We start from the raw sequence: 1,147,701 nt of genomic DNA, 5'->3' as shown, positions 1-1,147,701 counted from the left end.
TAGAAAGTCACTCCCTTTTATGCTGAATATTCTGTTGCGCATTCTACAGAATGTCGAAAGCAGCCTTGTTGCACTCAGCATTTTGTCCTGTATCATACAGCAACAAAGATTCAGCTTCTAATATTTCACATCGTAGGACGAGTTGTTAACTGAAGTAAAAAGTGACTGGCAGATGCGGAGAGTATTTCACCCTGACTCGTACAATTGTGATATTGTAAATTGCAGGTTGAAATCCTATCGTAACAGAAAGGTGTTTTCTGCAATAGGTAAAGATATGAAGGTGTGTTCATCGTGACGGAGGCACGCCTATGTACTGTACAGCACAGGTTGATATTGTTACCATCTCAGTGAGTTACTCTAGATGTGGCATATAATGTGGTGTGAAATATCAATTATGTATATAGAGTGTTACCCCTGTGATAGTGATCATTTTCCCCTGCTGTGAACAATGTGTGAAGAGTGAATCATTGTTATTATGTATACAATAGAGGATAGGATGTTTTATCTAACAGTTACAGTCTACTTATAATAAACATACTGAAGGCTAATACTGTAACTGTAGTCCTGAACTGTATCAAATATATAGAAATATTATGTTATATTGGGTATCAGATACTCTATTATAAAATATATTATACACAGTGGCATATATATATTATGCACAGAGTATATACACAGTATATATGCAATATACTACATTTTACACAGTGGCTCCCTGTCAGCAGTGGACTGTTAACCTGCAGAGCTGTATTTCATCAGTCATTCCTTTATATTTAATCTTTCACCTTACATTGTACAGAATGTAGAATGTGGCAAAATAACAGTGAATATCCTGAGGTGGGCAAAATGTAACAAAGGACTCACCATTAAGGCAAACATTTTATTCTGAATTTTACAGAATGTAAGTCATGTCTCTGCATTATCCTAAAACGATCAGCCTTTATTGTGCTAAAGGTGGATCTCTTTACAAGTATGTCATCCTGTACTGTAGAGTGAGGAAAAAAGTCACCTTACATTAAACTTTTCTCGGGCTTCTAGCCGGGTACAGGTATCGATTATAACCGACGTTTTGATACCTGACCCAGCCGGAAGCCCAAGAAGAGTTTATTCATCATGTACACCGGGAAAGCACTTTTCCAGCTTGTATTGTATAACGTACACTCAGTGGTCACTTTATTAGGTACAGGAGCGGAGATGATCTTCTGCACACCACTCATTCAGTCAAGCTTCAAGTTCCTAGGAGTAACAATACCAATAGCCTGACCTCACCTAACCACATGGTCAAAAAAATTTACCAGTCCCTCTACTTCCCCAGCAAGCTAAAGAAGTTTGGCATGTCACTTTGACCCTCACCAATTTTGACCAATGCATTATAGACCAGTCCCATCAAGGTGATCACTGTTCCATGTGGAAACTACTCTGCTTGTAACCAAAAGAAAATGTATGGATCAGTGTTCTCTCTAATTTGCAACGACCAGTGTGCACAGAAATCTTGTGTTGTGCATTCGTTTACCCAGTGACAACAGCATGTGCACACTGAGTTTTATATATAGACGTATTCATTTTAACAGCTAGCAAAACACTGTATAAGAACTTTGATCTCCTCTGGGTTTGATCGTTCTCACTCTCACCAAACATACGTAGCTGGCCTGTAGCAGGTAATGAAGAATTTTCTTGCTTGAGTTTTTGCACACCGCCCATATGTGATTTGCTTCCTAAATAACACATTAAAAAGTCAAGTTTCTAAATATCGCTCCACTTCTTCCCACTTGCGAATTCTCCAGCAACTTCTGAATCACGACAATGCACATTTCCTGTGCGAGCCCTTGTTCCTTAGGTCTAATAAGGTGGTTGGAGTTTAGCATGGTGCTGCATTCATTGCAGAGAGGGAGTAAGGTATGGTTATTCATTTTGGAAAGTCTAGAGGGATAGAATCCCCAGTTATATATTTATTACTGCAGGACTTCTTTCTTTTTAGTCATCTACCTTCTCATCAATATTTATTTCTGTATTGTACATAAATATTTCTTGTAGCTACATTCCTGACCTCATGAGCTTTCGGTGTAGCAGTTTCTACTGTCTCATTAAGCCATTCCTCTTTAAGTGAACTAGCAGTTCTTTTGTGCTTCACACCCTTTGCTTCTTTGGAATTCAGCATGGTAAATTAATAATTCCTTAAACAAAAACAGTATAAATAAGCCATGTTGTCAACATCATCTGCATCAGAAAGGGAAATGTGGTTGTGTACAATCATGAAATATAATTAACATGCCAACGTGTTAGAGGGTGACAACCCTTTGTGCGTAGTTTAAATTCCTTTGTGTGCTGGTAGCAAACAATGTGTGTGCTTGCATGCCTGAGAGGGAACATTGGACTGTAGAGTTGTGGACACAGCTCAGTACATCACTAAAACCAGCCTCCCCTCCCGTCTGCTCTTCGTGCTGCCTTCCACAACCTACGGGCTCTACAACTCATGTTCTCTGTATCTATCAAATATTCAAAGGTCAAAATAAAATTTATTTTCAGAGTACACACACGTCACCACATACAACCCAGAGATTCTTTTTCCTGCAAATCTATAGAACAGTAACTGTAAACAGGATCAATGAAAGAGACAACAAACTGTGCAAATGCAAATATAAATAAATAGCAATAAATAATGAGAGCATGAAATAACAAGACAAAGAGATCTTAAAGTGAGATCATCTGTTGTGGGAACATCTCAATAGATGAGTGTAGTTATTCCCTTTTGTTCAAGAGCCTGATGTTTGAGGAGTGGTAACTGTTCTTGAACCTGGTGGTGCGAGTCCTGAGGCTCCTGTACCTTCTACCTGATGGCAACAGAGAGAAAAGTGCATGGCCTGGGTGGTGACAATCTTTGATGATGGACGCTGCTTTCCTATAACAGCATTTCATGTAGATGTGCTCAATGGTCAGGAGGACTTTACCCATGATGTATCTATCTCTATGTATCTTTCTGTCTAGGTGAAAGTAAGCATTCGACATGGACTAGGACCGAGATGTCTTGTTTCCATGCTGTAATTGTTATATGGTTATCAGTCTATTTATTTAGTTATTGTATTTTCACAGTTTATCTTATTTTGCACATTGGTTGTTTGTCAGTCTTTGTGTGTAGTTTTTGTCGATTCCATTGTATTTCTTTGTTCTTCTGTGAGTGCCTGCAAGGAAATGGATCTCAAAGTTAATAATGTACTTTGATAACAAAGTAAAGACAAACTTTGATAATAAACTTACCTTTAACTTTGAGACTGAAGAAAGATATACCTCTCTCTTATTGTGAATTTCTCAATCTACAAATTGCAGTTTGAAAAGTATATCTTTTTTTAAGAATTAACATTTGAAATTTATGGAAAGTAAGACCATTACAATGAGCATTGTATTGTACAGTGTGCAGAGTACAGTCATTGCCTCCTCGTGGTGAAATTTAATTTATCATTTACAGTAAACAGTTAGTGAAGCTTCTGCCCGACAGTCTATGTTCAGTGATCAATCCCCTGTAACTGTGAACATTTCTTTCTGCAAGTATGGAAGTTTTTTAAAGTGTTTCTCTATTCATTGTATATCATTTAGAAAGTGACACCCCCCCCCCCATAGAGAACTTCCTCCTACAACTCACCCTCCTTTGTCCACAGCACAGAGTATAATTTTGTTTTGTGCGGCTGTTACCATAACATTATTAGATGCCAACAACCCTGGTTCAATTCAGCAACAATCTGTACATTCTCTCTGTGATCATGTAGGTTTCCTCTGGGTGCCCTGCTGTCCTCTCACATCTCAAAGACATACAGATTAATCACAATTTACTCCTGGTGTCATTTTACACCTGATGATTACTTTAAAAGGACGTGTTCATCTGAGCAGATCAGGCAGAGATCATATCACTGCGTGAGTTGGTAATAGAAGGAAAATCAGGAGTTCTGAAGTTGGAATTTGGTGATCATGGAATTCGGGTGAAGAAAGAGGCAGTGCTTTAGTAACCAGGTAATATAACCCTCTCTTTCAGCAGGGGGAGCAGCAAAACACAGCAATTTGCCGGTCTTGCTGGAGGTGAGATACTTCACAACCTGAACATGTGCCAATACTTCAAACCCTCCACCAAAGGCAGCGGGTTTGTCAAAGTGCACAAAATATGAATGGAGTAGGACTTTTACATGATACAATGAGAAAGAGCTCCATTGTACTATATATTGAACGTTACTCAGTTTGAAAGATGTAGGGGAAGCAAAAAATTTATAATGTTCTAGTCTTGTAAGTAAAGGTGTCTTGTTTACTTTAACAAAAAGAGGTGGGAGCTTTGACCCTCAGGAGTTTACTCATAGGCACACGTCTGAGGTGGGTGTCACCAGCTCACAGTGTCAGATCATGAGGAGCTGACAGAGTCAAACACCCAAGTTCCAGCAGCTAGAGAGAGGGAGAGAGCGATGGGGACAGTCAGTAAAGGAGAGAAGTTGTACAAGGGCAAAAGAAATGAAAAACCAGAAGCAATAAATTCTAGATAGCCAGCAGGAAGGGACAGGAGAACCCTTTTGCCCAGGGACTGAAGAGAATGCCCCAACATGGGCAGTGTGTTTCACTGCTCATTCCTAGGTGCCCTGAAATGACCTCTGCTTGATTAGAATATATTTGGAGACTTTCTAATCCAGAGATCAGTTAACAGTCCACCAGGATGGTGTGCAACTGAAGTCATAGAGTACTATAGCATGAAGTCACGCTCTTCAGCCCACAGAGTGGATGTACTGTAAGTCCAGTAGCTCTTACCTCCACTCTGATGCAGGCTTTGAGAGACTGGTCATGAAGCATATCAACTCTTGACTGAGGATTGACTCCAATTTGCCCACCATCACTACAGGGTAAAAGCGGATGTCATTTCACTGACTCTTCACTCAACTCTGAAACATCTGGACAGTGAAAATGCATACATCAGGGTGCTTTTCCTTGACGACAGATCAGAATTAAACACTGTCATCCCCTGAATACTAATCAATAAGTTCCAAGACCTATGCCTCACTTCCTCCTTGTGCAAATTGATCTTTGATTTCCTCACTTTTAGACATCAATCTTAACAGATTGGCAACAACATCTCCTCCACAATCATAACCTGTACAGGTGCACCACAAGACTGTGTATTTAGCCCTCTGATCTCCTCACTTTATACTGATGACTGTGAGGCTAAGTACAGCGCCATGCCATATTTAAATTTGCTGATAACACCACTGTTGTTGGCAAAATCAAAGGTGGTGAATATTTGGCATTGGAGGGAGACTGCAATGATTTAAATTGACAGATAGGTTGAGAGAGGTTGAACAGTGCTACAACAACATCCTTTCACTCAACATCCACAAAGCCAAAGAGCTGATTATTGACTACAGAAGGAAGAAATCGGGGGGGGGGGGGGGGGTCCGTGAGCCAGTCCTCACTAGGGGATCAGAGATCAGAGGAGGAGAGGATCAGTAACTTTAAATTCTTTGGCATTATCACATCAGAGGATCTGTCCAGGGACCGCATGTAAATGCCATTTCAAAGAAGGCAAGACAGCACCTCAACTTTCTTAGAACTTTTTAGAAGTTTGTGCAGATTTGTCATCTAAAACTTTGACAAACTTCCATTGATGCACAGTCAAGAGTATCCTGACTGGATACATCAGGACCAGGTATGGAAACACCAATACCCAAGAACAGAAAAGCCTACAAAAACTGTTGGATATAACCCTGTCCACCTCCACCATTGACCACCTCTATAAGGAGCGTTGCCACAGGAAAGCAGCATCTATTAACAAGGACCCCACCATCCAGGCCATGCTCCCTCCTCACTGCTGCTGTCAGGAAGGAGCTACAAAAACCTTAAGTCCCACACCACTATATTCAAGAACAGTTATTACCATCAGGCTCCTGAACCAGTGTGAATAACGTCACTCACCTCAACACTGAACCGATCACTAAACACAGCCTATCTCTTTCAAGATCACCTCAACTCATATTATCAGTATTAATTTATTTATTTGTCTATCTATTTATTTATCTATTTATTGATTGATTAATTGATTGATTGTGTGTGCACAGTTTGTCTTCTTTTGCACATACATTGGTGGTCAGTCTTTCTATTTGTGTGTAGTTTTTCATTGATTATGTTGTATTTCTTTGTTCTACTGTTCATGCCAGCAAGCAAATGAATCTCAGGGTTGTATATTGTGATGCATACGTACTTTGATAATAAACTTACTTTGAACTTTAAACTTCAAAGAATGTGCAACCAAGCAAACTAGAACAGGAGGAAGGTAGTGTATTTACTCCCTGAACTGATTGGATTTCCATGGCTCAACAGCTTTGGCAACACTTCCATTTGTTTCAGGTTCCCTGACAAGGGCAACTGTATTAGACGGAGAGGGAGGAGTTTGCGAGGAATAGAAACACTCTCCAGCTGGATCAGTGGTCAGTTTCTCTGCTGCAGATTTTAAGTAATCTCTTTTTTCAGAAATGGCAAGAAGGAAAGGTTACAACCAGAGCTCGCAGAGTGTGTGCATTATAGTCGGAGTCGAGGATCAGCAGAAAGACTTGTAGCTCATGTTAAATCTAGAACTTCAGGATGATAAGACTTAAAGTCATAGAGTCAAAGAGAAGTACAATACAGAAACAGGCCCTTTGGCCCATCTAGTCCAAGCCAGAACAATTTGAATTGCCTACTCCCATTGACCTGCACCGGGACCATATCCCTTCATGCCCCTACCATTCATGTACCTATACAAACTTCTATTCAGTTTTGAAATTGAGCTTGCATGCACCACTTGTACTGGCAGCTCAGTCCACACTCTCAAGACCCTCTGAGTGAAGAAATTTCCCCTTATGTTCCCCTTAAACCTTTCACCTTTCACCCTTAACCCATGACCTCTGGTTGTAGTCCCACCCAACCTCAGTGGAAAAAGCCTGCTTCCATTTACTCTATCCATATCCTATTAGAAAAAGTTGATGTATTCCAGTTTATCCCAAGAGCTTATGGGTCTCAAAATTTAACTCCAGAACACAGTTTGTGTGGCTGTTTCAGTTGCCAGATGCTCATGCCCGTGACATATGCCACATCATCTACTATATTGGTGATGGATTGGCACATTTGCAAGGAACACTGGCACAAAAGAAGCAGCATACATCATCAGGGACACACACTATCCGGGCCATGCTCTGTTCTCACCACTTGGAGATGCAGGAGCTTTAGGTCCTAAACCACCAGCTTCAAAGCCGACTATTGCCCTACGACTCTCAGGGTCCCGAACTGACATGCATTACTTCACTGACCTCAACCTTGAAATGATCTTACAACTTAGAGGCTCACCTTTAAGGACCCTACAACTCATGTTCTCAGTACTATTTAGAATGTGTATATATTTTTATTTCACAATTACACAGTTTTATTTATGTATAGTTTTTCGTAAGTTCTATTATATTTAGGTTTTTTCCCCTGTAAGTCCCTTGGAGAAAATGAATCTTAAGGTAGTGTATGGTTCCATATATGTCCTTTGATGGTACATTGACTTTGCCTGGATCTGAAGGGTGTCAAGGTCTCTGTCAAGGTCAGTGGTCCTCCACTGACGATGCACATGACAATGAACTCAACTGGACTTCGTTATTCTTGAGCTCAATGTCAGATACCAGGCCATGCTTCATTCTGCAGGGATTCCACCCCAGGTTGTGCCACCATATCAGATCAGAAGGTGGCTGCAGGCAAGAAGAATTCAATGTCAAGCCCATGTGCACATTGGTAACGATGGAACACGGCACTCGTGTTCTGAAGGAATACTGGATTACGTTAGAGGGCCACAGAAGCCACTGCCATGTATCGAGAGGATCCCAGTGTCCGTGTTGACACCAAGATCCTGCACATGAGAGCATGGTACCAAAGGTATATGGAAGAGGAGGGGCAATGGAAGGTAAAGGTTAACCTAGACATGTTCTCGTGACCATGAGCAAGCTGGCCAGACACAGTTCTAATAAGCATAACCCCAATTCCCTTGACTCTTATCTGGATGCATAACAGATTGGCATGACAAGTGTTCTGCACTTGACCACAGGAAACTACAAAGAATTGTGGACACAGCTCAGCACATCACAGAAACCAGCCTCCCCTCCATGGACTCTGTCCAAACTGCTTGCTTCCTGAACAAAAAGCAGCCAGCATAACCACTCACCCCAGACATCCTCGCTTCTCTCCTCCTCCATCAGACAGAAGATACAAAACCCAAAGAGAGCTTCTGAACAGTTCACTAGTCCATAAGTTGGACTCTTGACCTCACAATCTACCTCATTATGATCTTGCACCTTACTGTCTACTTGCACGCCACTTTCTCTGGGAGTGTAACACTTTATTCTGCATTCTGTTATAGTTTTACTTCGTCCTGCCTCAGTGCGCCGTGTAATGCATTGATCTGTATGAACAGTGTGCAGAACAAGTTTAAGCTTTGCCTCTGTACATGTGTCAATAATAAACCAATTCCAGTTCTTATCTTCCCTCTCTTGCTGACCATCAGAGCGTCCACTCGGCAGCAAGTTGATGAAGTCTAACGCAGAATGAATGTTCCAGAACAAAGTGAGAAATTGGATAATGTCTAATTGCATAAAATGTGCTCAGTTTGTCTTCTACATGTTGGTTGTTCATCCGTCTTTGTGTGTTTTTCATTGATTCTATCGTATTTCTTTGTTTTCCTGTGAATGCCCACAAGAAAATGAATCTCAAGGTAGCCTTGATAACAAATTTACTTTGAACTTTAAACTTTGAACCTTCAACCTTTCCCTCTCGGGCTTTTGCTGTACCTGCAGTGCACTCTTCCCAGAGACTACAGGATGGATGACAAAGCCTGCCAATTTCCTTGACTGCCGTCATTGTTTGCACTCGCCATTGTGTTTAATATTATTGTCTATGCTGGTTACTCCACAAGCTTCATACGAGCAACAAATTTCATTGCACCAGGTGTATATGACAATAGAATAATCTGAACTGATCTAAAACTGGATGCCTTTGAACCTAGAAGACTCAATCTCAGGCTGTCCTTTGTCTCCAGAGTAACTGTAGTGGCACTGTCAATGCACTTTGACCTCCAGAGAGGGGTAAGCATGTCTGTGCTTTCACAGCCACAATTGTCTGCACCACACTAATCCAAGTCATCTGGGAGAGTTAACTGTTGAGCTGCTGTGACACCCTGTATGTGAGGTGTACTAATTCTTCTCAGGATCAAGAATGGCCTCCCCCCACTCCTGTTTTATGGGCTGTAGAGAGAGTCTGGGAACTTGGAGCTCGACAGGCAGGGCAGGAACCGGCTGATAGGGTGGACGGGTTTGTAGTGTGCACGGTAGTCTTCTGCTTACACAGGGCTTCTGTGTGATCCTGATGAATGATCTTTGGATTGTCAAGACCATCCTGTCATGGGACAGAGACTCCCAAACATCAACTGGCATGTTGCATTTACTCAACAAGGTTTTGAGCTGATTTCTGAAACTTTCCCTCTGTTCACTGGTTATCTCTTCCCAGGAAAAGCGTGGTAGCTTTGGCTGTTTGTTGCCAGGGATTGGAATGGCGAGGCTTGCCCTGCAGAGTGGAACGAGCGTAATTAGGAACCCAGCACCCAAGAAAGGAAACTGACATCAAGCCAGAGAGTGTGAAGGGCAGGATGGCAGTGAAAAAGACTGGAAAACTCTCGGTGCCCAGGGTGCTGAGTAAAAGAATGTTTGGAGGCCAAGCAACGTGTCATCAAAGGCTCGTTGTCTTAGTATACTGGAAGATACTCACCCTCTGCAAAGGTCCTGCCCTGCTACAAAACATGGCCTTCTGACAATGCAGGGTCACCTGTGTCACCTGGTAAATCTCAGCACCACCCCTCAGTGAAGACAGACGTCGACAGTGACATTCACCAACCCCATCAGCGTAGCTCTTGACCAATTGAAGAAAATGCTATTTTCAGATACAGAACTCAAAGTTTACTGGGCAGTGGTTATTCCTAAACACAAGAGACTCTGCAAACGCTGGAAATCCTGAGCAACGCACGATATGCTCGAGGATCTCAGCGGGCCAGACAGCATCAATGCAGGGGAATAAACAGTCGATTTTTGGGCTGAGACCTGATGAAGGGTCTCAGCCAGAAACCTTGAGTGTTTATTCCTGTCCAGTGGTGATTCCTATCTGATTCTGAGACTTGGACAATGGCACCTGACACAGCGAGCTCTGGGACGCACCCTCTTCTCATTACCACCATGGGGGGAAGGTACATGAGCCTGACCTGACGATACACACTCAATGACTTGGGAAAAGCTTCTTCCCCTCTGCTATCAGATTTCTGAATAGTCCATACAACATGAATGCTTCTCAGTGATTTATTACGTTAATTATCTTTGTAATTTACAGCAATTTCTATGTCTACGTCGTATTGCTGCTGCATAACAAATTTCACATCATATAAGTCACTGATAATAAATTCCCACTTAGTCCCTTCAGTAGCCTTGGGTCCTGCACCACCAGGATCAGGAACAGTTATTACTCTCCAACCACTGGGCTCCTCAAACAACATGCATAACTGAAATCGCCTCAACTCTGAACTGATGCCACAACCGAAAGACTCACTTTCAAGGATTCTACAACTCTTGTTCATGGTATTATTTACCTTTATGTATTTTATTTGCTCAGTTTGACTTATTTTGCACATTGATTATTAGTATATGTACAGTCTTCACAAATTCAATTGTATTTCTTCATTTTCCTACAAATGCCTGCAATAGTATCTGGTGACATATACTTTATGCAGTTTGATAATAAATTTACTTTGACTCTGATCTGATTCAGAAAGTGTGTTTTGAATGAGGGCCATTTGAAATGGCCAGGACATTTGGATAACCTCGTTTTTGAGAGGGGAGCTGTGGGCAAATTGAGCAGCACACTTCCAGCCCAGGAATAATGCCGCTGCCAGTGACCAATGTCCATTGTGGCAAGAGCAGATGCTGGACTGTGTTTGGTTTCAATTGGCTTAGTAGACTAGGAAGGAGTGCCACCACTGAACACCCAATTGTCTCCCTTGCTCACCCCTACTGCTGTGTCTACATCATTGAAAAACGCAACAACAAAACACAAACCTTCCATCCAATAGCAAATCACTCAAAAACATGCTGCTATTTATTACAACATTTTACCAGTGATGTCCTGCAGGGATCAGTGCTGGGACCTCTATTGCTTGTTTAAGCAACTTCAATATACCACTGAAGTTATACAGTATATTAACGACTTGGGATGAAAATGTAGTTATACTTTGTGGATGACACTAAATTTGGTAGATTTGTGAAGTAGTTTAACAGCAATTATTTATAGACAATAGACAATAGGTGCAGAAGTAGACCATTCGGCCCTTCGAGCCTGCACCGCCATTTTGAGATCATGGCTGATCATCTACTATCAATACCCGGTTCCTGCCTTGTCCCCATATCCCTTGATTCCCCTATCCATAAGATACCTATCTAGCTCCTTCTTGAAAGCATCCAGAGAATTGGCCTCCACTACCTTCCGAGGCAGTGCATTCCAGACCCCCACAACTCCCTGGGAGAAGAAGTTTTTCCTTAACTCTGTCCTAAATGACCTACCCCTTATTCTCAAACCATGCCCTCTGGTACTGGACTCTCCCAGCATCTGGAACATATTTCCTGCCTCTATCTTGTCCAATCCCTTAATAGTCTTATATGTTTCAATCAGATCCCCTCTCAATCTCCTTAATTCCAGCTTGTACAAGCCCAGTCTCTCTAACCTCTCTGCGTAAGACAGTCCAGACATCCCAGGAATTAACCTCGTGAATCTACGCTGCACTTTCTCTACAGCCAGGATGTCCTTCCTTAACCCTGGAGACCAAAACTGTACACAATACTCCAGGTGTGGTCTCACCAGGGCTCTGTACAAATGCAAGAGGATTTCCTTGCTCTTGTACTCAATTCCCTTTGTAATAAAGGCCAACATTCCATTAGCCTTCTTCACTGCCTGCTGCACTTGCTCATTCACCTTCAGTGACTGATGAACAAGGACTCCTAGATCTCTTTGTATTTCTCCCTTACCTAACTCTACACCGTTCAGATAATAATCTGCCTTCCTGTCCTTACTCCCAAAGTGGATAACCTCACACTTATTCACATTAAACGTCATATGCCAAGTATCTGCCCACTCACCCAGCCTATCCAAGTCACCCTGAATTCTCCTAACATCCTCATCACATGTCACACTGCCACCCAGCTTAGTATCATCAGCAAATTTGCTGATGTTATTCTCAGTGCCTTTATCTAAATTGTTGACGTAAATTGTAAACAGCTGTGGTCCCAATACCGAGCCCTGTGGCACCCCACTAGTCACCACCTGCCATTCCGAGAAACACCCATTCACCGCTACCCTTTGCTTTCTATCTGCCAACCAGTTTTCTATCCATGTCAATGTCTTCCCCCCGATGCCCTGAGCTTTGATTTTACCCACCGATCTCCTATGTGGGACCTTATCAAATGCCTTCTGAAAATCGAGGTACACTACATCCACTGGATCTCCCCCGTCTAACTTCCTGGTTACATCCTCGAAAAACTCCAACAGATTAGTCAAGCATGATTTACCCTTGGTAAATCCGTGCTGGCTCGGCCCAATCCTATCACTGCTATCTAGATATGCCACTATTTCATCCTTAATAATGGACTCTAGCATCTTCCCCACCACTGATGTCAGGCTGACAGGTCGATAGTTCTCTGTTTTCTCCCTCCCTCCTTTCTTAAAAAGTGGGATAACATTAGCCATTCTCCAATCCTCAGGAAGTGATTCTGAATCTAAGGAACATTGGAAAATGATTACCAATGCATCCACAATTTCCAGGGCCCCTAGGATGCAAACCATCTGGACCTGGGGATTTGTCACCCTTCAGTCCCATCAGTCTTCTCATCACCGTTTCCTTCCTAATGTCAATCTGTTTCATTTCCTCTGTTACCCTATGGCCCATCCATACATCTGGGAGATTGCTTGTGTCTTCCTTAGTGAAAACAGATCTAAAGTACTCATTAAATTCTTCTGCCATTTCTCTGTTTCCCATAACAATTTCACCCAATTCATTCTTCAAGGGCCCAACATTGTTTTTAACTATCTTCTTTCTCTTCACATACCTAAAAAAGCTTTTGCTATCTTCCTTTATATTCCTGGCTAGCTTGCGTTCGTACCTCATTTATGATCTGATTACGAAAATACATATAGATACATCTGATAAAATTAAGAATGAGTGGGAAAGAGAACTTCAAATATCTTTATCTACAGAGAAATGGAAGAAAATTCTTAAACTAGTTAATACTTCTTCAATGTGTGCCAGACACGCTTTGATACAATTTAAGGTGGTTCATAGGGCCCATATGTCCAAGGATAAGTTAGCTCGTTTTTACTGCCATATAAATCCTGTTTGTGATAGATGTAATTCTGAAGTAGCTTCCTTGACGCATATGTTCTGGTCTTGTCCTCTTCTAGGAAAACATTGGAAAGATATTATAACATATAACCATATAACAATCACAGCACGGAAACAGGCCATCTCGGCCCTCCTAGTCCGTGCCGAACTCTTAATCTCACCTAGTCCCACCTACCCGCACTCAGCCCATAACCCTCCACTCCTTTCCTGTCCATATACCTATCCAATTTTACCTTAAATGACACAACTGAACTGGCCTCGACTACTTCTACAGGAAGCTCATTCCACACAGCTATCACTCTCTGAGTAAAGAAATACCCCCTCGTGTTTTCCTTAAACTTTTGCCCCCTAACTCTCAAATCATGTCCTCTCGTTGGAATCTCTCCTACTCTCAATGGAAACAGCCTATTCACGTCAACTCTATCTATCCCTCTCAAAATTTTAAATACCTTGATCAAATCCCCCCTCAACCTTCTACGCTCCAATGAATAGAGACCTAACTTGTTCAACCTTTCTCTGTAACTTAAGTGCCAAAACCCAGGTAACATCCTAGTAAATCGTCTCTGCACTCTCTCTAATTTATTGATATCTTTCCTATAATTCGGTGACCAGAACTGTACACAATATTCCAAATTTGGCCTTACCAATGCCTTGTACAATTTTAACATTACATCCCAACTTCTGTACTCAATGCTCTGATTTATAAAGGCCAGCGTTCCAAAAGCCTTCTTCACCACCCTATCTACATGAGACTCCACCTTCAGGGAACTATGCACTGTTATTCCTAGATCTCTCTGTTCCACTGCATTCCTCAATGCCCTACCATTTACCCTGTATGTTCTATTTGGATTATTCCTGCCAAAATGTAGAACCTCACACTTCTCAGCATTAAACTCCATCTTCCAATGTTCAGCCCATTCTTCTAACCGGCTTAAATCTCCCTGCAAGCTTTGAAAATCCACCTCATTATCCACAACACCTCCTACCTTAGTATCATCGGCATACTTACTAATCCAATTTACCACCCCATCATCCAGATCATTTATGTATATTACAAACAACATTGGGCCCAAAACAGATCCCTGAGGCACCCCACTAGTCACCGGCCTCCATCCCGATAAACAATTATCCACCACTACTCTCTGGCATCTCCCATCTAGCCACTGTTGAATCCATTTTATTACTCCAGCATTAATACCTAATGACTGAACCTTCTTAACTAACCTTCCATGTGGAACTTTGTCAAAGGCCTTGCTGAAGTCCATATAGACTACATCCACTGCCTTACCCTCGTCAACATTCCTCGTAACTTCTTCAAAAACTTCAATAAGGTTTGTTAAACATGACCTTCCACGCACAAATCCATGCTGGCTACTCCTAATCAGATCCTGTCTATCCAGATAATTATAAATACTATCTCTAAGAATACTTTCCATTAATTTACCCACCACTGATGTCAAACTGACAGGTCTATAATTGCTAGGCTTACTTCTAGAACCCTTTTTAAACAATGGAACCACATGAGCAATACTCCAATCCTCTGGCACAATCCCCGTTTCTAATGACATCTGAAAGATCTCCGTCAGAGCTCCTGCTATCTCTACACAAACTTCCCTCAAGGTCCTGGGGAATATCCTGTCAGGACCCGGAGATTTATCCACTTTTAAATTTCTTAAAAGCGCCAGTACTTCCACCTCTTTAATTGTCATAGGTTCCATAACTTCCTTACTTGTTTCCCACACCTTACACAATTCAATATCCTTCTCCTTAGTGAATACCGAAGAGAAGAAATCGTTCAAAATCTCTCCCATCTCCCTCGGCTCCACACATAGCTGACCACCCTGATTCTCTAAGGGACCAATTTTATCCCTCACTAACCTCTTGCTTTTAATATTTTTGATATTATTTCAGTAGTTCTGCGTGTTGATTTACAACCTCATCCTATTACCGCAATTTTTGGACTACCAGTGATAGACTCGCATCATTTATCCTCATCAACTTGCATTTAATTGCATTTGTGACATTAATAACCAGAAGATCCATTTTACTTAAATGGAAAGATTCCAATCCCCCTACCACATTTCAATGGTTTTCCCAAATGATAGCATGTTTAAACTTGGAAAACATTAGGAGCAGTACTATGGACCCTCAGGTTAAACTTGAAGAAACTTGGAGGCCATTTATTCAATTTTTTCATATGATCTAAGTTGTCCCTTTCTGAATCTTTTTTTTTTAGTAATTTTTTGTTCATGTATAGAGGAGTGGAGTTAACAACAAATTATAATTTTAACCGATGAAACATGGCAGCCAATTCTTTGTTTTTTTTTAGTTTGGTTTTTCTTAGTTTAGGGTTTTTTTTTCTCTTTTATAAATATCTTTTTCATGATTAATTACTAAGAGATTAGGAGACTAAACTCTACTTGTTACTTGAAATGTGTGTTTTTACATGTTAACGTTATTAATGTAATCCCGATCTCTATGTACCATTATCAATATTGATATGTTTATTAATTTGAAATCTAATAAAAAGATTGAAAAAGAAAGATTTGTGAATAGTGGGGAAGGTGGTCAAAGGATACAGTAGGATTGAGACAGCTGCAGATCTGGGGTTTAGTCTTGGCAAAGGTGAAGTGTTGGAGAAGGTCGACTGCAAGGGGAAAATATATTGCAAGACCTTTAAGTACAAAGAGATGTTGAGGTACAAGTCTATAGCTCCCTGAAAGTGATAACACAAATGCTGTAGATAGTGTGGTAAAGAAGTCATGTGATGTGGGGCACTGAGTATTAAAGACAGCTGCGGCTGTATAAAACTTAGGTTAGGTGTATTTTATACAGTTGTGCTCAGTCCATTACAAGAAGGTGTGGAGGCTCTGAAAAGGTGTAGAAGATGTTCACCTGGATTAGAGAGTATTAGCTATAAGGAGAGGTTGGAAAAGGATGGATTATTTTCTCTGGAGCCTCAGAGCCTGAGGGGAGAACTGATAGAAGTTAAAGAAAATCTGATTGATAGAGTAGACAGACAGAATCTTTCTCTGAGTAGAATCAGAATCAGAAACTTGTTTGTTGTTTTTGTGGCAGCAGCACAGTGCAAAACACTTAAAACATACAAAAAGTTACAATAAAAAATAAAATAAATTGTAACGAGGAATGAGGTAGTCTTTATGGGTTCATCGACCGTTCAGAGATCTGATGACAGAGGGAAAGAAGCTGTTCCTAAAATGTTGAGTGTGTGTCTCCGGGTTTCTGTAGCTCCTCCCTGATGGTAGTTTGAGAAGAGGACGTGTCCTGGATGGTGAGGGTCCTTGACGATCGATGCTGCCTTCGTGAGCTACAGCCTTTGGAAGATGCCGTCAGTGGTGGAGGGGGAGCTGGCTGAGCCCTCGGCCCTCTGCAGTCCATTTTGATCAAATACTCGAGGACAGAGCTTTAAGGTGAGAGGGGGCGAAGTTTAACGGATATATGTGGGGTAGTTTTGTACAAAAAGAGTAGTGGGTGCTTAGAACTTGCTGCCACAGGTAATGGCTGAAGCAAACTTGATAGTGACATTTAAGAGGCATTGAGTCAGGCACATGACTACAGGGAGTGGATACGGATAATGTACGTGATATCATTTATATCGACATTATGTCCAGCACAGACTGTGACGGCCAAAGGGACTGTTCCATCCCTATACTCTTTTATGTTCTATTGTTAATAATTAGCAGGATGAAACGTGGCAATGCCGACAATCAAACAGCAATAAAGTTCAAATTCAAAATAAATTTATTATCAAAGTACATATATAACATTATATATTACCTTGAGACTCATTTTCTTGCAGGCATTTAAATTAAAATAAAGAAATATATTAGATTTTATAGGAAAACTCTAAATAACAGATTGACTAACAACCAATGTGCAAAAAGAAGACAAATCATGCAAACAATAAAACAGTAAATAAATAATACAGAGTGCTGAGCCTTTGAAAGCTAGTCTATAAATTGTGGAGTCACTTCAATGTCGATGTGAGATCTTTTATAAGGTCTTTTATAGGCTCCACGCTGAAGGTTAATAACTGTTCACGATCCTGGTGGTGCGGGACCTAACTCTCCTGTACCTCGAAGCAAGAAGAGAGCTTAGCCTCGGTGATGGATACTGGTTTCTTATTCTTAAGGAATTTTTTAAGAAGCTCTTACCTGCTCATTGTTGTGTTGTCTTCTCGGGTTGTACCTGTCTCTTGAAACAATCTTTCATCAGGTTTGGTTGTGTGTATTATGAAAGAATATGGAATCAAGGTCAAATTGAACCTACAGATAAAAAATTACTCTTTTGTTTGTAAATACCCATTTGATAATATTAAATTCAGGAGTCTAATGTACACAACAGATAATCATTTATCCATTCAAATAACAAAGCTGGTTTCCTCTCTCCCTCTCTGTACTTTTATTCTTTCTTATCAATTATTTGAGCTTTTGATGTTATTCATTACGGTACTCTGGAGGTATGGTTACCATGTCAAGTGATTTTTGTGTATTTTCAGACTTATGGAAAAACTTACTGAAGTTTTTCTGAAAAGATGGAACTCGTTCATTATCCAGAAATGGGTTATGATAGGTATTGTCAAGATTTGTTCTGCTACTGGTTGGCGATACGTAAGCCAATGTGGACTTACGGCAAGGAAGGGGGCCATCGGCTCCCCTGGTCTCTGATCAATGGGCACCTCTCTATATTAATCCTGTCTTCAGGAACTTGGCCCCATCTATGCCTGAGCAATTCATGCTCTCACCTAGACATTTTTAAAGTGCTGTCAGTAGTTCTGCTCGCACTATTCTCTCAGGCCATACATTCAACGTTCAGAGCAATTTATTACCAAAATACATTCAGGCCACCGTATACAACCCTGAGATTCATTTTGTTGTGGACTTACTCAATAAATACATAATAGAATACTAACCATAACAGAATCAATGAAAGATCACAACAACTAGATGTTCAACCAGTGTGCAAATACAAAAAGAAAGAAATAATAAATAAATACACACACACACACGTGCACACACAAACACACACACATGCACGCACACACACGCACACACACACACACACACACGCACACACACGCACACAAATGCGCACACACACACACGCACAGGCTGGGCAGCGTTCAATACTTTCTGTAGGATTTTCCTTTCAAGGGCATTAGTGTTTCCATACCAGGCTGTGAAGGATCCACTCAGTGTGCTCCCCACTACACATCTATAGAAGTTTGTCAAAGTTTTAGTTGTTATGCCGAATCTTCGCAAACTCCTAAGGAAGTAAAGGTGCTGCCATGCTTTCTTCGTAATTGCCCTTACATGCTGGGCCCAGGACAGATCCTCCAAAATGATAACATCTAGGAGTTTAAAGTTTCTGACCCTCTCCACCTCCGATCTTCTGAGGAGGCCTGGTTCATGGATCTCTGGTTTCCTCCTCCTGAAGTCAGTAATCAGCTCCACGTTCTTGCTGTCATGAGTGAGAGGTTGTGGTGGCAGCTCTCAGCCAGATTTTCAATCTCCCTCCTGTATGCTGCTTCATTCCAGACATTTGCCACTCTCTGGGTGACACCGCTCCCCTGTTTTGAGTTGATAGTGTTTTAATTTTACTACTGGTAGTAGGATAAGGAGTACCAGTCAATTTGGTCTTTCAGTAATGTGCCCGATGAAAGGCTATTAACTTAATTTGAAAAACATGGCATTGGTAATACTGGTGTGGTATGGATTAAACAGTAATCAACAGGAAATAGGGAGTAGGAATAAGCAGGATATTAACCAGTTGGAAAGCTGCAAATAATGGGACATTGAATGGGAACTTTCCCCTTCTTCCCCCTTTCTTTCCAGCCCTGACGAAGCGTGTCTGTCTGAAACATCGACTGTTTATACCTGACTCCCACACCACGACATCAGGATGTCTCAAAGTGCTGAAGACTTGAGCAGAACTGGGATCACTCACTGGAGTTTGGTGATCACATTACCGGAGAACAAAATCTTGGCTTTGCTTAAACTCTCAGCCACTGCAGTGAAGGGAGAGAGTTAGTCCTGATGATGGTTCTTGGTCCAAAACATCAACTGTTTATTCCCTTCCAGACCTGCTGGGTCCCACCAGCATTTTGTATTTGTTGCTCTGGATTTCTAGCATCTGCAGAATCTCCTGTGTTTACGTAGCTAATGGGATCTCCACATCAAGGATTTGCATCAATAGACTGAGTATAACATATGATGACACAAGGCAGATGATTCTGTGGCTTTTCTAGATGATATGGAGTCTTTAGGGGGATATGGACATGTGAAGTGAATGGGTCCAGGCATGGACTATGGATTATAATAAACCACATGTGAGGGATTTAGCTGCACAAAATAGAAAAGTGGAGGAGATTTTAAATGGTCAAAGACTGAAAAGTGTGAATGCTTTGAGAAATCTGGTTTACCCTGGTCCATGAATCACTGAATGTTGATATTCAGAGATGACAAGCAATTAGGAGTAAACAAAATGTTGGCCTTTATTGTAAGTGGGTTTGAGTACAAGAGCACAGATATCTTACATGGAAGGCTTAGAGCCTTGGTGAGACTGCATCTGGAACATTGAGATCAGTTCTCCCTATTAAATGGTACCCTAGTATGACAGATGGACTCTAGATCTAACAATTAAAATTACCTTTATTTGTACGTCGAAACAGATAGTGAAATGTGATGTTTGTGTCAAATCGAATGGGCAAGGGTGTGCTGGGGACAGCCCTCAGGTGTAATCACACTTCCGGCTCCAACTCAGTGTGCCCACACTCACTAACCCTAACTGTACCTCTCTGGGATGTGGGAGGGAACTGGAATACACAGATGAAACAAATATGGTCATAGGGAAAACCTACAGTACAGTACAGACCCTTCGGCCCACAACGCTGTGCCCAACATGTCCTTACTTTAGAAATTGCCTAGGGTTATCCACAGCCCTTTATTTTTCTAAGCTCCATGTACCTATCCAGGAGTCTCTTAAAGACCTTATTGTATCTGCCTCCACCACCGTTGCCGGCAGCCCATTCCACACACTCACCACTCTCTGAGTAAAAAACTTACCCCTGACATCTCCTCTGTACCTGCTCCCCAGCACCTTAAACCTGTGTCCTCTTGTGGCAACCATTTCAGCCCTGGGAAAAAGCCTCTGACTATCCACACAATCAATGCCTCTCATCATCTTATACACCTCTATCAGGTCACCTCTCATCCTCCGTCACTCCAAGGAGAAAAGGCCGAGGTGCTTACAACTGCTCCAGGTTTTTACATTTGGTCCCACGGTCAACATATAAACTCCTTACAGTCAGCAGCAGGAATTGAACCATGTAACCCCAACCTTACAGCTGACGCAAGTTCAATCAGTTTTGCTTTGGTCTTTACTAGACTATCCCAGGACTGCATTTGTTAAGTGTGGGGAAGGGAGCACCTGGGGGGGAGTGCTCTCCGTATAACTTGCCATGACAGAGCTTGCCTCGATATTTTCTCCCTTGTTTGGTTGCTTGTAAGGACCAGTTCAATTTAATTCAAAGTCAAAAAGTCATGGTAAATTTATATTTGAAGTATGCATGTGATTCCATATTCTTCCTTAAGATTAATTTTCTTGCAGACATTTATAGGAAAATAAAGAAATTGATGTAGAATTGATGAAGCCATCCATAATAAAGATTGATAACCGGTGTGCAAAAGAAGACAAAATATACAAATTATATATACACACGTTTGTGTGTGTGATATAATGTATATATTATACACAATAATAATATATATCATATATAATATTAAGAGCATGAGTTGAGGAGCCCTTGAAAGTGATTTTGTTGGTTGTGGAATCAGTTCTGCATTGAGGTGAGCGAAGTTATCCACACTGGTTCAGAAGCCTGACAGTTGTGGGGCGAAACTGGTGGTGTGAGATCTAAGCCTCACAGTGAAAAAGCTGCAGTGTGGCCCCACCACACTCACACACCCTCTGCTCTCCAACACTGACAAATTCCTTTCTGGGACTAAATCCGTTATAATCAGCATTCTAGCTTTGGGAGATCATTGTGTGCACATGCAATTCCCCCGCCCCACCCCCAGCCCAGATGCCACCCCTGGGATGAGTTCGCTCTCTCCTTGCCAAATGCTTGACAGCTGCCCCCACCCCACCCACCCATTGATTCGTGCAATGTGCCATTGATAAGTATTGATGACTTAGGTGGCTGTAAATGGGTTTGTGTTTGTCAGAGGCCGAGAGGAGGGAGTCTCAGGCTCCCTTTGAATTCCAGCTCCTGGCTGTGAGCTCGCTCCTAATTGCATGCATGGCATTCTTTGAGAGTGGGTGGCAGGGCTTTTACTGGCCTTATTTTCACAGACACCACTTATAGAAAAGAAACCCTTTCATGTGCTGAGGGAAGAGAGGAACGAACTAAAGCACAAACTCTGCTTGAAATCAGCACAATTGAACACTAACAGAGACATATGCAGAAGTGGTTAAAGGCCTGGAGGTAGATTCCCTCCACGTTTAGTACTTTTTTTGTATCCTATTCACCCTCAAATACAAAACTGACGGTGTCATTCGGAAACAAGGGCACTGCTCTAACTCTAAACATGTCGCCTTCACGTGACGCCACTGCGTGCAGTGACGTTGTCTGCATGTTCAGCCACTTCCCAGTTTGTTACTTCTCATTCTTGCTTTCATTTCTCTCGGTGCTTTGCCCCGAACAAGCTCAATAACCTGCAGCTCTCCAGGATCTCAGTCTTCCTCGTGTTCAGCCCTCGGGAAACTCCTAAATTTAAAACGCTCCAACAGCAGTAACCGTCCCTCAGTAACCAAAGCTTTAACCTCCATTATTGCTTTCCTCAACCTTTTGTCCTCTCTAACTCTCCCTTTATAAATACAAGAGAGTCTGCAGATGGTGCAAATTCAGAGCAGCACACAAATTGCTGGAGGGACTCAGATGGTCAGGCAGCATCTGTGAAGGAGAAAATTTCATCCCAAAGCACTGACTGTTTATTCCTCTCCAATGTTTCTACATTAAAAGTGATTTACAGGTACAAACTATTGTTCCCATGTTTTGTTTGCCTTTGTCAGTTCCCAGTCTATGGATCGAATTAAAAATGAACTTTATTCACGCTATATTTACATACAGTGGATTCCTGTTAATGGGGATACATTGTTACCAGTACATTTTGGCCCCATTCAACGGCTGCCCCAAATAGCTGAAGTTTCATGGAAATAGTTTAAAAAAGATAAACTACATTTAACTGAGTAACAAATTATGTACTTAAATGAAATACAGGACAAATTAGAACACTATTAATATTACTGCAGCACTATAAAACTGTGTCCTGACGGAGGGTCTCGGCCTGAAACGTTGAGTGCTCGTTTCCACGGATGCTGCCTGACCTGCTGAGTTCCTCCAGCATGTTGTACGTGTTGTTATAAAACTGTGTAATAGTTCCTAATATTTTTTGATGGAGGAGTTTGTACAGTGTACGCTGCCATATTCTTTTGACTGACTGTAAATGAACAAAACGGACTACATTCATTGCCTTCCTGTATGAAGTAGTGTCAGAGTTATTTGCATTTTTATTTGTCTTCGGTCATCCAAAATGAACAACACAAGCATACACAACTGACGCTATTTAAAAACTGTTCACTCTACACACGGTGCACTGTCTAATGGTCACACAAGTGTACGTGACTGATGCTAGTTAGAAACTGCGGCACCCTCCAAATCTTTATTTTCATCATAACATTCAAGATGATTGTCAATACCTTAAAAATCTTCATATTCCACAACCTGCTGAAGTAGTGAAATCATCTCATTTTCACTCCTGGCCATTGCTGGCATCTCCAAGCCCGAAGGCTTGAAATTGCAGTGAGCAAAACAGTTCAGAATTGTATTAATTATTTCTGACCAACTATCAGTGACAAAAATCAGTACTTTTCGAACACAAGCATACGCAACTGAGCTATTTAAAAACTATTTAAAGTGTCTATAGTCTATAGTTCACCCTTGGGCAAGGAGTAGCACCTGCTTAGACCCCCGATCAAGGAGCAGGTGGTCGTATGAGCAGCTGGTGCATATCACAAGTCCTGGTTATATGACCACTGATGCCAGGCAGTCAGTCACTGAAGGGCATTGATAATGGCTGGGGTCACCCGTCTTGTAAAGACACTGCCCAGAAGAAAGCAATGGCAAGCCACTCCAGCAGACAAAATTGCCAAGAACAATCATGGTCAAGACCATGTTTGGCCACGTCATACAACACAACACTTGACGATGCTGATGACAGTGCAGTACAGGGATGGGGAGGGGGTGTTCTAATGGTTAATCAGGTTAACTGCCCGAGGGAGAAACTTTTAAAAAGTTATGAAGTATTTCGTTTAATAGCCCAACTGGCTTTAAATGAAGGTACCAACTATTGACCACGGGTCACAAGTTTTGCACTGGATCACAACCATCCTTTGTTCTTCTAGAGACATGTTTGAATTTCCGTCAATGAATTTGTAGTTAATTAGCTGCTGGATCTGCTGGTCATCCCCATCAAACCAGTCCTGCTGCTTTCTGAATCTCCTCACCAGTGCCAATGATGCTGCACCCTAATGAGCTGTGTATTCAGGGGTTGGCAGGTCACCCATAAGGAAGACTCTAAGAAGGGTTTTCCTTGCAAGACTCTTGAGACCCTCAGCATTAATGGTCATGAGACAACGTCACTGTTTAGGGCTCAGACTGATGGACATTACAGGTCATTTCAGGCGGTATTTGTCTAGCAGTCACTGTACCTGTTATGGGGCAAGTGATGTGAAGATTAACGGTGGTATTATCGAGTAGGTGCTGGTGGTTGTGACAATCTGGAGACTGCCTTTGTGTGGCTTTGAACTTGATGAGTGGCACAGAATAGAGGGGCCAAAGGAACCGATTTTGTACTGCAGTGCTCTGTCACTCCACATTCTGGCCTTTCCACCCCTGCATTCATATCCATTCTGATTCCCACATTGGAGTCACTACCAATCCCTTGCCAAAGTTCCAAATCCTGGAGGCAAAGTAACTCCGGCACAAATCCATGGTCTCATCTTCTGACCTGGACAGAGAAAGGCAGAAAAAGCCGAGAGCACTCAGCACACTGGGCTGCACTGTGAAGAGTTAACGTTTCAGGCTGAAAGAGTGGGGAAATAAGTTAGGGAAATAAGGGACAAATCTTGTACAATAAATAATTCAAGATCTCCAGGTTATCTCGACATGATCCTTGCACCTTATTTGACTATCCGCTCTGCACTTTCTCTGTAAGGTTATATTCTGCATTTGGTTCTCTTTCTGCTACCTCAATGTATTAATGGTGGAATAATCCATCTGGACGGCACACCAGCAAAGCTTTTCAATGTATCTCAGTACTCATGACAATGAGAAACCAATACCAGTAGCAACTCAGAGACTTGAAGAAGGGTCTCAGCCCGAGAAGTCGACTGTTTATTCTCCTCCGCAGATGCTGCCTGACTTGCTGAGTTCCTTCAGCCTTTTGTGTGTGTTCCACAGAGTTTCCAGGATCTGAAGAATCTCTTGTGTTACCGATAACTTGCTTTGCTTTCCTTCCCAGTTCAAGAGAAGGAACTTCAATCTAAAACACGAACTTTTCTTCTCTCTCTACAGACGCTGCCTGACCTGCTGAGTATTCTCAGCATTTTCTGTTTTATTTCAGCTCTGCAGCGTCTGTAGTTTTTTCTGATTTTCACTGTGGACTTGCCAGAGATTCTTATTCCTATCTATCGCATTGTTTGTGTGATGGATTTTGCTAGCAAGGTCAACACATTTGCTTTCCTTCAGTATTGTTCGGAGGGTAGTGGTGAGTTACTGAAGACCTTCCGACAAAGATGTCCCCACAATTGAGGAGGGAGTTCCAGGACATAGACCCTTTGATGCCAAAGGGCTGGTGATATATTTCCAAGTGGTGGATACAGCCCGGTACATCACAGGCAAAGCCCTTCCCACCACTGAACACATCTACGAGCGCTGCCACAAGAAAGCAGCGTGCATCATCGAGGACGCCCATGCTGTCCTCTCACTGCCATCACCGGGAAGGAGATACAGAAGCCTTAGGTCCTATACTACTAGGTTCAGGAACAGATATTACCCGACAAGCATCTGGCTCCTGAACCAGCGTGGAAAACTTCACTCACCTCACCACTGAACTGATTCAGCATGAGCTGCTGCACCTACTAGGGAATTGTAGATGGAATTGAACAGAGTGCAATTCCTCAGCAAACACGCCCTCACTTCTCATCGAGGGACAGAGGGAAGGGCGCCAGTGAAGCAGCTGCAGTAGTTTGTCTTGATGACTTCCTGCAGTGACGTTCTGGTGCTGGGATGATAGACCTCCAACACCCATGACCACGTCAGGTACGCTGCCAACCATCCGTGTGTCAGGGCTCCGTGATACTGCTGTCCTGGCCGATTACCGGGACCCTGAAACCTCCTGTTCTCTCCTCAATCACACTGAGAGCGGCCTGGCCCCTTTCTCCCCACTCGGCCTTGAAGTGTGTTCAGAGAAATGCTATTTTTACATGGAATTGTGTAACAGTTACACATTTTGACCAATTGGTAACTTTATTTGTAAGATCAGTCACCATTCACAACACAGGTGTTAAAAGTCAATAGAATGACAACCAACTTACTGTGTGGTTTGCATCCTTCTGATACAACCTTACTTTGGCTCTGTTAGCCAAGTAGCTCCAGTTCCCTGCTGTGCAAAGGGAAGCTATGCTCTTCAAAGACCTTTCATCCCTGGGTTTCTTAACCCTCACCGTGCCACAGCTTCCACACTGCCTCAGTGATGACTACACTCACTCTCACCACAGCCCTGAAATACAGCTCTTTGGTCCACATTCGGACCAAGGCTGTGATGAGGTCTGGAGCTGAGTGGACGTGCTGGAGCCTACACTGGGAATTGATGCCACTTGATAGTCCTGTCAATGTGCCGATGGCCCATCACTTTGCTGAGTTAACAGATTGGATTTGGTATGTCTTTTTTACACAAGAGGTTCAGCTAGTGGACCTGAGGTCTCCATTATCACAGTTGGCTGGGTTTCTCCAATAGCACCTCCCCCACAGCAGCTGCCACTTTTTGGTATCACCTCAGGTGAAGGATTCGGCTGAAAAAATAGCTTCTGTGTCGTGGAAATAGGCGTTTCAACCACAACATTTATAAGGCACATCTCAGAATGTAAGAGCTTGTTCCCTGCTGTGAAATAGCGGGCAGATGTCTCGTAGTTATCAGCACCAAAACTAATTTATCTTAAAATCCCAGATCATTTGCTGAATCCAAATTCTGGAGTTAGCACATAGGATTTCAACTCATGACTCTAGATTGTTAGTTCAGGTCTGTGAAAAAAGTGTTTAGGAAATTAACCGTTCTACCACAACCATTCCTAGCTGCCATAATAAAAGTATTTTTCAAGATAGAAGGCTAGTCCCCTTGTGACAACTACAGAGGGAAAGTCATTACAAAGATTCCCACCAATACATTCTCCAAGTGGTGGAAGAGCTTCTCTCAGAGGAACAATGTAGATCTGACCAATGGACATGGTCTTCACTGAGCAGCAACTCGTAAGATGTAGGAATAATGTCTGTAGTTGATCTTTATCAATGTCGCAAGTGTGTCCTACTCTGTCATCCACAAGCGAGTATGGAGTTCACTTCGTAAATCATCCCGAACCATCAGGAAGACGATGGAACCAGCAAACAAGACGACCACGGGTGATATCCTCCAGATGGTTCATCAAACGTCTTTCACTTCTTTTGCATCTTCTTTTTCTTTCAGATGTGATTCTGCTGCTGTTGGGGCCTGTGATCTACATTCTAGTTGTGTGTTATCAATCCGGCTCTTTGCTATCTCCTACGGTGTTCTGTGAGGCTTCGATCAGAATACACAGCCTGGAGACCACGATTGATTCCATTTCTCACCAGTGAAAGCAGTGAGGAAGTCATCGAGGCGAGTGCGGGTGTTCAGCACCTCTCGCTCGCTGCTGCCGGAGGGAGGTGTCCGTGTGTGACGGACTCTCTCTTCCCTGATGCTGCTGGGAGGTGGTGCTGGAGTTCTGGACCTTGGATAAGGTGTAATTGACGTGCATTCTGTAGTTCACATTGGGATATGTTTCACGTTGCCGCTTTTGCTGTTGCTACCTTGAATCGGGGCGGCGCGCAGATAACAAATATTGAGCTGAACTCACTCTGGGCTGCACTCTTTCAATTTTCAGTCTTATGTTCTCTTATTGTTGCAGTTTGCACGATTCGGTTTTTTTTGCACTGGGGTGTGGTTGATGTTTTTTCTTTGAAAGGGTTCCATGGTTTTCTTTGTTTCGTGGCTGTCTGTGGGAAGACAAAGTTCAGGGCTGTATACTGCATGCATACTTTGAGAATAAATGTACTTTGAAAATTTGGACCTTTGAATCTTTGAAGTCGGGGTGCCTTCAGAAACCTGTTGAGCAATAACGTGATCAGTGACTCTATCAAGGCCACCTTTGACTTCTCTCTGTGCAGGTCAGACTCCAGTGAGATAATATCATTACTCCAGCCACTTCTCAGCATTCCTCTCTGTACTTGACTTCCCGTGGGCTGCCTGCAACAGTTGAGTTCATCTACAGGATAAAGTTTTCAATATTTGCCCCTCCCACTCATGAGGCAAGATCATCTCAACCCCAGTCATTGACTAAGATTATGCTGGGGACCCTATATGCAAATTATTGCTGATTCCTTCACTGAAATTTACAGGAGGATGGAAATGATACCAAATATTTAGAACAGAAACATCTTGCATCAGCCTGTATCCACTTCACTACATCACTTCCCAACGTTCAAGATCCATGGAGAAACTCTATGAATGAAACAGGAGACAGATGCAAAAAGAGATACAATATGGAGAGAACAGGTTCTAAAGAGACACAGGCGAGGAAAGAAACAGAGATCACAAAGAAGAGGCCAGGGAGGCAGAGAGAGAGAGAGAGAGAGAGAGAGAGAGAGAGAGAGAGTGTGTGTGTGTGTGTGTGTGTGTGTGGCCACTAACTGTATATTCCTGATCTTCTGCTGCTATAGTCCATCCACTTCAAGGTTTGACAGGTTGTGTGTTAGAGGTGCTCTCCTGCACACCACTGTTATAACATGTGGCTGTTTGAGCTACTAACACTCTCCTGTCAGTTTGAACCAGTCTGGCCATTCTCCTCCGAGCTCTCTCATTAACAAGATGCTTTAACCCACAGATCTGCCACTCTCTGGATGTTTTCTGTTTCTTGCACTATTCTTTGTGAACTCTGGAGCAGGGGTTCCCAACCTTTTTTATGCCCTGGACCCCTACCGTTAACCGAGGGATCCATGGAACCCAGTTTGAGAACCCCAGTTTAGACTGTTGTGCGTGAAAATTTCCTTTCAAAAGTTTCTTTTTTTTCTCCTTTTACAGTATTTTTATTCAGAAGAAAAAACAAGATTTACAGAGTGCAACACATAGATACATCTCAACGTTAAAAAAGTGTGTACATTCATATATTGTAATAAAATTGATCAAAATGTTATAGCACATCACATAAAGGTATACCACTCCGTAATCAAAAATTTAAAGATAGGTCATACATCATAAAAGAAATTATAATAGACGCACACATAATAGACTGTTGTGCGTGAAAATTCCCTTTCAGCAGTTTCTGAGATACTCAAACCACCCTGTCTGGCACCAACAATCATTCCATGATCAAAATCACCTAGATCACATTTCTTTCCCTTTCTGATGTTTAGTCTGAATAATAACTGAACCTCATGACCATGTCTGCGTGCTTTTATACATTGAGTTGCTGCCACATGATTGGCTGATTAGATATGTGCATTAATGAGCAGGTGTACAGGTGTACCTATTAAACTGGCCACTGAGTCTATATCTAACTGCAGTTATACATAATGAGAATGCACCTGGAACATTGTGTCTAGATCTGGCCTAAGGGACGTGGTCGAGGGAATATAACAAGTGCTTACCAAATTGATTCATGGGACGGAGAACCATCTAACGAGGAGCAATTAAGCAGACAGATCTTCTTGTCTCCAGAGTTTACAAATAATCTCACAAGGCTTGACAGGGTAGATGTATGGATGACATTTCCTGCAGATGAAACATGTTTTACACTTGCTTCTATTTCTTATTACAGCTTCTAAACTATGGAGATTCTTAACCTCTAACCATAGAGATTATTACCCTATAACCACAAACATTATTAACCCAGCCACAGGTTATTTCCCACTAACCACAGAGATTATTGCTCTGTAATTGCCTTAACCATGGGGATTCTTGCTCTGTGACCGGAGAGAAAATTCCCTTCTAACAATGGACTTTATTGGCTGTAAACCATGCACCGAGTATTCCGCTAACTCTTATGATTGATACTGCAAAGCCATTGAGATTATGACCCTATAATTGTTAAAATTAATAGCCTCTAATCTAAGATTAAATTAGCTTTATTTATTTGGCACATAAACATCGGAATATCAAAACGTACAGCGCACTGTGTCATTTTGTGTCAGATCGGATCAGCAAGGATTACACTGGGCAGCCCGTGTGTCTGGCCACATTTCTGGCACCAATATAGCATGCCCAGAATTCACTAACCCTAACCGTGCATCTTTGGAATGTGGGAGGAAACCAGAGCACCCAGAGGAAACCCGCACAATCACAATCTCCTTGCGGGCAGTGACAGGAATTAAACCCGTGGGAGGTGATGCACTCTCTATGCGCCGCGCTGCCCCCTTCTAGTCATCCACCACTCGAAATAGATGTGATAGATATGGTTTACATGGACTTCACCGAGTCCCACACAGTGGGCTTACCCAGCTGATTCACGGCATCCAAGATGTGTGGGGAAGCTGGATTCAAAACTAGCTTGGTGATAGGAGGCAGCGGGTGCTGTTTTTTTCTCTCTGGCTGGAGACATGCAATCATGGGATCAGTGGTGAGCATTGTTACTTACTTTACAAAGAGACTAGGACAAGAATGTGGGTGAACCAATTAGTAAGTTTGCTGATTACTCAAAAATCACTGGAGTGGTAGGTAGCGAAGCGGCTTGTGAAAGGATACAGAGGACAGGGATCAGTTGGAAAGTGGGCAGGTGGAATGAAATCCAGAGAGGTGTGAGCACTATACTTTGGGATGTCAAATACTAACAGGGCATAATGTGTATTTCAGGGACCTCAGGAGTGTTGGTGTATAGAGAAACCCTTGAAAATAGCAACGCCCGTGGATAGGATAGTGACAAAAACCAATTGCGTGCTTGCCTTCGTGGGCCAAGGCATTGAGCATAAGAGTTGGGGGGGGGGGTGTCATGATGCAATTTTATAAAACTTTGGTCAGGCTGGCTGCATTTGGAGGATTGCATACATTCCTGAGTACCACACCACAGGAAGGACGAGGCAGCGTTAGAAAGTCTAGAAGAGATTCACCAGGATGTTGCCTGGAATGGAGGGCATTATCTATAAAGAGAGATTAGATGGGCTGAGTGTATTCTGACTGGAACAACTGAGGCTGAGGGATGACCTTGAGAGGTTTGTAAATAGCTGAATATACACGATCTAAAACTGACAAACAATGTGAAAAGTGGTGGTCCCAATACTGACCCCTGGGGAACACCACTAATCACTGGCAGCCAAACAGAAAAGGCCCCTTTTATTCCCACTCGCTGCCCCCTGCCTGTCAGCCATTCCTCTACCCATGCCAGTATATTTCCTGTAATATCACAGGATTTCATCTTGTTAAGCAACCTCATGTGAGGCACTTTATCAAATGCCTTCTGAAAATCAAAGTAAATGACATCCACTGCCTCTCCTTTGTCCACCCTGCTTGTTACTTCCTCGAAGAACTCTAACAGATTTGTCAGGCAAGATTTCCCTTTACAGAAACCATGCTGACTTTGACTTATTTTATCATTAGTCTCCAAGTACCGTGAAACATTGTCCTTAATAATAGACTCCAACATTTTCCCAATCACTGAGGTTAGGCTAACTGGCCTATAATTTCCTTTCTTTTGTCTTCCTCCCTTCTTAAAGACTGGAGTGACATTTGCAATTTTCCAGTCCTCTGGGACATGCCAGGATTAAATGATTCTTGAAAGATCATAACCAACACATCTATTATTTCTTCAGCCACCTTTCTGAGGACTCTGGGACATACTCCATCTGGTTCAGGTGACTTATCCACCTTAAAGACCTTTCAGTTTGCCTGGCACTCTTTCTTTTGTAGTAGCAATGGCACTCGCTCCTGCTCCCTGACACTCACGGACCTCTGGCATCCAGCTATTTCACAGTAAAGTCTGAAGCAAAGTACTTAGTAAGTTCATCTGCCATTTCTTTGTCCCCACTATTACTTCACCAGCATCATTTCCAGTGGTCCAATATATCTGTCACCTCCCTTTTACTCTTTACATAACTGAAAAAACTTTTGGTATCCTGATCTATACTATCGGCTAGTCTGCCCTCATATTTCATCTTTTTCCTTCTTATAGTTTTTTTCGTTGCCTTTTGACAGATTTTAAAAGCTTCCCAAACATCCAACTTCTGATTCACTTTTGCTACCTTACATGCCTTTTCCTTGGTTTTTATGCAGTCCTTAACTTCCCTTGTCAGCCACGGTTACCTACGCCTGCCATTTGAGAACAACAACTTCTGTGGGACGTATCTATCCTGAATCTTGTGAACTATTCACAGAAACTTCAGCCACTTCTGGTCTGCCATCATCTCCACCAGTATCCTCCTCCAATCAAGGCAAGCTCCTCCCTCATGCCTCTGTAAATCCTTTATTCCGTTGTGATACCAAAACATGTAACTGCAGCTCCTTCCTCTCAAATTGCTGTCGTATTATGATCACTGCCTCCTAAGGGTTCCTTTACGTTAAGCTGACCGATAAGATCTGGGTTATTACACAACACCCAATCTACGATAGCCCTTCCCCTGTAGTCTCAAAATGAAGCTGCTCTAAAAAGCCATCTCCTAGGCATTCAACAAATTCCCTCTCTCGCGATCCGACACCAACCTGATTTTCCCATCCCCTTGCATATGATATATGGTGACACAATATACATACTTTGAACTTTGATAAAAAGACAGCTGTGTACTGTCTTGTATTCTATTTTTATTTATTTCATTTAGAGATACAGCAGGGCACAGTGACAGGACCTTCCAGTCCACACGTTGCCCCATTGCATCCACGTGACCAATTAACCTACTAATCTTTGGAAAGTGGGAGGAAACCCACATGGTCACACGGTGAACGTGCAAACTCCTTACAGACAGCAGCGGAACTGAACCCAGGTTACCGGCACTTTTAATAGCTTTATGCCAACCACTTCACTACGGAGCCACCTCCATGCAACTGTGTCACCACAGCCACAAATATTCATGAGGTCTCACCGAGGTTCTTTTGTTTATACTTAATAAATAAAATTGATTTTTGAAATAATATAAAAATGAGGTTAGATGCCTTTATAGCTGGAAACCTCCCACCCTCAGTGGCTGAGAGTTAAGCAAAGCCAAGATTTTGTTCTCCGGTAATGTGATCACTAAACTCCAGCGAGTGATCGCAGTTCTGCACAACTCTTCAGCACTTTGGGACATCCTGACATAATGATGTGGTACCAGGTGTGGGGGTTTTGCATTGAGAGTAAGGAGAGAAAATCCAAGCACACACAACTCGCCTGTTTGAACTTTAGCCCGTGCCAATGTGCCCGAATGTGACCTTTGCCCTTTGCAGAGACTGACTGGCTCGGCAGTTTGGCCATCGCTTCTCGTTCTCCAAGTTGTGATGATGAGATTGCTGAGCGTCTGTTACGGAGCCTTGTCCACTCGCTATGATTCTCACTCTACACTGGCTCGTTTGGTAGTTAGGTGGAGCAATAGGAAATTATAGAAATGGTCCTGAGCAACATACACAAAATGCTGGGTGATTTCAATGGGTCGGGAAGCATTTGTGGAGGGAACTGGGCAGTGAATGTTTTGGCTGACACCTTCGTCAGGACTGGTATTGACATTGTATTGTATTATTATTGTCACAAGTACCAAGATACTGTGAAAAGCTTGTCTTGTACTGTTTATACAGTTCAAATCAGGACACAGCACAGGGAGCTAGAATAAGGTAAAACAATTACAATTCAGACTAAGGTGCAGTGCAGATAAATGATAAAGTGCAAGATCATAGTGAGGTGAATTGTGAGGCCAAGAGTGCTTCTTATCTTACGAGGGGTCCATTCAAGAGTCTGATAAGAGTGGGATAGAAGCTGTCCTTGAGCCTGGCGGTACATGTTCTTTCAGGCTTTTGTATCTTCTGTCTGATGAGAGAGGGGAGAAGAGGGAATGTCCAGGGTGGGGCTGGCTGCTTTACTGAGGCCGAGTCGTCTGGTTCCTGTCATGTACTGAGCTGAGTTCTCCACACTCTCTGCAGTTCCTTCCAGTCTCGCGCAGGGTAGCTGCTGTACCAAACCATTATACACCCAGGCTCTCTTCGGTGCGTCAATAAGAATTGGCGAGGAACAGGGCAGAAGCAAGAATAAAAGGTTAGGAGGAAGTGGAGAAGCACAGCTGGCAGGTGATAGCTGAGAGCAACGCACACAAAATGCTGGAGGAACTCAGCAGGTCAGGCAGCATCTATGGAGAAGAATAAACAGTCAACGTTTCAGGCCGAGACCCTTCATCAGGACTGAATGCCTTTTCATTCATACTTTCTTAGGCAATGCGTTAAAGGTTCAAAGGTTCATTTATTATCAAAGTAAACAACTCTGCAATTCTTCTTCTCCGGGTAGCCATGAAACCAAGAGAAGGAGGATAGTTAGAAAATGATAGGTGACGTCAGGTGGGTGGAAAGCTAAAGGGCTGGAGAGGAAGGAATCTGATAGGAGAGTGGACCTAGGATAAAAGGAAGGAAGAAGGGATCTATAAGAGGTCATAGACAGGTGAGGAGAGGTAAGAGGCCAGTGTGGAGAAAGAAGAAGGGTGGTGGAGGGAATCGTTTTTTCCCAGAAGGAGAGATCAATATTCTTGCCATCAGGTTGGAGGCTACCCAGATGGAAGGTGATACTGAGTCTAGGTTGGAGGGGAGAAGGTAGGTGGGTGAAGAAGTGGGGGTGGGGGTCAATGTAAATGATATGAGAAGCTGGGAGGTGATAGATAGATAGAAGAGGCAAAGGACTAAAGCAGAAGGAATTTGAGAGGAGAGGATGGTAGATCCTGGAATAAAGGGAAGGAGGACTGGGAGTGATGGGCAGGGGATGGGAAGAGAGGGGGTATGGGGATTTCAGGAATGTGGGAAAGCAAAGGGAAGTAGTTACCGGAAGTTAGAGAAATCGATGTTGATGTGTCAGGTTGAGGGCCATCAAGGTGTTGTTACTCCAGCCTACATCTGGCCTCATCATGGCAGTAGAGAGACCGTGCACAGTCATGTCAGTGTGGGAATGGGAAGCAGAATTAACATGAATTGCCCCTGGGAGGTCCTAGCTGCCTCCTCTCTCAATTCCGGTGGGAGAGAGTGACACAGATCGACCACGCACCTTCGGCAGGCAAACAGCTGGTAGATCAGTTTGCATAGCTCACACACGCCAAAGGCCAGTTAGCATCCCGAGGAGCACCTGACCTTCAGGAGCTGCTGCCGACCTGGGACGAGGAGGAGAGAAAGGGAGAGGATGTGAGGGAAGAAAAACAAAGAACAATTAACATTGCCCAAATTTGTCAGGGGTGGCACTGTTCTTGATGGAGACACAAAAACCTTTGCTTGGCTTTTCCATATAATCACGAACCTCATTTCCGTGATTTACTCCAAAGGGCCCTGTGTATTAGAAATTCAGTCAGTTACTCTGTGGCTCTTTGGCTGCGTGTGACCATATTATTTAAACAGACACCAACTAATCGGCTGCTTGTCTTAGTGGAATTTATTTGTTGTCGTACCGAGATACAGTGAAAAAATGTGTGTTTGCTTGCCATCCAGATAGATCATTCTATACCTCAATACTTTGATCTGGTGAGATGTACGTAAGTCGGACTCTCGGCTAATGTAAAATGCAGCACAGAGCTGAGACCTCCCCTCTTGACTTTGAGGAAGGGAATGACCCCTGCCCCTTTCCGATGGCTAAGCTGACCTGCAGCATTCAAAGAAAGGAATGCAATCCCAAGGCAATTCCCTGTCACAGGCCATCAACAGGCTTCTTTGCAAGGAAGTGATGAAGAGATTGAGTCGTTTATATAAACAGGCAGTGAGTGCTTTCAGACTGGGGGGCATCCATTAGATTGATCCAGCCTGCTTATTTCATGTCCTTTTACAATAATAAGTGTGAGATGAACTGTTCTCCTGGTGAGAACTGTGAGTGGGTGGTGATTGGGAGGGGGAATTTATTCAACGGGCATAAAGCTAACTACAGAAATTATTTAAGGCTGGCTCCACCTGCTTTTTTCTAGTGTTGTGATGAAGGGTTTTGCTGCGAAACATTGTCTGTTTATTCTTCTCCATAGATGCTACTTGACCTGCTGAGTTCCTCCAGTATTTTGTGTGTGTTGCTCAAGATATCCAACATCTGCAGATTTTCTTCTGTTTTCCTTCTTCGCAATGATGTTAGCAATGGTTTATATATATTGTGTGTGTGTATGTATATGTGCGTGTGTATATATATGCACACACACACACACACACACACACACACACACACACACACACACACGCACACACGCACACACACACACACACACACACACACACACACACACACACACACACACACACACACACACACACACACACACACACACACACTTACTTCCAGTTAATTGCATTCAAGCTCGGAATGGTTAGGAGTGAAAATGAATGATTTCACTACTTCACAAATTAGGAACTACAAAGAATTTGAAGGTATCAACAATCATCTTGAATGTTACAATGAAAATAAACAGCAGTTTCTAACCAGCATCTGTCAAGTGCACTAGTATGGCCATTAGGCACTACACTGTCATAACAGTGGACCATTTTTAAATAGTGTTAGTTGTGTATTCTTCTGTTATGGGCTAAAGGACACTGATTAAAAAGCAATGATTTTGACACTACTTCATGCTGGAAGGCAATAAAGCCAGTCCATTATCTGCATGAGCTGTCTGCACTGACTTTGTTCACTTACAATCTAAAGAACTCGGCAGGGTACTCAAGATGAATTCCTCTGTTGATAACTACGAGGAACTAATGCACTGTTTTATAGTACTGTAGTAATATTGGTAGTGTTATATATTTTATCTTACAGTAATCTATAATATATTTTATGAATCCAATGTACTGATACCATATAACAACAAATTTCACAACATTTTAAAATTTTATTTTATTTCGGGATACAGCATGGTTTCAGGCCCTTACGGCCCAACAAGGACACACCACCAATTACACCAATTAATGTACCAACTCGAAAGTCTTTGAAACGTGAGAGATTACCTGGAGGAGAGCATTATGATCATAGGTAAAAACTCCTTTCAGACAGTGGGAGGAATTGAACCCGTCAATGGTGTTTGAACGGTGCAGTGCTAAGCATCACACGACCGTACCGGCCCTAAGTGTCAATGGTAATAAACCTGGTTCTGATTCGAGGGAATGAAAAGGAAACTAAAATGCGTAATGTAGTGTTACAGTTAAGGAGGAAGTGCAGAGCAGGTAGACAATAAGCAACAAGAGGTAGAGGGGATTTCAAGGCAAATGAGAGGTTTGTTGAAGAGTCTGCTAACCCTTGGTGGGAGCAATCCTTGAGCCTGGTGGCACCTGCTCGACAGGAGAGAGAAGAGAGAATGTCTGGGGTAGGAGAATGCCTTTGGTTAGGTTGTCTGCTTTCCCAGTGGGAAGTATAGACAGGGTCAGTGCAGGGGAGGCTGGTTTAACTGATGAATGGGTCATTTCACAACCCTCCACAATTTCTGGCAGACTTCACTGTAAGCACGTGCAGTGCAGAGCAGCCATCCCAGAGAGCACTGTTTAGTGAGGGACCAGCCTCGTTACAAACCAGAGCCAATGCCCTGGATTCTGTAACACACACCGTCACCGTGTGAGGTTTCACGACCCCCCCCCCCCCCGAGTTTATCAGGGGTCAGCACAGTGGCTCAGCTTCTGCCTCACACCTCGGGCCACCGTGGTAAGTTCCTGACCGATCCTCCCTACCACGCATTGGCATTCTCCCCAAGCGGTCAGCTTTCCTCTCACATCCCAAAGATGTGCAGCATGGGAGGTTAACTGGCTTGGAGCATGCTAGTGAGAGGTACATTCTGAGGATGGGAGGATCGTGGAGAGAATAAAGTGGGGTTAGTACAGGACACACATGTGTTGGGATCGTTATGGAGTTATGACATCATGGATAGATAATTATGAATTAACTAAAATAAGAACCAGTCTTACAAGAAATAAAACCTGTACACAATTTACTGGCACAGCCTGATTTTGTCCCTTTGAAATTTACGTAAGAGAAGACAATAGATGAACATTCCTGTGATTAGCACTTTGTTAACGGTGTACCCCGGGCACAGTGCAGGACAGTCTCACAACTTCCTGCTTCGTTGTATATTCATGGAGCAATCCCTCACACCGTGACAAAAGGGGTAAATTTTGGGTGTCTGGCTTCACCAGTATTGAATATTCAAAGCAATTCTGCTGGTTGAGATGTCCTACCATTGTAAATATATAATTCTGTGAATTTCCCTGTCTAGATTCAAAATGCTAAATAGGTGACTACAGCAATTCAGAATCAGCTTCCGGTCTAATGTCACTGGCATATGTTGCAAAGTTTGTCGTTGGCGTTAGTAGTACATTGCAATACGTAATAATCGAACACTATAATTTCTCAGCCATTCAGAAATCTGATGGTGGAAGGGAAGAAGCTGGTCCCGTGCTGCTAAATAAATAGACCAGCTGATCTATCTCACTCCTGTACGCCTCCTCGTCACAATCTGAAATTCTGCCAAAAATTGTTGCGTCATCTGCAAATTAATAGATGGCGTCTGAGTGATGGCCACACAGTCGTGTGTGTATAAAGAGTAGAGCAGTGAGCTAAGCACGCATCCTTGAGAAGCAATTGAAACTGTTGTTAATCGTTTATTGTTATCTTTCTGTTGAACACGTATAAAACATTGAGTCGGGAGAGTGGGAGTATCTTGGATTCCTTTGGACTTTCTCTCCAGAGGATTCACTGTGTTAATAACGCCTTTTATATTTCCCAGTTACTGCTTCCATGTGACTCAGTTACAATAGGGTGCTGATGGTCAGAAGGTACTCTGGGCCAAAGGGCACACACAAAATGCTGGTGGAACGCAGCAGACCAGGCAGTATCTATAAGGAGAAGCACTGTTGACGTTTCGGGCCGAGACCCTTCGTCAGGACTAACTGAAAGGAAAGGAAAGATAGTAAGAGATTTGAAAGTAGTGGGGGGAGGAGGAAATGCGAAATGATAGAAGAAGACCGGAAGGGGTGGGATGAAGCTAAGAGCTGGAATGGCTACCATGGATTCCAGACCTAACCAATTCCCCTCTACCACCACTCTCCTCCGTCTAGTGGAATTAGTTCTTACTCTCAATAATTTCTCCTTTGGCTCCTCCCACTTCCTCTATGCCTGCCTTTTTGTTGGCTTTGTGGAACAGTCCATGTTCCAAATCTATACCAGTATCCATCCCCCTCTTTTCCTTCGCTACATCGGCGACTGCATTGGCGCTGCCTCCTGCACGCATGCTGAGCTTGTTGACTTCATTAACTTTGCCTCCAACTTTCACCCTGCCCTCAAATTTACCTGGTCCATTTCTGACACCTCCCTCCCCTTTCTTGATCTTTCTGTCTCCATCTCTGGAGAGGGCTTATCTACTGATATCTACTATAAGCCTACAGACTCTTACAGCTACCTGGACTATTCCTCTTCCCACCCTGTCTCTTGCAAAAATGCTATCCCCTTCTCACAATTCCTCCGTCTGGGCCACGTCTGCTCTCAGGATGAGGCTTTTCATTCCTAGACGAAGGAAATGTCTTCCTTTTTTAAACAAAGGGGCTTCCCTTCCTCCACCATCAACTCTGCTCTCAAACGCATCTCTCCCATTTCCCGCACATCTGCCCTCACCCCATCCGCCCGCCACCCCACTCAGGATAGGGTTCCCCTTGTCCTCACCTACCACCCCACCAGCCTCTGGGTCCAACATATAATTCTCCGTAACTTCTGCCACCTCCAAAGGGATCCCACTACCAAGCACATCTTTCCCTTCCCCCCTCTTTCTGCTTTCCGTAGGGATCGCTCCCTACGCGACTCCCTTGTCCACTCGTCCCCCCCCATCCCTTCCCACTGATTTCCCTCCTAGCACTTATCCTTGTAAGCGGAACAAGTGCTACACCTGCCCTTACACTTCCTCCCTCACCACAATTCAGGGCCCCAGACAGTCCTTCCAGGTGAGGCGACACTTCACCTGTGAGTCGGCTGGTGTGGTATACTGCGTCCGGTGCTCCCGGTGTGGCCTTTTATATATTGGTGAGACCCGACACAGACTGGGAGACCGTTTCGCTGAACACCTACGCTCGGTCCGCCAGAGAAAGCAGGATCTCCCAGTGGCCACACATTTTAATTCCACATCCCATTCCCATTCTGATATGTCTATCCATGGCCTCCTCTACTGTCAAAATGAATCCAAACTCAGGTTGGAGGAACAACACCTTAGCCTCCCAACAATTGTTGCGTCATCTGCAAATTAATAGATGGCGTCTGAGTGATGGCCACACAGTCGTGTGTGTATAAAGAGTAGAGCAGTGGGCTAAGCACGCATCTTTGAGAAGCAATTGAAACTGTTGTTAATCGTTTATTGTTATCTTTCTGTTGAACACGTATAAAACATTGAGTCGAGAGAGTGGGAGTATCTTGGATTCCTTTGGACTTTCTCTCCAGAGGATTCACTGTGTTAATAACGCCTTTTATATTTCCCAGTTACTGCTTCCATGTGACTCAGTTACAATAGGGTGCTGAATGTCAGAAGGTACTCTGGGCCAAAGGGCACACACAAAATGCTAGTGGAGTGCAGCAGACCAGGCTGTATCTATAAGGAGAAGCACTGTCGACGTTTCGGGCCGAGACCCTTCGTCAGGACTAACTGAAAGGAAAGGAAAGATAGTAAGGTAGCCCCCCTACCAGGATATACCAGGAACAGCCGGGAATGAAAAGGAAATGACTTTACTACTTTAACAAGTTAGGAGGAACTACGAAGAATTAGAAGGTACCAACAATCATCTTGAATGTTACAATGAGAATGAAGATATGGAGGATGTAATCATTGAAAGCATTATAAGAGGCAGTCATTATCAGCACTAGGTGTCGTGCAGGTCTTGTTTGTTTACTGGCAATCTAAAGAACATGGCAGTGTATCCTGAGAGTATCTCAGAATATCCTGAGGCTACCTCAGGTAGCCTCCAACCTGATGGCATGAACATTGACTTATCTAACTTCCGTTAATGCCCCTCTTCCCCTTCTTACCCCATCCCTGACATATTTAGTTGTTTGCCTGTTCTCCATCTCCCTCTGGTGCTTCCCCCCCCCTTTCTTTCTCCCGAGGCCTCCCGTCCCACAATCCTTTCCCTTCTCCAGCTCTCTATCACTTTCGCCAATCACCTCTCCAGCTCTTAGCTTCATCCCACCCCCTCCGGTCTTCTCCTATCATTTCGCATTTCCCCCTCCCCCCACTACTTTCAAATCTCTTACTATCTTTCCTTTCGGTTAGTCCTGACGAAGGGTCTCAGCCCGAAACGTCGACAATGCTTCTCCTTATGGATGCTGCCTGGCCTGCTGTGTTCCACCAGCATTTTGTGTGTGTTGTTTGAATTTACAGCATCTGCAGATTTCCTCGTGTTTGCTGGGCCAAAGGGGCTCTTTCTACATTGTATGACTCAAATGACTCTTGTTCCTGGTCTTTGACTTCAACACCACCCCCCAAATCATGGTAGGTGCTGGGAGGGAGGTGTGGATCCAGTTGTGGGCCACAGTACACAGGAAAAGGGAAACACTAAACCACAGAGAGCCCTGGTTGCTGCCCCGTGACTACTTGCCATGAAGAGGTCGCACAGGCTGGGCATCAGAGGCAGACGCAATCCTCCCCCCTTCTGAAACCTGCACCACAGTGGGAATCCGGCTAACTATCGTGCATATACATAGCAGCTCAGAATCAAACCATGGGAGATCCAGGCAAGTGTCCTGATGAAGGGTAAGCAACCTGCAGCAATGATTCCTGATTCTGATTCCTGGGATGGCAGGACTTTCATATGAAGAAAGACTGGATCGACTAGGCTTATACTGACTGGAATTTAGAAGATTGAGGGGGGATCTTATTGAAATGTATAAAATTCTAAAGGGATTGGACAGGCTAGATGCAGGAAGATTGTTCCCGATGTTGGGGAAGTCCAGAACGAGGGGTCACAGTTTAAGGATAAAGGGGAAGCCTTTTAGGACCGAGATGAGGAAAAACTTCTTCACACAGAGAGTGGTGAATCTGTGGAATTCTCTGCCACAGGAAACAGTTGAGGCCAGTTCACTGGCTATATTTAAGAGGAAGTTAGATATGGCCCTTGTGGCTAAAGGGATCAGGGGGTATGGAGAGAAAGCAGGTACAGGGTTCTGAGTTGGAGATCAGCCATGATCATACTGAATGGCGGTGCAGGCTCAAAGGGCCGAATGGCCTACTCCTGCACCTATTTTCTATCTTTCTATGATCTCAGTTTCTATGTCCACGGATGCTGACTGACCTTCTGAGTACCATTTCCTGTTTTATTTCATATTTTCAGCAATGGCAGTGCTTTGCTTCTCTCGTTTGTATCTCACAGTTCCATTTCTCCCATTCTTTGTTCATTTTCTACTTCTATCTCCTCCAGACTATTCAACCTTCAGCGCCATCACCCATTCATTTTCTTGGTTAAGTTTATTGTTATTTGCATTTTGTGTGTGTTGCCTGGATTTCCAGCATCTGCAGAGTTTTTTCTTGCTTGTGATATTTATTTCTTTACTGAGATACAGTGTGGAACAGGTTTACCCGGCCCTGTGAGCCTCGCTATCCAGCAATCCCCCGATTTAACAGTAGCCTAGTCACGGGGCAACCTACAATGACCAATTACCTCACCCCTGATGGTACTAATGAGAAGAGGGCATCTCCTGGGTGGTCGAGGTTCTTAATGATGATGCTGCAGTTTTTGAGGCATCGGCTTTTGAAAGTGTTCTCGATTGTGGGGGTGCTAGTGCCCGTGGTGGAGCTGGCTCAGTCTACAACCTTCTGCATCTCTAATGCAGGGAGAGGGCTGAGAAAGAAGTTCAATCAACGATCCTGATGAACAGTGGAGTGGACTAGATCTATCAGACGGACCACTCCCATTTCTAGTTCTTCCTTTTTCATGAACTGACTAGTGATCATCGGCACACCGTAAAAACACATGGAGATTTGACAGGGTGATCTGACAAGCAAGACATGAAGGAAGCAGAGGAAATATGTGCAAAATGTTCCCGTGAAGGACTGTTTGTAAATGCAAGTTGTTCAGATACATATGTGATCTCAAATGATCTGCCAACGCACCAGTGTCTTCACAGTTCCCTTTCTGTCTGGGAACCCTGGGTGGGCTTAATTGATCTGTCAGTTTGATCTGAAATATTTACCATCAAATGAATTGGAAATCCTCCATAGTTCACACTAAAGTGATTGTGAATTCAGGAAGTTGAGGTAAAATCAGCAAAGTGATCGTTCTGTCCCATTATTTGAGTGGTCTCGGTCAGCTCTATGCACCTCAGCATGAATCCCAGTCTTGCCGTTCCACCTCCGTTCAGTCTACGGCGCCACATGCAGTAAGTAACTCCACTGCCTCTGGGACCGTCAGTCACCGCTCAACCTCAGCTTCAAAAGCATTTAGTGGCCTCTCCCTAGTGGGTAATTACCCTATGTGGCAGAAAACGAGCCATGAAAGAGACCTACATAGAACATTACAACAACACAGTAGGGGTCCTTCGGCCCACTATGTTGTGCTAGCTCCATGATCAATTTAACCCTTCCCTCCATAGCACTCGACTTTCTTTCATCCATGTGTCAGTCTAAGAGTTTCTTATCTATCCCTAATGTATCTGCCTCCACCACTACCCCGTTCCAGGAACTGAACTCTCTGTGTAAAAAATCCCTCTCTGACGTCTCCCCTAAACTTCCCTCCACTCACCTCAGAAGGACGGCTTCTGTCATTAGCCATTGCTCCCCTGCCCCAGGGAAAAGATGTCCACTCTATCTTTGCTTCTTACAATCTTATATGCCGCTAGCAAGTTGCCTCGTCCTTCTTCGCTCCAAAGAGAAAATCCCCAGCTTGCTCAACCTTTTCTCAAAAGACACGTTCTTTAATCTAGGCAGCATCCTGGTAAACACAAGAGATTTTGCTGATGCTGGAAATCCAGAGCAATGCACATAAATTGCTGGAGGAACAGTGATTTCTCTAACTTCTGGTAAATTCTCCCCTTCCCTCTTCTCTCTTTTTCCATTCCCCTTTCCTCTTATCTTTTCTCTTCTCCTCACCTGCCCATCACCTCCTTCCCTTTCTCCCATGGTCCTCCCTCCATTCCTAACAAATTCCTTTTTCTTCAACCCTTTACCTCTTCCACCTATCACCTCTCAGCTTCTTTCTTCATCCCTCCTCTCCCATCCATCCACCATCCCCCTCACCAATCACCTTCCAGCTTGTACTCCTTCCCCTCCCCCATCTTCTTATTCTGCTCTCTGCCCTTTTCCTTTCAGTCCTGATGAAGGTTCTGGGCCCATAATGGCTTTTTATTCCCCTCCACAGAGGCTACCTGACCTGCTGAGTTCCTCCAGCATCCTGGTAAATCTCTTTTGCATCCTCTCTGTTATGTTTCTATCAAGCATTTGTTCACCTACAGAGAACACTTCGCAGCCAACAAAATGGTTCTGAAGTAGCACTGCTCTTGAAAAACATTCAGCAGCCAATTCGTGTGTAGCAATGGGTAATATTGTAATCGTGTTGATTGGGAGATAAGCATTGACCAGGACACTAATGTCTTCACCTCAGACCTGCAGATATTCCCAAGTCCACTGAATGTCCCCCTGCCCTAAGCGACAGTATCAGGCCCAGAACTATCAGCATGTGACTGCAGCTAAAACTGAGGTAGCTGAACAAGGATCATGGATTGAGTTTATTTGTCATATACTGTACATGTATGGGTGGCAAGGTGGAGGTACATCTTTACCAGAGGAGATGTAAAGTACTCCTTCCCTCCACTAGCCTGCAGGTCACCCTTGGGCAGGGTCACGTGAAGCCACGGGTGCAGGTGGTGGACGGTTGTATGAGCAACTCATGCGCATCACAAGTCCTGGTAATTCAACTGCTGACGCCAGGCAGACAATCTCCGAAAACTATTGATAATGGATGGGTTCACCCGTCTTGTAAAGACACTGCCCAGAAGAAGGCCATGGCAAACCACTTTTGTAGAAAAATTTGGCAAGAACATTCTTGGTCATGGGACTATGATGACCTGCATTATATGACACGGCTCAGAGTGAAGATGGTGATGACTGTACACGTTGGAAACTTGCTGTCATGTGTTGGAGCTACATGCACCAAAAATGACCACACTTACCAATTATACAGAATAAAGAATTATGTATATGAAAATAAAGTTAGAAATACAGAAATGGAGTAAAATGTGCATAAATACCCACATGTATTTCATGTACCAAAAGAAATACTTGAGAAAGGGTCCACATGGGTTTGATATAAAGAGCTCTTGTGCCTTCAGAAGATTTAGAGGTGGGGCAGTTGTGGGCCACTGAGCCCGTGGAGCCTGCATCATCATGTAGGAAGACTGGCTGATCTAACTGTAAATATGGAACACCAATGCCTTGTACAGAAAAGCCTACAAAAAGTTTAATACAGTCCAGTCCTTCACTGGTAAAGCCCTCCACACCCCTACGCACACCTACATGGAGTGCTGTCACAGGAAAGCAGCATCCATCATCAGGGACCTCCACCATCCAGGCCATGCTCTCTTCTCACTGCTGTGATCAGGAAGAAGGTACAGGAGCCTCAAGACACACACCACCTGGTTCCAGAACAGCTATTACCCCTCAAACATCAGGCTCTTGAACCAGATGGGATAACTTCACTCATCCCATCACTGAACTGTTCCCACAACCAAAGGACTCACTTTCAAGGTCTCTTCATCGCATGTTCCTACTTATTTATTTATTATTATTATTTATTATTTTGTTTGTTTTTCTTTGTATTTACTATGAATGTCCACAAGAAAATTATTCACCGAGTTGTATATGATGACGGATATGTACTTCGATAATAAGTTTACTCTGAACTCTTGAGCTTTGAAGCTCAACCTCACATTCCTAACTTTGCTTATCAAGAGAAAACACAGGAGACTGCAGATGCTGGGATCTGGAGCAAGGCAGAGGAACTCACCAGGTCGAGCAGTATCTGTGAGAGGAAAGAAACTGCCGACATTCCAGGTGCCCGAGACCTGGACTGAGAGTGGAGAGGCAAGCTGGCCGACACAGAGAGGAGGAGGGGAAGGGTAGGAAAGAATTGCAGAGAAAGTGGAGGATGTGGAGAATGTAGAGGAGAGCTAATGTGACTGGTGAAACCCAATACAGACTCATCAAACATTGCACGGAACATCTACGTCCAATCCGCCATGAGCTTCGAGTTACAGACCATTTCGGCTCTCCATCCAAGCCCACTGGCCTATTCATCCTTGTCCTCCACTGCCAGAGCAAACTGGAGATTCTGCTGATGCAGAAAAACACACAAAAAATGCTGGAGGAACCCAGCAGGTCAGGCAGAATCTATGGAGGGGAATAAAAATTCGACATTTTCGTCCAAGACCCTTGATCAGGCCAAACCATATATTCTGCCTGGATAGTGTACAACTTTAAGGCATCAATATTGAGGTTTCCAATTTTAGGTAAAGCACCCACCTTTCCCTTTTTACCCCTCTCTCTAACCGCACCCCCCACTTTCCTTTTGAGAACGTTGTAGGAACAGCACCATCCGATTTCTGAACGGCCTATGAACCTGGGAACACTTCGTTCTCTTCTTGCACTATTTATTTATTTTTAAAATATATTTCTTGGTATAACTTCTCATGATTTTTTAATTATTTGAATTAATGTACTGCTGCAAAACAACTGATTTCATGGTGTATGTCAATGATAATAAAGCTGATTTTGGTTTCCCCACCCCTCTCCTTCTGATCCTCCTGTACTCCCATTTTTGTCCTTATTCCCACCCTCTCCCCAGCTCACCTTCCCCATGTTGTCCCTTTCCCCCTCCTGCTTCACTCACAGCTTTCCAACTCCATCCCCCCCCCCCCACCCCACAAATCCATCTGGTTTACCTCTCCATTCTCGTCCAATAGTTCCTGCTTTTACTTTCTTTACTTATCCCCATCCAGCTCTGGTAGCATTTTATGCTCCTGTTTATCTTCGTCCAGTAGCTGAGTCCCATTTTCACACTCTCCACCCACCCCCCACCCCCCACCTTGCTCCATCGGTTGTTTTTTTCCCTTTTTTCTCTCTCTTTGTCTGCTTCCATCTATCATTCATCTGCCACAGTCTTCCAATTCCACCCCTATTCACCTCCCCTACCTGTCACAACCTGCCTGTCACCTTGCAGTCCTCCTCAGTCCACTAATGGCCTCAGGATCCTTTCCTGACACTCCCCTTCTCTTCTCAGTGCCAGCCATCTCGCCGGTCTGCTCTCAGCAGTGACGCGGAGTTTCAGTCCAAAACGTTGACAACCTCCTTCCACCCACAAATGCTGCTTGACCAGCAGACTGTTTCCTTAATCGAGAATCTGCATTACCTCTGCCTTCAAAGTGTTCAAAAGTCCGCGTCCATTCATTGTCCTTTGCAAATGGAATTAGAACTGGTGCTATTATTATTTTTGATGTAGATTCTTTCTTTTAAATTGGTTTTATTACCAAGGTATATGTGGCAATAATAAAATCAAGTGAAAAGCTTGCCTTGTATACAGCACATTGTCATGAACCAGTCTAATGGGCAACGTTGGAGCTCACTGATAAGGCCGTTCGTCCACCATCAACCTCCTCCAATTATCACTGACCTTCAGACCCTCGCTCCAAATCCACTCCATCCGGCGGTCTACCAACTCTCTCCATTCGTGTCTTCTCTCCTCATCTCTCTCCTGCTCCTTGATGCTTGAGTGTGTCAAGTTGGAAGAAGTGGGGTCCACAGCAGAAAGTTCAAAGCAAGATCGTTGTGGGCAGCTTCCTTCAAAGTTAGCAGCAAACTCCACCCTTCACATTAAATTCATAGCCTGAAATAGGCTATTCATAAGACAATAAGACATAAGAACATAATTAGGTCATTTAGCCCATCAAGTCAGCTCTGCTATTCCCTCATGGCTAATTTATTACCCCTCTCAACCCCATTCAGCCCAATAGCTCCATGTAGTACTTCATACATGCATCTTCCCACATCGCACAGCTAATCCTATCAGCCTATCGTTCACCCTTTTTTCCGAATGGACCCGCAGATCTTGTGTGTGGCCCCTTGGCCCTGATAGACAATGTCAGGGCCTGAAATCACCTTTCTTTTGCTAAATGCCTCCATATTCCTGATTTCAGCAATGCTTCATTTTTGCAAATTGTAAAGTTGCTCTGACAAACTATCTGCTGGAGGATTTCAAGATGCCACTGATGATTTATGGTGACGTTTTGCAGACAGCTCACTGGCTGGTTGTGTGTCTTTGTTCTACAGATTAGATCAAAATTCTATTGTATTTCTTTATTTTCCTGTACATACTTGCAAGAAAATTAATCTCAAGGTAGTATATGGTGACATATAGGTACTTTGAAAATAGAGTTACTTTGAACTTTGAACTCAGAGGGTCGAGTAGCATCTGTGGTAGAAAAGGAACTATTGAATTTTGGGTCAGGACATTTGCGTCACACTCTTAAGTAAAGAGCTTTCTTCTGATATTCTTAGCAATAGCTATCTTACATTTCTGGACCCTCTTCCACACCTAGCTGTCTCTCTCCTCGATGCTGATGGAGGATGTTTTTGAAATTCCGAGGGATGTGATTATTGGGGTGGACTGCGGTTTATACGGCCTCCTTCAGTTTTCTCTGTTTACCTTCTTGTTGCCATTTTCTGGGCAGGCAATCCGTTAGATTTTGTACGAGGGTGGGGTTTGGGGTTTGATGTTTTATGTGAGGGAAGGATGGGGGGGGTTTTGGGGTTTGATGTTCTAGCTGCTGTTTTCCGGGGGGGGTGATCTTTTGTTTCTTTTTCTTTTTCATGCGCAGGAGGTGGGGGGTGTTGATGTCTTTGCTTTCAGTGGACTCCATAGGTTTTCTGTACTTCGTGGCTATCTGGAGAAGACAAATCTCAGAGATGTACTCTGCATACATACTCTGATAATAAAATGAACCTTTGAACAATGAAATTTAAAATTTCATTAAAATCTATTGTAGTTCATCCCTCATCCTGCTCCCCCTTCCTAACAGCCATTGTCTGTCACCCCTGACCACTGCCATGTACGTGTACATTATACCTGCCCCAGCATTTCCCCCACCCCCATAACCTCTGTACAGAGACAAGAGCAGTTCTCAGAACTCCAGTCTTGTTCCACAGACGTTCAGAGAGAGTTCCCCACCACCTCTGGTTCTGAAGCTGCTCACTCATTAACTTCACCTAGCAACTTCTCATCCAACCCTACCCCCACCCCTGCTCCCCTTGCCCTCAATCCTGTCATGGTACAATAGTCGTCTGGGTAGCAACTGCTGCTTCCAACTTCACTTAATTTCACACAGCTCCTGTTTCACTGTTTCCAAAGGCCTCGTTCGAACCTCTCAGTATGTTAATAACCAATAAAAAATCACTTTTCCATGCCTTGATAGAGATAATTTTTCATCCAAAGGTGCAATACGTTAATCTTTAATTTCCAAAGAACCCAGATCCATCCTGAAGTCCATCCATCTTTCAATTATCTCTCCCTATATCCCGACTCTCGGGGAAAGGGGGTTTCGGTAAAAAAGAGAGAGAAACGCAGCTGAGTGTGTTTAGTAAATTCTGATTCTCATTCCTCCCAGGAATCCTAAAGATTCCGAGGCATTCTCACTTAGCCCACTCACATAATAGGAAGGAATTTGAATAAGAAGCACCATTGTTTGGTGTTCCCTAGTAACCAGAGGTCATGTCAGAGGAAGTTTCTCATTCATCAACAACTCCTTTGCCCTTTGACACCATTTGATCAGGTACTGTGAAGGCTTAAAACTCTATGCTACTGGGAAGAAAGGGACTAGAACAAAGGGATCTACCATCAGCCTCTCCCAGATGAATAGGGGCTATTTCTCTGAGCTTGTGAATTGGAGTCAATTACACTCACAAGCCCAATTTCCTCATTAATTGTTTTCTTCCTGCACCCTTTGTCCCCTCAAAGAGAGCCCCATTCCTAAAGGTACATGTGCCACAGGTGAGAAACTAGACGAGAGCAGTTAAACCTCACTTAGATCAATAGTAAAACCTGCCAGCCACAATGAACATTCTCTTCACTACAGATGTCTTCCAGCAAAATCTTTGGAATGAAAACATCTTTTTTTTTCTTTTAGAATTCATTCAGGACTGAGCTTGTGCGCGACAGGGAACTGCTGGTCAATCTAATTGTCAGATCTGGTACCGATATGTGATACATTGGAAAGTGTTCTGTAAGAATGGATCTTGGGTGTGTGTGTGTGTGTCTGTTGCTCTGGTGGTCTGTCCAGTGTGTGCATTAAGTGAACGTATGTTTGTGCAAAATAATTTGATGTATGTATCTGCGGTAATATACCGTACGTAAATTACAGTGAGGAGTTGGTTCTGTGACTGTCAGTATGGTAAACATCTACAGCTCATATACATCAAAGCACTTGCATTTGTGCTTTGTGCATTGTGCTTATCTGTGTGTGTGTGTGTGAGAGAGAGAGAGAGAGAGAGAGAGAGAGACAGAGAGAGAGAGAGAGAGAGAGAGAGAGAGAGAGAGAGGGGGGGCAGTGGAAGAGAGCATTCCTGATGAATGGAGCCGTTTCCTTTATTGTGTTTTATATGTGTGTATGTATGTGTTATAATGATTGTGAGAACATGTAAGGTATACATTTATGTGCATTTGTGCATGGTGTCATATCTGTGTGTGTGTGTGTGTGAGAGAGAGAGAGAGAGATGGGCGGTGGTGGGGGGTTGTTGGTGGTATTCAGGGGAGGAGAACATTCCTGAGGAATGGAGCAGTTTCCCTTTCTGCATCCAGTGACAGCTCCATCCCTCCCAGGTCAGCCAGTGCCTTAATGTATTCTAACAAACAATCGCTGGGTGTTTAAAGTGCTGGCTTCATTCTGTATGTGCTGCAGGAAGAAATTGGTAGAAAAATAAAAAATACAATCCAGGGACTCTCGTTATAAGGAAGAGCTTCTTATTGCTTTTATAGTCATGTTCACTCTACAATCTTCTCAAGCTCCTTTGTCTAATCTCCCAGCGTTTACTCTTTAGCTGAGATAAGGGGCACCACCCATGTGCATCTGTAAAGTCATGGAAGGTCGAGTTCAAATCTGCTTTGTGTCAAACTATGTGCAGTGTGTCAGAGAAACATATGTGTATGTGTGTGTATGTCTTTGTGTCTGTGTGAGAGTGTGTGTGTATATGTGTGTGTGTGTGTCTTTGTGTCTGTGTGAGAGTGTGTGTGTATATGTGTGTGTGTGTGTCTTTGTGTCTGTGTGAGAGTGTGTGTGTATATGTGTGTGTGTCTTTGGGTCTGTGTGAGTGTGTGTGTGAATGTGTGTGTGTGAGAGTGTGTGTGTGAATGTGTGTGTGTGTGTCTTTGTGTCTGTGAGTGTGTGTGTGAACATGTGTGTGTGTCTTTGTGTCTGTGTGAGTGTGTGTGAATGTGTGTGTGTGTCTTTGTGAGACTGTGTGTATGTGTGTGTGCGCGTGCGTGAATGTGTGTGTGTCTTTGTGTCTGTGTGAATGTGTGTGTGTGTGTGTGTGTCTTTGTGTCTGTGTGAGAGTGTGTGTGAATCAGTGTGTGTGTCTGTGTTTGTGTGAGAGTGTGTGTGAATGTGTGTGTGTGTTATGTGTGACTATGTGTATGTCTATGTCTTTTTGTCTGTATTTGTGTGTGTCTGAGTGTGTGTATCTCTAAGTGTGTGTTTGTGTAAGTGTGTGTCTCTGTGTGTGTGTCTTTGAGTGTGTTCATGTATGTATGCATCTGAGTGTGTCTGTGTGTATGTGTGTATCTCTGGGTGTGTGTCTGTGTGCATGTGTGTATCTCTGGGTGGGTGTGTGTCTCTATGTGCAAGTGTGTGTGTGTGTGTGTGTGTGTGTGTGTGTGTGTGTGTGTATCTCTGGGTGTGTGTGTGTCTCTATGTGTGTGTCTGTGTGCATGTGTGTATCTCTGGATGTGTGTGTGTCTCTATGTGTGTGTCTGTGTGCATGTGTGTATCTCTGGGTGTGTGTGTGTGACTGCATCTCTCTGAGTGTGTCGCTATGTGTGTGTCTGACTTTCCTTTGACCATTGACTCCATATTTGTACTTTTCCACAGACAGTGTTCCTCGAGTGAGTCTGGAGCCTGGGATCATTATTAAATATAACATCAGACTTTTTCCTCTGAGGCATCAGATTGCCCATTATGTAAAAACCAAGCACAATAATTTGCAAGCTCACCACCTCTGCATAATCATTCACGTTCTTCACGTATGTTGTGTTGCACAGTACATTTCAATTCCACAGTTCCTCCATCCCCCAGTTCCTCCTTCCCTTCTAAAGACTATGACTTCAGCTGCCAGTTCTACTTTGCCCAAGATGGTGTGGCCCATCAGCATTGCAGGAGGTCCCAATCATTGTTTCTGTCTCTGTGACAGACGTCAGTTGCACATTGTCAATTACAGGATCTTGCCATCAAGGGTCTGAAACTGAGATCATACCCAGCTGCTGCAGTTCCAATCACAGCCTCTCACTGTCAGGTTGTATTCGGAGGGATGGTTGGAGTGTAGAGAAATAACGATGTTGCCTGAGTTGATGGAGCGGGTCACAGAATCAAGTAGATGATCACTGAGAAACTACAGAAATGGGCAGGGATCAGACCACTGTTTGACCAATGACAATGGAGAAGAGACCATGTCATGGCTGATGATTGGCCAGGGACCAAGTATGAGGTAATGATTGGCTATGAGCCATGGAAAGGGTGATGCTTAAGAGGACTCGGATCTGGCTGGAGAAAGGACACAGACAAGGGCTGGTGTCACCCCCAAGGTCAGCGGGTCCCAGAGTCAGAGTTCTGTGTGGGCAGGAGGAACAAGGTCTGATGACCCCCCGGATTCGCAGAAAACGGTGAGACTGGAACTCAAGGCCTAATGTTTGGTGTTCGGTGGGTCCTACGATCAATGCTGAGGATCAAAGGGCAAGGGTTGAATTGCAAGACCTTTGACCAGATTCCCATTTCTGAAAATCTCTGTGAGTCCACCGGGGAAGTTGAAGGTCCAAGTCTGAATCTGAGTCCACTGGATACTGGGGGCTGAGGAAGATGGAGGCCAGCGAGTGTGGGTGGGAGGGAGAGAGGAACGAGGCTTGCTCTGCTGTTGTGCTCCATTATCACCGGAATGTGTGGCAACTCCTTTGGGCTGCTGCTAGTTCACCCTTGGGTGTGTTGGCTGTTAATGCAGGCAACATTTCACTGTATGTTTCACGTATGTTGTATGTTTCATACACGTGATAAGGGAATTTGGAACGTGATCTTGAAGGATCTGCAAAAATGGAAAAAAAGAGCATTATGTAATAATATTTCCAGATCACACTCTGATCTCACTGAAAATTCTATTGCTTCGCCTCCGAGACAGCTTCAACACTAACTTCTGCCCAACAAAACTTCCACCTTTGCCCTGTCCACAGTGAGCACTGTTAAACCATTCGGAGGGGAATAAACAGTTGAAGTTTCAGGCTGAGACCCTCCATCTGGACTAGAATAAAAAGATGTGGGGAGTGGGAGGAGTGCAAACTGACAGGTTTTCCTTAAGTCCTTTACCTCTTCCACCTATCACTTCCCATTTTCTCACGTTACCGCTCCCTCCGCCACACACCCAACTTCTCCTTCGCCGGCTCTCACCTCTCACCTGTCAGCTTGTATTCCTTCCAGCTTCTTATTCTGACTGCTGCCCTACCCTTTCCAGTCCAAATGAAGCGTCTCGGACCAAAATGTCGGCTGTTTATTCCCCTCCATAGATGCCGCCTGATCTGGTGAATTCCTCCAGCATTTTGTGTGTCTTGCACTAAATTTCCAGCATCTGCAGAATCATTTGAGTCTTTCTCTTGCATTTCTCACCTAGTTGGTCAACTTGATCTCAGCAGCAAAACTATTAAGTGCTATTACCTGCTCACAAATAACCTCTTCTATCAGTTTGGCCTTACCAAGTTCAGACCTCTGTACAGCCTTGGTCCAAGCATGAGGAGAGGAGCTTAGCTCCAGAGATGAGGTGAGATGACAAGGCAGCAGGGAGCAAGTGTGGCCCAAGACACCCCAGTAAATTAATGGGCAACAGGAGGAAGCCTTTTCATGGGAAGATTAGAAGATTAGATTAGCTTTATACATCAAAACAATATGTGTCGTTTGCATCAAATCAAATCGGTAAAGATTGTGCTGTGCCACCCACAGGTCTCGCCACGCTTCTGAAGCCAACACAGCATGCCCACGACTCACTAACCCCAACCATACGCCTCTGGGATGTGGGAGGAAACCCACAAGGTCACGGGGCAAATGTACATTTGTTACAGACAGCGCTGGGATTTGAACCATGATCTTGCATCGAGCAGCTGTAAAGCTACACTATCGTGCTGTTCAGGGACGAAGTCGTTTCTAAGAGGAGAAGGTGACTGTGTGGACTAGAAGATGACAATCTCATCTACAGAATGTTGCAAGGAGAAAGCACCAAAACATGGGCCAGAGCTTGTCATTTCAACTTCCTCAGTCATAGAAGAGTGACACATTGGCAGAGTTGCCCCACATTTCACTCCCAGCCTCTGGTGCTGTCTGTGTGGAGTTTGCACGCTCTTTCTGTCACTGCACGTGCTTCCTCTGGTTGCTCAGTTTTCTCCCCCATCCTAAAGACATACCAGCTGGTAGGTTATCTGTAAATTACCCCTGTTGTGTAGGTAAGTGGTAGAATTTATGAGAAACTGGTCACAGAGAAAAAAATTCTTAGTGCAATGGTATTGTTCTGTGAGCATGCTTAGCCTCGATGGGCCGAATGGTCTGCTATGTTGTGAGAAATTGCTGAAGCAGGGTCAGATGAAGGAGAGTCACCCGTCATTGTATTCAGTTGCATTCATAGCTCCTCAGACAATGAAACAATGTGGTTTGGATGAAAGAGTAGAGAGCCACCGGGCTGATCCCCTTGGCCCTAGTCAAAAATAATCTCCAGTGAGAGGGAACCTAAACACTGCACTTTTGTCTTAACAGCCCCCTTGACTTTTCATGGGATAACCTATGATAAGTACCTCAACTATCAAAGTTCAAAGTAAATTTACTGAGAACATGAGTTGCAGAGTCCTTGACAATGAGTCCATAGCTTGTGGAGTCAGTTCAGTGTTGAGGTGAGTGAGGTTGTCTACGTTGGTTCAGGACCCTGATGATAGCTGTTCCTGAACCTGGTGGTGTGGGACCTGAGGCTCATAAACCTCCTGTTGTTGGTAGTAATGAGAAGAGAGCATGTCTTCGACGATGGAGGTCCTTGACGATGGAATATTTTGGGGCAGGGGCAGGAGCAGGAATGGAGTTACCAGGAAGCCATACAAATACCATGAAGATTTCAGAAGTGAAGAACAAACAGGTTGGAGTTATTATGGAATCAGAATGTACAGAAAATTATAATGTGCGTGCAGAATGTTAATGAGCACACAGCAGTGGCGTGCTTCTGTTCTGCAGTCCCTCAGCAGCCAGCAACAACTTCCATTTACTGGACACATCACCCTTAATCTAACAAAAACGTACCAGGGCTCTTTGCAGGAAACAAGAGTCTGATGCTGAGGCATGCCAGGATATGGTTTTAAACTTGCTTAATGAAGGACGTTTTAAGGGAGACACAGGAGACTGCAGATGCTGGAATCTGGAGTAACAAACAACAGTTCAAGCAGCATCTGGAGAGGAATGGAATTGTCGGTGTTTCGGTTGGAGACCCTGCACGGGACTGAGAGTGAAGGGAGTAGACGACCAGCATAAGGAGTAGAAGGCGAATGGTGAGACAGGAAACTGAGGTGACAAAGGTGGAGCAGCATTGTGAGGTTTAAGAGGAAGAAAGAGTTGAGAACAGGAGAGGATTAGGCAGGGAATTCCAGAGTTATGATTTTTCTCAGCCAGCAGTGGATTTAGTTCAGGAGTAAGGGATGTGTTGTGAAATCTGTTAACTTAGCAGCAGCAGTACAATACAATACACAATAATATAGAAAGAAAGAAAAACCAGGAACATAGACAAAGTATTGTTGACAATCCCTACCACACATCCCACAATCTCTTTGACCCACTACTGTCAGGAAGGAGGTAGAGAAGCATCAGGACTCGGACTGCCAGACTGGGTAGCAGCTTCTTCTCTCAGGCTCTGAGACTAATGAAGACCCTGCCACCACCGAGGTCTTGTCACTGGGAGAGCGAGCTGTTTACTGTACCATTCACTGTTCACCTGTGCACACTGCATGCATTTTGAATTTTATTTTATTAACTTATTTATGGTAATATTTTGCTTTATGTGCTGTCTGTGATATATGTTTTGTAGGTGACCATGGTCCATTTGATTGTATATATCTACTGAATACATACACGGTTAGATGAAAATAAGCTTGAAATTTGAACCTGAGTAATGTTCACCCCAGTGTGCCAATCTCTGCCAGCTTCCTGTATGAGGAATGATTCACAGTGTGATGTTCACCGAGGACGGCTGTGCTGTTCCCGTGTAGAACAGATGTTAACGAATGGGAATAATGAAACTCCACTCTCTAACTCTCCCTCATCCTTGTCCATAAATCCCACCCTGTCGTCTAACTCCCCACACTGTTCCCAAAACCATCACTATAAACCTAGAAAACAACTAAATCTGAGCCACTCATTCCTTCCTAGTTTTCTCCTTGACGTCCACTCACTTTGATTTTACCAGAGCTCCTGAATGTCATGCATAGTCAAATACTTTGAAAGATTAGTACCTGTCACCTGTGCATCAAAATATACAGTGAAATGCATCGTTAGTGTCAAATCAAATCAGTGAGGATTGTGCTGGGCAGCCACACTCCCAGCACCAACACTGCCCATCCACAACTCATTAACACCAGTTGTACGTCTGTGGAATGTGAGGAAACCAGTGCACGCGGTCAGGGGGAAACAAACAAGCTCGTTTGGAACAGCGGCGGGAATTGAACCATCAATCACTGATCACTGGCGCTGTAATAGTATTACAGTAATCGCTATGCTACAGGCCCTTCATCCCACCAGGTTGTACTGACCATCAAGCACCCATTTTTCACCAATCCTAACACATTTTATTCTCCCTACATTCCTATAACAGGCCCAAGTTTTCACTCATCAACATACCAGGGACCATCAGTGGCCAGTTAACCTCCCAATGCCCACATTCCTGGAAGATGAGAGGAGATCCACTTTGGCTCCAGCGCAAACTCCACAGCATGAGAACCTGAGGTCAGGATTGAACTCAGGTGAGGGACTGCGGCTCTTCTACCAGGACATTGTGTCCGCCTGCTCCGTCTCGTCACCCACCGGGAAATTCCAACAGCACTCGCCAAACACATGGACACCAGCTGCTTGCCCCACTCTCGTGGCCTGAAGTACATATCCACCCATTCATTTTGCATCCCGCTCGTAATGTGGGCTGCTTAATTGAAAGACATTGAACTTTAGAAGTTTCATTCAAGAAGGCAGCACACCCCTCACAGACAAACAGAGATGGACGATACATGCTGGTCTTGCCCAATGATGCTCTCATCCTGAAAATAATAAAAGAAAATATGGATTCTAATAATTTCCCATCAATGAATGTTGGGATAACTTATTTAAACAAAATCACCGCTTTCCTTCTCTCACCTTTACTACATAGTTCAATGCCCCCAAATAAAAGTATTTCAGAAAGTCTTGTTTCATTCATAACCCTTTGCTTTAAAATCCTACCATTATTTTCTTTAATACTGTTCTTCAGCTTAAAGTAATTCTGGTGATAGTCTGTGCCTAATTCTGATTGTTACCGTGGGATGTCCTTTGCACTGTGCTCCAGAGCTAAATATACTACCACAAAGTATTAACTCAGCACAATGCCATTTCAAATACACTATCATCCTTATTCATTTTTAAGAGACACATTTTCCTCCTAAATTCTCTTTTTCTTCAAATAATTGTTAAGATTTTCTGTGTTGAAGATGGCCTTTCGTGGGGTTGAAGGACAGAGTCTGTGTGTGTGGGTGGGCTGTTGTTGTGTTCTGTGTTGTTCTGCTGAGCACTGTGGGCATGCTACGTTGGTACCAGAATGTGTGGTGACACTTGCGCTGCCTCAACCACATTATTCCGTTGTGCTGGTTAACGCGAACGGCAAATTTCACTCTGTGTTCCCAAGTACGTGTAGTAAACAGATGTGAATCTGAATCTCAATTGATTTTCAGGTTTCTGCTCACCTACCACTTCATACCTCTTAATATCTCTTTTCTTATCTTTGACCTCTTCCACACTGCTTTCTGTTTTTAAGTTTTAAGCCTTTTTTTCCTAGTGTTTTGTTCTTAGCGCTACAATTTTGTATGGCACTGCAACTTTTTGTCAGGTAGCACTCTCATCCTTTAGTGATTTAAATAAGTTCAGCAACATACTTTTTCTAAACATCTCCCACAGATCTCCCCTCAGTTCACTCTTCAGACGTGTGCCCACAAACGAACAACCAAACAAATCAGGCAGGAGCGACACTCCCAAGTGCAGACAGATGTGTCAGTGCGGGAATGGAGAATGGAATTAAAATGGCTGCCCACCAGAATATCCTGCTGGCTCGCCAGAGAGAGTGATTGTACTTATCTGCCCTGTCCATGGCCAGGCTGAGGCTAAATGAACTTAGCGTGAATACCTCCAGCCTCGCAGCATGAAGGGTCTTTATCCTCTCCTCCTGATCCAGCCGGCCCCCTTTCCTCTTGACCACCCTCTCCATGAGCACACACCTCACACACTACTCTGACGTGTTCCCTCCCCACATCCTCCCTCAACTGCACGTTCTGCCTTCCTCTCCCGGCAGCTCCCATCACCTTTAGCCCCTTGACATTTCCCCGTACCATCCAGCATCTGGCACCCAGTCACCTCCTCCGTCTGATATCACCCACTCACCAGCTCCTCCATCTGCCTATCACTCACTTACCACCTCCTCCATCGGCCTATCACCTACTCATCACCTCCTCCATCGGCCTATCACCCACTCACAACCTCCTCCATCTGATATCACCCACTCACCAGCTCCTCAATTTGCCTATCACCCACTCACAACCGTCTGATATCACCCACTCACCAGCTCCTCCATCTGCCTATCACCCACTTACCACCTCCTCCATCTGCCTATCACCCACTCACCACCTCCTCCATCTGATATCACCCACTCACCAGCTCCTCAATCTATCACTCACTTACCACCTCCTCCATCGGCCTATCACCTACTTATCACCTCCTCTATCTGCTTATCACCCACTCACAACCTCCTCCGTCTGCCTATCACCCACTCACCATCTCCTCAATTTGCCTATCACCCACTCACAACCTCCTCCGTCTGCCTATCACCCACTCACCACCTCCTCCGTCTGCCTATCACCCACTCACAACCTCCTCCGTCTGCCTATCACCCACTCACCACCTCCTCTGTCTGCCTATCACCCACTCACAACCTCCTCCGTCTGCCTATCACCCACTCACCATCTCCTCAATCTATCACCCACTTACCACCTCCTCCATCTGCCTATCACCTACTCACAACCTCCTCCGTATGCCTATCACCCACTCATCATCTCCTCAATCTGCCTATCACCCACTCACAACCTCCTCCGTCTGCCTATCACCCACTCACAACCTCCTCCATCTGCCTATCACCCACTCACCACCTCCTCCGTCTGCCTATCACCCACTCACAACCTCCTCCGTCGGCCTATCAGCTACTCATCACCTCCTCCATCTGCCTATCACCTACTCATCACCTCCTCCATCTGATATCACCCACTCACCATCTCCTCAATCTATCACCCACTTACCACCTCCTCCATCTGCCTATCACCTACTCATCACCTCCTCCGTCTGCCTATCACCCACTCACAACCTCCTCCATCTGCCTATCACCCACTCACCACCTCCTCCATCTGCCTATCACCCACTCACAACCTCCTCCGTCTGATATCACCCACTCACCATCTCCTCAATCTATCACCCACTTACCACCTCCTCCATCTGCCTATCACCCACTCACAACCTCCTCCGTCTGATATCACCCACTCACCATCTCCTCAATCTATCACCCACTCACCATCTCCTCCATTTGCCTATCACACACTCACCATCTCCTCCATCTGCCTATCACACACTCACCATCTCCTCCATCTGCCTATCACACACCCCTTCTTCCCCTGAATCTACCCATCACCTGCCAGCTCTTGATCCACCACATCCACATCCACCCCAGTGTCTGCCCACCAGCCCCTCAGGGGCCTCAGTACCAGGGGGACCCTACTTTTCCATTACTCAGGGAGTGCATGTGCCTTTAAATCCAATTCCCTCGTCACCCTTGATTTCCCTCTCTGCCTCATTTGTCCACCCCACTGGGCTGGCATGAAGAGCAAACATGAGGAAATCTGCAGATGCTGGAAATTCAAACAACAACTCACACAAAATGCTGGTAGAACACAGCAGGTCAGGCAGTATCTATAGGGAGAAGCGCTGCCGACGTTTCGGGCCGAGACCCTTCGTCAGGACTAACTGAAAGGAGGCCATGGATAGACATATCAGAATGGGAATGGCCCCCTCTACTGTCAAGATGAAGCCACGCTCAGGTTGGAGGAACAACACCTTATATTCCATCTCACCTTTTCGGCTCTACAGATGCTGCCTGGCCTGCTGCGTTCCACCAGCATTTTGTGTGTGTTGCTGGCAAGAAGAGGTCCCTTTTACATCACCAATCCTGCTGATGTCACTGCTGTGAGACCAGCTGCCAGATTGGTGGGCAAAAGCTGGCAATTAGTGATTCCTAATGGGAGTATTTACCTACTGTTCCCATAGGATTCATGTCAGTCCTCAGAGAGCAGTGTCATCCAAACTATCATCCCTTCACTTATTACACTGTGGTGGTGCGATCTCGAGTTGAGCATGATGTTATTCCCAAATGGAGAACGCCTGTGCATTGACGCCTGTTTAATGTGGGAAGGGCGATGCACAGGCAGCCAGCATACAGTCCTGGACAGGTCAGGGGTCAGGCATGGAATGCAAGATGACCAAAGACTTTCACCACGGCAGCCTTCCTTTACCTTCACCTGCCATTGTGATGTGTCATCGTCTTCTGCCACCTCCACTTGGATCACCCTTTGTCTGGAGCTTTCCCATTGAACTTACCACTATGGGTGCCCTTACCAGGAGCTAAGCTCCACACAGCATCGCTCTCTCAGGGTCTCCAGAACACACATGCCTCTCCACCACAATAATATTACGATCTTCAGGAAGTATTACTCCTTTTAAGGACCCACTGACTACCCTTTGATTCCCTTCTCACTTACCTTCACAAGGAGTAACTTATGGAGGCCATTGACCCAACCAGTAGGTCTTTGGGGTGTGGCATGAACCCAAAGCACCCAGGGAGAACTTGCATCACCAGACAAGTGTGCAGACTACACGCAAACAACACTCGGGGTCTGGAATAAACACTGGTGATTGGAACTGAGAGTCAGCAGCACCACCTGCTGTGCCAGCATGCTGCGCACCTTGTAGCTTCAGAGAGACACAGAGCTCAGAAACGTCCTTTCCGTCTCGTCCATGCTGAACCATTACTCTTCCCTGTCCCATCAAGCTGCTCGCTGACCACAGCTCTCCATACTCCGCTCACCCACGTACTTATCCAAACTTCGCTTCGATGTTGAAACCCCATCCACATCCTCCACTCTGCTGGTAGCTAGTTCCTCGCTCACACACAAGAGGATGCAGAACAAATATGTCAAATAAACACTGGAGAATTACACACAACTTCTGTGTGAAGAAGATCTCCCTCCAATTCCCCTTAAAAGACCCTGCAGCGGATAGTGAGGTCAGCTGAGAAGATCATCGGGGTCTCTCTTCCCGCCATTATGGACATTTACACTACACGTTGCATCCGCAAAGGGAACAGCATTATGAAGGACCCCACACACCCCTCATATAATCTCTTCTCCCTCCTGCCATCTGGGAAAAGGCTCCGAAGCATTCAGGCTGTCACGACCAGACTATGTAACAGTTTCTTCCCCCAAGCTATCAGACTCCTCAATACCCGAAGCCTGGACTGACACTTTGCCCTATTGTCCTGTTTATTATTTATTGTAATGCCTGCACTGTTTTGTGCACTTTATGCGGTCCTGTGTAGGTCTGTAGTCTAGTGTAGCTTTCTCTGTGTTGTTTTTTACGTAGTTCAGTCTAGTTTTTGTACAGTGTCATGTAACACCATGGTCCTGAAAAAAGTTTCATTTTTACTATGTACTGTACCAGCAGTTATGGTCGAAGTGACAATAAAAGTTGACTTGACTTGACTTGACTTAAATATTTCACCTTTCACCCTTTGACCTCTAGTTGTAGTCTCACCCAACTTGTATGGAAAAAAAACTTGCTTGCATTTACTCTGTCTATACCCCTCTTCATGTTGTATATGTAAATGGTGCAAAACAGAGGCAGTGTTTATGGGTTCATTCAGAAATCTGTCAGTGGAGGGCAAGAAGCTGTTCCTAAATTGTTGAGTGTGGGTCTCCAGACTCCTGTACCTCCTCCCCAATGGTAGTAACTAACAAGGAGAGGGCATGTCCCAGGTGGCGAGGGTGCTCAATGATGAATGCCACATTCTTGAGGCACGGCCTCTCCAGGACGCCCTTGATGACTGGAAGGCTTATGCCCATGATGGGGCTGTCTGAGTCTCCAACCCTCTGTAGCCTCTTTAGGAAGCGTCCCCATGGTGTCAATGTGTCAACCACAAGCAGATACAAGGAGTTTAGTACAACCTCCTGACTTTACAATTTATAATGACCTTTGAAACAAAACTTAGAGATTGTTTGCTTTTTTGATGGTTAGGTAAACCTTCCACACAATGACTGGCATGTTTGTAATCCAAGGTAGTACTGTGGGAATTTATGACACAAGAGACCATTTAATCCATTGTATGCATCCATCCTCCACTACTAGACCTGCAGATCGTGCCTCTTCAATACACATCCTGGCTATGAGCTGGGAAGGCACAGGAGCAAAGCGTACAGCGCAGTCACTTTACCGTGCCAGCAATGACTGATCAGAATCGATTTCCACCACGTCTGTGAGGAGTTTGTACCTTCTCCCCATGACTGCATGGGTTTCCTCTGGGTGCTCCAGTTTTCTCCCATGTCCCGAAGATGTACGATTAGAGTCAGTAAGTTGTGGTACCATAATACGTTGGTGCCGGATGTGAGGTGACACTGACAGGCTACTTCCTGCACAGTCCTCACTGATATTGATGCAAAAATTTGCATTTCCCTGTATGTTTCAATGTTTCGATGCGTGTGTGACAAATAAAGCTAATCTTTATCTTTATCTTTATTTCAACCCTCCAATCAATGGTTCCCCATCTTGACCCCTCCCCATTAGAGGAGGTGTTAGTATTTCATCAGAGACCCTCATCATTTTGAAAATTTATAAGTCCCCTCTTCACCTTTTCTGTTCCAAAGAACACCACCAAACTTTCCTCGTGGTTACAAATTCCCAGTCCTGGGAACTCCCTTGTAAATTTCATCTAACCTTTCCATTGTAATCACGCCTTCCTTGTAGACTGTTCTTAAGCTATGGTGTGTAGGTAAAATGAGAATGGTAATGACTGTGATACAGATCCCTAGAGAAAACCGCTTCCCAACTATTGCTTTTGTGAATTCCCACCCTTCCTCACCATCCCCGCTCTCTCTCCTGCTCTCACTTCAGCTCCTTGCTTCTTGACACCACATTCTTTGTTCATTGCCCTACGCTGGATAAATTATATCTGCTGCATTACTATTGTTTCATCTTGTGATTACCTTTTCAAAAAATAATCAAAAGAGTTGATCAAGCAAGATTTTCTTTCTTGAATTCCTTGCCAGCTGTTTATTTTTATACTTTTACCACATTTACATTGGCCACAGCTCGCTAATTTCAATCCTGAAGCCAGTTGTTTTATACAAGCTGATACAGAACATCCTTTTCCAGGACCCTGAATGTAGACAACGAGCCTTTCATGTGGCACTTTTTCAAATGCTTTCTTATAGTCCGTATCAAAATTCAAAATATATGATCAAAGTACATATAAGTCACCATATACTCCCATAGGGTTTGCTTTGTTTTATGTATTCTATGGTCCTGATTACTATACAAGCATTTATATGATAGTGACATTTAAGTCTGAAAATTTACATGCAGGGGAATAACAAAATGTGCACAGATTCTGAGGTAGCTTTTCCAGTCCAAAAAAGCACCAATTTCCATTTTCCTCAAAAACACTTTACGGACTAAATCATTTTATAGATTATATCCACTGCATTCCCTTCTTCAAACTTCTTTGCAACTTCAACAAAAAAAATTAGTTAAGTTGGTCAATCCCTGTTGATTCTCCTTAATCATCTCAATTGGCAGGCTTGGTGTGTGGTGGAAAGTGTGCAGACTGGCTGAATTATGGCCTGGTATAGGCACATAAATGCTTTTGAATGGAAAATCCTACAAAAGGTAGTGCATTCAGGCCAGTATATCACTGGTATAACCCTCCCAACTATTGAGCACTTCTACATGAAATGTTGCCGTAGAAAAGCAGCAAAGATCTTCACCACCCAGGCCATGCTCTTTTCTCGCTGCTGCCATCAGGTAGAAGGTACTCCCGAAGCCTTCCCCACGAGTGGGTATTGCTGCAAGGCAGCAGAAGTTTGAAATCAGAGTTCTCCTTCACCAAGATAAGCTGCCAACCACAGCTGACAAGCCCCATCTGCCCAGAGAAACGGGTTTTAAGGCATCAGTACCTGCCTTTGCCCTTTCTCCTGTCAGTAGAAACGTTTCACCCGGGTTTAGTAACTGAACCTCATGTGAAGGCCAAGAGCTGGAAGTGGTTGCCAGAGGCTATTTGAGATGCACACCATAGGTAGTGGGAGCTCATCCACACTACCACCCCACAGCTATGACAACCTTAAGGAATCCCTTTTCTTTTTTTCTAATATTATCCTGATCAATTTTGCAGAAACTAAAATCTCCCAATATCAGCACTCTGTTGTTCCTGCACAACACTGGAGGTGCTCTTCTACCTCCTTCTCACTGCAGAATAACCCAGAAGAGCTACAGGGGCCAATGTACAGGACAGAACTGGGACCTACATGCCGATCTCCTTTGCTCAGTGATCACATTCTGGCTGCATAAATCAAAGCCAATGCATTTTCTTTTTGCTTCTCTTGCCAAGTCTCCTCAGCTGGAAAGAGGCACAGTGCTGTAGCAGTTAGCGTAGCTCTTTACAGTGCCAGGATCCAATCCCCATCGCTGTCTGTAAGGAATTAGCACATTCTCCCCATGATCGCAGGGGTTTCTCCTACATTCCAAAGATGTACGGCTTGGGTTGGTAAGTTCTGTCATGATACTTGTGAGCAGCCAGCACTATCCTGTGGATCTGATTTGATGCAAACAATGCATTTCACTTTATGTTTTGACGTACATGTGACAAATAGAGGTAATGTTTATCTTTATAGATCATAGCATTATAGAAAAGTACAGAACAAATACAGGACCTTCAGCCCATCTAGTCTGTGCCAGACCATTTAAGCTGCCTAGTCCCATCGACCTGATCCTGGACCTTGGCCCGCCATGCCCTGCCCATTCGCAAACCTATCCAAACTCCTCTTAAATGTTGAAATCAAGCTTGCATGCACCACTTGTACTGGCAGCTCATTCCACACTCTCATGATCCTCTGAATGAAGAAGTTTCCCCACATGGTCCCTTTAAACTTTTCACCTTTCACTCTTAACCCTTGACCCCTAGTTGTAGTCCCACCCAACCTCAACTTATCTTGAACTTCCCAAGTCTCTACCACCACCACCTCTCTTTTTTCTCTTCTCTGAACCTTGTATTGATGTATAGCCAATCCTTAGTGCTGTTAGATCACATTTCCATTATTACCAATGCAATTTCCCATCTAATTCCCCAAACTTTCTGGACTAAATGCCAACATTCTAAACTTGTAATCTCATAGTTCTCGTCTGCTCCTGTCTAATACAGTACTGCTTCCTTCTGAAATACTGTACAACACTCTCACTCCTTTATCCATCTTATTCCTCTTTGCAGTTTCTACACACTGGTTCCCATCTCCTTACTGATTTCACCTAAACCCTCACCCAGTCACGCAAACCTCACAGCAAGGACACTGCTCCCCATTGAGGTGCCCAAGAACTAAAGCTAAATCCCCAAATATCACCCTACTCCTGAGTGATTGTAATCTTGAGGTTTGACAGGGTGTCAAGTTAATTAGTGTTATTGTCCTGTGCCCAAGTATGGAGAGGTCCAGGTATAATGAAATGCTGTCTGGTAGCAGTATCACAGGCACACAGGTGCAGGCAACGCACAGAATATAAATTATATATAAGTTATAGAAGACAGTGAAGAGAGAAAATAGACTGTTAAAAACAAGACGTTAGTGTAAAAAAAGGCTTGATCAGAGATTTAACATGTTAGTGCACGAGGTGCTCCAGTGTTCCATTGATGAGTTTGGATAAGGGTTGTACTGGTCAGTTCTAGAACTTGATGGCTGTAAGAAACTCAGAATCAGAATCAGGTTTATTATCACTGGCATGTGTCGTGAAACTTATTAACTGAGCAGCAGCAGTTCAATGCAATACATAATATAAAAGAAAAATAATACTAAATAAGTAAATCAATTACAGTATACATATATTGAATAGATTAAAAATCATGCAAAAACAGAAATACTGTATCTTTTAAAAAGTGAGGTAGTGTCCAAGGGTTCAATGTCCATTTACGAATTGGATGGCAGAGAGAAGAAGCTGTTCCTGAATCGCTGAGTGTGTGCCTTCAGGCTTCTGTATCTCCTACCTGATGGTAACAGTGAGAAAAGGGCATGCCCTGGATGCTGGAGGTCCTCAATAATGGACATGCCCTGGACGCTGCCTTTCTGAGACACCACTCCCTAAAGATGTCCTGGCTACTTTGTAGGCTACTACCCAAGATGGAGCTGACTAAATTTTTTCAGTCCTGTGCAGTAGCCCCTCCATACCAGACAGTGATGCAGCCTGTCAGAGTGCTCGCCACGGCACATCTACAGAAGTTTTTGAGTGTATTTGTTGACATACCAAATCTCTTCAAACTCCTAATGAAGTATAGCAGCTGTCTTGCTTTCTTTATAACTGCATCGATATGTTGGCACCAGGTTAGATCCTCAGAGATCTTGACATCCAGGAACTTGAAACTGCTCACTCTCTCCACTTCTGTCCCCTCTATGGGGATTGGTATGTGTTCCTTCACCTTACCCTTCCTGAAGTCCACAATCAGCTCTTTCATCTTACTGATGTTGAGTACCAGGTTGTTGCTGTGGCACCATTCCACTAGTTGGCATATCTCACTCCTGTACACCCTCTCGTCACCACCTGAGATTATATACACAATGGTTGTATTGTCAGCAAATTTGTAGATGGTATTTGAGCTGTGCCTATCCACACAGTCATGTGAATACAGAGAGTAGATCAGTGGGCTAAGCACACACCCCTGAGGTGCACCAGTGTTGATCGTCAGCGAAGAGGATATGTTATCACCAATCCGCACAGATTGTGGTCTTCCAGTTAGGAGGTCACGGAGCTAGTTGCAGAGGGAGGTACAGAGCCCAGGTTCTGCAACTTATCAATCAGGATTGTGGGAATGATGATATTAAATGCTGAGCTATAGTCGATGAACAGCATCCTGACGTAGGTGTTTGTGTTGTCCAGGTGGTCTAAAGCCGTGTGAAGAACCATTGAGATTGCGTCTGCCATTGACCTAGTGTGGCGATAAGCAAATTGCAATGGGTCCAGGTCCTTGCTGAGGCAGGAGTTCAATCTAGTCGTGACCAACCTCTCAAAGCATTTCATCGCTATCGATGTGAGTGCTACCAGGCGATTGTCATTAAGGCAGATCACATTATTCTTCTTAGGCACTGATATAATTATTACCTTTTTGAAGCAAGTGGGAATTTCCGCCCATAGCAGTGAGAAGTTGAAAATGTCCTTGAATACTCTTGCTAGTTGGTTGACACAGGTTTTCAGAGCCTTACCAGGTACTCCTTTGGGACCTTCCGCCTTGCGAGGGTTCACTTTCTTTAAAAACAGCCTAACATCAGCCTCTGAGACAGAGATCACAGGGTCATCAGGTGCAGCAGGGATCTTCACAGCTGTAGTTGTGTTCTCCCTTTCAAAGCGAGCATAAAAGGCATTGAGTTCATCTGGTAGTGAAACATCGCTGCCATTCATGCTATTGGGTTTTGCTTTGTAGGAAGTAATGTCTTGCAAACCCTGCCAGAGTTGCTGTGCATCTGTTGTCGCCTCCAACCTCGTTTGAAATTGTCTCTTCACCCTTGAAATAGCCCTCCGCAAGTCATACCTGGTTTTCTGGTACAGGCCTGAGTTGCCAGACTTGAATGCCACAGATCTAGCCTTCTGCAGATGACATACCTTCTGGTTCGTCCACGGCTTTTGGTTTGGGAATGTACAGTAAGTCTTTGTAGGCCCACACTCATCCACACAGGTTTTAATGGAGTCGGTAACAACTGCATACTCATCCAGGTTCAAAGATGAATCCCTGAATACAGTCCAGTCCACCGATTCAAAGCAGTCCAGTAGGCACTCCTGTGCTTCCCTTGTCCAAACCTTCCTGGTCCTCACTGCTGGTGCTGCAGTCTTCAGTCTCTGGCTATACTCAGGGAGTAGAAGTACAGCCGGGTGATCAGACTTCCCGAAGTGAGGGCGTGGAATAGCACGGTAGGCATTCTTGATGGTGGTGAAACAATGGTCCAGTGTGTTGTTTCCTCTGGTATTGCAAGTGATCTGTTGATGGTAGTTGCTTAGTGATTTTTTCAGACTGGCCTGGTTAAAATCTCCCAAAACAATGGTGAAGGCTTTAGGATGTGCTGTTTTGTGCATGTTGATCCCATTGCTCAGATCATCGAATGCCTGATTGACATTGGCCTGAGCTGGAATGTAAACTGCTACCAAAATGACCCCAGAGAACTCCCGTGGTGGGTAAAAAGGACGGCACTGAACTGCTAGATATTCCAGGTCTGGGTGGTCCTGCACTTGCTGATATGAATCTTAAGGCTCTACTGCCTCCCTAACTTCCTATTTCTACACTTGATAGCATGTAGTAGGGACAGTAATACAGAGAATATGAACTTTTAACTTCTTCCTCAGCATCAAACATTTGTCCTTCAATATTGTTGGTTCAGATATGTACCACAACATCTGGTTTACCCTTACATAAAATTCTCCTTGTCAAATCACTTAACATGACCCCAGGGTAAAGGACGAAGAGGCCATGCAATCTCCTAACAGGTCTGCTTTTCTACACTTGGCAGTTCCTTACCCACCCATTGTTGCCATGTTCCACACGGAAATCCTGCAAGTGTCACCACCACGTCTGTGATCAGAAGCACAAATGTCCTGATGAAGGGTCTCAGCCTGAAAAGTCACTGTATACTCTTTTCCACAGATGCTGCCTGCCCTGCTGAGTTTCCCCAGCATTTTCTCTGTGCTATTCCTATGATCAGTATTGGTTTGAAATGGTACATATTCTCAGGAAATTCTAACACTTTACCTGGAAATTTGTCGGAGTTGTCGACTGTATATGATACTCTCAGTGCAGCCACCTCTACATCAGTGAGAGCCGACATAGACCGGAGGAATGCTTCAACAAGCACCTTCACTCCCTCCACCACAACAGGTGGGATTACCCAGTGTCTGCCCATTGTAATTCCACTTCCCATTCCCATTCCAGCACATTGGTCCATGGCCTCATCTACTGCCATGATGAGGCCACTCTCAGATTGGAGGAGCAACACCTCATATTTCATCTGGGTAGTGTCCAATCTGACAGCATGAACACCGATTTCTCCAGTTTATGGTAACTTCTCCCCTCACAGTCTTCTCTCTTTTTCCCTTACCCCTTCCCTTCTCCTCACCTGTTCATCACTTTCTCTGGTGCCTCTCCTTCTCTTTCTCCCATGGTTTACTCTCCTATCCTGTCAGATTCCTCCTTCTTCAGACCTTTATCTTTTCCACCAGTCTCCACCCAGTTTCTCACTTCATCCCCCTTCCCCACCCATTGACCTTTCCCCTCACCTGATCTCACCTATTACCTGCCAGCTTGTACTGCTTCCCCTCTCCTCCCCTTCGAATTCTGGCTTCTTCCCCCATCTTTTCCAGTCCTGATGAAGGCCTGAGATATCAACTGTTTATTCCCCTCTGTAGATGCTGCCTGACTTGCTGAGATCCTCCAGCATTTTGTGTGTGTTGCTGAGGATTTCCAGTGTCAGCAGAATCTCTTGTGTTAATGTAATTTATGTTTGCCTCGTTTGTAATCATGCTGCTGCTGCAAAAGGCTAATTTTCATGACATTTAAGTCTGGGTATGTATGTCTATGACATTAAACCTGAACTTGAACATGCCCAAGCTGTGTAGAACCTCCTTTCCCTGCCTCGAGTGTCATTTTGAACTCAGCTCATTCATTAAAATGTTAATGCAGGGTCTTCCTAGTCCTCACGTTTTTAGCCTACAGCTCTGCAGTATCACGGACTATTTTATGCAGAGGTAAATGCATTCACAGGTTACCTTTTAGCTGCAGAACTATTTAACCTGTAGAGCCTAACACCAAATGCCATCCACAAAAAACATTAATTGCTAATGACAGATAGATAACTTAATCACAGTGACCCACACACTCTGTTTGCCCATTGCTTTGTCACTCCTGATGGACCTCTCTGCCTGCCTCTGCTGCTGTACATCTCTCCTTGGGATGACTTGTTGAGGCCATATATTTAACTTTGCTGACAACACCACTGTGGTTGGCTGAATCAAAGGTGGTGACAAATGAGCGTATAGGAGGGAGACTGAAAATCTAGCTGAGTGGTACCACAACAACAACAATCTCTCACTCAATGTCAGCAAGACCAAGGAGCCGACATGTGGCTGTTGTGTTTTACTATTTATTGTTGTGTTTGTTATGTTATGATTGCACTTGCCCCTGGGAAACGCTCTCTCATTCTGCCCTGCAGAGCTGATGTATGGTTGGAATGACAATAAAGTTTTTGAATCTGATTATTGACCTAATGAGGAGAAAACCGGAGGTCTACAAGCCAGTCTTCATTGGAAGTCAGAGGTGGAGAGGGTCAGCAATTTTAAATTCCTTGATATCATCATTTTGGAGGATTTGTCATGGCCCCAGCACGTAATTTGCCGTTATGTATAAAGCATTGCAGCACTTCAACTTCCTTAGAAGTTTGTGAAGTTTCGGCATGTCAACTAAAACTTCGACAAACTTCTATAGATGTGTGGTGGAGAGTATATTGACTGGTTACATCTTGGCCTGGTGTGGAAACACCAATATTCTTGAATGGAAAACCCTACAAAAAGTTGTGGATAAGGCCTGGCCCATCACAGGTAAAGCCCTCCTCTTCTTCGAGGATCCCCGCCATCCAGGCTATGTTCTCCTCTCACTGCAGGAAGAAGGTACAGGAGCCTCAGGACCCATAAACCCAGGTTCAGGAACAGTTATTACTCCTCAGCCATCAGGCTCTCGAACCAGAGGGGATAACTTCACTTCACTCACCCCAACACTGTACAGTTCCCATAGGATATGGATTCACTTCCAAGGGCTCTTCATCTCATGTTCTTGATGTAGATTGCTTATTTATTTATAATTATTATTTCGTTTGGTTTTCCTCTGTGTTTTCTGTGAATGCCCACAAAAAAATCCCAGAGATTCCCGTGGAGGATACTATTTTGTTTCTTTTTGTATTTGCACAGTTTTTTTGATCTTGCATATTGGTTGTTTTTCCATCCTGAATACAATTTTCATTAATTCTATGGCGTTTCTTTGTATTTACTGTGAATGCCCGCTAGAAAATAAATCTGAGTTGTAGATGATGGTATATATGTACCTCATGTTGTCAGGTTGGAGGCCACCCAGGTTGAATATGAGGTGTTACTCCTCATCTATCAAGGTAGTAGATTTAATCCTTTAGCATATAAGAGGTCCATTCAATTGTGGAGCCATGGAACAGTGGGAAAGAAACTGTCCTTGATCCTGGTAGTACATGATCTTTGTATACTCTGTTCAACAGAAGTGAGAGAGATAATGTCTAGAGTGGGAGGTGTCTTTGATTAAATTGGCTGTTTTCCCAAGGTAGTGAGAGATATATGCAGTGAAGGCTAGTTTGTGTGATGGACTGGGCTGTGTCCACATCTCCCTGCAGTTTCCTGCCATCTTGGGCGGGCCAGTGCCATACTAGTCTGCGGCAGATCCAGATAAGATGTTTTCTATGATGCATTTATAAAATTTGGCAGGGCAATGAGGAACATGGCTTCTGAGGGAGGAGAAGCACTGGTGTGAATTTAGGAGCAGGTGGCAAAGCTTCAACTGCACAGGGTACGGATGAGGTCACACCTGGAGTATTGAGAGCATTTCTGCTCTCCCTACTTGAGAACAGATAGACTGGTTTTGGGAGGCAGTCCACAGGAAGTTCACCAGGTTGATTATGGAGATGAGGGGTTAACCAAAAGGAGAGCTTGAATTACCTAGACAATACTCACTGGAAGTCAATAAAATGAGAGGGGATCTTATAGAATCATAAAATTATCAAAGGGATTGTTAAGATAGAGACAGACAATTCTTTTCCACTAGTAAGTGACACTAGAACTCGGGGACGTAGCCTCAAGATTCAGAGGAATAGATTTAGGACAGAGATGAAGAAAGCCAAGTATGGACAGGTCTCTGTGGGAGTGGGAAAGGACAGTCAATATGGTCTGCAGCCAGTAACCCCGGGATGAACAATGCAGATAACGTTACTTCATTAGTTAATGTTAACACGTCATCAGTTATCATCCATTTCCAAACTAAAGTAGATTGTTCATGGGCTTTAACACAAATTTTATCCACTTTGTGTGTAGCTCAACTTCCCTCAACCTCATAAGAAATGTTCCCACGACCTATAATCACACTTTCAAGGACTCTTCATTTTACCGTCTCAATATTTTTTGCTTATTTATTATTGTTGTTGTTGTTGTTGTATTATTTTCTTTTTCTCTCTCTCAGCTCAATCTGGTAAAACCAGAGGTATGGGCATAGCCAAGAAAACTCACTTCTCAATTGCTAGGAACTTTCAGACTATTCAAGTGGTGTTTAAAATTGTTGCTTTCTGGAGATTTATGTACATAGATATTGCTGTGTAGCCCTAATTGTTTAATGGTATTGTGTAGTACCTTTGGGATGATACCAGTCATAGATATTACTATCGGAACAATGCATACCCTGTTCATATTCCATAGTCCTTCAATTTCCTCTTTTAGTTCAGCATATTTCTGGTGTTTTTCTGTGTTTGGAATGGTTATATCTATTAAGTTATTCTTGCTTGTTTGTCCTGAATAATTATAGCTGGGTGGTTAGTATGGATTGTCCTATCTGTAATAACAGATAATTTGTAGGACTCTGATTCTAAAACTGGATCAGGCTTTTACTTATAGTGAGGTGTATCTGTGTAAGTAATCAGATTGAGTTAAACTGCTGCAGGATCCTGTAATCTGTTGGATTGTTCCTGATTTTCTGCACTTATCATCTTGAATTTGTTGGTCTTTTATCATGTATTTTTAATATTTTTTGTGCTAATTTTGGTTGTTAATAGTTATGATGATTATAGTATACCAATACTTCATCAGAAGTTGAAGAATTACACAAGTATTGGGTGAAGTTTATATATAAAGAAATTATATTAACTATGAGTGTGGGACAGAATCACATACCTTTTGGTAGTCAATATAACAACCAAAAAGATTTCTGCTTTTCTGCTGGGCTTGGTTTAGAATTACAGTAATTTTAAATTTGAAACCTTTTTATAATGGTTCAATATCCAATGTTTATGGTATGTTGATAGGAATGAGAAATGTTCCTATAGACAAAATTTAAAATCTTTGGGAACAAGATTTACAGATTTCAATTTCTGAGGAAATTTGGAATGAAATTTTTAAATTGGTTAACACTTCGTTATGTGCCCGTCATTCCCTTTTACAACTTGAAGTGGTTCTTTGGGCTCACATGTCTAAAGATAAGCTATCTCGTTTTTATTCGGATATATCTCCTTTCTGTGATAGATGTAATAATGGAGAAGCTTCATTAATTCACATGTTTTGGACATGTCCGAGCCTTGAAAGATACTGGAAGGAAGTATTCCAAATATTCTTGGTACTTTTCAAGGTAAATTTTAAGCCTAACCCTTTGACTGCACTATTTGGTATTGTTGGAGGAAAAGACTTTATTTTGGAGACACCTGATTTGCATATTTTGGCTTTTACTTCTTTTATAGCTAGGAGGGCGCTCTTGCTTAAATGGAAGGATGCTGTTCCACCTACTCATGCTCAGTGGTTACGGGATGTTATGTCATGCTTAAATTTAAAGAAGATCCGATGTTCAGTTTTTGAATCCAGCCAAGACTTTTATACATTGTGGGGACCATTTTTGAGTTATTTTCAAAACCTTTGATTTGTTGTAAAAGTACAGATGGTGGCTAATAATATATTTTATTATATGATAAGGGTATTTTTTCTCTCTTTTCTTGCTTTTCATAAGAGCTCTGATTTTGGTAGTGGGTTTAGATTTTTTTTCTGTGTAACAAAATTATTATACGTTTGTAATTCAATATTACGATTTAATTTAACTTTTATGAATACAGGGTTTTGTGATTGTAACTGTATTTTTAATACAATGTATTTGGTACTATTTTATTTTTTTCTTTTGACTTATATATCTTCTTGTACTCTGTATTCCTTTATGCAGAAACTAATAAAAATATTGAAAGAGAATTACAGAATCTATTATCAGTTATTTTTTACATCCTTTCTTACCCGTACAACATCCTTTCTGCTCCTCTGTAGGTATAATGTGGTTTTCTAAGTGAGTGAAGACTAGTTCTCTGTAGAACAACTGACGCGGCATTCTGGACTCATCCATGAAGATCACATGGATATGCATTAATAGGTAAGGATGAAGGCAAGTACATTTTTATACCAATAATTATGAATACTATCTCTACCAGTACTTTTCCAACTGTGCATATTTTTATAACCTCTTTTAGCACATCCATTGTAACCTCGGGTTTTTGCATTTCTTCCATTGTATGAATGTGTTCTTATTCCTCCCTAATCCAGTTTTCTTCTTGATTGTGTGTCACCCACCCTGTTCAACCAGATATTAGACCCAAAGTTCACTATCTCGTGTTTGTTGGTAATTATCTACAAGGGTTGGTGACAGTTTGGCATGTCAATTTTAGTTTTGTAGTCCTGTATAAATATTTGTCATTGTTTCTGAACTGATAATTCTGTTTTCTTAGTCTAGCGCATTTAGTCTAGTTTTGTGTGCACCAAGCGTTTGTTTTAGTGTAGCTATAAATTATATAATGCTTTTGTTAAGTTGATCGTATCTTGTATGGATGTTATATTTCCTTAATATTTCCTTAGCCTTTCTCTTTAAATTTCTTGCTCGGGTTATTCATTTTATACTCCATTAGGCAGGCTATTTCTGCTCTTAAGATTTCAATTTTATTTTTAATCTCTTCCGCCATTTTTTTGTTCTTGTTTCATTGCTCAGTTTTCCATTTCTATGAATGAGTGCCTCTATTTTTGAGCCATTGCACTACACTGCTGTTAATGCTGCACAATATGTTATTTGTGTAGTTCTTCCAATGTTTCAAGTTTTCCTAAATATTGTGGTAGTATAATATTGTTGAGAGTATTAACAATTTTTGCGATTTTTAATGATGTGTTGTTTTGGTGCGTACGGTCTTTTTGTTGAGTCAATGCACATATATTCTGTTAGTGTGGTGTTAAATATTAGGTTAATTTTGTCTGTGAGCTGAGCTTTGTTGTCAGCATTCTGCAAAGGCTCTACCTCTGTGTTGATGTTGTTACCATCCGGTTGTGCAGCAGTTGAAATAATTGTATTTTCATCAGTGCTTGGGTGGGTTGCAAATTCATTATATTCTTGCATAGCATTGTTGTGGTTGCTTCCTTCTAGTCCCTGTGCAGTTTCATGTTTTACCTGGTGTAACATGTCTATAGGGATTAAATTATATTTTACTATCCCTCTAAATTGATCTGCTATCCGTTGTGCATTTACTTGCATGAAGGGCTATTGTGCTATAAACATTATTATTATTTCTTTTCTTTATTTTTCATTTTGTATTTGCACAGTTTGTTGTCTTTTACACATTGATTGTTTGTCCAATTTGTTGTATGAGGTCTTTCATCGGTTCTATTGGCTCTTCCATTTACTGTGAATGCCCACAAGAAAATTAATCTCAGGGTAATACAGTATATGGTGACGTATTTTTGTAATAAATTTGTTTTGAATATTCAATTTTTTACACAGAGAGTGGTGAATGTGTGCAACTTCCTGCCAGGGGTGGAGGTAGAGGCAGCTACATTAGGGTCATTTTGAAACTCTTAGATAGACACATGGATTAATGAAAAAAGTAGGAGGGAAGGGCGAGATTGATTTTAGAGTAGATTAAAAGATCAGCATGGGTTTGTGCGAAAGTGGTTGGGGGATAGAGATGAAAGGTGGACATTAGCGTTAGGATTAGGGTTAGGAGATGGAAGTGAGGGCCTAGCAGGGAGAGAGCTCAGGTTTGGGGAATGTGGGCCAGGGTTTGTGGGGAAGTGGAGGTTAGGGTTAGGGACAGGGGCAGGGTTGGGGATTGAGGTGAGAGCCTGGAGGGGGATCTGCCAAGGACAGGGAGGGGGGACCTGATGGAGGAGGTTTTCATCTGACCTGCTTGGAAAGCAGTTATTAGAGAGGGACCTGGCGGAGAGAGAGCTCAGGTTTGTGGGAGTTTGTCTGCAAGGGTTTGTGGGGAAGTGGAGGAGTTGGTGTGCCTTGGGAGAGGATCTGTAGTGGAGGATGTGCAGGTTATGTCAAAGAAGACATAACTTCCTTACTTTGTGATCTGTTTTGAACAGGAATGTTCTGTGTTCTTTGATCTCTGTTCATGGATGCTGCCTGCTGCAGCTCTGCGATGTACAGGTGGACTCTGCCATATAGAGAGAGCTCTACCGAGGACATCCCTGTTCAAATGCCATAGTGACTCCGGAAAGCAGACAAGTGTGCGGGAGCAGCTCATACATGGAGTGGAACGCAGAGAGCTCCTGTCATGTGGAAATAGCTCCTGAGGAGAATCCACTGCTTACAGCAGCCAATAGACTTACAGACCCGAATGTCTTGGGCGATATTAGAGGAAACTGGATCACCGGAGACAGCCACACAGTCGCAGTGAGCACGTGCAGACGCCACTCTGGCATCACCGGGGGTCAGGATCGAACCCCGGTCTCTGGTGTTGTGAGGCCCCTGTGTCGGGGGCACAAACCCCCAGTAGACAGAAAAGGACACGCCGGATCCGGTCTGCAGCTCAGAGCAATCAGTACATTGAAAAATCTGTTGCTTTTTTTGGGGGGGGGGTCCCATTCTCCGCAGCCCCTGGGTAAGTGCATTGTTGTTGGATGTGGCCTGTGGCTGTACTTTGAGACTCTAACAGCAACAAGGCTGGGTTGTGGCCTCCGATAATTCCTGATGCTTTGAGTTAGGCTGCTGGTCCTGTCTTAATCTCCTCATTCATTAGCACATTCCTGGCATTCCTCAGGTCCCCTTATCAGATTCTACAACAAAACCTCTGTCCAGGGCCCTGCTGTCCAACCCTGGTCTGCTGGTTACCTGATCACCACACATTCCATTCACATCTATATATTGTTTTAATGACAGGAGGTCACTTTCCTGCCCCCCCCCCACCCCCGGCTAAAGTTAATGGAGGTCAGAGCATCCAGCTGAGGAGCAGAAGCCAGGTTTGGCAGCACCTGGAAGTGGTAAAGTTTTGAAACCAGCTTCATAAAATCATTGGAAGACACAGAAGGGAAACAGGCCTTTCAGCCCATTGAGTCCTATCGACCTCTACCCTCCCATTTACTCTGATCCCATTTCTCATTCTCGCCACATTCCTGTCAGGCAACTTACAGCGGCCAATCAACCAATCGAACCCCGTGTCTTTGGCACGTAGGAGGAGACTGGAGCCTCCACACAGTCACAGGTAGAACGTGTGAACTCCACACAGGCAGCACCTAACGTCAAGTTGAATTGTCATGTACGGTGAGGTACAGGCACAATGTAATACTTGCCTAGCAGCAGCATCACGGGCATTTAGGCACAGACGACATCCTAAATATAAATTATATATAATCATACATAAATTATACGAGACGTTAAAGCGAGAGAGAAAGTAAGATGTGCAAAACAAGACATTGATTGAAAAAAGACACCTCTTCAGCGGAGGATCACAAAGATGATTCCGGGAATGAAAGGGTTATTATACGAAGAACGTTTGATGGCTCTGGGTCTGTACTCGCTGGAATTTAGAAAGATGATGGGGGGGATCTCATTGAAACCTTTCGAATGTTGAAAGGCCTAGACAGAGTAGATGTGGAAAGGATGTTTCCCATGGTGGGGGAGTCTAGGACAAGAGGGCACAGCCTCAGGATAGAGGGGTGTCCATTTAAAACAAATTTGTGGAATAGTAGTGAATTTGTGGAATTTATTACCGCAGGCAGCTGTGGAGGCCGGGTCGTTGGGTGTATTTAAGGCAGATTTTCATAGCTTCTTGATTGGACACGGCATCAAAGGTTACAAGGAGAAGGCCGGGGAGTGGGGCTGAGGAGGGAAAAAGGATTAGCCATGATTAAATGGAGGAGCAGACTTGATGGGCCATTCTGCTCCTATGTCTATGGTCAATCGGAGACAAGAGATATAAATAGCACAGGAGGTTTGGTCGGGTTAGGGTTGTTCAAGAAGCTGATGGTATGAAGTACAGTAACTGTTCCTGACACTGGTGGTTGGAACATCGGGCTTCAATCCCTCCTGCCTGATGATGGTAGCAGTGTGATGGTGGAGTTTCTTCATGATAGATGCTGTCAGTGAGAGGGAATATCTCTAGATTTTCATGTTTTTCTTCAAATCCCAAATTCTACAGCAAATGGACCAGGCTGTGACTACTACTCTCTGCAGCCTCTGCAGTTCCTGTGCATTGAAGCTGCTATAACAGGCCATGATGCAACCTGTCAAGATACTTTCCAAGTTCATCTGTTCAGTGACATGTCCAATCTGCTTCAGCTTCTAGCAATGAAGCTGGGATGAGCTGAGTTACAGCACTGTCTTTAATCATGGTTGTCTCTTCTGTGACAGTACAAAGTAGCACTGGGGCAATAACTGGAGGGCTGGGAATCAGCAGGGAATAGAAGCTTTTTTTAATAACAAAATAAACATTATTCATAATTAAAATATTGTTTACAAGAATAAGCCATGCAAGGCCTTGCATTCTTACATTAATAGTCAATGCTTTAAGTAATGTTCTATTACATTCCTTAAAACCAATAGTATGGCCTCCATACACTGCTACATTGAGGGGCTTCCTCACCCAACACAGACCCTCAATCTCCAGTAGCAGAATAACCCTACACTGTGGTCTTTCCTCTCCGAGCCCTTGCAGAGTCTGCGCCGAGCTTCAGTGCGTCCCTCAGCATGCACTCCGACAGCCTGGAACATGCCAGTTAGCAGCCGCCCTCCATGGGCAGCTCGGTAAGAACCGATTTCTTTTTCCTAATAAGTTAGGATTTGTCACTGTAATAGCAGCACGATCCAGAAGTTGGGTTTAGCTCCGGTTTAACTGCCCAAGTTGTTTTTTATTTTTGCTGACACCCCCTCACCATCCCCTTACACAGTGCCTGCCACACCCTTCTCCCGACACCAAAGGTCACGTTGATTATGTTATGGCAGCCAGCTAGGGCACAGCAAGCTCCCATGAACAGCTACATAATACTGTATTGACTTACAAAACTGTTGGTCAGGACCGTAATCCTTCTTTGTTTCTTCAAACCAGAGAGGTCTCAGTTTAACGTCACACTGACTAGCACATTCCAGGTTGTAGGGACGCACTGAAGCTTGGTACAGCCACTACGAGAGCTCGGTGGAGAAGACCACAGTACAGGGTGTTTCTCAACTGGACAGGGAGGGGTGGGTCAGTTCAGGAAACCGCTCACTTATTGTAACTGTGTACTACCCCAGTGGGGCAGATGAGTAGCAACAGTCTTGTTGATTTGAAGAAATGTGACAGAACATTCCTGAGCCTGCGTACAATGCTCCTTCAGTCAACATCTTCCGCATAGATCATGAAACCACCTTTCACTTCCTTTACACGTTTTATGTTTGTTTTTCTTTTTGAATGTGAATCTGGAACTGCTGGAGCCTGTGATTCGCAGTTTGGAGATTGATTGGGTGTTTCAGCGCTCTGCACTCTCTGCGAGGATTCTGGGAGCTAGAGGTGTCGTGCAGAATCCTCATGGGGGGCTGGCTGCGGGATAGGACGCCAGCCAACGTTTGACCCCACTTCACTGATTAGAGCTTCCATTGTTGGCCAATTAAATTAATGAGGGAGATTGAAACATCAAGGCGAGTGCGGAAGGCGAGCACCAGCCATCTGCTTTTTGATCATTGAGGATCGCTCTGCTATGCTACCAGAGAGGAGAGAGCCTATCACTGTGCCCAGAGGATGTTGCCCAGGTTTCCTGCATTGTGGATGTGGACTTGGACTGTGGACTTTTATCGGTCTTATTGTCTTTCGTATTCTGTGTTTTTCACCCAAATCTTTTTCATGTTTATTTTGTGTGGTGGGGGTTGGATTTGGGGGGGGGTCAATGTGCCTGTTTCATTTTTGTTTGTTCTTTGTGTGGGAGGGATCTGGAGGTCGATGTTCCTGTTATGTTTTTGTTTGTTTTTTAGTGGGGGGAGATGAGGGGTTGATGTTCCTGTTATGTTTTTGTTTGTTTTTCAGTGGGGGGGAGATGAGGGGTTGATGTTCCTGTTATGTTTTTGTTTGTTTTTTAGTGGGGGGAGATGAGGGGTTGATGTTCATGCTGCCTTTCCTTTCTTTCTTGGTTTCATGGCTACCCGGAGAAGAAGAATTTCAGAGTTGTTTACTTTGATAATAAGTGAACCTTTGAACCTTTAATGCATTGCCTAGGAATGTTTGAATAAAAAGGCATTCAGTCTTGATGAAGGGTCTCGGTCCGAAACGTCGACTGTTTATTCTTCTCCAAAGATGCTGTCTGACCTGCTGAGTTCCTCCAGCATTTTGTGTGTGTTACTCTGGATTTCCAGCATCTGTTGAATCTCGTGTGTTAATGGAAAGGCATTGCATGGTTTATTATTGTAATTTTCTTTTATTATCAATTGTTACGTACCCCGTAACTGGGTCACTTACCAGCAAAGATAGAGAGGTCCGTTGAAGTCTGATGGTCCTATTTTTAAAAGTCTTTATTTATAAAGGGGCACAAAAATAAGATTAATACAAACATTCAGATAATATATGTCGTCAATACTCAATCTAAAAGCGCGGGTATAATCATAATCATCAATAAGAAATAACTCTATCGTTTGTCTAGGGGATACTGTATTGTCCGTTGAACCAATAAAAGTCAATTGTCATTAAAGATGCAGCTTTCTTGGGTTGTAGAGAGAGACAGTCTTAAACTTGCCCGTGTCTTTTATGAGGCCGATCCGTTGAGTCGGGGGAGTTGGTTCCCCGTTGTTAGTTCAAAAATCGTTTTCCGTGGTACCAGCTACCGGCTCCCAGGCAAGGGAACCGAACGCACGTGGCTTTCTTCAAATGGCTTCCCGCTATTACGGGATCGTTAGCGTTTCTTCTGGTGCGTCTGAGGGGCCGTCTCTACAGCCCCTCTTTTATCTTGACTCGCAGGGTAGTAGATGTCAATCAGGTTGGGGGTGATGCAATCTCTCTCTCAGCCAGCCCACTTTGCCCGAGGGCTTGCACGTAGCATAGTCCCCAATCCACAAATGTGTCTCCAAGAGACAATGGCCAATGTCGCGTTATTTCACATCGCTGGGGAACGAGGCATCCTGCACGTCTCTCTCCCATTTCCTGGGTCCTCTGACCCAACCCACTAGTGCCCTTGTGATTCTCACAAAGGAGGGGGCTGCGGGCATAACACCTCTCCTCTTAAAAGCATTTTTTACCAGCAGTTAAAAACAAAGTAGTACAGAGCCTTACAGGATTGTGGAAGCTAACACAATACCGAAGGTTTTTCCTTTTCTACAGAGTAATACAGTGATACATTCAATTCAGCATCCAAACAGTTAACGTTTGGATATTTTAACATCTTGTACCTTACTAAAGTCTTATAGCATCAGACTTCAACTTAATAACCAGCTATTTTTTTTCAGCAAACAAAACTAACGAGTTGTGATCTTAAGCTTACGTGTGTATTACCAAAGGTCATGCAAATACCAATCGTTATGTGGCTTTCAACTTAACAGGCAGGCTTCCAAGGGGTTTGTCTTTATTATTCACATGCTTTGTCGAGATCCCGTACAACCGGCTGGGCTATTTAAAAATGGCGCCCTTCATTAACTGTCGCCTCTTTTCCGGTGAGTTCCTACGTGAGGAACTCAGGTAGTTTGGCGAGGTAAACTCCCACCCGCCTCTTTCATAGGGGTTATTTTATCAACACCGTGTCCCAAACTTAGACCATTTCCACCCAATTCTTTAATTTTATACAGGTGGCTAGCCCTCTCGTCAGGACCCTTCAGGCTATTGGTTTTTAATTCGAACTCTTTGTTCAAGCAGCATTTCAAATTCTGCCTCTTCACACCACATTCTGGAATAACAATAGGGTGGGGGGCCCCCGGCATCTCCCGGCTTAATCTGTAAGCGATCTGCAGGGTTTAAAATTTCTTCATTCGATTTGGGAACTGCAGCTTTCCCGTTTCCTTCCATAATAATATTTATCTCCCCATTTTCGAGCTCCGCAATGAGTTTCACCGCACCTTTGAGCCCAAACACCGGGGAACTCTCACTTCCCCCTGTTACCAAGGTTAACCCTTTCTTCACTGAACCCAGTCTATCTGACCCAAAAGGACGGCCGTCTCGTTCAGCTGAATCAGATACCTCAGACTTTTTCTGAGCTCCGTTACTAGGTTCAGCACCACGTGCATCCCCATCTTGGACACTCTCAAACGGGACATTGACCTCTTCAAGGCTTTCAATACCCGTACCCTTTTCAAATTCTAAATTCCCCTGATCCTCCCAGTTACTCTCTGGGCAACTCCCTTCCGGAGTAAACTCAACCCCACGGGCTGAAACAACCTCATCTGCCAACCCAGCAGACTTCTTCAAGGCAAGGGCACCCTTTTCATCTAGGACTGCCCTCATTTCATTATCGGGAACACCTTTAGAATTTTCAACTTCGTCAAACAGGTCTGCCACACCAGACAGACCATCCATGTCCAACTCTGGACCTCTTAACCACTCTAACGGTTCCTCATCTTTCTTTTCTGCCTCTAGAACCTTGCTTCTTGCTAAGAGCAGATCTACCTCCTCTCCCTTACCCTCTGTCACTTTACTACTCTTCGTTTTACCACCTAAACCCTCATGGCACAGGGTCGGTAAAAACGTCTCGGCCAAATCGAAACTGGCCAGATTTAAACTGCTCTCGTTCTCAGCTGCCGCTCTCGACAGGCTGCGAGTGACCGCGCATGCGGGATAGCTCTTGGAAGCTAGGGGTGGAGCCTCAACACTCACAGGCTGTTTTATCAGCGTCATGGCTGCCCAAACCTTACCCCCGGCTAAATCGCTACCAAGAAGGACGTTCACGTCTGTTCTCGGGAATTCTGATGGCACCCCTATTTCAACTGGTCCAGACACCAGCTCACAATCCATAATGACCTTATGTAAGGCCACCATTTCTATCCTTTTATTTATTCCCTTCACCGCTACCATACCCATTTTTCGACCAAATTCTAGTACCTTACTGCTGATCAACGACAGCTCAGCCCCCGTGTCTCTCCAGATTCGTACGGGAATTGGTGGGTCCCCCTTCCTCAAAGACACGGTCCCGTGTGACAGACAAATCTCAGACCCTTCTCGTACTCTGTCTACCCGGGGCTCTCTTGTCGATTTACTGATTACCACGGCACATCCGATAGGGACTGCTGCTTTCCCTTTTCCCGTCTCCCCCCTCGGATCAAAGCACCGAGACGCAACATGCCCGCTCTTCCCACAATTAAAACAGGTCAAGCCCGGAAATCTCTGGCTGTCTGGCCTTTCCCCCTCAACCTTACCACTAGCTCCTGGCGGGACCTCTGCCTCAGCCGGCGGACTTTCTCGATCGTCCCCACGGTCTCTCGGGGAAATTTTATTCGAGGAAAACTTTGCCTTGTGGGTTAGGGCATATTCATCTGCGAATCTAGCAAATTCTGAGATGGACTTATTCGACTTCTCATTCAAATACATCCAGATCTCCTCTGGAACACAACCTTTAAATTCCTCAATCAAAATTAACTCCCTGAGACACCCATAATCCTCGTCCACTATTTCTGCGGTGCACCAACGGTCCAAGAGCACCCCCTTCTCATGGGCAAACTCGGTATACGTCTGATTCCACCCTTTCCGTAAATTTCTGAACTTTTGTCTATATGCTTCAGGTACTAGCTCGTATCCCCGGAGAATGGCCGCCTTTACTTTGTCATAACTCTCCTCCTCTTCCCCCTGCATGGACAACGCGGCATATGCCCGCTGTGCCTTCCCTTTTAACACTCTTTGTAACAATGCCACCCATTGTGCTCTGGGCCACTTCTGATTCACTGCCACCTTTTCAAAAAGCAAGAAATAACTATCAACATCCATCTCCTCGAACGGGGGTACTAACCTCATCGCCCGACTAACATCAAACCGCTCCTCTTGGGCTGACCCCTGACCTTGTTGCTCTTGCTTTAACTTCTCCATCTCCAAGTCATGTTTCCTCTGTCTCTCTGCCTCCCTCTCCTTCTCGGCCCTTTCCTTCTCCTTCTCCTTCTCGGCCCTTTCCTTCTCCTTCTCCTTCTCCTTCCAGCTCTTTTAACTGAAGTTCATGCTCTCTTTGCTTCTTAGCTCTTTCCTGCTCCCTTTTCACCTCTAATGCCTTTAGCTGGATCTCATGATCCCATCTCACCTCTAACTCCTTTAGCTGGAGCGCATGCTCCCTTTCTTTCTCGGCTCTTTCGCTCTCCCTCTCTTTCTCTTTCTCGGCTCTTTCTCTCTCTCTCTCGGCTGCTTCCAGCTGCTTTAACCTAATTTCATGTTCCCACCTTAATTTCTCCAACTCTAACTGAGCCGTCCCACTAGCTGGTACCTTTTCAGGGATAGTTTCCAATACCTCAGCTGCAAACACGTTCTTCTCAATATAATACTGAGTTATGGCCCTTCGCACCTCCCGCTTTTTCATTGACGACCTCACCTCTGCGAGGTTTAACCCCTTCGCCAAATTTACCAAGTCTGATTTGGTGGCCGCCTCTAGCGCCCCCAGAGTCGGGTTTCCTTTAAATTCATCCACGTCCATCTTTGCTGGTTTCCCATCTGGCTACCCGCGTACCAGATCCAAGTTTGGACTTACAATCCCGATTCACTGGCCCTCCAATTTGGTATCAAATCCCGGACGAGCCCCCAAGTTGTTACGTACCCCGTAACTGGGTCACTTACCAGCAAAGATAGAGAGGTCTGTTGAAGTCTGATGGTACTATTTTTAAAAGTCTTTATTTATAAAGGGGCACAAAAATAAGATTAATACAAACATTCAGATAATATATGTCGTCAATACTCAATCTAAAAGCGCGGGTATAACCATAATCATCAATAAGAAATAACTCTATCGTTTGTCTAGGGGATACTGTATTGTCTGTTGAACCAATAAAAGTCAATTGTCATTAAAGATGCAGCTTTCTTGGGTTGTAGAGAGAGACAGTCTTAAACTTGCCCGTGTCTTTTATGAGGCCGATCCATTGAGACGGGGGTGTTGGTTCCCCGTTGTTAGTTCAAAAATCGTTTTCTGTGGTACTAGCCACCGGTTCCCCCAGGCAAGGGAACCGAACGCACGTGGCTTTCTTCAAATGGCTTCCCGCTATTACGGGATTGCTAGCGTTTCTTCTGGTGCGTCTGAGGGGCCGTCTCTACAGCCCCTCTTTTATCTTGACTCGCAGGGTAGTAGATGTCAATCAGGTTGGGGGTGATGCAATCTCTCTCTCAGCCAGCCCACTTTGCCCGAGGGCTTGCACGTAGCATAGTCTCCAATCCACAAATGTGTCTCCAAGAGACAATGGCCAATGTTGCGTTATTTCGCATCGCTGGGGAACGAGGCATCCTGCACGTGTCTCTCCCATTTCCTGGGTCCTCTGACCCAACCCACTAGTGCCCTTGCGATTCTCACGAAGGAGGGGGCTGCGGGCATAACACAATAAAGTTTATTTTGATACAGTACATTTTAAAAAAAATTACACTGGAAGCATTTCCTCACTGTGGGGTGAGAGTGGTGAGTTTTTGCCCTGGTCTCTGGAATGAACGTTGAAAGCTTATTAAGAATCTATCCATATCCACCTTAAAAATCTTCGCTCTGCTTCCACTGTTCTTTGAGGAAGAATTGCAAAGACTCCCAACATCTTAAGAAAAAAAATAAGCTCTTCTGTGTCTCAAATGGGCAAGTCCTTATTTTCAAACAGTGACTCCTGCTCGAAAACTCTTTCACCCTCACCTGTTTGTACTGTTATCTCCCCTCCATCTTCTTCAGTCCAGGTAAGGACCTCTGCCCTTTTTTTCTCTGTTAGTACCTTGTTAGTGTGCTGAGAATGGGTCCAGAGGTAGTGTTACATTCTGTGAGAGAGATATGGGAACTTTGGGAGAACTCCGGTCTCCATGATAACTACATCTCTACAAAGTACATCTGGCTGTAGCTCCTTAAAGTCCGTGTTATGGAACTGAAGCTGCATCTGGATGACCTTTAGCTCATACGAAGGTGATAGATAGGAGCTACAGGGAGATAGTCACCCCTAATTTGCGGAGGCAGGAGAGGGAAAGGGAATAGGCAGTCAGTGCAGAGAACCCCTGTGGCCGTACTCCTCAATGATAAGCATAACACTTTAGATGCTATTGGAGGTCGTGGGGGGGTGGGGGGGCAGGCAGGGGAAGCTGCAGCAACCGACTCTCTTGTACTGGGTCCGGCTCTGCGGCTCAGAAGGCAAGTGGAGAGAAGAGGTGTGCAGTAGTGAAAGGGGATTCCATAATTTGAGGAGCAGAAAGCAGATTCTGAGAACGTGAAAGATACAGACAGATGATATGTTGCCAGGTTCAGGGATGCCTCTGATCAGTTCCATGCCAATCTAAAGGGGAAGGGTGAGCAGCGGAAGTCGTGGTACATATTGGTACCAGTGATGTAGGTAGGGAGAGGAAGGAGGTCCTGAAGAGAGAATTTAGGGAGTTAGGCAGAAGGCTGGAAAGCAGGACTTCCAGGATGGTAAACTCTGGATTGTGCCATGTGCTAACGAGGGAAAGAAAGGGTGGTTTGGCAGGTGAATGCACGGCTGAGGAACTGGTGCAGCAGGCAACAAGGCTTCAGATTTCTGGATCGTCGGTCGGCGTACCCTCTGGAGAAGGCATAAATGTTACTGAAAGGATGGGTTACACCTGAACCCGAAGAAGACGAATATACTAGAGGACAGGTTTACTAGAGCTGTTGGGGAGGGTTTACACTAAACTTGCAGGGGGATGTGAACTGGAGTGGATAGGGCCGAGGATGGGGCATTTGGTATACAACTAGATACAGTGTGCGGTGAGACTGTGAGGACAGATGATAGAGCGATATTGCAGTCTGTGGGTGCCTACATCAAAAAGGATGATGAATACAGAATGGAAGGTGTTATATTTGAATGTATACAGTAAACAGGATAAGGTAGATGATCTTGTAGAGCATTTAGAGTTGTGGCTGAAAGAATATCATAGTTGGGAGCTTAACATCAAAAGATGCACATTGTATTGAAAGGACAAGCAGGTAGACAGAGGGGGCGAGGTGGCTCTGTTGGTAAAAAATGAAATCGAATCCTTAGAAAGAGGTGACATAGGATTGGAAGATGTAGAATTCTGGTGGGTAGAGTTAAGAAACTGCAATGTAAAAAGAACCTGACAGGAATTATATACAGCTCTCCGAACAGTAGCCTGGATGTGGACTACAAATTGCAGCATGAGACAGAAAAGTCATGAAGTAAGTGCAATGTCAGGTTAGTGAAGGACTGCAAGAGAGGGAATTTTTAGAATGCTTACAAGATGGCTTTTTAGAGCATCTTGTGGTTGAGCCCACCAGGGGATTGGTCATTCTGGATTAGGTGTTACATTATGACCCAAAATTTGATTAGGAGGGTTAAGGTAAAGGAACTCTTGGGAAGCAGAGATAGAATTCACCCTGCAGTCTGAAAACGAGAAGCTAAAATTGGTTGTATCGGTATTACAGAGGAATAAAGGGAATTACAGAGGGATGAGTGAGAAACTGGTAAAAGTTGATTGGAAGGGAATACTAGCAGGGATGATGGCAGAACACCATGGCTGGAGTTTCTGGGGCAAATTCAAAAGGCACAAGAAGATACATCCCAAGGATGAGGTATTCTAAAGGGAGGATGACGCAACCATGGCTGGCAAGGGAAGTCAAAGACAGCATAAAAGCAAAAGAGAAGACATACAGTATTGCAAAAATTAGTGGGAATGTAGAGGATTTGGAAGCTTGAAAAACCAACAAAAGGCAACCAGAGGAGTCATAAGGAGAGAAAAGATGAAATATGAAGGTAAGCTAGCCAAAAATATCAAAGAGGAGACCATAAGTTTTATCAGATATACAAAAAGTAAAAAGAGATCAGACAGCTGGAAATTAACACTGGAGAGGTAGTAATGGGGGACTAGGAAACAGCAAGACAAACTGTAAAAGTATTTTGCATGAGTCTTCATTGTGGAAAACACTAGCAGTATGCCAGAAGTTCAAGAATACCACAGGGCGGAAGTGAGTATCATTGCTGTTACTAAGGAGAAGATTGTTGGGAAACTGAAAAGTCTGAAGGTAGAGTAAGTAAGTCACCTGGACCAGATGGACTACATCCCAGGCTTCTAAAAGAGGCATTAGTGATGATCTTTTAAGGATTCTGGAATGGTTCCAGACGACTGGAAAATCTTTAAGAAGCAAGGGAGGCAGAAAAAAGGAAATTTTGATCAGTTGGCCTGACTTCAGTGGTTGGAAAGATGTTGGAGTCTATTATTAAGGATGAAGTTTTGGAATATTTGGAGGGACATAATAAAATAGGCCAATGTAGTTTTCTATAGGGGAAATCTTGCTTGACAAATCTGTTGGAATTCTTTGAGGAAAGCATGTTGGTGTTGGGCCGAATGGGCTGTTTCTACGCTGTGTGATTTGAGGTAAAGACTCATGGAGTTACGTAGCATAGAAACAGGCCCTTTGACCCAACTCATCCACGTCAATCATGTCAACCAGCTTGCTTCCCTGAGCTAATCCCTTTTTTCTTGCAGTTGGCCCATATCCCTTTAATAAACCTTTCCTATCCACAATTCGGTACAAATGTCTTTCAAACATTGGATTGTGCCCACTTCCTCTGGCAGTTCGTACCATATACCAACCACCCTGCGTGTGAAAAAGTTGCCCTCAATTTTCCTTTAAATATTTCCTCTGTCACCTTAAACTTCTACCCTCCAGTTTTAGATTCCCCTATCCCAGGAAAAAGACTGACCCTTCACCATTTCCATGGCCCTCACATCTCATCTTCCTATCATACAGGGAAAAAACAAGCCTCTTCTTATAACTCAAGTCCTCCAGTCCCAGTAACACCCTTGTGAATCTTTATGGCACCGTTTCGAGCCCAGTGACCTCCTCCCTAAGGTTGGGCGATGATCTGCACACGGCATTCCTAGTGTGGTATCACTAACATCCTGCACAGTTGTAAAATGGCATGCCAACTCTTATAGTGAAAGTTAGTCAAAGTAAATTTATTATCAAAGTACGTACATTATATCACCATATACTACCTTGAGATTCATTTTATTGCCGGCATATACAGTACAGGAAAATCAAGAAACGCAATAGAATCTATGAAAAAATCTATATGTAAGCAAAGACTGACGAACAGCCAATGTGCAAAAGTCAAATTGTGAAATTTTTAAAAAAAGAATACTGAGAACATAACTAGTAGAGTGTGTGAAACTTCATAGCTTGTGGAATTGGTTCAGAGTTGAGGTGAATGATGTTATTCACACCTGTTCAGGAGCCAATGATTGGAGGGTATTAACTTCCAGAATGTGTGGTGTGGGACCTCCCGACTAAGGGTAGTAGTGAGAAGAGAGCATGGCCTGGATGGTGCGGGGTCCCTCATGAGTGATGGCAGCACTCCCTGTAAATGTGCCTCACCTCATTTGGGAAAATGGAAAATGAGGAGGTGATAGATAGGACCTACAGGGAGCTAGTCACCCCTGAGTTGCAGAAAGCAGGTACCTGGGTGACTGTCAGGAGAGGGAAAGGAAGTGGGCAGGCAGTGCAGAATGCCCCTGTGGCTGCTCCCTTCAATACCATTCAGTGGGAAGAGCTAGCGGGTGGGTGGGCACAGTGATCGGGTCTCTGGCACTGTGGCTCAGAAGGGAACGGAGAAGAGAACTGCAGTAGTGATGAGGGATTCAATAGTTAGAGGAGTAACACAAGATTCTGTGGATGTGAAAGAGATACCCGGATGACATGTTGCCTCCCAAGGGCCAGGATCAGGGATATCTCGGATCGGATCCACAGCATTCAACATGTCAATAATGACGTAGGTAGGAAAGGGGAGTAGGTCCTGAAGAGAGAACTTAGGGAGCTGAAAAGCAGGACCTCAGTGTGGTGATCTCTGGATTGCTGCCTGAGCCACGTGCCAGTCAAGGTAGGAACAGGCTGAGTCAGAGGTGAGGAAGGCAAATGCAATGTTAGTATTCATTTCAAGAGGAGTAGAATATAGAGTCATAGAAAGTATAGCACAGAAACAGGCCACTCAGCCCAGCTAGTCTGTTCCGAACCATTTCAACTGCCTACTCCTACTGACCTGCACCAGGACCACAGCTCACCATATCCCATAAGCAAGGATGTGATGCTGAGGCTTTATAAGGCACCGGTGAGTATTGTGAGCAGTTTTCGACTCCTTATCTAAGAAAGGATGTGCTGACGTTGGAGAGGGTTCAGAGAAGCTTTACAAGAATGATTCTGGGAATGAAAGGATTATCGTATGAGGAGTGTTTGATGGCTCTGGGCCTGTACTCACTGAAACTTAGACTGATGGGGGGGGGGGGGATCCTATTGAATATTGAAAGGCTTCAGATTAGAGGGATGGCCATTTCGAATGGAGATGAGGAGGAATTTCTTTAGCCAGGGAGTGGTGAATCTGTGAATTTCATTTCCACGGGCAGCTGTGGAGGCCAGGTCATTGGGTGTAGTTAAGGTGGAGATTGATAGGTTCTTGATTAGTCAGGGCATGAAAGTTTACTGGGAGAAGGCAGGAGAATGGGGCTGAAATGGAAAATGGATCAGCCATGATGAAGTGGTAGAGCAGCCTCAAATGGCCAAATGGCCTAATTCTGCTCCTGTATCTTATGGTCTTATGACATTGCCTGTACTGGGCTGGGCTGTAACCACCTTTCTGTAGGCGTTTCCATTCCTGACCAACAAAGCAAGTGTGCCGAACATTTCCTTTGCCACCTTGTCCACCTGTGTCAACTCTATCACTGAACAATGAACTTGTATCTTCAGGTCTTTCTGTTGTACAACACTCTCCAGATCTTGCTCTCTCTCTCTCACACACACACACTCAATCACACATATACACCACACCACACACACATACTCACACACACAAACACACACAATCACACATATACACCACACCACACACACATACTCACACACACACACACACACACACACACACACACACAAACACACACACACACACACACACACAAACACACACACACAAACACACACACACACACACACACAAACACACACACAAACACACACACACACACACACTCACAAACTCACACACACACAAACACTCACAATCACACATATACACCACACCACACACACATACTCACACACACACACACACACAAACACACACACACACACACACTCACAAACTCACACACACACAAACACTCACACACAATCACACACACATTCACACAATCACACACTCACTCACACACAAACACACACACACACTCAATCACACATATACACCACACAGACACACACATACACACACACACAAACACACACACACACACACACTCACAAACTCACACACACACAAACACTCACACACAATCACACACACATTCACACAATCACACACTCACTCACACACAAACACACACACACACTCAATCACACATATACACCACACAGACACACACATACACACACACACAAACACACACACACACACACACTCACAAACTCACACACACACAAACACACACACACAATCACACACACACTCACACAATCACACACTCACTCACACACAAACACACACACACACTCAATCACACATATACACCACACAGACACACACATACACACACACGAGGCACTTGCATGAACTACACACATACATACCAACATTCAGTGCACATACATTCACATACACACAGAAGCATGTGCACCTGTAAACATATTTGCAGACACACACCATCACGGTATACACACTAACACACAAAGTATACTCACGTACACCTGGATCCAACAAAGACAAACTTTTAATCATATCAGAGGAACGCGATAAAGACAGGTCCAAGCAGACAGTGAGCACTGCAGAGACGGAGAAACTGTGAGATTGTGTGTCCCTGGCTTCTCTGTAACGTGGCCTTTACTACCCTATATCTAAAACATGTAGGGCACAAGCCTCCATCAATAAGACTACCAGTTAACTTCACACTGGGACTGTGGGGGGTTTCAAGAATCTGCAAGCCCAGTTCACCTGGGGCATCACGCTTTGGAATGGGAAACTGACCGCTCACCCTCCAGGGCCGAGGTGAGTGTGGGGATTCATCGCCGCTGACGGCTGCAAGGGCCGGTGAGTGGGCATATTTAAAGAGGAGGTTGATAGGTTCTTGATCAGTAAGTGAAGGCAGGAGAATGAGGTTGAAAGGGATAATAATTCAGCCGTAATGGAATGTCAGAGCAGACCTGATGGGCTTAATGGCTTAATTCTGGTCCTATGTCCTGTGATGTAAAGCTCAGAACCGTCAATGTCTTGCTTTAAAACTGATGGTTTGGCTATAATAAAGGAAACACAGCAGCCAGCAGACAGACATAAAAGGATCTCAGACCACCATGTGGGGGTGGGGATGGGTTTCACTGTGTTAGTCAGACGACCACCATGGGCCTGTGTCTTTTGGTTGTCTGCTGACTAATTTCCACTCACCCAGCTGAGCGACAACCTGGGGCTGTCTCAATATCTCAAAGCTCAGCTCGGCTGACGTTGTGGCCTCCAGCTCTGGGATTGGAATCAGAGAGGCACAGAAAGGCCATACAATATTGGAGCAGAAGTAGGCCATTAGGCCCATCGAGTCTGTTCTGCCATTTAATCATGGCTGATTTTGTTTCAACCCCATTCTACTGCCCTCTCTCCATAACCCTTCACTCCGTTATCAACCAATAACCTCTGTCTTAAGTACACCCAGTGACTCCCTGTGTGGCAACAAATTCCATAAACTCACCACTCTCTGGCTGAAGAAGTTCTTCCTCCTGTCAGTTTTAAAAGGACATCCCTTTATTCTGAGGCTGTGTCCCCGGATCCTAGATTCTCCTCACTACATCAACTCTCTCAAGGCATCTCAGTATCTGGTAGGCTTCAATAAGATCGGGGAAAACCTCTTAACTTCTGAACTCACTTGAGACCAGGCCCAGAGACACAAGCACTCTCAGAATGGTATAACATGGGAATGGGGAGTAGCCATCGAGTCCCTGCTGACCAGCTACAACTCCCCCTGCACTGACCTCATTCACTCGACGCTGCCCTCAGCTTCCCCCATTTCTACTACTTATCTCCACAAACTTCTCCCGAGGTCAGGATCAAACCTGAGCTGTGGGATGTGTGGGGCAGCAGCCCTACCTTTGTGCCTCCGAGCAAACCGGAATATCCAAGGGACACAAAGCGGAAGGCAGGAATGCACAACACCCTTATAAGCTGAGTGATCTTTTTTATGGGAGTCCCATCAACTCTGGAGACTTCCCACAACTTTCAGAGTCAGGAGTCGGGGGCCAGCCCTGGGGCCCTCTGTTGACTAGATGAAGTTGGACCGGAATCTTCTACAGTCAATCCATCATGGTTATAGAGCACAGAACCTGATATATTACACCACACTACAGGCCCTTCGGCCATGATGTGCCAACCTTTCACCTACTCTAAGATCAATCCAACCCTTCCCTCCTACATAGCCCTCCATTTTTCTATCTTCCACCTGCCTATTTAAGAGTATCTGCCTCTACTAGTAGCCCTGGCAGGGTGTTCCATGCACCCACTGCTTGTTGTGTAAAAACCCACCTCTGACAAACCCCCGTATACTTACTTACTGCCCATTACCCTGCTGGTGCTGAGGGCAGCAATGAAGGTCCTCCACCTCTGTCTGTATAGAAGGATTCTACACTGCTGTTTCGTTTCAATAGGTACGTGTTGTAACATCAGAGAAATGGAAACAATATCCACCCTGTTTTTTTGCCCAGTCAGGATTGTTGGCCCTGAGCTGAACCCCTGAACCTGGAGACACGGTTCACCACTCTTAGTCTGGCCTCTACCCTCTGACCTGTTTGGCATGGGTGACCCTACCAAGTGCCAGAGCACAAGGCCCTGACTCCAGCCAATATATCTCTCTGGGTCGTTGAGGCACGTAAGCCTCCAAACCCCACGACAAGGTAGTGGTCCTTTTGGAGGAACCCCCTCTCCGTACTTTCCTCCAATCACCTTAAAATTATGCTCTCTTGTGTTAGCCATTTCCACCCTGGGAAAAAGTCTCTGAGCGTCCACTCTATCTATGCTCTTATCTCCTTGTACACCTCTATCAAGGCACCCGGTCTTAGCCGACATTCTCAATGAGAGCCCCTAAGGCAGGTGTACGTGCCTTCAAAGCTTTTGCATCTTCTGAGGGGCAAAAAGAGAAGGTCCCTGATTGTACTGGCCATTTTCCAGAAGCACGGGGAATTGTAAACAGAGTCCATGGAGGGGAGGCTGGTTTCCGTGATGCACTGCGTTCACAACTCTCTGCAGTTTCTTATGGTTTTGGGCAGACCAGATGCCAGATCCAGCTGTGATGTGTCCAGATAGAATGCTTTCCATGGTGTATCAATAAAAGTTGCTGAGCGATACCAGGTAGTAACTACAATCAATATAGGTGGTAGGAGAGGAGAGCAGAATGCAAAATACGGTGTTAAAGTTACAAAGGTGCAGTGCGGGTAGATAAGTAAAAGGCAAGGGTCACAACGGGGTAGACTGGGAGATCAAGAGTTCAGCTTTACATGTACAGGACAGAGGTCATTTAGGAGTCAGAGGATTCAATGCTCATTGTACGTTCCTGTACAAATCATCGATGTCACTCGTGTTTCCTCCTTACACAATACACCTGTGGAGGGTTAGAGAGGCTTTTACACAGAACCCAGCCCCTGAGTGTCCAGTGACATCAGCACCTTAGACTGTGGCAAATCATACACACAAGAGCTTCTGCAGATGGTAGAAATCTGCAGCAACAACTGGCTGTTAACGTAAATGACACATTTCAGTGCATGTTTCGATGGATCCTGAGCTTGAATCTTGAATCTTGAAAACGCTGAGCAGCACACACAACATGCTGCAGGAACTCGGCAGGCCGGGCAGCGTCCGTAGATGGGAACAGTCATCGTTTTGAGCTGAGATCCTTCGTCAGGACTGGCCTGTTCAGTTCCTCCTGCATTTTGTGTGTGTTACCTTGGACTGTGCTTCTTTTAACCCCTTGCAGTGCCTGCACTGAGCTTCAGCGCGTACTCCTTCACCCCTACCACAGTAAGTCCCATTACCACAAGGCTTCTCCTGTGCTGTGTGAAGGAGGAATGGCTGTGGTTACCACCCACTGGAAAAATATTCCTCAGGTTTGAAAGTGGGTTTGTGTGTGGGCTGCTGGTGTTACCTGTCCCCTGACCGAGAGGAGGGAGGAAACTAACAAATACGCTGTTGGATTGGTGAGTCACAGAATCAGCTGCATTTGTACAGCACCTTCAATACAGCAGAACATCTCAAGGTGCTTCAGTCTTATTGCAATCAGATATCTGCAGGTGAGCAAATCTTGGGTTCCTGAAGGAGAAATAAGCAGAGAGATGAAGAGAAGGTTAGAGGAGGGGATTGCCAGGCTTTGGATAGAGATAGCTGAAGGTCAGATCAGGAATAGTACAGTATTGAGGAAATGTTCGAGGTCCAAGAGGCCAAGTCTAGAGAGACACAGAGATCCCTCCACCCACCCTCCTCCACCACACTCAGATAAAAGGCTGAAATCACATATCACTGGGGTCAAGGACAACTTTGGATTCTGCTGTTATAAAACATTTCCCTAGTGCAATAAGATGGACTGTTGACCTCACAGTCTGACCATGCACCCTACAATCTCCCTCCACTACACTTCCTCTGGAGCTGTTACACTCTATTCCATACACTGATATATTTTACCTTGTTCTGCGTTAATCCACTGTTAGTAATGAATGGTATGCAAGACAAACTTTTCATTCTACCTCAGTACACGTGACAATAATAAACCAATTCCAAAATGGCATGGGGAAGTACCATGTTGAAATGGAGGACTGGGAACTCTGCCCGAGCTGATTCCCTGCCCTTCCTCCAGGGTTAAGTCCGTGCCCGGATGTCCCTGGAGAAGGAGTGAGCACACGCCACCCACGGGTACAATAAGAGATTTCAGGGAACAGACGGACACTTAGAAGCTTGAGAAGAGTCCCTGAGAGCCATGCTGTGTTCTCCCTACTACAACCAGGCAGGAAGTACAGGAGTATTAGGTTCCATACCACCAGGTTAAGGAATAGTTATTACCATTCAACCAGCAGGCTCCTGAACCAGTTTGGATAACTTTATTCACCTCAATGCTGAACTGATTCAACAACCTACAGACTCACTTTCAAGGACTCTACAACTTATGTTCTCAGTATCATTTATTTATAATTTTTAAAAAAAATATTTGGATCTTAAGACTTTTAAGACATAGGAGCAGAATTAGACCATTCAGCTCATTGGGTCTGCTCTGCCATTTGATGACAGATTATCTATTTCCCTCTCAACCCCATTCTCCTGCCTTCAGCCTGTAACATTTTACACCCTGATTTATCAAGAATCTATCAACCTCCACCTTAAATACACACAATGACCTGGCCTCCACAGCTGCCTGTGGCAATGAATTCCAGGGACTGACCACCCTCTGGCTAAAGAATTTCCTCCTAATCTCCAATCTAAATGGATGTCCCTCTGTTCTGAGGTTGTACCCTCTGGTTCTAGTCTCCTCCTACAGGAAACATCCTCTCCACATCCAATATTCAATGAAATCCTCACTCATTCTTCTAAATTACAGTGAGTAAAGGCCCAGAGCCATCATACGCTCCTCATATGATAAGCCTTTCATTCCCAAAAAAACTCTTGTGAACCTCCTTTGAACTCTCTCCAATGTCACCACATCCTCTCTGAGATAAGGGGCTCAAAACTGCTCACAGTACTCCAAGTGAGGCCTCACCACATCCTTGATTTTTATATTCTAGTCCTCTTGAAAGAAATGCTAACATTGCATTTGCCTTCCTCACCACTGACTCAACCTGCAAGTTAACCTTAGAGAATCCTGCACGAGGATCCCAAGTCCCATTGCACCTCGGATTTTTGAGCTCCCCCCCCATTTAGAAAATGTTCTTTTCTTTTAATCCTTCTACCGAAGTGCATGACCATACACTTCCTGACACCGTATTCCATCTACCACTTCATTGCACATTCTCCTAGTCTGTCTACGTTCTTCAGCAGCCTCCCCCCTTCATCAACACTACCTGCCCCTCCATTTATGTTCATATCAACTGCAAACCTGGCCACAAATCCATCAACTCCATCATCCAAATCATTGACATACAACATAAAAAGAAGTGGTTCCAACACCAACCCCTGTAGAACATACTAGTCACCAGCAGCCAATCAGAAAAGGCTCCCTTTATTCCCGCTCTTTGCCTCTTGCCGATCGCCCAATCCTCTATCCATGCCAGCATCTTTCCTGTAATACCATGGGCTCTTATCTTGCTAAGCAGCCTCATGTGTGGCACCTCGTCAAAGGCCTTCTGAAAATCCGAGGACACAACATCAACTGATTCTCCTTTGTCTATCCTGCTTGTTATTTCTTCAAAGAATTCCAACAGATTTGTCAGGGAAGTTTCTCCCTTAAGGAAACCCTGCTGACTACGGCCAGTTTTATCATGTGCCTCTGAGTACCCTGAAAACCCATCCTTAACAATCAACTCCAACACCTCCCCAACCACTGAGGTCAGACTAACTGGCCTATAATTTTCTTTCTTCTGCCTCCCTACCTTCTTGAAGAGAGAAGTGACACTTGCAATTTTCCAGTCTTCTGGAACAATACCAGAATCTAGTCATTCTTGAAAGATCATTACTAATGCCTCCATAGTCTCTTCAGCCACCTCTTTCAGAACCCTGGGGAATAGTCCATCTGGTCCAGGTGACCTATCCACCTCCAGATCTTTCAGCTTTCAAAGCACCTTCTCCTTAGTAGTAGCATTGGCACTCTCCTCTGCCCTCAGACACTCTCTAATTCCGGCACACTGCTAGTGTTTTCCACAGTGAAGATGATGCAAAATACTTATTCAGTTCATCCACCATTTCTTTGTCCCCCATTACTACCTCTCCAGCGTCATTTTCCCATGCTCCAATATCTACTCTTTTACTCTTTCGTTCATTTGTTATGTGCCCTGACGTATGACTGTGATTGTTCTTGGCAACTTTTTCTACAGAAGTGGTTTGCCATTGCCTTCTTCTGGGCAGTGTATTTTACAAGACAGGTGACCCCCCCCCCCCCAACTAGTATCAATACTCTTCAGAGATTTTCTACCTGCTGTTAGTGGTCACAAAACCAGGACTTGTGATATGCACCAGCTGTTCATACGACTATCCACCACCTGCTCCCAGAGCTTCGCATGACCCAGATCAAGGAATTAAGCAGGTGCTACACCTTGCCCAAGGGTGATTTGCAGTGTAGCGGAGGGAAGGAGCACCTCACACCTCCTTCAGTAGAGATGTATCTTCATCTCTGTGTTACCTCTTTTACTCTTTACATATCTGAAAAAAAGTTTTGCATCCTCTTTTATATTATTGGTTAGCTTACTCTCAAATTTCATTTTTTCCCTCCTTATGGCTTTTTAATTGCCTCCTGTTGGATTTTAAAAGCTTCCCAATCCTCTAACTTCGCACTAATTGTTGTTCTATTATATGTCCTCTCGTTGGCGTTTTTGTTGGCTTTGACTCCCTTGTCAGCCACGGTTATGTCATTCTGCCTTTAGAATACTTCTTCTTTGGGATGTATCTATCCTGCACCTTCCAAATTGTTCCTGAAAACTCCACCCATTGCTACTCTGCCATCATTCCTGCTAGTGCCCCCTTCCAATCACCTTTGGTCAGCTCCTCTCTCATGCCTCTATAATTCCCTTACTCCACTGTAATACTGATACATTTGCCTTTAGCTTCTCCCTCTCAAATAGAAGGGTGACTTCTATCATATTATAATCACTGTCCCCTAAGGGCTCCTTTACCTTAAGCTCCTTAACCAAATCTGGTTCATTGCACAATACCTCAATCCAGAATAGTTGATTCCCTAGAGGTCTTAATCCCAAACTGCCCCAAAAGCCAGCTCGTAGGTATTCTACAAATTTCCTCCCTTGGGAAACAGCAACAACTTGATTTACCCAAACTACCTGCATATTGAAATCCCCCATGACTATCGTAACATTGCTCTTTTGACATGCCTTTTCTATCTCCCACTATCATTTGCAGCCCACATTTGGCTACCGTTAGATGCCTGTATATAACTCCCATCAGGGTCTTCTTACCCTTGCAGTAGCATAATTCTGCCCAGAAGGATTCTACGTCTTCTATGTCACCTCTTCCTAAGGATTTGATTTCATTCTTTACCAACAAAGCTACCTCACCCCCTTTGCCTACCTGCCTATCCTTTCAATACAATGCACGACCTTGGATTTTAAGGTCCTAACTATGATATTCTTTCAGCCATGACTTAATGATGCCCACAACGTCATACCTGCCAATCGGAAACCCTGCCCCCTGCACCAATTCCTCAGCCACATATTCATCTGTCAAATCATCCTCTCTGACTCGTGGCACAGGCAGCAATCCAGAAATTACTACCCTGGAGGGCCCACTTTTCAACTTTCTACCTGGCTCCCTGAGAACTCTCTTCAGGACCTGCTCCCTTTTCCTGCCTCTGTCATTGGTGCCAATACGTACCGAGATTTCTGGCTGCTCACCCTCTCCCTCTAGAACGCTGTGGACCTGATCTGAGACATCCCTGACCTGGCACCCAGCAGGCAACACACCATCTGGGTGTCCCTATTGTGTCCACAGAATTTGCTTTCTGCTTCTCTGATTATGGAATCCCCTTTCACGACTGCAGTCCCCGTCTCCCTCCTTCCATTACCATGATTTGTCTCTTTTTATACATTGGTTATTTGTCAGTCTTTGTTATTTATAGTTTTTCATAAATGTTATTGTACTTTTTAAATTTCCTGCAAATACCTGCAAGAAAATGAATCTCTAGGTTCTTTATAGTGATATATATGTACTTTGATAATAAATTTACTTTGAACTTTGAGTGCATGGTAGTTAGTAATAATCAGATTTTAATTTGAAATTGTAAAGAGATATGATGGCTTGATTATTGTATGGTGTTTATTGTTAGGGAATGAACTTTTGTAGTAGGGAATGGGCGACTGTTGAATTGGAAACCAGCTTGGGGTGGTGATCGTTGGGGTGAAGTTAATCATCTAATGAAAATCTCTACTCAGGCTTCCAATCGGGTGCAGGTATCAATGATAACCAAATCCCTGACGTAGAGATGGAGTTTGTCATCAAAACATCAGTTATAATCAAATTGAATTAACTTTATTACTTACATCCTTCACATACATGAGGAGTAAAAAATTTCCCGTTACATCTCCATCTAAATGTGCAATGTGTAATTTATAATGAATAGTATGTACAACAGGATGGTCAATATAACAGAAATACAGTTGTGTCGGCATGGATTAAGCTGTCTGATGGCCTGGTGGAAGAAGCTGTCCCGGAGCCTGTTGGTCCTGGCTTTTATGCTGCGGTACCATTTCCCAAATGGTAGCAGCTGGTGCAGTTTGAGTTGGGGTGACTCAGGTCCCCAATGATCCTTCGGGCCCTTTTTACAAACCTGTCTTTAAATGTCCTGAATAGTGGGAAGTTTACATCTACATATACATACGTGCTGGGCTGTCCGCAGATTCCTGTGATTGAGGGAAGTACAGTTCCCGTACTAGGCAGTGATGCAGCCAGTCAGAATGCTCTCAATTGTGCCCCTGTAGAAAGTTCTTAGGATTTGGGGGCTCATCCAAACTTATTCAACCGTCTGAGGTGAAAGAGGTGTTGTTGGGCCTTTTTCACCAGCCAGCCAGTATGTACAGACTACGTGAGATCCTCAGTGAGGTGTATGCCGAGGAATTTAAAGCTGTTCACTCTCAACCACAGATCCATCAATACGTACCCAGCTGGAAGCCCAAGAAGAGTTTATTTGTCGTATATGCCAGGGATCCTTTTTTGAATCATCTAACATTGCCCTTCTACAGACAAACAGATGCAGTAACCCCTGCTCACACCCGATCACATGAAGGTGGAAGGGTTACAGTCAGAGGAAGGGACAAGGCATAGATGTTGTCACAGGGACTTGGGTGAAGAATTGTACTAGAAATGGCTTGTGAAGCTCTTGGACCAAAACCGACTGAGGTTTAAAGGATGATTGCCTGTTCTGTTTGGAGAGGGACCTGAGGCCTATATTACTGCCTAGTGGTAGTGGAGAGGTAAGGGGTAAGTGATGCTATCAGAACGGTTTGTGCGAAGAGTGCTGTGGGATTTTACAGATGCTTTCTACTGAGGAACCAGATGAGACTTAATAAACATCTAACAACTATCTAAATTCTTCGGGGTGGGTGAGGGGAGATGTCTCAGGACACACACCAAGCGCCCGCAACCGTCCAAACACACTGGGAGCCCAGAGCCAGACCTTTCTCTTGGTCACTGCAGCTCCAGACAACCTGGGAGAACACCACTGCCCTCTGGTGGGAAATGGAAGACTTCTCGTCCACCGGGTGGGTCACTGAGGAATGTGTCTTCGGCTCAATTGTTTGCCCTCCTTCCCCCCTTCGGAATTCCTGCAAATCCCAGCCCAGTGACTTCAGTGAAACTGAATCTAACCCACCCACCCCCCACTCCACCCTCCTCATTCCTCACAAAACTCTTACCGACTTTTTGAAACATTATTAGCAGAGTGGCCCAGAATTGACCAGGAATGTTTGGATGTAGGGAGATTTATTGCCAGTCAGAAGGGATGTAAATGAAATGGATATTAAAGAAGCTGTTTCTCCCCGACTTCCCATGAACACTGAGACCTGCCAGAACCTGAAGGAGTTGGAGGGGAGGCAGGACAACAGAGTGAGGGCAGGGAGCTCTAAAGTGAGCCCTTGGCCAATGGAGCCAGTGAGTCCGCTCTTCAGGCTGTCACCCCTCCAGTCCCCTACACGCCCCTCATAACCACCCTACCTCCCCCGCCAACTTTCCACCGGCCCACCATTCAGATTCAGATTTATTTATCACCCGTACAATGAAACAGATGGTGAAATGTGCTGTTTGTATTAACAGCCCAACACCATTATGGCCAGCTCCATCATGAGCACGAGCCTCCCCACCATCGAGGACATTTTCAAAAGGCGATGCCTCAAAGAGATGGCCTCCATCGTTAAAGAGCTTCACCACCCAGGACATGCCCTCTTTCCATTAGGAGATGCAGGAGCCTGAAGACCCACGTTCAGCATTTCAGGGACAGCTGCGTTCCCTCCACCATCAGATCTCTGATCGGGCATTGAACCCGTGAACACTACCTCACTACTTTCGCTAACTTTCTGCACTACTTATTTAATTATATATACGGTGTCCATTTGTCTATCTATCTATTTATTTATGGTAATTTTCAGCATTGCAATATATCGTGGCTGCAAAATAAATTTCACAACATTATGCTGGTGTTCATAAACCTGAACTGAATCACTACCTGAGGATATGCTGGGGACAGCCCACAAGTGTGACCACACATTCCATCAGCGTGTTCTTACTACCTTCTCTGGACCACAGGAGTCTGGAGAGCCTTAGAACAGTACATCTCACCCAGCAGGCCATTCAGCCCACGATGCCAGTAACTAACCCCATCTGCATGTACGTGGTCTGTATCCCTCCATGCCCTGCCTGATCATGTCTCCATCTAGTGATGCCTGCACATTGTTGGCATGTCTACTTCTACCTCGACCCCTGGCAGTGCATTCCAGGTACCTACCACCCTCTGAAACATTTGCCTTGTAATTCTCCTTTAAACTCTCCCCTTCTCACCTTAAGCCAATACCCTGTGATATTTCACATTTCCACCCTGAGAATGTAACAGAGTGTACTACCTATGCCCCTCAGAATTCTAAATAATGTACTTCCATCAGGTTTCCTTTCGTCTCGGATGCACCACAGAAAACAATCCAAGTTTCAATAGGTACATTTAATATCAGAGAAATGTGTACAATATACACCCTGAAATTCTTTTTCTTCACAAACATCCACGAAAATAGAGGATTGCCCCAAAGAATGAATGACAGTTAAATGTTACAACCACAGAACAAACCCCCTGCCCCCCCCCCCAGATTGTTCAATCTCTCCTCATAATTGACATCCTCCAATCCAAAGAAATCCTAACAAACATCCTCGGCACCCTCTCCTGAGCCTTCATATGTTTCCTGTTTTGCAGCGACCGGAAGCCCTCTGTTGGTCAGGGTCAACCATGGATGTTGCTCAAGTGCCATCTATAAATTTGCTGATGATACAACCATTGTTAGCAGAATATCAGACGGGTATCTGACATACAGAAGTTTTGAGGAGTGAGATATACCAGCTAGTGAGTGATGCCGCAGCAACAACCTTGCACTCAACATCAGAAAGACCAAAGAGCTGGTTGTCAACTTCAGAAAGGGGAAGATGAGGGAGCACAAACCAATCCTCATAGAGGGTGAGCAGTTTCAAGTTCCTGGGTGTGAATATCTGTAAGGTCCCAACCTGTTCACAACATACCAATGCAGCTATAAAGAAGGTAAGACAGTGGCTCGATTTCTTAGGGAGTTTGAAGAGATTTGGTTTGTCACCTAAGACACTCGAAAACTTCTGCAGATGTACCATGGAGAGCATTCTGACAGGCTGCATCACTGTCTGTTATTGGGGTGGGGGCAGGTCTACTGCACAGAATTGAAGGAAGTTACAGAAAGTTGTAAAATTAGTCAGCTCCATCTTGAGTACTAGCCTCCATAGTATCCAAGACATTTTCAAGGAGCAGTGCTTCTGAAAGGCAGCGTCCATCATTAAGGACCTCCAGTCACCCAGGACATGCCCTCTTCTCATTGTCACTGTCAGGAAGGAGATACAGAAGCCTGAAGGCACACACTCAATGATTCAGGAACAACTTCTTCCCGTCTGCCACCTGACCCCTAAATGGATAGTGAACCCATGAACACTACCTCACTTTTATTATTTCTGTTTTTGTACTAGTTTTAATTTAACAAATTAATACACATATATACACTTCCTGTAATTGATTTACTTATTATTTTTCCCTATATTTATCAGTCCACTGCTTTTCACTCTGCTGAGCCTACTGGGCCTGAACACCTCCCTCTGCAACTGGATCCTAGACTTCCTGACTGGGAGACCTCAGTCAGTCCGGATCGGGAGCAGCATCTCCAACACCATCACACTGAGCACGGGGGCCCCCCAGGGCTGTGTGCTCAGTCCACGGCTGTTCACTCTGCTGACCCACGACTGTGCTGCAATACACAGCTCGAACCATATCATCAAGTTCACCGATGCCACAACCGTGGTGGGTCTCATCAGCAAGACCGACTAGTCAGCTTATAGAGAGGAGGTGCAGCGGCTAATGGACTGGTGCAGAGCCAACAACCTGTCTCTGAATGTGAACAAAACAAAAGAGATGGTTGTTGACTTCAGGAGGGCACGAAATGACCACTTCCCGCTGAACATTGACGGCTCCTCAGTAGAGATCATCAAGAGCACCAAATTTCTTGGTGTTTACCTGGTGGAGAATCTCACCTGGTCCCTCAACACCAGCTCTATAGCAAAGAAAGCCCAGCAGCGTCTCTACTTTCTGCGAAAGCTGAGGAAAGTCCATCTCCCACACCCCATCCTCATCAAATTCTACAGGGGTTGTATTGAGAGCATCCTGAGCAGCTGCATCTCTGCCTGGTTCGGAAATTGCACCATCTCAGATCGCAAGACCCTGCAGCGGATAGTGAGGTCAGCTGAGAAGATCATCGAGGTCTTTCTTCCCGTCATTACGGAGATTTACACCACACGCTGCATCTGCAAGGCAAACAGCATTATGAAGGACCCCACGCACCCCTCATACTAACTCTTCTCCCTCCTGCCATCTGGGAAAAAGGCACTGGAGCATTCAGGCTCTCAATACCAGACTATGTAACAGTTTCTTCCCCCAAGCCATCAGACTCCTCAATACCCAGATCCTGGACTGACACCTTACTGCCCTATTGTCCTGTTTATTATTTATTGTAATGCCTGCACTGTTTTGTGCACCTTATGCAGTCCTGTGCAGGTCTGTAGTCTATAGTAGTTGGGTTTTTTTTCCTCTGTGTTGTTTTTTACGTAGTTCAGTCTAGTTTTTGTACTGTGTCATGTAACAGCATGGTCCTGAAAAACGTTATCTCATTTTTACTATGCACTGTACCAGCAGTTATGGTCGAAATGACAATAAAAAGTGACTTGACTTATGTACTACATTGTAGTGTTGCTGCTAAGTTAACAAATTTCACGACGTATGCCGGTGATAATAAACCTGAGTCTGATTGTGTCCTAGCTGTCACATGAAAACCAATACACAAGCCAGGGCAGTACGATATGGAGAGCAAGCTGTGCCCATGCAGCAAGTTCATCCTCTCTATGTAGCTGAGGTTTGGGATCAGAGATTTCCTTCACCTAGATGAGCTGCCGGCCACAGCTGACGTGCTCCATCTGCATAAAGCGATTGGTTGTAAAGTGCCAGAAACCCGCCTCGGCCCCTCCGCCTGTTGGTAGGAGTGGTTCCACCAGGCTCAGTAGCTCAGCCGCACATGAAGGCCAGGAGCTGGACTTGGTTGTCAGAGGCTATTTGGAATGCACGTCATTGAGAGCTTTATTAGGTAGTGGGAGCTATTCCCACTACACCCCATCCCACCCCTGCAAATGGGATTAATCCCAAACCCACCTATCCCCCCCCTCCCCGCTTGACTATGGGACTATGGCAGCCTTAAGGAACGGCAGTGACTAGAACTACACACAGATGTGGACTGACTAACGTTTAATCTTGCTGCAAGATGACTTCCTGACATTCGTGCTCAATGAGTCAACCACTGAAGCCAAGCATACCACATGCCTTCTTCACCACTGTACCCTTCTGTTCTCCCAGTATCAGGGTGTACTGGACCTTCACCTCAAGATCCTGCTATACGTTAATGCTCCTCAGCATCCTGCCATTTACCGTACACTTTCCTCTTGCACTTCACCTCTCAAAGTGCAACATGCTACACTTTTCTGGATTAATCACATCTGCCTCAATTTCCAACTGATATATATCCTGACACCCACAGCTCTGTCAACTTTTGTGTCATCAGCAAACTTCCTAATCAGGCCACCTGTTATATATATTTATTGACTACAGTCCAGTAAGTTGTTATCATGTTATGTTGGTGTCACTCACAGACCACCTATGTTATATATATTTATTGACTACAGTCCAGTAAGTTGTTATCATGTTATGTTGGTGTCACTCACAGACCACCTATGTTATATACGTATATTTATTGACTACAGTCCAGTAAGTTATGATATGTTGGTGTCACTCACAGACCACCTATGTTATATATATTTATTGACTACAGTCCAGTAAGTTATGATATGTTGGTGTCACTCACAGACCACCTATATTATATATATTTATTGACTACAGTCCAGTAAGTTATGATATGTTGGTGTCACTCACAGACCACCTATATTATATATATTTATTGACTACAGTCCAGTAAGTTGTTATCATGTTATGTTGGTGTCACTCACAGACCACCTATGTTATATATATTTATTGACTACAGTCCAGTAAGTTGTTATTATGTTATGTTGGTGTCACTCGCAGGCTACCCCCAGCAAATATTTGGACAGCATTGGTTGTTGATGTATATAACACATTTCCCTGTATGTTTTGATGTTTCGTTGTACATTTAGCAATTGAAGCTAATCTTTACCATTATTCCATGCAAACTCATCATCAAACTCCAGACCCTCAGAGTTAATGCCTCCCTCTACAACTGGATCCCTGACTTACTGACCAACAGACTGCAACACCTCTGCCATGATTATTCTAAACACTTGTGCACCACAAGGCTACATCCTCAGCCCCCTTCACTACCAGTAAACTCACAATTGAGTGGCGAGTTTCTCTCCAACTCCAGCAGGAGGTGATACCACTTGTAGTGGGCCACATCTCAAATCATGACGAGTTGGAGTACAGGAAAGGGAAAGAGACTTTAGTGACGTGGTGTCATAAAAACACCCTTTCACTCAATGTCAACAAAAGACTTGGTCATTTGCTTCAGAAAGAGGGATGGTGCACGTGATCCTGAAAACTGTATCTCAAAGGTGTTGAGGTTGAGAGTTTCATGTTCCTAGGTATTAAGATCATCAATAGCCTGTCCTGTCCAATTATGGTGATTTCACAGACAAGAAAACTCACTAACTTCTCTACTAACCCAGGAAGCTGAAGAAATATTGCATGTCACTGTCCAGTCTTACCCATTTTTATCAAACATTATTCCTGGATGTATAACAGCTCGGCATGGCACTGCTCTGCACGTGAGCACAAGAAACTGCAGTGTTATGGACAGTTCAGCACCGCATAGGAACCAACCTCACTTCCAAGTACACTCTCTATACCTGTCACTGCCTCGGTACCGCAGCCCGTGTAATCAAAGACCCCACCCAGCCTCGACATACTCTTTCTCCCCTCTCCCATCAGACAGAAGCCAGGTTCAAAGATAGCTTCTATCCCACAGTTATCAAACTCTTCAATGGAGCTTGTGTGAGGACTCTTGGCCTTACCTCATTATGATCTTGGACGTTACTGTTTCTCTGCACTGCACCTTTCCGCAGCTTTTACATTTTATTCTGCATTGTTAACTTTATTCTAGTTCAGCGCACTGGGTACTGATTTGATCAGTATAAACAATATCTTGGTATATGTGACAATAGTAAACCAATACCAATACCAAATAGTTTCAGTTTATATTGTGCGCAGTACCTTGTTACAGTGCCGTTAGGCAACACTTCACTCATTGGCATGTTCACTCAGATCTGTGCTATCTTGTACATAATACAGATTATATTACCCTTTTGAAATTTGAATTTGGAATTGGTTTATTATTGTCATGTGCTGAGATACAGTGAAAATCTTCATCTTGCATGCTATTCATACAGGTTAATTCATTGCACGGTGCTTTGAAGTAGAACAAGGTGTTGGACAGGATTGTAGAGTTGTTATTTTTCTTGTAGTTGAACATTCCTATGCTTCTTATATTTTCATATAATCCTCCGGATACATGTCATTGTTCAGTGAATTTCTCAGTAATTATGGTCCAGTTGCTTCCGTATTTTTCTAGAAATGTCGTTTTCAGAAGCAGGTGTCACGTCACTTGAATCTGGCTATCTTGCAGGTTAATTGTTATCACTGGAATTTTTCTTATTTCTAATCTGAGGGTGAGACAACAGCGACTGCTTTTCCCTTTTTCTTTTTTGTGCTCTCTCAGCTCCTCTTTCTTGTTCGACTCCCACTCTTGTGACACAAGGTAAAACAATTGTAGACAATGCCTTTTATGCCTCATTCTTGACTTCCAGCTCCAGAGGACAGGCACCAGAAAGAGGTGATGGGCAGGCCATGAGGGTGGGGAGGGGAAGAGTATGGGTGAAAGGACCCCCAGAATGAGGGAGAACAAAGGGGACAGGGAATCAGAGGGGCGTGCTCTATATATAGAGATAGATAGATATAGAAATCTATATGTGTATGCAGATAGGTACGTACAGATGGATATATAGATATAAATATACAGTGGATATATAGATATATGGTGGATATATAGATATACGGTGGATATATAGATATAGGGTGGATATTTAGAAATAGATATACGGTGGATTCCAGTTAACATCAAGACAAATACATTTTGGCCCAATTAAGCAGCTGCCAGAATTAGCCAAAGTTTCATGGAACTAGTTAAAAAGACAAACTGAGTAACAAATTATGTATTTAAATGAAGCACAGAACAAATTATAAAACTACCAGTAGTACTACAGTAGTATAAAACTGTATTAGTTCCTAATAGTTATCAACGGAGGAATTCATCCAGTACACCCAATAAGCAAAATCAGCACAATCCATGGTGCAGATAATGGACTGGCTTCACACAATGATATTGTCGATTGCGTCCTCTAAACCTTCATTTTCGTTGTAACATTGTAAATTGACATACACACAGACAGTGTGGCCATCTTCGGCAACTCCCTGTGGGCTGGAGAGAATTGTTCCTCTTTTGAATTGCTTTTGCTGTACTCTGTAGCTTGTAATTTCCCTCCAAACAATGGACTAATAAATCACCTCGATGATCCTCAGATCTCACGATCGACTGGAGAACCCGGACCAGTCAGGCACGTTGCCGTGGCCTGAAGTGTGGCAGAAGAGGGCAATCCACGCAGAGAGGTAAAACCCCCTCTACCCAGCATCTTGTTGGCAAATGGAAAGATGCTGGAGAATAAAACTAAGGATCTGAGGGCAAGACTCTGTATCAGAGGCAGATGAGAGTCAACTCAATTGTATGTTTTATCAAAACTTGCTTATATGTGGACACAGCAGTCAGACCAGAAGGATTTACGATTTACAGAATGGACTGAACTGCAGATTCAGGGAAGTGGAGTGTGTTTTATGCTTAATTCTCATTGGTGCTTCGACATGGTGGTTTGGTGGAGCATGTGTTTCCCCAACTTGGAACATTTAATAGTGAAGTGCCGTGCATTCTATTTACCTTGGGAGTTCTCACGTGTAATCCTGACTACAGTGTGTATTCCACCAGTGGCCGACTATAATCAACCACGCCATGATGCCATCTCTAAACAAGAAACATCCCATCCGATGCATCCAAATTATAGTCAGAAACTTCAACTAAGCTTGATTGTAAAAACCCTGCCTAATTATCAGCTGGTCCCAACATACTGGACCACTGCTATATTAAGATAAGGAATGCCTACCGTTCCTTACCCAGACAGATTTTGGTAAATCGGATCACTTGGCTGTCCTTCTCCTACCTGCATATCGACAAGAGCTGAAAAGGCAAGGTTCCAGAGGTTAGGACAACTGAGAAGTGCTCACGGGAGGCAGAGGAACAATTATGGCATTGATCTGAGTCAGTAGACTGGGCCGTGTTGAAGCGCTCATCTGGATAACTGAATGAATGCACCATGGTTATAGCAGACTTTGTTAAAGCAGCTGTAGATGAGTGTGCCCCCACAAGCCCTGGATGAACCATCTGCTGAGGGCCAGATCAGAGACACTCAAGTCTGGAGACCAAGAAAGCCACAAGAGGAGCAGGCATGATCTCCAGAAAGCCATCTCACGGGTGAAGTGGAAATTCAAGACCAAACTTGGATCAATGAAGGATACTCGTCAGCTGTGCAGGGCTTGAATGCTATCACCTCCTACAAAGTTAAATCGGGTGACACGGCCGATAGCAGGGCTTCACTTCCAGATGAGCTCAATGGCTTCTAAGCTCACTCTGACCATTAGAACATGGAGAAACCATCACGAACCCCCACGTCCCCGATGATCCAGTGATCTCAGTCTCTGAGACTGACGTGCGGGCTTTCCTCAGGATGGTGAATCCACGGAAAACATCTGGACTGGATGGGATAACCTGGCCACAAACTGAGGACCTGTGATAACCAGCTGGCTGGTGTGTTCTCTGAAATCTTCAGCCTCTCACTTCAGCAGTGTGTGCTACCCACCTGCTTCGAGCAGGCTTCAATTATGCAAGAGCTTGGTGACCTGCCTCAGTGACTATCTCCCAGTTGCACTGACAACCACCAAATCAAAGCAAAAGACTGAAAATTTGGCTGAGTGGTGTCATATCAACAACCTCTCACTCAATGTCAGCAAGACCAAGGAACTAGAGAGGGAAACGAGAGGTCCATGAGCTAATCATCATCAGAGGATCCGAGGTGGAGAGGGTTAGCAATTTTAAATTCCTAGGAGCTACTATTTCAGAGGACCTGTCCTGGACCCAGCACATAAGAGCAATGGCGAAGAAAGTGCAGTGGCGCCTCTACTTCCTTAGGAGTTTGCAGCGATTCCGCATGACATCAAAAACTTCGACAAACTTCTATAGATGTATAGTGGAGAGAGTATTGACTGGCTGCATCATGGCCTGGTATGGAAACACGAATGCCTTTGAACAAAAGGTAGGGGATTTGGCGCAGTACATCAGAGGTAAAGCCCTCCCAACCATTGAGCACATTGACATAAAATGCTGTTGTAGGAAAGCAGCGTCCAACATCAGAGATCCCCACCATCCAGGTCATGTTCTTTTTTCATTGCTGCTATCAGGTAGAAGGCACAAGAGCCTCAGGTCCCAAACCACCATGTTCAAGAACAGTTACTACCCTTCAACCATTGGATTCTTTAATAGAAATGGATAATTACGCTCACTTGCCCATCATTGAAATGTTCCTACAGTTAATGATCTCTCTTTAAGGACTCCTTAGCTAACTATTTCATGTTCTCATTATTTGAACTTTGAACATTCAAGATGATTGTGATACCTTCAAATTCTTTGTAGTTCCCAACTTGTAGTGAAATCATATCCTTTTCACTCCTGGTCATTTCTGGTATCTCCAAGCCTGAATGCTTGAAACCACAGTGAGCAAAATGGTTCCGAATTGCCTTACTGCTTACTTCTCGACAGCTATCAAAGGTTCAAAGTTAAAGTTATTATCAAAGCATGTATCCATATACAACTCTGAAATTCATCTTCTCCAGATAGACACGAAGCAAAGAAAGAACGTGAAAGTCATTCAGAGAGAAACATCAAAAGCCCACCCCGGCCCGCACAAAAAAGAATGACATCCCAATCATCAACCCCCAAAATCCATCCCCTCACACAAAACGGAACAAGAACATTGATCCCCAAAACAACCCCTCTCCCACAAAAAAAACACTAACACAACACAGAAGAACATCAATCTTCAATCCTCCTTCCCTCACACAACAAAACGGAAAAGGAACGGGCAATAAAAGCACAGAATATAAAAACCATAAGTCAGAAAAAGTCCGTGGTCCATAAACGCAGTAGTCCAATCCGTAAACACAGAACCACAATACCATCCTCTGATATCACCGACATTCATCGGAAGTGAGGGACACCACACGAGGCAGAGGGGCCTACCTGCCTGCCACAGTGAGCCACACAGTGATTAGCCTCTCATAGATTCCTTCTCCGGCAGTGACCAAAAGGAAGGCAGTTGGTGCTGAACTCTTGCTCACCATCTACGTTCATCTTGATGTCTCAATCTTCCTTAGTGTTTTAATTGGTAATTAATGGATGCTTTAATCAGTGAAATGAGGTTGAACATTGGCTCACATCCTGTCTCGAAGTTTCTTTGCCTCAAGGCTGTACGAGTCCATGTTCACTTTTCAAGTCAACTCAAGTTGCTTTTATTGTCATTTCAACCATAACTGCTGGTATAGTTCACAGTAAGGACGAAACATCGTTCCTCCAGGACCATGGTGCTACATGAAACATAGGAAACATCCCAGAGACAGCAAAGCGCTGATTACTCAAACCATTTCCAGTCTGTAAATAACAGGCTCTAATACTCTTAGAAACACAATTAAGGTGAACAACAGACATTAAGAAAGTAAAATTGACACTTTTGTGGCAAAACTATCAGTGACAAAAATCACCACATTTTAAACACAATCACGTGTAACTGATGCTATTTAAAAACTGTTTTCTTTAAGCATGGCTTAACATCTGATGGCTGCACAAGTGGGGGTGAGACTGACGCTAGTTAGAAAATATTCGGCAACAGTTTCTTGCACCACCTTTTCCTTCTCTTTCCTCTTTGTTCATGCTACTCTCCATTTCCAATTCCTTTGTTCTGTTAACACTTTAATAAAATGGTCATGAAGCAATGTTTTATGCCCTGTTTGACTTCTGAAAGGACCTTATAGCAAAAACATCAGAATACAAAATAACTTGGCGTAGTCAGCAGGATGTCAACAAAGATTTAACAACTCAGAAGAATCCCAGCTGATGTGGGAATTTTTTGTGCAAACTTAAAAGAAGGTAAGAACTTCCCCTAATTCTAAATCATCTAAGGAACACTGCTTAGTCCTGCTTCAATACACCATCTGGTGAAAGTATAAGAGTGAAGAAACTACTATGCATTGCTGTTCTAGAAAAAAAAACAGATCTGTAAAAATCAGTTATAATCTAGTGAAATTTCACTTGTAATCTAATAAAAAGTATGTACAAATTAAGTTTTGCATGAGATTGAATTATGCTTGTGGAACACTAAATTTGTACATACTTTTACCCAAGTAAAACATTTCAGTTTGATAACATTAATGAAAAATTCTGGATGAAAAGTATCAGAATGGGCAACTAATACAAGAAGTTATGGATGTCAATAAATTGTTGTCAGTAGTTGCCCAGTTAAAATGTAAAAAGCACTCTAAAATGGTTTAAATGGAAAGCCATGGAAATGCATTCTCAAATAAAAATTGTGAAAGGAAAGATGTAAAGAAGTAAAATAAGTTAAAAGGGTCAAAGAATTAAAAGTACCAAGAACATATGCAGTGGATGTGACAACTGAAATCATGGAAACCAAGTTGGACAATCATAGAGGATGTTTGAGAGATGCAAGCTCAGTACTCTAACCAGGAAAATTAATCCTGGACGGAGAATGGTTGGAGGTTACGCAGTGATGCAGCATGGAGCTATGGCACTAGTTATAGACTAGTAGCTCCACTATGTTGCTTCCTTATCTGGCACAGCCGATACACTCCCCAGGACACATTGGAGTTCAAAAAATAATCAACATATCTTCCCAATAGTGGTGGAATCCAAAGTTCAGGGCACAAGTTCAACAAATGTTTGAATGTTCTGATAGAACCTCAGATCAAAAACATTAGAACATCCAACATTCCCTGGATCATTCTCGTGAACCTCCTCTGGACCTTCTCCAATGCCAGCACATCCTTTCCTAGATATGGGACCAAAGCACAGGAGCGTATGGCATAGAGCAGAGTGCACCTTCTGCAAAGTGAAACAAATTGGTCCTCTTCCAATTCTGGTGCATCCTCAGCACAATGCAGATAGGCACAGAGCGAATTATCTACATAACCTTTCCTTTCATTTGTCTTTCAACATGCTGCTTAGAACGATCTCGTGAATCAAGCTTTCAGTCTAATATCTCCTAACATGGCTTGGTGTTCATTTTTCTTTGGGAATGCTGGACATTTTCAAGATCCAAGATTTAAAAATCAAGTTTATTTATGAAATGTACATGGAAATATACAATGAAATGACTCACTGGCATTAAGAACCAACACACCTAAGGGTCTGCTGAGGGCAGCAGGCAAGTGTTACCACACATTCTGGCACCATCATAGCTTGCCCTCTGAGATGAGCAAGGTCTAAGAATGCTATTAAAGAAAAGGATCAAAGTCAAGGTAAATTTATTATTGAAGTACGTATCTGTCACCATATAGTCCCTTGACATTCATTTTCTTGCAGGCATTCAGATGAAAATAAAGAAATACAAAATATTTTATGAGAAATTATATATAAACAAGTTTGAAAAAAATCAAAGTGCAAAAGAAGATGAATTGTGCAAATAAAAAATAAGTAACACTGAGAACATGAGTTGTAGAGTCCTTGAAAGGGAGCCTGTATGTTGTGGAATCAGTCAGAGTTGTGGTGAATGAAATTACCCCACTGGTTCAGGACTCTGATGGTTGAGGGGTAATAACTGTTCCTAAACCTGGTAGTGTGGGGCCTAAGGCTCCTGTGCCTCCTGCCCGATGCTAGAAGTGAGAAGAGAGCGTGGCCTGGGAGGTGGCAGTCCTCGCTTTCCGGTTACAGCAGTGCATGTAGATGTGCCCAATGCTGAGGATGGCTTTTCCTGTGATGAACTGGGCTGTATCCACAACATTTCCATCTCTGGGCATTGCCGTTCCCATGTCCAGTTAGGAGACGCTCCACTGTGCATCTATGGAAGTTTATCAAAGTTTTAGATGACATGCCAGATCTATGCAAACACATTCTCCAGTTTCCTGATCCATCATCCAAGATCATCTTCTGAGGAAATGTTAGACAGACTAAACTTATACTTGCTGGAGTTTCAAAGAATGAAAATGGACCCTGAAAGACTCTGGAATGTACTGACAAGATGGATGAGGATGATTCTTCTTGTGGGAGAACCCAGAACTATGGATCATTGTGTTATCACCAGTGAAAGATGGAAACATGGTGGAAGCAGTTCTGAAAAAACTTACCGGACTAAAACCCGGAAGGGGTTATAAGCAAAGGTCAGAATAAGACCACCAAATATTGGAGAATTAGGCCATTTGGCCCATCAAGTCTGCTCCACCATTTCATCATGGCTGATCCTCTCAACCCCAATCTCCTGCCTTCTCCCTGTACTCCTTTATGCCCTGACTAATCAAGAATCAATCAACCTCTGCCTTAAATATACCCAATGCCTTGGCCTCCATAGCCACCTGTGCAACAAATTCTACAGATTCACCACTCCCTGGTAAAGAAATTCCTCCTCATCTCCATTCTAAAAGGACTCCCCTCTATTCTGAGGCTGTGTCTCTAGTCTTAGACTCCTCCAACAAAGGAAACAACCTCTCCAAATCCACTCAATCAAGGCCTTTTAACATTCGATAGGTTTCAATGAGGTCACCCCCATTCCTCTGAATTCCAGTGAGTACAGGCCTAGAGCCATCAGACACTCTTCATTTAACAAGCCTTTCAATCCTGGAATCATTTTCGTAAACCTACTCTGAAACCTCTCCCGTTTCAGCACATCCTTTCTTAGATAGATAAGGGTACTCCAAGTGAGGCCTCACCAGTCCTCAACATTACATCCTTGCATTTATATTCTAGTTCTTTCAAAATGAATGCTAACATCATACTTGCATTCCTCACTTCCTCACCACCAACTCATCTTGCAAATTAACCTTTAGGGAATCCTCTATGAGGACACCCAAGTCTCTTTGAACCTTAGCTTTTTGGATTTTTTTCTACATTTAGAATTAGTCTATGCTTTTATCGTCTGCCAATGTGCATAACCATGTATTTCCCAACACTGTACTCCATCTGCCACTTCTTTGCCCATTCTCCTAATTGGTCTAAGTCCTTCTGCAGTCGACCTACTTCCTCAAAACTACTTGCCCCTCCACTTGTCTTCATATCGTCTGCAAACTTAGACACAAAGCCATGAAGTAGTCATCCAAATCATTGACATATAACATAAAAAGAATCAGTCCCAACACAGACCCCTATGGAACACCACTAGTCACCAGTAGTCAAGCAGAAAAAGGTCCCATTACTCCTATTCGGTCCCCTGCCAATCAGCCAATGTTCTATCAATGTGTGTATCTTTCTGTGATGTCATGGGCTCTTGTTATCACTGACGTCTGTCATGAAATGATAATTGATTATTGCTGCGTATGAAAAGCCTGCCCCACATACTGTTCATAGAGATCAATACATTACACAGTGCTTTGAATTTTGGTAAACCAACAACAAGGTGTAGAATAAAGTGTAATAGCTACAGAGGAAGTGAAGTACAGCTAAGATATACAGAGCAAGATCATAATAAGGTGGATTGTGAAGTCAAGTGTCCATCTTTCAGTACTAGGAAACCATTCAGAAGTCGTATAACAGTGGGACAGAAGCTGTCCTTGAGACATCTGTAGTCCTGTCCTTTGCTCTGCGGAGGCAGTGCAGGGCAAAACATGAAAATGTACAGTGCCCGTAAAAAGTATCCACCACCCCACTCCCTTGGAAGTTTTCATGTTTTATTGTTTTACAACATTGAATTACAGTGGATTTAATTTGGCTTTTTTGACACTGATCAACAGAAAAGTGAAAATAAATCTCTACAAAATGATCTAAATTAATTACAAATATAAAACACAAAATAATTGATTGCATAAGTATTCACCCCTTTAATATGACACACCAAATCATCTCTGGTGCAGCCAATTTGTTTTAGAAGCCACATAATTGATTAAATGGAGATCACCATGTGCAGTCAAGGTATATCAATTGAATGTAGTAAAAAATACACGTACATTGTCTTTTGCCTCTCTTTTGGCCAGATGTGCAGTCCTTCTTAGTTCGAGAGATGTTGTCTCACCCACTCATGTTCAGAGACATTAAGTCCTGCTTAGACCTTGAAAAGATTCATTATTCACTTCTTAATTCGGACATAAAGTTCCAAAAGGTGTGGGGACCTTTTCTTGAATATTTTCATAATTCCCATTTAGATTAAGGGTTCATCCGTCCTTTTTTTATTTCGCATTTAAGTCCCTTCCAGCTTTTTGCAGTTAAGATTTACGGTTTGTTTTTGATGTGTAAACATATTATAGCTCAGGTAAGAGACAATATACCTTCTTTTTATAAATGCAGCTCTGTGGTGATGAAAGTTCTGATTAACTTTTCTATATATCGTAAGGTTGGCTTGGAGTTGGGTAGTGGGAGGGTGGGGTGGTAACTAACTTTATACGATTCTACTACGGGTGCTTTTCCTTAACTGTTACGAACTGTACATTTGATACACTTGTTTTGCACTGTTTAAACCTCTTTTTTTTACTTTCGTTGTTGCATTGTAGAAACTTATAAAAAAATTAATTTAAAAAAAAAAACACCTGTATCTGGAAGGTCCAACTGCTGGTGAGTCAGTATCCTGTCAAAAACTACACCATGAAGACAAAAAAAAACACTCCAGGCAACTCCACAAAAAGGTTATCGAAAAGCACAAGTCAGGAGAAGGATACAAGAAAATTTCCAAGTCACTGAATATCCCTTGGAATACAGTTAAGTCAATCATCAAGAAATGGAAAGAATATGGCACAACTGTAAATCTGCCAAGAGCAGGCTGTCCCCAAAACCTGAGTGACCATGCAAGAAAGGGGCTAGTGAGGGAGGTCACCAAGAGACCTAGATAACTCTGGAAGAGTTACAAGCTTTAGTGGCTGAGATGGGAGAGATAGCACATACAACAACTGTTGCCTGGGTGCTTCACCAGTCACAGTTTTATGGGAGAGTGGCAAAGAGAAAGCCACTGTTGGAAAAAAACCTCACACGAAATCTCGGCTAGAGTTTGCCAGAAAGCACATGGGAGACTCTGAAGTCAGCTGGAAGAAGGTTCTATGACCTGATGAAACCAGAATTTTATGGCCATATGACTAAATGCTATGTTCAGCGTGAGTCAAACACCACACATCATCAAAAGCACACCACCCCTACCGTGAAGCATGGTAACGGTTGCGTCATACTGCAGCAGGCCCTGGAAGGCTTGTGAAATAGAGGGTAAAATGAATGCAGCAAAATACAGGGAAATCCTGAAGGAAAACCTGAAGTAATCAGGTTTTCTGAAGAGAACTGCAACTTGGGAGAAGATTTGTTCTGCAACAGGACAATGACCCCCAGCATAAAACCAAAGCTACACAGGAATGGCTTAAAAACAACAAAGTTAATGTCCTGGAGTGGCCAAGTCAGAGTCCAGACCTCAATCCACTTGAGAATTTATGGCTGGACTCAAAATCCCCATGCAATCTGACAGAGCTTGAGCAGTTTTGTAAAGAAGAATGGGGAAATATTTCAGTGCCCAGATGTGCAAAGCTGATAGAGACCTATCCACACAGACTCAAGTCTGTAATTGCTGCCAAAGGTGCACCTACTAAATACTGACTTTAAGGGGGTGAGTAATTATGCAATAAATTGTATTGAGATTAATAATTGTAAAAAATTTAGACCAATTTGTAGAAATTTGTTTTCACTTTGACAGAAAAGAGTCTTTTTCTGCTGATCAGTGTCAAAAAAGCCAAATTAAATTTACTGCGATTCACTGTTGTAAAACTTCCGGGGGGGGGGGGGGGGAATACTTTTTATAGACACCGTAAGTTGCTTAAGTAAATAAATGGTGCAAACAAACGATAATGAGGTAGTGTTATTGTAGTATGGGTCACCACACTGAATGGCAAGGCACCTGAACTGTTATGGGTTTAGAGATGTCCCTTTTACAACGACCTATGGTCTCACCAATCTACAACCTGACCAATGTCTACTCCTCACAAGAGGGATGTCCAGGCTGCTATGCTTTCAACTTTAGAATCATCAGGTACATAGATCATGTGATTTTAAGGAAGCCGTTCAGAGTCTCTGACCTCAGAGAACTATCCCGCTGAGCTTCAAGTAGATTCCTGTCTCATTGGATCCACCTGTGCCTTGAGCATTGATGAGACTTGTCCCTCAGACAGACTCATATTATACAGAGTGAGTCAAACTGGAGAAAATCCAGCATAGGATCATAATTATCCCTCACCACAATTCATCAGCCACACCAAAAATTACCAGAGGCACTTTTCAGGAAAATACCTGGCACCAAGCCTCAAAACGAGAGGATGAACAGCCATTTAACATATTGGAACCAATGACATCCATAGATGGGAAGAGGGATGAGGCCCTGAGGAGGGAGTGTAGAGAGCTAGTAAAAAGCTACAAAGCAGGGCCTCAAGGATGGTAATCTCTGGATTACTATCTCTGGTACCAGTGAGTGTAAAGTTGATTTGGCAGATGAGTGCATGGCTGATGCTAGTACAAGGTGCAGGATTTCAGATTTCTGAACCGTTGGGATCTCTTCTGGGGAAGGTATGTCCTTTATAGGAATGATGGGTTACACCTGATCTCGAGGGGGACCAATATCCTTGTAGGTAGGTTTGCTAGAGCTGTTTTGGGCATATCCCAGGAAATAACATCTGGCACCCAGTCACATAGCAAGATCAGTATGGGCAGATGACCAAGTGATCTATCACTGAGATGGTCCTAAAGGTGGTGATGGTTAATGAATTTCAGGAGTTTGGGGCCGGGCTTGGTGAAGGTCGCGCTGTCAATGCTGAGGTGAAGGAAAGTTGAGCAAAAGGGCTGATATTGGGAGGAATGAATGGATCTGTTGATGGAATTGGAAATGGTAAATTGGTTTATTATTGTCACTTGTACCAAGGCAGATCCATGCAGATCACTTCAAAGCACAAGTAGATTGAGTTACTGCAAGGGAGGAGCGATAACAGGATGCAGAACATAGTATTACAGTTACGGTTAAAGGAAAGTGCAGCTAGATAATAGACATGCTGAGCTAGATTGTGAGGTCAAGTTCTCTTTTTCAATGTACAGGTCATTCAAGAGCACGGTAGAAGCTGTCCTTGAGGTTGGCAGTATGTGTTTTCAGCTTTTTCTGCTCGATAGGAGAGGGAGGAGAGAATACCTGAAATGCGAGGGCCTTGGTTTCGCTGGCTGCTTTCCTGAGCCAGTGAGAACTGTAGACAGGGACTGCAAAGGGGAGGCTGGCTGGTTCTTGTGATGTATTGTAACCGTAACGAGAAGCAGCGAGCTGAGGTATGGGGAGTGAATTAACACAAATGGCTTGTGTGGCACAACCCATGTCTGGAAATGAAAGAAGGCACCACAGGACTCCTATCCAGAAAAGGGGTAGCCCAGGTTCAGCTGGAATAATTGCTGGAGGAAAGGTTTCGGTCTCTGGCTTCTGGCAGCTGCTATGCCCTGCGAGTAACGGGCTCCTGGATCAGCTTAGTGATGACTGGCTTTGTGGCTTTAGTTTGCAATGTTATTTGCTTACTTTTATTGTTTGCATAATTTATTTTTTCCCTGCACATTAGGTGTCGGATGGTCTTTTTTTAAACTGGGTTCTATTGGGTTTCTTGTTTTGTGGCTGCCTGTGAGGAGATGAAACTCGAGGTTGTATATAGTATACATAATCTGATAATAAATGTATTTTGAACTTTTTTTAAGATTAAAGTTTTTGTTATACACAACACCCTATCAAAGGGACATCACAAAACTGAAGAAAATGCAGAGCATCAGGTTTCCCTTTGATTTCACAACCCACAAGCAAAATCTTATTAACAATCCTCTTTGTTCTGCAGACTCGATGATAGTGGCAGGAAACGTGTCTTTACAACCACCAGGATCTCCCAGCTTCACTCTAACCACCACAACAACCAGGATCTCCCAGCTTCACTCTAACCACCACAACCACCAGGATCTCCCAGCTTCACTTTAACCACCACAACAACCAGGATCTCACAGTGGCCACCCGTTTCAACTTCCCATGCTCATTTTAACATGTCTTCCTCTACTGCCATGATGAGGCCAAATACAGACCAGAGGAGCATCACCTCACGTTCTTCTGGGTAGCCTCCAACCTGATGTCACTAAGGTCGATCTCTCTGACTTCCATGAATCACTCCCACCCGTTCTCGCTTTTTCCATTTTACCCTAAGCCCTTCTCTTCACCTTCTCCGCCCTCATGGTGTTCCCGTCACCCCCATCTGGATCTGCTCCTCTTCCCCTTCATCCATTCTCCTCTCCTGTCGGATTCCTTTCCACCTATCACCTCCCAGTTTCTTACATCCTCCGCCTATCTCCCCCACCCACTCACCTTCCTTCTTACTTGGTCTCACCTATCACCTGTCAGCTTGTACTCCACCCTCCCCCTCACCTTCTTAATCTGGCTTCTGCCTCCTTCCTTTCCAGTCCTGATTAAGTGTCTCGGCCTGAAACGTCAACTGTTTATTCCCCTCCATAGATGCTGCCTGATCTGCTGTGTTGCTCCAGAATTTTGTGTGTGTTGCTCAATACAATCCCATTGACAATTGTGCTTCTTCATTTTAATTTTGTTATGTATTCTTAAAATGACTGTAAAATAGTAATTGCAATGTGATGTGTAATGATGGTTTAAGTATAACCATTTAAATTCAGTTAAGAAAAATACATTAATCATTAAACAAAAACATTCCAAGCATTTTCCAAACTCACCAAGTGCTTAGTTCTCAGCTCACAGGTCACCAGGGTCCTCAGCAGGTGTCGTCTAGCTTGCTGCCTGTTTAAAAGTCAGGAGGCTGCCTAGTGCACGGGACAGAATCATTAAAGGGGAGCACAGGGGCCAAGATGGATCCCTGACCTGGAGCTCATGTGAAATCCCTGGAACATCGGTCATATCTGGAGAGTTCCCAGCCTAGATAGGGCCATGACTTGAAACTGCTTCCATTTCAAAGCTGAACAGAGCGAACCGAGTGTGTGGATTGCTTCTAGGAACTGGGATATTGTGGCCATCACAGAAAAGTGGCTGAGAGGAGACTGGCAGCTCAGTGTCCCGGATGCTTCAGGTACAACAGAGGGACAGGTAAGAGTGGAGGAGAGTTGCCGTTTAGATATGGAGGACATTATTGCTGAGCTTAGAGAGGATATGCTTGAAGGATCATCTAACAAGACAATTTGGGTAGAAGTTAGAAATAAGAAGGGAATGGTCACTTTTATAGGGTTGTATTATAGACCCCCCCTCCACAAGCAAAAGCTAAGGAGCAGATGTGTTGAGGAAGTGCACGTACTTGAGAGAATAGTAGGGTAGTGCTTGAGGGAGATTTCAATTTTCCTGGGCCACCCAGAATGCAAAGGGTCTGGATGGGGCACAGTCTGTACCGGGCATCAAAGACAGTTTCCTTATGCAATATGTGGAGAATGACGTGGGCCAAATTACCCAAGTAGCAATTGGGGAGCACTTTGGGTCTGGTGACCACAGTCCTATTAGATTTTAAATAGTTATGGGAAAAGATAGAACAGGTCCACAGTTTGAAGTCCTGAACTGGAGCAGGGGCAACTTTGAGGGCATCAGGCAGAACCTAGCTGGCATCGACTGAGTGACTCTATTTAAAGGCAAGTGGGAGGCTTTTAAAAGGGTCACATCACTGTTAGGAAGAAGGGTAGACATACCAAGTTCAGGGAAACCTGGCTGTTCAGAGACACCATGACTTTGTCAAGGAAAAAGAAAACAAGCATCACATTAGACAGCTGGGTACAAATGAATCCCTTGACAAATATAAAGAGTTTAAGGCCAGGCTTAAAAGGGAAATCAGGAGGGCAAAAGGAGAGTTGGAGATGAATTTAGCAGGCTGGGTAAAAGAAATTCTCATGAGGTTCTTCAGTCATATTAACATTAGACGGGTGACTTGAGAGAGACCAGCTCCCCTTAAAGACCATCATGGCTGCCTATGTATGGAGCTGCAGGAGATGGCTGATATATTTAATGCCTATTTATCTTTGATGCCAAAGAAATGAGGACAATAAATAGTAACGTCTTGGATCTTATGCAGATTACAAAGAAAGAAGTATTTACAGCCCTGAAGCACATTAAGGTACGGGAATCCCCACAGCCTGACCAGATACACTCCTGCACATTATGGGAGGCCATGGATTAAATTGTGGAGGTCCTTGTAGAGATAATTTCTCCATCATTAGCACTGTTGAAGTTCCAGAAGACAGGAGGGTGGCTGACACTGTGCCATTGTTCTAAAAGGGTAGCAAGGGCAGACCGAGGAACGAAAGGCCTTTGAACCCAAGTTCGGTTATAGAGAGTTTACTGGAGGTAATGCTGAGGGGCACGATCTGCCATCGCCTGGATAGTAATGGCCTCATTGAGAGTTTATGTGACATCATGGTTTTGTGTGTGGGAGGTCACAATGATGAGTCTTTTTGAGGTTTTTCGGGGACAGGTGAATGTAGGACAGGTGAATGTTTAATATGGATTTCAGTAAGGCCTTGCGTGGAAGGCTGATCTGAAAGGTCAGTGAGGTGGATTCAGAATTGCCTTGATAGTAGGAAGCAGAGGGTGATGGTTGAAGGTCAGTTCTCCAACAGGAGGCCTGTAATGAGGAGGGTGCCCCAGGGGTCAGTGTTGGGACTTTGGTCATACCTGGGGGATGCAGAAAGTAAGAGGCATTAGAGGAAACACATTAAAAAATTTATGGTCAGGGGGGAACAATAGGATTAGGTCTTGGATTGCTGGATGGAAAAGAAGTCTATGTTCATTTATTTCATCTTCTACCAGCTTGGGGCTACATTGCACAGCCGTAATACAGATGATTGAAAGTGTACCTCATCAGCCAGAGACCTGGACCAGTTAAGGGCAGTTTTGGAGACCAGGCACCTTCACTGACCACCATGCTGATTTGGAGATTAACGTGGTGTAGACGCAGGGGAAGTGAAGATGTCAGCACAACATTGTGGGCCAAAGGCCTGTGGATTTTATAAATCATGGAGATGAAATAAGAGCAGAGATATAGTCACAGGAACACGGCAAAAAAAGGTAGTCATTCATAACACTTTAGTATTTAATATTACAAAAACGTGATGACAAAATTTATCAATAACAGTTAAAGCATCAGGCCCTGAGTTAAATCAATTTCCCTACCTTCTTTGCCAGTGAGCTATTCAACATAATGCTCATGGCTCAACAGTTCATCTTTTTATTTATACATTTGCTAATATTAACCAAAAGCGGGTTATTGAAGAAAAATCACTAAAGGAGAATCAATATGTAAATATGGATGCTGTGTGGAAGTGAGGAAGTGGTTATAAACTTGGTTGTTCTGTCTGCAGACCAGAGCAAGGACACAGTAGGCAGAGCTGCTGCCCCTGGGCTCCAGCAACCCAGGTTCAATCCCCACCTCTGCTGCTGTTTGTGTGCAATTTGCAAATTCTCCCTGGGAACAGGTGAAGGGTAGAGTTGTGGGAGAGTTAATGGAAGTAGGTTATAGGGAAATTTCATGGGAGTGCAGAGAGCCGGAATGGACCTACTGGGCCAATTAGCTCCCTTAATGCTGTGTGGAAATACGGCCTCGAATTCCACCCTGCACCCTGGGCTGCAGACAGCAGAGGCAGTGGGAGATTTAGAGATGGCACAGAGCTAAAAACCAAGGGGCAAATGCTGGATCGGTAACCAGGTACTCCTGTACATCATGCCGATTGGCAAGGAGACCTCCTGCCTCGGCTCGGTGCAAAGGACGAAGGGAACCGCATCCCGGTAAATTCCCAGAGAGCAGCGGGAATAATCAAGCGTGGCAAGATTGGTCTGAGTGGCCATTGGACAGACCGTGGGCTGGTGAATCACAGATCACTCCAGATACATTAACTGGCTCAGTAATGGCCAAAGGAAAGGAAGTGGGCAACGGAAGAGAAGTGTACCCAGTGTCTGGCATTTTACTGGCAAGTATCTGCCTCTTCATCCATTTGCCCTTCGGTTAGGCTGTGACAGCCCAGGAATGACGGTTTTAGGCTTTAAAAATCCCTTATCAATTAATTCCTTATTGTTTGTTTCTTGCCGCCGATGCTCCCTGACCTGCTGAATACCTCCAGCGTTCTGCATGTGCCCCTTAATGATTAGCCTGCTTTTCAGGGCTCTGAATTAACTCATTAATGATCAACCGATTGGAAGACGGGAGCTGCGGATGGCTGAGCTGGCTAGAAGCTGCTGAGCTGCAGGAGGATGTGTTCGCCTTGATGGGGGTGATAATCCTGGATTCCTGCGGGAAGAACACAACGTGAGAAAAGTACATTCCCCCCATGACCATGTGGATTTCCCCCATGTGCCACGGTTTCCTCCCACATTTCAGAGATGGGTGAGGGTTAGTAGGCTCTGAACGTCCTACGTTGGCTTGCGGACTGCCCCCCCCCCCAGAATATCTCAGACTATATTGGTCATTGGTCAAACAATGCATGAAACTGTATGTTTCGATGTGACAAATAAAGCTAATCTTAATCGTGAAGCAGTTCTGCATTTGGAAGTTACTTGCCTGCAACAAGCACCAGTTATTTGCACTGTGCAGTACACTGTTTGGAGTAATGCAGTACACGTTGTCTTCGGTGCGTGTCCAGCACTAGATGTTCCTTGCTGGCTTTCCGCTTCACCACTACAAATACTGAGCGTTAAATCCATCCTCTGAGCACTTAATGCAAGTTCATGCAGTTCAGAAGGAAAAAAATCACCTGGTCAAAGGAGTAACCTTTCCAACACACCTCCCAGGGCACCATTTTGGAAAAGGCAGGGCCATCTTCTGCAACCAGTATCACAGAGAACAGGAATCTCACGTTGCTGTTCGGCTTGGTGTATACTGGTTGCTGCATTTTATGTTAGAATGCCGTCTTCACCCATTCGCTTCCTGAACTGAGTAGCACGACCCTAATCACCACAGTGTAATTACACTGTGATCATTTTGCACAGACATGGGCTGCTTTTTAAAAATCCTGATTGTGTTCTTGTAAAAACGGTGTTTTCCTTGTGAATGCTGCTCCTCTATTGCCACGTGCCAGTGATGTTGCTGCAAGTACGATTTTTTATACTTGGACATAGGACAGTAAACTCGACTTTGACTATAAGTCGGTCGGGACAGCCTGTGGATGTGATGTATAGTGCAAGTGGAGGCTCAGTGCCTACTCCGTGCTGTATCAGTCTTTAGTCATAATGCAGAAGCAATGATTTCTTTTCGGGACAGCTCATTTGGGGAAGGTCAGTGCTCCGGAGTTTCATGCGAGTTGTGGGGCACCCCGGCTCTCTGCACTCAGAACGGGCAGGGACCAGCCGAGGGCCCGCTGCTCAACAGCGACCCCTGCAGGAAGGCGCGCGTACTGCTGGCGATCAGGCTGAACTGCGACCAGTAAAAGCACTGGGGTGAGTTTGCAAATTGCCACCGATTTTCAACCCAGCTGCCGACTGGGAACGCAAGACCAAGGAACCATTATTAAATTCTAAGGGAGCTTAGGATAAACCATAAGACACAGGAGCAGAATTAGGCCACTTGGCCCATTGAGGCTGCTCCACATTTCAATCATGGCTGATTTATTATCCCTCTCAAACTCATTCTCCTGCTTCCTCTCCATAACCTTTGACACCCTTACTCATCAAGAACCTTTCAAATTCAGCTTAAAATATAATCAACACATTCCACAGATTCCCCATACTCTTGCTAAATAAAATTCCTCCTCATCTCTGTTCTAAAGGACATGCTTGTAATCTGGGGCTGTGCCCTCTGGTCCTGGACTCTCTCTATAGAAGGGTGCCCGCTTTGAATGGGAGAATATAACTACAGCTGAGATCCCTGCTGCACCTGGTGACCCTGTCATCTCTGTCTCGGAGGCCGATGTTAGGCTGTCTTTCAGAAAGGTGAATCCACACAAGGCAGAAGGTCCTGATGGAGTACCTGGTAAGGCTCTGAAAACCTGTGCCAACCAACTAGCGGGAGTATTCAGGGACATTTTCAACCTCTCACTGCCATAGTCAGAAGTTCCCACCTGTTTTAAAAAGGTAACAGTGTAGTGTAATGTGCCCTAATGACTATCGTCCAGTAACACAGTGATGAAATGCTCTAAGAGGTTGGTAATGGCTTGACTGAACTCCTGCCTCAGCAAGGACCTGGACCCATTGCAATTTGCCTATCGCCACAATAGGTCAATGGCAGACGCAATCTCAATGGCTCTCCACGTGGCTTTAGACCACCTAGACAACACAAACACCTACGGCAGGATGCTGTTCATCAACTATAGCTCAGCATTTCATACCATCATTCTCACAATCCTGATTGAGAAGTTGCAGAACCTGGGCCTCTGTATCTCCCTCTGCAATTAGATCCTCAACTTTCAATTGTGTAAAACACAATTAGTGCGGGTTGGTGATAATATCTCCTCCTCACTGACGATCAACACTGGAGCACCTCAGGGATGTGTGCTTAGCCCACTGCTCTATATACCCATGATGGTATGGATAGGCATAGCTGGTGATACAACTGTTGTTGGTGGAATCTGAGATGGAGATGAAAGGGTGTACAGGAGAGAGATATAACAACTAGATGAGTGTTGTTCCAGTAATAACCTTCCACTCAACGTCAGTAAGACAAAAGAGCTGATTGTGGACTTCAGGAAGGGTAAGATGAAGGAACACATACCAATCCTCATAGAGGGATCAGAAGTGGAGAGAGTGAGCAACTTCAAGTCCCTGGGTGTCAAAATCGCTGAGGATCTATCCTGGTCCCAACATATCAATGCAGCAAGAACGTGGCTCGATTTCATTAGAAGGTTGAAGAGATTTGGTTTGTCACCTAAGACAATTGAAAGCTTCTACAGATGAACCATGGAGAGCATTCTGACAGGCTGCATCACTGTCTGGTATGGGTGGGGGGGGGGGGGCACCGAAAGAAGCTACAGGAAGTTGTAAAATTAGTCATCCCCATCTTGGGTGCTAGCCACCGTAGTATCCAAGACAGCTTCAAAGAGCGGTGCCTCAGAAAGCTGACTTCTGTTATGTAATGAGTTTTTGCTACAACAAGTGTATGGGACATTGGAAAAAATGTTGAATTTCCCCATGGGGATGAATAAAGTATCTATCTATCTATCTATCTATCTAAGGACCCCCTTAACCCAGGTCATGCTTTTTTCTCATTGTTACCGTCAGGAAGGATGTACAGAAGCCTGAAGGCACACACTCAGCGATTCAGGAACAGCTTCTTCCCCTCTGCCATCCGATTCCTAAATGGATATTGAATCCTTCGACACTACCTCACTTTTTCAAAATACATCATTTCTGCTTTGCTCTATTTTAAATCTAACTATTTAATATACATATATACTCAGTGTAATGGATTTAATTATACATTGCATTGTACCGCTGCTGCTGCTGCTAAGTTAACAAATTTCACGGCACATGCCAGTGATAATAAACCTGATTCTGATTCTACAGGAAACATCCACTCTATCTGGGCCGTTCAGTATCTGCTAAGTTTCAATGAGACCCCTCCTCATTAATCTACAATTGGAAAACAGGTTACCAGGGTAGTGACAACCTTCATGAGGTTCAACTCTTTTCCAATGTTTATAACTCTGCATACACATGGCTCCATAGTTGCATTTGCATAATATTGGCAGACGCCTTTACATGTGTAATGTCAGGGCATAGGTCACATCTGCACAGAGACACACGTACACGTCTGTGCATGCTGGTTACAGGAGGTTGAAGAGAGTGTAACAGAGTTGGGGTACTTCAAGGCTGGAAGCTGCTGAGGCAGGATTTCAGGAGGAAACGAGGTCTGTGACCACATCAGAGTCACGTACCGGGAGGAGGTATCTGAGGGCTGCCGTTTGCTCTCTGCAAAATGCAGGTCACTTTGCCAGACCCCAACAGCACCTCCTTGTTGGAAGGTCTGACTACAATATTAGGCCGAGTTCTGAATGAGTGGAGGGGCTGCAAGTTCGGACGGGGGCAGGTCAGAGCCAGGACAGCAAAACAAGGAAAACTACTAATTACTTTGCTGATCATGATTTTTCTGGCAAACGATCATTGCAGGTAAAGGTCTGTAACTTCGCTTTGGACTCGAAGGCAATTTGACGTGGCAGAACTGAGGCGAGGAGGGCCCGATGTTCAATCGATTTAACACCGTGCTGAAGGCTGAATTGGGGCGGCAAGGTCCAGGCACCAGAGCATATCGATTTGACTGAACTCGATGTTCGGTTGGGGACTTAAATGCCAAATCGGAAAGGTCGGTTACAGGCCGAATCAAGGGGGCGAGGTCCAGGCACCAGCGCGTATCAAGGCAATTGTACCTGATATATGGTTGTCGATTTAGGCGCGGGGCCAGATTGAAAAGGTCAGAGTATCGGGGCCCGAGGCAAGGGCTGGGCCGGTTCAGACCGCTGCTCCACAATGCTCTCAGCTCTGCGCTGAACTACTGGGCTCTTTTGGCGAAGGGTCTCGGCCCGAAATGTCAACAGCGCTTCTCCCTATAGATGCTGCCTGGCCTGCTGCGTTCCACCAGCATTTTGTGTGTGTTGTTTGAATTTCCAGCATCTGCAGATTTCCTCGTGTTTACTGGGCTCTTTTGCTGACCTCAGCTCAGAACTCTATTTGCCTGCGTTTTCTTCTCTGCGTATCGGGTGTTTGTCAGTCTTTTTTTCACATGGGTTCTCTTTTTATGGGCATGACGTGTCTTTTTCCTCTCTGCACAATAGGTGTTCTACAGTCCTTTTTTTTGAGTTTCTTTGTTTCATGGCTGCCTGTTAGGAGACGGATCTCAAGGTTGTACAGTGTATACACACTTTGATAACAAATGTACTTTGAACTTTGAAAATCAATGCAATTAGCAATATAGAGGGTAAAGAGGACAGAGGTGCCCTAATTTGGATTTATATATCTGTACTATGTAGGAATCAGTATGTACCTGGAACCCGCTTCACACAGTGTCTGTTTTCCACCTACACCTCTCTTGGTCTCTGCTGCTCCCATGGAAGAGCGAGTTCGCTGGGGCTTGAAAGTGTAAAGTTTATAAATCAGGTTTCTATCTCCTTTAGCAAGGGAATTTGTAGTGCTTAAAATTGCTCTGCTGGGGAACCACTCCCTCTGGCGGTGAAGGTGGGAAGTGCAGGATCTACTCCTGCAATTGTCCAGGTCAAATAGTTTACACACAAGAGGCAAAGGAAAAGAGGAACTCTGCCTCAGAGAGACACAAGTGCTAGGCAGGAATCTGCAGGAACTCTGTCCCTCAGAGAGATACAGGTGCTGGGCAGGAATCTGCAACTGCAAAGGAACAGATTTTTAAAAATTCAGTCAGGTTATCTGGGATATGACATGTAAATGAAAGTTCTCATATTTTGTTGGAACACAAAAGGGCCATTCAGTCCACTGAGACACGCCAGCACTCAACAATCCCATTTCCCCTTTATTTCATCCTAACCTATCCTCTCTCCCCACTCACCTACACACAAGTGACAATTTACTACTGTGGGCAATCAACCCACCCAGCTGCAGATGTCTTTAGGATGTTGGGGGGGAACTGGAGCCCACCCCCACCCAGGCAGAACATGCACATTCCACACCGACAGCGTCAGAGATCAGAATCAAACCAGGGTTATAGAGTACTACAACACAGAAACAGGCCCTTCGGCCCATCCAGTCCATACTGACCTGACCACCAGACAAAGGAGAAGTAGGCCATTCAGCCCATCGAGTCTGCTCCGCCACTCCACCATAAGCTAAACTATTCTCCCATCTAGTTCCAATTTCTGGCTTTTTCCCCATATCCCTTGATACCCTGACTAATTAGATACTTATCAATCCCTTCCTTAAACACCATCAATGATTGGGCCTTGATTGATTGATCTTCGATATTGATCTTCAGTCTAGTCCAGCCCACCTGAACCCAGATTATTTCTCACCAAACTCTACCAATCCTTGCCCCTTTCCGAACTTCCCTTAAATGTTACAATTAAACCCGCGCTCACTACTTCCACCAGCAGCTAATTCCACATTTACAACACCGAGTGAAGAACCCCACCTAATTCTCCTGAAATATTTCATCTTTTACCTTCAACCATGACCTCTAGTTCTACTCTTAGTCTTCACATATACATTTTCATAAATTCTATTGTACTTCTTTATTTTCTTGTAAATGCCTGAAAAATTAATCTCAAGGAGATGCTGGCGCTCGGCAGGGAGAAGGAGAAGCCGGTGGTCAGCCTGGAGAAGGAGAAGCTGGCGCTCGGCAGGGAGAAGGAGAAGCCGGTGGTCAGCCTGGAGAAGGAGAAGCCGGTGGTCAGCCTGGAGAAGGAGAAGCTGGCGCTTGGCAGGGAGAAGGAGAAGCCGGTGGTCAGCCTGGAGAAGGAGAAGCCGGTGGTCAGCCTGGAGAAGGAGATGCTGGCGCTCGGCAGGGAGAAGGAGAAGCCGGTGGTCAGCCTGGAGAAGGAGAAGCTGACGCTTGGCAGGGAGAAGGAGAAGCCGGTGGTCAGCCTGGAGAAGGAGAAGCCGGTGGTCAGCCTGGAGAAGGAGATGCTGGCGCTCGGCAGGGAGAAGGAGAAGCCGGTGGTCAGCCTGGAGAAGGAGAAGCCGGTGGTCAGCCTGGAGAAGGAGATGCTGGCGCTCGGCAGGGAGAAGGAGATGCTGGCGCTCGGCAGGGAGAAGGAGAAGCCGGTGGTCAGCCTGGAGAAGGAGAAGCTGGCGCTCGGCAGGGAGAAGGAGAAGCCGGTGGTCAGCCTGGAGAAGGAGAAGCCGGTGGTCAGCCTGGAGAAGGAGATGCTGGCGCTTGGCAGGGAGAAGGAGAAGCCGGTGGTCAGCCTGGAGAAGGAGAAGCCGGTGGTCAGCCTGGAGAAGGAGATGCTGGCGCTCGGCAGGGAGAAGGAGAAGCCGGTGGTCAGCCTGGAGAAGGAGAAGCCGGTGGTCAGCCTGGAGAAGGAGATGCTGGCGCTCGGCAGGGAGAAGGAGAAGCCGGTGGTCAGCCTGGAGAAGGAGAAGCCGGTGGTCAGCCTGGAGAAGGAGATGCTGGCGCTCGGCAGGGAGAAGGAGAAGCCGGTGGTCAGTCTGGAGAAGGAGAAGCTGGCGCTCGGCAGGGAGAAGGAGAAGCCGGTGGTCAGCCTGGAGAAGGAGAAGCCGGTGGTCAGCCTGGAGAAGGAGATGCTGGCGCTTGGCAGGGAGAAGGAGAAGCCGGTGGTCAGCCTGGAGAAGGAGAAGCCGGTGGTCAGCCTGGAGAAGGAGATGCTGGCGCTCGGCAGGGAGAAGGAGAAGCCGGTGGTCAGCCTGGAGAAGGAGATGCTGGCGCTCGGCAGGGAGAAGGAGAAGCCGGTGGTCAGCCTGGAGAAGGAGAAGCCGGTGGTCAGCCTGGAGAAGGAGATGCTGGCGCTCGGCAGGGAGAAGGAGAAGCCGGTGGTCAGCCTGGAGAAGGAGATGCTGACGCTTGGCAGGGAGAAGGAGAAGCCGGTGGTCAGCCTGGAGAAGGAGAAGCCGGTGGTCAGCCTGGAGAAGGAGATGCTGGCGCTCGGCAGGGAGAAGGAGAAGCCGGTGGTCAGCCTGGAGAAGGAGAAGCTGGCGCTCGGCAAGGAGAAGGAGAAGCCGGTGGTCAGCCTGGAGAAGGAGATGCTGGCGCTCGGCAGGGAGAAGGAGAAGCCGGTGGTCAGCCTGGAGAAGGAGAAGCCGGTGGTCAGCCTGGAGAAGGAGATGCTGACGCTTGGCAGGGAGAAGGAGAAGCCGGTGGTCAGCCTGGAGAAGGAGAAGCTGGCGCTCGGCAGGGAGAAGGAGAAGCCGGTGGTCAGCCTGGAGAAGGAGAAGCTGGTGCTCGGCAGGGAGAAGGAGAAGCCGGTGGTCAGCCTGGAGAAGGAGAAGCCGGTGGTCAGCCTGGAGAAGGAGATGCTGGCGCTCGGCAGGGAGAAGGAGAAGCCGGTGGTCAGCCTGGAGAAGGAGAAGCTGACGCTTGGCAGGGAGAAGGAGAAGCCGGTGGTCAGCCTGGAGAAGGAGAAGCCGGTGGTCAGCCTGGAGAAGGAGATGCTGGCGCTCGGCAGGGAGAAGGAGAAGCCGATGGTCAGCCTGGAGAAGGAGAAGCTGGCGCTCGGCAGGGAGAAGGAGAAGCCGGTGGTCAGCCTGGAGAAGGAGAAGCCGGTGGTCAGCCTGGAGAAGGAGATGCTGACGCTCGGCAGGGAGAAGGAGAAGCCGGTGGTCAGCCTGGAGAAGGAGATGCTGACGCTCGGCAGGGAGAAGGAGAAGCCGGTGGTCAGCCTGGAGAAGGAGAAGCCGGTGGTCAGCCTGGAGAAGGAGATGCTGGCGCTCGGCAGGGAGAAGGAGAAGCCGGTGGTCAGCCTGGAGAAGGAGAAGCCGGTGGTCAGCCTGGAGAAGGAGAAGCTGGCGCTCAGCAGGGAGAAGGAGAAGCCGGTGGTCAGCCTGGAGAAGGAGAAGCCGGTGGTCAGCCTGGAGAAGGAGATGCTGGCGCTCGGCAGGGAGAAGGAGAAGCCGGTGGTCAGCCTGGAGAAGGAGAAGCCGACGCTTGGCAGGGAGAAGGAGAAGCCGGTGGTCAGCCTGGAGAAGGAGAAGCTGACGCTCGGCAGGGAGAAGGAGAAGCCGGTGGTCAGCCTGGAGAAGGAGAAGCCGACGCTTGGCAGGGAGAAGGAGAAGCCGGTGGTCAGCCTGGAGAAGGAGAAGCCGGTGGTCAGCCTGGAGAAGGAGATGCTGACGCTCGGCAGGGAGAAGGAGAAGCCGGTGGTCAGCCTGGAGAAGGAGAAGCTGGTGGTCAGCCTGGAGAATAAGCTGATGCTTGGGTTGAAGGCGGAGCCGACGGACAGCTGGAAGAAGGTTGGGAGGAGTGACCTGGGTGCGGACCCTGTTGCTGCCAGCTACTTGAAGGCATCGGAGCTGGTGCATGAAGGCAGCGTGCAGTGTAACCGTGAGTGACCGTCTTGGACGTTTCTCTTCCAATCACAAGATCCTGTTGGACATTGGTAATGTGAGATGCTGCAGCCTGTTTCCCCTGTTTGATGGAGAGAGACAAATGACGAGGCAGCAGCGTGGCTTTGGCTGTAGCAAGGACTAGGCCTCAAGCTGCGGGCTTGCCTGCTGCACCAGTCCAGGTGAGAAGACACTGGAGGCGGTGTAGCGTGGAGTCTGTGCTTGGCTGGGAGCTGGTCTCTCCTGTCAGTGCTGCCCTCCAGTGTTCGATCAATAGAATGACAGGCTGGATTGCCATCAATCTGCATGTCTCTCAGGGACTTGGACAAAATTTCTGCTTTCTTGCATAACGATGTGTGTTTTATTTTCTCTCTTGCTATTTTGAACATATATTATGCCCCAGAGAAACACTGTCTTGTTTGACTGTACACCCTATCCTCATTACATGCGTCTTCAGACTGCGGATTCAATACGTGAGGAGCACCCGTCTTCCCACCAATACAAGTCAGGTGCGCACGCCTCACAGTCTCACTGTTGGGATGAGAAGCACCCACCTTCCCACCAATACAAGTCACGTGCGCACGCCTCACAGTCTCACTGTTGGGATGAGAAGCACCCGTCTTCCCACCAATACAAGTCAGGTGCGCACGCCTCACAGTCTCACTGTTGGGATGAGAAGCACCCGTCTTCCCACCAATACAAGTCAGGTGCGCACGCCTCACAGTCTCACTGTTGGGATGAGAAGCACCCGTCTTCCCACCAATACAAGTCAGGTGCGCACGTCTCACAGTCTCACTGTTGGGATGAGAAGCACCCACCTTCCCACCAATACAAGTCAGGTGCGCACGCCTCACAGTCTCACTGTTGGGATGAGAAGCACCCACCTTCCCACCAATACAAGTCAGGTGCGCACGCCTCACAGTCTCACTGTTGGGATGAGAAGCACCCGTCTTCCCACCAATACAAGTCAGGTGCGCACGCCTCACAGTCTCACTGTTGAGATGAGAAGCACCCACCTTCCCACCAATACAAGTCAGGTGCGCACGCCTCACAGTCTCACTGTTGGGATGAGAAGCACCCACCTTCCCACCAATACAAGTCAGGTGCGCACGCCTCACAGTCTCACTGTTGGGATGAGAAGCACCCGTCTTCCCACCAATACAAGTCAGGTGTGCGTGCCTCACAATCTCACTCCCGCCAATCTCACATTGGTTTTGGCAACTCTTATTGGTTTTACCTACGGTGCAGTGATTTTGTGCTTGAAATATTTAACAATGCCTCCTAAGCGTCCGATGTCACGTCCTGGGCCATCAGCCGAGCGGCAGAGAACAGCTTTAACACTTGAAAAAAAGTTGGAAACTATAAACAGCGCAGCATCAGGTGAAGGTAACACAGCTCTGGGACGCTACTACCGGGAACAGAATCTTGCCTTTAAAGTTCTTTTGTTGCTTGACAATGCGCCAACCCATCCTAAACATTTGGACAGCATTCACCGTAATATAACAGAGCGTTCTCTACCGCCGAACACAACATCGCCGATTCAGCCACTCGACCAAGGTGTGATCCATATTCAAGGCGCATTTCTTTTTTATGGCGAACTATCTCTCAGATGCTGCACGCAACAGACAATTTTGAAAATCCCGGGAGTTTACCAACGGTGAGGGAATGGAGGGAGTTTACCAACGGTGAGGGAATGGAGGGAGTTGGAACACTTGGTACAAATGGCGATGGACATGGACCCAAGTTTAGAACGGAGTCAGCATTTCTGTCGTTCCCTGCCGTCAACCCTTCTTCCCTACTAGGAAATTTATGCTGGAAAAACAAAATCCTGCCAAGCAAACAACTCTCACCACTTTCTTCAAACCGGTGTCAACTCCTGCTGCCGGGAGTTCTGTGAGTCTTCCTTCACCCCTTGCCGTGCTCGATATGATCCCGACGCCACAACACCCACTCCTCTCCCGGAGCGAACACACCTGCCACTGTTGGTGAGTACTGCACATCCTAGTATGTTAACTTTCTATGACTTACTACATTGAATATTACCTTAAATTGATGAAATATAATACAAATGTGCCTTGTGGTACTGCTTTTGTGTCGTATTAGTATGAAAATGTGAATAAATTACAGATAAAGCATATCTGGAACCTCTGGAACGCATCCCTATTTTCTCCATTTAAATAATTATTCACATTATGCGATTTCACATTATGCATTGACTGCGAGGAATGTATCCCCGCATATAACGAGGATAGGGTGTATCGTGTATGACTTTAATAATTAAACTTGATTTGATTTGTTCTGTTCGGTTCCCCAGCCTAACTAACCACATAGCTCAGTGCCTTCACCACCCAATGACCTCTCACCTTGAATCAGTGGTTTGTGTGTTTCCGAAAGCAAAGTCCAGTAGGTCCTTGTGCTCTCCTGTCCTGCTATGTGGTTCACTGAGGTCAGGAAAGGTCCCCACAGGGTTGGCACGGTCTCAAAACTGGAGCAAAGAGGAGGGAAACAGAACAGATTGAGATTTACTTATTAGATGCACATCAAAATACATTGAAATGCGTCATTTGGGTTAACAACTTAACGTAAGGCTGTGCTGGGAGCAGTCCACAGGCGTCACCAAACATTCTGGCAACAACACAGCACGTCCACCGACACAAACAACAAACAACAGCAACAAAACAAATCCCTCAACACACACACACATGCACACACACACGCACACATACATACGCGCGCGCACACACACACACACGCACGCACGCACGCACGCGCACGCACGCACGCACACACACGCGTGCGCACACACACACTTCTTCCCCATTTGCAGAGGACATCCCAAAGACATGTGTGCTGGTAGGTGAACCCGTCCTCAGTGTGTAGGTGATTGGTGGAATCTGGAGGAAGTTATGGGAACATGGGGACAACTCACTGAGCGTGGGGAGAATGATATAAATGGGTGTTATGCTGGTCAGTGTGGGTTCAGTGTGCCAATGGGCCTTGTTCCATGCTGGGAGACTCCGTAACTTTACCCTTAAACCAGGACTTATGTAATTGTTTATATATTTCTTATTATAATTTAAAGTATATTTTATTTATTGCACTGTGCTGCTGCCACAAGTTCTGAGAACTCAGGGAAGCATTCAGACTTCAGGGGAGAAGGTGCCACCCGTAACCTGCAGGGGAGAAGGTGCCACCCGTAACCTGCAGGGGAGAAAGTGTTACATGAGCCCTGCAGGGGAGAAGGTGCCACCCGTAACCTGCAGGGGAGAAGGTGGCACCCGTAACCTGCAGGGGAGAAGGTGGCACATGAGCCCTGCAGGGGAGAAGGTGCCACCCGTAACCTGCAGGGGAGAAGGTGCCACCCGTAACCTGCAGGGGAGAAGGTGGCACCCATAACCTGCAGGGGAGAAGGTGCCACCCGTAACCTGCAGGGGAGAAGGTGGCACCCGTAACCTGCAGGGGAGAAGGTGCCACCCGTAACCTGCAGGGGAGAAGGTGGCACCCGTAACCTGCAGGGGAGAAGGTGCCACCCGTAACCTGCAGGGGAGAAGGTGGCACCCGTAACCTGCAGGGGAGAATGTGGCACCCGTAACCTGCAGGGGAGAAGGTGCCACCCGTAACCTGCAGGGGAGAAGGTGCCACCCGTAACCTGCAGGGGAGAAGGTGCCACCCGTAACCTGCAGGGGAGAAGGTGGCACCCGTAACCTGCAGGGGAGAAGGTGCCACCCGTAACCTGCAGGGGAGAAGGTGGCACCCGTAACCTGCAGGGGAGAAGGTGCCACCCGTAACCTGCAGGGGAGAAGGTGCCACCCGTAACCTGCAGGGGAGAATGTGGCACCCGTAACCTGCAGGGGAGAAGGTGCCACCCGTAACCTGCAGGGGAGAAGGTGCCACCCGTAACCTGCAGGGGAGAAGGTGCCACCCGTAACCTGCAGGGGAGAAGGTGGCACCCGTAACCTGCAGGGGAGAAGGTGCCACCCGTAACCTGCAGGGGAGAAGGTGCCACATGAGCCCTGCAGGGGAGAAGGTGCCACATGAGCCCTGCAGGGGAGAAGGTGCCACCCGTAACCTGCAGGGGAGAAGGTGCCACCCGTAACCTGCAGGGGAGAAGGTGCCACCCGTAACCTGCAGGGGAGAAGGTGCCACCCGTAACCTGTAGGGGAGAAGGTGGCACCCGTAACCTGTAGGGGAGAAGGTGGCACCCGTAACCTGCAGGGGAGAAGGTGGCACCCGTAACCTGCAGGGGAGAAGGTGCCACCCGTAACCTGTAGGGGAGAAGGTGGCACCCGTAACCTGCAGGGGAGAAGGTGCCACATGAGCCCTGCAGGGGAGAAGGTGGCACCCGTAACCTGCAGGGGAGAAGGTGCCACCCGTAACCTGCAGGGGAGAAAGTGCCACCCGTAACCTGTAGGGGAGAAGGTGCCACCCGTAACCTGCAGGGGAGAAGGTGGCACCCGTAACCTGCAGGGGAGAAGGTGGCACCCGTAACCTGCAGGGGAGAAGGGCCACCCGTAACCTGTAGGGGAGAAGGTGCCACCCATAACCTGTAGGGGAGAAGGTGCCGCCCGTAACCTGCAGGGGAGAAGGTGCCACCCGTAACCTGCAGGGGAGAAGGTGCCACATGAGCCCTGCAGGGGAGAAGGTGGCACCCGTAACCTGCAGGGGAGAAGGTGCCACCCGTAACCTGCAGGGGAGAAGGTGGCACCCGTAACCTGCAGGGGAGAAGGTGCCACATGAGCCCTGCAGGGGAGAAGGTGGCACCCGTAACCTGCAGGGGAGAAGGAGCCACCCGTAACCTGCAGGGGAGAAGGTGGCACCCGTAACCTGCAGGGGAGAAGGTGCCACATGAGCCCTGCAGGGGAGAAGGTGGCACCCGTAACCTGCAGGGGAGAAGGTGCCACCCGTAACCTGTAGGGGAGAAGGTGCCACCCGTAACCTGCAGGGGAGAAGGTGCCACCCGTAACCTGCAGGGGAGAAGGTGCCACATGAGCCCTGCAGGGGAGAAGGTGGCACCCGTAACCTGCAGGGGAGAAGGTGCCACCCGTAACCTGTAGGGGAGAAGGTGGCACCCGTAACCTGCAGGGGAGAAGGTGGCACCCGTAACCTGCAGGGGAGAAGGTGGCACCCGTAACCTGCAGGGGAGAAGGTGCCACATGAGCCCTGCAGGGGAGAAGGTGGCACCCGTAACCTGCAGGGGAGAAGGTGCCACCCGTAACCTGCAGGGGAGAAGGTGCCACCCGTAACCTGCAGGGGAGAAGGTGGCACCCGTAACCTGCAGGGGAGAAGGTGGCACCCGTAACCTGCAGGGGAGAAGGTGCCACATGAGCCCTGCAGGGGAGAAGGTGGCACCCGTAACCTGCAGGGGAGAAGGTGCCACCCGTAACCTGTAGGGGAGAAGGTGCCACCCGTAACCTGCAGGGGAGAAGGTGCCACATGAGCCCTGCAGGGGAGAAGGTGCCACCCGTAACCTGCAGGGGAGAAGGTGCCACATGAGCCCTGCAGGGGAGAAGGTGCCACCCGTAACCTGCAGGGGAGAAGGTGCCACCCGTAACCTGCAGGGGAGAAGGTGGCACCCGTAACCTGCAGGGGAGAAGGTGCCACCCGTAACCTGCAGGGGAGAAGGTGCCACATGAGCCCTGCAGGGGAGAAGGTGCCACCCGTAACCTGCAGGGGAGAAGGTGGCACCCGTAACCTGTAGGGGAGAAGGTGGCACCCGTAACCTGTAGGGGAGAAGGTGGCACCCGTAACCTGCAGGGGAGAAAGTGCCACCCGTAACCTGCAGGGGAGAAGGTGGCACCCGTAACCTGCAGGGGAGAAGGTGCCACCCGTAACCTGTAGGGGAGAAGGTGCCACCCGTAACCTGCAGGGGAGAAGGTGCCACCCGTAACCTGTAGGGGAGAAGGTGCCACCCGTAACCTGTTGGGGAGAAGGTGGCACCCGTAACCTGTAGGGGAGAAGGTGCCACCCGTAACCTGTAGGGGAGAAGGTGCCACCCGTAACCTGCAGGGGAGAAGGTGGCACCCGTAACCTGCAGGGGAGAAGGTGCCACATGAGCCCTGCAGGGAAGAAGGTGCCACCCGTAACCTGCAGGGGAGAAGGTGGCATCCGTAACCTGCAGGGGAGAAGGTGGCACCCGTAACCTGCAGGGGAGAAGGTGGCACCCATGCCCTGCAGTCACACACAGGAAACCACAGCCTTACTTGAAATTGGTGTCATTTCGTTTAGCTTCACGCAGGACTTCAAGGAGGGACATCCCGCTGTGCAGCGGCACCGTGGCCCTGTAAACCGTCTCCAGGCTCTTATCCTTCACACTGAGATAGACAACTCCTGGCGGTGGGCTCGGTTCAGGTTCATCGGCAGTGCCGAGCGCTTCCGGATCATTGCTCCTCAGGTCCCCTGTCAACAGAAGAATAAAGTTTCTTGGTTTCCCGTCTAGAAGTGGAACATGCTTTGTACAGAACCTTTGGGCAGCTTTGAAGAAGGCCGATCCCTACAGAGGGAGCATTGTGCTTATCGGTTTTTTGGAAGCGTAGCATGGAATAAACATTTTGTAAATGATTTGGATGAGGAAGTGAAAGGATGTGTTAGTAAATTTGCTGATGGAGTTGTGGATAGGGTGGAGGCCTGTTGTAACCTTCAGTACAATATTGTCAATATTGCGGAGAAGTCGCAGATAGAGTTCAAGCTGGAAAAGTGTTCGCTGATACACTTCGGAAAGCCAGTTCTGAACGCAGGATACAGGGATTCTTGGCAGCGTGCAGGAACAGAGGGATCTTGGGGTCCACGTCCATAGATCCCTCAAAGCTGCCATGCAAGTTGACCGGATTGTTAAGAAACATATGGAGTGTTGGCCTTCATTAGCAGGGGGTTGAGTTCAGAGCCTGGTTAGACCACACTTGGAGTATTGTAGTCAGTTCTGAACATCTTGTTATGGGAAGGATATGGAAGCTTTAGAGAGGGTGCAGAGGAGATTTACCTGGATGCTGCTTAGACTTAGACTAGAGGACGAGAGGAGATTTGATAGAGGTGTACAAGATGATAAAAGGCATAGGTAGAGTGAGCAGCTACAGACTTTGTCCCAGGGCGGAACTGCTAACACAAGGCAGCGTAATTTTAAGGTGATTGGAGGGAAGTATATGGGGGGCGTCAGAGGTATTAATTTTGTTACACAGAGTGCTGAGAGCCTGGAACACTATGCCAACGGGGGGTGGTAGAGGCAGATACATCATGGGTATTTAAGAAAATCTTAGACAGACACACGGATGATAGAAAAATGGAGGGCTATGAGGGATGAGTGAGATGAGTCTCAGAGTAGCCAGCACAACATCGTGGCTTGAAGGGCCTGTAATGTTCTATGTTAATGAACCAGAGTGTTCTCAGGGTGGTGGACAGCAACGAATGGGGCATTGCAAAGGTGGGTCTAGGGGCCCAGCTCTTCACTACCCGTAGTGTTAGACTGGGCGGGCCCAGCTCTTCACTACCCGTAGTGTTAGACTGGGCGGGCCCAGCTCTTCACTACCCGTAGTGTTAGACTGGGCTGTAGAATTACTACTTTTCATCTAGCTTAATTTTCCAAAGCTTGCTTGTATTCTAATATAATTATTTATCATATACTTCTGGTAAAGATGGCATTGACAAGACATGGCAACACTTCACAGGCAGCAAACAAAAGCACTGACTGTTCTATTAAACACACTTTTTCTGGACTATGATCACCACAATCCACCACCTGGAATTTCCCTTTGCGAGTTGTGCCTTTGAACCGTTTCTATGGACTGACATTTTTACGGCATCCTGAAGGATTCAGTGAACCGGGCTCTCAAGAACACCGATACAGCCGCTGTGGTCATTGTTGAAGCAGATCAAAGCAGCAGGGCCCAAGCCCAAGAGCGAAAATCGAAGCAATATTTGGCCGATTTAAACACCAGGCCAGATTAAAAAGAGGAGGCCAAGTTATTGTGTATATTTAAGGCAGAAGTTGATAGGTTCTTGATTGGTAAGGGAGTCGAGGGTTGCGGGGAAATTGTGAGAGAACAGGGATGGAAAAGAATCTGCCAATATTAAATTGCAGAAGGGTCTCGATAATTATGCTCCTATGTATTATGGTCTTATGGAATAGAACGTGGAAAGATATGAGGTCTTCAATTTTGGTGCACAGCATTGTGAGGAGTTGAGAGATGGAGAGAAGTTCTTTGTTCATTGATCAAAGAGACCCAGGTACGTTTGAACACAAGTAACTCAAGGCCAACGTTAAGTGATAATGAGGGCAAATTAGAGGGACATGATAGCATTTACCATGAGAGATTCAAGAGCAAAGATGTCTTTATTGCAGTTATACTGGCCCTAGTAAAATCTGGAGTAGGGCCCACAATTTTGGACTCCTTAGCTAAAAAAGGCACGCAGAGAGCTGTGAACATTCACTGAAGGTTTACTGTGTGGAGGAAAGCAGAGCAGGGCCTCATTCTATAGAGCTTAGGGGTCTGAGGGAGATATCGTTGGGACATAGAAATTTCCTAAAAGGTTCAAAAGCCAGAAGGAGGGAGGATGTGTTTCCTTACTGAGAAATCCAGGGATGGGGACAGTTAGAAGTGAAACATGCAGTAATTTCTTCACTCAGAGGGTGGCGAGTGTTTGGAATTCTCTACAGAACTGTGGAAGTTCAGCCATTTTCATCCAAAACAGGGATTTCTGGACAGTAAGGGAGTCAAGGGAATATGGGACAGTGCAGGGAAACAGCACCAAGAGGAAGTTTAGTCACTATTGCACTAAATGGCAGATTGGTGACTCCTGCTCTTATCTCCTACATTATTAACATGTTGCACACACTTGGAGATATCTAGTGGATCTGCTGACTGCCACTATTAGCTGGGCAACCAATCACTCACATCCATCTTCACTACTGTAGCAACGGGGAGCCCTTACCAGTCTCGTTGTGGCAGTCCATTTGGCCAATATCTAGGTAGGTTTTCTGGTACAGAACAGGTAGCAGCTGAGACAGGGCCATTGGATTCTGAAAGGCTCCTTGTTTGGCTTGTTGCAGTAGATAACTTCTTCCTTTTAACCATTGTTCCTTGTCCCCAGTGGCTACGAGAGCCTGGTAACGACAGATCGTCAGAGCTCAGTGATACATTGCAATTACTTTTATATCCTGCATTGTGGTGCTGCTGTGCTCTGTGATAATGAACTTTAAAGTTCAAGACATGGGTGGCATGGTAACATAACAGTCAGTGGAACACTATTACAGCGCCTGCAACCCGCGTTCAATTCTGCTGCTGTCTGTGAGGAGTTTGCACGCTCTCCCTGTGACTGGGTGGGTTTCCTCCTGCTGCCTCAGTTTCCTCCCACAGTCCAAAGACACACAGTTAGAGGGTTAATTGATCACGTGGACGTACGTGGGCGTCGCGGACTCATTGGGCCTGTTACTGAGCTTATTTCTAAATAAATAATAAACCTAATTCTGATTCTGACACCATCAAATCCCGGCAAACATCATCAGTTTAACCGTAGACAACGGACTATAACCCACACGCTTTGAACTTGTTCACTCTCACAGGATGAAAGGTGAGAGGATGAGCCCAGGTCGTGGGACACATCGGTCTAGGGAGGGAACTGTCAATCAACCTCTCTGCAGACATACCAAGTGACACATCCACCGCCAACTCTATTGATCTTGCATTGAGCCAGCATCAGACTTGATGAACCGAATGGCCTCCTTCCAGTTTGTAACCTCTTTGGAAATGCCCAGTGTGACTATTATCATTTCCAAGGGCACTGAGGCCAAGAATGAGGAAGCATTGGCAAAACACCTCGACCCTGGTGGTGGTGCCCACTAGATTCAGCATGTCCCTGCTGTTTCATAGAGTCCATCGTCCCACTGCTGCACTCTTCCCATATGAGGTCCTGACACAGGGGTTCAATCTTCCCCTTCCCTCAACCAGAGAGTTCCTCCAGCAGATTGTATATTGCTACAGAAAGGAAATTCAAAAGCCAGAGAATGTCTGGGCCGTATGTGAGTTTGTAAGGTCTTGGGGTCGAGGTTTCAGTGACAAGTGGTTAAAGCAGGCAGCATTATGAATGAGATGGTGGTGACAGTAAGATGAGCTGTGGCCTGGGTTGTCCTGGGAAAAGGTGGAGGCAATGGCTAGAGTGGAGAGGCTGTGCCAGGAATAAGCTGACAGCTTTGACCTTCTCTGTGCTTATGCAGCCCCAGCAAGCCAACGTGAGGGGAACATGCCGACACCACAGGGATGATGGAAGGGCTGAGAGAGCTGGAGGGGAGGTAGAGCTGGGCAGACTTCACAGATGATGCCAAAGCTTACACGAGGAAATCTGCAGATGCTGGAAATTCAAGCAACACACACAAAATGCTGGTGGAACACAGCAGGCCAGGCAGTGTCTATAGGAAGGAGCACTGGAAGAAGTCAGGATGAAGGGTCTCGGCCCGAAACGTCGACAGTGCTTCTTCCTATAGATGCTGCCTGGCCTGCTGTGTTCCACCAGCATTCTGTGTGTGTTGCCCAAAGAGAAGCTTGTTGAGTTTGAGAAGGAACACAAGGTTATAAAAGACCTCTGAGTAGATCTTCAGGCTCTTCAGCCTGCCCTGTGTTTCAGAAACATCACAGCATGTCAGAGGTAGGCTTTTTTTTATATTGAGAGAGTGGTGAGTGCTTGGAACACACTGGCAGAGGTGGTGCTGGAGGCAGATGCATTAGGGACATCTAAAAGATGCTTATGGATGAAGGAGAAGGTTATGGACTACGTAGGAGGGAAGGGTTGGATTGATTTTAAAAGGCTGGCAGAGCATCCTGGGCCGAAGGACCAGCACAGCCGTGCTGTGCTGTCTTATTCTCTGTTCTATGCCTTCAACACCATTTTCCTGCCCTTCATCCCTTAAATCCCAAAATCTATTGATTGCAGTTTTAAATGCTGTTGATGACTAAACTCCCACAGCTCTCTGCATTGGAGAATGCCAACAATTCACCACTCTCCAAGCAAGAAAATCTCCTCTTAAATTTTAGACCCCCAGCTCTAAACTGCTCAACCAGGGGAAGCAGCTCCCCACATCTACCCCACCAAGCCCTCTATAGATTGTATTTGTTCACTTCACTAAGGGCACCCCTCCTTCCTCTGAGGGACCAAGAGTGAATCGTTGGGTGGAATCACTGAAAAGGAAGCCTTCATTTGAGAGCCTGCATTTGGGTGAGTTCAGCGTGAGGACAATCCCAGGAGAGATATTAGAGATAGTCAAGCAGAAGGGAGGACAATCCCAGGAGAGATATCAGAGATAGTCAAGCAGAAGGGAGGACAATCCCAGGAGAGGTATCAGAGATAGTCAAGCAAAAGGGAGGACAATCCCAGGAGAGGTATCAGAGATAGTCAAGCAGAAGGGAGGACAATCCCAGGAGAGATATTAGAGATAGTCAAGCAGAAGGGAGGACAATCCCAGGAGAGGTATCAGAGATAGTCAAGCAGAAGGGAGGACAATCCCAGGAGAGATATTAGAGATAGTCAAGCAGAAGGGAGGACAATCCCAGGAGAGATATTAGAGATAGTCAAGCAGAAGGGAGGACAATCCCAGGAGAGGTATTAGAGATAGTCAAGCAGAAGGGAGGACAATCCCAGGAGAGATATTAGAGATAGTCAAGCAGAAGGGAGGACAATCCCAGGAGAGGTATTAGAGATAGTCAAGCAGAAGGGAGGACAATCCCAGGAGAGATATCAGAGATAGTCAAGCAGAAGGGAGGACAATCCCAGGAGAGATATTAGAGATAGTCAAGCAGAAGGGAGGACAATCCCAGGAGAGATATTAGAGATAGTCAAGCAGAAGGGGGGACAATCCCAGGAGAGGTATTAGAGATAGTCAAGCAGAAGGGAGGACAATCCCAGGAGAGATATTAGAGATAGTCAAGCAGAAGGGAGGACAATCCCAGGAGAGATATTAGAGATAGTCAAGCAGAAGGGAGGACAATCCCAGGAGAGATATCAGAGATAGTCAAGCAGAAGGGAGGACAATCCCAGGAGAGATATTAGAGATAGTCAAGCAGAAGGGAGGACAATCCCAGGAGAGGTATTAGAGATAGTCAAGCAGAAGGGAGGACAATCCCAGGAGAGGTATTAGAGATAGTCAAGCAGAAGGGAGGACAATCCCAGGAGAGATATCAAAGATAGTCAAGCAGAAGGGAGGACAATCCCAGGAGAGATATTAGAGATAGTCAAGCAGAAGGGAGGACAATCCCAGGAGAGGTATCAGAGATAGTCAAGCAGAAGGGAGGACAATCCCAGGAGAGGTATTAGAGATAGTCAAGCAGAAGGGAGGACAATCCCAGGAGAGGTATTAGAGATAGTCAAGCAGAAGGGAGGACAATCCCAGGAGAGATATCAGAGATAGTCAAGCAGAAGGGAGGACAATCCCAGGAGAGATATTAGAGATAGTCAAGCAGAAGGGAGGACAATCCCAGGAGAGGTATCAGAGATAGTCAAGCAGAAGGGAGGACAATCCCAGGAGAGGTATTAGAGATAGTCAAGCAGAAGGGAGGACAATCCCAGGAGAGGTATTAGAGATAGTCAAGCAGAAGGGAGGACAATCCCAGGAGAGATATTAGAGATAGTCAAGCAGAAGGGAGCTTGTCACAGGAGAAGGTCGGAGAGCACGGAGCATTATAGCACGGTACAGATTCTTCTTGGGCCAACTTTTTAACCGACTCTAAGATTAATCTAATCCTTCCTTCCTACAAAACTCTCCATTTTTATATCATCAATCACACACCTAAATTCAACTAATGTACCTGCCTTTACCACCAACCCAGCAAGATGTTCCATGCACCCACCACTCTCAGTCAAAGACTTGCCTCTGACATTCCCCCCCCCCCACCATACTTTCCTCCAAACACCTGAAAATTATGCCTCCTTGTATTAACCATTTCCACCCCTCTGGCTGTCCACCAACCCATACCTCGTATCATCTTGTACACCTCTATCAAGTCACCTCTCATCCTCCTTCACTCCAAAGAGAAAAGCCCTAGCTAACTCAACATATCCTCATAAGACATGCTCTCTGATCCAGGCAGCATCATGGTAAATGTCCTCTGCATCCTCTCTAAAGCTTCCTCCTTTCCTATAATGAGGTGACCAGAACCCTTGTGTGGTCTAACTACGGTTTTACGGAACTGCAACATTATCTTGTGGCTCATGAACTCAATCCCCCATTAACGAAGGCCAATACAACATACTTAACAACCCTATCAACTTGCATGGCAACTTGGAGGGATCTATGGACGTGCACCCCAAGATCCTCCACACTGCCAATAACCTTATATTTTGCCTTCACAGAGACAGGAAGAGGCCACAGATTCCCCACCAACACCTTTTTGTCACCAGTTGTGTGAACCCTATTTATTGTACGCCACTTACATCTAAAACTAGGAAGACACTGCACCCAATAGATTCACCTGGAGGAAATCTGTTCAACAGGTACTCCGCTACGTGTGAATGGCCTCTGCTGCGCTACGTGGGAACAAGTGGCAGCTATGGAAGGAGAGAATGAACACCAAGAGACTCAACCACTAACCACAGCCACCACTTACTCTTGCCCACACTGCACCAGAATATCTGGATCCCGGATCGGCCAACAGACAATGCCTTAGGATAACGTCATACTCAGCTCCAGTGATCACACTTCTACTGCTTTGTACGTCACAAACACAAAGCCAAAGAGCTTTTAAGTACCTGCAGAGCGAGTGGTGTGCTGTAGGTGTTCCCAATCGCCCCAGTGCTTTCTTGCTTTCTCCGTATCATTTCCATTAGCTCGTTCACTTCATTCTGTGCCTTCTGCCTTCTGTGCTGACTGTACATCCAGCGATTACTATTGGGCGCTTTCGACTCCAGTACACACTTCAGTGCCAACACCACCAAGGCTGATGTGTCTGCCAGTGAAAGAGACACTCGTGTTAACCATTAGCAAAGACTGCTGGGACGTCATCAGGGATTTCATGAAATGATCTCAGATTGCACTCTTCATAACATTAGAGTCAGAGTCAAAACACTACAGCACGATTAGATCTCACCAACATCTTATACAATTTCAACATAACATCCCAACTCCTGTGCTTTAATTTATGAAGTTTACCACATTATTGTCCAGATCGTTGATATAGATAACGAACAACAATGGACCCAACATCGACCCCTGCAGCACTCCACTAGTCACAGGCCTCAAGTCAGAGGGCAACCATTAACTACCATTCTCTGGCTTCTCCCATGAAGGCAATACCTAATCCAATTTACTAACTAATCTTGAATGCAAAGCAACTGAACCTTATTGATCAATGGGAGATTGTCAAAAGGCCTTGCTAAACACATGGCCTTATGAGCCTGGTCTAACATTCAGTAGCATCACAATTAATCTTGACCTCAGTGCCCCTTTCCTGTGCTCTTCCATACCCCCCATGACCTCAATACCCCTTTCCTGTGCTCTCCCTTACCCCCATGGCATTACCACTTTCCTGTGCTCTCCCATACCCCCCCCCCCATGACCCCATTACCCTTTTCCACTGCTCTCCCACACCCTCAACTCCATTGTGGTTTCAGTGCCTGTCGGTCTCCACCTTGAATCTATCCCATGTCCCACCTCCATAGCTCTATGGGGCAGGGAACTGCAAAGAGTCTGAACGGAGAAATTCCTCCACATCTCTCTCTTAAACTGTACCCCCTAGTTCCAGTTCTCCCCAGTAAGTGAAATACCCCCAATAACCGGTTATCAGTCCCCCACAAAATCTTGTGTTTCAATATCAAATCACGTCTCAAATACTCAACCTCTCTTGATATGACAAACCTTTCATCCCTGGAATCAATCAATCCATTTTAATTCTATTTCCCATTCCCATTCCGACATGTCCGTGGCTTTCTCTGCTGCGCGATGAGGCCAGACTCAGGCTGGAAGAGTGACGCCTCATATTCCACCCGGGCAGCCTCCAATCTGGCCACATGATCACAGCTCGTCTTTGATGTACCACATTTCTGAAGCACTTGATACCGGAACATTCCAGAATTACTAATACGAGGTGGCATAATTTTAAGGTGACTGGAGGAAATAATCGGGAGGGTATCAGAGGAAATGTATGTTGGTGATACTGTAGGATGGTATCGTGGTTCTGTGACATGGATTGGACTACTCCGTTTATGGACTGTGGACGTTTTCAGACCAGTTTTTATATTCTGTGTTTTTTTAATCCTTTTCCATTTTGTTGTGCAAGGGGAGGGTGATGTTCTGTTAGTATTTTGTGCAGAGGAAGGGTTGTTTATTGGGGGGCCGATGTCCCTGTTCCATTTTGTATGGGGTGGGAGGAGGGTTTGGGGAGTGTTAATGATCAGGATGACACTCTTTTTTGTACGAGGGCATGGGTTTGATGTTTCTCTCCGAATGACTTTCACATTCTTTCTTTGCTTCCTGGAGAGGAGGAATCTCAGAGCTGTACATGGACACATGCTTTGATAATGAATTTGTTTGTTTGTTTATTTAATGTTTACATAGAATGTGGTTGGTGTGTGTGACACCCTGCCGGGGGGGGGGGGGGGGGTGTTGTAAAGACAGATACAAAAGGACATTTACAAAACTCTTAGATAGGCACATGGATGATGGAAGTACAGAGGGTTATGTGGGAGGGAAGGGTTAGATTGATCTTTGAGTAGGTTAAGAGGTCAGCACAATATTATCGTGTTCTGTGTAACTACTATGCAAACACATCGGAGTATGAAATTCTCCTCCATCTGGCAAAATTGCTCCGAACCCTCAACAATTTCTGCTTTGGCTCCTCCCACTTTCTCCAGATTCAAGGGGTAGCCTTGGGCACCCACATGGACCCCAGCTGTGCCTGCTTTTTTGTGGGCTACGTAGAACAGTCCACGTTTCAAGCCTTTCCAGGTAATGCTCCCCAACTCTTCCTCCACTACGTTGGAATCTGTGCTGGTGCTGATGCTGGTCCATGCACCCATACTGAGCTCCTCAATGTCATTAACTTTGCCTCCAACTTCCACCCTACTCTTAAACTCACTTGTTCCATCTCTGACATCTCACTTCCTTTCTCGATCCCTCTGCCTCCATCTCTGGAGACAAACTAGCAACATCTTTTAAAAGCCTACCAATTTCCACGGCTATATACACCTCATCTACCGTCTGGGTAGCCTCCAGCCTGGTGGTATGTTCCATACATGGCCTCCTTTACTGCCGTGATGAGGCCAAACTCAGGTTGGAGGAGCAACACCTCATCTACCGTATGGGTAGCCTCCAGCCTGGTGGTATGAACATTGAATTCTCCAATTTCCAGTTATTCTCTCCCCCTCCCCCTTCCCCTATCCCAGGTCCTTCTCTGCCTCTCTCCCCTTTCAACTTCCTGCTTCTTTATCTCTACAGTTCTTTCACGCTTATCCCCTCCCCCTCCCCCCCTTTATCTTTCCTCTGATTGGTTTTCCACCTGGCGCCTCTAGGCCCTACCCCCTTCCCTATCTCTATTACTGGGCTTCGGACCTCTCTTCCCCCCCATTCCTGATGAAGGGTCTCGGCCCAAAACGTTGGCTACTCTTTTCTCATGGATGCTGCCTGACCTGCTGAGTTCTTCCAGCGTTGTGTACGTATTCTTTGATCCACAGCATCTGCAGTTGTATTTTTGTGTTTAGACTATACCTCTTTCTGCTGTCTCCTGTAAAAATGCCATTCCCCTTTCTCAGTTCCTTCATCCCCACCGCACCTGTTGTCAGGATGCCCCCTTCCTTTCCATGTCCTCCTTCTTCAGAGATCAGGGTTTTCCTTCCTCCATTATTGATGCTGCTCTCACCCACATCTCCTTCACTTCCCAAACATCCAGCTCACCCCATCCTCCCATCACCTTTAACAGTAGCAGAGCTCCTCTTGTCCTTGCCTACCACCCCACGAGCCTCCACATCCAACAGATCATTCCCCTTAACTTCCGCCATCTCCAAACAGAACCAGAACCAGAATCAGGTTTACTATCACCAGCACGTCAAGTGAAATTTGCTAACCTAGCAGCCGCAGTTCAATGCAATACATCATCTAGAAGAAAAAAATAATAAACAAGTAAATCAATTACAGTATACGTATACTAAATAGATTAAAAACTGTTCAAGAAAAACAGAAATACTGTATATTAAAAAAGTGAGGTAGTGTCCAAGGGTTCAATGTCCATTTAAGAATCAGATGGCAGAGGGGAAGAAGCTGTTCCTGAATCGCTGAGTGTGTGCCTTCAGGCTTCTGTATCTCCTACCTGATGGTAACAGGGAGAAAAGGACATGCCCTGGGTGCTGGAGGTCCTTAATAATGGATACTGCCTTTCTGAGATTTTACTATGTCTTCGCCTTGCCCCCACTCTCCATTTTCCACAGGGATCGCTCCCCCATGATTTCCTTGTCCATTCATCCATCCCATAATCTCTCTCTGGGCACTTGGCCTGCAAACAGCCAAAGTGCTACCCACCTGCCCATCACCTCCACCCTCACCTCCACTCAGGGCCCCAAACAGTCCTTCCAGGTGAGGCAACATTCACCTGAGAATCTGCTGGGGCCGTCTATTGTGTCCGGTGCTCCCAATGTGGCATCCTCTACATTGGTGAGAGCCATCATAAATTGGGGGGGTGGGGGTGCATCATCGAACGTCCACACCAGCACCACAAGTGGAACTTCCCAGTGGTTAAACATTTTAATTCCCATTCCCATTCTGACATGTCGGTCCAAAGCCTCTTCTTTTGCCTCGGTGTGGATATTTTGTCTGGGTAGCTTCCAACCTGATGATACAAATGTTGATTTCTCTTTCCAGTAAAAAAATGTTTCCCTCCTGCTCCCCTCTTCTTCCATTCTGCACTCTGGCCTTTTACCTCTCGACACCTGCCCATCACCTCCCTCTGGTGCCCCTCTTCCTTCCCTTTCTCCCATGGTCCACTCTCCTCTCCTATCAGGTTCCTTGCTCTCCTGCCCTTTACCTTTCCCACTCGTCTGGCTTCACCTATCACCTTCTCATCATCCTCCTTCCCTACCCCCAGCTTTTTATTCTGGTATCTTCCCCTTTCCTTTCCAGTCCAAAGTGTTGACTCTTTGAATGTTGCCCGATCTGCTGAATTCCTCTGGCAATCTGTGTGTGTTTCAGAGAATGAAAGTGCTCACCGACTGAGTGATGGAGGTGGCGGTGATGTGGCACCAACCCGGAGAGGACCATATGATGTATCCGTATGTTGTTCACACAGAGGGCCAACACTCCCAAACTGTATTGGTAGTGGCTGCTCAGAGGCACGTCGTGATCTGCAATTCCCAGATAAAACGGGTTAGTGACGCGGCAGCAGTGACTCACCCCAAACCCACAACCTGGACCTTTCAAAGTTTCCTTTTAGATTAACGCTTCAATTAACCATAGACAAGCAGTCAGCGTCAACTGGGGCTGCCCTTACTGTATTTTCCAAACTGCAAAGCACAATTTATAGTTTAGAGTGCATTATACTTGCACATTTGTACAGAGAACCCACTCGATGCACAACACCCACACACCACAAGACACAGGAGCAGAGTTAGGCCACTCAGCCCATCCAGTCTACACTGGCATCCCTCCATAATACTCAAGCAATCCTACAACCCACACAAGCTGCATCATACCGCAAGAACTACACCATGGCTGGGCAGTGATGGTACTGATGAACCCGTGTTTGCTACGACTGTCAAGAGGCTGCGGTGACTCCTCGCCCCTCCACCCTCCATCTCCAAAGCCTCAATATCCTCCATCAGAAAGGATGTGGAGGGCTTGAAGAGGCTGCAGAGGAGGTTTATCAGGATTCTGCCTCGATCAGGGAGTGTAAGCTATAAAGAGGTTGCACAAGCTTGTGGAGTGTCACAGACTGAGGCCTCATAGAATTTTACAAAATTACGAGAGGCATAGATAAGGTAGATGACCAAAGTCTTTTTCCCAGGGTAGAAATGCTGAATACTAGAGGGAATAGCTTTAAGGTGAGCAGGAGGGGATGTACAGGACAAATTTTGTTTTACACAGAGAGTGGCAGGCTCCTGTAACACATTGCTAGTGGTGGTAGTGGCAGCAGATATGACAGTGGTATTCAAGAGGCTTTTAGATGGGCAGACGAATGTGTTGGGTATGGGCTAAGTAGACCATGTCTAGCAGAAGGGATTAGTTTAAATTGGCATTATGCTTGGCACAGGCATTTGTTACGTGTAGGCCTAGCAAGAACAACGACGAGGTAGCAGGATTAAAGTTTCTACTGTGTCACATTGGCCATGGTACACAATAGCCAACTTACACTGCGAGAGTGACAAACTGGGCCCGCCAAGATGAAAAGGAATATGCGCACTCAAAAGCCCTTCGAAAAGGAGAAGGCCTTCCGTGAGTGGGAAGCCCAGTGAATTCGCCACGTGATCAATCGGCTGCACGTGCAAACGCCATATTCTCGCAATCGATCCAATACAGTTCAACATCGTTGGCCCGAGGTCCTGACTCTGTACAGTGCTGTAAACGCCATCAGGTACCTGTAGGGCTACTTGTGCAACGGTGGGGTTTGCAATCCAGAAATCCTCATGCTTACAGTTCATTAACCCTTCAACATCCGGACATTCTCAGCTACTTCTTCGTGGAGAGAGAAGTCTCTTCACGGGTACCAGTATGTCAGGCTTCAGGCCCCCCACACGTTGTAGACCCTCGGTGATTCCTGTGCCCCTGGTTACCTGAGAGAAGAGCCAAGTCCGGTTCACGGAGTGGTTTGACACTGATCTTCGTGCGGCCCCTGTCCTGCTGATACTGATCATTTAGGCCACGTTAACGGAAATAATAGAGCAGATCAGGTGGCGGTTAGATCTGCACCCACGGGCGATGCAGATGGCTCTGCTGACCCGTGCTCAGGCAATGTGCCAGTTCCTGGATGGGGCATCGCCATGACATCTTGTACTTGTCTCTCTGGTGAAACGAACTGTAGATTAGGATAAGTCTGTGCCGAGGTTGTAGACAGTCTGCCAAAGCTGACACACCAGCACTGTACCTAGGGATTCAGTATTGTTGAACGTTGCCACCCTAGGTGTACGTTAGGTTCCAATGGCAACATTTGAACAGAGGCAGAAATGTGCACCCAGTATCTATTCTGTAACTTGTCATAAAACTAATGATGTTGCCACCAACCTGATAGCATGCACATCGATCTCTCTAACTTCTAGTTAATTCTCTTTCCATTTTCAATTCCCCATTATGGCTCCCCTCTTACGCCTTCTCTTCTACTCAACAGCCTATCCCCTCTCTCTGGAGTCTTCCCTCCTTCCACGGTCCACTCTCCTCTCCTATCAGATGCATCCTTCTTCAGCTCTTTACTCTTCCATCTAGCACCTCCCCGCTTCTTATTTATCCCCACTACCCACCTATATGGGAGGCAGGGTTTGAGGGTTGGCACAACATTGTGGGCCAAAGGGCCTGTACTGTACTATTCTTTGTTCTAAGTTCTACCTACGTTCCTCCACCTATCACTTGCCAGTTTGTGCTCCTTCCCCTCCCTCCAAACTTCCTGTTCTGGTTTCTTCCCCTTCCTTTTCTAGTCCTGATAAAGGGTCTCAGCCCAAAACACTGGCTGTTTGTTTGTTTGTTTATTTATTGGGATACGGCTCAGATTAGGACTTCTGGCCCTTTGAGCCACACTGCTCAGCAATCCCTGATTTAATCCTGGAACAATTTACAATGACCAATTAACCTACCAACCGGTACAACTTTGGACTGTGGGAGAAACCAGAGCACACGGTCACAGGGAGAACATACAAACTCCTTACAGGCAGGGGTGGGAATTGAACCCGGCTCCTCTGTAAAGCATCATGCTAATCACTATGCTACTGTGCTGCCCCATTTATTCCTCTCTATAGATGCTGCCTGACCTGCTGAGTCCCTCTAGCATTTTGTGTGTGTTACCATTTTCAGATGTCAAATCTTGTTGACAGTTGTATTTTTTTCGTGACAACCATACCTAGTTCCCAGGTGTTTTGGTGTCTATAAAACATAGTAAGGCATCTTAGGATAGCACAACAGTGTAGTGATCAGCGCAATGCTATTAAAAGCTCAGGGTCAGAGGTTATAGTTCAATTCCAGAGCCGTGTGCAAGGAGTTTGTACCTTCTTCCCGTGAAAGTGTGAGTTTCCTTCAGGTGCACCAACTTCCTTCCATAATCTAAAGATGCAGCACTTACTAGGTTAATTGGTAATTGTAAATTGTCATGTGACTGGGTTCCTGTTAAACAGGTGGGTTGCTGTGTGCAGCTCGTTTGGCTGGGAGAGTCTGTTCAGTGCTGTATCTCTAAATAAAATGGGAAAAAAAGCAAAAAGCAAATGCAAGTCCTTCTCGTTTTGTCTTTCTTTGTCTGTGTGATAGAACAAGGCGCCTAATCATCAATGGTCCATTTCGCAGTCAGAGACAGAGAGAATCAGCACATTTATGGAATTATGTCAATTATTTCAATTATGTTTTCAATTATGGAAAACTCTGAACATCCTCTACATAGCACCATCCAGAGACAGAGAAGCAGTTTCAGTGACAGGTTACTATCGATGCAATGCTCCTCAGACAGGATGAAGAGGTCAATACTCCCCAATGCCATTAGGCTTTACAATTCAACCGCCAGGACTTAAGAACTTTTTAAAAGCTATTATTAATGCTTTTTGAGATAGTGATTTAGATGCATATCATATTTTTTACTGAGTTAAGTATTGTATGTAATTAGTTTTGCTACAACAAGTGTATGGGACATTGGAAAAAAGTTGAATTTCCCCATGGGGATGAATAAAGTATCTATCTATCTATCTATCATTGAGGATGGTCTGTACTGCATCCTCCTCACCACCAGATGGCAGAGGAGGCAGTAACTCCAACAATCTGCATCCAGCTATCTGAAGTTCCCAATGATTGGACATGACGTTTGTTGGGTCCCTTGAAATGTTCCCTGTCTGTTTCTCAACCTCTGGGCTCACTGGAAACTCTATGGTGCTGGATAGGGTAGGAAATCTATTAGTACAGCACCCAAGTACTGAGTGTGGCTAATTAACAGTCTCTTACAGAATTATGAGTAACACACACGTGCCCGAAGATATGCATACACATGCACATACGCATAGAGACGTGCACACACACCGATCAAGTATACTGCTAGGGAGCCAGAGGTAACTCAGACCCATTCCCCTCTCTGTAAGCATGTTAGGTTACATACAGAGTCACTATACAAGCTGTTAGTCTGATTTAATTCAATTAACAGGAATTTTATACCTCTACGTTGAGATTTGAAGTCATGATTTCAGAGAGTTAGTTCAACCTGAGAATTAGATTACAAACCAAGCAACATGAGGACTGTGTGAATATACCCCGAGAGAGAAGAGAGCACGTACGTTTGGTGTAGTTTCCTTCAGCATCAAGTTTGTTCTTCAGGTAGAGCAGTGCTGACTGTCGTGCTTGCATATTCTGGCAGGACGCACGCAACGCCAACAGGTACAGAGCTACGAGGCCAGTGGAGAGCTTAGAATCCAGCCGTGATCTGGGGGAGCCAAGGGAGAGAACCATGAAAGTCGGGCAGACTTAGATTCTGATTTATTTATTTATTGAGGTACAGAGTGGAATAGGCCCTTCTGTCTCTTCGAGCCACAGTGCCCAGCAGCCCCTGGTTTAACCCCAGACTAATCATGGGACAACTTACAATGACCAAGTAACCTAGTAACTGGGACGTCTTTGGACTGTGAGAGGAAACCAGAGCTTTTGCAGAAAACCCAGGCGGTCACAGGGAGGAGAGATTCCTTACAGATGACGTGGGAATTGAACTCTGAACTCTGACAGCCCAAACTGGAAAAGTATCGTGCTAACAACTGCCCCACTGTGCTTTTCCCTTTGGAGTGGAGGAGAAGGAGTGATAGAGGTGCACAGAGGCATTGATAAAGTGGACAGTTAGCACCTTTATCTCAGGGCAGAAACAGCCAATAAGACGCAGCATAATTTTAAGGTGATTGGAGGGAAGTACAGGGGATGTCAGAGGTACGTTTTGTTTTTTACCCAGAGAGTGGTGGGTGCATGGAAAGTGTTGCCAGCTGTGTGCAGAGGCAGATACATCAGGCACTTTTACCTCATTATGTTCTTGCACCTTACTGTCTACCTGCACTGGACTTTCTCTTAACACTTATTCTGCACCTGTTATTGTTTCATCTTGTACACCTCAACACACTGAGTAATAACACATCCACAAGGATGGTATGCAAGACAAGCGTTTCACTCCATCTTGGAAAATGTGAGAATAATAAAACAATTCCAGCTCCAAACTAATTCCAATTCTAAGTTAAATATTAAGGTCCAACACTGTCAGAGAATAGGGGAGAACAGGGAGGGAGGGGGAGAGGGTGGGAGACAGAGAGAGAGTTAGGATGGGAGTGAGAAGGGTGGGGGTGGGCATGGAGAGAAAGAGAGAGAGAGAGGGCTAGAGAAGTTGTTTCCACAAGTGAAATTAGTGGCACAACAGTAACAATATAAAAAATAAAATCTGAAATAAAAACATGAAGTATTTGAAACACTTGAAAGATCCAACAGGTAGAGGCAGCAGCAGGTCAGTCAACCCCCATGAGAAATGAGAGAGGAAGTGAGGGTAGGTGAGGGGGAGGCTCTCTCTAAACCTTTGGTTAGAGGGGTAGGCTGAGGAGTCCCAGGCCAGCAGTCCTAGAGGTGAAGTCATGGTTGATAACAATGAATCAGAAATATTCACAGCAGAAGCACACATTTTGCAGAAGCTTGTTTCGTTGGAGGGGTTCAGAAATAATGAGGGCAAGAGACCATGGAGAGGTTTGGAGAAGAATAAGCATTTTCAAAATGAAGATATTACAGGAGCCAAGGTAGATCAATTAATAAGCAAATTAACATTTGATGTAAGGCACAAAAGGGAGTTTTAAATGAGCTCCACGGTACAGAGAACAACATTTTGACTAGGAGAACTCTTGACTTGTTGGGTCTGGAAGTTGTAAAGGCATTGGGTAAGGATGGCAGTATCATTTTCCCATATCGGCACGAAACTGGCTTTAATGCATAATAAATTCAACATTATCCCAGGGCTATCTTGCTTAAATCCTTCAGACTGTCACCAGCCCTGCTTCCTTCACATATGAGGCATAATTTACAAGTACCAGGTGGAAGGGTTGATGCCTGGTGCTCTGGGGAGAAAGCTGGCCGGTGTACAGAGCAAGCAGGGCAATTACCTGAAAAGCTTCCTGTGGAGGTCAGACTTCAGCCGGTGAAGGTATTTCCGTTCAAAGCCGAGGCTATGGTGCTCCGACAATCGCAAGGCAATGTGGATACTGGGATTGGCCGGCAACGTACCCGTAAATCTAAGGAGACGGGAGTTCAAGGCCACGATGGTCTTCTCATGACTGGCTTCCAGTTCTGACATAGACAGAGCAAGTTGTTGACAATGTTGTTTGTTTATTTCTTTATTTAGTGACATGGCATGGTAACAGGCCCACACACCCAATTACACCCATGTGACCAATTAACCTACCAACTCGTACATCTTTGGAACATGGGAGGAAACCAGAGAACTGGAGGAAATCAACTCAGTCACAGGGAGAACATATAAACTCCTTTCAGACAGCAACAGGAATTGAACCTGGGACAGTGATGCTGCAGAAGTGTTACAGTAACTGCTACGCTACCATGCTCCCTGAAGTGTTCTAACACTGCCCCCCCAACACAGAGCACTCATTGACAAGACAAGATAACCCTCCGCCCCACACACGTCAGAAGGAATTCACCCCGGAGTGTGAGCTTTGGGATAAAGTTGGTGCAGGAGAGGGGGAAAAGTCTCCTGTAGAACAAATTCCCCCACAGTTTCCTCTGGATGTCAGTCTAAGATTTCAGCCACAGCCACGTGTATGTTTGCTACATGCTGGACATTGAGATCCAACAGCCTGCCGGTGACCACTCAGACATATCAGAGTGGGGGATGTGTTCCTTGAAGCTACCACAGAGCTGGGGGCACAAAAGAGCATTATTTTGTGTAGGAGCAAACATTCAGCCCCTCAAATCTAATTTGTTGTTCAAAAAGATCATGGTTGACATCGACTTTAATTCCATTTACCTTTTCACTAGAGTCATAGGGTTGCAGAGAGTTAAGCGAGGACAGCCCACCAGTTCCACCTTGACCATCCAGCATCAGTTTACATTAATCCCACTCTAACTTGGGAGCCCACTCTGTATCTTGTCATCTCTAACTGCCTACCCAGACATCAACCACCAACTTTCTTCTCTCCTATTCAAACCTCATGCCAGTCCTGATGAAGTGTCTTGGCCTGAAACTTTCACTGCTCATTCACAGATACCGCCCGACCTTCTGAGTTCCTCCAGTATTTTGTGTACGTTGCTCTGGATTTCCTGCATTGATAAATTTCATGTTTATGTGTTGCACCAACTGCTTCTGTCTCATTTTGACACAGAACAGCCTCATCCTATCCCTTCTATACACTGGAAGCTCTCTGCAGATTTCCAAATGTCCAACAGAGAATGCAGAAAAGTACATCGCCTGCTTTGCTCCTGATCAAAGGCACAGGAGACTTACAAATGCAACAAAGCAGAAACACAAAATCAAATCTGCTACAAATTCCAATATCAATACACGCACACGCATACACACACACGCGCGCACACACACATACACACACACACGCACATACACACACGCGCACACACACATACACACGCACACACACACGTACACACGCACGCGCGCACACACACATACACACACACGCATACACACACGCGCATTAAGCACGGGGTGGGGTGGGGGGGGGGGAGAAAACAATAATACTTACTGACTGTGAGGAAAAGAATCCCCGTGCAGGATATCAACAGCAACAGTCTGGGCTGCATGATGTATTTTACAGAAATGCAGTGTTCTGGGAAAAACAGGAAGGGAAATATTTGATAAAATGGAAAAGATATTGAAACAATCATAGAAAAAAATCTGGTCCTAAACAAATTAGTAGCAGTGTTTCTCATTTCCCAGAAAACATAAGTACATAACATCAATGTACAGATTTGAAACTGGACCCTCGACTCTATAGTTCAGTTCTGCCCTTAGATAACCTCACCACTATCACCGGGTGAAGTCCACATCCTGATGAACTCTTTTGACATTTCACCCCTTGCTTTTCAAGAAGATCAGATACAGCAGGAGATGGTCAGTCAGTCCCTTGAGCTGACTCCATCAGTAAGACCATGGCTGATCCAGTCATAATTTCAACATCACTTTCCTGCTCTCTCTCCCATTACTCCTCAACTCTTTTGTATGTTAAATGTGAATTTGCCATAAATATATTTGTAAGGGGGTTTCTTTTTTGTTACTGCGTATGTTAATCAAAATGGCTTCTTTGTTTTGTTAAAAGTAGGAATGCTTCTTTGTTATGATAAGTGCTTTCTCTCGCAGTTTGTTTGGGTTTAGCGTTGCTGATAACGAGAATTGTATTCCTTTGTGAACCAATTGGAATTAATGTTATTCTCTCTTCTGAGTCTGTAAGCTATTGTTGGTGGGCTTTTGGGAAGTCGGCGCGAGGGGGTGAGAGAGAGAGGGCGCGATGCTGTAAACTGGGCAATGGAACGGACCCCAAGCGGGAGGGGTCCAAGGCCAGAAGGTTCGGCGAGGAGAGGAGACGAAGACAGACATGCAGGTTGATCACTTCGGGTGGTCCTGAGCTGTGATTCGAGGAGGCCTGAGGGGATCGAATGGTGGCCAGAAGACATTGTTAACTGAGCTCCAACGGTTGTGCATGAAGTGGTTTGGACTTTGATACGTTTTGGCACCTTTTCTTCCCCGCAGCCTGCATAATTTAAAGAGGGCGATCACACAGAATTCCACAGAATGCAATCCCGGACAGAGCTCCCCCAATGTAACCCCCTGGCTCACCTCAGGCTGGCTCAGCTCACTTCTGTCTAGGGGCTGCAGCCTTCAGCCCTGCCAAACTGGATAATCAGTTTGTGTGGATGCTGTGTGATGTCCCCCACCTCGCCAAATAACAGGCAGTACACTCCATGCGATTAAATGATTACACTTTATAGAGATTACTAGAACTACATGATTAATAATGATACAGTATATATGAAGGAAATGAAAATAAAGAAAAGGCGCGAAACTTATCAAAGTCCAAACCACGTCATGCACAACCGTTGGGAGATCAATTATTGATGTCTTCTGGCCACCACTCGATCCCCTCAGACCTCCTCGACTCGCAGCTCAGGACCACCTGAAGTGATCAACCTGCATGTCTGTCTTCGTCTCCTCTCCTCGCCGAACCTCCTGGCCTCGGACCCCTTCCACTTTCCGTCGCCCAATTTACAGCATTGCGTCCTCTCTCTCACACCCCCTCGCGCCGACTCCCCAAAAGCCCGCCAACAATGGCTTACAGACTCAGAAGAGAACATAGAACATAGAATAGTACAGCACATTACTGGCCCTTCGGCCCACGATGTTGTGCCAACCCTCAAACCCTGCCTCCCATATAACCCCCCAAGAGAGAATAACATTAATCCCAATTGGTTAACAAATGAATACAATTCCCGTTATCAGTAAATTCTAAACCCAAACAAAGCTGTGAGAGAAAGCACTTATCATAACAAAGAAGCATTCCTACTTTTAACAAAAGAAGCCATTTTGATTCACATACACAGTAACAAAAAAGAAACCCCCTTACATATTCAATAATGTCACCTCACATTTATTCTTTTAACCAGATCCTTAACCTATCTTTCTTTGCAATCTCCTGTTGTCCTTTCCACAAACTACTTCTCCTACCCTTCAGCCTATTTATCAATTGGAGCTTTGGTACCTTCATGCAAGGCATCTGTAATGAATAATGTTAAGGCACCCATGGGATGCCTTGCCTTGTGTTCTGCCAACCAAAAATCCATTTATGCCTATTCCAGTTCATCACCTACGTCGATCTGCAATCTCCAACACAATAATGTTCCACAGCTGGAAGAAGTCTTTGAACAACTACCACCAACATACCACCTGTGGAACCAGAGGAGCCAACACACTTGACCACTGTTATACCATCATCAAGAACGGTTACTGTGACATCCCACGCCCGCACTTTGGAAAGTCCAATCGCCTGGTTGTATTTCTACATCTGGCATAGAGGCAGAGACTAAAGACCACAGCATCAGAGGTAAGGACAAAGAAGGTATGGTCAACCGAGGCAGAGAAGCACTTACAGCATTGCTTTGAATCAGTGGACTGGACAATATTCAGGGATTCATCTTTGAATCTGAATGAAAACGCTACAGTTGTCGGATTTCATCAGAACCCGTGTGCATGAAGGTACCCAAACCAAAAGCCATGGATGAAGCAGGAGATTTGTGGCCTGCTGAGGGCCACACCTGCGGCAGTCAAGACCAGTGATCCAGAATTCTACAAGAAGCCCAGATGCAATCCTGGGAAGGCTATTTGAAGAGCAATAAATCAATTCCAGTTGAAGGTAGAGTCAGAATTGGATGTGTGTCAGTTCTAACAGAGTCTGCAGGCTATTACTTCCTACAAAGCAAAACTTAACATTATGAATAGCCATGATGTTTCACTCACAGGTGAGCTAAACACCTCTTATGCACACTTTGAAAGGGAGAATAAAACTACACTTGTGTGAATCCCCGCAGAATCTGATGACCCCACGACCTCTGTCTCAGAGGCCGAAGTCAGAACATTTTTCAAAGGGTGAATCTTCGAAAGGCATTAGCCTCTGATGATGTACCTGTTACAGGGCACTGAAAACCTGTGCCAACCCGCTGGTGGGAGGGCAGCTGCTGCAGATGAAGGTTCCCACCTGCTTCAGAAGGACAATTGTACCAGTGCTCAAGAAGAGCAGGGTGAGCCACCTCAATGACCATCGCCCAGTGTTGGCAGAATCAGCTCCTAACCAAGCAAAGAACTGGATCTGTTGCAATTTGCTCATCGCCACGACAGATCCCACTGGGTCTCCAGTTGGCCTTGAGTCAAGTGAACTACAGCAATACCTACGTCAGCTGCTGTTTATCGATTACAGCTCAGCATTTGACACCATCATCTCCTCAGTACGAATCAACAAGCCCCAAAACCTGGGCCTCTGTACCTCCTCACCGGGAGACCACAGTCTGTGTGGATTGGAAGAAGGATCTCCTCCTCACTGACAATCAACCTCAGCCCACTGCCCTACTCTCTACACCCACAACTGTTGGATAGGCACAGCTCAAATGGCATCTACAAATGTGCCGATGACACAACTGTTGTTGACAGAATTCCAGATGGAGTGTACAGGAGTGAGGTAGAACAGCTGATTGAGAGCCTCGCACTTGTTAGAAAGACCAAGGAATCGATTATGAACTTCAGGAAAGAGAAGTCAAAGGAACACATACCCATCTTCATAGAGGGTGAGCAGTTTCAAGTTCCTGCGGGTAAACATCGCTGAAGATCTATCCTGGGCCCAGCAGATTGTAACACTTCATTCTGTTCTCTTACTGTTTTACCTTGAATTACCTCAGTACAAAGCAAGTTTTTTCACTGTACCTCTGTACCTGTACAATATAAACCAATGTAAATTTACCAGCATACAGGTGGACCTTCTCTGCATTCTCTCCGGGCAATCATGCCCGCTACAGCGTGGCAACCAGAAATGCACACAATACTCTCAGTGCACCTTAACCAGACATAATGTCCCACCTACAGAGTCTGGCATGCCAACACTCTACCTGAGTTGCCAATTTCAGTGCACAATAGACAAACTCCCAAGTCTCTTTGCTCAGCAATAGTCCTTAGCACCTTGCAATTCACTGTGTATGTCCTATCCAGATCTGCCTTCCAAAATGCTCACTTCCTACTTGTCTGGATTGAGTTCCAGCTGCCTAGTACAGTACATACAGTACTCCACATACAGTACATACAGTACTCCACATACAGTACCCTACATACAGTACTCCACATACAGTACTCCACATACAGTACTCCACACAGTACACAGTTCATACAGTACTCTACATACAGTTCACATAGTTCATACAGTACTCTACATACAGTTCATACAGTACTCCACATACAGTACATACAGTACTCCACATACAGTACTCTACATACAGTACTCCACATACAGTAAATACAGTACCGTACATACAGTACTCTACATACAGTACCCTACATACAGTACTCTACATACAATACTCCACATACAGTACACAGTACATACAGTACCCTACATACAGTACTCCACATACAGTACATACAGTACTCTACATACAGTTCATACAGTACTCCACATACAGTACATACAGTACTCCACATACAGTACACTACATACAGTTCATACAGTACTCCACATACAGTACACAGTACATACAGTACTCCACATACAGTACATACAGTACTCTACATACAGTACCCTACATACAGTACTCCACATACAGTTCATACAATACTCCACATACAGTACATACAGTACTCCACATACAGTACCCTACATACAGTACTCTACATACAATACATACAGTACTCTACATACAGTACTCCACACACAGTACATACAGTACTCCACATACAATACATACAGTACTCTACATACAGTACTCCACATACAGTACATACAGTACTCCACATACAGTACATACAGTACACAGTACATACAGTACTCCACATACAGTACATACAGTACACAGTACATACAGTACTCTACATACAGTACTCCATATACAATACATACAGTACTCTACATACAGTACTCCACATACAGTACATACAGTACTCCACATACAATACATACAGTACTCTACATACAGTACATACAGTACACAGTACATACAGTACTCTACATACAGTACTCCACATACAATACATACAGTACTCTACATACAGTACACAGTACATACAGTACTCTACATACAGTACTCCACATACAATACATACAGTACTCTACATACAGTACATACAGTACACAGTACATACAGTACTCTACATACAGTACTCCACATACAATACATACAGTACTCTACATACAGTACATACAGTACACAGTACATACAGTACTCTACATACAGTACTCCACATACAATACATACAGTACTCTACATACAGTACTCCACACACAGTACATACAGTACTCCACATACAGTACATACAGTACTCTATTTGACCTTTCTCACTTTCTGCCCCACCACCAGTTCTGGTGTCAGAGGCCAAATTCACCAGATCTATGAGGAATGGGACCTCAGGATTAAACTGATTTTTGCTGCAAGGAAATCTTTTAAAAAAGCTTTATTTTGTTTAATTTCGGACTGGATAAGTACATCTGCTTACTGAAACACAAACCCACCCTGCCTTCCTATGAAGCTCAGAGACCAATTTAGATACACCAAGACCCCACGATGACTAACAGGTTACCTGATAATTATAGCAGGGATAACACAGATCCTCTTGTGCAAGATCTTGCACACTAAGGGTTAGTTTGTTGTCCCATCGAAGAGGGGCGGGCAGGCGGGGATCACGGACGGAGCGACCCCCGGCACATACCCCGTCCCGATCCCTCTCCGCCCTCCCAGTCGGCGGATTAGAGGAGGAGAGCAAAACCTTGTATCCGGACTCCGCAGCTTTTATAGCAATCTCTAGATGCATATTACACCTACATCATGTCCCTTTTGTTCCTATCAATCGGCTTAATCATGTTCTAATCTACTTCTCTTAGCTACCTCTCATTAACACACCATTGTCTTCTACATTCTTAAGATTTCTTTCTACTAAATTGAGTACATGCATAACAAATAACTGACTTCATAGTTAAAATTTATACTTTTACACTTCAATAGAAGCGATAAGTCAGAGCTAACCCACCCACCGGGACCCAGACCGTACTCAGCACTCCTCCGGACGGGCAGCTGAGTTGGGATCCACGGGACTGGACTGTACTCACCCTGTCCCGCTCCGTGAACCTGCGCAAGATCCGGCAGCAAACTATTTCGCAGCGAAAGTTAGTACAGCGCGTTGTTATCGCCCCGGCTGAGACTGCCCGGTGTAGCGGGGCTGTTCGGTTGGGGCAGCCGCCGGGTTGGTCAGCAGGACAGTCCGCTACCCCGTTCCCTCTGTCGTCCGGTAAGAGGCGACTGCCGTCACTCAGCGGGTCATGTGAGCGCTCAGCTGACCGACTGTCAGCAGGAATGGAAACAGGGAGGGGAGGATCGAGGATGGAGCAGGAAGGAAGGGAGGGAGCGGAGGACGGGGCCGTCGGAGAGGCGGGGCAACTAGCGGTGCGGGGGAAGAGAGGGAACCAGTAGGGTAACTGGTTGTGGAGGGGTAGGTAAGGAGTGGGAAGAAAGGGGATCAAGAAAGGAGAGAAGGTGAAGGATGGGGGGTAGAGGGGGAGGGAATGCGGCAATGAAGAGGGGGAAAAGGATCGGTCAGCGGGACTGGGAAGAACGGGGATGTCCCTAAAGGTTAACTTGTAGGGCTAGTCTATAGAGAGAAAGGCAAAAGGTGGGATTTGTTTCAAGAGGATTAAAAGCAATGGTATTAAGCTAAGCAAAAACACCAGATGCAGATGCTAGAAATCTTGAGCAACAGGCGCAAACTGTTGGAGGAACTCAGCAAGTCAGGCAGAATCTCTGGAGGGGAAGAAACCCTTCAATATTTCGAGCTGAGACCCTTCATCGGGACTGATGAAAGGTCTCAGCCCGAAAAAGCAACTGTTTACTCCCTTCCAAAGAAGCTGCCTGACGTGCTGAGTTCCTCCAGCATTTTAGAGGCTTTATAAGACATTGTTCAGACCACATTTCAAAGTTCAAAGTAAACGTATTATCAAAGAACATATATGTCACTATATACAACCTCGAGATTAATTTCCTTGCTGGCATACTCAGTAAATCCATAATAGAATAATGATAACCACAATAGCATTGATGAAAGACCACACCAGCTCGGGTGTTCTACCAGTGTGCAAAAGACAACAAACTGTGCAAATAAAAATTAAATGTAATAAATATATAAAGAACGTGAGCTCCTGTACCTCCTTCCTGCAGGCAGCCACCAGAAGAGAGCTTGAGGAGGGTGGGTGGGGTCCCTGATGATGGATGGTGACAACACTCCATGTAGATGCGCTGGATGGAGGGGTGGGCTTTACCTGCGATGGACTAGGCTGTATTCACGAGGAAATCTGCAGATGCTGGAAATTCAAACAACAACACACACAAAATGCTGGTGGAACACAGCAGGCCAGGCAGCATCTATAGTGAGAAGCGCTGTCGACGTTTCGGGCCGAGACCCTTCGTATTTTGTAGGATTTTGCATTCAAGGGCACTGGTATTTCCATACCAGGCTGTGACACAGCCAGTCAATATAGTCTCCACTACACATCTGTAGAAATTTGTTGAAGTTTTAGATGTCATGCTGAATCTTGGCAAACTCCTAGGGAAGTAGACATGCTACCATGCTTTCTTCGTGATTGCACTTCCGTGCTGGGCCCAGGACAGGTCCTCCAAAATGATAACACCGAGGAATTTAAAGTCGCTGAACCTCTCTGCCTCTGATCCTCCGATGCAAACTGGCTCATGGATCCCTGGTTTCCCTCTCCTGAAGTCAGTAATCGGTCTTGCTGACATTGAGTGAGAGGTTGTTGTTGTGACACCACTAAGCCAGATTTCCAATCTCCTCCTTTCTGCTGAGTCACCACCACCTTTGACTCGGCCGATGGCAGGGGTGGTATCAGCATACTTGAATATGGCATCGGAGCTGTACTTAGCCTTACAGTCGTAAGTGTAAAGCGAGCAGGGCAGGGACTAAGCACACAGCCTAGTGGTGCACCTGTGCTGAAGGAGATTGTGGAGGAGATGTTGTCAGTCTGAACTGACTGGGGTCTGCAATTGATGGAATCCAGGATCCAATTGCACAAGGAGGAACTGTGGGCAAGGTCTTGAAGCATTGATTAGTTTTGAGGGGAGGATGGTATTAAATACCAAGCTGTAGTCATTAAGAGCATCTTCATGCATCTTTCCTATCCAGATGTTCCAGTGTTGAGTGAAGAGCCAATGAGATTCCATCTGCAGTAGACCTGTTACTCCAGTAGGCAAATTGGAGTGAATCCAATCACTTCTCAGGCAGAAGTTGCTATGTTTCATCACCAGCCTCTGAAAACATTTCTTCACTGTGAATGCAAATGCTATTGGATGATAGTCATCGAGGCACCACGTTCTTCTTCAGCACCAGTGTAAGTGAAGTCTGCCTGCAGGCAGTGGGTACCTCAGACTGCCCAAGCGGAAGGTTAAAGATGTCAGTGGACAGTCCAGCATAGGACTTTGGTACTTGACCAGGTACCCTGTCTGGGCTGGATGCTTTTTGTGGGATTATCCTCCTGAAGGCTGCTCGCAGGTCGGACTTGAAACAAAAATCACAGAGACTGCAGGAATTCATGATGGTTCTGACGGTCAGAAGGAGCAAAGGAGGCACTGAGCCTTTGAGACATTTGGAGAATTGTGAGCAGTATTGAGCTCCATACCTAAGAAAGACTGCACTGGCATTGTAGATGTTTCAGAGAAGATTAACGAGAATGATCCTGAGATTAAAGAGTTAATTTATGAGGAGCTTTCGATGGCTCTGGGTCTGGAGCTCAGAAGAACGAGGGTGGCTCTCACTGAGACGTACAAAATATTGGAAGACCTGATGGAGTTGACGTGGAGAGGATGTTTCCTATAGTGGGGAAGTTAGCACCAGAGTGTACAGCCTCAGAATAGGAGGACATCCCTTTAGAACAGAGATGAGGAAAAATTTCCTCAGCCAGACAGTGGTAAATCTGTGGAATTCATTGCACACCCACAGCTGTGGAGGCCAAGTCATTGGGTGGTCCATAGGTTCTTGATTAGTAAGGGTGTCAAAGAGTTAGGGAAAGACAGTAGAATGGAGTCGAGAAGGAAAATTAATCAGCCGCGATCAAATGATGAAACAGACTCGATAGGCTGAATGGCCTAATTCTGCTCCTGTTTCTTATTATGGAATGTTGTGTGTTTGGAGAAGAGAAGGGGAGAAGGAGGGGAATGTTACTGGATAGAGGATGGAGGGGAGGGATTTAGGGTCTGGGGATAAGTGTCCCACGTTTTAATCTTCCACACTGATCTTTTATACGGGATTTTACCAAAAGCCTTTTGAATATCCATGTACACCACACCCACTAGTTACAGCTTTATTCACCTCTGTCTTGGAAATGATGCTGTAGTCCAGGTGTATAACTGACCATTGGTCCTGAGTCTGCAAGCCATCATTATAAAAAGATTAAAATGTTTTTCAGTATAAGATACATTGATAAAATTCAACCTGTGAGACGTCCAATATGAAATAGTTTGCTACTGATATTTAATTACAAAGCTCAAAACACAGCTGAGATTAAATAAACCATTAACAAAGGAAGATTAATTTCATTGGGAGATTTTAAGTTTATCATAGAATTGGATGCCTCGTAGATTTAGAAATGTAATGGTTTTCTTGAGCACATTTAAGATAGTTTACTGCAATCTGTCCTTGAATCCACAAGGAGACTATTTGTATTTGTAATTTGTAACGAATAAATTGAACTCTTAATGATAATCATATGATCAAATTAAGTACAATATATAGTGTTGAGAGTTGAGAGAAAGGTATGATTCTCCATCTAAGGTGCATAAGATTTCTCCCCAAGGAATGAGGAAAACACTGTCCACAATAACCTTATTACACTCTGAGGTGTAAAACAGTGAAGGATCGGGGAAAGCATTTCATGACTTTATAATTTAAAGAGCAAACACGAGGAAATCGATTTCCTCATGAGTTTATAAGTTGTTATGAACCGCAGTTTCAATTCCTGGGACAGGACGTGATGTACTGGGAATCTGTGACTTTGTTTCTTGTAGTGTCACGCGATGACCTTCCCCAACAGTATAAAAGCAGCCGCGCAGATTGCACCAGAGACCAGACATTCCCCCCCCCCCCACCTCTCTCCCGGAAGGTCCGGGAGTCTCCCACAAATTGATAGCGGCTCCCTGACGCCCGCAAATCATATACAATATCCCGGAAATCGATTTTTCTGAGAGCGAGAGGGAGCATCCCGATTGGTCTCTCTTCATGCTAAGTAGACCTATCAGTCTTCTCTGTGGGCGGGCTTTACAGTCGATTTCAAAAATAATAGATAGATAGATAGATACTTTATTCATCCCCATGGGGAAATTCAACTTTTTTCCAATGTCCCATACACTTGTTGTAGCAAAACTAATTACATACAATACTTAACTCAGTAAAGAATATGATATGCATCTAAATCACTATCTCAAAAAGCATTAATAATAGCTTTTAAAAAGTTCTTAAGTCCTGGCAGTAGAATTGTAAAGCCTAATGGCATTGGGGAGTATTGACCTCTTCATCCTGTCTGAGGAGCATTGCATCGATAGTAACCTGTCGCTGAAACTGCTTCTCTGTCTCTGGATGGTGCTATGTAGAGGATGTTCAGAGTTATCCATAATTGACCGTAGCCTACTCAGCGCCCTTCGCTCAGCTACCGATGTTAAACTCTCCAGTACTTTGCCCACGACAGAGCCCGCCTTCCTTACCAGCTTATTAAGACGTGAGGCGTCCCTCTTCTTAATGCCTCCTCCCCAACACGCCACCACAAAGAAGAGGGCGCTCTCCACAACTGACCTATAGAACATCTTCAGCATCTCACTACAGACATTGAATGACGCCAACCTTCTTAGGAAGTACAGTCGACTCTGTGCCTTCCTGCACAAGGCATCTGTGTTGGCAGTCCAGTCTAGCTTCTCGTCTAACTGTACTCCCAGATACTTGTAGGTCTTAACCTGCCCACACATTCTCCATTAATGATCACTGGCTCCATATGAGGCCTAGATCTCCTAAAGTCCACCACCATCTCCTTGGTCTTGGTGATATTGAGACGCAGGTAGTTTGAGTTGCACCATATCACAAAGTCCTGTATCAGTTTCCTATACTCCTCCTCCTGTCCATTCCTGACACACCCCACTATGGCCGTGTCATCAGCGAACTTCTGCACATGGCAGGACTCCGAGTTATATTGGAAGTCTGATGTGTACAGGGTGAACAGGACCGGAGAGAGTACGGTTCCCTGCGGCGCCCCTGTGCTGCTGACCACCGTGTCAGACCTACAGTCTCCCAACCGCACATACTGAGGCCTATCTGTCAAGTAGTCCACTATCCAATCCACCATGTGAGAGTCTACTCCCATCTCCGTTAGTTTGTGCCTTAAGATCTTGGGCTGGATGGTGTTAAAGGCACTAGAGAAGTCAAGGAATGTAATCCTCACAGCACAACTGACCCCCTCTAGGTGAGAGAGTGATTTGTGCAGCAAATACGTGATAGCATCCTCCACTCCCACCTTCTCCTTATACGCAAACTGAAGAGGATCCTGGGCGTGCCTGGTTTGTGGCCTCAGATTCTGTATTATCAGCTGCTCCATGGTCTTCATCACGTGCGACAGTGTTCCTCGCTGCACTGTTTGCAACAGTGACTTTTCCATTGCCCGTGGTGGGTTAAAATGTAAAAGACATGTTGAGGTGAGTTTAACAGGTGTCATTCCTTCATCAGCATAGCTAATGTTATTTAAACTAGCTGGCTAGCTGCTAAGAAGCTACTCTATTGATGTCCTACATGATGAGGCCAAACTCCCTGTAGACTTGCTTAAAGTTGTAATGGCATAAAAACGTGATAAAATAATATAAGTACATATTTTAATGTCACATTTTCTGCATATACCCAACTTGGTTTTCAGATTAGACAAAATCTCTAAACAAAGTATTACATACACCCTTGGAGCTCCCTGAAATGATCTTTTGCAGGGTGGGATGTCACTTTGGTGGCGAGTCGGTGTGTTTGGACAACAGAGTCGTTACTGAGGGTGAAGAGTGCGAGCTTCGATCGAACCCAGAAGGGAGAGGGTAATCGATAACGCTTTTCATAATCCAAACGGGGATTTTTGGCACCCACTTTGGTAAACCCCTGCAAAGTCTGGGGTGTGTGGTAAAGGGACTTCTCCTGTCAGTTACCTGGTGAAATTCTCACTTTGTGTGGACTCTTCGAGAAAGAGCGCATGGGGAACTCGCTTCCGCCGTGAAGATACGGTGGCCGCTTTGTGAGACCAGCGTTCGAGATCGTCACTTCGAAACTAAAAGTCTCTCCCGTCACTGCCCCCGTGAATCCCTGAAACTTTCTGAACTGACATTCTGAGACTGTGCTCCAGTCAGACTCTGTTAAGAATTGTTTCTAAGTTTGATCGTTTGGGTGCTATAGACGCATAGCGCTGTTAATTTCGTTTTAAGTTAATCGCTTCTTTAATTTTCTATGTTTCTGCTCGAGTGTTAATAAATTCTGTTGTTTTGCAATAATATCTTGACTCCATTCCACATCTATTATGGCTGGTTCTACGTCACAGTTGCATGCAAGTAAAATCAAAATCAACTCATTCTTATACAATTTTCTCAAGGAAAAAGCTTATAAGTATGGTGAAATTCCATAAATTGATAATTGTAAATGAAATTAAATTTAAAAAGTAGACAAGTTAAGAATGATTTTAGACATAGGAGCAGAATCGGGCCATTGAGGTCATGGAGTCTACTCCACCATTCCTTCATTCCTGATTTATTATCCCATTCTGCCTTATTCCCATAACTTTTGATGCCCTTACTATTCAAGAAACTATCAATTGCCTCCTTAAATGCAGCCAATGACTTAGCCTCCATAGCCATCCATCTGTGGCAATGAATTCCACAGATTCACCAACCTCTGGCTGAAGAAATTCCTCCTCATCTCTGTTCTGAAGAAATGTCCTTCTATTCTGAGTCTGTGCCCTCTGGTCATAGACTCACCCCCTAAGAAAACTAATATTGAATCAGAGAATGTATCTTTATATGATTAGTAAGTGCAAAATAATAGTAATTAAGAGAATAATAACATTAATGAGATATTACAAACAAACTGACATTTTTCAGTTGTGTTACTCTGATTAAATTCATAGGCAGGCTCTTAATTAATTTCTAATTGATGGTGTAAAACTGAAACACATAATTAATGGAAATTATACCATGGCTTAGTAAGCATCATAATGCATCCAGTCCATTTCTGTGCCTACAATTAATCCTTGGTTGCTTTGGGTAAATTGGCTTAAGTCACTAATTTCATAATGCTGACATGAGAGCCAGGAGTTAACAAGTGCAGAGCGTTAAACATGCGGAGGCAGATTCTGATTAAACTATGCATTAATTGGAAGTTGCAGTCAGATAAATGACTGACTATAATAATTCAATATTAATACATTCCTGTAGTACAAAATCCTCTCTCCTGAGCCTATCTGCAGTATTAATCAGTATGGTTTTGATGTACCAAGAGAGACCTTAATAATGGCAAGAAATTACAGCTGGAAAATACCTCCACATATTATGTTCAGCTCATGAACAAGAACACAAGAAAATGGGATAGGCCCTTCAAACCTGCCTCACATTTCAACATGGCTGGTCTGCAAAGGCAAATGAGAAAATCTGCAGACGCTGGAAATTCAAGCAACACACACACGATACTGGGGGGTGGGGGGGTGGTGAGTGTGTGTGTGTGTGTGTGTTGATCTGCAAAGGCTTCTGTTCTACATTAGTTCCCCAATAGACCTCCAGAACAGAAGCCTGAGCAATGAAAGGGTTAACATGTGAGGAGTGTTTGATGCCTCTGGGCCTCTACTCACTGAAGTTTAGAGGAATGGGGGGGGGGGGAATCTCATTGAACCCTGTTAAATAACTGTAGGATGTCTCCAATAATGGGGGAGTCTAGGACCAGAGAGCACAGCCTCAGAATAGAAGGCCGTCCCCTTTAGAATAAAGACTCCATGGTAGAGTAACAGTTAGTAGGATGCTATTACAGCCCCGGGCGTCAGAGTTCAGAGTTCAATTCCGATGTCACCCATAAGGAGTCTGCATGTCCTCCCTGTTCTAAGTTAAAAGTGAATTTATTATCAAAGTACATATATGTTACCATATACAACCTTGAAATTCATTTACTCATGGGCATTCACAATAATACAGCAAACACTATAGAATCAATGAAAGACTGTCTCCAACAGGATGGACAACAAACAATGAGCACGGGGCAACAAACTGTGCTAATACAAATGAGAAAAATATAACTAAATAAATAAATAAGCAATAAATGTTGAGAAAATGAGTTTAGAGTTATTAATGTGGTTGTTGGAAAACTCAGTGAACCCATGAACGCGTGCATTTCCCCCGGCTGCACCAGGTGTTCCTCCCACTGTCCAAAGGTTAATTGGTCAATGTAAGTTGTCCCGTGGTTAGGCTGGGGTTAAATTGGTTGGTGGCTGGTGGCAGGGCTCAAAATAGGCCCAGAAGGGCCTATTCCACACTGTATCTCTAAATAAATAAATACACAAACAGACAGATAAATAACTGAATAAACAAACACATAGATAAATAAATAAATGGAAATAAACAGGCATGACGAAGAATTCCTTTGCCAGATGGTGGTGAATCTGGAATTCGTGGCCACAGAAGGCTATGGAGGCCACATCATTGGGTCTGGTTAAATTGGATGTTGATAAGTTTTAGATTAGTAAGGGCATCGAAGGTTATGGGAAGAAGGCAGAAGAATGACTTTAAGAGGGATAATAATCCAGGGAGGGGGTGGGGTTGTTACCTTACTGCTGCTTACATGGGGGGGGAGCTGGGGGGGGGCTTTGGGTTCTAACATTTAACTGTCATTCATTCTTTGGAGCACTCCTTTGTTTTCGCGGATGTTTGTGAAGAAAAAGAATCTCAGTGTATATTGTATACATTTCTCTGACATTAAGTGTACCTATTGAACACGAACACACACACACACACACACACACAACTGCATTTGCATTCAGATTTGTAATCAGATGTGATTGCATGTTTGTGGGACAGGAGATGATAAGGGTGAATTAGTGTTGCAAAGGCTTTGGCAGGGCTCTCATAGAATGTTATATAACTTCAGTGTTATTCACAGAGTTGGAACAGTAGATAAGATAGGGTTTCAGGCTATCTTTGGATAAAGAGCAATAGTGTCATGAGTCTAGACTTTGGCTGACACTAGAAATATTGCACAATGGTGCCAGAACAATATGATAGCTCTTTCCTAAATCCTGCCCAAAGCAATAAACCTCCTGTAGGAGGGCTGCTCACACATAAATGTTTTTCTATGCTACAGATATGGCTGTAGATCAACAACTGTGGACATTAATATGAAAAAAATCATCCTGACCTAGACAATGCACTTGACAAAGACCAAGTCTGAATTCATACCCGACCTGATAAAAAGCCAGTCCAGTTAGTTGAGTTCTATCAAGCTCAACCAGGGAGCCAGGATCTGCTTTTCATTCAGCTAAACCTGCTAAATATCCTCTATTAATTTCTTTAGGAGAGGAATCCCAAACATTCACAACCCTCTGAGAAGAAATTCCTCATTATTTTGATTTCAAGAGGTGACACCCTATTCTCAAGCCTAATCACTAGATTGAGATATTCCCTCTAGGAGAAGCATTCTTTCACCACCCATTTCATCAGCCTCAAAAGATCACCTCTCACTCTCCTGAACTCATGGAAAACGTCTGCTCTAGACAGTGTACATGGCTGAGTACTGAAGACCTGTTCTAATCAATTGGCCGGAATGGACATCTCGCTTCGGCAATCTTCAAGCAGGTTTCATTCATACCGATGCCCAAGAAGAACGTGGTAACCTGCCTCAATGACTACTATCGTCCAGTAGCACTTACATCCACTGTGATGAAGTGCTTTGAGAGGTTGGTCATAAAGCATATTAACTTCTGATTGAGGAGTGACTTGGATCTGCTCCAATTTGCCTTTCATAACAACAGGTCAACAGCAGATGCCATTTCATCGGCTCTTCACTCAGTCCTGAACCATCTGGACAGCGAAGATGCATACCTTAGGATGCTCTTCATTGACTACACCTCAGCATTCAATACCATCATCCCCTCCAAACTAATCAGTATGCTCCAAGACCTAGACAAATACCTCCTTGTGCAACTGGATCCTTGATTTCTTTACTTGCAGACCCCAGTCAATATGGATTGCTACAACATCTCCTCCACAATCACCATCTGTACAGATACACCACCAGGCTGTGTGTTTAGCCCACTGTTCTATTCACTTTATACTTATGACTGTGAGGCTAAGTATAGTTCCAATGCCTTACTTAAGTTTACTGATGACATCAGTTTTGTCCAAATCCAAGGTAGTGATGAGTTGAAAATCTGATTGAGTGATCCCACAACAACAATCTCTCACTCAACGTCAGCAAAACCAAAGAGTTAATCATTGACTACAGTAGTGACACTTGCGGGATACCCAGCACAATCCTTACTGATATGATTTAACACAGAATGTCTTATTCACTGTACGGTTCATAGTGACCTATAAAGCTAATCTTCAAATCTTCCTAAGAGTGTTATACTTGCACTAGAAACAGTCCCCTACTAGATCCTTGCACAGTTCCATATCATAGCTTTATTTTTGCAGAGTTTTATTAGAAACTCATTCTCATAAAATAACGAACCCAGATATCCCCTTGTCTCACATTACCCAATTTGCACAATCCCACCCCAGACTGACACTTTTCTGCAATCCATTACAGACCTCTGCTCTTCCCCGGTGTCACTTTGGGGATATCACTGATGCAAGACAGAAGTAACCACATTTATTTTATGGACAATACAAACCATAGATCGAAAGCCAAGTTTTAGGGAAGATATAATCGATGCAGGGGTAAGGTGATGGGTCTGGTGAGAGGGTAAGAAGCTGCCTAATTGATTATGCAACAGGAAAATGTGTAATTTTCAAAAGCAGGACAAAGAGAGTAAAAATGCAGAAAGCTGCAGCAAAGGAGAAATTAGGAGTCCTTGTGCATGAGACGCAGAAAGTTAGCTCAAGGGGGTGGGGGTGGGGGTGTGTATAGAATGTTGGCCCTTATTTCAAGACAGATGGAGTATGATAGGAGGGAAGTCTTTCTATAATCATACAAAGACCAAGTCTAGAGTACTGTAAGTATTTTTGGCCCTCCTCTTTCAGAAAGATAATATTGCATTGGGAGTGGTTCACAGAAGGTTCACTGGGATGATTCCTGATTAAAGATTAAACAGAGTAGGACTCTGCCCATTGGTGCTCAGAACATTGAAAAACAATCTTATTGAAACATACTGAATTTTTAGTGGCCTTGATACAGCAATTGCTGAGGAAATACACACAAGAACTCTATCATATACATAAGGTTATGGTCTCAAAATAAGAGGGAAACCATTTAAGACTGAGATGAGGAAAATTGTTTTTCTCTCAGAGAGAACTTTTTGCCACAGACAGCTATGGAGACAGAGTCCTTGTGTATATTTAAAGTTGAGATTAGATAGATTTCTAATCAGAAGGGGAATGAATGATAATGGGGAAAGGGCATGAAAATGGACTGGCAGAATGTTGAAACAGTCATGATCCTAATGAATGATGGGGCTGGTTCAAGCTGTTCCCTGCTGTTCCCATTTCTGGAGGTCTCATCCTCACTTAGATTCAAAATGCTTCACGTCAAAAGAGCAACACTGGTTAGTAACATCTCTCTGATTGCTGAGATTTTACAATTCTTCCCTCTCCAACATGGACAATTCATGAGCTGTACCTAATGGAAATAGCACCCTGTCATTCAGTTTAAGTTATGAATCTGGGGTGGATTTCATGCCCTGAGTTCAAAGAGTTAGGTTATTTGAAGGAAGGAATCAGTTTTACAAAAGAACCAACATAATGAAAAGATCACCTGATATACAATGAAGGGAGCATGCCCTCATTACCTTACATGTCTGAAGGGTGAATCTCTTCACTGGACATCTGAATAGATAGGCTGCCTTTGCTGGAACAGAAAATAAGACAGTTTTACCAGTATCTTTCATCGTTTCCTCAACAGCTGCTCTGCACAAGAAACTACAGAGAGTTGTAGACATAGCTGAACTCATCATCAAAACCAGCTTGCCCTCCATGGAGTCTGACTATACTTCTCGCTGTCTTAATAAAGCAGCCAGAATAATGGAACCACCCACCCCGGACATTATCTCTTCTCCCATCGGGCAGAAGATACAAAAGCCTGAAAGCATGTACCACCAGGCTCAAGAACAGCTTCTGTGCTGCTATTATCAGACTTTTGAATGGACTCTTCTACGATAAGATGGACTCTTGACCTCACAGGCAACCTCATTATGATCCTACACTCTTTTGCCTACCCACAATGCACTTTGTAGCTCTTATATTTTATTCCACATTGTTATTGTTTTTCCTTGTTCTTCCTCTATGTTCGGTGTAATGATCTGAATTGTATGAACAGTATGCAAGACAAGATTTGCACTGTATCTTTGCACGTGACAGTAATAAACCGATACTTCTCAGAATAAGAATCAAGTTTATTATCACTGACTTATGTAATGAAATCTGTTATTTTGCAACAGCAATATATAAAATTACTCTAAGTTAATTAAGAAATATCAAAAAATAAATTAGAGTACAAAAAACAAGCTAACTGAGGTAGTGTTCATGATTTGATGGTTCGTTTAGAAATCAATTAGATTTAGTAATCTTATTTTAGTAACCTTACAATTAGATTTAGTACCACTGACATGAAATTTGTTATTTTGTGGCAGCAGTACATTGCAATACATTGTAATAAAAACTATAAATTGCAATAAGCATATAAAAAATAAATTAAATAAGTAGTGCATCCATTCAGAAATCTGATGGTGGAGGGAAAGAAGCTGTTCCTGAAATGTTGAGTGTGTGTCTTCAACCTCCTGTACTTCCTCCTTGACGGTAGAAGAGAGCACGTCCCGGGTGATGGTGGTCCTTAATGATGATGCCACCTTTTTGAGGCATGGCCTTTTGAAGGTGTCCTAGATGCTAGTGCCCGTGATGAATCTGGCTCTGTTTACAACTTCCATAGCTTTCTCCGATCCTGTGCAGTGCCCCTCCATACCAGACAGTGATGCAACCAGTTAGTATGCACTCCACGCTACATCTGTAGAAATTTGCAAGTGTCTTTGGTAACATACCAATTCTCCTCAATCTGCTAATGAAGTATAGCCACCATCTTTGTTATTACATCGATATGTTGGGCCCAAGATAGATCCTCGGAGATATTGTCACCCAGGAACTTGAAACTGCTCACCTTTTCCACTTCTGATAAAATCTGATGGCACAGTGGAAGAAACTGTTTCTAAGTCATTGAGTGTGTGTCTTCCTCCCTGATGGTAACAATGAGAAGAGGGCATATCCAGGGCCTCTGTTGGAGCAGCCATTTTGTGAGTGGACAGTGTTAAAGTGGCTTTGGCTCAACAGGCTTGAGCAAGAACAGGCACAGGCTAGAACTTAAGTTAGAGATGTTAGATGTATAATAGGTGTAGGCAGGATGGTAGTTCACGCATCCTCCTGTGAGATGTGGGATGTCTGGGTACCTAACTGTCTTTCCGATGACTCCATCTGCAGGATGTGCACCCAGCTTTAGCTCCTGTATGACAAGGTTACAGGACTGGAGCTGGGTGCACTCAGGACTATCCAGAAGGCTGAAAACTCGACAGATAAGTCTTTTACTGAGGTGGTCACATCCCAGTGCAGGCTTCAGACAGCAGATGGGTGACCACCAGGAGAAGTGAGGGGAGTAAGCAAAGAGTTCTCCTGTGGTCATTCCCCTTTGAATAGTGCAGGGGGTGCGGTGGATGACTTATCAGGACACAACAGCAGCAGCCAAGCCAACGAGACTCTGGCCACAAAAGAAAAGCCAGGATGGTGTGTTGCCTTCCATGTGCTAGGGTCCAGGATGTCTCAGAGTGGCTGCAGAAGATTCTCAAGTGGGAGGGTGAGCAGCACGTTGGCACCAATGACATCGGCAGAAAGGGAGATGAGGTCCTGCGCAGTGAGCTGACAGTAGGGAGTTTGGGAGAAGGCTGAAGAACAGGAGCTCCTGGGTAGTTACCTCTAGATTATTCACAGTACAACATGCAAGACATGGCAGGATTAGGATGATGGTACAGATGAATGAATTGCTGAGGAACTGGTGCAGGGAGCAGGGTTTCAGATTTCTGGATCTTTGGGATCTCTTCTGGGGAAGGTACGACTTGTACAAAAAAAGCACGGGTTACAGCTGAATGTAAGGCAAACCAATGTCCCTGCAGGCAGGTTTGGTAGAGGATTTAAGCTGTCAGCAGGGGGTGGGACCTAGAGTGATGGGGTGCTTGGTTTACAAGTCAATGCACTGTGTAGTGAGACTGTGAGGATGGATAAGCAGATGATAGGGCAAAATCGCAGACAGCGGGATGAGATGAAGAGTAACGGGGGTTGAAATCAAAAAGGATGATGAATACAGGGGCAAAGGTGTTATACCTAAATGCTTGCAGTATACAGAATAAGGTAGATGATCTTGTAGCACAGATAGAGATTGGCAAGAATGATGTTGTGGGTATCACTGAGATACGTCTGAAAGAAAATAATAGTTGCGAGCTTAACATCAAAGGATACATCTTGCATTGAAAAGACAGGTGGGTAGGCAGAGGGGGTTGGGTGGCTCTGTTGGTAAAAAATGAAATCAAATGCTTAGAAAGAGGTGACATAGATTGGAAGATGTGGAATCCTTGAGGGAGTAACAGGCAGGATCAACAAAGGAGAGTCAGTGGATGTTGTTTACTTGGATTTTCAGAAGTCCTCTGACAAGGTGCCACACACGAGGCTGCTTACCATAGTATCACAGGAAAGTCCAGGGATAGAAGATTGGCTGACTAGAAGGAGGCAAAGAATGGGAATAAAGGGGGCCTATTCTGGTCAGCTGCTGGTGACAAGTAGTGTTCTGCAGAGGTCAGTATTGGGGCTGTTTCTTTTCACGTTGTATGTCAACAATTTACATGATGATATTAATGGCTTTGTGGCCAGGTTTGTAGATGACACAAAGCTAGGTGAAGGGCAGGTAGGCTTGAGAAAGCAGGGAGTCTGCAGAATGACAGATTTGGAGAATGGGCAAAGAAGCGGCAGATGGCATAGAGTGTATGGTCATGTCCTTCAGAAAAAGGAATAAAGGCATGGGCTACTTTCTAAACAGGGAGAATTTAAAAAAAAATCAGAAGTGCAAAGGGACTTGGGAATCTGTGGGCAGGATTCCCTAAAGGTTAACTTGTGGGTCGAGTTGGTGGTAAGAAAGGCAAATACAATGCTTCATTTCAGAGGTCTAGAATATGAGAGCAAGAATGTGATGCTGAGGCTTTGTAAGGCATTGGTCAGAACACACTTGGACTATTGTGAGCAGTTTTGGGCCCATTGTCTAAGAAAAAATGTGTTGGCACTGGCGAGAGTCCAGAGGATGTTCACAATAATTATTTCAGGATTGAAAGGGTTGATGTATGAGGAGCATTTGATGGCTCTGGGCCTGTGTTCACTATAAATCAGAGGAATAGGGGTGCAGGGGAATCTCACTGAAGCCTATTGAATATTGAAAGGCCTAGATAGAGTGGATGTGGAGAGAATGTTTCCTATAGTGGGTGAGCCTAGGGCCAGAGGGCACAAGCTCCGAATAGAGGGATGACCAATTAGAACAGAGATAAGAAGGAATTTCTTCAGCCAGAGGATGGTGAGGCTGTGAAATTCATTGTCATAGATAACTGTGGGGGCCAAATCACTGGGGAATTTTAAAGCAGAGGTTGACAGGTTCTTGGAAAGTGAGTCCATAGGTTATGGAATCAGTTCAGTGTTGATGTGAGTGAAGTTATCCATGCCAGTACCGGATCCTGAAGCTTGAAGGATAATTGCTGTTCCTGGACCTGGTGGTGTGTGACCTAAGGCTCCTGTACCTCCTTCCCAATGACAGCAGTGAGGAGAGAGCATGGATGCCGCTTTCTTGTGGCAGCACTCCTTGTAGACATGCTCAGAGGTAGGGAGGCCTTTTCCTGTGAAGGTCTGAGTTTTATACAAATACACTTCTATATATTTTAATGTCATATGGTAAATAAATCTGAACCTGAGTCTGAATCAATGGGATTATGTTTTAAAGAGTTGAACCCCATAGGTCTATGAGGTAATTTATTTTCAGCTACTACAAGGTCATTGCCCCTTTGGGTTGTTGTGGTTGCATTTCTACAGGGACAACATCGAGGGGAATGTTGCTGTCACTGGAGGAGCAGGGCCTGGCAGAAGCAGGCCTGTACCTTTAGTGTGATGGGGCATGATACGTATTCATGAAATTAATCTGCTGCTCTGTGTGGACAACTGTTGAAGACCATAATTGTCCTATGCCAGAGATGTGGATTAAGAAATTCATCCCTAGCCTAACATATACACAAAGAAAAGAGATTCTGCAGTTGCTGGAAATCCAGAGCAATGCCAAAATACTGGAGGAATTCAGCAGATCAGAGATGAATAAACAGTTGATGCTCTGAGCTGAGACATTTCATCAGGACTAGAAAGGAAGGGGGAAGATGAATATTGACTCTCTAACTTCTGATAATTCATTCTTCTCCCACTTCTTCCTTTTTCTTTTCCCCATTCTGGCTCCCCTCTTACCCCTTCATTCCCCTCTTCTGCCATTACCTCCCTCTGGTGTCCCTCCTCCTTCCCTTTCTGTCATGGTCCACTGTCCTATCCTATCAGATTCCTCCTTCTTCTGCCCTTAATTTTTTCCACCTTTTACCTCTCAGTTTCTCACTTCACTCCTCTCCCCTCCCCACTCAACTTCCCCCTCACCTGGTTTCACCTATCACCTGCCAGCTTGTACTTCTTCCCCTCCACCCACCTTTTTATTCTCCCTTTTTATTTTCCAATCCTTTCCAGTCCTGATGGAGGGTCTCAGCCCAAAACTTTGACTCTTTATTCCCCTCCATAGATGCTGACTGATCTGCTGAGTTCCTCATTGTTTTAAAGCATAGTAGAATGAGAGAGGTTTTTCATTTCATCCACCAATACAGGATGAGGTTCGGTTCATTTGTTGGTGCATGCAATTAATTTATAGGTCTGTCCACAGTGAGTTATATAAGGGCAGTTACTTTACCTTCATGAATTAAGTTGCACCATGATACAGCAATCAACTCCATGAACTGGATTATCTTGTTATTTCATGCTCGTTATTTATTGCTACTTATTTATATTTGCATTTGCACAGTTTTTTGTCCATTGATCCTGTTTACAGTTACTGTTCTATAGATTTGCTAAGTATGCCCGCAGAAGAAGAATCTCAAGGTTGTATGTGGTGACATGCATGTACTCTGATAATAAACTTTACTTTGAAGAGAGCAGTAAGAGTGAGGTAGTGTTCTTGGGTTCAGTGTCCTCTCGGAAACCTGGTAGTGGAGGAAGAGAAGCCTTTGCTAAAATATAGAGTGTATGTCTTCAGGCTCCTGTACCTCTTCTGCAATGGTAGTAATGAGAGGAGGGCATGTCCTGGCTGGTGGGGGTCCTAATGATGGATCAGATTCAGAATCAGGTTTAAATCACCAGCATATGTCGTGGCATTTGTTAATTTTACAGCAGTGGTACACTGTAGTAGTGAGGTAGTGATCAATGTTCAATGTCCATTTAGAAATCCAATGGCAGAGGGGAATGATGCTGCTTTCAGTAAGGTCTCCTCTGTGTTTTAATAAAATCAATAAATCAGATAAGGAACACAATGACATCAAGTGATAGTGAGATGATATAATTGCAACACTTGCTTACCAAATAGAGAACAAACTCCCAATCATTTTATAGAGCTGCTTTATAAGCTTTTGACTAACCTTATCTCATGACAAGCTAATGCAACTGTTTCAATCAACTGCTGTATCTGGAACAAGGACAATCAAGAGATTACCATCTTGAGTCATACTATGAACCTTCCAATGAAATTCATTTACTTAATTAAATCTTTGAGGTGAATGGCCCTCTCCAGTGAAACAGTTCAATAATTTACAGCGGCACATGATCGAATGCTCCAAAGCAGCTTACTGTATTTCCATTCATAAGCCTGTTGAGTTTAGAATTTAACGAGTGAAATATTTAAAAATTATTTTTCAAAATATGTGGCAAAGCAAATAGTCATTTCAAAGTTTACAAATAACACCATACAGCAGAGATAATTAATTTAGTTCAAGAAAGATAATTTAAAATAAGCAAAGTCCTTTAATGAGTTATAAAATTTTAGAATCAAAAGAGAAAGCAACTGAGGGATTTATAGCAGATAAATTCTTTAAAATATTAAGCTAACATGTAGGTGATTCGATTGTTCATTATGTGCCGTATCATATGATGTAGGCGATCATGGACTTTGACCATGATTGTTCTTGGCAAATTTTCTACAGAAGTGGTTTGCCATTGCCTTCTTTTAGGTAGTGTATTTACAAGATGGCTGACTCTTCAGAGATTGTCTGCCTGCCATCAGTGGTCGCATAACCAGGACTTGTGAAATGTACCGGCTGCCCATATGACCATCCACCACCTGCTCCATGGCTCCAGGTGACCTGATCGGTGGGGAGGGGGGGAAACGGGGACAAAGCAGGTGCTACATCTTGCCCAAAGGTGACCTGCAAGTCAGCAGAGGGACGTCACACCTTCCACCTCCTTTGGTAAAGACGTATCTCCACCCCACCAGAATTGATTGCTTAAAAGGAAGTTAAAGAAAATAAGGACAGTTAACGGAAATGATCCTATTGGTATGTTGCAGGTTTGGGTTTGTTTTTAGAATATCTATTAAGATGGTTGCTAGGCATAATATAACCATATAACAATTACAGCACGGAAACAGACCATCTCGGCCCTTCTAGTCCATGCCGAACGCTTACTCTCACCTAGTCCCGCTGACCTGCACTCAGCCCATAACCCTCCATTCCTTTCCTGTCCATATACCTATCCAATTTTACTTTAAATGACAATACTGAACCTGCCTCTACCACTTCCACTGGAAGCTCGTTCCACACAGCTACCATTCTCTGAGTAAAGAAATACCCCCTTGTGTTACCCTTAAACTTTTGCCCCCTAACTCTCAACTCATGTCCTCTTGTTTGAATCTCCCCTACTCTCAATGGATAAAGCCTATCCATGTCAACTCTATCTATCCCCCTCATAATTTTAAATACCTCTATCAAGTCCCCCCTCAACCTTCTACGCTCCAAAGAATAAAGACCTAACTTGTTCAATCTTTCCCTGTAACTTAGGTGCTGAAACCCAGGTAACATTCTAGTAAATCTTCTCTGTACTCTCTCTATTTTGTTGACATCTTTCCTATAATTCGGTGACCAGAACTGTACCCAATACTCCAAATTCAGCCTTATTAATGCCTTGTACAATTTTAACATTACATCCCAACTCCTATACTCAATGCTCTGATTTATAAAGGCATACATACCAAAAGCTTTCTTCACCACCCTATCCACATGAGATTCCACCTTCAGGGAACTATGCACCATTATTCCTAGATCACTCTGTTCTATTGCATTCTTCAATGCCCTACCATTTACCATGTATGTCCTATTTGGATTATTCCTACCAAAATGTAGCACCTCACACTTATCAGCATTAAACTCCATCTGCCATTGTTCAGCCCACTCTTCTAACTGGCTTAAATCTCTCTGCAAACTTTGAAAACCTACTTCATTATCCACAACGCCACCTCCCTTAGTATCATCTGCATAATTACTAATCCAATTTACCACCCCATCATCCAGATCATTAATGTATATGACAAACAACATTGGACCCAATACAGATCCCTGAGGCACACCACTAGTCACCGGCCTCCAACCTGACAAACAGTTATCCACCACTACCCTCTGGCATCTCCCATCCAGCCACTGTTGAATCCATTTTACTACTTCAATATTAATACCTAACAATTGAACCTTCCTAACTAACCTTCTGTGCGGAACCTTGTCAAAGGTCTTATTGAAGTCCATATAGACAACATCCACTGCTTTATCCTCGTCAACTTTCCTCGTAACCTCTTCAAAAAATTCAATAAGATTTGCCAAACCTGACCTTTCACACACAAATCCATGTTGACTGTTCCTAATCGGACCCTGTCTATCCAGATAATTAATCCAGATAATAATATAACTTGTACTATGGTATTAGTTAACTAACATAGTTACCTATTAATTCAGCAGGCCAGGCAGCATCTATGGAAAAGAGTAAAGAGTTGATGTTTCAGGCCAAGACTCTTCATCAGGACTGGAAAGGAAGAGGAGAATTCAGAACTAGAAGGTGGGAGGAAAATGTACAAAGTGGCAGGTGTTAGGTGAAACTGGGAGAGGAGAAGAGGGGAGGTAAAGAGCTGGGAAATTGTTTCATGAAAGAGATAAAGGACTGGAGAAGGGGGAATCTGATTGGAAAGAACAGAAGGCCCTGGAAGAAAAGGAAGGTGGAGGAGCACCAGAGGGAGGTGATGGGCGGACAAGAAGCAAAGGTATGAGAGGGAAACCAGAATGAGGATGGTGAAGGATGGAGGGGGGTGTGGGCAATTACAGGAAGTTCAAGAAATCAATGTTCATGCCATCAGGTTGGAGGCTACCCAGACGGAATATAAGGTGTTGGTCCTCCACCCTGAGAGTGGTCTCATCATGGCAGTAGAGGAGACCAACCAGAGGCACTCTGCTAAGAATAAACTACATGCACAATACTTGAACTCCTTGTGTGTACAGGTCTGTAAGTTCTGCAATGCGCTTTGTTAGAAGAGAAGAATCCACCTGGCATACAGGAATATTTTTAGATGAGGAGTTCAAGTTGCAATAGATTTCAGGATTGGGGTAAGGAGTTGTCAGCTGGGAATTATTAGGATTAGGAATGGATTATTTTAGAAATGGATTTGAATGGTCTTACTGCAAAACAGAACCTTAGCTTAAGTTCGAATTCCAGTATGACTAAGTCAGAGTTAAGGTTAGTAGTGTACGTTTTTTAGCACATGAAAATTCTTTTTGGGTTACAGTTTAAGCTCACGTTCTACATTTCCACTGGTTTGAGTCAAGTTGGTGTATTGTGAGACTAGGATAAAAGGTTAGGTAGGCTCTGTTTTGGACAGCAACTTCTCTGCAACTAAAACATAACATTGATGGGATGAAGGATCTCAACCCAACATGTGGACAGTTTATTCCACTCCACAGATGCTGCCTGAATTGCTGGGCTCCACCAGCAGTTGTGTGTGTTGTTCAAGATTTCCAGCATCTGCAGAATCTCTTGTGTCTACAGTAGCTTTGAATAAATAGTTTAGCTGCCTCTCTCAAATAATGCGCGCATGCTGTTTCAACATTGTTTAATGTCATTTCCAGTACACTAGTGCAAAGGAGAAAACATGGTTACTTTAGATCTGATGCAGCATTAAAAAAACAGAATAAAGAACACAATAATGAAAAAGACACAATAAACATAAATATATAAGATAGCTTATATACATAGATTGACTGTATGTACATAAAGTGATGCCAGGCACTGGAGTGTCTCCAAATAAGATGACATTGACAGGAAATGATAAAGTAGTGGTGGTTGGGGGTGTGGAGGGGTGGGTTAGTGGGTGGAGGTGTTGATCAGCCTTACTACTTGGGGAAAGTAACTGTTTTTGAGTCTGGTGGTCCTGGTGTGGATGCTATGTAGCCTCCTTCCTGATGGGAGCAGGACAAACAGTCCATGAGCAGTGTGGGTGGGATCCTTCATGACGTTACTGGCCCTTTAAGTATATACATCCTTGATGGCAGGTAGGCTAGTGCTGATCTGTGGACAGTTTTGACCACCCGTTGTAGAGCCTTCCCGTCTGCTGCAGAGCAGTTGCCGTACCGAGCAGTGATGCAGCGTGTCAGGATGCTCTCCACTGCACACCTGTAGAAGGATGTGAGTACAGATGTGCCTAGTAAGGCTAGTAGGTAACTTGGATGAATGTAATTTTCCACTTGCTTCACATTCACCTGATGTGTTGGTTTAATTCACCACTGGCTACATTTCAGGAGATTCAGTGAACAGTGCCAGATGATCAAACCAATACATTCAACAAGTTAGCTGACAACAGCAGAACAGAGGAGTAAATGATCAAACTGCTTGATAGAATGGTTACCTGCAGGATGAATACCTGTGTTCAGTTCTGGTCACCAAGAAACTAGACATTTTCAAATGATGGGTACATTGCACATAGTATCAGTGAGACTGATCTCCATTGCACTGCTCTGAGTTATGAAAAATGACTAGATTGACACTGTTTTTGTTTAAAAAGTCTTTGTGTGAACACTGTTGTAACATGAACAGGACAAACACTGAAGCTAATGGATATAGAAGTCTTTTATTCAACAAAAGCAAGCAGCAGGCATCATATTGAGACACTCCTGTGGGAAGGGGCCTCCTGACCCAATACTACATGATATTTTTATATGCTAAAGACCAAATGTAGGACAGTGCTCGAGTTACTATGTATCTACAATGCTTCCATTGAACTACATGTAATTCCCACACTCCTTCTTCACACACACACTCCAGATATCCAAAATGAAAGTTAATTAGCTACTTTTGATTTTGTAACAACCTTTGTTGATCTATCTAAAACTGAGTCTAGACAGAAGTTAAAATGTCCACCTATTAATATTTTGTCATGTGCGTCAGCCAAGTTCAAAAAGACCTCTTGTATAAATTTTACATCATTTTCATTTGGTGCATAAATATTCATAAGAGTCCATAGTTCTGAAAAAATTTGATAGTGTATAATTACATATCTCCCCGCCGAATCAATTAATACATTTTGTATTTTAATTGGTAAAGTTTTATTAACCAAAATTGCAACTCCTCTCACCTTTGAGTTGAATGAAGCTGCAATAACATTTCCAACCCAATCTCTTTTTAATTTCTGATGTTCTATCTCTGTTAAGTGTGTTTCTTGTAAAAAAGCTATATCTATTTTCATTTTCTTAATGTATGTTAAAATCCTTTTTCTTTTCACCAGTCCATTAAGCCCATTAACATTAAAACTTTAAAAATTCAGTAAATTAGTCATTGTTTTTAATAGGGTTACTCCAATCTATAATAATACCTAATCTTACAACTTTCGTGGTACCTTGGGGAATCTTTTTAAAATTCTTCATGTTGCTATGTGTCTCCCCACCGATCATCCAGGCAAAGAAAGAAAGATAGAAGAAAAATAGATTATAAAGAAAAAAACAAAATACCCCCCTACTAATGTTGTGGATATTAAAAACACAACATTACCCCCCTCTGTTGTACGGGTCATGGCAATCGCCATGATTACACATGTGAATTCCATAGCAATCGATCCAAAGTTCCCCCAGCTCCCCGTAACATAAAAAAGTATATATATGATAAGAAGAAAAAAATATATCACTACTCTCAATTAACATTTCCCAAATTTTTACCTTTCTCCCCTTGTATAATATAATTAAGAATATATTTAAATATTCTTCTGTCCTTAAATGTCCATCAATTCCATTCACTGTCCCTGTCTTCATCTTTAATCCATTTCACTTTTAAATCTTTGGGTGTAGTTAGTCAACATTTGGGAGTTTTTGTGCAAACTCTTCCGCGTCTCGATAATCAGTAAAAAATCTTCTTTTTCCTTCATCCAAAAAAATTATCAGTGTTGCCAGGTGATGCATTATAAATTTATAACTCTTTTAATAATATAACCATTAATATAACCCTTTTCCCATAAAACCTTTTTTGCTGGGTTAAATTCCTTCTTTCTCTTCAAAAGGATATAACTTATATCAGGATAGAAAAGAACTGTTTTCCCTTCTATCATCAATGGCCCGTTTCTCTTTCTGGCACATTGGGCAGCTGCCTTCAGGATCTTTTCTTTATCTTGATATCTTAAGCATTTTATCAAGATTTATCGTGGATTTTGATCAACTTGAGGTCTTGATCTTAAGGCTCTGTGAGCCCTTTCTATTTCAATTAACTGAGTTCCTTCTTCCATTTCCAAGTTTTCCGGGATCCATTTTTGAAAAAAGTTTATTGGATCCTCTCCTTCTATACCTTCTTTAAGTCCAACAATCTTAATATTATTTTGTCTGCTAAAATTTTCCAGCATGTCCACTTTTTCCAACAACTGTTTTCTTTCTGATGTCCAGGCAGAAATATTATCTTCCATTTTATTCATTCTTTCAGCGAAGTCTCCCATTGTTTCTTCCAAGTCTGTAATTCTCTTATCCATTTTGTCCTGTCTTTTTATCATTTTGTTGAACATAATCTTCATATTTTAAATATTTTTTAATTGCTTTTAATGTGTTTAATTTTTCTAATTTATGCATTATTTGCATCAAAGTTTTTCCGATATCTCCAGAAACTTTATCATTGATGAAAGATTTAAATTTGATTGATATATGGAGAAGAATTAATCCAAAAGAAAGGGATTATTCATTTTATTCAAATAGACACAAAACTTATTCAAGGATAGATTTTTTATCTATTATCAACGAATATTCAAGACAGTGAAAAATATGGAATATAAAGCAAGAATATTGTCAGATCATTCTCCCTTGATAATGACAATGATAATGATAGATAAAGAGGAATCGATTTACAGATGGAGATTTAATTCAATATTATTAAAATGTCAAGATTTTTGTGATTTTATGAAAAAGCAGATTCAGTTTTTTTTAGATACAAATTCACATTCAGTTGATGATAAATTTATATTGTGGGAAGCAATGAAGGCATATTTGAGAGGCCAGATAATGTTACACTTCTAAAATTAAGAATTATGATAGAAATAGATCAATTGGAAAAAGAGATTACAAAATTAGAAAAAGAATCTCAAAGATATATGACAGAAGAAAAACAAAGACAAGAAGTTACAATATAATACACTTCAGACATATTGAACAGAAAAAGCAATTATGAGAACTAAACAGAGATATTACGAACTAGGTGAAAGATCACATAAGGTTCTTGCTTGGCAGTTAAAAACAGACCAGACTTCCAAAACGATAAATGCAATTAGAACAAGTGTAAACAAAATTACTTATAAACCTTTAGAAATTAATGAAACTTTAAAGAATTTTTATTCTGAACTGTATCAATCAGAATCACAAAATGATCATGTCAAGATAGAAAGGTTTTTATCACAAATAACTCTTCCAAAATTGAATTCGGAAGAACAGAAGGGATTAGATATGCCTTTTACATTAAAAGAGGTCGAAGAAGCTCTAGGGTCACTTCAGAGTAATAAATCCCCAGGAGAAGATGGTTTTCCGCCCGAATTTTACAAAAAGTTTAAAGATTTACTAATTCCTCCTTTTATGGAGTTAATACATCAAGCGGAAAGAATGCATAAACTTCCAGAATCTTTTTCGACAGCTATTTTAATAGTATTGCCAAAAAAAGATAGAGATCTTCTAAAGCCAACATCAAATAGACCGATTTCTTTGTTAAGCACTGACTATAAAATAATAGCAAAAATTTTATCTAGTAGATTATCTAAATACCTACCAAAATTAATACATATGGATCAAACAGGATTTATCAAAAATAGACAATCGGCAGATAATGTAACCCAGTTACTTAGCATAATTCATTTGGCACAAAAGAGGGAGGAAATGAGTGTGGCAGTTGCTTTAGATGCAGAAAAAGCATTTGATAGATTGGAATGGGATTTTTTATTTAAGGTATTGGAAAAATATGGATTAGAAGTATCCTTTATAAAATGGATTAAAACCTTAAATGGTCAAATTTCAACACCATTTCAGTTAACAAGGTCAACTAGGCAAGGTTGTCAATTATCACCTGCTTTATTTGTGTTGGCGATAGAACCATTAGCTGAATTAATTAGAATGGACCCAGATATTAAGGGTTTCAGAGTTAACCAGGAGGAATACAAGATTAACTTATTTGCTGACGATGTTCTGCTTTATTTAACAAACCCATTGTATTTGCTGCGTAAATTATCTTCTAGATTGGAAGAATATGGGAAAATAACAGGCTACAAAATAAATTGGGATAAAAGAGAAATTTTACCTCTTACTAAAGGAGATTATAGTCAATGTTGATTAATAACTCAATTTAGATGGCCGATAAATGGTATAAAATATTTAGGTATAAGAGTTGATAATGATATAAAGAACCTATATAAATTAAATTATTTACCATTATTGAAAAAAATTCAAGAAGATCTTGATAAATGGATGATATTACCAATAACATTAGTAGGCAGAGTAAATGCTGTAAAAATGAATATATTCCCTAGATTACAATACTTACTCCAAACACTACCAATACAACTACCCCAGAAGTTTTTTCAAGAGTTAAATAAATATGTGAGGAAGTTCCTTTGGAAAGGTAAGATGTCAAGAATATCATTGGAAAAATTGACATGGAAATTTGATCTAGGAAGGTTACAACTTCCAAATTTTAAGAATTATTACAAAGCAAATCAACTCAGATTTATTGCATCCTTTTTTGATAAAGATAAGCCAGCATGGATTAAAATAGAACTAGATAAAATAGGAGAAAATACACCAGAAGATTTTATATATAAATGGGAATCTAAATGGATACAGGAAAATAAAGAATCTCCTATATTAAAACATTTGATTGATCTATGGAATAAAATAAATGTTGATGATGAGATAAAGAAATCTTTATTAGCAAAGAGATCTTTAGTTCAAAATAAACATTCCTTTTACAATGGATAATCAACTTTTATACAACTGGTTTCAAAAAGGGATTAGATATATAGGAGATTGTTTTGAAGGAGGTATATTAATGTCATTTGATCAATTAAAGAATAAATACAAAATATCAAACAACACTCTTTTTTGTTATTTCCAATTAAGGGCTTATTTAAGAGATAAATTGGGTCAAACAATGTTATTGCCAAAACCTAATGAAATAGAAACTTTAATTCAGAAAGGAAAAATTAAAAAATTTATTTCTTGTATGTATAGTTCATAAGTCAAGACAAAAATGGGAAACTGACTTGAATATTAAAATTGAAGAAACAAGTTGGTCAAGACTATGTCTTGACAGTATGACAAATACAACAAATGTCCGGTTAAGATTAGTGCAATATAATTTTTTACATCAATTATATATTACACCACAAAAAATAAATAAATTAAACCCAAATTTATCTGATCAATGTTTCCGATATAATCAAGAAATTGGTACTTTTTTACATTCTACTTGGTCTTGTTCTAAAATTCAACCTTTTTGGACAAATTTAAGAATTTTACTGGAACAAATTATTGGAATACAACTTCCACATAACCCAATATTATTTTTATTAGGTGATATTGAAGGGATAAAACCGAAACCCAAATTGAATAAATATCAGAAAGAATTCATAAAAATTGCATTGGCAGTAGCCAGAAAGGCTATTGCAGTTACTTGGAAATCGGATTCATACTTAAGTATAGATCATTGGAAGAATGAAATTTTCAGCTGTATTCCACTTGAAAAAATTACTTATAATTTAAGAGATAAATATGAAACATTTCTGAAAATTTGGCGCCCTTATTTACAAAAGACAGGATTAAATATATATGTGCTCCGAAGATAAAATTATTGGTTATTTGGGGAAAGAAATAAATATATATACTAAAGCTATTATGAACTCCGTGGAGCATGTGGGGATCTTCCGATATCCAGGCATTCTTTCTTTCTTCTTCTCTTTCTTTTTCTTTCTTTCTATAGGGATCTGATGGGGGGAGGGGTTAAGGGGAGGGGGGAAGGGTTGATAATTTTTTTTCTTTCTTTCTGTAATCATTTGAAAACTCAATAAAAAATTTTTTTTAAAAAGAAAGTTAATTAGCATTGTCTGGTTTGCAATCAACTTCAGTGCACAGCCCCAGAAAAATTATTATTCAAGGCTATTATTCAAATTACAATCCTCATTCATGCCTATGGATTGGTTGCTGGTAAAATTAACATTTGCTATATATCCTAACTCCAGAATATGCCCTAACAGGCCCTCCTGGTCATAAACAAATTTGTTCCAGGAAAGTCCAAACTTTAGGAAGGATCTAATCAAACTGAGCAGTAAACCATTCATATGCCTGATGCCTCCTTCCCTGCTGGTCAACTGCAGTTTTATCTCATTCTTTATCTTCACCCCTTCATTCTCTGATAGCTAGAACTCTAGCCGGGGACGCCAGCAAAGTACATCTATCAGGCTCACATGCCCTCTCATCGACGTACAGGAGAGTTTGCAAGGACCTCAACCCAGCGGCATCCCAGTCCGGACTGTCTATTCGATCACTGGCCCAACCTTTCAGGCTAGAGTGACTGCTTTCAGACGCTGTGTATTTTCTTTTCTTGCCACGCCATCAAAGTTGTGAAGACTGATGTCTCTGCTGCAACTCAGATCCCTTCCCATCTATTTTCCCCAATGTTTTTTCTATTCTGAGCTATACAACTAATCATCTATCTTCAGCAACCAGACTTCATTTCAGAGCACAGTTACTGTTATACTTTAATATGCTATCCACGGCTTCCTGCCACTCTCTCGGTGTGCTGTGCCTTTGTGTTTGCTGTGGGTCTGCTTCCATCAGCTGTGGTCAGAGCTGATGCAGCCGGCTGGTGTTCATCACGTCAGTTCTCTGCAATGACACTGTTATCATGTACACTTGATCTCTTGTGAGGGAGACAAGAAGGTGGGTCCAGTGTTTCCACTGCCTGCCTCGCTGGGACTGTACGCCAACACGGGCGTCGTTCATCTGGAGTACCACCTGTGGTTCTATCCACCTGGCAGTGAAATCTGTCTTTTCAACCAGCTCCCTCACCTTGACTCAATCATCCTGGCTGTGGGAGGTCTACCTTCTCTCCCTCTGATCCGCAATATGTCAGTGCTGCTTTGCTTGATCACTCTGTGTTACCCTGGTTACAGTGGCCTTCACATAGTTTCTTCCTGAACACTTGGAATTTCGGTTACTTCATGTTCTTCCGCTGCTCTCCCTGTACTGACATCTGCCCACTTGTTCACTTCCTGCTCCTTACTCTCCCCTTTCTGCTGAGCCTTTACTGTAATCACTGCTGCCTCTTCAGGCAGCTGCACTACTTCAAACAGCCCCTGACTGTGCTTGGCTCCTACTCTTGGGATCTCCTGACATGATTCCCACACACTGCCCTGTCTCTCTTCCCTGCCTTGGGCTGCTGTCCCTCAATGGGCCATGTTAGCTGCTTTGTGGGTCACACATGTTTGCTGTCCCTGTCTTGTCCATGTTATTTCTCCTTTTCCTGAGTCTATGATCGCACCTGCCTTACTCAGTGTGTCTTTCCCCAGGATAGAACCTTCATTGTTTGGGCCCACCCAAAAATCCACAGGAAGCTGCACTCTCTCAATATCAAGTACCTGGGGCTGACTTCCCTCCACCTCATTGTTTTATCTCCTGCACTGGTAATGTTAATCTCCTCCCCAGTTGTGGCGAAGGGTAGAACAGTTATAATTACTGACAACCCTGTGTCACAATGTTGGCCCACTAATAAACCTCTTGAGGCTACTGACAGGTGTTGTCTGACCTCACCACCTCTATAAACGGGTCAGCTGTCATATCAGAAAGAGAGGGCACTGCTGTGGATTCTGTCTATTTTGGTGAGTGATTTCCTCTGTTCTCAGGACACTGCGATGACCATGACCTGAGATGCCACAGCTGTACCAAATATCTCCTTCACCCTCCCATGTCTATTCAACCAGTTCCTTGCTACATGCCGCAGTTGCTGCACAAAAAAGCAAGTTCTCTGTAACATCACAGCAGCTACATTCACTGCTGCCACTTTATGACTTCTCTTCCCCTCTTCTCTGATCTATCTCATTGGCTCATGATACTATCACAGAGTAGGCCACTATTCCCAGAACTAAAACTTCCTGGTGGGCTCTGCACAGGTTTTCCTTCAGTATCTCAGGAAGACTGGTTCATCCTCCCTGGATTATCTGACCCTAAATACTCCTCATATGCTTGATATTTACATTCTGCATAATCCAAGGCAGGCACATCAGCTCTCTGAACCACTGGAATTATTGCTCCACTCAGTCGCTGCCTCACTTCCCCTTTAAAATCTTTCTTCATTGCTGGCATTCCCAGTAGTTGCCCATGTACCATCCTGTGCCACATATTCCTCGGGCACTTCACTTTTACCAAACTTGTATATCTTTAGGGTGCATTTGGTGAATTTCAGTCATTTCCTCGAATTTGCACCAGAATTCTGCATTCCCGCCGGTGACCTTCAATGAGAAAAACCCTGATAAAATGCTTTTCTTCTCCCCAGGAGTGAAGGGCTTATGGATGGTCACGATCAAGGTCAAGGGCTGGCTCAGGTCATCAGGGTTCTCAACCTGACACTGCCTAAACTCAATTGGTGCCATTCCATCAGCTATATCTGAGTATAACCTCTCCCTCACTAATTCCCAAACTATACAAAATATGAATAATAGATGAAAATTAAACAGTGCATACTGAAAGCCACAGAGGACATACTCTGCACCTGCCACTTAGGTGCGTCTGAACTCATAATGCCTGTTGTATTCTTTTGCATATAAAAACCATTGCACCAAGGTTACAGACTTATTTTAAGACAGACAAACACGTTTGCAAATGAGTTTCCTTGAACAAATATACACACAACCCACTGCTGACCCTGTCTCACCAAATTAACACAAATATATCTACTCCTGCAGAAACACATGCAAGCACCCAGACCACACTACTTTAATATCTACCAGTCCAGCTGTCCATCATATTCGTGATACATATTACCAACCTGAACAGAACCAAGTGTCAGTGCTAATTTTGAAAATACTCTCCTGCTTAGACAGCTGAGATCGCAGGCCACATGATGGGTCACAAACATATCCTGGATGAGCCCCCAAATGTTGTAATGTGAACAAAGTCACCAGAGAGACACTGAAGCTAGAGGATATAGAAGTGTTTTGCTCAACAAAAAATGAGCAGCAGGCATCATATTGAGCCATTCTTGCTGGAAGAGGCTTCCTGACCCAATATTTCATGACATTTTATATGCTAAAGATCAAAGTTAACAGCAAGATAATTCTATAGTTACCATCTATCTACAATGCTTCCTTTGAATTACATATAATTTTCACACCTCCTTCACATCCACACTTCAGACACTCAAAATGAATGTTCATCAGCATTGTCTGGTTTGCAATCCACTCCAGTCCACTGCCCCAGGAAAACTATTGTTCAGGGTTGCATTTTAAATTCAACCTACAATTTACATTCATGTCTGAAGATTGGTTGCTGGGGCCATACCCCAGTTGGTTTGGAGACTAAAAAGAACTGAGACAGAACAGAAACATTGAACCGTGAGAGTAGAATTTGAGGCACTGGTTAAAAATTAGAGAAAGTTAATTTTAGGATTGACATTAGGAAATTCTACTCATAAAATAGTTAACAAAGGAACAATCTTTCAGATGGAATAATGGGATAAAATACTGTAATAATTTAAAAATTGCATTCTGCAATGGAAACATTAGGATCTCTGCAAAAGGGTGAATTAAGTTGGATTTTAACAGTCTTTCTCATCTTAATTAACTGGCAAGTGAGTAAGTGGATTAGGTGCAAGTATTTAAAAGATAGGATGTACTGGCAGGCAATCAGTTTCTTATTTAGCTTACTAAACGAGTTTAAGTACCTTTGATCTCTTCACGATCTAATTGGACATATGTCTTGAAGGAAGAGCTTCAATTTTGTTGATCTTATGGTTCACTCTGCATAAATCAGCCAGGATATTGCAGCTGAGCCAGTGGGAGACTGGTGGTGGAGTGGAAGTAGGTGCTCTCATAAGCTTGATTACTTTGAGGAAATAAGTCAGTTTATTTGTAGTGTTAGCAATGGGATAGCAATTTACTAATTTAATTTTTACACTTTCTATTGCAACAGATCTGACCTTTCGGAATAGGAGGAATTGCATTGTAACTACGTTGTGTCAAGATTGTCAATCCTGGAATTTGATCTCGCCAACCTATTATCCTTAGCAACGGAGGATGAAAAAACGTCAGGTGGGTAATCGATACAACTCCAGTCTAGAAATGCAAAAGTTTCCATCCACTCCAGTACAGATGAAGGAAGGGTTGGTGGTCTAATTTTCCTTTTCAAATTTCCATGGAACTCAAATGTGATAATTGGAGATTGGTTTGTATTTTTGTGAGTATTAATCACCAGCCAAGGCACTATAGCTACAGCTATTGTTGAGTGTTTACATAGAACACAGGCCACAGAACATTACAGCACAGTGTAGGTCCTTCAGCTCATAAATTTGTGCCTATTTTTAACCTACTCTAAGATCAATCTAACCCTTCCCTCCTACAAAGCCCTCCATTTTTCTCTCATCCATATGCTTATCTACGAGTTTTTTAAAATGCCCCTAATGCATCTACTTCTATCACCACCACACATTCTGTTCTCTGTGGTTAAAAAAAACTACCTCTGACAACTTTCCCCTATATTTTGCTCCATTCACCTCAAAATTATGACCCTTGTATTAGCCATTTCCACCTTTGGAAAAAGTCTCTGGCTATCCATTTGTTCTATGTCTCTTATTATCACGTACATCTCTGTCAAGTCACCTCTCATCCTCCTTTGCACTGAACAGAAAACCTCAAGCTCTCTCAACCTGTCCTCATAAGAACATGCTCTCCAATCCAGGTAGCATCCTGGTAAATCTCCACTGCACCCTCTCTAAACCTTCCACATCCTTCCTAGAATGAGGCAATCACTTGAACCAATAATTCTGATCGTAAGGTAGCTGTTTGTGCATACGGTGTCATATATATGGTATCAATGCTTTCATATGGAATATCAGTGGAGGTGGATGCTACGTATGGTAAGAGTCATGCATTTTGCTCTCCATGAAGGAAAAGAAGGTGTCCCTCACATGCAGGTCATGGCAAGTTAGGTAAGATACAACTTTTAATTAAATTAAAACAGAAAATGCTGGAGGAACTCAGCAGATGAAACGGCATCTGTGGAGAAAGAAACAGTGTTAATGGTTCAAGTCAAAGACTCCACTGGAACTGGGAAAGAGCAAAAAATAATTTACATTTAAGTTGCAAAGAAGATTAGTGTGGGATGGACACTGAAATTGCCCAGTATGTCTATGGAAAGAGAAAGCTATATTAACCATTCATTACATGTGGGTAGTCTTACAGCAGAAATTAACAGTGTTGATGCAAAAAGAAAAAGTGAGTTACATAAAATTATTTGGTTTGATGTTGGAAAGGTTGCAACATGCCTAGATGGAAGATGAGTTTCTGTACCTCAAGCTTTCGTTAAAACACCACAGAAGGCCACAGGTAAATGGGTCAGAGAATTACAGCGATAAGCAGCTAGAAGCTCAGGAGCATCCCAGTGGCTTAGTGGAGATGCTCCTGAAAGCATTTAGTTCAGCTGCAGCTCTGACCTGCATTTCACATGTCCCTTTGTTTACTTCCTCTCTCTCCAAATGTCTTTACAATCTGTTAACCAGATATCACTGTAAATATTGAAATCACATGGGCAACTGCAACCCTATCTAAGAGATATTCCTTTTGTCTTATCTGAGGTATTCCACTTTTGACCTATTCCCCTCTATCTTTTTACAACTTAACATTTACATTGATGGATCAGTTTAATTTGACATCATGTTCGGCACAGTTTTCCATGTTGTAGCATGCTGTGCTCAATGTCTTATGATATCTCACCGTAAATTAAAATTAAAAAGGTGCACTCGCTGGGAGTCTGAAATAAGAATAAAAACTGCTGGAAACACTCAGCAGGTCAGGCAGCACGAATGGAAGTTAATGTGAACTCACTGATGCTACCAGACCTGCTGCATTATTCCAGCATTTTCTGTTTTACTTCAATTTGTTATCATCCACAGTTATTTGATTTCCAGCTTTTAATGTTTGTGTTTTTGTACAATACATTTAAAATTTGTTTAAAGCATCATGGAGGGACCATTTTTTTCTTTTGGAAGCCAGTCAGGTATGTGTTGACATGAATTCTCATGTTTGGTTTTCCCAACCATTTTGGTCGGTTGGGGAAACCATTAAAGATCCCTTTGACAGAATTTAAGTTAAAATATTTGTGATGTAATCTGTACATGATAATCATTTTTCCCACCGCAATACACTTTAACAATACATAAACCAGGACATTAATGTCATAATGTACAGTGCAGATGGAACATTCAATTTTATGATAAAGATTCAAAATATTATTTTTTTCTTTCACTTTCATTCCCTGAGAAAATTTTCTGAAACAAAACATTACTTTCTTTACATTAAAACTTCCAGATTGAGATAAGGAAGAAGTGGACAATCCTCCACATTCATAACTAACCTCAACCTAGAGGCCAGTTCCAGATGGTTCTCCCATCTGTGAGGTCAATTTTAAATCAAATTTGAAAATATCAGGTTAAGAACATTAGAAATAGGAATGGAAATAAGACATCCAGCTGCTTGAGCCCACTTGACTATCCTTTAAAATCCTGAACATTGCTTCACTTTCTTGCCTGGTCCCAACACCACATGTAAACTCTAATGCCAAAATCTATTGATCTTAATCTTGAGTAAACTCGCTAACTGAGCGTTCACTGTGCACACACAGTGGAGAATTCCAACTACTGCAATGATTTATGACCTGCTAAGCCAAGTAATTCCTGTCTCAAATATTAAATGGCTGATCTATTATTTCAAGACTTGCCAGTTACAGGGATTTTCTTACTCATTCTCTGCCCATTGGGCAACCTGCAAACAATCACAAGTGGCAAAAGGGCGTGATCAGGAATGAATGAATTGTGTATGTTAGAATCCTTAGTGAACACAAGATGGTAAATAAGTAATCTATTATGGACAGATCTGCAGAGTCTCCATGTTAATATTTAATTGACACCTTGAGAGCTTTTGAAGAAAATAATCCTAGATGTTGCCTTTTACAAGCTCTGAATATCGCAGAGTTCTGTAGTTGAACAATACTGAAATCAATTTGTACAAGTCACCCAAAAGGAAATACTATAATAACCAGAGTTATTTTAGTGATAACTATTGGTCTAGATCATGGCAGAGAACTCTGCAATTCTTCATTGTAGTGCCATTAAATCTTAAATTTATGCACTTGAGAGAACGAACAGGGTCAAAATTCTACAGCACATTACAGGCCCTTCAGCCCACAATGTTGTGCCGACTATGTATCCTACATGGAAGAGGTAAGAAAGGGAATATCATGGAGGAGGTCGGAACCAGAGGGAGGTGACAGGCAGGTCTTGAGAGAGGGGGAATTGTAGAGAAGGGGTGAGAGGGTAGCCCCCCACCTTCTTATTCTGGTTCCTGCTCCCTTCCTTTCCAGTCCTGATGCAAGTTCTTGACCCAAAACACCTATTATTTATTCCTCTCCATATATGTTGCTTGACTTGCTGAGTTCCTCCAGTATATTGTGCATATTGCCCTCATCTCTTTATCTGTAAGGTCACTAATTGCCTACTACCTAGTCTTTGCAACAAGAATAATGACCAAACTTCACTAGCTCCTGAGGAACAGGGAGTTCAACCAATTCCTGCAAACTCTTTGGACGAACATTTCCATAACTCACTTTAAGCTCTCAATCATAAGAATAGTAATGCTATTTGGTTACCACCTCAAAGTTCAACAACTGATGCAGCTCCCCAAACCCATTTACCTCGTGTGCAATCCTTCGGCAGAATGTCTGTTGAAAACACTGTGATTTCGTTGCTTTGGAATGTGTTACTCTCCTCACAATAAACAATTTATAACACAGCAAACAAAGTCAAAGCCAATCTACTCAAAAAGTCAAAGTTGAGTTCACCATTATATACACAAGTACACGTGCAATTTAAAACTTACTTGCAGCAGCATAACCGGATAAACAGCATTCACATGGAAAACCCTCAATGTGGACTGGTGTGTGCCCCCCCCACCCCCACTTCCCCTTACTGAAATGCACAGTCAATTCCTTGGTCTTGCCGACATTGAGTACAAGGTTGTTGTTGCAACACCACTCAACCAGTCAATCTCTCTCACTCCTGTATGCCTTCTGGTTGCCATGTGAGATTCTGCCAATGCCAGCACAATCAGTAGGGAATATGCACTAGCTGCATCCTATGTCTAATGAAATGGACACTGAGTGCATGTTCCTGGTCTTCTGCTGTTCTAGCCCATCCTCTTCAAGGTTCAACATATTGTGTGTTCAGAAATACTCTTCTTCACACCACTGTTGCAATTCATGGTTATTTGAATTACTGTCACCTTCCTGTCAGCTTGAACCAGTCTAGCCATTCTCTGACCTCCCTCATTAACAAGGCATTTTTGACACAGAATTGGAGGTTTTTAGGTTTGTTTTGCACCATTCTCTGTAAACTCTAGACTGTTGTGTGTGTAAATTGCAGGAGATCAGCAGTTTCTGAGATGCTTAAACCACCCATCTGGCACCAACAATCATTCCACGGTCAAAGTCAGTAGATCACATTTCTTCCCCATTCTGATGTTTGATCCAAACAACAAAGGTTCAAAGGTTCATTTTATCATCAAAGTATGTCTCAGAATACAACTCTGAGATCTCTATAAAATACAGAAAACCATCGAAGTAGTTGAAAGACATCAATTCCCCTCTTGCATGAAAAGAAACAAAAACTCGCAAATCTCAACCTCCCCCAACTCCTCCCTCACACAAAAACTAAGGGATCACCAAACCCCCCAAATGTTTCTACAGATGGCTGTGGAGGCCAAGTCATTGGGTATATTTAAAGCAGAAGTTGATAGGTTCTTGATTAGTCAGGGCATCAAAGGTTATGGGTAGAAGGCAGGAGAATGGGATTGAGAGGGATAATAAATCAGCCATGATGGAATGGCAGAGCAGATTCAATGGGCCAAATTTCCTAATTCTGCTCCTATGTTTTATGGTCTTATAATTATGCTGTCCATAATTGCATATCTCCAGAACAGTTATAAAAATCAAACTCTCCTCTGAGAATGATCAGAAATATTCAGGTGTCAGTGTTATTCATGTTGTCATTGAAAGATTGCTTTTAAACAGTGCATCGGGAGGCACAGTAGTGTAGTGGTTACAATAACTGTATCATAGCACCAGCAACTCAGGTACAATTCTGCTGCTGTCTGTAAGAAGTTTGTACATTCTCCCTGGGTTTCTTCCAGGTGCACAGGCTTCCTCCCACATTCTAAAACTGTACAGATTAGGGTTAGTAAGTTGTAGGCATGTTACGTTGGTGCCAGAACCCCCCACCAACTGTGTTGGTCATCGACACAGATGATACCTTTCACTGTATGTTTTAATGCACATGTGACAAATAAAGCTGATCTAATCAGCCTCAAAGGGCATTAGATTCCAGTCTCTTGCCTGCTGTGCAATTACTTCCCTATGTATCTAGCTCAGGAATAACCACCAAATTGGAATATTGAAAAAAAGTTCAATGCCTTAAGATCTGACCTCTTAAGTTATTTAACCATATAACATATAACCATATAACAATTACAGCACGGAAACAGGCCATCTCGGCCCTTCTAGTCCGTGCCGAACACTTACTCTCACCTAGTCCCACCTACCTGCACTCAGCCATAACCCTCCATTCCTTTCCTGTCCAAATACCTATCTAATTTTTTTTTAAATGACAAAATCTAATCTGCCTCTACCACTTCTACTGGAAGCTCATTCCACACAGCTACCACTCTCTGAGTAAAGAAGATCCCCTTCATGTTACTCCTAAACTTTTGCCCCTTAACTCTCAACTCATGTCCTCTTGTTTGAATCTCCCCTACTAATTCCAGTATGTGTTGTAATTATAGCCTAACAATTTCAACAACCACCAGAAGGAAGCAAACTGATTTCCCCCCAAAGTTCAAAGTAAATTTATTATCAAAATACAAATATGTCACCATACACTACCCTGAGACTCATTTTCTTATGAGTGTTCACAGGAAATCCAAGAAACACAATTAAATCAATGGAAGACCACAACTAGCAAGAACGATGATCAACCTGTGTGCAAAAGTCAACAAACTGTGCAAATACAAAAAGAAAGTAAATGAGTAAGTAAAAATAGTAAAGAAGCAAAAAATATCGAGAGCATGAGATAAAGAATCATGGAAACTGAGTCCGTAGCTTGTGGAAAAGTTCAGTGATGGTGTGAGTGAAGTTGAGAGAAGTTATCCCCTCTGGTTCAAGAGCCTGATGTTTGAGGGGTAATAACTGTTCCTGAACCTGGTGATATGAGTCCTGAGGCTCTGGTACCTCCCTCCTGATGGCAGCAGTGAAAAGAGGCATGGCCTGGGTTGAGGGTCCCTGGTGATAGAAGTTGCTTTTCCTGTGACAGTGTTCCATGTAGATGTGCTCAATGGTGAGGAGGGCTTGACCCGTGATGGATGGAGCTGGATCCACTATTTTTTTGTCGGCTTTTCCATTCAAGGGCTTTGGTGCATTCATACCAGGCCATGATGCAGCCAGTCGATATACTCTCCACCATACATCTATAGAAGATTGTCAAAGTTTTAGATGACATGCCAAATCTTCACAAACTTCTAAGAAAGTGGAAGTGCTGCTGTGCTTTTTTCATAATGACACGAACATGCTCGGCCCAGGACAGGTCCTCTGTCAAGATAACACCAAGGAAATTGAAGTTGTTCCTTCTGTATCTCTGATCCCCCGATGAGGACTAGCTCATGGACCTCCGATTTCCTCGTCCTGAAGTCAACAATCAGCTCCGTGGTCTTGCTGACATTGAGTGAGAGATTGTTGCTGTGGCACCACTCATCCAGATTTTCAATCTCCCTCCTATATGCTGATTTGTCACCACTTTTGATTTGGCCAACATTACTGATGCCATCTGCAAATTTAAATATAGCATTGGAACTGTGCTTAGCATCACAGTCATAAATATAAAACAAGCAGAGCAGGGGGCTAAACACACAGCCTGTGGTGCACCTGTGCTGAAGGAGATTGTGGAGGAGGAGAGCCAATCCAGACTGACTGAAGTCTGCAAGTAAGGAAATTGAGGATCCACTTGCACAAGGAGGTACTGCTGACTGACACTGACACCAATCATTGTGAAGAGCTTTGAATGGCGGACAATGGCACACATCAAAAACTCTACTCCTGACACATTGGACACTCATGAATATGCTTACTAACAGAACCGCTCTACAACAGATGCCATAGCATCTGTCATCCACCTGGCCCTGACATGTCTAGAAAACAAGGGCACTTATGTCAGAATGCTGGTTCTGGATTCCAACACTCTTGTCCCACAGACCTTGGTGAACAAATTCCTGCTCCTTAGTCTAATTACACCATTATGTAACTAGGTGTTGGACTTCCTAATGAACAGACTTTCGATGTGCACAACTACTCCTCCCTCCCCATCATTCTCAACATGGGATGCCCCCCCAGCTCTGTATGCTGTCCATTGTTGTACACTCTGCTCACACATGACTGCACAACCAAACACCCAAGCAATCACAGCATTGATGCCAATGAGATGACATCACCAACGACAATCAGATGGCCTACAGAGAAGGAGTAGAAGAGCTTGAAGTCGGCTGCCAGGCAAATAGCCTCTTCCTTAACATCAACAAGCAGAAGGAGATGGTTATTAACTTCAGGAGAACTCATACCCCTTTACATCGGCAGCACAGCGGTGAAAACTGCAAGCAGTTTCAACAGGGTGCATCTATGGAAAAATACACCTATGGTAAGCACTGAAATTGCACCCCTGTCCAAACATCTGACACCCATCTTTTAGATAACTATACTATAATATCAGCTCAAAAATAAAAGTCAAACTCGTTAATCTTTTAATTAACAAACTATGGCACTACATGAAAACTATAACTGCACCTTCCTTGCTTTTACTGATCCAAATTGGTCTATGACGTGATCAAAGTCAGTTTTTTCAGTTTCTTCTCTTTCCACACTCAGCAGAGCAAGATCACAGAGTCTGCCTTGACCCATGGAGGCTCTCAAATACGAAAGTATTAGTTTTAACTTGCTGAATGATCTCTCATAGCTGGTGATAGAAACTGTTAACATTATCTGGATAGCAATGAGAAGATTGAGGAAGACGTTCTCATCTCCATACTGAACAATAAATTCAAGAAGCTCTTCAGGTCTTGATATTTTCATGTTGACCCGTCTTGATAGCAACTTTCTGCAATCCAAAATTTCTTCATATAGCTGCTGTCCATCAACATCAGAGCTGTACAATCCGCCTAAATTTTTGCACTTCTTCTTTAAGTTGTTACTGTCGGCGCTGTAACACAATCCCTCGACATCGAGAAGGAACCCAAACTTGGTGTCAGTGTCGGGCAAATGAGTGAACCTTTGGTCCATTTCTCTCTGAAGACGGTCGAGTGTTCCCTTCATGACTCTTTCTGTTTCCTCCTTAGCTGTTAACCCAGCGTCTCTTGAGTTCTCATCAGCCATTTGTTTCTTTTGTCTCTGACGTCTTTCAAATTCAATATTCCATTCTTGACAGAGACTGACTCCTTCTTCGAGTGACTCACTGACCAACACCTGTCTTTCATCATAAAAATGATCTCAAAGGGCTTTCAAATCCAGGCAGCATCGTGGAAGTTCATGCTAGGATCCTGCAGCCTCTATTGAATACAGTCAATGCAAATGAGTACTTCGTTCCAAAATCCTAGCAAGTTCAGAAAATCGTAACTCAACATGCGGTTGTACAGCTGTCTTGCGTCACTTCTTGTTTCACTGGTCTCGTTTTCATTGTCTATCATGTCCTGGAGAACTTGAAGTATCTCCTCAAGGTACTTGTTGATGGGCTTCACTGCTTCTGTGCTTGCACGCCACCTGGTTTCAGACTCCAACTTAACAACCACAGGCACAGCGTTTTTGAGTTTTTCCCAGCGCTGTGTTGAACGGGAGAAAAACACGTAGAGAGCTTCGATGGATCCAAAAAATGTGATCATCATTGTATCCTGCTTGGCTGCATGTCCACCCACCAAGCTGAGTGAGTGATTGTCGCAATTCACAAACACTGCCAGGTTGTTTTTCTCACTTATTCTTTGATGAACACCACTTCTGTGCCCAGCCAATACAGCAGCATTGTCATAGCACCATGACCAACAATCTTGTAGCTCCATTTCGTCCTTCTTTAGCTATTTCAAGATGTCTTCAACCAAGCTCTCAGCATCCTTCTGGCTTGTCTGGATAAAACCAAGGAAGGACTCTCTAACACGGACTGTTTTCCTCTCAAAATCAACTTCCACATACCTCACTACTTCTGACATCTGCTCACGGTGTGCCTGATCAAGAGTCGAGTCGAACATGAGACCATAGTACTTGGCTTTACGAATGTTTCTCAATAAACTCTGGTGAACAGTGGATGAATTTGTTCTGGACACCCGGTGAAAGATAAGACGTGGATCCAGGATGAATTTCCAAATGAGTGAGGTGTTCTTTTATGACAGGGTCAGAGATGGCCAGTAGTTTCAGTAAGCCAAGGAAATTTCCCACATTGGAGTCATTGTCTAGCTGAAGTGACTCCCTGTGTCCTCGCAAAGCCAGGTGCTGAGTCGCAAGGAATTTTATGCAGAATTCTCGTTAAGATATCACGCCACTTCTGCTTTTCCTTCTCAATCTGTGACTGAAATATAGTGTCAGTAACTCCTCTGTTTCCAGCTAAATTTCTTTCCATTTCTTTCCACTGTGTGAAGCATTCCTGATGTTCCTTGGCATTTTCATGAACGCTAATACTTTCAGGTGCTTTCCACTGGTTGAATCCACTTTCCTGCTCCAATGAGGATTGATGGTCTGACCGAGAATAGAGAAGACAACAGTTACAAAATGCAAACTTTTTAGAAAGGGAATAGACCAGCCATGAGTGAGTCACTTCCTCACCACGACCATTTCCCAATTTCCTCTTGAACCAAGTTTTGTTCATTGAGCGGTTATTTGTTGGTAGGAAAGGCCCCTCACTGTTCTGGAAATACTTAGAAACCAGCTTTATTATTTCTGTTTTCAACGCGTCAGGCAGAATTGCTTTTCCAGTATCTTTGGCGAACTTCAGAAGTCCAATGTTATGCTGTTCAATCACTTCTGGTATGACAGTTTGAGGCTCTTTGACACCATCCAGTTCACTAGGTTCAGTGTCGTCAGGTTCAATCTCGTCAATAAGCTCAACATCACCACCACCACCATCGTCTTCCCCTCCTGTCATGTCCACGTTCTCTGTGGCAGCCTCACTCTTAATCTCGTCATACTTGGATTTATCTGACTTGACTTCCTCCTCGGCTTGTGATGCATTTGTACTTGATCCATCTTCGGATTCTAACAAACTTGTAGCAGGTGCAGGTGACTCCATGGAACATGTCGAACTACTTGTTCCGGGCTTTTCAAAGAGGGACATGAAGAACTTGCTCGACTTCTTGGTTTCCTCCGTCTCCAACTTTTGTTTCTTCCATCCTTCAGGTCCACTTTCCTTCTTCTTCATGAAGAAACGTTTCATGGTCTTCTTACACAACGCTCTGAAATAAGGCCATCCCAGTGCCTCTCACCCATGATAATCAAGGACAGATCATACACAGAACCATAGAACCATAGAACATTACAACACAGAAACAGGCCTTTTGGCTCTTCTTGGCTGTGCCGAAACATTTCTCTGCCTAGTCCCACTGACCTGCACCAGGCCCATATCCCTCCATACACCTCTCATCCATGTACCTGTCCAAGTTTTTCTTAAATGTTAAAAGTGAGCCCACATTTACCATTTCACCTGGCAGCTCATTCCACACTCCCACCACTCTCTGTGTGAAGAAGCCCCCCCCCCCCCAATGTTCCCTTTAAACTTTTCCCCCTTCATCCTTAACCCATGTCCTCTGGTTTTTTTCTCCCCTAGCCTCAGTGGAAAAAGCCTGCTTACATTCACTCTATCTATACCCATCATAATTTTATACACCTCTATCAAATCTCCCCTCATTCTTCTACGCTCCAGGGAATAAAGTCCTAACCTATTCAACCTTTCTCTGTAACTCAGTTTCTCAAGTCCTGCCAACATCCTCGTAAACCTTCTCTGCACTCTTTCAACCTTATTAATATCCTTCCTGTAATTCGGTGACCAAAACTGCACACAATACTCCAAATTCGGCCTCACCAATGCCTTATACAACCTCACCATAAGATTCCAAGAAAATCTGAAGAAAATTCTTTTTTCACTATCGAGGATAGCTTGTCTGACTTTTCTATTGAACTGCTCAGTGGCGCCCCCCTTCAAGTGGCCCCTACAGCACGTGCTATACCTGCCATACCTTAGATATGCCACCAAGTTTCAATCTCCTGGGAATGTACACCACACACAACCTCTCACGGTCCCAGAACATATCCTACACAGTCAAGAAAGTTCACCAATGCTTTTACTTTCTGAGGAGGGTTAAGAGAGCTAGACTTTGCACATCCATACTCATGCTATTCTACAGATGCAGAGTAAAGAGCATCCTAACAGTTTGCATTACTGCTTGGTACATCTGGTGGACGGGAAGGCTCTACAATGGGTAGTCAAAATGGCCCAACGTGTTCCTGGCACCAGCCCACTTGCCATCAAGGACACATATACAGAAAGGTGCCCGAACAGGGCCAGTAACATCATGACAGGTCCCACCCTGTTTGTGAACTTCCATCGGTGAGGAGACTACACAGCATCCGTGCCAAGACCACCAGACTCAAAAACATCAGTCAGGTTGATCAACAACTCCACCACTACTTTATTATTTCCTGTCAATCAGCTTATGTGCAACCTAGTGTCACTTTATGGATATACAATCAATCTATGTACATAAGCTACCTTATGTATTTATATTTATTCTATGTTTTTATTATTGTGTTCCATATCTTTGTGGGGGCGTTTTTTATGCTGCATCAGATCCGGTGTAACAATTACTTCAGTCTCCTTACACTTGTGTATAGGAAACAACATGAAAAGATTTTGAATCTTGAGGCATAGATCTTGAAACTTATTGATTAGATTTGAGAAGATGATAGTATTGAATGCCAAGCTGTAGTCAATGAAAAGCATCCTGATGTATGGATCTTCTTTGTCCAGATATTCCAGTGTTCAGTTAAGTGCCAATGAAATGACATCTGCTGTTGACTTCTTGTGACAGTAGATAAATTAGACCAGATCCAAGTCTTAACATTGTTGTAACATTGGGGTATATAACATGTCAGCACTCTTTCGTAATGTCTGAGGGCATCACTGTGATTTCATGTCCACTGACAGAGACAATACATTGCAAAAATAATTCTTGTGTGTGGCAATAAGCATTTCTGGAATATCTTTCAGCAGCTTGTGGAACAATGGGCTTTTGTAGAATGAAAGAATGCTGCAGGTTCTTTAAGATACTTCTCAATGACATAAATAATCTGTTATAATTGGCAATGCCAATGAGTTGGCTGGAAAGTATTGTTGTGCACAATTAAGAGAACCTGTGTTTTATAATACAATCCCTGGCAGTACCACGGACCAGTGAAGTTCTGCAGGGTTATGTCTTGGGACCCCTGCACTTTGTGATTTTTATAATTTCTTGGATAAGGTTGTGAAAGGGTGGGTTAGGAAGTTTGCTGATGACATAAAGGCTGATGGAGTTGAAGATAGTGTGGAGGGTTGTTGTAGGATATAACAAATGCAGAGCTGGGCTAAGAAGTGGCAAATGGAGTTCAACCTGGAAAAGTGTGAAGTGATTCACTTTGGATGGTTGAATGTGAAAGCAGAATACAGAGTTAATAGCAGTGTGGAGGAACAGAGGAACTTTGTCCATTTCCATAGATCCCTCAAAGGTTCCCCACAAGTTAATAGGATTATTAAGAAGGATTATGGTGTGTTGGTCTTCATTAGTTGGGTGATTGAGTTCAAGAGCTGTGAGGCAATGTTGCAGCTCTATAAAACTCTGGTTAGACCACACTTGGAAATATGCAGAATAAAGTGTAGAAGCTACAGAGAAAGTGCAGTGGAGGTGGACAATAAAATTTATGATTATAACAAGATAGATTGTGAGTTCAAGAGTCTTATTGTACTAGAGAACCATTCAATAATCTTATTAGAGTGGGGCAGAGGCTATCCTGAAGCTGAGTGGTATGTTCTTTCAGGCTTTCATGTCCTCCACCCAGTAGGAGAGGGGAGAAGAGTCAACACCTGGGGTGGATGGCATGTTTAATTATGTTGGCTGCTTTACTGAGGCAGCTAGAAGTATAGACATGGAGGGACAGCTGATTTCCATGACATGTATGGCAACAACTCTCTGCAGTTTCTTGCAGACATGGGTAAAGTGATTGAAATACCAAGCCATCATGCACTCAGACAGGATGCTCCCTATGGTGCATTGATAAAAATTAGTAAGGGGCAACAGCGACATACCAAATTTGTTTCAGTGTTCTGAGGATGTACAGGCATTGATGAGATTTCTTTGCCTTGTCATCTAGGTGGTTGGACCACAACAGGTTTTTAGTGTTGTTCACATGTAGGAATTTGAAGCTTTCAGCCTCAACATCGTTGATGTAAACAGGAAAATAGTACCACTCCCTTTCCTGAAGCAGATGGGAACCTCAGACTGAAGCAGGGAGAGGGTAAAGATCTATGCAAATACCTCTTCCAGCTGCTCTGCATGGATCTAAGGACATGGCCAGGAACATCATCCAAGCCAGATACTTTCCATGGGTCCTTTCTCTGGAAGTCTGATCTTATCGGGAAGGGATGTGCTATCGTCAGTGATGCTGCTTATCTTGGTTTTGTAGCTCATTATAGCACGTAAGTCCTGCCACACAGATGGCTGGTAAGAAACATGAGATATATTAGTAAGTAGATTTGGTTCTTCATTCTTATCCCTACTTGTCCATGGTGACCAAGATACCTATCTAATCTGGACTCATCTGCAAATTTTTCATGTGAACTTTGCGAATCCTGTCCAGGCAGATTTTGAGTGACATCTGTAAACTAGTATTTTTACCAGGAGGAAAACACAACACACTGGTTTAATGTGTTGATGCAATTGAACAGTGGAGAAATGTCCAGAAGTTTCCAAATTAATGATAGTACTCCTCATCTTTCTTTCTCCAGTACTGCCGAACAGTCTCAGCCTGAAATGTCAACTGTACTTTTTTCCATAGATGCAGCCGGGCCTGCTGAGTTCCTCCAGCATGGTGTGTTTATAAAATATGTTTGATTAGTTTTGCAATGACTTTAACTGTGTTGAGAACATTATTGCTTTGTGATTTAGACATGTTTAAAAATACAACTATGGAATCACCGAATTTGTTAAAAGAAGCTGTTTAACGTATGTTATCATCGTAGTGTTTTGGGTTCACATCTTTCCTCTGAAATAAATGGTGACTTGAACCTTGGTTCCTGAGAAACGTTTATTTCATTTTGCTGTATACAAGTGAATGGTTGAATGACAATTTGAACTTGAAAGGGTCCGGATCAGGGAACAAAAGACCAATTGCATTGACAACACGGATGACAACAACAATCGAGGCAGCCTGCCTCCACCGCCTCTCCGCCCCCAACAAAGGTGGCGATGGCCACCTCTGCCCCTCCCGTCGTCGCAAAAACGCGCATGCTCAGTGCAGCCCGGCAACCAATCGCGGCATGCGCTTCGGGAAATTCTGCGGACGACCGCACAGGCGTGCGAGTTGAGGCGGAAGGTGGCGATAATGGAGAGTAACGGGTGAACGGGACCCTGGCTTGGAGGCGGAATAAATAAAAAAAATAAACCTCAGCGTTGCTTCCCGTAAGCGCCGACGGTTTCTATGTCTGTGGCGTTGGGAGGGGGGAGGGGAGGTGTTTGTGTTGACTGTTGGTTGTGACCTGCGCGAGCGAGGTCGAGTGACAGCTGCTCGCCCCCGGGGGGAGGGGAGGGGAGGGGACGCGCGCTCCCCCGGGGGGGGGGGCGGGCCTCGCGGGGACGCGCGCTCCCGGGGGGGGCGGGTATGCGACCCCCCCCCCCCCGCCTGCGTGAACGGCCTCCCGTTGCTGTGTGTCATCAATGAACAGCCAGCGTGCATGTGTTGTGTTTATGACATTGGCACTGACGATGTTTACAAAGTCTGCCCTGCAGCCTGGCCCTCATTTACCCGTGCACGCTGCTCGGCTGCACGCTTTTGTCTCATTCCTCTTCCCCAGCCCGTCAGCACTCCCGTTCTTGTCCACCCGTGACGGACTTAAATGTTTACAATCCGGTTCAGCTCCGAAGGCTCAGACTGGCTGGAAGGGCAGAACTGTTGTGGCGTTTCCTGTAACTTGGATGGTTTGTTGCACGATTTAGGTTAGTGACAATTGATAATCTGTGGGAGAAAATAATATAGAATAAGGCGACTGAAGGAGAGAGAATAGGACCGTTTCCCTTGAGAGTGGGCATAGATTAATAGTTTACATCAATCTAAAGAAATTTCCAGAAGAGCGTGGTGCGGACTACGAAGTCAGGGCAGTGGGCGTGCTATCAGAAGTATCCAGTTCCATTTGAGAATTGTAGTTGCTTTTTTGTAGTATTTTAAGCTCTTGCTTAAAAGCTGTTTGGAGAACATTGATATCTGTGTTACATGTAATAATTAAAACGTAACACTCCCTTCCAGCGAATGTGTGCAGAATCTGCCTTTAACTTTTAAAGTGATATCCAATTGGAACCTCGAGAGAAACATTTGATTAAGATTCCACGCTAAAAGCAAACTTAAGCCATGCGTGCATCAGTGATAAAGAAGAGAAAATGCTGGAAATGCTCAGGCAGCATTTATGGAGGGAAATTAGTTATTGACGTAAATCATTTCAATAGACAATAGGAGCAGAAGTAAGACCATTCGGCCCTTCGAGCCTGCACCGCCATTTTGAGATCATGGCTGATCAATTCCTATCAATACCCGGTTCAACAGAACTGAAGGTAGCAATGAAACAAGTTGCAAGAAAAGGGGGGACAACAAAGGGCAAAAAGTTTGTTTTTAGGATAGAGACCAGTAATTGAGTAAATTAAATTATGTCTTACAGTCTTACCATGATGGGTAAATTAAGTACTAAATATTTGTGGTAGCAAACTTTTATGTAGAGCTGTAAACAAATGAAATCTATAATTTCAGAAGTAAGGGTGGAAATAAACTGAAAGTACGGACTCAAGGCTGTAGTATACCCAGTTTGAAGATATGTGCTTTCCCTTGAGCTTTAAGCTCCATTGGAAAAATCGATGTAGGAGGCCAAAGACAAATTGGAGTGTGTTGGAGAATTAAAATCACAGGGAAATTGTCCACCTTTATGGACTGAACAAATGCTTTTCTTAAAGTAACTCAATTGTAATTTGGTTTCTCTAATGTAGAGAGACCATATTGTGAGCATAGAATGCAGAATACTACATTTAAAATACAAATAAATGGTTGCTTATTGTTGGGAATACTGTATTCAATAATTCAAGCAGTATCTGTGGAAAGAGATACAGTTAGAATGTTTCACATTGAAGATGTTTTTTTCAGAAATGGGAAAGAAAGTATGTTAGTGTTAAGTTGCAGGTAAGGTAGGGAAGAGATAGGATAATAGGAATCTTTGATGGAATGGTCAGGATCAGCTACTGATAATCTGTAGATGTCACCTAGTTAATGGAGGCAAAGAGGAAGAGATCTGGAGGAGTAGAGTATGTGAACAGACAGTGGAATGTAGGAGTTGTAAAATCCACAATGTGTGTGACATGTCATATCATCCTTCACAAGTTCCACCATCAGTTGCATTCCTCTTCCCTTTCAGTATTTGATAGAGACTATTTCATTTGTAAATTCTTGGTCTGCTTCTCTATCTCCACCAACCATTGTACTTTGCAAAGCATCTGGAGGAGATGTAGTAACTGCTCTTTCACCTCTTGAAATTGTGATTTACTTGCACTTCCTGTCAGTTCACTTCATTAGGTGTTCCAAATAAAGGGTGATCTTGAGCTTTGTGTTTCCCAATTTAATTCAGCATCTCTGAAATGAAGAATGCAAATAATATGATGTGGGCTGTCCAAACATGAAGCGGGAATATTGTTGAGAAAAAGATATCTGAAGCTTTGTTGGATAAATAGCATAATTTAAAAAGATGCAGACGAGTTGGAGAAACGAATGAATTCTTACAGAGTGCAGGATGGGAAGGGGTTTCTACAAGATAGCTATGTGGTTGCTAATGATTTGAAATGCTCACGGTAAAGTTGAGAAGGGAAAGTGCCAGATCTGGATTTTGAAAATGACACCAGGGTGAAAGGGGGTAGCAAATATGAAGAAATATTCAAGTTCTGTATGAGAGTAGGGAGCAGCACCTCTTAAATCTTAATCTCAAATTTTAATCACCATCTCATCTTTACACCTCCCCAGAGACATGTCCTTTTGTCTTCACGAAGTTGAAGTTCATGAAATTGAGCCAGAGAGGAAATTGGTGAGGCGCCAAAGAAATAGAGATATTGTCATGATGTGAGCATGGTGTTATAATGGAGTCTGTATTGTAGCTTCAGCACTCTGCTTATTAGTGATTTAGATGATAGAGTAGAAACATGCATTTGCCAGTGTGATTCCTGTAATAAGTGTATGCAGAAGTACTAAACTAAAAAGATAGTAAGAAGCAACACACACAAAATGCTGGTGGAACACAGCAGGCCAGGCAGCATCTATAGGGAGAAGTGCTGTTGACGTTTTGGGCCAAGATAGTAAGAAATAAAGTGAATGGGCAAAACTATGGAAAATGCACTTCAATAGAAGCAAGCATGAGATTATTCACAAATTTAAAAAGTACTTGAGATTCCATGTACATGTAGGAGGTCAGTAAAGTATACTGGCAAGACTTAGGAAAAGAAGCTTGGTGCAATATTTAGCAAGGAAGAGTGTTGTGGACAGAAGACAAAAGTGACTGCAAATTCTGGGATGTAGAATAAATAAATAAATAAATGTTCATTCAGCAAAAAGTGTAAATTGACATTTTGGTGCAAGACATCAGCGCTGAGAGGGATGAGGAAATATTACTAGTAAATAGCATTACAGGGATGGGATGGAGGTGATAGGGGAACTAGATGGGGAGCGAATGATGATAGATGGAACTAGTGGGGAGAGTGTGATCAAGGTATTCTGTTCAGTTCTGATTGTTGTAAGTGCTTGCTATTCATTTTAAACTGTTTGTAGAAACCAAAAACTTGTCCATAGCAGAAACAAGACAAACCCCTATAGTTTTCTGTTGACAGCTTTCTGTGCTCATTTAAAGAGGCAGTCAGGGTGAAATTGCACTCTTGACTCTCTGGCACAAATTACCTTTATAAAATTTTGTAAAATTATGATTAGACCCTTTATCAGTTCTTGAGGAATGGTCTTGGCCCAAATATCATCTCTTTATTCCTCTCCATAAATGCTGCCTGACTGGTTGAGTTCCTCCAGCATTTTGACTATGTTGCTCTGTGTTAATAGCACCTACAGAATCTCTTGTGTTTACAATTAGACCCCTCAACTGGGTAGATGGGTTGCCTTATAATGAACATATGCAGCTGGCTCTCACACTTAGAGCTGCTCTTTAAGTGCCAGTCAAGGTAATAAATGTTAAAGAGCAATTAATAAAACCTAAGCGGTTTATGCAGTGTTAATTGGTCCAAAATGATAAATTATCAAATATTCAAGTATGGATTGTGTGTCAAGAGCAGGGTGTCACGAAGCATAAATTGGCTGCTATCTCTGTGACTTGGAAGTCTGAGCTGAACGTGAATTGTTTCACCAATGTTCTTCCATTTTATTGCCTGCTTGCACTGCACTTTCTCTCTATCTGTTACACTTTATCCTGCATTCTGTGATTTGATCTTTATGAACAGTATGCAAGACAAGCTTTTCACTGCACCTTGGTACACGTAATAATAAACCTATTCCAATAATGAGGTTTACACAATATTTGTATGGAATAGATGCACAAGATTGCACAACTTGCCTGCCTAATAAAATGGAAAAATGAAGTGTTGTTTAACAGTTAACTCCTCATAATAGCAGCTTGCACTATGGTAACAAATACTGTGGATCTAAGATATCAGGTCACAAGTTAAATTGCTGTGAATAAAGAATGTGGGAATCTGATCAAGTTCCAATGATGTGCAAATAAATGGTTGGGATAGTGCTGTAGCTTACATATACTTACAGTAGCTTACTTGAAAGAATTAATTGAGAACATGTTAAAATTTGTTCAGGAGTAACGCAATGTTATCTTGTGTGAAGATGGTAAAGCCAACTAACTAAGAATCAGGCCATATGGTAATATGTAGTGCAAGGTTGAATTCTTTAGTTTAATCTTGTTACCCTTTTCAGCATTTATTCAACAGGAGTTGTTATGGTATTAATTTTTGGCTTAATTCATTTGATATCCCAACTGTTGAACTTGTGGGTTGCTCAGAGTTGTTCTGTAGTACATCACAATACACTTACTTGTCACTCAAACTACACTATCCTCTAAACCATCCAGGACAAAGCAGCTCAGTGGATTATCATCTCTTGGATCCCCTAAACAGTTATTTCTTTCACAACCAACCAACATGGTTAGAATGCATACCATTAACTTATGTACATAAACTACTCTAATGGCGCCTTCCATACCCACAGCCTTTGCTGCTAAGAAAGACAAGCACAACAGCAAGGAATTCTCTTTCATTGCTGTCTAATTCCTGAAATTTCAAGGGCAGATAGGATGAGGAATTAACAACACCCGTTTCCAAAAATATGATTACATTATAAATAGCTGAGTATACATTAATTTGTTTAATGTATAATGATAAATATGCTACACCCAAGTTTGCTGATGCAGAATCTGGTGGAAAATTAAGCTGAGGAGAACATGAATCTGCAGAAGACCAACAAGAGCTGATGAGAAGATGACAGTTGCCTTTATTTTGGTAGGAAGAATAGAAAAACAGTAATCTTTAAATATGAAAACGTTGGTTTTCAGAGAGATTTTGTTGATCTTTTACAAGAAATGTGCAGCTACAGCAAGTAGTCAGGAAGGCAAATAGTTGATCTTTATAAAAATTACAAATTTACAGTGCTTTGATAAATTACACTATTAATTGTGTAGCTTCTGTCTTGATCACACACCAAGTGAATGATATTTCAAAGCAAGAGGCCAGGCCAACAATGGAACTGAAGCAAATGATTAGATTCGTAATTAAATAGAATTTTTGATTCATTAAGGTCTTTTTTTGCTTACTTGGAAGTAGAATAATAAAGGCTTATTTAATTAATTCCTGGGTGGGGTGGTTGTCTGAAGAGTGGAGAAGTGGGATGAGTTTCTAGTCTGGAGTTTAGAAATGGATGATCCTTTTGAGACACAAAGCTAAATGCTTGACAGAGTGTATGCTGAGAGGGTATTTAAGATGGCTAACAATTCTAGTATGAGAATGCATAATCTATGGATAGATGCTGAATTGAAAATAGGAGAAATTATTGATTTTTGTAAATTGTATATTCTTGGATTGCTTATCAGTCTCTTTATATGCTTGGTTGTCAATTGAATCCAAGGCTGATTAATTTTGGAGTCCCAAGAGAATCAGAGATTCATGACAATTTGCAGAATGTTAAATTTAAGAATTAGTACAGAATTTAAATGACAAACAATCTCTGGTGGTTAAATAAGTTGCTTCTCCCTTTATTGTGTTCAAATTTAACCTTGAGTGTAGATGATAAGATTTACCTAAACTAAGTCTGAGCAGCGTTCTTATTGCAATATTGGGTCAAATCCTATTGATTGTAAGTGGTTTAGAGTGGGCAGTAATGCATGCTAGGTGAAGGTACATCTAATGCACTGTGAAGTGTGTGATGCCATTGGTGTGTATCTTGTACTTGTGTATTGGGTCCCTGGCAGTGAAATACTTGGAATGTGTTCATGAAAGTAGAATTCTACCTGGTATAGTGGGAATGAGTGTGTCAAAAAAGCAAAATGCTTGAGTAAACAGTGTAGTCATCAAAGCTGGAGTAGAATAAAAAGGAATCTAATGGTATAGATTTTATAAGCTGTTCTGTAAAGTATCACACTCATTATTTGGGCTCCAGTATATTCATGTTGCAGTGCTATCAAGAAAACAATGAAAATGAACTGGTGATTCTGTAATGGCTTAATTAAATCAGCAACTTATTTTCTTCATGTGCATTATCTAGCTATTCTGGCTGAGTCTTGCCTACAAAAAGCATAATTCTTTATTTATTCTGACATTGTAATTTTGCTTTTTACAGGAACTGGTATTTATTTAAATATCTGAACTTCAGAGTGGATTGCTTGCTATGGTGATGGCACACAGTCTCTGTTACAGCTCATTGGCACCTTCTGGCAGACAGCTGTGTCAGTCACCTGAACTGGAAGTATATGGGAGAAATGCATCGCAAATGGCAGCACACATCCAGAATGCAAAGCAGCAGTCAAATTGTTTCATATCAGAGTATTGTGATCCCAATTTACAACTGAATGGAAGTGGATTTAGGCAAGCGGAAGTTATAAATGAAAATATGGATGTTACTGTGGAGTCTCCGTTATGTAATCCTTTGAATGGAATGAGAGCTACTGCAAATGAACTTAAGCACATGCCTATGTGAGTATGAGGAACCTCCATCTGTTTTTGGATGGAAAATGGTTCTGCTTGGTGCTATGAAAGTAAAAATAAAATTTGTATATCTTCTGTGTTGCAGTTTTTTAAAAATTGCCTTCTAGTTGTCTGTTAGATCCAGTGAGAAGATTACACAAAGGGCAATTTAAAAAATTGTTAGGTTGCATTAATACTCCTGCACATTGATTCTGTATCTAACGCTATTGGATTCTAATATCTCACTTGCATTGACTTGCTCAGGGCTGTTATAATGGTAGACCTCAATGAAGAATTTTTTCCTGTTAACTCAGTATGTAGTGAGGGAATGCAAAAGGCATAAAAAGAAACAGTAAAATTTTAATTTGGATGAATATATTTTTCCTAGAGACCCAAATGAACACACCAGGATTTTCAAACAAGAATGTATCCAATTTTAGCATTTGACTGTTTTGAACTTCAGTATTGACTCATTGCTTCCTTAATGCTGTTTTTGCTGTGTTTCTTTTTCGAAAAAAATACATACTGTTATAGTTAATAAGTACTCTATATCCCTGAAGATAGGAAGAATTCTTTACAGATAGAAAATCAGAGAACACCTGTCATGTAGCCTGAGTCTTCCATAGGCAGAGAGGTTATAACTTCTTCCTTATATGAGTAAATGTTTCTTGGTTATTTGGGATTCATTCCACTGGGAGCTTTCCCTTGCACTTGAGATACATGAGATGCAAGTTCTGTGCTTGATTGATACAGTTGTTATACTTAGTTGAAAGGGCTGTGAAGATTCATGTTATAATCATGAGCATTTCTTCAGATGATATGTTTTGTGATTACTTCAATTTCTGTCAGCTTATGGAGGGCTTGGATACTTTCTGATCCCATTGCTTTGGTATTTACAGTAGGTGAATTTTTGTACTTTATTGTGATAGAGATTAGTGTTAACACTATATATTTTCCATGTATTCTCACCATCCATTAATAGTCAATCACACAGTCAAATGTAGCTTGCGTTGAGGAGAAGGAACTGACTCTTTAGTAGAAGATATTTGTGTGCCTGTTGGGTTTATGTGGTAGTCTGGCAGATCAACCCTTCCTGCGGTGATTGCAAGAGTGAGTTCTAAATTAATCTCTAGCACAACAGCTCCAGTATTTTAATTAAGTTATATAGAAACAGAAAATACTCAACAGGTTAGGGTCAGGCTGTGGGAAGAGAAGCAGAGTTAATGTTTTGGGTTGAAGATCATTCCTCAGTAACAGTGTTTATGTTAATTATGTTTCTTTTTTCAATGTCTGGGGATTATTTGCAATGTTGCAACGGCCTATATTTATTCTCTTTCTATCCCAGCTCAATGCTATTCAAAGTATTAATATGCTGAAGGACAATTTCACTGATGGTCAGTTGTCCTCTAGTGCATCTTTCAAGTGTGACTCTTCTACCCATGAATCTTTATTAAAAGTAATTGGCATTTTTCAACTGTAGGAGCAAATTCCTAAATTAGATTTCAGCTGAGCATGGCACACCTGTGCTGCTAGTTTGAATTCACTGCAGTACAAAATTGCTTGCTGATTATAGCACAGTGTTAATATGACTACATTTTGTAAGGTATTTTTCACCTGATGCCAGAAAATATACTCCAAACCACGGAGTACTAAAATGATTGCCAATTCATATTGTACTTCAGAGATCTTCAGAACAGAGGAGTGGTGATACAGGATCTAGGAAAATGAAAACACAGAAGAAGGGCATCTGCCCGCAACATTAACTGTTTACTCTTCTCCATAGACGCTGCCTGACCTGCTGAGTTCCTCCAGCATTCTGTGTGTGTTGCAGATTTTCTCATATATGGGAAAGAGGGTAGAATGGAGGATCTTTCTGGATAGCAGAGTTGGTTGAGGTGGCTTATACCAATAAAGGTAGACTGGAGAGTGAAATACATGTAAGACTTCAGAATTGTAAGTGCTTTAATTCTTTAGCCCCTCTGCTACTTTGACTTGCTCAGAATGGTTCATTCAGTTGCTATGGAAATCTTGACTTGTTAGCATTAAACTGAGACAAAAGTGTCCTAGAATAAGAGAGAAATTTTCCATTTTATTTCAGGATGTGGACTTATTCATTAGCAGAGCTAGTATTTGTTGTTCATTCCTAATTGCCTCTGAACTGTAGTAATTTCAGTGGGCATATTAAGAGTCATCTCCATTGTTGTGAATCCAGAATCCTGTATAGGCCAAACTGGGGCAAGGATAGTAACTGTCCTCACATGAAATGTAGATTCATAATGAATGAGGTACTAGACTACAACTGACCTCCTGAGAAATTGTTCTTCAGCCAATTTCCGGTGAACCAGATGAGTTATCATGACAATCTGCAAGTTTTATGAGCATCATTACCAAGTCTAATCTCTTTCAATTTGATACTTACTGAATTTTTTCAGATCCTTTTGAGACCAGACCTTTTGAGTTACTAGTTTGGTATGTGTTAGCATGTGTTAACCACTGTGTTAGCATGGTATCCTCTTTTCCTTCAGTGCTAACAGAAGCCAGTAAGTAAACACTTTGTAATATGTAGACTCTGAACATTACTGTGTCACTGGGTTTAATGACTCCTCATGACACTCTTTATGATGCTGTATTCGCCCCAGTATCTGTTACTTAGAGATACCATTTTTACCTACAGTGCTCCTTGGGTTGTAAAAGCACACACAGCACACACTCTATAGTGACCATTGTCCATTAATTAAAAATGGTGTGTATCTAACGTGAAATCTGCAGCATTGCGTATATGCTGTCAAAGAAAAGTGACATGCCTGTACGTATTCCAAAACGAAGTGTTTTGGAGGTTCTTCAGGACTTGGATTACAAATGGTACTTTGGAGTCTAAAGGAATTCTACAAAATCACCCTACAGTTTTATAGAAAACTCACTTTCTTAAGCAGGTAGAATGACTTTGGTGTAATTTTTAGTCAAAGTGCCAAATCAATAAATAATGTAAAATTTTCCTAACATTGATTTCTCCTTTTTAAACAGGAGAAATGAATTTTTTTCCAGGAGGAAGCATAAGCGGGAGCACGAGGAAGATGAGTAAGTGAAATTGTAGGGCCCTATTGTTTTGCTATGATACTGGAATTTTGGAAAAATAGTTGAAATGGGATGTTTGGTGTTCATGCTCACCATTGAATGTGTTCTATTATGGCTTTATAAATAGTTGGAATATTGAACTTCTGCTATAGTGATGACTGTCTTCATCCAAGATCTCAAACATTATGATCAACAGCTGAACTTTGCTCAATAGAAACAAATTGGATGATTTAAATGTACAGAGAAAAAATGACAATTGTAATACATTTGAATTTGTGGGGATATGGTGCAGCAAAGGAATTTTATTTCTTTTATTCTGCAAATTGCTCTAATTTTCTGAACTAGTAATATCAACTAAGGCTACATCCACACTAGACTGGATAATTTTGAAAACGCCGCTTTCATGTAAAAATGATAGGCGTCCACACTATGCGTTTTTAAAAATATCTCTGTCCACATTGAAATGGATATTTCGGCCAATCTCCTCCTCCTGCCCATGCACAGGACACATCTACCGAAAACAAACAACATGTTTGGTGTTGAATCTCACCGTGAAAGACAGTGCGTGCCTTGTTCAGTAACAGACTAGAAAAACTTAAACGACGGGCAGCTGTTGGCTCTCGCGCAGGAGGACTTAAAAGTAAAAAAACAAATACTGGAGCGTATGGAGGCAACCGACAGGGAGTTCACGGACACTATGACCCGGCTGACAACCAACATTGAAAATCTGACTAACTCTGTTGCTATAATAAAGCACTTTGTTGAATATATAAAACATCAGTGTTATCTTGTATTTCCATACAATGTTACATCTGGCTGTTACATATCTGTTGTCAGAGAAGTACTTGCATAAATAGGTAAACCACCTTCATACAAACAAGGACGGAAAACAGGGCAAAGTGAGTATACTTATTTATTCAGTAAGTTATGGGTCAAAGTATTTGGTGAGTACATTTCTAACTCTTCTGGCTTCAGTCTCATTGCCATCTGTTCTGAAATTGTTAGGTTGCGTTCAAGAAAACACTGAAATGGCGCACTGTCGTCTGACAGCATTTTCAGATTTCTCCGGTTACCTCGTCCACACTGATCTGCCCAAGTGGCGTTTTCAGAATTACACACCTGGACAGCATTTCTGAAAAGCTCCGGCTTCCAAGGACGAAAACGCCGCTTTAGTGTGGTCAGAGGGTAAAAACGAAGAGAAGAAGCTTCGGTTACGGATTTATCCGGTGTAGTGTGGACGTAGCCTAAGGCAAATGCATTGTTCCAGTGTTTGAGTAGTTTCTGGCTGAGTGCCTTTTGTTTACTTACCGTAATTGATCTGTTGTTGTTAATGCTGGTGTTGAATTGAATTGACTTTATTTCTTACATCCTTCACATACATGAGTAAAAATCTTTGTTACGTTTCCCATCTAAATGTGCTGTGTGGAATCATAGTACTTTTATAATAATTTATAATAAATAGAATGGTCAGTGTAATATAGAGTACACTCAAATCAGTGTAAGTTCATCAGTCTGATGGCCTGGTGGAAGAGCCTGCTGGTTCTGGCTTTTATGCTGCGGTACTGCTTCTCAGATGTAGCAGCTGGAATAGATTGTGGTTGGGATGACTTGGGTCCCCAATGATCCTACAGACCCTTTTTACACACCTGTCCTTGTAAATGTCCTGAATCATGGGAAGTTCACATCTACAGATGCACTGGGCTGTCCGCACTACTCTCTGTAGAGTCCTGCAATTAAGGGAGGTACAGTTCCCATCCCAGGCAGTGATGCAGCCAGTCAGGATGCTCTCAGTCATGCCCAGTATAAAGTTCTTGGGATTTGGGGGCTTATACCAAACTTGCTCAACCATCTGAGGTGAAAGAGGCACTGTTATGACAGACCACGTGAAGTCCTCGGTAATTTGGATGCTGAGGAACTTGAAGCTGTTTACCCTCTCAACCCCAGATCCATTGATGTCAATAGGGGTTAGCCCTTCTCCATTCCTCCTGTAATCCACAACCAGCTCCTTTGTTTTGTGAGATTGAGAGGGAGGTTGTTTTCTTGACAACACTGTGTCAAAGAGATGACTTCTTCCCTGAGGGCCACCTCATTATTGTTTGAGATAAACCCAATCAGTGTAGTGCTGTTGGCAAATTTAATTAGCAGATTGGAGCTGTGGGTGACGATACAGTAATGGGTATACAGGGAGTAAAGGAGGGGACTCAGTCGCAGCCCTGAGGGGCTCCTATATTGTGAGTCAGAGATGTTGCTTATGAGGATAACTTTAAAACCTATATTTCACCTTATTACCAACAGAAGGACTTTGGGGAGAGCTTGTGTCATTTTGCTAATTTCCTCATTCAAATGATGGCAAACCCAGTGTCCAGTTGTGTGGGTTGCATGGATGCATTCACATTTTGTGCATTGACCTATTAATACTCTGAAGACATTTTGGGCTTTCTGGAGTTGAAATTTGAAGTTTGGGTCTTGAATTTAGTTTGAAATGACTGCAGTTTTACATTTGATTTGCTGACATTCTTCATGATCTGGGTAAGATTCTAGGATGGAAATAGTATTTTTGCAGAAGGGATTTTGGGGCCAGTTGACATTGTACAGAACTGAAGATTTAAATGATGCATATACAGTCGGCCCTCCTTATCCACGGGTTCCGCTGGCGTGGATTCAACCAACCGTGGATCGGGAAAACCCAGAAGTTCTCTCTCCAGCACTCATTGTTTGAGCATGTACAGACTATTTTTTCTTGTCATTATTCCCTAAACAATACAGTATAACAACTGTCTACTTAGCATTTACAATGTTTTAGGTATTATAAGTAATCTAGAGATGATTTAAAGGTACAGGCAGTCCCCGAGTTATGAACGAGTTCCGTTCCTGAGTCCGTCTTTAAGTCGGATTTGAAGTCGGAACAGGTATATCCGGTATTATTTAGCATCAGTCAAACATTTGTCTTAGTATATAGTATATATTTTATCTCTTAGTATCTTTCCCTTCAGTTAGTCCTGACGAAGGGTCTCGGCCCGAAACGTCGACAGTGCTTCTCCTATAGATGCTGCCTGGCCTGCTGTGTTCCACCAGCATTTTGTGTGTGTTGTAGTATATATTTTATAGAAACATTGTGGATTCAGAGATGCACCGGGTCCTAAAGTCCACCGCACTGAGACAGGTTAAATAAGGGACTTGAGCATCCATGTTTTTTGGTATCCGCAGGGGGTGATCCCGGAACCAATCCCCCGCATATAAGGAGGGCCAACTGTATAGGTTGTTATTGGTAAGGAGAGGTTTAAATTGCTATGTATTTGCATGTTGAGACAAATGGCATTAGTTTTGATGTCACTGTTGTGATGTGCAACATATATGCTTGCATCTAGCAATTTAGTATACTTGCTGCTAAATCAGATGGGCATGGTTCTGTATCACAGTGCATGTGTTAGGATTGCTGCAGTATGCAAAGTTTGGGTGAAATGAGTAAGTTAACTGACTTGGTTAAATTATTCTTGGGAGAGAAGTGCTGAAGTAAAAATTTACATGGAGAATAAAGTTTTTTTCTGTGGGAAAAGAGTGAAGAATACACTTTCTCACATTGACAGATTATAATTAATAGGGATGCCGCAGAAATCAATGTGTGGTCCTAAGATATTTATAACCTGCATCACTGATAGTGGAATTGCATCTAAGTTTGCTGCTGATTCAAAGCTAGAAGGGAAGTAAGTTGTGATGAATGAGGGGGACAGATATGTGCCAGGAAATTTGAATGCAAAATGTTTATTCCCTCCCTCCCCCCTCCAGCATTTTGTGATTCAAATAATTGCTTTCTATATGAATCAGATTTAATATCGCCAACATGAGTCCTGAGTTTAGGGCAGCAGTACAATAAAATACATGATAAATAAATAGAGGAAAAAACTGAGTTCTATTAAGTATATGTATGTCTATTAAATAGGTAAGCTTTAAATAGTGCAAAATAACAGAAATAAAAAATAGTAAGATAATGTTTATGGGTTCAATGTCCATTTAGAATTTGGATGCAGAGGGGAAGAAGCTGTTCCTGATCACTGAGTGTGTGTCTTAAAGCTTCTGTACTTCCTTCCTGACAGTAATAGTGAGAAGAGGGCATGTCCTGGGTGGTGGGGATCCTTAATTATGGACACAGCTTTCCTAAGGCACCGCTCCTGGCAGATGTTTTGGATACTATGAAGGCTGGTACCCATGATGGAGTTGACTAATATTACAAGTTTCTGCAACTTATTTTGATCTTGTGCAGTAGCCCCTCGCCCATACCAGACAGTGATACAGCCAGTCAGAATGCTCTCCACAGGTACATTTGTAGATGTTTTTGAGTGTTTTAATTCCAAAACCAAATCTCTTCAATGAATATAGCCACTGTCTTCTTTATAGCTGCATAGATGTGTTGCATCCAGGTTTGGTCCTTGGAGATAGATACCCAGGAACTTGAAATTGCTCACTCTCTCCACTTCTGATCCCTCTGAGGATTGGTGTGTGTTCCCTCATCTTACCCTTCCTGAAATCCACAATCAGCTCTTTGGTCATGGATGTAGAGAGACTAGAGCAGTAGGCTAAGCACACACCCCTGTGGAGTGCCAGTGTTAATTGTCAGCGAGGTGGAGATGTTATTTCCGATCTGCACAGATTGTGGTCTTCCGGTTAGGAAGTCAAGAATCCAGTTGTAGAGGTGGGTATAGAGGCTTTAAGTCCTGTAGCTTTTTGATCAGGACTGTAGGAATGATGGTGTTAAACACTGAGCTGTCTGTAATCAATAAACAGCATCCTGACATGGGTATATGCATTGTTCAGGTGATCCAAGGTTGAATGGAGAGCCATTGAGATGGTGTCTACTGTTGATCTAGATGAAACCACAAACACAGCCAATCCCAGGATGTTTGGAATCACTTTGGGAAAGATATGACTGGCTATTTCAGTTTTGGCAATATGCTGCATGATTTGAGGCCTTCTACCCAGTTTTATCTCTTTTCTTTTTTCCCAAAACTGCTCAATTCACCTGAACAGTATCACTGACACAAAGGTGGTCTTCTACTAATACTCTTTTCACCTGCACGCCTTCAGTCCATAGAGTTAAATCCGGAATTGTTTTTCTCCGGCTTTTGGCTGAGATTGATTCTGAAGCTATTTTACAAACTCTACACTGGTGTTATTTTGAAGAACATTGGGGCAATTGAAGTATCTTATTACTGTCCTTGCAGTTTTGCTTTTGTCAGAAATGTATTGACATATTTGTTCTTCTAATCTCCCTCAGATGGGAGGAGTAACATATTCCTTTTCAGCCTTCAATGCTTTTAATTTAATCCTAATATTCATCTCTTCTCATAGTTATATTCTTTTACTGATATTGACAAATGTCTCTCGTCTCCTTTGCTATTTTTTTTAATGGTAACCCTGTTAATCTGAAGTATTGGATTAGCATTCATTTTCTCTAAGCTACATTTCAATAACTGCCAAAACATAAATTTCCATCTGCTTCACTAATGGAGAGCCATAGTCAGCTCTGATGTCATACTCCCTTTTCACTGTGGGTCATTAAGAGATTGAATGGGAAGTCTAACTTTCTTGTTTGTCTTTCCTTCCATCCTAAGGGTAGGAATAATCTCTTCATGCCATCTTGGGAATGATTGATAAATCAGCCCAATTTTGAATCCTGTTTGATTGTATAGTGTACCACATTAGCCGTTTTGGAAATAATGGAGATTTTCTAAATGGTTGTTTAACTGCTCTGTCCATTGATTTTCAGTCTATCTCCAATGAGTACTTGCTGCTATCTGAAGCAGTTGAACCTTTTTGCTTCCCATTTCACCCCACACCCTAATTTTCTTCCCTTGTCATTATGTTCATCATAATCTGTTCCAGATTTTGTAAAGGGATGATTTATTCAGAAGTAGCACCATGGCATTCCCCTTCAACACCTTTACAGCCCTAGACAATGGAGATCAATTGCAATGATCCTGCTGCTCCCTCAGTGATTATTTAACAATGCTATATGTAGACATGTCACCTTATTGGAGAACTAAACTACATGAAGGGTTAACTTTGGCCAAACTGTGTAACATGCACCTTTTGGCTAACGGTCTTGTACATAATTTCTTAAGATTTTTTTAGTTTCTATTTAAATGAATGGCATTGCTTCTTTAAATAATATATCCCATTGATATTTTGTCTCAGAGCTCCTGCTCAAAAGAAACGTTTAACGGAAAAGATGCTGGATTGCCTGGTAATTTCGGGAAACAGTTCATATCCCTCTGGGCCTTACTTTCCATATCCCCAAGGAAATGGGGTACCTGATGTTGCCTCCACTTCTTGGCAAGATGAATCTACCTCTCAGGAATTTGTTGCAAACAAAGAGGGCTGCATGGAGGTGAAAACTGATTCAAACCAAATTGGACTGGAAAAGCTGAAGGAAATTGAAAATCGGTAGGTGAAATCTGTTCATGCAATATCTGTATTCTGCTGGATGTTTCACATGGATGTTAATGGCCAGAACCTTCCAAATCTCTTACTATCTTTCCTTTCAGTTAGTCCTGACGAAGGGTCTCGGCCCGAAACGTCGATAGTGCTTCTCCCTATAGATGCTGCCTGGCCTGCTGTGTTCCACCAGCATTTTGTGTTTGTTGCTTGAATTTCCAGCATCTGCAGATTTCCTCGTGTTTACCTTCCACATAAACTCATTCTGTCCTTGGTGTGCTTTATCATAAAGTAGTATTGCTGCCTGTGAGAAGTTTAGAAATTACATTTGGTAATCTGGAGCTATCATATACTTGCTGCCATCTGTACAGTATCAATTCTATGAAGACAATGGCTTGAATTCCATGAAAGTTTCCAATAGCATTTCTGAAATCTTTTTCAGGTAAAGATCTGATTGAAGAACAGTTGGGTGCACAAAATTGTTTTGGTGATGGTGAAGGAGTGTGATAAGGGAATTGACCAAAATTAAAGCTAATTCTTACTACTACATTTGAACACCTGATGATAGTGTGTGCAGTTATACACAAATAGTGTATTGCCTAAATTCTACCTTTGCTACGAGAGGTGAGAACGCATTAGACCCTGGTCTATACCAACATCCCTGGTGCATACAAAGCTGCTTCCTATACCCACCTCATACTTTGACCACTTTTGTTAGAGCTGTGGGGGAGGATTTAAACTAATTTGGTAAGGGGATGAGAAATGGAGTGATAGGGCTGAGGATGGGGCAGTTGGTATGCAGCAAGAAGCAATGTGTAGTGAGACTGAAGGTGGACAGGGAGATGATGGGGGCAAAATTGAAGTAGGTGACATGAATTAAAGTGTAACAGGGGCCTAAGTCAAAACAGGTGATGAACACAAGACTGAAGGTATTACATTTGAATGTATACAATATACGAAATAAGGTATATGATCTTGTAGCTCCATTCAAGATTGGCAGGAATGATGTGGACATCTTTGAGTCACAGCTGTGAAAAAAGATTGTAGGGGAGCTTAACATCCAAGGATACACATTGTACTGAAAGAACAGCTGGGAAGGCAGAGGAGGTGAGATGGCTTCGTAAGTTTAAAAAAAAAACGAAATTCTTAGAAAGCGGTAACATAGGATCAGAAAATGTAGAATCCTTGTGGGTAAAGTTAAGAAATTGCAAGGTAAAAAGATCCTGATGGGAGTTATATACAGGCCTCCAAACATAGCTAGGATGTGGATGCTACCAATTACACTGGGAGATAGAAAAGACATATAAAAAGGATAATTTTGTGATAATTATGGGAGATTTCAATATGTAGGTAGATTGGCAAAATCAGGTTGATTCTAGATCCCAAGAGAGGGAATTTATCGAATGCCTATGAGATAGCTTTTTTAGAACTACTTCTGATTGAGCCCACTAAAGGAAAAGCAATTCTGGATTGGGTGTTATGTAATGACCCAGATTTGATTAGAGAGTTTAAGGTAAAGGAACCTTAAGTGATTATAATATGTTAGAATTCGCCCTACATTTTGAGAAGGAGAAGTTAAAATTGGATGTATCATTATTACAGTAGAGTAAAGGGAATTACAGAGGCATGAGAGAGGAGCTAGCCAAAGTTAATTGGAAGGGGACACCAGCAGGGATGATGACAGAACAGCAATGGCTGGTGTTTCTGGGGGAATTTTGGAAGGCACAGGCCAAATACATCCCAAAGATGAACAAGTAATGTAATGGGAGGATGAGGCAACTGCTGAAATGAAAGAGAGCATGAAAGCAGAAGAGAAGAATATTGCAAAAATTAGTGGGAAGGTTGTGGATTGGGAAGCTTTTAAAAAAGCAATAGAAGGCAACTAAAAAGTCATAAGGAGATAAAAGATGAAACATGAAGGTAAGCTAGCCAACAATACAAATGAGGCCACAAAATTTTTTTCAGATACAGTATATAAAGAGCAAAAGAGGATATGGGACCACTGGAAATTGATGCTGAAGAGATTGTAATGGGGAGACAAAAAGTAGTGGACGAAGTGTATAAATATTTTGTGTCAGAAATTTGAGTGTGTCAAGAGGAAGAAATGAGTGTTGTTAATGTTACTAAGGAAAAGGTGCTTGGGAAATTGAAAAGTCTGAAGGTAGTAAGTCACCTGGACCAGATGGACTACACCCAGGCTTCTAAAAGTGGTAGCTGAAGAGACTGTGGAGGCATTAGATTCAGGAATGGTTCTGGAGGACTGGAAAATTGCAAATGTCACTCCCATCTTTAAGAAGGGAGGGAGGCAGAGGAAAGGAAAATAGAGGCCAATTAGCCTGACTTCAGTGGTTCAAAAGATGTTGGAATCTATTTTTAAGAATGAAGTTTGGGGGTACTTGGAGCATGATAAGATCGCCAAAATCAGTATAGTTTTCTCAAGGGGAGATCTTTCTGACAAATCTGTTTGAATTCTTTGAGGATATAACAAGCAGGATAGATAAAGACGAGCCGGAGGGTATTATTTATTTGGATTTTCAGGAAGCCTTTGACAAGGTGCTGTAAATGAGGCTGGTAGGGTCTCAAAGAGATTGTTAGACAGATAAGAGTCTGTGGTATTTCAGGAAAGGTACTAGTATAGAGAGAAGATTGGCTGTCTGGCAGCAGGCATAGACTGAGAATAAAGCAGGCCTTTTCTGGTTGGCTGCTGGTGACTAATGGTATGTCGTAGAGGTCAGTGCTGGGACCACTTCTTTTCATGTTATATGTCAGTGATTTAGATGGAGGAATTGATGGTTTTGTGGCCAGGGTTGCAGATGATATAAAGATAAGTTGGGGGGGCAGGTAGTGTTAAGGGAGCAGGGTGTCTGCAGAAGAATTTAGACAGATTGGGGGAATGGGCAATAGGAATGTAGTGTAGGAGATGGTCATGTACTTTGGTGGAACAAATAAAGACATGGGCTATTTTCTAAATGTGGAGAAAATTCAAAAATCAGAGGTGCAAAGGAATTTGGGAGTCCTCGTGCAGGATTCCTTAAAAAGTTAGCTTGCAGTTTGAATCGATGCAATGGAAGGCAAATGAGATGTTAGTGTTAATTTTGAGTGGACTAGAATAAAAAGCAAGGAGGCTTTAATAAGGCTTTGGTCAGATTGAACTTAGGAGTATTGTGAGCAGCTTGGGCCCCTTATCTTTAAAAAGAGATGTGCTGGCATTGCTGAATATCCAGAAGAAGTTCACGAGAATTATCACAGTTGTGAAAAGGTTAATGTATGAGGAGCATTTGATGGTTCTGGGCCTGTGCTTGCTAGAGTTTAGAAAAATGACGGGGTGGGGGGAATCTCATTAAAGCCTATAGAATATTGAAAGGCCTAGATAAAATGGATTTAGAGAAGATGTTTCTTATAGTGAAGGAGTCTAGGACCAGAGAAAACAGCCTCAGAATTGAGGGACATTCATTTAAAACAGGGATGAGATAAAAAGTATTTCTAGGCACAGGGCGGTGAATATGGAATTCATTGCCATAGCTTTGCAGGCAAAGTCATTGGGTACATTTGAGGCAGAAGCTGATAGATTCTTGATTAATCGGGGCATCAAAGGGGAATGGGATTGGGAGGGATAATAAATTAGACTTGATGGAATTGCAGAGCAGACTCGATGGGCAGAATGGCCTAATTCTGCTCCACTGTCTTATGGTTTTAACTTGATGCTAATTCCTGCATTCCTGATTAAATGAGCCAAGTCAGTTGAAAGAGAGATAAAGATCTGGCCAGAAGGAGCAAACTCAGCATTGCAGGACTGTTGAAAATACTGATCGGAACATGTTCAGGAAGTTGGCAAGTTACAGCCATCGCATTAACATCAATCAATATGGGAGATCTGAGACTAGCTATTACACAGAAGTGCTTTGGGGACGTCACTGTTATTTAATACATCTTCTATCAGAAGCCATGACTGACAGGTGAGGCCTGGTTATGGTTGAGAGATCGGTGAATAAGATGGCTCTCAGGTCAGCTGTGCTTTCCCGCTCCCTCAGGTAGGCAAAACAGGATTATTCACAGAGAATGTACTGTACAGCCATTTCTGTGACACCAGAGACGCAAGATGCATGTGGCAGGGCATTCAGACCATAACAGATGTCAAGTCCATCTTAGCGATAGTGACACTTCTCACCCTGATAGATTGAATGACTTGAGTTTCTGCACAGTACAATGTGCTGGTGAGGAAGGCCCCCCTTTCCCTTCGAGAGTCAGTCTGGCTGCAGCTAATGTGAGAAAGACTCTAGCAGGGTCAGCCCACCTAAAGGTGCGGTGCTTGATAACATACCTGTTTGAGTGATGAGGAATTGTGCAGCGCAGTTAAGAGATGTCTTCAACAACTCTTTGAGATAGTCCACTGTCCCTTCTTCCTGATACATTAGACCCTTTCCATTTGACCCCTCCTTAAATTAATCTACTGATGAAGCCATAGCCTCTGCACTCCACTCTGTCCTGTCCCACCTGGAAAATGGTGCTTCATACTCCAGGCTGCTGTTTATTAACTTCAGCTTGGTATTTATTATATCATCCCTTAGAAGGATAAACTGTCCTCGTTGAGTCTCAACACCGCTCTCTGCAACTGGATCTTGGTCTTCCTAACAGAAAGGCCACAGTCAGTCCAATTGGCAGTAACATCTGCAGCTCCAGCATGCTGAGCACCAGTAGCCCCGAGGGCTGCATGCTCAGCCCACTGTCGTTCATGCTGCTGACACTTGACTGCACTGCTAGATTCAGTTTAAACCGAGTCATCAAGTTTGATGATGATACAACAGTGGTTGGTCCCATCAACAATGACGAGGAGACAGTATGGAGAGAGGAGATACATCAGCTAGTAGAATAGTGTGAGCACAACTAGAGTCTCAACATTAACAAAAATCAAGGAGATGATTGTCAGCTTTAGGAAGATGCGGCTGACCATTCCTCACGACACATAAATGGCTCCTCCATCAAGAGGGTTAGGAACACCAGTTTTCTGGGAGTGAACATAACGAACAATCTCACCTAGTCCTTCAGCACCTCTGTGTATTTGGTCAATAAAGCACAGCAGTATCTCCACTTACTGAGGAGACTGAAGTGAGTGAAGCCCCCCAGCCCCACCATTCTACGAGTTTTTATAGGAGCATCATCGAGAGTGTCTTGACCAGCTGCGTCACTGTCTGGTATATGAATTGCACAGCATCAGACTTCATGTCCATACAAAGGATTGCGAGGACTGTTGAGAGGATAATCAGGGTCTCTCTTCTATCATCAGAGATATTTATTAAAAGCACTGCACGGACATGGACAGCCCTTGGCATTGTCATTGATCCCTCCCATCTGCCTAACAATCTCTTTGACACCCTACCATCAGGCAGGAGGTACCGTAGCATCAAGACAAGAACTGTTAGAATGGAAGACAGCTTCTTAACCCAGGTCATAGGACTACTAAACTCCCTGCAATCATCCAGGTCTCAGCACATATGAAGCATGAGTGATGTTATACTGTTAACTTTTTAACTTTTGTCATAAATGAACCTTATTATTAATTTATTTGTGATAATATTTGTGTTGTGCACCTTGGTCCAGAGAAAGGTTTGATCATTTGGCAGTACACATGTGTAGGGTTGAATGACAATAAACTGAATTTGAACTTGAGCTGTTAATGGCTTTACCTGCTACTGATACTGTATTGATTTTGATGTAACTTTTTGAAACATCTATCAGGAAATGTCAAAAGAAGAAAATAATCCTGGAGACCCTGAAGCCAACAATTGCTTTCAAGTTACAGAAATTGACATTAGAGACTATGATATTCCCTCTGAAAATTCCAATTTAATAAACATGTTTAAGACTTGGCAGGGCTTGAAAAAGGGAATTGGTGAGAGGAAAAATATATGTATGGATTAAACATTTAGGATTTAGTTGCTAGGGTGTCCTTGAATTCCATTTTAGGAACTGCAGAATTCCATTTCCTAGAAGTGATGGGTTTAATTGTTGCTTAGCAGACAGATATAAACCAACTTCTTGTTAACTCCTTATATTTAAATTTCACAGGCTAGTTACAAGAGATGATCCAGAAACTGACGCAGTTGAGATTTCAGATATGCCAGTGCTGGTCTTGTCTGATTCTCTCCGAGAAGAACTGAAACATGGTCTGGAAGAAGTTTTGCCTCGTACAATAATGGAATCCCTGTAAGTATAACATCAGAAAGAAGTGTCATGTGTTGCTAATAGTCTAATGATGGGGGATTATCACAGGTGTATGATTTTATATTAGCAAAAATAGTTATTTCTGATTCTGAAAAAGCAAGTTATAATACGAGGGGTGATTGATAAGTTCGTGGCCTAAGGTAGAAGGAGTCAATTTTAGAAAACCTAGCACATTTATTTTTCCTACATTTACACACTTAGTCCAACGGTCGTGGAGCATACGGATCCCTTCTTTGTAGAAGTCGGTGTCTTGGACCTCCAGGAGAGGTCCACAGCATGGGGTGATTGATAAGTTTGTGGCCTACAGTAGAAGGAGATGAGTTATTAACTTCAAACTTTCTGCATTTTCACTCAAAGAGTTGAAGTGTATGTTTATATAATGAGAGTTGTATAACATCTCCTTCTACCTTAGGCCACGAACTTATCAATCACCCCTGCTGTGGACCATTTCTACAAAGAAGGGATCTATATGCTCCACAACTGCTGGACTAAGTGTGTGCATGTAGGAGGGGACTATGTTGAAAAATAAATGTGCTAGGTTTTCTAAAATTGACTCCTTCTACCATAGGCCACGAAATTAACAGTCACCCCTCATAAATTCAAGAATGAGTGCTATCTCACAAACTTGTTTTGGGCCTCTACAGCATAACTGCAGAAAGCTAAAGGTAGAAAGATGAGTAGGATGGGAGAAATAATGTGGCAGTTAAAGGACCAAAAAAAAATTGGATTTTCTGTAATGTATTCCATCTTTATTTCCCTGTTTGTATAATCCATGCCCCTGTGACCTCCATACAGCTTGATTTCCCAGCCATATTTCCGAAAGTAAGAAATCTTGGCTCAGGAAAGTTGAATGAGTTTGGGCGGAGATGAGAAAATAAATAAATGAATTATTGAAGGGTTTGGAACATAGGCCTCCTAATCATGGCTGTACTATTGAGTGATAATAATCATGAAGAAAGGGAACTTGTAGCAAGGGTAATGAAATAATTGTTGACAAATTTAATCTTCATGGACATTGGGCAAATTAAACTGACATGTTATCAGCAGATATGAATAGAATACACTGAGTCTCTTCATCTGCAAGTCGTAATGCAAATTGCAAATAGTCAAGGCCCCAGTACTAATCTTTTGTTATAGCTTGCAAACTAGAAAATTCTCATTCATTGTTTTCTATCAGTTCAGTCCTCTTTTAACTAACCATGTAGATTCTTGTTACTGTGCTTTGGCCTGCTCTGTAAATTGTCCCTGAACCCTCTAATAATTTTTTTCCTTTCTTACTATCTTAGGAATCGTCCATGCATGGAACTTGTTCTTTGGAGACCCCCATGTGAACCTCTTTCAGATAAACTTGCAGCATTAACAGAGCAAAGGAAGTCCAAGCATAGGGAGCTACAGTGTGATCCTGATTTATACAAGAGCACAAAACTGGATTCATCCTTAAATTGTGGTGATATGAATCAAACCAACACACTTGAAGAGGACATGGAGCTTTAGAGACAGCTTGCAGCACAGATCTGTGGGGTAAAAGCATTGTAACTTGCAGAGATTCTCCATCAGCAGGGAATGGAATATTTTGTTAAAGTTTAAAAAGTTTTAAGTGACATTAAGGTTTTGATGGCCCAACTGTTCTTGCATAAACCAAACACTGAAACTAGTCCTGGCTGCAGTCTATATAGTGTCTGTACTGCACATGGATATTCTTTATATATTTTTTAAGTGTGTTCCTATTGCACCCAGTTTATCTTTGATCTCAGATCTGGGATAATCAGCCATAGGCTGTCCAGTGTCAAATAATTACTTGTGGTTAGTTTTGAGAAAGTAAGTGCTGTAATTTATAATGCTCTTGAAATGCTATTTGTTATGTAATACATGAAGAGATAGGGAACTAGTAGAAGCATTCCAAGGAGTATACAAGAGAATTTTATGCTATATGGATGTTCATTGAAGCATTGTTTCACTCTTGGCTGGAAAAGTTTTTAATATGAACTTTTGTTATTGAGCTTAAGATAAAAAATAGCTTTTCTTGCACTATAACAAATGAAGAGAAAACTAAATACTAGCTGGGGAATTGAATAAAAAAAAGAAACTAAACCTTTTACTTAAGGATCTCTTCTTGTTATAGCCATTGATCTTTCGGTATGTACTTGTTTTGGGGAGGAAAAAAAATAAAATACCTGATACTTAAGATAGCAGTGCTGTGGGAGTGTTGAGCCTGAGCTCACTCTAATATAGTGCAAGCAGACAATGAGGAATTGCTCATGGTGGATCCTATTTATCTCTCTATTTTTAAAGGTTCTGATCTTAGTAGAAATTTGCGGTCCTTTCTGAGGTGTCATACATGTATTTTGCATTTTTTGTAAAGCTTTTAGGTGTTCTTGGAATGGTCTCGGTAAAAATTTTGCTTTTGAAATTTTTCATTTGATCATGCCACCCTTGCCCATCCTGCATTTCTTCTCACTCTTACACCCTTTCTTCTTCCTCTTCTTCTCCTTATCTTTTGCCAGTAATACAGGAAGAAGAATAAACCTGTTTCAAATAATACCTCTCTGTAACATTGGGGTAAATTTTCTAATCATTTGCTAGCAGATTCTCCTCAAATTATTGTCAGTTGTGCATTTCTTACTGGAAGATTGGCCACTAGCTGAGAACCTATCATCTGACTGGTATTCGATCAATCCAACAAGGGCTTCAGCTACACCACTGAGTTCTCTACAGGTTTGCAGAAGCTTCCAGTCTTTGTGCATCACTTCTTAAAACCAATTCTTAGAATGAATTTGTAATGTTTGTTACCTAAAGTCGAGTTGAGCTTTGGTTATAGTTTTGGATTCAGCAATGATATCCTAGTTTTTGCATTTTTGTTACATTTTAAGCATCTCCGTGTTTGCCTTCAGAGACTTCTCCCACACCCAAATATTGCTTATGGAAAAAGTGAAAACCAGTTTCACAACAAATTATCGATCAACTCGTAGCATTCAAACTGTCAGTATGGAGCTGACTTTGGCTGCATGAAGTAGGTCAGAGATGCTGAGCTGTTTCACTGGGTATTAGATACCTGTGATCCTTGGGTAGGCTTCTGTCAAAGCCATTCAAGAGTAGAATTAGTGCTTGCAATTCCAATCAGCCTGAGATCAACCTGCCCTTGGTAGAATCATCATGCTTATTGTGATGTAACCGGTCAGCTCAGGCAGGTGGATGGATGTTGAAAGATATTTTGGCCATTTTGTTTTGCTCTTTCAATCGAATATGAAGCCTGACATTGTACTTGTCTTGGAGATTTTTTAAAAATGACAGTTTGAATGACCCAGGATTTGGTTCCCTACATAGTATTGATTCAGATTAATTTATCAAATGTACATTGAAACTTGCAGTAAAATGCATTATTTGTGTTAACAGTTAATACCAATACATCATCAGGATGTGGTAGGACACCTGCAAGTGTCATCATTCATCCTGGTGCCAACATAGCATGCCCACAATGTATGGCAGAACTATACAACAACAACAATAGTACAAATAAAACAGAACAACAATAAAACAAGCCTCCAACTTTCAGTCCTGGCTTGGACATATAGACATTGGGCCTCCAACTTCCGGACACACTGTTCCAGGGGCTTCGACCATTGGTTCTTGACTTCCAGATTCACTGTCTTCAGTTTTCAACCTTTGACCTCTAAGCCATGAATTCCAGACTTGCAAAGACCTCCAATCCCTTGGGGGCGGTGGGGGAGTAGTCTCACCCTCGTCCACAGAGCCTGCCAACCCTACATCCACCTACAGGTATACTGGCCTTCTTCCATGGAATGCTGTGATCTGGACATCAGCTCCTGCCCCGACTCTCCATATATTTCCCCTGATCCCTCATTCCCCTCATCAATGGACCCAAAGCCATCTTTACAAATTAACAAAAACAACTAAATCTGAGCCATGACCTCAACAGACATCACAACTTGGCACCATCTATTGACCAGAGTAATTTGATTCACTCATGCTGAGATAATCATGACAATAGTTCAAATCTTGATGGGAAGATGTTGCATTTCCCTTAGCAGTATGTAGTGAAACCTATAATCTGGTATGCTTGGGATTTAGGGGACATCGGCAGATTTTTAAAACTTAAATGTTCTATTATTAATACCAATGTTAATTCACATTTATAATGCAGTGTTATATCAAATAAAAAATCTTTACAGGTAAGAGGAAACGGAGTTCAGGAACCAGGGCCTCACTGAATGGAGAGGAGGGTAACTTATGTCCCAGATGCTGGGTCATTGGGAATTATGAAGCTCTAAACAAGCTGCAACTTGAGCAGCATCTGTTGGGAGTGGGAAGAAATTGTCTGTGTTTTGGGTTGAAATCCTGTATCAGGACTAAGTGGAGAGGCGAGATGGCCAGTATAAAGAGGAGAAAGGGAGTGGTGAGGCAGGAGCCCGAAGTATTTGGTGGAATGAGGAACGGTGAATGATAGGCAGGATGAGCTAGGGAGGGATGGAGTTGAGAGATGGAGGCAGGTTGGATAATGGATTGCCTGGGTGGATGCTGTGAGAAAGGGAATGGATATCAGTGAAAGTGAAACCAAACCTGCAAGATATTAATGGAGAGTTTCCTTTGAAATGCTGGGAGTAGAGGGCATGCTATCTGGTGGTGGCATTTAATTCAAGGTGCCAAAAATCATAGCAGATCAGTTGAATGTGGAGGCTGCTGGATGAGGAGGAGAGAAAACATCCTTTTTACAAAGTGTTTCATGCACAATTGTAGGAAATGGAACAAATATGGCTGAGAGTCTGTCAGCTGTGGTGGAGGGTGCAAAGCATCACTGGCCCAGCCTACTCGCCATCAAGGATATAAATACAGGAGGTGCTGGAAAAGAGTCAGTAGCATCATGAAGGATCCCACCTTGCTCATGGACTGTTTACCCTACTTCCATCAGGGAGAAGGCCACGTTGCATCCACACCAGAACTACCAGACTTAAAACTTCCCCAATCAGTAAGGCTGATTGACAGCTTCTCTTAATAACTCCAATCACTACTTTATTTCTTGTCACCTTACATACAGCCTACTGTCACTTTATGGACGTACAATCAATCTATGTATATAAGCTATCTTCTGTATTTATTGTGTTCTTTGTATTTTGTGTTTTGGATCTGGAGCACCAATAATTTAGGTCTCTTTTACACTTGTGTACAGGAAATGACATTAAACAATCTTGAATGGACAAGGAGAAAAGTAAACTACTTACAACCACTGGTCTGCAATGGTTCATTGTCATTCGAATAGGTGCATTAGAGCTGAAATTGAGGCCTTGAGAAGCAGGGTGGAAGGAGATGTATTTAATAGCTGTGGGAGCCTCTGGACTTGTGGCTATTAGTTGCTAATGTTATTCTTGTGATGGGGGCAGAGAAGCCAAGAAGAGAAAGGATCACAAATGAATTTGGCACCAAAATGATGAAATTTTCATGTTCTCCTACCCTACTTTCTGTAAAGAATCAATTCCATTAAGATGTGCATCTTTTTCCAACTATGTAGTAAATTTGTTTAATATTGACTCTGCAATGCCTCTTTAAGTAATCAAAGATTCAAAGCACATTTATTATCAAAGAATATATAAATTATACACTTTGAAATTTGTCTGCTTGTAGGCAGTCACAAAGCAAGAAACTCGAATAATTCAACTTAAAAAAAACACAAAAGAAAACAAAAACCACTGCACAGAGAAAGAGAGGGGGAAACACATCATGCAAAACAAGCCAACAGCATTCCAAACCAGACTGAGTCCCAGGTCTGCTCCCGGAGCAGCCTGAGTAGGCTCATGCCAAGTCTCGGTCCCCAGTTTTTTTTACACCAGCAGGACAGAGCAGCCGGATCAGTTCAGTCTCTTAGCAGCAAAGAAAGGAATGAACATTCACGAGAGAGTGAATGAATTTAGCCCAACCCTCCCCTCCATATCCAACACTTGAGCTTCCAGTCTACCTGCGCCGACATTTAAATTGTCCTAACAACAAATAGTGCCACATTTTGTGACCTGAATCTAGGTGCTCCAAAACTCCTGGGCTGCCCTACCTGAAGCTGGTCTTGATCTTATCAAGTTGGTTCGGGGTTCGGTGCAATCCAACCTAGCACCCAGATTAGGTGGATGGACATTGAAACTCTTCACATTGACTCCTTTCAAAAATGCTCACTCCATCTCCAGAAGCGATACTACCAACACTAAGAACCAGCGGCCTGAACATGTCGCACCTTGCAATGCCCAGCACGGCCCAACCCCCAGACTAGCCTTACCTCCACCTGCTTCCTTGCCGTCTGCAGCAATAGTTCACCACAATTTCTTTCACGAAAGATGTTAAATGTAGTGTTTTTAGTTGATTAAAATTTACTAGTAAGCTGTCACACATCTTTGGTAGTGCCGTCTTAAACTGGAACCAAGTACAGACCAAGGGCTTTATCCCCTATGTTGATTAGCGTATTTAATGTTTTCTTTCAAATTTGTCTGTCTCATCTATTAATGGCATTTCTCATCTGACTAGTTTACTAGCAAATTCTTCAGTAATTAGTGTTACTGCCTGAAATTTTATTCTGTCTACAGTTGGCTAATTTCCCTCCCAGACTTTCTCTCTTCATAATGTTTTGCTACTAGATGTGACTGAATAATTGTTCACTCTAATCTACCATATTCGTTCTCATGTATTCCCTTGGTTCATAAGATTACCCTGGTTAAAATAGTAACTGCTTACAGATTATGATAGATGCAGGATTCCACATTCTATCCTTTGAGGAAGGAAAAAGTTTCTATAAAGTATGCCCCATATCAATGATGTTGATGTGCATCTATTTGTGGCTTGATTAATTACTTTTAGTTTCTAGAAATGAGATTCCAGTTATCTTTTTAAACTGCTGTACTGGTCCTTGAAAGTGACCCTGTCAAACCCATGATCAAATTGAAATTAATTAACAGAAAAATGTCAGAAACGGGTCCATCAAGTAGGATAAAGAAAGTTGCATGAGGTTTGAAATTGCTGACTTTGGATTTGATACATTTGTTAACTTTAGCCCACAAATAATCATAATAAATTATTTCACTGTGGTCACTACAGAATTCTATGGGCAAATGTGTTAAAGAGATCTCTGTGAAGTTTCTACGTGGCTACTAATGTTCAAGGCTGAGTTGTGTAAGCTTTTATTGGGTTGCAGCAGAAGTACATGAATAGATAACCTGTACGAGTCATTCATCCTGTCAACGTGGCCCTCTTCAAAAAGTTTTTAAAATACATTGTCAAACTGTATCAAAGATGCCATTTCAGTTGACTTTAAATTTGCTCTAATGAAGTTACTGGATTGTGTCAAGTGAAATCAGAACTTGAAAATATGAGTCTATATTTGTTTAAAAAAAGATATTAGCTGTCCAGAATTTGCATCAGTGGTGACTCTTATTTACAGTGGATATGCTAGTGTAAACTGTGTTGATCAGGCTGTGCCAAGTAATAGAGTGCACTGTGTTCCACTTACTTCATTCTACACTGCATTTTCTGGTATTGAATCTATAATATACTCAATATACTTTAATCTTCCCATTTGGTGCTTATTTTGTGTGATTAGCCTCACTGAAATACATTAGAATTTGTACTCTTGAGGGACAAGACTGCAAAACTTTTGGGCACCTTAGCTTTTTTACTATAAATTTTGTTTTGTTTTCTGCATTAGTGTGTCAGTAGAAAAAAAATCAAATTTTAGATTTCAATAAGAGCATACGACATAGAAGAGAATTAGGCCATTTGGTCAATCGAGCCTGCTTTGCCATTTCATCATGGCTAATCCACTTTTTTTCCCAATTTGCTCAAGTCCTTCTGCGGTCTCCCTGTTTCCCCAACATTAACTGCCCTTCCACCGATTTTCGTGTTGTCTGCAAACTTGGCCACAAAGCCATCAATTCTGTCAATCATATTACTGATGTACAACGTAAAGAGAAGCAGTTCATGTGGAACACAACTAGTCACCAGCAGCCAATCAGAAAATTCTCCCTTTACTCCGACTCTGCCTCCTGCCTATTAGCCAATGCTCTGTCCATGCTTGTAAATTTTCTGTAATACCATGGCTTCTTGTTAAGCAGCCTCATGTGTGGCACCTTGTCAAAGGCCTTCTGAAAATCCAAGTTCACAACATCCACCGATTCTCCTTTGTCTATTCTGCTTGTTATTTCTTCAAAGAATTCAAACAGATTTGTCAGGCAAGACTTTCCTTTAAAGAAACCATGTTGAGTTTGGTCTATTTTATCAGGTGCTTCCAAGTACCCTGAAACCTTATCCTTAACAATTGACTCCAACATCCCCCTAACCAGGCTAACTGGCCTATAATTTCCTTTCTTCTGCTGCCCTTCCTTCTTGAAGAGTGGAATGACATTTGCAATTTTTCTAGAAATTCCAGAATCTTCGAAATCATTCCAGAATCTATTGATTCTTTAAAGATCATTAATAATGCCTCCATGATCTCTTCAGTTACCTCTTTCAGAACCCTGAGGTGTAGTCCATCTGGTACAGCTGACTTATCTACCTTAAGGCTTTTCAGCTTTGCAAGCACCATCTCCTTGGTAATAGCAACTGTATTCATTTCTCCCCCTGAACTTCTGGCATACTGCTAGTGTCTTCCTCAGTGAAGACTGACGCAAGATGCTTATTCAGTTTGTCCACCATTTCCTTGTCCCCTATTACTAACTCTTCAGCATAATTTTCCAGCCGTCTGATATCCACTCTCGTCTCTCTATTACTCTTTATATATCTGACAAAAAAACACAGTTGGTATCCTCTTTGATATTGTTGGCTTGCTTACCTTTATATTTCATCTTTTACCCCTTTATGGCTGTTTTTTGGTTGTGTTCTGTAGGTGTCTAAAAGTTTCTCAATTCTCTAGCTTCCTACTAAATTTTGCTCTATTATATGCTCTCTTTGACTTTTACGTTGGGTTTGACTTCCAAACGTTCCAAACATTAATTTTCTAAAATAGTTAGAGATTTTTTTGTATTTTATTAAAGAAAGTAACATATTAAGTAGCAGACCACTTTTCAAATAAAAAAAACTCAATTACTTCGTATTTATATGTAGCCCAGTGCATGATGAAACAAATATAACAAACGTGCTAATGATCAATGACATAGTGACTAGTGCTCTGCTTCTTTTAATGCTGTTACAATGCTTTAGATCAGTGGTTCCCAACGTGGGGCGTACGCCCCACAGGGGGGTAATTTGATTTTTAAGGGGAGCAATTCGAGAATGAGTTATTAACAGTGAATTTTTTCTAGTAAGTCTGTGTGAGTATGAGTGTGTGTGCGAGTTAATACATATGTGTATATACATGTGTAATTGCGTATGTACTGTATATATAGTGTATCACTATCATTACAACCATCAAATGGCTTTCATAATTAAATTAATGAATTGACTGATGTAGGAAGGAACAAATGAACAAGTTCAAACGCGTAAGAAACTCGTACGAGGTCGCGCCAATGCTGCTTTTTGCAGTAGCTTTCGGTTCTTGGTGGTGTGAAGGTGTGTACATTGCGTCATCTCTTTTAAACGGTGTATCTGTCTTTGTATGCTGTAGAAATGAATCGGCATTGTTTTATTTATTTATTATTATTATTTTAATATCACTTAATGTTCTTTTTTTTACAATTTCTTAGTAATTTCTTCCTCAGAACTTTAACAGTCCTTTCGTTCTTTTATTTTTCTCTTTCATGAATGCCATGTTCTTTGGAAGCTTGTTTAAACCAAGTTAATGGTCTTTTAGGCTTCCTCCAGGTGAATAGGAATTCACTTTTTGAATAATAAGAATTACCGGTATATATCACCACAGGGGGCATCAGGATTTTAGAGGTGATTAGGTGGGGCATGGCCAAAAAAAGGTTGGGAACCACTGCTTTAGATGATGGATTAGATGGCTTTGTTACCAAGTTTGTAGATGATACAAAGATTGGTGGAGGGGCAGGTAGTGTTGAGAAACAGGTAGGCTGCAGAAGGACTTAGATTAGGAGAATGAGCAAGAGAATAGCAAATGAAATATAATGTTGAAAAGTACATGGTCATGCACCTTGGTAGTAGAAATAAATGTGCAAACTATTTTCTAAATGAGGAAAAAATCCAAAAATCTGAGATGCAAGGGGACTTGGGAGTCCTTGTGCAGAACACCCAAGTTAACTTCCAGGTTGAGTCAGTGGCAAGGAAGTCAAATGCAATGTTAGCATTCATTTCAAGAGGTCCAGAATACAAGAGCAGGGATGTGATGCTGAGGCTTTATAAGGCACTGGTGATGCCTCATCTTGAGTATTGTGAACAGTGTTGGGCTTCTCATCTAAGAAAAGATGTGCTGGATTTAGAGAGGGTTCACAAGAATGGTTCCGAGAATGAAGGGGTTATCATACGTGGAACATTTGTGGGTCTGGCCCTGTACTTGCTGGAATTTAGAAGGATGAGGGGGAATTTCATTGAAACCTTTTGAATGTTGAAAGGCTTAGACAGAGTAGATGTGGAAAGGATGTTTCCCACGGTGGGGGAGTCTAGGTCGAGGGCACAGCCTCAGAATAGTGGGGCGTCCATTTAAAACAGATGCGGAGAAATTTCTTTAGCCAGAGGGTGGTGATTTTGTGTAATTTGTTACCACGGGCAGCTGTGGAGGCTAGGTCATTGGGTGTATTTAAGGCAGAGAGTGACATGTTCTTGATTGGACATGGTATTGAAGGTTACAGGGAGAAGGCCAGAGGTGGGGCTGAGGAGGTGAGAAAATGGTCACCCATAATTGAATGGCAGATTAGACTCGATGGACCAAATGGCCTATTTGTGCTTCTATGTCTTATAACAAGTCGAATGAGCTGAACTGATTAACTGAAACAGAAACATGTGTAGAAGGAATCATACTGGGCGAAGGACAACCAAACTAAAAGTGAGGGTGTTGCAGATGTAACAGTTTACCCTTCAAATCATCAATTCTTATACCATGGTAGAGTGAGCATCACAAGAAGATACAAGGAAGTCATCCTGCATCAGCAAGGTCTCTTCCAAGCAGAAATTTCGCGGCAGGTGAGTGTTTCAATATGTGTTGTCCAAGCATTTTTGAAGAAGTACAAAGAAACAGGCAAGGTTGAGGACCAGAAAGGCAGTGGTCAGCTATAAAAACTTGAGTACAGCAGATGGGAGACGCATCAAACTGAATTGGAAATTGGAAGAAATCAGCACTGCTATCAACTCTGAACTCACAGAAACCACAGGAACCCAGGTACACTGCTCTACAGTCCAGACAAGTCTTGTCAGAAGTGGCCTTCATAGAAGAATTGCTGGCAAAAAAAAATTCCTCAGAAGTAGAAACAAAGCCAAGAGACTCAACTACGCACAAAAACACAGGGAATGGGGTACTGAACAATGGCAACAAGTGCTCTGGACTGAGGAGTCAAGATTTGAAATTTTTAGCTCAAACAAGAGGTAGTTTGTCTGTAGAAAAGCTGGAGTGTGTTACATGGATGGGTGTCTGCCAACAGTGAAGCACAGAGGAAGTTCTCTGCAGGTTTGGAGTTGCATTTCTGCAAAAGGAGTTGGTGATCTGGTCAGAAATAATGGGATCCTCAATGCTGAGAAATACAAGCAGATTCTTATTCATCACACAGTACCATCAGGGAGGCATCTGATCAGTCCCAACTTCATTCTGCAGCAGATCCCAAATACACATCCAAGGCCATCAAAAGCTATCTTCAGTGAAAAGAAGAACAAGGAGTTTTGCAACAGAGTAGCCTCCAAAGTGTCCTGATCTCAACATCATGAAACTGTCTGGGATTACTTGGGGGGGAAATAATTGAGACCGCCAATGTCTGCAGAAGAACTGTGGTAAGTTCTCCAAGATATTTGGAACAACTTAACAGACGATTTATTTTTGCAAAGCTGCACGACAATGTACCAGGTGAATTGATGCAGCTTTAAAGGCAAAGAGTGGTCATATAAAATATTCATTTGATTTAGTATTTTACTGTTTATTGTTCTTTACAGTAATCTTTTGATACTTAGAAACTTTTCATTTAATTTTTTTGAAAGCTTCTTTGCTTTACAGATTTTTTTTACACACGCCCAAGACTTTCATACGGTACTGTACACTTTTTAATTGGTCTAGCCTCTGAGGTTGCGACATTATGAATGCACAAGATGCTATCTTTAAATATAACATTGGAATTCTTGCACCAACCTTAAAAATATGAATGTTCTTAGAGTTTAATCTATCCCTGTAATTGCTGCTTGATATAAACACTTTTTAATGCCAAATTTTTGAACATACTCATTTTTAATATTTATGTACATTAGAAAAATCTACAGAAATTACCATTTTGCCTATTGTTTAGAATAATGTACATGTATGTGCATACAGTGCAATCTCAAGTATATTAAATTCTTATTAATCAAAGGACTCTTGAGAGTGATCACCTGAAACTAACTGTGTTAATAGCCTTTGCTTTATCAGAAGTTGCAGTCAAATGCAACAACTTGAATTTCTACAGTCTATTCTTGCTTCAATCCCCTGGTAAGCATGTAACAAATTAGATCTGTCAGTGGAGTTTTACAGCTTTAGTTAATCCAGTGCAAGGCTCTTAGCTGTGTCATTTTGTAAAGAATTAAGGAGCTCAACATTAAATAAGAGCTTTAAAAATATATTCAAATAATTTATGCTGTATGGTACTCAATCTGGCTTTCCTCATAGAATTGTTGTTTTGCTTCTGGCCTTCTCCATGTTAGCCAGATGGACTCCAGTCTGAGCTCAATATGTTAGAATAATGAGTGGCTCGGATTGCATGTAATCTCACTCTGGAAAATGAAAGAAGCTGAGTGAAATGATTTTCTCTGGAAGCAGTCTTCTGTTCTGATTAGTTCTTAAGCAGATCCTGGAGAGAAGGAAGAAAAGATGCTACTGAACTTGCCACGTCTTTCCTTTGGAATTCATGAACCATAGAACACTACAGCACAGTACAGGCCCTTCAGCCCTCCATGTTGTGCTGACCCATATAACCCTTAAAAAAAGTACTAAACCCACACTACCCCGTAACCCTCCATTTTTCTTTCATCCATGTGCCTATCCAAGAGGCTCTTAAATACCCCTAATGGTTTAGCCTCCACCACCATCCCTGGCAAGTCATTCCAGGCACTCACAACCCTCTGTGTTTTTTAAAAAAAACAAACAAACCTACCCCAATGTCTCCTCTAAACTTCCCTCCCTTAATTTTGTACATATGCCCTCTGGTGTTTGCTATTGGTGCCCTGGGAAACAGGTACTGACTATCCACCCTATCTATGCCTCTCATAATCTTGTAGACCTCTATCAAGTCCCCTCTCATTCTTCTACGCTCCAAAGAGAAAAGTCCCAGCTCTGCTAGCCTTGCTTCATATGGCTTTTTCTCCAATCCAGGCAACATCCTGGTAAATCTCCTCTGCACCCTCTCCATAGCTTCCTCATCCTTCCTATAATGAGATGACCAGAATTGAACACAATACTCCCAAGTGCGGTCTCATCAGAAATTTGTAGAGTTGCAACATGACCTCTCTACTCTTGAACTCGATCCCCCTGTTAATGAAGCCTAACATCCCATAGGCCTTCTTAACTACCCTATCAACCTGTGCAGCGACCTTGAGGGATGTATGGATTTGAACCCCAAGGTCTGTTTGTTCATCCACACTCTTAAGTAACTGACCATTAATCCTGTATTCAGTCTTCTGGTTTGTCCTTCCAAAATGCATCACCTCACACTTGTCCAGATTGAACTCCATCTGCCATTTTTCTGCCAACTCTGCAGCCTGTCTATATCCTCTTGTAACCTTCGACCCCCTATAGCTCCATCCACAACTCCTCCAATCTTCGTGCCATCCGCAAACTTATACATTCAGGTCATTTATAAAAATCACAAATAGCAGGGGTCCCGGGACAGATCCCTGCAGCACTCCACTAGTTACTGACCTCCAGGCAGAATACTTTCCTTCCACAACTATCCTCTGCTTTCTTCCTTTAAGCTAATTTTTTATCCAAACAGCCAAGGTTCCACTTATCCCATGCCTCATGACTTTCTGGATGAGTCTCTCATGCTAAAGTCCATGTAGAACACATCCACTGCCCTACCCTCATCAATTTCTTTTGTTACCTCTTCAAAAAACTCAATCAGGCTCGTGAGGCACGATCTTCCCTTCATAAAGCCATGTTGACTATCCATGAGTAGACTGGACTTCTCCAAATGCTCACTGATCCTATCCTTAAGAATCCTTTCCAGTAGTTTGCATACCACTGACTTAAGACTCACCGGTCTATAGTTCCCAGGTTTCTCCCTATTACCTTTTTTAAACAAGGGAACTACATTTGCCATTCTCCAGTCCTCCAGCACTTCCCCTGCAGCCAAAGAGGATTCAAAGATCATGGCTAATTCTCCTGCGATCTCTTCTCTCAATTCCCACAACAACCTGGGGTGTATTTTATCCAACCCTGGGGATTTATCAATCTTAATGTTTTTAAGAAGATCCAGCACTACTTCTTCACTAATCTCCACATTGTCCAGTACACAGGCCCGCTCTACTTCGACCTTATCCTGATCAAGATCCTTTTCACTTGTGAATACTGATGCAAAGTATTCATTTAGGACCTCCCCAATCTCCTCCGCCTCCAGGCACATGTTGCCCTCTTTATCCTCTAAACGTCCCACCTTCATTCTCGTCATCCTCCTATTCTTCACATACGCATAGAATGCTTTGGGGTTCTCCTTAATCCTACATGCTAAGGCCTTCTCATGCCCCCTTCGAGTTCGCCTAAGTCCTTTCTTTAGCTCCTTCCTGGCTACCCTATATTTCTCATAAGCCCCTCCTACTTCCTGCTTCTTATATCTAACATATGCTTCCTTTTTCCTCTTGACGAGTTGCCTCACATGTTTCGTCAGCCATGGTTCCCTTTTCCTACCATTTTTTCCTTGCCTTAGTGAGACAAACCTATCCTGAACCCAGCTCAAGTGGTCCCTAAACTCCCACATTACTTCTGTGCTTTCCCCTTTGAACATCTGTTTCCAATTTACTCTCACTAGTTCCTGCCTCATCCCTTCAAAGTTAGCCCTTCCCCAGTTATGCACTTTACCATTTCGTCTGATTTTATCCCTTTCCATGGCTCTGCTGAAGCTAAGGGAGTTGTGGTTTATAACTTTTTTTGAGGAAAGTGAAGTCATCAGCCCTCAGTTACTTTGGGTGGGTGGGCAATGTTTACAAACTTTAAAAAGTTCTTCTAATTGTATTTGCATGGACAACATAACTGAACATATGTAAAGCACATTTACACACCCACCCTGCCCTTCTCAATACAATACAGTACTGATCCTTTGTTGGCCTTTCACCATGTTCCATCAGTGCTTGGAATGAAACATCAGCCACTGGTGTGCCTGAGAGGGTAAGTGAACAAGCTGACAAATCTTTCTTGGTACTAAACTATTCCAGGGTGTGGCCCACTATAGTTCATCAAGGATATACAAATGTTGTTTCTGGTTTGCTTTCCCCTGATTCATGATGGTCTTTTTGATGTCACTTGGTTCTGGAAAGGAGAGTGATTCAAATGCTTTTGATAATAAAACTAATGGACATACTATGAAATGACTGCCAGTTTTTATCATTGTCAGGAAGTCAAGTGAACAGTTGGAAATTGTGAATTCATCTTTCCTTCACCCCTTAAAAGCAAGATTTTCATGAATATTGCTATCTGGGACATTAGTTAAGATGATGAAAAAGGAACTTGTAGTTTGGGGAACAGATGTGAATCCAAGTCATTTGTTGCCCGAGAGCAAAACATAAGAGAGAAAGGCAATTTTTCAAAACCAGATTAAGCAGGGCTAATAAGGTATTAACTGTAACATTGATGCAATTACCATGTGTTAAAGGGTAAGAAATAATATGGAGGAATGTATGGTTGGAAAGTGTACTGGAAGGAAGTCCTGGGGTATCAGAACTAGACTGGAGTCCCATCTCTACTGAGGTAAAATGTTCTCATGGAGAGCTTGGAGGGCGGGGTTGTGGGCTTAAGGTCTGACTCAGTGGGGTAGGAGAATATGCTCTAGGGTGTAGGAATGAAAGAGAGAATACGTAACTATACTCATTTGCTTCTACCGTGCCCCAACTACCCATAATATATGCACAACTCAAAATACATTATAAACAGACAGAAAATAGGTGCATGGCTTCTACAAAAACCTTACATTGTTTAAATTTTATTTATCTTTTCCAATTGTTTTCATTCACTCTTTTCTCAGTTATTTCAGTTTAGTCTAGTTGAGAGTTGGACCCAGGGATTGAGCCACGGGGTGATTTTTTTGTTGACCACTTAAATATGTTACTTTCTTTATTACACTATTAGAACTCTTTAAATGCTCTAATTATGTTCAGTTGCGCTAAATAATAACATAGAAAACCTACAGCACAATATAGGCCCTTCAGTCCACAAAGCTGTGCCAAACATGTCCTTGCCTTAGAAACTACCTAGGCTTACCCATAGCCATCTATTTTTCTAAGGTCCATGTACTTATCCAGGAGTCTCTTAGAAGACCCCATCGTTTTCGCCTCTACTGCCGGCAGCCCATTCCACGCACTCACCACTCTCTGCTTAAAAAACTTACCCCTGGCATTTCCTCCGTACCTACTTCCAAGCACCTTAAAACTATGCTCTCTCGTGCTAGCCATTTCAGCCCTACGGAAAAAGCCTCAGACTATCCACTCAATCAATGCCTCTCATCATCTTGTACACCTCTATCAGGTCACCTCTCATCCTCCATCACTCCAAGGAGAAAAGGCCCAGTTCACTCAACCTATTCTCATAAGGCATGCTTCCTAATCCAGTCAACATCCTTGTAAATCTCCTCTGCACCCTTTCTATGGTTTCCACATCCTTCCAGTAGTGAGGCGACCAGAATTGAGCACAGTATTCCAAGTCCTATATAGCTGCAACATTACCTCTCGGCACTTAAACTCAATCCCACGATTGATGAATGCCAATCCACTGTATGTCGCCTTAACCACAGAGTCAACCTGCGCAGCAGCTTTGAGTGTCCTATGGACTTGGACCCCAAGTTCTCTCTGATCCTCCACAATGTCAAGAGTCTTACCATTAATACTATATTCTGCCATCATATTTGACCTACCAAAATGAACCACCTCACACTTATCTGGGTTGAACTCCATCTGCCACTTCTCAGCCCAGTTTTGCATCCTATCAATGTCCTGTAACCTCTGACAGCCCTCCATACCCCGAACCTTTGCGTCATCAGCAAATTTACTAACCCATCCCTCCACTTCCTCATCCAGGTCATTTATAAAAATCACAAAGAGTAGGGGTCCCAGAACAGATCCCTGAGGCAGACCACTGGTCACCGACCTCTATGCAGAATTTGACCCGTCTACAACCACTCTTTGCTTTCTGTGGGCATCCCGTTCTGTATCCACAAAGTAATGTCCCCTTGGATCTCATGCCTCCTTACTTTCTCAACAAACCTTGCATGAGGTACCTTATCAAATGCCTTGCTGAAATCCATATACACTACATCTACGGCTCTACCTTCATCAACGTCTTTAGTCACATCCTCAAAAAATTCAATCGAGCTTGTAAGGCACAACCTGCCCTTGACAAAGCCATGCTGACTATTCCTAATCATATTATGCCTCTTCAAATGTTCATAAATCCTGCCTCTATGGAATATTAATTTCTCTAGTTTTAGTTTTGTTTTTTTATTGCTACACGTTTGTTCGGCTGTGCTGGTTTTGTAATAAAGGATCAAATGTACCTTTTTCAACTTTGGAACTTTGTTATTGTGGAAAGCATGTCATAGAGTGCCAACCCTTTGGTTTGTTTTCAAGTAGCTGCTACATTTTGTCCAAAAAGAAAAGTTATACCAAACGAACGCCGGTCCATGGCAAATGATTGCTTGAACCTGTTAGCAAAATTGGAATCATAACTCCAACAACTTGCAGCAGGTAAATTACCTTTTGTTGATAATGTTATGGTTTGAATACAGTTTTGAATGGTCAATGCCGCCTGTCCATTGGGGACCATTGTGCGAACGTGTTTGCCGAAGGGTTCATTGCTTTGTTTTATTAAAGTGCTGAAATACTCCAGTTGCCGATGCTTGAATTGAAGATTGTTTGGTCTGGTTTAAAAACTGTGGATGTACAGACAGTTTGACTGTTTATTGAATGGAATATCACTGGTACTTCAGGCAAACAAAGAGTTAATTAAGGGCAACAAGATTGCACATTTAAGGCATTTTCCTTATCTTAAGGACTTGACTAATCTCTGTGAAGTTGTTGCTAAGCAACATCACATGCTGTTGTCACTACTTGCCAAGGTTGAGCAAGACATACAGAAACAGTATTTTTTTATACTGTGTAATAATATAGATATGAAACAATGGTTGACCCAAACATGTACCATTGAAGGTCATGTTGCTACAAGTGAAAATGTTTCTCAAATTTCAAGGCTTTTTTTTTGGACTACACATGTAGCAGAGGACCCACAGGATGACGTCAAACTAAGCACCAGTGTGTCAAATGTCAGCACTCTAAACTGCACTAATTGCATGACAAGAGTTATTGAAGGACAAAGATGCTCTGGTAGAGGAAAAGCTATGGAAAAGGAAGGAGCAGCTTAAGTTGCAGGAAAAAAATTCCACAGTCAACGTGGCCAAAGTTAATGTGCTGAGGGCTTCAAATGAGGCGAGTGCTAAAGTGCTCCAGCTGGACAGTCCTATGGTGTGAGTTCCTATATTGATGAGGCACGAAGGAAAACCAACACAGTCAATGTCAATGTTGATTCATTTGTTTGTGTCTGAAACATAATCAAGACCCCCAAGAGGTGGCTCAGCTTAAAGGGTTCATGGGTACATTCACTTAGAGCATGGAAGCATCCTTGCCTCACATGATAGATGTCAGAATAGTGTTATTAATATTATGAAGAAGCAAAATGAAATAACAACCTTATTGGCACAACAATGCATTTCATCTTTGCCTAAAAGAGAGATTCAGGTCTTCGATGATGATCCATTGCAGTATCATGCATTCGTGAGGGCTTTTGAGAATAGTGATGAAGGAAAGACTGGCAGTTATGGTGACTGCCTCTATTTCCTTGAACAGTACACCTAAAGAACTTAACAGAAGTTGCCAACATATTGACCCTAAGAGAGGATATCTAAAGACAAAGGCTTTATTACAGGAACATCTTGGTAATGAACATAAAAATTGTGTATTTCTACAGGCTCTTCCTTGGGTGCCTTTCAAATCTGAAGATGCAAAAGCTCTTCAAAATTACAGTCTTTTTCTTAGAGGCTGTTGCAATGCCATGGAAGAAGTGTAGTAGATGCATGATTGTCCATTGTTATAAAGAAATTGCCTTGAAATCTTAGGGATAAATGAAGAACAGTGGCCTGAACTGCAAAAAGGGTATAACCATAAGATTAATTTCGCTGACATTATTGATTTTATTGAAAGGCAAGTAAAGATTGCTATACAAAGTACACTGCAGATGCTGTGGTCAAATCAACACGTACAAACAAGCTGGATGAACTCAGCAGGTTGGGCAGCATCCGTTGAAACAAGCTCGTTTCAACGGATGCTGCCCAACCTGCTGAGTTCATCCAGCTTGTTTGTAAGATTGCTACACACCCAGTGTTTGCGTATATACAGGATGCCACTTTACCTGCAATAAGCAAGGGTGTAAACAAAACTAAGTCACAACTTCATTCTGAGGCTAAAGGAATCAGCATTGCCCCAGTACCATGTAAATCTAAAACTGAACCTGGAACTAATGGAAGGGTTTGTTTGTTTGTTCTGCGAGGGTGAGCATACATTGGAATTGTACCCTTAACTGGAAAAAAGGACTCATAGTGAGAAGATTGCCTTCCTAAAATGAAAATGGTGTCTGCTTTAGCTGTTTATGTACAGGACACATCAACAAGGATTCCAGGAAGCATCTTTTATGCAAGGTCTGCAGTGACAAGCATCCTAGCATACCTCATATTCACAAAGAGGGTGCAGAATCAAAACAAGTCGTGAAAGAATTAGACACAGCAGTGAGTGGTGCCCTGGCGTCTTAATAGCCTTAGAAAGGCTGGTGATATTGATTGTAAACTTCCCATAATCAGAACCAGGTTTAATATCACTGGCATGTGTTGTGAAATTTGTTGATATGTGGCAGGAGTACATTACAATTCATAGTTTTTGTTATTATGTATTGCAGTAACTGTGTGTGTGTGTGTATATATATAAAAATAAAAAATAAGTAGTGGGGGAAAAAAGAGTTAGTGTTGATGGTATCAATGAGAAGAGGGAATGCCATGGGTGATGAGGATTCTTAATGATGGAGGCTGTTTTTTTTTTAAAGGCCATTGCTCCTTGAAAATGTCCTGGATGCTGGAGAGGCTAGTATCTATGATGGAGCTGACTGAGTTCACAGCTTCCTGCAGCTTATTTCAATCCTGCGCAGTGCAACCCCACCCCCCGCCCCCCAATATCAGATGATAATGCAGCCAGTTAGAATGCTGTCCATGATACATCTGTAGTAATTTGCCAGTGTCTTTGGTGACATAGCAAATCTCCTCAAACTCCTAATGAACTATAGCCGCTGTCATGCCTTCTTTGTAACTGCATCAATATGTTGGGCCCAGGAACTTGAAATTGCTCATTCTTTCAACTTCTGATCCCTCTATGAGGACTGGTTCCCTCATCTTACCCCTTCTGAAGTCCACAATCCATTCTTTGGTCTTGCTTATGTTGAGTGCAAGATTCTTGCTATGACACCACTTAACTAGCTGATTTATCTCGCTCCTATACATCCTTTGTCACATATTGAATTCTTCCCACAATAGTTGTGGCAAAAAATTTGTAGATGGCATTTGAGCTATGCATGGCCATACAGTCATGGGTGTAGAGAGAGTAGAGCAGTGGGCTAAGCACATATTGTTGAGGGGTGCCAGTGTTATCACCGAAGCAGAGATGTTACCTTTGATCCGCACAGATTGTCATCTTCCATTAAGGAGATCGAGGACCCAGTTGCAGAAAGAGGTACAAAGGCCCAGGCTTTGGAGTTTTATGATCAGACCTGTAGGAATGATTGTGTTAAATATTGAGCTGTAGTCAATAAACAGCAGTCTGACATAAGGATTAGTATTGTCCGAGTGATCCAAGGACATATGAAGAGGCAATGAGATTGCATCCGCTGCAGATCTATTGTGGTGATAGACATATTGCAGTGGGTCCCAGTCCTTGCTGAGGTAGAAGTTGACTATAGTCATAACCAATCTCTTTTTTATCACAGAGGTGAGTGCTACTGGATGATAATCATTAAGGCAGCTCACCCTGCTCTTGGGCATTAGTATGATTGTTGCCCTTTTGAAGCAGGTGGGAACTTTTGACTGTAGCAATGAGAGACTGAACACGCCCACCAGTTGGTTGGTACAGGTTTTCAGAGCCCTACCAGATACCCCATCAGGACCTGTCACTGTGCGAGGGTTCACCCTCTTGAAGGACAATTTCATGTCAGCCTCTGAGACAGAGATCACAGGGTCACTGGATGCCACAGGGATCCTCATAGCTGTAGTTTTATTCTCCCTTTCAAAGTGTGCATTCCAGTAAAAATGAAGTCTAAGAAGGGGAACCGCACAAGAGAAAGGACACACATTCTTGTGCACCATGGGTCATGAGAAAGTTTTGAATAGCTACATTGTTTCAGGATTTGAAGTGGCTGACGTGATGATATGCAGAAGAATATGCCTGTCCACAAATGGAACATTCCATGACAGAGGGATCTCCAGGGATAGTCTCACCTGAGATGGATTCGGAAATTGAGCTGTTGACAGTGACAAATGTTGCAAGTGATTTGCAGTGTTGATGATGGATCCTATGCAATTAAAACAATGTTGGGTTGCATTGTGAATGGACCACTGGAAGGAGACCATGGTGATGGAGGAGACTGTACACAGCCAGAGCTACTGGTTAACAGGATCTCAGTTTTGAACTTGGATGAGCTTTGGCAGCAGCAGTTTATTAAGGCAGACTTCAGTGAATGCAGTCAGGATGAACAACCTGATTTGTCAAGAGAAGATCACGTTCATGGAACTGGTTGCAAATTCTGCAAAACTAGTCAATGCTGCTACCAGATTGGTTTACCTTTGAGAAAGGAGATTAATATGCCATATAATAGGAAGATTGCTGAACAGTGTGTTTTAAATCTAAGAGGTTTAAGAAGGCTTTTCTCACTGACTACACAGTTTTCATGAAGGAAGTCAGCTCCAAAAATTATGCCAAAAGAGTGCTAGCACAAGATTTGGAACACAATGATGGGAAAGTCTAATATATTCCACATTATGCTGTTTACCACCCCAGAAAAGGGAAACTTAGTGTTGTGTTTGACAGGGAAGCAACTTTTCAGGGAATATCACTTAATGCTCAGCCTTTACAGGAACCGGATCTTACTAGCTCACTAACTGGAGTCATAACCAGATTCAGTAAAGAACCAGTGGTGATCACAGCAGATATTGTATCAATGTTTCATCAGGTTGAAGTATCAGCGGAAGATTCAGTTCTGCTGAGGTTTCTGTGGTGGCCTGATGGTAACCCCAGCCAAGGTAAGGTGAACTTTAGAATGGTGCTACATCTCTTTGGAGCAACTTCATCTTTATTGAGCCTTGCAAACTTTGTTCTGAGGAAATGTGCAGAAGACAATGAAGAGCAGTTTAGTCACGAGACGGTGCATAGGGTTTTGCATTGCTTCTACATTGATGACTGCCTTGTGTCAGTATCCTCTGAGGAAGAAGTGGTGTTGTCTCTATTATGATCTTGTATCTACTTGTGTTAAAGGCAACTTTTGATTCACAAAGTGGATAGGAAGGGCTTGGCTGGTATGATGGCCTATTGTTGCACAACATATGCTCTTATGCACACAATGCTTTTATCATGGGAAAATCTAGGGTAGCCCTGTTGAAGTCAGTTTGCATCTCTCATATGGAGCTCATTGCTGCTACAATGGAGGAAGGAGTTCAACATGCAGCTTGAGGACTCAGTTATTTGGACTGATAGTACTTCTGTGCTGAAGTAGATCAAGAATGAAACTTCCAGCTTCTGAACCTTCATTCCACACAGAGTTTCAGAAATTCTTAAGGTCTCAAAAGCATCTCAATGGAAGTAAGTAAACACTTCAAGCAACCCAGAAGATTTGTCCTCTAGAGGGTTGAAGTTGAAAGCATTCCTGAAGAATGGGTGTCAGGGCCTCAGTATCTTCTTCAGCCTGAAAGGGAATGGCCTGTGAATCCCAATTTGTTTTGGAGAACTTCTGCTAGATGATCCAGAAGTCAAGAGGTGTGTGCAATTAAAGATATGTTGATTGAAGAGAAGATGAACGTGGCAACATGCATAATCCATCACTTTTTGTCTTGGGATCTGTTTGAGGAAGATATTGGCCTGGATTTCTAAATTTAAGAACTTTCTCTGGTTTCTTAGAAGATAAAGCAATTGAACATCTCTTTTTTGCAGTTTGACTTGGATGAAGAACAAGAAGAGTATTTTTGGGGGACAGAGAGAGAGATTGAGAAAGCCAAAGATCAAATCAGCCAAAATTCTCTTTCAGTGGAGGAACGCAGAAAGGCTGAAATAGACATCATTTGGGTTTTGCCTGAGAAAGAGATTTCCAGATGAATTCTCATAGAACATAGAAGTTTGCAAAGGGTAAAAAGTCTGGAAAGGAATCACCATATTTCCAGAGTCAGATAAGTACTTGAAGATGATGTCTTGAGAGTTGGTGGATGACTTAGTAGGGCAGCCATGGCTGAAAAGTTTAAACATCCTGTAATATTGGCATGTTTAGACCCAAGATCTGACTTCTACAGGTAGGTAGAGGTTTGAGAAGCTTCGTGACTTTGACTTGTAAAGAGTGTTGGTAACGATCACTCTTACTGAGCGAAGTCCTGGAAACTTCTGGCCTAGATGACTTAATTGTAAGAGAAAAAAAAGGAAGAGCACGTTTGCATAAATGTCGAGATATTTATCCTTGAAGAATTCATGTCTCCTATTTCAGTAGTATGTGGTTGCAACTATTATAGTATAATGCTTGTCTATATTCTAATTGTGTTGTACATTTATGGGTAATTTGACACATAGTTGGGATGTGGTAGAAGCAAATGAGTGTAGTTATGTATTCTCGCTTTGTCACCGTTAGTTCAGTTTAGTCTAATTGAGTTAGAGCCTGAGAGGAAGCCACGGGATAACTTTTTTGTTGATCTTTTAAATACATTAATTTCTCTGTATGCTATTAGAACGCTTAAATACACTAGTTACACTAATTGGAATGTTAATTTCAGCTTATCACTAGTTTTAGTTTTGTTAGTTTCTTAACACTACAAGATTGTTCCTCTTTGCTGGCTTTGTAATAAAGGACTGAATGTATCTTTTTTGCCCTTGGAACTTCATTACTGTGGAAAGCAGTGTCAACCTCTGTACTCCGTCTCTGAGCGATTTTAGTTTGTTTTCAAGTAACCACTGTATTTTTGGATAGTGAAGATAAGTGTACAGAGCATGTGTGTGATAGCATGCAATTCATTAAACAAAACTGGAGCATAGTTCATCATAGGATTACAATGTTGTGGCCATAATGAAAACCTATTTTAAAAGGGAAAATTGGGTACTAAATATTCATTGATTCAAGGTTTTTGGGAAAGATAGGGAAATGGGATGGGGAAGGGCTGGCAGCACTAAGTAAACATTGCAGTCAAGACAGAATTTATTTAGTCAAGGCTGAGAATTGCATAGTATGGTTAAATTGACTGGTCCTAGGTTGCTGAGAGAATTAAAATGCTCATAATCTTCCAGCTCGCTGCCCATTGTTGGGCGTGTGTATGGACTTTGCAAATAATTATATATAAAAAAAGGAGTACAAGGATAAACTACAGGCCCTTTTAACTAATACATCTTGGAAGTGGGTGGCAACATTTAGAAACAATTGTCAGAGACAGAATTAGTAGACATCCACACAATACAGAGTCAAGCAATGTGGAAATGGGCCCTGCAGACCACCAGATCAGCACCCATTTACACTGATCCCTTTTTTAATTTAATTCTCCCCCTAGAAGTGTGGATTGATTGGGGGAACCAACAGGAGTTTGTCTATGTTACAGGAAAAAAAAAGTATTAGTATTTATTTTTCAGAGTGGAGGCAAAGGAGCAGTGTTACCTAGAGATTAATGTAAGGATCACTTATTTACTTAATGTGTATTAACAATTTTTACTTGGTATACAAACAGTTTACATATTTGCAGGGAGCCCATCTGATTGAAACATAGACAACCTTGAAGACTATAGACGTCAAGAGACTGCAGAGAGACTAATGGAATGGACAGATAAAATATGAAAAATGATGTAGTTCATTTGAAAGAATAGGAGAAACAGTATAAACTTGGATGGCACAATTCTAAAAGTGATACCGGATGATTTAGATATGTATGCATTGAAAGTAGTGGCAAGTTTTTTTTAAAAAAAAGTACTTAAAAGGAGCCTATATGTTAATGGGATTTATAAATGGAGGTATGTGTACAAGATAAAGATGTTGTAATGACCTTTCGTAAAGCAACAATTTGGTCACAGTTTGAATATTGTATCCAATTGTGGGCATTATACTGGATGCACTAGAGTAATTCCAGTGGTGAAAATGGACAGCTGTGATTCTCCTAGGAGCAGGGCAGGCTGTATGGGATTAAAGCTATCCAAATTCACTAAGTGTCCAAATAATAGTTGGAGGGAGGAACATGCACAAAATGCTGGAGGAATTTAGCAGGCCAGGCAGCATCTATGGAAAAGTGAACAGTTGACATTTAGGGCTGAGACCATTCATTGGGACTGGAAGAAAGATGAGAAGACTTAGGTGAAACTGGGGGAGGGGGTGAAGTAAAGAGCTGGGAAGTTACATAGAAACATAGGAAACATACAGCACCATACAAGCCCTTCAGCCCACAAAGCTGTGCCAAACTTGTCCCTACCTGAGAACTACCTAGGCTTTACCCATAGCTCTCTATTTTTCTAAGCTCCATGTAGCCATCCAGGAATCTCTTGAAAGACCCTATCGTTTCCGCCTCCACCACCATTGCTGGCAGCCCATTCCACGCACTCACCACTCTCTGCGTAAAAAAAACTTACCCAACATCTCCACTGTACCTACTTCCAAGCACCTTAAAACTATGCCCTCTTGTGCTAGCCAATTCAGCTCTGGGGAAAAGCCTCTGATTATTCACATGATCAATGCCTCTCATTATGTTGTACACCTCTATCAAGTCACCTCTCATCCTCTGTCACTCCAAGGAGAAAAGGCCGAGTTCACTCAACCTATTCTATTGGGAAGGTGATTGACGAAAGAGAAGGCTGGAGGAGGGGGAATCTGAGAGGAGAGGGTAGAGATCATGGAAGAAAAGAAGGAGGAAGAGCAACAGAGAGAGGTGATGGTTAGGTCAGGAGAAAAGGAGCGGGGTAAACAGGAATGGGGAATGGTGAAGGAGAAGGGGGAGGCATTACTGGAAGTTCGAGAAATGGATGTTCATGCTATCAGGTTGGAGGCTACCCAGAAAGTATATAAGGTGTTACTTCTCCAACCTGAGTGTGGCTTCATCGCAGCAGTAAAGGAGGCCATGGACTGACATGTTGGAATGGGAAGTGGTATTGAAATGGAGGTCTACTGGGAGATCCCACTTTTGTTGGCAGACGGAGGGTAGGTGCTCAGCAAAAGGAGACTGTTCTCACTGGCAGAAGAGGCAAGAACAAAAGACCTAATTGGTGATTGACAAAAATAGCCAGAAAATACATGTATAAAAACATTGTGTAGCAAGTAGTTAGGATCTGAAATGTAGTGGAGAGACAATCAATTGAGGTATCAAAGAGAATAAATGGATAAGTACTTAAGAAAACATCTTCGAGCCATAGGACATGCTGGTTGAGGGGTGGGAGGGGAGGACTCGTTGAATACTTTTGCATAGAGTGGTCAGGACAAGATGGGCCAAATGACCTCTTGGTATGACAGGTTGAAACTCTTTGGTCCTGCATTTTGTCCAGCGTGCTTTGAATCTGTAATACAGATCTGTGTTAATTAACTAATTCTAACTAAGGTGTGTACTGATCTGTAACCTTTAACCTTTCATGGACATTTCTGACATGCAGAAACTATAGATAATGGACAGTTCTCAGAACACTGGTATAACCTAGGTTGTGTCTACACTTAATGGTTCTCCTGTTCAAAGGAAAATAATTAGGGGGTAATTGCTGAGGTCTGGCATCAGTCATGTCCTAACAATTCTGGAGAAGAGAATATAGTTTCAACATATTTGAAAGAAGTAGAGAGTTTTAAGTATTGTCATTCTGTACACTGATCTTGCATACAGTTACAGTCCACAAAGTTTTCTATCCCCAGACCAGCATTCTATTAGTTGCCGTCAATTTAATGAACATGCTTTACTACCAAGGACCAAACTCACCATCTTTTTGTATGAGCTTCCTGATTCAGTGTGCAGTGTTCATATCTTTCAGGCCACTTCCATGGTAGATGCGGTTTTCTTCCCGGAGTTGCTTCACACGACTTTGCAAATGTCGTAGCAGCTTCAATGTTCCAAAGTTCTGCTGTCTCAAAGAGACAATTGCAGAGGAAGTCAATGATGGAGTGGGTGTGGATCGCAAAAACAAGTTTTCACTGTGTCCCTATTAAGGAATAAAAAGTACACAAGGATTACTGTACTGCAGAATTCTGGTTGCTCTGCAATATAATGATCTATCAAAGTTCAAAGTAAATTTACTACAAAGTATGTATATGTGACCATGTACTACTCTGAGATTCAGTTTCTTGTGGGCATTTATAGTAGATGCAAAGAAACAATAAATCAGTGAAAAGCTACTACACACAAAGACGAAAAAAACCCAATGTGCAAAAGACAAACTGCACAAATGCAAATAAAAACAATTGAACTGTTTATACTATCAATCCATTTCTCTACCACAGTCAATGCTTGCATTTTTTCACTGCTTCACCTACAACTTCTAAGGAATTCTTAGAAGTCTAGTTGTCTATGGAATGTAAACTTTGTTTACTAAAAAACATTGAGATAAAGGTGAAGGTGCAGCTTTTTTTGGAAAATTTCCCAGCCATGGTGGGAAAACTGAGTGCCAAAGCTACACAACATCAGATCTTAAACACGAAGAGTCTGCAGATTCTTGAAACCCAAAGCAATACACAAAATGCTGGAGGAACTCAGCAAGTCAAGCAGAATCTAAGGAAATGAATGAACAGATGATGTTTCAGGACTGGAAAGGATGGGGGAAGATACCCAATTTTAAAAGGTGGGGCAAAAGGAAGGAGGACATCTAGAAGGTAAAGCCAGGTGGGTAAGAATGATCGAGGAATGGAGAGGAAGGAATCTGATAGAAGAGGAGAGTGGTCCATGGGAGAAAGGGAAGGAGGTGATAATAGGCAGGTGAGAAGAGTTAAGAGGCCAGAGTGGGAAATAGGCAAAGCGAGGGGGAACGAATTTGTTTTTTTTACCAGAAGGAGCAATCCCTGTGGAAAGCGAGGGGGAGGTAAAGATATATTTGGTTGTAGAATCCTTTTGGAGATGGTGGAAGTTTCAGAGGGTGACGTGTTGGAACGTCAGTTCTATTGCTAGATCAGTAACTCTATTCATATCAACAGAAGGAAATGGATGAGTTTCAGATCATTTACAGCTTTTTGTACTTAATTGTTTTTAAAGTATTTTTTAATATTTAAAAATTACACTAACAATTTCAATTTTTATTAGTTTAAATGTAAATTGAAGAGAGATTCAATTTTGATTGAAAATCTTTGATTTTGAGAGTTAGTTCAGCCAGTGGATATAGTTTGACCAGATGCTTTTGCTGATTATGGACCAGCTTCAGGGATCTGGCTGGTGAGTTAGGATTTGTCCTTGTGAAATAACCAAGCCGAGACATTTACCACCCCCACCCCTCCAAAAGTGATGTTGCAAGTAAATATGGCTATAGAAACAGCTCTCAACTCACACAGACCCAGGCAAACAGGACACATCAGACAGTGTGGCTTCAACCCAAGGTCATGTGTTACATCTATAGGGTTAGATTAAATCAAAATTTACCAAAGATAGTTGTTGGATTTCATTTTCCAGTTTTTCTGTCTTCTTTTCATGTTCACCTTTCTTCAAGAAACCGCTAAAGTAAAGGAAACTGGTTTGATAATTATGACCCACAAAACAGATTACTCTCTTATGCTTTGATAGTTAAGTCCAACTCATGGCCAAAGTTCAAGTGACTGTTCTTAATTAATTGGATTTTATTCAATTTCTGCACAAAAATCTTCTCCTGTGGCTAAGCTCACTAAATCTGCCAAAGGACAAGAGCCATCAAATATTGTACAAGAAGCATGTCTTTTTGCATACTGAACCATTTTGCCACTTGTAATACAACTGTCTTGTCAGCCTGCTAAATGACTAAGGAGCCTGTCACAAGCTCACTGGACTTACCATGGTATATCTTTGCATGTTCCAAAGATTCTCACTAACTTTTTTTTGAACAATTAAGTATTTCCTCAATATTAAACAAATCCTGTCCAAAATTCCATTAAGTGGTTATTAACTTTAAAAGCCTGAAAATCTAAACTGCATATGCTGGAGATCTGAAATTAAAAGATGCTGGAAACACCCAGCAGGTCAAGCAGAATCTATGCAAAGAGAATCAGCCTTAACATTTCAGATCAAAGATCCTTCATCTGCCGGGGGAAACAATAGGAACTGATCTGATAGAGTGAGTCCAGGTTTGCTGAGTGGATATCCCCATATTGACCATGTCCTCATTTCCTTTGCAACTTTTGACTAATTTGATTTCTCTTTCCTAGTCAACTCTACTTCTCTTTCCACACTGCCGAGTGTTTCCAGCATTTTTGGTTTTTGAAACTGACCTTTGAGGTCTGCTCGCACATCCAGTCTTATCAGACCATTTGTCACTCAACTCTTCGTTTTTTAAAAATTCCTATTGTTATTTTTAAATGTTGCTAAAACTTTGACATTTCATTATCTTACTAATTTCTTCCAGCCCAAAAGCCTTTTATCTGCATTTTTCTATTTCTTGCCTCTTGAATATTCCTCATTTAAGTTGCAATTTGTAGCCATGGTCTTCAACTGCCTAAGCCTGAAATACTCTCCCTAAGTTTTGCCTTCTTCCTTCCTCTTAAGGTGCTTGTTAAAATTCTTTGTCTTTGATTATCCATCCTAATAGCTTTTCCCTTGGTGTCAAATGTTATTTGATAATGTTGCTATTTTTTTTGTAATTTATTTTTTATTGAAGTTCATCATCAAACAAACATTTCCATAAGATGTATTTCAGACATTGTACCTATATATCATATAATCATATATATCACAAATCTCCACAAAGTATATATCTGAGGTATACACTCATAGAAAAGAGTGGAAAGAAAAAAACAAGCAAAAGGAAAGAACTATGTACAAGTAGGGAGTGATCTATAATGTTACTATTTAAATGTCCTAAAATGTTTTATTATTTTAAAAGGCAATGGAAAGAAACGATAATCCACTCAAAACATACTATCCTTCCTTTAATACCAGCTGGTAGTTGTACTAATTGGAATAGTTAAACACTGAGAACAGTTCTGTAGTCTATTGTATTTTCAATGTACCAAATCTCCAAGTAGTTGGAGAAAGTAGAACAGGGGTATTGAGAGATCGGGACACACGTTGGCACTGAGAAAAGCCAGTGGAAGGTTGTTCAGCTGTTTTCTGAGATCTAGAGAAGCACCCGAATAGGGAAAATAAAACCCTCATGTTTTCAGCTCAGCAAAAGCAGCCAGAGAAAATGGACAGAGTTCCAAGATTCAGTCAGGGAAATTAGTGTTAGAATTATTTCAGTGCAAACAATGCTGTTTATCGCAATGTAACAGTCACTATTCCAATTGGTTCCTATGCTGGGAATTTTGATTTGGAATCTTTTCACTTTTTGCCTTGTAGCATTTGGCTAAATTTTGCTAAAGCTTTGACATTGTAGCATTTGATAAAGTCCCACATAGGAGATTAGTGGGCAAAATTAGGGCACATGGCATTGGGGGAAGAGTACTGACATGGATTGAAAATTGGTTGGCTGACAGGAAACAGAGTAGTGATTAACGGGTCCCTTTCAGAATGGCAGGCTGTGACCAGTGGGGTACCGCAAGGTTCGGTGCTGGGACCACAGCTGTTTACAATATACATTAATGATTTAGATGAAGGGATTAAAAGTAACATTAGCAAATTTGCTGATGACACAAAGCTGGGTGGCAGTGTGAAATGTCAGGAGGATGTTATGAGAATGCAGGGTGACTTGGACAGGTTGGGTGAGTGGGCAAATGTATGGCAGATGCAGTTTAATGTGGATAAATGTGAGGTTATCCACTTTGGTGGCAAGAACAGGAAGGCAGATTACTATCTAAATGGAGTCAAGTTAGGAAAAGGGGAAGTACAACGAGATCTAGGTGTTCTTGTACATCAGTCAATGAAAGCAAGCATGCAGGTACAGCAGGCAGTGAAGAAAGCTAATGGCATGCCAGCTTTTATAACCAGAGGAATTGAGTATAGGAGTAAAGAGATTCTTCTGCAGCTGTACAGGGCCCTGCTGAGACCCCACCTGGAGTATTGTGTGCAGTTTTGGTCTCCAAATTTGAGGAAGGACATTCTTGCTATTGAGGGAGTGCAGCGTAGGTTCACAAGGTTAATTCCCGGAATGGCGGGACTGTCATATGTTGAAAGATTGGAGTGACTGGGCTTGTATACACTGGAATTTAGAAGGATGAGAAGGGGATCTGATTGAAACATATAAGATTATTAAGGGATGGGACACACTGGAGGCAGGAGGCATGTTCCAGCTGATGGGTGAGTCCAGAACTAGAGGCCACAGTTTAAGAATAAGGGGTAGGCCATTTAGAACAGAGATGCGGAAAAACTTTTTCACCCAGAGAGTGGTGGATATGTGGAATGCTCTGCCCCAGAAGGCAGTGGAGGCCAAGTCTCTGGATGCATTCAAGAGAGTTAGAGAGTGCTGTTATAGATAGTGGGGTCAAGGGATATGGGGAGAGGGCAGGAACGGGGTGCTGATTGTGTATGATCAGCCATGATCATAGTGAATGGCGGTGCTGGCTAGAAGGGCCGAATGGCCTACTCCCACACCTACTGTCTATTGGCTCTGACCTGATAGGTTTCAAAAGGGCACAGTTCCCTTAAAGATTCTAGCATTTGTTAAAATCACTGGAAAGACTTTTGTTAAATCACTGGCAACTGGTGATTAACAAGGGAAGCGATTATTATTGGACAAACCACTAAGAATTTATTAATTATTGAGTACAATGGGTTATGGTGGGGCCGGTGTTGCTGGTGGTAGAAGCAAGAATGGTGGTGAGTATGACTGTATTAAAATCTACAGATGGCACTGTGGATTTGTATCTAGTTAAAGATTATTTCTGATGGATTTGTCGCAAGATTGTCCATTCATCGTTCAATCCCACATTTGCTTTCCAAATAGAATGAAGTGTTGTTAATGGAAAACACTGACAATTTAATTAATGGGAACTGGCTTGTTAACACTGCAACTTCAAAAAACAATACACACAGAGAGGTTTCGTCCGTTGGAAATGGGCTTAGGCATCCTTTGTCCCATAGGTTGTAGTATGTATAAGACTTTATTTCATAAAGTTTCTTTCCCATGAACAAAATTCCAAAAGGCTTTAAAATCCCAGTGAAAGATGCCAATAAAATGGTGAAGCCAGTGGAAAATGATATCTTCTGTTATGAGCAAAAAGCAGCATAAAGTCATAGACTATAAGCAGTTTTTAAAATTCTATTTTAGGTAAATGATGTTTTATCTTTCAGTGGATTTGTGGTGGTTTGCAGAAATAAAGCTGATTGCCATTAATAATCACTTAACAGCAATGAATACTAAAAACAATGAAATCAAGAAGAGGAGTTTGCTAGTGGAAGAAAATCAGATCAACTGCAGGCAGTATTTCACTAAAAAAATCTTTTATCTAATTGATGAGTCATTGTATACAGTATTTAGAAATTGCAACCTCATTCACTCCCGGAGGTCATTGCCGCAGGCAGCCAGAAGCACCACTTTTTCATTAACTTGAGAGAAGTTGGATAGACTATTTGATTAAACAGACATCTGAATTTGACTATATAAATCAAAACTTCCCTGGAAGGGAAATTTGAATGAGGTATAAAGAATTATGAGGGGTGTTGATAGGGTAAAAGTAGGCTTTTTCCCACTGAAGATGGGTGAGACTAGAACTGGAGGCCATAAGCTAGAGGTGAAAGGTGAAAAATTTAAGAGGAATCTGACAGGAACAAACTCAATCATAGGTGTATGGAACAGACTGCCTCCAGAAGTGGTAGATGTGAATTCAATTTGAACATTTAAGAGAAATTTGGAAAAATACATGGATGGAAGGGTTGTATGGAGGACCTATGGTCCAGGTGCAGATCAATGGGACAGGGAATATATCAGTTCAGCATGGACTAGATGGGCCAAAAGGACTGTTACTCAGGTCGTGAGTGGTGTTTCCCTTTAAGAAAGGGGAAGCGAGGAAGGCTTGCAGGGCTACAAGTATAATTGAAGCGCGGAGCACTGAAACCACCATTCCTGCACGCAAATGTACAGTCTCTGTAAAATCAAATTGAAGACCTCGGACCAAGATTGGTGTACCAGAGGTCCACCGAGGACAGTTGTGTACTTCATTTCACAGACCTCGGACCAAGATTGCTGTACCAGAGGTCCACCGAGGACAGTTGTGTACTTCATTTCACAGACCTCGGACCAAGATTGGTGTACCAGAGGTCCACCGAGGACAGTTGTGTACTTCATTTCACAGACCTCGGACCAAGATTGGTGTACCAGAGGTCCACCGAGGACAGTTGTGTACTTCATTTCACAGACCTCGGACCAAGATTGCTGTACCAGAGGTCCACCGAGGACAGTTGTGTACTTCATTTCACAAACCTCGGACCAAGATTGGTGTACCAGAGGTCCACCGAGGACAGTTGTGTACTTCATTTCACAGACCTCGGACCAAGATTGGTGTACCAGAGGTCCACCGAGGACAGTTGTGTACTTCATTTCACAGACCTCGGACCAAGATTGGTGTACCAGAGGTCCACCGAGGACAGTTGTGTACTTCATTTCACAGACCTCGGACCAAGATTGGTGTACCAGAGGTCCACCGAGGACAGTTCACAGAAAGATGGCCCATCCCTGCTGTAATGTACGGATCGATTTCTCATGAATATATTGATTGATAGAATTTGGGTTAAGTTTATAGAAACATAGAAAATAGGTGCAGGAGTAGGCCATTTGGCCCTTCGAGCCTGCACCGCCATTCAGTATGATCATGGCTGATCATCCAACTCAGAACCCTGTACCTGCTTTCTCTCCATACCCCCTGATCCCTTTAGCCACAAGGGCCATATCTAACTTCCTCTTAAATATAGCTAATGAACCGGCCTCAACTGTTTCCTGTGGCAGAGAATTCCACAGATTCACCACTCACTGTGTGAAGAAGTTTTTCCTCATCTCGGTCCTAAAAGGCTTCTCCTTTATCCTTAATCTGTGACCCCTCGTTCTGGACTTCCCCAACATCGGAAACAATCTTCCTGCATCTAGCCTGTCCAATCCCTTTAGAATTTTATACGTTTCTAAATCCCCCCTCAATCTTCTAAATTCCAGTGAGTATAAGCCTAGTCGATCCAGTCTTTCTTCATATGAAAGCCCTGCCATCCCAGGAATCAATCTGGTGAACCTTCTCTGTACTCCCTCTATGGCAAGAATGTCTTTCCTCAAATTAGGGGACCAAAACTGCACACAATATTCTAGGTGCGGTCTCACCAAGGCCTTGTACAACTGCAGTAGAACCTCCCTGCTCCTGTACTCAAATCCTTTTACTATGAATGCCAATTATGTGAATGTGACGGGGGGGGGGGGGGGGGAGTTAAAAATAAAGTTGAGTATGATTAGTATAAACAGATGCTTGATAGGTAGACAAATTGCTGAAGGAATACAGGAAAATGTGGCCGCTCAGTGCGAAACACTGATTATTCAGCTCTCTCTACAGATGCTGCTTGACCTAAGGACCTCCAGCACCCTTTCATGCCCTTTTCTCACTGTTACCATCAGGTAGAAGGTACAGAAGCCTGAAGGCACACACTCAGTGATTCAGGAACAGTTTCTTTCCCTCTGCCATCTGATTCCTAAATGGACATTGAACCCATGAACACTACCTCACTTTTTAAAATATATATTATCTCTGTTTTCGCACAATTTTTAATCAATTCAATATACATAGATTGTAATTGTTTTACTGTAATTGGTTTATTATTATTATTTATTTTCTCTTCTATATTATGTATTGCATTGAACTGCTGCTAAGTTAACAAATAAATGCTGGTGATAATAAACCCGATTCTGATTCTGACCCACTGAGTTCCTAGGCGACTTGTTTGTCACTCCAAATTCCAGCATTTATATTCTCTTGCATGGACCTGTTTCCATGCTGCATGACTCATAATTCATACGGCAATCAAGCAAACTCAACACTCTCAAAAGGGAAATCATTGACAAATTTGCTAGAGCCCTTTTAAGATGTAAATACATGTGGTGGATTAAAGGGAACTAGTAGAGTATTTGGATTTCCAGAGATATTTAATCAGGTGTCACATAAAGCAGGGGTTCTTAACTTTTATTTTTGCAGGTCTGTAACCTTTATAGAAGACCAGCAAAGCCTGTGGATCCTTTCTGAGAATACTGTATTTAAATATACAAAATAAAAACATAAGATTACAAAAGAAACCAATTATATTGAAATCGTTATCAAAATATAAAAAATACAAATTTCTGATCTAGTAATATGAGCTTCTTTAATAAGCATTAAATAACTACCATAATTTCAAAGTAGTGATGAGTGTGCTGTGAACGATATTCTGAGCTATTTGTAAAAACTGTAATGTGATTTCCATTGGTGACAAGGTCACAGGTACTGCTAATACTATTGTGGCTTGTTATCTACATGCATAATGGAAGGAAATGCTAAATTTCCAGTTAGAGTTTAGTCAAAATTAAGATGTAAATTTTTTCCCCATCCAAATTCACAGATCCCTGGAATCTATCCACAGATCCCCTGTTAAGAACCCCTGACATAAAGGGTTACTGCACAAAATAAGAATCCAGTCAGTAGCTTGGCAAATTGTGAGGGCAGCCCCAAGATCTTGCAAAGGACATATTCAGTGAGTGGCCAAGAAGTTGACAGGTGGAATCTAAAGTGAGAAAATGTGCCATTGTCCATTTTGGAAGGAAGGTTGTAAAAGCAAATTATTTGCATGGAGTAAGATGACAAATAGTGCAACACAAAGAGATCCAAGTACACAAAATGAAAAGAAATTAGGTTCAGTAAGCAAGTAAAAAAGCCAAAGACATGCTGATTTTTATTGCAAGAGGTAAAAATGTGGTTTCAGAGAACTTGGAGGCACATGAAAAAGTAGGACAAAGTCAGCATGGTTCCCTTCAAAGAAAATCTTGCCTGACAAACCTGTTAGAATTCTTTGATGAAATAACAAACAGGATGGACAACGGAGTATCAGTAGATGTTGTATAGTTGGATTTTCAAAACGTTGGATTTTCATGTGCAGTAAGGTGCTGCACATGAGGCTGCTTAACAAATTAAGAGCCCATGGTATTAGAGGAAAGATACAAGCGTGGGTAGAGCATTGGCTGATTGGCAGGAGGCAAAGAGTGGGAATAAAGGGAGCTTTTGCTGGTTGGCTGCTGGTGACTAGTGGTGTTCCACAAGTGTCTGTATTGGTATTGCTTCTTGTTATGTTATACAGTATGTCAATGATTTGGATGACAGAATTGATGGCTTTGTGGCCAAGTTTGCAGACGATATGAAGATAGGTAGAAGATTGGCATAGTGTTGAGGAAACAGGGAGGCTACAGATGGACTTAGATTAGGAGAATGGGCAAAAAAGTGGCAGATGGAATACAGCATCAGGAAATGTATGGTCATGCACTTCAGTAGAAGTAAAAGCACAGACTATTTTTTAAATGCGAAAAAAGTTCAAAAATTCAAGGTTAAAAGGAACTTGGAAGTCCTCATGCAGGATTCCCTAATGGTTAATTTGAAGGTTGAGTTGGCAGTGTGAAAGGCAAATGCAATGTTAGCATTCATTTTGAGAGCACTAGAATATAAAAGTAAGGATGTAATGTAAAGGCTTTATAAGGCACTGGTAATTGTGAGCAGTTTTGGAACCCTTATCTAAGTAAAGAAGTTCATGAGACTGCTTCCAGAAATGAAAGGGTTACCATACGAGAACCGATTAATGGTTCTGGGCTTGTACCTACTGAAATTCAGAAAAATGAGGGGGATCTCATTAAAACTTATCAAATGTTGAAATGCCTCAATAGAGTGAATTTGGAGAGGATGTTTCCTATGGGGGGGGGGGTGGAGTCTAGGTCCAGAGGCTACAGCCTCAGAATAGAGGACGTCCATTTAGAACAGAGATGAGGGGGAGAGTGGTAAATCTGTGGAATTTGTTGCCACAGACAGCCATGGAGGCCAAGTCATTGGATATATTTAAGGTAGAGATTGATAGATTCTTGATCAGTCAGGGCATGAAGGGTTACAGGGAGAAGGCAGGAGAGTGGGGTGAAGAGGGAATGGATCAGCCATTTTGAAATGGCAGAGAAATTCGATGGGCCAAATGGCCTAATTCTGTTCCTATAATTTTTGGTCTTAAGGTATGGAATATAAAAGTAGGGAGTTTTGATGCAACTTTCCATAATGGTGAGACTGCACCTGGAGGGAGGGAGGGAGGGAGGTAGTGGTGTGTGTGTGTGTGTGTGTGTGTGTGTGTGTGTGTGTGTGTGTGGTGTTGGCACATGGCCAAGTGGTTAAGGCATTCATCTAGTGATCTGAAGGTTGCTAGTTTGAGCCTTGGCTGAGGCTTTGTGTGTGTCCTTGAGCAAGGCCCTTAACCACACACTGCTCTGCGACGACACCGGTGCCAAGCTGTATGGGTCCTAATGCCCTTCCCTTGGACAACATTGGTGCTGTAGAGAGGGGAGACTTGCAGCTTGGGCAACTGACAGTCTTCCATACAACCTTGCCCAGGCTTGCACCCTGGAAACTTTCCAAGGCGCAAATCCATGGTCTATCGAGACTAACGGAGGCCTACACACATATATATAGAATGAGAGGTGATCTTATTTGAATAACTTGTTCTGAAATGGACTGACAGGGTGAATGTTCAGAGGATATAATGGCAGAACTGGACAGCATGTTTTCAGAAAAAAGGTTTACCAGTTAAGGCAAATTTCTCAGAGTTGTGACTGTGTAGTTCTCTGTCCTCAAGTGTTATGGAGATGGAACCATGTGTATGTTCAAGGTTCAAACTGCTAGACATTTAAATGAGAAAGCAATGAAGGGTGATGGAGAGAGAATGGGAAAGTAATGTTGGATCAGTCATCTTATTGAATGGCAGAGCAGGCTTTAGAAGCAGATTCCTGCTACCTGCTCCCATTTATTTTATTTCTATTGCGTACATTTAAGGTCATGTCACATACTTGTCATAGTCTTCATTCAATTCTTCCCTGAAATTGTGGGTGAGCTTGCAGACAGTCTCATCCTTCCACTTGGCCCTGTTCCTTTGGACTGTTTGTAACTTGGTGCCCTTCTCCAAAAGCTGCTGCTGCAGTGTGTGATCCTCTTCACTCCCAGACTTCTTCATTGGTGAATTCTTCAACCTGCTGTCTTCAGTGTGATTCTATACAATGGACAACATAGAACTATTGATACTATCCTAGTCATAGATGCCTCAGTTTGGCAGCATGTTCAGCACCAGCTTATGAGCTCATATCTATCTCCCGGGGATACTGTATGTGATGTTTCCCAGTTCTGAGTTGAAGTAGCTCCCCTTCAGTGGTAGGAGACTTGACTGACAGAGGTAAAAGACAGAAAATGGTTATTACAACCATGTATGATACTTAATTCCCTGCAAGGTTTTGGTAGAGGCCAGTCAAGAGGAAGCAGCATTTGTTCAGCCTAATCCCACATTCAACCCCCGGTTCCTGTAAATTATGACTCTTCAAGTACACATCTAAATACAGTTTAAATGTGGAGAGGGTTTCTGTCTTCATCACCCTTTCAGCCATTGAGCTGTAGATGTCCAAAACTACTGAGCTGATTATAAGATACTTCGAACTAGTTCTAGTATACCCTTCCTTCTAAAAGAAATTTTCTGGTATGGTTTTTTAATCACCTTATTGGCTGTTGCATTTAAGGCCCTGTGGACAAGCACGCTAAAGTCCTGTTCTTCCTTACCATTCAGTAGCCCCCTTATTACTGTACATTCTCTTAACAGCTTTCCATGTCAATTCTTTCACATTCACATACATTCAATTCACTTTTTGACCCAAATGCTACGTCCAACTCTGAAAGTCTGACATTAGCCTTTTTTTTGCTTCATCTTACCCTGAGCACTTTGTTATTCAGGTTGTCTACCCTTAGTTACTCAACCATTTTATTCATAAGATCCTAATACTCCACTATACTTTCAAATACCCGTAAGTGCCCCAATTCATTTAGTCAAGATAATGCATCACATTTAGCTACACATAACCAAAACCCTTTAGTCTATTTCCTATCTTCTGTTTTATTTGCCTTTCAAACATTAATTTTCTTCTTTCCATTTCCAGTTCTGCTTTTCTTCCTTTTAGCATTTTTACATAGCTTTCTACCTACTGGCAAACTCATCCCGCCCTAACAGCAAGAGTAGACCTTTCTCTAAGACTCTGTCGAAGTGCATCTACCCAGACTGTACAGAGGGAGCTACTGAGGTGAATTAGAATTGCTTTGATGATAGGAAGCAGAGGGTGATGGGTTGAAGGTCAGTTCTCCATCTGGAGGCCTCTGACTAGTAGGGTGCCCTGAGGTCAGTGTTAGTACCTCTGTTATTCATTGTTTAAGTAAAAAAATGAGATGTGAATGTATATGGCACAATCAGCAAGTTTGCTGGTGATACTAAATTAGAAGATCTTGTTGATATTGAAGCAAGTTGCAATGAATTGCAAAGTGATCTTGACCAGGTAGGGAGATAGAATGAGGTACAGAAAATGAATATCAACTCAGTTAAGTGTAAGGGGATGCATTTAGAGCAGTCAGACGAGGTTAGGCCTTGTACAGTGAATGGCAGGGCACCGTTGAGTGTGGTGGCACAGAGGGACATGGGAATGTAAGTGTGCAATTTGTTGAAAGTAGCCATGCGTTGAGACAGAGTGGTGGAGAAGGTTTAGCATGCTGGTCTTCATCAGTCAAGGCATTGTGTTTTTGAACAGGGACATTATGTTGTGGTATTGTGTACCACCGTGTCCCTGGAATGTAAACTTTACCCTCCAGCTACAGATTAATCTGTACTCTCCCTTTTCTGCAGTCACAGTGTGTGGCACAGAAGTAATCCAGAGATTACTACCTCAGAGTTCCTTCTTTCCCAACTTCCACAAATATCCCTGTAGGAAGATATCACATTTTAGGAGCAAGAGTAACCATTCAACCATTCCATTTCTGCTTTACCATTCAGTCCAGTTATGTCTGATCCTGTATCTCTATAGCAAAGGATAGTAGGGTGAAGAAACCATAGTTGACAAGATGTGCAAAGGTCTAGACAAGAGGAAGATAACATACTTGAGGCTTCGGAAGCAAGGATCAGGCAGGGCTCTAGAAAGTTACAAGGTAGTCTGGTAGGAGCTTAAGAAGGGACTTTGGAGAGCTAGAAGGGAACAAGAGAAGACCTTGGCAAGTAGAATTAAGGAAAACCCTAAGGCATTCAACACGTACATGAAGAGCAGGAGGATAACGAGAGTTGAGGTAGGACCAATCAGGGATTGGAGAGGAAACGTGTCTGGAGTTGGAGGAGGTAGGGGAAGTCCTTGATGAATAATAGGAATGGAAGGCTATGTGGAGGGAAGGGTTATATGGATCTTAGAGTAGGTTAAAAGGTCAGCACAACATCATGAGCCAAAGGGCCAGTAATGTGCTGTATGTGTTAGTACCAGTACCATGTAACCGTGAATCAGTGGGACATGGGTTCAAGCTAGTTCCACACACTTGTGCACAAGATCACTGTAGGCACTTCCAGTGCTGCACTCCATGAAAGTGTCATCTCTCAGTTGAGAAGTGAAACTCCTCAGGTGTATGTGAAAGCAAAGAATAGGACATTTCTGCCAGTATTCTGATCAATATTTTCACATCAGCCAGTGCCGATGAAAGCAAGTATATTTGTTATTACCTGATTGTCCTCTGGACCTTGGCTACCAAATTTTCTACACTATAAAACTGATAACTTTGCAAAAGAACTTGGGGACATTGCAAGATCATGAAGGGTATTATATAATTGTGAGGTCTTTGTTTTCTTTTACAGCACTTTCAAGAACTCGGGCCAATCACAGAAGAAGTTGTGTTAAAGTTATATTCTACTCTGTTTTGAAATACCTCATCATTCATGAAATTGAAGAATAACTCAGAGCTGAAAAATGGATGGAGTTACCTGGATCAACCTGTCCTCCAAGGCAGCCAGAGCCTTTCCTTTATCCAATGAAAACTGTTCTCCTTGTTGCTGTTTGAGGTCTTGTTCCTAAAGACCAAAAAGAATAAAATTGGTCTGCAATACTTTGATGAGTTGATGATTAACACAATGACTTTACTGAACTACTAAAGGTATTAATTAAGTACTCCATCACCCAGGGTCCATATCCTCATTGGACCTCCTTTGCAACACAGTTTCAGTACTTTTGATGCATGAGAATCTTAATTTGCCTCTTCAAGCAGAAGTATAAATTTGCTTGGCACACACAGCTGTCAACTAATTAGAACAATTACATTGTTTTAATTGGCCTGTTAAAGAGCAATATTGCTGTTTTGAATGGCTTGATAGAAATCCTTGCATCATTGTCTTCAAATCCATCCATGAGTTTGTCACTCCCTAAAGCTTTAACTTCTGCCCTATTGTCAGCTGATCGCTGCATGTCCTGGATTTCCTATGTTCCATTATGTGTCCAAATAGTCAATTACTTTGGGTGTAGTCACACTAAGTTTGCATACTGAGAGTTTTTTTTTAATGAGATGAGAAACTGCAAGGGAAAGAAGGGAGGAGCAAAGTCTAGTTAGGGTCTTTATATCCCTTGGTCTCCACATCCACATATGGGAGAGTGAGGCTGATGGGGTGAGGAAACCAGAAAACCAAAAAGGGAGGAACGTACAAAGGCTCCTTACAGAACGGCATCAGAATGGAACTCCTCTTCTTTCCCTTAAGCTCTTTCTCTCCGTCTCTATTTCCCTGTAACCTTTGGGTCTGCTTCCACCCTTACTTCCTCCTAACCTCTATTTCTCTCTCCCTGCATCCATAGCGGTTTGGTTGGCTGAGGAGTATGGTTTGCAATTCTCCTCTGTCACGCACCTCATCTCTCCTCAATGGTTTCATTAGCTGGGTTGGCATCTCCAAATAGTGGGAGGTGGAATGTGTAAAAGTTCTTAAGCCAGGGGCAGTGTAGAACAACAATGCACCAACATCTGCTAACTGTAGTCTAGCAAATTTTGCGAAAGACAGTATTAATGTGCCCCATTAATAGATAACTAAAAGTAATCTGGGTTAATTTGCAGTAATATTAATCATAGATGTTAATACTGGTTAATGAAATTGTATTGAAGATGACCCTATATCCGGGACAATAATAATCTTTCAACCTCAACAAAAAGCAATTAGCTGATCATTGCTGTGCAGTATCATAGCATAATTGCAAACCTCTTTCTGCAAAGTGATTCTTTCTCCAAATCCTTTACATTGGAACAATGGTTATAAAAATTCCATGGGGTAGGGAGAAATTCATGTGTGGAACTAATAGTTACTGGAAACCCAATATTACACTCTGTTCCAGTTTCTCTTAGGTCAGTAGTATTTTTGTCAAGATTTAGGAAGTTTACTGCTTTTCTCCCTGTTGATGTGTTTAACAACAGATAATTTTCATCCCTAACTTTTTCAGCACATACTCCGGCTTGTGTACAAACAGCTCATTCAGTTGTGTATTAATTGTACATTAAATTGGAACAGAAGAGGTGTGTTATAATGAACAACCAATGCAATTGAATACAGTTGCTTAAACTGGTCTCATGCAAATCAGCCATTTCCATTTCCACAAATGGAAGGGTGTAAAAAATACGGACTCATTATCATCCATTTTGCATTGTGCACAGGTAAAATTTACTACAGCATTTCTTCCACTCCCAGCCTAGTCCTGGCACTCATTTATGTTTGTGTATTTTAGATCGTATGGGCAGAGAAATGTGCTCACTGCAACAGATTCCCTTTTCTTTAGTGACATAGTGCAGAGTAGGTCCTTCCGGCCCTTTGAGCCATGCCACCACAGCAACCCCCAATTAACCCTATATAACCTCATCACAGGATAATTTTGCAATGACCAATTAACCTACCCAATTCATCTTTCAACATATGTGAGGGAACTGGAGAAAACCCGTGCGCCTAACGGTGACTCCTTTGCTTGCATCTTCGGAAACGGCTCTATTTCCATCTTTAATATTTCTATGTTTCCCTTTCAGGGTTCTTTTAAAGACCCTGACCTGGAGTTACATGCTGACTATGGTTCTTTGTGGAAATGGGACCCGCTCTTGGTGTTTCACGACTGGCCGTTATTCGGCACGCCAAGGGCTCGGCCTAAGAGTTCAGCTCGCCTTCGGAAGGCCGAGATCTTGTGGCTCTGGAGATGGGTGGATCGAAGGTCGGTGTCCAGGAAGATCGGTGTGTAGTGGGAGATGGCAGATCTAAAGCTGTGTGCCCAGAGACCCGAGATCTTTGGGCACAGAGCTCGGAAAAAGTGACGCAACGGACTTTTAACATCATAAACCAGTGAGCTGTTTATGTCTCTCCTCTTATTGTGCAATGGAGACATCTCTTTCTCCCCTATTAGGGAGAGAGAGAGCCTGTGGTATGTCGAATACTGGGTGAATAATGAAGTCTTTGGGGTACTGCAAGTCTGTGTCTTTGCTGTTGCTTTGCTCACGCTTGAGTGCTCGGTGGTGGGTGCCGACGCTTTTATTTGCCAGTGGGGGAAAGGGGGATTGTTGCTTGCTGTCACTTATGCATAGAAGGGAGGGGAGCTGGGAGAGACTGTAGGGTTCTAACATTTAACCGTCATTCATTCTTTGGGGGCGCTCCTGTTTTCATGGACAGTTGCAAAGAAAAAGCATTTCAGGCTGTATATTGTATACATTTCTCTGACATTAAATGTACCTTTGAAACCTTTGATTCCACAGGAGGTAATTACAGAGACTCCCTATAGAATGGTACCAGAATTGAACTCTGAACTCCATAATGCCCTGAGCAGTAATAGTGTCGAGCCAACTGCTACACTACTGTGGCGTTTTTAAAATAACCTTTAAAAAAATGAATCACCAACTCTCAAATTACTTGGTCAATTAAGTTCATTTGAATGACACAAATGGTGTGATTAAACCTCCGAACAGAATTCAGTCCAAAATTCCACGCCTGAAGCAACCAACCTATTTTCCACTACATACATTTAATTTGGGCATCCAGTACTTTGCCCCTCTGGGAATAACAACCTACCTGCTGCTGGGTCTCCAGTTCCTGACGCAGGTCCTTCACAAGTCTATGTATATCCTCACCCACTCTGTGCAGTGTGTGAAGAGCTTCCTGCAGTGTCATCTGCGATGGGCTTCTGAAAAGCAACAAGAATTAATGCTTTGCAGGGATGATTTTCTTCCAAGCAACCCCTGGTGACGTGTGGGTGGGAGGAGAAACCAAGAAACTTCTTTTATCAACCAGTTTTATTTGCCAAGGTTTTGAAAGCAGGTCTGGGAACACGAAAATGACAAAAGACAAATGCCACCGAGGACTGGAAGGTGAACAGTGAGATAGAGATATTTTTAACCCTGATCTGGGCTTCTCTTCCATCTTTACGCTGCTTCATCAGTATTCATTGTAACCATAGCATTGGCTACTTTGGCTGCTGATCCAGTAGAGAACCAACCATTAGAAAACAGGCGAAAGAAAAGAACATATACCCTCTGCCTCATTGGGTTATCTTGGTCTTCTAAACGCTCTACACCTAGGACAAGAGCCAACCGTCATCAGAACCCAGCATACTGCAGCAGAATGGACTAGGGATTGATAGGAAAAGAAGATAGCTTTCCCTTCTATGCTGTTTCTGGGACTGGAGCATTCCAATAATGTGGTGAGAAAAGTCTTACAGTTATAGTTCCATATAATAAAAACTATCAGACAGGCCAGTATAAACTGATAGCCCTGCACAGCGCCCTGTAAATGTCACTTTGAGTCAAACTAGAGTCAGGAACAGTTTTTACCTTCAACCGTCAGGCTTTTGAACCAAAGGGGATAACTTCATTTGCCCTTTAGTTGAAATGTTCCCACTACCTATGGATTCACTTTCAAGGACTCTTAATCTCATGTTCTCAATATTTATTGCTTATTCATCTATTATTATTATTTATTTTTGTATTGCATAATCTTATCTTTTACACACTTTTGAACACCCAAGTTGGTACATTCTTTCATTGATTTTATTATGGTTCTTATTCTATTATGGATGTATTAAGTATGTCCACAAGAAAATTAATTTCAGGGTTCTCTGGTGACATAAATGTACTTTAATAATAAATTTAATTTGAACTTTTGGACCTTGACCGTCACCACTATTCACATGATACCTTGCAAACTAGAGCAAAGGTCTGAGTTAAACTTCGATGTTCAGATGCACATCTTAGCATTCAACCACCCTCCACATACCCAGCCTCAAATAACTGCAAACTTTGAAGTCAAATTAAACATGGAATGATGGCAGAAACTTTCAAAAATATCTCAGTTTATTATGCAAAACTTCTGAAAGAGTTCTCTCCTGAGGAGGCTCTGAGATTGGATCCCTGTATTTTCTGTTGATTCAGTGATCTTCAGAGCTTCTCTTGGAATTCTGCAGATTTGTTCAATCTCAAGCCTCCTGTACTTTGAAATTTATTTTGCTTTTATATTAATAGCATTTGTTTTTTTCAGCTCAACAGGGAGATGGTGTAGATCATATCACATGCAGCCAATGGTTCTTTTTTAGACACCTCCCCCCAACATACCATGTCTCTCTCCTCTTCAGTCTTTTATTGCCACTCAGTAAGTGTGGTACATTAAAGACAGTGAGGTACATCTTAGCACCAACAAGCAATAGCAGGTAGGCAGCCCATTTATATTTCACATAGATTTTATATTCATTGAAGCTAATTGGGAAGGATGAAAAAACACATTTCTGATTGGCTACTGCCTTCTTAAGTTCATCATTTAAAAAACATGATTTACCTAAGCAGCACTTTTCACAGGAGACAACTACATATCTGCAATCACAAGGGCTTTAACTGCTGGCCTGCAGCAGAAGCCCTCCTGTGTTAATGGTTGGCCTGGTCACACCTACAAACTACAACTCACTGTTTTTAGTTGAAAGATATCCTTCAGAGTTGGTTTTTATCCTAGTTCAATCCTTGGGTGCTCTAAACAGTACTGCAATGAGTGCTGAGACCCACATGGATCTCCTGAAGAAATTCTGTGAAATTGGGTAAGATACTGGCATTTTGTACAGCAGCTCAGGCATGTTGGGAGCTGTATGCACAGCTCACTACTGAAAACTTATTGTCATGCTGCCCATTGGGATGGAACTCAGCCTTTACAGAACTTTAAATTTGTATGTGAAAGCCACGGTCTAGCTGGAGAAAAGGCTGGGATAGTGGGGAAAGGAAAATGAACGGGAGAGTGAAAGGGTTTGTGTGTGGGCATCTTCACTACAGCCCACTGTATTGATCAGATCAGGTGTTCATCCACAGATCCAAGCTGATCAGAATGGCAAACATCACAGCAGAAATGGGGTGATCATAGAGATGCTTCTGCATACAGACTGAGCGACGGAGAATGGGTGTGGCAGAAGCTACAAGTGGCACATTATGTCATATCAGAGACCCTTCAGTTCACACCTTTGCCTTTTATTGTGACCAATCAACAAACCTTGTACCTTTATGTGGCTTTTTAGTTCAGTATTCACAGAACTAGACAGAGGCCATGGCACTTCTCTCAGTAGTCACATCCGGTAGAGAGAGAGGAGGAGTGGTTACCTCAAAGAGTTAAATTCAATATTAGGTTTTTGAGGACCTGAAAGATGGGATACTCAAGGTTATGTTGGGCATTTATGGAGCAGAGGTAGAGGCAAAAGCAGAGAGCTCAGAGGGGCTATGGGACAGAGGAGTAAACAGGCACCTGGAAGCTCAAGCTATTTGGTCAGACCGAACTGAGGTGTTCTGCAAAAGGTCTGTGTTTGTATTTCCCAATGTAGAAGAGGCTACATCATGAATGTCAAACACTGTATACTAACTGGAAGTAGAAGTGAATTGTGGCTTCACCTGGAAGCACTATTCGTGGATGATAGCTAGAGAAGAGGTACAAGAGAGCAAGTGTGGCATCTCCTATGGTGTGGGGAGAAGTGCAGTGGTTGGGGAGACTGAAGAGTGGACCAGGGAGCTATGAAGAAAACAGCCTCTTGGAGTGTTGAAAATGGAGTGGAAGGGAAGGTGTCACTGGTGGAAGTGGTGGAGAATGATCCACTGATTGTGGGTATGGTGGGATGGAAGATGAAGACAAGGCGAGCCACATGCATACTCTGGTCAGGATGAAACTGGGTACAAACAGATGTGTGGAAATTTTACATGACAAGGTTGAGAAACCTGTCTGCTGTGGTAGATGGAAAGCTATGTTTAAGGATGAAGGAGTACAGCTTTAAGGCATTGGCGTGGAAAGCTTTGATATCAGAGCAAACATAACGGAGACTAGAACTGGAGAATGGAATGACATCTTTACAGGAAGCAGGGTGGAAGATGTAGTGGAGATGGCTGTGGGAGTCGGATTTATATTGGGCATTGGTCATAAACCAATCCCTTGAGATGGAGGTAAAGACGTAAAGAAAGGGAAGAGCTAAATATGGACAATGGAAAAGTAAGTGGGTGGAAATGAGGAGCAAATTTTCAAATTCTGCCATTGATGTAACAATAGCAGAGAGAGAATCAAGGGAGTGATTCTAAACGATACTGATACAAGTAACGGTCCATCTATGCAAAGAAGCCACAGCAAAGCTGAGGCCAGTGGGAGTTTCCAAAGCTTTATCTATACCTTGCAGGAAGTGAGTGGGGTTGATGGAGATGGTCAGAGAGCAACAGTGTTAGGGAAGTGGGTGACTCTCTGAACAGAAGGCCCTTACATTATCCTCGTGGAATGAAATTAAGAATATCTTTCGCTAAGACGAGCTGGTTGGCACCAAGAAACTGAAAACTGCCCACGTCGTGGAGGGTGCAAGATGGGAGAGGGAAGGGGAGAAAGAAGAGTCATGTTCTGTGGGACAAGAACAGGCTGAAACTGAGGGTCCATCGGAACAAGTCCTGCTGTAGGTCTTTTCTCACTCTACCATAGAGGTGACTATACCAATGTTCCATGTCCACCTTTTTTATCTCCAACTGTCACTCTGTGAAATCATTGTTAGCTGGACAATTTGCTCCCTATCAGAGAGATTCCTCCTGTTCTCTGTCATTCTTCTCTACAACTTAACACATTTGCTTTCTGACCTTTCCCAATTAACGTGAAGGGTCCTTGACCCAAAATATCAAGCCTTTATCTGCCCACAGATGGAGGCTGAACTGGTGAGTGCCTGCAGAATTTTCTGCTTTTCTTTCAGATTTCCAGCATCTGTAAATTCTTACTCCGACTATCAAAATTTGCCTCATGTGTCCTGCACCATCATTAACCCTGAGGATCAGACACTTAGGGAGGGGTGCAGGAGTTTTCAGAGAACGTTCAAATGACCTACCTCAGTTTAGTGGATGGTAGACTCTCTCCCAGTGCAAGTTCCCTTGTGTTTCGTATCACTGCATGGAGGCACTCACACTCCTTACTGATCTCGGTCACAAAGGATCTCTCCGTTTGTTCCCTCTGCTCCCAGGTTTCCCTCTCTCTCTCCGTAGCCTCCCTGATCAGGGACTGCAGGGTAGCCAGCTCACCCTCCATCTGTGCTATCTTCTGTTGCAACCTCTTGACCTCGCGCTCTTTTTCCTGGACACGGGGGTGGGGGGGGGTTATATTCAGGTTGGCAACATGAAAATCACATCCATTTCACACAATTGGAGAATGTGCCACAATAACCTCCCCCACCCCCCTATCCCATCCTCCAGGAGTCGGGTTGCTCTGACTGGCTGAAACCCCCTCTGATACTTAGGACCAAACCCCTTTCACAGAGACTCAAATGGGACTTAAGTCAGCCAAGGCTCACACAAGGTCAAATAAACTCACTCCATCCACCCCTTCCCCATTCTCACATACACCCTCCCTACTCACACACTCCTCCTTCCCCATTTATACCACCCCACCCTATCCTATCATACCCTACCCTACCCATTCTCACACAGTTCTGCCTTTTCTACTCCCACATCCCTCACAGATCCATTCCTTCCATGGCCATCACACTACCCAGGGCTCCACCACACTACTGTCTGGACTCCTGCCAACATTACTGGTTCTACTACCTCCACCACCAGAGGGGATTTTCTCTCCATTTCTCAAATAAATGGATCCAGCCGCCCACCTCCCAGCGCTTCAGGCACCAGAGTGGCAGAACCACATGTTTCCTGCTATAGAAACTCCCTTCCCTGTACTGGAGAATCTGGGACTCAACCAGCAGATGTAAAGCCCATAGTTCCCTTGGCGTACCAGCCCCATCTTCTCCCTGAGCCGCTGCAGCTCCTCATTCTTCTCTGCAGCCAGCTGACTCCGCACATCTCCCACAGCTCGTTCCTTCTCCTGTTGCAGGGAATGATTCTGGAATTTCAGCTCCTGGATTCTCTGTCAACGCAAAAAGAACAGAGAGTGACTGCAGGATGACCTCATGGACTATTAGTGTTTATGTTAGTCGTAGAACGTCAGGGAGATGCTGAGGAGATGCAGACCTAACTCCTATAGGTTCCTCTTCCTGGGAAATTACTTGGGCCATGATCTTGTCACAGTTAACACCCCAATCTATCAAGGAGCCGAGGCCTTGTGGCAACACTGCCCTTCTTTGCACTTGAACCTGCTCTGCCATTCATCGTGGCTGATCTACCTCAGCCCCATTTCCCAGCATTATCTCTACATCCTTTTGATACCCAGAGATCTATTGGTCTCTGTTTCAAATTAACACACTGACTGAGTCACCATGGACCTCCACAATAGACAATCCCAAAAGTTCACCATCCATTGAGTGAAGAAGTTTATCATTACCTCATCCTAAACTGCCTACCAATTATTCTGGCACTGTAACACTTGGCACTAGACCTCTCAAGCAGGAGAAACATTCCTCCCCATTCAGTTCACCTTGCATTTCATCTGTCAAGCCCTTTGAGAACTTCGCAAGTTTCAATGAGATTTCCACTCATTCTTTTATGAGAAGACAAATCTGCTCTTCCTTCAGTAGATGACAAAAATGGTGGACAAAACTCCAGGTGCAGTCCCACCAAGTCCTTGTACAAATGTAATATAACTTCCTTACTCTCATCATAAATTCTCTCATAATAAAAGCTAATAAGCCATCTACTTTCCAAATTGAGTGCTGCCCCTCCTTAGCGGCCTTCAGTGACCTCTGTTAAAGCATACCATGTCACTTTGAACATGACCTCTATTTACTCTCTCACCACTTAATAAACCACTACCTTTCTGTTCCATATTCCATATTTCACCCACTCAGTCAGCTTGTTCATATCCTCTTGAAGCCTCTTTACATCCTTATTCCAAATTACAATACCCAGTTTCAGATCATCAGCGGAGTGGTCCCTCAGCCAAATCATTAATATGCACGGAGGCAGCATGATAATGGAGTGATCAGTGTCACACTTTACAGCGCCAGCAACTGGAAGATCAGGATTTGATTCCTGACACTGTCTGTGAGGAATTTGTACATTTCCCTGTGACCGCATGGGTTTCCTCCCACATTCCAAAGATGTATGGGTTAGTTAGAGTTAGTAATTGTGGGCAGGCTATATTGGTGCTGGAGGCATGATGACACTTGCGGTCTGCACCCCACCCAAGATCAAACATCCCTGAACTATGTTGGTCATCGATGCAAACAACACATTTCACTGTATGGTTCGATAATTCAATGTACACATGACCATTAAAGCTAATTTTGAATAGCTGGGGCCCGAGCATTGATTCTTCTAGAGTCCCACTAGTCACAGCCCAGTTAGAAACTACTGTTAATTCACACTGTTTTCTGTGAAGCATTCAATTTTCAATCCCTGTCAGTATGATCTCTAATTTTCTGTGACTTAACCTTGTTAACCAACTTCCTGTGCAGAATCTAATCAAAAGACCTCCAGAAATCATAATACACTGCATCCACTAATTGCCCTTATCTATTCTACCAGTCACATCTGCAAATGGTTCCAGCAGATTATCTGTGCAAGAGTTAGGAGATCTGAACCAACTGTCTCCTCCAGAGAAGGTCTCCTCTAGTGAGGCACCATCATCGGAGAGGGCCTCCTTGAAGAGGAGAAGATTGCAGTTGAAGATTAATTTGAAGTTACCTGCAGCATCTATTTCTCAGAGAAGAACAAAACAAACATTACACCAACCACATTTTGATGCTCTACTTCTAAGACCCACACAAACTGACTAGGTATAAGGTTTGCATTGTTCAACTGATTAGCAGTATGGCTACCTATTCATCTTTGTATTTTTATGTGCTAACCTTCTTCAACTCAATAATTTTATCTTGTAATGCCAGTGAATTCCTTTGTTCCTTCTCCAATTCCTCCTTTGCCTGAGTAATGACTCCTTCATTCTTCTCTCTCAGGGATAACTGCTGTTGTTGGAGCTGTTCCTCCCGATCCACTTCCCACGTCTTGTATTCCTGGGCCAGGGCATTCTGGACCTGAGGGGAGACAGACAGACACAAAGACACACACACACACCACGTGAGTATCTCCCACAAATGACTATCACTGACAGGCTTGAAAATAGTTGTTCTTAAATTTAAAATGAAGGTATGATGTGAAGATTTTGTCTATAGAAGGTACGAAGGTATGATGGTACCTATCAAGGGAAATTTGGCCTCAGAACCTCAGTAGAGAAGAGGAAGACAGCCAGTCAATAGAGGTTAGATTGGATTAAAGATCTGATATCATTCATGTTACTAGCAGCTAACATGCAGAACAGTAAAGAATCATCATCCAAGTGTGAAATGGCCACATGGATGAGGTATGAAGGAACATTATATTTCTGAAGTATTGCTGCACTAGCACTTTAGGAGAGGACGTACAGTCCCAATGAGCAATTACAGGCTGGGGGGGACATTAAGAGAGATTTACAAATGGGCATATTGAGTTCAGAGAGGAGCCCCAGGAGAAGGAGGAACTCCAGTAAAAACAAGTTGTGGAGTAGTCAATTCATTTTCCCCACAGTATTCCCCCTCCCCCCACACTTCACCCCAGGTGGTAGAAGCAAAGATCTACCTAACAGACAATATAGGAAAATAGTCTGAAATATTGTCACCAACTGGAGCTTGTTATCAGTTTCTTGCAGCAGACAACCGTGCTCATATCTCAGGGGGTTGTATTCCTGCCACAAAGATATTGCTCACCATTGTCTTTGCCTCCTGCTTCAGTTCCTCACTCAGTTTCTTCATTGCCTCTTCTAGAGGACAAACCAATTCTCTCAAGGTCAGGCTTTCTTCATGCTGGGCCTGAGAAAGACAAGAGTAAACATAACTGCAGCACCACCACAATGTTCCCATCTCACCGTCTACTTCCACTCACTTCAAATCTATCAACAATGGGCAAGGTGTAACCTTATTTTGTATACCAGGTCTTCATTCAGTCTTTCCCCAGGATAAAAATGGGCCATCTGTGAACTGATAACTTGCAGATATGTCTAGAATTGTGTATGAATGTATTGTAGGGAGTGTTTCATTTTGAAATCAATCTGCACTACAAATGAAGTAAACATTTTATACAAAACACAATGTCAAGGCATATCACAATGCCAAGTGAAGACCATTAACAACTTTTTAATGGGCATGTTTTTACTCATTGTAATGGCATTTCCAGTAAAGCTACAATCACTTTTATACCATCTGAGAGGCACTGAACCTTCTTGAGCCACTGTAATACAGTGATTTAAAGTTCAACTCAAGCACTTGGCTTGCTGTGTTACTCCACTGGGCATTTAAGAATTAACCTCACTGATGTGGACCAGAGTCACAGACAGGCCAGATGGAAAAGCACAGCAACTCTTTTACCCTCACTCCTGAAACTGGTGGGTTCTTAACTAATCTGTTATAAGAACAATTCCTTTAGTGACTAGGGATGGTCAATAAAGGCATTCACCACAATGTTGTAGGTCACAGAGAGGTTCCAAAGTGGAAAAAATGTAATAAATCCACGCAAAATGCTGAAGAAACTCTGCAGGTCAGGGAGCATCTATAGAAATAAATAAACAATTGATGTAACACGTACAAAAGCTGGATGAACTCAGCAGGTCGGACAGCATCCGTGGAAACGAACAGTCAACGTTTCGGGCCGAGACCCTTCGTCAGGACTGAAGAAGGAGGGGGCAGGGGCCCTATAAAGAAGGTGGGGGGAGGAGGGAAGGTGCCAGGTGAAAAACCAGAGGAAAGATCAAGGGGTGGGGGAGGGAAAGCAGGGAGGGGATAGACAGGAGAGGTGAAGGAGGAATGTAAGGGGAAAGCACTATGGGGAGTAGAAGAAGGCAGGATCATGAGAGGTGATAGGCAGCTAGAAGAGGAGGCAGAGTGAAAGTGGGATGGGGGAAGGGAGAAGGAAGGAATTACCAGAAGTTGGAGAATTCGATGTTTATACCAAGGGGCTGGAGACCACCCAGACGATATGTTTTGGGGGTCAAGACCTTTCATCAGGACTGGAAAACAAGGGGAAGATGCTAGAATAACTAGGCAGGTGGAAGGGAAGAGGACAAGCAAGAAGGTGATAGGTGAAGCCAGGTTGGGGACATCCTCCTCCCCCTTTGCCCCCCACTCCTTACGGGATGAACAAATATGAAGAAGGTGGGGCTAAACTGTAACCAGAGTCTCATTACCTGCCTCTGCTGCCCTTCTTCTGCATTTGACACCTGCCTCCACACATGCTCCTTCCTCAGAGTCTCCATGGTGGACAGCTGGGCCTCCTTCTGTGCCTGCAGCATCACCACAGCCTCCATCAACCTCAGCCTCTCCAGCTCCTTCTCTGACAGGATCTTCCCCAGAGAGCTGACCTTCAGCTCGCGTTCTGCCAGCGGTGCCAGGAGCTTGTGGAAACGATCCAAGTGCCAGGAGCTTGGGTTGGCCTTCTGTCGAGTTTGGAGAGAAAGTGTGACCTCATGGCGAGGGAGATGAACAAGTGTTGATGTGCTCGCTGGAGTTTAGAAGAATGAGGGGGGATCTCATTGAAACCTATTGAGAGTGGACATGCAGCAGATGTTTCCCATAGTGACAGAAGTCCAGGACCAGAGGGCACAGCCTCAGAATAGAAGGACTTCCTTTATAACAGTGATGAGGAGGAATTTCTTTAGCCAGAGGGCAATGACTCTGTGGAATTAATTGCCACAGGTGGTTGTGGAAGCCACATCTTTGGGCATATCTGAGGCAGAGGTTGACAGGTTCTTGATTAGTAAGGGTATCAAAAGGTTATGGGAAGAAGGCAGAAAAGTGAGGTTGAGAGGGAAGATAAATCAGCCATGATGTATTTGCAGGGCAGACTCGATGAGCTGAATGGCTTAATTCTGCTCCTATGCCTTATGGTGTGAGGTCCCAGCCCTGAGCTGCAGCAGCCAAGAGCTATGACTTGCTCGAGAGCTGGTGGGCAGGCCCAAGGAAATGGACCATGGTTAAGCTAATGGGTCAAGGGGAAAATAAACAACTTCAGACGCTGAAAATTGGAAAGAAAAACCAAAGATGATCAAAATACTCAGTGCAACACACACTAAATGCTGGAGGAGCTCAGCAGGTCAGGCATTTGCCGTGGGATGTCTTGTTCTAGCAAGTGGCAAAACATCAGTAGTAGGAGTGTGGTTGGAGCCATTTCAAGAGGAGATATCGGCGATCAGGAATGTGAGTAGGTGTGTGCCAGGAGTCACAATGCTCATTTCTTACAGCTTGTTCAGATATTCCAGCTGAAACAGACAGGGGTGTAGGAGTGGAAGGATCAAGGGGGATGTGAGGGGTAAGTTTTTTACTCAGAGAGTGGTGGATGCCTGGAATACACTACCTGGTGTGGTGGTAGAGGCAAATACATTGGAGGCTTTTAAGAGGTTTGGATAGGCAATGGATGTGAGGAAGATGGAGGGATATGGGCATGTGTAGGGAGGAGGGGTTAGTGTCTGGGTGTTTTTGATTTGCTTTTTAGCTGGTTTGGCACCGCACATACCCGGTGAGATAGCGGCCATTAATTCAGCTGTGACTTTCTCCACATCACCAGACTCACCACAGATTCCAGGCTCCTCTCCAGCTCCCTGACCCGTGCTTCCAGCTGGCCGTTCCTATCCTGGAGTTTTGTGAGCTCGGCTGCCCCTGGCTCCTGACTCACCTCCGACCCTTCTGGCTACCATGGGGATAAAGAGAGGGAGAGGGATGAGAAGCCTGCAGAGTGGCGAGGAAGCCCCGAGAGAGGCAGAGCCAGTTAGGACAAAGGGGTAACAGCACGCTGAGAGAAAGTCTTGGCCAGGCCACAGTGAGAAGATTTGGGAGCCAAAGTGTAGAGAGGTTACCTGGATGACCTAACACCAGGGCTTTAGATATGAGGAGTTTGCTTATTCAGACAGAGAAGTTTGAAAAAATGTGGTAGAGGGACTCCAGATTTGGGGCAGCATGGTAGTGTAGTGAGTAGTGTAACACTATTACAGAATGAGCTACCCAAATTCAATTCCCATCACCGTCTGTAAGGAATTTGTACGTCCTCCCCATGATCGTATAGGCTTCCTCTGGGTGCCCCAGTTTCCTCCCACGTCCCAAAGTCATACGAGTTAGTAGGTGAATTTGTCACATGGCTTAAACAGAGGGGCACAAGCTCATGGGCTGGAAGGTGCTGTATCTCTAAATAAGTCATTACTTGGAGGAGATGAAGGAAGAACAACCACCTCCTTTGGCTTTATTGTTAGGAAGAGGAGACAAGAAGTCCGTGTTTACACAACTGCTAAGCGGTTTAGGAGCCAAACTATAGCAAGGGTATAGTTGAGTTTGGCAGAGACTGTGGAGGTGATACCAGGGTTTGCTTATTCAAATAGAGAAGTCCAAGAGATTTGATGGAGGCACTCCAGATCATCTGTGTTTTTGATGGAGAACATGAAGGCAGGGACATAAATAACACCAATAAGACCAGCAGTAAATGAATGAGGAGGAGAAAAGTACCGCAGAATAGTGCCTAGAGAATAGAATGCCCCACGGAAGCAGTGCTAGGAGTAAAACCGGGATATTGTTCACAAAGGACGTGGACAGATACTTGATGGAAGACCATTTCAGAATAGATTGATGAATGCTAAGGTGGACAGCTCTTTCACCGATATTCCCAATGTGTTGGTAAATTCAGTGAGGACAGCTTGTGTCTGTGCCAGTGAAACAACAGAGCAGTTAACGTCAATCCCATTTGACCCACCGTGAGGGGGTCAGAATTCGTGAAGCTCCGATAATCATCCGGAATGTTCTTTAATACCTGGTGTTGCACCCCCTCGGTGACCTTGTGCTGCCTCCAAGTGCTGCAGAGGTCACTCCTACCCCTGGGGTCTTGCTGCCCGCTATCTCCATCACCCTCTGGTAGCACCAACTCCGTCCTGAGGAAGATGGAGAGAAAGATGGGGTGAAGAGGGGACAGTGGGGGTGATTGGGGGGGGGGGTCAGGAGAGAGAGTTTATTACTGTGTTCCTGCTGTAAATACAGTTCCCTGCCATCACAACAAACAACTGCAGAAGCATCAGCTCCCTCCTCCACCCTAATGTAAATGCTGTGGTCCCCAGGAGCACACCACCATGCATTCTCTGTGAATTCAAAACCCTTCGCAGTGAGCTGAACCCAGCATTGAGGGAGTGCGACACTGTCAGAGATGCCAGTGTTTGGACTGATGTTGAACTAATACATTGCCTGCCCTCTCAGGTGGACCATGAAGATTGCAGTGCACGTCTCTAAAGTGGAGACTGCTCTCGGTGCCCTGTACATGGTGACGAAGGGTCATGAGCAAGCAGCAAAGAAACAGACACTCTGGCTCAGCTCATCAATGCCAACCAAGGTGCCCACAAAGCACGTCCCATTTACCCACATTTGGCCAGTATCCCTCTTGCTATCCATGTACCTCTCCAATGCGTCTTTAAAATGTTGTTATTTTAAACATTTGCTATCACAGCCACTAACTCCCTCCAGTAGCTCATTCCATATATACACACCACCTCATCAGTGAGGAATTTGCCCCTCAGGCTCCTGATAAATCTCTCCCTTCCCACCTTAAACTTAGCCCCTAATTCTTGATTCCCCAACCCTGGGAGAGACAGTGTGCAATCACCCTACCTATAGCCCTCGTGACCTACACACTCACTCCCCCAGCTGTGATGTGACCTGAATACACCCCTGTGAATACACTTCACTGACTAAACAGTTGTGGGGCTTCCAGCCACTTTGAAAAGTGCTATCAGAATTGGATTCAGGTTGATTAACATTGACAAATGTTGTAAAATCTGTTTTTTGCTGCAGTAGTACAGTGTAATACATAAAATTCACTGTAAGTTACAATATATAACAAATTAAATAAGCTGGGCAAAAAGAGAATGAAAATAGTGAGGTACTGTTGATGGGTTCACGGACAGTTCAGAAATTTGATGGCAGAGGGGAAGGGGCTGTTCCTAAAATGTCAAGTGAGTGCCTTCATGTTCCTGATGGTAGCAGTGAGAAGAGGGCATGCTCTTGGTGGTGGGGTCCCTAATGATGGATGCTATCTAAATAAACCCTTCTTTCTTTTTAAGCTGGCCGCATTGTCTCACCTCAGAGACAACACTGCACTCCCTCAGTGCTGCTCTCAATGTGCTCTGCTCTCTGGCCTGGGACTTGGACCCAGAGCCCCTGAATGTGGGAGAGAGAGGAGAGGGAGGATCCTCTGACAAAGTGGCACTGAGGGTCCACAGCAGGTTTGCTGGAGAGCTTTGTCTGGGGTGTACAGCAGAGTGCTACTGCCCTGGGTGGCACCGTGGAATAGCCGGTGACCTCTCCCTCCCACGTGCCCGGTCAGCTTCAGAGAAAGGGGCAGCAGATCCCTGGGAATGCAGGGAAGGACTGGCACGCTCTGGCCAAGGGGAACAAGCTCAGCTGCCTCTTGCCCAGGATCTGTGTCAACCTGTCCATGGGGCCCAGGTAAAGACTCGATGTGAAGTTTGCAAGGGGTTGGGAGGAGGGGGGGGGGGGTGGAGATGGACGGCCGGGGTTTTAGGCTGAGGTGGTAACAGAATGCACGACTGTTGATCATCTGCTGGTTAAGGCAGCTTCTGCTAACCTTTGGGCAAAGACGCAATATTCTGCCTTTACAATGAAAACTGTCACCCCTACCTTGCTGGGGCTAAACCCTCTGAACTCCTACGGAGGAAAGGTTTCCAGCCATTGCCCCCTCCCCAACCCCCGAGCTCTTCTGACAACTGGTTGTTCGAGGTTTGGACTCCGCAAACACCCCAATACAAAATGCAGTCAAACTTAGGCCCCTTTATTCTTTTGCTTCTCTAAGTTTCCCTCAATTTCCACTTCAAATCATTTGCAAACTCAGCACAATTGGACAAAGTTTTGGCCCAACACAGGTACTCTGTCACCTGGCCTGATCAGACCCACTCTGCGTCTCCTTCCCTGGGACCTCTGAGGACCTTGTCTCATGTCGACCTCTCTCCGCTATCTTCCTCGGGGACTGATGGTCTCCCATTGCCTGCTGGAAGAAAAGAGAAAGGAGGAGCTTCTGTTAGGTCATGAGGGCCAAGGTCTCTCTGCACCACCCCAGCAAGGGCCCACAGTTTCATCCTGTCTGGCTCCAATCAGCACACCCACTGGGCGTGCTGGCTGTTGGTTAAACCACCCCTGGTGTAGGAGGTGATAGGTGAATGGGGTTGGGAGGTAGATGGGTATGTGAGAGGGTGATAAATAGGATTAGTGTAAGTGGGTACTTAATGGTTAGTACAGAGTTGATGGACCAAATGGCCTGCTTCCGTGCTGTATGACTCCATCAGAGGCACCCCTGTTAACAATGCTTGTGTGTAGGAAGCACTAAACGCTGGCTGACAGTGTCGGCTAACTACCTTTGTGTATGTACAGTACGGATCTTTCACACAAATCGGGGATTGGTTTGCTCAGTATCTGGCAGAGGGCAAGTTGGGGAGTGGTCCGTGGGGGTGGGAGTGGGGGTATGCACTATAACATGGCAATTAGTCCTGACACAGTTACACGGTGGGAGATGCGACAAGCCGTTAGTTGGTCTAATAAAACGTAAATTTGTTGTTTTGCAGCTGTAGTACAGTGCAATACTTAAAATACACTATAAATTACAATTAGAAATATATAAAAATTAACTATGTAGTTCAAAATGAGAGGAAAAATAGTAAAAAAAATCTTCAAGGAAAAACAAATTCACTGGAAATTGGCAAACAGGACTGGAGAGCAAGTGATATGATGATATTTGCAAGGCCATGTTCAGAGGTGCCTCTCCCAGTGGCTAGAGGGCTCGGCATTTCTACAGACACCGGGCAGATAAAGACTCAGTGGAAAGTGGACAGAATCCCTTGTGAATAAGTGGGCTATTCCACTGATATGACACCAAAATTATGACCCACTCTCTCACGAGTTCAGCACTCTGTGTTCCACCCAAGAACCACGGGTCACAGTATAATTATAGACACAGGAGCCTGCTGGATCTGAAATCTGGAGCAAGGACTAAGAAGCTGGAGGAAGTCAGCAGGTCTTGGCTGGGTGGGGAGAGGTGGAGGTAACAGGGGTTGCTGAGGCTGGAATCTGACGGGAAAGGGAGTAACGGGCAGTCGGAGAAAGGAGGGTGATGGGGGGGGGGTGCTGGATGATCGTAGTGGGGTTATAGTAAACAACTGGATACCCTGCCACTACTGTTCCCACCTGGCCACATCACCTCCTTTATTTAATTTCATGCTCCCCCTTCCTTTCCTATCAGATTCCATCATCTACAACCCTTTCCTGCTTCCACCTGCCACCTCCCAGCCTTCGTCACTATTTCTTCCCCCCTTCTCTTTTTCTATTCCCCTTTCTTGCTTCCTTCTTATCCCTACTCTTCGCCTCACCTGTCATTCACTTCCCTCCAATGCCCCTCCTCCTGTCCTTTCTCACTTGGTCGACTGTCTTTTCCTATCAGATTCCTTCTTCTTCAGCCTTTTGCCTTTTCAACCTATCATCTCCTAGCTTTTCACTTTATTCCCCCCTCCTTACTACTCTCTTGCTAAAATGTTCCTCCTCACCTCTGTTCTAAAGAGATGCCCCTCAATTTTGAGGCTGTACCCTCTAGTTCTGGATTCCCCCCTCCATAGGAAACATCCTCTCCACATTCACCCTATTTAGTCCTTTCAACATTCAGTAGGTTTCAATGAAATCCCCTGCATTCTTCTAATTTTCAGTGAGTACAGGCCCAAAGCTGCCAAATGCTCCTCATATGTTAACCCCTTCATTCTTGGAATTATCCTCATGAGCCCCCTCTCCAATGACAACACATCCTTTCAGAAATATGGGGCCCAAAACTGTTGACAATACTCCAAGTGCAGCCTGACTGGTGTCTATTTATAAAGGCTCAGCATTATCTCCTTGCTTTTATATTCGATTCCCCTTGAAGTAAATATCAACATTGCATTTGTCTTCTTTACCTGTAAATTAACCTTCTGGGAGTCTTGCACAATGACTCCCAAATCTTGTGGCATCAACACTTGTATCACTTCCTGGGATTTTGAGAACTTGGACTCTAAGTCTCAAGTCTGGGTGCGAGACCCACCTTCGCACATCGTGGAATACTGGAAATACTAAGCAGCTTGGGCCACAACCGTTGAGTCCCGGTGATGGGCCTTCAACCGGTGATCCTACCTCTGTTTCACCTCCCTGTGTTGGCACTGGATTTCCAGCATTTGCAGTTTCATTTTTGTTTCTGCTTTACGGTCTCACCTTTGGGGTGCTCCATCTGCTGCCATCTTTTCAAACTATTAGATACATTCTGAACTGAGGGTGACTGAGTGAGGAAACACAGCCAGTTACTGGCCAAATGGGTGTCTTCTACACACAACGCCCCCCAGTAGCAGGCAGGACACCAGAAAAGGAGAGGAAACCCCCACTCCCCTATCACCTTCTCCAGTCACAGAGCCTCAGATCCAGTTTGCCCAGACACCTGGAGCTGATGTTGGTTCATGATTAATTTTTCCTCATCCATGAAGAGACCCTAAGTTTAGGACAGAAGTTACAATCCCTGATCCAGAGTGAGAATGGGCTGTTCTTTCCCAACCTGGTTAGATATGTGCAGTCCCACAGCAGAGACGAAGTGTATAAAGGGACAGAATCAGCTGTAAGGCCTCCATGGTTGAATGTCTCCTGTTGCTATCTTTCCTTTTCAAACAAAATTATTTCCCAATATTTTCTGTCAGTGCCCATTGCAGATTTCTTTTCATTGGAATTTATAAATAACTTGCTGTTCCCCGATGCTGCCTTTCCCACATACCAGTGGCAATTTGAAACTACCTTCCAGAAAGTCAAAGTTGACCCTATTTAGGAATCATCCTCTCGACTTCATAGACCTGTGAGACGTATCTGGATTCAGACCATTCAGATGTAGTTTACTGTGGTGTCACAGTGCCTGGTATTGTGTCTTTTACCCTACACTCAGTACATGTCCTATGTGACAGACAACATTCCCTCTAAGGTGTGCACACACACCTTTTCCTACTAGCGCACAAAGGAATTTACACTATGCACAAACAGTTGTCATTGGCATGTTAAGTATACTTCACGATCGTACACAGTCACATTTCCTTTTCCATTTTCTGATGCGAATGGTGTTGACAGCATGGAGTTCGCAGGTTTTAGAACTAGCTTATTTATTCTGTATTTATTGAAATGATTGATTCCCTATGTCGAATTCTAAAGAAGCAAAAGGCGTGAAGCGCAAATGAACGGCTGGGTCACTTAAAGTGGAATGGCTTAATGAAACAGTAGAAACTGCTACACAGAAAGCTCATGAGTATTATTTTATTTCTTTTAAACAACGAACAACAAACTGTACTTGGTAGTTTGTTATTCTAAGGATAGCTTCAAGTTTTCTTCCACTTAAAAGTTCAGTGCGCACATCATGTTGTCACTGGGCAAAGAATTGCACAGCACAAGACTTCTACGCACACCGGTTATTACAAATTAGAGGGAACTTGGTGACAGAGTGTCTGAGGAAGGAGTATACTGCACCCTCTTTGTGCTGGACATCTGAGGACTTCTGTTCCACTTCCAGGAACGGTTTGGACCTTCATTCAAGCTGGAATCCCACTTGGACTTCCTCTGCTCACTGTTCCATTCTGCAAACGGCCTCCCGAAATTTGCACCCACTGTCACTTTCTGGGAGTTTCCATACCTGGAATCACCGGAGCAAAGTCACAATCAGAGTCCAGTTTACTCTTCAATGCACAAGTATGTGTATGCCTTAGCAGCAGCATCACAGGCGCATACTGTAGCACCACATAAACAGCAATCAAAAGAATCAAAACTAACAACAAATAAATGCACTCACACCATCCCAGGAGCCTGTCTCCTTCACTTCGGCAAGCTCAAAGAACCAGGATAAACTTGCAGACAGGTTCATTGGCTGAGGCAAGGTACAGGACACTCTTGAGAAAGGAAGTGAACGGCCAGAGGTCATGGTCCATACGGGTAACGACAGAGGCAGGAGCAGGGACGAGGTTGTGCAAAGGGATTTTAGGAAGCTAGGTAGTGTTAAAAACCAGACTTCAAGGGTTCTAATCTCAAGATTTAAGTGGAGCTCCAAAATAAGAAAGGTGCAATTACACTGATGGAATTATACTACTGGCCCTCCAATAGCCATCGAGAGGTGGAGGAACAGACATGTAGACAGATTATGGAAAGGAGCAGGGTTATCAGAGTGAGGGATTTGATTGGAATATCCTTAATACAAGAAGCTTATTTGGGGCAGGATGTCTTCAGTAAATTCAAGAGGAATTGTTGAGATGTATATTGAAAGTCCAACTGGAGGAACAAACAAACTGGACCTGTTTTTGGGAAATGAGCCATGCCGGATGACAGGCTTAATAGTGGGTGAACATATTGAAAATAGTGATCACAAGTTAGTTAGGGGTAAGGATAAAAATCAGATCTTGCAGTAAGGTACTAAATTGGGGGAGGGCAAATTACTATGGATTAAGGCTGTAGCTAAGGGGCATTGATCAGGAGCAACTGTTGTCAGACAAGTCCATCTGACATGTGGGAGTTGTTTAAAGACCAGCTGATGGGAGTTCAGGATCGGTATGTTCTTGTAAGGGACGGGAACTTTGAATGACCTGAGAAGCCCTAAATTTAGTCTGGAAGGAAAAAAGAAGCACGTGTAAAGTTTAGGAAGCTAAAATCAGACTGGACCTTTGTGGAAAATAAAGACTGCAGGAAAGTGCTGAAGCAGGTGATTACGAAAGCCGAAAATGGACCATTAAATGTCCTTGGTGAACAGGATGAAGGAGAACCCAAGGCATTTTATACTTAAATTAAGGAAAAAAAGGTAACTAAGAAACAGGAGGTCCACTTAAGGATAAAAGGAAGGAATTTGTGCTTGGAGTCAGAGCAAGTAGCTGAGGGACAAAATGAGTACTTTACGTCAGAGGATAATGAAGGCAGTGTGGGGCACACTAACGTGCTGGGAAATTGTCAGATTAAGGGGAAGAGTGCTGGATCTTCTGAAAAACATTAAGTCCCAAGGGCCTGATGCATATATAGATATATAAAAAAGCAAATGAGGAGATTGCTGGGGCTTTGACAAAGATCCTTGTGTCCTCACTAGCTACATGAGAGGTCCCAGAGCCCTCTGTTCAAGAAAGGAAATGGGGATAATCCAGGCAATTATGGGCCAGTGAGCCTCACATCAATGGTAGAGAAGCTATTGGAGAGGACAGTCAGGATCAGGATTTATGCACATTTGGAAAATAAAGGCCTGATTAGGGATAGCCATCATGGCTTTGTGCAAGGTAGGTCATGCCTTACTGACATGATCGTGGTTTCTGAGGAACTGACAAAGGAGCTTGATGAGGACAAGGCAGAGGACATTTGCTACATGGATTTTAGTAAGATCCCTCGTGGTAGGTTGATTCAGAAGATCAAGATGCATGGGATCCAGGGTGATCATGTTTGGATCCAGAATTGACTTGCCCACAGAAGACAGAGATTAGGGGTGTACAGCTGTTGTTCTGGCCTGAGATACATGTCCAGTGGCATTCTGCAGTTGGTGCTAGGACCTCAGTTGTTTGTGATTCATATCAATGAATTGGATGAAAATATAGATGGATGTTCAAGTTTGTTAATGACACCAACTGTGGAGTTGGGACAATGTTAAGGACAATCAAAGAATATAGTGGGATATAAATCAGTTGCAGACATAGGCAGAGAAGTAGCAGATGGAGTTTAATCCAGGCACGTGGGAGGTTTTGCACTTTGAGAAGTCAAATGATTGGAGAAAATATACCGGTAATGGTGGATTGCTTAATTGCATTGAAATACAGAGGGATCTTTGGGTCCAGGTCCATTGTTCGGTGAAAGTGGCTATGCAAATAGAAACAGTGATAAAGAAAGCATATGGCAAGCTTGCCTTAATTGTTGAGTATAACATTAAGGAAGTCATGTTGCAGCTAAAGTAAAATTTAGTTAGACACACTTGGAGTATTACATGCAGTTCTGGTTGCTTCATTATAGGAAGGATGTGGGGTGTTTGGAGAGGACGCAGGAGAGGGTCACCTGCCGGCATTAGAAGGTAAGAGCTGTAAGAAAAGGTTGGACAACCTCAGGTTGTTCTCTCTAGAGTGTTGGAAGCTAAGGGGAGACCTAACCTAAGTTTTCAGAATTGTGAGGGACATAGATATGGCAGACAATCAGAATCTTTTCCCAGAGCAGAAGTATCAAACACCAGAGGACATGATTTTACGACTGGGGGGGGGGGGGGGGGGGGGGGAGTGAAATGAAAGGCAAGTTTCTTTTATTCAGAGAGTGATAGGTTCCTGAAATAGATTACCAGGGATAGTTGTGACAGTTTGTGGAGTTTAAGAGGCTTTTTTATCATGGAGGGAATAGCAGAGGGATGATACACGAGGAGGACAGGTAACGTAGGTTGCCATCAAGATCAGCCCAACATTCTGGGCCAAGTGGTCTGTCTGTCCAGTGCTCTACTGTTTAATGCTCCATATTCTCTAAGGCTTCGAACTGTTTTATGGGATAAATTTTATTGGAGCTGCTGCCTCGATGATAACCTCAAGGCTGCACTTCAGGATGAAAGGGAACATATGAGATTTCCACTTGGCTCCACATATTGGTTCTGCAACAACATCCTGCTGGGGAGAGTGTGGATGTCACGTTAATGGGCTGCACTGTAGTCTCACTTGTTGGGGGAGTTAGTTTAGAACCATTCAGTGCCTAGCCCTGCATGCCAAACACATTCAGTGGCGCTTTTTAGGTAAACCTATATTCCTGATTAATGCAAATATCAAATCAGTCACTCATATACCAGCAAGTCAATGCATAAAAGCATACAAACATGGTCATAAGGTTCACTTGTTACGCAGCTGGGGAAGAAATGTGACTTTAACCATGGAATGATTGTTGGTGCCAGATTGGGTGGTTTGAGTATCTCAGAAACTGCTGTACTCCTAGAATTTTCACACACATCAGTCTGTAGAGAATGGTATGAAAATCATAAACTATCCAATGAGTGGCAGTTTTGTGGGTGAAAACACTGTGTTAATGAGAGCTGTCAGGGATTTGGTTTAAGCTGACAGGAAAACGACAGTAACTGTAAAACCACACATAACAACAGTGATGTGCAGTAGAGCATCTCTGAATGCACAACACATCAAACCTTGAGGTGGATGGGCTACAGCAGCAGAAGACAACAAACATACGCTCAGTGGCCACTTTATCAAGTACAGGAGGTATCGAATAAAGTGGCTATTTAGTTTAGAGAGTAAGAGCAGGGACTCAATCCACCCAATTTCAGCCCACACCAATCATCAAACACCTTTTTATACAAATCCCATTTTATTCTACATTCATAAACACACAGCCTCCCTATGCTGACTAAGATGCTTCTCCAAGTTAATCTTAATTCTTCCAACATTCCCATTAACTCCCTCCAGATACCACTACTCATGTACACAAAGGGGCAATTTAACAGTGGCTAATTCACGTGACAACCTGCACACCTTGGGATGTGAGAGGAAATGGGGAATGTGCAGCCTCCTCAGATACAACACCGGAGAGCAGGATCAATCCCAGTTCTCTCCTGTTTTGAGCAGCGACACACTCAAAGGATGTAAACTTCTCTGGAGTGAGATAAAACTGTGCTGCATTTCTCTAACCTGTTGGTCTCCTTCGTGGGGCTACAGCACGTCCTCGCACTGTAGGACCCGCTCACGTCAACGATGGCCTGGAGTCCCCCACCTGTAAAATGAGACATTAATGGTGACGTTCTCTCAGCCACTGCAGTAATCCCAACAGTCCTGAGCTGCTCCACCTTACATAAATGGGAATAGAAACACCGAAACATGGAAAATAGGACAGTTCCACCAGATGGACAAGGATGGTGGGGAAGGGGAACTGGTAAGGTCTGTTGTCCAGAAAGAAGCAGAGAGCATTAAAGCCTTCCTGATGAGGATAGAAGTATGCAGAGAAAAGATGTTCAGAGTGAAAATAAGGCAATCTGGATTGATAACTTGAAGTGATTGATGAAGCTGTAATTATACTGAAACGTCGACTGTTTATCTCCCTCCACAGATGCTTCCTGACTTGCTGAGTTCCTCCAGCATTTTGTGTGTGCTTTAGTTCATCTTTGCCCAAAGGCTGTGTGGTTTCTCCTTTCTTACTATTCTGAAAGGCTATTCCCTCACCACCACTGAACTTACTGCCTGCAACAGGCCAGCTGTTTTCTTCTCAGCTTTAGCAAAGAAAGCAGCTACAACCCTTCGGCCCCTGCAGACAAAGTGCATTTAAAATTTGCAGAGATCATGTTAGGTGAAGGGAGACTCGAGTTTCTGGACATTGCACATCACGCTGTCTCCATGAGAGGGAGGGAGGGAGTGAGGAACAGGAAATGCAGGAAGCTGCTTTTTCCCAGCCGCTTCCCTGTTCTCTTCCTGAACCAGCAAGGGTTCTCTCTGAGGGTCACTTTGAAAGCTCAGGTAGCAATACTGTCATTTGTCAGGTAAATACTGAGCAATGAATGAAATGTTAGATACAATTAATGCAGTTTTATTGACAAAGGCACAAGACCGATTTTTTTGAAGTCTGAACTTACCTGAAGAAGGTTTATCTTGGAGGGAGCAGAGACCCTCGCTGTAAGCCCCCTGGGTGATGCTCCGTGAATGTGCCAGTTTTGCTTTGGCCACGTTGCTGGAGCCGATCAGATCGTTGCGTGGTGGATCCAGGGACCTCATCCTGTCCCTGGAGACACGCACTGGGTGGATAGAGACAGGGCAGCAGTCTGCAGAGCCTTCACTGACACCACCGCCTCTCCAGACAGGGCAAATTGGAGGAGGGGCAGAATCCAGTGACTGAACAGGCCGGTTCCTGCAAGGGTAGGAGGGCTGCAACTTGGAATTCGAGCCTCCAAGACTACTGTTCGTTCTCTTCCACTGACCCAAAATGGTGGGTTTACCTGCAGTGCCCTCACCTGGTGCAGGGCTGGCATTCTCTGTACGGCAAAAAGCTGGCATGGGTAAGATGTGGTACGGTGGGCGGGACCTGTTCACCGCCTCTTTATCCAGTTGAACTTCCCCTCGGTAACGTGGAGGGACTTTGGGAGCTGTGTTCCCTTGCTGCAACGGGACAGGTTCACTGATACACCCAGTGGAAAAGGCCTGAAGTGCTGGGCAGTTATCTCCACCTCGCTTCTCTTGGTTGTGTGACTGTCTCCTCGGAGCCTCGGTAAGTTGTATTCCGATACCGTCACGATCAGTGATGAGACCTCCACAGTTCATCACGCCTGGGGGGTAATCTGCCACCAAAACACTGCCTCTCTGGGGACTGGAGTTCATAGGTGCCTCTGTGGTGGAGTTTGGAAGCTCAATTTCATACCCAGCAGGAGGGTTTTGTTGCAGTGAAGTTTGCTCCAACATATTGTCCTTGCTGAGCTTCGAAATCCTGTCACCTAAAGACTCAATGCTTCTGGATCTATGGGTCCGGCCCTGGGGCACAGCCTGTTCCCAATCACACCCAGCCCGTGACCGGGTCCCAATCAGAACTTGCTTCAACTCCTCCTCAAACTGTTGGACAATCTCTTGATCCTGGGCCGCGGAGTTAATGATAGCCTCATCATCAATGTGCCCAACAAGCTCACCCTTCCCTATGGTTTTGGATGCCCAAATTCTTCTTGAGGTTTCCTGAAGAGCTGCTCCACTACCTTGCCCACACTCCCGGTCACACCAAGCCCTCTCCTTCCTGGACTCTTTGCAAGGAAGTTCCCTGGCTTCACTTCCCAGTGGCTCTGGATGACAGATGGTGGACTTGTGAGATGGTTCTCCCAGGGAGGCCTGGCTGCAGAATGAGAAGGTGCTGTCCGACCCAGAGTCAAAGCTCAGCTCAGGGTTCACCATCCCTTCGCGGAAGCGGGAGGCGAAGTCCTCCGTGCACACACTGTTGGAGTTGCTGTAGTGGGCTGCCTCCCGAATCTGCTGGGGTCCCAGCAGGCTCTGAACTCTCCACTCATACTGCCTCTTCCTGGACTCACAATCCGCCCCTCGCTTTCCAGGCCCAGCCAAAGAAACTTCAGGATTGCTTCGGGGATCCATGTTCTGACTGCACGTTACCTTCGCATCTTGAGGGCGAACTAAACTCCGAACTTCCACCTGCCCAGGGCATCCTGCAGCTGAGAGACAACAGCAGAGTTTGAGTGAGAGCCCCAGTTGCCCCTGATGTCCCTATGTAGTAGACACTCTACAAAACCCCAACCCAAGGAATATAGCTCCACTGAGAATGTTGTGACTGCAGTGGAGCCCAAAGCAACATGCTGAGCGCCTGGATTTGCACACTTTGCACCGGACGATACACCAGGAGGGGCTGCTCTTTGACTGATTCTCCTTGGCCTCAGAACCAAAGACAGCAGGGGAGTCGCTGCTTCATCTTCAGCCCCATCCTCCTCAAAACCAGCCAGATGTCCGTGCCTGACTCAGTGACCTTTGAACCTGAACCATCTGGGGAAACAGGCAGGACATTCCACTTCCCCACTAGTATTATCACTGAATGACGCTCAGTGCTGAAGACTAAGGAAATTTGGCAGGTCCCTGTTGCTCCTCAAGACTTTTATAGATACGTACTCCACAATAAGCATCGTATCTGGATGCATAACAGCTTGCTATAGCAACTGCCCTGCTGCTCTGTCCAAGACTACAGGAAACTGCAGAGACCGGTGGACACAGCTTAGCATATCGTAGAAATCAACCTCCTCTCAATGGACTCTATATACACTTCTCACAACCTCAGTAGAGTCGCAGACATGATCAAAAACCCCCATACACCACAGACATTGTGCAGAAGATGTAAAAGCATGAAGGCGTGTACTACCAGGCTTAAGGACAGCTTCTATCTCACTGAATAAGACTACTGAATGGTCCCCTAGTACAAAAAGACTGATGTGTCCTAACAATCTACCCCGTTATAGCCTCAAACTTTCTCTGTAACTGCAACACCTCATTCTCCCACAGCACAGAAATTGTTCCTCATCCCATCTGGTCCATGCCGACAAAAATACCCCATCCAAACTAGTATCATTTGCCAGTCTTTGGCCCATAACCTTCTAAACTTTTCCAATCCATTTACCTGTCCCACTGTCTTAAAAAAATTGTTATTGTACCCGTTTCAACCATTTCCTCTAGCAGCTGATTCCACACAGATACCAACCTTTGTGTAAAAATGTTGCCCCTTAAGTTTCTCAAAAATCTTTCTCTCTCTCTTTAAACCTGGGTCTTTTAGTTTTTAATATTGCAACTCTGAAACAATAAAGACTGAGTGTACTCACCCTGTCTATGCCCCTCATGATTACCCTTCAGTCTCATATGCTTTAAGGAATAAAGGCTTAGCCAATCTGTAACTCAGTCCCTCAAGTCTTTGTGAATCTCTTCTACACTATTTCCAGTTCTAATGCAGCCTCACCATGTCCAGTACAACCACTCCATGACATTCCAGCTTTTGTACTCAAAGCACTGACTTATGAAGGCCAGTGCGCCAAAAACTTTCTTCTTCACTCTGTCTACCTGTGACTACACTTATAGGGAACTATGCACTTTTACCCCAAGGACCCTCTGTTCTACAACACCCCTCCGAGCATTGCTGTCCACTGTGAAAGTCCTACCTCAATTTGAATTTCCAAAATGCAATACACCACACTTATCCAAATTAAACTCCATTTGCCATTCCTCAGCCCACTTATTCAGCTGAACGAGAGACTCCTGTAATTTTTGATTCTTCATACTTCCTAATTTGGTGTAATCTGCAAGCTTACTAACCATGGCTAGTAATTCTTAACCAAATCATCAGTATAGACGATGAACAACAATGGGCCCAGCACCGACCCTTGAGGCACACCACTAGTCACGGGCCTCCAGTCTGAGAAACAATCTTCTACCAACACTCTCTGCTTTCCACCATCAAGCCAATTGTGTATCCAATTACCCATCTCTCCTTGGATCCCATGCAATGTAAACTTCCAAATCAGCCGACCATGTGAAACCTGATCAAAGTCTTCAGGGAAGTTCATATAAACCACAGCCTACCCTCATCAACCTTCTTGGTCATCTTATCAAGAAAACTCAACTAAGTTCATAAGAAATAATCTTCCATGTACAAAGCCATGCTGACTACTCTAATCAGGGTTGCGTGCATATCTTTTCCCTCAAAATCCTCTCGAGTAACGTACCTACCAGAGATATTAGACTTATTGGCCTGTGGTTTCCAGTATTTCTTTGCTGCCCTTCTTAAAAAAAGGGAAAACTTTTGCTGCCCTCTAGTCTACGGCACCTTATCAGTGGCAAATGATACAAATATTTCAGCTGGGGTTCCCACAATTTCTTCTCTAGCCTCTCCTAGTTTCTTGGATAAACCTGGTCACCCCCTGGATATTTGTCTACCTGCATACCTTTTAAGATATCCAGCATGTTCTCTGATTTAAAGATAACCATTCCCAAGATTTCGCTATTTACTTTTCCGAGTTCTGAAAACTGCATGGTAAAAACAGAGGAGAAATATTCATTAAAGACTTTGCCCATCTCCTGCGGAGCTGCACAGAAGTGTCCCATTTGATCTTTGGAGGGGCCCCAATTCTCTCTCTAGTTACCCTTTTACTGTAAGTAAAAATCTCTTTGGATTGTCCCAAATCTACTCTGCCAAAGTTATCTCATGTCCCCTTTTTACCGTCCTGATTTCCTTTCCGAGTACACTCCTGCATCCCTTATACTTCTCCAGGGATTCACTAGGACCCAGCTGTTTATGCCTGTAATGACTAAAAACTTAAGCCACACCAACCACATGTCTACAAGAGCAGGTCACTGGCTGGATCTCCTGCTACAAGTGACACACCTGCTGACTCCCAAAGCCTTCCTACCAAAGAGTCATAACTAACCACGATGTCTAACTGAGACAGTCCCATCTACTTGCATTCAGTCCCTTTGAATCTTTTCTATCCATGCACATCTACAAATGCCCTTTAAACATTGTAATTGCACCCACCTCTACAGTTTCCTCTGGTAGCTCATTCCATAATCAACGGATTCCAGGTAATTGGGCTATTGTTTAATTGGGGCAGCTGCTTACTCAGGAAAACTCTTAAAGAACAAAAACGAATCAAGAAAACAGCCAGGGTTCCCTTCGTTTAATTGGGATGCTGTGCCACCTAATTGGGGCAGAAGACTGTTGCTGAGGTTTCTAACTAGTATCAGTCACGTTCACATGTGTGGCCGTTAATCTCCATACTGTGTTCAGAGCAAATAGTTTTTAAACAGCATCGGTTGAGTGTGTTTGTGATTTTTGTCACTGATAGTTGACGAGAAATAAGCGGTAAGACAATTCAGAACCACTTTGCTCACTGCGGTGTGAAGCATTGAGGTTTGGTGATTTGGATGCCTTCAAATTCTTCATCGTTCCTAATTGTTGAAGTAGTGAAATCATCTCATTTTCACTCCCAGCTGTTTCTGGCATCTCCAAACCTCAATGCTTCACACCACAGTGAGCAAAGCCGTTCTGAATTGTCTTACCGCTTATTTCTCATCAACTATCAGTGACAAAAATCACAAACACACTCAACTGATGCTGTTTAAAAACTATTTGCTCTGAACACAGTATGGAGATTAACGGCCACACATGAGATTTGGAACAGTCTTCTGCCCCAATTTGGTGGCACAGCATCCCAATTAAACGAAGGGAACCCTGGCTGTTTTCTTGATTCGTTTTTGTTCTTTAAGAGTTTGGGCAGCCTATTTTGCTAATTGGGCAGCCAAAATGTACTTGCTCAATTTTGGTCCCAATTAACCAAAATTCACTGTACCCGCCACCCTGTGGAAGAAATTGTCCCTCAGATTCCTTTCAAATCTTGCCCCTCTCACCTTCAACCTATGTGCTCCAGTTTTAGACTTGCCTACCTGGGAAACGACTGTGACATTTCACCCAATCTATTGCACATCCCTAAAGATTTTATAGAACTCTGTAAAGACACCATTCAGCATCATATACTCCAGGGAGAAAAGTCCAAACCTATCCAGTCTCTCTTCATAGCTCAAGTCTCCAGTCCCATTAACATTCTTGTCATCAATCTTTTCTGCACCCTTCTCAGCTTAATGGCAATTTTCCTGTAGCTGGACGACCAGAACTAACCACAATAACGTAAGCGTGTTCTCACCAATTAATTGACAAATTGCAACATGATATCCCAGCTCCTGCACTCAATTCCCTAATGAAGGCAAGCACCTGTATCACCACGTTCAAGGGACAATGTAACTGTACCCTCAGGCCTCAGCTCTACATCACTCTCCAGGGTCCTGTCAATCATTGTGCAAGTCCTGCCATGGTTTAATTTACTAAAATGCAACACTGTGCTGCCATCCAAATTAAATTCCATCTGCCATTCCTTGGCCCACTTCCTCATCGCCTTGTAATGTTAGACAACCTCCTCACCCAGCTACCCTCCATTTGCTTGGATAAGTGTAGTCATGGTAACATTTACAGAGCTTGATATCGACTATAGCAGAGAAGCCCGTTTACCAGGCACCCTCCTATCACATTGAACGCTTATTCCCTCCACCACCAATGTACATCAGCTGCAGTCTGCACCACAGCATGCACTGACCCAGCAAACCCAGGCAGCACCTCCTGACCCCATGGATTGTAGTAGGCAAATGAGAAACCCACTTCCTCCATATTCCCCTTCAGCCATACACCATCCAGACTTGGTATGATATTGGCCACCCTTCCTCATCGCTGGGTCTAAATCCTGGAACTCCCTTCCTAACAGCGCAGTGGGAGCTTCATCAACAAGAGGTGCTGAAGAAGGCGACTCACCACCACCTTCTCCAGAACAATGGGGGATTGGTAATAAAAACTGGCCTAAAAAACAAAAAATTTACAAGAAAATCAGAACTGTATTTCACAGTGATTCTGGGTGTTTAGTCAATGGTAACAGCCTCACCTGTCCTTCTAGAGAGTTCTGTTGTGTTCTGGAAGGTGAGCCCCTCAGTCAGGCTGCCAGCAGTTGACTGTCCATGACTTACTGAGTTAGAATCCTATGAAAGTTTAACAGTTGTCATTACATAGCAAGAGACACAGGCATTGAAGATGCTGGAATTGGGAGCAACAGACACAAGACTGGAGGAACAGTGAGTCAGGCAGGGTTTGTGGAGGGAAATGGACAATCAGTGGCCACACATTTTAATTCCACATCCCATTCCCATTCTGATGTCTATCCATGGCCTCCTCTACTGTCAAGATGAAGCCACACTCAGGTTGGAGGAACAACACTGGCCCTTGTGGCTAAAGGGATCAGGGGGTATGGAGAGAAAGCAGGTACAGGGTTCTGAGTTGGATGATCAGCCATGATCATACTGAATGGCGGTGCAGGCTCAAAGGGCCGAATGGCCTACTCCTGCACCTATTTTCTATGTTTCTACGTAACACTTTATATATTAGCTGGGTAGCCTCCAACCTGATGGCATGAACATTGACTTCTCTAACTTCCGTTAATGCCCCTCCTCCCCTTCTTACCCCATCCCTGACATATTTAGTTGTTTGTTTTTTTCTCTCTCTCTCTGCCCATCAATCTGCCTGTTCTCCATCTCCCTCTGGTGCTCCCCCCTCCCCCTTTCTTTCTCCCGAGGCCTCCCATCCCATGATCCTTTCCCTTCTCCAGCTCTGTATCACTTTCGCCAATCACCTTTCCAGCTCTTAGCTTCATCCCACCCCTCCGGTCTTCTCTGGTCATTTTGCATTTCCCCCTCCCCCCACTACTTTCAAATCTCTTAGTATCTCTCCTTTCAGTTAGTCCTGATGAAGGGTCTCGGCCCGAAACGTCGACAGTGCTTCTCCCTATAGATGCTGCCTGGCCTGCTGTGTTCCACCAGCATTTTGTGTGTGTTGGTTGAATTAATATTTCAGGTCGAGACCGTTCATCGGAGAGGAAGAGGCTTGATAGCCATATAAAAAGGTCGAGGGAAGCGGTGGAGCAAGAGCGTGTAAGGATTGATGTATCCAGGGGAGGGAGGTGGTGACAGGCGATGGAGGGGTGAGTGAGAATGGCGTCAGAAGCTGGGAAGTGACGAAGGACTGAAGTTGATGGGAATCTGACAGGAGAGGAAGGCAGAGCATGGAATCGAGGGAGGGAGATGGGAGGGGAACTGGCAGGTGAAGTATGTGGGTAATGGGCAGTTGGAGAAGGAGGGGAGGGGAAGCAAGAAGGGGTGATGGGGGCTGTGGATCAGGAGGAGAGAGAAAATGGGACAGAGGGGAGCAGATACTGGAAGCTGGATAAATCAGTGTTCTTGCCACTAGGCTGTAGGCCACTCAGGAGGAATATGAGGTGCTGACTCTTTAGTTCAAGGGTTCCCAAACTAGGGTCTACTGACCCCCTGCTTCATGGTATTGGTCCATGGCATAAAAACAGTTGGGAACCTCTGCTCTACTTCATACATAACAGCTGGGCGCAGGACAGCTAATAGCTTAACACAGTTCAATGGTGGATCAGAAGTCTGGAAGCAAAGGTCCGAAGGCCTGACCCTGACTCTGCGAATCTCGGTAAGTCGCTGGGGAAGTCAAATCCCTATGTCTGCAGGCCCGAGTCCGAGCCTGAGCCTGCTGGAGGCTCGAGGCTGGGGGCAGGGGGCGGGGGCTTATCCTACGTATGTGTGTGGATAGGAGGGTTTTGTTTTTCCCTGTTGCTTGTTGGGTTCTGTGTTGTTCTGCTGAGCATTGTGGGCATGCTATGTTGGTGTTGGAATGTGTGGTGACATTTGCGGGATGCCCCCAGTGTATTCTTAGGTTGTGTTGGTTGTTAACGCAAACAACTCATTTCACTGTACATCAGTGTACACGTGATAAATAAACTTGAATCTCGAATGACGTGGGAGTATTGCAGCCCTCTGGGAGCTGACCTGTACCTCCAGGACAGGCCCAGATGGTGGAATGTCCAAGCTTGGTCACATACTGTGGTTGAATGTCACAACCAAGCACACCACAAGTCCCCCCACAGCCCCTCTGACTGCATCCATCCCCAAATGTCCAACCAACAAGATTCATGGAATGAAGGCACTCGCTGTAAAATCAAAGCGCACAAGGTTGAAAGGATAAGGTTATGTAATGCACTGCTTAATATTTTTAATGCTTTAGGATATTTCATTTAGTAGATTTCTGTAGAAGCAGTGTGACAGCGTTTGGGTTTCGGTTAAAGATAAGGGGCTATGATGTTCAACTTGGGAATGTTGTGTCAGCCAGTCAGGATGGTGGAATTGGGAGAAGGTTCTAGGGAAAGCTGGGCGGAGATAGAATTGTGACGGACTCTGGTGGGGTCCGTGGTCTTTTTGGGGGAAGATGCAGAGAAAAGAAGATTGGGAGAGATGGCTGTAGGATTTGATCAGACGTGAAGATGTGATTGCAATTAGTGCTTCATGAGCTGGAGTCCAAGATGGAAGTTCTACCAGTGACTGGTGATGAGAATTTGGTGCTGTGAGAAACAGTCAGCTTTTGGAAGATACAAGCTCCAACGCTGTGCACATTTAGACTGGTTTAATTGTAATGGGCCTTTTTATTTATTTTTCTTTTCCTCTTAATAACTGTATGATAAAGCTGAAATTAACAAATACCCTTTCTGTATAATTGTATGCAGTGTACCATCTGTTATTTCTTGCCGATGGATAATTGCGTATGGGTAGTACTTACACAGCATTCACTCAAATTGGGATGCAGTTATCAAAACCTCCCAACTTTCCTGTTTGGTTGGTCCCAAGTTATACAGACCCTAGTTGTTTATTGTTTAAGAAAAGTGGCTTTGTCACGGCCGAGTCCAGTGGCTGTTGGCAGAGCTGGCTAGTGAGCCGAGTTTCTATACGAGGCCAGTGAAGGGGCTTCAGTTAGCATGGATATTTGTGATTTCATTGGCTATCCCCTAGAGCTCAGAGAAATAATGACCCCCAGGGTTCAGAGACAGCCTGGGATAACACTTCTCCAAACCCATGACCTCTAGACCAGGGCTATTCTAGGTTGGTACTGAGTGACAAGGCTCAGGGTCATTGTGAGCTTAGTCCAGAATGTTCCGTGCTGTTTACTTCAATCGTTTTGTCAACAAGGCCAGCATTTATTGCCCATCCCTAACTAGCCATGAGGAGGTGGCAGAAGCCGACCCTATGAGCATCTGGCGAAGACGCTTACACAGAGCTACTAGGGAGGGAACTCCACGGTTTAGATCCAGCAACAATAAGGAGAAGGGCTGTAAGTTGCACGTCATCCGACCGTGGACATATATCATAAGCTCAAAAATAAAATTAAATTAAAATGCATGACCGTTTGGGACTGAGGCTGGGATATCTCATGTCTGAGCCTTGTCAGAGAATCATACAACATGGAAACAATGCCTTCTGCCCACTACGACTATACCAGCCATCAGCTTGTTGTCTATGCTCATCCCAGTCACTCTGGCCTAAGAATTAGATCGTCCAGATCTAAATCCAGGACACTGGAAACCAAGGCAAGGGCAGGCCCATTGCTGATGGGCAGAAGGTACTCAGGTGCCTCACACTTTTCAGAGATGACCAGCAACAAGGTTTATCTGCCTTCAAAAAGGTCATGACGTTTACCTGGAACATTGGGTTCAAAGGGGAGCTGGTGATCCGATTTGACTGAGGGGAGGAAGACCTTTTGATAAGGAAAACCAGTGAGTGCTAGGGTTTCTAGGAAGTTACCAGAGCAACTAACGAGATACTTCCTGTTAACAGTGCACGAGCTGGGGAGCCTCATGCTCCAGCAGACCCAATAACATTTAGTGTTGGTCACTCATCTCTCTCACACAAAAACATAAGGTCTAGGTTAAAAATGCATCGGCCTGAATGGAATGAGATGGTTAAACTCTCTAATGGGGGTCACCTCTGTCTGGACTAAACACATTTGCAATCACATGCTAGGACAATCCTGGTTCCAAGTCAAGCTGGTTTTAGATAAGATGGTGATAACTTGGTTTCTGCTTTACCTGCATCTGACTGAGCTGAACGTCAATGGAGTCCAGGAGATAGTCACAGTGGTCCTTCAGGGGATGTGATGTGGTCTCATTTCCAACCTGACTCTCTGTGCAGGGATGCAGACAGCAAGTTAAACTGGTTAGACTTAACCGTTTAGTTTGAACAAGCGGAATCTTTGCACTATCTGGTAACATCTCCCCCAACTTGAAAAAGGACAGGAATACTTCCCAGTGATTTCTTTTTTAACTCTCCTTTGAAATCTTGTCAGATTAAATTCTGATCTTGGTTTTAGTGGTTCCACAGATCAGAATCCTGATATTCCCCAGGAAGGACTGGAATGAGCTGAATGGAGGACATCCAACCTCCTCTATAGATAGCACAAAATTGCTGAAATGTTTAGCATTCAGAGGAAGGCCATTTGGCCAGCTGAGCCATGCTAGTTCTCTATGAGCAATGCAGTCACTCCCAATCCCCATCTCTCTGAACCAGTAGCCCTGTTATTCATAGAGTTCCCTTTTGGAAGAAACAATGAGTGTTTTCCGGATTGAGTTCATTTGCTGTAAGGAAGGTTTTCTTCATTTCTTCTTCAATTCTTTGCCCATTGCTTCAAGCCTGTGCCCTCTGGTTCCTGACCCTGACACCACTGGAAACAGTTCGACTGTCTTAACTTCGTCCCATTTGTGACTTTGAAAATCTCCTTCAGATCAACCGTCTCTATTTTACCACCCCCTCCCACCTATGCACCAGTCTTAGAACATAGAAAACCTGCAGCACAATACAGGCCCTTCAGCCCACAAAGCTGTGCTGAACATGTCCCTACCTTAGAAATTACGAGGCTTACCTATAGCCCTCCATTTTACTAAGCTCCATCTACCTATCTAAAAGCCTCTTAAAAGACCCTATCATATCCGCCTCCACCACCATTGCCAGCAGCCCATTCTACTCACTCACCACTCTCTGAGTAAAAAACTTACCCCTGACATCTCTTCTGTACCTACTCCCCAGCACCTTAAACCTGTGTCCTCTTGTGGCAACCATTTCAGCCCTGGGAAAAAGGCTCTGACTATCCACACGATCAATGCCTCTCATCATCTTGTACACCTCTATCAGGTCACCTCTCATCCTCCAACATCCCAAGGAGAAAAGGTCAAGTTCACTCAATCTATTCTCATAAGGCATGGTCCCTAATCCAGGCAACATCCTTGTAAATCTTCTCTGCACCCTTTCTATGGTTTCCACATCTTTCCTGTAGTGAGGTGACCAGAACTGAGCACAGTACTCCAAGTGGGGTCTGACCATGGTCCTATATAGCTGCAACATTACCTCTCGGCTCCTAAATTCAATTCCATGATGGATGAAGGCCAATACACCGTATGCCTTCTTGACAACAGAGTCAACCTGCGCAGCTGCTTTGAGCGTCCTATGGACTTGGACCCCAAGATCCCTCTGATCCTCCACACTGCCAGGAGTCTTACCATTAATACTATATTCTGCCATCATATTTGACCTACCAAAATGAACCACCTCACACATCTGGGTTGAACTCCATCTGCCACTTCTCAGCCCAGTTTTGCATCCTATCAATGTCCTACTGTAACCTCCGACAGCCCTTCACACTATCCACAGCACCTCCAACCTTTGTATCATCAAACTTCCTAACCCATCCCTCTACTTCCTCATCCAGGTCATTTATAAAAATCACAAAGAGTAAGGGTCCCAGAACAGATCCCTGAGGCACTCCATTGGTGACCAGAACTAGGACCAGGACCAGAAATAGTCACCAGGACTATTCCAACAAATCCCGTCTTCACATCCTACTTGTGGTGATGTGACCAACATTAGGTACAACGCACAAACTATGGCTGAATCAGTGTTGTATGGAGGTTCAACATAACCCAGTAGTTTCATTCTCTACATCTCTAACAGGGGTGTCTTTAAATCCAGTCTCTCAACCTGCCCATTCAGCCACTGGCAGACTCTGTTCCTCCACCCCTTTTCAAAAAGTACCATTTACACATTGCTCTTCTTTGCTCCTCCAATCAAAATGTATCATTTGAATTTCACCATGTTGTCACAACATACATCTCACTCTTGATCACACTTCCAAGTTTTATGATGTCTACAAGTCAGTTATGATGTTCTCTATGCGTGAGCCTATGTAATTAACGGTTGTACCAAGAAGAGTAGAACTCCTGGTACAAAGTCCTAGGTCACACCAGGGTGGTGCTTATTGGGCCCATAACAATGTTTATCACAACACATTGCACATCAGCTCTTTTATTTCACAGGCTTTGATCATGTTGACAAATTTCTTTATTAAATGGCTTTCGATATATCAACATTTTCCCTCAGCAATGCCTCAATGGTTATAATCACAATTTGTCTTTAACAAGTCCCTGACTATTATTTCTAGTAGCTTCCCTAAACTAAACTGTAGTTGCTGGGTTAATTTTTACATTTTTTGAACAAGATGATAATATTTTCAATCCTCTGGTCACTTGACACTTTCCCAGTTTCTAAAGGAATTGGAAACTTTAATTTAATTCATCCCCTCTGCATCCCATCTGGACCTGGGGATTTATCCATCTTAGACATGTAGCTTTTCTACTGTCTCCTCTTTATCAACTTCTGGCCTAAGCTACTTCCTGTTCTTTATTTTGGCAGCATTTCCTTCTTTTTGCTAAAAACAGATGGAGTTTACAACATCGTCTCCCTGAAGCACTAAAGCATCAGGTTGTACACTGTAGACTACGTTGTGAACTAGTCATTCCATTGATTCAAATATTCAGCCAATGGGGATTCAATATGTTTATGCATGGATGAATATTACACTGATATTTAAAAGGATCTTTTGCCACACAATGCTCAGAAACAATAATTAGACAGATATTACACAATTTAAAAAGTAGATCAGTGCTCACCACAGATTTACAAACTGATAAATCACACAGAAATAATTTCTTCTCCAACTCTGCCTTTAGAAGAAGCGTTGTCATTTCTGAATTGGTCTGAATGTCTAAGTAGTGGGTGTACTGGACAAGAAGAGCTTTACAGTGATACATTGTCGAACCACTTCAGCTCTTGGCGATGTTCTTCAGTGTGTGTGATGTCCAAGTGCACAAGTCGTAATCTGTTTCATAGAGTCAGAGTAGGGATTAGGGAGTGATGTGGGAGTTTGGTGAAAATGGTTAATGGAAGAACTCACATGTATTGTGAAGAAATACTTTGAGAGGCTGGTCGTAGCAAGATTTAGCTTCAGCCCAAGCAGGGACTTGACCTGTTACACTTTGCCTACTGCCGCAACAAGTCTACAGCAGACGCAATCTCACTGGATTTTGTACCTACGTCAGGGTGCTGGTTATCGATTACAGCTCAGTGTTCAACACCATGGACCCCCAGTACTAATCAACAAGCTTCAAAACCTGGGCTCGTGTACCTCCTCCAGCAACTGGATTCTTGACTTGCTCATTGGGAGCCCACATAAATACGAATTGGTGAGAGCATCTCCTCTTCCCTGACAATCAACATAAGTGCACCTCAAGAGTGTGTTTAGCCTACTGCTCTACCCTCTGCACTAATGAATGTGTGGCTCAACACAGCTCAAACATCATCTACATCATTGTTGTGGCAACGAGGAGACTGAAATAGATAGGCTAGTTGAATAATGTCACAATACAACCTTGCACTTAGTATCAGCAAGAACCTGATTATGGACTTCAGAAAGAGTTGGGGAAACACACACATGCACACAGACAGTACTTACTAAGGGGTCAGCGGAGGAAAGGATGAGCGGATTCAAGTTCATGGCCATTAGCATCTCAGAGGATCTATACCGGGCACAACAAGATGATGCAATCATGAAGAAAGCATCTCAGCAGCTATGTTTAATTAGGAGTTTGAGATGATTTGATATGTCACCAAAAAACTCCAGTATATTTCTACAGATGTACCATGGAGAGTATTCTGCCTGGTTGCATCTCCATCTGGTATGGAGGCTCCAATGATGGGATCTTCAGAGATTGTAGACACAGTCAGCTACATCGGGGCACAGGATGTTGCCCCAAGAAGGCAACATACATCTTCAAGGACCCTCACGATCCAATACATGCCCCCTTCTCATTACTATTGCAGGGCAGAGGTACAGGAGCCTGAAGACCCACACTCAATATTTTAGAAACAGCTTCTTCCCCCCCAGCATCAGACTTCTGAATGGTCCATGAACCCATAAACATAACCTCACTATTCCTCTTTTGTGCTCTCTCTCTTTCTCTCTCTCACAGTAAGTTTATTGCAACTCACAGTAATTTTTTTATGCCTTGCACTGTAGTGCTGCCATAAAATGATAAATTTTATTATGAGCCTCATTCTGATTTAATGAGTGAGCCCTTTTTATTGAGTGGCCCCAGGTCAAGATTCACCCACATGAAGAAACATCCTCTCCTCATCCTCCTTAGAAGTCTCCTTGGGATCTTCTATGTATAAAAGAAACATTTCCATGTACTCAACATAGAAGCATTGCTGAGAGCTTCCAATACAAAGAGATAAAGTAGCCTTCTTCTCTTCTTGGATCCTACCATCATCAAAAGTGATGGTATCACCTGCAGCACAATGTTTACCCACTGCTTCAGTCCAATGAATACAAAGTTTTGCAAACCAACTACCAATGTGGTCATGACCCATGCACCTTCCATGTGTGAACGGCACCAGTACAGCATTTAAAAAAGTGCTAGAAGAGCACCAGAATCACGTGGCCATGAAGGGCTCCGAAGCAAGTGCTAGAAGCTGGCATTCATGCTGAAAGGCCCAAATAGAGTGGATGTGGAGAGGATATTCCCTATAGCAGAGAGTACAGAACCAGAGGGCACAGCCTCAGAATATAAGGATGTTCCTTTAAAATAGAGACCAGGAAGAACTTCTTTAGCTAGAGGGTGGTGCGACAGTGGAATTCATTATCACAGATGGCTATGAAAGCCAAGTCACTGGGTATAGTTAAGTGAAGGGTGTCAAAGGGGAAGGAGTTGAGAGGGATAATAGATTGATCATGATGAAATGACAGAACAGAATCGATGGGCCAAATGGGCTAACTCTGTTTCTATGTCTTACCGTTTTATGGTCTTAAATCTTTATTTTCCTGTAAAAGTCTGCAAGAAATTAATCTCCACGTAGTTTATGGTGACATATACATATTTGAATAATAAATTTACTTTGACCAGCAACAAATATCAGAGTTTATTAACAAGCCCCAGTACTGAACACTAAAATGAGAACATGTTATTCCAATAAGGTCCTACTGACTGCTCGTGTTGCTGTTAATATGCCAAAGTAGGATAATGACAAGACTCAATCATCCAAAAGGTCCAATATACTGCATCTACTTCCATAGTACAGGTAGAAACTCTCAGTCCAGCACTCTTGGGATCTAACAGGTGCAGGACCACAGAAATTGGTCCCAATCACCTTCCTCTAAGCAAGAGAACTGTTCTTTTTAAGTACAAACACTCTCCAGATTATACAAAGATTCAGAGAACCGACCATAACCTGAATTTCTCTAAAGTCAGAACACTGTCCATAAGATCGCAGAAGTTACACTGGTAAGTTAGTTTGCCACAGGTTAGTACAGATCTTAGTTAGAATTAGTATGAACATATACTACAGATTTAAAATATACCAGATGGTGGGATGTCAGACTTGAGATTTTCAACTTGTAGTACTGAGGGGTGATCTGACAGATCTATAAAACCATAAGATGAATGAGCACAGTCTTTATTCCAGAGTAGGGAGCTCCAAAGGGAACCTGAGGGACATGGTTTTTCATACAATGTGGTGTGCAAACAGAAAACATTTTCAGGAGAAGTGTTGGACATTGGTACAGTTACAGTGTTTCAAAAACATTCAGCATGTACCTGGAATGGGAAAATTTACAAGGGATATGAGCGAAATGCAGGAAAAAGAGATCAGCTCAGGTAGACAAATTGTTGAGTTGGGCTACAGTGCCCATTTCTCTGTTCTATAACTTCATGACTTCATAAAAACCAAGGCTACCTCTTCCATCCCGTCCAGAACCATAAACACAGGGGATACCCCTTCACTTGAAGCTGTTGGTAGTGGGTGGTTTGGAGTATACAATGTGGGGAAGGGAACACATTCAAATTGTGAAAATGCTGCCTTTCTATGGAACTGGTGAACTCACGGCACAGACTCCTTTGGGAGACAAATTAAAATTTACTTCAAATTTTTGAGGCACGGTGCACAAGCAAATTCAGACTCTGTGTAGAAGGATGATTTTGGACTAATGCTTGCTGAAGCCCTCCCCTGCCTTGTGTCAATGTTAGTTAGAGACTGATGGCGACTCTGCTGCAGCTGGTCAGCACTCTTCTCCTATGGAATTAACACTGGGACAACTGAAGCTGAATTGGAAAGCCAAGTTTTTGACCAAATAAACTGTGTGTACTTGTTAATCTCACAACAGGTACAACCAAGCATGAACACTCATATCCCTTGTAACACTCATAAAAGGGGTTCCAAACCTTTTTTATGCCACCATGGACCAATACCATTAAGCAAAGGATCTGTGGATCCCAGATTGGGAATCCCTGGTCTAAATCTTTCTATTCCAGGTACCTGTCTAAATGTCTTTGAAATGTAATTGTACCCAGCTACACTACTTACCCCAATAACGCATTCTATACACACACACCATGTGGAAAAGTTACCCCTTTCAGTCCTTGCCTTTCACCTTAAAAAACCCACATCTTCCTTTTTTAGATCCCCCTACACTGGAATAAACGCTGTGGCCGTTCACCTTATTGATGACAATAATATCATAAGGCACAGGCCATTAGGCTCCACCATTTGATCATAGCTGACCATTCTCAGAAAATTCCTCTGTACTCTCTCCAATGCCTTTCTTAGATATGTTCTCTAAAACTGCTCACCACATTTTAAATGTGACCAATGCCTTATAATGCCTACATGTACAAACAAGCTGGATGAACTCAGCAGGTCGGGCAGCATCCGTTGAAATGAGCAGTCAACGTTTCGGGCTGAGACGCTTCATCAGGACTTATAAAGCCTGCCTCTCGTGATTTTATAGACCTCCATAAGGTCACCCATCAATGGTTGCAACTCAGATATTGTAGACACAGGATTACATCTAAATGAGACTGCAGGTCAAAGTTTAAGGTAAATGTATTATCTAAGTACATATATGTCACCATATGCTATCCTGAGATTCATTTTCTTGCGGGCATTCATAGTAGAGACACAACAGAATTAATGAAAAACTACACATGAAGACTGACAATCAACCAATATGCAAAAGACAAACAGTGTAAATACAGGGGAAATAAATAGATAGATAAATAAATAATACTGAGAACATGAGTTGCCGAGTCCTTGAAAATGAGTCCATAGATTGTGGAATTAGTTCAGTGTTGAGGTGAGTGAAGTTATCCACACTGGTTCAGGAGCCTGATAGCTGAAGGGGAGTAACAGTTCCTGAACGGAGTGATGTGGTAACTAGTGCACCTGTACCTCCTTCCCATAGTGTCCACAGACAGGTAAGAGCTAATGTTTCTGATCGACCATCTCTCTAGAAAACCAGGTACAACACTGAACATAAAAAATGAATAAAGAATAGGCCATTTGGCCTCACGTGCCTGCTCCCCCATAACCGATCATTTACCGCAGCCTCGGGTCCCTGCACTAGCCCCATATGCCATGATGGACTAGGCCGTTTCCACTGCTTCCTGTAGGATTTTCTATTCAAGGCGTTGGTGCTTCCATATCAAGCTGTGATGCAGTCAGTCAATACACTCTCCATAAACTCTATAAGTTTGTCGAAATTTTAGATGGCATGCTAAATCTCCACAAACTCCTAAGTAAGTAGAGGTGCTGCACTTACGTTCTGGGCCCAGTACAGGTCCTCTGAAATAATAACACCAAGGAATTTAAAGTTACTGACCCTCTCCACCTCTGATCCTCCAATGAGGATTGACTCGTGGACCTCTGGTTTCCTCCTTCTGAATTTAACAATAAGCTCCTTGGTCTTGCTGACATTGAGTGAGAGGCTGTTGTTGTTGTACTGCTCAGCCAGATTTTCAGTCTCCCTCCTATATGCTGATTCATCACCTTTGATTCAGCCAACAACAGTGGGTCGTCAGCAAACTTTGTTAGAGATGTAAGCTTGAATTAAGACGTTAGAGGACTTAATGCGTAAGTTTGCAAATATGTAAATTTAGATTCAATTTGAATCAAACTTTGATAAACTCTGAAACATTTTATTTGAATCAGGAGAGTCTGCTGGGGAAGTCTGACTCCACGTGTCTGCTGGGGGATGAAGACCAGAGACAGACTGTCTAGGAGTTAGAGAACTGTATGTTGTTTTGTTGTGTTCTGTGTTTTACTGCTGAGCATTGTGGGCACGCTATGCTGCTGCCCCAGCACATCCTTGGACGTGTCGGCTGTTAAGTGAGAATAAGTAAACCTGAATCTGCAGTCAATCCATGGTGATGTAGTACTCCACTACTGCCACTGGAGGGGCTCAGCGAGCCATTTTTACAAGCAAAAGGCACAAGAATGGGATAGGAAGCAGAGTTCATTGTCACGTGAACAGGTACAGTGGGGTACAGGTACAATGAAAAACTTACTAACAGACACACAGGTTTAGTCTGATGGATTTCCTTCTTACACTGCGGCCCAGTACCAGCAAGAGCTGCCGCTCGACCACACGTTACAGGCAGTGTAACTCTCCAAAATATAAAGCAAATCAACAGAGCCTGCAAGTATGAGGTTGATAAATAAAGAGGGCGGTTGAAATACTCAGCAAAAAGGCAGCCCTCATGGAGGGAGAGGGAGAGAGAGAGAGAGAGAGAAAGAAGTGGGCTTTATTCAAGGAATGCCAGTTAAACTCCAGTATCCAGCATAGCCGGGACTTCAACTTGAATAGACTGGCAGATTTTTTGGACTACCGGATGTTATTCTGACACGCATTTAATTCGTCTTTGTAAATACACAATTACACAGTTGATTATTTTTTTCCCCCAATGAACCTGGGGGGTTAATAGGGAAACAGGAGATAGATAACTTGGTAGGAACTGGGACCCCAGTAAATGGAAAGGAGGTGCAGCTGAACATCCCGAGGGCCGGATTAGCAGAACGCAGTGCCCAGTTCCAGCGTTAAGCGGACAGTGGCTCAAGTGCCAAGTGGATGGTGCCACTGTACCGTTTACTGACCTCCCTGAATCTACCCGTCAGAGCCATTGGCTCTCTAGAAGGTGAGGGGCAGTGATGGTTTTCCCGAGAACGAACAAGTGGCCAGTACACCTTCAACAGGAAGGAGCCCTAGTAGCCTCTCACCGACTAGTTGTTGCGGGAGATCACGGTCTTCCTCCTCAGCGAGTCCCCATGGACGGCGGCGCGTAATGTTGGTGTCGGTGTTGTAACCGTTGTTGTCTAAATTCCAGCACCCACACCACTGGTCAGCAACACCCTCCAAAGACTCTCCACAATGTTCCGTCCAATCAGCTAGCCCCTTCACCCACGTGACCAACCATCCGCTACAAGTAGACAATGTCATAGAGCATCACTGCTAGGAAACAGGCCGTTCGGTCCATCTAGTTGGTGTTGAACTATTATTCTGCCCGGTCCTGGTCCTGCCTGTTCTACACCCTTTCCATCCAAGTATTTATCTTAAATGTTGAAATCCGCCGCCGGCAGCTCGTTCCACGCTCTCCAACCTCTGAGCAAAGACGTCCCCCTCAGGTTCTTCTAACAATTTCAACTTCCACCATTTGTGGGAATTGCAGTAAAATAACAGTTAAAATGTGTGCTAACCAAACAGCACAGACACTTTGGATGATGTTGGATCAAAGATTTTGGTTCAATATTTGTCTACAACTAACAATTTCTGTGTAAAAATAAAATTTATTTGTTCAAATTTCAGAGCAGAGTGGCTGCAGGAGCCAGGCTGTTCTTGTGCAATAGTAAATTGACCAAAGAATTCAACGGGAAATAGAAAAGGCATGTCTAAAGGGCAATAGTCATGGGAGATTTTAACATGTAAGTTGGCTAGGAAAATCAGGTTGGTAATGGATCTCCAGAGAGTGAGTTTGTTGAATGCCTACAAAACGGCTTTTTAGAGCAGTTTGTCATTGAGGCTGCTAAAAGATCAGATATACTGGATTGTGTGTTATGTAATGAACCAGAATTGATTAGGGAGCTTAAAGTAAAAGAACCCTTAGGAGGCAGTGATCACAATATAACTGAGTTCAAATTGTAATTTGATAGGGAGAAAGTAAAGTCTGATGTAACTGTATTTCAGTGGAGTAAGGGAAATTACAGTGGTATGAGAGAGGAGCTGGGCAAAGTAAATTAGGAGATGCTGGCAGGGAAGACAGCAGAGTAGTAATGGCATGAGTTTCAGAGAAAACTGCAGGATAGATGTATTCCAAAAACAAAGAAATTCTCAAATGGCAAAATAATACAACTGTACCAGACAAGGGAAGTCAAAGCTAATGTAAAAGCAAAAGAATAACAAAGCAAAAATTAGTGGGAAGATAGAGGATTAGGAAGCTTTTAAAAACCTACAGAAAGCAACTAGAAGAATCATTAGAAGGGAAAAGATGAAATATGAAAGCAAGCTAGTAAATAATATCAAAGTGTTTAGTAAAAGATAATAAAAGAGAAGTGAGAGTGGATATAGGACTCCTAGAAAATGAGGCCAGAGAAATAATAACAGGGGATAAGGAGATGGTAGATGAACTAAATGGGTACTTTGCACCAGTCTTAACTGTGGAAGATATTAGCAAAGTACCAGATGTTAAAGGGTGTGAGGGAAGAGAAGTGAGTGTAATTACTATCACAAGGGAGAAGGTGCTTAAAAAGCTGACAGACCTAAGGGTACATAATTCACCCAGACTAGATGAACTGCACCCTAGGGTTCTGAAAGAGGTAGCAGTAGAAATGGTAGAGGCATTAGTAATAATCTTTCAAAAATCATTGGACTCGAGCATGGTGCCAGAAGACTGGAAAATTGCAAATGTCACTCCACTCTTTAAGAAAGGAGGAAGGCAGCTGAAAGGAAATTTTAGACCAGTTAGCCTGACCTCAGTGGTTGGGAAGATGTTACAGTCAATTGTTAAGGATGAGGTGATGGAGTACTTGGTGACACAGGACAATATAGAACAAAGTCCACATGGTTTCCTTAAGGGAAAATCCTGCCTGACAAACATGTTGGAATTTTTTGAGGAGATTACAAGTACAATAAAGGGGATGCAGTGGATGTTGTATATTTGGACTTTCAGAAGGCCTTTGACAAGGTGCCACACATGAGGCTGCTTACCAAGTTGAGTGCCCATGGTATTACAGGATAATAACTGGCATGGTTAGAGCAATGGCTGATTGATAGGGGGCAGCAAGTGGAAATAAAAGGATGCTTTTCTGTTTGGCTGCCAGTGACTAATGGTGTTCTGCAGGGGTCGGTGTTGGGAACACTTATTTTTATGCTGTGTATCAGTGATTTAGGGATTGATAGATGGCTTTGTTGCCAAGTTTGTAGATGATATGAAGATTGGTGGAGGGGCAGTTAGTGTTTAGGAAACAGGTAGGATGCGGAAGCATTAAGACAGATTAGGAGAATGGGCAAGAATGTGGCAAATGAAATATAATGTTGGAAAATGCATGGTCTTTGGTAGTAGAAATAAATATACAGACTATTTTCTAAATGGGGAAAAATCCAAAAATCTGAGGTGCAAGGGGATTTGGGAGTCCTTGTGCAGAACACCCCAAAGGTTTACTTGCATGTTGAGTCAGTGGTGAGGAAGGCAAATGCAATGTTATCATTAATTTCAAAAGGTCTTGAATACAAAAGCAGTGATGTGATGCTGAGGCTTTATAAGACACTGGTGAGACCTCACCTTGAGTACTGTGAACAGTTTTGGGCCCCTCATCTAGGAAAAGATGTGCTGGCATTGGAGGGTTCAGTGGAGGTTCACAAGGATGATTCTGGGAATGAAAGGGTTATCATATGTGGAATGTTTGATAGCTCTGGGTCTGTACTCAATGGAATTTAGAAGGATGAGGGGGAATCTTATCGAAATCTTTCGAATGTTGAAAGGCCTAGACAGAGTAGATGTGGAAAGGATGTTTCCCATGGTGGGGGAGTCTAGGACAAGAGGGCACAGCCTCAGGATAGAGGGGTGTCCATTTAAAACTGAGATGAGGAGAAATTTCTTTAGCCAGAGGGTGGTGAATTTGTGGAATTTGTTGCCACAGGCAGTTGTGAAAGCCAGATCGTTGGGTGTATTTAAGGGAGAGAGTGATAGGTTCTTGATTGGACATGGCATCAAAGGTTACAGGGAAGAGGCCAGGGAGTGAGGCTGAGGGGAAAAAAAGAAACAGCCATGATTAAATGGCACAGCAGACTCGATGGGCCAAATGGCCTAATTCTGCTCTGATGTCTTATGGTCTAAATAAAGTGTGATTAAGGAACGAGTGCAAGTTTGTTTATTGATTGACTGATTGAAATATTGTGTGGAAAAGTCCCTCGTCAAGAGTCCAGTTAAAATGTGACATCACCTTAACCCAGTGATTCCCAACGGGGGTTACGTGTCCTAAAGGAGTGTTAGGAGAAATAAGTCATCAGGGGGTATTCAATATACTTGGGAGGGGGAGGGTAAGCAACACCCTGACTTGAGGCATGAGACCTGACTGACCGTGTCAACCCATTACCGTCGTCAACATCCGACTGGCAATCTCAATTTGTGCTAATTTTTTATTTTAATTTAGCCCCTTTAATGACGGATAAATATGTACAGTGCGACCTCTGCAAGTCTGAAGGTCATGAAGCCTTGAATTTTAATCTTGCTAAGAAACAGGAACTACAGTAAGTGTATCAGTACAATGTTACATACCAGGAGTATGGTTGTATTCTGTTCACATCAGATCAGTGACGCCCCAGGTGTCTTATTTGTAATACTGTACTAACAAAGCCATGAAACCATGAAGAACATTTCTGTAAAAGACACCCTGAAAAGGCCACTTATGGTATTACTCAGTTCCAGAAGATGAAAGAAGCATTTGAGAAGCATTGCACACGTGAGTCATTTGCCAAGAAAGCTAAAAATGACCTTGATAGTGGTCTCATTGCTTCTTATAACATTTCCTAAATGATAGCAAAGTGTGGAAATCTCATACAATTGGCGAAAGATTAATAATGCCTGCTGTATCAGAAGTACTCAGCACTGTTCTCAAAATGGATACCAGTATTTTAAAATCAATTCCTCTGAGTAATAACTCTGTAGCTGGTCATATTCACGAAATGAGTGAAGACATTGAGTATCAACTATGCACAGAGCTACAAGAAACAGAATTTGGAATGCAAATGGATGAATCAACTGTGCGAGACAACGAGGCATTGCTAATGGCATGTGTACGGTTTATCAAAAATGGAAAAGTTTATGAAGAGATTTTTTTGGTAAAAAAATTAAAAACAAATATCAATGGAGAATCAATCTACAAGCTCAAATGTATATTGAGCATAGAAGTATTCCGATTAGAAACATGACTTCTTGAGCAACAAATAGAGCACCATATCTGACAGGTCGCCATGCTGGTTCAGTGGCGTTTATGAAAAAAGAAATTCCAAGTCTGTTTGCAATCCATTGTGTAATTCATCATCAACATCTCATAGCCAAAAACCTTAGCCAGTGACTTTTTCAAGCATGACTCTTGTAATATCTGCCATCAACAAAATTAAATCTCAACCATTAAATAGCAGAATATTTTGCCAGTGATGCCAGATAGGGATGAAGAGTTTGAACACTTGCTTCTTCACACTGAAGTGTGTTGGCTGTCAAAAGACTGCCACCTAAAACATTCCTTTGATCTTTGACACTGTAGTTGAACTTTTGCTCAAAGTTGCCAAGAGCGCAGGAAACAAGATTGAACTTCTACATGGAGATGTGGCTTACCTAGTCAATCTGTACGACAAAATTAACATTCTAAATATGAAACTGCAGGGCCAGAATCTCAATTTAATCCAGGGAAAAAGTGCACTGTCCACTTTTATCAGAAAACTGGAAATATATAAGCAAAACACTGGGAGAAGAATGTTCTCACAGTTTCCCTGGAGGGAATGTATGGCACTCTCTTTCACAGATGGTGATTTGCAAGAGTACCGCTTACACCCACAGCCACTGAAGAAGGATTTTCAGAATTGATTCAAGGATTTGAATGGTCTGGAAATTCTGCACTGGGTAATTAACTGATTTCTTTGCAAGGTGGAAGAACAGGAAGAGAGCTTGCAAGAAGAAATTATTGAAATTCAGAATGATGACTAAGCAAAAATTATTTTTAAAATAGTCGGCTTTTGTGGCATGTGGCTGCACCATCATATGAAAAGTTTTTGGAAAAGAGACAAACTGCTCTTCATTGCATTTCCATCCTGCTACCTTGTTGAAAGAGGCTTGAGTGCAGTGAACCACATACTCACAAAAGCAGAAGCCGCTAGGACATTGTTACCCGTGGGGACTCAAGGCTTTTGATGTCACAACTTGAACCAGATATTTCTCTTGCCAAAAACCATCAAGGTCAAGGATCACATTGATATCCAAGCTGCTGTACAGCCCACAGGCGCTGTGTAGGCTAGGTTTAAAGACAAATAAAAATTTAAAGCAGAATCATGTGTCTCATGTTAGCATATGGTAAACATGTTTTACACTATGGGAAGTATATTGTGCCTAAGAGGGGTGTTGGCAAGTATGAAGGTGCTTTGGGGGGCATGGGGCTAAAAAAGGTTGGGAAATCTGTCTTAACCTATGAGTTCTAGTTCTAAAACCTCAGTGGAAAAAGCCTGCTTGCATTTACTCTATCTATAACTCTCATGATTTTGCATAGCTCTAGCAAGTATCTTCTCATTCTCCTATGCTCAAGTCTAGGGAACGAAGTCCTAACCTATTCAGCCTTTCTTTATAACTCAGGTCCTCAAGTCCCGGCAACGATATTGTAAATTTTCACTGCACTCTTCCAATTTTATTGATATATTTTCTGCAGGTAAGTGACTAAAACTGCACGTAATATTACATAATTCGTCAACCCTCTTGGTTACGTATTCAAACAAAAGTTCAATCAAATTTGGAAGACACAATGTCTCTCACACAAATCCATTTGGACTATTCCGAGCCAGCCTTCTGGTAGATCCTGCCCGACTCTCAGAATCCCCTACAGTAACTTTTCCACCACGGACGTCACGCTTATCGACCAGGAGGTTCCCTGGCTAGTCCATGCCGCCTTCCTTGAAACAAGGCGCAGCGTTACCTCCCAATTCTCCCGCCGTGTGGGCGGAGAAGCTCACTTACAGCACCGAGTATCAGTGACCCTCCACTTCCAACACCCCTCCCCCAATGCTGGCAGTGTGCTCAGAAACAGCACCCTAGGGTGGTCCTGAGACAGGAGTGAGAGCTGTGAAGGTATGTAAAACGAGGCCGTGGATTTCTGCGTGAGCCAAGCGGACGGCGGCCCGGCCCTCGACTGCAAAAAGAAAGCTGGATCACGCTCATCAGATTGACCCTGCGGACTACTGGCACCTGGGTGGGTTTCACTCCCGAGTAAAGAGCCGGCTAACAGCATAAACTGACCAAAGGACGAAAAGAATATTTCACTCACAGGAGCGGAGACACCCACAAACGGGAAGAAAGTTGCATCTCTGTCGTTTCTTTGACTGCCACGTGAATGAGAGGGTCCTCACGCCACTGAAACTACTCAAACTAATTGTGCCACATAACACCATATGCAGATTTCCAAAGAGCACAATTTGCGTGAATTCGTTAAAAATTATGACGACTGCAGTTACATGGCAGGAATCTGTTACAATTTGGCTGGGACTAGACAGGTTGTCCTCAGCACCTGTTCAATGTAAAGCAAACTGAAATCTAACGAACCGGTAAGTAACTTCCTGGCTTCTAGCTAGAATGGCCGTTGCCCTGGTAACCTGTACCATAAAACTCTGCAAAATCTGACCTCATTCTTGGGTCAACGACAAACAATTTCTCTGCTCTCCGTTTAGTTTCTAAAGCGACGACTTCAAAAGAAAGTTGCACGCAGGACGCGATACAAAAGAACGCAGGCGTGAAAACTGAGACCCTTCTGGTTATCCCGGGCCACTGGGAGACGAGCTGATGAATTGTCCACAGGTTCCAGTAGAAACAGCCTCGAACATTAGTCACGAAGTGACTTTGAAATTAATTTCTCCTAGAAAAAATAATTTTACATATGGAAACGAAATAATTTGTGGCATACAGTATATTGTACAGGAAATTAATATTTACAACCATGTTCTACTTCAAAGTACATTTATTAACTAAGTACATACGCTGTCTGTCACCATATACTTGTAATTCATTTTTGCAGGCATTTACAGGAAAATAAAGATTTATAGCTTAAAACGAGAAAATCTGCAGATGCTGGAAATCGGAGCAACACACACACAGACTGCTGGAGGAACTCAGCAGGCCAGGCAGCATCTAGGAAAAGAGTAAACAGTCAATGTTTAACCTATGAGTACTGTACCTACATTCCTCTGATGAGAACAAATGGCAGCTACAAAAGGAGAGAGTGAACAACCAAAAGACCCAGTCCACTAACTACAACCACACCCACACTGACCCTCACCCACACTGACCCTTACCCACACTGACCCTTACCCACACTGACCCTCACCCACACTGACCCTCACCCACACTGACCCTTACCCACACTGACCCTCACCCACACTGACCCTTACCCACTCTGAGCCTTACCCACACTGACCCTCACCCACACTGACCCTCACCCACTCTGACCCTCACCCACACTGACCCTTACCCACACTGACCCTCACCCACTCTGACCCTCACCCACACTGACCCTTACCCACTCTGACCCTCACCCACTCTGACTCTCACCCACTCTGACCCTCACCCACACTACACAGATTATGAGTATCCTGGATCGACCTCTACAGTCACCAGAGAACCCGCTAATAAACAAGCCCTTAGAGAACAGGGGTGTAATGCTGCGACATTATGAGGCATTAGTCGGACCACATGGAATATTATGAGAAGTTCTGGGCCCCTTACCTAAGAAAGGATGTGCTGGCATTGGAGAGGATCCAGAGGAGGTTCACGAGAATGATCCCAGAAAATACAGGATTAAGACTTGAGGAGTGTTTGATGTCTTTGGACCTGTACTTACTCGAGTTGAGAAGAATGAGAGGTATTTTTTTGAACTTGACTGAATATTGAAAGGCCCAGATAGAGTGGATGTGGAGAGGATGTTTTCTACATGGGGAGTCGAGGACCAGAGGGTGCAGCCCCAGAATGTGGTTGAAAGGGATGATAAGTAAGCCAGGCTGGAATGGCAAAGCAGAGTGAAAGGCCGAATTCTGCTCCAATGTCTAATGGAGAACATCGTACTCAACTCAAGTGATCACACCATCGCACCTACATCCCTCCACTTGTGATCCTACAGTCTTGTATTCTCCTTCGTGTGTTCAAATCCTGCCCTGGCCTCACCTTCCTCCAGACCACTGACCGTCCAAGATCTCTAGACCACCAAACCACATCCTCGTCCCCACCCCACGTCAGAGCACTGACCGTCCAAGATCTCTAGACCACCAAACTACATCCCCGTCCCCATCCCACGTCAGAGCACTGACCGTCCAAGAGCTCCCATTGACTGGACATCTCAGAACTCTTGAGAACCACCTTGAGATTTCAGGCCACAAGCTCTCCTATATCAGCGGACCAGCGACCCTCCGGGAACTCAGCGCCACACCGTCTTGGCCTCTTGTCCACCCCCATCTCCTTTGCCCCACCACCAGCAGCCAAGCCTGCTCTATCCAGTGCACAAGCCCTGGAATTCCTTCACACATCCCCAACATCTGTTCACCACTCCTGCTTGAAGCGTTTTATTACATTAAGTACTTTACAGAACTGTGGATCACCAAAGATATTAGTGGCATCAATAAATACTACATTTTTACTTCCTGCAAATTTACAGAAATTGACAAGCCTGAGAACAAAACCTGGAATTACAGATGATAAAAATAAAACAAAGATGTATTTAATTCTTGAAGTAAGAACTTAGTATCACAGATTAATGTCAATTGTTAAACGGTGAGAGCATTTGCGGAGATTGTGGAAAGATTTATCAGCCATCGTTCCTGACACTAACCGCATTTGATGATATTGCGGATTTATCCTGAACAAGCTGAGAAACCGAGTCATCATTTCAAAGTGTGGAGGTGGAAGTGCAGAGGGCAAATGCCTTCACCCTGGTCACTAAGACATGATTTAACTCACCATAAATCACCGCTGGGTTTTGTTACAGACCAATCCTACTCCAGCACAGCTGAGGTCAGGCAAAGAGCTCACGTCTGAAGCAAATGGGGAGAGGTCCTTGATGTCCCGGGGGTGAAGGTTATGCATGAATCTCCGAGACACTACAGGCTAAAGGAGACAAGAGTGCTTATCCAAGAATTCTAGATTTTTATTTTTGCCTTTTTCAGTGGACACCGCAATCTGTGCACGTTCGTTTCTCACTCTGTGAGCTTCATTAAAACAAGGAAATTACATGATAATAAACTAATCTAAAAATATTGTATGTTCTAGTTTTCCTTTTAAAAGTATGCTGTGTGAGAGTAGTGATGCACTTTGTTATTCAAACGCGTGAGATGTGGATGTTGTTCCCTATTGATTGATTCAATACACGGCCTGGGGCTGTGTTCCCAGATAGGAAACAATCACTCAGTCCCTTCACCCATGCTCCCAACAACCTCTGACCCCTCAGCTCGTCCCCAGACCCTGTCCGCAATGACCACACACCTCCCCCTCTGTCTGAACCCGCCCCTCACCCTCTGACCCTGTATCCTACTCTATCAGCCCTTGCCCCTCACTCCTGACCCTGTTTCCTATTCTGTCTGACCCTACCCCTCATCGTATCCCACAGGCTGCCAGTACATGTGAAAGCGGCCGACAGGCAGGGAGCGACCCGTTTTTACTTCAAACCGTGACATCTGCGGACATGAACAAAGTCGGGAAGACCCAACGCCTCCCAAATTATACCCCCATCCCCCAACTGTTTTCACCCAACCATCAGCCGAATCGGTCCTGAAATTGCGGGGTCACCGGGCTGCGGAACCAGATTCCCAACAACCCGAATTCAGCATTTAAACCGGCAGGACGCTGCAGTGACTCGACTGCACGGATTGTGCCCGAGTCAATACCACAACCGACTAGCTCGCTGCTTTAACCTAGTTAACAAGTTTCACGGTGTTAAGACTAGAACAATAATGATTAATGTGTTTTAACATTCTAGAATTAAATTACGACAAATTGAATGGACCCCCGGCTTACAGAATGTAAAAATACATTCTATTTTCTATTAATACATTATTTATTGCATTGCTTGTAGACATGTTATTAAACACTAACCGGTTGGAATTGTGTCCATTTACAATTTTACGAAGTTTTGCAAATTAACCGCAAGCGGTATCTCCGGGAACCCGCTCTCCGTGTGGCTGCACCGGGAGATTGACAGCATCCAGTCAACTGTCGCCTAGTAACCAGCACACGCCGGAAGTCACTGCCTGCTTGATTGACAAGTGCGGTCATGGTTACTAAGTGACAGTACACGTCGGAAGAAGCGAGGCGGGAATTTTAGCGCCGATTGTAGCGGAGGGAGGGAAGGTGAAAGTGAGAGGAAATGAGGGTGAGTGGTAGAGAGGATGGGAAGGTAGGGGAGAGAGAGAGGAAGGGAGGGGGCGAAGGAGGTGAGAGAGGGAAGGAAAACAAAGAAATGTACAGGGGAGAAGAGAGTGAGGGGAGAGAAATGAGAAAGAGGGACTGTGAGAGAAAGATAGAAGGTGGGCGAGAAATGGAGGGAGGAATTGAAGGAGAGGGAGGGAAGGTGAGACGACAGGGAGTAGGGCAGCAAGAGTGAGACTACAGCAAAACGGAAGGAAGAAAAATGGAGAACAGGAGAAAGGGAGAGTGAGGATGTGACAGGGAGGGAGGGTAATAAAAAGGAGCAATGGGGGTAATGAGAGAGAAAGAATGATAGAGCTGGGGGGGTGTGCGGGCACGAGAATCAGAAGAGGAAAAGAAGTAAAAGAGAGAATGGTGGTGACTGCAGTGGAGCAGCTGCATAAAGACAACAGTCAACACAAGTCATTCTTGGTTGAAAGATTCAGCATCTCTGCCCTTTCAGATTTCCCCAAATCATTCATCAGTGTGCTGATCATTCACCATTCATCTTCCCTCTGATCACACTGGTCCAGATCCTATCACCGGCTTGATCCATGAATACAGGACTCACTGTTAGGGAACCACCAGGGTCACAGTACTGAAGTAATGTTAAAATTGGAGGGCAGACCAAACCATCCAGCGCTGAAGTCTTATCATGTCATGTTGGATCAGTAGAAGACACAGGCTCAGGAATATCTAGAGTACTGTATGCTGTTCTGGTAACCAAAGTGGGTCAACTAGGGGAGTTGCATTTCCAAATCCCAGGTTCAATTCTGACATCAGATGCTGTCTCTGTGGAGTAAATGCTCCAGTGTCCTCCCATATCCCAAAGAATATGCAGTCCTTATGCAAATAAATCATTAATGTTTGTGCATTGAAGCATTGCAATATTGCTAAATTCAATTACCTTTACGAACCAAACTACACAACTGTGACATCGCAAACACAAACATAAGAATGATCTTTATTTCTGAATTTATTTTATTTCTACATTTTTTTGGCATTTTTTTGTCTTTAATCTCACAAGATGTTGTTTTCAGATGTCCTGTCAGCTTGGATTTTGATTGGTGCTGGTTAGATCAGTGACCAAACTGTGGTGAGATATTCAAATGAGCAGGTGAGTGCATCCAGAAGGCCCGGTCTTGATGCAAATAAATCATTAATGTTTGTAAATATACTCCTTTAAGCAATTCAAATTTGCATACAAACTAAGGAGCCTTGGTTGCTTTCATAATTAAGCAGGTTATACAAGTACATGGGAAGAGCATGATTAACACATCTGCACCATTGAAAGTTCACACAATTCTATTGCATGGTTCCAGCAAGCTAGGTTTGCTGCACACTTTCTACCACTGAATATTACAAAATAGAATTAGAGGAAGTTATAACCATTGAGATTTGCTAATAATGAGAATAAAGTCACGTAAATATAAATTGCAATCTCTTTCTTCAATACACTTATAACGTTACTGTTGTAGTGTGGAGCACTGCCACTGGCTCCGATGGTAATTTGCGGAGGGTGACCAACCCACGTGTTCCATTTACGAACACAGATAATTTTGAACTATCGACCTAAGCATTTGAGTATCTAGTTTCCCTCACTCAAGTTTTACTGAGATGGAAATAACTTCCCAGTCTTAACCTGCCTAAACAAACAAGGAAGTTGTAAATACCATCTAATTAATTCAGAGGGTGTGGTTCTCTTCTGATCTTACAGAGTGCTTTCCAATTAATTGTGAGTTGAAAAGATAGCAATCAGTTAGATTGTGATCTGGGAGGGGCAGAAGTGGGGTGGGGGAGTTTGAGGTTCATGTCAAATAGTCACCCAGATCCAATATTGAGATCATGCTTTAGCACCTTTAGACAGCAGGCTGTTATCTAGTTTATTTTTTACTATCCAGTTCACTTAACATTTCTTACATTGTTGAATGGAATAATGTTTGTTTAAATCCTCAATTCAACATGCAAATTAAACCATTCCTATCAAGAGAGAGTTCAAAAACATCATCCAGCATGGGTTATAGTTGCCTATTAAGAAGGTATAAATTCAAGGGAGCTTTGAAGGAAGATGAGGAAAAGAGATTACTTTACTCAAATATGGCCCCCAATGCTTAATATTAGTCAAGAAACCTATCATCTTGACATAGGAACAAAGAATGTTGGAAATACTCAATAGGTCAGGTAGGATTGGTGGAAAGAAATTTTGATGTGGATCTTCAGTCTGAAATGTTAACCTTATTTCTCTTTCCACAGATATTGATCAAGTGTTTCCAGAATCTTCTGTTCTTATTTCACATTTTCAGAATCTGCAGTTCTTCGATTCTCAGACATCTTGACACCCTGTCAAATTCAGCATTTTTCTGATTTAAAGTAACTGGACAATTCTGGCAATGACCTTTTCCATCCAGATCTATCAAAGGTATCTCTACGACTGGCATTTAACTGTGAATATAAGTCCACAATCTCAGTTTCAAAATGAGGCATCTGCAATATACATACTGGTGATTCTAGATTATTTATCAGGATTTCGTGTCAATATGATATAATGGAGAGGCTAGAGCCCAAGGAATCATGTTTAAGTGTTATTGTTCAAATGAAATAGCTCACTTGATTTGAAATTCATTATCCATCCTTCCAGAAGCTGTGTTTCACATCTTTCCACTTCAGAACATTTGTTGCCTTTAACTTTTCAACTAAGCCATTACCACGGATAAGGCCAACAATCTTGGGTGGGATCAATTGTATCAGGCTGAGTAAATATGTGACATTTCTTGTGAGAGGGGCTTTCCTCATATTGTCATAAAACCACCTTAGATTAACCAGGGGTTACAGAGTGCTGTGGAGCTAAGAAACACCTTGTTTTGCCAAAGACTGTGTCCCATGTCAGTGTTGAATGGACTCTAAGCGAAGTCGGAAAGCTTGCCGAGCCAGCCCATATAGCCACCAGCCTGAAGCAACCTCAGCAAGAACAAAGAATTCTTGTATCATTCATGGTCGGAGCACATGCACCCACACCCTGTTAATGAAATATTAAAATATGTTGTGTTTTTGTGGGTAAGGAATCTGCAACAGCCAGACCATGCTCTCTCCTCACTGCTGCCATCAGGAAGAAGGTACAGGAATGTCAGGACTCTCACTAGCAGGTTCAGGAACAGTTACTACCTCTCAACAATCAGGCTCCTGAATGGAAAGACATAACTTCATCACTGAACTGTTCTCACATCATATGGATTCATTTTCAAGGACTCTTCATCTCATGTTTTTGAAATTTATTGCTTATTTATTTATTATTTTTTCTCTTTTATAGGTATTTGCACAGATTGTTGTCTTTTGTACCTTGGTTGTTTGTCTGCCCTGTTTGGTGCAGTCTTTCATTAATTCTATTATGGCTCTTGGATTTATTGAGTATGCCCACAAGAAAACAAATCTCAGGGTTGTATGTGGTGACATGTATATACTTTGATAATAAATTTACTTTGAATTTTGTAAACTGTGAAGTTCAGGACATGTTACCCGGCACCACCTCCCCGATGAGCATGGGGATGAGGGAGAGTCAGGGAAACCTGAGAGATGGGACGATAGTTCAACATATCCATCAAGCAATTTCCATTTCTTTCTAGACATTCATAACATTATCAAACCAGCAACCTCAGCTTTCTCTTTATCTCCCATTTTTTCTTGAATGAATACAGTCAAGTGTGTTTTTACATTATTGAAATGAAAATCTTAATATATAACAAATTACAAATATTTTACTAGTCTGTTTTAAGTATAATCTGCAGATTTATACAATCTCAATTTTATGTTCTAAACAGTTTAAACAATGTAAATATTTACATGGTCTATTTGCGTAATTTTTCACAAGGTATTCACAACTGTTGGCGGCAGACTATGGTGTCTGACACTCGACAAACTGAGGAAAGTAATGAGCTATGTTTGTCCCATGGCATTGGGACCATATAACAAGTGAAGGGTACAATGTAAAATGTATGGCCAATTATTGAATAGGAAACTATCCCAGTAATAGGATAATCCAAATTGACTTATTACAAACCAAGGAACCATGAAGGAAACACGAGTGAATCTGCAGATGCTGGAAATAAATAAAAACACAAAATGCTGGCAGAACTCAGCAGGCCAGACAGCATCTATGGGAGGAGGTAGTGACGACGTTTCGGGCCGAAACCCTTCATCAGGAGGGTTTGATTCTTGGAGGTTACTTTGTTTGAGGGTGGGGCTGCTTAATTACAAATCACAAATTTCAAAAGGCGGCAGAGAACTGCCTCTGAAGCTCTGTGATGGCAGGAGTCAGGAGGGGGACTACTGTTTTTGTCCTTTCCTGCCTCATCTATCTCTTTTTTTTACTTATTGTTACTTCTTCACTTCCCATTTAGCAGGTGAAAGTTCTGTGTAAACACAACTGTATAAACACTCACAAAATGCTGGAGGAACTCAGCAGGTCAGGCAGCATTCATGAAAATGAATAAACAGCCGATGTTTTGGGCCGACACCTTTCATTAGAACTTACTGTGCCTTTAAAATGACATGTCAGGATGAGGCATTTGCAATTCCCCATCCACGTGTGAATCAAAGTGTACGTCAGGAAGTCATTGTATACATAATCCAGAGGCCACAGCTCAGGGTAATTGCTGCAGTCTTATTGATCATTCTTGCTTTTGGGGAACTGGGAACTCCCAGTTATATAGTGCTGAATGACTACAGACATTGATAAGTCATTAATGCAAGCTTTCAATGGCCTATTATATTTCCTCTGCTTGCTTCATTATATTGAGTTGGGCGATTTGCTGTGTTTGTTAGCCTCGGACTGATCTTATGCTGGTGGTAACCAGCATTAGGAGATGAATGCATACAGATCTCTCCTCCTCTGACAAAGGTAATTATGATCTCCAGTACTCTATCTTCAGCTAACTCTACACTGTCCAATTTGATGCCTAACATTATCGTTTCAATGAAGCAACAGCAGCTACCTGAATCTGAGAGGACAGGTCAAGAGTCATAGCCACTGAATAGGAAGAGTTTCAGAAAAGATGGTTTATGGATCAGATCGTGATTAAAGGAGTTGAAATAAGATGAGAATGGGCCAAGTGTGGTAGGACGGGTAACGTAGTGGTTGGGGCAATGCTTTACAGTACCAGTCACCCGGGTTCAATTCCTGCTGCTGCCTGTAAGGAGTTTGTAAATTCTCCCCGTGACCACACACATTTCTTCCGGGTGCTCTGGTTTCCTTCCACAGTCCAAAGACGTACCGGTTGGTAGGTTAATTGGTCATTGTAAATTGTCCCATGATTAGGCTGGGGTTAAATCGGGGGTTGCTGCGTGGCGCAGACTGAAGGGCCAGAAGGCCTATTTGTGCTGTATCTCTAAAAATAAAATACATTGTGCAAAAACTGGAAGTTCAAATCGTGTCCACAATCTATCAGTAGTAAAGTGCCTTTAGTGAGTGAAAAACTCATGACTCAAGGTGCTTTGATAATAAATGGAAACCAGTCACAAATGGGGGAGCTGTAGTGAGAACAATGGGTGCTTATGAGTTAGACAAGAATTAGAGGAAAGAAGCAGGGAGGGAAGTTCTAGATATACCAGAAATGGTGGACCAGGTCGAGGCAATAAATGGAAGGCAAGACAATTAAGATAAGGAATAAAGATGAGGGTAGCCATGAAGACAGCACATCCCATCATTTTTTTTCCCTCTGCAGCCCAAATAACTTTTCCATCATCAATAGCAGATATTTATTCTGTTTGTGGATTTGAAGGAGAAGGGTAGTACACATAGTTAGAGGTACAGAACTGGAATGATTTAATTATTCTTCATGTAAGACTAACTCTGAAATTAGGCCAGTCTTAAATGTTGGCGGTAGATACCGTGGACTTATCAGTCTCTGTTACTACCTGTTGCTCCATTGAAAGGTTCTGAATTGTTGCTTGGAAATAAACATCTTAAGCAGCTTCCTTTCTGAGTTGATAACGTGGTTTTCTCAGTCACACTGAAGATCCCCTTCTCACAATATCAGTGTTGCACTTTTTCAGGTCACCAGCACTGCACAGAGGGAGGTGAATCTGTGGAACTCACTGCCACAGACAGTAGTGGAGGCCAAGTCATTGAGAATATTTAAAACAGAGGTTGATAGATTCTTGATTAGTAAGTGCATCAAAACATACTGGGAAAAGGCAGGAGAATGGGGTTCAGAAGGATAAATAAACCAGCCATGTTTGAATGGTGGAATAGACGATGGGCCAAATGATCTAATTCTTCTGGTCTAAACTGGCTTCCCACAGGAAGCTGTTTCAGTCTGCATCACTGCCCATTTGTGGCAAATTCACAGAGCTTTGCTCAGGAAATACTCTGAAGGTTAAAAAATGGTTGTCAACAAGATGAAGGGCAGAAAACCTGTGTGTGTGTGTGTATTGGAAAAAAACCGACTACTGAATGTGTAACACCAACTGTAAATTCCAGTCGTTGTGCTTTATCTGTTAGGACTTGGAATGGTGGTGGTGGTGGTGACGGCGAGTGGATTAGGATCAAATCACAACACAAACAACCGTTCAGGGGACTGGGAGTGCAAGGTAACCCTTAGTCAGTGATCCAGCAGCCCATGTTGCAGAGTGGTGAAAAACAGACCTAATCCACTGAATTGTGAGGTAGAGAGCAATGTTGATGATACATTATATGTCAGAGCAAATGATTTGGTATGCCAAACCTTGCAGAATCTCTAGACTTTAAGCTTGCGACATGACTTGCTACCTGACTACTGCAATTTTGCAATTAAGTGTGACAATTTTATGGTTTAAGTTGATCTAAAGCACAACAAATCAGTTGATCTACTTAGTAGCCAAGTAGGATCATGCTCTAGAACAGCAGTCTGCGCTTCACCTTCCACACACTATCATTCTCAGCTTGTGTTCTCATGTTAAGTTCAGTGATTCCCCACAGTAAGCCCTTTCTCCCTCCCTGCTGTCCCTTTTGTCTCTGTATGCAATGATGCAAAGAGCACAAGGACCCACCACCGAGTTGCACACAAGACCAATCTAGCTCCCAGCACAGAGTGATTCCAGTCTAACACAGATCTATACATCGTCCTTCAACAGTAAAATCTGATTTCACCTGATAATTTGTCTGACAAAATTCTGACCTTCTGTCCAGGACTGCAGATCACATCAACAGTTGGGTTCTCAGAGGACTATGGATGTTGGATTACCTGGCTGTTTGAATATTGGTGGTGATCACCGAACCCCCAAGCAACCCACCGCTTTCACTCTATGGACATCTGTGGTTAAAAATAATTCCATGGATCTTCTATGGGATGCATTTTTCAGGGGAGAGGGGAGGGAGCTGTGTTGTGTCTTGTGAGTGGGGCTGTGGTGTTTATTTGCATTGATGTTGTCTGTACCAGAGAGCTGCCCTGTACGTTTCCATTGCTCTGTTCTGCAGTGGAGGTTGATGATGCTCCTTTCCTCTACTGCTGGTGAGTGGAGAGACTCTGAGGCCCTTCGGCCTGGAGTTGAACGTGCTCAGTAGATGTCTGGGCACAACTTCCAGTCTTGTGTGTCCTTGCACTCCCAGTAGCCACCTTTGTACACGTACATCTCTTCTCCAGTGAAGGGGTCCTCTTTCTTCTCGAACCACACCGGTTTGTAGGCTTCAGAGTCCCTGCCTGTGTTTGGAAGAACAGTTTCATTTACAGACATGAGAGACTTCCAGATGCAAACACAACATAAATGGCTGGAGGAGCTCAAAGTCTGTGGAGGGAAATGGACAGTTGATGTTTCAGGTTGAGACCCTTTTTTAGGTCTGAAAGAGTAGAGGGGAGACAGCCAGTATAAAAAGGTGAGGAGGGGTAGGGCAAGAGCTGGCAAGAAATACCTTAGGTGGATCCAGGTGATGGGGTTGACTGGCAGATGGTGTCAGGTGGGCAGGGGGAAGCAACAGAGACTGGGAAGTGAAAGGTGGAAACAACAAAGGAACAGATTACCTGACCTTAGTTTGCAACCAGGAGCTTCTTCCCCTCTTTATCCCTTTCTGCAGGAACCAGTCTCTCAATGACTCCTCTGGTTTGTTCATCTCTCCCCCCCATCCTCCAATCTGCCTTCCCCCGCACTTCTCCCTGCAACGGAAGGAGGTGGACATGTCCCTGTACTTCTCCCTCACCAGCATCCAGGGCCCTGAAGAGCCCTTCCAGATGAGGCAAAGATCAACTCTCAGCTCCACCAATCTCTTCTTTTGCATTCAATGCTCCCAGTATGGCCTCCTCTACATAGATGAGACCAAGTACAAAGTAGGCGACCATTTTGCAAGGCCCCCGTCTGGTCATTTGAACCTATTGGCCAGAAGTCATTTTAATTCCTCTCTCCATTTCCACTCCAAGCTGTCTGCCCTCAACTTCTGCCTCTGCCAGGGTGAAGCTAAACAGAGGAACAGCACCTCTCGTACTGCCTAAGTGGTCTACAACCCAATGGCATTAATGATGAATTGAATGCTCCATTTCAGGTAGCCTGCTCCCCCTCTGTGCCTTCCTCTCTTCTGTTCTAACCAAGTCTATTATAGCCTCCACCTTATTACCCTCTCCCCTCCAACCTCCTATCACCCCATTTCTTTCTTCTAGATAGATAGATAGATAGATAGATAGATAGATAGATAGATACTTTATTCATCCCCATGGGGAAATTCAACTTTTTTCCAATGTCCCATACACTTGCTGTAGCAAAACTAATTACATACAATACTTAACTCAGTAAAAAAATATGATATGCATCTAAATCACCGTCTCAAAAAGCATTAATAGCTTTTAAAAAGTTCTTAAGTCCTGGAGGTAGAATTGTAAAGCCTAATGGCATTGGGGAGTATTGACCTCTTCATCCTGTCTGAGGAGCATTGCATTGATAGTAACCTGTCACTGAAACTGCTTCTCTGTCTCTGGATGGTGCTATGTAGAGGATGTTCAGAGTTATCCATAATTGACCGTAGCCTACTCAGCGCCCTTCGCTCAGCTACCGATGTTAAACTCTCCAGTCCTTTGCCCACGACAGAGCCCGCCTTCCTTACCAGCTTATTAAGACGTGAGGCGTCCCTCTTCTTAATGCCCCAGATTCTCCACCACTTACTTTTTTTGGATCCATTCTTCACCTTCCATTCCCATGGGTTTAAACCTTTAGCAGCCCTTTGTTGCCTCTGCATATAATCTACCAGCCTCTATCATTACTTCTACTCTCCTGCCCACCTCCCACTGCCAATCACCCCCCTTTCTTTCACTTCTTCACACTGGCCATCTCCCCTATATCTTTGAGTTCAGATTGAGGGTCTTAACACAAAACATGGAATGTCCCTTTCACAGATGTTGCCTAACCCACTGAGTTTCTCCAGAGTTTAATTTATAGAGTCATGCAGAGATACATCATGAAATGGGCCCTTATCCACAATATCTATGCTAATGCTGCCTCTCTTTTTCATCCACATCTACCTATATATTCCTCAGACAGCTCCTATCTTTACACATAAACTTGAAACTTTGGGGTAATGGTCCTATTCCTATCAATAGGAGCCTCAGTTATCAGTAATCTCTTGCAATGAATTTGAGGGGCTTCTCAGTAGATAATGTTACCGCAGCTTTCACTTGTGTGCTATTGATGAAAGAGTAGCTGAGATATCTGCAGTGTAATGAATGGCTAGGGAGAGTCTATAAGCAGCCATTTACATTCTTCTGCATTATCTTTCTAACTTTCCCCTCATTCCCATCAGCTTCAGCTTGATTTGCCACTTACTTATACCTTAGGAACAATTTACACTGGCCAATTAACTTACCAACCCATAAATCTTTGGGATACAACTGGGGAACCTGGAGGAAACCGACAGGAAGCACATGCAAACTCCACCCTGAGGCCAGGATTGAACCCAGGTCTTTGGTGCAGTATGCCAGTGGCTCTAATAGCTGTGGCACCATGCCGTCCATAAACACTGCCTTTCAAAATATCCTGATATTCAGAAGCAGTTCACAAGTAAGGGGTGATTGGCAGTAGTGATCAGGTGGGGTGGGGACAGAAAACGGTGCAGACTACTGACATGAAATCCCACAAAAAACAATGACCAGGTCTTCTAAGTGTTACCGGTTCAGACAGGAGGGGTAAAGCCACCTCCTCCTTTTCTTTGAAAGGCTGGTGTGACAGAGGGCAAAGTGAGCTACAGTATGCCATTTGAGCTGATGGCATCTCTCGGCCCTACCTCAATACTGAAGCAGATGCCACCCATCTTCTGCACTGAACCCTAGTAAACTCATGAACTCACAACTTTCTGATTCAGATTATCGTGCAGCTAACTGACTCAAGGCATCCATGCCCTCTTTCCATTATTACCAACAGGGAGGAGACACAGCTCCCTGGAGACTCACCTTCTGCCATCATATTTCTGAATGGCCCACGAACACTCACTACCTTCTTACTCCTTTCTTTCGTTCTTTTGTAATTCGTAGTAATTTGTTGTCTTTGCACTGAATTGTTGCTTTCAAACAATGACATTTCACATTGTACAAGTCTGTGACAATAAATCTGACTCTAAAGACTCTGTTGTAAAATTTCTTCCGGAACGTTAGGAATGTTAGTTTCTAATACTGTAAGAGAGTGTGATGTATTTCTCTCTCTCCCCTAACGCCCAGATTTGAGGTTACAGGATTAGTGATTGATTCTTGCAGGCAGTTTTCCCAGAGTGTTGCTGGGAGATGGTTAGAGGGTAAAACAGAGAGGTTGAATTGGATTAAGGTCAAGTGTGAAAGGTCTGAGTGTTGCCTTATTCTGTCATCCAGCTCCAGCTCCACTGCTGCCTGAGCCTCAACCAATGTCCTTGGTTCTCACCTTCCTCCAAGGCTTTGGCTGCCTCGGCCTCTCTCAAGCGTCGGGCGGCTCTCTGCTTCTCTTCTAATCGCTGCTTCTCCACATTTGCCTCCTCCCAGTCGCCGTTTTCCATCAAGCGCTGATCTGGACGCAGGCGACTGTCAGTTGGCGCCGTCCCACTCTCCATCTCATTCAGGGTGAGTGCCAGCTCAGAGAAGTAGTACATGTTTTCTGCATTGTCCCTGGAACAGAAGGCCATATTGTGGCCGTGTTTCTTAATACAGAACACATATACAATGGTCTCAGAAAGATGCACAACACAGATTCAACAGAATGTACCAGGGAATAAAAGGCTACACTGTGAGGATAGGTTCCAAAATTTGGAGGTGGCTGAATGAATCAAGATATGTAGAGAGCTGATAGAGTAGAAAACCCATTTTCTTTGAGCAAAGGACCATGAACACAAGGGCATGATATTAAAACTGAAGTCAGCCTATTCAAAACCAAAGTCAGGAAGCAATTTCTCTACACAAAAATGCAGTGGAGGTTTGGAACATAGTCCCCTAGTAGAGGTAGAAGAAGATCTGAGGGCACATGACTAAATGAAGGAACAGAACAGTCATGATCTAGTGGAATCCCCACCCATATTCTAACCAATTCTACGGGAGCACCATCCAGTGTCCTGACCAGCTGTAACAACTTCTAGTAAGGTAATTACAAGGCATATGACTGCAAGACCCTTTCAATGGATTGCAGAGACTGCTGAGAGAATCATCAGGGTCTCTCCCCCCTCAACCAGGATATATACCAGAAAAGCTGTATTCGTAGAGCTCTCAGCATTGTCATGAACCATCCCATCCATTCTACAATCTCTTTGTCCTCCTACTGTCAGGTAGAAGGTGCCACAATATAAGAACAGAGACCGTTAGGCTGGGTAACAGCTTTTTATCCCCAGACTGTGAGACTCACTTGCTACCATCCAGTATACACTATTTATGATCGTTTCAGTAGCAGTATACTGTTGCATACTTAACTATATGTGCACTTTACATCAACTTTTACACCTACAGAATCTTTCGAAAGTATCTGTTAAAATTATTGTGTTCATATGTGCTTATTTTGCACCTCAGTGCCAGAGCAATGTTGCTTTGTTCAGCCGTATGCATGTGTACAGTTGAATGAATGACAGTAAACTTGAACTCGAATGGCAGATCAAGTTCAAGAGACTGAACGGTCTGTAGTTCTGACCCATCGAGATCAAAGGCTGGAGTGTTGGTGACACTACTGTGCCTGAAGGTGTCTGGCATGACATTTCAAATGGCAATGACTTGTGGCGTGCATAAAGCACAGCGACAACAACTTCATTTACTTAGCATCCATAAAGCAGATACTGGCACAGAGTACTGTCTAGGAGCATGAGAATTACAAAGGAATGAACAGCAAACCACCAGCAAAAGACAGAAGGGGTGATTACAAGCTTAACTGAAGAGACCTTCCCTGGAGCACACAAAGGTGACTGAAGGTTAGATGTCAGGAAGGATTCCAATGTGTGTGGCTGAGCAGCCGAGCACTTCACCACCCAAACCCGGGCTGCAGGAGTGCAGGTTAAACTGAACTGATTGTCCGAGCACTTCACCACCCAAACCCGGGCTGCAGGAGTGCAGGTTAAACTGAACTGATTGTCCGAGCACTTCACCACCCAAACCCGGGCTGCAGGAGTGCAGGTTAAACTGAACTGATTGTCCGAGCACTTCACCACCCAAACCCGGGCTGCAGGAGTGCAGGTTAAACTGAACTGATTGTCCGAGCACTTCACCACCCAAACCCGGGCTGCAGGAGTGCAGGTTAAACTGAACTGATTGTTCGAGCACTTCACCACCCAAACCCGGGCTGCAGGAGTGCAGGTTAAACTGAACTGATTGTCCGAGCACTTCACCACCCAAACCCGGGCTGCAGGAGTGCAGGTTAAACTGAACTGATTGTCTGAGCACTTCACCACCCAAACCCGGGCTGCAGGAGTGCAGGTTAAACTGAACTGATTGTCCGAGCACTTCACCACCCAAACCCGGGCTGCAGGAGTGCAGGTTAAACTGAACTGATTGTCCGAGCACTTCACCACCCAAACCCGGGCTGCAGGAGTGCAGGTTAAACTGAACTGATTGTCCGAGCACTTCACCACCCAAACCCGGGCTGCAGGAGTGCAGGTTAAACTGAACTGATTGTCCGAGCACTTCACCACCCAAACCCGGGCTGCAGGAGTGCAGGTTAAACTGAACTGATTGTCCGAGCACTTCACCACCCAAACCCGGGCTGCAGGAGTGCAGGTTAAACTGAACTGATTGTCTGAGCACTTCACCACCCAAACCCGGGCTGCAGGAGTGCAGGCTAAACTGAACTGATTGTCCGAGCACTTCACCACCCAAACCCGGGCTGCAGGAGTGCAGGTTAAACTGAACTGATTGTCCGAGCACTTCACCACCCAAACCCGGGCTGCAGGAGTGCAGGTTAAACTGAACTGATTGTCCGAGCACTTCACCACCCAAACCCGGGCTGCAGGAGTGCAGGTTAAACTGAACTGATTGTCCGAGCACTTCACCACCCAAACCCGGGCTGCAGGAGTGCAGGTTAAACTGAACTGATTGTCCGAGCACTTCACCACCCAAACCCGGGCTGCAGGAGTGCAGGTTAAACTGAACTGATTGTCCGAGCACTTCACCACCCAAACCCGGGCTGCAGGAGTGCAGGTTAAACTGAACTGATTGTCCGAGCACTTCACCACCCAAACCCGGGCTGCAGGAGTGCAGGTTAAACTGAACTGATTGTCCGAGCACTTCACCACCCAAACCCGGGCTGCAGGAGTGCAGGTTAAACTGAACTGATTGTCCGAGCACTTCACCACCCAAACCCGGGCTGCAGGAGTGCAGGTTAAACTGAACTGATTGTCTGAGCACTTCACCACCCAAACCCGGGCTGCAGGAGTGCAGGTTAAACTGAACTGATTGTCCGAGCACTTCACCACCCAAACCCGGGCTGCAGGAGTGCAGGTTAAACTGAACTGATTGTCCGAGCACTTCACCACCCAAACCCGGGCTGCAGGAGTGCAGGTTAAACTGAACTGATTGTCCGAGCACTTCACCACCCAAACCCGGGCTGCAGGAGTGCAGGTTAAACTGAACTGATTGTCCGAGCACTTCACCACCCAAACCCGGGCTGCAGGAGTGCAGGTTAAACTGAACTGATTGTACGAGCACTTCACCACCCAAACCCGGGCTGCAGGAGTGCAGGTTAAACTGAACTGATTGTCCGAGCACTTCACCACCCAAACCCGGGCTGCAGGAGTGCAGGTTAAACTGAACTGATTGTTCGAGCACTTCACCACCCAAACCCGGGCTGCAGGAGTGCAGGTTAAACTGAACTGATTGTCCGAGCACTTCACCACCCAAACCCGGGCTGCAGGAGTGCAGGTTAAACTGAACTGATTGTCCGAGCACTTCACCACCCAAACCCGGGCTGCAGGAGTGCAGGTTAAACTGAACTGATTGTCCGAGCACTTCACCACCCAAACCCGGGCTGCAGGAGTGCAGGTTAAACTGAACTGATTGTCCGAGCACTTCACCACCCAAACCCGGGCTGCAGGAGTGCAGGTTAAACTGAACTGATTGTCCGAGCACTTCACCACCCAAACCCGGGCTGCAGGAGTGCAGGTTAAACTGAACTGATTGTCCGAGCACTTCACCACCCAAACCCGGGCTGCAGGAGTGCAGGTTAAACTGAACTGATTGTCCGAGCACTTCACCACCCAAACACGGGCTGCAGGAGTGCAGGTTAAACTGAACTGATTGTCTGAGCACTTCACCACCCAAACCCGGGCTGCAGGAGTGCAGGCTAAACTGAACTGATTGTCCGAGCACTTCACCACCCAAACCCGGGCTGCAGGAGTGCAGGTTAAACTGAACTGATTGTCCGAGCACTTCACCACCCAAACCCGGGCTGCAGGAGTGCAGGTTAAACTGAACTGATTGTCCGAGCACTTCACCACCCAAACCCGGGCTGCAGGAGTGCAGGTTAAACTGAACTGATTGTCCGAGCACTTCACCACCCAAACCCGGGCTGCAGGAGTGCAGGTTAAACTGAACTGATTGTCCGAGCACTTCACCACCCAAACCCGGGCTGCAGGAGTGCAGGTTAAACTGAACTGATTGTCCGAGCACTTCACCACCCAAACCCGGGCTGCAGGAGTGCAGGTTAAACTGAACTGATTGTCCGAGCACTTCACCACCCAAACCCGGGCTGCAGGAGTGCAGGTTAAACTGAACTGATTGTCCGAGCACTTCACCACCCAAACCCGGGCTGCAGGAGTGCAGGTTAAACTGAACTGATTGTCCGAGCACTTCACCACCCAAACCCGGGCTGCAGGAGTGCAGGTTAAACTGAACTGATTGTCTGAGCACTTCACCACCCAAACCCGGGCTGCAGGAGTGCAGGTTAAACTGAACTGATTGTCCGAGCACTTCACCACCCAAACCCGGGCTGCAGGAGTGCAGGTTAAACTGAACTGATTGTCCGAGCACTTCACCACCCAAACCCGGGCTGCAGGAGTGCAGGTTAAACTGAACTGATTGTCTGAGCACTTCACCACCCAAACCCGGGCTGCAGGAGTGCAGGTTAAACTGAACTGATTGTCTGAGCACTTCACCACCCAAACCCGGGCTGCAGGAGTGCAGGTTAAACTGAACTGATTGTCTGAGCACTTCACCACCCAAACCCGGGCTGCAGGAGTGCAGGTTAAACTGAACTGATTGTCCGAGCACTTCACCCCCCAAACCCGGGCTGCAGGAGTGCAGGTTAAACTGAACTGATTGTCCGAGCACTTCACCACCCAAACCCGGGCTGCAGGAGTGCAGGTTAAACTGAACTGATTGTCCGAGCACTTCACCACCCAAACCCGGGCTGCAGGAGTGCAGGTTAAACTGAACTGATTGTCCGAGCACTTCACCACCCAAACCCGGGCTGCAGGAGTGCAGGTTAAACTGAACTGATTGTCTGAGCACTTCACCACCCAAACCCGGGCTGCAGGAGTGCAGGTTAAACTGAACTGATTGTCCGAGCACTTCACCACCCAAACCCGGGCTGCAGGAGTGCAGGTTAAACTGAACTGATTGTCCGAGCACTTCACCACCCAAACCCGGGCTGCAGGAGTGCAGGTTAAACTGAACTGATTGTCCGAGCACTTCACCACCCAAACCCGGGCTGCAGGAGTGCAGGTTAAACTGAACTGATTGTCCGAGCACTTCACCACCCAAACCCGGGCTGCAGGAGTGCAGGTTAAACTGAACTGATTGTCCGAGCACTTCACCACCCAAACCCGGGCTGCAGGAGTGCAGGTTAAACTGAACTGATTGTCTGAGCACTTCACCACCCAAACCCGGGCTGCAGGAGTGCAGGTTAAACTGAACTGATTGTCCGAGCACTTCACCACCCAAACCCGGGCTGCAGGAGTGCAGGTTAAACTGAACTGATTGTCTGAGCACTTCACCACCCAAACCCGGGCTGCAGGAGTGCAGGCTAAACTGAACTGATTGTCCGAGCACTTCACCACCCAAACCCGGGCTGCAGGAGTGCAGGTTAAACTGAACTGATTGTCCGAGCACTTCACCACCCAAACCCGGGCTGCAGGAGTGCAGGTTAAACTGAACTGATTGTCCGAGCACTTCACCACCCAAACCCGGGCTGCAGGAGTGCAGGTTAAACTGAACTGATTGTCCGAGCACTTCACCACCCAAACCCGGGCTGCAGGAGTGCAGGTTAAACTGAACTGATTGTCTGAGCACTTCACCACCCAAACCCGGGCTGCAGGAGTGCAGGTTAAACTGAACTGATTGTCCGAGCACTTCACCACCCAAACCCGGGCTGCAGGAGTGCAGGTTAAACTGAACTGATTGTCCGAGCACTTCACCACCCAAACCCGGGCTGCAGGAGTGCAGGTTAAACTGAACTGATTGTCTGAGCACTTCACCACCCAAACCCGGGCTGTAGGAGTGCAGGTTAAACTGAACTGATTGTTCGAGCACTTCACCACCCAAACCCGGGCTGCAGGAGTGCAGGTTAAACTGAACTGATTGTCTGAGCACTTCACCACCCAAACCCGGGCTGCAGGAGTGCAGGTTAAACTGAACTGATTGTCTGAGCACTTCACCACCCAAACCCGGGCTGCAGGAGTGCAGGTTAAACTGAACTGATTGTCCGAGCACTTCACCACCCAAACCCGGGCTGCAGGAGTGCAGGTTAAACTGAACTGATTGTCTGAGCACTTCACCACCCAAACCCGGGCTGCAGGAGTGCAGGTTAAACTGAACTGATTGTCTGAGCACTTCACCACCCAAACCCGGGCTGCAGGAGTGCAGGTTAAACTGAACTGATTGTCCGAGCACTTCACCACCCAAACCCGGGCTGCAGGAGTGCAGGTTAAACTGAACTGATTGTCTGAGCACTTCACCACCCAAACCCGGGCTCCAGGAGTGCAGGTTAAACTGAACTGATTGTCCGAGCACTTCACCACCCAAACCCGGGCTGCAGGAGTGCAGGTTAAACTGAACTGATTGTCCGAGCACTTCACCACCCAAACCCGGGCTGCAGGAGTGCAGGTTAAACTGAACTGATTGTCCGAGCACTTCACCACCCAAACCCGGGCTGCAGGAGTGCAGGTTAAACTGAACTGATTGTCTGAGCACTTCACCACCCAAACCCGGGCTGCAGGAGTGCAGGTTAAACTGAACTGATTGTCCGAGCACTTCACCACCCAAACCCGGGCTGCAGGAGTGCAGGTTAAACTGAACTGATTGTCCGAGCACTTCACCACCCAAACCCGGGCTGCAGGAGTGCAGGTTAAACTGAACTGATTGTCCGAGCACTTCACCACCCAAACCCGGGCTGCAGGAGTGCAGGTTAAACTGAACTGATTGTCCGAGCACTTCACCACCCAAACCCGGGCTGCAGGAGTGCAGGTTAAACTGAACTGATTGTCCGAGCACTTCACCACCCAAACCCGGGCTGCAGGAGTGCAGGTTAAACTGAACTGATTGTCCGAGCACTTCACCACCCAAACCCGGGCTGCAGGAGTGCAGGTTAAACTGAACTGATTGTCCGAGCACTTCACCACCCAAACCCGGGCTGCAGGAGTGCAGGTTAAACTGAACTGATTGTCCGAGCACTTCACCACCCAAACCCGGGCTGCAGGAGTGCAGGTTAAACTGAACTGATTGTCCGAGCACTTCACCACCCAAACCCGGGCTGCAGGAGTGCAGGTTAAACTGAACTGATTGTCCGAGCACTTCACCACCCAAACCCGGGCTGCAGGAGTGCAGGTTAAACTGAACTGATTGTCCGAGCACTTCACCACCCAAACCCGGGCTGCAGGAGTGCAGGTTAAACTGAACTGATTGTCTGAGCACTTCACCACCCAAACCCGGGCTGCAGGAGTGCAGGTTAAACTGAACTGATTGTCTGAGCACTTCACCACCCAAACCCGGGCTGCAGGAGTGCAGGTTAAACTGAACTGATTGTCCGAGCACTTCACCACCCAAACCCGGGCTGCAGGAGTGCAGGTTAAACTGAACTGATTGTCCGAGCACTTCACCACCCAAACCCGGGCTGCAGGAGTGCAGGTTAAACTGAACTGATTGTCCGAGCACTTCACCACCCAAACCCGGGCTGCAGGAGTGCAGGTTAAACTGAACTGATGGACTGAGCACTTCACCACCCAAACCCGGGCTGCAGGAGTGCAGGTTAAACTGAACTGATGGACTGAGCACTTCACCACCCAAACCCGGGCTGCAGGAGTGCAGGTTAAACTGAACTGATTGTCTGAGCACTTCACCACCCAAACCCGGGCTGCAGGAGTGCAGGTTAAACTGAACTGATTGTCTGAGCAATTGTAGGAGGGGATGCAAGTCTGGAGAAGGTTGTAAAAGTCACTCAGGGTAATGAACACATATTCAAAGCCTTTGGTAGACCAGGGGTGCTGAACTTAATGAGAGCCAGCTGAATTTTGAATCAGCGCTACAGAAGGGCAATGTTGGTGAAATCGAGAAATGGCTCCGAGTTTCCTTGGTTTGGAGGTTTGATGGGACTGTAACAGGCAATGACAACATGGCAAGGTGGCACGGTAGCTTAGTGTTTGTGAGATGTGGGCATGCTAAGCTGGTGCCAGAAGCATAGCGACACTTGAGGGCTACCAGCACAATCTACACTGATTTGACTTGATGCAAATGATGCATTTCACTGTGACAAATAAAGCTGATCTTAAATTTTAATTACAAGTGGGTCCACTGTTGACAAGATTGTGGACTTTGGAGATCTGGGTGACCTCTGAGGTGAATGGATTCTCTAGGTCAGCTAGTGAATTGTCACCATCCACGAAACAAGTCTATCGTAACTACGGAGTATAACATCGTTAACGCAACTATGGAGTTTAACACAGTTACTGCCGCTATGCAGTTTAACACCATTACCGCAGCTATGGAGTTTAACACAGTTACCGCTACTATGCTGGAGGAACTTAGCAGATCAGGAGCATCAATAGAAAGGAATAAATAGTTGACGTTTCAGGCTGAGACCCTTTTCATAGCTGCTGCATGACCTGTTCAGTTCCTCCAGCATGTTATGTGTGTTACTGTGGATTTCCAGCACCTGCTGAATTCTTCTATTTATAACCGGCCAAGAGGCTGTACCGCATTTAATCATCAGTTGGACTAAGTTCAAAGGTTACTCCTCCTAGTTAGACTGTTGGGTGTTTTTAAAGAAACAGTTAAAAAGAGAAATCTCTCCTCTTTGGATACGTATGGGTGTTGGCCATTGTAAATTAACCCTAGTATGTGGATGTGGTAGAATATGGGACGGGGGGGGGGGGGTTGGGGAGAATGAAATAGGATTTTTTATTGCTGCAAGCCTGATAGGTGGTGCAGGCTTGGTTGGTCTGGGGCCCATTTCTTTGCTGTGTCACTCTATTAACACAATATGTCACAGCATAGAAAGAGGCCATTCACCCAACTGAAGGTGTGTTAACTCTTTGAAAGGACATCAAATCACAAATTATTCTGCATTGGAATTTGCTGCATTCAGAATATGATGATAGCTGAGATGATGCTTACCAGATTTACACTGTGTGTTAGTTTGTTAAGTCAATACTCACGGAAGTGCATACTTCCTCCATAGCACCTTGGGTGGAAGGGTCTGGTAAACAGTTTTCTGTTTGCCCTCATAACTGGTCCCATCTTGACTGCTTTGTACAACTTTTGCAAATTCCATCTTCTCATCCCATGTCCCTGACAGGATATAATTCGCTTTGCCTTCTCGGTCAGTCATCACACCCGTCACCTGTTTTATCGCAAGAAAAAGTATTCTCATTATATAGCAGCACTTCTCCCAGCTCAGTAAGAAGACCCTCATTAAATCCATCTCAATTAGTGGTTTCTCCATTTCATTGGGTTTCATCCTATTTTGGTGTTGCATGAATAATGGGATTCTAGCTCATAAGACAAGCTGCCTCTGTAGGAAACCCGTAGAAATCTGCTCTGTTATCCAGTTTTAACTGCACTGTCATGCTTGACATTCAAAATCTTTCTCCTGTACCACCTGAGAAGGCTCCTTGATGTTAAACTGTTCTGTACCATGATCGTAAATACAAAAAAACTTCAGTGGTCATGGGTGCTGGATCAGGACTTTGAGCCATCAAAAACGCAACATAAATTCTTCCCAAGCCAAGAATAATGCTGTGGCAGGCAAATAGTTGAACAGAATAGTATTTATTAATCCATTTATTTACTTATTTACTGAGACAGTATAAAAAATGCCCTTCAAGCCACACTGCCCAGCAACCCCTGAATTAACCATAACCAAATCACAGGACAAGTTACAATGACCAATTAATCTACCAACTGGTGAGAGGAAACTGAAGCACCTGGAGGAAACCCATGCAGATATGGGGAGAATGTATAAACTCCTTACAGGACAGAAGTGGGAATTGAACCCATGTTACTGGTACTGCAAACCACTGTAAACCACTACACTACCATGCCAGCCCAGTAGGGCAGTTAGCTACTTGAGGGATAAAGGAATAGAAGAATACAGGACTATGGTTAAATGAGATAGAAAGGTAGACTCCTGTGAGTCTAGATGCTGGCATATATCAGTTACACTTTGTACCTTCTTTCAGTGCTTTAACATTTACACGGTTTCCATGCAGAACCTGAAATGCTCTGGAATTTGTCCAGGTGTTGAGATTGATTCTGATGGGAAACTGAGGGATGGAGAAATGGCACAAATTCTGTTCCTTGGAGATTACTCCCAGCTTTACCTGCTCTTCTGTGCCAGAATGAATTTTTTGAAGATGTGACTAAACACATTGATGAAGGAAGAGCAGTAGATGTAGTGTATATGGATTTCAGCAAGGCATTTGATAAGGTACCCCATGCAAGGCTTTTTGAGAAAGTAAGGAGGCATGGGATCCAAGGGGACATTGCTTTGTGGATTCAGAACCAGCTTGCCCACGGAAAGCAAAGAATGGTGGTAAATGGGTCATATTCTGCATGAAGGTCGGTGACCAGTGGTGTGCCTCAGGGATCTGTTCTGGGACCCTTACTCTTCATGATTTTTATAAATGACCAGGATGGGTTAGTAAGTTTTCTGATGACACAAAGGTTGGGAGTGTTGTAGATAGTGTGGAGGGCTGTCAGAGGTTACAGCGGGACATTGATAGGATGCAAAACTTGGCTGAGAAGTGGCAGATGGAATTCAACCCAGATAAGTGTGAAGTGGTTCATTTTGGTAGGTCAAATATGATGGCAGAATATAGTATTAATGGTAAGACTCTTGGCAGTGTGGAGGATCAAGAGGGATCTTGGGGTCTAAGTTCATAGGACACTCAAAGCAGCTGCGCAGGTTAACTCTGTGGTTAAGAAGGCATACGTTGTATTAGCCTTCATCAATCATGGAATTGAATTTAGGAGCTGAGAGGTAATGTTGCAGCTATATGGGACGCTGGTCAGACCCCACTTGGAGTACTGTGCTCAGTTCTGGTTGCCTCACTACAGGAAGGATGTGGAAACCATAGAAAGGGTGCAGAGGAGATTTACAAGGATGTTGCCTGGATCAGGGAGCATCCCTTATGAAAACAGGTTGAGTGAACTTGGCCTTTTCTTCTTGAAGCGATGGAGGATGAGAGGTGATCTGATAGAGGTGTATAAGATGATGAGAAGTGACCTGATAGAGGTGTATAAGATGATGAGAGACATTGATTGTGTGGATAGTCAGAGGCTTTTCCCCAGGGCTGAAATGGCTGCCACAAGAGGGCACAGATTTAAGGTGCTTGGGAGCTACGTTCCCTCTAAGCTGTGCGCATGTGCGCATACACACACGTTTTTCATGTGCGCACAAAAGGTTAGTTACCTAAAATAATGTAGTAATTAATAATTATACTTATTGAAAATAATCTTGTAGCTAAATGTTTCTGTTAACTAGTTAGTCGATTTTTCAAACACCACAATGCACGTCACTAATTTATGTCACATCACTTTTCCTGTTCCAGTTTGTACAACTGTATCACGGCGGCAGCCATCTTTGGCGGACAGTGTTCATATCGTAAAGTTTACAAAGATCTGTTTCAAATCCTGTAGATAGCTTATTAAGTTTTTATTGAAAAAATATTGTTTCTCTATGTCGAATTCAAAAGAAGCGAAGGGCGTGAAGCGCAAAAGAACTGCAAATTTGTTTAAAGTTGAATGGCTTAGCAAAATAGTAGAAACTGCTACACTGAAAACATCACAGTAGATACAAGTTCTCTGTTGACTTTTATAAATAGTCTTTGTGTTCATTTAGAAGAAAGGTTTCCTGAAGTTGAGGGACAAGAATGGTCAGCTTTTGATTTCTCCACAATTGCAGATTGTGACTTGACATTTGGCAATGAACGTTAATGCCTTATGTCTAAAATATCATGATTTTCTAGCTGAAAATACTGTAATAGTTAGACTTTATTTTTACTTTACTTCATTGTCACCAAACAATTGATACTAGAGTGTACAATCATCACAGCAATATTTGATTCTGCGCTCCCTGAAGTACAAATCGAAGTAAATATAATAAAAATTTAAATTATAAATCATAATTAGAAAATAGAAAAGGGAAAGTAAGGTAGTGCAAGTCAGGTCCAGATATTTGGAAGGTACGGCCCAGATCCAGGTCAGGGTCCGTTTAGCAGTCTTATCACAGTTGGAAAGAAGCTGTTCCCAAATCTGGCTGTATGAATCTTCAAGCTCCTGAACCTTCTTCCAGAGGGAAGAGGGACAAAAAGTGTGTTGGCTGGGTGGGTCGTATCAGTTTAATGATTTCAAATTTTCCGTGCAAGAAAAAAATAAATCCAAACTGATTTCAAACTTTGCTCAAATGGTGGCATTTGTACTTCAAAATAAACAGTTTTGTGACCTTGCACAGTTGATGGACATTGAGGGAACCTTTCTTGCATCTAGTGCAGATTGTGAGCGAGGTTTTAGCCTAATGAACCAACTCAAAAACAAGCTGAGAAACCATTTAGGTGAATGTCATTTGGATATGTTAATGAGAATCAAAAGCTATCAATTGGATGCAAGTTCTATTAGTCTAGATAGAGTTTACAGAGAATGGGTAAATGCCAAAGACAGGAAAGAGAAAAAATAACTGAGTGACTTAAATATGTATGTTATTTTGTTGTTATTCTGTGCAGTTTTATGTCAAATATTTTGTAAACCTACATAAACTGTGCCATGAGTACATTCAGTGCGCGCATACTTTTGTCACAGGAAAAAATTTGCACAACATAAGATTTTTGTGCACACTACTAAAAATTAGAGGGAACATTGGTTGGGAGTAGGTACAGAGGAAATATCAGGGATAAGTTTTTTACTCAGAGAGTGGTGAGTGCGTGGAATGGGCTGCTGGCGATGGTGGTGGAGGCGGATACGATAGGGTCTTTTAAGAGACTTTTGGATAGGTACATGGAGCTTAATAAAATAGAGGACTATAGGTAAACCTAGTAATTTCTAAAGTAGGGATATGTTCAGCACAACTTTGTGGGCCAAAGGGCCTGTATTGTGCTGTAGGTTTTCTATGTTTCTATAAATTTTAACCTTACAATATGCTTGGGCATGAGCCAATAGATAATCAGAAATGACCAACATGAAGTACAAGTGTCCAGCTCCTGCTCAGTAGAATTTTTTCTGTATTTGAGAACTTCAGGTAAGCTGCTGGTTGGTTGCCTCTGATGCTCCTCAGGCTGACTGCTGGGAATTATACAGGTGTTGCACTTGTAGAGAAAGCTTCCAACGGTTGATAAAACCCAGGGGAACCATGGACAAGGGTTTTCATGTACATAATCCTTTAGTGAGCAATTAGTGGCAATGAAGAGTTGTACCGGCAATAGATAGATTGCCTAATTGAGTGGTGTCATAATAATAGCCTTGGGCTCAATGTCAGCATGGCCAAGGCATTGACTGTGGACTTCAAGAAGGATAAGTTGGGAGAACACTCAAGTCCTCACTGAGGGGCCAGCAGTGGAAATGCTGAGCAGTTTCAAGTTCCTGGACTTCAATATCTTAGAGGATCCATCCTGTGCCCAACACATTGATGAAATCACGAAAAAGATATGCTAGTTAGGTATCTGAGGAGATCTGGCTTTATCAAACTTTGACTGATTTACTGTGGATAGCATTGTGACTGGATGCATCACCACCTAGCATGGAGGCTCCAATGTACAGGAAGCAAAGAGGCTGCAAAGGGTGGTAGGTCAAATGTCTAGCCTCCTGAGGAAGCAGAGGTGCTAGGGAGCTTTCTTCAAAGTAAATTTATTATCAAGGTACATGAATTCATTTTCTTTCAGGGATTTACAGGAAAATAAATACAACAGAATTTATGAAAGCTGGACAGGAAGAAAGACTGATAAAAAACAAATGTACAAAAGAAGATAAGTTGTGCAAATAAATATAACAAAATAAATGTATAATATTGAGAACATGAGTTATAGAGCGACAAATCTGAAGATGACACTCACCTTCCTGGCACAGTCTCGTGAAAAGTAACTATAGGGACTGAACTTGAGTTGACATTTGTCCTTTGTCTTGAAGTTCACAATGTCGATGTCTCCTGACTGAAGCACAGACACAAAATTATACTCTGAATCTTAAGGTTAACTGGTATCCTGCAGTTGAATGGGAACTGGACCTGATTTAATGGGTTGATGCAATAAATTACTGAATTAATTAAATTCAGTAATGTAATTAAAAAAATATCATCACTAAACTAAACCAGGGAGAGCCACAGCTCTTTCTCTCATTCACTTGCACAATAATGGGATAAATCCTAGTCTGTGCTGTCGCTAGGCAAATGCCAGGTGACACTATGCCACAGGTTTATTTAATAGATCACAGGATTTTGCTGACATTTTTTGACTATCCCTGTTATTCCTGAGGTCCGGTGCCAGTTAAGAGTAAGCCATAGTGAGAATGGCTGGATTTCTGAAATAAAAACAGGGAAAGCTGACAGAGTTCAGCAAGTCAGGCTGTAGCACCAAAACGTTCTTTGACAACTGATAATAGGTCCTCAACTGGAAACGTTAACTGTGTCTCTTCCCACAGTTCAGTAACATTACCATGACACTACCATGCCATGCTGGACAATGATCATCTCCTTGTGATGTTCAATGGCATAACATCACCAATTCACCACCGTGTAGGAGCGGCACTGACCAGAAACTTAATGAAACCAACCCTACAAATACCATAAGTAAGAGAGCATGCCACAGGCTTGGTATCCTGCACAGATGAAAGCAAAGAGTTAAATTTGATTCTTCCTTGGTATTTGCAAAAATAAAATACAAATTTGAAAGACAAAATGGTGTCAGCTTGGAATGTGGTAATGGCTTGTTCTCCCCCTTACAGAACAATATTTTGTTGCTATTTTGAATGTACACTGTTAAGATTAGAAACTGGTGAAGAATGTTTTTCTCCTTACATACCTGCTGCTCCATTTCTAGGTTATGTGTACCAAGACAGAAGGTCACTAGAGATAAAAAGGGGCCCTGAAGGGTAGGAAAAGGAGAAATCTTATCCTAGGCTGGGTCACCACTAGTGCTAGTGCTGAGAGTTGGAGAGAGGGGGAGAGGGAGTAAACAGTCAATGTTTTGGGCCGAGACCCTTCATCAGGACTGGAAAAGAAGGGGGAAGGGAAGCTTTTGGGTGATAGGTAAGACCAGGTAAGGGGAAAGGTGGGTGGGTGGGGAGCAAGGATGAAATGAGAAGCTGGGAAGTGACAGGTGGAAGAGGTGAAGGGCTGAAGAAGGTGGTATCTAATAAGAGAGGAGAGTGGACCATAGAAGAAGGGGAAGGAGGAGGGGTACCAGAGGGATGTGATGAGTAGGTGAGAGGGGAACCAAAATGGGGAACAGAAAAAAACAGAAGGGAGTGGAGGTAGAAATTACTGGAACTTAGAGAAATTGATACTTATGCCATCAGATCAGAGGCTACCCAGATGGAACAACCTGAGAGTGGCGTCATTGTGGCAGAAGAGGACCAGCATGTCAGAATGAGAATGGAAAGTCTAACTGAAATGGTTCAACACTGAGAATTCCACTTTTTTTGGTGGACAGAGTGAAGGTGCTCGACAAAGCAGTCCCCCAATCTATGTCAGGTCTCACTGATACAGAGAAGGCCACACCAGGAGCACTGGATACAGTAGATGACACCAATATACTCACAAGTGAAGTGTTGCCTCACCTGAAGGGCTGTTTGGGGCCCTGAATGGCGGTGGAGGAAGGAGGTATAGGGACAAGTGCATCACTTGTCCCGCTTGAGGGAAAAGTGTCAGGAGGAAGATCAGTGGGGAGAAACGAGTGGACAAGGGAGTCACATGGACTAAATCCAACACATCCAATCCAACAGAATAGTGGAAGTACCAACAAAACAGGGACAACATCATAGCAATTTCAGGAGAGCAAACTGCAACATTTGAATCAGGGTTTCCCAACCTGGGGTCTATGGCCCCCTTGGTTAATGGTAAGGTTCCATGGCATAGAAAAAGTTGGGAACCCCTGCTTTAAATGAATTAAAAGAGTTGCTGGTTTTAAAGTGTCTGGTGGGTGATAGCTGTCCAGAAGTTTCAAAAACAAAAGCCAGATTAGGATCTTATTATTAATTTAAAAATATAATTTCACTTTATGTCTATTTATATTGGGACATAGATTACTGAAATTATTGTGCACTTTCACAGTGAAAAATATTGGAACATAAACCTGTCTTCAACACCCAGTTGTAACTTCTGCCACATATTTGCAGAGGGCAATATTAGCATTGCAAACAGAAGTCAGATTTAATAAACTCAGTGCGTAGGCTAATCATCCTTTAAAGAGGGCTATATAATGGAGTTTAGATAAACTCTATGGATTTAACATTTCAGGCTGGTGGGTTGTCAAATGTGGCCCAAAGTAACGATGGTTGGACACCACCACTAGACACCTAACTGCTCCTTAGAGATGGAATGAAGCAGAAAGACAACCAGGGCTAGTAAGGAAAACATATCTGTTAAGTTCTCAGTGTACTACATAGTTTTAATTCATCATGTATTTCCTGATACCTGAACTTAATGCTGCGGTACAGTATTTTAGTTGCGGGACCGGAAGGAGTGAGGGATGGCTGTGAACCACAGCTAAACCCTTTTGTGTCCTAACCCAACATCCAAACAATGCACTTTCCACCAAATCCCTGAGGGCATCAGGATCAACGGTGATAATTTGATTAGTAACGGCATCAAAGGTTAAAGGCAGATTTTATTAAAGCTGACTTCTGTTTGCAATGCTAATATTGCCCTCTGCAAATATGTGGCAGAAGTTACAACTGGGTGTTGAAGACAGGATTATGTTCCGATATTTTTCACTGGGAAAGTGCACAATAATTTTAGTAATCTATGTCCCAATATAAATAGACATAGATAAAGTGAAATGAGGTTGAACGAGCAAGTAAATCAGCCATGATCGAAAGGTGGAGCGGACTCAACAAGCCAAATGGCCTAACTGTTCCTGTGTCTTATGGTATTGTACTAACACCTGCCACAGATTCAGGAGAGTTCAGCTGATGCAGCTCAGTTCTAGAACTGCCAAAAGTCTCTAACATCCTACATCTCTGCACGTCACTCACTGGTTGTCATGTTACAAGCAGAGCAGGTCAGAAGTGATGTGCTGGGACAGTGGACTCCCTCCCTTCACTTTGGATGTATTATGGGCTGAGGCAATGAAGCAAGAAATAGGAAGAAACCACTCACAGTCCTTGGGCTTCCTTGCCTGCTGACCAGGTCACGTCTGGCTCATTTCTCACTGAGTGCCACACACCTCAACACTCTGAATGAAAAATAACTCCATCTCAGCCTTGAATGTTTCAATTGCTCTGGGTAAAGGAATTTCACACTTCCAACTTTTGTCTGGAAAAGTGTTTCCCAAATTCTCTCCTGAATGGCCTAGTTCACATCCCTTAATAGTTAGTGAGCCGATGTGTTGAGAAAGTGCACATAGTTGTGAGAACAGTAGAGTAGCTTTGGTGGGAAGTTTCAATTTTCCCAGGATTTACTGGATCACTCAGAGAGTAAAGGGCCTGGATGGAATGGAATTTGTACCGTGTGTCCAAGACTGTTTCCACATGCAATATATAGAGGAACCTACTCAGAAAGGATCAATACTGGACCTCCTCTTAGGGAATGAGTTATGGAAAATACATAATAGGTTCATACATTAAAGTCCTGAAATAGGGCAGGACCAACTCTGATGGTATGAGGCAGGATCTAGCTGGGGTCAACTGGGTTACTCTACCTAAAGGCAAAGTAACAGTTGGCAAGTGGGAAACTTTTAAAAGGGTCAAAGAAGTTCAAGGAGAGCATGTTCCTGTGCAGGTGAAGGGTAGACCTACCAAGTTCAAGGTACCCTGTCTGATGGAAGATATTGAGGCTCTGGTAAGGCAACTGGGTACAAATGAATCCCCTCACATTTGATCATTCAGAACTGTCATACAGTTTGAAAGAGATATGCGAAGCTTGTTACTGACCTGGTCAATCCATAGCTTGCCTACAATGATATTGTGTACAGTGGAGGTGACCTTCCTCCACATGTAGTGGTTGCCTCCAGAGTGGAATTGTAAGTGAATAGCACCTGTGGGACAAAAAAAAAGTAGCTGAGATCAAAGAACAAGGGTATTGACGTCTTTTAATCCAAGGTTAATCCATCCACTCTGCACTACTTACACTGGCTACACCAGACTGGCAGGCTGACAACTTAAACAATATCTACAGAGACACAAGAGAGGCACGAAAGGGAAACTAGGTATATATTTAACAAAAACAAAAAAAAGCAATGTGAAAAGGGCTAGGTTCGATGGATAGGGCTTCAGTAAAAGCAGCAAAGGGAAAATAGATTGTGGCTATCTGCACTGCTGAAGGAAACAGGATCAATTTTACAGTGATGAGCTGGAGAGAAAGAAACGGCTGAATTATTCAGCATACTGCTCAGCAACCAGAAGGGAAAAGTCCTGTTGCCAATATAAAACTTCATCAGAATCAGCACACTCACCATTTCAAATGCACCACAAGTCAGGATAATGTCTAGTGGGAAAAGGCCTTTTGAGACCTATCAGGGACTTCTCCATATCAAATCTTGCAGTAATGGATCCAGAAATTAGAACATAGAACAATTACAGTACAGTACAGGCCCTTTGGCCCACAATATTGTGCTGACTTTATAATGTACTTTAAGATCAATCTAAACTTTCCCTCCTGCATGGCCCTTCGTTTTAAAAAATCATCCATGTACCTATCTAGGAGTTTCTTAGACATTCCTACCATCTTTCCCAACAGGTTTGGGAGAAAGAAGACAAGTGCTGATCAAGTCCTGACGAAGGGTCTCAGCCCGAAACGTCGACAGCGCTTCTCCCTATAGATGCTGCCTGGCCTGCTGTGTTCCACTAGCATTTTGTGTGTGTTGTTGTTTGAATTTCCAGCATCTGCAGATTTCCTTGTGTTTGCTGATCAAATATTTTGGATTGCTCATTCCAGTGAGTGTAACTCAAGTTTTAATCATTGCCAGCAGCTTTTAAAAACTGACATTTAAATGGAGAGACAAGAGACTACACATGCTAGAACAGGGAGTAGAAAACCATCCACTGGAGGAGCTCAGTGGATTGAGCAACATCTGCGGAGGCAAATGTACAGTCAATGCTTCAGGTCAAGCTGCCTGAATTCCACCATCAGTCAGTTTTTAGTTCTAAATTCCAACTTCTGTAGTCTGTTCTGTCCTGAAGAGTTTCAACCTTAAAAGTTCACTGTCCATTTCCTCCACAGTTGCTGCCTGACCTGCTGTTCCTCCCACAGTTTGTTTTTTGAAGGCATTTTTAAAGGTTTAATGAATTTATCTTATCTTTCTCACAATCAATTTTTCTTTCTTTCTCAATTTTACTCCGTGCACCTTATTTAATGTCATATTCATCACAAGAGAATTACAGGTTCAGACTTGTGGACTTTAGCAAGGTGCTGTATGGCAGTCTGGTCTGGAAGGTAAGGTCCCATAGATCTCAGCAGAGTTAGTTAGGTGCATATAGAATTGGCCCAGACGTAAAAAGCAGAGGGTGGTGGTTTGAAAATTCAGTCTTGGAATGGAGGACAGTGATGAATTAGTGCTGGGACCCTTGGTATTACATAGAACAGTACTGTACAGCAACAGGCCCTTCAGTTCACAACGTTGTGCCGATCTTGTAATGTTGTAATCAAATGGCCAACTAAACCAATCTCTTCTGCCAACACAGAGTTCATATCTCTCTGTTTTCCTCACATTCATGTGTCTATCTAAATGTCTCCTAAAAGTCCCTAATGTACCTGCCTCTACCAGCACCCCGGTCAGTGCATTCCAGGCACTCACCACTCTCTGTGTAAAAAAACTTGCCTCTAACAACTTCTTTAAAATTACCCCTCCTCACCTAAAATGCATATTCTCTGGCTTTAGACATTTCAACCCTGGAAAAAAAGATACTATCTGTCTTCTCTATCTATACCTCTCATAATCTTATAAACCTCTGTCCCATTAGCCTCCACCAGTCCAGAGAAAACAAACGAAGTTTGCCCAACCTCTCGTTATAGCATATGCTCTCTAATCCAGGCAACATCCTGGTAAATCTTTTCTGCACGTTCTCCAAAGCCTTGCCACCCTTCCTGTACTGGGGTGACCAGAACTGTGTGCAATACTCCAGATGCAGCCTAACTTTCTAAAGCTGCACCATAACTTCCTGACTATTGAACTCAGCCTCAACTAATAAAGGCAAGCATGCCATATGCCTTCCTAACCAGCCTGTCAACCTGTGTAGCCACTTTTAAGGAGCTATGAACTTAGATCCCAAAATACTTCTATTCATCAACATTGTTAAGGGTCTTATTTATATGAATGATTTGGGTGCAAATACACAGGGCTTCATCAGTAAGTTTGTGGATGACACAAAATCGGGACGTGTTACTGATAGTGACAAGGGTTATCACAGATTACTGTGGGTCTTGATCAGTTAGGGAAGTGCGCCGAGGAGTGGCAGATGGTAAGTGTGAATTTCTTGAAAGTCAAACTTATACTGTAAATAGTAGAGACCAGGAAGTTTAATGGAACACAAGGACATACGAGTACAAGAGCATGGTTCATTGAAAGAGGCATCACAGGCACAAAGTGCAGTGAAAAAGGCCTTTCACACACTGCTATTCAACAGCACAATATGTACAGGGGTTAGGACACTACGTTGAGATGTATAGGTCACTGGTGAGGATGCATTTTGAGTAATGTGTACAGTTTTGGTCACCCTGTTAAACTGGAAAGAGTATAGAAAAGGACGTTATCAGACTAGAGGGCCAAAGTTCTAGCAGGAGATTGACCAGGGTAGGTCTTTAGTCCCTGGAATTTAAGAGGAAGTGTTCAAAATTATGAAAGGTATAGATAAAGTAGATGGGAACACTCTTCTCCAGGGAAGGGCATACCAAAACTAGGGGGCAGAGATTTGGGGTGAGAGAGAAGAGACTTAAAAGGAACCAGAGGGGCAACTTTTCACACAGAGAGCTGTGGGAATATGGAACTGGCTGCCAGAGGCAGTGGTTAAGGCAGGTACAACAGTATCATTACAGAAGTACTTGGATAGGTACATGGAGGAAGGAGCAGAGCTTAGGGGGATACGGGCTGAACACAGGAAATTGGGGCTAGGTGAGTGGGTGCCATGGTCAGCATGGACTCATTGGGCCAGTATTCATGTTATCTGTGTATCTATGATTCTATCACCCGATAATATTCCAAAACGTCACTGCAGCTTGATTCATTAGGGAGGCACAGGGTACCATTGGTGACCAGTCACAAAGTTAGAGATGTCTGCTGAAAATATTACTGTTTTGTCAGTGATCAGTGGATAGAACTTTCAGTGCAACAGCCCATAGAAAGACCACGAACAAGTAGAACTATCACTGGCCTATTTTAAACAATGCTTTGACAAGTAGAAAGGGTGAGTCAGTAATAAAGTAAAACGAGAAACCAGGTAAACTGATAGTGGGAGGACATGTCAAATAAGATGAGAAATGTTGAAAACAAACAGTTAATCTGCCAACATCAGTGAAAAGCAAACACACAAAGTGCTGGAGGAACTCAGCAAGTCAGGCAGCATCAATGCAAAGGAGTAAATAATCGACATTTCGGGACAAGACCCTTCATCAGGACGGGAACAGAAGGAGTAAGAAGTAAGAAGCTAAGAAGGTAAAAGTAGCAATGGGCTGAAAAAGAACGAATCTGCTAGAATTCTACCATTCCCAGCATCTTACTTCATTCCCCTCTCTTACCCATCCACCTTCCCCTCACCTAGCTTCACCTGACACCTGCCAGCTTGTGCTCCTCCCCCACCCCCACCACCAAAGACTCTGGAAATTTCTATGGCTACATGCTGGAAAGCACTCAGACTGGTTGCATCACCGCCTGGTACGAAGGCTCCAATACACAGCATGGCAAGAGGCTGCTGAGGATTGTAAACTCAGCTAGTTCCATTACAAGCACAATCCTCCCACCATGGTGCCTCAAGAAGCCAGCCTCCACCATCAAACCCCCACCACCTGGAACAGGTTGTCTCCTTCCTGCTACCATCAGGGAAGATGTACAGGGAACCGAAGATCCACATTGAATGTTTTAGGAACAGCTTCTGACCCTCTGGCATCAGATTTTTGAATGGCCCTTGAAACCATGCTTGCTATTCTTTTTTTATTGCACTAATTATTTATTTATAGCATTTATAGATGTTTATGGGTTTGCAAAATAAGTCTGCTGCAAAATGACGAATTTCACATGATACGTCAGTGATAATAAACCTGATTCTGATCTGTGCAGAACATGGAGTGAGGAGATCCAAATGATCACACCTTAGGAAAATTCAAGGTGATACACATCCTCAGTTGCACTGGGAATAGCAATTCCTCATCCAAGTCCTGTCTGGAAGTGAGAGAACTGCTCTCTCTCCTCCTGGCAGACAGAACCCCAGCTAAGGCCAACCCAATGGAGATTTCTCATTTTACAGAGAGTGGCGAACTCCTGGTGTGAGGGAGAGGGCTCCATGGGACGTGTTATCATGAGGAATGCTGTCGGGGACCTCATGACCCAGCAATAAGCAAGGATACAAATCTCTTACCTAGTGGCATGATGGAGAGGTACTTCCCACGAAACTTGCTGGCAATGGTAATTTCCTGCCACAAGGTCCAGCCATTCTTAGAATAGACGTGGTGTGCTGCAGCGGGTGGATGGTGACTCACCTACATACGGGAGACCGAGAGAAAATAAATCAGGGCAAGCCCCAGGAAATGCACAGAATTATTAAATGGGATGTCGGCAGCGTCACTGTTACAGAGTGCTTCTTCTAATCAAGACAGTTTGAAAAACTACAGTAGCCATTTTAACCTAATATGCTGGGTTACAGGCTGATGGGATTGGTATTTGCATATATCCAATCTGATAGCTCTGTAGAGCAAACTATTGCTTCTCACACTGATACACACATAAAAAACAGTACAGGCAGACTTAACTTCCTCTGGTAGGATTGGATGCAAAGATGTATTACAGCTCCGATGTTCTGCTTTGCTGAAATAAATCAAGTAGATAGAGTGGACAGCCAAAGACATCTACCCAGGGGGAAATAGCTAATACAAGAGGGCATTGTTTTGAGGTGATTGGAGGAAAGAATAGGGGGATGTCAGAGGTTTGTTTTTACACAGAGAGTGGTGAGTGTGTGGAATACCCTCCCTGGGGTGATAGTAGAGGCAGATACACTAGGGACAGTTAAGAAGCTCTTAGGTAGGCGCATGGATGAGGGAATAATGGAGGGCTATGTAGGAGGGAGGATGAAATTGATCTTATGTGTGGATTAAAAGGTCAGCACAACATCATGGGCCAATGGGCCTGTACTGTGCCGTAATGATCTCTATTCTAAGTGGAACATAAGAAATGGTGCAAGGCCCAATCCCATCAAATTCCTATCTCAAGAATTTGATTAAAATGACCACCTTAGATTGCAAACTAATATTGTGGGGAATGGAATGCACAATTTTATACCAAGCCTCGAGATCACGCACTCTTGGGCAAGGTATAAAATTAGCTTAAAGTACCGTAAAAGTCCCTTCCCCTATGACTAAGGTTAGAATTTAGCCTGTTTCTTTGTTTTTTAATTATTCTCTGCTCTATGTTGGCACCTCATGCTTCATAGTTGGGTTAAGGTCACTACACGTGGAGATTTAGGGTTCTACTGATTACATCGAGATCACTCACAGTGCTTTAACAAGATTTTCACCAAGAACATTAAACAAACAGAAAATGACTCAGGACAGCAAAGAACTGTAAAAAGACCAGTTATCAAAAGAGATGGAAGGGCTGAGAACTTAATGGTCAGGGGATGGAGAAAAGCCATATAGTGGGATTGAGGATGGAGGCAAGAATTCACCAAGGGATTTCACCAAAGGTGGAAGGAGAGAAGATTCTGGGGATGGGAAGTGGAGGGAGAGGGAAATGAGGGACAGAAAATGAAGGAAGAAGAGCAGGGGATTGGAAATGAAGGGAGAGAAAGAGCTGTGAACAGGTAGTGAAAGGGAAATACATAGTGGAAATACAAGGATGGACATCCTGCGCCTGGATATTAACAGGTACAGACTGTAGAGGATAAAGGGAATCTCGATGAAATGGAGAGGGTGTTTGTTTCTCAGAATGGACAATTCTGGAACCAGTTCTTCCACTGGAGAGTTTGCGAGATATTCTGACAATGACCCAGACCTCAAACACTGGAAAATTCCATAAATCAAATTTTTGGTATTTATGTATTTATGCACATTTTATCCCATATCATACTTTATCCTCTAACTTTATTTTGATATAATTCTTCATTCTTTATAATTGTTTAATGTTTTTTTTTCTTAATGCATGTCATACCCTGAACAACACACCAAAGCAAATTCCTAATACATATAAATGTATACGGCAAGTAAAGTTGATCCTTGATCCTTAGCTGTAACAAGATAGAATAACCTAAAAGGAAAGTGACACTATTAGTAGATTTTCCATCTTTGTGTACATACTACAAATGTACATTAATTATAACTAACACTAGCAGCAATTATCAACACCTTAAATATACACTTATTTATAAATCTAGATTGTAATCATCACTGTAATAGCACATTAGGGAAAATGCAATATCTGTTCTAAATATTCATGTGTTTAGCTAATGATGGTAGTATCCACCATTAAGGGCCCCGTCACCCAGGGCATGCCCTTTTCTCATTGCTACCATCAAGGAGAAAGTACCGGAGCCTGAACACCCACACACAATGTTTTAGGAACAGCTTCTTCCCCTCTGCCATCAGATTTCTAAATGGACAATGAACCCGTGTATAATTCCTCAATATATTTTTCTTTTATTTTTGCTCTTTTTCCACTACTTATTTAATATAATTTTTTACCATATATTTCTTAATGTAATTTATCATTGTTTAATTATTATGTATTGCAATGTACTGCTGCTGCAAAACACAAAATTTCACGACGTATACTAGCGATATTAAACCTGATTCTGATTTCTATTGTGTTTAACAGTTGCATGCTGGGTCACTTTAATGACTGGAGCACAACCTTGTTATTTTGTCGATCCATCACATCTGCTGATATGTGGCAGATAGTGATTGGAGATCTAATCCTGATTGCTCATCCTACCTGATGAAGTCACCATCCACTCATTGAGGCTGGGGAGGACGAGTCCAAGATGGTATAAGAGCAAAAGAGAGGGCTTACAATACAGCAAACATTAGGGGGAAGCTAAGGGATTGGAAAGCTTTTAATAATCAACAGAAAGCAACTAAATAAGGAGAGAAAAGATGAAATACGAAGGTCAGCTAGCTAATAATATAAGAGGATACCATTTTTTTCAGAAGTATAAAGAGTAAAAGAGAAGCAAGAGTGGACATCAGCCCACTGGAAAATGATGCTGGAGAGGTAGTATTGGGGGCAAACAAATGGCAAATGAACTGTATAAGTATTTTGCATTGGACTTCACTATGGAAAACACCAGCAGAGAGAGTTGGCGGCAGTGCAGTAGTTTGGGAAGCTGAAAGGTCTGAAAGCAGGTCAGTCACTTGAACCTGATAGACTGCACTTCTAACTCCTCTAACTTTGACAAGTCATGGAAAAGCTAGGAGAGTTACTGGTTAGTGATGGGATACTTTCCAAGATCAAAAGTTGAACTTAGAACATTTTAGTTTGACTTCCTCTTCTCTTCAATGAATGTCTGTAGCTTACTCCAGCAAGGAATCCCTGAAAACTCACACAGCTGGTTGGCACAAAAAACTTCACTGCCCTCCAGTAATGGAGATCAGGGGAAACTTGAAGACACGTAGGGGTGGTCCCAGCTAAGACAGGGTGCAAAATGCTAGTTAAACAAAGAGTGCAAACTTTTACAGTGCCGCATGCTTCCAGTGCCAATGTAGCATGCCCACAACTCTCTAACCCTAACCATACATCTTTGGAATGTGGGAAGAAACTGGAGTCACAGGGAGAACATACAAATTCCTTACAGACAGTTGAGGGAATTGAACCCAGATCTTACAGCTGGTACCTGTAATAGCTTTTATTCCATAAAGCTATGGCACCATCCCTTACCATGCTGATGGACTTTGATGGATATTAGAATTGCTCAGGGAACAGTCCTTAGAATCAAGGCCACTGTCTGTCACAGAGGTCCCTCACCTGCTCACTCAGTGAACGGAAGCCACTCTCCTCTAGCCGGTCCAGCTCAAAGGTCTCCCCCAGCAGAGGATTAAATGGCTTTGCTGTGCGATGGACGGTCGTTGAGTAAGAAGACACGGAGAATGCAGCCACATAGCACATCTGCTCAGCTGGGTTTTCACACCGAGCTGCCTTGTCCAATAAATCGTGATATTCTAAGTCTTCAGTTAGTCTTTGAAGCATCGATAAAGGCTCATTGAAATTAACCTAGAAAAGGAAAGAACACGGGCTGAAAAGGTCATGCTTTTAATTAAACTTCAAGAATGCAATTGCACAAGGCATTAATTTTTCACACTCATTACTTAAATGGAGAATTGAGTCTTTAATAGTAAATTAATTAACATCAGTTAAAATAGCAAAAATTGAACTTGAAACAAATATTTTAAGATAATTCTGCAAGGACATAGTTACGACACACCATCCACTTCAAGAAAATAGTTCTAAATGTCTCCCTATCACCAGGTTACTAATTTCATCATAACATTTCCTCTAACTAGTTGATGATCTCTTCCCACAACAGGAGTAAAAATCTACCGATTTTTTAACATCTTAGTATTTAATTTTAATTAGCCTGATGAGTGTAAAGTCATAACATGTCTTGACCGCCTCCTGGCCAGCTTACACATGACTAAACAGTGAATCTGCCAGCGTGCAGAGACACGGCAAGAATTTGATCTCCACCATTTGTACGCTTTGTTTGGGCGAACAATTATCAACTCGGTTTCAAACCAAAATCTTCAGCAAGTCAATGATATTTCAGACACTGACCCCACTCCCCCCCCTGCAACCAAAGATGATATTAGGATATTTTATGCCATTTGCCTTTGTCAGTTAAATAAAATTCAGCAGGTGACAATCCCCTCGCTGTAACAGTGTGCATGACTTGGTGCAGTTTGAGTCCTGGCGTACCTTAAGATCTGTGTTGATCAGTTTAGACAGCAGGGAAATGGCAGACATTTGGGTCATAGCTATTCAAAGATTTACTCCAGTTTAAGAGATTATTTTTGACTGCATTGCAAGCTCTGATAAGGATGGAAAGTGCATCAGTACATTGGGGGTTAATCCTATGCAGATTATTCCAACTGAGTGTAACTGGCTGGAATGTACTCGATGAATACCTGCCTCCCTGCACCCCAGTACCCCCCCACCCCTCTGCTAGTCTTCAGGCTGCACCGATCCTTTGTGCCACATGGCTGCCAATCACCAACGGGTCCCACTTCCACAGCTGTCCAGTGAATGAGGCAGGCTGCAGGTGGGGGTCAGGCCTGGGGACGGCCCCTCCCGAGGTTTCAGCCCCAGCCCTCTCCTCTCACAGGGCTGCCCTGCTCCTTTCCTGTCTTGTTGTCAGACACAGGAGACTGCAGATGCTGGAATCTGGAACAATACCCATTAAAGACTCAGTGTTTACAGCAGTACCTATGGGAGGAAACTCCGCATCAGCATGAAAATTTCTTTCCTGTCACTGATGTCACTTCACCCGCTAAGTTATTCCAGCAGATTATTTGTTAATTAAAAGAGAAATGGAATTGATTTTAACAGAGACTATAAAATTTAAAAAAGTAATCATTTATTTGAAAACACATTACTTTTAAGTAATTGAAAAAGTACTGTATGTGGGAACAAAACAAAGAGGAATGAACTTTCCCTTTAATCAAATGAGTGGGACTGTGGGCAAACTGCATCCAGCCCTCAGTTTTGGATATTAAGGGATTTACTGATCATTAGCTCCAGTGTGATCCAGTTCATTGCAGTTCTACATAGGTACACCTCAAAAAAGCGTGCTTAACCCACTGCTCTATTCTCTTTACACTTAAGGCTGTGTCACTGGGTACAGCTCAGATGGCATCTATAAATTCACTGGTTACATTACTGTTGTTGGCAGAATCTCTGATGGTGATGAGGAGGAATACAGGAGTGAGACAGACTGGCTGGTTGAATGGTATCACAACAACAACCTTACACTCAACGTCAGCAAGTGGGCTTCAGGAAGGTGATGTCAGGAGAACACACACCAGTCCTCATCGAGGCGCCAGAGTTGGAAGTATAAGCAGCTGCTAGTTCCTGGGTATCAGCAATTCAGAGGATCCATCTTGAGCCTAACACATTGATGTAATCATGACGAAGGCATGCCAGCAGCTCTATTTCATTTGGTGTTGGAGGAGATTTTTATGTTGCCAAAGACTTGTAAATTTGTGTGGTGGAGGACATTCTGACTGGTTGTCTCTCAGCCTAGTATGGAGGCTCCAATGTGCAGGGTTGAAGGAAGCTGCTGAGGGCTTTAGGCTCAGCCAAAACCATCATGGGGACAATGCTCCCCACCATCAAGGACATCTTGAAGAAGCAGAGCTTCAAGAAGGCAACATCAATCATTAAAAGACCCTCACCATCCAGGACTTGGCTTCATATTTCTACCACCAGGGAGGAGGTACTGGAGCCTCAACCTCTTCTCCTCTGTGATCATATTTGTGAACGGTCCATGAACACTACCTCACTATTCCTTTTCTGTACTTCTTATTTTGTGATTTATAGGAATCTTTATGTCTTGCAGTGTACCGCTGCTGCAGCAAAACAACAAATTTCAAGATGTATGTCAGTGATAATAAACCTGATTCTATTTCTGATAAACCTGATTTGAAGTGACAACTTTAGTAATTAAATAATACAAATGTTGCAAAATAATTATACTTCAACCCTTGACCATACTCCGTTAGTGAACTTGTGGCAGCTAAGGCCGATTTATTATTGAGTTATAGAGATATGAAACAGAAACAGAAACAGGCCCTTCGACCCATAAAGTCAATTTAGATCACCAACCACCAATTTACACTTACCTCCATTCTCAATTCCCCCACCACCTGACTACACACCAGGGTTAATTTACAAAGGCCAAATAATCTACCAAATGGCATGTCTTTGGAACACGGGATGAAATCAGAGCTTCTGGAGAAAACCTACACAATCAAAGGGAGGATGTAAAACTCCACACAAACTCCAGCACCAGATGTCAGGATTGAACCTAGGTCTCTGGAACTGTGGGGTGGTGGCTCAGAATCAAATTTATTATCACTGACATATGTCATGAAACTTGAAAAAAGTCAGTAACATGGTGCAAGCCATAAAAATTATGATAAATTGCTATTTAAAAGAAAATAAATAGTGCAAAAGAAGAATAGTGAAGCAGTGTTCATGGACTGTTCAAAAATCTGATGGTGGGGCAGAAGAAACTGTTCCTAAAAACTTGTGTGTCTGTCTTCTGTACCCTTGGCCCGATGGTAGTGAAGAGAACATGTTCCAGATGGTGAGGGTCCTGAAGGATTGGTTCTTGAGGCTCTACTTACTTATTGCAGAATGTGAGAATTTGCATTAACAAAGCACTTCTCACAACCTAGGAGTTCTCAAAGAGCTTTACAGCCAATGAAATACTTCTGATGTGTGGTCACCCCAGTCTGTGCATTCAAACAGCAATGTACCTGTCCCAGTGATGTCAGTCCAGGAATAACATTGGTCAGAGCATCAGGTAAAATCTCCTGCCCTTCTAAAATGTTGCTGTGGGGTTATTCCATCTATCTGGATGGTAGATGGTGAGGGCTTGGATTATCATGTCTATTGAAAGGTAGTAGCACCAACAGTGTTGTGCAGCCTCAGTACTGCATGGAAGTGATGAACCAGATTATGTGCTTCAGTTCTCTCTGGCATGATAGCTAAATTTGTATGTGTAAATCTTGTTGCTTATGTTAAGATGACCCAAATTGTACCACATACTCTGTGTTACTTTTTATTTACCCCACAATGTTTGCCTGTTCATGCTTTAGTCTTTATGGATACAGTAGGTGGCGCTGTTTCACATCTTGAGGCAGATCACAGTGCATGTTTCAGCAAGTTGCAAAGGACTTCAATGGAAAAAACACCAACAGTACACAGAAACTGCTGTTTAAACCCATAGGATAGCCACTGTCAATTTTGCGTTTCACATCGCCATTTTCAGAGCTTCTGTAGCAACTTCTGGCTCTTGTGTGGCACAAATGTTCTTGATTACTTTCAGAATCCAAATTACGTTTAATATCACTTTCATATGTGATGAAATTTGTTGTTTTGTGGCAGCAGCACAGTGTAAGACATAAAAAACAATACATCATTAACAAACAATAGATATATAAAAATAAGTCATGCAAAAAATAGTGAGATAGTGTTCATGGGTTGGTTCATTGTCCATTCAGAAAAGTGATAGTGGAGAGAAAGAAGCTGTTCCTAAAACATTGTGTGTATGTCTTCAGGCTCCTGTACCTCCTCCCTGATGATAGCAATGAGAAGAGGGTATGTTCAGGGTGATGGGGGTTCTAAATGATGAATGCTTCCTTTTTGAGGCACTGCCTTTTGAAATTTTCCTCAGTGCTGGGGGGGCTGGTGTGCATGATGGAGCTGACTGAGCTTGCAACCTACTGCTACTTTTTCTGAGCCAGTACAGTGGCCCCTCCACACCAGATGGTGATGCTTCCAGTTAAAATGTTCTCCACAGAACATCTATATAAATTTGCTAGTCTTTGTTGACATATGAATTCTCCTCAAACTCCTAATGAAATATAACTGCTGACATGCCTTCTTTGTAATTGCATCAATGTTAGATCCAGGATGGATCTTCAGAGATGCTGACACCCAGGAACCTGAGACTGCTCACCCTTTGCACTGCTGATCCCTCAATAAGGACTGGTATGTGCTACCCTGACTCCCCCTTCCTGAAGCTTACAATCAATTCCTTGGTCTTACTAACACCGAGTGCAAGGCTATTGTTGCAACACCACTCAACCAGCGGGTTTATCTCACTCATGTACAGATCTTTGCCATCAGCTAAAATTCTGCCAACAACATTTCTGTTTTCAGCAAATTTATGGATGGCATCTGAGTTATGCCTAGCCACACATCTATTTATCATCCAAAGTTTAGGTGCATTTATGAATGGACTACTTTGTGTTCTGATGCACAACATATCATCTTCATTCTGACCTTAGATGGAGGGAAGCAAGTTTCAGAATCAAAATCTAGGTTTATTATCACTGATATATGTCATGAAATTTGTTGCTTTGCTGTACCAGTACAGTGCAAGACATTAAAAAATACCATGTTACAACAAATATACATAAAACAATAGTGCATAAAAGGAATATAGTAATAAGGTAGTGTTCATGAGGTAGACATCTTAAAAATTTCTTCTCCCAGGCTATTACTTTGATCAACCATTCTAGTTAGCTCACCTAACTCCCCCAGTCACTAAACTGCACTGTAAACATTTTAAACCACTTTTTATAATACTATTTATATTGTGTGTGTGTGTATGTATATATATATATATATTTCTGTATCTATCTACATTTTATTCCTTATCCATGCTTTAAACCTCTAACTTCATTTTTTCTATAATTCTGTTTGAATGTTGTTGCTTTTGATGCATGTCGTGCCAACACATCACAGCAAGTTCCTAATACACGTGTAACCCCCTCACCAGGCATGTATGCAAATTTTGCTCATTAGCTATCTCTGAGAACAGCCACGAGACTCGGCGATGAGATGGCCACCTTTTATAACTGATGGACGCCTAGGATCGATATGATCTGGGGTTCACCCGAACAGGAACGTCGTGATGTTCTAATTAAAGAAACCTCAATTTGAGCAAATGCTGTGTAAATACTGCCCAAAGACAGATATCGGTTGGAAAGAAATAACAGATCGTACACAGCATAAAATTATAAAGCAAGTATATTTACTAATTTCAGCTTTATCAAACAGTTATTAAGAAACAGAAAAGGGCCAATTACAGTTAAACCAGACCACTGAGCTCAAACTGGAGTGTTCGGGGATGTATCTCTAACTCATGCGTGGACCCACAGTCTACATGAAAACACCCACCACCTTTCCCCTCGAAAACTCTTCTCTCTCTCTCTAACTCATGTGTTGGACCAATGGTCTACATGAAAACACCCACCACATTTTCAAACTCCTCTCAAAAATCATCTCGAGCAAACTAGCGCTCTCTCTCTCTCTCCCTCCCTCCCTCTCCCTCTCTCTCTCCCTCTCACTCACTCACTCACACACAGGAGTATTGCCCTTCCTCCTTGCAGCCCTTAATCTGCATAAAGCCCTTCTTGCTTTGGGGATTCTCTTTCCAACGACATTCTGCAGCATGTTCCCTCCTGTCCTGTCCACAGTTCCCAGACTACTGTCCATCATAAAACTCTCTCTGCCCCACTCTCTACAACTTTCTCCAGATCCCACCACATTGAACAGCAGGGCTTCTTATCTTTAGCCGAAACCAAAACATTCTACCAGCAGGACACACTGCTTTGCAGAAACTGCTAAAATGAAATATGTACAGCAGAGCAGTAGAAATCTTAACCAGGGCATTAACATGTAAATATATATGTGAATAAATTTGACTCTTGATTCTTGATGGTTTTCATTCTGCACAAGGAACTATCTCCTAGGGCTGAGATGCTTGACCGCCCACAACTGCAACTATCTTTCTTTACATTTAATTTGCTAGGGATGAGTCTTCTCCGATTCCTGTAAAAATGGCCTTGATGTTATGCCATCACCTCATTTTGCCTCTGGAAATCACCTCTCTCTGATTAAGGTTAATGAGGGCTGAACAAAACCCAACCTGTAAGCAGGTTATTACTGAAGAAATGGCTGTCACTTTGTTACCAGTAGACCGATGAAAGAGTAATTAGTTGCAATGAATTTGTTCTGCTTTTTTTCTGTAAAGGAAATACCAAGGCAATCTTACACATTGTCAGACAGTTACCAGTGTCAAAATCATACTACAACAACTAATTCTGAGGTACAGGTGTTCAACCATACAAGTGGACTGCTGTCTGGTCCCACAGCCTTTGTAACTGGTGTCCTCATCCATTTCGTGGTAACACTTGGAAGATCTCAATTGGCTGGACTAGCTGGCTGGTGGAGGTGGGTCCTCAGGAGACTGAGACAAATAGACCACTCAATCCTTCTGACTGAAGATGGTTATGAATAAGTCAGCCTGCTCTTTGCCACTTACAAGCTGTGCTCAGTCATCACCAGAGATGGGGGTGTCCTTGGAGGTTCCCTCTTTTATTTGTTGTGTGTCCTTATGACAGGATGTGTAGGACAGTAGAGTTTAAATCTGACCCATTGGCTGTGAGATCACTTTGTCTACTCACATCTTCTAGCTTCATATATAAATTAAATAAGCAGGGCAAACATAGTGAGGAAGTGTTCATGGGTTCATTTGCCATTTAGAAACCAGTTGGTGGAAGGTAGAAGCTGTTCATAAAATGCTGAGTGTGTATCTTCAGGCTCCCGCACTTCCTCCTTGATAGTAGTAATGGGCAGAGTATTTAATGATGGATGCCACCTTTTTGAGGCATTGTTTTTTGAAGATGTTATCATAAAAGCATAAATAAACAGATGTCAACAGCAAGTAATGTTATAGGGCTGAAGTTTATTTTGTTGAAGTTTTAACTTGCATCTTTAATTAACAAAGTCGTTAAAGATGAGGATCAACTGCGTAGGGATTTAAACCGTGGTACAGACTTAGACTCTAGCCTGACCTCTAAGCCCCCACATCCACGTTCCTAAAACCATAAACTAGTCCCTAACTATCTTCTCTGTTCCCAAAACCATCCTCATGAACCTAAAAAAAAATTAAGAAGTAAACAATGAAACAATTAAAAAACAACTAAATCTGAGCTGCGATTTAACAGAGGTCACAGCTCAGCACCGTGCATAGGCCAAAGCACTCAATTGGCCATGATCTGGTCCTAGATTTCCAAAGCAAATCTCAGATTCTTGAGAATCAGTAACGTGATAAAAGATAATGCTACACTGGTACAGCAGGGGCAGTCGACTAAGGATAAACACAAGCCTGTTGGAATTTGCCTCTGTATATTTAGCAATCACCAAATGCAAAACATCATTGCTCCGGAAAATTTCAAATATACATTGAACAATCACACCAGATCTGGATTTTACATGCCCCTACTATAGTTAATCTGCAATTATAAGACTGACCCAGCACAGCAAAAAACACACATTCAATTAATGCAAAAAGGTTATTACATTATAAATGAGCATGGGTTAACCTGGCATGCCAAGTTTCAGAGATCTAATTTTATACCTATTTTATTGCTCATTTGTCATTTGCCATCCTCAAGGCAGACTGAATTCTGCATAGGTTACCACAAACCCATTAGTCTCATTTGTACTCTCGGCAGAAAGAGAAGCAAGCTCAAAATATTATTCAAGGAATAGCAATCAGCAAGGAATGTTCAAGATAACACAGTGGGAGTGATCACCCCAGTAAAATAAAATAATCCATCAGGCTGTGAGGGAATGAGAATGAAGCTCAGCAAGATAAACTGGAGATAAAAACCTTTGAAGAAGTAAAAACAAGCAATGGGCAAGGGGAGGTGGATCAATAAGATGGATTCTACTAAGGACAAATTTGTTAAGAAAAAGAGGGGAAAGATTTAAGAGGAACTTGAGGAGCATCTTTTTACACAAGGCTGATATCTGCGTGGAATCAAGTGCCGAAGGACATGGTTGACGCAGGTGCAATCACAACTTTTGAAAGGCAGTTATATAGACTGGAAAGTTCGGTTAGACTGGGGCTAGCTTGGATGGGTTATCTTGTTCAGCATGGACAGTTGGGCTGAAGAGCTTGTTTCCATGCTGTTTAACTCTACGACTAAAACCATTAGATAATGGTAATAATGAACCTAAACCAAATGCATAAATAATAAAGTAGAGAATCCCTTAATATCTAAAATATATTGATCTTTATCAAATGCAGCAATATTTTCTATAAGCACATTCACAAGTCTTTAACAAGGTTAGGGCATGAAAAACTTGAAGATAAACTTGAAATAAGACATCTTTTATTTTACTTTTCCTTGGAGAGGTTACAGTAAAGCAGACGGAATGTTCATAGTTAGTAAACGACCCAGACTTAAGATTAAAAATACAATTCCAGATGAATTTCAAGCATGAACATTCAAAAGAAATGATAAGGAATATTTAATATCAGAGTGTAGAGATAGAAATTCAATAGGAAAAACAAACAGGGGATGCACCCTCCCAAAACAGGGGAGACGAACTAATCCATTGAGTTGTTAATCAACTAACTTCATGAAGAGATGGAAGATACTAGAAACTATGTTGTGCTGATCCTGATGTCAGTTTCCTCCTATGGATCACCCACATCCCTCCATTCCCTTCATATTCTCTGTGCCAAGCCTCAAACTCCACCAGACTGCCTGATTCCACTACTACCCTAGTAACCTTTTCCTTGCATCTACCACTCTGTGTAAAAAACTTTCCCCTCTCATTGCCTTTAGACTTCACAACTCCAAACTTTAAAGAATGTCCTCTGGTGTTTGAAATTTCTACCCTGGGAAAAAGATTCTGACAATACACCCTATCTACGCTTCCCATAATTTAAACAAAAACTCCACCACTTCTCCCCTTAGTCTCTGATGCTCAAGGAGAACAAACCAAGTTTGTCCAATCTTCCTTTATAGCTCATACATTCTAATCCAGGTAGCATCTTGGTAAACCTCTCCTGCACTCTCTTCACAGTCTCCAATCTTTCCTATAATGGATGACCAGAACTACACACAATATTTCAAGAGTGGCTTGATTTAAGCAGCTGCAACATGACTTTGTTACTCTAATACTCAATACACATACCAATGAAGGCAAGCTTGCCATATGCCTTCTTTACCATCTTATCTACTTGCATAGCCACTTTCAATGAACGATGGACCTGCAATCCAAGATCCTTCTGTACCTCAATGCTGTTAAGGGGTCTATCATTAACTATATATTTTCTCCTTTCACTTTCCCTCCTGAAGTGCAATACCTCACATTTTCCCAGACTAAATTCCATCTGCGACTTCTCTGCCCATATCTGCAACTGACTGATATCCCATTGTATTTTTTTACAGTCCTTTATACTGTCCACATCTTCACTAATCTTGGTGTCATCCGCAAACTTGCTTAACCATCGATCTACATTTCAACCAAACCATTGATATACATCACAAAAAAAATCCCAGCATCGATCCTTGTAGAACACCACTAGTTATGGACCTCCAGCCAGAGTAACAGCCTTCTACCTTTACTCTCTCTTCATTCTGGATCCCATGCACCTTTATCTTCTGAATTAACCTACCATGATTGACCTTATCAAAAGTCCATGTAGGTAACGTCCTCAGCTTTACTCTCATCAAACTTCTTTGCCATTGGATCAAGTTTATATGGCATGACCTGCCCCGCATTCTGTACAGAAACTCCTAACTGCACCGCTTTCTACCGAGTCCCCTATCACTAATGATTACTCTCACTATATGCACTGATTATACATTTTTATTATTTAGACATTTTTATGTCTTTGTACTGTACTGATGTCACAAAAATAACAACCTTCACATATGTTAATAAATCTGATTTTTACTCCTTACCTTAAATCTGCACCTTTTGGTTATAGACAGCTTGGTTATGGGGAAAAGTCTACCTATGCCCCCCCCCCCCCAAACATTATCAGTTCATAGGAGGTCAGGTTTAATCAGATGAGATGGAGCAATGGTTTATTCCTTCTGTTTTCTTTCTCATGATTCAGTGGTAAATATGGACTCACAGTAGGCTGTTACAAAGTGTTCTATAAGAGACTCATAACAAGGTTAGGGCATGTAGTGTGAGGATCGGTTAGCTGAACAGATGAGTTGTAACTACAAAACAGAAGGTAGGCATGGCAGTTAGCTTTCTCCTGCTGGCAAAATGGTATCCTAGAGGAATATGTCCTGGTACTCCTGCAGTGGACAATATTCAAAATGGATCTGGACTCACAGGTTAGAGGAAAACATTATGACTGGTGGTCAAAGCTTTGTGAAGGACTGTGTCAACTATAGAAAAGGATCAGTCAGTGACTTGACAGATAAATCAACAAACAAATTCAGCTTGGTTGAGTGTGAGTTGAATTATTTTGGAAGGAGGGATTTGGAATACATTTATTCCTTGGAAGTAGTCAAGTCAAGTCACTTCTATTGTCATTTCGACCATAACTGCTGGTACAGTACATAGTAAAAATGAGACGTTTTTCAGGACCATAGTGTTACATTACACAGTACAAAAACTAGACTGAAATAGGGAACTAAATGGGATCAGACAATAAAGGGAGATGAGAATACAGTTAAAGAGAACCTATCAAATTGACAGAGCACACAGGTTCTTTTCTGGAAGAATCATGGAATTAAAAGAAATTCAATCGCATATGGCATTTTGATATTCAGTGTATGACTGAGATATACAATCAAACAAGTTTACAATTCCTAGTACATCAGGTAAATTTCAATCATCTGCTTTGGTGATTGTGATGCACTCTCGCATGCTGTGCTGTCAATCATTACATCAGCCATGATTGATGTTTCTGGAAATGCATAGCTAATTAATAACATGATCCTGAATCTCCAAGGAAGGACTTAATGAAAAGGTTCAATATTCAAAATAAAGTTCAAAGTAAATTTATTATCGAAGTACGTATCTGTCACCATACACAACCCTGAGATTTATTTTCTTTCAGCCATTTACAGGGAAATAAATGAGTACAATTGAACTTATGAAAAGCTACATAACAAAGACTGACAAACATCCAATGTGCAAAAGGAGACAAATTGTGCAAACAATATTAAATAATAAACACTGGGAATGTGAGTTTCAGACTCCTTGAAAGTGAGTCTATAGGTTGTGCAACCAGTTCAGAATTAAGACGTGTGAAATTATCCTTACTGCTTCAGGAGCCTGATGGTTGAAGGACAGACAGACAGACAGACATACTTTATTGATCCCGAGGGAAACTGGGTTTCGTTACAGTCGCACCAACCAAGAATAGTGTAGAAATATAGCAATATAAAACCATAAATAATTAAATAATAATAAGTTAATCATGCCAAGTGGAAATAAGTCCAGGACCAGCCTATTGGCTCAGGGTGTCTGACACGCTGAGGGAGGAGTTGTAAAGTTTGATGGCCACAGGCAGGAATGACTTCCTATGATGCTCAGTGTTGCATCTCAGTGGAATGAGCCTCTGGCTGAACGTACTCCTGTGCCTAACCAGTACATTATGGAGTGGATGGGAGACATTGTCCAAGATGGCATCGCTGAATCTGTCGCTGAATCTGGTAGTGTGGAACCTAAGGTTCCTGTACCTCCTGCCCAGTGGTAATAGTGAGGAAAGAGCATGGTCTGGATGGTGGGGGTCCACAATAATGGATGCTGCTTTCTTCTGGCAGCGTTCCTTGTAAATGTGCTCAATGGTGGGAAGGGTTTTCCCGTGTTCCACCACTTTCTGTAGACTGTTCCATTCCTGGGCACTGCTGCCACTATACCAGGCCACGATGCTCTCTACTGTGCATCTATATAAACTTGCCAAAAGAAGAAAACCCATTGACGTTCTTTAAAAATGACATTTCCTCTGAGAATCAATGTTGGGTTGTCTACTGATAGACCAGCTTCTTCCTCTTATTGGAGTGGGAAAGAACATCAGAATCAGAATCAGGGTTATTATCTCTGACATATGTCGTGAAGTTTGTTGTTTTTTAAAATTTATTTTTATTTATTGAGACCCTTTCACCCTTAGAGCCACACCACCCAGCAACCCCCAATTCAGACCCACCTTCTATGTTAGTGCAATTTCAAGTAGGTCTGCATTTTTAAAGGCAAACCTCACAGTTAAAGCTTTCTCTTCCAGTTGGCAGTATCTTCATTGTTCAATAATTATTCCAGCTCTTCGCACATACTATAAATAGCTGCTCAACTTTGCGTCAGTTTCCAATATTTTTTTACCAGCGCCTCCACTGGAAGTGCTGCAACACACACATTCCCATAAATAAATATGATCACTGTCACTGCACATTTTGTGCTATTAATGGAAGGCCATCATTAAGTACTCAATATATGCAACACCTGCAGATTAATGGTTTTGCAGATTTGACAGGGAGAGGTTGAGAAAGTGAAGGAGAAAGAGGGGCAGAGAGAAGGGTGAAGAGAGTGAGACAGACATCGGGAGAGGGACTGGGAGAGACAAATAGAGAGAGAAGGAAGATATAGACAAGGAGGGAAAAAGTGAGAAAAGGGGTCAGAGACCACCAGAAACAGATAATGAGAGAAACCGGTGGGGGGGGGGGGGGGGGAAGCGAGAAGAGGGAAAACGAGGAGATAAAAAGAGATAGAGAGGAGAGAAGGGAGAGTTAAAGATGAGGGGGAAAAAAAGGCAATGATAGAGAGAGAGAAGGAGAAAGAGAAAAGGAGAGAGAGAACATGAGACAAGAGACAGAAAGAAAGGGGAGATATAGAGCTTGAATGACAGAGAGAAAAAGAGACAGACAGGCAGACAGATCAGACAGCAGGAGAAAGAGGGTGAGCCAAAACTGTGGCATACTCCCAATCCTACAGCATATGGAGAGGTTGACTTCTTCCAGCTGACTTTTCAGGAGCTAGGGAGGTTGTTACAACTCAGGAATCTGTGGATTATTCCAGAAAGAGTCAAAATAGAAAACTGAGATGGATTAACGCTCTCATGGGAGGTAATGTGCCAGAGGACATTTAATTCAGGGAAGTATGAAGTGATGCATTCTGACAGCAGGAATGAAAAGAGACAATGCAAGCTAAATGATATACAGAAGAGAGGGCATAAACACAAGATCTTCTGCAGATGCAGGTAATCCAGAGCAACACACACACACAAAATGCTAGAGGAACTCAGCAGATCAGGCAGCATCTATAGAGGGGAATAAATAGTCAACGTTTTGGTCCAAGATGTTCTATCAGGACTGGAAAGGAAGGGGGAAGGAGCCAGAATAAGGTGGTTGGGGGAGGGGAAGTACAAACTGGTAAATGATGCCAGATGTGGGGGAAGGGGGAATGAAGTGAGAAGCTGGGAGGTAAAAGATGGAAAAGCTAAAGGACTGAAGAAGGAATCCAATAGGAGAAGACCCCCTCCTCTTCCCACCTACCTTCTCCCTCGGCTGGCTTCACTTATCACCTTCCAGTATGTACTCATTCCCCTTCCCCCACCCTTCTTATTCTGGCTCTTCCCCGCTTCCTGTCCAATCCTGATGAAGGGTCTTGGCCTGAAAAGTCAACTGTTTATTCCTTTCCATAGATGCTGCCTGACCTGCTGAGTTCCTCCTGCATTTGTGTTTGTAACAGAGGGCATATTTGCTTCCACCTTTTCTCCTGGGTGCTCCTAAATACCCATTGTTCTGTGTAAAAAAAGCTTGCCTTTTAAATCACTTTCAAATTTTCTCCGGCACTTAAATCCAGGCCCTCATTTGACATCTGGGAAAAATACTATCCACTCTATCTACGCCTTTCATAATTTTGTAAGTTTTGTAACCTATTGTAAGATAATTATTGAGGCCAGAATGATCATCAGGGTTAGAAATAAATTGTCCTTCGTCTTGCGCCTTTCCCTTGCAGATGCATCTGGCCACGATAATATCGGGCAGTTTGAGGAAAGGTTTAAGAAAGGCACATGGGATCCTGGACTTTACAAACAGGGCTATGGTGTACAAGAAATGACAACTCTTCATAAAACACAGATGTGGCCACAGCTGGAGTATTGTGCTCAGCATCTAGTTTACTTTTATTTTAAAACATAGAACACAATGGCATAGTACAGGTCTTTTGGTCCAAGATGGTGTGTCAAACATTTAACCTAATCTAAGATTAATCTCACTCTTCCCTCCTCTATAGCTCCATTTTTTATCATCCATGTGCCTATCTAAGAGGTTCTTAAATGTCCCTAATGTATCTGCCTCTACCACCACCCGTGGCAGGACGTTCCATACACCTACCAATCTATGTAAAAAACATGCCCCCTATACTTTCCTCCAATCACATTAAAATTATGCACCTTCATATTAAACATTAGCCATTTCCACCCTGGGAAAAAGACTTTGGCTATCCACTCAATCTATGCTTCTTACCATCTTGTACACCTCTAACAAGGAGCCTCTCATCCCCCTTTGCTCCAGAAAATCCCTAGCTCGTTCAACCTATCTTCACAAGACATGCTCGCTAATCCAAGTAGCATCCTGGTAAATCTCCTCTGCACCCTCTCAAAAGCTTCCACATCCTTCCTACAATGAAGCAACTGGAACTGAACACCATATTCCAAGTGAGGTTTACCTAGAGTTTTATAGAGCTGCAACATTACCTTGCAGCAGTTGCATCCTTTCCTTTTGGAAAGATGTGCAGGTGTGAGAGAAGATGCAGGAGTTCACCATGATGATTCCAGGGATGAGGGACTTTAGACTAGAGAAGCTAGGATTGTTCTTCTTGCTTCCACACGGTAGGATTATTCAGAAAGTCTGCAGGCATGGGATCCAGGGAAGTTTGGCCAGGTAGATTCAGAATTGGCTTGCCTGCAGAAAGTAGAGGGTTGTGGTGGAGGGAGTACATTCGGATTGGAGAGTTGTGACTAGTGGTGTCCCACAAGGAACAGTTCTGGGACCTCTACTTTTCATGATTTTTACTAACAACCTGAATGTGGGGGTAAAAGGGTGGTTTGGCAAGTTTGCAGACGACATAAAGATTGGTGGTGTTGTGGATAGTGTAGAGGATTGTCGAAGATTGCAGAGAGACATTAATAGGATGCAGAAGTGGGCTGAGAAGTGGCAGATGGAGTTCAACCCAGAGAAGTGTGAGGTGGTACACTTTGGAAGGACAAACTCCAAGGCAGAGTACAAAGTAAATGGCAGGATACTTGGTAGTGTGGAGGAGCAGAGGGATCTGGGGGTACATGTCCACAGATCCCTGAAAGTTGCCTCACAGGTAGATAGGGTAGTTAAGAAAGCTTATGGGGGGGGGGGGTTAGCTTTCATAAGTCGAGGGGTAGAGTTTAAGAGTTGCGAGGTAATGAAGCAGCTCTATAAAATTCTGGTTAGGCCACACTTGGAGTACTGTGTCCAGTTCTGGTTGCCTCAGTATAGGAAGGGTGTGGAAGCATTGGAAAGGGTACAGAGGAGATTTACCAGGATGCTGCCTGGTTTAGAGAGTATGGATTGAGAGAGCTAGGGCTTTACTCTTTGGAGAGAAGGAGGATGAGAGGAGACATGATAGAGGTGTACAAGATATTAAGAGGAATAGACAGAGTGGACAGCCAGTGCCTCTTCCCCAGGGCACCACTGCTCAGTACAAGAGGACATGGCTTTAAGGTAAGGGGTGGGAAGCTCAAGGAGGATATTAGAAGAAGGTTTTTTACTCAGAGAGTGGATGGTGTGTGGAATGCACTGCCTGAGTCAGTGGTGGAGGCAGATACACTAGTGAAATTTAAGAGACTATTAGACAGGTATATGGAGGTGGGGGGTTATATGGGAGGCAGGGCTTAAGGGTCAGCACAACATTGTGAGCTGAAGGGCCTGTACTGTGCTGTACTATTCTATGTTCTATGTTCTATGTAAGAGGACATTGCTAGGGATCTAACAGAGGTATTTAAAATCATGAAAGATAGTTAAAGTCATTGGGGGAAAAAGTGTTCCTCATGACAAAGGGGTCATAAAGTAGGACATGGAGTGGGCCACAACATGGCCTTTGTGGAACCGAATTCCCATGTTCACAATGAGAATAGTCTCCACCATGTTGTGTGGCAGAGTCAATGAGATAAAATCAGAAGAAAACATTGTGACATTCTGTTGGGTATTTTTGGCAGATTTATTATATTCCACCTCAATCTCAAACTCTCTACTATTCATACCCAATCAGGAGAGCAACTGTGGTTCATTTAAGAGTGAAGATAGATAAGTGAGGAAAAGCACTGGGTGTGCAGACCTGGGGAGGATTGTAATCCAACACAAGATAACCTGCTTGTTAAACAGCTAAGGTAACATGATGTGGTCAAAGCCAGCAACCAACAGCTCAGTCCAAAGGCAGGCGGCCTCATACACCTGATTGCAATAACCCTTTAAGCAATTAATGTGAGGAGATGGCTCCATTATTATCCCCATTCCCAATGACAGTAGAACAGAAGTGGTAAAGAGAGTCACAGAATTTTTACAGCACGGGAGGTAATTCATCTCATCAAGCTTATACCGGTTTTATGTACAAGCAATCCAGGTAGTTCCATTCATAAACACAAGAGATTCTGCAGATGCTGGAAATCTTGAGCAACATGCATAAAATGCTGGAGTAACTCAGCAAGCAAGGCAGCATCTTTTGGAGGGGAAGAAACAGCTGACATTTTGGGCCAGCACACTTCATCAGGACTGATGACATGTCTTGGCCTGAAACATCAATTGCTTATTCCCCTCATGAGGTGCTGCCTGACCTGCTGAGTTACTCCTACATTTTGTGCGAGCTACTCGGTTAATCCCATTCCCAGACGTCTCTCCATTGCCCTCCCAAATGAATCCCTTAAGAGCTGATTTCTGAATTCTTCACTAGAATCTTCCTCCATCACTACCCCTTGTTGGATAATCCAGTCCCTAACCACTCAGTACAAAGGAAAAGCTCCTCATGGGTATTTGCCAATCACCTTCATCCTATGTTGTACTTCTCAACTCTGTAGACAATTGGAACAGCTTCTATCTAACTACTATGTTCAAACTTTTATTGGTTTTAAATATCTCTATCAGATCTCCTGGCAATCTGTTCTGGTCCTAGGAGAATCACAGATTCTTTAGTCAATATTAATAACTAAAGTTCCTCATTCCTGGAATCATTATGGTCAATCTCTTCTGTACTTTCACAGCCTTCCAAAAGTATGAATACAAAATGAAAATCAAAATAGCTGCAGTTGCTGGAACCATTGATGGACTGAGTCGATTCATACATATCCAAGTGACTGCCAATTCTATCCCTGATTATTATTTTTAGAACTTACCCTGTTGCAAAGGTTAAACTGGCTTCAAATATTTCAATCAAAGGCCTGAGGGCCTGTACCTGCTGGAGATTAGAAGAATGGGGGGGGGGGGGGTGAGGGGATTTTATTGAAACATATCAAGTATTGAAAGGCCTGGATAGAGTCAATATGGAGAGGACATTTCCATTAGTGGGGGTGTTTGGGACCTTGAGGGTATAGCCTCAGAATACAAAGATATCTCTTCAGAACAGAGATGAGGAAGAATTTCTTTAGCCAGAGGGCAGAGAGTCATAATCAACATGGGGTCAATTTAGAAAAGAAAGGCATCAGGAAAGTGGCAAACAGTTTTTATTAAGGTAAATGAGTTTTTTTTTGCAGTTTTCTCTCCTATGGCAGAAGAATCATACAAAGGTGGATTTATACAGGTGAAGGATGCAGCTGCCTTCTTTGCGTCAGCACCCATTCTTCATACACAGGATGAAATAATATTGCAAATATAGTGTGTGGAGATCTGGACACAAATATGGGGAGCTTATGTGTTAGTTGTACAGGCCAACAGTGAGACAACAGCTGGAGAACAGTGCACAATATTAGTCTCATAGATAAAGAAAAATGCAAATGCACTTAAAATAGTTCTGAGAAGATTTACTAGTCTAGTACTTGGCTTGGGCAATTGAATAAAGGATAAATAAGCTAGGGTTGGGTTCACTGAGGTTTCGCAGTGTGAGACAACTTGACTGAAACACAAAATCCCAAGAGGAGTTAAAAAGGGTGAATGTTTCTACTTGTAAGAGAACCTAGAACTAGGGATCTTATGTTAAAAGTAAAGACTCATCTACTTCAGTAAGGAGGCAAAACTGTTTCTCTCAGCAGTTGTGAGTTTTTCGAACTATCTTCCTGATGGCCCTTAGACAGAGGTAGGACAGATTCTTCATAAACATGGTGCATGGGTGGTGAAAGGTTACATGTGATGTGGGTAGAGTTAGCTCAGCTACGTTCTTATTGAATGACCAAACAAGTTCAGAAGGCTGGGTGGCCAACTTTAAATTCCTTGGTGTTATCATATCTGTCCTGGGACCAGCACATAATGCCATCACAAAGAAGGCATGACACTGCCTCTACTTTCTTAGAAGTTTGCATAGATTTGGCATGTCATCTAAAACTTTGACAAACTTCTACGGATGCACATGGGAGAGCATCTTGACTGGTTATATCACAGCCTCATATGGAAGCACCAATGCCTAGGAATGGAAAAGTCTACAGAAAAAGGGGGATGCAGCCCAGTCCATCACAGGCAAAGCTCTCCATAACCATTGAGCACATCTACAAGGAGTGAAGCCACAAGAAAGCAGCATCCACCAACAAAGACTCACACCATCCAGGCTATGCTCTCTTCTTGCTGCTGTCATCAAAAAGGTGGTACAGGATTAGGTCCCAAACCCCCTGTTTTCGGAATAGTTATTACTATACACCCATCGGGCTCCTGAACCAGTGTGGATAACTTCGCACACTTCAACTCTGAACTGATTCTACAATCGACAGACTCTCTTTCCAGGACTCTACAACTCATGTTCTCAGTATCATTCATTTTTTAATTTCTTTATTGGCTGTTTCTCAGTTTTTGTTTATGTATAGATTTTCATAAATTCTGTTGTATCTATGAAGGATGTTTGGCAGTTATGGTAGGGCTTGAATACAATCACCTCGTATAAAGTTAAATCAAACAACATGGGCAACAACAGGGCTTCACTTCCAGATGAGCACAATGTCTTCTATGCTTGCTTTGACTGTCAAAGCATGGAGACATCACAAACTCCCACATCCCCCAACGTTTCTGTGACTTCAGCCTCTGAAGCCAACATGCAAGCAGCCTGAACTCACAAAAAGCACCCGGCCCAGATGGGGTACTTGGCCAAGTGCTAAAGACCTATGCTGATCGACAGGCTGGAGTGTTCACTGAGATCTTTAAGCTCTCACTTCGACAGTCTGAGGTAGCCACCTGCTTCAAGCAGGCTTCAATTATACTGGTGCCACAGAAGAGTGTAGTGACCTGCCCCAATGACTATCTCCCTTTAGCACAGTGATGAAGTGTATTGAGAGGTTGGTGATGAAACATCAACTCCTGCCTGAGAAGCGACTTAGATCCACTTCAGTTGGTCTATCAGAGCAACAGGTTCACAGCAGATGCCATTTCATTGGCTCTTCTCTCAATCCTGGAAGATCTCATTAGCCAAGATAAGATGGAATGCTCTTCATTGACGACAGTTCAGCATTTAATGTCATCATCCCCTCAAAACTAATCAATAAGCTCCAAGATCCTGGATTTCATCAATTGCAGACCCCAGTCAGTTCAGATTGGCAACAACTCCTCCTCCACAATCTCCATTAGCACAGGTGCACTACAAGGCTGTGTGCTTAGTCCTTGCCCTGCTCACTTTACACTTATGATTATGTGGCTAAGCACAGCTCCAATACCATATTCAAGTTTTGCTGATGGCACCACTATCATCGGTCAAATCAAAGGTGGTGATGAATCAGCATATGGGAGGGAATTGAAAATCTGGCTGAGTGGTGCCATAGCAACAATTTCTTACTTAATGTCAGCAAGACCAAGATGATGATTATAAATTTCAGGAGAAGGAAATCAGAGGTCTATGAGCCAGTCCTCATCGGAGGATCAGAGGTGTGAGGGTCAGTAACTTTAAATTCCTCAGTGTTATTATTCTGAAGGACCTGTCTTGGGCCCAGCATGGAAGTGCAATTACTAAGAAAACATGGCAACATCTGTGCTTCCTTAGGACAATAGACAATAGACAGTAGGTGCAAGAGTAGGCCATTCGGCCCTTCTAGCCAGCACTGCCAGTCACTGTGATCATGGCTGATCATACACAATCAGTATCCTGTTCCTGCCCTCTCCCCATATCCCTTGACCTCGCTATCTATAAGAGCTCTATCTAACTCTCTCTTGAATGCATCCAGAGACTTGGCCTCCACTGCCTTCTGGGGCAGAACATTCCACATATCCACCACTCTCTGGGTGTAAAAGTTTTTTCGCATCTCTGTTCTATATGGCCTACCCCTTATTCTTAAACTGTGGCCTCTAGTTCTGGACTCACCCATCAGCGGGAACATGCTTCCTGCCTCCAGCGTGTCCAATCCCTTAATAATCTTTTTTTGCAGAGAATTTGCAGATTCAATATAACATCTAAAACTTTGACAATCTTCTATAGATGTGTGGTGGAGAGCATATTGACTGGCTGCATCACAGCCTGGTACAAAAATCTTACAAAAAGTAGTGGATATGATCCAGTCCATCATGGGTAATGGCCTCTCAACCATTGAGCACATCTACATGAAACACTGTCACAGGAAAGCAGCATTCATCACCAGGGACTCCCACCACACAGGACATGCTCTCTTCTAGCTGCTGCCATCAGGAAGAAGGTACAGGAGCCTTAGGACTCACACTATCAGGTTCCAGAACAGTTACTACACCTCAACCATCAAGCTCTTGAACCAAAGGGGTAGCTTCACTCAACTTCACTTGCCCTATCATCGAAATGTTCCCACAACCAACACACTCAATTTCAAGGACTCTTCATCATAGGTTCTTGATATTTATTGCTTATTATTGACTCTGATATGGTGGTTATTCTATAGATATATACTGAGTATGTCCACAAGAAAATGAATCTCATGGTTGTATATGCTGACACATATGTACTTTGATAATAAATTTACTTGGTTCTGATACCATACATCTGTTTCAATGACTGAGTCTAACTTGTTCTCAATTTCCGTCCACACACCAAAGTAGTGACAAAATACACTTACTGAGGCTACTTCATTTACTAAACTCTGGGAACTTGTACCAGCTCAATGGTGCTCTGCCCCACCACCAATTCACAGGCAATCACACAGACAGCAGATTTGAAGTTACATACAGTTAAGAGGCCATAGTAACAGGTTACTTACAGGCATTGGGATTTTGGACAGCTCCTTCCCAATGCAGTTTTTCATGATGCTCCAAAGGTTAAGGCTATAATTAGGCTTTTCTGGGATTTGGGTTCGCCTCTTTCTGCTTGGCTTTACTGGTCTACTTGCTGACGCACTGAAAGAAGCCTGGGGCCCACAGTCAAATGCCTGCAGGAAGGACAACAAGGTGAGCAGAAGTTCAACATCAACAACCAAGAATCATTGCTATTTCCATAAAAAAAAGATGAATAAAGGACAATTTTTCTATGAAATGGTATTTAACCAGTAGCAACTTTGTGAATGCAAATCTTATCCTAGATAAATGATGTGGAGAGCACAAAACTATCCTTTGATTAAAAGGCACCAAAGAGTGTTTGTGAGTGTGCTCAGCATCAGACAAAATTAATAATTATATTTCAAATTATTACATAACGTGAGCTGACATCAAATGGAATAGTTTGAAAACTAATGGGCTAATCAGTAATAGAGCTGAGCAATCACAATTTGAAAACAAAACAACCAGGCAAAGGTAGTTCAGAACACAGTTACTCATCAATGAGTTTAGTAGTTTTTAATCAGTACTGCGTTGACAACAGTATCATAAGAGCAGTCACAGCATGAACAAGGCATAACAGAGCACGCACTCCCTGAGACAGTTATAATCAGCATATTAATTTAGTTATGTCACACTGTTCGATGTTGTACACTGGGGAGATAGAACAGTGAGCTGTCTGTTGGCAGTTTGTGGAACTTGATAAGCTCTTGATTAGAGAGGGCATCAAAGGTTATGGGGAGATGGCAGCAGAATGGGATCAAGAGGGAAAATAAATCAGCTATGATGGAACGGCAGAGCAGACTCAATGGGCTGAATGGCTTAATTCTGTTCCTAAGACTCACGGTCTTAAGTTACTGCCTGTGGTCCTGTCAGTCTTATAGACGGGGATTTTGTCACTGATTAACCTATTATGATGAGGCTGATATTGCTAAGAGCTGCTCATTCATTCTTTTCAGGGACTTACTGATCAACGGCCTCCTATATCCTGGTAGCAACTCCAAGTTCCTACCTCCGTTTCAGATTTAAGAGGAGCAACAAATGCAGCTGCACCAGATCATCTTGGAATAACACACACTCTTCAAAAACTGAATCCATTAGCATGTAAACACACAGAAAGTAGCATTAGTACATAGGAGGATATAACATTGGATTGGATGGTCCCAGTTCTGTACCTAAGTGGCAGCTCGCTGCATACATGTGCTCAGTTTCCTGCTCCCTGCAGTATAAAGACATGGAATACACTGGAGGTCTGATGCAGCCGTGACGGACCTCTTTTCCTCACTCCAACATTCACCATTGTCCAACGGTGTTGAGTTGTGTGCTGAGCTAAAGGGCAATCATATTCCATAGCTGGTCCCTCTGTTTCAGTGATCTGATGTGTCCCCATTTTATTTAGAAGACAGGTATAACAAGAAAGTAGTCTTCTTTGCTTAAACATTTTAATTAATATTAATGTTTAAGTTGTGTTTGCTGTGCTTTTCATTTTTATTTTATTAACTTGCATGCTTAAAAAGTATTCAATTCAAGTCGAATTGTAGAACTTACAAGTTCTCAGACAAAGAACCAATCCTTGTCCATGTGCAGAAAGACCTGGTGGTAATTTGGGCTGGGACTGTGTTAGATATAGGGGTTATGACCAAAGAAAAAATGGCTGGAGTTGCTTAGAATTTTAGTGCAGGGGTGTTGACAGGTGCATCAAATATCAAACTTACAAAAAATAGTGAAAAGTGCCAATATGTACAAAATGATGTCTACAAGTAAATGCAACAATAGCTCCATACTTATTCTTGTTCAGTGTGAACTCGCAGCCCCTATCTCTCCCTTACTGAGTGCAAAGAGCTCCTTTTTGTAGACAGTAGGATATACCATCTTTAATTACCAACCAAGTTAACTTAATGAATTAGAAAATCATGCACTCCACAATGTAGTTACAATCATATTATAATATAAACAGAAGTATCTACCTCAAATACAGTACACAAACAACATATACACATCCCCATTATGAAAGAAATTGAATATTCCGCTGTGTATGGAGGGAAAGGCAACATAAAGCCAACCCGAGCGCATCAGCTCGGTTTAGAATTAAACTAAACTTTGGTGACTGACTCTGGCTGTATGTAGCAATGTGGGATGAAAACAGTGGGTCAACTATGAGAATGTATCAGGAAAGTCACTGAAATGCGTTTGCTCACCACAATGACAAGGCAACGTTTGAGTGAATGTGTGCGCGTAAATAGTGTGTTTACCAACTGCTTTCCGTCACACACTGATAACTGGTACGTACGTGAAATTAGATCCACATGCATTTTATCCCCAAGTGCTCCAATTTCCTTTAACATCCTCAGAGACATGCGGGTCAGTGGGACTATGTGTGTGAATGGGAGGGGAAAATATGGTTTGTTTAGCTGTTGCTGCTTTGTTGCTTGATGTGTTCTGCTTTTTGCATTGTGTTATTTTCCCGAGCACAGTGGACATGCTGTGCTGGCGCCATAATATGTGGCTACACTTGCAGGCTGCCCCGAGCATATCCTTGGGTGCGTTGGTTGTTAATGCAAATAATACATTTCACTGTATGTTTCGATATACTGTATGCGTGATAAATAAATCCGAATCTGAATCTAATTGGACACAGTAAACTGCGCCTATTGTGTGGCTGGGTGGTAGAATGTGGAGGAGATGATGGGAACATGGAGAGAATGAAATGGGGGAAGTGAGGATGGGTGTTTGAAGGTCAGCACAGACTTGATGGGCCGAAGGACCAGCTCAGACTGTTACCAGGGACACTCAGAAACTGTACATCAGGCCCATCTCAGCCTGTGACAGTGGAAGGAGATTAGGGTGGGACTTTAGTTCTGCCCACTTGCCATTTGCAGAGAGCAACTCCCTCACGGACTGGCTGCAGCGGCAACACCAAGAAGTCTTTAGAAGCATAAATGTGACCACATGGCCAAAGTGAAGGAAGGAAGCAATAAGTTGGAGGCAGCAAGACCTGACCTATTACTTTGAAAGTGCTTTTAACATACCAAATGATAAACTCAAATGACCAGAGTCCCTTCAAGTTTCGGCAGCTTTCTATAGCAATAGATCTTTCAATCACTGCAAAATGACGTTACTAAATGTACCATCCATTGATATAGCTGTGGGTTTCAGCTGTAGCAGAAAGAAACAGGAATACTTGAGTTGCTCACACGAGTCGCCTTCTTGATGGCACCCTGGAAGTTGTCGCTCTGGTTTAAGTTTGTTTAAAGAAGCCTGGCTTTCAACTCCCAACACCAACCACGGCAAACGTAAAGACTGTGGTAAATAAAATCAAAGATCTCAGAGCTAGGTTGCTGTACCAGACGGACATTAGGGCCAGTTGTGTTCTTTGTTTCATGGAGTCTTGGCAATCCTCCGCCATCCTGGGCGCAGCAATACAGCTCGATCGCTTCACAATTCACCGCCAAGGTACGACTGCTGAGTCTTTCAAAGGCAGAGGAGGTGGCATATGCTTTACTATCAACTCCTTGTGGTGTACAAACATTGCAGTGCTGTCCCAGTGCTGTGCACCAACCTGGAACATCTCACAATCAAGTGTTGTTCATTTTACCCTCTGTGGGAGCTTTCAGCCATCATCTTGGTAATGGTGTACGTCCCACCTCAGTCCAGTGTCAAACACACAGCAGATGAACTAAACAATATAACCAACAGGCATGAAACAGCACATCCTGATGCCTTCCCATCACTTTGGGGGATTGTAACCAGAAAGGCCAGCTTGAAAAAGTCTCTAAATAACTATTACCAATAAATCACTTGTAGTATCAGAGGAACCAACACACTGGGCTACTGTTACACTATCATCAACAGCTCTTAGCGTGCCATTCCACACCCACCCTTTGCAAGGTCTACTCCCTGAGTATAGGCAGAGAGTGAAGACTGCAGCAACAGTAGTGAGGACCAAGAAGGTATGGGCAAGGGAGGCGCAGGAGAGCTTACAGGATTGCTTTGAGTGGGTGGACTGGACTGTATTCAGGGATTCATCTTTGAGTCTGAATGAGTATTTCACAGCTGTCACTGACTTCATTAAAACCTGTGTAGATGACTGTGTGCCTATGAGAACATACCGTACATTCCCAAACCAAAAGCCGTGAATGAACCAGGAGGTTCGTAGTCTGCTGACCACTAGATCTGTGGTATTTAAGTCTGGAGACCCAGAACCATACAAGAAAACCAGGTACGACATCAAGGGTTATCTCAAGAGCAAAGAGAGAATTTCAAATGAGGTTGGAGGCGGAATTGGAAGCACAGCAGGGTTTGCAGGTCCTTACTTCCTATAAAGCGAAACCTAACGTCACGAATAACAGTGATGCTTCACTCCCAGTCGAGCTCAACGCCTTCTATGCACACTTTGAAAGGGAGAATAAAACAGCTATAAGGATTTCTGCAGCATCCAGTGACCCTGTGATCTCTGTCTTGGAGGCTGACATCAGGCTGTTTTTCAAGAGGGTGAACTCTTGCAAAGTGTCAGGCCTCAATGGAGTACCTGGTGGGCTTTGAAAACCTGTGCCAACCAACTGAGGGGTGAGCTCAAAGATATTTTCAATCTCTCATTGCTACAGTCGGAAGTTCCTACCTGCATCAAAAGGGCCGAAATCATACCAGTGCCCAAGAAGAGCACGGTGAGCTGCCTTAATGACGATCATCCAGTATCACTCACACCTACTTTGATGAAGTGTTTGAGAGGTGGGTCATTGCTAGAATTAACTCCTGTCTCAGCAAGGACATGGACCCACTGCACAATAGGTCTAAGGTGGATGCAATCTCAATGGCCCTTCACGCGGCCTTGGATCACCTGGACAATACAAACACCTACATCAGGCTGCTGTTTATTGACTACGGCTCAGTGTTTAACACAATCATTCCTACAGCTCTGATCAAGAAGCTCCAAAACCTGGGTCTCTGTACCCTGCTCTGCAACTGCATCATTGACTTCCTAACTGGAAGTCCGCAATCCGTGTCGAACAGAAATAACATCACCTCACAGACAGTCAACACTGGTACACCTCAGGGACGTGTGCTTAGCCCACTGCTCTACTCTATCTACACCCACAACTGCGTGGCTAGGCATATCTATAAATTTGCTGTTGACAGACCTGTTGTTGGTAGAATTTCAGATGGTGACAAGAGAACGTACAGGAGTGAGATATATCAGCTAGTTGAGTGGTGTTGCAGCAACAACCTTGCACTCGACGTCAATAAGCCTAAAGAACTGATTGTGGACTTCAGAAGGGGGAAGATGAGAGAACACACACCAGTCCTCAGAGGGATCCGAAGTGGAAAGAGTGAGTAATCTCAAGTTCCTGGGTGTCAACATCTCTGAGGATCTATCCTGGGCCCAACATATCGAAGCAGCTACAAGGAGGGCACAACAGTGGCTGCATTTCATTAGGAGTTTGAGGAAATCTGGTAAATCACCAAAAACACTGGCAAATTTCTACAGATGTAACATGGAGAGCATTCTAACTGGCTGGTAGGTGCTGCACAGGATCAAAGTAAGCTGCAGAAAGTCGTGAGCTCCATCATGGGTACTACCCTCCCTAGTATCCAGGACCTCTTCAAGGAGCGATGCCTCAAAAAGGCAGCATCCATCATAAGGGATCCCTATCGCTGGGTCATGCCCTGTTCTCATTGCGACCATCAGGAAGGAGGTACAGGAGTCTGAAGGCACATGCTCAACTATTCAGGAACAGCTTCTTCCCCCCTGTCATTCACTTTCTGAATGGACATTGAACCCATTTATATATATATATACACACACACATTATAATTCACAGAGTTCTCTTCCCTATTATTACGCATTGCATTGTACTGCTGCTGCAAAGACAATGAATTCCTGATTATATAAATGGGGGAACTGGACTCAGCAGCTCTGCAGCAGAGCCACTATCACCTTGAATTTTATTAATACAAAAACAAAACTGCCACGCCATTTTGAAAGTTTCTTCTCCCAGGCAGTTAATCTGATCATTCATTCTAGTTAGATCCCCACCACCTCTCTCTGTCTATTACCTCAGTCGCTGTACAACACAGTGAACACTTTAAACTACTTTTTCTAATACTGTTTCCATTGTAAATACATGCTGGTATTTGTGTAATCATCCACATTTTATTTACTTCTAATTTTATTTTTACATAATTCTTTATTCTTCATAATTGCTGAATGTTGTTGTTTTTTGTTGCATGTTGCATTGACACCCTGCAACAAATTCCTAATCCATGTAAATGTATATACCAAATGAAGTTGATGCTTTAATTTTGCTCTTATCTAGGAGATGAGCACATGAGGTGTGATGCAAACTGGGATTACCTAACCACTGAGCTGTTTAACCTGGGGATTTTGGAATTGTTCTGTTTCTTCACCAGCAGATCAAGTGTGTGGTGAATTGCATTTGTCAAGCTGGAGATCAGCAGAGTTAAGTAGGTGGTTTCAACCATTTTAATCCACTTGCTAAATGGAGGAAACTGTACAGAGAAGGAATGAACAAAGGAAAAAGTGCTTGCCTGGACACTTTAAATACTGTCAGTAACTGCTTGTGCACTCCAATCATGGCCATGCTATTATGTGGCTGTCAAATGAGGAAGCACAGGAGGTTACAGCATTGAGCAATGATCGGACGATGTGTTGAAAACTGGCAACATTTTTTGTGCTGTGGAAAACCACATTCACCTAGGATGGCCTCATCTACCTGAAACTCAAAATCGCCAAGACGGACACTTAGACTTCCGTCTCGGTGCCTTGCTGTTCTCTAATCAGATTCACCACATATCTCATCTAATGGGGAGAAAGCAGAATGTTTCCAAAATCAACTGGTTAAGGAGCTTTGTGACTAGTCTTTAACCACCATGCTTTACACAGCACTGAGCACCAGAGTATTCTGACTACAGACGAGCCTCAAGTCGTCTGATGCTTCACAACCAAGTGTGGATCACCTCCTCTTATTGGTCTACTGTGTCAGAGAGCAAAGTCAGGTAGGAAATGAAATGAACCCAACCGCTGAAGTCCTTCTGTAACTCACCTGGTCCTCTGGGCTCCACGTTTCAGTCTGATCGCTGCTGGTAGCACTGACATTACTTCCTGTTCGCCTGCACACAAGCACAAGTTGAGAGATCTCAATCCTGACATGCCAGCATGTCAATGCAGCGTCTAATTAAACAAAAATGACCTGGGAAGCAAGCAATGGAGTACCAGCAGAGTGATGTTGGCACACCATTTCTAGTTGTTCAGAGGGCTTTGAGGTAACTGTAAATGAGGGACAGTGTAGGAGGAATTGGCTGGCTGCCTTCCCTGCAAGATAAGATACTGATGAAGGATCTCGGCCTGAATCATTGACTGCTTATTCCTCTCCATAGATGATGCCTGACCTGCTGAGTCCTTCCAGCATTTTGTGTGTGTGTTCTGGATTTCCAGCAACTGCAGAATCTCTTGTCTTAATGATCCACTGAGTCTGGCAGCAGCTCTGTGGGATTTGAGCCTCAAGTTCCAGCTGACATTCATGAGATATTAAGGGAATACTCTGCTGTCTTTTGGATGAGATGTTAAACTGAGACCATGCCTGTGGTCTGAGGTAGATGGAAAGGTTCCCACATAATTAGACAAAGAACCATGTATAAAAGCAATGTAAAGTTAATTCATAGCCATCTCTTTCCACAGATGCTGCTTAATATGCTGTGCATTTCTACTTGTCCATGAAAATAGATTATAGAAATATTATCTATCTCTGGAGACAGTTTATCTTCTGATATCTTTTATAAACCCACTCATTCTCACAGCTACCTGGACTATGCCTCTTCCCATCCTGTCACTTGTAAAAATGACATCCCCTTCTTTCAGTTCCTCCATTTCTGCCACCTCTGTTCTCAGGATGAGACTTTTCATTCCAGAACTAATGAGATGTCCTCCTCCTTCAAAGAAAGGGGCTTTTTTTCCTCCATCATCAACACTGCCCTCACCCATATCTCTTCCATTTCATGCACGTCTGCCTTCACCCCATCTTCCTGCCACCCCACCAGAGATAAAGTTCCTCTTGTCCTCGCCTATCATCCAACTAGCCTCCGCACATTATTCTCCATAACTTTCGCCATCTCCAATGGGATCCCACCACCAAACACATCTTTCCTTCAAGTGACTTCCTTCTCCATTTGTATCTCCCTCTTGATACTTATCCTTGCAAGCAGAACAAGTGCCACACCTGCCCCTATACCTCTTCCCTCACCACCATTCAGGGCCCCAAAAAATCTTTCCAGCTGAGTCTGTTGGAGCCATTTACTGTATCTGGTGCTCCAGTATATTGGTGAGACCTGACATAGATTGGGAGACCGCTTCACCGAGCACCTATGCTTCATCTGCCAGAAAAAGCAGGGTCTCCTGGTGGCTACCCATTTCAATTCTTCTTCACATTCCCATTCCAACGTGTCAGTCCATGGCCTCCTCTATTGCCACAATGAGGTCGCACTCAGGCTGGAGCAGAAACACCTTATATTCTATCTGGGTAGCCTCCAATTTCAATTTCTTGAACTTACAGTAATTATCTCCTTACCTGCCTATCACCTCCCTCTGATGCTTTTGCCCCTTCCCTTTCTTCCATAGTCTTCTACCCTCTCCTATCAAATTCCCCCTTTTCCAGCCCTTTATTTCTTTCACCTATCAGCTTCCCAGCTCCTTACTTCACCCCTACCCTTCTCACAGTTTCACCTCTCACCTACCATCTTGTATTCCTCCCTCCCCCCACTTTCTTACTCTGACCTCGTCTTTTTTTCCAGTCCTGATGAAAGGTCCAAGCCCAAAACATCGAATGTTCACTCTTTTCCATAGATGCTGCCTGGCTTGCTGAGTTCCTCCAGCATTTTGTGTGTGTTGCTTGGATTTCCAGCATCTGCGGATTTTCCAGTGCTTGAAATAATTGGTCAATATCTCACAGCTTAGACAATGTTTGCAAATGATTGCAATGAATGCCCAAATATATCACACAAATTTCTTTATCACTTTATAAAGGTTATAGAAACTATATTTTCAAAGGACGACAAATCATAGCAAAATATAAAGATCATTGCTGGTATGAATATAAACCAGACTACTTACAAAGCAACTCATACTAAATGTTGCAGATCTTTTAGGCAACATCTATGGAAAAGAGTGAACATTCAATGTTTTGGGCTGGGACCCCTCATCAGGACTGGAAAAAAAGACGAGAAGTAACACTATGGTGTAAAACAAACAATTGACATTTAGGCCAAAACTCTTCATAAGGATTCTAATGTGTTTCATCGTGAACTTAGATTTCTGCTATTACATCTCCTCCATTGTAAGGTCAATGACTTTGAGCTCTACATTCTCACATGCCTCCATCTCTCAGTCCAGAGGCAAAAAAACCATCCATGCCTTTGTTATTGCTCTGTCCTTGTGTGACCTAGGGTCAGATTTGTTCTGTAATGCTCAATGAAGCACCTTGGAAAGTTTTACTTTATTAAAAGGCTATGTATAAATAAACAGCACTGTTTAGGACCTAGAAGGGTTTCTTCTGCTTGTTTCAAGTGGTATCACTTACTGAGGTAGTCAAAAGGGGCTTAAACCTATTTGATTAGGGATGTGAACAAGGAAGTTGGGAAGGGTTAAGTTTGGCTCACAATGTAATGTACAATCTGGGGTAATGGGGGTAGGTGTGCAAGTTCCATCCCTTTATCCAACAAAGCCATCACATTAAAGGCATGCACAGCACTTTCCAAAGGTTCCCCTCTTGCCCCAGCAATCAAAAAGACAGCATTTCCAGCAGCGCAGCATTTTTCCATCAAGACTGGGATGTCAAATCTCAGCAGTTGGATTGAATCTGTAGCCACAGGTAAGAATTCCATCACTGAGGCAAGGTTCATTTCTGGGATAAACTATCATATCAACTAATTCACAGTGACAGAGACAGGTCTCAAACAAACAGCAAGAGATTCTGCAGATGCTGGAAATCTTTGGCTTTACCATGCCTTTGCCATAGACCATCCATTTGAAGCAATTAATTGTAGGATTAACACATACACATTTTTTAATTTAATTTAGAGATACAGCATGGTAATGAGCCTGTGCCACCTAATTACTCCCACGTGACCAATTAACCTACTAACCCATATGTCTTTGTAATATTGGATGAAATTGGAGCACCCATTGATCATGGGGAGAATGTACAGTGGGAATTGAACCTTAGTCGCACTGCTGTAAGATTGTTGTGCTAACTGCTACACTACTGTGCCACTCCTAATGTTGGCAGCAGGTCAGGCAGTATCTAGGGAGGGGAATGTTTCAGGCCAAGAACTTCATGAGGACTGGAAAGGAAGGGGGTAGAATAAAAAGCGGTGGAGAGGAAGTAGGAAGCTGGGAGGTGATAGGTGGAAACGCCCTGAAGAAGAATTAATCTTATAGTAGAGGACAGTGGACCATGAAAGAAAGGGAAGGAGGGGCATTAGAGAGAAGTGATGAGCAGGTGAGGAGAAGGGAAGGGGTAAGAGGGGAATGGGGAATGGAAGACAAGTGGGAGAGGGGAGAAATTACCGAAAGTTAGAAAAATCAATGTTCATGCCACCAGATTAGAGGCTACCCAGATGGAATATAAGGTATTGCTCCTCCAGCCTGACATTGACCTCATCATAACAGCAGAGGCCTAGACTGATATGTCTGAACGGGAATGGGAAGTTGAATTGAAAGGACTGACCTCTGGGAAATCCCATCTGCTGTGGCAGATGGAACGAAGGTACTTGATGAAGCAGTCGCCTAATCTATGTCGTGTCTTGCTGATGGCTGCAGCCGGTGCACTGGATACAGTTGATGACCCTGAAAGACTTGCAGATGAAGTGTCACCTCACCTGGAAGGACTGCTTGGGGCACTGAATGGTGGTGAGGGAGGAGGTGAAGGGGCAGATGTAGCACTTGTCCAGCTTGCAGGGACAAGTGAGGAGGGACATGTGGACAAGGAGTCATGGAGAGACAGCCCTGTGGAAAGTGGAGAGTAGCAGAAGAGGGAAAGATGTGTTTAGTGGTAGGATCCCATTGAAGATGGCAAAAGTTGCAAAGAATGATGTGCTGGATGTGGAGGCTCAAGCAGTTGTAGGTAAGGACAAGGAGAACTCGATCCCTGTTATGGCAACGGAAATATGGGGTAAAGGCAGAAGTCCAGGAAATGGAGAAGATGCGGGTGAGGGCAGCATGATGTCAGAAAAAGGGAAACTTTGTTCTTTAAGTAAGCAAATCTCTATCCTGTAGAGATAGTGGATGGATTATGATCTCGTTCCAAAGGGAAAAGGCTCCTGTAGGGTCAAGGAGAATTGGGATACTGAATTTTCCTACTTAAGCTGATTGTATGTATCCTTGAACTGTTTTACTGAGCTCTGCAGACACAGAGGTCAATGTCCTTAGAACAGGGTTACAAAAAAAAAACATTTCTTGCAGAGGAGGCACTTTCACTTTATCAGTCTGGATTGCAATGAACCCTCTGCACAAGTAGCGTCACAACACAGCGGTAGTCTGATCACTGACCTGTGTTCTGTAGGATCGGTTGTTACTGTGATGAATTCTGGTGCACTCTCCATGGCGTCAAAGTATTCGGTCTCCTCATCTTCGTCACTTGTCTCCCCTTTCACGGGTCGCGTTCTCGCTGCATTTAAGCACTTACGTTAAAATGTATTCCTTGTTATGTAGGATGCAAGCACTACAGTTAAAATGACAGTTGTAGTTGTTAGGAATTGTTCCTTTTTGTGCCTTGTGGCACATCAGGCGGCATTGTTTCTGCAGCATTGGACTGCTTTATTTTAGGAGGCTGAGTTGCTCAGCCCAGCACCGATGGAAATCATGTAATGAGCCAGCTGGACTCGAACTTGGGACCTTTGCCTGGAAGTCCAGCCCTTTATCTCTTTCACCTGTCAGTTTCCCAGCTCTTTACTTCACCCCTCCCCTCTCATGGTTTCACCTATCACTTACCACCTTGTACGTATTCCCCTTCCCCCCCACTTTCTTACTCTGACTTCTCATCTTTTTTTTCCAGTCCCGATGAAGGGTCTGGCAGATGTTAGGAATGAAACAGTTAAAACACCCTACAGTCTTCTTCATCCATCTTTGCACAGTCATGAACAGGCCAGGTTTGAATTAAAATAAAGGAGTCTCCATACAACCCAGCCACTGAGTATATTTTGCTTCCCTTGTAACATTCTAATACAAGGAAGTGAAATCCCCCTTGGATTCTCCTGGTCTCCAGCAGAAGCTCTTAAGAACTGGGTTTTGTGACTCAGCTAATTCTCCTAGGCTTCACTGTCAATCCTTTCATTTATGTGCATGCTATTTATTTATTTACAGGCACATCAGGGGAACAGGCCCTTCCATACCAACAAGACTGTGCCACCCAGTTACATACAAGTGACCAATTAATTCCTAACACATGCTGGAACATGGGAGGAAACACAGGTGGTCATGGGGAGAACATACAAATTCCTTAAAGACACAGCAGGAATTAAACTCAGGTCGCTGGTGCTGTAACAGCCTTATGCGAACCACTACACTACCACACCACAGTGAAGTGTCAAAAGATTCCCAGAGTTTCTCCCCACTGCGATCCAATAAGAAGAGAAAAAACAGCAAGGGCCTCACAGATTCCCTTTACACCAGACAGTAAACCACAACCTTGAGCGTTGCTGCTTGGTGACTTCAACATCCCTGCATCTTAACTTTCACAGACTTCCTAAGTGGAAATGACAGCTTAATGCCAAACTGCGAGCAGTAATAGTTTTCCCCTGAGCTTGCACACCTGTCAGAGTGGCATCATATCGAGACCATCGGCATTGCACATTTATTCACAAGCGAGGATGCGACATATGTCCTATTACTTCCCAAGGTTAAAGAACAGAACAAATATGAAGGGTAACGTATTAGGTTGAAATTTGAGGTGTGTGGCAGAACAAAGGGATCTGGGAATACAGATCCATAATTCCTTGGAAGTCACATTAGAGGTTACAAAGAGAGCATCTGGTACATTTGCCTTTATAAATCAGGTTACTGATTGCAGGAGTTGGGACGTTTCGTTGAAATTGTACAAGGCGGTGAGTTTGAATTCAGAGCATAAGGATTTAGAGTATTGTGTGCAGTTCAGGTCAGTTAACTACAGGAGAGACGTCAACAAGCTTGAAAGAATGCAGAGAAAATATACAAGGATGTTGCTGGGACATGGGGACCCGAGTTAAAGGAAGAGGTTGAATAGGTTAAGACTTAAGAGTGCAGGAGAATGAGGGGAAATCTTATAGAGGTATACAAATTATGAGGGGTATACATAGGGTCAAAGTATGCAGGATTTTCCCCCTCAGGTTGGATGATACTAGAACTAGAGGTGATAACTTTAGGGTAAAAGATGAAATATCTAAACAGAACAGTGGAAGTAGTAGATGGGTTCAATTGTGACATTTAAGAGAGGTTTGGATAGGTACATGGATGAAAGAGGTATGGAAGTATGGTCCAGGTGCAAATAGATAGGACTAAGCAGAAAAGCAGGCCAGGGCAGACTAGATGGAAGAATGGCCCTGTTTACATGCTGTATTGCTCTATGACTTGAGATTTAGTCAGAGAATACAGGAGAAGCAAAGTACTGGTCATTGAACACATGGCACTTGCTTAAACAGAAACAAAACCTGTTGGGGAAACAAAACCTGTTGGGCAGTAACCATGAAACAAGAAACAGGGTGAAGATCTTTTGTCTCAAACACTGATTGTTTCCTTCCACAGATGTTGCCTAACCTGTTGAGAGTTTCCAGCACTGTATTTATTTATTTAGAGGTACAGTGCTGTAACAAGCCTACGCTGCTGAATTGCACCCATGTGACTGTCTATTGAAATCAAGGAGGAAACCGAAGCACCCCGAAGAAACACACAAGGACACACAGAGAACACGCAATCTCCTTACAGTGTTGTAATAATTTCAAATTATCTTTTTAAAAATTTTCCTAGCATTGTTACAGGGCCAATTTGTGGCTCATGGACTAGAATGCTGTACGGGTGTAGCACACACAGCAGATCATTTTTAATTTCACTGGTCATCATCACACTCTTTTTGGCAACAATAGTATGTACAAATTGTTGAGTGCATTTCACATTGTTAATGCGCCATTTGCATTTACAACTAACACTTTCAAATGACTGCCTCACATCTGCCAAATACAATTTGCCACAGCAAACCCACACCTCACAGTCTCTGAAACAAACCTACCCTCCAGGCCACTTTCACCTGTAAGAGCTGGAAAGGTGACAGGAAAATGACCCTCCATTGCAGCTGTGACTGGGAGACAGAGTCAGGTGTTAGTTAGGAGGTGGCTGGAAGAGAAATGGTCAAAGCTGAAACATACTGCACATTAGCCAGAACATTTAGCATCCTGACAACATCCTCCTCATTCATCCCCTGCTACTTATACTTACTCCACACCTGCCTCTGATATCCAGTTATGCTTTCAACACCCTCTCTCACACAGATCGCCAACCTCTTTTTTCGTTTAACCTCTCCTGTCCCTACCCTATCACAGTCCTCCACGATGCAGAACATGCCCTCTTTTCATTACAGTCATTGGGGAGGAGGTAGAGGAACCTGAAGACTCCCACTCAATGATTCAGAAACAGATTCGGATTTATTTATTACATATACATCAAAACATACAGTGAAATACATCATTTGCATAAACAACCAACACAGCCTAGGGGTATGCTGGGGGCAGCCCGAAATGTGGCCACATATTCTGGCGCCAACACAGCAGTAGTAGTGCAATCACTCCAGCTGAGCATGATATTCTCCTAATAGGTTATCTATTGTTGGGTCTGCAGGCATGTTTGTCAGAACAACACAGAACACAGCTTTCTTCCCCTTCATCATCCAAAAAATTTCTTAATGCTCCATGAACACTAGCTCATTATTCTTTCTTTTTGCATTACATATATACTTTTGTAATTTACATCTTTTCACGCTACTGCTGTAGCAAAACAACGAATTCCATGTCATCTAAGCTAGTGATAATAATTCTGATTCTGATTCTATCATTAAGGACATGCCCCCATCACCCAGGACATGCCCTCTTCTCATTGCTACTATTAGGAAAGAGATACAGAAGGCTAAAGACATACGCTCAACATTATTGGAACAACTTCTTCCCCTCTGCCATCAGATTTCTGAACAGACAACGAATCCATGTACACTTCCTCTCTATTTCATTGTTCTCTTTTTGCACTACATACTTAATTATACAAATATATATATATTTCTCATTGTAACTTATAGTTTTTTATGTATTGCACTGTATTACTGCCGCAAAACAAATTTCATGATATATGCCAGTGATAGTAAACCTAATTCTGATTCTCATTTTTCCCTTCCTCTTGCCTCATCTCACCTTCCTCTGCATTTTAGAATTGATTTTACACTTAATTGATGAAAGGTCATCAACTTGAAATATAATCTTGGCTGTTCTCTCTACAGATACTTCCTTGTCTGCTGGTCCTAGCTACCTGCTTCTATTGAGAAATATACCTGATATAATCATTATATATACCTGAACTATAATCACTATGTATTAGCTATTTACTATACTATGTAATCACTTCTAGGTACCGAATATTAATATGTATTATTTTACTAGGCACATTTTGTTATGTGTTATTTTAACTAGATACTTTGTACTCTCTTAGCTGCATACTGTGGCACTTACAGAACACCTGTTTAGTTAGCAGCACTATTAGCTGAAATGTACCCCATGTATTACACTCAGCCTTTGTTTAGTACGAGATAACGGTGGCGGACAGGATGCTGCGAGCAGGGATGTACTGTGAGGGAGGTTGTCTGGAAAACATAATCTTGGCCACGAATAAGGCCCCTATGCGAACGGGTGAAAAACAATGGTGGCGCACCGTGGGCTAGGCAAGAGCGATTAATTAATTCATATATAGATGATATGCAATTAAAAATTGATTGGGTATGCTAATAAAACCGAAATGTAACTGAGATAAGAAATTACTATAAAGAATGCTGTACACCGGAGCTCGGTGGGCTTTCGGTGACAAGTTCATCGATTGCCTCAGCCTTTGTTTGCAAATAAAGGTTTAATTTTCTTGAAGAATTGTCTGTGTCTCCAAGTCATTTCAAGTAACCACGACACTTCACCATGTACCAACACTATACCTGTACTCCTCGATTGCATTTAAGTCCAGAACTCATTGGGTCTGTGCATTGAATGAACACAGCAAGCACACACCTTAATCTCAGAGGCTAAACAAGTGATGATCTGTATCCGCCTGGAATAGGTTTTTGTTTTCCTCATGGTTTGCCTAATCACTGTAGTCACATGGTCCTGTTTTGTTTAGTGCTCACATAGTTGTACTGAGTCGAAGCAGGTGCAGGACACCTGTAGGAAACCCTGTGTTAAGAAATTATTCTGGAGTTCGGGAATTATATCGACAGAGAAACATCAAATAAAATGAGAACTGGTCTTCAGAAATATAAGTTGTTGACAATTCAACTTTCACTGACACCTTAAGGTCAGTGAAATCAATGGCAGGTGTGGGACATTGTAAATACACACGGAAAGACAGAAGATGAATGTTTTATATTAACTGACACTCACTGAAGCCTTCACGATGCGATCAGGGAACGACTAAGTGGCCATCTCGTGTATCAACACCTTGTTAAAGACATTTCTCTGCCACTTAATGCAGAGTTTGGGATGTTGGTTTTGCCACTATTCTGGTTATTTGCATATTTGCATACTCCCAGTTTTTTTGAGCCAACCTCCAACATAGTAAAAAAAAAGAGGTATAATTTGGGTGCGTGGAGTTTATGCTCAGAAGCTCTGAAACAAGCCACCAAAATTTAAATATTCCAAGAGGTTCTGCATTTAGGACATACTCCCATTTGAAATATGTAATTCTGCAAAAGTTAGCTAACTACCCTCAAAATGTTAAAGTTAATATGGCCATGAGCACTACAAATTACAATAATAAATAGATAGTACAGGAAGAAGGAATAATAAGGTCTATAGTACGCTCAGAAATCTGATGGCAGAAGAGGAGAAGAAACTGTTCTTAAAGCTTTGGCTGTGAACCTTCAGGCTCCTATATCTCCTCCCCGATTATAGTATTGAGAAGAGGGCGTGACCCAGACTGTGATGGTCCGTAGTGAAGTTGAAACAAGTAGGGATGAAGATGGAAGAAATCATGAATCGATGCACCCAACTAGCGCAGAGCAGCCATTAACAAAGGATTGTCTGAGGTTGCCAAGTCTAACTGTGAAGTAAGAAGATGAATAAAGTGGGGTCAGTGTTCTGCTTTCTTGTTTGCAAGCATGAGAATAGCCCAGCTGAAGTAAACGATCAGATCCTGTCATTGAAACGTGGAAGTCAGACCTGCCAACTGGTGCAGTGAGATGATCTGATTATGACTTTATTTTGGACAGCATCCATCTATGCTTAATAGAGATTGCACTGTAGCATTGGGCAGGATGTTGTGATTGCTGAACTGAGTCACGCAGAGACGGTAGCTGAGGGACATAAAAGGTCTTTATTCAATACAACAGAGCTCCCAGAGAACTTATTTCTTCTTTCCCCATACTTAACAGTACTGGAATGTTTTCTACTTTTTAAACACAAAGAGTAATGATTTTGTCTTTGCACTGTACTGCTGCCACCAAACAACGATTTCACACAATAAGACCATAAGATATAGGAGAAGAATTAGGCCATTTGGCTACTCTGCCATTTCATTATGGCTGATCTAATTTTCCTCTTGGTCCCAGTCTCCTGCCTTCTCCCCATATCCATTCATGCCCTGACCAATCAACAATCTATCAACCTCTGCCTTAAATATACATGAAGACTTGGCCTCCATAGCTGCCTGGGGCAAAGAATTCCACAGATTCATCACTCTCTGGGTAAAAAAAATTCCTCCTCATCTCCATTCTACAAAGACACCCATCTATTGTTCTCTCATCTTAGACTCACCCACCATGAGAAAGAATCCTCTTCACGTCCACTCTGAACCAATAGTCTCACTGAACTATTTGATAGGTTTCAATGAGATCACCCCTCATTCTTCTGAATTCCAGTGAATACAGGCTCAGAGCCCTTAAATGCTCTTCATCTGAAGAGCTGTTCAATCCTGGAATCATTTTCACGAACCTCCTTTGAACCCTCTCCAGTTTCAGTACATCATTTCTAATATAAGAGGCCCAAAACTGCTCACAATACTCCAAGTGAGGCCTCACCAATGCTTTATAAATTCTCAACATATCATCCTTGCTCTTATATTTGAGTCCTCTTGAAATGAATGCTAACATCATGAATCAAAGGGCCTGTTCTGTGCTGTTATGTTCTACGTTCATACATGTTGGTCTCAAGAACAAAATATTTACAAAAAATGCAGTAAAGGGATTTAGCTTAAAGACAAAATATATTCCTAGTAAAACTAGTTAATTTGGCATGCTTGAACTTTGATGACTGACAGATTTTCTGGGTTATGGAATGTTATTCCATTAAAAGTCCAAAACACTTCTAATTCTTTTGTTTTAGATGTCACAAAGAGGAAGAATATATTTTCCAATGTACCCACTAAATTTCAAATGACTATGGGGAACAGGGCAAGGAAAATTCCTAAGGAGAGTGGGAAACAGAAGCAGGTGAGTGTCAAGGAAGTGTGGAACTTAGGTCCAGGGTTATTAAAGCAAGCACAGGAATCAGGGCCCTGGTGTGCTGGAAGGAGGGTGGAACGGAGGGAACTGGACCCCTGTGTATTGAAAGGAGTGTGGGAGCTGAAGAGCCACTGAACCATCAGAATTCCAGATAACTGGATAGTGAATTATCAAGATGCACTGACATAAACATGACAAGAATGGAACATGACTGATGTCCTCCTATAGAGAAGAGAGGTCAAACTTCCACCAAGATAACAACTTTGACTATTATTCACCTGATAACGTAAATAACAACACATGCAAGTTTCCATTACAAAATCACAATAATGGCAAGGATGGTAGTCTTAGAAGTTATGGTTAATATACTATATTTTTATCATGTCTTAATCAATATTCAAACAGAATTTTATCTGGGAATCATGCTTTTCTTTCTGTGCACAAGGAGGAACAAGCAACTTCACCATATCACTATTGTAAGATTTTGCGTGTGCTAAATACAGCATAAAATCAAGTATGATGATGCAACACTGAAAAATGGAGGAAGGCCAAGCAGGGGGAAATCTGCAGATGCTGGAAATTCAAGCAACACACACAAAATGCTGGTGGAACACAGCAGGCCAGGCAGCATCTATAGGGAGAAGCACTGTCGACGTTTCAGGCCGAGACCCTTCGTCAGGACTTCCTCCTTGCCAAGGCACAGCGACAATTTGCTGATACCTCTTCTTATTTACCCCTCAATCATGACCCCACTAAGGAGCACCAGGCCACTCTCTCCTGGCGAAGGGTCTCGGCTTGAAACGTCGACAGTGCTACTTCCTATAGATACTGCCTGGCCTGCTGCGTTCCACCAGCATTTTGTATGTGTTGCTTTAAAGGCCAAGCAGTCCTTCATAACTCTCCCACCTCATTTGCAACATTGTGACTTGATCTACCTAGCCCGTCACCACTCACAGACAACCAAGACTGAGCCACCTAATGTGAATGTCAACTATTAATCTACATACCTTTTATACGGTGCGATCTTTGTCCCAGCCAAGAATCAGTCCAGCTTCCTTTGGAAGGCGTGCAAAAGAAAGACAGACTTACGTTTATATAGCATTTTCCACAACCTCAGAGTTTCTCAAAACCCTTTACCAAAACCAATTACGGTAGGTACTTTTGACATGCAGTTACCAGAAAGGCCACAAATGCTCTTACAGATTTCCGGTGTTAATAACAAGAACTGCTGGATTAAGTGAGGGTGATTATGGGATAAATAATGACTTAGATATTGGGGAAAAACTTCACTGCTAATCACCAGAGAACAGCAATGAGAGTGCAGTGTTTCCTCAGCACTGAGCTGAAACAGCCAGGAGGGAGAAGGGCAAGGGGAGGGGAGAGAGGGGGAGGGGAGGGAGAAGGAGGAAAAGAGGGACAGAGAGAGCAGGAGAGAGGGGAGGGGAGGAAGAGACATGGAGAGGGAGGAGAGACAGGAAGAGAGATAGAGGGAGAGAGAGAGGGAGAGGGAGAGGGGAGGGGTGAGGCAGGGTGACTGGGATGGGGAGCCGGAGGAAGAAAGAGGAAAGGAACAAATGGGGGGGGGCAGAGAGGGAAGAGAATAGCATGGGGAGAGGTGACAGAGGCACTGGCTGACTCCAGTACCTGGCATCTACTCTGGATCAGAGAAACATAACACAAGCAGTTTCCTGCGGATGGACAGGACAAACTGTTAAAAAGAACATATCTCTGCAGGAAGCTATTAGAAGTTGGCTTTGGATTACTACAGCCTATTCTTCCCACTAATATACAATTTATATCTACATATTTAACATACAAAGAAATTAGGAGACAGTCAAAATCGCACTACTGCACAACAATGAGGCAATGTAGGGACACCATTTTGTTTTTCTGCATTCTACAATAAAGTCGCAACTTGCATCTCTAACTTTGAGATCATAGTATTCTTTTGATATTAAATCTGTTTTGATAAAGCTACAAAAATAAGAGATGATAAAAATGTAAACGGCAATATTTGTTGAATTTCCTTTTTAATCCCCAGTCCTCAGACTAACCAGCTGTGGTAAAGACAACTAACGACAACATGAGGAAGGCCCAAGGAACAACTTTGCTCACATTTTCAAGCTGGTCGTTCCCCTAAGTTAGGTGAAAGGGAAGACCCTGACTAGAGCTCTAAAACTAAAAACACCTGCATGAGGGCCTGTACTCTCTGGAGTTGAGAAGAATTGGGAGGGGGTTCTCACTGAAGCCTACTGAATATTGAAAGGCCAAAACAGAATGAACATGGAGAGGAGCTTTCCAATAGTGAGAGAGTCTAGGACCACAGGGCAGCCCCAGAATAGAAGGATGTCACTTTAGAATAGAGATGAGGAGTAATTTCTTTTGCCCCAGCATGGTGAATCTGTGAAATTCATTGCCACAGGCAACTGTGCAGGCCAATTCATTGGGAATATTTAACGTGGAGGTTGCTAGGTTCTTGATTAGTAAGGATTTAAAGATTACAGGGAAAAGGCAAGAGAAAGGGGTTGAGAGGGAAAATAAGCTAGCCATGATTGAATAATGGAGTAGACATGATGGGCCAAATAAACTAATTCTGCTCTTGTGTTTTATGGTCTTTTATGCTGGTTGGGAACACAATATCACTGCTGAACTGGGTTGTTGCTGTTTCCAGTCACAGCAGATATCACAGCTTGAAAGGATGCATTCTGTAATATTATTTCAACAAGGGTAGGTGTATGAGTCCTAAAACAGGAATCCCTGACCCTCAGATACTCACGACCGTATCACACCAAGGTTAGCAAATGTCAATTTGCTTCAGTTTCTCTCTTATCCAGTCAGGCAATGTTGAAAGGCAGGCCTGATCAGATGAGTGATACCAATTTACCAGAGCTGTCTGCTCCTCAATGTCACAAACTACCTGTGACACTCCAGTCCTACAAGGAATCACAAAGACAGGTCTGACAGCTGGGCTCAAATTTACATTATGAATAAGTGTGAGAATGTTTTTAACTCTGTAAGGTAGCACCTGCCCTGACACTCCACTGAAGGACACAATTCTCTTTCCTGATTTGGACTCAAAGTAGCTGAATGACAAATCATAAAATCAAGATATTCTGCAGATGCTTGAAATCCAGGGTAACACGCACAAAATGCTGGAGGAACTGCATTTATGTGTGTAACATTGGATGACGAATGTTGTACAAGAGGACTTAAAACATACAGGAGGCCAGTCAGCCCATTATCTCTAACACAAAGTACACTACGGATGCTGGGGTCAAAGCAACATGTACACCACGCTGGAGGAACTCAGCAGGTCTTGCCATCTCCTGTAGATAACATGCCTATTAAATTTCTCTTTGATTCTTTTTGCCAACTACTCATCCAAGAGACAATTTATAACAGTTAATTGACTGAACAGCACAGCGTTGGGATGTGGGAGGGAACTGGACTGAACTCATTGCAGTCTCAGAGAGAAGGTGCAGACTCTACGCAGACAGCACCCAGGGTCACTGGAGCCATGTGGATAGTCTTATGATCACCATCTTCACAAAGACAATATACAGATTTTACTTACTTCAGCAGACTTTATTATGCAAAATAGTCAAGGTTTATGATACATGTCACACACTTTACACCAGTGTCTGCAAAATACATTCAGTGAGAAATGCTGTTCCAGAGAGGCAACTCCTCCATTTCCCTGCTTTTTGGCTGGCCTACTGGAAGACAAACCTTAGTCACTGTCCAGAGTAACACTCACAGAATGCTGGAGTAACTCAGCAGGTCAGGCATCTATGGAGAGGAATAAATAATTGATGTTTCTGGCCAAGACCCTTCATCAGCCACTGCCATGAGTCCTGACATGAAGAGTTTGTACGAGGACAGACATGGAGAGATAGAACACAGAACATGGAACATGACAGCACAGTACATGTCCCTCAGCTCACAGTGTTATGCAGACCTTTTAACCTAGACTGAAAATTAGAATCAGGTTTAATATCACCAGTATATGTTATGAAATTTGTTAACTTTATGCCAGCAGTACAATGCAATGCATGATAAATATAGAGAACAAAAATGAATTACAGTAATTATATATATGTCTATTAAACAGTTAAGTTAAAATAAGTAGTGCAAAAAAAAAGTAGTGAGGTAGTGTTCAGGTTCAATGTCCATTTAGAAATTGAATGACAGAGGGGAAGAAGCTGTTCCTGAATCGCCGAGTCTGCGCCTTCAGGCTTCTGTACCTCCTTGGTACAACGAGAAGAGGGCATGTCCTAGGTGGTGGGAATATTTAATGATGGACACCACCTTCCTAAGAAGATTAATCTGATCTTTCTTTCCTACGTAGTCCTCCCCCAATTTTTTTTTATTGCCCATGCAACTATCTAAGAGTTTCTTAAGTGTAGAAAGGTTGATAACCCTGGTATGATCCAACTTCCTGGTGAGCTATTGGGTGAAGTCACAAGTCCCCGGCTTGAGTTGAGTTTCTGATGATTATGCAGCATGGAAATTTCCCTCGATCATTGATTGTTAGAACAGACTGAGACAGAAATTCACTAATAATCCCATGCCAGCCTTCCGCAGTTGCTGGCCCCAGTTGCCCTTGTATTAAAATTGATGTGCTTTGTTCTCTACAAAGGAGCAAAACAAGCAAAGAAGAAGCAAATGCGAACTATGTTCTGTTTCCATGTTCTATAAAAATGGAGGGCTCTGTAGGAGGGAAGGGTTAGATTGATCTTAAAGTAGGTTAAAAGGACAGCCCAACATTGTGGGCTGAAGAACATTGCACTATAGTACAGGCTCTATGTTTCATATTCTATGAACTAGCTGAAGAACGAAGCAAATTTCCAATGAGGTTTGGCCCTGGGTAGCTGATTGACGCTGTTGGGATTCTGCTACCCAGTATATCTACTGCCTACAGACCAGTAAGACATCAAAAAGACACCAGAGATTGGCATATACCACCATACCTACCACTGGAAACATCATCACATAACCACCACAACCTCCCCCCCCCCCCCCCCACCCCCCCCTTGGGTCACACAAGACTATCATTGTTACATCACTTTCCCTCAACACAGTTAGCAGATTTTTCACCTACAAACCCGTGTTTCCTTCTTACACCCCACTCCATCACTAAGTGCTGCCATTAAACCCAATGGCCAAAAGTTCAGCCAGATAGATTGGTTTTAAAGAGGACCTCAGAGTGAGGGAGAGACAGAGAGAAGTAAGCCAAGACCATTGGTAGCTGGACCGTGTCTGTTGACGGGACGGGGAGTGGTTTCTGGGGATGAGGTTTCTTGGAGCAATAGAGCAGGCTGTCAGATATTAACAAGGGCAGAGCAACAAGGGGATTGAAAACAAGCACAGTAATTTTTAAAATAAATATCAGTCTGGGTCAGTGAACTCAAGTTCAAAGGGTGATTAAGACAATAAATACTGCTCTATGAGCAGATGTAAAACAAACACCAAAAATAAACACAATGGATTGGAAATTAACAGGCAGCTGAATAAGTTTACTGTTACATCTTGTGGAGCAGTGCATTCTGTGCAGAGTGCTGCTGACAATCTCGGTAGTGACAGTGAAACATGCTGTGACATAATCACAACGACCAACATGGTACCGAGCAAACAGCAACTCATCCATAAAAATGATTTCCTAATGGTTTAAAAATCAATTTCTAATCATGCTCACTGCAGCTCATTACTCAAGGGGGAATATATGAATGTCAGGTTTAATGGATGCCAAGTTACAACGTTTATATATTCAGAATCAGATTTATTATCACTGAGACATAGAGTCATAGAAAAGCACAGGACAAAAACAGGCCTCTTGGCCCACTTAGTCTGTGCTAAGCCACTTAAACTGCCTATTCCCATCGACCTTTATCGGGACTATAACTCTCCATACCTCTGCCATCCATGTCCCTATCCAAACTGATACATTGTGAAATTTGTTTTGTGGTAGCATTACAGTGCAATACACAAAGTATAGTTTTAATTGCAATAATATATACTGTATAAATAAAGTGGATTCCCATTACTTGGGGCAGCTGATTATTTGGGACAACTCAAAAAACAAATTGAGAAACTAGCTGGGATTTCCTTCCTTCATTTGGGGCACTATGCTGCGTAGTTAGGGCAGGAGACTGTTGCCGATCTCTAACTAGCATCCGTTGGGTGCACTTGCGCAGCTGTTAGACACTACACTGTGCTTTGAGTGAACAGTGTTTAAATAGCATTGATTTTTGTCACTGATAGTTGGTGAGAAATAAGAAGTTAGACTATTCGGAACTGTCTTGTTCACTGTGGTTTCAAGCATTCGGGCTTGGAGATGCCAGAAACAGCCTGAAGTGAAAATAAAAGATTTCACTACTTCAGCACGTTAGGAACTACGAAGAATTTGAAGGTATTGACAACCATCTTGAATGTGACAATGAAAATGTTTCTAAAAGGATGCAACAGTTTCTAACTAGCTACAGTCACATGCATTTGTGTAGCTGTTAGACACTACACCATACTTAGAGTGAACAGTTTTTAAACAGTGTCAGTTGTTGTTGTTTGTGTTATGTTATTCTTGTCAGCTGACTGACGCCAGATTAGACAGAAGTGATTTTTGACACTACTTCATGCAAGAAAGCAATGCAGGCAGCCCATTATCTGCATGAGGTGTCTGCTTTTGTTCATTTACAGTCAATCAAAAGAACACGACAGCGTACACTTTACGAATTCCTCTGTTGATAACTATTAGGAACTGATATACAGTTTTATAGTACTGCAGTAATATTGGTAGTTTTAATTTGCTCTGTATTTCATTTAAATACATAATTTACTCTCAAATGGTAGTTTGTTTTTTTTAAACTACTTCCATGAAACTTCTGGTAATTGATGCAGTTGCTTAATTGGGCCAAAATGTACGATCCCGATGTGTCCCAATTATCTGGAATCTACTGTATATAAAATAAGCATTGAAAAAGGAAAGCAGAAATAGTGAGGTAGTGTTCATGGACCATTCAGGAATCTGATGGCAGTGAGGAAAAAGCTGTTCTTAAAACATTGAGTGTAGGTGCTGCTGTACCCCTTCCCCAATGGTAGTAATAAGAAGAGGATATGCCCTGGGTTGGTGGCTGTCCTTAATGATGGATGCCACCTTTTTGAGACATCGCCTTTTGAAAATAGCTTGGAAGCTGGGCAGGCTAGTGCCCATGATGTGCAGGATGTGGACACAGCTGGCTAGTGAGGACACAACCTTTGATGCCCTTACAGCTGCTGTACTCTCTCTCCTGTTGTCTCTCTCACTACCTGTGACAGGCCCAGTCTGCTCTTCAGGATTTTGCCAACTTGTCAGTTCACTGAACCACTCCGACAAGCGGAAGATTTTATACTCAGCTGGGAGAAGGAGAAGCCGGTGGTCAGCTGGGAGAAGGAGAAGCCATTGCTCGGCTGGGAGAAGGAGAAGCCATTGCTCGGCTGGGAGAAGGAGAAGCCATTGCTTGGCTGGGAGAAGGAGAGGCTAACAGATGAGCCGGAGTTGGTGAGCTGGAGAAAGAGAAGCCAGCGGACTGCTGGTGACAGTGAAGTAGATGGACAGCTAGAAGAAGTTTGGGAGGAGCAGACCTGGGCCCAGTCCACGTTGCTGCCAGCCACCTGAAGACATTGGAGTTGATGTGAGAAAGCGGCGTGCAGTGTAACCATGAGTGACTGTCTTGGATGTTTCTCTTTTGATCAGAAATCCTTGTTAGAGATTGATGATGTGAGATGTCACAGACCTGTTTCCTTATTTGTTGGAGAGACAGGCGATGAGGCAGCAGCGTGGCCTCAAGAGGGCTTGCCTATTACATCTATTAATTGCTGTTACATCTGCTTGCACCACTCCCTGTGGGCGCAACCTATTCCAAGCATCCAGCACTCTCTGTGTAAAAGAAAACTTGCCCTACACACCTCCTTTAAACATGCCCTCTCTTGGAGAAAAGTCAAGTGTTGTTTGATGACAGTAAAACAGACCTTCCAATTATAACACATTCCTAAATATTGGAGGGAAAGACTTGGGGACATCAGCAGGGCTTGGGCGCATCCTTGTTGTGAATATTTAGGTTGTCCTTTGGTGGACTGTCCAGTTTTCTACTGTTGTCTTGAGACTGTGGACTCCAACCACAACCTTCTGCTGGAGCCATGGGTCAGCCCGAGGGCCGGGAAGCTTGTGGAAGTTGGATTTACCTAGCGGAGATACTATAACAAGTACACTAAGCAGGAAGCCACTACCCACAGGAGTGGAGTGGAAGATCCCATTTCCAATTTAAGCACATGCCAATACTTGGGACTAGATCTTTGGGAGGGAAACCAAATAGGTCTCAGTAAATATTAAACCTATAGATCCATCTTACTCCATTTCATTACAAGCCAAGACAGAGAAAAACACCATATCATCATAGGTCCTGAGTCAAGTATTGACCCTTCCTTTTGATCTGGCCTGGTATCCAAACTGAATATTCTGCTTCTCTTTTCTCAGATGCTGCCCAGCTTGTTGAATTTTTGTTATCTTAGAAGAAAAGGAAGATTTTCTTCCCTAAAAGATGCCAATGAACACAAGAGTTTTCAGCAAATTGTCAGATGCTTAGAGTCTATCAGAGGCTCAAGCTTTTTACTCCAGATTACGTACTGAAAGTGAGATGATGAGAAGCAAGAGGCCCCTGAGCCTGCACTACCATTCAGGAAAAGCGTGGCTGCTCCAAGCTTCTTCTCAACACCCTTTTGCTGCTCTCTCCCCAATGCTCTATACTCAGGTATTTAATTACCTGGCAATTTCCAACTTGAATCTATTCAATGGTTCCACCTCCACAACTCTCTGTGGTAGGGGAGGACAAAGAATCTCAGCCTCCTGAGAGAGGAAATTCCAAAATACAGCAAGCTGTTACTTTGAAAATATGTTCCTTGGTTGTAGACGACCTCATTTAGGCACAACAACTTCTCAACAACCTCAATTACAACTCCTCTCAGATCATTCCACAACCATTCGTTCTTCTAATCTACAATGAGAACAGGCCCAAGCTGTTCTCCATTAATTAACACTTTCATCCTGTAACAATTTAGTGAACCTTATTGGTGATGCCTCTAGTCTAAAGCAAGTATATCCTTCCTTAAATCTGACCAGAACTGTAAAAAGTTCTCCAGATGAGGTCTCACCATCACTGCAATAATGGACTCCCCATATTTTCCCAATGACAGATGCTGGGCAAGCCGACCTTTAGTTTCCTGCTTCCTCCTTTCTTGGATTGATTCCACTGTGATGCCAGCACGCTCGTACACGGTAGCCTCTCTGGGTCCAAACAAAGGTGCAGTTTGTTAGGGTTAATGTTAGGGTTAATTCGAGACTGCCATTACAGGTCAGGAGTGGCTCACGTAATGAGAGGGTGGGGGGAGCGAAACTGGGGACCCCGCTACACCGAAACTAACAGTGTCACGCGATTCAGTAAACAAAAGAAACAGGTAACTCGTGAGCATATGGCTGCGGGCCAATAAGATGGACACAAGTGCCCGATATTACCTAATATGTAGCGGGGGCTTGTGCTGGGGGGAAAAGGGATATAAATAAGAGCAGATTGTAAGGGGAGGTCGGAACGCGCCTTCTCCAGCGATTCCGTCGATTCGCTGTACCAGTTACGAATTCTGCAATAAACCTAAGTTTTGTAATATTCCGGTGTTGGTTGTCTCTCTTCCTAAACGAACACAGGGCATAACTTGAGCCCAACATTTGGTGACCCCGACGTGGGGAGGGAGAGACAATACAGGCTGGCGGGTCCGACAGCAGACAACTTGCGGCCGCAAGCTCGACTAAGGTCAGGAAGTGCCTGTTATATCGAAGACTTCCACTAGATAGTTAAATCACTGAGTTAGATCTTGTCTGCTGACGGACCCTCACCAACCCCAAATTACCCTGGGAGAGATCATTCCCGGTGCAGAATCGTGACTGGTAAGTACTAACTCTTATCTGTTTTTAGGAAGATCCTCCGCCCGTGGAAAAGTCTTCTGAGTGAGGGTACCCGCCGCCCACGATGGGCATAAAAGTCTCAGGAGTGAGGAGGAGAAGAGAAAAGTGTCGCGGTACACCGTAGTACACAGGGATACTGACGGCGCCTACCTTAGACTGGTTGTTAAGAGGAGAAATCTCCCACGCGAAGGTCAGGTTTTGAAAGGCGACCGTCCCATATTTGATCCTCTCTGTGTACTAGGGAGCCATGGAGCACTTCAATTTCGAGTTACCGAAACTCAGACATTTGTGTGTTGAGTAACAGAGTATATGAGAGTTTTTAGAAATATGGTAAAATTGATAACTGTGCGAGTTCAATAATCTAACAGTGAGCAGCCGCAGGGGTCGGACACCATCAAGGTAGGAGTGGAAGTGTTCCTCCGAGGCCCGGGGAAGCTCACCTGGAACGGAAAACGGTGGCATGGTCCATACCCTGTCACCGAGGTCTCCAACAGGGCATTAAAAGGTAAGAAGGGAGGGGGACAATAACTGGCATCATTTTCTACTGGCTAAATAAGACCTCTGGCAAGTGGGGAGCGTTTCTGGGACAGTCGGCTCTAGGACTGTCTATTTCAATTGCTATCTTTATTACGTGTGGTTGTTGTTGCGGGACTATAGATCGAGCCTTGACCGGAAAGGATGGAACTCCACCGGCGTACCAGGCACCCTTGTTCCCAATGGAAGGGGAGGACACGGCCCTCCCGGAAAGCGGACGCGCTATGGGAGGACACGGACTGAAATGGACCATGGCAAGGGGGGGATTGTGAATTTGTTCTTGAATAAGTTTTCTGAAATGTTGCATGCTTCTTGTAAAAATTGCGGATGTTTAGGGAACCCCTACCCATATTTTGTGACCCTAGGTCGGACAAATCAGGATAAGCAAATAGGGAGGACACGCCAAAGAGTGCCGGGGGACGCTCACCTCCCTGCCTGATCCCGGCAGCCGCGGAAAAGCTTGTAAGGGGTGTGGCCTCTGGGAGGCCAAGGGAGGGAGTGTTAGGGTTAATGTTAGGGTTAATTCGAGACTGCCATTACAGGTCAGGAGTGGCTCACGTAATGAGAGGGTGGGGGGAGCGAAACTGGGGACCCCGCTACACCGAAACTAACAGTGTCACGCGATTCAGTAAACAAAAGAAACAGGTAACTCGTGAGCATATGGCTGCGGGCCAATAAGATGGACACAAGTGCCCGATATTACCTAATATGTAGCGGGGGGTTGTGCTGGGGGGAAAAGGGATATAAATAAGAGCAGATTGTAAGGGGAGGTCGGAACGCGCCTTCTCCAGCGATTCCGTCGATTCGCTGTACCAGTTACGAATTCTGCAATAAACCTAAGTTTTGTAATATTCCGGTGTTGGTTGTCTCTCTTCCTAAACGAACACAGGGCAGAATTTCAAGCCCAACAAGTTGTTCATCTTTTATACCTTTTTTATGGTCGCAAGACACTGCTGGATACTAAGGACATCCAGTACCCCACTAGTGAGTTGCTGGATAGTGGTAGAGCTGGACTTGTTGAGCATCATGTTGGAGCCACCCAGGGAAGAAGGAGTCAGACCAGTGAGCAACCCAACAACTGTGAACTTTACTGGCTTGGATGTTTTTCTTGAGATTACAAGACCCTGTTGGACATTGGTAATGTAGAATACTCATTGGTATATTGGTGAGACTGACAGCGAGAGAGTTGTATTTCCTCCGTTGTTGGTTGGATAAGGCTTTCATGGCTCGGGGTTGTCTGCTGTGGCCTTCAGCAAAGGGGACACTGGAGCTGGTTATGTACTGCTGGATTCCTGTTGGGCTGGGGGTAGTCCCTCCCACTGGTGCTGCCCTCCAGAGTTTGCTCCCGCAGGACAAGCTAGAATACCTTCATCCGCAGTGGAACTTATGCAAAATGAGGAACTGCTGTGCTAGTTCTTGCAGAAACATGGGTTCAGGATAACATCACGCTCCATCAATCTACAGGCAATGACACTCAGGGACTTGGGGTTATATTATTATACTTACATATTTTTTGTAACTTGACCCCAGAGGAATGTTGTTTCATTTGGCTGTATTCCTGTGCATGACTGAATGACAAATAAGCCTGAATTTGATTTTGAACGGTATCCATAGTGGTATACCTGTTGTTGAGGGGGGCTGGTGACAATGGTACTTTGCACTTAACCCCTTTCCCCTTCCTGACTGTCGCCCATTCTCCTGTGTCCTGCACATTGCGTGTAACTACCTCTCTATTCATACCATCTATCACCCCTCAGCCTCCAGAATGATCTGGAGTTCATCCATTTCCAGCTCCAACTCCTTAATCAGGAGTCTTAGAATCTGCAGTTGGATTTGCTTCTTGCAGGTGAAGTTGTTAGGGACACTGGAGGTCTCCCTGCCTTCCCACATCCTGTAAAAAGAGCATTCAACTATGCTGCTTGGCATCCTCACTGTTCTAACTGCAATTACAAAGAAGGAAACAAATGTACAATGTCCTGTGTATGTTACTAAAAAGGGCTTCTTTGGTTTGTTACGAGTAGGAATGCTTCTTTGTCTGTTAAAAGTTTCTCTTGCCATTGTTTCGCTTTAGAATGGCTGATATGGTAATTGTATTCATTTGTTAATCAATGGGGAATGTTATTGTGTTTTGTGAGGCTGGGAACTTGGGGGAGGGGTTGCGCGGGCTTGGGGTGTGAGGAGAGTCCAGAGGGAGAGGCTGAGGAAGGAGGACGTGCGCTCGGACGACCACCGGGGAGTCCGAAGTGGGAGTTTCGGGAGGACGACCACCGAGGAGTCGAATGGTTCGCTGGATGAGCTCCACCGATGTGCACTAAACTGACTGAACTTTGATAAGTTGGCGCCTTTTGTTTTTTTCTTGTATATATAGATATTGTATTGCCTAATACTCTTTTAATTTTAGTAACCTCTTTAAAGTGTATTTCATAACGGTATTTGTTGTGGGTTTGATACTGTTGGCGGGCGCGAGGCATAAACGCAATTCTCACAGCACCTGCGTGTACGGGAGGTGGGTTGGTATGTGGCTGGATCTCTTTTTCCCCTAGACATATACCAGCCTGTTGGGTAAGTGTTACATTTGTGGGGTGCTGGTCTGGGATTGGATTGTCAGGGGGCTGTGGAATCGCGCAGGTAGTGAGCGGAAATGGAGAGAGAGAAAATTGTTCGCTGGTGCCGATTTGAAGGTGTACCGGTACAGTGGGGGTTAAGTTTGGTGATGGGTATGGGGCAGGTAGAATTGGTAGCTAGACGGTGTGGTAAAGAGATGGAGTCTAGCTGGGTGTTGGTTAGTACGAGTGCTGACGTCAGGACGTTGGAACTGCCGGCGACGGTCAGTGTACCGGGGGAGGAGGGGCTGTGGGGACTCCACACTCTCTCCGAGGATGAGGCTGAGGAGACATCGGAGGAGGAGCTAGAGCTAGAGGAAAACCCCAGAGAGGTGGCAGGCACTAGCAAAGGGAGGAGGGAGGAGGGAGTCGTGTCTAGGCTCCACTCCCCAGGTAGGGGGGAAGCCTCGGAGCTGGCAGCCGCACTTAACTCCCTGGTGGGAGTGGCCGAGAGGCCACGGCTGAAGCTGGGGGTGTTCTCCGGAGCCAATCCGACTCCGGACGGGGAGGTGGACTATGAGACCTGGATCGAGCATACGTCCTTGATGTTAGAGGAGTGGCCAGGCTCCGAGGAGGAGAAGCGGCAGCGATTGGTGGGAAGTTTGAGGGGTTTAGCAGCCAAAACAGTTCGGGAGTGGAAAGCTGAAAAGTCTGGGGCCTCAGTGGAGGAATGTATAGAAGTTTTGGAGGGAGCATTTGGGTTGTCAGGGGAACCCTGGCTGCTTTTAGCAGAGTTCCAATGCCTGGAATAATGGAGAGGGGAAAAGCTCTCCGAGTACATATTTAGGATGGAGGGGATGCTCTCGGGGCTGCGGCGCCGGGGGGTAGTGAAGGCGCCTGACGTGGCTAGCGTGAGGATGAGTCAGTTATTCAGTGGCTCTCTGGAGGAGGACAAGGTGGCGTGGACTATTAGGCAGGCTTATAGGAAAGGTCCCCCTCCATCGTTCGGGCAACTGATTAGAGAGGTGCGGGAGGAAGAGAGAGCGTTGGGGCGGAAAAGGGGCGTGGGCCTACGGGAGCGATTCTCAGCGATACAGGAAGTGGTGGCTGGGTGGAGGATTGACAACCCACCAAGGGGTAGAGAATCCCCTCTGGAGGGGAGGGACAGGGGAGGTACCCACTCTCAGGGGCGACCAGTGCCGTGGGTTGGGAGTGGGAGTCGTCCTGGGAGAGGAGGGGCGGCAGGCAGCGTGTGCTTTAACTGTGGGAAAGAGGGGCATTTCAGGCGGGACTGTGGGCGGCCGAGGGTGTGCTATAGCTGTGGAGAGGAGGGACACTTTAGGTGGGATTGTGAGAGACAAGGAGTTCCGCGAAGGACAAGCCCCCCTGCGACTAAGAAGGGAGAGGGTCTCGGGGCCGTTCTGTACCAGGAGCATGGCAAAGCATTGAGGCCGGTAGCCTTTGTCAGCCGAAGCTTGTCGCCATCGGAGAGAAACTATCCCACTCACAAGTTGGAGTTCCTGGCGCTGAAGTGGGCGGTGGTGGACAAGTTGGGCGATTACCTGTATGGAGCCAAGGTTGAGGTGCGAACGGATAACAATCTGCTCACTTATATTTTGACTTCGGCAAAGGTGGATGCCACAGGACATCGGTGGCTGGCGGCCTTGTCGGTATATGATTTCAGCCTGAGGTACCGGCCCGGAAGCAAGAATATCGATGCGGATGCTTTGTCTCGTCGGGAGCCGGGGGAACAGGAGAGGGACGAGGAGTGGAAGAGTGTCCCTGCCCCTGGAGTGAAGGCGATGTGCCAGTTTGCTATCACCATGAAGGCCGAGGGAAGAGGGAGGCTGGAATGAGCCGTGGACCATTTGGGGGGTTTTGACGACGCCATACCCCTAGCTTACTGTGACCTGACCGCACTGCGGACTAAACAGTTGCCAGAACTGAGTCCGGGGGAAGTGGCAGCTGCTCAGCAAAATGACCCGGGCATTGGCACAGTGTGGAGAGCGGTCGAGAGGGGGGATGGGGCGTTGGCTGAGAAGGCGAAACACCCATTCGTGCCCCTGTTGTTGAAGGAGTGGTCTCGGTTGAAGTTAAAGAACAAAATCTTGTACCGGGTAACAGCGCCTCCGGACCAACCCCACTGTTGGCAACTGGTCCTGCCGGAGGAGTATCGGCAGGCTGTACTCCAGGCCCTACATGATGATTCTGGACATTTGGGGGTGGAAAAGACCTATGGATTACTCAAAGACCGGTTCTACTGGCCCCGGATGAGGGGGGAAGTGGAAGAATACTGTAGGGGCTGCAGTCATTGCATCCGGAGGAAGACCCTGCCCGCGTTGGCGGCTCCATTGTCGCACTTGCAGAGTGCGGGACCTCTGGACCTGGTATGTATGGATTTTCTGTCGATTGAGCCTGATACCAGCAACACCGCGAATGTCTTAGTCATCACCGACCATTACACTCGCTATGCTCAGGCATTTCCCACTAAGGATCAGAAGGCGACAACAGTGGCGAAGGTGTTATGGGAGAAGTATTTTGTTCATTACCAGGCGAATCCATAGCGATCAGGGGCGGGACTTTGAGAGCCGCCTTATCCATGAATTACTGACTATGCTTGGGGTTGAGAAATCCAGGACTACCCCGTATCACCCACAGGGAGATCCGCAGCCAGAGAGGTTCAACCGGACCCTGTTGGATATGCTCGGGACGCTGGAGATTGGGCAGAAAAGCAGGTGGAGTCATCATATTGGACAATTGGTTCACTGTTACAATTGTACTCGCAATGATGCTACAGGATATTCGCCCTATTATCTGATGTTCGGGCGGGAAGCGAGGTTGCCCATTGACTTGTGTTTTGGGGGTGAAGTGGGTGAATTACCCGGGAAGTCCCATCTAAAGTATGTGTCCAACATGAAGAATGAGTTACAGCGGGCGTACGAGTTGGCCGAGGCGGCGGCTACCAAACAAAATCAGAGGAATAAGATGCGGTATGATTGAAAGGTGAAGTTTGTTCAATTATTGCCGGGCGACCGGGTCCTTTTACGGAATTTGGGACTCCCTGGTAAGCACAAGTTGGCAGACCGATGGGCGGCCAGCCTCTATGTAATAGAGAGCCAGATGCCGAACCTGCCAGTTTACCGGGTGAAACCTGAGGATGGGAAAGGGCCTATCAAGGTACTCCATCAGAATCACCTGCTGCCGCTGGGTCAAGCGGTGCAGGTGGATACGGAGCCAGAGTGGGAGGTTACGCCCAGTACAAGGACTCTGCGAGGGCGCAGAGAAAGGGAAGAGCCCGCTGCTGAAGAGCGGGGACGGGTCCCTCGCCCGGAAATGGCTACCGATTCAGAAGAGGACGACTCAGATGAGTGGTCCCTGTTCCCATTCGCTGGTGCTCCAGTACCAGGAGAGGAGGCTCCTGGTCCTTCCCATACTGAATTGGGTGAGAGGAGGGAAGGTTTTGAGGGTCAGATGGAGAGGCAGCCAACAGTGGTGGGAGAGAGGGTGGAGCCCGAGCGTGAGCCGGAGAGATCTCAGGTGAGGGAGGACCCCCGTGAGGAAGGGGGTGAGGGTCTGTCAGGAAGACCTGGGGTGTCCGAGACAGTGGGTTCGCAGGTGGAGAGGGAGCCCAGGGGGGCAGAAGGGGTATGGAGATCTCAGAGGATTAGGCGCCCCCAAGAGCAGTTGACATATGTGGTACCAGGAGAACCGAGTGTGATTTCTACTGCTCTGGGTAGTTATGTCACTGCTTTCTGCACCTGGGTTGGGTTTTGGGTGTTGTAAGAAGCTTTGGGGAACTCTAGTAATGCCATGAGGGCATGACATTTGCTGGTGGGGAGAAAATGTACAATGTCCTGTGTATGTTACTAAAAAGGGCTTCTTTGGTTTGTTACGAGTAGGAATGCTTCTTTGTCTGTTAAAAGTTTCTCTTGCCGTTGTTTCACTTTAGAATGGCTGATATGGTAATTGTATTCATTTGTTAATCAATGGGGAATGTTATTGTGTTTTGTGAGGCTGGGAACTTGGGGGAGGGGTTGCGCGGGCTTGGGGTGTAAGGGAGTCGGGAGGAAGACGCCGAGGAAGGAGGACGTGCGCTCGGACGACCACCGGGAAGTCCGAAGTGGGAGTTTCGGGAGGACGACCACCGAGGAGTCGAATGGTTCGCTGGATGAGCTCCACTGATGTGCACTAAACTGACTGAACTTTGATAAGTTGGCGCCATTGTTTTTTTCTTGTATACATATATATATATTGTATTGCCTAATACTCTTTTAATTTTAGTAACCTCTTTAAAGTGTATTTCATAATGGTATTTGTTGTGGGTTTGATACTGTTGGCGGGCGCAAGGCATAAACGCGATTCTCACAGCACCTGCGTGTACGGGAGGTGGGTTGGTGTGTGGCTGGATCTCTTTTTCCCCTAGACATATACCAGCCTGTTGGGTAAGTGTTACACAAACATTAACTGGAAAAAAATCTACCAACAGCTTTCTCGCCTTCTCTCACTCAAGTGTCTCCGCACTGAAGCCTGGAAGAGCTGAAGTCCCAAATAACCACTCTAAGACTGTCCACTCCAACAGTGGCTGTTCTGCTTGCCTTGGCCTTATTTTGATTTGTTTTTGCCAATAACTTCCAATCGCTGATTGGTCACTTTTCAAAACATCAAACTGCTAAAAATTGATGCCTTTATGTACTCATTCGGCAAAGCTGAGTGAACTACTTCTTCTCATGCTTCCGATCACTGATTGGCCGTTGCTCAAAATATTAAACTGCTGTGAATCGATGCCTTATGTACTCAATCGGCAAACCTGAGTGAGCTACGTCTTCTCACACTTCTAACTGTTTGGCTGCTGCTCAGAATTTCTTTCCTGCTTACAGTCAACACAGGCATACCTCAAGGATGCATGCTTAGCCCCCTGTTCTACTCTCTTTACACCTAGGGAGGAGGTAAAGACATCCACATATCATTTTAGGAACAGCTTCTTCCCCACCACCATCAGAGTTCAGCAGGACCTGCTGAAGAGCCTTGGCCTGAAACATCGACTGTACTCTTTTCCATAGATGTTGCCTGGTCTGCTGAGTTCCTCCAGCATTTTGTGTGTTGCTTGGATTTCCAGGGTCTGCAGATTTTCTCTTGTTTGAGATTTCTGAAAGGCCTCATGCACTATTGTTGCTCTGTAGTCAGTACCTTTCACATATCAGGATGAAAGCCCACAGATCCACAGGACTTGTCAGCCTTTATTGCAGTACATTTTTTCTCCAGTGATACAGATTGTTTTAAGTTCCTCCCTCTCTATAGCCTTGATTATCTATTGGAATGATGTGGTATTTTCTACTACAAGGACCAAACCAAAAAATCATTCAGTATTTCAGCCGATTATTTTCCCCATTATTAATGCAGTAGTCTCATTCTCCAAGCAACCAGCATTTACTTTAGCTGAACTGACTTAAACTCAATTTAGATTTGCCAGCTGCTGCAGTGAGATTAGAACTCGTCTAATGCTAACATTCCCAGAATGCTTGAAATAATAAAAAAAATGGGCACAACCTTCAAAGGCATAATATACAGAGAATATTCTTGATAGCCACCTTTGCTCTTCAGGTGCCCCAGTGTCCCAAAGGTGTTTCTTCTGTGTTTTGACAATGACGATCTGAATTTTCCCTTTGATGCAATGTGTGGATTGGTGCTGCTGGGGAGTGAGAGTGTCATTTCACGCTATCTCCCTTTGCCTTGTGTGGAAGAGGGACAGGATACCTGTGGTTTCACAAATGGCTGTCATGTTCTAGTGTTTCACATGTGGCCCGGGACTGGTTTTATGTCTGCACCATTTATTATTGTATTGAACCAAACCTCTGTCATGCACGTCCATTTAAAATGAGGTTCCTTCTGAATTCATTAAAAGTGTATGTACCCCCAAGACCATGCTATATCCTGGAGTGACCTACCGCTGTATTCATTTAAACCGTGGGGTCACCCGTCCAGTTAAACTGAGTCCACTTAAACCATGAATAGATCACACACAAAATGCTGGAGGAATCAGCACGTCAGGCAGCATCTATGGAGAGGAATAAACAGTTGTTGTGTCAGTCCAAGACACTTCAGTAGGTCTGGCGTGTGACTTCCTCCAGCATTTGATGTGTGTTGCTCTAGAGATACTGGAACACTTGGCAGGTCAAGCAGCATCGAAGGAGAGACTGCGAGGCAAGGAAACAGATTTTCACAAGTTGGTGGTTGATAGTCAACATGGGCCAAAGGGCTAGCTTCTGTGCTGTACGTCTAGGAGAGTTAACATTTCGGGTAATCAGTACCTAAAAAAGACCGTTAACCTAAAACATAAGTTCTACTTCTTTCTCCATAGCAACACACACAAAATGCTGGAGGAACTCAGCATGTCAGGCAGCATCAATGGAAATGAATAAACAGATCAGGGTATGATCTGCTAAATAATTCCAACATTTTTCTTATTTTGGAATACCAGCATCCATATTCTTTGCTTCTCTTAGTGTTTAGTGCCCTACAAAATATGTGAGGAAGGATTCAATATCAATGACAGCCAATAAATGTACTGAATGAAATAAATTTTTGAAGATAGCAGCAAATGATGCATTGTAGCTGTCATCTGCAGGAGTTGATGGAAACCGTTGTCACCCATGGGACCCGCATCTGCAGTAAGTTTGAAGATCTTTGGTATCTGAGATTCCCATACTACAATGCATCAGCAACGGAAAAGTTACCCAGATACTTTGTTCCAAAAGGCTGTCATACCCCCTAGTGCAACATACACAAAATCCTGGAGAAACTCAGCAGGTCAGGCAACATCTGTGGAAGGAAATGAACAGTTGATATCTTGGGCTTAACCGGAAAGCAAGTAGGCAGAAGCCAGAATAAGAAGGTAGGGGGAACGGGGATGAATACAATCATTCATTTCTATCTGAAACTAGGATGTCAGAGCCAAATAAAGCAAACCACAGAGGCATGAGATGTGGCATTAGTAGATTTGGAAACTCCATTAATGGTATGGCAGTAAAAAGCAATAGCTTAATATATAGAGCAAGCACGAGGAAATCCGTAGATGCTGGAAATTCAAACAACACACACAAAATGCTGGTGGAACACAGCAGACCAGGCAGCATCTATAGGGAGAAGCACTGTCGACATTTCGGGCCAAGACCCTTCGTCAGGACTAACTGAAAGGAGAGATACTAAGAGATTTGAAAGTAGTGGGGGGAGGGGGAAATGTGAAACGATAGGAGAAGACCAGAGGGGGTGGGATGAAGCTAAGAGCTGGAAAGGTGATTGGCGAAAGTGATACAGTAGCCTCCAACCTGATGGCATGAACATTGACTTCTCTAGCTTCCGTTAATGCCCCTCCTCCCCTTCTTACCTTATCCCTGACATATTTGTTGCTTATTTTTTTCTCTCTCTCTCTGCCCATCACCTTGCCTGTTCTCCATCTCCCTCTGGTGCTCCCCCCCTCCCCCTTTATTTCTCCCGAGGCCTCCCGTCCCATAATCCTTTCCCTTCTCCAGCTCTGTATCACTTTCGCCAATCACCTTTCCAGCTCTTAGCTTCATCCCACCCCCTCCGATCTTCTCCTATCATTTCGCATTTCCCCCTCCCCCCACTACTTTCAAATCTCTTAGTATCTCTCCTTTCAGTTAGTCCTGACGAAGGGTCTCAGCCCGAAACGTTGACAGTGCTTCTTCCTATAGATGCTGCCTGGCCTGCTGTGTTCCACCAGCATTTTGTGTGTGTAGCTTAATATATAGATTGTAATTAAAATATATGTCACTAAGGTGAAAGCCCTCCAACAAGTAGCTGTGTTATCTAGAGAAATCAAAGATATTTTAGATCAAAGGAAAAGCTTATGATATTGCCAAATAAAAAAGAATGAGCCTGAGAATTGGGAACATTTCCAAGTTCAGCAAATGACATCCAAAGCAGTGATAAGGAAAGAATATTAGAATATAAGAGAGAAATTGAATGAATTTGAGTAAATGAGAAACATAAAAACAGATTGTAAGAGCTCCCACAGATATACAAACTTAACATAGGTCTCTGGAGGCTGTAACAGGAGAAATTATATAAGTATTTAAGTATTTTGTTCTGTCTTCACAGAAACACAGCAAGCCTCCTAGAAACAGTGAAGGACTACAGATTCAAAGTGAATGAGGAGCTCTAAGAAATTGGCATTTGCAAAAAATTAGTATTGGAGAAAATAATGTGACTAAAATCAGATTAAGTCTTCTGGATCTGCTGATCTACATTCTAGAGTTTTGAGGGAGTTGTGTGTGTGTGGGGTGGGGGTGGGGAAGGCAGAGATAGTAGATGCACTGGTTGTTGTCTTTTAAAATGCCAATAATATATATTTTAGAATGATTTCCACTGACTAAATGGCAATAAATGTAACCTCATTACATAAAGATAGGTGGAAAAACCAGAACATGGAACTGTAATGTAAGCCAGTTAGTTCATATCAAGAGGGAAAATGGTGGAATCTATTATTAAAGGAATGAGTACTTGGTAAATCATAATAGGATTGGCCAGAGCCAGCATTGAGTTATGAAAGGGAAATTATGCTTGACAAATTCATTGTAGTCTTTTTGGATGTGGTTGGCAATTGATGTGGTGCATTTGGACTTTTAGAAAGCCTGTAATAATCACGAGAAACCATTAATCAACATTAGAGCACATAATATTGAAGATACATTGGCTAATGGTAAAAAAAAACCAGGGGATAATCAAGGGTTGTTTGGATTGAGGAGTGGTGGCCAATGGGATTGATGCTGTGGACCCAGCTGTTCACAAGCAATGTTAATGATTATGGATGAGGGGATCAAACATATATACTATATTTAAATTTACTGATAATCAAGGACAGTTGGAAACATGTGATATGAGGAAAATGCAGAGGATTCAAGGCACAGATCAGGCATTTGGAATACAACCTGGCAAAACTGAAGGCCATCCAATCCAATAAGCAATATAATGATGGTGTAGATTTAAATGGTTGGAGATTAATGGTAGGGTGTTAGCAGGAAACTGGTGTCATTTTACACAAATCATGAATAACCAAGATATCAGTGAAGACTCAGTCATTGTATATACTCAAAAAAAATTGTTACATTTTTAGGCATGAAGAGAGTCAAGAGACATGGAGCTAATAGCTCAGGAAAGTGACGCTGAGGTAAATGACATGCTGCAATTGGATTGAATGGCATAGTGGGCACAAGAGGGTTAAATGGCATATTCCATCATCTATTCCTATGTTCTCAAATAAACTCTTTGAATTACAGCTAACAGATCACACACTTTAATAAGTAGCAACATATCAGATCTTAAGCATACACTGGTATTTCTACAAAATAGTGGATTTGTTGGAGGATATTTTCAATTTAAATTCAATTTTCAATATAAATTCAATTTAATTCAAGTCACTAACAACAATGCTATTCCTGTGTGATTAATGGGAATCTGAGTGTGGTAATAACATGTACAGGGATATGTTGATTGAATATGCGTGTGAATGGAATTACTTTCAGATTCCTGTGGTACCTGCAGTGCAAATTGAGGTGGGTAAACAAATTACCATGGACCCGCCCTAGGATTCAAACCAGCTTGAATTCTCCTTTGAATACAAGATCTGGCTGCACAGAACCGATGCCAAAAAAAGCTTAATGATGGATTGCAGGATTTGCAGACTGTTTTACAGCTTTTTATTCACAATACACATAGCACAGAGATCTCAGGATAGCTTCAGTCTCAGTCTAATATGAGCAGACATGTGCATCCAACGCAACCATGCACATTAAACCACTGTATGAACATCCTATCTAAGTAATTACAGTAGCCAAAGTCCAGTTAAATAGGAAATAGATAGATTCAGTAGCTGAAACTAGTTGTCGTATTGATTTCACATTTATGGGGTACAATGGTGAAGCAGTTGTTAAATTAGGAAATTCAGAGACATGTCTGAACAGTCCAGAAACTAGAGTTCAAATTCCACCATGACATGAAAGTAAAATCAAGCTCAGTTAATAATTGGGATTTGGGAAAAAAAAGTAGTCCTTGTGGTAATAGCCATGAGATTATCAGAATTTAATTTACAAACCCATCTGCTTTGTTAAATTCTTTCCAGAGAGTAATTCTGCCACCCTTAACCAGTCGATGACTCTTGACTCTCAATGTCTCTGACCATTAAATATCCCAGCAAACAGCTTGTTCAGTGGCAATGAGGGATAGGCAATTTTATAGTTACTGTCTTAAAATAGGATTTTTATGAGATTTTGTGAGTAAAGTAAAAAGGAAATGAGAACGGTGATATGGCAATGCATGGGAAATGGGATAATGCTGCACAGTGTACTACCCTGGTTAAGGTTTCCACTGCTATGCTGAGAAGTGGTTTACATGAGCAGTTTTCTGTAAAAGCAGTGGGCCATGGTGGAAAGTGTGTTTTAGCTTCAGCTAAGATAAGGATCCATGTGGGCCCTTTTATTTTCTATCAACCTCTGCTAGAACCTCCCTAATATAATAGTAACATATAGTAAAAGCAAGAATGATCTGATCTGATAAATACACAGCTTATATAGAGATATTTTTCTGCAATCATTGCAGCACTGTCTAGCGTAGCAAAAATCTCGCTACGTAGCGGAAGCAGTCTCTCCAGTAACCTTTAAGCTATGAAGTTGCCAAATCATACCAAATAACATAAAAATAGACAGCATTGACTCAGCTCGAGGTTCCTTTACTTGGACATCACAATGTTCCTGTTTGGTTGAACCCCAAATCATACTGACCCTGTACGCATATTGTTCATGAAAGGTGGCCTCCTCAGAGCTGAGTCAAGTGGCAGTAGGCAGAGTTAGCAAACAAGCCAAGTACGTGAGAGGGTTACAACAGCAATATTCATTACTTATTGACTCTATAATACTTGATCACACCCATTGTACAAAATCCATGCAGTTTGACTCCCTGTATAAATCATAACAGCGCAGCTCCCCCTATATAATATAACTACAGTGTGACCTCCTCTGTACAATATCATTGCAATATGGCTCTCTGTGTACAACAACATCACAGTACGACTTCTTATTTACAGGAGCTCTGCTGAGTAATATCACCCCAGTGTAACTCCCTCTGCATAAATTACTGCAGTGTGACACCTTCTGTACACATCATGGCAGTGTCACATAAAAGTTGTCATTTGTAGAATTAAGAATTCAAAAGGATTGCCTATTTCACAAGTACAAGAAATTCTGTAGATACTGGAAATCCAGAGCAACACACACAAAGCGCTGGAGGAACTCAATAAGTCAAGCAGCACCTGGGAAGAGGAATAAACAACTGACTTTCTGAGCCAAGCCCCTTCATCCTGTTTGTGTGTTATTCCACAGCTGTGCTCAGTCTGATAGTGACTGCTTTCTGCTGTTTTCCACATAAATAAATTAAGTTGTATAATGCCTTTAGCATAAGCCCTATGTTTTAGTCACACAATTACAGTCTGTAGAACAGGTTATTAACAAATGATCAAATGCAACAATTTTTCAGAAGAGTCATAAGGGAAAGTGAGTTGGCCTGCTGGAAGAATTCCAGATCCTAGTCCATACGTCCATAAGACACAGGAGCAGAGTGAGGCCATTTAACCCATCAAGTCTGCTCTGCCATTCCATCATGGCTGATATATTATTCCTCTTACCTCCATTCCCCTGCCTTCTTTCTGTAAATTCTGACACCCTTACTAATCAAGAACTTATCAATCTCCACTAACTTGGCCTCCACAGGCATCTGTAGCAATGAACTGGGACCATGCGGACAAGTCACCAGCTCTGTGACAAACTAGAATTAGTTTTAGAGGGCTGTGCAGCTGGAAGAGATCATGGGATGAAACAGATATGATAGCAATAGAGAGGCTATAGGCTGGGAAACTAGGCTGAGGGTAAAATAGAGTGATATGTAAGTGAAATGGCTGGTTTAACCTGAAATTAGTGGTGGAAGAGTAGAAAAAATATCAGAGGCAAGGATACTGTCAATGAAAGGTGATAAACAATGACGTTAATCTTTGCAAATGACTGAATAAAATTGTGAAAGTGGAAGTGGAGGGGAGAAGAGGGGGAAGACATTGGGGAGGGAGAGGGGAGAGATGAGGGAAGGATAATGAGAGAGAAAGAAGGAGAAACATAAGGAGATGGGAGTTGGCAATGGCACACTTGTGGAAAAATTTTGAACAGTGCCAGCAAGCAGTCCTAAGAAAATAGGGAAGGAAAGACACTTGGGAAACTGAAGGTTATGGGTAGATGGATGGAAAAGAAGCTGCTGTTTGATGTGCTCAGTGAGGGTCATTTTGACATTGTGGGAGGAACTGGTGCCATTTTAACATGGAGTCGAATGAAAACATCGGCAGAGATTTGATTAACAACACAATGCACTCCTGTAAAATTTTCTCACATCCCCTGCAATTCTCAATGGATTTCTTCTTGCTTTACATTTCAGTAAACTCTGTGAAATATCAAGGATTATGACAGAAATATCAAACTGTTTTATGTGGCACTACTTAAATCCTGACCCTTTGGAAAATGGAATGAAATGTCTTTCTATTTGACCTAGACAACATTTTAAAAGCCAACTAATAGATCAATTAAACAAAATGAAAAACTTGGCATAGTTCCTTTCAAACTCAATACCACATGATGCTAACCATTTACCATTAAATCGGCAGCTAATTATAACGTGTTAAGTGTATAGCCTATTACCGGCAACTGATTAAGCACTTATCCTGTACTTACCAATTTGCTCTGGTGCTTTCAGCATATTGAGATATAAAAGCTGTTCTAATCACATTTTAAAACTTTATTTGATGAGACTTCAGTGATGAGATTCTGGTTGCAGCTGTTTAAAATTAGAGGCACTTGTTAGGTGAAGACTTCCTATATTTTTACATCTGATACCCAGACTCACAGAACAAGTCCATTTAACCGTTTGTACTGATACAGCTCTTGGAATGAACACTCCCTTCCCCTAGTCCTTTCTCATAGTCCTAGAATGCCTTCCTTTTAAGTCTTTATTCAAAGTTCGAAGTAAATTATTATCAATTATATGTATGTCATCATATACAACCCTCAGATTCATTTTCTTGCGGGCACACTCAGTAAATGCAAAAAACAATGAATGATGGCGTCCAACAGAGGAGACAAAGTTCAAAATTCAAAGTACATTTATTATCAAATTATGTATACTATATACAACCTTGAGATATGTCTCATTACAGGGCGGCACAAAACAACTAAACCCAATAGAACCATTAAAAAAAAGACCATCAATCACCCAATGTGCAGAAAAAAAACAAACATGCAAACAAATCCAAACAAACAAGTTTACAAGAGTAAGTCCACAGCCAAGAAGCCAGTCATCACTGCAGCTGATCCAGCCCATTAGCTGCAGGCCACAGCCTCAGTTCTGGACAGAGGCGAGTAAACCATGCGGAGCAACAAGATGAACTGGCTTGTCCTTCACCTCTGTGCCAACACCCTGACCTGTTCAGTCTGGCCAGGTACTTAAATCGTCCAAACCTCCTTGTTTTCGGACACGGTCCCAGTTGCTTCATTGCTCTCTCTGTCCCGGGCCCCACTGCTTCACTACACTCTAGGGCCCGGGCCTTGCTGCCTTGATTCCGCCCACACCTGAAGTTTTCGATTCAGCCTGGCACATAAATCGATCAATCCTCAAGTCATTCCTTACTCTCAGACCCAGGTCCTGCTGCTTCGAAACGATCTCCGGCCTGGGCCCTGCTGCCTTGATTCGACCCATACCCAACTTTTCCAATTTACCCATTGCTTAAATTGATCACACCTCGGGTCTTTGCTTGCTCTCAGGCCCCACCACCTTGTCTCTGCCTTGCCTCGGTTCTGCTGCATTAAATCACCTCCAAGTGCACTCCAGCAATGGTCAAACATTAGCTAATTCCCTGCTCTCGGGCCCGGGCTCTGCCGCCTCCATTCTACCGGTATGCGCCATGCGGCAACTGTCCTGCATCTTTGAGAGTTCAGTTCACAACAGGTTATACAGGTGGTTCAAAAGATCAACTCTGAAAGGGAAGTTACAGGCTACAAACAACCAAACTGCAAAAAACAAATTGTGCAAATACAAAAGAGAAAAATAAATACACAAATTAGATAAACAAATAAACAAATAAATAAGCAATAAATACGGAGGACTTGAGATGAAGAGTCCTTGAAAGTGAGTCCATAGATTGTGGGACAGTGATGGGGCAGGTGAAGCTGCATGAAGTTATCCCCACTGGTTCAAGAGCCTGATAGTAATAACTGTTCCTGAACCTGGTGGTGTGAGTCCTGAGGTTCTTGTACCTTCTTCCTGATGGCAGCAGCAAGAAGACAGCATGGCGTGGGTGGTGTGGATTCCTGATGATTGATACTACTTTCTGCAACAGTGCTCTGTATAGATAGGTTCACTGGTGGGGAGGGCTTTACCTGTGACGGACTGGGCCATATCTATGGAATCTGTTGTATCAACAGATTCCAGACCATGCTGAAAAAGAATTATCATAAAGCCTCTGGCTGTTTTGCTAGTTATCTGAAAATCTCTGATAACTGACACACTCCAAATGGAAACAATATTTAGTTTCTTTTATTGACTGATTTCCTGACTTTAGACACCTATACTAAAACTCCATTGAAGTTTTCTATTCTGAGACAAACAATCCAGGCTCTGAGGCGCTGCTCCAAGAACAATCAATTGTTCCAGTCTCAGAATGTCACTGGGACCAACCACCTTCATCTGTTCCATCAATGACCTTCCTTCCATCACAAGGTCAGAAGGGATATTTGCTAATGACTGCACAACATTAAATTCAATTGTGATTCCTTAGCAAATGAAGCATGCCGTAAGAGTAGGTAACATTCAGCTAGGGGCTGAAAGTGGCCCTGAGCACCAAGCAATGACCATCTGCAACATGTGAGAGGCATTGATTAGATGGCGTTAACATTGAGTCCTACACCAATATCCTTCAGTGTACCCTAACCCTAACATCGCCCCCCCCCCCACTTACCTGAATGAGTACAACAAACCAAGAGGTTAAAAAAACTCCCTTACAACAGTTCAAGGTGGTCTATTCATTATGTTGTTCTCAAGGTAAACTACGAATGAGTAACACACGTCAGTCTTGCCAGCAAAACCCAGATCCCAAAAACTGAATAAAGAAAAGAAACTCCAAGGGATCGTAGCTTCAGTAAAACTCTGCTCAAGAAGCAACATTGGTGAAGACTTTAATGGCAGGAAACTAAAAAAAATTACCCGTGTTCAAATTAACATCAATGCTAACTATTGTGGTAAACAAGATGAAAAATGATTTATGAACATGTTTATAAATGTAACTGCTCATTTGTAATAATGTCTTAGAGGTAATCACTACAAAACTGAGACCCAATTACTGAGGACAATTATAAAAGTCAGAAGATGAGGTTTGCCAATGGTATATTTTTGGGAAGCTTTCTGTGTTTCGTCACTAACCTCTCACGAGCTTTACTAAAGCCAGTGTGGTCACATTGAGAACCCTCTATTGTAAAACCTTACTCCTGTACAGATGGTTCTGAAAAGTAAGCGTACAATGCTCTTTAGTATCCTCCAGGCATTTCAGTATAGGTACGAACACAAGAATCAGGATGAGGGTTCAGCCACTGAGCCCATTGAGCCTGCTGCGTATGTCATGAAATCATGGTTGATCTGCTTACAGCCTCAAGCCTGCATTTGTGCTGTAACTTCTCACCCACCTGCTTTGCAAAAATCTACTGTGAGTGCCACAGTAGTGTAGTGGTTAGCGCATCACTTTACAGCATTCAGTGATCAGGGTTCGATTCCCACCACTGCCTGTAAGGAGTTTGTATGTTCTCCTGATGACCATGTAGGTTTCCTCCAGGTGCTCTGGTTTCCTCCCACATTCCAAAGTTGCACAGTAAGGATTAGTGAGTTGTGGGCATGCTATGTAGATGCCAGAAGCGTGGTGACACCAGCACAATCCTTGCTGATTTGACTTTCGCAAGCAACACATTTCACTGATCTCCCGATGTACATGTGACAAATAAAGCTAATCTTTATCTTTACTTTATCTACCTCTGCCTCATAATACTGAAAGATGCTGCTTCCCCTACCCTGCTTTCAGGAAGAGAGTTCCAAGGACTTGCGACTCTGTAAGAAAAATAATTCACCTCTTTTGTCTTAAATTAGCAACCACTCATTCTTAAATTGGTAATCCCTCATTCTAGACTCTCCCACAAGAGGAAACATCTAATCCACATACAACATATCAGGTCTCCTCAGAATCTTACATGTTTCCATTAAATCACCTCTCACTCTTCGAAACTCAAGCGGCTACAAGCCCAGCCTGGTAACCTTTCGTCATAAGGTAATCTGCCCATTCCAGGAATCTGTTCAGTTAAGCTGAAGTGATTGTTTACCGCCCTCATTAACTCAGGCTAACAATACTGCACACAGTCCAGATGCGGTCTCACTGATGTCCTACATAACTGAATCATAACCCTATTAATATTGAATTCCCTCAGCATAAGATAACATTCTGTTAGCTTTCCGGATTTCATGAATAAGGAGGAGACGATTGACAGTGACAGCCATGCTATGATTTGATCATCATTTCTCCTGCATTAACATTTGAAATTTGATTGCTTTAGGGCATCTTAGTGCTAGGAAGTTTCCCTTCCTAGCACTAAGATAATTCAATGCCACTCTCACAGGGACAGAAGAAAGGAATTCAGCTGCTGGAAATCTGGAGCCACATACAAAATATTCGAAGAACTCCGTGCGTGAGGCAGTATCCAGGGAGGGAAATTGTCAGTTGATGTTTTGGGACAAGACCCATCATCAGAACTGGAAAAAAGAGGGGAAATAGCAGTATAAAAGTGGGTGGTGCATGAGCTAGCAGGTGAATGGCGTTTCCTGCAGGGGCGGTGGGATCGGCAAGTGGGAGAGGGGAGAGTGGGAATTATGTCAGAAGCTGGGTGGTGATAGGAAAAGACAGTGGACCATGGAATAAAGGGAAGGACATAAGGAGGGGAACTGAAGGGAGAAATGAGTGAGTGATAGCAGAGGGACAGAGAAGCAGCGATGGGGCCTGTGTAATAAGGGAATGCAAAAGGGGGACAGATGGGAGTGGTTACTAGAAGCTAGAGAAATTGACCTTCATGTCATCAGGTTGGAGACTATCAAGATGCTGTTCCTCTAGTCTCAACATTTAGTCTCAACTTGGTAGTAGAGGAGGACGTGGATATGGAAGTGAAATGGAAATGGCTGGTCGTGAGGGAATCCTGGCCGTTACAGTGGTTGGAGAGAAGGTGCTTGATAAGGACACCCCCAACTGCATCAGGTCTCATTGATGTAGAGGAGATCCGGCTGAGAGCAAAGGATGTAATAAATGACATTCACTGCATCCAGTGGATTTACATACCTCGCCTGGAAGGATTGTTTTGGGGTGCTGAATGGTGGTGAGGCAAGAGTGCAGGGACAAATGTTACACTTAAGAGTTACAGGGATGAGTGCCTGGAAGGGTATCACTGGGAAGGGACAAATGGTTAAGGGAGTTTTGGAGAAAGTAATCCCTGTGGAAAACGGAGGTGGGATGGAGAGGAAGATCATTGGAGATGGCAAAAGCCTTGGAGAATGACTTGTTGGATTCGGATGCTTGATGGATGGTAGGTGACAATGAAGGGGATTCTATCGCTGTACGTCTGGGACAGATGGGATGAGGTTCTGCATTGACAGCAGTGAGGAAAACACTGTTTTCTGAAGAAAGCAGACAGGAAACCAGGAGTGGAAAGCGAGATGATGAGAACAGATGTGACAGAGATGGAAGAATTGCGAGAAGGGAATAGCATTCTTGACAGTGACAGGGTAAGAAGTGTTCTATCACCCGTCTGTGGTTCCCCTCCTTACCTTCTTCCTTTTATTCCACAGTTCACAGTCCTATCACCCATCAGATTCTATCTTCTGTAGCTCCATGTTGCTTCCATCTATCACCTCCATGCTTGTCATCTCATTCCCTCTTCCACTCCTCCATCTGCCTATTTTCACCTCCTCACATGGGTCCGTCCACCCATTCCCTCCACCCTTTTATACCAACTCTTTTCCTCCTTCCTTTCCAGTCCTGATGAAGGGTCTCGACCCAAAATATTGACTGTCGATCTTCCTCCATAGATACTGCTGAGTTCCTCTTGCACTCTGTGTATTGTTGAACTCCCAAGGCTTACCTTTGCTGGCGTTGGAGACCTCTGTGGAGCTGGTTGGCAGTGTCGGCGCTCCACGGCAGGCTCGCTCCAGACTGTTGTGCTGCTTGGCTAGCTGCTCGATCGTCTCTTCAAGTCGGGCACGCTGCTCACGCTCGTACTGCAAGGCTCGCTGCCATTTCCGACTGTGTGTCTCTGCTAGCTCCAGAAAGTCGCGGCATGCCTGAGGACGGGAAGGAGCAACGCTTATCAGGAATCAGGAACAAAGCAACAAAGAGGATAAACTCAGATTCAGATCTCGATTTATTTCTCAAGGTTCAAGATTGTTTAATGCCATTTCCAGTACACAAGTGTAAAGGAGAACAAAATAATTGTTACTCTGGACCTGATGCAGATTAGAGTTAGAATCTGGGGGGAGGGGCTGGGGAAGTTGGTGGGAGTGTGAGGAGAACTAAAAAAATGTTAGTGTAAATGGGTGTTTAATGTCGTCACTGATTAGGTGTGCTGAGGGCCCATTTCTGTGCTGCATGACTCCTAGAGCTGGGGGTACGGAGACGTAAGTGAAATAGGTAGGGGTGAGGCTTGGAGGGGTTTACTAACAAAGGTGACAACATTAAAATTTCACATTTTAAAACTTGGTGCAAATAAAGTTCTTACATGGCTATAATTTTAGTAAGGTTGAAAGATGACAGACTGCCCTGAATATGCTGGATCATCCCTGAAGGAGATTAGAGGAGATATCTGTAACCATCACACCTCTGCTATGAAATTCCTGTGTATTCTGTGTAATCATATCGGAACAAACTCTTCGGCAATGGTGATGTTCTTTCAGACATTCTCTGGAAGGCTGGGGGTAACAAATAAGATGGGCCCAGGTACATTAACATTAGCTGACAGTTCTTCACACAAAGGGCTTGAAAACTAATAGTAACTGACAGCAGCAAAACACATGAATAATGAATAGAGGAAAATGAAAATGAAATGACAAAAAAACTCTTAGGTTTCCCAAGAAATTAATTCTAACTGTCTCGAACATACTGCCAGAGGAATGAAAGTACAGACAATTTGTTTTTGCTTAATGTGCTCTTAGGGATGAGGTCTGTAATTTATGCTCCCATCATGGGCATGTTACTACGTTTACACACTAACAAGTTTTGTGCTGACTGTACAAATATACCAATAACAGCAGAAGAACCAGATTATCTGAGATTTTCAAACCTGATCCAATCCGTTAGTTGAACAAATGACTGTTTTAAATTCATTCTTGGAATGTGGATGTCACAGGAAAGATCAGTATCTATTGCCCATCCTTAATTAGACCATAAAACATATGAGCAGAATTAGGCTATTTGACCCATTGAGTCTGTTCTGCCAATTGCCCTTCTGAGGGGTTATGGTGAACCACTACACTCCATGTGGTGATTGTACCTCTAGTATTCTGTAAATTTAGAGTCACTCGACACAGATTTAGTGTAGATGAAGAAGAGATCATTTTCTGTTTAATTCAGAGATGGTGTACGACTTGGAAGGGAAGTGGGATGAGTCTCCAGTTTCCTACAACCTAAGCAACTGAGGTCATATAACACACACAAAATGCTGGTGGAACGCAGCAGGCCAGGCAGCATCTATAGGAAGAAGTACAGTCGATGTTTCGGGCCGACCCTTCGTCAGCACTGAGGTCATATGTTTGGGAGGTTCTGGAAGTGAGACCTTGGTTTATTACTTCAGTGCATCTTACAGAAGATGTGAGGGTATGATGAGGGAGGAGGGGATACTGATTAATTGGGTTCTTTGGTCCTGGATTGTATCCAGCTTCCTGAATGTTTTGGAGCTGCACTTCATCCGCACCTGCCTTGCTCCTTGCAGATGATAAAAAGGCTTCAGACAGTCAAGCAGTGAGTTAATCACTCCAGAATTACCTGTCATTCAGATGCTCTTGTAGCCACAGTTCTTGCTCAGAATTCAATAAAATGTAGGATACAGAAACAGGTCATTCAGCCTAACTAGTTTGTATTTCACTCTACTCTCTTCTCATTTTTCTCCATTTAACTCTATCTTCAGAACATTCTATTTACTTCTTTCTCATGTGCTTGCCTACCTGTCCATTAAATGCTTCTGTACACTCGTCTTATCCGGCCCATGTGGTGGAAGTTCCACATTCGTCCCCACTGGATTTCATGGTAACTATCTCATATTGTCAGCCTCTGGTTATATTATTCTTTTCAAATGCACTCTCTTTGCATCCACTCTATCAAAACTTCTCATTTTATACACCTCCATTAGGTTCCCTTCAGCCTTCTTTCTCAAAAGATAGCTGGTCACCCTTTTCTGACGCATCTACCTCACGTATCTTGTAAACTTTCTCCACATCCTTTCCCATGCTTCTTAAATCTTTTACAAGACAGGAGACCCAGTGTTACAGCTGCTCAAATCAAGGAATTTCACCCTTACAAGAATTCACAAATCACCAGCCAAAAATTTGACATATGGAATAAAATTTGATCTTCAGGAATTTATGTGAATAGTAAATAAATAAATAAACACACAATGTGTTTCCTTTCCAAATTGCATTTCTTGACACCTATGCAGATGATGTGGATTCACATTACAGAAAAGCAGGACATGGACAATCTTTTGGGTGAGCAATTATCCCCTAATGACCAGAACTCCTTGCAGTCTCTAGGTGTGATCTAGGTGTGCAGGTTTAGCATAAATTCCCTACTTTATAGTCTTACTAAAACTATGCCTTGTGCTTAGTTTATAATATAGATATACAACCTTGCTATCCTGTGATACATTTTGTGATGTATTCACTTGTAATCCAAAATTTCCTTCGACCAAAATCTGCTACCTCCCCTTTATCTGTTGAAATTTCATGAATGTCTTATACAGAAAGTCAGAAGGCAGAGGGTCGTGGTGGAGGAAGTACATTCAGATTGGAGGGTTGTGACTAGTGGTGTCCCACAAGGATCTGTTCTGGGACCTCTACTTTTTGTGATTTTTATTAACGACCTGGATGTGGGGGTAAAAGGGTGGGTTGGCAAGTTTGCAGATGACACAAAGGTTGGTGGTGTTGTAGATAGTGTAAAGGATTGTTGAAGATTGCAGAGAGACATTGATAGGATGCAGAAGTGAGCTGAGAAGTGGCAGATGGAGTTCAACCCGGAGAAGTGTAAGGTGGTACACTTTGGAAAGACAAACTTCAAGGCAGAGTACAAAGTAAATGGCAGGATACTTGGTAGTGTGGAGGAGCAGAGGGATCTGGGGGTACATGTCCACAGATCCCTGAAGGTTGCCTCTCAGGTAGATAGGGTAGTTAAGAAAGCTTATGGGGTGTTAGCTTTCATAAGTCGAGGGGTAGAGTTTAAGAAATGCGATGTAATGATGCAGCTCTATAAAACTCTGGTTAGGCCACACTTGGAGTACTGTGTCCAGTTCTGGTCGCCTCAGTATAGGAAGGATGTGGAAGCATTGGAAAGGGTACAGAGGAGATTTACCAGGATGCTGCCTGGTTTAGAGAGTATGGATTATGATCAGAGATTAAGGGAGCTAGGGCTTTACTCTTTGGAGAGAAGGAGGATGAGAGGAGACATGATAGAGGTGTACAAGATATTAAGAGGAATAGACAGAGTGGACAGCCAGTGCCGCTTCCCCAGGGCACCACTGCTCAGTACAAGAGGACATGGCTTTAAGGTAAGGGGAGGGAAGTTCAAGGGGGATATTAGAGGAAGGTTTTTCACTCAGAGAGTGGTTGGTGCGTGGAATGCACTGCCTGAGTCAGCAGTGGAGGCAGATACACTAGTGAAGTTTAAGAGATTACTAGACAGGTATATGGAGGAATTTAAGGTGGGGTGTTATATGGGAGGCAGGGTTTGAGGGTCGGCACAACATTGTGGGCCGAAGGGCCTATAATGTGTTGTACTATTCTACGTTCTACGTCCTTTGATGTGTTGCTATCCTCCTACTCAACCCTAACTCTGGCCCTTCCCAGGGAAACTTAATATCACCTACAAATTTATAATTTGTGTTTTTAATTCCACAATTTAAATCCTTTAGCTTCCTCGCTACATGTCATTTATCTCAGTGACAGGCTATGAAACTCACTCACTCTACAAGGTAATGACTATGAAGAGCAAATTAATAATGACTATGCAAGATCATCTGGTCACGTTTAGTCATAAACCCCAGTTTTATGTCATGCACCATCAAGATTGTAAAAAAAAATATAAAAAGGTAGATGGCCTTTTCCTAAACCTTACTTTTATTATCCTTAATTATTTGGATGGAGGTACGGAGTTATTGACGCTGCTGTGTATATTTGACATAATGCAATGGCCCATGTTGGTTAGGTTTTTTTTTGGAGGGTTTTTTTTCTTATTTGCTCCTTTTTTCATAATCACTATGAGTTTGGGAGGTTATTATATATGGATTATCATCTATTTGTATTTATACTTTAACCTATTAATTATGTATTCTCAAACTCTCTGTATCTATGTTTCTCTTAAGTTTGTTTAAAATTAATAAAAAGATATATAAAGAAAAAGGTAGATGGCCATACAATACTAACTCACCATTCAACCAAGAATTGTAATCATTACACTATAGAAAGAGAAACTATCTCTTCCCATTCTGCTTGCGCTAGTCTAGCCTACACAATAATTTCATGTCCTTAAATAATACTATAAGACATAGGAGCAGAATTAGCCATTCAGCCCATCGAGTCTGCTGCAAAATTTGCCACCTTCATTAATACTTCTTTTTTATATGTGCTTTCAAGCATATATAACATACAATTTCCTTTCAAATAATGCCACAGTTTCTGCATTAGTAACCTGCTCATTCCACTTACAAATAATTTCTGAGACAATAACTTCCCCTTCCCATTTTCCATATGTTTTAATCTGAGCTCCCTTATTATTAAATCATGAATAAATGGAAATAATCTTTCTTGTTCTAGATTCTTAAATAATTCACAATGATAGAGACCACAAATGTTTATGTTTTAGCAAAAATAAACTACTTTCAAGAGCTTTTTCACACGCATAATCTTTCATTTCTGAACTTTTTCTGATGAGAGTTGGACAGACTACTACATTATTCATTTGTGTGTAGGAGACAGAGAGCTGTTTTTATAGAGGTGGTATAAAATCATGAGGGGCACAGATGAGGGAATACATTCAATCTTTATCTCAGAACTGGGGAATCAAAATTCCAAGGCACAGGTTTAAGATGAGAGGGGAAAGACTTAATAGGAACTTGAGGGACAACCTGCTTGGACAAAGGCTGGTAAAAGCTGCCAGGGGAAATAGTTGAGACTGGTACAATAAAAAGCTTTAAAAGACAGATACATGGATTAGAAAGATTTTGAGGGATGTGGGCCAAATGCTAGCAAAGGGGATTAGCTTGGAAGGGCTGCGTTGGTTGACATGGGCCATTTGGACTGAAGGGCCTGCTGTATAACTCTAAGGCCATGACTACGACCATGAGTCTTCACGAAATCTGTCCATGACTCTCAAACCTACTTGCAATGAGATTCCCAGAACTATGAGCACTCCTTCAATCAAATCAATGCCTCACATAAATTCAACAGAATATTTTCAGATCTATAAACATTAAATTCATTTACCTTTCTCAAGGTGTTTCTTACTTTTGAACAGCTATCTTCTCAGTAACTTTGCACAGAATTTTATCACTTAATAAACTTACTGCCAGTGTTCCCGCTTGGTTAATACTTCACAGCTCTCTGCATTGAATGGCCTTCTTCCTATCCATTAGGTTAACTGACATTGTTTTAATCTTCTGTACTCTGCTTCAAAACAATGCAATGCTTTCAGGAACATACAGATAACGGTCCTTGACACTGCGAGGTTGTTGGGATGTACTGGGGCTAAGTAGAATCTTAACACGGGCTTTCACAGGGACTGTAGTAGTAGTAGTAACAGTGCAATCACTCAAGTCGAGTATGAAGTTCTCCTGAGGAGTTATTCCCTCGATAGAGAATGCCTGTGCATGATTTTGCTTAACGTGGCGAGGCTAATGCATAGGCAGCCACTCCAAGGTCCTAGAAAGATCAGGGTTAGGGTCCAGTTACAAAATGACTGGAGACCTTCCTCCGCTTTCAGCCTTTGTAATGCGTCATCAGCTTCCACCAACTCCACCACTGAGGTCTTGGTTGATACATTCTTTGTCTGCAAATTCCCCTTGACCTCATACCTGTGGGCGACCTAACCTGGATACCTGCAGGACACAAATGGCCAGTTTCCAACTACTCATTTCAATCATTCATTCGCCAAATTAATCAACAATAAATGACAATCAAAATGGTTCATTTGAGGTTGAGTCTGTTAGCTTTGTAGAATATGTTTACATTTCTTCCAGTTCACTTGGGTTGCTGAGAATGCAAGGAAGTGGGTGCTCCCTGTGCTAGAGTTTCACTGGAGTTGGAAAGCTGATTAGTGAATGTCAGTCATACTTCTGAGTAAGCACAGTGGGAGGTTGAATCATTTACGTCCATGTGTACCTGTTCATGGAAGATGGTGATTTCTGCTGATGCAATGGAAACGGCATGTGAGATGAATTAACCAACCACTAGTAACTGTGACAGCTCACCTGAGCTGCTTTGGAAATTCCACCCAGTAAGACAATGGAGGGTTTTTCCTGAATTTAGCACTGCACCCACAATTTGCCGCTGAGCCTTTCTCATTTCTCTTTCAGAGGAGAGCGTCCTCAGATGTTCCTGGTTGAAAGCCAAGGGTCTGACAACAGTGTTTGGAAAATCATCTTGCCCAAACACTACCCATATAACCATTACAGCACAGAAACAGGCCATCTCGGCCCTTCTAGTCCGTGCCAAATGCTTACTCTCACCTAGTCCCACCTAGCTGCACTCAGCCCATAACCCTCCATTCCTTTCCTGTCCATATACCTATCCAATTTTTTTAAAATGAGAATATTGAACCTGCCTCTACCACTTCTACTGGAAGCTCGTTCCACACAGCTACCACTCTCTGAGTAAAGAAGTTCCCCCTCATGTTACCCCTAAACTTTTTCCCCTTAACTCTCAACTCATGTCCTCTTTTTTGAATCTCCCCTACTCTCAATGGAAAAAGCCTATCCACTTCAACTCGATCTATCCCCCTCATTATTTTAAATACCTCTATCAAGTCCCCCCTCAACCTTCTATGCTCCAAAGAATAAAAATCTAACTTGTTCAACCTTTCTCTGTAACTTAGATGCTGAAACCCAGGTGACGTTCTAATAAATCTCCACTGTACTCTCTCTATTTTGTTGACATCTTTCCTACAATTCGGTGACCAGAACTGTACACAATACTCCAAATTTGGCCTCACTAACGCCTTGTACAATTTTAACATTACATCCCAACTCCTATACTCAATGCTCTGATTTATAAAGGCCAACATACCAAAAGCTTTCTTCACCACCCTATCCACATGAGATTCCATCTTCAGGGAACGATGCACCATTATTCCTAGAGCAGTCTGTTCTCCATCCTCACAGTTAATTGAATCTGCCTCACTACTTGAAGCAGCAAACTGCAGCTCTGGTTCTTGCTAATAACACAGATATGTACTCATATATACTTACTACAATGCACTTTTTACTGGCCTTCCAAAGCAATCTACTGACAAACTTCAAATGATTCAGAATGCCACTGCTAGAATTTTAACCAAAACCAGGATGAGGGAACATGTTTCTCCTGTGCTAGCTACTCTGCATTAGCTTCATGTATCTTTTCAAATTAATTTGAAAGTTTTCTTACTTGTTTTTAAAGCTCTTAATGGTCTGGGCCTAGAGTACATCACAGACCCATTTTTGTTTTATAATCCTGTGTGAGCTCTCATGTCCTGTATCTAACTGGGGGGGTCAGCTGGTAATGGGTCACAATGAAGTCGCAGGACCATCTTCACTGAATTGTATACCACATCGATGCAGCTATTCACAAATTTATACTCCTTTCTAGCTGCTCTGAGTTTTTATGACAATTTGTTTACAGAGGTCCCTTAATGCTAGCAGTTAAACCAAAAAAATCAGAATTCATATTTCTGGTGATGTCACCATGACTCTCACAGTTAAAGGACACAAGGTGTTTTACATGGTGTCTTACTTTCTTCAAGTAATATCAATACTGGAGGTTAAGCAAACAGGCACAAACCTATATTGGGTTGCTAGCATATTCTTGGTATCAAGGGATTCTTGCCAGTCTCTCACTTTGATTACATCATCATTAATTCATCGGTTCCTAAGTCAAACCCAAGGCAATCAAAACAGACCCTACTGGGTAACTATAACACAGTTCAGCAAATATCTCAGGTACTCATTCGTAAAAGCCAAGATGATGATAGCCGTGACCAGAAAATCCACAGAGTATTAACAAATTGCCACTGGTCAACTATAACTGGAATCTCAGTGCCACTGCAACCTTTCTCCTTGTCCAATTTCTGACAAAGATCACTGCTGGAACTCATGTAATGCTCTTGTGTGTAACAACCACCCAGGCATCCCAAAAGATATATTCAGGCAAAAACTGGGACCGAACCAAACAGAAACACGCAAAGATCAAACGATTGGTCAAAGGAAGAAGCACATAAATGAGAAAGAGATGACAGGGAAAAGAGTAACACACAAACTGCTGGAGGAAGTCAGCAGGCCAGGCAATCCCTATGGAGAGTGATAAGCAGTCGATGTTTCCAGCCAAGACCATTCATCAATCACTGGAAAGGAAAGAGGAAGAAGCCAGAATAAGATGGTGGGGGAAGGGGAAGGAACAGGGAAGAGAGATTTGAGGAAATTTCAGAATCTTGGGGTGTATGCTGCAGAAGGCACAGTTATTGACGATGAGTTAGGGAATTTGCAAGAAGCCAGTGTTAGAATTGACAAAAAGGCATATTTCTATTTTCCTTCCTTTATTGCTGTGGCAAAGAAAGTTTGCACATTAAGGAAAGGTAGAAGGCATTACAAATGCTTGAATAAAAATAGAAAATTGATCTTCCATTGATCTTTCATAAACCTGTAATGCTAACCTGTTTTTCTTTCTATTGACTTTGCCAGAGTGGTAGGAGCATTTCCTACTTTCATTTCACCAGATTTTTAAAATTTTCTGATACAAATATCTAGCTCTTTCTGGGGACTCTTGACTGAGAAACACTGATCCTGCATCATTATCAATTAGACCAAAAGACATAGGAGCAGAACTATGCCATTTGTCTCATCGAGTCTTCTTCGCATTTCATCATGGCTGATTTATTTTCCCTCTCAACCCCATTCTCCTGCTAACTCCCCAGAATCTTTGACACTCTTATTAATCACTTTAAATATACACACCCATCTGTGGCAATGAATTCCACAAATTCACCATACTCTGGCTAAAGATATTCCTCCTCATCTTTGTTCTAAAGGGGCATACTTGAATTCTGAGGCTGTATCCTCTGGTCCAAGACTCCCCCACTATAGAAAACATCCTCTCAATGTCCACTCTATCTAGGCCTTTCAATATTTGATGTTAGACTGCTGCTTTACATGTCCTCTACATGTCCTACTTTCAGCAATACTGGACTTTGATCCATTTGTTGACCCCATTACCTGTTATGTTTTGTAACTTCTAAACATTAAACTATTTCAAGAGAAACACGGAAGTCTGAAGAATGCAAGTATACCTTCATCTTTACGTTAAGCGAGGTGCCATTTATTACATGGTAGCATGATGATTTATGCAATCAACATATTTTTACATATAATCCATAATTATTTAAACAAACAAGGATGCTTACTCAACCAATATCTATAGAAAATTACTTAGATATTATTGAAATACCAAATACACAACACTCCTCCCTGCTTAGCTATAAACTCCAACACAATGTAGAATGCAATCTAACATTTGCATATTATATAATACAACTACTATATTCAAACATCCACATCCAAATTTTAAAATAGTAGGCTTAAAGATTTAATCACTATGGAGGATTTCTTACTCCTTTCCTGACAAGTGAGATCTCTTTGCTTGGCTGGTGAGACTAGTGGCTGTGAAAGCAACCTCAGGTTCTGGGGCATCCTCTGTGATGGCTTGAGACTGCAGGAAGTGGTTCTGATAACTTTCTTCACCTTTTCTCTCTTTTGATCTGCTTCAATCCATTTCTTTTTTTCTTATGTTCATTCTCTTTTTAATAATTTCTCTTTCTCATTCACAGTCTTTCTCCCCATCTCTTCCTTCTTCTCATTAGTGCACCTTGATCTTGGGAACCACTTAGTTTTCTGGAATATTCTCTTAACAATGTTTCTATTGCTTTCTTTACAATATGATCTCTTGGTTTCCGCATTCACAACATCATCTGACAGATTCTCTGTTTTCATATCTCCATTGACTTCTTTCTTTTTGGCCTTCCATTCATCCAGCTGGTTTTGGTCATTGCATCCACTTTTACACTTTGCTCCCCATAGATGCTGCCTGACCTGCTGAGTTCTTTCAGCATTCTGTGTGTGTTACTCTGGATTTCCAGCGTCCGCAGAATCTCTCTCGTGTTTATGACTTATGGTGAAAGATGCTTTCTTGTCCTTGCAGGCACCTAACACTTTCTGCACATTCATTATGATCAACAAACCTATGTTAGTTGTTATCAGAAACTGCAGGGTTAATCTCCACAAGGGAAAAGGTACATGACTGAAGAAAGCTCAGCAATCAGTTATCTCACTGCTTCTAACTACTAAAATGTGGACCTTTTCACAGTACAATGCTGGCTGCTGAAGTAGCTTGCCTAAGTAACAGTCTGCACCCCTCAGTCCTTTGCCAGGCAATATGATACACCCATTCTCCTCGGTACAAAGCAGCTCCACAGGGAAGGCACTCATGAGTTGGCTGGATCAAGCAATCAACAAACAGTTTTACAAACCAAAAATGTTAGCAATTATTCAGCAGAGTAGGGAGAATCTGTAGAGAGAGAAACAGTTGGAATATGTCCTTACCTCAAAATAGATGAGTATTTGGAGTGTTTCCTCCTTATATTTCAGATTTATAAGGAATATAAATTTGCCCACAGATAGTTTTATTTACACTCAGGGGCCATTTTATTAGGTATACCTATGTACCTGCTCGTTAATGCAAATATCTAATCAGCCAATCACATGGTAGTAACTCAGTTCATAAAGCATGCAGACATGGTCTTGAGGTTCAGTTGCTGTTCAGACCAAATATCAGAATGGGGAAGAAATGTGATCTAAGTGGTTTTGACTGTGGAATGATTGTTGGTGCCAGGCAACTGAGAGAGTTTCTCAGAAACTGCTGATCTCCTGGGATTTTCACATACAATAGTCTCTAGAGTTCACAGAGAATGGTGTGAAAAACAAAATACATCCAGTGAGTGGCAGTTCTGTGGGAGACAATGTTTTGTTAATGAGAGAGGACAGAGGAGAATGGCCAGACTGGTTCAAGCTGACAGGAAGATGATAATAACAACGCATTACACATTGGTGTGCAGAAGAGCATCTCTGAACACACAACACATTGACATTTGAAGTGAATGTGTACAGCAGCAGAAGACAAGGAACATACTCTTAGTGGCCGCTTTATTAAGTACTGTACCTAAAAAAGTGGCAAATAAAGTGACCGTAAACTACCCTGAGATTCATTTTCTTGTAGGCATTCACAGTACAACAAAAATAAATAGAGCCAATGAATAACGACACTAAAAGACTGACAATCAACGTGCAAAAGAAGAAAAAATGTGTAAATACAAAACAAATAACAACAATAAATATATAATACTGAGTACATGCATAGTAGAGTCCTTGACAGTGAGTCCAGAGGTTGTGGAATCAAATCAGTTCAGTGTTGAGGTGAGTGAAGTTATCCAGTCTTGTTCAGGAGCCTGATGCTTGAACGGTAACAACTGTCTCTGAACCTAGTGGTGTGGGACCTTCCCACGGGCTGACAGAATGTATACTTGAACAAGTAGAATGTTCAACTGCATCAGATTCTCAGCACTGTGTGAACAGTGTCTCAAACTCACCCCAATATCACAAAACACAGGAGGAAATGTACAAGAAGATATCAAGAATGACAATCTCCATACATTAATCACGTCACTCTGTCCCCACACCCTGAACAGCCGTGGAGAGCAGGCAATTCCACATCCACATCTTGCTCGGCTGCTGGGCTCCAGCCTTCATTAAGGCTCGTTAGTTAATTGGTGTCTCTCGCTTTCCCATCACATTGAGAAGGTGTAAAGCATCACATTTGCTGGACGCTATGACAGCTGGCATAAACTGGACAAAGTGTGAATATCCCCAGCAAAACCTGAACTAGGCTACAAAGGAGGGATGTAATTCTCTGATTGTTATAGGTGCTGGGGGAAAGGAACGTGCCAAACAAGCACGAGAGGAAGGAAAAATTAAAGCAATACATTGTCACAGATTTTCCACTGAGATCCCCATGGAGTCCAATATGCTGTTTTCTGAACAAACACTCAGGTTATTATCATTGTCCAAACTGGCTAGACCCCAGAGAGTTGACCATCTTCACCGAGGCATAAACAACATCATCAGCTCCCCCTCGTATCGCCTAGCAGTTTACCCGAGTCCAAATAACAGATGGTACCTTAGTGAGAGTTCAGGGTCGCGAAGCTCAGCACTAGACCCAGCATATTTGAACACACTCTCCCTGTCACACTGTCCATAGTGATCACCAAAACACAGCTCATGGAAGAACAAACACCCACCTCACACTCGGGAGGAGAGGAAAATACCTTGCTCACCTTCTTTCTGTCGTTCTGCTCTCAGCTTCTTCAAAGTGGAAAAGGCTGGCTCAAGATTCAGCAGCAGGATAGAAACATGTGACCACAGAGTCTAATTAAACAGAAGTGTTGCTGTGTGACTGAGAGGAGGGTGACACTAATAGCCATCTGTCGGGTAGTTACAGCACTCTGTCTGTATCTGACTGTCAGTATTTGGGGAAAGAGAGAGAGAGAGAGAGCACTGAAGAGGCAGACAAAGAAAGAACGAGAAGGAAGAAAGGAGAAGGGAAAGGAAGGGAGGAAGGTATAAAGTGAAAGAGTAGGGGAGATGAAGGGGAAGATGGGAAGGGCTTGAAAAAGAGGAGGGCAAAGAAAGGAGGGAGGAGAAAGCAGAGAGTGTAAAGAGTGAATTGGAAATATCTAACCTGGCATTCTGTAAGAGGTGACCTTGCATTACAGCCTGTTTCCAATAAAATTCTAAAAATCAGTTCGCTGATCCCTCTGTCTCCCCGACTTACTTATATATTTTTCAGTTCCTCACATTTTTACACATCAAGCAACAACAACATCTGAAACCAACTCTGATCTGAATTAGTTGAATCCCAAGGTGACATTCTCAGTACCCTATTAACTAAGGTAGGCTGCATTACAAGTGCTGCACTGTTACACCTCTACAGCTATGTAAGAGATGTGCAATATTAAATGTTGCAATACCAGCTAACAAAGCAACCACTTGTATTTATATTGCAATTTTTAACATAAATCTCTTTGCAAAAGAATTACCAAACAGAATTTGATATTAATCCCGATAAGGCAGTATTCGGGACAATAATAAGGAAATATTTGTGGCGATGTCCAAATGCATGGTGAGATACATAGATTTTAAGGGGTATTTTAAAGCAAGAAAGGTGGGGAGGTTTAAGGAACAAATACCACAACCTGAGTGTTGCATAAAATGAATTCCTGAATCTTGGAGAATAAACTCAAAGGAGAAATGTGGGCACTGAATTTTTCAACACAAGTGTAGTTATTATGTGTTTCTAACTTTACCCAATTCTGATGAAAGGTCATTGATTAGAAATATTATCTTAGTTTCTTTCTCCACATCTGCTGACTGATCTGCTGAGTATTTCCAGTATTTTGCTTTTATTATATCCTGTGCATGTTTTTGCACCCTGACTAAAACCAACCTTTTGAAATGGAAGAATGCAGAATGTGCAACCTGCCTCCTCCAAATCCCATCATGAGAAACTTGTGAAGCCTATATTTCCAAAACACTTGCTTAACCCAACAGTGCAGGTGTATATAGAGATGATTTTGTTACCTGTGGTAACCTCCATGTTGGGAGTGGTTCCTTTAGGAGACATCACTATTCTATTATCGGTTCCCTCTAGTGGATGGATGACCAAACAAAGTGTAATGGTTTGTGGAGAACTAAAAGGTGTTGAAATGTGAGTGCTGTATTTGTTTGGCAATTGCCCATCCCTTGGATGGTGCAATTCTGATGGCTGGTGATGGCATTACAAGAGTGAGGTCTCTTAGCATCAAACATGCCCTTCCGACCAACCTCATCAATGGCAACTTATGCTTATCTATGCCAATCCCATTTGCGTGCACTAGACCCACATCCCTCTACGATTTGACGTTTTGGTCTGATACCTTTCTCTCCAGGCTCATGTCTCCTACCTGTCCAAATGCTTTTTCAATGTTGTAATTATCTCTGCCTCTACCATCTTCTCTAGTACAGTAGTTCATTCCACAAATTCACCACCTTCTGTGTGGAAAAAAAAACTTGCTCCTCAGATTGTATTTAACTTGAAAGACTTACACTATTCATAATTTTATAAACCTGTATGAGTCATATCTCAGCCTCCTGTATCTATTTGCATCTTAACAAAGAGTATAATCTCTTGGGAAATGCATTTCCATAATACCACAAGACATAAGAGCAGAATTAGGCCATTTAGCCCAATCGTCTGCTCCACCATTTAATCATGGCTAATTTATTATATCTCTAAACCCTATTCTCCTACCATCATCCCGCAACCTTTGATGCCCCTACTAATCAAAAACTTACCAATCTCTGCTTTAAATATGCCCAGTGACTTGGCTTCCACAGCTGTCTGTGATATATTGATTTAATCTTTCATGCTGGCATCAGCTGTATCAAGATGTCTGCAAACCAGGTGACTAGATATTTGAAGAGTTGGTTAAACTATTGAAGTGAACAAATATCCCAGAAACTGGGACATATTTAACCAACACTTGGAGGAAGCTATAGTATTTATGACTTTCCACAGATCTGAGATGGGGAGTTCAGCAGAGTGAGCATGGGGTAAGCTTGGGGAAGGTGTTACAAGATTGTGCTATTTGTGGAATCTATGATGTGCATACTGAAAAGAGGCTGCTGAGAGAGAAAACTAAATTTAAAGCAGCTATTCAGTTATTTCTCCAGCAGAAGAAATGGAGCTGAAGTAGATGCAAGGATTTACAAGATCATCCAGCCGAAGCACAGTGCGTGATCAACCTGGGGCCTCCGTCCACACAGCCCATAAGAAAAAAGTTCAAAATAAAGTTATTATCAAAATATATATATGTCACCATGTACTATCTTGAGATTCTTTTCTTGCAGTCACTCACAGTAGAACAACACAATAGAATCACTGAAAAACTACACAAAGACTGACAAACAATACAAACTGTGCAAATACAATGATAGGTAGATACATGCAAACACACACAGAACATGTGTTGTAAAGTCCTTGAAAGTGAGTCCACAGGTTGTGGCATCAGTTCAGAGTTGAAGTGAATGAAGTTATCCCTGCTGGTTTAAGAACCTGATGATTATAGGGTAACATCTATCCTCAGCCTGGTGGTGTGGGACCTAAGGCTCCTGTAACTCCTTTCCAGGCCTTAGACTTAGCTTTCTCAATCCCTTTTGAGAAAAGAGCTGACTTGATGATTGTGGCTGCAATATCTAGCCAAGGTGCATAGACTCAACCTGTTATCTATAATCATAGTGTTAGGGACAGTTCACCTCAGTGCAGACCAAGAACAAGGACATGGTAAGTTCAAGCAACCCAGCAGTGTGAAGACTCTTGGGAAGAAATGGATCCATCAGGCAAACGTTGCATGGATTCAGCAAAGGCAGGTCCTGTTTGGCAAACTTACTGGAGTTCTTTGAGGATATAACAAGCACAGTGGATAAAGGGGAACAGATGGCCATTATTTATTTGGATTTCCAGAAGGTGTTCGATAAGGTGCCATGTAAAAGACTTATCCATAAGCTAAGGATGCATGGAATTGGGGGTAATGTATTAGCATGGATAGAGGATTGATTAACTAATAGAAAGCAGAGAGTTGGGATACATGGGTGTTACTCTGGTTGGCAATCAGTGGTGAGTGGTGTGCCACAGGGGTCGGTGCTGGGCCCACAAATGTTCACAATATACAGTAACGATCTGGAAGAGGGAACCGAATGTAGTGTATCTAAGTTTGCTGATGATACTAAATTTAGTGGAAAAGCAAATTGTGCAGAGGATACAGAGAGTCTGCAGAGAGAGAGAGATAGGTTATATGAGTAAGCAAACATCTGGCAGATGGTAAATGTGAGGTCACCCACTTTGGAAGGTAAAATGGAAGATCAGATTATTATTTAAATGGTAAAAGATTGCAGCATGCTGCTGTGCAGTAGCACTTGGAGTGCTGGTGAATCGCAAAAGGTTGGTTTGCAGGTGGAGCAGGCTATCAAGAAGGCAAATGGAATGTTGATCTTCATTGCTAGAGGGACTGAATTTAAGAGCAGGGAGTTTGTGCTGCAACTGTACAGGGTACTGGTGAGACCACACCTGGAGTACTCCGTACAGTTCCGGTCTCCTTACTTGAGGAAGGATATATTGGTTTTGGAGGCGGTGCAGAGGAGGTTCACCACGTTGATTCCAGAGATGAGGGGGTTAGACTGTGAGAAGAGATTGAGTCGCCCAGGACTGTAGTCACTGGAATTCAGAAAGATAAAGGAAGTCTTATAGAAACATATAAAATTATGAAAGGGATAGATAAGATAGAGGCAGGAAAGTTGTTTCTACTGGTAGGTGAGACTAGAACTAGGGGACATAGCCTCAAGATTCGGGACAGTAAATTTAGGATGAAGATGAGGAGGAACTGCTTTTCCCAGAAAGTGGTAGATCTGTGGAATTCTCTGCCCAATGAAGCAGTGGAGGCTACTGCGGTAAATATATTTAAGACAAGGTTGGATAGATTTTGGGATGGTAGGGGAATTAAAGGTTGTGAAGAAAAGACAGGTAGGTGGAAGTGAGTCCATGGTTAGATCTGCCATGATCTGATTGAATGGCAAAGCTTGCTCGACGGGCCAGATGGTCTACTCCTGCTCCGATTTCTTATGTTCTTATAAAAGGAAAGGTCATTATACACATGTCCAATGGGAAGAGGATATGGAATGTTTACACTAAATGTGACTTCTATTCATCCTTCTCAGACATCAGCACAAACTGGAGGAAGGACAGCATCAATGGAAAATGGCATAAGTGCCACAATGACAGTGAGTTCAAGGGGTTGTTCAATGTCCATCACTGGAGAAGGAATCAAGCCAACAGGGATGTGTGACACTATTATGAGAAGTAGTGAAAGTGAAGCAAAGGTTCTTCTGTATATTCCAGGACATAGATCAAATACTGACTAGAACACACAATCCAAAGTACAGCTAAGATGATAAAGGAATTGTCTGCAGTAGTTGTATTTGACAAGTTACAAAGCTGCTTTGTAATAAACATGAAAGCTATCAAACCATAAAAGCCAGGATTCACCTGGAGGAGACAGACTGCGCCTCTGTTTGTCACAACTTGAACTGTGCATTACAACAGGAAGCAGAAGGCTGGGCAGAGCCACAGAGACTGAATGGATGGTATCACTGCACTGGTTTTCTGAACTGAGCTGCTCGAGTCATTCCTGCTGTGAAGACAGTTGGCACCATTTGGGTCTGTGAAGATTTCAAATAGATAGATACCTCTTACCTCTGATGAATGGCTTGTTTGCTCAGCTAGGAAGAAATCATAGCCCGGGACATACCAGCAGATAGACAAAAGTTTCAATAAGAACCTTGTGATGAATAGTTGTCTAGGATTGTTCCAACAGAACAGATTTCTATTAGGGATGGCATTTTCTAGAGGACAACGGATTGATCCAATGTGTCACAAACTATCTTGGAAAGACAGAGCAGGGATACAAGGAGAATCTAAGCAATTGCAAGAAGTAAGGGAGGTCAAGGGAAGATGAGAACACCTTTGCTACCTGAGTGGTCTCTTTCCTTTATAAGATAGTTGTTGGAAGACCCCACCCACCCAGTTGCTGGCAAGGTTAAAGGAAAGCTGGCTAAGTACCAAGAAGGAATTGAAGTTCAAGCAAAAAAATGCTGGAAATATTCAGCAGGTTAGATGCAATCTGTGGGAAGAGAAACAGGTCCCTGAATGAGCAATGACCTGAAATGTTAACTCTGCTCCTCTCCCTGAAGATATTGCCTGACCTGCTGTGTGTTTCCAGCATTTGGTTTAATTTCAGATTTCCAATATCTGCTGGTGGTGGGCAGGTCTGTAATACATACCTAGCAAAGAGACAGCACACTGACCCCCTGGTGTGAAGTAGCACTTTGGGAAACTATGGGTAAATAACAGTAACTACAGAGGGCTACACATTAGACAGAGTAAGTTATAGACAATAGACAATAGGTGCAGAAGTAGACCATTCAGCCCTTCGAGCCTGCACCGCCATTCTGAGATCATGGCTGATCATCTACTATCAATACCCGGTTCCTGCCTTGTCCCCATATCCCTTGATTCCCCTATCCATAAGATACCTATCTAGCTCCTTCTTGAAAGCATCCAGAGAATTGGCCTCCACTGCCTTCTGAGGCAGTGCATTCCACACCCCCACAACTCTCTGGGAGAAGAAGTTTTTCCTTAACTCTGTCCTAAATGACCTACCCCTTATTCTTAAACCATGCCCTCTGGTACTGGACTCTCCCAGCATCTGGAACATATTTCCTGCCTCGATCTTGTCCAATCCCTTAATAATCTTATATGTTGCAATCCGATCCCCTCTCAATCTCCTTAATTCCAGCGTGTACAAGCCCAGTCTCTGCGTAAGACAGTCTGGACATCCCAGGAATTAACCTTGTGAATCTACGCTGTCCTTCCTCTACAGCCAGGATGTCCTTCCTTAACCCTGGAGACCAAAACTATACACAATACTCCAGGTGTGGTCTCACCAGGGCCCTGTACAAATGCAAAAGGATTTCCTTGCTCTTGTACTCAATTCCCTTTGTAATAAAGGCCAACATTCCATTAGCCTTCTTCACTGCCTGCTGCACTTGCTCATTCACCTTCAGTGACTGATGAACAAGGACTCCTAGATCTCTTTGTATTTCTCCCTTACCTAACTCTACACCGTTCAGATAATAATCTGCCTTCCTGTTCTTACTCCCAAAGTGGATAACCTCACACTTATTCACATTAAACATCATCTGCCAAGTATCTGCCCACTCACCCAGCCTATCCAAGTCACCTTGAATTCTCCTAACATCCTCATCACATGTCACACTGCCACCCAGCTTAGTATCATCAGCAAACTTGCTGATATTATTCTCAATGCCTTCATCTAAATCGTTGATGTAAATCGTAAACAGCTGTGGTCCCAATACCGAGCCCTGTGGCACCCCACTAGTCACCACCTGCCATTCCGAGAAACACCCATCCACCGCTACCCTTTGCTTTCTATCTGCCAACCAGTTTTCTATCCATGTCAATATCTTCCCCCCAATGCCATGAGCTCTGATTTTACCCACCAATCTCCTATGTGGGACCTTATCAAATGCCTTCTGAAAATCGAGGTGCACTACATCCACTGGATCTCCCTTGTCTAACTTCCTGGTTACATCCTCGAAAAACTCCAATACATTAGTCAAGCATGATTTGCCCTTGGTAAATCCATGCTGGCTCGGCCCAATCCTATCACTGCTATCTAGATATGCCACTATTTCATCTTTAATAATGGACTCTAGCATCTTCCCCACTACTGATGTTAGGCTGACAGGACGATAGTTCTCTGTTTTCTCCCTCCCTCCTTTCTTAAAAAGTGGGATAACATTAGCCATTCTCCAATCCTCAGGAACTGATCCTGAATCTAAGGAACATTGGAAAATGAATACCAATGCATCCGCAATTTCCAGGGCCACCTCCTTTAGTACCCTAGGATGCAGACCATCTGGACCTGGGGAATTGTTAGCCTTCAGTCCCATCAGTCTACTCATCACCGTTTCCTTCCTAATGTCAATCTGTTTCATTTCCTCTGTTACCCTATGTCCTTGGCCCATCCATACATCTGGGAGATTGCTTGTGTCTTCCCTAGTGAAGACAGATCTAAAGTACTTATTAAATTCTTCTGCCATTTCTCTTTTTCCCATAACAATTTCACCCAATTCATTCTTCAAGGGCCCAACATTGTTCTTAACTATCTTCTTTCTCTTCACATACCTAAAAAAGCTTTTGCTATCCTCCTTTATATTCCTGGCTAGCTTGCGTTCGTACCTCATTTTTTCTCCCCGTATTGCCTTTTTAGTTAAGTTCTGTTGTTCCTTAAAAATTTCCCAATCATCTGTCTTCTCACTCACCTTAGCTCTGTCATACTTTTTTTTAATGCTATGCAATCTCTGACTTCCTTTGTCAACCACTGTGGCCCCTTTCCCCCCTTTGAATCCTTCCTTCTCCGGGGGATGAACTGATTTTGCACCTTGTGCATTATTCCCAAGAATACCTGCCATTGCTGTTCCACTGTCTTTTTTGCTAGGATATCCATCCATTTAACTTTGGCCAGCTCCTCCCTCATGGCTCCATAGTCTCCTTTGTTCAACTACAACACTGACACCTCCGATCTGCCCTTATCCTTTTCAAATTGCAGATAAAAACTTATCATATTATGGTCACTACCTCCTAATGGCTCCTTTACTTCAAGATCGCTTATCAAATCCTGTTCATTACACAACACTAAATCCAGAATAGCCTTGTCATAGTTCATAGAGCAAGTTTTGTAGATCTCTATACTGAGCAATCAGGTTAGCATTTTCCTTTTGGATGACAATGCTGTTGATTGACTAATTACTCCTTAACTACTAGGGACATTTCCTGCCGTCTTTTAGAACCACTGCATAAGCTGCTGAACAATAAGACTATATGGAAGTTGGGAGAGAACTAGGATGCCGTGGTCTAAGAGTCAGAGTGGTTGGTGCTGAGGTCACAGTTGATCCTGATCCAGTGAGGAAATTGCGGTTATCCCTCATGGCTTGCAGAATCACTATAGTGTTATTCACTGATTACAGAATAGAGATAAGCCACCCATTGCTTTGAAAAGGAATGACAAAGCATGACCAGACATAAAACTGTAGCACAGTTGTACAAAAATAGTTCAGTTAATGTGGAAAGAGTGACGAAGTGTTGTGTGGCTGGCATTTTGTGATTCTTGTGAACCACTGGTCTCTGCAAGGTATTTTTGGGCACACAGAACATAACCTTTTCTCATTTTTAGCATTAGGATGGAGGTACAGGAGCTTGAAATATATATTTCTTATTGTAATTCATAGAACATTTAATGTACTGCACTGTTCTGCTGCCACAAAACAAGAAATGTCATGACATACTATACATCAGTGACAACTAAGTTCTTCAATACAATCAGAATGCAAATGTGCTGTTCAATGCCCAATGGTGCAGCTCTGTGTGAGAGACTGACTCCAGCAGAACTTGCAGTATTGCTCAGACACATGGATAGTGCCACAGTCACAACCAAATGGGTTATAACCATTACAAGATATACCAGTACTCTCTTGCAGGCGTACAAACTCACTCAACATGGATGGGGAAGGGGGAATGGGGATGTGAAAAGGACATGTCATCAGCACATTAAATAAAAAGTAATGAGCAAAGCACCCAGAGTGGTGTGGTTCTTTGGTATTGGATCCTGATGCATTTGCAATCCAAAGGTTCTTCGGAAGTCAAGAATGAGGCATAAACTTGTTGCTTATGGCCATTTTACTAAGTGTTACTATGGCAAAGAAAAAAGAGAAACATCAAGAAAAACAAAGAAACTAGCAGATTAAAAAGCAGTATGGTCTTCCACTCCAGACTAGAGATTACAAAAACACTGTTGATAACAATTAGTCAATAAGATAGCCAGATTCAAGTAATGTGACACACACCACTGAAACCAAAAAAAAATGCACAATAATGTAGAGGCAACTGTTCCATAATTACTGAATTTACCAAACACTTAAGTGTATATATGTGATTATATAAGAATACAAGCAAACACAGGAAAGATAAAGTACAAGGAAAACAACAATTCTATAGCCCAATCCAACACTGGGGATTCAGAATTGTTCAATTACTAAGAAGAGCAATCCTTCTGAGGCAAGTTAACTGGAACTGAATATGCCAGAAGAAATATAGAGTGTACACAGCCCATGCTACTCAACATCAAAGGCATGGGAACAAAGGGAGACTGGTCAGTGAAAGGTGGACTGAAACAGATAAGTTGTGCCAAAGTTGTATGTTTTTGACTGCACACCATCCAACAGCTGAGTTACTGATTTACAGGCAAATCTAAACTCATTTCAAATGAGTGTTTCCCAAAGAAGTAAAGCACGAAGAACAGCATAATGCCAGGCCTCATTATCATCATTTTAACACAGTTGACAATCTTGTTGGAAGCTGGCTATGGAATGTACTCACCATAGGTTGCACTGGACTGCTTTCAGCTGTGGTTTATCAGACTTTAGTACAGCCAGGAGCAAATGGCGTGTGATGGAAGCACTGACCAGTGAAATGGCCACAGCACACAAGCATGCAGAGGATGCACTGAGCAGAGTGTCAGCTGAAATGATGGCTTTCGGATGGCAGCGTTGCCTTGGACTACCAGCTCACAGAGAAAGAGACACCTGTGCTGCAACTACATCCCCAATGAGTCTGAGACATTACTCACCCGGCTGATTATATCTAGCAGTCAGCAAATAAGACCAGAAAAGTAGGGGGCTAGCTCCATACTACTACACCCCAGTGTTGGTGGTCTTTTGGGGCATTAGGAGGCTGGTGAATGACTGTATTATGCTCCGTGGTGACAGGTGGGCTGATTATTATTGTGTTATGTTTCGTGTGTAGTATAGTGGGGTGAGGCAGGGTGTTATACTAGCCTGTGGGCTGAGTGTCACGGTATTGTGGCTTTCGAAGGGTGGGATGTTGAACTGTTTCGTAACTTACCTACTCACTGAAAACCACTCCCTCTTGGGAGGCAGGGATTGGCCCGTGTAAGGAGCACTGCAGCCCCTTCCACTAGCTCCCCTTTATCTGACACCATCACAATGCCAGTAGAGTTTAAAGCAAGTGCACGGTAACCATGCAGTCTCTTTTCTTGTCAGGTTGCTGTGGACCAGGTAGACAAGGATGTTGTGGGAACAACAGATAGTGGGGGTGTGCTGAAGTGCAGAGAGCCTGGATGCACACTGGAGTTATGTATTTTCCACTGTGTGTATGTCCAGTGTCTGGTTTGTCCTGCCACCTCAGGTGCTCAGTTTAGATAAGTATCTGTAGCCGAGTTTAGACTCAAAGGTTTACTAAATAGTTTGTGTCTGTTTTATCTTATTAATAAATTGCTAACCTACTTACTGTCAGTGAGTGTTTTCTGTCCCCACTCACCAAACCCACAAATCTGATTTCCCACAACGTGCCCATAAGCCATTAATGTCAAGAGTTAAGAATGAGCCAGTCTGACGCTGTGGAGAGGAAGCAAACTTTCCAGTCGGTTCTGTGAGTCACTCATCTGGTTCTTTTTAAAACCCATCTCAGCAGTCAATTCTATCAATGTAACCAGCAATCTCTTCCATCATTCCAACACACCTGATGAAACAGTTTCTGGTTTTCTCTTCTGGTTCTCCTCCTTCAAGTACTTTCTGGACTTGCTAGCTATTCTTGCCTGAATAAGAAGGTGGGGGGGGGGGGGGGAGGGTTCAAGACCCACTCCACAAGCTTGAGTACCTTAGCTTTGCTGCTAGTTCAGTTTATACAATCCCACAGGACTGCTGTACCTCTGGCCCTGCACCCTTTCTATGTCTAATTCCTGAAACTGCCAAGACAAGAGTACTCTGCTAAAAGCTCCACCAGAAAGATTGCCACTTCCAATGGTAATCATGATGGGCAAGAAATGCTGGTTCTACCGTTGTTGATTATGTTCTGTAAATGACACCCTTTCCCAGGTCCTCAAGTGGGAGAACCATATCTCTTTCTTTAACATAAACACTCGGCAGAGGGTGTACTGTATTTTTGCAGCAGTTGGTAAAATTCCATCCTCTCCAGAACATACTTGGGCAATTCTATACTGCCATCATAAACAGCATCCTCACGTTAGCTATTACTGTCTGGTTTGGTTCAGCATCCTCTCACAATATGGAAAACTACAGCAAACTGCCAAGACAGCGGAAAAGGTTCTTGGCTACAATCTACCATCACTGCAGGACTTATATGTGTCCAGGACAAAGATGCAGGTAGGAAAAGTCATTGCAGACACGACCCACCCTGCAACCTGCCTTTTCCAAAAGCTCCCTTCTGGAAAGTGCTGTAGGGCTATTAAAAAAAAACTTAATGCTATTTTAAAAGTTTCTTCCCCCATGCAGTTAATCTGATCAATCATTCCAGTTAGCTCCCCCAACCCCCTCTATCTATTAACCCCCATCACTGCACTGTAACGTATACAACACTTCATATAATCCTGTTTACGTTGTAAATACATGCATGTATTTATGCACATTTTATTCCATATCCATACCTCAATCTCTAACTTTATTTCCTATACAATTCTTTATTCTTATAATGGTTGAACATTGTTGTATTTTGTTACATGTTGCACCAAAATACCACAACAAATTGCTAATACATGTAAATGTACATGGCAAATGAAGTTGAACACTGATTCTTGATCCTAAAGTAGGTTCTGTGTACCTTCAGATTTGCAGCCAGATAGTCCATGGCACTATTCTGTGGCATTATTTGTGGGTAGTGCATTGGAGCAACTTGTAGAGCTGTAGCATCACATCTTCAGTGACCTCGGTTCAATCCTCACCTCTGATGCTGCATGTGCCTACTGGTGCTGTCTCTTCCACTGCCGTCCACCTTCAACCAATCACTATTACACTTCTGCTTGTGGATCTTAGTGTAAGTAAAACTGGCTTTCTGCATGCATAGTACGTAGACCTCAGAACAAAACTTCATTAGCTATAGTGAATACCCTTCATTAGTGAAGGATACCCTACAAATATGTTTTTCCACACCTCTGTCTCCATTCAAGATGGCGCCATTAGGTGGGAATCATAAAATATTTCTCTTTAGGACTACTACAGCTGAAATCCATAGTCTCAGGCATGGGTACTTCAGTAAACAGCATTGTTTAAGACGTTTAAAAACAATCTATCGATACACAAAATTGATGAACCTGAAATGGCAGACTCGGGTTGCGACTCCAGTTCCCCTTTAAGAAAATAGAAGGGGAGATACCGCGCTGGCTTACAAGTTCGACTGAAATGCAGAAGAGGCTTTAGAATTCCACCCCTGACTATCCTGCTGGAGAATGTACAAGTCTCTGGAAAATAAAAATGAAGACCTCAGAGCATGATTGCTCTACCAGAGGGACAGCAAAGACTGCTGTGTACTTTGCTTCATGGAAACTTGGCTCACGCCTGCCATTTTAGACACAGCTGTCCTGTGGATGGAGTGGCTTATTCTGCCTGTTGAAAGTTGCTTTGTTGTGATTGGTTAGTTTAGAATCTGCAGCTACTTTCCCATTGGTTAGCAACCTGGTATCCAGTTTCAAATATCCTGGGTGTAAAATAGCACGTGAAGAGGCTTACTCTCTCTTCCTTTATTTAAGACAAGGGTATACGTAACCATTGGGAAGGTATGTGCTGTGCGCACTTTTAATTAAGTATTTTGTCGAATATTCTGCTTTGTAGCTTCCATAACTTGGGGAACAGGAATGCTTGGTCAAAGTTTTACTGTTTGTAAATAAATGATTAATATACTTATTTGCAGTAAGTGTTTTCTGTCTCAATCACCAGACCCGCAAACCTGATTCAATGTTACATTTTGGCACTGTGGCATTCAGGGTCTGCTTTTTGAGCAGAAATGTATTTCTTAAAAGGTTATTTAAAAGCGAGGACTCCCTGTATGAGAGATGCAGAATCCCATGGTGAATAGTTAACAGTGTAGGGTTTGGGAGTCTTGCCAGCCTACTGACGGGTTATGGAATGCCAGTAGCTGGTCAGACCAGTTAGACCTCACGGGGTTGATGTGGGACACCATCTTGTTTCCAAACTTAAATTGTTGGGTTTTCCCAGGAGGAAGGAGGGGCGGCAGGATGCTTTCTGACTGTTTGCAGCGATCGTGTGGCGTCTGTATAAAATGGTAGAGAATCTTAAGAATAAACTTGGAAATGTCCTATCCAAAGTTCTGGCTCATAGGATTGAAAATATTTTACCATCTATTATTTTTGATGATCAGACAGGAATTATTAAAAATCGATATTCCTATTTTAATATTTGTCATTTATTAAATATTATTTATTCTCCTTCTAAAAAGATATCAGAATGTGTGATATCCTAAGATGCTGAGAAAGCCTTCTATCGGGTTGAATGGAGTTACTTATTTAAAACCTTAGAAAAATTTAATTTTGAGCCCCATTTTATTTAATGGATTAAATTACTTTATTTATCTCCCTCTGCTTGGGTTCTTACTAACTCCCAGAATTCTAAACCATTTAAACTTCAATGTGGAACTAGACAAGGTCGTCCCTTTGAGCCCTTTGCTTTCTGATCTGGCTTTAGAACCCTTAGCTATTGCTTTCTGAGAATCTAATGATATCACTGGTATTTTAAGGAGAGGTATTACTCACAAAGTTTCACTTTATGCTGATGACCTTTTGCTTTATATTTCTAATGTTGAGACTTCATTACTTTCTGTACTTTCCTTACTCTCCTGTTTTAGTCAGTTTTCAGGATATAAACAAAATTTTCATAAGAGTGAACTCTTTCCTTTGAATAATTTGGTATCAATTAATACTAACCTTCCTTTTAAAATTGTAAGAAATCAATTTACTTATTTGGGTGTAACAATTACTAAGAATTGTAAATACTTATTTAAAGAAATTTTTTTTACCCTGTTGAATTATGTAAAAAGGGCACTATCAAAATGGTCGTCCCTCTCATTATTGTTGATTGGCCAAATTAATTCTATTAAGATGAATATTTTGCCTAAATTGTTATACCTTTTTTAGGCCTTACCCATTTTTATTCCTAAATCGTTTTTTGATTCTCTTGATTCTCATATCTTCATATACGTGGAAAAAATAAACACTCTCAACTAAATAAAGTTCATCTTCAAAAAGCTAAAAAGAACAGAGGTTTAGTTTTACCAAATTTTAGGTTTTATTACTGGGCAGTCAATATATTAACTGAGAGGACTGTCCGGTTTGGATTTCTTTAGAAGCTAACTTTGTTAATAAATTTTCTATCATCTTTCTTCTCGGATCCTCAATTCCTTTATTTTTAAGTAAACTAACTAATAGTTTTGTAGTTAAACATACTTTGAGAATTTGGGTACAATTTAGAAAATATTTTGGTTTACTGATATTTTCTCTTTCAAGTCCAATTTTTTCTAGCTATTTTTTTAAACCTTCTATGACTGATGTAATTTTTAAAGATTGGGATAGACTGGATATTAAATGCTTCCAGGATTTATTTGTTGGAGGGAGTCTTTTTTCATTTGAGCAGTTGTCAGCTAAATATAGCTTACTAAAAACCCACTTTTTTCGATATTTACAAATTAGAGACTTTCTGTGCTCTCAATCACATAATTTCCTAAAAGTCCTATTAAGAATTTATTAGATGTAATTTTTAATTTGAAACCTTTTCATAATGGATCAATATCTAATATTTATGGAATGTTGTTGGGAATGAGAAACGTTCTTTAAGACAAAATTAAAAATCTCTGGGAACAGGATTTACAGACTTCAATTTCTGAGGAAAATTGGAATAAAATTTTTTAATTGGTTAATATCTCATCGTTGTGTACCTGTCACTCCCTCCTACAATATAAAGTGGTCCATAGGGCCCACATGACTAAAGATAAGCTGTCTCATTTTTATTTGGATATATCTCCCTGTTGTGACAGATGTAACAATGGAGAGGCTTCATTAATTCATATGTTCTGGACATGTCCGAGTCTTGAAAAATACTGGAAGGAAGTATTTCAAACTTTTTCTGTACTTTTTAAAGTAAATTTTAAACCAAACCCTTTGACTGCCTTATTTGGTATTGTTGGAGGAAAAGATATTATCTTGGAGACACCTGATTTGCACATTTTGCTTTTACTTCTCTTACAGCTGGGAGGGCATTGTTGCTTAGGTGGAAGGATGTTGCTCCGCCTACTCATGCTCAATGTCTAAACGATGTTATGTCATGCTTAAATTTAGAGAAGATTCGTTGTTCAATTTCTGAATCAAGACAAGACTTTCTAACATTGTGGGGACCTTTTTTGAATTATTTTCAAAATCTTTGATTTGTTATCAAGTACAGATGGTGGCTAATAATATGTTTTACTATATGATAAGGACTTTTTTTCTTTTATCTTTCTTTACCAAGTGGCTTTTCTTGGTAGTGGGTTTAGAATTTTTTTGTATAATACAATTATTACTTTTCAATATTATGATTCAATTTAATTGACATGAATATGGGGTAATGAGACTATAAGTGTGATTCAAATATATTGTAATTTATATATGATATATATCCTCCTGTACTCTGTATTCTTTTTTGTAAGAAATCAATAAAAATATTGAAAAAGAAAAAAGGAAATGTCAGTCAGTGCTGTATTATTCTGAGACAATCACCACTGATGGCCCAGACTTGAGCTACAAAGTTAGAGAATAAGAATATGGAGATAGCTTGACAGCTAATGAAGCTGCAGCACTTATAGATGCTACGTGCCAAGCAGGTTGGCAGCCTGACCCTGTTAAGGTTTGAGCCAAGATGAGGCGGGGTGATGATCCTACTCTGCGGTTGGGGGGTGGGGTGGGGGTATCTGGCTGGATGATGAAAATGAAGGAGAGAGAGTAGCGTGGACCCTTTGGTTTAATCTTGAAATAATCACCCTTTCCCCTGCAAATCTGAAACAGTACAGGCCAGGCCGGTGATCACATGCCCATTGGGGCATCAATTCGCGGCTTCTTCCTCTTAGGGGCAGGCGAGGCGAAGGAGGATCAGGAATGTGTGGAGAATGGTTAAATGGGTCTCTTTGAGATAATAGAGGTCAGAGAATTCTCTGCTAAGGAATTTGTGTGTTGAGGGGATAGGTACAGACAAAAGGCTGGGTCGTCTTTGGCCACATGGTTATTGAGGATATGGATTGGGGGGGGGGGGGTACCGGAGTGATCATATCCAACAGAGAGATGGGTGCCTTAGGGAGCCTATCATCCCAATACGTGATCAATAACACCCTAAAGATGCTGCTTGCTCCCCCGAGCATAGAGCATCACTATGGGATCAGGTAACAGCTGCTGTCAAATTCAAGCATTATTCTCTTACTAAATGGAATTTAAAACCCCTAGCAGAATGGAGCACAGTAGGAGGGATATTGGAAGTTCTACATGAGTGGTCTCTTATCACAGAATCATACTGCAATAGTGGTAGCTCACCAGAGGATGTGGAATTTACTTCTGGAATGATAGGACATGTGTTTATGATGGTGGCTTCTCCAATAAAAGGGGCTTTAATAGCACCAGCTGTTGGTCGTCCTATAATTACAGTGATTCTGTGATTACAAGGCTTAGAGTTATGTAGGTGAGGGTGCGCTTAGCCAGGTAGAAGTTAGATAAGCAGACAGGGAATGGGGGATCCCACATATTCCGTAAAGTCATGTTTTTAGTGTTGCTCAAAGCTGGGGGCCTGGAAGAGCAGGTAAATGGGGTTCCCACCCCACCTTCTATGCAATGTGGAGGTTAGTACTGTCAGTCGAAGCAAGAAAGGGAAAATGTTGAGGGGAAGGGCCATTCTTCCTCTCCCGATAAGGGCTCTTTTTGTCCTCTATCAGATGCCTTGCATTCCATTCAGGGTTCCCTACAAAGGACCTTGACTACTGCTCGGTGGCAGAGAGGATCAGTAGCTGGTGTTAGGGTTAATGTTAGGGTTAATTCGAGACTGCCATTACAGGTCAGGAGTGGCTCACGTAATGCGAGGGAGGGGGGAAGCGAAACTGGGGACTCCGCTACACCGAAACTACTAGTGTCACGCGATTCAGTAAACAAAAGAAACAGGTAACTCGTGAGTGTATGGCGTCGGGCCAATAAGATGGACACAAGTGCCCGATATTACCTAATATGTAGCGGGGGTTGTGCTGGGGGGAAAAGGGATATAAATAAGAGCAGATTGTAAGGGGAGGTCGGAACACGCCTTCTCCAGCGATTTCCTTGACTCGCTGTACCAGTTACGATTCCAGCCAATAAAGCCACGTGTTGCTATATTCCGGTGTTAGTTGTCTCTCTTCCTAAAAGAATACAGGGCAGAATTTCAAGCCCAACATTTGGTGACCCCGACGTGGGGAGGGAGAGACAACACAGGCTGGCGGGTCCGACAGCAGACAACTTGCGGCCGCAAGCTCGACTAAGGTCAGGAAGTGCCTGTTATATCAAAGACTTCCACTAGATAGTTAAATCACTGAGTTAGATCTTGTCTGCTGACGGATCCTCACCAACCCCAAATTACCCTGGGAGAGATCATTCCCGGTGCAGAATCGTGACTGGTAAGTACTAACTCTTATCTGTTTTTAGGAAGATCCTCCGCCCGTGGAAAAGTCTTCTGAGTGAGGGTACCCGCCGCCCACGATGGGCATAAAAGTCTCAGGAGTGAGGAGGAGAAGAGAAAGTGTTCCGCGGTACACCTTAGTGCACGGGGATATTGACGGCGCCTACCTTAGACTGGTTGTTAAGAGGAGAAATCTCCCACGCGAAGGTCAGGTTTTGAAAGGCGACCGTCCCATATTTGATCCTCTCTGTGTACTAGGGAGCCATGGAGCACTTCAATTTCGAGTTACCGAAACTCAGACATTTGTGTGTTGAGTAACAGAGTATATGAGAGTTTTTAGAAATATGGTAAAATTGATAACTGTGCGAGTTCAAGAAACTAACAGTGAGCAGCCGCAGGGGTCGGACACCATCAAGGTAGGAGTGGAAGTGTTCCTCCGAGGCCCGGGGAAGCTCACCTGGAACGGAAAACGGTGGCATGGTCCATACCCTGTCACCGAGGTCTCCAACAGGGCATTAAAAGGTAAGAAGGGAGGGGGACAATAACTGGCATCATTTTCTACTGGCTAAATAAGACCTCTGGCAAGTGGGGAGCGTTTCTGGGACAGTCGGCTCTAGGACTGTCTATTTCAATTGCTATCTTTATTACGTGTGGTTGTTGTTGCGGGACTATAGATCGAGCCTTGACCGGAAAGGATGGAACTCCACCGGCGTACCAGGCACCCTTGTTCCCAGTGGAAGGGGAGGACACGGCCCTCCCGGAAAGCGGACGCGCTATGGGAGGACACGGACTGAAATGGACCATGGCAAGGGGGGGATTGTGAATTTGTTCTTGAATAAGTTTTCTGAAATGTTGCATGCTTCTTGTAAAAATTGCGGATGTTTAGGGAACCCCTACCCATATTTTGTGACCCTAGGTCGGACAAATCAGGATAAGCAAATAGGGAGGACACGCCAAAGAGTGCCGGGGGACGCTCACCTCCCTGCCTGATCCCGGCAGCCGCGGAAAAGCTTGTAAGGGATGTGGCCTCTGGGAGGCCAAGGGAGGGAGTGTTAGGGTTAATGTTAGGGTTAATTCGAGACTGCCATTACAGGTCAGGAGTGGCTCACGTAATGCGAGGGAGGGGGGAAGCGAAACTGGGGACTCCGCTACACCGAAACTACTAGTGTCACGCGATTCAGTAAACAAAAGAAACAGGTAACTCGTGAGTGTATGGCGTCGGGCCAATAAGATGGACACAAGTGCCCGATATTACCTAATATGTAGCGGGGGTTGTGCTGGGGGGAAAAGGGATATAAATAAGAGCAGATTGTAAGGGGAGGTCGGAACACGCCTTCTCCAGCGACTCCGAGGATTCGCTGTGCCAGTTACGAATTCTGCAATAAACCCAAGTTTTGTAATATTCCGGTGTTGGTTGTCTCTCTTCCTAAACGAACACAGGGCAGAATTTCAAGCCCAACACTGGCTAGAACGTTCCTCTCTTTTTGCACTAGAATCATGGGGTCATGGAGAAGTACAGCACAGGAACAGACCCTTCACCCCATCTAGTCCATGCTGAAACAATTTAAACAGCCTATTCCCTTCACACAGACCATAGCCTTCCATACCCCTACCATCCATGTATCTATCCAAACTTCTCTTAATGTTGAATAAGCTCACATGAACCACTTGAGCTGGCAGCTCATTACACACTCTCACGATCCTCTGTTGCCCTTAAACTTTTCACCTTTCACCCTTAGCCCATGACCTCAAGTTGTAATCCCACCCAACCGCATTGGAAAAAGCTTGCTTGCATTAACCGTATCTATACCCCTCATAATTTTGTATACCTCTAACAGATATCCTCTCAATTTTCTATGTTCTAAGGAATAAAGTTCTAACCTATTTAATTTTTCCTTATATCTCAGGTCCTCCAGATCCAGCAACATCTTTGTAAATTTTTCTGTACTCTTTCAGCTTTGTTTACATCTTTCCTGCAGGGAGGTGACCAAAACTACACACAATACTCCAAATTAGGCCTCACCGACTTCACCATAACATCCCATCTCTTGCACTCAATACATTGACTTATGAATGCCAATATACCAAAAGCTTTCTTTATGACCTTATCTACCTGTGACACCATGTTCTCCAAATTATGGACCTGTATTCCCAGATCCCTTTGTTCAACCACACTCCTCAGTGCCCTACCCTGGTTGGTCCTATTGAAGTGCAAAACCTCGCACTTGTCTGCATTAAATTCCACCTGTCATTTTTCAGCCTGTTTTTCCAGCCGATGCATATCCCTCTGCAAGACATGATACCTTCCTCACTGTTCATTACACCCACAATCTTGGTGTCATCCACAAATTTGCTGATCCACAAGATTGCCAGTCAGAGACCACCATTCTCTGGCTTCTCCCACAAAGCCAAAGTCTAATCCAATTTACTATCTCATCTTGAATGCCAAGTGAATGAACCTTTTTGACCATGTGGGACCTTGTCAAATGCTTTGCTAAAGTCCATGTAGACAACAAGCACTGCCTGGTCTTCATCCATTTTCCTGGTATATTCCTCAAAAAACACTGTAAGATTGGTTAGAAATGACCTACCATACGCAAAGCCATGCTGACTATCTTTAATCAGTCCATGTCTATCCAAATACTTATATATCTAGTCGCTTAGAATACATTCTGATAACTTTCCCACAAATGATGTCAGACTCACCAGCCTTTAACTTCCTGGTTTATGTTTAGAGCCTTTTATCCTTTGGTACCGCACCTGTTGCTAAAGATGATTTAAATATCTCTGCTAGGATGTCAAAGATTTCTGCATGTTTCCCACAGGGTCTGAGGGAAGACCTGGACAGGCCCTGGGCATTTCTCTTCCTTGATTTGCATCAGAATAGTAAACACCTCTTCCTCTGTCATCTGTACAGGGTCCGTGAAGATGATGTTGCTTTGCCGCACTTCTACAGACTCTGCATCTGTCTCCTGAGTACATACAGATGCAAAAAAATTATTTAAGATAACCCCCAACTGTTTTGGCTCCACGCATGGATTACCATTCTGATCTTACAGAGGACCAATTTTTGTCCTTTGCAATCCTTTTGCTCCTAATATATCTGTAGAATCCCTTAGCATTCTCCTTCAAGTTGTCTGCTGGAGCATCTTCATGCCTTCCTTTAGCCTTCCCCATTCCTTTCTTAAGTGTTATTTCTTATACTCCATAAGATCCTCTATTATGTCAACAAAATAGAGAGTACAGAGGAGATTTACTAGAAAGTTACCTGGGTTTCAGGACCTAAGTTACAGGGAAAGATTGAACAAGTTAGGTCTTTATTCTTTGGAGCGTAGAAGGTTGAGGGGGGGACTTGATAGAGGTATTTAAAATTATGAGGGGGATAGATAGAGTTGACGTGGATAGGCTTTTTCCATTGAGAGTAGGGGAGATTCAAACAAGAGGACATGAATTGAGAGTTAAGGGGCAAAAGTTTAGGGGTAACACGAGGGGGAGCTTCTTTACTCAGAGAGTGGTAGCTGTGTGGAACGAGCTTCCAGTAGAAGTAGTAGAGGCAGGTTTGATTTTGTAATTAAAAAAAAATTGGATAGGTATATGGACAGGAAAGGAATGGAGGGTTATGGGCTGAGTGCAGGTAGGAGGGACTAGGTGAGAGTAAGCATTCGGCCCAGACTAGAAGGGCTGAGATGGCCTGTTTCCATGCTGTAATTGTTATATGGTTATATTTGCTCCTACCTGCCTATATCTACAATGGACCTCTTAACCAGAGCCTCAGTATCTCTTAAAAACCAAGGTTCCCCACACTTATTAGCTTTACCTTTTACTCTGACAGGCATAGACAAGTTTTGTACTGTCAAAATTTCACTTTTGAAGGCCCCCCACTTACTAAGTACACCTTTGCCAGAAATCAGCCTCTCCCAATCCACACTTGCCAGATCATTTTGATACCATCAAAATTGGCCTTTCTCCAATTTAGAATCTCAACCTGCAGATCAGACCTATCTTTTTCCATATTTAATTTGAAATTAATGGCATTGCGGTTACTAGATGCAAAGTGTTCCCCACACAAACTTCTGTCACCTGGCCAAGTCATGCCCTTTTCTCATTGTTACCATCAGGGAGGAGGTACAGAAACCTGAAGGCACACACTCAGCGATTCAGGAACAGCTTCTTCCCCTCTGCCATCCGATTCCTAAATGGATGTTGAATCTTTAGACACTAACTCACTTTTTAAAAAATACACAATATTTCTGTTTTTGCATGTTTTTTAAAATCTATTCAATATGCTTAATTGATTTACTTGTTTATCCTGTAACCAAGTCTCACTAATGGTTACAATATCATAATTCCATGTGTTGATCCATGCCCTGAGCTTATCCGCTTTTCCTACAATATTTCTTGCACTGAAATATATGCAGCTCAAGACACAAGTCGCATCATACTCAACCTCTTGATTCCTGACTTTGTTTGAGGTCTTACCAATATCTGTCTCCACAACTGCTCCATGAAATGTTCTAGCACTCTTCCCATCCCCCTGCAACTCTAGTTTAAACCCCACCATGCAGTATTATCAAACCTTCCCACTACTTCTTTAGTTTATTTTAATGTATACTTTTATTGCATTTTATAGATTGTATAACTATGTATTGCAATGTACTGCTGTCGCAAAACAACAAATTTTATGACATACCGTACTGTGCAAAAGTCTAAGGCACATACAGGTAGCTAGGATCCCTAAGACTTTTCGCACAATGTTGTAGTAATTTTATGTATTGCACTATACTGCTGCTGCTGCAAAAAACAATTTCATGACTTCTGTGAGTAATGATAAACTTGATTTTGATATGAAACATCTATCTACTGAGAGCAGGAAGGGGGCAGGGAGACAGAAATCATGGTTGGGAAAAGAAGAAGGAAAAGGGGAGGGAGTGGAAAGCACTAGACAGATATTCAGTAATGATCAATAAACCAATCGATAGGAATCAAATGACCTTACCTGGTGTCTGCACCCGCAGCACCCCCTGCCTCTGGCACTCCTCTGCCACCTGTCCCACACCCTTGCCATTCCCCACAACTTCTGTTCTTGCCAGATTTCCAGAGATACAGTGGTGTGCATTAAGTCTTAGGCAGCCTAGCTATATACATGTACAGAAGGCTTTTGCACAGTACTGTATGCCAATGGTATTAAACCTGATTCTGATTCTGGTGCAAAGTTATGATGAGGCAGCCTGGGGGAAACACTAGTGTGTAGACTGTTAATCCAGGCACAATGTTACAACATCACCTGTCATTCTCACAGCTCAGCCTGAGCTCACTGGTAAATACATGCAGCAGTAATTTAGAGACAGGCTCTCTTAAAAGATGGAAACCAAAGAACATGGTAGTATCTTAGAGTTATACAGCTCAGAAACCAAGCTCTTTGCCCAACTTGCCTGTGCAGACCAAGGTGCCTTCCTGTACTATTCCCTTTTGCCTGCATTTGCCCAAATACTTCTGAACCCGTCCTATCCACAAACTTGTCCAAAGGCCTTTTAAACATTGTATTTATGGCGCCTCTACCACTTCCTCAAGCAGCTCATTTCATACACCCACACTAGCTTCTGTGTGAAAAAAATCCCCTCAGGGCTCTTTAAGCCATTCCCCTCTCATCCCTCTAGGGTTTAGACTCCCCTAACCCGGGAATCCTCTAAGCAACACCCCTCATGGTTCTATAAGATCACCTTGCAACCTCCTTTGTCCCAGCCTAGCCAGTCTCTTCATCACACTCAAGCCCTGCAGCCCTGGCAACACCTCTCTGATTCTTTCCTGCAACCTTTCCAGAAGAAAGGCATCTCCCCTGTAACTGGACAAGCAGAACTACACACAATATTCCGGGGTGTTCCACTGAGATGCACTAGGCACCTGGAGACGATGGTGACATTTGGAAAAACCGAATACGTCTTTCAGCAAAAACATGCCAGAAAAACACAGTAACTCAATCAGCACCGAGGAAGTTTATTAAGTTTGTTCCACCGAAGGGAGCACAGGGTAGCATAGCAGTCAGTGTAAAGCTGTGCTTCAATTCCTGCCACTGTCTGTAAGGAGTTTGTAGTTCCCCCGTGGTTATGTGGGTTCCCTCCAGCTGCGCCAATACCCTCACACACGCTCTATCCCGTTACTGTGATATATCTCTAAGTAAGTAGAAAAATAACGAAAGAAGTACACATCATGCTGTATAGAAATAAGAGACTACAAACATGAATATCTTTCCAGTCTTCATTGAGCTTTGAAGTCCCTCTCCAGCCAGTTCCCTTGCCAGTTAACTGAGAGATAATAGATTTAAAAACAGAACTTTGGCATCATTCTGCTCCAGGGTTAATGACCATTTGTCACCTGAATTACTAGATATAGCAGCTGTTCAATGGCTATCCCAGCCCCTATTAAGACTCACAAAATTAGCCCTGCTTGACATATCAGGTATACTATCACCTTCTCAGATTTATGTCCCAATAAGGGAAAATAATCAGTGAATTTAATGATTTTTCCAAAGTGTAAACTGCCATCTAGCACACTAGAGGGTCACTAAGGGCTGATAAAAATACATTCATATCAACCGCTGAGCTCTGAGAGTAACACTACCAGATGGTGCTACTCTCCAGTGACAGAAGGGGAAATGATTATTCCAGGCTGCAGCACGGCACCAAAGGTCATCCACCATGTGGATAGTCTGCCACTACCACTCATCATCACTGGAGCAGTCCTGGAACTTCTGCCTAAGCACACTGTGAAGCACCTTCACGTACTCCACACTCCATACTCCAACTTCATCCCATATCAGCCTCCATCTTCTGCAGCCCTTTGTTGCCTCCATGTGTCACCGCCCAGCCTCTATCACTATTTCCACTCACCCCTCTTCCATCTGCCTCTCACTCCTCCTCACCCAGGTCTATCCATCACTTGCCAGCTCATGAACCACCCTCATCCCTTATTTTCCCTCCATCTTTCAGTCCTGATGAAGGGTCTTGAACTAAAGTTGTTAATTTCCCTCCACAGATGCTGCCTGACCCAGTACTCTGCTTTGCACTCCAGATTCCAGCATGTGCAGTGTCTTATGTCTAAATAAATATATATTTTGCACACAATACCTGCATTTTTAATTAGAGATAGTGCAGTAACAGGTCCTTTTAGCCTATGAGCCTGTGCTGCCCAATTAGACCCATATGACCAGTTAATCTACTAACCCATACGTCTTTAGAATGTGGGAACAAATGAGAGCACACGGAGAAATCCCCCATGGTCATGGGAAGAACATACAAACTCTTTACAGACAGCTGCTGATGCTAAGAGTATTTGGCTAATCACAACATTACCATACTGCCCATACTTTTTTTTTACAAAAATGCCTTCCAGGAAACGAATTAAGAAGCTCTGTTTGTCAGGAAAAGTGAACCACACACTCACCGCTTTCCCCATCTCACCCGTTACTCAACTGGAATACCCATACGCGGCTCTGCCCTAATCCCATATTTCCTTGCAACCTTGCACGCAAGCTCTCAGAACAATTCTGTATCCACACTTGTTTCCCTGTGATCTATTATCACTTGCCTATCAAGGCCCCTTGATTTTCCATTGGCCCACCACCACTAGGGGTACTTTCCAGTAGCTAATTATCTCATTAAACAGCCTTGTGGAGTAGTTAAAAGATCAGCACAATACCGTGGGCCATACAGTGCTATGTTCGGGATGTGAGAAGAAAGCAGAGTTCATGGGGGGAAACCATTGGGGTCATTGGGATTGCATCCAAACTCCATACAGACAGTAGCAGTATTGAAGGTAGGTCGTTGGAGATGTCAGTAAGCAGCACTAGCTGCTGCACCATTTTGCCACCCACCCTTCCTCTTAACATTGCAGACAAGATCATGAGCAACAGAAGAAAATTAGATTCTAAAAACCCACGCATGTCGCTTAGATGCACAAAACTCAAAACAGAGCATACTGCTCACGTTCCTCTTCACACTTTCTATAGTCTACCTGTAATGTACTTTCTCTGTAGCTGCAACACTATATTCTGATTTCTGTTTTTCTTCTAACTCTCTCAAAGTATATTATAGCTTCAGCTACCTAGACGGCACCAAAACATGCATCATTGTATCAGTACATGTGACAATTATAAACCAATACTGAGAAACAAAGAGCAGCCCAACAGGATCTTGGGCTTTTAAAGTGTAGATCCATAGATTCCAAATCAGCAGATGAGCAGGACTACCTGCCTTCCTCAGTAACACTTAATAAAATTTCCATTTCCTTGAGATAAGGAGGACATATCATTGTTCTGCCTCTAAATCAAACACTTCACAATAATGATAGTTAACACAGTTACATAACATCCCAGTTTGAGAGTGAAGATCTCATAAGGCACCATATTATGCATCTTTAGCCAGTACCATGCTCAGATTTCACGTTCAGTTCTGGCAATCTCCTGAATCAAGTTGATTCTATCAAGAGAGAGGGACTGTATGAACAATTCAAAACACACAAAATCTGGAGGAGCTCAGCAGGTCAGACACTCTTCATCTGGAAAGGAAGGGGAAAGAATCGTTGCTCACTGCAACATTTCTTTGAGGTATGCCTACCCAAAAGAAGCTTAAATCTTTTCTTCGATGGGAGTTCAGTCCTTCTCTCACTGTTTCCCCTCTGTGATCTCTGCTGCTCTCCAACTCTTCACAGCTTCTACTCCTTCCCCTCCCCTCACCACTTTATTCTGGTCTGAAACATTGACTGTTTATTCCTCTCCATAGACACTGCCTAACCTGCTGAGTTCCTCCAGCATTCTTTGTGCGTTGCTCTGGATTTCCAGCATCTGCAGAATCTCTTAGTTTCTGTATTACCAATTGTCACGTTTTCGTTCACATTTTCAGGAATCCCTGATCCAGAACTGTTCAACTGCAGAAAGAGACCCCAAACATACAATGATACATAGTTACCAAAAAATGTCATATCTTACCTTAAAATTATATTCCATGTGCTTTAAAATGCAATCAAATGTTCTACAATTTAACATTCCTTTCATCCCTTTAAGGTCCTAACAGGAGGAATGTTAGCAGGACATCATTCCTTCAACTTAGCTGTCAGTCAACTTGTATAAACTGAAGCATAAATTGTGCCAAAATTCAGTAACAACTGATATCCATGAATGTTCCAATTTTGTTTCAGTGTTCAAACCATGTACAAGGTTGCTGGTTCATAGAAGGAAATTGCAATGTAAGGAGTTATCATCACCAGCAAATCTGAAATCCAGGGGCATCCATGAATATGAAGACAACAGATACTTGAACCATAAACACAAGAAAGTCTGCAGATGCTGGAGAAACTCAGGAGGTCAGGAAATACCTATGGAAATGAATGGGCTGAGACTGTTCCTCAAGTATTTGAACCATAAGAGATTCAAGAGGTATGGGGAGAGAGCAGGAAAGTGGTGTTGAATCCAAAATGGATCAGTCACGATATTACTGAATGGTTAAGCCTTCTCAAAGGGCCAACTGCTTCGATTTCTTATGTCCTCATCTTTAAGTTTCCATCCCACCACTGGACCCCAGTCCCCAAGAATGTCACATTGAGTAAGCTCAATGAAATGCAGCTTGTGTGCCACTCATTCACATGCCAATACACTTAGCTCTTCGAGAATCGTCACTTTGTCATAGTGGCGAAGCTTGAGTTCATGAGATCCCAAGGATGATGCCACCCGGAGTTCAGCTCCTTGTTGGCTCATCCATGGCAGTAAGGTCAAGGGAGAGGTTCTAGACAAACAGTGATCCAACCAAGACCTCAACGGTGGAGCTGGCAGAGGATGGTGACACATCACAACGGCAGAGAGGGTGGAGGAAAGCTGCTGCAGTGAAGGGTCCCTGGTCATCTGGATACCGACTTTGATCCATCAAGCACCATGTGGTGCCTGCCTGTGCGTCCACCTCCCCATATTCAACGAAGACACACACAGGCATTCTCCTTTAAGAGAATCCACCCTAACATCCCAGGTTATGTCGTGTGGAAAATGTGGATCCCAGTTCAGCCTCTACAACTACTTGAGGACCCAACAAAACACAACCCTTAGGAGAACATCATACTCAGCTTGAGCAATCACACAACTGCTACTACAACTTCAACCTCTCTATCAGAGATCTTCCAAGTCAGATCATCTCCCTGGCCCAAATAAAAGGCCATCAGTTCCCAAATGCAAATTGTTGCTTCCTCTAAACTAATCCTGCATGAATTGTCTGTGAATCCCTAAAAAGTGAAGATTTTCACGACTAGATACCTGGCTCCAATGTGTGTGGATCTCAGGTGAATGACTGTGGAGCAAGTTGCGGGTTGATCTCAGTAAAGCACATCTGTAACACAGATCTGTATAGTTATTGTTATAGAGTCACACAGCATGAAGATAAGGCTAATCAGCCCACCATGTCTACGGCAAGCAGTAGGCACCAATCCATATTAGCAAAATCTTCAAGGACTTAGCCTTCTATACTTAGGTGATCCGAGTGCTTACCAAGACACTTGTTAAATGCTGTGACTGTCAACACTTACTGACACATACATACTTGGGGAATGCAATCAAGTGGTGGGATGAAAGCTTAATTATATAGGAACAGTTGCTCTAGGTCAGGGGTGTCAAACTCATTTTAGGTCACGGGCCGGATTGAGCAAAATGCAGCTTCATGCAGGCCGGATCAGTCGGACGCGTGCGAACGCAGCTTTCGTTGCCTCCGTTTTTTCAGACTGCTCTCATGTGTCTCAGTCTCTGCTATAACTACAAAGTGTTTCACTTTACAAATTCCGTTTCTTATGAAGAAGACTGCCGAGTAAGACTGCCGAATAAACACTAAAAACCCTGAAAACCTGGTACCTGAATAAACTCAGCATTAGCCATATCATACGCCATAGGTGCTTCGATTACTGGGGCCAGCTTTAATAGTAATTAGATATTATCTCACGGGCCAAAGATAATTCCACCGCGGGCCGGATTTGGCCCGCGGGCCTTGAGTTTGACATATATGCTCTAGGTAATGCCAGGTAGGTAAGGTGATAGTTCATACTCCAGACCTCATGTCCCTCACTCCCTTCATTCTGCTGCTCCTTCCTTATCATAATATCAGAGCAGATGTACCTAAAAACAAAATTCTGGAGAAGTAGTAAACCATCAGCAGAGGGATCTCTGGATTCAACAGTGGCAGGATGGGAGATGCCAGAGAGTAGTGGTGGATAACTGTTTGTCAGGTTGGAGGCCGGTGACTAGTGGTGTGCCTCAGGGATCTGTACTGGGTCCAATGTTGTTTGTCATATACATTAATGATCTGGATGATGGGGTGGTAAATTGGATTAGTAAGTATGCAGATGATACTAAGATAGGTGGCGTTGTGGAAAATGAAGTAGGTTTTCAGAGCTTGCAGAGAGATTTAGGCCAGTTAGAAGAGTGGGCTGAACGATGGCAGATGGAGTTTAATGCTGATAAGTGTGAGGTGCTACATTTTGGTAGGACTAATCAAAATAGGACATACATGGTAAATGGTAGGGCACTGAGGAATGCAGTAGAACAGACTGCTCTAGGAATAATGGTGCATAGTTCCCTGAAGGTGGAATCTCATGTGGATTCAGAACAAGAAGGCAGCGGGACAGTACCTAAGGATTTCCAGCGGGAAGATATTTTGAGTTCTCGGGTGAAGAGAGAGGCCAGACTGCACAGGCGCGTGACATCAGCCAGTTGAGCGCGAACAGTTTAAAAAGAAGGCAGCCATATCCAGTGGGCAGCATTGGGAGTGGGCAGCGGAGTGAGAGGCAGCAGAGTGAAAGGGCTTTGGCTCCACGGGCTTCGGCGGTAACTGGATGAGGTGAGGCAGTTGTTGAATGCAAAAGGAGGTAGTATGTGTGTGAGGCCAGTTTTCTGTGGTCGGTGTCAGATGTGGGAGGTCCTGGAGTCTCCCACCATCCCGGACGGCCACATCTGCACCCGGTGCATTGAGGTTCAACTCCTAAGGGACCGTGTTAGGGAACTGGAGCTGCAGCTCAATGACCTTCGTCTGGTCAGGGAGAGTGAGGAGGTGATAGACAGGAGTTACAGGCAGGTGGTCACTCCAGGGCCATGGGGAACAGAGAAATGGGTCACAGTCAGGAGAGGGAAGGGGAAGAGTCAGGTACTAGAGAGTACCTCTGTGGCTGTAACCCTTGACAATAAGTACTCCTGTTTGAGTACTGTTGGGAGGGACAGCCTACCTGGGGGAAGCAACAGTGGCTGTGCCTCCAGCACAGAGTCCGGCCCTGTGGCTCAGAAGGGTAGGGAAAGGAAGAGGAAGGCAGTAGTGATAGGGGACTCTATAGTTAAGGGGTCAGACAGGCAATTCTGTGGATGCAGGAAAGAAACTCGGATGGTAGTTTGCCTCCCAGGTGCCAGGGTCCAGGATGTTTCTGATTGCATCCAAGATATCCTGCAGTGGGAGGGAGAACAGCCAGAAGTTGTGATACATATTGGTACCAATGACATAGGTAGGAAAAGGGAAGAGGTCCTGAAAGAAGACTACAGGGAGTTAGGAAGGAAGTTGAAAAGCAGGACCTCAAAGGTAGTAATCTCGGGATTACTGCCTGTGCCACGCGACAGTGAGAATAGGAATAGAATGAGGTGGAGGATAAATGCGTGGCTGAGGGATTGGAGCAGGGGGCAGAGATTCAGATTTCTGGATCATTGTGACCTCTTTTGGGGCGGGTGTGACCTGCACAAAGAGGACAGGTTGCACTTGAATCCCAGGGGGACCAATATCCTGGCGGGCAGGTTTGATAGAGCTGTTGGGGAGGGTTTAAACTAGTTTGGCAGGGGGGTGGGAATCAGAATGTGAGTGCAGGGATTAAGGTAGAAGGACAAGGGCATGATGCTGAGAGTTCTGAGTTGATGAGGAAGGACAGGCAGGGGACAGAACCTAATTGTAGCCAGTTAAAGGGGTTGAAATGTGTCTATTTCAATGCTAGGAGTATTAGGAACAGGGAAGATGAACTTAGAGCATGGAACTACGATGTTGTGGCCGTTACTGAAACTTGGTTGGAGGAAGGGCAGGATTGGATGATGCAGGTCCCCGGGTTCAGGTGTTTTAAAAGGAACAGGATGGGAGGTAGAAAAGTGGAGGGGGGGCGGGGGGGGGAGTGGCATTGCTGGTCAGGGATAGTATCACGGCTATAGAAAGGGAGGACGCTGCAGAAGGAGTGTCCACGGAGTCAGTCTGGGTGGAAGTCACCTCCTGAGTGCAAGGGGGATAGATGGGGTTGAATTTGTCAGGTGTGTTCAAGAAGGATTCCTGACACAGTATGTGGACCGGCCGACCAGAGGCGAGGCTAAACTGGATCTAGTTCTGGGTAATGAACCTGGTCAGGTGACAGACCTCTTGGTGGGGGAGCATTTTGGTGAGAGTAACCACAACTCCCTTAGCTTCAGCATAGCTACGGAAAGGGATAAAATCAGACAAAATGGGAAAGTGCTTAAATGGGGAAGGGCTAACTATGAAGAGATGAGGCAGGATCTAGCGAGAGTAAATTGGAAACAGATGTTCAAAGGGGAAAGCACAGAAATAATGTGGGAGAAGTTTAGGGACCACTTGTGCTGGGTTCAGGATAGGTTTGTCCCACTGAGGCAAGGAAAAAATGATAGGAAAAGGGAACCGTGGCTGACAAAACATGTGAGGCAACTCGTCAAGAGGAAAAAGGAAGCATATGTTAGATATAAGAAGCAGGAAGTAGGAGGCACTTATGAGAAATATAGGGTAGCCAGGAAGGAGCTAAAGAAAGAACTTAGGAGAGCTCGAAGGGGGCATGAGAAGGCCTTGGCATGTAGGATTAAGGAGAACCCCAAGGTGTTCTATGTGTATGTGAAGAATAGGAGGATGACAAGAATGAAGGTGGGACTGCTAAAGGATAAAGAGGGCAACATGTGCCTGGAGGCGGAGGAGATTGGGGAGGTCCAAAATGAATACTTTGCTTCAGTATTCACAAGTGAAAAGGATCTTGATCAGGATAAGGTCGAAGTAGAGCGGGCCTGTGTACTGGACAATGTGGAGATTAAGGAAGAAGAAGTGCTGGATCTTCTTAAAAACATTAAGATTGATAAATCCCCAGGGCCAGATATGATACGCCCCAGGTTGTTGTGGGAATTGAGAGAAGAGATCGCAGGAGCATTAGCCATGATCTTTGAATCCTCTTTGGCTGCAGGGGAAGTGCCGGAGGACTGGAGAATGGCAAATGTAGTTTGCTTGTTTAAAAAAGGTAATAGGGAGAAACCTGGGAACTGCAGACCGGTGAGTCTTACGTCGGTGGTATGCAAACTACTGGAAAGGACTCTTAAGGATAGGATCTACAAGCATTTGGAGAAGTACTGTCTACTCATGGATAGTCAACATGGCTTTGTGAAGGGAAGATCGTGCCCACGAGCCTGATTGAGTTTTTTGAAGAGGTAACAAAAGAAATTGATGAGGGTAGGGCAGTGGATGTGGTCTACATGGACTTTAGCAAAGCATTTGACAAGGTCGTTCATGAGAGACTCATCCGGAAAGTCATGAGGCATGGGATCAGTGGAACCTTGGCTGTTTGGATAAAAAATTGGCTTAAAGGAAGAAAGCAGAGGGTAGTTGTGGAAGGAAAGTATTCTGCCTGGAGGTCGGTGACTAGTGGAGTGCCGCAAGGATCTGTCCTGGGACCCCTACTATTTGTGATTTTTTAATAAATGACCTGGATGTAGAGGTGGAAGGATGGGTGAGTAAGTTTGCGGATGACACGAAGACTGGAGGAGTTGTGGACGGAGCTGTAGGTGGTCGATGGTTACAAGAGGATATAGACAGGCTGCAGAGTTGAGCAGAAAAATGGCAAATGAAGTTCAATTCGGACAAGTGTGAGGTGATGCACTTTGGAAGGACAAACCAGAAGACTAAGTACAAGATTAATGGTCAGTTACTTAAGAGTGTGGATGAACAAAGGGACCTTGGGGTTCAAATCCTTACATCCCTCAAGGTTGCTGCACAGGTTTATAGGATAGTTAAGAAGGTCTATGGGATGCTAGGCTTTATTAATGGGGGATTGAGTTCAAGAGTAGAGAGGTCATGTTGCAACTCTACAAATCTCTGGTGAGACCGCACTTGGAGTATTGTGTTCAATTCTGGTCACCTCATTTTAGGAAGGATGTGGAAGCTATGGAGAGGGTGCAGAGGAGATTTACCAGGATGTTGCCTGGTTTGGAGAACAAGTCATATGAAGCAAGGTTAGCAGAGCTGGGACTTTTCTCTTTGGAGCATAGAAGAATGAGAGGGGACTTGATAGAGGTCTACAAGATTATGAGAGGCATAGGTAGGGTGGATAGTCAGTACCTGTTTCCCAGGGCACCAATAGCAAACACCAGAGGGCATATGTACAAAATTAAGGGAGGGAAGTTTAGGGAAGACATCAGGGGTAAGTTTTTTACACAGAGGGTTGTGAGTGCCTGGAATCATTTGCCAGGGATAGTGGTGGAGGCTAAAACATTAGGGGTATTTAAGAGCCTCTTGGACAGGCACATGGATGAAAGAAAAATGGAGGGTTATTGGGTAGTGAGGGTTTAGTACTTTTTTTAAGGATTATATGGGTCGGCAGAACTTGGAGGGCTGAAGGGCCTGTACTGTGCTGTAGTGTTCTATGGTTCTATGGTTCTATGGATAGGGCGGTGAAGAAAGCTTTTGGTATGCTGGCCTTTATAAATCAGAGCACTGAGTGTAGGAGTTGGGATGTAATGTTAAAATTGTACAAGGCATTAATGAGGCCAAATTTGGAGTATTCTGTACAGTTCTGGTCACCGAATTATAGGAAAGATGTCAACAAAATAGAGAGAGTACAGTGGAGATTTACTAGAACGTTACCTGGGTTTCAGCATCTAAGTTACAGAGAAAGGTTGAACAAGTTAGGTCTTTATTCTTTGGAGTGTAGAAAGTTGAGGGGGGACTTGATAGAGGTATTTAAAATTATGAGGGGGATAGAGTTGATGTGGATAGGCTTTTTCCATTGAGAGTAGGAGAGATTCAAACAAGACGACATGAGTTGAGAGTTAAGGGGAAAAAGTTTAGGGGTAACACGAGAGGGAACTTCTTTACTCAGAGTGGTAGCTGTGTGGAACGAGCTTCCATTAGAAGTGGTAGAGGCAGGTTCGATATTCTCATTAAAAAAAATTGGATAGGTATATGGACAGGAATGGAATGGAGGGTTATGGGCTGAGTGCAGGTCAGTGGGACTAGGTGAGAGTAAGCGTTCGGCACGGACTAGAAGGGCCGAGATGGCCTGTTTCCGTGCTGTAATTATTATATACGGATCATAAAGGCTGATTTGTGCTGGTTGTTGTGTGCTTGACTGCACTTTGAAGCAAGTACTGAAGAAAGTTAAGTCGGTTAAGTTGGTAGAATAGAAGGCAAATGTTAACATTCATATCAAGGGAACTAGAATATAAAAGCAAAAATGTAAAGTTGAGGTTTTATAAAGCTCTGGTGAAGCCTCACCTGGAGTACTGTGAGCAGTTTTGGGCCCCTTATCTAAGAAAGGATGTGTTGACATTGGAGAGGGTCCAGAGGAGGTTCATGAGAATGATCCCAGGAATGAAAGTGTTAAATCTATGAGGAACACTTGATGGCTCTGGGCCTGTATTCACTGGAGTTTAGAAGAATGAGGAAGGATCTCATTGAAACCTATCAAATATTGAAAGGCCAAGATAGAGTGGTTTTGGAGAGGATGTTTCCTATCATGGAAGAGTCTAGAACCAAAAAGCACAAAGATGAGGGGGAGTTTCTTTAGCCAGAGGGTGGTGAATCCATGGAATTCATTGCCAATGACAGCTGTGAGGCCAAGTCATTGGATGCATTTAAAATGGAGATTGATTTATTCTTCATTAGTAAGGATGTCCAAGGTTACAGTGAGCATGGAGTCTACAGGTTAAATAAATAAGCCAAAGTCAAATGACGAAGCCGACTCGATGGGCTGTATGGCCTAATTCTCCCTGACAGGGAGGTCAGGGTGAAAGCTCTGTGCTTCCTCATGAGGTAGGATATGTCTCAAAGTGCTGTATAACAGAGAGGGGCACAATAACATGCAATTGCTGGGAAACAAAAGGGCCAAATCTGATGGCTTTTGATGAGTCTCTTTGAAGTAGGCATGTGTGCTAAAGCCACTTGCCAATTCCCACAGTATGGAATTCTAATGGAACTAACTCAATCCTGTTCTCAACTGTCATAGTAACCATTTTTCCATCCTGAGCTGAGTCACACTAAATCCATAGCACCGTTGCAATAAGGGGCAGGGGCATGCTTCAGAAAGTGGTCCAGAGAGTGCAAAGTCTGACTGCCTCAGGAGGTTTGAGTATATTAACTAACTAAGGAGGTAACTTAAAGAGAAGAAGGGCCTATCTTTATGGTATGGTTTACAAAAATCCTGCAATGGGAACAATAGAAAACAAGAACACAATACAAGAAGAGTAGGAGTAGGCCACTCAGCCCATCAAGCCTGACCCACCATCTTAAATGATCATGACTGATTGATACTAGCATCAACTCTTCCTCAATCCCCACAATTCTCAATCTTCCAAACATTTATTTAACTACATTTCATAGTATGGCCTCTGCCACACTCTGGGGCAGAGAATTATAGAGATTTACTACCCTCTGAGAGAAGAAATGTCCACACACCTCAGATTTAGAGACAAGCCCCTTATTGTATGTCTATGTTCCTTGTTCTTGACTCTCCCACTTGTGAAAACATCTTAATATCTTCTTTATTTAGCAATGCAGCGTGGCAACAGGCCCTTATTTATGGCCCAATATGCCCTCTCTGTCCAATTACGCCCATGTGGCCAATTAACCTATTAACCCGTACCGTATGTATTTGGAATGTGGGAGGAAACCAGGGCACCCGGAGGAAACCTGTGCAGTCACAGGGAGAACGTACAAACTCCTTACAGACAGTGGTGGGAATTAAACCTGGGTTCTTGGCACTGTAATAGCGTTACACTAACTGCTGTTCTACCATGCCACCTTCAAATATCAACCCTGTGACACTGCTTAGGATATTAAATAAGTTCACTCCTCATTCTTCTGAACTCTAAGGAAAAGAGATCCAACCCTTTTCACCTCTTTTGATAGGACAACCCTCCTGAATGGGAATTAGCTGGTGAATCCCCTTTGGACTCTCTTCACCTACAGTAGTTCAGTGAATTTCACTTGACTCCAGCAAGCAGAGCCTTCAATCATAGCTGAGTGGATACATGAGGTGCAGTTTGGTCTAGTTAAATGAGTTGAAATACTCGTAATTAAAGTTTAAAATATCTAAACAAAAGCTCTCCTTGAAAGTATGCTATCAATTCTCAGTCTGAGATATTTAAAGGCTCCTTTACAGCGTCTCGTATAATATTAAACCAGATACAAAAGCGGGAAAGAGCAAAAGCCCTGGCTTCTGAACAGAAATAGGCTCAGTTAATCCAGGTGGCATACTGATGCAGAAAACATACATTATGGCATCTGCAGTCTCTTGTGGCTCCTTAACATATTAACGTTCCACAGCCAAATGCTCCTTAGGTGAAACTCTCTAGAGGTGACAAAGTACCACGGTACCATCTTCAGAATCAGAATCAGGTTTATTATCACCAGCATGTGACATAAAATTTGTTAATTTAGCAGCAGCAGTTCAATGCAATACATAAAATAAAAGAAAAATAAAGTAAAATAATAATAATAAATAAATAAATCTTTTTATTCAGTATACTTTATACAGTATATGTATATTGAATAGATTAAAAATCATGCAAAAAAACAGAAATACCATAAGTTTTAAATAAGTGAGGTAGTGTCCAAGGATTCAATGTCCATTTAGGAATCGGATGGCAGAGGGGAAGAAACTGTTCCTGAATCGCTGAGTGTGTGCTTTCAGCCTTCTGTACTTCCCACCTGATGATAACAGTGAGAAAAGGATTTGCCCTGGGTGCTGGAGGTCCTTAATAACGAACGCTGCCTTTTTGAGACACCCTACTACATTTGTCCTAAGTGTTATAATGGTAAAGCATTACATCCAGAGAGATTTGCTTAATGATGAAGGCGCAGGATCTTGGGTGGTGATTGGAAATGGCTCCCTCTACTGAGGGCCGCATCATGTTAGGGCATTCAAAGACTGACAGGTATTGTGCTCTACCATGACACTCGTAGGACCGGGGTGTAGGGAGGGTTTTTTTTTGCAATGAGGCAGGACAATTAAAAGTACTTGGCAATGGTCCCAATCTAGTATAGCCTTGCTAGAGAACTTGGTAAAAAAAAATGCATAAGTTGGAAATCTGAAGCAAAGGCAGAATATGGCATAAAAACTCAGAAGGACTGGGTAGAGAGGAACAAGGTCAAGGTGTAAACACAAGAGATTCTGCAGATGCCAGAAAACCAGAGCAACACACATAAACAAAACTAGAGGAACTCAGTAGGTCCGGCAGCATTTCAGGCCAAGATCCTTCATCAGGAACAAGACAGCCAGTCCCTACGAAGGGTCTTGGCCCAAACATAGACCACTTATTGCTCTCCATAGATGCTGCCTGAACTGTTCAGTTCCTTCAGCATTTTGTGTGTTGCACAGAGTCATGGTTTTGGGACTGTAATGGTTTGTCAGATCTCATCTGTTCTAGTAATACCTTTCGTTAGTGATCCATGAAACAACATGGTCTGAATTACCCTACGCAGGCACAAAAGAAGAGCTGTACAGGAGAATGTTACCCTCCTCTATGCCCCAATGCAGAAATCGCATTAGATGCATAGCTGTGTCGCTATGGAAGGAGCTCATCCAAATTTCTGGAGTGGTGCAAAATAACCCAGAAGGCCAAATTTCACGCCAGAAACAAATCATATTCTATTCTATCTGCCTGAAGGAATGTGTTAAATAGTTGACTTTGTATGCCATTAATTGTTAAATACCTGACGCAGATTTATGTTTCAGCTTTCCTCAGATGACACTGAACCTTGCCCACACAAACCATAGCAAATTAAAAATAGAATTTTATTCACTCCACTGAGCTGTGGTCACCCAGAAAGGACGATGAAACATAATACCCGCTTAAAGCCTGGCCCACAAGTACAAAGGAGGCATCAAGGTGACACACCCCATCCAAGCACCTGGCTTAACCAACCTCTTGTACATAAAATTATAATTATTGCCATTTCATTCATTAAGAGTGAGAGTGACTGGCAGTCAGCCCTGTTTTAATGACTTTACTTCTGCAATGAACCCGCCCCCCCCCCCCCGCCCCCACCATTTGGTTTTTGTCTATGCCCCTGACCAGTGCCCTGTCCTTGACCCTTGGAGGTTGTGGGGGGGGGGGGGGGCTGGAGATTGAGATGAGTTATTGTCACATGCAGTGATGTCCCAAATACATTCCTGAATGAACATGCTAATAATATCACCATACACTGTAACCGAAACAATCCCTCATTCTCTCCACCTTTATTGCTTTAAACCCACAACAGTATGCTCAAAAATATTTTCGAGTCCAATTACAAACTCAAACTCAATGTTAATTTTGACAATATTATATTAACAGAGTGCATGTTTTTGAAAAGCAGAGCCTGGTGTAATTTTGCTCCATAAGCACGGTTTGTAGTTTTATGAACAAGAGATAATCTGCAGATGGTGGAAATCTGCGCAACACACACAAAATGCAAGGGGAACTCAGCAGGCCAGGCAGCATCTATGGAATAAAGCAGAGCTGACATTTCGGGCCGAAACCATTCCGAAGGAGTGGAGAGAAAAAGCATTTTGTGTGTGTATTGTTTTACGATATGATTCTGTTGGGATAAATCCAATTGAAACTTGCTTCAAGTGATCTAAAAGAATAGCTTTACTTGTCATATCTACATCGAAACATACAGTGCATTAACAACCAACACAACCGATGGTGTGCAGGCGGGGACATGCTTCCAATGCCTACACAGCATGCCAACACCTCACTAACCCTAATCCATACATTTTTGGATTGCGGGAGGAAGCTGGACCATTCAGAGGAAAGCCCCGGGGTGGTGAGTGGAACTCCTTACAGACAGCGATGAGAATTGAACTCATATCTTACAGTTAGAGCTGTAAAGTGATTGCTGACCACTACACTAGGAACCTGAGGGGCACCTGAACTAATTCGTTCAATTGACTGATGAGCATTGAGCCAAGTGTGCAACCATTACTTCCAAAAGTTAGTTGCCAAGAAACATAAGTTACACCTTAAAGGGAGTGTGGGAATTATGTAAATACATGGGCCATTTTGCTTCATAGGAATAGTGAGCCCTACCAAGTTAAGTACGACAGGTCTAAACATTTAAAGGTGTGGGTTCTTCTCTCACAATTCCCGAAGTCCAGGGGACATGCATAAGAATAATCTGGAGAATGAAAAAGTTAACACAGGAGGAGCATTTGATGCCTCTGGGCCTGTACTCACTGGAGTTGAGAAGAATGAGGGAGAGATCACTTTGAAAGCTATCACATACTGAAAGACCTGAATAATGTGATGTGGAAAGGATGCTTCTGATAATGAGGGAGTCCAGGATCAGAGGGTGATGCACCATTAATAACTCTAGGAGACTGGAAGTGAACGATAGGCTTTTATTAACAGCAAAAAGGGAGCACGACATGTCGAAGACTGAGGGAGGAGCAATGCCCCAATCGCCTTTATACCGGGGTCTGTGGGAGGAGCCACAGGAGCAGTCAGCAGAGGGGCGTGTCCAGACAGATATACATAGTTTACCACAGAGGGCATGCCTTTAGATCAGAGATGAGGAGGAATTTCTTGAGCCAGAGGGTGGTGAATCTGTGGAATTACTACAGATGGCTGTGGAGGTCTAGTCACTGAGTATATTTAAAACAGACCTTGATAGGTTCTAGATTAGTAAGAGCATGAAAGAGTGCAGGATGAAGGCAGGAGAATAGGGTTGAGCGGGACTATAAATCAGTTATGATCAAATGGCAGAGCAGAAGTTGGGATTTCACCAGAGTTTCTGTCAGATGATTGGGGGTGTGCTGGTGTAAAGCAGTGGCAGGGGAGGCAGGGATCGGATCAGCAGAGGTCCGGGACTCTGCTGGGAATAAAAGGCGCCCAGTCCTCGGGGTTGCGTTGCCGATGGCCGTTGGCGGGGCCGTCTTAATACGTTCGGCAGAGGATGGTGCTCAGATAAGCTGTGCCAGAGGGGATGGTCGTCGGCTCGGAGGTTCGACAGACTCGGAGTCCTTTCGGTGTGTGCTGTATCTGCGAGGCTGGTTTCGACAGAGCTTTCATTGTGTGCTGCGTCTGCGAGGCTGAGTCGGGCGGCGCCTTGGAAGTCCGTAGTGGGGGTATTCCCTTCTGCCGCCGGTGTGGGATGGCGAGTCTGTCGGGACCCTGGGGACTTGTGGAAACTGTGGTGATTTATTTTGAACTTACAGTCCTTTAACATCTTGAACTATTTTGGACTATTTTTACTGTGCACGTAGTCTGTTTTTTTTAATCAATTATGCTATTGTTTGCACTGTTGTAATTATGTGGTTTTGTGCAGGTCTTGTAGCTTTAGTTTTTGGTCTTGTTTTTGTCTGGTGGATTTGGAGCTCCTTTCCGGGGAATGCACTAGACAGTAGCGCGATATTAATACGCAACAGCCTCTCCAGACTCTGGATTGGGGATTGCCAAACGTTACGTGGATTTTCTGCTGTAGTCTGTTTTGTGATATCATTCTGGGGGAACGTTGTCTCATTTTTTAACTGCATTGCATTTGTGGTTTCTAAATGACAATAAACTGAATCTGAATCAGATGGTTGGGGTTGAGGGATAAGGGCTTGCTGGTGTAAAGCACTGGCAGGGGAGGCTGGGACCAGATCAGCAGATAGGTGGGCTTGGGGTTATGTGGGTGGAGGAACTGAGCAGAGAGTCCAGAGGCCAGGAGATGGATTGGGAGGGGTGATGGAGAGGGCAGAGTGGGATGTGCACAGGCTGGGAAGTTGGTGATAGGGTTGGTTTCTGGGGCTTGCTGGGCCATTTAATGAAAGTGGCTAGCATCAGGCCTCCTAACAGATTAAAACTTAGTACCTCAGGAGCACATCATGACAAAGTTCTTCAGTAACGCTTCAAAAGGGGTGTTTTACAGGATTTGAGATTATCCCCTACAGACCCAGCAAGGATGACTGTGACAAAAGGATTTACCAAGAGATGTGAAACAATCTATGAATTATCTATGTTTCCTTCATAGAATAAATTAGAAAACAATTTTCAGTCAATTAATGCATAACCAAATGTGTAGACAGTGAATGTTGTCTAGAGAGGTCTGCAACTTGTCGAAATTAATTCTGGTGTGGAGGAGACTTGTTCATTTGTATATTAGACCAGTGGCAGGCACACATACAATGCAGGCTGTAATAACAACTGAGTGGGTCATCGACAGATATCTTCTGTTTTTTTTCAGGCAGGCTCCCACTACAATTTGTCAGTCCCAGCTTAAGTCCATCCAGAAAACAAACTCCACAGCTGCTAATGTGAATGTCTTTATAAAATAGTCACCACATGACTTGTGAACACCAGGACCACACTGGCACTGATATTTGGTGTGTTTCTAACTCTTACTTTGCAGAAAATTGAAGGAATTACAGATTATTTCCACAGAGGCATCAGGCCCCAGAGAAACAATTCCCTACCAAGATGTAAACCTCCAGTTGTGGAAGTCAGTGAAGTAAAATAACTTGACAGCTGAGTAAGCATATCACATCTGTCCCCAGTAATCTGTTACTGACAGCATTGCCACTCTCAGTGATTTAAAAGGGCAGCTATCCTACAAAATAAAGCACGTTCTGACCTATTAATAAAAACATAATTCACAGATTTCAGTTCATTTAACTGCTTTCTAATTGATGTGTTTATCATTGGCATAGCGAAAAGGGTGAATACAGGACTGAAGGTGTATTTGAATGCATGCAGTATATGGAATAAGGTAGAAGAACTTTCAGTAAGGACCCCCATTACCCAGAACATGCCCTCTTCTCATTGTTGCCATCAGGAAGGAGGTACAAAAGTTTGAATGCACACACTCAGTGATTCAGGAACAGCTTCTTCTCCTCTGCCATCAGATTCCCAAATGAACATTGAACCCATGACCACCACCTCACTTTTTTAAAATAATATTTCTGTTTTTGCGCTATTTTTAATTTAACTATTATACATATATACTAACTGTAATTGAACTACTTAATTTTTTTCTTTCTATATTTTCATATATTGAATTGTACTGCTGCCACTAAGCTAATTTCAAATTTCACAACATATGTCGGTTATTTAAATCTGATTCTGACTCTAATCATCCCTCAAAACTAATTAATAACTTCTAAAACCCTGGCTGCAATACCTTCATTTGCAGTTGAATCCTTGATATCCTCACAGTCAGTTCAGATTGGCAACAACATCTCTTCCACGATCTCCATCAGCACAAGTGCACCACAAGGCTGTGTGTTTAGCCCCCTGCTCCAGTACCATATTCAAGTTTGCTGACAACACCACTGTCAAAGGTCAAATCAAAGGTGGTGATGAATCAGCATGAAGGAGCGAGATTTAAATCTGGCTGAGTAGTACCATAACAACAACCTCAACGTCAGCAAGACCAAGAAGCTGATTATTACCATAACAACAACCTCATCATCAGCAAGACCAAGAAGCTGATTAGTACCATAACAACAACCTCATCATCAGCAAGACCAAGAAGCTGATTATTGACCTCAGGAGAAAGAAACCAGAGGTCCATGAGTCAGTCTGCATTGGAGGATCAGAGGTGGACAGGGTCAGCAACTTTAAATTCCTCGGTGTTACTACTTCTGAGGACCTGTCCTGGCTTCAGCACTTAAGTGCAATTATGAAGAAAGCATGGCAGTGCCTCTACTTCCTTAGGTATTTGCAAAGATTCGGCATGACAACTAAAACTTTGACAAACTTCTATAGATGTGTAGTGGAGATTATATTGACTGGCTGCATCACAGCCTGCCATGGAAAAACCAATGCCCTTGAATGGAAAATCATACAAAAAGTAGTGGATACAGCCAAGTCCATCATGGGTAAAGCCCTCTCCAGCATTGAGCGCATCTTCACAAAACGCTGTCCAGGAAAGTGCCATCCATCATCAAAGACTCCCTCCACCCAGAACATGCTCTCTTCTCACTGCTGCCATCAGGAAGAAGGTACAGGAGGCTCAGGACTAACACCACCAGGTTCAGACACAGTTATTACTTCTCAACCATCAGGCTCTTGGACCAGAGGATAAAACTTCATTCAATGTTACTTTTCCCATCACTGAACTGTTCTCACAACTTATAGATTCACTTTCAAGGACTCTTCATCTTATATTCTCAATATTTATTGCTTATTTATTATTACTATTATTTACTTTTTCTCTGCTTAAGCTGGTAAAACCTGAGGTACAGACATAGCCAAGCATGCTCATTTGTCAACTGCGAAGAAGTTCCAGACTATTCTAGTGGTGTTTCGTATTGTGGCTTTCTGAAGACTTACATAGATAAAACTGTGTAGCCCTAATTGTTTAATGCTATTGGTAGTGCCTTTGGGATGAAAGCAAATGTAGTTAAAACTATCAGGGCAATATATGCCTTGTTCATGTTCCAAAGTCTTTTAATTTCCTTTTTAAATTCAGCATATCTCTGGTGTTTTTCACTTACTGATTTCTGTACGTTACGTGTGTTTGGAATGGCTATAGCTACTAAGTAAGTTGTTCTGTATTATTATATCCTGATGGTTATTAAGCATTGTCCTATCTGTAATAACTGATTGTTCATAATATAATTTGTCCTATTCTGACTCTAAAACTGGATCAGACTTGTATTTATAGTAGGAGTATTTTAAAGCAAGATTTTGGTGAATGATGTTTGCCACTTGATTGTGCCTGTGTAAGTAATCAGATAAAGTTAAACTGCTACAGCATCCTGTAATGTGTTGGATTGTTTTGTTTTTTCTCAGTGTTTTCTACATTTATTATTTTGAATTTGCTGGTCTTTCATTATGTCTTTTGCCACCTGGTTAACCACCTGGTCCTGTATTACCACAAAAACTGGCAGAGGGCATCTGAAAATTTACAGATATCGATGGGAAGCGACTAGACAAATGGAAAAAGGGTGGAGTCAAGAGGGAAAGAAATGAATTCTTAAATGAAAGGTCATTGGTTCCCTCTCCATGGATGCTGCCTAACACAGTATTTCCAGAATACCTTGTTTTATTTATGACCATTGATTAAAGCTTGCAGACACTTCTAATTTTGATTAGTCACCCACAGACAGATATTGTTGAACCTTGAGTGTTAGTAGTCTACACTTAGCCTAAATGATTACAGTTATTAAGTATAGAATTGCAGATAAATTCTTCACTTTTGCTGACTTAATGACTTTTCTGGATGCAATCTAAAAATTTGCTTTGAGATTTTTCGGAGTCCTTTTGTCAGAAATGTTCACTTGGTTTTATATACCTGGCAACATAGAGTACTGTCTCTCCACTGTGATGTGGAGCCAAATTTGTAATTTGTGAATTACCAGCATCTGTCTTAATTATCATTCCAGAGAAATCCACATCAAGGAGCACAGGAGGTGTCTCCATTTGGGTTACTCGGAGAAACTGGCAGAAGCAGAGCTCTGCATTCGCAATGGCCATAGGATTAACTTTGACGGCTCAAAGCTTCTGTGCTGCACCAGTGGCTTTTGGGACTGCCTGGCAAAGGAAGCCATTGAAATAAAACTAGAGGGAAAGATTTTTGACAAAGACAAAGGTCTCACTCTAAGTAAGAACTGGAATTCAATTATAAACAAGGTGGGAGAACAGAAACCTGATTGGATGAAGACTAACCAATCAGGAGGGACAGACTATGGGTTATAAATATTACTGGACTAGACACACCCAGGCATCATCCCTGAAAAAGATGGCGGAGTTTATCATTGAAACATCGGTTATAATCAATACCTGTACCTGACTTGAAGCCCGAGAATAGTTTTTTTGGCATGTACACCGTGGAAAGCATTAGATCCTTTTTTCAACTTCACTTAGTTTTACTTCCACCATTATTGAAATGTTCCCACAACCTATGGACTCACTTTTAAGGACTCTTTTTCTCATGTTCTTGATTTTTATTGCTTGTTTTCCCTTTATTTTTGTATTTGCATAGTCTGTTGTCTTTTGCACTCTGGTTGTCTGCCCTTTTGGTGTGGTCTTTCATTGATTCTACTATGGTAAATAGATTTATTAAGTATGCCTGCAAGAAAATGAATCTCAAGAGATGTGTATGGTGACATATATATGCTTTGATTATAAATTTACTTTGAACTTTGAAATATGGAATTTGAATAAATTGAAGGTTACTAGTTGGTCAATATCAGTATCCACTAGTTCTTTCTGTATAATAACAGCATTTCTTTGTTCAAACTTCAGAAGAGTGTGGTGACAGGGGCACAAGTAAATAAATCGTGATTGATGAACAAGAGTGAATTTTCAGAGTCTAGTTAATTGGCAAAAACACCATCACATGCCCACTCCACAAACTTAGTGAGCACAATTATAGACAAAAATCAAAAGTTTATAAATAAAGTGGGACTGGATAGGATACAGCCAAAGCAGGAAAATTAAATGTCTCTGGTGTGGGCCACAGCAAGAAATGATTTTATAACCTCTGACCTCACTATTAATGAAAGTGAGCAGGATAAGGAAAGTTATTTCATAAGTGAGAAAACAGAAAAATAATTTTCTTCGGCTCCTGCTAAATTTAATAGAAGGGTTTGATTAACAAAACTTTCTTGCATTTGCTGGTGGTTAACAGGGAGAGAAGCTGTTTGCTGATCAGAAAGACTATTTCTACTACAGCTCAGTGCAGGAACAATGAGAAGAAAGTGGGAATCTATGGCCAAGTACCATGGATTTGGGAGCTCAGAGGCTTTGATTAATGGGAGTCCAGTGCCTTGGGACGAGGTAAGGTAAAGTATGGTCACATGAAGCACGGTTAAGGTAGCAATGTGTGCAGGGTCATTGGAATTTACATGGACAAATCACAAAATGGGGCATGTTCATCTCAGGTGAGGGGGCAGGATAGAGGAATTATGGGGGGATATGAGATGGGTGAGAATGGTTGAGTAAAAGGGAGATGCTCAGGAAACTTCACTAGCATTTCAAACCAATGTTTTATCTGTGGTGCCTGGTCTTATTGTAGTATTTAACTAATCAATATCTCCTGGGAATGGCTGGACTTTCCAAACGCTATTAAAACTGCCAATGGCCTGACTGGAGTCAAACTCAAATCATTACACCCCACCCTACCTTTCAGTGGTTCTTGAACTTCAATCCCTCCTATTACGCACATCTACCTTCATCACTCGATTTACCTAGTCAACACCGACTGTTACAGTATTAGGTTTGCTGACTGTGAAGTTCTAAACTCAAACGAAGATCTTAAGCCCCATCATATAAAGATATCTATGGGTAACCTCACTAAAAGGAGGTTATACTGCAACTACATACTCTTCAAAAACTAGTTCACTACCCTCTTTATCCTCCATGGTGAGTTTAGCTACCAATGCCCACTACTTGAGCCGTGGGTCCCTCCTCCACCAAAGAGGGAATACTTCCAGCTATCAAAGTAGATAACACACAGTTAAAACTTTCAAAGCACATTTAAAACTCAGTGAAGATTTCAATCTTATGAAAGATTTATAAATTACAAATGGTCTCTAAAACTCAAAACGTTTCCAAAACACAGGTACAATTCCTATAAGCTAAAAACACATATCAATGAGGTGCAGACGAATGAATTGTCTGATGCAGAAATCAAAGGCAGAGGATAGATTTATATCACCCCATCTTTCTCTCAATCTTCTTGATGTTCCCCAACCATTCATAACAAGCCTGACTACTCTCTTACATTTATACTGTTGTTTTGCCACTTGGGTGGCCTTACACATGTGAAACTTTTTCACATACTTTTTCTCACAGATGGTCTAAGAGCCTTTGGGGACAGAGATTCACAGGTTCCCACAATTAATGCTGTGAGAGGAGACTCTATGAGTACATAAATCTTCCACCTATTGATAGATCAGCTATTTGATGTGCTAAGTGATAGTATCAATCTGGTCTGCAAGTTTCCTTGAAATAAATAACTTAGCTGGTTTGATTCAAGCCAGTTACCATAACCCCATTTTCTTAAACTGCATCTCTTGAGCAATCAGCCACTTGTCCTGTGGGCCATTAGTCTGTGCTCAATAGACAGTGCTGGTAGTATGCAAAGCTGTTCCCTTAACATCAGACTGATTATTGCTTGCAGCTTACATTAAAGAACTGAAGACTGGCTCCCACTTATGACAAGAAACTGAATAAAGAATATTGGTCACAAGTTTAACTTACCCAAAAACAACTCTTCTTTCTCTAGAAGTGTCAGCTACTATGATGAAAAGCTGAGCTTGGAAAAAAGGCCACATGGCCCTGGGCAGTGAATATTCATCACATGACCAAACCATCCACCCTGCTCGCTCAAGGTGACCCCAAAAAAAAAAACAAATTTTGCCAACAAACAGGACAAGTAGAAAATATCTGTACTCTGCTTATGAAAGGACTCAAGATTAGGAAGTATAGGAGCCTTAGATCTCACAGCACCAGGTTCGGGAACAGTTATTACCCCGCAACCATCAGGGTCCTGAACTGGAATGGATAATTTCACTCACCTCAACTCTGAACTGATCCCACAACCTACAAATTAACTTTCAAGGACTCAACAACTCATGTTCTCAGTATTATTTACTTATTTGCACAATTTGTCTTGCTTTACATATTGGTTGTTTGTCAACCTTTGTTTATGTATAGTTTTCATAAATTCTCTTGTATTTCATAATCTTCCTGTAAATGCCTGCAAGAAAACGAATTTCAGGGTAGCACATGATGTTATATACAGACTTTGATAGTAAATTTACTTTGAGGTTGAATTAAAAAAAGAGTAAATAACATTTCATGCCACTGTTTTTAAAATTAAACATGATACATTTTACTGTTTGGGAACTAAAGTCATAACTGAATAATTTTGGGACCATCAAATTACAGCATCTTAATGCCTTCAGTGTTCCTTTCTTAGCTCTGCAACCCCCAGACTTCATTTCCTTTGTGTCTAATCAGATTCTCTGTCTCTCTATCTCATATAAGATCACCTTTATTTTCTCCTTCCCACAGGGACACAGAAATAGAGTCCTTCGGCGACAGCAGAAGTGATTATTTTGTTACTGTGCTGAAGCCTTGTCCCCCATAATCAGCTGCTTCTTTTCTCAGCAATCATTTCCTTGCCATTCTAACTCTGCAGCTTCCAGCAAGCTTCTGAAGCGCTGTTCAAACACATCAGAATCATCAAGGATCACAGAATGCCACATGAGAGAAAAGCTAGCTTGTATATAAATTGCATTAGTGCACACCCGAATCCTCTGCAATAAGAGGTTATTGTGGTGTGTTCCAGAGCTGGAGTTTATTTGCACAAAGGCTTTGACTTTCAATGTCACAGGATGATAAGCCATAGCAACTGCAAATCTCATGGGAGGGCAACCATTTTTAGACAATCAAAGTCATGGTATCACTGCTGAGATGGAGCTTCTTCAATGCAATGCTTACTGTGGTCCAAAACATCTGCTGATTCAAATGCTGCTACTGTGCTTATTAAGCTTGATTTCCATCCAATCAACAACTTCATTTTCCATTACTGATTCTGTTCTTTATAAACTGAACAATCTAATGCAGACCAATGATTATTACTGAATAAAGAGAGTGGTGAACCTGGAGTTTCTAAATCTGGTTACCCTTAGCAAAGCCATATTTTGACAAACATCGATTCATGTCCAAGACACCCAGCATTCATTCAATCCAAATCTTTGCAATGTAGCACAAACAAAATTCTGAAGGAACTCAGCAGGTCTGACAGCATCTATGGAGAGGAATAAAAAACCAATGTTTTGGGCCAAGACCCTTGGAAAGACATACAGACAGACAGACATACTTTAGATAGATAGATAGATAGATAGATAGATACTTTATTCATCCCCATGGGGAAATTCAATTTTTTTCCAATGTCCCATACACTTGTTGTAGCAAAACTAATTACATACAATACTTAACTCAGTAAAAAAAATATGATATGCATCTAAATCACTATCTCAAAAAGCATTAATAATAGCTTTTAAAAAGTTCTTAAGTCCTGGCGGTAGAATTGTAAAGCCTAATGGCATTGGGGAGTATTGACCTCTTCATCCTGTCTGAGGAGCATTGCGTCGATAGTAACCTGTCGCTGAAACTGCTTCTCTGTCTCTGGATGGTGCTATGTAGAGGATGTTCAGAGTTTTCCATAATTGACCGTAGCCTTCTCAGCGCCCTTCGCTCAGCTACCGATGTTAAACTCTCCAGTACTTTGCCCACGATAGAGCCCGCCTTCCTTACCAGCTTATTAAGACGTGAGGCGTCCCTCTTCTTAATGCTTCCTCCCCAACACGCCACCACAAAGAAGAGGGCGCTCTCCACAACTGACCTATAGAACATCTTCAGCATCTCACTACAGACATTGAATGACGCCAACCTTCTAAGGAAGTACAGTCGACTCTGTGCCTTCCTGCACAAGGCATCTGTGTTGGCAGTCCAGTCTAGCTTCTCGTCTAACTGTACTCCCAGATACTTGTAGGTCTTAACCTGCTCCACACATTCTCCATTAATGATCACTGGCTCCATATGAGGCCTAGATCTCCTAAAGTCCACCACCATCTCCTTGGTCTTGGTGATATTGAGACGCAGGTAGTTTGAGTTGCACCATATCACAAAGTCCTGTATCAGTTTCCTATACTCCTCCTCCTGTCCATTCCTGACACACCCCACTATGGCCGTGTCATCAGCGAACTTCTGCACATGGCAGGACTCCGAGTTATATTTGAAGTCTGATGTGTACAGGGTGAACAGGACCAGAGAGAGTACGGTTCCCTGCGGCGCTCCTGTGCTGCTGACCACCGTGTCAGACCTACAGTCTCCCAACCGCACATACTGAGGTCTATCTGTCAAGTAGCCCACTTTATTGATCCCAAGGGAAATTGGGTTTAATTACAGCCGCACCAACCAAGAATAGTGAAGAAATATAGCAATATAAAACCATAAATAATTAAATAATAATAAGTTAATCATGCTGTGGAAATAGGACCAGCCTATTGGCTCAGGGTGTCTGACACTCCGAGGGAGGAGTTGTAAAGTTTGATGGCCACAGGCAGGAATGACTTCCTATGACGCTCAGTGTTACATCTCGGTGGAATGAGTCTCTGGCTGAATGCACTCCTGTGTCTAACCAGTACATTATGGAGTGGATGGGAGTCATTGTCCAAGATGGCATGCAACTTGGACAGCATCCTCTTTCCAGACACCACCGTCAGAGAGTCCAGTTCCACCCCCGCAACATCACTGGCCTTACGAATGAGTTTGTTGATTCTGTTGGTGTCTGCTACCCTCAGCCTACTGCCCCAGCACACAACAGCAAACATGATAGCACTGGCCACCACAGCCTCGTAGAAAGGGGGAAGAAGCCAGAATAAGAAAATGGGGGAGGTGAAGAAGTACAAACTGGAAGGTGATAGGTACAGCCAGGTGAGGGGAAGGTGAGTAAGTGGGTGAGTAAAATTTATCAAAGTACATACTGTATACGTCACCATATACAACCCTGAGATTCTTTATTTTTGTAGATATTACAGTAGTTGCGAGCAACACAATAGAATCAATGAAAGACCACACCCAACAGGACGCACAAACGCCCAGTGTGCAAAAGACAACAATCTGTGCAAATATAAAGAAAGAAAAATTATATTAACACAACAATTACCAGAAATAGATAATAAAAGATCAACAAATTCAAGATAATAAATGCAGAAAAGTCAAGAGAAACCGGAAATAACACAATATATTACACGATCCTGAACCAGTTTAACTCAATCTGATTACTTACACAGACACTATCAAGTGGCAAACATCATTCACCAAAATCTTGCTTTAAAATACAAACTCATAAAAGACACAATAGCTTACTATAATACAAACCTGATCCAGTTTTAGAACCCTGCAACTTATATTACGACCCATCCATTATTACCATCCAGATATAATAATACAGGATGAACAGGCAAGAACTTCTTACTTAGTAGATATAGCAATTCCAAGCACACATAACATACAGAAATCATAGTGAAAAATACCAGAAATATGTTGAATTAACAGAGGAAATTAAAAGACTATGGAACATGAACAGGTATACATTGTCCCAATAGTAATATCTAAAACTGGTATCATCCCAAAGTCACTGCACAATGGCATTAAACAATTAGACCTTCACATCAATATTTATGCAAACCTTTTAAAGCCACAACATTAAACACCACTAAAATAGTCCAAAAGTTCTGAGCAATTGGGAAGTGAGAGCGCTTGCGTTATGTCCATACCTCAGGTTTTACCAGCTTGAGTTGAGAAAAAAATAAAAATACAATAATAGGTTGATAGATGGATAAATAATTGATAAATATCAAGATCATGAGATGATGAGTCCTAGAAACTGAGTTCATAGTTTGAGGACTGTTCAGTAATGGGGCAAGTGAAGTTGAGTGAAGTTATCCCCTCTGAGTCAAGAGCCTGATGGTTGAGGGATAATAACTGAACATGGTGGTGTAGGTCCTGAGGCTCCTGTATTTCCTTCCTGATGGCAGCAGTAAGAGGAGAGCATGGCCTGAATAGTGGGGGTCCTTGATGATGGATGCTGTTTTCCTGCAAGATCACTCCATATAGATGTGCTCAATGGTGGTGAGGGTTTTACCTGTGATGGGCAGTGTGTGTATCCACTACTTTTTGCAGGCTTTTCCATGACATAACAGCAAAATCAGACCACACAGCCCATCGAGACTGCTCCACCATTTCATCATGGCTGATCCATTTCCCTCTCAACCCTATTCTCTTTCCTTTTCCCCATAACCTTTCACCACCTGACTAATCAAAAACCTATCCCTTCGCAACTTGGATTTTTGAATCTTCTCCCCATATAGAAAATGGTGTATGTTTTTACTCCTTCTACCAGTCTATGACCTTACACTTCCCAACACTGTATTCCATTTGTCACTTCTTTGCTCATTCTCCTAACCTGTCCAAGTCATTCTGCAGACTCCCTGTTTCCTCAATGCTACCCGCGCCTCCACCTATCTTCATATCATCTGCAAACTTGGCCACAAAGTCATCAATTCAATCATCCAAAATCATTGACATACAACATAAAAAGAAATGGCCCCAACTCCAATCATTGTGGAACACCACTAGTCACAGGCAGCCAATCAGAAAAGGCTCCCTTTATTCCCACTCTTTGCCTCCTGCTAGTCAGCTAATGCTCTATCCAAGCTAGTATCTTTCCTGTAATACCATGGGCTCTTATCTTGTTCAGCAGCCTCATTTGTGGCACCTGTCAGAGGCCTTCTCAAAATCCAAGTACTCAACTTCTACTGATTGTCCTTTATCTATCCTGTATGTTATTTCCTCAAAAAAATTCCATTCAAGGGCATTGATATTTCTATATCAGGACGTGATGCAACCAGTCAATATAGTCTTCACCTCACATCTACTGAATTTATCAAAGTTTTAGATGACATACCGAATCTTCACAAACTTCTAGGAAAGTATAGACACTGCTGTGCTTTTTTCACAATGACACTTACATAAATGATGGACCCAGGACAGATCCTTTGAAATGAAAACACTGAAGAATCTTAAGTTGTTGACCTTCCCTACCTCCAATTCCCTGAGAACTGGCTCATGGTCCTTCAGCTTCCTCTTCCTGAAGTCAATAATCTTTGGTTCCTCGGTCTTGCTGGTGTGAGTAACAGGTCGTTGTCATAGCACAACTCAGCCTGTTTCTCCATCTCCTTCCATAATGCTGATTCATCACCATCTTTTATTTGACCAATGATTGAGGTGTTTGTCAGCAAACTTAAGTGTGGCACTGAAGCATATGGCAATGTGATCTGCTTTTACCTTCCAGATAGTTTGAATGTACTTTCTAAAATGTATTACTACTTTCTTTAATCCACATACTGTTTTCTAAAGAGATTCTCATGCACTGTTGATTTGAAGCTCATTAGTCAACTCAACTAATTGATTCCAAGTCTTCCTCAGGTTCCTGATCCAGGTTCACAAGTTTCAAATAAGGGAGAATCTAGAACCAGACGGCGCAGCCTCAGAATAAAAGGATGTTTCTTTAGAACAGAGATGAGGAAGAACTTCTTTAGTGAGAGGGTGGTGACTCTGTGGAATTCAATGCCACAGACAGCTGTGGAAGCCAAGTATTTGGGTATATTTAAAGTAGAGGTTGAATATAGACAATAGACAATAGAGTTCTTGAATATTAAGGGTGTCGAAGGTTATGGGGAGAATGCAGGAGAATGGGGTTGAGAGGGAATCGTGGAGCAGACTCAATGGGCTGAATGGTCTAATTCTGCCTGTATGTCTTATGGTTTCCAAGACAAACCTACCCAATCCATAACCGTAAACCAGCCACCTAATCGGCCATTCACCTTTACCTGTCAGTAGTCACAAACGTTGGAGTTACAGAGTCACAGAACAACTCAGCACAGATACAGGCCTTGCAGTCCAATGATGCATGCTGACCACAGTGCCATCCAGCTAGTTTCAATTTCCTGTGTTTGACCCCTATCCCCCTAAATCCCACCCCTCTGTGTACCTATCCAAGTGCTCCTTTCCTTCCATATACTCATCACCCTCTGCATGAAAAGTTGCTCCTCAGATCCTTTTTTAGTTATCGACATCATGAGAAGCAGCTTCTGCCTGATATATAAAATCTAGTTTGTCAGTCCATTACGACAAGTTTCCACAGTGTATTCTGGATGGGGAACAGGTTACGTAATGACTCTGTCAGTTTGTTGGGTTTGTGATTACTTTTCCATCTCAGTGAATGAAGTACAATTCTCTGCTGTGAACCTGTACAGAAAAGGTTGAGTAATGTGGAACATCGGTACACCTGGACAGTGAATTAATCATCCAGGTTTTCAGCATTCCCACTCAACGTTCATGGATGACACAAAATTAGGAGATGTTGTTGATAAGTTATCATAAATTACCAGGGAATCTTGATCACTTAGGGAAGTGGGCCAATGAGAAGCAAATGGATTTCAATACAAATAAATCTGAGATGCTGCATTTTGGAAAGTTAAACCAAGATAGGATTTATACTGTGAATGGTAAACATTAGTTAATATCAGTTTGGTGCCTGGTTTTGTGCTGGAATTGGGAGTGATGAAGGGATGTAACCTTCTCAAACTTCCAGTAGATGATTAGCTCAAGTTTTAGGAGCACAATGAATAGCTGAAAATGGCCATTTAGGCTATTTTTCCTCGGACCTCCAGTCAAATGTCTGGCAGGAGAACCTGTGTGCAATTGCTAGGCCTTGTTGGAATGTGGAGCATTGCCCTGTCCTATCTGAGTCTTTGTACTCCACATATTCCAGCAGAATACATGTGGAAGCATTAGTTGTCCTTTCTTTACTGGCATCTCATTTCATGGTCTGGAAGCGTTCCTTCCATATTTTGCCAGCTCTTTAATGTAGAGATGGCTCAATGCAAAACAAAGGAGCTCCTGCTGGCCCCCTGATCAAGTATCAACTTTATCTGATTTACATGTATTTGTTTTAATTCACTTACTGTACATATATCATGAATTTGTTCTGGTGTGTTAGCACAACATGCAACAAAAATAACAATATTCAATAAAGAATAAACAATTATAAAAAATAAGTTGTTGGTAAAGTATGGATATGGAATACCATGTGTAAAAATACATCAATACCAGCTTATATTTACAATGTAAACAGTTTTATAAAAAGTGCTTTGAAGTGGTTATAATGCAGTGCAGTGACTGAGGTAATAGACCGACACGCTGGGAAGGGGTTAACTAGGGTTAAATCGGTGGGCTGCTGGCAGCACAGCTCAAAGGGCCAGAAGGGCCTATTTCATACTGTACAGTATCTCTATATAAAAAAAATAAGAATGGTTGATCAGATTAACTGCCTGGAGAAGAAATGGTGTGAAGTTTTTGTTTTAAGAGTGCTATGATGGCGTGAAGATGATGTAACTTTGAAGAAACTTTTAAAATGGAGTAAAGTTTTTGTTCTAAGAGCCCTGTGCCTTACCTGTACTCTTCAATTTCTGTGTTTCAGTAATGTTGGTACATGGTAACATGCAAGTGCGCTACTGAAGGAGCGCTGTGCCGTCAGTGTGGCTACTTTTTTAACTGAGTTATTAAATCAACATTATCTTATCATCACAATGTTTCTAGTGGGACTTCACTGTGTACAAAATTGGCTGCAATATTTCCCAGATTGCAAACCACCATACTTTAGTGGAGACAGTTTAGCTACATGCTGCTTTGGGGTTATGCTGTCTAAATGCAATTAATTTCCTTCTGTCTACCTCGATTGCAGCCACTGGCAAACGCAGAGATTCAATTCCAGCTGTTGGCAGCTGTAATGTCGCAGTTATTGGTGCATATTTCAGCTCTGGATGAATTAATGCAGAAAGCAACAATGCTGAAGAGTGGTGCAGGAAGTCAATGCTTTAATTCCTCATTACTGACAATGAGTTGGCTCAAGATCTAAAGCAAACAGCTCAAAAATCCAGAAGCATCTATTTACAGGCAAAGTGCACTCCAGTAGTAAAGGCACTCAAAATTATTATGAAGTTCATTTTAATTTATTATATAAAATGTTGGTCAGTAATGAGGCTCATTAATAGCGTCAACAGTCAGATCTGCCACAGTTCAGTCATGCTCTGGAATGTACCGGGAATCGAAACCTACGTCCTTAATTTTATGATGTGCCCAGAAGGAACATCAAGGAACCAGTCTTGGCGATGAAATGAAGAATAAACATACAAAATAAAAATTCTCTTGGTGTGAACATCCTGAATCAACCCATCCTGTGTTCAGACATCTCTCACACCTACCTCAGTGATGTGAGAGTATGCACAGACAGGGTTATTTCAAGACTGGCAATTTGTTGGAGTGATTAACAGCCTCACACAACTGTGCAGAGAGTAAAAACCCATCTACAAAACAGTCCCACTTCACACAAAACAACATAATTGGATATCTTTCCACTGCATGCCATCATTTAAACCTCTCTTAATCATTCATGCCAATTAACTACGTACCTGGAGGATGATCAATCAAATCTAAGGCACATATCACAGAGAGAAGTACAGTTATGAGCTCTTCAGCTTAGATCATTATTCAGGGTGTAACCATGCAAAGAGATTGCCATGTTTTAGATGGGCCAGTTGCCCAGGGAAACAGAAGAACGGAAGCACAAAGTGAACACTTGTGCATCAATGTCAGGGATCCACAGAATTCATGACATGATTACTTTCCTGCTTCTCTTATAACATTTCTCACCCCCTCAATGAGTTCTCTCCCCTCACCCAGATTTTCCAGATCCCCATTTGCCCAGCCTACCTTCAAAACTCCACTTCCCCTTCACCAAGCGCATCATTTCATCCTTGTCTCACACCTGAATATATTACCCTCTTTTCTCTGGTTCTCTGTTCGTTCACTGAACAGATTCAGGTACAGATCTGTGTAACATTCCTGTGTACTACATAGAGAGATCCAGCTATAGTCTCTTTATTTCTTCATTTTTTACTTTAGGGATACAGCACAGTAACAAGCCCTTCTGGCCCAATGAGTCCACACGTCCCAATTACACCCAACTGACTAATTAACCTACCAACCGGTACATCTTTGGACTGTGGGAGGAAGCCGAAGCGCCTGGAGGAAACCCATGCAGTCACGGGGAGAACATACAAACTCCATACAGACAGTGGTGGGAATTGAACTCAGGTCAATGGCACTGTAATTGAGTTACACTAACTGCTATGTAACCCCATTTCTACAGGCTGTTCTTGCACAAATTAGCAATTTTTGGTGACTAAAGTAAAACAGTGCATAACCTTCAGCCAGATAAAACAATGCTTCCACTTACATTGATCATAGCATTAGACGTGATGCGAAAGAGGGTGGCTCGCTCACTGACTGCTTTAATCTTCTCCCCGCTCTCAGCTGGGAGCTTCAATGTCTCGAGCTCGCTCAGGGATCTCTGAAGGGCTGCTCCATGCTTTGCGATGAGATCGTTGCACTGGCTCAGATCATCAAGCTTACTGGCTAGCGTCCTCAGGGTGGTGTGCAGCTCACTCTTATCAGACTGCGAGGTTGGCTCCTCATCACCAGAGTCATCTACAGAAGGAGCAAATTTCCATAGTTACACCTTTGGTCACTGAGGATACTTCCAAAACAGGAACAACAGAGGCAGAGGGCGTAAGGAAAGTACAGTAAGCCATCTGATGGTCTGATTTTGGCGTACTTTTCTCTTTCATTCTCCTATGGATTTCTTCAAAAAGACAACTTGCCAAGAGCACAGCTGACCCACAACAAATATCACAGGGGGAAGCAGTGAGAGTGGGTCTCACTGACCATGGGTGTAGGTGAGAGGGCTCTGAACCAAAGGGGTCAAAATGGAGTTGAGGTATCCAGACATGAATTTGGTGGGGCAGGAGACAATGGCCTAGCCAGTCAGGTTTATGAATCTTAGGTAAGAGGTAGAAAGGCGACCCACAACAAAACCCAAATGTCTACTGAATGTCCAAAGCAACAGTGACACAATAAATAGCTGTTTGTTGTATTCCCAATTACTTTTTCTATTAAAAGGTGTTTGGCAAATTACAGAGGCCACTTGTCCCATCTTGCCCAAGTCAGATCTTTGAAAAAATTATCCAATCAGTCTACTACAATTCTCTTCCAAAAGAAATGCTGGAAATATCAATAACTCTGTTTCCACCAACTTTTCAGGCAAGACATTCCAGGTCAAAATGATTGCATTAAAAAATCTCACTTGATCTCCCACTCCATTTTGTTGTCACTTTAACTCTGTTTGCTCTTACCTTTTATATTTTCACAGTTTTTCATTATGGAAGATGAGGATAATTGGTCCATTGAGCCTATACCAACTCTCATAAGTCCCATTCCTCATATCCTTTTCTCTCTCTCCTATGCCATCAATGCTTCTTCTATCTTCACCATTTTGAGTATGTGTATGAAGCCATCTGATAACATCTATGTTCTTTAAATAACAATGCCAACTTCAGGTCTCCCTGTATTATAGAACCACTTGTGTCGTTCCAGTGTACCTCCTCTCTCTCAGTTCCATGCACCTCCCAACTCTGTGTTGCTTTTGAAGAACTAGAGGACCCCCTGTGGTTTCCTGACCACTCAATCTAACAGAATAATTAGACTGAGCCATAGTCTGCTTGTACTGAAGAAAACCTGATTTGCCCGACCTCTTCCACCGGAGGATAGCTGATCCCAACTTCAATGATCTGTGGATTTCATTGTGCGTCATGCTGAGGAGCAGGAAAATGGGCAGAAGGCCTGAGTCCAGTAGTGAAAAAGGAAGTGGGCTTCACTTTTAATGGTTGGGCTAATTAAACTAATCCATCTTTGAGAGAACTGGTTGTGGAGAATTTCAGTAGCTCCACAAGGCACATTTACACTAATGTTACAAGTACTTGTCCTTGTCTATAAACTGCTGTATTACATACATGTTATCAGTTCAACAGTGCCTCACTCTCTCTCGAATTTAGCATCAGCTACTCTTCAATGACAGAGCATGGCAAGACTGAGCCAATGGTGCAAAGAGCATATAAAGTAAATAGAGTGTATAAGGTCTCCCTCCCCTCTGTTTATGATATTTACTGGGAGCGTTGCAGACAAAGGGTTGAAGTATTGTTGAGGATCACTACCACCGTTCCCACAATCTCTTTGACCCACTACTGTCAGGAAGGAGGTAGAGAAGGATTAGGACTAGGCCTGCCAGACTGGAAACAGCTTCTTCCCTCAGACTGTGAGTCTAATGAATATTCTCCCACCACTGAGGTATTGTCAGTAGGACAGAGAGATATTTACAGTTTAGTGTTTACCTGTACTGTGCACTAAATGCATTTGTACTGCATTTTATTTTCTTATTTTGGGTATTTTTTTCAGTGTGCTATGTGTTTTGTCGGTTCAACATGGTCCAGAGGAACATTGTTTTGGTGGTTGTATATATGTAGTCAGATGACAATAAACTTGGACTTGAACTAGATGGGAAGGAGGGAGGGAGAGAGAGAGGGGGGGATAGGGAAAGATGGGGGAGAAAAGGAGAGAGGGAGAGGGATAGAGAGAGAGGGAGGGAGAACGAGGGGAGAGAGAGGAAAGAGAAGGAAGGGAAGAAGAGAAGAGGGAGGGAGGGATCAGGTCAGCAGAAAATGTCACCTGCAGCAGTTTACCATCACTGCAGAACTTGTATGTATTCAGGACAAAGAAAAGGGCAGGGAAAACTATTGCAGACATTACCCGCCTTGCAAATGACCTTTTCCCAAACTCCCTTCTTGAAAGCATTATGGGGCTATTAAAACAAAAACTTCATACCATCTTAAAGATTTCTTCTTGCAGTCAGTTAACCTGATCAACTATTCTAGTTAGCTCCCCACCCCCCCCCCCCCCCCACCTATTACCTCAGTCACTGCTCTGCACTGTAAACATTTTACCATTTTTTAAAATGCTGTTTACATTGTAAATACATGCTGGCATTTTTGTATTAACACACATTTTATTCCATGTACCTACTTTAACCTCCAACTTTAGCTTTATATAATTCTTTATAATTGTTGAATGTTGTTTCTTGTTGCATGTCATGCCCTGACCAACATACAACAGCAAATTTCTAATACATGTAAATATACAGTATATGGCGAATAAAGCTGATCCTTGTACAGGGCTATCCAATTGCCCACTCTTCCTTTGGCACCTTGTCCTGTTGGTAACTCTCAGAACAGGAGCCCACAACTGAATGAATGGAGAGGGTCAGCCTCTGTTCTAATTCTTCCTGACACTGTAGATTAAGGAGAGGCAAACAGCATGCATTTAATGGTTGTAAAAGAAATGAGCCATCACTCCACATCTGTGCATTTTCAATGACTAGAAATAATCATCTAGGCAAACTAAGACATGAATTTGATATACAGTGCACCTGACTACTTAAATGCAGTGTCTCTGACTTCACTCAAATATTCACAAAATTTGCTGATACTGCCATTTTCAAAATTATTGCATGTAGTTAGACGTGACCTAGATGGCTTTCAGCTACTTTAGCTACTTTACTTCCCTCCAATAAGGTCAGAGTGCAAGTATTCACTGATGAATGGACAGTATCCACAACCTCACAGAATATGAGGCAGCTCCTGTTGCACTCAATAAGACCTGGACATTAGGATGAAGCCAACAAGCCACAAGAAGCCAACAAAAGACTCTGCAACAATGGAATCCAACCGTGCCCCCGACATTCAAAGGTTGATCACAAGGCCAGAAGCAAAAGCCTGCAGCCTGGATGAAGCTTGCAGACTGGAAAGTGGAGACCCAGACTCCTGTCCTGGAGTAGAAAGTGTGTGTCATTTAACACATTAGCCATTTCTTTGCATCCTGATATTAATTCCTAAGCCTCGTACTTAGATGAACTACACTTACCTCCGATTTATATTGCTATAACAAACTCTTACTGTGCGTCTTCATACTATATTCAAGTTTTCTCTCAAATTTAATGTTCTTCCCTCTTATGAGATTTTTAATCTCTCACTGCTAGGTCTTTTTTTTCTCAAGGAATCCCTGTTTCTAATTAATATTAACTCCTGCTGAGTGCTGGGGAAGCTGCTGTTAGAATACACTCAGTGGCCACTTTATGAGGGGTGATTAATAAGTTTGTGGCCTAAGGTAGAAGGAGTCAATTTTAGAAAACCTAGCACATTTATTTTTCAAAATAGTCCCCTCCATAATCACTTAATCACTTCGAGTGATTATGCATTAAGTTTGAAGTTAATAACTCATCCCCTTCTACCTTGGGCCACAAACCTATCAATCACCCCTGATATGTTATTAACTTCAAACTTTCTGCATAATCACTCAAAGAGCTGAACTGCACGTGCATGTAATGAGAGCTGTATAACTCATCTCCTTCTACCTTAGGCCACGAACTTATCAATCACCCATGCTGTGGACACTTTCTGGAGGTCCAAGATCTGGACTAAGTCTGTAAATGTAGGAGGGGACTATGTTGAAAAATAAATGTGCTAGGTTTTCTAAAATTGACTCTTCCTACCTTAGGCCACGAACTTATCAATCACCCTTGTATTAGGTATACCTGTACACCTGATCATTAATGCATCTATCTAATCAGCCAATCATGTGGGAGCAACTCAATGCATAAAAGCATGCAGACATGGTCAAAAGCTTCAGTTATTGTTCAAACCAACATCGGAATGGGGAAAAAATGTGATCTAAGTGACTTTGACCGTGGAATGATTGTAAGTGCCAGACAGCATTGTTTGAGTATCTCATAAACTGCTGATCTCCTGGGATTTTCTAGCATAATAGTCCCTAGAGTTTACAAAGAATTGTGTGAAATACAAAGAGCTTCTAGTGAGTGGCAGTTCTGTGAGTGAAAACATCTTGTTAATGAGAAATTTCTGAGGAGAATGGCCAGACTGGTTCAAGCTTACAGGAAGGTAACAGTAACTCAAATAACCACACATTACAGCAGTGGTGTGCAGAAGAGCATCTCTGAGCACTCAACCCATCAGCCTATGAAGTGGATGGTTCACAGCAACAGGAGACCAAGAAGAAAAACTCTCTCAGTATCTCCGTGTATCTGCCACTGTTTATCTGTCTGCTTGTTTGCTCATTTTCATGGTGTATTCCAGACAACTCCATTTCACACTATTATAACTGCCCTAATTAAGGTTGAAGATGGTGGCTGTGATGCTGTGTAGCATCTGAAACAGTTCCCCAGGTCAGGATGAACCTGGGCCCCTGGAGCTGTGAAGCAGCGGCTCTGTTAGCTGCACCACCGTAGCAGCCATGCCTCTGTTTTTCCATTTTGCACCAATGCTCCTCATCAAAACTGCATTCCTGGACTACTCATGTCATTACATAGCAAAGTACAGCACAGAAGCAGGCACTTTGGCCCACAATGTCTGTGCCAACCACAGTGTCAGTTTAAACCACACACCTGTCTGCACGTGTTTCATTTATTCATTTCCTCACCAGTGCAACGATTGCTATTGTATCTACTTACACCACTTTCCCTGGCAGTTTGTTCCAGGTACCTATTGCTCTCAACATACAAAAAACTTGCCTCAAAATCTCCTTAAAGTTTCCCCCTCTCACTTTAACGCTAGTAGATTTCATTCACACCCTGGAAATAAAGATTCTCACTATCTTTGCCTCACATAATTTTATATGCTTCTCCGCTTCTGATGCACCAGAGAAAATCTCCTTATAGCAATAGCCTCTAATCCAGGCAATATCCTGGTGACCACTTCTGCATTCTCTCCAACGCCTCCACATCTTTCCAGTAATGCTCCATTAGTCAGTCAGAAGCACGTGTGTCTGTAAAATTGCATCATGTACCTTAAACACAAGAGATTCTGCACATGGTGGAAATCCAGAGTAACACATGTACAAAATTTTGGAGGAACTCAACAGACCAGACAGCATCTATGGGGAGGAATAAATACCCAACATTTCGGGCCAAGACCCTTCATTAAGCCTGAAGTACAGGATTCTGACCAAGTTCAGAAACAGTTATTACCCCTCAACCATCAGACTCCAAAACAAAAATGGATAACTTCACTCATCTCAACTCTGAAATGACTCCACATCCAATGGACCAGCTTTCAAAGACCCTCCAACTCATGTTTTCTGGCTATTTATTTATTTAGTTTATTATTGCTCTTTTTACTTGCACAGTTTGTCTTTGTTTGCAATCGATTGTTCATCAGTCTTTGTGTGCAGCTATACATATATCTCAGTTGAGCCTGATGATGATAACACCCCATGTTCTCTGATTTCTGGTTTGGCTGCAATAAACAAATTGATAAGCAATAATTTCCTAAAATTAAATGAAGATAAAAACTGAAATAGTGTTGGTTGGTCCCAAAGTCAAGAGAGATAAACTTCTTGATAAATTTGTGAACTTGGATCCCATTGTAAAATCAGAAGTAACAAACCTGAGGTGTTATCCTGGATTCAGATTTGAATTTTAAGTTCCACATAAAGAGACCAGAGCAGCATTTCTGCACTAAGATATACTGCAGAGGTACATCTGTTTCTGTCATGTAACATTGCTGAAAAACTAATTCACACCTTTGTATCAAATAGACTAGATTACTGCAATGCACTTTTCACTGGCCTTCCAAAGCAATTTATTGACAATCTTCAATTCACTCAAAACACCACTGTTATACCTTTAACTAAAACTAGCATGCAGGAGCATATCACTCCCATCCTAATTACTCTGCACTGGCTTGCTGTATCTTTTAGAATTGATTTTTGCACTCTTTTACTTGTTCTTAAAGTTGTCAATGATCTGGGTCTGGAGTACATCACAGAATCAGTTTTGTTTTATAATCCTGCTCAAGCTCTCAGGTCTTCTGCTGGTCTCTTGAATTTAAATAATCTTCCTTAAAAGATAATTGGCAGATCAGCTTTTTTGCATTACACTCCTAAACTGTGGAATTCAATACCTTAAATTATAAGGGATGCAGACTCAGATGACATTTATTAACAGTAGCTCAAAACCTATTTATTTAACCTTTCTTTTAACTAACATCATTTTATCTTTTACTTCCATGTTTGCACTTTATCTCAATGTAAATCACTTTGAACTACATCATCTGGATGAAAAGTTCTCCATAAATAAGTTATTAGTATTAGTTTTTCATTGACTGTATTGTATTTCTTTGTTCTCTTTCTTCATTTTGAATGGATAGAGTCTGCACAAATCCACTAACTTTACAAAATACAATGGGAGATAGGGCTAATTTATGTAGCCTTGGAGACTCTAGCTGATCATCAGAGAAAGATTCATTCCTCACTAGTGGGTATTCAGCTTGATTCAGCCTCATTCATCTGCTGTACGAGGGCAAATAACCCCTGAAACATTTCAAGAATAGTCTCCAAAACATTGCTGTGCCAACACAGAAGAAAAATTATTCATACTGCTATTTTTGAACATCTTTTTATCTTTGAAAATGATGGAGATAGGAATGAAAGGCTAGATGAAGTGCTAAGAGATGGAAGATCTGAAAACCATCAAAGATACATCCAGTTAGTGTTGTCCTTCTTATCTTGGTCTTGCTTCAATCAAGACAGCACTGAGCTGCGGACTCCATCGAGGATGTGGCTGAGATTTAATTGATTTTTAGGTTTATGGAAATACTTTTGGGGACAGAGAGGGGAAATAGGGGTCAGGTTGGGTTTAGATATAATGACGTGAGGGCCTCCACTCCACACTTACAGGCCAGCGATGTGGATAGGTGATGAAGGACATCTGTGGATGTTGGCATGCCCCAGGTAGGTGAGTCCCAGGAACAGATGTCCACACAAGCAGGAAGCAAGTGGGCTGATGAGTTAATCCTGGTGTCTGGGGGGTCAGCACTGAAAATTGAAACTCGAAGACTGATCATAAGTCATGAAATTGAAGCCCATTGGCCAAAGTCTGGAGATTAGAGATTGGAGGCCTGTATTTGGAGAACTGTATGTGTGGTTAGGTGGGTGGGAAATGAGGAAAGGGGCATGTTTTTCTGTTGTTATTCTGTTTTCTTGTGTTCTGTGTTGCTCTGCTGAGCATTGTGGGCATGGTATGTTGGTGCCAGAAAGTGTGGTGACACTTGCAGGCTGCCCCTGACACATCCTTGGGTGTGTTAGTTGCTGATGCTAATACATTTCACTGCATGTTTCAATGTTAATGTGATAAATAAATCTGAATTCGCTCCCTCTACAATGGGATCCTCGACTTCCTAATCAGAAGACCACAATCTGTGGGGATATGTGTTAATATCGTCTCCTTGCTGACAATCAACACTGGTGCACCTCAGAGGTGTGTGCTTAGCCCACTGCTCTACTCTCTCTATACCCATGACTGTGTGGCTAGGCATAGCTCAAATACCATCTATAAATTTGGTGATGATACAACCATTGTTGGTAGAATCTCAGATGGCGACGAGAGGGCATACAGGAGTGAGACATACCTACTAGTGGAGTGATGTCGCAGCAACAACCTTTCCTCAACGTCAGTAAGACAAAAGAGCTGATTGTGGACTTCAGGAAGGGTGAGATGAAGGAACACATACCAAACCTCATAGAGGGATCAGAAGTGGAGAGAGTGAGCAGTTTCAAGTTCCTGGGTGTCAAGATCTTTGAGGACCTGACCTGGTCCCAACATATTGAAGCAGTTATAAAGAAGGCAAGACAGCTGCTATACTTCATTAAGAGTTTGAAGAGATTTGGTATGTCAACAAAAACACTCAAAAACTTCTATAGTTGTACCGTGGAGGGCACTCTAACAGGCTGCATCACTGTCTGGTATGGTTGGGGTGGGGACTACTGCACAGAACTGAAAGAAGCTGCAGAGGGTCGTACATTTAGTCAGCTCCATCTTGGGTACTAGCCTACAAAGTACCCAGGACATCTTCAAGGAGTGGTGTCTCAGAAAGACAGCGTTCATTATTAAGGACCTCCAGCACCCAGGGCATGCCCCTTTCTCACTGTTACCATATCAGGTAGGAGGTACAGAAGCCTGAAGGCACACACTCAGCGATTCAGGAACAGCTTCTTCTCCTTTGCCATCTGATTCCTAAATGGACATTGAACCCATAAACACAAGCTCACTTTTTAAATATATATTATTTCTGTTTTTGGATGATTTTTAATCTACTCAATATACATATACTGTAATTGATTTACTTATTTATTTTTTACTAATTTTCTTCTATATCATGTATTGCATTGAACTGCTGCTGCTAAGTTAACAAATTTCACTATGCATGCCGGTGATAATAAACCCAATTCTGAATCTGATTCCGGTTCTAAAGGAACAATGCAAACTTCTCTTGGGCTCTGCAGCTCGGCAACAGCACACCCAACAACAGACTGTTGTTCCGAGGATAGCTATCAAGAGACATTGACTGCTCCACACAGGAAAGAGTAACTGGTTTTATCAGAGTAAGCAAGGGGGTATATTCATTAATTTCCACGTGTGCTATTTCTATCTATCGGCACAGCTTCATCCGTCATGCTAATCACCAGAAGCAAGATGAAAATACAAGCTACAATCAAACCCTTCTGCTATCAGAGTCAGGTATTCTATAATCTAATTCATAAAGCTGGAAATTATTTTTGTCAAACAAATTTCAATATTTTATGAAGGCAAACGGCATACTGCACAATTGATGAGCTGTGTTGAGGACAATGAACAAAGCTTGAATCTTAATGGGGCAAAAGAAAAGCATTTAATTGAATCCAGATTAAAAATTTCAGCAGCGATTGACATAGTCTTGATGGGCGCAAGTTCGTACCTTAAATGTATTTTGGGATATCACACAGACTTGTTATCACTATTATGTGCACAGGAACAATTAGTGGATCAGCAAGCACTCCTGGGTTATACATACTAGCTCCTGCTGTCAATATTCTGTACAGTCTGCACACAACCCCTACCCCACCCCCCCAACAGAAACAAACACACACACACACGCCCCAATTATTAACGGCTATGCATTCGTCCATATTTGGAGGACAGACCACTGCCACATTTGATGAAAATGAGCATTCTCAGATCAGGTAAGTCGCCACTTACTACCCTGGGTTCATTTTCTTGCAGGCATTTACAGGAAAATGAAGAAATGCAATAGAATTTATGACAAAAGCTACACTCAACAAAGACAGGCAAATATCCAGTGTGCAAAAGAGGACAAATTATACAAATAGTAATTTTTTAAAATTAAAAATATACCTAAATATAATAAATAAAAAAGACTATAATACTGCCAGATAATGACTCCCAGCAATTAAAATTCCAGCATTATTCTTTAAGTTTAATATAACTATTGATTTTTAAGCCAGAACAATAAACATATCAAAAATTTGCTAAGGTATGCACAATGTTTTCTGACGGATGTGCGTCCAGCTCATTTTTTTTGAATAAGACGATGGAGAAATAATTTGGTCTGCAGAGGTTCAATGCCAGTTCTTCTAGAGTTTAATTTATTCCATTAAAGCTGGATCAGCTTCATTTCAGATTCATGATTCTCAGGAAACAAGCAGTCCAAGATGCACCAACGCACACAGCCTCAGCTCCTGTGCTTTCCATTCAGTCATCCACTGGCTCCAGCCTGGGGATTAAGGGGCAGCCCATCAACATGATTTAAGGATTAATTAGGAAGGAAAATACAGAGCACAATATAAATACAGATGGAAATATAAAGACAGTAAGAGTGTACATTATAACACAACTGATGGACTCAAAGCCTCTACAATTAATATTTTCAGTGTTCATTGTAATGTATGGATCGATTTATTTTAAAGCAATGACTCCCCTTAGCACTGCTATGGACTGATAACCTACCTATGTGCATTGATCTGTTGTCTACGCATGCATATTGATCTGCTCCCTCTCTCACTGCAATCAGTTAAAGCCATCTCCCGCATTCATGCTTTTAATTGATATGTAGTTGCACAGACACGACAATTATGTTTGTTGTATTTTTTATTTTTTCTCAGCTCAAGCTAGCAATGTTATTTTTATTACTATTTGTATTTGCACAGATCGGTCTTCTTTTCCACATAGGTTACTTGTCAGTCTGTGTGTAGTTTTTCATTCATTCTATGGTATTTCTACATATGTTCTATTATGAATGCCTGAAAGAAAATGAATCTCAGAATAGAATATGGTAACATATGTGTACTCTGATAATAAATTTACTTTGAACTTTGATTTTAAAAAAGGTAGGCAACAAAGTGAATATCGCTCTTGCCAAAAATGAGGCAAAGAGATGGCAGGTGAATTAAACAGATATATTGCATCAGTCTTCACTATATAGATGATACATGAAACATTCCAGAAATACAGGTTCTCCCCAGGTTACGGTCCTCTAGCTTCCTGCTAATTTTTGCATACAATATTACAAAAATTAGTGGGATGCTAGAGAAGCTTTTAAAAACCAACTGAAGACAACTATAAAAGCAGTACGGGGAGAAAAAATTAAGTATGGAGGTAAACTGACTAATAGTATAGAAGGAGACACCAAAAGTTTTAAATAAAGGGTAAAAGAGAGGAGAGAGTGGATATTGAACCACTGGAAAATGATGTTGGAGAGGTAGTAATGGGGAACAAAGAAATAACAGATCAACTGAACAAGTACTTTGCATCAGTCTATACTCTGGCAACATGTCAGAAATTTGAGAGAGTCAGGGGACAGGGAGTAAGAATACTCTAAAGAGAAGATGCTTGGGTAGCTATAAGGTCTGAAGGTGGATCTCACCTGGACTGGATGGGCTACAGTCCAATATTCTAAAGGGGTTAGCTGAAGAGACTGTGGAGGCGTTATTAGTGATTTTTCAAGAATCACTAGTCAGGAATGGTTCCAGAGGGGTGGTTAATCACAAATGTTACTCCATTCTTTAATAAGGGAGAGAGGCATAAGTAGGAAATTATAGGCCAGTTAGCCTAACTTCAATGGTTGGTAAGATTTTAGAGTCCATAATTAAGAAAGGTTTGGGGGTACTTGGAAGTACATGATGCAATAGGCTGAAATCAGTATAGTTTCTTTAAGGGGAAACCTTTCCTGAAAAAACTGTTGGAATTCTTTGAGGAAATAATAAGCAAGGAGGCAAAGGATGTTGCTTATTAAGATTTTCAGAGGGCCTTTGACAAGATACCACATGAGGCTGCTAAACAAGATAGGAGCCCATGGTATTGCAGGAAAGATACTAGTGTGGACAGAACATTGGATGGCTATCAAGAGGCAAAGAGTAGAAATAAAGGGAGATTTTTCTGATTGGCTTCCGATGACTAGTGATGTTCCGCAGGGATTGGTGATGAATCCACTACATTTCTGGATGGCAGAATTGATGGCTTTGTGGCCAAGTTTGTGAATGATAAAGGATAGATGGAAGGGAGGTAATATTGAGAAAGCAGGAGTTGAGGACAAGGGCTGCTTATGACAACGGGCAAAAAAGTGGTAGAAGGAATACAGTGTAGGGAAGTGTATGGTCATGCACTTTAGTAGAATAAATAAAGTCACAAACTATAAACACGAGAGACTGCAGATGCAGGAATTCAACAGTAGTACACACAATTGCTGGAGGGATTCTGCATGTCAGACAGCAGCTGTAGAGATGAATAACCAGTCAGTATTTGAGCCAAGATTCTTCATCAGGACTGGTAAGGAAGGGGAAAGGATAAAAAGGTGGGAGGGAAGTTAAAGTACAAGCTGGCAGGTGAAAGGTGAAGCCAGGTGAGTGGTGAGGGTGGATGAAGTGAGAAGCTGGGAGGCGATAGGTGGAAGAGCCAAAGGGCTGAAGAAGAAATCTAATATGAGAAGAGATTGGACCATGGGAGACGGGGAAGGAGAAGGGGCATCAGAGGGAGGTGATATGCAGGTGAAGAGAAGGGTAATAAGGGAGCCCAAATGGAGAATGGAAAGATGGGAAAAATGAAAATCCTTGATGATGGATGTTACTTTCCCATGACAGCAACGTTTCAAGTAGATGTGCTCAATGGTTGGGAGGGTTTTACCTGTGATGTACTGGCTCGAATCCACTACCTTTTGTAGGATTTTCCGCTCAAAGGCATTGGTGTTCCCGTACCAGCCCGTAATGCAACCAGTCAGCACACTTTCCACCACACATCTCCAGAAGTTTGCCATGGTTTCTGATGACATGCCGAATCTCCACAGACTCCTCAGGATGTAGAGGCACTGTCATGCTTTCTTCGCTATTATATTTATATGTTGGGTCCAGGACAGGTCCTCTGAGATAGTGACACCCAGGAATTTAAAGAATGGACCTTCTGTACTTGTTTTCCCTATTGTGTTAGGGTTGTGATTTTATATCAAGATTGGTTTAAAATAGCAACACACAGGTTGCTTGAAGGAATACAAGCAGCAGTGATCATGACTGTGAATTTCATGCAGCTTCCAACAGACAGGCTGTGTTGTTGAAAACATGTCTGTGTCACACGAAAAGCAGCAAGAGATATGGGGCTGTCACAGCAGAGAGAGAAGGGAGAAAACACCTACTTTACTGACTTTGAAATACTGGTCAAGGAAAGGTAGAGCAGCTGTTATCCACCAGTGGGGGAGAAGGGACAGAAGCCACTTACAACTTCCCCAGTTGCTGGAGGCTACAACAGGGAAAGAAAGCAGGAGCTTGTGTAAGTGCCAAACTGTATGTATAACTCACTGAGCACAGAGTAAGCTGAGGAAACCACAGACTTCATAAACTACATTGACTTGAGAGCCCCAGCACTTCAAACTCCTCAAAGTCACTTCTCCAGCTGTGGAACCCAGGAACACAGCCTCCACAACCTCATATGCCACACTCAACACACAGACCGACACATCACACCCAACACATACACTGCACCCAGAAGATGCACCATAACACACACACACACACACACACACACACACACACACACACACACACACACACACACACACACACACACACACACACACACACACACACACACACACACACACACACACACACACACACACACCCCCCCCCCCCCCCCCTACACATCTCACCTCATATGCAGTGCCATATATTCCCTTGCACATACAACCCACACATTTAGGAATACCATTAGCTCACTACAGCATATTATTTTATCTGTTGTCTTTTAGATTAAAATCACAAGTAACCCAAGAGCAGGTGACTGGGTGATGGGATATGGAGGGACACTTGGACAGCATCTGAAAAGAATTGGAGAACAGACTCCCGAGTGGAAAACCAAGCCAAGACCAGTATGAAGCAAGTTGTCACTCTTCTGGATAACCACCCTCTGTGCCTGCTTCACTGATCCAATCTAATCTCTAAAACATATACACGTGTTTTCATCCATCCTCTCCCTGACCACCCTCGATGACTCACATAAGCAAAAAAAGTTTTTTTGGGGGGGGGGCTGTTCTACTATAGTTAACCATTGCAGGCTATCCTAAGAGATCCTTTACTTTCCCTCCCAAACCACCCAGCCCAAGTTCCAGGACCAAAGGTTGGGTGAGAAGAATGAAGCTGTGATGATGGAAAAAGAGCATACTGTTGCATTTCAAGCATCACTTCTGGTGAAGTCTCAGGCAATAGACAGCAAAAATCACTCTAATATAAAAGTAAAAATGTAATGACATTAATACTAATCAAAAATAGCAGACAAAAATTGTATTTCAAAATATGGAATGGCTTGGACAAATACTCAGCTGCAGTGAGAAGACTCTTTTATTTAAAAGGAAATCGCAGAACAAATGTGGAAGGACTCTGATGCTGCCTCACATCATGAGTTAGTTTGGTCCTTCACACCTACTATATAGCAACTCATTATAAAAATTCACACGCCATAAAGGTTAAAGGCATTGTTTGTAATTGCCATGCACTGCCAGAAACATTTCTATGTCATGTAAATTAAACAGCATTACACCAAGTACAAAGAGAGCTTGTGGATCATTTTATTCATATGAATAAAAGAATATAGTAAATCCTACAGTAACACGAGAAAACCTGCAGATGCTGGAAATCAAAATAATGCTGACAAAATACTTGAGGAATTCAGCAGACCAGGCAAGCATCTATAAAAAAAAGTACAGTCAATGTTTTAGGCTGAGACCCTTCATCAGGATCCGATAGTAGATTCCTAAAACAATACTCCAGCTGATTAAAAAGAAAATACATGAAAGCTAAACAGGAGATTCTGCAGATGCTGGACATCTTGAAAAACACACATGAAGTGCTGGAGGAACTCAGGTCAGACAGCATCTATGTAGAAGAATAAACAGTTAAGGTTTTGGGCTAAGACCCTTCATCAGGACTGGAAAGGAAAGAGTAAAAGCCAGAATAAGAAGATGGAGGGAGGAGGGTGAGGGGAAGGAGCACAAGTTGGTAGGTGATAGATGAAACCAGGTGAGGGGGAAAGTGGATGGCTGGGAAAGGGGGGAGTGATGTGAAAAGCTGGGAAGTAATAGGTGGAAGAGTTAAAGGGCCAAAGAAGGAGGAATCTTATAGGAGAGGAGAGTGGTCCATGGAAGAAGGGGAAGGAGGAGGGACACCAAAGAAAGGTGATGGGCAGGTGAGAAGAGAAGGGGTGAGAGGGGTACCAAAACATGGAATGGAAAAATCCAGCGGGGGGTTGGGGAGGGGTAGAAATAACCATAAGTTAGAAAATAGATAAAAGCTGGATATTTGCATCTCTTTCCTGTTGGCCTCAATAATTACTGTCCTTTATACGAAAACCCATCTGGTTTGTGATCACAGACCTGTCTATAATGGGAATAAACCCTAGTCTGGGGCAGGAACAGCAGACCATTGTGTCTGTAACAGCTTCTTACAGCAGAACACACAAGACTTATACCGAGGTTCAGCTGGTTCTTGTTGCCCAGACCCAGGCTGATCCTCAGTGGACAAGTTTAATGGGCCCCAGGTCTCAGACCTGGTAATAGGCAAACTCTGGAGTTCAGGTAGACACCAGGGGGTGTTTAGTTCTTACCTTGAGTCTTCAGCCACAGTCTCCACACTTCTCCTCCCATAACCACACAGCACAGGTCTTCAAGGTAAAATGGGTGCGATGTCACCTACCTCTCCTTTTGAGGAGTTATGGCTGTCCTGAGAATACCTAGCACCATCTTCACATCTCAGTCGGTTTTAAAGGGAACCTAGCATTCCTGGACAGGCCATAAAATTTTCATTTCAGATCTGAAAGTCCTGGATACAGGACTGTAGGCAGCTGTAGTGGGGGACCACTTCAGCTCAAAATGTCATGCCTTGTATTACTCCACACGTCAGGCTATTACTAATACACTTTATATCAGTTACAGATACAAAATGATGCTATTTGGCTATCTTCAGAGTTGGCCACTCATTGTTTTTAATGATACGATTGGAAAATTATTATGAGTTTACAGACTGAATTGCAGTACCGTGGATGTCTGATTGGTGCGTGCTTCTTGCTGAGAGTGGTTTGGAAACTAAATCAATTGTTGCTCATTACATTGCAACCTGACATTAACTGAAGCAATTATCTCAATCTCATAAATTGTTGTAATGAACAAACTCTGATGGTCATTTTAGTTAGAAAATCATCTTTCACAGAAGTGGTTCATGTTGCCAGGTATAAAGACCATAAGGCATACGAGCAGAATTTAGGCCATTCAGCCCATTGAGTCTGTTTCATATCTTAGTAAAGTAAGGTATTTTCACAGTTACTGTTGCAGGTGGCAGCAGATGTCATGGATGCAAGGCACTTCCATAATGACGTTTTTTGCAATCTATCATTTATGATAACAAGCTAATAGAGCTAAAGATTGTTAACTCTTTAGGTTACCCCTGGGTCTTTGGCTCTATCTTGGCCGTTCCCAGGGTCTCACAAAACTCCTCCAACGAGATTAGCTACTATAAACAAGCCCACACCATCAACTCAATTTACTTCACTCTCTACAGACAGTGCCTGATCTGTTGAAGATTCCCATCATTTTTATTGTTTTCATCTTTATATAAATACTGAGGACAAAAAGGCAATTTAACAATACACCAATGTCTGTTCACTGAAGAACAGCTTCAGACTGTACACTATACAGGACAGATGCTGAGAACGAAAACTAGTGAGCACTCAAGTGAATAAAACTGAATAACAAACAAGAGAAAAATTGAAGATGCTGAAAATCCGAAAAACACACAAACTGAATAATAAATTGTTCACTGATAAAATCTTTCTGCACCCTCCCAGGTATCTGTGTTCTTCCCCATCCTCTCCCAGCATAAACGCTTGACAGCTTGTCTCAAGCACAGTGGGTAGAGCAGTTTCTTGGTCCATGGGCAATGAAGCAAAGTAGAGATCATTCTGAGATAATAAACTAGCAACCCCATCCTGTAAAAACCCACTGCTACAGAAACACCAACAGAAAGTACAAAGACCTCAGCCTTGGGTGAGGAAAAATACACCAAAAAAATTGGTTATACCTGTGGACAAATTGAAAAACTGGCGCAGGATTGAGGATTCTGATAAGCTACTGTCAGTGGTCTTTGGTGCAGTAAGGATGTTAGGCTTAAGTAAGTTACGGACAAACCATATGTACAGCTGAGAACTCATAATATTATTAAATTCAAAAGTCCAATAATCATATGTACATACATACATTTGTTCCTATAAGAGCAGAATTAGTTTCCTCTTTCTTTCCCCTTTCAGTAATTGTTTTTTGTTATCAGCTTTATGTGTTGTTGATGCCTTTCATTACAATACTGTTGAGGTGTGCTTGCCATATCAAAGGGTGTTTGTGGTATTTTCCAACTTAGGGACAAAATCAACCAAAAGACCTTAAGACTATAAGACAGAGGAGCAGAATTAGACCATTCGGCCCATCGAGTCTGCTCCACCATTCGATATTAGCTCGACCCTATTCTTGTGCCTTCTCCTCATAATCGTAAGCACCCTTACCAATCAAGAAAAATGTTATCTCTTCACTTTCTGAAGCCCAACAAAGCAATGTTCAAAACAGTATTGCAAGTAACCAGATTATATGCAGAAAATCATTGCTGGTTTTGACATTTATGGTGGTTTACGGGAAATGTTATGGTAAAAGGTAAGATTATGGTGGATCGGTATGTTATTATAGTAATAGAGCACTACAGCACAGAAACAGGCCCTTCAGCCCATCTAGTCCATGTCAAACTGTTAATCTGCCTAGTCCCATCGACTCGCATCTAGACCATAGCCCTCCATAGACCTCCTATCCACATACATATCCAAATTACTTTTTAATGTTGTAATCTAACCCACATCCACCATTTCTGCTGGCAGCCTGTCCCATACTCGCACCATCCTCCGAGTGAAGTTCCCCTAAGCATCCCCTTAAATATTTCACCTCTTGCCCTTAACTAATGATCTCTCTTTCTAGTTTCATGCACCTCAGTGGAAAAAAGCCTCCTTGCATTCACCCTTTCTATTCCCCTCATAATTTTGTATTCTACCAAATCCCTCCTCATCCTCCTATAATCCAAAGGAATAAAGCCCCAACCTATACAGTCTTTCCCTATAACTAAGATCCTCAAGTCCTGGGTACATCCTTGTAAATGTCTTTCAATCTTATTGATTTTTTTTTGTAGGCAAGTGACCAGAACACTCCAAACAAAACACTCCAAATTTGGTCTCGTCAATGTCTTATACACCTTCAACATAACATGTGTTCAAGTACTTTGATTTATGAAGGCCAAAGTGTCAAAAGCTCTCTTTATGACCCTATACACCTCTGTTGCCACTTTCAAGGAATTATGGATCTAAATTCCCTCTGTTCTACATACTCCTCAGTGCCCTACTCCTCAGCATATAAGACCTACGCTGGTTTGTCCTCCCAAAGTTTATCATTCCAGCAGACCAATCAGTGGTGGGAACAGTGCAGAGAGGAGTAAATAGAAGTACAGAAGGGACAAGTGGAGGGAGTGGCCCAGTGGTGAGAGTGGGAATGTCAGGCTTTGGCTCGGAAGAGACGTTGGCTCTGGGTAAGTTGTCCATGTAAGTTTCTGTTAAGTTTCCCTTTGTCAGGGGTACTTAGTGAAGTTTAAATGGCTGTTGTGTGTTCTTCATGCCGGATGTTGGAGTCCTGGGAGACTCAGAGTCTCCCTGGGAATTGCATCTGCGTGAAGTGCATCCAGCTGCAGCTTCTTGAAGACTGTGTTAGGGATTGGGAACAGCAGCTGGATGACTTCCAGCTTGTACGGGAGAGTGAATGAGGTCATCGATCAGAGTTACAGGGAAACAGTCACCCCTAAGTTGCAGGAGTGGATAGCTCCTAACTGTCAGGAGAAGGAATGGGACAGTGAACAGACAGTTAGTGGAGAGCATCCCTGTCGCCATTCCCCTCAATAATAAGTTTGCCGTTTTGGATACTGCTGTGGAGGAGAACCTCCTAGGGGAATGCCACGGAGACCAGGTTAATGGCACTGAGCATGGGTCCATGGTGCGACTTCATACCCAACAATGTGTAAAAGTGGCTGAGAAGCTGGTGCAGGGGGCAGGGCTTCAGGTTCTTGGACCATTGGGATCTCTTCTATGGAAGGTGTGACCTGTACAAAAGTGATAGCTTGCACCTGAACCTGAAAGAGACCAATATTCTCACGGGTGTTTGTTAGAGCTGTTAGGGAGGGTTTAATCTAATTTGGCAGGGGGATGGGAACCAGAGTGAAGGACTCAGGATAGGACAGATGGTACAAAAGAAAAAATAGCATGCAGGTAGACCGTCAGGAAGGGCAGGTAGATGATAGGACAAAATTGCAGCCAGAAGAGTGAGTATCAGTGCATTAGAGATGCAGAATCAAAAAGGATAGTACTCGAAGTATTACATCTTAATGTACAGAGTATAAGAAATAAGGAGGATGATCTTGTTGCACTTTTACAGATTGTTGGGTAGGAGGTTGTGGCATCACTGAATCATGACTGAAGGATGGTTGTAGTTGGGAGCTGAATGTTCAAGGTTGCACATTGTATCAGAGGGATAGGAAGGTAGACAGAGGGGGAGGCATGGCTCTACTGGTAAAGAATGGTATCAAATCAGTAGAAAGATGTGACATAGAATGGGAAGATGTTGAATCCTTGTGGGTTGAGTTGAGAAACTACAAGGGTAAAAGGACCCTGATGGCAGATATAATCAGGCCTCCAAACAGTAGCTGAGATGTTCACTACAGATTACAATGGGAAATATAAGAGCAATTTTATGATAGTTATGGGAGATTCTAATATACAGATCGATTGGAAAAATCTGGTTAGTAATGAATCTCAAGAGAGTGAATACATTGAATACCTATGAGATAACCTTTTAGAGCAGTTTGTCATTGATCCTACTGGGGGATCAGCTATACTGGATTCAGTGTAATGTAATGAACCAGAGTTGATTAGGGAGCTTAAGGTAAAAGAACCTTTAGGAGGCAGTGATCGCAATATAATTGAGTTCAATATGATATTTGATAGAGAGAAAGTAATGTATGAATTAGCAGTATTGCAGTGGAGTAAATAAAATTACAATGGTATGAGAGAGGCATTGGCCAAAGTAAACTGGAAGGAGATGCTGGCAGGGATGACAACAGAGCAGCAATGGCATGCATTTCTGGGAAAAATGAGAAAGGTGCAGAATGGATATATTCCAAAAACAAAGAAATACTCAAATGGCAAAAGAGTACAACTATGGCAGACAAAAGAAGTCAAAGCTAATGTAAAGACAAAAGAGAGGGAGGGTATACAACAAAGCAAAAATTAATGGGAAGATAAAAGGATTGGGATGCTTTTAAAAACCCAAAGAAAGCGACTAAGAGAATCATTAGGGGGGAGAGATGAAATATGAAAGCAAGCTAGCAAATAATATAAAGGTGAATAGAAAAAGCTTTTTCAAGTACATTAAAAAAAAGAGATGAGAGTGGATATAGGACCACTAGAAAATGAGGCTGAAGAGATAATAGCAGGGGAACAAGGAGATGGCAGATGAACTAAATGAGTATTTTGCATCAGTCTTCACTGTGCAAGACACTAGCAGTGTGCCAGATGTTGGAGGATGTGAGAGAAGAGAAGTGAGTACAGTTACTATTACAAGGGAGAAGGCGCTCAAAAAGCTGAAAGACCTAAAGGTACATAGGTCACATGGACCAGATGAACTGCAGCCTAGGGTTCTGAAACAGGTAGCAGTAGAGATTCTGGAGGCATTAGTAATGATCTTTCATGAATCATTGGACTCTAGCATGGTTCCGGAGGACTGGAGAATTGCAAATGTCACTCTTTAAGAAAGGAGGGAGGCAGCAGAAAGTAAATTATAGATCAGTTTGCCTGACCTCCATGTTGGGAAGATGTTGGAGTGAATTGTTAAGCATGAAATTATGGAGTACTTGGTGACACAGGAGAAGATAGGAGAAAGTCACCATGGTTTCCTTAAGGGAAAATCTTGCCAGATGAACTTGTTGGAATTCTTTGAGGAGATTACAATAAGGGGGTTGCAATGGATGTTGTATATTTGGATTTTTAGAAGGCCTTTGACAAGATGCCACACATGAGGCTGCTTACCAAGTTAAGAGCCCATGGTATTACAAAAAACTTACTAGCATGATTAGAGCATTGGCTGGTTGGTAGGAAGCAGCAAGTGGGAATAAAAGGATCCTTTTATGGTTGGCTGGCAGTGACTAGTGGTGTTCCGCAGGGGTCAGTGTTTGGACCGCTTCTTTTCATGCTGTATATCAATGATTTAGATGATGGAATAGATGGCTTTGTTCTGAAGCTTGTAGATGATACACAAGTTGGGGGAGGGGCAGGTAGTGTTGAGGAAACAGGTAGGCTGCAGGAGGATTTAGATTAGGAGAATGAGCAAGAAAGTGGCAAATGAAATACAATGTTGGAAAATGCATGGCCATGCACCTTGGTAGAAGAAACAAATGAACCTGCTATTTTCCAAACAGGGAGAAAATCCAAAAATCTGAGATGCAAAGGGACTTGGGAGTCCTCATGTAAACCACCCTAAAGGTTAACTTGCAGGTAGAGTTGGTGGTGAGAAAGGCAAATGTAATCTGAGCACTCATTTCAAGCGGTTTCAAATATAGGAGCAGAAATGTGATGCTGAGGCTTTATAAGGCACTGGTGAGGCCTCACCTTGAGTATTGTGAACAGTTTTGGGCTCCTCGTCTAGGAAAAGATGTGCTTGCATTGGAGGGTTCCTTTGAGGTTCACGAGGATGATTCTGGGAATGAAAGGGTTATCATATGTGGACAGTTTGATTGCTCTGGGTCTGTACTTGCTGGAATTTAGAAAGATGTAGGGCAATCTAATTGAAACCTTTGGAGTGTTGAAAGGCTTACACAGAGTAGATATGGAAAGGATGTTTCCCATGGAGGGGGAGTCTAGGACAAGAGGGCATAGTCTTGGATAGAGGGGTGTCCATTTAAAACAGAGATGCAGAGAAATTTCTTCAGCTAGAGGGTGATGAATTTGTGGAATTTGTTTTCACAGATATCTGTGGATGGCAGGTTGTTGGGTGTATGTAAGGTGGAGATTGATAGGTTCTTGATTGGCCACGGGATCAAAGGATACAGAGAGAAGACCAGGGAGTGGGGCTGAGGAGGGGAAAAGAAAGGATCAGCCATGATTGAATGACAGAGCTGACTTGATGGGCCAAATGGCCTAATTCTGCTCCTGTGTCTTATGGTCAAACCATTTTTCAGCCCTTTTTCATGGCAGATCCCACTTTAAGTTTTGATAGACTGCTCCACTATGCCCCATATCTTGGTGTCATCGGCAAACTTGCTGATCCGGTTTACCATATTGTCATCCAGATTGTTCATATAGATGACAAACAAGAATGGGCAATGGGAAAAGTTTGCAGGGCTATGGTCGGGGTGCAGGTCTATGAGACTATGCAGATTAATGGTTCAGCAAGGACTAGATGGGCCCAAGGGCCTGTTTCTGTGCTATAGTGTTCTGTGACTGACTCTATGACTCGATGGCAGGAGAGATGGAAGTGCAAGAGGAGACAAGAGCTGAGGAGACAAAGATGTTGGGAAAGAAGGAAGAAGTATAAGAAAAAATCAGGGAGGAGGAGAAGGTGCAGAGGAATAAAAGGGAATGGGACAGGAAAAGGAAGGCTTGGGAAAGGGAATATTTAGGAAAGAGAAGTGTCAGAAAAGGTATTTAAGAAAGGGGGCAGAAAGGGTTGTAAGATGTACATTATTTTTGTCATGTCCTCAGAATAAAGAGACTGCTCTCCCTTCTCCACATCTCACTGCACTGAAAAGGGTATCTGATGTCAGTCTTGCCTGTGAACATTGGAGCGAGTCTGATTGACAGAAAGCAAGAGGCTGAGTACCATAAGCAGCCTAGTTAGATGTAGCTGTCACAGTCAAGACCTAATTATTGCCCTTCTCTCAAATGTAGGGAGCAGCTTCGGCACGCTCCCACAGGAGCAGTTGGTCCACTGGAAGCGGACGGAGAAAACTTCACCAATTATTGTAGCTTTTCCAGCCAAATTAAACTTGTCCTTCCAACCTGTAAGCGTACCTATTTCATGCATACTCACAGAGTGGCCAACCTCCTGCAGTGTGTAATTAACACTGGAAGGGACTGCAGTCACTCACTGAGCAACACCGGCCGGACTAAGGACCTCCGTCTCCTTAGTAGAGCGGGATATTGTCACCTCTGAGTTGTTTTCCTGGTGGCACCTCATTGAATTGAATTGACTTTATTTCTTACATCCTTCACATATGTGAAGAGAAAAAATCTTTATGTTATGTCTCCATCTAAATGTGCAATATGCAATCATAGTAATTTATAATAATTTATAATAAATAGAACAGTCAATGTAACACAGAGTACACTCAAATCAGCATGAGTTCATCAGTCTGATGGCCTGGTGGGAAAAGCTATCCTGGAGCCTGTTGGCCCTGGCTTTTATGCTGCAGTACCGTTTCCCAGATGGTAGCAGCTGGAATAGATTGTGGTTGGGGTGACTCAGGTCCCCAATGATCCTATGGGCTCTTTTCTCACACCCGTCTTTGTAAATGTCCTGAATCATGGGAAATTCACAACTACAGATGTGCTGAGCTGTCCGCACCACTCTCTGCAACCAACAACTGATGGAGGAACTCATGAGGTCAATTGGAATCAGAATGAAATTTATTATCACTGACTCCTGTACTCTTCCCCTACACCCATCTGGCTTCTTTCCCTTCCTTTCCAGCCCCAGTCTCAGCCCCACACATTGACTGTTTATTCCTCTCCATAGATGTTTGCTTACCTGCTGAGTTCCTCCAGCACTTAGTATATACGCTGAAGATTTCCAACATCAGCAGAATCTTTTGTGTTTATTGTATTCCAGACTTGTTTGCAGGAATATTGGTTTAGGATACAGCTTGCCAGGTTCCAGAGAGTTAAAGGGTTGCCAAGGAGATGCACAACTTGTAGAGGCAGTTTATTTATAGAGCAGCAAAGCAGCTTAATCCATATGGATCACTACAAGTAGGTCACAACATCACTGCTGTTTGATGGTGAGTGAGTGAGAAACACTGCCTGACCATTCAAGAGGAGTCAGTGACTGAAGCTGGTCTCAATTCCAATGACCGACTGTAATTAACTGTGCTAAAGGTTAATCAGATCTTTCAACTCCCCACTCATTTGAAGCAAGACTTATTGCTGTATAAATTATGACTAAAGACACATCACACATCTGTGAGTTTATATTTTTGTCTCATACACAAACCTCCTAATAACCAGGATTACTTTCTGTAAGGGGTCAACTATTCAGGACACAAGAAATTTCCTCAACCCAAAAGGCGAGAGCAGTCACTGTCCATTTTCTGTACAGTGTTCAATAGGTTACTAGATATTGAGGGAGTAAAAGGTTATGTGGTTGAATGGTGTGGTGATAGATTGCCCATGATCTTATTATACTTGTCAAGCTCAGGATGGAAATCCTCACTGTGGATGGCATGCAAAACTCTGTTTTTCACTGTATCATAGTACACGTGAGAATAATAAACCAATTACCAACTACCTCTTGGGCCAGAGGCCACCGATTCAGGTTTCATTCTAGAGATAGATGTTCAAATGTAGATTGACACATTGCACATCTCCGAGGAAGAGCTCCAGAGGAAGGGATGCCACCTTTCTGATTATAAATGATCCAAAGCACTCTCTATCCTAGAGATCCCACAAAATTATTGGAAAATGAGCACAGGAGTCCCTAGTGTTCTGGTAGCTAGTATTTGTCCTTCCACCAGATTCAAATTTAGACTTATTTAACACAAGTACAAGGAAACATACAGTGAAATGCATCATTTGCATTAACAATTAACTCCTAACAATGTGCTGGGGGCAGCCCACAAGTGGCACCAACATAGCATGCCAACAATGTTCATCAGAATAACAAAGAACACACAAAGCAACAAAACAGCAACAGCACAACAAGTTCCTTTCCTCCCTCCTACCCAACCACACAGGGACATTCCTCCAACTCGAGGATAGTCCTCCAGGCCTCCAGTCTTCTGTCTCCAGACTTCGAGTTCTGGACTTCTGATCAATTTTCGGGCTTCATTCTTCAATCTTAATCCCCAGACTACCAACGATAAGACCTCGAACTCCAGGCACACTGACTTAGCCATCAACATCACTGACTTCAAGTGAGCAGCAGAGGCCCAAACTGCAGATGTCCTTCATCACCCATTCACATTGCTGTTTTCAAATGTGGAGTGGAGGCCTGACCTTTAACTTCTCCACATCCATGTCCATGTCCATAAACGCTAATTTAACCTCTAATTCACCCTCACAGTCCCTAAACCCTAACCTATCTCTCCCCAAAACATCACTACAATCTTAAAAGGTCACTAAATCTGAGCCATGATTTCAAAACAGACCACAGCTCGGAGCCAACTTGACCAGAAGTGGGGAAGCATCATCACTCAGCTCAGTGCTATCTGTTGAAGCTGGTTGGGCACAGACAGGCACAATAGTAACTCGACAATAAATGTACTCCATTTGCCATTTAACTCATGATGCCTGGAAGCTGCAAAAGAAGTGATAATACAAAAGCAAAGCCTTAAGATCTTTCTTCCAGATCAAGTTACTTCCAGATCTTGTCACAAGCATCACTTTTTACGTAAGTGTCAATGGGATAAAATCAAAAATTCTCTTTTTTATTAGAACACAGAACAGTACAGCACAGGAACAGTCCCTACGGCCCAAAATGCTGTGCCAAACTAACTACACTTGTAATTAAATGTGTAATTAAACAAATCCCATCTTCCCGCACAATGCCCATATCCCTCAGTTCTCTGCATATTCAGAAACAGAATCAGATTGATTATCACTGACATGTTATGAAATTTGTTGTTCTGTGGCAGCAGTTTGGAGGAACACTAAAAAAACTATGAATTACAATGAGAAATATATAAAACAATAAATAGTGCAAAAAGGGCAAAATAGTGAAGTAGTGTTCATGGACCATTCAGAAATTTGATGGTGGAGGGCAAGAAGCTCCTAAAATATTGAGTATGTACTGTACCTTCAGACCCCTGTACCCTCTTCCCTGATGGTAATAATGACCAGTGGGTATATTCCAAATGGTGACAGTCTTAAATAATGGATGCTACCTTTTTGAAGCACCCCATTTTGAAGATATCCTCGGTGGTGGGGAGAATTGTGCCCAAGATGGAGCAGGCTGAGTTTACAATCCTCTGCAGCTTTTGTCGATCCTATGCATTGGAACCTCCTTACAGGGCAGTGATGCAACCAACCAGAGTGCTCTCCACCATACATCTGCTGAAATGTGCTAGTCTTTGATGAAATACTAAATCCCCTTAAAACTTCTAATGAAGCATTGCCCCTGGCATGGCTTCTTCATGATTGCATCAATAGGTTGGGTCCTGGATAGATCCTCTGAGAGGTTCCCATCCAGAAACTCCGCATTGCTGACCTCTTAATGTTTCTCCCAAATTCCCCTTCTTGGAGTTCAAATTCATTTACTTGGTCTTAGTAACATTGAGCACAAGGTTGGTGTGACACCACTCAATGAGTCAATCTATCTCACTTCTGGATACCCACTCTATACTATCTGAAATTATGTCAACAATCATGATATCGGCGAATTTATAAATGTCATTTGAGCTGTGTTTAGCACACAGTCATGGCTGTAGAGAGAGTAGAGCAGTGGGCTAAGCGCACATCCTTGATGTGCACCTGTATTGATTGTCAGCGAGGTGGGGATGTTATTTATGATCCGCACTGACTGTGGTCTCTTAATGAGGAAGTCAAGGATTCAGCTGCACAATGGCGCAGGTTTTGGAGCTTGTTGATTAGTACTGAGGGGATGATAGTGTTGAACGGTGAGCCATAGGTATTGCTGTCGTCCAGGTGGTCCAACGTTGAGTAGAGAGCCAGTGAGATTGCATCCACTGTGGACCTGTAGTGGTGGTAGGCAAATTACAGCATTCCAGGTCCTTGCTTAGTTAAGAGTTAATTCCAGTAATAACAACTACTTAAAGCACTTCATGACAGTAGGTGTGAGTACCACCAGGCAATAGTTATTGAGCCAGCTCACCATGCTCTTTGTGGGCACTTGAAACAGGTGGGAACATCCAACTGCAGCAGTAAGAGGCTGAAGATGATCTTGAACACTCCGGCCAATCAGTTGGCACAGATTTTCCGCACCCTGCTGGGTGCACCATTCAGGCTGACACCTTGCAAGGGTTCACCCTTTTGAAAGATGTTCTGACATTGACCTCTGAGATAGATACCATAGGGTTGGCAAAAGGCTGCAGGGATTTGTACCAGTGTTGCTTTATTCTCCCTTCCAAAGCATGCATAAAAGGCATTGAGCTTACCAGAGAGTAAAGCATCAGTCATTTATGATGCTCTGTTTCACCTTACAGTAAGTAATGGCATGCAAGCCCTGCCACATCGTATGCGCATCCAGTTGTACCTCTAAGTTCAGGTGCCTATATAAGAACCTCTTAAATACCTCCATCATATTTGCCACCACTATCACCCCAGCGTATTCCAGGCAACCACCACATTCTGTGTATACATAAACTCGTCCTACATGTCTCCTTTGAACTTGTTCCCTCTCACCTTAAATGCATACCTTTGTGTATTGGACGCATCACCCCTAGAAATAAGACACTGGCTGCTTTCTCTGTCCATGTGTCTATAATTTCTAAACTATCAAGTCTGCTCAAATTTCCACTTTCTGCACATTTCCATCCACTCTCTCCAGAGTCTCCCTCTTATTTACACACTAGGAGCAGTTTACAGTGGACAATTAACCTACCAACCTGCACATTTTGAGACTTGGGAGGAAGTTGGAGTACCTGGAGGAAATGCACATAGTCATAAAGATACAGCAACCAGGTAAGGACTGAACTGGCTCTATTTGCTCTACCACCCTAATCTAAAGAAATAGAATTGAACAGAATATCCAGCACGTAGCTCAGATTTTAAACAGCCTTAAAATCTGAAATTTTGTGTGCAAGTTAGATTTAGCACCAGGATGTGCAATATACCCTTAGCTTTTCTAAAGCGCGCACAGAGGTTGTCCACAGCCCAAAGGTGGCTTGATATTCCCTACTGAAAATTAATGAGATTTTCTTCAGATCTATTTCTGAGATACTGAATTCTCAGGTGGACCAGAACTATCTATTTCTGGCTTAACTGAACAACAAAAAGAAATTGAAAATTTGTTGCAGAAGTTTTCACAAGAGGCCATCTATGATTTAAACAAGTTAAATAAATATATGCAAGAAAAAGAATGAAGTTTAGTGAGATACCAAAGAAATGTTTTTGATACTATTACAAAGGCAGTTTACAATGCTTCTGGTGAAGTAGGAAAAAACTTTGCTTGCTTATCTACTTTTGGCTAAAGATTAAAAATAAAACGTAAATGTGGAGGTGGCATCATCAGGCACTCCTTCAACACTTTTGACAGGAGGAAAACTACAAATTTGACTTTTAAACTCTCTTTAATTTTGACAAATGTGCAGGCTTCAACATGTAACATTGGTTGGGGAACTGCAAATGAACTGATTCTAAAAGATTGCAAACTTATTACCCAGGATGAATTTATAGTAACTCAAAAAGCAGCCACTGAAACATTCGATCAAATGCTGCAAGGTCCTACACTCAATAATAAATTAGTGCAACTTTAGTGCTTGTTAAGAGGTTTTGGTCAAATGCTACCAGTATCTTCACATGGTATTAAAACAGATGAATTGAACACCCATATTAAAGCATTAGGAAAATGTTAAAATGATTACACTTGAAAACCAATAAGTGAGCTTACTCGACAGGCCATCCATTCTCTGAGACAGCTTGCTTTAAGTTTACTCAGATCAGGAAAAGAGAAAATTAAAGACAAAGATTCAACAGGAATCATTGAGATGAAAACCTTGGGCCAACAATTGCCACATCACTTCATGATCTGATGCAAGCTGCTTTTCCAAATATCACTCAACGCTTCACTCGCCCATCACTGAACTGTTCCCACAACCTACAGCATGGACTCACTTTCAAGACCCTTCATCTCATGTTTTTGATATTTATTGCTTATGTATTTATTATTATTATTTCTTTTTTTTCTCTTTTGTACTTGCACAGTTGTTGTCTTTAGCACATTGGTTATTTGTCTGTCCTGTTGGGTGTGGTCTTTTTATTGATTCTATCATGTTTCTAGGATTTATTGTGTATGTCCACAAGAAAATAGTGTTGGGAAGTCGTGGTCATGCACTTTGGTAGCAGAAATAAAAAGGTATACTATTTTCTAAATGGAGAGAACATTTAAAAAATCAGAGGTGCAAAGGGACTTGGGAGACCTTGTGCAGGATTCCCTAAAGGTTAATTTCCAGGTTGAGTCTATGCTGAAGAAGGGAAATGTGACGTTAGCATTCATTTCAAGAGGACCAAAACATAAACACAAGGATGTAATATTGAGGCTTTATAAAGTGCTAATGAGACCTCAGTTGGAGTATTGTGAGCAGTTTTGGGCCCCTTATCTTAGAAAGGATGTGCTGACACTAGAGTGTGTACAAAGGAGGTTCATGAAAATTATTCCAGGATATGATAGCTTGTCACATTATCCGTGTGAACTTGGAAATCTTGTACATCTGATCTTTATGGTAACTTTTAAAAAATTCTTTCTTACTGCTCTTCTAATATTTGTCTATCTGTGCACTTGTAATGCTACTGTGACACTGTAATCTACTTTGGGATCAATAAAGTATCTATCTATCTAATAGGGAAACTGCTTTCATCCTTCTAATATTACTTAACCCATTTGATTTACCTTTTCAATTTCAGCAATTTCACTTCAACTCAGTTTTGCTATGAACATTAAGATGCTGGTCTTGAAACTCAGTGATTTTCCCATGGTGGTTGCTTTAGAGCTGGAGATAAAAAATAATCTGTGCATCAAAAGAAAGCAATATAGTGTATTCTGGAATACTTCAATATTGAAAGGGTTGTGCATGAAATGCTAAGTGATGGAGTTAATCGGTTAGGCTAAAATACTGCTTGGTGTGGATAAGAGGGACAAATGGCCTGTTTCTATTGAGTGTGATTCTATGATTCACATTGTACATAGGTACATTTTAAGTATATAAAAATGTATAAAAGTATAAAATTTATATTAAAATATGTATTTTTGTGTTTTTGGCTATAATTGTTTTTATTGGCAACTTTTACGACATAATTTTAAGCTTCTAACTATATGTATTTATTTATCATATGTACATTGAAACATACAGTGAAATGCTTCAATTGTGTTAACAACTAACACAGTCTACAGATGTGCTGGGGGCAGCCCACACACTCCAATGTCAACACAGCATGCTCACAATGTTCAGCAGAACAAAAAGCTACAAAACAAGCCCCCTTCCTCCCTCCCATCCACCCACCCACCCAGTCTTCCAACCCCAGGATAGGCTGCCCCCAGGCCTCCAACCTTCATTGCATTCGTGGACTTTAATTCTGATTTTGTACCATTTACAAGAGGTGTTATAAAATCCAAATGGATGGAAATAAATGCAGGTATTTTAATTGCCAGAATACCACATGCACAACACCAGGTAATATTCTGTGTTTATGGACATCCTAGTTATTAAATGCTCTACTCTGACAGACTCAGTAACTAAATTTTCCCAGCAGACCACATCCTCTCCTCTCTCCCAAATATGAGGCCTTTCTGTGACTTGCTAGTATCCAAAACCACAACATCCCTTAAATTTATCTTGTGATTCATTTTGAAAGCTGGTGTTTATCCACACCATCAGTAACTAACTGATTCATGGGACATAAATGGGATTGTAACGTTGACCATTAACTAGCAGTCAAAACAGAGTAATTAGAAACCTGAACCTTCTGATATCATCTACAGTCTCTGACATATTTAGTTATATTTAGTCACTCTTAATCTTTTATCAATCACACAATTTATGCATAAGGAAAAGAACTGATTGCCCACATGCAGGATGAAAGATCTGGCTAATTTAGCAGTGATTCAGCTTAAAACTACACCTCCCACACAGATTACCCAAATAGAACTAAATGTGTAAAGAACAGGTTGTGAAGTTTCCTCTAACTATCCAGAGATCTTATCTCTGACTGAAAAATCCCACCGTTAAGCAATATTTCAATGACAGAGCAAAAATCACTGATGACAATGGAGAAGAGAATTCAGCACCAAAAATGGGAACCTGCTGAGAGATTTTAACTCTGAACTCTGAGAATGCAGCAGTGACCAATGTGAATAAAGAGAGAAACCAGAGCTAATCGACTAATGACGACAAAGAGAGAATCCAGCTCTGACCAATGAGAACGGAGAGAGAATGCAACACTGGCCAGTGAGAATGGAGAGAGAGAGCTCAGCATTGACCACAAAGAATGCAGAGTGATTGCAGCACCGGCCATTGAGAACAGAGAGAGAGCGAGTCCAGCACTGACCAATTAGAATAGAGAGCAAATCCAGCCAAAACCAAACAGAATGGAGAGAATCTGGCACTGACCATCAGATGGGTCAGGAGTCCGGCACTGACCACAAAAATAGATGGAGCATTTTAGTTCCACCCATTACAGGAATTGACACCAATTCTAGTGCACAAAGTACATGGGTGGGGTGTGACTGTGGATGGACTGACCATTGGCATTTGCCTGCATTGTGTTTGGTGGGTGAATCAGTAGCAGAAATTGCTGTGACTGGCTTGGGAACGCCAGCAGTTTTGTGGCGGGGGCTGAGGAAGCAGTTGAGAAGATGGGGGAGGGGTAAATAAATTGAGTTTAGTTGAGGGGTAGGTGTGGTTGAAGTACTGTTAATGGACAGCAGCCTGGCCCAAGAAACAAAGAGCATTAATGGAACTGAATATTAGCCATGATCAAATCGCAGAATGGACTTGATGGACCGAATGGCCTAATTCTGCTCCAGTGTCTTAAAGGTTATGGTCAGACCATCGTGATGAACATTTTATGTCAAGACTAAAGGTTTCAGGTGAGAGGAGAAATTTAATAGGAATCTGACAAGTAACTTCTTCACCTGAGAGAGTTGCATATTTGGAATGAGCTGTCAGTAGTGATGGTTGAGGCTGGTACAACAACAACATTTAAAAGGTACTTGGACAGGTCCATAGATTTGAAAGGTTTTGAGGGATATAGGCCAAACACAGACAAATGGGACTAATTTAGATGTGCACTGTGGACTGTTTCCACGCTATATGACCCCATAAAACTATATGGGGCTTGTTTTACTGCTGTTTTGTTGGTTGTTGTGATCCATGTTGTTCTGCTGAGGATGGTGGGCATATTACCTAGGTGCCAGAATATATGGTGACACATGTGGTCGACCCCCAGCACATCGTTAGGTGTATTGGTTTTTAATGTAAACAGCACATTTCACTGTATGCTTCAATGTACATATGCTAAACAAATTGGAATCTAAAATTTATTCTCACTGGATCTTCCAACCAACTTTTTAAAATTGGATCAATTGACATTACAGTGAGAAATGATGCCCAGGGGGTTAAAGCTCTCCTAGATGAGAACTGCATAAGCTTGATTTTCCCACTAAAAACAGCAGGTCTGTCTTACAGAGCAGAAGCACTTGGTCACCATTGTCAATACAACAGTTAGTTTTGACAGACCTCCAACAGGATAGTGATACAGAAGTAACATACAGCTGAAAATGGTGAAGTGGACATGAAAGGATGGTTTAAATTTAACTTTTGACAGTAGAGGACAAAGAAGGTAGTTGCAAATAAAGGTAACACAGCTTGTTAAAGATGATTCAAAGCAACATTTTTGAGGGATTTACAATTTACAATCTGAACTATTCAAAAGGGCCACACGGGACCTGTATAATCTGTTTTAACTGTACACAACGAGATAATAATGTTTATAGGTCATTGTTCTGACTTCTAGAGGTACAGTTCATTTTGTATGAACATCACTTCCTGTATGTAAGCTGTTTTTTTGCATCATTTCCCGTGTGCATTAATTTGGATTTCAAATTGAAGCATCCATGTCCATTGTCTCTTTATTTGCCCTTGAAACAGCAGTTTCTTTCACAAGTAAGATCTCATTAAAAGCCCTGAAGGTAGCTTCTGTCTCCAGTAACTTTTGAGAAGGTGTTTAACTCACTGCATAGCTTTGCATCTAAGCACTACGAGAGCAGTAGAATCATGCTCAAAGGCACAAGTGCCAAAGTGCTCGCTGCTCCCTCACAGCTTCACCTGCTGAATTGTTGAAGACTCCACACCATTCCAGTCACTGCCCCCTCATTATTCCAGACACTACACTCTCACCGCTCACTCACTACACCTCTAGTTCTCTTTTCCACCTTTCTATATCTATACCCACTAGTAAACTAATATTATAGCTTAGGCACATCAATGTTATACTCCAATATTATACAGTAAAAGACCTGTACCAATAGTATTATGCCCATGTTAAATAGTAACTAACTGATGCCTATCTGTACTGGATCCTGGATATATAGTAATTGATCTGTGTCCAGACATAAACAACAATGCCCATCAGTACTGTATCTCAGTGCTATACAGTGACAATCTCTAATGTTACACGAGAACAGACCTATCCCCACCCCAGTAGTAAACGTGTGTTATACAGTAACAGACCCATGTTCATAAGTATTATGTTTTTCAGTGGCAACAGTAATAAACACTGTTACACACAGACCTATCCCCACCCATACTGTAGCACTGTCATATACTGATTGACCTGTACACACCAATGTTGTACCCTAGTGTTAGACAGTGACGGACATGTACCCAGCATCTCTGTACCCCAGTGTTATACAATGACAGACCTGTACACCACCATGGTTCAATACCATCCGCCCTGTTCTGCTGGGTGAGAAGCTGATAGTGATGTAGGTGGATGCTTCCCTGGTGTCATGGATTATTGATTACCTGACTGGCAGACCACAGTACGTGCACTTGCAACACTGTGTGTCAGACAGAGTGGTCAGCAGCACTGGGGCTCCACAGGGGACTGTCCTGTCTCCCTTTCTCTTCACCATCTACACCTTGGACTTCAACTACTGCACAGAGTCTTGCCATCTTCAGAAGTTTTCTGATGGCTCTGCCATTGTTGGATGCATCAGCAAGGGAGATGAGGCTGAGTACAGGGCTACGGTGGGAAACTTTGTCACATGGTGCGAGCAGAATCATCTGCAGCTTAGTGTGAAAAAGACTAAGGAGCTGATGGTGGACCTGAGGAGGGCTAAGGCACCGGTGACCCCTGTTTCCATCCAAGGGGTCAGTGTGGACATGGTGGAGGATTACAAATACCTGGGGATACGAATTGACAATAAACTGGACTGGTCAAAGAACACTGTGGCTGTCTACAAGAAGGGTCAGAGCCGTCTCTATTTCTTGAGGAGACTGAGGTCTTTTAACATCTGCCAGACGATGCTGAGGATGTTCTATGAGTCTGGGGTGGCCAGTGCTATCATGTTTGCTGTTGTGTGCTGTCTGAGGGTAGCAGACACCAACAGAATCAACAAACTCATTCGTAAGGCCAGTGATATTGTGGGGGTGGAACTGGACTCTCTGACGGTGGTGTCTGAAAAGAGGATGCTGTCCAAGTTGCATGCCATCTTGGACAATGTCTCCCATCCACTCCATAATGTACTGGTTAGGCACAGGAGTACATTCAGCCAGAGACTCATTCCACCGAGATGCAACACTGAGTGTCACAGGAAGTCATTCCTGCCTGTGGCCATCAAACTTTACAACTCCTCCCTCGGAGTGTCAGACACCCTGAGCCAATAGGCGGGTCCTGGACTAGATTCCACTTGGCATTATTTGCTTATTAATATTTAATTATTTATGGTGTTATATTGCTATATTTCTACACTATTTTGGTTGGTGCGACTGTAACGAAACCCAATTTCCCTCAGGATCAATAAAGTACGGTATGTCCGTCTGTCTACCCATCAATGTTCTACAGTGACAGACCTGCATCCATCTATACTTCACTGTTATAGTGACAAAGCTCTATGCACCATAGTTGTGCCCCAGTGTTATACAGTAATCCATCTGTACTCTACCTGTTATAATGACAAACAGGTCCCCAGCAGAGCTATGTCTCAGTGCTATACAGTGATGACCTGTGCCATGAGTACCATTCCTGTTTTACAGTAACAGAGCTCTGCCCACCCCGGATCTAGAGATGAACATCTACTTGGATCTGGACTCGGCCCAGAAGGCTGAATGAGTCCCAATTTAGTCACTGGTCTCTGACTCCTAGTCCCAAGCCCAGCTTGCCTTTGGTCCAGGGCAGGTCCTGGGGCTTGGTGTCAGAGGGATCCCCGTGCCACTGAGAACATTGGGCATGAGCCAGGTGCATCTATCCAGTGGGCCAAACACTATGCAGCTCAGAGACAGACAAAGCAAGGTGAAACAGAAAGTGAACTTTAACACAGAAACACAAAGAAATACCAGGAGTAGGCCTCTAGACCCCTCAAGCCTGTTCCATCTTTCAATGTGTTCATGTCTGATCAACACCAAGCCTCAACTCTTCCTCTGTGACAGTTCCCCAGAACCCTCAAATCCTCAGTCTTTCAAAAAATTATCTATCTTTATCAAGTCCAAACTTCACATCAGCCTGATTTGGTCATTTGTCAATGTTCCTTCATAATCAGCTCTATGTGGGGACAATTTCAATATATGAATTGTAGCCATTCATATACATGGCTCACCACTCCTCTCCAAAACTAATGTGGAAAAGGTAAAAACACCAGTCTTGTTTGCAATGCCTACGTTCCACAAAGCTGGTGACAAAGGGTCAAGGATCCTGCAGGGAAAGGTCTGGTCAGTAAGTGCCTCATAGACAATCTAACAACTCCCTGGCAACAGTCTGCCTGGTCAGCCCTAGTCTATTTTAGTAGGCATCTGTTATGATACTTATTTTCCATGGCAGAAAACCCCAGAACTGGTTTGATGTGAATGACCAGAAATTTCAGGAAATAAGTAACTGAAAATAGTAGACATCCTTGGTCTGGAAAAATACATCAAGATGTACAGGCAAATGAAGGTGTGGGTCTAACAAAATGAAGTATTTATATAATGTTTTAGATGTTCAACAGAGATTTTCTCAAAGCCAGCACCATGCTGAGTGACTGCCACCCTCCCTACAGACTTCAGGATCTACTACCGTAAATGCACTGGAGAAGTATCACCAATGTGAAGTTCTCCCAAAACTATTGGCAGGATAAGTGAACCAATATCAGGGTCAAGGGGCCAACACTCAGTGAACCGAGGCTCCGATTATGGTCAGCAATCTCTTTTGGGTACATCCCCCAACACCAGACTCACTATTCTGATCTCTGTTACAGCAGGAAGCTTCCCAGAGGATTATAAAAAATCTACATATTTTCTCAAAGCTTCCTCCAGAATGTCAAACTTCCCCGCTGACTCTCGAAACTCCATGAACTGTGACCCATCAACACAGATGAGCAGCATGCAGGACAAGCATAGCAGTAAAGATAATTGCCTGCAATCTATCATCAATGCAGGATTGTATGTGTCCAGGACAAAGAAGCCGGAAGGAAAAATCATTGCGGACTCTACCCAGACAGCAAATTGTCTTTTCCAAAAATTCCTTTGACACATATCAAGATATAAAGCCTCTGGCAAAATACCCATGTACAACAGAGCACCATTGAAGTAGTCTCAGGTTATCATCACAACCTACCTGTACTTTGCAATTTTTCTTCATCCCCCTGAGAGATCACGTAGTTAGCTGCAACAGTTTCCTACACCAATCCAGTAGCGAATTAGTCTGAGAGTAAATCAAAATGTGTCCTCCACCATCAGAATTAAGTCTATTACCTGTAACTTACAAATTTATGGGTTTTATTGAGCTTTTTCTGTCCAAGTTATCCAAGGCTGATTTGAAGTCTTTATTTTGCAGTCCCACTGATAAGGTTATTTTGTAGACTAAAAACACCCTCTTGTAAAGTGAAAAAGAGGAATTGGTCAAATTGCATGAGAAATGAAATAGTGTGGCAGGTACTTTGTTATCCTGGCAGGATTACAACTGCTGCAAATTAGTTGTTAGTGACAGCATGATTATATAATTCAAAACAGAGCTAAAGCAGATGAAGAAACTCTCAAGACTCTTTATCATGTTCACCTAAATATTAATCTTGGTGTAGAAAAAGGGAACAGTCAGCCACTGAGATTATTTTCCCTATCTTCCTCAACTCACTTAGAGTCTTGGGTGAAATGTGATAGAGAAAAATCTTGAAGGATTTTCCACCCTCTCTAGAAACTGAACAAATGTCATGGTGGCACAGCAATGTAGCCACTAGCAAGGTGCTTTACAGCACTAGCGATCACTGACCAGGACTCAATTCCCACTGCTGTCTGTAAGGAGTTTGTATGTTCTTCCCAGGTGGGTTTCCTTCAGTTTATCCATTTTTCTCCTGCATTCCAAAGACATACGGTTAATAAGTTGTGAACATGCTATGCTGGTGCTGAAACACTAGCGACACTTGTATACTACTCTTGGCACAATCCTTGCTGATGTAATTTGATGCAAAACAATGCATGTTACTGAATGTTGCGAAGTACATTTGACAAATAAAGCTAATCTTTTTTTCAACCTCAATATCAATCTTACATTATTTTTATATTTATTATTTCTGTATGTCCAGATAAACACTGAAAATAAAATGCAATTAGGAAATTTTAAAAAACAGATACTTATGACTTACATCCAATATTTTCTCCAATTTTTTTTTACAGCTACACAGACCAGCCTCTGATATGAGTAGGAAATTTTTACTTGGCCTGAAAACTGCATGGCACTTTAAATGTTTTTTTGTAATATACATACTATGAATATTTAGAATGAAAATTGAAAAATCACATACTTCTGATTTTATTTAATAATTGAAGGGTATGTATAATGAAATACAGTACAACAAAAAAGCTTTCACATTTTGTTAACTTTTTCTCGTCTATCTTTATTACAATTCCATTGTCTATAAACACTATCCAGATTAATTTTGCATCCAGATGAAAGATACATCTTCATCCTTGTTACATCATTGAAATGTTCCACTTCTGGTCTGTTTCTGGATTTACATTTGACTGAATTCATAAGACTGAATCCACGTTCACAGTCAGCACTAGAAGCTTCAAATGTTCCAATGATGTCAACAAGAACCGACAGTTCTTAAAATTCTTCGTTTCTAAGCACATAGTTCAACATATCAGTGAATGTCTTAATTGATCCAGCCTTAACTTTGTCAGAAGTGACAAATTTGAAATCTCAGTATTGCTGCAATATATCTGAGGCAACATTTTCATTGGAGTTCGCAAAAGCAGCTGAGTATTTTTTTGTCAGTCATACAACATTCTCTTTTCCAAATTCAAAATTGGTTGTGTTTGCAACAGCAAGAGTCAAGAGCTGGCCATTCTCTTAACTCATCATCAGGAAATCTGTTATCCCAGTGAATACACACACATTGAATTATTAAATAATAGGCACAGTATCAACGTCAGAACATAGAGATGCAAGCAGATCTTTCACTTTGTCACTCCAATAAATTATGTTGTAGCTATTAGTGAAACATGGTTGCAGGAGGGGTGTGATTGGCAACTAAATATTACTGGATTTCATTGCTTCAGGTGCGATAGAATCGGAGGGACAGGAGGGGGAGGTGTTGCGTTGCTTGTCAGAGAAAATATTACAGCGGTGCTCTGGCAGGATAGATTAGAGGGCTCATCTAGGGAGACTATTTGGGTGGAATTGAGGAATGGGAAAGGTGTAGTAACACTTATAGGGGTGTATTATAGACCACCTAATGTGGAGCAAGAATTGGAGGAGCAAATTTGCAAGGAGATAGCAGATGTTTGTTGTGATTGTGGGAGATTTTAATTTCCCACACATAGACTGGGAAGCCCATACTGTAAAAGAGATGGATGGTTTGGAGTTTGTAAAATGTGTGCAGGATAGTTTTTTGCAGCAATACACAGAGGTACCAACTAGAGAAGGGGCAGAGTTGGATCTTCTGTTTGGGATTGAAATAGGTCAGGTGACGGAGGTATGTGTTGGGGAGCACTTCGGGTCCAGTGATCACAATGCCATTAGTTTCAATATAATTATGGAAAATGATAGGACTGGACCCAGGGTTGAGATTTTTGATTGGAGAAAGGCTAACTTTGAGGAGATGCAAAAGGATTTAGAAGGAGTGGATTGGGACAATTTGTTTTATGGGAAGGATGTAATAGAGAAATGGAGGTCATTTAAAGGTGAGATTTTAAGGGTACAGAATCTTTATGTTCCTGTTAGGTTGAAAAGAAAGGTTAAGAGTTTGAGAGAGCCATGGTTTTCAAGGGATATTGGAAATTTGGTTAGGAAAAAGAGATATCTACAATAAATATAGGCAGTATGGAGTAAACGAGGTGCTCGAGGAATATAAAGAATATAAGAAGAATCATAAGAAAGAAATTAGAAAAGCTAAAAGAAGATACGAGCAAACACGAGGAAATCTGCAGATGCTGGAAATTCAAACAACAACACACACAAAATGCTGGTGGAACACAGCAGGCCAGGCAGCATCTATAAGGAGAAGCACTGCCGACGTTTCAGGCCGAGATCCTTCGTCAGGACCTGTGTCAGGTCCTGACGAAAAAAGATACAAGGTTGCTTTGGCAAGTAAGGTGAAAATAAATCCAAAGGGTGTCTACAGTTATATTAACAGATGGCCTGTTTCCATGCTGTAATTGTTATATGGTTAATAAACTGTATCACTGAGGTCCTGTGACCATAAGTTGTTTATTTTAGCTTTTGCTATCTGCAGTGCTTCAATTGTATTCAAACAGCCTTTTTGAATGAATTTACAAAGAAATGCCAGATGTTCCAAAACATCATTAAGGACAGTTAATGCTACTTGATATTATGGATTGGTCAAAATCTTCAGACAGTTGTTGCTGATTGAATCATTCCATTCATTAACTTGCTCTTTGCAATAGTCAGCAATTTATCAGTAGCATTTAGCATAATTTCAAAATTATATTAGTATTATATAAAAGAAAATTCCAGCTGTGTGGCAACAAAGGCTATGTGCATGGGAGCATCTCAGTTAATGCACGGCCATGCACTCGTACAGCTTAGTTTGTACGTTCTCTCTGTGACCGCATGGGTTTCCTCCCAGTGCTCCAGTTTCCTCCCACAGACCAAAATTGTATCGGTGGGTATGTTAATTGGTCATTGTAAATTGTCCTGTGATTATGCTGGGATTAAGTTGGGGGATTGCTGGGTGGCACAGCTCAAAGGGCTGCATCTCAATAAATAAATGTTCATTAGAAACAGACAGAATGATCCTCTTTGGCAATACGAAGGACATAATTAATGGATGTAAGCAGTGGGTATTACTCCTGCTTAGATTCCTGTGTGTTTGGAGCTCCTAGAACTTGCTGTATTGGGTTTGTAAATGGGAAACTCCAGTCACAATGTGATGGGGGCAGGAGAAGTGAATGTTTTCAATAAACGGAAATGGTGTGCTCAGTGACTGAGCTACTTTGTGCCAAGATTCTCGAGTTCTGTTGGCACTGCACTCATGCAGACAAGGAAAGAATATTCCAACCCACCCTGAACATGCGCATGACTGGAAAATATTTGCAAATTGAGATATGAGTCACTCACTGGAAGGTACACCTATCTTATGGGCCAGCTACTTGTGGGCTGTTCAGTTCAATTCTAGTCAATAGTAACCATCAATCCCATGATATTGACAATGGAGGACTTGACTGTAATGTTGCTGAATGTCAATAAGTGGTTAGAGTCTCTATTGTGGGAGATGGAACTCAAATTGTTATTTGTCACCTATCAGCTCCTCTCTGAATATTATCCAGGCTTTGTTGCTTGGAAGTACTGGCTACTTCAGTAACTGAGGAACTACAAATGGAATTAAGCACTGTGTAATTGTCATCCAACATTCCTGCTTCTCACTGTATAATACAACAAGGATACTGATAGAACAGCTGATTGGCAGGTTGAGAAAAACATGAGGACATTCTCCTTTATTAGTCAAGACATAGAATATCAGAATGGGGAGGTTAGCCTCAAGGCTCATTGGGCTTCAGTTTGAGTACCTTGCACAGTTGAGAATATCACATTACAGAAAGGATAGAATTAAATGGAGTGGAGGCATTTGCAAGGATTTTGCCAGGCCTGGAAATTCTTAATCATGGAAAATGATTGTATAAGCTAGAATTGTTTCTATTGGATGCTGAGAAGAGGCATAATTGTATAAAATTATGAGGAGTATTTCTATTATCAGTGGGGTCAACAACCAGAGGGCATACATTTAAAGTAATTGGAGGAAGGATGTGATAGAAGATGAGGAAAAATTGTTTCACGCAGAAAGGGGTATTGGTTTGGAATTCACAGGCTTAAAAGTGGATAAAAGCAGAAACATTCACTGTGTTTAAACACCACCACCTTCATGTAGTGCTATGGTTGGGCTATAGTTTGAGTACTTTGCACAGTTCAGGTCATCACATTACTGAAAGAATTAAATGCATTGGCGGTTACTTACAAGGATAGTGCCAGGCCTGGAAAATTTTAATCACAGGAAGTGATTGTATTAAGAAAGGGCTGTTTCCATAGGATGCTGAGATGAGGCGTAGTTGTATAAAACTCTGGGGTTCCAGATAGGATAAATATGAAGAACCCACCTCCATTATCATTAGGGTCAACAACCACAGGGTATACATGTAAAGTAACTGGAGTAATGATGAGAGAGAAGATGAGGAAAAACTGTTTCACCCAGAACTGGGTATGCATTTGGAACTTCTACAAACACTAAAATGACTGGATATGTCATTAAGAGCTAAACTGACATTAAATATTTGATTTATTTTTCACATGTAGATTGAAAACATCAAAACATACAATGAAATGTGGGATTTTTGCGCAAACGATCAACACTGTCTGAGAACTGTGTTGGGGCAGCCTACAAATCTCATCACGTTTCTGACGCCAACATAGCATGCCCACAACTCACTAACCCAAAATGTATATCTTTGCAACATGGGAAGAAATCCATATGGTCATGGAAAGAATCTACAAAACTGGTGATTACAAGGTCAAGGAGGTTTATCCATGGTGTTGAGCTTGCTCACCATCTGACTCAGATCCTGTCTGGTAGCTCTGTCCTTCAGAACGCAGCCAGTTTGTTTAGTGGCAAAGGCACCAGTTCAACTCTTGCTGGTAAACAATGGAGTCTCACAATTCTGTACCCTTAATGGTCCCTCAAATATTGTTTAATACAGAGATGTACTGATTCATTAGTTATGAGGACAATCATTTGTCATCAACAGATAGTATTCTTGCCTTATTTAGGTCCAATGCCACAAGAGGGCATCATTGTTCAGGATATCCAGGAGCACTTGGTCCTGTATGTGCCCAGCTACCTGAGGGCTCTCTAGCTGACCAGTGGAACAGGATGATGTACACTCTCTCAGGTGTACTTGTAGGTTGCTGATTGTTTTGTGCATTATTGGTGCTCTGTCACATACATAAAACCATAAGACATAGAAACAGAATTAGGGAAGTTGGCCATTTGAGTCTGTTCCGCCATTCAATCATGGCTGATTTATTATCCCTCTCAACCTCATTCTCTTGCCTTCTCCCTGTAATCTTTGACGTTCCTCCTAATCAAGAATCTATCAACTGTTTTAAATATACCCAATGACTTGGCCTCCAGAGCTATCTGTGGCAATAAATTCCACAGATTCACAACTTTCTGGCTAAAGAAATTCCTCCTCATCTGTGTTCTAATGGGACTACCTTTTATTCTGAGGCTGCACCCTCTTGTCTTAAAATTCTTTTCACTATTGGAAACATCCTCTCCACGTCCACACAATCTAGGCCTTTCAATATTCAATAGGTTTCAATGAGATCCTCACTTATTTTTCTGAACACCAGCAAGTACAGGTCCTGAGCCATCCGTGAGTCCTTTACCCACTGCCTCTTCTTTAAGAATGTAGTACAGCCCTGGAGGTGGTGATTCAGGCTGAAAAGTCCATGTCCATACTCCAGTTCTTATCTTCACACCATACTCCATTATGCTCTCCTTTTCCATTCTACCTCGTGCCCCAATCTAAATGTTATTCCTCTCTGGACAGGATTCCCAGCATTTCTTTGTGCTGCTGCTCTAAGGCCTGGGTCTCTGGCACAAATCCAAATGAATGTGGAAATCCCATCCATCTTGTGGGTGTACTCCAGCAAATTCTCAACTGGGGTCTGATGCCAAGCTCATGGAAAGCACTAACGTCCTGTGACTTTTCAATAGCTCTGCTATGAAGGTTACTCACTCAGCCTGCTCCAGGTTATACCTGGTGTGTTACAAGTTACTTCATAAACATCGATAAAAATAAACAGCTGGAAGGGAGAGAGAAGTTTCATATTTTAAAAAAAATTATCTAATCATTTTAGGTGACCTGCTAGGTAAATGAATTGACAAAACTGGTGTTCGAAGCCTAGCATTCAATGACTGGTGAATCTTGGTGCTGATAATGGGGATCAAAGTTCGAAGGATGATTGAAAGTCCAGAAGTTGAGGCCCAATGGGCAGAGCCCCAAATCTGTGAATCTTTGAGGAAGTTGAAGGCCCAAAGTCTGCTAGTCTGAGTCCACTGGTGTCTGTAAGCCAAAGACAGCCTGACCTGTAGTTGGATAACTTTGTGCACAGGTGGGTGTGTGGGAGGGAGGAACGAGTTTGTTTTGGCTTTCGTTGTTTTGTCGCTTGTTGTGTTCTGTTTCCTTGTGTTCTCTGTTGTTCTGCTGAGCACTGTTGGAATGCTATGTTGGCACTGAAATGTGTGGGGACACTTGCAGGCTGCCCCCAGCACATTCTTCGGTGTGCTGGTTGTTTATGCAAAGACACATTTCACTCTATGTTTCAATGTACAAGTGACTGTTCCACAACCCTCAGAGGCAGCAAGTTCCAGACCATAGCACTGAAAAGCACTAGGTGCTGGTGCTGTCATATACTTCAGCTGTATTTATGTAATAAATTAAGATTTTAAGATAGACATTTGTGAATACCACCATTCAGATGTGAAACAGTTTTGACAACCTATACAGCCTGGGGACTCCTGGCTTTGCCATCAGTCAATAAACTTCTGTTGCTGTGGCCTGCCCATGTCCCACCACTTCACTCGACTTATAGCCAGCTGGCCTTGCCACCAGGTTGGAGTTGGCTTTGTGAACAACTGGCAGCTTGAAGATCTGTAAAAGCTAAGTGCCGATCTTGGTGATCTTGGTGTTATAGGAATCTCTTCTAGAATGTTCCATACTTTGAGTTTACATTTATAGTTCTAGTTCTACTTTCACCCTGATCCTCAAACTTTGTCCAATCACATTCCTTTTACATGCATCAGAATGCTTCATAACATTTCGGGTGCTATCCAAATGGGATTTGTTGGTTCTACTGTTGAAGGAATTAATCTAAAATATCAGCTCAGACAATACTCCAGTCTATGTCTTCTACACCTTCTAGCTCTGTGAATGGTAATTTCTGAGAACACTTGCATGGAAACTGCTACTGTACAGAATTCATGCAAATTCCCTTGGAAAGTGAGACTAAACCAAAGGGACAATGAAAATGATTACTTTGAGTCTCCCTCTTTCTTAGAAGGATAAAAGGACCTCTGGTAGATTCTCTTGATGAGTTGTGATTTGTACTCTTGTATTCGTATTTGCACCAATAAATGCACCAAAACAGAGCATTGAGTATAGGAGTTGGGAAGTAATGTTAAAATTGTACAAGGCATTGGTAAGGCTGAATGTGGAGTATTGTGTACAGTTCTGGTCACCGAATTATAGGAAAGATATCAACAAAATAGAAAGAGTACAGAGAAGATCTACTAGAATGTTACCTGGGTTTCAGCACCTAAGTTACAGGGAAAGGCTGAACAAGTTAGGTCTTTATTCTTTGGAGCGTAGAAGGTTGAGGGGGGACTTGATAGAGGTATTTAAAATAATGAGGGGGATAGATCGAGTTGATGTGGATAGGCTTTTTCCATTGAGAGTAGGGGAGATTCAAACAAGGGGACATGATTTGAGAGTTAGGAGGCAAAAGTTTAAGGGTAACATGAGGGGGAATTTCTTTACTCAGAGAGTGGTAGCTGTGTGGAACGAGCTTCCAGTAGAAGTGGTAGAGGCAGGTTCAGTATTGTCATTTAAAGTAAAATTGGATTGGTATATGGACAGGAAAGGAATGGAGGGTTATGGGCTGAGTGCAGTCCAGTGGGACTAGGTGAGCGTAAGCATCGGCACGGACTAGAAGGGCCGAGATGGCCTGTTTCCATGCTGTAATTATTATATGGCTATATGGTTGAGTGCTACACATTTTGGTTTCAAATACTCTTAAGTCCACTGTGGATTGGGATCAGTATTCCTGCAGATGACAGGAGAAAAAGACTAAGTCTGGAAATAAAACTGAAATTGAAATGCCAAACAAGCTGAAACACACTCCTGATCCTGGGTCTAACTGCAAACCTCCCCAACTTTCTGACTTCCAGCGTTCCCAATCCCAGACTTAAGTCTGGCCACACACAGACCAGTGATATTTTGCAAGACATCAATGCAATCCATCCTACAATAAACAGGATTCACTGAGCAGCACAGGACAGGTTCTCTCTGAACCTACTATATTTATCAGTACTCCCAGTAACACACAGCCCACTCATGAACATGCAGATCCGTTGAGCACAAGTCAGCAGAAAACAAAAAAAATGTTGGTTTAAAAAAGCAATTTAAAAACAAAACACTGCAGATGCTGGAATCCAAAATGAAAACAGAAAATGTTGGGAATACTTCTGATTAAGGGTCATTAATCTGAAATGCTAACTTTTTTTCCTCAGATGCTGTACCCTAGTGCTTTTGTTAGGGTTTTAAATAAGGCACTTTCACAAGAATGACCAGATAAACTGACAAATAGAATCCTGTAATACTGAACTTGTTGAAGGCTGATACTTGCAGAGGGACATGCGTGGATTACACCTCAAATGGAGAAATTCCCACATATAACATTTAATCACTTTCATACTCAGTACTTATTGAAGGAAACTCCTGACTGCACACTAACTGTAAAAGTTAGACCAAGACTTCCCAGGGTCACAAGAGAATTAATTCAAGCAGTAAAATTACCTTTGCAAAACCTGGTTTTATACCGCAAGGTAGTTTCTCTCCCATTCTCCCCGTCAATTATCATTTCACCTCCTCCTCCCATTCTGCTCCATCCAGCATTAACACCAAATAACTGAACAGACAGCCCAAGTGAGCCAACCGAGACTCACTAAATGAAGAGTTTGAATGATGGTACAGACAGACAGTTGAAGTGTGGTGCTTTGCAGTAAGTCATTACAGGACATCACTACAATGGGAGACACTGTGTGACTACAGTGAAAATAGCACAGGTCGAGTGTGCCCACTGTGCAAACAAACTCAACATGCAAAGTCAAAGTGCAAATGCCACAGAGTGGAGTGTGTTATAGTGTAAATGGACATAAGATGTAGTATGATTACCACTGTACAGATGTAACAGGGTGCAGAGTGTCACCAAGTTGTAAACAGATATGGGGTAGGTACAGAAATTCATGAGTCATAAGCTCCATCATGGGCACTAGCCTCCCCAGCATCAAGGACACCCTCAAAAGGCGATGCTTCAAAAAGATAACATCCATGATTAAGGACTCCCATTAACCAGTGATAGCCTCTTCTCATTACTACCACCAGGGAGGAGGTACAGGAGCCTGAAGGCATACATAACATTTTAGGAATGTTTCTTCCTCTCTGCCATCAGATTTCTGAACAGGTAACCAACTAACCCATCAACACTAATTATGATAATCCCTTTCTTATGATAATTTATAGTATTTTTCTGTATTACACTGTACTGCTGCTACAAAACAACAAATTTCACAACATGTCAGTGATATGAAACCTGATTATGATTCTAAGTATTATACTATAATGCACTGCAAACTGTAAATGCACACAGGGTGTAATGTGTCATTGCTGTAGAGAGGATGAATCATCATAGTATAAATAGCACATGGGCATTGCGTATGAACAGTATAATCAGAGTGTGTCGCTCGAGACCCATCACATGTTCTCAGCTTTGTAATATCTTATTCAGTAACCCCTCTTCTAGTAACTTTTGACTGCCTTTAGTGATCCTGCTAAATATTAGAAGAATAGGTTATGTTTATCAAAGTTTGACATGAAAATGTAGTGAAATATGGACAATTGGCAATACAATGCAGATGTACAAAATACCACAATATGGAACAGTACTTGGGTATGTTACAAATACCAGTTTGAGACTGGTATCTGTCTTCCAGTGCAAGTCAGCAGTAGTGATACAAGAGAAACTGCAGATGCTGGAAATCTGGACCAATAATCCTGACAAAGGGTCTCAGACCGAAACGTTGACCATTAATTTCCCTCCATAGATGCCGTCTGCCCTGCTGAGTTCCTCCAGCAATCTTTGTGAGTAGTTATACTGGTGGCTCCCCACTGGCACATGAAAAAAAGACTTCATGGATATGAATTTGCAAACACATATTAACATAAAATGTCAGCAATAAATGAATAAATATTTTCCTACATCTTTCCATTTGTATGGGCATTGCAAGTACAGTAAACATGGGCAAGTAATTTATACTATTTGTCTCTAATGCCTCTGGATATTACATTTCCTTTGAACCCTGAGACACCAAAAATAATTTTAACATCAGAGCTAACCTACTTACTTCAAAATGATGAAGGCATCTTTCAGTCTGTCCACTTTATTATCTAGGGTAACTAACTGTAGCATTGCAAGCACTGTACAAGTCAAACAGGGCTCAGTGTTTCAGTGCAGATTATACCCATACAGAGAGGCTGTATTAAAACTTAATTGTGTAGAGGTTACAGAGCACAAGTACACAAGGCAAAATTTACAAGCAAAGATACAAAGTTTAATTAACATAACAAATTAAATTTACAATGAAGTGTTGGTCAACCAAGGATCCAGCCTTCCCGAGCAGCTCAGGAAACAGCTGCTTGTTTCTGTGGCTAAGGCAGCAGCTAAATGTGCCCACTAATGGGGTGTTCATCTCGGAGGGTGAAACCCAAGTGTCAGCTGAAGCTTAACTAGAGGCATTCTTGATCCTTTAAGTCAGAAATATATGGATTCAATTTGACAACAAAAATCTCAGCTGCTATCGCAAAAGATTGCTACATGGTTGGCAATCTGTCTTTCAAATGAGATTTTAAACTCAGCCTACATCAACTATCTACGTGATCCCATGGTAGCAGTTGAAGCAGAGCACGGGATTTATCCACAGTTCCCTCTTTGATATTTACCCTTCATTTGACAGAGCTACAAAACTTACCATGTTATATGTTTAGGTGGTTGCTGTGCACGACAAAACTGATAACTTCATTAGTACTTCTGACCTTTGGATACAGCACTCAGAAACATCCTAAAAGATACTTAGTTACAAGTCTTTTTCTATAGAGACATGATTGCCCCAGATCCAAAGGTGACAGCTCTGCTCCACAAATGAGAGAGATGGCTACAGGACCTGAAATTTAAGGAGACCCCATGAACACCAACAGCAGGAGAGCAAAGGGTTGAGCTGGAATGCTGGATAATTTGAATATACCTGTGACCCTGAGCTGGATTATTTGTCCTTATTAAGCTATTAACTAGGTACCTCTATGAACAGTTCATTCACACAGCAATTCCAGCCTTACCCTACCAGAAATATTCTTTTTATCTACCATCCCATTATATCTTCTTTGTTGTTCTGACAAGGAATTGTCAGAAACGTTATCTCTTTCTCTCCTTCCACATATGCTCCCTGACCAGCTGAGAGTATTTGGCATTTTCTGGTTTGATTTTAGGCAGGTAGCTTTACTAGGTAGCAAAGATGTCAACTGCTTATCCCAAGTCCATACCTGCCCTAATCTTCAGGTGTGAAAATTCTAAGAGGAAGATACTTGCAAGGAGACAGTCACATTTGAAAGGTGACTAAAAGGAAAGAAAAACTCAATCACTATTTCCAAGCATTTGCGGCATGAGGCATACTGTAAATGTAAACGTCGATTTGAAAATTAGCCAAAATACTTGATGAAAATTATTAAGAGCACTCACACTGAATAACAGACAAAAACTTTTTCTTTGCAGTCACATTAACTGTTGGGAAGAGAGTCAGACCTTGAAAGAACTCCCTCTGTGGCAAAAATAACGGCTGCTATGCAGATGGGAGAAAATGGAGGTGTTGGAAGAGGCAATGGAGTTTTCCCATGCATCCAGGAAACCCCATGCCTTGGTCTGGACTGAAGGCTACCGCCTGTATGTGACTACCCTCCCTACGCAGCTTCCCCGAATTCATTGTGAGTCACAGGCTCATCATTGGACCAGAGATGGCAGCATTTTGCACTGAGGTGCAGAATACAGTAACATTGCTGAGGATAAATGTGAAGCTTGGAAACATAGTCTGAAGAGACTGTGGGCAGAATATAAATGCATCAGTTGTTGCTGCTATGGTTTGATTTTCCTTTTCCTATGAGTGAGAAACTTTGGTTCAAGTTTGCATATTGAGGAGTCAGCAACAGGGAAGTAGATACTACAAATTGGGTGACATCACTGATCCACATATTACGAAGGCAAACATTGGACACACTGAGACAAACCCACCTCAGTACCTGGGGAAATTTACTAACCTGGGAACAACTGAAAGTTTGAACCAAAATGCCCCAAACTGTATTTATCCATAAATGATACATTGAAAATGCACAGATTGGTTTAATTTCCAAGCAAATGTATCTGGCAGATCCTGTATTGAATACCTGCAATTACCAAGAAAGTTAACGCTGTGATGTACCCACGTGAGGTATCAATACAAGTCCAACCTATGAAAAAGGAAATAAGACATTATATCATAGAGTCATAGAATTCTACAGCACAGATACAGGCCCTTCAGCCTATCTAATCCATGCTGAACTATTGATCTGCTTAGTCCCGTTGACCTGCATCCAGTCCATCACCTAACCATCTATATCTATCCAAATTTCTCTTAGATGTTCAAATCGGACCTGATTCCACCACTTGTGCTGGCAGCTTGTTCTACACTCTCACCACCCTCTGAGTAAAGGAGATCCCCCTCATGTTCCCCTTAAATATTTCACCTTTCACCCTTAACCCATGACCTCTAGCTCTAGTCTCACCCAACCTCAGAGGAAAAAGTCTCATTGCATTTACCTTTTCTATAGCCCTCATAATTTTGTATACCTCTATCAAATCTCCCCTCAATCTTCTATGTTCTAGGAAATAAAGTCCTAACCTATTCAATCTTTACAGGTCCTCAGGTCCTCAAGTGCTGGCAGCATCCTTGTAAACTTTCTCTGCAATCTTTTAATCTTATTTACCTCTTTCCTGTTGCTGGGTGACCAAAACTCCAAACTAGGCCTCACTAATGTCTTGTACAATTTCAACATAGCATCCCAGCTCCTGTACTTAATACATTGATTTCTGAAAGCTAATGTGCCAAAAACTTTCTTTACAATCCTATCTACCTGTGACATCACTTACAAAGAATTATGTAGAACAGGTCCCTCTGTTCTACACCCTCCTTTGTGCCCTACCACTCATTGTGTAAGAACTACCGGTTTTTCCAGAGTGCAACATCACACACTTGACTACATTAAATTCCATCTGCCATTTTTCAGCTGATCCAGATCCCCTGCAAGCTTTGATAGTCATCTTCACTATGCACAATACTCCCACTCATGGTGCCACCTGCAAATATGCTGATCCAGTTGATTATATTATCATCCATGACATTGATGTAGATGACAAACAGCAATGGAACCAGTACCAATCCCTGTGGCACACCACTTGTCACAGGCCTCTAGTCAGACAGACAACCATATCTACTAACACTCTCTGGCTTCTCCCACAATGTCTAATCCAATTTACTACCTCATCTTGAATGTCAAGCCACTGAACCTTGTTGACCAACATCCCTTGTGGAACCTTGTCAAAGGCCTTGCTCAAGTCCTTGTAGACAACATCCACTGCCTTGATTTTATCAAGTTTCCTGGTAATATCCTCCAAAAACTCTATGAAACTGGTTAAACACGACCTATGACACACAAAGCCATATTGACTATCCATAATCAGTCCCAAATACTTATAACTGGTCCCTTAGAAGACCTTCCAATAACTTTCCCACTACTGTTGTCAGGCTCACTGGCCTATAATTTCCTGGCTAATTCTTAGAGCCTTTCTTAAATAACGGAACAACATTAACTATCTTCTAATCCTCAGGCTCCTCACCCATGGCTAAGGATATTTAAAAAATCTCTGCCAGGGCCCCTGCAATTTCTGCCTCCCACAGGGTCCAAGGCAGGCCCCTAGCATTTTTCCACCCTAATTTGCCTCAATACAGCAAACACCTCATCCTCTGTAATCTGTATAGGGTCTATGATCTCGATGACGCTTTGCCCCACTTTTATATACTCTGTGTCCATCTCCTGAGTAAATACAGATGCAAAAAATCCATTTAAGATCTCCCCTATCTCTTTTGGCTCCAAACATACAGTAGAATATCACTCGGATCTTCCAGAGGAGCATTTGTCCCTTGTTATCCTTTTGCACTTAACATATCTGTAGAAGTCCTTAGGATTCTCTTTCACTTTGTCTGTTAAAACAACCTGATGCCTTTGTTTCACCCTCTTGATTTCCTTCTTAAGTGCTCTCTTGTACTTCTTATACTCAAGTACCTCATTTGTTCCTACTTGCCTATACCTGCTATGCACCTCCTTCTTTCTCTTAACCATGGCCTCAATATCTTTCAAAACCCGGAGTTCCCTAAACCTGCTATCCTTGCCTTTTATTCTGACAGGAACATACAAACTCTGTACTCTCATAATTTCACTTCTGAAGGCCTCCCTCTTACCAAGTTCATCTTTGCCAGAAAACAACCTGTCCCCATCCACACTTGCCAGATCCTTTCTGATACCATCTAAATTACTCTTTAGCCTAATTAGTACCTCAACTCGAGGACCAGACCTATCCTTCTCCATAATTACCCTGAAACTAACGGCATTCAATAAGATCATTCAATAGATCACACAGTTGATTTTTTTTTGTTAACCTTGTCACATTTGTTTTACTGCTGTGTTAGTTCATGAATGAAAAAATACCAATTAATGACAACAGACAAAATCCCTGTCCTACCAGCTAACATCTTTACTGAAGGAATGTCACTCACTCATTGCAATGAATAATGATAGATCGATACGGACTGTTAAAATAAATGGGACATACACGCATGATAATGACCCTGATATTTATAGTTGATAGCATGCACTCATATCGTGTTCCCTCTGAGTGAGTCTAAGAACTATTATATTACTTAATTTTATTCTGATCACTACAATTACAATTCTGTGCAGCCTGCTGACTGTACAAATTTTAAGATGAGTACAACCATGGCTGCTATTCACAAGCCAGGTTTTCTGGTAAAGAGAAGCACTGCAAGGCCACTAACCCCTCTTGAATTTACTCAGGCAGCCGGAGTTGCAGAACGAGCGAGCGGATCCAGTCTCCCAGCAGCCTCTGCCCTTCATCCCCCTCAACAGTGTCGGTCAAAGAAGCGGAGTTCTATGGCAGCACCGAATCGAGCGGCCTTCTCATTCAGCAGGATACATGGCTCACGGTCCTTGCAGCTCCATTCACTGGGTATTCACCCACGTTTTTTGTTTCACTCATTGCACCACTACCGGCCCGCAGGTTGCCATACCACAATGCACCGCTGCTTACTCTACAGCATGGGCCAGCACTTAACCCCTTGTGATCCAAACTGAACACACCATGACAGCACCAGACAATTCTCTTCAACATTATTGGATAAAATCGGAAACACTTTCGTTTTCTCTTAAGGAGATCAACAGATCTTTTGAAATGAGTTTTAAACCACACAACAATCCGATTAAGGTAGTTCTACATGGTAAATGAATATGAGCAAGTGAGTTATATGTAATTAGGGACTCATGCAGCTTACATCAGAATCAGGTTTAATATCACTGGCATATGTCATGAAATTTGTTGTTATGAGGCAGCAATACATTGAAATAAATAATAATGAAAACTGTAAGTATATATAGTAAAAAAGTTAAATTAAATAAGTAGAGCAAAAAGAGAAAGAGTATTGAGGTAGTATTCATGGGTTAAATATCCCTCAGAATCACTTGCAGGTCAGGTCGTTGATTTCTACAGATGTACAGTGGAGAGCATTCTAATTGTTTGAATCACTGTCTGGTATGAAGGAACAATTGTACAACATTGGAAAAAGCTTAAGAGAGTTGTAAACTCAGCCAGCTCCATCATGGGTACTAGCATCACCAACATTGAGGCCGTCTTTAAAAGGCGATGCCTCAAAAAAGCAGCATCCCTCATTAAAGACCCCCACCACTAGGACATACCCTCTTCTCATTGCTACAAACATAGAGAAGGTACAGGAGCCTGAAGGCACACAATCAACATGTTAGGAACAACCTGTTCCCCTTTGCTATCAGATTTCGGAATGATCCATGAACTCACGAATACTACATCTCTATTTTTGCTCTAAATTTACACTAATTTAATTTTTTCCATATATCTCTTACTGTAATTTATAGTATATTTTATATATTCCACTGTGCTACTGCCGCAAAACAACAAATTTCATGACATATGTCAGTGATTATAAACCTGATCCTGGTTTTGAGAGACTGGATATACATTACAGATTCAAATATAAAATATAGGACAATACACAGTGTATAGAGAGGATCAGAACTGACTTATATAATTGCTTATTATTATGTACATCCTTTCTGTACAAGTTATGCATACTGTCCGAAGAGCCAAGCATGATCTAAAGACAAAGCTGATGGGATGTCAGTTGGAAATAAATGGACTGAGTGGAAGTTTAAATCTGCAAACAAGAGCTTGTGTTGAATCACTGAAGAGGAGCTAGGAATGTGATTATGCTTGCTTCTGCAAAGACTGCGACATGATGTCAGAAACTGATCAAGGCTTGTGTAGATAAGCAGTTTGGGGAAACAAGAGACCATGCACTAGGTTGCAGGGCAGGAATGCTGACCTTCCCTGTCTGATCAATTTACCTTCAATACAAGAGCTGTATCAGCTGCAGTCAACTTTCTCATCCTGAAGCTACTATACCAATGGCAATGTTTTTTTCATACAGTCACAGAGTTATACAACAAGATATCTGTACAATCTTGTCCAATTTGTCTGCATTTGGTTCCTACCCCTCTAAACCTTTTCTATCCATGCACTTGTATAAATGTCTTTTAAACATTATAATTTTATCTGCCTCTACCATTTCTTCTAGCATCACATTCCATATACCTACATCCTCTGAGTGAAAAGGTTTCATCTTCAGGTTTCTTTTAAATATTTCTCCCCTCTCCTTAAATATATGTCCTTGAGTTTCAGACTTCCCTAATCTGGGGATATTTCTCTTTACCTACACCCTTCATGATCTTATACACTGCTGTGAGGTTACCCTCACCCTTCGATGCTTTGGGGGAAAATGTCCTAACCTATTTAAAAGGAAGAAAGTGAGGGAAAGAAGAACAGAGGCAACACCCAGTGACCACTTTATTAGGTACCTCCTGACTCTAATAAAATGGCCACTGAGTGTATATAAGGTAATCTTAAGTATATACAGCCACACTCAACAGTTAATTGCACATTGTGTTTCATAGAAATACTTTTATATTTATGCTTATTGTGCTTTTATGCTTACTGTGTGTGTTTTTTTATACTGCATTGAATCCTAAGTAACAATCATTCGCTCTTCTTTACACTCGTGTACTCAAAAATGACAATCTTGAATTTTGAAGAAAACCACGGAGTCATTTGTTAAGCACATTCAAGATACTAAGAAAATCAGATTTTATTCGAGGACAAAGAGATCTGACCAACAGCCAACCCAGACATCAGATGTTTGGAAAGGAGGGAACGTCAATCAGGTCCACTGCCCAAGGATAAAAAGGTAGCAGTGGGTTGCAGCAGCAAAAAAGAGCTTTAACCAGTGATCGATTGGTATTTGGGACTGATTAGTAAGAGCAAATTAAAAGAAGGCAGGGACAAGCGCAGCAGCCATCGTCAGAGTGGACATAGTCAGAGTGGTGATCTTGAGGCTTTAGCTCTTTGAGGTTTCATTGAAGAGAGGCTTCACTCAGAGAAAGCAAAGGAAAGAAAAGCTCAAGATTTTTCCTTCTCTTCTTTATATCTGCTCAGCTCGGACAATAGAGATGTCAGCCAGGATAATGAAATGCTCCTCTTGTGGGATGTGGGAAGGTAGGGAGATGTCCAGTGTCCCTGACAACTACAACTGTGAGGCACATCCAGCTGCAGCTTCTAACAAACCGCATTAAGGAGTTGGAGCTGGAGCTAGAACTCCGGATCATTCGGGAGGCTGAAGGGGGGATAGATAGGACATATAGAGAAGTAGTTACACCAAGGTGCAGGACACAGGAAACAGAGTAACAGTCAGGAAGGGAAAAGAGGTTAAGGAGCTAGTGAAAAGTACACCTGTGGCCACTCCCCTCGACAACAGGTATTTCACTTTGGATTCTGTCAGGGGTGGGGGGGAGCATGGGATGACCTAACAGAGGAAAGTGCCTCTGACACTCAGAAGGGAAGGGGGGAGAAGAGGCATGCTGTGGTGATAGGAGATTCATTAGTTAGGGGAATGGACAGAGGTTCTGTGGGTGAAAGCAAGATTCCTAGATGGTATCTTGCCTCCCAGGTGCTAGAGTCTGGGATATCTCAGATTAAGTCCTCAGCTTTCGAAAAAAGGAGGGTGAACAGCCAGAAGCCATGGTCCATGTAGGTAGCAATGACGGGCAGGACGAGTGACGAGATTCTACGTAGGGAGTTCAGGGTGTTAGGTACTAAGTTAAGGGGCAGTACCCCCAGGTTTGTGATCTCAGGATTGTTACCTGTGTTTGTACTAGTGAGGCCAGAACTAGGAAGATTATACATTTTAATACATGGCTAAGGAGCTGGTGCAGGAGGGAGGGCATAAGAGTTTTGGATCATTTGGCTCTCTTCCAGCGAAGGTGGGACCTGTACAAAAAGGACGGTTTGCACCTGAACTGGAAGGGTGCTTACTGTATATCCTAGCTGGAAGGTTTGTTCATGCTGCACTATGGAGTTTAAACTCAAGTTGCAGGGGGCTGGGAACCAGAGTGCCAGAACAGTTAGCGGAGAGGTTGGGCTCATATGGATAGCACTAGAGGTCAGGATTGAACTGAGCTGTGAGGCAGTAACACTACTTGTTGCATCCCTGTGCTGCCCAGTCACCTGCCCTGCTCCTCCTTGACTGTATTACAAATGGTAAAAACTACACAGTAGCCCCAAAATCACCAACAATGTTATGATATAACTGTCTGTTTCATATCCCTGCTTATGTGAAATCCAGACAAGCAAAACCACCACACCTAAATACTACATGCTGTAAGGGGAAAATACATTTGCTATCTGCTGGGTGAATTTACATCACATTCTGATTGTTTTGCATGCTTACGTCTGGAGAGATTTATAAAATTTATGCAAACCTTTGTAAATCCTTGCTTTGGTCTAAGCTGGAACGTTGGGTCTAATTTTGGGCATCATATCAGAGGATGTCTTTGCTGTGATTCATACGAGTTTCAGTAGAACAGTGTTAGGGTTTAAGGATTTGCTGAAGAGACAAGAGAAGCCGGGGAAATTTAGTAAAAGCATTCATAATTGTGAGGTATTTTGTTAGAGTGCACATGGCAAAATTCTATTATTCCAACAAAGCAATAAATTTCACAATGTATGCCAGTGATAATAAATTTGATTCAGATTCTGATATTAAAAGGCTGGTGTAACTTTCAAATGGAGTTGGATTCAATTAATCATTATCCTGATATGTGACATAGCATTGGAATGTCAGGCAGCAAGTCACTCGCCCAGCCTCTGCCCGCTCTTTGTAATGTTGGTGTGACCAGTATAATTGAGTTTTGGATCACATACAGTACCTATGATTTGGGAACTGAACTCGATTCTTTGCTTATATTATTGTTGTATTGTTCCATTTCTTTATGACATATATTCTGCTGCCCAGATCCATGTGAGAGACTTCTATGATGATGATTCAGCTCATAACCTATGGTAATGCATATAATGCTTGAGTAATAAAACTGGCTGAAAATGTAGACATCCCTTTCTGTATTACAGAAACATTCCTTACAGTTAATATTTTTTCAGCACATGAATTCAGTAAGATATTACTGATCAGCATTTTCATAACATTTTCTAGTGAAATTCACCACCTGGATTGAAAGAAGACACAGAAAATTCCTTGCCTGAAAAGGAAATCCCATCGTCTTTGTCATTTCATCAACATCTTATTCCTCCTTTGTCTGCATGCTCTATGATTTTTCCTAGGGCATTAAAGAAGAGATTTTCAACCTATCTATCGTGTACTCTCGCAAATTTCTACAGCTGTACCATGGAGAGCATTATGCAGGGGCCACTGCACAAAATCAGAAAAAGCTGCAGAAAGCTGCAAACTTAGCCATCTCCATCATGGGCACTAGCCTCCTCAGCATCGAGAACACATGGAAAAGGCGATAACCATCACTAAGGATTTTCATCACTAGGACATGCCCTCTTCTCATTGCTACCATCTAGGAGAAGGTACAGGAACCTAAGGACACACCCCACACACTCAACATATCAGGAGCACCTTCTTCCTCTCCGCCATCAGATTTCTGAATGGACAATGAACCAATGTACACTACCTCAATTTTCATTTTTGCTCTCTTTGTGCACTATTTATTTATTTTTAAAAATATATTTCAGAATAAGTTTTAATATCACCAGTATATGTTGTGAAATTCATTGTTTCTTATTGTAATTTATAGTTTTTAATCATTATTATGTATTACAATGTACTGCTGTCACAAAACAACAAATTTCACAATGTTTGCCAGTGATATTAAACATGATTCTGAACTTTACTGTCACAGAAGAGCCCATTCAGCTTAACAGGTTGATGCTAGCTGCCGAAAGTAGAATCACATCAGTTCCATTGCCCTGTACCACTGCAATTCAGTCCTCTCACATGCAAATCAATTTCCATAAGATCATAAAACATAGAGGCAGAATTAGGCTATTTGGCCCATCAAGTCTACTCCATCATTTGATTATGGCTAATTCATTTTCTCTCTCCATCCCATTCTCCTACTTCTTCTGATTAATCTTTGACACCTTTACTAATCAAAAGTCTATCAACCTCCACAGCCATTGGTGGCAATGAATTCCACAGATTCACCACACTCCGGCTCAAGAAAGTCCTCCTCATCCAAAGGGTTATCCTTGTATTCTGAGGCTGTGCCCTCTGTTAGTTCCTCTGCCACATAGCCATACATAAATTACAATGTTAACCCAGAAGCATGTCTGCGAGCTGTGAAAAGAAACCAGAGCACCGGGTGGGGGGAGCCCACACAGTCACCAAGAGAACGTGGTCTACATGGGCAGCACCTGAACCCAAGTGTCGGGAGCTGTAAGGAAGAACAAATGCTGCCAGAAACAGAAAAGTTTACAGAAAGTAGTGGCTACCGCCTAGTCCATTACAGGCCAAGCCCTCCGCACTATTGAGCACATCTACAAGGAGTGCTGCTACAAGAAAGCAGCATCCATCATCAAGGACACCCACCACCCAGACCATGCTCTCTTCGCATTACTACCATCGGGCAGGACGTATAGGAGCCTTAGGTTCCACAACACCAGGTTCAGGAACAATTATTATCCTACAACCATCAGGCTCCTGAATGAACCAGTGCGGATAACTTTTCTCACCTCAACTCCGAACTCAATCCACACCCTACAGACTCACTTTCAACGACTCTACAACTCATGTTCTCAGTATTATTTTTTCATATTTGAACAATTTGTCTTCTTTTGCACATTAGTTGTTTGTCAGTCTTTGTTTATGTACATAGCAATTTCAAACATTATGTTGTATTTCTTTATTTTCTTGTAAATTTCTGAAAATGAATCTCAAGGTGACAAATATATATTTTGACAATAAATTTACTGAGTATGAATTTGACCTGCTCAGTGCCTCCAGCATTTTCTGTTTGCACTTCAAACTGCATAGCTGTCTGACTTCAGTATTTTTTTTATAATCTGTAGTCCATTGCACAGGCTTCTTTCTGTTGGATATTTCTGTGTTGGTGATTCAGCTCACATCCAATGATGCACAACATTAACACAAACCACCTTACAATCCACTACTGTTCCTCCCAGGGGATCAAGGCAGAGGGTGCATGCACTGTAAAGAGTCTGTTCTTTGATGCCCTGAAGGAACCCCGAAGACTGGAATTGATAGTTAACAATGAAATTTGTAAGTATGGGGATGTTTAACCCTGTTCTGGATTCAGCCCATGGTATCAATATAACACCAGACAATTTGATTATTTCACTTATGCAGGAAGGGAAACATTAAAAAATGTGCAAAAATAGCAGTTTATTTTCCAAAACATTAATCAAAGAAGTTGAAGCAGAATTCCTGGTGAGTAGTCCTTTTCAATCAGTCAGGCAGAGCTTCTCACTGATAATCTCAGGAGGACAATTTGCACAACGCGTACTTGCTCCCTAATTACATTACAAGATTTCTTCAGCAGCTTCTTAACATATAAAAGAGGACAGGCAAAGTCTGCGCATCGTCCAGCATATTCTTATATTTAGAAAGATAGGACAGAAAACTGGGATATTGTATATGAAAGTCAAATACAGTGCACACACTGGTAACCTAAAATAAAAACAAATGCTCAGCAGATAAGGCTGTATCTGTGGGGAGAAAACCGGTTAGCATGTTATGGACATGCACTTAACAACTGATGATGGGAAAGTTCAGAAACTATGGATAGAGTGCATGATCATCTAAAAATTTTCATCTAGTCAGAGTGAACCAGCGTGGATTGATTAGGCATTTTCATTCCCTTCCAATGGACTTTGATGATGGGATAAGAAGTCACTTGAAGTTTGCCAGCAATTCATAGGGATGGGTAAATTCATTAAATTATAATGCAATAAAGCTGAATTTTAATGTAGCTAAATGTGAGGCTAACTACTGTATCGGGGGGTGGGGGGTGGGGGAGGGAAGCAGACTAAACCTGAGATTGTGAAAAACAAGGAAAATTACTCTGACTCTCTGAACATTGGTTATTAAAATGACATGGACAGCATTAGGTCATAGTCAGTCTAATGGAATGCTGCCCTTTGAAACCACATCTTTTTTTGCTGATTAACAGAATCAAAAAACATCAGACTTACAATTGACATATGACTTTCAATCATTTTGGAAGAAAGTCTATTAGCCCTTCCAAACTTTACTTCTGAAAGGCTTATCACTGATCCTTAAACAATCCGTCTCATCCTGGACTCTCCCAAACACTGGAAATGGTTTCTCCATCCACTTCATAAATTCGGAAAGGCTTACAACTAACTGTTCCTTAGACAATCCCTCATATCTTAGCCTCTCCCAATTATTAGAAATAGTTTCTCTATCCACATCATAACTTCGGAAAGGCTCACACTGTTCCTTAGACAATCCTTCATATGCTTGACTCTCCCAAACACTCCATCGACCTTATAACTTTGGAAAGGCTTACAACTGTCCCTTATACAATCCTTTATATCCTAGACTCTCCTAGTCACTAGAAATAGTTTCTCCATCCACACCATCAGTTCCACTTAATAAGTTGAGGAATCACCTTTACCCTCCTAAATTCCAGGAATATAGCTTGAATGTTTACAATCTCTGAATTATTTAAACCTTGGAGCAGAACTGTTGTGGGAAATTAATGTGTTCTGGGAAATTTCTTCTCAAAACTGTGCCTGAAATGACTCAAAGTATTCTGAATGAGGTCCATCCATGACTTTGTACGCAAGAAGAGTAACTTCTACACTTTATAACAATATAACCATCACAGCACGGAAACAGGCCATCTCGGCCCTCCTAGTTCATGCCGAACTCTTAATCTCACCAAGTCCCACCTACCCGGACTCAGCCCATAACCCTCCACTCCCTTCCTGTCCATATACCTATCCAATTTTACCTTAAATGACACAACTGAACTGGCCTCTACTACTTCTACAGGAAGCTCATTCCACACAGCTATCACTCTCTGAGTAAAGAAATACCTCCTCGTGTTTCCCTTAAACTTTTGCCCCCTAACTCTCAAATCATGTCCTCTCGTTTGAATTTATATTCTAGTAATCTTATAAAAGTGCTTAGTGCTTGGGAGAATTAGGCCTCAAGTAAATGTTGTGTAGTGTTAGTTGTAGTAGGAAATAATGAAGCACAGAAAACAATTGCAATGAGAATGAAAAGTTTACATCATAAAAGGAAACCACTTAACATCAGTCAGATGGTATAATACAGTGGCTTGAATGTAGTAAAGCATCCTAAACCACCACAGAGTACAATCAGATGAAAAGTAATATCCATACAAAAAGCTAGAATGAGAATGTAATACTATAGGTATGATCCCAGGACAGGATTTAAGATGTGTTAACAAGATTAAGGTAAGTGTGTGCACTGGTGCTCGGTTGGTGTCATTAGTAACCAAATATACAATATCATCAAGGGTCCAAATCCTAACCCTTCTGATCAACACTGAGATCGATCCTCCCACCCCCATCAGTTCCAATATTCATCACTTGATTTAGCAACTCCATTCTATGTCAGTGGCAAGTTCACTTCCATCGTGCACCTCAATCCTGCAGTCCCATGGCAAACCACAGTTCATATATTTTTCTGGGCCATGACTCTGTTGGTAAGTCCAACAGTACGACTCTCCTAAGCAACAAGCACAAAGCTATTCCAGCAAAATATTAATTAAAGGTGCCAGCAGTGATGATTTAGCACCGATCCTTCGCTATCACCAAGCTATTATTAATGCTTTTTGAGATAGTGATTTAGATGCATATCATATTTTTTTACTGAGTTAAGTATTGTATGTAATTAGTTTTGCTACAACAAGTGTATGGGACATTGGAAAAAAGTTGAATTTCCCCATGGGGATGAATAAAGTATCTATCTATCTATCTATCTATCTATCTATCTAACACAGAGTTAAAGCCATTTAAACAGCATATAACATTGAACAGGACATGCATAATTCCTGTAATCGGAATGGTATCATACCTCCCACAATCCCCACTCCCACCCAGTCACTCCTTCCGCACTCAGCTCCCCAAATCAGTCTTCCCAGTATCAATGATCCCCATCACACTTCCCACAATCCCCACTCCACCCAGTTACTCCTTCCACACTCAGCTCCCCAAATCACTCTTCCCACTATCAATGATCCCCATCACACCTCCCACAATTCCCACTCCACTCAGTTACTCCTTCCACACTCAGCTCCCCAAATCACTCTTCCCACTATCAATGATCCCCATCACACCTCCCACAATCCCCACTCCACCCAGTCACTCCTTCCACACTCAGCTCCCCAAATCACTCTTCCCACTATCAATGATCCCCATCACACCTCCCAATATCAGTGACACCCATCAAAACCTTCCACCATAGTGATCCCCATCATACCTTCCACTATCAATGACCCACCTGCCAAACCATCTTCACATTCAGTTGACACCCCCCATCATCCCTCTCACTATCTGCTTCCAAAATCACTTCTTCTACTATCACAATCAGAGATCACCCTCATCTTTTATAAAGGGTGCAACTATCATACATACTACAATAATAGAACCGTAACTGCCACAATCAATACTCATCATAACTTCTACAATCACTGCTGTCCACAGCTTTCTGCAATCAAATTCCCAACATACCACTGAAGATATTCTCAAATCCTGACTGAGAAAGTGTAGCTCATGGGAATTCATGAACTATGAATACTCAAAATCGAGATGGCAGGACCTCAGGTCCATTCCTTAGCAGCACACAGAGTCCCGCTGTAGACAACAGAGGGAGCATAGCACACTCCATACAACCAACCTCATATCTGTCACCTCCTGCCCCAGCTATGGCAGTCATCATTTTGGTCTCATTAGCCTCCTCAGAATCCGTATGTATGGAAGCAAGTCATCTTCAAACCCCAGGGAATCCCTGGGAGGAGAAAGAACTAAACTTTCCTGCCTATGATAAGCAGTGTTATCTTTCTTAATTAAGTGCACAATTGGAGCCAATGAGTGAAACTTTCAGAAAAATTCTACGTTTGCTGAGTTAAGAAAAAATATGGCTTCTATTATTACACTGGGAGTATATTACATACCAATGAATAGTGGGAAAGAAAGCAATAAGAGATTTATAGGCAATTTATAACAATTTACAGTAGTAGCAGACTGGTGTTAATGAGGAGACATCAATTACCCAAGGGTGCCTCAGGATTGCACTGGCTTGAATTCAAAGCTGAGAGGTGGAAAATGCATTTAGGGTTGCTTTCCTAATTGGAGTGTAACTTATCCAGGAAGAAGGACAAGTTCGATGTTAAATGACAAATTGCTAGTGACCAGAAGAAAATAAGACTTTGGAAGCAGTAAACAAACTATGATTAGACTCACAATGGAAAATAGATTTGAGAAGAATTAATCACCAAAAAGGTGTTGGCTGACACAAACTCTAGATCAAATAGTAGCAGGAGCAGTTTAAAAATGGAATTGATAACATAATAGTTAAATATAGTCCATCTCAACAAAAAGTGGTAGAAAACCTGACCTTCATGATAAACAAAAGGAAACAAGAAAAAAGAAACATATTAATTGTCAGCCTTTTATCATCAGAAGTACCTTTACAGCCAATCAAAAGATCGAAGTGTTAATCCAGCGCATCAGCAAGATAGACACTCCACGGATGTATTAAGGGGTTCTGCAGGGTTACAAGTGAAATGTTATACCACAAATCCATCTGTTCTTCGGGTGGACATGAAAGATCCTATTTTCTCTTTTGCACTGATTCTACTGCAACCATTTGGGATTGGACACAGTATCAAAGCAGAGTAACACTGCAAATGTTACTCCACTATTTAAGAACGGTGGGAGGCAGCAGAAAGGAAACTACAGACCTGTTAGCCTGACATCAGTGGTTGGGAAGTTGTTGGAATCGATTGTTAGCGATGAGATTATGGAATACCTGGAGGCACCTGACAAGATGGGCCAAAGTCAGCATGGTTTCCTGAAAGGAAAATCCTGCCTGACTAACCTACTGCAATTCTTTGAGGAAATTACAAGCAGGTCAGACAAAGGAGACACAGTGGATGTGGTGTACTTGGATTTTCAGAAGGTCTTTGACAAGGTGACGCACATGAGGCTGCTTAGCAAGCTAAGTGCCCATGGAATTTCAGGGAACATACTAGGATGGGTGGAGCATTGGCTGATCGGCAGAACACAGAGAGTGGAAATAAAGGGATCCTATTCTGGCTGGCTGCCGATTATCAGTGGAGTTCCACAGCGGTTGGTGTTGGGACCGCTACTTTTATGCTGCATGTCAATGATTTGGACTATGGGATTAAAAGATTTGTGGCTAAATTTGTCAATGATGCAAAGATAGGTGGAGGACTGGGTAGTGTTGAGGAAACAGAAAGCCTGCAGAGAGAGTTTAGGGGAATGGGCAAAGAAGTGGCAAATGAAATACAATGTTGGAAAGTGTATAGACATGCACTTTGGTGGAAGAAGTAAGCAGGCAGACTATTATTTAGATAAGGAGAGAATTCAAAATGCAGAGATGCAAAGGGACTTGGGAGCCCTTGTGTAGGAGACCCTAAAGGTTAACCTCCAGGTTGAGTCAGTAGTGAAGAAGGCAAATGCAATTTTGGCATTCATTTCTAGAGGTACAGAATATAAGAGTGATGTTGAGGTTCTATAAGGCACTTGTGAGAGAGACCACACTTGGAGATTGTGTGCAGTTTTGGGTTCCTTATTTAAGAAAGGATATACTGACATTGGACAGGGTTCAGAGAAGATTCACAAGAATGATTCCAGGAATGAAAGGGTTACCATATGAGGAACGTTTGGCAGCTCTTGGGCTGTGTTCCCTGGAGTTCAGGAGAATGATGGGGGATCTCATAGAAATATTCCAAATGTTAAGAGGCCTGAACAGATTAAATATGGCAAAGTTATTTCCCATGGTAGGGGATTCCAGGACAAGAGGGCATGACTTCAAGATTGAAGGGTGTCCTTTTGAACTGAGATGCAGAGAAATTACTTTAGTCAGAGGGTGGTAAATCTGTGGAATTCGTTGCCACGGGCAGCTGTGGAGGCCAAGTCATTGGGTGTATTTAAGGCAGAGATAGATAGGTTCTTGATTAGTCAGGGCATCAAAGGGTATGGGGAGAAGGCTGGGGAGTGGGGATGACTGAAAGAATTGGATCAGCCCATGATTGAATGGCAGAGCAGACTTGGTGGGTTGAATGGCCTACTTCTGCTCCTATATCTTAATGGCCTTATATGGTCTTATAAAGGAGAATAAGGAGTGACAAAGTAAAATGGTCCATCTGTGATTTTTTTTTGTAACTGCAAGACTCAATATAGCATGAAATAATGAACATTTAGAAATTTTAATCAGTCAGTGGCTACAGAAAGATTATATGTGAAAGGATGTGAGAACAGGTCTATTTGCTCATTTGAAGGCTAAATACCCAAGACAAATTAGTTCGGCCAGATGGTTTGACTCTGTGTTGTAAGGTCTAGCGTTGCCATTCGTGGTGAAGCCATTTTTGGTGCTGAGATCAAATTAAAAGATAGAGCTGGATGTCAGACATTTTAATTGAGTGCACATTGAGGAGGATAGGCTTCTAGCTTTGACATAGCCAATTCTCACACTCTGGACTCTCCCAAACACTGGAACATAACACTTATTTTCCTGTAGCCTATTCTCTATCGCATGGCCATCATCTCTCATGCTCCTTTTATCACCTACCTACATTAGGAGCAATTTTCTGTAGGCAAGTAACCTACTAAACCACGTGTCTTTGGGATGCAGGAGGAAACCAGAGACTGGGGGAAAGCACACGATTGCAAACTCGCTGCACAGAGCATTGCAGATCAGGATTGAACCAGAGTCACTGCTAGCAAGAGGTTTTGGTGAAGGATTGCTGTGTGCATAAAAGGAATACAATAGATACTGCATGTTGATTCACAGAAAGCACTTGCTAAGGTGCAACGTTACATGTATGTAAAAAAAATTAAAGCAAATGACAAAGAGGGGGTGAAATTCAGCTGGTCCAGAAGCACAAAATAGACAGCAGTGCACTGGCAATCCCACTTACAGTACCGTGTAAAAACTTTAGACGCATATACAGTATAGCTAGGGTGCCTAAAACCTTTGCATAGCACTGTGGTAATTTGCTGCCACAAAAAAAACTAATTTCATGACATGTGTGAGTGATGATAACTTGATTCTGATATGGATCGCTTTGGTGGACTGAGAGTGAGAAGGTGTTAGGAAGAGGGGAATCATGGTTGGGAAAAGGGGAAGGGAGAGAGATTTGCTGTAATGATTAATAAACCAATCGTTTGGAATCAAATGACCTTGCATGGTGTCTCAGGGATGGGTATGTCTACACTAACACCAAACCCCACCCCAGCACTCTTTCTCTGCCACCTGTCCCGCATCCCTCCCGTAGTACTCCACCCTCACCATTCCCAACATCCTTTTCACCCCATCAGATTTACAGACTTGCTCTCTGCTCCACGTTGACAAATACAGTACTGTGCAAAAGTCTTTGGCACCATAGCTATATATAAGCACCTAAGACTTTTGCACATTACTCTACTTTTGCTTGGCACTGGTTCAATGAGAATCAATGCCCTCTGTCTAAATAAAGTTAACTATTGTCACAGAACTACTGTCTTCTACTGAGCACCGTGGATCTTTTATAATGAGCCTCTCCCCAAGACTGTGTTGCTTATTACCTTACTGCAGTGAGGAAACCAAAGCTGAAACTAAGAACTCTGAACTTAAGTAACAAATTAGTTTGTTGTCAATGCACTCTGGAGTAAACTACACGAGGGGCAAGGCAACTTTCCATAGGTACATAAATCAAACTAATTGTACAGAAGTGCCCATCTCATTTATCATTTTGCCAGTCTTCAAATAATCCTTACCGCTGCAGTTCTACATAATTAGTGCAGGACATTCATGAGGCTTTCACTGCCAGACCAAAACAGATCTCCCCACCATGCCAAAGAATTTATTGTGAACTCTGCATTTCTGTTAAACCCTTATCCTGCACTCCTCTAGTTCCATTTCAACCAACCCTAATTTATTTTATTTTATTTTTTAAAGATACAGCTTGGTAACAGGCCCTATTATGACACCCAATTACCCCCAACAAACTAATTAACCTACTAACCCATATGTATTTTGGAATGGGGGAAAAAACAGAACACCCAGAGGAAATCCACACCGTCACAGGCAGAATTATAATCTCTTTACAGACAGCAGCAGGAAATGAACCCAAGTTGCTAGTGCTGTAATAGTGTTAAGTTAACCACTATGCTACTGTGCAACAGCCTCAAGACTCTTAAATCTCTCAATGCATGCAAGTTTATCATAGTCTTTGCCTAGTCTCTTACATTCAATCTTGCACTAACGGATTTCTGTTCTGCAGAATTGAAAGCAATCACCTTCTATCTGCCTTGTCCTATGTTGTCTTACTAACCTTGTCCTACATTGTCTTACTACCTGCACTACTGCACTCGGTAATAAAAGTCTCCAAGCTTTCCTTTTAATAATATCTTCTAGCAGCATATATCATTGTAAAGAATCTGAGTCATACACTTTCTACAACCTCAACAATCCTAGAGTCTAGCACAGCACACAACACTTTAATTGTACTTGATTTCAATAGAGCACTGATTAATGCCTGACAGCAATTCCACCTACACTTTTCCAAATATGGCTCATCACCAAAGACACTATTACCACTTCAGCATCAAGCTGCATGAAGTTGCATCTTGGTGTTTAGAATTACAGTATCCCTTCTAATTTCCTCTTTCCTTCTCCAATCAGCTGTACCTACCTGCTCCTTTATTCAGATGATAGGTATTAAGAGAAGAGGTTGAGCGAACTAGGGCTTTCCTCTCTGGAGTGAAGGAGGATGAGAGGTGACTTGTTAGAGTAGTACAAGATGATAAGAGGCATAGATCAAGACCAGATCCTATATGTCTCCTGCTTTTGTTGTAAGTCTACTTGTGATTCTTTGTGGGAAAATACCGTACATTTAACATTCATTTCATGTGAGGTTGGTGTTGAAGTATATCAGCTCCTGTCTGAATGGTGACTTGGATCTGCTCCAATTCGCCTACCAAAGCAACAGGTCTACAGCAGATGGTATCTTGTTGGCTCTTCACTCAGCCCAGGAACATCTGGATAGCAAAGATGCATACATCAGAATGCTCTTTACAGTTTGGCATTTAACACCATCATCCTCTCAAAACTAATCAGTAAACTCCAAAGCCTGGGCCTCAATACTCCCTTGTGCAATTGGATCCTGGATTTCCTCACTTGTACACCCCAGTCAGTTCAGATTGGCAAAAGCATCTCCTCCACAATCTCCATCAGCACGGGAGCACCACAGGAATGTGTACTTAGCCCCCCGCTCCACTTGTTTTACACCTATGACTGTGTGGCTACATATAGCTCCAACACCAGATACAAGTTTGCTCATGACACTACTGTTGTGGGCTGTATCAAAGAAGGGTGATTGAAAATTTGGCTGAGTGGTGTAATAACAACACCCACTCACTCAATGTCAATGAGACCAATGAACTGATGGTAGACTTCAGGAGAGGGAAACCAGAGGTCCGGGAGCCAGTAATCATCAGGGGATCAGAGGTGGAGAGGGTCAGTAGCTTTAAATTTCAGGATGTCACTATCTCAGAGGACCTGCCCTGGACACATTATATAAATATTATTATGAAGAAAGCTTGACAGCATCTCTACTTCCTCAGGAGTCTGCAGAGGTTCAGCATGTCATTAAAAACCTTGGAAAACTTCTACAGATGTGTGCTGGAAAGTGTGCTGACTGGCTGCATTAGAGCCTGGTATGGGAATACCAATGCCTTTGAGTGAAAATCCTACAAAAAGGTAGTGGATTTGGCCCGGTAGATCACAGGTAAAACCCACACAACCATTGAGCACATCTACATGAAATATTGTTATAGAAAAGCAACATCAATCAGCAAAGATCCTCAGCACCCAGGCCATGCTCTCTTCTTGCTACTGCCATCAGGTAAAAGGTACGGGTGCCTCATGACTCGCACTGCCAGGTTCAAGAACTGTTACTACCCCTCAAGCATCAGGTTCAAATAAAAGGGGATAACTACACTAATTTAAAGATTCTTTTATATTGTTATTTCAAGCTCATTTTTATTGTTTTTATTTATATCTACATTTTCACAGTTGGTTTACAGTTCCTAATATTGATACTTTACAGTTAGTGTTCTATAGATTTGCTAAGTATGCCTGCAGGAAAAAAATCTCAAGGTTGCATGAGGTGACATGTGTACTCTGATAATAAATTTTACTTTGAATTTTGAACTTTAATTTCCTCATGAGTACAACCCTATTAACGCATTAACAGGAACTACAAGTTACCTGCTCTTTGGTTTCAAGCAAACTTAACTAAAATGTTATTAAGATTTCACATTGGTATCTTTTGACTTTTATACTTAATTTCTCATTAAAACTCAACCCTATATTACCCTTTTCAATATGAAGTCTTTAATACCCAGTAAATCCCCCACCACCATTACACTGCCTACTTTCATTCAGAACATACCGGTAATTGCTTTTCCTATGTTTGCTACTGTCAGTTCATACTTAACAATATTGAATTAAAAGTAACACACACAAAATGTATGACATGGTAGCATAGTGGTTAGCACAACGCTTTACAGTATCAGTGACCAGGTTCAATTCCCGCTGTTGCCTGTAAGGAGTTTGTACATTCTTCCCGTGACCACTTGAGTTTTCTCCCACAATCCAAAGACGTACTTGTTGGTCACTTTAAATTGTCACATGATTAGGCAATGATATATCAGGGGATTGCTGGGTAGCATGGATTAAAGGATTGAAAAGGCCTATTGCTCGCTGTATCTCAATAAAAATGCTGGAGGAAATTCAGCAGGTCAGGCAGCATCTATATAAAGGAATAAACATTTGGTTTTTCAGACCAAGACCCTTCATCAGGACTGAAATGGAAGGGGGAGGAAGCTAGAATAAGGAAGTGGGAAGGGTAAAGAGTACAAGTCGGAAGGTGACTGGTGAAGTCAGGTGGGTGGGGAAGGGAGATGAATCATTCTAGTTTTTGTCTTTTCCCTTAAAGTATTAACATTCTTTACAGTTCCCATCGTTTTCTAAATAATTAACTACCCCTCTTACTATAGTACCATCCACAAATTTTGATACTACTCCATGACAATACTGTATAACTGAAATACAGTGAACAGCAGTGATCTGAAACTGGATACAGAGGAATAACACTGAGTACTTCCAGCCACCATTACACATCATCATGAATTTCTACAATCAATTTGCTCACTTTAAAACAATTCACAATTCAGTTTCACAAAAGATTCTGCAGATGCTGGAAATCTTGAGCAACACACTCAAAATGCTGGTGGAACTCAGGCACGCAGCATCGAGAGGGGGGCATAAAGAGTTTTTGACCAAGACCCTTCACCAATTCTGGAAAGGAAGAGAACAGAAGCCAGAATAAGGGGGAGGCGGAGGAGTACAAGGGGCAGGTGACAGGTGAAACCAGATGAGGGAGAAGGTGGAGGAGGGGGTGGTAGTGAAGTAAAGAGCTGGGAGGTGATAGGTGAAAGAGGTAAAGGGCTGAACAGGAAGGACAGGAAAGAATTTAATAGGAGAGCAACACCCACAACATGCAGGTGGAACTCAAAAGGTTAGGCAGTATCTATGGAGAGGAATAAAGAATTGCCATTTTGGGCTGAAATCCTACATTAGTACTCGGCCCAGGACATCGAAAGTTTATTCCGCTGTATGACCTGCTGAGTTCCTCCAGCATTTTGTCAGTGTTGCGCTGGATTTCCAGCAACTACAGAATCTCTTGTATTTAATAGGAAAGGAGAGGATCTAATTAGACAGAATCTAATAGAAGTGCTAAAACCTAAGAACTAAACACGCTCTAATTAAACAAATATGATAAAGCTTCTTGCTCGGTTCTAGCCTTGCTACTGTGCTTATCATGTATAGAAAACAACTCTCTTTACAACTAAGAGTAACAAATATAAATTAAATATATGTAATGTATTGCTTTGTGAAGTCTTCAAATAATTAACAGCTCATTCATTTAAAAATCTGTTGCAAAACCAGGTATGCCTCTGTACAACACTGGTGTCTACCCAACAATGGCAAATATTGTCCAGTTTTGTGTTAACAATAAGCAGGATAAATCCAACAATACATGAAATCAGAAGAAAGCCTGAGAATGGAAATTCGGAAATTAAAACAAAATGCTGGAAAATCTCAGCAGGTCAGGCGTATCTATGGAAAGAAAAACAAATGACATTTCATTCCTGATGAAGGGTCTCGGCCCGAAACTTCAACAGTGCTTCTTCCTATAGATGCTGCCTGGCCTGCTGCGTTCCACCAGCATTTTGTGTGTGTTGCTGACATTTCAAATCTCCAGTTGTTTCACTTTCCACACATGCTGCCTCTCCTGCTGAGTATTCCCAGCATTTCCCATTTTAATGAAGGACAAATCCAAGATGTCTAATATTGCCCAATCAGTTTTCCACTGCTTTAAACTAATTTGCTAGAGGGATGGGAACAGGAATGGTAGGGCTGAAGATGGGGCAGCTGGTATATGCAGTGTGTAGTGAGACTGATGAAGGACAGGCAGATATGATAGTGCAAAATTACAGTCAGTGAGATGAAGTGAAGTGCAACTGGGGGTAAAATCGAAAATGGTGCTGAATACAGAACTGAAGATGTTATATTTGAATGCACACAGTATACAAAATAATGTAATACAGTTAGAGATTGGCAAGCATTAGGTGAGCTTCAGTGAGTCATGGCTGAAAGAAGATAGCAGTTGGGAGGTTAACATCCAAGGATACACAATGCATCAAAAGAATAGGAAGGTAGGCAGAGATGTTGTGGTGGCTCTGTTGGTAAAAAAATTGAAATTGAATCCTTAGAAAGAAGTGACATAGGGTTGAAAGGTGGAGAGTCCTTGTGGATAGAGTTCAGAAACTGCAACGATAAAAAGACCCTCATGAGAGTTATATACAGGCCTCCAAACAATAGCCAGGATGTGGGGTACAAATTACAACACGAGATAGAAATGTAAAAAAGGCAATGTTACAATAGTCCTGGGAGATTTCAATATGCTGGTAGATTGGGAAAATCAGGTTGCTGCTGAATCACAAGAGAGGTAATTTGTAGAATACCTATGAGATGACTTCTTAGAGCAGCCTGTGATTAAGCCCACTACGGATAAGGCTATTCTGGATTGAGTGTTGTTTAATGAACTAGATTTGATGAGGGAGCTTAAGATAAAGGAACCCTTAGGAGGCAGTAATCATAATATGATAGAATTTACTCTGTAGTTTGAGAGGGAGAAGGTAAGTTAAATCTATCAGTATTACAGAGGAGTGAAGAAAATTAAAACAGTATGAGAGAGAAGCTGGCCAAAGTTGATTGGAAGGGGACACTAGCAGGGATGACAGCAGAACAGAATTGCTGAAGTTTCTAGGGGCAATTCGGAAGGTACAGGATAGCTACATCTCGAAGATGAAGAAATATTCTAGAGGGAGGATGAGACAACCATGGCTGACAAGAGAAGTCAACAACAGCATAAAAGCAAAAGGGGGGACTTATAATACAGCAAAATTAGCAGGAAGCTAATGGGAAGCTTTTAAAAACTAATAGAAGGCAACTAAAAAAGCCATAAGGAGAGAACAGATTAAATACGAAGTTAAGTTAGCCGATAATATAAAAGAGCACACCAAAAGTATTTTTTTCCAGATATATGAAGAGTAAAAGAGAGGCAAGAGTGGATACTGGACCACTGGAAAATGACGGTGGAGAGGTATTAATGGGAGACAAAGAAAAGTCAGATGAACTTAAGTATTTTGCAACAGTCTTCACTATGGAAGACACTAGCAGTGTGCCAGAAATTCAAGAATGCCAGGGGGCAAAAGTGAGTGTAGTTACTATTACTAGGCAGAAGGTGCTTGGGAAGCTGGAAGATCTGAAGGAATATAAGTTACCTGGATCAGTTGGACTAGCATGGATAGAAGATTGGTTGATAGCAGGAGGCAATGAGTGGGAATAAAAGTGGCCTTTTCTGGTTGGTTGCCAGTAACTAATGGTGTTCTACAGGGTTCAGTACTGGGACCGCTTCTTTTCAATTGATATGTCAACAATTTGGATGATGAAATTGATGGCTTTGTGGCCAAGTTTGCAGATGATAAAAAGGCAGGTGGAGTGGGGGGAGGGGCAGAGAGTCTGTAGAAGGACTTACATAGAATAGGAGAGTGGCAAAGAGGAGGCAGATGGAATATAGTGCAGGGAAGTGCATGGTAATGCACTTTGATAGAACAAATAAAGACATAGACTGTTTTCTAAATGGGGAGAAAATTCAAATATGAGAATTGCAAAGGGACTTGAGGGTCCTTGTGCAGAATTCCCTAAAGGCTAACTTGCAGGCTGAGACAGCGGTAAGGAAGGCAAATTCAATGTTAGCAATTATTTCAAGGGGATGAGAATCTAAGACCAAGGATATGATGCTGAAGCTTTATAATGCATTGGTTAGACCACACTTGGAATACTGTGAGCAGTTTAGCTTCTTATCTAAGAAAGAATGTGCTAGAGTTAGAGAGGGTCTAAAGGAGGATCACAAGAATGATTCTGGGAAAGCAGACTCGATGGGCTGAATAGCCCAATTCTGCTCCTATGTCTTAGGTCTTACGGTCGTCTGTCAGTCATCTGTAATCGATTGAAGTTATCATCACGAGTTCTCTTAGTTGCCATTTACTCATCAATAACCTTCTTACTATTGCATAGCTTGAATCTGAACTCCAGACCTTATCACAGCTTTGGTTCAAACCAAAGCAGCAAAAAGCTCAATTCCAAAGCTGAGCTGCAAGTGACTGCCTTTGGTGCCAAGTCAGCTGTTGACCAAGGTGGCTTCTGATAAAACCCTTCAGCTGGCTTTACAGTTGAATGTCAACCAGGAATGTCATCCACTCCTTTTTCCTCCAGAGATGCTGTATGATCCAATAGATTCCTCAAGCAGTTCTTTTTTGCCAAGCTTAATTAATACCCTAAGTACTCAGTCTTTTCTCCACCAGCATATAGTGTACCATCTAGAAATGCTCTACAGTTTCTTGCCCAAGCTATTCTAATTGTATCTCTCAAACCCAACCATCAGAATGGAATACCACCATCTGTAGGTTCATCTCTGTTTCATGCATCATTCTACTTTGGAAATCTGTCACTGCTCAATCTACAGTAAATCCTGGAACTCATTCCCTAGCAACATTGGGTGAGCACCTTCATCAGAACTATTGTGGTAAAAGAATGCAGTTGACCATCATCTTCAAGTGCAGTTATGAATGGGCTGCCAATAATGTTTAGACCCCAGAAAATAAATACGTAGAGTCATACTGTACAGAAACAAAGCCTTCAGCCCAACTGGTCCATGCCAACCAAGATTTCCCAACCACACTCATCCTATTTGCCATAACCTTTTGGCCCATAACCTTCAAACTTTCCTTATCCATGATGGACCATTAGCAGTGACAAAATCCCTATAACCTGTAATCTTGCAGCTCAGACCATCTACCATGCTATCACAACTACCAGAATCAGTTTTATTATCACTGACATATGTTGTGAAATTTGTTGTTTTGTTAATAATAAAAAAACCTGGAGCAGTTAGAACATGTTCATAATTGACAATTCAATTTAAAGGAGTCAGAACTGATATTGTTATACATATTTTGTTTCTCCTTGCCCTCTTCTCTGACTCCATCTACCAGACTTTGTCATAGTTCAAGTGAATCAAAACACTGGAGACAAACAAGAGGCAACCAATTAGAATCCATGTTTGGATACTTTTCAAAAATTGATATTTTCCAAGTGCGAAGACAACCCTTTAATGATATGCTTGTTCCATGAATGGTATACAATATGGCAGCTGCCACTTCCTCATCCAAGGATGGTGTTGACTGGCTATTCAATCAATTTAGTTGTACCAAAATCCTTCATTGTGAACATAGAAATTCATTCAAAAGCAATATTATTAAGCATGATTGTAACTATTTCTAGAGATTCTATAATTATTTCTATACATATTAATTCCAAATTTTTCATATTCATGAAGCAGCAACATCAAAAAATGATTCATGGATAAATCATAAGTAACAACAATAAGAAAGAACAATCTTGGATTATTAAGAATGCTCTATTAACAATGCTTGCTAATAAAATGATGATGCTAATATCTTGGATGCAGCGTGATCTCTTATTATGAAAATGAGATGATATTTCAGTAACCCACAAAGCCCAGATTAGCAGCTACAATTGGTCTTGTAGCCAAGTGGTCAAAAGACTTATAAGGAGAGGAGAGGCAAATGTCAAGACATCTCTACTGACAAATGTAAATTGCCTAGAATCATTTGTATGGTATCCAAGTTATCACCACCTGAGATTTTCAAGAAACATAGAAGTCTGCTCAATAAACAATATTCTAGGATTTGTTACAACATGAGCAGAAATGGGAGCAGTAGTAGGCCATCCATTCTTTCAAGCCTGTTCCACCATTCAATATTACAACTGATCTGTCAGCTCAGTCCCACTTTCATGTATTCCTCCCTGCCTTCACCCATCCCTTGGTTCACTTAATAGCCAAAAATCTATCAAGCTGTATTGAATGACTTTGCGTGCCACAGTCCTGAGGAATCACCGGATTGCTTGGAGGGAAAGACTTTAAAAGAACCAAACAGGTGCAGTTGGCACATTTTGCTTGCCACAGTCCTGAGCAGATATCAGATTGCTTGGAGGGAAAGAGTTTAAAAGAAGTGAGCGGGGAAAGAGGATAGGTAGCCAGTGCAGAAAATGCCTGTGGCCATTCCTCTCAACAGTTTTGGATACTGTTGGGGGAAGGGAACACCTAGCAGAAGCAAGTCACAGCAGGTAGGTCTCTGGCTCTGTGGCTCAGAAGGAACGGGAGGGGGAGAAGAGATGAGCTACAGTGATAGGATATTCATTGGTTAGGGGAACAGAAAGGAGGTTCTGTGGACAAGAACAAGATTCCTGGATGGTCTGTTGCCACACAGGTGCCAGGGTCAGGGACTTCTCAGATCAAATCTACAGTATTCTAAAGTGGGTGAGTAAGTAGCCAGAGGTCATGGTCCATGTCGATACCAACAACATGGTAGAAGGAAAAAAATAAAAGGGAGGTGAGAGTTAATATTGGACCACTGGAAGATGATGCTGGTGAGGTTGTAATGGAGGACAAAGAAATGGCAAATGAACTTAATAAGTACTTTGCTTCAGACTTTACTGTGGAAGACACTAGCTGTATGCCAGATGCCCATGAGCCTCAGGGAGCAGGAGTGCATGCCATTGCTATTACAAAGAAAAAGTACTGGGCAAACTCAAAAGTCTCAACGTGGATAAGTCACTTGGACCAGATGGACTACATCCAGAGTCCTGAAAGAGGTTGCTGAAGAGATAACAGATGCTTTGGTTATGATCTTTCAGAAATCATTTGATTCTAGCATGGTCCCAGAGGACTGGAAAATTGCCAATGTCACTCCATTCTTTATGGAGGGAGGAAGATAAAAAAGAGGAAATTATCGGCCAGTTAGCCTAATCTCAGTGGTTGAGAAAGTGTTGGAGTCCATTATTAAGGACAAGGTTTCAGGGTACTTGAAAACTAATGATAAAGTGAGCCAAGGTCAGCATGGTTTCTATGAAGGAAAATTTTGCCTGACAAATCTGTTAGAATTCTTCAAGGAAGTAACAAGCATGGTGGACAAAGGAGAGGCAGTGGATGTCATTTACTTCGATTTTCAGAAAACATTTGATAAGGTGCCTCACATGAGGCTGCTTAACAAGATAAAATCCTATAGTGTTACAAGAAATATACCGGCAGGGATAGAGGAATGGCTGATAGGCAGGAGGCAGTGAGACGGAATAAAGGGGGCCTTTTCTGGTTGGCTGTCAGTGACTAGTGGTGTTTCTCAAGGCTCAGTATTGGGACTGCTACTTTTTATATTGTCAGTGACTTAAGACAGTGGAATTGATGACTTTGTGGCAAAGTTTGCAGATGATATGAAGTTAGGTGGAGGGATAGGTAGTGCTGAGGAAGCAATGCAATTGCAGCAGGATAAATTGAAGAATAGGCAAAAAAGTGGTAATGGGAATACAGTGTTGGAAAATGTATGATAATGCATTTAGGTAAAAGGAACAATACTGCAAACTATTATCTAAATGGGCAGAAAATTCAAACATCAGAGGTGAAAAGGGATTTACGGGTCCTCGTGCAAGACTCTCAGAAGGTTAATTCACAGTTTGAGTCTGTGGTAAAGAAGGCAAATGCAATGTTGGCATTTATTTTAAGGGGAATATAATATAAAAACAAGGAGATAATGCTAAAGCTTTATAAGACACTAGTCAGGCTGCACTTGGAGTATTGTCAACAGTTTTGGACCCTTATCTTAAAAAGGATGTGTTGTCATTGGAGAGAGTCCAGAGGAGGCTCACGAGGAAGATTCCAGGAATGAAGGGGTTAACATGTGTGGAGTATTTAGCAGCTTTGGGCCTGTAGTACTCACTGGAAATTAGAAGAGTGCATGGGGATCTCATTGAAACCTACCAAATGTTGAAAGAGCTAGATAAGGTAGATGTGGAAAGGATGTTTCTTCTGGTGGGGATATCCAGAACTAGAGGGAACAGCCTCAAAATTGAGGGTTAAACTTTTAGAACAGAAGTAAGGAGGAATTATTTTAGCCAAAGAGTGGTGAATCTGTGGAATGCTCTGCCACAGACTGCAGTGGAGGCCAAATCTGTGGGTATATTTAAAGTGGAAGTTGATAGATTCCTGATTGGTCGGGGCATCAAGGGATATGGTGAGAGGGCAGGTGTATGGGGCTGAATGGGATATGGGATCAGCCATGATGAAATGGCAGAATGGACTTGATGGGCTGAATGGCCTAATTCTGCTCCAGTGTCGTATGGTCTAACGTGTGATGAGGTCCTGTAAGATGAGTTCAGGGAGTTAGGTGCTAAGTTAAAAAACAGGACCTCCAGGATTGTGATATCAGTATTGCTACCCAGGCCACATGATAGTGAGGCCAAAACTATGAAGACAATGCAGTTTAATACATGGCAAGGAGATGGTGCAAGAGAGAGGGCTTCAGATTTTTGAATCTTTGGGTTCTCTGCCAGGGAAGCTGGGACCTGTACAGAAGCGACTATTTGCACCTGAACTGGAGGGGTTAATACCTGAGTGGGGTGGTTTTCTAGTGCTGCATGGGGTGTGGGGGGGGGGACACGAGTTGCTGGGGGGATGGGAACCAGAGCTCCTGAAAAGATAGTGGTAGTTGTGGCGAAAGATGGTGATAAGTCTACAAACAACATCAGGAATCAATAGGTTGAACATGGTGGGACGAATTTTCGGAGCTGTGTATTTTCTTCAATGCAAGCAGTATTGAAAAAAAGTTGGATGAGCTTAGTGCATAGATCAGCATGTTGAAGTATAACATTGTAGCTATTAGTGAGATTTGGCTACAGGAGGGGCAAGACTGGCAGCTCAGTGTTCTGGGGGTTCTGTTGTTTAGAAGTAACAAAGCAGGAGGGATTAAAGGGGGAGGGGTGGCATTACTAGTCAGGGAAAATGTTAATTCAGTGCTCAGTCAGGACACAGCAGACAGCTCGTTCAGCGAGGTTTTATGGGTAGAATTGAGGAATAAGAAAGGTATGACTATGTTAATGGGATTAAATAGTAGACCACCCAACAACCCATGGGATTTAGAGGAGCAAATTTGTATAGAGATTGCAGACTGTTGAAAAAAACATAATGTCATAGTAGGCGATTTTAAATTTCTACGTATTTACTGAGACTCCCAAACTGTAAAAGGGCTGGATGAAAAAAAGTTAGTCAAATGTGTTCAGGAAAGTTTCCTTATCAGTACATAGAAGTTCCAAGTAGACAGTGTGTAATACTAGATCTCCTATTTGGAACGAGTCATGCCAGGTGACAAAAGTTTGTGCAGGGGAACACTTTGCACCTAATGATCATAATGCCCTCAGTTTCAAGGTAATTATGGAAAAGGATAGGTCTGGTCTTCAGGTTGAGATTCTAAATTGTAAAGGACTGATTTTGATCATATCAGAAAAGATCTGGCAAGTGTGGATTTTAGAATCTGACAAAGGTGTACTTGGTAAGTGGGAGGCCTTCAAAAGTGACTTTTTGAGAGTGCAGTGTGTGTATATTCTTATAAGAATAAAAGCCAAGGATATCAGATTTATGGAACCTTGCTTTTTGAGAGACATCGAGGCCCTGGTTAAGAAAAAGGAGGAGGTATATAGCAGGTATAGGCAGACTGCAACAAATGAGGTATTTGAGGAGTATAAGAAAGCAAGAGAACATTTAAGAAGGAAATCAGGAGGGCTAAAAGAAGGTATAAGTTTGCTCTAGCAGAATCCTAAGGTCTTCTACAGCAAAAGGATAGCAAAGGATAAAATTGATCCTCTGGAAGATCAAAGTTGTAACCTATGTGTGGACCCAAAAGGCATGGAGGAGATCTTAAATGGAATTTCTGCATCTCTGTTTACTCTGGAGACAGACACAAAGTCCACTGAAGTAAAGCAATGCAGCTGCAATGTTACGGACCATATAAAGATTACAGAGGAGGAGATGCTTGCTGTCTTAAGGCAAATTAGGATGGATAAATCTCCAGGGCCTGACAAGTTGTTCCTCAGACTCTGTGGGAGGCAAGTGCAGAAATTGAATGGGTCACAGCAAAGATATTTGAAACATCCTTAGCCAAGGGTGAAGTGCCGGAGGATTGGGGGATAGCTAATGTTGTTCCATTGTTTAGCAAAGTGCATAAGAAAAAGCTAGGAACTTATCAGCCGCTGAGCCTGACATCAGCAGTGGCAATGTTATTGGAAGGTATTCTAAGGGACTGGATATATTCGTATTTAGATAGACATGGACTGATTAAGGATAATCAGCATGGCTTCGTGTGTGGTAGGTCATGTCTAACTAATCTTATAGTTTTTCAATAAGTTACCAGGAAAGTGGATGAAGGTGAGGATGTCATCTACCTGGGACTTTAGCCAGGCATTTGACAAGGTCCCACATGGGAGGTTAGTTAAGAAGGTTCAGTTGCTTGGCATTCAAGATGAAGTTGTAAATTGGATTTGACACTGGTGGTTGTTCATGGTTGCCTCTCTAACTGAAGGACTGTGGCTAGTGGTGTGCCACAGAGCTTGGTGTTGGTCCGTTATTGTTTGTCATCTATATCAACAACCTGGATGATAATGTGGTAAATTTGCTGATGACATCAAGATTGGCATAGTAGTGGACAGCGAGAAAGACTACCAAAGCTTGCAGTGGGATCTGGAGCGACTGGAAAAATGGGCTGAGAAATGACAGATGGAACTTAATGCAGACAAGGATGAGGTGTTGAACTTTGGGAGGACCAGCCAGAGTAGCTCTTACATGGTAAGCAGTAGGGCACTGAGGAGTGTGGTAGAATAGGGGGATATGGGAATACAGATCCATAATTGCTTGAAAGTGGTATCACAGGTAGATAGTGTCATAATAGTAATTTTTTGGCACATTGACCTTCATAAATCAAAGTACTGAGTATAGGAGTTGGGATGTTATGTTGAAATTGTATAGTATAAGAAATCAGTGAGGCCTAATTTGGAGTATTGCGTGCAGTTTTGGTCACCTATCTGCAAGAAGGATGTCAATAAAATTGAAAGAGGGCAGAAAAAAATTACAGGGATGTTGCTGGACTTAATGACCTGAGACCCCAGGGAAAGGCTGAATAGGTTAGAACTTTATTCTCTAGAATGTAGAAGATTGAGGGGAGATTTAATAGCTATATACAAAATTATGACAGGTATAGATGGGGTAAATGCAAGAAATCTTTTTCCACAGAGGTTGGTTAAGACTGGAACTAGAGGTCATGCGTTAAGAGTGAAATATTTAAGGGGAACTTCTTCACTCAGAGGTTGGTGACAGTGTGGAACAAGCTGCAAATGCAAGTGGTGAATACAGGTAAATTTCAACATTTAAGAGTAATTTGGATAGGTACATATATAGGAGGGTATGTAAAGTTATGGTCTAGGTGCAGGTCTATGGGACCAGGCAGATTAATGGTTTGGCACAGACTAGGTGGGCTGAAGGGCCTGTTCCTGTGTTGTAGTATTCTTGACTCTTTGACTTTAATAAATTCTATGGTCCTCCATAGGTTCATAACTCTGAGTGAAGAAATCCCTTGCATCTCAGTCCCAAGGAAGGTAATCCCTGGACGTCAACTACTAAACCAGGGAAATCTTGTCAGTTTCAAAATTATCTATTTTTATTCTTCTAAACTCTAAAGAATACAGACCTAATATATAGAATCTGTCTTCATATGGCAAACTCTGCATACCAGGAATTAGACTAGTAAATTTTCTTTGCACTTCCCAAGTGGCAGGTGTATCTTTTTTTTGTAGGTAAGGAGACCAAACTGCACTCATAAGCCAGGTGCAGTTTCACCAGGCCCTATGTAATTGTAGAAACAGATCTTCATGTACAAAAATTGTCTCAATAATAAAAGCAAACAGAAGTAATTAATCATGCTATTTGCCTTCCTAGTCACTTGCTGCACTTCCACTTCAGCTTTCAGGGTCTCATTCAAGAACATTTAAGCTTTACTATCACCCACTATTGCCTATTGATGATGGTTAGAGGGAATTTATTGTAAATAATGTTACCCTTAACTCAATTCGTGCAGCAGGTTATAGACTTGAATTCCACTTCAGAAACAGCCGACAGCTATCCCAATGCGAGACTGAAGGGATGCTATCAAAGGAATAAAACATTACATTGAGGATGTAGAAGATTCCAAAACATTTCCTCAGGAAGAAACTGCGGTTTGCCCCATGGTACTCTGGTTAATACTTATCTTGCAACTAGAATTACAAGTTACATTTTGCTTCTGGAAGATTAATGTATAATGACAGCTTTGCCTTTCCCATGTTACATCTGAGATTACACTTGAATTGGTGGTAAAACACTGGTTGTGAAAACTTGTAACAAGCTGTTCTGCATATGAGCAGGGCCAGTCTGAAAGCAATGTGAATGGCAAAATAGTTTACAACACATATAAAGTGCTGGAGGAACTCAAAAGGTCAGGTAGTATCTATGGATTGGAATTAACAGATGACATTTCAACCTGAGACTCTTCATCAGTACTGGAAAGGAAGGAGAAAGAAGCCAAAATAAGAGGGTAGGGGAAGGGTAAGGAATACAAGTTGGCAGGTGATAAGTGAAGCCAGGTGAGAGGGAAAGAGGGTTGGGGGGGGGGGGGGGCGGGGATAAGTGAGAAGCTAGGAAGTGATAGGTAGAAAAAGAGCTGAAAAAGAAAGAATCTGATAGGAGATGATAGTGAACCATGGAGAGAGGAAAGAAGAAGATGCACCAAAGGGAGGTAATAGACACATGAGAAGAGAAGGGATAAGGGGGAGCCAGAGTGCAGAACACAAAAAGAGAGAAGGGGAAGGGGGTTGAAATTACTGGATGTTAGAGAAATCGATATTCATGTCACCAGATTAGAGGCTACCCAGATGGAATATGAGATGTTGCTCCTCAAAGTCCAAATGGCCTCATCATGGTAGTAGAGGAGGCCAAGGGCCAACATGTCGGAATGGGAATGGGAAGTAGAATTTAAGTGGGTGGCCACTGAGAGGGCACACCTTTTGTGGCAGGCATAGCTAAAGTACTCCAAGTTCAATCTCACAGCTAGACTTGCACCACTACAGGGGTTGGCACAGTGGAGATGAAAAGCAAGTGCTGGAGGAGGAGTGATTCCTGAGAAATGAGGTGCCACATTAGTGTAGCGGCTAGCGTGATGCTATCACAGCTTGGGCATTATAGTTTGGAGGTCAATTTCAGTGTCCTCTCTATGTAAGTTTGTACATTCCTTTCTGTTGGCACGTGGGTTTCATCCGTAAGTTCCAGTTTCCTCCCAGTCGAAAGATAGTGGTTAGTAGATCAATCGATCTTTGTAAATTGTCCTATAAGCAGGCTAGGATTAAATTGGTGCATTGTTGGATGACATGGCTTGAAGGGCGGAAGGGTGTGCTGTGTGCCATAATGCTAAATAGAAAATAAACTGTGACAATATGTTAAATCAGAGAGAAAATGATATGTTAACAATGATATATCATCTGGGATATCAATGTATCAATACTGAACTGTTAGGTTAGACTTATATTACATTTTTTTATATAAATTTGTACAGCTGCCAGCAAGCTCTTTGCTAAACACAAAGTACACTGCAAATGCTGTGGTCAAATCAACACGAACAAACAAGCTGTAGGAACTCAGCAGGTCAGGCAGCATCCGTTGAAATGAGCAGTCAACGTTTCCCAAGACCCTTCGTCAGGACTGGAGAAGAACATTCTCCAACTTCAGCTAATTCCCTCCCTCTCCCTTCCCCCATCCCACTTTCACTCTGCCTCCTCTTCCAGCTGCCTATCACCTCTCTCATGATTCTGCCTTCTTCTACTACCCATAGTGCTTTCCCCTTACATTCCTCCTTCACCTCTCCTGCCTATCCCCTCCCTGCTTCCCCTCCCCCACCCCTTGATCTTTCCTCTGATTGGATTTTCACCTAGCACCTTCCCCCCTCCCCCCACCTTCTTTATAGGGCCTCTGCCCACTCCTTCTTCAGTCCTGACAAAGGGTCTTGGCCCGAAATGTTGACTGCTCGTTTCTTTTTTTTTTGTAATTTATTTTTTTATTGAAGTTCATCATCAAACAAACATTTCCATAAGATGTATTTCAGACATTGTACATATATATCATGTAATCATGTATGTCACAAACCTCCACATAGTATTTATCTGAGGTATACACTTATAGAAAAGAGTGGAAAGAAAAAACAAGCAAAAGGAAAGAAATATGTACAAGTAGGGAGTGATTTTTTTTTTACAATAGATTCATTGATTTGTGAGAATAAAATCAGGCCTATGAGGCATTATGTAGTTAAACCATTTTTCCCAGTATGAATCAAGTTGTTCTAGCTTATGATTAACAGATGCTGTTATCTTCTCCATTTTGTAAATGTCCATTGTAATTTCCATCCATGCATTTAAAGTTGGGCTCTCCTGTGATAACCATTTCCTAGTAAGCGTTCTTTTTACCAGCCACCAACAGTATATTCATTAAATATTTATCTCTTTTCAACCATTCTTGAGGTATATACCCAAAATATATGGTCTTACTCTCTAAGGGTATTTCACATTTAAAGATGTCTTGTAGGGCATTGTGTATCCCCCTCCAATAGTTTTTGATAACAGGGCAGTCCCAAAAAGTATGATAATGATTTGCATTTTGATTTCCACAATTTCTCCAGCAAACAGGGAGGTTACTATCATAATGGGATTTCTGAGAGGGTGTAATAAAATATCTTATTAAGTTTTTCCATCTGAACTCCTCCCATTTCTGTGAACTGGTACACTTCCATTGATACCTCCATATTATTGCTGCCAGGATAATCAAGGACAAGACCCACCCAGCCAACATACTTTTTGTCCCACTTCCCTCTGGGAGAAGGTTCAGGAGCATGAAGATTCATACGGTCAGATTTGGGAACAGCTTCTTTCCAACTGTGATAAGACTGCTGAACAGATCCTAACCCGGATCTGGGCTGTACCTTCCAAATATCTGCACCTGACTTGCACTTCCTCACTCCCTTTTCTATTTTCTAATTATGATTTATAATTTAAATATTTATTATATTTAGTTCGATTTGTACTTCAGGGAGTGTGAAGCGCAGAAACAAATATCACTGTGATGATTGTACGCTCCAGTATCAATTGTTTGGTGACAATAAAGTAAAGTATAAGCATTCTTCCTCAGATATAATTATCCCTCCTTCCTTCTCCCATTTTGTTTTAATGTATGAAGTCGAATGTGTTTTAAGATTTGACAAACCCTTATACATGCTTGAAATGATTCTACTATCATTATCTGAATTATATGCTTTTCTAAATAGCTCTATCAAGCATGTAATTGCCTTGGTTACATTTTTAAGCCTCCTATTAACATATTGTCGCATCTGTAAATACCGATAAAAATCTTGTTCTTCTAATAATTGTTTCTCTTTAAGCATTTCAAAACTGAAGTGTTCCTTCTTTCATTATGTTGCAAAGAACTGTTATTCCTTTAGCTGTCCAGTCCTTAAATCTAGCATTGACTGCTCGTTTCAACGGATGCTGCCCGACCTGCTAAGCTCTTTGCTATATAGATAGGTGTAGAATACAACTTTTATATTGTAATATAGAAAATAACTATGTGTAGATCAATAATATAAATCTTTACCTGCTTTAAAACATTGTGTTCATTCGAAAGAAAACAAACCTGAAAATGCAAACATGATCGCCTTCAGCTGTCTATTACTGTTTTAGAATACCTCACTGGTTTAATTAATTATGATTATTAATTATGGAAATGCATTTTTGTTTGTCACAGGCAAAAGGGGACTCATTGATATTTATTGATGAAAATTGCATCATGTCTCACCTATTGATGCTTCAGCAGGATGGTTTTTCATCAATGACAATTGAATATATTTAAACAGCTATTTATTGTTAAATTGATGGATGCTAGGACCATAGCTGATCAGTTGGCATAACACAAACATATTCTCACTCTGTAGTCTCCAAGGTGTTGGGCAATTCCAAATGTAGACAATTCTAGACTTTCCCTATTTGTGGCTAACTGAATACTTATTCAATTGCTGCACTTTAATTTGGGAGAAAATATAAGCAGCAGTAGCATTATACTCTACTTTGCAACTTGTACCATAAATTCACCTTATTATTTGTTATGTTATTCGTGATAGCATTACTTTATGTGTTGTGTATGAGTTATATGTACTGTGTTGGGCAGCTTGGTCCAGAGGAACATTGTTTTGTCTGGCGGTACATGTATATGGTTGAATGACAATAAACTTGAACTTGAACTTATTAAGACAGTATTCCGTTTTATTCAGTGAAAATAACATTTATTTTAAAAAGGCTGGTCAACCAATCCACCTCCTATGGGAATTCTACTTTATAATCTGAATCCTATTTCAGACTGTTCCCTGAAGAACTGCAGGATATGTGGAAATTGTCCAGATTTGGAAGATGTATAGCTCCAAAGTAATAGAAGTCATTTAGGACTAAACTAATGGTACATTTATTTATGCAGAGCACTGTAAATCTCTGCAAGTCTCTCTGCAGTGGATGATAGTTATTGGGAACATTCAAGGTTGTGGTCGACTTTGGATATTAAAGGGGTCAGATAATATTAAGCGGGTCACTTCATCTTCTAACTAGGTATACTGTAACCACTGGAACCTTACTATCGAACATAGAACATTACAGCACAGTAAAGGTCTTTCGGTCCATAATGTTGTGCCGACCTTTTAACCTATCCTAAGATCAATCTGAAACTTCCCTCCTACATAGACCTCCATTTTTCTATCATCCATATGACTATCTAAGACAGGAGTTCCCAATCTGGGGTTCATAGACCCTTCAGTTAATGATATGGGTCTATGGCCCAAAAAGGGTTGGGAACCTCTGATCTAAGAGTTTCTTAAATGCTCTAATGTATCTGCCTCTACCACCACCCACAGGTATGCAAGAGTTCCTCGTACCTGCCAAAACACTTGTAAGTATAAAAAAAAGTTTAAAAAAAAATTACACCTGACATTCCCCCTATGATTTCCTCCAATCACCTTAAAATTATGCCCCCTCATATTAGCCTTTTCAGCCCTGGGGAAAAAAGTCTCTGGCTTTCCACTTGATCTATGCCTTTTATCATCTCGTACACTTCTATCAAGTCACCTCTCATCTTCCTCAGCTCCAAAGAAAAAAAGCACTAACTCACTCAACCTATCCTCACAAGACATGCTCTCCAAACCTATGATTGAGTTCAACAATCTCTGATAACTATAGATTGTCTTCCTGTACCCCAACCTTCTGTTCAATGTTTACAGATGTAGATGTATCTTTCTATTTCAACTTATTATGTTTCAGTTGATCTCAGTACTATCTTGTTCTAACTGATAATTTTCAAAGTAATCAATACATCAATAACTTCTGTCTGTTTTTTGGCACTGATATTCTTTAAGACCTCCCTCTTTACAGGTTAAAGCATGCATCTCCTCACTTTTTCAGTTGATTAAGGATCCTTGACCTGAAACATTGGTTCTGATCTTCCTCCTGCAGATACTGTTGAACCCACTTAGCACTTCCAACATTCTCTAATTTTGTTTCAAAAGATCACAAGGCTAATTCTTGTTTCAATTTCTGATGTTTAAATATTTACACTTCCATTGATCATTGGACAACATATAAAAATACCAGTTTTTAGAAATTTAAATTGTCTCTGCATCTTTGTTGGACTGCAAATTCAAACTCCAAGTGAAAGCCTTCAGGAAACCAAGGTTCAGGGAATTAGAGAGATAAAACAAAACAATTACAAAGCAATGCAGTTATTTTTACTGACTCATACAATGGAAAAAAATCCTTACCCAGAATTCTACTTCAATCATTCAACAAAAGTTCTCCAAGTTCAGTAAATGAACCTTGATCTGAGACATTGGCCTTTTCTCCTCCCCATGGAAGTCATCTGACATGGCAATAATTCAATTTTGTTGGAAATAATTGGGAGAGTTCTATTATTTCCAACAAAGTTGAAATAACCAAGCATCCTAAACTTATTCCTAATGCAGTAACTATCAAAACTGTTTTTACTTCCCATCCTTCAATTACTTTAAGTCCCTTGGCCATATCACTGATGTGAAATTGTTTCACATCTGCTATGAGTCGAACAAGTTGCAACGATTCCCTCCTCGATCTCTTCCATATGATCTTTTCCATCTCCCTCCACTTTAACGCAACTGCTCCTGCAAACTCCTTCCTTAAATATGGCCTCCTCTCATCTACGTACTCAATGCTGGAAATCAGACCCAATTAATCTTCCATTCCACCAATCTGTATTTTTGCAAAAGCATATAATTGTAAATTCTTGACTTCCCTTGGATTTGAATGCCTTTCACAAACAGGATATTTAGAAGAGCTAATTTGGCACTTCCTGAACAGCAGCTCCAAAGTTACCTCTTACTCTTTTCTATATATTCTGATTGGGAAGAAACTACTGGCATGAGCTTTGACTCTTTATCTAAGATTCCAAATTTTGATGAGTTCAAAAAGAACCTAACTGAACATTATTTTGAAGGACATTTTGGGAAATGTAATCAAGGATCAGTTTAAGGATTACCTTTATTCACTGTATACATTGACACATATTAGGAATTTGCTGTGGTATGTTGGCGTAACATGCAACAAAAAAAAACAACATTCAACGATAAGAATAAATAATTCTATAAAAAAATAAATGATGTTTAAGTACAGATAGGGAATAAAATGTACATAAATGGCAGCACTTACACAGTATCATTTACTTTCAACTCTGTATCCAAACTGATATGTTCCATTTGTGTTTGACTGAGAAAATCGCTCTTGCTCTATATGACCTAGGAGTGCCATGTAGTAGGAACTTTCCACTATCACTTTGCTTCAAACACAAAACACCAACTCTTACAAACATTCAGCATTGTACGGTGCTTGTGCATTTTAAACAGGTTTTCTCCAGCTCTATTAGATCAACAATTAACACTTCAATTTTAAATTAGTTCTAGACCAAACTAGGCCATCTTTCTTCACTGCAGGATTATGTTGAAGCTCTTGTCCTTCAGATGGGTTCTCCAACATCAGCTTTTGAGAATGCTTAACTAGGGAAGAATGGGCAGAAGACCCACGGGAAGATTTGCCCAGCACCCATTCATGGCCAATTACAAAATGCCACTCAGGTTTACATAAATAGTAGACATAGCTACCATTCAAATGTGGTCAATTAAACTCCAAAAAAAGATACTTTTATTTCAAACATTTCCCTTCAGCAATTCCTAGAGCTCTTTAAATCTCAAGTCTTCTTTAAATTAGATCAATTCACAGACAGATATAGCACGGGAACAGTCCCTTCAGCCCATCGAGACTGTGCAGACGATCAACTATCCATTCACACCAATCCTGCATTAATCTCTTTTTAATCTTCCCTACATTTTAATTAACACATAACGGATTCTACCATTCAACTAGGGACATTTTGTAGTGGGCAATTAACCTACCAACTCACACATCTGGACATGGTAGGAATCCGGAGCAGGCAAAGGAACCCCATCTCGAGGAAAACGAGCAGACTCCACAAGACAGGACTGGGGGGGGGGGGCTGGTTCAGATTACCCCATTGTGGGGCAGCCACTCTACTAACTGCGCCACACCACTTCTGTCTCTGGAAAAGTCCATAACTCTCTCACACAGCCGGGGATTAGATTCGAGTATGATCTTTCTGACTGATGACCAGCATTAATTCTGCCGTTTTGGTACACTTGGTCTTGACTTTTTAATTTCTGCACTAGACCAGGATTTTCCTCACCTCAATAATAAACACCCAACAAATAATCCGCTGGAGGAACACTTGCACCTTATTAGTAATATTGCAGCGGAAGTCGTTAATACAATCAAAGTTCAATTTGCGAACGGTATAATTTTCCACATCCTCATCTGAACCTCTGTTCCTGATGCACCTCAGCTTTGCCAAGTTAGCAACTCTGAAAGGCTCCTATTTTAAACTGTCGCTTACAACGAAACATCACAGCAGGATACTAAGAGTAATCGGTCGCTCCCGAAAGCCGCTTGAGTTCCTTCACAAGTATAAAAGCCAGGACAACGCTGCTCAGAAGGCGGAACTCTGCACGGTACACTCCCGCTGAAAACAAATCTCAAGTTGAGTCCCTCTTTCAAACTACATCTTTTATTTTCGCCCACGGATTTTTGACCTTATCCTCCTGACCTTGCCAGCCGCTGAAGAGGCACGCCACAGCGTGATGAAGCTGCAGGCGGAGATGACGGAGGAATTTGAAGCACATCTCCGCACACTGAGGTCCACGTGGCGACGTGCAAAGGAAGGGGACCCGTCTCAGGGGTACTGGCTGTGCTGCTTTACTGTACGCGGGGAGCCTGACATTCCCAACGATGAGCCATTAGCTTGGGCAGAGAGGAAGACAGCGAGCTGCTGCAGCCAAACACGGAGAGAACGCGTGGGCTTAGCGGTATCTGCTTTCCCACCCCTTGTCATCCTCCGTCCCAGGTTTGAGGGACAGCTGGAAAATAACCCCCGTTTTCTGGCTCTCCTCCTCCCAGAACCCGGGGTCAGGTGGAGACTGCCGTGCCAAGTCACAGGGGCAAGTGATTCTGCGTTCTTTTCTCCGAGACTGCCAGACCACGCTTAAACCAGGACACCAGAAACGGGTTAATATTTACTTCAAGGCCTACTTTGGGACAGTTCTACCTAAGGAATCCAACAAACCAGGGGCTTCTCTAACAGAAAATATCTGACAGAACGGGCAGCGTTAAGGTAGAGATACAGGAGAGTCCAGATGCCGGAATTTGGAGCAACAAACAAGAAACCTGCATGAACTCAGTGGGTCAGTCAGCATGTGCGGGGAAAGATGGAGTTTTCGGGTGAGCCCCTGCATTGGTCTTGGTGTTAAGATCGATGTTACCAGAATTCTCTACATCTAGCTCGTCTAATCAGTTTTTCCTACAGCCCAACCCAAAGCTCGGCTGCAAATGTGCAGGTCATCATTCCGCGCCCTCCCCTCCCCTCCCCTCCCCTCCCCTCCCCTCCCGGTAAATTGCACTTGAGCACCCCGGGAAAAAAGATGCAACGCATTACAGACCCTTCGAAGTCTGGGCAGAGGGATGGATTCCCTGCCAGCAAGTGCATTGTTTCTACACAAACGGTGATGGTGACTTCACAAAACCCGTGCCCGTGAGCCCGACTCCCATAACGAGAGAAACAGGAGAGATGGGGGGGGGGGGGGGAGAGGAGAAGAGGATGGGTCCGACCACGTGTATAGGATAAAAGGGGGAACGATTTTAAACATTTATTAAATAGTGGGGTACTCTCGGTCCATCGTGCCCGTGCACACCACCGGGTACTCAGTCCTGTCCGTGACGGCGCCTTAAAAGCACTTCCAAGTCCGGTTTTAATGGGGTGAGTCATGGAGTTACACTCCTATCCTCATTCTGGGTGAAATATATATCCTCATCTCCCCATCTAACTCCCCCCCCCCACACACACACACATTAAATCTTTAGTTTTCTGTTTCTTGGCCCTCCTGCATGTTTTGTAGACCCTTCATATTAATACAATGGTTAAATCTCTCTCCAGTCTCCTCGCTCCCAAAGAACAAGACCCCAGAAGGTCCTGAGCTCCAGTCCTGACAACATCCTCGTAAATCTCTGTCCCCTCACAAGAGCAATCGCATCTGGTTCTGTGCTGACCAGTATACAGTCAGCAGCGCAGCCACCCGTCAATTTTTTAAAGGTTAACTATAGAGCTACTCTCAATGCTCCGGCAGCATTTTGGTGGGGGAGGGGGGGGGGTTTGATTAAAAATGGGGTTTGCTATTGTCGATGTAATAAACAAACACAAATCTAATGGGCTTCCGCTGTGCCGCGAGAGATCAAATCGGTCAACTCAAAGGCCAAACACATCACGCCTCGCTATGAAAAGAACCAAACATTCCGGTTTCTCCCGCTTACATTTTCCAAGATACGAGGATCAACGTACGAGGTTCTACTTTATAAAGCAACATGACCACAAATGATAGAAAATTGTCGAGACCAAACATTCTCTTCTCACTCTCGTGTCAGGTAATCGTCGCGCTGGAATCTCGGCAGCTATTGCGAGATATTCAGATATACGAGAGGGGAAGGATAAAAGATTCTCATAGGAGATCCTAGCTCAGATGACAGGGTTGCAGGACGGCCAGAGAGACAATACAAACAGACAGATTTAAGATTCGAAGTGAGAAAAATAAAAGTCCCGACTGAACTGGCAGCACAACAAGTATAAATGGGCGAGAAAAAAAAAGCCAAATGCAAATATGAAGAAGATCACTACCGCATCTACCAGATCACTCCCCAATTCTCGCTTCGATTCGGATGAATCCGGCCCCACTCACCTTCCGTACACAGAATCAGTCCCAGCTTGTGGAGAGCAGCGAACGGTTTCAGAGACAGACGAAGCCTCTCTCTCCATCCCCACTAAACAGAATCCCACTAGCTCAGGGGCTGCGTAAGTCATCTTTCATCCAATAAAACACCACCGCCAAAAATAACATTGCACACTAACTCTGACAATTGCTAACAGCTTGCAAACAACGCGACCAAATGCTTATGTCTCCAATTGTCTACAGAGAAAAACCTGCATTTACATAACGTGTAACAAATATTTTCCAGGAGATTTTCTATCATTTAGGCAATACCGATGGCGGTTTTCTATTGGATTTTATACTTGATAGTGAGCGGGCTAAGTTAAAGAGACATGTTTATCCCAGGTGTGGCCCCAAGTACAAAGTAAATTTATTATTAAAGTACGAAGATATTACCCTGAGATCAGGCGCTCGCAGCACAATTATGAAATGCAACAGAACCAATGAAAAACCGCACACAAGCTTACCAATGTCCAAAAGAAGACAAACTGAAAATACGAAATATATAATAAATAATACCGAGAACATGAATTGAAGATTTCTTTAACGTGAGTCATAGGTTGTGGAACCAGTAGAGAGCTGCGGTGAGTGAAATTATACACGCTGATTCAGGAGCCTGATGGTGATGGTTGAAGGGTAATAACTGTTCCTGAACCTGGTCATTTTGGACTTGCATTATACAGAAAATATTTGAGGTGGCGGACTCTCCGCAATATCTCCACATGAAGCACCAGGCGAAGAGAGTACCCGCAAGAAGCCAACAGCTGCCTGGATGCCCTAGTGCCAGTATCGTGAAATCTGCTCGCCTGCCCAGCGCTCGATACGTAAGCCAAGGCGAAGTTACCTACACTTATCTCCGTACAATCAAATACAACACAAACTGGTTTACTGCTTCAAAACGAGTTGAGACTCGGATTAATTCGGGGGTTAACCAGCCACATAACTCATGGCTGAATTTTGTCAAGCACATTTTGAATTCACAGACTAAAACTTCCAGCACTGCTCAGAAGTGCGGAGAAGATTGCAAGTCGGGAAAAATTGAGCAGTCCAGAAAGGGACTATCCTCTTCCCACCTCCGCTTTCGGTTAGAAATAAAAAATACTCAACCGTGGAAGTAAGTTTATTTTTCATGTCAGGAACAAGAGAAAATCTGTAGATGCTGGAAATCCATGCAATACACACAAAATGCTGGAGGACCTCAGCAGGCCAGGCAGCATCTATGGAAAATAGTTCAGTCGACGTTTCTCGGGCTGAACCGTCGCCTATACTCTTTTCCATAGATGCTATCTGGCCTGCCGAGTTCCTTCAGCATTTTGTGGGTGTTATTTTTGAAGTCAATTATTTTAATCGGGGATTTTATTGCGTGTTTGCAGCATCTGCAATGTTATTTCCTGCCTTCAAATTACCTCAGCTCAGCAAACCTACCTGTGTGTTCCCACTCCACCCTTCCCTGGTCCAGCAATTACCTACTGGTCGACACCTCACCATTTCCTCTTTGCGTTATATACTGGTTTTCTTCCCTCACCCTCCACTCTCAGTCCCCATGCTCCATGGGAAGATTGAAAAATAGAGAGAAAGATTAGCTTTATTTGTCACATGCTCATCAAAACTTTGAAACATACAGTGAAATATATCATTTACGACCAATACGGGTTCAGGATGCCTGTGTCAGGCTTTCAGCACTAACATAGGGTACACACAACTCACTAACTCTAACCTACATCTTTGGGATGTAGGAGGAAACTCACACGGTGGAATGAAATATGTACACACAAGCTCTATACAGAGAACGGCGAGAACTGAACCCCGATCGCGGGCGCCGTAAAGGGATACACTACCGAGATGTCCTTAAATGTTGACAGTTCGTTTCCTCCCTAAAAACTCGATCCCCGTGTTCCTCCAGAAATGTATTTCTTGCACCATATTCCAGTTTATGCAGTCTCTTGCCTCTTCATTCTCTTGCCCCAGTTCCCCAAATCCTCCTTTTTCAAAGCCCTCAGTTGGTCGGGGTCGACCATGGACATTGCATCCTAGCTGTCTGGGTCAGGCCAGGACAGTACAATGTGGAGAGCAAGCTGTTGCCCATATAGCAGACCAAGAAATGGCAGAAACCGTTCGGAACTGCGTTGCAGGAGTTGGCAGTCGGCTTTGAACTCAACACCTTAGAGACATTCAACCACTGTTGACCAGCCCCATATGCTCAAAGTGACTAGTATTAAGTCAGTAACCCACCTTTGCTCTGTCTCCTGTCAGTAGAAAGGGTTTAGCAGGGTTTCCCAGTTAGCCTGACCTTAGTGGATGGGAAGATGTTAGAGTCAATTGTTAAGGATGAGATGATGGAGTACTTGGTAACACAGGACAAGATAGTACAAAGTCAGCATGGCTTCCTTCAGGGAAAATCCTGCATGTCCAAGCTGTTGGAATTCTTAGAGATTACAAGTAGGATAGATAAAGGGGATGTGGTGGATGTTGTATATTTGGACTTTCAGAAGGCCTTTGACAAGGTGCTACACATGAGGTTGCTTACCAAGTTAAGAGCCCAGGGTATTACAGGAAAGTTACTAACATGGTCAGAGTATTGGCTGATTGGTAGGTGGCAGTGAGTGGGAATAAAAACATCCTTTTCTGGTTGGCTGCCAGTGTCTAGTGGTGTTCTGCAGAGGTTGGTGTTGGGACCACTTCTTTTTATGTTGTACATCAATGATTTAGATGATGGAATAGATGGCTTTGTTGCCAGGTTTGCAGATGATATGAAGATTGGTGGAGGCCAGGTAGTGTTGAGAAAACAGGTAGGGTGCAGAAGGACTTAGACAGATTAGGAGAATGGGCAATGAAGTGGCAAATGAAATACAGTGTTGAAAAATGCATGGTTATGCACTTTGACAGTCAAAATAAATGTACAGACTATTTTCTAAACGGAGAGAAAATCCAAAATTCTGAGATGCAAAGGGACTTGGGAGTCTTTGTGCAGATCACTCTAAGGGTTAACTTGTAGGTCTAGTTGGTGGCAAGGAAGGCAAATGCCATGTTAGCATTCATTTCAAGAGGTCTAGAATACAAAAGCAAGGATGTATTGCTGAGGCACTGGTGAAGCCTCACCCTGAGTATTGTGAACAGTTTTGGGCCCCTCATCTTAGAAAAGATGTGCCGGCATTGGAGAGGGGAACCAGAGGAGGTTCACAAGGATGATTCCAGGAATGAAAGGGTTATCATACAAGGAATGTTTGATGGCTCTGGGATTCAGAAGGATCGGAGGGGTGGGGGGGGGGTGGAATCTCAGTGGAACCTTTTGAATGTTGAAAGGCCTAGACAGAGTAGATGTGGAAAGGATGCTTCCCATGGTGGGAGAGTCTAGGACAAGAGGGCACAGCCTCAGGAAATTTCTTCCTTTCAAATCAGAGATGCGGAGAAACTTCTTTAGCCAAAGGGTGGTGAATTAGTGGAATTTGTTGCCACATACAGCTGTGGAGGCCAGGTTGTTGGTGTATTTAAGGCAGAAATCGATATGTTCTTGATTGGACATGGCATCAAAGGTTAAGGGGTGAAGGCCATGAAGTGGGGTTCAGGAGGAGAAATAAAAAGGATCAGCCATGATTAAATGGCGGAGCAGACTTGATGGGCCAGATGGCCTAATTCTGCTCCTATGTCTTATGATCTTATGGTCTTTAGTAACTAAGCCAATATTAAGGCCAGGAGCTGGACTTAGTTGTCAAAGGTTATTTAAGACATATGCCATTGGGAGCACTTAATAGGTAGTGAGAGCTTATCCCCCTCCCAATCCCTCTATAACAATCTTAGGAATCCCAAACCCCTAACCTGCCTATAACCCAAAAAATTATCCCAGAATGAATATGAAAAACCATCCAGAGCTACCCGGAGTTCAGAGCCCTCTGGAACAGTAATTTCTCTGAAATAGCAGTTTCTTATTGTTGATACTATATCTCTGTATTTTCCTGTAACAGGAAAAAATGTTCTGACAATTCCATCCTGTGAAATTCCTCAGAATCTTACAGGTTTCAATTACACCAGCTCTGATTCTTCTAAACAACAGAAACAATCGGCTTAATTTTTCCTTATAGAGAAAGCCTTCATCCTGGGGGCCAATCTGGTGAATGCAGTTTTACTTAAGTATGATCAAAACTTTTTGTATGGTTTCAGATGTAATCTCATTAACATGTGTCCAGTTTCCCTGAATTTTGATTTTTCACCCAGTCATGTAACATGTTTACCCTTCTGTGTTCTTGCATTTATGTACTCACTTTAACATTCCTCTTAAGACATTGTAAAATGTCTACATCATCACCAAGTATAGGAACAGTTATTACCCTTCAATCATTAGGCTCCTGAACCAGTGTGGATAACTTCATTCAACAATAAACTGATTGCACAAACTATGGACTCATTTTGAAGGACTCTATAACTCATGTTCTAAGCATTATCTATCTATCTATCTATCTATTTATTTATTTACTTGCTGCTCTTTTTTGGTGTATTTTCACATTGCTGTTTGTCAGTTCTTCTGTGTAGTTTTCATTGTACTTCTTTGTTCTACTGTGAACGCCTACAAGAGATGGCAAGGTAGCACAGTGGTTAGCATAATGCTTTACAGTACAGGCGACCCGAGTTCATTTCCCACCTATGTAAGGAATTTGTACATACTCCCTGTGGCCACGTGGGTTTCTGATAGGTGTTCCAGTTTCCTCCCACATTCCTACCAGTTGGTAGGTTAATTGGTCATTGTAAATTGTCCCATGATTAGGCAAGGGTTAAATTGGGGACTGCTGGGCAGCGTGGCTCGAAGAACCGGAACAAATAAGTAAAAGATGGATCTGATATGGTGGCATACTGTACGTGTGCTTCGATAATACATTGGAACTTTGCTTTACAGCCTACGCAGTATTATTCTTTGCACTTAGGAGATGCGGCAGCCAATTTGTGTGGAACTAATTTCCACAATTGCAATTTGATAGTAATCAATCAATGTTTTAGTAATATTGAGTCAGGATAAAAAAACAGGACACCACAAATTCTCCTCCTCTCCTTTGAAACTGTGGCATAGTATGGTGGGGAAGCCTCCAAACAATGAAAAGGGTGATCACCCCATGGGCCACACATTTGTTCTTCCTGTAAAAAATAAGTGTACACCACCGAATGTATCAACCATGAATGAAGATTTTTTTTGCAGTTTCTCCCCCTTTGTGTATATTTTTATTTTGAATGAAGTCTGTTTTTGACATAAATTTTCTTTGTAATTGTGCCATAGGATCTCTTCCAACTGAGGTGTACCAACAGTTCAATGCCTCATCCTAAAGATGCAATATCCCTTCCCACAGTGCCGTTCTCCGCTAGGTAACACATTGAAGTGACATGAATGTGAAATATTCTGAAAATGATGCTGCTAAACTGCCAGATTTTCTATAAACTAGAATTTAATTTCTATTGTATATTTTCCAGTTTTGTTGTGTATTTTTTATGCAAACACAATAAAATTAATCTGAAGGTAGTATATGCTAATGTATACATATTCTGATAATAAATTTATTTTGAACTTTGAATTGAAATTAACTTGAGCTGTTTTTAAGTGCTGATATTGCTGGCTAAGTAATTTGTTCAATTATCTGATGATAAACAATATACAATTTTTTCCTCATTTTTGTACAGTGCTTTTGTTTAACCAAGGACAGAAATTTGCAACAAACATGGTGTTGGAGAAACTCAGCAAGTCAGGCAGCATCTGTGGAGGGAAATGGAGAGCCAATATTTCTGGTCAAGATACTTCAGCTGGATACTTTAAATTAGGAAATTTAGATTGGTAAATTGGTTTGTATTGTCGCATATACAGAGAAAAATTTCATTTTGCGAAGAGATTATTTCATCACATCAGTGCATTGACTGCGCTGTACAAGGTAAACAATAACAGCTAGCAGAATAAAGTGTCAACAGTTACAGAGAGAGTGCGGTGTAGACAGACCACAGTGAGGTAGATTGTGAGGTCAAGAATCCACCTTACTGAAGTAGGGCACCATTCAATAGTTTGATAATGTCAGGATAGAAGTTGTCCTTAAGCCTGGCGTATGTTCTGTATCTTCTGTCAGATGGGAAAGGACGAGAAGGATGGGTGGGGTCCTTGATTTTGCTGGCTGCTTTAATTAGCCAACAAAAAGTATAGACAGAGCAACAAACAGAAAATATCTACAGAGGGGAATAAGCAGTAGATTTTCAGGCTGAGACCCTTCAAGAGGACTGTGAAGGAAGGAGAAAGAAGCCAGAAAAAGAGTTTACAGTGGAAGGTGTGAATAACAAAATAAAACATACAGTGAGCAGCAGTTCTGTGGGCAAAAATGTCTTGTTAATGAGAGAGGTCATAAGAGAATGGCTAGACTGGTTCAAGCTGATAGGATGGTGACAGTAACTCAAATTACCATGTGTCACAGCAGTAGTGTGCAGAAAAGTATGTCTGAGCACACAACATGTCAAACAATGAAGTGGATGGGCTACAGCAGCAGAAGAGTACAAACTGTTAAGTCATAGCATTTATGAGGCAGGTTCAAAGAGTTTCTAATCAGTGATATACCTTAGCATATTGATAGTGAAGTTTTCACGAATGCTAATGCCTTGAATATGAAGGGAAGGTTGAAGTATACATGTGTCCCTGAGCTTGAACACCATTGAACCTGGTGTTCAATGCACGTGCAACTTGGTGGATGACACTTACAACTTAAGATAGTGGAGCTTTGGGTCTATCCATGACTGAGTAAACTACTTTCACCATAGTAGAAAGCTTTCTTTCCTGTAAGACATCCATTCTTCAGACACAGCCTTAAACAAAAGCAAGCATAACAGGATTGAAATCATGCAAATAGTTTGCTGTGAGTGCATGTTCACAATCCTCACAATATTGACTATGCAGCTGGACAGCAAAAGTGGAAATCTGCCAGAACCTTCTCTGGCATTTCCTTTTGGAAAGTGATCAATTAACATGCCCAGAAAAAAAAGGTTATTTCTGACATGTGTTGGATTGAGGTGTAGAATGGTTACTTTTACTGTACTTTAACTCTCCTATGCTTACTTATATTATCACCCATCTGCATGTACCGTAATTGTTCAGTGAATTTTCCAGTAACTGTGGTGCAGTTAGTTCTGTACTTCAGTATAAGTTTCTTAGTTTTCAGTAGCAGGTGTCAGTCCACTTGAATCTTGCTGTTTTCTAGATTATTTGTTATCACTGGAATTTTGGTTATCTCTAGTCCGAGCATGAGATGACTACAACTGTTTGGTCCCTTTTTCTTTTATTTGTTCATATAATATTTAACAAAATTGCTTAGCAATAAGTTTTATGCCTATTTCTTGACTTCCAAAGAACATCTGGATTGCAAGAATCATCAGGATCCAACATATGCTTAAGTGTGATGTGAGCTTCAAGTCTAAGGGCATGCAACAATGACAAACACAGACTGAATGTCAAACTCAATTGCTTCTTGAACCTGTCATAGAAGAGCTCCAGGCAATGGTCATTATAACTGACATTAACAGAAACATTCTTAACCTCTGGTCTTTGTCTAACCTATGATGATCACATTGGAATCATAGTGCTTTTTCCAAGTGTGCACAGAAATACATAGCGACAAAGGGGAAGAGCAATCCTTAATTCTCAAATATGACTCTGCATTTCTTCTCTGGTACAGGTCGTTCTGTCACTGCAGTATTTTACAAAATATGGCTTGAGAACAGAGATAGTAGGTGGCTCCATCCTTTATTGAGGCTTTCATTAAGCTTGTGGTTGTCAAAATATTACAGCTGTCATGAAAAATAGAGTAGGCTTGACCGAAAAGCAGAACATATACTTAACATATCAAGGCAACAAGATAACTAAAGTCTAGGAGCAACTGGTTAAGAATGAGTGCTTGGGTGAACAAAGGACTGTGATGAGAGCTGTGTTTAAATAGGCTGTAGGTGATGAGTTGGAAATGAGGAGCAGATGCCTCCTGTTAGATGGGTGGAGACTGGGAGGTGTCTGCCTGTGCTGGCCTAACAGGAACCCTTTCTTAAGGCTGGCACCCAACAGCCCTGTATGATCGAGATGGGTCTGGTGGAACTCCTTGATGAGCAATGGATCCAAGATGAAACTGGACAATACCCAAGACTACCCCTTCAGGCCGCACCCTTCCAAATCTACCAGGTACTGTACATCCCATCCACGATGATGTGAATGCATCAACCGGCGAACCGCATACATGGGACCAACTGCTACCATCCTTGGTTGCGGAGGTGCAGGCTCAGGTGGGTTGAGTGATCCGTGGATAACGGGCTTGAGGCAGGACATGTGCAAGGTAGGTTTTATTCTGACAAATGGTGGCTGCTGAAGACAGTAAGTGACTGTGATGGGTAATCTTAAAGGGACCGATGACAACTGTAGCGAGAGCTTGCAGGGACAGATCCCGGGTACTCAGGCCAGAGTAGTCTGGCTGAGTGCCGACAGTGGTTGATCACATACATTTGTGATCAATAGGGCCACTAGAACTGGATTCACAGAAAATCCAGAGTACGTTGTGTGCTTGAATGACCGAAGAGAGGTGAGGATTGAGCCCACTGGAGTGTCTCAAACTGCACATACATGCAGTTGTCAGGTGTGTCAGCCAGAACAGGTTCATGCTGTAGAGCCAGGCAGATTTGGATCACAAGATCCATTACAATCGAGGCAAAGATCTCTGAGGGTGGAATGATGGGTTGAGAATTGATCACTGTTTCAGCTGGTTCGAACTGTTGTGACACAGCACCCACTTTAGTGTTCTTGGAGCTGGGTCATTAGGAGTTGGTAAATTTGAACTGTTCGAAGAGAGCCCAATAAGCCTGGCATGGGTTGAGTTGGCAGGTCTGTTGTATGAATGAGGACCTAGTGGTCAGTCCAAATTAGGAAGGGTGCAGTGTTTCCCATCAGCCAATGTCTCCATTCCTCCAAGACCTATTTAGTGGCAAGTAGCTCCCTGTCTCTTACTCTCTAAAGACGCTGGTTAGCATTAAACTTGTGCGAGAAGGTGGCACAAGGGTATGTTTTCCCATCTGGTCCTCAATGGAAGAGGAAGGCCCTGGTGCGCACATCAGACGCAACCACTTCTACCACAAAAGTTCCAGAGAAGTTCAGTTGGCTGAAAATGGGACTGATGGTGAAGTGTCTCTTGAATTCCTCAAAAGCACGGTCCACAACAGCAGACCAGGTTATCCGTGAGGAGTGGCAATTTGCCTATAGTTTCTGATGAAACAGCAGTAGAAGATGGAGAAGCCCAAGAAGCATTGTAGCAGTTTAAGGGAGTGCAGTCAGGGCCATTCAACGATGCCTTGCACTCTCTCTGGGTCCATGGTTATGCCTTGGGGTGAAAGGATGTAATGCAGGAAAGAGATGACTGGGGTGTGGAACAAGCATTTTTCTAACTTGCAATGCAGCTGGTTTTTGGGGAAATGCTGAAGGACTGAACAGACATGCTCCAGGGGGTCCTTTGGGAAGATGAGGATGTCATCGAGGTAGACGAACGCATACATGTATGGCATGTCTCACAAGATCTCGTTGAAAACTTGCAAATGGCTGGATTAGCCATAAGGTTTGGCTAACATTAAAAATGTTGAGAAGCTAAACAGAAGCAAAAGTACACGGTGATATACCTATCTCGAGAAATACTTATTATAATGTGGATTTTATATTACTTAGTTGTTATTCTTTATTCGCTCACTTACTCCTTTTTCCCCACCAAAATGAGAATATGTATGTGTATATATGTGTGTGTGTGTGTGTGTGTGTGTGTGTGTGTGTGTGTGTGTGTATGTGTGTATATATATATATATATATATATATATATATATATATATGTATGTATATATAGGAGTACACAGGGAAATCTTTTCTGTGTAATGGATTTGTTCACTGACTTTTATGAATACTGCAATGGGGGCCCTCAATTCACAAATAGGAGGGGTTATCCCCCAAAGCTAGACATTTCCTCTAGCTCAATGCAGGGTCATTTACTAGAGACCTCAGCCTTGGAATCACACGTTCGTTGCCATTTTTGTTATTATTTGAGTTTCTTGGTTCTTATTTGTTCAGGGAGTAGATCGATTAAGTTTTATTCTAATTTCAATGATACATTGATAGATAAATACAGATGGCTAAGGACAAGGTAAAATTCATTTCTTTATATGTAAATGGCTATTAAATCCAATCAAACATAAGAGAATTTTATCCAAAATGAAAAAAGAACATGCCCATGTAGTATATTTATAGGAAACTCATTTAAGTGATAATGAGCATAAAAAACTAAAGAGAATGGGCTTCACTAATCTGTTTTTCTCCTCATATAAATCAAGACATAGGAGAGGAGTTGCTATTCTTATCTCAAGTAAGCTAAATTTTGAAAAAAATATTCAAAATGGGAGATAAAGAAGGCAGATATATTCTGGTAAGGGGGAATATAGACGGCAATTCAGTTACTCTATTCAATATATAAGCACCCCCGGGAAGTGATATTGGTTTCTTTCAGAAAATTACTGATATTGTGGTAACGGAAACAGAAGGTCTCCTGATATGTGGGGGAGACTTAAATTTACAATTACAACCAAACTTAGACTCTTCCAATAGAAAAACCAATGAAACAAAATCTTTACATAAGAAAGTTAATACACTTTTTGAGGATGTTGGTTTAATTGATATATGGAGGGACCTTTTCCCTGACAGAAGGGATTACACTCATTATTCTGCTCCCCATTCTGTATATACAAGAATAGACTATTTCATAACATTTGGAAAAGACAAAGACAAAATAAACACCTGTGGAATTGGGACAATAGATGTAAGTGACCATGCACCTATATATTTATCTGTTGATTTTGATCTACAACCAAAGAATACTATTTAGAAACTAAATTCAAGTCTACTCAATGATCCGTATTTTAAGGAACAAATTAAAAAAGAAATTGGTCTCTACTTAGAATTTAATGATAATGGAGAGGTTTCACCTCCCATTTTATGGGATACGCTGAAGGCGGTCTTAAGAGGGAAAATTATAGCGATATCTTCATATAAGGAAAAAAAAGGAATAAAACATTAGAGGAATTACAAAATAGGCTGAAGGAACAAGAGAAAAAACACAAATTGAATTTGGCACAGGATACATTAGGGGAAATAAAAAAATTAGGAATGAAATAAATAATTTGGCTACGCAAGAAATCAGGAAAGACTTAATATTTCTGAAACAGAGACATTATGAAAGTGGATCGAAATCTATGAAAATACTGGCGTGGAAACTGAAAAAAAAGATAGCAGAAAATACAATTCATAGAATTAGGGACCCAAGAATGAAAATGATAAAAAAATAAGCTAAGTGAAATTCAAGAAGCTTTTGAAGTGTTTTACAAAACGCTATATTCCAAAGTTCCAGGGGGAAGCATGACCCAAATTGACACCTTCTTGAATTCTCTAGAGTTACCCACTTTAAGCGAAGAACAAAATAGAACGATGACTGCTGACATAACTGAAGTTGAATTAAAAGCTGCAATTAGTAGGCTTAAATTAAGCAAGTCACCAGGATCAGATGGGTATACGGCAGAGTGGTACAAAGAATTTAAAAATGAGTTAATTCCTATTTTACTCCCCACACTGAACTGGGCTCTAAAAAAGGCACAAATGCCACCCAGTTGGAAGGAAGCGATAATCTCAGCTATACTGAAAGAAGGCAAGGATAAAATGGAATGCAGGTCATTTAGACCAATATCCGTTCTTAATGTAGATTATAGGTTATTTACCTCCATCATGGCCAAACGATTAGTGGAGTTTCCACCCATACTGATACGTAATGATCAGACAGGTTTTATACGACAACGCCAGACTTATGACAATATACGAAGATCACTTCACATTATGGATCATATACAAAAAAAATAAAATCGAAGCAATAGTGATAAGTGTGGACGCTGAAAAAGCATTTGATTCGGTTAATTGGAATTTTCTTTACAGAGTTTTACATAGATTTGGTTTCCAAGACACAATTATTAAAACTATACAGACACTATATGACAATCCTACTGCTAGGATTAAAATCAATGGATATTTATCAAATAGTCTTACCCTAGAAAGGGGCACGAGACAGGGTTGTGCATGGTCACCACTACTCTTCGCGTTATAGCTGGAACCATTAGCTCAATACATCAGACAAAATGAAGATATCAGGGGAATTACTATTAAAGGGACAGAGCATAAATTGGCTTGTTATGCGGATGACATTTTGATCTATCTAGGGCAACCAACATACTCTTTACTTAAATTGATGCAATCCTTTGAACAATATGGTCAATTATCAGGATAAAAAATCAACATAGATAAAACCCAATTACTTTCACATTACTATAGCCCACCAAGAGAAATTGAAAGTCAATACCCCTGGGCATGACACACAGAGTCTTTCAAATATTTGGGCATCATTATGCCAAAAGATTTGGCAAAATTATCAGAATGTAATTATCAGCCTCTGTATAAAAAAATTAAGGAAGATGTGGCAAGATGGAGCCTGATTCCTTTTTTCAGTCTCAGTTCAAGGATTGAGTCTATTAAAATGAATATACTGCCCAGACTGTTATATCTCTTTCAGACTCTACCAATAGAGATTAATCAAAATCAATTCAATGAATGGAACAAGATGCTATCAAGGTATATTTGGCAGGGTAAAAGGCCTAGAGTTCATCTCAAAACTTTGCAATTAGCAAAGGAAAAGGGGGGAATGAGGCTTGCCTTCTCTTAGAGATTATTATTTTGCAGCACATTTGAGAGCTGTGATATGTTGGTGCAACCCATCATTGACGCTCAATGGAAAAACATTGAGGAGCGGGTACTTCCCATCTCCATACAAGCAATTTTGGCTGATAACAACCTGCAAAGGTACATAAATACTATTGATAACCCATGGGTGAAATTGACTCTTAAAATATGGAAAGCTACTATAAAAGAATATAATCTAGAGGGAGATATTGCAATTCTTAAATGGTGTGCATATGACTCGGATTTTACACCAAATAAATTGGATGCTAGATTTAAGGACTGGACAGCTAAAGGAATAACAGTTCTTTGCAACATAATGAAAGAAGGGACACTGTTCAGTTTTGAAATGCTTAAAGAGAAACACTTATTAGAAAAACAAGATTTTTATCGGTATTTATAGATGCGACAATATGTTAATAAGATGCTTAAAAATGTAACCAAGGCAAATACATGCTTGATAGAGCTCCTTAGAAAAGCATACAATTCAGATAACGGTAGTAGAATCATTTCAAGCATGTATAAGGGGTTGTCAAATCTTAAAACACATTCGACTTCATACATTAAAACAAAATGGGAGAAGGAAGGAGGGATAATTATATCTGAGGAAGAATGGACAACAATATGGAGATATCAATGGAAGTGTACCAGTTCACAGAAATGGAGGGAGTTTGTATGGAAAAACTTGATAAGATATTTTATTACGCCCTCTCAGAAATCCCATTATGATAGTAACCTCCCTGTTTGCTGGAGAAATTGTGGAAATCAAAATGCAAATCATTATCATATTTTTTGGGACTGCCCTGTTATCAAAAACTATTGGAGGGGGATACACAATGCCCTACAAGACATCTTTAAATGTGAAATACCCTTGGAGGGTAAAACCATATATTTTGGATATATACCTCAAGAATGGTTGAAAAGAGATAAATATTTAATGAATATACTGTTGGTGGCTGGTAAAAAGACTCTTACTAGGAGATGGTTATCACAGGAGAGTCCAATTTTAAATACATGGATGGAAATTACAATGGACATTTACAAACTGGAGAAGATAACAGCATCTGTTAATCATAAGCTGGAACAATTTGATTCATACTGGGAAAAATGGTTTAACTACATAATGCCTCATAGGCCTGATTTTATTCTCACAAATCAATGAATCTGTTGTAAAATAAAAGATCACTCCCTACTTGTACATAGTTCTTTCCTTTTGCTTGTTTTTTCTTTCCACTCTTTTCTATAAGTGTATACCCCAGATAAATACTTTGTGGAGATTTTGTGATATATATGATTATATGATATATATGTACAATGTCTGAAATACATCTTATGGAAATGTTTGTTTGATGAACTTCAATAAAAAAATAAATTACAAAAAAAAAAGGAAATGGCTGGATTGTTGGAAAGTCTGAAAGGCATCATCAACTATTCACAGTGGTCAGTGGGTACCCCCTGGCAGATGTGGATCAGGTTGTATGTCCTCCATAGAGCAAATTTAGTAAAGATCTGGGCCCTGTAGAGTGTTTCAAATGTGCTATTCTTCAAGTGGAGAGGGTAGAAGTTCTTAATGGTGATTATGTTGAGCTCATGGCAGTCCAAGACTCCCATCCTTCTTTTTGACAAAGAAGAATCTTACACTGGCTGAATGAAACCATGCTGTAGTGCTTCAGCAATGTAGTCATTCATGGCTTGGGTCTCAGGAGGGAGAGGGAGAACAGATGACCTTGGGGGGGGGGCGGGGAGAGGGGTGGTAACTGGGAGGAGGTCGATCGTGCAGTCATGTGGTCTGTGAGGCGGCAGGGTGCTGGTTTCCCTTTTACTGAAAGCAATGGCTAAGTCATGGTATTCCTGTGGGAGTTTGGTGAGGTTGAGGGTTTCCCGAGTTAGGTGGGTTCATAACTCAGTCGAGAACTGGATGTCTAGGCGAAGTGAGGGTCACTGGTGGAGAGCCAGGAGTAACTCAAGATGACAGGAGTGTTGGGTTAGTCAATCCGGAGGAACTGGAATGAGTCGCAGTGATCTCTGATTCTCATGTACACAGTCTGTGTGTGTGCTCTGACCATCCCAAAAGGACGTCCGTCAATGGCCGTGATGCAGAAGGTGTGAGAGATAGGCTCAGCAGGGAGTCTAATTTGCACACGCAAGAATCCAGTCCAGAAAGTTGCCTGCTGCATCGGAATCCACCAGAGCCTCCTGTGTGAAGGAGCACAGAGAGAGTGATTCAGGCTACGGAGCTTACATGAGAGGCTGGGGGGAAGACCCCTTGGCTCTACCTGCTGGTGTCGTTTTCCTCAATATAGTGGGCATTTTATGATTGGCAGCTCTGCAGTAAACACACAAGTGGTTTCTCCACCGACAATCATGCTCTTGGGGGATTAAGGGACCTCTCCCTACTGGCATGGGTTCTGGAGTTGTTCATGATTGGGGTCGTGCAGCTTGAAACGGTTCTGGGAACAGAATCATGGTTCTGGTTGAAGGTCTGGAGGGTCGTTCCTTTTGATGTTTGTCACTTTAGAGGACCAGAGTGATGAGACTTTCAAGGTCAGTGAGCCTCTCCTAGGTAGACAGCTCAACTTTCAAGCACTCCACGAGGCCATGATGGTTATGGACCAACTGGGCTTCTGCAATGCCAGCCACACTCTGTTGGGAGGGTCCTGAATTCCACAGTGTTATCCAGCACTGAGCGTGAGCCTTGATGCAGGCGAAGTATCCAATCTGCTGCCTCCCATCCACTTCCTGAATGGTCAAAAAGCTGGTGCATCTCAGCAGTAAAACCTTCATAGTGGTTGCCAATGTGGGGTTATTATGCAAGTTAGCAATAACCCAGATCAGAGTGGCAGTGTTCATGGGTTCAATTTCCCAGATGGCAGAGAGGAAGAAGCTGTTTCTGAATCATTGAATGTGTCCCTTCAGACTTCTGTATCTCCTTCTTGATGGTAACAATGAGAACAAGTCATGACCTGGGTGAGTCCTTAATGATGGATGCTGCTTTTTTGTGGCATCGCTCCTTGAAGATGTCCTGGATACTACAAAGGCTGGTGCTCATGATCAAACTGACCAAGTTTACAACTCTCTGCAGCTCATTTCCATCCTGTGCAGTATCCCCCACCCCCATACCAGACAGTGATGCTCCCAGTTAGAATGCTCTCTACAGTACATCTGTAGAAATTTGTAAGTGTTTTTGGTGTCATACCAAATCTCCTCAAACTCCTAATGAAATATAGCCGCTGTCATGCCTTCTTTTTAGCTGCATCTATATGTTGGGTCCAGGATAGATCCTCAGGGATTTTGACACCCAGAAACTTGAAATTGTTCACACTTTCCACTTCTGATCCCCCTATGAGGACTGGTGTGTGTTTCCTTATTTTACCCTTTCTGAAGTCCACAATCAGTTCTTTGGTCTTACTGACACTGAGTGCAAGATTGTTGCCACGACGGCACTCAGCCAGCTGATATATCTCACTCTTGTACACGCTCTCATCACCATCTGAAATTATGCCACCCAATAGTGTATCATCAGCAAATTTATAGATGGCATCTATTTTACTAATACACTACAAAATAACAAGCCACGGGGGCCACAAAACAAGAGACATCAGACATTTCACATGACAAGGCAACGAGGTAACTGAACGCTAAGAGCAATTGGTTGAGGCTGGCTGGTTCAATGGGCAAACAAAGGACTGTGATGTGAGCTGGGTTTTAAAAGGTGATGATCTGGAAACAAATGGCAGGTGATTCCTGCTAGCTGGGTGTGGACTGAGAGATCTCTGCCTGTGCAGGTCTGACAGAAGCAGCTAAATAAATTGCTTTCTAACCAGTCAAGCAGCTGTGTGATAGAAGGCAATAAATGAACAACAAAACAAATCTCCTTTGGGCCTCAGAAATAAGAAAGTAGCTTCCAATTTTGTGCCACAAACATTTAAGCTCTGATCATCAGAGGGTCATGGGCATTCTGAATAATTAATGAAGTCATCATTTTATAACTATAAAATCAAAACCTTTAATAAGTTAGTGGAGAATAGGATAGCAAAACTAGTAGTGAGAAATGCTACAGTCCACCTTACAACAAACCCATACTCAGTCATCTGCCCAAGGATGGTTAAGATACAGAACAAGTTCATTGTCTGAAAAAAAAACACAAACGCAGAAACATTAATAGTCATTCAAAAGCCTGTGGTATCTTCAACACCGAATTAGAACAACTGCAAATCATTGAAAAAGGTAAGTGAAATCCAAAACCATGCAACAATGAAAAATATAGCCTGCACCTTCACTTCAGCACAACGGAACTTTCCTCTTTCCAAATGGACCTTTTCCTCCAGATGTTTTCATGACTTAACAGATGACATCAAGATGATGGAACTGTTAACATAATGGCTCTTTATGGACAGGTCAGAGTGTTACGTACCCCTGGGTATCTTGTGCCTGTCACATGACCATGATGTAATTGAGGCTATGCTGGGCATTATGTAATGGTCTTGTGATGGTGGAGTGACGTAATTTTCCCGCCAGTGAGAGGTCATGTGATAGTTTTCTCCAACAGGGTATAAAAGGAGAACCCCTCCCTTTGACGCGGGGCAGTTCGTGGTTGAATTCACCAGTGACTCAGTTTTGCTGTGTATTTGATGTTATGACGCAGTTTTGTTTTAAACTGGAGTTTTACTTTCTGCCTTAAGTCTCAAAGGTTATTGCCGGCTGTTTTGCTACAGTACTGTCAGTTCAGTCCAGTGGAGGGTGAAGATTTCTCAAAGTTCGGGAAGCTGAAGGATCGAGGAAAGTTGATGTCGACGGTTGATGCACCATCAATAACTCTCTGAGACGTGAGGCGAGATATCGGCTTTTATTGACTGGAAGAAAGAACAAGCAGCAATTGACCACCATGCTACATCCTGGAGACTGAGAGGCAGGGCTCAGGCCCCAATCGCCTTTATACCAGGGTCTGTGGGAGGAGCCACAGGAGCAGTCAGCGGGGGGGCGTGTCCAGACAGGTATATGTAGTTCACCACAACGGTGAAACAGGTTCGACCTTGTTTGATCCTCATTCAGAAGGAATTAGTCATCTGCACCCACGTTAGTCCCTGCTGTAAGAGCAGAAAGGACTGGGGCAGTGAGTTTCGCCGAGGAAAAGGTCAGTGCCTTTTAGCCATTTTATTTCCTTCTTCGTAAATCCTTTGATCAAGGCATACTTCGGCTGGGATCAGCACTAACGCCACGAAAGAGAATTTATTACCTCAAGGAAAGTCTCTCCTAAGCGACTGTGTAAAACATTTGGACTTTCGCATTACTACTTTTAAGAACTGTTTTTGCATTATTATTTTAAGAACTGTTTGGGTTGCCGTATAGCAGTCGACTTTCGGTTAAGTTAGTCGTTCATTTACTTTTGGGTTTTTTTAAGCAGTATTTAATAAATGTTTTATTTGTTATAAAAAAAATGCCTGTCCCAATTCTATATTCATTGTTGCTGTGCCATAACAAAAGCAAAATAACAATTACAATGAAATTTAAATACACACTTAAGAGGCTGGAGTCTCAGTTTAAGCTGTTAGTCCCTTGTGAATATGGCTTTTCATTCAGATTCATTGGTTCAGGGAGATAGCCCCACTGGCTCCACTCTATCCTGGGTCAAGTGCATCATCTAAAGAAGCTTTGAATAAATTTAAAATGTCCCCAGATCTTTAAGTCTTCCACAATCTCTAATGAGTAAATAGAGTTATAATACTGGTCAGTGAGATGCTGGAACAGATTCCAAAGTCAGCTTGGCCTTCTCCAGTTCTGACATTGTCTCACATTCACATATTTTTATATCCACAGATGGAAAGTTGTCTCACATCCAAATTGAAAAGGTTCTATACCACAGATTTCAAGTCAAAGTAAATTTATTATCAACTTATGTAGATGTTACCATATACTACCTTGAGATTCAGTGTCTTGAGGTAGTTGCAGAAAAATAAAGAAATTCAATAGAATTTATAAAGAACTACATGTAAACAAAGGCTGACAAACAATGTGCAGAAGAAGACAAATTCTGCAAAAAAAAAAAAAAAAATTCTGAGACCATGAGTTGTAGCGTCCTTGAAAGAGAGTTCATAGGTTGTGGAAAACTTCAGATATAATCCACAACAGCTCAGGAGCCTGATGATCCGAGAGTAATAACTGTTCCAGAACCTGCTGTTCCTAAGGCTCCTGTACCTCCTGCCCAATGGTAGTAGTGAGAAGAAAGGAAGGCTTAGATAGAGGGGGTCATTGATGATGGATGCTGCTTTCACTTGTGAAAGCAGATGGTGGCATTGGTTCAGAGTCTCATTTGAAGGACATCATCTTCATCAGTACAACACTGCCATGTTACTGCATTAAATGTAGAACTTATGAAAAACTATACATAAATAAAGATTGACAAACAACTAATGTGCAAAAGAATACAAATGATGCAAAACAAAAATATGGAGAACATGAGATGTAGAGTCCTTGAAAGTGAGTCTGCAGGTTATCAGTTCAGATTCTGGTGAGTGAAGTTATCAGAGGCAGTATGTGGATTTATTTTACTGAATTGTTATGAACAGGAATGAGCTGCCTGTGAGAGTGACATTCAATAATAACTTTCAAAGGCAAATGGATAAAATGATAGATAGATAGATACTTTATTCATCCCCATGGGGAAATTCAACTTTTTTTCCAATGTCCCATACACTTATTGTAGCAAAACTAATTACATACAATACTTAACTCAGTAAAAAAATATGATATGCATCTAAATCACTATCTCAAAAAGCATTAATAATAGCTTTTAAAGAGTTCTTAAGTCCTGGTGGTAGAATTGTAAAGCCTAATGGCATTGGGGAGTATTGACCTCTTCATCCTGTCTGAGGAGCATTGCATCGATAGTAACCTGTTGCTGAAACTGCTTCTCTGTCTCTGGATGGTGCTATGTAGAGGATGTTCAGAGTTATCCATAATTGACCGTAGCCTACTCAGCGCCCTTCGCTCAGCTACCGATGTTAAACTCTCCAGTACTTTGCCCACGACAGAGCCCGCCTTCCTTACCAGCTTATTAAGACGTGAGGCGTCCCTCTTCTTAATGCTTCCTCCCCAACACGCCACCACAAAGAAGAGGGCGCTCTCCACAACTGACCTATAGAACATCTTCAGCATCTCACTATATACCTGAACAAGTCTGTAGGCAATGAGGAAAGGATGGGCAAATAAGAATTGGGAGCTTCTGACCCCATGCAAGATAGAATAAGAAGGAATGACTGGGTAATCGAGAGTGGGTGATACCAGACAATGGTAAGACTGCTAATTATCTGGAAGAAGAGAGTTTAGGGAATGTAGTGATGGAGCTCAGCAGCCATCATGCTTGCCCAGCAGTTTTCATGCACCTTTGAGGTTAGAACAGCATAATACTGACTAACAGGCAACGGAGCATGAGACTGTCCAAGAATAATATGTGTGTAGTTGAAAGCTTGTAATCATATTAATTTCTATTATTAGGAGCTTGACAGTTTTGTTCACAGCCAGGATAAAAATTCTTAAAGAATGTGTATAGAAAAAGAGAATCTGAAATCAGTGGAGAAATAATCATAACTATTGCATCATAACTATTACGAAGAAGCCCTGTTAAGTGACTGAAGCAAGCTGGCTAATTTGAAGATCATCAAGTCATATGAAACTTCTTATAGGCGCATACAAATCAGGCATTGCAATATGGAACTAATGGGTTGCTATTGCAAAGAAACAACTCCAATACTAGTTCCTCACACAGGAAAGAGCTTTGACCTTATGAATAAGGCTAGGCCATGATCTTAGCACATAGTATAACTAAGATTTTGGATTTTGCAGTAGTTATGCTGGTGGAACTGTCTTTATGATCTCAATGTGAAAGCCTACTGAATTCCATGCTTGTGGAGATTAATACAGCAATTTCAAAGCTGCTGTCTATGATTCAGTCGTTCATGTTTTGAAGTTCACAAACTTATTCAATAAATTCAAATGAAATCATTTGAAGTAACTTGAATTTGAGTCAACAACAGACCTTCTGAATGCCAGGGATTCTCACAGAACACATGCCTGACAGACTCTAAGTAGCCACTATTTTTAAAATGGATTTTTTTTTTGATAACTGACCTTAGTGGCCAGAAAACCAATACCTTATAGTAAAAGCATAGCTTCAATATTGTCCTTCACCTAAAGGATAATGAAAAATATGTGAATCCATCCTCCGTACAACATGGTCGACTTCCAACTGCCCTCTGAAATAACCTAGCTAAACATCCATTTATATAAAACCATGATATCAGATTCAGATTCATCACAAGTAAACAAAACATACAGTGAAATGTTGTGTTTGCATTAACAGCCAGCACAACCAAAGATGTGCTAGGGGCAACCCACAAGTATCGCCACAGATTCCACACATGAAATAGCATTCATCCAGACTGGGTCTATAGCAGGTGAGGAGATAACCAACACTAGGGTTAAACATACTTGTTTATTCATTTAACAGTATTGGCAGAAATTACCTTTGATGTGGTTTGTAATATACTGTCGAGGCCACCTAATTAGGTACCCCTGTACACCTGCTCATTAATGCAAATATCTAATCAGCCAATCACATGGCAGCAACTCAATGCATAAAAGCATGCAGACATGATCAAGAGGTTGAGTTGTTATTCAGACCAAACATCAGAATGGGAAAGAAATTTGATTTAAGTGACTTTGACTGTGGAGTGATTGCTCATACCGTATAGGGTGATTTGAGTATCTCAGACACTGCTGATCTCCTGGGTTTTCTCACACAGCAGTCTCTAGACTTCAAAGAGAATGGTGTGGAAACAAACTACAAACAATGGGCAGCATTTCTGTGGGCAAAAACACCTTGTTAATGAGAGAGGTCAGAGGAGAATGGCCAGACTGGTTCAAGATGACAGGAAGGTGACAGTAACGCAAATAACGACATGTTTCAACAAAGACAAGAAGAGAAAATCTGCAGATGCTGTAAATCCAAGCAACACACAAAAAATGCTGAAGAAACTCCACAGGCCAGGCAGCATGTATGGAAAAGAGTATAGTCGATGTTTCGGGCCGAGACCCTTCAGCCGTTACAACAGCAGTGCGCAGAAGAGCTTCACTGAATACACAACACTTTGAAACTTGAAGTGGATGGGCTACAACAGTAGAAAACCACAAACATATATTCAGTGGTCACTTTATTAAATACAGGTGGTATCTAATAAAATGGCCACTGAGTGTAAGTACAGTTCTCCCACGTCAGAGATGTCAGGCCCAATGAGAATACATGCATTTACAAGAACAATACAAAAGGCATTCATTGCCCAAAGGGCTTGGTGGCAGCACTGACTCAGTGTAAATTTAATTAACGTCACAACTGCAGTGAACATACATGGGACATGCTGGGTATCACAACAGCTCCTACGCCTGGGAACAGGAGCTAAAGGTTAATACGTTGGGTTGTAGAGAGTGTTTTGTTGGTACTTGGAGCTGATTTCTTCACCTCAACAAGCATAAACTATTTTGGCTGAAGATACAACTGGAATTGAAAATGACAGGGTGGAAAATGCGATGATCAATGAAGAAGATAAAGGCAAAGGTTGTAATGCCAGCCAATTAACAGTTGCAAAAATCTGCAGACACAAGATTATTTTCAGAATTAGGGCTTGCTTAATATCCTGCACAATTTCAGCTACTATTTCATTCTAATGCCACTAATCTATTCTTGTCCAACCACATTGATGTCACAACCACGAAAGTTCACCAATGCTGTCACTTCCTCAGGAGTCGGAGTCAGAGTCATAAAACACTATAGCACAGAAACCGGCCTTTTGGCCTCCCTAGTCTGTGCCAAACCATTAATCTTCCCAGTTCCATCAACCCTCCAATCCTTTTTCATCCATGTACCTATCAAAATTTCTCATAACTGTTGAAGTCAACCCCACATCCACCACTTGCGCTGGCAGCTTGTTCCACAGACTCACTACACTCTAAATGAAGAAGTTCCCCTTAAACATTTCATCTTTCACCCTTAACCCATGACATTAGTTGTAGGAAAATGCCTCCTGCCCTATACATACCCTTCATATTTTGTATGCCTCGATCATATCGACCCTCAATTTTTTTATGCTTTACGGAATGAAGACCATAAGATATAGGAGCAGAATTAGGACAGGTGGCCCATCAAGTCTATTCTGCCATTTCATCATGGCTGATCCATTTTCCCTCTAAGCCCCAATCTCCTGCCTTCCCCCCCCCCATATCCCTTTATGCCATGACCAATCAAGAATCTATCAACCACTGCCTTAAATATAAAAGGCTTCCACAGCTGCCTGTGGTAATGAATTCCACAGATTCACCACTCTCTGGCTAAGGATTTCCTCATCTCCATTCTAAAAGGACACCACTCCATTCTGAGTCTATGTCCTCTGGTCTTAGACACTCCCACCAAAGGAAACATCCTCTCTACATCCACTTTCTCAAGGCCTTTCACTATTCAATAGTTTTCAATGAGTTACCCCTCATTCCCCTGAATTCCAGTGAAAACAGGCCCAAAACCATCAAACACTCTTCATATGAAAAGCTGTTTAATCCTGGAATCATTTTCATGAACCTCCTTTGAACCCTTTCCAGTTTTAGCACACCCTTTCTTCCAAGATAATAGGTCCACAACTGCTCACAGTACCCCATGTGAAGCCACACCACTGTTTTATACATTCTCAACATTACATCATTGCTTTTATATTCTAGTCTTCTTGAAATAAATGCTAACATCACATTTACCTTCTTCACAACAGATTCCATCTGCAAAATAACCTTTAGGGAATCCTGCACAAGGACCTCCAAGTCCCTTTGCACCTCTTATTGTATTTTCTCTCCATTTAGAAAATAGTCAACCATTTCATTTCTTCCCTAGATTCAACCATAAAGTCCTATCCAATTCAACCTTTCCTTTTAACTCAGGTCTTCAAGTCCTGGCAACAGCCTTGTAAATTTTATCTGTACTCTTTTAATCTTATTTATATCTTTCCTGTAGGTAGGTGACAAAAACTGCACAAAATACTCCAAATTAGACCTGACTAATGTTTTGTACATTTTCAACATAGCATCCCAACTCCTGTACTCAATACATTGATTTATGAAGGCCAATGTGCCAAAAGATTTCTTTATGACCCTATCTACCTGTGACACCACTTTCAAAGAATTATGGATTTGTATTTCCAGATCTATCCGTTCTATCACACTCCTCACTTTTGAAGGCCTCCCACTTAGCAAGTACACCTTTGCCAGAAAACTACCCGTCCTAATCCACACTGGCCATATCCTTTCTGATACCATCAAAATTGGACTTTTTCCAGTTTAGATTCACAACCAGATGACCAGACCGATCCTTCTCCATAATTGCCTTAAAACCAATGCCATTATTATAACTAGATGCAAAGTGTTCTCCTACACAAACTTCTGTCACCTGCCCTGACTCATTCCCTAATAAGAGATCTAGTATTGCATTCTCTTTTGTTGGAACATCTATGTACTGATTAAAGAAATTTTCCAGAAAACATTTGACAAATTCTTTCCCATCCAGTCCTTTTATAGTATGGGAGTGCCAGTCAATATGTGGAAAGTTAAAATCACCTACTTTCACAACTTTTTGTTTGTTGCAACAGTTTACGATCTCTCCACAAATTAGTTCCTCTAAATCCCGCGGACTGATGGGTGGTCTATAATATAATTCCATTAACTTGATTATACCTTTCTTATTCTCCAGTTCTACCCATAAAGCCTCACTAGAAGAGCTCTTCAGTGTGTCCTGACTGAGCACTATTGTGACATTTGCCCTGACTAGTAATGCTACCCTTCCCCCTTTAATCCCTCCCACTCTGTTGCATCTAAACAACAGAACCCCAGATCATTGAGCTGCCAATCCAGCCCCTCCTGCAACCAATCTCACTAATGGCTACAATGTCATAATTCAACATGCTGATCCATGCCCAAAGTTCATCTGCCTTCCTACAACAGTCCTTGCATTGAAATATACACAGCTCAGAACATTAGTCCCACCATGCTCAGTCTCTTGATTCCTGACTTGGTATGTAAGCTTAACAACATCTTTCTCGGCAACCACTCCACTAACTGTTCTGGCACTCTGGTTCCCGTCCACCTGCGACTCTAGTTTAAACCCCACTGTGCAGCACTAACAACCCTTCCCTAACATATTAGTCCTCATTCATTTCAGGTACAAACTATCCTTTCTGTACAAGTCCCACCTTCCCTGGAAGAGAGCTCAATGATCTGAAAATCTGAAGCCCTCCCTCTTGCAGTAACTCTTTAGCCACGTATTAAACAGTATGATCTTCATATTCTGGCTTCACTAGCAATTCTGAGATCATAACCCTTGAGGTCCTTTCCTTTAACTTAGCAGCAAACTTCCTGAATTCATTTTGCAGGACCTCATCATCCATCCTACCCATGTCATTGGTACTGATGTGGGCCATGACCTCTGGCTGCTCACCCTCCCACTTAAGAACGCTGTGGACTCGATCTGAGTTGCCCCTAACCCTGGCACCTAGGAGTCAACAAACTATCTGGGAATCTTGTTTTTGTCCAATGAATCTCCTATCTGTTCCCTTAACCAACAAATCCCCGTCACCACAGCTCAACTCTTCTCCCCACTTCTCTCCTGAGCCACAGAGCTAGGCTCAGAGAGTCTTCTATCTGGTAGGTCATCCTTCCCAACAGTATCCAAAATGGTATTCTTATTATTGAGGTGAACTGCCACGGGGTACTCTGTACTGGCTGCCAATTCCCTTTCCATTTCCTGACAATCACCCAGAAACCTGCCTCCTGCAACTTAGGGGTGACTACTTTCCTGTAGTTCCTATCTATCACCTCCTCATTCTCCTTTATGAGTCAAAAGTTATAGAGCTGCAGCTCCAGTTCCTTAATACATTCTCTAAGGAGCTATAGCTCGATGCACTTCATGCATATGTAGTTATCAGGGAGACTGGAGGTCTCCCGAAATCCCACATCTCACACAAGGAACATATCACTAACTTTGGACCTATTCTCAGTGCACTAGCTAGGCATTAACAGGGGAAAAAAACTTACTGAAACTTACCTAGAACTTGCGTCTGTGCTTGTCCAAGTCTGTTCTTGTCCAGGCCTGTTGAGCCAAAGCTGGACCACTCTGACACTGCAACTAAAGAAATTTGACATGTTCCCATTGACCCTTGTTAAGTTTCATTGATACACCATAGAAAGCATTCTATCTGGATGCATAACTACTTGGTATATGGCAACAGCTCTAAATTTTATTGTTATTTACCCGCATGGGGACACACTAATAGAGTTGTGAGGCATCGACTGAAAGATTGGATTCTAAAGATTCCAAGGGAGTAAATGTTGCTTAGGCATTCTGTTCCCAGGAGGAGAACCTTGCAGAGTTGAAGATGCTGGATTTTGTTTTATTAAGTCCAGAGCTGATACCCATGCCAATTCCAGGTGGTCCATAAAATCTATGAGCAGAATTAGGCCATTCAGCCCATTGAATCTGCTCCATTTGAATTATGGTAAGGAAAGAGGTGGTGACATATTCCTCATAGTCAATTTTCATTGGTGCACGGATGATGGGGTTATGTCAACTACTTCCCCTGACCTCAAACAATTAGATGTAGACCATTCTATCTCGTTGGCTCTTCACACAACCCGGGAACATCTGGACAGCAAAGATGCATACATTAGGATGTTCTTTATCAATTACAATTCAGCATCGAACACCATCATCCTCTCAAAACTAATCAGTAAACTCCAAGGCCTGGGCCTCAGTACCTCTTTGTGAAATTGGATCCTGATTTCCTTCACTTGTAGACCCCAGTCAGTTCAGATTGGCAAAAACATTTCCTCCACAATCTCCATCAGCACAGGAGCAGGGATGCGTACTTAGCCCCCTGCTCTACTTGCTTTACACCTATGACTGTGTGGCTAAGGACAGCTCCAACACCTTATACAAGTTTGCTGATGACACCACTGTTATAGGCGAGATTAAAGAGGGTGATGAATCTGCATACAGGAGGGAGACTAAAAATTTGACTGCAAAAAAACCCCTCTCAATCAATGTCAATAAGACCAAAGAACTGATTGTAGACTTCAGGAGAGGGAAACCAGAGGTCCATGAGACAGTAATCACTGGATGATCAGAAGTGGAAAGGGTCAGTAGGTCAGTAACTTTAAATTCTAGGGTGTCACTATCACAGAGGACGCATCTCATAGGACCTGTTCTGGACACATCGTATATATATTATTACGAAGAAAGCATGACAGCACCTCTACTTCCTCAGGGGTCTGTGGAGGTTCAGCAATCGAAAACCTTGGTAACTACTATAGACGTATGCTGGAAAGTGTGCTGATGGCTGCATGGGTAGCCATTCCTGGTATGGGAACACCAATGCCATGGGTAAAACCCTTTCAAACACTGAACACTTTCGTGTCAAAGTGAAAACAGATCTCTATAAAGTGATCTAAATGAATTACAAATATAAAACACAAAATAATTGTTTGCATAAGCATTCACCCCATTTAATATGACACAACAAAGTATCACTGGTGCAGCCAATTGATTTTAGAAGTCACATATTTAATTAAATGGAGATCACCTGTGTGCAACCAAAATGTTTCAATTGCTTGTAGTAAAAAATGCACCTGTATCTGGGAGGGTCAGCTGCTGATGAGTCAGTATCCTGGCAAAAACTAAACCACGAAGACAAAAGAACACTCCAAGCAACTCCGCGAAAAGGTTATTGAAAAGCACTAGTCAGGAGATGGATATAAGAAAATTTTTGAGTCACTAAATACCCCTTGGAGTACAATTCAGTCAATCATTATGACATGGAAAGAATATGGCACAGCCGTAAATCTGCCGCGAACAGGCCGTCCTCAAAATCTGATTGACCGTGCAAGAAGGGGACTAGTGAGGGAGGCCACCAAGGGACCTATGACAACTGTGGAAGAGTTACAAGTTTCAGTGGCTGAGATAGGAGAGACTGCTCATACCAACAACTGTTGCCTGGTGCCTTATCAGTCCCATCTTTATGGGAGAGTGGCAAAGAGGAAGGCACTGTTGGGAAAAGAATTCACATGAAATCTCAGCTAGAGTTTGCCAGAAAGCATATGGAAGACTCTCAAGTTAGCTGGAAGAAGGTTCTACAGTCCGATGAAACCAAACTTGAGATTTTTGGCCATCAGCCTAGACGCTAGGTTTGGCGTAAGCCAAACACCACACGTCATCAAAAACACACTGTTCCTCCCGTGAAGCATGGTGGTAGTTACATCATGCTGTAGGGATGCTTCACTGCAGCAGGCCCTGGAAGGATTGTGAAGGTAGAGGGCAAAATGAATGCAGCAAGATACATGGAAATCCTGGAGGAAAACCTGATGCAGTCTGCAAGAGAATTGCAATTTGGGAGATTTATTTTCCAGTAAGATCCCAAGCATAAAGTCAAACCTACACTGGAATGGTTCAAGAACAACAAAGTTAATGTCCTGGAGTGGCCAAGTCAGAGTCCAGACTTCAATTCAATTGAGAATTTGTGGCTGGACTTTAAAAGGGCTGTTCACTCACAAACCCCATGCAATCTGAGAGAGCTTGAGCAGTTTTGTAAAGAAGAATGGGAAAAAAATTGCAGTGTCCAGATGTGCAAAGCTGATAGAGACGTTGCCACACAGACTCAAGGCTGTAATTGCTGCCAAAATTGCATCTACTAAATGCTGACTTGAATGGGGTAAGTAGTTATGCAATCAACTATTTTGTGTTTAATAACTGTAATACATTTAGATAAATTTTAGGAACAGGAACAGTTATTACCCTTCAACCATCAGCTTCCTGAACCAGCATGGATAACATCCATATGAATTAATTCCATGACCTATGGACTCATTTTCAAAGACACTGTAACTCACGTTCTAAGTATTATTTATTTATTATAATCTTTTGTATATTTGCACATTTATCTTCATTTACACATTGTCCTGGGTTTCAGCACCTAAGTTACAGAGAAAGGTTGAACAAGTTAAATCTTTGCTCTTTGGAGCGTAGAAGGTTGAAGGGGGACTTGATAGAGGTATTTAAAATTATGAGAGGGATAGATAGAGTTGACGTGGATAGGCTTTTTCCATTGAGAGTAGGGGAGATTCAAACAAGAGGACATGAGTTGAGAGTTAAGGAGCAAATGTTTAGGGGTAACATGAGGGGGAACTTCCTTACTTTTTATGCTCCATGATTAATGTTTCACTAAAATATTTAAAACACTGGCGGGAAAATTCTTGATTTGCTGTTTGTGAAAAATCTTCATTTGTTTGAGGGCTCAGCCAAGGATTCCTTGAACCAATTTCTGACTGTAACTGATACAAAAACAGAAAAAATATATGCCATGCAAATTAAGACTCAGTTTATACTGCACAGCAACTGGTCCTTTAGTCCACCTTGTCCATGTCGACTATTACTTGCACATCTACACAAATTTCAGTTGCCCATTAGAAATTCTATGCTTTGACTAGTTAAATGTCTTTTAAATGTAGTGATTGCATTTGATTCCACCAGTGCCTCTGACAGTAGGCTCCACATAATTACCTCTGTGTAAAATAACTTGCTCCTCAGATCCCAATTAAAACTTCTTCTCTCACCTTAAACCTGTCCTCTGCCTTTTGTTACTGATACCCTCTACCATGGTCTTCAAGGCTGGCAATGAGCATCATTACCTCTCATATCATGAAGAAGAAGAAAGCCCTTAACTCCAAGTGGAGTCATCGGGACACCATCATGACGGCGGTTATTTAGCAGGCTTTCTTATGAGGCTGAGTTGCTACCTTGTAGCTCAACCCAGCATGGATGGAAAGCATGCAAGGGAGCTGGCAGGATTCGAACTTGGGAGCCTTCGCTCCGAAGTCCGGCGCAGATGCCATTACGCCACCAGCAGGCTCATATCATAATAAAGGCATATTATATTTCAAGTAACACACACAAAATGCTGGTGGAACACAGCAGGCCAGACAGCATCCATAAGGAGAAGCACAGTCGACGTTTCGGGCTGAGACCCTACGTCAGGACTAACTGAAAGGAAAGATAGTAAGAGATTTGAAAGTAGGAGGGGGAGGGGGAAATGTGAAATGATAAGAGAAGACTGGAGGGGTTAGGGTGGAGCTGAGAGCCGGAAAGATGATTGGCAAAAGGGATACAGAGCTGGAGAAGGGAAAGGATCATGGGACGGGAGGCCTAGGGAGAAAGAAAGGGGGAGGGAAGTACCAGAGGGAGATGGAGAACAGGCAGAGTGATGGACAGAAAGAGAGAAAAAAAAATTTTAAAAGGGGGAAAAAAACTAAATATATCAGGGATGGGGTAAGAAGGGGAGGAGGGGCATTAACGGAAGTTAGAGAAGTCAATGTTCATGCCATCAGGTTGGAGGCTACCCAGCCGGTATATAAGGTGTTGTTCCTCCAACCTGAGTGTGGCTTCATCTTGACAGTAGAGGAGGCCATGGATAGGTATATCACAATGTGAATGGGACGTGGAATTAAAATGTGTGGCCACTGGGAGATCCTGCTTTCTCTAGTGGACAGAGCGTAGGTGTTCAGCAAAACGATCTCCCAGTCTGCGTTGGGTCTCACCAATATTTCAAGTGTCAGTTTTGGTTCAACCACCTTGAAAAAGCCAATTAGCTAATCAAGGCCCCAGAGCCCATTACTTTCAAAAAACTAACACAAGCACAACAAACCAAATAAATTATAAAACTCACTGATAATCATTCCACTCATCACAGGGGAAAAAACAGCACAAATGATAAATGCAAGAGATCCTGAAGATGCTGAAACCCAGAGCAACACACAAAATGCTGGAGGAACTCAGCAGGTCAGGCAGCATCTATGGAAGATGCTTCAAATAGCTCACTTTTGTTTCTATATTTAAGAATATCACCTGCAAACCGATTTAGTTGATTTTTGGACCCTTTCATTTTGGACACGACTGATGTCAGCTTTAAGCATGGATGAGATTCTCTGGTGTTTTGAAAGAATGGGGATAGTGCAGCATACTGATTGATTACTGTAAACAGCTCATCAAATTCTTGTCATGTCACACTTCTCTGCCATTCTTCTCAATTCTCCAACATCTCCAGCAAGATCAAACTCACTGCAGAGGGCTTCAAGGTCACAATCAATACTCACAGCTTTGCAATATTAGTCTCAACTCAAACAGATCCTGATTCTTCTAATTTACCCTGGCTATTGATTTTATGGTGACTTTGTATAGCTGGTTTCTGCAATACAAATCAGCTGGTGACAAACCAGATTCAGCATGTTTACTTGCCTATTTCTCAAGAAAGATATATTTTTACAGTGATCTAACACACTACCTGCAACACAAACAAAATGCTGGAGGAACTCAGGTCTGCTTACTATTTCTTGATAAGTTTATCACAAGACTGAAATTGTTAATACAAATACAGCTGTGACATCATACAGTAAAATTTCACATGATTTATATGATAACAAGCATAAGTCACAAGGGTCGACTAATGATATACCTTCATGCTCCAAAATTCTGTACCAAAGAATGATCAGCTATTGGTTTCATCCTACAACTTCCTCCATATATTGGGTTTTTCAGATCTTGGGTTGGCAGCCAGGAAAGCATAATTATTGTGGTGAGGAAAAACATGCTACTTTCTAAATAACATTTGTCTTAAGAGTAACCATAGAACACAAGTTTAGAGTATGTATTATTCTGGAGAATGTAAGAGGCTTCTTTCCAAACATTTCCACCCTGACTATAAGCAAAACCATCTTTTTTTTTCTAAACCAGGAAACTAGTTACTGTTCCCAATTATCTCAGCTGCCATCTACCACTATGGTGAGGATTCTTTCTTTGGATACAGGTCTTCAAGTGACTTTACCCAAGCTGTGACTCTCATTGTGAAAGCCCAGGTAATAATTTGAAATACCATTTGACTGTTGGGGCATTTCACCAACAGTCAGATGTATTGATTCAATCTGAACTCAGCATTCTTTTCAAAATATACTTCATTGGTAAAAGATGTAGATAATATAAATTATACAGTATGGAACATTGATTGCTTTCATTCACTGTACCAAGCACTTTCATACTGTACATTCACTTACAGTATTTACATTATAATCATGGCATCGTCTTTCATTCACAGGCATTGAATGAGCAATACGTTTGAAAGGTAAGTACATCCAACAGTGTCTCTCTATGTCTAGTAATGGAAGCACTCCATACCTTTGTCTTTTCCCCTAAAAGTCCTTTGCATCAACTGCACCAAGTCAGGGCATTGAGTATAGGAGTTAGGACATTATGTTGTATAGTTCATTGATGAGGCCACATTTGGAGGACTGTACACTCAGACCTCACTTAGTAGGGCTGCAGGCTTAACACTGCACCTCCAAAATATCAGGTATCTGGATTTCTAACTTACTGGCAAACTGAGGAAGCTCAGGACAAAAATATTCCAGGGGTTTTTGTCAAGGACCGAAACTCAAAGTTCAAATCAGAAGTCCTGGAGTTTAAACCCACTGGCTGAAACCCTGAGTCTGCGAATCACTCTGACTCTGCTGGGGTAGTTGAAGGCCCAATGTTTGTGAGTTCAAGTCCAAATCCAAGTCCACTGGAGGCTGGAGACTGAAGAAGGCAGCCTACCATGGGTGTGTGGGAGGGAGAAATGGGGCTCATTTTTCTGTTGTTGGTTTATTACTTGTCGTGTGTTATGGTGCTCTGCTGAACATTGTGGGAATGCTATGTTGGTGGATAAATGAGCAACAACACATCCTTAGGTGTGTTGGTTGTTAATGCACCTAACACATTTCACTGTATGTTTTGATGTACATGTCATAAATAAACTTGTATCTTGAATCTTACTCTATTCTCACAAGTAAGAAAAACATTATGTTCAATGCTTCCACATTCTCCAATCAAGCATGAATTCATTTTATCATTCCCAACAGCACAAATGAAGGTGATGACAATTAGTAGAATTTAATGTTGCAGTGATTTGAGCTGCAATGGAACTTAGAGCTGGTGATGAAGAAAGAAACTAATTAGAGAGTGGCAATTCATGGCCGAGCAGTGTTGATTAGAATATATGCACAGTCAGGAGACCAGAGTGCTCCCAATCTCAAAAAGGACAACATTCACACTGCTGGTTGGATTTTGGTATATTCAGTTCATACATTAGCTCTGCATTTTTCCCATCACACATTCCCCCAAGTTTACTCAAAGTTTATGAAAAACTTGTGCAAATATATGATTTTAAGCAAAATATACAAGTAGAGATGTAAAACAGTCATTTCATCTCGGAAATGCAAATTTGGGTGTATAAATGCAAATCACCTTTCTAGATGGCACTAAACTCATGTTGATATGAAGCATGTAGCATAGTCAAGTTACAAGATTTTAACCAAAACTTGAGTTCCAGTTTGTGAAGTATGAGAGGGTACCCTGCCATCAAGAACTGAAACAAGCTGGACAAGGAGACTTCTTACTTCATCTCTTCTCCCTCACCTTGCTTCACCTGTTACCCACCAGCTTGTACTTCTTACCTTCCTTTCAACTTTTATTTTGGCTTCTTCCTCCTTTCTTTGCAGTCATGATAAAGAGTCTTGGCCCAAAGCGTTGATTCCTTATTCCCCTTCACAGATGCTGTCAGACCTGCAGAGTTCCTCCAGCATTTTTGAATGTGTTTCTCTGCCTTTCCAGCATTTGTGTAATTTCTTGTGTTTATGAAGCAGACTGTGTGAGTGTGAGTGTGTGTGTGAGAGAGAGAGAGAGAGAGAGAGAGAGAGAGAGAGAGAGAGAGAGAGAGAGAGAGAGAGAGAGAGTGAGCGCTAAGAAACAGCACCAGCAGAGACTGATGCTGACAAAGAGCAGTGATTCCAGCAGTCTAGTTCAAAGTAGATGTATTATCAAAGAACATGTATGTTACCATATACATCCCTGGATTCATTTTCTTCTGTGCATTCACAGTAAATGCAAAATAACACAATAGAATCAGTAAAAAACTACACACAAAGATGGACAAACAACCAATGTGCAAAAGATAAATTATGCAAATACAAAAAGGAAAACAAAATAATAATAATAGATAAACAATAAGTAATATCAAGAACATGAGTTGTACAATCTTTGAAAGGAAGTCCATTGGTTGCAGGATCAGTTCAATTTTGGGGAGAGTTAAGATATCCACTCTGGTTCAGGAGCCAAATAGTTGAGAGGTAATAACCTGGTGATGTGGGGCTTAACGGTTAATGTAAAAGACCAGCCATAATCATATGGAGTAGCAGGACAAGCATGAGGGGTTCAGTGGCCTGCTCCTTCTGTTTTGATGTTCCTGGGATTGTCCTATTCCCTTGTGTCCTTTGCATCTTCATTTAAGACATAATGGTACTGTATAAATATAGAATTGAGATATAGCAAGCACTTGGTCCACCACAACAGACAAGGAAGCTCGTTTAACTCAAAAAACATTTTTATTGTGATAAACACAAAAACAGAGCATGTGCTATGACCCAGGGAGAGAACTGCTTAGTCTCATACAGACCAGGGAGGTGCTTATCACACATCCCGGTTACAGTCAGGGTGAAGCGCAAACACATACACGAATAAAAAAAGGGTTTATATTTCAATTTGTTGCTCTTTCATCAGAATCCTTATGGAAATCTGATAAAGTGACACAATTCTTTCAGGGAAAAAAGAAATTCAGTGGTGTGAAGAGGTAACAAAAACTGGGCTTGCTTTCTTTAGTCAAGAGAAAGTTAAAAGGAGATCTAATAATAATATTCAAGATTCTGTGAAAATAATAGGTAGGAAGAAACACTTTATACTATAGGTTGTCCCACTAGAGACATTGATTTAAAGCAATTAACATTTTAAAAAACATGTTATAAGGCATTGAGTTGCTAGGATTGAGTAGTGGGGGGAAATTCCATTGTAGTTTTCAAACTTGGAAAGGAAATGTTTGTGGAATTGTGGGTAAAGTGTGGGAGAAATGGAATTAATCGGATAGCACAAAGAAATGACAGCCAGTTGTCCCTGTGTGGTATAGGTTCAATAATTAGCAAAGTGGACAAGGAAGTTCATTAGGAAGGCGTGGTACTGTAGTGGTTAGCACAATGCTTTACAGTACCAGTGACACAGGTTCAATTCCCATCGCACGGTAGTGTAGTGGTTAGCACAATGCTTTACAGTACCAGTGACACAGGTTCAATTCCCATCGCACGGTAGTGTAGTGGTTAGCACAACGCTTTACAGTACCAGGGACACGGGTTCAATTCCCATCGTGCGGTAGTGTAATGGTTAGCACAATGCTTTACAGTACCAGGGACACGGGTTCAATTCCCATCGCACGGTAGTGTAGTGGTTAGCACAACGCTTTACAGTACCAGGGACACGGGTTCAATTCCCATCGCGCGGTAGTGTAATGGTTAGCACAACGCTTTACAGTACCAGGGACACGGGTTCAATTCCCACTGCTGGAAGAGTTTGTACATTCTCCCCATGACTGCGTGCATTTCCTCCAGTTTATTCCCACAGTCCAAAGACATACCAGCTGGTAGATTAATTAGTCATTATGATTAGACGATGGTTGAATTGAGGATTGCTGGGTAGTGCAGCTCAAAGGGCCTGAAGAGCCTGCACGGAGCATCTCAATCAATCAATCAATAAATAAATAAATAGCTAAAATTAATGAGCAGCAGTTAGAGGGTTTATGGATTGAAGGGGTATAATGACCACAAAATGAATAACTGTATATCCCAAGCTAAAATGTAACAATAAATGAACATTCCACCATAATCCCACAAAAGCATTTTAACACAAGAACACAATAGTGCTGGTCATTAGGAATGCCGTGGCGGACCTTCAACAATTCTGTTTTTTTGTTCAGACTAGAGAATATGCCAGGCAGGATGTTGGAATGCTCCTCTTGCAGGATGTGGGAAGTCAGGGAGACCTCCAGTGTCTCTGACAACGACACCTGCAAGAAGTGCATCCAGCTGCAGCTCCTAACAGACCACGTTAGGGAACTGGAACTAGAGCTGGAGCTGGATGTCCTCCGGATCATTTGGGAGACTGAGCAGTTTATAGATAGTAGCTTCTGGGAGGTAGTTACACCTAAGGAACAGGGCACAGGTAATTGGGTTACCGTCATGCGAGGGAAGGGGAAAGGGCAGGTAGTGCAGGGTTCCCCTGTGGCCATTCCCCTCCAAAACAGGTATACCGATTTGGATACTGTTGGAGGGGATGGCTTACCTGGGACAAGCTGCGGCAGCCGGATCTCTGGCATTGAGTCTGGTTCTGCAGTGCAGAAGGGAGGGAGGAAGAAGAGGAGAGCGGTAGTGATAGGGGTCTCCATAGTCAGGGGTACAGACAGGAGATTCTGTGGTCGTGACAGAGACTCCTGGATGGTTTGTTGCCTCCTGGGTGCCAGGATCAGGGATGTCTCTGATCGCGTGCACAGCATTCTGAGGTGGGAGGGTGATCAGCCAGATGTTGTGGTACACATCGGTACCAATGACATAGGTAGAAAGAGTCAGGAGGTCCTGAAGAGTGAGTACAGAGAGCTTGGTAGGAAGTTGAAAAACAGGACCTCGAGGGTAGTAATCTCCAGATTGCTGCCTGTGACACTTGCCAGTGAGGGTAAGAGTAGAATGCTCTGGCAGATGAACACGTGACTGAGAAACTGGTGTTGGGGGCAGGGTTTCAGATTTCTAGATCATTGGGACCTCTTCTGGGGCAGGTGGGACCTGTTCAAGAGAGACGGGTTACACCTGAACTACAAGGGGACCAATATACTTGCAGGGAGGTTTGCTAGTGTTATTGGGGAGGGTTTAAACTAGATTTGCAGGAGGATGGGAACCAGAGTGCCAAAGTAGATAGTGGAATGGGGGTAAAAATAAATGATGTTAGTTGTTCATGCAAAGTCACAAATAGTAAGGTTGTGTGTGGTGGTAATAAACTTCTGAGGTGTGTATATTTCAATGCGAGGAGTATTGTGGGAAAAGCAGACAAGCTGAGGGACTGGATTGACATTGGAATTAAGACATCATAGCCATTACTGAAACTTGGCTACAGGAGGGGCAAGACTGGCAGCTCAATGTTCCAGGGTTCCGATGTTTCAGGTGTGATAGAGGCAGAGGGATGAAGGGTAGGGAGGTGGTGGCTTTGCTAGTCTGGGAAAATATTACAGCAGTGCTTCGGCAGGACAGATTAGACAGCTTGTCTACTGAGGCCATATGGGTGGAGCTGAGAAACAGGAAAGGTATGACCACATTAATAGGGTTGTATTATAGACCACCCAATAGTCAGCGAGAATTGGAGGAACAAATCTGCAGAGAGATAACAGACAACTGCAGGAAACAGAAAGTTGTGATTGTAGGGGATTTTAATTTTCCACACTTTGATTGTGACACCCATACTGTTAAAGGTCTAGATGGGTTAGAGTTTGTGAAATGTGTTCAGGAAAGTTTTCTAAATCAATATATAGATGTACCAACTAGGGAGGATGCAATATTACATTTGTAGATCTCCTATTAGAAAATGAGTTAGGGCAGGTGACGGAAGTGTGTGTAGGGGAACACTTTGGTTCCAGTGATCATAACACCATTAGTTTCAACTTGATCATGGATAAAGATAGATATGGTCCTCGGGTTGAGGTTCTAAACTGGAAAAAAGGCCAAATTTGAAGAAATGAGAAAGGATCTAAAAAGCGTAGATTGGGACAGGTTGTTCTCTGGCAAGGATGTGATTGGTAAGTGGGAGGCCTTCAAAGGAGAAATTTTGAGAGTGCAGAGTTTGTATGTTCCTGTCAGGGTTAAAGGCAAAATGAATAAGAATAAGGAACCTTGGTTCTCGAGGGTTATTGGAACTCTGATAAAGAAGAAGAGAGAGATATATAACATGTATAGGCAACAGGGAGGAAATAAGATGCTTGAGGAGTATAAAGAGAGTAAGAAAATACTTAAGAAAGAAATCAGGAGGGCCAAAAGAAGACATGAAGTTGCTTTGGCAGTCAGGGTGAAGGATAATCCTAAGAGCTTCTACAGGTATGTTAAGAGCAAAATGATAGTAAGGGATAAAATTGGTCTTCTTGAAGATCAGAGTGGTCGGCTATGTATGGAACCAAAAGAAATGGGAGAGATATTAAATGGATTTTTTTGCTTCTGTATTTACTAAGGAAACTGGAATGGAGTCTATGGAAACAAGGCAAACAAATAGGCAGGTCATGGAACTGATACAGATTAAAGAGGAGGAGGTGCTTGCTGTCTTGAGGCAAATCAGAGTAGATAAATCCACAGGACCTGACAGGGTATTCCCTCGGACCTTGAAGGAGATTAGTGTTGAAATTGCAGGGGCCCTGGCAGGATTATTTAAAATGTCGATATCCACGGGTCAGGAGGATTGGAGGATAGCTCAAGTAGTTCCGTTGTTTAAAAAAGGCTCAAAAAGTAAGCCAGGAAATTATAGGCCGGTAAGTTTGACATCGGTAGTAGGTAAATTATTGGAAGGAATACTAAAAGATAGGATCTACAAGTATTTGGATAGACAGGGACTTATTAGAAAAAGTCAGCATGGCTTTGTGCGTGGTAGGTCAGGTTTGACCAATCTATTAGAGTTTTTTGAGGAAATTACCACGAAAGTGCATGAAGGGAAGGCAGTGGATGTTGTATACATGGACTTCAGTAAGGCCTTTGACAAGGTCCCGCATGGGAGGTTAGTTAGGAAGATTCAGTCCCTAGGTATACATGGAGAGGTTGTAAATTGGATTAGACATTGGCTCAATGGAAGAAGCCAGAGAGTAGTAGTGGAGGATTGCTACTCTGAGTGGAGGCCTGTGACTAGTGGTGTGCCACAGGGATCAGTGCTGGGCCCATTGTTATTTGTCATCTATATCAATGATCTGGATGATAATGTGGCAAATTGGATCAGCAAATTTGCTGATGATACAAAGATAGGAGGTGTAGTGGACAGTGAGGAAGGTTTTCAAAGCTTGCAGAGGGATTTGGACCAGTTGGAGGAATGGGCTGAAAAATGGCAAATGGAGTTTAATGCAGACAAGTGTGAGGTATTGCACTTCGGAATGTCAAACCAAGGTAGAACATACAAGGTAAATGGTAGGACACTGAGGAGTGCAGTAGAACAGAGGGATCTGGGAGTACAGATACATAATTCCTAAAAGTGGCATCACAAGTAGATAGGGTCGTAAAGAGAGCTTTAGGTACATTGGCCTTTATAAATTGAAGTATTGAGTATAAGAGTTGGAATGTAATGGTGAGGTTGTATAATACATTGGTGAGACCGAATTTGGAGTATTGTGTACAGTTTTGGTCACCTAATTACAAGAAGGATATTAATAAGGTTGAAAGAGTGCAGAGAAGGTTTACAAGGATGTTGCTGGGACTTGAGAAACTGAGTTACAGAGAAAGGTTGAATGGGTTAGGACTTTATTCCCCGGAGCGTAGGAGAATGAGGGGTGATTTGATAGAGGTGTATAAAATTATGATGGGTATTGTTACGTACCCGTGACACGTGACAGTGGTACCCTTGTCACGTGACTGGGGTTGAAGTTATACTGGACATGAGGTAATGGTGGAGTGATGTCATTTTCCCGCCAGTAGAGGTCATGTGACAGGTTTTTTCTACAGGGTATAAAAGGGAGACCCACCCTGACAGGTGGGGCAGTTCGTGGCTGGATTTGCCAAGATGACTTCATATTACTGTGTGATTTAATGTGATGACGCAGTTTAGTTAAAAATGAAGTTTTATATAATGCCTAGAGTTTAAAAGGTCAGAGCCAACGGTTTCTTTGCTAATGGAGAGTGAAGTTTGGAAGACAAATCGAGAAAAATCGATTTTCGATGGATTGACTTCGACCTTGTGTGATCCTCATTCGGAAGGATTTCGTTTACTATTCTCACGATAGTCTCCGCTGGAAAAAGCGGGAGATTGAGAATATTGTGGAAGGAAGGTCAGTCACTTTAAGTTGTTATATTTAATAAAATTCGACGTGGGAGTTCGACGCTGGGAATCGAAGGACATCGACGTGGAAGACAGTTTGCATCGCTTTAAAAAGTCTCTCCTTTTAAAAGTACCGTGAGCTTTTGAACTGTCGGCATATCGTTTTAAAGTCTGTTTTCTTTCGGCATACCGTTTTAACGAACTGAGTTCTTTTCAATACCGCTTTAAAGACTGTTTGGGACTGCAACGCTATTAAGGACTGTCTGAGCAGCTGAGCTCGGATCATTGTTTGGGTTTGTTTACATTTGAAGGGGGTTTGTTATCAGTGTTTAATAAACGTGTTATTTGTTATAAAACCCTTCGTCTAACTCATCTATAATTATTGTTGCCTGAATACGTAACAGTATAGATAGAGTGAATGCAAGCAGGCTTCTTCCACTGAGCAAACACGAGGAAATCTGCAGATGCTGGAAATTCAAACAACAACACACACAAAATGCTGGTAGAACACAGCAGGCTAGGCAGTATCTATAGGGAGAAGCGCCGTCGACATTTCGGGCGAAGGGTCTCGGCCCGAAACGTCGACAGCGCTTCTCCTTATAGATGCTGCCTAGTCTACTGTGTTCTACCAGCATTTTGTGTGTGTTGTTCTTCCACTGAGGCTAGGGGAGAAAAAAAACTGAAGTCATGGGTTAAGGGTGAAGGGGGAAAAGTTTAAAGGGAACACTGGGGGGAGGCTTCTTCACGCAGAGAGTGGTGGGAGTGTGGAATGAGCTGCCAGATGAAGTGGTGAATGTGGGCTCACTTTTGACATTTAAGAAAAACTTGGACAGGTATATGGATGAGAGGGGTTTGGAGGGATATGGCCCAGGTGCAGGTCAGTGGGACTAGGCAGAAAAATGGTTCAGCACAGCCAAGAAGGGCCAAAAGGCCTGTTTCTGTGCTGTAATGTTCTATGGTTCTATGGAAGAGGGGAGTTAGACGTACAGGGTAGTAGGTGATAAGTGAAACCAGGAGCTGGGGATGGAGTGAAGTAAAGAGCCAGAAAGTTGATTGGTGAAAGGGCTGGAGAAGGAGGAATCTGATAAGAAAGGGTAGAAGGCCATGGAAGAAAGGGAAAGGTGAGGAACACCAGAGGGAGGTAATGGGCAGGTAAGGAGATATGGTGAGAGAGGGAAATGGGAATGGGGAATGGTGAAGGAGAGGGGGATGCAATTACTGGGAAGTTCAAGAAACCAATGTTCATGCTATCAGATTGGAGGCTACCCATACAGAATATAAGATGTTGCTTCTCCAACCTGAGGGTGGCCTCATCATGGCAGTAGAGGAGCCACAGACTGACATGTCGGAATGGGAATGGGAAGTAGAATAGGAGTGGCCACTAGGAGCCCCACTTTTTCTGGTGCATTGAGTGTAAGTGCTCGGTGAAGCGGTCTCTCTATCTACATCAGGTCTCATTGATATACAGGAGGTCACACAGGGAGCACTGGATACAGTAGATGACCCCAACAGGCTCAAAGGTGAAGTGGCTCCTCACCTGGAAGGACTATTTGGGGCCCTGAAGGACAGTGAGGGAAGAGGTGTAGGGGCAGTTGTGGCACTTGTTCCGCTTGTGAGGATAATTACCCAGAGGGAGATCAGTGGGAAGTGACATTGGACAAGGGAGTCCATAAGGGAGCAATCCCTGTGGAAAGTGGTGGTAAGGAAAGATATGCTTGGTGGTGGGATCCAGCTTGCACTCCTTCCTCCTCCCCCCACCTTAATCTGGCTTCTTCCCCCTTCCTTTACAGTCCTGAATGAAAGGTGTCAGCCCGAAACATCAACTGCTTATTCCCTTCCATGGACTGGGATTTGCATTGCCAGACAAAACTGGGAAAAAGAGCAGCAGGACCTGATCATATGAAACTGAGCATCCTTAACATGTTTTGTACTGGTGAGCAGGAGGGAAACATCCTTCCACATGTTTACCAGAAAAACTGTTATGAAGCTTTTTAATGTATCTGGTTGGTCAAGTAATAATCAAACATGTCAGTTGCAAACGATGATGATGATCCAAGGATTAAGATAATGACATAAGTCAAAGTCAAAGGAAATTTATTATCTAAATAGGTGTTCTAGTTGCTTAGTTTCATACATTCAGGTTCTGCTGCTTAGAATTTATGAAAACTATATATAAACAATGACCAATAAACAACAAATGTGCAAATGACAAATAGTGAAAATAAATATATTAAAATATATATGGTTAAACACAATGTGTTGTGAGCAGATTTTTCAATCCCAGTAGAGCATTCAGTGACACATCCAACAAAGGTTTCTCCCACAGGGTTGCAATTACCTATTGACTGAAACAAGTGATTTTGTCCCAAATGCAACTGCTGCTAAAGCCAGCCATGAAGATACTCTGTAGATTACTAGTAAAATATTTAATTACATTTAATTACTTTATTTAAGTTTGCTGATGATATCACTGTTGTTGGCCGAATCGAAGGTGGTGACAAATCAGCACATAGGAGGGAGATTGAAAATCTGGTTGAATGGTGACACAACTACTTCTCACTCAGTGTCAGCAAAACCAAAGACTGTACACAAGGTAGAAACAGGAGCTCAATGAGCCAATCCTCGTTAGGAGGTTGGAGATGGAGAGGGTCAGTAACTTTTAAATTCCTTGGTATTATCATATCTGAGAATCTCTACTGGGACCAGCATTTGAGTGCCATCACAAGGAAGGAACACAGCACCTCTACTTTCTGAGAAGTCTGCACAGATTTGGCATGCCATCTAAACGTTGACAAATTTTTATAGGTGCACAGTGGAGAGCATTTTGATTGGTTGCATCACAGCTTGTTATGGAAACACCAATGCCAGGAACGGAAATCCTACAAAAAGTGGTGGATACAGCCCAGTCCATCAGAGCATAAGCTCTGCCCACCATAGAGAATATCTAAGAGGAGCATTACCCACAGAAAAACAATATCCGTCATCAAACACACCCACCATGCAGGCCATCCTCTGCCATCAGGAAGGAGGTACAGGAACCTTACGTTCCACATTACCAGGTTCAGGAACAGTTATTACCCTTGAACCACCAGTCTTCTGAACCAGCTCAGATAATTTCACTCAGCCCAGCTCTGATCTGATTCCACAACCTATGGACTAACTTTCAAGGACTCTACAACTTGTGTTCTCAGTATTATTTATTTATTCATTATTTTTATTTGTACAGTTTGTCTTCTTTTGTACATTGGCTGTTTGCCAGTCTTTGTGTGTAGCTTTTCATTGATTCTATTATATTTCTTTGTTCTACTGTGAATGCCAACAAGACAATGAATGTCAAGGTAGTATATGGTCACATATACATACTTTGATATTAAATTTACTTTGAAATTTAAAATAATCACCTAGACACAAGGGTTGTCTTGTGAGACTACTGTTCTTTTCCAACACACACAAAATGCTGGAGGAACTCAGCAGGCCAGGCAGCATCTTGGAAAAGAGTACAGTTGACGTTTTGGGCCAAAGCATGGATTGTACTCTTTTCACAGATGTTGCCTGGCCTGCTGAGTTCCTCCAGCATTTTGTGTGTGTTGCTTGGATTTCCAGAATCTGCAGATTTTCTCTAGTTTGTGACATGAAAAATAATTTTTTTCCACAGTTGAGTATTTTTATTTCTAACTGAAAGTGGAGAAGATGGGAGGAGAATAGTTCCTTCCTGAACCGCTCATTTTTTCCCCGACTTCCAATCTTCTCTGCACTTCTGAGCAGTGCTGGAAGTTTTGGGCTGTGAATGCAGGACATGTTTGACAAAATTCAGTCATGTGTTGCCGGATTTCCAGCATCTGAAGGTTTTCTCTTGTTTGTTACTGTTCTTTTCCCACTGTTTTGATGTTGATAAAGCAACAGGATATCCAAGATTCAAGTACTGTGACTTGTTTACCCAACCAATATTTGAGATAAAATTGTTAAGTCAGGATGATAAGCCAGTTGCCAACTTTTGTACGAAAGGAAAACCATCCTTTACAGTGTGTAATAAAACAAAATTCTGAAATCTTAGCAGCCTGCAGTGGATAGTGAGGTCAGCTGAGAAGATCATTGGGGTCTCTCTTCCCGCTATCACGGACATTTACACTACACGCTGCATCCGCAAAGGAAACAGCATTATGAAGGACCATATGTACCCCTCATACAATCTCTTCTCCCTCCTGCTATCTGGGAAAAGGCTCCGAAGCATTCGGGCTCTCTCGACCAGACTATAACGGTTTCTTCCCCCAAGCTATCAGACTCCTCAATACCCAGAGCCTGGACTGACACCTTGCCCTATTGTCCTGTTTATTATTTATTGTAGCACCTGCACTGGTTTTGTGCACTTTACACAGTCCTGTGTAAGACTGTAGTCTACTGTACCTTTCTCCGTGTTGTTTTTTTACGTAGTTCAGTCTAGTTTTTGTATTGTGTCATGTAACACCATGGTCCTGAAAAACGTTGTCTTGTTTTTACTATGTACTGCACCAGCAGTTATGGCCAAAATGACAATAAAAGTGACTTGACTTGACTTGATCAGGCAGCATTTGTGGAATATATTTAATGTTATAGGCTGAAGACCCACCATATTTCCTCTCTCCCCACCATTTGTAGCTCTGGAATAAATATCTTACAGCTGAAAAAGGGATTTGCTGCCAATTTCATTATGTATCCTTTGTGTTTCCCCATTAAATTGAGACTGAATGATCACTCTGCAAACACTTTGTTTTGTTTACAAGGCTGATTTTAATCTCATTTTGGGATCACTAGCTGTGTACACCTCATTCTACATTCTATCCTCTCTGCCACTCACACTGTCCCAATGAAACCCAGAGGGTAGGAGGGGCTTTAGGGTTCTAACGTTTTTCTGTCATTCATTCTTGTGGGTTTTTCTTCTGTTTCATGGATGCCTGTACAGAGTAAGAATTTCAAGTTGTATACTGTATACATTCTCTGATATTACCTGGAACCATTGAACCATTAACAGGCTTAGGAACCATATTTCATTGTTCAGATTGGCACTACATTGCCTTTCGAATGACTACTTTTCTTCTGTATATCTGCTCCAGGTCCATCATTTGTTTCTTGTCCTATTATCATCTAGTTAATCATTTAATCTTTGCCTTCTACCCTATCACTGACATTTTCTCCAGTTCTTACCCTTTTCTGTGCTCTTACGTAGAAACAAAGAAAACCTACAGCAATATACAGGCCCTTCAGCCCATGAAGTTGTGCTGAACATGTCCCTACCTTAGAATTACTAGGCTTACCTATAGCCCTCTATTTTTCTAAGCTCTATGTACCTATCCAAAAGTCTCTTAAAAGACCTTATCATATCCACCTCCACCACCATTGCCGGCAGTCCATTCCACGCACTCACCACTCTCTGAGTAAAAAACTTACCCCTGACATCTCCTCTGTACCTACTCCCCAGCAAATTAGTCCACGTTCTTGTTTAAAACCACTAATATTGTTGAGCTTTGATAAAAAAGACCTGACTTGTTAATTTGATACCACTTTTGCGATGCTGCCTGACCTCATGAGCATTTTCCCTCTAACCATTCTTTGGCTGAAGCAGTTTTCCTGAACTCAAAACAATTCAGGTGATAAATTTGGATAAGACTGGGTACTTCAGATTCAAGTAGTACACTAAAATTTGGAAGAAAAAAAACCCTAACCATTTTAAAAGTAATGTGCAGAATTTGCTCTTTTGCATTCATTCACAGTGCAAAATCTGTTACTCAGAATTAAGCACAGAATCAATAGCAGGCAAAAAGGCAGATGCTGTTTTAGATCTATTTTTAGTGAGAATGGACACGTGAATGCTTTGCACTGCTGACAGCAAACTAGTCAACCATGTGAAGCAAAATACAGCTGTGACACTGCCTTGGACGCTGTCAAAAACATGAATGTGACAGTTGGCAATCTTCCCACAGAGACTGGAGCAGTAGCGGCAATGTGGATACAAAATTGACTAAGAAACTGAAATGAGGATGTAGTGGTATAAATTTAATTTTGAAACTGGAGGAAAGAGTGCAGACTCCAAGGGTTAGGATGGGAACCACTTATCTTTTTTTATTATATACAGTGGATTCTGGTTAATTGGGCCATCAGCTAACAGGGACAGCTACTTAAATGGGCGAACTCCTAAATAACATAAACTAATGGTGGAAATAGATAGAATTCCCTTCAGTTATTTGGGATACTATGCACCTTAATAGCCGAATAGTTTCTAATTAGTGTCAGTCACATGGACTTGCATGGCCATTAGACATGACACCAGGCTTAGAGTGAAGAGTTTTTAAATAATGTCAGTTGCATATTTTTATGTTCAAAAAGCAGTGATTTTTGTCACTGAGAGGTGGTGAGAAATAAGCACCAATACAATTCAGAACTATTTTGCTCACTGCAGTTTTCAAACATTCAGGCGTGGAGATGCCAGAAATGGCTGGGAGTGAGAATGAAACAAGTTAGAAACTATGAAGAATTTGAAGGTATCAACAATCATCTTGAATGTTATAATGAAAATGAAGATTTGGAGGATGCAATTGCCAAAAGGGTTGTATGAAGACAGTCCATTATCTACACTAGATGCCTGCACTGACCTTGTTCATTTACAGTCAATCAAAAGAACACAGCAGCATACACTAGATTAATTCCTTCGTCAATAACTATTAGGAACTAATACAGTTTTATAGTACTGCAGTAGTATTGATAGTGTTTTAATCTGTTCTGTTTTTCATTGAAATACATAATTTGTTACTCAGTTAAATGGTAGCTTGTCTTTATTATATCTTTTTAACTATTTCTATGAAACGTCAGCTAATTGGGGTAGCCACTTGACTGGGCCAAAATGTGTTGATCCTGATGTGTCCCAATTAACTGTGATCCACTATATTTATTAATGTTCAAAATATCAATGTACAAGGTACAATTTCAAAATACAAGAGTGATTGACACTTGGAAATTTAGTACCAAGTGAAAACAATTGTTCCAGACTTCAGGAACATATAGATAAATTACTGATGTAGACAAATTAGTGAAGTGTGAATCTATGCATTTTGTAACAGATTGAACCATATGGTACAATATGGAGGAGGAACAAAGAAGTGGATTTGACTAACACAAATTATTGAAGGTAGCAGATCAAATTGAGAGAGTACAGGATGACCAGATTCATAAACAGAAAGACTGTTCAAAAGCAAGAAAGTAATGTTGAACCATTACAAATTACTTTTCAGTTTTGCTTCCAGTTCAGGGTGGCGGAGGTTTAGGAAAGGCCTTGATAAAGATGAAGATAACATCTACTAGAATATTACAAGAGATTCAGCATTCCAGTTATTTGGAGAGTTGCTGTTTTACAGCAGAGAAGCATTGACAAGTTTGTTCATAATCATAAGTTTTCTTTTGGCAAAGGAAACAAGACTAAAGGACAAAGTTTAAGGTAACCAAAGAAAGAACCACAGCACAACTAGAATCATTACAGTCTGGATCACACATCCCAATAAGGGTGCTGGAAGAAGAGAAATAACATCTTGGGCTGAATGAATATCTGAAAGGCAAAATCAAAAAGATATGGAGAAAGTAAGCAGCCATGATAATGACTCCAGACACACAGTTTGCAAATACTAAGTAAAGGAATGCCAAAATATAGAAAAATAAGTTATTTTCCAAAAGATAATTTACCGTTTATTTATTTACAAGAATCATCACCAGCAATGCCAATGTTAATTGCCCACACTGCCCGAGTAGCAGTGTTGAGTCACTTTCTTGAACTAGAACCTACCATGTAAAGATAATCATAAGAAGTTTTCTTTTGGCAAAGGAAACAAAAATAAAGGATTAGGTTATTGGGTCAGGAATACCTAGATTTAGAAGCAGTAAAGATGAATGAAGAGTAATATAGTTCCAAGTCAGGATGATATGTAACATGAAGGTGGTAGTTATCCCATGAACCTGTTCTCCTTGTCATTCCAGATGACAGAAACCACACGTTTGGAACCCTCCTTGGTGAGTTGTTGCATTAGATTTTAAGGCTGATAACACTGCGGGCATGGAGTACTATAAAGTAAATGCTTGCTCTACCAGGGTGGTGAGCCAATCCTCTGGCTTGTATCCGCTTTATTCATGAATGGGCTCAGTTAAGCTTCTGGTCAATGGTAACCTCTAGATGTGGACTCAGCAATGGTAAAACCCTTTAATGTCAAAGATAGCCCTTTATACTCTTATTGATAATGGCCATTGCTTGCAATTTTTGTGGTATGAATGCTGCTTGCCACTTATCAGTTCATAATTAAATATTGTTCCATACAGGCTAGGATTGGTTCACTGTTTTTTGAGAGTCAGCAAAAGCAATTAAACATTATGTAATGACCAGCAACCATCCCCACATCTGTCTTTATACTGATGAAAAACTCCTAATTAAATGCTACTTTGTACACTGCCAGTAGGGCTCCTTATTCCCTGGGCTAAAATGATGGACATCCAGTCTTTTCTCTATGAATGCCACATGACCCAACCAGTGGACTCCATCACTTTTTTGAGCAAGAGATGAATCATTTCTTCCCCCCCCGCCGAGGGTCACAAAATCTTTGGAACCTCCTTTCTCAAAGAAAAGTTGAAGCTAAGTCTTCCAATATTTTTAAAACTGCTTGATATTTCTTGATAAACAAGGAGTGAAGGATTACCAAGGATAGGAGGGAAAGTGGAGTTGATGTTACAATCAGATAAAACGTGTATTTTATCAAATGGCGGAACAGGTTGGATTACCTACTGCTTACCAGTGCTCTTATTCACATGTTCAAATACATGCATGTTTGTAACAGTGAAAAACATAGGAGTGATTTCCAGCTTAAGAACTTCAGAAGTCAGTGAAAAGCAGTACTTTATGAGATGAGATTAGTGAGGAATGTGATTAGGAACAAACAGTCAAATGGGTGGTGTGTGAAAGAGGGTTCAACTTTCATGCAATGCTGGTACCGGAACTGAATCAGCAAGTAAGCTGCAGCAAGGGTCCTTGCAGGAGCTGTAAAGAAGACTATTAGCTAACAACATATTGTATTGGTAAGAACTAATTAAGTATATTACAGAATTTTAACAATAAAAGGATCTGGAAAAGAGAGCAAGGACAAAGTTCTTGCAAGAATCACAGCAAGCAGGCAGAGGAGTAAGTCACCAGTTTTTTGGGAAAAAGTTCAGATTTTTTTCCAAACTACTTGGGATAAAAGAGGCACGACTGCGCAGGCGCGTGACCTCAGAGCGCAGAAGATTTAAAAAGGGAAGCAAGCTTCAACAGTTCTTCTGAATCACAGCAAGCAGGCAGACGTGTAAGTCGCCGGTTTTTCGGGAAAAAGTTCAGATTTTTTTCCAAACTACTTGGGATAAAAGAGGCACGACTGCGCAGGCGTGTGACCTCAGAGCGCGGAAGATTTAAAAAGAACACCGCCATATCCACCAGTGTCGGAGCAGGCAGCGGAGTGGACGGGTACAGAGTGATAGGGCTTTGGCTCAATGGGCTTAGGCAGAAACGGGAAGAGGCTTCCTACGACCATCGAGTCTTACAGTTAAGTGGTAGGATACAGGTTTATTTATTTAGAGCTAACAGTAGCATTAGAGGTATGCATTTAGGATTAGTGTTGTGCCTGGAGTGCCAGATGTGGGGATCTTGGGAGACTCCCAGCCTCCCCCAGGAATGCATCTGCTCCAGATGCAATGAGATGAAGCTCCTTAGGGATCGTGTGAGGGATCTGGAGCAACAACTTGATGACCTTCAGCTTATTAGAGAAAGTGAGGAGGTGATCGATAGTAGCTATAGAGAAATAGTTGACAGGACATCCGTGACAGTCCCCCTCAGGAATCGATATATAGTTTTAGATACTGTTGGAGAGGTTGACCAGACAGAGGAAGACCACAACGAACGGGACTTTGGCACTCTGCCCGGTGCCGTGATCAAGCGAGCAAGGAGAAATGCCATAGTTATAGGGGATTCCATCGTGAGGGGAACAGACAAGAGATTCTGCGAGCCGGACAAGGATACCCGAATGGTATGTTGCCTCCCTGGTGCCAGGGTACGAGATATCTCGGATCGGGTCCAGAGTATTCTCAGGAGAGAGGGTGAACAACCAGAAGTCTTGGTACATGTCGGTACCAATGACATAGACAGAAAAAGAGAGGAGGTCATGAAGGAAGATTACTGGGAGCTAGGAAGAAAATTGAAAAGCAGGACCTCCAGAGTAATAATCTCAGGATTACTGCCTCAGCCAAATGCGAATGATGGTAAGAATAGCAGAATTAAGCAGATGACTGCATGGCTAAGTAACTGGTGCAGGGGGCAGGGCTTCAAATTCTTAGATCACTGGGATCTATTTTGGGGAAGGCATGACTTATACAGAAACGATGGGTTACACCTGAACTCAAAGGGTACTAATATCCTGGCAGGATTGTCTAATATAGCTGTTATGGAGGGTTTAAACTAATGTGGCAGGGGGATGGGAACAAGTGCAGAGAGACAGAGGGGTGTAAAATGAGGGTAGAAGCAAAAAGTAGTAAGGTGAAAAGTAAAAGTGGCAGGCAGGCAAATCCAGGGCAAAAATCAAAAAGGGCCACTTCTCAACATAATTGTATAAGGGCTAAGAGTGTTGTAAAAACAAGCCTGAAGGCTTTGTGTGTCAATGCAAGGAGCATTTGTAACAAGGTGGATGAATTGAATGTGCAGACAGTTATTAATGAATATGATATAGTTGGGATCACAGAGACATGGCTCCAGGGTGACCAAAGATGGGAGCTCAACATCCAGGGATATTCAATATTCAGGAGGGATAGACAGGAAAGAAAAGGAGGTGGGGTAGCGTTGCTGGTTAGAGAGGAGATTAACGCAATAGAAAGGAAGGACATTAGCCTGGAGGATGTGGAATCAATATGGGTAGAGCTGCATAACACTAAGAGGCAGAAAACGCTGGTGGGAGTTGTGTACAGGCCACCTAACAGTAGTAGTGAGGTTGGGGATGGCATTAAACAGGACATCAGAAATGCATGCAATAAAGGAACAGCAGTTATAATGGGTGACTTCAATCTACATATAGATTGGGTGAACCAAATTGGTAAGGGTGCTGAGGAAGAGGATTTCTTGGAATGTATGTGGGATGGTTTTCTGAACCAATATGTCGAGGAACCAACTAGACAGCAGGCCATTCTAGATTGGGTATTGAGCAATGAGGAAGGGTTAGTTAGCAATCTTGTCGTGTGAGGCCCCTTGGGTAAGAGTGACTATAATATGGTGGAATTCTTCATTAAGATGGAGAGTGACATAGTTAATTCAGAAACAAAGGTTCTGAACTTAAAGAGTAACTTTGAAGGTATGAAACATGAATTAGCTAAGATAGACTGGCAAATAATACTTAAAGGGTTGATGGTGGATATGCAATGGCAAGCATTTAAAGATCGCATGGATGAACTACAACAATTGTTCATCCTAGTTTGGCAAAAGAATAAACCAGGGAAGGTAGTGCACCCATGGCTGACAAGGGAAATTAGGGATAGCATCAAGTCCAAAGAAGAAACAAAGAAGAACAAATTAGCCAGAAAAAGCTGCACACCTGAGGACTGGGTGAAATTCAGAGTCCAGCAGAGGAGGACAAAGTGCTTAATCAGGAAAGGGAAAAAAGATTATGAGAGCAAGCTGGCAGGGAACATAAAAGCTGACTGTAAAAGCTTTTATAGATATGTGAAAAGAAAAAGACTGGTTAAGACAAATGTAGGTTCCTTACAGTCAGAAACAGGTGAATTGATCATGGGGAACAAGGACATGGCAGACCAATTGAATAACTACTTTGGTTCTGTCTTCACTAAGGAGGACATAAATAATCTTCCGGAAATAGTAGGGGACCGAGGGTCTAGTGAGATGGAGGAACTAAGGGAAATACATGTTAGTAGGGAGGTGGTGTTCGGTAAATTGAAGGGATTAAAGGCAGATAAATCCCCAGGGCCAGATGGTCTGCATCCCAGAGTGCTTAAGGAAGTAGCCCAAGTAATAGTGGATGCATTAGTGATAATTTTTCAAAGCTCCTTAGATTCTGGATTAGTTACTGAGGATTGGAGGGCGGCTAATGTAACCCCACTTTTTAAAAAAAGGAGAGAGAGGGAAACCAGGGAATTATAGACCGGTTAGCCTGCCATCGGTGGTGGGGAAAATGCTAGAGTCAGTTATCAAGGATGTGATAACAGCACATTTGGAAAGCGGTGAAATCATCAGACAAAGTCAGCATGGATTTGTGAAAGGAAAATCATGTCTGATGAATCTTATAGAATTTTTTGAGGATGTAACTAGTAGAGTGGATAGGTGAGAACCAGTGGATGTGGTATATTTGGATTTTCAAAAGGCTTTTGACAAGGTCCCACACAGGAGATTAGTGTGCAAACTTAAAGCACACGGTATTGGGGGTATGGTATTGATGTGGATAGAGAATTGGTTGGCAGACAGGAAGCAAAAAGTGGGAATAAACGGGACCTTTTCAGAATGGCAGGCAGTGGCTAGTGGGGTACCGCAAGGCTCAGTGCTGGGACCCCAGTTGTTTACAATATGTATTAATGATTTAGATGAGGGAATTAAATGCAGCATCTCCAAGTTTGCGGATGACACGAAGCTGGGCGGCAGTGTTAGCTGTTAGGAGGATGATAAGAGGATGCAGGGTGACTTGGATAGGTTAGGTGAGTGGGCAAATTCATGGCAGATGCAATTTAATGTGGATAAATGTGAGGTTATCCACTTTGGTGGCAAGAACAGGAAAACGGATTATTATCTGAATGGTGGCCGATTAAGAAAAGGGGAGGTGCAACGAGACCTGGGTGTCATTGTACACCAGTCATTGAAAGTGGGCATGCACAATGTCTGAAATACATCTTATGGAAATGTTTGTTTGATGATGAACTTCAATAAAAAAATAAATCACCAAAAAAAAAAGAAAGTGTGCATGCAGGTACAGCAGGCGGTGAAAAAGGCAAATGGTATGTTGGCATTCATAGCAAGAGGATTCAAGTACAGGAGCAGGGAGGTTCTACTGCAGTTGTACAAGGCCTTGGTGAGACCACACCTGGAGTATTGTGTGCAGTTTTGATCCCCTAATCTGAGGAAAGACATTCTTGCCATAGAGGGAGTACAAAGAAGGTTCACCAGATTGATTCCTGGATTGGCAGGACTTTCATATGAAGAAAGACTGGATCGACTGGGCTTATACTCGTTGGAATTTAGAAGATTGAGGGGGGATCTTATTGAAACACATAAAATTCTAAAGGAATTGGACAGGCTAGATGCAGGAAGATTGTTCCCGATGTTGGGGAAGTCCAGAATGAGGGGTCACGGTTTAAGGATGAAGGGGAAGCCTTTTAGGACCGAGATGAGGAGAAACTTCTTCACACAGTGAGTGGTGAATCTGTGGAATTCTCTGCCACAGGAAACAGTTGAGGCCAGTGATGCACCAATAATAACTCTGAGACATGGGTTAAGGTAGGCTTCTATTGGCTGGAAGAAAGCACAAGCAGCAAGTGACCATCACACAACATCCTGGAGACTGAGGAAGGGTCTGTGTCTCCAATCGCCTTTATACCGGGGTCTGTGGGAGGAGCCACAGGAACAGTCAGCGGGGGTGGGGGGGGCGTGTCCAAACAGGTATATGTAGTTCACCACAGCCAGTTCATTGGCTATATTTAAGAGGAAGTTAGATATGGCCCTTGTGGCTATAGGGATCAGGGGGTATGGAGAGAAAGCAGGTACAGGGTTCTGAGTTGGATGATCAGCCATGATCATACTGAATGGCGGTGCAGGCTCAAAGGGCCGAATGGCCTATTCCTGTACCTATTTTCTATGTTTCTATGTTTCTAAAGTAAACGGTGGAAAAATGAAATTATGAATGGCCAAAGATCAGAAAGAATCAAAGTTAAAGAACTATCAACAGAGATAAAATTATTTAAACTGCTGGTGGAACAACAGGCAGCATACTAAAAACTAATGAACTGGGGGCAATTTGCAGAGCCAATTCTGATGCAGAAAGAATGACTAAAACATGACTACACGGGAGAACAAGATTGGCAGCAAATGCAGTGAGACAAATACACAATCCATATGCACCGAGTAAGGACAAGTGATCCACAATGCAATAAAATAAGAGAATACATTGAATGACTCCAAATATTGGAATGATATGGAGGAAGAAACATGCACACAAATCTATGTAGCTATGATTAAAAAACAGGCTCAAAATAATCATGGGTGAATTCCACACATCAATAACTTCACAGAGAAAACAGAATCAAGTATTACAGTGCTTATAATTCTTTCACCTTACTTTGGTCTAAAGCTAATGAAGCACATGTCACTGGTGACAGACAAAAGAGAGCCTGAACAAAATTACCTAATTTCGTTCTCACAGCACCTTTCTGGGCAACTGAGGGAAATGCACCATCTGTCATTTTACCTCTTCCATTGCCATCACCCAGGGACACAAACACACTTGCCAGGTGAAGATATGATTTACTTGCACAGCGCTAGAGACTCAGAACATGGTATCCTCTATACAACGGTAACAAATTTGGCTACTGTTTTGCAGAACACTCTGATTCCTGGTCCCTGTCCTATCACAGACCTTCTTTTCAATGCTCTTTTTATTCTTTGCAACTAAAACCTTGTTTAATTTCTGAATTCTCCTAGTTCAGGTGAAAGATTGTCAGCCTGTAACATGGATTACATTTTTCTTTCCACAGATGTCATTCCTGTATTTTGGACTACCAATGTCACTTTGGAAAATAAAAAAAACTGTCAAGCTAGTATACCTAAGTAAATATACAGCACTAAATCCAAATGATACATTCATGAGCAATGAAGAAAGGAAAGAGAGACCACTGACTTAAGCTCATGTACCGTATATGCAACAGTCGTATTAGAGGAATTATTGGAAGAGGAATGGTGCACAGCTAATATTATAGTTTTATATTTCTATTTATTTGCTTACTTACTTATTGAGATACAGAATGGAATGGGCCCTTCTGGCCCTTCAAACCACACCACCCAGCAATCTCCTGAATTAATCTGAGTTTAGGACAATTTACAATGACCAAATAACCTACCAGCCAGTATGTGTTTGGACTGTGGGAAGAATCCTGAGCTGCTGAAGGAAACGTATGCAGTCACAGGGAGAACATACAAATTCCTTACAAGCAGTGATGGATTTGCTACCGTGTCATCCCATATGAAAAGGTAGAACAAAATCTGGAAACCACATACTAACATCTGCAATATAGAACATGCAGCAATCTACTATCCCTCACAGGAGAGCACAGTGATGCAGCTGTTTCTTAGTGCCAGAAGCTCAGATTTAATCCTCACTTCTAGTATTGTCTATATGGTGCTCCAGTTTACCCCACATATCTCAAGGATATACAGGTTATCGGTTAACTGGCCACTGTAAATTTTCCTCGTGATGGAATTTCATGGTTGATTGGAATGTGGAGAGAATAAAATGAATTTAATGTAGAATTAATGTAAATGGATGGTTGATGGTTGACACAGACATGATGGATCAAAGAGTCTGTTTCTATCCTAAATGTCTCTAAAAGGCAGAAAATATAACAAAAGCCAGCATTAACTCCAAAAGGCTGATTTATGTTTAACTGATGTGACTATATTCTTGGAAAGGTGTCAGAAAGTAGACAAAGGTAATATATCACCTACACAATATACTTTCCTGACACCTTTCCAAGACTCTATCACCCATCCAGGCTTTCAAAACGCTATTCGTAATAGAAACACAAAACTGGCTCACAACGTGCAGAGTTGTGGGGCATGTAACTGAACAGATGGCAAATTAGCTTAAAAAGCCAAAAGAATGTTCTTCAGATTGGAAGATAGCTGAAGACAGTACTAACTATTGACGTTTCGGGCCAAAGCCCTTCAGCAGGAATGAAGAAAAAAAGTTGAGGAGTAGATTTAAAAGGTGGGGGGAGAGGAGAGAGAAACACAAGGTGAATGGTGAAACCTGAAGGGAGAGGGATGAAATAAAGAGCTGGGAAGTAAATTGGTGAAAGAGACAGAAGGTCATGGAAGAAAGAAAAGGGGGAAGAGCACCAGAGGGAAGAGGTGGGTGGGCAACGAGATAAGGCGAGAGAGGGAAAAGGGGATGGGAAGTGGTGAATGAAAGAGGGGCTCGGGTCACACTCCCAATCACAGTACAGAACAGTGATGCAAACACATGTAGACTGTAAGCAAACATGCTGAGAATAAAGCTGGGCTTCACTACAAGTTTATGGCAAGACAAGCAACAATATTCGGAGATGAAATATACTGAGTACAGTCAATATATTAAAGGGACTAAACTGGAAAATATTGTTATTAATTTATTTTTATTTAAAGAGACAGTGTGGAGTAGACCCTTCTGGACTTCTGCGCCAAACCACCCCAGCAACCCGATTCAACCCTAGCCTAATCACGGAACAAAAATGACCAATTAACATACCAAACGGTACGCCTTTGGACTGTGGGAGAAAACCCATGCATTCCACAAGGAGGATGTACAATCTCCTTACAGGTGGTGCCAGAATTGAACTCTGAACTCCAATGCCCTGAGCTGTAATAGTGTTGTGCTAATCGCTATGCTACCGTGGCACCCCAAGGTAAGCTTTCAAGGATCTTGTACCCACACTCAATTCTCTCAGCAAAGTTCTCAATCTGCTCTATGATCTTTGCTATTTTCAAATCACACTTTTTTAATCCAGCTGTGGAGATCCAGACACTAGAGAATAGATGATGCATCTCGATAATGATAGTTCCCTGGATTCAGGAGGACTCTTTCTGTCCCCAAGCAGTACCTCAAATCTTTTTGCCTGCACTGCAAACAAAATGCTAGTTATGATTGAACCAGAGGTCAAATTTTTGGTAATCAGTTTCAGGAGAATGATGTATTTCCACTGTGTGAAATGAAAGTTTCCAATTTCATCACATAATTGAAATTATACTTACATTTTCTAGATCTCCAGAAGAGAATCTCCTCATACTACATTACCAAATTCCATCATCATGTTAAATACTTTATGGGTAACACAAAGTTTCCAATATAACACTTTAAAACCCCAATATCATTCTAGCGAATCTGTGCTGCTTCTTCTAAATATGCCACTACTGCATTTTATACACATAATGACAGCTGTACTTCAGATGGGACCTCAAGACTTAGTAAAATGTCACTTTAAGATTGTAAACACTATTAGCATTTTCTAAGTTCAAAGTAAATTTATTAATCAAAGTATATATATATATATATATATATATATATATATATATATCGGTTGTGTAATCAGTTCAGTGTTGAGGTGGGTCAAGTTATTCATGCTGGTTCAGGAACCTGAATAGTTGAAGAGTAATCACTGTTTCTGAAACTGCTGGTGTGGGACCCAAGGCTCCTGTATCTCCTTCTCATTAGTAGAAGTGAGAAGAGAACATGGCCTGGATGATGGGGGTCCTTGATGATGAATGCTGTTTTCTTGTGGCAGTGCTCCTTGTAGATGTGCTCCATGGTGGGGAGGGCTTCGCCTGTGTTGGACTGGGCTGTATCCACTACTTTTTGAAGGCTTTTCCATTCATGGGCTTTGGTGTTTCCATACCAAAACCTTATGTAACCAATCGAGATATTCTCCACTCTGCATCTGTAGAAGTTTTTCAAAATTTTATATGACGTGCCACCTACGCAAAAACTTTAAAGAAAGTAGAAGGTGCTGCCGTGCCTTCTTTGTAATGGCATTTACAACTGGTCCTAGGACAGATCCTCTGAAATGCAAACGCCAAGGAACGCCAAGTTACTGACACTCTCCCACTCGGATCCCAATGGCCTCCAGTTTCCTCCTCCAGAAGTCAATAATCAGCTCTTTGATTTTATTTATGCAATGCCCTGGTTAACATTTTTACTGCTAATGCTGTAGGGTATTTCATTTAGTAGCTTTCTGTAAAACAGTGTGTCACTGCTAGTGTTTGGGTTTCGGTTAAAGATAAGGGGCTATAATGATGATTTTAGGAATGTTGTGTCAACCATTCAGGATGGTGGAGTTGGGAGAAGGTTCAAGAGAAAGCTGGGTGAAGAGAGATTTCTGATGGACACTGATGGAGTTTGTGGTCTTTTTGGGGGGAGATGGAGAGAGGAAAAGATTGGAAGAGACAGCATAGGGTTCAATCCAACGTAAAAACAAGATTGCAACAGGTGCTTAGCGAGTTGAAGGAGTCCAAGATGGGAAGTTCTACCAGTGAATGGTGATGAGAATTTGGTGCTGTGAGAAACAGTCAGCTTTTGGAAGATACAAGCTCCAACGCTGTGTACGTTTAGACTGGTTTAATTGTAATGGGCCCTTTTAATTTTTTTCTTTTCCTCTTAATAACTGGTTGATAAAGCTGAAATTAGCAAATACCCTTTCTTTATACTTGTATGTGGTGTACAATCTGTTATTTCTTGCTGACAGATAAATGTATATGGGGAGTACTTACACAGCATTCGCTCAAATCGGGGTTCTGTAATCAAAACCTCCCGACTTTCCTGTTTGGTTGGTCCCAAATCATACCAACCCTAGTTGTTTATTGTTAAGAAAAGTGGCTTTCTCACCACTGAGTCCAGTGGCTGTTGGCAGAGCTGAGTTTCTATACAAGCCCGGTGAGGGGGTTTCACTGATTCAATCTTATTTACATCTTTTCCGTAGGTAGGTGACCAAAACTGCACACAATACACCAAATTAGGCCTCAACAACATCTTATACAATTTCAACATAACATATCAACTCTTGTACTCGATACAATTGAAAATCTGAAGTAGGCCAAGCAGCATCTAGGAAAAGACGACATCCGACGTTTCGGGCCGAAGGGTTTCTTATTCAAGTCAGACAAACACATTGCTGTGTCATGAGCTATATCTAACAGAGTGTAATACAGAAACCATGTGGAGCTGCAACTTGCAGTACCTCTTCAATCTGTTCACTCGGGTCAACTAGATGGCTCTTTAAGCGATCTGTCTATTATCTACTGGACAACAGCTGGTATAATTCCAACTCCTAAAGTTGTATTGGTCAACCAGAAGTCCATTTATAGTACATTTAGTTCAAATGAAACTCTCTAACCCGAGCAACACACACAAAATGCTGAAATAACTTAGCAAGTCAGGCAGCATGTATGGAGAGAAATAAGCAGTGAACTTTTCAGACTGGAACCCTTCATCAGAACAGGAAAAGGGGGAAAAAGGAAGAATAAGTAGAGGAGGGGTAGGAGTGCAAGCTGGCAGGTGCTAGTTAAAACCAGGTGAGGGGAAAGGTGGTTGCGTGAGGGAAGTGGGGAGATTGAAGTGAGAAGCTGGGAAGTGGTAGGTGGATAAGGTTAAGGGCTGAAGAAGAAGGAATCTGACAGGAGATGACAGTGGACCATGGAAGAAAGGGAACAAGGGCTCAGAGGGATGTAATGGACAGATAAGGGGAAAAGAAAGGGTAAGAATGGAGAAAAGTTCAAAAGATTAAGGGAAGGGTGAAGAAGTTACCAGAAGTTGGAGAAATTAATGTTCATACTGTCAGGTTGCTGTCCAGATGGAATATGAGATGTTGCTGCTTCAGAAGACAAGGCCATTGTCTGACATTTTAGAATGCGAATGGGAAGTAGAATTAAAACGGACAGCCACTCAGAAAACCTGCCTTTTGTGACAAACCCAAGGACTCTGCCCTTGCACTGAATTTTGTTGTCTGATTACAAGGGCACTTCATCAGGTAAGTTGGGAAGAGGGAGTGGTTAGATTCAAGGCTACCTTCCTTATCTAGAGCACTAAATAGCACAATATCTTCACAAGGAAGAGTGAATGGCATTATCCTATTTAATGGTCTTGGTTACTATCACACAAAAGGCGTGTTGAATGAAATTGCTACCTTTGCTTTCAGGCTTCCAGACTACGTAGAGACACTTGGCTAATAACTGGGATTCAAAGTTTCAGCAAAAGCCTGACATTGACATAGGTAAGTCTTCATTTTCTACTTCTCCTTAGGCAGCAAGAGCCAGGATGACTTTCATTTAGATTTGGTTGATTCTGGGACAACTGATGTGGTCGGTACGATATGGAGTCTATGCTACAGATTACAAATGGGGCAGGCAATTGACAAATAGTTTTGAGTTTAACAGCTTACTCTCACCTTTTGTGTACTACCATGGAAACAAAAGGAGTGCAATAATTCAAAAACAAATCACAATGCTCAAGGACTCTTGATTCTCAATAATACGCCACATATTCTCTTTTTCTTGGAGCAGTCACAGGGCCATGGATTCCCAGGAGTCATAGGGAATGTTACATCAACTGGATCCATGTCGCAATTTTGTTACAAAAGATCCAATGTTACATGAAAATACTTCATCAAAGACACTTAAATTAAAACTTTGTTCTGCAAGATGTAAAATGGGAAAATTAATCCAAGAATCTTTAGATCACTGCACATTCCCATTTGGTTCAAATGTAGACCATCAGTAAGCTTGCTAATAAAATCCTTTATGGCAGATGTTAACTATTTGTTTCAAATTTATCTGATTATGATTGTCTTGTGCTTGTGGCAGATCATATCATCACAATAATTTGCATTACAAATGTGTGCCAGTCAAATCACATCACATTCAATTACGTTCATTTCATCCAACAAATTTGCATGACCCACCACGGTTAGCACATACAAGGTACACATATGAAATACTGGCATCAATTGTCCGTCTTTTCCAGCATCCTTCTGTGTTGTAATTTTTTTAATTTTCCAATAGGTTAAACACATCAGTGCTTTCTGTTGCAAACACGAGGAAATCTGCAGATGCTGGAAATTCAAACAACAACACACACAAAATGCTGGTGGAACACAGCAGGCCAGGCAGCATCTATAGTGAGAAGCGTTGTCAACGTTTTGGGCCGAGACCCTTCATCCTGAAATGTTGACAGCGCTTCTCACTATAGATGCTGCTTGGCCTGCTGTGTTCCACCAGCATTTTGTGTGCTTTCTGTTAATGGAATAACCAGCTGTTACCTATAACTTGGTCTCTCAACACAACACTGCTACAAGGATTCTCACAATTTCATTTTACCCTCAAGCATATCTTGACTGACCATTCTTTTGCCAGAAGCCGGCTGCACAGCAAAATATACACAGCTAGTTTTCAGTAGCTCCTTAATTCAATTCATCAGCCTGTTGAATGTATAAGATATGGTGTTGACATAAAAAGTTTGGAAGCATTCTGGTACTTTTTTTTTACATAAAAGCATTAATATTTTAAAAAATGAAGCACTATTACTGCCTTCACCAGTTTTCAGATCTTGCTTTTGAAGAAGGGTGCCAGCCCAAAACATTGACTGTTTGTTCATTTCAAGCTGCCTGACTTGCTGAGTTCCTCCAGCATTTTGAGTGTGTTGCTCTGTATTGCCAGCATCTGCAGAATTTCACATGTTGATGATAATCTCAGCTCATTTTGATCCATTTGATTAATCTCTCAAAAAATTGCAAGATTAAATTTTGATTCCTGAAAGCTTATGCGCTCTTTTAATGACTATAAAACAACATAAAAATACGTGGAGTCTCCATTTGAATATATGAATAAATAATGAAGAAATCCTTAAATGCCCTCATGCAGATGAATGTGCCTGATTCATCAACAGTTCAAGCAGTATCTTGTGCAAGGTTCTGATGAAACATTTTTGCCTAAATCAAGCAACTGCAATTTTTTATCTTGGTTTTACGGTTTTTCCTCATCATAAACATTTATATACTAATATATTATTAAAGTAGGTAGTTTTTTTTAGCCTATTTCCTTCATTCAGCAGTCAAATCTTTCATTATTAAAAGATAAAGATGGTTTATTATCTATACCGTATAAGATATTATTTGATGACCATGGAGGTTCCTTATTGTCCTGTTTAAAACGAGGTGAACCAGAACAATTGATATTCATCTCATTATATTTCTGTGATCTTGCTGGCCACATATTGGCTGATAATTTCACTTATATTACATTATAATGCAATCAGTGAATTATTTGCATTAGGATGGCCAGACATGAAAAGTTATATTACAAATGAACACTCACCCTTCACAAACCCAGGATTCAAGCAGACTGCTTACTTCAAACATATTCAAGCCTTGACATCATCTATGAACTTGTATACAGAATTTCACTGCTTTGGTGCTTCAATTGTTATCCACAATGGCACCATACTATGGAGTGGATGCAGTAACGTGCAGATTTGCAATGACAAGATAATGAATTTATAGAAACATAGAAAGCCCTTCACAGAACAATACAGAACATAGAAACAATTACAGGCCCTTTGGTCCACAAAGCTGTGCTGAACATGTCCTTACCTTAGAACTACCTAGGCTTACCCATAGCCCTCTATTTTTCTAAACTCCATGTATCCATCCAGGAGGAAAATGTCAAGATAATTATGGGAGATTTTAATATGAAAGTGGATTGGGAAAGTCAGGAAGATACTGGATTTCAGGAGAGAGAGTTTGTAGAATGCCTACGGGATTGCTTTCTGGAGCAGCTTGTCCATAAGCCCACCAGGGGATCAGCTGTTTTGGATTGGGTGCTGTGTAATGAACCTGAGGAGATTAGGGAGCTAGAGGTAATGGAACCCCTTGGAAGTACTGGTCATAATATGATCGAGTTCAGTTTCAAATTTGAAAAGGAGAAGCTGGTATCAGGTGTATCAATATTTCAGTGGAGCAAAGGAAATTACAGTGGTATGAGAGAGGAACTGGCCCAAGTTGATTGGAAAAGTAAGCTCAATGGAGGGACAGTAGAGCAGAATTGGATGAAATTCCTACAAGAAATAAGGAGAGTGCAGGAAAAAAGAAAATCATAAAAGGAAAAATGACACAAATGTGGCTGATGAGAGAGGTTAAGGCTAAAATAAAAGCAAAAGAGGAAGTGTACAAGGAAGCAAAACTTAGTGGGAAAACTGAGGACTGGACGAATTTAAAAAATTTACAGAAGGAAACTAAGAAAGTAATTAGGAAAGAAAAGATGAATTATGAAAGGGAATTGGCAATTAACATAAAAAGGACACTAAGAATTTTAAAAAATATATTAAGAGTAAAAGTGACACGGGTAGATATAGGACCTATTGAAAAGGATGCTGGAGAAATTATAATGGGTAACAAAGAGATGGCAGAGGAACTAAATGAGTATTTTGCATCATTTTGCACAGTGGAAGACATTAACAACATACCTGATAGCCAGAGGTCTCAGAGAATAGAATTAGGTACAGTCAAGATTACTAGAGAGAAAGTGCTTGAGAAGCTAAATGGACTAAGGATAGATAAGTCTCCTGGACCAGATGAGGTGCACCCACGGGTTCTGAAGGAGGTGGCTTTGGAGATTGTGGAGGCATTGGAAATAATCTTCCAGGAATCAGTAGACTCTGGCACGGTTCCAGAGGACTGGAAGGTCGCAAATGTAGTTCCATTGTTTAAGAAAGGGGGGAGGCAGCAAAAAAAAAATTACAGACCTATTAGTCTGACATCGGTAGTTGGAAAGTTATTGGAGTTGATCCTCAAGGATGAGATTATGAATTACCTTGAGGTGCATGACAAAATAGGCCCAAGCCAGCATGGTTTCATGAAGGGAAGATCCTGCCTCACCAAGCTATTGGAATTTTTTGAGGTAATCTCAAATAAGATTGACAAGGGAGAGGCTGTGGATGTTGTGTATTTGGATTTTCAAAAAGCCTTTGATAAGCTGCCGCATAAGAGGCTGCTTAATAAGATGAGGGCCCATGGAATTACAGGAAGAATATTGGAATGGGTGGAGCATTGGCTGATAGGCAGAAAGCAAAGAGTGGGAATACAGGGATCCTATTCTGGTTGGTTGCTGGTTGCTAGTGGTGTTCCGCAGGGGTCGGTGTTGGGGCCTCTTCTTTTTACACTGTATATCGATGATTTAGATTATGGATTAAATGGTTTTGTGGCTAAATTTGCAGATAACACCAAGATAGGTGGAGGAGCAGGAAGTGTTGAGGAAACGGAAAGGTTGCAGAGAGACTTGGTTAGTTTAGGAGAGTGGGCAAAGAAATGGCAGATGAGATACAATGTTGAGAAATGTACGGTTGTACATTTTGGAAGAAGAAACAATCGGGCAGATTATTATTTAGATGGGGAGTGTTACGAATGTGCCGCAACTCTGAGGGGCCGAAGGGTACAAAGTCGTCCCCTCCTTTTCGAGAATCGCAAGATCGCTATTACCGTAGATGCTGGATTATAAGCCGCTACTTTTTTCCCACGCTTTGAACAGCTTTGAACACTGCGGCCTTTACTACGGTGCGGCTAATGCATGGTTTTTTTTCATGCCGCCAAAAACATTTTGCCTCGTAACAGTAGACCAATAAAATTGATGAGTAGTTCACAGAGGTCCAATGAAATTGTACGATAAATCAAGCGCACTTTCACAATTAAATTATTGTAAATCAGTCATTTGTACTCACCCTCATCAACATGGAAAACACTCGAAGAAAAGCATTGTGCTGCCTTTATGGCAGTTATTTAGTTTATAATATTTTCGCTTAGTAATTCATTTGTTAGTATTTTCTAGTTAAAGTTAGAAGTGTTTTAAGTATATTTGTTTTCTGTACTACATCCCGGGATGCTATGACGTCACATCCGGTTTCGCCACGTCTTGTGGGAAAATACCGGTTTGCGATAAACGGAAAGATGGGGGCGAGCGCATTAGACCCGAGCGAAAACGCTGCTTTTAAGTTAAAGGCGATCAATAACTTTTCCTGGTAGGCTGCAGTATATATATTTTTTTACCAGTCATTAGGAGATATTGGAATGTTGTTCATGCACTGTTCAGTAAAAAAGTATACGCAACGTAATTTGTGTGTTACCGATACGTATGTATATTTAAAAGTAGCCGTGTTACAGGCACGGTTCGAAAAAAAGCATTTGCAATATGTATTTGTTTATGTTACCATACGGATTTAATTAAAAGTTAAAAAATCCTCACGTGTAATATCTTTCTGTGTAAATATCTCATATTACAACATGGGACACCTGCGGCTTAAAATCCGGTGCGGCTTGTACAAGTACAAAATTGATTTTCTTTCTAAAATTAGAGCCTGCGGCTTTTAATCAGGTGCGCTCTGTAGTACGGAATCTACGGTAATTCGGGTCTGGGACCCAGGAAATGAGAGAGAGACACGCAGAATCCACAAGGGTTGGAATGTGTCCTGGCCTCAGCGAAACAAAAACCCCTGATAACGGCTATTGTCTCTTGGAGACAGAATTGTGTATTGAGTACTGCACTATTCATTGAAGCCCCTCAGGGAATGACCAGAGTGGGCTGGTTGAGGGATTGCATCATCCCAACCTGATTGACATCTGAGACCCCATGAGTAAGGATAAAAGAGGGTCTGGGGAACAACCCCTTTAGACGCACCAGGAGAAACGCTAGAAATCCCATGACAGCGTTTAATAGCGACAGCCGGTGGGGGGCTCGTGTGCGTCCTTCCCTTGCCTGGGATTGGCGGGCTCGCCACAGAAGAACAGCTTAGCTAAAGGAGAGGCCACAAGTGAATGGCCACACCAATGAGACTCTGACGGATCGAAATCATAAAAGGAAAGCCGGCAAGTTTCTCAAAATCTCTCTCTCTCTCTCTCCAACCATTGCCACACAGCGGTCCCCAAAGGCTGCAGCCTGCATGAACTGAGTGACTTTTATATTTCCATCGGACAATACATTATCCCCTAGACAACGATAGAGCTTATTTCTTATTGATTATTATTATACCCGCACTTTTAGATTTAGTATTGATGACGTATATTATCTGTATGTTTGCATTGATATTATTTTTGTGTATTTTTACTAATAAATATTCTTAAAAATCGTATCATCAGGCTTCAACGGACCTCTCTATCTTTGCTGGTAAGTGACCCAGTTACGGGGTTCATAACAAAGTGGGGGTCTCATCTCGAGATTTGATACCAAATTGGAGGGCCAGTGAATCGGGCTTTTAAATCCAAACGTGGGTCTGGTTGCACGGGTAACCAGACGGGAAACCAGCAAAGATGGACGTTGACGAATTGATAGAAAACCCAACTCTGGAGGCGCTAGAGGCTGCCACAAAGTCGGACTAGATAAATATTGTGAAAGGACTAAATCTCGCAGAGGTGAGGTTGTCAATGAAAAAGCAGGAGGTGCGGAGGGCCATAACTCAGTATTATATTGTGAAGAATGTGTTTTCTGCTGAGGTATTGGAAAATATCCCTGAAAAGGTACCAGCTAGTGGGACGGCTCAGTTAGAGTTGGAGAAATTAAGGTTGGAACATGAAATTAAGTTAAAACAGCTAGAAGCAGCTGAAAAAGAGAAGGAGAGAGCCGAGAAGGAGAGGGAGTATGAGGAGAAAGAGAAACAGAGGCAACATGACTTGGACATGGAGAAGTTAAGGCAAGAGCGAAGAGCTCAAGGGCCAGACCGAGAGGAGCGGTTTAATGTTAGTCGGGAGTTTAGGTTAGTACCTCCGTTTGAGGAGACGGATGTTGGTAGTTATTTCTTGCATTTTGAAAAGGTGGCAGTGAGTCAGAAGTGGCCCAAAGAGCAGTGGGTGGTGTTGTTACAAAGCGTGTTAAAAGGGAAGGCACAACGGGCATATGCGGCGTTGTCCATGGAGGAGGAGTCTGAGAATTATGAGAAAGTAAAGGAGGCCATTCTTCGGACCTATGAATTGGTACCTGAAGCATATAGACAAAAGTTCAGAAATTTAAAGAAAGGGTGGAATCAGACGTATGCAGAGTTTGCCTATGAGAAGGGTGTGCTCTTGGATCGTTGGTGTGCAGCAGAATTGGTGGAAGAAGATTTTTGGCGTCTCAGGGAGTTAATTCTGATTGAGGAATTTAAAGGTTGAGTTTCGGATAATATCCGGATGTATTTGAATGAGAAGCCGAATAAGTCCATCTCCGAATTTGCTAGGTTCGCAGATGAATATGCCCTAACCCACAAGACAAAGTTTTCCTCGAATAAAAGTTACCAGAGAGACCGTGGGAACAGTAGAGAAAGCCCGCCGGCTGAGGCAGAGATCCCGCCGGGAGCTTGGGGTAAAATTAAAGAGGAGGAAAGGCAAGATGGCAGGAGAAGTCCTGGCTTGACCTGTTTTAATTGTGGAAAGGTGGGTCATATTGCATCTAAGTGCCTTGCTCAGAGGAAGGAGGTAGGAAAAGGGAGAGCAGCAGTCCCTACAGGATGTATTGTGGTGATCAGTAAATCGACGAGAAAGCCCCAGGTAGACAGAATACGAGAGGGATCTGAGAAATGTATTTCAGGAGGAACCGTGTCTGTGAAAGAGGGAGACACACCAGTTCCAGTGCGGATCTGAAGAGACACGGGAGCTGAACTGTCATTGATTCGCAGTAAGATACTAGATTTTGGTCCTCAGACTGGAGAGGTAGCTTTGAGAGGCATAGGAAAAGAGACAGAAGTGGTGCCCTTGCATAGGATCATTATAAATTGTGAGCTGGTATCTGGACCAGTTGAAATAGGGGTGCGATCAGAATTCCCGAGAACTGACGTAGACATCCTTCTGGGTAACAATTTAGCTGGTGGTGACGTTTGGTCGGCCATGGAGCTGACGAGCCAGCCTGTAAGTGTTGAGGACCCGCTCCTAGATTCCAAGATCTATCCCGCATGCACGACCACTTGCAGCATGTCGAGAAAGGCAGCTGAGAACGAGACCAGTTTAAATCCGGCCAGTATCGATTTGGCTGAGATATTTATACCAACCCTGTACCAAGAGGAGTTAGAGGGTGGTAAAACGGAGAATAGGAAAGTGAAAGAGAGTAAGGGAAAGGAGGTAGACCTGCCCTTAGCCAGGAGGAAATTTATAGAGGCACAGAGTAAAGATGAGAAACAGATAAGGCTGTTTGAAGGTCTGGGGTTGGACATGGATGATCTGTCTGGTTTGGCAGAACTGTTTGAAGAAGTTGAAAATTCTAAAGGTGTTCCCGATAATGAAATGAGGGCAGTCCTAGATGAAAAGGATGCCATTACCTTGAAGAAGTCTGCTAGGTTGGCAGATGAGGTTGTTTCAGCCCGCGGGGTTGAGTTTACTCCGGAAGGGAGTTGCACAGAGAGTAACTGGGAGGATCAGGGGAATTTAGAATTTGAAAAGGGTACGAGTATTGAAAGCCTGGAAGAGGCAGATGTCCCGTTTGAGTGTGTTCAAGATGTGGATGCACGTGGTACTGAACCTAGTAATGGAGCTCAGAAAAAGTCTGAGGTATTTGATTCAGTTGAAAAGGAATGCAGTCCTTGTGGGTCAGATGGACTTGGTTCAGTGAAGAAAGGGTTAACCTTGGTACTAGTGGGAAGTGAGAATTCCCAGTTGTTTGTGTTCGAAGGTGTGTTAAAAGTTAGTGAGGAGATAAAAGGTGGTGATGTGAATCTTATTATTGAAGGGAAAGGGAAAAGTGTAGTTCCTAAATTGAATGAAGAAAATTTAAAGTCTGGATTGGTGTCAGAAGCAGTAACCAGGCTACAGAGACAATGGCTTGGTCACGCAGTGCCTGCGAATCAATTACAGGTTGTGTTGGAATGTAAAGGTGCCCCACACGCTATTGTTATTCAAGGGAGTGCTGTGAAGAGGCAGAATTTGAAATGCTGTTTGGACAAAGAGGGGTCGCTTGCAGATTTTAAACTGAAAACTAATAGCATGAAGGGTCCTGAAGATAAAATTAACGACTTGCTTAAAATTAAAGAATTGTGTGGAAATTCGGAAAATGATCTAAGTTTGGAACACATTGTTGATAAAATAACTCCTATGAAAGGAGCATGCAAATGCCTATTCCACACTGGTGTACAAGTTAACCACGTGGGAGTTAACTGGAAAAGGGGCGAGGGTTGACGGGATGCCATTTTAAATAACAGGATCCGGTTTTAAGAGATTTTGACAAAGCATGTGAATAATAAAGACAACCCCCATGGAAGATTGACTGTTAAGTTTGAAAGTAAAATAAAGATTAGTAGTTGCATGAACTTTTGTAGTATACACGTAAGCTAAGATCACAACTCTTTAGTTTTTGTTTGCTGAAAAAAAGGAATAAAAATAGGTGGTTATTAAATTGGAGTCTGATGCTACAAGAATTTATTAAGCTACAAGATGTTAAGATATTAAAGGAAGTGACAATGTAATCGCTAACTGTTTAGATGCTGAGTTGAATGTATAACTGTATTACTCTGTAGTGAAAAAAAACTCTTTTGTATTGTGTTAGATTCTGAAATCCTGTAAGACTCTGTATTAATTCATTTTTACCGGTGGTAAAAATCTTAGAAGGAAGGGGGTGTTATGAATGTGCCGCAATTCTGAGGGGCCGAAGGGTACAAAGTCGTCCTCTCCTTTTTGAGAATCGCAAGATTGCTATTAATTCGGGTCTGGGACCCAGGAAATGAGAGAGAGACACGCAGAATCCACAAGGGTTGGAATGTGTCCTGGCCTCAGCGAAACAAAAACCCCTGATAACGGCTATTGTCTCTTGGAGACGGAATTGTGTATTGAGTACTGTACTATTCATTGAAGCCCCTCAGGGGATGACCAGAGTGGGCTGGTTGAGGGATTGCATCATCCCAATCTGATTGACATCTGAGACCCCGTGAATAAGGATAAAAGAGGGTCTGGGGAACAACCCCTTTAGACGCACCAGGAGAAACGCTAGAAATCCCGTGACAGCATTTAATAGCGACAGCCGGTGGGGGGCTCGCCACGGAAGAACGGCTTAGCTAAAGGAGAGGCCACAAGTGAATGGCCACACCAACGAGACTCTGACGGATCGAAATCATAAAAGGAAAGCCGGCAAGTTTCTCAAAATCTCTCTCTCTCTCTCTCCAACCATTGCCACACAGCGGTCCCCAAAGGCTGCAGCCTGCATGAACTGAGTGACTTTTATATTTCCATCGGACAATACATTATCCCCTAGACAACGATAGAGCTTATTTCTTATTGATTATTATTATACCCGCACTTTTAGATTTAGTATTGATGACGTATATTATCTGTATGTTTGCATTGATATTATTTTTGTGTATTTTTACTAATAAATATTCTTAAAAATCATATCATCAGGCTTCAACGGACCTCTCTATCTTTGCTGGTAAGTGACCCAGTTACGGGGTTCGTAACAGGAGAAAATCCAAAAATCGGAAATGCAAAGGGACTTGGGGGTCCTAATGCAGGATACCCTAAGGGTTAACCACCAGGTTGGATTGGCAGTAAGGAAAGCGAATGCTATGTTGGCATTCATTTCAAGAGGAATAGTGTATAAGAGTAAGGAGGTGTTGATGCGGCTCTATGGGGCACTGGTGAGACCCCATTTGGAATACTGTGTGCAGTTTTGGGCCCCCTATCTTAGAAAGGATGTGCTGATGTTGGAAAGAGTTCAGAGAAGATTCACTAGGATGATTCCTGGAATGCAGGGACTAACATATGAGAAGCATTTGTCGGCTCTTGGATTGTATTCATTAGAGTATAGAAGAATGAGAGGGGATCTCTTAGAAGCATTTCGAATGTTGAAAGGGTTGGACAGAGTAGATGTGGAAAGGCTGTTTCCCTTGGTGGGTGAGTCCAGGACAAGAGCCACAGTCTTAGAATTAGAAGGTACCCATTTAAAACAGAGATGAGGAGAATTTTTTTTAGCCAGAGGGTCATGGATTTATGTAATTCGTTGCCACATACAGCTGTGTAGGCCCAATCATTGAGGGTGTTTAAGGAGGAGATTGATTGGTATCTAATTAGTCAGGGTATCAAGGGATATGGGGGAAAAGCCAGAAATTGGAACTAGATGGGAGTATAGTTTAGCTCATGGTGGAGTGGCGGAGCAGACTCGATGGGCCGAATGGCCTACTTCTGCTCCTTTGTCTTGTGATCTTGTGAGTCTCTTAAAAGACCCTATTGTTTCTGCCTCCACCACCGCTGCCGGCAGCCTATTCCACGCACTTACCACTCTGCGTAAAAAACTTATCCCTGACATCTCCTCTGTACGTGCTTCCAAGCAGGTTCCAAACTATGCCCTCTTGTTCTAGCCACTTCAGCCCTGGGAAAAAGCCTCTGAGTATCCACACGATCAACGCCTCTCATTATCTTGTACACCTCTATCAGGTCACCTCTCATCCTCTGTCGCTCCAAGGAGAAAAGGCTGACTTCACTCAATCTATTCTCAGAAGGCATGCTCCCCAATCCAGGCAACATCCTTGTAAATCTCCTCCACATTCTTTCTATAGTTTCCACGTCCTTCCTGTGGTGAGGTGACCAGAATTGAGTACAGTACTCCAAGTGGGGTCTGACCAGGGTCCTATTAGCTGAGCAAACACGAGGAAATCTGCAGATGCTGGAAATTTGAACAACACACACAAAATGCTGGTGGAACACAGCAGGCCAGGCAGCATCTATAGGGAGAAGCGCTGTCGACGTTTCGGGCCAAGACCCTTTGTCAGGACTAACCGAAAGGAAATATAGTAAGAGATTTGAAAGTAGTGGGGGGAGGGGAAAATGCAAAATGATAGGAGAAGACCGGAGGGGGTGGGATGAAGCTAAGAGCTGGAAAGGTGATTGGTGGAAGTGATACAGAGCTGAAGAAGGGAAAGGATCATGGGAGGGGAGGCCTTGGGAGAAAGACCGGAGGAGGGGGGAGCACCAGAGGGAGATGGAGAACAGGCAAACAACTAAATATGTCAGGGATGGGGTAAGAAGGGGAGGAGGGGCATTAACAGAAGTTAGAGAAGTCAATGTTCATGCCATCAGGTTGGAGGCTACCCAGCCGGTATATAAGGTGTTGTTCCTCCAACCTGAGTTTGGATTCATTTTGACAATAGAGGAGGCCATGGATAGACATATCAGAATGGGAATGGGACGTGGAATTAAAATGTGTGGCCACTGGGAGATCCTGCTTTTTCTGGCGGACCGAGCGTAGGTGTTCAGCAAAACGGTCTCCCAGTCTGCGTCGGGTCTCACCAATACATGAAAGGCCACACTGGGAGCACCGGACGCATTTTACCACACCAGCCGACTCACAGGTGAAGTGTCGCCTCACCTGGAAGGACTGTCTGGGGCCCTGAGTGGTGGTGAGGGAGGAAGTGTAAGGGCAGGTGTAGTACTTGTTCCGTTTACAAGGATAAATGCCAGGAGGGAGATCGGTGGGAAGGGATGGGGGGGGGACTAGTGGACAAGGGAGTCGCATAGGGAACGATCCCTGCGAAAAGCAGAAAGAGCGAGGGGGGGAAGGGAAAAATGTGTTTGGTAGTGGGATCCCGTTGGAGGTGGCGGAAGTTACGGAGAATTATACGTTGGACCTGGAGGCTGGTGGGGTGGTAGGTAAGGACAAGGGGAACCCTATCCCGAGTGGGGTGGCGGGTGGATGGGGTGAGGGCAGATGTGCAGGAAATGGGAGAGATGGCATCCTCTATTGTCCAAATGAATCCAAACTCAGGTTGGAGGAACAACACCTTATATACCGGCTGGGTAGCCTCCAACCTGATGGCATGAACATTGACTTCTCTAACTTCCGTTAATGCCCCTCCTCCCCTTCTTACCCCATCCCTGACATATTTAGTTGTTTGCCTGTTCTCCATCTCCCTCTGGTGCTCCCCCACTCCCTTCTTTCTCCCGAGGCCTCCCGTCCCATGATCCTTTCCCTTCTCCAGCTCTGTATCACTTTCGCCAATCACCTTTCCAGCTCTTAGCTTCATCCCACCCCCTCTGGTCTTCTCCTATCATTTTTCTGAGTAAGATGAAAAACAAAAACAGAAGGTTATTAAATTGGAGTTTGATGTTACAAGAGTACAATGTTGTGATAACTCATATTAAAGGTAAAGATAATGAGGTTGCTGATTGTCTATCTCGATGTTGAATGTACAATGTAATTTTTTTTATGGAGTGGTTTTTTTTACAATTGTAACACTCCTACTGTATTGTGAGTTGTAAGATGTTATATGATGATATTGCATATTGTGTATGTTATAAAATTTATACATTTGTTTTTCTTGTAAGTAATTTTTAAAATTTGTGTTCTTGACAGACCAAAAATGTTTTTTTTGGAGGGAGGTGTTACGTATCCGTGACATGACAGTGGTGTACTTGTCACGTGACAGGTGTAGAAGCTATACTGGACTTGAGGTAATGGTCTTGTGATGGTGAAGTGATGTCATTTTCCCGCCAGTAGAGGTCATGTGACAGGTTTTTTTTTACAGGGTATAAAAGGCGGACCCCTCCCTGTGAGGAGGGGCAGTTCGTGGCTGGATTTGCCATGTTGACTTCATGCCGCTGCGTGATTTCATGTTATGACGCAGTTTAGTTGAAAGATGAAGTTTTATCTAATGCCTAAAGTTTAAAAGGTCATTGCCAGCAGTTTCTTTACAATACTGCTAGTTGAGAATCAGTGGAGAGTGAAGATCGGAGTTCGGGAGATCGAGGAGAATCGATTTCGACGGTGAAACAGGTTCGACCTTGTTTGATCCTTATTCGGAAGGAATTCGTTGACTGTTCTCGTGTTAATCCCTGCGAAATAGCAGAAAGGATTGGGAATAGTTCTGTAAAGGAAAGGTCAGTGCCTTTAAGCCATTTCGTTTCGTTGCATAAATTCTTCGTGGGAAAAAGTTCGATCTTGGGAACCGAAGCAACACGACGTGAAAGAGAATTTAAATCATCTTAAAAAGTCTCTCCCTTAAATGGACTGTGAGCATTCTGAACTTTTGGCAATACTACTTTGAAGAACTGTTTTTGCAACATCGCTTTAAGAACTGTTTAAGCTTCATTATTTTAAGAACTGTTTTAATCACCTTTTTTTACCTACTACGTATGATTCAGCATTCCATGTTTGGTATAGGAAGGGCATTAGACATTTTGAAGATCTTTTCATTGATAATCGCTTCGCTTCTTTTCAGCAGCTCTCTGTTAAGTTCAACCTGCCTAACGCTCACTTTTTCAGATATCTCCAAATCCGACATTTTATTGCTCCTTTAATTCCTAACTTTCCTGAAATGCCTGCGAAAAATGCTATGGACCTATTTCTTTCCATTAGTCCACTAGGTAAAGGTTTAATATCAATTATCCGAGATAAACTAGCAGCCTTACGACGGGCCCCTGTGGATAAAATTAAATTGGCCTGGGAGCAGGATTTAAATATCTCCTTATCCGAGGAGAGCTGGGACTCAGTTCTCAAATCGGTTAACTCAACCTCTCTTTGTGCTCGCCATTGCCTTTTACAGTTTAAGATTGTTCATAGAGCCCATATGTCTAAATCTAAACTATCTCGATTCTACCCTGGCATTAGTCCGCTCTGTGATAAATGCAAGAGGGGCGTGGCCTCTCTCATCCATATGTACTGGCTCTGTCCTAGCTTGGAGAAATTCTGGAAAGATGTCTTCACTACATTATCGGGTATTCTGAATTAGCACCTAGAACCAAACCCCTTAATTGCTCTGTTCAGTTTTTGGGGCGAGACAGATTTATGTCTGAGTCCGACCAAATGCCGAATACTATCCTTTGCCTCTCTCCTGGCTAGATGCTTGATCCTCCTTAGATGGAGAGATGTTTCCCCGCCCACTCATGCACAATGGCTTAACGACATTATGGCCTGCTTGGACCTCGAAAAAATTCATTATTCAGTTCTTAATTCGGATCTAAAGTTCCATAAGGTCTGGGGACCTTTTATCGAGTACTTTCATAACCTTCCTCTTGACTAGGGTTTTTTTTTTCTTTTTTTTTCTTCTTTTCGGTCCCTTGCTTTCAGCTCCCTTTTTTTTCTGGTAGTAGGCATTATTATCCTCTGTTGCTAAGTGTATTCACAGTCTGGGAGTTTGACTGTCCTGACCTATACTCTTTATACTGTGTTGTGGTCGGTCTGGAGTTGTTGTTGTTTTTTATCTTGTGTTGTGGGGCTTGGGGAGGACACTAAGCTTACTTGTCTTTAATTTAGGTGCTTTTTTGTTAAACTCTCTTCCTTTGTAGCATATTGTTATTGTATGCTTAATTTTGCACTGTATTAATGCTCCTCATTGGGATTTGGGGTTTTTAATTTGTAAAATGTTTTGAAAAACTAATTTAAAAAAATGTTAAAAAAAAAGAACTGCTTAAGCTGCCGCACAGCAGCTGATTTCCGGTTACGTTAGTGTTTTGTTTACTTTTGGGGGGTTTGTTTTCAGTGTTTAATAAACGTGTTATTTGTTATAAAAACCCCTGCCTAACTCATATATTTGTTGTTGCCTGAATCCGTAACAATGCTGCCTGGCCTGCTGTGTTCCACCGCATTTTGTGTGTCCTATATAGCTGCAACATTACCTCTCGGCTCTTAAACTCAATCCCATGATTGACGTAGGCCAATGCTCGTTTGCCTTCTTAACCACAGAGTCAACCTGCATAGCAGCTTTGAGTGTCCTATGGACTTGGACCCCTGTTACATACTTCTAAAAAATTCTGTATATTTTATGTATATTGACACACACATAATTAATGACAAATAATTGAATGGATTCAAAAACATTTAAGAAAACATAACTCTAAAGTTCAGAATAAATTTAAATACTCAGGTGACAATAAACCACAGCTCAATAAACTAACAAAATAAACATGCTTAGAAAAGCTGTCTGCAATCTCATAGGTTCTACCAGCAAAGGATAAGCATGCATAGCGATAAAGAGGATGAAACTCCTTGAGGTGAACACCCTAGTGACTATCACAGCTCAGCTTGTGAGTATTGTGAACAAAGTATTTTTATTGGTGATTTCTTCACTCTTTCCTTTTAACATTATAGATCAATATGCTTATACTCAATCTTAGCCACTTAGTGACTTTAGATCTCCTTTCCACATCCAATGCTTTATCCAATTTACACATTGCCATGTGATCACCTGCTGTGACAAATTCTTGACCAATCCAGTTTCATAAAGTCACTAAATAAGTATTATCATAAAATCACCTGTGCTACCAGAGGAAATAAAGCAGTGGACCAGTGTTACGCTAAGTTCAAGACTGCCTACCATGCTATCTCACACCCACATTTTAGTAAGTTTGATCACCTGGCTGTACTTCTACTCCATGAGTATAGGCAGAGACTGAAGATTGCAGCAATAGTAGTGAGGACCAAGAAGGTATGGACCAGGGAGGCACAGGAGCGTTTACATGAATTGCTTTGAATTGGTGGGCTGGACTGTGTTCCGGGAGTCATCTTCAAGCCTGGATGAGTATGCCACAGTTGTCACCGACTTCATTAAGATCTGTGTAGATGAGTGTGTGCCTACGAAAACTTACTACACATTCCCAAATCAAAAGCCATGAATGCACCAGGAAGTTTGTGGTCTGCTGAGGGTGAGATCTGTGGCATTTAAGTCTGGTAATCCAGGTCTGCATAAGAAAACCAGGCAGGACTTATGCAGGGCTATTTCAACAGCCAAGAAACAAGACCAGGAGAGTTTAGAGGTGACATCATGTGCACGTCAACTCTGGCAGGGATTGCAGGATCTTACTTCCTACAAAGCAAAACCAAACATTATGAATGGCAGCAATCAATCGTTCACTATCAGACAAAACCTTTTATGCCTGCTTTGAAAGGGAGAATAAAACCACATCAATGAGGAGCCCTGCAGCATTCGATGATCCTGTGATTTCTGTCTTGGAAGCCGACATCAGGCTATCATTCAAGAGGGCGAATCCTCACAAGGCAGCAGGGCCTAATGGAGTACCTTGTAAGACTCTGAAAACCTGTGCCAACCAACTGGCAGGGGTTTCAAAGACATTTTCAATCTCTCACTGATACAGTTGGAAGTTCCCACCTGATTCAAAAGAGCAACAATTACACCAGTGCCCAAGAAGAACATCCAAAAACAGGTCTTTATCACTATGTAATGCTTTTTAGGATGTTTCTGTAACACTTACCCGAAAGGCTGGTATATGTCTAGAGGAAAAGGAGATCCAGCCACACACCAACCCACCTCCCATACACCCAGGTGCTGTGAGAATCGAGTTTATGCCTCGCGCCGCCCACCGTATCAACTTCACACCAAATACCGTTATGAAATACACTTTATAGAATTTACTAACATTAACTAAAGTATTAGGCAATACAATATATATATACAAGGAAAGAAAAAAACAAAAGGCGCCAACTTATCAAAGTTCAGTCAGTGTAGTGCACATCGTAGGAGCTCAATCAACGAATCATCCGACAGCCACGTCGTCGCACCTGGGGCCACCCGGTGGTCTTACGAGCCGTCCAGCGCACGTCCACCTTCCTCGTCCGTCTTCCTCCTGACTCCCTTCACACTCCAAGCCTGCGCAACCCCTCCCCCAAGTTCCCAGCCTCTCAAAACACAATAACATTCCCCATTGATTAACAAATGAATACAATTACCATATCAGCCATTCTAAAGGAAACAACGGCGAGAGAAACACTTATCAGACAAAGAAGCATTCCTACTCGTAACAAACCAAAGAAGCCATTTTTAGTAACATACACAGGACATTGTACATTCTCTCCCCACCAGCAAATGTCATGCCCTCATGGCATTACTAGAGTTCCCCAAAGCTTCTTGCAACACACAAAACCCAACCCAGGTGCAGAAAGCAGTGACATAACTACCCAGAGCAGTAGAAATCACACTCGGTTCTCCTGGTACCACATATGTCAACCGCCCGGGGGTCGCCTAATCCTCTGAGATCTCCATACCCCTTCTGCCCCACTAGGCTCCCTCTTCACCTGCGAACCCACGGTCTCGGACACCCCAGGTCTACCTGACAGACCCTCACCCCTTCCTCACGGGGGTCCTCCCTCACCTGAGATCTCTCCGGCTCACGCTCGGGCTCCACCCTCTCTCCCACCAATGTTGACTGCCTCTCCATCTGACCCTCAAGAACTTCCCTCCTCTCACCCAATTCAGTATGGGAAGGGCCAGGAGCCTCCACTCCTGGTACTGGAGCACCAGCGAATGGGAACAGGGGCCACTCATCTGAGTCGTCCTCTTCTGAATCGGTAGCCATTTCCGGGCGAGGGACCCGTCCCCGCTCTTCAGCGGCGGGCTCTTCCCTTTCTCCGCGCCCTCGCAGAGTCCCTGTACTAGGCATAACCTCCCACTCTGGCTCCGTATCCACCTGCACCGCTTGACCCAGCGGCAGCAGGTGATTCCGATGGAGTACCTTGATAGGCCCTTTCCCATCCTCAGGTTTCACCTGGTGAACTGGCAGGTTCGGCATCTGGCTCTCTATTACATAGGGGCTGGCCGCCCATCTATCTGCCAACTTGTGCTTACCAGGGAGTCCCAAATTCCGTAAAAAGACCCGGTCGCTCAGCAATAATTGAACAAACTTCACCTTTCGATCATACCGCATCTTATTCCGCTGATTTTGTTTGGTAGCCACCGCCTCGGCCAACTCGTACACCCGCTGTAACTCCCTCTTCATGTCGGACACATACTTTAGATGGGACTTCCCGGGTAATTCACCCACTTCACCCCCAAAACACAAGTCAATGGGCAACCTCGCTTCCCGCCCGAACATCAGATAATAGGGCGAATATCCTGTAGCATCATTGCGAGTACAATTGTAACAGTGAACCAATTGTCCAATATGACGACTCCACCTGCTCTTCTGCCCAATCTCCAGCGTCCCGAGCATATCCAACAGGGTCCGGTTGAACCTCTCTGGCTGCGGATCTCCCTGTGGGTGATAAGGGGTAGTCCTGGATTTCTCAACCCCAAGCATAGTCAGTAATTCATGAATAAGGCGGCTCTCAAAGTCCCGCCCCTGATCGCTATGGATTCGCCTGGGAAGGCCGTAATGAACAAAATACTTCTCCCATAACAACTTCGCCACTGTCGTCGCCTTCTGATCCTTAGTGGGAAATGCCTGAGCATAGCGAGTGTAATGATCGGTGATGACTAAGACATTCGCGGTGTTGCTGGTGTCAGGCTCAATCGACAGAAAATCCATACATACTAGGTCCAGAGGTCCCGCACTCTGCAAGTGCGACAGTGGAGCCGCCAACGCGGGCAGGGTCTTCCTCCGGATGCAACGACTGCAGCCCCTACAGTATTCTTCGACTTCCCTCCTCATCCGGGGCCAGTAGAACCGGTTTTTGAGTAATCCATAGGTCTTTTCCACCCCCAAGTGTCCAGAATCATCATGTAGGGCCTGGAGTACAGCCTGCCGATACTCCTCCGGCAGGACCAGTTGCCAACAGTGGGGTTGGTCCGGAGGCGCTGTTACCCGGTACAAGATTTGGTTCTTTAACTTCAACCGAGACCATTCCTTCAACAACAGGGGCACGAATGGGTGTTTCGCCTTCTCAGCCAACGCCCCATCCCCCTTCTCGACCGCTCTCCACACTGTGCCAATGCCCGGGTCATTTTGCTGAGCAGCTGCCACTTCCCCCGGACTCAGTTCCGGCAATTGTTTAGTCCGCAGTGCGGTCAGGTCACAGTAAGCTAGGGGTATGGCGTCGTCAAAAACCCCCAAATGGTCCACGGCTCGTTCCAGCCTCCCTCTTCCCTCGGCCTTCACGGTGATAGCAAACTGACACATCGCCTTCACTCCAGGGGCAGGGACACTCTCCCACTCCTCATCCCTCTCCTGTTCCCCCGGCTCCCGACGAGACAAAGTATCCGCATCGACATTCTTGCTTCCGGGGCGGTACCTCAGGCTGAAATCATATACCGACAAGGCCGCCAGCCACCGATGTCCTGTGGCATCCAGCTTCGCCGGTCAAAATATAAGTGAGAGGATTGTTATCCGTTCTCACCTCAAACTTGGCTCCATATAGGTAATCGCCCAGTTTGTCCACCACCGCCCACTTCAGCGCCAGGAACTCCAACTTGTGAGTGGGATAGTTTCTCTCCGATGGCGACAAGCTTCGGCTGACAAAGGCTACCGGCCTCAATGCTTTGCCATGCTCCTGGTACAGAACAGCCCCGAGACCCTCTCGGCTGGCATCCATGTGCAACACATATGGCTTCTGGGGATCGGCAAAAGCCAACACCGGGGCCTGGGTCAGTGCCCTTTTCAAAGATCAGAACGCCTCTTCACATTGATCATCCCATCTCGAGCCAAAAGGTTCCACCGGGTTCCAGTATCCTCCAGCGTCCTGCCTCTGGTCCCCCGTCCTTTTCTTTCCCACCGGGGGGATAGCCACACAACAGCTGAGTCAACGGGTGACACACTTTGGCGTATCCTTTCACAAATCGCCGGTAATACCCACAGAACCCCAAAAATGAGCGCAGAGCGCCCACTTTCTGGGGTCTCAGCCAGGTGGTCATGGCCTTTATCTTGGTTGGATCAGTAGCCACTCCCTCTCGCGAAATGATATGGCCAACGTAGCTAACCGACGACTTGCAGAACTGGCATTTGTCCAGGGAAAGCTTCAACCCTTCTTCATTAAGCCGGCCCAACACTTTCAACAGCCTCTCCTCATGTTCCTCCAAAGTCGATCCAAACACTATCAAATCATCCAGGTACACCAGCACCTCTAACAGATTCATATCCCCCACAGTTCTCTCCATGAGCCTCTGGAAGGTGGCTGGGGCTCCCGATATGCCTTGGGGCATTCGTTCGAACTGAAAGAACCCCAGCGGGCAGATAAAAGCGGTCTTCTCTTTATCGCCCGCACTCATCGGGATCTGGTAATACCCACTTCTTAAATCCAGCACACTGAACCACTTCGCACCGCTCAGGCAGGCCAACGCATCCTCGACTCTTGGGACAGTCTATTGATCAGGGACAGTTCGCCGATTCAGAGTCCTGTAGTCTACACACATGCGCACTCTCCCATTCTTCTTCCATGCCACCACTATTGGGGACGCATAAGGACTTTGGGACTCAGCTATGATTCCGGCCTCCTTCAACTTGCACAAGTGCTGCCACACGTCCTCAACATCTGCCGGAGCCAGCCGCCGGGATCTCTCTCGGAACGGGGTGTCCTCCGTCACCGGATGGTGTGGCGAGTGCTTTTGGAGCAGCCAACATCAAACTCACCCCGAGAAAAAACAGCTTCCATCTTCAGCACCTTCTCCACTAGCCTGTGTTTCCACTCCGGCGACACAGGGGAATCCCCAAAGTTAAAGACTTCAGCGGTCAGCTCCCTTCGATGCTCCGATCCCTCCCCGTTAGGGGTCCTCACTGGTGCGCTAGACATTACCGTCACCGGGAACAGATGTGCCAGCGGCATTCCCCTCTTAAAGGTGATTTCTCTTGCCGTGGTGTTCCTGACACTTATAGCTATACGCCTCGCATGTACCACCCCTGGTCTCTGCACTTCGGGCCTCACCGGCGCCCCCGCCGGAAATCGTGTCTCCCCTTCAAGATCGTCCGGGGCGTCTACTAACAGGGCTTTGCCCGTCGGCACTCCTGGGAATCTGGGGGTCCCCATCACTAGTGCTACCTCCCCAGGTCGGATCACCTTGGGCCTCACCTGCGTACACCACACCGTCCCTCGTTTACACTCCGGGTCCAGTCCTAGGGAGGCAACCCCTTCTTCGAACACTGCTCGAAACACTGGATGCATCGGGAGGGTCTCCAGAAAGTCTTCCCCTGCTTTCTCCTTACAAGCTCCCAGGAGCCGTCGCACAACGGGGGAATTAGTCCCCACCAGGAGGGCAGCACCACCGGTTCAGGACACACCAACACCAACGTCTCAATAGCTTCGGACACTCCCACATCGCCCTCCGAGAACTCCAATCTCACCGATAGGTCCCCATCGTACGGGTAGTCACCCTCGCTCACACCCCAAATCTGCAGGGCGTCAAATGGGGTTACGGGCAAATGCTTTAGATATTGGTTGTAGAAAAACCGGTACAATAAGGTCACCTGCGATCCCGTATCAAGAATGGCTTTTGCATAAACTCCCTCTATCCGTAGACCCACACTGGCACGGGGTCCTACCAGCCCATCTGGAATAGAGGCGTGGGCACCCAGTGGTCCCCTGGCTGATCTCTGGGAACGTGTTCCTCCAGAGGCTCCAGTCCGTTCCCTCACTGACCCTCTCCTAAGTTTCCCGACACCTCCCCCTTCTGAGTCGCAGGGGGGCTTGTCCTCCGCGGAACTCCTTGTCTCTCACAATCCCACCTAAAGTGTCCCTCCTCTCCACAGCTATAGCACACCCTCGGCCGCCCACAGTCCCGCCTGAAATGCCCCTCTTTCCCACAGTTAAAGCACACGCTGCCTGCCGCCCCTCCTCTCCCAGGATGACTCCCGCTCCCAACCCACTGCATTGGTCGCCCCTGAGAGTGGGTACCTCCCCTGTCCCTCCCCTCCAGAGGGGGTTCTCTACTCCCCGGTGGGTTGTCATTCCTCCACCCAGCCACCACTTCCTGTATCGCTGAGTATCGCTCCCATAGGCCTGCGCCCCTTTTCCGCCCCAACGCTCTCTCTTCCTCCCCCACCTCTCTAATCAGTTGCCCGAACGATGGAGGGGGGCCTTTCCTATAAGCCTGCCGGATAGTCCACGCCACCTTGTCTTCCAGAGAGCCACTGAATAACTGACTCATCCTCACGCTAGCCACGTCTGGCGCCTTCACTACCCCCCGGCGCCACAACCCCGAGAGCATCCCCTCCATCCTAAATATGTACTCGGAGAGCTTTTCCCCTCTCCATTGTTCCAGGCGTTGAAACTCTGCTAAAAGCAGCCATGGTTCCCCTGACAACCCAAACGCTCCCTCCAAAACTTCTATACATTCCTCCACTGAGGCCCCAGACTTTTCAGCTTTCAACTCCCGGACTGTTTTGGCTGCTAAACCCCTCAAACTTCCCACCAATCGCTGCCTCTTCTCCTCCTCCGAGCCTGGCCACTCCTCTAACATCAAGGACGTATGCTCGATCCAGGTCTCATAGTCCACCTCCCCGTCCGGAGTAGGCTTGGCTCCGGAGAACACCCCCAGCTTCAGCCGTGGCCTCTCGGCCACTCCCACCAGGGAGTTAAGTGCGGCTGCCAGCTCCGAGGCTGCCCCCCTACCTGGGGGGCGGGGCCTAGTCACGACTCCCTCCTCCCTCCTCCCTTTGCTAGTGCCGGCCACCTCTCTGGGGATTTCCTCTAGCTCTAGCTCCTCCTCCGATGTCTCCTCCGCCTCATCCTCGGAGAAGGGGTGGAGCCCCCACAGCCGCTGCTCCCCAGTACACTGACCATCGCCGGCAGTTCCAACGTCCTGACGTCAGCACTCGTACTAACCAACACCCAGCTACACTCCACCTCTTTACCACACCGTCTAGCTACCAATTCTACCTGCCCCATACCGTTCACCAAACTTAACCCCCGCACTAACGCGTCTCCCGAAACTCAAAAATCCACTCCGCTCACTACACATGCGTACTGTACCGGTACACATTCAAATTCGCACCAGCTAACAATCTTATCTCTGTCCATCTCCGCTCTGCTGCCTGCGCGATTCCACAGCCCCCTGACAATCCAATCCGGGACGAGCACCCCCACAAATGTAACACTTACCCAAAAGGCTGGTATACGTCTAGGGGAAAAGGAGATCCAGCCACACACCAACCAACCTCCCTTACACGCAGGTGCTGTGAGAATCGAGTTTATGCCTCGCGCCGCCCACCATATCAACTTCACACCAAATACCGTTATGAAATACACTTTAGAGAGTTTACTAACATTAACTAAAGAAGTATTAGGCAATACAATATATATATACAAGGAAAGAAAAAAACAAAAGGCGCCAACTTATCAAAGTTCAGTCAGTGTAGTGCACATCGTAGGAGCTCAATCAACAAATCATCCGACAGCCACGTCGTCACCCCTGGGACCACCCGGTGGTCTTACGAGCAGTCCAGCGCACGTCCACCTTCCTCGTCCGTCTTCCTCCCGACTCTCTTCACACTCCAAGCCCGCGCAACCTCTCCCCCAAGTTCCCAGCCTCACAAAACACAATAACATTCCCATTGATTAACAAATGAATACAATTACCATATCAGCCATTCTAAAGCGAAACAACGGCGAGAGAAACATTTAACAGACAAAGAAGCATTCCTACTTGTAACAAACCAAAGAAGCCATTTTGAGTAACATACACAGGACATTGTACATTTCTATTCTTAAAAAATCGTCAACATCCGATCTTCAAACTTCTGGTAAAGCATTAAACTGCACAGAGGGAAATCCGTCTATGAGATTCCCATTTACAATCTTAAATAGCTCAAAGGTTTATGCCTATTTTATTTGATTCTAATAACCTACCATTTGATAGATTTCTCAGCTAGTGTTAATGCCTCTTGATTTTTTTGTGTATTCTTTGTAATTATGTTTTCATACAATCGGATTCTAGATGGATAGTGACTTTATCCTCAAATCTGCATGGTGAATGCTAATCTGTGCAGAAATGGTAGCCTTTGCTCTTCAAAGATTGCCATACCATGGATAAAAATTGGAGCATTTTTTTCTAGGTACATTCGGAATTAAAGGCTTACAACTAAAAGCAGAAATATTTTTGAATATTGAAATATAAGCTATGCAACAATACAGCAGCCCCACCTAAAGACTTTTAGAAACCATAACAAGTCAAATTAATTTGTGGGTACTATTTGAATAATTGTATCAAGCCAATTTAAAAAAATCATTCTGTTAAAATATTACGCCCAATTTAAATAAACACAAAGTGAATTCTAAAGCACTTGATTTGTTTTCCACTAAGATATTTCTTCCTAAATTTTCATAATATTCATGTGATTTTTGGTCATAAAACAAAACTGACTACTGAAAATGTCAAATAGCAATCATTACAGAAATTTAAGCAGATTGAAAGCGGCTCATGCTCACAATCATCTCAATTGGAAAGTTATTGATATAGTTGTGCAACAAAAGTTGGTCAGCAGGGGAGGAAAAGGAAAAGAATCATTTCATTCCCACTACTTTCAGACTCATATGGTATATTCCCACCAACATAAGGAACACCAAGATCCTACAAAGGATTGTGAGGACTACTGAAGAGGATTATCAAGACCTCTCTTCCACCCATTTGACATATTTATCATGTGAGCTGCATACGCAGGGCAATTAGCATTGTCAAGGATCCCTGTCATCTGTCTCACAATCTCTTTGATACCCTTACCATCAGGCAGCAGGCACTGTAGCATGAAGACAAGGACTGTTAAGATGGTAAACAGCCTCTTCCCCAAAGCTATGGGACTACTGAACTCACCTCCACTATCCAGGTCTCATTACTTTTGAATTACCAGTAGTGTTAAGTGTTTTTTTTTTACTTTTTTATATCAATCTTCTGGAATAGATTTTGTTATTTGTCAATTTATATGTGGTAATATTGCCTTATGTGTTGTGTGTGAGTTATTTTTACTGTGTGGTGTATACTGGTCCGGAAGAACATTGTTTCATTTGGCAGTATACACATATATAGCTAAATGACAATAAATGTGAACTTAAACTTGATCTATTCTTAAGGGACAAAAGGTTACACAGTTAGATCAGGTCAATACACTTCATAATCCCTACCCAGGGCAGCTTTAAATAACATGATAAATCAGACATGACATCCAAAAACTGGTCTTTATCACTATGTAATGCATTTGATAGGATGTTTCCATTCTTAAAAAATCTTCAACATCTGACCTTCAAACTTCTGGTAAAACATTAAACTGCACAGAAATGGGAAAGCAAAGGAAATCTAGTTTTGACAGGCCATAAGGGCTCAAGCCAAGGGCTTGCTTTGCTCATCGTTCAAGCTTAGCATTCCAAAGCATTAGGAGAGACAGAATCACACCACACTGCCCATCTAGTTGCTCTCCCATTGAAAGGATCACAATTAATCCTTTATTTCAAGAAATACATCAAAAATGGAAAAGATGAGTTTCAAAAGTTGCATTTCAAGTAATGAGTTTACATACAGTGGTATGCAAAAGTCTGGGCACCCCGGTCAAAATTTCTGTTACTGTGAATAGCTAAGTGAGTAGAAGATGAACTGATCTCCAATAGTCATAAAGTTAAAGATGAAACATTCTTTTCAACATTTTAAGCAAAATTAGTTATTATATTTGTAAGCATATAACAATTACAGCACGGAAACAGGCCATCTTGGCCTTTCTAGTCCGGGCCGAATGCTTACTCTCACCTAGAGAGTCACTTTTTAAAGTGACAATATCAAACCTGCCTCTACCACTTCTACTGGAAGTTCGTTCCACACAGCTACCACTCTCTGAGTAAAGAAGTTCCCCTCGTGTTACCCCTAAACTTTTGCCCCTTAACTCTCAACTCATGTCCTCTTGTTTGAATCTCCCCTACTCTCAATGGAAAAAGCCTATCCACATCAACTCTATCTATCCCACTCATTATTTTAAAACCTCTATCAAGTCCCCCCTCAACCTTCTACACTCCAAAGAATAAAGACCTAACTTGTGCAACCTTTCTCTGTAACTTAGGTGCTGAAACCCAGGTAACATTCAAGTAAATCTTCTCTGTACTCTCTCTATTTTGTTGACATCTTTCCTATAATTTGGTGACCAGAACTGTACACAATACTCCAAATTTGGCCTCACCGATGCCTTGTACAATTTTAACATTACATCCCAACTCCTATACTCAATGCTCTGATTTATAAAGGCCAGCATACCAAAAGATTTCTTCACCACCCTATCCACATGAGATTCCACCTTCAGGGAACTATGCACCATTATTCCTAGATCACTCTGTTCTACTGCATTCCTCAATGCCCTACCATTTACCATGTATGTCCTATTTTGATTAGTCCTACCAAAATGTAGCACCTCACACTTATCAGCATTAAACTCCATCTGTCATCTTTCAGCCCACTCTTCTAACTGGCCTAAATCTCTTTGCAAGCTTTGAAAACCTAGTTCATTACCCACAATGCCACCTACCTTAGATGGTAAATCTGCATACTTACTAATCCAATTTACCATCTCATCATCCAGATCATTAATGTATCTGACAAACAACATTGGACCCAGTACAGATCCCTGAGACACACCACTAGTCACCGGCCTCCAACCTGACAAACAGTTATCCACCATTACTCTCTGGCATCTCCCATCTAGCCACTGTTGAACCCATTTTACTACTTCAATGTTAATACCTAACGATTGAACCTTCCTAACTAACCTTCCGTGCAGAACCTTGTCAAAGGTCTTACTGAAGTCCATACAGACAACATTCACTGCTTTACCCTTGTCAACTTTCCTAGGAACCACTTCAAAAAAATTCAATAAGATTTGTCAAACATGACCTTCCACGCACAAATCCATGTTGACTGATCCTGATCAGACCCTGTCTATCCAGATAATTATATATACCATCTCTAAGAATACTGTCCATTAATTTACCCACCACTGATGTCAAACCCACAGGCCGATAATTGCTAGGTTTACTCTTAGAACCCTTTTTAAACAATGGAACCACATGAGCAATACGCCAATCCTCCGGCACCATCCCCGTTTCGAATGACATTTGAAACATTTCTGTCAGAGCCCCTGCTATTTCTACACTAACCTCCCTCAAGGTGAGGACCCGGAGACTTATCCACTTTTATATTCTTTAAAAGCACCAGTACTTCCTCTTCTTTAATCATCATAGTTTCAATAACTACCCTACTTGTTTCCCTTACCTTACATAATTCAATATTCTTCTCCTTAGAGAATACTGAAGAAAAGAAATTGTTCAAAATCTCACCCATCTCTTTTGGCTCCACACATAGCTGTCCACTCTGATTCTCTAAGGGACCAATTTTATCCCTCACTATCCTTTTGCTATTAATATAACTGTAGAAACTCTTTGGATTTATTTTCACCTTACTTTCCAAAGCAACCTCATATCTTCTTTTAGCTTTTCTAATTTCTTTCTTAAGATTCTTCTTACATTCCTCGAGCACCTCATTTACTCCATGCTGCCTATATTTATGGTAGATATCTCTCTTTTTCCGAACCAAGTTTCCAATATCCCTTGAAAACCATGTCTCTCTCTCAAACTTTTAACCTTTCCTTTCAACCTAACAGGAACATAAAGATTCTGTACCCTCAAAATTTCACCTTTAAATGACTTCCATTTCTCTATTACATCCTTCCCATAAAACAAATTGTCCCAATCCACTTCTTCTAAATCCTTTCGCATCTCCTCAAAATTAGCCTTTCTCCAATCAAAAATCTCAACCCTGGGTCCAGACCTATCCTTCTCCATAATTATATTGAAAGTAATGGCATTATGATCATTGGATCCAAAGTGCTCCCCAACACATACCTCTGTCACCTGACCTATTTCATTCCCTAACAGAAGATCCAACACTGCCCCTTCTCTAGTTGGTACCTCTATGTACTGCTGCAAAAAAGTATTCTGCACACATTTTACGAGCTCCAAACCATCCAGCCCTTTTACAGAATGGGCTTCCCAGTCTATATGTGGAAAATTAAAATCTCCCACAATCACAACCTTGTGCTTACTACAAATATCTGCTATCTTACAAATTTGCTCCTCCAATTCTCGCTCCCCATTAGGTGGTCTATAATACACCCTATAAGTGTTACTACACCTTTCCCATTCCTCAATTCCACCCAAATAGTCTCCCTAGACGAGCCCTCTAATCTATCCTGCCAAAGCACCACTGTAATATTTTCTCTGACAAGCAATGCAACACCTCCCCCTCTTGCCCCTCCGATTCTATCACACCTGAAGCAATGAAATCCAGGAATATTTAGTTGCCAATCACACCCCTCCTGCAACCATGTTTCACTAATCGCTATAACATCATATTCCCCATAGCTACAACATCATGGTTTGCACAATTTTAGAGTGAAAAAAGGAAAGGAGCACCATGCAAAAGTTTGGGCACCCCAAGAGATTTGAGCTCTCAGATAACTTTTGCCAAGGTCTCAGACCTTAATTAGCTTGTTAGGGCTATGGCTTGTTCACAGTCATCATTAGGAAAGGCCAGGTGAAGCAAATTTCAAAGCTTTATAAATACTCTGACTCTTCAAACCTTGTCCCAACAATCAGCAGCCATGGGCTCCTCTAAGCAGCTGCCTAGCACTCTGAAAGTTAAAATAAATGATGCCCAAAAAGCAGGAGAAGGCTATAAGAAGATAGCAAAGCATTCTCAGGTAGCCATTTCCTCAGTTCGTAATATAATTAAGAAATGGCAGTTAACAGGAATGGTGGAGGTCTGGAAGACCAAGAAAACTTTCCCACAGAACTGCTCATAGGATTGCTAGTAAGGCAAATCAAAACCCCCGTTTGATTGCAAAAGATCTTCAGGAAGATTTAGCAGACTCTTGAGTGGTGGTGCACTGTTCTACTGTGCAGCGACACCTGCACAAATATGATCTTCATGGAAGAGTGATCAGAAGAAAACCTTTCCTGCGTCCTCACCACAAAATTCAGCGTCAGAAGTTTGCAAAGGAACATCTAAACAAGCCTGATGCATTTTGGAAACAAGTCCTGTGGACTGATGAAGTTAATATAGAACTTTTTGGCCACAATGAGCAAAGGTATGTTTCGAGAAAAAAAGGGTGCAAACACCTCTCCAACTGGTAAGCATGAGGGTGGATCGATCATGCCTTGGGCTTGTGTTGCAGCCAGTGGCACGGGGAACATTTCATTGGTAGAGGGAAGAATGAATTCAATTAAATACCAGCAAATTCTGGAAGCAAACATCACACCGTCTGTAAAAAAGCTGAAGATGAAAAGAGGATGGCTTCTACAACAGGATAATGATCCTAAACACACCTCAAAATCCACAATGGACTACTTCAAGATGCGCAAGCTGAAGGTTTTGCCATGGCCCTCACAGTACCCCGACCTAAAAAGCTTTTAAAATCTGTGGATAGACCTCAAAAGAGCAGTGCATGCAAGACGGCCCAAGAATCTCACAGAACTAGAAGCCTTTTGCAAGGAAGAATGGGTGAAAACCCCCAAACAAGAATTGGAAGACTCTTAGCTGACTACAGAAAGCCAAAGGGGGTATTACTAAGTACTGACCATGCAGGGTGCCCGAACTTTTCTATGCCACTGTATTTCACATAAACTATGGAATGCAGACTTTACTATTCAAAATTTAAAATGACAGTGTGGAACAGAATGCAAAACTAGAGAACTTGGTGTAGGAGATGTATTGGATTCTATGCATGGTTGATCTTGCAAATTTTGTCCTGTGCTTATATTTTGTTTGAGACATATAAGGAACTAAATAAGTGTAATGAAGACAGATTATTTTTTTAAAATTATTAAAAGAAACCGAATAAAGTGACGGAAGATAGTTCAGACCACGGTGATTCAGAAATTTAAAATTTTGTACATGTTGATCAGCATAGTGCACAATTATAAAGAGTCCATCCATCCACAGTGAGAAATTGGATCTAAGTAAGGAAAGGGTATACTGCATCCAATCTAAAATGCTGTACAAACATGCAAAGCACTCAATGCATGACAAATAAACTCTTCTCAGGCTTCAAGCCAGCTACAGATATTGATTATAACTGACATTTCGGTGACAAATTCTGCCATCTACTTCAGGGATGATGCCTTCCCCAAAGTATACCTTTGCCAGAAAACAGCCTGTCCACATTTTCCAGATCATTTCTGATACCATCAAAATTGGGTTTTCTCCAAGTTAGAACCTCAACCCACAAACCAGACCCATCTCTTTACATATTTACTTTGAAACTAAATGGAATTGTTATCACTAGATACAAAATGTCCCCCTACACAAAACATGTGTCATCTGCCCTGTCTCATTGACTAATAGCAGATGAAGTATCTCATACTCTCTTGTTGGGACCTCTACATACTGATTAAGGAAATTTTCCTGAACACATTTGACAAACTCTATCTCATCTAGACCTTTACAGTGGTGGTGCATGTGAGATCGATTTCAACCTTCAAGAGAAGTTCAAATAGGTACATGGATGGCAGGGGGTATGGAGGGGTATGGTCCTGGTGGAGGTCATTGGGACTAGGGAGCTTACATGGTTCAACATGGAGTGGATGGACTGAATGGCCTGTTTCTGTGCAGTTCTTTTCTATGATTCCATGAAAAACTATGAAAATGTGAAACTAACAGAAAATGCTGTAAACACACAAGTAAGTCAGCATCTGTGGGAACAGGCAGAATAATTCTTCTGAATAAAGGACCTGGACCTGAGACATCAACTGTGGTTCTCCTTTTCTTGAGACTGCTGGACTGCTTATTGTTTCCAGTGCTTTCTGTTTTTGTTAATTTTACATTTGAAACCTACTCCTTTTTCTAGCCAAACTTCTGTTACGTCCACTATTTTGCAATCTCACCTCATTGATTACAGCTGAATTACAGTTAAGATGGTGTTAAACGGCGACTCCTTTGCTTCCATCTTCAGAAACAGTTCTATTTCCATCTTTAATATCTTTATTTTTCTCTTTCAGGATTCTTTTGAAGACCCTAACCTGGAGTTACACACTGACTTTGGTTCCTTGCAGGGATGCTAACTTTCTGCACCCAACACCTTGCTAAATTAATAAAATGAAGAACTTACCCCTACAACAACCTCCCTAGAAGGACACTGGAGCCTAAATTACTGAAGTGCAATCCAACCATTTTACCCCAGATTGGTTCCAATACCCTATGAATCAAAAGCAATTCTCTCTGTGCCATTTCCTTAGTCCCAGATTTAGCTATGTTATCCTCTTATTTCTAAACTCATCGGCATGTGCAATAGGGAGTAATCCAGAAACGACTACTTCTGAAAATTGTACCATTTGGACCATGACTTTTGGCTGTTCCCCTTCCTCCTTTTGAATCTTCTCCCATGGTTCTGACACCAAGAAGGCAAGTCTACAGCCACAGAAACACCAGAATGCTCACCTAATGCCCATTATCTTTTGCTCCCATGACCTTTCTCCTTCCTGAGCTGTCCAGTCATTCACTACAGCTAACAAGTCTGGTAATTGCGGATTCTCGTGGCCATCTCACAGCTTGGTTTCCATTCTGGCTTTGTATATTCAGTAAACTTGGACATCTTACAAGCAAGATGACCAGTTATCTATTACATTTTATGCCATTACTTCACCAAGTCCTTCACCATCAACACACTGGGGATTACAACAGACCAGAAACTCAACTGAATAACCACTGAAATACTTTAACAGAGCACATCAGAATTGTGTATCCTGCCATAAATGATTCACCTCCTGATACCTTGAAGTTTTTGCACCAACCATATGGCACAAGTTAGGAATGCAAGGGTTTCCTAACAAATAATATCTGGTCTATAAAACAGTACAGTACAGGCCCTTCAGCCCACATTGTTATGCTGACCTTTTAACCTACTCTCCTTCTCTCCTACATACGTAGCCCCCATTTCTCTATCATTTCATATGCCTTTCTAAGAGTTTCTTACATGTCCCTACTGCACCTGTCTGTACCACCACTCCTGACAAGGTATTCCATGTACTGACCACTTTCTGTGTAAAATAATTATCTCTGACATCCCCCTTATACTTTCCTCCAATCACCTTAAAATTATTTTTATTCATTTTTATGTTTTTTATTTATTTAGATATACAGTGCTGAATAAGCCTTTCTGGTCCTTCGAACCACACTGCCCAGCAACCCCTGATTTAACCCTAGCCTAATCACTGAATAATTTACAATGACCAATTAACATATTAACCTGTCCATCTTTGGACTGTGGGATGAAACCAAAGCACTGGGAGAAAACCCACGCATTCCTCAGGATGGAGATACAGACTCCTTACAGATGACATCGGAATTGAACTCCGAACTCTGACGGCCTGAGCTATAATAGCATTGCACTAACTGCTGTGTACCATGGCACCGACATGGGCACTGTCCTCCTGGTATTAGCCATTTCTGCCCTGTGAAACAGTCTCTGGGTATCCACTATCACGTCTCCTCTCATACACCTTTTGCTCCATAATTTTGTCTCTCACTTCTTTCTTACATGGCAGTATCACGTTTGCTACATCTAGTCTGCCTAGACTACTTCAGAGTTCAGGAATTTTGATTTAGAATCACTAAAGCATTTATGTTCAATCTTTCAAAAGGATTTAAAACTTCTCCCTGGATCTGAAAGGCTCCATTTAGAATTCTGATTGTAGACTATCATTTAGGGTGAAGTGAGAGATATTTTCTTATGGAAATATTTACTCTCCATTCATTACAAATTGTGTGTTCATCCATTTATCAATCCATATCATTGCTTTACTAGAAATTTGGTTTAAACACAAATATAACATACCCTATGACTTCTGACTGTACATTATTTGTGACTGTACACCATTCTAACAAACACATACAGCAGTTCGTCCTGCTTTAATACTGCTTTAAAACTACCTTCTTGACAGTGTTCTGGAAACCCATCACTCACAAGGTAAACAGAAGCCCAGCACTTCAAGGTAAAATAAGAATGGATAATAAATTAGGTCTTACCATATTTCAGGAAAATTAGAAAGTCACAAACGATTCCTATGTTTTTTAAATTAATTCAAAACTTCAAAAAAACAATTTTCACATGCTCCCACTCTAAATTTCAAACTTCAGAACAACTATCACTTACCAATCTGAGGTGAACAGACCAATTCACAGCAATTTCTTATAAAGAAAGACACAGACAGATATAGCAGACATCTTGGTCTATAAAACTACTCTCACTCTAAAGAGATTCCTCCTTTCACTAGAGTTGAGAGCATCTCACTCCTCACCATGCCATCATTACCCATGCCAGTTACAAAACAAGAGTTGTAACTGAAATCCAGTACATGTATTGTGTGAAGGAATTTAGTGAAGAAGAACGCAAACATCACAGGTTTTCACCAATGTGAAATCTCAGTTAATACCATGTTCACACTGAATGTGTCAAAAAGCTCTGTACAAAGTGAACCCAAGACAACATTATCATACAGGTTAGGATATATATTAGGCATCCTGCACAGATGATACCTGACTGATTGCTCATCATCCGAACAGCTTTGGACTTGGCCAATTCAAGTGCTGTCACCCAGCATTGTCTCTCCACCTCAGAGCTCGACTTCAGATAGTACGTGCGTCCACTATCTGAGAGCACAATGATGCATGCATCCTCTGCGTCGATGTGGGCAGTTGCTAGGTTAATGGTGCCTCTGCATGTGTGTGCCATCTCAGCCTGTGTCCTGGAAAAATGACAAAATAATAAGAGGCTTGGTGAATGATCATAGCATTAATATTCAAGAGCATTACATAGGAACACAGTGATTTTAATAACCTCCATTCAATATGTTTAACTAAAAATATAACCAGCAGACTACCTTCCACAAGTTTGTTTCCCTTGCAAGAGATCTATTACTATTTTGTTTCTTCACTGCTCCCTGCAGCCAAATTATTCAACCACATAACAGAATAATATTAGTGTCAGGTGCAGAACAATCCATCCCTCATCCAATGTAGAATTCTCCAAGATGAAACACTGAACAAGAACCATTATTTATCTAGGAGTGCTAAAGAAAGTTATATCACCCCTACATCACGTTCTCAGTACAGACAGGCTGTTGAATCTTTTAGTTTACTTGTAATCTTTACTGAATACGACATTGATATCTAAAATTGACAAAAGGTTTAGCAAAGAAATTATTGTATTCATTTCATGATTAATTTTATTCGCATTCTTTAGTGTGGTTTGCTTCTTCCATCCACTGGCCTATCTCTTCCCACTCAGCACCTTTTCTATAAACAGTCTGATCACATCTTCCACAGGCAATGCATACAGTATTAAAATAATTACAGATCTTTATTATTCATAACAAACTGCACTATTAGTACAGCATAGGTCCAATCAAAATAAATTCATTATTAGATGTCGTACAGAATTGCTCCCAAGTCTCCTCGCACCCAACAAAGAATACAGCACGATCTTGGCATGTGTTCAAGATAACATACTGCATTATTGATGTAGTTTTCTTGGCCGAGATATGAAATAGAAATGTGGACAACAATTTTCCCCTGAACCAAACCGGATTATTTGTCATTTAGGACTATAATACGGTGCGAGACGTCATGAAGCAATACACCAGAAAAAAATTGCCTTTAGCCATCAGCCCAGTAGTTACAAACAACCTCTTCACTCCCCATGGAATTAAAAACTATGATCAAACTCATAACTTGCATTGAATTTAACACAAGTTACTAAAACCTCTAAGTCATATTATATTTCTGTGTTGCACAATGTCCCTGTGATGCTGCTACAAGTAAGCTTTCCATTACACCTGTGCATACATGTACTTATGTATATGAGAATAAACTTGAATTTAACTTGGCAAAATCCCACTGCATGACTTCAAAGTGTCTGGCTGTTATGCTTATTCAAGTTGAGTGAATTCAACTTTGTCAGATGTGGCACTCTATAATAAAAATTTTAATTTAAATAATACAAGTTGGACAATTGACGTCAAGAAGTGCATAAAAAGATTTTAAAGGCAGAACTTCACGGTAGTTTCTCTGAGGAGTGATCAATCAGCAGGAGGCAGTGCGTAAAAAGAACTACCTTTCAGTCAGGTCTGCGTTCAAGATTTAATAAGCAGAGCTGCACTGCAGTTTTCTCTGAGTTGGACAATCGACGTCATGCAGTGCATCAAAAGAGCTAGCTTTCAATCAGGAAGGCGATTGAGATTTTAAAGGCAGAGCTTCACGGCAGTATCTCTGAGTTGAGGAGTGACCAATCAGCAAGAGGAATTTTTTAGAAAGGGCCGATAAAAATATCATAGGTGCATGCAGAGCGGCCATTCCTTTTAGAGTGAATTTGGCTCATCAGGTTTAGGCAAGATAAGGCTTGGGTGAGGTAAAGTATTTGGTAAACTTTTCTCTTTCTGTTCTTATTTGTCCACTCCTTGTCTGTTAGGGCATAGTAGATCAGTGAGAATGGCTCCAGGGGCACTGTTTTGAACTGTATGTGGGATGTGGGAAGTCTGGGAGACCTCGAGTCTCCTGGATAAACCCATCTGCATCAGGAGCACTGAGTTGCAGCTCCAGAGAGAATGCATAAAGGAAATGGAGGTGCAGCTCAATTACCTTCAACTTATACAGATGAATGAGAAGGTAATAGACAGGAACTAGAGGAAGGTAGTCACCCATAGATTGCAGTAGGCAAGTAAATAGGTGACTATCAGGAGACAAAGGGGAAATGCACAGCCAGTGCAGAATACACCTGTGGTCATTCCCCTCAATAAAAAATATACAACTTTAAATAATATTGAGGAGGACGACCTGTTGAGGGAGAGGACCTATTTGGAGGAGCTACAGCTACAAGGTCTCTGGTATTGAGCCTGGTGCTGTGGCTCTGAAGAGCAGAGAGGTGAAGAGGACTGCAGTGTTGATAGGAGATTCCCTGGTCAGAGGGCAAAGACAAGGTTCTGTGGGCTCAATTGATACACTTGGATGGTATGTTGCCCCATGATGTACCGTGGAGAGCATTCTGACTGGCTGCATCACCGTCTGTTATGTGGATGTGAATAGCAATGCAAGTATTCATATCCATTTCTAACTGTCATTGAGCAGGTGGAAGATCCACAGTGCTGTTATCCTTGTCATTTAACATACTCCCACAGTGTTGTTAGATAGACAGACAGACAGACATACTTTATTGAGCCTGGGGGAAATTGGATTTCGTTACAGCCGCACCAACCAAGAATAGTGAAGAAATATAGCAATATAAAACCATAAATAATTAAATAAAAAGAAGTTAATCATGCCAAGTGGAAATAAGTCCAGGACCAGCCTATTGGCTCAAGGTGTCTGATACTCTGAGGGAGGAGTTGTAAAGTTTGATGGCCACAGGTAGGAATGACTTCCTATGACGCTCAGTGTTACATCTCGGTGGAATGAGTCTCCGGCTGAATGTTCTCCTGCACCTAACCAGTACATTATGGAGTGGTTGTCATGTCATTGACCAAGATGGCATGCAACTTGGACAGCATCCTCTTTTCAGACACCACCGTTAGAAAGTCCAGTTCCACCCCCACAACATCACTGGCCTTACGAATGAGTTTGTTGATTCTGTTGGTGTCTGCTACCCTCAGCCTGCTGCGCCAGCACACAACAGCAAACATGATAGCACTGGCCACCACAGACTCGTAGAACATCCTCAGCATCGTCTGGCAGATGTTAAAGGACCTCAGTCTCCTCAGGAAATAGAGATGGCTCTGATCCTTCTTGTAGACAGCCTCAGTGTTCTTTGACCAGTCCAGTTTATTGTCCATTCGTATCCCCAGGTATTTGTAATCCCCCACCATGTCCACACTGACCCCTTGGATGGAAACAGGGGTCACCGGTGCCTTAGCCCTCCTCAGGTCCACCACCAGCTCCTTAGTCTTTTTCACATTAAGCTGCAGATGATTCTGTTCGCACCATGTGACAAAGTTTCCCACTGTAGCCCTGTACTCAGCCTCATCTCCCTTGCTGATGCATCTAACTATGGTAGAGTCATCAGAAAACTTCTAAAGATGGCAAGACTCTGTGTTGTAGTTGAAGTCCGAGGTGTAGATGGTGAAGAGAAAGGGAGACAGGACAGTCCCCTGTGGAGCCCCAATGCTGCTGACCACTCTGTCTGACACACAGTGTTGTAAGATTTCCAGAAGCTTGACCCAACACCCTTGTTGCTATCCTATTCATTGCACTGCCACTTCTCTTCCAGGGGAGCCCACCATGTAGGAACTCTGCACCGTTCTGCAAGGGGATTGATTTCTTTTTCTTCCCTTATTCACTTCCATAGCTTTCTGCATCCTTTCTAGTTTTACCAAAACACTTCCAAATCCTTGACTTTTTTCCTTATCAATGTCTTTGGCTCCTGTTTATTCCACATGGATTACAATTAAATTCCACCCTTTATTTTTTTTTTAACCATCCATGATTATTAATAACTTTGACATATTCAGCCATTTTATATTCAAAGTATTCTCCTCAAGGCTCTCACTACATCCCAATATCCAGATGCACATTTCCAGCATTGTTTTCTTTGTTTCTCAGGCATGAGTTGATATGTTTTATCACCAACCTCTCAAAACACTTCATCACTGTGGATGCAAGTGCTACTGAGTGCTAAGGAAGGTCACCATGTTTTTCTTGGGCACCAGTATAATTGAAGCCCACTTGAAGCAGGTGGGTATCACACACCACCGAAGCAAAAGGTTAAAGTTATCAGTGAACATTCCAGCCAGTTGGTCTTTAGTCCTGGGCCAAGTACCCTGTCTAGGCTGTATGTTTTTCAGGGGTTCACCCTCTTGAAGGCTGCTTGCACATTGGCCCCAGAGGCTGAAATGATAGGATCAATGGGGCATGTGGGAGTTTGTGATGGTTCCTCCATGTTTTGAGGGTCTAAGTAGGATTCAGTCAGAAAACATCCTTCCAGCATTACCCTCTGCCCCCTGTCACCAAGTTAATTTAGGATCCAATTTGCCTTGGATCTGATGTGCCTTCACTTTTTGGACTACCCACCACGTAACCCTAAACTACATATGATCAACATCTTCTGTCCTGCCTTCAAAGTCCTTTGTTACCGCCTCAAAAATCCTGACCCTTAAATTTTTCTGCAATAATTTCTTTCCTCCTGATACAAGGCTCACCAGAATAAGGGAACAACAATAGCTATCCTCGTCTTTTAACAATTTGTCTGTAGCTAACAAAATGCAAAAATCAGTCAGGGTTGTTGAAATGGGGCCCATATCGATGTTTTTATTGCATTTTTCCTTGTATTTTTAGCTTCCTTTACACTTGCTTATATGTTTGTCTGTAGACTTCTAGTAACTTGTCACATATTTGGTTCTAGAGTTCTATAGTTGTCTGCAAAGTTGAAGTGTGATCTAGTCAGTAACTTCGAAAACTGGTTTCTAAAACTGGCCCAAACCATTCTGCAGTACAAAAGCAAACCATGTACTCATGTTCTTTTGGTGCAGCTAGTTCACAGCCAGTCACAATTATAACCAGGTACAGCCACTTACACTTACAGTTCCTTTGTTACCTCTCTGTCGTGCCTACTGGTGAAGACTGACCCTGTCTGACCCGTGCTATGATGGACATCTAATAAAACAGCTGTAACCATAAGATTTACGTCTCATTCTTGACTTCTGGATTACATCACCTTCTGGACTATATAATCTCCAGACTATACAATCCAACAGGGTCTAAGCTATCTCCTGCCTTGTTTCCCATTCCATTCTGGGATAGAATTCACCTATCCCTAGGGATTTATCCCCCCCTATGCATTCCAAGACACTGATACCACCATCTTCTGACGTGCCTCAGATAATCACTCCCTAAAGCCACTGATTTTTATAGACATGAGAAAGATTGTGGATGCTAGAAATCTTGAGCAACATACAAAATGCTGGAGGACATCAGCAAGTCAGGTTGCTCCTAAGGAGGGAAACGGTCAAAATTTTGAGAAGGGGGCAGAATTTCCTTCCATAGGTGCTGCCTGACCTGCTGAGTTACTCAAACATTTTTTTGTGTTGCTCAATATTTTCCATGACTTTAATGCAGAATAGTTTTCACAAAGGACTTCGTCCACATCCCCTAGCTCCACACATAGATCTATTCTTTGCCTAGCTATCATCTTACTCCCAACGTACATTTAAAATGAATTTGGATGCTCTTCATTCAAACCTGTGAACTATCCCTCATGGCCGTTTTTGCCCTCCTAGTTTCTTTCTTAAGTATTCTTCTTCACCTTCTATATTCCCCAAGGGACTCACTTGCCCGTCATATGCTTCCTCTTTCTTTCCTTCAAAAATCTTTGTTATCCAGGGTTCCAAAATCTTGTCATCTTTGCACCGGAACATACTGCACATGAATTCTTGCTAACTCTCTTTTACAAGATTCATGCTTGTCAAATACTGCTTTATCCACATATTTGCTCCCAATCTACTTTCCCCAGGTTTTCTCTTCAGCCTTCACTTAATTGAGGACTTAAACCCAAGGACCAATCTTAATCTGTTCCATAACTACTTCCAGATGACACCTCCACAACCTGCCAGGTTTCATTACCTAAGATAATGTTAAATGCAGCCCCTTCTCTGTTAGGGCTTTCTGTCTCAAAAATACACCTTAGAACCAGCAAATCCCATCGCATCTAAACCCATTGCACTAAAGTCACCTGATTCAATATTGGGAAAGTTAAAATCTCCCACTATTATAACAATATTATGTTTACACCTTTCTCCAATTTGTTACACATTTGTTTTTCTAATATTCACTAACTACTGCGGGGAAGGGGAAATGGTGTAACCTCTGCAAAATTATCATGTCTCTCTTATTCTAAGTTCTAATCATATGACCTTGTTGGGCAGCCCTCCCAGGATATCATCTCTATATACAGCTGCAATACTTTCCCTCATCAGAAGTGTGACTCCTTCTCTTTTGTGCCCCCCTGTCACATTTGACATCAGAAGTGCGACTCCTTCTCTTTTATGTCCCCCTCTGTCACACTTGAAACTTTTGAACTCTGGAATAGCTACCAGTCCTGCCCTTCAATCAAATATTCTTCCATGATTGCAATAATATTGTTTTGCATTATTAACATCTTTCCAGTATCAACAGAATAGGTGATGTATCATTTCACCCTTACTAATGAGCTTCTCTTTCCAGAAGAAGAGGGTGATTGAATAATGCAGTGAATAATGAATAATAGTGGTTTAGGATGCAAGTTCCTAATCACAGTTCCCCTGCCATGTGGAACCTGATCTTTTTAGGTCAGTCTCAAACACTAGATAGACACAATTCAGAATTATATAAGTTCACAACTTCCAATGATGTCAAGTGGCACACCGCTGCAGCAATTATTTATCCAATTTCCCCTTAAAAGCTGTTATGGTCTTTGGTTCAAATAATACCTAGAGCAAACTTTCATCCAAATACACAATTTCTTCACATTTCTATCACCACTCTCAGCTAAAGGTTAAAATTGAGAATCATTAAGCACTAACTTCCTTGTAAAATAAAATTGTTTCCAAATCCTTCAGACCTTTAAAAACATGTATTAATTCATCTGGCATTCACTGTTCCAGATGAAATGATTTCTCAAGCTTCCATCTATATCCTCATCCTTGGCCTCAGTCTGAATCTATGCCAGACACCAAGTGCTATATAAATGGTAAACACCAAAAATACACACGGCTTTCAAAATTTGGCCAAATCATATTTTGTAATATTTTATCATGTCTGTGCTTTGAAACCATAACCTCTTCTAAAAGAAACAAAATACTGTTTTGACAGCTTTATAAACCTGAATGGAAACCACAAGGACCATGATCCTTGACCTTCATCTTTCCAACAAATATGTACTTGCAATCAGTGACTTTGTTCCAAAAATATACAACTCACACTCTTTCATATAATGCACATCCTAGCAGTGTGCAGATTTCACAAAATCCCTGAAACCTTCATGTTGAGATAGATTTTGCGTTGGAGGTGCAATGAGGGAATGTGATGACCAACTAAAATTAAAAAGTAATAATTTTAAAAAGCTATCTTTGTGGGAAAATATGGAATTCACAATCTAACCAGAATAAAATGACTCAACTATTTTAGTCTAAAAAAGACTCAAGAAACCTTCCAAAATAATTTTTTTCTAAATTGTGGAAGCTTATTTTTTAAGTTTGTTCTTCCATAAACCTGCTGCTTTTCTTCACAGGATATTTTAAGCCACACATCATTTGCAAGTGGTCATGTAGCTGACAAGCTCCTGTAAATGTCCTTCATAATTAGCCAAGATATGCACCGCAGGAAACTCAAGCAACTCTCTCTTCTTGTAGTTGGGAGGAGCTCAAAAGGACTAAAGAGCATAGCCATAAACCTCGTCCACTGCGGTGACATCAATTACCTCCCTTGAATAGTCTGTCATCAAGTGACCGACCTCCCTAGGTAAGGAACTCTGTAGGAAATCAAAAGTGATAATTGTCATGTTGCATCACTAAAGCTGCCACACATCAATTTGTTGGTTCATTACTCAGTGAATACAAGGTGCATTGGGCTGATTGACTTCAGTATCTGCTGGAAATATAAATGTGCCAGGTAGCAAAGATAGTTCATTTGACTACATCTTGTAAAACAAAATTAATAAAGTTGAAAATGTGATGGCAATAATACAATTAAAAATACAGCCAAAAAGATAAATTGGATCATCTACATTAAGTAAGCATTGAATCGGTTTCAAAATAGCCATACGCATTCAGATTTTGAAAATGCACATTTTACCACTTAGTCAGCTTCTATTCTTGAATGTATTGATACCATTAATAGGAACAATGGCTGAATAAAATTAGAGAGGTTTTTGGTCAATCTGACTTCCATGAAGCAAGATCAGTCAGTGGAGATTTCTAACTCCGGACTGTTTTCTAACTAGAATACATTAAAACTAGTTTGGATAAAAAGCAGTGGCCTTCAAAATTTTGCAGACTATATTTTAAGACAAGAAGTGTGTCAAAAGAACAAGGAGACATTTGGAATGAGAAATCATTTCCTCTATTGCAGACATTTTGGAACAAGGGAAATCTTAAAAGACTTAATATAAGATCATTTATGAGTGACTTAGTGGAAACCTGAAATACATTCTTTTCAAAAGACTGAGCGTAAGACCATAAGACAAAGGAGCAGAATTAGGCCATTTGGCCCATTGAGTTTGTTCCACCATTCAATCATGGCTGATCCTTTTTCCCCTCCTCAGCCCAACTCCCCAGCCTTCTCCCTGAAACCTTTGATGTTATGATGAATCAATAATCTATCAATCTCTGTCTTAAATACACCCAACAATCTGGTCTCCACAGCTGCCTGTGGTAACAAATTACTAATTACTAATTAGTAATCCAGAAGTTACTACCCTGGAGGTCCTGCTTCTCAGCTTTCTACCTAGCTCTCTAAAGTCTCTCTTCAGGACCTCTTTCCCTTTCCTTCCTATGTCATTGGTACCAATATGTACCAAGGCATTTGGCTGCTCTCCCTCCCCCTCCAAAATTTTGTGGAAGTGATCGGAGACGTCCCTGATCCTGCATATGGGAGGCAAAATACCATCAGATGTCCTGTTCACTTCCACAGAATCTCCTGTCTGTTCCTAGGACTATTGAGTCCCCTATCACTACCGCTGTCCTCTTCTCCCTCTGCACCACAGACCCATGCTCAGTTCCAGTAACCTGGTCTTCATCACATTCCCCTGCAAGGTCATCCCCCGCAACAGTATCCAAAACGGTATACTTATTATTGAGGGGAATGGCCACGGGAGTGCTCTGCGCTGATTGCCTATTCACCGTCCCATTCAAGATTCAAAAACTTTATTGTCATTCCAACCAAACATCAGCTCTGCAGGGCAGAATGAGAGAGCATTTCCCAGGGGCAAGTGCAATCATAACATAACAAACACAACAATGAATAGTAAACACAACAATAAATAGTAAAACACAACAGCCACATGTCGGTTAAAATCAAGTTATAAGTGTCCAGTGCAAGTTAAAGGTGTCCAAAGCAGAGTCAGGTAGAGCAGCTATTTAGCAGTCTGACTGCCTGTGGGAGGAAGCTGTTTAGTAGCCTTGTGGTTTTAGTTTTGATGCTCCTGTAACGTCTGCCTGATGGCAGAAGAACAAACAGTTCATGGAGAGGGTGTGAGGGGTCTTTAATGATGTACCGTTTCTTCTGGAGGCATCGACTCTGAAAGAGGTCTTGGACAGAAGGTAGGGAGACCCCAATAACTTTCTCTCCTCCCCTAACCACCCTCTGCAAGGCTTTTTTGTCAGCAGCACTGCAGCTGGAGTACCAGGTTGTGATACAAAAGGTCAGCACACTCTCAACCACGCCTCTGTAGAATGTAGTTAAGATGTTAGTGGGGAGTGATGCTTGTTTAAGTTTCCTCAGAAAGTGCAATCTCTGCTGGGCCCATTTCACAATCCCAGTGGTGTTCCTGGACCAGGTGAGATTGTCTGAGATCTGCACCCCAAGGAACTTGATGTTTTCCACTCTCTCCACTGTGGAACTGCTGATGCTGAGGGGTGTATGCTCAGGCTGAGACCGTCTGAAATCGATGATCATCTTCTTGGTTTTAATGACATTAAGCATCAAGTTGTTGTCACTGCACCAGCTCTCTAGGTGTTTGACCTCCTCCCTATACATTGTTTCATCATTTTTGCTGATGGTACCACTGTGGTATCATCAGCTAATTTAATGATCAGGTTCCCCTTGAATCTGGCTGCACAGTCATGTGTTAACAGTGTAAACAGCAGTGGGCTGTGCACACAGCCTTGTGGGGATCCAGTGCTCAGTGTGATGGAGTCAGAGATATTCCTGCCAACACAGACTGACTGTTCCTTCTCCTGACAGTTACCCAGCTACCTGCCTCATGCAAATTAGGGATGACTACTTCGCTATAACTCCCATACAAGCTGAAGATCATTCAGCTGCTGCTCCAGAACTCTAGCACGGTCTTCAAGGAGCTGCAACTGGATGCACTTCACCCAGATGTAGTTCCCCAACATCCACATGAAAAACATACAGTAGTCATTTAAACTACACTACGTATCCCAAACACAGTAAGAAAAAAAAAGGAACCTGAACAGAAACTTACCCAGACAACCTACCTAGAGCCAATGCATCTTCTGAGCTGAAGCATCCTTTGAGCCAAAGCCTAACACTCCCACTCTTATCACTGGCCGCTTCACTTGTCCCTTCTGTACTTTAATTTACTCTCTGCACTGCTCCCGCTGCTGACTGGGCCACCAGAATGACACTAAATGCCCGCAAAACTCTCCTTATAAACAACCACCGCTGACCTGTGAGAAACCACAGCTGGCTGAGCCGCCTGTAGAGAGATATTTAATAATTCTCTTCAGCTCTGCCACTGAAATCAAGACCTAGAGAACGCATTTCAAAAAAACTATTTCTTGCTCGTAGTGAGCTGGTCCTTTAATCAGCCACGATATGATTAAATGGTGGAACACCTCACGGAACTGTTTCTATGAATTCACAATGGGTAGCATGAACTGGAAATAGAGAGTACAACCAATGTTCTGAAATGCAACATAGAAAACATCAGAAAAAAGTGACAAATCAAATTATTGTTCATATCAAAAGGTTAACACCATCTAAAATGAACTTAGTATTCATCAATTTAAATTATGCTAAATTTAGAGTGACATATTTAAAGTAACACATAAGTAACACCCTACAGAAGAAATACAAAGGAAAAATCAATTTTCACTCTGATTCTGCTCCCTTCTTATCATACAAGAACAATCATCAACATCGTCAAAAGAACAATTAAATGTCAAACACTATTATTAATGATTTCAAAGTAAGATACCACTGGCTAAATTTTCTGAACACAAATAACACTGCACTAGAGGACCAGTTCACGGTTTTTTGAAATGCATTCTCTAGGTCTTGATTTCAGTGGCAGAGCCGAAGAGAGTTATTAAATACCTCTCTACAGGCACAACTGGAAAAATTGACATGACAGATCATCACCTACTCACCTTTTCACAGTCAGCTCACAGTTGCACAGCTCAAGGGCTGACCTTTTTTGCCATTTCAGGATAAAGCTCTAAGTAAATTTATTATCAAAGTACATGCATGTCACCATATACAACCCTGAGATTAATTTTCTTGCAGGCATACTCAATAAATCTATAGAATAATAACCATAACAGAATCAATGAAAGACCACCCAACAAGGGCATACAACCAGAGTGTAGAGACAACAAACTGTGCAAACACAAAAGAAGAAATAATAAATAAATAAATGTTGAGAACATGAGAGGCAGAGTCCTTGAAAATGAGTCCATTATTTGTGGGAACATTTCAATGATGGGGTAGGTGAAGTTATCCCTTTTGATTCAAGAGCCTGATGATTGAGGGGTAATAATTTCCCCTGAACCTGGTGGTATGAGTCCTGAGGCTCTTGTATCTTCTTCCTGATGGCAGCAGTAGGAACTGAGCATGTCCTGAATGGTGGGAGTCACTGCTTTCCTGCAACAACACTTTGTGTAGATGGGCAGACTGGTGGAGAGGGCTTTACCCGTGATGGACAGGGGACATCCACTACTTGTTGTAGGCTTCTCCGTTCAAGGACATTGGTGTTTCCATATAAGGCTGTGATGTGGTCAGTCAGTATACTCTCCACTACACGTGTAGAAGCCTGTCAAAATTTTAAATGTCATGCTGAAGGTCTGCAAACGCATATTTGCACTTAAGTGCTGGGCCCAAGACAGGTTCTCAGAAACAATGACCTGGAGGAATTTAAAGTTGCTAACCCCCTCCACATCTGAACCTCCAATGACCAAGGAGCTGATTATAGACTTCAGGAGAAGGAAACCAGAGGTGCATGAACCAGTCCCCATCAGAGGATCAGAGTGGAGAAGGTGAGCAACTTTAAATTCCTATGCGATATAGGAATTATATATATATATATAGGAATTAATATAAGCACAACGAAAACACAAGGGATGAAATTGGGAAGTAAAGTGGTGATCGGTGAGAGATAAATATAGACAGCATGTCAAAATCCCAAGAAACCACCAAATTGTTAAAGGTCTGTTTTACATTCTCCGATCTCCTCCTGGAAGTTGTTTTCCTATTAGGCCACGGTCATCCTTTGTGGATATTTCACTAAAATGGATACTACCAAAGAATTTTAATTTACTAAAGTGGATTACTTGTGAGTTGCACAGAAATTGATTGTGGTATCACCACAATGAGATCATCAAACACAAATCATGGAATGAACTTGGATGTTCAGATCCATAAAGTTAAATGTAATAGATCATAAAACATTAAAGCACAATTTTGCACCAACCTTTTAACATACTCCAAGATCAATTTAGCCCTTCTCTCCTACACAGCTATCCATTTTTCTATCATCTATGTGCCTACCTAAGAATCTTTTAAATGTCTCTAATGTATATGTCTCTACCACCACCCCTAACATGGTGTTCCACTCTTTGTAAAAAAACATATTTCTGATAACTCCCATTTAAAATTATGCCCATTTGTATCAACAATATCCACCCTGGTTAAAAAAAAGTTCTTGGCTGTCCACTTCGTCAACACCTCTATCAAGTCATCTTTCATCCTTCTTCACTCCAAAGAAAAAAAACCCTAGCACACTCAACCTACTTTCATAAGACACGTTATTCAATCTAGACATTATCCTGATAAATCTGTTCTGCACCTTCTCTAAAGCTTCCACATCCTTCTTATAATAAGGTGACCAGAACTGAGGTGAAACATTACCTTGTATCTCTAAAGATGTACAAACAAGCTGGATGAACTCAGCAGGTCGGGCAGCATCTGTTGAAATGAGCAGTCAATGTTTCGGGCTGAGACCCTTCATCAGGACTGAAGGAGGAGGGGGCAGGAGCCCTATAAAGAAGGTGGGGGGAGGGTGGAAGCTGCCAGGTGAAAAACCAATCAGAGGAAAGATCAAGGGGTGGGGGAGGGGAAGCAGGGAGGGGATAGGCCGGAGAGGTGAAGAAGGAATGAAAGGAGAAAGCACTATGGGTAGTAGAAAAAGGCAGAATCATGAGAGAGGTGCTCGCCGATGTAGAGGAGGCTGCACCGGGAGCACTGGATGATACACCGGGACAGGTGTAGCGCTTACGCTTGCAGGGATAAGTACCAGGTGGGAAGTGGAAGTGTAAGTGCTACACCTGTCCCTACACCTCCTCTCTTACCACCATTCAGGGCCCCAAACAGTCCTTCCAGGTGAGGCAACACTTCACTTGTGAGTCTGTTGGGGTAAGCTATTGCATCCGGTGCTCCCAGTGTGGCCTCCTCTACATCAGCGAGACCCGACGCAGATTGGGGGACTGCTTCGTCGAGCACCTCCACTCGGTCTGCCACAACAGACAGGATCTCCCGGTTGCCACCCACTTCAACTCTGCTTCACATTCCCATTCGGATATGTCCATACATGGCCTCCTCTACTGCCATGATGAGGCCAAACTCAGGTTGGAGGAGCAACACCTCATATACCATCTGGGTAGCCTCCAGCCCCTTGGTATGAACATCGGATTCTCCAAATTCCAGTAATTCCCTCCCTCTCCCTTCCACCATCCCACTTTCACTCTGCCTCTTCCTCTAGCTGCCTATCACCTCCCTCATGATTCTGCCGTCTTCTACTACCCATAGTGCTTTCCCCTTTCATTCCTTCTCAATCCCCTGATTAATGAAGGCCAACATACTATAAGCCTTCTTAACCACTCTAATAACTTGAGGGATCTATGGACATGAAATCAGTTGTATGCTCAGCTGTTATAAATATTTATGTACACACTTGAGGAATAATCATTAACTTATTTAAAAATTATCAAGATTTAATTCCAATTATCTTATAACAAGGTACAGAATATACTATATATTTTATTTCTGGTACAATCATGAACAGACAGTATTCTGCTGAGTTAAGCATCCATTGAGAATATTATTTCACTGTAAATGCTCAGATTTGTTGGCTGTATTTGCAACTCTTTCTATATCTCCTTCATCCAAGGAGACCATTCTACCCATTAAACTGAGCAGTTCACACAGTTATCCCATTCTCCCCACCTCCCAAACTAAGGGCAATTTACTGTGGTTGATTAACCTACGACCCTGCATATCATTTGGATCGGAGTAGATGCAGGAGGAGAATTCAAACTCCATGCAGATAGCATTGGACCCAGTTCTCTGGAGCGTTGAGGCAGCAGCTCCACTCGGTTCACCACAATGCTTTCCATCATCAACTGGCTCCTTATCACATAGGATAAAAGGAACATTCAGGATGGCATTGAGAACTTTGAAGCCTCACAGCAGAGGTAAGCAGAGGCCTACATAAGTGATAGAGAGTGAATTCAAAGGTTCAACGGTTGATTCATTATCATTTATATACAACTCTGAGATTCGTCTTCTCCAGGTAGCCATGAAACAAAGAAAGAACATGAAAGTCATTCAGAGAGAAACATCAACAACTCCCACCTCCCACAAAAAGAAAAGCATATTGCCTCCTAAACAGCCTTGTCTACTTCACCTGCCATCTCCTGCTGGTGGAATCTGAGGCTCCCACATTAGACTCATGAGCCACTCAGAACCCACAACACTGGAAAGGACCAAGTCAAACTCAATACAAATGTCTCTCATCTAGCAGCATACACTTGGATAACAAGTAAACTAACATTAATAACATTGGTAATGTTGCTTAACCCATATAATACTGAACAAGACCCCTCCTTAACTGCTTAGTGGAGAAATAATATACCATCTTGAATGATGCCATTCCTCAGTGGCCGGTCTAAATGACAACATTAATATGATACTGAAATATCCAAGTTAAAGTACTAAAATAATTCTTAATAAGAGAGCCTAAGAGAAAATTAACTTGAAGCTGTGAAATAGTGCAAGAAGCAGATTATTGTAAAAACCTGTCCCTCACCAAACTACAATAACAAAATATTTCCATGACTGCCAGCTGCACAAAGCATTACACCTTTACAAAATCAATGAAAATTAAATTTTTCATAGTGGTGATCATTAACCTGATGGCTCAGAGGGAAAAAAAACATTTAACTTATTTCAGAGCAAGATTTCAATATTAATCTACAGTTAATATGGAGCATCTTTGTGGTTCAATTTGAAGCTTTCAAGAGGAAGCCTAAACTCAACAATTGACAAAGGAGTGATCAATACAGGCTACATCAAACTGCACTTCTTCAGGCTCACAGGAAATAACCAAGTCCTCTGGCTAGACTTGGATTGATGAATTATTTCCGATAAACGTTAATTTCTACAATCTCTTCTACCCACCAATGATATTGGATAATGTGACCTCATAACAGTTTCAGTCTTAATATCTATTGCTATAATATTAGTGCATATTAATTTTGTGTAGACAAGTAAAATAAGCTTCTTACCCATATTGGTGCCAGTTTGAATCATTGATCCTTGCATATGGCCAAATCTTACAGGAAATGAAATATTCTGTTCTTAAGGTCAAAACTCCCCTAAGGCCTTTTAAGTGTTCACTGCTCAAGGGAGAGCAAGATTCATCCTAATACTGAAACAGGTTTTCCTTCTACCAAGCAGCCTTTCACATGACACATTTAATGCCACAGTAATCAATCGCTGTCAATGTGAGACGCTATTATTAAAGATGCTAAAGCAGGGCATGTAAGGTAAAATAATCAAGGTAATCAGGAAAAGCCAACATGGTTTTGTGATCACATTTCATTAACTTACTGGAGTCTTTTCTTTAAATAAAAGGAGAATCAGTGTATGTAATCTGATTAGTAGAAGGTAACAGCTCATGGAGTAGGAAGTAACGTACTGGTGCAGACAGAGGAATAGCTAACCAATAGGAAACAATGTGGATATAGATGGGTCTTCTTGTTTGCAAAAAAATTATTATTTGGCAAGAGCTGAGATGCAGATGGTATCCAAATACATGTTTCAAGAGATCATTTAGGTAGATGCACCAAATAACTTAGGTGGCTAACAGAATGTAAACATTTATTGCTGGGTGGTGGAAAAGAATTGGTTTATTATTGTCACTTATACCAAGACACAGTGAAAAGCTTATCCTGCATACTGTTCATACAAATCATTACATAGTGCTTTATGATAGAACAATTGTTGCTGTTGTTCAGTTGAGTCCAACTCTTTGTGACCTCACGGACATAAGGTCCATAGGGTTTTCAAGGCAAGATACAGAAGTAGACTTCCATGCAGGGACTGCCAGGTTGGGACCCAGCTGGGTTTGAACTCAGGGCTATTTGCCTTGAAGTCCAGCGCTGATGCCACTGCACCACCAGCCAGTTGTTGAACACCAGCAGCCTTCATTCAAGGAACAATCTGGAGATATCCACCTTTTCACAACAATATTAAATCCCTTATTCAAAATTGAACATTCTGTTGGCATTCAATATAGTGCCCTGACCCATCAAAACAGTACAATTTCATTCCTGTTCACTCTCCCTGTTTGTCAAGGACTGTTAAAATCATTCTTATGGGAATAAACTTTTTTAAATTAGATTAGGCCAACCATAGGTGGCAGATCCCAGTAGCTGTTGATTTATGCTCAATCGGCTTGTGCAACAATAGAAGAATTTATTGCTTGTTATGCCTACTACAGTAGTGAATGGTGCCGTCTCAATACACACAAAGCATCACAGTCTCCAATGAACAAAGAATGTTCTGTTTGTGACTGAGCTCTATAATGTACGAGTGGTGTAGACAACACCATTCTTACAAGCATACTAAGTTCAACAGGACTGAGTACCCATGCATTATAACTTAAAAATTCCATGGATTGAAATGCCTTTCATCCAAAAATGAAAACATTATTAAAATTAACAAAGCAATAAAATTTCTTGACCTTTAACTGCACAGAGGCAGCACCCTAAATGAGAAAGCTGGAAGAAGAAGGTATTTATTAAGCACACACAGAAAACAGAGAATCAGCATTTCTGGTTAAACTAAAATCGAGTGCAGTAATGTTTTAAAAATAATAATCACAAGAGTTTCTATTAGTTAAACTGTTACAAGAATTTTCTAATATTACACAAAATGTTCTGTTGCACGAGTTTGCTTGAAGTATTTGGGTTAAAGGTTCATTCACTTGTCACAATAGTATTTGTGGAACAATTTTAAAAAAGCAAATCAAAGGAGTCTGTGACTAGATACCAGACGTGAATATAGGTAAAAAATTTAAAAAATGTGTGCAGAAACTCAAGCATGTTACAGAATATCTAAGGAGGGTACAGATGAGCCACAGAAAATCAAAATATTTCATTCATTTACTGGCCATTTCCAGCAGGTCCTGTAGTTGTTGGTGCTTCCACAAGACAGTTATAGCAGGGCTTGAATACTATCACCTCTTATAAAGTTAAATCAAAAAATCAAACAACGTAGGCGACAACAGGGCTTTGCTTGCAGATGTGCTCGACGCCTTCTATGCTCGGTTTGACCATCAAAACATGGAGGAGCTTCCACAAACTCCCACGACCCCTGATGATCCTGGGATTTCAGTCTTTGAGGCTGATGTGCAAGCAGCCTTCAGGAGGGTGAACCCACGAAAAGCAGCCCTGACAGGATACCTGGCCAAGTACTAAAAACCTGTGATGATCAACTGGCTGGAGTGCACTCTGACATCTTTAACCTCTCACTTCAGTAGTCTGAGGTGCCCACCTGCTTCAAGCAGGCTTTAGATATACTGGTGCTTGAGAAGAACATGGTAACCTGCCTCAATGACTATTGTCCAGTAGCACTTACTTCCGCAGTAATGACACAAAATGCTGGCAGAACTCAGCAGGCCATACAGCATCTATGGGAGGAGGTAGTGACGATGTTTCGGACCGAAACCCTTCATCAGGAGTGAAGTAACATGGGATGGTCGAGGGGGGATAAGTGGGGGGAGGGATGAAGTAGAGAGCTGGGAAGTGATAGGCTGAAGGGAAATGGACTGGGGGGAAAGTGGAGAATTATGGGAAATAAAAGAGAAAGAAAGGTAGGGCTGGGGGGGGGGGGGGGGGTGGGGAGAGATTATAGTGAGGGAGGAAAAAGAGAGAGAAAGAAAACCAGACTAAAATTATAGATAGGGATGGGGTAAGGGGGAGCAGGGATATCAACGGAGTTTTAAGGGTGAGGACTAATTCTGCAAGGCAGAGAAGAGTGGTGTTTTAAGGGTGAGGACTAATTCCGCAAGGCAGAGAAGAGTGGTGTTTAAGGGTGAGGATTGTATCTGTCACTATAATTTCCTCTAACAACTTGCTCCACATAACAGCACCTTCTGCATGAAAAACCTCCCCAACAGATCTTCTTTAAACTTCTCCTCTCTCACCTTAAATCTGTGCCTCTAGATTTAGACACCCCAACCATGGGAAAAAGAATCTGACTTTTCACTTGATCTATGCCCCTCATAATTGTTTAATTGTTTAATAATAAAAATGTAGTATAGTATATTAAGTAGTACAGCCTTCTACATTTCAAGACATGGCTCCCTAGTATGATAAAATTGAGTCTTGACCTCAAAATCCACCTTGCTGCGGCCTTGTATCTTATCGTCTATGTGGAATGAACTTTCTCTGTAACTGTAACATGATATTCTGCATTGTTATTGTTTTACCTTGTACTATCTCAATGCACTGTGTAATGAATTGATCTGTATGAACAGTACACAAGACAACTTTTTAAACTGCACTTTGGTACATGTGACAGTAATAAATCAATTTACCAATGTTTTGCATAGCTGCAATATGGCATCATTGCTTTTATACCAATGTTTATATTTATTTGGGTATTTATTTAATAACCACATGTGAACAAAAATTTAATATACCAACAATTACAATCTCAGCCTGATTATATAAACTATAGACTTCAGGACAAATATGCATGATTGCTTACACATTTCTTTCTATTTACACAAAATGATACAAACATTGATCTGAAAATCTGAGGCATTTTAAACTACTTTCCTTCACTACTAATAGTGGCCATTTATTGCTGTGGTAATTTCCAAATAAATCATGCAAACCTGGAAGGCCATATGTGAACTCTAACCTCCACTGAATTAATGGAAGTCATTTGTGGTGTTTGATTAGCATTAATGCCTGAAGCTAGGGAAAAGATCAAGCACTGTTGTCGGTCTTGTTAGCTATCTGGTGACAAAGCTAATGCTGTTAGAAATGATGCTGTGTCAAGGACTTTTGTTGCAAAATGCATGTGTGGTTCAAGGGCAGAGATTAGGCCCAACAATAACTCATAGTTTGGGCTCATACCTTAACTAGACGAGCACAGGGTGGATTGCAAGGCTACAGGGACATCTGTCAGAAACTACCTCTGTCCTTACAAAGCAAAAGGGGAAACAGGAAAGTAAAAAGATGTCTTTTAAAGAGCCAAACAGATTTCTAAACTTGTGCTCAAGACATAGCAGCACTGCCAAGGCAATTTCTTCTAAGCTGTCCAAAACTACTGAGAGCATATGCTGGCTGGAGTAAGGTCACATCAAGGGGTAGTAGACTCCCTTCCTCCATAGACTTTAGTAAGTCCTCGTGGCAGCTTTGCTGTCTACCATAAACACATGGCTATCACACACACTGTAATATCCGCCAGAAATTAGCTGATACACTCCAGCATTAATCCCAGGAAAGTTACATCCTCTTGTCTTAATGACTCCTATTCTTTTTGATCAATGTCAGCTATCAGCACAGGCCCAAATAATCAGCACTGCCAGATGGATCTATGCTAACAGAAAGTTTACTTCCTCAAATCTCAGTACAAACTCTATACAAACCTCAAAAATACCAAAGGGTAATTTCACCAATTTAAATATCTGCATTCTTCTCAAGAGGGAACAGTTGCTTTGATTAGAAATACACTATCATAAGTTTTAACTAACAGGTCTAAAACTGTTCAGAACCGTTAACACATAAAAACTCCAAACTGATCCATCTGTAGCTAATTAAAGACTTCAAGAAAAGGTATACTCTACTAGCCTGCAGAGAACAATGTGACCAAAGTATTGTGAAAGTGTTAGAAATACAGCAAAAAATGTATAAAATACTGAATAGATAGGCTGGAGAATTTACAATTGGGAATAAGGAAATGGCAGAGAATTAAACAATTATTTTGTTTTCACAGAAGATTAAAAAAATATTCCAGTTGTACAGTTGAAAATCCTGTTCCAGAACCTAGAACGCAGTGCAAATGAGAAAGTTAAATGAATTAGTATTAGTGAACAAAAACTGCAAAAGGAATTTGTGAGAATGAGAACTGATAAATCCTAAAGACATGGTAATGTATGTGGCAGAGTTCTGAAAGAGGTGACTATGAAGAGAGTGAATACTTATCTTCTAAAATTCTATACAGATACTTCTACAGTTGCTGAACGTGTAGTAAATGTAATTCTGTTATTCGGGAATTCATTCTAAAACAAAGGAGATGTTCTCCTTTTTCAAAGAAAGGGACTTCCCTTCCTCCACTATCAACGTTGCCCTCAACTGCCTCTCTTCCATGTCTGCTCTTACCCCATCCTTCCACCACCCTACTAGTGATAGGGTTCTTCTTGTCCTCACCTACCACCCCACCAGCCTGCGTCCAGCACATAATTCTCCACAACTTCCGCCACGTCCAACTGGATCCTACTACCAAGCACATCTTTCCCTCTCCCCCACACTTTCTACTTTCCGCAACGATCGTTCCCTATGCGACTCCCTTGCCATTTCATCTCTCCCCACTGACTTCACTAATGGCACTTATGCTTGCAAGTGGAATAAGTACTACATCTGCCCCTACACCTTCTCCCTCACTACCATTCAGAGCCCCAAACAGTCCTTCCAGGTGAGGCGACATTTCACCTGTGAGTCTGTTGAGGTCATCTATTGTATCAAGTGCTCCCAATGTGACCTCTTGTATATCCGTAAGACCCAGTGCAGATTGGCAGACTGCTTCACCAAGCACCATGCGCCGGAAAAAACAGGATCTCCCCGTGCCCACCCATTTTAATTCCCATTCTGACATGTCCATCCATGGCCTCCTCTACTGTCACGATGAGGCCACACTCAGGTTGGAGGAGCAAAACAATATATTCTGTAGGGGTAGCCGCCAACCTGATGACATGAACAACAATTTCTCGAACTTCTGGTAATGCCTATCCCCCCCACTCTTTCTCTATTCCCCATTCCCTTTTCCCTCTTTTACCTTATCTCCTTGCCTACCTATCACCTTCCTCTGGTGCTCCTCCCCCTTTTTCTTTCTTTCATGGCCTTCTGTCCTCTCCTTTCAAACTCCCCCTTCTCCAGCCCTGTATCTCTTTTACCGATCAACTTCTCAGGTCTTTACTTCATACCCCCCCTCCCAGTTTCACCTATCACCTATGTTTCTCTCTCACCTCCCCCACCTTTTAAATATAGTCATCTTTTTTCCTCCAGTCCTGCCAAAGGGCTGGCCTGAAATGTTGAATGTACTTTTTTTCCATAGATGCTGCCTGGCCTGCTGAGTTCCTCCAGCATTTTGAGAGTGTTGCATATAAATATTCTGTAATGCCTTCAAAGAGGCCAAAAGAATACCGAAAGTTAATTGGTGATTAAGGAGCAAAGGGAAATGAACTAAAAGAATAGATACCACCGGAGAAAAGGTACAATGCAAATATTTCAAGATTGAAGTCAAACAAATTGCCTGGACCTGCTTAACTGTACTTGAGAATTCTAAGAGAGGTGGCTACATAGGCAGCAGGTACTTCATCTTGATTGTGTCTTCCAAAACCTCCCTAAAATCTGAAAAGTCCCAAAAATAATGAGGGAGCAGCAATAGTACTATTCAAAAAAGGTGGAAAAGGAAAAGAAAGTGAAATACTAGGTGGTCTAGTATCAGTTATAGAAAAATGTTGCAATTCATTATGAGGAATGAAACAGTCCTTAGAAAAGCATAAAAGTATTAGACAGAATCAACATGGCTTTGAGAAACAAATAATGCCTAAATAAAATTAATAGAGCTCTGTGAGCTTGCTAACAAAACAGCAACATAATCTATTTGGTTTCCAAAATATACTTTGATAATATATGATATTAAAGTTCAAAGTTCAACATAAATTTATTATAAAAGTACATATACATCACCATATTCAACCCTTTCAGGCATTCACGGTAAATACAAAGAAACACAACAGAATCAATGAAAGACGGCACTCATCAAGATGGACAACAAATAATATGCAAACGACAACAAACTGCGCAAATACAAAAAATAAATAAATTAGCAATAAGTATTGAGAACATTCATTGAAGGTCCTTAAAGGGAGTATATAGGTTGTGGGAACAGTTCAATGATAACGGAAGTGAAGTCGATTGAAGTTATCCCCTTTGGTTCAATAGCCTGATTCCTGAGGAGTAATAACTGCTCCTGAATCTGATGGTGTGGGTCCTGAGGCTCCTGCCTTCTTCTTGATGGCAGCTGTGAGAACAGGGCATGGTCTGGATGTTGGAGTCTTTGAAGATGGATGCAACTTTCCAGCGACAGTGCTTTACCAGTGATGGATGATACTGTATTCACAACTTTTTAATAGGATTTTCCCTTCAAGGGCATTGATGTTTCCATACCAGGCCCTAATGCAACCAATCAATATACCACCACATATTTATAGAAGTTTGTCAAAGTTTTAGAAGACATGCCAAATCTTTGCAGACTTCTAAGAAAGTAACTAGAGGCGCTGCCAGAATCAGAATCAGGTTTATAATCATTGGCATGTGACGTGAAATTTGTTAACTTAGCAGCAGCAGTTCAATGCAATACATAATATAGAAGTGAGAAAAAAATAATAAATAGAATAAAAATAATAATAAACAAGTAAATCAATTACAGTATACGTATATTGAATAATTTAAAAGATGTGCAAAAAACAGAAATACTGTATTTTTTTTAAAATGAGGTAGTGTCCAAGGATTCAACGTCCATTTAGAAATCGGATGGCAGAGGGGAAGAAGCTGTTCCTGAATTGCTGACTGTGTGCCTTCAGGCTTCTGTACCTCCTACCTGATGGTAACAGTGAGAAAAGGGCATGCCCTGGATGCTGGAAGTCCCTAAGAATGGACGCTGCCCATTTGGGACACCACTCCCCGAGATGTCCTGGGTACTTTGTAGCCTAGCACCCAAGATGGAACTGACTAGATTTACAACCCTCTGCAGCTTCTTTCGGTCCTGTGCAGCAGCCCCCACCCCCCCCCCAAACCCTACAATGATGCAGCCTGTCAGGATGCCCTCCACGATACAACTATAGAAGTTTTTGAGTGTATTTGTGGACTTGCCAAATCACTTCAAACTCCTAATAAAGTCTAGCTGCTGTCTTTCCTTCTTTATAACTACATCAATATGTTGGGACCAGGTTAGATCCTCAGAGATCTTGACACCCAGGAATTTGAAACTGCTCACACTCTCCACTTCTGATCTCTCTACAAGGGTTGGTATGTGTTCCTTCACCTTACCCTTCCTGAAGTCCACAATCAGCTCTTTCATCTTATTGACGTTGAATGCAAGGTTGTTACTGCGGCACCACTCCATTAGTTGCATACTCACTCCTGTGTGCCCTCTCGTCACCACCTGAGATTCTACCAACAATGATTGTATCATCAGCAAATTTATAGATGATATTTGAGCTATGGCCTAGCCACACAGTCATATGTATATAGAGAGCAGAGCAGTGGGTTTTAAGCACACACCCCTGAGGTGCGCCAGTGTTGATCGTCAGCAAGGAGGATATGTTATCACCAATCCGCACAGATTGTGGTTTTCCAGTAAGGAAGTTGAGGATCCAGTTGCAGAGGGAGATACAGAGGCCCAGGTTCTGCAACTTCTCAATCAGGATTGTGGGAATGATGATATTAAATGCTGAGCTATAGTTAATGAACAGCATCCTGACGTAGGTGTTTGTGTTGTCCAGCTGGTCTAAAGCTGTGTGGAGAGCCATTGAGATTGCATCTGCTGTTCACCTATTGTGGCGATAAGCAAATTGCAATGGGTCCAGGTCCTTGCTGAGGCAGGAGTTAAGTCCAGTGATGACCAACCTCTCAAAGCATTCAATCACTGTCGACGTGCGTGCAACTGGGCAATAGTCATTAAGGCAACCCATGTTATTCTTCTTAGGCAGTGGTATAATTGTTGCCTTTTTGAAGCAAGTGGGAACTTCTGCCTGTAGCAGTGAGAGATTGAAAATGTCCTTGAATACTCCTGCTAGTTGGTTGGCACAGGTTTTCAGAGCCTTACCAGGTACTCCATCAGGACCTTCTGCCTTGTGAGGGTTCACTCCCTTTAAAAACAGCCTAACATCGGCCTCTGAGACGGAGATCACAGGGTCATTAGGTGCAGCAGGGATCTTCACAGCTATAGTTGTATTCTCCCTTTCAAAGCGGGAATACAAGGCATTGAGTTCATCTGGTAGTGAAACATCGCTGCCATTCATGCTATTGGGTTTTGCTTTGTAGGAAATAATGACTTGCAGACCCTGCCAGAGTTGCTGTGCATCTGATGTCGCCTCCAACCTCATTCGAAATTGCCTCTTCACCCTTGAAATAGCCCTCCGCAAGTCATACTTGGTTTTCTGGTACAGGCCCGGGTCAGCAGACCTGAATGCCACAGATTTAGCCTTCAGCAGGCCTCCTGGTTCATCCACGGCTTTTGGTTTGGGAATGTACAGTAAGTCTTCGTAGGCACACATTCATCCACACAGGTTTTAATGAAGTTGGTAACAACTGCAACATACTCATCCATGCTCTCTTTGTAATGGCACTTACATGTTGGACTCAGGACAGATCCTCTGAAACGATAACATTGAGAAATTTAAGGTTGTTAAACCTCTCCACCTCTGATTCCCCCAATGAGGACTAGCTCAAGGACCTTAGATGGTTACAGTCTGAATTAATAACTTAAGCAAAGTTGCTGATTGTAATACAAACAAGGTTTATGATGATAAAAAATAGGTGGGAAAGTATACTGGGAATAGCCTTCAATAGCATTTAAATGGGTTTAATGTTTTAGACACATATGTATGTGAGGCAAGAGCATAATGAAGGAAAATGCAAGGATATCCACCTCAGCAGTTGAATACAAAATTATTATAACCATTGTGAATCTAATGGTGGCTTCTCAAAGAGATCTGAATACCCTCCTGCAAGAAATATTGATGAGGAATTGTGATATATTTGGACTTTACTACAAAGGGAAGCAGTACCAGAATAAGAAAGCTTTAATGAGATTATAGCTGCAGTTCTGCTTAGTTTTGTTTTTCTTATTTTAAGGAAGGGTTCACATGCGTTAGAAGCAATGTAGAACAAGTTCACTAAATTGACTCCTGAAATGAGGGCATTCCCTTGAGGAAAGACTGAGAAGAATGAGTCGATACATTCTGAAGGTCAGAAGAATGAGAGTCAACAATGAAATAAAACAGAATACTGGAAACGCTCGGCAGATTTTCATTATTTTTTTAGTAGTCTTAATAAAACTCAAGATAAATGCTTTAAAAATTGTGTGGAGGAATAAGGGAGTAAGAAAAAGAATGTATTGCTTCATGATAAGGGATAAGTCTCTCAAAACTAAAATTAACAGGAAAGTCTTTCAATAAACATCTGTGAATCTGATATTTCCTACACAGAGAACTGTAGTTGCTTGTTCTTTAAGTATATTCAAAGCTGAAATAGACAGGCTTTTGAACTTTAATAGGAAATTAACTACATCTCCTATTAAGAAACAGGAGGAACTCAGCAGGTCAAGCAGCATCTTTGAGGGGGGAAAGAAATTGCCAACACTTTGAAGCAAAACACTAACAGTTCCTGACCTCCTGCAGATGCTGCTTGACCCATAGTCCCTCCAGCACAGTTTCTTCCTCCAGGTTCCACATCTGCAGTCACTTGTGCCTCTATTAAGAAAAAGATCTGACTAGGTATAAAGCTGGATTCCCATGCAACAATCTTATTCTTCAATGAGGTTGGTGAAGAGACTGATACTGAATTGAATGCAAAAATCAACAGTATTTGTGTCTCCCACTTATCAATTTAGTTTACAATTATTATATCATTATTACACATTCTGGATTCTGGTACTATTCCTGGGCACAATATACTCCAATGTACTGTGCTTCCTGTGACGAACTGTCCTGCTTATGACCTGCTCCAACAAGATGTATGTAGTCCTGAATCACTGTACTACCCACTGCACGCTCCAACTTGTTGGGAACTCACCCAGAAGTAATAGTGCAATTGGCATTATATTCAGTCTGAGTGGAATGATCCCCCCACATAAACCAAAACCAAAAGAATGAACATACTATCATGTTTCTCAGAAATGTGGCAATGCATTGTGTGTATAACGAATTGCTCTCAAATACATTGCAGGAACTGGGAAAGTGTTTTGCGTATAGAAACATACACATTAACAAAGTGAACAATGAACAGCTAATCCATTCTTTGATGGTTTATGATCGAGGGAAGATCATGGACCAGAACACTCCAAAAGCTTCCTGATCTTTCTAAACTGTTATGGAATTGTTAATACAATGACACCATCAGCAAAGCACCAGTCTCTCTGTACTTGATGAACACAGACGTGAATTAACACCTTGAATCCCAGGCTGTGACCTGAACCTATAACCTTGTGACTTGTTAGCAAAAATATTACCAGTCTATCATGCTGACAATAAAATTACTTTAATCCACAGTTACCATTGTTAGAAACACATCTGTATGATTTTCCTTCAAACACCTTCTTTCTACATAAACACCACATCAAAAGGGCAAATAACTTACTACTTCAAAGTTCAAAATTCAAAGTAAAATTTATCAGAGTACATACAGTACATGACACCACATACAACCCTGAGATTCTTTTCAAAAAGAAGGGAAAAACTGCAGATGCTGAAATCCAAACAACATACACAAAATGCTGAAGGAACTCAGCAGGCCTGACCTGCAGAGTTCTTCCAGCATTTTCTGTGTGCAGCAAATCTATAGAACAGTAATTGTAAACAGGATCAACGAACAAAAAACTGCGCAAATACAAATATAAATAATTAGCAATAAATAACAAGATAAAGAGTGCTTTAAGTAGGACCATCAGTTGTAGGAACACCAGAAATAGAATTAGTATAGTTATCCCCTTTTGTTCAAGAGCCTGATAGTTGAGGGGTAGAAACTGTTCTTGAACCTGGTAGCACGAGTCCTGAGGCACTTGCTGCTTCTACCTGATGACAGCAGCGAGAAAAGAGTATGGCCTAAGTAGTGAGGATCTTTGATAATGTGCGCTGCTTTTCTACAGGAGATGGAAAGCATGAGCCAGCTCTCATTGGAGGATCAGAGGTGGAGAGGGTTATTCATGTAGATGTGCTCAATAGTTGGGAGGGCTTTACCCATGATGTACTTTTGTAGTATTTTCCACTCAAAGGCATTTGTGTTTCTATACCAGGCCATACTGCACACATCTATAGAAGTTTGCCAAGGCTGTAGGTGGCATGCTAAATCTCCTCAGAATCCTGAAGAATTAGAGGTGCTGTTGTGCTTTCTTTGCAATTATATTTATATGATGGGTCCAGGACAGGTCCTCTGAGATAGTGATACCCAGGAATTTAAAGTTACTGACTGTCTCCACCTCTGAACCTCCGATGAGTACTGGCTCATGGTTTCCATCTCCTTAAGTATACAATCAATTTCTTGTTCTTATTGAGAGGTTGTTGTTATTACACTACTCAGCCAAAGTTCCAATCTCCCTCCTGTATGCTGATTCGTTGGATCTGTGCCAACATGGCAGCTGAACCTTCATTATATTTTATTCTACAAAAAGCTGGAAGTGGAAGTAGTGGTTGCACAGGTCAAGCAACTCTGCAGTATCAGAAATGTCAGATATTAAACCAATGTCCAGGTTTCTGCTCAGACAGGCATTAAGAAGAAACCCCTTCTAAACTACTTCAAGAGTAAGAGAACTATCACCACTGGTTTGGCCTGTCTCTTTACATGGTTAGAAAACAAATTATTCTTCACAAGGGTAGAGAGGAACTTTAAGGGATATTCTCAGAACTAGAATATATCAGCTCTGAAAAAAGATTGAAAAGGCCGAGTTTGTTTTCTCTGGGACAGTGGAAGTTGACAGATTTAATTAAGGTATAAGATTATTTAATTATGTCTCGAAGACAAAAAGTTGAAGAGTTCAACAAAGAAAGTAAACTAAATTTTATTAAATATTGTCTTGAGCAACTGAAATCAAAACAAATGAAGAAAAGCTAATTTTTAGCTACCACAAAGGCTGACTGGCAGTAGCTAACATTTACAATAATTGCAGCATCTGCTTCCAGGATAAGGCTTTCCTTTCCAGGGTATCAAAGGTTTCCTTCTTCTTCAAAAACAGACGTTTCCTTTTTCCACCATTGACACTGCCCTCACCCACATCTTATTTACCAACCATCTACATTCACCCCATCTTCCCTCCATCTTAACAGATCCCTCGATGCTACTGGAGGATGGCACCGAAGTTCTCAATCTGCAGTTTGTGGATTGGACTAATGAATACTGAGCTGAGCTGAATAGGGATTCATTCAATTTTGTGTTTTATCTGTTTTCGTTCGTTCTTTCTGGTTACAATTTTTTTGCGCATAGAGCAGTTGATTTTCTTGTTGCCGTTCGCAAGATTTGGGATGGGGGTGATATTCTTATTGTTGTAAATTTGTATTTTTATACGCAGGGGGGTTGATACTCACCTTTGAATAGGTACCATCTGTGGAGAAGATGAATCTCAGGGCCATATCCTGCATAAATATTTTGATAATAAACATATATTGAAAAGGGATAAAAATATCTTGCAGGATCCGCTCATCTTGCTCATGAACTGTTTGTCCCACTCCCATCAGGGAGGAGGCTACATCACATCCACGCCAATACCACCAGACTCAAAAAAGGTTACTTTCCCCAAGCAGTAAGGCTGATCAAGACATCCACCCACTCACCCACCCCTCCACACCCTGAACCATCTCTATTTTATCATTTCCTGTCAATCACTTTATCTATAGACACTTCTGTTCCTCACATCATTTTATGGACATACAATAAATCTATCACATAAGCTATCTTATGTGTTTATATTAATTGTGCTTTTAAAAAAAATCATAATTGTGTTCTTTATCACATTTTTTGTGCTGCATTGAATCCAGAGTAACAATTATTTATCTCTTTTGCACTTGTGTACTGGAAATGACATTAAACAATCTTTTTTTTTAACATTAAACAATCTTGAGTGGTATTTTAAAAAGCCAACTTGTACCATTGCCATAGTGTGGAATTGAGTCAAGTCAGACACCGTATAATTTCAATCAACCGTTTCTTCTTTATTGCGACTTCAGCCGGCGAGAGATCCAAGATCTACAGTGGGCAAGAATCCCCTCTTGCCGACCCGGCCTCTCTCCTAGGATCGCTACCATACATACAGATACCATCCCTTTTATACAGGTAATTTGCAGAATTTATAATAGTTACAACAGCCTTTGAGTTACTTCCTCTTAAGCAATCAGCACAGCAGAGGGTCCATATTTGTCCATCCTCGCATGCAGATCTAGGTGCAAAGCTTGCTCCGACTGTTTTGACCACAGGTTAATTATAAAGCTAGTTAGTTATAAAGCAGGAACAATCTTAAACAAAAAGGGAACAATACAGTCTGCCATACTTCGCATACGTGACTAACTAAAAATTGCCATTTCAGCAGAACAGCTAACAACGTTTTAGCCTTAAACGGGGACAAAAATGCACCAAAAATCCTTAGCCATAAAAGGGAGTAAGACAGTAAAAAAAGACAATACCTTCATTACATTATCAACAGTACTTCTCTTAGAATGTATTTCTGCACTCATTACTCCTCATTGAACCTGATTGACAGATATTGTGATTGTTGATTGGTTGTCTATTATATCCAATGATGACAGTTGGATCTGTGTAGCTTTTTTAATTACGTTGAAACTGCACGAAGACACCTGTGCAGAAGAGATTTTAAAGTGGAAAAGTTGCTGATCTGGGGCAGTTGCATTCTCTTGACTTTGGAATCCAGGTCCAATGGTATGAAAAGTCATCACAACTGGAGTCTTCCTTGGTTGCAGTGGATCACCATGACCTCTTTGGTATCTTGTCACACCCTTCACTCTGCACAAAGCGTTGCAAAACCACTTTCCAGGGCATTGGATCTTACTGTTGATCTCATCCATACAATTTACAAGGCTTGTGGTCCTATAAATTCTTGCTGCTGTCAATGGTCCACAGTATGCAATGGATGCTCAGTTTTGAGCTTCCAAGTGCATTCAGAGTTTAAAAGCAAATATGTGCAGCAGATAGAAGTCTAAAATAGACTGCATATCTTTTGTCAATTTACTTTATTTTTCCATTTTAAATCCCAAAACTACTATGTTGGGATTTGAACATTGGTTTCTGGATTTTTAAGTCCCCATCCCTACACTATTAGTCCAATAATTTAAATACTGAACCAGTATATTTTTGGAGATTGCAGCTTGACCGATCCTATATGAATAATGAAACATAATTCATTACCTGTGAGAAGTTGATCTTGGCAAGGATTCAATTGGATTCATTTCTATGATCTGACCTTCCAGTCTACTGACCATGCACAGAAACTCTTCTTTTTCTCCTTATTGTCACAAATGTATCAATATTCCACTAGTGCTACCTTAAAAATGTTTGCCCTGAGGATAAAACTGAAAATCGACAACCCACTCTATCATCACAATGGCATATCAGTTGCACAATTAGAGGATTAGACAATGAGGTTTAGATAATACCCATACAACTCAGAAATATTTAGTCAATAAACTCAAACCCAAAAGGATCTTTCAAAAATATAAACTCATGTTTCACATGCTTGCTGATACCGAAGAGTTAAACCTTCCCAACAATTCTCTCAACCCTCCCCACTTAATAAACCGCCACCATTTAACCCAGATCAGCGTACAATGAGTCTTCCTTTGTTTCAATCATGCTGAATAGGCAATATTAAAGAGAGGGCAAAAGAAACCAAGAAATATATAATTCTATTTTTATTTGGCTGTTTTCATAATTTTCTCCATAAAATCTGCCTTGCATTGACAAATTTAAAAGGAGCTGAACAAGTAATGGATGGCATATGAATCCGTAGAGAGCCATATTATGAACGCTGCCCTGGCAGTACATATATCACATTAATTATGCAGAGTGTAACTGCTCACGGATATGAGGGTCCATAATTGGCCACATTATCAAACTATAATATTTGTCTCCAGCATGTTAAATAATATGAGATACCCATTTGTTGCATTTTAACTACCTTCATCACCTGAAGAGCAGAACACTATCAAAATCCAGATAGAGTATCAGACATATCAAAGATCGTTGTCTCTAATGACAAGAATAATATCCCAAACAAAACTTGAGATTAATACATCAATATCAATCTAACCACTTAGGGAAGAGAAAACAATGCAATAAAAGAGTTAATAATTCAGGTCAATAATACCACATCAATCCCAAATATAATTACGTTTGACTTTCCACAAATACTACCAATCCTGATTACTTTCAGCATTTTCTAATTTTCAAGCACACAAGTTTGCTCTGCTATTGAATAATAAAACTTACATATGCCAAAGGCAATGAGAAACACATTGATTTTTTCTTACAATGTCTGTTATAGTTCTTTCCTAATAATATAACCATGTTTCTCTTTACAAAATGCAATACAAATAACTTGCTAAATCCTATGCTACGTCTTCATGTCTCTGAAGTTCAGTTTTAGCCACGATACCAATCTCAATTCAAAACTTAATTCCAGCAGACGGTTTGTCAAGCCCTCTCACATTTCCGATGCTGTTCCTACAAAAGTGGCTTCGTTTTATCTTTTCTCATCTTCTGAATTTTTGGAATGGCAACTGCTTCTGAAAGCAGAGTTCAATAATTGCTTTAATAGTCACAAGATGGTAGATGATAATGTTACAATCACTTTTATCAATAAAAATTACCTTTTACTTTTAACGTTTTCAATGTTTTGGGAATGGCTTCTTCCCCTCAACCCTCAGATTTCTGAATGGACAATGAGCCCATGAACACTACCTCTCTATTTTTTTTGCTCTCTATTTGCACTGTTTTTTTAATATACAAATATCTTATTTTAATTTATAGAGCATTTTACTTATCGCATTGTAATACTTCTGAACAACAATTTTCACATCAGTGATAATAGATCTAATTGTGATTCTTTTCAAAAAAATCAGCCTAAAAACTATGTTTACAACATAAACATCTAAGCCACATATACCACAACAACAGTTTGTTAAAGTCAGTCTGTCCTCAACATTACTGAAATCAATAGCAAAGAATAAATCAGTGGATTCAAATTTTTAAAACTTCCCAGCATATAAAATCTGCCAACTTCTTTCCCAGGATGGTTGCCCAGATGTGGAACATGGAAGCGCATCTTTTAAAGCACTGGCAGCAGTTTAGGGGTTTTAATCCTGCTCACCATGGTGTCAAGCATCTGCTAACCTTCCATATCAGCTTATCTATCTTCATGTGGCTCTCTTTAGATATTGACCTCTCTATGCAGTCCAACATCTCAGCAGAATCTTCCCATCCATGTATTGACAGACGGCCCAGGCATTGTATGCTGGCCATTCAGGAAACTTGGTTCTAGGCTGTGACATTTGGATTCTGGAAATAGTGAGCGGCAAGCAAAGGACTGTCAGTAATCTCCTGTAATCTCTTCCTGAAATATCCATCCTTGAAAATGGGCTTCTAACTGCAAAATGTCATCCTGCATATTGCTTTCTGGAATTAGTCCACATTGTTGTGAACCAAGAAAAGCAATAGGTGGTATGAAAAAATTAAGCAGATACACAGGCCAGATACATTCAAGTTTCTCATCTTTCTTCTTTTGAGAAAATTTAAATGTGTAATATATTCCCATTTACTCACTTAGATTTCACAGAGAGGATCACTTAAAGAAATATGCAATATCCCACAAAGCAGAACAAAGTTAATTGTATTTATTGTTTGTTATGACTTATCTGAGAAGCCACAGCCTGACAAGGTCAGAAGTGTAAGAAGGTCATAAATAAAAGCATGCTGTCTGCTGTCACTTCTGCTCAAGAGGCCAGGACAGCCCTAGTCTCCAAGAATTAATACGAATACTTTTGGTGCCCCAGCAGCAACTCCACATCAGAAACTAGGGCCTAAACTGGAAGGATACAAGAATTTGAAGAATGTATCAAGATAAAATGAACTGATGTACAAGGTGTATTTCAGCAACACTAGCAGAACAAAAGGAACTGACATGAATCCAGATATTTAGTTGTTTGCAAAGAAGAGGTACAACTTTAAAACAAATGCAAAAATGGCATTTTGCAGCTCCACATACACAATCTTAACATTCGGGTTCATGTGTGCCACCTTTGATCAGAAAGCCTTAAATTGCCAGGGGCATTGCCAATCCGCCAGCAGGGGGTGTTGCCGATCAGAAAACTGCCGGGTGGTTTTTGGAAGAGCCAGCTCATTTAACAGCTTGACCTTTGTTCCATATAAAACATAAAAGTCAGTTATAACAATATCATGATAACTTTAATTATTATTCATTATTTATTATTCAAATGACATTACAATGCTTCACACAGGTCCACCCTTCCATCCTTTAGAGATCATGTATCCACAAATGGGTCCATGGAAAAACTTTGAGCCAGTCTATCCTATAATTGGATAACAATACTGGAAAACAATTTTTTTTCAAAAATGTTGCTTCCTCAGAATTCTTTTGAAAATGATGCTTCTGCAGCTTTCTTTTTGGTTATGATAGACCACTTGAAGCTGAACACAAATGTACTGTAAGTTCAGACTACTTGCATCATGTAGGAATTTGGAAAAACAAAAAAAATTAACTTTTATTGACTATAATGCATTTAATTGCATAACAGTGCTGAACTTTGCAACAGTTCAACTAAGCTAAAAATGTTTTGATGATTTTCATTTGTGCTCAATATCTGAGGCTCCTCACTTAAGTGTCCAACAATAAATAGCACTGATGGGGTCCAGTTGTCCTGATACTGTTTCTCCATGATGGCAATTTCCTGGTGAAACTTTTCACCATGCCCATCACTGACAGCACCAAGATTTGCAGGGAAGATGTCTAAATGAGAATGGAGAAAATTAATCTTTAGTGACATGTTGCACTTCATGGTTTTGTATGCTCGAAAGAATGTTGTCAACTAGCTGCACATAATTAGGTGCTCTGAAAATTTTCAATAACATCTTTGAATGCTTCTACGCGATTTTCTCTGGTCGCAGTAGAAGTTCTTCAAATTGTCTGAAATTGATGACCGGTTTAATTTGTGGACCACAAAAATGCCTTCCTTAACCTTAGCATCAGTTATTGTAGGAAAAAATCTGTCTCAAATATCAAAATCCTTTATGGAAACTTCTGTAACTGGATTCCATCCTTGCTGTCTTCAACCCAATAATTCTGCTTTTGCCTTTGACAAACAGAAGTCTCTGACCAGATCATTTAACTCAGATTGAATTATCAAATGAGGCTTACTCAACATAAGGTTCAAAATCTGTATCAGTATCATTGTTGTTTTCCATTCCTGGCTCGTGAATCTTCACTGCCTCCTCTGGACTCCATGTCATGTTTTTCTAAAGCCTGTCCTGCCCTGCAGCATCCACCCTGCATAAGCATGCCTAGACAAGATAGAAAACTTTTCAGCTTACATTGTGGGTAACATTTTAATTGACCTGAAATATAAATTGAAATAAGAAATATTGGCGATTTGTTAAAAAGTGGTATGTGATGGAGAAATTTCATGGTGATTTTCATGATCAGCAGCCCAAAATCCATAAGATACACTCAAAAGTATTCAGGAAGCAAAATCTTTGTTGTCTCGTGCAATCAGAGACTTTCCTTAACTTTCTCCTCTATGTTTCCCTTAAGTACACCACACAAAGTATAGGTATAAACCAACAAATTTTCACTTACCCCCCTCTAACTGCTATTCTTTAATCATTTTCCCTGACTCAACCAAGCCATGAAATTAATCTTCACACTGGTTAATTCCAAGGAACGATACAAAAGGTTGCTCCATTGGATGAAAGGGCTCAGTTCTAATTCCCAAAGCATTCCGTTTCAAACACACATAACTTGCGTTTTCAATTACTGATCATATCTGCAATCTAGGTGGCTGATTTGCTATCAGTCCAATTAACTTTAGTTTTCTTTCAAACCAAGGAATTTAAGCATTCAAGACACCTCCTCAAATTATAAGTAAATTAACCCAGCTGAGAACTTCAGTACCTTAAGTTGACATAAAGCAATGACGGGACATTTATTCAGGATTGTGAAGGACATGATTCAAAAATAGATCAGAGAGGTCAATTACGTTCAAAAGATTTTTTTTCATGCCTATGTATCATTGTCAACTGGTCAGCAACTCAATTCAGTGCTGGCAAAGCAGCTTCAAACAGAGCTTTTGTTCATTTACAATTCCTGCTATTCTACCTAACAGCATCAGCTGACATCCTGGCTCAGAACCAGCAAATCTGGATACTGGATAGAGGCTACATAAACCAGCGACTAAAACTGCTAGTTTTAGTTTGGCTCTTAGTTGAAACTCAAACAATTAAAGTAACCACATGCTTTACTGCAGGTGGGGAAAAGGACGAGAAATAGAAAGTGCTTGTAATATTAAGCTTAACAAACCTTCAATTCAGATTGTTCACTCAGGTCAAAGTCTTATGAAGTGTCTCATCTTTAGTCAGTGATGGCGTGGGGGTGGCGGGATGGGAGGTTGGTGGCAGTGTACATGAGAGAGCAGTGAAATGGTAAATCAGCTGATAAAACATTGGTACAGTGAGGATGACCTTAGCAGCATGTTGCTTAGTTCAGTTTACTATTTACATTTAATATCTCCCTCTCTAAATGGTTTAATTGAACCACTCTACCCATGATCAACAAATGTAAGATTCACAGAAATAGTTGAAAATAAGATTCTTTTCTCGTCAACAAGACAGCATACTTAATGTTTTAGACTAAAGAAATACTATTTATTCCAAGCTCTTGTACTACTTTTTATTAACTCTATAAACACATCTTCTCTCATTTATCTTAAACAAAAAAAATGCATGCCAGAAAGCATCCTCAAATAATGTCTGACCTGCTGAGTTCCTCCAGCATTTTTTGTGAGTTGTTCCAATAATTTCATTGCTGTTAGTACTGAATGAATCAACATTATATTGAACGTCTTGGAATCTTGAAGTACAATCAAAGTCCTTATTGTCTTATAAAAAGAGTAATCAAAGGTTTTATTTATTTCCCAGTGTATGCCAGGATCTGTCACAGGTGGTGTGGATCACATACACTTATCATGCAGTAACAAGAGCCACGACAGTCCAAGCTGCTTACACCAGTTGGACTAGTAATAAAATTTCACATCGACAGCTATATCTGGCCTATGTAAAGGCCAACATGGGATTGTTTGTAAATACAGGTAGTCCCTGAGTTACGAATGTCCGACTTACGAACAACTCGTACTTACGAACCGAGGAAGGAGAACGCCGTCCGCCATTTTAAGTTGGATCACGACACAGTCTGCCATTTTAAGTCGGATCGCTACATCGTCCGCCATTTTAAGTCATTGCTGTTGACACTGTGTTGAGTGTGTAACTTTGTATTTGGCTTAAATTTTTCTTAGCAAGATTCACCCTGACTGCCACCCCCCCCCCCCTTTTCCAGTTGGCTGGTGGCACAGTGAGATCAGTGCCGGGCTCGGGAACAGAAGTTCCCAAGTTCTATCCAGTGACAGACTGCTCCTGAGCGCGCACTCCATCCACACCGGGTTGATGTCAAGCTCACAGTTTGACCTCATAAAAAAAACACTGCCACCTCCAGTTTAAATTCCCACGTGAAATATTGTGAAGGATCAAATACCCAAACCCAAACCCAGCACAACCCCCACTTGTCCCATTTAACCTGTCTCAGTGTGATGGACTTTAGGACCCGGGGAATTCAGTACGGTGGTCCTTAGGACACGGCGGAGCTTGAGACCCGCCACCCGTAGTGTTTCTGGTCCATTGACGGGAAACGATCACAAATGAAAATAAAGTGGAAATAATAAAGCGTTTGGAAAGAGGTGAAACGTCATCGGTCATTGGAAAAGCGTTAGGCTACAGTCGGTCAACAATCGGAACAATTTTAAAGGGTAAAGGATAAAGTGAGAATAATGGATCATGTGAAAGGCCCTGCCCCGATGAAAGCTACAATTACTAAGCAACGCAGTGGTTTAATTATTGGAATACATATGTTTCTTAAGTGTTTTAGATACATAGAAAGGTAAAATATATACTATATATTAAGACAAACGTTTGACTGACACTAAATAATACTGGATGTATTTGTTCCAACTTACGTACAAATCCGACTTAAAGACGGACTCAGGAACGGAACTCGTTCGTAACCCGGGGACTGCCTGTACACATTGATGCCTGCCTATTTACATACTGCCAGCATCTATGTGTTTTTAAGTAATGAGCTGCTGGAAATCTTAAATAAAACAGAAAATGCTGGAAATTCTCAACTTTGTAAGAAGCACCTGTGAAGGAAACCATGATCATATTGAATGCTGGGTGTGTCTGAGTCATCCACACATGCTCCTATTTTCTTAGAAAACAGTTCATCATGGAATTTCACCATTAAATTTGATCCAAACTTTGCTATCTGGCCTTGTTATCTGTGACCTCCTGTACTAAAACCAATGCATGTTCAAAGAACAGGATCTCACCCTCCAACCTGTCACATAACAGCCTTATGATAATCAGTAATCCTAGCCACTGTTCCTACATGTTCAACTTTTATAACAGGATGAGCTACCTCAACATTTTGCAATTTTTGCAATGGCACTCACATCTACTGTGATGAAGTGCTTTGAAAGGTTGGTGGAATCAACTACTGCCTAAGCAAGGACCTGGAGCCGCTGCAATTTGCCTATTGCCACAACAGGATTTATCCTGGGTCTAACACATTGATGCAATTACAAAGAAAGCACAGTAGATGCTATCTCACTGACTCTCCACTTGGCCTTGGATCATCTGGACAATAATAATATCCTCCAGTCCAAAATATCGACTACTTACTTGTTTCCATACATGCTGCCTGACCTGCTGAATTCCTCCAGCATTTTGTGTGTGTGTTGCAAAAATAATACCTACACCAGGCTGCTTTTTATTGATTACAGCTCAGCATTCAATGCAATCATACCCTCAGTTCTAATCAATAAGCTCCAAAACCTGTGCCTACTTGACAGATAGACCTCAGTATGTGCGGTTGGGAGACTGTAGGTCTGACACGGTGGTCAGCAGCACAGGAGCGCTGCAGGGGACCGTGCTCTCTCCGGTCCTGTTCACCCTGTACACATCAGACTTCCAATATAACTCGGAGTCCTGCCACGTGCAGAACTTCGCTGACGACACGGCCATAGTGGGGTGTGTCAGGAATGGACAGGAGGAGGAGTATAGGAAACTGATACAGGACTTTGTGATATGGTGCAACTCAAACTACCTGCGTCTCGATATCACCAAGACCAAGGAGATGGTGGTGGACTTTAGGAGATCTAGGCCTCATATGGAGCCAGTGATCATTAATGGAGAATGTGTGGAGCAGGTTAAGACCTACAAGTATCTGGGAGTACAGTTAGATGAGAAGCTAGACTGGACTGCCAACACAGATGCCTTGTGCAGGAAGGCACAGAGTCGACTGTACTTCCTTAGAAGGTTGGCGTCATTCAATGTCTGTAGTGAGATGCTGAAGATGTTCTATAGGTCAGTTGTGGAGAGCGCCCTCTTCTTTGTGGTGGCGTGTTGGGGAGGCAGCATTAAGAAGAGGGACGCCTCACGTCTTAATAAGCTGGTAAGGAAGGCGGGCTCTGTCGTGGGCAAAGTACTGGAGAGTATAACATCGGTAGCAGAGCGAAGGGCGCTGAGTAGGCCACGGTCAATTATGGAAAACCCTGAACATCCTCTACATAGCACCATCCAGAGACAGAGAAGCAGTTTCAGTGACAGGTTGCTATCGATGCAATGCTCCTCAGACAGGATGAAGAGGTCAATACTCCCCAATGCCATTAGGCTTTACAATTCAACCGCCAGGAGTAAGATATGTTAAAGTGCCGGGGTTGATTGTATTTAATGTATTTAAGTAAACTACTTAAGAACTTTTTAAAAGCTATTATTAATGCTTTTTGAGAGAGTGATTTAGAGGCATATCATATTTTTACTGAGTTAAGTATTGTATGAAATTAGTTTTGCTACAACAAGTGTATGGGACATTGGAAAAAATGTTGAATTTCCCCATGGGGATGAATAAAGTATCTATCTATCTATCTCTATCTCCCTCTGCAACTGGATCCTTGACTTCCTCACCACAACCCGTGCAGGTCAGAAGTAGCATCTCCTCCTTACAGACAACAACACTGGTGCACCTCAAGGATGTGTGCTAAGACCACTACTCTATTCTCTCTGTACTCACAACTGTGTGGTTAGGCACAGCTCAAACACCATCTATAAATTTCCTGACAACACAACTATTATTGGCAGAATTTCAGACGGCATACAGGAACAAGCTGGTTGAGTAGTGTCGCAATAACAACAGTGCACTCAATCCCAGTATGACCAAGGAAATGATTGTGAACTTCAAGGGAACACACACCAGTCCTCAATGAGGGATAAGCAGTGGAAAGGTAAGCAGTTTCAAGTCCCTGGATGTCAACATCTCTGCAGATCTATCCTGGGCCTAACATGTTGATGCAATTACAAAGAAGGCACCACAATAGCCATATTTCATTAGGAGTTTGGGGAGATTTGGTATGTCACCAAAGACACTCACAAATTTCTACACCATATACCACGAAGAGCATTCTAACTTGTTGCCTCACCGTCCGGTATGGACAGGCCAATGTACAGAATTGAAAAAAGTTGCAGAAAGTTGTAAACTCAACCAGCTCCATCATGGGCACCAGCCTCCCCAGCAACGAGAACAACTTCAAAAGGCAACGTCTCAAAAAGACGGCATCCAACATTATGAACTCTTGTCACCCAGGACGTATCCTCTTCTCATCGCTACCATCAATGACAAGACACAGAAACCTGAAGACACACACTCAATGTATCAGGAACAGCTTCTTCCCCTCCACCTTTAGATTTTGGAATGGACAATTAATCCATGAATACTACCTATCTTTTATCCTCTCTGTAATGGGCTGGGTTAATCAGTCCCAACAATTCAAGTGTGGAAATAAGCAGACAGGCACAACAAAGTAACTTAAGTGTAATTTCTTATCATAAAAAAGCACAAACCACACAGAATACTACATAGCAAGTCAAAAAGACTCTGGGCTTCATATTCTTAGTCACCACTTGATTGTTCCTGTTGTTGGTGGAACTCTGATTTCTGGCTCTCTCATGAAACCACCCCTTAATCACAAGCACCGATCATGATTTCCAGCCCCAGTTGAAATCCAAAGAATTAATGAAAAATTCTTACATTTATACAAGATCCACAAGTGTAGACACCCACAAGACAAACCCTTTGATCTTACATTAACTCAGCATGCTTACACCAAACAACACATCATGTGTCCACTAACACAGCATTCAGCATACCCTCATAAATCAATTAAGACATCTTAATGGTCACCCCTCATTATCTTGTAGCACACAACATTCCTTGGACTTGCAATACATTTATGTTTTCAAACAAGCAATACACCTGAAGAAAGAATCCAGCTATCAACAGACATTCACATTTTAATGGTTACTCATGGTTATCTCAGTGTTTAATGGACTTCACTTGCTGCAAGTTTCAGAAAGAGTTAAGTGGTCTTTTGACCTAACAGACATTCACTCATTGTTTTTTTTAAACAAACTCCAATATGCCACTATCTTTTTGCACTACTTATTTAATTAAATATTTTTAATATATACTTATTGTAATTTCATTTTTATTATTATGTATTGCAATGTACTGCTGCTACAAAACAACAAATTTCACATTGCCAGTGATTGTTTTACTGATAATTTCCAGCATTTTCCATTCTATTTTCAGTATTCACGAGGTCTGATTGAATGACTGTAACTTGCAGAGTAGCAATGTCCAGAAGAGAAATTGGTGCAGCAGACAGCTCCTGCTTTATTAAATTTAAAGTTATTCCTTCCAAGCCTTTCATTGCATCATTCCAAGGATTGCTGCCAAGTCATACTTTAATGTCTGCTTGGCCTTGAAAAGACAGTTAATGATATTCTTCTGCAGACCAATGGTAAAATTCCACACTTGTACCCAGAAGTCCACTCTAAAGTCATTCTTCGAACACGATGTTGTGTGGTTCTTTTACGAGTTATGACCCTACATCTGCATGCTTATGTTTATTTTATTAACCCTTCTGATTTTTCCCATGGCATTAAAAAACATGACAAAATTAACTTTCAGTCATCTCCAAAGCTTAAAAGGTCAGATTTCTCTAGTATTTTTGTACAAGTTTCATTAGTTCAATTCTATGATCTTTTCCAAAACATCTTCTCCTGCAATTCAAGACTTGAAAACAACACAGTACATACCAAGGTATGACTAGGGCAGTACTTCTAAATACATTCCCTCCAAATTATATGCACCTTTCTTGATTTCAAGACATGGTACTGGATTCAATTTTTTGACTATTCTTCTGCGTGGAATGGATATATTTGTCATTCACTAGAATAAAATTGCAAATTTATTTTAATGTAGCTAACACTCCCAATGCACATTGCTTTTCTTTCCATTTTAAAGCTAAAGATCTTAAGGATTAGATTTATTTGCCATATGTATAGCAAAACATACAGTGAAAAGCATCATTTGCATCAACAACTAACATATTCCGAATATGTGCTGGGGCAGCTTGCAAGTATTGCCTGTTTCCTGTACCAACATAGCATGCCAGCAACTAACTAACCCATATGTCTTTGGAATATGGAAGGAAATCAAAGAACACAAAGGAAACCCACAGGTCACAGAAGGGACATACACACTCCTAAGACAGGAATGGAATTGAACCCAAATCTTGAAGCTGTAGTGTTACACTAACGGCTACGCTATCATGCTGCCCAGTGCTGCTTTAAATGTAACCCCGTTTATAATTTGCCCCATGTCCCATCATTGACTGCTATGCTTTCACATGCCAAGGGCTTAAACTCCAGAATTCTCTACATCTTAGCCCAAGCCCTTAACAATTTGCTCCCTACGTACCTTGGTGCCATCAGTCACCAAGGTGAACCTACGTGTACCAAAAATGGACTGACAGGAGCCTGCAACAGGCAGCCGAGGGTGGAGGTGGAAACAGATACCACAGTGGCGTTTAAGAGGCTTTTAGATAGAGACGTGAACATGCAGGATATAGCGAGAAATGGATCACGTAGAGGCAGAAGAGATTTAATTTGGCATCATTTTCAACACAGACATCGTGGTCCAAAGTTGCTGAAGTGTTCTATCTTCTATGTAAATTAAACCCGCATCTCAGGTGTCAGTTCATAGCCTGGTGGATAACGGCTTTTCCAGTGGCCAGCCAGTTATCTGCTAAATGTGATCAGGGTTTACCACCCTCTCGGGCTGATTTACTATATTAAAAGTTGCCAAATAAACAACCTGCTGATGAACTGCTTTTCAAATCATTACAGTGAAATAAGAACTACATGTCCCGAGCCTAAGCTCCGAGGTGCACCACTTTGTTGTCTCATTTCAGGCGGGTGTCCCTTTAATCATGAAAAAAACGCCTCAGGTTGTACCCAAACCCTCTCGCCTATTTGCGAAGTTACAAAGTAAAGCGGATGGACATGCCCGGTTACCTGTAATAGGAGAGGAGCCCGTTGCTGAGCACGAACCAGCGGCGCTGGTAACCTTTCAGATAGTTGGTCCATTTGTGGAGCCAGCCTCTGCGAGTGTCAGCGGTGGCGGCCGGGGGCAGTGCGGGCCCCGCCAAGCCACCCGCCTCCTGGGGCACCTCGTTCATGCCGCGGCCGAACGGATGTCCGTGCACGGCGCTGAGACAAGGACAGCAGCCGGCTTCCCCATGAAAGAGGCGGGTCTCGGGCAGGAGGGGAGGCGGGCCCCAGAGAGGCGGGGGCGGAGGCCTGGCCTGGCCGGCCCGGCCCAGCCCATGGCTGGGGGAAAGGTCCGGCAGCTGCAGTGGGAAGCTCCCCATTAACGGCTGCCACTCTCCATTTCAGCACCGAAACAAAACACACATCGTGTGAACGGGAGAAAAAAAGTACTACCGATTGTCAGCAACAACATCCGAACAAAAGTAATCCTCAGTTTAAAAATAAATATCTATATATCTTTTAGGACATCAGTGGCGCGAGTCTTTAAACGTGATTTGTGTGTGTAAAGTGACACACAAAGTGCTAGAGGACAAACAGCATCTGTAGCAGGAAAAAGGACAGTCGACGATTCATACTGCGACCCTTCATCAAGAAAGGGGCAGGCGCCAGAATAATAAAGTAGTGTGGGGAGGAGGATTAAGAGATCAAACTAGCAGATCATTGATGTCCGCATGCAAGAGGAAAGGTAGGACTCACCTATGACCTGCCAGCTTCTGTTCCTACCCCTACCTTTCTGCTCCCTTCCCTGCCAGTCTTGATGAAGGGTCTTGGCCAGAAACATTGAAATAATTTCCCTCCACAGATGTTGCTGAGTTCGTCCAGCACTTTGTGTGCGTGTTGCTCCAGTTTTCCAACATCTACAGCATCCTGGTAGTTATTACAGAGATCTATTCTTCAAAGAAAGGACATATTTACCTAGTTATTCGCGTGCCATCTAACTTCAAGGAAATCTGTGAACGTGGAATAGGTTTCTTTAAAGCCATAAGCACCCAGCAGGTTGTAAAGAGAAATTGAAACCAACAGTATCACGGTTTAGGCCTAATTGTTTAATGCTATTGTGTAGCGACTTCGGGATGAACATGATGATGTATATCCTGTTCATTTTACATAGTCTTTCAATTTCCTCTTTTAATTCAGCATATTTATGGTGTTTTGCACTTATTGATTTCTGTATGTTATGTGTATTTGGAACGACTATATCTATTAAGTTGTCATTGCTTGTTTATCCTTTAATATTATATCTGGATGGTAATTATGGATTGTCCTATCTGTAATAATGGATCAGTCATAATATAATTTGTTGAACCCTACCTCGAAAACTGGATTAGGCTTGAATTTATAATAAGGTATTATTATATTATACTATTATCAATTGTTCTTTACATCCTTTTCATAGCCCTGTGGCATATTTCCTGCTCTTCTGTGAGTATATTGTGGTTTTCGAAGTGAGTGGTGATTAGTTGTGAGATGCATGATGTTACAATTTTATATATAGTTTGTAAACAAGTAATAGGACAATATTTTGATGGGTCATTTGTGATTTCTCTTTAGGTAAGAGATATCTTTTACCTTGTCAAAAATTTTCCAGGATTTTAAGAAAATTGTTGATATGCATTAATAGATACGGATGAAGCCATGGAATTTTTTTTTTACCAATAATGATGAATATTATCACTATTGGTATTTTCCAATTGTGTTTTTTTGTGTAATGGCTTTCAGCATATCCATTGTAACTTCAGGTGTTTGCATTTCTTTAATTGTGTGAGTGTGTTGTTATCCCTCCCTAATCCAGTTTGCTTCTTGATTGTGCATCACCCTGTTTGAATACATATTAGACCAAACGTTCATTGTCTCGTGTTTGTTAGTAATTCTCTACGAGGGTTGGTGACATTTTGGTGTGTCAAATTTAGTTTCAATGCGCTGAATAAACCTTTTTTCAGAACTGATCATTCTTTTTTCTTCATCTGGCACATTTCACGTATCCATTTAGTCTGGCTTTGCATGCTCCAAGCTTTTTGTTTTACTTTATTTATAAAATCTGTAATGTTTTTGTTAGGTTGATCATATTTTGTATGGACCTTGTATTTCTTTAGTATTTTGTGAGCTTTTCTCCTAACTTTCTTGTTCAGGTTATCCATTTTAAAATCCATTAGGTGGGCTATTACTGTTCTTAAGGTTTCAGTTTTGTTTCTTAATCTCTTCTGCCTTTTCAGTGTTCTCATTTCATTGGGTTTCTATTAATGAGTGCCACTATTATGGAGCCGTTGTACTGCACTGTATGTTATTGTGTGTAGTTCTTCAAATGTTTCAAGTTTTCCTAAATATTGTAGTCATATATTTTTGTTCAGAGTATTAACAATTTTTGCAAATTTTGATAATCTATTTTGTTTTGGTATGTAGGATCATTTTGTTGGGTATTCTATGTATTCTGTTAGTGTGATGTTAAATATTAGAATAATTCTGTCTGTAAGATCAGCTTTGACATTCTGTGGAGACTGTACCTTTGTGTTGTTGCTATTACCTTCAGTTGTTGAAGTAATTCTGTTTTCATCTGCACTTCGACGGGGGGTGGTATCTGCATTATTTTCTTGCGTAGTATTGTTGTGGTCGGAAGGTTGGTTTCTTTCTAGCTCTTGTGCAGTTTCATGTTTTATGTGGTTTGACATGCCTACAGGGATTAAATTATTTATTTACAATCACTCTAAATTGATCTGTTATTCATTGTGCATTTACTTACATGGAAGGATCTTGTGCTCTAAGCTGTTGATAAAGTTTGTCTCTTTATGCTGCCATGTCAGTCTCAACTTCCGTTACTCAATAATGTACACGTACTATGAATGAATTGAATTGAATTGACTTTATTACTTACATCCTTCATATACATGAGGAGTAAAAATCTTTACGTTACATCTCTGTCTAAATGTGCAATTTATAGTAATTTGTAATAAATAGTATGAAAACAGGACAGTCAATATAACATAGAAATACAATTGTATCCGCATGAATTAATCAGTCTGATGGCCTGGTGAAAGAAGCTCTCCCGGAGACAGTTGGTCCTGGCATTTATGCTACAGTAGCGTTTCCCAGATGGTAGCAGTTGGAACAGTTTGTAGATGGGGTGACTCGGGTCCCCAATGATCCTTTGGGCACTTTTTAAACACCTGTCTTAGTAAATGTCCTAACTAGTGGGAAGCGGAATGGCTGACATAGACAGGAGGCAGCAAATGGGAATAAAAGGGGCCTTTTCTGGTTGGTTGCTGGTGACTAGTGGTGTTCCTCAGGAGTCAGTTTCGGGACTTCTGCTTTTCACATTGTTTATCAATGATTTAGATAATGGAATTGATGGCTTTGTGGCAAAGTTTGCAGATGATATGAAGATAATTGGAGGGGCAGGTAGTGCTGAAGAAGCAATGCGATTGCAGCAGGACTTGGACACATTGGAAGAATGGGCAAAATGTGGCAGATGGAATACAGTGTTGGGAAATGTATGATAATGCATTTTGGTAAAAGGAACAATAGTGCGCACTATTATCTAAATGGGGAGAAGGTTCAAACATCAGAGGTGCAGAGGGACTTTAGAGTCCTCATGCAAGACTCTCAGAAGGTTAGTTCACAGTTTGAGTCTGATAAAGAAGGCAAATGCAATGTTAGCATTTATTTCAAGGGGGATAGAGTATAAATGCAATGAGATAATACTGAGCCTTTATAAGGCACTAGCCAGGCTGCATTTGCAGTATTGTCAACAGTTTTGTGTCCCATATCTCAGAAAGGATGTGCTGTCACTGGAAAGAGTCCAGAGGAGGTTTACGAGGATGATTCCGGGAATGAAGGGGTTAACATATGAGGAGCATTTGGCAGCTTTGGAACTGTACTCACTGGAATTTAGAAGAATGCGGGGATATCTCATTGAAACCTACCAAATGTTGAAAGGACAAGATAAAGTGGACGTTTCCTATGGTGGGGGTATCCAGAACTTGAGGGCACAGCCTCAAAATTGAGGGGCAACCCTTTAGAAGGAGGAATTTTTTTTAGCCAGAGAGTAGTAAACCTGTGGACTGCTCTGCCACAGACTGTGGTGGAGGCTAAGTCCATGCATATATTTAAGGTGATAGTTGATCATTTCCTGATCAGTCAGGGCATCAAAGAATATGGCGAGAAGGCAGGTGTATGAGGTTGAGTGGGATCCAGAATCAGCCATGATGGAATGGTGGAGCAGACTTGATGGGCTGAATGGCCTAATTCTGCTCCTCTGTCTTACAGTCCATATTCAGATCTGTAGATTGGTGGCTGAAGTTAAGTTGCTGAATTTATTTGCTACATGTGCTAATCCCAAAAAACACCCTAACAGTAGGCACATACAAAGAGCAATCTGGCATCGAAAAATAAATGGACTGCACAGAGAAGAGAAAAAGATTAAAAAGACAAATTGTAGTTTCAAAAACAGCACTAATCTGCATGTTGTTGATGAAAAATCTGAAATTGATGAGAGTGATACAGCACTGGCTGGCATTAAGATTTACAATATGAAAACTAAAATATTCAAGCAATATGGCTTGTGCCAGAAGTGAACAGCAAATTAATTAAAATGGAATTGGATACTGGTTTAGCTATGCCAGACATTTCACAAAAAGAGCTTAAATGACATTTCAAAGAAATTGAAGCCTGTAGATATCTCCAACTAAGAACTTATTCTGGAGAAAAGATAATTCCTGTGGGAATGACATTCATAATGTGTGAAATACAACAACCAAGTCAAACGAACATTGGGCTTGTTTGTGGTAATAGTAGGAGGGCCATAGTAGGGGTGTGATTGGCTGAGACAATTGCATCTTAATTGGAGATCCATCCACTATTTACATGCCAGATCCCTGTAATAGAGTCAACTGGAAGCAAAATAAGAAAGGTACTGGATGATGCCACAACTGTCTCAGTGCTATACATCATGAGCTGCTGCCCTACAGAAGGCAAACAGATGTTGGTGCCAGTCTCTGTGCCTCTGGTTGGAAAGTATATTGGACCAAGGATGGACCATGCTGCTAGAAGGAAGCATGAAAATATCGAAAGCAGTGGTCAGACTGCAACAGTTTTTGTAGGAAACATATCTGAGAAAGTTTCTGATACATCAATCAAGCAGTTACTTGTGAATTGTGGCTTTGTTTTAAGCTGGAAATGAGTTCAAGGAGCTTCAGGAAAGCTGCAAGCATTCAGCTTTTGTGAGTTTAAAGACCCATAATCTACTCTGCATGCATTAAGGTTACTGCACAAACTTTGACTGGGAGATAAAAAGCTGCCCGTTAAAGTAGATGCAAAAACTAAAGCCCAGCTGGATAAACGGAACACCATAAAGAAAGGAGTCAGTGGAGATATGAAAACAGAGGATTCATCAGAGTATGTTGTGGATGAGGAAACCAGGAGAGAGATCAGATCGTAAAGGGAATAATAGAAGGATTAATAGGAAAATATTCCAGTAATCTAAATGGACCTTCCCAAGATCAAGATACTCAAACTAAAAGAAGAAAAAGGAAGAAGAAGAAAAGTGTCCAGATCTGTAAGAACCAATTCCTGCAGTCTCAGAGTCAACTCCCACAACCACCACAGAGGAGGCCCCAGAACTTAAGATTGTTTTCACAGCCACACGTTTCACCTGCCAAGCAGATTGACCTCCCTTGTCAGGAAAGACATTATCCCACAAGAGTGAGGAAGCCTCCACAGTGATTAAATCCTTGGGCCTGAATGGGACAATTTAAAACTTACTGTGCTGTGGATGTCTGTATGGTAGTTGTATATATAGTTGAGATGCATTCTATATTGAGTTGTTTATAGCTAAGCAGGGAGGAGTATTGTGTATTTAATATTTAAGTATTATTTGTGTAAATTTGTAAATATATTATGTGAGTAAGCATTCTTTACTTGTTTAAATAATTCCTTATGGGTTATATGTAAAAATACATTACCTGCATACGTCATGATGCTACCATATGACACATACGTGCCTCACTAGGCTCACATTTCAGACTCCTGTCTTTTTCTTGCAATTAGTTCTTATGTTTTGAAGTTAAAAGCATAACTAAGACTAATAAATTGTTCATTTGTATGACAAGATGGGTAAGAAGTTCCTGGGTGTCAACATCTCAGACGATCTATACTTGGCTCAACATATTGTTGCAATCACAAAGAAGGCACACCAGCAGCTATATTTTGTTAGGAATTTTAGGAGATTTGATATGCAACCAAAGACTCTAGCAACTTTCTACAGATGGGGAGCATTCTGACTAGTTACAACACCACATGGTCTAGACTCTCCAATGCATTGGATCAGAGGGTTGTAGGCTAGCCTCCCCACCACTGAGAATATCTTCACAAGACGGACAACACACTGGAGGAACTCAGCAGATCAGGCAGCATCCATGGAAACGAGCAGTCAACGTTTCGGGCAGAGACCCTTCATCAAGACTGAAGAAGGAGGGGGCAGGGGCCTTATAAAGAAGGTGGGGGGAGGGTGGAAGGTGCCAGGTGAAAAACCAATCAGTGGTAAGATCAAGGGGTGGGGGGGGAAGCAGGGAGGGTATAGGCAGGAAAGGTGAAGAAGGAATGTAAGGTGAAAGCACTATGGGTAGTAGAAGTAGGCAGAATCATGAGAGGTGATAGACAGCTAGAAGAGGAGGCAGAGTGAAAGTGGGATGGGGGAAGGGAGCGGGAGGGAATTACTAGAAGTTGGAGAATTTGATGTTAATACTAAGGGGCTGGAGACTACCCAGACAGTATATGAGGTTATGCTCCTCCAACCTGAGTTTGGCCTCATCATGGCAGTAGAGGAGGCCATGTATGGACACATCCGAATGGGAATGTGAAGCAGGGTTCAAGTGGGTGGCAACCGGGAAATCCTCTCTGTTGTTGCAGACGGAGTGGAGGTGCTCGACGAAGCGGTCCCCCAATCTGCGTTTGCTCTGAGTTTCAGATGTGGGAATCTTCCAGCTTCCCAGATGGCCACATCTGTGCCACGTGCACTGAGGTGCAGCTTCTGAGAGACTGTGTTAGGGATCTGGAGTTGTGGCTTGAGGTCCTACAGCTTATTAGGGAAAGTGAGAAGGAGATAGACAGGAGCTACAGGGAGTTAGTCTAACTCCTGCAGCCTCGGGGTGACAAATGGGTGACTGTCAGGGAAGGAATGAGAAGAGCTCAGATAGTAGAGAGCACATCTCTGGCCATCTCCCTCAGTAATTGTTATCTCATTTTGGATGCTGTTGGGGGGGCGGGGGTGTGACCTAACAGAGGATGAGCATCAGGTCTCTGGCAGTGAGCCTGGTTCCATGGTGCAGAAGGGAGAGAAGAAGATGAGGAATGCAGTAGTCATAAGGGATTCATTGGTGAGGGGAACAGACAGGATGTCCTGTCAGCCTGATAGAAATACCTGCATAGCGTGTTGCCTCCCAGGTGCCAGGGTTCGGGATGTCTCAGATCAGCTGCAGAGTATTCTGAAGGGAGAGAGTGAACAGCCAGAAGTCTTGATACACGTTGGTACCAACGACATAGGTAGAAAAAGGGAGGAGGTGCTGAAGAGAGAATTCAGGGAGTTGGGTAGGAAGTTGAAAAGCAGGAATCCAGGGTAGTAATCTCAGGAATGCTGCTAATGAGTGCAAGAATAGCATGATCAGACATATATATTAATGTGTGGCTGAGAGACTGGTGTAGGGGGCAGGGCTTCAGGTTCCTGGATCACTGGGGCCTCCTGTACAAAAAGGATGGGTTGCAGCTGAACCCAAAGGGGTCCAATATCCTAGCAGGCAGGTTTAATAGAGCTGTTAGGGAGGGTTTAAACTAATTTGGCAGGGGGAAGGGAACTGGAATGATAGGGCTGAGGAAGGGGAAAACAGAAATAAATCAAAGATAGCATGCAATGGAGATGATGAAAAGGACAGGCAGGAGATGAGGCATAATCACAGCCAGTGGTTACGGAGTTACAGGGCAATAGAGGCGTGGTGCAGTTAAAACAGAAAGCAAAAAATATTGGCCTGAAAGTGTTATATTTGAATGCACGCAGCATGGGAAATAAAATGGACGACCTTGAAATTCAGCTACAGATTGGCAAGTATGATGTTGTGGCCATCTCTGAAACTTGGCTAAAGGATGGTTCCCATTGGGAGCTGAATGTCCGAAGATATATGATGTATCGGAAAGATAGGTTAGTAGACAGAGGGGGTGATGTGGTCTTGTGTATAAGAAATAATAGTAAATCATTAGAAAGGGATGACATAGGATTGGAAGGTGTAGAGTTTCTATGGGTTGAATTAAAAAATGGCAAGGGTAAAAGGACACTAATGTCAGTTGTATACAGGCTTCCAAACAGCAGCTGGAATGTGGATTACAAATTACAGCAAAAGATAGAAAAGGCATGTCAGAAGGGCAATGTCATGATAATCGTTGGGGATTTTAACATGAAAGTGGATTGGGAAAACCAGGCCAGCACTAGACCTCAAGAGAGAGAATTTGTAGAATGTCTAAGGGATGGCTTTTTAGAACAGCTTGTTGTTAAGCCCACTAGGGGATCAGATTGGGTGTTGTGCAATGATCCAGAGGTGATAAGAGAGCTTAAGGTTAAGGAACCCTTAGGGAACAGTGATCACAATATGATTGAGTTCACTTTGAAATTTGAGAAGGAGAAACTAAATTCCATTGTTTCAGCATTTTAGTGGAATAAAGGAAATTACAATGGCATGAGAGGGGAACTGGCCAAGTTTGACTGGAAAGAGACACCAGCAGGAAGGACAGCAGAGCAGGAATGGTTGAGTTTCTGCGAAAAATGAAGGAAGTGCAAGACAGATATATTCAAAACAAGAAGAAATTTTCAAATGGAAGAAGGACAGCACTATGGCTGACAAGTGAAGTCAGAGCCAAAGTAAAAGCAAGAGAGAGGCCATACAAGGAAGCCAAAGCCAGTGGGAAGATAGAGGATTCAGAAGCTTATAAAAACTTGCAGAAGGGGACTAAGAAGGTAATTAAGAAGGAAAAGAAGAATTGTGAAAGGAAGCTGGCAACTAATATCAAAGAAGATACAAAAAGCTTTTTTAAGTATATAACAGGTAAAAGAGAGTTGAGGATAGATATAGGACCAATAGAAAATGATGCTGGAGATATTGTAATGAAAGACGCAGAGTTGGCAGAGGAACTGAATGCGTATTTTGCATCAGTCTTCACAGTGGAAGACGTCTGCAGAATACTGGACATTCAGGAGTGTCAGGGAAGTGAAGTATGTGCAGTAAAAATTATGACTGAGAAGGTGCTCAGGAAGCTTAATGGTCTGAGGGTGGATAAATCTGGACCTGATGGAATGCACCCTTTGGTTCTGAAGGAAGTAACTGGAGAGATTGCAGAGGCATTAACAATGATCTTTCAAGAATCAATAGATTCTGGCATTCTACCTGATGACTGGAAAATTGCAAATGTTACTCTGCTATTTAAAAAGGGTGGGAGGCAGCAGAAAGGAAACTATAGACCTGTTAGCCTGACATCAGTAATTGGGGAAATTGTTGGAATTGATTATTAGGGGTGAGATTACAGAGTACTTGGAGATACATGACAAGATAGGCCAAAGCCAGCATGGTTTCCTGAAAGGAAAATCCTGCCCGACTAACCTACTGCAATTTTTTGAGGAAATTGCAAGCAGGGTAGATAAAGGAAATGCAGTAGATATGGTGTACTTGGATTTTCAGAAGGCCTTTGGCAAGGTGCCGCACATGAGGCTGCTTAGCAAGATAAGATCCCATGGAATTACAGGGGAGTTACTAGCATGAGTGGAGCATTGGCTGATCAGCAGAAAACAGAGTGGGAATAAAGGGATCCTATTCTGGCTGGCTGCCGGTTACCAGTGGAGTTCCACAGGGGTCGGTGTTGGGACCGTTACTTTTTACAATGTATGTCAATGATTTGGACTATGGGATTAATGGATTTGTGACTAAATTTGCCGATGATACAAAGATCGGTGAAGGAGCAGGTACTGTTGAGGAAACAGAAAGCCTGCAGAGAGAGTTTAGGGAAATGGGCAAAGAAGTGGGAAATGAAATACAATATTGGAAAGTGTATGGTCATGCACTTTAGTGGAAGAAATAAATGGGCAGACAATTATTTAGATGGGGAGAGAATTCAAAATGCAGAGATGCAAAGGGACTTGCGAGTTCTTGTGCAGCATACCCTAAAGGTTAACCTCCAGGTTGAGTCGGTGGTGAAGAAGGCAAATGCAATTTTGGCATTCATTTCTAGAGGTATAGAATAAAAGAGCAGGGATGTGATGTTGCGGCTCTGTAAGGCATTCGTGAGACCAAACGGAGTATTGTGTGCACTTTTAGGCTCCTTATTTCAGAAAGGATATACTGACAGTGGAGAGGGTTCAGAGAAGATTCACGAGAATGGTTCCAGGAATGAAAGGGTTATCATATGAAGAACATCTGGCAGCTCTTGGGCTGTATTCCCTGGAGTTCAGCAGAATGAGGGGGGATCTCATAGAAACATACTGAATATTAAAAGGCCTGAACATATAAGATATGGCAAAGTTATTTCCCATGGTAGGGGAGTCCATGACAAGAGGGCACAACTTCAGGATTGAAGAACGTCCATTTAGAACAGAGATGCAGAGAAATTACTTTAGTCAAGAGAGTGGGTAAATCTGTGGAATTTGTTGCCACGAGTGCTGTGGAGGCCAAGTTATTGGGTACATTTAAGGCAGAGATAGATAGGCTCTTGATTAGCCAGGGCATCAAAGGGTGTTGGGAGAAGGCAGGGGAGTGGGGATGACTGGAAGAATTGGATCATAAGACCATAAGATATAGGAGCAGAAGTAGGCCATTCAGCCCATTGAGTCTGCTCCACCATTCCATCATGGCTGATCCAATCTTCCAGTGATCCCCACTCCCTTGCTTTCACCCCACACCCTTTGATGCCCTGGCTAATCAAGAACCTATCTATCTCTGCCTCAAATACACCCAATGACTTGGCCTCCACAACCGCTCGTGGCAACAAATTTCACAGATTTACCACCCTCTGACTAAAGTAATTTCTCCACATCTCAGTTCTAAAAGGACACTCTTCAATCCTGAAGTTGTGCCCTCTTATCCTCGAATCCCCTACCATGGGAAATAACTTTGCCCCATATCTAATCTGTTGAGGCATTTTAACATTCGGAATGTTTCTGAGATCTCCCTCTCATTCTCCTGAACTCCAGGGAATACAGCCCAAGGGCTGTCAGACGTTCCTCACATGGTAACCCTTTCATTCCTGGAATCATTCTCATCAACCTTCTCTGAACCCTTTCCAACATCAGTATATCCTTTCTAAAATAAGGAGCCCAAAACTGCACACAATACTCCGTGTGGTCTCTCGAGTGCCTTATCAAGCCTCAACATCACATCCCTGCTCTTATATTCTATAACTCTAGAAATGAATGCCAACATTGCATTCTCCTTCTTCACAACTGACTCAACCTGGAGCTTAACCTTTAGAGTATCCTGCACAAGGACTCCCAAGTCCCTTTGCATCTCCGCATTTTGAATTCTCTCCCCATCTAAATTATAGTCTGCCTGTTTATTGTATGCCCATGATTGTATGGCGCAACAAACTCAATGGGCTGAATGGTCTACTTCTGCTCCTATATCTTATTGTCTTATGTGACAATCAGAAACCAATTTACCTTTAGATTGGAGGTGCTGTCCAGAGCTTACTGCCCTTACTGGAGAAATGGTAACCTCTGGGTCACTAAACAAGAGAGAACAGTTACTGAACACCACAGTCAACAAGGTTTCTGAAGGCTAGGAGCAACTGGTTGAGGCTGGCTGGTTAACTGAGTGAGGAAGGGCTGTGGATGAGAGCTGGGTTTATATAAGCTGCAGGTGACTTGTTGGAAATGAGTGGCAGGTGACTCCTGTTAGCTAAGTGGAGATTGGGAGGTGCCTGCCTATGCAGGCCTGACATGTATTGAAATTGTAATTGTTTTACTAATGTCATATGTACCATGGTACAGTGAGAAATTTGTCTTATTTACTATTCATACAGATCAGTTCATCAAGGTAAAACATCGGAATGCAGGATAAATTGTAATAGCTACAGAGAAAGTGCAGTGCAGTGAGACAATAAGGTTCAAGGTCATAATGAACTAGACTGTGAGATCAAATGCCTATTTTATCATACTAGGGAAACATTCTTAGTCTTACAACAGAAGGATAGAAGTTGTTGTTGAACCCAGCAGTATATGCATTTTGCTTTTTGTATCATTTGTCCATTGGGAGGGGAAGAAGGGAGAATGAGCAGGGTGATGCTGGCTGCTTTACTCAGGCAGCAAGATAGAGTCCATGGAGGAGACTAGTTTCTGTTATATGCTGAGCTACATCCACAGCTCTCTGTAATTTCTTGTGGTCATGGGCAGAACATTTGCCATACCAAACTGTGAAACATCCAGAAAGGATGCTTTCTATGGTGCATCAATAAAAATTAATGAGGAGATGCCAAATTTCTTTAGCCTCCTAAGGAAGTAGAGGTCCTAGTGAGCTTTCTTGGCATTGGGGTTTATATGGTTGGGTTATAACAGGCAATTAGTTGGCTGATAGCTTTCTTTTTCATTATCAACCACATATATCATCTGCCAACTTATTAATCATAGGCCCCCTATGCATGTTCAACTTAATTGATACTTAAAACATGATGCTGGAGACCTCATACAGTATCCCTTGAATCAAGATAATGTAGCTGTTAGCATATTGCTATTATAGCACCAGTGACTCAGGTTTAATTCTACCACTATCTGTAAGGAGTTTGTACATTCTCCCTGTGACTTTGTGAGTTTCCTCCCACATTCTAGAGATGTATAGGTTAGTAGGTTAATTAGTCATATGGGTGTAATTAGGCAGCATGGGCTCATTTAGATAGATAGATAGATAGATAGATAGATAGATACTTTATTCATCCCCATGGGGAAATTCAACTTTTTTCCAATGTCCCATACACTTGTTGTAGCAAAACTAATTACATACAATACTTAACTCAGTAAAAAATATGATATGCATCTAAATCACTATCTCAAAAAGCATTAATAATAGCTTTTAAAAAGTTCTTAAGTCCTGGCGGTAGAATTGTAAAGCCTAATGGCATTGGGGAGTATTGACCTCTTCATCCTGTCTGAGGAGCATTGCATCGATAGTAACCTGTCGCTGAAACTGCTTCTCTGTCTCTGGATGGTGCTATGTAGAGGATGTTCAGAGTTATCCATAATTGACCGTAGCCTACTCAGCGCCCTTCGCTCAGCTACCGATGTTAAACTCTCCAGTACTTTGCCCACGACAGAGCCCGCCTTCCTTACCAGCTTATTAAGACGTGAGGCGTCCCTCTTCTTAATGCTTCCTCCCCAACACGCCACCACAAAGAAGAGGGCGCTCTCCACAACTGACCTATAGAACATCTTCAGCATCTCACTACAGACATTGAATGACGCCAACCTTCTTAGGAAGTACAGTCGACTCTGTGCCTTCCTGCGCAAGGCATCTGTGTTGGCAGTCCAGTCTAGCTTCTCGTCTAACTGTACTCCCAGATACTTGTAGGTCTTAACCTGCTCCACACATTCTCCATTAATGATCACTGGCTCCATATGAGGCCTAGATCTCCTAAAGTCCACCACCATCTCCTTGGTCTTGGTGATATTGAGACGCAGGTAGTTTGAGTTGCACCATATCACAAAGTCCTGTATCAGTTTCCTATACTCCTCCTCCTGTCCATTCCTGACACACCCCACTATGGCCATTTTCCATTTGACTGGAAAGGCCTGTTACTGTGCTGTATCTCCAAATGAAATAAAGGTAAGAATTACTGCATACAGCCCTCAATGACTATTATCCTTTGCTATTGCCCACTGAGTCAATTTTAATGCAATTTACTTCTTTTCTTGATAAAACAGATTTTACTTGATGTTACCTGCATCATACGTGAATTAAGTGTCATCAATAATTGTTGCACACAATAAAAACATAAGAATATAGGCACAAAATGTCACCTGGCCCCTCAAGCCTGCTCTACTGTTTAATATGGATCAATCCCAGGCCTCAACTCCTTCTCTGTGCCTGATCCCCAAAGTCTGCCAGTCTTTGAAAAATTTACCTACGTCCACTTTAAATTCTTATGATCCAGCCTCCACAACTCTCTGGACTAGGGAATTCCAGTGATTCACCACCTCCTGCAAGAAGAAATTTTAACTGACTGGCACCTTATTTTAAATTCACATTCCTTTGTTCACGATTTTCCCACTAATGAAAACATCTCAACTTCTAACTCATTATGCCCTCTTAAGACTTAACACATTTCAACAGAATTGTCCCTTATTAACTCTTCTAAATATCAAAGAACACAGAGCCAATTTGTTCAGCCTTTAATTAGGACAGTCTTCTCATCCCACCCAAACTGAGGATTGGAGCTTGGTCGCGGTAGCTCTGAAGCAGCATCTCCACTAGCTGTGTCACTGTACCACCTCACTGTAACAAGCTATCATTAGTCCTCTAAGTGAACCTTCAGGCTCCCGAACCTGCAGAGGTGTCTTCATTCACCTTAACACTGAGTTGATCCTATAGACTCAGTTTCAAAGACTCTGCAACTTATGTTTTTAGTATTGTTTTTACTTACTTATTACTATTGTTTTATATTTGCACATTTTGTCTTCTTTTGCATATTAGTTGTCAGTCTTTGTGTGTGGTTATTTGTTGTATTTCTTTGTGCTACTGTGAATGTCTGCAAGAAAATGAATTTCAGGGTACCAAATGGATACATATATGTATCTTGATAATAAATTTGCTTTGAACCTTGAAAAGCTATTCCCTGGTGAGAATTTTGCTTCCAGTTCAACGTGGTGAGTTTTAAGCCCTTTGTGAAGGATGGTCATCCAAGTGATGGTGGAAAATTTTTAAATTATTTTAAAGCTCTTCTGTATTCTAATAAATTTAAAGCAAGTAGTAAGCAGTTGGATTTATAGTATGTAATCACTTGTCTAAAATGGCTACTAGCAGGTCCAAATAGAGCTGATCAGGCATCATTGTCAAAAACTGAATTTTCATGTATCAATTACAGCACGTTGCCCTAATGATCTGTGATAGTATGGGGTTATCCAGTTCTGAGATCAGGTTAAAATTCAGACTAGTCAAATTCTGACTGAGCTTATAGCTTTTCTTTTTTTTGTAATTTATTTGTTATTGAAGTTCATCATCAAACAAATATTTCCATAAGATGTATTTCAGATATTGTACATATATATCATATATACCACAGATCTCCACATAATATTTATCTGAGGTATACACTTATAGAAAGAGGAAAGAAAGAACAAGTGAAAGGAGAAAACTATGTACAAGTAGGGAGTGATTTTTTTTTTACAACATATTCATTGATTTGTGGGAATAAAATCAGGCCTATGAGGTGTTATGTAGTTAAACCATTTTTCCCAGTATGAATCGAATTGTTCCAACTTATGATTAACAGATACTGTTATCTTCTCCATTTTGTAAATGTCCATTGTAATGTCCATCCATGCATTTAAAGCTGGGCTCTCCTGGGATAACTATTTCCTAGTAAGAGTCTTTTTACCAGCCACCAACAGTATATTCATTAAATATTTATCTCTTTTCAACCATTCTTGAGGTATATACCCAAAATATCTGGTCTTATTTTCTAAGGATATTTCACATTTGAAGATGTCTTGTAGGGCATTGTGTATCCTACTCCAATAGTCTTTGATAACGGGGCATTCCCTGAAAATATGATAATGGTTTGCATTTTGATTTCCACAATTTCTCCAGCAAACAGGGAGGTTACTAACATAATGGGATTTCTGAGAGGGTGTAATAAAATATCTTATCAAGTTTTTCCATCCAAACTCCCTCCATTTCTGTGAACTGGTACACTTCCATTGATACCTCCATATTGTTGTCCATTCTTCCTCAGATATAATTATCCCTCCTTTTAATGTATGAAGTCGAATGTGTCTTAAGATTTGACAAACCCTTATACACGCTTGAAATGATTCTACTACTGTTATCTGAATTTTATGCTTTTCTAAATAGCTCTATTAAACATGTACTTGCCTTGGTTACATTTTTAACCATCCTATTAACATATTGTCCCATCTGTAAATACTGATAAAAGTCTTGTTTTTCTAATAAGTGATTCTCTTTAAGCATTTCAAAACTGAAGTGTTCCTTCTTTCATTATATCACAAAGAACTATTATTCCTTTAACTGTCCAGTCCTTAAATCTAGCATCCAGTTTATTTGGCATAAAATCCAAGTCATAGGCACACCATGTAAGAATTGCAATATCTCCCTCTAGTTTATATTCTTTTATAGTAGTTTTCCATATTTTAAGAGTCCATTTCACCCATGGGTTATCAATAGTATTTATGTACCTTTTGTAGGTTGTCATCAGCCAAAATTGCCTGTATGAGGATGGGAAGTATCCCCTTCTCAATGTTTTTCCATTGAGCGTCATATGATGGATTGCACCAACACATCACAGCTCTCAACTATGCTACAAAATAATAATCTCTAAGAGAAGATAGGCCCCATCCCCCTTTTTCCTTGGCTAATTGCGAAGTTTTGAGACGAACTCTGGGCCTTTTACCTTGCCAAGTATATCTTGATAACATCTTGTTCCATTCATAGAACAATACAGCACAGTACAGGCCCTTCAGCCCACAATGTTGTGCCAACCCTTAAACCCTGCCTCCCATATAACCCCCAACCTTAAATTCCTCCATATTCCTGTCCAGTAGTCTCTTAAATTTCACTAGTGTATCTCCCTCCACCACTGACTCAGGCAGTGCATTCCACGCACCAACCACTCTGAGTGAAAAACCTTCCTCTAATATCCCCCTTGAACTTTCCACCCCTTACCTTAAAGCCATGTCCTCTTGTATTGAGCAGTGATGCCCTGGGGAAGAGGCGCTGGCTGTCCACTCTATCTGTTCCTCTTAATATCTTGTAGATCTCTATCATGTCTCCTCTCATCCTCCTCCTCTCCAGAGAGTAAAGCCCTAGCTCCCTTAATCTCTGATCATAATCCAAACTCTCTAAACCAGGCAGCATCCTGGTAAATCTCCTCTGTACCCTTTCCAGTGTTTCCACATCCTTCCTATAGTGAGGCGACCAGAACTGGACACAGTACTCCAAATGTGGCCTAACCAGAGTTTTATAGAGCTGCATCATTACATCACATCTCTTAAACTCTATCCCTTGACTTATGAAAGCTAACACCCCATAAGCTTTCTTAACTACCCTATCTACCTGTGAGGCAACTTTCAGGGATCTGTGGACATGTACCCCCAGATCCCTCTGCTTCTCCACACTCCCAAGTATCAATTCATTGAATTGATTTTGATTAATCTCTATTGGTAGGGTTTGAAAGAGATATAATAGTCTGGGCAGTATATTCATTTTAATGGATTCAATCCTCGAACTGAAACTAAAAAACAGAATTATGTTCCATCTTGTTATATCTTCCTTAATTTTTTTATATATAGGCTGATAATTGCATTCTGATAATTTTGCCAAAGCTTTTGGCATAATGATGCCCAAATATTTGAAAGACTCTGGTTGCCATGCCCAGGGATATCCACTTCCAATTTCCCTTGGTGGGTTATAGTTATATGAAAGTAATTGGGTTTTATCTATGTTGATCTTATATCCTGATAAATGACCATATTGTTCAAAGGATTGCATCAATTTAGGTAGAGTATGTTGGTTGCCCTAGATAGATCAAAATGTCACCCAAGTAACAAGACAATTTATGCTCTGTCCCTTTAATAGTAATTCCCATAATATCTTCATTTTGTCTGATGTATTGAGCTAATGGTTCCAGATATAATGCGAAGAGTAGCAGTGACCATGCACAACCCTGTCTTGTGCCCCTTTCTAGGGTAAGACTATTTGATAAATATCCATTGATTTTAATCCTAGCAGTAGGGTTGTCATATAGTGCCTGTATAGTTTTAATAAATGTGTCATGGAAACCAAATCTATGTAAAACACTGTAAAGAAAATTCCAATTAACCGAATCAAATGCCTTTTCAGAGCTTATAGCTTTTCGAAACATCAGAAAAACTCCATGTTGACCAACATATTATAAAAGTCAGGAGCCTAGAGGTTAGTGCATTGCTATTGCAGCTCAGGGCATTGAAGTTTGGAAATCATTTCTAATGCCATCTGTAAGAAGTTTGCACCTCCTTCTTGTGAACATGTGAGTTTCCTCCAGGTACTCTGGCTTCCTCCCACAGTCTAAAGACATACCAGTTAATAGATTAATTTGCTCAGTGTAAATTGTCCTCTGATTAGGCTAGGGTTAAATGGGAGAGCATGGCTCATTGGGGCTACATTGTGCCATATCTCTAAATAAAACAAATACTCTTCCAAATAATTATGAATAATTATTTATCAATAGGCCAAAGGTCTGATGATATTTGTTGCTGCTCTCCATCTGTAGGGTCCTAATCTTATAAATAGAATCCAACTGAGAAAAATACATTGTCTTTTGTTCATTATAGGTAAGAAGATATGCAGCTCTGAAAGCAAGCTATCCAGACTGAAAACTGACAGCCTTGTTAACATGTTTGTTTAAGATTTTGCTATGCGAAATAAAAACAACATAAAAATAAATAGATTTTTTGATGATTGTTGGCCCTCCCATTGCTGTCTCTCCCACCCACCAACATCAGATCCTTGCAGAACCTGCCTGAATCGCTTGGAGGCGCTGCGACTTCCTTTTGTGGAGGGCGCGCCCCTGGGACCGTTTGCACAGGCTTCGTGTTTCCTGCCGGACCGAGGGGCGGCCGTGGATGCGAAGGCGGGTGGTTGCTAGGGAAGAGCAGGTAAATAACCGGGAGTGCTCCGGGGATTTGGGCGGTGGAGAAAGTGGAGCTTCGGGGGCTGGTGGGTGGAGAGGGAAGATGTGGAGGAGTGGGCACTAACGTAATCCGGGCTCCCCGCGCTGTGCGGGCCGATCGTTCATCAGACAGGTTACCTTATCAATTGCTCTGTTGTCCGTACCGATACGTTCAATGTATTGAATTATAAATACCATCATCTTTTTTAATAACAAGTGAAAGTCTTGAAGTCAATTATTTTGAAGGAACATTTATTCAATTCAGCCTGAAAATGTATTGATCCAATTACTTTTAAGCTTGAGTTTTCCCTTGGATAATATAGCAGTATGTACAGTATCTCCTTGTCCGTCAAGGAATGAACATAACAATTTGTGGTATTTTTTATATTAGTTGGTACCAATAGAACATAAAGTGTGGAACATAGAACACAGAAACAGGTCTTCTGTCGTCAATGTCTGTGGCGACCATGATTCTTTTTTAAAAGCACATCTATCTGCGCATGGTCCGCTTATCTTCATTCTTTCCCTGTTGAAGTGTCTTTCCAAGTGCCTCGTAAACGTTGCTAATTTATCCGTTTCCACAACTTCCCCAACAGTGCCTTCCAGGTACCTACCACTCTGTAAAATATGAAAATGTATAGCTTTATGGTGGGAGGGGTAAAGTTGAAAGGAGATTTACAATGCAATTACCGGTACATTTTAAAGAAAGATTAGCTACTGGAGGAACCCAGTGTGTCAGGCAGCATCAGTGGGTAATCAAGGAACAAAGGAGAATTAGTATTTCAGGACCAGACAGCATATGAAGATCCTGCATGAGTCAAAAGACTGGAATGAAAAAACACACAGCTGGAGAAACTAAGTGGGTCAGGCAACATCTGTGGAGGCAAAGGAATAGTTGACGCTTTGGGTTGAGACCTTGTATCAGGACTCCAGTAGGGTGTCGACCTATAATGATGACTGTGCTTTTGCATCCACAGAGACTGTCCAGCCCATTGGTTCCTCCAGCAGCTTGTTATTTTTACTTTTTAAAAAAAAACTTGCCTTCTGAATCTCTTTCAAACTTCCCCTTCTCACCTTAAAGCTATATCCTCTAGTGTTTAACATTCCTTTTTCATGTCTTACCTCAGCCTCTAGTGCTCCGAGTAATCAACCCACATTTGTCCAGCTTCTCCTTGTAGCTAATATGCTCACAATACTCCAGGTGTAATCTGAATAAAGTTTTATATGGCTGCAGCATGACTTCCTCACTATGATACTCAACAACCCTACCAATGGAAGCAAGCATTTCATATGCCTTCATAATCACCTTATCCACTTGCTTAGCCAGTGAACTATGGATGTGGACCCTAAGTTCCCTCTGTACTTTAATGTTGTGTTACGTACCCCGTAACTGGGTCACTTACCAGCAAAGATAGAGAGGTCCGTTGAAGTCTGATGGTACTATTTTTTAACAGTATTTATTGATAAAAAGACACAAAATAATAGATAGATAGATAGATACTTTATTCATCCCCATGGGGAAATTCAACTTTTTTCCAATGTCCCATACACTTGTTGTAGCAAAAACTAATTACATACAATACTTAACTCAGTAAAAAATATGATATACATCTAAATCACTATCTCAAAAAGCATTAATAATAGCTTTTAAAAAGTTCTTAAGTCCTGGCGGTAGAATTGTAAAGCCTAATGGCATTGGGGAGTATTGACCTCTTCATCCTGTCCGAGGAGCATTGCATCGATAGTAACCTGTCGCTGAAACTGCTTCTCTGTCTCTGGATGGTGCTATGTAGAGGATGTTCAGAGTTATCCATAATTGACCGTAGCCTACTCAGCGCCCTTCGCTCAGCTACCGATGTTAAACTCTCCAGTACTTTGCCCACGACAGAGCCCGCCTTCCTTACCAGCTTATTAAGACGTGAGGCGTCCCTCTTCTTAATGCTTCCTCCCCAACACGCCACCACAAAGAAGAGGGCTCTCTCCACAACTGACCTATAGAACATCTTCAGCATCTCACTACAGACATTGAATGACGCCAACCTTCTTAGGAAGTACAGTCGACTATAATTCGAATATTAATGCAAACATACAGATAATATACTTCGTCAATACTAACTCTAAAAGCGCGGGTATAATAATAATCAATAAGAAATAGCTCTATCGTTGTCTAGGGGATAATGTATTGTCTGATGGAAATATAAAAGTCACTGTCATTCAAGATGCAGCTCTTTGGGTTTACGAGAGACGGTTTTAAATTTGCCCAGGTCTTTTATGATGCCAGTCCTTTGAGTCGGGGGAGTTGATTTCCCCGTTGCTAGCTAAAAGCCGTTTTCCGTGGTTCCAGCCACCAGTCCCAAGCAACGGAACTGAACGCACGTTGCCTCCTTCAAATGGCTTCCCGCTATTACGGGATCGCTAGCGTTTCTTCTGGTGCGTCTGAGGGGCTGTTCCTACAGCCCCTCTTTTATCCTGACTTGCAGGGTTGTAGATATCAATCAGGTTGGGGTGATGCAATCTCTTTCTCACCCAGCCCACTTTTGCCTGAGGCCATTCACGTAGCATAGCATCTCAATCCACAAATGTGTCTCCAAGAGACAATGGCCATGTCCCGTGGCTTTGAATTGCTGGGGAACGAGGCATTCTGCACGTCTCTCTCTCATTTCCTGGGTCCCCTGACCCAACCCAATAATGATCTTGCGATTCTCACAAAGGAGGGGGCTGCATGCATAACAGTTGTAAAGGGGTCTACCAATAACTGTGTACTTTCTACTTTTATTTAACCTCCCAAAGTGCAACACGTTGCATTTTCCTGGATTAATGTCTCTGTCCATATCTGTATTTATATCCTGTAGTGTTCTTTGATATCTTTTATACTGTCCACAACTCCACCAATCTTGATGTCATCCACAAACGTGCTAATCCACCTATCTGTATTTCATCCAAATCATTGATATATATCACAAACAAAAAAGGTCCCAGCACCAATCCTTGCAGAACACCACTGATCGCAGACCTCCAGCCAGAAAAACACAGCTTTTCACCCCTAAGGTCTGTCTTCTATGGGCAAGCCAATTTAAAATTTGTAACTCATCCTGAATCCATACGTCTTTATCTCCTGAATCATGTTGCTGGATGTCTTGCTTGTTTGGGCTTTTATGCATGGCTCTTTAGTCTCTGCCTATATGCAGGAAGGAGGAGGACAGCCAGATGGTTAGATTTCCTGAAATGTGGTTGAGGGGTGGAACAGTAGGCATTCTCGATGGTAGTGTGGCAGAGGTTGAGTGTGTTGGGTCCTCTGGTGCTGCAGGTGATATACTAGTAGCAATAGGGCAGAGATTTCTTCAAATTAACCTGACTGAAATCCCCAGCAAGGATATGAAAGGCGTCCAGGTAAGCCAATTCTTATTTGTTAATCATGGCACTCAATACATTGAGTGTTAGTTGTCAGTAAGCAGCAGTTAGGATCATGGCAGAAAACTCTCTTGGTAAGTAAAACAATCAGCACCTAATTATCAGATGTTCGAGACTGGGAGAACAAGAGTGATGCAAAATCACTACGTCCGTCCGAGCACCAATATGCTTTAATCATGAAGTAGATGCCACTGCCTTAGCCCTTTCCTGATGCTGTTGTCCAGTCCATCCAGTGGATTGAGAACCAATGTAAAGGCATACTCGCTAGTCTTTTTATTGTCTCTATCGTGCTGTTGTGGTTTATCAAAAGTTTCATGTGTCTTTTGATTAGTAAAAGACTTTACTCACCCTGTTAACTCTTTCAATCACTCACGCATTCGATCAAACTAACCACGCGGTCTTATCTCTAAATCAGTAGCAGCCATTTTCTGGATTTTTACGCATTCCTTCTTCATAAGCTTAACAGTGGTATTTTTCATCTGGATTTTTTCACTGATTTTATCTAACTGAGATGTTTTATTCAGGTAAGAGATCCTAGTAAGTTTCATGACTTTGACTATTGTTTTGATTCAATCTTATTTCATATGTACTTTTATCACTCCAAGATCTCAAAATATTAATGGATTGCTCCAGCAACCAAATACGTCGCAAACACATATGTTGATCCAGTAATCAAATAGATCACGACCATAGAGTTTACATCTGAATAGATTGTGCAACCACTATCTTCACCAGATACCAAAATAGATTGCAACCAATATTTCCACAGCAGTTTCTCTTTTAAATAGCTACGAAGTAGCCCTCAATCCTGATTTCCATCCAATATTCAAAGCCAGAAATTTTTTCTCAGATAGCAAAGGAACAGAGAAAGTTCTTACCTGTTTGTTGCACACTAAAAATTGCCTGCTTTGTCTTCGAGTGCAACCAATTTTCAGCTTCAGAATATCTCTGCCAACTAAGCCAAAAATGTTGTTTCTGGGATTTAAATCCAAGGTTTTTTCAGAAGTCAAGTATGAGGCAGAAAACTTGTTGTTTCACAATTGTTTTATTAAGAGTTGATAGAACAAAGAGAGCAGGAACAGAACAGTGACAGGGGGTCTTACTACCTGAAGAGAGGATCTAAAGAAAAGGAAGATGGTACCTAGCACAAAATAGCTACTTTTATACCACAGGGCTAAGAAAAATTCCATAGATAAGAGAGAACCAATTAGAAAATACTTATTCAATATGGAAGTAAAAAGTTAACCAATGAGAAAATACCAGCCAATTAATATAGTACTAAGTTTCCAGAATTATACTTTGTAAAGCCACTTTACACTTCTCATATTAAACTGTTATGTACATAAAGGCTATTTAAAATCTAAGCAGATAATTAATTGTTAATTACAAAGAAAATGACAATTAAAATTGAACAGTTGGATCCAACATTTGTATTAACATATCAGAAGATATGCCCTGAGACCAGCTAAATTGTGTCATCACAAAGAAGGCATGGCAGTGCCTCTACTTGTTTTGAGATTTGCATAGATTTGGCATGTCAGCAAAAACATTGACAACTTCTATAGATGCACAGTGGAAACTATCCTGATTGGTTGCTTCATGGCCTGGTGTAGAACTACCAATGCCCAAGAATGGAAAAGGCTACAGAAAGTAATGGATACAGCCAATCTATTAGAGGGGAAACCTTCTCGCCTTTGAGTATATTTACATTGATCACCACCATTGAGCTCATCTACACAAAGCGTTGTTGCACGAAAGCAGCATCTATTATCAGGGACCCCCGCCACACAGGACATGCTCTCTACTCACTGTTGTCACCAGGAAGGTCAGGAGCCTTGGCACTCACATTACCAGGTTCAGGAACAATTGTTACCTCTCAAATATCAGGTTCTTGAACCAAAGAAGATAACTTCAATCAATTTCACTTACTTCATCATTTCAAAGTTCCCACATCTTACAGACTCACTTTCCAGGATTCTTCATCTTATGTTCTCGATATTTATTGTTTGATTATTTATTACTATTACTTTCTTTTTGTACTTGCACAGTTTGTTGTCTTTTGCACACAGGTTGAATGCCCAAGTTGTTGTGGTCTTTCATTGATTCTGTTACGGTTGTTGTTCTATGGTTTTATTGAATATGCCTGTGAAAAATGAATGTCATTGTTGTATATGGTAACATATATGTACTTCTAACTTTGAGCACTGTCACAAGAAAACATCATCTATCATCAAAGACCACCCCCTGCCCATCCAGGCTATGCTCTCTTCTTGCTATTATCATTGGACAGGAGATAGAGCAGTTTTAGGTCCCACACCACCAGGCTCCGCAACCTGCATAGATAATTTGATTCAGCACCACTCTGATTTGATTCTACAACATACAGGCTTACTCTCAATGACTCTTTACAACTCAGATTCTCAGTCTTATCTTTATTTTCAGTTTGTCTTTTGTACATCAGTTGTTTGTCAGTCTATTTCTGTTTATGTGTAGATTTTTTGTAAAATTCTATTTTTTTCCCCTGTAAATACCTGTTTGGAAATGAATGTCAAAGTAGTATATGATAGCATATACATACTTTGTACTTTGAACTTTATGTATGTATGGCTGGGAATGTTGGATTTTACTTGACACAATAGAGAACAATTTGTTATTTATTGGATTTCAGTGTGAAGGTTTGCTCCAGTGATAATATGGCCGTACCACAGCAGGCTGGAATATCTGGCCTAGATGCACAGCAGACTCTCTTGGCCACCGTCAGTGGAAATGTACAAAAATATGCAGTCAAGAAGAAGAAAGTCCTCAACGCAGAAGAGCTGGAGCTGTATGAGCTTACCCAGGCAGCTGGTGTTGCTATGGACCAAGAAGTGTTTAAGTAAGTTCAGAAATAGTTATGAAAAGTTGAGATTGGCTGGTGTAGTTCCTTATTTAGCAGTGAATATGCCACTGTATATTTCCAAACATTTTTTTCAATTGTGATTAAAATATTGCATAAAGCTTTTCATAATTATAGCAATTTATTTCATCAGTCTTTGTAAAGGTGTAATTGAAGGAAATCATTTCCAAATATAATGATGTTGAAAAAAAGAACAACACACACAAAATGCTGGAGGAACTCAGTAGGCCAGGCAGCATCTACGGAAAAAAGTACACTAGACGTCTTCAGCAGGATTGGAGATAAAAAGCTAAGGAGTAGACTTGAAAGGCAGGGGGAGGGGAGAGAGAAACGCCAGGTGAAGGTGAAACTTGGAGAGGGAGGGATGGAGCAAGGAGCTGGGAAGTTGATTGGTGAAACAGACAGAAGGCCATGGAAGAAAGAAAAGTCGGGGACAAGGGAATGGGAGATAGGTAAGGGGGGGGAGGGGAGACATTACTGGAAGTTTGAGAAATTGATGTTCATGCCATCAGGTTGGAGGCTACCCAAACAGAATATAAGGTGTTCCTCTAACCTAAGTGTGGCCTTATCCTGACAGTGGAGGAGGCCATGGATGAACATAACAGAATGGGAATGGGAAGTGGAATTAAAATGAGTGGCCACTGGGAGATTCTGCTTGTTCTGGCAGACAGAACGTAGATGCTTGGTGAAGCAGTCTCCCAATCTACGTTGGGTCTCACCAATGTACAAGAGGCCCCGCCAGGGGTACTGAACAAAGTATATGACCCCGAGTCACAGGTGAAGTGTTGCCTCACCTGGAAGGACTGCTTGGGGCTCTGAATGGTAGTGAGGGGGGAAGTGTAGGGTCATGTGTAGCACTTGTTCGGCTTGCAAGTATAAGTGCCAAGAGGGAGATCAGTGGGGAGGGACGAATGGACAAGGGAGTTATATAGGGAGCGATCCCTGCAGAAAGCGGAAAGTGGGGGGGGGGGGTGGGAGAAAGGTGTATTAGGTGGAGGGATCCAGTTGAGGGGTCAGAAGTTTTGGAGAATTATGTGCTGGGCACGGAAGCTACTGGGGCGGTAGGTGAGGACAAGAGGAACTAGGGTTCCTCCTGGTAGTGTGGCGGGAGGATTGGTTAAGAGCAGACGTGTGAAATGGAAGAGATGCGGTTGAGGGCAGTGTTGATGATAGAGTAAGGGAAGCCCCTTTCTTTGAAAAAGGAGGACATCTCCTTCGTTCTAGAATGAAAAGCCTCATCCTGAGAGCAGATGCAGTGGAGATGGAGGAATTAAGCGAAAAGGATTGCGTTTTTACAACTAGCAGCGTGGGACGAAGTATAGTCCAGGTAGCTGTGAGAGTCTGTCGTTTATAATAGACATTTTGTGGATAAGCTGTTTCCGGAGATAAAGACAGTGAGATCAAGAGAGGGAAGGGAAATGCTGGAAATGGACAGGTGAATTTGAGGGCAGGTGGCAAGGTGGATGAAATCGACGAGTTCATGAGTTCTGAAAAAGATTTTGTTTAGGCATGAAACTTCAAAGTAAGATGTCTACTACTTCTGTTTGATAGTCTGTAGCTGAGCTTAATGGCTTATTTGTCTCCAATCAGAAGTTTGTGGTTCAATTGCCCCTTTTGGAGATCTGAGTGAGAAACTTAGGTCGAGGCTTCAATAAGCAGTGCTAAATAGTGTTGTGACTTAGTCACCCAGAGAGACACTGAAGCTGGTGATATAAAGGTCTTTATTCATCATGACAAGCAGGCATTTTCCTCTAGACTGTCTTGGTAGAGTTGCTCAAACTCAACGTACAGTCAATTTTTTTTACCCCTAAGATCAAAGGTAACAGCAGATGATTCAATGCAATTTCAATAGTTATAATGACATTGTTTACTTCAATATTTTGGGTTTGACAGTACTTTCTTTGAGTTACATATCTACAGTTAGACACACCTCTGAAAACAACTTTACTGGGATGAAGTAATTTATACAGATGGTCTAAATGCTTCTGGGAACATAGTTCCAGACAACCAAAATAAACGTCTTGAGTACTGATGCTTTGAGTACACCAGTATCCTAACAATTGTTAAAATAGCTATGCACTGACCTCATTTGATGTGCTAAGTCACAATATTAGTCTGGTCTGCAAACTTTCTTGAACATAATTACCATGGTGCAAATAACAGCCAGTGTTGTGTGGTTTGATGAGGGCCAATTAGCATACTCCATTGTCTTAGAATATATAATATGCTGGAGGAACTCACCAGGTCATGTGGCATCTATTAAACAAATAATTGACGTTTCAGGCTGAGATCTTGATGAAGGGTGTTGTCCTGAAACATCAGTTATTTATTCCACTCCATAGATGCTGCTTGACCTCTGAGCTCCTCCATCATTTTGTTTGTGTTACTCTGTACTATCAGCATCTGCAGAATCTCTTGTGCTTACCCATTGTCATACATTTGGCTGATGCAGACCAGAACATCTCATTATCATTTCACATTGCAAATAATATCTCGAGCAGCCATCCCTTGCTGTGGGCCAGCAACTATGCACTGTGGTCAGTGCTGTTTGTTTGTAATGCTGTCCTTTTACCTACAAGCTGTTTACTGCTTGTGATTTACATTTAGAACTGAAGACTGGTTCTTGCTTGAATTAATATCTGCTATATCCATTCAGCCCCACACACTGTACAGTTAGGTTTGGGCAGATGTGTATCTTAAATTTTTTTTTCTGCATTGGTTCAATGAATGGCTAATATTCCCGTTTAACTTAATCCTATTCATCTCTTATCTGGTACTTTCAATGTACTTAAATAATTTTCCTGGAGTCTTGGCCAATATTTGTTACTTAATCAACATTACTAATGCATTTTGGATGTCCGTGTATCTTATTTCCATTTATGGAAAAAAATGTCACATTTTCTTAATTCATTGAACACTTTATCATTACAGTGATAGGAGCATCCATTAATTCTTCCAATGCATCCCACCCACCCCATTTCTTTTTGAATGCTATGTATTTTTTCTTCCGATAGAGGTTAACATGTCTTCTCTCACAGATGTCAACTCACTCAGGTATTTCTATGTGATCATTTATCATTTGCTTTCAGTAAGTACTGTCCTCAAGCTAAATTACTGAGAAATCAATGAGCAGAATTCCTGTTTGCCTGCTATAGAATTCATTGTCTCTCAGGAACAAAAGCTGTAAATCTGAGCTTATTTTGAATCATGTCATTCTGCAAATAGCTCTTCAGTGTTGAGTCTATGCTGTTTAAATTGCATTATGTTGCTGTTTCCTCGTGTTTGTAGTCATTCTAGTTTTTTCTTTGAAGTTGCAGTAATCTCCATCATTCATGTGGAGTTTGTTTCAGAATTATACTTTTTCAAAAGAAAACATTGATTTTAATTTACATGGCTTTATAATATGCCTTTCTACAAATGACTCCCACAGCTTTCCACAAGCCATTTTTATTTTTAAATCTTTGAAGTATTTGCCATTAACTTTTATATTAATAGAGTGGACTTCATAATTGCTGTTACTTAGGTATGTTGTTCCGTATATTTTAACAACTCTTCCAGCATTTCATACCAAATAATTATGTATATCTTTGTGATATTCCTTCAGATGAAACATTACACAAGTAGAGAATCAGTGTATCTGTGCATATTTATTGATTGTTGAAATGGTCTGGTTCATCTAATGTCTGTTTTGTATTTTGGCCATCAGAATAATTGTGGATCTGTTGAAGATGAATGTCGCTCCATTGGCAGTTTTCCAGATGCTGAAAGCTATGTGTGCAGGACACAAAATTGCAGAGGTATCCTCAACTGAAACACCATCCACAACAACACAGAGCAGTTTGGCAGACTCCAGAGGTAAGTAATGAACAATTGACTGGTGGAAATATAACCCAAAATAATTACTATTGGACAAACAATATATACTTTGCAGGTATATCTCAAATTCAATTATTCACATATAGATTACATACTCCACAGTGATGTTGTTGAAATTTTGTAAAGATTTACAGAATCTGAAAGACCAACAGATTGAGACAAATATTATTGATGAAATGTGGAATTTATAACATGGTAAAACGCATTTAATCCAAATGTTATCTGAAGAATGGGTCCAATTAATTTAAAAATCAGTTTTAATTAGCTCAGTTCTTTCCACCAGTCTGAATTTATTTAGATCTGTCTCAAAAGAGGAGTTACATTTGCACCACTAGTGCTTTCAGGTTTATTCTAAATCTGAAAAGTACAGCATATGTCTGTGATCACTGGCATAGTCAGTTCACTATGTAAGGTGTGCAGTTTGTGGAGAGATATTCTCTGAAAGAAGTGAAGTTGGAGCCAATGTTTTCTCAAAACTAATCAGTTGCAGATTCCACAAATCAAAAGTAAACCAGTAGAAATAGTTCACAAGTACATTACCAAGCTCTCAGCCACACAATAGTGAGTGAAATAAAATACAGTTAAAGTAAAATAAACTTCAACATGGTAAAATTATTTTTAATGAACAACCCCAGCTCACAACATTCCCATCTTTTATCATAACTATCCTAATACTGACTTTGTTCCCCTCCTTACAAGATGTTAATTCATCTTGGAGAAAAGTTCACAGGTGCTGGGCACTTTATGTTCATTTATGCATCCCAGAGAATGGGTGCTGGAAGCCAAGACTGATTTTTTTTCCTTTTGTAGATGTTTGGTACTTTCCCTTAGGGGTGAATTAGTGGATGATTTTGTTTTCCTCCCTTACCCTCACTTCTGCCCTGTTTAGGACAATGGAACAATTTTTTTTGCAGTTATGGAGTCATTATCTAACCCAGCTGACTTGACACAGATTGAGCATTGAGACTGGGACTTTTCAGAGAGTGACAGAATTTAACAGCAGGTGTCAGGTGATCATGGCCAATCAATATTCTGTTCCTGATCTCTTCCCAGCTCTTTGATTTCCTTAGCCAATGGTTGTTTATCTAACTCTTTAGAAACGTAGAAAACCTACAGCACAGTACAGGCCCTTCAGCCACAAAGTTGTGCCAAACACATCCTTACCTTAGAACTACCTAGACTTACCCATAGCCCTCTATTTCTGTAAGCTTCATGTACCTATCCAGGAGTCTCTTAAAAGACTCTATCATTTCCACCTCCACTACCACTGCCAGCAGCCCATTCCACACACTTACCACTCTCTGCGTAAAAAAAAAAACTTACCCGTCATCTCCTCTGTACCTACTTCCAAGCACCTTAAAACTATGCCCTCTCCTGCTAGCCATTTCAGCCCTGGGGAAAGGCCTCTGACTATCCACACAATCAATGCCTCTCATTATCTTGTACTCCTCTATCAGGTCACCTCTCATCCTCTGTCACTCCAAGGAGTGAAATGTCAGGTTGGGTCAGGTTACGGTAGGACTCAAGTGCAGACCAATGAATGCTCTTTTACCAGGATTTATTAGGGAGCACAAGAGCAACAGTCTTTCAAAAACAGGAGGCAGGCACAAATCCAGAATGACAGGCAGAGGTTTTACCCAGGAAAGGCAGTCCAGCAAGGGCAGACAATCCAGAGCACACAGGTGAAAATCCAGAAACACAGAGTCCAGCAAAATCAGTTGGCAGCAGTCACAATGGCCAGCTAGAACAACTCAGGTCAAAGCTGGGACAAACTGGCAGAGAATGTAAGTCAAGGCAGGGTTTAAATGGACCAGGTAATGAGTGAAAACAGAAACAGGTGGGTGCTAGTGAGGAGATAAGTGAGTAATTGGCGAAAGTCCAGTAAGAAAAGGGGCTGGGTCAAAACCCACATGGCCAGGTGAAAGAAGGCAGAAATTAAGGGCTGTCGTGGTCCAGAGCTATCAGCAGAGGCCCTTCGACCCAGTGTTTAGGCCGGATCCTTAACAAAAAGGCTGACTTCACTCAATCTATTCTCATAAGGCATACTCCTCAATCCAGGCAACATCCTTGTAAATCTCCTCTGCACCCTTTCTATGGTTTCCACGTCCTTCCTGTAGTGAGGCGACCAAAATTGAGCACAGTACTCCAAGTGGGGTCTGACCAGGGTCCTATATAGCTGCAATATTACCTCTCAGCTCTTAAATTCAATCCCATGGTTGATGAAGGCCAATGCACCGTAAGCCTTCTTGACTACAGAGTCAATCTGCGTAGCAGCTTTGAGTGTCCTATGGACTCGGACACCAAGATACCTCTGATTCTCCACACTGCCAAGAGTCTTACCATTAATGCTGTATTCTGCCATCATATTTTACCTACCGAAATGAACCACCTCACACCTATTTGGGTTGAACTCCATCTGCCACTTCTCAGCCCAGTTTTGCATCCTATCAATGTCCTGCTATAACCTCTGACAGCCCACCACACTATCCACAACACCCCCAACCTTTGTGTCATCAGCAAATTTACTAACCCATCCCTCCACTTCCTCATCCAGGTCATTTATAAAGATCACGAACAGTAGTGGTTCCAGAACAGATCCCTGAGGCACACCACTGGTCACTGACCTCCATGCAGAATATGACCCATCTGTAACCACTCTTTGCCTTCTGTGGGCAAGCCAGTTCTGGATCCACAAAGCAATGTCCCCTCGGATCCCATGCCTCTTTACTTTCTCAATAAGCCTTGCATGGGGTATCTTATCAAATGCCTTGCTGAAATCCATATACACTACATCTACAGCTCTACCTTCATTAATGTATTTAGCCACATTGTATATATTTAAAAATTTTGCCTCAAACTGGCTTTTGTAATGGAGAATTCTAGTGATTCACCTCTTCTTTGGCTGAAGAATTTTCCCTTCATCTTAGTCCTAAATGGCTTACCCTGTACACTTAGGCTATATCCCTTGGTTTTGAATATCTCCATCATAGGAATATCTTTCCTATCTCTGCAGTCTCATTGGAATTTTAGAAGCTTTACCAAAGGGTGCCTCTTTTCCCTTGAATCTAAACCCAGTTATCCTAATCACTATTTGTACATTGGTGTTGTCATCCTTGGAATTAGTCTTCAGGAATTTTCATTGCAATCCCTCTAGAGCAAAAATATCCATCCAAGGAGACCAAAATACCACTCAATAACCAGGGTGTGTCCTAAGACTCTGTAAAACCTCAGCAAGGCACCCCTGTTTCTGTACTCATTTCCTCTTGCTCTGAAGGTCAAAATACTCCTTGCAATCTTAACCAATTTGCTGTGCAATGTTGGATAAGAGAACATCAGAATATCACTTCCAATCTGGAAATTAGGGTTGCACCTAGAGATCTATCAAGGCATCTGGAGCTCAGTTTCTGGCTTGCTCAGTAAAATTTCTTGACAGCAGTTAACTTTGTGCTGCTATTGATTTATACTTTAGCTATTAGAGAAAGTTAGCCCCAGGTGGTTAGAATGCAAATGGAGCCACTCTTCAGAATTGCTGATGTTTTCATTTTGTGGTAATATCACGATTTATAATGCGGTTTTTAAAAATGATTTCTATTCAAAATTCAGAATAAAACTATTTATTAATGTATAAAGCCTTTTTTTCCCATGGGTTACAGCTTCAATTTACTTGGCATGATTGTACAGGGGTCTAATATATTAGGGATCTAATAGCACACAACTGTCTGTATTTGTTCATATAATGCTATTGTTGAAGACAGAGTCGTGTTTTAGCAGGAAAGAAGAATAATCCTCTTGCTCGGACATAGCCTGAAAATACAGTTGTCAGTTTGCATAATAAATTGCACAATGCTGGTTTCATCTGGGTAGATATCTGGTGATTTTCCAGAGAGTAAAAACTGATCTTGTTATCCGAGGTAGGCATTTACACAGGTCATGGCCCAGGTTTGCTCTGCACCCAACTATCGGCTATGGTATATCACTTAGAGAGATATAAGGCTAGGAAGAATTTTAAGTCTAAAGTTACATTTCCTTCCACATCTCCCCATATACTCTTAAAAATATATTACAGTTTGTTTAAGTTGTCCAAATCGCATGGAGCAAAAACATCACCTGCAGCTTTAAGTAACCATTGCTAAAAATAGTTAAACTCATCAAATTAGTACAGACTTAAAATTAAAATAATGTCTAAAATAAAACTTTAATATCCAAACATTTCCAATGACAAATACCCAATTAAATAAAACTATGTTCAAAATAATGTCCTATGTTGCATATCACAGGATATTCACAAACATCCTTTAATATCCTGCAGTCACAAAAGATAACAATGGAACATGTGCATTATCCAGGCCATACAATTGTGGCCACAGCCAAAAAGAGACATCCAGCAAAGCATCCTTTCCCTCAAGTGTAGATCTTGTTTTGAATTGAGATTAGTTGAAAAAGTTTTATTTTCTAATTAAATTTCTGACCTTGATTAGTTCTATCAAAGGAACACTGTTTAAAACATCTATTTATTTATTGTCTTCTTGAAGGACACACCTGTTACTTTGTCATAATGGTTGGGCAGGATTCTTCCATTAACAGCGAGACATTTGCTTTTCATAAAGTTATTTGATAGTTTCCAAGAAGAGACTGTATTCTAAAATATATTGTCCTTGAATACTCATTGTAAAAGGTTTCAGGAAACATTGCTTAACTCCTGCTAGAAAGTATTTCCATATAATGGCCCTTGACAAAGCCATGCTGACTATCCTTAATCAGATTATGTCTCTCTAAATACTCATAAATCCTGCCTCTCAGGATCTTCTCCAAAAACTTGCCTACCACTGAATTCAGACTCACTGGTCTATAATTTCCTGGGTTTTCTCGCCAATCTCCCAGTGACTTCTCTAACTTAGGTAGAAGGTAATTGAAGGCTTTTTTTCCCCACAGTTTTATCATTATGAATCAAAATACCCTGAAAATTTCATTGATTGTTAAAGTGCTATTTTCAATCAACATCTTCTGCTATTGTGAATATTTTGGTGTTGAAGAGCGTATGGATTTGAATTATATCAGAGGGAGTAATGTATCTTTATTTTAATAAGTTTTCTTAATATACAGTTGGTTTTCCTGGGATCATTACCTCAAGGCAGAAAAATGTAAAGCTTTAATTTACATAACAACTAATAATTTTTAGAAATGGGACTGAATAATGGTGTCATTAATGAAATTTTAAATGGATTGTTTTCCAAGCTAGGTTGTGAAATGAGGCATTGTTTATGGCCAGGTGAAACCTAGCACATGGTGTCCATTCTCCTATTTTCTGTGCAAATTCTGTATTTGTTTGTATTGTCTCTCTTCCCTGCCCATCCCAGAAGTTCCCCTCCTCATTCTCTTGCTTTTCTGAACAGCTTCAGGTAAGATGTACACCTCTATTGTTGGACTAGTGTTGTTTCAATTGTATGTTCAATAATAACTCCAGACATTCAGCTGTGTTTTACAGGAAAACAGATTTTATTGCAAGTTGCAGGTTTTTTGTAAGATTGGCACTATGGAGATGGTATGAGAATTTAGTATGGGTAGAAATACCACAATCAGTATCAGTTTGAAATATTATATTGCATATTAATTTTTGTGATGTATTTGGCCCTATTGTGTAATAAGCTTGACACACAGACTCACTAAGTATATTTTACCATGTCCTCTTAGATATTTCATTGTAACAAAATGAGAATTTGGTAGTGCAAATAAAAACCTTGCATAATTTAATCTGTAATATGTTAAGTGTAAAGAATAAGTCTTTCTGTTAGGTTTTCCTTTAAGAAATTTAAGAAATACAAACCTCCTTCTCCATACTTACTTGGTGCTGAGTTTTAGTTCCAAAACACTCTCACTTGCTCTTCACTTCCACTCATTCTCATTCACTCTCTCGCTCTCACTCATTCTCTCAGTTGCACTCGCATTGGGTCTTACGTGCTCTCTTGCTCACTCATGCATTTCTGTATCCTCTCACACCCTTTAGGTAAATTACTTTAATGGATAGTAGTCCTTATTTTTAATATAAGGTGTTACAGAATGCAATCCATTCCCCTGAAGACATTGCATGTAAATAAATTTCCAAACAAAATATAAAATTGAGGAAATTTTAAACTTCTTCATTACTCTTTCTAAATAGTTTTCATGTTTGTTGTCAGTGGTGATTTTTGAGCCCAAAGAACAGTTTGAGCTAAATTCTTCATGAAAGATCAACCTGGGTTTGTATCTTTGCATTGAACTAAGTTTCTGTACCTCTCTCCATCTTGTCTTCTTTAATGTATTCTCATATCTTTCCTCTTTGAACTAGAACATTCGTTTATCTCCGCAAAGAGCAGTAAAATCCCAGCACTCTCCTTTTCTTCTGCCCATCGATCTCCAAGACTGGGCACTAAGATTGTGGTCTACAGCCCTGCTGATGCTTGCTCACCTCTCTCTCAAGGTCCCCCTGGTTCCTTCCAGTTTTCTTGCTGCCTGTTCTCACCCTTCTCAGGTTGCGTTTATTAGTTTATCTGCTGGGTTCCTGTACAGTCAATGATTGCACCAGGAACAAGATTACATTCTGAATGCTTTTACAGTATATGGCTTTTAAAGCTTTGTACCTGCACCTAGCATTAGATTAATTATTTCCTTTCGATTGCACTCATGATTAGATGGAAGTTATATTTAGAGAATGTCATTTACTTGTACTGGACCTTTGCCAAAAAGCAGGCTGTATCTGGAGATGGTTATGTAGGTTTGGGTAACTTCAAGTAAGAGGCTGGTGGACTATCCTGCAGATTTTAATTGAAAGACTTTGCCATGTGAAATTCCTTTGCCAGAGTGGCAGATAGCCTAGAGGCCTTGTAGGTAGGGCTATTTCAAAAGGTCAAAGCCCAGAGGAAAGATGTTTGAGAATAAGAGAGATTGTGGCAATTGATGGTGTCCATGTGACAGAGTTGGTGGGAGGTGGGTGATGAGTGTCAGAAAGCATTTCATTTTGGGATATGTTCCTGTATCTGGTATAGTTCAACTGCAAGTCTGAACAGCAGAGGTGGAGTGGTAACTGCTGATAAAGACCATGATCTACAGTACAACAAAAACTAATCGTACACCTGACAATTCGACATACCACAAGCGCTCTCTCTGACACTAATAAAGGGACGGAGGGGTGTAACACAGTGAGAGGGGAGAATAACAACAAAAAGAATTCTCACTAATCTACAGTGTTAAAGTCTGCTGCATTGCTTTTTTCATTCAAAGTTCTCCAACTCAAGAATTAACAACAAATGCTACCCCACCAACAACCCCAGTCAGTCTGGATTGGCAAAAACATCTCCTCCATAATCTCCATCGGCACAGGAGCACCACAGGGATATTTGCTCAGCCCCTTGCTCTACTCACTTTACACCTATGATTGTATAGCTAAGTACAGTTCCAACACTATATACAAGTTTGCTGATGACACCACTGTAATGGGCTGTATCAAAGGTGGTGATGAATCAGCATGCAGGAGGGAGATTGAAAATTTGGCTGACTGGTGTTAAAACAACAACCTCTCATTCAATGTTAATAAGACAAAGGAACTTAATTGTAGTCTTCAGGAGAGGGAAACCAGAGGCCCATGAACTAATAATCATCGGAAGAAAGATGTGGAGAGGGTCAGTAATTTTAAATTCCTGGATGTCACTATCTCAGAAGACCTGTCCTGGATCCATCATATAAATATAATTGCGAAGAATCCATGACAGTGCTTGTACTTCCTCAGGAGTCTGCAAAAGTTCGGCAAGTCATCAAAAACCTTGGCAAATTTCGATAGATGTGTGGTGGTAAGTGTGCTGACTGGCTGCATTACAGCCTGGTATGGGAACACCAATGCCTTTGAGTAGAAAATCCTACAGAAGCTAGTGGATTCAGCTCAGTACATTGCAGGTAAAACCCTCCCAACCATTGAGCACATCTACATGAACAATTGCTGTAGAAAAGCAGCATCCATTATCAAAGATCCTCACCACCCAGGCCTGCTCTTTTCTCTCTGCTGCTGTTAGGTAGAAGGCACAGGTACATCAGTAATCACCCCTCAACCATCCGACTATTGAACAAAAGGGGATAGCTACACTCATTTAAGTATTATTTTATCTTGTTATTTTATGCTTGTTATTTATTTATATCTGCATTTACATTGTTTGTTGTCCATTGATCCTGTTTGCAGATACTTTTCTATAGATTTGCTAAGTATGCCCGCAGGAAAAAGAATCTTAGGGTTGTATGTAGTGACAAGTATGTACTCTGTTAATAAACGAAGTTAACTTTTACTTTGAGAAAGAGAGAATTAAACAAAACAATTAAAATTAAAAAGATTTAATTGAGGTGTATGAATAGGAGTCAAGGCGTGCTTTGCAGGAAGGACCTATTTTCTATAGCAGAGTAATCATTGACTGAGGAAGAAATTGAAGTTGTTCACTAAAATGATTAGAGGGGAATTGAGGGTCATTTTTTCATCCAAAAAATAGTGAAGTCTGGAAATTAATGTGTGAAATAATAATTGGTGTAGAGCTACACATTTCAACCGAAAGCTATCCTGATGAGCACTTGGAGAGCTATATCCTACAAGGAAATTAATTAACAGCTGGTAAATGATATTAATCTAAAAAGTTCCTTTTTTAAGCTTGCAGGATGTAATGGACTGAATTACCTATTTAATATGCTGTAAATATTGAGGATTCTATGTGTATTAAGTCAGGGATGAGTTTGCATCTGCTTTGACTCTAATGCATCTGGTTGTAATCTGCTCATTTAATATGGGCAGAAATCAGGATTATTTCAAAAGTTCAATGTAAATTTATTATCAAAAGTACGTATGTGCCACCATATACAAACCTGAGATTAATTTTCTTGCAGGCATACACAGTAAACCCAAAAAGCCCAGTAGAATCAATGAAAGACCACACCTAACAGAATGGACAAATAATCAATGTGAAAAAGACAACAAATTGTGCAAATACAAAAGAAAAGAAAATAATAATAGTAATAAATAAATAAATAAATAAATAAGCAATGAATATCAGGAATATGAGATGAAGAGTTCTTGAAAGTGAGTCCATAGGTTATGGAAAAATTCAATGATGAGGCAAATGCAGTTAATTGAAGTTATCCCCTATGGTTCAAGAGCTTGACGTTAGAGGGGTAATAACTGTTCCTGAACCTGTTGGTGTTGGTCCTAAGGCTCCTGTATCTTCCTGATGGCAGCAGCAAGAAGAGAGCATGGCCTGGATGGTGGGGGCCCTTGATGATGGATGCTACTTTTCTGCAACAACGCTCCATGTAGATGTGCTCAATGGTGGGAAGGGCTTTACCCGTGATAGACTGAGCCATATCCAGTACTTTTTTTTTGGGATTTTCACAACTTTGCAAACTTCTAACCAAGTGGAGGCACTGTCCAGCGTTTCTTTGAAATGATAATCAAGGAATTTAAAGTCGCTGACCCTCTCCACCTCTGATCCCCTGATGTAGGCTGGCTCTTGAAAATTTGGTTTCCTCCTTTTGAAGTCAATAATCCAGTTCCTTTGTCTTGGTGACATTGAATGAGTGGTTGTTGTGGCAGCACTCAGCCAGATTTTCAATCTCCCTCCTATATGCCAATTCATCACCACCTTTGACTCGGCTAATGACAGTGGTGTCGTCTGCAAACTTAAATATGGTATTGGAACTGTGCTTAGCCTGTCAGTCATAAGTGAGTAGTTCAGGGGGCGAAGCACCCAGACTTGTGGTGCACCTATGCGGATGGAGAATGTGGAGGAGATGTTTATGCCAATCTGAACTGACTGTGACTTTAAGTGAAGAGATCAAGGATCCAATTGCATGAGGACGTACTGAGGCCGTGGTCATTAAGCTTATTGTTTAGTTGTGAGGGGAGGATAGTATTGAATGCTGAGCCATAGTTGATGAATCCTGATGTATACTTTTTCGTTGTCCAGATGTTCCAGGGTTGAGTGAAGAGCCAATGAAATGGCATCTACTGTGGATCTGTTGTGCCATTTGGCATATTGGAGTGAATCCAAGTTGCTTCTCAGTCAGGAGCTGATATGTTTCATCACCAACCTTTGGTAGCACTTTGTCACAGTGGATGTAAGTGCTACTGGATGATAGTCATTGAGGCAGGTTAACATGTTCTTCTTAGTCACCAGTATAAATGAAGTCTACTTAAAGCAGGTGGGGTACCTCACTGCCAAAGTGAGAGGTTAAAGATATTGGTGACACTCAAGCCATTTGATCAGCACAAGTCTTTAGTATTCAGCTAGGTTTTTGACAATATTGTGGGTAAATATTGTGTTATGCAAAGAGTTGTAAATGATATTAATAATGGATCTAAAGTAAAATTCCTGTATATTTTGTAAGTCTGTTCCTAGATCATTTAGATTTTTATTGCTTTAAAGAACTAGCAAATGCTTCAACTTGTCCACATTCCAAAATTGTAGGTCGCTAATTGTAGTAAGGCTGAGATCACAAACAATATAGATTATTTAAAGGTAAAATATATTACCTCAAAGTGATTCAATTGAGGGAACTGGGTTGCAGTTTTTTAGCTCAATTTATTTGACTTCTTACTCTAGTAAATATTATGAGAAATTCAGTTTGTATAGTATAATGTGAATGGAGTGATTCATTTGCTTTAACAGTTACAAAACTTTATTGGCTACTTTTGAGAAATGTTATTCAGGTAGGATTTTGAATCCAAAGATTAATATTTACGTGCAGTATATTTTAAATTGTGAACTCCGAAGAGTTTCACTCTTTGATTCTGTGTACAGGCAACTCCTGTATTATAGATGTTTGGGTAACCGGAATTTGCTCTTAGAGAATTAAGAAAATGTTGAAAAATTGAATAAATTTCATACTGATGAAAATTACATGGAGATAAAATGTAAGCAAATAAGTACGATTTTTTTCAGCTCACATTTCTTAACACAAGCATGGATGACTCTTCCATTATGCAAAATAGACCATTTTCAATGAACACAGCACCCCCTCCCTGTCATGCAGATGTTGCCTGTACTGTATTTTTTGAGATGGCAGGATGTGCTGTGATCTATCCCCAGCATGCAAAGCATAAGGTGTTAATATCAGACCATAATAATACAGACATCATCATAACACCTTGCTGTTCCACTCACCTTTCCATCAGAAAATGATGGTTTTGTTGTGTATCAATTTTTTGCTGATATATGTGATTTTATGCCAAAAGAAGCACAATATCACATATTTTTAAATTTCTTAGCTCCTTTTCAATGAATCTGATAATTATTGGAACTGGTCCAATAATTCTACTCAATTCTTTAGAATATATTGAAGATTACAGCATTCAGTGAAGGAATTTGGATGTTTGACTACAGAAATCGAAATCTTTCAAGAATTTGCTTACATGTTAAGAGCTATTAAGTTCTTAATGTTCTACACATTGTAATTCACTCAATACTAATATTCGGGATAGAATCAACACTGACCTGATATTATTTATGTTGTGTTTTATCCCATGATGCTTTATTTGCTCAATATTTTCTTTTTGTCTAATGCCAAATGTTTTATAAATCTGATGCTCTACAATAAAATCTCTATTAATATTTGCTGTTATATCCAAAATGTAATATATATCTCTTAGATTCAAGATTTGGATAGTCTTCAATGGTGCAGTCCAATATATATAATAATTTAGTACTTTGACTTTTGACATATTCTACTTACTCAAGCAGGTGCAACTGTGGTTCTTGTCACAGAACCCTGGAAATTAAATTAGCATTTATTCGTAAACTGGTACATGGGTAAAGATAAGGATAATGCAGAAATATATCCAGGTATCTTGATGGTCTTGGTGCTAAATATGTATAGCTGATTGATCACTGGTCTGATATTAAAGCACAAAGAAGGGCATGTAAAACAGTGAAATAACTTGGAGGGAATTGCAGTGAAAGTTTACTGTACCTCAATTATGCCCATTCCTATTTGCCAAGACACAAGTATTCAAATACCGGAAGAATAAGAGAAAAGGACTACAAGACTAATGTCAGTAAAACAACTAAAGGGTGGCATTTGAGAAGTAGCCTGGTGGAGGTATACACTATAAGAGGAATATTGAATGTTACTTTATCAAGCCACAGATTCAAACTAACAATCTTGTGACTTTTTTAAACGTGAAAAGAAGGTCTGTCAGTGACTTTCAGGTATAAACAATTGGGTAATAAATAATAGCTGAGTAATGTTGAACTGAACAATTTTTTTAACAAGCCATGTTTATTTCAAATTTCAAAAGGCTTCAAGTTGATATGTTCCAATAATAATTAAAACAACGATGAAGCAATAATGAGACTTCTGGTTCCTGGTGCGATCTGACTGTCTCTTTCAGAGAGCATTGTTGGTTGGGAAATAATTGATCTTAAGGGTTGGAATTTTCTTGGTATCTAGATGTATGAAAAGATTCAGTGCTGCACAAATATCCATTTTACAAGAACTGACTCAGTAATTCTAATGTTCTTGAGCCTCTATTTTAATGATAATACAACAATGCAGTAATTCAATATTACCATTTAATCTCATTGGAAATATGAAATGGATTGTTGTATTAATGTAAATACTGAGGTATTGTTTTCTCCTTTAAAGCATAAAGATAAACTGAATGTAAAAAAAATGATCTACTTGATATTGGCCCGTTAGGATTTTGAGATTAAATCATTCATTCATCTAATCATTCATGGAGAATTATTTGTTCTGATGCTTTGCGTAATTATTTACAAACTTGCTTATTTACTGCTTTGAATGCAATGCGAGTTAAGGGACTTAGCCCCGGATTCACATTCATAAACAAAATAAAATTATTATTATTATGTAGATGAGCTTGTGAAAGAGGATTTATTTATGGTGAATAGAATAATGGAATTGAAAAATCTGGACAGAAGCTTAATAATTAAGAATAGTCATATTAATTTTTCCATCTGAGTCACTGAGAGTCATTAGAATAGCAAGAACCCCGAATCTTTTAAGATCTCTTCATACCATTATTAAATTGGTTCTTCAGTATTGCACTTAAGGCTGTAAAGAAGCTTCAGTTTTTCCATTGTTTAATGAATATCTCAATCAAAGCAGCCACTCACTGGATCTTTTAACGTTTGGAGCTCCTAATTACTGTTGCCCTTTGATTCTGAGCCTTGCCAGATATGAATTTATAATCTGACAAGTGGTCACAATGACAGCTAAAGGTTCAGCTTAATCAATTGTGTTGTGATATTAATTTGTTGTCTTAGATTTCCTTCAAGGTAGCTTGGGAGATTTGGGTTTTTAAGTTTTTTTGAACAGACTCGTACTGACAATGTATTGCAGTGACACAGCTGATAGTGTAGTACTTCTGCTTTCTTCATCTCACTGATTTAGTTCTTCAGTGTTAAAGTCTCACTGGTAGTGTTCATCCTGAGATACTTTTGATGCAGGTATCCAGGATTCTGTCTGCACCAGATTTCCCTTTTGTGAGAACACTGCACAACCTTATTAGTTTGCACTCATTGAGTTGTGGAATGTAGTCTCAAGATGTTGCTTTCCTGCTAGTTTCCAATTTGTCTGAAATTTTTTCAAAGGTGATATTGAAACATTAAGTAGAGCTACTGGGACCCCAGACTCCCCTTCCCCCTGCACCTCTCTCCAACCCTGGGACTCCATCGTCACCTCTTGATCCTTGAAACCTCCAACTTCTTCCCACCCACCTTTTCTGAACTCCTCCAACCCTCCCCTCTCCTCTGGTGCCATTCCCCCTCTGATCCCAGCTCTAATCCTTGCCATGTCTTCAACATTCCCTCCAACCATCCCCTCTCTGGGGCAGAACATTCTGTCCTCATCAAGGGCCTTACCTTTGTACTCCTTTGCCAGCAGCTCAGTGAGTTCTGCGCCCCCCATGACACTAAGCTCTTTTTTTGATCACCTCTGTCTCCAAGCCCACTTCTTTGGCAAGAATTCCACAGCCCGCGCTGATGACCCCCTTCTCCCATCTGCAACTCTCCTTCTCTTCTTGGACACCCCACCCTGGTTCTGTACCTGATGTGGATCTTTTCATCTCAAATTGCCAACGAGACATCAACTGTCTCGACTTCAGCATTCCTTTCTCTATCTTAAACCTTACCCCCTCTCAACGCACTGCCCTCCATTCTCTCCACACTAATCCTAATCTTACCATCAAACCCACAAACAAAGGAGTAGTGTGGCGGACTGATTTCTACCTTGCTGAGGCCAGGTAACAACTCTCAGTCACCTCCTCATACCTGCACCCCTTGAAGTGGACCCCACTCCAAACCATCAGAAAAATGGCTCTGACACCATCACTGACCTCACCAACTTAAGAGAACTCTCATCCACTGCCACCAAATTCATTGTTCCCTTACCCCATACTGCTTGCTTCTACCTGCTTCCCAAGATTCACAAACCTGACTGTCTGGGTAGGCCCATTGTCTCTGCCTGCTCCTGTGGCATTGAACTTGTGTCCACATACCTCGACTCCATTCTATCCCCATTTGTTCTGCCCTTTCCCATCTACATCTGTGACATTTCTCCTGCTCTTGATCTCTGTAACTTTCAATTCCCTGGCTCTAACCACCTCATGATTTTCACCATGGATGTCTAGTCCCTATATGATCCAATCCCCCATCAAGAAGGCCTTAAAGCTCTCAGCTTCTCAATGAAAGAACCTATCAGTCCCCTTCACCACCACCCTCCTCCGGTTGGAAGAACTGGTCCTCATCCTCAAGAATTTTTCCTTCAGCTCTTCCCACTTTCTCCAGACTAAAGGGGTAGCCATGAGCACCCACAAGGCCCCACCTATGCTTGCCTTTTCGTTTGCTACATAGAACAGTCCATGTTCCAAGTTTTCTTTGATAATGCTCCCCAACTCTTCCTCCACTACATTGATGACTGCATTGGTGCTGCTTCATGCACCCATACCGAGGTTGTAAATTTCATCAACTTTGACACTAACTTTCACCCTGCCCTTTAAATTCAGTTGGTCCATTTCTGACACCCTCCCCTTTCTTGACCTCTCTGTCTCCATCTCTGGAGACAAACTGTCGACTGACATCTTTTTTAAACCTACAGATTCCCGTAATTATGTTGACTATACCTCTTCCCACCCTGTCTCCTGTAAAAATGCTATTCTCTTTTCTCAGTTCTTTTGTCTCCACCGCATCTGTTCCCAGGATGCAGCTTTCCTTTCTAGGACATCAGAGATGTCCTTCTCCTCCAAAGAATGAGGTTTCCTTTCCTCCACCATTGATGCTGTCCTCACCTCCTCCATTTCCTAAACAAATGCACTCACCCCATATTCCTGCTGCCCTAACAGTGATAGTTCCTCATGTCCTTACCTACCACCCCATGACCTAGCATCGAACACATCATTCTCCACAAGTTCCGCCACCTCTAAAGAGATCCCACCACCAAACATATCTTTACCTCCCCCACACCTCTTTCCACTTTCTGCGAGGATTGCTCCTTCTGTGATTCCCTTGTCCATTCATCTCTCCCCACCAAGTTCCCTCTTGGCATTTATCCTTGCAAGCGGCCAAAGTGCTACACCTGCCCATTCACATCCTCCCTCATCTCCATTCAGGACCCCAAACAGTTCTTCCAGGTGAGGCACCACTTCACCTGTGAATCTACTCATGTCATCTAGTGTGTCCAGTGTGCTCCCAATCTGGCCTCTTCTACATTGGCAAGTCCTGTCGTAAACTGGGGGACTGTTTTCTTGTGTGCCTCCAGTTCCATCCACTGAAAGCGGAACTTTCTGGTGGCCAAACATTTTAATTCCCATTTCCATTCCCGTTCCGAGGCCGCCTCTTGTGCCACATTGAGGCCACCCTCAGGGTGGAAGAGCAACAACATATATTCCTTCTGGGTAACCTCCAACTTGATTGTATGAATATTGATTTCTCCTTCGGGTAAAAAGAATTCCCTCCCTCTTCCATCTTCTATTCCTCACTCTGGCCTCTTGCCTCTTCTCACCTGCCTATCACCTTCCCTTTCCCCCGTGGTCTACTCTCCACTCCTATCAGATTCCTTCCTCTTCAGCCCTTTACCTTTCCTATCCTCCTAGTTTCATCTGTCACCTTAAAGCTATCCTTCTTCCCCTCCCCCACCTTTTTATTCTGTCGTTTTCCCCCATCCTTTCCAATCCTGAAGAAGGGTCTCATCCTGAAACATCAACCGTTTATTCATCTCCATAGATGCTGCCTGACCGGCTGATTTCAACCAGCATTTTGTGTGTGTTGCTTTTGATTTCCAGCATCTCCAAAGTTTCTCATGTTTACATTAAATAGTGTATTTGATTTTTTAAGCCCTTTTGCTCTTATAAATGTTCTTATGATGTGTACAATCCTAGTACATTCATAGAAAGTCAAGGATATATTTTTTCCTCAACCTTCACCATTTACTCTTAAGTTTGTTTATTGTAGCCAGCTGTAAATGTTGCTGTTCTATCTATGTATTGCAATACAATGCAACCAATAATGAACACTGTAAACCGTGTTGAAAATGTCACAATGTTGGGTATTTCACAGTGGAAATTATGTAATTTGAAAAGTACATATCGATTTTCTTACGTTGATTTAAAGAATGGAATTTTCCAACCCTAGGATGTCTGCAGGTGTGAGGTATCGATGATAAACTAATAAACTCCTGTTATATTTATTCTGGAATCTATAAAGATGTGTTGAAATAATTAGTGGAAAGATTTTTTTTCTAAGTGGTTTGCTGGGCTTTTTTATAGAGTGATGCATGTCTGCTTGGCTGCTTCCTTTATTGTGACTAACAGGAATATTATATGATATGCATATGATTCCACATCAGGTCACCAACTGAAATTACATCCTATTCACTGAATATGCCCAGTTATTGTGCTTATTTTAGCTCAATCACTTATAATTTGAAGGCTGCAGAAATGAAGTATCTTCCAGTAAATCCTTACTGGTTGACTCTTAAACGTTACTTGAAGCTATTAACTTTTTTAAAACCTAGGCCATAGTACATCAATATTCTCTTTGGAAGTGGTTTATCCTTGTCTATCCTTGCATTTAATATTGATTTCCTTTTGTATGAAATCCTCCTCCAAATGTTGGTATGCTTCCATAAATTTCTATTTCTGCTGAACTCCAAAGGACATTGATGGTCTATTGAATTTTGTTGTGGTAACATAATTATAATTAGATGCTTGTAAGTCAGCACTTTGAAATCATTGTAATCCTGTCCTTACACCTGAGCCCAGAAAAATAGAAAATTGATATTCTGGTCCCTGCTTTAAAATCTAGCCATAAATTTTACTTCTTGTGCTTTATAGATAATATCCTAAGCATTGATCTCCACTGTTCAGATTCAAATGCTGTACATGGGTCCCTGGATCTCACCGACCTGGGGGTCACCAGTTCTTCTTACCATGAAGATCACTGATGTTCATCCTCTGTGTCTGCTGACCCAACCTGACGCTCACGATTGCTTGTACTTGACTGCAGAATGCTCCAACCTGGACTCAGACCACCTGCTTTTGCCTCTGACTTTACTTACTGCCCCGACCTCTAACTCCCCCTCATTCCTGCTCCTAAATCCTAGCAATAGACAATAGACAGTAAGTGCAGGAGTAGGCCATTCGGCCCTTCTAGCCAGCACCGCCATTTACTGTGATCATGGCTGATCATACACAATCAGTACCCCATTCCTGCCCTCTCCCCATATCCCTTGACCCCACTATCTGTAAGAGCTCTATCTAACTCTCTCTTGAAAGCATCCAGAGACTTGGCCTCCACTGCCTTCTGGGGCAGAGCATTCCACATATCCACCACTCTCTGGGTGAAAAACTTTTTCCGCATCTCTGTTCTAAATGGCCTGCCCGTTATTCTTAAGCTGTGGCCTCTAGTTCTGGACTCACCCATCAGCGGGAACATGCTTCCTGCCTCCAGTATGTCCTATCCCTTAATAATCTTATATGTTTCAATCAGATCCCCTCTCATCCTTCTAAATTCCAGTGTGTACAAGCCCAATTGCTCCAATCTTTCAACATATGACAGTCCCGCCATTCCGGGAATTAACCTTGTGAACCTACGCTGCACTCCCTCAATAGCAAGAATGTCCTTCCTCAAATTTGAGACCAAATTTGAGACCAAAACTGCACACAGTATTCCAGGTGGGGTCTCACCAGGGCCCTGTACAGCTGCAGAAGGACCTCTTTACTCCTATACTCAATTCCTCTTGTTATAAAAGCCAGCATGCCATTAGCTTTCTGCACTGCCTGCTGTACCTGCATGCTTGCTTTCATTGACTGATGTACAAGAACACCTAGATCTCGTTGTACTTCCCCTTTTCCTAACGACTCCATTTAGATAATAATCTGCCATACATTCGCCCACTCACCTAGCCTGTCCAAGTCACCCTGCATTCTCATAACATCCTCCTTGCATTTCACACTGCCGCCCAGCTTTGTGTCATCGGCAAATTTGCTATGTTACTTTTAATCCCTTCATCTAAGTCATTCATGTATATTGTAAACAGCTGCGGTCCCAGCACCGAACCTTGCGGTACCCCATTGGTCACAGCCTGCCGTTCCGAAAGGGACCCGTTAATTGCTACTCTTCATTTTCTGTCAGCCAGCCAATTTTCAATCCATGTCAGTACTCTGCCCCCAATACCATGTGCCCTAATTTTGCCCACTAATCTCCTATGTGGGACTTTATCAAAGGCTTTCTGAAAGTCCAGGTACACTACATCCACTGGCTCTCCCTTGTCCATTTTCATAGTTACATCCTCAAAAAATTCCAGAAGATTAGTCAAGCATGATTTTCCCTTCATAAATCCATGCTGACTCAGACTGATCCTTCTACTGCTATCCAAATGTGTCATTATTTCCTCTTTTATAATTGACTCCGGCATCTTTCCCACCACTGACGTCAGGCTAACCGGTCTATAATTCCCTGTTTTCTCTCTCCCTCCTTTCTTGAAAAGTGGGACAACATTAGCCACCCTCCAATCCGCAGGAACTGTTCATGAATCTATAGAACATTGGAAAATGATTACCAATGCGTCCACGATTTCTAGAGCCACCTCTTTAAGTACCCTGGGATGCAGACCATCAGGTCCCGTGGACTTATCAGCCTTCAGACTCAACAGTCTATCCAACACCATTTCTTGCCTAATATAAATTTCCTTCAGTTCATCCATTACCCTAGTTCCTTTGGCCACTATTACATCTGGGAGATCGTTTGTGTCTTCTCTAGTGAAGACAGATCCAAAGTACCTGTTCAACTCATCCGCCATTTCCTTGTTCCCCATAATAAATTCACCGGTTTCTGTCTTCAATGGCCCAATTTTGGTCTTAACTATTTTTTTGCTATTCACATACCTAAAGTAGCTTTTACTATCCTCCTTCATATTCTTGGCTAGTTTACCTTCGTACCTCATTTTTTTCTCGGCATATTGCCTTTTTTGTTATCTTCTGTTGCTCTTTAAAAGCTTCCCAGTCCTCCGGTTTCCCGCTCATCTTTGCTATGTTATACTTCTTCTCTTTTATTTTTATACTGTCCTTTACTTTCCTCGTCAGCCACAGCCGCCCCTTACTCCCCTTAGGATCTTTCTTCCTCTTTGGAATGAACCAATCCTGCACCTTCTGCATTAGATAGATAGATAGATAGATACTTTATTCATCCCCATGGGGAAATTCAACTTTTTTTTCCCAATGTCCCATACACTTGTAGCAAAACTAGTTACATACAATACTTAACTCAGTAAAAAATATGATATGCATCTAAATCACTATCTCAAAAAGCATTAATAATAGCTTTTAAAAAGTTCTTAAGTCCTGGCGGTTGAATTGTAAAGCCTAATGGCATTGGGGAGTATTGACCTCTTCATCCTGTCTGAGGAGCATTGCATTGATAGTAACCTGTCGCTGAAACTGCTTCTCTGTCTCTGGATGGTGCTATGTAGAGGATGTTCAGAGTTATCCATAATTGACCGTAGCCTACTCAGCGCCCTTCGCTCAGCTACCGATGTTAAACTCTCCAGTACTTTGCCCACGACAGAGCCTGCCTTCCTTACCAGCTTATTAAGACGTGAGGCGTCCCTCTTCTTAATGCTTCCTCCCCAACACGCCACCACAAAGAAGAGGGCGCTCTCCACAACTGACCTATAGAACATCTTCAGCATCTCACTACAGACATTGAATGACGCCAACCTTCTAAGGAAGTACAGTCGACTCTGTGCCTTCCTGCACAAGGCATCTGTGTTGGCAGTCCAGTCTAGCTTCTCGTCTAACTGTACTCCCAGATACTTGTAGGTCTTAACCTGCTCCACACATTCTCCATTAATGATCACTGGCTCCATATGAGGCCTAGATCTCCTAAAGTCCACCACCATCTCCTTGGTCTTGGTGATATTGAGACGCAGGTAGTTTGTGTTGCACCATATCACAAAGTCCTGTATCAGTTTCCTATACTCCTCCTCCTGTCCATTCCTGACACATCCCACTATGGCCGTGTCATCAGCGAACTTCTGCACATGGCAGGGCTCCGAGTTATATTGGAAGTCTGATGTGTACAGGGTGAACAGGACCGGAGAGAGTACGGTTCCCTGCGGCGCTCCTGTGCTGCTGACCACCGTGTCAGACCTACAGCTCCCAACCGCACATACTGAGGTCTATCTGTCAAGTAGTCCACTATCCAATTCACCATGTGAGAGTCTACTCCCATCTCCATTAGTTTGTGCCTTAAGATCTTGGGCTGGATGGTGTTAAAGGCACTAGAGAAGTCAAGGAATGTAATCCTCACAGCACAACTGACCCCATCTAGGTGAGAGAGTGATTTGTGCAGCAAATACGTGATAGCATCCTCCACTCCCACCTTCTCCTTATACGCAAACTGAAGAGGATCCTGGGCGTGCCTGGTTTGTGGCCTCAGATTCTGTATTATCAGCCGCTCCATGGTCTTCATCACGTGCGACGTCAAGGCAACAGGTCTGAAGTCATTCAACTCCTTTGGTTGTGGTTTCTTCGGTACCGGGACAATACAGGATGTTTTCCACTGTCTGGGTACTCTTCTCTGCTCCAGGCTCATGTTGAAGATGCGCTGTAGTGGTTCTCCCAGCTCAGTTGCACAGGCCCTCAGTAATCGTGGGGAAACTCCATCTGGTCCAGCCACCTTGCTGGTACAGATCTTCCTCAGTTGACCTTCCACCTGTGCAGCCGTAATCCTGGGTGTGGGCAAGGTCTCCTGTGAGTGGCTATTTTCCTGTGAGGGAAGTAAGCCTGGTGTGGATTTCTGCGGTGAGGATGAGATTGAGCTGTCGAACCTGTTGAAGAAGTTGTTCAGCTGGTTCGCTTTCTCCACATCTCCACTTATGTTTGCCCCCCGCTTTGCACCGCATCCGGTGATGGTCTTCATCCCATCCCACACCTCCTTCATGCTTTTTTTCTGCAGCTTTTGTTCTAGCTTCCTCCTATACTGCTCCTTTGCCCCCCTTATCTGTACTCTGAGTTCCTTCTGAACTCTTTTAAGCTCCAACCGATCACCATCTTTAAAGGCCCTCTTCTTCTGGTTTAGGAGGCCTTTGATGTGACTAGTGATCCAGGGCTTATTATTGGGATAGCAGCGAACAGTTCTAACAGGGACAACGGCATCCACACAAAAGTTAATATAGTCCGTTGTGCATTCAGTGACCTCCTCAACAGAGCCCCCCTTGCAGTACATCCCAGTTAGTAGTACCGAAGCAGTCTCTCAGGGCCTGTTCAGCTTCAGGAGTCCACTTCCTAAAATATTCCCAGAAATACCTGCCATTGTTGTTCCACTGTCTTCCCTGCTAGGGTATTGTTCCATTGAACTTTGGCCAGCTCCTCCCTCATAGCTACATAGTTCCCTTTGTTCAACTGTAATACTGACACATCCGATTTTCCCTTCTCCTTCTCAAATGGTAGGTTAAAACATATCATATTATGGTCACTACCTCCTAATGGCTCCTTTACCTCAGGGTCCCTGATCAAATCCTAGCTTGACCCTAACTTCCTGCGTTGTCTCCATAACCGTACCTATGGACCAAAAATAAAACTCACTCTGAGCGAGGCTTTGATGGACATTCTCAGCTATAGTTGTACACATCAAGGTAAATTTCTTGAGGAATTAGAAAAACAATAGGAAATAATGTTTGACTTGTAGTTCTATAACTGACATCTGCTGAAAATTCTTCTTTATTCATTTAAAAGTCTTGTATAGTTGGACTGAAACCTCCACTTGCAGCATAAGTTTTCATATATTAATTCCATATAACACCCACAGTGGCCATTTTGAATTAACTTGCATCTAACATCTAATCATTATTTTAGCCACTACAAAGAAACTATTTCCTTAAGTGAGGTGAGCAGGGGTGAATCCTCTCCAGTAAACCTTAAGCTGTATATTAAATTCAGACACCTGAATGAAATATTGTAGAACTTAAACATGTGAAAATGAATTATGCTATATTATTAGATAAGCCAACTTTTTGATCACCTTGAGTTTGAATAGAAAGACTTTCTGTTTTATATTTGCTTTTTTAAAATCCAAGCACAAATTGAGACAAAGGTTTTAAATAATGCAACTTTTGGCTCAGCACATTTTATTAGAAATAAGCTGTCAGAACCCAACATGTTATAGTGTATTTTATTGCTATGTTGCAAAATGCATTAACCCAAACTGAGGTGATGGAGAGATAACTGTATGACTCTCTAGTATAATGTAAATATCCAGAAAAAGAAATACCAATAATTTGTTTTTGGAAATTGTTGCATACAGAGATTTTCTATTAGTTTATGCAGTAGGCAGGGTTTATGATGTGTTACACTGCAGGTGTTTTTCTGAAGAAGAAGGTTTGAAGGGTTAGAACTCCTAATTCTATGCTTTTATGGAATCTGTGGTCTTGGGAAAATTGTACATAAATATTTTGCATGTGAATGTAGATAATTCCTGCAACACACACAAAATGCAGGGGGAGCTCAGCTGGCCAGGCAGCATATATTGTAAAGAGCAACACACACAGCAGGCCAGGCAGCATCTATAGGGAGAAGCGCTGTCGACATTTCGGGCCGAGACCCTTCGTCAGGACTAGAATATTGTAAAGAGTTCAGTTGACGTTTAAGGGCTGAGACCCTTCAGCAGGAAGGATCCTGTTAAAGGGTCTCGGCCTGAAACATCAACTGTACTCTTTTCCATAGACGCTGCCTGGTCTGCTGAATTCCTCTAGCATTTTCTGTGTGTTGCTTGGATTTCCAGTATCTTAGATTTTCTCTTGTTTGTGTGGATAATTCCTGCTGAGATTCTGGCTTTTTCTAGGGAATGATGGCCACTTCATTACTTGGTTATTTTGTTTCTAGTTTGCTGCTACTTAACAGTGAATCATCAAGGAGTTAGTAGTCAGGTTCATTAGGTTGCTTCCTGGGACGAACAGTTTGCCTTGTACTTCAGAAAAGAATTTGCAGGTGATGGTGTTCCTGTGTGCTGGTTGTCCTTGTAGCTGGAGTTCATGGTTTTAGGAAGTTCTGTCAGAGTAGTACTGGTGATTTTACAGGGGTATTTTTTATAAACAGTACACTAGAGTACACTACTTCTGAACACTAGATGGAATGAACAAACATCCAGTAAAAGCTGGTGGTTGGGCCACCTGTCAATCAGGCAATTTTGATTTGGATGATATTAATTGGAGTGTGATGGAAGCACTTGAGCTTTATGGGGGAGTCCTTATTTTTGTACGTGGAGAGTATTCCATCAACTTCAGGATTTGTTGCTTCTAGACTGCAACAATTTGTGGAGTTTGGAGATGCAAAATGCTCATTTATTTGATGGTGGGGAAATTGGAATGGCGTCACTATTGAATATTGCAGGTGGATTGTTTCTTTGGACAATTCCTTGTTGGAATTCTAGTTTGCTTGCACTTGTGTGCCACAGATGTTTAATATCATCCAACAGTCCAAACTTATTGATCAGGCTTTTCTATACAAATTGCTTATATAAATCCCTTCATTTTCTGAACTGAATGTTCTGCAGCCATCGGTGAATGTTCCAAGTATTGACTTGTGAGAGAGGGAAAGGGGCCATTAATGAAACAGGTGAAGTTGGTTGTGCCCAGATCATGGCTCTGAAAGGCTTTACCAGTGACACCCAAGGTCTGAGATGATTAGCCTCTATCAGTCAAGAGTGATGCCGGTGGAAGGTTCCATGCCAGATTCTGTGCCTGATTTCAGTTTTGCTTGGGTCCCCTTGAAACCAAATTTGATAAAAACACTCTTAATTATTAATGGCAGTTTCTCCCACCTGACCTTTTTGGATCATGTCTTTTATCCATAATTGCAACAAGACTGAAGTATGGTCTGGAGCTAAGTGTAATCCTGGCAGAATTCAACATCACTGAGCAAGTGATGTTCACAAAACCCTCCATCTCTGTGATAATTGAGAATGGACCATCAAAGTAGTACTTGTCCAGATGAGATTTTTGATTTTCTTTTGTAAACAAAATGCACCTGCCCTATTTTCCACATTAGTAAACAAAACAGAAAATTCTGGAAACACTCAACAGGTCAGACAGGACTAATGATTCAGTCTAACCCATTGTGCTTTCCATCCTTTTCAGTCATCATTTCACATTTACAGCATTGGCAATTTTTTTTTATTTTCAAGTTTACACCTTTTTAGGTAAGTGCCTTTGTTGTATCTGTTATGGTATTGTTTGGCAAGAGGCTTGGCCGTTTGTGGAAATCACATTTTTGGCATTGTTGCCAAAAGGTTGCAAGGCTCTACAAATTTATTATATCCATTTCTCAAAGTCATAGAGCAAATTGAATTGGCTAAAGATTGTTAAGCTCACATTTATTTATTAAGGCCTTCTGTGGAAGGCTGAAATACGTAGATTAGGCACTTGATACACCTAGGTGAAGATAGTTTGTAAGTAAATGTTCTCACATTTATTTATTTGTAATTTGTGAACATTTGAAGTATATTGTTCTTCCTGTTTTTGGTTTCTCTCACACCCTTGCTATTGGAAAATGCCTCTTTCAATCAGATTCCACTTACCTTTTGATTGCCATCCTGTCTTTATTTTGAATTTTGGTAGCTGGGAATATATTCCTCTAGCCCAGAGAATTGCCATATGAGTAGTTTAAGGTCCATATGCCAAATCAATCATCTTCTTTTAAGGCAATACTTGGGGCCAAGGATGGCTTGTTTCCATTCCAGTTCTGTGGGTCGTAAGGTACCTGATGAGATCAACATATGCCCCACAGACTTTGTGTTAGGTAGGTTAAAAGAAGCTTGACATGTTTGTTAAATAAAATGGGTTATAGTGTTTTGTGTCTCATGAAACTTCTGTAGATTTGCAGTGCCATATTGCACATTGAAAGGCCTAGATAGGGTGAATGTGGAGAGGGTGTTTCCTATGGTGAGGGAGTCAAGGACCAGAGGGCACAGCCTCAGAATAGAGGGGTGCAACTTTAGAACGAAGATGAGAGGGAATTTCTTTAGTCTGAGGGTGATGAATCTGTGGAACTTGTTGCCACAGGCAGCTGTGGAGGCCAGGTCTTTGACCTGGTTTAAGACTTGAGGTTAATAAGTTCTTGATTAGGCAGAGCATGATAGGTAATGGGGAGAAGACAGGAGAATGGGGTTGAGAGGGAAATGGATCCGCCATGATGAAATAGTAGAGCAGTCCCGATGGTCTAAATGGCCTAATTGTGCTCCTATGTCTTATGGTCTTGTGTTCCTTCTCCATTTTTAGCAATTATGTTCCAGCGATTCCCATGAATTAGTGAGGATGTTTTATTTTTACTCTCACTAACCACTGTGGAGTGGGGGAGAAAAATTATCTTCCTAATTTCTTCCCTATTTCTCCTCACTCTGTCCCTCAAAGAGGTGCAAGTAGCACTATTCATGTTAAATAATTATGATTGATGTGTGAATATATAATTCTGAATTGGAGTCTAAACCAAATTCCAAGTTAGCCAGGGGAAAAAAATTACATCCATATTCAAAGCAAGCTTTAGCTTTTGCTTAAAGTCCATACAGGGCTGCATCCTTGTTTAATTTGTATTTATCTTCAGAGCCACAAAATTAAAACAAGTTTTTCCAATTAATAAGTAGAAATATAAATGGTTTGTTCAACATCAATTGATGCAAATATTTAAATAGCTTTGCTTTAAAACTGAATGAATTACAGAAGCTTGCTTTAACATGGTGTTCTGATAAAAAAAGAAATTGAAGGCAATTTAGAAGAATAACCGAGGATTTGAAGGATGACTCAAAGCTGAAGATCTAAGTGATTGGTTATAAAGAGTCTTCCACACACAGGAAGAAAAAGTGAGGGATTTTGGAAAAGCCCTCTGGCTGTAGAGCTGCAGTAGCTGAATCCTCTACCTGCATTGGTGGACTGGAGGTGACATAGATGACAGAAATATGAGACCATGGATGGATTTGAAATCCAATTTGAGTCTTCCCCCCCCCCCCCCCCCCCCCCGCACCTCTCCAAGTAGTGTGGACAATACTATATTTGTTGCCTATTCCAAGTTGACAACATTTTAATACTGTTTGGTTTAAAAATGCCAATGGTTATGAGTGAACTATTGCAAAGTGAAGATGCTTGTAGGAAAAATTCACTTTCCTGACTAACATGTTAACAAGTTTGTTGCACAAGACATACTCGCAATGTTCTTAGTAATTTGTCTGTGAAACCATTTGAGATATAGTGAATGCTGCTTCATAATGTGATTTAACTTTAAGATCAATTAACTGTTAGTCTGAGATCAAAGCTATTGCATCTGTTAGATAACCTGAGCCAGTGATGGGAATGTGGTGACTGATTTGGGTGAATTTGTGAGTTATGGATTAGAAAGCTGAAATGGGATGGCTGAATTAAATGGCTTAGTTCTGAGTTTGTGTTTTGTTTTTCAAGGATGCAGAGAATAATAAAAGACTTTAAAAAATGCAGTGAGTACCTTTGGGGAAAGATGGGCTGACTGGGTATTGGTTCCTCTTTCTTTTAATTAAATCCCACTCCTTCTGTTGCAAAACTCCTGTATAATACCTAATAAAATTTACAGAGGTATTTTTAGAATGATGAGTTGCAGTTGTACAGTAATAATAAAGTTGATGTAAGGTGTTTGCTGATCAGTGTACAAATGTGAAGATTAATGAAAATTCTCATACTAGAGGAAAACTGTCAAGTTAATTATTGTCATTTAGATTTCAGGAATTTAAACACCAGTTTCATATTTTTTGCTTCTTGATGTGGGAACAACTGATGCAGTTCTAAGAACGATAATTTCATGAACGCTTTTTAGATTTCAGACCTATATTACCAGCCAAGTGGCTGTCCATGTCCTTTTTTTAAAATGATCATGTGGGTTGATTCTTGAGCCGTCCCGGTGGATTCCTGTTGTATGATTTTGCTGGTACCTGTTGTTGGAATACATGCTCTTGTTACCTGCTGATTTACAAATTCCTGCAATCCGTTTTCCCATCTTGGCTGTGAATTCACATGCTTCTGGCGGTGCGTCAGATCTGGCTTGCTTTACGCTGTAGTTTCCACGCTGTAGGCAATAGCAAGGGGGGCATAATTAAGCTGCCAATAGTTGGCTTTCACACTTTTTATTTTATTTGTGTTGCTAAAAACTGCTTTTTCAAAAAGCAATCATTGAAAGTTGCTGGTGTTCCTCTGAGATGGAGGTTTTAATATCTTCCTTAGTCTTAGCAAGTTATGGGAATCCAGATTATATTCACATACAAGCTCATATTCACCAATTTGTTTAATTAGCACAGCACAGTGATGTCAAGATTATGTGGCTTCCTATCAGAAGTAAAATATTTCAAGTTGAAAGAAAAATTTTGGTGAATCTGATTGGGCTGATTGTTTCTAACCTGGTAATTGAAGTCATTTTCCAATGAGCAAAAATGACTTGGTTTTGGACTAAACTTTGAATCTCTCTTCACTCTTCATGTTAAGCAATTGGTTGATGAATCAACTCTAAAAAATGTTCAGAGAGCCATGTCTTTATATTATCACACTCTGTGATTTGAACTTTGAATGTAGCTTTAAGCAAAATGAAGTTAGTATACTTTTCTCGCACAGAATTTTTCTATATACCTTACTAAATCTTTTTTTGGAATCCAGTGTGCTATAAAAGTAAATTTGATTTATTTCAGCAAGTTATGAATTTTCTGCATGCAGAAGGCTGATCTGGATATGATTTTCTCTAAATTCATTTGCAATTCTGAGAAAGATGCATTCTCCTCCTGCCTAGTTTATCTCAAGTAGCAAGCATGGACTTTGGGCCACACAGAGTGACAGCATTAAGCCTCACCCTGCCAATCCTTTATGCTGAGCTCTTCACTTGAAGGTGCAGTAGTCACAATGAGCACACTCCATTTTCCATCTTCCAGGTAGTCTGGGAGGGTAACGAACAAAGTGATGGAGGAATTCAGCAGGTCAGACAGCGTCTATGGAGAAAAATGGATGGATAACATGTTGGGTGAAGACCCCTCATCTGGACAGCCTTTTTTTTCCCCTTTTTGGCATCATATCTATTGGACTTAATCAAAATTACTGATGGACTCTAGGCAGGAGAGGATCAAATAGGTATCTTATTGATAAAACAGCTATTATTGCATTTCAAACCAGAAAGGGGCTTCTCAATATATTTTGATCAGGTTTTTACCTTGGAGGAACACTAGCACAGGACATGTTATCTTTTCTAGAGTGTGTGATACTTTTAAATTCCAAATTGTCCTGATTACAACACTGACTGCTATCTTTTCTTCCCCTCCCACCACTATCCTTTTTCTTCATAGTGAGAAATAAATCCAACACTGCCATCAGTGGCTCACAGACACAGACAGAGCGAAGCACCACCCGCGAAGGATGCAGCCAGCGTATGCCGCGCCAGCCAAGTGCTACAAGAGTCCCCAAGGGCAACAGTACTGGGAAAACTACTGCAAGTGGCAGCAGTGCACACACAACATCTAGCCAGTAGATTGATAGATGGCTAGTACCTTACAAATATGCCTGTGTCATTGGGTAGAGGTAATTTAAAACAGGGGTTCTGTCCTTGTATATTGTTTTGCTTCCTGTGTAAGTATATAGAGCGCATGACATTCTATTTATTTTGAGTTTTTAAATAGCTTGTATAAAGTCCATCCTGCAGATTTTGACCCAGAAATAAAGGGTGATGCATAATCTGCAAAGAGTGAGATAGAATTTGAACTAATAGTCAGTTTTGATATGTGTGACGTCCCTGATGTTTTGAAACCTGTAAGTTAAAACCATCTTGTATTCACTTATTTTAAAACAATACCAATGTTGAAATTGTAAACCTCAATGACAATAAAAATTAAAGATGTGCATTTAAAATTTAGTGATAAAATCAATAAAAGAGCAATGTCCATTTTTTTAAAGAAAACATAGACTCTTTGTTGTTTCAATTAATGCAGTCCCAGATCCTTGGGAAGAAAAGCTTTGAAAATTCTTGACACTGAAAAATTTCATGAAATATTCATTCCTAGGGAACCATTTCCCCTTTGTACCATTAACAAAGCCAAAGTAAAATCCCACCAGAAACCACGTCAAAACACTCCACAATGATGGCTTCCAGATAAGTATGTTTCATTGATTTTTCTGTGTATACTCTCACTGTATATAATGGATACAATAATGTCCTTCCTAAAGATTACCATCCAGTATCCATGTCTTTCCATCAACTCCAACAAACCTGGGTTCTTTGAACAGTGACCATCAATACTGAGATACCTTTTTATACTGTACATAACTCTAGGACTTTATTACATTACTTTATTTTAGAATTCTTGAAAGGTAACAGCAGTCTAAAAGGTAGCATCAAGTCTTATTAGCCAGTCCACTGCACCTGCATGTTTAATCCAGGGAGGATTAGAAAGGTAGTCTTAACAATTCTACATTAATAAACTTAAACTGCATAAAAGGGATATAATTCCTAAGCCAATCACTTGAAATACTTTTACTTTTAAAATGTGCAATCCTAATACGTTAATATAAACATCCTATCGTGCCAATTACTAATGTTGGTAAGGAAATTATATTTTGTTACAAACACCTCAGATTTCTTGACATCATCTGCTTCTGCATTAAACATTTCAGATGATCATACTTAGTAATGGTGTCATTCAAATGTTCAAAAGCGCACAATGGCCACCTTGAAGCTTTAATAGCTTCCTAATAGTTGCAGTTGGACTTTGAACTTTCTATCCAAGTAAACTAGTTTCCCTGTCTCTACTTTCAGGTATAAAATTAATGTTAATGTTGATGGACAAGTGCAGAATTCTTTTCAATGTTCCTAATACTTCTGTCAAGTTTCTGTGAGGGAGTCTACAAAACATCGCATAAAATTAATGAATAGTGGTGGAGCTGGACTTGATGCGCACAGTGTTGCAACCTGCTTCAGCCACCCAGGGAAGAAAACATCAATGGCTCTGCACGGAAGTGGACCAATGGACCAGGTGATTGTCTTGATTGTTTTTGTTGTGATCACAAGACCCAGTTGGACATTGGTAATGTAGAATACTGCAAATCCAATTCACTAGTTCATTGGCGAGACTAGCAGTAGGGGAGCTACATGGCCTCGGTTGTTACGCAGACCAGGCCTTCATTCATGCGTCAGGGTCGCCCGAGGCGGCCACTGAGGAAGAAGACACCAAAGCTGGCACTGGATCCCATGCTGCCTTGGGGTAGGCACCTTCCAATGGTGCTGCTCTCCAGTGCATTTGTCTGCAGCTGTACTGTGTGATATGAGGAACTGCTGCAGGCTGTTCTTGCAGAAACATGGCTTCAGGACAACATAAGTGAACCATCAATCTACAAGCCATGACACTCAGGAACGTAGGCTACTGTAGATTGTTATTTTTAATATTTTTGTCACTTTTTTACTATCAAACAGTTATTCTGCTGTCACAATTATATGTGCTGTGTGCAACTGTTGGTTGTGTTTTGCACCTTAGTCCCAGAGGAATGCTGTTTTGTTTGACTGTATTTATGTGAATGGCTGAATGACAAACTTGAACTTGAATAGTAAAACTTGGGAATCATAAAGACATCTCTAATTTCTAAATAGGTTTAAGTTTTCTTTTCAACAGGTTCTTACCACACCATCCTAATGTCTTCAACCTTCCAATCCTAGATACTTCACAAAAGATCCAAGAGCAATAAAATGCAGCTGCTTTTATTCATTTTCCACCTATCAACATTACTATAAACAAAAGTCTCATTCCTAGCAGTCATATTAAATTTGGCGTTTTTCTTCATATTTATTTCTAAGTCTGCTTTCAAACAAAATCATTAAATGATCTTTGAATTCTTACTTGCCCTAATCCAAGCTGCTTACCAAAGTGTCATTGTTCATAAAGGCTAAGGCACTATAACTATAATCAAGACTATCTAAATAAAATCAGCACCCTACATTTTTCAATGTACCCAATAAAATATCCATAACTGCATTAAATAAAATAAGGCAAAGAGGGCCTCCAGGTTTAGGCTCTATAGATGTGTGTGTTTCAATTTCCCTGTATTACTCTCTTTCAATGTAAGTATGTTTGAATAAACGTCCACCACAATGCCAACTAAATGTTTTTCAACATTCATATAACAAACTCTTTATTGTTACTTTGTGAGCCACTGACTCAAAAACTTTAGTTAAATTGATAAAAACTGCTGTTGAGTTCTTATCAAAAGCAACACACACAAAATGCTGGAGGAACTTGAGTCTAGCAGCATCTATGGCAATGAATAGATAGTCAACGTTTTGAGTTAAGACCCTTCTTTGGTCCTGTGTCTGTTGCTTTGGATTTCCTGCATTTGTAGACTTTCTCACATTTATGCTAAGTTCTTGTGATTCTTTTTGGCAACTTGCATGATATTCTTCAAAACTGGTGAATTTTGATTTTCTTAAAGCCCTTCTGAGTGCTATTTGAAATGATGGCCTCAATCAGTCTTCTCAGTTTCTTTGTAGAAAAAGAATAAGTGGAGATGATCGTAGTGGGTCTCCAAATATTAATGTTCTTCAGTTTAACTGGATCATCAGACTTTGGCTGCAGCTGAAGACTGTGCTAAGTACTGTATTTAATTCCATTTTCATGATCTTCAATTTTAAACTATCCTGATTGGCAACTGTACTTTAATGAAACTACTTAAGTGGAGGTGGGATCGTATGGCTTAGTGTTGGAGCCTGCTGTAATTCACAGTAGTCATCAATATCCTGTTTAGTGGGTGAGGCCATTGTCTGAACTCATCTGCCTTCTTGCTGATTACTTCTCAGCTGAACTCACTGGAGATGAAGCTTCTGATACTTTTTTGTGTGGAAGTAGAAGATTAGAGGAAAGTGTGGCTTAATTCACTGTACTCATTACTGTCTTTTACTGTATATGTGATTTTAAAAAGTGCTTAAATGATTGTACAAGTGAAATTAAGCATCAACTTTATTTGCCATATACATCTACATTTTTAGGAACTTACTGTGGTGTAACAATAGCAACAATATTCAACAATTATAAGAATAATGAATTGTATAAATTAAGAGGTTAAAGTATTGATGTTGAATAAAATGCACTTAAATGCCAGCATGTATTTTTCAATGTAAATGTGGTTCAAAGTGTTTACAGTGCATTTTAGTGCCTGAAGTAATAGATAGAACGGGATGAAGGAGGGCTGGTTAAATAAGAATGATCAGATTAAGTACCTGGGAGAAGAAATTTAAACTGGTGTGAATTTCTTTTTTTAATATCACGATAGCTCTTTTCAGAAGGAAGATGAAAGTGGATGCTGATCAACATTGCAGCTGGGACACCACCTCTGCAAGCCCATCTCACTGGACAAGTTTCTTAACAAAGCTAAGAATGTAGAATACTAGGACTTCCGGTAAGATGGCGATTGCTTAGTCGCTCCGAACTTTTGCTCCGTTATTCTTCTTACCTTTGCACTATGTGTCTCCCTTCTTAAACCTTAGTTAGGTATTTTATTAGTTCTCTTCTACCTGCCTGCGAACACATCTATCTTATAATGGCTACCAAAAGTACTAAAACTGGGAAAAAGGAAACTTCTACGGCTTTGTCGGCTGACATTCTCGCTGTTCTGGAACAACATCGACAAGATACTTTAATGGATTTTAGAACTGAATTTAGAACTTCTTTCAACCAGCTGAATGCCAAACTGGATCAGATTAATGCTAGAGTGGATGATCATGATGAACATTTACCTCGCATTGACGTAGCTTCTGAAGATTTAAAACGCCGTGTTCAATATCTTGAAACTCTCTGCTCCAACCTAGAGGAGAAGAATAGTAAACTTTTTTCCTAAATGGTGGATCTTGAAAATTGGAGCAGACGTTGCAATCTACGAATTCTTGGTTTGCCAGAGGCCACCGAAAAGGGCTCTCCCGTTGAATTTTTTTCCAAGTTTCTCTGTGAGATTTTCGGGAAAGAATTTATTCCGACTCCACCTGAGCTTGAAAGGGCACACAGGATCTATGTACCTCGAGCAATTCTGGGTTCCCGCCCACGGCCGATTATTTTATGCTTTCAGCAATACCAGGTGAAAAACCATTTGATGATGGAGGCACGCCGCAGAGGTACTTTTGCCTTTCAAAATACGGTCATTCGTTTTGTGGAAGATTTTGCCCCCCAGGTTCTGAAGATGCGTGCTGAGTTTAAAGGTGTAATGAAAGTGCTTTTTGATCACGGATTCAGACCCTTTCTTCAAAACCCAGCCGATCTTCAAATTATGCTTACTACTGGAGATTATAAGTGGTTTAAATCAGTGAAGGAGGCTGAGGCGTTTGTTGGAAGTCTCCTAGCCACCTTGTCTTCTTCGGAACCGGCCTGACCTTCTCAAATGGTTGATAAGTATTTCTCAAAGTAAAACTATCTTTTCTGAACTCAGACTTTACTTGAATAATTCAGTCATTATCTATTGAAACTCTAAGGGCTGTAGTCAATCTCTCCCTGGACTTGGTGCATTTTTTCTAAATAGATAATTTAAGTTTAATGTTTCCCTGCGAACAAATAGATTTTACCTGTGTAATCTATTTTATTTTTGTATAACCTTATCTATAGAGAGCTACAATTGTCTTTAACTTGTTTTGGAGGTTTGGAGTTTTTATTGAAGGCCTCCCTGTTGGTTGATTCATAGTTTAAGTTTTGCTTTTTTTTTCTGTAAATGGTTGATAAGGACTCTCTTTGAATTTTATAATTTCCCCCTTTTCTCCCTCCTTTTTTTTTTAATCTTTTATAATTTTTCGCGGGTAGGTTAGTTTTAGTTTTCTTCTGATTTTCTTTGTATTAAGTTTTATACTTCTGTTGAAGTTGTTCCTATTTATAATTCTGTTTTCTAGTGCATAAATTAGTTACTATTTGCTATATTATTTATACGGAACTTTTGTTAACGACACAGAACTGGAAGTCATACTTGGGTTAATTTTTTTGGTAGAGCTAGCTGCTTTTTTAGGTAGCCGTCTAATTTTGGGTTGCGAGGCGGGGTGGGTTCTCCAGTTCCAACACTATTCATTGTTTCTTTTGTTTTCCTTTGTTATTCAGGACATGTCTCTGTTTTGATTCTACGGATCTATGTTTACATTTTTGCTCCCAGACTGTTATTGTACTGCTTGATTTTTTATATGCCTGCTACCTTCTATGCACTAACAATTGATAATGGTTAATTCACTTAAATTTGTGAGCTGGAATGTAAAGGGACTGAATCATCCTGTTAAAAGAAGGAAGGTCTTCTCCCATATTAAACAACTCAAAGCTGGCATTGCTTTCCTTCAAGAAACTCATATTCGTAGTTTTGATCATTCTCGGCTTCTGTCAAAGTGGGCGGGTCAGCATTTTCATTCATCCTTTGCTGCCAAAGCTGGGGGGGGGTCTCCATCCTTATTAATTCAAATATTCCTTTTGAACTCCATAATAAGATATCTGATACAAATGGCTGTTTTATTATTGTTTCTGGTAAATTATACAATACTAAAGTTGTACTAGCAAACCTGTACGCTCCCAATTTTGATGATGTTAATTTTTTTGAACGTTTTTTCTCCTCGCTACCAGATTTAAACTCATACTCTCTTATACTGGGTGGCGATTTCAATTGTTGGTTAGATCCTAATTTGGATCGATCGTCCTCTGTTACTAGACTACTTACTAAATCTGCCTTAGCTATTCACTCTTTTCTCTCTAATTATGGTATCTCTGATATATGGCGTTTCCTTCATCCCACTGAGAGAGACTACTTTTTTTTCACATGTTCACCATACCTTTACTAGAATTGACTACTTTTTACTCGATAATCAACTTATTCCATCTGTCTATTCTTGTGACTATCAGAGTATACTGATTTCTGACCATGCCCCAATTACTTTGTCTTTAAATTTTCCTGGTCTCCCTCAGAGGAATAAACACTGGCGTTTTGACTCGACTTTATTATCGGATGATGATTTTCTAAAATTTATTAAGGATCAGATAACCTTTTATTTTAACACCAATACATCATCTGAAATGTCATCCCAGATTGTCTGGGATGCCATGAAAGCATATTTGAGGGGTCAAATAATCTCCTATACAGCAAATCTTAATAGAAAGTCCTGTGCAGATCGATTAGACCTCATTAATCAGATTAAAGAATTGGATCAACTGTATGCTCAAACTAAGAATCCTGAATTATACAAGAAGCGTGTAGAACTTCAAACTAAATTTAATCTTCTGTCTACTCAACCTGTCGAACGCCAACTTCTTGAAAGTAAGAGTCGCTTCTATATTCATGGTGACAAATCTGGTAAATTTCTAGCCAATCAGCTGAGACGTTCCAAAGCCAAACAACATATTACAAAGATCCGGAAGGAGAATGGAGACTTTACATCGGATCACTTAGAAATCAATGACGCATTTAAAATTTTCTATTCTCGACTTTATTCCTCTGAATCTTTGAATGACAATATCTCTGTTGATCACTTTTTAAATAATCTGAATATTCCTTCGCTTTCATCTGATTTTAAAGCCAAACTTAATGCGCCTATTTCATCAGAAGAAATATCTTTTGCAATTTCTTCATTGTCCTCAGGGAAATCTCCTGGACCTGATGGGTTCCCCATAGAATTTTATAAATCATTCTCTTCACTTCTTTCCCCTCAGTTATTCTCAGTATTATCTGACTCGTTTAATTACGGTAAATTGCCACCCTCTTTTAATGAGGCATCTATTATTCTTTTATTAAAAAAGGGTAAAGACCCAACAGAGTGTTCCTCGTATAAGCCGATTTCTTTGCTCAATGTTGATGTTAAAATCTTGGCCAAAGTTTTGGCTTATAGATTAGAAACTGTTATCCCCTCTATTATTTCTGATGATCAAACTGGTTTTATTAAAAACCGTCTTCCTTTTTTTAACATTTGGCGTTTATTTAACATTTTATATTCACCTCCAACTGGGATTCCTGAATGTGTTATTTCCCTCGATGCGGAGAAAGCATTTGATTGTATAGAGTGGAACTACCTTTTTGCAGTTTTAGAAAAATTTGACTTCGGTCAAAGTTTTATCTCTTGGATTAAATTGCTGTATTTGTGTCCTACTGCCTCTGTTTTGACTAATTTTCAGAAATCCCAGTTATTTAACTTCAAACGTGGCACCCGCCAGGGATGCCCTTTAAGTCCCTTTCTCTTTGATTTGGCTATAGAACCTTTGGCGATAGCATTTCGAAACTGTCCTGAATTGACCGGGATTTGGAGAGGGGGTGTTGAGCATAGAGTTTCTCTTTATGCTGATGACTTATTACTTTTTCTTTCAAATCCGTCTACATCCTTACCTCCAATGTTTTCACTTCTTGATCAGTTTAGCCAGTTCTCTGGCTATAAACTTAATTTACATAAGAGCGAACTTTTCCCAATTAATAAAGAAGCACAAGAATTAACATTTCGTGATCTCCCTTTTAAAGTAATTCATAATCAATTTACTTATCTTGGGATTACAGTCACAAGGAAGTTTAAAGATCTCTTTCGTGAAAATTTTGCCAATCTTTCATATACTATAAAACAGAGTCTGTTACAATGGTCACCTCTATCTATGTCTTTGGTAGGTCGTATCAATTTTGTTAAAATGTATGTTCTCCCTAAACTTTTATATTTATTTCAATCAATCCCAATTTTTATTCCTAAATCTTTTTTTGATTCCTTAGACTCTATTATTTTGTCATATCTGTGGAAGAATAAGCGCTCTAGAATTAATAAAGTTTATCTCCAAAAATCTAAAAAAGAGGGTGGCATGGCTTTACCTAACTTTCGTTTATATTATTGGGCAGCCAATATACGTTGCTCTACCTTTTGGTCTTTTTTCCATGGCCAACCCAAGTGCCCTAATTGGGTGGCAATGGAGTTGAGTTCCACTAAAGATTTATCTATCTCTGCACTTCTTGGCTCTGTACTCCCTAGTAGTTTGTCCAGATTAATTGTTAATCCTCTTGTTAGACACACTTTGCGTATATGGGCTCAGTTTAGGAAGTTTTATGGTTTCCATGGTTTTTCCTTTTCTAGCCCTATCTTACATAATCACCTTTTTTTACCTGCTACGTATGATTCAGCATTCCATGATTGGTATAGGAAGGGCATTAGACATTTTGAAGATCTTTTTATTGATAATCGCTTCGCATCTTTTCAACAGCTCTCTGCTAAGTTCAATCTGCCCAATGCTCATTTTTTTAGATATCTCCAAATTAGACACTTTATTAATCCTTTAATTCCTAACTTCCCTGAAATGCCTGAGAAAAATGTTATGGATTTCTTTCTTTCTATTAATCCACTAGGTAAAGGTTTAATATCATTTATTTGTGATAAATTAGCATCCTTACAGCGTGCCCCTGTGGATAAAATTAGAATGGCTTGGGAGCATGATTTAAATATCTCCTTATCTGATGAGATTTGGGATTCGATTCTCAAATCGGTTAATTCAACCTATCTTTGCGCTCGCCATTGCCTTTTACAGTTTAAGATTGTTCATAGAGTCCATATGTCTAAATCTAAACTATCCCGATTTTACCCTAACATCAGTCCTCTCTGTGATAAATGCAAAAGGGGCGAGACCTCTCTCATTCATATGTACTGGTTTTGTCCTAGCTTGGAGAAATTTTGGAAAGACGTCTTCATAACGTTATCTTGTATTCTGAATCACCACCTAGAACCTAACCCTTTAATTGCTTTGTTTGGTTTTTTGGGTGAGACAGATTTACGTCTGAGTTCGACTAAGTGTCGAATATTATCTTTTGCTTCTCTCCTGGCTAGACGTTTAATCCTCCTCAGATGGAGGGATGTTGCCCCGCCCACGCATGCTCAATGGCTTAATGATATTATGTCCTGCTTAGACCTTGAAAAAATTCATTATTCAGTTCTTAATTCAGATACAAAGTTCCATAAGTTCTGGGGACCTTTTATTGAGTATTTTCATAACCTTCCTCTTAACAAAGGTTTTTTTTTTGGTCCCTTGCTTTCAGCTCCTTTTTTGTTGGTAGTAGGCATTAATATCTTCTGTTGCTAAGTGTATTTACAGTTTTGGGGGTTTGAATGTCCTGATGTATACTCTCTAGATTGTGTTGTGGTTGGTCTGGAGTTCTTTTTTGTTGCGGGGCTTGGGGAGGATACTAATTTTACATATCTTCAATTTGGGTGCTTTCTCAATTATCTTCTTTTGTATTATATTATTATTGTATGTTTATTTTTGCACTGTATTAATGTTCTTCATTTCGATCTGGGTTTTTTTATCTATAGCGATGTAGAAAATGTATAAAAAAACTAATATATAAAAAAAAGAATGTAGAATACTTATTTTTTTTAATTTATGGGAGAAGTGGGCAGTGGGTATTAGACTTTGCCCTGAGCATTAGAACTTCTGTTTTCCCTGTTTACTAATTGTAGGAAAATTTAGGCTGCTCTGTCATTCAGCACGATAATGGTGGTTAGTTCCATTCAACTGCCTCCCATTTGGCGCATAGGAGATTGTAGGCAGAAAGTGTCAAAATTTGCATTCAGGGACTCAGGATATTCTGAAGCACGAAACCTGGGACTTAATTTCCTCTATAAAGCTTTTGTACCCATAGCATGCGGGCCTATTTGTTTATCTGCGGCAAGAATAATACTTAGTTTTTAAATTGAACGCTAACTGTAAGGAGATCATTTCTTACACTTATGCTCCATCACCAAACTTGAGTAGTTTTAGTTTTCACAATGATTGGAATACAGTAAAACTGTATCCATAATCTGTTGATGTTTTAATGCCATACATATATTTTTATGCATCTACCAGAGAGATTACACACCAACGAAATGGAGTACTGTATCATCAATTTAACACATTTGGGTTCAACAGGAAACCAAACTGGATGAGATCTTACCATTCTTTTATAGATGAAGGAAATAAATTTCCTGAATCAGTGATTTTAACTTTTTATTAGCAGAATGACTTTATTTACTGAAAATACAAATTTTATTTTAAAATTACTTCTCTCCCCTCCATCTAAGTCAACAATTCTGATGTCTTTCTATGTCAAGCCTCGTGTGCTGTGTGGCCTGCAGTGGAAAAGTCAGTTCCCTACATGAATGAAGGATTTAGCCAACCAGACCAAACTATTTTAAAACTACAAAACAAGTTTTCTATTATATCCACACATCAGATATTTCAGCTGGGATGTAATTTTGCTTTAACTATACTTGAAGTCCTGTAGCTTTTCTTCCATCTATCCAACTCTTACCTTGATATCAAACCAGTATTAATGCTGTGCAAATCAGTGACCTAAATAGAGGTTATTGGATAACTTTACAAACATTGTAATAACATTGGTTTCAAGTTATTTATTTTGACATGTACACTGAGTAATTTAGTGGCTGGGTTGATAATTCCTTATGAAAGTCTTTTAAAATAATTATTACATGTTTTTTTCTAATTATATGCCCTCAAAGTTGAGTAGATTTTGTAAATTAAACAGTAGAGACTAAGTAATAAGGAGAATGGTATTAACACAAGAGATTCTGCAGATGCTGGAGGAACTCAACAAGTCAGGCAGCATCTATGGAAAGGAATAAAGAGTCGACATCACCGAATCAAAGGTGGTAACAAATCAGCATAAGGAGGGAGATTGAATGGTTGCCACAACAGCAAACTCAATGTCAGCAAAATTAAAGTGCTGATTACTGACTGCAGGAGGAGAAAATCAGAGGTTCATGAGCCAATCCTTATCAGGGGATCAGAGGAGGAAGGGGTAAGCAACTTTAAATTGGTTATTATTTAAGAGGCTTTGTCCTGGGTCCAGAATGTAAGTGCCATTAAAGAAGACATGGCAGTGCCTCTACTTAAAAGATTGTTAAGATTCAGCATGTCATCTAAAACTTTGACAAACTTCTATAGGTGTACAGTGGAGAATATTCTGACTGGTTGCATCATGGGCTGGTATGGAATACCAATGCCCTTGAATGGAAAAGCCTACAAGAAATAGTGGATACAGCCCAGTTCATCGCAGATAAAGCACTTAACACCACTGAGCTGTTGTGGGAAAGCTTTAAGGACCCTCACCATCCAGACCATGATCTCTTTTCACTGCTGCCATGAGGAAGGAGGAACAGGAACCTCAGGCCCCACACCACTAGGTTCAGGATCAATTATTACCCCTCAACTATCAGGCTCTTGCATTAGCTCACTCACCCCAATACTGAACTGATTCCACAATCTATAGACTCAATTGCAAGGGCTCTACAACTCGTAACACAATATTTCTTAATTTTTTTTCATTTTGCAACTATTTGTTGCCTTTTGCACAGTGGTTATTTGTCCAACTTTGTGCAGTTTTTCATTGAATCTGTTGTATTTCTTTGTATGTACTGTAAGTGCTCATGAGAAAATAAATCTGGTGACATATGTGTATTTTGATAATAAATTTACTTTGAAGTTTGAACATTTCAGGCTGAGACCCTTCATCAGGACTAGTATGAAGGCAGAAGAAGTAAGAATAAGAAGGTGGGGGGAGGGGGAGGAGCACAAGCTAGATAGTGCTAGGTAAAGCCAGGTGAGGGAGAAGGTAGGTGGGTAGGAGAATGGGAAATGATAGACTGCCAAGAAGGGATAGAAAGTTACAAAACTGATTATGTATCTGCATATAGGTAGCACTCAAAAGAAACTAGGAATTGAAAGTGCAAGTAGAAATAAATATCTGACAGTGATCACAGAGACATGGGTGTGGGTGTGGCACAGAATTAGACCTGAGTATAGAAGAATATGTACTTTGGGAGGGCATTTAAGAAAAGCTGGTGGAATTGCTTAGAACAATAGAGAGGGATGACCCAAGTTCAGGAAACCAGAATGTACAAATAATAAGCAATTATTCAAGTTTACCACATGTACATCGAAACATATGATGAAATGTGACATTTGCATTAACAACCAACACACCCAAGGGAGTATTGGGACAGTCCGCAAGTGTTGCCACACATTCTGCCACCAACACATCGTGCCCATGATCCTCAGCAGAACTCCATAGAACACAGTAAGTAACAAGACAACAGCAAAACAAGTCCTGTTCCTCCTCACCTACACTCAGTAGCCACTTTATTTTACATACCTACAGTATCTAACAAAGTGGCCACTAAGTGTTTGGTTGTGGTCTTCTGCTGCTGTAGCCATCCACTTCAGGGTTCGACGTGTTGTGTTCAGAGATGCTTTTCTGCACACCACTATTGTAACACGTGGTTATTTGAGTTACTGTCTCCTTCCTGTCAGTCTGAACTAGTCTGACCATTCTCCTCTGACTTCTCTCATTAACAAAGCATTTTTGCCTACAGAACTGCTGCTCACTGGATGTTTTTTTGCACCATTTCACACCAGTTTTTTGTAAATTCTAGAGACTGTTGTGTGTTAAAATCTCAGGAGACCAGCAGTTTATGAGATGCACAAACCACCCCATCTGGCACCAGCAATCATTCCATGGTCAAAGTTACTTGGATCGCATTTCTTCCCCCATTCTGATTTGAACAACAACTGAACCTTTTGATCATGTCTGTGTGTTTTATGCATTAAGTTGTTGCCACATGACTGGCTGATTAAATATTTGCATTAATAAGCAAGTGTACCGAATAAAATAGCCACTGAGTGTACACAGTCCCTCTCTTCAGCCTCCAGAGGAGTCAGACTCAGGATCACAAACATTGAGCTTCAACCTCCCCGCACACTTGCAGTCATTCACAGATTCTGGACTCGGGCCAAAAGGCCTTGACTTACAGCCTTCCAATTTGACCCTTGGGCCTCAATCCTCGGCATCGACCCCAGGACCCACTGATCACCAAACAATGCTTGAAAAACTCAGCAAGTTAGGTAGCATTTGTGAGAGCTGATGGTGTAAGTCAAGAATTTGGGTTGGATCATGCATCAGGACTGAGCGGGATGGAGAAAGATGGCCTACATATAATCATATGAAGGAGGACTGAGACTGAGGTTGGTAGGTAATAAATTAAAGTAGATGAGGGAGAAAGGATGATGGTCAAATGGAACAGTGTGGGGCAGAGGGGAGAGGATGGGAAAGATGAACAAAGGAAGAGAAAACTAGGTGGACAGGTGAATGGGTGTGGAAGGAGAACACCAGGGTTCTGGATTACATGAAACCTGGACAAGCCGGTGAGCACTGTGAGGGTCATGTTTTTTTACTTCTCCAGTGCGTTCAACACCATCTGCCCTGCTCTGCTGGGTGAGAAGCTGACAGTGATGTAGGTGGATGCTTCCCTGGTGTCATGGATTATTGATTACCTGACTGGCAGACCACAGTACGTGTGCTTGCAACACTGTGTGTCAGACAGAGTGGTCAGCAGCACTGGGGCTCCACAGGGGACTGTCCTGTCTCCTTTTCTCCTCACCATCTACACCTCGGACTTCAACTACTGCACAGAGTCTTGCCATCTTCAGAAGTTTCCTGATGACTCTGCCATAGTTGGATGCATCAGCAAGGGAGATGCTGAGTACAGAGCTACGATGGGAAACTTTGTCACATGGTGCGAGCAGAATCATCTGCAGCTTAATGTGAAAAAGACTAAGGAGCTGGTGGTGGACCTGAGGAGGGCTAAGGCACCGGTGATCCCTGTTTCCATCCAAGGGGTCAGTGTGGACATGGTGGAGAATTACAAATACCTGGGGATACAAATTGACAATAAACTGGACTGGTCAAAGAACACTGAGGCTGTCTACAAGAAGGGTCAGAGCCATCTCTATTTCCTGAGGAGACTGAGGTCCTTTAACATCTGCCGGACGATGCTGAGGATGTTCTACGAGTCTGTGGTGGCCAGTGCTATCATGTTTGCTGTTGTGTGCTGGGGCAGCTGGCTGAGGGTAGCAGACACCAACAGAATCAACAAACTCATTCGTAAGGCCAGTGATGTTGTGGGGGTGGAACTGGACTCTCTGATGGTGGTGCCTGAAAAGAGGATGCTGTCCAAGTTGCATGCCATCTTGGACAATGTCTCCCATCCACTCCATAATGTACTGGTTAGGCACAGGAGTACATTCAGCCAGAGACTCATTCCACCGAGATGTAACACTGAGTGTCATAGGAAGTCATTTCTGCCTGTGGCCATCAAACTTTACAACTCCTCCCTTGGAGTGTCAGACACCCTGAGCCAATAGGCTGGTCCTGGACTTATTTCCACTTGGCATGATTAACTTCTTTTTATTTAATTACTTATGGTTTTATATTGCTATATTTCTTCACTATTCTTGGTTGGTGCAGCTGTAACGAAACCCAATTTCCCTCAGGATCAATAAAGTATGTCTGTCTGTCTGAAACCAGAAAGTTCAATATTCATGCCTAAGTGGAATATGAGATGTTTTCCCAATTTGTGTTTGGTCTCACCATAGCAATGCCCAAGGACAGACAAGTCAGTTTGAGAGAAGGAGGGAGAATTAAAATGAGAGGGCCAGAAGGTTGAGACGGCTGCTGAGGACAGAGCACAGGTACTTCACTAAATGGTTGCCTACATTACAGTTGCTTTTTCCAATACTGCAGTGGCCACATAGTGAGTATTTGGTACAGTAGACCACTTTCAAAAATTGCGGGGGATTCTCTGCTTCACTTGGAGGAGTAGTAGTATAGTGCAATCACTTGAGTCATGTTTGATGTTCTCCTAAGGGGTTATTCCCTCAATGGAGAACAATTATGCATGGCCATTTAATGTGGCGAGGCTGATGCATGGGCAGCCACTCCACTACCCTTGTCAGATCAGTGTCAGGGTCTTGTGGCATGACAACCAAGACAACTGATGACTCTTCACTGTTGCAACCTTCCTCCACCTTCACTGCTGTTGTGATGTCTCACCAGCTTCCACCAGTTCCACCGCTGAGGTCTGGGTTGGTTTGCTCTTTGTGTGGAACCTCCCCCTTGACCTTACCACCATGGATGACCCTACCAGGAGTTAAGCTCCAAATATCATCACTCTTTGGATCTCAGGAACTCACTTGGAAAGGCTTTGTAGGTCCTGAATGGCTGTGAGGGAACAGGTGTTATCCTTTCTATTTTGCAGGGGACAAGGAGGGAAGGGTGGGTGGGGAAAGAGGTGTGGACAGGGAAGCACAAAGGGGAAGATGTGGCTAATGTTGGGCTCATGGAGTCAGCAGAATTGATAAAGGGTAGTGTATTGGACACAAATGCAGGTGGGGTGAGTTGGGAGGACAAAGGGAATACCATTGCTGCGCTATCTGGTGATGGTGGGGGTGCTGGGAATGAGTTCACGGGTAAGAGCAGACATGAAGGAAATGGAGGAATTTCAGGAGATCTTTCAGAGTAAGTAGAATGGATGCATTCTACTGAGAGAAAAATTCCAAGGGAGCATAGACTTCATGGTTAATTATAAAGGCTGATACTAGCAAATGTAAATGCAAAGCATATCATTGAACAAAGATGAATGTAAGGTTCAAAGAATTGAATAGCATATAAAAGCAGTAAAGAATATATAAAAATGAATAAGAATGGAAAAGTGAGAGTATGAGAAAAACTGAAAACTGAAGAGTTCTATAGTTAAAATAGATAAGGGTTAACAAACTGAGCTACAGAAGTGACTCTAGGAAGCTAATAATGAAAAATAAGGAGATTCCAAGGAAGGTTAATTTGATTGAAAGACTATGAATTTTTTGAAGAGGTTACAAGGAAAGTTGATGAGGGTAAAGCAGTGGATGTTGTCTATATGGACTTCAGTAAGACCTTTGACAAGGTTCCGCACAGAAGGTTAGTTATGAAGGTTCAATCGTTAGGTATTAATATTGAAGTAGTAAAATGGATTCAACAGTGGCTGGATGGGAGATGCCAGAGAGTAGTGGTGGATAACTGTTTGTCAGGTTGGAGGCCGGTGACTAGTGGTGTGCCTCAGCAATCTGTACTGGGTCCAATGTTATTTGTCATATACATTAATGATCTGGATGATAGGGTGGTAAATTGGATTAGTAAGTATGCAGGTGATACTAAGGTAGGTGGCATTGTCGATAATGAAATAGGTTTTCAAAGCTTGCAGAGAGATTTAGGCCAGTTAGAAGAGTGGGCTGAACGATGGCGGATGGAGTCTAATGCTGATAAGTGTGAGGTGCTACATTTTGGTAGGAATAATCCAAATAGGACATACATGGTAAATGGTAGGGCATTGAAGAATGCAGTAGAACAGAGTGATCTAGGAATAATGGAGCATAGTTCCCTGAAGGTGGAATCTCATGTGGATAGGGTGGTGAAGAAAGCTTTTGGAATGTTGGCCTTTATAAATCAGAGCATTGAGTATAGGAGTTGGGATGTAATGTTAAAATTGTACAAAGCATTAGTAAGGCTGAATTTGGAGTATTGTGTACAGTTCTGGTCACCAAATTATAGGAAAGGTCTCAACAAAATAGAGCACAGAGAAGATTTACTAGAATGTTACCTGGGTTTCAGCACCTAAGTTACAGGGAAAGATTGAACAAGTTAGGTCTTTATTCTTTGGAGCGTAGAAGGTTGAGGGGGGACTTGATAGAGGCATTCAAAATTATGAGAGGGATAGATAGAGTTGACATGGATAGGCTTTTTCCATTGAGAGTAGGGGAGATTCAAACAAGAAAACATGATTTGAGAGTTAGGAGGCAAAAGGGTAACACGAGGGGGAATTTCTTTACTCAGAGAGTGGTAGCTGTGTGGAACGAGCTTCCAGTGGAAGTGGTAGAGGCAGGTTCGGTATTGTCATTTAAAGTAAAATTGGATAGGTATATGGACAGGAAAGGAATGGAGGGTTATGGGCTCAGTGGGACCAGGTGACAGTAAGCGTTTGGCACAGACTAGAAGGGCCGAGATAGCCTGTTTCCGTGCTGTAATTGTTAAATGGTTGTATGGAATATAATTCCTTCATTCAAAGTGGAAGAGTTATATTTGCAATCTTCCTGCAGGCCAGTTAGTGTCACAGCTGTAATCAGTAAAATGTGAGAAACTACTCTAAGCGTTGTAGCAGAATGCTTAGAAAAATACTTAAGGTAAACAGGTAAAGTCAACACCGTTTTTTGAAAGGGAAATTATGTTTGAGTAATGTACTGGAGTCCTTTGAAGAATTAACCTACTGTGGATAATGGGAAATTAATGAAGGTTTTAATCAAAATTTCCACTTCTGAGTTTATTGCAGGAAATGAAAGCTCGTGGTATAGGAGCTAACACTTTGGCATGGGGAGAAGAACCGCTGGCTAAAAGGAGACAGAGCAGGCATAAATAGGTCTTTTCCTGGTTGGCAAGAGGTAACCAGTGGTGTGATGAAGGGATCAATGCTGAAGCCTCGACCTTTTACAGTGGGCTGCTGGGATCTAATGTACAATTGCTACATTTGCTGATGATAAAAGATAAATATGAAAGTAAGAGGCAAACAAAAATAAATTAAGTGAGTGGACATAAATCTGGAAAATGGAGCATAATAGGGGGAAATGTGAAATTGTCCACTTTTGCAAGAAATTTTTAAAAACTATATTTAGCTCTAAGTTGCAGAAGTCAAAGTGTATGATTATCAAAATTTTTAGTATGTAGGTGTTCAAATAGAAAAACTAAGAGTTGCTCTTTATTGATAGGGGAATCAAATGCAAAAGTAAGGAAGTCAAGTTTCAGTTGTATAAGCACTGATGCAAAGAACAAAGTGCTGGAGGAACTCTGGGTCAAGCAGCATGTGTGCAGGGAAAGGAATTGTTCAGACTTCTGCGGAGACTCCATATCAATACTTACCTATCCCAGACTATGCCTGGAAGATGTTAGTTGTCTGTGAAGAAAGTTTGAACAGGCTAAATTTGTTGGAGTTTAGAAAAGTGTGAGACAACAAGATGGAACTGGTGACCATAAAATATAGATGCAGAATCAGGCCATTTACCCCATCAAGTCTGCTCTACCATTTCATAATGGCAGTTCCAACTTTCCTCTCAGCCCTGGTCTCCTGCCTTCTCCCTGTATCCCTTTGTGCCCTGACTAATCAAGAACCTATCAACCTCTGCCTTAAATATACATACATTCTTGGCCTGGACAGCTGCTTGTGATAACGAATTCCGCAAATTCACCACTCTCTGGCTAAAGAAAGATCCTGCCGAAGGGTCTTGGCCCGAAACGTTGACTGCTCATTTCAATGGATGCTGTCCGACCTGCTGAGTTCATCCAGCTTTTGTACGTGTTGATTTGACCACAGCATCTGCAGTGTACTTTTTGTTTACTGTTCACAGTACTCCTGCTTTATGAAGTTTCAACATTACATCCTTGCTTTTATATTCTAGTCCCCTTGAAATATAAATATAAATGTAACATTGAATTTGCCTTCCTTACCACAGACTCAACCTGTAAAGTAACCTTTAGGAAATCTTGCACAAGGACCCCCACGTCCTCTTGCACCTTAGTTTTTGTATTTTCTCTCCCATTTAGAAAATAGTCAACCTTTTCTGTTCTTCTACCAAACATACACTTCACGACACTGTTTCATCTGCCATTTCTTTGCCCATTCTCCTAATCTGTCTAAATCCTTCTGTAGCCTCTCTACTTCCTTAAAACTACCTGTCCTTCTGCCTATCTTCACATCATTTGCAAACTTTGCAACAAAACCATCAATTCCATCATCCTAATCATTGACATATAATGTGAAAAGAATCGGTCACAACTCAGACTCCTGTGGAACACCACTAGTCACTGGCAACCAAGCAGAAAAGGCTCCTTTTATTCCCACTCTTTGCCTCCTGCCAATCAGCCACTGCTTAATCCATGCTAGAATCTTTCCTGTAATGCCACCAGCTCATAACTTGTTAAGCTCCCTCATGTGTGGCACCTTGTCAAAGGCCTTCTGAAAATCCAAGTACACAACATCAACCAATTCTCCTTTGTCTATCCTGCTTGTTACTTCTTCAAAGAATTCCAACAGATTTGTCAGGCAAGAGTTTCCCTTAAGGAAACCATGCTGACTACAACCTATTTTATCATGTACCTCCAAGTACCCTGCGACCTCAACCTTAATAATCGACTCCAACATCTTCCCAACCACTGAGATCAGACTAACTTGCCTATAGCTTCCCTTCTTCTGCCTCTCTCCCTTCTTGAAGAATGGAGTGCCATTTGCGATTTTCCTGTCTTCCAGAACCATCCCAGAATCTAGTGATTCTTGAAAGATCATTACTAATATTTACACGATCTCTTCGGCCAGAACTCTGGGGTGTACATCATCTGGTCCAAGTGACTTATCTAACTTCAGACCTTTCAGTTTCCCAAGAACCTTCTGACTATTTATGGCAACTTCACACACTTCATAGCCCCGACACCTGGAACTTCCAGCATACTGCTAGTGAAGAGTGATGCAAAATATTTATTCAGTTCATCCACTATTTCATTGTCTCCTATTACTATCCAGCATCATTTTCTGGTGATCCGATATCTATTCTCACCTCTCTATAGGTACATGAAGAATCTTTTGGTATCCTCTTTAATATTATTGCTAACTTACTTTTGTATTTCATCTTTACCTTCTTAATGACTTTTTAGTTGCTTTCTGTTGGTTTTTAAATGCTTCCCAATCCTCTTAACTTCTCACTAATGTTTGCTCTGTTATATGCCCTCTTTGGTTTTATGTTGGCTTTGACTTCTCTTGTTAGTCATGACAGTGTCAGCTTCCCTTTAGAATATATCTTCCTCTTTGGGATGTATACATCCTCTCCCTTCCACATTCATCATCATCATGTGCCATACTCTGCCGGAACCTCAGCGATCACTTTCTTCCACTGCGATCTGTCAGCAGTCAAAACTCTTGCATCTCTGGCGGTGAGGCTGGTCCACTTCTTGATGTTGTCGATCCAGGTTGTCCTCCGTTTGCCTTGGAAGTGGCTTCCTTCTACTCTGCCTTCAACCACAGTGGGTTCCAGTGTGTCATTAGTCTTGAGTTATGTCCAAAATAGTGAAGTTTCCTTTGGATAACGGTTTCCAGAAGTATTGGTTTCGTGACAATCTTTTCTAGGATGAAATTGTTGGACCTCCTTTCAATGTATGATACCCTGAGGATCCATCTGTATGTCTACATCTCAAATGCTGTTAACTTCTTTTAATCAGCTGCTTTTAGGATCCATGTTTCACAGCCATATAGGTCTACTGGCCAGACGAGACTCTTGAGGAGGCATATCTTGGTGTCAGTGCTCACAGATCTATCTTTTCAGATTTTCCAGTGTTTGGTAGTGCTTGTGCACTAGCCTTTGCCTTATTTCCTTGCTGCATTTGTTTGTGTCATTTAGTTCTGCACCAAGGTATATAAAGGAGGACACTTGTTCGATTTTGTCGTTTCCGATGTAGATGTCAGCTTGAATTGCAGTGTTGCTTATCACCATAACTTTGGTCTTTTTGCCATTTATCAACAATCCAAATTCAGCAGAGCCTTTGCAACATTGTTGAGTAGTGGTTGTAGGTCTTCTGTTGTGGCTAGCAGGGCTGTGTCATCTGCGTATCTCAAGTTACTGATGGTTCTTCCTCCTATTTTAATGCCAGTGTTGTCTGGAATTGCCAGTCTCATGATCATCTCAGTGTAGACGTTAAAAAGGTGTGGAGAAAGGATGCAGCCTTGGTGGACTCCTTTCCCATTGCAGAAAGATTCATTCTCACCAGATGTGGTCCAGACTGGAGGATTGCGTAGTATACAGTGTTTCCAGAAGAGCCACTAGGTGTGATGCCACACCCAGTTGAATCATTGTCGTCTACAGTTTGGTGTATTGGACACAGTCAAACACCTTTGAGTAGGCTATGAAGCAGATGTACAGGGGGGTATTGACCTCTCTCATTTTCTCTGTTATTAGGTGCATGTTGAAGAGCTGGTCCCAGGTACCTCAGCCACTCCTGAAGCCAGCCCGTTCAAGTTCCACATTACTTCCAAAAATTCCAGCCATTGCTGCTCTGCTGTCATCCCTGCCAGTTTTCTTTTCCAATCAATTCTGGGCAACTCCTCTCTCATGCCTCTGTAATTCCCATTACAGTACTGCACTGTAATCCATATGGCAATGTTTTGTCTGCAGCTCACAAAACAACTATATATTCTCCTAGATATACTTCTGAACTACAATGGCTGCAATCCACAGTCTGTAATTTCCCTTTAAGAAACATACTTTTGAACCATCTAAACTAATTGGTGATTTTATGAACTCCTGAGCGATTCAGTGAATTCAGGTACAGCACCTTGAAAGGATGAGGGTTGGCCGTCACCAGAAGTGAGAGTGTTGGGGTGGATTTCAAGGCATGTTAAAGTGTTGAGGCCCGAGAGCAGAAAACAAACCAGTGTTCAGCCCATCTGAGCCCATCCCATCTGCCTGCGTTTGACCCTCTTTTCTCGTGACTACTATTGGGTGGGAGGTGCAGGAGTCTTGAGTCCCATTCCACCCCAGATTCCGGAACAGTTGTTGCCTTACAGTCATCTTGGATGGTTGTAAAGCAACCTACTACTGATTTGGATCAGCACTGATCTACTCGCTTACCTCACTGAACTGACTGCGCAGCCTGTAGACTCGCTTTCAGGAAATCTGCCTTTGTGATGTATGGTTTTTTTCATGGATTCTATTGTATTTCTTTCCCTGCAAGAAAATGAATCTCAAGGTTGTAAATGATATATGTACTTTGATAATAAATTTACTTTGAACTTTGAAGTTTCTATGAATGAAACATAATCTGAGGAGTTTTGGCAGGATGAACGTGGAGAGGATGTTTCCTGCTGGGACAATTTCAAGCTAATTCATAGTTTAAAAATAAGGGTTGCTCAGATAAGATTACCTTTTTTCTCAGAGGGAATGTGCTTGGAATTCTTAAGGCGTTGCAGAAGCAGGGTCTCTGAATATTCTTGAGGAGTTTTACGCTTTTGTTATGCAAGAGAAAAAATCGCTACTGAAGGTTTCTGAGAATGAACAGCTGAGCTTACAGTCGAATCAACCATGATCTTATTGAATAGTGTAGCACTGAATGACCTACTACTGCTCTTAATTCTTCCCCCAATATTCATCCTTTTCTGTGAAAAGAAATTATAACTAATTACCTTAATTATATCACCTCCGAGGTCATTATTTGTGTGAAATACCTTAAGTATCTCACATCTGTCATCATTCTTTGTGCATTTCAAAGGATGGGACATCTCCACAGCACAGAAGCAAAAATATGCACAAGCTGCTTGCACCTCAGATGTCCTGATCATGGCCTGAAACATGAACTGTTTATTCTTATCCACAGATGCTACTTGACCTGCTGAGTACCTCCAGCCTTTTGTGTGTATTGTCTCAGATGGAAAGCTATGAATAGCACAACTTTGTGATTATGGAACTACCAGGCCAGTATCAAAGTGGGATATCCACATCTCAGTGTTGATTATTTCTATGGAAGTATCTCAGGCAAGATGACATGCATTAGCTTGAATATAATTATTTTTTAAATTTATTCACTTTTTGATTACATTGGTTATGTTAAATATATTACTGAAGTGCCAGTTGTTACTGATTTACTTGATAGTGATCAGGTGAGGATGCCTGTCTGATTTTTATTTTTCTCCTTGTTATTAATTGGAAGCTCTCAATGGCTTCCGATATCCTTCAGCTTGAGACTAACTAGAGATTGGAATATGCATAAATATTTGAAAGTAGTAATGCTGAATGTAAAAACATGCATGTCTTACAAAGGGGAATTGTTGCATCAAAATGCTTAGACAAAGCCTTTCAATTTGAGGTAAATGTGGCATTCCAGCAAGCTATGTCTCGTAGAACAGAAATAATTTGACATAAATGAAAAGAGACTCATGGAATTCTCTAAGCTTATTAAAAACTAATGATGGATACATATGTTAAACAAACTGATGGAATTAAAAATTTCTATAACTCCCACTGCTCAGATTAGCAGCAACAGCTCAGTTTGGTCCACTCAATTAGTACTTGCTTGGAGTTATAAAGTGAGATCTCTGATAAAAGCCAGAACAAATCCCTGTAATGGAATAACTCAATAAACTGTTGCACTAAGAATAAAATGTCATCTAATTTCAAAAGTGTATATTTATCAAAATAGCTGGCTCCAATATTTTGTGGTATGTTAATATAAAAACATTCCAAGAAGTTTATTATAAAACTATAATAGACAATATTTCTTCAGGAGGATAATTGGCTGCGATCTTGTTGACCTGGTCTGCATCATTGTGTGGTACGGAAGCTGCAGGGCATTGGACCTGAAGACCCTACAGAGGACAGTGAAAACCACTGAGAGCATCACCAGGGTCACTCCCCACCATTTCTGACATTTATGTAGTGTTGTAGACAAAGGGCCTGAAGCATTGTTGAAAATCCTTACCACCCATCCCACAATCTCTTCGACACGCTACTGTCAGGAAGGAGGTACAGGACCATCAAAGACTAGAATTGCCAGAATGGATAATAGCTTCTTCCCTCAGGCTGAGACACTAATGAATACCCTGCCACCATCAAAGTCAGGACAGCAAGCTATTTACTGTACCATTTACTGTTTACCTGTACTGCTTACTCTTTACCTGCGCTGTGCGCTATATGCTTTTTGAATTATTTTATTAACTTATGGTAATGTCTTATTTTATGTGCAGTGTGTGATATATGTTTTGTGGGTGCACTGTGGTCCAGAAGAACATTGTTTTGTTTGGTTCTATAAACTTGAACTTGAACTTTGTGTCCTGCAATAAGTAAATTGAATCAAGGAGGGACATAGCTACCTCTAATGTGATTCGTATAAAGTTATTTTTGTTGATCATCCTTCTTAGAAATACACATTTTCCAGATAATGATGATATTAATTTCTGTCAATTATTCTGGAGTCATTGACTTAGTTATCAAAATAGTTTAACAGGAGCACACTTACAGGAGCCAAAAGCTTATAAAAAAACAGGACAACTAGACTATATTCTCCCTTAGACCATAATACCATAAGAGCTAGAAGCAGAATTAGGGCATTCAGCTCATCGAGTCAGCTCTGTGATTCCATCATTACTAATTTCTTAAAGCTCTCAACTCCATTTTTCTGCCTTCTCCTCATAACCTTTGACACCCTGATTAATCAAGAACACTCCCAACCATTGAGGACATCTACATGAAACATTGCTGTGGAAAAGCAGCATCCATCATCAAAGATCCTCACCACCTAGGCGATGCTCTTGTTGCTGCCATCAGGTAGAAGGTAGATGATCCTCAGGACTCACACCACCAGATTCAAAAACAGTTGCTACCCCTCAACCATCAGGCTTTTGAACAAAAAGGAATAGCTATGCTCATTTAAGGACTCTTAATATAGTGTTATTTCATCCTTGTTATTTATTGCTATTTATCTATATCTACATTAGCACAGTTTCTTTACAGTTAACTTCCTGATGTTATCAGCTTACAGTTGTATGTGCTGATATGTATGGTGATAATAAATTTTACTTTGACCTTTGAACTTGAGCCTAGTCTCCACCTTAAATACGGGTATACCCAATGACTTGGCCTGCACAGCCATCTGTGGCAAAGAATTCCACAGGTTCACCACCCTCTGGTTATAGAATTTTCTTTCTTATCTCTTTTCTAAATGGACGATGGTCAATTCTGAGGCTGTACCCTCTGGTTCTGGACTCCCCCACTATAGGAAACATTCACCACTCCACATCCATTCTATCCACATCTTTCAATATTCCATAGTTTCAATGAGATCCTCACTCATTCTTTGGAACTCTAGCAAGTACAGAGCCTGAACCATCAAATGCTCCTCATATGTTAACCCTTTCATTTCCTGGTATCATTCTCATGAATCTTCTCTCGATTTTCTACAATGCCAGCTCATCCTTTCTTGGATAAGGAGGTCAAAATTTGTTCACAGTACTCCAAATGTGGTTTGACCAATGCCTTAGAAAGCCTCAGCTTTACATCCTTACTTTTGTATTCTAGTCTTCTCAAAATTAATGCTAATATTGCATTTGCTTTCCTTCCAACTGACTCAGTTTCAGGGAATCCTCCACAAGGACTCCCAAGTACCCCTGCACCTCTGATTTTTGAATCTTCTCCCCATTTACAAAATAGTTCATGTCTTATTCCATCTGCCAAAGAGCATGACCATGTACTTCCCTACATTATATTCCATCTGCCACTTCTTTGCCCATTCCCCCAATCTGTCTAAGTCCTTCTGCAGACACCTTGCTTCCTCAACACTACCTGCCCTTCCACCAATCTTGATATCATCTGCAAAGTTGGTCACAAGGCCATCAATTCCTTCGTCCAAATCATTGACATACAACATGAAAAGAAGCGGTCCCAACATTGACCCCTGTGGCACATCACTAGTCATTGGCAGCCAACCACAAAAGGCCCACTTTATTTCCATTCTTTTCCTCCTGCCAGTGAGGCAATCTCCTATCAATTCTTGTACCTTTCCTTTAATACCAAGGACACTTATTTTGTTAAGTAGCCTCATGTGCGATGTTCTTGTCAAATGTCTTCTGAAAATCAAAATAAGCAACATCCATTGACTCTCCTGCTCTGTAAATATCTATCCCGCCTGTTATTCCCTAAAAGAATTCCAATAGATTTGTCAGGTAAGATTTCCCCTTTAGCAAACCATGCTGACAATGGCCTACATTATCATGTGCCTCCAAATATTATGAAAACTCTTCCTTAGTAATAAGTTCCAACATCTTTCCAACCACTGGTCAAACTAATTGGCCTATAATTTCCTTTCTTCTGCTTCCGTCCCTTCTTAAAGAGTGGTGTGACATTTGCAATTTTCTAGTCCATAAGACCAAGGAGTAGAATTCAACCCATTTACCCTGGTCCGCCATTCTGTCATAGTTGATCCTGGATCCCACTTAACTTCATACGCCTGGCTTCTCGCCATATCTTTTCATGCCCTGACCGATCAATTTCGTCACCCCCCCCCCCACCTTAATACCTTATTCGTCTTAATTTTCTTCAATACTCCATTAAGTATCATACAAATCCACTCAAACTTTCTTCATATGTCAACTTTTCATTGCACAAAGCAATTTATGAGCCTTGTCCAAATTGCTTGCATTACAGACACATCCTTCTTTAAATATGTAGACCAAAACTTGTATACATTAGTCAAAATGTAGTAAAATCAGAGGACTGTAAAGTTCAATCAGAACATCCCTACAATTATATTTCACATCCTACGCAATGGAGAGCAATGGTCCATCAACTTTTATTATTATGTTTTGTAGATGCATGCTGACTTCATGTGTTTCATGTTGTTAGACCCTCATTTAAATTTAATTTAAATTTAAATGGACCATTTAATTTTAAATTATTCCTTACAAAGCAGGTTATTTGACATTTTATCACATTATACTCCATCTGCCAACTTCTCCCCAATACAATTAACCTAACTATATAGATCTTTAGGCCCTGTCACAACTTGCTAACCAAGCTATTTTTGTATTAGCAACAAATTTGATAATTATGAACACAAGGTTTAATCATCATCATCATCATCATTATGTTCTGCATTGTATCGACGTGGGCAATCATGGACCATAATCATTCTTGGCAAAATTTTATGCAGAACTGATTTGCCATTGCCTTTTTCTGGGTAGTGTTTACAGGAAAGCGGCCAGTGAAGGAGTGGAGATTTGAGGCTTTGACTCGAGAGATTCTGGTAGTTTTGGCAGTTGGACTGTGCAATCAAGTCAATCAAGATTTGAATAGCTCCGCAGAAAGCCGTTAATTAGACAATCAAGATTTGAATAGCTCAGACTCAGCAGAAAGCAGCTGATTGGGCAATCAAGGTCAGGTGACCAAGCAGTTTGAAAAGATCAAACAAATAAATAGTAGCTCAAGCGGAGCGGACTATGGAAAGCGGCCAGTGGGTGAGTGGGCTAGTGAAGGAGTGGAGCTTTGATGAGAAGAGGCGGAGGACGAGCTTGTTCCCAGTTAGTCTTTACAATGCCTCCTGAGATGGTGATGTGCCTCTCCTGTGAGATGTGGCAGTCTTGAGGGAACTCCCCTCTCCCGCAGAGTCACATCTGCCAGAAGTGCATGCCGCTGGGCGATCTGGAAGACCGTGTGAGGAATCTGGAGCAGCAGCTGGATGACCTTCGACTCATAAGGGAGAATGAGGCAGTCATAGATGAGAGCTACAGGGAGGTAGTCACACCTAGGCTGCTGGAAGCAGGTCGTTGGGTGATAGTCAGAGGGGGGAAGCAAAGGTGAGTAGACAGGTAGGTAAGAACACCCCTGTAGCCATTCTCCTGAATAATAAGTTTACCGTCCTGGATACTGTTGGCGAGGACAACCGACCAGGTGTGAGCCACGGTGGCAGGGCCTCCAGCACTGAGTCTGACCTTGTGGTGCAGAAGGATGGGATGGAGAAGAGGAGAATTGTCGTCATTGGAGACTCTATAGTCAGGGGAGCAGAGAGGAGATTTTGTAGACGTGAGAAGGACACCCGCATGGTTTGTTGCTTCCTGGGTGCCAGGGTCCAGGATGTCTCTGACCGGATGCATGATATCCTGGTACGAGAGGGAAAGCAACCAGAAGTCGTGATACGTGTTGGTACCAACGACATAGGCAGGAAGAGGGATGAGGTCCTGAAGTGTGAGTTTCGGGAACTTGGCAGAAGGCTGAAGAACAGGACCTCAAGTGTGGCATTCTCAGGATTGCTGCCAGTGCTACGTGATAGTGATGGTAAGAACTGGAGGAGATGGCAGTTGAATGTGTGGCTGAGGAGTTGGTGCAGGGGGCAGGGTTTTAGATATTTGGATCATTGGGATCTCTTCTGGGGAAGGTGGGACCTGTACAGATTGGATGGGTTGCACCTGAACTCGAGGGGGAGCAATATCCTTGCAGGTAGGTTTGCTAGCATGGTTTGGGAGGGTTTAAACTAATTTGCAAGGGGGATGGGACCCGGAGTGATAGAGCAGTGAAAGCAGTGCATGGACTAAAGCCAGATCTAACATATAGAGAGGCTTTGAGGAAAGAGAAGCAGAATAAAGGGTGTAAATGTAGTAAGGTAGAGGGCTAAAGTGTGCGTACTTCAATGCAAGAAGCATCAGGAACAAAGATGATGAACTGAGACCTTGGATACATACGTGGAATTATGATGTAGTGGCCATTACAGAAACTTGGCTGGCACCAGAGCAGGAATGGATTCTCAATATTCCTGGATTTCAGTGCTTTAAAAGGGATAGAGAGGGGGGAAAGGGGAGGAGGGGTGGCATTACTGGTTAGGGATAGTATTACAGCTACAGAAAGGGTGGGTAATGTGGCAGGATCCTCTTTTGAGTCAGTATGGGTGGAAGTCAGGAACAGGAAGGGAGCAGTTACTCTACTGGGGGTATTCTATAGGCCCCCTGGTAGCAGCAGAGATACTGAGGAGCAGATTGGGAGGAAGATTTTGGAAAGGTGCAAAAATAACAGGGCTGTTATTATGGGTGACTTTAACTTCCCTAAGATTGATTGGCACGTGATTAGTTCCAAGGGTTTAGATGGGGCAGAATTTAAGTGTGTCCAGGATGGATTCCTGTCACAGTATGTTGACAGGCTGACTGGGGGAATGCCATAATAGATCTAGTATTAGGTAATGAACTGGGTCAGGTCACAAATCTGTCAGTGGGTGAGCATCTGGGGGACAGTGATCACCGCTCCCTGGCCTTTAGCATTATCATGGAAAAGGATAGAATCAGAGAGGACAGGAAAATTTTTAATTGGGGAAGGGCAAGTTATGAGGTTATAAGGCTAGAACTTGCGGGTGTGAATTGGGATGATGTTTTTGCAGGGAAATGTACTATGGACATGTGGTCGATGTTTAAGGATCTCTTGCAGGATGTTAGGGATAAATTTGTCCCGGTGAGGAAGATAAAGAATGGTAGGGTGAAGGAACAATGGGTGACAAGTGAGGTGGAAAATCTAGTCAGGTGGAAGATGGAGGCATACATGAGGTTTAGGAAGCAAGGATCAGATGGGTCTATTGAGGAATATAAGGTAGCAAGAAAGGAGCTGAAGAAGGGGCTGAGAAGAGCAAGAAGGGGGCATGAGAAGGCCTTGGCGAGTAGGGTAAAGGAAAACCCTAAGGCATTCTTCAATTATGTGAAGAACAAAAGGATAACAGGAGTGAAGGTAGGGGTCGGACCGATTAGAGATAAAAGTGTGAAGATGTGCCTGGAGGCTGTGGAAGTGAGCGAGGTCCTCAATGAATACTTCTCTTTGGTATTCACCAATGAGAGGGAATTTGATGATGGTGAGGACAGTATGAGTGAGGTTGATGTTCTGGAGCATGTTGATATTAAGGGAGAGGAGATGTTGGAGATGTTAAAATACATTAGGACGGATAAGTCCCTGGGGCCTGACGGAATATTCCCCAGGCTGCTCCACGAGGTGAGGGAAGAGATTGCTGAGCCTCTGGCTAGGATCTTTATGTCCTCGTTGTCCACGGGAATGGTATCGGAGGATTGGAGGGAGGCGAATGTTGTCCCTTTGTTCAAAAAAGGTACCGGTAGTAGGGATAGTCCGGGTAATTATAGACCAGTGAGCCTTACGTCTGTGGTGGGAAAGCTGTTGGAAAAGATTCTTAGAGATAGGATCTATGGGCATTTAGAGAATCATGGTCTGATCAGGGACAGTCAGCATGGCTTTGTGAAGGGCAGATCGTGTCTAACAAACTTGATAGAGTTCTTTGAGGAGATGACCAGGCATGTAGATGAGGGTAGTGCAGTGGATGTGATGTACATGAATTTTAGTAAGGCATTTGACAAGGTTCCGCAAGGTAGGCTTATTCAGAAAGTCAGAAGGCATGGGATCCAGGGAGGTTTGGCCAGGTGGATTCAGAATTGGCTTGCCTGCAGAAAGCAGAGGGTTGTGGTGGAGGTAGTACATTCAGATTGGAGGGTTGTGACTAGTGGTGTCTCACAAGGATCTGTTCTGGGACCTCTACTTTTTGTGATTTTTATTAACAACCTAGATGTGGGGGTAGAAGGATGGGTTGGCAAGTTTGCAGACGACAAACTTGGTTGATGGTGTTGTAGATAGTGTAGAGAATTGTCAAAGATTGCAGAGAGACATTGATAGGATGCAGAAGTGGGCTGAGAAGTGGCTGATGGAGTTCAACCCGGAGAAGTGTGAGGTGATACACTTTGGAAGGACAAACTCCAAGGCAGAGTACAAAGTAAATGGCAGGATACTTGGAAGTGTGGAGGAGCAGAGGGATCTGGGGGTACATGTCCAGAGATCCCTGAAAGTTGCCTCACAGGTAGATAGGGTAGTTAAGAAATCTTATGGGATGTTAGCTTTCATAAGTCGAGGGATAGAGTTTAAGAGACATGATGTAATGTTGCAGCTCTATAAAACTCTAGTTAGGCCACACTTGGAGTATTGTGTCCAGTTCTGGTCACCTCACTATAGGAAGGAGGTGGAAGCACTGGAAAGGGTACAGAGGAGATTTACCAGGATGCTGCCTGGTTTAGAGAGTTTGGATTATGATCAGAGATTAAGGGAGCTAGGGCTTTACTCTTTGGAGAGAAGGAGGATGAGAGGAGACATGATAGAGGTGTACAAGATATTAAGAGGAATAGACAGAGTGGACAGACAGTGCCTCTTCCCCAGGGCACCACTGTTCAGTACAAGAGGACATGGCTTTAAGGTAAGAGGAGGGAAGTTCAAGGGGGATATTAGAGGAAGGTTTTTCACTCAGAGAGTAGTTGGTGCGTGGAATGCGCTGCCTGAATCAGTGGTGGAGGCAGATACACTAGTGAAGTTTAAGAGACTACTAGACAGGTATATGGAGGAATTTAAGGTGGGGGGTTATATGGGAGGCAGGGCGTGAGGGTCGGCAGAACATTGTGGACCGAAGGGCCTGTAATGTGCTGTACTATTCTACGTTCTAAGACAGGTGACCCAACCATTATCAATACTCTTTAGAGATTGTCTGCCTTGTGTCAGTGGTCACATAACCAGGACCTGTGATATGCACTGGCTGTTCATACCATCCACCACCTGCACCCATGGCTTCACACGATCCTGATTGTAATGTGGGCCGGGGGTTGCTGAGCAGGTGCTACACCTTGCCCAAGGATGACCTGCAGGCTTTCGTAGAGAAGGACCCCAACACTTCCATTGTCAGACATGTATCTCCACCCTGCCACCCACAAGATGTAATGTAGATTCTAAATAATATAACTTCTAAACTGTATTTAGTGGCAACTACAAGATACTGACTGCTAATTCATAAATGAACCAGCTAGCATTTCCTTATTCACGCAAATTTATACTGTGTACACTTTAATCTTGTGCCTTTAATGTGGCATTCTATCGAATGTCTTTAGGAAATCCAAATACAGTGCATGCACCATGTTCCTGTTATATACCCAGTTACATCCATAGAAACTAGTAATTATGTCAAACACAATTTTCCTCATAAAGCTACATTGATTGTCTTGTGATTTTCTGAATGCCCTGCTATTTCCCCCTTATTAATGGATTCAGCATTTAACCAATGATATTTGCTTGGTAACTGTTTTTCTACTATTTGTGTCCCTCATTTCTTGAATGGAAGTATCATATTTTTTGTTTTCCAATCCTATAGGACTATTACAGAATGTAGACAATTTTAGCCTATTACAACCAATACATCAACTATCTGTGCAGCCAATTCCATTTAAGTTCCTGACACAGACTGCTATTCCAGGAGACCTGTTGGCTTTCAACTCCGTTAGATGTGGGTAAAGTGCTGGGGATCTGTACCTGAGGAGGAACCTCTTCAGCCAGAGAGTGATGAATCTGTGGAATTCTGTGCCACAGGCAACTGTGGAGGCTGTCTTTATGTATATTTAAGGTGGAGGCTTATAGATTCTTGATTGATCTGGGCATAAAGGAATACAGGGGGAAAGCAGGAGATTGGGGCTGAGAGGAAAATTGGATCATCCATGATGAAATGGTGGAGAAGACTGAATGGGTCAAATGGGCATGTCCTCTTCTCATTACCACCATCATGGAGGAAGTAGAGGAGCCTGAAGACACATACTCAATGTTTGAGGAACACCTTCCCCTCTGCCATTGGATTTCTGAACAGTACATGAATACTAACTATTTTGCTTTCTTTTTGCTCTATTTTTTTATATTTTCTTATTGTAACCTTTACTAATATTTTATGTATTGCACTTTGCTGCTGTCACAATACAACAAATTTCACAACATATGTCATGATAATAAACCTGATTCCAATTCCTCCTTTCAATTAATCAGCGATTCCTTATTCAGCACATTCCACACTCCATGAATTCTCTGCATAAAGATCTCCAGCCTCCATTTGCTTTCATAATTAAAGTTTTAGTCTTTTGCTCATTATTTTATTGACAATTTTAAGTTGATGGTCAAAGGGAACAATCTTTTCATAATTTCATCACCTGATAATTGATCTACTCCTGGTCTTCTTTGTATGGAAATAATACCACCATCTCAAATCTCTCTCCGTAATGGTATTTATACCAACATTGGTATCAACCTGGTCATCTACAATTCTTAAGGCTTTATGTCTTTTAAGATACTTTTATGTACACGGTATAAAGTATTGGTATCTTGAATGATTGAAGTCCTGATGAAGGGTCTCAGCTCAAAATGTTGTCTGTACATTTCCTTCCATAGATGCTGCCTTGCCTACTGAGATCCTCCAGCATTTTAGATATTGGTGTAGCATTGTTATTACCAGATTCAAACTTTTAATTGTTAGGTCCTTGACTGTGACCCAACCTAAAAATCCTCCCATACTGTTACAACTTGCCTTTCGATTGATCCTTAAACACCCTAAAGCTCTTCAGAAATGAATTATCAAACAAAAGCAAAACAAAAAGAATGCAGATGTTAGAAATTTGAAACAATAGAAAAATGCTACAAAACTCGGCAGATCATGCAGCATCTGTAGAAAGACCCTGGCATTCTGGGTCTGCGAGCTCTCATTCAACAAAATTATCGAATGAAATTTGTCAGTCCCATGGAGGAAGTTAGGGCAGCTGACTTAAATATGTGAGTTTTAGACTGTCCCAAAGATAGAAGGCAGGTTGCTGAGGCAGGAGAGATTAAACACCAAAATATAAGAAACGTTCAGTATGCCAGGCAGTCCTTGAAGACAAGTTAACATTTCAAGACATAATTCTGATTAAAGACTGCTGACCTAAAGACTGTTTCTCTTCCCACTTTGCAACTCGACATGTTGAATACTTCTGCATTACTTCTTGAGGGAAATATAATTAGATCTGAGTAAGAGACTAGATTTGAAGCACATAACCGTGAATCTCCAGGAACAGGGAAAAATTGGACCATGCAGGAATTCACAAAGTTATTTTTAAATAGGATTTGTCATGGAGACCACCGTGTGGGTGAATGAACATGAGTTGGCAGTAGTTAAAACTGAAGTCGGGTGCGTACTGGGATGATTGGTTGGCAGGGATTGCAAACTCCGGTTTGAGAGGAGAGGTGCCTCCTGCGTGCACGCGCCCACCCCCGCAGCGTGCCGGCGCGAGGGCGCCCCCGTGGATTACAGTGCGTACGCGTCTCCTGTCACCTCGGTGAGGTCCGGACCGGTAGCTGCGATGTAGTCGGTGCCCGGTGCCGCTGTTACCACCCCACCCAAGCGACCCAAGGAGTCCGCGCCCCTGACATGGCTGTCGCCGCATACTGGTAAACACGCTGGGATGGGCGTGGGGGGGGGGCGGAATGGCGTCAGGCCTTCACACCCGTCTCCTCTCTCCCCCCCCCCCCCCACCCTCCGCCCGTCTCGCACCAACTCCCGCGCTGTCTGCATCGCAACTGGTGGCTCTCCGAGCTGCTGGCAGCGGCCGTCACGGTCGGCTCAGAGTCGTGGGACCGGGGGCATTGGAGAAGGCGTGGTGGCACTAAGGGGCTTGGGGCAGAGGGGCAGAAAACGCGAGGGCTTCTAGGTGGAGGAAGCGATGTGCAGGTATTTGAGTGGGTGGAAGTGGAGGGAAGGAAACATATCTAGAGTCAGCAGAGATAAGCGAGTGCTCACTCTGATCCACGTGTTGTGGATGTGTCAACCATGGCTATAGTCCTGTCACTGAAACCCGAGTTTAAGGTCTCACTTCGCCAACATGAGCACGGTCTAGTCTGTAGGCGCCGGTATATGGAGGGGTCACTAGACTACCAGTCAGGTTCTGAGAAGCAGATGTTATCTTTCAGATGTGTCATTAAATTTGATTGCATATCGAAGATTGCCAGACTCTATTCACCTGGCAAAGCAGTTTTTCGTGGAATTCCAACCAGCGTCATTAAAACGTGTTGTCTGGTCCGTATTAAATTGCTCTTTGTGGTTGTTAGTCGTGTAACCATATTGCCACCCTGGCCATTCTTTAAGAAATATTTTTCTGTAAAATGCTCGTTGTAAAAACACTGTTTTAATATTTTTAATTATTTTGTTAAACATATCCTTGGAGTCAGTGAAGACAAGGTCTGACATTCTTCGTGGTGCAAGGAAATAAATTTATGTATGCAAAGTGGGCATTTGTTTGTTTTAAAGAAAAAAGTGTTGAATTAATAAGCAGCATTGTGTACAATCAGAACATTGTGTTCTGACACTTAATTACTGTGGAACTGATCAGTGGCTAGGATGGGAGTGTGTGACTGCCAGTAAGAATTTCCAAAGCTAGTACTTGAGGATGCACCTCCTGGAGGTGATGTGCACAGCTTCAGTCCTGACCTATTCAATGTGTAGAATTTGTGCTGTCTTCCTTTGTCCACAAGGCTGTTGTCTGGACCCTCTGGGGTCAAAAGGACAAGAAATCCAACTAAAACTATCACAAAACAGTACCTTATCTGTGGTAAGTTGTGCTAAACTTTTGCCACAAACAGTAAAGGAGTGAGCAATGGTGTGGCACGTTCGGGGGATGAATTGTTGCATATGGAGTTCTGCTGCCCATACAGCTGGCCTGGGAGCGAGGTTGGATCACTCTGGGCACTGAGCTGATTTGAAGAGTTTGAGAGTTGTTTTGGGCTGGGTGATGAAATCTGGGCCTGGAGCTAGTCACTGGGTGGTGTGGTTTAGGCCTGGGGTCTTTTGCAGCAGTGGTGCCTGGGTCCTATTGCGAGGTATAATTCACTGTTTAGACCATTTAAGCACCAGCCCAGATCGGAGGTGAGATCCGATTTCGCTCACTCTCCATGATCTTCACTCCTTTCCAGGGCACTGGAGCCTTTTGCTGTTCTATCATTGTGTCAGTTTAAACACTGGCCAGATAGACTGAAAAGCCAGGGTGTTGGGATCCAAGGCGAAAGCTGATTTTGTTCGTGCTCCGCGATGGTCATCTTCATGGCGATGAGGCTATGAAGACTGCCCCAGCTGCTGTGCTCTGTGCCCACTCATATGATGAACTGATAAGCGAGGCTTTGGGCCTACTCCAAGCTACTATGGGATTCAGATGTGAGGACTCAGTTTTGGTTTGGAATGCTGTTGTTTGCTTCATTTGTTTGCATGAATTGTATTTTTCTCTCTGTTGAACATCGAGTGTTGGTCTTTTAGTTTTATTTTTATTCTTTATTTTCTTTAACTGGGTTCTTTTGGGTTTCTTGTTCACTGGCTACCTATGAGCAAGCAAATCTCAAGGTTGTATAATTTATACATTCTTTGATAATAAATGAATCTTGAATCTTTGAACAAATCAAAAAGGGGAAGATGGCCTTGTGCACAAGTTAAAAGCATTTATTTGTATTGTGAAACTAACCAGGGAACAGGCTGGTTTAGATTTTGTCTTGAGTAATGGGATAAGATTAATGATTTTATAGTAAAAGATTCTTTCAAAGAATAATCATAATGTAATTTTTAAAACTGCATTCCATAGAAGAGTGAGAAACTTATGGTAATTACAAAGGTATGGAGGTGAAATAGGTCAAAGTGGACTGAGGAAGTAGATTTGAAAGTAGTAGATAAGCAGTGACACACATTTCAAAATTTACTATTACCTCACTATTTTGCTCGATTTCTGCATAATTTAGTCTCTCTCTCTTTCTTTATCTATATAAAATTTTGTGGTATCTTGTACATTTTGCACTGCCATAAAATAACAAATTTCACAACCTTTGTCAGTGATATTTAAAGCTGTTTCTGTAATTCTCATAAAATGTATATCCCATTGAGAAATTGGGATTGTATGAGGAGGAGGAGGACCTCTTAGAACGTTGAGGAAGTTAGAGAAATACAATGCTGCATAGATTAGTGACTGGTCGTACAACTGGGAACATTTTAGAAACCAACAAAGAAGCAGAAAGCAGATGATGGGCATTAACAAAGACAATGATACAACAATATACTCCTGCATATAAAAAGGAAGAGCATTGTTAAGGTGAACATTTGTCTCTCAAACATGAGGCAGGAGAATTAATGGAAAATAAAATATGGCCTGAACTTAAAACAAATATTTTGTTCCCATATTCAGGATAGAAAACACTAAAAATATTCTAACAATAGTAGAGTATCAGGAGGTAAATGGGAAAGCGGTGCATTGAAGGAGGTTCACTAAGTTGATGCGATGATCTATTGAGGTATGAATAAGCAGTTTAAACCAATACCCATTGAAGTAGTGGAATGAAATGTGATCTATTAAAACATCTGCAGGGTCTTTACAGGGTAGATACTGAGAGGATATTTTCCCATTTGAAGGATTCTAGAACTAAGGAGCATCATTTCAGAATAAGGGGATGCCTATTTAAGATGGACATGAGGAGGAATGCCTTCTCTCAAGAGGATGGTGAATTTTCAGGATTTATCATCCCAGTGTAAAGTGGAGCTGAGTTATTTAATATAAGGGCAATGACATAGTTTTTCAGCCTTTAGAAGAATTAACAGCCTTGATTTTGACTAAGTCATTGGATAGACTAAAGAAGGTGGTAGTATGGAGGTCTTAATTCATCAGGATAAGCAGACATTCTCTTGAAAACTCAAAGTACATCAAGGTTTTATACTGTTGAGGACAATAGTAATAGTAGGTGATTCCATCCAATTTACTTTATTTTACTTTATTTTATTGTCACCAAGTAATTGATACTAAAGCGTACAATCATCACAGTGATACTTGTTTCTGCACTTTGCGCACCCTGAAATACAAATCGAAGTAAGTATAATAAAAATTTAAATTATAAATCATAATTAGAAAATAGAAAAGGGAAAGTACGGTAGTGCAAGTCAGGTCCAGACACTTGGAAGGTACAGCCCAGATCTGGGTCAGATCTGTTCAGCAGTCTTATCACAGTTGGAAAGAAGCTGTTCCCAAATCTGGCCGTACGTCATAATCCTGAACCTTCTCCCAGAGGGAAGTGGGACAAAAAGTATGTTGGCTGGGTGGGTCTTGTCCTTGATTATCCTGGCAGCACTGCTCCGACAGCGTGTGGTGTAAAGTGAGTCCAAGGATGGAAGATTGGTTTGTGTGATGTGCTGGGCTATGTTCATGATCTTCTGCAGATTCTTCCAGTCTTTCAAAAGCAATTTCAAAAGCTGCAATGACTTTGTTTAATATTTTGTGTCTGACAAATGATTCCTTTGAAGTACATGTTTACAATGGAAGCACGTTGTCATGATAAGACACCTCTGCAGGTTCAATCACCTTTTCTGGGACACACTAATTCACACAGTCTGAAAACTTCTGAAGACAGAGAATTCAGACACCCAAGATCTCTGAGTACAGAAATCTCCCATATGTTGATAGATCAGTTATGCCAGTGATCATGTTTGATGTGCTATGTGTTAATATTAGTGTTTTCTACAAACTTCCTTGAATTTGGCTACAATGGTATAAATAATTTAGCCCATGCTTGTCTGGTTTGTTGCTGTCCTCTTAACATAACCCCATTGTTTAATGTTTGGCTGATGCACAAGAATGTCTTATGGTCACTTCACTTTGCAAACCATATCTCTTAGCTGCTGTACCCTGCTGTGGGCCAGCCTGTGCTCCACAGACAGTACTGTTTATTTGCAAAGGTGTCCTTTTAACTTCAAACTGATTACTGCTTGCAATTTACATTAAGAACTTAAGACTGTTAATCATTTGAATTAATACCTGATATTTGCATAATTCCATAACTCCGTAATATCTAACAGAGGATTTTATGGAGAAGAGGCTGAAATGTGAAGCTGAGGCTAAGTTTAGGTCATTCCAGATCTTATTGAGTGGTGGAGGAGACTGAAAGGTTCAAATGGCCTACTCTTGCTCTTATTGTTAATGTTCTTATGATGGTAACAAACCTGCTGGGTTTAGGGAAATATGAACTTGTTGTGAAGGAATATTGAAATGTGGGTCAGGCACCTACAAATAAGCACTGGACCACATCAAAAAGCAGAAAATTTGTATCACTCTAGGTTTGTAAGAATCAGGTGTTAGCCTATTTTTACTTGACAGGATGTGGTTTCGTTTTCCCAGAGTTTGTTTACCTGATTTATGTACAGTCTGTATTTTTGAGATACTTACACAAGTTCTGTATAACAGTGAAGAAACTCTCATAGAAGTTGCTAAACAGCCGTGGATGTCGTTGATACCTACACTAATTTTATTGGAAATTAGGTATTTCATGGAAGTACTAAACAAATCTGCTACATATATGTGCAAAAGATGGCAATATTTCCCAGTTACTAAAGCAACGATATGTGTAACGGTTCTGTCAGATAGTGCAGCTTTAAGGGTTCTGCTTAGGGAATTTAGTACATACATTCAGGACAGTTTGACTTGCATTGAGTTACACAGGATCCACATGTATACTGCCTGCAGGTGTACTCAGCTCTCTTACTATATTCCTCTGCCCATTATTAGGTCTGCCTTTCTTCAAAATGATGCACCCTGTCTGCCACAGTTGCTTCCTCCTCTCCAAACTTGCCCATGTTTTCCTCCTATTTTGCCTATTCTCCTGACCTCCTTTCATCCTCATCCTAAACCCTTTTTCAGCCAATAATTTCAATATGTGATTATACCAAGATAACACCATCATTCCATCATAAATTAATGTCAGTGGGCTAGTAATAATAAAGGTTCTCTGCAATCTCTTAATATTTGATTGGAACTGCCTTAACAGAATCCTTAAAATTTGTGGCCATTGTAATCAATTCCTTGTTTACCTTTTTCACACCTTTGCAATAATTTCTCAATTACCTGCAGCAACAAGTGGTCAGGAGTGACATCAGTGTAATTATAGAATGCTGTTCCTTTTCTTCATTTATTAGTCTTTGCATTCAAGTATAATTCCCCAGTGTTCACCAATATCACTTCTCTTCCACAGAACTATTTCTGTTCTGCCATTTCCAAAATATAGCTATTCCATCTTAGAGACTGGCATGTGACTTGACCTTATACCTCTTTTGCACTTTAGTTGTCCGTGCCTGATGTTCCCTTATTTACTAACTTTGAGCTTATGGCATCATCAGCATAAGACAAAATGGGCACATTAATTCATTGTCTAATTATCTAATATTAATTACAGGACTGGACAATGTTTTCTTCAGTATCAGGTTTATTATCATTCCCTCATATGATGTGAAATTTGTTGTCTTGCAGCAGCAATGCAAAGGCATAAATTTACTATAAATTACTAAATTAAATTGTGCAAAACAAAAAGGAATAATGGGTTAGTGATCATAGGCTGTTGAACATTGGAATTTGGAGGGGAAGAAGCTGTTTCTGAATCACTGAATGTGGGTCTTTAGGTCCTGGTGGTACTGATGAGAAAAGGGCATGTTCTAGATGGTGAGTGTCCTTAATGATGGATGCTACTGTCTTGAGGCACTCTGTTTTGAAGATGTCCTTGATGGCGGAGAGGGTTGTGCCCGTGACGGAGCTGGCTGGATCCCTTGCAACCCTGTCCACTGGAGTCTCCATATTAGTCAGAATGCTCTCCACCATACATCTATACAACTTGCAAGAGTCTTTGGTGATATACCAAATCATCTCCTCAAACTCCAGTTCAATGTTGCAAATCCAAAAGATTTTTCTTGCTTCATGTTAGTACCAATGTACAAAATAAGTGACTGTACTTACATTTAATTATTGCAGTCTATTGGACAGACTAATTTGTTTAGTACACAATGTTAGCATTCACCAGGACCATAGAAATTCCTTACCCAGCTTCCAGCCATCTGGCGTGTGTGTGCTCATCTGCCGTTATCTGCAATGCCAAAGCCCTGTGTATTTATCTAAAGGGGATTTCTTAGTCACTAATGTTCCTTCCAAAAACCTTTTTAAAAAAAATCCATTGTTGTTGCAATGGTGAGAAACAACAGCCAATTAGCACTCAGTATTGTGGAAGTACATGGATCAGATTATTCATTTTGGTGTTGCAGGCTTTAGGATAAATACCTTCCACTGAGTAAATTTCCTTGGTAAATGAATTGTTTCGGATCTGTGTTGCTGAAGAAACTGGAGCTCAAATCTCCATCTTTCAGTCTGCTAATGCTTCAAAATTTCTGCCTCCCAGTTTTAGCTCCGCTCTTTTGGACTTGGCTAAGTTTACTCACTCCACAATTAGTGGCCATGGTTTCAGCTGTCAAAGACCTGTGCAATGGAATTCTCTCTCTTGATCGTTCTATCTCTCCTTCTTTAAGTTGTTTCCTAAAATGTACATCTATGCCCAGATTTTGGCCTCCTGAATTAATGTCTCCATATGTGATTTGGTTGCAAATTTTATTTGCTAATGTTCTTGTGATGTACATCTGAACATTTTGCAGCTTTGAAAGGTGTCGAATAAATATTGTTTGTGTTTGTTGCTGAGGTGAAGCAATGTTTTACAGGCTACATACAATACTTTAAAAAATCCCTTATTTCAATTATTTCACTGCAATCTGCAGTATGTAATTTTCCTTCAGGTAATTTACTTTTAAATCAACTTGGTGATCAGTGGATTTCACAATCTTACGAAAGACTCAGTGGACCAAGTAGTTAGGCCACCTTTAAATGGACAAAGGTTCATTGCCATGGCCGGAAGTGAGGCGAGGGGTGGGTGGGGGGGATCTCCAAGCCAGGCTGAAACACAGAGGAATGAAATCCCCTATACCCAGCACCTTGTTAGCAAATGTGCAGCCGCTGGAGAACAAAATTGAGGACCACTTGAGGGTGAAGTTGCTATATCGGAGGGAAATGAGAGATTGCTGTGTTCTATATTGGAACGAGACATGGCTTACTCCGACCATGCTAGATACGACAATCAGACCCAAAGACTTCTTGATTTACAGAATGGACCGAACTGCTGACTCGAAGAAGACAAAAGGTGGAGATGTGTGTTTCATGATAAACTCCCAGTGGTGCTCTGATGTGGCAGTTTTGTTGAACTTGTGTTCCCCTGACTTTGAACACCCAACAGTAAAATACCACCTATTCAATTTACCTAGAGAGTTCTCCATAATTATAACCATAATTTGCACATCACCAGTGGCTGACGATCATCAAATGATGGGATACTGCATTATGCTGTCTCCAAACAAGAAACAGTCCACCCCCATGTATTTCAAATCATAGTCTGACAAAACCCTGCCCGATTACCATTAGCAATAACCTGCAGCACTGGAGTTCCCAACACACTAGACCACTTGTAGACAAAGATAGTAATGCCTACCATTCCATGCCTAGACTGCTTTTTGCTAAATCTGATGAAATTGGCCGTCCTTTTCCTACCTGCAGACAGGTAGAGGGTAAAGGGCAAAGCTCCAGAGATTAGGACAACAAAGAGGTGGTCGCAGGAGACAAAGGAGCAGCTATGGGATTGTTTCAAGTGGGTGGACTGGGCTGTGGTCACGGACTCATACGGGTCTGAATGATTACATCATGATTGTGTTACGTCCGTGGCCCCCTCCTTTTTGAGAATCGCAAGATCACTATTAAGTCAGTTCAGGAGACCCAGGAAATGAGAGAAAGACATGCAGAATCCACAAAGAGTTTGGAATGTGTCCTGGCCTCCGAAAGGCGGAACCATGGATAACGGCTATTGTCTCTTGGAGACGGGATTGTGTATTGAATACTGTACGATGCATCGAAGCCCCAGGCAATGAACCGAGGGGAGGTTGGTGGAGGGATTGCATCATCCCAACCTGATTGACATCTGAGACCCTGTGAGTCAGGATAAAAGAGGGTCTGGGGAACAGCCCCTTCAGACGCACCAGAAGAAACGCTAACGATCCCGTAATAGCAAAAACTGGTGGAAAGGCCACGTGCGTCCTTTTCCATTTGCCCCAGAATCGGTGGGCCCTTTACCACGGAAGAACGGTTTTTAGCTAACAACAGGGAAATCAACTCCCAACGACTCTCGAAGGATTGACATCATAAAAGGAATGGGCAAGTTTTAACCCGTCTTTCTCTCCAACCAAAAAGCTGCAGCTTGAATGAACTACAGTGACTTTTATATTTCCATCGGACAGTACATTATCCCCTAGACAACGATAGAGCTATTTCTTATTGATTATTATTATACCCGCGCTTTTAGATTTAGTATTGACGAAGTATATTATCTGTATGTTTGCATTGATATTATTTTGTGTATTTTTATCAATAAATACTGTTAAAAATAGTACCATCAGACTTCAACGGACCTCCCTATCTTTGCTCGTAAGTGACCCAGTTACGGGGTACTTAACAATTGTCATGGACTTTATGAAAACAATTGCAGTTAAGTGTGTCCCCACAAAATTGTACAGTCTTCTGCAACCAGAAGCCCTGGATGAACCATGAGATCCACAATCTACTGAGGGCCAGATCAGAGGCATTCGAGTCTGGTGACCAAGAAAGTTGCAAGAGGTCCAGGTACGATCTCTGGAAAACCACCTCGCAGGTGAAGTGGCAATTCTGGACTAAACATGAATCAACAAAAGATGCTCAACAGTTGTGGCTGGGCTTGAATGTTATCACCTCTTAAAGTTATCAAGTGGCATGTGTGACAACAGGGCTTCACTCCAGATAAGCACAATGCCTTCTGTGCTCATTTTGACTGTCGAAACATGGACGAACCATTACGAACTCCCACAGCCCCCAATGATCCTGTGATTTCAGTCTCTTTGAGGCCAATGTGTGAGCAGCCTTCAGAACCCACGAAAAGCAACTGTACCAGTACCTGGTCAATTATTAAAGACCTGTGCTAATCAACTGACTGGAGTGTCTAACCTTTAGCTTTGGCAGTCGGAGGTACCCACTTGCTTCAAGCAGGCTTTAATTATACCAATGCCCAAGAAGAATGTGGTAACCTGCCTCAATGACTATCATCCAATAGCATTTGCATCCACAGTGATGAATTGGCTTGAGGGGTTGATGATGAAACACATCAACTCCTGCCTGGGAAGCGACTAGGATCTGCTCTAATTTGCCAACTGGAAGAACAGGTCCCCAGCAGATGCCATCTCACTGGCTCTTCACTTGGCACTGGAAATCAAAGGTGCATACATCAAGATGTTCTTTATTGACTACAGCTTGGCATTTAATGCCATCATCCCCTCATGACTAATCAAAAAGCTTTAAGACCTTGGCATCAGTACCTTCTTGTATAATTGGGTCCTCGATTTCTTCGCCCAGTCAGTTCAGATTGGCAACAACCTCTCCCCTATGATCTCCATCAGCCACAGGTGTACACAAGGCTGTGTTCTAACTCCTATTCTTCCCCCCCCCCCCCCACCCCACTCTACTGGCTTTACACTTATGACTGTGTGGCTAAGTACAGCTCCAATGGCATATTCAAGTTTGCTGACAACAACACTGTTGTGGGTGACGAATTACCATAAAGGTGGAAGATTGAAAATCTGGCTGAGTGGTGCCATAAAAACAACCTTTTACTCAATGTAAACAAGACCAAGGACCTGATTATTGACCTCAGGAGAAGGAAATCAAAGGTCCATGAGCCAGTCCTCATCGGAGGATCAGAGGTGGAGAGGGTCAACAACTTTAAATTCCTTGGTATTTTATCAGAGGACCTGTTTGGGGCCCAGCACATATGTGCAATTATGAAAAAAGCATGGCGGCACCTCTACTTCCTTAGGAGTTTGCAAAGATTTGGCATGACATCTAAAACTTCAACAACCTTTTATAGATGTGTCATGGAGAGTATATTGATAGGCTGCATTGCAGCCTGGTATGGAAACACCAATGCTCTTGAAAGGAAAATCCTACCACAAATAGTGGATATGGCCCAGTCCATCACAGGTTAAGCCCTCTCTACCATTGAGCACACTGACATGAAGTGTTGGTGTAGGAAAGCAGCATCCATCATCAAGTTCTCATCTCTGCTGCAATCAGAAGATGGTTCAAGAGCCTCAGGACTCGCTCTACTAGGTTCGAATCTGGTTATTACCACTAGGTTCTTGAGCCAGAAGGGATACCTTTACTCAATTTCACTTGCCCCATCATTGAAATGTTCCCAGTACCTAGGGCTCACTTTCAAAGACACTCTTCATCTCATGTTTTTGATATTCATTGCTAATTTATTTATTATTATTGTTATTATTTCTTTTTGAATTTACACAGTTTGTCTTTTGCACACTGGATTATTGTGTGATTTTTGATTCTATTATGTTAATTAATTCTATTCTGTATGTTGTGAATATGCCCTCAAGAAAATGAATCTCAGGATTGTATATGGTGACACAGAGACACTTTGACAATAAATTTACTTTGAGCTTTGCTGGTACAGTGATAAAGGGACAAAATGCAGCTTTGGTCAATGATCTATTTACTTTAAATACTAGATTTCCACATATAATTAAACATTTGGCACGCTCTCTGTCTTGTAGAGTGCTGTCATCTGTTGAACAGAACAGAATTGCTTATTATGCATTTACTTGATCCGGATGTTTTCTAATTCTGGAAGCGTTCAGGAATATTGTGAATTATACTGTGATGTATATTTGAGTATTTAACAATATGTATAGCGGTAGGAAGTAATAGTTGGTAATTACAAGTGATATGAAGTGGCAAGGACTAGTGATCACACCCTGCATCCTTTGTCCTTGGTTGTGGAGATGGAGATCAGTGGCAGTTTCATGATCAGGGCATTAAGGCAGGGCATGCCCTTTTCATAAGCTACCAGTTTCCAGTTGCAGTGGAGAACTTTGACAGGGTCTGAGGAGCAGATTGCCTGGCCTGCTGAGTTCTTCCAGCATTTTGTGTGTGTTGAGCAGATTGCCCTCTCACCTTTTGTTGGAGAATGGTGAGACAGTTTAAAAAATTAGTCTGTTTTAAATACTTTCCAGTTTGGCCTTGTATTCCAGATGATTGGCAAATAAAGTTAGTGGAGGGGCTTATTTAACTCCTTGAGTATTTTTTATTCACTCCTGTTCCTCTTGACCTTTGCCTATATGTGATGCAGCGCTCTTTTCATATACTAGCGTGAAAAAAGTTCTGTACTTCCTGATTTTAAAGTCAGGGTGTAATGTTAAATTATGACCCCTTGTGTTGGTTTCCCTTTCTTCAAATTTATTTATTTATTTATTTATTCGTTCATTCATTCTTAGAGATATAACGTGGAATAGGCTTTCTGGCTCTTCGAGCTGCATCACCCAGCAACCCCCAACAGCTCTGATTTAACCCTAACTTAGTCGTGTAACATTTTACACAGTATGCCTTTGGACTGTGGGAAGAAATTGGAGGGCCCGAAAACCCCCCACACATTCCACAGGGAAATCATACAGAGACTCCTTACAGAAGACACTGGGATTGAACTGAGCTTGGAAATCTCAAGCTGTAACACCATTGCGCTAACCACTATGCTACTGTGGATGCTCCCTTATCCGCACCTCCTCCATTTCCCAGACATCCATACTTAGCCCATCTTCCTGTTGCCTTAGCAGGGATAGTTCCTTTTGTCCTCACCTACCACTCCATGAGCCTCCTCATCCAGCACATCGTTCTCTGTAACTTCCACCATCTTCAATGGGATCACACCACCAAACACATCTTTACCTCATCCACTTTCCGCAGGGCTTGTTCTCTCCGTAATTCCCTTGTCCATTCATTCCTCCCCCATTAATCTCCCTCCATCTTGACTCTCCATTCTGAAGTCAGATCTCAGCCTGTCACTTACAGAGTATTTTCACCTACATTATATAAGGTTCAGGGATATGTTAGACATCGTCTTTTTGACTCTAGAGAATGAGCTAAATCCAGACATTTAATTCAACTTCTTTATTTCTTCCCATTATGCATTGAATAACCTAGTGATATTAAATGGGGAGCCACAGTATGCAACTGGTATGATATTAAATTGAAACTAAAATATCAGTCTTCAGTGATTGCACAATGCAAGTCCCATTTTTAGAAACAAACGAGAAAATCTGCAGATGCTGGAAATCCGAGCAATGCACATTTTTAGAAAGCTGTGGACCCAGTCTTTAACATTTGTCCACTTAATTTCTGTTGACACTCCTCTCTGAAATTTCGGTTCAAGCCTTGCACTGGTGATTTGAGAACAACCACCTCTTTTGTTTCCTCCCCCTGTCACCTGGATTTACCTGTCACTCATGAACTTGTGCTCCTCCTGCCTCCCCATCTTTTATTCTAGCTTCTGCCCTTTTTCTTTCCAGTTCTGATGAAGGGTCTTGACCCAACACATAGACTTTTTTTCCTCCATAGATGCTGCCTGACTGACCTGCTGAGTTTCTGCAGCATTTTTTTGTGCTAAGACACACAAGCTGGTGTATCTGTGCTTGACTGAAAGAGTGCTGTTTGGTGGAGTTGCCTTCAAATGGGATGTTAAACTGAGTAATGTAGAAGATCCCTTGCTGTTATTCAAAGAAGAGTAGATGAGATTTAGAACATAAAACATTGAACATTACAACACAGTAAAGGCCCTTCGGCCACAACATTATGCCAACATTTTAACCTACCCTAAGATCAATCTAATCCTCCCCCCTCCACCACACACACATAGCCCTCCTTTTTTTTAATCATTGTATGTGTTCTTAAAGTCCTTCTTTAGAGTTTCTTAAATGCCCTTAGTGTATCTGCCTCTACTTTCTGTATTTAAAAAAATCTTACTGACAAGCCCCCATGCTTTCTAACATTCAGCTTAAAATTATGCCCCCTTAAATTAGCCATTTTTGCCCTGGGAAAGACTCTGGCTTTCCTCTCTTGGAGAGCATATATCCAACAAAAAACACCTAAAACAGATTACCTCATTTATAGTATAACTGTTCTTTGTGCAGGCTTGCTTTGTATAAATTGGCTGCTACCTTTCCATTATTCTATACTTTACAGGTTTCCCCCGCTATCCGAAAGTAGAGCGTTCCTATGAAACCGTTTGTAAGCCGAAATGTCGTAAACCAAAGAAGCAATTACCATTAATTTATATGGGAAAATTTTTTGTGCATTCCCAGATCCAAAAAATAACCTACCAAATCATACCAAATAACACATAAAACCTAAGATAACATAAACATATAGTAAAAGCAGGAATGGTGGGATAAATACACAGCCTATATAAATTAGAAATATTGTATGTACGGTGTAGTTTCACTTATCAAAATCGGGAGGACAGCGAGCCAAAATCTATTTGGAGAAAAAAAATCGGCACGTACATGCATACACATGTACACGCATGCACACGCAACTGCCCGCACAAGGCTTCACGGTCATGGTAGTCTTTCTCGGGGTAAACACACATATAAAGCAGGCATCTTTTCGTAAAAAAAAATCCTCTTTGGTTAGCGAAAACAGGTACTAATGTAAGTCTTTCGTAACAGTGAGCTGTCGTAAAGTGAATGTTCGAAAAATGGGGGCCACCTGTATTAGTTGTAAATCCCCTAGGATATCCTGCAGCCATGAAAGTACCACTTTCTACATTTGCTTCTTTAAAAAAAACAAAAAATCAGCTGCTCATTCAATTTTGCATGCTGTGTTTATACCCAATGACAACTTTCTGTATGTGTAAACCTTTTCAGAATGGGTGAGAAATTGAATTTAATCTGATAATCTTTCTTTGTGCAGATTTTGCTTCATACATCGGATTGTGTTTGGAAAACTGAATGTTTTACTTCCTGGACTATCTCCAGTACTTCTGGGCAAAAATGTGAAGTAGTACCTGTCATTCTGTCATTTCTTGTTACAATGTGAGTTGGTTGCAACACACTCAAAATGAACACACTCAGCAGGTCAGGCTGCATTTAAGGTGGGGAATGAACAGTTAAAATTTCAGTCCAAGATTCTTTATCAGGACTGGAAAGGAAGGGGGAGAAACCAGAAAAGGTGGTGGTGGGAGGGGAGAGTGGGGTTTGGTGAGAGGGAAGGAGTACAAGCTGGCAGGTGATGTGTGAAGCCAGGTGAGGGTGAAGGTAGGGGAAGTGGGGATGAGGTGAGAAGCTGGGAGGTGATGGGTGGAAACCGTAAAGGCCTGAAGAAGGAATCTGATAGGAGAGGGCAGTGGACCATGGGAGCAGTGGAAGGAGGAGGGGCATCGGGGGAGGGCGATGGCTGCAGACTGAGTCACCCAACTCTATTCCTTCAAGCATTTCTAGGATAGGCATAGCACAGATCAGATACAAAGTAACCTTTAAATGCATATGGCTATGCATTGTATCAATTGTATCATATAACACAAATTCAGGAAAGCATGTCATATATTGTCAATTTATCTGAGCTGATGTGTGTTGTCTTTACAGTTTCTATACTACTCAACTTTTGCATCTGCTGGAAAGAAATCACAAATTAGTGCTTGAATCGTATAAAATATGCCTTATGGAATGCCTAATCCATTAGGCAACTTTAAGGAAATACCAAATAAACAGAGGTGTAATTGTCCTTCACTTCATTTTTTAAGTTTTTGCAAATTTTGTAAGGAATGCTTTTTGAAGTACAAATGCTGAAATGCTTCACCATTCTTGCTTGCTCTTGTAGAATAGTAGTACAGTGGTGCTGTGTACATAGAACTTAAAACACCACAGCACAGTATAGGTTGTTGGCCCACAATAGTTGCCGACCTTTAAACTTACTCTCAGATCAATCTAACCCTTCCCTCCTACGTAGCCCTTCATTTTTCTTTTATTCCTGTGTCTATCAAAGAGTCTCTTAAACATCTGTAATGCATTTGTCTCTCCCACCACCTCTGTCAGTGCATTCCAAACACCAACCACTCTCAGTGTAAAAGAAATGCAAGTGCTCCCTTAACAGCCTCCACATTTCCATTGTTTATTTCTCGAAGTGCATACGTTCTCAGTTCATGGTCCCGAGTTACTGGCTAATAGCATTATAATTCCCTCTTTCCCCAATTTCCATGCTGTCTGCTCCTGACACGTCCAAAGCTATGATAAAGTTCAGGTAATTGTAATCACTACTCCTGAAATGCTCACCTGCTGATAGATCTATCACCTGACCAGATTTATTGCTTAGTACTGGAAATCAGAAGGCACTTTGTCAGTAGCTTCTCATTCCCTATACTATTTTTCCTCAATCTTGTATTTCCTAGAAGTACTCTTAAGGCAAGTTACCGTATAATGATGGCATTTAAACTCAAGTGTACCTGAATCTGCCTTTAAAGGAGAAACACTGTGAGCAATTATAGTACTAAAGATTTTTAACCTTTTACACAGATTATAAAGTTAAGCGAGTATGATGTGTTAGCATAGCACAGTCTGAATCTTTGATATTTAAATAGATGTTATTGAGCACATCCATAGAACAGTATCACACAGTACAGGCCCTGTGGCCCATGATGTTGTTCCACCTTTTTAACTTATTCTGAGATCAATCTAGCCCTTCCCTCTTACATGGCCCTCCAGTTTTCTATCAGCCATGTGCCTATCAAAGAGATTCTTAAATGCTTCTGTGTCTGCCTCTTAACACCAGTCGTGGCAGCACATTCCAGGCACTCTACTCTCCGTATTTTAAAAAAACAACTTACCTCTGACATTCCCTCCATAGTTTCCTCCAATCACCTTAAAATTATGCACCCTGGTAATAGTCCTGGAAAAATGTCTCTGGCTATCCACTCAATCTATGCCTCTTATCATTTTGTACTCCTCTATCAAGTGACCTGTCATTCTCATAGAAACATAGAAAACCTACAGCACAATACAAAGAGAAAAGTCCTGCTTGCACAATTTATCCTTGTAAGACATATTCTTTAATCCAGGCAGCATCCTGGCAAATCTACTCTGCATCTTCTCTAAAGATTCTGCATCCTTCCTTTAATGAAGCAACCAGAACTGAACACAGTATTCCAAGTGTGGTCTAACTAAGGTTTTGTAGAACTACAACATTACCTCATAGCTTTTGAACTGAATCTCCTGAATAATCAAGGCCAACTCCCATACGCTGCCTTAACCACCCTGTCAACTTGCATGACAATTTTGAGTGGTCTATGAATGTTGGACTCCAAGATCCCTCTGTTCCTCTACACTGCTAAGAATCCTGCCATTAAACTTGTATTGTCATTATGCTGGAGTGAAGCACATGACCGTGATAAAATAAAAAATTAGTTCAATTTTTGCTGCTCCTATTTTTTTTGCTTGTAGGGTTGCAACATGAAGTAATCTGCTGCAGTTCCTCTGCATTAAATCATGAGGCATATCCAAGTAAAACTGGTGTCTGTTATTCATCATAGCAAATTGCCAAACCCAGTTGTGCTATCAGGAATGGGTGGAGAATGGAGAAGAGGTCAATGTAGATATATGGTTCACTTTGATTACTACCTAAAAGGTAAGCTTGTAAAAATAAATTGCACAAATCTGAAGTGAAGATAGTGACTGTTCAAGTGTTTGTGTGGACCTTGAGCTTCCAGGTCTACTGGTTAATCCAGAATAGGTGTGAATCAGGATCAGGCCTGTTCTGAATTAGTTGTAGGCTTGAATGGAATGAATAAACCTGATACGGACTAATTAGGACCAATAGCTTCATTCTATTTGATCATTTCTGCTTAGCTTTAGATGTGGGGAGAAAAAGACTTATAAAATTGTTTGAATCTATTGATGGAAAATTGGTGAATTAGTTAATTACCCAAGAAACGTATGTTCTTTTTACTTGTGTATCTGTTTTCTTTGAAGTTGCCAGTACTCATTTTACAATGGCTTGCAAATGACCAAACCTGTCTTTTAGGCATCTAGAGCACACTCAAAGGAGCGGTATGATTATTGGGACACATGGACTTTTGTTGCCAACAGCCAGAAGTGATAAACAACACACAGTGAAATTAAGCTGAGCAGCTTTACTGACCTGTTCATATAAACCATCCTAAATATATCATTTGATGATTGTAGCTGTCAAGAAATTATTAGTTAGCTCTATTGTGTTTGTACCACACTTAGATGCCTTGTTGTCTCTAAAACTGCATTTCCATTATTCTCATAGTTTTCCACAGCTACTGAGCGCCAGTCACTGCTGAGAACTGTAATGCTTCTTTGTTTTGACTGCACTGAATGCCAGTGGTGAGCACCATTGATCAGTCCAGCCCTAATTGGCACTCAGGAGTTTGATTTCTTTGGTCTTACCACCCAAAATTTTGATTACTTTGGCCTTTCTTACACCATAGGTAATGATAATTCATCTCTCATACAGGCAGAGACTGAGGCAGGGGGCACACACAAGCCTTATGTGAATTAAAGCTACTCTCATTGTTCTGTTACAATGCAAGAAGCATGAGCAACAGGAACGAAAGTGGACTAGTTAGCTGATCCAACCTTGACCTCAGTAGCACTTGGATTCTTTCTGTAGCCCTTGACTTTTGCCTCCCTTGTAGTTGAAAATGTTTGTCAGCCTCTGCCCTGAAAGTATGTAATAACTCCACCTTCACAATTCTGTGGGTTAAAGAAATGAGGAAGTTCATAACCCACTGATGGAAGAAAATCTGTTTCGTAACAGTTTTAAATGGCCTACCACTATTCGAACTGTAGTCGGCTGGTCCTGGATTCCTTAGTTGTTTGGGTGGAGGGGGGGGGGGGGGAGAGACAGTGGAGTGGGAGACATCCAACTTATCCAACCTGAACATAGCTTGTTGAGCTCTTTAATACTTTTGTAAGTTTTAATAAGATTTTCTCTTGCCATCCAGAACTCTAGAGAATATAGACCATGTTGTGCCAGCCCTTGGACTATGTTCTTATTCATATATATTTATTGTTATCCTTGGCTAATTTTAAACATTCCCCTGGTCAACCATTACTCTCTTTAGCACTGTATGCCATTTCTCTTTGAGTAGAAATCTTCTGCTGGATTGTAACCCTCCATCAATGAGGCAACAGTGATGACGTTTCTAAGTCAGGATAGCGCATGACACAATTCCATTATCCCTGCAGTCTTCCTCCTCAGTAGAAGAATTTATGGGTTACTCATTTTGTATTGTGCTGATCCTTTACCATTTTTCATGCTGTTCCACTGTTGATAACAATGAGCTTAACATATAATAAAATGGTTCTGTACTGCTTGTCTAATTTTTGCCATTATAAAACTGATGGGATTTAGTGGCCAGTAATATTGATCAACATCATCCTGCAACATAAGAATTTGAACTTAGTTCTGTTGTCGTGGCATTGACAGGTTAATATTGCTCCCTGCAGAGTAGAAACCAAACATTCCCAGTATTTTAATAATTTGTTTTTTAAATAACATTATTGCTTATAAAATTCCCCCTATATTTGGAAAATTAAATTGTAGACAGAAAATAATGGAGAAAAAGTAGTTGCTAAATGACAGCAAAGCTTTGTCATTTCTGTTTCTCAATATGCTGTTTTAGAAATGCTGTAGTACCTAATGAGGCATTCCAATAAAGTTGCGAATCGCATGGCACTATTACATATCAGGGTGTCAGAGTTCAATTACAGTGTCCTCTGCAAGAAAGTTTGTATGTTCTTCCCATGTGCGCATGTGTTTCCTCCAGGTGCTTTGGTTTCCTCCCATGATCCAAAGACATACTGGTTAGTACATTAATGGGTCATGGTAAATTGTCTTGTGATTAGGCTATGGTTAACTAGTTGGGTTGCTGGGCAGAGTGGCTTGTTGGGCAGAAGAGCCTCTATCTCTAAATAAATAAAATAAATAATTTTGCCATTAAACTCATTTAGGCACTGTAATGGCTTGTTTCTGCTCGAGAAGCTTCAGCACAGCTGTGCATTAACCTGCTCTTGTCCCTGCTTGCCTTTGGGCTTAGTTTAATTTCTAAGAGGTTGAAATTGTTCAGAAGTCGTTACAAACAGCCAAGCCTGTCAATTGATTTGAATGGCTCAATTGTACAATAAAAATAAGAAAAAGGTTGAAGAGTTTGAGATGGCAGTATAATCCCATCTTCCCTAGGTGGGTTGCTGGTATTGAGGAACACATACAAAATGCTGGAGGAACTCAGTAGTCAGGCAACATCTGTGGAAAGAAATCGAGTTAATGTTTTGGGCAAGAGCCTTTGCCAGGACTGGAAAGGAACAGGGAAGAAGCCAGAATAAGATGGTGGGATGAGAGAGGGAAAAGAATCCAAGCTAGAAGGTGATAGTTGAAGCCAGGTGAGGGGAAAGGTAGATGGGTGAGGCAGTGGGGGGGGGGGGGGGGGAATGAAGTGAGAAGCTGGAAGGTGATAGGTGGAAAATGTAAAGGGCTGAAGAAAAAATCTGATCGAGTGGAACATGAGAGAACATGGAGTAAATGTTCAGAAAAGATGGGATGAAGTGAAGCTGATGCCAAGTGGGCCCAATACAGAAAATTTTGTGAACATTAAGATATAAAGGAGAAATGGGAAAGTTAATATTGTTGTCTATCCTGATTTAAGATGAAACGTTTTTGTCAAGTTTGATTATGTTTTTGAAATGCAGTTTCACACTGTCTGCAAATAAGACTACTTAAAATGGTACTTGATAAAGAACATTTATGCTCTTTTCAGATGATTTTTCAAAATTACAGATTAAAAAGGGTTAGGTGTGAGGACGGTAATCACTGTCAGATTGGAGCAGAGAGAAAGTATCCAGCCTGTTATCTATGCTGGTGTTTTTCTCTGGTGTAATCGTACTGTTCAACAATAGCTCAGATCCCTGTTCCCCAAACAACTGATTTCTTAAAAAACTCTTCAACATAATTAATGCAGTATATTATCATACCTCCGTGATAGTTATTGACTTCTAAACAATGAAGATCTTAATTAGTAACAGCATCAGAGGTCATGGGCAGAAGGCAGGAGAATGTGACTTGAGTGGGATAATAAATCAGCTATGTTTGAATGGTGTAGCAGACTTGATGGGCTGATTGGCTAATTCTGCTCCCATGTCTTATAGGTAGGGAAATCTCCCTGAGCTCTTTGATAGGTTTCAGACTTTCTTAGTCTTGGGCCAGCCATTAAAAAAAGTATGCCTCTAAGTATGCCAATATTTGAATGCCATTGTTAAATCGGTATATAATGCCTTTTATATATTCCAGTGTTAACTGTCATGCAATGTTGGCTAATAAAGCAATAAGTGATTGGCTGCCCAGAATAAATGCTATAAAATTGGCAAAAACAAAATGCCGCTTATGTTTGAAATATTAATTAAGAATGGAAATTAGTGAATCAAAATTGGGTTTAACATCACTGACGTATATTGTAAAATTCATTGTTCTGTGGCAGCAGTACATTGCAATGCATAATGCATTATAATTAAAAAAGTGCTCAAAATACGTAATAATCAAGAAAGTGCTACAAATTACAATAAGAAATAGGTAACACTCACTCATTTTTAAATCTTCAACATAAGGGACAGCATTGCTTCACTTCCAGATGAGCTCACTAACTTCTATGCTCACTTTGACCACCAGAACAGGGAGGAACCATCATGCACCCCCATGTCTACTAATGATTCTTTGGTCTTTGTAGCTGAAGATGATGTGTGAGCTGCTTTCAAGAGTGTAAATCCAAGGAAAGCATCTGGTCCGGATGAAGTACCTAGCCAAGTGCTGAAGACCTGTGCCGACCAACTGGCTGGTGTATTCACAGATATCTTCAGCCTCTCACTCCGGCAGTGTGTGGTACCCACCTGCTTCAAGCAGGCTTCAATCATACTGGTGCCCAAGTCTAAATGTCTGTGTCCCAGTGGCACTAATATCCACAGTGATGAAGTGATTTTAGAGCCTGGTATTGAAGCATATCAGCTCCTGTCTGAATGGCAACTTGGATCCGCTCCAATTTGCCTACCGAAGCAACAGATCTACAGCAGATGCTACCACTTTGACTCTTCACACAACCCTGGAACATTTGGACAGAAAAGGTGCAAGCATCAGAATGCTTTTTATTGATTGTAGCTCGTCATTTAACACCATCACCTCAAAACTAATCAGTAAACTCCAAGACCTGGGCCTCAATACCCCCTTGTGTAATTGCATCCTGGATTTACTCACTTGTAGATCCTGGTTATTTCCTCCACGATCTCCATCAGTACAGCACTGCAGGGATGTGTACTTGGCCCCCTGCTCCACTTGCTTTACACTTATGGCTCTGTGGCTAAGTACAGCTCCAAAACCATATTTAAGTTTGCTGATGGCATTGCTGTCAAGGGCGGTATTGAAGGTGGTGATGAATCAGCATACAGAAGGGAGTCTGAAAACTTGGCTGAGTGGTGTAATAACAACCTCTCGCTTAATGTCAGTAAGACCAAGGAACTGATTGTAGACATAAGGAGAGGGAAACCAGAGTCCACGAGCCAGTACTCATCAGAGGATCAGAGGTGGAGAGGATCAGTAACTTTAAATTCCTAGGTGTCACCATCCCTGAGGACCATCTCCACCTGTCCTGGACCCACTATACAATTGTAAAGAAAGTACAGTAGCGCCAGTACTTCCTCAGGAGTCTGTGGAAGTAAGGCATGTCATTGAAAACCTTAGCAAACTTACAGATGTGTAGTGGAAAGTGTGCTGACTGGATGCATTATGGCTGGTATGGGAACACCAATGCCTTTGACTGGAAAATCCTATAAAAGGCCATAGACACAGGAGCAGAATTAGGCAATTCAGCCCATTGTTTGCTCTGCCATTCCATCATGGCTGATCCAGATCCCACTCAACCCCATACACATGCCTTTTCCCCATATCCTTTGATGCCCTGACTGATCATGGAACTATCAACTTCTGCCATAAATATACCCACAGACTTGGCCTCCACCACAGTCTGTTGCAGAGCATTCCACAGATGTACTACTCACTGGCTAAAAAAAATCCTCCTTGCCTCTGTTCTAAAAGGTCACCCCTCAATTTTGAGGCTATGCTCACTAGTTCTGGATACCCCCACCATAGGAATGAGATCCACCTCCTACATTCTTCTAAATTCCAGTGAGTAGAGACTCAAAGCTACCAAATGCTCCTTATATGTTAACCCCTTCATTCCTGAAATCGTCATGAATCCCCTCTGAACGCTATCCAATAGCAACACATTCTTTCTGAGATATGGGGCCCAAAATAGTTGACAGTACTTCAAGTTTGGCCTGACTATTGTCTTATAAAGGCTCATTTTATCATTAGTTTCCAAGTACCGAGGGTCTAGTGAGATGGAAGAACTGAGGGAAATACATGTTAGTAGGGAAGTGGTGTTAGGTAAATTGAAGGGATTAAAGGCAGATAAATCCCCAGGGCCAGATAGTCTGCATCCCAGAGTGCTTAAGGAAGTAGCCCAAGAAATAGTGGATGCATTAGTGATAATTTTTCAAAACTCCTTAGATTCTGGATTCGTTCCTGAGGATTGGAGGGTGGCTAATGTAACCCCACTTTTTAAAAAAGGAGGGAGAGAAAAACCTGGGAATTATAGACTGGTTAGTGTGACATCGGTGGTGGGGAAAATGCTGGAGTCGGTTAACAAAGATGTGATAACAGCACATTTGGAAAGAGGTGAAATCATTGGACAAAGTCAGCATGGATTTGTGAAAGGAAAATCATGTCTGACGAATCTTATAGAATTTTTTGAAGATGTGACTAGTAGGGGAGAGCCAGTGGATGTGGTATATTTAGATTTTCAAAAGGCTTTTGACAAGGTCCCACACAGGAGATTAGTGTGCAAACTTAAAGCACACGGTATTGGGGGTATGGTATTGATGTGGATAGAGAATTGGTTGGCAGACAGGAAGCAAAGAGTGAGAGTAAAGGGGACCTTTTCAGAATGGCAGGCAGTGACTAGTGGGGTACCGCAAGGCTCAGTGCTGGGACCCCAGTTGTTTACAATATATATTAATGATTTAGACAAGGGAATTAAATGCAGCATCTCCAAGTTTGCGGATGACACGAAGCTGGGCGGCGGTGTTAGCTGTGAGGAGGATGCTAAGAGGATGCAGGGTGACTTGGATAGGTTAGGTGAGTGGGCAAATTCATGGCAGATGCAATTTATTGTGGATAAATGTGAGGTTATCCACTTTGGTTGGAAGAACGGGAAAACAGGTTATTATCTGAACGGTGGCCGATTAGGAAAAGGGGAGGTGCAACGAGACCTGGGTGTCATTGTACACCAGTCATTGAAGGTGGGCATGCAGGTACAGCAGATGGTGAAAAAGGCAAATAGTATGTTGGCATTCATAGCAAAAGGATTTGAGTACAGGAGCAGGGAGGTTCTACTGCAGTTGTACAAGGCCTTGGTGAGACCGCACCTAGAGTATTGTGTGCAGTTTTGATCCCCTAATCTGAGGAAAGACATTCATGCCATAGAGGGAGTACAAAGAAGATTGATTCCTGGGATGGCAGGACTTTCATATGAAGAAAGACTGGATCGACCAGGCTTATACTCACTGGAATTTAGAAGATTGAGGGGGGATCTTATTGAAACGTATAAAATTCTAAAGGGATTGGACAGGCTAGATGCAGGAAGATTGTTTCTGATGTTGGGGAAGTCCAGAACGAGGGGTCACAGTTTAAGGATAAAGGGGAAGCCTTTTAGGACTGAGATAAGGAAAAACTTCTTCACAGAGAGGGTGGTGAATCTGTGGAATTCTCTGCCACAGGAAACAGTTGAGGCCGGTTCATTGGCTATATTTAAGAGGAAGTTAGATATGGCCCTTGTGGCTAAAGGGATCGGGGGTATGGAGAGAAAGCAGGTACAGGGTTCTGAGTTGGATGATCAGCCATGATCATACTGAATGGTGGTGCAGGCTTGAAGGGCCGAATGGCCTACTCCTGCACCTATTTTCTATGTTTCTATGTTTACCCCGAAACATCATTCTCAATAATAGACTCCAACACTTTCCCAACTACTGAGGTTGGACTTACTGGCCTGTAATTTCCTTTCTTTTCTCTTCCTTCCTTCTTAAAGAGTGGAGTGACATTTGCATTCTTTCAGTCTTCTGGGAACATGCCAGAATAGAGTGATTCTTGAAAGTTCATGACCAATGCATCCGTTATCTCTTCAGCAACCTTTCACAGGACTCTGGATGTAGCCAATCTGGTCCAGGTGACTTATTTACCTTATTGACCTTTGAGCTTAACTGGCACTTTTTCCTTTGTAATAACAATGACACTCATTCCTGCTCCCTGACACTCATGGATCTCTGGCATACTGCTAGTGTTTTCCACAGTGAAGACATATGCAAAGTACCCATTAAGTTCATCTGCCATTTCTTTGTTCCCCATTACTACTTCACCAGCATCATTTTCCAGTAGTCCAATATCAATTCTCACCTCCCTTTTACTCTTTATATAACTGAACACACTTTTAGTACCCTGCTTTATATTATTGGCTAGTTTGCCCTTGTATTTCATCTTTTCCCTTGTAGTTTTTTTAGTTGCTTTTGTTTGATTTTCAAAGTTTTCCAATCATCCAACTTCCCACTCACTTTTGCTACCTTGTATGCCATTTCTTTGGCTTTTATGCAGTCCTTAAGTTCCTTTGTCAGCTACAGTTGCCTTCCCCAGTCATTTGAGACGTCTTCTGTGGGACATGGCTATCCTGTGCCTTGTGAACTATTCCCAGAAATTTTAGCTATCTTTGCTTTGCCATCATCCCTACCAGTATCCCCCTCCAATCCACCTGGGCAAGCTGTTCTCTCGTGTCTCTGTCAATCCCTTTATTGCATTCTGATACTGATACATGTGACTTGTGCTTCTCCCTTTCAAATTGCCATATGAATTCTATCATATGATCACTACCTCTTGAGGATTCCTTGACATTAAGCTCCCTTTTAAGATCTGGGTTATTGCACAACACCCAATCTAAGAGCCTTTTCCCAAGTAGGCTCAAGCATAAGCTGCTCTAAAAAGCCATCTCATAGACATTCAACCAATCCCCTCTCTTGAGTTCCAACACCAACCTGATTTTTCCCAGTCCTCTTGTGTATTGAAGTCCCCCATTACAATTGTGATGTTATCCTTATTGCATGCATTTTCCATCTCCCTTTGCAATCTCAACCCCACATCTATTTGGAGGCCTATATATGATACCCATAATGGTTTTTACCCCTGCATAATTTTTTTTAAACCACAAAAGTAGTGGATTTGGCCCAGTACATCACGGGTAAAGCCCTTCCGATCATTGAGCCTATCTACCTGAAATATTGCTGTAGGAAAGCAGCATCCATCTTAAAAGATTCTCCTCACCCAGACCATGCTCTTGTTGCTGTCATCAGGTGGAAGGTACAAGTGCCTCAGGACTCGCACCACCAGATTTGAAAACAGTTACCACCACTCAACCATCAGGCTGTTGAACAAAAGGGGATAAGTACGCTCATTTGAAGAGTGTTGTATTGTTATTTCATGCTCATTATTTATTGCTATTTATTTATATCTGCATATGTACAGTTTGTCTAGAGTTTATAGTTACTATTCTATAGGTACGCTATGTATGCCTGTGGAAAAAGCATCTCGGGGTTGTATGTAGTGACATGTATGTACTCTGATAATAAATTAGAGGGTTTTTTCCTGCACCCTCGGTTCCTGACTCTTGCCGGAATAACATTTTTGCCAGATTAAAAGAGGTCAGGCAATAATAATGGCAAAAATGGACTGTAGAAGCTTTAAAAGGAATATTAATTAAACAGAAATTATATGTAAATTTATTAATTACTATGCTTACAAAGAATGTTGCTTCTCAGTTATCTTTTTAAACATATTATCCAGGCAAAGTTGCTTCATGTGTTTTGATCTCTCCCTGTTTAATTTTTCTTGCATCAAATAAAAATTCATTAACTCCTGTTCCTTCAAGAAGATGCTTTTCTCTATCTCTTTGATTAAATCACCCAACAGCTCAATTAAATTGTCAATAGTAAATCTTACTGTTTCATCAGCATCGCTGCCATCTTCGTCACTTGCAGTGTTTTTATCAGCATTCAGAACACTGCCTATAATTCTCAGTCTGTAAGGTGTTGCACAACAGGTGTTTTGTCATTGACAATCATCCACTCACATAGATTTTCTTCATTAAGACTACTTGTTATAACTTTGGAAGCAGATCCTGTAACATTTTTTGCATATGCAAGCAAATCATGAACAACTACTTTCTCCTTTGGTACACAAAATCTTGTAAAATCTTAGTCAAGCTTTTCTATCAGTGCATTACCAAACATTAAGGCAGCCCACAACTTGTAACATACACAAAATGCTGGTGGAACACAGCAGGCCAGGCAGCATCTATAAGGGGAAGCACTGTCGACGTTTCAGGCCAAGACCCTTCATCAGTGTTCCACCAGCATTTTGTGTGTGTTGCTTGAATTTCCAGCATCTGCAGATTTCCTCATGTGAGCCCACAACTTGTGTTAGCCACTCTTTAGTGTTGAAGATGCTACCTTCTCCCACCCTCAGGTAATGAACCAAAGAATGTCCTTCATGTTAAATTCTTCAATAAATGGCTGTACAGAATTGCAAGCATTCACCTCATCTAACATATGTTACATGAAAAGTTAGCATTACTTGGCCTTTAGAGAGTGCAGTGTTCCTTGGTCTTGGGGTTGAGTAAGCGATGTACAGTTTGGTGGTAAATACACTGTAAAAACGTTATTCTTACACAGGAGTTCAGCTTTGGGGTGAGTTAAATAGTTACCCAAAGAAAGAATTTTGTGGTCTTTGGCTAGCCGTACAGAAGTGCAGTGTGCTCTGGCTTCTGGCACAATATATTTTTCAAACCACTCTAAAATAATAACAGGGGTGATCCAGCCATTTTTATTTGTGTGATATGTTACCAGGTAAATTTTAACACCTTTCAAGGCCCTAGGGTATTTACTTTTTCTGATCACCAGTGGTTTACATCTGTGAGTGCCTGCTGCTTTGGACCACCCAAAAATGGTAACTCTTTCCTGAGATTGTTTGAATCCTGTGGGATCTATATATTTTTTTTCTGCAAAAATACAGCAAAAAAATATAGAGGTAGTTTTCATAGTCCATTCAGAAATCTGATGGAGGAGGGGAAGAATCTGTTCCTGAAATGTTGGGTGTGTGTCTTCAGATTCCTTTATGAGGCATCACCTTTTGAAGATACTTCCGATACTTGGGTGGCTAGTGCTTATGGTGCAACTAGCTGTGTTTGCAACTTTCTGCAGCTTTTGACAATCCTGTGCAGTGGCCCCTCCAAACCAGATGGTGATACAACCTGATGGAATGCTCTCCATGGTACACATGCAGAAACTTGCAAAGAGTCTTTGGTGACATACCAAGTCTCCTCAAACTCTAAATGAAATATGGCTGCTGTCGTTCCTTCTTTGTGATTGTATCAATATACTGAACCCAGGAAAGATCTTCAGAGATGTTGACACTCAGGAACTTGAAACTGCTCACCCTTTCTACTGCTGATCCCTCGATGAGGACTGGTGTGTGTTCCCTTAACTTCCTCTTCCTGAAGTCCACTATCAATTCCTTGGTCTTACTGACATTAAGTGCAAGGTTGATGTGACACCACTAAAGCCAGCTGATATATCTCACTCTTGTAGGCCGCTTCGTCACTGTCTGAAATTCTGTCAGCAATAGTTGTGTCATTGGCAAATTTATAGATTTTTTTTTGCTGTACTTAGCCACAAAGTCATGGGTGTAGAAACAGTAGAGCTCTGGGCTAAGTAGACATCCTTGAGGTGCATCAGTATTGATTGTCAGAGAGGAGGAGATGTTGTTGTCCGTCCATGCTAACTGTGGCCTCCCAGTGAGGATCCAGTTGCAGAGGGAGTCCCAGGCTTTAGAGCTTGTGATTAGAACTGTGCGTATGATTGTGCTAAGCGCTGAGCTGTAATAAATAAACAGCAGGCTGATGTAGGTATTGCTGTTGTCTAGGTGATCCATGGCTGAATGGAAAACCAGTGGTATGATTATCACTCTTTCGAAGCAAGTGGTAACCTTTGACTGCAGCAGCGAGAGATTGAAGATTTCCTTAAATACTCCTGCCAGTTGGTTGGCACATGTTTTCAGTGCACTACCAGTTACAGCATCATAGCCTGACATCTTATGAGGGTTGACCCTCTTGAAAAATGTTCTGTTGTCGACCTCCGAAGTAGAGATTACAGGGTCAACGTTGCTGCAGAGATTTGCACAGGTGTAGTTTCATTCTCCCTTTCAAAACGTGCATAAAAGACATTGAGCTCATCTGGGAGTGAAACATTATTGCTGTTCATGATGTTAGGTTTCATCTTGTTGAAAGTAATAGCCTGCAGACCCTGATGTGCATCCTATTCCATCTCTAACTTAAATCAGAATTGTTTTCCTGCTCCTAAAATATCCTTCTGTAGGTTGTACCTGGCATCTTGTATAGTTCTGGATCATGCTCTTGAAAGCTACAGAGCTAGCCCTCAGCAGACACTGAATCTCCTGGCCCAGCCTCTGCTTTTGGTTTGAGTATGTCCCAGAAATTACAAATATTTCTCCACTCTCCAAGAAGGGAGAGAGGCAGAAGAAAGGAAATTATAGGCCAGTTAGTCTGACCTCAGTGGTTGGGGAAGATGTTGTAGAAGACATTTAGCGAAGAGGTCTCGGAGTACTAAGAGGCACATGATAAAATAGGTTGTAGTCACCATGGTTTCCTCAAGGGAAAATCATGCCTGACAAATCTTGGAATTCTTTGAAGAAGTAACAGGCAGGATAGACAAAGGAGAATCGGTTGGTGTTGTGTGCTTGGATTTTCAGAAGACCTTTGATAAGGTGCCACACATGAGGCTGCTTTACAAGCTATGAACCCATGCTATTACAGGAAAGATTCTAGCATGGATAAAGCTGTGGCTGATTGTCAGTAGGCAAAGAGTGGGAATAAAGGGAGCCTTTACTGACTGGCTGCCGGTGACTAGTAGTGTTCCACAGTGGTCTGTGATAGGACTGATTACTTTTTACATTATGTGCCAATGAGTTGGGTGATGGAATTGATGACTTTGTTGTAAAGTTTGCAGATGATATGAAGATAGGTGGAAGGGCAGGTAGTTTTGAGGAAGTAGAGAGGCTATAAAAGGAACTAGACAGATTAGGAAAAATTGCAAAGAAATGGCAGATGGAATACAGTGTGATGAAGTGTGTGATCTTGGACTTTGATAGAAGAAATGAAAGGGCTGACTATTTTCTAAATGGAGAGAAAATGCAAAAGATCTGTGGTGCAAAGGAACTTGGGAGTCCTTGTGCAGGATTCCCTAAAGGTTAATTTGCAGGATGAGTCTGTGGTGAGGAAGGCAAATGCAATGTTAGCATTCATTTCAAGAGGATTAGAATATAAAAGCAAGGATGCAATGTTGAAACTTTATAAAGCACTGTTGAGGTCTTACTTGGAGTATTGTGAGCAGTTTTGGCCCCTTACTTTAGAAAGGATGTGCTAAGACTGGAGAGGGTTCAAAGGAGGTTCACAAATATGATTCTAGGATTGAATGGTTTGTCATATGAAGAGTGTTTGATGGCTCTGAGTCTGTATTCACTGGAATTCAGAAGAATTATGGGTGACCTCATTGGAACCTATTGAATGGTGAAAGGCCTTGATAGAGTGGATGTGGAGAGGACACAGCCTCAGAATAGAGGGATGAACAGAGATGATGAGGAATTTCTTTCGCTAGAGAGTGGTAAATCTGTGGAATTCTGTGCCACAGATAGCTGTGGAGGCCAAGTCTTTATGTATATTTAAGGGAGAGGTAGGTAGATTCTTGATTGGTCAGGGCATGTAGGGATTCAGGGAGTAGGCAGGAGACTGGGGCTGAGAGGAAAAATGAATCAGACATGATGAAATGGCAGTGCAGACTTGATGGGCCAAATGGCCTAATTCTGCTCTTATATCTTGTAGTCTTATGTCTGGTATGTTCTCAAAGATACTCGTCCATACAGGACTTGATGGAGTTTGGTGAGAAACTGTAGCGTACTCATTAGATGAATCCCTGAATACTGACTCAAAGCAATCCTCTAAGTGCTTCTCCACCTTCCTTGACCATACTTCCTTGGTCCTCACCATTGGTGCTGCCTATATGCTGGGAGCAGTACAGCCAGGTGATCTGACTTTCTAAACTGTGGGCATGAGATGGCATGGTAAGCTTTCTTGATGGTGGTATAACAGTGGTCAAGTGTGTTGGCTCCTCTGGTTCCACAGGTAATACGTTGGTGGTAGTTGTTCAGAGACTTGTTTAAGCTGGCCTGAAATTCCCTGGAATGATAGAGAAGGCATCCAAGTGTGTTTTTTTGTGACTGCTGATCATGATGTTCAATTCCTTCAGTGCCTGCCTGATGTTGGCCTGAGGTGGAATGTACGGTATACCGTTTCCAGGATGATGGCAGAAAACTCTCGTCAGATAAAATCAACAACATTTGACTGATAGATGTTTCAGTTTGGGTGAGCACGACTGAGAAAGAACTGTTGGGGTTTGTGCACTACAATGAGTTAATCATGAAGCATACTCCTCTACCTTTTAAAAGACTGAGCTATCCTGTATTTGCAGAGAAAGTTGAAGCCATTTGGTTGCAGTGCAACATCCAAATTGGCAGGGTGAACCATGTTTCCACCTTGGGTGGTGAGTGTCCTTAATGATGGATGCTTCCTTGTTGAGGTACTTCCTCCTGCAGATGTTCTCAATGGTAGGAAGGGTTGTGCCTGTGTAGAGCTGGCTGAGTCTACAGCCCTCTGCAGCCTTTTTTGATCCTGCATATTTGAGCCTCCCTACCAGATGGTGATGAAACCAGTCAGAATGCTCTCCATCATATAACTGTAGAAATTTGTTGGGCTTTGGTGGCATGCAGAATCTCCTCAAACTCCTAATGAAATAGCCAATGCATGCCTTCTTCCTGATTGCATCAATGTGCTGGGCCCAGCATAGATCATCTGAGATCTTGATGGAAAGGAACTTAAATCTGTTTTGTTGAGTCTGTCCGTCATTACAGGCTTTGGCCATTGAGGGTCAGTGTGAGCCAGGATCTAAAAGGTATTTTAAAAATATCAAATAAACACAGACTGCAAATCAGATGTTAAAGCAAAAGGTATGGAAATACTCAACATTTTATACAGCATCAAAGAGGAAGAGTCCAGGTTGACTTTTCAGATGGATGACCTTTCATCAGTGGTAAAAAAAAAGTAAGAAAATGGACATGTTTTAAGTGAAAAGCAATGCTGGAAATCTGAAATAAAAACAATGCTTTTCAGACAGTATCTGTGGAGAGCAAAACCATTAACATTTTGGGTTCAGGTGCCCTGTTTCGAAACAGGATAAAGACAAAACAAGTTAGCTTTCAGTAGTAGAGAAGGCGTGGAAAGTGGTATTCAACAAGGAGAATATCTCTAATAGGGTTGGCTAAATGTTGCAGTTATGCTCATTTGTTTTTGTAATATGTGAACAATTGTACGGCAATTGTTCAGCCTTTTCTAAGCTACAGAAATGGGATAGATATTGAAGAGGATAATGACAGTGGCTGTAAAAGGGTAGGGACCGTGAAAATCCAGGTAATGCAGCTGTAGAGACAATGGGAATCCAGATGATGCAGATGAAGTTGATACTGTTAGAGACAGAGAGATGAAGTTTTGTTTAGCACATGTCTGGAGGAGATGTAAATAGAAGAATTAGAACTGAGGAAAGGGCTGGAGCCTTGAGATGCAAAACAAAGCAGTTGCTGGAAGCCTGAAATGGAAGATATTGTTGGATTAACCAGTTAGTTGAGTATTTGTGGAGAGAAGGTAAACACAAATTAGAGGGGGTGGCTATCTGAAATGGTGGAATGAACAGTACTATTAAGTCCAAAATGGTGCAGAATACCTGGACAGAAGGTAAGGTGCTTTGTTTTTCTTGAAATCCAGTTTACCTTTATGTGACTGAAGATTTAGGTTCTCTTTTAAGTCCAACATCTTGAAGGCCAGTGCACCAAATAGTTTTACCTGCAGGTTCACATTGGGGAAGGAACAAGGCCACAGTCAAGAGTTCATGAATGTTCTACTTCACACTTGTATTGGAGTATGTGGGATGTGGGATGGTTCCACCATGCTATCAAAAACTACATTGTAACAGGATTCCTTTATTTCATGCCAGCAGCAAAGGGAATAGCATTTTCAAGCAGGATCTTCCAGAGGCCACCCATTTTAATTACACTTCCTTTTCCCATTCTGATATGTATTCATGGCCTCCTCTACTGTCGTGATGAGGCCACAGGGATTGGAGGAACAACACCTTGTATTCCTTCTGGGTTGCCTCCAATCTCATGGCATGAACATCAGTTTCTCGAACATCCAGTAATAGGCCCCCCTCACTATTCCTCATCCCCTTTCCCTGTCTCACTTTATCTCCTTGCTTGCCCATCACCACCCTCTGGTGCTCCACCCCCTTTCTTTGTTCCATGGCCATCTGTCCTCTCTGATTGGATTCTCTGTCCAGTCCTGTATCACTTTCACCAATCAACTTCCCAGCTCCTTACTTCATGCCTCCCCATCCCGGTTCCACCTATCACCTTGTGTTTCTCCCTCCCCTCCTCCCACCTTTTAACTCTACTCCTTATTTTTTGTTTTTCCAGTCCTGTTCAAGGGTCTTGGTCTGAAATGTTGATTGCCTGGCCTGCTGAGTTCCTCCAACAATTTGTATGTTTTGATTGGATTTCCAGCATCTGCAGATCCACTCTTGTTTGTAATTGGAACTTATTCCTGCTGCCTGACCTATTAATTTATTCTCCACTGAGCACTCATGAAGGTATTGGTGACTCCCAAGTTAGATGGCATGGTAGATAGTGAGGATAGAAGTAGAATACTGAAATGGAATTTGATAGATGAAGGCAGTGGGCAAAGCTGAAGCAGATGAATTTCATTTTGGGATGTGTGAGACCACTTGCCTTGGACTGAAGAAAAATGAGTCAGAATGCTTTCTGAAAGGTGAATGACAGTGGTGAGATGTTTATTCCAACAAAGCCAAAGGAATAATGCTTATATAATTAGATCAATTCTCATTCTTAAAAGTAAAATCTTTCGTCCTAATTGAAGTTGATTACATTAGGTAAGGAAGAGCTTCAGGATCAAGGGTTTTGTACTATTAGTATAGCAGTATATAACTAAATAGGAAAATATTAAGTTTAAAGAAGTATTGAAATGGATACACAAACTTATTGCATATAGGGTTTTCATTGCAACCTAAGGCATTTTAAGTTCTGGGTGTATTATGCCTTAGCCATGCACCCACCACTCTTGTGTTTCCAAAAAAATACTTCTGGCATCTTCCTTGTACTTTTCTCCAATCATCTTAAATTATGCCCCCTGGTATTAACCATTTCTGCCCTGGGACAAAGTCTCTTGGTATCCACCTGATCTATGCCTCATCATCTTGTACACCTATCAAGTCACCTCTCATCCCCTTTGCTCAAAATAGAAAAACCCTACTGAAAAGGCTTACCATTGTAATACTTTATTAAAACCTCTGTTGAGAACATACTCCCCTCAACATTATCACCCTCACAAACCCTCTCCTTCACTTCATCAGAGAGCTTGATCAAGTTATTTAACTGCAATTTCGATTTATCAAAACCTTTGTCGATGTTATTAAACTGGAAAGAGTGCAGAAAGGATTTAAATGGATGCTGCCAGGTCTTGAGTAACTGAGTTATAAGGAGAGGTTGGACAGGCTAGGACTTTATTCCTTAAGCACATAGGAGAAAGAGAGGTGATTTTATAGAGGTGTACAAAATCATGAGGGGCATAAATAGGGTAAATACACTGTCTTTTTTTCCGAGAATTGTGGAATCAAGAACTTGAGGGCATAGGTTATGATGAGAGGCAAAAGATTTAAGAGGAACTTGAGGGGCAATATTTTACACACAGTCTGGTATCTATATGGCATCAGCTGTTTAAAGGAAGTGGTAGAGGCTGGTACGATATCTTTTAAGACAGTTTAAAAGGTATATGGACTGGAAAGGTTTAGGTTATGGTCTAAATGCTGACAAATGAGACTAGCTTAGGTGGACTATCTTGGTTGGCATGGACCATTTGGACTGATCCTTTACCAATGTAAGACTATAAGGTATGGAATAGAATTAGGCCATTTGGCCCATCAAGTTAGTGCCACCATTCCATCATGGCTGATTTACCCTTTTAAGTTTCAATGAAATCTCCCTCTCACTCTTCTGAACTCCAACTAGTACAGGACCAGAGTAATCAAACACTGTATATACATTAACTGTCTCATTCCTGGAATAATTTTTGTGAATCCCTTCTATATCCTCTCTAGTGCCAGCCTATCATGATAACATAGTGGTTAACACAATGCTATTGCAAATTGAGGCGTTCCGGAGTACAAAGTTCAACTCTGGTGGCACCATTTTGTAAGGAGTCTGTACATCCTCCCTGGAATGCGTTGGTTTTACCTGAATGCTCCAGTTCTCTTCTCTCCACCCCCCCCCCCCTCCACCCCGCAAAGTCCATAGACGTACTGGGTAGGTTAATTGGTCATTGTAAATTGCCCCTGATTTAAGTTAGGATTAATCGGGAATGCTAGGAAGCCATGGCTAGAAGAGCTGTATCGATAAATAAATAAAGGGTTTTTTCTTAGATAAGGGGCTCAAAGCTGCTCTCAGTAGTCCATGTGCAGTCTGACCAATGCCTTTATAAAGCCTCAAAATTACATCCTTTCTTTTATGTTCTGGTACTCTCAAAATGAATGCTAATATTGCACTTGTTTCCCTTAACCTAATGCTAATATTGCACTTGTTTCCCTTAACCTGCAAGTTAACCTTTAGAGAATCCTACGTGAGTATTCCTAAGTCCTTTTGTTCCTCTGATTTTTGAATTTTCTCCCTGTTTAAAAATAGTCTACGCCCTTATTCCTTCTACCAAATTGCATAACCATACACTTATCTACATTATATTCCATAAATTGCATAACCATACACTTATCTACATTATATTCTATTTGTCACTTCTTTGCCTATTCTCCCGATCTAAGTCCTTCTTCAACACTACCTGTCCCTCCGTCTATCTTTGTATCATCTGGAAACTTTACCACTAAGCCATCAATTTCATTGTCTAAATCTTTAATAACATAAAAAGAAGTGGTCCCTATACCAATCCCTATGGAACACCATGAGTCACCGCCAGCCAACCAGAAAAGGCTTGCTTTATTCCCATTCTGGTTCCTGCCAGTCAGCAAATCTTCTATCCATGTTAATATCTTTCCTGTAATACCATGGGTTCTTATGTGTGACACTTTGTCAAAGGCCCCTCTGAAAATCCAAGTAAACAACATCTACTTATTTTCCTTTGTCTATCCTGCCTGTTATTTCCTGAAAGAATTCAAACAGATTTGTCAGGTAAGATTTTCCCTGAAGGAAACCATGCTGACTTTGTCCTATTTTATGGTGCGCCTCCAAATACCCTGAAACTTCATCCTTAATAATGGACTCGACACCTTCCCAACCACTGAAGTCAAGCTAACTCTCCTATAATTTCCCTTTTTCTGTCTCCTTCTCTTAAACAGTAGAGTGACATTTACAATTTTCCAGTCTTCCGGAACCATTCCAGAATCTAGTGATTCTTGAATGATCATTACTAATGTCTCCACAATCTCTTCAGCTATCTCTTTTAGAACCTTGGATGTAATCCATCTGCTCCAGGTGACTTACCCACTTTCAGGCATTTCAGCTTCCCAAGCACCTTCACCTTCACTTTTACCCCCTGACATTTTTGAATTTCTGCCATTCTGCTAATGCCTTTCACAATGAAGACTGACACAAAATACCTATTAAGTTCATCTGCCATTTCTTTGTCCCTCATTGCTACCTCTCCAGCATCATTTTCCAGTGGTTCAATATCCACTTTTGCCTCTCTTTTACTTTTTTTAAATAACTGAAAAAACTTTTGGTATCCTCGTCTATATTATTGGCTACCTTGCCTTCGTATTTCATCTTTTCTCTCCTTATGGCTTTTTAGTTGCCTTCTTTTGGTTTTTAAAAGCTTTCCAATCCTCTAACTTCCTACTAATGTTTACTATATGTCCACTCTTTTGCTTTCATGCTGTTTTTCACTTCCCTCATCAATCACAGTTGTGTCATCCTTCCTTTAAAATACTTCTTCTTATTGGTGTATCTATCCTGTGCCTTATTGCTCCTGGAAACTCCAGCCATTGCTGTTCTGCTGTCATCCCCAATAATGTTCCTTTTCAATCAACTTTGGCCAGCTGCTCTCTCATGCCTCTGTAATTCCCTTTACTCCACTGTAATAAAGTTCACAGTAAATTTATTATCAAAATAATTATACTATATACAACATTGAGATTCCTTTTCTGGTAGGGAGACACAAAACAAAGAAACAAGGCAGAATCCACAAAAATCCATACAAGAAGACCAACAAACATTCAATGTACAAAACAAGAGCAAATTATGCAAACAATATAAAACTAAACAAATAATTCATGGAACTTGAACTATAGAGACCCCCAAAGGTGAGTCTACAGCCTCTGGGCCAGATTCAACACTGAGGATTTACCTTAATCTCCCTAATCGTATCTGGTTCATCACACAGCACCCAATCCAGAATTGTCTTTTTCCTAGTGGACTCAACCACAAGCTGCTCTAAAAGACATAGGCATTCTGCAAATTCCCTCTCTTGGGGTTCAGTACCAACCTGATTTTTCCAATCTACCTACATATTCAAATCCCCCATGACCTATGATAACACTGGCCTTTTTCCATGCCTCTTCTATTTCTCATTGTAATTTTTACCCCATATTCTGGCCACTGTTCAGAAGCCAGTATATAACTCCCATCAGGATCTTTTTACCCTTGCAGTTTCACAACTCTACCCACAAAGATTCTACATCTTCTGATCATATGTCACCTCTTTCTAAAGATTTGATTTCATTTGTTACCAACAGAGCCACTCCACCCCCTCTGTTGACTTGCCTGTCCTTTCGATGCAATGTGTATCTGTGGATGTTAACCTTCCAACAATGATCTTCTTTCATCCAAAACTCAGTGATACCCACAACATCATACCTGCCAGTCTCTAACTGCACTATAAGATTGTCTACTTTATTCAATATACTGCTTGCATCCAAATATAATGCCTTCAGTCCTATTTTCATCACCCTTTTCAATTTTACACCTATGTTACACTTCAGCTTGTCCTGCTGAATACAATTTTGCCCTATCATCTGTCCTGTCCTTTCTCACAGTCTCACTATATACTGCATCTACTCATATACCAACTGCCCTATCACTCCAGTTCCCATTCCCCTGCCAAATAGATTTAAATCCTTTCCCACAGCTCTAGCAAATCTGCCTGCAAGGAGATTGATTTCCCCCTTGGTTTCAGGTGTAATCAGTCCTTTTTATACAGATCATACCTTCCCCAGAAGAGATTCCAATGATCCAGAAATCTGAAACCCTACCCCCTCTACCAGTTCCTTGGTCACCATTCATTTGCCAAGTCATCGTATTCCTAACCTCAGTGGTGTGGCACAGGCAACAATCCAGAGATTACTACATTGAGGTTCTGCTTTTCAGCTTTCTTGCAAACTCCCTTTATTCTCTCCCTTTATTGTCGTTGGTACCAGTAAGTATCACCCTCCCCAATTTGGAATGCTGTGGACCTGATCCAAGACATCCCTGATCCTGACACCTGGGAAGTAACATCCCATCTGGGTGTCTCTTTCATGTCTACAGAACATTCTTTGTGCTCCTCTAACTATGGAATCCCTTTTACTTCTGCACTCTCTTTCTCCCCCCTTCCTTTCTAAGCCACGGATTGAGACTCAGTGCCAGAGTCCCGGTCACTATGGCTTTCCCCGGTAAGTCAACAAGCTTCCCTCCCCAACAATATCTAAAGTGGTATATTTATTATTGAGGGGAATACCCACTGGGGTATTCTGCACTGACTGCCAATTTTCTTTCCCTCTCCTGACAGTCACCCAGTTACCTGCCTCTTGCAGCTTAGGGGTGGCTACCTCCATGCAACTCCCACTTATCACCTTCTCATTCTTCCATATGAGTTGAAGATCATCCAGCTGCAACTCCAGTTCCTGAACACCATCCAGAAGGAGCTGCAACTCGATGCATTTCATGCAGATGTAGCTATCAGAGAGACTACTACTAAACATTCTCCATTCTCTTTTTTTGTAATTTTTTTTTATTGAAGTTCATCATCAAACAAACATTTCCATAAGATGTATTTCAGACATTGTACATATATATCATATAATCATATATATAACAAATCTCCACAAAGTATTTATCTGAGGTATATACTTATAGAAAAGAGTGGAAAGAAAAAACAAGCAAAAGGAAAGAACTATGTACAAGTAGGGAGTGATCTTTTTTTCACAACAGATTCATTGATTTGTGAGAATAAAATCAGGCCTATGAGGCATTATGTAGTTAAACCATTTTCCCCAGTATGAATCAAATTGTTCCAGCTTATGATTAACAGATGCTGTTATCTTCTCCATTTTGTAAATGCCCATTGTAATTTCCATCCATGTATTTAATGTTGGGCTCTCCTGTGATAACCATTTCCTAGTAAGAGTCTTTTTACCAGCCACCAACAGTATATTCATTAAGTATTTATCTCTTTTCAACCATTCTTGAGTTATATATCCAAAATACATTGTTTTACTCTCTAAGGGTATTTCACATTTAAAGATATCTTGTAAGGCATTGTGTATCCCCCCTCCAATAGTTTTTGATAGCAGGGCAGTCCCAACAAATATGATAATGATTTGCATTTTGATTTCCACAATTTCTCCAGCAATCAGGGAGGTTACCATCATAATGGGATTTCTGAGAGGGTGTAATACAGTAAAATATCTTATAACATTTTTCCATCCAAACTCCCTCCATTTCTGTGAACTGGTACACTTCCATTGATACCTCCATATTGTCCATTCTTCCTCAGATATAATTATCCCTCCTTCCTTCTCTCATCTTGTTTCAGTGTATGAAGTTGAATGTGTTTTAAGATTTGACAACCCCTTATAGATGCTTGAAATGATTCTACTACCATTATCTGAATTATATGCTTTTCTAAAGAGCTCAAACAAGCATGTATTTTCCTTGGTTACATTTTTAAGCGTCTTATTATATTGTCGCATCTGTAAATACCGATAAAAATCCTGTTTTTCTAATAAGTATTTCTCTTTAAGCATTTCAAAACTGAACAGTGTTCCTTCTTTCATTATGTTGCAAAGAACTGTTATTCCTTTAGCTGTCCAGTACTTAAATCTAGCATCCAATTTATTTGGTGTAAAATCCGAGTCATATGCACACCATTTAAGAATTGCAATATCTCCCTCTAGATTATATTCTTTTATGGTAGTTTTCCATATTTTAAGAGTCAATTTCACCCATGGGTTATCTTTTGATGCTCATTATAAAGTATCAGTCAAGGAAGGGAAGAAACTTGCCAAAAAATTGAGAATTATTCAATTGTGAATTATCTTGATTGCTTTCCAATGACTGTGGGACGGTAGTGCATTACAGTGCACTGGAAATACATTGGGCAATCAGTGGCGGGGACAGATGCTAGCCAAAGTGGGGGCAGAAAATCACAAACTCCAACTTGTGGGATGAGTATTCAGCTGACCAATGCTAGGTCTAACTCTGGCCCTCTGTATGAAATGCATTCTCCAGGAATATGTCAGCATTCCTTCATTCTCTGAATGTAATGTGAAAAAGAGTATCTTTACTTGTATCTGGACTTGCAGTAGAACTCAGATTCTGATACAAAGGAAATGGGGTATAATCCAGTGCTACCTGTTATTTTAAAAGTTATTCAATAAAAACCCTTATTAAACTTCAGGATACACTTCAGAAAGTCAGGCACTTGGAGCCAATTGATTACCATTTTAAGCAGTGGGAATAGTGCTGAATGAAGTAAATGTGTTGAGGCCATCCTTGTCCCATTATTGTTTGGGGTTGGAAGCATCTAAAAGCTTTTGGCATTCTGTATGGTTGCAATGCAGAATTCAATCAAATATTCATGATCCCAACAGAATGATAAATTATCTTTAATTACCTGAGAAAATCCTAAAGTATTTTGTAGCCTGTACAACACTTGAGAACTCTGTGGCTTGCTGTGTTGTGGGAAATGTCAGTCATTTACACAGACTGCTTCATGATAATCATCTTTTGCTGGTCATTTTGGTTCATGGATAAGTATTGTCCAGGAGATCAGGCAAATACCCTTGTTCTTTTTCTAAATATCATTTGACTAATAGGCATGGATTTGAAGCCTCCTTGGAAAGACCACTGCTCTGGAAGTGTACCACTCTGCTAATGCTGAAGCTGCCAAAATTTTGTGGAATGTAGTTTGAACCCACAATCCTCAGAATTAGAAACGGGGTACAGCTTATGTGCATGCTAGTTAACAGCAATGCCAACTGCAGCTGAGAAATTAGTTTGGCAGTTCTGGTGGAATATTATGTAAAGTTATTGTTGATCTTTGTCATGGGAGTGAGGGGGTGGGGAGCATTTGTAGCAGTGCTTCATGCCCTGCAATATGAACCTGTGAACTAGAAATTGCTCACCTGACCCAGTTAGATTTTTGGGTGTGTGTCTGTGCGCCTGTCCCAGATAGAACTGATGTGTGACAAAATGCTGAGATCTAGTGCAATTACAAAACAGAACATCTGGTGCTTTATTAAAGCTGTCTTTCAGATCTGATATCTACATTTGGAAGAAATCTGGGTTATTTGACTTAGGCAGATTGCCCAGAACCATTGGACCAATGACAGTTTGCAACTCTGATCAGGATATTTCATTGAGTAACCGGATGACTAAACAGTACTAATAACATTATAACAACAGATGAGTACATCATTATGTGAATGTAGTGTTTCAAGTACTCTACCCCTTCTGTCGTTTCTAAATTGGGTCCCATTACATTGCTTGGTGTGTGCTGTGGACTATCAGTTGATTAGTAATATCCTTGACCGAGCGGTTGGTATTGACTTTGTTTCTGCAGTGACTATCACAAGTTGCTCGACTGTCTTTAATATATTTGAAGTTTAGGTAATGAACTCTGTCCTATGGCATCTGTTTTATTGACATAAAAGCTAATGATAATACAAACCAGAAGAAGGTTTCAAGTGAGTCATGGATCACATTTTGTATTATTACATATGAAAAGATATTGTATGTATGGGTATAATAATGTCTATTTCAGTGCCTTTTATTTCTTGTTTATAGCTGGAAAAAGCTGTTACTGTTCCGTTACTGCAGTGTTTCCAATGATACTAAACTACTTGGTCCATTAGTGTCCAATTAAATAGTCATATTAAATGGGTGAGTTTGAGGGTTTGCCTTGTCAGTATATGTCTTAGCTTGGCGTGCAATTCTGAGAAACCGCCTAGATTCTCTGACATGATTCTGTGCATTCCATACATGCTGTTAATCAGATTGGGGTCTCTATTACAACATGCAGTCAGTGGCATAAATTTGCACAGAAGCTTTTGTTCTAGCATAGGTAACTGGAGCTGACTAGGCCAAATACTCCCTACAGTCAGTGAGATTGTGATCAATCTGATTTTTGCCTCAACACCACTTCCCTGCCTATTCCTTGTAACCTTGGTTTTTAAGTCTAAAGAAACCTGGCCTCTCTTCTGCAGAGAATTCCACTTGGATTTTGCACTTCTCCTTTATACTGTACTGCAAATGTCAGTCTACTCAAAGTACTTAATTTATTATTGGTATCCAAGCCACAACAAAAATATAATTAATGTAGTAAAGTTTAAACAAAATTAAAGTTACAGAATTTAAGTGGATTTCATCAAAATTTATCTAATGTTAAATAATATTGACAATATCCCCAATTTTAATCAATTTGTTTGATACCACAACTTCAGCTGCCTTGGTCCTGAGCTCTGGAATTTCTTTACTAAACCTACTTTTCTGCTTTTAAGTCTTTTCATAAATTGTATTAATATCAGTAGATTTTTAGTTAACTATTCTAAAATTTCTTCAGGTGTCAAAGTTTACAGACATAAGAACTTGAAGTATGGGTAAACCATTTAGTCTGTCTCTCCTACTCCACCAGTGCAGCAGACTTGATGGGCCAAATGGCCTAATTCTGCTCCTATATCTTATGATCTTAATAATACCATGACTAATCTTTTATCTCACTGCCAATTTTCTACATTAATTTGATATCTTTTGATCTCCTTATTTATCTCTTTCTATGATATACTCAGTGGACTAAGCAAACTTGTTTGATATCAGACCTATGAAGCAACTTGGGTAGAGTTTGCAGTGTTAAAGGTACCTCCAGATAAATGCAAGTTTTTTTTGTTTTATTTGTTCCATTGATAATAAATATGTTTGAACAGAGCAATGTAGGCTTTCTTCTTAAATCTCTTGGAAAAATGTGTGCCTTGTAAATACATTCACTACAGACCATAAAAGGCTACCTTAAGAAATAAATTCATTAAATAAGAAAAAATGCTGAATTAACCTATGGAATATATCTATATAAATTTAAAGTGGTATTTCATGTCTGTACTGCTTTCTCTGAATTTTATACCATTTTGATCTCCAAAGAGGAGATGAAACAACTTCTTCCTTCTCATGAATCTCTGGGACTCCAAGATAATCACTGATTTAAAGGCAAATCGTATATCCTACCCAGGCAGTTGAAAGAGAAATTGGATGGTGCTGGAAAACATGGTTTATGTTTAATCCTGTATGAGATAAAATTTGTGCTCAGACCATTACCATAATCAGATACTGGCATTATGTGTTGTAGTTTATTGGTAGTGAACTGCAAAGGGTTAAATTTTGGTAAGAATCCATGTGGATTGGTTAGATGTGGGATCCACTTGTGTTAAGTCAATGATATGAATGGCATGCAGTCGGCGTAAAGGATAAAGGTACCCAAGTGCCATTTCTTTAGAAGACAAACTTGCACATTGATTCTACTCCAAAGGATGGGGAAGAGAATGATCAGCAAATATATAGCATAACTCTGGACAGCAGGTTTTCAGGTTTCATCTCAATGGCAGGGAGAAATGAAAATTCAGAATGATATATAACTTGGGGTTGAATTCTTAGGTGTACCATGCCATTGCAGCCCTTTTCTGCTTCTAGTCAGTAAAGGTTGTATTTTTCCAAGTACTGTGAATAAGCCTGGTGTCTTAGTGTTTTACATACATTTTCAGAGTATTTGCCAAATATAATACATACCTGTACGATTGTAAGTAATCGAGAGATGCTAATTTGATTCTGTTCTTGGAGTTATTAGTGCCCAGCACTTGGGATTGGAACATTACCTGCCACAAATCACTCAGGGCAGAGTGCTGTCCAGATTCTGATTCATTCAGTTTTGATGAAGGGTCTCAGCCTGAAACATCGGCTGTCCATTTCCCTCCATGGATGCTGCCTGATCTGCTGACTTACTCCAGCATTTTGTGTGTGTTGTTCTGGATCTCTACCGTCTACAGTATGCATTCAGATCATTTCATTGTCATGCATCTGAGGCCTCCTAATGGAAGTGAAGAGTGATTATTTAACACAAAGTACACTGCAGATGCTGTGGTCAAATCAACACATACAAACAGCTTGTTTGATGTGTTGAAGAGTGATTATTTGGTCTCTTGTAGCACTTTCAGAAAAGACCTCTTATCAATATGCCTATTGTCTTGTTTATTATTTATTGTAATGCTTGCACTGTTCTGTGTACTTCATGCAGTCCTGGGTAGGTCTGTAGTCTAGTGTAGTTTTTGTGTTGGTTTATGTAGTTCAGTGTAGTTTTTGTGTTGGTTTATGTAGTTCAGTGTAGTTTTTGTATTGTTCATGTAGCACCATGGTCCTGAAAAACATTGTCTCGTTTTTACTGTGTACTGTACTAGCAGTTGTGGTCGAAACGACAATAAAAAGTGACTTGACTTGACTTGATCACTACCTCCTTCCTTCTCTTTGTTCTCCTATGTAGCATAACACTCCATGAAGAAGTGAGAGATTCTTGGGAACATATCCGAGGCAGATGCCTAAGTGTTTGTTTGAGACCCCCTCATATTGATCTCCTATACTTGGTGCGCAGTGTATCTTTTATTGTAGAGTACTTATCTGTTATTTTTGGACCCCTGACAGGAATGAGAAGCCAGATGTTTGAGAAGTCCCTTGTGGCCCAGCAGCTTCCTTTTGGCTGTTACAGCTGCAAGAATATGGTGGGCACAGCTGAATTGTTCAAATCTGGAGTAACTTTGATAATCCATGCATGTGGTCTGATAAAAGAGCATAGACCAAAATATGAATGTCTAATCTTTGCACTCGCTCTGTAAATACACACATGCACAGCATCTACTCAGAACGTTGTCATGTGATAACTCTATAGTAAATCTGAGGGTGACATTGGACATGCAGGACAAGTTGAATTGCTTGTTACATTGTGCAGTAGTCTATTCTGATGAAGTCACTTTAGATGGTTTCTGTTGACTACAATAAAACTTCAGAAATGTAGCATCTTTGGTAATGGATTTTCCAGATGGATATTATTCCTTCTAGTACCCAAACACACTTTTTGTTTATTTTACATTACTTGGTAGGATAGTACATTTTTCCAATAAAGCTGCTGAGTTAAAGGGGGTTGGGGAATATAAAACCACCCTTGACCCTGGCTCCAGTGGCAAACCTACCCATCCATTCATGTTTCTGTCCCCTGGTGTTCCAGACTGGCTCTGGTCACACACCGGACCCACACTCTGAACTCTGGTTCTGCCCACACATCCTGCTTACAAGCTGTGCTCCCTCATTAATGAGTGAGCCAGATGTTGGAATGCTACAGCTTCCTAACTAACAACCGGATGTCAGATTATCATTGTTTTACTGCACCTGTTTCAGTTTCTGTGCAATTTCAGCCTTCTAGTTTTATTTAGTTTTAAATGGTGAGCACACAATCTTGGTCGGAAGTTTTAATGTCTAGGCAAGCTGGTGACCACAGTTTTGATTTGTCCAGCAACCAGACATAGCACCACTCCATTTTGTTAATGCTCTTTGCAGAGTATATTGTGAATAATATTTACATTGTTTCTGTTATGTAGATTTTGACTTCAAGTTGTCTCCACAGTTCACAAATCTTATGTCATTATGATACAGTACTTTTGGGTGTTTGAAAGTATTCTGATCACAAGAAAAAGGTGAAGTTCTGATGAAAGGTCTTGGCGAAAGGATCAACTGTTTACTCTTTTCCATAGATGACTGGCCTGCTGAATTCCTCTGGCATTTTGTGTGTGTGGCTTGGGATTTCCAACATCTGCAGATTTTCTTGTATTTGTGAAAGCACACTGAAGTTCCAATTGTGTTTCATTGTCTACTGGAGGCTGACTGAAAATTCACTAGTCAAAATTTATCTCACCTTGACTCAGCATCCTGTAAAAATCTCATCAGTAATGAATACAGGAATAGATGATTCATCAGAGCAAGCACTGACTTCACTCAGACACTAATGAGGGCTGGTTGAGACTTATCAGCAACCGGCTGATTAAACTTACTCAGTTCTCATCATTTAACAGATCCACTTAACTCTTAATGAAAGTAAAATGTTAGATGCTGGAAGTCCAAAATAGAAAGCGAAAGGACTATGAGCACTTGAAAGGTTAAGTAGCATCTGTGGAAAGCCAAACTGTTACCAGTTCACATCTGCAATCGAACATATGAAATAGGAGCAGGAGTAGCCCATTCGACCTGTTGAACCTGCTCTGCCATTCTATAAAATCATAGCTAATCAGTTCCACCTTCCAGCTTTTTTCCTCCATAATCCTTAATAATCCCTGTTATGTAAAAATCTATCTGTGTCTTAAATATATTTATAGAGGTAGACTCTACTGCTTCCCTAGACAGAATTTCACTGATTCAATACTCTATGGGAGTACTCCCTTCAAAGGCTCTGGACCTGAAATTTCCAGTGAAATGTTAACTATTCTTCTTTGACAGATGCCACCTGACCTGTTGAGGCTTTCCATCTTAACTCTTAATTATTAATCATTGCCTTAATCTCACATGCAGGTGTTCCTAATTTTTATTGATCTTTATTGCATGATTTCATTACGAGTACAGTATACTTTTTATTTTATTCATTCATGAGATGTTGAGGTCTTTGGAAAACAAGGCCACTAATGGCATACCTCTAATTCCCGTTTAAAGGGATAATGATTGAACTATTTTGGATCGATTTCAAGAATGTAGCAAGTAACATTGATAATTTAAATTCTTAAACCACTGCGGTGAAAATATTCTGGTGTTTAGATCCAGCAACAATGATTGGAGTTGGTGAAGGTTCTGCTTGCCATGTCCTTCCAGATGGTAAATTTGAAAGCTGAGATGGAAAATTTCAACAGGTTAGGTGGTAGCTGTGGAAAGAGAAACAGTTAACATTTCAGTCCAGGGCCTTTGAAGGTACACAGATGTGAACTGTTAAGTTTCTCGTTCCACAGATGCTACTTGATTTGCTAAGTGTTCCCAGCATTTTAGGAGTTGATTTTAAATTAGTGCAGTATAATTTGAAGCTGGTACACAGTTGGTAGAGAAAGTAAATAGTTAAGATACATAACAGATTCTTCCATTGAGTTTTCTTTGAGTGTGTAATCAGAATGGATGTAAAGATGAGCTAGCAGTAAGGAAATTACAGTCACTTTCAACCTTATCTCTGGTTGTCCATTGTTGAACATTGATAATTAACAGGATTAGAATTTGATCAGTAAAAGTCCATCTCAATCTGTGATAATCACCCAGAGAGCTCTAACTGCACTAAGGGCTGCATGGAGTGCTTTGTCCTGGTTGATGTTAGGCTTCATAAAGGTTGTTGAAGTTGAACAAATCAGGGAGAGAGTGTATGTTTGGTGTCTGATGATGTGGATAAGGTACTAAACAAGTACTTTGCATCAATATTCACCAAGAAGAAGAGCATGGAGGTTAGCGAAATCAGGAGGCATGCAGCATGCTAAGGCATTTTGAGAAAAAGGAGGTGGTGCTAGGATTCTTGAAGAGCATTAAGATGGTGACTCCTCAGAGTGTGATAGAATATGCAAAAGATGAAATTGCTGGGGTCTTGATGAAGATCTTTATATTAGTACAAACAACAGACAAGATCTTGGAGTACTAAAGAAATGCCAATATCGTCCCTTTATTCAAGAAGGGAAATAGAAATAATCCAGGAATTTATAGGCCACCAAGGCTCACATCAGTGGTAAGGAAGCTATTGGAAAGGATTCATAGGGATAGAACTTGCATGCATTGGAAAAGCATGGCACAAGTAGACAGTTAGCATGTCTTTGTGTGGAGCAGGTCATGTCTTACAAACTTGATTGAAATTTTTAAGGCGATGATGAAGGTGATTGATGAGGTGGTGGTTCCTGCTGAAAGATGATGTAAAAGCAAGTGAGCACATGAGATGTCAGGAAGAGTAAGTGGGAGGGGATGAATGAGCTCTGAAATACCAGGATATTGGAGAAGAATTTTTTTTTAAACTTGAATACTGAAAATAAGAGATACAAGGCTGGAGTGGAGAAATAGTTGAATTAAATTCAGAATTCTATAATATGCCAATCAGAAAAATAAGATGCTTTACCTCCTAGTTCATGTTTGGCTTAATTGGAATACTGTATTTGTAAAAAGACACAAACATCAGAGTAAGGTATAGATTCAAAGTAAAGGGTAATTGAAGAATATCACCCTTCCAGACTGAACAGAAACACCTGCAAGGCTTCCATCCAATGTTTGGTTAACTTCATGCGAATGCATAGGAGACCATTGTGTCCTTCAAGTGCAGCCTAATAAATTAACCTGAAAGAGATCCAAGTAAATTGCTCTTTTACCCAGAAGTGGTGGGGTGTGTGTGTGGGGAGGGGGGTTGAGTTTCTGATTGGCAAGTTGAAGTCCCATGCTGCATCTGTGGATTTGTGGGAAGGTGCTGTAATTAACGGTGAGGGTGCTGCTGGAGGTGGAAGAGTTGATCATAGCAAATTGTGGCTCTCTTCCCTTTTCTGGTAATTTCAGATATCCTTTGTTATTTTCCATTTGTACCACTGCCAACTTTCAGCAGTTGTGTCATTGGTACTCCTGTAGCCCTTTCATAATCCTTTTCTCTTTCTTCACCCCTCTCTGTATCACTGCAGTTTAACATTTGTTTTATTTCTCACTTTAGACAATGATTGTGAGAGGCCTATGACCCATTTCTCTCTCCACAAATGCTGAGCATTTTTAGCAGTTTCTGTGTTTAATCACAGATTTCCAAAATCTGCAATATTGTGCATTTGGGGTGTAAGGGGAGGTAAATCAGCGGTCTTGTGTTAAAGGTGGTGATGGCTGGGCAGACGTAACATGTGAACATTTACTTTGGTCAAATCTTATCATGGGTTTATTATGTAGGGAAATATAAGTGGTAATCAACAGTATAAGCCGTTATCAGCCATCCCCACTCCAGACTCTGTACTGGAGAGAAAGCCATTTATAAATTAGCAGAAGATAGCTGGATGAAGGACACAGTAAAACTCCCTTGCAGACTGAATAAGATTTACAAAACACAAAAAGAAACTGCTGATGCTTAATATCTGAAATGAAAATAGAAGATATTCAAGGCATTCAATATTAGAGGCAGCAACTGTGCTGAGAGAAAGAGGAGGAGTCTGTGTTTCAGCTTGATGACTCTTTATCAGAACTCTAGGGATGGAGCGCCAACCTATGCCACTAACTACCCTAACCTCCTACATCTCTTCACCCCTTAATTCTCCTTCCTTCCTCCCTGGGCAGCTGAGCTGCCATGGATCTGCAGGCTTGCTGAGAGTGCACTCACAAGGGGATCTCTTTTCCTATCAGTGCTCAGAATTAAATACTGGTTGGTGTGCTGGATACCCTCAAGTCTGCTGAAGTAAGTGCCTGTTTTCATCTGCCTGGCAGAGGCCTTTTGCTCCTTCCTGCAATCTTTTCCATTACATGATTACTAGCCCCCATGATCCCCCAACCCTCAATCTCCCAGATGGATCCCATAACAGAGCTGGTGTGTATTTTACAAATGCTGAAGCTTCACCTTCTCCAGCTGATACTATTTCCTATGCCTGTAATTGTCCTAGGAAACCAATGTAAAACAGGATGTGTGGTCTTCAGGTCTGATGCCTCTACTTACTATATCAACTCAACTAAATATTTAACTGCTGTTAGACTACTTTCTGGTTTACCTACCTTAAATAAACCTTTTAAGATTTTCCCACTTCATCTTCGAATCAGATGCCATTTGAAGACATCAGGAGTCTATCTCACGGCTTTTACTCACTGAAACTCCTGTTTCCCTTTAATATTCACTGGTGTTTGTGACATTGATCGGCCTTATTTCTAGCAGTGGTGAGACAGCCTACAGAGGAGAGGTTAACACTCTTGACACAGTGGAGCCAAGATAACAACCTCTCCCTCCATGTCCAAAAAACAAAAGTGTTGATCGTGGATTACAGGAGGAATGGAGACAGGCTCACTCCAATCAATATTAGTGTGCCTGCAGTTGAGAGGGTGAGTAGCTTCAAGTTTCTTGGTACACACACCACCGATTATCTCACCTGGATTGTACACACTGGCTTTGTGACAAAAAAAAACTCTTCCACCTCAGGCAACTGAAGACATTCGGCATGAACCCCCAAATCCTCTAAACTTTCTACAGGGGCACCAATGAGAGCATCCTGACTGGCTGTATCACTGCCTGGTATGAGAACTGTACCAACCTTGATCGCTGGGCACTGCAGAGAATGGTACAGACAGCCCATTTGTGATTGTGAAACTTCCCTCAATTGAGGATGTTTACAGCAGCAGGTGCATAAATAAGGCCTGGAAGCTCATCGAGGACACCAGTCACCCCAACCATGAACTGTTTCAGCTGCTTCTGTCTGGCAAACAGTACCACAGCATGAAAGCCATGATCGACAGGCTATGGGACAGCTGCTTTCTACAAGTCATTAGACTTAAAAATTCACATGTCTGTACATTGCGACAGAGTCATAACGCAAAGATTTTTACTCCCTTCCTGTTCTCAATTTAACCTCTCATATGCTAGCATTAGTATTCTAAACTCTCCTTTTTAACCTGTGGTTGCCCCTTCTGATGAAATAGAAAATGTGGAATGAATTTTTATAAGGTGTTCATGATTTCCAGGCTTCATTTGTTTGTTTCACACAGCATGGTGTGATGATGGTTCACCCCACCCCACAGTTTAATCTGGGAACTGTTGGCTTACTAGCACTGTGAAGCATTTCCCTAACCCCATTAGCTAATCAATCATTTGGTATAATGTTACTTGAAATTGAGTTGTATTCCAAAGGTGATATTTTCACACTGGCCATGAAAGTAGAGATGCGAGTGGATTTCCATAATGTATTGATTTCTACATGTACCCATACTTTAAAGTGATTCTTATAAAGGCAGGTTACTTTTATGGGTATTTATGTGTTAACAATCTTCAGTACTTTTGCTCTCCACACCTACTTTCTCATCTTCAGAATCAGCAAATTACTGTTTGGATCTCTGCTTATAGTTTATCAACATTATCTATTCTTAAATCCTCAGGCTATTCAGCTCTTATACGCGGTCTTGGAGTTTTAAAGCATACATTGCTTTCTATCAGATCTTTTTGCACCAATATTATTTTTGAAGATAGAATGTCCAATATTCAATGTTATAGTTTTGCTCAATACCTAAGGATAATTAAATGAACCTGGATTTGGTCAGTCAGTTCCACCACAGATCCAAATAACAGCATGATTGGCCTTGTGCACTGGTTTGCTTGATTGGATGCTTTGAAATACCCTTTCACATTTAAATCAATTTGATTTACCTATTCCTTAGCACATCCACTCAGTTGGCCTAGATAATTTTAAATCTGTTCATGTTTACTGGAGCATATAATCTACTGTATTTACATCATTTTCAGAATATAGTGGAGAATTTCCAAGTTACAGAGAATCTGAATTTAGGGGGGAAATATTACTAATAAATCCAGTTAGAGAAGCAGAAGAAATTTTTTACCTACAGAATAATTACAATGTGGTATCTAATGCCTTGTGGTTATTTTTTGCATTGTAAAAGTAGCTGGAAAAGTACTTGAGAGAGGAGAGAATAGAATAAATTGATTAGGGTAATTGTAGGGTATGATGAGCCTTAAAGTGAATCTGAACACTGGCGTAGACAAGTCTTTTTCTATGCTACATGAGAAGAAGCTTGGTTTTACCATTCTGCATACTGTATTAGTGTGACAAGCTGAATCCCAGAGTCATCTCAGTGGTCATAGCTGAATTTCTTCTCAGGCACAGCTTCTTTTCATCATTACCTTCTGTTTTCTATTGCCAAGCCAATTTTCAGCCCAGTAGGGTTTCAGTTCACCTAGTTTCTTTGCCTTCAATTTAATGAGCCATAAAAGCTTTGCATATGGAAATGTGTTCAAAGTTGTCTGAAATCCAAGGAAAAAATATGCCTACTGGATGTATTCATTCACTGATTTAGTTAGCTCCCAGTGGAATTGTTAATAGTAATGCCTTTATAAAAGTATGCTGACTCATGTCTGCTGAGGCATCCTTTTAAAATATTAGTGAGGAATTATCACTGCCAATGTTAGACAAACTCAAAGTTCTTAGTTAATCTGTCTCATTATTCTTTCTAAATTTGGGTATTGTAATTATATATAGTATAAGGTGGAGGGATTAGCCCCTTCTGCAGTGGAACAACAACCATGTAAGAGGGACAGAATGAAGATGAGCAGTTTCAGGAAATAATGATTGAATTTAAAAAAAACTAAGCTTGAGTTTCAAGCAGCTTGTAGATTATTGAGAGGAAAGTAAAAATTCATTAAGTTTTGCATTGTGTATCTATGAGCTCACTGTCTAGACAGAGGTTAAAGACTAGGAAAGAAATTTAGTGGCAACTAGAAGAATGTTTACTGTTGGAGCATAAGAGTATCTTTAAATTAAAGTTTTATGAATGTGTATATATATGGCATCTTATCCAGGTGTTTGTTCGATATTTATTCTTTAAATTTCCTCATAGCCCTGTCTTTACTTTTACCAGTGCTACACACATCCAAGCCAATTTGTCCAAGATATCTATTAACAAGGAAGACATTCAACATTTTTAGTACCATATGGTTATATTAAAACATTTCTTTAAGATCCTGTAGTGGCTTTAATTATGTCACCAGAGATTAAGTTGTATCCATTGTTCATGCCCACTGCTACCAAGTGTGTTGTAGATTCTGTATTTTCAGAATGGCTTGGGATGGTGTAGTCCATCCACCCTTTCATCAGATTTGAACAGAATTCATCCTTCTGTGCTAGTAAGGGGAAGGGAAGAGAATATGGTTTGAAACTATTTCTAAGAATATGTAATTCATTTTGAAGAAATGTTCTCCGCAACCCTGTTGATATGGTGTCAGTATGGTGTTTTTTTCTATACAAGTTGGTATCATTGAAGTTGGGACATCATTAAGACACTCCATGTGCCACCTTTGGATTAAAGAAAGGCCTTCAAAGTCCATAAAAATTAGAAAAATGTACTCAGATTCACTTCAATTAAAATCTAATTTCAAAGCAACAACCTTATTTTAAGCACGTGGAAGTTATCTTTTTAAACACATAAAACACCTGAGATAATGGGAATGTAACAATCTCCCTTTTACAAAAAGATTAGAGGTACTGCAGATAGTGTTCGTTTAAAAAAAATCGAAGATTTCCTAACTCCGCTTCTGAGGAAGAGTCACAGATGTCCTGGTATCTTTGTACTTTTCCAGCAAAGTTTAGCAGGATTTTGAGTAAACTTTAAGTACATTCTGCTGTGTAACTACTGCAAATTGTCACACCATAGATAATTCATGGGATTTTTTTCCAACTCTAATTTGTCACATTTTTGATAAAGTAGATTATTTTCTTGAAGCTAATTACTCAAGAATGATTGAACAGGCTGGAGCATTTTAATCAGGAAACCAATAATCCAAAAATGGCATTTAGAATTATAGAGTCCCAATGAGGTTGATATGTTTGAAAATATATGCTTTTGTGTGCAGTCCTATACTCGAGGTCACAGCTACAAGGAAATTGTTAACAAATCCAGTGGAGTTGTTTAGTGCCATAAAACAAAATTGCTGGAGGAATTTAGTGGGTCAAGCAGCATCAGTTGGGGCAGAGAGATAGGTCCTGATGCAGGGTTGTGACACAATGTTTACCATCCCTTTGACCCAATGAGTTCATCCGGCAGTTTGTTTCTCACTCCATATTCCAGCATTTGCTGTCATTTGTGATCATACTACTTTACGCACGGGTACTTTTCCATATGTTGGGAAATCAGAAGTGGTAGGAGGAATTAATAGTTGCTATTAGTATCTCATGCAGGCAATTTGCTGAAAAGTTGATTCTTTGTTCTGGGGGTATACGAGCTTTGTAGCTGAAAGATAAAGCAAAATGATGTTATGACTATGCACTGCTGCTGATGTGCAGTCCAATAGCGAGGCCACAGTACAGCTAAAAGAAGCAGTCTGTGTAATGTAATTACTGTGCTGACGAGGGCTGTGATGCAGGATTAGGTGCTATATACAGTACAGAAACAGCTCAACACTCCAGTTGCACTCAGCAGCATAGGTAGGTGAAGATGCTGCTTGTTGGTCAAAATGATGCCTAACTTGTTTTTAAGTGCCTCTGACAAACAGGATTGAAGAGAAAAGGTTGCTTATCGGCAGAAGCAGATTTGCTAATTCTGGTTATCTGCAAAGCATGTGATGACTTGATTCTTGTAGATCTGTTTTATTTTAATAAGTGGTCTAAAGAAGATTATTTTTAAAGCTTTTTTTTAAATCTCCTTCCCCATTCCCTCCGTTCCCCTTTGCAGGACAGTGTCCCTCCGCATCTTAATCTGCATTTTCAATGTCCCCTGGAGTTTCAAGGTAAGAGCTATTTTCCATAAGTATAAATCCTTAAAGTGTAGCCTTTTCTAGAAATGTGATTTGTTCCCGAGTACCAAAATAACGAAGCCATATAGTTTGTTTATGAAGGTGTTGTCCATTGTCCTGCAGAATTAAGGTTACTCATGGGCACTAATTTGAAGAAGTCGGTATATTAAAAGAGCAGTGCTGACCTAAATGTAATGCAGGAGCAACAGTATGAGGTTGTGCCATTTAAGGTCAAAGGAGTCAACAGTATTTTGATTGCTATATTCCACTGCAGTTGTTAGATATTCTGTAAAGGGATTGCCTTTCAGATTGGTTGCTTGTGTCTTGTGGGTGGATATCTGATGTTGTAACAGCACAGTGATACTTTCAGTTGTGGTGCATCTGCTGTAACTCTCCTCCCACAGGAAAACTGGAGAGCTTTTCTCACCATCAAAGGACTTTTTTTTAAAATGGGGGCACTTACCACCATGTGAAGACTAGAAGACATAGGGTCAGAATTAGGCCATTTGGCCTATTGAGTCTGCTCTGCTATTTGATCATGACTGATTTATTATCCCTTTCAACTGCCTCCTCCTGTAACCCTTACTAATCAAGAATCTATCAACCTCTGCTTTAAATATACCCAATGAGTTGGCTTCCACAGCAGTTTGTGACAATGAACTCCACAGATTCACCACCCTCTGGCTAAAGAAATTTCTCCTCATTCTGTTCTAAAGAGATGTCCTTGTATTCTGAGACTGTAAAGAAAGGAACTCAATAATTTAACCTAACAAAGGAAACTTCTCCCATTCTCCAGCTTAATATCTGTTTTCTCCTTTTAGCTGTCACAAGTCAGCATGTGAAGGTCCTGATTGTGGTGTTATCGTTCCCTCTGGCATTGAAGGAAATTTGGAATATTTTAGAGTAAAAAAAATTATAGATGTAATTTATTCAAGCATTCTGGAAAGAACGACAATGTGAATGAACTAAGAAAACACCAGTAGATGGTGCTTTAACCTGCATCTTACAAAAAGCCACTTTATTCAACAGTGGCTTTATAAATGGAGGATTAAAAGTCATTCCTCCTGTTGGTAAAGCCACATGAAGTCCTCTAAACAGAGACAAGCAAACTATCTATTGATCAGTTTTAAAACAAAAACTAATACTCAGGATTAGGTGGTAAACCATTTGTCTCCTTTCCACCTTCTTTTACCAACATCTTCATTTTTTTAACTGCTCCTTGTTGTAGATACAATTTCCTTTTCAGCATCTCCAAGTGTTATTGGTTCCATTGCATCCAGCACACTCCCAAGAATGCACATGCCTATTAGTGTCTGTCTCAGCAGTTTCTCCTGTATAATATATTGGAAATAAAACCAGGTCATTGTCCGAAAACTTAAAATATGCGGAATGCATAATCCCTTAATTTTTATAGGCTTTAGATCTGGAGAGGCATATTGCATACACAGTATTTGTGCTAGAGGCAGGAAGTAGAACACCAGTGTGTCCTTGTGTCCATGACATCAATGGGTCATTCAGATCTGCCTATGCCATCAGCATTTTAATTAAAAAATCTATTTCAGTAGAACAGCTCCCTATCTGAAGTCAATGGAGCTCTCTAAAATATTTTTCACAATATATGATAGTTTATTAAGAGGTTATTCGTTAAGTGAAAGGGTTCATTCATTCATCAGAAGTAGGTTGGATAGTCTCTCCCTGTAATTAATGAGACCTAATTTCATTGAAACAAATTCTATACAGAATGTATTGATGATAGCTTTGTTCAACATTTTAGTTTAAAGTAAATAAGCTCTGAATTGTGAGTGATGGAAAGGAATAAGTAAGTGTGAGCTCTCTCTTGTATAATGTTAAGAACTGTACAACATACTACTGAACCATACAGACTACTTCCTTGTAGCAGATACACCTACACAGGCACTCTATACCAGTGCTGCAATGATCACAGTTTTGCCCTTTGAATGAAGCTTTAAACTAAATCTTGCCTACCAAACCTGGTGGTTCATGTGTTTTAATTAAAGAAAAAGTGGGCTGATCTAAATTAGCTGCAATATGTTGAACTTAAAGCTCCCTCACTGGTTTTGAAACTATTCTGTGTCCTCATCCTTTTCTACGTCTGTGAGCTCTGAAAACTTTATTTCTGATTTACTGTGTGTTTATGATCTCCATTGATATCCCTCTTGCCTCTCATGTGGTGACATGTTTCCATTTATGAAATATCCTCTCCAAACTTTAGTAGTTTCCTGAATTTGTTTTACTTGAATCCCTCCGTCTTTCGAAGCTTTTAGGCTGAAATCAAAACTAGTTATGTTGAAAAACCAAAATAGCAATGCTAATTGACCTTTGTTATCCATAATTCATCTTTTGTGCTATTTAGTTATTTTATGACTTATATGTACTGTATTGTTGTCACAAAAAAAAAACAAATTTCATGCCGTACAGTGTTGTTCAAAAGTCTTGGGCACATATTTATAGCTAGGGTGCCTAAGACTTTTGCATTTGTTAATGTGGAGCAGTGAGCGACTTTCTGAATCTGGTGGGAACAAAGGATGTAGGGAATGGTGAGGTAGAGCACTGCAGGAGGGGTGTGGGACAATTGGCAGAGGAGGAGTGCCAGGCGTGGTGGGGAAGTGACTAAAAGAAAGTTCTATGGTCTGATGAAACTAAAATTGAGCATTTTGGCCATCAGCGTAAGCACTATGTTTGGCATTAGCCAAACACCGCACATCATCAAAAACACATCATCCCTACCATGAAGCATGGTGGTGGCTGCATCATTCTGTGGGGATGTTTCACTGCAGTAGACCCTGGAAGGCTTGTGAAGGTAGAGGGTAAAATGAATGCAGCAAAATCAGCAAAATCCTGGAGGAAAACCTGATGTAGTCTGCAAGACAGCTGCAACTTGGGAGAAGGTTTGTTTTCCAGAAAGACAATGACCCCAAGCATAAAGCCAAAGCCATACAGGAATGGCTTAAAAACAACAAAGTTAATGTCCTGCCATGTCAGAGTCCAGACCTCAATCCAATAGAGAATTTGTGGCTGTTAAGTCATGATCCCTATGCAATCTGACAGAGCTTGAGCAGTTTTGTGAAGAATAATGGGGAAAAATTGCAGTGGCCAGATGTACAAAGTTGATAGAGACCTATCCACACAGGCTCAAGGCTGTAATTGCTACTAAAGGTGCATTTACTAAATACTGACTTGAAGGGGGTAAGAAATTATGCAATTAATTATTTTGTGTTTAATAATTGTAATAAATTTAGACCAATATGCAGACATTTGGCTTCACTTTGACATGGAAGAGTCTTTTCTGTTGATCGGTGTCCAAAAAGCCAATTTAAATCCACTGTATTTCAATGATGAAAAACAGTAAAACATGAAAACTTCCAACGGGGTGGGGTGAATACTTTTTATAGCACTGTATGTACCTGAGACTTGCGCAGTACTATAATGTCAGTAATAATGAACCTGATATGGATCCTGATGTGCAGGCAGATTTAATTTAATTTGCCATCATGTTCAGCACAGACATGGTAGGCCGAAAGGCCTACTCATGTGCTTTACTGTTCTCTACTCTGTTTATCAGCCATTTATTCAAAGCCTAATCACTGTTCTTTTCAGGAAAGACTGCTACATTAATTCAGTTCATTAAAGAATTTACTGATTGCATCATCATTTTGGACCATATTTCAGTGTGTTCAGAAAAGTGATGGCAGCCTGGCTTCCAGTGGATTGATAGCATCCTCCTTAACTGTAGTATATCTGCTATAGAGAGAATATACCAACTGTTATGTTCTGTTTCCAGACCTTGATTATGAAGTGTAGCAGGAGTTGATTAACTCAGAGTACCTGGCTGTCTGTTGCCCTCCTTCAAATCTCTGTAGATGTGGCATGTAATGGATTCTTTTATTGCTATGTCACTGTCTTGTGCTTCCAACTAGATTCTGATTTAATTGAAAATGAAACAGCTGCAAGTAGGGTGCTGCCTATTTTCAGTCACGTTCCATTTCAAGGTCAGTTAGCATTGCTTGATATTTGTCAAAATGTACAACAGGAAGAGAACTTTTTACAAATGTGATCAAATGAAAAGATTTGAAATGAATATAACATTTCAATTTAGCACTTATTTTTGGTTTACTTCTGAGTTTTTATATCAACCTTTATATTACAGTTTGTGGCTTGACAGAAAGCCTGATGGAGGATGTCTTGTCTCTTGAAGCTCAGCATCCATATTATCAGTTGTTTGAATAGAGTAGGAATAATGCTAGTCGAAGAATTTATATTATTAAGGCAGTGGTTATTAAGCTCTTGCATGGGAAAAAAAATCTAGCTGTTAAATGATTCTAAAATTTTGAGGTTGATGAAACAGGATGTTAACTAATTGTTTGAGCATTCCAAGAACCCATAAAAGGTTTGAAAGTCTCCTCAGTGCACACTTGTGGCTTGAATTGCAGAGGCCACCACATTGACAAAGATGTTTGTATATGTGGTCAGACAACTTGTTAGAAGTCTTGAGTGCAGATTCATGGCATTGACTGGGTTGTGGATTAATAGAGATTGTTGTTGGATTGCTATTCTCTTTTGGACTTTATTCCTGGTATTGAGCTTTAGGGCAGTCTCCTTCCTCAGTTGTGTAAGAGGGTCAAGTTTATGTCCTGTTTTCTGTCTCTTCAATGAGGGCTTCCAGTACAGTGTCCAAAAATCCTGAAATACTTTTTCTTCCATTTGTACTAGTCTTTATTGTTTACTTTTCAGATTTACTTATAGAAAGCTTGCTTTGGTTGGTGCCCCTGCCTTTAATGGGTGCAAGCTGCCTTTAACCACTCCTACGTAGTTTTAAATGGAGCCAGCCATCATGATGGTGTGTCCTGCTAAAGCAACTAGATAATCAGCAGTGTGTGTGAAGAACATAGTACACAGAAAATGAAATGCTGTTTCTCAGGTTTGCACTGGCGTCTCTGTGACAGCACAAGATGCTACAGATGATAGACCAGAGTGGAAATGGGATGAGGAATTAAAGTGACAAGCAGTGAAAAGCTCAGGATCATGGAAGCAATTACCCAATTTGTGTTTGGATTCTCCAGCATAAAGGAGTCTACATTGTGAACACCCAAGGAAATACACTAGATCTTTTTACCCATCTTTTTCCCTCCGGGATTGTAGGGCATCCTTGCTTGACATACTGTGCCTGCCCTCTTACTCTGTGTTTCACAATGCCTCATTCTTTTATCTTGTCTTCTCTCTTTAACTGCTCCTGTTCACTCATGAACATGTTCTTCTTATGTCATTGGTCACCCTAGTTTTGCCCTATCAGAGACATCTCCCTCTTTTGTCTTCAGTTCTGACAAGTCTCTGACCTGAAACATTGGCTCAATTTCTTTTCCCACATATGCTGCCTGACCTGATGAATATTTCCAACATTTTCAATTTTCGTTTTAGATATCCAGCATTGGCAGGGATTTTTGATTATTTGTATGTCTTCTCCAAATAGGTTCTGTGAAAATGATGATTGGAGGAGTAAAAGAATAAAAGAACAAAATTTGCTAAATTTATCTCTATTTGAAAGAAAAACAGCCAGACAAAAACAGCAATGAAAATCCAATTCAGTGAGAAGCCAAAAGGAAAATGCAAATGAAATTCTGAATAATAAACTGATAGATTAAAGAAAATATTAAAAGGCCAGAGCACAACAATTATTTCATCTTTGTGATACTAATAATGAATTGGACATTAGTATGTTTTGCAGGATTGGCTTGCTAAATCCCTACAATATTTGTTCCTTATATCAATACTGGTGCCAGAGTTCACCTTCTTCTACCCTCACCTTTCCCAAAGAGACTGAATTCCTCTTGTGTATTAATACTATGTTTTTGCATGTGATTTATCTGGCTCTTTTGCTTCCACTCTATGTATCCACGTGATAAAAAGTAATCCCTTCTACCTTTGTGAATCCTCCCATTACAAGATACCATTTTGTAATCATGAATTGTAGGGTATTTCATCCACTTGGATTCCTGCTACTACAAAATCTCTTACCTCCTGCATTTCCCCCATTATAGATGACTCCAGTTTTCTCCATTTCTTTAAAGGTATCTCTTTTGATATTGCTTACGTCATAGGAATATTTTCCCGCTCTCTCATTTTGGTGTGCCTTTAACTTGCTGTATCCCTGTGTTGTCTCAATTTACCCACACTGACCTCACAAAGTCCCCAATCTTTGTCATTTCCAAAAGTCAGTTTTCCTCTAGTAGAATCACTCTTGCTTGCTTTCTCTCTACCTCATTAATGTACCTCTGTCCTTCCCTACAAACAGGAGTTTTCTCTCAATCTACACCAATCAATCTTTCCTCTTTCAATGAAGCTTCATTCTTGCAGGAACTACTCTGGCAATTGTTAGGTTTCTCTCTGACCCACAGCGCTGCTCAAATGCCTAAAACTTGGGATTTATTGAGGAGAGATAGCCACTTGCTCCCATATAGTATATTGGCTCTTCAGTGGGTTACACCAATGCTTCATAAACCTTTTTATGTTGTTTCTATCAAAATATTATCGTATTCTTTCTTACTTCTTTAGGTTGCGATCTTGTTATTGGAATGCAAAACATCATTCATTTGATGTATCTTTTTTCAACTATGCTCTTGTTCTGTTCTGTCTCTTTTTGTTGTATTCACAACTCCTCCACACCTGTCTTTCATTTCCAACCAATAGGTGTTTTGCATTCTCTGCCTCTCTTTTCTTACATTTTTTTGCTTTTTTAAAATCTCTTTTTGACTAATTAAACTTGTGTTACTTGTACTGTGTCAGTAGCTGTGTAACTTGAAGCATATTTGGTGTCCCACATTGTTGAGCCAGACTGAAGTGATGCACTTAATTGTATCTTGAGCTTTGAAAAATTACAGTACATGTTGCAGGTGTACATTTAATTAGTTTACAAATAGATGTTAGTGACAACAAACTTGGAAATGACACACATGTCCAATATTTCTTCGCACCACTTATCTCACCATCTTCAGTGGCCTTTCCAGAAATCCCAGAAAATTCAGTCCAAAAGAGAGAAGAGTTGAGGCCTTGTAAGTCCCTTTTGTCGTGATGGTTGCATCCAGTGAATTGGAATGGTTTCCCCTAGATCTGCAAAAGGTTGTGAGGACATTGTGAGAAATCTCTCAAAGTTGTTCTATCCCTTTATATACTGAAAAACAGTTCTTAAATCCTCAGAAATGAAATATATTTTGTGCAGGAATGTTTATCCAAAAATAATAGAGTATTGATGCCACACATTGTGATGTAGTTGATATCATTACCTGTCCTGTTGGTGAGAAGGACCTCCTAAGGCTTGACATAATTAGAATTACCCTTGTTGGTAACAAACCATGAACAGATGAAGAGTACTTGCTATAGCCTGCCTTCTCATGAGAGAAGTCCATAAGACCACAAGATATAGGATCAGAAATAGGACATTTAGTCCATCGAGTTTGCTCTGCCATTTCATCATGGCTGATCCAATTTTCCTCTCAACTGCCTGCAGCAAAGAATTCACCACTGTCTGGCTAAAGTCTACCAACTACCGTGAGAAGAATTGTGAATAAGAAAAAAATCTAAGAATTTGATTTCTGGTTGTCTCAGTATAGGAAGGATGTGGAAACCATAGAAAGGCTACAGAGGAGATCTACAAGGATGTTGCCTGCATTGGGGAGCTTGCCTTATGAGAATAGGTTGAGTGAACTCAGCCTTTTTTCCTTGGAGCGACAGAGGATGAGAGGTGACCTGATAGAGGTGTTTAAGATGATGAGAGGCATTGATTGTGTGGGTAGTCAGAGGCTTTTTCCCCAGGCTGAAATGGCTAGCATGAGAGGGCACAGTGCTAAGGTGCTTGGAAGTAGGTACAGTGCAGATATCAGGGATAATTTTTACACAGAGAATGGTGAGTGCTGCCGGCAACAGTGGTGGAGGTGGATACGATAGGGTCTTTTAAGAGACTCCTGGACAGGTATATGGAGCTCAGAAAAATAGAGGGCTATGGGTAAACCTAGGTAATTTCTCAGGTAAGGAAATGTTCAGCACAGCTTTGTGGGACGAAGGGCCTGTATTGTGCTGTAGGTTTTCTATGTTCTAATGATTAAGCTTGGAGCAGTAACTTGAGCACCAACTATATCTTGAATGGCATCCGTTAGTCTTGCGAGACCATGGATCTATGCCTGGAAAGTTTTCTCCAGGGCACAGGCCTGGGCAAGGTTGGAATGGAAGACCGGCTGTTGCCCATGCAGCAAGTCTCCCCTCTCCACGCCACCGATGTTGTCCAAGGGAAGGACAAGGGCCGATACAGCTTGGCACCAGTGTCGTGCAGGAGTTGCCAGAACGAGGTTGAAGACAACGTCGGACTGCCTTAGGGACTCCAGCTCTGGATTTGTCCTCAGGGTTTACTCCCGAAACCTTTCCCATCAATGGGTATGGCTGCAAGGCAGCGGAGGTTTGAAATCAGAGTTTTCCCTCTCTTAGATGGACTGCCTTCCTAGGCTGATGAACTCAATCTACCAACTATATCTTACAGGCAGTTTAATTAGGTACGGCCCTGAAAAAGTTTGGTTTATGTAATGTGCCCAACCTGTTTTTACACATACAGGTATAGATTTGTTAGGAAATTCCATCTATAACAATAATGGTTTAAATAACATGGGTATACTGTACAGCATGGCATGAAACATTTATGGATTCATGCTACCTTTTCCTGGTTTGGTCTTGGTAGGAGCTCTACTGCTACGGCGATGGACACTAGATAGTGCTGAAGATGCAATCATTATTGTTCATTATAGATTTGAAGATTACCCAGCAACAATTTCACATGCATTGAACCATATTAGCTCTATTTAACTGTTATTTCAGTTAAATATTTATTCTTTTGCCAAGTTTTCAACAATTTGCAGTTGTTTAACCTGAACATATCTATGTTATTTCTGATGTTGAGTGTCAGGGGCAGAAGTGAATGTAGTTGCAGTTACTAAGGAGAAATTGCTTTGGAAGCTGAAAGGGCTAAAGGTAGATATATCACCTGGACCACCCCAGGTTCTGAAAGAGGTAGCTGAAGAGATTGTGGAGGCATTAATTAGGATCTTTCAAGAATTACTAGATTCTGGAATGGTTGCGGAGGACTGGAAATTTGCAAATGTCACACCACTCTTTTAGAAGAAGGGGAGGCAGAAGAAAGGAAATTCTAGGCCAGTTAGCCTGATTCAGTGGTTGGGAAGATGTTGGAGTCCATAATTAAGGGTGAGGTCTTGGGGTACTTGGAGGTATAGGATAAAGAAGGCCAAAGTCAGCATGGTTTCCTTCAGGAGGATTCTTGCCTGCTAAATCTGTTGGAATTCTTTGAGGAATTATTTCAAGCAGACTAGACAAAGGAGAATTGGTGGATGTTGTGTATTTAGATTTTCAGAAAGCCTTAGACAAGGTGCTACACCTGAGGCTGCTTAATAAGGTGAGTGCACGGTATAACAGGAAAGATATTGAATTGTATTTCAGAAATTTGAAATTGTTCTACTACAAACTGTGGTCCATTGTCACTGAATACATATTCTGGAACATCAGTTCTTGAGAAGAGGCTTCTCTGCACATCAACAGTATGCAAGGCTGCAGTGGAGGGCATTGGGAATACTTCTGGCCACTTTGTGGCTGCATCAACTACTACTAAGAAGTACTAAGAAATCGTCTGCCAGGGCAATGCAGGCCATTCCCAGAGATGGAGATTTGCTACTGTTGGCTTCTTTTGGACATGTTGGCATCCAGAATGTGCATGGCGAGCTGCTTGATCTGCTGAGATATCCCACGCCACCAGACAAAACTTCAAGCCAATGCTTTCATTTTGCTTATGGCTGGGTGACCAGCATGTAGCTTCTCCAATACTTTAGCTGTCAGCTTGGATGGTACAACAATTCTCAAGCCCTACATAAAGCAATCCCATCAAGGGAAAGTTCATTCCGATGCTGGTAAAAATGGAGGAACTGGAGTTACTGTTGCACATTCTAGCACTGAGACAGTATGGAGTATTTTCTGGTTTCCCTTTGCATCATCTCTGCCGTTCTAGGGAAACTTTTGATTTGCATTAGTGAGAATACATCAAGAGAAGTGTCCTCTTTGGTAAATTTTTCAGGAATTTACTTTTCCAAAGGTAAATGGAACAATCAATCAGTATTTCCATGATTATTCATCCTCTGGAATTTGATCTTGTAATTGTGTCCCCCAAGGAACAGAATCTATCTTTGCATTTGTGCTTTTGCTGTTAGTGAATACACTTCTGTGGATTGAAAATGGATACTAGTGGTTGATGATCAGCAGTAAGGATAAACTCTTTTCCACACAAATACTGGTTGGAACATTTTACATACGAAACCAGACTCAAGGCCTCTGTCAATTGTGTGCAATTTTTCTCTACGGTGGTAAGGTGACGTAATGCAAAGGCTATAAGGTGTTCATTTCCCATCACTCATAACATGACATGACTGCACCTATACAGTGGAGAGCGGCCAGTGAAGGAGTGGAGCTTTGAGGCTTTGGCGAGAAGAAGCGGAGGACAAGCTTGCTCCAGTGAGGTAAGGCTGGGTAAGTTCCTTTAATTAATTTAATTAACTTAGGAGTTGGTATTGGGGGCAGTAGATAGGGAAGTCTAGTGCTCCGATTGTAGGATGTGGGAAGTCAGGAACAGCACAATTGTCTCTGATGACTACATCTGCAAAAGGTGCATCCAGCTGCAGCTCCTGTCAAACCGAGTTAGGGAACTGGAGCTGGATGAACTTTGGATCATTCGGGAGGCAGAGGCAGTAATAGATCGGAATTTCAGGGAGACAGTGACCCCTAAAAGTCAGGATACAGCTAACTGGGAGACTTTCAGGAGAAGGAAGGGGAATAGACAGAAAGAGCAGAGCACCCCTGTGACCATCCCTATCAGCAATAAGTATACTGTTTTGGATACTGTTGGTGGGGGTGACCTACCAGGGACAAGTTGTAGTGGTCACATCTCTGGCATCGAGACAGGACCCGCAACTCAGAAAGGAAGGAGGGAAAAGAGGAGAGCAGTAGTGATAGGGGATTCAATTGTTAGGAGGACAGATAAGAGGTTCTGTGAGAGAGATCGAGAAACCCGAATGGTCTGGTGCCAGGGTCCGTGAGTTCTCGGTATTCTCAGGAGAGAGGGTGAGCAGCCAGATGTCGTCGTCCACCTGGGGGACCAATGACATAGATAGGAGCAGGGATGAGGTCCTGAAGAAGGAATATAGGGAGTTAGGAAAGAAGTTAAAAAACAGGACCTCAAGGGTGGTAATCTCGGGATTGCTGCCTGTGCCATGAGACAGAGAGGGTAGGAACAGGAAGTTATGGCAGATGAATGCGTGGCTGAAGAGTTGGTGCAGGGGGCAGGGGTTCAGATTTCTGGATCATTGGGATCTCTTCTGGGGAAGGTCTGACCTGTACAAAAAGGACGGGCTGCACCTGAACTGGAAAGGGACCAATATCCTGGCAGGCAGGTTTGCTAGAGCTGTTGGGGAGGGTTTAAACTAGTTTGGCAGGGGGTTGGGAGTCAGAATGTGAGTGCAGAGATTAGGGTAGAAAGACAAGAGCAAGATGCTACGTGTTCTGAGTTGGTGAGGAAGGACAGGCAGGGGGCAAAACATAAATGTAGCCAGTTAAAGTGGTTGAAATGTGTCTATCTCAACGCTAGGAGTCTTAGGAATAAAGGGATGAACTTAGAGCATGGATCAGTATGTGGAACTATGATGTTGTGGCCGTTACTGAAACTTGGCTGGAGGAAGGGCAGGATTGGCTGATGCAGGTACCAGGGTTTAGGTGTTTTAAAAGGAATAGGATGGGAGGTAGAAAAGGGGGGAGTAGCATTACTGGTCAGGGATAGTGTCACGGCTATAGAAAGGGAGAATGCTGCAGAGAGAGTCAGTGTGAGTCCACTGAGTCAGTGTGGGTGGAAGTCAGAAATAGGAAGGGATCCATCACTGTGCTGGGAGTAGTCTATAGGCCCCCAAATAGCCCTCGGGACACCAAGGAGCAGATAAGCAGGTAGATTTTAGAATGGTGCAGGAAATACAGGGTTGTAGTTATGGGTGATTTCGACGTCCCTCATATTGACTGGCACCTCCTGACTGCAAGGGGGATAGATGGGGCTGAATTTGTCAGGTGTGTTCAAGGCTCATGAGAAATATAGGGTAGTCAGGAAGGAGCTTAAGAAAGGACTTAGGAGAGCTCGAAGGGGGCATGAGAAGGCCTTGGCACATAGGATTAAGGAGAACCCCAAGGCATTCAATGCATATGTGAAGAACAGAAAGATGACAAGAACGAAGGTGGGGTCACTAAAGGATAAAGAAGGCAACATGTGCCTGGAGGCAGAGGAGATTGGGGAGGTCCTAAATGAATACTTTGCTTCAGTATTCACAAGTGAAAAGGACCTTGATCAGGGTGAGGCCGAAATAGAACAGGCCTGTGTGCTGGACAATGTGGAGATTAAGGACAAAGAAGTGTTGGATCTTCTTAAAAACATCAAGATTGATAAGTCCCCAGGGCCAGATGTGATATACCCCAGGTTGCTGTGGGAAGTGAGAGAAGAGATCCCTGGAGCAGTAGCTATGATCTTTGAATCCTCTTTGGCTGCAGAGGAAGTGTCGGATGATTGGAGAATGGCAAATGTAGTTCCCTTGTTTAAAAAAGGTAATAGGGAGAATCCTGGAAACTATAGACCGGTGAGTCTTACATCAGTGGTCTGCAAACTATTGGAAAGGATTCTTAAGGATAGGTTCTACAAGCATTTGGAGAAGTACAGTCTGCTCAAGGATAGTCAACATGGCTTTGTGAAGGGAAGGTCGTGCCTCACAAGCCTAATTGAGTTTTTTGAAGAGGTGACAAAAGGAGTTGATGAGGGTAGGGTTGTAGATGTGGTCTACATGGACTTTAGCAAGGCATTTGACAAGGCCTCCCATGAGAGACTCATCCAGAAAGTCATGAGGCATGGGATCAGTGGAACCTTGGCTGTTTGGATAAAAAAAATTGGCTTACAGGAAGAAAGCAGAGGGTAGTAGTGGAAGGAAAGTATTCTGCCTGAGGTCAGTGACTAGTGGAGTGCCGCAAGGATCTGTCCTGAGACCCCTGCTCTTCGTGATTTTTATAAATGGCCTGGATGAAGATGCAGAAGGATGGGTGAGTAAGTTTGCGGATCACATGAAGATTGGAGGAGCTGTGGATGGAGCTGTAGGTTGTCAAAGGTTACAAGAGGATATAGACAGGATTCAGAGTTGGGCAGAAAAGTGGCAGATGGAGTTCAATCTGGATAAGTGTGAGGTGATGCATTTTGGAAGGACAAACCAGAAGGCTGAGTACAGGGTTAATGGTTACTTAACAGTGTGGATGAACAGAGGGACCTTGGGGTTCAAATCCTTACATCCCTCAAGGTTGCTGCACAGGTTTATAGGATAGTTAAGAAGGTCTATGGGATGCTAGGCTTTATTAATGGGGGATTGAATTCAAGAGTAGAGAGGTCATGTTGTAACTCTACAAATCTCTGGTGAGACCACACTTAGAGTATTGTGTTCAGTTCTGGTCACCTCATTTTAGGAAGGATGTGGAAGCTATGGAGAGGGTGCAGAAGAGATTTACCAGGATGTTGCCTGGATTGGAAAACAAGTCTTATGAGGCAAGATTAGTAGAGCTGGGACTTGATAGAGGTCTACAAGATTTTGAGAGGCATATATAGGGTGGATAGCCAGTACCGGTTTACCAGGGCACGAATAGCAAACACCAGAGGTCATATGTACAAAGTTAAGGGAAGGAAGTTTAGGGGAGACATCAGGGGTAAGTTTTTTACACCGAGGGTTGTGGATTCCTGGAATGACTTGCCAGAGATGGTGGTGGAGGCTAAAACATTAGGGGTATTTAAGAGCCTCTTGGACAGGCACATGGATGTAAGAAAAATAGAGGGTTATGGGGTAGTGTGAGTTTAGTACTTTTTTAAGGAATATAAGGGTTGGCACAACATGGAGGGTTGAAGGGCCTGTACTATGCTGTAGTATTCTAGTATACCATAAGGCGAGGTGTCACAGGGAAGCTTTACTGGATGGCATGGATGATAATACAGTATTTTGGAAAGCCACCTCACACTGCTTTGTCCATCGCCATTTCTTTCCGATCTATAGTAATGAGTTCAAGGGGTGGAGCAAGTAGCCAGGTTTGACAGGAACCTGTTGTAGTAATTGACAAATCCTAAAAGAACTGTAATGGTGACATGTTCTTTGTCCTTGGGGCATCCACCACTGCTTAAATTTTCTGAGCCCACTTGTGTAATGCTTAAATATCAATTATCATAGCAAGTGATGCTTGGTTTAAAGAATTCACACTTGCTGTGTCATGCTCTGAGCCGAAAATCTTCTAATCCTTTTAACAATGTCTTGAGATTTTGGAGATGATCCTTGTCATCCTCACCAGTAACAATGAGTGCTTGGGCAGCCTTGCAGGACCTGGTCCATAGCTTTCTGCTAGAGTGCAAGTGCAGACACTAGTCCAAAAATCCCTTTGTGAGTGCTTATGGTGAGATAAACTTTGGATTCTTCTATCTCCATTTGTGCATAGGCCTCAGCTAAGTCTACTTTGCTGAGCTGCTTCCCGTCAGGAAGGTTTGCAAAGATATTCTCTATACTGGACAAAGGGTGTTGATCTACTTTCCATACTAGATTGATGGTGCACTTCAGTTAACCAGGGAGGAGGGTGTGTAGGCACCCAGCAGGACTAAAAACAAAGGGTGGATGAACTCCTTGTGAGTCAACGGCCACCCACTGTCTGTGTGAGGTTTGGCGCACCACACAGTCTTTCGTTTTGCGCCTTGTAAGGTGTTACGATGACTGACAACTCAGCAAACCCTATACCTCCAGAGCTGGGAATGCTCAGGAACTCTGCGGAGCATCCAGACCCCGGCCTAGACAGGCAGTATGAAGATGCAACCTCAAACCCCACGGGGAGGGTTGAGTCCGACAAGGGGGACGAGCGAACTGCGTCTCTTTTGGACTGTAAGGTAAAAACGATCATCTCAACCTTCAACACAAACACCATCCGCCTCTTGCCTCGATGCACAGAGTTGGCATCACAGGCAAGCAGATACGAGATCTCCATCCTGGGGATCCAAGAACACCGTCATGTACACCCAGACGAAGAGATAAGGTTCACAGAGGTAGAGGGGATGCACCTCATCACCTCGTCCGCATGGAGAGAGCCGACAAGGCGGGGTAGGGCTGATGTTGAACTGAAAGCTGAAGAAGGCACTGAGGGGCGTAGACTCAGTCAGTGACAGAATCCTTACTGCGGGATTCGACAGAAACCCGGTGACCTCTGTCATCGTCTGTTACTCCCCGCACAACTGCAGCAAGGAGAAGGAGGTGGAGACCTTCTACAGTAAACTTCACAAAGCTGTCACTTCAATACTGGCACATAACTTCCTGGCTGTGCTTGGCGATTTTAATGCCCAGGTCAGACTGGAAGATGTTCCATACTCATACCACGACTTTACCAACAGAAATGGACAATATCTAGTTGATTTCATCTAGGAACACAGTCTCATTGCTGCCAACACACAATTCAAGAAGCGAGCTGGTAAACTGTGGACATAAGAAAGCAGAGCCTCCCTCAACAGGAAACATCTCGACTACATCCTCGTAAGAACAAAATGGCGTAATTGTGTGATCAACACAGAAGCCTACAGTACCTTCAGCTCAGTCAGTTCTGACCACAGAGTAGTGTCAATGCAAGTGAGACTGAGCCTGCGGCAACCCAAAGCCACGATCCCAAGGAGAAGATAGACTGGAAGGCATTCTCCTCACAGCCTATTCTTCAAGCCCAGTACACTGTGGAAGTGAGAAATTGCTTCGGCCCACTGGAGAGGGAGGAGGAAGAGACTACCACCAACTGCTATCAACGGCTCATAGATGCACACACAGATGCAACAAAGAGTCTGCCTACTGTGAAGCGAATCAAAAAGAGCCGAATCTCGAAACATCCTGACGTCGTCGCAGCAAGAAGTGTGGTCAATGCTTGTCATGCCAAACAGAAGGAGCAAAACAGAAGAGCTAAGAGACAAGTTCAAGACAGCAAAGAAGAATCTCTTTGCCAGCTATGACCAACTGAAGGAAGAGGGACTAGCTGAGAGGATTAGAGGGGTAGGGGCTGCTAATGAAGACAAGCAGCATGGAGAAGCATGGCACCTAGTCAATGAGATCAGCAGACGGAAGAAGTCCCCATCAGGTCAAATAAGTGGTAAAACAGCAGAGGACCATGTCCAGACATGGTTTACCCACTTCAAGAACCTGCTGGGAAGCCCTGTAATGATTACGGAAGAAGAAGAGGACATACCCATGATACTAATGCAAGTCGACGTCGATGACAGCCCATTCACCATTGAGGAACTGAAGAAGGCCAAATATGCACTGAAACAGGGCAGGAGGTCTGGACCAGATGGGATACCACCAGATGTCCTTAAGAACTGTGACCTGGATGATATCTTGTTGGACATATGTAATACAGCACTGATGAAAGGTGACAAACCAGAACAGTGGTCACTCTCAAACATTATCCCTGTCCCCAAGTCTGATCCCTCACGAAGACAGATAACTACCGCGGTATGAGCTTGACCTGCATCTTAGCAAAGCTATACAATCGGATGATCTTGAAAAGGATTCGCACCACCATTGACCCTGTTAAGATTCAATCAGAATGGTTTTCGGCAGAAGCACACAACAGTAATGCAAGTACTTGTTCTCCGTAGAATCATCGAGGAAGTCAAGAAGAACAACCTACCAGCTGTGCTTACTTTCATTGATTTTTGCAAAGCTTTTGACACCATTCACTGAGGTAAAATGCTGAAGATCCTGAAAGCTTACGGCGTGCCAGACCATCTTCTGAGAGCAATAGAGTCTAGCTATACCAAGACCATGGCGAAAGCTGTATCACCAGACGGAGAAACAGCAGTGTTCGAGCTCCTAGCTGGTGTGCTGCAAGGAGACGCTCTGGCACCCTACATCTTTATAATCGTCCTTGATTATGCTCCACGTCAAGCTACCAAAGATCATGGCAAGCTTGGTTTTACCATAAATCCAGGACGAACCAAAAGGGTCAGACCAGTTAAGCTCACAGTTCTTGATTTTGCAGATGACTTAGTCCTGCTCTCTGACCAGATGGAGGAAGCACAGCAGCTACTGACAAAAGTGGAAATGGAATGCAATAAAGTTGGACTTCACCTAAATGCTAAAAAGACAGTGCACATGGCATTCAACTGCGACGAAGGTACTCTCAAGACCGTAAAGAATGATACCATCGGACTTCCGGTAAGATGGCGATTGTTTAGCTGCTCCGAACTTTTGTTCCGTTACTGTCGCTATCTTTGCACTAAATGTCTCCATTTTTTAAACCTTAGTTAGGAATTTTTTCGGTATCTCTTACTTGCCTGTGAACATATCTAACTTACAATGTCTAGCAAGAGTTCTAAATCCGGGAGAAAGGAAGCTATGGCTCCCTCAGACGAGACCCTGGTTGCGCTCGGAAAGCTCCGAGACGAAATATTAAAGGAATTTAAAACCGCTTTCAAACAGTTGGAAGACAAACTGGATCGGATCAACGATAAAGTGGACAAGCATGCCGAACACCTATCTCGCATCGATTCGACTTCTGAAGATTTAGAAAGTCGGGTTCGATACTTGGAGACTCTCTGTTCCAGCTTAGAGGAAAAATGTAACAAACTCCTTTCCAAAATGGTGGATCTCGAAAATCGCAGCAGACGCTGCAATCTCAGAATTCTTGGATTGCCAGAGGCGACCGAACAGGGATCAACTGTGAAGTTTTTCGCCAAGTTTCTCTGTGAGATATTCGGGAAAGATTTGCTTCCGAACCCGCCCGAGCTCGAACGGGCACACAGAGTTTATGTCCCCCCCGGAATTCTGGGCTCCCGTCCGTGACCAGTAATCTTGTGTTTCCATCAATACCAGGTAAAACACAGTCTGATTGTAGAGGCATGTCGCAGGGGGTCTTTTCCTTTCCAGGATACAACCATTCGCTTTGTGGAAGATTTTGCACCCCACACCTTAAAGATGCGTGCTGAGTTTAAAGGCGCAATGAAAGTGCTTTTTGATCGTGGTTTTAAACCCTCTCTTCGCAATCCTGCCGATCTACGAATCAAGCTTAATACCGGAAAATACAAGTGGTTCAAATCAGTGAAGGAAGCTGAACCATTTGTGGCAAGTCTTCCGGCTATCCAGTCATCTTCGGAATCCGATCGGACCTCCTAAAATGGTGGATAAGTACTCCTCGTAGTAAAATTACTTTTTCTGGACTCAGACTTCACTTGAATCACTCAGACATTATTCATTGAAACTCTAAGGGCTGTTGACAATCTCTCCCGGGATTTGGTGTGTGTGTAATCTATTTTTATTCTTGTATAACTTTATCTACAGAGTTCTACAACTGACTCTAACTTGTTTTGGAGGTTTGAAGTCTTTAGTGAAGGCCTCCCTGTTTGTTGGTTCACAGTTTAATTGCTGATTTATTTTTCCTTTTTTTTATACTTATTTATTTTATCTTTTTTTCTTTTCTTCACCCCTTTTTTCTTTTTTAAAAATTTTTTTTTATTAGTTTTTCAAAACATTTTACAAATTAAAAACCCCAAATCCCAATGAGGAGCATTAATACAGTGCAAAATTAAGCATACAATAACAATATGCTACAAAGGAAGAGAATTTAACAAAAAAGCACCTAAATTAAAGACAAGTAAACTTAGTGTCCTCCCCAAGCCCCACAACACAAGAAAAAAAAACAGCTCCAGACCAACCACAACACAATATAAAGAGTATAGGTCAGGACAGTCAAACTCCCAGACTGTGAATACACTTAGCTCCAGAGGATAATAATGCCTACTACCAGAGAAAAAAAAGGGAGCTGAAAGCAAGGGACCGAAAAGAAGAAGAAAAAAAGAAAAAAAAACCCTAGTCAAGAGGAAGGTTATGAAAGTACTCGATAAAAGGTCCCCAGATCTTATGGAACTTTAGATCCGAATTAAGAACTGAATAATGAATTTTTTTCGAGGTCCAAGCAGGCCATAATGTCGTTAAGCCATTGCGCATGAGTGGGCGGGGCAACATCTCTCCATCTAAGGAGGATCAAGCGTCTAGCCAGGAGAGAGGCAAAGGATAGTATTCGGCATTTGGTCGGACCCAGACATAAATCTGTCTCGCCCCAAAAACCGAACAGAGCAATTAAGGGGTTTGGTTCTAGGTGCTGATTCAGAATACCCGATAATGTAGTGAAGACATCTTTCCAGAATTTCTCCAAGCTAGGACAGAGCCAGTACATATGGATGAGAGAGGCCACGCCCCTCTTGCATTTATCACAGAGCGGACTAATGCCAGGGTAGAATCGAGATAGTTTAGATTTAGACATATGGGCTCTATGAACAATCTTAAACTGTAAAAGGCAATAGCGAGCACAAAGAGAGGTTGAGTTAACTGATTTGAGAACTGAGTCCCAGCTCTCCTCGGATAAGGAGATATTTAAATCCTGCTCCCAGGCCAATTTAATTTTATCCACAGGGGCCCGTCGTAAGGCTGCTAGTTTATCTCGGATAATTGAAATTAAACCTTTACCTAGTGGATTAATGGAAAGAAATAGGTCCATAGCATTTTTCGCAGGCATTTCAGGAAAGTTAGGAATTAAAGGAGCAATAAAGTGTCGGATTTGGAGATATCTGAAAAAGTGAGCGTTAGGCAGGTTGAACTTAACAGAGAGCTGCTGAAAAGAAGCGAAGCGATTATCAATGAAGAGATTTTCAAAATGTCTAATGCCCTTCCTATACCAAACATGGAATGCTGAATCGTACGTAGTAGGTAAAAAAAGGTGATTATGTGCGACAGAGCTAGAAACGGAAAACCCCTGGAAACCATAGCATTTCCTTAAGTGCAATAGCAGTCTGGGAACAGAGATGTAAACATAGATTCACTTCTTGACCAGTTTAGCCAGATCTCTGGCTATAAACTTAATTTACATAAGAGTGAACTTTTCCCAATTAATAAAGAAGCACAAGAATCTCGTGATCTCCCTTTTAAAGTAGTCCATAATCAATTTACTTATCTTGGAATTACAGTCACAAGGAAGTTTAAAGATCTCTTTCGTGAAAACATTGTCAATCTTTCATATGCTATAAAACAGAGCCTGGTACAATGGTCACCTCTATCTATGTCTTTGGTAGGTCGTATTAATGTTGTTAAAATGTATGTTCTCCCCAAATTTTTATACTTATTTCAATCTATCCCAATTTTTATTCCTAAATCTTTTTTTGATTCCTTAGACTCTATTATTTTGTCATATCTGTGGCAGAATAAGTGCTCTAGAATTAATAAAATCCACCTCCAAAAATCTAAAAAAGAGGGTGGCATGGCTTTACCTAACTTTCGCTTATATTATTGGGCAGCTAATATACGTTGTGCTACCTTCTGGTCTTTCTTCCACGGCCAGCCCGAGTGCCCTAACTGGGTGGCAATGGAGTTGAGCTCCACTAAAGAATTATCTATATCTGCACTTCTTGGCTCTGCACTCCCTAGTAGTCTGCCCAGATCAATAGCTAATCCTCTTGTTAGACACACTTTGCGTATATGGGCTCAGTTCAGGAAATGCTATGGTTTCCAGGGGTTTTCCGTTTCTAGCCCTGTCGCACATAATCACCTTTTTTTACCTACTACGTACGATTCAGCATTCCATGTTTGGTATAGGAAGGGCATTAGACATTTTGAAGATCTCTTCATTGATAATCGCTTCGCTTCTTTTCAGCAGCTCTCTGTTAAGTTCAACCTGCCTAACGCTCACTTTTTCAGATATCTCCAAATCCGACACTTTATTGCTCCTTTAATTCCTAACTTTCCTGAAATGCGTGCGAAAAATGCTATGGACCTATTTCTTTCCATTAATCCACTAGGTAAAGGTTTAATATCAATTATCCGAGATAAACTAGCAGCCTTACGATGGGCCCCTGTGGATAAAATTAAAATGGCCTGGGAGCAGGATTTAAATATCTCCTTATCCGAGGAGAGCTGGGACTCAGTTCTCAAATCGGTTAACTCAACCTCTCTTTGTGCTTGCTATTGCCTTTTACGGTTTAAGATTGTTCATAGAGCCCATATGTCTAAATCTAAACTATCTCGATTCTACCCTGGCATTAGTCCGCTCTGTGATAAATGCAAGAGGGGCGTGGCCTCTCTCATCCATATGTACTGGCTCTGTCCTAGCTTGGAGAAATTCTGGAAAGATGTCTTCACTACATTATCGGGTATTCTGAATCAGCACCTAGAACCAAACCCCTTAATTGCTCTGTTCGGTTTTTGGGGCGAGACAGATTTATGTCTGGGTCCGACCAAATGCCGAATACTATCCTTTGCCTCTCTCCTGGCTAGACGCTTGATCCTCCTTAGAAGGAGAGATGTTGCCCCGCCCACTCATGCGCAATGGCTTAACGACATTATGGCCTGCTTGGACCTCGAAAAAATTCATTATTCAGTTCTTAATTCGGATCTAAAGTTCCATAAGGTCTGGGGACCTTTTATCGAGTACTTTCATAACCTTCCTCTTGACTAGGGTTTTTTTTCTTTTTTTTCTTCTTCTTTTCGGTCCCTTGCTTTCAGCTCCCTTTTTTTTTCTCTGGTAGTAGGCATTATTATCCTCTGTAGCTAAGTGTATTCACAGTCTGGGAGTTTGACTGTTCTGATCTATACTCTTTATACTGTGTTGTGGTCGGTCTGGAGTTGTTGTTTTTTTTCTTGTGTTGTGGGGCTTGGGGAGGACACTAAGCTTACTTGTCTTTAATTTAGGTGCTTTTTTGTTAAAATCTCTTCCTTTGTAGCATATTGTTATTGTATGCTTAATTTTGCACTGTATTAATGCTCCTCATTGGGATTTGGGGTTTTTAATTTGTAAAATGTTTTGAAAAACTAATAAAAAAAATTTTAAAAAAGAATGATACCATCAAGAAAGTCTTAGACTTCAAGTACCTCAGGTCAAGAATGATGAATTCGGAGAAGGACATAAAGATACGGAAGGCACTGGTGTGGAGGGCTATGAACGACATGAAGCAAATCTGGAGGTTCAACCTGACCAGAGGGCTTAAAAAGAGGATCTTCATAGCAGTCATAGAGTCCATTCTCACATACAGATGCGAGATGTGGACACTCACCTAGACCATGAGGAAGTCACTAGATTGTTGCTAAACCACGAATGCTCCGGATGGCTCTTGATGTGAGTTGGCAACAGCACATGATGAACATTGAGCTCTATGACGTCCTACCAATGCTCACTACTTAAATCGAGGAAAAGACTGCAGCTAGTGGGGCACTGTCTATGCCACCCTGAGCTACCTGCCAGCCTGGTCATCACATGGGAACCCAAGCATGGGAGGATGAACCCTGGGTGCCCTCTCAAGAGTATGGTCAACACACTCCTAGAAGTTAGTGGTGCGGCTAATGTAGATGAACGGAACACACTGATGAGGGAGAGGGAGGAGTGGATATTCCGTCATTGTGCCCGATGCCAGCCTCCTAGGCCTGAGTCGACGTAGTAGTGTAAATCACCACAGACCCTGGCAGACCCATCCCTCTTGGCAACTGGGACCACTAGTGTTGCCCGTTGGCTCCACTCAGCCTTGGAAAGAACTGTTGCCTCTGTGCAATCTAGCTCACTGGCCACTGTATCATGGATGGTATAAAGAACCAGTGGAATTTGTAAAACTTGGATGTGGAACTTTTGTTTAACACTCTTTTCCCCTTGATACATTGGAGTTTTCCAGTACCATCCTTGAACTCTACTGTGGAATTATCCAGTACCTTTTTAAATTTGCTTTCAATTGACTCTATTGCAGGGGTATGGCATGTAAATGGTAGATGGATCTCCAATCAAGTTGTACTTGTCTTAGCCAATCACTGCCCCAAAATACTGATCCTCCTGTTTTTGGCATATATAATAGCCCAGTGTGACGGAGATGTAACATAAAGATTTTTACTCCTCATGTATCTGAAGGATGTAAGAAATAAAGTCAATTCAATTCAATTCAGTGTGGTTTGTTGGTTGCTGTATTTCACTGTTATGAATGTCATTTCCACAGGAGTCATCTTCTTGCCGGAAGTATCCATGTTCTTAGTTGGATACTTGCAGGCTTCAGTTTCTTTGAAATGCCACTCAAACTCTTTATGGAATGGCTGAAACTGCCGAGCAACTGTCCAATTCCATCTCTTTTTTCTCAGTCCTGATGAAGGGTCTCAGCCCAAAGCGTGGACTATTTACTCTTTTCCATAGATGCTGCCTGGTCTGCTGAGTTTCTCCAGCATTTTGTATGAAACAATTTCACTACTTCAAGTTAGAAGTTTGAATTTGAAAATATCAGCAATCATCTTGAATGTTACAGTGAAAATGAAGATTTGAAGGATGCGATCGTCGATATCATTGTATGAAGACTATTATCTGCACTAGGTGTCTGCATTGATTTTGTTCATTTACATTCAATCAATAGAACGCAGCATACACTGGATGAATACCTCTGTTGATAACTAATAGGAACTAGTACACAGTTTTATAGTACTGTAATAATGGTGGTGGTCTATTTTGTTCTGTATTGCATTTAAATATGTAATTTGTTACTCAGTTAAATAGTAAATTGTCTTTTTTATACCTTTTTAATTATTTCCATGAAACTTCAGCTAATTGGGGCAGCTACCTAATTGGACTAAAACGTACTGGTCCTGATATCTCAATTAACTGGAATTCACTGTTTTTACTTTTAAGTTCCCACTGCCTGTCTCCCCCCCCCCCCCCCCCCACCACCAACTGTCCACAATCTGACATAAAGACCACAACAGAAAATCATCCAGGACACAGGACTCAATTAAATTATTTTGAATTAAGAGAATTTAGTGTACTGTACACACCCAGTCTTCACCTAGTGGAAAAAAAACACTTTTTATTAAGTGTAACTAATTCAAAGTTATTCTACAAATAATACTAGACTAAGGTCATATGAAAAAAAATCCATACACATTGATTTCCAGTTAATCAGACTATTGGTTAATCAGGGCCGCTTATTTGGGTCCGTTCTTAAAAAAACAAAAGCTAATTACGAAAAGAGCCGGGATTCTCTTCCTTTGTTTGGGACACAGTGCTGCTTCATTGAGACAGAATACTGCCTGCATTAGTCAAGTGAACTTGCGTGGCTGTTAGACACTACACTGTGTTAAGAGTGAACAGTTTTTTTAATAGTGTCAGAAGTCAGAGTAAGAAGGTGGGGGGAGGGAAGGAATAAGTAAAAGATAGTAGGTGATAGGTGATGCTGGGAGAGGGGGAGGGGTGAATTATAGAGCTGGGACGTCAATTGGTGAAATTGATACAGGGCTGGAGAAGGGGGAATCTAATAGGAGATAAGAGAAGGCCATGGAAGAAAGAAAAGGGAGGAGGAGCACCAGAGGGAGGTGTTGGGCAGACAAGGAGATAAATTGAGAGAGGGAAAAAGGGATGGAGAATGGTAAAGTGGGTTGGGGATGCCATTACCAGAAGTTTAGAAATCTAGCACTGGATACACTGATTTTTGAATACAAGCACACACAACTAAAAATTGTTTGCTCTAAGCATTGTGTATTGTCATACTGCCACACAAGTGCACACATCTAATGATAGTTAGAAACTGTTACAGTTTCCTGCCCCAATTCAGTGGCATAGTGTACCAAATAAAGAAAAGAGATCGTAGCTCTTTACTCAATTCGTTTTTGTTTTTTGAGTGTTGTCCCAAATCAGTAGTTGCCCTGATTAACCAATGGCCTAATTAATTGAATTCTACTGTACACATGTTACCTTTATCAAATTAGTGGGAAGATAGAGGATTGGAAAGCTTTTAGAAACCTACAGAGAGCAATTAAAAAAGTCATTAGAGGAGGAAAGATGAAGTATGAAAGCATGCAATATCAAAGTGGATAGTAAAAGCTTTTTCAAGTATGTAAAAAAAAAATTTAGAAGAGAAATGAGAATGGATATAGGATCGCTAGAAAATGAGGCTGGAGAAATAATAACTGGGATCAAGGAGATGGCAGATGAACTGAATGAGCATTTTTGCATCAGTCTTCACTGTAGTGATCTAGTAGTAGTAGTAGTAGACACTAGTAGTGTGCCAGATGTTGTAGTGTGTGAAGGAAGAAAAGGGAATGTTGTTACTATTACAAGGGCGAAGGTGCTCAAAAAGCTGAAAATCCTAAGGTACATAAATCACCTGGACCAGATGAACTGTACCTTAGAGTTCTAAAAGAGGTAGCAGTAGAGATTGTGAAGGCATTAGCAATGATCTTTTAAGAATCTTTAGATTCTGGCATGGTGCCAGAGGACTGGAAAATTGCAAATGTGACTCCACTCTTTAAGAAAGGGGGAAGGCAGCAGAAAGGTAATTATGGACCAGTTAGCCTGACCTCAGTGGTTGGAAGATGTTGGAGTCGATTGTTAAGGATGAGGTTATGGAGTACTTGGTGGCACAGGACAGGGTAGGACAAAGTCAGCATGGTTTCCTTCAGGGAAAATCTTGCCTGACAAACCTATTAGAATTCTTTGAGGAGATTGCAAGTAGGATAGAAAAAGGGGTTGCAGTGGATGTATGTTTGGACTTTCAGAAGGCCTTTGACAAGATGCCACACGTGAGGCTAATTACCAAGTTAAGAGCCCATGTTATTATAGAAAAGTTACTAATATGGTTAGAGCATTGGTTGATTGGTAGGAGGCAATGAGTGGGAATAAAAGGATCCTTGTCTGTTTGGCTGCCAGTGACTAGTGGTGTTCTGCAGGGGTCATTGTTGGGAACGCTTTTTATGTGTATCATCCTTGAGGTCAATGAGGGCTGTGGGTAAGCCTAGTAATTTCTAAGGTAGGGACATGTCCAGCACAACTTTGTGGGCTGAAGGGCCTGTATTGTGCTGTAGGTTTTCTATATTTCTATCAGTGATTTAGATGATGGAATAGATGCTTTGCTACCAAGTTTGCAAATGATACAAAGATTGGTGGAGGGGCAGGTAGTGTTGAGGAAACAAGTAGGAAGGACTTAGACAGATTAGGAGAATGGGCAAGAAAGTATCAAATGAAATACAATGATGGAAAATGCATGATCATGCACTTTGGTAGAAAAAATAAATGTGCAGACTATTTTTCTTAATGGGGAGAAAATCCAAAAATCTGAGCTGCAAAGGGACTTGGGAGTCCTTGTGCAGAACACCCTCAAGGTCAACTTGCAGGAGAGGAAGACAAATGCAATGTTAGCATTCATTTCAAGAGGTCTTGAATATAAAAGCAGGGATGTATTGCTGAGGCTTTATAAGACACTGGCGAGGCCTCACCTTGAGTATTGTGAACAGTTTTGGGCTCCTTATCTAAGAAAAGATGTGCTGGCATTGGAAAGGGTTCAGAGGCAGTTCATGAGGATGATTCCGGGATGATGGCTCTGGGTCTGTACTCACTGGAATTTAGAAGGATGCGGTGGGGGTGGTGAATCTCATTGAAACCTTTCAAATGTTGAAAGGCCTAGATAGAGTAGTTGTGGAAAGGATGTTTTCCATGGTGGGGGAGTCTAGAACAAGAGGGCATGGCCTCAGGATAGAGGGGCATCCATTTAAAACAGAGATGAAGAGAAATTTCTTTAGCCAGAGGATGGTGACTTTGTGGAAATTATTACCACAGGCAGCTGTGGAGGCCAGGTCATTGGGTGTATTTAAGGCAGAGATTGATAGGTTCTTGATTGGACATGGCATCAAAGGTTATGGGGAGAAGGGTGAGGAATGGGGTTGAGGAGAGGTAAAAAGGATCAGCCACGATTAAATGGTGGAACAGGTTCGATGGACCAAATAGCCTTATTCTGCTTCTCTGTCTTATGGTCTTCTTGTCTAAAGGACATTATGGGGGCAAAGATTTCATAGAATCTTTTGGTGATGGGAGGAATGTGGAGGGTTATGATCCAGGTACAGATCACTGAGACTAATCAGAATAACAGTTTGATGCAGACTAGATGGGCTGAAGGGCTTGTTTCTGTGCTGTAGTATTTTATGACTCTGTGATGTTATGTTTCATTTAGATTATTATCTTAATTGTTGCTCTTTAACAGTTTTGAAGTGGAAGTTGGTCTGTGCTGTCAGTGCCCGAGTGCGTCTGGGGATACCGACCATTCAACTGGACCACTGCTGCATAATCAGTTGCATTCCCTCATTGGTTCCATAAGATCTGCCTAAGAGGTTGAGAGCAGGTTGTCGGAGTCATGAATGCCAAACTGGGCAAACAATTAGAAGAGGTTGGCCACCATAGGGAAGTCTTTCATGTGTTCCAGGAAGTCCTAAAGGCTGAAGTTATTTCTCCTGCATTTAACATTGTAGCAAATGTTTAAAAAGATTTTCTGGGAGTGACCATGTTTGGGCATTGCAGGGACAGCTAGTTATCAGCAGTTTTGAGTTGGACCTTCAAGGAAGTAAATTCCAAACTTATCTGTTGACATTCATCAGCACCCTCAACAAGTGGAACTAACTCCCTCTCCCAGCCACTAATTTCACCCATTTATCTTGACTGACTGCTCAGCCAAGGTCACTGCTTCAGATGAATTTTGTTTCATCCATGTCTCGTTCTCCTTGATTGCTCAGTCCCACCCTGCTTATTGGTCCCACCCTTCCTTTGTTCTTTTGCTACTTGTGAGGTTTTTTTTGTGCACTTTATGCTAGTTTCTTAGCAGTCTTAATTTGTTTTGTGGCATTTGTTGCCCTTTTTTTTAAAACACCTCTATGCTCTCTACATACTACTTGTATCTGCACCTTACCAACCTTGTCATACATTGTATATTTACAATCTCCACATGCAAAGACACTTCTGCATTTATCCCTGGTCTGATCCCTTCTATTTTGAGCTTTTATGCTCTAGTGTTACTTGCCTTTTCCATCCTTTCTGTCCCTTATTTGTTCCATACAGTGTTTCATTCTGGTGGCCATTCCCTCTGGTATTATACATTTCTACCCTGGGACACTATGCCTCTTAATTGGAGCAAGAGAATGTAGCTGAACAGTTTCTAACTACCATCAGTCGCATGCGACATGGCCAGCATGACCCAGGTCTTTGTGGAATTCACTACTGCTAATGGGACCAGATGAGTGAAATCTTGGGTAAAACTTTATAGGTCCTCTTAATTGCTGATGGACTTTAAGAAATGGATCCCAGTACTATACTCCATCCAGTACTATAAAGCTGTGTGATCACAATTCTATCAACTTTACCATAGCATTGGAGAGAGATAGGAACAGACAAGTTAGGAAAGTGTTTAATTGGAGAAAGGGGAAATATGAAGTTGTCAGGCAGGAATTTGGAAGCATAAACTGGGTATGGGTGTTCTCAGGGAAATGTACGGTAGAAATATGGCAAATGTTCAGGGGATATTTGTGTGGTGTTCTGCATAGGTATGTTCCAATGAGACAGGGAAAGGATGGTAGGGTACAGGAACCGTGGTGTACAAAGGCTGTTGAAATCTAGTCAAGAAGAAAAAAGCTTACGAAAGGTTCAAAAACTAGGTAATGATAGATATCTAGAAAATTATAAGGCTAGCAGGAAGGAGTTTAAGAACCAGAAGGGGCCATGAGAAGGCCTTGGTGAGCAGGATTAAGAAAAACCCCAAGGCATACTACAAGTATGTGAAGAGCAAGAGGATAAGATGTAAGAGAATAGGATAGATCAAGTGTGACTGTGGAAAAATATGTATGGAACTGGAGGAGAAAGCAGTGATACTTAATGAATACTTTGCTTCAGTATTCACTATGGAAAAGGATCTTGGCGATTGTAGGGATGACTTACAGCAGATTGAAAAGCTTAAGCATGTAGACATTAAGAAAGAGGATGCTTTTGGAAAGCATCAAGTTGGATAAGTCTCCAGAACTGGATGAGATGTACCTCAGGCTCCTGTGGGAGGCGAGGGAGGAGATTGCTGAGCCTCTGGTAATGATCTTTGCATCACAGTGGGGACGGGAGAGGTTCTGGAGGATTGGAGGGTTGCAGATGTTGTTCCCTTATTCAAAAAAGAGAGTAAAGATAGCCTAGGAAATTATAAACAACACACATAAAATGCTGGTGGAACACAGCAGGCCAGGCAGCATCCACCAGCATTTTGTGTGTGTTGTTTGAATTTCCAGCATCTGCAGATTTCCTCGTGTTTGCTCTAGGAAATTATAGACCAGTGAGTCTTACTTCAGTGGTTGGTAAGTTGATGGAAAAGATCCTGAGAGGCAGGATTTATGAACATTTGGAGAGGCATAATATGATTAAGAATAGTTAGCATGGCTTTGTGAAAGGCAGGTCGTGCCCTACAAACCTGATTGAAATTTTTGAGGATGTGACTAAACACATTGATGAAGGTAGAGCAGTAGATGTAATATATATGAGTTTCAGCAAGTCATCTGATAAGGTACCCCATGCAAGGCTTATTGAGAAAGTAAGGAGGCATGGGATCCAAGGGGACCTTGCTTTGTGGATCCAGAATTGGTTTGCCCACAGAAGGCAAAGAGTGGTTATAGACAGGTCATATTCTGCGTGGAGGTTGGTGACCAGTGGTGTGCCTCAGGGATCTGCTCTGGAACCCCTTCTCTGTGATTTTTATAAATGACCTGGATGAGGAAGTGGAGGGATGGATTAGTAAATTTGCTGATGACACAAAGGTTGGGGGTGTTGTGGATAGTATGGAGGGCTGTCAGAGGTTACAGTGGGACATTTTTAGGATGCAGAACTGGGCTGACAGATGGCAGATGGAGTTCAACCAAGGTAAGTGTAAGGTGGTTCATTTTGGTAGGTCAAATATGATGCCAGAATATAATGTTAATGGTAAGACTCTTGTCAGTGTGGAGGATCAGAGGGATCTTGGGGTCCGAGTCCATAGGACACTCAAAGCTGCTGCGCAGGTTGACTCTGTGGTTAAGAAGGCATTCAGTGCATTGGCTTTCATAACCCGTGGGATTGAGTTTAAGAGCCAAGAGGTAATGTTACAACTACGTAGGACCCTGTTCAGGCCCCACTTGGTGTACTGTGCTCACTTCTGGTCACCTCACTACTGGAAGGATGTGGAAACTATAGAAGGGGTGAAGAGGAGATGTGCAAGGATATTGCCTGGATTGGGGAGCATGTCCTATGAGAATAGGTTGAGTGAACTCAACTTTTTCTCATTGGAGTGACGGAGGATGAGAGGTGACCTGATAGAGGTGAATAAGATGATGAGATGCATTGATTGTGTGGATAGTCAGAGGCTTTTTCCCCAGGCTGAAATGGTTAACATGAGAGGGCACATTTTAAGGTGCTTGGAAGTAGATACAGAGCAGATGTCAGGGGTAAGTTTTTTTTATGCGGAGAGTGGTGAGAGTGGGCTGCTGGCGACAGTGGTGGAGGAGGATACAATAGGATTTTTTTTTTAGAGACTCCTGGATAGGTACATGGAGATCAGAAAAATAGAGGGCTATGGGTAACCTTAGGTAATTTCTAATTGAAGTACATATTCGGCACAACATTCCTTTTCAGAATGGCAGGCAGTGACTAGTGGGGTACCACAAGGCTCGATGCTGGGACCGCAGCTATTTACAATATACATTAATGATTTAGATAAAGGGATTAAAAGTAACATTAGCAGATTTGCAGATGACACAAAGCTGGGTGGCAGTGTGAAATATGAGGGGATGTTATGAGAATGCAGGTTGGGTGAGTGGGCAGATGCAATTTAATGTGGATAAATGTGAGGTTATCCACTTTGGTGGCAAGAACAGGAAGGCAGATTACTATCAAAATGGTGTCAAGTTAGGAAAAGGGGAAGTGCAACGAGATCTAGGTGTCCTTGTTCATCAGCCACTGAAAGTAAGCATGTAGGTACAGCAGGCAGTGAAGAAAGCTAATGGCATGTTGGCCTTCATAACAAGGGGAGTTGGGTATAGGAGCAAAGAGGTCCTTCTGCAGTTGTACAGGGCCTTGGTGAGACCACACCTAGAGTATTGTGTTCAGTTTTGGTCTCCAAGTTTGAGGAAGGACATTCTTGCTATTGAGGGAGTGCAGCGTAGGTTCACGAGGTTGATTCCCAGGGGCTGTCATATGTTGAAGGATTGGAGCGATTGGGCTTGTATATACTGGAATTTAGAAGGATGAGAGGGGATCTGATTGAAACATGTAAGATTATTAAGGGATTGGACATGCTAGAGGCAGGAAACATGTTCCCGATGCTGGGAGAGTCCAGAACCAGAGGCCACAGGTTAAGAATAAGGGGTAGGCCACTTAGAACAGAGTTGAGGAAAGACTTTTTCACCCAGAGAGTTTTGGATCTATGGAATGCTCTGTCTCAGAAGGCAGTGGAGGCCAATTCTCTGGATGCTTTCAAGAAAGAGTTAGATAGAGCTCTTAAAGATAGCAGAGTCAAGGGATATGAGAAGAAGGCAAGAACGGGTTACTGATTGTGAATGATCAGCCATGATCACATTGAATTGCAGTGCTGGCTCGGTGCCGAATGGCCTACTCCTGCACCTATTGTCTATTGTCTATAACATTGTCGGCCGAAGGGCCTGTGTTGTGCTGTAGATTTTCGATGTTTCTAACAATGCTATGGATTGACAGACTGAAATTAAGGTATCATCACTGTTTGTGGGTTTTCAGCATTAAATGTCACTGCCATACTCCAAATAACAAAGAGACAAGAGAAAAGAACTGCATTTTGATTGTTTTTAATTAAATCTATTGAGAACTTTATGTTAAATATTAGTAAAATTGCTGTTGTGTGTTGAAATGTCCTGTTATAATAAATCAGTTACAAGCAGCAGTATCGTAGTCAATGAGATATATTTTATCTAAATTAATAAATAAGAAGCATATTTTTAATTTATCTTTTAAATTTCTGACCATGAAAGCAATGACCTCTACTGTATTATTGACTTCAAGAATTTGCGACCTATTTCCAGTGTGGCTTTGAGCCAGATTTTATTTTAAGTGTTAATGCTGTTACATCTATTTCCTGAGAGATGTTCCAGAAGAAATTAATTTTAAATTTCTGTCTGCGAGATGGTTTCAATTTATTGATCTTAGGAGCCATTAGTTATTATTTATCTATATCCTCATCTCATTATGAGCACATTCAAAAAATGGTATTTGAAGAATAGGTGACTGGGCTAATTCCAAAAATAGTTGGATTGACTTTAAAAAATTTGAAAGTAGAAACTCATCTCAACCAGTAATTCAAAATGGGCAGAATTGGTTTGGCCATTCACTATAATAATGCTTGATAATTTATTTCTGTTTATTGCAATTTCTGTCCTTTGGAGCTTTCTGCAGTTTAGGATTGTTTGCTTTGTAAAACTAACTACTTCAGAAGTAAATGTACGTCTTATCGTTATAAGGGGAACTGGTCTGACTGATTTCCTCATTTCAGTTGCACAAGACTTTACACTGCAGTGAAGGATTTTCTTTTGAACAAATTTGTGTGCAGATCCTGCATGTATATCTACATTAATATTTATTTCAGTTTCAGTATCAGGAACTTTCTATCCCTAGGTTAAGTCATTCACTGTATTTCATAAATTAAAAGATAAAAGCTAATGCTAATGTTTAGTCCTGGTGTCAGTCAAACATTACACATCTTCATCTCATTGAATCTGTGCTGAGCAACAAGCACATATTTACGCTGATCCTACATGAACCCCATTTTGTTCTCTTCACTTTCCCATCATGGCCTCCCCATAGTTTCAACCATTCACTGACACACTGGTGGGGGGTGTGGGGAGATGGGCAGGGGTGAAATACAAATATATCCCTTTTTATATAAGACTAAAAGTTAATGCAATCTGTAGGTGTAAGTCCTATCAATGCCATGCACAAATACAGCAAGAATTCCTTGCATTTCAACATCACATTTGCCTAAAAAGGTCAATGTTCAATTTGCCCAACCTGCACACAAGCTTTCTGCAGTCTGTTTAAACATTTGAAATATTCTACATTTGTGTTTGTCCAACCAAAATGCATACCTTGTTTCCTCACATTTTCTGTCTAACAAATTTCTACTCATTTGCTAAATCAATGCATATCTTTTTATGGACTGAAGTCCTCCTGGCACACCTGTCACCCTTCTTTCCCACCTACCTTTATATTATCAGGAAACCTGGCTGCATTGAGGTCACTCCTGCTTTCCATCAATAATGTAGGTTCTAAATAGTTATGGCCCCAGCATTTATCTTGGTGGCATTTCAGCTTGTAACATTCAGTCTGATCCATTTATCCTGACTCCCCTTTGTCCTGTTAGTTTATCAGTCCTCCAAGCATACCATTGGTACCAGTTGTTACCTATTGAAAGTGACATCTTATTGAAAGTCTTTCGAAAAATCCAAATATACTTTTAGGTTCACCCATACCCAGGAACTTTATTACAGCTTTAAAGAATATGAAAACTTTTCAACTATGATCTCTCTTCTATAAAAGCCATTTCACTGTGTGCAATTGTTTTATGATCTTCAAAATGTTCTGTTTCTTCTTTAATAATGGAATGCAGTATTCTCGCAATGACAAGTATCAGACTAATTAACCAAATGCTTCCTACTTCCTGTCTCCTCCTTACTTGAATAACCAAAAAGGTAATAATCTCTGGATTGTTACCTGAGCCATATGCAAAATGACAAAGTTTTAATCAGATCAGGGAGTAAGCATGTGGCTGAAAGTTTGGTGTGCAAGAAGTGGATTTGAACTTGTGGGACAATGGCACCAGTATTGGGGGAGGAGAGAGCTATTCTGTTGCGACAGGCTCAACCTTAACCATGCTATGGCCAGGGTCCTGGCAAATTGTATACCTTGGGCTGTGGATAGGGCTTTAAACTAAATAATGGGGGGGGTGGGGTTCACAGTTTGGAAACGTGAGGATAAAGCGAAAAGGAAGAAGAGTGCAGGAGAGTTTATGAAAGCCTATAGAATAAAGAAAAAGCAAAATTTAGAACATAGAAATCTACCAGCACATTACAGGCCCTTCGGCCCACAATGTTGTACTGACCACGTAACCTACTCTAGAAACTGCCTAGAATTATCCTACTGCATAGCCCTCTATTTTTTTAAGCTCCATCTAAGAGTCTCTTAAAAGACCCTATTGTATCCGCCTTTACCACCTTCACGGGCAGTGCATTCCACGCACCCACCTCTGACATCCCCCCCCCCCTCCCCGCACCTACTTTCAAGCACCTTATAACTATGCCCCTTTGTGTTAGCCATTTCAGCTCTGGGAAAAAGCCTCTGGCTATCCACATGATCAATGCTTCTCATCATTTTGTACACCTCTATTAGGTCACCTCTCATCCTCTGTTGCTCTAAGGAGAAAAGGCCAAATTCACTCAACCTGTTCTCATAAGGCACACTCTCCAATCCAGGCAACACCCTTGTAAATTCATAAGGGATAAAAATTTAGCTTCCGGTAGCATAGGGGCAAAATTGAAAAGGTGATGAATACAGGACTTGAAGGTGTTATATTTGAATGCATGCAGAATATCAATAAGGCAGTTGATCTTGTAGTGTAGTTAGAAATTGGCAGGCATGCCATTGTGGGCATCACTGAGTTGTAGCCTAAAGAAGATCACAATTTGGAGCTTCACATACAAGGATACACATAGTATTGGAAGGGCAGGCAGGTGGGCAGAGAGGGTGGGGTAGCTCTGTTGGCTTAAAAATGGAATCAAATCCTTGTAAAGAAGGGACATAGCATCGGAAGATTTATTTTTTAATTTAGAGATACGGCGCGGAACAGGCCCTTCTGGCCCAATGAATGGTGCCATCCAGCAGCCCACCTGTTTAACCCTAGCCTAATCACATAATTTATAGTGACCACTTTAACCTATTAACTTTAGACTGTGGAAGGAAACCAGAGCACCCTGAGAAACAGACATGGTCCCGGGGAGAACTCACAGGCTACGGGTACAATTTGCAATGGGAGATAAAAATGCATGTAAAAAAAGGCAGTGTTATAATGGTCATAGGATATTTCAATATGAAGGCAGATTGGGAAAATCAGCTTGTGCTGGATCCCAAGAGAAGGAATTTGTAAAATGCCTTCAAGATGGATTTTTGGTGCAGCTTCTGGTTGAGCCTACTAGGTGTAATGTTGAATTAGGTTTGCGGATCTGGAAAGTGAGACTGAAAACATTGACTGTGAATAAGTATGTTAATCATTTATTTACAGACAGTAAAAATATGAACAAACATGAACGTCAAGTTACAGATCTTACAAAGCTGAAAATTTAACAAATGTACTTAGTTAAAAGTGAGCACAGAGCATACTCTCCCAATGGCTATATGAACTGCTTGCCTTAAACAAAGGGAGAGAGAGAAAGAACATCTCACACGTAGTCTGTATATAACCAGGTTATTTGAAACTGGTGTACAATGTCCGGTGTATGTTACTAAAAAGGGCTTCTTTGGTTTGTTACGAGTAGGAATGCTTCTTTGTCTGTTAAAAGTTTCTCTCGCCGTGGTTTCGCTTTAGAATGGCTGATATGGTAATTGTATTCATTTGTTAATCAATGGGGAATGTTATTGTGTTTTGTGAGACTGGGAACTTGGGGGAGGGGTTGCACAGGCTTGGGGTGTGAGGCGAGTCGGGAGGAGAGACGGACGAGGAAGGTGGACGGGCACTGGACGACTGGCGCTGGACGGCTCGTAAGACCACCGGGTGGTCCCAGGGGTGACGACGTGGCTGTCGGATGATTCGTTGATTGAGCTCCTACGATGTGCACTACACTGACTGAACTTTGATAAGTTGGCGCCTTTTGTTTTTTTCTTTCCTTGTATATATATATAGTATTGCCTAATACTTCTTTAGTTAATGTTAGTAAATTCTATAAAGTGTATTTCATAACGGTATTTGGTGTGAAGTTGATACGGTGAGCGGTGCGAGGCATAAACTCGATTCTCACAGCACCTGCGAGTACGGGAGGTGGGTTGGTGTGTGGCTGGATCTCCTTTTCCCCTAGACGTATACCAGCCTTTGTGGGTAAGTGTTACATTTGTGGGGTGCTCGCCCGGGATTGGATTGTCAGGGGGCTGTGGAATCGCGCAGGTAGTGAGCGGAGATGGACAGAGATAAAATTGTTCGCTGGTGCGGATTTGAAGGTGTACCGGTACAGTACGCATGCGTAGTGAGCGGAGTGGATTTTCGCGTTTCGGGAGACGCGGTAGTGCGGGGGTTAAGTTTGGTGAAGGGTATGGGGCAGGTAGAATTGGTAGCTAGACGGTGTGGTAAAGAGATGGAGTCTAGCTGGGTGTTGGTTAGTACGAGTGCTGACGTCAGGATGTTGGAACTGCCGGCGACGGTCAGTGTACTGGGGGAGGAGGGGCTGTGGGGGCTCCACACTCTCTCCGAGGATGAGGCTGAGGAGACATCGGAGGAGGAGCTAGAGCTAGAGGAAAACCCCAGAGAGGTGGCAGGCACTAGCAAAGGGAGGAGGGAGTCGTGACTAGGCCCCGCCCCCCAGGTAGGGGGGAAGCCTCGGAGCTGGCAGCCGCACTTAACTCCCTGGTGGGAGTGGCCGAGAGGCCACGGCTGAAGCTGGGGGTGTTCTCCGGAGCCAATCCGACTCCGGACGGGGAGGTGGACTATGAGACCTGGATCGAGCATATGTCCTTGATGTTAGAGGAGTGGCCAGGCTCGGAGGAGGAGAAGAGGCAGCTATTGGTGGGAAGTTTGAGGGGTTTAGCAGCCAAAACAGTCCGGGAGTTGAAAGCTGAAAAGTCTGGGGCCTCAGTGGAGGAATGTATAGAAGTTTTGGAGGGAGCGTTTGGGTTGTCAGGGGAACCGTGGCTGCTTTTAGCAGAGTTTCAACGCCTGGAACAATGGAGAGGGGAAAAGCTCTCTGAGTACATATTTAGGATGGAGGGGATGCTCTCGGGGCTGCGGCGCCGGGGGGTAGTGAAGGCACCTGACGTGGCTAGCGTGAGGATGAGTCAGTTATTCAGTGGCTCTCTGGAGGAGGACAAGGTGGCGTGGACTATCCGGCAGGCTTATAGGAAAGGCCCTCCTCCATCGTTCGGGCAACTGATTAGAGAGGTGCGGGAGGCAGAGAGGGCGTTGGGGCGAAAAAGGGGCGTGGGCCTACTGGAGCGATCCTCAGCGATACAGGAAGTGGTGGCTGGGTGGAGGAATGACAACCCACCGAGGGGTAGATAATCCCCTCTGGAGGGGAGAGAGAGGGGAGGTACCCACTCTCAGGGACGACCAGTGCAGTGGGTTGGGAGCGGGAGTCGTCCTGGGAGAGGAGGGGCGGCAGGCAGCGTGTGCTTTAACTGTGGGAAAGAGGGGCATTTCAGGCGGGACTGTGGGCAGCCGAGGGTGTGCTATAGCTGTGGAGAGGAGGGACACTTTAGGTGGGATTGTGAGAGACAAGGAATTCCATGGAGGACAAGCCCCCCTGCGACTAAGAAGGGGGAGGTGTTGGGAAACTTAGGAGAGGCTCAGTGAGGGAACGGACTGGAGCCTCTGGAGGAGCACGTTCCCAGAGATCAGCCAGGGGACCACTGGGTGCCCACGCCTCTATTCCAGATGGGCTGGTAGGACCCCGTGCCAGTGTGGGTCTACGGATAGAGGGAGTTTACGCAAAAGCCGTTCTGGATACAGGATAGCAGGTGACCTTATTGTACTGGTCCTTCTACAACCAATATCTAAAGCATTAGCCCATAACCCCATTTGACGCCCTGCAGATTTGGAGTGTAAACGAGGGATGGTGTGGTGTACGCAGGCGAGGCCCAAGGTGATCCGACCCGGGGAGGTAGCACTAGTGATGGGGACCCCCAGATTCCCAGGAGTGCCGACGGGTGAAGCCCTGTTAGTAGACGCCCCGGACGATCTTGAAGGGGAGACACGATTTCCGGCGGGGGTACTGGTGAGGCCCGAAGTGCAGAGACCGGGGTGGTACATGCGAGGCGTATAGCCATAAGTGTCAGGAATACCACGGCAAGAGAAATCACCTTTAAGAGGGGAATGCCGCTGGCACATCTGTTCCCGGTGACGGTAATGTCTAGCGCACCAGTGAGGACCCCTAACGGGGAGGGATCGGAGCATCGAAGGGAGCTGACCGCTGAAGTCTTTAACTTCGGGGATTCCCCTGTGTCGCCGGAGTGGAAACACAGGCTAGTGGAGAAGATGCTGAAGATGGAAGCTGTTTTTTCTCGGGGCGAGTTTGATGTTGGCTGCTCCAAAAGCACTCGCCACACCATCCGGGTGACGGAGGACACCCCGTTCCGAGAGAGATCCCGGCGGCTGGCTCCGGCAGATGTTGAGGACGTGCGGCAGCACTTGTGCAAGTTGAAGGAGGCCGGAATCATAGCTGAGTCCCAAAGTCCTTATACGTCCCCAATAGTGGTGGCACAGAAGAAGAATGGGCGAGTGCGCATGTGTGTTGACTACAGGACGTTGAATCGGCGAACTGTCCCTGATCAATATACTGTCCCAAGAGTCGAGGATGCGCTGGCCTGCCTGAGCGGTGCGAAGTGGTTCAGTGTGCTGGATTTAAGAAGTGGGTGTTACCAGATCCCGATGAGTGCGGGCGATAAAGAGAAGACCGCTTTTATCTGCCCGCTGGGGTTCTTTCAGTTCGAACGAATGCCCCAAGGCATATCGGGAGCCCCAGCCACTTTCCAGAGGCTCATGGAGAGAACTGTGGGGGATATGAATCTGTTAGAGGTGCTGGTGTACCTGGACAATTTGATAGTGTTTGGATCGACTTTGGAGGAACATGAGGAGAGGCTGTTGAAGGTGTTGGGCCAGCTTAATGAAGAAGGGTTGAAGCTTTCCCTGGACAAATGCCAGTTCTGCAAGTCGTCGGTTAGCTACGTTGGCCATATCATTTCACGAGAGGGAGTGGCTACTAATCCAACCAAGATAGAGGCCGTGACCACCTGGCCGAGACCCCAGAAAGTGGGCGCCCTGCGCTCATTTTTGGGGTTCTGTGGGTATTACCGGCGATTTGTGAAAGGATACGCCAAAGTGTGTCACCCGTTGACTCAGCTGTTGTGTGGCTATCCCTCGGTGGGAAAGAAAAGGATGGGGGACCAGAGGCAGGACACTGGAGGATACTGGAACCCGGCGGAACCTTTTGGCTCGAGATGGGATGATCAATGTGAAGAGGCATTCCGATCTTTGAAAAGGGCACTGACCCAGGCCCCGGTGTTGGCTTTTGCCGATCCCCAGAAGCCATATGTGCTGCACACGGATGCCAGTCGAGAGGGTCTCGGGGCTGTTCTGTACCAGGAGCATGCCAAAGCATTGAGGCCGGTAGCCTTTGTCAGCCGAAGCTTGTCGCCATCGGAGAGAAACTATCCCACTCACAAGTTGGAGTTCCTGGCGCTGAAGTGGGCGGTGGTGGACAAGTTGGGCGATTACCTGTACGGAGCCAAGTTTGAGGTGCGAACGGATAACAATCCTCTCACTTATATTTTGACTTCGGCAAAGCTGGATGCCACAGGACATCGGTGGCTGGCGGCCTTGTCGGTATATGATTTCAGCCTGAGGTACCGGCCCGGAAGCAAGAATGTAGATGCGGATGCTTTGTCTCGTCGGGAACCGGGGGAACAGGAGAGGGACGAGGAGTGGGAGAGTGTCCCTGCCCCTGGAGTGAAGGCGATGTGTCAGTTTGCTATCACTGTGAAGGCCGAGGGAAGAGAGAGGCTGGAACGAGCCGTGGACCATTTGGGGGGTTTTGACGACGCCATACCCCTAGCTTACTGTGACCTGACCGCACTGCGGACTAAACAGTTGCCGGAACTGAGTCCGGGGGAAGTGGCAGCTGCTCAGCAAAATGACCCGGGCATTGGCACAGTGTGGAGAGCGGTCGAGAAGGGGGATGGGGCGTTGGCTGAGAAGGCGAAACACCCATTCGTGCCCCTGTTGTTGAAGGAATGGTCTCGGTTGAAGTTAAAGAACCAAATCTTGTACCGGGTAACGGCGCCTCTGGACCAACCCCACTGTTGGCAACTGGTCCTGCCGGAGGAGTATTGGCAGGCTGTACTCCAGGCCCTACATGATGATTCTGGACACTTGGGGGTGGAAAAGACCTATGGATTACTCAAAGACCGGTTCTACTGGCCCCGGATGAGGGGGGAAGTCGAAGAATACTGTAGGGGCTGCAGTCGTTGCATCCGGAGGAAGACCCTGCCCGCGTTGGCGGCTCCACTGTCGCACTTGCAGAGTGCGGGACCTCTGGACCTAGTATGTATGGATTTTCTGTCGATTGAGCCTGACACCAGCAACACCGCGAATGTCTTAGTCATCACCGATCATTATACTCGCTGTGCTCAGGCATTTCCCACTAAGGATCAGAAGGCGACGACAGTGGCGAAGGTGTTATGGGAGAAGTATTTTGTTCATTACGGCCTTCCCAGGTGAATCCATAGCGATCAGGGGCGGGACTTTGAGAGCCGCCTTATCCATGAATTACTGACTATGCTTGGGGTTGAGAAATCCAGGACTACCCCTTATCACCCACAGGGAGATCCGCAGCCAGAGAGGTTCAACTGGACCCTGTTGGATATGCTCGGGACGCTGGAGATTGGGCAGAAAAGCAGGTGGAGTCGTCATATTGGACAATTGGTTCACTGTTACAATTGTACTCGCAATGATGCTACAGGATATTCGCCCTATTATCTGATGTTCGGGCGGGAAGCAAGGTTGCCCATTGACTTGTGTTTTGGGGGTGAAATGGGTGAATTACCCGGGAAGTCCCATCTAAAGTATGTGTCCGACATGAAGAGGGAGTTACAGCAGGCGTATGAGTTGGCCGAGGCGGCGGTTACCAAACAAAATCAGAGGAATAAGATGCGGCATGATCGAAAGGTGAAGTTTGTTCAATTATTGCCGGGCGACCGGGTTCTTTTACGGAATTTGGGACTCCCTGGTAAGCACAAGTTGGCAGATCGATGGGCAGCCAGCCCCTATGTAATAGAGAGCCAGATACCGAACCTGCCAGTTTACCGGGTGAAACCTGAGGATGGGAAAGGGCCTATCAAGGTACTCCATCGGAATCACCTGCTGCCGCTGGGTCAAGCGGTGCAGGTGGATACGGAGCCAGAGTGGGAGGTTACGCCCAGTACAAGGACTCTGCGAGGGCGCAGAGAAAGGGAAGAGCCCGCTGCTGAAGAGCGGGGACGGGTCCCTCGCCCGGAAATGGCTACTGATTTGGAAGAGGATGACTCAGATGAGTGGCCCCTGTTCCCATTTGCTGGTGCTCCAGTACCAGGAGAGGAGGCTCCTGGTCCTTCCCATACTGAATTGGGTGAGAGGAGGGAAGGTTTTGAGGGTCAGATGGAGAGGCAGCCAACAGTGGTGGGAGAGAGGGTGGAGCCCGAGCGTGAGCCGGAGAGATCTCAGGTGAGGGAGGACCCCCGTGAGGAAGGGGGTGAGGGTCTGTCAGGAAGACCTGGGGTGTCCGAGACAGTGGGTTCGCAGGTGAAGAGGGAGCCCAGTGGGGCAGAAGGGGTATGGAGATCTCAGAGGATTAGGCGCCCCCCCGGAGCGGTTGACATATGTGGTACCAGGAGAACCGAGTGTGATTTCTACTGCTCTGGGTAGTTATGTCACTGCTTTCTGCACCTGGGTTGGGTTTTGTGTGTTGCAAGAAGCTTTGGGGAACTCTAGTAATGCCATGAGGGCATGACATTGCTGGTGGGGAGAGAATGTACAATGTCCGGTGTATGTTACTAAAAAGGGCTTCTTTGGTTTGTTACGAGTAGGAATGCTTCTTTGTCTGTTAAAAGTTTCTCTCGCCGTTGTTTCGCTTTAGAATGGCTGATATGGTAATTGTATTCATTTGTTAATCAATGGGGAATGTTATTGTGTTTTGTGAGACTGGGAACTTGGGGGAGGGGTTGCCCGGGCTTGGGGTGTGAGGCGAGTCGGGAGGAGAGACGGACGAGGAAGGTGGACGGGCGCTGGATGGCTCGTAGGACCACCGCGACTGGCGCTGGACGGCTCGTAAGACCACCGGGTGGTCCCAGGGGTGACGACGTGGCTGTTGGATGATTCGTTGATTGAGCTCCTACAATGTGCACTACACTGACTGAACTTTGATAAGTTGGCGCCTTTTGTTTTTTTCTTTCCTTGTATATATATATTGTATTGCCTAATACTTCTTTAGTTAATGTTAGTAAATTCTATAAAGTGTATTTCATAACGGTATTTGGTGTGAAGTTGATACGGTGGGCGGTGCGAGGCATAAACTCGATTCTCACAGCACCTGCGTGTACGGGAGGTGGGTTGGTGTGTGGCTGGATCTCCTTTTCCCCTAGACATATACCAGCCTTTGTGGGTAAGTGTTACACTGGTCATCAGGCAGCTAGCCAATGGGAAAAGCAGATGCAGTGTCTAAACTAATGAATTATGACAGAAGTGACTTTCAACAATCAGAATAAGCCACGACCCCACTTTAAGCCTCACACCTTAAAAGTTGTAAACATGATGATCCAGCCCACAGACGATTATGACTCTCGCAAACTTCCTAAGTTACATATAAGGCACAAAAGTACAATGCTCAGTACTATAAACCTGATGGTCACCCCCAGAAGACTACAGTAGTCCACCAGCTTCCCTGTGCCCCAAAAGGCCACCAGCACCACCTTGGAGTGTAATAGCTAATGAGCTGGTCCAGCACTTAAATACTGACTCTCAGATGTGCAAGTAAGTGATGTTACCTGATTTGTCAGGAATGTAGGTGCAGGATTCTTGACCAATAACAGTACGAGTGCAACCTTCCTTTGAGCAGGTAATCCAATATAATCAAAATCAGTTCCTGGGACAGTCTGGCCGTATCATGTTGAGAAAGGTTATTATTCAAAGCCTTCCTTTGCAATAGCCCTCTTACCGACCAGCATGGGCAAGGTGCTCATCCAAAGCACTAGGGTGGTATATGTACGGCACCACATGTCAACTGCACCACCCTGATGGAACCACAGGTAGGCTTAGGAGCGGCATATCCAATAAGTGCCATTCAGCTTCCAACAAGTGCCCACTTTCACAACACCATTTGGCATAGACACAGCTTTCGCAGGATACTGTTCCTGCTCACACTTGCCTTGCACCTTGTACCTGTACTCAACATACCACCTACACCAGCACTCTGTCAGGTGGGAAAACCACTTAAGAGTCATGACCTTCTAATTATACAAATGGTAGTAGGGAAATACCAGCCCTTAAAGCACTTACTCCACCAGGGGTATTAAGACTCAAGTACCTTAAGGCTGTTACCATACTCTGGGTTAAGGTTGGCTGGAATAGATTACCCTTTCCCAGCTCCCCAAAACCTGAGAAGCCAGATAATATCCCCCTCAACAGTGTTTGTTGTCAAAGGGATGATATCAGAGGCATTGCTCTCATGAGGTAGTAAGGAGTCCTTATACAAATTCAGCAGTCTGACCTGTTGGTTCAGTGTGCAAATTCAAATGCCATCCCCAGGAATGTATCACAGGATCTGCCACCACAAATCAGAATCCAGCACTTAGCCATTCTGTAATTCAGGGAGACACAGATGCACTTGCTCCTGATTAATCACTGGATATTTAGAAAACACCAGAACAACAGAACTACCCAAATGCTCAATTCCCTCTGAAATGTGGGCATCTCTTATCCGGAATAAAGTTACCCAATTAACTCAAATTTCATATGGCCAGTATGAAATGAGTCATCCTTAAAGCCAATTGCATGGGGAAACAAGTAACTTAGAGAAAATAAACGGATTTTAAAAATGAAACAAAGTAACTGAATAAACAAACACAAGAAATAAAGTAACAGTTTAGAACACAAAACACAAAACCCAGGCTGTGCTTCTCTTCTTTTAAAACTTTGTATGGAACTGCAAAAACTTAAAAAAGGAAAGTTAACTTCTTACAGAGGACCAGCACACAGAACAGCTGCGGAAAAAGCAACTGGGCAGGGCCCAACACATTCACAGAGTCTCTTAAAGGCAAAGTCCACACACCCACATGCCACCCCGCGCCAAGCACACGCCACACACACACAACACACTCAAACCCATGAGTCCATACTTCAAATTCTATGCAATCAAATCATTCAGATTCTATTTACAGGGAAGAGGGATGCAGGTCAATAACCCCCTCCCTACAACAATGAGGCGCTAACCAACCCCCCCCCCCCCCCCCCCCCGATTTCCATTGCTGATGAACATTAGCCACAATCCTCCATAGGGAATCCTGAATGGTATTCAAAGAATTTGGCAGAAGACAAAAGGAGCCCTTATCTGCAGTGGACTTGAAGAGTGACACTTCCCCCTTCCCCCGGGCCAAGTCAGAGTTCAGACCTCAATCCAATTGAGAATCTGTGGCTGGACTGAAAAAGGCTATTCACTCAAGATCCCCATACAATCTGACAGAGCTTGAGCAGTTTTGTAAAGAAGATTGGGGAAAAATTGCAGTATCCAGATGTGTAAAGCTGATAGAGACCTATCCACACACACTCAAGGCTATAATTGCTGCCAAAGGTGCATCTTCTAAGTACTGACTTAGTGAATACTTGTGCATCAATTATTTTGTGTTTTATATTTGTAACTAATTTAGATCCATTGTAGAGACCTGTTTTCACTTTGACACAGAAGTGTCTTTTGTTGATCAGTTTCAAAAGAAGCTATATTTAAATCCACTGTGCTTCAATGTTGTAAAACAATAAAACATGAAAACCCCCTTCCAGAGGGGAGGGGGAAGATACTTTTTATAGACACTGTGTATTTTAGTTTCTAAATGGGGAGCATATTCAGAAATCAAAGGTGCAAAGCCCTATTTAGCAGGATTTCTAAAGGTTAACTTGCAGGTTGAGTCAGTAGTAAACAGAATGCTAGCATTCATTTCCAGGTGACTAGAATATAAAATCAAGGATGTACTGTTGAATCTTTGAAAATCATTGGTCAGACCACACTTGGAGTATTGTGAGCAGTATTGGTTCCCCTATCTAATAAATGATGCTCTGCCATTGGAGAGGGTCCAAAGGAAATTCACGAGAATGATCAGTGTTATTGTATGAAGGGTGTTTGATGGCCCTGGGCCTGTACTCACTGGAATTTATAAGAATGAGGGTAGATCTCATTGAAACCTAAGTAATATTGAAAGACCTAGACAGAGTGGATGTTTTCTTTAATGGGGGAATCTGGACCAGAGACATCTAAAGGATGTCCTTTTAGAACAGAGCTGAGGAGGAATTTCTTAAGCCAGAATGTAGTGAATCTATGGAATTCGTTGCCACCGACAGCTGTGGAGGCAGAGTCCTGTGTATGTTGAAAGTGGAGGTTGATAGGTTCTTCATTGGTTTGGGTATCAAAGATTATGGGGAGAAGGCAAGGGAATGGGATTGAGGAGGATAATAAATCAGCCATAATAGAATGCTGGAGCAGACTTGATGGGCCCAGTGGCCTAATTCTGCTGCAATGTCTAATGGACTTATAGGGGGTCTTACATTTGAAGGTTTCCAGTACATTGAGATCTTTCCAGAATCTGGGGAAATTTGGAAGGTTGCCACTGATAATGTCATAAGACCATAAGACATAGGAGTAGAATTGGGCCATTTGGCTCATGGAGTCTACTCTGTCATTCAATCATGGTTGATCCTTTTTTTCCCTCCTCAGCCCCACTCCCCAGCCTTCTCTCCATAACCTTTGGTGCCATGTCCAATCAAGACCCTATCAAGCTCTGCCTTAAATACACCCAACGACCTGTCCTCCACAGCTGCCTGTGGTAATAATTTCCATAAAGTCACCACCCTCTGGCTAAAGAACTTTCTCCACGTCTCAGTTTTAAATGGATGCTCCTCTATCCTGAAGCTGTGCCCTCTTGTCCTGGATCCCCCACCATGGGAAATGTCCTTTCCATATCTACTCTGTCTAGGCCTTTCAGTATTTAAAAAGTTTCAGTGAGATCCTCTGTCATCCTTCTAAATTCCAGCGAGTATAGACCCAGTGATATCAAATATTCCTCATATGATAACCCTTTTATTCCCAGACTTTACCTCTTTATTCCATATCTATTACCTCAACAGCCTCTTCTTTTCAGGCCAGTGTATCCCTGCCAAGGACTTCCCTGCCTTTGATCCTACTACTTGCTGAGTTTTTTCGCTGGTGATTAAATTTTGCTTTGGCCCTTCAAATTCCTGCTGTGAAGACAGATAGAAAATATTTGTTTAAACTCTGGCGTTTCTTTATTTTTCCATTATTTATTTAACAATCTTAGTCTTCAGGGGCCAACATCTTTCTTTTTGTACACTCTTAATATATCCTTGTGAGCTTACTGTCATCTGTTGATCTGTGCTTAGTCAGTTAACCACAGTTTAACAAGAGAATGTTATGGAATGACCTGCATACAAATTTCTATTTGTTCAGGTCCTCCAAGCTCTTTTCGTTGATGTGCAGCTCAAATTAGATCTGTCTGAACTATCATGTCAACTGTTTCAGAATCCGATATAGCACAGGGCATTGCTGAACAGTATATCACCTATCCTTTGCACAGTGTCTTTCGATGCTCTGCGGTGGTTATTTGTGCATTCATGAGTCATCCATGTGTCTTATCTTGGGTAAGATTGTAGAGTTTATGTCCTACAAGTCACATTTAAGAGTATATGCACAAAAGAGAGGATTGAAACAGCCTAATTTTGACATTGAATTTTTGAAAGCAAATTTCAACTGTAAATCAGAATAGGACTTTAACATTCTTGTAATTGGCATTGATCACTCAGTCTACCTCTTCAAAGTTTGTAATTACTTTTGTAGTGAGTATCTGTTTACTTACCAAGAGACTGGTGAGAAATGCTGACGTGTTTTCAATGCACAATGAGCCCACACAATTTCTCTGTTCTATTGCAATGTTCCACACATTTGTTTGTGTCTAGAATTTAGTGAGTAAACATTGGCAGGAGCATAATCACATGCTGCTGAATGTGGAGCCTGGTCAGAAAGAAGGTGAACAGGGTGACTGACAGGGTCAGCAGCTGTAAATGAAAGTGTGGGGGTGGTGTGCTTGGGGTAGGGGAGTACAAAACTTCATGAGAAGATTTGCAAAAGGATAATCTGAACTGCAAACTAACACCTGAAATCACCATTGGTTTGTGGGCATATGTGTTTATGAGTAGGTCTAAAATGTCAAAGCTCCAAATGATTCCTGTCATCCAAACTCTAGCTATATTGTTAAAAAGAAAATGAGTAAATACCTCATTCTTAGGGGTTTTCTCATTGTTGTTTTGCTGTTTCAATTAATCTGTTACAATCTTTTGCTTCACCTTCACTTCCCATTATATCTCAACGGGTCACTCCCACTCTTAGGTAAATCCCTGATATCTCAGGCAAATCTTGCACTAACTCTCTCTTCACCACCCTAACATATTCAGTTTCTGAGGCTGGCTACTTCCCTTTGTAATTTCATAAAGAATACCATGTCTCAGAAATAGCAGCCTACCCACACCAGCCTCACAAATAGTCCCCAAGCCCCTTGTTCCATGCCTACAATCTCAGGTAATTTCCCCAAGCAATGCTCCCATTTTCTTAAACAATTCTCCCTCCCTTGTTTCAGGCCTGCCACAGATTAATTTCCACATCCATCCCCACCATCCTTTTCATTCCTCCAGGTACCTTTCCATTCACTAATGCAATGTCCTTGGTTTCTGTGCTTCCCTGACCTCTCATCTACTTGGGTACCTAGTTCTTCATTTCCCTGTAGTCTCTCTTATTCCCTGAAGTGATCTTTAAATCTACCTCTTTCTTTGAGACAATTCTTCTGTAATCCTACAATGTTATACCCTAAGCCCTCACATTCACATTCTATCATTTTCTTGGGCAATCCCTTCTATTTCTTCATATGAGAATATTATCTTCATATATTAAACTATGTGTGAATATCTTTTGTAGTAATGTTTTATTTGGAGAGGCTCCCTAAGATTACAGAACACTAGGTTTGAATGTGGAATTGAAGAAGCAGCTATCCAGTTACTTTGAAGGACATTTCCAGGTGAACGTTGCAGGAGTGAAAACTTGTATCCAGGTCTGAAGACTGGGACGTGCCACACTCGTTCTTCACTGGCTAGCTTTATTGTTGTACTTGGGTAAAGCTGCCAGTTGAAGAGCTGTTGTGGGCGGCCATTTTATCATGGATGACTTCTGTAAAGCATAGTGTTCTTTGCCAAATGGAGAGGAGCTTCAGCGCACAATTTTCACAGTGGAGAAAGAAAATGAGGGTGGATTTTGATCCTGGATTAAAGAGAAGTGATGTACATGAGACGATTTCACCATCAGAACCTACTTTGCACATAACTGTTCCAGACTATTATTTTTTTAAAAGCTGTTGTTTGGAAGATAGTTACTATTTATCCTACCCTCATTAACTAAAGTAATAGGTCACTCATCCTTACAAGGTAGAGAAGAATGGAAGGCCACAGTCCATTTAATTGAACAAAGGATTTGTAAAAAGGTGTTGGGAGGGGTGTGGAAGGAGGAATGATGTGAGGTGGGGGGGGGAGGAATTGGGAGGTGTGGGAAGTCTTCTAAAATGTTATCTCTGTCCAGTATTTTTCCTAGTTCAATATTTTTCTGAATGTACTTACTTGCGTACGCTTTTGAATTATGGCTTAAGATTTACTCAGATGTTACTCGGACTTGGGGGTGTGAATTACAAGGAGAGGTTGCATAGACTTTAAGACTTTATTCCTGGAATGTATAGGTTTGAGGGGTGACCTGATAGAGATATATAAGATCATGAGGGGCATAGCACATAGTCTTTTTCACAGGAAAAGTGTGCTTATAAACAAGAGGGAATGGGTTTAAGATCAGAGTTGAGAGATTTAAAAGAGACATCGTGGGCTGCTCCTTCACACAAAGGGTGGTGCGTATTTGAAATGAATTGACAGAAGTAGCCAATGAGGCGACATTAACAGAATGTAAGGGAGTACATGGATAGGAGAGTCTCAAATGTTGGCAGATGGGGATAGCTTACTGGGCAACACAGTTGGCATTAGCAAGTAAGGCTGAAGGGCTTGTTTCTGTGCTGTTCAACTCTATGACCCTTGCATGTTGAAAAAATACTTTCAATGGTGAATCTTCTGTTAACCTTGGGTGAATAGCTGAATTGGTTCATGGAGTTAAGTGAATTTTCACTGTTCATGAATTCATCTTAAGATATTCAGAAGGAATTGTTGTAGTCTGTTGAATGTTCCATGGCCTAAACTCTGCCACACCTAATCCTTGCTCAGAGTGACTGTTGCTACTCATTTATCATGACCTAATGGATCTGCCAAAGTGACTATTGTATGTCATGGCTGAATTGAACTAAATCTAATCAATGCAATGTCTGTATTCTCTCTTGTTTATTTGACCAAGGAACCAGTTTAGGCAAGCTCCCTCCAGTTTGGATTGTTTTACAGTTTAAGATTTTCTTAAATCTTCCTGCTTTTTCATTCCCATCTGGAGATGTTGAGAAAATGAGGAAGAGCCTGTGGGTAGCGCAGCCAGTAGTTTCAGAGCACTCAGAAACCTCATGGCTCCAGCCATCTGTGTTTAATCCTAACAATGAGTGGAGTTTGCACCTTCTCCCTCTGACCAACACATATAAAATGTTGGAGGAACTCTGCAGGTCAGACAGCTATGGAGGGAAATAAATAATTGACGTTTCAGGCTGAGGCATCCCAATGTTCGAAACGACTGTTTATTTTCCTTCATAGATGCTGTCTGACCTGTTGAGCTTCTTGAGCATTCTATGTGTGTTAGTCAAGATTTCCAACATCTGCAGAATCTTTTGTAACTATGATTTCTCTGTCATCGTACAGCATTTTGAGGGTTCTGAATTCCTCCCTTGTCTCAAAGTTGAGCAAGTAGATATGTAAATTGACAACTGAAATGTCCCTCGGGCGCAGGTGAGTGGTAAAATCTGGGAGGAGCTGGTGAGAATGTGGGGAGAATAAAATACAACAATAATGTAGGATTAGTCTAAATGGTGGTTGATGTTGGCACAAATGTGATGGATGTAGATTCTGTTTCCATGCTGTACGATTGGGTTAAAAAATCTCCTCCTACAATATCTATTCTCGAAAGGATGTGGACTTACTGGGGCTGGTCTTCCATTGAGATCCCTGCGAATCTACTGACCAGGGCCCTTCTTGGCTAGGCACAGACTTGTACATGTTTCCTTGGTTTCTGGAATCTGCAGCAGAAAAATATCTGGGTGAGTTGTTGAATTGCCAAGGCATAGAAGACCACTGAGTAAGTGCTACTAAATAGAATATTAACAATGGGGACTTGATTATAGACTTGGATCTGTTGGGCTGTAGGTCTTTTTCTGTGGTATGTGACATTTAGCCTGCTATATGGAATTGCATGTCAAAAGAAAGGTAAGTAAAGCTTTTTATTTGAATGCTTTAATCATTATGGGTATGTTTTTATTAATTTAACTCATTTTTCTTAACATTTTTTTGAACAGGTCTCAGGTTATCTTGAACATATATGAATGTTAACAGCTTTCACAAGCATTCAAGACAATGATGGCCTTGACGGACAGTGGTACTAGAGATGGGGATGGTTGTCTGAGCCACTGTTTGCACTGGGACAGCACCTATACTCTACTGAGCAATGCCACTGAGCTGGGAGTCATCCTCCCAACTGAAAACTGTGCTGCTGATCACATTGGGCAAACCAGCCATCTCAGGACAGCAGAAGATCTCCTTGGTCATGGATGATTGCATCAACACCTGATGGCAACCTTGCTGATAGCTGATAATGTGTTTGCTGTCATTGTAGGCTTCCCACGTGACTGTATTGTTTTCCATTTTCCTGCCCTCCTCAAATAGCTGAAGTGCTGATGCTGTTATTATCACAAATCACACCCCAGTGATTCTCTGACCCTGGAATCATAGAAGATGTACATCATACAGTAGGTGATCATTCAGACTACTGCGACTAGTCAGTGCCTAGAGAGAGGGATCAGTTAGTTGGTGATCAGTGATGATATTAAGTACATAGTCAGGGGAGGGGCTGTAAACTTTGTAACTCAAGATGGGAGGTGGGTAGAACTGGATAGACTTGACAGTCGAAGTGGTTGTCAGCTTACCAAGTAGTTATCCTCTTATAATAATGTTTTATTTCTCACAGAAATTGAATTCTGTGGCTCCAAAAATATGGTGCTTATGTCTGGAGCCACACACTTTCCAGATCCACCACTCAGTGAATATTTCTACCCAGAAAATACCATGTATTTTGTGTTTGAGTTATTCGGATTTGGGAATACTGTCCCGACTTCATGGATTCCCAGTCTTGTTTGTTTCGCCCCATTAAATGTAATTGAAGGCTTTTCTTTTTAAAAGGAGTTTAGTCCACCATTGGTAGATTACTTGCTATCACAAGGGTCTACAGATGCTGGAATCTGAAGCAACAAAGAGTTGAAGGAACTCAGGAGCATTAACGGAGGGAAATGGAGAGTCAATGTTTCACGTTGAAACCCTTTGTCTGGACGAGTCTGAAATGTTGACTGTCCATTTCCTTCTATAGATGCTGCCTGATCCACTGAATTCCACCAGCAGTTTGTAAATTATTTGCTACTATTTATTGCAAGTTGACAATTTAGCATAATTTCCTTTCAAATTTACAGGAGTATCGAAACATTTCATTACCACAATCTCTAGCTCCAAAGCAAAAGAAATTCAACCTCATGAAGTTATAGAACACTCCATAGCTCGTGGATGGAGATGTGAAGGTTCTGTTTGGTAATAATGGTATAAACTGTGGAACTTAGCGGATGTCCTACTTAAAACAATAGGTGGCAATGGAATCCAAAATAACATCAAAAATAGAAAAAGATAAACCTCCAAACTGAACACTTATACTAAAAAGAGGTTATATGATGAGAGCTTCCCAACAAACCTTTACACATTTGACAAATTGATTGGCTTTGTTATGTGCTCTAAAGTTGTATGATTCTTCCAGTGTTGAAAATGTAAATGCAGTTTCCTACAATCACTCTCTTTTACTTTGGTCCCAGTAGAGGACATTCCACTAAGTACATTATAGTTCATCTTTTCCTTAGCAGTTCCTTGGTATTGAGGGTAAATTTATGTCCACTTGACCTTTGTGCATGCTCCGATGACTAATGAGGTCACTACGCTAACAGGTAACTACAGGCTCTACCACAAGAGGGTAGGTGCTGGTGGTAGATTCTTTGTCGAGCGGATGCTCCCAATAATAGGAGAGTCTAGGACCAGAGGACACAGCCTCAGAATAGAAGGAGAACAGAGATGAGAAGGAATTTCTTTAGCCATAGGATCTATGAAATTCATTGCCACAGATGGTTGTGGAGGCCAAGTCATTGGGTATATTTAAAGTAGAAGTTGATAAGTCAAGGTGTCAAAGGTTACGGGGAGAGTGAAGGAAAATGGCCTTTAAAGGGCAAAGAATCAGCCATGATTAAATGGCAGAGCAGACTCAATGGGATGAATTTCCTAATTCTACTCCTATATGGTAAATATCCTCTTGGGCTAGTGTGTGGTAGCAGAAACAAAGTGAATATCAATGGACATGGGTTTATGAAAGTAGAGGCAGTGGGGAATTGGGGTCAATAGGAATCCTCCAAGAGCTGGCACAGACTTAATGGTATATATTGTTGATGAATAAGAATAGTCAAGGGGATAAGACCTCTTACTTTAATCCTTTTCGCTCCTTATGGAGCATAGGGCCTCAACAAAAGTCCTCCACTTTCTGTGATCTCCAGCAGATGTTTTTGCGGTCTCCCAAGTTTGGCCGGCAGCTTTCAGTTCATCCAAAAGCCTACGCCTCCAGGTTTGCTTTGGGTGACCTCTTCTTCTCTTCCCTTGTGGATTCCATTCGAGTGATTGTCGAGTGACATTCGACTGGCTCTTCCTCAAGGTGTGGCCGACCCATCTCCACTTCCTCCTCCTTATCTGGAATACAATGGGCCCTTGGTTTGCTCTCTTCCATAGGTCTAGGTTTGACACTCTGTCGTACCACTTGAGGCGGAGGATCTGCCAGAGGCATTTGTTGAGAAAGGTCTGGATCTTGTTGCAGCTGGTGTTAGTGATTCTCCATGTTTCAAATCCATATAGCAGGATGGCTTTCACATTGGAGCTGAATATACGGAGCTTAGTTTTGACAGAGATGGCCGTAGATCTCCAAACAGGCCGCAGGGTTGTGAAGGCATGTTGGGCTTTTCCGATCCTTGCTCTGATGTCCTCATCTGTACCTCCTGATTTACTGATTTTGCTTCTGAGGTAGGTGAATTTGTCTACATCTTCAACTATTTGTCCTTCAATCCGTAATGGCTCCTCTTGTTTGTTATTAATGTGTAGAACTTTGGTCTTCTCCTGACTGATCTTAAGGCCTACTCGCTGTGAGGTCTCTCCCAAGGAATCTACTTTCTTCTGCATATCTTGAAGCCGGTGTGAGAGAAGAGCGAGATCATCTGCAAATGCCAGGTCTTCCAATTTCCCTGTTAACGTCCACTGGATGCTTCTCTCTGAGCCAGCATAGGCTGTTCTTGTAGCCCAGTCGAGTACCACAAGAAAAAGTAGAGGCAACAGCAGGCATCCCTGTCTGACTTCAGTAGTGACCAGGAACTCTTCGGACAGTCTCCCATCGTGGATGACCCTGCATGAGAAGCCATCATAAAGCTGCTTGATGATATTCACCATCTCTTCCGGTACACCATGGTGTCGTAAGATGCTCCACATTGACTTTCTGTCCAGGCTGTCCAATGCCTTCTCAAAATCAATAAAACACACATATAGTGGAGTTTGCCATTCTATTGTCTGCTCCACATTGACTCTAAGTGTAGCTATCCGGTCAATGCATGATCTCTATTTCCTGAACCCTGCCTGCTCATCTCTAAGTCTCTGGTCAATGGCGTCTTTCATCCACTCCAAGATGACCCTGGTGAGAACTTTGCTAGGAATGGACAACAAGGTGATCCCCCTCCACTTGCCACACAGTGAAAGATCTCCAGATTTTGGCAGCTTCACAAGGAGGCCCTTCTTCCAATCTGATGGGATCTCTCCTGTTCTCCATATCAAATTCAGCAGTATATGCAAATGGTTCACCATAACCTCTCGACCCTCTTTCAATGCTTCTGCAGGAATGTTGTCTTCTCTAGCAGCCTTGCCGTTCTTCAGGCTTTTCAGGGCTTTTCGAATTTCTTGCTTGGTGATTTTGCCTATATTGATGTTGAGTGGGTCTCCAGGCTCCAGGTCAGGTGGGTTCTGTGGTGGTGGTCTATTCAATACTTCCTGGAAGTGTTCCTTCCATCTCGTCAGTTGATCTTCAACTGAAGTGAGCAGATGGCCTATCTTGTCTCTAACAGGTCTGTTGAAATTGCTTTTCTTCCCTCTCAAAAGTTTAGTTGTCGTGTAGAGTACCTTGAGGTCCCCTTTACTGACCGCTATTTCTGCTTGCTCTGCTATTTCATTGAAGTATGACCTCTTATCCTTTCTGAGCTGTTTCTTCACCTCCTTGGCCATCACGCTGTACCTGTTGGTGGTGATTTGTTTCTGTTGCTGGGTTCTGGCCTGATTCAACTCCTGTTTGAGCTTTTTCCTCTCCTCCACCTTCCGCCATGTCTTGTCCCTGATCCAAGGTTTACTGTTGACTGGTAGTCTTCCCGGTACTTCTTCGCAGGCTCCTACAGTGGCCTGCTTGAAGGTAATCCAGGCGTGTTCCGCTGTTCTCTCATCTTGTTCCTCTATTTGAAGAGCCCCAAAGCGGTTTTGCAAGGCGATGTGGAAATCTTTCTTGTTCTCTTCCGTCTGTAGTTTTCTAACATCAAACTTTATTCGCGTGTTCTGTTGCTTCTTCTTGGCTGACAGCTTCATCTTCAGCTTTGCAACAACCAAATGGTGGTCAGATCCAATATCTGCTCCTCTTTTGGCTCTCACATCTTGCAATGAACTTCTCCAGTGCTGGCGGACTATGACGTGATCAATCTGGTTCTCTGTTTGATGGTCAGGCGAGACCCAGGTTATCTTGTGACAGCGTCGGTGGGGAAAGAGGGTACCTACAATCGTCAGTTCGTTGAAGGCACAGAAGTCGGTAAGGAGTTCTCCATTTTCATTCATATTCCCCAAACCATTCTGGCCCATCTCTCTCTCCCTGCCAGTGTTATCGCTGCCTACTTTGGCATTCAGATCTCCCATGACGATCAACATATCTTGCTTAGGTACCTTTCCAACTACTGCTTGAAGCTGGGTGTAGAAGAGATCTTTTTCTTCTTCTTCTGCGTTGTTAGTTGGGGCGTAGCACAGGATAATGGATGCCTTCTGGAATCTGGACTCGAACCTGGCTGCGATGATACGGTCGGACACTGGTTCCCATTCTATCAAACTTCTGGCTGCTTCTTTGGACAACATCAGGGCCACACCAGCCTCATGCGGGTCTTCCTCTTTTTCTTTGCTGGAATAGAGCAGAGTTTCTCCCGTCTGTAGTTTGGTCTCACCAAAAGTATTCCACCTTGCTTCGCACATGCCCAGGAGTGTGAGGTGGTATCGGTTCATTTCCTTCACTGCCTGTGCGCACCTACCTGTCTCCCAAAGCGATCTCACATTCCACGTTCCGATTAGGATAGATTTCTTCTGTGAGAGCAGCTTTGGAACCTCCATTATGGTTTTCCTTGGGTGAAGGAGGGTTGTCAGCCCTGCAGCTTCCTGACGGGTTTGGTTGCAGCGTGTCATCAGCCTCCTGAATGGGGCCCTGCTTTTCCCGAGATCTGGGTTAGTGGTTGACAATCTGTTGACGGTTTCTGTAACAATTGCTTGTTTTACGTGAATGGGTTGTTAGCCCATTGCACAACCCCCAACCTGGAGGACCAGGGGTTTTCTGTCGGGGTCACCTTCCCCTAGGCGATGGCATTTCCATGCTTACGAGCTCCACCTGCCCGGGTTTGAAATCAGAGTTTACACTCTCCTAGATAGGCTGCCATCCAAGCCTAACGAGTCCTACCTACCCGGGTTTGGAATCGGAGTTCCTTCTCTGAGGCTACGTTGGTTCGCGGCACCTTCTTCCATATTATCCAGTGCACCCCTCACACGAGGGATCCCCCATCCACCACCCAGGGGACGCGCCTCAACGCCGTATAGCCCCAGCGCAAGGGATAAGGCCTCTAGTCAAAGAGAATAGGAAAATAATCAGAGCTTGCACTTTTTCTTGTCCTTTGAATTCATAGATTTCAAGCTGGTTTGTTAGTAATGGAGTGTTAACTATAATGTTTTGGTAATAAGATTAATTATAGGTTAAGGACAGTATAACTAGACGTGGTTGTTTTGTGGTAGAATGTTTGAACAAATAAAGATACCAATGGTTTAGTAGTGTAATAAAACACATCTGCAGATTTAAAAGTATGTATTCACACCACAAAACCAATGTTAATATGGGGGCTGAGGGAGAAATGGGAAGAAATAGGCCAACACTATGTTTTAAATTACAGAAATAAGAAACACAGGTTCTGATATGGTTTGTAAATGACTGTCAGGTCTAAGGAATTCTGAACATTCCTTCCCTTGTCATAAAATAATTAGGTCCATAGAGGCAGAGAGAAAAACTAATGGAAAACTATTGTAAAGGAATGGGAATTACAGTCAAATATGTGATATATTATCCAAGCATTACAGTCAAGGGAGTGGGAATTGCTGCTGGCCAGAGAAGAGTTTGTTTAAATATTCTCAAGAAATTTTGTTTACAGAACAAGGGCAGTTTCATCGGATAAGAGTTTTACAATACCATTTGGAATGTGCAGCCATTTGCTGGTGTATACTTGTAGAGGAACAATGAATAGCTGTTCTGCCTCAGGATATGTTTAATATATGGTATCTGCTGGCCATGCTAAGCTACAGAGAAAGCTAATAGTTGTGAGGGTGTGACCAACAGGATGGATGCCTGCTTTGAGATGTACAGAATTCTGCCAAAATTCCCATAAAACCTGTGTGATATAATCAGTTATTTGCAGTGAATGGAAGGGAAAATTAATCAGTGAGCTGGCTGGCCATCTATCTGATCTGTCTAAGGGGGAATGATTACTGGATTCATATCACATTATCACTTAAATAGAGCATTATAACTGTTTGATTTTTAAGTATTGTGCTCTATATAAATCCCCTCATCAGTTTGGCTTGCTGTTTAATCAGTAGACAGTCCCAGTAAATTGGTTCAGTTTTACTTTATTTTTAATGTTTGCTTCTTTTCTATGACAGCAAGGCTTATGCTACTAAAATGTTATTTCTGGTCAATCTTGCTGTATGCTTCCGAAACATGGACTACAACACCAGAACTCCAAAGAAACTTAGAAGCACCAGAAATGTGGTTTCTTAGAAGAATGCTGAAAATATTATATAGAGATAGGGTAACTAATGAGACAGTACTCCAACATGCCCATACAAAAAGATCTTTAATGAGAACATTATATGAGAGGAAACTTAATTCCTGGGCCATGTCATCAGAAAGGGAGAAATAGAATGCCTTACATTACAAGGCTGTATGCCTGGGAAACGCAGAAGAGGAAGGCAAAGAAGAAAATATATGGACACTGTGAAAGAACTAACAGATCTAAGTGTATGAGAAATCATTGACGCTGCGTGGGATCGTTTGATGTGGAAAGGCATAATCGCCCAAGTGTGTAACGCACAAGGCACATGAAGAAGAAGAAGCTTCTTGAAAATGGGCCTGATGTACGTTCAGAAGGTGCTAAGCACCTTGATATATTCTTTACCTCTCTCACTCTGACTTTCTGTCTGTATTATTTCCAATTCTTTACATTCTTCCTCCTCGATATCAATGAATTATTCTTTTTCAGTGAAGGCAGATGTTAAGTCATCTAAAATGTTACATGTAATTTCAAACAGCAACCACTACCTTGGTGTATAACATTCTTCCCATTGGGTCCCTCTTTCAAATGTATTTTAAAAAGTTAGGGTTTTCTTTAGTTTTACCCCCTAATATATTTTTACTCATCCTTTTTGCTTCCTTATGTCCTTTCTCATTTCATCCCTTTTTACTCTGTCTGTCTTACCCAGCCAGTACTAAATGTTCCTCAATGTCCTTGGTGATTAGAAGTGGTGGTTTCCACTTTTCTTTTTGTTTGTTGTTGTTCTTTTCTGCAGCTTTTCGCTCATCAGGTGGCAACCTTGCTTTTCCTTTAGCATTTTTCTCCGTTTTTTAATGAGGCTGCATTGCCATCTCAATGCTCAACACTGAATGGGTGGAAAGCATGCAAGGAGTGCCGGCTTACTTTTCTTTTTATTGGGAAAATACTTGTCCTTGAAAGACCCACAGGGTGTCATCGCCTTCTCTGATAAAAACTTGTCTTCAGTTTTGCTTCTTGTTAACTGTTACTAAATCCTGTCTCAGCCAGATAAAATTGGGCCTGACTCAGTTTAGAAGATTTACTCCTGGTCTACCTCTGTCTTTTTTTTCCCAAAACATTGTTAACTCTAGTCCAATAATGACTGCTGCCTCCACAAGGCTCTCCCAGTGCTTCTCTTTCCCTTTGCCCAGATTTATTCCCTGAAGGTAAATGCAGTACCCCACTCTTTCTTGTTGGTCTTGTTATTGCTTATTTAAGGAGTTCTGCTGAATAATTTTGTGAATTCTGTACTTTCTCTACCATTAAGGTGGATGAAATCCCCTAATATTACTGCCATATTATTTTAGCACTTTCAGAACTTACATTCAGTGACCAATTGATTAGGTACCTCCTATACCATTTTCTGTAAACTCTAGAGACTACTGTGTGTGAAAATCCTAGGAGATTCGCATATTCTCAGATATTCAGACACCCTGTCTGGCACCAACAATCATTCCACTGTCAAAGTGACTTAAGAGAGAAGAGAGAGTTAACAGAAGGTTTTGTGGGGGATTTCCAGAGTTTAGGACTTTGCTAGAGCATTGGAGGTGAAAATCAAGGATGCACATGAAACGAGAATTGTGGAGTTCAGAGATGTTAGATGGTTATAAAACTGAAGGAGATTACAGAGTTAGAAACATAGAAACATAGAAAATAGGTGCAGGAGTAGGCCATTTGGCCCTTCGAGCCTGCACCGCCATTCAGTATGATCATGGTTGATCATCCAACTCAGAACCCTGTACCTGCTTTCTCTCCATATCCCCTGATCCCTTCAGCCACAAGGGCCATATCTAACTTCCTCTTAAATATAGCCAATGAACCGGCCTCAACTGTTTCCTGTGGCAGAGAATTCCACAGATTCACCACTCTCTCTGTGAAGAGGTTTTTCCTCATCTCGGTCCTAAAAGGCTTCCCCTTTATCCTTAAACTGTGACCCCTCGTTCTGGACTTCCCCAACATCGGAAACAACCTTCCTGCATCTAGCCTGTCCAATCCCTTTAGAATTTTATACGTTTCAATAAGATCCCCCCTCAATCTTCTAAATTCCAGTGAGTATAAGCCTAGTCGATCCAGTCTTTCTTCATATGAAAGTCCTGCCATCCCAAGAATCAATCTGGTGAACCTTCTCTGTACTCCCTCTATGGCAAGAATGTCTTTCCTCAGATGAGGGGACCAAAACTGCACACAATACTCTAGGTGCGGTCTCACTAAGGCCTTGTACAACTGCAGTAGAACCTCCTTGCTCCTGTACTCAAATCCTTTTGCCATGAATGCCAACATACCATTTGCCTTTTTCACTGCCTGCTGTACCTGCATGCCCACCTTCAATGACTGGTGTACAATGACACCCAGGTCTCATTGCATCTCCCCTTTTCCTAATCGGCCACCGTTCAGATAATAATCTGTTTTCCAGTTCTTGCAACCAAAGTGGATAACCTCACATTTATCCACATTAAATTGCATCTGCCATGAATTTGCCCACTCACCTAACCTATCCAAGTCACCCTGCATCCTCTTAGCATCCTCCTCACAGCTAACACTGCCGCCCAGCTTCGTGTCATCCGCAAACTTGGAGATGCTGCATTTAATTCCCTCGTCTAAATTATTAATATATATTGTAAACAACTGGGGTCCCAGCACTGAGCCTTGTGGTACCCCACTAGTCACTGCCTGCCATTCTGAAAAGGTCCCGTTTACTCCCACTCTTTGCTTCCTGTCTGCCAACCAATTCTCTATCCACATCAATACCATACCCCCAATACCGTGTGCTTTAAGTTTGCATGCTAATCTCCTGTGTGGGACCTTGTCAAAAGCCTTTTGAAAATCTAAATATACCACATTCACTGGCTCTCTCCTATCCACTCTACTAGTTACATCTTCAAAAAATTCTATAAGATTCATCAGACATGATTTTCCTTTCACTCTATAAGATTTGTCAGACATGATTTTCCTTTCACGAGATGGAGCTGCAAGAACAATTGACCAAGAGGTTGAGGCACTTAAAGTGCAAGGCTAATAAGTATGAATGGGATCTCCATCCCAGCAAAATGATGAATAAGCTGGTTTCAAGCTAAATGGAAGGGAACAATAATAGTGTCTCAGGACCTTTAAATCAAACTAGGTTAACGTTCTTTGTCCCATTTGCTGCTCATTGACCACAGTTGGAAATGCCTTTGTATGAATTTTGGGCAAACATGGACTAAACTGTGATGTCATCTCTAATGGTCATTGTTAAGAAGAATGGAATATTCGGTCAGCTCTGGCAGGGTAGAGCTATTACTTCCTACCAAGCAAAACCTAACATAATGAATGGCTGTGATGCTGCACTTCCAGATGAGCTCAATGCCTTTTATGCATGCTTTGAAAGGGAAAATAGAACTACACCTATGCGAACCTTTGCAGCATCTGGTGATCCTGTGATCTCTATTACAGTGACTGATGTCAAAGCATCTTTCAAGACTATAAAGACCATGAGGGACATGAGAGTGAACCCTAGCAAGGTGTCAGGCCCTGGTAATATACCTGGTAGGGCTCTGAAAATCTGTGCCAACCAACTGGCAGGAATGTTCAAGGTCATCTTCAATCTCAAATGCTCAGTTGGAGGTTCCTATCTGGTTCAAAAGGGTGGCAATTGTACCACTACCCAAGAGCAAGGTGAACTGCCTTAACAACAATTGCCAAGTAGCACTCGTATTTACTGTGATAGAGTGCTTTGAGAGGTTGGTTATGGCTAGAAATATGTCTAAGCAAGGATCTGGACCTACTGCAATTTGCCTATTGCCACAGTAGGTCTACAGCAGATGCAATCTCACTGGCTTTCCACTCAGTCAGGTGAACTGGGTGTGCACTGGGACACGTCAGTAATGCATCCTTGGATCGTCAGGTGTTTCGGGCCTTTATACCTCCCCCCAGCATAAGAGACAGAGCAAGCTCCCACCATCTCCTTATCCAAAAAATTGCATGATTTATGTTGGTAGCATTAGGGTTAGGGTTAGGTTGAGATTATGCAGGCAGTGGGCGAATCAGCCCTCTTGTGCTTTTTGATCTCGTCACTTGAGATTCAGTTTCACGCAACCCTGCCACTTTGATCTGGCCCACGCTTTCATTGACCAAGTCCAACACTTGCCTTTGTTGAATCTTGCCCCTCCTGACATAGGACATCGGGTTTGTGGGGGTTTAGCAAGGGTTAATCAGGGTGTGCTTCGGGTTTGTGGGGCTGAAGCCAGGGTTAATTGGGAAGTGCCTAGGGTTTGTGGGGGTGCGTACCCCTTTTGGACTTTAGGATTAGGTTTGAGTGTTGGGCTGGTGGATGTATATGTTTGGCTGGGAGAGGTTAGGCTGCAGAGTTTTGAGTGGTGATGTATGAGCTGCTATGGTGAATAGGCTTGTATGGGGAAGCCAGGTTAACCTGGCCCATACCTTTCATTATCGTAGGTGTCAGGCCCTGGTAATATATCTGGTAGGGCTCTGAAAACCTGTGCCAACCAACTGGCAGGAGTGTTCAAGGACATCTTCAATCTCAAATGCTCAGTTGGAGGTTCCTATCTGGTTCAAAAGGGTGGCAATCGTACCACTACCCAAGAGCAAGGTGAACTGCCTTAACAACAATTGCCAAGTAGCACTCGTATCTACTGTGATCGAGTGCTTTGAGAGGTTGGTTATGGCTAGAAATATGTCTAAGCAAGGATCTGGACCAACTGCAATTTGCCTATTGCCACAGTAGCTCTACAGTAGATGCAATTTCACTGGCTTTCCACTCAGCCTTGGATCACTTGGACAATAGTAATACCTATAACAGGCTGCTGTTTATTGACTACAGCTCAGTCTTCAACACAATCATACCCTCTTCTAATCAAAATACTCCAAAACCCGAGCCTTGTAGCTCCCATTGCAACTGGATCCTTGACTTGCTCAGCGAGAGACCACAGTCTGCACAGATTGGAAATAACATCTCCTCTTTGCTGACAGTCAACACTGGCATACCTCAAGGATACATGCTTAGCCCACTGCACTACTCTGTCTCCGCCCATGACTGTGTGGCTAGGCACAGCTCAAACTGTAAACTATAAAGTTTTCAACGGTACAACTATTGTTGGCAGTATTTCAGGTGGTGATGAGGAAGTGTACAGGAGTGAGATAGACCAGCTGGTTGAGTAATGTTACAGCAATAACCTTGCATTCAATGTCAGTAAGACCAAGGATTGAGTGTAGGCTTCAGGAAGGGCAAGTCGAAGGAACACACTCCAGTCCTCATCAGGGTGTTATTAGTGGAGGTTAGCAGATTCAAGTTCCTGGATGTCAGCATCTCTGAAGATCTATCCTTCGCCCAACATATTGCAGCAATTACAAAGAAGGCACAACAGTGGCTATATTTCATTAGGAGTTTGAGGAGAATTGGTATGTCGCCAAATATTCTCTCAATTTTCTACAGACTTACCCTGGAGAGCATTCTAACTGGTTGCATCATCCTCTGGTATGGAGGGACCACTGCACAGGATCGAAAAAAGCTGCAGAGAATTGCAAACTCAGCCCACTCCATCATGGGAACTAACCTCCCCAGCACTGAAGACATCTTCAAAAGGTGATGCCTCACAAAGCCAGCATCCATCATTAAGGATCCCCATCACTCAGGACATGCCCTGTTCTCATTGCTATCATCAAGGAACCTAAAGGCACACACACTCCATGTTTTAGGAACAACTTCTTCCCCTCCACCATCAGATTTCTGAATGGACAATGAACCCATGATAACTACCTCAGTATTTTTCCCTCTTTTTTTGCACTACTTATTAATTTAATTTTCTGCTTTTATATATACTTATTGTAATTTATAATTTTATTATTATGCTTTGCAATGTACTGCTGCTGCAAAACAACAAACTTCACAACATATGCCAGTTATATTATACCTGATTCTGAAATAGCAGAGCACCTGAAACAACACAGTCAGTACCTTTAGGAGACAGGAAATATTGGAATAAAATGAAGTAGTGTTGGTGAAGCTACTGTTTTATATAGAGTCCTTGTGAATTATGTTTCTTCATCCATTGAGTCCAATGGAATTTTAGTCTTGATTATTGCAAGAGTGAGTGTTGTATTTGCTTCGTAAAGATTGGTGGAAAGTACAGCAGTAGGGAAGGAATCATCTTTCATGTAATGAAGGTGAGGAATGTTGATGATGGAGATTGTTGGAATGCTGTGTTCAGTTTTTTAAAAAAGTTTAAAAATCCTGCTGCCTTATTTGAATTCCTTGAACAAGCAGGGTTTGAAACTGGAAGCAGTCATTTTCTGAAATGGTCCCACAATTCCTGCTTACAGTGCTGAATTCAGAATCCCTTCCACCTGTTAGGTTGTATAATTCGTTGTACTGTCAGTAGCTGTTATCAAGTTCCATCATTTACCAAGGTTCAGCAACATTTCCAGGGAGCCTAGCTGGAGATTTGGATAATTGATGCTCAATTTCTAAATTGTCAGTTTTATGTCATACACGAGGTAGGAACAAGATGTATTTGTCTATTGAGTGTTAGATTTATTACTTAGTGGTTAGCATAATTTGATTTTCAAAACTGTTGCAAATTGCTAAGGGCTTGTGTTTATATTATTTAAGTATAGTACTCTCGGTTGCTTTATTAGTAACCTCCTGTATCCAATAACGTGGCCACTGATGTATGTTTGTGGTCTTCTGCTGTAGCCTATTCACTTCAAGGTCCACTGCACACCACTATTGTAACAGGTGGTTATTTGAGTTACTGTTGGCTACCTGTCAGCTTGAATCAGTCTGGCCATTCCTCTCTGACCACTCTCATTAACAAGGTGTTTTCACCGACAGAACTGCTGCATACTGGATTTTTGCACCATTCTTTGTAAACTTTAGGAACTATTGTGCATGAAACTCCCAGGAGATCAGTGGTTTCTGAGACACTCAAACCACCGCATCTGGCACAAATAATTATTCCACGGACAGAGTCACTTAAATCACATTCCTTTCCCATTCTGAAATTTGGTCTGAACAACAACTCAAGCTCTTGACCATGTCTGCATATCTTTTGCACACTGAGTTACTGCCCACACGATTGTCTGATTAGATATTTGCATTATGAGCAGGTGTACTAATGTACCTAATATAGCGGCCACTGAGTGTATGTTAGTACTCTGGGCTCAACAAACCTACCCCTTCCACATCATTATTCCAACAAAGCAAACACGCCCAGCAGCCCCAAGGTCTTCATTCCAAGTTGAGAATTGACCACTCTTGATATGATTAGAACTTGGAAAACACACAGTCAAGATGCCAGCTATTAACCAGAGGAAGTAAACACTTAGTCAGAACAGCTACAGAGCCACAAGAGCTCAGCTCATCAACTATCTGCATTCTTGACCTAATTCATTAACTGAGAAAGAACTCTGGCTAGGACGTGGTGGGAATTTTATATAGATTTAAATCTTGAAATCTAATGATGGTGAAATAAATAGGACTCTTCCTGAATGAAGATCAAACATGAAATTACTTGCCATTCAATTCCCACAGGGTTTGCTAGGTCATGATTTCTCATGTAGATAGTGAATACAGCCCAATTTAAATGCAGATGGACTCTGAGTTACACAGCCTGCACAATCATTTAAGATAAAGAAATCAGCTTTATTTGTCACATGTACTTTGAAACATATGGTGAAATGTGTCTTTTGCATCAACAACCAAAATATTTTGAATATCTACTGTGGGCAACACACAAGTGTCACCATGCTTCCAGCAGTACAATAGCATGCCCACAATTTACTAACCCTTATTAATCTGTATATCTTTGGAATGTGGGAAGAAACCAGAGTACCTGAGGAATCCTCATGATCACGGGGAGAAAGTACAAGCCCTGTACAGACAGTGGTCGGAGTTGAACCCCAAATGTTGGCACTGTAAAGTGTTATGTTAATCACTATGCTATCATGCCACCCTGACAAATGCTGTCAAGCTGCCTCTCTTGGTTGTGAAGCAGATTAAAGAAACACTGACCCTTGCTTTAACTTCTCGAAGTAACTTAGTTCCTGCTCAGTGTCAAAGTATCTGACAGTATAAATTATTCCTTGAAATGCCCTCAATAAACCTGAGAACCCTGCTATTTGAAACATGGTTATTAATCCTGAAACACTTTCACGAGACTGATAATAAGTAAAAGGATGGAAGTGTCAGCAGTTTCAAAGAATTGTCACCTTGTATTTCCTACCACAGAGCCTTTCCTCCTTGACAGCGCGTACTGCGATACCCTAGTAGAGCTAGGACTGATGTTGCAGAGATGACTGCGGAGCCTTGTTGTTGTAGCCCAGTAGTGCTTTGTCCCCATTGCGGTTATTGGGCTAACAAAATATGCATGGAATAAAGGAGGGGAAGTCGCCATGCCAGAATGTATTATTGTTCTCAGGTAAGGTGAATTGCAGTTTAAATTTCTTTGGCATTCATTTCAGTGAATGGAACAGGACAGGTGGGACCTCCATTTAATGTCCCATTAGGAACCATCTCTGACAATCCACCGTGTTTCAAAGCTGCACTTGGTGTGTATCAGCCTGTTTTACTTTCTTGGAGAAGAGCTGAGACTCTAAGGCAAGGATTCTGCTGTGTAAGTTAAGTTGGCATTCTTGCTGGTTTTATCAGTTTGGACATTAACTCCAAAACCATTGGATCAGTCTAGAATCTGATGTTGAAAATTCAAAGAATCTCCAATCTCCCCTTCTTACCCCATCCCTGACATATTTAGTTGTTTGTTTTTTTCTCTCTCTGCCCATCACTCTGCCTGTTCTCCATCTCCCTCTGGTGCTCCCCTCCCCCTAGGCCTCCCATCCCATGATCCTTTCCCTTCTCCAGCTCTGTATCACTTTTGCCAATCACCTTTCCAGCTCTTAGCTTCATCCCACCCTCTCTGGTCTTCTCCTATCATTTCGCATTTCCCCCTCCCCCTCCTACTTTCAAATCTCTTACTATCTTTCCTTTCAGTTAGTCCTGACGAAGGGTCTCGGCCCGAAACGTCGACAGCGCTTCTCCCTATAGATGCTGCCTGGCCTGCTGTGTTCCACCAGCATTTTGTGTGTGTTGCTTGAATCTCCAACCTGATCTTAGTCTACCCTCATACAGGGTCACTGACAGGTGGACATGTGACTGGCAAGCAGCCCATCTACTCCCAGGTGGTGCACTTGCCAACTAATTATTGTATAGTGACCAAAAGCTTAGTTCAGCACTGAGAAACCAATCAGCCCAGGAAAGATGTAAACAGCTTTGAGAATAATGCATGTGACAAGCAAATTGTCCTTTCAGCTTCTAATTATTTTTGAAGAGTGTTAGTAAATCTTTTAATTTCAAATATGATTTCAATCTGAATGTGGTTAGTTCAGCCATGTACCAAATAAAGTTGAGAGCAAGGGTGGATTAACGTTCTGCTCTTGGGCCAGGGCTTCAGCTGATGCTTTGTAACTGATTAAATTCCTTTCTTATGAATATTCTGATGCATGATATCTTCTGGTCAAGAGTATTGAAAATGTGATCCTGAAGGTGAGATTTCTAATTCAAACAGGACTTGCTGTTCCGTATTTAACAGAGGGCTCTACTGATAAGATTTAGTTTGTAGAAGAGGTTTAATGATATGACTCTTTTTGTAAAAGGTACCCTGTTTGTCGTTCCTCAGTGTGATATGACTACCAGTTCAATTGGTAGAATGAGACAGAGACTCCAGACAATCAACATAAACCTGTCAAATCTCTGGCTTGGATAGAGTCTGATCCTAACAGCAATTAATCATTTTCCTGTGACATATAATTCTGTATTTAATATTTACTTTGATCTCTCAAACAGTCCTGTTCTACCACCAATAACTGCTGGTGGAGAAAATGTATTTCTTGTCTTCTGTAGTGATAGGAACATGAGGATGTCTGACCATTAATCATGTCACATCATACGTCTGCTGAAAGGAACTATACTGTAAGGTAGTGGTGAGATCTAAAACACAGTGGAGCCTTTACAAAATTGACTGCAATTTTGCTCTCAAGTAAGTACTGGGGAATAAAACAGTGTTTGTTGTCAACTGTTTATTCTTATTTATTGGAGTGAATTAAATTGCCCAAAGCCTTTTCTCTGCTAGCATGGATTCAGTAGGAGACTAGGAAATAGTTCATTCAGCAGTTCTGGTTAAAGATGATTTTATTCAGGTGCTAGGTTCATCTGTCAATGAGGATGCGAGAGTTCACAGACTTCCTTCAGTTAGCTGTTTAATGTCCTCTTGTGTCCAAGACTTCGTTTGGCAGCACTGCAGAACTTCTGTCTGATCTGATTACATTGGGATTTTCCACCTCCACATATGCCGTTCTCAGAGTCGGATTTATAATCACTGGCTATAAGCCGTGAGATTTATTCATTTGTGGCTGTAGTACAGTGCAAAAACATAAAATTACTAAATAATAAAGATAAAAATTTTAAAGAGGAATAACCAAGTTCATGGGTTTCATGCACTCATGCACTCTTTACTAAGTACATAATGCTATGTTGTACCTTTTATAATTTGGCAGTGCCTGCTGCTGATTGTGGCATGTTGTTCTACACTCCTCCCTGAGCCAGATTCTGAGTGAATGATCACAGGCTGTGGTGGAATACAGTTCTGTTACTCTTGGTCTTTCATGCATTGCGAGTTGCAGGATCTACTCTGAACCTGAGCACAGTGCTGCCCTCAATGTGGAAGATTTTCTTATAAACACTATCCACTAACTACTTCTGCAAGGATCATCTTGAACAGAAAAATCAATGACAGTTGAGGACCTCCTCATCATCTTCCTCAGGCTCAGCCTAACAGTCATGCCCTTTAAATGTTGACTGGTTAGGTCAGATAAATCTTGAAGTGATCTGCCCTGTTTCAGCTAATATAGAGGATTATGGACTTATCAGATGGAGAAGGAAGGTTGATGGTAATCAGCAGCATGTTTCCTTGCTCTTATTTGATATAGATTCACAGAGTCACACTTGAGGACTCCCAGGGCCACTTCCATCTGATACCAACACCTGCTTTATTACCCTGCCTGTTCTGACCATCAGATGAAACAAGACCATCTGCAGGGTGAGTGAGATGAGTGTCTGGGACGTTGATACGGTTCGATGAGTATGATTCACAAAACTAACTAAGTCAAAAGTAGCAACATAGGCTGGTATCAACACTGACATAACAAACAGCAACTGCCAATAAGCAAATCAGTCTTCACTTCACATAGCACAATAAAGATGGTAGAGGGGATTGACAGGAAGGGATAGAAAGTCATGAAGGAGAAATTAAGAGGGCCACGTCAGATAAATCCTCTTGAGTTGATAGAAATTGACAGAAGTTCCGAAGATGCTGGAAATTTTGAGCAACACGCAAAAAATGTTGGAGGAATCTAGCAGACAAAGTGGCATCTATGGGAGGAAATTAACAGTGGATGTTTTTGCACCCAAAAATTCTAAAATAGATAACTGAGGAGACGCAATTTCCCAGAATCCTGGGTGACTAGAAAGCAGTAAATATAGTACTACTGTTGTAAGAGATGAGGGAGTGCTAACCATGAACAGTTAGTCTAATCAGCATTGTCAGCAAATCAGTGCAATCTTTCAGTAAATGCATAGCAACAGTCCACTTAGAAATCCATAATATAAATAGGCAGAGCTATTGTACCTTTGAGAAGGGAAATTTCTGTTTGACAAACCTAATATCAGGATAACTAAGGGGGACTAGTGGATGTCATATACTGTACTTGGATCTTCAAAGGGTATTTGATAAGGTCCCACACAAAACAATGCAATACGAATTAAGAATTTAAGAGTCTGTGGGTGACATTTTATGATGGATAGACTAATGATTAAAAGACAGAAAATAAGCAAATTAATCTAGGGGAATGTCATGGTGTCATAAGGATCAATGTCAGGCTCCTCATCTTTCCCTTATTTATATAAAAAGTAAAGAAGTGTAATGGTTTTCAGATTGTCAAACTATATTTTTGAACATCCAGGTATATCACATCTACCAGCTCCCCCTTATCCACCCTGATAGCAAACAGAATTTTCCCTTCACTTAGCCACCTTTGGCTCTGTCTATCTGTATGATGGATTTCTAAGTGGACTGTGTTGTTTCAGGGCTTAATTAGGAGGATTCAGCTGCATCAATAGATTAGATGAAGGTGCTGATGGTAATGTATCCACATTTGCTGATATACCAGGTTAGGGAGGAAAGCAAACTGTAGGAGGGTGTAAAAGTTTACTGACAGATTGGGTGAGTGGGGAGGAAGATGATCATTGGAGTAAAATTTGGGCAAATATGAGATGGTGTGTGAAGAATGTGTAAACAGCACTTTTAAATGGTGGGAAACTAGATGTGTGAGTCATGAAAAGCAGAAAGTAAGCATGTGGGTATGGCCAGTGGTTGGGAAAGCTGAATTGGGCCATAATCTTGCTTTCATAAAACTCAGTTTGCGGTGTTGTATGCAGTTTTAGTTTCACTGAGGGGAGGTTAATACTAGTTTATAATTTCAAATATACTTTATTTTTAAGAGGTAAATTTCTGAACCAAAACAGATTTGTCAATACAGTTCTGAGGCTGTGCTTACACACAACAGTTTACTGGCAAGATTAGCTGAGAGTATCCAGCTAATTTCTATTGGTATTTACACACTATCCATTCTCCTCCCATGGAGAGCAACAACAAAACGCTTCCACCCTTGTCTGCTTTTAACCAATCCTTTCCTAGCTGTGCCTTCAGCTCAGCTTACACAGTTCTCAGAAAACCTCCTTTTGCTGGAATCAGCTTCTGTCCAAAGCACATGGCCGGTCCATTTCAAGCCATTCTGATGTTGATGGTATGCACTTCATTTTAGCCACACAATGTGAGTTGGCCCTGGTGTGAGATTAATCTGGGCCAAAAGATGTGGAGGATTCTTCAGAGGTAGGTTGTGTGAAAGGAAAGCCACTTAAACACAACAATTTACAATATTTTGCACTACCAGAAGTATTGGGAGTACACAGTCTGCTATATCTTGCGTTTAGCTTCAGTGTTGTATTTTCTTCATTTACAGATGACACAGGCTCATTTACTTTTATATTCCTTACTATAATCTATAGTATATTTTATGTCTTGCACTGTATTGCTGCCACAAAAATGACAAACATCATGTGTCAGTGATAATAAACCTGATTCTGAAGATCGCCCTAACATTTTCAGACTGACTTATTTATTACATGTACACTGGAACATACAGTGAAATACCTTGTTTGCGTTACCCAAGGATGTGCTGGTGTCATCACACATTCCAGTGCCAACACAGCATGCCTACAGTAGTCAGCAGAACAACAGCAAAACAAGCTCCTTTCCTCCTCCATTCCATTCTCATTCACTCTCACACACTCACTCACTCTCTCATACTCATATTCTCTCATACTCTCACACACTCACACTCATTCTCTCACTCTCACACACTCTCACTCTTTTTCTCCCTCACTCTTCTCCAATCCCAGGACAGACTGCCTGTGGGTCTCCATTCTCCATTGGACACACAGACATCAGGCTCCAACTTCCTCAGTGGATTCACAGACCCAAGGTTATGACCATCGGGCCTTGACATCCAGACTTCCGATCAACGTTTGAGCTTCCATCTTTGGTATAGATCTCAGGACTCTAGGTCTTGAATACTGAACGCCGGCTCACGCACCTGGGGTGGGGGGGGGAGTCATTGGTCCTCGAGCTTCCTGCCGACATGAACCTCTGATCCCACTGACTTGCAGGGTCTTGCAGAGCTGCCCTGATTTCTGCATTAATGATCCTTTCTCCGTACTGTTCAAGGTGACACAGCACTGAAAGTCAAAACCATTGTCACTGTTAATTTTCGGTCCAATTTGCTGACTGAATATTGAATTGTTTTTTTTCTCGTATGTGTTGTTGGGCATGGTTTGGGAGAGTGAGCTCTTCTATAAAGTCAAGGCATTCAGGAGAGGAGGAGGGTGTCCATGCAGACATGACTCACTCTGACACATTCCATTTTTGGCTTCAAAACCAAACTCACTGATCAACACTGCATTTCCAGTCAAAGCAATGACTATGCTGGCTATATAAAGAGAAACATTATATCCTAGCAGATCCTCCACCACCTCCCCCCCCCCCCCCACCCCCCAAACAGGCTTGTGCTCTGAATGCTGTAGAGCATTCTCAAAGTCAATGAAGTGTATGTGGATTGTTCCCTTATGTTTATTAAAGCCAAACCAATCCTCATAGAGGGATCAGAAGTGGAGAGAGTGAGCAGCTTCAAGTTCCTGGGTGTCAAGATCTCTGAGGATCTAACCTCATCCCAACATATCGATATAGTTATAAAGAAGGCAAGACAGTGGCTGTACTTTATTAGGAGTTTGAAGAGATTTGGCATGTCACAAATACACTCAAAAACTTCTATAGATGTACTGTGGAGAGCATCCTGACAGGCTGCATCACTGTCTGGTATGGTGGGGTGGGGGGGGGGGGGGCTACTACACAGGACCGAAAGAAGCTGCAGAAGGTTGTAAATCTACCTAAATCTAGTCAGCTCCATCTTGGGCACTAGCCTACAAAGTACCCAGGACATCTTTAGGGACCGGGCTCTCAGAAAGGCAGCGTCCATTATTAAGGACCTCAAGCACCCCAGGCAAATCCTTTTCTCACTGTTACCATCAGGTGGGAGGTACAGAAGCCTGAAGGCACACACTCAGCGATTCAGGAACAGCTTCTTCCCCTCTGCCATCCGATTCCTAAATGGGCATTGAATCTTTAGACACTACCTCACTTTTTTAAAATATATATTATTTCTGGTTTTGCACATTTTTAAAATCTATTCAATATACGTAATTGATTTACTTATTTATTATTTTTAAATTTATTTTTTTTCTCTCTGCTAGATTATGAATTGCATTGAACTGCTGCTGCTAAGTTAACAAATTTCATGTCACCATGCTGGTGATAATAAACCTGATTCTGATTCTGAAGCACTGTTTGGTGCACCACACCCTCTGAAAACATTCTCTTTTAAAAGGTACCTCTAGTGTACTCTGGACAGTACCTCATTTGGCATGGATACAAGAATAATACCAGGCCCATTAACACGATCATTGTGTGCTGTTTTCTTAGTTATCCTCACTAAAATCCCGTCTCATCTGATACCTCGTTTTACAGTGCTAGCGTTGGGGTTCAGTTCCTGCTGCTGTCTGTAAAGAGTTTGTCCTATGCCCATGTGGGTTTCTCTCCGGGGTTCTAGTTTCCGCTCACATTAGAGACATAACAGTATGGGTTAAAGTTAGTAAATTGTGGCATGCTATGTTGGTGCCGGAAGCATGGCAACACATGCAGAGCCCCGGCACATCCTCGGACTGTATTGGTTGTTGATGCAAATGATGCAATTCATGGTGTGTTTTGAAGTACATGTGACAAATAGAGCTAATCTATATCTTCAATTTCCCAGTCTCTGGGAACATTGTCTGAAGGCTGCTAACAGGTTATCCCTTGAGTATCTGTACAGGCAGATGTTCTCACCAGGAACTTCTGCAGTTTGACAGCTTGGACAGTTTTTTTGGAGGGGTGGGTGGGTGCCTTTGTGTTTATCTCACAGTCGTGTGATATCAGTGTACCATGGGTGGCATGGTAGCATAATTATTTACGTCAGTAATTGGAAGTTAGAGGTTCAACTCATGCTGTCTGTAAGGAATTTGTACATTTTCCCCATGACTGTGAGAGTTTCCTCCAGGTGCTCATGTTTCCAAAGGCATACGGTTAGGGTTAGTAAGTTGTGGGAATGCTATGTTGGTGCTGGAAGCATGCCCCTTCCCCCCCCCCCCCCCCCCCAGCACATCCTTGGAGTGCATTGGTCATTGCTGCAAACAACGTATTTCACTATATATTTCACTGTGTATATGACAAGTAAAGGTAATCTCTATAACTTTCTTTCCCCTCTTGGTTGCTGGCTTCCTTGGTAAGTGGTTTGTTTTATAGCAACACTTGGCAGTGTTCTTTCCTGTGTATTTCTTGTTCTGTAACGGTGGCCCTGTCTGTCTTTCAGGATTTTGATGTTTGCCATTGAGCAGCTGTGTATTGTAATCGGTGCCTTGTTTACCACAGGCAACTGCAGTGTTTGCTTGTTCAAACAAGCTGGAGGAACTCAGGTTGGGCAGCACCCGTTGAAATGAGCAGTCAACGTTTCGGGCTGAGACCCTTCATCAGGACTGAAGAAGGAGGGGGCAGAGGCCCTATAAAGAAGGTGGGGGGAGGGGGTAAGGTGCTAGGTGAAAAACCAATCAAGGGGTGGGGGAGGGGAAGCAGGGAGGGAATAAACAGGAGAGGTGAAGAAGGAATGTAAGGGGAAAGCACTATGGATAGTAGAAGAAGGCAGAATCATGAGAGAGGTGATAGGTAGCTGGAAGAGGAGTGAAAGTGGGATGGGGGAGGGAATTACTGAAAACTGGAGAATTCAATGTTCATACAAAGGGGCTGGAGACTACCCAGATGGTATATGAGGTGTTGCTCCTCCAACCTGAGTTTGGCCTCATCATGGCAGTAGAGGAGGCCATGTATGGACATATCCGAATGGGAATGTGAAGCAGTTGAAGTTAGTGGCAACCGGGAGATCCTATCTGTTGTGGCGGATGGAGCGGAGGTACTCGATGAAGCAGTCCCCCAGTCTGCGTCGGGTCTCACCGATGTAGAGGAGGCCGCACCAGGAGCACCAGATGCAATAGATGATGCCAACAGACTCACAAGTGAAGTGCTGCCTCACCTGGAAGGACTGTTTGGGGCCCTGAATGGTGGTAAGAGAGGAGGTGTAGGAACAAGTGTAGCACTTACGCTTGCAGGGATAAGTGCCAGGTGGGTGATCTGTGGGGAGGAATGTGTGGACCAGGCAGTCGCGGAGGGAAACGATCCCTGCGAAAAGCGGAGAGCGGTAGAGAGGGAAAGATGTGCTTAGTGGTAGGGTCTTGTTGAAAGTGGCGGAAGTTGTGGAGGATAATATGCTGGATCCGGAGGCTGGTGGCGTGGTAGGTGAGGACAAGGGGAACACAGTCTTTCACTGGCACCTTCCCCTCTCCCCCCACCTTCTTTATAGGGCCCCTGCTCCTTCCTTCTTCAGTCCTGATGAAGGGTCTCGGCCCGAAACGTTGACTGCTCGTTTCAACGGATGCTGCTCGACCTGCTGAGTTCCTCCATCTTGTTTGTATGTGTTGATTTGACCACAGCATCTGCAGTGTACTTCGTGTTTGCTCTCAGGATACTGTTGTTGACCGCCTGATGAGCTTGCTGAACTGCATGGAACATGATCCTTCAGGGTTCCTCTGGTTTCTGTGCCATTTTGTACGGTGAGTGTAATCCTTGCCTTCCACTGCCTACAACCTGAACATGTTTCCCAGTGCTCCGTTTATGGATTTATTTATTTATTTTAGAGACAGCGTAGAGTGTAGTTCTTCAGCTCTTTGAGCCATGCCGTCCCAGCAGCCCCTAATCAATGAATTAAACTTAACCCAATCACAGGACAATGACCAATCAGCCTGTTCAGTGTCAGTGTGTCTTCAGACTGGGAGGAAACCAGAGCACCTGGGAGAACCCATGCATTCCACGGAGTGGACATATAGAGACTCCTTTCAGACAGCACCAGAATTAAACTGATGCCCTGAGCTGTAATAGTGTCATGCCAACCGCTCCGCTACCGTGGCATCTGATGACTCCTTTGTCCCATTTATTGCTGATCTTCATGTCTGGAGTGGGTGGGGTTTTTGATTATTCTGGCAGCTCTACTAAGGCATTGAGAAGAATGTTTGCTCATCATTGTCATTTCTCAGAGCTCAGTCAGAAGATGATATTCCATTTTCTTTTCAGTCTGGTTCTCTGGCCTTACCTCAGCTCTATTCTGCTCCAAAAGGATGGCAGCGCCTTCTCTGTCTGGCCTCACAGCCTTTCCCAATGATGTGGTTAATGTTGCTATTACTGCCCTATGCCTAACCTTCAACTTGGAGGACCAGGATATCACTTTGGTCTGACTGTCTGACTTCTCCTCCCACCTCCTCAGATCAAATGAGAAGGTCAAACCTACCTGGTGTTCAAGTCCACAACGGTGCAGACCTTGAGGATTGTCAGAGCGTGCAAGGTGTCCTGCCGCGACAAGGCACAAACACCAGGGGTCAGTGTGGATTGGTGCCTCTGGTCAATTAATGTATAGATTATAATGAGAAATGAGATTCACCTTCTGATCAGGTTTACGCAATAGTTTTTTAATTGAGAAGATCTTTTTTTGTGTAAAGGAGCTTGAGAGATCTGGTAAATTTTATGTGATAACAGTAGGTTTAGGTAGGGTAACTACAGTGAAGCTGTCACCATTAACAATGACCCAGAACTGAGTGCCTATAAAGATAGTGGAAGTATATTGATAACACAAGGTTATAGGAACAAGAGAAAAACCAAAGCTGACCTGCTAGTCAACAAGGTTCAGGCTGATCTGTCCCAGGGTTAGGGCTTTCAGAAGGGAATTAGATCAGCACTTTGAGGGCTGTAGAGAAAGAGAAGAGTAATGAGCTTGACTGGAATGCTGACCAATAAGCTGTCACAGAATTGATGCCAGTGCAGTCTCCTTCAGTGCTCTCTTGATTCAATGATGCTGTAAAAGTTTAGAAATGGGAGGCAAGGTCATTGAAATTTGGGCAGTAAGAAAGCTGATGTAGATATAACCATATAACAATTACAGCACAGAAACAGGCCATCTCGGCCCTTCTAGTCCGTGCCAAACGCTTACTCTCACCTAGTCCCACCGACCTGCGCTCAGCCCATAACCCTCCATTCCTTTCCTGTCCATATACCTATCCAATTTTACTTTAAATGACAATATAGAACCTGCCTCTACCACTTCTACTGGAAGCTCATTCCACACAGCTACCACTCTCTGAGTAAAGAAGTTCCCCCTCGTGCTACCCCTTAACTTTTGCCCATTAACTCTCAACTCATGTCCTCTTGATTGAATCTCCCCTACTCTCAATGGAAAAAGCCTATCCACATCAACTCTTTCTATCTCCCCTCATAATTTTAAATACCTCTATCAAGTCCCCCCTCAACCTTCTATGCTCCAAAGAATAAAGACCTAACTTGTTCAACCTTTCTCTTTAACTTAGGTGCTGAAACCCAGGTAACATTCTAGTAAATCTCCTCTGTACTCTCGCTATTTTGTTGACATCTTTCCTATAATTTGGTGACCAGAACTGTACACAGTACTCCAAATTTGGCCTCACCAATGCCTTGTACAATTTTAACATTACATCCCAACTCCTATACTCAATGCTCTGATTTATAAAGGCCAGCATACCAAAAGCTTTCTTCACCACCCTATCCACATGAGATTCCACCTTCAGGAAACTATGCACCATTGTTCCTAGATCACTCTGTTCTACTGCATTCTTCAATGCCCTACCTTCTACCATGTATGTCCTATTTTGATTAGTCCTACCAAAATGTAGCACCTCACACTTATCAGCATTAAACTCCATCTGCCATCGTTCAGCCCACTGTTCTAACTGGCCTAAATCTCTCAGCAAGCTCTGAAAACCTACTTCATTATCCACAATGCCACCTATTTTAGTATCATCTGCATACTTACTAATCCAATTTACCACCCCATCATCCAGATCATTAATGTATATGACAAACAACATTGGACCCAGTACAGATCCCTGAGGCACACCTCTAGTCACTGGCCTCCAACCTGACAAACTGTTATCCACCTCTTACAAACAAGCTGGATGAACTCAGCAGGTCGGGCAGCATCCGTTGAAATGAGCAGTCAGTGTCTCGGCCGGAAACGTTGACTGCTCAGTCCTGACGAAGGGTCTCGGCCTGAAACGTTGACTGCAGAGTCCTGACCAAGGGTCTCGGCCTGAAACGTTGACTGCAGAGTCCTGACGAAGGGTCTTGGCCCAAAACGTTGACTGCTCGTTTCAACAGATGCTGCCTGACCTGCTGAGTTCATCCAGCTTGTTTGTATGTGTTGATTTGACCACAGCATCTGCAGTGTATTTTGTGGTTAGTTATCCACCTCTACTCTCTGGCATCTCCCATCCAGCCACTGTTGAATCCATTTTACTACTTCAATATTAATACCTAATGATTGAACGTTACTAACTAACCTTCCTTGTGGAACCTTGTCAAAGGCCTTCCTGAAGTCCATATAGACAACATCCACTGCTTTACCGTCGTCAACTTTTCTAGTAACCTCTTCAAAAAATTCAATAAGATTTGTCAAACATGACCTTCCACGCACAAATCCATGTTGACTGTTCCTAATCAGACCCTGTCTATCCAGATAATTATATATACCCTCTCTAAGAATACTTTCCATTAATTTACCCACCACTGATGTCAAACTGACAGGCCGATAATTGCTAGGTTTACGCTTAGAACCCTTTTTTAAACAATGGAACCACATAAGCAATACGCCAATCCTCTGGCACCATCCCCATTTCTAATGACATTTGAAATATTTCTGTCAGAGCCCCTGCTATTTCTACACTAACTTCCCTCAAGTTCCTAGGGAATATCCTGGCAGGACCTGGAGACTTAAACACATTTATATTCCTTAAAAGCACCAGTACTTCCTCTTCTTTAATCGTCATAGTTTCCATAACTACCCTACTTGTTTCCCTTAACTTACACAATTCAATATTCTTCTCCTTAGTGAATACCGAAGAAAAGAAATTGTTCAAAATCTCCCCCATCTCTTTTGGCTCCACACATAGCTGTCCACTCTGATTCTCTAAGGGACCAATTTTATCCCTCAGTATCCTTTTGCTATTAATTTAACTGTAGAAACCCTTTGGATTTATTTTCACCTTACTTGCCAAAGCAACCTCATATCTTTTAGCTTTTCTAATTTTTTTCTTAAGATTCTTTTTACATTCTTTATATTCCTCGAGCACCTCATTTACTCCATGCTGCCTATATTTACTGTAGATCTCACTCTTTTTCCGAACCAAGTTTCCAGTATCCCTTGAAAACCTTGAAATTTATGTAATTAGTTTTGCTAAAACAAGTGTATGGGACATTGGAAAAAATGTTGAATTTCCCCATGGGGATGAATAAAGTATATCTATCTATCTATCTATCTATCTATCTATCTATCTATCTATCTATCTATCTATCTATCTTCAAACTTGTAACCTTTCTTTTCAACTGAACAGGAACATAAAGATTCTGTACCCTCAAAATTTCACCTTTAAATGACCTCCATTTCTGTATTACATCCTTCCCATAAAACAAATTGTCCCAATCCATTCCTTCTAAATTCTTTTGCATCTCCTCAAAGTTAGCCTTTCTCCAATCAAAAGTCTCAACCCTGGGTCCAGACCAATCCTCCATAATTATATTGAAACTAATGGCATTGTGATCACTGGACCCGAAGTGCTCCCCAACACATAACTCCGTCACCTGACCTATCTCATACCCTAACAGGAGATCCAACACTGCCCCTTCTCTAGTCGGTACCTCTATGTATTGCTGCAAAAAACTACCCTGCACACATTTTACAAACTCCAAACCATCCAGCCCTTTTACAGAATGGACTTCCCAGTTTATGTGTGGAAAATTAAAATCTCCTACAATCACAACCTTGTGCTTCCTACAAATATCTGCTATCTCCTTACAACTTTGCTCCTCCAATTCTCGCTTCCCATTAGGTGATCTATAATATACCCCTATAAGTGTTACTACACCTTTCCCATTCCTCAATTCCACCCAAATAGTCTCCCTAGCTGAGCCTTCTAATCTATCCTGCCAAAGCACCGCTGTAATATTTTCTCGGACAAGCAATGCAACGCCTCCCCCTCTTGCCCCTCCAATTCTATCACACCTGAAGCAATGAAATCCAGTAATATTTAGTTGCCAATCACACCCCTCCTGCAACCATGTTTCACTAATAGCTACAACATGATATTTCCAAGTATCAATCCATGCCCTAAGCTCATCCGCCTTTCTTACAATGCTGCTAGCATTAAAATAAATGCATTTAAGAAGTTCTCCACCTCTTTCTGTTAATCCCTAACGGTGCAAACAACCTTACTATCTTTTTCTTCTCCCCGACATTTTTAAAATATTGTTTCCTTTAATTGTAGAGATTGGAACTGGACATTACTTAGCTGTTCAGAATGATTTGAGAGATTTATCTCAACAGAGTTGTACATGTAGGACTTCACTAGAATCACCCATCATTGACTACATTCAAAGCTCAGACAGAGCCTTTTGCAATTTGCCTACTGCAACAACAGGGCCTACAGTGGATGCAGTGTCACTGGCTTTCCATTCGGTCTTGGACCACCTGGACAGACTGCTGTTTTTGAATACATCTTAGCATTCAACATCGTCAATCCCTCAGTACCAATAACCAAGTTTGACAACTTGGGCCTCTGCACATCTCTCTGCAACTGATCCCTTGACTTCCCAGGGAGACCACAGTCAGTGCAGATTGGAAATAAGATCTACTTCATGCTATCAGTCAAAATTGGTGAACCACAAGAAAGCATGCATAGCTCACAGCTCTACTCTCTACGCTCATGACTGTGTGAATAGGCGCAGCTCCAAAACCATCAATAAATTCTTTGATGACATACTGCTGGTAGAATCTCAGATGATGGTGATGGTGTTCAGGAGTCAGATGGATTAGTTGATTGAGTGGTGTTGTAACAACAACCTTGCACTGAACGTGAATAAGACTAAGGAACTGTTTCTGGACTTAACTGAGGGGTCAGCAGTGGAAAGGGTGAGCAGCTTCAAATTTCTCAGCTTTAACATAGCAGAGGATCTATCCTTGGTCTAACATATTACTTCTATCTTGAAGAAAGTGTTCCATTGACTATATTTCTTCAGGAGTTTTGAGGAGATTTCGGTATGTTAGCAAATACTAGGAATTTTTTATATATGTACTATGGAGAGCATTCTGACTGGTTGCATCAACACTTGGTACGGAGACTCCAATGCCAAGGATTGCAAAAAGCTGCAGAGAGATTACTCAACCAGCTCCATCATGGGCACTAGTCTCCCTACCTTCAAGTGCATCTTCAGAAAGTAATGCCTCAAAAAGGCGGCATCCATCAATAAGGACCCTCACCATCCAGGACATGCCCTCTTCTTGCCTGACAAGCCTGAGGATGCACTCTCAACATTTTTGGAACAGTTTTTTCCCCTTGGCCATCAGATTTCTTAAAAGTCTGTAAACCCATGAACACCACCTCAGTATTTTACTCTTTTTTTTCATTATTTATATATTGATATTTATATTATATATTTATATAGGTTGAGTATCTCTTATCTGGAATTCTAAAATCTGAAAACCTCTGAAATTCAAAATTTTTTGAGTGCTGACATGATGTCGCAAATGGAAAATTCCACAAGGTGCTGAACATCAGCAGCTCCTCGGTAGAGATTGTTAAGAGCACCAAATTTCTTGGTGTTCACCTGGCAGAGAATCTCACCTGGTCCCTCAACACCAGCTCCATAGCAAAGAAAGCCCAGCAGCATCTCTACTTTCTACGAAGGCTGAGGAAAGTCCATCCCCCATCCTCACCACATTCTACAGGGGTTGTATTGAGAGCATCCTGAGCAGCTGCATCACTGCCTGGTTTGGAAATTGCACCATCTTGGATTGCAAGACCCTGCAGCGGATAGTGAGGTCAGCTGAGAAGATCATCGGGGTCCCTCTTCCCACCATTACAGACATTTACACCACACGCTGCATCCACAAACCGAACAGCATTATGAAAGACCCCACACGCCCCTCATACAAACTTTTCTCCCTCCTGCCATCTGGGAAAAGACACCAAGGCACTCGGGCTCTCACGACCAGACTATGTAACAGTTTCTACCCCCCCCCCCCCAAGCCATCAGACTCCTCAATACCCAGAGTCTGAACTGACACCAACTTACTGCCCTCTACTGTGCCTATTGTCTTGTTTATTATTTATTGTAATGCCTGCACTGTTTTGTGTTCTTTATGCAGTCCTGGGTAGGTCTGTAGTCTAGTGTAGTTTTTTGTGTTGTTTTACGTAGTTCAGTGTAGTTTTTGTACTGTTTCATGTAGCACCATGGTCCTGAAAAACATTGTCTTGTTTTTACTGTGTACAGTACCAGCAGTTATGGTTGAAATGACAATAAAAAGTGACTTGACTTGACTTGCGGGAAAGGTTCCCAGGTGATGTGCAGGTCCCTGCATATCACAGGGAGTTCTGAGAAGTGACCTCACATATGTAATGGACAGAAGTTAATGAGACACTGAAAAACACTGCATAAAGTGAAAAATAAAGATCCTGATTGTGTATTGAAAGAATGGATTTATCAGCAAGGGAATGAACATATGCTGTTTAATGGTATGCAGGTCATGAAACAAGCAAAGATCTATATGATGAACTGAAAATTGAAGGTAATTGTAAATATTCAACAGTCTGGTTGCAGGAATTTGAGAAAAGACATCTTATGTTTTTAAAGATTTAAAAATACTTTTAACAGTAAAGCATCTGCTGATCAGGAAACAGCAGAAAATTCATTTACAAAATGCTGGAGCAACTCAGCAGGCCAGGCAGCATCTATGGAAAAGAGTAAACAGTTGACATTTTGGGCTGAGGTCCATCATCCTCCTGTGATCATCTACTGTGTCTGGTGCTCCTAGTGTGGCCTCCTGTATTTCAGTGAGACCTGATGTAGATCGGGAGCCTGCTTTGCTGAGCTCCTATGCTCTGTCCACCAGGAAACGTGGGATCTCCCAGTGGTCACCCATTTTAATTCCAGTTCCCAATTCCCATCCCTGTATGTCTATCTATGACCTCCTCTGCTGTCGCAATGAGGGCATACTCAGGTTGGAGGAGCAACACCTAATATTCTGCAGGGGTAGCTTCCAACTTGAAGGCATGAACATCAATTTCTTGAACTTCCGATAAGGCCCCCCCCCCCCCTCACCATTTCCCATCCCGTTTTCCCTCTCTCACCTTATCTCCTTACCTGCCCATCATTTCCTTCTGGTGCTCCACCCCCCTTTTCTTTCTTCCAGGGCTTCTGTCCTCTCCTATTAAATTCCCCTTTCTCCAGCCCTGTGTCACTTCCAGGAATCAACTTCTCAGCTCTTTACCCTCTCCCTCCTGGTATCACTTATCACCTTGTGCTTCTCCCTCCCCTTTTAACTTTTAACTCTACTCCTCATCTTTTTCTCCAGTCCTGCTGAAGGGTTTCAGCCTGAAACGTTGACTGTACGCTTTTCCATAGATGCTGGCTGGGCTGCTGAGTTCCTTCAGCATTTTGTGTGTGTTGCTTGGATTTCTAGCATCTGCAGATTTTCTCTTGAGAAGGATATGGACACTCTGTAGGGGGAAAAGATAAATTAGTCATTTAATTACTAATTTAATTGTTTTGGTGGGCTGAAGAGTCTGGTCCTGTGCCATACTGTTCTATGTTCTATGCATTTGCTGTTGATAGGACAATAGGTGTGATTTGTTTATGAATGTATGGTGTGAGCAGTTTAATCAAAATCTGGCCATATTGTTCAGCACTGGAGAGCCTGTAGGTTGCAAGGTTCAAGTAGATGTATAATATTGAGTGCTGTGTTGGAGAAGGTGCTGAAAGCTGCAGTTTGAAGTGTGCAGAGTGGGCAAATTGGGAGATCAAACAGCAGGTCACAGGCTGAATGGTTTTACTTGGTTCCAACAGTTAAGCTGTGTCATGTGTTGCAAGGGTCACGAGGTTTAACTGTTCAGCTCTGGGGACCCACCTTTTTCCAATTGTCCCCTCCTCCCACTCTTGGCCTTCCAATGTTTGATCTGAAGCATCACCCAATGAACGATCAGCTTCTGACAACTTTCACCTGTGCTGGAAGAACTAGAGAGATCACACCTACTTTCCTCTCAGACCTCAGTGTAGCAACCAGAGGCTGTGGAATATCTCCTGGGTTGTAGAGTACCTAGTTGCACTTGCACCAATTCTTGAATGTATACCTCACTTTTTAAAAGCTAGCTTCCACTGTTCTGAGCCACTTATCAAATTGCTCCCCATGTGGAGGCTCAAATCAGTCAGCACCAGCTGCACACAGTGATCTCATTAATGGGGGCTCAGCACTAGGTCAAACAGGCACGAGTTAGTCAAACCATTGAGATCTGATATAAGCCTTTCCAATTGTCCGTACAAGAGGTATGGCTGTTAGTTATCAGTCCATGTGTTTAACTCCCCCTGCACCATCATTGAAAACTAATCAGTTTTTACAAATGCTCTCAGGGATAGCTTCCAATCTCTAGTCTTCCTTACTGACTCCCTGAGTGAGATAACTCAGGTGAAGAGCTGAATTCAGAAGTATAAGTGCTGTAGGTTTGTAATTAGGTCAAGGCTATTCCATTATCTAATTTCCTCATGCCTCTTGCAGCTGCTAGGGGAAAAGGGTTTTAATTCTATCATTCGGGAGTAGAATTTAGCCTTGATTTTCAGACCCACCTGTTACAGCCTTGCTGGTGTTCTGAGAGATCATTGTCAACTTTGCAGCTTTCTTAACAACAGCTTGAGATGTAAAGCTTCACAGTCAGATTGTGGCTAATGATCTATTACTGGGAAGATTGAGTTTATTGTGCATTTCTGGAATCTATGGGGTACAATTTCTAAAAGTAGAAAGCTGCTGATGGATGACTTGAACAGAAGCACAGAAAATAATTGATTCAGTAGAAACTCTAGGTCAAAGTCAAAGTGCTTCTATTGATATCCAACCTATTTTCATCCCTGTGTTAAAAGTAGCAGAAGGATTATCTCTGTGTAATCTGTACATGATGAACTTAACCAATGGTGTTGCTTTGTGGACATATATTAATGATCTATTAAATCAGAAATAAGAAAATCCCTTGCTCCAGAGTGCAGAATTGGTGTACCATAGGGTTTATTTGAGGAGAAGCACACAGATACATTAAAGGGAAGCTAGATAAAAGTATAATGCAAAAGGATGTGCTGATTTGGTTAACTGAATCATTGCTTCACAGAGTGGGTAAGATCTGAATCAAATGGGTGAAGTCTGTAGGGTTAAGAAAACATTTAATGAGAACAGACTGTTGCTTCCTCACAGAGACTATAACAAGCTGACTTGCATTTGATGGGTATCAATATTCCACTTGATCTTCCACTTCCTCATGATATTATTATACCTTGCCTAGGATTAGCCAAATGCACAAACATCAGTGCATTCTGACCTGCAGATGACTCAGTGATTTTCATCAGTTGCTGCTTTTCTTCCTGCAGATGAGGGCTTTGTGAGGATCATGTTTTTTGACTTCTCCAGTGTATTCAACACCATCCGCCCTGCTCTGCTGGGTGAGAAGCTGACAGTGAAACGGGTGGATGCTTCCCTGGTGTCATAGATTATTGATTACCTGACTGGCAGACCACAGTGCGTGCGCTTGCAACATTGTGTGTCAGACAGAGTGGTCAGCAGCACTGGGACTCCACAGGGGACTGTCCTGTCTCACTTTCTCTTCACCATCTACACCTCGGACTTCAACTACTGCACAGAGTCTTGCCATCTTCAGAAGTTTTCTGATGACTCTGCCATAATTGGATGCATCAGCAAGGGAGATGAGGCTGAGTACAGGGCTACGGTGGGAAACTTGGTCACATAGTGTGAGCAGAATCATCTGCAGCTTACTGTGAAAAAGACTAAGGAGCTGGTGGTGGACCTGAGGAGGGCTAAGGCACCGATGACCTCAGTGGGTCAGTGTGGACATGGTGGAGGATTACAAATACCTGGGGATACGAATTGACAATAAACTGGACTGGTCAAAGAACACTGAGGCTGTCTACAAGAAGGGTCAGAGCCGTCTCTATTTCCTGAGGAGACTGAGGTCCTTTAACATCTGCCAGACGATGCTGAGGATGTTCTACGAGTCTGTGGTGGCCAGTGCTATCATGTTTGCTGTTGTGTGCTGGGGCAGCAGGCTGAGGGTAACAGACATCAACAAACTCATTTGTAAGGCCAGTGATGTTGTAGGGGTGGAACTGGACTCTCTGATGGTGGTGTCTGAAAAGAGGATGCTGTCCAAGTTGCATGCCATCTTGGACAATGTCCCCCATCCACTCCCTAATGTACTGGTTAGGCATAGGAGTACATTCAGCCAGAGACTCATTCCACCGAGATGTAACACTGAGTGTCACAGGAAGTCATTCCTGCCTGTGGCCATCAAACTTTACAACTCCTCCCTCGGAGTGTCAGACACCCTGAGCCAATAGGCTGGTCCTGGACTTATTTCCACTTGGCATGATTAACTTATTATTATTTAATTATTTATGGTTTTATATTGCTATATTTCTACACAATTCTTGATTGGCGCGGCTGTAATGAAACCCAATTTCCCTCGGGATCAATAAAGTATGTCTGTCCGTCTGTTTTCAGGTGTGGAGATGGAGAGAGCTTGCACCTCTAGCTTGAGTTGGGTGAGGTGGTGTGAATGTGGAGTGGTGGAAAATATAGTCTTGGACCTTGGCTTTAACTCTATGGAGACAGTAAAGCAGGAGCATCGGAGTGCAGGAGAAGGGAGAAGGTCTATGTTTTTTTTTTCTATGTCCCAGGTATAACTGTTCAATGAGATGGTGGGGGGGGGGGGAAGAGGGGAGGAGCCAAGATTGTGTCAGGTGTTGTGGGTGGGAGCTCGGGAATTGGCCTTGAGTCCAAACATCTTCAGTTTAGGGTGGTGTCTGAGGTAGGAAAATTATAATCGTTGAATCCTTATTCAAATTTGGTCAACAGTAGTCAGATTAAACTCAGTTGTGGGGAAGTTCAAGAAACAATCAAGGAATAATTGGGGGATCTTGCAAGAATTCATTAGAGGTATGTTGTTTATAACTGGAAATGTAAAATGCTGCAAACACTCAGCAGTTCTGGCTGCATCAATGGCGAGGGAAGCAGAGTTAATGTTTCAGATCAAGTCCCTTTTATCAGAAGTGGCAAGGTGTGAAAACAGGTTGATTTTAACTTGCAGAGAGAGTGGGAGAGGCAGATGGATAGAACAAAGTGAATATCTCTGGTAAGACGAGCCAGGTGAACCCTATGTTTATGAAGCCATCTGGTTAGAGCACAGAACAGATCCACCACAATACCAAATTGAACTAATCCCATCGCCTTCAAGAGGCCCCTGTCCTTCTCTATTCCCTGCATTTTCATGTGCCTTTCTAAAGGCCTCTTAAACATCAGTGTGATATCTACCTCATCACCTCCCCTGGATGTGTGTTTCAGACACTTACCACTTTCTATGTAAGAAAAAAAATGTTTCAATTTACCAAACTGAAGATGTTTGGTAAACTTTAAACTTACCCCCTCTCACCTTAAACCTATGCCGTCCAGTATATGAAGTTTCTACCATGCATAAGAGGTTATGTACAATGATGTCATAACTATAAACCTAGATTATCTCTCTCCTTGCTTCCAGAGAAGACATTCCAAGTCTTCCCAACCTCCTTATAGTATATACTCTCCAATCCAGGTAGCATCCTGATAAATAACTTCTGCACCCTCTTCAATGACTCCACATATGTCCTGTAATGCGGTGACCAGAACTGCACAAAAATCTAAATGTGGCCAAACCAAATGTTAATGCAGCTGCAATGTGATTTGTTAACTTTTATACTCAATGCCTGACAATGATGGTAAGCAAACCATACGCCTTCTATACCAATCTTATCTACTTGTGTCGCCACTTTTAGGAACTGTAGAATCAGAATCAGGTTTATTATCACCAGCATGTGACGTGAAATTTGTTAACTTAGCAGCAACAGTTCAATGCAATACATAATAAAGAAAAGATGAAAAATAATAAATAAAATAAAAAAAGAATAATAATATATAAGTCAAGTCACTTTTTATTGTCATTTCGACCATAACTGCTGGTACAGTACACAGTAAAAATGAGACAGTGATTTTCAGGACCATGGTGCTACATGAAACAGTACAAAAACTACACTGAACTATGTGAAACAACACAGAGAAAAGAACTGGACTAGACTACAGACCTACCCAAGACTGCATAAAGTGCACAAAACAATGCAGGCATTACAATAAATAATAAACAAGACAATAGGCACAATAGAGGGCAGTAAGTTGTTGTCTGTCCAGGCTCGGGGTATTGAGGAGTCTGATGGCTTGGGGGAAGAAACTGTTACATAGTCTGGTTGTGAGAGTCCGAATGCTTCAGTGCCTTTTCCCAGATGGCAGGAGGAAGAGTTTGTATGAGGTGTGTGTGGGGTCCTTCATAATGCTGGTTGCTTTGCGGGTGCAGCGTGTAGTGTAAATGTCCATAATGGCGGGAAGAAAGACCCTGATGATCTTCTCAGCTGACCTCACTATCCGCTGCAGGGTCTTGCAATCCAAACCCGGTAGTGATGCAGCTGTGTAGGATGCTCTCAATACAACCCCTGTAGAATGTGATGAGGATGGGCGGTGGGAGATGGACTTTCCTCAGCCTTCGCAGAAAGTAGAGACACTGCTGGGCTTTCTTCACTATGGAGTTGGTGTTTAGGGACCAGGTGAGATTCTCAGCCAGGTGAACACCAAGAAATTTGGTGATTTAACGATTGCTACTGAGAAGCCGTCAATGTTCAGCAGTGAATGGTCGCTTCGTGCCCTCCTGAAGTCAACAACCATCTCTTTCGTTTTGTTCACATTCAGAGACAGGTTGTCGGCTCTGCACCAGTCTGTTAGCTGCTGCATCTCCTCTTTGTAAGCTGACTCATCGTTCTTGCTGATGAGACCCACCACAGTTGTGTCATCGGCAAACTTGATGATGTGGTTCGAGCTATGTGTTGCAACACAATCATGGGTCAGCAGAGTGTACAGCAGTAGACTGAGCACATAGCCCTGGGGGGCCCCCATGCTCAGTGTGATGGTGTTGGAGATGCTGCCTCCGATCCGGACTGACTGAGGTCTCCTAGTCAGGAAGTCTAGTATCCAGTTGCAGAGGGAGGTGTTCAGGCCCAGTAGGCTCAGCTTTCCAATCAGTTTCTGAGGGATGATTGTGTTGAATGCTGAACTGAAGTCTATGAACAGCATTCGACCGTACATGTCTTTTTTGTCCAGGTGGGTTAGGGCCAGGTGGAGGGTGATGGCAATGGCGTCGTCTGTTGAGCGGTTGAGACAGTATGCAAACTGCAGGAGGGCCAGTGAGGGGGGCAGCAGGGTCTTGATATGCCTCATGATGAGCCTCTCGAAACACTTCATGATGATGGATGTAAGTGCAATGGGATGGTAGTCATTTAGGCAGGACACTGAAGACTTCTTCGGCATGGGGACGATGGTGGTGGCCTTGAAGCACGTTGGAACGGTGGTGCTGCTCAGGGAGATGTTGAAGATGTCAATGAGAACATCTGCTAGCTGGTCTGCACATACTCTAAGCACTCTACCAGGAATATTGTCTGGTCCAGCATCCTTCCGTGTGTTGACCCTGCACAGGCTTCTTCTCACATCAGCCACGGTGAGACACAGCACCTGGTCATTTGGAGGAGGGGTGGACTTCCTCGCCGCCATGTCATTTTCCGCCTCAAAATGAGCATAGAAGTTATTCAGCACATCTGGGAAGGGGGCATCACCCGCACAGTCAGGTGATGTTGTCCTGTAGTTGGTGATGTCCTGAATGCCCTTCCACATGTGTCGTGTGTCGCTGCTGTCCTGGAAGTGGCTGTGGATTTGCTGGGCATGTGCACATTTTGCCTCTCTGATGGCCCGGGACAGTTTGGCCCTTACTGTTGTTAGGGCTGCCTTGTCGCCTGCTCTGAAGGCAGAGTCACATATAATTTGCCTAGATCTCATTTTTTTTAGATATTTACAGATTAGGAATTTTTTAAACACTGTACTTCCTACCTTTCCAAATCTTGTCTCTTTTGTTAGAAATTGTTAGAACTAAATCCTTTTCAGAAAGGTGTAATATCAAATGTTTACAATATAATTATGAAAATACATTGAGGCCTTTTATAAGATTAAAAATGATTGGGAAAGAGAACTTAACCTTACTATCCCTATTGAGAATTGGGATAAAATTCTTCAATTAGTTAATTTATCCTCTATATGTGCTAAACATTCATTGATACAGTTTAAAATAGTGCACAGGGCTCATATATCCAAGGATAAATTGGCTCATTTTTATTCCCATATAAATCCTATATGTGACAGATGTCATTCTGAGGTAGCTTCTTTAACTCATATGTTTTGGTCATGTCCGCTTTTGAAAAAATATTGGAAAGACATTTTCGATATTATTTCCACAGTATTGAACATTGATTTACAACCTCATCCTATTACTGCAATCTTTGGTTTACCAATAATAGAGTCAATTCATTTATCTTCTTCAGCTTGTCGGATGATTGCATTCCTTACATTAATGGCTAGATCTATTTTGTTGAATTGGAAAGAAATTAAACCCCCTACCATATTTCATTGGTTTTCTCAAACTATGTTATATCTAAATTTGGAAAAAATTAGAAGTGTCATACATGACCCTTCTATTAAATTTGAAAAGACTTGGAGGTCATTTATTCAATATTTTCACATGATGTAATTTGACCCTGTTCCAATCCTATTTGTTTTTCTGGTTTTGATTATATATATGTTGAGAGGATCGGAGTTGGGGACACTGATGATTCTTTGTCTTTTTATAGATACTATAAACAGCCCTTTTTTTTCCTTCCCTATTTTCCTTTTTTTTCTTTATTAGTTAGTGGTTAGTTTGTGAGATTAGTTTTTCTTAGGGTAATAATATTTTTTTCTCTTTTCTGTTTTTTCAACATGATATACCTAGTTTTTTTTGTTTCGTTTATAGGATAGTTGTATCATTCATGATTTGGGAAGACTTAACTATATTGTACTTATTGCTTGTGTATCCTTTTATGCTCATTGTAATTTTGTAATTCCAATAACTATGTATTAACCTTATCATGTTGATATTAATAAAAAAGATTGAAAAAGAAAAAAAGACCTAGTGTGGCGATAGGCAAATTGCAATGGGTCCAAGTCCTTGCTGAGGCAGGAGTTCAGTCTAGTCATGACCAACCTCAAAGCATTTCATCGCTGTCGATGTGAGTGCTACTGGGTGATAGTCATTTTGGCAGCTCACATTATTCTTCTTAGGTACTGGTATGTTGCCTTTTTGAAGCAAGTGGGAACTTCTGCCCGTAGTAGTATTAAGTTGAAAATGTCCTGGAATACTCCGCTAGTTGGTTGGCACAGGTTTTCAGAGCCTTACCAGGTACTCCATCTGGACCTTCCGCCTTGCAAGGAAGGATATATGTGTCCTATGATTCCTCTGTACATCTAAGAGTCTTTCCATTTATTGTATACTTTCCCTTTTGACCTCTCAAAGTGCAGCACTTCCTATCGTTAATGAACACTATTAGAGTAAGAATAAAAATGTTAAAGCTTGAAATGTAGGTGAGGGCCAATGCCTTAAGTTGAGGGGAAAAGAATACTGAAATCATCTGCTACATCAATCCGTCATGGAGTCATTGAAAAATGAAACACAGAAACAGACCCCTTGACCCATCTAGTCTGTGCCAAACCATTTAAACTGCCAAGTCCCATTGACCTGCACCCAGACCATAGCCACATCAGTACCCCGCCTGACCATGTACCTATCCGGGCTTCTCTTAGACGTTGAAATCAAAATCACATGCACCACTTGCACTGGCAGCTCATTCCACACTCTCACCATTCTCTGAGTAAAGAAGTTTCCCCTCATGTTCCCTTTAAACATTTCACCTTTCTCCTTTAACCCATGACCTCTAGTTGTAAGCTCACTCAACCTCAGTGGAAAAACCCTGCTTACATTACTTGATCTATATACACCTCATAATTTTGTATACCACTATCAAATCTCCCGTCATTTTTCTATGTTCTAGGGAATAAAATCCTAACCTATTCAATCTTTCCTTATAACTCAAGTCCTCCAGTCCTGGCAACATCTTTATAAATTTTCTCTGCACTCTTTCAACCTTATCTTTCCTGTAGGTAAGTGACCAAAACTGCATACAATACTCCAAATTCTGCCTCACCACTATCCTATACAACTTCAACATTACATCCCAACTCCTGTAATTTGATCTATGAAGGTCAATGTGCCAAAAGCTTTCTTTACGACCCTATCTACCTATGACACCACTTTCAATGAATTATGGACCTGTATTCTCAGATCCCTTTGTTCTACCATGTTCGTCAACACTTGACTGCGTTAAATTCCATCAGCCACTTCCCAGCCCATTTTTTCCAACTAGTCCAGATCCCGCTGCAAGCTTTGATAGCCTTATTCACTGTCTAGTACACTCCCAATCTTGGTGTCATCTGCAAATTTGCTCATGCAGTTAACCACATTATCATCCTTGCTGTTGATGAAAAAAACCATGGACCCAGCACTGATCCCTGCAGCACTCCACTAGTCACAGGCCTCCAGTCAGAGAGGCAATCATCTATCTATACCAGTCTCTGGCTTCTCCAACAAAGCCAATGTCTGTTACCACCTCATCTTTGTCTATTTCTGGATGGCACACTTTAGAAAAGGTGACAGTGCAATAGAGATAACCAAAATAATTCCAGGGATGAGGCAGGTCAGTTGTCTGGAGAAACTGGGGTTATTCCCCTTGGAAATGTTATTAGGTGTCTTGATAGAGTTATTTAAAACCATGAATGAATGCAGTAGGAGAGATGTTCTCCCCACAAGGCTAAGAACTGGGAGACCTCAACTGACTGAGAATAGAAGCAAAAATAATATTAATTAAAGTACTTTCAGTGAATGGTTAGAGCTGTGGAGGTAGAAGAGGGGCAGATACAGTGGAACATTCTACAGGATGTAATTATACTCTAGAAACTATATGACAATTCTACCACTTCAGCCTTTTTATGATAATAATATTTTTCATATATATTTAGAGTGATTTAAGATGTATTAGCCATTCACCTAGTGTAACAAGTATGATTTTTATTTCATAGCAGGAACTACTGCTCACTTACAATTTGCTAAAATTTAAACATTTGCAACAAAAAATTTCTCCACCTGTCAGAATATTGACTCAAAACCCTCTTTTTTTCTAAATCTAGAAAACAGAACATACCAGACTGATTTGACGATTATGCTAATTATACAGAAAATGCTATAGTACTTTTGTAACATTCAATGTACAGCTGATATTATCCAAAATAACAGCACTGGAGACACTGAACCTGATGTCTTTGTAATTCACAATAATGGAATTGAATTAGTCTTACAGCTGATATAAGTGACTGCCTGTTTTAAGTGCTTCTGGCTGAAATCCAAGTGAAAGCTCCAATCACTTAAATCTTTTGGAGCCTGAAAGGTAGTAGGTTTTTTGATTATTGCTGAAGCGGTGGAATTTGCTACAGACCTTAATGAAAGCTACCAAATAATCTCCATGATGCATGTTTCTCCTTTGCCAGTGTTGATTCAAAGGGAACCCTGGCCTCCAGCAAGCATGATTTGGTTAATCTTCCTGGGCAGCCATTTCCTTTGAAGAATTTCCAATGACACCGAACCGGGAAGTGAACAGCATAATTTTTAACTGTCCTACAGAACATGAAATATTGACTGTTATGTAATTTATGATTATGGCAGAATCTTAAATTGAATAAAAAAGATTCTGTTCTATTTTAAAATATTTTTGGGGAGAATTCATAGTTCAGCATTGGAGAATTTACTAGTCTGTATTTATAGCTTGTACTGCCTTTGAAGGTTGAGCACTGAAACAATCAAGAACTTCTCTTACAGCTCATGAAACAAGTTACATAATTGTTGTATTTTGCAGTAAGATTATGTTATTAATCTCTCATCAAATAATTGATTTGTTAAATAGGATTTAATGGAGTGGAGTATGTGGGGCACAGGAAATAACTGATTGTGGCTACTGGACCCTACATTTAATGGTGAGTGAACATAATCAGGTGAAGTTGCAATGGGAATGAAAGCTGACAATTTCAACCAGAAACCGTAACATTTTCATACACTTCGTACAGGTTAAAGTCGATGTACTGGGAAGCAGTTGTGTGTGGCTCAGTTCTCCTCTCAGGAGCAAAGCCACCTTTGCACAATTTTCCTAACTGAGCTGTGTAAATGTGTCACATGAACTCTTTTGACCTTCGCTGTGCCCAAAGAAATGGGAATAGGGGGGAAATCTGTATAACCCTGTTTGGGGGTGAAGGAAGCCTCATATGCAGCAGCTTGTCAAGGGCTTCTGAAAATCCTAGTAAACAATATCCAATGACTCATGTTTGTCTGTCAAGCCTGTTATTTCCTCAAAGAATTACAGCAGATTTAGAACCATAGAACATTACAGCACAGAAACAGGCCTTTTGGCTCTTCTTGGCTGTGCCGAACCATTTTTCTGCCTAGTCCCACTGACCTGCACCTGGGCCATATCCCTCCAAACCCCTCTCATCCATATACCTGTCCAAGTTTTTTTTAAATGTCAAAAGTGAGCCCGCATTCACCACTTCATCTGGCAGCTCATTCCACACTCCCACCACTCTCTGTGTGAAGAAGCCCCCCCCCCCCAATGTTCCCTTTAAACTTTTCCCCCTTCACCCTTAACCCATGACCTCTTTTTTTTCTCCCCTGGCCTCCGTGGAAAAAGCCTGCTTGCATTCACTCTATCTATACCCATCATAATTTTATATACCTCTATCAAATCTCCCTTCATTCTTCTGTGCTCCAGGGAATAAAGTCCTAACCTAATCAACCTTTCTCTGTAACTCAGTTTCTCAAGTCCTGGCAAAATCCTTGTAAACCTCTGCACTCTTTCAACCTTATTAATATCCTTCCCATAATTAGGTGACCAAAACTGCACACAATGTTCCAAATTCGGTCTCACCAATGTCTTATACAACCTCACCATTACATTCCAACTCTTATACTCAATACTTTGATTTATAAAGGTCAATGTACCAAAAGCTCTCTTTACAACCCTATCTACTTGTGACACCACTTTTAGGGAATTATGTATCTGTACTCCCAGATCTCTCTGTTCTACTGCACTCCTCAACGTCCTACCATTTACCTTGTATGTTCTACCTTGGTTTGACCTTCCGAAGTGCAATACCTCACACTTGTCCGCATTAAACTCCATCTGCCGTTATTCAGCTCATTCCTCCAACTGGTCCAAATCCCTCTGCAAGCTTTGAAAACCTTCCTCACTGTCCACTACACCTCCAATCTTTGTATCATCAGCAAATTTGCTGATCCAATTTGCCACATTATCATTGAGATCATTGATATAGATGTCAAATAACAATGGACCCAGCACTGATCCCTGTGGCACACCACTAGTCACAGGCCTCCACTCAGAGTAGCAATCCTCCACTACTACTCTCTGGCTTCTTCCATTGAGCCAATGTCTAATCCAATTTACTACCTCTCCATGTATACCTAGCGACTGAATCTTCCTAACTAACCTCCCATGCGGGACCTTGTCAAAGGCCTTACTGAAGTCCATGTATACAACCTCCACTGCCTTCCCTTCATCCACTTTCCTGGTAATTTCCTCAAAAAACTCTAATAGATTGGTTAAACATAACCTACTAAGCACAAAGCCAATGCTGACTGTTTCTAATAAGTCCCTGTCTATCCAAATACTTGTAGTTCCTATCTCTTAGTATTCCTTCCAATAATTTACCTATTACCGATGTCAAACTTACCAGCCTTTAATTTGAGGCTGTTTACCCTCCCCCTTTAGAATGCTGTGGACCTGATTGGAGACACCCCTGACCCTGACACTTGGGAAGCAACATACCATGCGGGTGTCTCTTTCAATTCACAGAATCTCCTGTCTGCTCCTTTTTATTGGCCTTTGCCAAGTGCCTAAAGGCTGTTATGAATGACACCTGCTGAAAAGTCCACAGTCCCCAAATTCTTTATAAATCTCATGGCATCTCAACCAAAGTTGACAACCAAGCAAGCAACTATCTTTGCAGTACAGTATACACTTTGCTATTTTAAAGAGACTTGTGTATTAACCTGTTCTGTGAAAAGAATTCATCATCCATGTAAGTAATTGCCCCAGATCAACGCACCAGGGAATCTTACTAGTGAACAACAAAAAGCCTTTGGGTCGTTTCTTGAAGATGCTGTAATTTACTGTAGTACCTCTTGCTCATTGTTGAGAGATAGCTAGGTTTGTTAAGCATTTATTCCACCTTTGAGGCACTGTAGTCAAAAATTTATGTCAGTTACACCAGTCATTATTGTTGGCTTTGATTAAACTTGTGGTATCTGGGAAAAACATGTTATTTATCTTGACAGTCACAAGTATAACTTAGTAGAGACTCTCACCAATGAAAGAGTTTGTAGGAGTGCTCCAACCCAACTTGCCTTCTCAAAGCAACTTTAAGGACCTGAGTATACCAACATGCTCAATGCATCACCTTCTCCAGATCCTAAATGAACCAGACCTAGTAAAGGAATCCTAGACCTGAATTCCTTCACTCTTAGGGATACTTGGATCAAGTGAGGTAAGAAAAAATTCCACCTGAGCTTCAGGAAATATCACAATAAAGGGCTTCAACCTTAACTGAGCAGTGCATTCTCGGAAACGTGTCATGATGAGGCAAAACTAATTTAAGTCTACCTGGTTTTGCAGAATGTAAGGCTAACTGATCCTATATCTACAGTTAATCTTCTTTTGAAAGCAGTCTGTAAAGATTTGTTGTGATTGGGATTTTTAAAGTATTGCTCATTCCAAAATGATGATTGTGAATATTGTGAGTTGTACTAGCAATCCAATCAAAGTTAAATCGATGTTATTTTATAATATTCATCATTTGGATCCATTTACAAGAACACTAATGTTTATACTGGAGTTAATGGTATTGAATCTATCAAGGTGGGTACAACCAGCAGGCTTTGCTGAAATGGGTGAATTGCTCTCTCATGTTCCTCAGCAACAATCAATACTCCAGGAAAAATAACCATTAAATTGAAATCTTATCTAAAATCACATTTTCTTATACTGTTAATTACGTTAATTTTTATTTTTTTTATTTAGAGATACAGCATGGTATCAGGCCCTCCCAGCCCAACAACCCCATTTACACCCATGTGACCAATTAACCAGTCTATCTTTGGAATGTGGGAGGAAATCAGAGCAGCAAGAGGAAGGCCATGTGATCACAGTAAGAACATACAAGCTCCTTACAGACAGTGGCAGAACTGAAGCTGGATCGCTGGCCCAGTAATAGCATTATGCTAACCACTATGCCACTTGCCACCCTTTCAATTTTCATTGAAGGCATGTTTTTAAAAAAAATTCTATGATTTCAACCTGTGTGAACAGTAATATTTCAGAATGTTTGAAGAGTTACAATGTGAATTTAAGCCAAACAGTGCAGGCTGTTGTGATACAGATTAATTAGCTGAAGGTATTATTCAGAAGCTAAAGAATACAGTCCACTGCACTAACATGTCTCACTGAATGTTGAAATGGTAGGTGATATTTTTAATCATAAATTTGTCTGTAGATTTTCAGCTACTTTTGACCTTGCATATTCTAATACATTTTTGCATTAAATATTGTATGCTTGTCATTTCTATGGTCACTGCTTGAATTTATATCAAAATGTTGCATTATCAACAAAATATCCAAAGGAGTATTTGTCAATGAATTATTGGCAAAAAATTGAAGAGAAAACAGACTTATCTGTGATTGTTTACTAGTATTGGGTATAAGCTACCAGTCGAGCATCTCCCAAATCAGCTCCACAGCTCCGTCAACTCTGAATAATGGTGTGTTTATGCTTTATAACCATATAACAATTACAGCATGGAAACAGGCCATCTCGGCCCTTCTAGTCCATGCCGACGCTTACACTCACCTAGTCCCACTGGCCTGCACTCAGCCCATAACCCTCCATTCCTTTCTTGTCCATATACCTATCCAATTTCACTTTAAATGACAATACCAAACCTGCCTCTACCACTTTGACTGGAAGCTCATTCCACACAGCTACCACTCTCTGAGTAAAGAAATTCCCCCTCGTGCTACCCTTAAACTTTTGCCCCCTAACTCTCAAATCATGTCCTCTTGTTTGAATCTCCCCTACTCTCAATGGAAAAAGCCTATCCACGTCAACTCGATCTATCCTCCTCATTATTTTAAATACCTCTATCAAGTCCCCCCTCAACCTTCTACACTCCAAAGAATAAAGACCTAACTTGTTCAGCCTTTCCCTGTAACTTAGGTGCTGAAACCCAGGTAACATTCTGGTAAATCTTCTCTGTACTCTATTTTGTTGACATCTTTCCTATAATTCAGTGACCAGAACTGTACACAATACTCCAAATTTGGCCTTACTAATGCCTTGTACAATTTTAACATTACATCCCAACTCCTATACTCAATGCTCTGATTTATAAAGGCCAACATACCAAAAGCTTTCTTCACCACCCTATCCACATGAGATTCCACCTTCTGGAAACTATGCACCATTGTTCCTAGATCACTCTGTTCTACTGCATTCTTCAACACCCTACCATTTACGATGTATGTCCTATTTGGATTATTCCTACCAAAATGTAGCACCTCACATTTATCAGCATTAAACTCCATCTGCCATCGTTCAGCCCACTCTTCTAACTGGCCTAAATCTCTCTGCAAGCTTTGAAAACCTACTTCATTATCCACAATGCCACCTATTTTAGTATCATCTGCATACTTACTAATCCAATTTACCACCCCATCATCCAGATCATTAATGTATATGACAAACAAGATTGGACACAATACAGATCCCTGAGGCACACCACTAGTCACTGGCCTCCAACCTGACAAACAGTTATCCACCACTACTCTCTGGCATCTCCCATCTAGCCACTGTTGAATCCATTTTACTACTTCAATATTAATACCTAACGATCGCACCTTCCTAACTAACCTTCCCTGCGGAACCTTGTCAAAGGCCTTGCTGAAGTCCATATAGACAACATCCACTGCCTTACCCTCGTCAACTTTCCTCGTAATCTCTTCAAAAAATTCGGTAGGATTTGTCAAACATGACCTTCCACGCACAAATCCATGTTGACTGTTCCTAATCAGACCCTGTCTATCCAGATAATTATATATACCCTAAGAATACTTTCCATTAATTTAGCCACCACTGACGTCAAACTGACAGGCCTATAATTGTCAGGTTTACTCTTAGAACCCTTTTTAAACAATGGAACCACATGATCAATATGTCAATCCTCCGGCACCATCCCCATTTCTAATGACATTTGAAATATTTCTGTCAGAGCCCCTGCTATTTCTACACCAACTTCCCTCAAGGTCCTAGGGAATATCCTGTCAGGACCCGGAGATTTATCCACTTCTATATTTCTTAAAAATGCCAGTACTTCATCCTCTTTAACCGTCAGTTTCCATAACTTCCCTACTTGTTTCCTTTACCTTACACAATTCAATATCATTCTCTTTAGTGAATACCAAAGAAAATAAATTGTTCAAAATCTCCCCCATATCTTTCCACTCCACACATAGCTGTCCACTCTGATTCTCTAAGGGACCAATTTTATCCCTCAGTATCCTTTTGCTATTAATAAACTGTAGAAACCCTTCGGATTTATTTTCACCTTACTTGCCAAAGCAACCTCGTATCTTCTTTCAGCTTTTCTAATTCCTTTCTTAAGATTCTTTTTACATTCTTTATATTCCTCAAGCACCTCATTTACTCCATGCTGCCTATATTTATTATAGATCTCCCTCTTTTTCCAAACCAAGTTTCCAATATCCCTTGAAAACCATGGCGCTCTCAAACTTTTAACCTTTCCTTTCAACCTAACAGGAACATAAAGATTCTGTACTTTTAAAATTTCACCTTTAAATGACCTTCATTTCTCTATTACATCCTTCCCATAAAACAAATTGTCCCAATCCACTCCTTCTAAGTCTTTTCGCATCTCCTCAAAAGTTAGCCTTTCTCCAATCAAAAATCTCAACCCTGGATCCAGTCCTATCCTTCTCCATAATTATATTGAAACTAATGGTATTGTGATCACTGGATCCGAAGTGCTTCCCAACCCATACGTCTGTCACCTGACCTATCTCATTCCCTAACAGGAGATCCAACACTGTCCCTTCTCTAGTCGGTACCTCTATGTATTGCTGCAAAAAACTATCCTGCACACATTTTACAAACTCCAAACCATCCAGCCCTTTTACAGAATGGGCTTCCCAGTCTATGTGTGGAAAATTAAAATCTCCCACAATCACAACCTTGTGCTTACTACAAATATCTGCTATCTTCTTACAAATTTGCTCCTCCAATTCTCACTCCCCATTAGGTGGTTTATAATACACCCCTATAAGTGTTACTACACCTTTCCCATTCCTCAATTCCACTGAAATAGCCTCCCTAGAAGAGCCCTCTAATCTATCCTGCCAAAACACTGCTGTAATATTTTCTCAGACAAGCAGTGCAACACCTCCTCCTCTAGCCCTTCCGATTCTAGCACACATGAAACAACAAAATCCAGGAATATTTAGTTGCCAATCATACCGCTCCTGCAACCATGTTTCACTAATAGCTACAACATCATATTTCCAGGTATCAATCCATGCTCTAAGCTCATCCACCTTTCTTACAATGCTCCTAGCATTAAAATAGATGCATTAAGAAACTCTCCAACTCATCCTCTCTGTTTATCCCTAACAATGTGATCAACTTTATTATCTTTTTCTTCCTTCTCCCCTACATCTTTGGTCTGAGCGCTCCCCTTCTCTATCACCTGCCTATCCTCCCTCACACACTGCCTACTAGCTTTCTCTATTTGTGAACTAACCTCCTCTCCCCTAGTCTCTTCAAATTGATTCCCGCCCCCCAACCATTCTAGTTTAAAGTCTCCCCAGTAACCTTAGCAAATCTCCCCACCAGGATATTGGTCCCCCTAGGATTCAAGTGTAACCTGTCCTTTTTGTACAGGTCACACCTGCCCCAAAAGAGGTCCCAATGATCCAGAAACTTGAATCCCTGACCCCTGCTCCAATCCCTCAGCCACGCATTTATCCTTCACCTCATTCCATTCCTCCTCTCACTGTCGCTTGGCACAGGCAGTAATCCTGAGATTACTACCTTTGTGGTCCTTCTTCTTAACTGCCTTCCTAACTCCCTGTATTCTCCTTTCAGGACCTCTTCCCTTTTCCTATCTATGTCATTGGTACCTATATGTACCACGACCTCTGGCTCCTCACCCTTCCACTTCAGGATATCTTGGAGGCGATCAGTAACATCCCAACCCCTGGCACCAGGGAGGCAAACTACCATCCAGGTCTCCTGGTCGCATCCACAGAATCGCCTATCTGACCCCCTAACTATTGAGTCCCCTATTACTACTGCCTTCCTCTTCCTTTCCCTACCCTTCTGAGCTACAGGACAGGACTCTGTGCCGGAGGCACGGCCACTGTTGCTTCCCCCAGGTAGGCTGTCCCCCCCCAACAGTACTCAAACAGGAGTACTTATTGTCAAGGTGTACAGCCACTGGGGTACTGTCTAGTACCTGACTCTTCCCCTTCCCCCTCCTAACCATGACCCACCTGTCTGCCTCCCATGGCCCTGGTGTGACCACCTGCTTGTAACTCCTCTCTATCAACTCCTCACTCTCCCTGACCAGACAAAGGTCATTGAGCTGCAGCTCCAGTTCCCTAACACGGTCCCTTAGGAGCTGCAACTCGGCGCACCTGGCGCAGATGTGGATTTCTCTATGCCTGTGGCTTTATCTGATCTGATGCGCAGATTTCTCTATGCCTGTGGCTTTATCTGGAGTTTAAATGAAAAGGTGGACCTTATCAAATTTAAATATAGTGGATGGTGGAGCAGGACCAAAGATAGCAGAGTTTGTTACTTTACTTGTTTTTGTTATTTTGCCCCTCATAATTTGAGTAGAATTTAAAGAAGATTTCTCCAAGGAAGATAAAACCCTTTCAGAAATAAAGATGTATGATGGATGTAATTGCACTCCCCTATTCATTCCACAACACATCGATCATTAGAGTTATATTCTTTTCCTCAATAGAGTAACAGAATGGATAAATTTCAGCTTCAGTTTAGGCTGTTTTCCCCTTAAAGTGCTACTTGTGTTGTCCTTGTTTCATAATTCACCATCAGTTTACTTTCCCTCAAGGTCATCGTTGTCTGAACCCTTAGTGCCTGAGTGGCACATGGGTCTTCCATTTCTGCCGGTCTTTCGCTCTGCTGCTCACCGTTAACCAGTTCATTCCTACTTCTTTCAGTTCTGCTTCCACAGATCTTCGCCACGTTATTTTAGGCCTGCCCCTACCCGCTTTCCCTGTGGGGTCCACCTTAGTGCTACTTTTTTCAGCTGATCATTTGGCATTCTCATTACGTTGCCCAGCCATCTCCATTGTCTTCACACAAATTGAGATTGATTCCATATTGCAAGATGTAAGCAAGTCTTAGTTTCTGATTTTCTCAGGCCAGAAGATCTTCTTGATATGTCATATCAGGGTAAGCCCAGTAAATGTCAATAGAGTAATGTTACCAGCCTTAGTGGTTATGGCAGAGATTTTTTTTTACATTAATGTGCAGTATGATTTCTCCAGAAGCTGAATGTAATTCTGTTTTTTTGGGGGAAAGTCAGATCTCAAACCATTATTGTGCAATTCCTTATGTTCACATGTTATTGTACATTTAGATTATTGGGAACGGAGAGTGGTTATATCTTGAAGAAACTTATTCTGGTATTTCAGATGTGCGAAGGTTTGATGGCAATGATAGATGCCTCAAGGTGAGATGAAGGAAGAGCAGAACTTTATTTTTAAGGCAGAGATAGACAGATACTTGATAAACAGGTAACACAAGAGTCCTGATAAAGGGTCTCAGTCCAAGTCATTGAGTGTTTATTTCTTTCCATAGATGCTGCCTGACCTGCTGAGCTTCTCCAGCATTTTGTGTGTATTAATTAACAGCATACTTGTGGGGGTCAGATGGCCTACTTGTGCTACTTTACTTGTTCACCTGCTACTTTAGCACTGAAGAAACACTGAAACATGTATTTTGTTTTGTTGTTTATCTCTGTTCATCTCTGTTCTGTTTTCCACTTCATGGCTACAGGTTCATTGGTCATTGAAATAGACAGATATCATACAAGATTTGTTTTTAACATAATTCCAAATGATTAGAATAACTGCATTACAAAATTACCAGGTTTTGCCAGGCCCACTCCTTTTTATTGCGTTAAATGCTGAAACATGCTTGCCAGGATCAGCAGATGTACTGTTAAAGGAACGTAATGTTTGAAAACCACATACAGGACCTATTCTTCTTTAAAAAATTAGATTTCTCATTATTGCTTAACAGATTTAATGGAAGTCACACCAGTCTTTTTAGATGATCAATGTGTAAGTTATTCTCTGAGTTATTCTATAACCACCAGTTCCTCAATACAGCAAGCCGTGGACCCAACACAGTTGGTTGCTCTCATCATGAGCAGGGTGAAACATGCAGCAGGGGCCATATTCAGGATTGGGTCAATTGTGTAGGAAGGGGCTCAGGTGAATAGACCTGGTATCCTTTGCCTTGGCTGCCACACTTGAGTAAGAAACTGCTTTGTTTTCTTCTTACTACATTGTTGTATTTAATGAGTCTTCATGCGTAGTGAAACACTGAGCTGCAAGGATGTCCCCCTGCTCATTACAGGTATTCCTAACATTTAAAATTAGGAACAATGACCTTGGTTCAAGAAAGGGGCTTGACCATTTGTACTAAAGTGTGTGCTTCTAACCCCTCCCATTGTACTTGCCCCAACATCTCTCTCAGCACAGCACAACATACTGCTGGTGAGTTTGTGCTGCAGAAAAGATTTTCCAACTGAGCCGCTGAGATTTGTTCCAAGTAGTGGCATTGCACAGGATTCTTTGACAGTCTCCACTATGTACCTTTGCCAAAGAGCCAAGACATATCACCTGTCCTGAAAGACAAGAGAAACACCACTGTAGAGTTTGCTTTGTAGAGTCATCATCTTAAATGCAACTAGAACCTCTGTGCAGGATATGCTGAAGTACTTAAGGAGGAAATAAAGGTTTGCCTGAGATACTGTAAAGAACTGATGAATCCGGGGCTCAATTGTACTATGCTCACCATTGAGTTTTGAGGTTGTGGACTCAAGCCTTATTCTAGGCACTTGAATGAATAACCAGACAAGCATGATAATACAATTTTGAAAGGAGGTTTCACTTTTGGAGACCCCACCCTTCAGTTAAGAAGTTATAGATGTGGGCATGATTCTGTAAAGGGCATAATTCTGTTATGGACAGGAGTTTTGGATACTCCTTGCTAACACGTTGACTGCTGCAACAAATATTGCTATAATAAACTGGTGTTAATCCAGGATCATTGATTTTCCAACATGCTCCTAAGATAATTTAAAATACATATAAGGTCAGCCAGAACTCAATAACCAGATTGTATTTTCACTCCCAACTTGAAGAATTCAAGGACTGGAAGCCGGTTTGCGAAAAGAAAATACTGAACAAAATTTTAATAAGACAAATCATCTTGATTGCTCTAAGGATATTTGCTCAACTGGTATGGGGGTTACAGGTTTTCAAGTACTGGCCTTCAATGCCTTCCAGCACAAGACCTTTATTTTGAGGGTGGTAGTGTTACAATAGATGAAACTCATCTATTGTGTTATTTCATTTTGTGAGCTGCTTGATGCTAAATGAATAATGGCTGCCATAAATTACACAGGAAAAAAGTATTAACTTATAAGAATTTTCTTCAAGATAAACCATTTACTCGAAAGATGAAGGGGAGAAATGCAAGTTGTTTGCTAAAACTTGCTTGCCAGTTTGAGAATAGTCTGTGCAGGTTGGGAGTCATGGGCAGTATCCAGTGAAATTTGGAGCTGCCTTGTGAAGGCAACAAAACTCAAAAGACTGTGTACCTTGTTACTGTGACTGCCAAACAACTTCTGTTTAATGGCCCTGGGAAGACTTAAAAGTTTGAATTTCACTTTAAATGTCATTAATGAGACACACCTGAAAACACTGGATACAGTAATGTTTAATGCAGAGCAGAAATGTCCTCTCCATATTTGATTTTGTCCAAAAACTAGCACTAACACAATTTGCTCTGGTTTTCATCAATTCAAAATCAGATAGAACTGAAATATTTGCACTATGTGATCTAATTTTTAGGTAAATGTCATGAATTTGAGTACAATCGACAACAGATATTAGCACAAACACTCAGTCAAGACAGCTAAGGCAAATATTTTCTCCAAAATGTCTTAACTAAATGGCTCATATCATTGACCTTGTAACAGATACTACTTGTAACTTAAGAGACAAAGAAATTACTGGGGAAAGATTGCATGCACATAAACTGTGTACAAACGTGCAACAATTGAGATAACAGCAAATGATTCATCAGAGGCTGTATCTTCCCAGAGGTGGCTATACTTAAGTCAATGGGTGAATGGGAGGTCACATAAAAGAATAAAACTCTCCACTACCTACCGGCCACGATGTATAAATATCCTTAAGATTGAGAGCACGATGGTGGGGGGGGGGGGAAAGAAGGGGAGAGATACATTGAGGTGAGTATTGGGTGACCACTTATTATAACTGCTAAACCACCCAATGTCCCGTACACAAACACCCTTTCTGCATGCAAGACCTCTTGATTTGGCCTTTGCAATGTTGCACGTTGCATCTAGAAAGCTGCCCATATTTCTATCTCTTGTAATGAGTAATAAACACTAAATGCTGAAGGAACTCAGAAGGACAGGTAGCATCAAAGGAAAGGAATGAACAGTCAAAGTTTCAAGTACAGACCCTTCATCAAGAGTGGCAAGGAAGGGGGAAGAAGCCAGAATATAGTGGGGGAGGGGAAATAATTCATGCTGGCAAGTGATAGGTGGAACCAGGTGAGGGGTTTGAAGTAGGAAGCTAGGAGGAGATAGGTGGAAGAGGTAAAGGACTGAAGGAAAAGGAATCTGACAGGAGAGGTGAGTAAACCATGGGAGAAAATGAGGAGCGTACTAGAGAAGGTGACAGGCAGGTGAGGAGAAGAGAAGAGGTAAGAGGGGAGTCAGATTGGTTAATAGAAAAAGAGAGAAGGGGGAAAATCGATGATCATGAGTTATCTATATCATAGACTGATAAAAGTACCATCTAAAACTGATGAACTACAAAAAAATGAATGGTCTCTGCAGCTTAGGCAATTCAATCATGATGGCTCATACATCAGAATTTAAGAACTACCTGTCCACCAGAAATAGTGCAACTTCCTGAGGAAGATGAGGAAATATTATGTTAAACATTTGGTGTAAATTAATGGGAAGATTCTCAACAGCCATCAGACACAATTCACTTCTTTAATACCTATCTTGGCCTGGGATGTATCATTGGAGTTGGAAGAGGGATAACAGTGAGCCAATGAAGAATTAAAGAAGAAAAATTGTTCATTTAGCATACAACAATACAAAGTGAGAAGCTTTGCCTTTTAAATTCTGATGAAACTCAACCTGAGTGGAGAGATGAGAGAAGGATGTGAAGGACATCACCTGAAAAGAAACTTGTGATTTCACACTCTACTCTGGAGCTAACCTACAAAATAGTGAGGCAGTGCTCAAACAAAAAAATAAATGTCTTGGCTCTGCTCATTTCAACAAGTTGTTCAAATGGTTGCAAACATAAGCGTTTTGGGATGTAATTTTTTTGTTCATATCCCAGTCTGCATTCTCCATCTCTCACACTGCCAGAGCTACAGTAATGTTACTTACTCGACATCTCTCTTCTTGATAGTCCTCCCGGATGCCATGACCTCTGCTACTTTGGACACGATAGGGTCATAGTTCATGCTTGACACCGCAATGACCTCATCACTCCTGGAGAACATGGAAGATAAGCTTAAAGTAATGTTCTTTATTAATTATCATTTTGCTTTGTCAGAGTGCATAAGATATATGAAGGTTCAAAGATAATGAAAAAAATGAAACATAATGTACCATCAGTTTATCTATCCTAGTTCTAACCAACAATCAGAGCAGCATAACTGGCAGGCTCTCATTTTCAAAGTCAATTAGGCAAAAGTGAACTAATAAATTTTGGTCTGAATTACTAAGAGAAATGTAGGATTCTTATACCTGAAGTCTAGTGAAAGATCCAATAGCAGCTGTTCAAGCAGTTATTAGGGTTGTATTCCCAGCTATATGCACTAATTCATCATGCTGGCATTTTAAAAAATCATAGCTATACACCAATCAATTTGGATGTCTTGGAGCTATTAGTGATCAATTGATTGTCCAACAAAATTTAACAGGACTGAGGGCTAATCATTCAAGAGTGAGGGAATGTTAGAGTCATTGACATTATGGATTATAGAAATTTGCAGGTATGAGACTTCAGTTCCTGAGGGTTCAGGGCAAAAGGTATAATGTCCTACAATTGTTTTTGTCAGAAGCTGCAGCAATGCTAAGCTTACTAGAATTTAGAATTAGTGGTGATTTTATTGAAACATAAAATCCTACGGGCACTTGACAGAATAAATGGTGAGAGGATGTTTCCCCTCATGAAGAAATCTAGGATTGTCAGAAAAACTGATTCTAAAGAAGCTACACACATAAAATGCTGGAGGAACTCAGCAAACCAGGCAGCATCTATGGAAAAGAGTAAACAGTTGACATTTCATCAGGACCCCAAGGAGGTTGCCCATTTAGGAAGAGATGAAAGGATTTCTTTTCTCAGTGGGCTGTGGATCTTTGGAAACTAAGTCACTGAATATGTATACTCAAGAGAAGAGAGGTTTCTGGATTGTAGAGGAAGTGAAGGGGTAGGGTGCACAGACAAAACACATGTTGGGACTGAGATTAGGAACTTCGCAATCATATTTTTTAAGCAGAAGAGATATGAAGGGTTTAAAACTAACTGCTGGAGAAACTTAGCAGGTCAAGGTGTACCAAGAGCTGTATAGCCTGCAAGTGCACCTATTTCCCATGTTCTTTTGTTCCAAAAGAACTTTTTAGTAAATGTGGAATATCATTCATTGCTGGAAATTGGAATAATAATAATTGAACTGTACATCATTTGCTTGTGTAGTATCAAAGATCACTGTTAACTCAGAGAAAGCAAGACATAGCTTGTGCCCTGAGATACAGCAGTGAGTCATTTCCACTCATATTTATTGCAGGCAATTGGAATAATAATAGTTAAGTTGTGCATCATTTGTTGGTACAGCCTGTGCAGTATCGTAAATCAGTATTAATTCAGAGACACAGCTTCTGCCTTGAGATACAGCAACGAGCCATTTCCACTAAATACTGAGTTTCTGCTCAGCACTTAACTGCATCATTGTCTTGGGGTGGGAAGGTTACCAAGATGACAAAGGATGAATTGAATGACTGGAGGGGAAGAAATATAACAGCTGTCCTCTCGTGTGGGTGTGCTTCAGAAAAACAACACATCTGTGTTCTTTTATGTGCATTCATGTGTATATGTATGTTTGTATGTTTAACTGCATTTCCAAGTTCTTGAATAATCAAGACAAATGGATAATTTAGTTGGTAATTTTTATACCTTACACATTCCTAGCCATGCACTATCAGGAGCATGTTATTTGGGTATTGTACAGGTAAAGCCCTGTAAATACGTACAGGCTGGTGTATAATAGATAATAGACAATAGGTGCAGAAGTAGACCATTCGGCCCTTCGGGCCTGCACCGCCATTTTGAGATCATGGCTGATCAATTCCTTATCAATACCCGGTTCCTGCCTTGTCCCCATATCCCTTGATTCCCCTATCCATAAGATACCTATCTAGCTCCTTCTTGAAAGCATCCAGAGAATTGGCCTCCACTACCTTCCGAGGCAGTGCATTCCAGACCCTCACAACTCCCTGGGAGAAGAAGTTTTTCCTTAACTCTGTCCTAAATGACCTACCCCTTATTCTCAAACCATGCCCTCTGGTACTGGACTCTCCCAGCATCTGGAACATATTTCCTGCCACTATCTTGTCCAATCCCTTAATAATCTTATATGTTTCAATCAGATCCCCTCTCAATCTCCTTAATTCCAGCGTGTACAAGCCCAGTCTCTCTAACCTCTCTGCGTAAGACAGTCCAGACATCCCAGGAATTAACCTCGTGAATCTACGCTGCACTTCCTCTACAGCCAGGATGTCCTTCCTTAACCCTGGAGACCAAAACTGTACACAATACTCCAGGTGTGGTCTCACCAGGGCTCTGTACAAATGCAAGAGGATTTCCTTGCTCTTGTACTCAATTCCCTTTGTAATAAAGGCCAACATTCCATTAGCCTTCTTCACTGCCTGCTGCACTTGCTCATTCACCTTCAGTGACTGATGAACAAGGACTCTGAGATCTCTTTGTATTACTCCCTTACCCAACTCTATACCGTTCAGATAATAATCTGCCTTCCTGTTCTTACTCCCAAAGTGGATAACCTCACACTTATTCACATTAAACGCCATCTGCCAAGTATCTGCCCACTCACCCAGCCTATCCAAGTCACCCTGAATTCTCCTAACATCCTCATCACATGTCACAGTGCCACCCAGCTTAGTATCATCAGCAAATTTGCTGATGTTATTTTCTATGCCTTCATCCAAATCGTTAACGTAAATGGTAAACAGCTGTGGTCCCAATACCGAGCCCTGTGGCACCCCACTAGTCACCACCTGCAATTCCAAGAAACACCCATTCACTGCTACCCTTTGCTTTCTATCTGCCAACTAGTTTTCTATCCATGTCAATGCCTTCCCCCCGATGCCCTGAGCTTTGATTTTACCCACCAATCTTCTATGTGGGACCTTAGTCAAGTGGTGTGCAGCTGGCAGATTGAACAGGTTAAAGAAGTGGAAATGTATCTGTAATGGATGTAAGGGCAACTGAGGGAAGAGAATAAAAGAATATGTTAGTAAAATTGTGGTAGACTGAAAGGAGCTCATCTGTGCCATAAAGTTCATGAGAGCTATTTGCAGAATAATCCCTTGTTCTCTAGTTAGATGTAGTAGAATGTGAAGAACACATTTGGGCCCAATTGTTTCTTTTCCTGTACTGCATATTGAATGCAATGCCACTATCAGCCAAAATTCCTAACAAGACACTAGCAGTACGATGGAAGTTCCAGGTATCGGGTGCTGAAGGGTGTGAAGTTCCCATAACTAGAGAGAAGATTCTTGGGAAACTGAAAGGCCTGAAGCAAGATAAGTCACCTGGACCAGATAGATGGTGTACACCCCAGGGTTCTGAAAGAGGTGGCTGAAGAGATCATGGAGGCATTAGTAAAGATCCTTCAAGAATCACTAGATTCTATAATGGTTCCAGAAGACATGAAAATTGCAAATGTCACTCCTGGAAGACGTAGGCCAGTTAGTCTGACCTCAGTGGTTGGGAAGATGTTGGAATCAATTAGTAAGGATGAGGTCTCAGGGTACTTTAACTACTACTATGTTGACTCAGGCCTAGGGGGCCGGCATCGGACATGATGACGGACTCTCCACTCCTCCCTCATTAGTGTATTCAGTTCATCTACATTAGCTGCGCCGCTAAATTCTAGGGGCATGTTGACCATAGTCTTGGGAGGACGCCCAGAGTTCATCCTCCCATGCTTGGGCTCCCATGTGATGATGAGGCTAGCAGGTAGCTCCGGGTGGCATAGACAGTGCCCCGCTAGCTGCAGTCTTCTCAGCTCAATTTTAGTAGTGAGCATTGGTAGGTTATCATAGAGCTCAACATTCGTCATGTGCTGTTGCCAACTCACATCAAGAGCCATCCGGAGCATTCATGTATAGCAACCATCTAATGACTTTCTTGTGGTCTTGGTGAGCGTCCACGCCTCACATCCGTACGTGAGAATGGACTCTATGACTGCTATGAAGATCCTCTTTCTGAGCCCTCTGGTCAGGTTCGACCTCCAGATTTGGTTCATGTTGTTCACAGCCCTCCACACCAGACCTCCAGATTTGGTTCATGTTGTTCACAGCCCTCCACACCAGACCTCCAGATTTGGTTCATGTTGTTCACAGCCCTCCACACCAGCGCCTTCCGTATCTTTATGTCATTCTTGACCCGAGGTACTTGAAGTCTAAGACTTTCTTAATGGTATCATTTTTAATGGTCTTGAAAATACCTTTATCGCAGTTGAACGCCATCTGCTCTATCTTTTTAGCGTTTAGGTGAAGTCCAACTTTATTGCACTCAATCAACACACACAAAATGTTGGTGGAGCGCTGTCGATGTTTCGTGCCGAGACCTTGACGAAGGGTCTTGGCCCGAAACATCGACAGTGCTTCTCCCTATAGATGCTGCCTGGCCTGCTGTGTTTCACCAGCATTTTGTGTGTGTTGCTTGAATTTCCAGCATCTGCAGATTTCCTTGTTATTGCACTCAATTTTCACTTTTGTCAGTAACTGCTGTGGTTCTTCAATCTGGTCAGAGAGCAGGACCATGTCATCTGCAAAATTGAGATCTGTGAGCATACCTGGTCTGACCCTTTTGGTTCGTCCTGGTTTTATGGTAAAACCAAGCTTGCCATGATCTTTGGTAGCTTGACGTGGAGCGTAATCAAGGATGATTATAAAGATATAGGGTGCCAGAGTGTCTCCTTGCAGCACACCAGCTAGGAGCTCGAACACTGCTGTTTCTCCATCCGGTGATACAACTTTCGCCATGGTCTCAGTATAGCTGGACTCTATTGCTCTCAGAAAAGGGTCCGGCACTCCGTAAGCTTTCAGGATCTTCAGCATTTTACCTCGGTGAATGGAGTCAAAAGCTTTGCAAAAATCGATGAAAGCAAGCACAGCTGGTAGGTTGTTCTTCTTGACTTCCTCGATGATTCTACGGAGAGCAAATATTTGCATTACTGTTGTGCGCTTCTGCCGAAAACCATTCTGATTGAATCTTAGCTTAGGGTCAATGACAGTGCGAATCCTGTTCAAGATCATCCAAAGACGCAACCTCAAACCCCACGGGAAGAGTTGAGTCTGACAACGGGGACGAGCGAACTGCGTCTCTTTAGCGCTGTAAGGTAAAAATTATCATCTCAACCTTCAACGCAAACACCATCCACCTCTTGCCTCGATGCACAGAGTTGGCATCACAGGCAAGCAGATACGAGATCTCCATCGTGGGGATCAAAGAACACCGTCATGTACACCCAGACGAAGAGATAAGGTTCACAGAGGTAGAGGAGATGCACCTCATCCGTATAGAGAGAGCCGACAAGGCGGGGTAGGGCTGATGTTGAACCGCAAGGCGAAGAAGGCACTGAGGGGCGTATTCTGTCAGTGACAGAATCCTTACTCTGGAATTCGACGGAAACCCGGCGACCTCTGTCATCATCTCCCAAGAAAGGGAGTTTGTGGAGTGCCTCCGAGATGGATTCTTAGAGCAGCATGTACTGGAGCCCACCAGGGAGAAGGTAATTCTCGATCTAGTGTTGTGTAATGAACTGAATTTGATAAGGGAACTCAAGGTAAAGAAGCCATTAGGAGGTAGTGACCATAATATGTTAACTTTTAATCTACAATTTGAGAGGGAGAAGGAAAAATTAGAAGTGTCAGTATTACAGTTGAACAAAGGGGACTATGGAGCCATGAGGGAGGAACTAGCCAAAGTTGACTGGAAGGATACCCTAGCAAGGATGACAGTGGAACAACAATGGCAGGTATTTCTGGGAATAATACAGAAGGTGCAAGATGAGTTCACTCCAAAGAGGAAGAAAGAATCTAAGGGGAGTAGGGGGTGACCATAGCTAACAAGGGAAGTCAAGGACAGTTTAAAAATAAAAGAGAAGTATAGCATAGCAAAGATGAGTGAGAAGCCAGAGGATTGGGAAACTTTTAAAGAGCAACAGAAGATAACTAGAAAGGAAATACGGGGAGAAGAGGTGAGGTACGAAGGTAAGCTGGCAAGATTCAAGATTTCAAAATTCAAAAACTTTATTGTCATTCTAACCGTACATCAGCTCTGCAGGGCAGAATGAGACAGTGTTTCCCAGGAGCAGTGCAATCATAACATAACAAACGCAACACTAAGTAATAAACATAACAATAAATAGTAAAACACAACAGCCACATGTCAGTTAAAAACAAGTTATAAGTGTCCAGTGCAAGTTAAAAGTGTCCAAAGCAGAGTCAGGTAGAGCAGCTATTTAGCAGTCTGACTGCCTGTGGGAGGAAGCTGTTTAGTCGCCTTGTGGTTTTAGTTTTGATGTTCCTGTAACGTTTTCCTGATGGCAGAAGAACAAACAGTTCATGGAGAGGATGTGAGGGGTCTTTAATTATGTAAAATATGAGGCAAGAATATAAAGGAGGATAGTAAAAGCTTCTTTAGGTATGTGAAGAGGAAAACATTAGTTAACACCAAAGTTGGGCCCTTGAAGACAGAAACGGGTGAATTTATTATGGGAAACAAGGAAATGGCAGATGAGTTGAACAAGTACTTTGGATCTGTCTTCTTTAGGGAAGACACAAACAATCTCCCAGATGTAATAGTGGCCAGAGGACCTAGGGTAATGGAGGAACTGAAGGAAATTCACATTAGGCAGACAATGGTGTTGGGTAGACTGATGGGACTGATGGGACCCCAGGGCCTGATGGTCTGCATCCCAGGGTACTTAAGGAGGTGGCTCTAGAAATAGAGGATGCATTTGTAATCATTTTCCAATGTTCTATAGATTCAGGATCAGTTCCTGTGGATTGGAGGATAGCTAATGTTATCCCACTTTTTAAGAAAGGAGGGAGAGGGAAAACAGGGAATTATAGACCAGTTAGCCTGACATCAGTGGTGGGGAAGATGCTGGAGTCTTATAAAAGATGAAATAGCGGCATGTTTGGATAGCAGTAACAGGATCAGTCCAAGTCAGCATGGATTTATGAAGGGGAAATCATGCTTGACTAATCTTCTGGAATTCTTTGAGGATGTAACTATGAAAATGGACAAGGGAGAGCCAGTGGATGTAGTGTACCTGGAATTTCAGAAAGCCTTTGATAAGGTCCCACATAGGAGATTAGTGGGCAAAATTAGAGCACATGGTATTGGGGGTAGGGTACTAACATGGATAGAAAATTGGTTGGCAGACAGGAAACAAAGATTAGGGACTAACGGGTTCTTTTCAGAATGGCAGGCAGTGACTAGTGGGGTACCGCAAGGCTCGATGCTGGGACCGCAGCTATTTACAATATACATTAATGATTTAGATGAAGGGATTAAAAGTAACATTAGCAAATCTGCAGATGACACAAAGCTGGGTGGCAATGTGAAATATGAGGAGGATGTTAGGAGAATGCAAGGTGACTTGGACAGGTTGGGTGAGTGGGCAGATGCAGTTTAATGTGGATAAATGTGAGGTTATCCACTTTGGTGGCAAGAACAGGAGGAAGGCAGATTACTATCTGAATGGTGTTAAGTTAGGAAAAGAGGAAGTACAATGAGATCTAGGTGTTCTTGTACATCAGTCACTGAAAGTAAGCATGCAGGTACAGCAGGCAGTAAAGAAAGCTAATGGCATGTTGGCCTTCATAACAAGGGGAATTGAGTATAGGAGCAAAAAGGTCCTTCTGCAGTTGTACAGGGCCCTGGTGAGACCACAGCTGGAGTATTGTGTTCAGTTTTGGTCTCCAAATTTGAGGAAGGACATTCTTGCTATTGAGGGAGTGCAGCATAGGTTCATGAGGTTAATTCCCAGGATGGCGGGACTGTCATATGTTGAAAGATTGGAGCAACTGGGCTTGTATACACTGGAATTTAGAAGGATGAGAGGGGATCTGATTGAAACATATAATATTATTAAGGGACTGGACACACTAGAGGCAGGAAACATGTTACTGATGTTGGGGGAGTCCAGAACCAGAGGCCAAAGTTTAAGAATAAGGGATAGGCCATTTAGAACGGAGTTCAGGAAAAACCTTTTCACCCAGAGAGTTGTGGATCTATGGAATGCTCTGCCAGAGAAGGCAGTGGAGGTCAATTCTCTGGATGCTTTCAAGAAAAAGTTAGATAGAGCTCTTAAAGATAGCGGAGTCAAGGGATATGAGGAGAAGGCAGGAACTGGGTACTGATTGTGGATGATCAGCCATAATCACAGTGAATGGCGGTGCTGGCTCGAAGGGCTGAATGGCCTACTCTTGCACCTATTGTCTATTGTCTATCTGTTAGTGCCCGCACAACTGCAGCGAGGAGAGACCTTCTACAGTAAACTTCACTAAGCTGTCACTACAGTGCTCGGCGATTTTAATGTCCAGGTCGGACAGGAAGATGTTCCGTACTCATTCCACGACTTTACCAACAGAAATGGACAATACCTAGCTGATTTCATCTAGGAACACAGTCTCACTGCCGCCAACATACAATTCAAGAAGTGAGCTGGTAAACTGTGGACATATGAAAACAGAGCCTCCCTTAACAGGAAACATCTCAACTACATCCTCGTAAGAACAAAATGGCGTAATTGTGTGATCAACACAGAAGCCTACAGCACCTTCAGCTCAGTCAGTTCTGACCACAGAGTAGTGTCAATGCAAGTGAGAGTGAGCCTGCAGCAACCCAAAGCCACGATCCCAAGAAGATAGACTGGAAGGCATTCTCCTCACAACCTATTCTTCAAGCCCAGTACACTGTGGAAGTGAGAAATTGCTTCGGCCCACTGGAGAGGGAGGAGGAAGAGACTACCACCAACTGCTATCAATGGCTCATAGATGCACACACAGATGCAACAAAGAGTCTGCCTACTGTAAAGCGAATCAAAAAGAGCCGAATCTCGAAACATCCTGACGTCGCAACAAGAAGTGTGGTCAATGCTTGTCATGCCAAACAGAAGGAGCAAAACAGAAGAGCTAAGAGACAAGTTCAAGACAGCAAAGAAGAATCTCTTTGCCAGCTACGACCGACTGAAGGAAGAGGGACTAGCTGAGAGGATTAGAGGGGTAGGGGCTGCTAATGAAGACAAGCAGCATGGAGAAGCACGGTGCCTAGTCAACGAGATCAGCAGATGGAAGAAGTGACCATCAGGTCAAATAAGTGGTAAAACAGCAGAGGACAATGTCCAGACATGTCCTGAACCTGCTGGGAAGCCCTCCAACAATCACAGAAGAAGATTTTGTTTAAGGATTATATGGGTCTAACAACATGGAGGGCTGAAGGGCCTATATTGTGCTGTAGTGTTCTATGTTCTATCTATCTAAGAAGAGGACATACCCACAATACTAATGCAAGTCAACAGCAATGATGGCCCATTCACCATTGAGGAACTGAAGAAGGCCAAGTATGTACTCAAGCAGGGCAGGAGCGCTGGACCAGATGGGATACCACCAGATGTCCTTAAGAACTGCGACCTGGACGACATCTTGCTGGACATATGTAATACGGCACTGATGAAAAGCGTCAAACCAGAACAGTGGTCACTCTCAAACATTATCCCTGTCCCCAAGTCTGGATCCCTCACGAAGACAGATAACTACCGCGGTATGAGCTTGACCTGCATCTTAGCAAAGCTATCGGTACTTAAAGGCACATGATAAAATAGGCCATAGTCAGCATGGTTTCCTCAAGGGAAAATCTTGCCTGACAAATCTGTTGGAATTCTTTGAAGAAGTAACAAGCAGGATAGACAAAGGAGAATCAATTGATTATGCGTACTTGGATTTTCAGAAGGCCTTTGACAAGGTGCTGAACATAAGGCTGCTTAAGAAGGTAAAGAAGAGGCAGATGGAATACAGTGTTAGGAAGTGTATGGTAAAGCACTTTGGAAGAAGAAATGAAAGAGTCAACTATTTTCTAAATGGAGAGAAAATACAAAAAACAGAAGTGCAAAGGGACTTGGAGTCCTTGTGCAGTATTCCCTTAAAGTTAATTTGCAGGTTGAGTCTGTGGTGAGGAAGGCAAATGCAATGTAAATGTTCATTTCAAGAAGACTGGAATATAAAAGCAAGGATGTAATGTTGAAACTGTATAAAACACTAGTGAGGCCTCACTTGGAATATTGTGAGTAGCTTTGGGCCCCTTATCTTAGAAAGGATATGCTGAAACTGTGAAGGGTACAATGGAGGTTCATGAGAATGATTCGGGATTGAATGTCTTGTCATGTGAAGAGTGTCCGATGGCTCTGGGGATATTCACTATGAGGGGTGACCTCATTTTAATCTATCAAATGATGAAAGGCCTTAATAGAGTGGATGTAGAGAGTATGTTTGTAATGGTAGGAGAGTCTAACCCAGAGGATACAGCATCAGAATAGAGGGGCATCCTTTTAGAATGGAGATGAGGAGAAATTTAGCTAGAGAGTGGTTAATCTGTGAATCTGTGGAATTCTTTGCTACAGGCAGCTGTGAGGCCAAGCCTGTATGTACATTTAATGCAGAGGTTAATAGATTCTTGATTGGTCAGGACATGAAGGGATACGGGGAGAAGGCAGGAGATTGGGGCTGAGAGGAAAAATGGATCAACCATGATGAAATGACGGAACAGACTCGATGGGCCAATTGGCCTAATTGTGCTCCTATATCTTATGGCCTTATGGTCTTTTGCAGAGTCTTTTTTTTTACACAAGTGCAAGGAATACAATGAATATATTTTGTGGCCCATAAATATTGAAGGAATATTAATATCAACAAATGTGAAACATGAACAACAGAAAAAAAGCACAAACTGGACCCAAACTATTTGCAAGGATACCCTTTAGAAAGAAAGGCATCACGTAAGAATAATTTGGTGAACAACATGCTATCAAATGTTATATTGTTGTCAAGGTGATCAAACACTGTGATCATGCAAAATCTTGGAAGAATCTTGAAGTCTGAACTTATAAAGAATCTGGGAAATGTAATTAGCAATAATTACTTAAAATAAAGCAGATAAATATAAATTTTTAATTAGAGGCTTAAAATAGAATGGAAAATGAGAATAAATGCAATTTAAAAAGGTGGAAAATAGCAAGACTAAAAGATTTCACTATGGATTTAGCCCGGATTATAAACAAACATGAAAAGGTACAAATAAAGATTTTGCAGTGGTTAAGGCACAGCACTCAATATGAAAAATAAATGGATAAATTGTATGGAAAATCTGGAAGAAAAACAATAATGTTTACAGAAGAAAGTAATGAACAGTTGGGTCCAATACAGGATAGGCAAGGTAATTTCTGTGAAAGGAAATGGAGATTTTAATATTCATCTTCATGACCTGGATATTAATTGATGGAATATTTGTACACTATAGAACATCCACAATGAAATCAATGGAAATTAAATAAGCAGTTTGTTTCACTACTGAGATTGTCACCTTTTTCTTAGCTAATGCTGGTAATTAATTTGGAGGTGGAATACAGATATAGATCAGCTTTGACCTATCTAAATGAAAGTCAGAACAGTCTCAAGATACAGAATGGCATGTTCCTACCTTTCCTATATTTCTACTTCAGACACAATCTATGTAGCTTGTTTTACATCTAGGAGGAAACCTTAATGGAAATTATTGCAACTTGCAGTGTCAAGTTGGTGGTCAAACTGATCCCATTAATCTCTCACAAGATATTAATGTTAGCATACATCTGATTAATACTTGCCTCTATGATTTCACACTCCATTATAGATTCCAGTGGGATTGGGAGAACTAATGTTGTTCTTATGAAAGCCTTACAGCTAATAAATGTTGGGTCCAGAACAATGCACTGGCTGGACTGTTTCTCATACAGGGGACTGTTAGATCTTGAAATAAAGGGAAAGTTGAATAGCCACCGATTCTGTAGTACCAACTATTGTGAAGCAGACAGTTTTTAATCTGGGTAGCAGCAATCAGCGAGCGAAGATTTGAAAATAGTTCAATTTTCATTAATAAATTTTATAATTCCAAGTTAAAGCTGTTTAACCTCTTCAGTGCCAGTGTACTTGCCTTCAAATGGGCAGCTGGGTATTATACAAACCAAGTGAACATTAGAGAGATTAAATAAACTCTAGTAAGCTACTCCAACATCTGTGCTCACCTCACTACATATAAAACTGTCTCTACCATCTCCATGCACATCCAAGTGCACCCGTATCTGTACACATGTGTGCTCTTTGTAACTCTTTACATAAGATTAGTGCCCATTATAGTTCTATACATGTACACTTGCAATCATTTATCTGTATATATGAACTTCTATATCTTGAATGATCTATGCACAAGTATCTGTACCTCTGTAAATCTATATTTTTTCTGCCATAACTCACTTTTTCTGTACAAAACAAATCAATGAAGGTAGAGCAGCAGATGTGGTGTATATGGACTTTAGTAAAGTGTTTGAAATGGTTCCCCATGGTAGATCCATTCAGAAAGTTAGGAGTCATGCGATCCATGGAAACATGGCTGTGTGGATTCAGAATCCCACTTAAGGCAGAGGGTGGTAGTAGATGGATTTTATTCCACTGAAGACCTTCACTAGTGGTCTGGGATCCCTGCTGTTTGAGATTTTTATCAATGAGTTAGATAAGGAAGTAGAAGGATGGGTTAGTAAGTTTGCAGATGACATGAAAGTTGGTGTTGTTGTAGAAAGTGTATAAGATGATGAGAGGCACTGATTGTGTGGATAGCCAGAGGCTTTTTTCCCAGGGCTGAAATGGCTAACATGAGGGGGCACAGTTTTAAGGTGCTTGGAAGTAGGTACAAGGAGGATGTCAGAGATAATTTTTTTATTTACACAGAGAGTGATAGGTGTGTGGAATGCACTGCCTGTGACAGTGGTACAGGCAAATGCAATAGGACCTGTTAAGAGACTCTTAGATAGATACACGGAACTTAGAAAAATAGAGGGCTATATGGTAGGGTAAGTCAAGGTAGTTTCTAGAGTAGGTTACATGGGTCGGCACAACATTGTGGGGTGAAGGGCCTGTAATGTGCTGTAGATTTCTATGATTCTATGAAGATTGCTGTAGGTCACAATAGAACATTGACAGGATGTATAGAGCTGGGTTGAGAAGTGACAGATGGATTTCAATCCAAAAAAGTGTGAAGTGATACACTTTGGAAGGTCAAACTTGAAGGAAGAGTTCAACATTAATGATAGGATTCTTGGCAGTGTAGAAGAACAAAGGAATCTTGCAGTCCAAGTCCATAGATCACTCAAAGTTGCCGTGTAAGTTGATAGGGTTGTTAAGAAGGTGTATGGTGCATTAGTCTTCATCAGTCGGGAGACTGAGTTCAAGAGCTGTGAGGTAATGTTGCAGCTCTATAAAACTCCTTTAGACCACATTTAGAGTATTGTGTTCAGTTTTGATCACCTCATTATAGGAAAGATGTGGAAGCTTTAGAGCAGGTGCAGAAGAGATTGACCAAGATATTGCCTGGATTAGAGAACATGTTTTATGAGGAGAGGTTGAGCAAACAGATATTCTCCAAAGCGAAAAGGAAGATGAGAGGCAAAGACAGAGGTCTATCAGATGATAAGAGGCATAGATAGAGAGGGGTAGTGGCAGAGGCAGATACATTAGGGTCATTTATGAGACTCTTAAATAGGCACATGGATGAAAGTGAGATGGAAGGTTATGTGAGAGGAAGGGGTTAGATTGACCTGGGAGTAGTTAAAAGATTGGCACAACATTTTGGGCAATAGAGTCTACTATGCTGTACTGTCCTATGTTCTGAATAAATATATCAAACATCATAACAAAGCATACATCAGGATGCTCTTCATTGACCACAGCTCAGCATTCAATACTATCATCCCCATAAAACTAATCAATAAGCTTCAAGACCTTGGCCTCAATTCCTCCTTGTGCAATTGAATTCTTGATTTCCTCCCTTGCAGACCCCAGTCACTTTGGATTGGCAACATCTCCTCTACAATCTACATCAGCACAGGTGCACAGCAAGGGTGTATGCTCTACTCATTTTATATGGCTAAGCAAAGCTTCAATGCCATATTTAAGTTTGCTGATGACACCACTGTCGTAGACCCAATCAAGATGTTGGAGGGAGATTGAAAATCTGGTTGAGTGGTGTCACAACAATAACCTTCCATTTAATGTCAGCAAGACTAAGGAGCTGATTATTGACTTCAGGAGGAAGAAACCAGAGGCCCATGAGGCAGTCCTCATCAGAGGTGGAGAGGGTCAGCAACTTTAAATTTCTCAGTGTTATCATTTCAGAGGATTTGTCTTTGGTCCAACACATAAAGTGCCATTTTGAAGGAAGCATGTCAGCACTTCTACTTTCTTAGAAGTTTGTGAAGATTCGCATGTCATCTAAAATTGTGACAAACCTCTATTGATGTTCATTGGACTGTACAGTATATTGACTGGTTGCATCACAGCGTGTTATGAAAACACCAATGCCCTTGAACGGAAAAGCCTACAAAAAGTAGTGGATACGGCCCAGTCCATCAAGGGTAAAGCCCTTCATACCATTGAACACATCGATACGGAGAGCTATCACAGGAAAACAGCATCCATCATCAAGGACCCCCACCATCCAGGCCATGCTCTCTACTTGTTGCTGTCATCAGCAAGAAGGCACAGAAAACTCAGGACCCACACCACCAAGTTCAGGAACATGTATTACCCCTCAACCATCAGGCTCTTGAGCCAGAGGGGATAACTTCACTCGCCCATTACTGAACCGTTCCCACAACCTATGAAGTCATTTTCGAGGACTCTTCATCTTTTTATGATTTACTTATTATTACTTTTCTCTTTTTCTTTGTGTATTTGCAGTTTGTTGTCTTTTGACATTGGTTGTTCATCTGTCCTATTGGGTCCAGACTTTAATTGATTATATTGCGTTTCTTCTATTCATAGTGCATGCCCAAAATAAAATGAATCACAGGGTTTACTTTGAACTACTTACACCTGCTGCTCACAATCTTGCTGTATTTCCTCCTAAATGCATCTGTGCTATTTGCCTCAATACCCCAGGTGTAACATAGTTTTATGCCCCAATATTATCTGGTAACAAGAATAAAAACGTAACAAAAATAATCAGAAATACTGTAGGTCATTAAGCTCCTCATGCATCTCAGAATCATAGAGTACTAGAGCATGGATACAGGCCCTTTGGAACAATGAGTCCACACTGATTATGGTGCTACCCAACTCGTCTCTATTTCCTGTAAACGGACCATATCCATCTAAGCCTCATGTTCTTGTCCAGGTACTTCCTAACTGACACTACTGTACCCTTAAACACTTCCTCTTGCAGCTCGTCGCATATACTCACCATACTTCGCATGAAAATGTTGCCCTTAGGTCCCTTTTAAATCTTACTCCTCCTACCCCAAATCAGTTACCCACCCCCCGCCCCCACCACCAAGTCTGGGACTACACTTCCCTGGAGAAAAACTGCTAGCATTTAACAAGATTGTGGCCAATCTACTACCTCAACAGCATTTTCCTGCTCTTCTAATGGATCTGTTGATCTACCTAATATCCAAAAATTAATTAATTTATTTTACAAATGCAATAAATATTTGAACTTCCACAACCCTTCAGGGTAAAGAATATAAATTCACCAATATCTGAGTGAAGAAATTTCATTTCAGTCGTAAATGGTCCTTCATTCTGAAACTATGACTCCATCTGATACATTCCTATTGGCTAACATCACATTCCTCTGAACTTTTCAGCCTTGCCTACTTAAACTCTCTTCATATGACAGACCCACCATCCCACAAACTAGGTGAATCTTCTATGTCCCTCTTTAGCAAATACAGGTCACCCCCAGGTTAAAACAGATTTCTGTGAGCTTGGTCATATGTGTGGTCTGAACATACGTTGGGCTTTTGTAAGCTGGGGAAGACATATACATATATTTTTAGGCATTGCTGTAAAAGACCTTGCTCTTGTGTTCTATTTATTTGCAATAGGGACTAACGTATCATTAACCTTTCCAAATGTATGCTGTGCCTGCATTTTGGCTTTCAGTAGCTTTCTGACAAAAATACCCATATCCTTTTGAGCATTCCCTTACGATCCTCATTTTATGAAATGCACTGCTTTTTCACCAAGTGTATGAATTCAGTTTTTTCATCTTCCATATCATACTCCATTTGCCTATGTTGTGCACCCATTCATCTTGCTCCTTTCCCTTTGGAACCTCATCACTTACCCACACTTCCACTTAGTTTCTTGTCATCAGCAAATTAAGAAATGTTACATTTTGTCCCTACAGCTGAATTATTGATATGGAGTATGAATAGATCAAATTATCAATAAGCGAAGTTTTAAGCGTCTCTTGAAGTCCTAATGTCTCCATTGTGACTACTTTACAGTTATGTTTCCCAGGGTAGAGGAAAGGATGGAGATGTTTTCTTTATATTTCCTCCTACCTTGTTTCTGCTGGCATACACCTGTAAGTTCAATGTAAATTAGGCTGGCAGGAGTTGGGGAGGGATGGGTCCTTCTCAGTTTTGTCACCTTAACTTGGAAATTCTAGTCAGATAACTGGGTTCAGGTGTATGCTGGCCCTTCATATCTGCCCTTCTCACATCTTAAAAGTCTATCTAAACCTATGGATAAACAAAGCAGGGCTAAAATAGAACACCTAGTTTCTAAATAAAGCTGGTAGAACCTGTTTGTCTCCTGCTTGGGAAGTTGTCCTGCTGATGCCAAATAAATGCCAAATCATTCTTTCAAACTGTTAATGGTATAACAATTATTGTGGTTAGTGTAATAGTTAGCTGACAACTAAATTCTGCTGGGGAAGAATTTATTTATTTGCGGACACTGGAAGACACTTGGGTTGAAATGAATGAATGCCCAGCAATGGTCTGGAAGAGGTTAAACTGAGCTCTATATGTGTCAGTACAATGTGGCTATAAGAATCATAATAGGGAAAGAGAGAGAGAGAAGCGTATGTAAGGAGGGATTCTACCACCAGTGAACTCTATTTTTACCTCCAAGTCTGTATGCAGTTGTTCATCCCAGTGGCTTTCCTAAATTGTAAAATAATTTCAGTTTTAACACCAGACATAAACAATAACACTATTTAATTAAGAGAAACTTATTTTAGAAAGAGTTGGTTTAAAGGATTTATCATTATGTAGATTTGTGTTTACATTACATTTACAGTATCTGACAATTATTGGAAAACCAAACTCTATAAAAAAATAGTGAGAAGGACCTACTTAGTGTAGAACGCCACAAACTTCCGCTCGTCCAGGTCTCCTTGAATGATGACATCATCAAATCCTTCCCCATGACCTGCAAGAGGAAATGAGCCTATAAATTTAATTACTTATTTAGAGATACAGTGTGGAAGAGACCCTTCTGGCCCTTCGAGTTGTGCCATCCCAGCAACCCCCGACAGCCCTGACTGAACCCTAACCTAATCATGGGACAATTTGCTATAACCAATTAACCTACCAAGTAAGTGTTTGGACTGTGGGAGGAAAGCGAAGCTCCCAAGAAAAAGCCATACCTTCCATGGGGAGAATGTACAGAGGAAGCCAGAAATGAACTCCGATGCCCTGAGCTGTAATAGCATGATGGCAACCTGTTGCAATCACAATAAAAGATTTTATGTCCGCTCATAGAAATTAAGCAACAAAAGCTTTGCTATAAAATTTGTCACTGGAGAAAATGTCTAATTTGGTAACTTAGCATTTTGAATCTTTTCCTCCCTCCTTAACAGCCTGAATTGTACCATTTGATTAATGGATACATTTATTTGGTCTGCTGGAGATGCTTTCAGGCTGTGAATGATTAAAAACTGCTTAAAACCAACAGGTAAGAAGTCTATAATGGGAGGATATAACAGAGAATCAGGACATTCTTACAGTTACTGGAGGTGGACAGAGAGAGAGGAATGGTGCAGCTGATGAAGAAAGTGTGTCAATAATTGCTGAGATGCTGCTGGTTGGAGGCTGGGCACAAGATAGTGACTGGGGAAGTGGGCTGGCAGTAAGATCACAGAATACTCAAGAGACTATGGAGGTGAGTAGTTGTATGTGCCTGCAAAGTAGCAGAAGGGTCGGGTCATAAGTCAAGTCACTTTTTATTGTCATTTCGACCATAACTGCTGGTACAGTACACAGTAAAAATGAGACAATGTTTTTCAGGACCATGGTGCTACATGAAACAGTACAAAAACTACACTGAACTACACAAAAAAAACACTAGACTACAGATCTACCCAGGGCTGCATAAAGTGCACAAAACAGTGCAGGCATTACAATAAATAATAAGCAAGACAATAGGCACAGTAGAGGGCAGTAAGTTGGTGTCAGTCCAGGCTCTGGGTATTGAGGAGTCTGATGGCTTGGGGGAAGAAACTGTTACATAGTCTGGTCGTGAGAGCCCGAATACTTCGGAGCCTTTTCCCAGATGGCAGGAGAGAGAAGTGTTTGTATGAGGGGTGTGTGGGGTCCTTCATAATGCTGGTTGCTTTGCGGATGCAGCGTATATGTCTGTGATGGCGGGAAGAGAGACCTCAATGATCTCAGCTGACCTCACTATCCGCTGCAGGGTCTTGCGATCCGAGATGGTGCAATTTCCGAACAAGGCAGTGATGCAGCTGCTCAGGATGCTCTCAATACAACCTCTCTAGAATGTGATGAGGATTGGGGGGGGGGGGGGTGGGAGATAGACTTTCCTCAGCCTTCTCAGAAAGTAGAGATGCTGCTGGGCTTTCTTTGCTATGGAGCTGGTGTTGAGGGACCAGGTGAGCTTCTCTGCCAGGTGAACACCAAGAAATTTGGTGCTCTTAATGATCTCTACTGAGAAGCCTTCGATGTTCAGCAGAGAGTGCTTGCTCCGTGCCTTCCTGAAGTCAACAACCATCTCTTTTGTTTTGTTCACATTCAGAGACAGGTTGTTGACTCTGCACCAGTCCGTTAGACGTTGCACCTCCTCTCTGTATGCTGACTCGTCATTTTTGCTGATGAGACCCACCATAGTCGTGTCATTGGCAAACTTTATCATGTGGTTCGAGCTGTGTATTGCTGTAGTTGTGGGTCAGCAGAGTGAACAGCAGTGGACTGAGCACACAGCTGTGGGGGGGCCCCAAGCTCAGTGTGATGGTGTTGGAGATGCTGCCTCTGATCCGGACTGACTGAGGTCTCCCAGTCAGGAAGTCTAGTATCCAGCTGCAGAGGGAGGTGTTCAACACCAGTGGTTCCCAACCTCCGGGCCGCAAAGCATGCAGGGTGCGGCGGTAGGCGGAACACACCCAGCACATAAAATCGCCTCTGATCTGGGCCGACATTTACGTGCCCAGCGACACGTAAATTTAGTGTAATTTATTTCAACTGCCATAGTTCTTGCATTGCAGCTCAACGGGACTCTTCCATCTGATTGGCTGAAAAACCACATTGTTGCATGAACTACTCACAGAATCTACTGTTTCCTCACAGAGGCACAACAGTGGCTCAGGTGAAAATTGCCATTGAAGAGACCTGGAGAACACCAGACAACTGTTTGCCCAGTCACTATCAAGCATCATTTCCTTGCTACTGATTGTAGAATCTATATGATTTATTGACTTTCCTCATATACAGTGCCTATAAAAAGTATTCTCCCCTGAAAGTTTTCATGTTTTATTGTTTTACAACACTGAATCACAGTGGATTTAATTTGGCTTTTTTTGACACTGATCAACAGAAAAAGATTCTTTCATATCAAAGTGAAAACAGATCTCTACAAAGTGATCTAAATTTATTATAAGTATAAAACACAAAATAACTGATTGCATAAGTATGCACCCCCTTTAATATGACACATGAAATCATCATTGGTGCAGCCAATTGCTTTTAGAAGTCGCATATTTAGTTAAATGAAGATCTGTTTTTGGAGACCTGTGTGCAGTCAAGGTGTTTCAATTGATTGTAGTAAAAATACACCTGTACCCGGAAGGTCCAACTACTGATGAGTCAGTACCTTGGCAAAAACTACACCATAAAGACAAGAGAACACTACAAGTAACTCCGCAAAAAGATTATTGAAAAGCACAAGTCAGGAGATGGATACAAGAAAATAGCCAAGTCACAGAATATCTCTTGGAGTACAGTTAAGTCAAGCATTAAGGAATGAAAAGAAATGGCACAGATGTAAATCTACCTAGAGCAGGCCATCCTCAAAAACTGAGTGACCGTGCAAGAAAGGGACTAATGAGGGAGGCCACAAAGATTTCCATGACAACTCTGAAGGAGTTACAAGTTTCAGTGGTTGAGATGAGAGAGGCTGCGCATACAACAACTGTTGCCTTGGGTGCTTCACCAGCCGCAGCTTTATGGGAGAGTGGCAAAGAGAAAGCCACTGTTGAAAAAAACTCACATGAAGTCTCAGCTAGAGTTTTCCATAAAGCATGTGGGAGTCTCTGAAGTCAGGTGGAATACCTTTCTATGGTCTGATGAAACCAAAATTGAGCTGTTTGGCCATCAAACTAAATGCTATGTTTGGTATAAGCCAAACATCGCACATCATCAAAAATACACCATCCTTGCTGTGAAGCATGGTGTGGCTGCAAATTCTGTGGGGATGCTTCACTATAGCAGGCCCTGGAAGGATTGTGAAGGTAGAGGGTAAAATGAATGCAGCAAAATACAGGGAAATCCTGGAGGAAAACCTGATACAGTTTGCAGAAGAACTGCAACTTGGGAGAAGATTTGTTTTCCAGTAAGACAATGACCCCAGCATAAAGCCAAAGCTACACAGGAATGGCTTAAAAGCAACAAAGTTAATGTCCTCGTGTGGCCAAGTCAGAGTCCTGACCTCAATCTAATTGACAATTTGTGGCTGAATTTGAAAAGGGCTGTTCAATCACAATCCCCATGCAATCTGACAGAGCTTGAGCAGTTTGTAAAGAAGAATGGGGAAAAATTGCAGTCCAGATGTAAAGATGCATCTACTAAATACCAACTTGAAGGAGATGAATACATATGCATTCAATTATTTTGCGTATTAATTGTAATAAATTTAAACCAATTTGTAAAAATTTGTTTCCACTTTGACACGGAAGTTCTTTTCTGTTGATGTGTTAAAAAAGCCAAATTAAATCCACTGTTATTCAATGTTATAAAACAATAAAACATGAAAACTTTCAACGGGAGTGAGTACTTTTTATAAGCACTGTAGATCTGTAGCATATTCTGTTTTGTATCCTAGTTACTGTTCTTATTTTTATATAAAATCTGATGTTTATTGTAACTGCAACCATGTTCAACTACAAAGGAATATTCAGGTCATTAGGCATCAGCTTCGATTCCATGGGCTTGTTATAGGCAGCAGCTAGAGACTAGGTGTCATCCACACAAAAGTGAGTTCAGGAAGTCAGACTCCTGTCCTCATTCAGAGAACTATTACAATCAAGTATTTGTATTCTTTCAGTCTTTTATCAATTATTTATGAAATAGGCATGCAGTTACTATAAATGGTTCACTGATTGAACTTATTGAGATTCATGACAGAAGAACCCAGCTTTATCATTATTATCAGGTGGAGAAAGTACACATCTTCCCATCACAGTTTTACCTGCATAACGGATACTTTTCCCAAACATTGCTGTCCAGAAGTAGGGCACCGTGTTAATCTCTATTCCTTTTCCCAGTATGTTGAGGGCAGCAATTCGACCTGAGGAACATAAAGAAAATAGAAATTACCAATTGGTATTCTGCACTGATATATTGTACCACACCAGCAGCCAGAGAACTTTTATCATGCTAATCCAATATTGTGCTAATCATGCATACCAAAACTAAGAACTGAAGCTATTTGGCAGTGTGCAGGCTACAGTTGGCATTCTCCCTACCTGCCCTCATTATATATCAATGGGATAATCTTCCATTCCTTTCTCCCTTATACGTTTACCAAGATTCTTAACTGCATTAGTGTTATTTGCCTAAACTTCCTGTGGCAGTGAATTCTAAATTCTAAGTGGTTTCTGGGTAAAGAAGATTCTCCTGAATATATTCTTTGGGGATCACAGAATCCTCAACCACTGTGGGGACAGGGGCATAGGCAGGTCTTTACTATCCGATTAGTCTCATTCCTAGTATGCTTTCTATATTGTGCTGTAAACCATTCCTTTTCACAAATCATTCCTTTGGGCTTTGCTTTTAAGGTCATACACGATCACAACCATTCATGATTTAAGAACTACTGGCATTTTTCCACAGCTAAGTCAAAGGAAGCTTCAGAAAGGAATTCGGTGGTAAATGCAAGGGCAATGCTGAAGAAAAGCTGCATTGACAGATGCAACATTAAACTGTTAACTCTGCCTGAGAAGGATAAAAAAAATTTCTACAACAGTATTCAAATTTCAGCAGGAATTTTCTCCACTATGTTATGGGCTATTAACAAGTTTCAGAAACCTATCAGAGGACAGATGTGGAGCTCTGGAGAGGGTGCAGGAAAGGTTTACCAGGTTGATGCCTGGATTAGAGAGGTGTTATAAGGAGATGTTGAACAAATGTGGGTTGCTTTCTTTGGAGTGGCAGAGGTTTAGGGCAGATGTGATAGAGTTCATAAAATTATGATTGGCAAAAACAGCTGGTATCTTATTCTCAGGGTTGAACTGGAGGGCATGGATTTAAGGTGGGGGGGTGTTAAGTTCAAAGAAGACTTTTTTTTATATATACAGCGAGCGGTGGGTGCCAGGGATGGTGTCAGAGGCAGATGCGATAGAGACCTTTAAGAGGCTCCTAGATAGACTCCTGAACATGCAGGTGTGGAGCATGTGTAGGTAGAAGGGAATCAGTGTAATTAGGCATCATTAGCCTATTTAGTTCAGCACAACATCATGGGCCCATGGGATTGTTCCTGTGCTGTATAGTTCTAAGTTCTAATAACAGATTATTTGATTTTTATTTCAGTGCTGTTTAGGATATTGATGTAGATAAAGTAGCCACAATATTTTCTTCATTAAAATAATGATATTTCTTCACATATGAAACAACTGAGCAGTTATGAAAGGTGATCAATGAATACAGATCTTTATTTATTTCAGTTTCTGACTGTGTTCTGTCTGTTACAATAACCTGGAATGGTCCTTGCCAGTGTAGCTGGTGGCACTCCAAAATAGCTTAATGTATCATTGCCTGTCTCCTACATGTATCACATGCAGTAGGAAAGTAGAGAAAAATTCACTCTCTTGTGGATGTGTTTGCCTCACACACGTCAACATTATTGGCATACAGAAATAGATACTGGATCCCAAGTTTAGAGTAGCATTCCCCAACACACAGCTCTTTTTCTGTGATTTGGAAAAAAAAAATCTAGTGATTAATGACAATCATAAAACACTGGAGCATTGGCTGATACAAGGAATTGGAACAAGGTAACTGAAGAATTACTGAATATTGCAACTCACAGACATTTCAGTGCCTAACATACTGAATGTATATTAACAATTTTGTCAAGTATTCCTTCTGGAAATTTATTTAAAGTCAAATGCTTATTTTGTATAGTTCTTTACAATATTAATTGCATACCATTCACAGTTTATCATTTGTCCTGCTGAATTCCAAATCTAAACTGTAAATGTGAATTGAGAACACGAGTACTGCCAGCAACTTATTGTGTCAGATTTGGTCCCTGGCTGTATTCCATTTTGTGGCTAGCTTGCTCTGCACTCAACCATTTGACCTCTCACTCCTCATGCTATGCTTTTGTTCATTAACCCATGAGACAAAATTTTAAAAACTAACTTGCCTACTTCTTCAATAGATTCAATGTAACTGGTCTTGCAATACTTGCCCTTTGGAATCCATGCTTTTTTTAAAGATTAGATTTTGATCTGTAGTTTTACTGCAGTTTCATAGGTACGTTCTAACTTAAGAATAGAAATATATTTACTGACTGTCTAGCATGAATTTATCAGGACAGTTTCTATGTTATGTATGATATTAAATTGGCTCTATTTCATTTTCTAAAGACTATCTCTAGCTTTAGAGATAGCTAGTCTAGCAGATAGAGACAGATAGTCTATCTTGAGAGATAGCCAGACAGAACATTACCATGTACCCTGAGAGGCCAACTGGTGAATGTTGTGCCTCCTGGCACCCTAGTTCATCTTCCTCAGACATTGTTAGTTCCTTCCTGTTGGCTACACAATGGCATGCAGGAGATTACTATGCCAACTCTACTCCAGTTACGTATGCACTGCAGTGAGTGTCCAGACCAATGCAGATAAAGGAACTGCATCCCCAGCATACTGATGACACTCTCCATTCCTCTCATAGTTGTGCTGAGGTGGTCAGCTACATGTGCAGAGGTGTCAATAGCCAGTCAGTAATCTTCATGTCTCAACATCCACTTCTCAGGGCAGTACTGAAAAATTCTCAGGGAACATGACATCAACCATGAGAAAGTCCTTGTCTTGTTCACTGACTACCCAATTGTTGAGGGATTAGAATCCTTTTCGATTGATAAAGTGCTTGACGTTTACAAGGGATGCTGTGATGAGCATGAGTGTAGGTGATGGAGAGGCCAGCAATGCTTGTAAATCCCAGGTAACACAATACCACTGTTCCTCACCTAATTCAAAGTATACAAAGTTGCTGCTTTGTGAGTAAGGAACCTGGATGAACTCTCCAATGCGGTGGTGAGCAGAAAGCAAAATAAATGATTGGAGAGTACAGCAATGACTGCCTGGAATGATTTCTGAGGCCAGAAAATTTAAAATACTTCACATTCTAAATTTGTATGGTAGGCCAGAAGGATATGAGGTAAAGGAAGAACTCCAGGGCACCCTTTCTTCTACGAAATGAATAAATGAGGATGAGATGTCAAATAAAAGCTAAATACTATTATGCATAGTTCAGACAGAATAACTGATGTGCTACAGAAGTGGGATCTGGGGAACGCACCAGATTGTAGGGATTTTTGACAGGGCTGTGTCTAGGAATTTATTCCCAGTGATGCCCTTGTTGAGGATTACATAAGCTATACTTGGTTACACTGATTGACAAGATCTGCCCCTTAGGAATATGTGTGAAGAGACAAGAAACACTGCGTTTCTTTGCTGAGTAGAATAACAAGGGAAAGAGAAATATAGTTTTGCCTTCTCATTGCCAGCTTTACGCACAGTCTATTGCTCTAAACCTAATGATGAATCAGGCTACACTGTAGACCAACCATGTGAAATCTCAAATTACCTTGGTTCAGAATATTACAATGAGCAGACATTGATCCATGTACAAGAAAATACCATAACCAAATGAGGGACTCATACGAATGGAAAATGTCAAGGTGGGAGATGGTGTATATACCCCTAAGTCACATAGTATCTAAATCTCTAAACAAGGCCCAGACCACAGTGCAAGTGGCTTTACCCTGTGAGCTCAGATGGGAAATGAAATCTCAGTATAGATTCCTGCAGTAACCCAATATTTTGTGATTCTGGTCCTGGACTCAACCACTGTAGGAAACATTCTCTCCACATCCACTCTCTCTAGGCCTTCCAATATTACATAGGTTTCAATAAGATCCTCCCTCATTCTTCTAAACACCAGTGAGTAAAGGCCCAGACCCAAATGATTCTCATATACATTAACCTGTTCATTTCCAGAATCTTTCTCGTGAACCAGCCTCTCCAATTGTAGCATATCCTTCCTTAGATCAGGGGCCCAAAACTGCTCACAATATTCCAAGTGCAGTCTGACCAATGCATTATAAAGCTTCAGCATCACATTCTTGCTCTCATATTCTAGTCCTCTCAAAATGAATGCTAACATTGCATTTGCCTTCCTTACCACTGACTCAACCTGCAAGCTCACCTTTAGCGAATCCTGCACAAGGACTTCCTAGTCCCTTTCCACCTCTGATTATTGAATTCTTTCCCCATTTAGAAAATAGTTCACATGTTCACTCCTTCTACCAAAGTGCATGTCCATACACTTCCCTACACTACATTCTATCTGCCAGCTTCTTTGTCCATTCTCGCAATCTGTCATTGGTGCCAATGTGCATTACGACCTCTGGCTCCTCACCCTCCCTCTTGAGAAACTTCTGCAACCACTCTGAGACATCCTGGACACTAGACCTTGTGGAAATGGAATCTCCTGGCCTTTCCCCTACCTACTGAGTCTCCTATCACTATTGCCCTGTCTGACTTTAACCTTCCTTGATGAGCCTCAGAGCTGACCTTACTGCTTCTGCTACATCCTGATAGGTCATCCCCTCACAGCCATATCCAAAGGGGTATATTTGTGCTGAGGACTAGTTACTCCCCTTACCTCTCCTGATGGCCACCCATCTACTATCTGAAGCTTGAACTCTGTGTGTGACCACCTCAATAAAAGTCTCATCTTCAAGGTTTTCAGCCTCTTGAAGATCCAGTTCCATTTATTTGATCTTGTTAGTCAGGAGCTAAAGTTAAGTACACATCCTGCAGATGCAGTCATAAGGGAGACTATAGGTAACCTGAAATCCCATATCTCCCAGGAGGAACATTCCACTGCCTTAACTACCATCCTGACTACACTTGTTATATCTCTAACTTCTCCAGCTTAAGTTCTAGTCTGCGCCTGTTTAGCCAAAGCCTGGCCGATCCAACACTGGCCACTCTACTTACTTACACCTTGCTTCTTTCTATTGGCCCCTATGAGTGCCTAAGATATTAACTTGCAAAAAATTTCCAAAAAGCTCCAAGCTCTTTTTAACCCTAGCACCGCCTCACCATCGAACAACTTTTTGTGATGATTGCAGCCCGCCACGTGGGCTTTCACGTTTGGGTTAGGTCTTTCTTATTTTCAACCAGATTGTGTTATGATTACAATTACCTATTCATCTCTATATTTAACTATTTTATCTTTTCTGGTTGATTTCCAATGATTATTTCCAACAGTGAATCTTCTTCATTGGGTTTCTTGCAAACTAGGTTAGAAAGAAAGGAATTCTGAACCTATTGTACGGTTACCCTTCCATTTCCATTTTTCCTACCTTTTCTTGGCAATTTATTTAGCAGTAGCTGAAGTCTTCTGTGTTTAATATTTACCGTAGATTCCGGATTTTAAGCCGCTACTTTTTTCCCACATTTTGAACAGCTTTGAACTTTGCGGCCTTTAAAACGGAGCGGCTAATACATGATTTTTTTCATGCTGCCTCGTAAACATTTTGCCTCATAACAGTAGACCAATAAAATTGATGAGTAGTTCACAGAGGTCCAATGAAATTGTACGATAAATCAAGCGCACTTTCACAATTAAATTATTGTAAATCAGTCATTTGTACTCACCCTCATCAACATGGAAAACACTCGAAGAAAAGCATTGTGCTGCCTTTATGGCAGTTATTTAGTTTATAATATTTTCGCTTAGTAATTCATTTTCTAGTTAAAGTTAGAAGAGTTTTAACTATATTTGTTTTCTGTACTACATCGCGGGATGCTATGACGTCACACCCGGTTTCGCCGCGTCTTGTGGGAAAAATGCCGTTTGCGATAAACGGAAAGGAGGGGGGGAGCGCATTACGCAAGCGGCATTGGATCTGAGCGAAACGCTGCTTTTAAATGCCGTTTGCGATAAAACGGGACGGCAGGGGGGAGCGGCGGAGCGAAAACGCTGCTTTTAAGTTAAAGGCGATCAATAACTTTTCCTGGTAGGCTGCAGTATATATATTTTTTACCAGTCGTTAGGAGATATTGGAATGTTGTTCAGTAAAGAAGTATACGCAACGTATATTTAAAAGTAGCCACATTACGGGCACGGTTCAAAAAAAAGCATTTGCAATATGTATTTGTTTTTGTTACCATATGGATTTAATTAAAAGTTAAAAAATCCTCACGTGTAATATCTTTCTGTGTAAATATCTCATATTACAACGTGGGACACCTGCGGCCGAAAATCCGGTGCGGCCTAAAATCCGGTGCGGCCTTTACAAGTAAAAAATTGATGTTATTTCTAAAATTAGAGCCAGCGGCTTTTAATCAGGTGCGCTCTGTAGTCCGGAATCTACGGTAAGTTTTTTTATATAAATGACCTGGATGAAGAAGTGGAGGGATGGATTAGTAAATTTGCTGATGACACGAAGGTTGGAGGTGTTGTGGATAGTGTGGAGGGCTGTCAGAGGTTACAGTGGGACATTTTTAGGATGCAAAACTGGGCTGAGAAGTGGCAGATGGAGTTCAACCCAGATAAGTGTGGTTCATTTTGGTAGGTCAAATATGATGACAGAATGTAGTATTAATGGTGAGACTCTTGGCAGTGTGGAGGATCAGAGGGATCTTGGGGTCCAAGTCCATTGGACACTCAAAGCTGCTGCACAGGTTGACTCTGTGGTTAAGAAAGCATACGGTGCATTGGCCTTTATCAATCATGGGATTGAGTTTAGGAGCTGAGAGGTAATATTGCAGATATATAGGAGCTGGTCAGACCCCACTTGGGAGTACTGTGCTCAGTTCTGGTCGCCTCACTACAGGAAGGATGTGGAAGCCATATAAAGGGTGCAGAGATTTACAAGGATGTTGCCTGGATTGGGGAGCATGCCTTATGAGAATAGGTTGAGTGAACTCAGCCTTTTTTTCTTGGAGCGATGGAAGATGAGAGGTGACCTGACAGAGGTGTTTAAGATGATGAGAAGCATTGATCGTATGGATAGTCAGAGGCATTTTCCTAGGGCTGGAATGGCTAGCACAAGAAGGCACAGTTTTAAGGTGCTTGGAAGCAGGGAGATGTCAGGGGTAATTTTTTTATACAGAGAGTGGTGAGTGCGTGGATTGGGCTGCCGGTGACAATGGTGGAGGATATGATTGGGTCTTTTGAGAGACTCCTGGACAGGTACGTGGAGCTCAGAAAAATAGAGGGCTATGGATAACCCTAGGTAATTTCTAAGGTAAGGACATATTCGGCACAGCCTTGTGGATCAAAGGGCCTGTATTGTGCTGTAAGTGTGCGTTAAAATGGCATGCCATTTATCAGCCAGAATATCTCATTAATAGCATTTGAAAAAGATAAGTTTTTGGACCCAGTGAATTGTTATTAACCTCTTTGTTTTCCTGCTTTTGTTGAGCCATGCTGAATTTGAACTTCACCAATGCTGTCACCCACCATGCTAAAAACAAGGATGTTCTCCCTTCACCCAACCTCCAATAATGCCATCAGGAAGTGCCACTTACCATGCATATGGGCCATCTGCCAGTGGCCCACATTCACCTTCTTATTGTTGCGAAAGCCCAGTGGGAAAGTGACAATATCACCAGCAGCAAAGACCCCAGGCACATTCGTCTGCATGAGCTGCAAGAATAAAAGGAACTTTAGTATATTCTTCTTCAGTGTATCACAATGCTCTGCTCTGGCAGCTTTCAGTGGAGTCTCATTCAGGATGTAGATAATACATGTAATACAGCTGAGTTAATTCTGTAGGTTAATTCAAAAGTCAGCAAAAAATAACCAGGTTGGTGGCAGTTTATTACCAGAATAATTAGATCATAAATGCCTCCAGATGTTAGATTGAAATCATTATGAATTCAGAAACAAACAATAAGGACAGTCTGACTCTCTGAAACACGATCCATAATTTAATTAGATCACAGCTGATTTGTAACTTAATTTCATTTACTTGCCTTTATACAAAACCCTAGGTATTGTTGGCAAACAAAACTCTGTGAAGCTCAATTTTGAAAATTTCAATTGTCCCAAGTAAGAATAATAAGTGTATCATAAATGAAAATTTAAAATTGTGGATTCTGTACATCTGAGATAAAATCAGAAAATGCTGGAAATATTTAGCAGGTCAGGCAGCAGATGTGCACTGAGAAATAGAGCCAGTGATTGAAAACCTTTTGTTAGAAACATGTCATAAACTTTGTAAAAGCGGTGATCAACATTCTGCAGGTGTGGTATAGTACACAGTAGATGAAGGCAGACTGCTCTCGGAAATGTACTATTATATCCTATAATACTAGGACATTGTCAAAAGGCGATGCCACAAAAAGGCGGCATCCATCACCCAGGAGATGTCCTTTTCTCATTGCTACCATCTGACAGGACGTATAGGATCCTGAAGACACACACTGAAAGTCTTAGGCTGTCTGTGGGAAGACAAATCTCAGGGTTGTACATTGCATACCTACTTTGATAATAACTGTACGTTGAATTTTTGAATTTGAATCTTGAATGAAGGCAGTCCATTATCTGCACTCGGTGTCTGCACTGATTTTTCTCAAATTGTCAATTGATGGTTGTCCGTTGGATATGACAATGACAGGACAACCTGTACACAAGTAATTTTAAAATAGAAAAGCCATTGCACTGGGGCAGTTCCAGTCTCGACCTTGGAAGCCCAGGTCCAGTGGTACAAGTAGTTGTCATAACTGTGGTCTCCCTTGGCTGCAGTGAATGACCATGACTTCTTCTATGCCCTTCATTCTCTTCGCTATCCACAGGGCATTGCAGAAACACCTTCCTGGCCATTGGACCTCACTATTAATCTCATCCACCCAGACCACCAGAGTTGACTTCATTTATAATAATTTACAAACATGGTGGTGTACACTGGATGAATTCCTCCATTGATAACTATTAGGAACTAACACACGGTTTATAGTCCTGTAGAGGTATCAGTAGTGTTCCAATTTGTTTTATATTTCATTTAAACATGTAACTTGTTACTCAGTTAAATGGTAGTTTTTTAAATACCTTTTTAATGTTTTCCATGAATAATAGGACCAAAATGCATTGGTCCCAATATATCCCAATTAACCGCACTCCTCTGTATTTTAATACCTGACATTATGCACTGTAACCCTCAGTCCTCACAGTGGTCTGGGTCCCCTGTACACATTACCTTGTTGACAGGAAGGAAGCCCTTAGAATCCATATTGATTCCACTCTGCTTTAGGAATAATGTAGCTGGCACAACCCCTACAAGAAAAGAAGAATGATTTATGGCAAACCAACAGAGAAAACAATGCAGTATATAACTACAAGTAGCCACAGCACAATCTAGAAACTTCCATTTATTTCTGTTCACTCCATTACCTGGTACTCTAGAAGTCAAAGAGAAAGACAAGACTCAAGAGGGCACTCCATTCCACCACTGTCTGCCTGGACAAACTGTGACACTGCCTGCTAGAGCATAACCCTTCCCTTCTTCACCTTCACTAGAGCAATTCCGTGATAACCCACCAGGCACGAAAACAATAGGACTAGCTCAGTTCATTGAAGTGAGTGCAAAATAATATGACTGAAGTTAATGTGGGACATTAATTGATCACAGCTTGTGCAGGTTAAGTCAAAACACGATCTTGGCTCCATTTGAAGTGTTAACTTGCCAATTCTCAAGAATGTCTCAATGCATTCTCACCATGGAAGAAGTGAACTTGTAGTGTTTCCTGAATCTATGCACTCAGGTCTACAAATTGCTGGTAGAATAGCCACAAAAAAAGAGGTTCAAAGTGAGTATGTCCTCACTTTTACTTGAAGCTAAGACAACATCTCTACTACTAAGAGAAACTGCTCATCAGTTCTGGAGATCACTCTTACCAATTCCAACCACACAAACATCTGCTCGAAGGATTTTTCCACTTTTCAGAACAACTTCTTTCACCTTCATTAAAATAAAATAGAAAAGTGTCAGTAGTTGGATGATTTCTATAATAAATGCTATCTTCTCCAAGGTAGAACTCATGTTTTTGGAGTGTCAGGCTTTTACATTTTCTCCCTCTTTGATTTTCTGAGTCTTCTCCTGTCCTTGCTCTGCATCTACCTTCTTTCTTCTCACCACACCACACATTGCACCTCGGACATCTGACTCATAATTGCTTCTTCCTTTAACGTCAGGCGTTCTCTGCTTCTTTCCATAATGCTAAGCTGATAAAACTGCTACCCTGCCAAGACTGGGGATGCAGTCTCATGTCCAATATGTTTCTTGTCCACACAAAGATCCAACCTTTATCTGACCCATGATTGCAATACAAAATAGCGTTAATTATAACTGAAAAGACATGAAGGGAAAGGAAGATATTCTTGGAACCTGCATACAAATGCTTTTGTACCTTTCCATCCTGACCACGCAGCTCTGAGACCTCATTCTGCAGATAGAATTTCACCCGATTGGTCTCAAACATCTAAATATAGAAAAGAAAATGATCAATCATCTCCTAATGTTAGTGGTTGTAATTTAGGTAGACAATCCAGGCAAACAAATTGTTGAAGGACCTTAAAGGTGATTTTCTATTAGATTCAGAAAGAGTCTAAAACATTCCATTTGAAAAATATTCACTGTTGGACGCTTTAGGCAATACGTTGGCTAGAGATTTTACATGCAAGTTAATTTTTAACCAACTTGATGACAGCTGTAAGACTATATGCACCATTAAACATTATTCTCTACATTCCTGAGACATTTATTTGGTAGAGTGAAAGGAAAGGTGTTACTATTTATTCAGCTTGGACCCTGTAGTTCTTGTTATGATGCATTTCTGGGTTCTGCTTGCTTCTTTCTTGTTGCTATTTTGTGTGATTTTAATCGGGGCAGACTGGCTTTGCAAACAACACAGCGTTAGATTGAACTGAACAGAGTTGAACTGAACATTATGAGACTGTTTTGATGACTGTAGTTTGATGTTTTATATTCTGTGTTTTTTCACTCATTTTTGCCATTTCCATAATTTCTTCTTTTCTGTGCATCAGTGGTTTGATGATTTTCTTTGAATGAGTTCCATTGTTTAGTTTGTCTCATGGCTATTTGTGCAAAGATGAATCTCAGGGTTGTATACTGCATACACACTTTGGTAATTAATATACTTTGATTCTTTTTTTTGGGTTCCTTTTCCAACCTCAGAACATAAAGTGTTTTTATGGGTCATTAAGATAATTCTAAGGTGTTCTGTGACAGAATATTTTTGGCACATCAGATCATGAATTATTTTGTTCAATTTGCATTAAATATTTTTAATATAGTATTGTGAGAAAGGCTAGGTAATCTTGATTTTGGTAGGCATATAAATATTGACTCTGGGGAGTGACTGTGGGCATGCTATAGTGGCACAGGAAGCATGGCGACACTTGCAGGTGCTCCCAGCACATATTCAGACCGTTGGTCATTGACGCAAAACAGCACATTTCACCGTGCGTACGTGTGACAAGTAAGGCTAATATAACCATTGAGAATTTTTATCCTTTCCTAGGAGAGAGAGGTTCTTGTTTTAATTTCCTTCTTACAATAGTACTGTTCGAATATTACACTCATCTGCTTGAGTGCTCGATGCTGAGCTTGAATTGTCTTGATTCAGACAATGTTATTGCCACCAAGTCCAGGCTATGTCGTTGCCACTTCAATTCAGATGATAAAAACATACAACAGAGAATAATTTTAATTCCAAATCCATTTTGGACTAGTCCGTCAATATGCTTTTCAATGCTGTATATTTCCTTTGTCTCACCACTTACTTGATCTGTCCCAGTACATTAAAAGTCTAAAAGTCTCTCCAAAAAAGCTGCAGTCTTGTTCACTTGTGTTGGACAAGTCAACTCTTTACATCTCCATCACCTTCTCTCACTTACTTTCATTATGGATCGTCCAACCTTCTCTCCCAGCACCTTTCTAAAAGGGATGTTTTCAATGCCAATGACAGACACAGAGTGGGCTTTATCAGTGAGGTACGCAGCTACTTCCATCCCTGCAGAAAGCAAATAATACCATAATATACTTATTAGTCATGGAGCAACACAATGCAGATACAGATATAACACAAGTAAATACCCACCCAGCTAGTCCCAAATCTTTGTGTCTGGCCCATAACCCTCTAAGATCCACCCCTCCATGTACCTATCAAAGTGCTTCTTAAGTTATACCACTGTACCTGCATTAACTAGTTCCTCTGGCAACTCATTCCATACACTCACCACCCTTAAAAAGTTGCTCGCTGGTCCATTTTAAGTCTTTGCCCTCTGACCTAAATCTAGGTCTCCTGGTTCTGGACTCCTGCATTCACTGGAATTCAGAAAAATGAGGGGTGTTCTCTATGAAACTTATCAAATGGTGAAAGTCCTTGATAGAGTGGATGTTTCCTATGATGGGAGAGTCAAAGACCAGAGGACACAGCCCCAGAATAGAGGGGCATCCTTTTAGAACGAAGATGATGAGAAATTTCTAGAGCCAGTGAGTGGTAAAACTGTGGAATTCCTTGCCAAAGGCAGCTATGGAGGCCAAATCTTTATGTATATTTAAGGCACAGATTGATAAATTCTTGATTGGTCAGGGAATGAAGGGATACAAGGAGAAGGCAGCAGACTGGGGCTGTGAGGTAAAATAGATCAGCCATGATAAAATGGCAGAGCAGACTTGATGGGCCAAATGGCTTAATTCTGCTCCTAAGTCAGGCAAAGTTAGCAAGGTTCTGTGAAAGGGAAACCACGTTTGATCAATTTACTGAGCCTCCTTGAAGAAGTAAAGGGAACTAATGCATGTAGATTTCCAAAGGGTATTTCATAAGTTGCTGAATTGAAGGTTCTTGTGCAAAATATGAAGTTCGTGGTACCAGAGGTGGCACATTGACATGGACAGATAGGATGTAGCTGGCGTAAATGGGTATTTTTCTGGTTGGTATGATACATCAAGTGGCGTGCTACAAGGATTGGTGTTGATGCATCAGCTTCTTTTTACAGTTTATATACTTAACTTGGATGAAAGCTACAAAGGTTCCTTGTTAAAATTTGCTGATTACACAAAGATATGTATATTGTGAAGAGAGCATAGAGGCCAAAAGGAGATACTGATAGACTAAGCAAATAGGTAGAAATATGGCAAATGAAGCATAATATGGGAAAAACGCAAAATTATCCATTTCAACAGTTCAAATGAAAAAAAACATTCTGTAAATGGGAAGATATGAAGCAACTGGGAGTTCTAAGATGCAGAGGAACTTGGGTGTTCTAGTGCATAATTCACAGAAGGTTACACTGAAGAGACTCGATGGGCCACGAGCGACTCGCTGTAGTGAGGCTTGGGTCCTAAAGCGAGGTTCAATCTAAACGCCAGCCCATACTGATTGGAAAGGCAGCGTGTCAAGTGTTGGACAAGGTTGGATCGCTCTGGGTGCCCAGCTGATTTGGAGAGGTCGAGAACAATTGGCACCTGGGCCCGGGTCCTAGTGCGATTTTGGACAACTTAAACGCTGGCCCAGATAGTCTGGAGGCTTCTCACTTTGCAATGCTAAGGCTGTGAGTTTGCCCCCAGCTGCTGTGCTTCATGTCTGTGAACTTTGCGGTGATTTGCCCTGCTAATATGATGAACTTAATACCGAGGCTTTGGGCCGACTCTGGGCATTTGGATCTAAGGACGTAACTTGGTTCGGAATGCTGTTGTTGTTGCTTCTATTGTTTATATAATTTTGTGTTTTTTTTCTCTTTCTCTGTGGGAACTGGTGGATTGGTCTTATCTTTTTTTATTGTTTTTTTATTCCTCGCTTTGCCTGTAAAGAAACAAATCTGAAGGTTGTATAATTTATACATTCTTTGATAAGAAATGCACTTTGAAAAGGTTAATACACAGGACCAGCAATTAATTGGGAAAGCCATCACAGTGTGCTTGGTCATTTTTCAGAGACAGTTCAAAGGTTTGTTAGAGTAAAACCTGGAATGGTTGGGGTGTCTATTGAGGAAAGGTTAAACAGGTTAGATGTGTATCCACAGGAGTATAGAAGTGTTCAAGCTGACTTGATCAAAATATATAATATTAAGAAGGGTTTTGCAATATGGATGTAGAGAGGAAGTTTCCTCTTGAGGTTCTAAAACATGAAATCAATGCTTAAAAATAAGGGGTCACCCATTTATGATAGACAAGGTTCATTTTTTTCTCTCAGAGAGCTCTGAGCCTTTGGAATTCTGCTCTATGAAGGGTGGTGAAAATGAAGTCTTTGAAGGTTTTTAAAAATATAGATACTTGATAAGAAGGAATTGAATGTTTACTGTGGGTAGATGGAATTTAAGAGCTGTAGTTACATTCAAATGAAATCACCATTTATTAAATGCTGCTCTGCTGGGTGAGAAGCTGACAGTGATGCAGGTGGATGCTTCCCTGGTGTCATGGATTATTGATTACCTGACTGGCAGACCACAGTGCGTGTGCTTGCAACACTGTGTCAGACAGAGTGGTCAACAGCACTGGGGCTCCACAGGGGATTGTCCTGTCTCCCTTTCTCTTCACCATCTACACTTCGGACTTCAACTACTGCACAGAGTCTTGCCATCTTCAGAAGTTTTCTGATGACTCTGCCATAGTTGGATGCATCAGCAAGGGAGATAAGGCTGAGTACAGGGCTACGGTGGGAAACTTTGTCACGTGGTGCGAGCAGAATCATCTGCAGCTTAATGTGAAAAAGACTAAGGAGCTGGTGGTGGACCTGAGGGGGGCTAAGACACCGGTGACCCCTGTTTCCATCCAAGGGGTCAGTGTGGACATGGTGGAGGATTACTAATACCTGGGGGTACGAATTGACAATAAACTGGACTGGTCAAAGAACACTGAGGCTGTCTACAAGAAGGGTCAGAGCCCTCTCTATTTCCTGAGGAGACTGAGGTCCTTTAACATCTGCCAGACGATGCTGAGGATGTTCTATGAGTCTGTGGTGGCCAGTGCTATCATGTTTGCTGTTGTGTGCTGGGGCAGCAGGCTGAGAGTAGCAGACACCAACAGAATCAACAAACTCATTCGTAAGGCCAGTGATGTTGTAGAGGTGGAACTGGACTCTCTGACGGTGGTGTCTGAAAAGAGGATGCTGTCCAAGTTGCATGCCATCTTGGACAATGACTCCCATCCACTCCATAATGTACTGGTTAGGCGCAGGAGTACATTCAGCCAGAGACTCATTCCACCGAGATGTAACACTGAACGTCATAGGAAGTCATTCCTGCCTGTGGCCATCAAACTTTACAACTCCTCCCTCGGAGTGTCAGACACCCTGAGTCAATAGGCTGGTCCTGGACTTATTTCCACTTGGCATGCTTAACTTATTATTATTTAATTATTTATGGTTTTATATTGCTATATTTCTACACTATTCTTGGTTGGCGTGGCTGTAACGAAACCCAATTTCCCTCGGGACCAATAAAGTATGTCTGTCTGTCTGTCTGTCTGTAGAGCAGGTTTAGGAGCTCCACAATGGATATTCCCAAGCCTAGTTGTGAAAGGAGGAGGGTTGTGTAAAGAACTAGCAACCCCATCTGATAAAAACCCAGTGCTACAGAAATGCCAGCAGAAGCTCCAAAGACCTCATCCCTGGGAGAGGAAGGATCTTCGAAGATGGGCTACACCCAGGGACAATTTGGAAAACTGGCCCAGGACAGAGCACTCTATTGAGCTGCTGTCAGTGGTATATGTACCAGCTAAGAAGAAGAAGAAGAGGAGCAGATTTAAGGAGCCAGTTGGCCTACTTATATTTATAACTGATTTCATATGTAACCAGTATCTGGCTGCTCACAGTCAAATTATTCATGTGGATTCAAGTTTCCTGCCAATGATTATTCCCAGCAGTCTAATAGTCAATTTTTATTGAAGACCAATTCTGAATTATAGCTAAATTTTTGTCAAGTTTTTGTTTAATTAGTCAATGCTCAGTTGTTATTATTTCTCTGTGATTAATGTGGATTCACATTATGTACAAAACATGGAGGTACTTGTAACAAATGAAACTGAATATCTATAATTGCTGGGAAATGAACCGGTACTGAATTTTTGGCGTACTTGACCCGAGAGAGAGGTAAGGATCTTTTATCATTATACTTCAAGAAGGAATGTTTGAAGACTCAGAATGGAAGGAATTTAATCTGCTAGGTGGGGAATGCTTTGCAGACCTGAGCACGTGGCAAGTGTGCTAAATTGTGTTCTTCCTGAGCTGAAGTGATGAATGTCACTGTCTCAAGACCTGGTGAATTTTATCTTGAAGAGCAAGATCCAGTCAATTATTTTTTTTACAAAAAATGTAGAGAAGCATGGCTGTTGATATCATGTGATCTGCTAAGTGTTTTTTTGTATTTTTAGATTTTATTTCAGACTCCCAGCATATGCAGTCATTATGATAACATTTGAAGAGGCTTGTGTATTTACCTTGCGTGTACTGAGCTTGAAACTGTTACTCAAGTATCAGAAAGTTAAGCCATGGAATTTAATTCTGAGAAGCCTCATAGGCGTAGGTTGAAAAATAAGGAAGGTCCATAAGGTGTACCTATAAAAGAAGCTCCCACTATGACAGCGTTCCTATCGTTGGCCAGCTTGGCAATGCAGTTTGCATCCTCAGGTGTCCTGAGCTGATACACATTCTCTAAGTCTGCTCCTTGGCACTGGAGTGGTTTAGGCCTGAAATGCAAGCAATGAAATCCTCATAATGAAGTCCTTCGAAGGGAGGCAGTGGCATTTTTGTCTTTCCCCTCCCCCTCAGCCCAATTTGAAGAATGAATGGCAACCAATCAAGCATAACAAATGAATGGCTCTTTTTGTACATTAATCCTTGAGAAGAGATTATAAACATCAGCCATATGCATCATTTCTCCAGGACACAACAGCAGCATTTTGAACAATGTGTATCACTTAGTTTAAAATTGTTTAAAATTTCAAATGCTCCATAAAATGAGTGTGTAATATGTGTATTATGTGGTGAATTCTGATGCCCTTGCATATCAGCAGTTGTACTTATTTCAGTGTTGTTTAGCTTCAATGATGGATGTCAGTTGTTACTTGCCTTACTGAATGACAGTATACAAGAACTTATAACTATTCCGTAGACAATGTGTCTGGTGTAAGACCATAAATTACAGGAGCAGAATTAGGCCATTTGGCCCATCAATCCTGCTCTGCCATTTCATCATGGCTGATCCATTTTTCCTCTCAGTCCCAATCTCCTCCCTTTTCCCTGTATCCCTTCATGCTCTGACTAATTAAGAATCTATCAACCTCTGCCTTAAATATACCCAATCAAATGGCTTCCACATCTGGCTATGGCAATAAATTCCACAGATTCACCACTCTCCAGCTAACAAAATTTCACCTCATCTCCATTCTAAATGGATGTGCCTCTATTCTGAGACTGTGTCCTCTGGTCAGACTCCCCACCATTGAAAACATCCTCTCCACATCCACTCTATCAAGACCTTTCAACATTTGATACATTTCAATAAGGTTACCCCTCCTTCTCGTGAATTCCAGTGAGTAGACAACCAGAGCCATCAAATGCTCCTCATACAACAAGCCTTTCAATCCCAGAATCATTTCTGTGAACCTCCTTTTAATCCTCTCCAAAGTCAGCACATTCTTTCTTAAGTAAGGAGCCCAAAACTACTCACAATACTCTAAGAGCACTCACCAGAGCTTTAAAAAACCTAACATTACATCCTTGCTTTTATATTCTATCTACTCTTCTTAAAATGAGTGCTAACCTCATACTTGCCTTCCTCACCACCAACTCAACCTGCAAATTAACTTTTAGGGAATCCTGCATAAGAACTCCATTCATTTCTTCTTCTATGTTGCAGCTAAGGATGCTGCAAGGCTATAAGTAAGTGTGAATAAGAGGGAATAGAGTGGTAATGATGGCAGACTGTGGAAAGGTATGAGACATCACAGACATTTGAACCACACATGGAACAAGTCAAATGTTCCTGAGAATAAATGATAATATTGAGGAGGGGTGTAAAAAGAACTAAGCAACGTCACCACGTAGGACAAAGTGATCTTATTAATTGGACTTTTATATTCCAGTCCACTCGTAATCAATGCTAACATTGTATTTGTCTTCCTTACCACCAACTGAACCTGCAAGTTCACCTTTAGGGAATCCTGTGCAAGGACTCCCAAGTCCCTTTGCACCACTGAATTTTCTCCCCATTTAGAAAACAGCCTATGACTTTATTCCTTCTACCAAAGTGCATGACCAAACACTTCCTGACACTATATTCCATCTGCCAGTTCTTTACCCATTCTCTTAATCTGTCTAAGTCCTTCTGTAGCATCTCTACTTCCTTAACACTACCTGCCCCTTTATCTATCTTCATACTGTCGCAAATTTAGCCACAAAGCTATCAATTTTGTCAACCAAGTCAATGACATATAACATGAAAAGAAGCAATCCTAACACCTACCTCTGTGGAAAAACTCCAGTCATCATCAGCCAACTAGAAAAAGGTCCCTTTATTCCCACTCTTTGCCTTCTGCTAGTCAGCCAATCTTCTATTCATACTAGTAATTTTCCTCTAATATCATGGGCTCTTATCTGGGTTTAGCAGCCTCATGAGCAGCACCTTATCAATGGTCTTATGAAAATCCAAGTAAACAACATCTACTGACTCTCCTTTGTCTATCCTGACTGTTATTTCCTTAAAGAATTCCAACAAATTTGTCTGGAAAGATTTTTCCTTAAGGAAACCATACTGACTTTGGTCTATTTTATCATTTGCCTCCAAGTACCCGAAAACTTCATCCTTAAAAATGGATTCCAACATCTTCCCAACCACTGAAGTCAGGCTAACTGGCCTATAATTTCCTTTCTTCTGCACCCTCCCTTCTTAAAGAATGGAGTGACATTTGCAATTTTCCAGTCCTTCGAAACCATTTCTGAATCAAGTGATTATTGAAAGATCGCTAATAATGCCTTCACAGTCTCTTCAGCTATCTCTTTCAGAACCCTAGGGTGTAGTCCCTCTAATCCAGATGACTTATTATCTCTACCCTCAGAACTTTCAGATTCTCAACCACCTTCTCCTTGGTAATAAACACATTCACTTCTTCCTGACACTCCCAAATTTCTGGTATACTGCTAATGTCTTCCACAATGAAGATTGATGCAAAATACTTACTAAATTCATCTATCATTTCTTTGTTGCCCCATTACTACCTCTCCAGCATCATTTTCCAGTGGACTGATTTCCATTTTCTCCTCTCTTTTATTCTTTATACTGTATATCTGCAAAAACTTTTGGTATCCTCTTTTATACTAAACTATACCCCACTTCCATAATCCCTTTCAACCATAAGGTAAATAATTGGACTAACTTAGGATTTATTTTTACTCATTTTTCATAACTATGATGTATAAATAATTTAGACCAATATACATATCTAGAATTGAGTTAATGTAGAAGCAAATACCTCAATTCCCCTGCTCTTTTCATAACCAAGTAGTTTTGCAGCATATTTACTGAAGGAGATAGAAAGGTTGGACCACACCTTAAATGACTGAAATGTTTTAAAGTTCTTTAGCAGAACTGGGGATTATTTTTTACAGCTATCTTTCACAAACATCTTCCTATAAACAACAATGATATGAATGCCTTGTCCACCAGAAGAAGATGAGGTGCCAGTGAACAACACTACCAAGAGTGACATCCTCAAGATGGTTTATGAAGCTACTCTTTTGACTTATTTTACATCTTCCTTTTATTTCATATGTGATTCTGCTACTGCTGGAGCCTGTGATTTACATTCTGGCACTGTGTTTTCAGGTTGACTGAGTGATCTGGTGCTTTGCTGTCTCTGAGACAGTTCCACAAGATTGCAAGCATGGAGGCCATGAAACCTGGGGATGGGCCGCGTCCCATGATCAACTCCATTTCTCATAGATATCGCTACTGAAGCGCCGAGGAAGACTGAAATAATTTAGTAGGGTGTGAAGGGCGAGCGAGTATGCAGCACCGTCTATCAGCCTCTCATTCCAGACTGCTGGAGGAAGGTGTCTGCATGTGATGGTCTCTCTCTCCCTCTTGCTCACTGCTTCTGAGAAAAGATCCTTGCATTCCAATGATCCCTCTCTCTTCCTCGATGCTGTTGGAGGATGGCACCAGAGCAAGGTTTAATCAATGCAGTCTGTGGATTGGACTGTAATACAAGTTATGACGTGTTTCTAGTTTTCCTGGTCACTCCTTTTTTGCAGCTAATATTAGGCGATTTTGAATTGCGGTGGCCTGCAGATAAAGAACTCTGAGCTGAACTGAAATATACCTTTCGATTTGGAGTTTTATATGCTGTGTTTTTCATTCATTTTTTGTTGTCGTTTGCACAATTTTTTTTGCACCTGGGAGGAAGGTAGGGGTTGATGATTTGACGTCTTTTTTCTTTGAAAGGGTTCCATGGTTCTTCCTTGTTTCATGGCTGTCTGTGGGGAAGATGAATCTCAGGGTTGTATGCAGCATACATCCTTTGAAACCTTTGAATCTATATTTTGTGATGCTATATGAGAATAAAGAATTTGTTATTCCTCCTTTTATAATGCCACAAAATCTTTAATATTCTGATAAGTAGGCTGCTGGAAGTCTAATTGATAGTTCTGTCAAACTGAGACAATGGCCTTCAGAACAGTGTGAAGGACATGCATTCGTATTGTCAGGGTAACCCAATATTATGGGCGGAGTTACCCCGATACCAGTGAGTCTAGGAATATGTTATACTAGACTTCTATAATCATTCTCCCCACTAACTAGCTCACTCCCATCACCACTAACCTCTGGTTTTATGTGAAATCAAAATGATGCAAACTCAGCTGCTGCTTACCTGCTTCCTGTTGCAATCAGCAATTTGTTGTACTCCATCTTAAGACTGTCCTTAAAGTGGACCACCTTATTCTTCACATCCACCGAGACCACCTGAAATAAAGGAGCATTAAAGGTCATTCTGATGCACACGGTCATAGTAAGAAATATCCTCTCATGTATAGCAACAGTTTTTCTCACAGAATGTGCAGAACCTTATAATTCCACACATCATAATATTTCCACTTGTGCAGAAGTATGTAAGGACAAAATTTGGATTGGTTATGAGGTTGCTACTGTCAAACAGCTTGAAAATATTCATCTCTATGAGAATGAGGATGGAGAATGTGAATGGAAGATCATATTGTGAGTTGCAGTGAGAATAAAAGAAATTGGAATACTGCAAAAGGGGATGCAAGATGTGACTGAAAGTTGCAGGAAGGATGGGTATTAGCAGAAAACAGCTACTTTGATCTCTTACCTCCCTTCCTGTTTGCACTTCAATGTCATACTGTGATAAGAATTCTTTGGAGCGGAGAGCGATCTGCTCAGCCTGGCATTCAAGGGACTGAAACACAAGGACCAACTATGAATACCATGAGGAAATTGTAATCATACAGGACTTGCTGCTCTGTCAACCTTATCTTCCATAGGTTGACAGCTTTTCTTATTAAAACTAGATGCACATAAAGTCACAGGATAAACCAAGGGACACATGTTGCATTTATATTCAACAAAACACACCCTCCCTACACCAAATGGGTAACCTCACCCACCTTGACAAAAAAGGGAGATGGGACAGTAGCTACAATTTTCCTCCAACCTGCATAGTTTCCTGATTTGTAAATTCCACTCTATCCCTGATTCTTCATCGCAGAGTGTGGCAACAAATACACAAGAATGGAAGAGTTTCAAGAGATTGACTTGATACCATATAGCTCGAAATGAAATTTTCTAAAAAGTCTCAATACAACTACGGTTGAAGTTAATCCTCAGATATAAATGCAAGTCAGACCAGGAAGCTGGAGGAGATTCTGACTGCTGACAATGATGAAAATGAAAGGAAGCAGATCAGCTACAGTTACATTAAAACTGGTATTCAATTTTCTGGAAGTCAAAAATAGGACAAGGGTTGACAACCAAAACTGTCTATTTATTTATTGAGATACAACAGGTAATAGGCTCTTACAGCCCTTCAAGCTGTGGTCACGGGGAGAATGTCCAAACTCCTTCCAGGCAGCGGTGGGAATTGATCCCAGGTCACTTGTACTGTAAAGCGTCATGCTAACCACTACTCTACTGTGCTGCCCCAAACTGTTCCCATACATCTCTGCCTCCAGGGCGCTTCAGGATGCTTTGTTTTCGAATATACTTTTGGACAACAAATTAGATTCAGCCATGCAGATAGATCTCACAAGAGCACTTGAACTCTCTTACCAAGGTTGGATAATAAGCTGACCTCAGCCAGCATGAGGAACATAGGACCAGGCCCTAGCCTCGGCAATTTAGGGTCAATATATAAACAAGTTAGCCAGGTTTCTCAGCTTCCCACACCAGAAGATGATACCCATTTGAAAGACCATGGAAGTTATTTTATCTGTGGACAACTGAGTACAATTGGTGATAACAAATCAACTGCTCGATTTTGATAGGTGTAATTTTCTTTTGATTAGAATGAGAAGAGAAACTTTGAGCATGGTGTACAATTTTGATATTGGCTACTTGTTTAACACCACAGCCTAGAGATAATATAACCCATCCTGTGTGCTAACACAGATCCTGATGCAACTGAAGGAACCAGAGCCTGTTGACATTCATTGTGTGGGCAAATGCATGAGGAATGGTTCCATACATAGACTGCAGCAGTAAGCCTACCTGTCAAAGATCTCCATCTTCTGAAGACAAAAAAACGAAAAAGAAAAATGGATGAACTGTACTCACAAAATATTTTAAAAGCAACTGGCAGGGTGGCAATTAAAGCCAGGTCAAAACCTCTGTAAATACCCCAGATTACAACGGAACACAATAAGACACTGTTTGCTGCTGGCTTATGCTGGTCACTCACTGGAAGATAGGAACAAAAGTAGGCCATTCAGCCTATTTAGCTTGTTTTCTTTTGGCATCCAAAGAAATGATGGCTGTTTTATGCCTTTGCCCCATATCCCAAGATACCTTTACTGAACAAAAGTTGACCATGGCTCATTTTAAAGCTCATTTTCTAGTTATTACTGGAGCCACAGGATTCCTATGAAGGAATTAATCAAGGTTTCCACTACCTTTCATGTGAAAAACAGCACCTCCTGGATTCCTTCTCAAATGCCAAGACCTGATTTTAAGATTTTGGCATCTTGTTCCAAATTTCCAAAAAACTTTTTCTGAATCTACCTTCTAAATTGGTTTAGAATTTTAAATAGTTTGATCAGATCACACACCAGTTTTTCAAACTTGTGGCAATACTTAGCAAATTTACAATTTAATATAATGTAAAACTTTTAATCCAATATGATCCTGGTGAATTTGCACTGCAGACTTTCCATGAACATTTTTTCTTCCAGGAAACTGATAAAAAGGTTATTTAGGAACACTGTCTTCCCAATGCAGATCAGCATCTCCAAGTAAAAGTTGCTATGTTCGTTATTGACCATACATGTCATATTAGGTCAAGGTTATGGATTGTTGCTTTTAGATACAGATACAAACCTTACTTAGTTTAGGCCTGTCATAGGGCAGGTGTGTCTCCATCGTGCATATTACAATCCGCTCAGCGAAGCCTTCCTGCCTCAGTGTTTCTGCACAGACCAATCCAGCTGGACCTGCAGTGAATGAGTTATTATCAAAACAAACACAATTTCTAATTACAATAGAGTTCAACTTTAAGATGATAAATGTCCCAAACAGACCAATTGACAAATTGTTACCTAACCAATGAAGGAGATATTAGAAAATCAAACTATTGCACCTACACTAAAGCTAAAATAAGAAAATTGAAAAAGGTATGTTTTCATGATTTTCCCCAAGAAGCAGAGAGGAGTAAAGTGGTAGAGTTTAGGGACAGAATGGCAGCACTTGTACCCCAGATAGCAGAAGATGGAGCTACCATTAATAGATCATGGAGAGGGGAAGATGCTCAGATAGAAATACAAGCACACAATTTTCAGATAATTGTGGGCCTTTGAAAGCTATTGTGCTTATACAGATGGAGAACATCAGACAGGTGAGAGCAGTGACAGATTTCATTTTTAAAAAATGCCACTTGCTAAAGAGAAATTTAAAAAATAACAAATGCAGAAAATAACTCAGCAAATCAGGCAGCATCTGTGAAGATAAAAAAAAGTTAGCTCTTCAAGTTGATGACTCTTTTTCAAAGCCAAGGAAAGGTAAAGATCAACATGTTCGAACTTGCAGAGAAGGAACAGAGGGTGGAGACAATAGCAGGATTTTTGTGAAAGAGGAAGCCAGGAGAGAGCCTAAGATATACATTGGTAAACACGAGGAAATCTGCAGATGCTGGAAATTCAAAGAACACACACACAAAATGCTGGTGGAACACAGTCGGGCCAGGCAGCATCTATAAGGAGAAGCACTGTCAGGACGAAGGGTCTCGGCCCGAAACATCGACAGTGCTTCTCCTTACAGATGCTGCCTGGCCTGCTGTGTTCCACCAGCATTTTCTGTGTGTTGATATACATTGGTGGTGCCCACTTAATAGAGAATGGTGAAGGTTTGTTAAATACAAATGATCGATCTTAAAGAGAAGCAAATAGGAAATGAATGAAAAATGAGGAGACTGGAAAAAAACAGATAATAAAACGCATAAAGCTGGAATTACACCGAAGAAGCAAAACACCAAAAACAGAAATCTTCACGAAATGCAAAAAATGACTGAAATCCTGAGCAGGTCAGATAGCATCTGAAGAACATGAGAAGAACATTAATGTTCAGTAATAAGAAATATCCACTTTTGCTATAACCTGTAAGGCTAGATGCCTGAAACTGTCAAATTCAATGGCAAGTCCTGAGAGCTTTACTGTATCAAGTTGAAAGATGAGATGTTTATGCAGCATTTTACTGAAACAGTACAAGCGGCCAAAAGCAGAGAAATCAAGAAATAGCGTAGGATGAAGAGCAAAATGACAAATAACAGGACATTTACAGTAATCCTTGCCAATTCAATAGAGAGGTTTACAAACCACTGGGTCTTTTTTTTTGCCATTCTATAGATGTTTACCTACTGAATATTTCTAGCATTCTCTGATTTTATTTTAGATTTTCTGCATCAACACTGTTTGATACTTAATAGCTTTATTTTTCTCACTCCTGCTTTCATTATCTCATTTATTATAACCCTCAAGACAAGTTATTAGCGAATAACACACCTTCACCTCCCTCTCAAACAGCACCTGTTATTTTAGCCAATTAGGTTTTCTTGATCTTTACCATATCAATGAATCCTTTTCTTCTCACCACTCCTCCCTCTTCTTTGCAAAAAAACACATTTGAATCCCAGTACTTCTGAGAAGCCATTGCTCTAAAATTTCTACTGTTTCTCTCTCCACAAATATTACCCAATCTGAATCCTCCATTTTTATTTGAAATTCCACTCACTATACAGAGTGGAATTTAGTCAAATAAGTACCACATTCTTAGATCCTTTTGCAGGCTAAAGATAAAAGAGATAGGAAGCTCTAACACCTTAGTTCAAAATCCTTTTACAACATTATTGAGCAAAACCCTATTGATGTGCAATTTTTAATTATTTACTGAGCAAGTATCTATGACTTCTTACACACACTTCCATCACCCTTCACATAAAAATTTGATTAGAAACTTTCTTTTGAAAGACAAGATTAGTATTTTAAGCAATGTTCCTTTCATCAGATGGGAAAAAAATCTTTATCTACCTGACCAATTTCTTTAAAGATTCTTAAAATAAATTCAATCTTCCTTTACCTTTTCAAATTACTTTGAAGATCTGGTAAATAAACAAAAGAAGCCTGGTGTTAAAATACCCCTTTGAGTGTGCAATCTGTCAAGCCTGTGTTTATAATACTTCATTGTCTAGCCCTTGGGACCCTGGTAACATAAGTATGGTCAAGTATGACACAGTATACCCTTTTAGGTAAAAAGATGAAATCTGCACACAATTCTCTGAAAGCAGTCTCACCTAGGCCATACATAATTGTAATAAGCTACTTTATCACAATAAAAGCTAACTTGCTATTTGTATTTTTAACTGCCTGTTGCAGCTATATCTCTCTCCATAGTGTACAGTAGTCTGGCCTGCCATTAGAAACATGTAACACACACAAAGAAGCATAATCTAATTCTAGCTGCAGCATTACTTCAAAGTTAATTTGTCCTCTATCCAGAGATGCCACCTAGCCTGCTTAGTGTTTCCAGTATTTGCTACTTTTATTTAAGATTTCCAGCATCTGTGGATTTTTGGTTTACATTTCAGTGACTTATGTCGAGGAGACCCTATTGTAATGAGAGATGCAGAGGAACTGAATGCGTATTTTGTATCAGTCTTCACAGTGGAAGATGTCTGCAGTATAACGGACATTCAAGAGTGTCAGAGAAGTGAAGTTTGTGCAGTGAAAATTATGACTGAGAAGGTGCTCAGGAAGCTTAATGGTTTGAGGATGGATAAATCTCCTGGACCTGATGGACCTCAGGTTCTGTAGGAAGTAGTTGGAGAAATTGTGCAGGCATTAACGATTATCTTTCAAAAATCGATAGATTCTGACATTGTACCAGATGACTGGAAAATTGCAAATGTTGCTCCACTATTTAAGAAGGGTGGGAGGCAGCAGAAAGGAAACTATAGACCTGTTAGCCTGACATCAGTGGTTGGGAAGTTGTTGGAATCAATTGTTAGGGATGAGATTACAGATTACCTGGAGGCACATGACAATATAGGCCAAAGCCAGCATGGTTTCCGGCCTGACTAACCTACTGCAATTCTTTGAGGAACTTACAGGCAGGGTAGACAAAGGAGATGCAGTAGACGTGGTGTACTTGGATTTTTATAAGGCCTTTGACAAGGTGCCACACGTGAGGCTGCTTAGCAAGATAAGAGCCCATGGAATTACAGGGAAGTTACTAGCAAGGGTCGGCAGAAAACACAGTGTGAATAAAGGGATCCTATTCTGGCTGGCTGGTTCCACAGGGGTCGGTGTTGGGACCTGCTTTTTACGATGTATGTTAATGATTTGGATGATGGTATTAATGGATTTGTGGCTAAATTTGCCAATGATACAAAGATAGGTGGAGGAGCGGATAGTGCTGAGGAAACAGAGAGCCTGGAGAGAGACTTAAATAGTTTAGGGGAATGGGCAGAGAAGTGGCAAATGAAATACAATGTTGGAAAGTGTACGGTCATGCACTTTGGTGAAAAAAATAAATGGGCAGACTATTACTTAGATGGGGAGAAAATTCAAAATGCAGAGATGCAAAGGGACTTGGGAGTCCTTGTGCAAGATACCCTAAAGGTTAACCTACAGGTTGAGTCAGTTGTGAAGAAGGTGAATGCAATGTTGGCATTCATTTCTAGAGGTACAGAGTATAAGAGCAGGGATGTGATGTTGAAACTCTATAAGGCACTCGTGAGACCACAGTTGAAATATTGTGTGCAGTTTTGGGCTCCTTATTTTAAAAAGGATATACTGACATTGGAGAGGGTTCAGAGAAGATTCACGAGAATGATTCCAGGAATGAAAGGGTTACCATATGAAGAACGTCTGGTAGCTCTTGGGCTGTATTCCCTGGAGTTCAGGAGAATGAGGGGGGATCTCATAGAAACATTCCAAATGTTAAAAGGCCTGAACATATTAGATATTGCAAAGTTATTTCCCATGGTAAGGGATTCTAGGACAAGAGGGCATGACTTCAGGATTGAAGGACGTCTATTTAGAATTGAGATGCGGAGAAACGACTTCAGTCAGAGGGTGGTAAATCTGTGGAATTTGTTGCCACGAGTGGCTGTGGAGGCCAAGTCATTGGGAGTACTTAAAGCAGAGATGGATAGGTTCTTGATTAGCCAGGACATCAAAGCGTATAGGGTGAAGGCAAGGGAGTAGGGATGACTGAAAGAATTGGATCAGCCCATGATTGAATGGCGGAGCAGGCTCGATGGACTGAATGGCCTACTTCTGCTCCTATATCTTATGGTCTTATGAACACATTGAACAGCAACATTTAATTAATCAGTCACCTATTTCTAAAATATTCTGCTTTCTGTGCATATAAGTTCCACAGAAAGCACATTTTCCATGTAATATTCTATCAGCCATCTTCTTGCTCACTCAGTTTGTTTATATTCACTTCAAACTTCTTTACATACCCCTCATTATTCAAAATCCCACCTAGCTTTTCAACTTGGGAAGTATAACACATAGTTCCCTCAGCCCAAACATCCATTCTTGCTGTAACCTAGCCACCTCCTACCAATTCAACCTGAATCTATTTATTCCCACTCCCTGCTTTTCGTGTGTTAACTAATTCTCTATCCATATGCTATGATCATGTCAAAACATTACCCCTAACTCCACTTTCTGGGGTCTTGCTGTCCAACCTCCTGAGTGGCACAACACTGAAGGCCTTCTGAAAGTGTAAATGCAAAACATACATTGATTCTTTATTATTTAATCTACTAATTAAAGCCACAACGAATTCTAATAGATGACTCAAATACAATTTCCCTCTTAAAAATTCATTCTGAAAGTTTTATATAAATGCAATTTCTTCCTTTTGGTGCAGTCCACATCACTTTCCCTTGCCCAATGTATGGCATGGTTTCACATGTGTGTTATCCTGTCTTGAGAACTTACCTGCCCCAATGATAAGCACATCGGTGTTGCTGAAACTGTTGTCACTCAAATTCGAACACCTGGCCATCCATTTCACCCGTTTCTGTGACTGGAGAGCCTGAGGTCAAAAGGGTAGAAGTCACAATAATGAGAGTATTGTAAAGAGAAGGGTTTCTTCATACTTGTTCACTATCATAGCTGCACACTACAGAGAAGCAGATCAGTGGTACAATGGTGCAAGAGATCACATTATCACAGGAAGCAAATAGGTATCAGTATTCTCAGCAATACTCTCTCTGTCATCACGCTTACCAACACATGAATGATAAAGTGCAAATAAGATACACAAGAATGTTGCAAGGCTTCAAGGGCCTGAGTTTCAGGGAGACATAGAGAAGTACGGGCCCTTGGGTCCACAATGTTGTGCAGACATTTTAACCTACTTCAACATCAATCCAATACTTCCATTCCACATAGCCCTCTTTCATCTGTGTGTTTATCTAAGAGTTTCTTAAATCCCTGCAGAACACCACTAGTCACCAACCTCCAGGCAGAATATGCTCCACCTACAACACCATCTGTGGACAAGCCCATTCTGAATCTACACAGTTAAGTTTCTCTGGATCGGACTTCCGGTAAGATGGCGATTGTTTAGTTGCTCCGAACTTTTGCTCTGTTATTCTTCTTACCTTTGCACTATGTGTCTCCCTTCTTAAACCTTAGTTAGGTATTTTATTAGTTCTCTTCTACCTGCCTGCAAACACATCTATCTTATAATGGCTACCAAAAGTACTAAAACCGGGAAAAAGGAAACTTCTACGGCTTTGTCGGCTGACATTCTCGCTGTTCTGGAACAACATCGACAAGATACTTTAATGGATTTTAGAAGTGAATTTAGAACTTCTTTCAACCAGCTGAATGTCAAACTGGATCAGATTAATGCTAGAGTGGATGATCACGCTGAACATTTATCTCGCATTGATGTAACTTCTGAAGATTTAAAACGCCATGTTCAATATCTTGAAACTCTCTGCTCCAACCTAGAGAAGAATAGTAAACTTTTTTCCAAAATGGTGGATCTTGAAAATCAGAGCAGACATTGCAATCTACGAATTCTTGGTTTGCCAGAGGCCACCGAAAAGGGCTCTCCCGTTGAATTTTTTTCCAAGTTTCTCTGTGAGATTTTCGGGAAAGAATTTTTTCCGACTCCACCTGAGCTTGAATGGGCACACAGGATCTATGTTCCTCGAGCAATTCTGGGTTCCCGCCCACGGCCAATTATTTTATGCTTTCATCAATACCAGGTGAAAAACCGTTTGATTATGGAGGCACGCCGCAGAGGTACTTTTGCCTTTTAAAATACGGTCATTCGTTTAGTGGAGGATTTCGCCCCCCAGGTTCTGAAGATGCGTGCTGAGCTTAAAGGTGTAATGAAAGTGCTTTTTGATCGCGGATTCAGACCCTCTCTCCGAAATCCAGCCGATCTTCGAATTACGCTTACTACTGGAGATTATAAGTGGTTTAAATCAGTGAAGGAGGCTGAGGCGTTTGTTGGAAGTCTTCCAGCCACCTCGTCTTCTTCGGAACCGGCCTGACCTTCTAAAATGGTTGATAAGTATTTCTCGAAGTAAAACTATTTTTTCCGAACTCAGACTTTACTTGAATAATTCAGTCATTATCTATTGAAACTCTAAGGGCTGTAGTCAATCTCTCCCTGGACTTGGTGCATTTTTTCTAAATAGATAATTTAAGTTTAATGTTTCTCTGCGAACAAATAGATTTTACCTGTGTAATCTATTTTATTTTTGTATAACCTTATCTATAGAGAGCTACAATTGTCTTTAACTTGTTTTGGAGGTTTGGAGTTTTTATTGAAGACCTCCCTGTTGGTTGATTCATAGTTTAAGTTTTGCTTTTTTTTTCTGTAAATGGTTGATAAGGACTATCTTTGAATTTTATAATTTCCCCCTTTTCTCCCTCTTTTTTTTCTTTTAATCTTTTATAATTTTTTCGCAGGTAGGTTAGTTTTAGTTTTCTTCTGATTTTCTTTGTATTAAGTTTTATACTTCTATTGAAGTTGTTCCTATTTATAATTCTGTTTTCTAGTGCATAAATTAGTTATTATTTGTTATATTATTTATACGGAACTTTTGTTAACGACACAGAACTGGAAGTCATACTTGGGTTAATTTTTTTGGTAGAGCTAGCTGCTTTTTTAGGTAGCCGTCTAATTTTGGGTTGCGAGGGGGAGTGGATTCTCCAGTTCCAACACTATTCATTGTTTCTTTTGTTTTCCTTTGTTATTCAGGACATGTCTCTGTTTTGATTCTACGGATCTATGTTTACATTTTTGCTCCCTGACTGTTATTGTACTGCTTGATTTTTTATATGCCTGCTACCTTCTATGCACTAACAATTGATAATGGTTAATTCACTTAAATTTGTGAGCTGGAATGTAAAGGGATTGAATCATCCTGTTAAAAGAAGGAAGGTCTTCTCGCATATTAAACAACTCAAAGCTGACATTGCTTTCCTTCAAGAAACTCATATTCGTAGTTTTGATAATTCTCGGCTTCTGTCAAAGTGGGCGGGTCAGCATTTTCATTCATCCTTTGCTGCCAAAGCTAGGGGGAGTCTCCATCCTTATTAATTCAAATATTCCTTTTGAACTCCATAATAAGATATCTGATACAAATGGCCATTTTATTATTGTTTCTGGTAAATTATACAATACTAAGGTTGTACTAGCAAACCTGTATGCTCCCAATTTTGATGATGTTAATTTTTTTGAACGTTTTTTCTCCTCGCTACCAGATTTAAACTCATACTCTCTTATACTGGGTGGCGATTTCAATTGTTGGTTAGATCCTAATTTGGATCGATCGTCCTCTGTTACTAGACTACTTACTAAATCTGCCTTAGCTATCCACTCTTTTCTAATTATGGTATCTCTGATATATGGCGTTTCCTTCATCCCACTAAGAGAGACTACTCTTTTTTTTCACATGTTCACCATTACTAGAATTGACTACTTTTTATTCGATAATCAACTTATTCCATTTGTCTATTCCTGTGACTATCAGAGTATACTGATTTCTGACCATGCCCCAATTACTTTGTCTTTAAATTTTCCTGGTCTCCCTCAGAGGAATAAACACTGGCGTTTTGACTCGACTTTATTATCGGATGATGATTTTCTAAAATTTATTAAGGATCAGATAACCTTTTATTTTAACACCAATACATCATCTGAAATGTCATCCCAGATTGTCTGGGATGCCATGAAAGCATATTTGAGGGGTCAAATAATCTCCTATACAGCAAATCTTAATAGAAAGTCCTGTGCAGATCGATTAGACCTCATTAATCAGATTAAAGAATTGGATCAACTGTATGCTCAAACTAAGAATCCTGAATTATACAAGAAGCGTGTAGAACTTCAAACTAAATTTAATCTTCTGTCTACTCAACCTGTCGAACGCCAACTTCTTGAAAGTAAGAGTCGCTTCTATATTCATGGTGACAAATCTGGTAAATTTCTAGCCAATCAGCTGAGACGTTCCAAAGCCAAACAACATATTACAAAGATCCGGAAGGAGAATGGAGACTTTACATCGGATCACTTAGAAATCAATGACGCATTTAAAATTTTCTATTCTCGACTTTATTCCTCTGAATCTTTGAATGACAATATCTCTGTTGATCACTTTTTAAATAATCTGAATATTCCTTCGCTTTCATCTGATTTTAAAGCTAAACTTAATGTGCCTATTTCATCAGAAGAAATATCTTTTGCAATTTCTGCATTGTCTTCAGGGAAATCTCCTGGACCTGATGGGTTCCCCGTAGAATTTTATAAATCATTCTCTTCACTTCTTTCCCCTCAGTTATTCTCAGTATTATCTGACTCGTTTAATTACGGTAAATTGCCACCCTCTTTTAATGAGGCATCTATTATTCTTTTATTAAAAAAGGGTAAAGACCCAACAGAGTGTTCCTCGTATAGGCCGATTTCTTTGCTCAATGTTGATGTTAAAATCTTGGCCAAAGTTTTGGCTTATAGATTAGAAACTGTTATCCCCTCTATTATTTCTGATGATCAAACTGGTTTTATTAAAAACCGTCTTCCTTTTTTTAACATTCGGCATTTATTTAACATTTTATATTCACCTCCAACTGGGATTCCTGAATGTGTTATTTCCCTCGATGCGGAGAAAGCATTTGATTGTATAGAGTGGAACTACCTTTTTGCAGTTTTAGAAAAATTTGACTTCGGTCAAAGTTTTATCTCTTGGATTAAATTGCTGTATTTGTGTCCTACTGCCTCTGTTTTGACTAATTTTCAGAAATCCCAGTTATTTAACCTCAAACGTGGCACCCGCCAGGGATGCCCTTTAAGTCCCTTTCTCTTTGATTTGGCTATAGAACCTTCGGCGATAGCATTTCGAAATTGTCCTGAATTGACCGGGATTTGGAGAGGGGGTGTTGAGCATAGAGTTTCTCTTTATGCTGATGACTTATTACTTTTTCTTTCAAATCCGTCTACATCCTTACCTCCAATGTTTTCACTTCTTGATCAGTTTAGCCAGTTCTCTGGCTATAAACTTAATTTACATAAGAGCGAACTTTTCCCAATTAATAAAGAAGCACAAGAATTAACATTTCGTGATCTCCCTTTTAAAGTAGTTCATAATCAATTTACTTATCTTGGGATTACAGTCACAAGGAAGTTTAAAGATCTCTTTCGTGAAAATTTTGCCGATCTTTCATATACTATAAAACAGAGTCTGTTACAATGGTCACCTCTATCTATGTCTTTGGTAGGTCGTATCAATTTTGTTAAAATGTATGTTCTCCCTAAACTTTTATATTTATTTCAATCAATCCCAATTTTTATTCCTAAATCTTTTTTTGATTCCTTAGACTCTATTATTTTGTCATATCTGTGGAAGAATAAGCGCTCTAGAATTAATAAAGTTTATCTCCAAAAATCTAAAAAAGAGGGTGGCATGGCTTTACCTAACTTTCGTTTATATTATTGGGCAGCCAATATACGTTGTGCTACCTTTTGGTCTTTTTTCCATGGCCAACCCAAGTGCCCTAATTGGGTGGCAATGGAGTTGAGTTCCACTAAAGATTTATCTATCTCTGCACTTCTTGGCTCTGTACTCCCTAGTAGTTTGTCCAGATTAATTGTTAATCCTCTTGTTAGACACACTTTGCGTATATGGGCTCAGTTTAGGAAGTTTTATGGTTTCCATGGTTTTTCCTTTTCTAGCCCTATCTTACATAATCACCTTTTTTTACCTACTACGTATGATTCAGCATTCCATGATTGGTATAGGAAGGGCATTAGACATTTTGAAGATCTTTTTATTGATAATCGCTTCGCATCTTTTCAACAGCTCTCTGCTAAGTTCAATCTGCCCAATGCTCATTTTTTTAGATATCTCCAAATTAGACACTTTATTAATCCTTTAATTCCTAACTTCCCTGAAATGCCTGAGAAAAATGTTATGGATTTATTTCTTTCTATTAATCCACTAGGTAAAGGTTTAATATCATTTATTCGTGATAAATTAGCATCCTTACGGCGTGCCCCTGTGGATAAAATTAGAATGGCTTGGGAGCATGATTTAAATATCTCCTTATCTGATGAGACTTGGGATTCGATTCTCAAATCAGTTAATTCAACCTCTCTTTGCGCTTGCCATTGCCTTTTACAGTTTAAGATTGTTCATAGAGTCCATATGTCTAAATCTAAACTATCCCGATTTTACCCTAACATCAGTCCTCTCTGTGATAAATGCAAAAGGGGCAAGGCCTCTCTCATTCATATGTACTGGTTTTGTCCTAGCTTGGAGAAATTTTGGAAAGACGTCTTCATAACGTTATCTTGTATTCTGAATAACCACCTAGAACCTAACCCTTTAATTGCTTTGTTCGGTTTTTTGGGTGAGACAGATTTACGTCTGAGTTCGACTAAGTGTCGAATATTATCTTTTGCTTCTCTCCTGGCTAGACGTTTAATCCTCCTCAGAGGGAGGGATGTTGCCCCGCCCACGCATGCTCAATGGCTTAACGATATTATGTCCTGCTTAGACCTTGAAAAAATTCATTATTCAGTTCTTAATTCGGATACAAAGTTCCATAAGGTCTGGGGACCTTTTATTGAGTATTTTCATAACCTTCCTCTTAACTAAGGTTTTTTTTTCGGTCCCTTGCTTTCAGCTCCTTTTTTGTTGGTAGTAGGCATTAATATCTTCTGTTGCTAAGTGTATTTACAGTTTTGGGGGTTTGAATGTCCTGATGTATACTCTCTAGATTGTGTTGTGGTTGGTCTGGAGTTCTTTTTTGTTGCGGGGCTTGGGGAGGATACTAATTTTACATATCTTCAATTTGGGTGCTTTCTCAATTATCTTCTTTTGTATTATATTATTATTGTATGTTTATTTTTGCACTGTATTAATGTTCTTCATTTCGATCTGGGTTTTTTTTTATCTGTAGCGATGTAGAAAATGTATAAAAAAACTAATTAAAAAAAAAAGTTTCTCTGGATCCCATGCCTCCTGAGCCTATCATGAAGAACTTTGTCAAATACCTCACTAAAATCCATGTACGACTACATTCCACTCCTCGAACTTCATCAATTTATTTTATCAGAGTCGAACTTTTGAACTGCCTGTACAACCTGTCAATTTTGCAGTGTGAACTGAAGGTGTAGGACGGTTGCAGCGTGCATGTACAAGCCAAACTGAGGAGGTGGGGCTCGCGCCTGAGAGCGGGAAACTAGCCAACATCTGGCTGCTGGAACGGACTTTGAGGTGATTCGAAGAGGCAGAGCTGAGATGAGGCAAAATCGAAGGGGCGGGGGGCACAGTACCAAGAGCAAGGTACAAGTTGAGGTTTGACCGATTTAAGAGCTGGGCCGAATTAGAAAGGTTGAGTATGGGACAAATTGAGACAGCAAGTCCCGGGCCCGAGAACATATCAAAGCAACAGGGCCAGGGTCTAAGAGTGAGGAACAACATGCTGCTTGGCCAATTTAAGAACCAGGCCAGATTGAAAAGGTTCAGGTGTCAGGGCTGGAGGTGATAGGCGGCGTTCAGCTCGCTGCTCAGCGAGGTTTACTTATCTCTCTGCTGAACTGAGACTGTGGTCTGCAACTAATGGGCTCCTGGATCGGATGCAGTGATGACTGGCTTTGTGGCTGTGGGGTACAAATGAGGTACTTGAGGACTTTAAGAAATGCAAGAGAACATCTAAGAAAGAAATCAGGAGGGCTAAATGAAGGCCTGATGTTGCTCTAACAGATAAGATGAAAGAGAATCTTAAGGGCTTCTACAGATATTTTAAGAGCAAAAAGAATGGCAGTCTATGCATGGAGCCAAAAGTGATGGGACTTTTAAATGGACTTTTTGCATTTGTATTTACTTGGCAGATGGACACACAGATAATAGAAGTGAGTCAAAGCAGCAGCAAGACCACAGACCCTATATGGATTACAGAGGAAGAGGTGTTTGCTGCCCTGAGGCAAATTAAAGTGGACAAATCCCCAGAGCCTGACAAGGTGTTCCCTCAAACCTTGTGAGAGGCCAGTGCAGAAATTGCAGGGGCCCAAGCAGAGATATTTAAATCATCCTTAGTGACAATGAGTTACCAGCAGATTAGAGGATAGCTAATGTTGTTCTACTGTTTAAGAAAGGCAGTAAGAATAAACCAGGAAATTATAGGTCCGTGATCCTGACATCAGTAATGGGAAAGTTATTGGAAGGTATTCTAAGAGACCAGAGATTGAGTACTTGGATAAACAGGGATTGATTTGGGAAGTCAGCATGGTTTTGTGTGTGGTAGGTCGTGTCTAACCAACCTTATAGAGTTTTTCAAGGAAGTTACTAGGAAAGTTGATAAAGGGAAGGCAGCGAATGTTGACTACATGGACTTCAGCAAGGCAGTTACTTGGAATTCATGATGAGATAGTAAATCAGTCAGTTTGGATTTGCAAAAACATCTCCTTCAAACTCTCCATCAGCACAGGAGCACCGCAGGGATATGTACTTAGCCCCTGCTCTACTTGCTTTACAGCTATGACTGTGTGGCTAAGTTCAGCTCCAACACCATATACAAATTTGCTGATGACACCGCTGTTGTGGGCTGTAGGTTCCTAAGGTTGTCATAGTGGGGATAAGCTCCCACTACCTATAAAGTGCTCCAAACAGCATGCAACTCTAAAAGCCTCTGACAACTAAGTCCAACTCTTGGCCTTCACATATGGCTTAGTTACTAGGCCTGGCGGAACTGTTTCTACTGACAAGAGAAGGGGCAAAGGAGGACCACTGGTGCCTCAAAACCAGTTGCAGATCTGGTTTCGCGCAGATGGGGCTCGTCAGTCTTGGTCAGTAGCCTGCCTAGGAGAAGGAAAACTCTGATTTTTAAACCTCCGCTGCCTTGTGGCCATACCCACCCATGGGAAAGGCTTTGGGAGTAAACCCTGAGGAAGAAATCTGGAGCCAGGGTCCCTAAGGCAGTTTGATGTTGCTTACAACTTCAATCTGGCAACCTCTGCAACAACACTGGTGCTAAGCTGTATCGACGCTTGCCCTTCCCTTGGACTACATCAGTGACGTGGAGAGGGGGAACCCGGTGCATGGGCAACAGCCAGTTCTTCAAATCTTCCCGCCCAGACTTGCTCCCTGGAGAGGACACAGTCCACCAGAGGTGCAATGCCATGATCCCCTGGGATCAACGGCTGCCTACTAATGTGGGCTGTATCAAAGGAGGTGATGAATCAGCATACAGGAGGGATATTGAAAACTTGGCTGAGTGTGTAATAACAACCACCTGTCACTCAATATCAATATGACCAAGAAACTGATCGTGGACTTTAGGAGAGGGAAACCAGAGGTCCATGAGTCAGTCTGCATTGGAGGATCAGAGGTGGAGAGGGTCAGCAACTTTAAATTCCTGGGTGTCACTATCTCAGAAGACCTGTCCTGGATCCATCATATAAACATAATTGTGAAGAAAGCATGACAGCGCTTGTACTTCCTCAGGAGTCTGTGGAGGTTCGGCATGACATTGAAAACCTTGACAAACTTCTACAGATGTGTGGTGGAAAGTGTGCTGACTGGCTGCATTAGAGCCTGGTATGGGAACACAATGCCTTTGAGCGGAAAATCCTACAAAGTGGATTCGGCTCAGTGCATCATGGGTAAAACCCTCTCAACCACTGAAACCATCATGGGTAAAACCCTCTCAACTACATGAAATATTGCCATGGAAAAGCAGCATCCATTATCAAAGATCCTTACCACCCAGGCCATCAGGTAGAAGGTACAGGTGCCTCAGGACTTGAATCACCAGGTCAAGAACAGTTACTACCCCTCAAACATCAGGCTCTTGAACAAAAGGGCATAAGTATACTCATTTAAGGACTATTTTATCTTGTTATTTTATGCTTATTATTTATTGCTATTTATTTATATCTGCACTTACAGTTTGTTGTCCATTGACCCCTGGTGACATGTATGTACGCTGACAATAAATTTTACTTTGAATTTTGAATTGGATTAGACATTCGCTTTGTGGGAGAAGCCAGAGAGTGATAGTAAATAGTTGCCTCTCTGACTGGAGGCCTGTGACTAGTGGAGTGCCACAAGGATTGGTGCTGAGTTCTTTATTGTTTGTCAACTACTGTACAGGTAGGCCTCCGTTAGTCTCAATAGACCATGGATTTGCGCCTTGGAAAGTTTCCAGGGCACAAGCCTGGGCAAGGTATTTTTTATGGAAGACCGGCAGTTGCCCAAGCTGCAAAGTCTCCCCTCTCCACGCCACCGATGTTGTCCAAGGGAAGGGCATTAGGACACATACAGCTTGGCACCGGTGTCGTCACAGAGCAATGTGTGGTTAAGTGCCTTGCTCAAAGACACGCACACAGCTTCAGCCAAGGCTCGAACTAATGACCTTCAGATCACTAGATGAACACCTTAACCACTTGGCCACACACCAACACCAACTACTGTATCTCAAAGATCTGAATGATAATGTGGTTAACTGGATCAGCAAATTTGCAGATGACACCAAGATTGGGGGTGTAGTAGAGAGTGAGGAAGACTATCAAAGCTTGCAGCAGGATTTGGACCAGCTGGAAAAAGGGGCTGAAAATGGCAGAGAGAATTTAATACAGAGAAGTGTGAGGTGTTACAAGTGTTGCACTATGGGTGGCCAACCAGGGTAGGTATTATACAGTGAACGGTGGGGTATTGAGAATGCAATAGAACAAAAGGATCTGGGAATACAGGGCCATAATTCATTGAAACTGGTAGCAGAAAGCTTTTGGCACATTGGCCTTCATAGATTAAATTATTAAGTACAGGAGTTTAGATGTTATGTTGAAGTTGTCTAAGACGTTGGTTAGGCCTAATTTGGAGTACTGTGTGCAGTTTTTGTCTCCTACCTACAGGAAAGATGTAATAAGATTGAAAGAGTCCAGAGAAAATTTACAAGGATGTGGCCAAGACTGGAGGGCCTGAGTTATTAGGAAAGACTGAATAGGTTAGATCTTTATTCCTGAGACTGTAGAAGATTGAAGGGAGATTTGATAGAGGTATACAAAAGTATGAGGGGTATAGATAGGGTAAATGCAAGCAGGCTTTTTCCACTGAGGTTGGATGAGACTGCAGCGAGAGGTTATGCGTTAAGGGTGAAAGATGAAATGTTTTAAGGAAACGTCTTCACTCAGACATTGATGTGAGTATGGAAATAGCTGCCAGTGCAAGTGATGAATGCGATTTCAATGTTTAGGAGAAGTTTAGTCAGGTACATGGATGGAAGGGGCATGGAGGGCTATGGTCCAGGTACAGTCAACAGGACTAAGCAGTTTTTAATGGTACAGCATGTACTAGATGGGCCAAAGGGCCTGTTTCTGTTCTGTAGTTTTCTATGATTCTATGACCCTATGGAGATTTTAGTGGAGTTGAAGTCTGCAAAAGCTGCAAATTTCTGAATTACTTCAGAGGAGCCACTCCAATGCAATGCAAAAGGGAGCAATTACTACACCATACAGAAAATGCTGGATGAACTCAGCAAGTCAGGCAGCATCTGTAGAGGGGAATAGACAATTGACATTCAGGCCAAGACCCTTCATTGGGACTGGAAAGCAAAGTTCCCTCCCCCACCCACCCATTTTCCCTTTCACCTGGTCTCACCTATACCTGCTAATTTGTACTCCTTCTCCCCCCTCCTGCCCCTTCTTATTCTGGCTCTGCCCCTTTCTTTCCACTCCTGATTCATGGACATTCAATGGATTTTGATCTGCTTAATCTAAATAAAAGGTGAAAATTTCATTCAATTGGTCTGGGATTGGATTCACTCCAAAAACAAAGACTAAACTGCAGATTTCATATGGAGATTGTGTTACCTGTTTACTTGCTCGCACCATTACTTTCTCCTTCTCAATTCTGACCTGTGAAAAGAAACATCATTGTTAGAGTATATCCGTAAATGACATATATAGATGAACACCGAAAGGCCCAGGCAGTGTTCCCATAAGAACTGAGGTAGCATGGCCATATACAGTGTGCTCACAGGGAAGGACGTTAAATAACTGAAGAAGAAAGTATATGCTATTAGCATGAAATGAAGTAAGATGGACGGAGGCTGAGCACTAAGTGGTGGTTCTATAGTATGCTGAGTTAACCCTAACCCTAATGCAAGGGCCAGATATGATTTGAATCTGCACCCTCAGCTTTATGTCATCTGTGGAAGGCACAGCTCCATTCATTTAAATGGTCACCAATTTACACCACCTAAGGTCAACAAAAGCAAGTGTTTTTATTGTTTCACAGTATTTTAATTAAAATCAGTATTTCTAATTAATTTATGTGATTGCATAATTTTAATGCTTTAGCAATTGGATGTTTATCAAATGTTTCTAATTCTCTCTGATGACTACTTTGCCTCTTGCAATGTTCACAGCTGCAGAAATGTCAGGACAGTGGGAAATGTGTAGTGCACAAGCTAAAGTCAGCAGTGGTGTGTCCTGCATGAGGCGCTCACACAGTGCAAAGTGTATGCAGTCCTATACACAACATTTCAACTAAACTACCACAGTACATTTGGGGGTCTGATCTAATCTTGGAACAGCAGAAGAATGGAGGTGGGAGATATTGAATCAAGCAGGGGAGTGTTTTTTTTTACCACACTACTTATGTCAATTCCTGACATATACAGTAAATACTGGCCTGGGCTCCAAAAGAGAGCTCCTCTGCATTTCTTTGAAACAGCATCAAGAGATTCCAGAGATTCATTGAGTTGTGCAACACAGAAACAAGCCTTTCAGACTGACTTGTCCAGGCTGACTAAGATGAATATATCTAAACTAATTCCACTTGCCCACATTGAGACATATCCCTCTATACCTTAATCTATCTATGCACCTGTCTAAATATTTTTAAATGTTGTAATTGCATGTGCCTCTACCACCTTTTCTGGCAGCTCATTCCATATAACCCGCCATCCTCTACATCAGGGGTTCCCAACCTGGGGTCCATAGATCCCTCGGTTAATGGTAGGGGTCCATGGCATACAAAAAGGTATTCCATCTGGGTAGCAACATCTTATATCCTGTCTGGGTAGCTTCCAACCTGGTGGTATGAACAGCAATTTCTCGAACTTCTGGTAATGGTTCCATCCTCACTTCACCATTCCCCATCCCCCCTCCCTCTCTCACCTTGTCTCCTTGCTTGCCCATCGCCTCCCTCTGGTGCTCCTCCTACTTTTCTTTCTTCCATGGCCGTCAGTCCTCTCCTATTAGATTGCCCCTTCTCAAGCCCTGTATCTCTTTCACCAATCAACTTCCCAAATCTTTACTTAACCCCCCCCCCCCCCAGTTTCAGCTATAATTTTGTGTTTCTCCCTCCCCTCACCTCACCTTCTAACTCTGACTCCTCATCTCTTTTTGTCCAGTCCTGTTGAAGGGTCTCGGCCCAAAACATTGACTGTACTCTGTTCCATAGATGCTGCTTGGGCTGCTGAGTTCCTCCAGCAGTTTGTGTGTGCTGCTTGGGAACTCCTGCTCTAGATGAAAAACTTTCTCCTTTTTCTCCTGAAAGTCCAAGTAACATCCTTGTGAACCTTTTCTGCATCTTCTCTAACATAATCACATCCTTCCTCTGACAAGGAAACTAGACCTGCAAACAATACTCCAAGTGTGGTCTAACCAACTGTAACATGACGATTCCAAATCTGCATTCTCTTGTGTCCCAACACCTGTACACATTGCCATAGACCATGAAGGCAAGCATGCCATTGCCTTTTCCATCTGCCCATCGACCTTTATTGCCTCTTCCAGGAAACTATATATTTGTCTCCTTGGGTCTCTCCCCAGAGTCCTGCTATTCTCTGAGTATGCAATGGTCTGTTTAAGTTCCCAAGATACTTCACTTCAAATTTGTCTGGATTCAGTTCCATTAGCCATTCCCTTGCAAGCTTTCCCATTTAGTCACGATCCTGTTGTAAACATAGGCAATCTTCATCACTGTCCAATATACCTCTAATTTTGGTGGCAAATGCAAACTTACTTATCATACCACCTATATTCACATTGATATCATTAACATATATGACAAACAACACAGGACCCAGCCTCATTTCTTGTGACACACCACTGGTCACAACCCTCTACTATCACCCTCTGACTCCTACCACCAAGACAATGTTGTACCCAATTGGCTAGCTCATCCGGGATCCTATGTGTTCTAACACAGTGAACCTGCCTATCATGCAGGACCTTGTCAAGTGAAGAATGTCTACTGCCCTGTACTCGTCAATCTTTTTGTTCACCTCTTCTAAAAACTCTCAAATTTGTAAGGCATGATTTTCTGCACACAAAAACTATGCTGCTTGTCCTTAATCAGCTCCAAATACAAATGAGTCCTGTCTCTCAAAGTCATTCGTTTTACAGTTACTGGCGTAAGGCCTTCAGTTTCTGGGCATATGCTTGCAGCCCTTCTTAAATAAAGGCACAACATTTGCCATCTGCCAGTCTTCTAGTATCTCACCTGTGACTAACAAAGGTACAAGATTCTCTGCCAGGGCCTTAGCAATTGCGTCCCAATATTAGGACTTCAGTGCAAGCTCTCTTTCTATAGAAGATACCCACACTGGTACAACTTTCCTGGAAGTAATTGTATCCAAGTGTCTCAAAGATTAAAACACCCAAATCAGAGCGGAGACCAAACCGGTGACATTGTAGGCAGTTTTGTACGGGATTAAGTGAGCATTTGTTGCAGCACAAGAAGATAGCCAAGCGTTACCTGAAACTTTGGTAAACTATCTAATCCAGGAAAATCTTCAATATCACCAGTTGCAACATTAAAACAAGCCCCATGCCATGGGCAACGAACTCTCCCATTAGTTAAAACACCTGAGAATTGAAATTAATTTCAATTATAATATGTTCATTTTCCTGCTGAGTCATAAAAAAGTAGTTTTATTCTGTTTATAATTTATGATAGAACACTGTATGAAACACTTTATATCGAAGGGGTATTGTGGTGGGTTATAGGAGTAATTATACCCATATGTCACTGTGCAGCTGCAGGTTATTCTAATGTCAGATTGATTGTGCACCCAGTACCTTCTGAGAAATAAACATATCAGTCTATCAAGTGTTGTGTAGCTTGAATGTGCCTTAGTTTTATTTTAAATAATTCATTCCATAGATGGGGCAAGGCCAGCATTTATTGCTTTGTAAAGGTGACAGTGAGAACTGGAGCAATCCTTGTGATGAAGGTACCCCTTCAGTGTTACTAGGAAAGGGATTCCATTACTCCAATTCAGCAGTAATGAAGGAACAGCAATTTATATTTTGGACAAATTTTGAGATTCCTATGTACCTGCTGTGTCGGCTGGTGGTGTAGTGGCATCAGCACTGGACTTCAAGGCAAATGGTCCTGAGTTCAAACCCAGCCAGGTCCCAACTTGGGCAGCAGCAGTATCTGCATGCACAATCCACTTCCATATCTTGCCATGAAAACACTATGGTCCATGAGGTCATGAAGAGTCGGACTCGATTAAATGATTGAACAACAAGTGTACCTGTTGGCACTAATCATCTCAGTGATGGAAATTATATATTTAAGAAGCATAAATTCTTAGATGCTGAGATGCTACAGTGAGTGCTATAAGTAGGATATACTGCTTATATCAAATAAAGGCAGATGTTTTGATTTTGATGGGTGAGGATGTGCTGCTGTTAATCTCCATTACATTGAATTGGCAAAATATTAAGGGCCACACAGAAGTAATTCACTGTTGTCTTGCACTGATACATCTTGTGCATGACTCAGTATGTCTTCCTTAGTGAAGAGGTTAACCTCATTGGACTTACGTTGACAATTAAAAGACTGTAGGCCAGAATGGAAATGCCATTCCAGCAACAGGGACCAATAGTGGAGAGCACTGATGTGAAGCCTAATTTATCTTGCATTAACCATCTGATTCTCTGGCTGAAAAATTCTACTAACATTCCTTCAGCAGCTTAATTTTTGACTAGTATTCTTTGGAAACTCCACTAGTCAACAATTTGATGGATGAGTTCTCAATATTCATCATAATACCAAATATTGTCCTTATGAAGAACCACTCACCTTTTACCAGAGGCGCTCCATAATGGGAACACTTATGTCCTATTGCACAATATTCTCCCCTCTCTTTAATCAGCAGGGCTTTGCCACAGGCCACATCCACCTCTCGCATCCTGTGGGTCCAAAGCACACAATTTAGGCACAATCCATTCTTCAAACAGTTTTTCCTGCATCTCTCTTGCCCATGCCAGGGAACCAACTCTACTTTCACATTAATCCATAATGTCAGCTGGTTATTGATTGAGCAAAGCAGTGTTACACAGGCCTCAGTAGTATGCAAGTAACTTGTTTAAATTCCTCCAGAGCCTCACTCCTCATCAGTTCTGTAAGTTCCTCCTGTCCTATAATCATTGAGATCTCTTAATTTTACGGTTCTGGCATCTTATGCCCTCTTAATTGTGCACATCTCCATCACTCCACTCTTGTGCCCTATCTAACCCCACCTGTAGTCTTTCCACTTCTGTGTATAAGAGACCAACTAACTCAATTTAAGATTCAAGACCATCTAGGGTATTTAATTCTGTTCTACTGGGTAAACTTGTTTGCTGAGATCAAAACTATTATGGTGGGTTAGTCAGCTTTGAAGAAGTGTGAAAGATTTGCAGTACTGTAATATTCCTGCTGATGTCACTGTTAGCATGTATGCCATCTTGCAGATTGCTACTTCAATAATTCAAACCTCATCCTACACAACACAATTTTCAAGTCAAGTAAACTTTTATTGTCATTTCGACCATAACTGCTGGTACAGTGCATAGTAAAAATGAGACAACGTTTTTCAGGACCATGGCGTTCGTTACATGACACAGTACAAAAAACTAGACCAAACTACATAATTAAAAAAAGCAACACAGAGAAAGCTACACTAGACTACAGACCTACACGGGACTGCATAAAGTGCACAAAAACAGTGCAGGCATTACAATAAATAATAAACAGGACAGTAGGGCAAGGTGTCAGTCCAGGCTTCGGGTATTGAGGAGTCTGATAGCTGGGGGAAGAAACTGTTACATAGTCTGGCTGTGGGAGCCCAAATGCTTCGGAGCCTTTTCCCAGACGGCAGGAGGGAGAAGAGATTGTATGAGGGGTGCATGGGGTCCTTCATAATGCTGTTATAACCTGGATTTGAGTAAGTAGGGAAGACTGTCGTTATCAGCTTTTCACCCATTTCCCTTACTGTGCACATTTTACAAAGGCAAACCATTCATTTACGTACATTTACTTTGTTTTTATTTATTATTTATTTATCTTATTGAGATACAACGTGGAATTGGCCCTACCAGCCCTTCGAGATGCACCAGCCAGCAGTCCCTGATTTAATCCTAGCCTAATCATGGGACCATTTACAATAACCAATTAACCTACCAGATGGTACATCTTTAGACCGTGGGAGGAAACCACAGCTCCTGGAGGAAGTCCACATGGTCACATGGAGAATGTACAAACTCCTTACAGGCAGTGGGCAGGATTATGTGGATTTTCAACAAACAGCTCATTCCAGTAATAATTTAGCTTAGTCAATATACCAATTCCTAAAATTCTTCTAAGGTCACCACTCCAAGGTCCTCTAAAATGAGCAATCCAGTAACATTCTTTATCATATCAGCAACATTGGAGGTCTCAGTACTACTCTCTGATCCATGAAATGTCAATTTGACAAGGGACTGTTCTATTGTAGGCAATAACCAATGGTCCCTTCCCTATAGCTGTGTGTTAATGAGAACTGTTTAAAAGCAAGAACTATAATTACAATCTCACTCATCTGCTTCATTCACTTTTTCAGTCTCCTGGTACGATCACAGTTTCATTCAATCATTCTTATTTCAGTGGCTGCTCATGAATTGAAACTTACTGTCCATTCTGAAGCTCATTCACATGGCACACAGCCACCTCCACCATGTCCTTTGGATTTTGATAGAGATCAACAGTGACAGGTCGCTCCTCCATGTGCTTCATGCTCCCATTGGCCTTGCACGTGGCCATGGGGCTGACTTTGCCATTGGGTGAAAAACTTTCTTTCTCCTTCTCCTTGTCAGGGACTATCACTTCAACTCTGACTTCAACTGGAAGATAGATAATAGCCATGAAAATGTTTAGACTAGATGAAAATCCACTATTAAATATTAAAACAGGTAATGCACATTGGTTCCAGAAAACATTTTAGTAATATTTCAACAAATAAGTTCATGAAATAGAATGTATGGCACTTTACTCTTGAGAGGGATTACTTTGATTTGGCCCACCTCATATTATTTTTCATGCCAATTATGAATACATCAAGATGCTATCAGGTACTTGCCTAAAACTATTACTGCTCATAAAAGAGAAAAATAACACTTGGTTAGAAAGCAATAGCTTCTCAAGCAATATGGCAGGCTACTTTCGCTCAGGAAAGGTATTGTTCAACTATTTTGCATTTTCCTTTCCACAGGTTTCCTGACACATTCCAATCAGCTTCATCCAGTTGGAGACTCCTTCTAATTTTGCTAAATTGCCTTGGTTCCAAAACCATTTTTAGGGAACATCTGATACAAGTTCACATCGCTTTTAAAATATTTAGCCAAAAACTGTGTTCTTGAATTCTGTTTACAATCATTGAGAAATACAGAACCAGGCTTTTCAGCCCACTGGACCCAAGTCAACCATCAAAGACCTATTTAAATTAATCCATATTAATCCCATTTATTTGTCTTTCCACTTCCGCATCACCTCTAGTGGCTGTGCTATACTGTTGCCCTCTGAGCTTGTTATGCTTAGTGACATCATATTCTCCTGTAAACCAGCAACTCTGCAAAGGAAATGTGTACAAAAGAAAGGAAGTTGTACAAGGTCTTGCTCGGGTTTAATTTATAGTGCTGCATTCAGCTTCAGGCACTAAGGTAAGTCTCAGGCACAATCTATTTGCTCAGAAGGCTGTCTGTGCTATCTCACCAGAAAGATTTCATGGCTTAGGAGTCAGGTTTTTGTGACTTAGTTTGCAAAGCTTGACTATAAAAGACTGGGAGGGATCTAATTGAAGCATTTCAAATGCAATGAAGATTCAATATATATGGAGGAACTATTTCTACTGATGAGCACAAATCGCTGATGATCAACACTGGCGCACCTCAGGGGTGTGTGCTTAGCCCACTGCTCTACTCTCTGTATTCACATGATTGTGTGGCTAGGCAAAGCTCAAGTACCATCTACAAATTTTCAGATGATACAACCATTGGTGGTAGAATCTCAGGTGGTGACGAGAGGCGTACAGGAGTGAGATATGCCAACTAGTGGAATGGTGCCGCAAGAACAACCTGGCACTCAACGTCGGTGAGACGAAAGAGCTGATTGTGGACTTCAGGAAGGGTAAGACGAAGGAACACATACCAATCTTCATAGAGGGATCAGGAGTGGAGAGAGTGAGCAGCTTCAAGTTGGGTGTCAAGATCTCTGAGGATCTAACCTGGTCCCAACACATTGATGTAGTCATAAAGAAGGCAAGACAGTGGCTGTACCTTATTAGGAGTTTGAAGCAATTTGGCATGTCAACAAATACACTCAAAAACTTCTATAGATGTACTGCGGAGAGCATTCTGACAGGCTGCATGACTGTCTGGTATGGAGGGACTACTGCACAGGACCGAAAGAAGCTGCAGTAGGTTGTAATTCTAGTCAGCTCCATCTTGGGCACTAGCCTACAAAGTACCCAGAACATCTTTAGGGAGCGGTGTCTCAGAAAGGCAGCGTCTATTGTTAAAGACCTCCAGCACCCAGGGCATGCGCTTTTCTCACTGTTGCAATCAGGAAGGAGGTACAGAAGCCTGAAGGCACACACTCAGCGATTCAGGAACAGCTTCTTCCCTTCTGCCATCTGATTCCTGAATGGATTTTGAAGCTTTGGACACTACCTCACTTTTTTAAATATAATGTATTTCTGTTTTTGCACATTTTTTAATAATCTATTCAAAATACATAATTTACTTACTTGTTTATTTATTGTTTTATTTTATTTATTATTTTTTCTCTCTCTGCTAGATTACGTATTGCATTGAACTGCTGCTGCTAAGTTAACAAATTTCACGTCACATGCCAGTGATGATAAACCTGATTCTGAAATTACCTTGAAGTTAGAACACTCAGAAATGAAATCAGAAAGTAACTATTCACTAGGAATGGTTAAATAAATGTATTTTATTCCCCTAAAGGCTAAGGATGCTAAACTAATTAAAGCTTTCAAAAGTGAGATAGCTCAGTAAGAGTTCTGTTAGCTAACAATATCAAAACCAAGGTGAGTGAATGGGATTAAAATACAAATCAAGTACAGATCAGTTTTAATCTGATTGAATGGTAGAGCAGACCCAAAAGACTGAATTTCTCATTCCACAAACACAAGAAATTCTGCAGATGATGGAAATCTTGAGCAACACACACAAAATGCTAGAGGAACTCAGCAAGTCAGGCAATATTAATGGTTGGGAACAGTTGACATTTTGAGCCAAGACACTTCATCGGGACTAGAAAGGATGTGGTGGGGGGAATGCAGAGGCTTGAGAGATCTTGAGATGGATTAGAGTGTTGAAAAAGTTATAAGGATAGGATTAAAGCCATGGTGCATTAAAATAAGCTTGAATATCCCTCCCTTTCTCCATGGTCCACTCTCCTTTCCTATCAGATTGCTTCTTCTTCAGCTCTTTACCTTTTCTATCACCTCCCACCTTCTCACTTCATTTCCCCTATCCCACCCACCTACATTCCCTTTTACCAGACTTAATCAATCACCTTCTTGCTTGTCCTCCTTCCCTCTCCCTCCACCTTCTTATTCTGGCTTCTTCCCCTTTCCTTTTCAGTCCTAATGAAGGGTCTTGGCCTGAAACATTGATGCTTTATTCCTTTCCATAGATGCTGCCTGACCTGCTGAGTCCCTCCAGCACTTTTTGTGTGTTACTCTGAATTTCCATCATATGCAAAATCTCTTGCATTTATGAATATTTTAAGCAATTACTTGAAGTAAAGTGAGGACAAGGCTACTGCTTTAAAGATGATGCAGCAAATGTTACAAACAACAATGATGAGGATGATTTTCAGTTTGAGGAGAATGAAGAGTGGAACTAACTCTGGGCAATGCCACTCTAACGGACACTAGAGGAAAATGATTATTAGTCAACAAATCAAGTAATGCCGTAGTTGTAGGGACTGCTTGGGGTAGAGTTCTAGATTATCACTATCCTTTATATCAAAAATATTATTCACAGACATCTACAGCACATTACAGGCCCTTCGGCCAACAATGTTGTGCCGACCATGTAAACTACTCTAGAAACTGCCTGGAATTTCCCTACCACATAGCCCTTATTATTCTGCACTTTCAATGACTTAAACATTAAGACTTTGACCCTTGTTCATGTTAGCAACCAGAGATAATAGTTTCTTTCCCTCAGCTCAAGAAACTCCTTCATCTTTGCATTTTGACCAAATCACCCCGTTTTCTATACTCCAAGGTAAATAAACCTTGCCTTTGCAACTGATGTTCAAAGTATAACCATTTTTAACTCCAACCGTGATTCTGGAGAACTTTCATAGCGTTTTTACAGAAGTCTGAGGAGTGGGTAATCAAAGAATAGCATAGTAAATGTAGTAAAATTGAAACTTAATGAAACCGTAGCATCAGGTTCATGTGTTCATAGTACAACTCCCTTCAGATGAATTCTGACATTCCAGAGAAGACCATGGGTATTAATGGGAATGTGCATTTGGTTGACCCTGAAACGTTTCAGTGTAATCTAAATGAAGCATTAATCTGATTAAATTATTTAGTTGGATTGATAAGGAGAAGCTATTTCCTCTCAAAATATTGCACCAAATAGATCATAACCATAAACCAGGTGTATGTTTAATTACAGCTCTGTAGGGTGAGGCAAGGTGAGGGAGTTATGGTAAGCAGGTCGTTCCGTCTGCAATATCCTGGGTTTGCTCTGATGTCCTCAGAGCTGTGCCAGTTTTTGTAAATAACCAAGTCAAATCCAGAATTTTCTAAAATGGTCAGTGTGTTTCTTTCTCTTGCATTGCCTGTCTCTGGATTGTGATTAGACTGTTATCAGTTATCACTTATGAGGCTGAAATCAGAAACAGTTTGTGCAAGAGTCCATGAGTTGAAGTTGAAAAGTCTAAGTATTATTACCCACCCAAACATTGTACATTTTAAACACAAGAGATTCTGCAGATGCTGGAAATCCAGAGTAATACACATAAAATACTGGAGGAACTCAACAGGTCAAGCAGCATCTATAGAAATGAATAAAGAGTCAATGTTTAGGACCGAGACTCTTTTTCAAGACTAGAAAGGAAAGGGGAAGATGCCACAATATGACATAGCTTTAAATCCAAGTTAAATGATGTAACAGAATTGCAGACTAACGCTGCAAAATGATTGAAGGTCCTTCAAACCCTGTGACTTTGCTCTCTCATTATATTTTCTAATTAAAATTTTGCACAGTAGGTGAAATCCTGAGCAGGAGATTACACCAGCTGCAATCCTGATAGTCAGCAGATTTGCTGCTCTTTGAGGCACAGCAGGTTCCTGCCTGCTCCAGTTCTAAAGCTAGGTATCATAACTTTCATAATTTTAAACATCTCTGTTGTAACCTCATTAATTTCTATTTTAATGTAATCACATGTGAGCATTAATATTTCCATAATGCAGTCTGTATCCTAGTGAATTTATATTGAAGCTTCTCCAGTGCCTCCAACAACTTCTTCAATCCTACGATTGTTCAAAGCTTGATTCATAATGAATTAACTTTGCATCTTAATTTTTAAACTCTTCGCTTTCTACTCCCGGCAGTTTATTCCAGTAGTTTTTTTTCAGCCTTACCTAATTGGTATGTAGCATTGTATATCATGTGAACCATATCCATTTCTTTATCCCTTTCACTTAGGATTTATTACTTTTACCATCATCAAAAATGTACAAGCTGACAACTTCTGACACTCAATTCCAGTGTCTTAGCACTATTATTGCAGTTTAATCTGAGTCTTGGAGAGTCATAGTGCACTACAGCATAGTACAGGCCCTTCAGCCCATCTAGTCCATGCCAAACTATTATTCTGCTTAGTTCCATTGACCTGAATCTGGACCATAGCCCTCTCATCTGTGTATTTATCCAAACTTCTCTTAAATGTTGAAATCGAACGCATATCCATCAGTTTCGGTGACGTTTTGTTTCGCAAACTCACCAACTTCTGAGTGGAGATGTTCCCACTCATGTTCCCCTTAAATATTTTACCATTCACCCTTAACCCTCAAACTCTAGTTCTAGTCTCTCCTGATCTCAGTGGAAAAAGCCTGTCTGCATTTACCTTATAGATATCCCTCATAATTTTGTACATCTTTATAAATTCTTCCCCCATTTTCCTACTCTCCAGGGGTAAAGTCTGACCTATTCAACACTTCCCTATAACTCAGGTCCTCAAATCTGGCAATATCCTTGTAAATTTTCTCTGTACTTTTTTAATCCTATTGATAGCTTCTTTCTGAACCTGAATTATTTCTTTAAAAAAAATACCACTGATGGTAACCATAGTTTCATGACATCCAAAAAGTATACGGTTGAAAGACTTTAAAAAAAATCAATGGAAGTATTAATTGATACATCCCTTTGGGTTTAACAGGTCCTGGTTATTTTTGAAAGCCAAACAAAATTTTGGGACATGCAAGCCTCAAATCCCTCCTTGATTACTCTACACTTTTTCAGAGCATCTTACATTTATGTTATCAATTTAAAGGACTATCTTTTAAGTCACTTAAAACAAAAATCCCTACTATCAACCACACCAAAAACCTGACTCTACTCCCATGAGGCTTAGCTTGAAAGAGATCTGCTTAATAACTGAGCGTTTAATGACTTGCTTATGAATTCTGGGATGTGGAAAAGGAGATCAGGTGCATTCTGGATCACAAAGTTTTCACCTCACTTCCAAAGAAATGGCATTAGTTTACCCCATTCCTCATCAAGTGTGGCATATAGAAATGTAAATGTAATATGTAATATGAACAAGCTTAGTGAGCCAGTGCAAAGCCATCTATTTCACCGGTCATACTCACCAAGAACTTACTTCAGTGTGACATAATTGATCAACTTATTTAAATTCTGATGAATCCTTACAACCATCTGTTAACTACTTAATATCATTTTCAACCTTGAAGGAAGTCTGCTGGAAAGGACAGTTTTTATTCCAGAGAATTATCTCAGAGGTGATGGACTTTATTTAGTGTAAAATTAATGCTCCAATATTGTTTTATGTTCTGCAAATCCCAAACAACTTTGTACAACCTCCCACTGCAGCAGTATGATCAATATATTTATAGATGTCACAATAGCAAAGAAAGTTGTCTAGGCTTACAGTATAATATGGAATTTAATACCGACAAGTGCAAGGTGAAACATTTTGGTAGTGGAAACAATGGTTAGATATACAGTACACAGTAAATAGTAGGGAGTGATCATGGACACAGGGCACCTGGGGTACATCCGTAAATCCAGAATTAGGAGTTAGGTGTAAAGTTGAAGGACGGGACCTCTAGGGTTGCAATCTCAGGATTGCTACCCTTGCCATGTGCTAGTGAGGCTAGAAATAGGAAGATAATGCAGCTAAATACATGGCTAAGCAGTTGGTGCAGGATGGAGGGCTTCATGTTTCTGGACAATTGGGCCTTGTTCCAGGGAAGGTGGGACCTGTTCCAACAGGATGGGTTGAACCTGAACTGGAGGGAGACTAATATCCTTGCGGGAAGGTTGGCTAGTGCTGCTCCGGGGGTCTAAACTAAATTTGCAGGGGGAGGGGAACCACAGTGTTAGAGCAGATAGTGAGGTGAAGGAGGATAAAGATCATGCAAGAACTGCAAGTGTAGTGCGTGGAGTAAAGCCAGATCTAACATATAAAGAGGCTTTGAAGAAAGAGAAGCAGAATAAAGGGTGTAAAGGTAGTAAGGTAGAGGGCTAAAGTGTGTGTACTTCAATGCAAGAAGCATCAGGAACAAAGGTGATGAGCTGAAAGCTTGATTACAAACATGGAATTATGATGTAGTGGCCATTACAGAGACTTGGCTGGCACTAGGGCAGGAATGGATTCTCAATATTCCTGGATTTCAGTGTTTTAAAAGGGATAGAGAGCAAGGGAAAGGGGAGGAGGGGTGACATTACTGGTAAGGGATGCTATTACAGCTACAGAAAGGGGGAGTAATGTAGCAGGATCCTCTTTTGAGTCAGTATGGATAGAACAGGAAAGGAACAGTTACAGTCGGCCCTCCTTATCTGCGAGGGATTGGTTCCGAGACCCGCCATGGATACCAAAAAACGCGGATGCTCAAGTCCCTTATTTAACCTGCCTCAGTGCGGTGGTTTTTAGGACCCAGCGGAACCCTGGACATTAGGACCTGGCGGTGCTGCTCTGAATCCGCGGTGTTTCTGTTCACGAAAATAATCACGATCACGATTGAAAATAAGGTAGAAGTAATAAAGCGATTGGAAAGAGGTGAAACGCCATCCGTCATTGGAAAAGCGTTAGGCTACAGTCGGTCAACGATCGGAACAATTTTAATGGAGCATGTGAAAGCCCCTGCCCCAATGAAAGCTACAATTATTACTAAGCAACACAGTGCTTTAATTATTGAAATACATATGTTTCTTAAGTGTTTTATATGCATAGAAAGGTAAAATATATACTATATACTAAGAAAAACCTTTAACTAACTAACTAACAGTAAATAATACCGGATGTACCTGTTCTGATTTCAAATCTGACTTAAAGACGGACTCAGGAACGGTACTCGTTCATAACCCGGGGACTGCCTGTACTTTTAAATCATCTTTAGATTACTTATACCACCCAATACAATGTAAATGCTATGTAAATAGTTGTTATACTGTATTGTTTAGGGAATAATGACAAGAAAAAATGTACGTGCTCAAACAACGAGTGCTGGAGAGAGAACTTCCGAGTTTTCCCGATCCACAGTTGGTTGAATCCGCGCATACGGAATCCGTGGATAAGGAGGGCCGACTGTTCTCTATTGGGTGTTTTATATAGGCCCCCTGGTAGCAGCAGAGATACCGAGGAGCAGATTGGGAGGCAGATTTTGGAAAAATTCAAAAGTAACAGGGTTGTTATCATGGGTGACTTTAACTTCCCTAATACTGATTGGCACCTGATTAGTTCCAATGGTTTAGATGGGGCAGAGTTTGTTAAGTGAGTCCAGGTCGGATTCCTGTCACAGTATGTTGACAGGCCGACTAGGGGGAATTCCATACTAGATCTAGTATTAGGTAACGAACCAGGTCAGGTCACAGATCTCTCAGTGGGTGAGCATCTGGGGGACAGTGACCACTGCTCCCTGGCCTTTAGCATTATCATGGAAAAGGATAGAATCAGAGAGGACAGGAAATTTTTTAATTGGGGAAGGGCAAATTATGAGGCTATAAGGCTAGAACTTGCGGGTGTGAATTGGGATGATGTTTTTCAAGGGAAATGTACTATGGAAATGTGGTCGATGTTTACGGATCTCTTGCAGGACGTTAGGGATAAATTTGTCCCGGCGAGGAAGATAAAGAATGGTAGGGTGAAGGAACCATGGGTGACAAGTGAGGTGGAAAATCTAGTCAGGTGGAAGAAGGCAGCATGCATGAGGTTTAGGAAGCAAGGATCAGATGGGGCTATTGAGGAGTATAGAGTAGCAAGAAAGGAGCTTAAGAAGGGGCTGAGGAGAGCAAGAAAGGGGCATGAGAAGGCCTTGGCAAGTAGGGTAAAGGAAAACCCCAAGGCATTCTTCAATTATGTGAAGAACAAAAGGATAACAGGAGTCGTGACCAGCACGTTCAGTGAGTTGGCCACACCGCAGGTAAAGGCTACACAGGCAGAAAGGGAAGGGGTGGCCACTAGACAGCGTAGCAGTAGGCAGGTAGTGCAAGAGTCCCCTGGGGTCATCTCCCTCCTAAACAGATATACTGTTTTGGATACTGTTGGGGGAGATGTCTCATCAGGGGAAGGCAGCAGCAGCCGAGTTCATTGCACCATGGGTGGCTCTGCGGCACAGGAGGGAAGGAAAAGGAGTTGGGAGAGCTATAGTGATAGGGGATTCGATTGTAAGGGGAATAGATAGGCGTTTCTGCAGCCGCAAACGAGACTCCAGGATGGTATGTTGCCTCCCTGGTGCAAGGGTCAAGGATGTCTCTGAGCGGCTGCAGGACATTCTGGAATGGGAGGGTGAACAGCCAGTGGTCGTGGTGCACATAGGTACCAACGATATAGGTAAAAAATGGGATGAGGTCCTACAAGGTGAATTTAGGGAGTTAGGAGATAAACTAAGAAGTAGGACCACAAAGGTAATAATCTCTGGATTAATACCAGTGCCACATGCTAGTCAGAATAGAAATAGGAGAATATTTCAGATGAATATCTGGCTTGAAAAATGGTGCAAGGGGGAGGGATTCAAATTTCTGGGGCATTGGAACCAGTTCTGGGGGAGGTGGGCCCGGTATAAACAGGACGGTCTGCACCTGGGCTGGACTGGAACCAATGTCCTAGGGGGAGCATTTGCTACTGCTGTTCAGGAGGCTTTAAACTAATGTGGCAGGGGGATCGGAACAAGTGCAGAGAGAGGGGTGTACAATGAGGGTAGAAGCAAAAAGTAGTAAGGTGAAAAGTAAACGTGGCAGGCAGGCAAATCCAGGGCAAAAAGCAAAAAGAGCCACTTTTCAACATAATTGTATAAGGGCTAAGAGTGTTGTAAAAACAAGCCTGAAGGCTTTGTGTGTCAATGCGAGGAGCATTCGTAACAAGGTGGATGAATTGAATGTGCAGATAGTTATTAATGAATATGATATAGTTGAGATCACAGAGACATGGCTCCAGGGTGACCAAGGATGGGAGCTCAACATCCAGGGATATTCAATATTCAGGAGGGATAGACAGGAAAGAAAAGGAGGTGGGGTAGCATTGCTGGTTAGAGAGGAGATTAACGCAATAGAAAGGAAGGACATTAGCCTGGAGGATGTGGAATCGATATGGGTAGAGCTGCATAACACTAAGGGGCAGAAAATGCTGGTGGGAGTTGTGTACAGGCCACCTAACAGTAGTAGTGAGGTTGGGGATGGCATTAAACAGGAAATTAGAAATGCGTGCATTGAAGGAACAGTAGTTATAATGGGTGACTTCAATCTACATATAGATTGGGTGAACCAAATTAGTAAGGGTGCGGAGGAAGAGGATTTCTTGGAATGTATGTGGGATGGTTTTCTGAACCAACATGTCGAGGAACCAACTAGAGAGCAGGCCATTCTAGATTGGGTATTGAGCAATGAGGAAGGGTTAGTCAGCAATCTTGTCGTGCGAGGCCCCTTGGGTAAAAGTGACCATAATATGGTGGAATTCTTCATTAAGATGGAGAGTGACATAGTTAATTCAGAAACAAAGGTTACTGAAGAAGGGTAACTTTGAAGGTATGAGACGTGAATTAGCTAAGATAGACTGGCAAATGATACTTAAAGGGTTGACAGTGGATATGCAATGGCAAACATTTAAAGATCGCATGGATGAACTACAACAATTGTTCATCCCAGTTTGGCAAAAGAATAAACCAGGGAAGGTAGTGCACCCGTGGCTGACAAGGGAAATTAGGGATAGTATCAAGTCCAAAGAAGAAACATATAAATTAGCAAAAAAAAAGCAGCACACTTGAGGACTGGGAGAAATTCAGAGACCAGCAGAGGAGGACAAAGGGCTTAATTAGGAAAGGGAAAAAAGATTATGAGAGAAAGCTGGCAGGGAACATAAAAACTGACTGTAAAAGCTTTTATAGATATGTGAAAAGAAAAAGATTGGTCAAGACAAATGTAGGTCCTTTACAGTCAGAAACAGGTGAATTGATCATGACAGACATGGCAGACCAATTGAATAATTACTTTGGTTCTGTCTTCACTAAGGAGGACATAAATAATCTTCTGGAAATAGTAAGGGACCGAGGGTCTAGTGAGATGGAGGAACTGAGGGAAATACATGTTAGTATGGAAGTGGTGTTAGGTAAATTGAAGGGATTAAAGGCAGATAAATCCCCAGGGCCAGATGGTCTGCATCCCAGAGTGCTTAAGGAAGTAGCCCAAGAAATAGTGGATGCATTAGTGATAATTTTTCAAAACTCCTTAGATTCTGGATTCGTTCCTGAGGATTGGAGGTTGGCTATTGTAACCCCACTTTTTAAAAAAGGAGGGAGAGAGAAACCAGGGAATTATAGACCTGTTAGTCTGACATCGGTGGTGGGGAAAATGCTGGAGTCGGTTATCAAAGATGTGATAACAGCACATTTGGAAAGAGGTGAAATCATCGGACAAAGTCAGCATGGATTTGTGAAAGGAAAATCATGGCTGACGAATCTTATAGAATTTTTTGAAGATGTAACTAGTAGAGTGGATAGGGGAGAGCCAGTGGATGTGGTATATTTAGATTTTCAAAAGGCTTTTGACAAGGTCCCACACAGGAGATTAGTGTGCAAACTTAAAGCACACAGTATTGGGGGTATGGTATTGATGTGGATAGAGAATTGGTTGGCAGACAGGAAGCAAAGAGTGGGAGTAAATGGGACCTTTTCAGAATGGCAGGCAGTGACTAGTGGGGTACCGCAAGGTTCAGTGCTGGGACCCCAGCTGTTTACAATATATATTAATGATTTAGACGAGGGAATTAAATGCAGCATCTCCAAGTTTGCGGATGACATGGAGCTGAGCGGCAGTGTTAGCTATGAGGAGGATGCTAAGAGGATGCAGGGTGACTTGGTTAGGTTAGGTGAGTGGGCAAATTCATGGCAGATGCAATTTAATGTGGATAAATGTGAGGTTATCCACTTTGGTTGCAAGAACAGGAAAACAGATTATTATCTGAACTGTGGCCAATTAGGAAAAGAAGAGGTGCAACGAGACTTGGGTGTCATTGTACACCAGTCATTGAAGGTGGGCATGCAGGTACAGCAGGCAGTGAAAAAGGCAAATGGTATGTTGGCATTCATAGCAAAAGGATTTGAGTGCAGGAGCAGGGAGGTTCTACTGCAGTTGTACAAGACCTTGGTGAGACCACACCTAGAATATTGTGTGCAGTTTTGGTCCTCTAATCTGAGGAAACACATTCTTGCCATAGAGGGAGTACAGAGAAGGTTCACCAGATTGATTCCTGGGATGGCAGGACTTTCATATGAAGAAAGACTGGATCGACTAGGCTTATACTCACTAGAATTTTGAAGATTGAGGGGGGATCTTATTAAAACGTATAAAATTCTAAAGGGATTGGACAGGCTAGATGCAGGAAGATTGTTTCCGATGTTGGGGAAGTCCAGAACGAGGGGTCACAGTTTAAGGATAAAGGGGAAGCCTTTTAGGACCGAGATGAGGAAAAACTTCTTCACACAGAGAGTGGTGAATCTGTGGAATTCTCTGCCACAGGAAACAGTTGAGGCCGGTTCATTGGCTATATTTAAGGGGAAGTTAGATATGGCCCTTGTGGCTAAAGGGATCAGGGGGTATGGAGAGAAAGCAGGTACAGGGTTCTGAGTTGGATGATCAGCCATGATCATACTGAATGGCGGTGCAGGCTCGAAGGGCCGAATGGCCTACTCCTGCACCTATTTTCTATGTTTCTATGAGTGAAGGTAGGACCAATTAGAGATAATGGTGAGTAGATGTGCCTGGAGGCTGTGGAAGTGAAGGAGGTCCTCAACGAATACTTCTCTTTGGTATTCACCAATGAGAGGAAACTTGATGACGGTGAGGACAAAATGAGTGAGGTTGAAGTTTTGGAGCACGTTGATATTAATGGAGAGAAGGTGTTGGAGTTGTTAAAATACATTAGAATGGATAAGTTCCTGGGGCCTGACAGACTATTCCCCAGGCTGCTCCACAAGGCAAGGGAAGAGATTGCTGAGCCTCTGACTAGGATCTTTATGTCCTCATTGTCCACAGGAATGGTCCTGGAGATTTGAACAGAGGCGAATGTTGTCCCCTTCTTCAAAAAAGGTAGTAGGGATAGTCTGGGTAATTATAGACCAGTGAGCCTTACGTCTGTGGTGGGAAAGTTGTTGGAAAAGATTTTTAGAGATAGGATCTATGGGCATTAAAAGAATCATGACCTGATCAGAGACAGTCAGCATGGCTTTGTGAAGGGCAGATTGTGTCTAACAAGCCTGTTTGAGTTCTTGGAGGAGGTGACCTGGCATATAGATGAGGGTAGTGCAATGGATGTGATCTACATGGATTTTAGTAAGGCATTTGACAAGCTTCCACATGGTAGGATTATTCAGAAAGTCAGAAGGCATGGGATCCAGGGAAGTTTGGCCAGGTGGATTCAGAATTGGCTTGCCTATAGAAACAGAGGGTCGTGGTGGAGGGAGCACATTCGGATTGGAGGGTTCCGACGAGTGGTGTCCCACAAGGATCAGTTCTGGGACCCCTACTTTTCGTGATTTTTATTAATAACCTGGATGTGGGGGTAGAAGAGTGGGTTGGCAAGTTTGCAGACAACACAAAGGTTGGTGGTGTTGTGGATAGTGTAGAAGATTGTCGAAGACTGCAGAGAGACATTGATAGGATGCAGGAATGGGCTGAGAAGTGGCAGATGGAGTTCAGCCCGGAGAAGTGTGAGGTTGTACACTTTGGAAGGCCAAACTCCAAGGCAGAGTACAAAGTAAATGGCAGGATACTTGGTAGTGTGGAGGTGCAGAGGGATCTAGGGGTACATGTCCACAGATCCCTGAAAGTTGCCTCACAGGTAGATAGGGTAGTTAAGAAAGCTTATGGGGTGTTAGCTTTCATAAGTCGAGGGACAGAGTTTCAGAGTCGCGAGGTAATGATGCAGCTTTATAAAACTCTAGTTAGGTCACACTTGGAGTACTGTGTCCAGTTCTGGTCGCCTCACTATAGGAAGGATGTGGAAGCATTGGAAAGGGTACAAAGGAGACTTACCAGGATGCTGCCTGGTTTAGAGAGTATGCATTATGATCAGAAATTAAGGGAGCTAGGGCTTTACTCTTTGGAGAGAAGGAGGATGAGAGGAGACATGATAGAGGTATACAAGGTATAAAGAGGAATAGATAGAGTGGACAGCCAACGTCTCTTCCCCAAGGTACCACTGCTCAGTACAAGAGGACATGGCTCTAAGGTAAGGGGTGGGAAATTCAAGGGGGATATTAGAGGAAGATTTTTTACTCAGATAGTGGTTGGTGCATGGAATGCACTGCCTGAGTCAGTGGTGGGGGTAGATACACTAGTGAAGTTTAAGAGACTACTAGACAGGTATATGGAGGAATTGATGGTGGGGGGATATATGGGAGGCAGGGTTTAAGGGTCAGCACAACATTGTGGGCTGAAGGGCCTGTACTGTGCTGTACTATTCTATGTTCTAATCCCTGAAAGTGGCAGCAGAGCTGGAGAGGTTGATGAAGAAGATACAAGGGACATATATTTTTATCAGCTATGGCATTGAATACAAGGGCTGAGACATCATTTTATAGCTTTACAAAACTTGGTCCATGCCAACCTTGGAATATTGTGTGCAGTTATGGTCACTTTCTCAGAAAAATATGGTTGACTTGGAGAAGGTGAAGACAACATTTACCATGATATTGCCTGGTTTGAACACTCAGTCAGGAGAGATTAGATAGTCTAAGTTTGTTTTCCTTTATAACCATATATAACATATAACAATCACAGCACGGAAACAGGCCATTCCGGCCCTCCTAGTCCGTGCCGAACTCTTAATCTCACCTAGTCCCACCTACCCGCACTCAGCCCATAACCCTCCACTCCTTTCCTATCCATATACCTATCCAATTTTACCTTAAATGACACAACTGATCTGGCCTCTACTACTTCTACAGGAAGCTCATTCCACACAGCTATCACTCTCTGAGTAAAGAAATACCCCCTCGTGTTTCCCTTAAACTTTTGCCCCCTAACTCTCAAATCATGTCCTCTCGTTTGAATCTCCCCTACTCTCAATGGAAACAGCCTATTCACGTCAACTCTATCTATCCCTCTCAACATTTTAAATACCTCGATCAAATCCCCCCTCAACCTTCTACGCTCCAATGAATAGAGACCTAACTTGTTCAACCTTTCTCTGTAACTTAAGTGCTGAAACCCTGGTAACATCCTAGTAAATCGTCTCTGCACTCTCTCTAATTTATTGATATCTTTCCTATAATTCGGTGACCAGAACTGTACACAATATTCCAAATTTGGCCTTACCAATGCCTTGTACAATTTTAACATTACATCCCAACTTCTGTACTCAATGCTCTGATTTATAAAGGCCAGCGTTCCAAAAGCCTTCTTCACCACCCTATCTACATGAGACTCCACCTTCAGGGAACTATGCACTGTTATTCCTAGATCTCTCTGTTCCACTGCATTCCTCAATGCCCTACCATTTACCCTGTATGTTCTATTTGGATTATTCCTGCCAAAATGTAGAACCTCACACTTCTCAGCATTAAACTCCATCTGCCAACGTTCAGCCCATTCTTCTAACCGGCATAAATCTCCCTGCAAGCTTTGAAAACCCACCTCATTATCCACAACACCTCCTACCTTAGTATCATCAGCATACTTACTAATCCAATTTACCACCCCATCATCCAGATCATTTATGTATATTACAAACAACATTGGGCCCAAAACAGATCCCTGAGGCACCCCGCTAGTCACCGGCCTCCATCCCGATAAACAATTATCCACCACTACTCTCTGGCATCTCCCATCTAGCCACTGTTGAATCCATTTTATTACTCCAGCACTAATACCTAACGACTGAACCTTCTTAACTAACCTTCCATGTGGAACTTTGTCAAAGGCCTTGCTGAAGTCCATATGAGAGAGGAGGCAGAGGAATGACCTGGTAGAAGTATACAAAATTACAGAATCTTTATGCCATGATATGGGCATTTAAGGCAAGAAGCCATAGGTTTATGGTGAAAAATAGCTTTAGAGTGGATCTGAGGAAGTATGTTTCCACACAATGGTGAGAATTTAGAATGTGCTACTTGAGGAGAAGGTAGATGCAGAAACTCGTAATATTTAAGAAGCATCTGAACAAGGACCTGAATCACGAAGATATAGTAGGCAATGGACATAATGCAGGCAAGTGGGATTAAGCATAGTGGGGTATTGGTCAATGCTGACATGCTAAACTGAAGGACCTGTTTGTATGCTGCACATTTCTATGACTCTAAGTTTTACTTTGCCTAACTTTCCATATAAAGGAGCATCATGTAACATTTTTGCTTTTGACTAATACCTCTTGTTCCTTTCACACCTCGCTTAAAAGACATCAATAGAAACATGGTGTCATTTCAGTCCGTCCACAATCTGAACTGCTGAGGCAATATAGTTCATTTAAACAAACTATCACTGCTTAAAACTGACGGAAACAACACCAATTGTGGTCGGAAGCGCCCACGTAGGATACCTCCGAGGAAGTGCAGGTGCAGAGCGGGGTTACAAGTGTGTTTAAGGAAACGGGGTTTTAAACTCCCTATACCAATTATCTTGCTGGCAAATGTGCAGTCTCTGGTGAATAAAATCAATGATCTCAGAGTTAGGGTCCCTTTGAATCAGAGGGACATTAGGACCGCATGTGTCCTTTGTTTCACAGAATCCTAGTTAACCCTTTCCGTACCGGATGCAACGATTCAGATTGACAGGTTTACTATACAGTACACTGTCAGAATAGATCTATAGAGTCTCTCAAAAGCAGAATTAGAAGAGTATGCCTCATGCACAACTCTTCTTAGTGCACAAATATATTGGTGCTGTCCCAATTCTGTTTACCAGACCTGGAATATCTATCTAGCAGTTAAGTGCTGTCCTTTTTACCTACCACGGGAGTTCTCCAGGATAATTTTGGTAGCAGTATACATTCCACCTCAGGCCAAAATAAAGCAGGCTTTAGATGATCTGAACAATGGGACCAACATGCCCAAAACAGCACACCTTAACGCCTTCACCATCGTTTTGGGAGATTTTAACCAGGCCAGTCTGAAAAAATCACTAAGCAATTACCATCAACAGATCACTTGCAATACCAGAGGAAACAACACACTGGACCATTGTTTCACCACCATCAAGAATGCCTACCCTGCTATTCCATGCCCTCACTTCGAGAAGTCTGATCACCCGGCTGTACTTCTACTCCCTGAGTATAGCCAGAGACTGAAGACTGCAGCACCGGTAGTGAGGACCAAGAAGGTTTGGACAAGGGAAGCACAGGAGCACCTACTGGACTGCTTTGAATCGGTGGACTGGTCTGTATTCAGGGATTCATCTTTGAACCTGGATGAGTATGCAGTTGTTACCGACTCCATTAAAACCTGTGTGGATAAGTGTGGGCCTACAAAGACTTACTGTACATTCCCAAACCAAAAGCCATGGATGAACCAGGAGATATGTTGACTGCTGAAGGCTAGATCTGTGGCATTCAACTCTAGCGACCCAGGCCTGTACCAGAAATCCAGGTATGATTTGCAGAGGGCTAATTCAAGGACGAAGAGATAATTTTGAATGAGGTTGCAGGTGACATTGGATGCATGGGAATTCTGGCAGGGTTTGCAAGACATTACTTCCAACAAAGCGAAACCCAATAGCATGAATGGCAGTGATGCTTCACTACCAGATGAACTCAATGCCATCTATACTCGCTTTGAAAGGGAGAACACAACTACAGCTGTGAAGATCCCTACTGCATCTGATGATCCTGTGATCTCTATCTCAGAGGCTAATATTAGGCCAATAAAGAGAGTGACCCTCGCAAGGCGGAAGGTCCTGATGGAGTACTTGGTAAGGCTCTGAAAACCTGTGCCAACCAACTAGCGGGAGTGTTCAAGGACATTTTCAACCTCTCACTGCTACAGGTTGAAGTTCCCACTTGCTTCAAAATGGCAACAATTATATCAGTGCCCAGGAAGAATAATGTGAGCTGCCTTAATGACTATTGCCCAGTAGCACTCACATCTACAGTGATGAAATGCTTTGAGAGGTTGGTCATGACTAGACTAAACTCCTGCCTCAGCAAGGACCAAGTCAACGGCAGACACAATCTCAATGGCTCTCCACTTGGCTTTAGACCACCTGGACAACACAAGCACCTACGTCAAGGTGCTGTTCATCGACTACAGTTCAGTATTTAATACGATCATTCCCAAAGTCCTGACTGAGAAGTTACACAACCTGTACCTCCCTTTGCAATTGGATCCTTGACTTCCTAACTGGAAGGCCACAATCTGTGCAGAATGGTGATAACATATCCTCCTCGCTGACGATCGACACAGCTCAGGGGTCTGTGCTTAGCCCACTGATCTATTCCCTCCATACCCTTGACAGTGTGGCTAGGCATTGCTCAAATACCATCTATAAATTTGCTGATTATACAACCCTTGTTGTAGAATCTCAGATGGTGATGACAGGGCATACAGGAGTGAGATATGCCAAGTAGAGGAGTGGTGTCGCAGTAACAACCTGACACTCAACGTTAGTAAGATGAAAGAGCTGATTGTGGACTTTGGGAAAGGTAAGATGAAGGAACACATACCAATCCTCATAGACAGATCAGAAGTGGAGAGAGTAAGCAGTTTCAAAGTCCTGGTTGTCAAGATCTCTGAGGACCTAACTGATCCCAACATATTGATGTAGTTATAAAGAACGCAAGACATCGACTATACTTCATTAGGAGTTTGAAGAAATTTGGCCTGTCAACAAAAACATTCAAATACTTATATAGATGTACCATGGAGAGCATTCTGACAGGCTGCATCACTGTCTGGTATGAAGGTGATACTGCACAGGACCGAAAAAAGCCACAGAGGGTTGTAAATCTAGTCAGCTCCAACTTAGGTACTAGCCTACAAAGTATCCAGGACATCTTCAAGGAGTGGTGTCTCAGAAAGGAAGCGTCCATTATTTAGGACCTCCAGCACCCAGGGCATGCCCCATAGTGGGGGATTACAAATACCTGGGGATACGAATGGACAATAAACTGGACTGGTCAAAGAACACTGAGGCTGTCTATAAGAAGGGTCAGAGCCGTCTCTATTTCCTGAGGAGACTGAGGTCCTTTAACATCTGCCGGACGATGCTGAGGATGTTCTATGAGGCTGTGGTAGCCAGTGCTATCATGTTTGCTTTTGTGTGCTGGGGCAGTAGGCTGAGGGTAGCAGACACCAACAGAATCAACAAACTCATTTGTAAGGCCAGGGATGTTGAAGAGATTTAGTACGTCAACAGATACACTCAAAAACTTCTATGGATGTACCATGGAGAGCATTCTGACAGGCTGCATCACTGTCTGGTATGGGTGTGCTACTGCACAGGACTGAAAGAAGCTGCAAAGGGTTGTACATTTAGTTGGCTTTCTCACTGTTACCATCAGGTAGGAGATACAGAAGCCTGAAGGCACACACTCAGTGATTCAGGAACAGCTTCTTCCCTTTTGCCATCTGATTCCTAAATGGACATTGAACCTGTGAACGCCACCTCACATTTTTAAATATATATTATTTCTGTTTTATTGCACGATTTTTAATCTATTCAATACATATATACATAATTGATATATTTATTTATTTATTATTATTTTTCTTCTATATTATGTATTGCATTGACTGCTGCTGCTAAGTTAACAAATTTCACAATACATGCCAGTGATAATAAACCTGATTCTGATTCTGAAATCTCTGGTCACTTGGCAATCTTATAGACAGTCAAATCATCTTAATTTCAGACTCCTGAGCAGGAATGTGTCTATTTGGGAGACTGAGGAAGTGTTAACACATGGATTACTAAGCAAGAGTGAGGCAGAAACATAGCAGGGCTTTAAGGATATATTTTGATATTGTATTTGTTACATAGGACACATAAAAGAATAAAAGTCCAATTCACTCTTTGGAAATGCACCAATTTATTTTGATATACAATGCTCTGAATTTCTGCAGAGGAGTTCCCCAAGTATCTTACTGAAAATCAGGCCAAAATTCTGAAACCTATTGGCAAATTCCAATAGTACATTTGGCAACCCAAGACACAAGCCCCAAGTGATGATCCTCCGCTATAAAGCAGCATGCTCAGATGTTCCCCTTATAGCATTCAAAGCTCAAAGTAAATTTATTATCTAAGAACATATATGTCACTATATACTATCTGGAGATTAACTTTCTTGTAGGCATTCACAGTAAAACAAGATACAATAGAATCATTGAAAAACTACATATAAGCCAGACTGAAAAGAAACTAATGTGTAGAAGACAAACCACAAGTAATCAATGAATCAATCAATAAATAAATAAATGCTGAGAACATGAATTGTAGAGTCTTTGAAAGTGAGTCCATTGGTTGTGGAATCAGTTCAAAGTTGAGGTGAGTGAAATTATCCATGCTGGTTCAAATGATTGTAGGGCAATAACTGTTCCTGAATCTGGTGGTGTGGCACCTAAGGCTCCTGTACCTCCTACCTGATGGCTAAAGCAAGAAGAAATCATGGCCTGGATGGTATGGATCCTTGATGGTGGATGTTGCTTTCTTGTGGCAGTGTCCATTGCAGATAGTTAGCTTACTCAATAATACATCTACAATAATACACATCAGCTAGCAGCCACTTTCCAGCAAATGGATGCTGCGAATGAAGGCTATGAAATTGTTGGATCACTTGATATTAATTATGTATGGGAGAGCTAGGCACCATGACTCTATCCATGTTAAATTAACTTCACTGCAATATAATTTCTCAGCAATTACACTCAAAACAGCAAATGAGGTCATTTTTCTTATTAGATTAAGGCTTCATCTATTTGCAAAACATTCTTCTATTTCCCACTTAGACACATACACCAACATATTTACCTTTAAAGATATAGTATCAAAAAATGTCACACAATTGTGCTAAGTAACCAATTGCAAATATTGGCAATGATGATTTCTACACTATGTCCACAATGATTTTAATCTAGTTTCCTGACATTTTTGAGATTAGTAACATTAGCCAGCAATCAAGTCAACTGTGTTTACTACTCATCAAGTAAACAAATATTAAATATAAATACGGTGGAGAGAAATGAACTATTTCCATCAATTTCAATTATTACAAAAACTATTATCAATATTATGACTAACTCAATTATAAATTTTGATTAAACTCAACAGCTCATTTTACAATTAAAACTACAGGCAGGTAGGGAAGGGGGATTAGAAGCTCTCTCTAATGGTGAGAGAATATTTTATTTTCCAAATAGGATTACATAGCAATAGCATTGGAAGCTGTGGTGGAAATTTGGTGCACTCAGGGATAGAAAAGAATCTCAAAACCTCGGTCATTTGTTGTGAACAGCCATGAAAAAGATTTTAAATTCCTCAGAGCTCTGCTGTTACCCTAGTTCACTCATAATTCTTGAAAGTACACTGAAACCTGAGTGGTAATAATGGTAGAATTTGGAAGAATAATTACCTGGTTTTGGCTTTGAGAAGCATCCTCCCATGATTGGGCACAAGAAAAAAGTTGATGATTTGCCACAAAAACCCAAAAAAACTCACAATATTTTGCTGTGACTGATGAGCAGGTGTTTCACACCACAAAAACTTGTCTTCTTCAGAGGAATGGCAGTTGTGCAATGGCTGTCATTGAAGAGCAGGTGGTTGTTAAAGGTGAGAGCGCGGAGAAGTCCATGATAATGAAGACTAATCCACGCAGAGCCAAAGGGCATTCAATCATCAATATCTAAAACAACAAAAACAATGAAGGAATTTTAATTTTCTTTATCTGTTCTTTAAGCCATAACTCATAATAACTATGATTAAACTAATATTCATTTCCTTATACTTTAGTCTGTTTCTTAATGTCCTTATTTCACAAATTTGTTTTTTTTTAAACTTAGTCATAGTCATTAATAGAAACATGCATATAAGCAGAGACACAACAGAGTTTGAAGGGTCTCAACCTGAAACATCGACTATTCATTTCCCTTCATAGACGCTTCCTGAGCTGCTAAACCCCCCAGCATTTTGCATGTGTTATGCTCATCTATATAAACAATGTCGTGTATGATCTTGGGACAATCCAAACTGATATAGCCAATAAACTACTTTCAAAGTCTTTGTTGTAAAAAGATGACAGTCATGTGCACACAGCAGCCTCCAAATGCTACATCTTTAAATGCTTTAGAGAAGATGATGACGATGAGCCAGCTTCTTGAATCACTGCAGTCTTTACATAATGATATTAGGTACAGTGTTCCAGAATTTAGATGTAGTGATGATTAAAAGAAGTAGCATATTTCCAAGTCAGGAAGTTAGAGGGGAACCTATAGTTGATGGTGCTTCCTTACACTTCAAGATCTTGCTGAAGTATTCCTGCTGATATCAATATTGACTTGGGGCTAGCTGCAGGGGAAGAATAGCTCCAACCATTTCAGTAAGTCCAGTTTACTAACCATTGCCAATTCCATACTCAAGGAGAGGAGCCTTCATTCACCAAAAACTGACAGCATGGTTCTTACATTTGAAGTTCCTGCTTTTCTGCAACTTTTACAAACATCATTAGGGCCTTATATAAAAATGTGTTGATGCCAGGAAAAAAGATGTGCACTGATATCAAAGCTTACACCAGACACGTCAAGGTATTTAAGAGACAGTGCCAAAATTGTTTTGCAACTTCATTCAAATCCAGTGACAGGATAAGTGAAGCAGAATCAGTGTCTTCTCCCAAGCCAGCATCCCAGGATTACAGCTAAAGGGCTGTAAAATGGGCTTCAACGGGCAGACCACATTATTTGCAGCCAATCCTGTGTTCTGTCCCAGCAAGAGGATACCAGGTAGACAAAGGAAAAATGGCCAAGTCATTTTTCTCTCTCTTTTTACCCATCACTCTGCCTGTTCTCCATCTCCCTCTGGTGCTCCCCTACCCTTTTCTTTCTCCCTAGGCCTCCTGTCCCATGATCCTTTCCCTTCTCCAGCTCTGTATCCCTTTCGCCAATCACCTTTCCGGCTCTCAGCTTCACCCCACCCCCTCCGGTCTTCTCCTATCATTTTGTATTTTCCCCTTCCCCTCCTACTTTCAAATCTCTTACTATCTTTCCTTTCAGTTAGTCCTGACGAAGGGTCTCGGCCCGAAACGTCGACAGTGCTTCTCCCTATAGATGCTGCCTGGCCTGCTGTGTTCCACCAGCATTTTGTGTGTGTTGCTTGAATTTCCAGCATCTGCAGACTTCCTCGTGTTTGCATTGAGTTTGTTTGTTTGTTTATTTATTTATTAAGCAATACAGTGCAGAGCAGGCCCTTCAAGCCATGCTGCCCCAGCCCCAATTAACCCTAACCTAATCATGGGACAATTTACAATGACCAATTAACCTACCTGGTATGCCTTTGGACTGTAGGAGGAAACCAGAGCACCCAGGAAAACCCAAGCATTCCATAGGGAGGATGTACCAAGACTCCTTACAGGATGGCATTGGATTTGAACTCTGAAATCTAGAATGCCCCAAGCTGTAATGCCATTGCACTAAATGCTACACTACCAATGCACACAAGTCCACTAGATTAAAACAAAGGTTGAAAGGTTCCTAACTTGTAAGGGTATGAAAGATTAGGGGGAGAAGGCAGGAGAATGGGGTTGAGAGGAATAATATATCAGCCATGATTGAATGGTGTAGCACACTTGATGGACTGAATGGTCTAATTCTCCTCCTATGTCGCATGGTCCAAATATTTCCAAAGCCTCCTTAAAAAGGTGTAATATCCCTAGTGACTAGCAGGATTCCCTGGGCTTTGCCACTCAAATAAGAGATTAAGGAGAAGAAACAATTACTTAAAGACAAAATATGGCAGATGATGTAGGGTTTCACAGGGATCAGTGTTAGAACATTATCTGTTCGCAACTGATATAAACGATTGAGATTGAAAATCTGCTAACATGATTTTCAACACTCTTCAATGAATCATGGCCGGTCCCTTGACGTGATGGCAATAGTAAGGTATTGGCGACATAGAGCCGCAAGGTAAGTGATTTTATTGAAGTACCTTTCAGTCTACCAATGGTGTCCCACAATTTCCTGGTTTTGAACTGCTTGATCAGTTTTGAGTCTCTCTTTTAGTATAACACAACACAATGGAATTCCCAAAAGGAAAATGGGACTTTGTCCCCACAAGCAGTGTGTGGTAGTCACTACTCCAAAGCTATCATCAACATAAGTCTTTACAACAGGTAAACTGGTGAGATGAAGTTTATCTTCTGTGTTGGTTCACTTATCTCTAGCCAAGGAAGCAACAATTTATTTCAGGATTTGACCAGTTTGGTTATTGTTGATGCTACTGACCAGTCTCAGAGATGGACACCAAAACTCCCCAACCGCTGTTGCTCTATCTCCTTAGTAATCACAGTGCTTCTAGGTTTTGTGTAATGAGAATAATATTGATTTAAAAGCTTTTACATCTTTGGATTACAAATTGGTTATGTTTCATATTGAAGAATTTTTGAATGCTTCCAATAATCATGTTATCTATTAATAGATTTGCCAAGTTTACCAGACAGTCTCCGTACCATTTCACAACTGTCATTCTTACATAAATTCAGAACCTTGGTAATTGCTGCAAATTTTCCTCTTTCAAACACTGCATTAAAATTGCTCTTTTTATGATTTCTATGAGGTAAATGTTTACATGCCATTATTAATAAAATCAAACTTATTACTCAATGCTAAATTTAATTTGACAAGCCGCTTTTCTAATTCAAGAAAACAATTTTTGCAGAAAGCTAAAATTAGTTTTCAGAAACGAAATGCTCAGTTTATCCCAATCCACATGATGTAAAAGATGCACATTAAAACAATGTTATTTTTGTTTATTCAAGCATGGTTGCATACCGAAGCCTAAACAGCTTCCCTTTAAGTTTTAATTTTTTTCTATTTCATGATTTTCAAAGTTCAAAATAAATTTATTATCAAAATACATATATGTCACCATATACAACCCTGAGATTCATTTTCTTGCAGGCATACTAAATTAATCCATAATAGAATAATAACCAGAATAGAATCAATGAAAGATCACACCAACTTGGGTGTTCGACCATGTACAAAAGGCAACAAACTGTGCAAATAGAAAAAGAAAAAAATAATACCAATAAATAAATAAGCAATAAATATTGAGAACATGAGATGAAGAGTCCTTGAAAGTGAGTCCATAGGTTGTGGGAACATTTCAGCAATGGGGCAAGTGAAGTTATCCCATTTGGTTTAAGAGCCTGATGGTTGAGGGGTAATAACTGTTCCTGAACCTGGTGGTGTGAGTCCTGGGGATCTTGTACCTTCTTCCTGATGGCAGCAGCAAGAAGGGAACATGTCCTGAGTGCTGGGGATCCCTGATGCTGCTTTCCTGTGACAGCATTTCATGTAGATGTGCTTAATGGTGGGGAGGGCTTTACCCATGATGGACTGGGCTGTATCCACTACTTTTTACAGGATTTTCCATTCAAGGGCATTGGTGTTTCTATACCTGGTTGTGATATAGCCTATATTCTCCACCACACATCTATAGAAGTTTGTCAATGTTTTAGATGTCATGACAAATCTTTGGAAACTTCTCTGCTTTCTCTGTAAATGCACATTGGTCTTGTTGACATTGAGTAAAAGGTTATGGTTATGGCACCACACAGCCAGATCTTCAGCTGATTCATCACCACTTTTGATTTAGCCTACAACAGTGGTCTTATCATCAAACTTGAATATGACATTGGAGCTGTGCTTAGCCACACAGTCATAAGTGTAATGTGAGTAGAGCAGAGGGCTAAGCACATAGTCTTGTGGTGAAGAAGATTGTGCTGATGGAGACTGTGGAGGAAATGTTGTTTCCCATCCGAACTGACTGGGGTCTGCGAGTGAGGGAATCAAGGATCCAAATGCACAAGGGTGTATTGAGGCCAAGGTCTTGAAGCTAATTGATTAGTTTTGAGGAGATGGTATTAAATGTCAAGCAGTAGTCAATAAAGAGCATCCTGATGTATGTACCTTTGTGGTCCAGATGTTCCAGGGTGAGTGAAGAGCCAATGAAATGGACCTGTTGCTCCGGTAGGCAAACAGGAGCAGATCCAAGTCACTTCTCAGGCAGGAGTTATAAATTTCATCAACAAACTCGCAACACTGTGGATGTAAGTGCTTCTGGATGATAGTCATTGAGGCAGACTACTATGTTCTTCTTAGGCATCGGTATAAGCAAAATCTGCTTGAATTAGGTGGGTACTTCGAACTTCCATAGCTAGAGGTAAAAGATATCAGTGCACCCTCCAGCCAGTTGATCAGTGCAGGTCTTTAGTACTTAGTCAGTTATCCCCATTTCAGCTGGATGCTTTTCATGGCTTCACCCTCCTGAAGGCTGCTCACACAATTTTACCTTTAAGGTCTCTATTGCCAGTTTATTTCTCTATATGACCTCTCCCAGTTTTTAAGTGATTTCATTCTCAAGTACAAGACTTCTGCAGCCCTTCTATCATAATTCTCTATCTTTTCCGTAGGCATTATAATCTGTGATATTTAGCTTCTAGCCCTAACCATCAAGTGGACACTTCTCAGTATTGACAATCACATATCTTCCAAGTTGAAAATGCAATTTGTTCAATATCTTCTTTATATTCAGTGCATTTATATAAAAAGGTTTATTTGGGGTAAACAGTTCCAATATGTCTTCATTCTCTGTTTTGCAAAACTCCTAATTTCACAGCCTTTAATTTCCTCTTAGCCTAAGATAGTGTCTGTCCACCAGCCTATCCTCTTCAGTAATTTGAGTACTGTCTTTAATATTGTATCAATATTCTGATGAAAGGATATTGTCCTGAAGCATAACTGTTTCTTTCTCATGAGTTTGCTTCCAGAATTGAGTATTTCCAGCATTTAATATTGTTATTTCAGATTTCCTGCATTTGCATTTTTTTCACATTAATCATATCTTTTCTCTTACGACCCTCCTACTACTTACTTGCTTAAAATCCTTGTGATCATTCTATTCAACATTTTTGGTAAAACCCCATTTGTAGCCAGGCTGAAATGCAGTCTGCCATAACAGCAACATTCCTTTATTTCCCAGCAACTGTATAGGGTATTGTGAAATGGAAGCTTTAACTTTGAGAAATGGTTTTAGATTGCTGTTGGCTGCAAGTTTCCCATTTATGGGTGCCAAATCTCCCAGGAAATGTTTATTAATCAGTAATTGTTCTGTCAGGCAGTTCTGATGAAAAGTCATCAACGGGAAACAATAACTCAGCTTTCTCTGACCTACTGAAAATTTCCAGTGTTTGGCTTCTCATAGTTCTAGTATTGTTTTCTATTTTTCTCTCTTCCTCTGCTTTCACTCATGTCCTTCTATTTTAGATCCTCTCCTGGATCAACAACCCTTAAGCATCCTTTCTCACAATGCCAGCAACACGTTTCATGCATTCTCATCAACTCCACCCTACCCATCATTCATTTTGTTGTCCCCACCCTTCCCCCTTTTCTCTGTCTTAATACTTACTTGATTTCTCTCCTCCCTTAGTTCTGCTAAAAGGTCATCAGTCTGGAACATTAACTGGTTTTCTCTCTGCATATGCTGTCTAGCCCTCTGAGTACTTCTAGTACTTTCTGTATCTACTTCAGATTTTCAGCTTTTGCATTCTTAGCTTTCTGAATTCACTATTTTTCCCTTCTTTCCTCTTAGGACCTACAGAGGGTAAGTGTGTGAGACTGTTTGCAGACAAAAGGATGCCTGGGAAGTGCGTTTTAAAAATGTGATCTCAAGAGCTCAAGGACAGTATGTTCCTGTTAGGGTGAAGGGCAAGGTTGGTAAGTTTAAGGAACCCTGGTTGACAAGAGATATTGAGGCTCTGCTCAGAAAAGGGCATACATTAGGTTTAGTCAGCCAGAATTAAGTGATTTGATTTGACTTTCCAAATTGCAATACCTTGCAGTTTCTGAATTAAACCACATTTGCCATTCCTTGGCCCACTTATTAGCTGCTTAAAATCTCCTTGTAATTTTTGATAACCTTCTTCACTATCCACTATACCAGCAATTTTAGTGTCATCTACAAATGTATTAACCATTCTCATTCAAATCACTGGTATAGATGCCAATGAGCCCCGCACTGATCTGGGTCACAGGTCTCCAGTCTGAGAAACACCCTTCATCCTTCGCCCTCTGCTTCCTGCCATCACGCCAATTATACATGCAATTAGTCAGCTCTCTCTGGACTACCTTTTCAACATGCTTTATAATTTTCAAGAATTATAAAAGAAAGAAAACAAATATTTTCCCCAATATCAAAATCTCAAAGCACTTTATTACTGCTAAAGTATTTCTGAAGTCCAGTCAATACAGTAACATGGCAGCTCTCCAAACATCTGGTTTCACTAAGCATTCAGGCAGACGTCACTGTGCTACAGTTACACATACAGTCGGCCCTCCTTATCAGTGAGGGATTGGTTCTGGGACCCCTCACGGATAATAAAATTCATGGATGCTCAAGTCCCTTATTCAACCTGTCTCAATGCGGTGGATCTTAGGACCCAGCGGAACCCAAAACCTTATTTAACCTGTCTTAGTGCGGTGGACCCAGCAGCAGAGATCTGAATCCGCAGTGTTTCTGTTCACAAAAATAATCACGATAATGATTGAAAATAAAGTGGAAATAATAAAGTGATCAGAAAGAGGTGAAATACCATTGTTCATTGTAAAAGCGTTGGGCTTTGTCGGTCAACGATTGGAACAATTTTAAAGGATAAAGTGAGAAAGGCTGTGCCCCAATGAAAGCTACAATTATTACTAAGCAACGCAGTGGTTTAATTATTGGGTTTGGTGGGTTTGGGTTTTTGATCCTCCACATCAACCCAGCACGGTGGAGAGTGCACTCCATAGCGATCTGTCACTAGTTCGAACTCGGGAACTTCCCGAGCCCGGCGCTGAAATATGCGTTCTTAAGTGTCTTATATGCATAGAAAGGTACAATATATACTATATACGAATGCAAACATTTGACTAACTGACGCTAAATAACACTGGATGTACCTGTTCTGACTTACTTAGTAAGAGAACTTGCGATTTTTTTCGACCCCGATCCACGATAACCCACGGATATCCTCCCGTATACTTTGTCATCTCTAGATTACTTATAATACTTAATACAATGTAAATGCTATGTAAAATAGTTGTTATACTGCATTGTTTAGGGAACAATGACAAGAAAAAAGTCTGTACATGCTCGAACAACAAGTGCTGGAAGAGCACTTCTGGGTTTTTGCGATTCACAGTTGGTTGAATTTGTGGATGCGGAATTTGCGGATAAGGAGGGCCAACTGTACATTATTTATAATGCACTATCCATCTTGAAGTTCAGATAATTCCCTCAACTGTTGACAATCATTTTTACTTGTTAACAGAAATACCTTTCTCCTTTTATCAAAAAAATAACAGGAGATACAAGGAATTGCAAATGCTGGAATCTGGAGCAAAAATAAACAGCCGAGTTCTTCCAGCAGTTTAATTTTTTTTTTAAACTTAAAATTGGTTGGTTTAAACTGAGTTGTTACAGCAATAGCAGAACTCAAGATGAGAACCTTTCTTCCCTGCTACCTTATGCGCTTTTTGTTGTAAATGCCACATTAGATCTAAATAATCATCCAAATTGTTGATATAAATTGTGGTACATGGAGCTTATTAAAATAGAGGACTATGGGTAACCCTAGGTAATTTCTAAATTAGGTACAAGTTCGGTCCAGTGGGCTGAAGGGCCTGTATTGTGCTGTAGTTCTTCTATGTTTCTATAAATGACAAACAATAGGCACCACAGTCACAGGCCTCCAATCCAAGAAAGAACTTTCCAGCTTCACCCTCTGTTTCCTACCATCAAACCAATTACGTATGTAGTTAGCAATTACTCAAGAATAGTCTTGAAAAGTTGTGTTCAAGCTAACAATGTCAACTATCCTTCATGTGCTGTTATTGATCCATAATCCACATAGAATCCTTCATATCAACACCGTAGTGCTATCAAATGATTACAACAGGTCTTCCAAGCAATCTGCAAATAACTCAGTGTACAGATGAAAAAGCATAAATCTGCAGATGCTGGAAATAAGAAATAAAGACAGAAAATTGTTAGAAACAGATAGGCAGCATCAGTGGAGAAAGAAGCAATTATTGCTTGAGACCTTTTAAGAGAATTTCTTTCCCCAGGTGTACTGTCTGATCTGAGTTCAAGTTCAAGTTTAATTGTTATTCAACTATAAATGAAATCCTATGAATATAGCCAAACAAAACAGCATTACTAAAGGGCCAAAGATGCAAAACACAGTATTGACAGTCATACACAGCACAAGGCACATAGAGCACATATATGACAGCAAACACATATACTGTATCAGTAAAATACGGTCACGCAAAAAAATATATATAGCCCAAGACCGAGTCCATGAATGTTGCAACAGTCTGCAGTCAAACACAATATGGCTTGTCTTCTGCTGAGCATAGAAAGGGAGGAGCAGCACTATCTCCAGCTTGGTTGCTGCCCCTGGCACCCTGGAGGAGTGCACTGACTACAACACCTCTCTCCAGGATGGCTGTAAACAGGCGACACTGCAGCTTCTTCAGACTTTGTCCTCGCTATGACCAAGGCCATGCAGCACCCCATTATCCGCCAATAAATTAGTGAATTGGATGTGCAGCGTTCCACATTACTAACGTACAATAGGGTCTAGTGATCACAAGAAAAGCAACTAAGATGATCACTCACTATTAGAATGCACACCGCCTTCACGCACCAACTCCCCCAATGCCTCTCTGACGCAGCCAAAAGCATGAGCCGCACCAAGTCCATCTCCGTCTGTTTCTACACCAACGGGCAACTCATTGATGGGGTAGACCTGCAGTATTTTAAGTTCTTAATGTCTTGAAGTCATAAAAAATACATTGAAGAAAAGACAATGACACCTTTGGTTTGCTCCATAGAAGCCGCTGCGACCGAGCGCCTCACCATCTAACTGGAGTAACTCCAGGAGTTTGTTCTTATTTCATATTACCTACATTTTATTGACCTAGTCCCAAGGGGCTTATCATACTGCCGCTAAAATTCCACAAAGGATTCCTTTCTCTTGAATTAATTCTTATGGTACTTCTCTTGAAGGAAGTTGAAACAAAGCCAAGGAATTTTGGGTATTTTTTATTTATTGATGAAGTGTAGACACTACTGGAAAGACCAGACCAGGCCTGTTTCTATTCACTTGCTTGGGTCAATTCAGAGGGCAATTAAGAATCAACCAAGTATGGTGATACACATACGGAAGGATGGTGAATTTCTTCAGAGAGTAACATTAGAAACAGATGGCTTTTAAAGCCCAGCCATTCAGTCGCTTCATGTTACCTTTACTAATACTCATCTTTTAACTCCAGACAGAATTAAATTACTTGAATTTCCATTTACGTATCTGCAGTGGTGGGATTCAATCTCTTCTTTTGAATAACAGTATGCCACACCATCCATAAGTAGTATTAAAACAGTGAGTTCAAATGCCAATGAAGGGTGCATTTTAAACTCAAAGTGCAGCATTTATTTGCAACAAAGATATGGAGCAATTACATAACTTACACAAGCACACAGAGTTAACAACCTTTGAAATGTTAATAATGTATTTGCTTCCACATAGAGAAAAGTGTAGAAAAATGCTTCAAAATTTATGGTCATGAAAAGAAACAACATCAGCTTATAGGACACTTTCAGTGAGGAAAGATGGTGTAAAGTTCTGGTCTGTTGAACTGAGATAAGAATGTATTCAGCATTCATTTAGTTTCCAAGAAGAGTAGTGTGCCTTAATGACTATCGTCCAGTATCACTCACATCTATAGTGATGAAATGCTTTGAGAGCAACACACACAAAATGCTGGAGAAGCTCAGCAGGCCAGGCAGCATCTATGGAAAAGGGTAAACAGTTGATAATTTGGACTGAGACCCTTCATCAGGACTGGAAAAAAGATCAGGTTAGAGCAAGAAGGTGGAGAGGGGGAGGAAGAAGTTCAAGGCGGCAGTTGATAGATGAAACTGGGAGAGAGGAAGAAGGGGTGAAGTAAAGGCCAGATTTGGGAACAGCTTCTTTCCAACTGTGATAAGACTGCTGAACAGATCCAAATACCTTCCAAATATCTGGACCTGACTTGCACTACATTACTTTCCCTTTTCTATTTTCTAATTATGGTTTATGATTTAAATTTTTATTATATTTACTTCAATTTGTACTTCAGGAGCGTGAAGCGCAGAAACAAATATCACTGTGATGATTGTACGCTCTAGTATCAATTGTTTGGTGACAATAAAGTAAAGTAAAAGTAAAAGTAAAAGTAAAGAGCTGAAAAGCTGATAAGTAAAGGAAATAAAGAGCTAGAGAAGGGAGAATATGATAGGAGAGGGTAGATAACCATGGAAGAAAGGGAAGGGGGAGGAGCAACAAAGGGAGGCGATGGGCAGTTAAGGAGATGAGGTGAGAGAGGGAAATGGGAATGGGAATGCTTGGGTGGAGGGCAAATACCAGAATTTTGAAAAATTGATGTTCATGCCATCAGGTTGGAGTCTACCCAGATGGAATATAAGGTGCTGCTCTTCCAACCGGAGTGTGGCCTCATCATGGCAGTAGAGGAGGCCATGGACTGGCATGTCAGAATAGGAGTGGAAAGTGGAATTGAAGTGGGTGGCCACCGGGAGAGCCTCCTTTTTCTGTGTAGGTGCTCAGTGAAGCAGTCTCCCAATTTACGTCGGGTCTCACCGATATACAGGAGGCTACACCAGGAGCACCGGATACAATAGATAACCCCAACGGACTCACAGATGAAGTGTTGCCTTACCTGGAAAGGCTGTTTGGGAATCTGAATGATAGTGTGGGAGGAAGTGCAGGAGCAGGTATGGTACTTGTTTCACTTGCAAGGATAAGTACCAGGAGGGAGATCATTGGGTAGGGATGAATGGACAAAGGAGTCGCAAAGGGAGCAATACCTGCGGAAAGTGGAAAGTGGAGTGGGGGGGGGGGGGAGGGAAAGACGTGCTTGGTGGAAGGATCCCTTTGGAGAAGATGGAAGTAACAGAGAATTATGTGGCGGACACACCGGCTGATGGAGTGGAAGGTGAGGACAAGAGGAACCCTATCCAGGGTGGGATGGTAAGGGGATGGGGTGAGGGCAGACATGCCGAAAATGTAAGAGGTGCGGCTCAGGTCAGTGGTCTGCAGGGATCGCACCTGACTTCCCTGCCCATTTATCCCTCCCCACTGATATCTCTCCTGGTACTTATCTTTGCAAGTGGAACAAGTGCCATACCTGTGCCTACACCTTCTTGCTCACTACTATGCAGGGTCCCAAGAGTGGGAATAAAGGAAGCCTTTTCTGGTTGACTGCAAGTGACTAGTAGTGTTCCACAATGGTCTGCGTTGGGACCAATTCCTTTTAAATTATTTGTCAATGATTTGGTGATGGAATGGATGGCTTTGTTGCTAATGGTCTTATGGGCTAAATCTGAAGAATTAAGCCATTTAGCCCCTTGAGTCTGCTCCGCCATTTCATCATGGCAAGAATTCAATAAATTACATACATACATCCCCTAGGCTAATCATCATCTACATTATGGATATGGTGCTCTAGATTGTATTGTACAAAAGATGGCCAAACAGCATTAAATACCTTATTTCTAAGTGCTTGTTTTTTTCCCCAAAGTTTGATGATAATGAATAAGTGAAGTAATCTAAATTATGGTTCAGTTTTCAGTTCTGAGGGAAAATTTTTACTCAATATGTTGACTTTGTTTCTCTGTCTAACCTATTGAAAACTTTAAAAATGTTCTGCTTTTGTTACACTTTTCATTATCAAAGGTACATTCAATTAGGTCAAACAAAGTGGGAATGTTGGTGTGGCTGTTTTTATGCCTGAATTACAGGGAACAATAATGAAATGTCTTCCTGACTATCGATCCGTATATACAGCAGAGTTGGTTGCCATCATTTTGGGTTTACAGTGGGTGGAGGAAATTTGTCCTTGCAAAGTTGTAATTTGTTCAGCTACTTTTTCAGTTTTGATTAGTCTTAAAACAGGTCATTCCAACAGTAGGTCAGATTTACTGCTGGAAGGACAGAGGAGGGAAGAACAAAACATTCAGAAAGCTGTGTAGAGCTCCAGCAATAGTCTGAACATTAAATGTAAAAGAACCAAAAACTGCAACAATTTCTTTCCGGAACTTTTAAACTCCTGACCATTCATCTTCACATGACATTTCCCACATCACTCAGGTAAATCCTTGAAGGAAATTTCCCTCCGTCGTAGCATGTCTTTCTCTAGGAAAATAACAGCATCATGTAGAAGCCATAAGTTTCACTAAGATCTTGAAAAGAACAGATGAATGGGGGGGTATAGTGTGATGAGGGTGGATGGAAGCAGGAGGAGAACCTTAGCATGATCTTCAGAGAAAGAGATCAACAAAAAATACTATGAACAGAAAAAAGGAGGAAACTGTTTTGGGAGTAATTTTCACACTGATACCTGGGCTGAAAACTGGTGAAGCAGATTGTCCATTTGCTTGTTGCAGAACCTAACAAGTCCTCAGGTTCACTGAAATCAAAAGTAAAAATCAAGTACCGTAGATTCCGGACTACAGAGCGCACCTGATTAAAAGCCGCAGGCTCTAATTTTAGAAAGAAAATCAATTTTGTACTTGTACAAGCCGCACCGGATTTTAAGCCGCAGGTGTCCCACATTGTAATATGAGATATTTACACAGAAAGATATTACACGTGAGGATTTTTTAACTTTTAATTAAATCCGTATGGTAACATAAACAAATACATATTGCAAATGCTTTTTTTCGAACCATGCCTGTAACACGGCTACTTTTAAATATACATACGTATCAGTAACACACAAATTACTTTGCGTATACTTTTTTACTGAACAGTGCACGAACAACATTCCAATATCTCCTAACGACTGGTAAAAAAATATATACTGCAGCCTACCAGGAAAAGTTATTGATCGCCTTTAACTTAAAAGCTGCATCATATGCGTGCAGCGTTCTCGCGCGGGTCTAATGCGCTCGCCCCCTCCTTTCCGTTTATCGCAAACCGGTATTTTCCCCACAAGACGCGGCGAAACCGGATGTGACGTCATAGCATCCCGGGATGTAGTACAGAAAACAAATATACTTAAAACACTTCTAACTTTAACTAGAAAATACTAACAAATGAATTACTAAGCGAAAATATTATAAACTAAATAACTGCCATAAAGGCAGCACAATGCTTTTCTTCGAGTGTTTTCCATGTTGATGAGGGTGAGTACAAATGACTGATTTACAATAATTTAATTGTGAAAGTGCGCTTGATTTATCGTACAATTTCATTATCGATGCAATGCTCCTCAGACAGGATGAAGAGGTCAATACTCCCCAATGCCATTAGGCTTTACAATTCAACCGCCAGGACTTAAGAACTTTTTAAAAGCTATTATTAATGCTTTTTGAGATAGTGATTTAGATGCATATCATATTTTTTACTGAGTTAAGTATTGTATGTAATTAGTTTTGCTACAACAAGTGTATGGGACATTGGAAAAAAGTTGAATTTCCCCATGGGGATGAATAAAGTATCTATCTATCTATCTATCGGACCTCTGTGAACTACTCATCAATTTTATTGGTCTACTGTTACGAGGCAAAATGTTTTTGGCGGCATGAAAAAAAAACATGCATTAGCCGCACCGTAGTAAAGGCCGCAGTGTTCAAAGCTGTTCAAAGCGTGGGAAAAAAGTAGCGGCTTATAATCCGGAATCTACGGTAGTTTTGAACCATGAGTCTACCACATTGAACTTAAATAAACGCTTTGTAGTCAGAAAAGTGTCTTGTGCTTAGAACAGCACCACTGATTTGTAATCATCTAATGGAAAATGACTGTAATGTCCAAAGCATTTCCATAATTTAAAAAAAATTACCAGTTGAGCTGTCATTAATAATCCATCCTAACTGTTCAGCTGGCCAGCCCATTTCAGGGTTAAGCATGAACCATAAGGCTGTGAGTGTCCGTGCATTGTCAGCCTGGTATGATTGGCAGATTTTTTTCTATTAGGTACTCCTGTGAAACAAATGGGTTCTTATGACAATCTGGTATTTTGTCACCATTACCACTATGAGTTTGCTAATCCAAATCCAAAATTTTCAGACCTCTGTATACTGGCCACATTAATTTAAGCACAGTACCACCATATCCTTACCATTATCCAAGTGCCCTCAATGGTCTTTACCATGAGACCAATATGTGGGAACAAGAGGAATAAAAGTTCTTTTCAGTTTCAATTTCCTATAGCAGCAGAGCACAAGGACACAAGAAGTGAGAGCAGGTGCAGACCACACTTCCCTTCTGTGCTGCTTCACCATTCAGTCAAATTGTGTCTCATCTGACTTGGGCCTCAACGATTTCCCTGCTTGTACACCACAGCCCTCAACTCTCCATAATGCAAAAATGTACCTCACCAATAAATACATATATTCAAAAACTGTGCCACCCACAGTTCTTTGGAATGGACAATTTCAAAGATTCACAAGCTTCTCAAAGAAGAAATATGGTGCCTCCTCAAAAGGTTGACTCCTTATTCTCAAACTATGCACAGATCTATGTTCCCCCACAAGGAAAAATAGCCTTTCAGCACTTGCACCATGAAATCCGTCAGAATCCTATGTTTCAATAAGATCTCCCTTCACTCTTCAAAATTCTCAGAATAGGCCCAGTTTGCTCAACACTTCAATTTATGACAATGCTTTCATCCTAGGATTTAGCCTGAATTGTCTCCAATGCAACTATATCCTTCCTTAAATATGACACCTATATGCAACACTCCAGATGTGGTCTCATCAACTGTACAGTTTAATATTTGTGACTATCTAATTTGAATCACTTCATCCACTGCCTAAATTCAAGCAAACTATACTTAATATTCCAAGTAAACACAATACACAATTTTATAGACAGAATAAACCTTTCCCATCCTTTCATTCACTCTCATGCAAAAAAATGTAATTAATTACACCCAATTCTTTTAGTGCACAAATTCTGCCAGTTACATCTCCCCAAAAATCCGCAGTAAAAATTACACACACCTAACAGAATTCTACCTTGCCAACCACCTATTTCCCTTGAGGTAAATGAAAGCATCATATAATTATAGATAGGATAAGACAAATTAAGAGTTTGATAACTGTATACATGTCAGTAGTTTATTAATGACATATTAAAAGCATATTTGTCTTCCAAACTTATATACCTGAAAACAGAACACAAGTCATCAAACATATTAGTAATTCCTAACTAGGAATTATTTGGTAAAAATTATACCGGCTTAGGTGCAATGTATGATGTACACAACTCTACAAGTAAATGCTGATGAGATATAACGAGTATTTTTAGACTCGATGCTCAAATCCCTTATTCAACCTGTCTCAGTGCGGTGGACATTAGGACCCAGCGGCGGAGCTCTGAATCCACAGTGTTTCTGTTCATGAAAATAATCACGATTGAAAATAAAGTGGAAATAATAAAGCGATCTGAAAGAGGTGAAACGCCATCGGTCATTAGAAAAGCGTTAGGCTACAGTTGGTCAACGATTGGAACAATTTTAAAGGATAAAGTGAGAAAGGCCCTGCTACAATTATTACTAAGCAACACTGTGATTTAATTATTGGGTTTTGGGGTTTTGGGTTTTTGATAATCCACATCAACCAGGCACAGATGGAGAGCACGCTCGGGCGTGGTCTGTCACTGGATCAAACTTGGGAACTTCCATTCCCAAGCCCAGCGCTGAAACATATGTTCTTAAGTGTTTTACATGCACAGAAAGGTAAAATATATACTATATACTAAGACAAAAATTTGACTAACTGACACTAAATAATACCGGACGTACCTGTACAGACTTACTTAGTAAGAGAACTTCCGATTTCTTTTCGATCCCAATCCACGGTAACCTACGCACATCCTCCCATATACTTTAAATCATCTCTAGATTACTTATAATACCTAATACAATGTAAATGCCATGTAAAATAGTTGTTATACTGCATTGTTTAGGGAATAATTGTCATAAGGGGGGCGTTGAGACTGGACCCAAATGCAGGACGCAGACACTGAAGTACTAGGAACAGGACGGGGCAAAACTTAAGGATGGGACTGGTCGCAGACAGGGCTGGGGAAGCAGGACCGGGACGAGGGACTGGGAGCAAGGAGCCTGGGGTGGACTCCAAGCCCAAGACTGGACATGGACCCAGAGCCTGGGCCTTGACTCGGGCTCGGACCCCCAAACAAGGCCTGGGTTCTAGGAGTCGGAGACCTGGAGACTTGGGTTCCTGGAGTTTTTGGAGACTTGAAGACTCGGGTTCCTGGAGTTCTTGGAGGCTTGGGCAGCTCGAGGCTAGAGTCTTGGGGCTTGGAGTTCTTGGAATTCTTGGAGGCTTGGGCAGCTCGAGACTAGAGTCTTGAGGCTTGGAGTTCTTGGAGGCTAGAGTCTTGGGTTCCGGGAGCTCGAGGCTTGAGTCTTGGGTTCTGGGAGCTAGCCTCCTGGGCAGGACGCGGGGCACAACCCTACAGAGGCAAGGAACGGGGGGGGGGGGAACAGAATCAACCATAGGGTAATGGCAACCGGCCTGGCTTACCCGATGGAGGCAAGGGACAGGAAGGGAGCTCGGTCTGGGGTGGCTCCAAGACTTGAGGCGGCCGGTAACCATGGCAAGCTACGAACAGCCAAATCCATAACTCGCTGAATGAACTAGCCTTCCACTGGTGGGTTGCTCCAAGCGGGGACTGACGAGAATCTTGACAAGACAACCACCACCCCCCCCCCCCCCACCCGACTACACTCAATCCCAGAGCCACTTATATTCCCAGCCAACAAGATCAGCATCAGGTGCAAATGCTTGAGCCCAACCGACACAAGGGACAGTCGGAGGACCCGGAGTCCGGGGTCTACGGACCAGAATGTGAACATCGGACATCAGACTGGACCATGACAATAATGACAAGAAAAAAAGTCTGTACATGCTTGAACAACAAGTGCTGGAAGAATACTTCCAGGTTTTCGCGGTTGGTTGAATTCACGCATGTGGAACTCGTGGATAAGGAGGGTCGACTGTATATTCTGTCGTCATATTTGACCTACCAAAATGAACCACTTCACTTATCTGGGTTGAACTCCATCTGCCACTTCTCAGCCCAGTTTTGCATCCTATCAATGTCCCGCTGTAACCTCTGACAGCCCTCCACACTATCCACAACACCTTCAGCCTTTGTGTCATCAGCAAATCATAACCCATCCCTCCATTTCCTCATCCAGGTCATTTATAAAAATCACAAAGAGTAGGGGTCCCAGAACAGATCCCCGAAGCACACCAGTGGTCACTGATCTCTGTGCAGAATATGACCCGTTTACAACTACCCTTTGCTTTCAGTGGGCAAGCCAGTTCTGGATCCACAAAGCAATTTCCCCTTGGATTCCATGCCTCCTTACTTTCTCAATAAGCCTTGCGTGGGGTACCTTGTTAAGTGCCTTGCTGAAATCCATATATACTACATCTACTGCTCTACCATCATCAATGTGTTTAGTCACATCCTCAAAAAATTCAATCAGGCTCGTAAGGCATGATCTGTCTTTGACAAAACCATGCTGACTACTCCTAATCATATTATGCCTCTCCAAATGTTCATAATTCCTGCCTCTCAGGATCTTCTCCATCAACTTACCATTCACTGAAATAAGACTCCCTGGTCTATAATTTCCTGGGCTATCTCTACTCCCTTTCTTGAATAATGGAACATTAACTGCAACCCTCCAGTTCTCTGGAACCTCTCCCGTCCCCATTGATGATGCAAAGATTATCACCACAAGCTCAGCAATCTCCTCCCTCGCCTCCCACAGTAGTCTGGGGTACATTTTGTCTGGTCCTGGTGACTTATCCAACTCAATGCTTTCCAAAAGCTCCTGCACATCCTCTTTCTTAATATCTACGTGCTCAAGCTTTTCAGTCCACTGTAAGTCATCCCTACAATCACCAAAATCCTTTTCTGTAATGAATACTGAAGCGAAATACTCATTAAATGCCTCTGCTATCTGCTCCGATTCCATACACAGTTTTCCACTGTCACACTTGATTGGTCCTATTTGCTCACGTCTTATCCTCTTGATCTTTACATACTTGTAGAACGCCTTGGGGTTTTCCTGAATCCTGTCTGCCAAGGCCTTCTCTCAGCCCCTTCTGGCTCTCCTAATTTCTTTCTTGAGCTCCTTCCTGCTAGCCTTGTAATCTTCTAGCTCTCTATCATTACCTAGCTTTTTGAACCTTTCTTCTTGATGGATTTACAACAGCCTTTGTACATCACTGTTCCTGTATCCTACCATCCTTTCCCTGTCTCATTGGAATGTACCTATGCAGAACTCTACGCAAGCAGCCCAACTCCAAGCAGTCCTGCTCTGCTGGGTGAGAAGCTGACAGTGATGCAGGTGGATGCTTCCCTGGTGTCATGGATTATTGATTACCTGACTGGCAGACCACAGTACATGCACTTGCAACACTGTGTGTCAGACAGAGTGGTCAGCAGCACTGGGGCTCCACAGGGGATTGTTCTGTCTCCTTTTCTCTTCACCATCTACACCTCGGACTTCAACTACTGCACAGAGTCTTGCCATCTTCAGAAGTTTTCTGATGACTCGGCCATAGTTGGATGTATCAGCAAGGGAGATGAGGCGGAGTACAGGGCTACGGTGGGAAACTTTGTCACATGGTGTGAGCAGAATCATCTGCAGCTTAATGTGAAAAAGACTAAGGAGCTGGTGGTGGACCTGAGGAGGGCTAAGGCACTGGTGACCCCTGTTTCGATCCAAGGGGTCAGTGTGGACATAGTGGAGGATTACAAATACCTGGGGATACGAATGGACAATAAACTGGACTGGTCAAGGAACACTGAGGTTGTTTACAAGAAGGGTCAGAGCCCTCTCTATTTCCTGAGGAGACTGAGGTCCTTTAACATCTGCCGGACGATGCTGAGGATGTTCTATGTGTCTGTGGTGGCCAGTGCTATCATGTTTGCTTTTGTGTGCTGGGGCAGTAGGCTGAGGGTAGCAGACACCAACAGAATCAACAAACTCATTCGTAAGGCCAGTGATGCTGTGGGGGTGGAACTGGACTCTCTGACGGTGGTGTCTGAAAAGAGGATGCTGTCCAAGTTGCATGCCATCTTGGACAATGACTCCCACCCACTCCATAATGTACTGGTTAGGCACAGGAGTACATTCAGCCAGAGACTCATTCCACCGAGATGTAACACTGAACGTCATAAGAAGTCATTCCTGCCTGTGGCCATCAAACTTTACAACTCCTCCCTCGGAGTGTCAGACACCCTGAGCCAATAGGCTAGTCCTGGACTTATTTCCACTTGGCCTGATTAACCTATTATTATTTAATTATTTATGGTTTTATATTGCTATATTTCTACACTATTCTTGGTTGGCGTGGCTGTAACAAAACCCAATTTCCCTCAGGATCAATAAAGTATGTCTGTCTGTCAAATATCCCCTGAACATTTGCCACAGTTCTTCTGTACATTTCATAGCAGGCATAGAAAAAGTGAAATAATTGGAGAGATTTGCTATCTGAAAAATGTCGCCTGAGGAATCATTGTTCACTGATGCCATCTTAAAGAGTGGTGGAAGGACTCCTGTCAGAGATAGTTGCAGTATGAAGAACATTATGCCCTTGACCTTTTCTGTCATTAAGTAATATCACAGCTGATCTGGTCATTGACTCCAACTACATCAATTCCCATTACATTCATTTCCTCATGCTCCAAATTTCTCCCTCAGCCTTTGATAACTAACCCTAACATCTACTGATCTCTAGGGTAGAAAAGCCTAAAGATGCAAAAGAGTCCAAGAAGAAATTCCTTCTTTTACAGTCTTTAATAGGTGACCCTTAATTCTTAACACAATCAACCCAAGTGCAAATGATGTTCAGAGACTTCTCGGTGTGGGTTTTTATGAGGGCTTAAACTGGATTATAATTCTTCTCAAGCTAAAACTGAATCTACAAAGCGCTGAGTCTTTTTCAGAAAGCACAACCACATTGGGCTACCTATCTTCATTTACTGTTATTAATGGCTGAACCCTCACTCTTACCAAGTGAGGAGGATGGAGTAAGCCACTGTGAATCCAGGCACCAGCCAGTCACAAAACTGGAATATCCATGCTTTAAGAGATTGTTTGATTTACACTATTTAGAGATGTTAAAACTCAACTTACACATTTCACATACACTCAGTGGCCATTTTATTAGGTACACCGGCTTGTTAATGCAAATATCTAATCAGCTAGTCATGTCTCAGCAAGTCAATGTATAAAAACATGCAAATATGGCCAAGGGTTCAGTCGTTGTTCAGACCAAAATCAGAATGGAAAAGAAATGTGACCTAAGTGACTTTGAACATGGAATGATTGCTGGTGCCAGATGGGGTGGTCAAAGTATCTCAGAAACTACTGATCTCCTGAGATTTTCACACACAACAGTCTCTATTCTTTACAGAGAATGGTGTGAAAAACAAAAAAAAATCCAGTGAGCAGCAGTTCTGTGGGCAAAAACACCTTGTCAATGAGAGAGTTCAGAGGATAATGGCCAGACTGGTTTAAGCTGACAGGAAGGTGACAGCAACTCTAATAATCACGTGCAACAACAGTGGTGTGCAGAAGAGCATCTATGAACACACAACCTTGAAGTGGATGGGCTTTCATAAACTGAAACATAGGAATGAAGTTAATGTTTTTACAGGATCTCACTATAGCAACTGGTGGATAGGATGGCACAGGAGAGCCTTAAAAGCATGGGCCTTTTGAACTTTGTGCAACCCAATACTAGCTGAAAAAGAGATAAATGCCATTACTAGGTCTAGGATGTACTGGCCAAGGACGAGTGCAGGCCACTATAATATCCCATAAGTAACATTGATTTTTTAATAATACAACCTTTCCCTTAATATCCGCAAAACAAAAGGATTGGCCATTGATTTCAGGGAGGGGATGTACATGCTCCTGTTGTGTCAATGGTATTGAGGTTGAGAGGGCTAAGTGGTTCAAGTTCCCAGGAGTGAATGTCACCAATAGCCTGCTTTGGCATGACCATGCCAATGCTATGGCCAAGAAAGCTCAGCAAGGTTGCTGCTTCCCTCAGAAGGCTAAAGAAATTCTGGCAAGCCCCATTGACCCTTACCAATTTTTAGGATAGGATTTCACAAAAAGCATGCCATCCTATCTGTGATAGAGCTACTGTTCTGCCAAAGATCACAAGAAACTGTAGAGAGTTGCAGACACAACTCAGCACATTACAGATACCAAACTCCACCCACAACCCCATTCCCACTACCACAACAAAGGACTCTGTCAATACTTCTCACTGCCCCAATAAAGCAGCCAGCATAATAAAACGCCAATCCTGAGTTTTTTCCCTTCTCCATTCTCTCAGCAAGCAGAAATGTTGAACACTGAAAATGTGTACCACCACACAAGGATAGCTGCTACTCTGCTGTTATAAGATTATTGAATGGTTCTCTTGTATAGGACCTGACATCATAATCCACTGATTTATGATCTAGCAACTTAGTGTTTATGTACTTTTTCTTGGAGCTGTTACACTTTATTTTGCATTGTTAAAAGAAGTGTAACATTTCCAGAGAAAGTGTGTTTGTTGTTATTATTAACCATGTTCTACCTCAGTGCACTGTGTAATGATTTGATCTGTATGAACAATATGCAAGACAAGCTTTTCACTATATCTCAGTACATGTGACAATAAGCAAATCCTATCCAATTAAATATAAATTGATATCCTAGAAATGACCCTTTTAACCACGGAGGATTCACTTCTCATAGAATTACACTTTATTATAAGTAAACTAGAAAGGCAGTAAAAAAGGATGACCTTTTGATCAAAGTTCTGCTGTTAAGTCATTAAGAAGAACTAATTGCATAGATGGCATTTCATATGAAGAAAATGCAACAAGCAAATGAAATCTGCATCAGGATGAATTGCCATTTCACAATGGGTTGGACTTTAGTCAAAAATTAACAAAAGCAAGTCAATAAAAAAAACAGAAACTACTAGTAATACTCAACGGTCAGGAGGCATCGATGTGAAAAGAAGCAGAATTGACACTTCAGGCTGAAGACCTTTCAGCAGAACTGGGAAGGAGAAAGTTAAGAGTGGGTGAGGGGAGATGATAGGGTGAAACCAGATATGGTAAAACCAAAATGACCATGGGAAAAAGCTGTAAACAAGGTGACACACACAAAATGCTGGAGGAATTTAGCAAGTCAGGCAGCATCTATGGTGGAGAAGCCACACCTCATATTCCGTCTGGGTAGCCTCCAACTTTATGTGCACTGATTTCTCTAACTTTCTGATTTCTGGCAATTTCTTCTCCCTGCCTCCTCTCTTTTTTCCATTCCCCATTCTGGTTACACTTCTCTTTTCCTCTCCTACCCATCACTACCTTCTGCTTCCCTCCTCCTTCCCTTTCCTCCATGGTCCACTGTCCTCTCCTATTAGATTTCTTCTTCAGTCCTTCTTCTATCACTTCCCAACTTCTTACTTTATTCCCTCCACACCCACCTTCCCCCTCATCTGGTCTTAAATATCACCTGCAACCTTATGGTCTTTACCCTCCCGACCCCCATCTTCTTATACTGGCTTTCTGCTCGCTTCCTTTCTAGTCCTGATGAAGGGTCTTGGCCAAAAATGTCTGGTTTATTCCCCTTCATAGATGCTGCCTGATTTACTGAGTTCCTCCAGCATTTTGTGTGTGTTGCTCAAGATTTCCAACATCTGCAAAATTGCTTGTGTTTATGTAAACACAACTATGTAGTTAATGAAAAAATGGAAACAATTAGAGAGAGAGAAACATAGGCAAAAGAATGCAGGACTTGCGAAATGCAAGGCCAGAGACATGTCCAACTAGTAAGGTTTCATATGACCTCCACTTCTAGAGTTAAGTGAAAAGGAAATTAAAAACAAATCAAGCTAAGCTAATATCATAGATGGGTGACTGTTATCAACAGAGAAATCAAGTTACCTGAAGCCACAGAAGTAAATATTAAGTCAAAAAAAGCTGCAATATACTCAGACAGAAGATTGGGCACTGTTCCTCAATCTTGCTTTGGGTCTTAATGTAACACTTTGGGAAGCCATAAACAAATAGGCCAGTATAGGATAATTACAGTGACTAGCAACAGGAAGCTCAAGAATTCCTCTGTGGACTGAAAACAGGTGCTCTACTGAGCTGTCACCCAATCCTCATCCGGTTTCTCCAATCGAGATAAGACCAGTACTATTCAAAGAAGAGCAAGGGAGTTCTCTTGTTAAACTGGCCAACGATTACTGGTGAACAACAACTAAAAATGGATGATCTGTTATAATCTCATTGCTGGCCATGAATTTTGTTGAATATAAAGTAACTACTGTGCTTTCTGCAGGACAATAATAACTACAGTTTGAAAAGCAACTTAATCGGCTGTAAAACACCAGGGCATCCTGGAGTTATAAATGCATTACATAATCACAAGTCTTTCATTTCATAGCTGGCAAACTATGCAATAACTTCAGTATGAAAACACTGGGGGGAAAAAAAGGAATTGCATTAGCAAATGTTTTTATGCAGAGTTTATACCACAGAAGTAGACCATTTAGCTTAACTAACTATTTCAATTTTTACATTCCTCCAAACCGAAAGAAAGACATTGGCCAAAGTTCTTAATAGGTGGGGAATTTTAATTAAGAGATTAAGTCTTAACTCCATTATATTTTTCAACTGGTCTGACAGAGGCCCTAGTCTGCACTTGACCTACTCTGCAACGTCACTTTATCAAATAATAACTTGTCTCACTGCTTTAAATCTGTGCAATATTCCAAATGGCTATTTTGTCTTTTGTGAAGATTGGGGTATGACCTATTGCCTGATCATTTAATCAAACAGTAGAGAAAGAGCTGTCAAATGGCTGGTTTCCACATTATGCAATCCCACACTGCTGCTCTTTTCTTTATAATCATGTAAGTTTTAACCATTTTATCATATATACTGAATTCCATTAAAAATACTATTGAATTTTCTTGCAGTACCTGTTTAATAATGCATTACAAATCTTTTAAAAGACCAATCTCAAAACTCAAATACAGAAGTAATAGTGCTTAAAATCTCAGATCCCACAACTTCTCTACCACTCAATTACCTTGATACTAAACCCACTGAATTATAGTTTAAGTGAACATTTTTACATAACATTTATAGCAGAGAAATTTGCTATTCAACTGACCTCTTCCCACTAGATTTCCATCTCTTTTCTACTTTTTCCTTAAGTGATTCTATATGCTATGTGCCCTTACCACTCCTTACAGTAATTCATTACACAGTCTCGACTGTTTAGAAGTTGTTTTATACAACTTTCCAGATTACACTATTTGTGAGAATCTTAAGAGCAAACACAAGTAAATGTGCAGATGCTGGAAATTCAAATCCTGACGAAGGGTCTCGGCCTGAAACGTCGACAGTGCTTCTCCTTATAGATGCTGCCTGGCCTGCTGTGTTCCACCAGCATTTTGTGTGTGTTGTGAGAATCTTGATTTAAGGGGCCATAGTTTTACATACACCCAGCATCTGCTGACACCTTTGCACTACTGACCCTACGAAGAAATAAACTGTTAGAGCTATGAACAAAAAATCCTTATTCTAAGGAACAGCAATATCTTGTTCATCAATGTACCAAAATCATGCCACGTACTATATCAATCCTTAAAGGTGCACTTACATATTTACATACACTGTAAAATAAAAACTAAAATCTTCTACATACTTTAATAGTGCTTTCCCAAGGGTTCTGTTAATCTTTCACTGAATGAGTTTACAGCTAAAATTAAGTGCTAACTTCAGTAGAGACATTCAAAATCGGGGAAGTTTTGGTATAGAAGAGGGAAATGTATATTTAATGACAAAAAGGTGAATAAACAAAGGACACAAATTTAAGTTAATTGACTATGAACTAGAAAACAAAGAAGGGGCATATTGTACATCCTAACTTCCAGTTAAGATGGCGCTACCAAACACATGTGACAGTTCACTTGTAGTTAAAAAGGCAAGAAATTTGTCTAAAAACATCATTAAAAACACCTTTCCTGAGGTAAATTGTGTTAAATTATCGCTACAAACAGTGAGGGGGTAAGTGATGGCGAGGCGAGTTTGGGGAATAAACCAAGATAGTGTGTTGCAGAATCAACACAGATGGAGTAAACCATTCGGAGAGAAGTCAGGACAGAGGAGATTCAGTGACAATACAATGGCCTGAGTGTGAAGTTGGATTACTCTGGGCACCAAGCTAATTTGAAGAGATTGAGAGCAGCTTCAGGCTGGGTGGCAAAACCTGGGCCTGGAGCAAGTTGCTGGGCATTGTGTTCTAGGCCCCAAGCCCTCTGCAGTAGCCGGGTCCTAGTGGAAGTTGTGATTCGCTGTTTAGATAATTTAAATGCTGGCCCAGATTGGAGGTGAGAGCCAATTTCACTCATTCTCCATGATGTTCATTCCTCTCTCCAGGGTGCCAGTGTCTTTCGCTGATCCATTGGTCAATTTCACTGTTCCATTGTTTGGCTCAGACAAAAAATACAGGGTGTCAGGATCCGAGGTGAGAGCCGATTTTGCTTGCTCTCTGTGATGGTCTCCCCCTGGCGCTGAGGCTATGAAGACTGCTCCAGCTGCTGTGCTCCATGCCTGGTAATATGGTGAACTGATAAGCGAGGCTTTGGGCCTACTCCAGGCTGCTCTGAGGTTCGGATCTGAGGACTCAATTTGGTTCGGAATGTTGTTGTTCTCTTCATTATTTGCTTGTGTTGGCGCGTGGCCAAGTGGTTAAGGTGTTTGTCTAGTGATCTGAAGGTCGCTAGTTCGAGCCTTGGTTGAGGCTGCGTGAGTGTCTTGAGCAAGGCACTTAACCACACATTGCTCTGCGACGACACTGGTGCCAAGCTGTATGGGTCCTAATGCCCTTCCCTTGGACAACATCGGTGGCGTGGAGAGGGGAGACTTGCAGCTTGGGCAACTGCTGGTCTTCCATGTTAAAAAAAACCTTGCCCAGTAAATCCATGGTCTATCGAGACTAACGGAGGCCTATTTGCTTGATTTGTGTCTTTTCCCCTTTTACTTGTGCATTGGGTGTTGGGCTTTTATTTTTTTTAATTGGGTTCGTGTTTCTTGCTTTGTGGCTACCTGGAAGTAAACAAATCTCAAGGTTGTATAATTTACACATTTTTTTTTACAGTAAATGTACTTTGAATCTTGAATCAAACTATATAATCTGCAATACATAGCACCATCCAGAGACTGAGAAGCAGTTTCAGCGACAGGTTACTATCGATGCAATGCTCCTCAGACAGGATGAAGAGGTCAATACTCCCCAATGCCATTAGGCTTTACAATTCAACCGCCAGGACTTAACAACTTTTTAAAAGCTATTATTAATGCTTTTTGAGATAGTGATTTAGATGCATATCATATTTTTTTACTGAGTTAAGTATTGTATGTAATTAGTTTTGCTACAACAAGTGTATGGGACATTGGAAAAAAGTTGAATTTCCCCATGGGGATGAATAAAGTATCTATCTATCTATCTAATCAAGAGTTGATGCTAGAAAATTCAATGTGTTAAAATTTGCAGGGCTGTGGGAAAGAGAAGGAAAGAGGGGCCAACTGATTACTTTTTCTGAATTGTATGATTCTAATTATACATGAATTCATAGATAAGATAGTAATAACATACTTTTGTTGTTCAACTCTAACAAATAACTTATAAAATATTGGAGAGAGGTTCCGAACAGTAGATGTTTATACATTAATGGACAAGTACAATTGCAGAAACAGCTGGCAGAAGTAGAAAACAAGAGCAGAATCACAAAATCAAAATCTCCTAAACTATTTTGCATTCCAACAATTAACAGGCCAGAGAACAGAATGCTTCCATTCACTATTGCTTATTGAGATTTATGCATATTTACTGCTTTGTGATAGCAACATTTAAGAAACATTTTGACAGACAAGTGAACATGCAGGGAATTAAAGGATAATGAGCCACATACACACAGAAGAGGCATGTTAGTCCGCATTCTTAACTGTACTGTTCTATGTAATAAATTAATCAAAGTTAGTTTAGTTCATAAAGAAAATATGGCAATAATTTTCCTATACTTGTTTCTAAATTCATTCGGTGGAGACTTGCATGTCTCCACTCCTTACAATGCCTCAGTGGAAATGACTATTTGCCTGATACCATATAACCATATATCAATTACAGCACGGAAACAGGCCATCTTGGCCCTTCTAGTCCGTGCCGAACGCTAGTCCCACTGACCTGCACTCAGCCCATTACAAGTCTAGATACTGCATTTCGGTGTCATCCTTTACACAAGAGACACCAGAGATTCTGTAGATGCTAGAAATCTTGAGCAACGCACACAAAATGATGGAGAAACCCAGCAGATAGCATCAATGGAGGGAAATGAACAATCACCTTTTGGTATCTCGATGAAGGGTCTTGGCCCAAAATGTTGACTCTACAAGAACTCTACAAGAAGTTCAAGTACAATCTAAAAGCTATTTTAAGAATGTAAAAACAATTTTGAGTGAAGTTAGAGATGGAATCGGATGCAGGTCAGCCCTGGCAAGGTTTGTAGGCCATTTCTTCTTACAAGGCAACACCAACACATAATAAATGGCTGTGTTGCTTCACTCTCAGTTGGGCTTAATGTCTTTTATGTATACTTTGAAAGGCAAAATAAAACTACACCTGTGTGAATCCCTGCAGCATTTGCTGACCCTGTGATCTCTATTTCATAGGGTGACGCACAACATCTTTCAAAAGGGTTATTCTCAAAATGCGTCAAGCACTGATTTTCTACCTGATAGGGTACTGAAAAACTGTGGCAACCATCTGACTGAAGTGTTCAAGGACATTGGCAATCTCTCGATACTGCAGTCAGAGGCTCCCACCTGCTTCAAAAGGGAACAATCATACAGTGCCCAGAAGAGCAGGGTGAACTGCCTCAATGACTATCATATCTACTGTGATGAAGTGCTTTGAGAGGTTGATAAAGGCTAGAATTAACTCCTGCCTAACCAAAGACCTGGACCTGCTGCATTTTGCCTACTGCCACAATAGGTCTACAGCTAATGCAAACTCACTAGCTCTCCACTCCACCTTGGATCGCCAAGGTGGAAAAAAAAGTTAACACCAAAATTGGGCCATTGAAGACAGAAACAGGTGAATTTATTATGGGGAACAAGGAAATGGCAGACGAGTTGAACAGGTACTTTGGGTCTGTCTTCACTAGGGAAGACACAAACAATCTCCCAGATGTAATAGTGGCCAAAGGAACTAGAGTAAAGGATGAACTGAAGGAAATTTATATTAGGCAAGAAAGTGTTGGATAAACTGTTGAGTCTGAAGGCTGTTAAGTCCCCGGGACCTGATGGTCTGCATCCCAGGGTACTTAAAGAGGTGGCTCTAGAAATCGTGGACACATTGGTAATCATTTTCCAATGTTCTACAGAGTCAGGAACAGTTCCTGTTGATTGGAGAGTGGCTAATGTTGTCCCACTTTTCAAGAAAGGAGGGAGAGAGAAAACAGGGAATTATAGACCGGTTAGCCTGACGTCAGTGGTGGGAAAGATGCTGGAGTCAATTATAAAAGAGAAAGCAGTAGAAGGATCAGTCCAAGTCAGCATGGATTTATGAAGGGAAAATCATGCTTGACTAATCTTCTGGAGATTTTTGAGGATGTAACTATGAAAATGGACAAGGGAGAGCCAGTGGATGTAGTGTACCTGGACTTCCAGAAAGCTTTTGATAAAGTCCCACATAGGAGATTAGTGGGCAAAATTAGGGCACATGGTATTGGGGGCAAAGTACTGAAGTACTGACATGGATTGAAAATTGGCTGGCTGACAGGAAACAAAGAGTAGCGATTAACGGGTCCCTTTCGGAATGGCAGGCTGTGACCAGTGGGGTACCGCAAGGTTCGGTGCTGGGACCGCAGCTGTTTACAATATACATTAATGATTTAGATGAAGGGATTACAAGTAACATTAGCGAATTTGCCGATGACACAAAGCTGGGTGGCAGTGTGGAATGTCAGGAGGATGTTATGAGAATGCAGGGTGACTTGGACAGGTTGGGTGAGTGGGCAAATGTATGGCAGATGCAGTTTAATGTGGATAAATGTGGTTATCCACTTTGGTGGCAAGAACAGGAAGGCAGATTACTATCTAAATGGAGTCGTTAGGAAAAGGGGAAGTACAATGAGATCTAGGTGTTCTTGTACATCAGTCAATGAAAGCAAGCATGCAGGTACAGCAGGCAGTGAAGAAAGCTAATGGCATGCTGGCCTTTATAACAAGAGGAATTGAGTATAGGTCCTTCTGCAGCTGTACAGGGCCCTGGTGAGACCCCACCTGGAGTACTGTGTGCAGTTTTGGTCTCCAAATTTGAGGAAGGACATTCTTGCTATTGAGGGAGTGCAGCATAGGTTCACAAGGTTAATTCCTGGAATGGCGGGACTGTCATATGTTGAAAAATTGGAGCGACTGGGCTTGTATACACTGGAATTTAGAAGGATGAGAGGGGATCTGATTGAAACATATAAGATTATTAAGGGATTGGACACGCTGGAGGCAGGAAGCATGTTCCCGCTGATGGGTGAGTCCAGAACTAGAGGCCACAGTTTAAGAATAAGGGTTCGGCCATTTAGAACAGAGATGCAGAAAAACTTCTTCACCCAGAGAGTGGTGGATATGTGGAATGCTCTGCCCCAGAAGGCAGTGGAGGCCAAGTCTCTGGATGCATTCAAGAGAGAGTTAGATAGAGCTCTTATAGATAGCGGGGTCAAGGGATATGGGGAGAGGGCAGGAACGGGGTACTGATTGTGTATGATCAGCCATGATCACAGTGAATGGCGGTGTTAGCTAGAAGGGCCGAATGGCCTACTCCTGCACCTACTGTCTATTGTCTATTGTCCATTGCCTGGATAACAGCAAAACCTATAGTTGGGCTGCTGTTTATTGACTACAGTTCACCACTCAACACTATCATCACCTCGGGACTAATGAATATGCTTCAAAACCTGAGTCTCTGTACTTTCCTCTGCAACTGGATCCTTGACTTCCTCATCAGGAGATCACAGTCTGGGCAGATCGGAAATAACATCTCCTCCTTGCTGACAATCAACACCAGCACATCTCAAGGACGCATACTTAGCCAGCCGCTCTACTCTCTCTAAACCCATGATTGTGTGACTAGGCACAGTGCAAACAACAACTCTAAAATTGCCAATGACAGAAAAATTGTTGCCAGAATCTCAGATGGTGACAGGAGTGAGATAGTGTAGATCAGCTGGTTGAGTGGTGTCATGATAACAAACTTGCACTCAACATCAGAAAGACCAAGGAATTGATTCTGGACTTCAGAAAGGAGAAGTCAAGGGAACACACGCCAGTCATCATCGTGGGGACAGCAGTGGAAAGGGAGAGCAGTTTCAAGTTCCTGGGCCCAACATATTGATGCAATAATGAAGGCTGCATGCCTCTGACTATATTTCATTAGAAGTTTGAGGAGGTTTGGTGCAGTATGGATGGTTGGTGCAGTATGGACAAGACAAGAGAGCATTCTGACTGCATTGCAGCCTGTTATGAAGGGGCCACTGCACAGAATCTGAAAAAGCTACATGAATTTGTAAACTCAGCCAACACCAACGGGGTACCAGCCTCCCATCATTGAGGACATTTCAAGAGGCAAGGCCTGAAAAAGGCAGCATCCAGCATTAAGGACCATCACCACCCAGGACATGCCTGTTATCATTATTACCATAGAGGAAGTACTACAGACACAGACTTAACATTTTAGGAACAGCTTCTTCACCTCTGCCATCAGATATCTGAGAGAACAATGAACCCATGAACACTACTTCACTACTTTTGTTCTCTTTTTGCACTAGTTATTTTTAATATACATTTATTTTTTAACTTATAGTATATTTTATATATTACACTGTATTTCTGCCGTAAAACAAATTTCATGACATACAGTATGTTAATGATAATAAACCTGAAACCGATTTTAACTGTTTCCCTCCAAAGATGCTGCTCGTCTTGCTGAGTTTCTCCAGCATTTTGTGGAATTGAAGATGTTTCCGAATGTGACCAGTTTTAGTCTCGAATTCTTTCAGATTCTCAGTCAAGCCTCAAACAAGTTTTTGACTTTCAAGGTAGTATGTTGTTGGAAAGGTACTAAAATTGAGAGAAAACAATGAAAAGCCATTTTTTTCAAGCATTAGATTTTAAGGTTGCTTATAGATGCAAAACGACCTTTGGAATACAGTAATGAGAAGTAAATTGGCCTGCAGCCTGAAATCTACAAGCAGCTGGAATTATCTCATGAATAACAACAGCAATTTACAATCATCAACAATTGTATGAGACTTCAATTTGCATCTAAGCACCAACCCTGAGTATAAAGAAGATCTACTGGAATCCCGCATTTAGAAAAGAAATAGGCAATGGTACAGTATTCCATCTCAGCCAATGCAGACCTTGCATATGCCAGCATTATAGTAATGACTAGGACAACAACTATTTTCATTTCATTGTGGTATAACATCTAAGAAGTTTCACATAAGCATTATAAAACAGCAATCTGATACAAAGCTAGCTGGAGATAATAGAGTAGATAATCAAAATCTTGATCAAAGAAAGGAGTTAACAAATGCCTTAAAGACAGCAAAAAAAGTGAATGGGTCAAATAATTTACATGGTGGGGGAAGCATATCAGAAGTTGGAGACTGCAGCTAGAATCATACCAACCAATGTTGGGGTGATGGAAAATCAGGCTACGTCCACACTACACCAGATAAATCCATAACCAAAGCTTTTTCTCTTCGTTTTTACCCTCCGTCCACACTAAGACAGTGTTTTTGTCCCCCGAAACCGGAGCTTTTCAGAAACGCTCTCCAAAGTGTGTATTTTTGAAAACGCTGCTTGGGCAGATCAGTGTTGACGGGGTAACCGGAGAAATCTGAAAACGCTGTCAGACGGCAGCTTGCCATTTCATTGTTTTCTTGAACGTAACCTAACAATTTCAGAACAGACGGCAACGAGACTGAAGCCAGAAGAGTTAGAAATGTACTCACCAAATACTTTGACCCATAACTTACTGAATAAAAAAGTATACTGTGGCAACCCACTTTCTGCACAGGCGAACCGGCTCACAAATAGCCAGCGTGCGGGGAGAGACTTTGGTAATGCACCTCTGACGTCATTTCCGCCCAGAGAGGGCGGGTGCTAGGGATTAAATGCCAGCGCCGCGAAGTTTGAATAAACTAGTCTCCAAACGACTTACTGACTGCGTGTCGTTATTTCAGCGCTGTGTGTAGCACATCGCTACACTGGTGACCTCGACGGTCCAAACAAGATTTGGACCAAAGATGACCGACTCTTCATCTGTTCACGCAGTTTCGCCAGAACTGCCGACTTTCTGGATGCTGCGACCACGCGTGTGGTTTAAGCCAAGCAGAAGCCCAGTTCCAGATTCAGCAGATATCTTCTGATTCCATACATTACTACCATGTGGTGAGCACCCTTGACCAGGAGACGGCTGCCCAGGATGCGGATTTCATACAGTCGCCCCCGGAAGAGGGCAAATATGAAGCATTCAAAGCGCTGCTCATCGGGACCTTTGGCCTCTCTCGGCGTGAGCAGGGTGCCCACCTGCTTCACCTGGACAGTTTGGGAGACAGGCTGCTGTCAGCATTGATGAATGAGATGCTGGCCCTGGCTGACGGACACAAGCCCTGCCTCATGTTTGAGCAAGTGTTCCTAGAGCAACTGCCCGAGGACATACACCTGCTGCTGGCCGACGCAGATTTCAGCGACCCCCGGAAGGTGGCGGCCCGGGCAGACGTGCTGTGGAAAGCCAAGAGGGAGAGCGTCCATCGGTCAGATTACCAGGCCAAGTGCCCAACAGCGGACCAGACCAGACCCAGCAGGGGGGCGCACACAACACAGAGGTAGGAGCAAGGAGGACAGTGAACAGTGGTGTTTCTACCACCATCGGTGGGGCACAGAAGCCCGCCGTTGTCACCCACCCTGCAAGGGCCAGGGCCAGCTGCCGATAATGACTATGGCGGCTGGCCACCAGGACAGCCTCTTGTACGTCTGGGACAAACTGTCGGGACGCCGCTTCTTGGTCGACACCGGAGTGGAAATCAGCGTCTTGCCCCTGACGGGGTATGACACCTGCCATCAGGAAGCCAGGACCCACCCTGAGGGCCACAAATGGCAGCACTATACGGACCTATGGCACCCGCACAGTGCAGCTGCAGTTTGGCGCCAGCCGGTTCATGTGGGACTTCACACTGGCCGCCGTGGTCCAACCACTCCTGGGGGCAGACTTCTTGCGAGCTCACAGCCTGCTGGTCGACTTGCAAGGGAAAAGACTGGTACATGCCGAGACTTTCCAGACATTCTCCCTGGGTGAAGCCAAGTTGCTGGCCCCACACCTGGACTCCATCACGCTGTCGAACAACGAATTCACCAGAATCCTGGCAGACATTCCATCGATTCTGGCACCGCAGTTCACAGCCGCCATGCCCAGACACGGGGTACAGCACCACATCCTGACCCAGGGACCACCCCTCCACGCCCGCGCACGAAGGCTCCCCCCCAGAAAAGCTCTGCCTGGTGAAGGAGGAGTTCAAGAGGATGGAGGAATTGGGGATCGTACGGAGGTCCGACAGCCCATGGGCCTCCCCCCTGCACATGGTGCCCAAAGCAGCCGGGGGTTGGAGACCATGCGGCGACTACCGCAGACTGAACGAGGCTACAACTTCAGACCGCTACCCCGTGCCGCACATACAGGACTTTGCAGCAAACCTGCACGGGGCAAGAATCTTTTCCAAAGTAGACCTCGTCCGGGGGTACCATCAAATCCCGGTGCACCCTGAAGACATCCCCAAAACTGCTCTCATCACCCTGTTTGGCCTGTTTGAGTTCCTCCGAATGCCATTCGGCCTGAAGAATGCCGCACAGACGTTCCAGCAGCTAATGGATCCGGTGGGACGTGACCTGGACTTTGCTTTCATCTATTTGGATGACATCCTTATAGCCAGCAGTAGTCATCAGGAGCATCTGTCCCACCTCCACCAGCTCTACTCCCGCCTGCGTGATTTCAGCCTCACGATCAACCCGGCCAAGTGCCAGTTTGGTCTCGATACCATTGACTTCCTGGGCCACAGGATTACCAAAGATGGGGCAACACCTCTGCCCTCCAAGGTAGACGCGATCCGCCACTTTGCCCGGCCCAACACAATCAAAGGCCTGCAGGAGTTCGTTGGTATGGTGAACTTCTACCACCGTTTCCTCCCCTCAGCAGCCCGTATCATGTGCCCTTTGTACACCCTGATGTTGGGTAAAGGCAAGGACATTACTTGGGACGAGGAGGCCGCAGCCGCTTTCGTTAAAGCCAAGGAACCCTTGGCAGATGCCGCGATGCTGGTGCACCCTAGAACGGACGTTCCGACCACCCTCACGGTGGATGCGTCCGACACAGCAATCGGTTGGGTGCTGGAGCAACTCATCGAGGGGTGCTGGCAACCCCTGGTGTTCTTCAGCAAGCACCTACGACCACCCGAACTCAAGTACAGTGCTTTCGACTGGGAGCTGTTGGCACTGTATCTGGCAATCTGGCATTTCAGGTACTTCTTAGAAGGCAGGCCGTTCACCGTGTTCACAGACCACAAACCGTTGACCTTCGCGTTCACGAAGGTGTCCAATCCCTGGTTGGCTCGCCAGCAGCGACATCTGTCCTACATCTCCGAGTACACGACAGACATCTGGCATGTCTCGGGAAAGGACAACGTCGTGGCGGACGCACTCTCCAGACCAGCTATCCTGGCCCTGGCCCTGGGGGTGGACTATGTGGCACCGGCGGAGGTGCAGCAGGCAGACGACAAGATGCCCAGCTACAGGACCGCAGTCTCAGGTTTGCAGCTGCAAGACTTTCTCGTAGGCCCAGGTGAGAGGACCCTCCTGTGCAACGTGGCTACTGGCCAACCTCGCCCCATCGTCCCGGCAGCCTGGAGGCGGCGAGTTTTCGACTTCATACACGGTTTGGCGCACCCATCTATCAGGACAACCGTCCGGCTGGTCTCCAGCAAGTTCGCGTGGCACGGACTTCGCAAGCAGGTCAGTGAATGGGCCAGAACGTGTGCGCTGTGCCAAACAGCCAAGGTGCAGCGGCACACTAAAGCCCTGCCGCAGCAGTTCGAACCCACCCACCAGAGGTTCAACCACATTCATGTGGATATCGTGGGCCCCCTACCAGTGTCCCGAGGAGCGCAGTACCTCCTAACTATGGTAGACCTGTTCACGAGGTGGCCAGAGGCGGTCCTGCTTACCGACACATCTGCCGATTCCTGCGCCCGAGCACTGATTGCAACCTGGGTAGCACGCTTCGGGGTACCGGCCCACATTACCTCCGACAGAGGCGCCCAGTTCACCTCCAGCCTGTGGTCGGCTGTGACCAGCCTGTTGGGAACGCAGCAACACCACACAACTGCCTACCACCCACAGTCGAACGGACTAGTGGAACGCTTCCACCGTCACTTGAAGTCGGCTCTCATGGCCCACCTGAGAGGACCTAACTAGGTGGACGAGCTTCCCTGGGTCCTGCTTGGAATTCACACAGCACCCAAAGAAGATCTTCACGCCTCATCGGCCGAGTTGGTGTACGGCGCACCCCTGGCCGTCCCAGGTGAGTTCATACCAGCCCCAAGGGGGCAAGAGGAAGAACCCACAGCAGTCCTGGACAGACTTCGCGAGAGGCTCGGCAACCTTGACCCCGTACCAACTTCACAGCACGGATGGACCCTGACCCATGTACCCAAAGACCTGCAGAACTGTAAGTTTGTGTTTGTGTGAAGGGGCGGACACCGGGCACCACTACAGCGGCCGTACGAGGGGCCGTTCAAGGTGATCAACAACAACAGGTCCACGTACGTTCTGGACATTGGGGGGGGGGGGAAGAGGAGGTTTTCACAGTGGATCGACTCAAACCAGCCCATGTGGACTTGGCGCAGCCGGTCGAGGTTCAGGCACTGCGGCACAGAGGCAGACCTCCCAAACAGAGTCCGATCCAGACTGTGGACATTGGGGGGTGTATCGCCGGTTCTGGGGGGGGGGGGGGGGGTTATGTGGCGACCCACTTTCTGCGCAGGCAAACTGGCTTACAAAGAGACTTTGGTAATGCACCTCTGACGTTACTTCCGCCCGGAGAGGGCGGGCACTAGGGATTAAATGCCAGCGCTGCGAAGTTTGAATAAACTAGTCTCGAAACGACTTACCGACTGCGTGTCGTTATTTTAGCGCTGTGTGTAGCACATCGCTACAATACTCACTTTGCCCTGTTTTCTGTCCTTGCTCGTATGAAGGTGATTTACCTATTTATGCAAGTACTTCTCTGACAATAGATGTGTAACAGCCTAATGTAGCGGTCACCAACCTTTTTAAGCCCAAGATCCCCTACCTCAGCCTTAGTGAAAGGTGAGATCAACTAGTTACACGTATTTGCACCGGGGCAGAAAAGACATGAAGTAAAACCCCGCAACCCGGAAGTAGAAATAACGTATAAACACCAGGGGTACCACCCTTTTTTGCACCGTGGACCTGTTTAATATTGACAATATTATTGCGGGCAGATCGACCAACGGTGGGGGAGGGGGGCACGGGGTTGGTGTTAAACACGACCCGAATACACCGATACAGGTTCCTTATGTCCAGTCTATTCCGCAATTTAGTTTTCGCGGCTCTCGGCACTTAGCTTCTGTCCCGCACTGCTCACGTTTTTTCCGCTCAAAAAACTCTATGGGTTTGTCTTTAAGTGCAGGGTGCTTGGACTCAAGGTGCCGAAGCAGTTTTGAGGGCTTTATTGCCTCAGACAGCCTCCCAGCCCAAACTGCAGCCTCCCGCCTTGGTCAGGTGAGGCTTGCCATGGGTGGGGTGAGAGGACAAGGTAAGGGCCGGAGGTCCCCATGCCGGGGCCGCGGCAGTCGCAGTCCGGAGAGAGCGGCCGACCGAGCGAGGAGTGCGACAGGATGCGCCCACCCTCCTTGTAGGATCTGTCGGCCGACAAAAGATTGTTTCAGTAAATCGCAGCGAGCTAGCTGCTCTCTTACTTACGGAACCCTGAGCCCGTACCAGGTCATCTGCGAATATTTTAGCACCAGGTTTCCCACGAACATTCTGTGTGGTAAACAGGTTTAAAGGCGGCGCCCATCTGTCCACGCTTCAAGCCAGTAGCAATGGCACTCCCTGCCAGCCGCCCGAGGCCAACCGGTGATCCCTGCCGCCGGGTATCACTGCGTTTAGGCGACTGATGACCTCGCGTGCATTCAAGTTCAACAGTGGCCGTGACAGGGAATGAGGAAAGGTGCAGCTGACTCATATTGTTTCCTCGTGGCCTGGTGGATGGGGACCATTGAATTGACTGTGTAGTGTGGCGGAGCTACACGCATGCACACTGGGCAGAAAATGGAACTAAAACCCCGCAACCCGGAAACAATCTCTCAACAGTATTTATGTATTTGTTTTTCTTTTTTTTCGGGATCTACTGGGAAAGTCTCAAAGATCGACCAGTTGATCACGATCGACGGGTTGGCGACCACTAGCCTAATGTAACATTGTATGGAAATACAAGATATTACTCTGATGCAGACATGTTTTACACATTTAACAAGGTGCTTTATTAATGCAACAGAGTTCGTCAGATTTTCAATGTTCGTCGTCAGCTGGGTCATACTGTCCGTGGACTCCCTGTCGGTTGCCTCCATACACTTCAGTATTTGTTTTTTTTACTTTTCAGTCCTCCTGCGCGAGAGCCAACAGCTGCCCATCGTTTAAGTTTTTCTAGTCTGTAACTGAACAAACACGCAGCAAATCTTTCAAGGCGAGATTCAGCACCAAACATGTCGCTTGTTTTCGGTAGGTGTGTCCTGCGCATGCGCAGTAGGAGGAGATTCGCCAAAATCTCCGTTTCAATGTGGATGGAGATATTTTTAAAAACGCATAGTGTGGACGCCTATCGTTTTTACGCGAAACTGGCGTTTTCAAAATTATCCGGTCTAGTGTGGCCGTAGCCTGAGAAAATGCCAGTTTCGCGTAAAAACGATAGGCGTCCACACTATACGTTTTTAAAAATACCTCTATCCACATTGAAACAGAGATTTCGGCCAATCTCCTCCTCCTGCGCATGTGCAGGACACATCTGCCGAAAACAAGCGACGTGCTTGGTGTCGAATCTCACCGTAAAAGTGCGCGTTTGTGTGGTTACAGACTAGAAAAACTTAAAATGACGGACAGCTGTTGGCTTTCACGCAGAAGAACTTAAAAGTAAAAAAAACAAATACTGGAGTGTACGGAGGAAACCGACAGGGAGTTCATGTACAGATTGACCCGGCTGAAGATGAACATTGAAAAACTGCCTAACTCTGTTGCATTAATAAAGCACCTTGTTAAATGTATAAAACATGTCTGCATCATTGTTATCTTGTATTTCCATACAATGTTACATTAGGTTGTTACACATCTATTGTCAGAGAAGTACTTGCATAAATAGGTAAACCACCTTCATACGAGCAAGGACAGAAAACAGGGCAAAGTGAGTATACTTATTTATTCAGTAAGTTATGGGTCAAAATATTTGATGAGTACATTTCTAACTCTTCTGGCGTCAGTTTCGTTGCTGTCTGTTCTGAATTTGTTAGGTTGCGTTCAAGAAAACAATGAAACAGCGTGCTGCCGTCTGATAGCGTTTTCAGAATTCTCCGGTTACCCTGTCCACATTGATCTGGCCAATCCGGCGTTTTCAAAAATACACACTTTGGAGAGCGTTTCTGAAAAGCTTGGTTCCAGGGGACGAAAACGCCATTTTAGTGTGGACGAAGGGTAAAAACGAAGAGAAAAAGCTTCGGTTACGGATTTATCCGGTGTCGTGTGGACGTAGCCTCAGACTAGGCCTAGGATTGCTGGAACAATGAGATCTTACTGTCAGTTACAAAGATAATGAAGTGCAAAGTTGCCAAGGGCTTTAGAAACCATTTATTAATTATCTGTGGGACCATACACACTGCTGCTTTGAGAGGTGCTGCCATAAAAGCTAGTTCTTTTTGTTTGCTACCTCAATATAGATACGAATGATAGTATGGATCTTTTAGGTTGAGCATCATCAATCAATGTATTTGCCTAGTAAACCATAGGAGGGTGCTGTTTAATCTTTGTTCAACTTGCCTGTTTTAAACCAGAATCAGATTACAATGCAGAATCAATAAATACTTCCAAATTTAGAGCAGTTTTTGTTAATTTGTCCTTTTCAAAAATAAAGGGTAACATCTGAGAGTAATTTACAGCTGTTAATGGTATTAGATAAGACCATAAGAGAAGAGAGCAGAAGTCGGCCATTCGGCCCATCGTGTCTGCTCCATCATTTCATCATGAGCTGATCTAATCTCCCCTTTAGTCCCATTTCCCCGCCCTCTCACCATAACTTTTGATGTCCTGACTACTCAGACACCTATCAATCTCTGCCTTAAATACACCCAATGACTTGGCCTCCACTGCCACCCATGGCAACAAATTCCACAGATTCACCACACTCTGGCTAAAAAAAATTTTCGCATCTCTGTTCTGAATGGGTGCCCTGCAATCCTCAAGTCATGTCCTTTGTTATTTATAGATATAGAATGATGTAAATATGTAGATAAAAACACAAAGTGCTGGCAGAACTCAGCAGGCCAGACAGCATCTACTACCTCCCATAGATGCTGTCTGGCCTGCTGAGTTCTGCCAGCATTTTGTGTTTTTATTTATTTCCAGCATCTGCAGATTCACTCGAGTTGCCTCAATATGTAGATTATGCCGTTTCCTCTACATTGGAGAAAGCAAATCCAGACTAAATGTTGTGCAGAGTACCTGCACACAGGAGTGATCCTGAGGCTCCTGTTGCTGCCACTTTGATTCTTCATCCTCCTCTCATTCTAACTTGTCTGTGAGGCCTCCGCCACCACTATGTGAAAACAAGCATGAACTGTCTTTCCTCTAGGCACTCTGCAATCCTCCAGAAAGAATACTAGATTTTTAACTTCAAGTAAATGGTACTCTTTCCTTTATTATGCTTTATTTCCTTTAATACTTCCAGTTTCTTTAAAATGTCTTGCTAATTGTCTCTATTCATGCACCTTATTACTTGATCTGTCTTAACCTATCTACATATGGGCTCACACCTCAGCTAGCCCCGCTTTGAAAACGATAAATGCTCCTCTCTACCCCATGGTCTTGAAGACTTGCTGACCCAAAACGCTGACAGGTTTCTGTTTCCACTGATAGCGCTTGACTGGCTGATTTTTATTTAGAGATTTCCTCAAATATTTCTGTTATTGTTTCAGATTCCAGTTTTAGCACTTTAATTTGTTTCCCATTTTTGCAGGTGAGATGGCATTTTAATTTAAAATGAAAGCTGACACTGCAGGTTAGTGTTACTTTATTGTGTTTTTTTTAAACTTTGAACAGGCATGTACCTGAAATGACTTTAACAACCCAATTACTTTCTTTAGTAACTGTCTCTTAGTCATATTCCACTTGGAATATGAAATTCTGCACTTCAAATTTGGATATGATACAGATGGCACAGTAGGATAGTGGTTAGCGCAATGCTTTACGGTGCCAGTGACAGGGGTTCAGTTCCTGCCACCGTATGTATGGAGTTTGTGCATTCTCCCAATGACCATATGGTGCTCCAGTTTCCTCCTACATTCCAAAGATGTATAGGTTATGGCTAGTAAATTGTGGGCATGCTATGTTAGCACTAGAAGCATGGCATCGCCCACGGGGTGCCCCTAGCACATCTTTGACTGTGTAGTTGATGCAAATGATAAATTTCACATTGTTTCAATGTACATGTGACAAATAAAGCTAATTTTTTAAACCTCTCTGATATGTAGAGGTCCATGGTTAGGTATTCTTGTTGCAACCCCTGGAGATGATTCAAAGGAGGTTCACGAAAATTATTCCAGGATTGAATGGCTTGTCATATGAAAAGCATTTGTTGGCTCTGGGCCAGTATTCACTAGAATTCAGAAGAATGAGAGGTAACCTAATCGAAACGAATCGTATGGAGAAAGGCCTTGATAGAGTGGATGTGGAGAGGATGTTTCCTATGGTGGAAGAGTCAAAGACCAGAGGACACAGCCTCAGAATAGAGGGGCATCCTTTTAGAATGGAGATGAGGAGGAATTTCTTTAGCCAGAGAGTGGTGAATCTGTGGAATTCTTTGCCTTAGGCAGCTATGGAGGCCAAGTCCTTATGCATATTTAAGACAGAAGTTGACAGATTCTTGATTGGTCAAGATATGAAGGGGCACAGGGAGAAGGCAGGAGTTTGGGGCTGAGAGGAGAATTGGATCACCATGATAAAATGACAGAGCAGACTTGATGGGCCAAATGGCTTAATTCTGATCCTGTATCTTAAGGTCTTATATTAACATTCAATGCTGTGCAATAGAACATAGAATAGTACAGTACAGGAACCGACCATTTGGCCCACAATGTTGTGCCAAAGCAGCTTAATCAGTTTGCTCCATCAGCACAGGAGCACCGCAGGGATGTGCACTTAGCCCCCTACTCTACTTGCTTTACACCTATGACTGAGGGGTTAAGTACAGCTCCAACACTATATACACATTTGCTGATGACACTACTGTTGTGGGCTGTATCAGAGGTGGTGATGAATCAACGTATAGGAGGGAGATTGAAAATTTGGCTGGGTGATGTTAAAACAACAACCTCTCACTCAATGTTAATAAGACAAAGAAACTGATTGTAGACTTCAGGAGAGGGAAACGAGAGGTCCATGAACTAGTAATCATCGGAAGAACAGAAGTGGAGAGGGACAGTAACTTTAAATTCCTGGTTGTCACTATTGCAGAAGACCTGTCCAGAACCCATCATGTAAATATAATTATGAAGAAAGCACAACAGCACCTCTACTTTCTCAGGAGTCTGCGGAGATTCGGTATGCCATCAAAAACATTGGCAAACTTCCATCGATGGGTAGTGGAAAGTGTGCTGACTGGCTGCATTATGGCCTGATATGGGAACACAATGCCTTTGAGTGGAAAATCCTACAAAAGCTAGTGGATTCGGCCCAGCACATCACAGGTAAAACTCTCCCAACCATTGAGCACATTTACTTGAAACATTGTTGTAAGAAAGCAACTCCCATTATCAAAGATTGTCACCAGCCAGGCCATGCTCTTTTCTCACTGCTGCCGTCAGGTAGAAGGTACAGATGCCTCAGGACTCGCACCACCAGGTCCAAGAACAGTTACTACCACTCAACCATCAGGCTCTTGAACAAAAGTGGTTAACTACATTCATTTAAGGACTCTTTTATCTTGTTATTTCATGCTCATTATTTATTGCTTTTTATTTATACCTGCATTTGTACAGTTCGTTGTCGACTGGTCCTGTTCACAGTTACTATTTTATAGATTTACTAAGTATACCCACAGAAAAAGAATCTCAGGGTTGGATGTGCTGACATGTATGTACTCTGATAATACGTTTTACTTCAAACTTCAAAAAAGCAAATCAAAAACATTAAACACTAACCCCTTCTACCAACATAATGCTTATATCCTTCCAGCTCCCTTACATCCATGTGCCAAGGCAAACATCTTTTAAAAGCCTCTAATGTACTTGCCTCTACCACCATACTAGGATGATAGTGCAAGCTCACAATTTTCCTCTTCAACAGCACCAATTTACTCAATCCCAAAGCCATCATAATCCACATTTCCATTGCATGCTTTGCCTCACCATAATGCTTTAACTAGACATTCCTAATTTCCTTCTGTAATGAAACGACCCAAGTCTCAGTTTCCTCCCCAATATGCTTATCTCAACATAAAACTCAAATGATGTTGAACTATTCTCGTAACATCTTCATTTCTGCAACCACTTCTTTGCTAAAGTTCTTCATTCTGTACATTGATTCTCTTCACTAAAGTTCATTATTTCTGATCCATCTGAATTTTTCCCACTGGCTCTTCAATTTCTCGAGATCTTCCCATTACATACTGACAGCAAGACCTAACCATCCAGTTTTTACATTCCATTCACTTCCTTTAACCTACTGTTACACACACTCCTCCATTCCCTCCTGCAAACTTGCAGCTGTAGCAGATAAGGATGGTACTATTGCTGTCTGGATAAAATGACCTCCACTGCAATTCTCCAACACCTCTCTGTTACTCCTTCTGGATCACAAAGTCACCATCAAAGGTTAGGACATCCTTTCACAGACAATCACTTGTCTCATCCCCTCTGGAGGTCATTGTAGCTTCATAACATTCTGCCTTCTTTTACCTTCTACCTAATATCCACAAACAAGATTGCACTATTGTTTGTTTGTTCTTATCCAACCGAAGTCCTAGTTCTTGACTCTACTTTCTCTCCCTTAATCCAATCTATCCACAACTATATTTGCAAAACCTATGAAAACCATTTCAAAAGTTTTCAATTTCCAATATCCTGCCCCCAACCATCACATTTTCATCATTAACCAAATTGCTTGATAAATTCATTCCCACTATATTGGCCTGGGGCCCTTAAGTCCACCTCCTGCACCACAGTCACCTCCATGTGGCTGAACTTGTTCTCTTTATCAAACAACAATTTCTTAGACTCAGGTAGGTGGAACATAATTCTTTTCAATCACATCCAAGTTCTTTGTTATTCATTTTCTGGTACATTGATAGTCACACTTCTTTCTTTCACTCAAAACTGGAAATTGTCATTAATTCTGATAATAACTTTCATCTTACCCTTTCACATCAGTGATTCCAGTACGTTTTCAATTTTCCTTAATCCCTCCACCATAAGGGGAATAGATCTTGACCATCTCCATTCATTTCCAGGACTTCTACTATCACTCATGCCCTCCAAACCTTTCAGAACCAAAATTCAAAGTAAATTTATTATCAAAGTATGTATGTGTCACAATATATTACTCTGAGAACAAAGATAGGGCTTTCCTTCTCCAAACTTTCCAACCTATCAGCTGCCATATTCAGTTTTCTGTCAGTTCCAATATCACTCAATTATGCCATTACCAACACATTTTCTGCTCTTCTCTCCTTTTAGCATTCCACCAGAACTGTAGATATTCTGGATCACACCTTAATTTCCTTCAAGGTTCACTGCCTTGCCCATGGCACCTCTATGAAATCACATGGGCTGCAAACTTGTCCTTCTACTTACTCTTTCCCACCTTTAAACTAATTTACCAGTATCAGGACCATAAAGACATTCCAGTTGAAACGCTGATTGACTTGTATAACTTTCCATTTAGTATCCTGTATTTGCTACTCATAATGTGATTTGCTTTACGCAAGGGAGACAAATGTAGATTAGGCGTTGCTCTACCTCTCTTGCAATCCTGAGTGATCTTCAGCGCCCAACACTGTTTCAATAAAACCATAAGAATTATCTTCTAGGCACATAGCAGCTTCAACATTGAGTTCAACATTGTCTACTTTTATTTATTGGTTGCAATTATTCACAAGATTTGCTTTTAGTAATTTCATATACAGGCAGTCCCCGGGTTACGTACGAGTTCCGTTCCTGAGTCCGTCTTTAAGTCGAATTTGTACATGAGTCGGAACAAGTACATCCGGTATTATTTAGCGTCAGTTCGTCAAACATTTGATTTAATATATAGTATATATTTTACCTTTCCATGCATATAAAACGTATGTATTCCAATAATTAAACCACTGTGTTGCTTAGTAATAATTGTAGCTTTCATTGGGGCAGGGTGTTTCACATGCTCCATTATTCTCACTTTATCCGTTATCCTTTAAAATTGTTCCGATCGTTGACTGACTGTAGCCTAATGCTTTTCTAATGACCGATGGCATTTCACCTCTTTCCAAACACTTTATTATTTACACTTTATTTTCAATCGCGATCGCATCCCGTCAATGGAACAGAAACACTGCGGACAGAGGGTCCTGAGCTGCGCCGGCTCCTGAGGTCCGCTGGGTCCTAAGAACTACCGCACTGAGACAGGCTAAATGGGACAAGTGGGGGCTGTGCTGGGTTTGGGCATTTGATCCTCCACAATATTCCGCGTGGGTATTTAAATTGGAGGTGGCAGTGTTTTTTTTTACAAGGTCGAGTTGCGAGCTCGACATCAACCAGGCATAGATGGTATGGGAGTCACTGGATCGACATCAACCCGGCATGGGAGCGGACTGTCACTGAATCGAACCTCCGTTCTTGAGCCCGGCGCTGATCTCACTGTACTACCATCCGACCGGAACATGGGGGCGGGGTCAGGGTGAATCTTACTAAGAAAAATTTAAGCCGAATACTAAGTTAAACACTCAACACAGTGTCAACGGCAATGACTTAAAATGGCGTACGGTTTCACAGTCCAACTTAAAATGGTGGACGGCATCGCGATCCAACTTAAAATGGCGGACAGCGTTCTCCTTCCTTGGTTCACAAGTACGAGTTGTCTGTAAGTCGGATGTTCGTAACTCGGGGACTACCTGTACTGATTTTGCTTTCTTCCCCTTATATCTCCCTAAACCGATATTTTGTTTCTGTACACATGCTATTATCATTCTTTTTCACCTTGCACTATTAACCTTCTCTTAATCATTTAAACCCTATTGTCTTTCACACAATTGAGGAGGAAAGTGAAGTGGAATATAAGTAACTCCATTTTGGCTATGAACTGTCATTGTTCCACAATTCTCCCTTCCCCTCTCGACTCTCTCTATACTTTAAAACCTGTTTTGTTCTAAATTTCACTTGTTCTGATGAAAGGCCATTAACCTGAATTTTCACAGAATCTCTCTGATTTCCATAATTTTTGTTTTAATTTTCTGCACAAGAAAGTGACTCAAATCCAACCATCAATAACAAAGGTCTTCTTTCAAATGGCTGGAGTTATTTTCATTGGAAATTTATTGCAACCTGGAAAAAGATTGCGTCAGTTGTTTTTCTTTATTAAGAATGTAACTGAATCAATCAGTATCCTCTCGCTTAAACATTACTCTATCCTCCTGCTTCTGTAATGCTCTGACTAGTCACATTAAAGCAAGTACAGTATATCTGTTGAGTAATTGTTAATAATATCTCAACTGGAAAATACATGGCACTCTCTCAAACCAGGATTCTATTCACAAATCACTAGCATCACCGCACTTGCTTACTGCATTGTGAGTCTTAACCGAGAGCCAAGTTTTATTAGCTGCGGAAAATTTTTAAAAGGTGCATGACTGACAAGCATTGGCATTCAGAGGAATTTGATTCCTTATACACAAATCAAGGAAAATTAGTCTGAGCTATGTAATATAGAGTAATATGTCCCTGTCTCAGTAGCAGTGCAACAAAGGGAAGAACAGTTGTCCTACAAGGAGAAGTTAAATTGAATATTCTCTGTATTTAGAAAACTGAGAAATGATCATTTCCTTCCTTAGAGCAACTGACCTATTTTCTGAAGTCCAGAAGTATGGACTTAAGATTTAAAATGAGAGGTTAGTCACATTAAGACCCAAAATTAGGAGAAATTTGTTTACCCAGAGTAATTGTGGATCTTTGGCATTCACTATGCTAATCTCAATTAGGTATAAAACTGATATCATAGGTATCACAGCACCATTTGCCTCAAGTACTAATCAATATTCATCCCTTAATTAATAATATTAAAACAGATTATTTGCTCACAATCATGCCAGGTCACATCATTCTTCTCATAATTTGGAGCTACAATCTATATTAGTCATGAAAACTATCCTGTTATCATCTACTCTATATTTTATGCTGAAATATCTTCCAGTGGCCAAATGGTTAACAATGCTCTCCAAAAGTTCACATCGACTATGTGCAAACCAGCCATGTCAGAAATACAACACAATCCACAAAGTGACCATTTAGTCAAGTACTGCCTACTTATTCTCATTCACTACAAGTTCCGAGCTGCAATTAATCCTTGACATCAATGTGAAAAATATCTGTTTTAATTAGACAGCAATGTCCACATAAATACTATCTGATGTGCCCTGCTTTCTGCTATCCAAATGTACCCACACAGTATTACATTCATTTCAATACAATACAAAATTTGTCTTAAAGGGACTCTGCTTACAATTGCACACAACAGCTCACTGCAGTCAGAAGAACAAACATGGTTTTCAGATGGCTATTACTTCTTTCCCTAATTTACATTTGCTCATTTTTAGCTAAGTACAAACTGAGCCAAACAAGATAGATCTTGCAAAACCAGTCATGAAAACTTCCATGATAAATTGGGATACAGTTAATAAGAACATGTAGACACTTAGTTGACAAGATTCAGGTCACTAGAATATTTAAGACAAAGAGTTTCAACATAAATGGAGATCAGTTAAGAAAATACAGTTAATGCATTTCAGTCATCTTGAAATTAGCAAGCACTCTGTTATCCTCTGTGTAAAACCTGATTGCTGATTTCATGTTGTTCTACATTATATTCCAGTAAGCAAATATACAGATGTAACACTTTTATTGTTATGGCCCTCAATATCACATGGTCAGAATAGCTTTTATTCATCGATACCATTCCAATTAGAAACAAGTATTGCCTGTAATGTCTAGAAAAATATCAAATATCACTGGGCTAAGTTTATTCTTCTCTCCTATAGAATCCACCAGAATTTGTCTGCCACTTCAACATCCACTGCTTGTTGTTATAACTTATCCAGCTCACTGTATGTTACTGCTCTGGATTAAAGTCAATGCCAAGCATCCTTCATTTCCAGTTTAACTCACTGACTGTTATCCAGTGCACTTGATTTAACTCACTGAAACATATTCCTCAAGTTTCTGGACCTAACTCATTGCCAGATGGATGGTGTTCCACAAGTAACTGACTGTTGGATCTATTTTACACCATACAAATGACAACTAATAATCTCTTCTCATGCCATCTACTACCAGGAGATCCACATTCCTTCATATAAGTAATGGATTTTATTTAGCTAATAAAATCAGCTAATTTAGCTTTTATTTCCTTTTTGTAACTTGAGGACAAATATTGTCCTATTTTAGTATGTTTTTCTGTCCTAATTCCATGCTTGATATCATTAGTCCTCAGGGCATAGCAATTGGTTGTGCTATATGTACTTCACTGAATAATTTTGTGTAAACTCTGTATGCCCTAAATAGCAGCAACTGTGTTAGTACCTATGTAACTCACTGTATGCAGGTTATTTAATTCCATGAAACCTCTGTTCCCCCATATTAACATTCTTCCTATTGAACATTAAACCAAGGCTCCATGTCCTCTCAAGCAGATTTAAAAGAATACAAATAAGTTATCTGATCATAATCACTCGACTTTTATTTACCTTCAATGCTATGAATGCAAACTATCCTATTGTTTTCCACAGTACACTGTATGTTGAAATATTTTGCAGTAACCAAATGGTTAATAAACTGCTAGAAAATTTAGTTCAGTTTTCTGCAACCCAAACACTTTAAAACTGCAATGCAAACCATTCAAAAATAGAACCAAATACCCACTGCATATACTCAAATAATTTGCCTGGTTGCTCCTATTCACTGTAAATACAGAACAGGAATGAATCCTTTAATGCAAAGTCAAAAAAAAATCTCAGCTCACTAGACTGCTATGTCCATTTAAACAGTCTATGGTGTCTTGCTTTCTGCCATCCAATATTGCTGACACGAGGATACACTAGTTTCTATAGAAAATAAAGCCCATGCTTTAAAATATACTGCTAACAATTACAAGCAAATAGCATATTATAATTAAGGTTGCAGTGCTGGAATTATTTATTTCTGTGATTCTATCTCCCTCTAATTCTGTGCCATGTACAGAGCAAAGCACGATGCATTTTGCTAAACCAGCAATAAGCCATTCTCACAAAACAGGGACAGAGTTAGTCACAACCAAAAACTGACACCTAATATTCACAGAGATGCAGCCTCAATGGCACTTACCTAGTACTAAGCCGCTGATACAGAATGATTGGAAACACTTGGTAATGTTTATTTTCTTATATAAAGCAGAAATACAGATTTCTTCCTTTGCTGTGAGTCTCTGTCTTCAGCTTGTGGCAGTCTGGTAGTAAATATGTTTGCCAAGGAATTTCCTGAATGATAATCACATGAGGCTGAAGTCTCTGCAGCAGAGGCGAAAAGAAAGACCAGCAAGTGGAATGCAGCAGGGAGCTCTGCCAGCCAGCCCTCGGCAATATGCAGCATTGATGAAGTAGCAGGATGTAAGCACAGCACGAATTGAGAATTAGTCCTTACTCCTCCTCTCTTCTCTGCCGCTCCCCTCTCTCTTTCCAAGGTCCTGACAGCAGATTGCTATCCCCAGAAAGGCTGACTCATACTCTCTCTTACGCCTTTGACTGTCATTCCCATCGAATGACCATGTGAATGCTGCAATGACATCACAGCCTGGCAGCTCTCTAGGGATGGGAAGCTCCCTTACCTTTAAAATCTGTTGATTAATATTCCTGCCGACTCTCATGTGGGAAGTAGGAGCAAATCTAGGAGATGGTTGGGGGAGGGGGGGGGTCAGACTGGTGGTAAGCATTGATATTAGGAAGTAGACTATATTAAAAATTAAGAACAAAAGTGTATCAATTAATTAAGGATTTGAGACAAAGATTTGACAGCTGTCAGTCTCTTTAACTGTTTACTTTCATGGAAAACAATGAACTCTCTTGCTGTTAAAGAGCAGTTTGACTGCTCAGTTGTGATGATTTTATCCTGAACAAATTTTGTGATGTACTGCTAAATGTAAGTACTGTAAATTCAAATGATGCTATTGTTTTGATAACAAAGGTGGTGCCAAAGGTAGTTACTGCATATCACCATATACTCAATTCCTATGTTGTAGTGTATTCTCTGACAATTATCTATCGATTTACTACACTCAATAACTGACTACTCTCCAGAGGTATGTTCTGTCAACTGTGGTTTACTGTAAATTAGAAGGTTCTCAGTTCAAGTCGCACATTAGAGATATAACCACAATATTTTAGACAGGCACATTAAGTGCAGTACTGAGGGAACCCTACAGTGTCATGGATGCTGTTTTCCGACTGGGTTGTAAATATGAGGCCTCAGCTATTCTCACTGGTGGATATACTGTATCCCATGGTACTCTTTTGATGTACAGTACTGGACTTACCCTATTGTCCCTGAAATTACCCCTGAATGAAGATCACCAAAACAAACAAACTGATTATTATTTTAATATTTGTTATGCACAAACTGTCAAGACATGTTTTGCTTATATAGTACAGCAGTAGCAATATTTCCCAGGTCTCTCATTCTGGATGCCCTCAGTTGATGAAAGGCTCTGTGGAAGGGCAAGAATTTCTCTGACTGAAGCCTGACCTCAATTGCCTTTTTACAGGGTCAGTTATCCTTTGACAAAGCATTCTCCTCATCATCTAACTCAACAATTAACCTCATTAACTTACAATTTTAATTTTACCATTAAAATTGTAATGTATCAGATATTTATGTTCCCAATAAGACAAATAAATGGTATTTAACTCTACCTATTAGGTCAAAAGAGTAGCCACTGTTGACTGACTGGCCATTTACCCCAAACAAAAAATTCTGCCTTACTCAGGTTCATAGATAAATAAAACAGCTGACAAATGAAAATGAAGGCAGTGACTAACAGTAATCTACAAAGTCACTAGATTCAGCTATTGCCTCCGTCGATCAAAGCATTGGGACCATGGAACAAGCGTCTTTAGGATGATTGAAGTCAGTATGAGGAAATGTGCTGTTACTTTCTAATATGCAGACAATATTCAGGATTCTTCATTCCTACTTCTGTTACATTCATCTGGATTTTTGGTGACAAATGTTCCAGAAGACCCATTATCACCTTCAATATGCCTGTCCAAAATCAACAAACCTACTCAAGTGGGCTGTCATGACTGTGAACCCATATAATGTATGAACCTATGTGATCCATATTGCAATAGCAACAGGTGATAGAATGAAATTCACATTATCCAAAAAGGGTATAATCAGCTCCATACTGCTGCTGCAGCCTTTTTCTATTTTCTTCCCTTTATCCTACACACAGGTCTAAGAACAATCTTGGATAGGTTCCTCAATGAAGGTATAAATTGTAATGTGACTCAGACATATTTGTATTTGTTTGCTAATGCCAGAAAATCCACCTGTGCCCATGATAGGGAAGCTGATCCGTGTGAAGCTCACTCTCGCAACCTTGAGCTGGGTTTCAGTCTGAGGGCTAAATCTTCACACAATGAGGAATAACTGAAGGAACAAAGTCTACCAAATCATTAATCTAGAAGTTAACAGTATATAGGAAATGAGGGTAACATGATGAAGATGGTTAGAATCTTTCCTCCTTTCCTTTCCATTAATATCTATCTATGAGGGCAGATGAGGTCATGGTTTAATGTGGAATCTGAATGACAACTTGTTACTACACAAAATTACCAGCTCAGTTCCAAAGAAGTGAGAGAAAATGACAGCCAACAAAAGTAACATACCAGGGTAACAAACAATCTGCTGGAGGAATTCAGCAAGTCGGGCAGCATCTGTTGGGGATTTATCAATGTTCTGTGTCAAAATTTCTCATCAGGACAGGTTTCTAATAACTGTCATTCAACAATTCCTTAACAACCCTCACTCCCACAGATGGTGCCCAACCTGCTGAATTCCTGCAGTATTTGTTGCCTTGGATTCCAGCATCTGCAATCTCTTCTATCTGCAATTTTAAAAAAAAAACAGAACCTGAGAAGAGAGATGTAGAGATAAGACCTACAGATTATTTATTTTCTTACTTTTTCTACGAGCTAGAAATTCCATTTCAGCAGTGCTGGAGAACCCACACACTTCAACAACACTGTGCTTTCCAAACACTGAGAATGCATGAATTATTCAGATAAACCCACTCTCAGGCAGTGTTGATGTATTCATATTCCACTAGCACTGTAGCTCTTACTATTATTGAATTGAATTGAATGATCTTTATTGTCATTATACATAGGTACAATGAAACTCTGTTTAGCTTCCTCTCAGGCAATTAAATAAAGCAGTAGATAAAAACAAGACAGTAATTTTTAAAAAACAGTATTAAATAGATAAGTAGCAGAAAATAAGTTGCAGCAGCGCCAGAATATCATAGTAATGTACAAAGTGCCGTTAGTGCAAGTATTTGAGTCCTTGTGTGTGCTCACAATTTCAATCATTGCTCTGTGGGAGTGGTGTGATGGAGGCCACAGCTCTGGGGTAGAAGCTGTTCCACAGTCTATTTGTTCTGGCTTTTAGTGTCCTGAACCTGTTGCTGGACAGCAACGGGTCAAACAGGGAGTGGCCAGGGTGTGTGGTGTCTCTGGTCATGCTGATTGCTTTCCTCCTGAGTCTGCTGGAATAGATGGTGTCCAGTCCTGGGAGCTCCATCCTGACAATTTGCTGGGCCGCCTTCACCATGCGATACAGGTCTTGTCGCTCAGCAGCTGTGCAGCTGGCATACCACACTGTGGTGCTGTTGGTCAGGATGGTTTCAATTGTGCTTCTGTAGAAGTTAAGCAACAGCTTTTGTGGGAGTTTGGCCTGTTTCAGTTTTCTGAGGAAGAAGTCCTTGTTGCGCCTTTTTTATAAGCAGCGAGGTGTTGGTGGACCTTGTCAGCTGTTTTGACAACATAGCTCCAAGGAACTTTAGGTTTTCCACACTTTCTACTACCTCTCCATGTATATGGAGAAGGGGGGGGGGGGGTGTACTCTGTCCTTTTATCTCCTGAAGTTAATGATCATCTCTTTTGTTTTAGAAGTGTTAAGGACCAAGTCATTGTCCTTACACCACTCCGTCAGATGATCCACCTCGAGACTGTAGACTGTTTCATCTTCATCCGAGATCAGGCCAACCACTGTAGTATCGTCCGCAAATTTAATTATGGAGTTGGAGGTGTAGATGGGGGTGCAGTCATGTGTGAAGAGTGTGTAGCTTATCAATTCTGACGCTGTGGTTGGTCTATGAGAAAGTCCATGACCCATGAGCACAGGGGGGAACCAAGGCCAAGAGTGTTCAGTTTGCTGACCAGTTTATGGGGGATGACTGTGTTAAATGCAGAACTGAAGTCCACAAATAACATCCTCGCATAGGTGTTCAGTTCCTCTAAGTGAGTCAGAGCAATATGGAGGGCTGTTGTGATTGCATCCTCAGTGGAGCGGTTTGCCCGGTAGGCAAACTGGTGTTTGTCCAGATCAGGTGGGATTATAGCCTTAATGTGTGAGAGAACATTGCACACTGCTAACTGATGAAAGAAGGGCATCACTTCCTGGCCTATCCATGTGTTCAATGATTTAGCACCTACTGTTCCCTCTGTGGCAGAGTCTAAAGTGATAACATTGGCTTCATCTGCCATCTCAGAAATTTAAGAACTGGAACAGAAGCAGGGCACCCTCGAACTCGAGGGCCTGTCTAAGAAGAACTGAAAAGAAAAAAATATTACAGATGCTGGAAATCAAATGAAATCAAAACATATTTTAGATGCTCATCTGGTTAGGCAGCATCTCTGGAATAGAAATAGTTAATATTTCAGGTCCATGACCTCATGCAGAGAACATCATTTCCACTGACCTGAAACATAAACTGTTTCTCTCCACTAATGTTACCTGACCTACTGATTATCCTGTTCTATTTTTTGTTCTTACCAAAAAAAGTTTCACTGTAACTTGCGTTGAAATAAATCCCATCAAAGTCTGTGATTTAACTACAATCTCTACTTTGAGTTGGATCCTTGCAAAGCCGTCCACAATGGATTAACCCCCTGCCATTAACTGCATTTGATTATGGCTTTGTATTAATTTGCAGTCAGTTAATTTCAAAGTATTATTACACTTGAGGACTGAAAGAAATCAGCAATTTCTACTAACATTCCAAACAGTTTGTTTATAACCATATTTTACACTTTCCAGCCTGCAAAGCTTTGTATTACTTTTATAATTAACTGCACAAGTACTACACTTAGTAGCAACTCCTAATCCACAAAACAAAATGATAAAGGTCAACAGGGTGCTCTTTGTGCATTTCAGGTGGTAGATGTGACACTTCTCAAATGCATAGAAGGAAAAAGTATTTAGAGCAATGTGATGGACTGAGAAATTTCAGACCTCATCTATCAGCTTTGCACTAACACCCCAACACAGCTCGAGTCTCAGTGGCAGTGGTGGTGAAAGTTAAGCAGAACTCAATTGAAGTGTGTCTGGTTCTAATCCTATCACAATATGCCATCTAGACGACACCATTGTGCCTACCATGTGAATGAATACATGGGGAAAAGAAATTACTGAGAAATGGCACTGAGGTTCAAAGTTAATGTCGAGTTATTTGGGTTTGTGGAATACCTGCTAAAGCTGTATTCATGCTTCAGTCTCATTCATTTTGAACAGAAGCTCATCCAGTAACAATTTACAAATGCAAAGAGTTTCTGGAATACAGTTTAATCTGGTGAAAGATTGTAAATCAGCTTCACCCTACTGTTCATCAGAGGAATCCTAGATGCTCAAAACAAAAGGATTATGATCTTAAAAGTGAGGAGCATGCAAGCTCACCAAATGAAAGTGCACTTACTTATTCAAAATAAAGGGATTTCAATGAAATCCCATCAATGAGCCCTAAACTTGCTTATCATGGATGGATTGAATCAACCCATTCAGCCTGGATGTATCAAACCTCAACAAACAACATTTGTTAGCCAACTATTTAAATGACTTCTCAAGGACAAGCAAGCTGCAATCCTAACCAAGAGGTCTACCAAACACCTGGTCCCAGTGCAATTTGGAGTTGAGAAGTCATACCAATACCAATCCTCTTCCTAACATTAATCTATCTAATTCTCCATTCCAACGAATCTTCCCATTGAAGGAAAGCTAATGAGAAAGCCATTAAACTATCTTCACACACAAAATGCTGGAGGAACTCAACAAGTCAGGCAGCATCTATGGAGGGGAATAAACAATTGATGTTTCAGGCTGAGATTCTTCATTGGACTCGAAAATAAAGGGCAGATGTCAAATAAAGGGGTGGGGGAAGGGGAAGGAATACAAGCTGGCAGTCTGGACATGACAATATGATACAAGACCCCAGGAAACATGTATCACACTTCTTATCTCAGGAGTCATTTCTTAATGAAAGTAGGCAATGAAATTTATTACCATCCCCGCTGATCAGCATAACCATCAGTCAACTGAAGAAAGAAATGTGAAAAGATGAAGACTGTAAGTAACACCACAAAACACTATGTCTGTAAAGTCTCTAAATCTATTGATAGAATATTTAAATCAAATGTCAACACCTTCACCTAGACCAGCAGTGGTCTGGTAGCGTAGTGGTTAGAACAATGCTTTACAGTACCAGCAACCCAGGTTCATTTCCTGCTGCAGTCTGTAAGGAGTTTGTATGTTCTTCCCGTGACTGCATGGGTTTCCTCCAGGTGCTCCAGTTTCCTTCCACAGTCCAAAGATGTACTGGTTGGTAGGCTAATTGCTCATTGTAAATTGTCCTGTGATTAGGCTAGAGTTAAATCAGGAGTTGCTGGGCAGCGTGACTCGAAGGGCCATAAGTGCCTATTCTGCACTATATCTCAATAAATAGATAAAAGTATCCTCTGAACCAACACACTGATTATGCTCACCCAGGAAAGGTGAGCAGGCAAGGCTCCTGAAACATGGTCTGTCATGCCAGGAAAATTCTAAGATACCTGAAAGATACTTTGAAAATCACTTTGCAAAGTTGTAATATCCTCACTGACAAAGATGATATCTATCCCGTATGACCACTCAAATAATGGAGCATCCAGAAGGGACTGAGTACTTTGAATTATTCAAATATGACCATGTGGAGGTTATGTGCCAACAGACAATCAGCACACAACTCCAGCTGACCCTCTCACCTATCTGTAGCCCTGGCCTCACCTGGCAGTCCACAGATTCTTCAATAACCTCAGACCCAAAGAACTGCCGCAGAAGTAAATCATTCCTGGCCTTAAGGAACTATAATATAAAGAAAGATCAAATCTCAGAGTACAAGTTTAATTAACTGGCAGCTTTTCTTTCACTAGTTTCCCTGACTGTGTAAAAGCATCGAACACTGGAACTCTTGGTCTGCATTTCGTGCTACAAAATTTATAGGCAATTTTTTTAAAATGTGAAACAATGGTAGTCATAAAAGATTCCACAACAATGTTCAAAGCAGAATTCTCCAGTGGTCTTGAATTACTTATTTCCTGACCATTCTCAATAAAATAATCATCATGTGTGCAAATGGCTGCCATGTATTGTGCATTCAAATAGTGAATACACTTATTAGGAGCAAAACACTTCTGGATGTCTTCATGTTTGAAAGATGCTATACAAGAACTTCTTTGTCTTGTGAATGTAATGCCATGGGATTAAGGTACTGAGCTGTACCAATGGTGAGGAAACACACATTAGGAAACTGAAGGAATGCTGCTTGTGATCAGCGGCCCATTTCAGAAATTCCTAACCCTAATATGCATTCAGAAATTTATCTTGTATAAATTCAAAGTTGTTGTTGAAAATACCGATGGTTATGCAGTAAGCACTTTCACAGAGCAAACCTCTATTATTTCATTATTAACACATCAAATGGATGAGGTCAATTCCTGTCCTAAAATATTACACGTTGGTCACCCTGTTCCCACTAAAATTCTAAGCCACCACCTCCTCAATAGCACCAGCACCAAGTCCTACTTTCAGTCAATCTCAGGCCCAAATCTTTCTTCCCCTAAGCTTAGATCTGGTACCCATTCCATTCAGACTCCCAAACCACTGCCTATATGCACCAGTCATTCTTTTCAAACTCATAACTTCTTCAAGCAATATTGGTGAAAGAAGTATTCCTTTGTGTGCTTCATGTCACACTTACAATATATGTATAATAATTGTAGGCCTCCGTTAGTCTCAATAAACCATGGATTTGCACCTTGGAAAGTTTAGAGGGCGCAAGCCTGGACAAGGTTTTTTTTATGGAAGACCGGCATTTACCCAAGCTGCAAGTCTCCCCTCTCTACGCCACCAATGTTGTCCAAGGGAAGGGCATTAGGACCCATGCAGCTTGGCACCGGTGTCATTGCAGAGCAATGTGTGGTTAAGTACCTTGCCAAGGCTCGAACTAGTGACCTTCAGATAACTAGACGAACGCCTTAACCACTTGGCCATGCACCAACACATCAATAATAATTAATATACCTCTGAAAATAACATTTGGATTTACATTTATTTTATCCATTTTTGGGCATCTGGCTTTCATTAAATATCCTGCATTTATTTTTCATGGATAATTGCCCTTGAGAAAGTGGTGGTGAGAAAATTAAATAATTTATTTATGCAAGCAGCAAGACCTGGGCAACATTCAGGAAAGGTTAAAGTACATGACAACATTCACATCACATAATACCAGAAGTGACCATCTCCATCAAGACAGGTTCTAACCATCAATTACTTGACAATCAATTGCATTAAATCCCTACCATCAAATTGCAGGATATAACTACTAACCAGAAACATTAATGTATCAGGTTAATAAAATGGCCACAAAACAGGTCAGAGCTGAGCATCTTGTGACAAGTGACTCACCTCCTGATTATCTACCACCTATCCTTTCCATTCAATCAGCTACAATCAGAAGTCTGGCAAAATAATCTCCATTTGACTGGATAAATGCAGTTCCTAAAACACTCAAGAACCTCAACACCAAACAAAACAAAGCAGCTTATATGACTAACACAATATCCACCACACTCTGTTTTCTTCCTCTTCTACTGGCTTTACATAGCTGAGATGTTACCCTTCATTAAGTACACTGTCACTGGTCACTAACCTCAACTCTCGCACCAACAGAGTCTGCAGCATGAGTCTAACATTAACACGTTCTCAAGCCAGTTATCTTCCAACTCACTTAATATCCTGACTTAGAAGTACTTTGTTGATCTTTCATATACAACAGGTCCAAATCCTGGAACTTCCTAGTCAATGCGGTAGGAATTTGGGGAGTATTATTGTTCATGGCAGCAATTAGGAGCATAAACAAGTGATCAGTAAATAAATGAAAAATGTACTTCTACTGATGTATGGGAGGCTTACATAAAAGATATCCATCATTTAAAAATATTCTACATTCATTTAGTCACTCAAGTTGGAAAAAATAATGGAGCCCCTGGCCTAGGCAGGATCAATGTAAGTACTGCTGAGAGCTGCAACCTCCAACTGAGCAAGATAAGTCAGTTGCCACAGTCAGTGAAGTGACATGTTTAAAAACTGCACATTGGATTTTCATGTTATATGCTGGAATTTTATGTAAAGTTTTCTCTATTCAGTTAAGAGATTCAAAGAGAGGAATGGATATCAATTGTGCTCTCCAATTGTTTATTTTTAAATTCCTGTAGAGTTTGGACAGAGGGTTGATGACTTCAGACATGTCAAATTTCCACCTAGTTATTAGTTCAATTCATATCAATCTGCTCCATTTACACCAGTTCATGCAAATTAAATTAAGACATTCTATACAGTGACATGCTTCATTGAGAACAAGTACCTGTACAAAAAAAAGAGATAGCAAAACCCATCAAGAATCATAAAGTGAGCGTGGCAAGGGATCAATTCCAAGCAGATCATCCTGTGCAGCGGCAATGAAGGAAATAATTTGCAGTTCTGATTTCAGGTCCTTCAGTATCCAACAAATACAACAAATATTGTCTCAATACTTACCCGCAAGAGGAACCACTAAATGGATAGGTATATATTTAAGGTGTACTGTATATGAAACTGCATAGTAACACAAGTTTAAGTAAACTGTGACAATAAAAAAGGTATAAAAACCTTCTCGGCTTTGAACGAAGTTCAGCCACTTACATCATTGTTAGTGACTGTTTTACTACTCTAGAAGTTAACCATTGACTCTCACAACTTTTTAAATTAAAAGGTTCACTGAACCCTCTATTGTCATCTTTTTGAACAGTTGCCAAAGCAGCCATGTGTCATTGATTATTATAAGGATTGGAAAATCAACACATGAAAAAACCTCACTATTTTTATTGGTCATAATCCACAAGTGATCTTTATATTGTCATCTAGAAAAAAAATTATTAAATTGTTGAAAAGAGACGCAAAGTTTAAAGCGATTATGGACTTATCGAGTGGCACCTTTTGCCTTTCACACAAAAATCTCTTCATCTGAAATTTTAATTGTTTTTAAATTCCTTAATGCCTGCTATCCAAAATGATTAATAATAAGTTTAAAAGTTTTGATAATAACAAAAGTTTTTCCTTTATTATTAAATGTAAGTATCTGCAGCTGGATCTTCAACTTCCTCACAGACAGAACCCAGGCTGTAAAAATAGGGGACAAGCTCTCCTCTACAATCACTCTGAGCACCGGTGCCCCACAAGGCTGTGTACTCAGCCCCCTGCTGTACTCACTGTACACCCATGATTGTGTAGCCAAGTTTCCATCGAACTCAATATATAAGTTTGCTGATGACACAATTGTAGGCTGTATCTTGGGTAATGATGAGTCGGAGTACAGACAGGAAATTAAGAACCTGGTGGCATGGTGCGAAGACAATAACCTATTCCTCAACATCAGCAAAACGAAGGAATTGGTTGTTGACTTCAGAAGGAGTAGCGGACCACAGGACCCCATCTACATCAGTGGTGCGCAGGTGGAACAGGTCGAAAGCTTTAAGTTCCTTGGTGTGAATATCACAAATAACCTGACTTGGTCTAACCAAGCAGAGTCCACTGCCAAGAAGGCCCACCAGCGCCTTGATGCACCATCAATAACTCTCCGAGACGTGAGACGAGATATAGGCTTTTATTGGCTGGAAGAAAGAACAAGCAGCAATTGACCACCATATTACATCCTGGAGACTGAGGGCAGGGCTCAGGCTCCAATCACCTTTATACCAGGGTCTGTGGGAGGAGCCACGGTCAGTGGGAGGAGCCACAGGAGCAGTCAGCGGGGGGCGTGTCCAGACAGGTATATGTAGTTCACCACACGCCTTTACTTCCTGAGAAAGCTGAAGAAATTTGGCCTGTTCCCTGAAACTCTCACTAATTTTTATATATGCACCGTAGAAAGCATTTTTCTAGGGTGCATCACAACCTGGTATGAAAGTTGTCCTGTCCAAGACCGGAAGAAGCTGCAGAAGATTGTGAACATAGCCCAGCACATCACACAAATCAATCTTCCATCCTTGGGCAAACACGAGGAAATCTGTAGATGCTGGAAATTCAAACAACACACACAAAGTTCTTCTCCAGCTCTGTATCACTTTCGCCAATCACCTTTCCAGCTCTTAGCTTCATCCCATCCCCTCCAGTCTTCTCCTATCATTTCGCATTTCCCCTTCCCCCCACTACTTTCAAATCTCTTAGTATCTCTCCTTTCAGTTAGTCCTGATGAAGGGTCTCGGTCCTGACAGTGCTTCTCCTATAGATGCTGCCTGGCCTGCTGTTTTCCATCCTTGGACTCACTTTACACCGTACGCTGTCGGAGCAGTGCTACCAGGATAATCAAGGACACGACCCACCCAGCCAACATACTTTTTGTCCCTCTTCCCTCCGGGAGAAGGTTCAGGAGCTTGAAGATTCGTACGGCCAGATTGGGGAACAGCTTCTTTCCAACTGTGATAAGACTGCTGAACAGATCTTGACCCGGATCTGGGCCATACCTTTCAAATATCTGGACCTGACTTGCACTACCTTACTTTCCCTTTTCTATTTTCTAATTAGATTTATAATTTAAATTTTTATTATATTTACTTCAATTTGTACACCAGGGAGCACAAAGCACAGAATCAAATATTGCTGTGATGATTGTACGCTCTAGTATCAATTGTTTGGTGACAATAAAGTAAGTAGCATAATGTGTCATGTACATAATATTTCAGCTGCTTCAGCCTTTCCTGAGAGCCACTATCTTTCTAATCAGACATGATTCTTGTCAAGTTCTTCCTTACCTTCTCCAAAATCTTTGATATCTTTTTCATTCAAAGATCAAACCACATTATGTTACTAAATTTTAAAATGGAAGCTAGGTGACTCTTCCAATATGGGCTTAAATTTACTCAAACTGTGTTTCTGCCTTTCACATTTAGAAACTAAATTCCCAATCCACAATGCAGGAAGTCACCACCCTTAAAGTGAATTGTGACAGAAATGGATATAATGCAGCAGTAACTGCTCCTTTTGAAATTACGCTTTGGAAGGATGTAACATCAAATTCAAGACTGTAAGATTCAACTCATTACCATTCTTTGGAGTGTTTTTAGATCTCCAAAAGAAAAGGAAAATAATTCTACAACTGTGTGAATCCCCCACAGCATCCAACAACCCTATGTCCTGTTTCAGAGGCCCATGT

At 42.1% G+C, this 1,147,701-nt stretch overlaps 6 protein-coding genes and 2 long non-coding RNA genes across 26 annotated transcripts; 4 read left to right on the top strand and 4 right to left on the bottom strand.

The window, feature by feature from the left end:
• Positions 1 to 122,610: 122,610 nt before the first annotated feature.
• On the top strand, positions 122,611 to 170,407 carry LOC140738232 (uncharacterized). 2 transcript variants are annotated; one of them, XR_012101338.1, is made up of 3 exons: positions 122,611 to 122,942; positions 152,932 to 153,105; positions 168,833 to 170,407. It is a non-coding gene; the product is annotated as an uncharacterized lncRNA (long non-coding RNA). The 2 variants fall into 2 exon arrangements; XR_012101339.1 differs by lacking the exon at positions 168,833 to 170,407 and adding an exon at positions 162,751 to 164,370.
• On the bottom strand, positions 124,913 to 166,995 carry tcn2 (transcobalamin II). The gene is made up of 10 exons (XM_073065354.1): positions 166,752 to 166,995; positions 160,644 to 160,727; positions 159,033 to 159,216; positions 157,191 to 157,336; positions 152,949 to 153,083; positions 148,506 to 148,702; positions 143,703 to 143,874; positions 140,981 to 141,176; positions 137,144 to 137,265; positions 124,913 to 126,117 (listed from the first exon to the last, which is right to left on the bottom strand). Exons 2-10 carry the CDS (start codon positions 160,699 to 160,701, stop codon positions 126,056 to 126,058), a joined length of 1,272 nt encoding a protein of 423 aa, XP_072921455.1. The 5' UTR covers positions 160,702 to 160,727; positions 166,752 to 166,995; the 3' UTR covers positions 124,913 to 126,055.
• Positions 170,408 to 198,716: 28,309 nt separating the features above from the next.
• On the top strand, positions 198,717 to 277,889 carry ccdc117 (coiled-coil domain containing 117). 4 transcript variants are annotated; one of them, XM_073065355.1, is made up of 7 exons: positions 213,422 to 213,577; positions 220,038 to 220,390; positions 223,406 to 223,459; positions 229,649 to 229,897; positions 235,955 to 236,092; positions 237,397 to 237,631; positions 277,642 to 277,889. In XM_073065355.1, exons 2-6 carry the CDS (start codon positions 220,086 to 220,088, stop codon positions 237,602 to 237,604), a joined length of 954 nt encoding a protein of 317 aa, XP_072921456.1. In that variant the 5' UTR covers positions 213,422 to 213,577; positions 220,038 to 220,085; the 3' UTR covers positions 237,605 to 237,631; positions 277,642 to 277,889. The 4 variants fall into 4 exon arrangements, with proteins under 4 accessions (XP_072921458.1, XP_072921459.1, XP_072921456.1 ...); XM_073065357.1 differs by lacking the exons at positions 213,422 to 213,577; positions 277,642 to 277,889 and adding an exon at positions 198,717 to 198,835 and having other exon boundaries at positions 237,397 to 247,960; XM_073065356.1 differs by lacking the exons at positions 213,422 to 213,577; positions 277,642 to 277,889 and adding an exon at positions 213,975 to 214,111 and having other exon boundaries at positions 237,397 to 247,960.
• Positions 247,935 to 322,246, bottom strand: LOC140738228 (uncharacterized). The gene is made up of 20 exons (XM_073065353.1): positions 322,193 to 322,246; positions 314,301 to 314,395; positions 310,260 to 310,353; positions 303,885 to 305,453; positions 302,950 to 303,031; positions 298,796 to 298,958; positions 295,162 to 295,274; positions 293,034 to 293,151; positions 291,810 to 291,926; positions 290,428 to 290,676; positions 288,956 to 289,057; positions 288,065 to 288,247; positions 286,054 to 286,185; positions 285,158 to 285,399; positions 280,861 to 280,972; positions 277,768 to 277,854; positions 274,790 to 274,989; positions 265,276 to 265,348; positions 263,632 to 263,851; positions 247,935 to 249,012 (listed from the first exon to the last, which is right to left on the bottom strand). The coding sequence occupies exons 2-19, from the start codon at positions 314,304 to 314,306 to the stop codon at positions 263,657 to 263,659; spliced, it is 3,837 nt and encodes a 1,278-aa protein (XP_072921454.1). The 5' UTR covers positions 314,307 to 314,395; positions 322,193 to 322,246; the 3' UTR covers positions 247,935 to 249,012; positions 263,632 to 263,656.
• A 12,761-nt stretch (positions 322,247 to 335,007) lies between these two features.
• On the bottom strand, positions 335,008 to 743,276 carry osbp2b (oxysterol binding protein 2b). 5 transcript variants are annotated; one of them, XM_073065344.1, is made up of 15 exons: positions 742,878 to 743,276; positions 699,439 to 699,647; positions 512,985 to 513,235; positions 443,257 to 443,455; positions 412,930 to 412,977; positions 404,761 to 404,878; positions 400,262 to 400,328; positions 393,149 to 393,316; positions 371,248 to 371,493; positions 367,655 to 367,775; positions 363,020 to 363,123; positions 358,987 to 359,082; positions 354,100 to 354,284; positions 344,931 to 345,151; positions 335,008 to 341,743 (listed from the first exon to the last, which is right to left on the bottom strand). In XM_073065344.1, exons 1-15 carry the CDS (start codon positions 743,231 to 743,233, stop codon positions 341,601 to 341,603), a joined length of 2,532 nt encoding a protein of 843 aa, XP_072921445.1. In that variant the 5' UTR covers positions 743,234 to 743,276; the 3' UTR covers positions 335,008 to 341,600. The 5 variants fall into 5 exon arrangements, with proteins under 5 accessions (XP_072921445.1, XP_072921447.1, XP_072921446.1 ...); XM_073065346.1 differs by lacking the exon at positions 358,987 to 359,082; XM_073065345.1 differs by lacking the exon at positions 412,930 to 412,977.
• Positions 743,277 to 761,644: 18,368 nt separating this feature from the next.
• On the top strand, positions 761,645 to 801,457 carry mzt2b (mitotic spindle organizing protein 2B). Of its 3 annotated transcripts, none has more exons than XM_073065351.1 (5): positions 761,645 to 761,793; positions 767,887 to 768,093; positions 771,821 to 771,969; positions 778,316 to 778,447; positions 800,850 to 801,457. In XM_073065351.1, the coding sequence occupies exons 2-5, from the start codon at positions 767,912 to 767,914 to the stop codon at positions 801,029 to 801,031; spliced, it is 645 nt and encodes a 214-aa protein (XP_072921452.1). In that variant the 5' UTR covers positions 761,645 to 761,793; positions 767,887 to 767,911; the 3' UTR covers positions 801,032 to 801,457. The 3 variants fall into 3 exon arrangements, with proteins under 3 accessions (XP_072921452.1, XP_072921451.1, XP_072921453.1); XM_073065350.1 differs by having other exon boundaries at positions 778,316 to 778,498; XM_073065352.1 differs by lacking the exon at positions 778,316 to 778,447 and having other exon boundaries at positions 761,646 to 761,793.
• Positions 801,458 to 835,064: 33,607 nt separating this feature from the next.
• On the top strand, positions 835,065 to 1,038,238 carry LOC140738224 (uncharacterized). 2 transcript variants are annotated; one of them, XR_012101337.1, is made up of 5 exons: positions 835,065 to 835,211; positions 889,616 to 889,670; positions 982,997 to 983,066; positions 986,180 to 986,306; positions 1,037,505 to 1,038,238. It is a non-coding gene; the product is annotated as an uncharacterized lncRNA (long non-coding RNA). The 2 variants fall into 2 exon arrangements; XR_012101336.1 differs by lacking the exon at positions 1,037,505 to 1,038,238 and having other exon boundaries at positions 986,180 to 986,669.
• On the bottom strand, positions 890,663 to 1,145,166 carry aifm3 (AIF family member 3). Of its 8 annotated transcripts, XM_073065338.1 has the most exons (23): positions 1,145,049 to 1,145,152; positions 1,130,057 to 1,130,179; positions 1,085,485 to 1,085,754; positions 1,063,835 to 1,064,045; positions 1,061,986 to 1,062,095; positions 1,060,651 to 1,060,760; positions 1,057,755 to 1,057,799; positions 1,046,357 to 1,046,453; positions 1,041,228 to 1,041,340; positions 1,039,009 to 1,039,095; positions 1,038,550 to 1,038,641; positions 1,034,237 to 1,034,367; positions 1,029,576 to 1,029,691; positions 1,028,066 to 1,028,137; positions 1,027,554 to 1,027,617; positions 1,026,856 to 1,026,932; positions 1,025,186 to 1,025,303; positions 1,017,604 to 1,017,702; positions 1,013,262 to 1,013,337; positions 1,013,031 to 1,013,069; positions 995,932 to 996,036; positions 896,678 to 896,801; positions 890,663 to 891,007 (listed from the first exon to the last, which is right to left on the bottom strand). In XM_073065338.1, the coding sequence occupies exons 3-23, from the start codon at positions 1,085,513 to 1,085,515 to the stop codon at positions 890,885 to 890,887; spliced, it is 2,040 nt and encodes a 679-aa protein (XP_072921439.1). In that variant the 5' UTR covers positions 1,085,516 to 1,085,754; positions 1,130,057 to 1,130,179; positions 1,145,049 to 1,145,152; the 3' UTR covers positions 890,663 to 890,884. The 8 variants fall into 8 exon arrangements, with proteins under 8 accessions (XP_072921439.1, XP_072921437.1, XP_072921438.1 ...); XM_073065336.1 differs by lacking the exon at positions 1,130,057 to 1,130,179 and having other exon boundaries at positions 1,145,049 to 1,145,166; XM_073065337.1 differs by lacking the exons at positions 1,130,057 to 1,130,179; positions 1,145,049 to 1,145,152 and adding an exon at positions 1,135,248 to 1,135,571.
• Positions 1,145,167 to 1,147,701: the final 2,535 nt, after the last annotated feature.

This window comes from Hemitrygon akajei, chromosome 14 (genome assembly GCF_048418815.1).
Source record: "Hemitrygon akajei chromosome 14, sHemAka1.3, whole genome shotgun sequence".
Classification (NCBI taxonomy): domain Eukaryota; kingdom Metazoa; phylum Chordata; class Chondrichthyes; order Myliobatiformes; family Dasyatidae; genus Hemitrygon; species Hemitrygon akajei.
The sequence above is the reverse complement of the archived record's forward strand: the minus strand, read 5'-3'. Positions and strand labels throughout refer to the sequence as shown.

What these genes read in the sequence shown, in the direction of transcription:
- ccdc117 (XM_073065355.1), top strand. Translation starts at nt 220,086, where the DNA reads ATGGTGATGGCACACAGTCTCTGTTACAGCTCATTGGCACCTTCTGGC. An exon ending in GAACTTAAGCACATGCCTAT is followed by an intron (nt 220,391 to 223,405) that starts GTGAGTATGAGG and finishes CTTTTTAAACAG; the next exon opens with GAGAAATGAATTTTTTTCCA. An exon ending in CGGGAGCACGAGGAAGATGA is followed by an intron (nt 223,460 to 229,648) that starts GTAAGTGAAATT and finishes ATTTTGTCTCAG; the next exon opens with AGCTCCTGCTCAAAAGAAAC.
- osbp2b (XM_073065344.1), bottom strand. Translation starts at nt 743,233, where the DNA reads ATGGGGAGCTTCCCACTGCAGCTGCCGGACCTTTCCCCCAGCCATGGG. An exon ending in GATGATGAGCAATCAGTCAG is followed by an intron (nt 513,236 to 699,438) that starts GTATCATCTGTG and finishes CTCCTTCTGTAG; the next exon opens with ATGACTCTGGTGATGAGGAG. An exon ending in GGTCTCCAACGCCAGCAAAG is followed by an intron (nt 412,978 to 443,256) that starts GTAAGCCTTGGG and finishes CGCCTTCCAAAG; the next exon opens with GAAGCTGGACTGATTCTTGG.
- tcn2 (XM_073065354.1), bottom strand. Translation starts at nt 160,701, where the DNA reads ATGCAGCCCAGACTGTTGCTGTTGATATCCTGCACGGGGATTCTTTTC. An exon ending in GATTCTTTTCCTCACAGTCA is followed by an intron (nt 159,217 to 160,643) that starts GTAAGTATTATT and finishes TGTCTATGTCAG; the next exon opens with AACTGGAAGCCAGTCATGAG. An exon ending in ACACAAACCACTGATTCAAG is followed by an intron (nt 126,118 to 137,143) that starts GTGAGAGGTCAT and finishes TTCTTCCCGCAG; the next exon opens with GAATCCAGGATTATCACCCC.
- aifm3 (XM_073065336.1), bottom strand. Translation starts at nt 1,085,515, where the DNA reads ATGGGAGGATGCTTCTCAAAGCCAAAACCAG. An exon ending in CTTCTCAAAGCCAAAACCAG is followed by an intron (nt 1,064,046 to 1,085,484) that starts GTAATTATTCTT and finishes TCTATCTTCCAG; the next exon opens with TTGAAGTCAGAGTTGAAGTG. An exon ending in GCAGATGGCCCATATGCATG is followed by an intron (nt 1,017,703 to 1,025,185) that starts GTAAGTGGCACT and finishes TATGTTCCTCAG; the next exon opens with GTCGAATTGCTGCCCTCAAC.
- mzt2b (XM_073065350.1), top strand. Translation starts at nt 767,912, where the DNA reads ATGGCCGTACCACAGCAGGCTGGAATATCTGGCCTAGATGCACAGCAG. An exon ending in ATGGACCAAGAAGTGTTTAA is followed by an intron (nt 768,094 to 771,820) that starts GTAAGTTCAGAA and finishes TTTGGCCATCAG; the next exon opens with AATAATTGTGGATCTGTTGA. An exon ending in CAGTTTGGCAGACTCCAGAG is followed by an intron (nt 771,970 to 778,315) that starts GTAAGTAATGAA and finishes TCTTTGAACTAG; the next exon opens with AACATTCGTTTATCTCCGCA.
- LOC140738228 (XM_073065353.1), bottom strand. An exon ending in TTGAATGAAGACTATGACAA is followed by an intron (nt 265,349 to 274,789) that starts GTATGTGACATG and finishes CCTTTACTTTAG; the next exon opens with CGGTTTCTTGAAGAAAGGTG. An exon ending in AAATCCAACAACTATCTTTG is followed by an intron (nt 263,852 to 265,275) that starts GTAAATTTTGAT and finishes ATTCCTTAATAG; the next exon opens with GGACACAGTGAAAACTTGTT.